This window comes from Aquarana catesbeiana, linkage group LG05 (assembly GCF_042186555.1).
Source record: "Aquarana catesbeiana isolate 2022-GZ linkage group LG05, ASM4218655v1, whole genome shotgun sequence".
NCBI lineage: Eukaryota > Metazoa > Chordata > Amphibia > Anura > Ranidae > Aquarana > Aquarana catesbeiana.
Genome location: NC_133328.1, coordinates 48,628,107 through 49,699,326, shown reverse-complemented (window position 1 = coordinate 49,699,326; position 1,071,220 = coordinate 48,628,107). Strand labels below are relative to the sequence as shown.

Here is a 1,071,220-nt window from a genome sequence, read left to right as displayed (position 1 = left end):
CACCATACCCTGCTTCCCCCCCCCTCCCCCCTGTGTCACCACCCATACCTGCTAACCCCCCCACCTCCCCGTGTCACCCACCATACCTGCTTCCTCCCCCCCTCCCCCCTGTGTCACCACCATACCTGCTTCTCCCCCCCTCCCCCCCTTCCTGTCACCCACCATACCCTGCTTCCCCCCCCCCCTCCCCCCTGTGTCACCACCATACCTGCTCCCCCCCCCCCTCCCACTGTGTCACCACCATACCTGCTTCCTCCCCCCCTCCCCCCTGTGTCACACCATACCTGCTTCCTCCCCCCCTCCCCCCTGTGTCACCACCATACCTGCTTCCCCCCCCCTCCCCCCCGTGTCACCACCATACTTGCACCCCCCCCCCTCCCCCCTGTGTCACACCATACCTGCTCCCCCCCCCCTCCCCCCTGTGTCACCACCATACCCTGCTCTCCCTCCCCCCTGTGTCGCCACCATACCTGCTTCCTCCCCCCCTGTGTCACCACCATACCTGCTTCTCCCCCCTCCCCCCCTGTGTCACCACCATACCTGCTTCCCCCCCCCTCCCCCCTGTGTCACCACCATACCTGCTTCCTCCCCCCTGGTGTCACCCACCATACCTGCTTCTCCCCCCTCCCCCCCTGTGTCACCACCATACCTGCTTCCCCCCCCCCCTCCCCCCTGTGTCACCACCATACCTGCTTCCTCCCCCCCTCCCCCCTGTGTCACCACCATACCTGCTTCCCCCCCCCCCCTCCCCCCTGTGTCACCACCATACCTGCTCCCCCCCCTCCCCCCCTGTGTCACCACCATACCTGCTTCCTCCCCCCTCCCCCCTGTGTCACCACCATACCTGCTTCCTCCCCCCTCCCCCCTGTGTCACCACCATACCTGCTTCCCCCCCCCCCCCCCCTCCCCCCCCCCTGTGTCACCACCATACCTGCTTCCCCCCCCCCTCCCCCCTGTGTCACCACCATACCTGCTTCTCCCCCCCTCCCCCCTGTGTCACCACCATACCTGCTTCCTCCCCCCTCCCCTGTGTCACCACCATATTTGCTCCCCCCCCCTCCCCCCTGTGTCACCACCATACCTGCTTCCCCCCTCCCTCCCCCCGTGTCACCCACCATACTGCTTCCACCCCCCTCCCCCTGTGTCACCACCATACCTGCTCCCCCCCTCCCCCCTTTGTCACCATCATACCTGCTTCCCCCCCCCCTCCCCCTGTGTCACCACCATACCTGCTTCCCCCCCTCCCCCCTGTGTCACCACCATACCTGCTCCCCCACCCTCCCCCCTGTGTCACCACCATACCTGCTTACCCCCCCTCCCCCCTGTGTCACCACCATACCTGCTTCCCCCCCCTCCCCCCTGTGTCACCACCATACCTGCTACCCCCCCCCCCCTCCCCGTGTCACCACCCATACCTGCTTCCTCCCCCCTCCCCCCCTGTGTCACCACCATACCTGCTCCTCCCCCCTCCCCCCTCTGTCACCACCATACCTGCTTCCCCCCCCCCCCTCCCCCCTGTGTCACCACCATACCTGCTCCCCCCCCCCCTCCCCCCTGTGTCACCACCATACCTGCTTCCTCCCCCCTCCCCCCTGTGTCACCACCATACCTGCTTCCTCCCCCCCCCCCCTGTGTCACCACCCATACCTGCTTCCCCCCCCTCCCCCCGATGTCACCACCATACTTGCACCCCCCCCCCTCCCCCCTGTGTCACCACCATACCTGCTCCCCCCCCCCCCCTGTGTCACCACCATACCTGCTTCTCCCCCCTGTGTCACACCCTACTGCTTCCTCCTCCTGTGTCACCACCATACCTGCTTCTCCCCCCTCCCCCCTGTGTCACCACCATACCTGCTTTCCTCCCCCCCTCCCCCTGTGTCACCACCATACTGCTTCCCCCCCCCTCCCCCCTGTGTCACCACCATACCTGCTCCCCCCCCCTCCCCCCTGTGTCACCACCATACCTGCTTCCTCCCCCCTCCCCCTGTGTCACCACCATACCTGCTTCCCCCCCCCCTCCCCCTGTGTCACCACCATACCTGCTTCCTCCCCCCTCCCCCCTGTGTCACCACCATACCTGCTTCCTCCCCCCTCCCCCCTGTGTCACACCATATTTGCTTCCCCCCCCTCCCCCCTGTGTCACCACCATACCTGCTTCCCCCTCCCTCCCCCCGTGTCACCACCATACCTGCTTCCTCCCCCTCCCCCCTGTGTCACCACCTTACCTGCTTCCCCCTCCCTCCCCCCTGTGTCACCACCATACCTGCTTCCTCCCCCCTGTGTCACCACCATACCTGCTTCCCCTCCCCCCTGTGTCACCACCATACCCGCTTCCTCCCCCCTCCCCCCTGTGTCACCACCATACCCGCTTCCTCCCCCCTCCCCCCTGTGTCACCACCATACCTGCTTCCTCCCCCCCTCCCCCCTGTGTCACCACCATACCTGCTCCCCCCCCCTCCCCCCTGTGTCACCACCATACCTGCTTCCTCCCCCCTCCCCCCTGTGTCACCACCATACCTGCTTCCCCCCCCCCTCCCCCCTGTGTCACCACCATACCTGCTTCCCCCTCCCTCCCCCCGTGTCACCACCATACTTGCACCCCCCCGTGTCACCACCATACCTGCTTCCCCTCCCTCCCCCCTGTGTCACCACCATACCTGCTCCCCCCCCCCCTCCCCCCTGTGTCACCACCGTACCTGCTCCCCCCCCCCCCCTGTGGTCACCACCATACCTGCTTCCCTCCCCCCTGTGTCACCACCATACCTGCTCCCCCCTGTGTCACCACCATACCTGCTCCCCCCCCCTCCCCCCTTTGTCACCATCATACCTGCTCCCCCCCCCCCCCCCCTGTGTCACCACCATACCTGCTTCCCCCCCCTCCCCCCTGTGTCACCACCATACCTGCTCCCCCCCCCCCCCCTCCCCCCTGTGTCACCACCATACCTGCTTACCCCCCCTCCCCCCTGTGTCACCACCATACCTGCTTCCCCCCCCCTCCCCCCTGTGTCACCACCATACCTGCTTCCTCCCCCCTGTGTCACCACCATACCTGCTTCCCCCCCCCCCTCCCCCCTGTGTCCCCACCATACCTGCTAACCCCCCCCCTCCCCGTGTCACCACCATACCTGCTTCCTCCCCCCTCCCCCCCTGTGTCACCACCATACCTGCTTCCTCCCCCCTCCCCCCTCTGTCACCACCATACCTGCCTCCCCCCCCCCCCTGTGTCACCACCATACCTGCTCCCCCCCCTCCCCCCCTGTGTCACCACCATACCTGCTTCCTCCCCCCTCCCCCCTGTGTCACCACCATACCTGCTTCCTCCCCCCTCCCCCCTGTGTCACCACCATACCTGCTTCCCCCCCCCTCCCCCCTGTGTCACCACCATACCTGCTCCCCCCCCCTCCCCCCTGTGTCACCACCATACCTGCTTCCTCCCCCTGTGTCACCACCATACCTGCTTCCTCCCCCCTCCCCCCTGTGTCACCACCATACCTGCTTCCCCCCCCCCCCCCTGTGTCACCACCATACCTGCTTCCCCCCCCCTCCCCCCTGTGTCACCACCATACCTGCTTCCTCCCCCCTCCCCCCTGTGTCACCACCATACCTGCTTCCCCCCCCCCCCTCCCCCCTGTGTCACCACCATACCTGCTCCCCCCCCCCTCCCCCCTGTGTCACCACCATACCTGCTTCCTCCCCCCTCCCCCCTGTGTCACCACCATACCTGCTTCCTCCCCCCCTCCCCCCTGTGTAACCACCATACCTGCTTCCTCCCCCCTCCCCCCTGTGTCACCACCATACCTGCTTCCCCCCCCCCTCCCCCCTGTGTCACCACCATACCTGCTCCCCCCCCCTCCCCCCTGTGTCACCACCATACCTGCTTCCCTCCCCCCTGTGTCACCACCATACCTGCTTCCCTCCCCCCTCCCCCCTGTGTCACCACCATACCTGCTTCCCCCCCCCCCCCGTGTCACCACCATACCTGCTTCCCCCCCCCCCTCCCCCCTGTGTCACCACCATACCTGCTTCCTCCCCCCTCCCCCCTGTGTCACCACCATACCTGCTTCCTCCCCCCTCCCCCCTGTGTCACCACCATACCTGCTTCCTCCCCCCTCCCCCCTGTGTCACCACCATACCTGCTTCCCCCCCCCCCTCCCCCCTGTGTCACCACCATACCTGCTTCCCCCCCCCCTCCCCCCTGTGTCACCACCATACCTGCTTCCTCCCCCTCCCCCCTGTGTCACCACCATACCTGCTTCCTCCCCCCTCCCCCCTGTGTCACCACCATACCTGCTTCCCCCCCCCCCCCTGTGTCACCACCATACCTGCTTCCCCCCCCCCCCTCCGTCACCACCATACCTGCTTCCTCCCCCCTCCCCCCTGTGTCACCACCATACCTGCTTCCTCCCCCCTCCCCCCTGTGTCACCACCATACCTGCTTCCTCCCCCCTCCCCCCTGTGTCACCACCATACCTGCTTCCCCCCCCCTCCCCCCCTGTGTCACCACCATACCTGCTTCCCCCCCCCTCCCCCCTGTGTCACCACCATACCTGCTTCCTCCCCCCTCCCCCCTGTGTCACCACCATACCTGCTTCCTCCCCCTCCCCTGTGTCACCACCATATTTGCTTCCCCCCCCTCCCCCCTGTGTCACCACCATACCTGCTTCCCCCTCCCTCCCCCCGTGTCACCACCATACCTGCTTCCTCCCCCCTCCCCCCTGTGTCACCACCATACCTGCTTCCTCCCCCCTCCCCCCCTGTGTCACCACCATACCTGCTTCCTCCCCCCTGTGTCACCACCATACCTGCTTCCCCCCTCCCCCCTGTGTCACCACCATACCCGCTTCCTCCCCCCTCCCCCCTGTGTCACCACCATACCCGCTTCCTCCCCCCCTCCCCCCTGTGTCACCACCATACCTGCTTCCTCCCCCCTCCCCCCTGTGTCACCACCATACCTGCTTCCTCCCCCCTCCCCCCTGTGTCACCACCATACCTGCTTCCCCCCCCCCTCCCCCCTGTGTCACCACCATACCTGCTTCCCCTCCCTCCCCCCTGTGTCACCACCATACCTGCTCCCCCCCCCTCCCCCCTGTGTCACCACCATACCTGCCCCCCCCCCCCCTGTGTCACCACCATACCTGCTTCCCTCCCCCCTGTGTCACCACCATACCTGCTCCCCCCTGTGTCACCACCATACCTGCTCCCCCCCCCTCCTCCCTTTGTCACCATCATACCTGCTCCCCCCCCTCCCCCCTGTGTCACCACCATACCTGCTTCCCCCCCCTCCCCCCTGTGTCACCACCATACCTGCTCCCCCCCCCCTCCCCCCTGTGTCACCACCATACCTGCTTACCCCCCCTCCCCCCTGTGTCACCACCATACCTGCTTCCCCCCCCCTCCCCCCTGTGTCACCACCATACCTGCTTCCTCCCCCCTGTGTCACCACCATACCTGCTTCCCCCCCCCTCCCCCCTGTGTCCCCACCATACCTGCTAACCCCCCCCCCTCCCCGTGTCACCACCATACCTGCTTCCTCCCCCCTCCCCCCCTGTGTCACCACCATACCTGCTTCCTCCCCCCTCCCCCCTCTGTCACCACCATACCTGCCTCCCCCCCCCCCTGTGTCACCACCATACCTGCTCCCCCCCCCTCCCCCCTGTGTCACCACCATACCTGCTTCCTCCCCCCTCCCCCCTGTGTCACCACCATACCTGCTTCCTCCCCCCTCCCCCCTGTGTCACCACCATACCTGCTTCCCCCCCCCCCTCCCCCCTGTGTCACCACCATACCTGCTCCCCCCCCTCCCCCCTGTGTCACCACCATAACCTGCTTCCTCCCCCCTGTGTCACCACCATACCTGCTTCCTCCCCCCTCCCCCCTGTGTCACCACCATACCTGCTTCCCCCCCCCCCCCCCCTGTGTCACCACCATACCTGCTTCCCCCCCCCCCCTCCCCCCTGTGTCACCACCATACCTGCTTCCTCCCCCCTCCCCCCCCTGTGTCACCACCATACCTGCTTCCCCCCCCCTCCCCCCTGTGTCACCACCATACCTGCTCCCCCCCCCTCCCCCCTGTGTCACCACCATACCTGCTTCCTCCCCCCTCCCCCCTGTGTCACCACCATACCTGCTTCCTCCCCCCTCCCCCCTGTGTCACCACCATACCTGCTTCCTCCCCCCTCCCCCCTGTGTCACCACCATATCTGCTTCCCCCCCCCCTCCCCCCTGTGTCACCACCATACCTGCTCCCCCCCCCCTCCCCCCTGTGTCACCACCATACCTGCTTCCTCCCCCCTGTGTCACCACCATACCTGCTTCCTCCCCCCTCCCCCCTGTGTCACCACCATACCTGCTTCCCCCCCCCCCCTGTGTCACCACCATACCTGCTTCCCCCCCCCCCCTCCCCCCTGTGTCACCACCATACCTGCTTCCTCCCCCCTCCCCCCTGTGTCACCACCATACCTGCTTCCTCCCCCCTCCCCCCTGTGTCACCACCATACCTGCTTCCTCCCCCCTCCCCCTGTGTCACCACCATACCTGCTTCCTCCCCCCTCCCCCCTGTGTCACCACCATACCTGCTTCCTCCCCCCCTCCCCTCTGTGTCACCACCATACCTTCTTCCCCCCCCCCTCCCCCCCTGTGTCACCACCATACCTGCTCCCCCCCCCCCTCCCCCCTGTGTCACCACCATACCTGCTTCCCCCCCCCCCTCCCCCCTGTGTCACCACCATACCTGCTTCCTCCCCCCTCCCCCCTGTGTCACCACCATACCTGCTTCCTCCCCCCTCCCCCCTGTGTCACCACCATACCTGCTTCCTCCCCCCCTCCCCCCTGTGTCACCACCATACCTGCTTCCCCCCTCCCCCCGTGTCACCACCATACCTGCTTCCCCCCTCCCCCCGTGTCACCAAAAATTAACCTCCTCATATCTGAAAGAATGTTTTGATGGACACATTGTAATCATGCCTTTGTGGTTTTGGGCTTTTTTGGTGATGAACACCGGTGTTTAGGAAATTGAGTAAATTTTTGATTTTCTAAACACTGGATAAAATGGGGTCTGAGGCGCTTTTTGATATATTTACATTCTGGATTACCTCCAGGAGTCAACAGCTCAACCATGTTTGCAGCTGAGTACATCACACAACTAGGATCATCTGCTGCCTGCTGCTGCACATTTAAAAATCTAATGTGCTTTAGAGGGTCTTTAAGCAGAACTCTGTAGCATTCATTGATCTGTTGAAAGGCAGATGATGTGTAATCGATAACTTGTTGACTGCTGTCGGCCATCACCACCCATTCACCATCACAGGCAGTTACAAAAACGTGTCCATTATCAATGTGCATTTGAATAGTTGGTCTTATCACTGGCATTACACGTGAGCCAACCCATCTAATGCGCATATCCTGTGTATCCTGAAATTGATCGTTTAGTATGGCGACTACAGCCTTGACAACAGCATGCCTGACAGGCTGACCGTTTTGAATTTCAGCCTTGTCCTGCATGCTGAGTCCCAATTCTGGGATCCAGGCTGTAGTGGGTGCAGGTGTTTTAGTCTGTGTTGACCTGTCATACTCACGGTCTTCCCGCGATGGTCTCTTCCTTTTCTTTCCCCGATCCTGCTGGCATTGGACAGCATGCTGGTCCTCTGTAGAGCAGGTTACGGTTGTTGAATCTGAAAGAGATACATCAACTAAAATGTTATTGTGTGCATAATAATAATAATACAAATGCCATAAATCTATCCCCTATGTTGTAGACGCTATAACTTTTGTGAAAACCAATCAATTTTTACCAAAAATATATAGAAGAATACATATCGGGCAGCACAGTGGTGTAGTGGGTAGCACTCTCACCTAGCAGTAAAAAGGGTTGCTGGTTCGAATCCCAACCACGACACTACCTGCTTGGAGTTTGCATGTTCTCCCTGTGCCTGCGTGGGTTTCCTCCGGGTACTCCGGTTTCCTCCCACACTCCAAAGACATGCTGGTAGGTTAATTGGATCCTGTCTAAATTGTCCCTAGTATGTATGAATGTGAGTTAGGGACCTTAGATTGTAAGCTCCTTGAGGGTAGGGACTGATGTGAATGTACAATGTATATGTAAAGCGCTGCGTAAATTGACGGCGCTATATAAGTACCTGAAATAAAATAAATAAATAATAAATTGCGCTATATAGTGGTACCTTGGAGTAGTTGAACTGTATAAAACAGGAAAGGGATATAAAAAGATATCCAAGGAATTGAGAATGCCAATCAGCAATGTTCAAACTCTAATCAAGAAGTGGAAAATGAGGGTTCTGTTGATACCAAACCACAGTCAGGTAGACCAACTAAAATTTCAGCCACAACTGCCAGGAAAATTATTTGGGATGCAAAGAATAACTTCAGGTGAAATACAGGACTCTCTGAAAACATGTGGTGTGGTTGTTTCAAGATGCACAATAAGGAGGCACTTGAAGAAAGATGGGCTGCATGGTTGAGTTGCCAGAAGAAAGCCATTACTACGTAAATGCCTCAAAGTATCCCACTTACAATACGCCAAACAGCACAGAGACAAGCCTCAAACCTTCTGGCACAAGTCATTTGGAGTGATGAGACCAAAAGCTAGCTTTTTGGCCACAACCATAAACACTACATTTGGAGAGGAGTCAACAAGGCCCAGGGGTGGATCAGGGGGGCAGCGTGAGAATCGCTCCCCCCGAGAAAATAATACAGGCCCCGTGACCGAGTGTGCACCGGGTAACCATCGCCACGGTCGGGACAACTCACAGCCATTCTAAGCATGAATTACTGCTCAGAAACCTCAGGACTGCACTCTCCGCCCCTTCTACCACCCCCAGCAGTTTTTCAGCCTCTCCTGCAGGCTACTGCTTGAGAGGGCGGGATGGGGATGTGCCTTTTCCCCCGAGATCACGCTCATCTGGAAGTGGGAGGTGTGAGCAGCTGAGCAGAGGGAGCCGAATGAATGTTCCTGCAGGTGAGCTCTGCTAGCAGTACATTGTGGATTTGTCTACAGGCACCTCTATGCTGAGTCTACTGAGTTACTGCAGCTTAGCATAGAGGTGCTGTTAGCTGACAAATGGGATTGCATCTTCTTTTCATGTAGACTAGTGAGAAATTGAGCTCCTTAAAGCATTATGACTACCCCCAGTGTATGTCCTCCCGATCCCCCCCAGTGTATGTCCTCCCGATCCCCCCAGTGTATGCCCTCCTGATCCCCCCCAGTGTATGTCCTCCCGATCCCCCCAGTGTATGCCCTCCTGATCCCCCCAGTGTATGCCCTCTAACTTACTAACTGTTAATATGAAATGTATCAATAGTATGTAACACCCCTTTCAAAAATAATTATCAAATTGCAAAAAAAAGTGCCCCACTGTGCCAAAAAAAACCCCTTCAAATGAAGCAAAAAGTCTACACGAAGGCTGTACTACATATATTTATTGCCAAAAAATCCCCCCCCCCCCAAAAAAAAAAAATCTAAAAAACACCTGTGTTTGGTGGTTATCCCCCTTTAAAATGCTCACTCATCAGACTGTATGGACCCCTTAATAATAGTTAGGTCCAGGGCTTTTTTTCAGGGGGAACTTGGTGGAACTCAGTTCCACCACCTCTGACTCAGACCCTTTGGTGCCTGCTCACCACAATCACTACAATAACTTGAAAAAAAAAAAGTCTGATGTGATTTGGAGGGTGTGTGTAGGGGGGAGGTGTTTTTTGGGGCCTTGGTTAAGTTCCAACACCTATTGTTTGAGAAAAAAAGCCCTGGTTAGGTCTGAGTTTACTTTAGATATCCACACTCTCCTGGCATTTCACTACACCTTCCTCCTCTCCATCCTCAGAAGGTAAAAATATCTGTACCACCAAGGTCCTTTCCTTTAACCATCAGACACCCAGAGCACGCCACTAAACAGTCATTTCATAAAGGCCATGTGAAGACACAGACTGGGAAGAACTCTCACCATTTTCCAGCGTTTTATTTTTAAAACACATGTAAAAACATTAGCATATGCGCTCACATTGCCTGGTGCATGATCTGGCACCCAGAATGAAAAGCCTGCATAAACTGTATGAGAGCCCCGCTGCTCCACTAATCACCTGGAGCCAGAGAGTGTTCCAACCTAATCGGAGGTGAGATCATCAACTGAAGCCACGCTCTACACGTGTTGTCACATCTGAACATCATCAGGGAGTGGTATGGACGTAACATCCTCCGCTTAATAAGGGCTATGTTACATTTATCCATTTGCATGCTGGTTAACCGGCTGGAACAATGATATATCAATTTATACAGTCACTTTTAATAAATACTATGTAAAAGAGGAAAATAACAATTAAGAACAATTACAATCAAATTATTTGTACCCAGTACTATTAATACCTTAAACCGCTTTCTAATAAAATTGGTCAGTCTATTGCCGTCTAGTGTTGCGCTTATAGTTAACCATCATCATCAAAAATGCATATACAATTTAGTGCCATCTAGTGGCAATTTATGATATATCCCCAGGTTGTTCCTACTGGGATAAAAGTTTCTTAGTACCTGATTTATGGAACAAATGTTAAAATATAACAAGTCAAAAGAGAAATATCCCTCAGTTGTACTCCCTAATATTGTTTGCATATTAATAAGGTCTTGTGTATATAACTTTATTTTGAAGATTCGTATACATGGTTTGCTCTTTATTCTAGTAAACTATATTCTAAAGATGAGCAATATTTTACACAGTCACACACTTATCGGTAGAGCTCCTTTTTTCTTTCTAAGAATATTTTTGTCTTGTTAGCGGGATTAAATCTAGAAGCATCTGCTGGGTTTATTCACTAGTACCACAGTAATATAGATTAGAGCATTTATGCATTAAGGTGAAAAACCTCTTCTAGTGCACCAGCCCCCCAGAGCCCCCGTTTAACTTACCTGGACGAGCACACCATGTCCAGGCGGTGTCTTGGGTCCTGATTGGATAGATTGAGAGCAGCGCAGCCATTGGCTCCAAACTACTGTCAATCAAATCCAATAACACAGGTGGCTGGGGGGCGGGCCGAGTCCTGCTGTCTGTGTTAATAGACGCAGCAGCAGGACACGGGAGCGAGCCCGTACAGGTGTCCCGAAGAAAAGCGCTTTTCCAACGGGGCACTCGAGAAGAGGGGGAGCCACGAGCACTGCTTAGGGACCCCAAAAGAGGAGGATCGGGGCCCTTCTGTGCAAAACCAACTGCACAGTGGAGGTAAGTATGACATGTTTGTTATTTAAAAAAAAAAATGAAGCTTTAGTGTCTCTTTTAAGGCTTTGTTCAGACAGGCGCTTGTACCCAGGGGCGGACTGACAACTCATGGGGCCCCCGGGCAATAGGAGAACATGGGGCCCCCTGTGTCCCCACCCACAGTCAAGTCCCACCCACACAAAGCCCCACCTATATATTGCACTGTCCACATTACATGTGATCGTCAGAGTTTCTCTACACTATGTTCAAAATGTTTAATAAGTTAAGAAAATAAAGAAAAATAAGACCGTCAGACTGTCTGTCACTCGCTACAGGTGTGTGCAAGTATACAGGGTGTGCTGGATCATCATACAGGCAGGGCCGGTGCTAAACTATTTTGTGCCCAAGGCAAGACCAGCTACTTGCACCAGCCCAAGAAAAACTAAAACTAAATGATCTAATATAAGCATAAATGGGGGAGGGCAACCTGTTGATCTGTAACAGTGTTTTGTTTTTTTTGTTTTTTATAATGGCCCTTTTTTATTATTTTATTGTGTCCCATTATAATAAATACATCTTGACATAACAACAGCAGGGAGAGATGGGGTGAGAGAGAGGAGGAGGTGACAGATGGAGAGAGAGAGGGTGACAGCGAGAGATGGGGGGTGACAGAGAGAGAGAGAGGGGGGTGACAGAGAGAAAGAGAGGGGGGGGTGACAGAGAGAGAGGATGACAAATGGAGAGAGAGAGGGGGTGGGAGAGAGAGAGGGGGGTGACAGAGAGAGACAGAGAGGGGGGGGACAGAGAGAGGGTGACAGAGAGAGGGGGTGACAGAGAGAGAGGGGGAGTGACAGAGAGGGGGTGACAGAGAGAGAGAGGGTGACAGACAGAGGGGGTGACAGATGGAGAGACAGAGAGGGTGCCAGAGAGAGAGGGTGACAAAGTGGGAGAGAGGGTGACAGATGGAGAGAGAGAGGGTGACAGAGAGAGAGGGTGACAGATGGAGAGAGGGAAGGTGACAGGGAGAGGGAGGGTGACGGAGAGAGAGGGTGACAGAGAGAGATGGGGGGTGACAGAGAGAGGATGACAAATGGAGACAGAGGGGGGTGACGGAGAGAGAGGGTGACAGATGAAGAGAGAGAGGGTGACAGAGAGAGGGTGACAGAGAGAGGGTGACAGAGAGAGGGTGACAGAGAGAGGGTGACAGAGAGAGAGAGAGAGAGAGAGAGAGAGAGAGAGAGAGTGACAGAGAGAGAGAGAGGGTGACAGAGAGAGAGAGGGTGACTGAGAGAGAGGGTGACTGAGAGAGAGGGTGACAGGGAGAGAGAGGGTGACAGAGAGAGATGGGGGGTGACAGAGAGAGAGAGGGGGTGACAGAGAGAGGATGACAAATGGAGAGAGAGGGGGGTGACGGAGAGAGAGGGTGACAGATGAAGAGAGAGAGGGTGACAGATGAAGAGAGAGAGGGTGACAGATGAAGAGAGAGAGGGTGACAGATGAAGAGAGAGAGGGTGACAGAGAGAGGGTGACAGAGTGGGAGAGAGGGTGACAGGTGGAGAGAGAGAGGGTGACAGGGAGAGGGAGGGTGACAGGGAGAGGGAGGGTGACAGGGAGAGGGAGGGTGACAGAGAGAGGGAGGGTGACAGAGAGAGAGAGAGGGGGTGAGAGAGAGAGGGGGGGTGACAGAGAGAGGATGACAAATGGAGAGAGAGGGGGGTGACGGAAAGAGAGAGGGTGACAGATGAAGAGAGAGAGGGTGACAGAGAGAGAGGGTGACAGATGGAGAGAGAGAGGGTGACAGCGAGAGATGGGGGGTGACAGAGAGAGAGAGAGGGGGGTGACAGAGAGAAAGAGAGGGGGGGTGACAGAGAGAGAGGATGACAAATGGAGAGAGAGAGGGGGTGGGAGACAGAGAGGGGGTGACAGAGAGAGACAGAGAGGGGGGGACAGAGAGAGGGTGACAGAGAGAGGGGGTGACAGAGAGAGAGGGGGAGTGACAGAGAGGGGGGTGACAGAGAGAGAGAGGGTGACAGACAGAGGGGGTGACAGATGGAGAGACAGAGAGGGTGCCAGAGAGAGAGGGTGACAAAGTGGGAGAGAGGGTGACAGATGGAGAGAGAGAGGGTGACAGAGAGAGAGGGTGACAGATGGAGAGAGGGAAGGTGACAGGGAGAGGGAGGGTGACGGAGAGAGAGGGTGACAGAGAGAGATGGGGGGTGACAGAGAGAGGATGACAAATGGAGACAGAGGGGGGTGACGGAGAGAGAGGGTGACAGATGAAGAGAGAGAGGGTGACAGAGAGAGGGTGACAGAGAGAGGGTGACAGAGAGAGGGTGACAGAGAGAGGGTGACAGAGAGAGGGTGACAGAGAGAGGGTGACAGAGAGAGAGAGAGGGTGACAGAGAGAGAGAGAGGGTGACAGAGAGAGAGAGGGGTGACAGAGAGAGAGGGTGACTGAGAGAGAGGGTGACTGAGAGAGAGGGTGACTGGGAGAGAGGGTGACTGGGAGAGAGGGTGACTGGGAGAGAGGGTGACTGGGAGAGAGGGTGACTGGGAGAGAGGGTGACAGGGAGAGAGAGGGTGACAGAGAGAGATGGGGGGTGACAGAGAGAGAGAGGGGGTGACAGAGAGAGGATGACAAATGGAGAGAGAGGGGGGGTGACGGAGAGAGAGGGTGACAGATGAAGAGAGAGAGGGTGACAGATGAAGAGAGAGAGGGTGACAGATGAAGAGAGAGAGGGTGACAGATGAAGAGAGAGAGGGTGACAGAGAGAGGGTGACAGAGTGGGAGAGAGGGTGACAGGTGGAGAGAGAGAGGGTGACAGGGAGAGGGAGGGTGACAGGGAGAGGGAGGGTGACAGAGAGAGGGAGGGTGACAGAGAGAGGGAGGGTGACAGAGAGAGAGAGAGGGGGTGAGAGAGAGAGGGGGGGTGACAGAGAGAGGATGACAAATGGAGAGAGAGGGGGGTGACGGAAAGAGAGAGGGTGACAGATGAAGAGAGAGAGGGTGACAGAGAGAGAGGGTGACAGATGGAGAGAGAGAGGGTGACAGCGAGAGATGGGGGGTGACAGAGAGAGAGAGAGGGGGGTGACAGAGAGAAAGAGAGGGGGGGTGACAGAGAGAGAGGATGACAAATGGAGAGAGAGAGGGGGTGGGAGACAGAGAGGGGGTGACAGAGAGAGACAGAGAGGGGGGGACAGAGAGAGGGTGACAGAGAGAGGGGGTGACAGAGAGAGAGGGGGAGTGACAGAGAGGGGGTGACAGAGAGAGAGAGGGTGACAGACAGAGGGGGGTGACAGATGGAGAGACAGAGAGGGTGCCAGAGAGAGAGGGTGACAAAGTGGGAGAGAGGGTGACAGATGGAGAGAGAGAGGGTGACAGAGAGAGAGGGTGACAGATGGAGAGAGGGAAGGTGACAGGGAGAGGGAGGGTGACGGAGAGAGAGGGTGACAGAGAGAGATGGGGGGTGACAGAGAGAGGATGACAAATGGAGACAGAGGGGGGTGACGGAGAGAGAGGGTGACAGATGAAGAGAGAGAGGGTGACAGAGAGAGGGTGACAGAGAGAGGGTGACAGAGAGAGGGTGACAGAGAGAGGGTGACAGAGAGAGGGTGACAGAGAGAGGGTGACAGAGAGAGGGTGACAGAGAGAGAGAGAGGGTGACAGAGAGAGAGAGAGGGTGACAGAGAGAGAGAGGGTGACAGAGAGAGAGGGTGACTGAGAGAGAGGGTGACTGAGAGAGAGGGTGACTGGGAGAGAGGGTGACTGGGAGAGAGGGTGACTGGGAGAGAGGGTGACTGGGAGAGAGGGTGACTGGGAGAGAGGGTGACAGGGAGAGAGAGGGTGACAGAGAGAGATGGGGGGTGACAGAGAGAGAGAGGGGGTGACAGAGAGAGGATGACAAATGGAGAGAGAGGGGGGTGACGGAGAGAGAGGGTGACAGATGAAGAGAGAGAGGGTGACAGATGAAGAGAGAGAGGGTGACAGATGAAGAGAGAGAGGGTGACAGATGAAGAGAGAGAGGGTGACAGATGAAGAGAGAGAGGGTGACAGAGAGAGAGAGGGTGACAGAGTGGGAGAGAGGGTGACAGGTGGAGAGAGAGAGGGTGACAGAGAGAGAGGGTGACAGAGAGAGAGGGTGACAGGGAGAGGGAGGGTGACAGAGAGAGGGAGGGTGACAGAGAGAGAGGGGGTGAGAGAGAGAGGGGGGGTGACAGAGAGAGGATGACAAATGGAGAGAGAGGGGGGTGACGGAAAGAGAGAGGGTGACAGATGAAGAGAGAGAGGGTGACAGAGAGAGAGGGTGACAGAGAGAGAGAGAGGGTGACAGAGAGAGGGTGACAGAGAGAGAGAGGGTGACAGGGAGAGAGGGGGTGAAGGAGGGGGGGGTGACAGAGAGAGGGGGTGACAGGGAGATTGACAGGGAGAGAGTGACAGAGAGAGGGTGACAGAGAGAGAGAGAGAGGGTGACAGAGAGAGAGAGAGAGGGTGACAGATGGAGAGAGAGAGGGTGACAGAGAGAGAGAGAGGGTGACAGAGAGAGGGTGACAGATGGAGAGAGAGAGGGTGACAGAGAGAGATAGGGGGTGACAGAGAGAGAGAGAGGGGGGGTGATAGAGAGAGAGGATGACAGATGGAGAGAGAGAGAGGGTGACAAAGAGAGAGTGACAGAGAGAGAGAGGATGACAGATGGAGAGAGAGAGAGGGTGACAGAGAGAGAGAGAGAGAGAGGGTGACAAAGAGAGAGGTTGACGGATAGAGAGAGAGGTTGACGGATAGAGAGAGAGGTTGACGGATAGAGAGAGAGGTTGACGGATAGAGAGAGAGGTTGACGGATAGAGAGAGAGGTTGACGGATAGAGAGAGAGGGTGACGGATAGAGAGAGAGGGGGTGACGGATAGAGAGAGAGGGGGTGACGGATAGAGAGAGAGGGGGTGACGGATAGAGAGAGAGAGAGGGGGTGACAGAGAGAGGGTGATGGTGGCAGAGGGAGAGAGAGAGGAGGGTGACGGGGGGGGGGGGGGGGGGTAGCCCTGTCTGCAGTCCCTCTTATGCCCCCTTGTACCGGTCCCTGTCTGCTGGAAGGTGTGTGTGATACTCAGTGCACTGAGTACAGTCCCTTTCAGCAGGGTGACCAACACCAGGCAGGATCCATTTTCATGGTTACAGAGGTGCTCTTCTCAGCAGGTCAATGTAAGGTGGAGCGGTCCCTGGCTGCCTGCGCCTCCTGCTCGCCATTATTCTCTGGTTCCACAATCAGCCTGTCCTTCGGGCTTGGGAGCAGAGAGGAGGTTGAAGGAGTCCAGGGGCTCCAAGCTCTGGCAGGCGCCGGGGGTGCTGTGCCCGCATCTTCGGGGATCTTCTCCCTCCCAGGCTATCGGTGCTTGCCTTGCCCTCACTGCTCTCCTTCTCCATGGTCTCTGTCTCCTGAGCCACCCTCTCACACTGTGGAGATGGTAGCTGGAGCCAGGATGTCATCTTGCCTGCCTGCTCTGCAGCCCCATGGGCCCTTAATTCAGCCATGATAAAGTGGCATTTTACTGCCCCCCCAGCCAGGCGCCCTAAGACAGCTGCCTGTGCTGCCGTATGGTGGCACCGGCTCTGCCCTAGTGGGGAACATCGGCGGACCAGCAGGCGTGGCTGCACCATAGGTGGCAGCATGCCCTGGGCGGCTGCATAGTTTGTCTAGTGGTAGCGCTGACCCTGCATACAGGTATACAATGCAAGATGTTATATGGACAATGATAGACATACATGTATAGACTCCTCACCTTACAAATAAATCAAAACCCCGGTAGTCCCTATTCTTAGCTAAAACTAAATCCCTGGACCCCCAAATTGCAGATAGCACCAGAACCGCTGTATCTCCCACTCTTATATAACACCATACCTCCTGTTGCCCCAACTCCTGAACAAAACCAGATCCTATTAATCCCCCTATTCCTAGGTGACACCAGACACCCAGGGCCAGATTAAGAACATCCTGGGCTTGGTGCCAAGGATTTTGGTGGGCCTTTTTATGGATATAAATAAAACGAAAAAGCAAACAATGCTTTGTAAAGACCAATTAAATATTTAATTACCATCAAAACGGAGTTCCAGACATTTCTGTGTTTATTACTAGTCAGCAGCTACAAAAAGTGTAGCTGCTGACTTTTAATAAACACACACTCACCTGTCCCACGGTCCAGCGACGTGGCCACCTGAAACCTCGGTTCCCTCCCCTGCTTCTCGGTGGCACCGGAATCACTACTGTGAGCACCTGGCTGTGACAGCTTGTGGCTTCACAGCCGTGTGTGTACTGCGCATGTGCAAGTCGCGCCTCGTGTCCTGAATGGCCGGGCAATCTTCTGGGACCTGTGACGTGTCCCAGAAGATTGCAAGGAGGGAGGGGCAGCCTAGGTGACCCGAGCGCAAGTGGGAGCTGGGTACCTGTCAAAACTTCCTCCCCCAAAAAATGACATGCCAAATGTGGCATGTCAGGGGGTCAGGACTCCTTAAGCAGAAGTTCCACTTTTGGGCGGAACTCCACTTTAGAGTGTCATAACAGAAAAGTATTGAAAATATTTCTTAATGACCCATCTGCATAAGTGCCAGTTTACACAATAATAACCCCCAGTATCAGTGCCTGTTTCTGCAATTATATCCACCCTCAATAGGTGTCAGTTTAGGAAATAATAACCCCCAGAATAAATACCAGTTTCCATAATAACCGAAAACATCAGTGCCAGTTTACGCAATAACAACCCACATCATTGGTGTCAGCAGCAGCAATAATAACCTCTAGCATCAGTGACAATTTACACAATACCAACTCACAGTATTGGTGTCAGTAACATCAATAATAACCCCCTAGTATCAGTGCCAATTTCTGCAACAATCTACCCCGGTGCTAGCTTACATAATAATAACCCCCAGCATTGATGGCATGTGAACTGACTGGAGGTGGTTAACTCTTTGGGGGGGGGGGGGGGAGTTAAAACATAACACCTTTAAAAAAAAAAAAAACAATACATGCACATCTTCTCGGAAGTAAAATAATTTATTTTTTTTTTTTTACTAGTGGCTCGAAAAGCATTGCACCCACAATCAGCAGATCGCAGGTGCCTCGCAGGACTCCTGCAGGTTGTCAGTGTGTCTGTCTGCTTGTACATCGTTTGGGCAGGCAGCTACATGCTGACAGTAAAAGACAATGAACTACAAGAGCGCCCAACAGCATCCTGGTAATTCACTGAGAACTACAAGCCGACAGACGCAGAAACTGTCGGTACTTGTAGTTTCCCATTTACAGAGCTCTGTGAATGAATGACACGGTCAGGCTGATGGAGCCTTGCATAACCACGTTTTTTTTTTTTTAATTGTGACAACTAGTTCAGGGAGAAGATCCCTGGTCTGCTGTTACTAGAGGGAGCGGATCGAGAAGACCTGCAGGAGTGGGAACATGTTACACGTTCCACCCTAAAAACGGGTGGAACATGTAACATTTTCCAAAAGGTGATCTTATCCTTTAATTAATTAACAATACTATTTGCATTATGTAGCACGATGCATCAGTGAACAGTGGCAGGTAATTAATCCCTTTGTGCTGCATTGGTGGCACCAGTGTCAGTGTTTATAAACCCCCTCATGCTGCAGCATAAAGGGGTTATTTAACACTCACTGTCACTGGTGCCACTGCCGGTAATTCAGCACACAAAGGGTATAATTAACTGCCACTGATCACTGATGCATCGTGCTGCATAATGCAAATAGTAGTGTTAATTAATGGACCTCTTCTCCCTCCTCCCCCACTCCACATCAGCCAGTTCACACTGAGCTGACACAACATAGGATAGGACAAAATCATCTGCCACTGCCAGCCCAGACCTCTTAGATTATTGCTCTGCTCATAAGTGCCGGACTGCCGTCTATCTCCCAATTAGCATGAAGGGCGTACCTCTTACCACCGTGTTTTGCTGGCAAGGTCACCGAAAAACCGACACCCGCCTGTCAGTAAGCTACTGACGGGCGCCCCACCGAAGCCAGCGCCTGTTCCACGCTCCTCTGGAGACCCAGATTAAAAATGTCCAGCCCGATGTCATTCAGATGAACTCCATCTCTACGCAGCAAATGGCGATTATCACCCTCCAGGTCTCTGTGGCGGGCCACTACCCCCCCTATCTGGCGCACAAACTTAGCCACTTGGGCATTGACCTTCCTACGAAAATGTTCCAGAAGGGGGCCAGGGACATCACGCGCCCATACCGAGCGAGGCACAATTTCTGACCAAACAACGGTCAAGTTATTAAAGGAAGCACAACTTTGGGCAATGTCACTTTTAACAGCTGATATGATGTCCACAGATCGCATATATCCAACGTCATTCCTACCCGCATGTATGACCAGGATGATGGGACCAGAAACGTGGGCACGGAGTTGCTGACATTCCGGGAGGACCTGAGGCCAACGTAACCCACGCAACCCGATCCAGAGTATCCTCGCCACATCGTATGAGAATCCCAAATTCCTGGCATAAGTTCGGATCTCTGCCCGGCGAGCGGCCCAGTATATGAAAGAATCCCCGAGGATCCAAATCAGTGCCGGAAAGAAACCTGGAAATCAACACAACAGATGTGGTCGGACATACAAAGAAAAACGAGATGACTCCCATCTACCTAAACGCTGAAGTTCCGTATCGGAGAACCCCAAACCCGAAGCGGCAGTCGCGGCGCCAATGCGAAAAGAGTGGGTGGAAAATTCCTTCGCAGGAAAGCCCAAAATCTCCAAGCAACGACGAAAAACGCGCAAAAATTGAAAACGCCTGAGAGAAGTTGCATCAGCATGTACAAAAAATGTAGGGGACAGGGGGCGCGAAGACACGAAAGAGAGGGCCAGGGACACCGGACAAAAGGGGCCGCCGCAATAATGCAAGACTACCCGGCGACCCCTGCCAAAACAATCAGTCTTAGATGAACGCAATAAAATCGTGACACTGCGGTGCGACAACGACACGTCCTCCCATAGGATGCCCCCCGGGGACAATTTTGATTTTGACACCAATTGGCCGATGCGAAAGGCACCAAAGAAAGCCCAAGAAAAGGCTACCCGGAAAAGGAGGGTCTCATATTCCGATGAACACACATTCGGAAGCAGAGACAAGATGCCCAAAAGAATCTGAATAGAAATGGGGCGCCTAGTGTCCGGGAGGTGCGTAACCCGCTTCCAACCCCGGACAACCCGCCAAACAGGGAAGGCTTTAGTTACATCCTTCCACCCCAGGAGCTGAAACCAAAATGACAGGGCCGACAACACGGATGAAACCGTCGACCCGGGGACGCCTTTTTCCGACAGAAAGACTAAATAGGCAAATAAGGTTAAACGACGATCATCCGGGGAACAGATGTTGAACTCACCGCCCGACGCCTGGACCCACTCATGCCAAACTCGGCAGTACGCCGCCCACGACCATGATGAAAGCGACGACCGAAGGAGCTCTGTCAAACGCCGGAAACGAGGTTCCATAAGTGGGCCGGACAGGGGAGGCCCTCCAAAGAAGCCATCGGAGCCAGTGTTCGAAAATGGCAGAACTGTTGACGAGAAAGAGCATCGGCAATATCATTAGAGGCACCCGGAACATGCCTAGCCCTAACGCAGATGTTGAAATGTAAACATTTTAAAACTAAAAACCGTAGCAACGAAACGACCGGAGGAGAACTGGCTGACTGTTTGTTCACCACCTGCACCACACTCATATTATCCGACCAGAAGACCACCTGGTGATTGCGCAACCTTTCACCCCAGAGCTCAACAGCAACAATAATTGGAAACAGCTCCAGCAGGGTGAGGTTGCGCAACAAATCCATGTGGGCCCATGAGGCCGGCCAGCGTTCAGCAGCCCATTCCCCTTGAAAGAAAGCGCCGAACCCACAGGAGCCTGCAGCATCGGTATATAACTCCAGCTGTGGGTACGGCACTTCCTCCCACAACCAGCACGACTGTCCATTGTAAGTCTGCAAGAATTATAGCCATATCCCCAAGTCATCCCTCATAGGCTTGGTGATCCTGACGTAGTGGTGAGGGGCAGTTATGCCCTTCGTGGCCCATGACAGTCACCTACAGAAGGCCCTCCCCATCCGGATGACCCTACAGGCGAAAACCAGATGACCCAGCAACGACTGTAGCTGTTTCAGCTGTAATTTCTTCGCCCCTTTCGCCAAGCGGACCAACGAGAGGAGCCTGGACAACTTGTCACTAGGCAACCTAAAAACCATCGCCACTGTGTCTATCTCAATACCTAAAAACGACAGGACTGTGACGGGGCCCTCCGTCTTGTCAGCAGACAGTGGGACGGCGAAAAGCCGGCATGTATCCTGAAAAACAGTGAGCAGACGCAGACACTGCCCACAAGAAAGTCATCGAGATAATGCAGAAGGGACTGAATACCCGCCTCCTGGGTGACCACCCAGTCAAGGAAACTACTAAATAGTTCAAAAAAATAACACGAGATGGCACAACCAATAGGAAGGCACATGTCGAAAAAATAGCTACCCTGGAAGTAGCAACCCAGGAGGTGGAAACAGTCCGGATGGACTGGGAGGAGGCGAAATGCGGACCCAATGTCCGCTTTTGCCAGAAGGGCAGACTGCCCCGCTGCCCTAACCAGCTGAAGCGCCCTGTCTAAGGACGCATAGTGCACTCTGGATTCCTCCCTGTCAATGCCATCGTTCACCGAGGAGCCAGAAGGGTAGGAAAGGTGATGAATGAGGCAAAATTTTCCCTCCGCCTTTTTTGGGACCACACCGAAGGGAGATACCCTCAGGTTGTGGAAAGGAGGGAGATCAAAGGGGCCTGCCATTCTTCCCAGTTCCAATTCCCTCTGGAGCTTCTTGGCCACGACGGACTTCTTCTGCCGATTTCAAATTTTGAGACATGGTCGGGGCGTCTGACGGGGTAAAGGGGATCCAGAAACCACGGTCCAAGCCGTCCCGCAGAATCAGGGCCTCTCTACTAAGGGGGTACCGGTCTAGCCAGGGAAGCATCTCTATGACGTTCACCGGCGTCCTCCGGCTTAGGAAGGTCAGTCTTGGGTCTGGAAAGCGATTGTTTGCCTTTACGAAAACACCTACTGGCGGGGTGAGCCCCTCCACAACTGGAGCACTCATGCCTAAAACGACAGGCGGAGTACCACTTGCAGTGGCTTTCGTTGAAAAGCCAGCAGATACCCTTCTTTGGAGCGGCCGACGCTCCGGACTGAGGGGCACCGACCGCGGACTGAAAGGACGAAGGCCTGTGAGGGCACATAAGCAGCAACCACAGGCTACCGTCCTGACAATCAAAACGAAATTCCCGACGTGCCGCTATTTTTTGCCGAAATTGAGTGTCATAATGGAACCAGCACTGACCCCCATAGACCTTGTATGCACCCCAAATAAGGTCTAAATAGCAAAATAAAGAAGTGGCCAACTCCGGGAACCGCTCACTGAGCACTCCCGCGTAGGCACAAAACCCCTGCAGCCAGTTCCCGAACGTTCTAGGAAGCTGTTTGGGTTTGTCACCCTGCGCCGATACGTCAACCCGTCGAGATTTGTCGATCGTCTCCCTATCCGGCAGAACGAGGGTAAGAAAGTCGACGAATTCGCGACGCCATATCTTTTCTTTCGTCTCTTCCGCCAAATGGGTGCCCGTCGGCGCCACTGCCCACAACGCACCCCCATAAGCAGAGGTGGGGTTGGGCGATCCCGAGACACCCATACTGGAGAGAACTGACTTTACAACCGACGCTATGCGGTCCTCCGGGCCCGATACGGAAGCATCAGCAGCTCTACCCCAAATTAACTCGCAGTCATACTCACTTGGTCGAGGAGGCATCACGGGTGATGGACGATCGGCCACCGGGCCCGGCGGCGAATCCGATTCCAAGGCTATTCCAGAAGACTGTAAGCGTGCGTAATCTGCTGGGCTGTCCCGACTCAAGGAAAGATCCAAGGGCGGGGGTCCAACCACAGACCCGGTCGAATCCGACTGACCACGGACAGAGGCTGAGCAACGGCAGGGACACCTGCCAGCTCATCTTGCTTGACCCGGGGCGGATGCCGCCGCCAGCCCGGGTCTGGAGCCGAGATCTCCCGCCCTGACGGGCGCAGGGGGACGAGGGTGGGCAACCGATGCAGGCATCCCATCAGGACCGCCAGCCCGGACGGGCACGTAGGGGTGCGGTTGCCCCACCGATGGGGTGGAGGTCAAACACACCCGGCTGGCCTCCGCCCTGCGGGGCGCAGGAGGCTGCCGGTGGGCACGGAGTATCAGAGGGGGAGGGGTTAACTGCACATTGCCCGCCCTGTTGGGCGCAGGGGAGATGTGCCTTGCGCCAACCCCCGCAACCTGGAACGTGGAGGGAAGAGACCTGTCCCCTGCCCTGCCGGGCACAGAAGGAGCTCCGCAGGATAGATCCTGCACTTGTGACAGCATGCCCGCCCAGGTGGGCGCAGGGGGATACAGTTGTGACCACTCATTCCCATCTCCACACACCACACTGCTGTGAGCGTTCCTAGTATCCAGCTGTGGTGTGTGGAGATTCAAATCTCCCGCCCAGTCGGGCGCAGGGAGCGTCGCGTCCACCAGGTGGAGCCGATCCGGCTCCAAGTCCCCGGCGGAGCGAGCATCGCAAACGCCGATCACAGTGGAGCGGGGGCTGCGTGAGCGGGGACAGCGCGAGGAGGCCCGAGTACGGCCTTAGCCCGCGTGGGGGGCCTCCGACGCGCCGGCAGACGACGGGGATTAGCAGTAGAAGGGCGCTTCCCCGCCGGTGCAGGCAGGGGAGAGGAAGGTAAAGGAGGGGGGGAGGGAGAGGAAGGATGTGGAGGGGAGCAATAGGAGGCCCTAGAGGGGCTGGGGCTGAGGCGGGAAGGCGGACGAGTCCGCCTTCTAACCCTGGGGGGGGGGGCATCCTGATGGGGGTTAGATATGGGACCAGGAGAAGAATCCCCAGGAGTCAGGAGGGAGAAAAGCCACCCTGCCTGACCCTGAAGAGCCATCTCTCGGACCCTGGCCAGAAGGAGCTCGGTGTCCATGGTTGGAGGGACAGGGTGGGGTTCAGCCAGCTCTTACCAATCTTCTTCACCAAAAGGCCCAGAATCCCCTGGGGCAATCACCTTAGTGAGCTCAGGCCCAACCCCATCCCGTCCCCCCACCAATCCACCGTGACCCCTAGTCACCATACTCTGCCCTGGTTATGCCCCCATCAGTCAGGGCTCTCTTTCCCAATGGGTTCAAGAGGCCTGCACCGCCAGCACTCCTCTCCCATCGAGCCTCCCGGACTGGCCCCTGAATGATGACGTCGCGCTGGGACCAGGAACTTCTGTCAGGTGGAGATCACTCCACCTGACAGGGAGGGAAGTGTGTTGGTCCTAGACTTGAGCAGGAGCGCACTTGGCACACAGGCACCGATTCGCTGAAGCTCTGCAATGTCAGTACAATGTAGCGGCCGGCAGTCAGCGATTGTGTGCAGTGTCAGAGTATTGGGCCTATATTACGGTAGGGGCCTGGAGCTGCAGCTCCAATAGCCCCTACATTAATCTGGCCCTGCAGACACCCCCCCCCCCCGCCCTCCAACCGACAATCCTAGATAACACCAGACTCCCTGTATCTCCCCTCTCCTCAGTGCCCCCAATGGGGTAGTGCTCCCATGGCATTATTCTTTCTGCCCCCAATTGGGTAGTGTGTGCCTCCTGGCAATGATCTCTGTGCTCCCTTACCTCAGCAACAACAGTAGATACATCAGCAACAACAGTAGATAGCAACAATAATTACCTCAGCACCAAGAATAGATGCCCCAGCAGCAAGAATTACACCCCCTAGCAGCAATAATAGATCTCCATATTGTACATCAGCAGCAACAATACATCCCCATTCCCTATGCACCACGACCAATAAAAGAAACTGCACTCATCCTGCAGGAGTCGGGACACTAGGAGTGGGACACAGGCACTAGAATTCTCTCTCAGTCCCTGCAGCCTGCCATTGGCTCTCCAATCAAGACCTATATCATATCCTATACAGAGAGAAAAAAGCCCTATGTGTATATGTATGTGTGTAATACATACATACATACACACACACACACATATATATATATATATAAATATATATATATACACCGGTATATCTATTTACCATCGTGCTAAAGTGAAAAATATACGCATGTTAAAAAAAAAGATAAAAAAGAAAAATATTATTTATATATATATATATATTTCCACAGCCTGGAGCAGCACTGACAGTTAGAAGCTGCCTGGTTGCTAGGGGCAACAAGACCTAACTGTCACAGCACACTCCTCCTACATCATCCCCAGACTGAGCTTTCAGTGAAAGCTGTTTAGGGATGATGGCAGGCTGTACACAGCACATTGCCCTCATATCTAAAGGCATCCTGGGACTTGTAGTTTACAAAAAAAAAATATTTTCAGCCTTAGCACCATTAACCTGCATCCTACACTGATATATATGGGAGGGGCCTAAAAAGAGGGCAGGGCTACAATAACAACCCCCTCCCTACAGAGAATAACCGGTCCTCTAGAGAAGGGGTAAGCCAGGTGGGTGGGGCTAGCACTAGAATTGGGGTTATTGATGGGACCCAGTCATTCAGATTCCCAGGGACACTGCTAGGGACAGACCCTTCAAAACAATAACAAACGGTAACCATAGTAACAGTTGAATTGATTTAAAAACACATACTGTTTGTCTGTGGGCGTTCAGACATCATCTCCAATCCTCTCTGAATCAAAATCGCTGAGGGTATGGTTAGAATTCACCAGCCAAGTCTCCCGCTTCCCTCCTCATCGACCGCTGAAATGAATCACTTCCTGGTTTGAAGTGCCTCACACCATACCTCACACGATGACATCACACCAACAGGTGGCAGGTCACATGACCCACCCTTTCACTGCTGGAGACTTTTTCCTGTATTTTCTGGCACACAGGCTAAACTGCATAGTTTTGGGCTGACAATTACTTTACATTTCCAAAAAATTATATATTTTCTGAAAGCAAACACTCTGGTGAATAAAATGATGGTAATTGCAGTTTTTTATGTTCTAGTATATTAGTGCAGCAGTTTAAAAAGTCTGTATTGTTAGTAAAAAAAATTACATTGAAGTTAGTTTTAATGTAGACAAAAAAAAAAAAATATATATATATATATATATATATATATATATATATATATATATGTATCTGTATGTATGTGTGTAATACATACATATATACATACACACATCTATATGTGTATGATAGGAGGGGTAAAATGTGTTTATTTCCACAGCCTGGAGCAGCATTGACAGTTAGAAGCTGCCTGGTTGCTAGGGGCAACAAGACCTAACTGTCACAGCACACTCCTCCTACATCATCCCCAGACTGAGCTTTCAGTGAAAGCTGTTTAGGGATGTTGGCAAGCTGTACATAACACATTGCCCTCATATCTAAAGGCATCCTGGGACTTGTAGTTTACAAAAAAAAATATTTTCAGCCTTAGCACCAATAACCTGCATCCTACACTGATATATATGGGAGGGGCCTAAAAAGAGGGCAGGGCTACAATAACAACCCCCCTCCCTACAGAGAATAACCGGTCCTCTAGAGGAGGGGTAAGCCTGGTGGGTGGGGCTAGCACTATAATTGGGGTTATTGATGGGACCCAGTCATTCAGATTCCCAGGGACACTGCTAGGGACAGACCCTTCAAAACAATAACAAACGGTAACCATAGTAACAGTTGAATTGATTTAAAAACACATACTGTTTGTCTGTGGGCGTTCAGACATCATCTCCAATCCTCTCTGAATCAAAATCGCTGAGGGTATGGTTAGAATTCACCAGCCAAGTCTCCCGCTTCCCTCCTCATTGACCGCTGAAATGAATCACTTCCTGGTTTGAAGAGCCTCACACCATACCTCACACGATGACATCACACCAACAGGTGGCAGGTCACATGACCCACCCTTTCACTGCTGGAGACTTTTTCCTGTATTTTCTGGCACACAGGCTAAACTGCATAGTTTTGGGCTGACAATTACTTAACATTCCCAAAAAATTATATATTTTCTGAAAGCAAACACTCTGGTGAATAAAATGATGTTAATTGCAGTTTTTTATGTTCTAATATATTAGTGCAGTAGTTTAAAAAGTCTGTATTGTTATTAAAAAAAATTACATTGAAGTTAGTTTTAATGTAGACAAACAAAAAATATATATATATGTATATATATGTATGTGTGTATCTGTATGTATGTGTGTAATACATACATACATATATACATACACACACAATAAATATAAATATAAATATAAATATATATATATATATATATATATATATATATATATATATATATATATATATATATATATATATATATATATATATATATATATATATATATATATATATATATATATATGTGTGTGTGTGTGACAGAGAGGGTGACAGAGAGAGGGGGTGACTGAGAGAGAGGGTGACAGAGAGAGAGGGGGGGTGACAGAGAGAGGGGGTGACAGATGGAGAGAGAGAGAGGGTGACAGAGAGAGGGTGACAGATGGAGAGAGAGAGAGGGTGACAGAGAGAGGGTGACAGATGGAGAGAGAGAGAGGGTGACAGAGAGAGGGTGACAGATGGAGAGAGAGGGTGACAGAGAGAGATAGGGGGTGACAGAGAGAGGGAGGGGGGGTGACAGAGAGAGAGGATGACAGATGGAGAGAGAGAGAGGGTGACAGAGAGAGAGGGTGACAGATGGAGAGAGAGAGAGGGTGACAGAGAGAGAGGGTGACAGATGGAGAGCGAGAGAGAGAGGGTGACAGAGAGAGAGAGGGTGACAGAGAGAGAGAGGGTGACAGAGAGAGAGAGGGTGACAGAGAGAGAGAGGGTGACAGAGAGAGAGGGTGACAAAGAGAGAGAGTGACAGAGAGAGAGAGAGGATGACAGATGGAGAGAGAGAGAGGGTGACAAAGAGAGAGGGTGACAAAGAGAGAGGGTGACAGAGAGAGAGAGGGTGACAGAGAGAGAGAGGGTGACAGAGAGAGAGAGGTTGACAGATAAAGAGAGAGGGTGACGGATAGAGAGAATGGGGGTGACGGATAGAGAGAGAGGGGGTGACTGATAGAGAGAGAGGGGGTGACTGATAGAGAGAGAGGGGGTGAAGCAGAGAGAGGGTGACAGATGGAGAGAGGGGGTGACAGAGAGGGGGTGATGGTGACAGAGGAAGAGAGAGAGGAGGGTGATGGAGGGGGGGGGGGGGTAGCCCTGTCTGCAGTCCCTTTTGTGCCCCCTTGTACGAGTCCCAGTCTGCTGGAAGGTGTGTGTGATACTCAGTACAGCAGTGGTCATCAACCCTGTCCTTAGGGCCCACTAACAGGCCAGGTTTGCAAGATAACTGAAATACATCACAGGTGATATGATTTGCTGCTCAGTGATTGCAGTATTCTAGTCTGCATCTCTCCAAGGTAATACATAAAACCTGGCCTGTTAGTGGGCCCTGAGGACAGGGTTGATGACCACTGCAGTACAGTCCCTTTCAGCAGGGTGACCAGCACCAGGCAGGATCCATTTTCATGGTTACAGAGGTGCTCTTCTCAGGTCAATGTGAGGTGGAGCGGTCCCTGGCTGCCTGTGCCTCCCGCCCGCCATTATTCTCTGGTTCCACAATTAGCCTGTCCTTCGGGCTTGGGAGCGGATAGGAGGTTGAAGGAGTCCAGGGACTCCAAGCTCTGGCAGGCGCCGGGGGTGCTGTGCCTGCATCTTCGGGGGTCTTCTCCCTCCCAGGCTATCGGTGCTTGCCTTGCCCTCACTGCTCTCCTTCTCCATGGTCTCTGTCTCCTGAGCCACCCTCTCACATTGTGGAGATGGTAGCTGGAGCCAGGATGTCATCTTGCATGCCTGCTCTGCAGCTCCATGGGCCCTTAATTCAGCCATGATAAAGTGGCATTTTACTGCCCCCCCAGCCGGGCGCCCTAAGACAGCTGCCTGTGCTGCCGTATGGTGGCACCGGCTCTGCCCTAGTGGGGAACATCGGCGGACCAGCAGCCGTGGCTGCACAATAGGTGGCAGCATGCCCTAGGTGGCTGCTTAGTTTGTTTAGTGGTAGCGCTGACCCTGCATACAGGTATACAATGCAAGATGTTATATGGACAATGATAGACATACATGTATAGACTCCTCACCTTTCAAATAAATCAAAACCCCGGTAGCCCCTATTCTTAGCTAACACGAAATTCCTGGACCCCCAAATTGCAGATAGCACCAGAACCGCTGTATCTCCCACTCTTATTTAACACCATACCTCCTGTTGCTCCAACCCCTGAACAAAATCAGATCCTATTAATACCCCTATTCCTAGGTGACACCAGGCACTCAGGGCCAACTTAACAACATCCTGGGCTTGGTGCCAAGGATTTTGGTGGGCCTTTTTATGGATATAAATAAAACGAAAAAGCAAACAATGCTTTGTAAAGACCAATTAAATATTTTAATTACCATAAAAACGGAGTTCCAGACATTTCTGTGTTTATTACTAGTCAGCAGCTACAAAAAGTGTAGCTGCTGACTTTTAATAAACACACACTCACCTGTCCCACGGTCCAGCGACGCGGCCACCCGAAACCTCGGTTCCCTCCCCTGCTTCTCGGTGGCACCGGAATCACTACTGTGAGCACCTGGCTTTGACAGCTTGTGGCTTCACAGCTGTGTGTGTACTGCACATGTGCAAGTCGCGCCTCGTGTCCTGAATGGCCGGGCAATCTTCTGGGACCTGTGCCATGTCCCAGAAGATTGCAAGGAGGGAGGGGCCACCTAGGTGACCCGAGTGCAAGTGGGAGCTGGGTACCTGTCAAAACTTCCTCCCCAAAAAAATGACATGCCAAATGTGGCATGTCAGGGGGTCAGGACTCCTTAAGCAGAAGTTCCACTTTTGGGCGGAACTCCACTTTAGAGTGTCATAACAGAAAAGTATTGAAAATATTTCTTAATGACCCATCTGCATAAGTGCCAGTTTACACAATAATAACCCCCAGTATCAGTGCCTGTTTCTGCAATTATATCCACCCTCAATAGGTGTCAGTTTAGGAAATAATAACCCCCAGAATAAATACCAGTTTCCATAATAACCGAAAACATCAGTGCCAGTTTACGCAATAACAACCCACATCATTGGTGTCAGCAGCAGCAATAATAACCCCTAGCATCAGTGACAATTTACACAATACCAACTCACAGTATTGGTGTCAGTAACATCAATAATAACCCCCTAGTATCAGTGCCAATTTCTGCAACAATCTACCCCGGTGCTAGCTTACATAATAATAACCCCCAGCATTGATGGCATGTGAACTGACTGGAGGTGGTTAACTCTTTGGGGGGGGGGGGTAAAACATAAGTTCACCTTTAAAAAAAAAAAAAAAAAAAAACAATACATGCACATCTTCTCGGAAGTAAAATAATTTATTATTTTTTTTACTAGTGGCCTGAAAAGCATTGCACCCACAATCAGCAGATCGCAGGTGCCACGCAGGACTCCTGCAGGTTGTCAGTGTGTCTGTCTGCTTGTACATCGTTTGGGCAGGCAGCTACATGCTGACAGTAAAAGACAATGAACTACAAAAGCGCCCAACAGCATCCTGGTAGTTCACTGAGAACTACAAGCCGACAGACGCAGAAACTGTCGGTACTTGTAGTTTCCCATTTACAGAGCTCTGTGAATGAATGACACGGTCAGGCTGATGGAGCCTTGCACAACCACATTTTTTTTTTTTTAATTGTGACAACTAGTTCAGGGAGAAGATCCCTGGCCTGCTGTTACTAGAGGGAGCAGATCGGGGAGACCTGCAGGAGGGGGAACATGTTACACGTTCCACCCTAAAAACGGGTGGAACATGTAACATGTTCCAAAAGGTGAACTTATCCTTTAATTAATTAACAATACTATTTGCATTATGTAGCACGATGCATCAGTGAACAGTGGCAGGTAATTAACCCCTTTGTGCTGCATTGGTGGCACCAGTGTCAGTGTTTATAAACCCCCTCATGCTGCAGCATAAAGGGGTTATTTAACACTCACTGTCACTGGTGCCACTGCCGGTAATGCAGCACACAAAGGGTATAATTAACTGCCACTGATCACTGATGCATCGTGCTGCATAATGCAAATAGTATTGTTAATTAATGAACCTCCTCTCCCTCCTCCCCCACTCCACATCAGCCAGTTCACACTGAGCTGACACAACATAGGATAGGACAAAATCATCTGCCACTGCCAGCCCAGACCCCATAGGTTATTGCTCTGCTCTGCTCACTTGTACAGTGGCTCCTTGCTGCGCGCAGCACCGCCAGCACTCCTCCCCCATCGAGCCTCCCGGGCTGGCCCCTGAATGATGACGTCGCGCTGGGACCAGGAACTTCTGTCGGGTGGAGATCACTCCGCCTGACAGGGAGGGAAGTGTGTTGGTCCTAGACTTGAGCAGGAGCGCACTTGGCACACAGGCACCGATCCGCTGAAGCCCTGCAATGTCAGTACAATGTAGCGGCCAGCAGTCAGCGATTGTGTGCAGTGTCAGAGTATTGGGCCTATATTACGGTAGGGGCCTGGAGCTGCAGCTCCAATAGCCCCTACATTAATCTGGCCCTGCAGACACCCCCCCCCCCTGCCCTCCAACCGACAATCCTAGATAACACCAGACTCCCTGTATCTCCCCTCTCCTCAGTGCCCCCAATGGGGTAGTGCTCCCATGGCATTATTCTTTCTGTCCCCAATTGGGTAGTGTGTGCCTCCTGGCAATGATCTCTGTCCTCCCTTACCTCAGCAACAACAGTAGATACATCAGCAACAACAGTAGATATCAACAATAATTACCTCAGCACCAAGAATAGATGCCCCAGCAGCAAAAATTACACCCCCTAGCAGCAATAATAGATCTCCATATTGTACATCAGCAGCAACAATACATCCCCATTCCCTATGCACCACGACCAATAAAAGAAACTGCACTCATCCTGCAGGAGTCGGGACACTAGGAGTGGGACACAGGCACTAGAATTCTCTCTCAGTCCCTGCAGCCTGCCATTGGCTCTCCAATCAAGACCTATATCATATCCTATACAGAGAGAAAAAAGCCCTATGTGTATATGTATGTGTGTATCTGTATGTATGTGTGTAATACATACATACACACACACAAATATATATATATATATATATATATATATATATATATATATATATATATATATATAGAGATATATATATATAGAGATATATATATATATATATATATATATATATATATATATATATATATATATATATATATATATATATATATATATATATAGAGATATATATATATATATATATATATATATATATATATATATATATATATATATCTCTATATATATATATATATATATATATCTACCATCGTGCTAAAGTGAAAAATATACGCATGTGAAAAAAAAAAAGAAAGATAAAAAAGAAAAATATTATTTATATATATATATATATATATCTCACACATGCATATTTTTTTCAGTTTAGCATGATGTGATTCAAGCCTCCACATCAAAATGCCTCTTTGGTGAATAGAACTTAATGAAATGTATCTTGGGTCATTTCAAGAATGTTCTAGTAAACAATGTGATATACCTAAATTGGATATAGGTGAATAAAGAGGGTATTGTATGATAAGAGGGGTAAAATGTGTTTATTTCCACAGCCTGGAGCAGCACTGACAGAAGCTGCCTGGTTGCTAGGGGCAACAAGACCTAACTGTCACAGCACACTCCTCCTACATCATCCCCAGACTGAGCTTTCAGTGAAATGATGGCAGGCTGTACATAGCACATTGCCCTCATATCTAAAGGCATCCTGGGACTTGTAGTTTACAAAAAAAAAATATTTTCAGCCTTAGCACCATTAACCTGCATCCTACACTGATATATATGGGAGGGGCCTGAGAAGAGGGCAGGGCTACAATAACAACCCCCCCCCCCCTACAGAGAATAACCGGTCCTCTAGAGGAGGGGTAAGCCTGGTGGGTGGGGCTAGCACTATAATTGGGGTTATTGATGGGACCCAGTCATTCAGATTCCCAGGGACACTGCTAGGGACAGACCCTTCAAAACAATAACAAACGGTAACCATAGTAACAGTTAGATTGATTTAAAAACCCATACTGTTTGTCTGTGGGCGTTCAGACATCATCTCCAATCCTCTCTGAATCAAAATCGCTGAGGGTATGTTTACAATTCACAGGCCAAGTCTCCCGCTTCCCTCCTCATCGACCGCTGAAATGAATCACTTCCTGGTTTGAAGTGCCTCACACCATACCTCACACGATGACATCACACCAACAGGTGGCAGGTCACATGACACACCCTTTCACTGCTGGAGACTTTTTCCTGTATTTTCTGGCACACAGGCTAAACTGCATAGTTTCGGGCTGACAATTACTTTACATTCCCAAAAAATTATATATTTTCTGAAAGCAAACACTGGTGAAAAAAATGATGGTAATTGCAATTTTTTATGTTCTAGTATATTAGTGCAGCAGTTTAAAAAGTCTGTATTGTTAGTAAAAAATTACATTGAAGTTAGTTTTAATGTAGACAAACAAAAAAAAATATATATATGTATATATATGTATGTGTGTATCTGTATGTATGTGTGTAATACATACATATATACATACACGCATCTATATGTGTACGATAGGAGGGGTAAAATGTGTTTATTTCCACAGCCTGGAGCTGCATTGACAGTTAGAAGCTGCCTGGTTGCTAGGGGCAACAAGAACTAACTGTCACAGCACACTCCTCCTACATCATCCCCAGACTGAGCTTTTAGTGAAAGCTGTTTAGGGATGATGGCAGGCTGTACACAGCACATTGCCCTCATATCTAAAGGCATCCTGGGACTTGTAGTTTACAAAAAAAAACATTTTCAGCCTTAGCACCATTAACCTGCATCCTACACTGATCTATATGGGAGGGGCCTGAGAAGAGGGCAGGGCTGCAATAACAACCCCGCCCCCCCCCCCCCCCTACAGAGAATAACCGGTCCTCTAGAGGAGGGGTAAGCCTGGTGGGTGGGGCTAGCACTATAATTGGGGTTATTGATGGGACCCAGTCATTCAGATTACCAGGGACACTGCTATGGACAGACCCTTCAAAACAATAACAAACGGTAACCATAGTAACAGTTGAATTGATTTAAAAACACATACTGTTTGTCTGTGGGCGTTCAGACATCATCTCCAATCCTCTCTGAATCAAAATCGCTGAGGGTATGGTTAGAATTCACCAGCCAAGTCTCCCGCTTCCCTCCTCATCGACCGCTGAAATGAATCACTTCCTGGTTTGAAGTGCCTCACACCATACCTCACACGATGACATCACACCAACAGGTGGCAGGTCACATGACCCACCCTTTCACTGCTGGAGACTTTTTCCTGTATTTTCTGGCACACAGGCTAAACTGCATAGTTTTGGGCTGACAATTACTTTACATTTCCAAAAAATTATACATTTTCTGAAAGCAAACACTGCTGAATAAAATGATGGTAATTGCAATTTTTTATGTTCTAGTATATTAGTGCAGCAGTTTAAAAAGTCTGTATTGTCAGTAAAAAAAATTACATTGAAGTTAGTTTTAATGTAGACAAACAAAAAAATATATATATATATGTATATATATGTATGTGTGTATCTGTATGTATGTGTGTAATACATACATCTATCTATATATATATATATATATATATATATATATATATATATATATATATATATATATATATATATATATATATATATATATATAATCTCACACATGCATATTTTTTTCAGTTTAGCATGATGTGATTCAAGCCTCTACATCAAAATGCCTCTTTGGGGTGAATAAAACTTAATGAAATGTATCTTGGGTCATTTCAAGAATGTTCTAGTAAACAGTGTGATATACCTAAATTGGATATAGCGGATAAATAGGTGAATAAAGAGGGCATTGTATGATAAGAGGGGTAAAATGTGTTTATTTCCACAGCCTGAAGCAGCACTGACAGTTAGAAGCTGCCTGGTTGCTAGGGGCAACAAGAACTAACTGTCACAGCACACTCCTCCTACATCATCCCCAGACTGAGCTTTTAGTGAAAGCTGTTTAGGGATGATGGCAGGCTGTACACAGCACATTGCCCTCATATCTAAAGGCATCCTGGGACTTGTAGTTTACAAAAAAAAACATTTTCAGCCTTAGCACCATTAACCTGCATCCTACACTGATCTATATGGGAGGGGCCTGAGAAGAGGGCAGGGCTGCAATAACAACCCCGCCCCCCCCCCCCCCCCAGAGAATAACCGGTCCTCTAGAGGAGGGGTAAACCTGGTGGGTGGGGCTAGCACTATAATTGGGGTTATTGATGGGACCCAGTCATTCAGATTCCCAGGAACACTGCTAGGGACAGACCCTTCAAAACAATAACAAACGGTAACCATAGTAACAGTTTAATTGATTTAAAAACACATACTGTTTGTCTGTGGGCGTTCAGACATCATCTCCAATCCTCTCTGAATCAAAATCGCTGAGGGTATGTTTAGAATTCACCAGCCAAGCCTCCCGCTTCCCTCCTCATCGACCGCTGAAATGAATCACTTCCTGGTTTGAAGAGCCTCACACCATACCTCACACGATGACATCACACCAACAGGTGGCAGGTCACATGACCCACCCTTTCACTGCTGGAGACTTTTTCCTGTATTTTCTGGCACACAGGCTAAACTGCATAGTTTTGGGCTGACAATTACTTTACATTCCCAAAAAATTATATATTTTCTGAAAGCAAACACTCTGGAGAATAAAATTATGGTAATTGAAAATTTTTATGTTCTAGTATATTAGTGCAGCAGTTTAAAAAGTCTGTATTGTTAGTAAAAAAAATTAGTTTTAATGTAGACAAACATAAGAAAGATAAGTTTTCATTTAATTAGATAGCCAACGTGTCACAGACATCTCAAGTCTCCCGCTCCTAGCATCCCCATCAACACTAAGCAATCTGTCCTTGTAATTAGGGCTCCGGCTGGCGGCCATTTTTTGGTGGACCAAATTGCATTAATATCAAAGAATGAAAGATAAAAAACTATGTTCAGTATCCCTCCCTCACACAGAGGAAATATTGATAAAACAATAGTCAGCAGCTGCTACACTAAAATGAGATGCATCAAATATACGTCAAAGAAAAAATTCTAAAACATTAGCAGCGCTAGTGCAAAAATAGCAAATATTAAAAAATATCAATGAAATTGCTTAAGAGTCCACTTAAACAAAGTATCAAATGGAGATCCACTCAGTGAAAGTCCATTAAGAAAAGGCAGGTGAGTATAAACGAGACGATCGTGGAAGAAGATATTAGCAGCAATCCCAAGTCTCCATCACCACACCACTTGTGCCACAGCCCTGTAGGTAATCCACTTACCAGACCCTGCTGATTAACACGCTTATCAATCAAAGGGATAATCGCTGTTAATCGCTGTTAATTTAAAATTATCTCACAAAAAAACACTCACCGGGAGCAGTGAGAGGTTGGAGGGGAACGCACGACTGACATAGTATTGATGTTACATGCCCTTATATTATGCAAACACTGTGAGTGTTTTTTTGTGAGATAATTTTAAATGAATGAATAAATGTTGTACTGGATTAGGCAGCAGAGTCCCTCCTTGCATCAGGTGCCCCCAGCAGAGTCCCTCCTTGCATCAGGTGCCCCCAGCAGAGTCCCTCCTTGCACCAGGTGCCCCCAGCAGAGTCCCTCCTTGCATCAGGTGCCCCCAGCAGCAGTGGTGTAGCGTGGGTTGTCAGCGCCCGGTGCAAGGCAAGAAATTTGCTCCCCCTAACCTACAGACTTTTAGCACTCCCTGATTACCTTCCCTTCCTACAATAGTGCTTACCAGCCAGATACCTACACTGACCTACCTGATTCCTATACTGACCTCTACACTGACCTACCTGATTCCTATACTGACCAGTATATTGACCTACCTGTCCACTACACTACAATACCCACTATACTACACTACACTGATTACCACTACACCACCCACTACACTGATTACTGCAACACCCACTACACTACAACACCCACTACACTACACTGATTACTACAACACCCACTACACTACAAAACCCACTACACTACACTACACTACACTGATTACCACTACACCACCCACTACACTACACTGATTACTACAACACCCATTACACTACAACACCCACTACACTACACTGATTACTACAACACCCACTACACTACAAAACCCACTACACTACACTGATTACTACAACACCCACTACACTACAACACCCACTACAATACACTGATTACTACAACCCCCTACTCCACTACACTACAACACCCACTACACTACACCACCCACTACACTGATTACTACAACACCCACTACACTACAACACCCACTACACTACAACATGAACACCCACTACACTACGCTGATTACTACAACACCCACTACCAGGGGCGTTGCTAGGTCTACAAAAGATCTGGGGCTAGAGCCCATAGCAGCATAGTAAAGAAAGTCATAAGCTTGGGCGAGCATACATATGTATATACAGTAATATACGTGTGTGTATATATATCCCTAGAGAGCCCCCCCCCTTACATCAGGGTCCCCAGAGAGTCCCCCCTTACATCAGGGTCCCCAGAGAGTCCCCCCTTACATCAGGGTCCCCAGAGAGTCCCCCCTTACATCAGGGTCCCCAGAGAGTCCCCCCTTACATCAGGGTCCCCAGAGAGTCCCCCCTTACATCAGGGTCCCCAGAGAGTCCCCCCTTACATCAGGGTCCCCAGAGAGTCCCCCCTTACATCAGGGTCCCCAGAGAGTCCCCCCTTACATCAGGGTCCCCAGAGAGTCCCCCCTTTCATCAGGGTCCTCAGAGAGCCTCCTCCTTACATCAGAGTCCTCAGAGAGCCTCCCCCTTTCATCAGGGTACCCAGAGGGCCCCCCCCATTTACATCAGGGTTCCCAGAGAGCCCCCCTTACATTAGGGTCCCCTGAGAGCCTCCCCTTAAATCTGGGTCCTTAGAGAGCCTCTGCCTTAAAATCAGGGTCCCCAGAGAGCCTCTCCCTTGCATCAGGGTCCCCAGAGAGCCCCCCACTTACATAAGGGTCCCCAGAGAGCCTCCCCTCCCCTTTGGGGGCCCCTTCAGAGACTCAGGGCTATTGGCCCCAGATTCGGGGCTATAGCCCCAAAAGCCACCCCCTAGCAATGCCCCTGCCCACTACACTAGAACACCCACTACACTACACTGATTACTACAACCCCCTACTCCACTACACTAGAACACCCACTACACTACGCTAATTACTCCAACACCCACTACACTATGAACACCCACTACACCACCCACTACACTACACTGATTACTACAACACCCACTACACTACACCACCCACTACACTGATTACTACAACACCCACTACACTATGAATTAAATATAAATAAATAATTGCACTGATATTAACCTAATAATATTGCACAGTGTACCATCAAATAAATAAATACCATAAATAAGTGAACTGCAAGAAATTAATTAATTAAATAAATAAATTGTGATAAACAGTCCTCCAGTGAAGAATAAAATAAATATACTGGATAAATTCACACAAATATCATCCACTAAGTGTGTAACAGAAAGAAATCCTCTGTAGTGAAATAACAGGACCAGATAAGCAAGCCTAGGTGGATGACAGCGGCTTCAATTATACCATTCCAATGCCAGTAGTTATAAGTGGAATTCCCAGTTTTCAGCGGGCTTCCACGATATGTAAGACAAACAAGGGGAACAAAACCATTGCGCAGAAATTGTGCCAAAGTAATCCTAAACAAGATAGGGTAACCTCACTCACATGTCCCCGTCAGTGTGATCGCATGTGAAAAAATGATCAGCTGCATTCAGCTAAGCGCTGGTGACTCCTCATTTGCCACCAGTGCACACACACAAACACTGCTGGAAATGTCACAGGCTCCTCCTCCCGACGTGTTGCGTCACCAGCCACGTGACTTTTTGACATTGCATTACCCAGCATGGTCTATGGTCCCTGGTACAGGTGACAGCAGGAGATAAATGGGATAAAGAACTGCAAGAGCCAGCATGCACTGGGGGGGGGGGGGGGAGTGGTGGCATGTGATAAACAATCAACAGAATAAGAAGAACCAGCAATCACTGGGGTACTTAATGCAAGTTACAGCATTTACAGATACATTGGCTATAGAACTACAAGAGCCAGCCTGCCTTGCTTGCTATACACTAACATTGCATCATACAATGTGGTCTAGGGTCCTTGGTAAGTGACAGCAGAAGACAAGTGGTCTGTAGAACTACAAGAGGCAGCATGCTGTGGGGTACAACCATGCTGGATGAAGCAATGCCATTATGTAGTAAACAAGTCATGCTGGCTCTTGTAGTTCTACAGATCACATATGCTGAATGGTGCAATGTCTTTATATAGCAAACAACCCATCCTGGCTCTTGTAGTTCTTCAGCCTTGTTATCTGTAAATGCTGCAATCATACCAACATACCAAGTACCCCAGTGAATGCTGGCTCTTGTAATTCTACAGACAACGTGTCTCCTGTCATTATATAGCAAACAAGACATCTTGGCTCTTGTAGTTCCTCAGCCTAGTTATCTGTAAATGCTGTAATCATACCAAGTCCCCCAGTGCATGCTGGCTCTTGTAGTTCTAGAGACCACTTATCTCCTGGTGTCACTAGTATCAGGGACCCTAGACCATGCTGGGTGATGCAATATCATTATATAGCAAACAAGTCTTACTGGTTCTTGTAGTTCTACAAACCACTTACTGTATCTTATGGTGTCTATGCTGGATGAAATGCTATTTTAGTATAAAAACAAGCCAGGCATGCTGGCTCTTGTAGTTCCTCAGTAAATTGGTTTACACCCAGGGCAGGCACAAATAATAAAGCCATGGACATAAATATAACAATCTCAGGCAAACATCTCAGAGTAACCCCTTAATAAATCACCTTGGAATTACATGGCTCTTCCAGGAAAGCCACATTGGCATTAACAATAAAAAAACAAGTATCTAGGCAGGTCAATTAGCATGACATGTTTTCCTCACTCACTTTACTTTCTCACATACTGGAAGGAGGATCTGAGCCATCGCTAATCTGAAGGGGAGCGGTCACATGTTGCTCCACGGGGGTTGGCGGTGGCTGATCTCTTCCTGCTGTGTTCAGTGGAGAGGGGAGGGGTCTCCCATCCCTGCAGCACTGAAGATAGAAGCAGATTGGCTGCCCTCTCCTCTCCACTGAACACAAGGGGAAACAAAACTCCTGGCAAAGGCAGCGGCCATCTTTGTGTAGCCCGCTGCCGTTTTTAGCTCAAAACATTCCCGATTTTCCTGGGACAAAAACAAAATCCCGGGAAAATAATCGGGACAAGCTGAAATCGGGACGAGGGTCCAAAAATCGGGATTGTCCTGAGAAAATCGGGACTGTTGGCAAGTATGCTGTAAAGTGTAGTGTTGGTGCACTTACTTGATGACTTGATGTCTTCTCTCCTCAGAAGCCAGAACGAAAAGGCTTCACATTGACATCACTTCCCCCGCTTCTGTTTACAGTTCAGAAGCAGAGGAAGGTCCTCATTTCCCAGGAGTGATCGTGAGGGGGTGGCCATGAATCAGTGGCCTCCCCCTCAGCATGGATCGCTCCTGGAGCTAATACGACTGCCGCAGGCACCAGGGGGGGGGGTCCGATCAGACCCCCCGCCCGCAGGCAGGCAGGGACGTACAGGTAAGCCCTTTTGCCTGCCCGTGCCATTGTGCCGACGTACATCGGCGTGTGATGGTAGGCAACTGGTTAAGGCAAAAAAGCTGTCCAAACCTGCCTGGCTTTATGTGAAAAGGTACTTGCCCCCTAAACCTAATAACTGGTTGTGCCACCCTTGGCTGCAACAACTGCAATAAAGCATTTGCGATAACTGGCAATGAGTCTTTCACATTGCTGTGGAGCAATTTTGGCCCACTCTTCTTTGCAGAATTGTTTTAATTCAGCCACATTGGAAGGTTTTCCAGCAGGAACGGGCTGTTTAAGGTCATGATACAGCATCTCAATTGGATTTAAGTCCGGGCTTTGACTAGGCCACTCCAAAACCAAAATTTTGCTTTGTTTGAACCATTTGGAGGTGGACTTGCTGTTGTGTCCTTGTCCTGCTGCATAACCCAAGTGCACTTGAGCTTGAGGTCACAAACTGATGGCCAGACATTCTCCTTTAGGATTTTCTGGTAGAGCTCAGAATTCATGGTTCCATCAATTATGGTAAGTTGTCCAGGTCCTGAAGCTGCAAAGCAGCCCCAGACCATCACGCTACCACCACCATTTCTGACTGTTAGTATGATGTACTTGTTATAAAATGCTGTAGTTTTATGCCAGATGTAACGGGACGCACACCTTCCAAAAAGTTTAATTTTTGTCTCATCAGTCCACAGAATATTTGCCTAAAAGTCTTGGGGATAACCAAGATGTTTTTTGGTAAATGTGAGATGAGCCTTTTTTGGTCAGCAGTGGCTTTCGCCTTGGAACTCTCCCATGGGTGCCATTTTTGCCCAGTCTCCAGTCTCTTTCTTATTGTTGAATCATGAACACTGATCTTACCTGAGGCAAGTGAGGTCTGCAGTTCTTTAGATGTTGTTCTGGGTTCTTTTATGACCTCCAGGATGAGTCATTGTCATGCCCTTGGAGTAAATTTTGTAGGCCGGCCACTCCTGGGAAGGTTCACCACTGTTCCAAGTCACATTTGTGGATAATGGCTCTCCCCGTGGTTCACTGGAGTTCCAAAGCCTTAGAAATGGCTTTGAAACCCTTCCTAGACCGATACATGTACATTTCTTTGTTTCTAATCTGTTCTTGATTTTTTTTAGATTGTGGCATGATGTGTAGCTTTTTGGGATCTGTTAGCGTGCTTCACTTTGTCAGACAGCTTCTATTTATGTGATTTCTTGATTCAACAGGTCTGGCAGTAATCAGGCCTGTGTGTGGCAAGTGAGATTTGACTCAGCTTTCCAAAAAATTGTGGTTAATCACAGATCATTCATGATTCAGCATGGGAGGGGGCAATTACTTTTTCACATAGGGCCAGGCAGGTTTGAACACATTTTTCCCTTAATAAATTAAAAGCTGCATCTTAGATTTACTCGGGTTATCTTTGGGTAATTATAAAATTTGTTTGATGATCTGAATCATTTAAGTGTGAGAAGTATGCAAAAAAATAAAAAACCAGGAAGGGGCAAATACCTTTTCACACAACTGTATATGTGTTTTACCTGTTGTTGCAATGAGCTGTATCAGTTTACTATTGTTTGCAGTATACCAACATCTACTGATGATTTAGGGCCACCACAATTGCTTTACTTGTGAATTGGTATCTCCCTCTGTCCTCCCCTCCTGTTTAGTGCTAATTAGTTCAGTCTTAGTGTCAAGTACCTGGTCAGGGGCTGGAGTGCTGAGAGGGCTCCCCTTGTGACTGAGTGCAGAGCACCCCTACAGCTCATAACAGGAGAAGCTACGCCCAAACAAGCATGGGTTGCCAGCTGCATTAGGCTGAAGTGCTGAGAAGATGTTCACTGTATGACAGCCAGACAAGCAGAATGCACTGCAGGGCAGGAGTCCCTCAGAAGTACCAGGCGAAACTTGGCAGCAGGGAGAGACAGGAAGCAGGGTCAGGAGTCAGGCCAGTAGTCATGCACGGGAAGTCAGCCATGAGCAGAAGCAAGAAGCAGAGTCAGGAACAAGGTCATACACAGGAGATCAGGCAGCAGCAGGGTCAAGAGAACAGGTCAAGGTCATACACGGGCAATCAGGCAACAGCAGAATCAGTAGAACAAGCCAGGGGTCAGAGCTAAGGATGGAGACAAGACAGGTCAAAGGCAAGCCGGGTTGGTAACAGGGAATCCAATAATAGCACAAGCAGGAGCACAGGAACATACAAGGGGCTGACAATCATCCAGCAACTTGTGGAACAGACTGCTGGCTTAAATAGGCCCCTGGGCACAAGGTTCTGTAATGCATTGTGTGCACGATCTCACTCCAAGGTTCGAAGCCGACGCATTAGTGCCCGCAAACATTGTCTGTGGCCCTGTTGGGTGTTACCAGATATGCCAGCACTTCTGTGAATCATCCTCTGACACTTAGCTAGACCCTCTCTGTTTCTGCCACGTTCCCTCAGTCATTGTTAGTTCTTTGCTGAGGTAGGGAAATTATTGTCTTTTTACACTTCTAACATCCTGTGTTGGGTTAAACTTCTTATTAAAAAGTTAAGCTGCCTGTGGATAGTGTGCTAGAAATGTAAATAGGTTTTTTTGTACAGAGTAGGTAAATTGTCAGGCTTGGCTGGCAGCCAATCCTGTGTTGCTTTATCTGGGTCAGGGGAGTGACTCAGGGAGGCTGGTATGACTCACAGGAAGCATCTCTAAGTCCTCCCCCTACATCTAAGCTGGTAGAAGATTCCAGAAGAATGGGAGTGGAGGAGAGAAGGAGCTGCCTGGAGTATTGGCAGGGGCAAGCCCCCTCAAAGACTCATGGTCAGTCCAGCTGGGGCAGTAGCATTTGAGTGGAAAATAGAGATAAAGTGTTATGCCCTGTACACACGGTCGGATTTTCCGACGGAAAAAGTGCGATCGGATTGTGTTGTCCTAAATTCCGATCGTGTGTGGGCTCCATCGGACTTTTTCTGTCGGAATTTCCGACTATTTCCGGCTATAAAATTTTCTGACAACAAAATCTGATCGTTTAAATTCCGGTCGTGTGTACACAAATCCGACGCACAAAGTGTCACGCATGCTCAGAATAAATTAAGAGACGAAAGCTATTGGCTACTGCCCCGTTTATAGTCCCGACGTACGTGTTTTACGTCTCCGCGTTCAGAACGATCGGATTTTCTGACAACTTTATGCGACCTTGTGTATGCAAGACAAGTTTGAGCCAACATCCGTCGGAAAAAATTCATGGATTTTGTTGTCAGGATGTCCGATCGTGTGTACAGGGCATTAGGCTGTCGGGAGCCCCTAGTCTGGGAGGGGGTGACTTTGGGCCTGGGCTCGGGTGCGGAAGGGACCCTATTCATGACACACACAGGTGTCCTGACTAGGAGGCAGGGGAGCAAATCTCCAGGAAGAAAGACAGCCAGGAGATCTGGTGAGTGTACAGAGGACTGAGAGGCATACCTAAGAGGACTGGGTGGAAGCAGTCTGAGATGGATGCAGAGTCAGTCTGGGAGGACTGTGGGGAAGTAGCCAGAATGGCTAGTGAAAGGGGCAGCTGCAGCCAGGCGGGCTGGCAGTGCCTGAAGAGGTGGTGCTGGGATCAGTAGCCACAGGAGTAGGACAGCTGAGAACTGGGACTTCTTTTTGCTACACTACCAAAGGGGCCTGCGGTCCCTGCCTGCAAAGGGCATTTGCTATGTTCTGATTGTGCTCTTGTCAGACCATCCAAACAGTGCCAGCTGGTCCTGGGAGTTGTTCTACAAGCAAGATTGTGCAGGAGGTAGAAGGAGAAGTGGATATACTACAAGTGGGCATCCCATAATACCCTCAACCCTATCCAAGTTCAATTCCCCTAGCAAAACACAAAAACAAAGTTGTAAGGACTGTTTCTTGTCTCCAGTGTGTGTTGGAAAGGGGTGGAAGATACCAGCATTCACCAGCGGCTCCTGCGGGGGTAGCGTTACAGGAGGTATTTCAAAGCAAAAGCGGCATATGAAATAGAACACACACCATGGCAATGGCACCCCAATACACCTTGCCAATTGACATGCATTGCACTGCCAAAAATGATCACCATTTTTGGTGCGTTGGTAGTCCATTAATTTTGATGTTGATGGTTGGCATAAGGTATGTGTGTTGATGCACCACAATGGTGTGATGTGAATGGGCCCTTAAAAAAGTTCCACTTGCAGGGTCTTGGCCACGTACATAAAGCATTCCTATAAATAATTCCAGAGCAGAACTTGATATGTGTAAGGTATCCCTGCAGGAATCATTTGTTCAAACAAGGTTTAGACATGACCTGAGTGAAGATCTGAAGGGCTCAGGTGAAAGTGATGAATGCTGTGCCTGGCACATGGAAGCTTCTCTGCCTTTGATTCCTCTACTCTGTCAATGTTGGAGCCTCTTGAACATATTCAAGGACTCTGCTGTGAACCTCTTCAGTATTCTAAATGTCATTTGGAAAACAAAACACTAGAAAGTCTATTGAATGGGACATGCTGTGAAATGAATGCTTTTGCTCTTCTCTTTTGGCAATCACTATGTGGGCACTAATAAGGGTACATGGGTACCACCGCAATTATTACGCTTGTCACTCTTTCCTTAAAATAACATTTTTTTTAAGTGGAAATGTGGTGGAGCTCTGCTGCCACCACCTGGAGAGAATCATAAAATGCACATTTATGTTACCGCTACAGTATAATATACTGTAAAGTAAGGATACCTTCATAAATAATGCAATGAATAATCAAGCAAGTGCATGAACAGAAAAAAATCAATTAAAAAAAAATCAAAAATATAAGTGCAGCGCTATTAATCTATCATGTGAAATATCCAGTGATATCAAATTATATTTAAATAAATAAATGAATCAATCTAAATAATAATGTGTACAATTAAATTTTATATGCTGAAACTTTTCTGTGTTGAATTATTGTGACTTTTCAATTATTGTGACTTTTCTATTCATATATCATCCACCACTGTGCACATCGTGTCTTCAGCAGATTATGTGCACACCTTCACCAGCCGTTATACCTGCTCACCTCATACATGAGTCAGAAAGACTCAAAACAATTCCTTTCTTTCTTCCAGCTATGGTCTCATCTCTTCCACATCTGACCAGCTACTCTGTATCCACTTTCCAATCAGTAGCCTCCCAGGGGGATCGCAAGAAAGATCTCATATATACTGCCCCACTGCTTTTCTCCTTCCTCCACACCAGCATTATTACTTGGTATTCCTGATAGGATATGGCTCCACATTCATGCAACAATAAATAGAAGATATATTGCAAAAAACTGGCGCTGAAGTAAAATTAATACCAAAGTGATTAAAAGGTGAAAGCCATAGCAGCTGCTGCAAAAAAAAGTGCTAAAACTTCAACATGTGATAAAACGAATGAATGCAGCGCTAGCAACTGAAATATAAATCAATGATGACAAACCTCAATACGTGATCAAAATATAGAAATATAGAAATAAGTGATCAAATTATATAAATATCAAGATGGCAATACAACAATACCATATCCTTTGAACTTGGTGATGAAAAATTAGTCCAAAAATCCTAAAAACAAATATGTGAATCCCCCTTAGGAGACTCCACTCACCAAAAATGGCAGACCCTCAGCTTTACAGTCTGGGGTGGTATAGGTAAACAGACACAGTCACTTGAAATATTGCAGTTCCATGAATGAATCAATCAATGGATGCTTGGAGGCATGAAGGATATCGCAATCCACCGGTAAAGAAAGAAAGGGTGATATAGTGAAGTACTGCTGGGTAACTGGATGGTGCGCACTAAAGCGCTACTTACAAGATTTAAGATGTTGATAACGCCCTGGAGGAGGGGCGAAACGCGTCGACGTAACTGCCGGCTCACGACAGAACCAGTGACGCAATTTCCTGCCTCCGTGGAATGCACGCCATTCGAGCGGCAATCGCGGAAGTTCTCTCTGAAAGCCTGTTTCTGCCTACATCTTGTAAGTAGTGCTTTAGTGCGCGCCGTCCATTTACCCAGCGGTACTTCACTATATCACCCTTTCTTTCTTTCTTTACCGGTGGATTGCGATTTCCTTCATGCCTCCAAGCATCCATTGATTGATTCATTCAATGAGCTGTATGGTGAGGTAAATTCAATGGAGGTGTACAGCAGCTGTGAAGTACTAATTAGTAAACTTTATATTTATTTATAGCACATAACACTTTAGGTAGGTGGCGCTAATTGTCTTTTATACAAGAAAAAAATCAATATTTGCTGTATCAACTCTTTTGCTGTAAAACAACATCAATTCTCCTTGGTATATATAGTGCCCTCCTAGGTAGATACTAGTGTGTGTATATTGTTTTTGGGTTTCAGTAGCAGTGGCGGCTGGTGCTCAATATTGGGGGGGGGGGCAAACCAATGCCAATCCCCCATGGAAGATGAATTGGAACGCAGCGATCCCCCCCCCCCCCGTGCGCGCAGACAGGAGATCGACGGGAATGCAGCGACCCCCCCCCCCCCCCCACGGGCGACGGATGGGAATGCAGCGGAAATCAGAGGCCTCCATACCGTTGGAAGGAGGCAGATCAGGCAGACATGGGTCCGGGATGCAGCTCCTCACTCTGGGGCCATCGCTTCTCCTCCGAACAATGGGGTCCTGACTGAGACACAATTGGCCAGGAGTCTGGCCAATCAGGTCTCAGGAACGGTTTCCTGAATATTAATTCGCTATTGTCACAAAAGTTGGTGAGCCCACCTTTTTATTAAGCCAATTAGAGCCTCAGGCTCTAATCATGTGCTTAAGAAAAAAAAAAACCTTTTGAAATCCATGCAACTGGTGCCCCGCATGTAGATTAGGGGGCCGGACGCATGGATAGGGGGGAGGCGCCCCCCCTATAGACTGGCCGCCACTGTCCAATAGTAATGAGACATATTGCACACGCAGGTGAGAGCATGGATGTGTATACAGCCCTGGCCAATTAGAATGGGATGTGCCCAAAGGAGTGCTGGGTACCTGTATTTAAGTCTGAAGAGCACATGAGCTCATGGTCCAGTCTTCCTCTGAGAGAGCTCCAGGTGGGGAAGAGGCTGCTGCCTCTCCCCAGCACAGGCTGCCATGCGGCCCCAGGTGGTCGACCTGAGAGCCACAGAAACCTTAAAGCTACAATCAATGGTTCCTTTGCAAGCTGACTGAGGGAGGATGTCCACAGATCTGATCTGGTCTGGTATCACTGATATAGCGTGTCGCTTGGAAGTTGGAAGAAGGTTACCAGCTGTCCCTGGAAATTTTGTGAGTACTGACAGGAATCCCTGAGACTGTGTGTGTTGCTGAAATCCCCCTCTGGTCCATACTGGGTGTGTGAGCTAAAGGGGACACTGGCTAGTGTCTTGAAGATACAAAGTTCACTGAGTTCCTTCTGTTACATAGTAACTTGTTCTTCCATACAAACGTTGTATGGTCCAGCAGATAATCTGCTCCACAGTTCTACAGAGAGAGTTGTCCTCGCTTGTGCATAGGTAATTTGGAGTATCCTACTAATTCCCTTCTCCTATCCAAGTTCTCCAAATAAAACATAAAACACACCCAGTAAACACAAATCCAACGAGCGGAAGGGTGTGTGCACCTGGCAGTGTGAAAATACCATGTAACTGGCTGTGGATTAATCAGTGGGAGACCCGGGTATAAATATGCAGCTCCTGTGGGGGCAGGGCTACATATACTTGGACAAAGTTTTTATAAAGCTCAGCCCTGGGAAAAGTAATAAACCTCCCCTGCAGCAAGGCTACACCCGCAGTGAAAGAGTTACATAGTTCCATAGTTGGTAAGACACCAGTCCATCCAATTCAACGTGTGTGTGTGTTTATGTTAATACCATTTCCCATATCCTTATATACAGTATTGCATTTGTTAAGATGCCCATCCAACAGTTTTTTTTTATTTTTGATACTCCCGGCAAACACTACCAACTGTGGAAGGAAGTTCCACATCATTTTTGCTCTGACAGTGAAAAAAAACCTTACACAGTTTTAGGTTAAAGGAAAAATACAGCCAAAGCTTGTACGGCAGTTCATTCTGCACTCCTGTGACCCATTTTCAGCCGACAGTGGTCTGAGACCCGCTGTCGGCTGACGTCCCAGGCTCGGGAATGATCACGACCATATACTCGGGATCCGCCAACATTCCTGGACCGGCACCTGGCTCAGCCTCTCAGCAAGCTACTGAGAGCCTGAGTTGGCTGCTCCCACCCCCTCTACAGCCCAGCACTCTAGTGAGTGCGGTGGGGGCAGAGCAGAGAGCCGGTGACTGGCAAGTTACCAGATCTCTGCTTAAGGAGCACTGAGAACAGAGTGATCAGCGGTGTTTGATCGTTCGGTTCTTAGCCTTAGAACCTGCGGGGGACAGATGCAGCATCGGAGTATTCCAATTTTTAAACCTCTTCTCGTCCAACTTCATTGAGTGGCCAACTGTCCTGGACGCACAACTCAAGCGTCCTGGACAGGAACAGCTCCACCCTATGCTAGAATCACTGTTAAAATATTTGTATATCGCTATCCTACTGTATATCCTCTTAAGCATCTCTTCTCTAGATGAACCAGATAAAGCAGTTTACCTTACTTGATCTATATATACAATAATTCTGCGCTACCAAAAAGGGGGGAAAGCAGCTTACACAACCAACAAAAGTAAAGAACAGACAAGAAAACAAGATGAGTGTAGTGCTAAAGGGGGGGAATAAAAGTATATATGGCCTAAGAACTGGCAGTTCAAAGTTCAAATGCTGACAAAAACATCTTTGGAGAGAATTTGAAAGATGGGATATAAAGTCCTCTGGAACAAATTTTCAACCGTGGTACAAATCCTCTATGGAGAGAGCCCACACACCACCAATGATAATAAGGAGGCTTACCAGACTTGGTGGACCCGACAAGGCATACGCCAGGTGGGGTCAAACAGGCTTGGGTGGTGCTGGGCTGGAACGGATGCTGAAGAGCAGGGATGGTGGAATGACTTCCACGTAACTGTGTTCCTCGGACGTGGTCGGGCTCAGAGGTCGTGGCACAGACTTGGTGGACCCGACAAAGCATACGCCAGGTGGGGTCAAACAGGCTTGGGTGGTGCTGGGCTGGAACGGATGCTGAAGAGCAGGGATGGTGGAATGACTTCCACGTAACTGTGTTCCTCGGACGTGGTCGGGCTCAGAGGTCGTGGCACTCAAATCTGTGCTGGAATGAATAGAGGAAGGAAAGGATGGGCCAAATAGTGTAAATCCGTATTGATTAAAAATTTATTAAAATAATAGTATACACTTACATGGAAAATGTATAAAAACAGCGCTGTGAAGAAATGGCGACAGTGGGGTGGGTAGGACCACGTCCGAGGAACACAGTTACGTGGAAGTCATTCCACCATCCCTGCTCTTCAGCATCCGTTCCAGCCCAGCACCACCCAAGCCTGTTTGACCCCACCTGGCGTATGCCTTGTCGGGTCCACCAAGTCTGGTAAGCCTCCTTATTATCATTGGTGGTGTGTGGGCTCTCTCCATAGAGGATTTGTATCACGGTTGAAAATTTGTTCCAGAGGACTTTATATCCCATCTTTCAAATTCTCTCCAAAGATGTTTTTGTCAGCATTTGAACTTTGAACTGCCAGTTCTTAGGCCATATATACTTTTATTCCCCCCCTTTAGCGCTACACTCATCTTGTTTCCTTACCTTACTTGATCCTCTGCTCCCGCAGGTTCCTCCATGCTGAAAGGTCAGTCCCTGCAGCCTCTTCTTCCCTGCACTCCAGCAGTGGGAAGCCCCTAACATCAACAAGGTCGATGCAAGGACCATAGTCAAATATTTTTGTTGTGCAGCGGGGGAAACACATCTAATGTTTAATCCATTTGTGCCCTGCCCTTGGCTGTTTTTTCTGATCTGGTGGTATGTTATCAGCAAGCAGGCCACAGGATCTCAGTACCAATCACTTAGGGAACACCTGCAGGGCAACCCAACCTGACCTAACCTGTTCTCCCTGGAGTCTTTTCATATCCATTCCAGGCTTAGCTGGAAATGAACCCCACTGTGACCCCAGTGCATAGAGCCATTTAGCAGGCTTGCAGAATTAAAACATTATACATAACAGTTCAGCCACCCCAGGAGAACGCAGCACCTGGCTTACAGATTCCAACAGTTCAGTTGTAGAGAGATGAAGATGAGAATCAAGAGACCTGCTAGCTGGCAAGGAGTGTCTGCAGTCCCAACATCCACCAGAGGCATGTTAACAGTCCCATTTCCAAAGTTCAAACTAGTCCTTTGGCTCCCCCGCTAAGGGGAACCCAAAACAAAGTCCTGTCTACATGGTGTTGAGTCTCTAGGCCTCTGGACAGAAAATACAGAATGCTGTCCCACACACTCGCCACTTTTATGCTGGGCTTACACGTTTTGTTCGATCATTCGAATGATAAAAATCTCTAATCTGACCATTCGATGGTGCTTTTGGGACTCAACACATTTTGAATAACTTTTCATTTGCGTACCATGTCAATGTCTTGATTTTCATAAAATGAACACTACTTCTGGATTAACTTTGACAAGGGCATGTACATGTGCATACGACTAGATTGTTCTTGACTGGGAGTGAATTCAAATAAATTTGATTGTTCCCAATAGATTCGCCAAAAAATTTCCATCCTTGTCCTTAGATTTTTAGCTTAATCTGGTTGAAGCCGATTGTTGATTGGTTAATTGATTTGGATAATCAAACGAATGACGATTTCCAGACAAATTCAATTCTACAGGTGTAAGGCCACCTTTACTCAGCCCCCCTAGGGCCTCATTTGGGCTTCATTTAAACTGCAAGCTACCCTACTGCTGGCAGGGGTAGGGCTGGCACTTATCCCAAGTGGTGCCAGTAGCAGAAGTTCACAGATTAGCAATGGGGGCAAACAGAGGAAATATACCAGGTGCCTTACCCTAGATTTCAAATTTGGATTTCTCAGTACAGAGCGCCTGCTGACTTTTTTCCTGCTCACCAATTGTGTTTTTGTGCATAGGTGAGTCGCTTTGCCTTGTTTCCACACCTGAGGTATGGCTTTTTAGCCATGAGTCTTTCATGAAGGCCATTAGGCTCGGCTTCCACTACTGCGAGTTGTTGTGCGACTTGACACATGTGAAGTCGCATGAAAAGTCAAAACCCATGTATTTCAATGGTCCTCGTTCTAATTGGTGCGACTCAGGTCGCAGCGACTCCAAAAAAGGTTTTTGCACTACTTTGTTCCGACTTCGGTGCAATTTGTTCTCACATGGCTTTCACCGGTCGCATGACATCGCATTAAAAATTGCATTGCAAAGTTGCACTGTAAATTGCACAACTTTGGGGTTGCAATAGTGGAAACAGAGCCTTACTGACCAGGATTCTCTATGATTCTCTAGACGGTTGATGGGTGTATCAGAATCCCGCTGGTTTCCGCCAAGTCTCAGATAAAGGTGCATCTTCTGCAATTTCTTTCAGTTTCCTTGACTGAAAACTGCATTTTCAGTTCTCAACCTTGGCTGTTTCTTTTTACTTCTGCAGAAGAGCTTGGACAGCATATCTGGAAATACAAGTCTTCCTTCAAATTTCTACCTGTGAAAGACCTTGTTGATGCTGTAAGACCACCCTGTGCCTTGTTACTGACCAATGTTTATCATTTTTTTTTTTTACACTAAACTATCTTCATTTATTTATGGATTCAAAAAATTGAGAATGTGCGAACAGGCAGTTGGAGCTGAAAATGTCTCTTCTGCATAGGTGTGTACAGCTTATTGCATTAGGGTGTGCACCCCAAAGCTCAATCATATACACATACGTATATACATATAAATGCTGTATAATAATACACACACAGACACATACGCTCTTATAAATACATTTTAAAATGTCTTAAAACAAGGACAATTTCAGTAGAGAAGTGGACAGTAAGGCCTCATGCACACTGGGCATTATAAAAACCCCAGTAGCGTTAGTTGTAGAAATCTTTAGCTGTAGAATTAGCTTTTCAGCGTTTTTGCAGTAGCGTTTTTCAGCATTTTTTAGCTGTTGCATATTTTTGTTTTTCTTTACCAAAATTATACTCCCTCAAAAGCTTATGGCTCAAAAACACTGATAAACGCAGAAGAGCCGCATTTTTTAGCGTTTTTAGGCTTTTATCAGAGTTAGAGTGTTTTTAAAGCTGAAAAACTCCTCTCAAAACCCATTAGTTCTGGGTTTTTTTCCAGCCAGAAAACGCTGATTACTGCCTATGTGTGCATGGACACATAGGATAACATGCTGGGGAGTTTACTGGCTGCAGAAAAAATGCCTGAAGCCAAAAACAGCAGCTGTAAAAATGCCCAGTGTGCATGAGGCCTAAGGCAGAGGTTGGTGTCATTAGAACAGTGGATGGTGTCAGTCAGTACAGCAGTGGACGTGTCAGTAGTTTTTTATTTTTTGTCTGGACTGGATTAGGATGTAGCAATTTAAGGTGGAGACATCATTCGTAAGGTGGAGTGTGTTTAAAGTGGAGGTCCGCCCACCGCTGCAAAAATTAAAAGCCAGCAGCTGCACATACTGCAGCTGCTGACTTTTAATAATCGGACACTTACCTGTCCTGGAGTCCAGCGATGTCGGCACCCCAGCTGATGTTTCCATCAGCTGTCGGATGCTGCCGCCTCCATTGCGAGTAAGGGAATTCGGCAGTGTAGCCTTACGGATTCACGCCGGGGAGCCTACTGCGCATGCGCGAGGCTCTGCTCCTCTCTCCTACTGGCCCGGCAGCCGGGGTAGGAGGAATGAGCCCCGCGGTGATGTCAATACCCGCGGCTGAGGCTCCCGGAAGTGGGAACAGCATACCTGTAAAAGACAGGTATCCTGTCCCCAACCCCCGAAAAGTTATACTAAACTGGGGCAGCAAAGAAAGAAGACACTTTTGATGTATATAATGTGTATCACAATCCAAAAACTTTTTTTTTTTTGGTAGCATTTTGACTTTATAACACACATCATCTCCCAGGGTGACAACACTCACTGCTCCACTGTATCCTTGGGGCAACAGCATTGCCGCCCTAGGACAGGAAGTGTGTTAGAACTACATAAATCCCCCCCTGCTCCTCATCGCTATAACATAGGGGGAAGGGGGTTCTGTAGTCCATATAGAGAAAGGATTAGAGCTGATAACACTGTTTAAGATTTCAGTGATCTCCCTGACCACACAAAAACTACCTCCAGATGCCGAGCAGAAGCAGGCTGAGATTAAAGTGGAGATCCACCCAAAAGGGGAAGCTCTGCTTGTTTACTTCCTCCCCCCTTCTCTGCCAAATTTGTCACCTTTGTTAAAACCAGGTATCTGCTCCCACTTCCGCTCCCACAACGAAGCGGGGTTCTAGGAAACTTCTGGCCCCTCCTCTGTCCCCCGCTGCCATCTGGGAGACACACAGGTCCCAGAAGACAGCGGGACCATTCAGAAAGTGCAACGAGACTCGCGCATGCGCATTAAAAAACAGGCTGTGAAGCCGCAAGGCTTCACTTCCTGTTTCCCTTAGAGAAGGTGCCAGTGCCTCCACCCAGAGCCGAAAGAAGGATCAGCTTGGAGTGCTGACATCGCCGGCTCCTTGGACAGGTAAGTGTCCTTATATTAAAAGTCAGCAGCTGCAGTATTTAGCTTTAGTAGCTGCTGACTTTTAATTTTTTCCCCCAGGCTGGAGCTCCTCTTTAAGGATAACGTTTAAAACTGGTCTGCATATGCCCCGTGTGTGTGTGTATATAAAGATAATTGGGGGCATGGAAGGGGGTTGGTTCTTTCCTACACACTTTGTAGCGAAAGATGTCCCTCTTTCTCATCCCAGAATGTTTGGAGGTATAACAGCATGGCAGCCAGGCAACTAGTATTCCTAGAAGACAATTCATCAATTGCAGTCTGGTTAGGTCTTGCTTTAAAGTGCAATACTCACACCCACCATATGGAGGCAACATGTCCTCACTTTGTCATTGTAAATATTACACAATTTTTTTTGTTTTTGTTTCATTTTTCTCAGTAATGACTCTAAAAAGAATAAGTTACTAATAAAATAATATTGCTGTACTTTACTAGATAGCAACACTTTGCAAGGCATAGAGTTAAATTTTTTTTTTTTTGCTAAGATTTAACCGTTTTTAACCACTTCAGCCCTGGAAGGATTTGCCCCCTTCCTGAGCAGGCCATTTTTTGCGATACAGCACTGCGTCGCTTTAACTGACAATTGCGCGGTTGTGCGATGTTGTACCCAAACAAAATTTATGTCCTTTTTTCGACACAAATAGAGCTTTCTTTTGGTGGTATGTGATCACCTCTACGGTTTTTATTTTTTGTGCTATAAACAAAAAAAGTGTCACAATTTTGAAAATAAACACAATATTTTGCACTTTTTGCTATAATAAATATCCCAAATTAAAAAAAAACAAAACAAATTTCTTCATCAGTTTAGGCCGATATGTATTCCTCTACATATTTTTTGTAAAAAAAAAATCGCAATAAGTGTATATTGATTGGTTTGCACAAAAGTTATAGTGTCTACAAAATAGGGGATAGATTTATGGCATTTTTATTATTATTTTTTTACTAGTAATGGCAGCGATCAGCGATTTTTATCGGGACTGCAACATTGCGTCAGACACATCAAACACTTTTGACACTTTTTTGGGACCAGTGACCATTATACAGCGATCAGAGCTAAATGTGATCAGTGGCTTTATACAGCCACTGATTACTGTATAAATGTCACTGGCAGGGAAGGGGTTAACACTAGGGGGCGATCAAGGGGTTAACTGTGTTCCCTATGTGTGTTTCTAACTGTGGGGGGGAATGTGGCTGACTAGAGGAGGAGAGAGATCGTTGTTCCTACTTAGTAGGAACACACAATCTCTCTCCTCTCCCCCAACAATACCGGGATTTTTGTATTTACACACACAGATCCCGGTTCTCGCTCTGTCACGAGCGATCGTGGGTGCCCGGTGGTCAATGTGCCCGCCGGGAACGCGCATCGGCTCCGGGGACAAGCTGCGGGCGGGTGTGCGCTCCTGCTACAGCATCTTAAAGAACCGACGTACAGCTACGACGGCTGGCCGGGAAGTGGTTAAGGTCAACTTTCCACCTAAAACATAGATGTATCACATGTGCTAAAAAAAGTCACTTAAAGCTCAAGCATGGGCAGATATTCCCAATTCACTCAGTTATATATTTATGAAACATAATTAAATGTATATTTAACCACCTGAAGGCCATGGTCATTGAAGGTACGTTATCTTTGATGTCATGTCAGCAGCCCTAAGCAGACTCAGAGCTGTCACTTAAGTGGCAGTCTATGGTATTCCTGCATACAATGTTAAGTAGGGATCTCAGGAGAGAGAGGTGGAGGAGCTGGGCCAGTAACAGTAATTAGACACTCCCAGAGAATGGGATAGGGAAATAACTGCTGGAAGCACATTACCAGTGAATAAAACGGTTATAGAAAGAAAAAACACTGCCAGTAAGCGTGTAAAACGTGTTATTTTTCTGTACTTTTGCCTGCAATGTTTTAGATTGTGACAGGGTCTCTATAGGCAGTGGAGGGGCTCTGCAGCAATGCCTGGATGAAGTTCTGAGCAAACCAGTTATGCTTTTCTGTATACACTTTGCGTCTTTTTCAAACCACAAAAAACAAACACCAATACTGGACTGCTAACGATTCAATCAAAATATTGAAGCAAAATGTAACAAAATAAAACAAAATAAACACCGGCCATGTCCCCTCCAATTAGCATTTATTACACAGAACAGTATAAAAACATAAAGGCATGCGTATCCCCATTAATTCCTTCCCCATGGGAAGTCCCCATAATACACATAGATATATTCAATGTGCAAGTCTAATCAGGACTCATATAGTAAAATATTCAGAAAAAATATAACAATAAATGTGTAGAGCAAAACAATTCCAATATACAGAATATATACAGTATATATTACATAGTGAAGTGTAATACCAAAAAAAAATGTACTAATCCCTTTATTTCATTCACCACGTGTACTAATATATATATATATATATATATATATAGGGCCAGAATATAGTGGTTGTATAGTGTTTTTTTTAACTTTTACCTACAGGTAAGCCTATAATAAGGCTTACCTGTAGGTAAAAAAAAAAATCTCCTAAACCTTTACGGTTTAGGAGATATTCCCCTTGCTATGCGCCGCTGACCGCATGCGCACGGGGGATTCTCGGCTGAAGGCCCGGCAACTGCCAGAGCTTGCCGGGTAAAAAATCTCCCGCGCGCATGCGTGGGAGTGATGACATCACGGCTCCAGCCACTCACAGCGCTGGAACCGCGATACCCGGAAGACACGCCGAGGCAACATGACAGCTCCCTCAGCGTGGACCAGGTAAGATACCGACGCCTCGTTCTAAGGTAAGTATTTCATAATGAGCTAGTATGCGGTGCATACTAGCTCATTATGCCTTTTGCTTTACAGGGGTAAAAAAAAAAAATTCAGCGGGTATACAACCGCTTTAAGAGCATCATGGGCCTGGTGCTAAGGATTTTGGTGGGCCTTTTTATGAAAATAAATAAAATGAAAACGCAAACATTTTTTTGTTAAATTAAATTAAAGAGAGAGAGGGGTGTGAGAGATTGGTTTAGAGAGAGAGAGAGAGAAAGGGGGGGGGGGTAATAGCAAGATAGGGGGCTGAAAGAGAGGGGATGAGAGGGAGGGGAAAAGAGAGAAAGGGGGTGAATGAGAGAGAGGGGGAGTGAGAGAGAGAGGGGACGAGAGAGAGGGAGGGGGTGAGAAAAAGGGGAATAGAGAGAGGGTGAAAGAGAGAGAGAGGGTGGTAGGAAAGAGGGGGTTGAAGGGGGCAAGAGAGAGAATGGGGGATGAAGGGGGTTAGAGAGAACAGGGTGAAAGAAAGGGGATGAGAGAGAGAGGGGGGTGATGGTGAGGGGGGTAGTCTGTGAGGGGCACAGCATAGTAAATTACACGGGGGGGGGGGGGGGGGATAGCACAGTACATTACATGGTTGGCACAACACATTACATGGTGGATACATGGATACAGCAAATTTAATGGTGGGAAAAGCACAGCACATGGTGGGCACAGCACATTACTCGGTTGGCACTGCCCAATACAGTACTTTACAAGGTAGGCACAGCACATTACATGGTTGGTACTGCACAACACAGCACATGCATACAGTGGGCACAGGACCTTATATGGTGGGCACAGCACATGACATGACGGGCACAGCTGAGCACATTACATGGTGGGCACTGCACATTACAAGTGGGCACAGCACATTATATGGTGGGCACAGCATATTATATGGTGGGTACTGCACATGGCATGGACACTGCATGACACCACCTGACATGGTGGGCACTGCACGACATAGCACAGCACATTAAATGGTGGACACCACACATGACATGGTGAGCCCTGCACAGAACATTCCATTGTGGGTACTGCACGGCACATGCCATGGTGGACAATGTACAGCACATTACATGGTAGGCACTGCATGGCACAGCACATGACATGGTGGGCACAACACAGCACATGACATGGTGGGCACTGCACAGCAATTTACATGGTGGGCACTGCACATGACATGATGGCACAGCACATTACATGGTGGGTACAGCGCATTACATGGTAGGCACTGCATGGCACAGCACATGATGTAGTGGGCACAGCGCATTACATGGTGGGCACTGAATGGCACAGCACTTGACATGGTGGGCACTGTACAGCAATTTACATGGTGGGCACTGCACATGGCATGATGGGCACACATGGCACAGCACATTACATGGTGGGTACAGCGCATTACACGGTGGGCACTGCATGGCACAGCACATGACGTAGTGGGCACAGCGCATTACACGGTGGGCACTGAATGGCACAGCACATTACATGGTGGGCACAACACATTACATGGTGGACACTACATGGCATAGCACATTTCATGGTGGGCAATCCAACTGCATATTACTTGTTAGGAACTGCACATGACATGGTGGGCACTGCTGAACAGCAGAGCACATTGCATAGTGGGCACAACACACTACATGCTGGTCACAACACATGGCAGGGTGGGCACAGCACATGACATTGTGGGAACTGCACATGACATGGTGGGAACTGCATGCCACAGCACATTATATGGTGGGCACTGCACATTACATGGTGGGATTACTGTATGGCACAGCACATGACATGGTGGACACTGCAAATTACATAGCAGGCATTGCAAGGCACAGCACATGACATGGTGGTCACTGCACATTACATGGTGGGCACTGCATGGCACAGTATATGACATGGCGGGCACTGCTTGGCACAGCACATTACATGGGGGGCACTGCAATGCACAGCACATGACATAGTGGGCTCAGCACATTACATGGGGCACTGCAATGCACATGACATGACATGGTGGGCACAGCACATTACATAGTGGGTACTGCAATGCACAGCACATGACATACTGGGCACAGCACATTACATGGGGGGCACTGCAATACACATGACATGGTGGGCACAAGAGAGCACATTACATGGGGGGAAGCAGCAGTCTGTCCCCTAGCACAATAATAACACAACATCTCCCTAACAAATTTACTAACCTTATCTCAACAGCATGAGAGATGTCCTTCCTCCCGGGCTCCTGCTAGTTAGGACAACATCAGCGACCCTCCCCCAGACACTGAGGATCTGTGTGAGTGGAACAGACCCTGTGATAGGAGTCAGGCATCGGCAGAGACAGGACTCGGCTGCAGTGACTAACACTTGTCTCCTCCATGTGTGCACAGAGGGCTCCTCTTCCTTCAGGAAGGCACACAGATATTCATAAGCCACTGGCATGGGCCTAAATTGAGGGAGGGGCCTGGAGCTTCAGCTCCACCAGCCCCTATGTTAATCCAGCCCAATATACATACCCCACGTAGTATTAACTTAAAACAACCCTGATGTAAGGAGGGCTCTCTGGGGACTCTGATGTAAGAGGCGGCTCTCTGGGGACCCTGATGTAAGGGGGGGCTCTCTGCGGACCCTGATATAAGGGGGCTCTCTGGGGACCCTGATGTAAGGGGAGGCTCCCTGGAGACCCTGATGTAAGGGGAGGCTCCCTGGGGACCCTGATGTAAGGGGGGCTCTCTGGGGACCCTGATGTAAGGGGGGCTCTCTGGGACCCTGATGTAAGGGGAAGCTCTCTGGGGACCCTGATGCAATGAGGGGGGCTCTGGGGACCCTGATGTAAGTGGGAGATCTCTGGGGACCCTGATGTAAGGGGGGGCCCTCTGGGGACCCTGTTGTAAGGGGAAGCTCTCTGGGGACCCTGATGTAAGGGGTGGGCTCTCCGGGAACCCTGATGTAAGGGGGGCTCTCTGGGGACCCTGAAGTAACGGGGGCTCTCTGGGGACCCTGAAGTAAGGGGGGCTCTCTGGGGACCCTGATGTAAGGGGGGCTCTCTGGGGACCCTGATGTAAGGGGGGCTCTCTGGGGACCCTGATGTAAGGGGAAGCTCTCTGGGGACCCTGATGCTGCAATGGGGGGGCTCTGGGGACCCTGATGTAAGTGGGAGATCTCTGGGGACCCTGATGTAAGGGGATCCGCACTCAGATATGTAACGATTTATATATATATATATATATATATATATATATATATTTAAATACATACACACACACATGTATATTGTACACATGTGTATGACTGCTCAAGCGTATGACTTTCTTTACTTAATACACTGCTATGGGCTCTAGCCTGAGATCTTTTGTAGACCTAGCAATGCCCCTGGGGGGGGGGGGGGAGAGGCCCTCATGGTTTCTTGCATCGGGGGCCCTGAAGATTCTAGTTACGCTTCTGGGAAAGATGAACCTTTGCCCCAATCTGAGGTCCAGAGCGCTCTGGAGCAGGTTTTCATCAAGGATGTCTCTGTACATTGCTGCATTCATCTCTCCCTCGATCCTGACTAGTCTCCAAGTTCCTGTCGCTGAAAAGCATCCCCATGGCATGATGCTGCCACCACCATGCTTTACTGTAAGGATGGTATTGGCCAGGTGATGAGCAGTGCCTGGTTTCCTCCAGACATGACGCTTGCCATTCAGGCAAAAGGGTTCAATCTTTGTTTCATCAGACCAGAGAATTTTATTTCTGATGTACTGAGAGTCCTTCAGATGTCTTTTGGCAATCTCCAGGTGGGCTGTCATGTGCCTTTTTCTGAGGAGTTGCTTCCGTCTGGTGACACTACCATACAGACCTGATTGGTAGAGTTCTGCAAAGACGGTTGTTCTTCTGGAAGGTTCTCCTCTCTCCACAAAGAAACGCTGCAACTCTGTCAGATTGACCAATAGGTTCTTCGTTACCTCCCTGACTAAGGCCCTTCTCCCCCCATCGCTCAGTTTGGCCGGGTGGCCTACTTTAGGAAGAGTCCCGGTGTTTCTAAACTTCTTCCATTTACAGATGATGGACGCCACTGTGCTTATTGGGACCCACAGAAATTTTCTGTACCCTTCCCCAGATCTGTGCCTCCATACAACCCTTTCTTGGAGGTCTACAGACAATTCCTTGGACTTTATGGCTTGGTTTGTGCTCTGACATGCACTGTTAACTATGGGACCTTATCTAGACAGGTGTGTGCCTTTCCAAGTCATGTCCAATCAACTGAATTTACCACAGGTGGGCTCCAATCAAGTTGTAGAAACATCTGAAAGATGATCAGTGGAAACAGGATGCACTGAGCTCAATTTTGAGTGTCATGGCAAACGCTGGGATACTTTTGTACATGTGATTTTGTTTTCGTTTTTTTATTTTGAATATATTTGCAAAGGTTTCAAACAAAATTCTTTCACATTGTCATTATGAGGTATTGTTTGTAGAATTTTTAGGCAAATAATGAATTTAATACATTTTGGAATAAGGCTGCAACATAATAAAATGTGGAAAAAGTGAAGCGCTGTGAATACTTTCCAGATGCACTGTATTCTGCTACACTAACCAAGGAGACCAGTTTTGTGTCTTTTGGGTGTAGGGGGGCTGCCTAACCTTTGGTGACCTTTAATAAATCATTATTAATACAAAAAACTATAAAAGATAGACTGGAAATTTAAACAGCACAAACGTGGCACTAACCAACCAGCCCGGTTTCGTGTCAATTGGCTGTTGTAGGGGGGCTAGGTGATGTCATAGTCTGGAAAAAACAATTGCTAATATCTTAAAAATAAAAGCAGCACAAATGTAGGACTAAAGAAACACACTTGAGTTTTTATTTATGCTGATTGTGGGGGGGCCAGCTTCGCTGAGCTTCAATAGGTTATAAGAAATCAATTGTCCTTTTTTTTCTTATACATGTGTTTAGATGCATCTCCAACTGTGTACTCATGAGTACTTTTCATTTAAAACTGCTAAGTAAACTCCACCACCATTCACTCTGTGTGCTCACCTGGAGAGGTTGGACTTTATATTATATATAAATAGGTCATAATGCGCCTTCTTCTTTAAGGGGATTCAAACACCTCCTTAGCATATCTCTAGATTTACCACCATAATTATTCTCTTTGTGAATCCTCCAATTTGGTGCAGCAGAAGGGGTTGTACCTTTTTTTTTCTTTTTCAAATGATGAGAACCTCAACAAGGGTGGTGAAGCTTTGGATCATTTTGGATCATTTCTCTGTATAGTGTTCAAGTCATTCGAAAAGTAGACAGTGTGTAGCCAGCTCTTGTATTGCCTTCCACTGAGAACCAAAATGCAAGTGCTGGAAACCCTAGGTTCTCATGGAACCCTGGTTAAGAATAGCTGCTTTAGGGTGACCATACTGGGACATATAGAAGGTTCTTGCATAAGCAAAATATTCCAAAGAAGTCTCCACAGACATAGTTGGTATATACCAGCCTTTCTCAAATAGGGTTCCATGGAACACCCTTGGGTTCCTTCAGAGGTTGCTAGAGCTGGAACCCCTAGCAACCTCTGGAGGAACATTAGGTTTTCATGGAACCTTGGTTAAAAAAGGATGACCAAACTGGGTCATACCGAACTACAAAGGTTCTCGTATAAGCAAAAAGCTCCAAAGATGTCCCAATGGACACAGTTGGTACATAACAGCCTTTCTCAAGTAGGATTCCATGGAACCCTAGGGTTCCTCCAGAGGTTGCTAGGGGTTCATTGAGCAATGAGAAATTTCGTCCTCTCAGATAATTAACCACTGGCGCCAATAATCATGTTTAAATATCTGTAAGTAAGAAAATGTTCCCAATGACCACAAATGTAAGGAGCATTCCCTCCAAAAGTAAGCATCCAAGTTGGGATATTATGCCAATAAGCTCATAACAAAATTAAAGAAATCAGGTCCACCTGTAACTGAAATATACATTTTTTAGGGACTGGCCTAATTGAATACAGCAAAATATTATCAGTTGCATCTGGCTGACGCCTCCAATATATAAACTAGAGCACATGCCTTGGAGCTTTGCCACCACTTTTATCAGCCAGGAACAGATGGACTGGCAGGAATGTTTCCCCATCAGTAATAGTCAGTTTAGTGAGTTTGTTGAATTAGCAGAAAGCAGTAATTTTATAAACTTTTTACACATACACACAGCCAGATGCTAAATGGCCAATGATTAAGACCAAACATAATATCGAGTGATGTGCGTTTATTTAAGGCCAGACCCTGCCAAAACTGATGTTACAGTTACATGTGGATGTTTGCAAGTGGCATTACTTGCTGGCCTGTAATATCTCACCAGTGGTGGGATCCCTCCAGCAGCTGCTGTAGCCCACCTGAAATATCTTTTTGTATGCCACTAAAGCTGACTATACACTATACATCTAATTTTGCAATCTCCTTTGGATCTATCAACTATGTAGGACAAGGGCCTGGCTCATTGGATACTAAATGATTGGTTTGTTTAGGTTTGTCTTCATATTACACTGTTACGGTAAAATGAAAGGAAATTGTCCAAAAATCATACAATCAGCTTGTATAGTGTATGGCCAGCTTAACCACTTGAAGTCCGCACTATAGCCGAAAGACAGCTACAGCGCAGACCTCAAATGCCGGGAGGGTATCCATGTACATCATCCCGTTCTCGCACTGTCCGCGCTCTGTGATTTGGACACAGCTGATCGCAGAACAGGGTAAAGGGTCAATCACAGCGGGCCCTTAACCACGTGATCAGCTGTCAGCTAATGACAACTGATCACGGAAGTAAACAGAAACCAGTTACCAGCTTTTTTTTTTTCTTCACGCTGTCAGCGAGAGACATCGGTCCCCTAAGTGCCAACCAGTTCTGCTAATCAGTGCCCTCCAGTGCTGCAAATCCCTGCCACTAGTGCCATCTATCAGTGCCCATCAGTACTGCTAATCAGTGCCTCATCATCAGTGCCTCCTGATCAGTTCAGCCTATCAGTGCCACTTATCAGTGCCACCTCTTCATGCCACGGATGAGTGCCCATCAGTGCCACTTATGAGTGCCCATCAGTGCCACCCATCAGTGCAGCCTCATCAGTGCCTCCTGATCAGTGCCCACCAGTGCCGCCTCATCAGTGTCACCTATCAGTGCCCATCAGTGCCGCCTATCAGTACCGTATCATCAGTGCCCATAAGTGCAGCCTATCAGTGCCCATCAGTGAAGGAGAAAAATTACCTGTTTGCAAAATTTTATAACAAAATATGAAAAACGGATTGTTTTTTTTTTTTTGTTTCTTTAGCAAAAAATAAAAAAACCAAGTGGTGACTAAATGCCACCAAAAGAAAGCTCTATTTGTGTGAAAATAAAATGCTAAAAATTAAATTTGGGTATAGTGTTGCATGATCGCGCAATTGTCATTCAAAGTGTGAGAGCGCTGAAAGTTGGAAATTGGCCTGTGCAGGAAGGAGCTATAAGTTCCCAGTAAGCAGGTGGTTAAAATATCAATATGCAAAGTGCAATAAGCTATAGAAACAAATCAGCAGTAGGGTTGCTATGACCTAATGAGATCTGATCGGTTGTTATGGAATGAGCATCCCAAAGCTTTTTATACAATCATGAATATTTAAAGGAATACTAATGTGCCTTGTTTTTTTTGTTTTTTTTTTACAGATTTTTTGCAGGACAGCTTTATCCCCTTCCTGCCTCCTCCAGATGGGTCCCAAGACTGAGAGGTGAGACTGATTCCATATCGTGTGACTGGCTGTCATAGTGCTAATATTGTCTGGCAAAAATTATTTTATTTGTTAAACAGTCCACAGAAAAATCCCCCCCCTCCCCATGTGAATGAGTAGGGGATACTCTATACCCCTACTCATTCACCCAAAAAAGTGTCAAACATAAATAACAACAGTACACAGGTTTTTGAAAAAGTCCTTTTTATTAAAAATAAAGAATGTCCCCCCACATAGCTCCAGCGCATCTTCTTTCTCCCTTGATGTCTTCTCCCTCCGGTTCTTCTCCCTCCGCTGTCTTCTTCCTCTGGTTCTTCTGCCGCTTCGTCTCCCTCCGCTGTCTTCTTCCTCTGGTTCTTCTGCCGCTTCGTCTCCCTCCGCTGTCTTCTTCCTCTGGTTCTTTTACTGCTTCTTGTCCTTTCGAAGTCTTCTCCCAACACTGGCTCCCGCTGTTTTTCTTATATAGCTATGGGGCATGGCCATTCAGTGACGTCATCGGGAGACCCCACCCTCTTGTGATGTCACCACCCACCATGCACCAGGTGGTGATGTCACAAGGGGCGGGTCTCCAGATGACATGACCAGATGGCCACGCCCCATAGCCATATAAGAAATGGCAGACAGCGGGAGCTTACACAACAGTGGGAGTCAGTGGCGGGAGAAGACATCAGAAGGAAATGAAGCACCAGAAGAACCAGAGGAAGAAAACAGCAGAGGGAGCCAGGGAGGTGAAAATAAAGGGAAAAAAGGCAGAAAAAAAAGAAAGTCAATGGTATCTAATATCTATCTATATATTTATTTTACATACCTCCCAACTTTTTGCAATAGCAATGAGGGACACCTATTAGCAAAAGTATGTGGGCATAGGACACACCGCCTACCATGCCCCTAAAGGGGAATTGTACAAACAAAGATTAGTTAAACCCACAAGTGCTTTTTTTACCACTAATATTCCTTTATACTGTTTTTTTTTTTAATTTACCAATGCAGATATTTAGAAATTGGATGAAAGGTTTAGTACTGGGAAACACTTTTTGAAAGATATAAAGGGCATTTTATATACAACTATATAGATCAGACCAAAATGAGGGACAAATGAGGATGAAGGCGGGACAGAGGGACTTTGTTCCAAATCAGGGACAGTCCCTCGAAAACCAGGGACAGTCCCTCAAAATCAAGGACAATTAGGAGCGATGATATTATGTGGCTTATTTATACTTTAATGGTTCTGCAATAAAACATGAACACAATCAGTAAACCCTTTTATTTTTTATTTTTACAAGTAGTACGCTGCCATCTACGGTCAATAGAAGGTACAGCATCAGTAAGAGACCAAAGATGTTTGGAGTTAACTGAACAGAGTGGCTTATTAAAAGCAACAGCAGCAATGTTGGAGACATAATCAGATAATTATCATTAGTCAAGTTCGTATTTGCAAGCTTTGTATTGCTCCACAGTAGCAACATTATGATAAATATTGAAAGACCAATGTACTCCAAGACACCTTCATAAATGAAGCACAGAGAAGAGCCATATTTACTTGTTCTGCTTATATAGCCAGGAGATGACATGGTCTGGCTTGTCATATAGCATAGTCAAAAGAACAGATCTATCCATCTATAACAACTATATTATGTACCATTCATCCTGACACCCGGGGCTTTTTTTCAGCGATAACGCACCTCCAGCATTGAATGTATGTAATGACAAATGGTGCTGGGGTGTGCTGGAGGGTCTATTAATGCTGGCGACTAGGGAATCTATTTTTGCTGGAGGGGATCTATTTGTGTGTGTGTGGGGGGGGGGGGGGGGAGGGGCAAATTTTGCTAGTGAGGGATCTATTGTTGCTGGGGGGAAATTATTGTTGAAAGGGATCTCCTGTTGAGGGAGGGGTCTATTGTTGCTGGCTGCTAGAGGGTCTATTGATGCTGGCTGTTGGGAGTCTACTGGGGGGGGGGGGGGTGTATATTGTTGCAGGCCACAGGGGATCTATTTTACGTCCTTTCTTGTTATCATTAACAAATTCCATACAAATTACTTATCTCCACAAAATGATACTTGGTTTTGTATTCTCTAAAAGGGGCAATACTGGGAGGTGGGTAGGGGGTAGAACCAAGGAACAGTGCTCAGAGGTGGGTAGGGGGCAGAGACAAGAGGTGACTTGAAATGGGGGAGTTCCTGCACCTATTATCTGAGGATAAAAGCCCTGCTGACACCCATTTGTTCATCACAAACTGCAAAAACCATCGCTGCCCCTCACAGGAACAAGTCAGTTAGCGTACAAATCAACCTGTTAAAAATCAGTAGTTTAACCACTTAAGCAGCACCCACCGCATATATACTGCGGCAGGGTGGCCCTATTGCGCGAAATGGCGTACTTGTAGGTCGTTTCATGCACAAGACACTGCGAGCGCATGCACGCCACCTGAGGCGCGCGTGCGTGCCCACTGCACGACTGGGGAGCCGATGTGCAGGTCCGGTGGCCGCGATGTCCGCTGGCCACCCACGATTGCTCCACAGAGAGGCAGAACGGGGATCTGCCAAAGTAAACAAGGCATATACCCGTTCTGACAGGGGAGTACAGAGAGATTGTCTGTTTCTAGTGATCAGGAACAGCGATCCCTATGTACTCCCAGTCAGTCCACTCCCCCCCACAGTTAGAACACACCTCCCTAGGACACACTTAACCCTTTCATCGCCCCTAGTGTTAACCCCTCCCCTGCCAGTGTCATTTATACAGTGATCAGTGCATATTTTTAGCTTGATCACTGTAATAATGTCACTGGTCCCAAAAAAGTATCAAAAGTGTCCGATCTGTCCACCGCAATGTCGCAGTCCCACTAAAAATCGCTGATCACCGCCTCTACTATTAAAAAAAAAATAATAATAATACAAATGCCATAAATCTATCCCCTATGTTGCAGACGTTACCAAAAATATATAGAAGAATACATATCGGGCAGCACAGTGGTGTAGTGGGTAGCACTCTCACCTAGCAGTAAAAAGGGTTGCTGGTTCGAATCCCAACCACGACACTATCTTACTGGAGTTTTCATGCCCTCCCAGTGCCTGCGTGGGTTTCCTCCGGGTACTCCGGTTTCCCCCTACACTCCAAAAACATGCTGGTAGGCTAATTGGCTTCTGTCTAAATTGGCCCTAGTATATGAATGTGAGTTAGGGACCTTAGATTGTAAGCTCCTTGAGGGTAGGGACTGATGGGAATGTACAATGTATATGTAAAGCGCTACGTAAATTGACAGCGCTATATAAGTACCATAAATAATAATAATATTGGCCTAAACTTTTTTCATTGGATATGTATTATAGCAAAAAGTAAAAAATATTGTTTTTTTGTTTTTTTTTCAAAATGTTCGGTCTTTTTTTGTTTATACCGCAAAAAATAAAAACCGCAGAGGTGGTCAAATACCACCAAAAGAAAGCTCTATTTGTGGGGAAAAAAAGGACATCTTATTTGGGTACAGGGTCGCACGCCTGCGCAATTGTCAGTTAAAGTAACGCAGTGCCGTATCACAAAAAAGGGCCTGGTCATTAAGGGGGGAAATCCTTCCGGTTGTTAAGTGGTTAATAAAATGTTCTTGAAGCACAGTTGCAGTGCAAATATTAAACCCATGTTTGCAAGTATTATAACACCTTAAAAAAAAATAAGGAAAAGATCAAAACCCAACTCAAATTCAGTCTAAGGATCCAAGGAAAGAACTTGGATAAACTGAGATTTTAAAAGACATTGTCATATTACTTGATCCTGACAAAGTGACAGTATTTATTGAAAGCTCAGCCCTGACCATCTTCTACACACCTTTCCAGTACTCCCCTGCTGCAGCTGCTACCGAAATACCCAGCGCTGGCTGGTGTCAGAGCTCTGAGGGAGCACTAGCTTCACCTTTGAGTTTGGGCAACTGACCACCAGGCCCAAGCACTGCATAAGCTAAGGACATCACATACTACCCCATGCCTGTAAGCACCAAGTATTTTGCAGTAATGGCCACAGAAGAAGAAGCTATGGGGTTGTCACTGGATAGAAGTGTATAAACTAAACTGCTGGTGGTGGTGGTGGTGGGGAGACAATATTACTTTGGTCTGAATAAGTGTAGTACCAGGGGTGTAACTAGAAATCACAGGGCCCCATAGCAAAATGTTGTATGGGGCCCCTCCTGCAAACAGCCCCCCCCCCCCACAGCCGCCCTAGTGTCAATGCAGCGTGACCTGTGCCCCATACAGCGTGACCTGTGCCCAATGCAGCGTGACCTGTGCCCAATGCAGCGTGACCTGTGCCCAATGCAGCGTGACCTGTGCCCCATACAGCGTGACCTGTGCCCCATACAGCGTGACCTGTGGCCAATGCAGCGTGACCTGTGCCCCATACAGCGTGACCTGTGCCCCATACAGCGTGACCTGTGCCCCATGCAGCGTGACCTGTGCCCCATGCAGCGTGACCTGTGCCCCATACAGCGTGACCTGTGCCCAATGCAGCGTGACCTGTGCCCAATGCAGCGTGACCTGTGCCCAATGCAGCGTGACCTGTGCCCCATACAGCGTGACCTGTGCCCCATACAGCGTGACCTGTGGCCAATGCAGCATGACCTGTGCCCCATACAGCGTGACCTGTGGCCAATGCAGCGTGACCTGTGCCCCATACAGCGTGACCTGTGCCCCATACAGCGTGACCTGTGCCCCATGCAGCGTGACCTGTGCCCCATGCAGCGTGACCTGTGCCCCATACAGCGTGACCTGTGCCCCATGCAACGTGACCTGTGCCCCATACAGCGTGACCTGTGGCCAATGCAGCGTGACCTGTGCCCCATACAGCCTGACTTGTGCCCAATGCAGCATGGCCTGTGCCCCATGCATCGTGACCTGTCCCCTATGCAGCGTGACCTGTGCCCCATACAGCGTGACCTGTGCCCAATGCAGCATGACCTGTGCCCCATACAGCGTGACCTGTGCCCAATACAGTGTGGCCTGCCTGTGCCCAATGCAGCATGACCTGTTCCCAATAGAGCGTTGCCTGTGCCCAATACAGCCTGGCCTGCCTGTGCCCCATACAGCCTCACCTATGCAGAGGAAGAGGCAACCTGCCCGGATTAGCAGAGAACGGGATTGCCCACTGTAATAGCTTTCATTTGAATTTCTTGTCTTCCCGGGGCTCATCGTCACTATGCAGAGGAAGAGGCAACCCGCCTGGATTAGCAGAGAACGGGATTGCCCACTGTAATAGCTTTCATTTGAATTTCCTGTCTTCCCGGGGCTCATCGTCACATAGCCCCACCTCTTGGCCAGACGCCTTTGATGACGTCACACGTCCTGCATTGGACCGGCGTTCTGTCTATCAAAGGCACCGGGCCAAGAGGTGGAACCATGTGACGTGAGCCCCGGGAACACTGGAAGTTCTAATGAAAGTTATTACAGCGGGCAATTCCGTTCTCTGCTGATACGGACAGCTCGCCTCTTCCTCTCCTCTCTCTTCCCCTGGCTGGGAGACTGTGCTGGCAGTGCTCTCATCCTTACCAGGCCCCACTGGACTGCGGACCCCATAGCGCCCGTGTGGGTCGCTATGGCTGTAGTTTCGCCCCTGTGTAGCACCCTCTAGCAAGTATGCTATGTGTAAATAGGTTTATTAGTGTAGGAAAATTGGTTTGGCTGAGAGCCAGGCCTGGGTTGAATCTGGGTCAGGGTTTAACGACTCAGAGAGGCTGGATGACTCAGCAAACAGCCTCTTTGTGCCTTCCCCAGTTTCTGGAACCTTGGAGAAGCTTCCCGATGTAGTGGGTGGAATCTAGGAGGATCTGCTTGGCATATTTATGAGGTCCTCGACCAATCCCCAGCAAAAAGGGAAGGTGATAGGCACCTCATAAATAGGCATGAGTCATGCCAGCAGGGGCAGTCAGAAGATGGAGATGGAGTGCTGCCGAGACTGTCGGTTGCCCTTGAGGCTGCCCCCTAGTTTGGGGGGTGACCTGGGCCTGAGGCTCAGGTGCAGGAGGGACCCTCTACAACAAACGGAGGAACCCTTTCCTGGAGACACAGGAGCAAGTGGGAGGACAGCAGGAGCAAGTCAGCATGTCTGGGAGATCTCCTGAGAAATCACCCGGAAGGGCTGGTGAGTGTTCAGTCTGGGAGGACTGTGGAAAGAGCGTCAGTCTGGAGCACTGTGGAAAAGTTAGCCACGAGGGCTAGTGAAAGGGGCAGGTGCAGCCAGGTGAGCTGGCAGTGCCCAAAGAGGTGGTGCTGGGATCAGTAGCCACGGGAGGAAGCTCTGGAAATGTATTAGCTGTGTCACCCTATCTCCAAGTATAGGGGCTGCGAGTCCCTTCCTGTAATTGGCCTTTACTACACAGTTACTACAGAGTGACATAGCTGGGAACCAAGAAAGTGTGTGCTGGAGGAAGAGGTTGGATCTGTATATAGGCTGTATATAGGTGAAGTGTCCCTGAAGTTTGCTCTGAAATCAAGTGGGCATCCCATAATACCCCTGTCCCCATCCAAGTTGATTGCCCTCAATAAAACAAAACAAAAAATTTAAAAAAACTGTTCTCTGACTCTGAGTGACTGTGGAAATTCAAAGTGCACCCTTGGACTGGGTCAGAAACTGGCTGCGTCCATCAAACACGTAAAGAGCAGGTGCCCTTTAACAACCTTAGGACCGTCTGCATTGTACTGCAAATGGGCAGCTCCTACAGGCCCCTCCTCCGCTGACTCCCACCAGTGCTGGGGCAAGATCATTCAGTGCCCAGGGCAAAGATGCCAAATTGAGCTTATGAGGTGGAGGGGGAGAAACAGCATGGCCCGCACTAGACACGTGCAATTCGTTTAGTTATAAATTTGTTTTTTTTAACGAATTTTGACAAATTAGTTCATTCTGAAATTTCGAATTTCCAAAATTTCGAATTTCCAAATTTCCAAATTTTGGAAATTCGGAATTTCAGAAATTTGGAAATTCGGAATTTTGGAAATTCGGAATTTTGGAAATTGGAAAATTCGAAAATTCAGAAATTGGAGATTTCAGAAATTCAAAATTTCGGAAAATGGAAAATTTTGGAAATTGGAAAATTCAAAATTTCGGAGCTCCTACAGGCCCCTCCTCCGCTGACTCCCACCAGTGCTGGGGCAAGATCATTCAGTACCCAGGGCAAAGATGCCAAATTGAGCCCCCCCTTTCATTGTGTGTGAGCTTATGAGGTAGATGGGGAGAAACAGCATGGCCCGCACTAGACATGTGCAATTCGTTTAGTTACAAATTTGTTTTTTTAACGAATTTTGACAAATTCGTTAATTCCGAAATTTCGAATTTCCAAAATTTCAAATTTCCAAATGTCCGAATTTCGAAATTTCGGAATTTCGGAATTTCGGAATTTCGGAATTTCGGAATTTCGGAATTTCGGAATTTCGGAATTTCGGAATTTTGGAAATTCGGAATTTTGGAAATTGGAAAATTTGGGAAATTGGAAAATTCGAAATTTCGGAAGTTTGGAAATTTTAAATTTAGAAAATTCGAAAATTCGAAATAAGGAAATTCAAAGAAAGGAAATTTGAAAATCCAAAAATAAGAATGAAAATCCGAAAAATCGAAAACCTGAAAATCTGAAATAATAACTAACAACTAATAATAACTATTAAATTATAGGTATTGGAATTTCCTTTCAAATTTGGCTGTTAGTGAACGTAACAAGTACGAATTTATCCGAAGTTACAAATTATCTGAAATAACGAATCTAAATTGAATGGAACGTAACAATCTAATAATAATAAACAACATTAATAATAATAAAACCTTTTTATTATTATTATTTATAATTAATTTGTCCCATTCCATTTGTTTAGATGCGGCATTCTTTATTTCGGATAATTCGTAACTTCAGATAAATTTGTATTCGTTACGTTCACAAACAGACAAATTTGAAATGAAATTCCAAAACCTAAAATTTAATAGTTAGTTGTTATTAGTTAGTTATTAGTTAGAATTTTACTGATTTTCTTTCTTTTTTTCGGATTTTCGAATTCCGAAAATGTTAAAATTCGCAAATTCAGAATTCGAAAATTCAAAATTCAGAAATTTGGAAATTCAGAAATTTGAAATTCGAAAATTCAAAATTTGAAAATTTTAAAATTCGGAAATCCGAAAATTTGAAAATTCAAAAATCGGAAATTCGAAAATTCTGAATTCAATAATTTGGACATTTGAAAATACGAATTTTCGGATTTCTGAATTTCCGAAAAAAGTAAAGAAACGAATGGAAAGAAAACGAACAAATTTTGTGCCAGAGCACATGTCTAGCCCGCACCTCCTCACAGCTCTCTCCTGCTCCCCTTGTGCTTCCAGCACTGGGCTGACAGTAGTGGTGCTGCTGTCAGTTTTATAGTAAAAGGAACTTGCAGTGCCCCCATCCCTACAATACACGCTGCGCCCAGGGCAGCTGTTCCTTCTGCCCACCCCTTGTCCTCGCCCTGACTCCCACTGTGACTGTAATTGAACACAACAGGATTTTGTCAACAGGTCCCGGCCAATAAATCACGGCCAGGACCTGCTGATTGGCTGTGTCCAATCATAGCCCAGAGCCCTGTGTTGACAAACAACACAGGGCTCTGTACAGAGAGAACAATCTCCTTGTTGTTTTGCAGGGAGAAGAAACAGACAGATTTTTAGTAGCACCTACTACACACATTAGCTAAAGTAAATTTTAATTTCCGCGCTATAGTAAAAAGCAGATTTGGCTGCTGCCTACCCCCAAAGACTCCACTAAGTAGAGTTAGTGAAAAAAAAAATATGTAGGAAGGGGGGTAAATTGGCGCTGCCAAAATCTGGTAAGTGATTGTGTTAACAAAATGTGTGTTGTCTCTTTAAATAACAAACCACATAAACATTATTGAAGTTGAACCTATACGTGCTTAATATAATTCCAAAAAACAAAATAAACACCAATAACATGTAACCTTATTTAAAAAGTGCAATGTGCTTATTGTGCAAAAGGTGTCCATAAAGATATTTCAGTCCGTACAGACCGGAGTAGACTCCGTATAAAAAAAAAAAAAATATATATATATATATATATATATATATATATATATATATACATAAATTCTCTGGTGTAAACAAAAAAACAGTTCAAAACAGTTTATTTCTTTATATAGTGACTTTCAAAGTGCCTTGTGCCTGGGTCAACAAAAACTTATGGTGAAAGTTGAGTGAATTCCACACGTGCTCCCCTCTTGGTTTCACACTCACTGGAAAGATTACCCCTACAGGGGTAAAGCACATTCAAGCAGAGTTGTCTCTGGTCTTTTGTCGATAAAGCCTCCTCCTCCCGGTGGGTTTGATAATTGGGTACACTCACATATGGGTGGATGGAAAAAACTGTTTAGCAGTAGATCTAAAGCCTTGTGTTCAACAGACCGAGTACTCCAAAACCAGAAGTGACGTGTTGGCGCTCCAAGTGCTCTTACACGTTTCGTCATACAGGCGTCATCAGAAGCCACTTCTGATGACTATATATATGTGGGTATATGTATGTATATTTATATATTTATTTTTGTACTACACACACTTAACCCCTTGATTACCCCCAGATGTTAACCCCACAGGAATAGAGCTGAGGCTGTCAATCAGCTGGAGCTCCCTTTTTTCTGTTGATGTCAGGAAAACTTGACAGAAGTGACTCATGCTGATAGAGGAATGAAGAAGCCGATAGAATGACACTTAATGCTCTTAATTGAGTACACACTATAAAGGGATATGCTTTGTTTTTACTTTATATCTGGGGTTTACATCCACGTTAAGTGAATCAATCACATTGCCTTCTTTTATCCTAATGTGTTCTGTAGCAAATCAAAGTGTGCTGTGATGCAATACAATGCTGTCTGCTTCCTTTTGTTACAGCACACATTAGTGTGAATTGTCACAATCAGGGCTTTTTTTCAGGAGGAACATGGGGGAACACAGTTCCAGCACCAGTTCCAGCACCTCCAGCACTGAATGCATCTAATGGCAAGGGGTTCTGGGGTGCGCTGAGGGTCCATTGATGTTGGCTGCTGGAGAATCTTATGTTGCTTGGGGGGATGTATTGTTGAGGGAGTGGTCTATTGTTGCTGGGGGGTCAATTATTGTTGGGAGGGATCTACTGTTGAGGGAGGGGTCTATTGTTTCTGGCTGTTGGAGGGTCTAATAATGCTGGTTGTTAGGAGATCTACTGTTGAAGGTGGGGGGCTATTGTTCTTGGGGCAAATCTGTTGTTGTTAGTGGGTATTTTGCTGCGGGGAGGTCTATTGTTTCTGGGGGATATTCTGTTGCTGGGGGTCTATTGTTATTTGAGGAGCCCATTGTTGCTGGCTGCAGGGGATCTATTTTACTGCTTTTCATATTATCCTTAACAACATCCATTAAAATTACTCAGCAAAACAAAATGATACTTGGTTCTGTTTTCTATAAAAGGGACGGTGCTGGGAGGTGGGTTGGGGGTGGAGTCAAGGGACAGTGCTTGAAGGTGGGTAGGGGGTGGAGACAAGGGGGGATTCGGAGGAGGGGAGTCCCTGCACCTATTCTCTGAGAAACAAAGCCCTGGTCACAACACAAAACAAAGGTTTTTCCTAGCATTGAACAGATACCGATATCATCGCTAATACTAACTACTTGTGCAATCGCTCCAATACTAAAGCAGATAACTTTAAATCTGCAGACTGTAACCGCCGCCTTTATGGAGAGAGACGCATTGCGCGAGGGTGGGGCAGTGTGAGACATGACATCCGAACCACAGGCTATACCACCAGGGCAGAGGCAGGTGAGCTAGGCGTTATGTGTAAAAAAAAAATGCATCCAGGGGATATGACACTATAAGTAGGTATTGGTAATTGGTTTTGCCGAGTACTTGAGAAAAAGCATTACTTGGTCTTAAAAAATGATATTGGTGCATCCCTAGTTTTTGCATTGTCCATGTGTTGGCCAACAGAGCTTAATGCATAAGGTGTAAACGGTGATTTGAGGATTTTAAAGCCAGATCTAGGAAGCTTCTGTGTGAACCTCTGGAAGGGCTCGTGGTTTCGGGTTGTATGACAGGTTGTGTTAGAGCAAGGACCATACAGGTTGATAATTCCTGAACTAATGTAACTTTCACTTTGTTGCCAGAGTTCTCAGATCCATACCGTTGCCAAGGTAGATATAAGAAATTGCTTCTCTCTCCGTGTTGTATTCTAATTAATTTTATATTATAGGGAATACAGCACCTACTTGGTTGCAGGGCAGTTAATCCTCCAAAGTAGTAATGATCTATGAATAAGGTTGCCAACTTTTCTTCAAGCCCAACCTGAACACTTTAGCAGTGCACAACATTTTTTTTTTTTTAGATCAGAGTCCTCTTATATCAGCGAACCCCCTTTAGAGACTAATACCCCGTACACACGGTCGGACTTTGTTCGGACATTCTGACAACAAAATCCTAGGATTTTTTTCAGACGGATGTTGGCTCAAACTTGTCTTGCGTACACACGGTCACACAAAGTTGTCGGAAAATCCGATCGTTCTGAACGCGGTGACGTAAAACAGGTACGTCGGGACTATAAACGGGGCAGTGGCCAATAGCTTTCATCTCTTTATTTATTCTGAGCATGCGTGGCACTTTGTCCGTCGGATTTGTGTACACACGATCGGAATTTCCGACAACGGATTCTGTTGTCGGAAAATTTTATAGCCTGCTCTCAAACTTTGTGTGTCGGAAAATCCGATGGAAAATGTGTGATGGAGCCTACACACGGTCGGAATTTCCGACAACAAGGTCCTATCACACATTTTCCGTCGGAAAATCCGACCGTGTGTACGGGGCATAACTGTTGGTCTAAAATTGAATTGAGAGTCTGTATCTACCTTGTGAGGGCACAGAAGGTAATACAAATTAGAATTAGAAAAAAACTGTTTGGATTTACATACACTTTAAATGGTAACTTCAGCAAATTATCATGCAATGTCAAGGAAGGTGGCTTTACTTTGACACTGTGTCTAATTACTAATTTGCCCATAGCAATGCATTATAATACTCATGAATAAGTTCATTTATATCAGAAGACTACCAGAAGGACAACACTGACACATATCCTGATAAAAATATTTAGTTCAGAGAATCCTACCCAAAGGCACAGAAAAATATCCCATACATTTCCCAGAGTGAGTTGGTGTGGAAGTGATGTATTGGAAATGACAAAATGTGACATGGAAAATGATCTTAGGAGTCATAGCATGCCTATCTGCTGAGAAATGTCATTAGAGCATAACCATGTGGGAAGAAGCATGACTATAGCTGTGTATACCGAGGATCAAGATCTAGGGGACATCCAGCTCCTGTGAGAGAATCCTAGGGTCCCCCAGGCATTGCACGGGGTATGCCAAACATGCAAACATTACTAATAGTCACGGGCATGGTTGACCATGTCTGTGCAATGTGTGTTGTCATTGCCTTGTAGTCAAACAAAAGTGGAAGTGATAATGCAGGAGAACAATTAAGAGACAGTTGTCAACCCATAACAAAAAAAAAAAGCATGAACAAGGACCTTCATGGCAGGATCACCATGTATTCTTTTATGAAAGCTGAACATTTAAAATGATCACATGCACCCTCCAAAGAAAAAAAAAACTCTCTAGCAATACACACCAAACTGATCATGTGCAGAGTGCCCCAAGGCCCTGTTTTCTCAGAGGATAGATTGGGGACAGTGGAAGATGGGGAGGATCAGAGGAGACAGAATCAAATAGCCTTTTTACACAATGCAGTAGATTACCCCTTAGCTTCGAAGCATGCTATACTGCATATACAGACTGATTTGACTGTTGTGGTTTAGTAACACTTTAAATGATAACTGTACAAAATGGCATTCTTTGGAATTGAACACTTGTAGTTGAATAGTCTCCCCTTTGTAGGATTTAATCTTTGCCCACCTGGATAGGCCTCTCTCACTTGCCTAGCAGCCAGTACGCAGCACGAACAAAAGTCTCTGCCACAGACTTGTTTGGAATAAAACCCGTACGATCCTCTGCCACAGGATGTATTGGTTTGCGATGAATGTCAGACACAGTACTTGAACCTTTAAGCCAACCCGGCAGTACTATGCAGTAAGACTACTTCAGGATACGTCCTCCAACCGAGTCACCAGGCCCCTCTCCAGACCAGCACTCTGCATGATCCTTCCATGACGGGTCCTCCCCTGGGATCTTCTCGGCTGTCCAGCTTCTTCACTCAGGATAGACAGCTCAGGACCATTCATCTGCTGCTGTGGTAGGCCCCAGACAGGCTTCTGGGCCCACCCACACGCCGCAGCGACGTGGGCCTCCGGAACGGAGGACCACGAGGTGGTACTCTTAACACATACCTGTCGGCCAGGAGGGCCAGCAGGTGGCTGAAAACGAACCCCAAAATATGGTGTCTGTCCCATAAATACCCTTTCCCAGAATGCAACTCGGAGGACCACCTCCACCGAGTTGTCTCCAGGACAGAGGAGCACTCATACGCTTCAACACGTTGCTTTTCCAACACCAGCCCATGGTGACAACGACACCCACCGGCACAGTGTGGAACCACATGCAACTCAGCCAAGCTGGAACAGAGGCAAATCTAACTTCCTCTAACAAGTGACCCACTAGATCTACCTATCAGCGGTAGATTAAAAATCTACCAGCGCTACACATATAATATAACATGCTAATGTTTTGCTGCTTGGCGAGGTGTACGACCATTGGACAGGGTCTCTTACACTGTACAAAAGGACCAAAGAACCTCTGTAGCCTCCCTGACGGTATTCTCGAGTGTGGCTCGGGGTTAAATTTCAGTCCCATTAGCGGTAACCCCGAGCCACACTCGGAATTACATTGCAGGATCCTGGTGCAGTGTACTTACCTTGTCCCCGGGATCCTGCGATGTCCCCCGCGGTGTCTGCGGGCTCTGTCTCCTCCGAAGCCTCTCCGTGCCAGGCTCCGTTCCCTGCGAGCGTCGCAATGCACGGGGGCGGAGCCTGGCGGCAAATTCAAAAAAATTTACAAACCATAACACATACAGTACTGTAATCTTACAGATTACAGTACTGTATGAAATTATTTCACATCCCTTTTGTCCCCAGTGCTTTGGCCCATGCCCTGCATGCAGTTTTATGTTATATATACTGTTCTTTCTGCCTGGAAACTGGAGATTGTCCATAGCAACCAAAAAGTGTCCCTTTATGTCAAAAGTGGCTTTAGACCAGCTAGAAAACAGCGATAGTAAATTAGAACACTTGCAGAATTGAGCGATAGTGAATTGTGGGGAAATGTATTTTATTATTATATTATTATTTTTTTTAATTATTTATATTTATTTATTATATTATAATTTATGTTTTTGTGTTTCAAACTTCATCATACCCGGGATATCTACTAGACTCTTGTTTGGACAGATTTAAGTGTGTTATTGTTAAGAATTACAGGCCTACAATATAAAACACCAAATTTACATGCAAAATAATTGTACCGCTTTCAGCACCTAAAACCTGAAATAATCATACCGCCAGGGAGGTTAAAGGGCACAAAACAGAAACAATTTTATCTCAGTAGCCCTAATAAGGGAGGCTCAAACAGCACGTAACGCAACAGAGAAAGGAGTGTGAAAAACATAGCAATATTACTTTATTCCATACACAATAGTGCAATCAAACCTCTGGGCCCTATAAATCCATGGGCCTTACCATAGTTACACTCTATTCACCCCTTGTAATTAGGGAAATAAGATGATCTCACTTGTCCCGGGGGCCAGCTACTCACATCTCTTAAAATGCAGCATCACAAAGTATGAAATCATTCTATACATGATCCTTAACTGGAGTTATGACATCATTGACGTCTGTTACTGGACAACAGAGAGTGAATAGAGTCATAAAAGACTGGAAAATATCAGGTTGACATATGTCCATCACTCCACAGGCATGGAATATGTTTGGAAAATAGAAAGGAAAATGTATAGGTTATATGGAAATGTTGGGACCTTGGATGTGTTCGTTTGGAGTTATATGAGTAAATGCTGGAAAGAATGACTAAAATGAGATGTAATTATGCGACTTTGCTGGTCACCAGGCTATAGGCACATATTTTCAGGGTCTCCATCTTGCACTAAAACTAAAACTAAATGAAATACAATAAATTAGAGTAATTGATCTGCAAAGTGGACAATGTCCATCATATTCTTTTTCTCAATATATTCTTATTCGGGACAATTTGTATCTGTAATTTTTTTTTAGAATTGAAGATACACAGTAAAGCTGCTTGTGCTTATCTCACACTATGCATTGAACATAGATTATTACAGGCAATTTATGGGTATATTCTATATATCTTAACCAGATTACCGTACTTGTTTAACTTGAAAGACATGTTAAACCCCCTTTTGGAAGGGGGGGGCTATGATAAATTACCCTTTCCAAGCAGGATAGTATGCTAAAACTGTAGGTAAATAATAGGAACAGAACCTTTGTTACGTGGAAGAGTGGGTTTGATAATCAAGCTGGCAGTGCCTCCAACCAGAACAGGGCCTCTGTGAACAGGGAATTCCCTTCCTGGGAAATTATTCAGTAGTCAATCAAAGTTATTTAAAGCAGAAGAACTACTGCAACCAGCATATGAAATTAACCATAAGTATAAAGATGGACCCCAGCATGGAAATAATACAAGCTTTATACAAGAAAAGATTAATAATAGTACATACATCCACTGTACAAACAGGTAATATCAGCAAAGAGCCCAACATAAGTCCTGGTGGAATTGTGCACATTTATCCAGGTATACATAGTTATTAATAAAGGTACCTCCAGATGAATAAGTAAAATTTAGAATAGCAAGAGGCCAAGATAAGATCAACACATAAAACTTAGGATTAATCGTAGTATGACCTACCGGGATACCATTGGAGACACAACAGCAGTGAGCAGAAAAGCCCTTGTATAGGACTACAGGCCTGATACCCCTGCAGGGGTTCCAACTTTTGGTGAGTGAGCAATCCGAGGGGGGATCACAGAAGTCACCATCCAACCCTGTACACACAAAAGTCACCTTGGGGAATATCTTGACTGCTGCATGCACTGCATGGGACTGTTATATTCTGCATTAATCTCCATAACATACAAACTGGATTACAATTGAGATACAGATATGTATGCCACTGTTGTATGAAAGACATTTTTTCTCCTTCACAGGGATTATTATAACTGTGTTTATATATGTTTCTTGTGCATAGAGTATGCTTCCATTTGCATTAAGGAATATATGCAGTTCCTGATTTGGAGAGAGTACACTGACCTATCAGGAATACATGGGTTGCAGATAGCTGCTTGGTGACATGCCTTATATTTTATTTTCTATGTAGGATGTATGCAAGTTTATGTTTATTTCAGGTACTTATATAGCGCCATCAATTTACGCAGCGCTTTACATATACATTGTACATTCACATCAGTCCCTACCCTCAAGGAGCTTACAATCTAAGGTCCCTAACTCACATTCATACATACTAGGGACAATTTAGACAGGATCCAATTAACCTACCAGCATGTCTTTGGAGTGTGGGAGGAAACCGGAGTACCTGGAGGAAACCCACGCAGGCACAGGGAGAACATGCAAACTCCAGGCAGGTAGTGTCATGGTTGGGATTCGAACCAGCGACCTCTTCTTACTGCTAGGCGAGCGTGCTACCACTACACCACTGTGCCACCCATATTGATTTACATATATATATATTTTTAGTCATCTTTTACTATCACCAAGTTGTGACAACATCGCATTTTTTATATAGGATTCTCCTTGTAGGAAAAAAACGTTTTTATATAATGTTTCCTGTACATGCCTAGCCATACAGGTTTCTAGGTAGCGCCATTCTATCCCTAATATACTTTTTAAATTTTTACCTCCAGATGAATGTCGCAGCAAAGTTCACTTGCAGTGGTCCCTAAAGACAATTGGAACATGGTGTCCATCTTGATGCCAAAGACATGAAGACAAGATCAGCAATGATGGGGAGATCCTCCAACTGTTGTCCAACCTGCCTGGTACACTGCTTGTCACCAGCAGGAACCATAGTGTGACACTAGAACTCAGAGTCAGCCTATATTCTCTATGTCTTAGTCCCTAGTAGCGTCCAATCTGTCATGCAACCGGACCTCTAACTACCTAAAGTGGTCATCGGATAACTAACCTGGCTCTAGACTATGCTGATTATTAAGCCTTGAGCTAAAGCTTGCTACAGAACCCCAGACTAGGGATGGGCGGAACGACCCCCTGTTCGGTTTGCACCAGAACTTTTAACCACTTAAGGACCGAGCCTCTATTTGAGATTGTTGTTTACAAGTTAAAAACATTTTTTTTTTGCTAGAAAATTACTTAGGATGGCAAAGAGGAGACACAAAAAAAAGGAAGGAGGAAGGGAATGCTGCTCACCCCTAATATGAAGGCAAAAAATAGGAAAAGGATTTCCCCAAGTGGGGTTTTTAGGCAGCGGGGTTTGAAATATTAGACCAATGTTGTATAAAAAGGATAATGTTTATTGTACAAAAAATAGATTACACAAGGATTTCTTTCTGCTTGCCTTTTTCCCCCATTGGGACTTGGCGGCTCTGCTACCGCGGCCTCTGGGCCGGGGCTTGCTATTTTGATGTGCCTTCCCCGCAAGGGGGGGGGGCGCCCTTGGTGCTGGCTCCCCCCCCCCCATTTCCCCATTGGACACCCGGGCTGGCCCTGGTTGCCACATTGGGGATACTTCCTCCCTACCGGCGGCGTTCGGGGACACCCTTGGATGCTCCCGGTCACTGCGCATGCGCGGGGCCCCGTGCGTGCCATGTGCCGCGGGCGCGCCACGTAATTACGGCGAGGATGACATCAGGGACGAGGCTTCAGCTTGTCCCGAACGCCGGGGAGACCACACAGGGCTGCCCTATTGGCGGCCATGCCCTCCACGATGTTCCCATGGATTGGGGCAGTGGGGGGAGGCGTCTACACCTGCGGGGAATCCTTTCTTAATTGGTATACGCACATAAATAAGGATACATATATGCCTTCAGAGCACAAACACTGGCAATCTCCCTATCTGGGTGGTATGATTTTCTTGCAGCTCTCACTTGGTAAGTACACTTTTCAGCATTGTGTTCCTGCACTGTCTTAGCCCTATATGAAATGATCAGTCTATTATACTGATACATATAATGGATGCTTTATATCATATACAATATTACTTTCTTTATATATTTTTAGACTTGTCAACTCTGTTTGGATGAGCGTCCGCTGAGCCTGACAAACCCTGTGGCCAATTCCGGGTCGGGTCACTTTTGAGTCTAAGCATACAGTGCAGTACAGTGCAGTTTCACATTTTGCTTGCAAATTGGCAAAGGTAACGCACTGATGATTATTTACCACGTTTTCTGCGGGCACCCCTCACTATTTTTCAGTTTTATACTTTCACATTTCTGCTCACTTTATTTCTATTGGAGTGACATGCTTTTGTATACACGTTTTATCTTTGTCTGCTATATAGCATGTATAATATATAATACATACTGCACACACAGGCTTTTACTTTTAAAGCCCAAGCACCGAACACCTATACACCATGCTTTCTTATCCATTTTTAATTTCACTTTTGATTAATTCATTTGAATTTTTGATCAACATCACCCAGTCTATTTCCTTCTTTTTTACTTGATTTCTCACTTTTGGTACTTTCTTCACTTGTATGCACGATCTATTTATTTCTAAATATATATATATATATATATATATATATATTCAATACTATAGAAACACAGTCTGTATATGAGGTATGCATATAGACTGATGCTTTCACTTTTTCACTTCTTTACTCTTTTACCTAATTAAGTATATACTTCTTAATACAATGTTTCGATATATACCATAAGTATGATCTTTAAAAGTGCTCTCTTTGGGCTTCTGCTGCAGGTGTTTGCCTTCTCCCCGACCGACCGTGTGGTCCGGGGGGGGGGCGATCTTCAGTGTGACCTCTCGTAAGCAACATCATTGCTTTCCGCCCCGGCTCCAGTGGTTGTGTTGGTGGAGGCGTTACAGGACCTCTTGGGGAGAGTGAGCAGGCATTTTGATTATAGGAAGTTTTTTCGTTTCGTTTATAGGACACGCATCATTGGGTAACTATGCTATATGGAATGTGATATGCTTCTCTTGGTATATGGAACTAAGCCTCTATAAGTATATTCTTATTGTATATTTCTAACAGACTGACCTCTGAAGAAGACCTTGAATATATAGGTTGAAACGCGTCAGATCCTTTTTTCGATATTGACTATATTCACATGATGTTGTTATGAAAAAATATGTCTGTATAATGCGTGTCTGATTCCACCAGATTTAGAAAATTACTTAGAACCCCCAAACATTATACTTTTTTTTTCTAACACCCTAGAGAATAAAATGGTGGTCATTGCAATACTTTCTTTCATACTTAAATACCTTTAATACGTATTTGCGCAGTGGTCTTAAAAGCGCACTTTTTTAGGAAAAAATATTATAAATAAAACATTTTTGAATTAAAAAATAAGACAACAGTAAAATTTGCCCATTTTTTTTCTATTGTGAAAGATAATGTTACGCCAAGTAAATTGATACCCAACATGTCACGCTTCAAAATTGCGCCCGTTCGTGAAATGGCAAAAAACCTTTACCCTTAAAAATTTCCATAGGCGACGTTTAAAAAATTCTACAGGTTGCATGTTTTGAGTTACAGAGAAGGTCTAGGGCTAGAATTATTGCTCTCGCTCTACCGACCATGGCGATACCTCACATGTGTGGTTTGAACACCATTTTCATATGCAGGTGCTACTCACATATGCGTTCGCTTCTGCACGTGAGCTCGGCGGGACGGGGCGTATTTAAAAAAAAAAATTTCTTATTTATTTTACCTTTTTATTTTTTATTTCTACAGTGTTCTTTTAAAAAAAATCTGTCACTTTTACTCCTATTAAAAGGAATGTAAACATTCCTTGTAATAGAAAAAAAGCATGACAGGACCTCTTAAATATGAGTCAAGGAGGATTCCCAACCAATAGTGATCCTTCTCCTTTATGCCACGTATTCTTGGGTCCTTTCGCAGGTTTGAAGCATGAGGGAGCCCATGCACCGCAAATTTGCATTAAGCATGCACTAACGCACAGAAATGTACTGCGTTAAGCGGCAGGTAATGCACTGAAATATACAGCGTTAAACTTGCAGTAATGCACTGAACTATATTGCGTTAAACAGAAGGCAACGCACTGAAATATACTGCATTAAACGTGCACTAACGCACTGAAATATACAATGTTAAACAACTGCCAGAACACAGGAACAAGGACCTAATAGTCAATCATTCTGGCCTGGATACAATATAGCAGCAGCTTCTGCATGGATGGTCATGTGGGTCCATTAATGTGTCTAGTTCCCGGAAACTCCCTTTCATATAAGATATCACAGTCCTCCAATTGAGGATTCTTACCCAGCTAGCAGAGAAAGGAAGCACCGGTCTATAATCAATTAACTCTGTGGTAATTGACAAGCAACGGCTATTTACAAATGTATATATTTATAGGTACTTATATAGCGATGTCAATTTACACTGCACTTTACATATATATTGTACATTCACATCAGTCCCTGCCCTTAAGCAGCTTCAAATCTAAAGTCCCTAACTCCCATATACTAGGGCCAATTTAGACAGGAGTCAATTAACTTTCCAGCATATCTTTGGAGTGTGGCAGGAAACCCACACAGGCACAGGGAGAACATGCAATTCAGAAAGTAAAGGGCAGCAGATCCTGACAAAGCTGGGTTAACGGTGAAATGCGTTGACGTCATACAGACGTACGTCTGATATAAGTTGTCACGCCCAGTGTCCCTCCCACCTGGACTGGGCACACAGAAGGACTGTGAAGCTTAGCATCTTTGCTTCCTCATGGAGTACAGCAGCTAATTGTGCTCTGGCACAACACTTCAGACACAGACAGCAGCAGGATGGACTAACCAGACCTACAACCATCAGGTTTTATGAATTGCCAACCTGTCGAGGATCACTTCATTGTCTGGCTATTTCACTTGGAGATTGAGAGGGTTGCTTCTGAGAACAGTATATGCAGTTCTGTTGAACTAAAACATTCTTTTTGTCTCTCTCCGTTTATCCTGCTTAACTGAACTAAATGAGAATGACCTGCAGTATTACTACTGATGCTTAGCTGCAGGCTCCTTATTGTCATTATATATTGCCCATACTGGATTCAAGCTGCACCTTGTTGCTTTATGATAGTCTAAGGAGGTTCTGAGAGTTATCCAATGCACCAGACACTTTGCCTTCTCTCCCTCTCACCGCGGGATATCTACTATCTATGTGTGCACCTCAGATTATGCTGGTGTATCACCTGTAGCCTCACTGTGCACTTCCCCAATTGGTAGATCCACTATATTACCAAAAGACTAGGATGCCATTAAACTTTATGTGCGTGTAAAGGCAGGTGTCCCAATACTTTTGGTAATATAGTGTACTTCTATCCAATCCATCGGTTTTGATGCCTTATGTCTTTTTACTCGGTTTTCTCAATTTGCTTTTTTAAGCTTTAGTGAGCCTTTAGTTTCCGGGTTCCCCTGAGCTCTAGTAGGGATGTGGTCACACACCTCTAGCACTTTCAGTTTATTTGGGTTACCCTAATCCTTTGTCTTACACTTGGGACTTTTCCAGGTTGGTAACACATACAGTCCAGTAAATTAATGCTGTATATTTGCCATATTTATATCATCACTATGGACTGCATGGATGTGCGTATGACATCTAGACGTACTTTTTGGTATTAAGGCAACGTTGTCTTTTTTTGGTGGTGGAAGGTGTTTTTTTATTTTTTTTTTATTTATGTTTTGATATTTTTGTGATTTAATAAAGCATTTCATAATTTTCTACTCATCATTGTTCCATTTTTGAAAGCATTCCTATCATGCCCCAGAGACTCATATATATGGTTCTTTTTTTTTTGTAGACCTCTGTCTGCCATTTCTTTTTGTGTTTAGCAGCAGATCCTTACATGTGATTGGTTGTTGCAGACAAATGTTACACTTTTACATCAATCTTATTTAGTCCATATTTTGTAATTTAGCCTCACTGATTGTGCATTGGGGTTTGGCCAACTTTTGTCATGCCAACAGCCTTAATGAGCAGTAGATATACCAGTCACCAGAGCCAATCTGATCACGTTCCCAGTGTCTGAATAATGCCCTTCTACGCCATGGCTTTAGTGTTTGAACGATACCATGTTTCCATCCTTTGAATGATGGTCAACACTGATACCACTGAATGATGCCATGGTAGCAGTGTCTGAATGATGGGCTTTACTGCTTGAAAGCATTTCATTTCCTTTGAGTAATAATTAAATGCATTTCAACTAGTGTAAGTTTTTGAGGAAGGGACCAGCATTAAAAACCATTCAGATTCTGCTACAGAACATGTTGATAGGAGGAAAGTATAGAAACATAGAAAAGTGACAGCGGAAAAAGACCAAGTGGCCCATCCAGTCTTTGCCCCTTTGTCTGAATATTGATCCATGCTTCATCCAAGTATGTTTAAATCCACTATTGACTAACTTACTTGTTCCACGCATCCAAAACTCTTTCTGAAAAATAATACTTTATGGGTATGTCACGTTCCCAGTGTCTTTCTGATGCTTTTATACCCTTGTCTACACTCCCTGGCCACTTTATTAGGTACACCTAGTACCGGGTTGGACCTCCTTTTCCCTTCAGAACTGCCTTAATTCTTCATGGCACAGATTCAACATGGAAATATTCCTCAGAGATTTCGGTCAATAGTGACATGATCGCGTCACACAGTTACTGCAGATTTGTCAGTTGCACATCCATGATGCAAATCTCTTGTTCCACCGCATTCCAAAGGTGCTCTATTGGATGAGATCTGGAGACTGTGGAGGCCATTGGAGTACAGTGACCTCATTGTCATGTTCAAGAAACCAGTGGTGAGATGATTTAAGCTTTGTGACATGGTGCATTATACTGCTGGAAGGAGCCATCAGAAGATGGGTACACTGTAGTCATAAAGGGATGGACATGGTCAGCAACAATACTCAGGTAGGCCGTGGTGTTTAAACAATGCTTAATGGGTACTAAGGGGTCCAAAGTGTGCCAAGAAAATAACTCCCCACACCATTACACCACCATCATCAGCCTGAACTGTTGATACAAGGTGGGATGGATCCATGCTTTCATGTTGTTTATGCCAAATTCTGACCCTACCATCTGAATGTCGCAGGTGAAATTGAGACTCTTCAGACCAGGCAACGTTTTTCCAATCTTCTATTGTCCAGTTTTGGTGAGCCTGTGCGAATTGTAGCCTCAGTTTCCTGTTCTTAGCTGACAGGAGTGGTACCGGGTGAGGTCTTCTGATGCTGTAGCCCATCTGCTTCAAGGTTTGATGTGTTGTGCGTTCAGTGATGGTATTCTGCATACCTTGGTTGTAATGAGTGGTTATTTGAGTTACTGTTGCCTTTTTATCATCCCAAACCGGTCTGCCCATTCTCCTCTTACCTCTGCCCCATCCAGAGCCATTCAGAATTTCAATACACGTTTTTCATTCCCATACTTTTATTGTTTAAATATGAACTTCATTTTTTACTGTTGGGCATGGAAGGTTTTGGAAGAATTTACGAGGCCCTGGTCTGAAGGGTTGAGAACCACTTACCTAAATTACACCATGCAGTGAATTTATCAACCGCAATAGACTGCAATTTGAAAGTGCAGTTGCTCCAGAGCTCCCATCATCCAATCACGTACAAAAATGCTGTTTTTTTAAATTGTCTTGCATGTGATTGGGTATCCTTTGCAAAGTGAAGCTTCATCTCATTTACTGAGCTCTGGAGCAACTGCACTTGCAAAGTGCACAGTCTATTTGCCTTTAGCAAATTAACCTCTATGTATAGTGCAACATAGTGCATATCTTTCTGTGCAAATCCTTAAAGAGAAGTATGGTCAAAGCTTTTCTGGCCATACATTTCTTGGGGGTCACAGGAGTGCCCTTACCTTTGCTCTCCTGTGACCCAGAGTCAGCTGAGAGCAGGCTAAGACCCACTGTCAGCTGACATGCCAATGCCGATCCAGGCTCTGGGAAGATCCCGACTATATTGTCAGGATCCACCCAGCTGCCTGACTGACAGTTAGCTTGCCCTCTCAGTGCAGCAAGCAGAGACTCTCTTCTCTGGCAAGACGCTGTACACTCTGTAATGGAAGGAACACCCCTCTTTCATTTGACATATTTAATAAGGAACTGCAAAAATCAGAGATGTGAACAGTGTAATATTCCATTTCAACCAGATTTGACATTAGTTTCTTTACCGATGTCAGTAAAAGGTGAAATATGATTGAATGCCATTGCCTACTGCACTTTGTTTCTTTATTAAATAAGCCTGAAAATATTGTTTTTAGTTTAGGTACCACTCTTGATTATCTTGCAGTCTTAAGGTGCCCATGGACATATTATATTCAAAACAGTAAGACACTGAGGCATTTTTCAGGCGATTTTGGGCTAAAAATAGCACCTGTAAAGCTCCTGAAAAGCGCCTCCCCTGCAGCCCCAGTGTGAGAGCCCGAGTGCTTTCACACTGTGGCAGGGCGTTTGCAGGACGTTCGAAAAAGTCCTGCAAGCAGCATCTTTGGGGCGGTGTATACACTGCTCCTCCACCACTCCTGTCCATTGAAATTAATGGGCAGTGCTGCCGAAGCGCCTGAAAAGCGCTTCGTCAGCGGCGCTTTTTGGGCGCTATTAACCCTTTCTTCGGCTGCTAGCGAGGGTTAAAATCGGCCCCGCTAACGACTGAAAAGCGTCCCTAAAACGACACTAAGGTGACAGCCACTGTGAAAGGGCTCTAAGGCTGGTGCCAGTTGCACTGGTAAATAATTGTTTGTCTATGGACAAGCTTGTCCCATACAGACACCCCAGACACTGATTTTGCAGAAAGAAGGGGGGTGTCACGTCATTCCTGTGTGTACCTTAAAGCCCAACTCCAGCCCAGTGGTTTATTTTGTTTTGGAAAGAGTTCAAGTCTGTTGGGTTCTTATCGCTGTTTATGTCCCTATTGGGGAGATTTTCCCAAATTCCTCGTAGGACAGGGAGACGCTGGAATTCTCTCTAATGGGAACATAGAGAATTTTTTTTTTTAGTAGAGTAGGCAAGAGTTCAAACGTCTGAAAATGTTTATATTGATGTCAGAGCCTCTTTCCCAGTGACTTGATAAAAGAGGATATGTCCTCTGAAATATCTTGTCGTAGTAACAGCTTATACACCCCATTAGCAGCCAGCTGCTCGCATCACATGGCCCCAAGCACCTTTTCCTGTGCATTTGAACTGTCAATGTGCATGAGATCAAGCATAAAAGCAACTGCACACAGTCCAGGACTGCTGCCATATCCACACTGTCAGTTGGAGCTCCTATCCAAGGGTGGTGAGAGGATTTTGGTGCAAAGTGCCATGGTGGGGAGATGTGATTGATAAACTCTGATTCATTTTTGCTTGTGAGTGCATTTTCATCTAGTTTTTATCATAAAATAAAGGGTTTTGCACCAGAGCCTGTGCGCTCTTCTCTCTTGTTTGTGTCTTTCCCGGTGACAACCTGGGAAAGAAAGAAACAGGGAAAGCAGCCAGCAAAAATCTCTCTAATCAGACTGCAGACAAAAAAGTAAATCCTAGGCACATGCATACGAGGTGCTAGACCTGTTATTATTGGTATCAACTATTGCTGTGAAAAGCTATCTCATTTATCAATCTGACGCTCTCACATATCAAAGGCCCCAGGTAAGGCATTAGACTTATCGTAATAAAAACAAACAGCAAAACTGTTTATTTCTAAAGATTTATTAAAGCACTTAAAGGTTGCTTGGAAGTAAAAAGCTTTCTTGGGACTTTTTTAAAAACAGTATTGCGGCACAACATATTGCTCTTATATTGTCTGTAAACTAGACCACTGTCATTCAGTATGGACTCTACTCCCTGGAAATCCAGTGGCTAATTACTCTATTTAGCAGGCCAAGCAGACCTGCGGCTCTCAAGGTGTGGTGAAACAGGAGTCCCAGAATGCACTTCCAGCCAGAGGCATGCTGGGACATTAAGTTCCCCCACAGCTGGAGAGTATGCAATCCGCCAACCTCATTTCTATAGGAGGTCTATCTCCCGTTCCTGAATTATCAGCATAAGGCACTTGAAAAGCTGGTTTTCTTCAAGGTTGAAACACAAGGGACAAGAAAATGTTGCTGGTCAAGGTTTTCTAGGGTTCAAAAGGGTGTCTTCAGTCCTCATAATCATCGTGGTGCTGGGAGCTCTCGTTAATGACCTGTCAAAATAAATTTGTATCATTAATTGGTGCTTTGTGAGAGATCTGGTGGTGTTTCTAAAGTTACCGCTACTCAAGGGTGAGGCTTGCCACCTTATTTTACTGGCCTCCTCCCCAAAGTTTATATATGTTATAAACCTTTAAATATACTTGTAGTTTAGATTGAGGGTAGGAAAAGCTACTGTTCTTGTTTTTGATCAATTATGAAGGATCTGGGATGTCTTAGATGGGCGAGTTGTATTTTGTCGTCAAATACTAGATTAGCAGCACCTACCTGTCCATCTCTGGTCTCCACAGTCTTGATCAGAAGTGTTCTTTTAGAATGGCTCTCTACTGGGTGAGAGTCAAGGTTGGTTTCTGAAAAATAAAAAAATAATAATTTTAGAAACATACTAGATACTAATAGAAACCAACACAACCACCTACCGCTGCCTGAACACTGATGTTGGTTTGTGAGCTTGTGCCCTTGAGGAAGCCCTCCCCATGAAGCACCCTGACCCTCTCCTTTATACCCTGATTTACAGACGTGTGAATAAATAAAAATTAATATTTACCTCTCAAGCTCATGGTGGAGAAGGTAGAGACTGGAATGGTAATTCTGAAAACAAAAAGAGAAATGTAATGTATGTTAATCCAATAAACCATGGCCATTATCCCAGTAATAAAGATAAATATGCTTCTGAAACTGTGTGTGCAATCAGGCAGGCCCTTGCACTACATATTTGAAGGTAAATCTAAAGGAAATTGAATAAACAAAATTGTATAATGCATGGCCAGCCTAAGCTGTGCAAAATCTGGTGTAGCTCTGCATAGAAACCAATCGGTTTTAAGTATTTTTGGCAAAGCTTAATTGAACAAGCTGAAGTTAGATGCTGATTGGCTACCATGCACACCTGCGCCAGATTTTGCACTCTCCAGTTTTAGCAAATGAACTCCACTGTTTCAAGCTTGACACTTTTTCCTTTATTTTGCCACTTTAGTGTGCCAAGCAGGACTGCCCCTACAGCCTGCAGTGACAAGCTCCTCCCCACTACAGCAAAACCCCTCCTCCAAGCAACATGCTTTCAAAAACAGCATAGCTACTTCCCCTATATAATTGTATCATATACAACAAAGCTATTCCCACAAGCAAAATTCTCTTATTCAGCAATCTCCCCCTTGCATCATGTTCTTGAGAGCAGTATAGCGCCTTTCCCTGAGCAGCAGTGTCTTGAAAGCAATAAAACACCTCCCTTGAGCAATGTTCTATTGCAAATAGAATAGCCCTTCTGCTTGAAGCTTTCTGTTACAGACAGAAAGGCTACTCCCACCCACTATGCAACATTCTCTCTTACAAAGCCAAGCCCCCCACTAATATTCTCTTAACAGCATAGTTCCTATTCCTGCAGCATTTTCTTACCCATATCAAACCTCCTCTAATGTGCAATTTTTTCTTAAGCATAGCAAAACTCCTTCTGAAAGCAACAATCCAAACAGTATAACTCCTCTTTGCACCTGCAACATTCTCCCTCCATTCCTCAGCCTTGGTCCTCCACTCTTTTGCACATAGCATAGCCCCTCCCCTGCTTAGAAAACACAACATAGCTTCTCCCCTGCTTAGAAAACACAGCATAGCTCCTCCTCCATGCAGCTTTTTCTCATAGGCAGTATAGGTCTTTTTCCTTACAGTATCTTCCCGCACATTACTCCTCCACTAAGCAGCACTTAAAGTGGAAATAAACCCTCCTTTAATCATATGGTATGAAAAAGGGATTTTTAAGGTGCTAAAGACAAATTACAACTATATAATGAAATAAAATTTATTTTATTGCATACATTTCATAAAGTTAAAATCAGATACTGTTTAAAAACAGAGGCGACAGTTTCATATGGTCATCATATATGTACAGAGGTTTCTGCTCGACATGTTTCACCAGGAATGTGGCTTCTTCAGGAAACTCATGAAGCCCTGTACACAGCAGCACTATAAATAAATTAAAAACATTTTTTGCACTATTGACTCAACTTTATACATGAATAAGGAACTGTACAGGCTTCTGAATACAGAGAAATTGTAGACAAACTAATGATTAAAAAAGTCATCTGATAGAAAATCTCACCCTGAATGTGGATACGGTATGGTGGAAGATGGAAGCACCTATATGATTTCTCTGTATTGCACAGCTCATTATTCATGTATAAAGTTGAGTCAATAATGTAAAAAATTTTTGTAGTGATACTGTGTACAGGTCTACATGAGTATCCTGAAGAAGCCATATTCCTGGTGAAACATGTAGAGCGGAAACCTCTGTACAGATATGACGACCGTATAAAACTGTCACCTCTGATTTTATACAGTATCTGATTTTAAACTTTTTTAAATTTGTACAATAAAAAATTAATTTGATGTTGTTATATGTTTGTTTGTTTTTTTACTTCCTTAAAAACCCCTTTTTTCCTACCATATGATTGTTTGACTAGCTTGGGATGTGCTGCATTCATTCTCGCACCTCTAGACAATTCTTTTTCAATTTAAACCCTCCTTTAATTAGAGCCAAGGAAGCTGCCATCTTAGCCTCTGGTTGATCTGCAGTTGCCTTGTTGCTGCACATATGATCAGTTAAAGTTGAGAAAGACTGATTTAATATTGTCATTTTATGTCACTGCAATAGAAATACCAAATTGCATGTTTGATAACTCCCATGCTGCTTCTCTTACCTGCTCTCTTCTCCCTCCAGCAGTTTCCTGTAAGTGGCAATCTCGATATCAAGAGCCATCTTTACGTTGAGCAGATCCTGGTACTCGCGGAGGTGGCGGGCCATCTCCTCCTTCATGTTCTGGAGCTCTTCCTGAAGGCGGTTATTAGTGTCCTGGTAGTTAGCAGATTCAAGGGCGAAGTTCTCTTCCATCTCACGCATCTGGCGCTCGTAAGACTCGTTCTGTAGGACAAAACAATTTACTTGTAGATAGGAAAAATGTTCAGGCTATAAGAGCAATATAACCAGCAACGAAAGTCAAATGATATTATTAATACATGATTATAGCAAACTGCTCTCAGTCATGCACATGGTAGGAAGCCTTTGCATGGTATTTAGTTATACAAAAAGCAAAATATAGCAGCACTTACTGTACAATTATCGTAAAAGCTTTTGACTTCATTGCATGACCCTTTTTTGCGTGACCAAATGGAGTGGTGGGGAGCCAAGGTAAGTTAAAAATAAGCAGTTGCGGAGGCTGTTATTAAAGTGCAAGGACAAAGCACAGGTTCGCTGTAAGGTTAGCTTGGTAAATAAGTGGAGAGCAACCTGCAGATCCACTAGCTGGATCAAAATATATATTTTATATTTGTCTAATAAAATGTAAAAATTATATTTCTTAACATACAATAATACCAAGAATATATACAAAACACTATGGTATCTATTTATAAAAAAAAAGAAGAAAATTGTGGTACAAATGTCACGGCATCTGCACAGCCATCACGAATAATCCTATAAAAAACAAACACAAGAGGGCACCTCCATCTGGGTGTAGGGATTTATTAAAAAAGAATAAAAGACAATAAAAATGCACTCACTAGATAAAAGTGGATCAAGGCTTGTCATAAACCCATATAGACCTCCGTAGGATCACCGTGGTCTACTTTTATCTAGTGAGTGCATTTTTATAGTCTTTTATCCTTTTTAATAAATCGTTAGATAGAGGCGCCCTTTTTTTTTTGCGTGTTTTTTTTATTTATTTGTTTTTTATATGTGCATTGGGATCTCAAGACCTAATTTGAGAGGAGCTGCATACATTTTACCTGGTGTTCCCTATCACTCTCCTGGCCCTCTTATGTGCCCCATTTAATGACGGTTGGGTCCCAGTCAGCTCTATGTTTTTTTTCTTTGGGATCACAAATAATCACTCTAATACATCTAATATGTTTATTTCCTATAACTGTCATACTCATCTAGAGGCTATAATGTGGCACTTTCCTGAAATGCCTCAATAAGGAAAATACTGCACTGTGGACACTAGATGGAGCTGACGATCATAAAAAAATAAACCTATTAGAAGCATTAGGCCAGGTTCACGTATGTGCGCATTGGAATGCGGTTTTCACTACATCCAATTTTCATGACATGTGAGTGTGACCGGCTCACAATGAAGCTGGTTCACACATGTCCAGGGTGGCCGCGTTGTGGGTTCCAAAAGAGTCCTGTGCATTTTTGGGTCCAGTTCAGGTGTGAATTCAGGCAAAAATTTGGACCTGAATCGTACCTGAACCGGTGAACTGAAATGCGCCTGACCCCAGGCTGGAAACCACAGATATGTGAACCCGGTCTAAGGGGGATTATTTGTGATTGCTGTAACATTAATTTTATGTATAAATAGACCCCTATTTATTATACAGTATTTCATGCATAGTATTTTCAAAGTGTTTTTTATGTAAGAAGTCAGCCTTATGTATATCATCAATGCATGGAAATGTTTTAAACCCCTTGTTTGTACGTTTAGTTTGTATCTTTTTATGTACGGGAGGGGGCATTCATATGTGCTCATTAAATACTCGGATTCCTGCTTTGGATTGCTACCTAATAGCTGTGCTTTGCATCTCTCTCACGATGCAAGTCTATGAGCCAGATGACATTTTGAAACTCCCTGTGTGGCTGGTATGTTATCTCAATTATTGTTAAAGAGGGAGGGAGGTATTGCTAAAGAGGAAAAGATTCCACTAAGCCAGTGAGAGCTCCTTCTAGTGGCTAAACTACAGTTTTCTATATTTAAAGTTAACCAGGTACAGAGACTTCTTTCCCAGCATTTCTCGGGGGTATAGTAGCCCAAATTATTGGGCTGCTGTACTTATGACGTGCATACACAAACGTGCACGCATGAGTGAGAATATACACTAATACATCTTTAAAATTAAATTTTGTGAAAAAAAAGGCTTATGCACACATAGTCCCTGCACCATACACACTTTAAAGTATATCCAAGGAAATATCTTGTTTTACTTACAGATCCCTTCATTGCGTCCACCTCACAGGTGAGAGCCTGTATCTGCCGGCGGTATTCATTGGCCTCTTGCTTAGCCTGGCGCAAGGCATCATTGTTGCGGTTAGCAGCTTCAGACAGATCAGCAAACTGGAAAACATAAAAGTGATGACTTAACATTTTTAGTGACAGTCTACAAACAGATACATCAATTTGTGGTAGACACCAAAGACGTATCCAGCTATCAGATCAGGACATAAAAAGAAGTGACTACGTCAGCAGCAAACCCTTTTAACTGCTTCCTACCTCCTGCAGCCCCTGGGTCTTCAGGCAGCGAGAGGGTGTGGGACAGACTTCCCAATCATGTGACCACTGATTCGCTGTCACAGTCGTCACATGATCGGGTGCCAACCCCACCGGCAAGAAGGGTGGACCTTAATGCCCCCATACTGCACATATGCAGCATGTGTACAGTTCACCCATTGCATGCTCCCAGCACTGCAACCTCAGCCACCATGTTACAAATGTGCAGCGTGCAAGCATTAAAGCTACCCTCCTTGACACCCTACATATGGTTTTTGGCAAGAGGATAAAGCAACCCTTTCCTTTTCTAATTTTGATAGAAACTGCTTCCAAATTTGAACTATACAGCTTGTACACAATTCTCAAGTGTATAATCAGTCAGCAAAAGTTCTGCTCCAGTCTAACTCCACTAAGTCAGTTATTCCCTAATTGAACGCCGCCACCTTGCCCCATAAAGGAGGTGAAGCCAGACTGTCAATGACACTCACACATCAGTAACACCCTTTCTGTAACAATCACAAGTCACTGGTTTCTGTTCGTCAGTGGCTAGGGTGGGTGGGGGAGTGGTTAGAGATGGAGGTGAGGGCTCAGCTACTGGCTATTGACAAAAAGTCAAAATTTGCATATCATTAACAGCAAAGTTTAGTCTGTTAAAGGTGTACATTTTGGGAAAAGAAGGAGTGCATTTAAAACATGTGCTTTAGCAGATGCTGAGTGCATCACTATCTTTACATGTATGCTGAGTGGAAAGGGTCACATCAATCTTGTTTGTTTCCCTTGGCTAAGCCTGGGGTAAAGTTAGCTACACCCCTCACTGAGTTACCCAAAGCCTAGAAACCCACAAGACCTCAGCCATTTTTAGTTTTGGCCCCTTCATCAAATGTCCTGAACAACCCTGCTAAATTTAGCATTTTTGGTCAGTATACTAAAGATCTCAGTCACATCTCAGATAATAATAAAGTCAAAATATGTTCTGCTGCTCTCTTCAGTCTCATTGCTGTACCTTAGACTTGTAATATTCTTCGGCATCTTGCAGGTTCTTAGAAGCAACGTTCTCGTACTGTTGACGGACATCACGCAGAGCTGCGGTAAGGTCAGGCTTGGCCACATCCATGTCTATCTGTACGTGTTGTTCTTGGATTTGAGCTTGAAGTTCACGGATTTCCTGGAAACGAGAGAATGAACCACTTGGTAATGCTTGATTGAAATAGAACATGCAGTAAAAAAAACAAAAAAAAAACCACTACTGTTACTACTGGTAGACTGCGGCAATCCACCATATATTAAGGTGGTTGTAAACCGTTACATATACCCACTGAAACGACAAGCCTCAGGTGATACACAGAGATGAAAAAAGATGCTATTAAAATGGTAGGCCAAGCTGTGTCCAGATCTGTGGACAGACTAATCACTGGCGGGGCTTAGTGGTTTTGCCACCCTAAGACCCCTTTCACACTGGGGCGGTTTGCAGGCGTTATTGCGCTAAAAATACCGCCTGCAAACCGCCCCAAAACAGCCTCCGCTGTTTGTTCAATGTGAAACCCCGAGGGCTTTCACACTGAAGCGGTGCGCTAGCAGGAGAAGAAAAAATCTCCTGCAAGCCGCATCTTTGGAGCGGTGAAGGAGTGGTGTATTCACCGCTCCTAAACCGCTCCTGCCCATTGAAATCAATGGGACAGCGCGGCTATACCGCGGCAATACTGCGGCTATAGCCGCGCTATACGAGTGGTTTTAACCCTTTTTCGGCCGCCAGCGGGGGGGTTAAAACCGCACCGCTAGCGGCCGAATACCGCGGTAAAACAGCGCTAAAAATAGCGCTGTTTTACCGCCGACGCCCCCTACTGCCCCAGTATGAAAGCAGCCTTAGCCCAGATCTCCACAGCCTGCTGAAAAAACCCTGATAAAGCCTAAAGCCATACACTGATAGATTTTTTTAACTAACGTTCATATGAAAAGTCTCAGCAGTACATTCAATAATGTCAACAGAGACTTGACAGAGGTCATTCGAAAGTACTTAAAAATTGTGTTTGCTTTTAACATTTGATTTTGGTATGAATCCAGCCAAAACCACATACACTGCTGAAAATTCATTCTTTTGAGAAAAAAATTCCATCCTGCTCCTTCGATTGAACGTTGCATAAACAAAAAAATTTAAAACACAAGTGTACTAGTGTATAGTCAGCTTTATTTGGGCTGAACCAAGATCTTATCCAGCCTTACTCAACCTATGGTGGAATCCTTAAAATAACTTTCTGGCTTTGGGGGAACCACTGTAATTATTATTTTTACAGTTCACAGAACATTAGTGTGATGGTTAGTGTGAAGAATGCTCCTTACATTTGTGGTCATTGGGAAGAATCTCTTCCTTAGAGATAGCTACAAAGATCATTGATGTCAGCGCTTACTCATCTGGGAGTCAAAAATTGCTTATTGGCCAAGGAACCCCTAGCAACCTCTGGAGGAACCCTGGCTGATAAACCCTGGTCTAATCTATTATTTCCCAAAGAGCTACTGACATAACTAACTTGCTAAAATCACTAATCCCTAATGATAGAATACGGTGCACCCTTTTGAATATTGCCTTAGTCCCACAAATTGGGTGTAGGAAAGGTGAGAAGAATCACTACTGGGCATACAGTATATCAGCCTAAGGCAAGATTATTGTAGACTTCTACTACCCAAATTGCATTTTTTCAGTGTCTACTACATTAATACATATTTATTTGAGGGAATATAAGAGCTTAAATAATAATGATGAAAAAATGTTGTTCTTGGTTGAGATATACTATAGGCTCTTTTACCATATTAGGATTCCCCCCCCCCAACAAAAAATTACAGAGCAACATAAATGGAACACAAACTTACTTCATCATGTAACTTCTTCAGGAAGATGATCTCCTCCTGGAGGGATTCCAGTTTGCGTTCCAAGTCGATACGTGCCAGAGATGCATTATCAACATCCTGTAAGCAAAGTGGAACTCTTATCAGTTTATTGTAGTAACATACATGGTTACACATCTATACAGTTTTCAAACACCACATCAACCATTGTGTTTCAGGTACTATTATTTAAAATGAATATTGCTCAGAAAAGGACTCATTTATCTACAGCGAGTGAATAAGTTGTGAGATTCCCACTTTTATTTTTGAGCGTAAGACACTGGGCCTAATTTACTAAAGTAGAGTAGACCATACACTTAGCACAGTGAATCTTTCTTAGCTTTATTAAGGAGAACCTGTCTGTTGCTAACAATTTCCTAATGGCACTCCCCCTTGGGCCTTCTGTCTCTGATCTCCCATCTGTTCCAGTGTTACAACTTCTGCCAGCTTCTTCAGCATTCAACACTGGGAGTGTCAGATGCCTGTGTTTCCCAAGCACTGTGTTGTTTTCTTCCGACCTCTACGTCGCTGAGGCCCCTTTCACACTTGTGCGACTTGGGACTGCAAAGTCGCATGACAAGTCGTACCCCATGATTTCCAATGAGTACCGTTCAGATTTGTGAGTCTTAAACTTGCAGCGACTTCAGAGTAGTCCCTGCAATACTTTGGTCTGACTTTGATGCGACTTGAGGTCCAGAAACCTCAAGATTACAAAGGCATTGCTACAAGTCGCATCAAAATCGCTGCAAAAATCGTGCGACTTTCAAGTCATACAAGTGTGAAAGGAGTCTAAAGAACTCAGCAGGCATGAAGGGGTCAGAGTCATAGCACATGATGGGGAACACAAGTATCCAAGACTCCTGGAAATATCAAATCCTGAGGCATCTTATGGAGGTTGAAACGCCTGAATGGAGGGAAGGTAGGAGACATGAACTACCAGAGAGGTGAGTATATTTCCTCTTCTATTACTGGGGAGTGCCATTAGGATTTTTTTAAGGATTGACATGGTTTCTTTAACAAGGTGAAGCGCACTTTGCACCATGAGCAAGGGAGATTAAAAACAAAGATTTTTCTTGAAAATGATTGGATTAATAAAGTGAACACAGCTTCATATTGGCTCAGGGAACATTCACTTTGCTAAGCAGTCTTTATTTTATTTAGTGAATCAAACCCAAAATGTCTGTAGCACCAAAAGTTTCTGTTGCAGACACTTTGACAACCAAGGCCTATGTCAGCGAGGAGTCTCATTTATCTAGGACATGGTATAAGCTAGTAGTAGTAAGTCATATTCAAGCAGACTTGTTCTGTAATACTGAAGATGTTCCATGGCTTCTCTAAGCCAATGAAGAAGAGAGACTTTTCCATCAAGACCAACACCACAACTATCAGTCACTTTTCCAATACCAAGGTGTTAGGTGTAATCCTGGACTCTGACCTCTCCTTTGGGTTCCACATCCAACCACTGTCCAAATGTTGCCATAACATCTCCAAAAAACTCCCCTTCTTAACCAATGAAGTGAGCAAGCTACTAATTCCCTTACTTGGTCCTTGTTCTCACCTCAATTATTGCACCTCCCTCCTTGTCGGCCTACCTCTACACAGGCTATCCCCCCCTTCATGCTATCACAAATACTGGTGCTTAGCTCATCCACCAGACCAATCAATTAGTGTCTACTGCCCCTCCATGCCAATCCTTTCATTGTCTTCCACTCCCTCAAAGAGAAAAATTCAAAATACTAACAACAACAAACAAGGCCATCCACAACTCTTCCCCAATTTAAAGCACCAACCTCGTCTAAAAATATCACTGACACCATCCTACCTTCTCCTCCCAAGACTTCTGCTCTCCAGCCCCCTCATTACCTCCTTCCATTCTTGTGTACAGAACTTCTCCAAAGTCTCTCCCATACTCTGGAGCTCTGTACTCTAGTCTGTTCGGCTATCTCCTGTTCTGTCTGCTTTTAGGTAATCCCTGCAAATTCATGCCTTCAGAGATCCATGATGTCTAATTAACAACTGGAATTGTATTTCTCAAATAACCTTTCTTCCACACATTTATTACTTCCCCCTTTCCTTTTAGTTCAGGGGTCTCCAAACTTTCTAAACAAAGGGCCAGTTTACTGTCCTTTAGAGTTTAGAGGGGGCCAGACTGTGACCAGTGTGAGTAGAAAACGTCTCAGTGACAGTGGAAGTAAACAGTGGAAGGAAACAATGCCCCATCATTGGTTTTACTGGGAGTAATAGTACACCATTGTTGGTATCAGTGGAAGGATAGTGCCCTATTGTTGGTATCAGTGGGAGGAAAAGCACCACATCATTGGTGTCTGTGGAAGGAATAGTGCCCCAGCATTGGTGTCTGTGGAAGGAATAATGTCCCATCATTGGTATCTGTGGAAGGAATAGTGCCCCACCACTGATGTTGGTGGGAGGAATTGTGTCCCATCATTAGTGTCAGTTGTGAATGGAATAGTGCCCCAAGGGGTGGATAGAGGCAAGGAAAAGGACCATATCAAACCCCAGGGCTGCGGTTTGGAGACTGATGTTTTAGATTGTAAGCTCTCAGAAACATGGTCATACTAACCCTCTTGTATTGAATTAAACTGTATTGTACCTGTATTGTTTTCCTTTATTTTGTAAAGTGGGGTGCAAATTGAGGGCACTACATAAATTTTGTATAATAACAATGCAACTATCTACTACTAGTGAGGCCCGCTATATAATCAATGGTAGTGACTCCTTTCTTGGACCGCACTGCAAGTTTCTGTATTGAGTTTGTGCTTTAGCAATTTAAAACATTTAGTAACCATAAAAGACCAAGCAAAACAAAAAACAGCTGATCACTGTGCATGTGACTGGGACCTCCATGAATGCCTCATATATTCACTTTACGTATGAAAGGACATGGCACAAAGAGTGCTGTGTTCAGGAAGAACAGTGGGTGCAAAACATGTCAGCAGCTAATCCACCATTGTGTCCCTGGCTGCTCTTCTCACAATAGAACTCAGTGTCAGAAATAAGACATGTAGGTCTGTTTAATAAGTATAAAATAATAACCATTTTCAAAGTGTATCGTGTCTAGTCTAGGTTTGCAGAAAATGATAATGAGGAAGTGATAAAATTATCGAAAGTAAAGCAGAACTTTCTCTTTTTCAGTCCCTATGAAATTGTAAGCTCTATGGGCAGGGCCCTTCTAGCTATCTTGTCTTGAATTGTTCTGTACTATAAGGCCCGGTTCATACTAGTGCGATGCAAGACATCGCATGTGATTCACATTGCATTGCGATTTCAGCCATACAAACTATATGGCTGAAATTGCATCGCATTCGAACCAAAATGGTGCAGGACCCTTTTTTTGGTCCGCACTGCAATCGGATCGCATGGGTGTTCACACCTATGCAATCCGATTCCTGAACCATTTTACAGTTCACAGTGTGATCTGCAAACCGATCTAGGGGTGTTGTTAACTTTTCATTGACACCTACAGTGGTTCGCAGATCTCAGTGTGAACCACTGTGAGATTGATAATAATGCCCCATTGGTGTCAGTGGGCAGAATAGTGTCCCATCCTTGGTGTCATTGGGTGGAACAGTGTCCCAGCCTTGGTGTCAGTGGGCGGAAAAGTATCCCATCCTTGGTGTCATGGGGTGGAATAGTGTCCCATCCTTGGTGTCTGTGGGCGGTATAGTGTCCCATCCTTGGTCTTAGTGGGCGGTATAGTGTCCCATCCTTGGTCTCAGTGGGCGGTATAGTGTCCCATCCTTGGTCTCAGTGGGCGGTATAGTGTCCCATACTTGGTGTCAGTGGGCGGTATAGTGTCCCATACTTGGTGTCAGTGGGCAGTATAGTGTCCCATCCTTGGTGTCAGTGGGCAGTATAGTGTCCCATCCTTGGTGTCAGTGGGCAGTATAGTGTCCCATCCTTGGTGTCAGTGGGCAGTATAGTGTCCCATGCTTGGTGTCAGTGGGCGGAATAGTGTCCCATCCTTGGTGTCAGTGGACAGTATAGTGTCCCATTCCTGATGTCAATGGGTGGAATAGTGTCCCATCCTTGGTGTCAGTTGGCAGAATAGTGTTCCATCCCTGGTGTCAGTGGGGGAAATAGTGCCCAAGGGCCGCATAAAGGCAAGGAAAGGGTCCCAGTTTGGGAACCACTGTTCTAGAATATTAACATTTTGCTGACCACATAATGCTGTAGCTGACAACGCTGATCACTGTATACAATAGCTCAGCGGGAGTGATTCCCTCACCCACATTTAATCAGTCAATTTTTCTTTCGTGCAACCATGAATCATGTATTGCCTGCCTTAGTCAGCAATAGGTGTTATGAGGGGGTAGGGGACCGTTTTAAGAGTTGGAATGCCACTTTAAGACCCAGTTAAAGGGCTACCAGTAGGAGGCAGGAAAGGGTTAATCTTCAGGTTGTTCTTTATTACACAGTGTTTACTATTCAAGAAGAAATACAAAGTAATTACTGAAATAAAAGCAATATGTTGTTTTAAAAGGGAAAAGTCTATTTGGTGAGGAGACCAGCAGATTTTTAGCCCAGGGATTGCCACTGATTGCAAATAAATACACACCATTGCTACTGGGAATTCCTGCAGAAATTTGACCTGGCGAGATGGCGGAGGGGGAACAGCTGCACAGGGCGAGTCCAGTTGCCACATCATCTCTTTCCAGATTGCACAACTTAATATTTTCTTTATCCGCAAACGGCAGATTCTGAAGGTTATGTAATGCAGAGCAGCCTCCTCCCTTACGCTCACAAAGTCGATGATCAGTAGTAACAGACCGAGTGTTGGGCACAGTGTAAAAAGTAGCTGTGTGCTGTAACTGTAATGGCAGCAAATCAGAAATTACATTCTTATGGGGTGCCAACTGATTTCTGGAGGGCTACTACTGCTGTACATACTGTGCTATTCAACCAGGACTTCAATCAAGCAGAACTCCAGCCAAAAACAAGTAAAAAAAATGAACAGCCCATTAAAAGATAAAGTAACAAGCTCAGTTTTCACTGTTATATTCAGCTTAAAGTCAGAGATTTCCCTCGCAGTACTTGTCTTCTGCCACTAGATCCCAACCATGACACTACCTGCCTGGAGTTTGCATGTTCTCCCTGTGCCTGCGTGGGTTTCCTCCGGGTACTCCGGTTTCCTCCTACACTCCAAAAGACATGCTGGTAGGTTAATTTGATCCTGTCTAAATTGTCCCTAGTATGTATGAATGTGAGTTAGGGACCTTAGATTGTAAGCTCCTTGAGGGTAGGGACTGATGTGAATGTACAATGTATATGTAAAGCGCTGCGTAAATTGACGGCGCTATATAAGTACCTAAAATAAATAAAAATAAATAGATGTCCTCAGTCTGGCAGCCAACATCATTCAACTGACTTCCCAGATACTCCTGCACTCACTTTCAGCCTGTGACTGGACAGTGAAAGGAGACAGTGTTGATCTCATCTCTCTGTCACTCCGCTCTTTCCTCCTATCAGCATGCTTCATGTCAGCACATGAACTGATTGGCTTCTTGTGGTGCTTCCTTTATTTCACCTTCCAGCCCTGCTATACAGGGCTTGCAAGAGGCTGATACCAGGTCAAATTCAGGCATTTATGCTGCTTGTATTTAAAATATATTTATGATCAGTGGTGGCCGGTGGTATTTTTTTTTGGGGGGGGCGGCAAACAGTGCACAGCCAGCCAACCTCCCCGGTCGGGTCACCCGCACCTCCCCTCCCCCCCGGTTGGTCGGTCACCCGGCTGCAATACTTACCCTGCATCTCCTCTCCTCGCGTCTCCTCCCGGCAGCCAGCATAGCTTCTCCTCGGGCTTCCCTCCGGGCGGCCAGCTAGCTACCCCTGCTTCTCCTCCTTCTTGTCCCGCTTCCTGATTGGTTGGGAGGAGATATAGTGACAATAGCAAATATTCATTTGCTAGTGTCACACAACTGGGTGGGCTGGGCATAGTGCTCTGCACCCCAAGCCCACCCTATTTTGAAGCCTATTAGAGCCTCCAGCTCTAATCACGCATTTCAAATCCCCCCCCACCACCACCACCTCCCTCCCAATTGGAATCCATGCATCCGGCACCCTGCTTATAAATTAGGTGCCGAACGCATGGATGGGGGGGAGGGGCTTACCTTTGCTCCTTGGCAGCTCGCCGTCCCTTTACAGCAAGCGCTATGACCTACTCGGGGAAGTGGTGACATTAATTCCCCAGTCATGTTACTGTGATCAGTGCTTGCATCTGGCTGCAAGGACCTGGCACTGTCACAAGGTGCAGATCACTTGATCCTCCATACCCAGAAGAGACAGGAAGTGGTGAGGGAATGCAGCCAAAGTGAGTATATAAGGGGGCTGGGGGATGTCCTTTTTAGAGTCACCATTACTTAAAAAAAAAGTATTACAGCTAAAACATTTTCCTTGTTCTGGATGGCACAGGGAAGGATTAACACCCCTGCCAGGTTTTTATTACTTGTCCCTTTTAGGGACTTTTTTCCTGGTTACCTGTCATGACTAATATTGGAGAGGGAAGTGGGATATCCAACAGGGATACGGACATAAAAAAGGCAAAGTGGTACACTATCCCCTCTCTACTTTATCCAAAACCTAAAAAGTTGGAGTTTGTAAATACAGGTCAGGTATACATTTACCTGCTTTTCTTGCAACTGGACAGCAGATATGCAAACCCTGCCCCTAGCACCTTCCCAAACTATGCACATGTGAAAAAATCCTTTGCACAACTTATATAGAGCATAATGCAAAGAGCTGTGCTTTTGTTCTGGTTCATGTCCACATATCAGCGCTTCTGATCTCCTCCAGCCTCCTTGAAGCCACTTCTTGTCTACATGCAGGAGCTTCGTATCCCTGCTCTGGCCTTTCTTCCTGATACTGACAGTGGTCCATGCCTTCACATTGTGTGTCAGCATAGCCACTTGCAACCCCCACCAGAAGCATCTGTGACAGGGTGACCACGCAGGACAGCAAGCCAGTGACTGTTGTCAGTCCATAACAAGAAGTACCTAAGTATGGAACATTGCCAGCTACTATTTGAATGAAAGCTGCAGATTTAAAAGTGTTGGAGATTACTTTTGAAAATACATTACCAAATTAAAGAGTATGTGCTACACCTCCAAAACTTTTTTGTAGTTTTGGATACAGTATGTGTATGTGTACCAAGAAGCAAGAGGGAGCAAGTGGAAATCTCCCAAAGTAAAAGCAATTCCCCTCTTAGATAGTTGACCCAGTTCTGGGTCCACCTTTAAAATTTTGGATTTCCCCTCACTTTCTGTTTCGGTGACAATGGTCACCAGTACAGTTAGAGGGGTGAATCTCCCCAGTGGGCACACATAAAACAATAAAAAAACTGTACAGATGGTCTAATCCATGGGTGCTCAACCTGTGGCCCTCTAGCTGGTATGGAACTACACATCCCATCATGCCTCTGCCTTTGGGAGTCATGCTTGTAACTGTCAGCGGCACTTGTAGTTCTGCAACAGCTGAAGGGCCACAGGTCTAACCCTTCCATAAATTATTAAAAACAGAAAAAAAAGGGTTACTCTTCAAAGCTTATGCGAATTGGATTTAAGCACACTTAAAAGTAAAAATAAAAATGATCCTTACATATGTTTTAAAAAGTAAAACGTATTTATAATTTAAACTATATCTATAATTAAAAAGTAATAAAAACACAGGATCGGAACCCTCCAGTCATTTTTTAAATAATTAAATTACATCGTCCTCTTTACATCTTTGTACACAATACAATACTGCTAGTGACAAACTGAATTGCACTACAAAGAGATCTATTCTTCCCAGCTATTGCACTTGGTATAATTCCCGAATTTGCATTCCACGGTGGAAGCGTGAGAACGCAGCAGTGCTTGTCAGGAGAGGAAACAGATGAGGCATCACTCCCGTCTCTCCCTCTCTCAGGATCTCACTACTTTTGTAAGGCTCTGTGCTGGGAACCTCTTTTGTTTGGTGGAACGGCCATGGGGTTGGGTAGGAGTCCTGTAAACCAATGAAGGACACACAAGTGACCCTCTATTGTGCTTCATTCTAACAAAGCCATAAACTGAACATATGAGGGTCATGCACTCTTAGAAATTAGATTTCTGAATTTGTCTTTTAGGTTTAACTGTTTTGCAAACTTGGAAAAACAACTTGTGACTGTTACATGTGCTCTGAGCAATATCGAAAAGGAGAATGTTTTCAGCTTTCAAATAATTACATCATGGCAATTAAAGGGAAAAAACCTGGAGAAGAGGGTGGAATAGAGCACAAAAAGTCCTCCAGTTCTTCAAATAAATATATTACATAATGAATTCCACATATATCTGTAATCAGATTCCAATGCAGATGCACGACGCATTTAGGCCTCATTCACACCAGTAGCATTGGGCATCTTTGCCCATTTCAGTCCCAGGCCAAGGCCAAGGCAATTTGCCTTATGGCTACAGTTCACATCAAAGCACTGCATTGGTGTGTACTAAAATATAATATATATATATATATATATATATATATATATATATATATATATATATATATATATATATATATATATATATATATATATATATATATTACAATGCACTGCAGTGTGGGCTCACACTGCATACCAGAGCACAAGCATTATGCACAAAATAGCATGCGCCATGTGGCGTGAACATGCTCTTACAGCAAAAACAGATCAGTTGATTATCATATATAAGGTGTGGCCCCCTTTTCTGCACTGTGTGGTGTAAACATGCCCTTAAAGCAAAAATAGATCAGTGGATTAAGCTATAAAAGGTGCAACCCCCTTTTCAAGATTTGTTTGGGCTAACTTTTTATTGACAGATGTGGGCGTGGCCTCGGCTATTTGTGATAGAGATGTGACAGATGTGGGCTGTGATATGCTACTAGTACTTTTGTCTCGTATCATTATGTGAAATAAAATCTGTCTTTGTTGCCTATTGTATACATGAGGCCCTTCATTACTACACTAGAACTCCAGCCAAAATGCATTTTTTAGTTTTGGATAGAGTGTGTAAAGGTAAGAAATTTAGTCAGATATTTTAACCTCTTGCCACCCACGTAACGCACATGTGTGGAGGCAAAGTGGGTGTGCTTCAAGACCCACACACCGCACATTCTGTGCCATGAGCTCACTCGCTGCACGCTCCCAGCACAGTGACCAAGCTGTCAAAGACAACTCTCTGTCCGTACTAATGATCAGGAGCCGGCAGGACGGTTACCCATCTTGTGACCACTGTAACAGCCAATCACGATGTACACATAATCGACTTATCCTTAACACCTCCCCCCAGGCATACAGACCCTGGTAAAGGGTCATCTGGGCGGGGCAGGAAGGGGTTAATGCTGTATGTGTTTCCTTCTTTATAGATTTTCTCTCACTTCTTGGATGGTCACTAGGGCAGGAAATGGGAGGAAATTTCTCCAGGGGGGACAAAGACGGAAAAACCTGACACTGTCGTGGGTGCCATTCATTTAGGATGCCCCCTAATATGTAACTAATTATAGGGCAGCTCTAAATGCCAAACTTTACACTGATTTTTCGTATGTTCATTCTTGTTCCAGATCAGCTTCTCAAAAAGCTGAAACTAGCATCTTTCTCTCATTGCAGGCTCCTTTTAACACCTTTGAGAAGGGCAACCAAACTGATAAGAGGCATGGAGGAGCTCAGCTATGGGGAAAGATTAGAGGAACTGAATTTATTCTCCCTTGAGAAGAGGAGAATAAGGGGGGATATGATCAACATGTTCAAATATATAAGGGGTCCATATAGTGATCTTGGTGTTGAGTTATTCTCTTTACGGTCAACCCAGAGGACACGGGGGCACTCTTTACGTCTAGAGGAAAAGAGATTTCATCTCCAAATACGGAAAGGTTTCTTCACAGTAAGAGCTGTGAAAATGTGGAATAGACTCCCGACAGAGGTGGTTCTGGCCAGCTCAGTAGATTGCTTTAAGAAAGGCCTGGATACTTTGCTAAATGTACATAATATAACTGGGTACTAACATTTATAGGTAAAGTTGATCCAGGGAAAATCCGATTGCCTCTTGGGGGGATCAGGAAGGAGTTTTTTCCCCTGCTGTAGCAAATTGGAGCATGCTCTGCTGGGGTTTTTTGCCTTCCTCTGGATCAACTGAGGGTATACAATTGGGTATATTGGATTGTACGATATTTTTTATTTTATTTATTGTTTTTAAGGTTGAACTGGATGGACTTGTGTCTTTTTTCAACCTAACTATGTAACTATATGTAATTTCATTCTGTCGCCTACAAGCAGTTTCTGAGTAGAAGATAAGAGCCGGATCACATGGACAGGAAAAGACGGGTGTTGAGCAGTATTTCCGGATAGTACATTGCATTTGCTAAACCACAAACCTGTCTGAATGACTGCAGGTTGTTTTCAGCCTCTTCCTTCTGAATCATTTCATCTTGCAGCCTGAAATCAGCAAAAAACACATCTGTTAGTTCTCCCCGTAGCCCTGAGCTGAGCACATAAAAACAGAGGGATTAGCAAGACATAATGAGCCCATCTGAGGAAGAGAGCTCTGCACTGTTACTGTTAACCATAACTACCATCCGTAGTCCAGATTTCATTGTCACATACTGTGCTGGAGGAATGAAAGGGTGAACTTGATTGCTATGGAGAGGAACAGCCTTTACGGTAGGGGTATGAAAATATAAGGCAGTTTAGAGCTCCCCCTAGAGGAGAGAGTCTGCACTGTGCAATGACGACAAGCGTGGTCTAAATCAGCAGTCGCCAACCAGTGGTCTGTGGACCACTGATGATCCACGAGAAAAGTTTGGTGGTCCCCAGAGGTTCTGCCACAAATCTCCCAATGTTGTTTCTCAATCTGATCTCAATCAGTCAATACTGTCAGCACGCATTGATGCCCAATGCCTCCTCTGTAGTTCCGGCTCCTGTGAACTCAGAGGGAGGCACCAGGAATAATGCAGTAAGCAGGAGGGGACTTCAAATGGAAGCGCTGATCGCACAGACTGTGGGAGGGAGCATGGAGCTCGAGCACATGGCTGGAGAAGGAGGTGAGATCTAATGATGAGTCTGCGTAAGGCAGCAGTGTGATGCAGAGTGCTGGAGGGGGGGGGAGCAGAGAGCCGGAGCATTGTGTGTATAAGGCAGCAGTGTGATGCAGAGTGCGGGGGTCAGAGAGCCGGAGCATTGTGTGTATAAGGCAGCAGTGTGTTCCAGGGAGAGGGGAGCAGAGAGCCAGACCATTGTGTGTATAAGGCAGCAGTGTGATGCAGAGTGCTGGAGGGGGGGGGGGGAGCAGAGAGCCGGAGCATTGTGTGTATAAGGCAGCAGTGTGATGCAGAGTGCTGGGAGGGGGGGGGGAGCAGAGAGCCGGAGCATTGTGTGTATAAGGCAGCAGTGTGATGCAGAGTGCGGGGGGTCAGAGAGCCGGAGCATTGTGTGTATAAGGCAGCAGTGTGTTCCAGGGGGAGGGGAGCAGAGAGCCAGACCATTGTGTGTATAAGGCACGTAAAATTCATGTTAGTGATTCGCAGGATTCAAAATTGTGAGTTTAGTGGACCGTGAGGTCTGAATTATCATTTTTTTTTTTTAAGTCTGATATGATCTACAGACACATGATTAAAGACCACCTTTTAATCCAGCACGTTATACATCAATAAGTAAATAAATTAATTTTTTTCTTGTAATACAGCATGGACACTCGGGCCTGTATACACATAAACTAAGATCACCAGCCTGGCTTTATTATCTGGCAGTTGTTTCCTCATCCAAAAATTGACTGATTTACAAATCCTTTAAGCATACAAAACAGTCCCATATATTTGTTTTATCTGCTTGTTTCGTAGTTTTCCTGGATTTCAAATTGATCAGCTGTATCTCTGTAGTTGGTGGAAATTTATACTGAATCTTAAAGTGAATTTGTGGCCAGACTGTGGATTTTCAAATATCTACATATTCTTATTGTGGTATTAATGTGGAAGTCCATGCAAAATCTAAAATCCCTGCATCTATAGACACCAGGGATCTAACACTAACCTCTCAATCCCTGTAAAGGAAAAAACGAGTATACATACTTTTTTGGAAGCCGATCTGACCCACTCCGACCCGATCCCGCGCTGAGCTGTCAGCCGTGGCTTCTCTGTGTAGGAGGCTGCAAAGGAGACGGAGGACAACGGAAGCCCCATAATAACTCTATGGGTGATGTCACTTCCCATTCATTTCACAGCCATTGTTGTCCGTGTCCTCTGCAGAGCTTCCGCCGCTGGAGATCGCGTCGGAGCGGGTCAGATCGGCTTCCGAAAAGGTATGTATACTCATCTTTACTTTGCAGGGATAGAGAGCTTAGTGTTGGATCCCTGGTGTCTAAAGATGCAGGGATTTTAGATTTTGCATGGACTTCCACTTGAAACCCAACAGCAAACATTTATTATATTGCAGCTTACCAATTCTTAGATGTGATAGCTGCATTTGTTTTCTTTTTTAGGCTTTCTTTCTTTCTTATATTTTCACCTGGTGATTCAGCCAGCAATTGTGTTGTTTTTCAACAGACCAAGCTGTCCTGCAGTTGAAGCAGTTGGAGGATTGAGACAAACCATTTACAAGGGGGGGCTTAGGGGGCTTACAATGGTCAGCTTTTATTCATTTGGTTAAAACCTTTTTCCAAAAGGAAAAACTGTTGCTGTAACTGCTTAAAAAGTGTTAAATGGAGTTCTTCAATTTGTTAGTATATCTAAATCTGCTAATGCATCTAACACTCCCCTCCCCACAGGCTGTCAGTGCTGCTATCCAAAGATATATCTCTGTTGCTCCTTCATTCAGATCCACACCTAATTAATAATAAGTTGCTTTATATTACACTTTGGTTTTAGGTTTTTTTAGGTTTTTAGGTTTCAGGTCACCAGGTGAAAACAGAAGAAAAGAAGCCTAAAAAATGAAAACTAATGCAGCCACCACATCTAATGATTGGTAATCTGCAATACATTACATTTATAGTTTTTGGTTTAAAGCCACTGGGGGAGATTTACTAAGACTGGTGCACACAGAATCAACTAGGTTTTAGCCCCCATTTACACCAGTGCGACTTTGAAATTGCGCTACTTCAGTGCAATTTCAAAGCCGCACATTAGTGCAATTTGCACTGCCAATTTCATTGCGGCGTGCGACTTCATACAACAGAAGTCTATGCAAGTCCCAATTAAATCAGCAAAAAGTAGTGCAGGTACCTTTTTCAAAGTCGCTGTGACATGAGTTGCGGCAGTTTAAATGGTTCCCCAATGTGGTGCAACTAGCTATCCGATTTGTAACTGTAAAATTGCACCGGTGTGGACGGGGGGCTAAGGCTATGTTTCCAGTATTGAGTCCCCAAAGTCGCGCGATTTACACTGCGACTTTGCTATGCAATGTCATGCGACCAGTGAAAGCCATGTGAGAACAAGTCGCACCGAAGTAGGAACAAAGTAGTGCAAGAACCTTTTTTGGAGTCGCTGCGACTTGAGTCACACCAATTAGAACGGGGACCATTGAAATACATGGGTTTTGACTTGTCATGCGACTTGACATGTGTCAAGTCGCACAACTACTCGCAGTAGTGGAAACAGAGCCTTATTGTCAAAGCTTAATTGAACAAGCTGAAGTTAGAAGCTGATTGGTTACTATGCACAGCTGCACCAGATTCTGTGTGCTCCAGTTTTAGTAAATCTCCCTAATAGTGACAATACCAGAAAGTCAGAATTAATGCAGTAAACTGAATAACATATGACTTATGTCTTCTACATTGCACCATTAATAAAGTATGTAATGTTAATAAATAAATTTGTCAAAATATTATTATTATTACTATTATACAGGATTTATATAGCGCCAACAGTTTACGTAGCGCTTTAAATATAAATATTTTAAAATAAATGTTTGTAAATATGTATAATACATTTACAATAGACCACATGTTAAAAGGAAAAAAGTGATGCATCCCTCTAAAAGACAAAAAACGAGTGCCGGGTGTAATGAATTTGGTAGCACTCACTACCTCACCCCTGGCCTTTGTCCAGTCCTGACATAACATTAGTATAGATCACATCCTCAAGAGTTTTCCGACTCCTAGCGCATGTGCGAAAGCCACATCGCCGTTTGAATGGACTGCCACACCCATCCAGACACAGAGAGAGATACCAGACAGTCCGGTAGCCAAAATCTTGCCGCTGGTACAACCAGCACCTCTGGCTGCCCTCTCCGTCTCTCTCCCAATCCCAGTCCTAATATTATCTTGCATGGCTGGACTTTTTCATCTTTTTTTGCTGGACCAGCAATCTAAACACTGGTGGATAAGCTGTCCCTATGTTCCCAGCCAAAAAAAATTAACCCTAATGATCTCCAGTAGACTGACCTACATATTTTAATAGCTTTTGGCAAGGAATTTTCTCTTCTTTTTTGAACCATAAAGGCGTGAAATAAAAGATTTATTTTGTGGATTCACTTCTCTACAGAAGATACACAAGTTTCAACATCACTGTAGAATCCAAAACTTTTGCATAACAGGAAACAACGTATCATTTTTTTTTTCTAAATATGCAGCTGGAGAATTATAAATTAACCAAGCTGCAAACTAGTAGAACTGGCATGGAGGACCTTGGGAGTGTTGCTGTAGATAACTCTAGGCTGAAAAACACATTTAATAAACACCAGAGTATTTGGCACCAGTACAGAACTTTTTGGGATGGTAAATAACCATCGAGGGTTAGAAATTGTTTGTAAACTTAATTAAAAACTCAAAATATATCCAATGGTACCATATCCTTCAGTAGTAAGATGTGACTCTATGTGCAGATGGCTTCATTACAGAACAAAGAATGTTTCTTTGTTCTCGGAATGTACAGAATCGAACCTCTTGTTGGCTGCTATTGGTTACAACACTCCTTTCCTCTTAGGGTCATCACACACATTAGGAACTAACCATAAAATCAACTTTAGATTTACTAAAACTATGTAACCTAATCTAATCCATCTGTATCCAATCAGGCAGGTCTTTGTACTACATCGTCATTGGTAGATCTAAAAGGTTTGTACAATCAGATTGTAACATGTGTGATAAGCCTTAAAGTGACTATACACTATACAATCTGAAGTACAATTTAATTTAGATCTACCATCCACTACGTACTGCAAGAGCCTGCCTTATTTCATATACATTCAATTGATTGTTTAAGTCTGTCCTCCTATAACATGGTTTCTTTAAAGTGAAAGAATACTGTACAATGAGATTGTATTGTGCATGGCAAGCTCTAGAGGTCCTTGAAGCTTGGATGCTCTGACCAAATTTAGCAGCACAAGGTAATTTGGCTATAACGTTAGGATTATTTTTTTTAGTTTGGCACAGGATCTGAAAACTAGAAGTGTGCACAGGTGTGTACTTCTAGTTCTCTATTACATTAATAAACTGGCTAAAGTGTCAATCCAACCAAATAGGGTAATTTCAGTTTTGGGTACACAGTTGCCTAGGCACGACTGTTGTCAATGTGGGACTTCACAAAGGTGATCCTGACTCTGGATCCATCCTCTGAGGAAACAGTAGAGGATGCCCCCTCCTCTAAGGAACTCCTGATCTGGATTTTGGATCCCCCTCTGAGGAACCATTAGATGATCCCCAACTAAGGGAATCCCCAATCTGGTCTATGGATCTTCTCTTTGAGGAACAAGTGATGATTCCTCTGAGGACCCCCCCAAATTGGACTTTGGATCCCCTCCTCTGAGAAACTAAGAGATGATTCCCCTGTTTGAAGAAGCTTTGATCTTGACCCTGGATCTCCCCTCTAAGGAACCAGTAAATGATTCCCCCTCTGAGGAATCCCTGATCTGGATTCTGGATTCCTTCTCTAAGCAAACAATTAGATGATTCCCCCATCTGAGGACCCCTAGATCTGGTCCCCTTTGAAGAACCGTTAGAGGGGAACCCTTGATCTGGATGACCCCTCCTCTTCGGAACCAGTATATGATTTTACCATCTGAGGACCCCCCCATTGGAACCAGTTAATTAATCCCCCCTCTAAGGAACCAGTATATGATTCTCCCCTCTGGGGAAACCCACCCATCAGGGCTCTGGATCCAACAGTAAAATAATATGCAGCGCTTAAGATGAAAAATGTATATACCAAAAACAACACATGCACTAATCCAAAAAGAACATAGTGTCCATGAAAAGTTCAATTCAGTACTCCAACAGAAAATGTCCACAAGAAAAATGTGTTCTGGATACCTACTAAGGGACCCTGATTTAGACTCTGGGCCCCACCTCTGAGGAACCCCCAATCTAGGACCCCCAGTCCTGTGATGAACCAGTAGATGATTTCCCCTTCTGAGCAACCAGTAGATGATTCAGCCCATCAGCCTCCACCCATAAATGAAACACTGCATTAGGGTGGATTACCCCCCTTTCATTTCAGAACCCCGAAACTTACCTTTCTCTGAGTCTCTGGAGATCATCGGCCATGTTGTCCCTGTCCACTTCCACTCTGGCTTTCTCGTTGGTGAGGAGGTCCACCTGCCTGCGAAGGTCCCTCATCTCCTCTTCGTACAGATCGCCCACCCTGGATGTTCCTTTGCCCTTCAGCTGCTCCAGCTCAGCCAGCAAGATCTTGTTCTGCTGCTCCAGGAATCGGACTTTGTCTATGAAGTTGGCGAACCTGTCGTTGAGCTCCTGCATCTCAGCCTTCTCGTTGGTCCTGTTGGCTTTAAACTCCAGGTTGATGGCATCTGCCAGGGTGAAGTCCACGGTGTCGTGGAGCCGGGCTGGGGGGAGGCTGCTCCTCAGCCTGACCGAGGAGGACTTGTAGATGGACGGGGAGGAGGAGGAGAAGACTGCCCTGCTGCTGGACAGACCACCGCCGCCACCACCGCCGGAGCGGAGGGCACTGCCCAGGGAGTACCTGTTGCTGGAGGTGACATAGCGGCTGCCGGAGGAGCTGGAGCTGGACCTGGGGTTCCCCCCGAAGATCCTCTTGTAGGATGAAGACTTGATGGACATCTTGATGAGCGAAGTTATAGAAGATCCCAGCAGGCAGAGCTAAAGCAGGAGAGAGAAGTGGCATCTAGGGTGGCTTATATACCCGGCGAGATAACGGGACTGAGCGATGCTCCAGGCGACCAATCCTGGCACTGACAACAGAGGACCAGCGCTAATTCACAGCCAATAGGAACGCGCAGGGGTGACCGCACCCCTCCCCATCTAAATTGCTTTTTTGGCAGCAAAAAAAAAAAAAAAAGAAAGAAAGAAAAGTTTCTGTAGCTTCACTTTTCTAGTTAGTTTTGCACTCAGAAACTTCCATGGCTTACTTCATACCCAAAGTCTAATCATGAGATATTCCAGCTGCTCCTGGAGCCTCTGTAGAGAAGATCCGCTTTATGACTTTCTGCTTTACTTATTATTTTTGAATACTGTATATAATATGATTGGATCTAAAAAGCATATAAAGGAAACATGGTGGGCCATAGATCGATTTCAATTAAAACCAATTTGAAAGTATTTTGATTGGTCTGGATGGGAAATCAGATTGCAGAAAAAGAGGATCATTCGCTATGATCGAGCATCGACCGATCGTACGATGACGTGATCGTATAAAGTGAATTGATCGGAAATATGCAATTATGTCAAAATGAACAAGTGTGCTGCTATAGGTGAAAAAAAGTGCAAATGAGTGTGTGGACTTGCTGCAACCACGCTGTAAGTGTGCTCCCACACGATATGACGTGAAAAAAGTTCATCTAAATAAAGTGGTGCGCTGTCCCTTTAAGTGAACCTTCAAATAAATGAAACCAAAAAATGATTGTACTTACAACAATTCAATATTATATAATATAAAAATTCCCTGGCAGTGAATGTAATCAAGTTGCCTAAAATAATAGTTATCTATTATCTATATAATAAGTTGTCTCCTATGCTATATTGTCAAAAGTATTGGGACGCCTGCCTTTACACGCACATGAACTTTAACCTTTTGGCTCCGCTGCCTCCCAACCCTTTAAGAGGTTTATGGCACCGGGAGGCGGGTCGCAAATTAAGAACACGTGATCGCCGTGAATGGCTGTCACGGCGGTCACGTGGTCCAATAAAACTCCTGATCGCTCCTTGCACCTTTCAGTTAGGCGACGGTAACTGTGTCCGGAGAACGCAGCGTGCAAGCTCTCGGCACAGGTGAATTGGGGGCAATTCACACAAATATGCGGCCCCTCAGTGCTAAGGATCAGGCGCTGAGAGGCCACATATTTGGGTATGCCAGTGCCAAGGGGTTAATGGCATCCCAGTCTTTGTCTGTAGGGTTCAATATTGAGTTGGCCCACCCTTTGGAGCTATAACAGCTTCAACTCTTCTGGGAAGGCTGTCCACAAGGCTTAGGAGTGTGTCTATGGGAATGTTTGACCATTCTTCCAGAAGTGCATTTGTGAGGTCAGGCACTGATGTTGGACGAGAAGGCCTGGCTCGCAGTCTCTGCTCTACTATCGGGTTGAGGTCAGGACTCTCTGCAGGCCAGTCAGGTTCCTCCACCCCAAACTCACTCATCCATGTCTCTATAGACCTTGCTTTGTGCACTGGTGCACAGTTATGTTGGAACAGGAAGGGGCCATCCCCAAACTGTTCCCACAAAGTTGGAAGCATGAAATTGTCCAAATGTCTTGGTATGCTGACGCCTTAAGTATTCCCTTCACTGGAACTAAGGGGCCAAGCCCAACCCCTGAAAAACAACCCCACACCATAATCCCCCCTCCATCAAATGATTTGGACCAGTGCACAAAGCAAGGTCCATAAAGACATGGATGAGCAAGTTTGGGGTGGAGGAACTTGACTGGCCTGCATAGATCTCCTTTTGTGTTTATTTATGGTAGGCACTTATGCTTTGATTTTTTTTAACCGATCAATGGATCAATGTGCGATTCAATCAAATCTGCAAGTGATCAAATAGCCTTAGCTTCTCGCTAGGAATTGAGTTGGCCGGGGTGGAAAATTATTGATTGTTTTATTGATTGTTTTTTATCAGATGGCTCTGAGCGGGGGGGGGGAGCGGCCGGGCTCAGGCTCTCAGCGGCTGGCTCTGTGACGTCAACCAACAGCGGGCTTTGGCTTTACTTCTCCTTTAAAATAGCAAACATCAGGATTGATTTACTAAAATTTGAGAGTGCAAAATCTGGTACAGCTGTGGATGGCAGCCAATCAGCTTCTAACTTCATCTTGTTCAATTAAGTTTTGACAATAAAACCTGGAAGCTGATTGCTTTCTATGCAGAGTTGTACCAGATTTTACACTGTCCAGTTTTAGTAAATCAATCCCATTGCATACTTACCTGCTCTGTACAATGGTTTTGCACAGAGCAGCCCAAACCTCCTATTCCCGGGTCTGCCCGCCGGCGCTTCTGGCGCCTCTCCCCCGCTGAATGCCTCCAAAGCAAGTCTCTTGCTCTAGGGGCACTCATGCATGGGTGATCCAGAGCCCCACTCTGTGTGTCCATAGACACACAGAGTGCGGCTCAGCCCCACCCCCCACTACCTTCTCACTGGCTGTTATTAACCAATGAGCCAATGTGGAGGGAGAGAGTTGCTGCTCTCATGCACACCACTGGATCAAGATCGGGCTCAGGTAAGAATAAGGGGGTGGGGCTGGGGAGGAGAGCTGTATGCAGAAGGGTTTTTACCTTAATGCAGAGAATCTGATCAAGAAAAAATTTCCAACAGTCCCATTAGACAGAAGTCGATTATTATACTTCTGTTGAGTGGGAATGGCCATAGATGGATCGAAATTTGGCTGGTCATAGCTAAACCCGCTGAATTTTGATCCATCTTTGGCCAGCTTTGGAGCTGATATATACATGTAGAAAATTCAATTATGTACCATTTTTTTGGAGCGGAAACGTCAAGAGGTCAAAACTTCTGTGCTGTGATCAACTAAGCTTATTAATAGAAGTTGATGAACTGCATGCTGCAGCTCAATGAATGATGAGCTGGATGGGTGTAAAAACCTGCTGTAGCTCATTAAGTACCAGCAAGACTGAGTTCATCATTGTATATTGTCCTATATGTTTAAATGGATATTATTACTGTTGACCACTGACAGCACCCTCGAAATTATGGCCCGGCAGAGGTTGGATTGGTGACGAGGATGCAGATACTGGGGACATTTTGCACTCTTAGCCCTCATTCACACGCGGGTTTGAAACTCAGTTGAACTTGCACAATTTCAAACCTGCATTTCAGTGCAAGTTGGGGGGGTGATATGAAAGACATCAGTGCGGGTTCATGCACAGATGTCTATTGAAATCACCCCAGAAGTCGCCAAAAGTAGTACAAGAACTACGTTTGAAAATCGGTGCGGCACCGCAAAAGTCGGCGTAGCACGTATGAACGGGAGCTCATACGTGAATGATGCTGCAATTTGAGATCAATGCTTTGCAGTGAACTCATGCATACTGAACCATGCAGCTTCACACATCCATTGTGTCTCATTCTAAGACGAAAGTGATGAGGTCACCTTCCCCGTCCCAGTGTGTATTACCATGACAATGATACAGACAAGTATTTCCTCTTTGAGATGAATAAGCGTACCCCCCCACCCCTAGTGACATCCACTGTGACTCTGTGTCATTCTGCAAACTTTCTAGAGTTCATCTTTTTTTCTGTGTATTGGGTAACTCCTATGACTTTACAAGGCTTAGCTGTAAATTGTGTATGAGATGGATGTAAGAATCCAAGCAATATCCTGTCCTGAAGATCTAGACAAAGGATCCACAGGGAAACCGCTAAACTCAGTGTGGGGAGGGTTTGGGAGGTGCAGTAGGGACCAGGCAGCTGGTCCAGCCCATGTGTGAGGCTCCATTACCCCAACCTCCCTCCTTCCCAATCCACCCCCCCCTTCCCAATCCATCCCCCCTCCTTCCCAATTCACCCCCCCTTCCCAATCCATCCCCCCTCCTTCCCAATCCATCCCCCCTTTCCACTCCATTCTCCCTTTCACAGAAGAATTCCATTACATGTAATCCCCACATGCACCCATGGCCCGAATAAAAAGCCCCATGTTTTATGACTTTGAGCAAGCAGGCAACAGATGAAAAGATTTCTCAGAAAGCCACTATCAGCAGGAAACACGCATGCTTTTTATTACTTTTTTTTACATGCAGAAAAGGATTATTAATTATTTATTATAGGTATTTGTATAGCGTCGACAGTTTACTCGGTGCTTTATATCAAGCATTCACCTCAGTCCCTGCTCTCAAAAAGCTTACAATCTAAAGTCCCTACACATGCTAGAGCCAAAAAAAAAACTAGCAGCATGTCTTTGGAGTATGGGAGGAAACCAGAGTAACCAGAGCAAACCCAAAGGAAAAAAAAAGGGAGAACATGCAAACTCCATGCAGATAATGTCCTGACTTGGATTCAAACCCAGGACCCCAGTGCTGCAAGGAAGAAGTTCTAATATGAATGTGGACCTTGATGTCGTTATCTTGTAACTTCCAAATCTATTGTTATGACGGTTGTATTTGCTTTCTAATGTTAGGCTTTTTTTCCCTTTTATTTTCACCAGTTGATCCGGCTAGCAACACATTTCCTGCCCTAGAGTGACAACATTCATTCACTGTATTGTTTCTATGAGGGAGAAGCATTGTCAACCTAGGACACAAAGTGGGTTATTTACAGCGGCGGCCGGTCCATAAGGGGTGCAGGGTCACTTCCCCCTAATCTCCATGCGCTGCCCCCCTAATCTCCATGCGCCGACCCCTAATCTCCATGTGGGGCGCCGGAGTCACAGGGGTTGATTTACTAAAGGCAAATACACGGTGCACTTTGCAAAGTGCAGTTGCACTCTGCAAGAGCAGTTGCTCCAGAGCTTAGTAAAGGAGCAAAAGCTCTGCTTACTTCCATCATCCAATCATGTGCAAGTAAAATGCATTTTTTTTTCCTTGCACGTGATTGGGTACTTTTTGCAAAGTGAAGCTTTACCTCGTTTACTGAGTCCTGGAGCAACTGCAAAGTGCACAGTCTATTTGCCTTTAGTAAATCAACCCCATAGGCTTCTATGAGGTTTTTTATTTGTTAAACACATGATTAGAGCCTGAGGCTCTAATTGGCTTCAAAAAGGTTGGGCTCCCGCTTGTGACATTAGCAAATCAATATTGTCTCTTGGCTTCTCCTCCTGGCCAATCAGGATAGGAGGCGGATCTTAAGACTGGATTAGCTGGGAGGAGAAGCCGTGACCTGGATGGGGTAAGTGCGGACCTGGGGGGGGGGGGGGTTGTTTGCCGCCCCTCAAATGGAACACCAGTTGCCACTGGTTATTTACTGAACATGGAGAGTGCAAAATCTGGTGTAGCTCTGCAGAGAAACCAATCAGCTTCCAGGTTTTATTGCCAAAGCTTAACTGAACAAAAGTGTTTTTAGGGCTACAGCTTTTCCCACCATCGTTGAGTAAGCCACTGGCTGTATAATGCTAGATCAAAAACATTTTATCTGTGTATTATGCACCCTGCAATGGAAAAAAAGGTAAAATACAAGAACAGAACATTTAGGCTCTGTTCACACTAGTACGACTCTAACGTTGCACGAATCCCAGTGCGACTTTGCAGTGCAGCTTTCATGTGAATTAAATGCCACTTATTACCCCCTATGGCATTCAAGCCGAAAGAAAGTCGCATCAAAGAAGTGCAGGCACCTTGTTTAAAGATGCTGCAACTTTAGTCACATAGATTGAAACGGGTGCTACTGAAATAAAAGGGTTTCAACTTGTCATGAGACTTCACATGTCGCAAGTAGCATGACAAGTCGCACTAGTGAGAACGAAGCCTTAGGCCACATTAACACTTTGAAGGCTGATTTACTAACATCGGAGAGTGTAAAACCTGGTGCAGCTGTGCATAGTAGCCAATCAGCTTCTAACTTCAGCTTGTTCTGTTAAGCTTTGGCAATAAAAACTGGAAGCTGATTGGTTTCAATGCAGAGCTGCACCAGACTTTGCACTCTCCAGTTTTAGTAAATCAACCCCTTTGTGTTTCCTGAACACTGCACAAATGCACCAAAACCTGCAATGTTCAACGTGGAAAAGATGCCGGAGCTTCTTTGGCCTCTTTGTCATGCATAAGGCAGCCTATGCTGTGCTGTCCTATGTGCGCCACACGGAAACACGCGAAGAACGCAAAAAAAAAAATACGCCAGTGGGAATGTGTGTTACAACTACACAAAGCATAAATGAGGCCTCTGGGTAAACGTTTCACTAGCTTTACTATTCCTCATTAATACATTCATGACATTGCTACAATATACAGTACAGCAACAATATCATCTTTATCAATCAAAAAGAGTACTAGAGCTCCAGACTTTGCCTAGGCTTGAATTCAGTCTGCTGCAGGCAGAGGAAAACATTTCCTCAGTCTCCTCTCCCCCAGTGATAAAACTGCAACCATAGGCGTGCGCACAGGGTGTGCCGGGTGTGCACAGGCACACCCTAATCACCCTGTGAACATTAGTGTTATCGCTCTGTGTAGCAGCAGAAACAGGGGAAAGATCTCCCTCTTACCGGCTCTGCCATAAAAGAAGTGTTTATGCTCTTCTCTTTCACTGTGCTGGCAGGGAGATCAATGTGCCAGGGTCATATATATGTAGACACCCGCACACGCATGTGTGTTTGAGCTTAAGGGTGCACACCCTAATGCAATAGGCTGCGCACACCTATGACTGCGACACTGTAACTTTGTAGGAAGTTACAAGGCAAGGGGCTGCAGCAGAGGCTGATCTGTGTCAGACCTTTCGTGAACACAGCCAAGAACTGCACAGCCACCAGGATTTATATGACTGTGTCATTTCTGGGTTGGCATGTCATGAAGTGGATGGTGATGCTGGACAATGCTTGAGCAAAGATGGCTCCGTTCTTTTTTGCTGAGATTTCTGTGATCGATAATTAACACGGGGAAGTGTTCCAATGAAACATTTCTTAGCATGAATGTACAGAACATGAAGAAATACTGGTGATAAGCCCACTTTAAGTCTTTGAAATGCCAACTAAAGTAATGCCTTTAACTGGATGTATACATGATAACGTCCCGTTATTGTGACAACCCAGTTCCTGTCTTCAGGTCTGATATATATAATTCTGAAGAAGAGATCTATCTGTCTAACAATGAAAAGATCTTCATGTCCAAGGTGGAGTAATGTAGACCAAATAAATCATAGATTATAATACTAATAGCTCTAAAGTGTAGAAGAGTGAAGCTTGAAGCGGTGCTACAGAGCCTACAAATAGTTATACTGCAGCTTTCAGAGGCGTGGTGCGAGGGTTTTCAGGGATGTCCTATCACTCAGACATTTCCTCCCTAGACGTAGCGCGGGAAATCTTGGGAAAAAGGCCAGAAAAGAAAAAAGTTATAGCCTGCTAAACTGCAGATCCAATACTTGGGGAGGTTAACCCTTCCCCCCACAATTATTCATGGTTTGAGTATAGAAGTTTCCATGACTAATAACCAGGAGCCAGACAGTTCTAGCTAGCAACACCAAGAAATATAGAGAGAGAGGACTGACGGACCCTTTATCTGATATCACACATAATGTATTCATTTATTTAATACTAGGGTGTGCTGTGGTCTATGTATGTATGTATGTATATATCCGTTCAGTCGTATCTGACTCTCAGTGATTCTATGGGCCAGTTTTCTGACCACCATGTTTGATACGTTTGAAGGCTCTATTCCACAGAATTTGCTTGGCAATTGTTTTTTTTTTGTTTTTTTTACAAAGTAGGCCACCAGGTCTTTCCTCAAACCCTCCCCAAGGTAAGTCTCTCCAGGTCTTTTCTCAGTCCTTCCCAAGGTGGGTCGCCAGGTCTTCCCTGAACCCTTCCCAAGGTAAATCACCAGGTCTTTTCTCATCACTTCCCAAAGTAGGTCACCAGGTCTTTCCTCAACCCTTCCAAAGGTAAGTCATCAGGTCTATTCTAAACCCATCCAAAGGTAAGTCACCATATCTGTTCTAAACCTTTCCAAAGTTAAGTAACCAGGTCTGTTCTAAACCCTTCCAAAGGTAAGTCACCAGGTTTTTACTCAATCCTTCACAAGGTAAGTCGACAGGTGTTTCCTTGACCCTCCCTAAAGTAGTTGCCAGGTTTTTCTTCAACCTTCACCAAGGTCAGTTGCCAGGTCTTTCCTCAATTCTTCCCAAGTTAAATTACCAGATCTTTTATCAATTTTATCCAAGGTGGGTCACCAGATCTTTCCTTAACCCTTCCACAGGTAAGGTAACAGGTCTTCCCTCAACCCTTCCCAAGGTAAATCACAAGGTAATTTCTCAATCCTCCCCAAGGAAGATCATTAGGTCTTTCTTCAACCCTCTTTTTCCTCAACCCACTCAAAGGTAAGTCACCAGGTTTGTCATCAACCTTTCTAAAGGTATGTCACCAGGTTTTTTCCAACCCCTCCCAAGGTAAGTCGACAGGTGTTTCCTCGACCCTCCCTAAAGTAGTTTCCGGGTTTTTCTTCAGCCTTCCCCAAGGTAAGTTGTCAGGTCTTTCCTTAATTATTCCCAAGTTAAGTCACCAGGTCGTGTCTCGATCCTTTCCAAGGTAGGTCACTGGGTCTTTCCTGAACCTTTCCCAAGGTAGGTTGCCTTGTCTTTCCTCAGCCCTTCCAAAGGTAAGTTGCCAAGTCTTTCCTTATCCCTTCCGAAGGTAAGTCTTTCCTCAACTTTTTTCAAGGTAGGTAACCAGGTCTTTCCTCAACCTATCCCAATTGCTTGGCTTGGGACTGACATGCAGAATGCTATATACATATGTATACATATAACTAATTTGTACGCACATATTAGAGCTACTTTAGACAGGAGCCAATTAACTTACCAGCAAGTTTTGGAATGTGGGAGGAAAAAGGAGTCCCTGGAGGAAACCCACGTGAACAAAAGGAAAGCATGCAAATTACATGCAGACAGTAATCTATAACAACCAGCTGACAGCTTTCAGAATCCAGTCTCCATTGCTATGAGCTATAATAATACCAATAATTACTTGGGCTTTAGCACATAAAGTGTGTTGATAAAGGATCAGTCCACCTTTTACTTATTTCTCTTTTTGTAGAAGTTGTCCTTTAGTGAAAACCCTTTTTAGTTCTGCTTTAACTATGGTATCATTAGTCATCTTTAGACCCCTTTCACACTGAGGGACTTTTCAGGCATTTTTGCACTAAAATAGCACATGTAAAGCACCTGAAAAGCACCTCTCAAGCCACCCCAGTGTGAAAGCCCGAGTGCTTTCACACTGCGGCAGTGCGCTTGCAGGACAGGAAAAAAAGTTCTGCAAGCAGCATCTTTGGGGCGGTGCAGGAGTGGTGTATGCATCTCTTCTCCATTGCCCCGCCATTGAAATCAAGGGGCAGCGCTGCTGAAGCGCCTGCAAAGCGCCAGCGCTTTTAACCCTTTATTGGGCTGCTAGTGGCTGAAAAGTGCCGCTATAACAGTGGTAAAGCGTCGCTAAAACTAGGAGCGCTTTACCACTAACACCCCCACCCCCCCACCCCAGCCCCTCCCCACTGTGAAAGTAGCTATAAGGCAGAATTTCTCAGAATCCTCATTCCTGTGCTCCTGTAGTTGGCTGACATCACCCAGATGTCTGCACAGAACATGAGATCAAATTATAGGCAGCCTGCAGCACGCAATATGTCCTCTCTGGATAATTCTTAGAATTTTCCTGCTCTGGAATGTCACCTTTGGTGAGACTTTGCATTTCTAACAAGATATCTGGGATGCAAAGATTTTTATTACACCACCGGGACTGATTAAAGCTGAACTCCGGTCAGCATTAAAATTCTGACATTCAACGGCTGCCCTCTTTCACAGCAAGGGTTAACTGCTCACTAGTCTAGGGGGTAAGGAATATAGCCTCCTTGCTGTGTGACTGGTCCTATAAAGTTTCTCTTTTATGTCACTCAACTGGTTGCAGCTTCCCTGATGTCATCAAGTACAACACAGAACCTGTGATCCTGCATTGTACGTAAGTCAAGGGCCTGGCCAGAGGAGAGAAAAGGAGTGCGCCATCTACTGAGGGAGCAAGGAACAGGGTATTTTTTTTTCTTTTTACTCTAACCCTATACTAAATGAATAGTTAACCTTTGCTGTGCACTGGAGACCATTTTTTTTTCTTAATCAAGTAATTTTTTTTTTTTTTAATTTGGAAGTTCAATTTTTTTTAAAGTTTTTTTATATAACCGCATAGGAGATTCAATATAGAACCTCAACTTTAGCACTTGTTTTAAAAGTTTTCAGTAAGTGAACTGGATTGGCCAATCTCATTATTTTCAGACTAGCAGCACAGAAGGATTTCTGGTAACATTTGGTGAACTTGCTACATCCCATGCAACGGATCCAGAGGGGAGTGTGTTTTATCTGCACAAATCTGGAGCCATGGTTTATAAATGTACTAAGAATGTGGTCTAATCAGTGTTATAATTTGTCTCCATTTATGGCATTCATGTACTATATATTCTGTTGTTTTTCTTGGAAAAAATTCTACAGTATATAAAGCTGACCTCCGGGCAGATGAAAAAAGCACACCAATTAAATGCAATTATGTATTTATTCAGTTAACTATTAAAGGGTAACTCCACTTTCGTGGAAAAAAATTAGCAATTAAAAAATAATAATATAGTGTATACAATTGCAACTCAAGTAATATTGTAATTGAATATTATTCACTACTTATGCCCCGTACACACGGTCGGATTTTCCGACGGAAAATGTGTGATAGGACCTTATTGTCGGAAATTCCGACCGTGTGTGGGCTCCATCACACATTTTCCATCTGATTTTCCGACACACAAAGTTTGAGAGCAGGCTATAAAATTTTCCGACAACAAAATCCGTTGTCGGAATTTCAGATCGTGTGTACACAAATCCGACGCACAAAGTGCCACGCATGCTCAGAATAAATAAAGAGATGAAAGCTATTGGCCACTGCCCCGTTTATAGTCCCGACGTACGTGTTTTACGTCACCTCGTTCAGAACGATCGGATTTTCCGACAACTTTGTGTGACCGTGTGTATGCAAGACAAGTTTGAGCCAACATCCGTCGGAAAAAATCCATGGATTTTGTTGTCGGAATGTCCGATCAATGTCCGACCGTGTGTACAGGGCATTAGTGTGTTCTTGACTTGAAACATCTGTCATCCTTATCCTTCCTTCACTGCGTATGTGTCCTTATCTTAGAACATCTGTCATCCTTGTCCTTGCTTTAGTACTTAGCATGTCTGTGACTTAGATTAATTTCAAAGCATGTACATATATCACAAGCGCCAAACCAAGTGTTGAAAGAATCCAAAATGTATTTTAATTGTTCTTAGAATGGTCATATAGAACATGCCAACTCGTTTCTGGTACCAAACACACTCCCACTTCATCAGGGCTGCAAGATAAATACAAATATAATTATTGTGAATATAAAGGTCGCAGGGTAGTTACCCGGTTACACATAAATATCTAGTATAGAAAACAATTAAAAAAATTAAAATATAAAAAAATAAATGAAAGCACAGAATAAGTGCACAAACACAGAAATACAGTATCTCACAAAAGTGAATACACCCCTCAAATTTTTGTAAATACTGTAATTATTGGCGTATAACACGCACTTTTTCACCCTGAAAATCGGGTGTAAATAGTGTGTGCGTGTTATACGCTGATACTGTAATTTGGGCTGCCTAGGAGGGAACGGGGAGGGGGGGCGGGACGAGAGCAGTCAGAGTACATACAGCGAGAATCTCCTGTTTACTCAGCTACCTCCGTAATAGGAAGTCCCGTCTCCTGGGCCGGCATTGGACCAGAGTTCTGACTATCATAGAAGCCGGTCCAGGAGGCGGGATTTTGTATTAAAGGGGCCGCCAAGTAAACAGGAGATTCTCACTGTATGTAATCTGACGCCGCTTGTCCCTGTCCCCTCCGAGGCAGCAGTAATCTTAGCTGAGGCTGCAGATGGGCATTGATCAGGCTGCATTGATGGCAATGGTGAGGCTGCAGATGGCATTGATCAGGCTGCATTGATGGCAATGGTGAGGCTGCATTAATGGGCAATGACCCTTATTTTGCTTCAAAGTCCTTTATTTAAAATTTTAGTTTTTTTCCTGAAACTTCCCTCCTAAAATGAAGGTGCGTGTTATATGCCGATAAATACAGTATTTTATTATATCTTTTCATGTGACAACACTGAAGAAATGACAAATAAATAAAAAGTAATGATGCGCTAAAGTGTGCTAGATGTGTCCCCAAATGTGTGTAGAAGTGTATACCACACTAAATATTGTGAAATAAATTAAATAAACATAATCGCAAAAAGCTAATAAATATTATGTGCATAAGCAAATAATGCAAGTTTTGAAAAAACCACATTTGCTATAGATATACATCATAGGTGCAAACAGATACCAAAAAGTGCCATGTTCCAAACAAACTGCAAAGTGCTTGGTGCCACACAATTCATATACACAATAGTCCTTATTGAACTACATAAATATATACTGAGCATGTAAATAAAAGTCCTGCACATTGATAATAAAGTGCTTATGTGTGATCTTCAATGGTGGTATATTCAAACGTGCTTATATCTCCACGTGCCACAGGTCATGCAATACAGGTGACCCCCCAAGGTAATGCGCTCACCTCAGAGTATGTGACTAAGTTGTTAAACAAAGTCAGAGAAACGCTTTTGAGCCACCCCGGGCTCTGTGCGGATCACAGGATTACAGGCTCCAGCACGGGAACAGTCTCCTTTAGCTGTATATAGCAGGTTTCTGTGTCTGTGATGTCACTCCTTCTCCTGACTGAATTTTAAAGTTCTCTGGCTTCCTGCTTCCTTCATTTACCAGTCCTGATGCTACATGTCCCATCATCCTTTGAGCCTTTTTGATGATGGGACATGTAGCATCAGGAGAAGGAGTGACATCACAGACACAGAAACCTGCTATATACAGCTAAAGGAGACTGTTCCCGTGCTGGAGCCTGTGATCCTGTGATCCGCACAGAGCCCGGGGTGGCTCAAAAGCGCTCTCTGACTTTGTTTAGCAACTTATTAACATACTCTGAGGTGAGCGCATTACCTTGGGGGGTCACCTGTATTGCACCATCGCATGACCTGTGGCACGTGGAGATATAAGCACGTTTAAATATATAACACCATTGAAGATCACACATAAGCACTTTATTATCAATGTGCAGGACTTTTATTTACATGCTCAGTATATATTTATGTAGTTAAATAAGAACTATAGGGTATATGAATTGTGTGGCACCAAGCACTTTGCAGTTTGTTTGGAACATGGCACTTTTTGGTATCCGTTTGCACCTATGATGTATATCTATAGCAAATGTGGTTTCAAATGTGGTTTCAAAACACTTCTACACACATTTATTCACAATTTTTTTGTGTCACAATAGGGGCACATCTAGCACACTTTAGCGCATCATTACTTTTTATTTACCGTATTTATCAGCGTGTAACACGCGCCGGCGTATAACACGCACCCCAAGTTTAGGAGAGAATTTTAAGGAAAATAACTTTTAGGAGGGAAGTTTAAGGAAAAAAAACTTACATTAAAATGCCCATCAATGCAGTGTTATCAGTGTCCATCTGCAGCCTTGTCAGTGTCATTGCAGCCTTTTCAGTGTCGGTGTAGCTTTGCCCCAGGGTCCATTGAAGCCTTGTCAGTGCAGCTTTGCCCCAATGCAGCCTTGTCAGTGCAGCTTTGCCCCAGTGCAGCCTTGCCCCAGTGGTCAGTGCAGCCTTGTCATTTCAGCCTTGCCCCCAGTGTCCATTACAGATTTAAATATGGCACCGCGGAGTTTGCAGGGACTCGGCGGAGCTGAACGAGCGCCGCCCAGATCACAATGACTGGGCGGAGCCGAGATACACATAGCCGAGTGTACTCAACTCTTCTCGGCGCCGCTCACAGTCACGCCCAGTCCCGCCCTATGATGGACATAACACAGGTCCAATGGCGGGACTGGGTGTGACTGTGAGCGGCGCCGAGAAGAGCCGAGTACACTCGGCTATGTGTATCTCGGCTCCGCCCAGTCACTGTGATCTCGGCGGCGCTCGCTCCGCTCCGCCGAGTACCTGCGAACTCCGCGGCGTCATTTTTAAATCTACACGCTATGTGTATGTCGCCCGCGATCGCCCCGATCGATCAAAATTAGCGGGGATCGGCGTATAACAAGCACCCATGATTTTCCCCAGATTTTAAGGGGAAAAAACTGCTTGTTATACGCCGATAAATACGGTATTTGCTATCTACACGCAATACGAGACGTGTTTCATGCATGCGGCTGAGTAGTGCTTATACTTACACTGAGTTCAGTGTGGCTCGTAGGATTTTTTTCTTTTAACTGAAGAAATGACACTTTGCTACAATGTAAAGTAGTGAGTGTACAGCTGGTAAGTGTAAATTTGCTGTCCCCTCAAAATAACTCAACACACAGCCATTAATGTCTAAACCACTGGTAACAAAAGTGAGTACATACCTAAGTGAAAATGTCCAAATTGAGCCCAAAGTGTCAATATTTTGTGTGGCCACCATTATTTTCCAGCACTGCCTTAACCCTCTTGGGCATGGAGTTCTCCAGAGCTTCACAGGTTGCTACTGGAGTCCTTTACCACTCCTCCATGACAACATCACAAAGCTGGTAGATGTTAGAGACCTTGCGCTCCTCCACCTTCCATTTGAGGATGCCCCACAGATGCTCAGTAGGGTTTAAGTCTGGAGACAGGCTTGGCCAGTCCATCACCTTTACCCTCAGCTTCTTTAGCAAGGCAGTGGTTGTCTTGGAGGTGTGTTTGGGGTCGTTATCATGTTGGAAGACTGCCCTGCAGCCCAGTCTCTGAAGGGAGGCATCATGCTCTGCTTCAGTATGTCACAGTACATGTTGGCATTCATGGTTCCCTCAATGAACTGTAGCTTCCCAGTGCCAGCAGCACTCATGCAGCCCCAGACCATGACACTACCACCACCATGCTTGACTGTAGGTAAGACACATTTGTCTATGTACTCCTCACCTGGTTGCCGCCACACACGCTTGACACTATCTAAACCAAAAAAAGTATCTTGGTCTCATCAGACCACAGGACGTGGTTTCAGTAATCCATGTCCTTAGTCTGCTTGTCTTCAGCAAACTGTTTGCGGGCTTTCTTGTGCATCAACTTTAGAAGAGACTTCCTTCTGGGACGACAGCCATGCAGACCAATTTGATGCAGTGTGCGGCATATGGTCTGAGCACTGACAGGATGACCCCCCAACCCTTCAACCTCTGCAGCAATGCTGGCAGCACTCATATGTCTATTTCCCAAAGACAACCTCTGGATATGATGCTGAGCATGTGCACTCAACTTATTTGGTCGACCATGGTAAGGCATGTTCTGAGTGGAAACTATCCTGTTGAACCGCTGTATGGTCTTCGTCACCGTGCTGCAGCTCAGTTTCAGGGTCTTGGCAATCTTCTTATAGCCTAGGCCATCTTTATGTAGAGCATTAATTCTTTTTTTCAGATCCTCAGAGTTTTTTGCCATGAGGTGCCATGTTGAAATTCCAGTGACCAGTATGAGAGAGTGAGAGCGATAACACAATTTAACACACCTGCTCCCCATTCACACCTGAGACCTTGTAACACTAACGAGTCACATGACACCGGAGAGGGAAAATGGTTAATTGGGCCCAATTTGGACATTTTCACTTAGGGGTGTACTCACTTTTGTTGCCAGCGGTTTAGACATTAATGGCTGTGTGTTGAGTTATTTGAGGGGGCAGCAAATTTACACTGTTATACAAGCTGTACACTCACTACTTTACATTGTAGCAAAGTGTCATTTCTTCAGTGTTGTCGAGGACAAGCCGGAATTGGTCGGTCTTGTAAACTAGCGTTCGTAATGAAGAATTAACATTCGTGACGTAGCAGATTATGAAATCTCGAAATGCAGCGCACATTGTCTTCTTCTTAAATAGGATAATAATGAAGCTGCTTTGCTGGTGATACTGATGGAGTTATTGCAAACGAATTTTCAAAGCCTTTTTTTTTCTATTGATATCAAGAATAATATTATTATGCTTTGTTTTTTTTTATTTGGTGCAAGTTACCACAACACCATTATCTCGTAGGTTTTAAGATCAGAGATACAACTATGTTGGTGTCCCTTGTTAATTTTACATTGTATTTTTTAAAATGTAACTGCCTACTCCCAAACTGTCATTTGAAGTAAAACGCATAGCCAAGTATTATTCTCCACAATTTTTTTATTGTGCATTAAAAAAAGAAAACAAATAAAATTAGACATGCTATCTGCCAATAGAACTTAACCAAAAAGTGCATTCTATGCATCCAAAAATATAGAAAATATACCAAATCAAATCATTATTCAACCAAAAAAATAATGTCAAAGCAATAACTCCAAGGCCAATAATAAATAACACGTTATCTCCTCCGATTCCGCAACATGTCTGGTTGACGAACGGCCATTCAGGAACGAACTGAAAAGTGCGAAATGAAAAGAGCGAATCAACACTCACCAATCTTCTACTGACACGAAATTAGCAGAAGGAGCCCAAAGGGTGGCGCTAAAGAGCTGAAAAACAACGTAGTATGTCACTACGTTCATAATTGTTGGCCAACAATTGTGTGGCCGTGTGTATGCAAGAAAAGTTTGGGCCAACGCCCTTCGGACAAAAGTCCACAGTTTTGTTGGCCAACAACCGATCGTGTGTGCGAGGCTTTACTGTTTCTCCCAGAAGTCTGCACATAGCTTGAGGTTAAGATACAGGCATGCCCTGCAACAAATGTTTTATTATTTTTTTGTAGCTTGAACAGAATGGTAAAGAGTTATGCCTCGTACACACGATCGGACTTTCCGCCAACAAAACCGTGGAATTTTGTCCCTTTGGGCTCTTTCTGCTAATTTCATGTTGGTAGAAGGTTGGTGAGTGTTGATTCGCGCTTTTCAGTTCACGCTTTTCAGTTTGTTTCTGAACAACCGTTTGTCAACCAGACGTGTTGCGGAATCGCAGGAAATAACGTGTTATTTATTATTGGCCTTGGAGTTATTGCGTTGACATTATTTTTTTGGTTGAATAATGATTTGATTTGGTATATTTTCTATATTTTTGGATGCATAGAATGCACTTTTTGGTTAAATTCTATTGGCAGATAGCATGTCTAATTTTATTTGTTTTTTTTTTTTAATGCACAATAAAAAAAATTGTGGAGAATAATACTTGGCTATGTGTTTTACTTCAAATGACAGTTTGGGAGTAGGCAGTTACATTTTAAAAAATACAATGTAAAATTAACAAGGGACACCAACATAGTTGTATCTTTGTTCTTAAAAAGTACAAGATAATGGTGTTGTGGTAACTTGCACAAAGAAAAAAAAAAAAAAAGCATAATAATATTATTCTTGATATCACTAGAAAAAAAAAGGCTTTGAAAATTTGTTTGCAATAACTCCATCAGTATCACCAGCAAAGCAGCTTCATTATTATCCCATTAAAGAAGAAGAGAATGTGCGCTGCATTTCGAGATTTCATAATTTGCCACGTGATGAATGTTAATTCTCCATTACAAACGCTAGTTTACAAGACCGACCGCTTCTGCTTCCGAACATGCGTGTTTGTACTTTGGACTTTTGTCCGACGGACTTGTGTACACACAATTGGAAAGTCCGACAACAAACATTTGTTGGCGGAAAATTTGAGAACCTGCTAGCCAACATTTGTTGGCGGAAAGTCCAACAACAATTGTGCGATGGAGCATACACACGGTAGGATTTTCCACCAATAGCCTTTCATCACACATTTCCTGTCGGAAAGTCCGATCGTGTGTACAGGGCTTTACAATCAATGACAGTCTTTTACTGCTGTCAGTTTTTCTATTGGGGAGATTTCCCATCACTTCCTGTTCCTGTCCTAGTGACAGTGTCATCACCAGACAAGAAGCGAGAGGGAATCTCCAAAAGAAACTCAATAAAACATGTTTTGTTAGTAAAGGAGGGAAAAACTAGAACAATAGCTTTGTATTCTTATTGCATCCATGCTGAGGATTCTCTTACTTCCTGCCCAGGCAGGCCCAGACTGGGACTTAAAATAGGCCCGGGCATTTTGGACTGGCCGGCATAATGTTCCACGATGAGGCAGAAGGGAGGATCGGTCAGGGAGGACTCAGATGGGTTGATTTACTAAAGGCAAATAAATTGTGCACGTTGCAAGTGCAGTTGCTCCAGAGCTTAGTACATTAGGTAGAGGTTCACTTTGCAAAGAATACCCAATCACATGAAACGAAAATTTAAAAAAATGCATTTTTGTTTGCGCATGATTGGATGATGGAAGTCAGCAGAGCTTCTGCTCATTTACTAAGCTCTGGAGCAACTGCTCTTGCATAGTGCATAGATTCTTTGCATTTAAATAAAGTAATAAGTAAATCTTCCCAGAGGGTTCTGCTCAGTCGGTGTCACTCCATAGAGGCTCACATGGCTTGCGGCAGACATAGACCCATGTATGAGAGCCAGGTACATGATATATGTGATATAATCGCATATTTTATGCCTCGGTCCTCACTGTCTGGAGCTCCCTGTAACATTAACCACCTTTTGCTAGGACATGCGGCCTGATGACCCGACCCATCAGGCAAATGCCCGGTGTGACCTATGGCCAGTCCGGGCCTGTGCCCAGGTGACAGCATTGTCACCAGAGCCAGAAATATGGGGACATTTCCCCAGCTGAGCCTCAGAGAAAAATAAAAACTGATCAAGATATGAATCTTTCCCCAGCTTATCCAATATTAAAAATAAAACAGTTTTGGCTGTGTTTAAACATTAAATTACAGGGGTTAATCACGTAGTAATTGTAGTAAAGAAAGACCTACATCAGTACCCGCAGAACAGAAGAAGATCTGCAATAATATTGGGTACTGTCCTTGAAATTTATAAAAAGCCCCATGAAGAGGTTTTTTTCATGAACACAACTGGCCTTTCACTGGAAATATGCACTAGCATGTATTTGTATTTACATAATATATACCAACCATCAAACTGATATGCAATGAACTTCACAGGAACTCTAGGTCCTTTTTTTTTGTGCAAGGAAAACGATTAGCAGACATCTCAGATACATGGCTGGAAACCACGAGCAGACATCTCCACGAGGAGCTACACTCCCTACAGGACCGCAGATTATGTGCTGAGTGTCCCCGAATAGGAGTTTCTCATCCTCGTGTTCACTTTTTTGCAAATTAGACTCTCTGGTCCTTTCATGCCTCCAATGATTGCCTGCAGTCTGGTGGTTGGTCTTATGGTGTCTACCTGACCCCCTGAGCCAGTATCAATTGCAATATATCTTGGGAAGGCTCTGATATTCATTTGGACAGCATCCCCTGAGGAAGCCCCATTGCAGGGTGAAACATGTTGGGAGCCACACCATCGTGCTGTACCTTTAAGGACTGTACTGTATGAGTCTTTTCCAATGCAACTGTGTTGTTTTTATGTATTAATAAAATGTACACTTTTTAACTATTTTTTTCTATTGATTTAATATGCATCTTAAAAATCCCAAAAATACATGCAATAAGGCATGTATTTGTGCTTACATTATATATACCAACCATCAAACTGATTTGTAATGCACTTCACAGGAATTCTAGTTCCATTTTTTTGAGCAAGGAAAATGATTAGCAGACATCTCAGATACATATGTACTGTAAAGATAAGACATGGTTACATCTAAATTTATCTTATAGGAACAGAAAAAAAATATTCCTTTTAATGCTAAACAAATAGTAATAATATTAAAAGCATAAGTGGGTATTAAATTATGTTTTTAGTCACTCGTGAACCTTGGCTTCCTTTTGCTGTGGTGTGTAAATGCAAAGTCATTGTAAAAACTATTAAACTATTAAACTAAAGAAATTGCATGCAGAAGCATTTCTCAACCAGGGTACTGTGGAAGCCTAGCGTTCCCTCTGAGTTTTCTAGGGGTTCCTTGAGCAATGAGCAGCCTCTGCCTCTCAGATATGTAACCACCGACACCAATTACCATATTCATCGGCGTATAACACGCACCCCAATTTAGAGCGAAGTTTCAGGAAAAAAACTTTTTTTAAAAAAAATAAACCACTTTGAAGCAAAATAATGGCCAGTGAGCATTAATGCAGCCTGATTAGTGCCCATCTGCAGCCTCAATGCAGCCTAATCTGTGCCCATCTGTAGCTTCAGTGCAGCCTGATCTGTGCCCAACTGCAGCCTTGCTCCTCACTGCAGTCTAATCAGTGCCCATCTGCAGCCTAATTAGTGCCCATCTGCAGCCTTGCTCCTCACTGCAGTCTGATCAGTGCCCATCTGTAGCCTTGCTAAAATAGACAGAGCCGGATCTCCTGTGTACTCGGCTCTGCATCACACCCAGTCCCACGCCTTGGCCCGGATCCTATGATGGACATAACGCTGGTCCTATGCCGAGACGTCAATGCTAGGAGCCATCCAGGGGGCGGGACTGAGCGCGACTGCGAGCAGAGCCGAGTACACAGGCAATCCGGCTCTGTCTATTTCGGCGGCGCTCGTCCCCTCCTTCCCCTTGGTGGCAGCCTATATCGGTGTATAACACGCACACAGGATTTCCCCCCTATTTTAAGGGGGAAAAAGTGCGTGTTGTACTCCAATAAATACGGTATCTTTTTTTAGCTATCTGTAGGGAAAGCATTTTCCCACTAACCACCACTGTAAAGGCCATTCATACCAATGACTGCCAATGTAAGGGGCATTCTTAACACTGACTACCAATGTAAGGAGCATTCTTCCCTTTGTCACTTCCCTTTCATTCACTGTCCAGTGCAGCTGAGGCTGCTGAGAAAGTGACTGGGGAATCTCTGTCCTCATACCAATAGAACTGTATTTATTTAAAAAGATAACATACAGTATCTCACAAAAGTGAGTACACCCCTCATATTATTGTAAATATCTTATTATATCTTTTCATGTGACAACACTGAAGAAATGACACTTTGCTACAATATAAAGTAGTGAGTGTACAGCTTGTATAACAGTGTAAATTTGCTGTCCCCTCAAAATAACTCAACACAGCCATTATTGTGTAGCGGTACCTTCGTAAGAGCTGCTAATAGACTCTGTACCCCACTGGTTGCCCCAACTCTGCAAATCCTCCATCATCTCTGACCCTGGGTTCAGTCATCTTACCAACTGTATCAATAATAAGAGACTCACACACCTTCAGTGAAAGAGTTCAAATTGTTGTATCAATGAGAACACGGGAAAAAATGTAAAACACACACAGTGCGAATGGTAAAAGGTATTTTTATCTGAACACTATAACTCTATTTATGAAAGACAAACTTAGTGGTTTGAATCCTTAAGTGTTACTAGCCTGTTACCAGACACGTCCCCGCATGTGATTGCTTGTCACCGTTTGCTGGCTGGTTGCTGGGTTCATTGGCTGGCTCCCTATTGGTGCTCACGAATACTGACTGAAACGCTGTACTAATATGGTTCCAAATGTATAGTAATTTTAAGTATTTTGGTGTTTGTTCTGTCTCCTCTCCCTCTACATATGACTCAAACAGGCTCCTGAAGAAGCATTCAATTGCGAAACATGTAGAGAGTTACACTAGTTTGATGTCTCTTATGCCTAATAGAGGGTGGTAATCTCTTTTTCTCCCCTCTGTTTCAAGGGTTACCCCTCTATATGCTTTGATGTATATGTGAGAGAGCATTAGTCATTGTTCTGCAATACATTGCAATGTTTTAAAATATGTATGTCGCTTGATTTTTTGTATTTTTTGTATAATAAAACATTCGTATTTAATTTTATGATTGGTGCCTACAAAGTCCATTTTTTTTTTTAACACCCTTTGGTGTAACGCTGAGAATTTGTAGACGTAGGACGTTGGCACTGCTCTACCCATGAAGTCTCCACAGACCATCCTGTGATGAGATTTGGCACCCTGTTTTAAGTTCTGAATCCTTAAGTGGATAATAAAACACAAAGTACACAATATGATTCAAATATGATTAGACCTCACCCAAATCACAGAAACCTTTGTGAACAGGTCAGCAGAAGGGGGGGAACTGGCACTTTATTTTCTATATCAGACTCACTCCCTTCTGTTTCCTCAACCCACAGGCCATTAACAGTATTACAACCTGATAAACAATATGCAAACTATTGTATTAGAGTTGGCTGGTTCCTTTAAATAAAGTTCCAAAGAAATAAGAACAGACCCTCTGTGCTAAAACAACTTTAGTCACTTGAGCAGATGAAGAGAGGATAAAAAGGGTTAAAGTGCTACTCCTTGAAATCCAGAAGTCTTCAGCTAGCTTTGTAATGATGTGATCAAAGAGATCCTTGCCAATAAGGTATAATAGGTTTGGTGGATTTGTAGTGTATCCTTTATTTACTGTAAAGTGTAAATTCTTTCTGTATGATTTTTATCTGTGTGGTATCCGGTCAGATTAAGTAGCAAAGATGTGAACAGGCATGGGTGTCTGCATACAGTGTCTTAAAGAACATATGAACTAGCTTCCAGTGGCACCACAAGTACCAGCAAACTGGGCAGAGCAAATGGATGTCTGTATGCAGTGTTCTCAATAATCTAACTGGGTTATGCCCACTTTACCACACTGGATAAAGAAGCTGCTGGAGCAATGCAGACGATAGATTACACATCCCACAATTCTTAGCTTTAAGTTTTGTCATAAGAAAATAAAACGGAAATGACACACAGAGTCCACCCAACACAAGTGGGAACCAATCCCACAATAATAATACTGCAAAAATGTCTCTGAATTTCAGGCATAATAGCCAGCGCCTGGCAACAAATGTCTAAACCACTGGCAACAAAAGTGAGTACATCCCCAAGTGAAAATGTCCAAATTGGGTCAAAAGTATCAATATTTTGTGTGGCCACCATTATTTTTCAGCACTGCCTTAATCCTTTTGGGCATGGAGTTCACCAGAGCTTCACAGGTTGCCACTGGAGTCCTCTTCCACTCCTCCATGACGACATCACGGAGCTGGTGGATGTTAGAGACCTTGCGCTCCTCCACCTTCCATTTGAGGATGCCCCACAGATGCTCAATGGGGTTTAGGTCTGGAGACATGCTTGGCCAGTCCATCACCTTTACCCCCAGCTTCTTTAGCAAGGCAGTGGGCATCTTGGAGGTGTGTTTGGGGTCGTTATGTTGGAATACTGCCCTGCGGTTCAGTCTCTGAAGGGAGGGGATCACGCTCTGCTTCAGTATGTCACAGTACATGTTGGCATTCATGGTTCACTCAATGAACTGTAGCTCCCCAGTGCTGGCAACACTCATGCAGCCCCAGACCATGACTCTCCCACCACCATGCTTGACTGTAGGCAAGACACACTTGTCTTTGTTCTCCTCACCTGGTTGCCACCACACACACTTGATACCATCTGAACCAAATAAGTTTATCTTGGCCTCATCAGACCACAGGACATGGATCTAGTAATTCATGTCCTTAGTCTGCTTGTCTTCAGCAAACTGTTTGTGGGCTTTCTTGTGCATCATCTTTTGAAGAGGCTTCCCTCTGGGACAACAGCCATGCATACTAATTTGATGCAGTGTGCGGTGTATGGTCTGAGCACTGACAGGATGACCCCCCAACCCTTCAACCTCTGCAGCAATGCTGGCAGCACTCATACGTCTATTTCCCAAAGACAACCTCTGTATATCATGCTGAGAACATGCACTCAACTTCTTTGGTTGACCATGGCGAGGCCTGTTCTGAGTGGAACCTGTCCTGTTAAACCGCTGTATGGTCTTGGCCACCATTCTGCAGCTCAGTTTCAGGGTCTTGGCAATCTTCTTATAGCCTAGGCCATCTATATTTAGAGCAACAATTCTTTTTTTCCAGATCCTTCGAGCGGGTGGTCTTGTTGGCACCCTTTACATGCCTATGCTTGCCATGCGTTTGTGAGTATAATATGTTTTACCCTTTTAAATAATTAAAGTTATATTGGTAATGCACTAGGTCGGTGTGCCCTTTCTTTTGTTGTTGTTGTTTCTAGTGATTGTAAGGATGCACAAAAGTCAATTGAGGGCAGCAAGACCTTTGGCATCACCCCCACCAGTTGGGCAAGCAGAAAAAGAGAGAGAGAGATTTACGTGCTCTTAGCACCACAACTGAGCGCAGGAGCTATCTTTATTGGTTTTACCTCTTCAGTAGTAGCCAGGTCAAAAGAGGAAAGTATTGGATGTACCATCTAAGTATTGGGATCTTTAAGCTTTTGTTAAGACAGACTGCATGCACATCTAGTTTACAATTGTGTTGTGCCACATATATGTGTAAATGGGGGGGCGAGGTTTCTGTGTTGAGAGCGTTCTCACAGCACGTTTACAGCACAGTGACAGCTGTCGCAGACATATGATACAGACTATGATCATGAGACCACTGTGACAGCCTATTAGAGTGTTAACATGATTTGGAAGTCCGTCTCACCTCCCAGCCTTAAAGTCCACTTGAAGGGCTGTCATGAGAGAGCAGGAAGGGGTTAAAGCTGACTTTATCTTTTGTTATACTAACTCTAAACCTTTTTGTACCTGAGACCTTCTGGAACATATAATAGTCATTATAAAATGAAGTCATATGGCAGCGATTGTGGTGCACAAAGAGCTAAAATGCTTTTACTGTCCTATTCACTGATATCTGGCTGGAAGCTTTAAATCTTCTCTGTGGAATCAGAAGAGAAAAAACAGAACCAGAGCTGACTGTTTCCTGCTGTCCAGAAGCAGCGATCTCCATAAACTTGGTATGACATCATTGCTGGAGAATGAAGGGTGATGTCCTGTAGTTCAGGTCTGTGCTCCATCTAGACAGGAAATCCCTCCATCTCCAGAGAGGTCTACTATGGGGTTTATAGGACAACTGACCCCAGGCCAATCCTGTTTTGACAGATGAGTGCAGACAGTAATTTAGACAGGCTTTCCTTTAGCTGCTGCACTCAGCTCATGATAAGGCTGCCTTTAGGGTAAAACACAGTTAGGCGGCTGTACAACCACCCTGCTAATTACTAAACAGCGAGCAATTACTTTGAGCAGCATAACACGTGCATATTACATTTTTACATGTATTAACTGCACCAAAAAATAGATACATTAGTCTATTTTGCTACTGAAAAATGTTTTGGTCTGTTTGCTCTGCAATAGTTATAAACACACACTAATGTAACCACTTCCAGACCAGGCCTTTTCTGACACTTTTTTCATTTTGCTAGAAAATTATTTAGAACCTCCAAATATTATATATTTTTTAAAGCAGAGGCCCTAGAGAATAAATTGGTGGGCTTTGCAATTTTTTTATGTCACATGGTATTTGCACAGTGTTTTTCAATCGCAATTTTTTGGAGGGGAAAAAAATGTACTTTTTTAATTTTAATGCAAAATAACATAATACATAACCCAATTTTTTCATAAGATATAAAAGATGATGTTATGCCGAGTAAATAGATACCAAATATGTCACGCTTTATAATTGCACACGCCTGTGCAACGTCGACAAACTGTGTAAATTTTACTATCCATAGGCGATGCTTTAAAAGCCTTTACAGGTTACTACTTTAGGTTTACAAAGGGGCTCTAGTGCTAGAATTACTGCCCATGATCTGGCGTTCCTGGCGATACCTCACATGTGTGGGACAATTGATGTTTGCGTTTGTGCGGGACAGCCTTTGCACACAAGCATGGAGGGACAAGGGCACTTTAATTTTTTTTTTTAATTCATTCTTTTTTTTTCTACACTGTTGCTTTTAAAAAAAAAATAATAATAAAAAAATATTGATCATTTTTATTCCTGTCACAAGGAATGTAAACATCCTTGTGTCAGCAACAGGCATGTGACAGATACTCTTTATGGTGAGACCCGGGGTCTATAAGACCCCAAATCCTTCTTCTGCCCTTAAAAACATTTAAAATACTATGATTGGTGTTTCTGAATGCTTTTGATTTTTTAAAAATGGTGCCCTTGACATCCGGGTAAACCAGACATGATATCAGGTCATTGCTTCTGGGTTACCATAGCTGATCAAAGCATCCCAGTGGGACACGAGAGCCTGAGCAAACCGCAGAAGGCAGCGGGAAAAGGGGCTTTACAAGAGAACAGACTGCCGGCTCTACAATAAATGGGGTGATTCCGGTATAACCACCCAAAGTATAGTGGTGTATGAGTATGTCGCTGGTCCAAGAGTTTCAGGTATAGATAATTTTACATAGTTACATTGGTCCAGCTTGGACTATGTATATTCCATATCTAGTATGGCTCTGGAAATCACTGTAAGACACCCCTACTTCAGTGATCTCCACTAGCTTTTGGATCCAGTGCCAAGCGGCCACCCTGCTGCATGGATTCACTGTCCTGACCAGGAGGCACACCAAGGACCCTGTACTGTGAGGCAAAAGTGCTAACTACTGGTATGCCTTTTAGCCTGGCACATGCTTATTTCAGGAATTAGCCGGTCGGTCATATTTTTTATTCCATTTCAGGCTATTTTTTTAATTGTTTGATGTACATTCTATAAGAACATTGGATCATAAAAGCAAAATTATTTGGATATGCAATGTACATGGCAAACTAGTAACACACTGCGGGTTATTTATGAAAGGCAAATCCACTTTACACTACAAGTGCAATGCAAATGCACCTGGAAGTGCAGGCGCTGTAAATCCGAGGGGGACAAGCAAGATAGATAAAAAACAGCATTTTAGCTTGTACATGATTGGATGATAAAATCAATAGAGCTTCCCCTCATTTCAGATCTACCCCTCAGATTTACAGCGACTGCACTTCCAGGTGCACTTGCATTGCACTTGTAGTGCAAAGTGGATTTGCCTTTCGTTACATAAATGTAATGATCATGATTGCACATATTCACTCATGTGATCCCACTGTACTTTCATGGTTTATACCCGCTCTTGTTTATTTTATTAAAGTATATCTTCCTTTGACGGTGGAGAAATGGTTGGAGATGGACCTTGACCCTTTTATAGAGGACCAGTGGGAGGAAGCTCTTCACTATGCTCTCCTAATGTGACACAAAGGCTTATGCAATTGTACATACTTCATAGGACACACTACACCCTGGCTAGGCTGTGCAGGATGGGCCTCCTAACCAACCCTACTTGTAGTAAATGCTGCCACAGCGACCTAATTCATTTATTATGGCATTGCCCCAAACTGCACACATACCTGGCAGGGGTAGCGAATACAGTTAATGCCGTTTTCCAGGTCTCTATTCCACTCAACCCTAAACCTTGCCTATTGGGCATACTAGATGACCTCCAGATACCAGCCCCCACTAGAGAAGCAGTGGCTAGATCCCTTTTTCTAGCCCGGAGAGTTATTTTATGGCATTGGAAATCACTTGATCTCCCATCCCAGAAAGAATGGTCACATGGTCACAGTGTATGGGAGAAACCCTTAGGTTGGAGAAGGACATATACCAACACAGGAGGGTTTTTGGATAGGTGAACTGTTAAAACTGCTGTCCATTTTTTTTTTGCCTTCTGTGTCTCATTAGGATGATTTGCTTTCACTTCTGTCCTGTAAAATCAACAGGAAGAAAGAGGATATCTATCCAATGTGAGGGAAATTCTACTCGCAGATAGCTGTCATAGGCACAAGTATCCCTATTGGAAGATTTACCCTCTATTTCTGTTCTGGTGGCAACTCAAAATTTTGGATTTACCCTCATTCCCATAATATTGGTGTAGCGTTACCCATAAATCCCCTGAATAACAAGAGGACACTTTTCCTCCTCTTTAAAGAGGAACTGCAGCCTGCTTTCATAATTTGTAATAAAAACACCTTTTCCATTCTGAAGCTTCCCTCCAACCACTTTGCATATTATTTTATATAAAAACAAAGGTGTTCACTCGGGCCTACAATACACCCCTCAACGCCAAAAGAAAAATTACTGTTCAAAAGTGAAAGCAGCACCTATTAATACAAATACAAGTATCACCCAATTTGTTATCACAAAGAAGGTAAAAATATTTAAAAGCAGCCATTTAAAATATAGATAAAATATAATAAAAAGTAGTATATAAAACAATCCGTAATTGAATCGTGGTAATAAACTACAAACAGCGCTAATGTTGAGCATAAACACGCAAACATGTGGCCAACTTCACACGAAAATCCTTGAGAGTAGTGCAGAGTTTAGATAGTGGTTCAGAGAGTGTTCATAGGTGATCATAAAACAGAGTCTCAGTGTGTACCTTCCAGCGGTCAGTCCAATTCCCCCATGTGAGAACACGCTCCCCTCAGGGGTTTAAACTCACCAGAGCTGAGAAATAAATAAGCCTCCAAGGGAAGAAAACCTCTGAGCCAAGACTGCTACCAACACCACTCCGGGAGATTGCCAGATGATAAAGGCTCCAAATAAATCAGGGACAAAAGAGAAGCGCACATGCACATAGCGTAATCCCATTTATTAAGTGAATACCCATCACATCTCAAAAAACCCCCCTCAATAAATACGTACAAAAACACTGCAGTCAAACAAGCAATGGAAGCGTATGAGCTGTGCACTTCACCGTTCCGGAGATCAGCCGGTTCAGTGTCCCAAGGAGCGATGAAACACTTCCTTGTTCCGGATCCAGCTGCGGTGGAGCGCACACGTCAATTCTGGCGTTGTGTAGGTCATGCTCTGATGCGTTTCGTCATATCCTGACTTCAACAGAGGGCTGAACCGGCTGATCTCCAGAACGGTGCACAGCTCATACGCTTCCATTGCTTGTTTAACTGACTCTCTTTTGTCCATGATTTATTTGGAGCCTTTATCATCTGGCAATCTCCCGGAGTGATGTTGGTAGCAGTCTTGGCTCAGAGGTTTTCTTCCCTTGGAGACTTATTTATTTCTCAGCTCTGGTGAGTTTAAACCCCTGAGGGGAGTGTATTCTCACATGGTGGAATTGGACTGACCGCTGGAAGGTACACACAGACTCTGTTTTATGATCACCTATGAACACTCTCTGAACCACTATCTAAACTTTGCACTACTCTCAAGGATTTTCGTGTGAAGTTGGCCACATGTTTATGCTCAACATTAGCGCTGTTTGTGGTTTATTACCACGATTCAATTACGGATTGTTTTATATACTACTTTTTATTATATTATTTTATACATATTGTGATTCTGTACTACCTGATGAAGCTATACAGCGAAATGCATAGAGGTCGGATTGCCGTCGCTATTCCTGTGGAACGCATGTGACGTTACGTCCGTTTGAGCAGTGAGACGCACGCTGGAATGTGGTGAGACAGACGGCGCCTATGTCGGTACCATTTCCACAGCAGTGTGTTGGCTGTAAATAAAACGTTTATGCTGGTTGAGCTGGTGCCGGCCTGGGACATGTGACGTCACGTCTGTTTGAGCAGTGAGACGCACGCCGGAATCTGGTAAGACAGACGGTGCCTCATGTAAACACACAAATCCCAGTTCTTTCAGGGGAGAGGAGAGCGATCATGTGTTCATACTAAGTATGAACACCGATCTCTCTCCTCCCCTAGTTAGTCCCATCCCCCCCATAGTTAGAACACACACTAGGGAACACAATTCACCCCTTGATCGCCGCCTAGTGTTAACCCCTTCCCTGCTAGTGACATTTATACAGTAATCAGTGCATTTTTATAGCACTCATCGCTGTATAATTGTCAATGGTCCCAAAAATGTGTCAAAAGTGTCCAATTTATCTGCCGCAATATCGCACTCCCGATAAAAATTGCAGATCACCGCCATTACTAGTAAAAAAAAAATAATAATAATAATAAAAATGCCATAAATCTATCCCTTATTTTGTAGACACTATAACTTTTGCGCAAACCAATCAATATATGCTTATTGCGATTTTTTTTACCAAAAATATGTAGAAGAATACATATCGGCCTAAACTGAGGAAAAAATTAGTTTTTTTGAAAAAAAAAAAAATGGGATATTTATTACAGCAAAAAGTAAAAGATATTGTGTTTTTTTCAAAATTGTCACTCTTCTTTTGTTTATAGCGCAAAAGAGAAAAACCGCAGAGGTGATCAAATACCACCAAAAGAAAGCTCTATTTGTGGAAAGAAAAGAATATACTTTTTTTTTTGGGGGGTACAGTGTCGCACGAGCGCACAATTGTCAGTTACAGTAATGCAGTGCCGTAGCGCAAAAAATGGCCTGGTCATGAAGGGGGGTAAACCTTCCGGAGCTGAAGTGGTTAACAGTTTAAAAAAACTGTTACATTCCTGGAATGTCAGATTGCTAACTGTCAAAACTGGAAAAAAAGGACATCAATTTTATTTGGGTATGGCGTCGCGTGACTGTGCAATTGTCAGTTAAAGCTCACTGAGCATACAAATCTTCCGGAGTTGAAGTGGTTTAAAGGGAACTTTTGAAATAAAACCGTGTTGCACGATCACCGCGTGCACTGTGTCAACACCCATGCGATGTGATTCTGGCAATTGCACTGCGTTTGCGATCTGTTTTGGGGTGTCGTTAATCTAAAATTGACACCCGCAGCAAATTGCATGGATGCTGTGCAATTGCAATGTGGTGGGAGAAACGCACAGGATTCACTGCGTTTCCTGCATCGCAAAATGCACAATAGAATAAAATTAATTAAAAATTCTAAACTGCGCACACACATGAATGCAAAAGTATGTGTGAGGTGCGCACATGTATGTAAAGAGCAATAATTAACACGAAAGGCTTGTGTAGCAATAAGATCATTTTTGATCAGTTACTCTATAAACATTATCTAGATGTAAAATGCCAGAAAACTCTCCGGTTACAGCGATCGGTGGTATGGTTTACATTTCTGGATAAGGGGATAAACAGCGATCCTTGTTTTGAAATAAAAGTAAGCATTCATTTAGGAGATCACTTCAACTATTTCTGATTTTCTGCATGCCTCTTATAGCAGAATGGGCCTTATGTCTTAAAACATTTTTAGAAATTCTAAACCCAGCTTATGAAAGAATCTATATATTCTTAAAAGGAAACTCTACCTTTTGCAGCTATAACAGCTTCAACTCTTCTGGGAAGGCTGACCACAAGGTTTAGCAGTGTGTCTATGGGAATGTTTGACCATTCTTCCAGAAGCGCATTTGTGAGGTCAGGCACTGATGTTGGATGAGAAGGCCTGGCTCGCAGTCTCCGTTCTAATTCATCCCAAAGGTGTTCTATTGGGTTGAGGTCAGGACTCTGCGCAGGCCAGTCAAGTTCCTCCACCTCAAACGTCCATTTCTGTTTTTGGCCATGTGCATTCTGAATTTTTGGTGTCGGTCCAGAATTTTCATTTCAGTGTAACATTAGTTTATACCGCACATGCAGTGATCTCACATGTTAGTGAGGGATATAGTTTGTTTGGGCCAGCTTGGCCCAAACAAACTATGTAAAATGTATGAAAAGCTGGAGTTCAGCTTTAAATAGACATGAATTGATAACATCAGCAAATGTTCTCTACTTACAGAACCCAAGAAATTCATCAAAGATAAAGCTAAATTCTACATAAATTTGTTACGCTTCCATGGCAGCAACGTTTTGACAGGTAAGCAATCACAGAGGGCACATATGGTAATACTGCACTGTTTGCAACTGCTTTGTAAGCCGGGAAGTGTTCTACCATCTGTCACATAACGATGGGTCAGTATGGTCAACACATACAGTAGATGAAGACATTTTAACTAGTTACTGACCGCCTGCTGCAGTTGTACTGCGGCAAGTTGGCTTCCCTTGCGCGAATCGCAGTCATTGCATGTCAGGCGCGTACACTGCGATTTGTGTGCACGGGCCCCCTTTCATGAGCGGAGGAGCCAACCAGCGGGTCCGGCGGACTCTGTGTCCGCTGGCCACCCGCGATCGCTCCAGAAACAGGCAGAACGGTGATCTGTCAGTGTAAAGCAGATCCCCGTTCTGTATGGGGAGAAGAGAGAGATCTTCTGTTCCTAGTGATTAGGAACAGCGATCTCTCTCCTCCAGTCAGCCCAGCCCCCATACAGTTAGCAACACCTCCCAGGGAACACACTTAACCCCTTGATCGCCCCCTAGTGTTAACCCCTTACCTGCCAGTGACATTTATACAGTAATCAGTGGCTATTTTTAGCTCTGATCGCTGTATAAATGTCAATGGTCCCGAAAAGTGTCAAAAGTGTCCGATCTGTCCGCTAAAAATCGCAGATCACCGCCATTACTAGTAAAATGTAAAAAAATTTAAAATGCCATAAATATATCCCCTATTTTGTAGACGCTATAACTTTTGCACAAACCAATCAATATATATATATATATATATATATATATATATATATATATATATATATATATATATATATACGCTTACTGTGATTTTTTTTTTACCAAAATTATGCAGAAGATTACATATTGGCCTAAACTGATGATAAAGAATTTTTTTTTTTTTTTGGGGGGGGGGGGGGGGCGGATATTATAGCAAAAAACTAAAAAAATTTTTTTTTTCAAAATTGTCGCTCTTTTTTTGTTTGAAACGCAAAAAATTAAAACCGCAGAGGTGATCAAATGCCACCAAAATAAAGCTCTATTTGTGGTGAGAAAAAAGGATGTTCATTTTGTTTGGGTACAGTGTTGCACGACCGCGCAATTGTCAGTTAAAGCGACGCAGTGCCGTATCGCAAAAAAATGGCCTGGTCATTAAGGGGGCAAATCTTCAGGTCCTTAAGTGTTTAAAGGAGGTGCTATAAATTGTCTCTAATATAAAATAATTCCCAGAGACATCAGATTACGAAGTTAGATTCTTCCTGAAAAGTACTGCTTTGTAGGACCCTGGAGCACTACCTGATGTCTGCATTCCTACTGGAGCTGAGCCTCTGCCATACCTCCCAACATTTTGAGATGGGAATGAGGGACACCTACTAGAAAATGTATGTAGGCATAGGACACGCCCCCTGCCACACCCACTTAAAGGAGAATTAACCACAAAACAAAAGGGTAATTAAAACCACAAGCACTTTTTTATCCACTACTATTGCTTTATATTGGCTTTTAAAATTTACAAATGCAGCAATTTAGAAATTGGATGAAAGGTTTAGCACTGGGAAACACTTTTTGAAAGATAAAAAGTGCATTTTATATACATCTATATGGATCAGACCAAAATGAGGGATAAATGAGGAGGAAAGAGGGACATTGCTCCAAATCAGGGACAGTCCCTCGTAATCAGGGACAGTTGGGAGCTATGCTCTGGGGTCATTTTGCATTTTTTAGCATTTGTACAGATGTTTTCCAGCCTTTTTGTGAGCATCTGAGGTTTAAGCATTTTTTGTTAAATTACTTTTAGCCAATGGAAAGTTAGCTAATAGGGGGAAAAATGTGCATGTTTACATAATTTTCAGGAGCTCCCATTGGGGCCAATACAGCTTGAAGCTCAAAACAAACTCATGTCCTTTTTCGAGGTACAAGCTTGAAGAAACACTACGCTTAGGCTAAGTCATAGACTGCAACATTTTTTTCCTGCAACCCAAGAAATTTGGAGAATTCTCCCATCAGCACAGACAGTGTTGACAGGAGAATCCCCAAGCCATTGTATTCTCCCAGCAGGGAGGCAGGGGAAGCTGTCCCTGCCAGGAGAAGACAGTGATTATCGCTAGCAGCTACAGCAGCTGCTAGCGATAATCGCAAGTAAATCCGGCAGGCTGTTTGTACCAAAGTTGATTGATCGATTAACTTGGTACATTCAACCTGCCTATACACGGTTCGAATCTGTGGGATTTTACCACCCCCCCAACCTCTGTGTGGATGAGCCCTTAAAGTGATTGTAAAGGATCAAACATATCATACTTACCTCCACTGTGCAGCTCGTTTCGCACAGAGTGGCCCCGAACATCCTCTTCTGGGGTCCCCCGGTGGCTCTAGCGGCTCCTCCCCACATCAGATAACCCGTTAGGAGAAGAGCTGTCCCGAGGGGGTTACCTTGCGGGCGTGCTCCCGAGTCCAGCCTTTGCGTCCATAGACACGAATGCCGGACTCGGCCCCGCCCCCCGGCGCAAGCGTCATTGGATTTGATTGACAGCAGCGGGACACAATGGCTGTGCTGCTATCAATCTATCCAATCAAGAGCCGAGAACCCCGTGGAGAGAGGGAGAGCACGTCCCCGCTGAAGAGATGAAGGGGCTCATTTAAGTAAAACGGGGGGGTCCAAAATATTCCTGAGTTATGTGAAAAAATGGTATATCACACAAACGTGATAAAACACAAAAATTTAAAAAAATATAAATAAATCACATAAATTAGGCTAAATAGTCCCCTAAATATTTTATTTTATTTTAATAGGGCTAAATAGTCCCCTAAATATTTTATTTTATTTTAATAGGGCTAAATAGTCCCCTAAAATGGTGAATAAATATAAAGTAGTAAAATAGAATAAAATATTTTCAGGGGACTATTTAGCCTCATTTATGTGATTTATTTATATTTTTATACATTTTTGTGTTTTATCACGTTTGTGGGAATTTTTACATAATTCAGGAATATTTTGGACACTTTATTGTATTTTTGCACATCTTTATTTTTATTCATCATCACTTCACTCAACGTGGAGATACTTTTTTATACATTTTTTAGTGATATATTTGTTGGCTTATTTTACCATGGTATTTTATTTATAGTGATATTGATTTATTTTTTGCGCAAGATCACTTTATATAGATTCTTATATTGTCTTGGTGTTTTGTGTTACACCTATAGGTTTTGCTGCATTAATCACATGTTTATCTCTGGTCACTGGCCACATTGTCTATCTACTCTCAGTAGTGCGAGGGAAACTTTCGCTTCTAACCCAGCCTTAACTGCTTGCCAACCAGCCGCCGCAGTTACACTGCGTCAGAATGGCTCGGCTGCGCAAATCGCCATACCGGTACAGCGGTCCCTTTAATGGCTATTGCAGGCGCGCACGCCTGGCCAGCGGCAGCGATGTCCGTCAGCCACCCGCAATCGTTTCTCAGAGAACCAGAACGGGGATCTGTCAATGTAAACAAACAGATCCCCGTCCTGACAGGGGAGTAGAGAGAGATCTGCTCTTCCTTGTGATTGGGAACAGCGATCTCTCTCCTCCTCCAGTCAGTCCCCCCCCCACAGTCAGAAACACCTCCCTAGGAAACATTTAACCCCTTGATCACCTGCTGCTAGTGTTAACCCCTTCCCTGCCAGTGACATTTATACAGTAATCAGTGGCTAGTTTTAGCTCTGATCGCTGTATAAATGTCACTGGTCCCAAAAAAGTGTCCGATCTGTCCGCCGCAATGTCGCAGTCCCGCTGAAAATCGCAGATCGCCGCCATTACTAGTAAAAAAAATTAATAATAAAAACGCCATAAATTTATCCCCTATTTTGTAGACGCTATAACTTTTGTGCAAACCAATCAATATACGCTTATTGCGTTTTTTTTTTGCCAAAAATATGTAGAAGAATACGTATCGGCCTAAACTGAGGAAAAAAAAAATAGTTTTTTTAACATTTTTGGGGGATATTTATTATAGCAAAAAGTAAAAAATATATATTTTTTCAAAATTGTCGCCCTTTTTTTGTTTATAGCGCAAAAAATAAATACCGCAGAGGTGATCAAATGCCACCAAAAGAAAGCTCTATTTGTGGAGAAAAAAGGACGTCAATTCTGTTCGGGTGCAACGTCGCACGACCGCGACTCTTTTAATATAACATTAACAAACAACCGCTCTGTAGAGACGGTCATTCTGCATTTATACAATACATTCTGTGCAGACCAAAGAGGCTGCCTAGTGTAACCCTGGCAACCAACAACGCCATAACTTTTTTGGTTGCTAATGGCAACTACTCCAATTCTGAGCCCATGTTTTTGTTTTCCATGAATCAGCTCCTGTTACTCTTTTTCAATGAAAAATACTTTCACTTTTGTGGTCATATTAAACAGCAGTAACCCCTAGCAACCAGAGCCCGCCTGTGCCTGAGTGACAGGAGTACAGAGAACGCTGATTGGTTGCTATGGGTAACCGCCATAGAGAGCGGGCCGCCCGTCACACGGAAGTCCCGGCCGTCTCAGGAGAGGCAGCACTGGGCGGGTAGGGGAGACAAGGCCGGCTGAGGAGACAGGAGAGGCCGGGGAGAGGATGGCCGGGCTCCGGCTGCTGGAGCTGTACAGCGGGCTGGGCGGGATGCACTACGGCCTAAAAGGTAATCACAGCAACCCGAGCAAACTATGGAGGATGCACACTTCCTGTACTGGGCGGACACACGTGTGTGCTGTACACAGGACATATGTCATCTATACACAGCATGGGCACACTGTACTCTCTATGGGCACACTGCACTCTCTATAATGTGTATGGGCACACTATACTCTCTATGGGCACACTATACTCTCTATGGGCACACTGCACTCTCTATGGGCACACTATACTCTCTATGGGCACACTATACTCTCTATGGGCACACTGCACTCTCTATGGGCACACTGTACTTTCTATAATGTGTATGGGCACACTGTACTTTCTATAATGTGTATGGGCACACTGTACTCTCTATGGGCACACGGTACCTTCTATGGGCACACTATACTCTCCATGCTGTGTATGGGCACACCATACTCTCTATGGGCACACTATACTCTCTATGGGCACACTGTACTCTCTATGGGCACACTGTACTATTTATGGGCACACTGTACTCTCTATGCTGTGTATGGGCACACTATACTCTCCATGGGCACACTATACTCTCTATGGGCACACTGTACTCTCTATGCTGTGTATGGGCACACTATACTCTCCATGGGCACACTATACTCTCTATGGGCACACTGTACTCTCTATGGGCACACTGTATTCTCTATGGGCACACTATACTCTCTATGGGCACACTATACTCTCCATGGGCACACTATACTCTCTATGGGCACACTGTACTCTCTATGGGCACACTGTATACTCTATGGGCACACTGTACTCTCTATGGGCACACTATACTCTCCATGGGCACACTATACTCTCTATGGGCACACTGTACTCTCTATGGGCACACTGTATTCTCTATGGGCACACTATACTCTCTATGGGCACACTGTATACTCTATGGGCACACTGTACTCTCTATGGGCACACTATACTCTCCATGCTGTGTATGGGCACACTGTACTCTCTATGGGCACACTGTACTCTCTATGGGCACACTGTACACTCTATGCTGTGTATGGGCACACTATACTCTCCATGGGCACACTATACTCTCTATGGGCACACTGTACTCTCTATGGGCACACTGTACTTTCTATAATGTGTATGGGCACACTATACTCTCCATGCTGTGTATGGGCACACTATACTCTCTATGGGAACACTATACTCTCCATGCTGTGTATGGCCACACTATACTCTCCATGCCGTGTATAGGCACACTATACTCTCTATGGGCACACTATACTCCCCATGCTGTGTATGGGCACACTATACTCTCCATGCCGTGTATGGGCACACTATACTCTCTATGGGCACACTATACTCTCCATGCCGTGTATGGGCACACTATACTCTCTATGGGCACACTATACTCTCCATGCCGTGTATGGGCACACTATACTCTCTATGGGCACACTATACTCTCCATGCCGTGTATGGGCACACTATACTCTCTATGGGCACACTATACTCTCCATGCCGTGTATGGGCACACTATACTCTCTATGGGCACACTATACTCTCCATGCCGTGTATGGACACACTATACTCTCCATGCCGTGTATAGAGAGTATAGTGTAAAATGAAATGTGCATGAAAACCAGGAAGCTTGCATTTTCAAAAATTAGAAAAAAAAGGAACCTCCATATTTTGTTGGTACTGGTTTAATTTAAAGCTTAACTCTGGACAATAAAAAGTCTTCTTTTGCAGTGGGGATGTGCCAACACTGCAAGGGTTAAATGTAGGTTTATGCCTATGGGACCAGGTACTGCAGTCATACTCACCTGATCTTCCGCTCTTGCAGGCTTCTCTCTGCTTCCAGACTGGTCTCTGCAGCCTCTTCTCCCTTGCACTCTGGGGGTTCTATGGTTCCCTGATGTCATTAAGACTGATGAAGGGACCATAGCCCTACATTGGATGTGAGGATGACAAGGGGAAGTCCACTGCTGGAGTGAAGGGAACAGCTTTTTGCCAGGAGAGGGCAGGATCAGGGAAGTAAAAGTGTTCATATCAACCCCGAGAATAGTGGTCTCCTAACTGCGGCCCACGGGCTGAATGTGGCCCTTTGCTTGCCTTTATCTGGCCCATAGGGCACCATTTCTCCCACTGACATCAGCAATGGGGCACTAATCCTCCCACTGACACCAATGATGGGGCACTATTCCTCCCACTCACAGAAATGATGGGACACTATTCCTTCCGCTGACACCAATAATGAGGCACTATTCCTCCTACTGACACCAATGATGGGGCACTATTCCTCCCACTGACACCAATGATGGGGCAATATTCCTTCCGCTGACACCAATGATGGGGCAATATTCCTTCCGCTGACACCAATGATGAGGCAATATTCCTCCCACTCACACAAATGATGGGGCAATATTCCTTCCGCTGACACCAATGATGGGGCAATATTCCTCCCACTCACACAAATGATGGGGCAATATTCCTTCCGCTGACACCAATGATGGGGCAATATTCCTCCCACTCACACAAATGATGGGGCAATATTCCTTCCGCTGACACCAATGATGGAGCACCTTTCCAGATGTGTTGAATAGCATGTCCACTGTTGGATGCTGTAGTTGCAGAGAAGTGTAACATAGCAGTAGCACCTGGAGCTCTTCACGAGAGCACAGGCTCAAAGTGGTTGTAAAGCCACTGTGTAATATTGCTACAATCTCCTGTTACATTAAATGATGTGGCCAGTGTATGTGTTTTTAAAAAAAAAAGCTGCTGTATACCTTACTTCATAGCCTCGCTCGCTGCTCACGTGACTGCTTGCTGTTCTCACCTCCAGGTCTGATAACTATAGCAAAAGGGACTGAGAATCCCCCGCTGACATCAGCCAGGAGGAGGAGAGGAGGTGAGCGGCGGGCAGTTACGTGAACGCCGAGCGGCGCTATGAAATAAGGTATACAGCGAGGTATATTTAAAAAAAAACCGCATACACTGGGCACATCATTTATTGTAACAGAGGAGATTGTAGCAATAAGACTATGGGGTTTATTTAGGAAAGCTGGAGAGTGCAAGATCAGTCTCTCTTCTGCATAGAAACCAATCATCGCGTGAACCAGGAAGTGCCGGTAAACGGATTTCCTCGGTTCGCGCTGACAGGGATAGCCGATCGGCGGCTCACCCTGTATGGGGAGGGGGGGGGTCTGTGCTGATAATCAGCACTTTGATTATCAGCACAGCCCCCATGAGAGTTGCAGATCAGCTGCCAGTACCTCATAATCAGTGCTGCCCATCAGTGCCGCCTGTCAGTGTCCATCAGTGCCGCCTGTCAGTGTCCATCAGTGCCGCCTGTCAGTGTCCATCAGTGCTGCCTGTCAGTACCACCCATCAGTGCCCATCAGTGCCACCTTATCAGTGCAAACGCATCAGTGCCCATCAGTGCCGCCACATCAGTGCCTGTCAGTGAAGGAAAATTTTATAACAGAAACGAAGAAAAACTTTTTTTTTATTTAAAAAATGTTGGTCTTTTTTAGTATGTTTAGCAAAAAATAAAAACCCCAGTGGTGATCAAATACCACCAAAAGAAAGCTCTATTTTTGGGAAAAAAATTCTAAAAACTTTGTTTGGGTACAGTGTGGCATGACCGCGCAATTGTCATTCAAAATGCGACAGCGCTGAAAGTTGAAAATTGTCCTGGGCAGGAAGGGGGGAAAGTGCCCAGTATTGAAGTGGTTAAAGGAACAGAATTTTATTTTTATTTTTTAGGGTTACAACCGCTTTAATTCAGGTAAATATAAACCACCTTCTTTTACTGGGTTTGCTGGTTTAATTTTGGTCACGTAGTGGCAGATTCTTCTCTGCACAGACAATCATCATTTCCAGGCAGTGTGAATACCTGACAAGATTGTGGCCATGTATGCACATTTACACTTCAGTCCATGGCTCAGTATTAAATGTAGACTATGGTGTCTGCTTTGATGCTGTAATCCTTGCTCTACCGTACGGCTCTCTCAAAAAATTGAGTTGTCATTATTATGAATGTTTTTTTTTTAATTTTTGGCTTTAAGAGCCTTTCTGGTAATTGTGTTTGGTCAACTGTGGCCTTTGAGCTCCTGAATTGTGGTGAACTCATGTCAACGGATTGCTTTGATTCTCAAGTATAACTTTCATCTAGGCTAATAGACCTTGACTTGTGATATTGGCTGTCTAATAAATATTTTTCTTTTGCTTGGTTCATATTCATGTAGTTGCCCTTTAGTTGTCTGTGTTCCTGTGATATGATATCACACTTCCCTCTCTGTCACATTGGTTGCTGGGGACAGCTGTGGGCATGGTATGAATAGTCTACAATGTAGAGGTTAAGTTTTTTTTTTTTTTATTATAAACTTTACATCGGCTTTTCAGGGAAAGTGCTTGTGTGTCATATTTGCATGATTGACCAAGGAGAAGGCTAATCTGAGCTGCATATTAATATTTGTGAATGAAAATGGGGATGTGAATGAATGAGTGACTTGTATAGCGCTACCTATGCGAACTGAATCGCCTCAGGGCGCTTTTTGCCGGTGGTGTCCACTATAGCGCGGTCCTTTGCCCCATGGGGTCCCGACATGCTTACATACACATACACATATTTGGCCAATTTTTTCGACAGGATCTAATTAAAGAGGAGGGCCCATCAAAAAAAAAAAAAATTAAGTCAGCAGCTACAAATACTGCAGCTGCTGACTTTTAATTGGACACTTACCTGTCCCAGTTTCCAGCGATGCGGGGGATCAAAGCCCCGCTCTTCTCCCCCTCTGTTCAGCGGCGCCGGCATTGCAACTGTGGGCGCCGGGCTGTGGCTTCACAGCCTGGCACCCACTGCGCCGCTCAGTCACCTGGGACCTGTAATGGGTCCCAGATGATTGACAGGAGGGAGGGAGCAGAGCTGAGCCCTTCCTGTGCCGAGGGGGAAGTGATGTCACCAGCCCAGGCACTGGAAGAGGCAGACTACGAGGGATCACCTAGCAACAGGCATTTAGAGGTAAGTAAAAAAAAAAAAAAATTCCAAATGTTTTTTTTTATTTTTAGGCACAGTCATGATTTTTTTTCTTTTTAGAGTGGAACACCACTTTAACCTACCAGCATGTTTTTGGAATGTGGGAGGAAACCGGAGTATTCGGAGGAAACCCACACAGGCACAGGAAGAACATGCAAACTCCAGGCAGATGGTGTCGTGGTCAGGATTTGAACCCTTTTTACTGCTAGGTGACAGTGCTACCCACTACACTACTGTGCTGCCCCTTGTAGTTGATGTAGTTGTGGGGCCAACACTGTACACCAGGCACTTGCTTCTTTGGTTAGCTAAACGAGTGCTTGAATCGGCTAAATGGATGGTGCTTTTTCTAATGTCAAAATACCAGCAAGTCAGCAGAACATCACTTGAATATTTACTGAACAAATATCTGTTTATTTTGGAATATCAGAAGTTTTTCCGGGCCACACAGGAAGCCTTTGTCAAGATATGGTTGGAGCTTGTCAGAGGGACCCTGTGCAGTTCTGAAACCTTGCTGGAGAGTTTTGCCCAAACAGCTCCACCAACCTATAACTGGAAACACATGGCTCACAGATAATAAAAGAACACGCCTGTTCTTTGAGTTTCTTCAGAACTAGCAGTAACAACTTTCAAAATTTGGTATTGTAAGGCTTTCTGCTAGTTGTTGCAGGACCTCCCGGGCTATCCAGCTTGGATTCTGCCGCAGGGACCTTGCACCTGGCTGACTTGAATAGGTGGGATAAGGAGACCTCTTTTGGATGTACTTGTAGATTTATGATTCCTACCTCCGCTACCTTTTACCTTCTGTCTTAACTCCAAAAGGTTTCCCTGCTCTGCCACCATAGGAGGGGCAACCTACCTCCACAGCCTTAATGCTACTAGTACCCCCGTGGAAGAGGTAGCTGACCTGCTCTTGTTTGTGTATGGTTTCTGAGACCAGTGGTGGATGCACATCTATGTGGACATCCAGTGATTGCTCCATTTGTACATATGGTTGCCACCTCATCCCTTTAAACCCGAACACATATTAATTACACAGGTTCTGTGGCTGATTAAGGTGGTAATTAAACTCACTTGGTGCCTTATCTGCATTTAATTAGCCTCAGAACCTGTGTAATTCAAAGGTGTTCGGGTTTAAAGGGATGAGGTGGCAACTCTATTTGTACAGGACATTGAGAACTGAGCTATTCCCTGTAGTTCACGGTGAATGCACTGCTAGACTGTGGATCTGGGCTTGCACTGCACATCAAGTACACTATATTGTCAAAAGTATTGGGACACCTGCTTTTACACGCACATGAACTTTAATGGCATCCCAGTCTTAGTCCGTAGGGTTCAATATTGAGTTGGCCCACCCTTTGCAACTATAACAGCTTCAACTCTTCTGGGAAGGCTGTCCACAAGGTTTAGGAGTGTGTCTATAGGAATGTTTGACCATTCTTCCAGAAGCACATTTGTGAGGTCAGGCACTGATGTTGGAAGAGAAGGCCTGGCTCACAGTCTCCGTTCTAATTCATTCCAAAGGTGCTTTATCGGTTCCTCCATTATGGTGTGGAATTGTTTTTCAGGGGTTGGGTTTTGTCCCTTAGTTCCAGTGAAGGAAACTCTTAAGACATCAGCATACCAAGACATTTTGGACAATTTCATGCTCCCAACTTTGTGGGAAGAGTTTGGGGATGGCCCCTTCCTGTTCCAACATGACTGCACACCAGTGCACACAGGAAGGTCCATAAAGACATGGATGAGCGAGTTTGGGGTGGAGGAACTTGACTGGTCTCCATAGATTCCTGACCTCAACCCGATTGAACACCTTTGGGATGAATTGCAGCGGAGACTGCGACCCGGGCCTTCTTGTCCAACATCGTTGCCTGATTCACAAATGCGCTTCTAGAATGGTCAAACATTCCCATAGACACACTCCTAAATCTTGTGGATAGCCTTTGAAGAAGAGTTGAAGCTGTTATAGCTGCAAAGGGTGGGCCAACTCAATATTGAACCCTACAGACTAATGCCCTGTACACACGGTCGGACTTTGTTTGAACATTCCGACCAAAAAATCCATGGATTTTTTCCGATAGATGTTGGCTCAAACTTGTCTTGCATACACACGGTCACACAAAGTTGTTGGAAAATCCGATCGTTCTGAATGCGGTGACGTAAAACACGTACGTCGGGACTTTAAACGGGGCAGTGGCCAATAGCTTTCATCTCTTTATTTATTCTGAGCATGCGTGGCACTTTGTCCGTCGGATTTGTGTACACACGATCGGAATTTCCGACAACGGATTTTGTTGTCAGAAAATTTTATATCCAGCTCTCAAACTTTGTGTGTCGGAAAATCCGATTAAAAATGTCCGATGGAGCCCACACACGGTCGGAATTTCCGACAACATGCTCCGATCGGACTTTTTCCATCGTAAAATCCCACCGTGTGTACGGGGCATAAGACTGGGATGCCATTAAAGTTTATGTGCGTGTAAAGGCAGGCGTCCCAATACTTTTGACAATATAGTGTATGGGCTTTATTTCTTCTGGTATCTTTGGGCTCACCGGCTCTGAAGGAGAGCCAATGGGCAAGGGCCAGAGTAGATAATGAGATTACCTTTTGTGAGCGCAGAGAGCTACACAGGAAATACTCTATGATGGACACTCCCAGTGATCCAGTCGAGGTGCTTTATTTACTATACTGTGACTTTAGCATGGTTGCTGTGTTTGCTCTATAGCTGTAGCAGCTTTCTGATTGGTTTCACTTGTTGATCTTCATTCAGCTTTTACAAATAAAAAATTGTGTAGCTTTGTGCTGTGAAAGGAGTTATAGAAAACTGTGATTGTTAGTGAAAATCTTGTTACTCTGTAACACTCAGAGCCTTGAAATTGAAGTTCCTCCACATGCCAGAAGAATGCCATAATTGTACTAAAATGTCTTTCCAAAATAGCTGAAGCTACAGTTCCCACTAATTGGCGAGGTCACCAGGAGTTGCGGTGATGGGTGTACTGGAAGTGGGAGTCCAGGCAGGGAGAGTAGGAGTCACCAAGCTTGGTATGTGAGGAATACTTCACGTTAATATAGAGAAGACATGGGCAGTTCCCTTTCTTCACTGTGGTCATTGCTACATACTCATAGTAATCTGATTTTTATCTGTCACTTCCCTAATTTATATTTAGGTTATTGTATGCACACCCAATAATTTCTGTTAATCAAGTTAAAGCTAAAACCTAGGAATTCATCTAGTTTATAAAATTGTCTGGCCTACTATGGGTTAAGTCCAACAAGGTGTTTGCTCTCATTTTTTTTATATCTAAGCCTAAGCACTTACTCCCAGCATTCTGACAGGAGAGATGCTGCTTTCTCGTCAAATTTGTTTATTGATTTTAAAAATATAAACATTGATACAATTAACAAAATATTGGTTACATTAAATGGTAGCATTGGTTGAATTTACATATCAGATCTTAGTATTTCTTGTAGTTACAAGTAATGAAAGACTTAACTAGGCTATATGTTTTAGAAAGACTAAGGTGTTACAATCAATTTTTAACAATTATATTATCAAGAGCAACAAAAAATGAAAAAGTTGTTAAACTTTTAACTTTGAGTAATATGTAATAAAGAAATAATATTAATTACTATGAGATTTATAATAGGACATTAGAGCTTACTATCTATTATTGTATTATAATTGAACATTATAAAAGTGAGTGTTTCGCTACCATTTCGTTATGTAAAAATAAATAGGAGAAGACAGGATAGAATAAGGAGAAAAGAAAAGAATTAAAGGAAAGTAAAGATAAGAAGAAGAAGAAAAAAAAAAGAAGTCTGGATTAGTAGAGGTTTCCGGGGATTTCTTAGTAACAATATATACATAGTATCTTTTTATCAGTTATTCAAAACAAAGTTATATAGTTACCAAGGTCTTAGTAAAGAAGTGTCAAAATTAGGAGAAAGAAAGTGGGTCACCCAAGGACGAGATGCTGCTTTCTCACACAGAGGCCGCTCTGCCCATCTGTCCCACTTTGCTGTCCATTCACAGGAGGCTTTGTATTTTGTGAATGGATTTACATAATACAAAGTGCTCTGTGATTGGGCAGGAGGAGGGTAGGGGTGGGTACAGCGGCTGCATATGACTCTGCAGCTGCAGGAGCTGAGACCAAAAGGTCCAACGTCAGAGAGCCAGAAGTGTAGTGATAGCTATTCTCCCAGCTCTCAGTAAAAGGTAAATTGTGAATTAAAGAGATATGTCCACAAGGTAGCATGCACCTCGTTGAACTTACAAGGGACAATAAAGCTTTATTATTTTAAATTAAAATAACAAACATGCTATAGAACAAACATAAAGGCAGCGCTACATAACAAAAACACAGTCTAAATATTCCAGGTGTGCTGTCATACAATAGTGCAATACGGTCCAATTATTCCAGGTGTGCTGTCATACAATAGTGCATGCATATAATGTCAAAAATAAGCTGCAAACATATGCTATATCGGCTCCACAATAGTAGTGTAGAAATGTCTGAACAGTGTTTGATTCACACACTGAGATGAAATAGCTGTCACCAACACCTCCACACGTGAAAAAATATTGGATAAGTGAGACCCCCTTTTGAATCAGACTCTTACCAGAATTAATTGGATAACAAGCATAAACACCAGAACTCTGCTTGAATGCTCTCTCTGGAGGATTTTCTTCCCAGATCCTGTTGCAGTCAGGAGGGTGGATCACACACTAATGAGCTCACTCTGAAATAAAAGAGAGAACTCCATAGTGTAATCCCGTTTAAAATAATAGATTTATTGTTTAAAAACTTCCCCCCTTTTAGGACTTGCACTTACAAAGCATAAAATACAAACAGGCGTGTTCTAATGATAACAGTATACCAGTGGGGATCACAATGTCTTTTACCATACACAGCTCAGGTTTCTGGCAGTAGCGGTGTCCCCGAGTGGTGTGCTGACGTCAGTAGTGGTTGTCGTGTGGCCCCACACTGGCGCGTTTCGTCATCCTGACATCATCTGAGGGTGTGGCCACACGACACGATGTACCATTCTTATACACTGGATGATTAGGGAAAGTTTAACTCTTTGCAGCTTACTGCTTCCATCCGCTAAGTGGCATACCTTAAATCCAGCAGGCATCACCCATCCACCCGTATGAGACCGCCCGAAAAATTCACCCGACAAATTCACCCCCGCACAGACAAATATCTGTGCCGGGAGAGAGGCAGGCAACCACACAAGACAGACACAAGCAAACTTGCTGTCAATCCAGCATAGCACACTAATAACGTTCTACTAACAAACATGCTATACTTACCTGCTCTGTGCATTGGTTTTGCACAGAGCAGCCCCGATCCTCTTCTGGGGTCCCCCCTGCCCAGTGCCCTCATGGAAAGAGGCTCTCACACCCCCACTCGCTCGGCACAGCATTTGATTGACAGCATCAGGAGCCAATGGCTCCCGCTGCTATGAATCTGCGCAGGGAGGAGGGAGACAGTGGTGAGAGCCGCTGCTCTCTTGCACATCTTTTTTATATTGGGGAGGGAGGTTGCAGGAAAGAAAAGTCCATTTTTGGAGAGAAGGTGCACTTTAATGTGTGGTGCATTTTATTGTATGTTGATACAGTGCATCTGGAAAGTATTCACAGCGCTTCACATTTTCCACATTTTGTTATGTTACAGCCTTATTCCAAAATGGATTCAATTATTTATTTTCCTCAAAATTCTACAAACAATACCCTATAATGACAATGTGAAAGGAGTTTGTTTAAAATCTTTGCAAATTTATCAAAAATAAAAAATGAAAAAAATCCCATGTACATAAGTATTCACAGCGTTAGCCATGACACTCAAAATTGAGCTCAGGTGCCTCCTGTTTCCACTGATCATTCCTGAGATGTTTCTACAACTTGATTGGAGTCCACCTGTGGTAAATTCAGCTGATTGGACATGATTTGTAAAGGCACACACCTGTCTATATAAGGTCCCACATTTAACAGTGCATGTCAGAGCACAAACCAAGCCATGAAGTCCAAAGAATTGTAGACCCCTGAGACAGGTTTGTATTGAGTTACAGATCTGGGGAAGGGTACAGAAAAATTGCAGTGGACTCCATCATCATTCGTAAATGGAAGACGTTTTTAACCACCAGGACTCTTCCTAGAGTGGGCTGCCCAGCCAAACTGAGTGATTGGGGGAGAAGGGCCTTAGTCAGGGAGGTGACCAAGAACCCAATGGTCACTCTGACAGAGCTCCAGCGTTTCTCTGTGGAGAGAGAAGAACCTTCCAGAAGAACAACCATGTTGCAGCACTCCACCAATCAGGCCTGTATGGTAGAGTGGCCAGACGGAAACCACTCCTCAGAAATGGGTACATGACAGCCTGCCTGGGGTTTGCCAAAGGGCAACTGAAGGACTCTCAGATCATGAGAAACAAAATTCTCTATTCTGATGAAACATAGCTTGAACTCTTTGGCCTGAATGGCAAGTGTCATGTCTGGAGGAAACCAGGCACCGCTCATCACCTGGCCAATACCATCCTTACAGTAAAGCATGGTGGTGGTAGCATCATGCTGTGGGGATGCTTTTCAGCAGCAGGAACTGAGAGACTAGTCAGGATTGAGGGAAAGATGAATGCAGCAATGTACAGAGACATCCTTGATGAAAACCTCCTCCAGAGCGCTCTGGACCTCAGTCTGGGGCGAAGGTTCATCTTCCAACAGGACAATGACCCAAAACACACAGCCAAGATAACAAAGGAGTGACTATGGGACAACTCTGTGTCCTTGAGTGGCCCAGCCAGAACTCAGACTTAAACCCGATTGACCATCTCTGGAGAGATCTGAATTTGGCTCTGCACCGACACTCCCCATCCAACCTGATGGAGCTTGAGAGGTCCTGCAAAGAAGAATGGGAGAAACTGACCAAAAATAAGTGTGCCAAGCTTGTAACATCATACTCAAAAAGTCTTGAGGCTGTAATTGGTGCCAAAGGTGCTTCAACAAAAGTATTGAGCAAAGGCTGTGAATAGTTATGTACATGGGATTTTTGTTTATTTTTTTTTAAATAAATTTGCAAAGATTTCAAACAAACTTCTGTCATGTTGTCATTATGGGGTATTGTTTGTAGAATTTTGAGAAAAATAAAGAATTTAATCGATTTTTGGAATAAGGCTGTAACATAACAAAATGTGGAAAAAGTGAAGCGCTGTGAATACTTTCCAGATGCACTGAATGTTAAAATGACTCTGTTGCTCCGATCAGCAGCAAAAGTTACCTGCAAGGAAGATGGTAAACACTTTCCTCTCCCACTGCCTGCACCGCTGATTATTACTAAAGTCTCTGCAGAAACTCACACCTCAAGGAGTGTCTATCTCCTGTCTCCTCCCCACGCTTAATATCTCTGTTCAGCCAGTCTTGTGATTAGCACACCCCTTCCTAGTCAAACAATGAACCATTATTATTAGAACCATAATTATCTCTCTCCATTTAGCTGGAAGGTCATAAAGCTGGACCAAAAAGTAGAAGAGGGATCTTCCTGGCTGTGCAGTATGAGAGGTTGTGTGACTCTCAGGGGTAGCAGGACAAATTTATATCTGTTGCCGTCTCCAAGCAAATTCTTTCAGAATGACCGTGCGATGCATGGCAACGTGTATTACGGTGTGAACGAGCTTTTTATGTTCAAAACTTTGTCCTGCTGCAAAATGACCTGACAAGGACTTGTTCAGGGATAAATATTGTGGGGTAGTTGCATGAAGCAGCACACTAGAAGGCAGTGTTTTCTTACCTGTCCAGGTGTGTTCATTCTTACAGCATGGTTTCATCTCTTGTTTTAACTTTTCTTTCTGGCTGTTTTCAACAGGTGTAGTAAGTTAACCACTTCAATACCAAGAATGCCCTTCCTGCCCAGGACAATTTTCAGCTTTCAGCGCTGTCACACTTCGAATGACAATTGCGCGGTCATGCAACACTGTACCCAAACTAAATTTTTATCATTTTCTTCCCACAAATAGAGCTTTCTTTTGGTGGTATTTGATCATCTCTGGGGTTTTAATTTTTTGCTAAACAAACTAAAAAAGACCAAAATTGTTGGAAAAAAAACAAAGTTTTTCTTAGTTTTTGTCATAAAATGTTCTTTTCCTCTTCACTGACGGGCACTGATGAGTTGGCACTGATGGGCACTGATAAGGAGGCACTGATATGTAGAATTGATGTGCACTGATAGGCGGCACTGATATGCAGCACTGATGGGCACTGATAGGCGGCACTGATGGGCACTGGCAGTCGGCTGTGATGGGCACTGATTGGCACTGATAGGTGGTACTGATGGGCAGCACTGATGATGAGGTACTGAGAGATTACTGACAGGTGTTACTGCTGGGCACTGGTTGACACTGTGGTGGGCACTGATTGGCACTGTGGTGGGAACTGGCACACTTTATTGTTGGGACACTGCTGGGCACTGATTTACAGGTGATTTGCACAACTGTGGGGGCTGTGATGATAATCAATGTGCTGATTATCAGCACAGACCCCCCCTCTGACAGGGAGAGCCGCTGATCGGCTCTCCCTGTCAGCGCGAACCGAGAAATGCCGTTTAACGGCACTTCCTGGTTCACGCAATGATCAGCTGTGATTGGTCACAGCTGATCACGTGCTAAGAAGCGTCTGATAGAGGCTCCTTAGCACAATCAGAGATGCGGCGTGCCAGAGTGACACGCCACACTCATGATCGCCGCGCTCCCCCACGGGCTCGTGCCAGCATGTTATCCTGCTGGACGTCATATGACGCCCAGTCAGGATAACAGAACCAGTTCCCGGCCGTCATTCTGCATACGGCAGGCAGGAAGTGGTTCTAAACCTCATGCATTAAATATGAACAAATCATATCCCTCTATGGTGTGTACTTGTCTCTATCCAGATCACCAAGTGTTTTTTCCGTCTACTGCTTTGCTTCTCTGCTATCAGCATGAGTCACTTCTGATGGTTTTACTTCCACTTTATTTCCCTGCAAAAGTAAAGCATAATGGGCTACTATGCATCGCATAGTAGCCCATTATGTGTCACTTACCTGAGACAGAAGCCAGCGATGTCACCGATGTCCCCGCTAGCAGCGAGTGTCCATCTTCACCCCTCTTCCTTCTGGGGCCGCGAACTCTGGCTCTGTGACTGGCCGGAGTCGCGTGACGTCACTCCTGCGCATGTGCGCGAGAGCTGTCGGTCACGGCATGACCCCCTTTAGAAACGGCACAATCTGCCCTTTCTAACGTGCACATGAGCCGTAGACATCGACGCACAGCTTTAAGGTAAGCCTTAATATAGCCTTACCTGTAGGTAAAAGTGGTTGTACAGGGTGTACAACCACTTTAAATTTGTACTGCATGAGGTCCTCTCAGTATTTAGAACCTCAAAGGTGACCATGCATTATGCACATTTCAGCTGGTTCTTGATGAACTGACCGCATATTGCTTTGTGGCCAGCCCTGTCACCATCTTCCTGCCCGACATCCTTTAATTGCAAAAACGAAAGGTCCAACAGTAAAGTTCAATCAGATGCAGTCCCTGTTTGGATATTGTGACGGATGCATGCATTGACTTTCAAAATACAATAACTGCTTATGACCGCCTTAAAGTGTCACTAAATCCACATCATAAAAAAACTATCAATAAATGGTATATTACATGCTGTTCATACTCAGTCACTATGAGATTCGTTTTCTGTATTCTGCAAAAAAAACCTGGTTGATCCTGCTGCTCTATCTCCCCCTTCTGTTCATGTCCTTAATTCAGCTAGGGATTTTGCAGCTGTGGTGGCAGCTCTGCACATGCTCAGTTTTCAGCGAGTTTCTATGCTGAGAATTTGCTCCCTATCAAATCTAAGCAGCCCATGTGACTATAGCAGGGGTAGGCAACCTCAGCCCTCCAGCTGTGGTGAAACTACAAGTCCCATGTGACATTGCAAGACCCTGACAATCACAGGCATGGCTCCTAGAGGCAGAAGCATGATAGGATTTGTAGTTTCACTAAAGCTGAAGTGCCGAGGTTGCCTATCCCTGGACTATAGAGTCACACATGTGGGTGTATACACAATGGTAAATGACAGCCCACTCCCTCCTCCTTCTCCTCCTCCATGCCCACTAACCAGCTAAACACAATGGGGTCAGGATATTACATGAAGATTAATGGAGGCTTCACCTCTCTCTTATTCTAAGACTCAGGCTGGAGGGGCGTGACACAGCATGTGACTGGCAGAAATCCACCCACACTATGTTATTTCCACAAAATAATAAAGATCTGATTTCAAATATATATTTGTATGCCAATTTAAAACGGTTTATTGATATAATTTCTTTTTTTTTTAATCTGTATTCCAAAGGCTGTTTTTTTTTTTAATTTTGAACATGTGGCCAGCAGCAGAAGACTAGAAGCTCCTCCTGCTTATGTTTCCTGCAGACAGGCTGGGAAAGATCTGGGTCATGTGACAGCAGTATATCGATTAGGAAAAAGATACTTAGATGTTTTGTTTTTTTTAATTAAAATAATTACAGAGCCATCAGCCATATACGGAAATAGAAGGGACAATGTAAATTAACCACTTGCCGACTGTATAACTTACATATACGGTGGCAAGGTAGCTCTGCTGTGCCGGATCACGTAGCTAGTATGTGATCCGACACTTCCAGGTGGGGGGCACGCATGCATGCTGCCAACGGCTTGTTACCGCTATGACTATACACAGCGGGAGCTGATCTGCGGGTACTGCAGACTCGATGTTCGCCAGCACTCGCTGATCATTAGGCAGAGAGCAGGAATGGCGATCTGCCTAGATAAACAAGGAAGATCACCATTCTGACATGAGGCAAGGCATGGACCCTGTGTTCCTGCAAAGCATGGACTAGGATCCATGTCTTCCCCTAGTAAAAGCACCTCCCACAGTACACTAAAACACTGGCTAGGCAAACATTTAACCCTTTGATCGCCCCTGATGTTTAACCCCTTTCCAGGCAGTGTCATTAGTACAGTGACAGTGCATATTTCACTGTATTAGTGATCACTGTATTAGTGTCATTGGTCCCCCAAAAGTGTCAGTTAGTGTCTGATTGTCAGCTGCAATATCGCAGTCCCACTTTAAGTCGCTGATTGCCGCCATTACTAGTAAAAATAAATACATTAAAATATCCCATAGTTTGTACGCTATAACTTTTGGACAAACCAATCAATATACGCTTTTTGGGATTTTATTTTTTTTTTTTTACCAAAACATGTAGCAGAATACATATTGGCTTAAATATATTAAGAAATTAGATTCTTTACATTTTTTTTTATTGGATGTGTTTTATAGCAAAAAGTAAAAAAATTTGGTTTTTTTTCAGAATTTATGCTTTTTTGTTTATAATGCAAAAAAACATGCATAAAAACCGCAGAGGTGATCAAATACCACTAAAAAAAAGCTCTATTTGTGGGAAAAAAAGGACATAAATTTTATTAGGATACAGCGTCGCACAACCACGCAATTGTCTGTTAAAGTAACGCAATGCCGTATCGCAAATGATGGCCTGGTCAGGAAGGGGGGTAATTCTTCCGGAGGTCAAGTGGGTAAAGTGGGCGGCACAGTGGTGTAGTGGATAGCACTTTCGCCTAGCAGTAAGAAGGGTCGCTGGTTTGAATCCCAACCATGACACTACCTGCCTGGAGTTTGTATGTTCTCCCTGTGCCTGCGTGGGTTTCCTCCGGGTACTCCGGTTTCCTCCCACACTCCAAAGACATACTGGTAGGTTAATTGGATCCTATCTAAATTGCCCCTAGTATGTATGAATGTGAGTTAGGGACCTTAGATTGTATGCTCCTTGAGAGTAGGGACTGATGTGAATGTACAATGTATATGTAAAGCGCTGCGTAAATTGACGGCGCTATATATAAGTACCTGAAATAAATAAATAAATAAATAAAGTGGAGCTCCACGCAAAAGGGGAAGTTCCGCTTTAAGAACCCCCCTCCCCCGCTGCCGGGCCAATTAGGAAGGCTTCACTGCCGGGTTCCCTTACAATAAATGGCGGCGGCAGTACCCGAGAGCCTATCTGAAAATCGGCTGAGGTGCCGACATCGTGGGAACCCTGGACAGGTAAGTGTTCTAATAATAAAAGTCAGCAGATAAAGTATTTGTAGCTGCTGACTTTTACATTTTTTCGTGGGGGCCCCGAACTCCTCTTTAAGTGCTCCATCTTAGTTGTTGCTGACATCCACAGTCTAGTGAGGAACAGAGGGATCACAGGCACAATAGTAGCTCAATGTGTCAGGAGGCAAAGTGAAAGCTTATTGTGTTGGTCATGGGGGGGCTAGTAAGTGTAGGGGGTGGGCCAGAGACTATATTGTGGGCAGAGTGTCAGAGAAGGTAGTGGTGGGAGAGTTGTGACCCACAGGAGCCCAGAGAGCCTAAGGGCCAGTTCACACCATATGCAATCACATGCGTTTTTTTTGTCTGCATCAAAAACGCATGGATAGTAGGTTATATGGTTTTCTGTGGCATAGTTCACACCAGTGCAGTCAGTTTCAGTGCGTCCCAGTTCCAGAAAAATAGTAGAACTTGCTGCATTTTTCCTGCACTGAACTGTACTGGAACATGATAAAACGCATCACAAACGCACCAAAAACACACGTCAAAGAGGGGGGAAAATGCACTGCACTAAAAATGCATCAAAAGTGCACCGAAACGCATCAAAAACGTGACTGCAGAAAAGCATCTGGACTGCGTTTCTATGGTGTGAACCGGCCCTTATGGTGAGAGAAGGATTTCTCTGCTGGAGGTGTGGATACTTCTTTGTGTGTGTGCGGGGTTCCTGCCGGAGGGCCAGTCAAAGCTTTCAAAGGTCCAATCACCGTTGGGGTTTATTTTCCAGCTACATTCACACAGGACGGCAGTATATTAATTGTGCCCATACACTGTACAATCTAATTGTACAATCTCCTTTAGCTCTACCAATAACTATGTAGTACAGGGGCCTGCCTGATTAAATACAAATTGAATAGGTTGTTTAGGTAGGTCCTCATATTACAGCTAAAGGTTGTGGGAGATTGTACAATATGATTGTATAGTGCAGGGGTCTCCAAACTTTTCAAACAAAGGGTCAGGTTATTGTGCTTTAGACTTTAGGAGGGCCGTATTGTGGCAGAAAATGTCCCGGGCCCATCATCAGTGAGAATAAATATGGCCTCAGGGTTGGTGGTCAGTAGGAGATGGAGTCGTGCCCCTATCAGTAGGAGGGATAGTATCCCGTCATTGGTATCAGAGGAAGAAATAGTGCCCCATTGTTGGCTGTCAGTGGGAGGAATAGTGCCCCAAGGGCCAGATAAAGGCTAGCAAAGGGCCACATCTGGCCCTCGGGCCACAGTTTGGAGACTCCTGGTATAGTGCATAGCCAGTTTACGTTAAACTGGGATTTGCCATCTCTCTTTACAAGAAACAGAATTTAATATGTATAATTGCCCAACTAGAATTTCCAGAGGGAGATGAACATTAGTAGACTCTAATCTGGTGCAGCTCTGCATAGAAGCCAATCAGCTTTCAGGTTTTATTGTCAAAGCTTGAGTGAAGAAGTTGAAGTTGGAAGCTGATTGGCTACCACGCTCAGCTACACCAGATTCTGAGTGCTCCAGTTTTAGTAAATCTCCCCCATAATATTCCTCAGTACAGGTTTCCTTCACTTTTTTTTTTTAAAGAATTCTTTTTTTCATACTCTTTCAGCAAGTGGGGCATCAGCGGACGTGGTGGCAGCTGTAGATGTTAATACTACCGCTAATGAAGTCTACAGATATAATTTTCCAAACACTCCATTATGGCCCAAAACTATAGAGGTAAGTTCCTTTACTTATTATAAAATGAAAACAGAGGTGTTTTCCAAGGAGATTTCTCAGATCAATTTGGACCAGTGGCAAAAGGGTCCTAATTGAAATCTTATTATATATTACAAATACACCCATCAGCCATAACATTATGACCACTGACATAAAGTGAATAACATTGATTATCTTTTGACAATGGCATCCGAATGTAATTGGGATATATTAGGCAGCATGTTGTCCAGAAGGCTGAAAAAATGGGCCGCTGTAAGGATTTGAGCGACTTTGACAAGGGCCAAATTGTAATGGTTTGATGACTGGGTCAGAGCAACTCTAAAACTGGAGCTCCTGTGGGATGTTTCCAGTCTGCAGTAGTCAGGACCGACCAAATGGGGTCCAAGAAAGGAAAACCAATGACAGGATCATGGGCAGCCAAGGCTCATTGGTGTGCATGGAGAGCGAAGGCTGGCCTGTGTGGTCCAATCCAATAGAAGAGATATCTGTAGCCCAAATTGCTGAAAAAGTTAATGCTGGTTCTGATACAAAGGTGTCAGAACACACAGGGCATTGCAGTTTGTTGTGTATGGGGGCTGCATAGGCACAGACCGCTCAGGGTGCCCATGCTGTTCACAGCCAAAAGCATCTACAATGGGCATGTGAGCATCAGAACGGGACCACGGAACAATGGAAGAAGGTGGCCTGGTCTGATGAATCGCATTTTCTTTTACATTGTCTGGAAGGCCGGTGTACGTCTGTCACTTACCTGGGGAAGACAAGCCGGTGGAGGTAGTGTGATGCTTTGTCTAGTGGAGTCCATAACAAAAAAGTGTAGCGCTAAACAATATCATAAACGACAATAGACTGGTCGGTATGCAGTGAAGGGGATCACCTATGCATAAAACTATTCATAAGTAGGTAGTCCTGATATGGATGTTATGACTAAAAGATGACAGTAGTTATTCCTTATATAGACATATTATAGACAGGTAATTCCAGCGTCCCAAAAATGCAGATCAGCTCACTCCCACCGAGAGAAGTAAAGGCTTACCAGATGAGATGGACCCAACAGGGCATACGCCGAATTGGGTCAGATAAGGCTTGGGTGGTAAGTGGCTGTGGATGCCTGTGATCTCACGGATTGCTGGATTCCTCCAAGTAGCACCCGGGTCCTGAAAGGTGTGGGGAGTCACAAGGATGTAGATGATCCTGTGGATCCTAGAAGGGATGGGGTATTCCGTGGATGGACCCCTCAAAACAGCATTCCATGGATTGGGTGATGATGTTGTTTATGGAGAAAAGAAAGGAAGGGCCACATAGACGTCTTTTAGGACGAAACGCGTCGGGTAGGACCCCACTGTCGCCACTTTGTTACAGCGCTGTTTTACACCTTGGATTTATACGTGAGTGTATATCCTTTTATTTTAAATAAAGAGTTTCGTATTCGGATTTACACTATGTGGCCCTTCCTTTCTTTTCTCCATAAACAACATCATCACCCAATCCATGGAATGCTGTTTTGAGGGATCCATCCACGGAATACCCCATCCCTTCTAGGATCCACAGGATCATCTACATCCTTGTGACTCCCCACACCTTTCAGGACCCGGGTGCTACTTGGAGGAATCCAGCAATCCGTGAGATCACAGGCATCCACAGCCACTTACCACCCAAGCCTTATCTGACCCAATTCGGCGTATGCCCTGTTGGGTCCATCTCATCTGGTAAGCCTTTTCTTCTCTCGGTGGGAGTGAGCTGATCTGCATTTTTGGGACGCTGGAATTACATGTCTATAATATGTCTATATAAGGACTAACTACTGTCATCTTTTAGTCATAACATCCATATCAGGACTACCTACTTATGAATAGTTTTATGCATAGGTGATCCCCTTCACTGCATACCGACCAATCTATTGTCGTTTATGATATTGTTTAGCGCTACACTTTTTTGTTGTCTCTCCCCATATATACTTTGTTGGTTGTGTTAGCTGCTTTTTGTTTCTTTTGTGAGCAGCGCAGAATTATTTTGCACATATTGATCTAGTGGGAAGGAGCGAGGTTGGGACTTTAAATGAGACGTGGGTCTCCATCCCTGTGCATACTGGAAACGGGAGAAGTGGGACTTTAAATGAGGTGTGCAAAGAAGGCCAAAGGATCAGTCACCATATAACAAACCATTTATTGATAAACAATAGCCTAGTGGCACAGTATTATTCCAAAATGTGCATCATACAGTCAGGTGTTGTACATATACATCCTTATATATACACATGGTAATAGAACACCTGACTGTATGATGCACATTTTGGAATAATACTGTGCCACTAGGCTATTGTTTATCAATAAATGGTTTGTTATATGGTGACTGATCCTTTGGCCTTCTTTGCACACCTCATTTAAAGTCCCACTTCTCCCGTTTCCAATATTGATCTAGTGGAGTCCATGCCTCGTTGGGTTAAGGCTGTTTTGGTGGCAAAAGGAGGATCTACTTAAAGTGATTGTAAAGGTAAATTAAAAACAAACATATCATACTTACCTCCACTTTGCAGCTTGTTTTGCACAGAGTGGCCCCGAACCTGCTCTTCTGGGGTCCCTCGGCAGCTCTCGCGGCTCCTCCCCACATCCGATAACTAGAGATCGACCGATATGGGTTTTTCTCTGGCCGATGCCGATATTTAGAAATCGCGGTGGCCGATGGCCGATATGTGATGCCGATTTTTTTGGGCCGATATATTTGGCCGATTTTTTTTTTTTTTTTTCTTTTTTCCCTTCATCTCATAAAATCTAACAGTTAGACCCCTTTCACACTGGGGCGTTTTTCAGGCGCTTTTGGGCTAAAAATAGCACCTGTAAAGTGCCTGTAAAACGGCTCCCCTGTAGTCTCAGTGTGATATCCCGAGTGCTTTCACACTGAGGCGATGTGCTGGCAGGATGTAAAAAAAAGTCCTGCAAACGGCATCTTTGGAGCGCTGTATACCACCACTCCTGCCCATTGAAATGAATGCGCACCGCTGCCGAAGCGCCTGCAAAGCGTTTTGGCAGCGGCGCTTCAGGGGCGCATTTAACCCCTTCCTCGGCTGCTAGCTGGGTTATAAGCGCCCCACTAGCAGCCGAATAGCGCCGCTAAAATGACGGTAAAGCGCCGCTAAAACTAGCAGCGTTTTACCATCAACGCCTGCCCGCTCCAGTGTGAAAGCAGCCTTAAGTAATACAGATTTTTTTTTCATTTAAACATTAAACAAAACAAACCTCCAATCAGTTCACTTGTATGTATAATTTAGAAAACAAAAAAAAAAAAAAACTATCTTAAATATTAAATACACAAAAACAGGTAATCAAAACTTTTGGACGAAAAAAAATGGGCTAACTTTACTGCTTTAGGTTTTTTTTTAATTCATTACTGTATTTTTTTTTTTTTTAAATTGCGTTTGAAAGACCGCTGCGCAAATACCGTGTGACATGAAATATTGCAACAACCACCATTTTATTCCCTAGGGTCTCTGCTAAAAAAAATATATATAATGTTTGGGGGTTCTAAGTGATTTCTAGCAGAAAATACAGGATTTTTACTTGTAAGCAACAAGTGTCAGAAAAGATTTAGTCTTTAAATGGTTAAACTGAGAGCTTCTACACACGGAATTCAGTCTATTGATAAAAAGAACCTGAAAGATACAATGTATCTTCTTATCAGACTTGGCAGGCTGCCCAGAGGAGGAGAGAATCCTCTCCACAGATAACTTAAGGAAACTTGCATTAACTTCTATTACAGAAGTCATTTGCTAGTCACGGCTGAAGTTATAATCGGCCTTTTTTATCAGCACAATGCGATTAAGTAAAAAACGCCAAATATCGGCCGATATATCGGTTGACCTCTACCGATAACCCCCTCGGAGAAGCGCTTCCCCGTGGGGGTCACCTTGCGGGCGCGCTCCCGAGTCCCGCATTCTATAGAGGCCAAATGCAGGACTCGGCCCCGCCCCCCCGGTACTCGTGTCATTTGATTTGATTGACAGCAGCAGGAGCCAATAGCTGCGCTGCTATCAATCTATCCAATCAAGAGCCGAGAACCCTGGGCAGAGAGAGACAGCGCGCCCCCGTGGGTGAAGTTCGAGGGCTCAGGTAAGTAAGACGGGGGGCCGGTCACTGACACGTGTTTTTTCACCTTAATACCTAGGGTGCATTAAGGTTAAAAAACACCGAAGCTTTACAACCCCTTTAACATTATCATATTATTATGGCTGAACAGTGTATTTTACTGGTCCTGTTTAACTTTTGAACTAGAATACGCTTGTTGAATATAATGATTTTTTATAACTCGATATGCCCTTTAGATGTCCACATTTAGTTTTCTGCAGAACTGTTATAATTGTTTTCTGACATTTCCTTTGTACAAATAGAGGAAAGAAACCATATTTTGTTTAACCACTTACCTATTCTTAAGTTTCCTGTTGTTAGCAAAACGTTTGTGTGTCATAATTTATCCTGATTACCAGAGAATTTATCTTACTTTTTTTTTTTCATTTTGAGAAAAAGCTATTGTTTTCTGGGATTGCTATAATACAAAGAGGTTGGGTAAGGTACTCATTTTACTCCTTTAAATTTGTCCAGGTCCAAAGTCCAGGCATGCACCTAAATACATGGATCAGCTACATATACAGTGTAGAATGTGTTACCTACTGTAATTTGTAATACTCTATATCAGTGGTCTAGAAACCCAGCCCAGGGGCCGGATGTCGCCTTTTGCAAGCCTTTATCCAGCCTTTGGGGCACTATGTCCCCCACTGACACCAACAGTGGAGTATAATTCCTGCCACTGAAACCAACTATGGCGCATTATTCTTCTCACTGATACCAATGATGGGGCACTATTCTTCCCACTGATACCAATGATGGGGCACTATTCCCCCCCACTGATACTAATGATGGGGCACTATTCTTCCCACTGATACCAATGATGGTGCACTATTCCCCCCACTGATACCAATGATAGGGCACTGTTCCCCCCACTGATACCAATGATGGGGCACTATTCCTCCCACTGATACCAATGATGGGGCACTTTTCCTCCCACTGATGGTGCACTATTCCTCCTCCTATTGACCACAGGCATTATATCATTTATTTACTCCAACTGACCACCAAGCCTGAGGCACTGTTTACTCTTACTGAATACAGGACGTTTTCTATCCCCACTGGCCAAAATCCCGCCCCCCTAAAGTCTGAAGAACACTAGATGGACCCTTTTGTTTAGAAAGTTTGGAGACCCCTGCTTTACAGCTTTAACTTCCACTGCAGTAGCACAGCTTGGTCTGCATCTCCAACCTCTGGATCGGACAATGAAGGGACAGCAACATAGTGATGATTAAGCATTTTGCTATCTTGCCTCCTTTCAACATGTGCAATGTCAGTGCATTTGCATTGTAGGAGGGTCTGATTTGCTGTTAGTGCTTTCAGATCCTCGATCTTGCAGTCTGCTGCTCTGCAGAGAATTATGGGGGTCTGAAGTGAAGGCAAAGTCAGGAACCTCATCTAGTTGCATTTAAAGGAGGAGTAGGACAAAATTCTTTCGCCCCTACTTCTTCTATGGGCCACAGGAGTGCACTTAGTTCTGCACTCCTGTGACCCGTATTCATCCGGGAGCTGATATCAGTGAGCCGTTCCAGGCTCTGGAGAGATCCCGACTTTAATGTTGGGATCTACCCAGATTCCCAGATGGTTTGAATTTTGGCTGGTTCAGCAGGAACTGGCAGAGATTCGAACCATGTATAGGCAGGCTGATTGTACCCAGGTTGATCGATCGATCAACCAACTTGGGTACAACCAGCCTGCCGGATTTTACCTGCGATTATTTCAAGCAGCTGTCATAGCTGCTAGCAATAATCACTGTCTTCTCCCAGCAGGGACGGCTTCCCGTGGTTACAGGAAAGAAATTTGCTCCATCTATGGCCGACCTTAGCCTCTCAGAGCGCTGCTGAGAGCCTGAGCCAACCACTCCCACCCCTCCACATCCTGGTGCTTCAGTGAGAACTGGAAGAGCAAAGCAGAGAACCGGTGACTGACAGTGAGCAATTAGTGGTCTTTAATCGCTCAGTTCCCAGTCTTAGAGGCAGTGGGGGACAGATGCAGCATTGCACCAATGCTGCATCCACCTATGTGACTATGATTGTTTTTTTTTTTAATCCCGTACTTTTGTAAAGCTTCTATTTTTTTTTCTCAAAATAATAAACATATTATACTTGCCTGCTCTGTACAAAGATTTTGCACAGAGTGGCTCTCCCTCTTCTCAGATTGCCCCAAAGCACTTGTGTAGGCTCGACCCTGAGCTAGCTTGTTTGCGTCTATAGAAAAAAAACTTTTTAACCACTTAAAAAATACTACACTGAAATCTTCCTGATGTGTATATTATGATTGACATTGGATGACAATGGGACCTGTTGGCAGTCCACTAGTGTTTCTCATTTTTTAAAGGATCTGTGCTGTAATGTTGTTAAAGTCGAAATGGCATTGTCTGCACATGTCTTGTTTTATACCTCTGCTCTAAACTTAAGAAACCCATAGATGAGTCCATTTTTTTTTCTTTCAACCAGTGGGAATACATCAGAATACCCTGATCAGTGTTGTAGGCTATAGCCTGCAGCACTGATTAAGCAGGAAAAATCCTACAGGGCAGTTGTGCAGAAGCTGATTGGTAGATGTACAACCACTGTGGCCACACATGGATCGAAATTTGACTGGTCCCTGCTGAACTGGCCAAGTTTCAATCCATGTATGGCCACCTTCAGACTGCCTGTACATATGTATGCAAATTTTATATATGCAATCGTGTATGTAACCTTATGACCACCAAGAATATTTTGACTGTTCTTTCTGTACTGTCTTTAAAGTTGAGCTCCAGGCTCCTGCAGAAAAAAATAAAAGTCAGCAGCTACAAATCCTGTAGCTGCTGACTTTTAATATTAGGACACTTACCTGTCCAGGAATCCAGCAGCCTCTTCACCCGAGCCGATTTTTCAATTGGTTATCAGGTAAGGCCGTGACAGCTGCTGCAGCACTTTTTTTTTTTTAGCATTTTTGGAGCGCCACAATTCATTTGAATGGGCCTCCCTCTGCTTCAAAAACGCTACAAAGAAGCGCATGTACCCAATTTGGCACAGAGCCAGGAGAGTTTGCCGTTGCAATTTTTGCCTCGATTATAGCACATTTTGTCGCTCGGCCATCGTGCCAAAATTGCACCGCATTTTGCCACAATCCTGGATTCATGGGCAGAATCTCGGTGGTTTGGCCCATGCTTCAAATAGCTCAGGTGTGAACGGAGCCTTACACCTTCTGTCACAGTGACAATAGATAACTAGGGAAGGTAAACATCCACAGTAGGGATACAGGTAGCACAGACAGGACACAGGCTGAGGAGCAGAGAAGCAGAAGCTTTTCAATACACCGGGCATTAGGATAAGCAAAGTCTAATGCCTCATACACACGATCGGACTTTCCGACAACAAAACGTGGAATTTTGTTCGAAGGGTGTTGGCTAAAACTTGTCTTGCATACACACGGTCACACAAATGTTGGCCAACAATTACGAACGTAGTGACGTACTAGACATACTACGTGGTTTTTCAGCTCCTTAGTGCCACACTTTGGGCTCCTGCTAATTTCATGTTAGTAGAAAGTTGGTGAGTGTTGATACGTGCTTTTCAGTAAGTTTCTGAACGGATGTTTGTCAACCAGCCATGTTGCAGAATCGGAGGAGATAATGTGTTATTTATTATTGGCCTTGGAGTTATTGCTTTTACATAATTTTTTTGGTTGAATAATGATTTGATTTGGTATATTTTCTATATTTTTGGATGCATAGAATGCACTTTTTGGTTAAGTTCTATTGGCAGATAGCATGTCTAATTTTATTTGTTTTCTTTTTTTAATGCACAATAAAAAAATTGTGTAGAATAATACTTAATAGTAATAGTTACATTTTAAAAAATACAATGTAAAATTAACAAGGGATACCAACATAGTTGTATCTTTGATCTTAAAAGCTACGGGATAATAATGTGGTAACTTGCCCCCAAAAAAAAAACAAAAAAAAAAAACATAATAATATTATTATTGATATCACTAGAAAAAAAAGCCTTTGAAAATTTGTTTGCAAAAAATCCATCAGTATCACCAGCAAAGCAGCTTCATTATTATCCCATTAAAGAAGAAGAGAATTGTGCGCTGCATTTGGAGATTTCATAATTTGCCACGTCACGAATGTTAATTCTCCATTACGAACGCTAGTTTACAAGACCGACCGCTTCTGCTTCCAAGCATGCATGTTTATACTTTGGACTTTTGTCCGATGGACTTGTGTACACACGATCGGAAAGTCCGACAACAGACATTTGTTGGAGGAAAATTTGAGAGCATGTTAGCCAACATTTGTTGGCGGAAAGTCCGACAACAAAAGTCTGGAGGAGCATACACACGATCGGACTTACCGCCAACAAGCTCACATCCAACATTTCCCGTTGGAAAATCCGATCGTGTGTACGGGGCATTACAGTTGTCACAAATTTTTTTCCAGTGGATACAAATGTTTAGATGATAACTGTCTAAAGCTTTTAATAGTTAATGGGGTCAAATAGATTTTTGTTCTTGACTACAGTCACAAGAAAATTCAAAGGGGCAAGATGGAAATTTTTTCTCGAACAAACAGTGAATGTGGTTTTTATTTGAGAAATGACGTTCATACCAATATGGAATGTTCAAAGGAAACAACATTTTGAAGTACAGTACAGTACTTTTGAACAACATTTGTCAAGTCATCAAATGTACTGAGAATTTTTTTATGCATCTTTTATATGAATGTTCTGACTTTAGATTTTTTTTACAAGCATTTTTTATAACTTATGCACTCATGTATGTAAGAGACAACATGTAATAGATATCAGCTTAGTGGAAAATCATGATTCTGTGATTAACAGATAGCTTTGTGCAAAGGTTAACTGATAAGACAGCTTTTTAAATTACCGCAGTCATCAATTTTGTTGCAGGTCACTATGACACGACTTGAAGATACTTCATCTGTACTTACTACAGTACAGAATGATCATCTTTAGCCCCCATTCACACTTCAATGCTTGAAACTCGGATTTCCATTTTATTCCATTTTGCCTGTTCACATCTAAGCGATGTGCTTTTGTTTAATGCTCAGAAAAAGTACAGAAGCCTTTTTGGAGCAGGACTGCACAATTCTGCTTACCGTAAATACTCGAGTATAAGTCGATCCGAGTATAAGTCGAGGCCCTGATTTACCACAAAAAAATGGGAAAAACATATTGACCCGAGTATAAGACGAGGGTGAGAAATGCACAGCTACTGTAAGTGGAAAAGAGGGTCAACAATGCCCATTTGCAGCTTCACTGTGCCCATTTTCAGCCATAGGTCAGCCGAACTTCAAACTCGGTAGTTAAGGGTTCCTAGATGCCCCCTAGCTGCAGCCAAAATTTGGGGTCTCTGAACCCACAGGGTCCCGAAATGACATTGCTGCGGATGGACACAGTTGACCGAATTTGGGGCCCCGTATCTCGGGGCCACTTAGTGCTAGGAACCCCAAATTTGGTATGCAAACCCAGTGGAACTAGCACCATAAAATATCCAAAGCTGGGGTTTACTAGCACCAAGTGGCCCTGAGATACGGGGCCCCAAATTCGGTTCAGAAAATGTCAGCAGAGAGTGACATTTTCCGAACTGATTTTGGGGCCCTGTATTTTGGGGCCACATGGTGCAAGGAACTCCAGCTTTAGATATGTTGTGGTACCAGTTCCACTGGGTTTGCACACCAAATTTGGGGTTCCTAGCACCAAGTGGCCCTGAGATATGGGGCCCCAAAATCGGTTTGGAAAATGAAATTTTTTGCTGCAGAAAAGTGCTTGACTCGAGTATAAGTCGAGGGGGGCACTTTCAGCACAAAAAAATGTGCTGAAAAACTCGACTTATACTCGAGTATAAACGGTATATTTCCTACTGGTAACTAGCTTTCCATTGGCTAGAATAAAAACACTGATGCCTGAAAATTGCGCACAGAATGCACACAAAAAATTGCTCCAAAATCACATAAACACACTCATGCATTTGTGAATGCAGATATATGTTCTTATGCATTTCTACTCAAGTTAAAGATGATGGAAATTGAAAGTGTCTGTCAGTTTTTTATGATGGATTTATCAGATAGGAAGTCTGCTTCATGTGGAAAATGCTTTCCACTGCTCTGTGGGAACACATTTTGGTTATTTTCATGTCTTTTCCTGAGACTTTAATATGTTTAGCTCTAAATGTTATTAAAAACGCTATCCTAAGTCCTGGTTAAAGGTTGAGTTCAAATTGGCATTAAGAGCATCCATTTGAGAGGTGTTATAAAGGCCCCTCAAATGCCTATGCACAGGATACAATAGACAGCACATAGTGCTGTTCACACTAATGCCGCGTACACACGGTCGGACTTTTCACCTGCAAAAGTCCGACGGACGCCGCCGGACCAAGTCCGGCGGACAATCCGACCGTGTGTGGTCTCCATCGGACTTCTGACGGACCGTTTCGGGCGGAAATCCGACGTACTTTAGATTTGAAGCCTGCTTCAAATCTTTACGTCGTACCTCCGCCGGACTCAGTTCCTGACGGAAAGCCCGTTTGTCTGTATGCTAGTCCGAAGGACCAGATACGACGGAGGAGCAGGTTACTGCATCTCGCGCTCGCTGCAATAGGAAAAACTAATTTTCCCATTGCGGCGAGCGCGGGGGGCATCCCAGGCCCTTAGGTCTGGTATGGAACTTTAAGGAGAACCCCCTACGCCGAAAAACCGGCGTGGGGGTCCCCCCAAAATCCATACCAGACCCCGATCCGAGCACGCAGCCCGGCCGGTCAGGAAAGGGGGTGGGGACGAACGAGCGCCCCCCCCCCCTCCTGAACCGTACCAGGCCGCATGCCCTCAACATGGGAGGGTGCTTTGGGGGAGGGGGCGCCTTGCGGTGCCCCCCCACCACAAAGCACCTTGTCCCCATGTTGATGAGGACATGGGCCTCTTCCCGACAACCCTGGCCGTTGGTTGTCGGGGTCTGCGGGCGGGGGGCTTATCGGAATCCGGGAGCCCCCTATAATAAGAGGGCCCCCAGATCCCGGCCCCCCCACCCTATGTGAATGAGTATGGGGTACATGGTACCCCTACCCATTCACCTAGGTAAAAAGTGTCAATAATAAAACACAACACAGGTTTTTAAAATAATTTATTAAACAGCTCCGGGGGGGGGTCTTCTTCCGTCTTCGGGGGTCCCTCTGGTTCATCTTCTCCCGGCGTCCGGTTGGTTCTTCTCCGCTCTCCGGCCTCTTCTCCCGGTGTCCCAGGTCTTCGGCCGGCCCCTCCGCTGTCTTCAGGTAGCTCTATTGCCAGCGGAGGTCCGGACTTCTTGGCTTCTTGGCTTCTTGTGTTCTCTTCTCTTCTCTTCCCCCAGATGTTGACACGACGCTCTCTCCGGCTGGACTGGTCTCTGAGGGCTGCGTTGTGACTTATATAGGCGGAGACCCCGCCCCCATATGATGTCACAGTCCCTGGGCATGCTGGGACTGTGACGTTTTAGGGGGCGTGGTCGAGGGGGGGGGCGCTCGTTCGTCCCCACCCCCTTTCCTGACTCTGGAAGTCTGGATCTGCCAGGTGCTTGGACTGAGACAGACGCTCCCCGTCCCTCCACAGCTCAGCGCTCCAGTCAGCGTGGAGGAGCAGAGCAGCTCTCCGCTCGGGGAGGTGGGAGAACCGAGCCATCGGTAGGGTTCGGTGGCTCGGTTCTCAGTGAAGAGCCGGCGGGGGACAGATGCTGCATCCACCTAGGTAAGTATGATTATGTGTTAAAAAAAAAAAATCCCATACATCTCTTTTAACAAAACTTTGCTGGACATGCCCCCCTGGGAGTACCCCTATCGACCTACCCTGCTCCATGAGAGCTCAGTTGGTTGCTAGCGTCCTAAAGTGAAGGTGAACCAGCGTAAAAAAAAAAAAAAAATGTCATGTTTCCAGGTGCGCCCGTTCAACCCACACAATTGCATTTACGTTGTTTGACATTTACTAAGATTTTGCCCGCGCAGTGAACAAACGCATTTGAGAGGGCGCAAGAGCCACTTGCGCATGTGCAGAGCTTACATTGATCTTGTGCAGTTCTAAACGTACTTGCAGGCACCGCAGGCTCGCTCTGAAAAAGTTACTTTCTCATTCTATTTTGGGCATATTTGTTACTTGGGCAGTTGTTACTAAACTTTCTCACATCACCCCATAATATTGGCACCTCCATCTTCTGGTAATATTGAATTGAAGATGCCATGCGCGGTAGAGGCGCGCGGTTTTCGTAAATCAGCCCCACAGTCTTTCCCTCCTTGTGCTCTGCTCCTAAGCACTCCAAAGAGATTATATGAAAGAAGCAGCGCTGGCGACAAATAAACTAAATAAATATTATCGCTGCTGTAAAAAAGTACTAATACTTGAAAAATAAAACTACACCATGAGAAAACTAACTATAAAGTGCTGCATGCTAACAATAAATGTGGATGATGATGATAGTAGGTGCAATATACAAATCAACTGATTACCAATATACTACATATCTAGTGCAGTTTGAAAATAATGATATACTTAATTATTATCAGTTGCTGAAACACAAATACCATGAATGGTGCACCCACTACCTACCATTATTCACCATTCATGGTATTTGTGTTTCAGCAACTGATAATAATTAAGTATATCATTATTTTCAAACTGCACTAGATATGTAGTATATTGGTAATCATCAGTTGATTTGTATATTGCACCTACTATCATCATCATCCACATTTATTGTTAGCATGCAGCACTTTATATTTAGTTTTCTCATGGTGTAGTTTATTTTATCAGCGCTGTATTTGTTTGTTTTTTACTCCAAAGAGATTGTTCTTTATTGTCTAGACGTTGTCAGAGCTATCAGAGTTTACCTAAAAGTCACAGCTACTATTAGAAAAATGAACCGTCTCTTTGTCTTGTTATCAAAGCCTCAAAAAGGGCTTCCTGCTTCAAAATAAAATAATGGCAGATAGCGATGACAGCTTGTCTCAAGAACTTACACTCTAAAGGATAAAACACCTCTTACACTCTTACGTGCTCACTCCATAAAATCTGTGGGTATTTCCTGGGCAACACCAAGACCCTTATTGCCCAGCTTTGCAAGGCCGCCACCTGAGCTTCAGTTTATCCCTTCTCCAAGTTCATATAGGTGGACGTCCAGTCTTCTGCAGATGCAGCCTTCGGCTACAATATTCTTGCAACGGCACTCTACATTGGGCCCGAAGAACCTTGTCATGGTTGGGCCTATTGGCACAGTTCTGTTTGCCTTTCTGTTGCCCACCCTTCTTATTCATTGCTTGGAGATGTCCCAGGGTCTTTGAATATCCAGTCTTTGCCCTGTACTACTTGATTAGGATAAGAGGAATTTTACTTGTAAATTTCATATCTTGGCGTACACTACAGGACACCCTCCCCTGTTCCTGTGTTATTCTGCTTTGCTTGCCAAAAAACTAAGCTCTCACGGACTGGAGTAGGGTTTTAGGGGTGGAACTCATTGTGAAACTTTGATTCAGCAAGGAATGAACTGCAGTTAAACAGATGGGTCTTCATTTAAAGTTCATTATGAGAATACTTGAAGTGGAGATGTTAAAGTTAGGGCGAAACTAGAAAATATCAGTATAAAGCATAACTCCAGCCATTTTTTGGATAATATGGGGAAGAGTGAAAATTTCTGTGTGGTTTGCAGTTTTAATCTTTGTCTTTGCCTCATTTGGCAATATTTACCATCATTTCCTGCACTGACAGTAAGTGAGGGGAAATCTGCCCAATAGGAACACAGACAGTAGTTCAAACCTGACTGTGCAAAGAGGAAAGCTCCAAAAGCAGAACCTATAAGGTCCATGTTTGATTTTATTCAGATTCGTATCTATAAAAAAATCAAACGAGTTTTGGTTGTTCTAAGGATTTACCCTTCTTCAGAGCTTGGTATTGTTGAACAGAGTGGGCACTGAACTGATAGAATTAAAGGGGAAATTAGTCTAATGATCTCTCAAGATGCCACTTATACATTCTTCTTTTGGTGCTTTTCTTCCCAGTCCCCGGGCTTAAGCAAAGAGATGACATTTGGCCAACACTCCTGGGAGAATTGCCTAATGCCGCATACACACGACCGGACTTTACAGCATACTTTGCACGGCGGACTTTTCAACGGACTTTACGACGGACTTTCCGAATGAACGGATTTGCCTACACACGATCAACCAAAGTCCAACGGATTCGTACGTGATGACGTACGACCGGACTAAAACAAGGAAGTTCATAGCCAGTAGCCAATAGCTGCCCTAGCGTTGGTTTTTGTCCGTCGGACTAGCATACAGACGAGCGGACTTTTAGACTGGACTCGAGTCCGTCGGATAGATTTGAAACATGTTTCAAATCTAAGTCCGTCAAACTTTTGAGAAAACAAAGTCCGCTGGAGCTCACACACGATTGAATTGTCCGACGAAATCCAGTACGCCGGACCAAGTATGCTATAAAGTCTGATCGTGTGTACGCGGCATAAGAATCATTCTGTCTGTAGTACTCAAAGTGATTGTAAAGGTACCTTTAAAAAACAAAAAAAAAACAAACATGTTATACTTACATGCTGTGTGCAATGGTATTGCACAGAGCGGCCCCCAACCTTCTCTTTTGGGGTCCCCCGTCGGTGCTGTCTGCTCGTCTTCTTCTCCAACTGTCGCCATAGCAAGCTGCTTGCTATGAGGACACCTGTGTGGGCGCACTCCTGAGCCAGGGGGGGACAATGGCTCCTGCTGCTCCCAGTGAAACCTGTGAATGCAGAAAGAGAGCAGAGTGGGGATGCCGGCAGGTATAGCGCTGGATCGAGAGTGGTGTCAGGTAAGTGTTCAGCGAAAACCATCTGCCTTTAGAACCACTTTAAAACCTGCTTTAGAACACCTACCTACTGCTTTAGGAAATGTTATGCCCCATACATATCTTCTACAGCCACCAATTCAAACCTGACAGAGAGCCTAAGCCTTCTCCAGTCTATCCAAACAGAAATAGAAGATTGTGGGCTTTTTTTTCCCCCCATAAAAATTTTATTAAAAAAAAAAAGAATAGTACATTGTAGTAACTTTTGTAAAATACCTCATCAAGAACGAGGAGCATATTGTACATATAATAGTTACAAGTCAGGCAAAATATAACATCTTACACAACAAACAGTCGAGCAGCTGAGCGAAGGACCCATCTGTAGTCAGGGGCGGACTGACCATTGAGCCACTCGGGCACTGCCCGAGGGCCCCGGGCCACTAGGGGGCCCCATCAGGGTTGCCAGCCTCAGTAAAACCAGGGACAGTATGTATAAATCTGTGTTTTTTTTTACATCTGTCTGTGTATACTGTGTGTACATGTTAGGGCTGGGAGATTTTCTTTTAAAAAAAATCTTCGATTTTCTTAAAAAAAAACTTGATTCACGATTCGAATCGAGTTTTTTTTTTTTTTTTTTTTGGACACCGCGCCGGACCTGAGGAGCTGCGGGCATGAGATTTTAGGTGAGGCCGTGGCTTCGGCCTAGTCCGCGGCGTCCGGCCAACGCCGTGGACTAGGCCGAAGCCGCGGCCTCACCTAAAAACTCATGCCCACAGCGCCTCAGGACCGGCGCAGTGAAAAAAAAAATCGATTTGCTTAAATTTTGAATCGATTTGACCTCTCAACTCGATTCAAGATTTAAATCGATTTTTTTCCCCAGCCCTAGTACATGTATGCATATACTGTGTGATTGTATACTGTGTGTGTATGTATACTGTGTGGCCCCATAATCTCTGATTGCCTGGGGGCCCCATAATCTCCTATTGCCCAGGGGCCCCATGAGTTATCAGTCCGCCCCTGTCTGTAGTATTACCCTTAAGAGAGTGTGAGAAGATGGAGCCTATTGTGGGCTTTAATTGGAATGTGCTTGTTCATGAAAACATGGTCATATTTCCAACCAGAAAAACAGTCCTGTTGCAGGGGAAAACACCACATGTCACTTATCCCAGAAAGTGTGACTTTTGTAATACAAACATTGTCAGAGAGACTCTCACATTTTCAGATAGAGTTGGGCTGTTACTAGAGGAGCAAAGAATGTGTTCAATTTGTTTAGTTATTCTTTAAACTTTGGCCTAAAGTTGAATTCCAGTTGAATTCTCACTCAACCTAAACCTACTCCCACCCCCATTCCACCCTGTAAAAGAAAAAATGTCCATACTTACCCATTCTGAGCCTCTCCTGTCTAGTCACATGATTGGGTCCCAGCGGCGGCTTCAGTTTAAAGGAGGGGCAGCGACAATGGCTGCATTATCCATAGGCTTACTATGGGGTATCCGTTGTCTGCTGTTCCTCCTCTACACTGAAGCTGACGCTGGGACCTAATCATGTGATCGGACCGGAGTGGTTTTAAAATAGTTAAAGCGGAGTTCCACCCAAAAGTGGAAGCTCCGCTTATCTGTCTTCTCTGTTTTTGACAGGTACCCATCCCCACTTCCATCAGACCTTGCCGAAGCCGAAGAGGGTTCTCCCTCGAAACGCATCAGCCTAGCCATCACTGACGCCATTTGGTCTCCTTGCATCTTTGGAGCATTCCAGCAGTCCTGAAGGCATCTTTTTTACATTGTGTTTGACATGCGTTTACACAAAATATGTTTTGTGAGTATCTTGTGTTTCACCTTTTATTCTTTAACCACCTCAATACCGGGCACTTTCACCCCCTTCCTGCCCAGGCCATTTTTCAGCTTTCAGCGCTGTCACAATTTGAATGACAATTGCGCAGTCATGCAACACTGTACCCAAATGAAATTGTTGTAATTTTTTCCCCACAAATAGAGCTTTCTTTTGGTGGTATTTGATCACCTCTGTGGTTTTTATTTTTTGCGCTATAAACAAAAGAAGAGTGACAAGTTTGAAAAAAACTAAATATTTTTTACTTTTTGCTATAATAAACATCCAATTTTTTTTTTTGTTAAACAAAATTTTTCCTCAGTTTAGGCCGATATATATTCTTCTACATATTTTTGGTAAAAAAAAAAATGCAATAAGCATATATTGATTGGTCTGCGCAAAAGTTATAGCGTCTACAAAATAGGGGATAGCTTTATGGCACTTTTATTATTATTTTTTTTTTTTTTACTAGTAATGGCGGCGATCTGCGATTTTTATCATGACTGCGATTTTGCGGCGGACATATCGGACACTTTTGACACATTTTTGGGACCATTCACATTTATACAGCATTTTGTGCTATAAAAATGCATTGATTACTGTATAAATGTGACTGGCAGGGAAGGGGTTAACACTAGGGGGTGATCGAGGGGTTAATTATGTTTCCTAGGGAGTGATTCTAACTGTAGGGGGTGGGGACTTACAAGGGGAGGAGACCGATCGGTGTTCCTCTGTACTGGGAACACACCATCGGTCTCCTCTCCCCTTTACACACACAGATCCACGGTCCTGCTCTGTTACCGGGCAATCGCGGGTGCCCGGCAGACATCGCGGCATCGGGTCCCCAGTGACGCGGTGGGCACACGCCCCCTGGTGGGCTGGGAAGGCGAGGGCGTCATATGATGCCCTCCCAGAACGAGACCCACGCCTCCTGGCCATCATATGACAGCCGGCGGGCGGCAAGCGGTTAAATGTTTTTAATGGAATCGCACTAGGTCAGCGCGCTCTTTTCTGAATTCGCTATATCTCCTACAGTACACAAAACATGGAAATGCAATTATTTTAGTAAATATAAACTGCTATACCTTTTCTCGTCAGCAGTATATAGGAGTCTTGTGACTTCTGTCAGGGTCCAGCTGAGCACTGGTTAAAGCTTGTAGGAGGAGTTTTGATTCTCTTCTGACTGTCCTATGAGCCTGTATGACCCCTGACCCTCTGTCTGTGCTGATTGGCCCTGTGCTGATCACATGCACCCCCCCCAAAAAAAGAAAAAAACTCTTCACAGCAAACTGAGCTGGATTGGGATTGAGATTGAGATGGATTGGGGACAGTGAAAGAAGGGCAGGATCAGAGAAGACAGGATCAAACAGCTTTTTTACACAATGCAGAGGATTAATCCCTTAGATTCCACAGTTAGTATAACAAGCATGCTTTACTGCATATACAGAGTGATTTTAATTGGCTGCAGTGGGGTTTACACACACTCCCAGTTTCTACAGCAGTTGGGAGTGTATGTATACTTTCACAGAAGTTGGTTTTCTGTGGATCACATCCTTAGGCACTGAAACATACAACCATCCCCTCCTCCATATCAGGTTTTCTCATCAAAGAAATCCTGTCACTGTAAATATGCTATGACATAGGGGGCTTTTTGTCCCCTATGTGATATAAATAAATTGAAAAAAATTAAAAATTAAAGTAACAGATTAAAAAAAATAAAAAACACTTTCAAAGCCCGCACCTACACAAAAAAATAATAAAAATGTGTCCAGGTGTGGCTGCGGACAAAAAGGACGATTGACTAGAGTGAGAGCAGATGTCTGTTAACGATCCCGGCGGGGCTGCAGATATGGGCAAAGATGAGACCGCACTGGTGGGTACAGATAGGCGGCACTGATGGGCACAGATTTGACCGCACTTATGGGCACAGATTTGACCGCACTGATGGGCACAGATAGGCGACACTGATGGGCACAGATAAGACTGCACTTTTGGGCACAGATAGGTGGCACTGATGGGCACAGATCAGACTGCAGTGGCGGGCACAGATGAGACAGCACTGATGGGCACAGATGAGACCGCACTGATGGGCACAGGCTGTACTGGTGGGCACAGATGAGACCGCACTGATATCTGTGCCCACCAGTGCAGCCTATCTGTACCATCAGTGGGTCTCATCTGTGCCCACCAGTGCAGCCTAAGACCGCACTTATGAGCACAGATAGGTTGCACAGATGAGACCGCACTGATGGGCACAGATGAGACCGCACTAATGGGCACAGATAGGTGGCACTGATGGGCACAAATAGGCGGCACAGATAGGCGGTAGTGATGGGCACAGATAGGCTGCACTGGTGGGCACAGATGAGACCGCACTTATGGGCACAGATAGGCGGCACTGATGGGCACCGATGAGACCGTACTGGTGGGCACAGGCTGCACTGATGGGCACGGATGAGAACGAACTTATGGACATTGATGGGCACAGATAGGTGGCACTGATGGGCACAGATGAGACCACACTGGTGGGCACAGATAGGCTGCACTGATGGGCACAGAGGAGACTGCACTGATGGGCACCGATGAGACTGCACTGATGGGCACAGGCTGCACTGGTGGGCACAGATGAGACCGCACTGATGGGCACAGATAGGCGGCACTGATGGACACAGGCTGCACTGGTGGGCACAGGTGAGACCTCACTGATTGGCAGAGATAAGACTGCACTAGTGGGTGCAGGCTGCACTGATGGGCACAGATAGGCTGCACTGATGGGCAGAGATAGGCGGAACTGAGGGGCACATGCGGAACTGGTGGACACAGATGAGGCAACACTGGTGGGCACAGATGAGGCGGCTCTGGTGGGCACAGATGAGGCGGCTCTGGTGGGCACAGATGAGGTGGCACTGGTGGGCACAGATGAGGTGGCACTGGTGGGCACAGAGGAGAACGTACTGGTGGGCACAGAGAAGACCGCACTGGTGGGCACAGATGAGACCGCACTTATGGGCACAGATAGGCGGTACTGATGGGCACAGAGGAGACCGCACTGGTGGGCACAGATAGGCTGCACTGGTGGGCACAGATGAGACCGCTCTGATGGGCACAGGCTGCACTGGTGGGCACATGTGAGGCCGCACTGATGGGCAGAGATGAGACTTCACTGGTGGGCGCAGGCTGCACTGATGGGCACAGATTGGCGGCACTGATGGGCACAGATAGGCGACACTGTCCACTGCTTTACTGACACCGTCCACTGCCAAATATCTGTAGGAGGGGTTTCCACCATCCCTGCAAAGTTTTCAGTCATTTTTTATGTCCTATTTTCAGTTTGATGTGTATTATATGTGACGTTACATATCACAGAAACTGGTATTGTGGTGATATTGAAGTTTATTGAGATTTCCATACATTAGAGGGTTCTACCATTATTGTGGTATTGATTAGTAAGTTAGCGCTGCACTTTTTTGTTTTTTTCTCATGCCGACATTTACTTGTGCCACATGCTAATGTAAAGCAGCATGGCCCGAATCTTTCTTTCTGTGGTGCGGCTAGGGATGTGATCACATACACCATACAAGCACTGATTGCTCTTAGAAAGATCTCAAGCTACAGCAGGAGTTGGAATATTTCTAATACTGAATTACAGCAGAGTACAGCGTGTATAATATATAATTATAGGCATGTGTCTACAGTTCAGTAATGATTACATAAAGCAAGTAAGGGCAGTATGTGTATCTCCTGTTGAACCTGGAGGGGGGAGCACAAACATGCTTTGCATTTATAAGGCTGTAACCTATCTATCCTGCTGTGTGTTACTGAGCGCAGTATGGCTGGCTGGCTGCAGAATGAGGGGGTGTGATTTATGTTGAAGTGGGCTTGTTCACATTTAACATGTATAGGCCTAGTGTACCTCCCACATTCACTCCAATTCCTACAGATTCATTAGAAATGTAGTTTGATTATGGTGTGTAGAGAGAGGGGAGAGGATATGATGTAATCCCTGTTCTAACAGCTCCTCCTTGGCAGAATACATTCTACATTTTTTGAATTACAGAGATGGCTTGTTGAAAATTAAATTGGACTTTTCTCTTCAATGGTAAGGAACAAATGTAATAACTGTTTAGTGTTTTGTGTAGGGGGTGTACTAATGGGGGATTTTTTGACAATCCCGGAGTTCTGCTTTAACAAAGGAAGAAAAAGACAACTGAAGAGGGGAAGGCCCACTCCATACTGCGACCTGCGTAATAATAAAACATACATGTAAAAATAAAGGAAGAAGCATATGTGGTTAGCATGTAGATATCGACTATATGAGGGAATGTCAGCAATTTAGGATAATGTGCACATAGGGGGTATCCTAGGGAGGGATAGGAAGTGGGAGAGGAAGAGAGGGGAGCAAACGCCATTTTATTCCCAAGGGTCTCTGCTAAAAAATGTATACTCTTTAAGGGTTATAAGTAATTTTCTAGCAAAAATTACTGATTTAAATTGCAAACAAAAAGTGCCATAAAAAGCCTGGTCGGCAACTGAAACCCATAGCTATAACTGATTCATAATGCACTCAGGTTGTATGGAAAATCCATCCATATGTTCATTAAATCTGCCAGTTTATTCACTCATTGTACTGCTACATGTGTGATGCCACCAAGATCTAGAGGATCAGCATCCAAGTAATACAGGTTTGTAAACACATAGGGTATGTGTTTGCTCAAACCTAGTAAAGATCAGGCCACTTAGTTTGGCTGAAGCATTTTATCTTTATGACAGTTCCCTGGTTTTACAATGCAATATTATCTTGGCACCTTTAGTAATCACCTCCTGAGATTTCTCTGTTGTTGGCATCTTGCTTGGTTAATGTTTGTTGATATCATCTTTTCTAGACATAGTTATCGGTTATTTAGAAAACTGGACCTTGATATCTTTTGCATACAGTGATCTATACAAAGTATATAAGTGGCCTGTAGACAGACCCAATAAGTACAGTGCCTTGAAAAAGTATTCACACCCCTTGGAATTTTCCACATTTTGTCATGTTACAACCAAAAACCTAAATGAATTCTATTGGGATTTTATGTGATAGACCAACACAAAGTGGCACATAAATTATTTTCAATTTTTTTACTAAATAAATATGTGAAAGTGTGGCGTGCATTTGTATTCAGCCCCCTTGAGTCAATACTTTGTAGAACCACCTTTCACTGCAATTACAGCTGCAAGAATTTTTGGTTATGTCTCTATCAGATTTGCACATCTACAGTGAAATTTTTGCCCATTCTTCTTTGCAAAATAGCTCAAGCTCTGTCAGATTGGATGGAGAGCGTCTGTGAACAGCAATTTTCAAGTCTTGCAACAGATTCTCAATTGGATTTAGGTGTCCTGCTGTAAGGTGAACCTCCTCCCCAGTCTCAAGTCTTATGCAGACTCTAATGCCGCATACACACGATCGCACGTTCCGACAACAAAATCCATGTTTTTTTTCCGACGGATGTTGGCTCAAACTTGTCTTGCATACACACGGTCACACAATGTTGTCGGAAATTCCGAATGTCAAGAACGCGGTGATGTACAACACGTACGATGGCATTATAAAAGGGAAGTTCGATACCAAGTGCGCCACCCTTTGGGCTCCTTCTGCTAATCTCGTGTTAGAAGTTTGATGAAAGACGATTCATGCTTTACAGCCTTGTGCTTTTCAGATCGTTACTGCTCTTCAGTTTGTGCTTGTGGGTTCATATCTGGTTTTCAGTGCGTGTTGTCAGTTCGCGTTTGTTTTTCGGTGTGTATTTCATAGTACGTGTTTGATTTTGCAGTGCGTTCTTGTCCGCTCGTTTCTGATTTTCAGCTCGCTCTTCTCAGGCCTTCCTGTTTTTCAGTGCATTCTGTTCATTCTGACCAGCTGACCATTTTGAAGCCATGTTGTGGTTATGTACTCCTCGTACAGTTCGTGCTATGCGGGGGCTTGGTGTTGGGGTTCTTACTTTGACCCTAGCCCAGTCCATGAACAGGGCGGGGAGGAGTTCATGGACGAAGAATTGGTTGCTCCAGCATGACCAATTCTCGCACATGCCTTTGTTACAGGAGATCCAGGAGAATAATCCTGATGATTTCAGGAATTATCTGCGGATGACGGACCCCGTTTTTCACCGTCTGCTGGCTTTGCTGTCCCCTTATATTACGAAGCAGGACACCTGCATGCGGCAAGCCATCACTCCCGAGCAGAGGATTGTCGCCACGTTGCGGTACTTGGCGATGGGGAGAAGTCTGCAGGACATCAAGTTCTCGACAGGCCTCTCCCCCCAGGCTCTGGGGATCATTATTCCAGAGACCTGTTCTGCTATCATTCAGGTCCTGCAGAAAGATTATATTAAGGTAAGTTTTCTCCTTTAACATCACATTCTATGTATTTAATGTTTGCTAATGTATTTCTTTCATCATTCCCTAATTACCATGATTGTAATATGCTGTGAATGTCCTCTTTGTCCTCATGCATGCTGGAAGTTTTTAAACTTTCTTTTTTGTCCTTCATGCATATTTGCCTTCACTAACCTCCCCAGCATGCTATCCTGGGCCCATACACACCTAGCCTAGTCATTTAACAATGTATTTTGTCAGCTCCATTGTAGTGCTTTACCCTAAACACCCCCAAAATATGTACAAATGTTATTTGTGCGCTTAAATTCATGCAGAGTGCCATAGGCTTTTTTGGGGGGGTCCCAAAATCATCTGAAACCCTCCCTCCCCCCAACCGCTAAGTCAACCAATACCAATCCTCTATCTGCTGACTTTGCCAAACCCATACACACTATACCTACCTCTTTTGTGGTCATATTTATACATAAATTCACCAAAGCATGTAGTGAAAGGCCCTGCCAGAATACTTTCAAATGGCACTGTTTAAAGTTTTGTTCTCCTATTATTTTGATAGGTAATTGCAGAATGTAAAAATGTGCTTCAATTTGTACATTGTGTATTATTTTTATTTTATTATGACATTTCTTACCTGTCCAGTGGTCTGTCAATAGTGTAAGTAAGGAGGGGCTGGCCAAATTAACACACATTATTTAGGCATTCAGCGCTCAATGAAGTGGAGAGAGTTACCTGTCCCCCCCCCTAAATTTTTTTACAATGGGCCATCAGAGGGGGTGAGGAATCTAATAAGTGGACCTTATATTTTTGTCTTTAAATACTCCTTAAAATAAATGTTATACTGATGTTGGCCAAGAATGTTTGTGTCTAATCTGCTTGCAATGTTTATGTGCAAAATTACTATTTTTTTTTCCCTTGTTTGACTCCACAGTTTCCTTCAACGCCACAGGAATGGCAGACTGTGGCTTCCCAATTTGCCCAGCGATGGGACTTTCCCAACTGCGGAGGGGCAATTGATGGGAACCAGTCCCACCCCCCAACTTGGGGTCATACTATTACAACTATAAGGGGTTTAATAGTATTGTGATGTTAGCGGTGGTGTCGGCAACATATGAGTTTCTCTATGTGGGCGTGGGGAAGAATGGCCGGATGTCGGATGGTGGAGTCATCGCCCTGACCAAGTTTTATAGATGGCTCCAGAATGGTGGCTTGGGATTGCCACCTGCTGAAGAGAACATGGAAGGATTCCCATGTCACTGATGAAGCATTTGGGCTGGGTGAACACCTAATTCGGCCGTTCCCGATGAGGACCCTCACCCGAACCAGTAGCTTTTTAACTACCGGCTGGCCATAGCCAGAAGAGTGGTGGAGAACGCTTTCGGGATAATGGCCAGCCGGTACCGCCTATTCCTCACTGCAATAAACACGGTGGAATATAAAATCAATCACATCGTTCTTGCATGCTGCATCTTACATAACTTTTTAAGAAAAATGCATGGTTGGGACTGAGGATGGCTTATTACCGGATCCAACACATCTGACGGCTGTTGAAGCTGGCCGTTCTGGCTTGCACATCCCAAAGTGCCCGCGAAGTTCGCAAAAAGTATCTAGAGTATTTTGTGGGAAGGGGGCAATTGATATGCCAGACAATGTTTAAGAAACATTTTAAAAATAAATTTTTTTGGTAAACTGAACTAATATTTCCTTTGATTTAATGCTTGTGTTTCTTTTAGCTGTCTCCTAGGTTCTCCAATGGGCTTTTCTTTTTGGCCATTTTCTTCAATAGTGCAAACGTAATTTATTTGATACATGAGGTGACAATCTCTTCTTCAGCAAACTACTATGTTGTGGGTCTGCTACGTATAAAACAATACACAACTCATGAACTTACAAAGTTCAACTATGATAATTTGAAGGCAAGATCAGACATTAGTATGTCCAAAATGGGTTGATCTTGCCTTCATCAGATGGGGTGATGTCACCCCTGTTAAAGCCAAATTTGGAAGATGCACACAAATTGAGAGACAAAATGGGGATTTCCCTCCTGATCCGATGCCTAATGTCAACATGTGCTAGCTCCCATCATGGGGGATCAATGGACATGTTTTGGGGGTGCAACCCCTTCTTCTCATCTACTTGAGTTGCAAGGAAGGGGTTGCACCCATAAAACGTGTACCTTGATATCCCGTGATGGCAGATAGCACATGTTGACACACTGTGTGCATCTTCAAAATTTGGCTTTCTATATACTTCAAAAAAGTTTCTTAAAAATTAAAAATATCAACAAATTTTAAAATTTTGGTGTGTTTTAGATTCTGCCTAAAACATCAGTGATGTTTTTGAGTCTTTTTTCCGCATCATTGATGTCTTCCTTGATCTTCTGTAAATTACGATTGTACACCATGATCTCCCCGATGAGGGCGTTTGCACTTGCACTTGTGAAATGAGATTCTTCTTCCACAACATCCACATCACCTAAAAGAAAAAACACACCATGTATTATAAATATGCAGGCATCTATCTATTACCTGAAGCTGTGGTCTTAGACACTCACCTGTTGTGGTCACTATTTCGCCCACTTCATAAACCTCTCCTTCCTCCACATTCTCTGGTTGTAGTGTGGGGATTTCCTTTTCTTTAGGAGGTTGGGGGTCCCTGGTGTCCTCAGATGTCCCGATTATAGGTATACTTAGCACACAGATATTTGAGGGCAGAAATCGTAATATGAAACATTGCTTGGAAGTGTTGTACAATTTTCTTTTTGGGCAGAGTTCCAAGCTGAAGCCATTTTTTTTCCCTTTCTAAAGCTGGAATACTTACCTTTTTTGTACAATTTTCACGCATGGAGACACCCCTAGTATCCACTGGAGCACCTGTGTGGGACACCCTAAAAAGTTTGTTCTGGTGTCCAACACTAGTGCTCCTGCGTCCAGATGTGTAAACAGCTGCTGAGTGTCCTCTCCTTACACTGAATCAAGTTTGCATTTCATTCTAGTTACAAACCCATCTACGAACGATTACTATACCCGCAAACCTGAAAGTTGCCAGTTTAAAATGTACAACAGTAAAGAAAAGCACATGGAGCAGCATGCAAGTAATAATAATAATAGGAAGACATGACAAATACTTTTTTGAAGAACTCTCTTGATCCTTCTGTACTGTTCGTGCTCCCTCAATTTCAGGTCTGACCAGTGTTTCCTCAGTTGATCCTTGGATCGTCGTACCCCAAAATTCCTGTGCAGACTCTTCACAACTTTAGCTATGATCTTGGCCTTTCTCACATTTGAGTTTAGGTAAGGTCCATGCTTCCCATCATAGTCGGCCCTCTTCAAGATGTCCACCATCTCCACCATCTCTACCAAGGACATATTTGAGGCCTTAAATCTCCGGGATCGAGACGTTCGTGGCTCTGGGCTTTCGTCGCTGCTGCTGCTGTCTGCATGCACTTGCTCTAACTCCGCCATGTGCTCTCCCACTGCGCCTAAAGACAAGGGGCGGGGAATAGACTAGAAAGAACGTCTGGGGCGGGCGAAGTTTCATGCATGCGCAGTGTATATAAAGCGTAACACGCGTGCATCGTACGTACGATCTGTGAGTGGAGGAAGGAGTAGTAGAAGCGCCGACCGTTCTAACGAAGGTAAAATTTACCTTGGTGCATCAGTGGCCTATACTGCTTATAGATTGAGGCCTATATTGGGACAAGATTATGAGAGTTTAGCCTGACATTAGGGTTTGTCTTGTGTTGTGTCTTGCAGAGAAAATAGATGGCTTCAATGATCATAACTTTCTCCCCCTATTCATAGACAAGTACAGGGAGCTGCCCTGTTTGTGGCAGGTGAAACATCTGCATTATAATCATAAACAAAAGACGCAGGCAGCGTTAGAGAAACTGCTGGAGTTGGTGAAGCCGGTGATCCCCACAGCAACCATCCCCTATTTAAAAGCCAAAATTGGTGGGCTGAGGAGCACTTATAATAGGGGGCGCAATAAGGTCCAGGAATCCATGAGATCAGGAGCAGCAGCAGATGACATTTATGTACCCAGGCTGTGGTACTGTGACAGACTGCGTTTTCTGTCAGACCAGACTGAAGTCAGGCAATCACTCTCCACTGTTCCTTCCACGCTTCTTTCCACCCCAGCTGAGGCTTCCGACGTCCAGCCTGGGCCTTCCAGCCAGGAAGCAGTGGAGGAGCCCAGCTTGAGTCAGGTATAGCATTGTTCTACGTATTTCTTGTCGTAAAATTAATGATGATAACTAGATGTTTTTATTGATCACTAATTGCTGATTTAATAAAGTGATTTACATATCAATAGACTGTAGTGGCCAAAAATGTTTGGGACTAGAATGAAAAATGCTGGGGTCAGAATGATAGTCTTTTCTATTTGTTAACATGCAACAGTCATGAGCTGAAAATTGTGTGTGATTGATGAATAAAAAACTAAAACTATGTCCCTTTTTCATACACAGGAAAGCCTCAGCCAGGAGGAGGGCATGGAATGTGGCAGCCAGGAGGAGGCTGTGGAATGTGGCAGCCAGGAGGTGGCGGGGGTAAGTGGCAGCCAGGAGGTGGCCATGCCCAGTAGCCTGACCGAATCCCAGGTCCCTCCCCTCCACCTTCCAACCAAAAGGCCCAGGAATTGGAGTAATGTGCAGGAGGCAGGGCTTGGGCTGATTCGGGAGGCTAAGGTGGCCCTCGGAGCCACCCCCACTCCTCAAGAGGCCTTTGGCTGCATGACTACCATCAAAATGAAGCAAATGGAGGAGGGCCAACGCCTCTTGTTTGAGGAAATAATGTATACGACACTAAATGAGGGGTTGAGGGGCCAACTCGCGAACAAAACCCACCTGTGTGTGTTTGACCATCCTCCTCCACCTCCTGCCACACCTCCAAACCACAGCCACAGCCTGGAAGGAAGCGTGTAAGGAAGAGTGGAAGTAAGACAAGAAAGTGATGGCCTGGGTTCAGTCTGGTCTGACAAAAGACGCAGGCTGTGGTATGACCACAGCCTGGGGACATATATGTCATCTGCTGCTGTTCCTGATCTCTTGTAGTCCAGGACTGAATTGTGCTCACTATTATAAGGACTCCTCATGCTACCAATTTTGGCTGGAAAATACTTGATGTGGGCCCTGGGGTACAAAGGCTTCACCAATTTCACCAGTTTCTCCAGCGTTGCTTTCCTCTTTATTTTCTTATGACCCATAATAAATGGCTATTTTTTTTCACAAATACTTGCCTATGTGTTTTACTTCAAAAAGGACAGTTTGTTTGTGAGTAGGCAGGTACATTTCAAAAATACAATGTCAAATTAACAAGGGACACCAACACAAACCAACCTCCTTGAGGTTAAAAAAATACAAGATAATAATGGTGTTGTGGTACCTTGACTCACAAAAATAAAAACAATATTATGGAGAGCACTAGAAAAAAAAACAAAAAAACAAGATCTTGATAAAAAAAAAAAAAAAAAACACTATAAGGCCCCTTTCACACTTATACGACTTGTCCCACGATTTTGTACTGCAAAATCGTATGACAAGTCATTCTCCATGATTTTCAATGACTACCATTCATATTGGCATGACTTTAAGTCCTGCCGACTTGAAAGTAGTCCCTGCACTACTTTGGTCCAACTTCTATGCGAGTTGTACTCCATAGACCTCAATGTTAAACCCTAAAGTAGCATGCAAATCGTGTCTGAATAATATAGACACAATTTCAGTACGACTTTGTAAGCACAAGCCTGGCTCGCTGATTGGGAAAGAAAAACTTTTTTTTCCTTTCCCGATGAGCGACAGGCAGTGCTGACAGCTGTCTGGTATGAATCCTGAGGGGGAACGCCGCGCCAAGTTTTAAATGAAAAAAACGGCGTGGGTTCCCCCCCAGGGGCGTACCAGGCCCTTAGGTCTGGTATGGATCTAAGGGGAACCCCCTACGTCGAAAAATCGGCGTGGGGTCCCCCCACAATCCATACCAGACCCTTATCCAAGCACGCAGCCCGGCCGGTCAGGAGTGGGGGTGGGGACGAGTGAGCGCCCCCCCCCCCCCTGGACCGTACCAGGCCGCATGCCCTCAACATGGGGGGGTGGGTGCTTTGGGGCATGGGGGGCACCCTGCGGGGCCCCCCACCCCAAAGCACCTTGTCCCCATGTTGATGAGGACAAGGGCCTCTTCCCGACAACCCTGGCTGTTGGTTGTCGGGGTCTGCGGGCGGGGGGCTTATCGGAATCCGGGAGCCCCCTTTAATAAGGGGGCCCTCAGATCCCGGCCCCCCACCCTATGTGAATGAGTATGGGGTACATGGTACCCCTACCCATTCACCTAGGCAAAAAAGTGTCAATAAAAAACACAGTACACAGGTTTTTAAAGTAATTTATTAGGCAGCTCCGGGGTCTTCTTCCGACTTCGGGGGTCCTCTTCCGACTTCGGGGGTCCTCTTCCGACTTCGGGGGTCTCTCCGGCGTCTCCTCCCGGTGTCCTGATCTTCTGCCGGCTCCTCCGCTATCTTCTGCAGCTAAATTGCTAGCGGTGGCCCCCTTTATTAAAGGGGGCTCCCGGATTCCGATAAGCCCCCCGCCCGCAGACCCCGACAACCAACGGCCAGGGTTGTCGGGAAGAGGCCCTTGCCCTCATCGACATGGGGACAAGGTGCTTTGGGGTGGGGGGGGCCGCAGGGCGCCCCCCCATGCCCCAAAGCACCCACCCCCCATGTTGAGGGCATGCGACCTGGTACGGTCCAGGAGGGGGGGGGCGCTCGCTCGTCCCCACCTCCATTCCTGACCGGCCGGGCTGCGTGCTCGGATAAAGGTCTGGTATGGATTGGGGGACCCCCACGCCGATTTTTCGGCGTAGGGGGTTCCCCTTACAATCCATACCAGACCTAAGGGCCTGGTATGCCCCTGGGGGGGAACCCACGCCAGTTTTTTTATTTAAAACTTGGCGTGGAGTTCCCCCTTATGATTCATACCAACTACTGTATGTTTTCATTTGTTAATGCCAAAAATGTGGCAAAGTTGTACAAAGTAGTACTGCTCCCAAAACGCGGTAAAATCGCGGCAAATCACGGTAAAATCGCGGCCGCGAAATCTCGGTAAAATCGCACGACTTTGAAGTCGTATAAGTGTGAAAGGGGCCTAAACCAAAATTAAATACATTGTTATGGAGATCTGACAAAACCCAAAAAATAAAATATTCATTAGATCACGAGAAATAATAAAGAAATCAGTTTGTCAGAACTCTGTGTGAATATCAGCAGCAAAACAACTTCATTATTCTAGCATTCTAAAGAAGAAGAGAATGCGCTGCATTAAAAGATTTAAAAAAAATTTCAAAGTGACGAATGTGCTATCTTCATTACGAGCACTAGTTTTACCAGACCGAGCGCTTCCGTCTCGTACTTGATTCTGAGCATGCGTGGAACTTTGTGTGTCGGAATTGTGTACACACAATCGGAATTTACGAGAACGAATTTTGTTGTCGGAAAATTTGAGATCCAGATCTCAAATTTTGTGTGACTGAATTTCCAATGGAAAATGTCCGATGGAGCCTACACACGGTCGGAATTTCTGACAACAAGCTCCGATCGAACATTTTCCGTCGGAAAATCCGTCCATGTGTACGGGGCATTACAGGTTTTATTCTAAGATTGCCCTGTATTTGGCTCCATCCATATTCTTATAGCTTTCTTTTAACAATGGCTTTCTTCTTGCCACTCTTCCATAAAGGCCAGATTTGTGGAGTGCACAGCTAATATTTCTCCTGTGGACAGATTCTCCCACCTGAGCTGTGGATCTTTGCAGCTCCTCCAGAGTTACCATGGGCCTCTTGGCTGCTTCTCTGTTTAATGCTCTCCTTGCCCGGCCTGTCAGTTTAGGTGGACGGCCATGTCTTGGTAGGTTTGCAGTTGTGCCATACTCTTTCCATTTTCGGATGATGGATTGAACAGAGCTCCGTGAGATGTTCAAAAATTGGGATATTTTTTCATAGCCTAACCCTACTTTAAACTTCTCCTAACTTTATCCCTGACCTGTCTGGTGTGTTCCTTTGCCTTCATGATGCTGTTTGTTCACTAAGGTTCTCTAACAAACCTCTGAGGGCTTCAAAGAACAGCTGTATTCATACTGAGATTAAATTTCACACAGGTGAACTCTATTTACTAATTAGGTGACTTCTGAGGGCAATTGGTTCCACTAGATTTTAGTTTGGGGTATCAGAGTAACGTAGGCTGAATACAAGTGCACGCCTCACTTTTCATTTATTTATATGTAAAAAATGTTGAATACAATGTATCATTTTCCTTCCACTTCACAATTATGTGCCACTTTGTGTTGGTCTATCTCATAAAATCCCAATAAAATACATTTAAGTTTTTGGTTGTAACGTGGCAAAATGTGAAACATTTTAAGGGGTATGAATACTTTTTCAAGGCACTGTATGAGCCCCTTTGTTCATTGGCTCAGAAGCCCATACAGGGCAGTTAAACAAGAAGCATGGCCATACAAAAGTTTTAATCTGGAGGGACACCTAAATCAAACTTTTACACTTCTCACGGGAAGAGCTTTTGTTGTTCATATAGGCAATGTTACAAAAAAAAAAACAGGCTACCCATATTTTTTTTTCTTTTAGATTTGGAGGTTAGAACCACAGTCAGATTTCCGCTGTTTATAAAGGCTTTTTTACACAGACAGCTGTGCATGATTTTACCACCCCTCAGCTACCCACCCGAATTTTAGGATTACAGCCTGACAGGACTGTTCACATGTAGCGGCTGCAATGCTTTGCTTCACAGATGTGAGATTTTTTTAACTCAGACTGCAGAGTTTGACAAGCGGCACCGCCTGTCAGACTCTTCAATTACGATCAGGGAGGCCATGCAACAACCACCCTGCAACCGTGTGCAGTACACATGGTTGCTGCGTGGTATGTGGCATTTATTGGGTTAAATCAGGCAGTGAGGAGGCGGTATAATGCCTCCTCGCCGCTTGTCAAATGCCCACTGAAAAGTGATCTGAATGCAGATTGTCAGCAGGACTGAAATGGAGGGTAAATCCAAAAAATCGAGTCACCACCAGAACAGGAATATAGGGTCAATCTTCCAATGGGGACACTTGTTCCTGTGACAAATTGCTCTTGTTATACTTTAGCTCAGGATATGCAGAGCCTTTATGTCTTTTCATGGGTTCCATTGTTCAGATGCCATAAACCTCTTATAAACTCGCTCTTACATTTGTGATTTGTGACTCAGCATGCTTTTTCCTTCCTTTGTATTAGGGAATAACACTGAAAGAATTGGATTCCTTATCGTTTGATATGATCTTGATGAGTCCACCCTGCCAGCCATTTACACGGTAGGTTTGGGAAAATAAAGGATATGTTAACCGTACAGAACAAAAATAGTGCAGTAGATTCAACAACAGAGACACCCTCTGCTGCAAGGCTTCAAAACCATTCCATGATTTTCTGGGGTTAATATTTGAAGTACAAATCTTTGGTTTTCAATGTAGTATTTTGATACCTTTATTTTATAAAGCTGAATTCTGGGATAAGCAAATATTTTCCAGATAGGGATTAGGGGCATGTGAACTGTTACTTTCTCATATAAAGTTTTATTAAACAGATTGTGCCAGCATTACAAAAATCCATAGCAAATGCACCACAATAAATCATAGTGTTTTGAAATCACAAGTGCATCTCAGCAGTAAATGACAATGTTTAATAGTCAACTTGTAAAGATCAGAAAATACAAGATAAAGAAAGGGTACATGATAAATCATGTATGTATGTTCTGTTACTTGAATCTTGGTGTTCATTGTGTTTTTTATTTTTCAGTTCTCTGTAGTAATACAGCATAAAAACTTTGCCTCTGTTCAGGAGCTTCCTGGAATACAGACCGGTCACTGCTGCTCTCTCTCCTTGTGCAGGGTGACTGGTCTTGTCTCCGCCCCCTCCTGTAGTTTTTGGCAGGCAGCCTTTAATGGGTGGAGCTACTGGGTCCCTTCCACAGTTCTGCTCTCTGCATAGGCTGTGATGATGTCACTACTTATTTAATAAGGTAGTAATCGGGTTTGCTAAGGTATTTGGTGATCACAAAGTAGATTTTCATCTTTTGTGGCTATTGAGGAAGATTAAAGTTTTCATGGCTGGAGTTTAGCTTCACTTTCTTCTTTATACAGTGCTGGCATATTCCACAGAACTTCACAGAGAATGTTAAGACCCCTTTCATACTGAGGCGCTTTTCAGGCGTTTTAGCGCTAGAAATAGCGACTGTAAAGCGTCTCTCGAGCCACCCCAGTGTGAAAGCTCGAGTGCTTTCACACTGGGGTGGTGCACTTGCAGGATGGGGAAAAAAAGTCCTGCAAGCAGCATCTTTGGGGTGGTGCGGAAGCGGTGTATACACCGCCCCTGCCCATTGAAATGAATAGGCAGCGCTGCCGAAGCGCCTGCAAAGCGCCGCAACACGGGCACAATTAAACCCTTTCTTTGACCGCTAGCGGGGGTTAAAAGCACCCCGCTAGAGGCCGAAAAGCGCCCCTATAACAGCGGTAAAGCTCCGCTAAAACGAGTGCGCTTTACCGCTAACACCGGCACCGCCCCAGTGAGAAAGAGGTCCCAATTTTTTCACATCAGTCCCTTCACCCAAAAAGCTTAGGACAGATTGCCTGGCCACAGTCCTATACACAGAAGGGTCAGTTTGAGCTGAAGCAAGTTACCCTGCTAGTATGTATTTGCATTGTGGGCAGAAAGTGGAGCATCTTGTGGAAACCCACACAAAAATGGTGAGATAATTAAATGCCTATAATGTACCTTGTGGGAGGTAATCCTAGAACCCCAGCCCTCCATTCATTCATGCATTTCTCAATGGTCCTTGGTACCAGTTTCATTGGTTGCCATAATGTTGGTGGCCAACCAGCTGAAATGTGCAGCGGGCACTTGCATTTGTTAGTCACTAGTACTGTGTAAAGTCATCCGGGAAAGGCACATCCTTTCTGGGGTATCGGGCATAAATGTTCTTGATTACCAGCTTAACAAGACTGACAATTAAAAAGAAAAATGCCTGTCCTCAAGTGAAAAAGCTAATAGGTTTCTCTGTGATGTTTAAAAAAGCAAATTATAATATGAGCAAGAAAAAATATTTAAATGATGCCTTTACTAAATTGTTGAGGGGTTAGAACCGCTGTCGGGTATTATTGCTGTCTGTGTCCCCATTAGGGAGATTCATCCTCTCTATTTGTCCTGATCACCAATGTTACTGGGAATGAAAGTAAGGGTAAATCAAAAATGTTGAATAGAACAAGAATAGAGGGGAAATCTTCCTAATCCATTTCATACAACTGCATAACATGAACGTGTTGTGAATTAAGGGGAATCACCCCAATAAGGGTCCAGACAGCGATACAAACCTGATATGTTCAAACTGTTCTCTACTCTCTTTACATTCCCTACTACTCTAAATTTTGGCTTGATTTGGACTTTAAGTATGTGTATCTGTACACACATTTAATGTCTTTGCAGTGAAACTAGAGCCACCAAATTATAAATATGTTCTTCCTTTTCATTTTTCACCCGATAGGATAGGCTTACAAGGTGATGTGTCTGACCCCAGAGCAAAGAGTTTCCTGTATGTTTTGGAAGTCCTGCCAAGGTACAATGTCAGCTTTTTTGAAGTTTATTTTTGGATCAAACACTGTGTGATAAGTTCAGAATAACTGTAACGTGTTTAATATTACTGTTTCAGATACTTAAGAGGAGGATTCTGTTTGTGGAAAAATGTTACCAATAGGGGTTTTCTAGTTGATATATCAAACGTTTTGGCATCCCTGTTTGGAATAAAATATATATATATATATATATATATATATATATATATATATATACTGTACACTGCTCAAAAAAATTAAAAAGGAACACTTTGAAAACACGTCAGAACTCAATGGTGAAAAATATCATGCTGGATATCTATACTGATATAGACTGGGTAATGTGTTAGGAGCCAAATGATGCCACAAGTGAAAATGATCAACCTACAGAGGGCTGAATTCAAAGACACCCCAAAAATCAAAGTAAAAGAATGATGTAGCAGACTAGTCCATTTTGCTGAAATTTCATTGCAGCAACTCAAAATGGTACTCAGTAGTTTGGCCCCTACATGCTCGTATGCATGCCTGACAACCTTAATGAGACGACGGATGGTGTCCTGGGGTATTTCCTTCCAGATCTGGATCAGGGCATCACTGAGCTTCTGAACAGACTGAGGTGCAACCTGGTGGCGTCAGATGGACCGAAACGGAATGTCCCAGAGGTGTTCTACTGGATTTAGGTCAGGCGAGCGTGGGGGCAATTCAATGGTGTCAATTTCTTTATCCTCCAGGAACTGGCTGCATACTCTCGCCACATAAGGGCGGGCATTGTCATGCACCAGAAGGAAACCAGGCCCCACTGCACCAGTGTAGGGTCTGACAATTGGTCCAAAGATTTCATCCTGATACTTAATGACAGTCAGGGTGCCATTTTCTAGCCTGTAGAGGTCTGTGCGTCCCTCCATGGATATGCTTCCCCAGATCATCACTGATCCACCACCAAACTGTTCATGCTGAACAATGTTGCAGGCAGCATAACGTTCTCCATGGCTTCTCCAGACCCTTTCACGTCTGTCACATGTGCTCAGGGTGAACCTGCTGTCATCTGTGAAAAGCACAGGGCGCCAGTGGCAGACCTGCCAATTCTGATGTTCAATGGTAAATGCCAATCGGGCTCCACAGTGCCGGGCAGTGAGCACAGGGCTCACTAGAGGACGTCGGGCCCTCAGGCCACCCTCATGAAGTCTGTTTCTGATTGTTTGGTCAGAGACATTCACACCAGTGGCCTGCTGGAGGTCATTTTGTAGGGCTCTGGCAGTGCTCATCCTGTTCCTCCTTGAACAAACGAGCAGATATCGGTCCTGCCGATGGGTTAAGGACCTTCTATGGCCCTGTCCAGCTCTCCTAGAGTAACTGCCTGTCTCTTGGAATCTCCTCAATGCTCTTGAGACTGTGCTGGGAGACACAGCAAACCTTCTGGCAATGCCACATATTGATGTGCCATCCTGGAGGAGTTGGACTGCCTGTGCAACCTCTATATGGTCCAGGTATCGCCTCATGCTACCAGTAGTGACACTGACCCTAACCAAATGCAAAACTAGTGAAAAACAGTCAGAAAAGATGAGTAAGGGAAAAAAATGTTAGTGACCTCCACCTGTAAAGCCATTCCTGTTTTGGAGGTCGTCTCATCGTTGTCCATCTAGTGCACCTGTAGTTTATTTCATTAACACCAAAGCACCTGAAACTGATTAACAACCCCCTCTGCTATTTAACTGACCAGATCAATATCCCGGGAGTTTAATTGACTTGATGCTATACTCTGATTAAAATGTGTTCCTTTAATTTTTTTGGAGCAGTGTATTTATGGAATATACAAACTTTTTTTGTTTGCTACTATACTTGCTTCAAAACATATTGAAGTAAATAGTATTTCCACTGGATTTATAAATGTGTATATATAGTGGCACAGTCATCTGTGAACATTTTCTTGTTGACCTCTAAGATTACAAGCTGGGCCCTTTTTTGATTGATTTCAAGAATTGATGATATCTTCTTCCACATGAATTTATATGAATGCATATTAATATATAAATGTATACATAGATGGTCCTTGGACTTTTTGTAACCATTGATGGGTGCCATGTATATAAAACCAAATCAACAGGGAATTTTCCTAAATTAATATGTGCTATATAGTGTAAAACTACTGGACTGATTTCCAGCTGTCTTTTCGTTGCTACAGTCTATATCAGGGGTGTCAAACTCAATTTCATTGTGGGCTACATCAGCAATTATGGTTGCCCTCAAAGGGCCAGTTGTATCTGTAAGACTATGTATCTACTTGGATACTTAGAAGTACGCAGCATACAGAGTGTAGGGTTCATGAGTGCGCTACATACAGACTGCAGAGTTCAGGGGTGCACTGTGTACAGAATGCAGGGTTGAGGAGTGTGTGACATACAGAGTGCAGGGTTTAGGGTTATGCTACGTGCAAAATACAGAGTTCTTCTCTGTTCTTTGTATGTAGTCTCTCGCATCTCTTTCTCACTTGCAGGGAGATCATTGGTCAGCACTGCTGTGCCCCGCCATGAGTGTGTGCAGGGTAGGCAGGGATCTGCAGGAGCTGGAGATGGCCGAGCGTAGTTCCACCAGGTTCCAGCTGAAAAAGCTCTGGGTGCAAGGGCCACATGAAATGGCCTGGCAAGCCGGATTTGGCTCCCAAACCTTGAGTTTGACACCTCTGGTCTACATGCTGCTTTACAGACTAAAATGAATGTTTTCTATGTTTTCCTATAAGATGGCTGCAGCTGATGAAAGAAAAGCTTTTCTCATTGATATGTGAATTTTCATAGAATGATTAATATCTGCATATCTACAGGGAGATACAAATAATTGGTGCTTGGCTTTTGCTGCTGCTTATATCACTATATGTCTTCTGCAATTATTTTTGTGTACTTTTTTATGGGCGAATATGTATGTGTGTGTGTGTGTGTATGTATATTATATATATATATATATATATATATATATTGCCTAAAAGAGATCAAAAGCGCCTGATCACAAACCCTATATTATCAAAAGTATTGAGACGCCTACCTTTACATGCACATGAACCTTAATGGCATCCCAGTCTTAGTCCATAGTGTTCAAAATTGAGTTGGCCCACCCTTTGCAGCTATAACAGCTCCAACTCTTCTTGGAAGGCTGTCAAAGGTTTAGGAGTGTGTCTATGGGAATGTTTGACTATTCTTCCAGAAAGGCCAGGCACTGATGTGGACACGAAGGCCTGGCTTGCAGTCTCCGCTTTAATTCATCCCAAAGGTGTTTTATCGGGTTGAGGTCAGAACTCTGTGCAGGCCAGTCAAGTTCCTTCACCCTAAACTCGCTCATCCATGTCTTTATGGACCTTGCTTTGTGCACTGGTGCACAGTCATGTTGGAACAGGAAGGGGCCATCCCCAAAATGTTCCCGCAAAGTTGGGAGCATGAAATTGTCCAAAATGTCTTGGTATGCTGGCGCTTTAAGCGTTCCCTTTACTGGAACTAAGGGGCCAAGCCCAACCCCTGAAAAACATGCCCACACATACTCCCCCCTCCACCAAATGATTTGGACCAGTGCACAAAGCAAGGTCCATAAAGACGTGGATGAGCGAGTTTGGGGTGGAGGAACTTGGTTGGCCTGCACAGAGTCTTGATATCAACCCGATAGAACACCTTTGGGAGGAATTAGAGCAGAGACTGTGAGCCAGGCCTTCTCATCCAACATCAGTGCCTGACTTCACAAATGCACTTCTGGGAGAATGGTCAAACATTCCCATAGACACACTCTAAACCTAAACCTTGTGGACAGTCTTCCCAGAAGAGTTTAGCATCTGTTAAAGCTGTAAAGGGTGGGTCAACTCAATATTTTTTTTTTCCATTTTAAAGATAATTTTATTGAAACATTTCAACAATACAAAAGTATATTGAACATTTTGCTCATCGGGTACATAGGAAATTTCGTAAACAGAAAATACAAATAGTATTCACAAATCATGGCTTACATTCCTTTATATGGTAATGCTCTAGGGTCTCTGCACCCCCCACCACCAGCACCCCGTCCGGGATCTTGCTGTGCAGGGGATAGTAAGGTGCAGACAACCAGAGCATGAATTGAAGAGAAAAAATACAGTGGAATAGAATATTCGGTCAATTATGGACAATGGATAATGCATTTGTGACATGAAGATCAAGAATAAAAGCATTACCAAAGAACCAACATTCTGGGTTGTAATCTCAGGGCGGGTCAAGTAAAGATCTGTCGTAGGATCTAGAGTATCTCATAAGAAAGTAGCTGAGGAAAAAATGAAGGGGAACCTTTCCTGAGATCAACCCATTGATTGTCTAAAGGAGATCCTATTTATACCGAGAGCCAGTGAAGAGTAGCATCAAGAAGTTCAGTGAAAGGAAGGAGGAGAAGAGAAAAGGGGAAATAAGAGAAAAGGCAAAATGCGTATAACAGGGGTTGGGGCGGAGGAGATGCACAGAAGGCTATCACAAGAGGTTACCTGAGGACCACCCTGGAAAAGAATCCAACTTATGGTCTACGATTCAGGGTTACAGGAATATCCCCACCCGGGTAGCCCAAAGTTCCCATATGATTTTGAATTCATCCAAAGTGTCCAGGATGGTATTGGAAATCTTTTCTTGCATCATTATCCAAGAAATTTTTTGTTTAGCTAAACGAAAGGACACTGTCGGTGATTTCCAAGACCAGGTAATAGTCATTTTGGCCCCAAGGAGGATAAATCGAATCAGAGTCTGGTTAGACTTATGCCCCGTACACACGGTGGGATTTTCCGATGGAAAATGTCCGATCGGAGCGTGTTGTCGGAAATTCCGACCGTGTGTGGGCTCCATCAGACATTTTTCATCGGATTTTCTGACACACAAAGTTTGAGAGCAGGATATAAAATTTTCCGACAACAAAATCCGTTGTCGGAAATTCCGATCGTGTGTACACAAATCCGACGGACAAAGTGCCATGCATGCTCAGAATAAATAAAGAGATGAAAGCTATTGGCCACTGCCCCGTTTATAGTCCCGACGTACGTGTTTTACGTCACCGCGTTCAGAATGATCGGATTTTCCGACAACTTTGTGTGACCGTGTGTATGCAAGACAAGTTTGAGCCAACATCCGTCGGAAAAAATCCTAGGATTTTGTTGTCGGAATGTCCGAACAAAGTCCGACCGTGTGTACGGGGCATTAGAGGTTTTAGGGATTAGACAGTTAAGTAAGGCGATAGTTGGATCTTGCTTAATCGCAAAGCCAATGGTTCTGCGAATAAGGTAGAATATCTTATTCCAAAACATTCTGATTCTAGGACACTCCTATAGAATATGTAGAAGAGTACCTATGTGGTTACATCCTCTAAAACATAGAGGTGATGTTTGGGGATAGTATTTGGCAAGACGAGAAGGTACCAAATACCAGCGTGTTAAAAATTTGAGGCTAGCCTCAGTCAGGGACGTGTTTAGGATGCCTTTAAATGAACGGGCAAAATTGGAATGCCATAGGTCCAGATCCCAGCTAAGGTCAAGATCACGTTCCCAGCTCAACATGTAGGTCGTTTTCTCTGATGTTTCAGCTAGAGTTGAGTAGGGTCAACTCAATATTGCCATTAAAGTTCATGTGCGTGTAAAGGCAGGCATCCCAATACTTTTGGTAATATAGTGTATGTAAGATCACTCCCAGTCCACTGACACTTTCCGAACACATGCAATCAATCCAAAATTTGCAAGAATGCCCAGCTTTTCTTCAGGGATAGTAGGAAGAGAACAAGGAGACCATAGAGTAGTATCGCTAAAACCGTGCCAATTATTTAATATACATTATCTACTTGCCAAACCGCCACAGTGCAGGGTGACATGTGCAGGCACTGTAACATACTTGTAATTCATGTGCCTGCTCTGGGTTTAGGAGCTTGCAAAAAAGGAGGGAAAAAAGTATTTGATCCCCTGCTTATTTTGTATGTTTCCCCACTGACAAAGAAATGATCAGTCTATAATTTTAATGGTAGGTTTATTTTAACAGGAGAGACAGAATAACAACAAAAATATCCAGAAAAACGCATTTCAAAAAAGTTATAAATTGATATGCATTTTAATGAGTGAAATGAGTATTTGATCCTCTATCAATGTATAAAAGACACCTGTCCACAGAAGCAATAAATCAATCAGATTCCAATCTCTCCACTATGGCCAAGACCGAAGAGCTGTCCAAGGATGTCAGGGACAAGATTGTAGACCTACACAAGGCTGGAATGGGCTACAAAACCATCACCAGGCAGATTGGTGAGAGGATGTCAACAGTTGTTAAGATTATTTGCAAATATAAGAAACACAAAATCTCCCTCGGTCTGGGGCTCCATGCAAATTCTCACCTCGTGGAGTTTCAATAGTCATGAGAACTGTGAGGAATCAGTCCAGAACTACACGGGAGAATCTTGTCAATGATGTCAAGGCAGCTGGGACCATAGTCACCAAGAAAACAATTGGTAACACACTAAGTCGTGAAGAACTGAAATCCTGCAGCGCCCTCAAGGTCCCCTGCTCAAGAAAGCACATGTACAGGCCCGTTTGAAGTTTGCTAATGAACATCTGAATGATTAAGAGGAGAACTGGGTGAAAGTGTTGTGGTCAGATGAGACCAAAATCAAGCTCTTTGGCATCAACTTAACTCGCAGTGTTTGGAGGAAGAGGAATGCTGCCTATGACCCCAAGAACATCATCCCCACCATCAAACTTGGAGGTGGAAACATTCTGCTTTGGGGGTGTTTTTCTGCTAATGGGACAGGACAACTTCACTGCATCAAAGAAAGGATGGTCGGGGCCATGTACCATCACATCTTGGGTGAGAACCTCCTTCCCTCAGCCAGGGCATTGAAAATGGGTCAAGGATGGGTATTCCAGAATGACAATGACCCAAAACACAAGGTAACAAAGGAGTGGCTCAAGAAGAAGCACATTAAGGTCCTGGTGGGGCCTAGCCTATCTCCAGACCTTAATTCCATAGAAAATATGTGGAGGGAAATAAAGTTTCGAGTTATCAAACGTCGGCCTCAAAACCTTAATGACTTGGAAAAGATCAGCAAAGATGAGTGAGACAAAATTCGTCCTGAGATGTGTGCAAACCTGGTGGCCAACTACAAGAAATGTCTGACCTCTGTGATTGCCAACAAGGGTTTTGCCACCAAGTACTAAGTCATGTTTTCACCGTTAAAATAAACCTACCATTAAAATTATAGACTGATCATTTCTTCGTCAGTGGGCAAACATACAAAATCAGCAGGGGATACTTTTTCCCTCACTGTAGGTGGGGTTTGGTCGGCTTGCTGTAGTCCTGTATCATTTAGGGTTCCAATCGACAGCAATAGGACTGCCTGCATGGGGGGGGCTCGGAACACCTTTGCACCCCCATGCAGGTAAACACGGCCCTTCACGGGTGTATGGTTGTGTGCGCCCCGGGTGAATGAAGCAATTAACTACATTGTTTTGGAGACTTGCTTTTTTTAATTACTTTATACTTCTGTGCTCAATGTTCAGAATGTTATAGAAAATCATGGATACTTTGTGTTTAGACTTCAGAAAACTCCAAAATACATTCTTCTGGAAAACGTGAAAGGATTTGAATCATCCGAAGCACGGTAAGATAAAGATTTGTTTTAAATATTAGCTATAATAATAGTTCAAAGCTATGATCACACACTTCCTGGTGTGAATGAATACAGAAAATGGAAGTACTGAGTTACTTTTTTACCTTTCCTAGAGAAAATACTGCTCCTAGAAATTTTATTTTATTTTATTTATTTTTTTTTAGTACTGGCCATAATGTGCCTAGGAACTTGGCCACATAATCTGTGTTGAAGAGGAGAAACGATTAAAGAGACCTTGTCACCAAATTGTGGTTAAAAGCCCCAAAAATGTGCATATTTTAAATGCTTATGTACAGTATGTATACTTACCATAATTTTTTTCTTATTTACTTGCAGAGGGTCTCTGAACTTGCTAGAAAATTTTACTAGTCAGTTCCCTAGCACAGCCCCTTTCTGCCTTGCATGTCATAACCCTCTCTCGTTATCTGGGAGTATTTAATTATTGTCTTTGTTAGCCCATGTCTTCTGCTCCTCCCTTCACTTAAAGCGGTAGTAAACCGCATCAGGAAAAAAAACTGCCCCAGGCAGTTTGTCATAATGTGCTAGCATGCATCACATACTAGAACATTATGAAAGACTTACCTGAAAAGGAAGCCCTCCAGCGGCGTGTTGTCAGCACTGAAGGCACTTCCATCTTCACCCGGTCTTCTTTCCAAGTTCGCCGGCTTCGGTGTTGTGAATGGCTGAGCCGGTGATGACATCACTCCTGTCCATGATCGCTGGAATTGCTGTTTACGGCAAGTCTCTGAAGGACTGGCACAGGTATGTCGTTCCTTCAGTGCGCATGCACCGATGATGTCACCTGCTGCATCTAATGTAAATATCTCCTAAACAATGCGCGTTAGGAGGTTGTTACTGTACCTATAGGTAACAGTACTAGGTTATTGTATCTATAGGTAAAAGTCCTACATGGGCGTTTACTCCCACTTTAATACATAAACCTTTATATAGATGATGGAAGAGTCTGCTGGGGCTACTGACATCACATCCAAGATGGTGGTGTTAAGGAAATTTGTAAGTTCGGTATATAATTCTATTCTATTTTGTATGTATTGCACACTGCCCTCACTGTGCACATGGCACTAATAATGTTTTCAGTACCTGCTTGCATTCTTTCGAGTCCTGATTAGAATTAGCCTGCCTATGTTACGCCCCTTGTTACCATAAATGTACAATTGTAATATTAATGTGATACCTATGTAATCATGTGTAGAAAAACCTTCAATTGCGTCATACTAAACCAGAACAGTTATGTGGAAAGATGCTGAATGTATCTTTGTGTCTGTTCCCTACTGCAGTAGTTATTATTAATTTGGAACCACTAATCAATATGAGGATAGGAGTTGCCTATCTATAAAATGTCCAGGTCAGTGGCGCTCAGCAGCATTCTTAGGGCTTTGGAACTTCTAGACAAGGGAGGCTTTTAGAGGTAAATAATATGCATAAAATATGTTAAATGTGCAAATTATCTTATGGGCAGATTGTTATTGAAATCAATGGCTTGGCAGCAGGGTCCCTTTAATCAGAACTTTGAACCTCCCCCTTAAAGAATATGTAAGCCCAACATTTCATATTCCTGATATGTGCTGGCGGTACCATGTACTTGTATGAAAATGTATCCTGTTCTCTCTGCATTGCTTCCTTTGTGTGAAATTATTAGTGTTCCTTCCAGTCTCTCTGCTTTCTTACTAAAAACTTACCAAACTAGGCTTGAGAGCACAGTGTGGTCAGTTCTCCTAGCTGTGCTAAGAACTCGGCCTGCTCTCTTCCAAAGATCAGACTTGTGCTGACTCCCCCCCCCGCACAGCCATTCACTGGCCTTTTTTTTTTTTTTTTTTTTTTTTTTTTTTTATAGCTATACACAAATGTTTTGCCTTTCTATTCTATTTATACTGAATTGGTTGTTTTTACAAGGTGGGGGTTTACTTATTCTTTAACAGAGATCACGTGGGGTAAAAACAAGTGTTCTATTAACAGAAATGTCAGTTGTACACAGCACATTAGCAAACGTGTTGTATTTAGAGATTACAACCTGCTTAAGGCCCCTTTCACACGATCGGCCCGCAAAGATCCGCCTGTCCGTCTATCAGGTGGATCCGAGCAGGCCACCTATTGACCTGTATGAGCAGGCAGATGTCAGCGGAGATGTGTCCACTGACACCTGCCTGTCATCCGATCTGACAAGATCCACTCAAAATACACGTTTGCCATCCGTCCATCGGATCGGATGAAAAAGGACAGACTGTCCGTTTTCATCCGATCTCACCATAGAGAACAGCGGAGCTCTGACAGGTCCGTCCCTGTACATTGAGCAGACCTGTCATTTGCAGGCTCAGCGGGGATAAACGGAGCGATCCCGCGCTGAGCTAGCGGAGTCCGTCCAGCGGATCCACCCCATTTGAAAGTTCCTTAAAGCGTAACTAAACCCATCGATTTAACAGCTAAAAAAAAAACTGTTACATTCCTGGCATGCCGGGAATGCTAACTGTCATATTTGCTTGTGTCCTCAACCAAAGAGTCCTAACTGATCAACCAGAGGCCAAGATGGCAGCTTCTTTGGCTGAAAAGGATAGGAGGGTTTAGTTCCACTTTAAAATATGATAAGGCAGAAATAAACAAAAATGCGCATGAAAACAAGCACTGACAATTAGGATGCGCATCCAGTTGCTGTGCACAGTTTGGCAGCACAGTGTACAGAGAAAATGGACAGTTTATTTGGAATAACTTTGAGTTCTGCTTAAAGCGGAACTTTACCCATAACAACTTGATAAAAATAATGTTCTTTAGCTAGAAACATACATTCCACATTAATATTTATGCTACGAAAATGAGTGTGTGCTGTAAATTGCCTCCAGCATTGCTCATGTTTCTTCTTGCTGGAGGTTGACTTTTTTGCTGAAGCCCAGAGCCCCTGGACAGCAGTAAATCATAAAGTGAAACTAAACCCATCAATTTAACCGCTTGCCAACTGTATACTGCACATATCCGGCGGCAAGGCGGCTCACCTGTGCAAAATCAGGTACCTGTATGCGATCCTGCACTTCCGGGACTGGGGCACGCACGCTGCCGGCAACTCGATTCCGCTGTGATTGGACACAGCAGGAGCCAATCAGCGGGTCTGGCGGACTTGATGTCTGTCGGGACAGAAGCAGAACGACGGTCTGCCTATGTAAACAAGAAAGGTAGTGATCCTGTGTTTCTGCAAAGCAGGGACACGGATCTCTGCTTTCCCATAGTACAAGCACCCCCCACAGCAAGGCTGTCAACAGCTCCACCTCTACAAATTCAGCAGTGCCTACAAATAGAGAGCATCTGAGCATGTGCAGAGCAGAGTGAGACATTGTATTACTGGATTTTAATCACTATAGACACTTATGTTTTAGGTTTTACATAGCTATACCTGCAAAAGGGGCCATCTTGAAGTCATCTAGCAGGACTTGTAGTGATTGTAAAGTCTTGTTTTTTTTTCCTCTAAAAATAACAAACATGTTATGCTTACCCATTCTGTGCAGTGGATTTGCACAGAGCAGCCCAGATCCTCCTCTTCTTGGGTCCCTCTTCAGTGCTCCTGCCCCCTCCCTTTTGTTAAGTGGCCCCATATCAAGCAGCTTGCTATGGGGGCACTCCAGCAGAGTCGCAGCTCCATGTGTCCATTCAGACACAGAGCTGTGGTTTGGCCCCACCCCCCCTCTCTCCTGATTGGCTAACTGTCATTGATTGACAGCAGCAGGAGCCAGTGGCAGCGCCGCTGCTGTGCCCCAGCCAATCAGTAGGGAGAGGCCTGGACTGTGGAGGGACTTGTGGAAATCGCCGGAGAGAGATGGGGCTCAGGTAAGTATTTAGGGGGTGCTGGGGTGGTTGCTGCACACAGGAGGCTTTTTATCTTTATGCATAGAATTTTTTTTTTATAAACGTACTTTACAACCACTTTATTTTCTGAGTAAAGTTCCACTTCAATAATATTGTTTCATTGCTAGAGGCACCTTGATCAACACTTTGCAAAATTGCGGGTATCATTTCCAGGAGTTCCTTCTCTCCCCAACATGTGTAAGTAATGACTTCATGCTGCTTAGAGAATTTTATTTGTACATTTTGGGTATGTTGGTATAAGATGGTGCTTTGTGCTTGTCGCTTTTCCATTTGCATGTTTTTCCTTTCTTCCCCATGCATACACTCAAGACCATGGGCTGTTTCTGGGCAAAAGATAAACTGTATGTTTGAAACTGGTACATTTTCCTAAGGGGACAGACCAGCCAAGAGAAGAATCACCAGCATTCATCACTTCATTTATTATTTTCATTTTTGTAAACGTGTTTTAAACATTAAAACGGGAGTCTACCTAAAAAAAAAAAAAAAAAATTAAAAGCCAGCAGCTACAAATACTGCAGCTGCTGACTTTTAATAAATGGACACTTACCTGTCCCAGGGTCCAGCGATGTCGGCAGCCGACGCTGATCACTTGCTGGACTCTTGGCAGCTGCTGCCGCCATCCTAGTTGAGGGAATCAGAAAGTGAAGTGTTGCGGCTTCACTTCCCGGTTCCCTACCGCTCCACCACTCTCAGATGTCATCAGATAGTCTCACATACAAGAAAGAAAAAGCTCCATAGTGTGATACGCTTGTTTTATACAAACACTCTCTGGAAAGATTGGTGCACTCACGCACCTACATATTGTGAGTACCCTTCTGGAGGGAAGTTTTAATATATTTTAAATAAATCCCCACTGTATCACACTATGGAGCTTTTTCTTTCTTGTATGTGAGACTATCTGATGACATCTGAGAGTGGTGGAGTTTATACCAGTATACCCTGTATGAGCCCAAGGGGTGGCTCCAATGCGTGTTTAGACACCGTTTAATTACTGTGTCACACGCTCAGAGGTGAGCGCAAGCACAAGTGGGGGGGGGGGGGTCACAGGAGAGCACTGAAGCATGCTGGATTGTGAACACCATTAAGGAGGAGCATGAGGAACACTGTTTTTTGTGGACACTACTTACTTGCACTTTATGTGTTGATATCAATGAATTGAACTTTTTAAATGTGGACACTTGATTTTGCACTTTGATCTTATATTTATAACCACATATATATATTGTTTTTTTGCATGTTGCACTTTATGGGATACTTTTATATAAGGATTGTATTCATTCTATAATTTATATATTACTAGCATTTTTTTTTTTATATTGAAATTTTGTAGTATAGTTTTACACATATATGCACCTCCCAACTATTGGGATATATCTGTTTTTTTCAGCGCAGGCACGTTTATTTATATTTTTTGTAGTGTAGATAGATTTGCAAAACAATGGGATAGAGGAATATTTCTGAACTTTGTTTTATCTCATGATTACTGTGCCATTGTGTGAATGCATCAATGCAGTGCATGTTATCTCAGCTTGCAGAGCTTGGATTCATTGAATGAGTTTTTCCAAAAAATTTAAATACTGCAGAATATACAGCTTCATGCTACATAACTAAGCTTCATTTCATGCTGAATAAACTAAATTATTAATGTCTCCTAAATAGAAAACTATCTTTAGATACATTTTTACTCCAAAAGCATTTTATTAAAATCAATTTGATAAAAATAAAAAAAAATTCTATTTAAATAAAAAAAATATGATTTAACTGCTTGCCGACCAGCTGCCGCAGTTTTACTGCAGCAGAATGGCACAGCTGGGTGAAACGACGTTACCTTACATCGCTTCGCCTTTTGGCAACTAGGGGCGGAGCTGATGTGAGTGCCAGAGCGAGAACCGGGATCTGTGTGTGGTTCTTTCAGGGGAGTAGAGACAGATCGTGTGTTCATACTATGTATACATACTTTGTATGAACACTCTGGCTTTTTTTGCTCTGGCTTTAAAGTGGTTGTAGACATAAAATATGAACAAAGCATATCCCTCTATAGTGTGTACTTGTCTCAGGTAAAAGTTTTCCTGATACCAAGAGAAAAATTGTGACAGGGGAGGGACCTCCAACTGATTGACAACCTTAGCTCTGTTCCTGTGTGCTGTGTGAAGGGTGTCCCTTCCGTCCAATCAGCAGTCAGAGCTCTCTTCACTGAGCTCTGCAGAGTTTAACTTCAGCTCTCCGCCCTCTTTTCTGAACTCTCAGAAAAGCTTTAAAGTTCAGCACTTTGAATGGCTGTAGAGAAGAGAAGACTGCAGATAAACAGGTACAACTTAAGTAGGAGGATTTGTTTCGTTTCCGTGGGTCACCTGAGGCCAGTGACTTCACTGGGTATATTTTGAGGGTTTACAACCACTTTAATATTCATTTAGGCCTTTTCTACTATGCATGCAGCCTTTTTTTTTTTTATTATTAACTTCATACACGTGTTTTTTTTTTACTTTTCTTCTTTTATATTGTTACCATCTTATGATTGAAAACACTTCTTTAGTTTTAAAAGGAGAAGAGCAGTAAGCTTAATTGGAATTCATCTTTCAGTAAAGTGCTGTTCACCCTTGAGCGATTTAAAATACAATTTGAAGCTTCAACGCACAACACTAGGATTTTCATTTTATCTAATAGTGCCTGTTCACACCTGAGTATAGTGTTGCATGAAGCTTGAATCGTTGCTCAAAAAAAGCACATGAGCTTCTTTTAAATCATGCTTTTTCGCCCTAACTGACTTCAGTGGAAGCGCCTGAAAAACTTGTGATAGTTCGTGTACCATGCGTTTTTCTTGCATTATCTTGCCTAGTAACTTGCTTTCCAATAGTAAAAAATTAAAAAAGGCTGAAACACATGCAAAAACTCATATATAAACACAAAAAAATGGCCAAAAGACAACAAAGACACTCAGCTCATATGTGAATAGTGCATCTGTGAGTGTCTGGAGTAAATGCACTGTGCGCATCAGCATTGCCCTTTACAATCCTTTATTGAATACACCTTATAATATAAATGTACAGTATGTGCAAATTTTCATTGCATTGGCAGTGTTTGATAATTAAAGCAGAAAATCAGTACAAGAAAATAACACAGATGGAAAATGAGTACATCCAGCCTGATTTGTAAAGTCTGGACGAAAAGAGGGTTATGTGGCCCTTTGCTCCAGCTGTACTTTATATGAAAGAAATTAAATTTGGTTGGTATGTTACTGGTTGCTATTGGAAACCCGTTACTTTGCCCTTTAGTTTTTATGTATTATCTCCATTGTGGTTGTTCTGCTATGCTCTTGTGATATGGCTGCCAAAATTTCATGCTAGGCCTTCATTAAATCTTTTGCTTTGTGTTTCTTTTTTTACTAGCTCGGCATTCCAAATTCAAGGCTGCGGTACTTTCTGATTGCTAAGCTTCAGTCAGAGCCATTTGCTTTCCAGACCACCAATAAAGTAAGCTTCCAGCATGTTATCCTTTATAGTAGAAAATGAACCAACAATCACACATGATTTAAAGTTGCAGTTCTGAAAGAATAATTCATACTTTTAAAGAGCCACAAAAGTTAGAAAAAAAAAGTACTCACAGAAAGCCAACTTTTCCTGATTGGTCAGCTGTACTACAGCCACAATATGACGGAATTCATAGATTGTCCAACTTGCAGGCTAGTCCATATCTACTGGGTTGGGTGGTGATTAGGTGAGCAGTCTTAAGCCTCGTACACACTATCGGATTTTCCGCAGACAAAGCCTCAGACTTTTGTCCGAAGGGCGTTGGCCAAAAACTTGTCTTGCATACAAACGGCACACAATTGTCGGCCAACAAACACGAACGTAGTGACGTACTAGACGTACTACGAGCTGATAAAGAGGACATTCAATTGTCAGGTGCCACCCTTTCGGCTCCTTCTGCTAATTTCGTGTTAGTAGAAGTTTGAGTGTTGATTCGCGCTTTTCATTTCATGCTTTCCAGTTTGTTTCCGAATGGCCGTTCGTCAACCAGACATGTTGCGGAATTTGAGGAGATAACGTACCATTTATTATTGGCCTTGGAGTTATTGCTTTGACCCAAGTCCAGTCCAGGAACAGGAGGAGGAGGATTTCTTGGACCAAACATTGTTTGCTTTATTAATCGTGACCAATTATGTCATATGCCTTTGCTGCGGGAGCTCCAGGAGAATAATCCGGATGATTTTCGGAATTATCTCCGGATGACGGACCCCTGCTTTCACCAACTCTTGGCATTGTTGACCCCCTATATTAAGAAGCAGGACACATGCATGAGGCTTTTATTTTATATTTTGGTTGAATAATGATTTGATTTTTTATATTATATATATTTTTTTATATATTGGTGTAAAAAAAAAAAAAGCATAATAATATTATTCTTGATATCACTAGAAAAAAAAGCCTTTGAAAATTTGTTTGCAATAACTCCATTAGTATCACCAGCAAAGCAGCTTCATTATTATCCCATTAAAGAAGAAGAGAATTGTGTGCTGCATTTCGAGATTACATAATTTGCCACGTCACGAATGTTAATTCTCCATTACGAGCGCTAGTTTACAAGACCGACCGCTTCTGGCTCGTCCTTGCTTCCGAGCATTCATGTTTGTACTTTGGACTTTTGTCCGACGGACTTGTGTACACACGCTCAGAAAATCTGACAACAGACCGTTGTCCGCAGAAAATTTTAAAGCCTGCCATCCAACATTTGTCTGCGGAAAATCCGTCAACAATTGTCCGATGAAGTGTACACACGGTCGGATTTTCCGCCAACAGCCTGACATCACATATTTCCCGTCGGAAAATCCCATCGTGTGTACGTGGCTTTAAGGCCTCGTACACACAGTACGAAAATCAGAAGGAAAAAGTCTGAAGACGAGCTGTCTGCGGATTTTCGGATCGTTAGTACGGTGCATTTGACAGAAGATTTGACTTTTACATCAGACAAAAGCTGGATGTGCAGGCTATAAAACTTTTGTCTGATGTGAACTCAACATCTGATTTTCGGATAGTCAGTACAGAAATCGTCACACAAAAGTCGAAAGTACAAACACGCATGCTCAGAATCAAGGAACGACTCGGAAGAGTTCGGTCTTGTAAACTTCTGTTCGTAATCTAGAATTAAGATTTGTGATGCGCCAATTGGTGAAATGTCAAAATTCTCATCTTCTTTAATGGGATAATAATGAAGCTTTTCTGGTGATACTGATGTAGTTATGCCAAACTTATTTTAAAAGGCATTTGTTTTGTACGATCTGAAAATTGCAAATCATCGCTCACCAAACTTCTACTAACACAAAATTAGCAGAAGGGGCCCAAAGGGTGGCGCTTGAGAAATGAACTTCCTCTTTATACTCTCATAGTACATCACTACGTTCATGTTTGTCAAACGACAATTTGCAGGTAGTTAGTACGCTAGACAAAATCCTGCACACGCCCTTTTGACAAAAATCAGACACTCGGTCGTCCAACAATTAGACCGTTTGTACGAGGCTTTAAGCTGGCCACACACAGAGTACAGTTATGCTTTTTCCTGATTAAAGGCCTGTACACACGATACGAAAATCGGAAGTAAAATCTTATCCAACGAACGATCTGCTGATTTTCGGATCGTTAGTACGGTGCTTTCGACAGCCAATTCCGATTTTTCGTCCGGCAAAAGCTGGATGTGCAGACTATCAAATTTTTGACGTACGTCAACTCAACATCCGATTTTCGTATTAATTAGTACGGTTTTCATCCGATCAAAAAAAATTGTAAGAGCAAGACTACGCGTGCTCAGAAATAAAAGAATACATACAAAACTATTCAACACATGACGTCACTTCTGAAGTTGTATTCTGTCATACGAGAATTTTCGTATGAGTAACCGCTTCACTTTCGACACAAGACTAGCATGCAACAAAAAACGGAAGAATGGTCGTCCAAAAATCTGATGGAGCTTACAAGGCTTCAGACTGCTTTCACACTGATACGTTTTTCTTCCACTTTTGCGTTTTAAAAAAAGCAAAAGAAAAACGTGTGACCATTTATTCCTATGAAACTCTTCTCGCTGATCAGTTGCAGGTCCAGTGCATTTTTTAAAATCTGCCTGCTGCATTTTTGATCCCCGTTTGGTGTGGCAAAAAAAAAGCACCTCCCCATTGAAATGCTTTGAAAAAGCTGAAAAAACGAACCCATGTTGCGTTATTAATGCAGTTTTTGAGTCACATTTCCTGGGAAAAAATGCACCCTGACGTGGTAAAATAGCGGCAAAAGGGGTGCACCAAAATTTCAACCGCTGAAACATATCGGCCGAAAATGGCCTTTCCGGCAATTTGCCGAAAGAGAAAAATGGCCGATAATGGTGCCGAAAATGGGACGGGGGCTGGGCTCCGCCCCCCGCCCCTGGTGCCGCCCATCACGGGGGTGTCCTATAGCGCAGAAGAGAGGAGAGCCGCTGCCGCCTGGTTGATTACAGCGCCTGGAACAGCACAGCTTTCATTTCAATAGCTGTGTGTTCCCCGCCGCTTGCAGTCACATACAGCCCCTCCCCCTTGTCCGGGGAACTTTGATAGACAGATCACCCGTCGCAGGATTCGATGGGTGATCTGTCTATCAAAGTGCCCGGACAAGGGGGAGGGGCTGTATGTGACGGCACGCGGCGGGGAACACACAGCTATTGAAATGAAAGCTGTGATGTTCCCGGCGCTGTAATCAACCAGGCGGCGGCTCTCCTCTTTCTTCCCCTGCACAGGCTAGCTGCACTACTGGGAACACAGGCCACTACTGGGGACACAGGCCACTACTAGGGACACAGGCTGGCTGCACTACTGGGGACACAGGCTGGCTGCACTACTGGGGACACAGGCCACTACTAGGGACACAGGCCACTACTAGGGACACAGGCTGGCTGCACTACTGGTGACACAGGCTGGCTGCACTACTGGGGACACAGGCTGGCTGCACTACTGGGGACACAGGCTGGCTGCACTAATGGTGACACAGGCTGGCTGCACTAATGGTGACACAGGCTGGCTGCACTACTGGTGACACAGGCTAGCTGCACTATTGGAGGCACAGGCTGGCTGCACTATTGGAGGCACAGGCTGGTTGCACTACTGGGGACACAGGCTGGCTGCACTACTGGGGACACAGGCTGGCTGCACTACTGGGGACACAGGCTGGCTGCACTACTGGGGACACAGGCTGGCTGCATCTGATGGGCACTGGTGAGGCTGCAGTCTCTGACCATCTCCTGTACCATGTCCCCAGTCTCTGACCATCTCCTGTACCGTGTCCACAGTCTCTGACCCTCTCCTCTACCATGTCCGCAGTCTCTGACCATCTCCTGTACCATGTCTGCAGTCTCTGACCTTCTCCTGTACCATGTCCCCAGTCTCTGACCATCTCCTGTTTAATAATATTTAAAAAAAAATAAGTTTCTGTATCGGTCATTTTCGGTATCGGTTTCTGTTTTTGGCCTAGTGTATTTTTCATTTTCGGTATTGGTTTTCGGCACCAAAAAACCCATTCGGTGCACCCCTAGCAAAAACACATTTGCAGTTTTACTACAGATCAGTGTGAAAGTGCCCTAACCGGCAAAAAAAATTCTCTCCGGATGACTCTGTGGGCTCCCCTCCTCCCGACATCCTTTGACTGAAAAAGCAAAAGAGCTAGGTGGGAAATTGTCAGCCGAACAGCAACTGCATCAGATGCAGGTATTCTTGGGTAGTTTGACAACCGTTGGCACCGATTGTCAGAATACAATAGCTGCTGGATGGTTATACAGTAGTGCGGGTGAATTATTTTCCATCCATGAAAAAATCCATGGGGTTAATTTACTAAAACTGGAGAGTTCAAAATCTGGTGCAGTTGTGCATGGTAGCCAATTAGCTTCTAGTTTTTTGTTTTTTTTTTGTCAAAGCTTAATTGAACAAGCTGAAGTTAGAAGCTGATTGGCTACCATGCAGAACTGCACCAGGTTTTGCACTCTCTAGTTTTAGTAAATCAACCACAATGTGTTTGGCCAGCTTGAGGCTGGGTTCACATATGAGCAGCATGCAGCTCACAGCAGGGGTTTGGTGCGTGCTGGTTCACTGTTTCAGGTCCGATTTCAGCCCGAATTTTGCTTTCAGTTAGCTGGAGGTCCCTCACCTGTCACCTTTTTTCTCATGGTGTCGGGAAAACTTGTCAGAAGTGACTCTGCAGATAGCAGTGAACAGAAATGACACTTAAGCCTCGTACACACGATCAGATTGTTGGCCAACAAAGCGTCAGACTTTTGTCCAAAGGGCATGTGCTAGGAACTTGTCTTGCATACAAACGGTACACAATTGTCCGCCAACAAACACGAATGTAGTGACGTACTATGAGGAATTTCAGCTCTTGAGCGCCACCCTTTGGGCACCTTCAGCTAATGTCGTGTTTGGTGAGCATTGATTCCGATGCATGCGTGTTTGTACTCTCAACTTTTGTGTGACGGACTTGTGTACGGACAATAGGAAAATCTGACAACAGACCGTTGTCTGCTGAAAGCTTACCAGCCTGCCATCCAACATTTGTTGGCAGAAAGTTGGACAACAATTGTCCGATGGAGCGTACTAACGGTCAGATTTTAGGCCAACAGTCTGTCATTACACAATTCCCTGAAACACACAGAATTGTTGACATTTTTGCAGATTTATTAAAAAAGAAAAACTAAAATATCACATGGTCCTAAGTATTCAGACCCTTTGCTCAGTATTTAGTAGAAGCACCCTTTTGATCTAATACAGCCATGAGTCTTTTTGGGAAAGATGCAACAAGTTTTTCACACCTGGATTTGGGGATCCTCTGCCATTCCTCCTTGCAGATCCTCTCCAGTTCTGTCAGGTTGGATGGTAAACGTTGGTGGACAGCCACTTTTAGGTGTCTCCAGAGATGCTCAATTGGGTTTAAGTCAGGGCTCTGGCTGGGCCATTCAACAACAGTCACGAAGTTGTTGTGAAGCCACTCCTTCGTTATTTTAGCTGTGTGCTTAGGGTCGTTGTCTTGTTGGAAGGTAAACCTTCGGCCCAGTCTGAGGTACTGAGCACTCTGGAGAAGGTTTTCATCCAGGATATCCCTGTACTTGGCCGTATTCATCTTTCCCTCGAGTGCAACCAGTCATCTTGTCCCTGCAGCTGAAAAACACCCCCACAGCATGATGCTGCCACCACCATGCTTCACTGTTGGGACTATATTGGACAGATGATGAGCAGTGCCTGGTTTTCTCCACACATACCGCTTAGAATTAAGGCCAAAAAGTTCTATCTCGGTCTCATCAGACCAGAGAATCTAATTTCTCACCATCTTGGAGTCCTTCAGGTGTTTTTTAGCAAACTCCATGCGGGCTTTCATGTGTCTTGCACTGAGGAGAGGCTTCCGTCGGGCCACTCGGCCATAAAGCCCCGACTGGTGGAGGGCTGCAGTGATGGTTGACTCTCTACAACTTTCTCCCATCTCCCGACTGCATCTCTGGAGCTCAGCCACATCTTTGGGTTCTTCTTTACCTCTCTCACCAAGGCTCTTCTCCCCTGATAGCTCAGTTTGGCCGGATAGCCAGCTCTAGGAAGGGTTCTGGTTGTCCCAAAAGTCTTCCATTTAAAGATTATCGAGGCCACTGTGCTCTTAGGAACCTTAAGTGCAGCAGAAATTTTTTTGTAACCTTGGCCAGATCTGTGCCTTACCACAATTCTGTCTCTGAGCTCTTCAGGTAGTTCCTTTGACCTCATGATTCTCATTTGCTCTGACATGCACTGTGAGCTGTAAGGTCTTATATAGACAGGTGTGTGGCTTTCCTAATCAAGTCCAATCAATATAATCAAACACAGCTGGACTCAAATGAAGGTGTAGAACCATCTCAAGGATGATCAGAAGAAATGGACAGCACCTGAGTTAAATATATGAGGCTGGGTCCACACTGGTCGGACAAATGCTCCGACATTGGGAGCTCATGTCGCATGACGTGTGAAATTTAATGTTTCCCTATGGGAGCCGTCCTAACTGGTCCGACACAAGTCGTTCCGGCTTTAGAAATGGTACTTTGGTCCGACTTTGATCCTACTTCAGCCTATTGACTATCATTGAAGTCGGATCACGCGACTTGTGCTCAGATGATCTTGAGAGGGAACTCCGCGCCAAATTTTAAATAAAAAACCGGCATGGGTTCCCATAAGGGGAACCCCCTACGCCGAAAAAATGGCGTGGGGGTCCCCCCCAAATCCATACCAGACCCTTATCCGAGCACGCAGCCCGGCCGGACAGGAATGGGGGTGGGGACGAGCGAGCGCCCCCCCCCCCCCCCTGAACCGTACCAGGCCGCATGCCCTCAACATAGGGGTTGGTGCCTTGGGGGAGGGGGGTGCGCTGCGGGCCCCCCCACCCCAAAGCACCTTGTCCCCATGTTGATGAGGACAAGGGCCTCTTCCCGACAACCCTGGCCGTTGGTTGTCAGGGTCTGCGGGCGGAGGGCTTATCGGAATCCGGGAGCCCCCTTTAATAAGGGGGCCCCCAGATCCCGGCCCCCCACCCTATGTGAATGAGTATGGGGTACATGGTACCCATACCCATTCACCTAGGGAAAAGTGTCAATAAAAAAAAAAGAAGTACACAGGTTTTAAGATTAATTTATTAGGCAGCTCCGGGATCTTCTTCCGACTTCGGGGGGGGGGGGTCTTCTTCCGACTTCTCCCGGTGTTCCGCCTCTTCTCCCGGGCCCCTCCGCTATCTTCTTCCAGCTCTTTTGCCAGCGGGGGGCCCGGTCTGCTGCTGTCTTGTCGCCGCTGTCTCGCCGCTTCTTCTCTTCTCCGATGTTGACGCAACGCTCTCTCCGGCTGGAATGGTGTGTGCGAGCTGCGGAGCCATTTATATAGGCGGTGACCCCGCCCCCTTGTGATGTCACGGTCCCAGCATGCGCAGGGACTCTGGGGTCACACCCCCTTATGACGGGCCTGGTATGCTCTTTGAGGGGGAACCCATGCCGTTTTTTTATTTAAAATTTGGCGCGGAGTTCCCCCTAAAGATTCATACCAAACACAGTGCTGGGCATTGGCGGGGATCCAAGTCGGATCCCCGTTCATTGAAAGTCAGACACATGCCAGCTTCATGTCGCAGGGCAAAGTCGGATCCAAAGTAGGACGGCTGTCGTGTCGCACCAGTGTGAACCCAGCCTAAGTGTCACAGCAAAGGGTCTGAATACTTAGGACCATGTGATATTTCAGTTTTTTTTTTTTTTTATAAATCTGCAAAAATGTCAACAATTCTGTGTTTTTCTGTCAATATGGGGTGCTGTGTGTACATTAATGAGGAAAAAAAATGAACTTAAATGATTTTAGCAAATGGCTGCAATATAATAAAGAGTGAAAAATTTAAGGGGGTCTGAATACTTTCCGTCCCCACTGTATCCCTGTATTTGCATGTGCCGACGTCATCGGCACATGCGCACTTAAGCAAACTGAAGCAATGGCACTTACGTGGCGTTGCTTCAGTTGCACTGTGCCGTTACCGGGGCTGCCAATCACAGCGCTGGAGCCGCGATACCCGGAAGTAACCCCCCCCGGGTCGATGTCGGCCGCCGGAGCGGTGAACGAGGACCATTGTGGGGGCTTTGATCTCAGGTAAGTAATTCATAATGAGCTAGTATGCTATGCATACTAGCTCATTATGTCTTTGTCTTGCATGTTTTTTTTTTTTTTTTTTTAAAGGGTTTACAACCACTTTAAGTATCATCTCAGTTTATTTACTGTCTGTTGTATGGAAGATTGTTTATCATTGTATTGGTTTGTGTTTTCTGTTACTCTTTATGCACCTAGCCAGTACAGCATAGTCGACCCTATCCATAAAATGTTGTGTGGGTTTATATGTGGAGGAAGTAGCTGCTTGATTTTGGTGTTTAATTATACAAGTACATTGCTACGAGACTGGATTTTTAATTGCTTTGTACTTGGTGTAATTACTTCTGGTAGGTTTTGTCCATGCTTTGGTGGGTGGTCTGTGAATGTACGAAGTGTTCTGTTAATCTGCTTGCCATTGCAGTAATTATATCTGACTTTGTCTCTGAATGCAGCCATTAACTGAGTACATTGTCACATGCATACATTTTGATTAGGCCATCTGAAAAGCAGTTCCACTCTGCTGTAATTGTTATAGCCTACACTGAAAACATTAAATGGCTTTCAGACTGTAATCAGCATTAGAAGCAGGTAATTAAAATGCACTTAAAAAAGTAGTTGTAGAATCCGTTGTCCTGTTAAAGCAAACTTAAAATGAAAAAGATTCCCTGAACCTCCACCTCTGGACGTGCCTGCATATCAGGTCAGTTTTCCAAGTTCGTTCCTCAAGTTCCCTGAATTCTGTTTTCTGGAAGTCTGGGCTCCTTAGCTTTGCAGCTGGGCAGCATATGAGTTGGACAGCTTCACTGACCATTAGTAAGGCATGGGTGGTGCCAGTAGTAAGGCATGGGTGGTGCCAGTAGTAAGGCATGGGTGGTGCCAGTAGTAAGGCATGGGTGGTGGTAGGGCCAGCCTCTTAACCAGGGAAGCTGGGAAATGTTGCATTCCAGTGAAAATGAGGATTTTGGTGATCTGAAAAACTACAGGCACCTGGATATTACCTGTCATTTTTTTTTTTTAATTTATATACACTATATTACCAAAAGTATTGGAACGCCTGCCTTTACACGCACATGAACTTTAATGGCATCCCAGTCTTAGTCCGTAGGGTTCAATATTGAGTTGGCCCACCCTTTGCAGCTATAACAGCTTCAACTCTTCTTTTTAGGCTATCCACAGGGTTTAGGAGTGTGTCTATTGGAATGTTTGACCATTCTTCCAGAGGCACATTTGTGAGGTCAGGCACTGATGTTGGATGAGAAGGCCTGGCTCGCAGTCTCCCCTCTAATTAATTCCAAAGGTATTCTATAGAGTTGAGGTCAGGACTCAGTGCAGGCCAGTCATGTTCCTCCACCCTAAACTCACTCATCCATGTCTTTATGGACCTTGCTTCGTGCACTGGTGCGCAGTAGGTTTGGAACAGGAAGGGGCCATCCCCAAACGGTTCCCACAAAGTTGGGAGCATGAAATTGTCCAAAATGTCTTGGTATGCTGACGCCTTAAAAGTTCCCTTCACTGGAACTAAGGGGCCAAGCCCAACCCCTGAAAAACAACCCCACATCATAATCCCCCCTCCACCAAATGATGTGGACCAGTGCACAAAGCAAGGTCCATAAAAACATGGATGAGTGAGTTTGGGGTGGAGGAACATGACTGGCCTGCACAGAGTCCTGACCTCAACCCGATAGTACATCTTTGGGATAAATTAGAGCGGAGACTGCGAGCCAGGCCTTCTCGTCCAACATCAGTGCCTGACCTCACAAATGCGCTTCTGGAAGAATGGTCAAACATTCCCATAGACACACTCCTAAACCTTGTGGACAGCCTTCCCAGAAGAGTTGAAGCTGTTATAGCTGCAAACGGTGAGGCAACTCAATATTGAACCCTACGGACTAGGCATTATAGTTAATATGCGTGTAGGCAGCGTCCCCATACTTTTGGTAATATTGTGTATATAATGAATGAGAGTGACATACAGAGGGCCTATCCCTCTAGTTATTTTATATGATTTAACTTGTGTTTTTATTTAGTCATACAGGGGCAGTTCAGCACTTCTGATTTTCAGTTTTGGGTAAAGTTCTGGACATTCACATAGTGTGTGCCACAATGGAATCGGTCATTTGTGAGCATGCACATGCCTATGCATTCCTCAGATAACCACTCCTAAATTGTGGCAGCACACATGTAGCTGCATTACTACAATATAAAATGTCTAAATGACCTTTCTTGACCAATATACAACCTGTGTATAAGGCAGCTTTTCAGTTCATAGGACATCTCGACAATTGGTAGAAAAATGTTTTGCTTAAGGCCCCATTCACACTAGCGCGTTTTTTGATGCATTTTGCATTTTGCAGAAATGCACGGGAATTTTTTAACATGGGTTCCTATGGAACATGTTCACATCAATGCTTTTTTGTATCTCCGCGTTTTTGGAAAGGGTCGGGGACTTTTTCTCATGCAAAATGCAGCGTTTTGCATGTAATGGTTTTCAATGGACAAGCATCAAAAACGCAAGTGCACCTTTTTTGCAGCGTTTTTGATGCGTTTTTGGTGCGTTTTTGCCGTTTTTTTTTTTTTTTTTTTTGTAATTTTTTTGTAAGACTGTAAAAAAAAATGAAAAAAAAAAAAAAAAAAAAAAAACGCAAAACGCAAATCGCGGCAAAAACGCGGCAAAAACGCCGCTAAAACGCGGCTCAAAAACGCGGCAAGCATGAAAAAAAAACCTCCAAAAACGCTCAAAAGCAACATGCATAGGTGTGAATCGAGCCTTAACCTACATTTTATACCAACACAACTGACTTAAAGTGGTTGTAAACTTAGTTACACCACTTTTACCTACAGGTAAGCCTATAATACGGCTTACCTGTAGGTACTGGAAATATCTCCTAAAACTTGCACGGTTTAGGAGATACTTACCATATACGCTTGCGCCGATGTCATCGGCACATGCGCACTGAAGAAAGGACACAATCTTTCCGTCGTCGCTATCTTTCTACAAACGTCCACAGTAAGGACACAGTGAGAAGGCGGCAAGTGCACATCTTGTTATGCCCACTGAAGTCTTGCATTGTACACTCATTTTTAACAGTAAACACAGCTTATACACTGAAATTCAGTATTTTCTAATCCGTGTGACTGTTCTGATGTTGAATTTTCAAAGAAGCAGTGTTCTGTCAGATTAGCAAACCTGGGAGATCAGCAGGCTTGCCGCTGCTTTTAACCGCTTGCTGACCAGCCGCCTCAGTTTTACTGCGGCAGAATGGCACGGCTGGGCGAAACAACATTACCTTACGTCGCTTCACCTTTCAGCCACTAGAGGCGTGCGCTGGCAGGATATGCCTGGAGCCGATGCGAGTGCCCGGCGGGCGCAATGACCGCCGGGCACCCGCGATCTCTCGTGACAGAGCGAGAACCGGGATCTGTGTGTGTAAAAACAAAATCTGACAGGTCACCTAATCTGATGAAACAATGGAGTCCACGGCCCTGGAAGGAAGAGGGGTGAAGATGGATGCGGCCAAAAGCGGGGACATCGCGGGCTTCGTTTGCACGTAAGTGCAACATAGTGGGCTAGTATGCGATGCATACTAGCCCATTTTGCTTTTACTTTGCAGGGGAAAAAAGAGGAAGTAAAACTATCAGGGTTTTTACTTCCTCTTTAAAGGAAACTTCTCGGGTTAAAAAGTAGGGACCAAATTAACACACTTTCCTTATTTGTGGGTACCTTTCCTAAAGTGATTGTAAATGCCTGAAATGAAAATATACAAAGCATATTCTTCTATAGTGTGTACTTGCCTCTATACAAAGCACCAAATGTGATTTTTGCCTGCTCTGTCATTCCTGTGCTATCTGAATGAGTCACTCAAACAAGCCCTGGAGATGGCCCAGCCTACCCTTGCCGCACACAGCAGGTGATTGTCAACCTCAGCTGTGCATGTTTCCCTGTACAATTGAGTAGTCGGGGTGTGTCCATTCCCTCCATTCAGCTCTCCTCGCAGTGCAGTGTATGACTTAAGATCACCGCCCCCCGCCTTCTGGAGATCAGTAATGCTGTGTAAAATGTGTGCTTTAGGAGACTGTAGAGGAAAGATGGCTGCAGATAAACAGGTACAGTTTTTATAGGATGAATTGTTTCCTTCCTGTGTATTACCTGAGGCTGGTCTCTTCAGTTGGTATATTTAAGGGTTTACAACAATTTTAATCACCACATGATCAGGACGACCACTAAGCTCAATTCAGGTGCTCTTGGTTCAGCATATATAGTGGGGAAAGTATTCAGACCCCCTTAGATTTTTCACTCTTTGTTATATTGCAGCCATTTACTAAAATCATTTAAGTTCATTTTTTTCCTCATTAATGTACTGTACTGACTGAATATAGAGTTTACACTGTATATATAGGCTACACTGAATGCAGAGGGTATATATATATATATATATATATATATATATATATATATATACTAGCCTGACTGTTTATATACAGTGGGGACGGAAAGTATTCAGACCCCCTTAAATTTTTCACTCTTTGTTATATTGCAGCCATTTGCTAAAATCATTTAAGTTCATTTTTTTCCTCATTAATGTACACACAGCACCCCATATTGACAGAAAAACACAGAATTGTTGACATTTTTGCAGATTTATTAAAAAAGAAAATCTGAAATATCACATGGTCCTAAGTATTCAGACCCTTTGCTCAGTATTTAGTAGAAGCCCCTTTTGATCTAATACAGCCATGAGTCTTTTTGGGAAAGATACAAGTTTTGGACTCCAAGATGGTGAGGAAAAAAAATAAACTTAAATGATTTTAGCAAATGGCTGCAATATAACAAAGAGTGAAAAATTTAAGGGGGGTCTGAATACTTTCCATCCCCACTGTAATTACCACCACTCACTCAAACACGTGTATATCATGACTACTACAGACTTATTTTAGTCTCAAATGAGTACATCTTTATACCAATACATTATATACTTTTCTGTATTAGATTCTTGAAACTTTTCCTAGTACAAATGAATCAGAGTCACCAAGAACTGGCTGTGATCTGGGTTTGGAAGAGCCCTCGCAGACAGACACAGATCAGAAAGCTGCAAGCAGCGCCCAATGCCCAGATGGAGGAGTCATATACAAGCTGGAAACGGCTGAGGAGCTGGAGAGAAAACAGAGTCAGGACAATGACTCCTCTATGCAGACTCTACAAGACTTTTTAGAGGAGAACACTGAAGAGATCAGCCAATACCTTCTGCCTCCAAAGTCATTACTGAGATACGCTTTAATCCTGGATATCGTTAAACCCACATGTCGAAGGTCAACTTGCTTCACAAAAGGGTGAGTGTGCAACAGAGCAGCATGTAAAGGGTCATTTCATCCCAAATGGCATTTATGGCTGGACTGTGCAGAATATAAAAGCAAACACTATTGAAAATAGTTATTTTAAAGCAGATCTTCACTGCATCTGAGCACCACGATCAAAAAACACTATTTAATTCATTTTTAACCACTTAAGGACCGTGCCTCTTTTTGAGATTTGGTGTTTACAAGTTAAAAACAGTTTTTTTTTTGCTATAAAATTACTTGGAACCCCCAAACATTATACATTTTTTTTCTAACACCCTAGAGAATAAAATGGTGGTCTTTGCAATACTTTCTGTCACACTGTATTTGCGCAGCGGTCTTACAAGTGCACTTTTTTTGGAAAAAATACACTTTTATGAATTAAAAAATAAGACAGCAGTAAAGTTAGCCCAATTTTCTTTTATATTGTGAAAGATAATGTTACGCCGAGTAAATTGATACCTAACATGTCACGCTTCAAAATTGCGCCCGCTCGTGGAAACTTTTTCCCTAAAAATCTCCATAGGCAACATTTAAAAAATTCTACAGGTTGCTTCTTTTGAGTTACACAGAAGGTCTAGGGCTAGAATTATTGCTCTCACTCTACCGATCGCGGCGATACCTCACATGTGTGGTTTGAACACCGTTTTCATATGCGGGCACTGCTCACGTATGCGTTCGCTTCTGCACGCGAGCTCGGCGGGACGGGGCGCATTTAAAATTTTTTTTTTATTATTATTTATTTTACCTTTTTATTTTTTATTTTTACACTGTTCTTTAAAAAAAAAATGTGTCACTTTTATTCCTATTAGAAGGAATGTAAACATCCCTTGTAATAGAAAAAAAAGCATGACAAGACCTCTTAAATATGAGATATGGAGCCAAAAAGACCTCAGATCTCATATTTACACCAAAATGCAATAAAAAAAAAAAAATTTTGTCATTAAAAAAAAAAAAAAATGGCCCTTTAAGAGCTATGGGCGGAAGTGACGTTTTGACATCGCTTCCGCGCTGCAATGGTATGGAGACGGGTGGGGGCCATCTTCCCCTCACTCGTCTCCATACCCAGCAAGGGAGAAGATCCGATCGCCTCCGCTGCTGCCGACGACTCCGGTAAGCGGCGGAGGGCACTGGTAAGCGGCAGGAGCCCCCCTCCCGCCGCCAATAAAGGTGATCTTGCGGCAAATCCGCCGCAGAGACCACTATTATTGGAAAGTGGACCGCCGGCCGAAGAGGAGGATACCGGGGTTATGGCAGCTAGCTGCTGCCACAACACTGATATTCCTCTTCAAAGTTAGGACGTATAGCGGCGTGCGGCGGTCTGTAAGTGGTTAATATTCAAAACAAACTCACCCCTCCATCCACATCTCCATTTTTTTATTTTGTTGAGAAATCACCCCATTCAAAGCGGCTCTCCGTGGTGGCACCCGATGAAGGGGAGGATCTGAGCTGCTTTGTGCAAAACCCTTGCACGTAGCAAGGAAGTATAACATGTTTGTTATTTTAAAAGATAAAAATTCAAATCTTTGCAATGACTTTAGCTTAGGCATGTAGCCAGGAGGGTGTGCCTAGCTGAGAAAAACCCTCCTCCTCTCCTGAAGACTCCTGGGATGTATGACATCATTTGACTATGCCTAGAAATCAGGAAGTAACTGAAGACATGTAAAAAAAAAAAAAATTTTAAAATAAGTAAATATGAGAAACTTTCCTATCTGTTTACTAATGCTAGCAGCATAAGAATTAAAAAATATTCAATGGTAGCTAGGAGAGTGAAGTTCTGCTTTAATATAAAAAAATTGCATACATTTTAACTGTAACTGATATCATATAAATGCCTAAAATTTGACTTGGTATTGGCCCTTTGTACTATCTGGTATAGCAGCACCCAGACAGGGAGAAGGAGGAGCACCACTAGGAGACAATCAGGTGTCTTCCTCACATGTACTGACAAGGAACCTGCTGAAAGAGGAGAGTAGAGAGATAATCTCCTCAGCCTCTTGCTGCTCTATCTTCATCCAGTCAAAAAATTCCATAGGCTATGCTTGACTGACTTGTTCAGATGAAAACCTAATAGTAATGGTATAGGTCAGCCTTTTTCAACCAGGGTGCCCTAAGATTTCTTCAGGGATGCCTTGGCAAAATGCCTAAAAATTGCCCAAAAATTGTATTAAAGCCAGCGGGTGGCTCAAGCCTGCCTTTTTTAGTTACACAAAGCCACGGGTTTTCATTGTGTACCATTACAACCTTCCAGCCACCACCATCCTAACAACCAATGATGTCATTGGTTGTTAGGATGGTGGTGGCTGGTGATGTCATTGATGGTGGTGGTGGTGGATGGTGATGTCATTTTAGAATGGGGTCCCTTGATTTTAAAGGGAGCCTTGCCTGAAAAAAGGTTGAGAAACACTGGTCTAGGTAAATGAGCAGGTCAGGAACTCCCATTGGAAGTACATCGACTCTGAAAATCCAAAGTATCCTAAGATACAAAAATGTGCTGCAGTTTGTTATTTTGAAAAAAAAGTTGGAATGCAGCTGTGATATGATATTCCTTATAGAGAATCCTTATTGCACTTAAAAATTTTCACCGCAAATATACTAAGTGAGGGCTGGTGTCAACATTAGATACATGCATACATAACATTTTTTTTAATGTTTTTTTTTTATTTAATTGGGTTTATACTTTTATCCATAGATCTACCCAGTCCACTCTTGAAAGTTTTGTTAAAAAAAAATAACAATGCATCTCTGAACATCTTTTTGTTTGCTTGGTGGTGAGGGACAGTGGCGTATCTAAGGTATGGCAGCCATGGCAAGTGCCATAGGCGCCATGGGGGGAAGGGGCGGCAAAAAGCCGCCCTCTGCATGAAAAAAAACCCCCACCTGTCCTCCCAGACTAATATAGCCCCCAGCGCCGTGGCCAGCCTGCAGGATCGCGGCGCTGGTGTTCTATCAGATGGCTGTCGGGCTCAGTTTAGGCTGAGGGAGGCTCTGTCAGCAGGGAGGGGTGGGGCAGGGAGCTCCACTGACGCTCTGACCCTGCCCCGCCCCATGTACTCTGTATGTGCACGGAGCACTGACATCAACTCTCCTCGACCATGAATATTCCCACCCCCTACCGCCGTAAGCCCCGCCCCTACCGCTGCAAGCCCCGCCCCTACCACGGAAAGCTCCGCCCCTACCGCAGAAAGCTCTGCCTCTGGACCTCTGAGAGGTGAGCCCGGCTGGTCAAGTAGGTCTTTCTACCTATAGACTCAGTGTTACTAAACCCTCCCTGACAATGTTCTTTATCCCCCTGTATAGCTGTGCATTGCTTAAAGCTTAAATTTTAAAACTGGCTACTTGCTCATCTGCTGTAGTATGTCACATTCGCAGTCTGGTCATCTGCTGTAGTCGCATTCACAATCTGGTCATCTGCTGTAGTCGCATTCACAGTCTGGTCATCTGCTGTAGTCGCATTCGCAGTCTGGTCATCTGCTGTAGTCGCATTCGCAATCTGGTCATCTGCTGTAGTCGCATTCGCAGTCTGGTCATCTGCTGTAGTCGCATTCGCAGTCTGGTCATCTGCTGTAGTCGCATTCGCAGTCTGGTCATCTGCTGTAGTCGCATTCGCAGTCTGGTCATCTGCTGTAGTCCCATTCGCAGTCTGGTCATCTGCTGTAGTCGCATTCGCAGTCTGGTCATCTGCTGTAGTCGCATTCGCAGTCTGGTCATCTGCTGTAGTCGCATTCGCAGTCTGGTCATCTGCTGTAGTCGCATTCGCAGTCTGGTCATCTGCTGTAGTCGCATTCGCAATCTAGTAATCTGCTGTAGTCGCATTCGCAGTCTGGTCATCTGCTGTAGACGCATTAGCAGTCTGGTCATCTGCTGTAGTTGCATTCGCAGTCTGGTCATCTGCTGTAGTCACATTCGCAGTCTGGTCATCTCCTGTAGTATGTCACATTCGCAGTCTGGTCATCTCCTGTAGTATGTCACATTCGCAGTCTGGTCATCTCCTGTAGTATGTCACATTCGCAGTCTGGTCATCTCCTGTAGTATGTCGCATTCACATTCTGGTCATCTCCTGTAGTATGTCACATTCGCAGTCTGGTCATCTCCTGTAGTATGTCACATTCGCAGTCTGGTCATCTCCTGTAGTATGTCGCATTCGCATTCTGGTCATCTCCTGTAGTATGTCGCATTCACATTCTGGTCATCTCCTGTAGTATGTCGCATTCGCAGTCTGGTCATCTCCTGTAGTATGTCGCATTCGCAGACTGGTCATCTCCTGTAGTATGTCGCATTCGCAGTCTGGTCATCTCCTGTATTCACAGTCTGGTCATCAGCTGTAGTCACATTCGCAGTCTGGTCATCAGCTGTAGTCACATTCACAGTCTATTTAAAAGTAGTACCTGCTGTTGCACAAATCACTTTATTACACTTTTATTTCTGATATTTATGGCTATGCATATTAATTTAATCCATATTGAGCACCATATTTGATTGGCTGCTTCTGCTTTGCATATACACACAATCAAATAGTGCTCAATATGGATTAAATAAATAGATATCATAAAGTTTAATAAAGTGATTTGTGCAACAAGCTCCTTAAACATTCTACATTCAGTGAAAGTTCATGCAGTGCAAACTTTGCAGTACATGAACTTTCACTGAATGTAGAATGTTTAATGACCAGGGGCGAACTGATCCATTGGGCAGTTTATGTAGTACTAATCCATAATTTGTTAATAGAAAGATTAAAGAGCTTGACTTGTAGTTTTGTTAGCTGTTTTTTTTTTTTTTTTTTTTTGACAGGGGCGCAGTTTCAGTGCTTGCCATAGGCGCCATTTTCACTAGATACGCCTCTGGTGAGGGACAGCTGGAGTCAGGCTGGTGTAGATAGTAGCAGACTTTTCAGTTATAGGTGATTTGATCTGATATAATGGAGTTAATTTACTAAAACTGAAGAGTGCAAAATCTAGTGCAGTTGTGCATGGTAATCAATCAGCTTCTAACTTCAGCTTGTTCAATTAAGCTTTGACAATAAAACCTGGAAGCTGATTGGTTTCTATGCAGAGTAGAGCTGCACAATTAATCGTTAAAAAATTGTGATCTCAATTCACCCCCTCTGACCATCTCTCCTGTAGATTTTGCGATTCTTTCATATAAACAAGTGGAAAAACTTTGCTCCCTCAGCTGTCAAAAGAAAGCATTTGCCAGTCTTTAACTTGAAACATTGTAACTAAGCTTCCTTCTTAGATCAAAGGGATAGAACTTCTGTGTCAATAAATAATCTGGGCAGTCTGCCAAGTTTTCAACTAGTGTAAATTCAGGAAGTTTAACCAATTAAAGTCTAAATCTTTTTCTGACACTTCTTTCTTAAAGGGGTTGTAAAGGTAATTTTTTTTTTTTTTTAAATAACAAACATATCATACTTACCTTCACTGTGCAGCTCGTTCTGCACAGAGTGGCCCCGAACCTGGTCTTCTGGGGTCCCTCGGCGGCTGTTTCAGCTCCTCCCCGCAAGCATTTACCACCTTAATGCGAGCTCCCTCGCATGGTGGTGAGTGCTTGCGGGCGCGCTCCCGTGATACAGCCGGCGGCTATAGCCGCTCGCTGTATCACTCGGCCCCGCCCCCGGCGCGCCGCGTCATCGGATGTGATTGACAGCAGCGCGAGCCAATGGCTGCGCTGCTTTCAATCCATCCACTGCAGCCAATCAGCGACCAGGCTGAGCTGCAATGAGGACGAGCAGCGAAGATTCGAGGCGTCAGGTAAGTAAAACGGGGGGGGCTGGGGGCGGCGGTACTGTCAAAAGTTTTTTCACCTTAATGCATAGAATGCATTAAGGTGAAAAAATGTTTATCTTTACAACCCCTTTAAGTTAAAATCAATATTTTTTGCTAGAAAATTACTTGGAACCCCCAAACATTATATATATTTTAGCAGAGACCCTAGGTAATAAATGGCAATTGCTGCAATATTTTATGTCACACTGTATTTGCCCAGTGGTCTTTCAAATGCAGTTTTTTGGGGAAAATACACTTCAATGAATAAAAAAAAAAACGAAACAGTAAAGTTAGCCCAATTTTTTTTGTTTTAATGTGAAAGATTTCGAGTAACTTTTGTAGTTCCAATTCTGTAATTCTAAGGTGGAAAGTATAGTTTGCGTTTATTGCATATCAATACGTTTAATTAGTGCTAATTGGTGCTGGCCTGCAGTTGTTCAGTACTATATCCATCTTCCATAGTGCTGCTCATTTTCATTAAATATAGTATAATCTCTGTTCCTAATTGGCTATTGCTGAATGTGTTGTTTTATCAACATTTTATTATGGTTGCATGAAGGACAAAATGGATCATTTCAACTTTTGAACCTCCTTTTTTCTTTTTTTAGATACGGGCATTATGTAGAAGGAACAGGTTCTGTCTTACAGATGGCAACAGATGTCGAGGTAAATTTTCATACCTGAATCAAGGAATGGTTAAGCCTAGCGCTGGACACTGTAATTGTTAAAAGAGACACTGTGATTTGGTGCATTGCATGTAAACATCGCAAGCTGTATCGGGAGCCTGCGGCCCCATTCACACCTGAATGCAGTAGGAACTCACATTCCCGCTTGTGTATTTCTTTGGGTATTTTTTGAGAGTTTCTGCTCGTCACGCCTATGGCAGCCCAAATACGTGAGTAAGCTGCCCTATGCAAGACAAACTCCCCAAAGAAGACCCAGAATCTTTTTTGAAGTGGAGCGTGGCACATTTTTTCACCCGCATTTTGGAACGTTTGTAGTGTGTTTGCCATGTGGCAAAAAGCGCATCTGCTGCCCCCCACTTGGGGTGCTAAAAATGAATGGCACTGTAAGTGCGACATGTGTTTGCAGCACATTTCCAAAACAATAGGGTGTTTTGGTTCACTTTAAAGTGAATTTGTGGCAAGGCTACGGACAGTCCTTTATTTACACATTTCTTAACAAGTTCTAAATGAGCTTTTAAACATTCCTATTTTCCCATTTTCTGCCCCTCTTCCCACTCCCCCTTCATGACTATTAAAATGGCAAGTTGATGTTTAAATGCAGTAGCTGTAAAAGCTGCTATCAAACAACAGGCCTTCTGTTTTAGGGAGGGACGTGTAACATGTTTCAGCTCCTGCCACCTCCCCCGCCTGATCTCCCTTTACCTTTGACAGCGGACTTGGATTCTTTTCCCTGCACCCGCTGTCACTTTTTGAAAATAGCGCAGCTATCCGGGGCTCCTGTGAATGATTAAAACTACACGTACAATCTGCCACCATGGCAGAAGGACTTGTAGTTTCAATGGGCTGCAGAGTTGCTTGTGAATGCTCCTGTAGTCCACTTACATGTTCCCTGGCTTTCAGAGGTATGGGCTGAAAGCCAGAGGACGTGCCTGCAGGAGTTAACATTGCACCTGTGATCTACTGATCAAGGGTGCAATGCTTTCCAGGCTACTGATGGAAAAAATAATAAATGCACATTTTTTTCTGCAAAAATATGTGAATTAATTATTTTTTCCATAAATGTGAATGTATCCTTTAAATCCAACGAGGTGCATGCTACCTCGTCCATTTACCTTTTTAAATTTACATTTGACGGTTTTATGGTGTTCCAGAGGCTATAGCTATGGCTATAGTTCCGGAGCTCCGACACTGGTCCTTCTGGTGTCAATACCTTCACCTGCAGAGTCGCATGCAGCTGCTGTGCCGGCCCCTCTTCTGTGCTGCCCATTCACAGAAGCCTTTGTATTCTGTCAAATCATTCTCAAAATACAATGGCTTCTTTGAAACTGGGCAGCAGAGGCGAGGGACGGACAGAGATGCTGTGTTCTCTCTTTTCAGAGCCCTGATAGCTTGAGACCAAAGCTCATTCCTTTGACCAGAGCTATCCTCTGGGAGTGCCATAAAACTGTCAGATCTATATTAAAGAGATAACTCCATCTAGCATTCACCTTGTAGAACTTTACAACTCTAACATAGTATGCCTGCACTTTTAGTTCAGCTGTAAAGCAAATGCACTCTTTTTTTTTTTTTCCATAATGGAACGTTTATTGAACAAGGGTACAGTATACAGCATCCAAAGGATGTGCAATATCTTAGTTGGTAGAAAGGATGTAATTTGTATCATAAAGAAGTCAAGATTCACTAGGTAAGTTAAACATTGAAAAAAAAGATGAGTTACTAGGTCTAGGACTTCCGTCCCTATGTTAGGGCTGGTTTACACTTGCTTCAAAACAAAGCTTCGGACAGGCTTTATTAAAGCTCTCTGATCGCCAGTCAAAGCTTCTGTCACTAACTAAAATAGTTAGTTTACAGTCCTGTTTACACCTTGCTTTTGCTTGGTGCTTTGGTGGGGCTTTGGTGGGGCTTTGGTGGGGCTTCGGGAAAGCTTTGTGAGGCTTCGGTGGGGCTTTAAGCGAGCTTTACCATAGACTCCTATGGAGGCTTTGAGGACACTTTGAAGCACCACTAAAGCTACATGGGGTATAATTTTTGAAGCAAAGCCGAAGCAAAGCAAAAGCAAGGTGTAAACAGGACTGTAATGCCCTGTACACACGGTCGGACATTGATCGGACATTCCGACAACAAAATCCTAGGATTTTTTCCTACGGATGTTGGCTCAAACTTGTCTTGCATACACACGGTCACACAAAGTTGTTGGGAAATCCGATCGTTCTGAATGCGGTGACGTAAAACACGTACGTCGGGACTATAAACGGGGCAGTAGCCAATAGCTTTCGTCTCTTAATTTATTCTGAGCATGCGTAGCACTTTGTGCGTTGGATTTGTGTACACACGATCGGAATTTCCGACAACGGATTTTGTTGGAAAATTTTATAGCCTGCTCTCAAACTTTGTGTGTCGGAAATTCCGATGGAAAATGTGTGATGGAGCCTACACACGGTCGGAATTTCCGACAACAAGGTCCTATCACACATTTTCCGTCGGAAAATCCGACCGTGTGTACGGGGCATAAGCCAACCATTTTATTTAGTGACAGGAGCTTTGACTAGCATTCAGAGAGCTTTAACAAAGCCTGTCAGAAGCCGTGTTTTGAAGCAAGTGTAAACTAGCCGTTAATGCGTGTTGAAGCTGAAGCAAGTGTAAATGAGCCCTTAACAATACATTGAAAGGACCAAGGCAAATGTAATTAGCAAAACATTTAATTGCTTATGGAAAAGTTTCAATTTAGGTCAAGTAAAAAATGTATCTAAAGGTAACATGTGTCAGGTTATTGTATCCATTCTCGATTAAAGAGGAGTTCAAGCCTTCACGCTTCACAGCCGGTTTTCTACTGCGCATGCGTGAGTGGTGCTGTGCTTTTTGAATGGGCCCATTGTCTTCTAGGACACACACAGGTCCCCAAAGACAGTGGGGGGGGGGGGGGGGGCGATGCAGATGGGAAAATGACGTACCTCGCCGCGGCGTGGTTAGGAGGGAAATACTTCAGAAAAGGTACAAAACAAATATAAAAAAAATATATATATGTATCCAAAAACGAGGGGGTGGTCTTTTGTTTAAGACCTAGTTGGATTTTTTGGCTGGAAATTTAAGTGCGATAAATTGGGAGTACGTATTGTTGGGATGCTTGCGATCCTAGACCTACATGTGGCCTGGTCTCGGAGGGTAAAGATCGTGATAATGTGGTATAGAGGGGCTTTGAGTAATGATGTATAGTAAGTAGCAGAGAGTGTTCTTTTAGCTAGTGTTGGTATGTTATAATTGAAGGGAAAATACAAGTAGGAGGGAAAGGTAAAAGTCGAGAGAGAAAGTTGGGAAGGGTGCACGGGGAATGGAAGAAGGGAGGAAAGTAATTCCTTATTAACACTTGGTTTACCCTAATCAGGCTAACTAAACCGGTATTAAACTCAAAACCAAAAATGTAATATATTGGGACTTGCCAATCATTAGATGTGGTGGCTGCCCTAGTTTTCTTTTTTTTGTGGGGGGTTATTTCCCTTTGTTTTCACTGGTGATCTGGCCAGTAACACGCTTCCTGTATTAGGGTGTCTGGGGGGAGGGGAGTGTTAGATGTACTAGCAGATGTAGATACACTAACAAATTTAAGCCAAACTCCAGCTAATGCCGCATACACACGGTCGGACATTTCGACCGGACTGGTCCGACGGACCAAATCCGGCGGACAATCCGATCGTGTGTGGGCTTCACCGGACCTTCAGCGGACTTTTCCAGTCGCAAATCTGACGGACTTTAGATTTGGAACTTGCTTCAAATCTTTACATCGTAACTCCGCCGGACCCAGAAATCCGCTCGTCTGTATGCTAGTCCGACGGACAAAAACCGACGCTAGGGCAGCTGTTGGCTACTGGCTATCAACTTCCTTATTTTAGTCCAGTGTACGTCATCATGTACGAATCCGTTGGACTTTTGTGTGATCGTATATAGTTAAGTCAGTTCGTTAGAAAGTCCACCGCAAGTCCGTCAAAAGTCTGTCGGACGGGCTGTCGGACTTTTGTAGCCGAAAAGTCCGACCGTGTGTACGCGGCATAACACTTTTATAGCAGTTACAGCAACAGTTTTTTTTCTTTTGGTTTTAGCTATATAAATAAAAGCTGACCATTATAAGCAGCCCTGTCAGTGGTAAATTTTTGTCTTAACCCACTAATTTGTACATCTGCAAGACTTTTTCTGTTGAAAAACAACAGACTTACTAGCCAGATCGTCTGGTGAAAATAAAGGAAAGAAAACTGATGCAGCCATCACTTCTAAGAATTGGTAAATTGCAATATAATAAATGTTTGCTTTTAGGTTTAATTTAATTATTTCCTTTTTCTTTGTTTCTTTTTTTTCTAACCAATAATATTTCAACTTTCTTTAATTTTTTTTATTTTTATTTTGTTTGTTATTTTTTTTTTTTCATTTTGTTGATTATTTTTTTGTGTGTGTTTTTTTTACTTTTAAAATCATTTGCAAAACTGAAAAAAAAGCTTTGTAAAAAAAACTTTGAAATGCTTTGAACCTGAATCATAATTTTAGTGTCAGTGTAAACAGGATAAATTAGAGAATTAAAGTGTTACTAAATCCACAACAGTAAAATCAGTCTGTATATGCAGTAAAGCATGCTTGTTATACTTACTGTGAAACCTAAGGGTTTAATCCTCCGCATTCTGTAAAAAGGCTGTTTGATCCTGTCTTCTCTGATCCCCCCCTTCTTCCACTCCCCCCCCAATATATCTCCTGATAGTACAGAGCTAGCGGACAAGCTGCACATGCTCAAGTGTGAATTACTAGAGTTTTTTTTCTTGGGAGAGTGCATGTGATTGGCACAGGGCCAATCAGCACTGTCCAGACAGAGGGTCAGGGGTCCTGCATCCTCATAGGACAGTCATGGGAGAATGAAAACTCCTACAAGCTTTAACCAGACACTGATAAAAGTCACAAGACTAGTACAGTACATCCAGAAAGTATTCACAGCGCTTCAAGTTTTGCACATTTTGTTATGTTACAGCCTTATTCCAAAATGGATTAAATTCATTATTTTCTTCCAAGTTCTACAAACAATACCCCATAATGACAACGTGAAAGAAGTTTGTTTGAAATCTTTGCAAATTTATTTTAAAAAATTAAAACAAAACACCAATACATAAGTATTCACAGCCTTTGCTCAATACTTTGTTGAAGTACCTTTGGCACCAATTACAGCCTCAAGTTTTTTTGAGTATGATGTTACAAGCTTGACACACCAATTTTTGGGCAGTTTCTCCCATTTTTCTTTGCAGGACCTCTCAAGCTCCATCAGGTTGGATGGGGAGTGTCGGTGCACAGCCATTTTCAGATCTCTCCAGAGATGTTCAATCTGGTTCAAGTCTGGGCTCTGGCTGGGCCACTCAAGGACATTCACAGAGTTGTCTCGTAGCCACTCCTTTGTTATCTTGGCTTTGTGCTTAGGGTCGTTGTCCTGTTGGAAGATAAACCTTTGCTCCAGTCTGAGGTCCAGAGCGCTCTGGAGCAGGTTTTCATCAAGGATGTCTCTGTACATTGCTGCATTCATCTTTCCTTTTGACTAGTCTACCAGTTCCTGCCATTGAAAAACATCCCCACAGGATGATGCTGCCACCACCATGTTTCACTGTAGGGATGGTATTGGCCAGGTGATGAGTGGTGCCTGGTTCCCTCCAGACATGACTCTTGCCATTCAGGCCAAAGAGTTCAATCTTTGTTTCATCAGACCAGAGGATTTTGTTTCTCATGGTTTGAGAGTCCTTCAGATGCCCTTTGGAAAACTCCAGGTGGGCTGTCATGTGCCTTTTACTGAGGAAGAGGCTTCCGTCTGGCCACTCTACGACTCTAGGCCTGATTAGTGGAGTGCTGAAGAGATGGATGCTCTTCTGGAAAGTTCTCCTCTCTCCAATAATAAATGCTGGAGCTCTGTCAGAGTGACCATCGGGTTCTTGGTCAGCTCCCTGACCACAGCCCTTCTCCCCCAATCGCTCAGTTTGGCTGGGCGGCCCGTTCTAGGAAGAATCCTGGTGGTTCCAAACTTCTTCCATTTACAGATGATGGAGGCCACTGTGGTCATTGGGACCTTCAATGCTGCAGACATTTTTCTGTACCCTTCCCCAGATCTGTGCCTCCATACAATCCTGTCTTGGAGGTCTACAGACAATTCCTTGGACTTCATGGCTTGGTTTGTGCTCTGACATGCACTGTTAACTGTGGGAACTTATATTGAAAGGTGTGTACCTTTCCAAATCATGTCCAATCAACTGGATTTATCACAGGTGGACGCCAATCAAGTTGTAGAAACATCTCAGGAATGATCAGTGGAAACAGGATACACCTGAGCTCAATTTTGAGCGTAATGGAAAAGGCTGTGATACTTATGTACATGTGATTTTTTTTTATTTTGTAATAAATTTGCAAAGATTGCAAACAAACTTCTTTCACGTTGTCATTATGGGGTATTATTTGTAGAATTTTGAGGAAAATAATGAATTTAATCCATTTTGGAATAGGGCTGTAACATAACAAAATGTGGAAAAAGTAAAGCTCTGTGAATACTTACTTTCCATATGCACTGTATATACTGCTGATGAGAAAAGGTATTTAGCAGTTTATGTTTACTAAAATAATTGCATTTCCATGTTCTGTGTGTAGACATGCCCCCGTAGGGGTTACTGAATGTTGCCTGTCACCCTGCCCAGCCCAGCATCCATCTCTCAGGCACTTTATTTCAGGAGATTAAACTTGGATGGGAAAGGGAAATTATAGGATGCCCAGAAGATTCAGTGTAACTTGCTTGGGAATACTATATACACTCCAGTCTTCGCAGTATATACACTCCAGTCTTCTCCCCAGCACAGACACTTGCTTAAGACCTCTTTTCCTTCCCTCCTCCAGTACTTCACTTGCTGCATACCGTTACTCCTCCAGCTCCTCCCTTGCTGCAGGCTGTTACTCCTCCAGACTAGCTAGCACCGCATGGTTAGGCCTGACACTAACTCAGCCAGGCCTCAGTGGATTGCCTTTTGCGGGCAGGGGGCTTGGGTCCCTGTGGTGTAGAAATAGTTCAGGTGCTAACTGTCCTCTATTTAGCTACCAATCCCAGATAGCCCTCTTCAGGCCCTGCCAGCCAGCCTGACTGCAATGACCTCTTTACACTTCCCTTCCCACAATCCTTTCATCTGGTTCTGCACCCATCTCAAACTGAAATCTCCCAGTCCTCTCAGGTGTGTCTCAGCAGCCCTACAGTCTGCAACCAGTTGTCCTCCCTGGAGTCTCTTAGAAGTGCTCTCTCATGTGCTTCTCCTCCAGGATCTCATCTCTCCCCCTGGATGCACCCAAGCCCCGGGCCAAGGTCACCCCCCCCCCAGAGTGGGGAGCTTCCCGTGGGCCACGACAGCCTCCACACTCTCTGACTCCAGCTCTTCCACCCGACAACCTCCCCAGCTGGGCTGACCCTGGATATTTAAGGAGGCCTGCCCCCTGCCAATCCAAGTTGGGGATTGGTCAAGGCTCCTTAGAATACCCCAGGCAGCTCCACCTCCCCTCTCCTCCTGTCTTTACAGAATCTTCTGGAAAGAAGAAGGAGGTCTTGGTGATGCTGCCTGTGAGTCACCAGCTGCTACCCTGAGCCACTCCCAACCCAGAATGAAAAATACTGCCTAAATTTTCCTACTCAGAAAAAATCCTCACTCTAGCACCTAGCTAACTAGAGGGTGCTGCATGTGTACTGTGGGAGACCAGATATAGTGAATGCAGGGTCCTGGGTTTAGTAAACACCTTAAATGTATACTTTTTATCTGCAGTATCTTTTTTTTTTAACACTGATACATTTTAAAAAGAAGTGAGTTTTTTTTTTCATGATTTTTTATGTTGTTTTAAGTGGTTTAAGAGCTTAACAGCTCTGCCATTAAAACTGTAGAATTTTCCCCTGTAGTTTAATTGATCATCTGTAACAAATGATAGTGTAACTACTGCTACAGCCTTTTTAATTTTGTGAGCAAATATAAAACCATTGTTTTTCCACTCTGCCTTGAGTGCCCCTTGGCGCTAGAAGGCTTTTTCTGTAGATGAGCTTGTTTGCTTGGTAAAGATCATTATCCTTATTGAAATCCCGGCTATCATAACTGATCGGCTAGTGACAACTTTATACACCAAGCATGCTGGCAGCCGGGGCCTGTCTGTGTCACTGTACGCTTTATTGCTTCTAAACAATGGCACTCTCGTTAAGTGGATGAGTTAAATGTTCATCCAAGTGGGCAGGAAAATGTCTCTGTGCTTTTCACAAACACTGTGTCTACTAGTTGGCTGGGATACATTTATTGGGAGAACGTTGACATATTAATCTGAATGGTGCTTGTCAAAGCAGAAAAGGAACTGTGTTATTGTAAAACCGAGCCAGATCTGAGGACCACTGAAATATCGCTTTATGGACTGCGCTTTATTACTCTTAATTTATGGGCTTTCTGGGCCCTCAAATGTCTTTTTTCGTATTGTGATGCAGATCAGCTCTGTGTATAAATCACTGGAAACATTGCCTGATGAGGAGAAACTCACTAAACTTTCCACATTGAAACTGAGATACTTCACACCGAGAGAAATTGCAAATCTTCATGGATTCCCAGCAGATTTTGGTATGTGTGGTAAACAGCAGAGAAAATATGTAATGTAATAACAATGTTTAACAAGAACTTCAGACCAATATGTAAAAACACACTTATTTATATACTTACTGCATCAACATTCATGAGATTAGTTCACTGTTAAAGTGGATGTAAAGGTTTTTTTTACCTTACTGCATTCTATGCAGCTTCCCCCGCAGCCCTCCCCCCCAAAAAAAAATACCTGATCTCGGTCCAGAGATGTGCATGAAAGCCGAGGCTCTCTTGCTCCTCATTGGGTCAGATACTCAATTAGAGCCAAAGACAGGGGGCAAGCCCTGTGTGTCCCATGGTCTTATGGCTTGCTATGGAGGAAGGGGCTAGGAGCGCTGGCAGGGATCCGAGAAGTGGAGGATGGGGGCTGCTTTGTGCAAAACCATTACACAGAGCAGGTATTTAAAAAAAAAAAAAAATACCTTATATTATTTCAAAGGTTTAGTTCAGATTTTCAGAAAAACTATAAAGGTGACCTAACACCGGACCCCCCTCTTCCCGATCCCCGCTTTATTTACCTACAGAGATCCTCAGCTGTCAGGGCTTCTGATGCTGCTAAACTGGTCTGGGTATTTAAAATCCCCCTCTTCTCCATCCTGCAGTCTTGTGATAGAGCAGATGAATTTTGATTGGTCAGCACCATCCACGAGATGGCGCTGACCAATCAGGATCCATCTGGTCTGTCCCAGCAGCGCTGGATGGGAAAGAGAGAGAGTAGCGAGGATTTAAAAATCTCCGGGCCAACGGAGTGCCTGCAGGAGCCCTGACGGCTGACGATCTCTGTAGGTAAGTACAGCCGGGGGTGGGGAGGGGGTCCAGTTTTAGGTCACTTTTACAGTTTTTCTGTAAAGGTGAACTAACCCTTTATAGCTGAACTTTAGGCGATTGACTGAATACTTGCCATAGGATTTGTAATACTGCCCAACCACTCTTGGTCTGCTGATTGCACAGTGGAGGGGCATCACCACACTGATGAAGTCATTACTCTGTTATCATGTTCTTTCCTCCTGTTAGCAGACTCCCAGTGTTTGATCTACAGCTCTCTGCAGCGCAGCAAAGGCCTGCGGCTTTACTTCCTGGTTTGCATGCGCGACAAGCTGTGCGTTCCCACTGGTCCCTACTGTCTCCTGGGACCTGTGTGTCTCCCAGAAGACAGCGGGGGGGGATGCGAGTGGCTCGGGTATCTATGCCCAGAAGTGGGAGCAAAATACCTGTATTAGACAGGTATATGCTCCCCCTCCCCCCTGAAAGGTGCCAAATGTGACACCGGAGGGGGGGAGGATTCCGAAAAGCGGAAGTTCCATTTTTGGGTGGAACTCCACTTTAAGTAGAGTCCTACTTCAGTGGCATCTCCAGCTTTCATATTTAGGGGGGCACATGGGGGGACAGGGACAAAAGTAGGGGGGCAACTATAAAATGCAATTATATTTATATATATATATATATATATATCTCCTGGGGCCCTTTACTACGATCCCACATTGGCCCTTTCACATGTTCTGCAGTGAGCTCCCTTCCTACTGTATTGCCCCCCCCCCCCCCCCCCCCCGGGTGGCAGAAAACAAGAGATATATGTCACCAGCATACCAAGAAAATATAAGGGTCCAAAGCAGTGGGAGAACTATCAGGGTTGCAAAGGTTGTCTTGCCACCAGGCCCTGGTGTTCTGCCACTCTGGGATTCCCCAGCCTCCTCTTGTTGTCCTGCCCCTGCACTTGAAAATGCTGGTCTGGCATCCATTGGAATTTACAGGCTGGTTCTCCTGTCCTAAGGAAGGGAGAAATCGGTCTGTTTTTTCAGTAACTGAGAGTCCTGGTGGAGTCCTTCCTGCAACTCGCTTTTCTCCCTGCCAATGAGGATGCAGGGGAAGGAGCAGATCGGGGGGCCGTGGTTTTGTGAGCGCTCACATTATGCAGTGTCAGCGAGCAGAGGGAGGGGGGAGGAATCACCCGCAGGAGCTGACTGGGGACGCTCTCCCTCTCAGACATTGCCTTTTTCTAAAAAAAAAAAAAAAAAAAAAAAAAATTATAATAATAATTGGGGGGGGGGGGGGGGTCACATGGTGGGGCACAGCATAATGTTGGGGGGGTCAGGGCCCCCTCTGCCCCCCCCCAGTGACGCCATTGTCCTACTGTAAACTGATGATGGCCAGTACTTGGATTACAGAAGAGTGAAGGCGGGGGGGGGGGGGGTAACATTACCATTGATGATGTTCACTGGTGCTCCAGACAGCAGTTAGTATTTGGGGTGCAGTACAGTCTGCAGTATTTGGGACTCTAGCAGCACATCTCCCTTTAATGCTGTGCAGTCATATTACTCAGCAGTGGTTTGTAGATCAGAAAAGCATTAGTATTACTTTGCACATTTTTATCCAGGCAAAACATTTTGTTTATATGTATTCTGTGGTTTATTAGTTATAGTTCTATCAATATTTACATACGCACATACCTTCAATCACCTTCTCAAGCACCACAAGAGCCTCAGATATAATATGTAAATATGAATTCTACCCTCCACTATCTAGGGCCGGCCTGAATGTTCCTTTTGGCCCATGGTTTAGTCTTACTGGCCACTGGTAAGGTGCAGGATGAGGAGGGACAACCTTTGACACTACAGACAAGCACGGTAGTCAACTTAGAAATATCACTTGATTCAGCATTTCAGTAACAGATTCGGAGACAAGTAGTTCAGGCATTATTGCAACGACTTCTAGATTGTTGAGCCTAACCTTTTAGTGTAGAGTCCAAGTAATATATTATCCCACTGTGGAAAGCTGAGCCATATCTGGGTCCAAACAAAAGTGAGCTGTAGATGGTCTTAGCTGTAAAGTATTGCGCCATATCTAGTGCAAACTTACTGAAAGTGCCCCATCGTAACTGCTCTTAGCAGATATTATTATACAGGATTTATATAGCGCCAATAGTTTGTGCAGTGCTTTACAACATGAGGGCAGACAGTACAGTTACAATATAATTCAATACAGGAGGAATCAGAGGGCCCTGCTTTTTAGAGCTTACAGTCTAAAAGGAAGGGTCAAAGGATTCAAAAGAACTGATGGAGAAGTGGAAATAGAGTTGCTAGGTGGAGGCGGCATAGGCTTCTTTGAAGAGAAGGGTTTTTAGGGATCGCCTAAAAGTGGACAGAGTAGGAGATAGCCAGGCAGATTGGGGTAGGGAGTTTCAGAGGATGGGAGAGGCTCTGGAAAAGTCCTGGAGGTGAGCATTGGAGGAGGTGACAAGGGAGCGAGAGAGCAGTGGGTCTTGGGAGGAACAAAGAAACAATTTGGTTGGTATTTTTAGACGAGTGATGTAGCTGGGGGCCGAGTTGTGGATGGCTTTGTAAGTCATCGTTATTTTGATTTGTTGGGTGAGTCGCAACCAATGAAGGGATTTGCAGAGAGGGGTGGCAGACCCTGAACGGTTGGTAAGGTGGATGGGTCTGGCAGCAGCATTCATGATGGACTGAAGGGGGGGATGTAAAGGTAATCCTATGAGGGGAGAGTTGCAGTAGTCGAGACGAGTGAATTAGAAGCTTTGTGGCGTCATTGGTTAGGAAGAGGCATATTTTGGAGATATTACGGAGGCATTGATAAAATTGATTTCCTTATAAAAAAAAAAGATGGCACGTGTTCTCAAAAGAACAATACAGAAAGGTTTATTATAAAAATACATTGCTATTAGGGCCTGCAAAGTATTTTATTCTCTGTTTTACACACACATACAGTTGCAATCTGAATTTTCCACAAAGTACAGTCATTTGTTCTTATATATTTTAATGCACATGTTAACAGAGTGTTTGACAACTAGCATCATTTATTTGAACACCTTATATGTCCTCTTAGGTTTTCCAGAAAAGATAACATCAAAACAGCGGTATCGGCTGCTCGGGAACAGTCTGAATGTTCATATTGTTGCCAGACTCATCACCCTCCTACTTCAGTCACATTGATTCAGCTTCAAGGATCAACTGGACCCCAGACTTCTTTTTAACCCAAAATCATTTTTTCAGATTGAATAAATTAATAATAAAACACTTTATTGTTGTATGATTTATAATTTGTTGGGAAATTTGTCCACCAATAACTTAATTTTTGCATAGTTACTGGTAGGTTACTTCAAAGATGCAAACTAGGACTGGGGATTCCATCCACAATAAATAGACAGCACACAAACATCCAGGAATCTTTCAGTAAAATGTCAACTACAGTGCCTTGAAAAAGTATTCGTACCCCTTGAAATTTTCCACATTTTGTCATGCTACAGCGTCAATGTATTTTACTGGGATTTTATGTGATAGACCAACACAAAGTGGCACATAATTGTGAAGTGGAAGGAAAATGATAAATGGTTTTCCAAATTTTTTACAAATAAATATGTGAAAAGTGTGGTGTGCATTTGTATTCAGTACCCTTTACTCCGATACCCCTAACTAAAATTTAGTGGTACCAATTGCCTTCAGAAGTCACCTAATTAATAAATAGAGTCCACCTGTATGTAATTTAATCTCAGTATAAATACAGCTGTTCTGTGAAGCCCTCAGAGGTTTGTTAGAGAACCTTAGTGAACAAACAGCATCATGAAGGTCAAGGAACACACCAGACAGGTCAGGGATAAAGTTGTGGAGAAGTTTAAAGCAGGGTTCATTTTAAAAAAAATATCCCAAGCTTTGAACATCTCACGGAGCACTGTTCAATCCATCATCCGAAAATGTATTGCACAACTGCAAACCTGCCAAGACATGGCCGTCCATCTAAACTGACAGGCCGGGCAAGGAGAGCATTAATCAGATAAGCAGCCAAGCTCATGGTAACTCTGGAGGAGCTGCAGAGATCCACAGCTCAGGTGGGAGAATCTGTCCACAGGAGAAATATTAGTCGTGCACTCCACAAATCTGGCCTTTATGGAAGAGTGGCAAAAAGAAAGCCATTGTTCAAAGAAAGTCATAAGAAGTCCCGTTTGCAGTTTATGAGAAGCCATGTGGGGGATACAGCAAACATGTAGAAGAAGGTGCTCTGGTCAGATGAGACCAATTTAACTTTTTGGCCTAAAAGCAAAACGCTATGTGTGGTGGAAAACTAACACTGCACATCACCCTGAACACACCATCTCCACCGTGAAACATGGTGGTGGCAGCATCATGTTGTGGGGTTGCTTTTCTTTAGCAGGGACAAGGAGGCTGGTCAGAGTTTTTAGGAAGATGGATGAAGCCAAATACAGGGTAATCTAATGCCGCGTACACACGACCGGACTTTCCGTCGGAATGAACTGGAATTACTTTTTTTCGACGGAGTTCCGCTGAAACGGACTTGCCTACACACGATCACACCAAAGTCCGATCGTTTAGAACGCGATGACATACAACGGGACTAGAAAAAAGAAGTTCAATAGCCAGTAGCCAACAGCTGCCCTTGCGCCGTTTTTGGTCCGTTGGAACAGCATACAGACGAGCGGTTTTCCCGATAGGAACTGATTTTGTTGGAAAGATACATGTTCTATTTCTAGGTCCGTCAGAATTTTCGAAAGAAAAAATCTGATGAAGCCCACACATGATCGGAATGTCTGATGGAATGATTCCGTCTGACTTTTTCTGCCAGAAAGTCCAGTCGTGTGTACGGGGCATTAGACGAAAACCAGTCGTACAAAGTAGTACTGATCCAAAATTGCGGCCGCCAAATCGCGTTAAAATCACGCGACTTTGAAGTCGCACAAGTGTGAAAGGGGTCTTAGAGTCTGCAAAAGACTTGTGACTAGGGTGGAGGTTCGCCTTCCAGCAGGACAATGACCCTAAACATCCATCCAATCTGACAGAGCTTGAGCGATTTTGCTAAGCAGAATGGGCAAAAATTGCACTCTCCACTGCCGGATGGCGGCGCCTGCACCCGATCCGATGGACGGATCGGCCTCAGAAGGCTGACATCGCGGGCTCCCTGGTCAGGTAAGTGTCCTAATAAAAGTCCCCGGTGTCATGTGACTCATTAGTGTTACAAGATCTCAGGTGTGGATGGGGAGGAGGTGTGTTAAATTTGGTATTATCGTTCTCACTCTCTCATACTGGTCACTGGAAGGTCAACATGGAACCTCATGGCAAAGAACTTTCTGAGGATGTGAAAAAAAGAATTGTTGCTCTACATAAAGATGTCCTAGGCTATAAGAAGATTGCCAAGACCCTGAAACTGAGCTGCAGCACGGCGGCCAAGACCATACAGCAGTTTAACATGACAAGTTCCACTCAGAACAGGCCTCGCCATGGTCGACCAAAGAAGTTGAGTGCACGTGCTCAGCATCATATCCAGAAGTTGTCTTTGGGAAATATACGTATGAGTGCTGCCAGCATTGCTGCAGAGGTTGAAGGAGTGGGGGGTCAGCCTGTCAGTGCTCAAACCATACGCTACCCACTGCATCAAATTGGTCTGCATGGCTGTTGTCCCAGATGGAAGCCTCTTCAAAAGATGATGCACAAGAACGCCTGCAAACAGTTTGCTGAAGACAAGCAGACTAAGGACGTGGATTACTGGAACCATGTCCCGTGGTCTGATGAGACCAAGATTAATGTATTTGGTTCAGATGGTGTCATGAGTGTGTGGTGGCAACCAGGTTAGGGGTAGAAAGACAAGCGTGTCTTGCCTACAGTCAAGCATGGTGGTGGGAATGTCATGGTCTGGGCTGCATGAGTACTGGCCAAGCATGTCTCCAAACCTAAACCCTATTGAGCATCTGCTGTGGTGCATCGTCAAACAGAAGGTGGAGGAGCGCAAGGTCTCTAACATCCACCAGCTCCGTGATGTCGTCATGGAGGAGTGGAAGAGGATTCCAGTGGCAATCTGTGAAGTTCTGGTGAACTCCATGCCCAAGAGGGTTAAGGCAGTGCTGGAAAATAATGATGGCCACACAAAATATTGACACTTTGGGCCCAATTTGGACATCTTCACTTAGGGGTGTACTCACTTTTGTTGCCAGCAGTTTAGACATTAATGGCTGTGTGTTGAGTTATTTTGAGGGGACAGCAAATTTACACTGTTATACAAGCTGTACACTCACTACTTTACATTGTAGCAAAGTGTCATTTCTTCAGTGTTGTCACATGAAAAGATAGAATAAAATATTTACAAAAATGTGAGGGGTGTACTCACTTTTGTGAGATACTGTATATATCATTTTTGGAGATGAGCTTTAAAGGTTTATTTAATATGAACCCTGCAGTCTCTTTAATCTCGTCTTTGTAGGTAGGATGTTATTGTGATCTGCAGATTTGTTGAACTGTACATGTGTATTAGCCCAGCTGTAAAGATGCCTCTCCTGATTACTTGGGGATATCACTTATTTGCTCCTCTGTGACCTGTGCCAATAATAAATAAATGATTAGGTCTACAGTTATTTAATTACCACTTCCCAGACTGGGTTAGGCCATCCGACAAAATGCAAATTAATATTTTGTATCATTAAACTGATGTTTGCATGTAGATAAACAGTAATTATACACTGGACCAGCCAAGGGAAGCTTGGGTTTAATGGGAAAAGCGGAATTTTGTTTTTTACAGTTAGATGAGTAGAATGTGCTTCCAGGACCTGACATCCTAAAACAGTTCCCCCTCCAAAACAATTGCTTGTAATTGAACAATGCACAGCAATCTGCCTAATTCTCGCCATACACGGTACAATCTGACGGTACTGTATTTGTACAGTCTCTTTTAGGTGTAACAAAACTGTTTTAATATGAGGACCTAGCTAAACTAACTAATCAAGTTTTATCTAATCAGGCAGGATCTTGCACTATATAGTTGTTGATAGATCTAAAGGAGATTGTACTGTCAGATTGTAAAGCCGTGTACACACGGGCGGACTTTTCGGCATTAAAGGTCCGACCGTCTTTCCGACGGACATTCGACAGACTTTTGATGGACTTCCGACGGACTTTCGAACGAACGGACTTGCCTACACACGTTCACACCAAAGTCCAACGCCAGTAGCCAATAGCTGCCCTAGAGTCGGTTTTCGTCCCTCGGACTAGCATACAGAGGAGCGGATTTTTCGACCGGACTCGAGTCCGTCGGAACGAATTGAAACATGTTCCAAATCTAAAGTCCGTCTGATTTTTGACAGAAAACGTCCGCTGCAGGTCCGATGAAGCCCACACACGGTCGGATTGTTCGACAGATTCGTCCCGTCGGCCAGTCCGGTCGAAAAGTCCGCCCGTGTGTACACGGCATAACACTTATGAGCTGTAGACAGTTTCTATCTGCTTTTGCCAACTCCTGTAACATCATTACCAGACTTTAAAAACGGTTGTAGGGGCAGCTGCTGGGAGTTCTTTTCTATTGATGTCGGCACACCCCCAGAACTACATCCTCCAAGAGCCCTTTCTCTATACACAGTGAGTGGGCAGGCTCTTAAAGTGGTGTTCCGGCCGAAATTATACTTTTTAAATAAAAATACCTCTATAATACAGAAGCTTAATGTATTCTAGTAAAGTTAAGCTGTAAACTAAGGTCTGTTTTGTTAGTTTATAGCAGTAGTTTGTTATTTTATAAACTTACAGCAGGCCGTGGCCATCTTAAGTGTGGGCATCTGAAGCCAGACTGTATTTCTTCCTGGATCTCATCCTTGCAGATCTCGCACATGCTCAGTGCAGCACAAGCAGTGTAATAGGTTTCAGGTCAGTTTTCCATAGCAACTGCAGTGTCAGAGGAAGTTGCCGCCCCTTCCCAGAAGGCATTGCAAACAGGAAATGATGCGATGGGCCACGGCCAGGGAGGAGGAAATGAAAAATGAATACAGCAGATATACAGTAGGTGCTGAGAAAAAAAATTAAAAATATCCAATTCATTTACAGTGCACAGTTTAGTGAGGGATGCTGAAGAGTTGTAAAAGTGGGTGGAACTCCACTTTGAGTGTCAAAGCAAGAGCATTGTTTTGCTGGAAATGTTATCAATATATGAATGTGCACAATGACGGAGAAGGTGGGGATAGACGAAGTCCAGCAGGCATCCATGAAGCTTGCCATTACCATACAGAAGATTTCTGGATTGCTGGTAGATCAATTATCTTTATGTACTTGCCGCATTTTTTATAGCTAGAAAACTGGAAAATAAGCATGTATTAGAGAGACGTATTGTGTGTATGTTTATCTCTATACAATATATTACCAAAAGTATTGGGACACCTGCCTTTAGACGCACATGAGCTTTAATGGCATCCCAGTCTTAAGTTCGTAGGGTTTAATATTGAGTTGGTCCACCCTTTGCAGCTATAACAGCTTCAACTCTTCTGGGAAGGCCGTCCACAAGGTTTAGGAGTGTGTCTATGGGAATGTTTGACCATTCTTCCAGAAGCCCGTTTGTGAGGTCAGGCACTGATGTGGACAAGAAGGCCTGGCTCCCTCTCTGTGCTCTAATTCATCCCAAAGGTGTTCTATCAGGTTGAGGTCAGGACTCTGTGCAGGCCAGTCAAGTTCCTCAACTCCAAACTCACTCATCCATGTCTTTATTCACCTTGCTTTGTGCACTGGTATGCAGTGCAACACAAACCTAAAGACACAAAGTACAAACATTAAGACACTTGGGGTGTATTTATTAAAATAATTGCAGAGCTATTTGCCCTGTAAAACCTCATGTACATTTGTTCTGTTCGAATGGGGACAAAAACGATTGTTGTTAGGCCATTTTCTCTCCAGTCAAATGTTCTTCATTCCTATAGAATAGATTGAATCAGGAAAACACTGCATTATGTTCACTAGATGGAGCTAATAATCATAGGAACAATTCAGGAGCTGCTATGGGTATGATTATGTTAATAACCAATTGAAGCAAGTGGAGATTGGTGACACTACTACAGTGATAGCCTGCCCATGAATGATACTAAAATCCCAATAAAATACATTTACGTTTTTGGGCGTAACTGGCAAAATGTGGAGAATGTCAAGGGGTATGAATACTTTTTCAGGGCACTGTACTTATTTTCTATGATCATCAGCTCATAAAGCTGTTGTTTTTCTAAATCATTTTAGAACATTTAAATTTGAGAGAAAATAGCTCAATACCATTTGATTTGGCCCCATTTGTATAATATGACTGTAAATGCAGTTTCCCAGGGAAAATATGTCTACATTTTCTTTTTATAAACATATCTCTAATGTTAGAGCATTAATTTCCTATGACACTTTGTGCCATCTACTGGACAAATGTGGTGTTTTCCATTATAAATAAATAAAAAAGATTTGTCCACCGCACAAAATAGCCTGATAACATTCATTCCAATTGCACAGAATAGACCTGCACTTTTAATGGGCAAATTGCTATGCAAATTTTCTGTAAATGCACCCCTTAGCTCATGTGACCTTGTCCTCTCCAAATTGTTACAATGAGGTGTCCCATACCTCCCAACATTTTTTAGATGGGAATGAGGGACACCTACTAGCAAATGTACATAGGCATAGGACACGCCCCCTGCCACACCCCCTTAAAGGAGAATTAACCAAAGAAAAGGTTAATTTGTGCTTTTTTTTTACCACTACTATTCCTTTATATTGTCTTTTAAAAGTTACAAATGCAGCACTTTAGAATTTGGATGAAAGGTTTAGCACTGGGAAACACTTTATTGAAATATAAAAAGTGCATTTTATATACAACTATATGGATCAGACCAAAATGAGGGGGACAGAGGGACATTGCTCCAAATCAGGGACAGTCCCTCGAAATCAGGGACAGTTGGGAGCTATGGTGTCAGGTTAGTGATTGGATCATTCACTGTAGTAGTGTCAGCAATCTTCACTTGCTTCAATTGGTTATTAACATAATCATACTCATAGCAGCTCCTGAATTGTCACAAAGGTCATCAAGTTGATGGATTTCAAACAATAATGCTCCACACATTTGAAATGTAAGCAGTCAGCACTTTGTCCTCTCCCATTACTAGAGTTGAACAATAATGTAAATGAAGGACTTGTGTTAACTATTTGTCCTGGTTTGTGGGAATGAATGATTCTGTAAGGACAAAGTACAAGCCTGGAGATATCTCAGCCTCAATGACAGCTCTCACCTTACTGCCTGGGGAAAGCCAACTGTGAACATGCTTTCTCCAGGCCATTTCTCAAGACATTTATTGGGGGCATTATTAATTATTTCTGGACTGATATGTCAGCTTGGGGAGCCATCGAAATCCAGGCAGAGAAGGGACACGCTCTATGATCAGTAAGTGTTATTATTTTTTTTTTTTTAAAGAAGAATGTACATTGTGATAGTAACCCCCGGGATGGATTAAGGCAAAATGAGGCTCTAGGTAAGGTAGCAGTTTTCCCCCTGCTCTCTTTGGTTGACATTAATAAAAAGGCACATAAAAGCTGCACAATTTGTATTGTCTGTATTTGTCACCAAATGCCTGAGGCTGGGTTCACACTATGCAAATTGGATGCAGGTTTCTCCCGCATCCAATTTGCATGTCAGAGATTGTAACTGGTTCACATATCTCCGCTGCGGCTCCGGTGCGAATTTGCACAGGGGTCCCGTGCGTCTTCTGCTCCGATTCAGGTCCGAATTCAGCTAAAAAATTTGGGCTGAAGTCGGACTGAAACGGTGAATGGAGATGCACCAGGCCCCTGCTGTGAGCCGCATGCGGCCATTGTGTGAACCCAGCCTAATGCCCCGTACACACGAGCGGGTTTTCCGTTGGAAAAATCTTGGATGGTTTTTCCGACGGAATTCCGCTCAAGCTTGCCTTGCATACACGCGTTCACACAAAAGTTCTCTGAACTTACGACCGTCAAGAACGCGGTGACGTACAACACTAGGACGAGCCGAGAAAATGACGTCCAATGCTTCCGAGCATGCGTCGAATTGTTTCCGAGCATGCATAGGAATTTTGTGCGTCGGAATGTGTACAGACGATCAGAATTTCCGATCGTAACTTTTTCCGGCCGAAAAAATTGAGAACCTGCTTTCAATCTTTTGCTGGCTGGAATTCGGCCAGCAAAAGTCCGAAGGAGCGTACACACGGTCGCATTTTCCGACCAAAAGCTCTCATCGGTCTTTTGCTGGCCGAATTTCCGATCGCGTGTATGGGGCATAAAGCTTCATTCACACCGGAGTGTAGCGATTTACTGGCATTTATTTGTTTTTGCGGCTTTTTAAAGCATTTTAGAAGTGTATTACAAGCGTTTTACAGCTTCAGGCGTTTTTGTTTAGCTAATGGAAAGCACCAGAGGGGGGTGGGAGAGGAAATTAGGGGCGGAAAGCTGCTATTTGAGCAGAAAATGCTTGTAAAATGCTCAAGTGAGGTGTTTCTATTGAAGTCTATGGGGCCAAAAACGCTTGTTATCTGCCAAAAATAAGCTCATGTGCTTTTTTGAGTGACAGGCGTTTTGCTTCAGGTGACAGAAGGCTCATATCTGAACAGGGGCTATTGAAACGATTGGGATTTGGCTTGTTGAGCATTTTAAAGCTACAAGCTTCAAGCAGAAATTCGCTCAGTTGTGAACGGGGCCTAAAAGTTCATCCTCCCTTGTGAAGTGACAGCCAGGCAGTAGCTCAGCGTTGACTGATTACGCTATTCTGGTTTATTGAAGGACCATAAAGGTTATAGGTGAGCCCCGGTACATCCAGCCCTCTGCTGCCTTGTGGATGATTCGGCTCTGTAGCGACCAATCCAATTTTAGCTGTGTTTCTCACATGTAGTAGAAGAATGATAGAATGTGATTGGTTACTATAAGTAATACATTTTCAAATGCAGATAAGATGCTTGAACACCCACACAGTCATCAAGGGATGTTATGAAAAAATCAGGCATAAACATTTTTGGATTACTGATCTGCATCTTCTAGATTAGATCAGAGGAGTTGGATCTTTAATAACCAGAATTAGGGCACATAAAAGCATCCCTTGAGACCATAATTTGTTTAACGGCTTCAGCCCCGGAAGAATTTACCCCCTTCCTGACCAGAGCACTTTTTGCGATACGGCACTGCGTCGCTTTAACTGACAATTGCGCGGTCATGCGACTTTTTTCCCCACAAATAGAGCTTTCTTTTGGTGGTATTTCATCATCTCTGCGGTTTTTATTTTTTGTGCTATAAACAAAAAAAGACCGACAATTTTGAAAGAAAAGCAATATTTTTTGCTTTTTGCTATAATAAATATCCCCCAAAAATATATAAAAAAACAAATGTTTTCCTCAGTTTAGGCCGATATGTATTCTTCTACATATTTTTGGTAAAAAAATCGCAATAAGCGTATATTGATTGGATTGCACAAATGTTATAGCGTCTACAAAATAGGGGATAGTTTTATGGCATTTTTATTCTTAATTTTTTTAATTAGTAATGGCGGCGATCTGCGATTTTTATCGTGACTGCGACATTATGGCGGACACATCGGACACTTTTGACACTATTTTGGGACCATTGTCATTTGTACAGCGATCAGTGCTATAAAAATGCACTGATTACTGTGTAAATGACACTGGCAGGGAGGGGGTTAAACACTAGGGGGCGATCAAGGGGTTAACTGTGTCCTAGGGAGTGATTCTAACTGTGGGCAGATAGGCTTCCACTGACATGACAGCGATCACTGCTCCTGATGACAGGGAGCAGTAGATCTCTGTCATGTCACTAGGCAGAACAGGGAAATGCCTTGTTTACATAGGCATCTCCCCGTTCTGCGGCTCCGTGACAGGCGGGCACGGTCGCGCTGTAAGCCGCGTGAGCCCACTAGCCCCACCAACTAAAGGGGGGACGTAAAGGTACACCCATTTGCCCACCACTGCCATTGTGCCGACGTATATCGGCGTATATCGTATATCGGGTGGGGGGTCAGCCTGTCAGTGCTCAGACCATACGCCTTACACAGCATCAAATTGGTCTGCATGGCTGTTGTCCCAGAAGGCAACCTCTTCTAAAGATGAGGCACAAGAAAGCCGACAAACAGTTTGCTGAAGACAAGCAGACTAAGGACATGGATTACTGGAACCATGTCCTGTGGTCTGATGAGACCGAGATAAACTTATTTTGGTTCAGATGGTGTCAAGCGTGTGTGGCGGCAACCAGGTGAGGAGTACAAAGACAAATGTGTCTTGCCTACAGTCAAGCATGGTGGTGGGAGTGTCATGGTCTGGGGCTGCATGAGTGTTGCCAGCACTGGGGAGCTACAGTTCATTGAGGGAACCATGAGCGCCAACATGTACTGTGACATACTGAAGCAGAGCATGATCCCCTCCCTTCAGAGACTGTGCCGCAGGGCAGTATTCCAACATAACGACACCAAACACACCTCCAAGATGACCACTGCCTTGCTAAAGTAGCTGTGGATAAAGGTGATTGACTGGCCAAGCATGTCTCCAGACCTAAACCCTATTGAGCATCTGTGGGACATCCTCAAACAGAAGGTGGAGGAGCGCAAGGTCTCTAACATCCACCAGCTCTGTGATGTCGTCATGGAGGAGTGGAAGAGGACTCCAGTGGCAACCTGAGAAGCTCTGGTGAACTCCATGCCCAAGGGGGTTAAGGCAGTGCTGGAAAATAATGGTGGCCACACAAAATATTGACACTTTGGGCCCAATTTGGACATTTTCACTTAGGGGTGTATTCACTTTTGTTGCAAGCAGTTTAGACATTAATGGCTGTGTGTTGAGTTATTTTGAGGGGACAGCAAATTTACACTGTTATACAAGCTGTACACTCACTACTTTACATTGTAGCAAAGTATCATTTCTTCAGTGTTGTCACATATAAAGATATATTAAAACATTTACAAAAAAGTGAGGGGTGTACTCACTTTTGTGAAATACTGTAGAGCAGGGGTCGTCAACCCCCAGTCCCCGGCCCACTACCGGGCCGTGGCGCTTCTGCAGCCGGGCCGCGAGAGTGGGCCGCCAGTAAGAGACATGCTGGGCTGCCGGCATAAGAGCGCTGGGTGGATGGAAGAAGCGAGTGGGCGGGCAAGCAGAGATAATATCTCTCTCCGCCCCCCGCATCACCGCTCTTCCGCCCTCAAAGCCAGAGCTCTGTCTCAGTGTCGGAGGTGTGACGGGGAGCAGAGAGATGACATCATCTCATACTGCCCGCCTCGCATCACCACTCTCATGTGGCTCCAGGTTCTGTTCAGCAGTGCAGACTGCCTGCCTCCCCCCCCCCAGCTAATTAGGAATGGCAGTAGGGTGGAGCTTTCCGGAGGACAGCCGGAGGAGTCCCGGACCCTCCTTCTGCCAGGTGAGACTGGCTGCAGCATGAGGAGGGAGACACCCTGGGACATCCAGAGGGGCAATCCCACAGAGATATGACGTCATCAGTGACAGGTAAGCTGTGTGTGGGAGTACAGGTGGGGTGTGCTTGGACATTTTGTTCACCCCCTCAGCTGTCTGCCTCACAAACCACAAGGGGCACTCCACTCACTCTGTCACATCTGGTGACAGGCAATGTGGCAAGTGACAATCCACATCTTGTGGCAGTAAGCATGGCAGGCTATGTGGCAAGTGACTATCCACATCTGGTGGCAGTCGACGGTGGCAGGTGACGCTCGCAGGGCTCCCACTGATTCTACATTATGGTGAGTATCTTCATTTATTACTACAATGTAATAATAGAAATAATGCTCTTCAATCACCCTGACACCATATCAAGCATGGTTCCGGGATGATTGAAGTGCTAACATCAGCCATTGACCGCGAAAAATCGTGACCCCCCCCCCACCCCCGGTCCTTAGCACAATTTTCTTCTATGCAGCTGGTCCCCGGTGTCAAAAAGATTGGGGACCACTGCTGTAGAGGAATCGGGACCTCCTTCCTCCTGTTGGTGATCCCTCTAGTGACAACTAAAGATCTATATATAGGAATTAGGACCTCCATTCTTGTGCTGGAATACCCTCTCGAGATAACTAAAGATCTACATAGGAATCAGGACCTCCTGCCTCCTCCTGGTGATGCCTCTAGTGATAACTAGGGATGAGTTTAGAGTTCGAACATCGGGTGTTCCCCGAACAACGACTTTTATGGGGCCTTCGCGGCAAATTCGCGCGCCCAGTAATGCACTGCAAGACCGCAGTGCATTGCTGTATGATGATTGGCCAAAGCATACACCTGACCTGCGTGCTTTTGGCCAATCACAGCACGCTCCTCAGCGAGAGCCATAATTGGCCAAAGGCAGGGTGCCTTTGGCCAATCATGGCTCAGGGGGACCAAGTCCACGCTCCACACTATATAAGGCTGCTTACACAGTGCCCGTATAGTGTGTTATAGTGGATGGAGATAGAGAGATTGAGCTAGATTAGGCAGGCAGCTTAGTTAGTTACTGGCAGTGTATTTGATATATACAGTGGGGAAGGAAAGTTTTCAGACCCCCTTACATTTTTCACTCTTTGTTATATTGCAGCCATTTGCTAAAATCATTTAAGTTAATTTTTTCCTCATTAATGTACACAGAGCACACCATATTGACAGAAAAACACAGAATGGTTGACATTTTTGCAGATTTATTAAAAAAGAAAATCTGAAATATCACATGGTCCTAAGTATTCAGACCCTTTGCTCAGTATTTAGTAGAAGCACCCTTTTGATCTAATACAGGCATGAGTCTTTTTGGAAAGATGCAACAAGTTTTTCACAGCTGGATTTGGGGATCCTCTGCCATTCCTCCTTGCAGATCCTCTCCAGTTCTGTCAGGTTGGATGGTAAATGTTGGTGGACAGCCATTTTTAGATCTCTCCAGAGATGCTCAATTGGGTTTAAGTTAGGGCTCTGGTTGGGCCATTCAAGAACAGTCACGGAGTTGTTGTGAAGCCACTCCTTCATTATTTTAGCTGTGTGCTTAGGGTCATTGTCTTGTTGGAAGGTAAACCTTCGGCCCAGTCTGAGGTCCTAAACACTCTGGAGAAGGTTTTGTCCAGGATATCCCTGTACTTGGCCACATTCATCTTTTCCTCGATTGCAACCAGTCATCCTGTCCCTGCAACTGAAAAACACCCTCACAGCATGATGCTGCCACCACCATGCTTCACTTTTGGGACTGTATTGGACAGGTGATGAGCAGTGCCTGGTTTTCTCCACACATACCGCTTAGAATTAAAGCGGGGGTCCACCCACACCGCCAAAAAAAAAAAATATTAAAAGCCAGCAGCTACAAATACTGCAGCTGCTGACTTTAATACATGGCCACTGACCTGTCCCAGGGTCCAGCGATGTCGGCAGGCGACGCCGAGAACCCGCTCGGTTCTCGGCAGCTGCCGCCACCATCCTAGGTGAGGGAATCAGGAAGTGAAGCGTTGCGGCTTCACTTCCCGGTTCCCTCCTGCGCATGCACGAGTCGCGCTGTGCGTCTCAAGTGGTCCCCGCTCTCTCCTGGGAGCTGTGTGTTCCCAGGAGACTGCGCGGTGGGGACGGAAAGAGGCGTAGACTCCCATGGGAGTCTATGCCGGAAGTGGGTGCAAATACCTGTCTTAGACAGGTATCTGCACCCCCCTCCCCCCTGAAAGGTGCCAAATGTGACACCGGAGGGGGGGAGGGTTCCGAAAAGCGGAAGTTCCATTTTTGTGTGGAACTCCGCTTTAAGGCCAAAAAGTCCTATCTTGGTCTCATCAGACCAGAGAATTTTATTTCTCACCATCTTGGAGTTCTTCAGGTGTTTTTTCGCAAACTCCATGCGGGCTTTCATGTGTCTTGCACTGAGGAGAGGTTTCCGTCAGGCCACTCTGCCATAAAGCCCCGACTGGTGGAGGGCTGCAGTGATGATTGACTTTCTACAACTTTCTCCCATATCCCGACTGTATCCCTGAAGCTCAGCCACAGTGATCTTTGGGTTCTTCTTTACCTCTCTCACCAAGGCTCTTCTCCCCCGATAGCTCAGTTTGGCCGGACGGCCAGCTCTAGGAAGGGTTCTGGTCGTCCCAAACGTCTTCCATTTAAGGATTATGGAGGCCACTGTGCTCTTAGGAATCTTAAGTGCAGCAGAATTTTTTATGTAACCTTGGCCAGATCTGTGCCTTGCCACAATTCTGTCTGTGAGCTCTTCAGGCAGTTCCTTTGACCTCATGATTCTCATTTGCTCTGACATGCACTGTGAGCTGTAAGGTCTTATATAGACAGGTGTGTGGCTTTCCTAATCAAGTCCAATCAGTATAATCAAACACAGCTGGACTCAAATGAAGGTGTAGAACCATCTCAAGGATGATCAGAAGAAATGGACAGCACCTGAGTTAAATATATGAGTGTCACAGCAAAGGGTCTGAATACTTAGGACCGTGTGATATTTCAGTTTTTCTTTTTTAATAAATCTGCAAAAATGTCAACAATTCTGTGTTTTTCTGTCAATATGGGGTGCTGTGTGTACATTAATGAGGAAAAAAATTAACCTAAATGATTTTAGCAAATGGCTGCAATATAACAAAGAATGAAAAATTTAAGGGGGTCTGAATACTTTCCGTCCCCACTGTATATATACAGTCAGGCTAGTATATATATATATATATATATATATATATATATATATATATATATACATATATATATATATATATATATATATATATATATATATATACACTCTGCATTCAGTGTAGCCTATATATACAGTGTAAACTCTATATTCAGTCAGTACAGGCAGTGTATTTGATATATATACAGTCTACTAGTGTATATATATATATATATATATATATATATATATATATATATATATATATTATATATACTCTGCATTCAGCGTAGCCTATATATACACAGTGCATTCGGCAGTGTACACAGTATATAATGCAGTGTGTACAGTTTCAAATGCACTTCAGGCGGTGTACATGGTATATAATACAGTGTAGTGTGCTGTTAAAAAAAAAAAATACCCATCATGTCCGGAAGGCCTCTAAGGAGAGGCAGACACTCATGGGCCACTAAAAGAGGGCAAGCAGCCTCTGAAATAATATTTACCAGCAGTTGAGTCTTCCTGCACCCAACAAGAGTAACTGTGAGGGGTTACGGTGTTCTGCCACCATCAAGACCTAAGGCCCAATTTTTCAGCAGAGTATATAGTGCAGTCCATATAGTATATATACTGCAGTTGAGAGTATATAGTGCCCTCAGTGTAGTATATATAATACAGTGCAGGGTATATAGTGAAGTGTACAATATATAATATAGTGTATTGAAGTGATTAAGGGGAGCCCTACGACAGAATTAAGAAAAAAACTGCGTGGGTTCCCCCGTCCATACCAGGCCCTTTGGGTCTGGTATGGATTTTGGGGGGGGACCCCCACGCCATTCAAAAAAAAATTTGGCGTGAAGTTCACCTTAATATCCATACCAGACCCGAAGGGCCTGGTATGGACTGGGGGGGGGGGGACCCACGCTATTTTTTTAATGATTTTTTATGGTAATGGTATGGTATGGGATATGGTAATACATTACAGCTGTGAGCAATTTTAACTGCCTGCCGACCAGCCGCCGCAGAATTACTGCGGCAGAATGGCACGGCTGGGCGAAAAGATGTTACCTTAGTCGCCTTTGGCCACTAGGGGTGCGCACGCGCGCCCACAACGTGTGCCCGGAGCCAATGCGAGTGCCCGCCGAGCGCGATGACCGCCGGGCACCTGCGTTCGCTCGTGACAGAGCGAGAACTAGGATCTGTGTGTGTAAACACACAAATCCTGGTTCTTTCAGAGTAATAGAGACAGATCGTGTGTTCATACTAAGTATGAACACCGACAGTCCGATACCCCTACAGTTAGAATACACACAGGGAACACAGTTAACCCCTTGATCGCCCCCTAGTGTTAACCCCTTCTATGCTAGTGACATTTATACAGTAATCAGTGCCTTTTTATAGCACTGATAGCTGTATAATTGTCAATAGTCCCAAAAATGTGTCAAAAGTGTCCAATTTGTCCACCGCAATATCGCAGTCCCGGTAAAAATCGCAGATCGCCGCCATTACTAGTAAAAAAAATAATAATAAAAATGCCATAAATCTATCCCCTATTTTGTAGATGCTATAACTTTTGCGCAAACCAATCAATATACGCTTATTGCGATTTTTTTATACCAAAAATACGTAGAAGAATACATATCAGCCTAAACTGAGGAAAAATTTAGTTTTTTTGATGAAAATGTGGGATATTTATTATAACAAAAAGTAAAAGATGATGTGTTTTTTTCAAAATTGTCACTCTTCTTTTGTTTATATCGTAAAAAAATAAAAACCGCAGAAGTGATCAAATACCACCAAAAGAAAGCTTTATTTGTGGGAAAAAAAAGGACATCAATTTTGTTTGGGTACAGCGCCGCACTACCGCGCAATTGTCAGTTAAAGCGATGCAGTGCCCTATCGCAAAAAATGGCCTGGTCATTCAGCAGCCAAATCTTCCGAGGCTGAATTTGTTAAATTACATTTTTTTCTTTAGAAATGTCATTTTGCTGCAGTACTTTTCTAAACATAGGAAACATTTGCTACTTTACAGGCAGACTAAGGTCACCCCCCCAGGCACGATATTTTAGCCCCCGTTTACAGCTATGCAAATTAGATGCGGCTTACATCGCATCCAATTCGCAGGACATTTTAAAATACATTCATATGAATGCATCTGGCTCACATATGTGCGTTGCATTCACACTGCGCATTGCACAAAAAACGTGTGCGTTTTCCGGACATTGCGGTGCGAATTACAAGCCCATTATCTTCTATGGGAACGCATCTGATTCGCAGATGCATTGCATTCTGAACATGGATTTTCTCCTTCTCCTCACTACACCTCCCCCCTCCCTCTCCCTGCTCACTGATCCGCAGCTAAAACGCAGATGAACCTCTGAACAACTGATTTTTATCTTCCCAGTAAAACCTGAGCTTCAATTCGCACCGCACATGTGTGAACCGGGCTAAAGGAATTCAATTTTATTGTTTCAATTTAAACATTCTTAAAATCACTGCTCCTGAAAAAATATCCGTTTTAAAAACTTTTTTTTGCATTGATACATGTCCCCTGGGGCAGGACCCGGGTCCCCAAACACTTTTTATGGCAATAACTTGCACATAAGCCTTTAAAATGAGCACTTTTGATTTTTCAGGTTTGTGTCCCATAGACTTTAACGTTGTTTGCATGTTCACACAAATTTTTTTGTATGTTCGCAAGTTCTGGTGCGAACTGAACCGGGGGGGGGGGGGGGGGGTTTGTGTTCGGCTCATCCCTAGTGATAACTAAAGATCTATATAGAAGAATCAGGACCTTCTTCCTCTCCTCTTGCTGATGATCCTTCGAGTGATAACTAAAGATCGACATAGGAATCAGGACCACCATCCTCCTCCTGGTAATCTCTCTAGTGATACCTAAAGATCTATATAGGGGAATCAGGACTTCCCTACTCCTGCTGGTAGTCTTTGTGGTGATAAAGTTTATATAGGGTAATCAGGACATCTATCTTCTTGGCAACCCTTCTTGTGATAACTAAAGTTCTATATAGGAGAATTAGGAAATCCTTCCTCCTGATGGTGATCCCTCTAATGATGCACCCCAGCATATAAGAAAAGTTCCTATACAAGAAAGATTTTGTTATAATGAAGAAAATATGATTTTATTGCTGCAGATAATTTGTTGAAAGAGTGAAACTCTATTCTAAGTTCTGATGTCATAAAATAATGTTCAACTGCACAGAAAAACTGTAATCGTGCTAAGAAAATATAAATACAAATGGGTTATATAAATCAAAGAAGAAGAAAGCCCAACTTTTTTTTAGTTTTGGGTGGAGAAGGGAGGGGTTGCAGTCTGTGGCCTCATGGGGGTTTAGATATGATATGTCGGTTTGATGGTTGTCAGACAGAAAAGGAAGTGGGCAAACAATTCCCCAATAGGGATACAGACAGGAATGCATGGCAGAACCCTCACCCCCTTGTTCGCATGTCACTTCATAATCCATAACAAAACTAACATAACTAAGCATAGCACAGAACACCCCTAATATAGATCAGATTTTTACCATAGAAGATCCATCAATCTCCTACCCATTGCCCCTCTACTCTTTTTCCCCTACACAGGGTCTAGGATTCAACATGCGTTGATGTGGAGACTCATGCCTCCACCAGTAAACTTATGCCCCGTACACACGGTCGGATTTTCCGACGGAAAATGTGTGATAGGGCCTTGTTGTCGGAAATTCCGACCGTGTGTAGGCTCCATCACACATTTTCCATAGGATTTTCCGACACACAAAGTTTGAGAGCAGGTTATAAAATTTTCCGACAACAAAATCCGTTGTCGGAATTTCCGATCGTGTGTACACAAATCCGACGCACAAAGTGCCACGCATGCTTAGAATAAATAAAGAGATGAAAGCTATTGGCCACTGCCCCGTTTATAGTCCCGACGTACGTGTTTTACATCACCACGTTCAGAATGATCGGATTTTCCAACAAGTTTGTGTGACCGTGTGTATGCAAGACAAGTTTGAGCCAACATTCGTCGGAAAAAATCCTAGGATTTTGTTGTCGGAATGTCCGATCAATGTCCGACCGTGTGTACGGGGCATTACAGTTATCAACACAATGAAAAGAACTTCACACTGTTTTATCAGATCATAGAACCATATCACCTTTATATACTGTTTCGTTCACCATTGATGTAGTTTAACTTTGTAGTCCGGCTAAAATACTAGTTCTTGTGTTCTGCCTAAGGCCCTTTTCACACGGGGACTCCAATTAGATCAGCAGGGGATTTGTCCACTGATTCCCCTGCTGATCAGAGCAGAGCGGGCGGATGAGAGGTCCGTGTCCGCTCAGTATAAGAAGAGCTGACGTGGACAGAGTCCGCTCATCTCTATGGATAGCTGGGTGTAAATGTACTCTGCTTTCCATTTATACCCGACTAGTACTACCCTATAATCCGATTCACCTAGACGGAAGAGGACAAATCTTCTTCCATTTCTTTTGAGCAGATTGTATTGGAGGTAGAACTTGTGTTCATTTACACCTACTGGTCCATAGAAATACATGGAGGATCATCCAATCAGGACCTGCTCAGATCACCTGTGTGAAGGGGCGTTACACTTTTCACCTATTCTTCTGCACCCCACCCCCATCCTGTCCTCATTCCCCTTTTCCTGTGGAGTCCGGTGTTCTGCCGAGAAAGTTCCCCTCGGCGGATAAGGACCCCCCTCTACTGCGCAGGCGCAGCGCTTGCACAGTAGGAACAACAAGGGAGCCACCGAAAAGAGCCGAAGCTGAACACCTGAGTCAGCTGTACACGGCGCCTGCGTGCGACGACTATTTTAATAAAAAAGAGTTTGTAACACGCCCCTCGCGGGCTCGCTACGCTCGCAACGCTTCGGGCACAGCCTCGCTGCGCTCGTCATATTATTATTTTAACTCTATGTCCACTTGGATGGTGGGGCTTTAACGTGGACATAGGGTAGAATGTAGTGCACAGGCGCCGTGTACAGCTGACTCAGGTGTTCAGCTTCGGCTCTTTTCGGCGGCTCCCTTGTTGTTCCTACTGCGCAAGCGATGCGCCTGCGCAGTAGAGGGGGGTCCTTATCCGCTGGGGGAACTTTCTCGGCAAGACACCGGCTCCGGCCATTGGCTTTTACAGCCACTCCTTACTATATTTTTAACTACTAACAAGCACTTATTCCTAAAAACAACACTATGTTAACCATATGTTAACCAAACTTTATAATCCAGACTTATGGCTAAATTAAAGTTAAAAAAATTGCGAGCAGGCAGGCAGACTCTTTGTTGTTTCGTCTTCAATAAAACAAACTTACCTGCCTGTTCACAATCTTCTGTAGAATGTACATTGAACTGGGCATGGGCAGCTCAGTGTACATGCTAGGCACCCCTTGGTGCATTGCAGGAGCTGCTGGTCAACCATGGCAGAAGAAGACCTGGCACTTGGGGAGAAGCCAGGAAGAAGATGTCGGCGCCGGCAAAGGAGCTCCTCGGACAATGCATCACTGGAGTAGATATGAGTATTTGCAGACTTGAGTACCACTTTAAAAGAACTTAAGCTCCCCAACACTATGGGGGTTATTTACTAAAACTGGAGTGTGCAAAATCTGGAATAACTAATTAGAAACCAATCAGATTCCAGGTTGTATTGTCAAAGCTTAAAGTGGTTGTAAAGGCTGAAGGTTTTTTACCTTCATGGATTCTACGCATGAAGGTAAAAAACCTTCAGGATGCAGCTCCTTCTACAGCCCCCCTTATACTTACCCGAGCCCGATCCAGTGCACGAGAGCTGAGGCTCTCATGGGTCTCTAACTTCTGATTGGCTTAGACAAAGCTGTGGGAAGCATTGGCTCCTGCTGCTGTCAATCACAACCACTGAGAAATGTGCAGGGAGGGGGCACAAATCCACGTTCTGTGTGTCCCATTGACACACAGAGGCGGCTTGGGAGCGAGCACAAGTGAGTGCCCCCAGAGCAAGCAGCGTGCTCTGGGGGCACTCAGAAAGGGGGAGGGGCCAGAAGCACCAGCGTGGGACCCAAGAACAGGAGGGTCGGGGCTGCTCTGTGCAAACCATTACACAGAGCAGGTAAGTATAACATGTTTGTCATTTTAAAGAAAAGGAAAAAAAAGCTTTAGATCATGAGGGCTCAACCTTTGGCCCTCCAGCTGTTGCAGAACTACAAATCCCATTATGCGTCTGCCTTTGGGAGTCCTGCTCGTAACTGTCAGCCTTGCATTGCCTCATGGGACCTGTAGTTCTCCAACAACTGGAGGGCCACAGGTTAAGCACCTATGGTTTAGAACCACTTTAATTGAGCAAGCTAGAAGTTAATTGGCTACCATTCACAGCTGCACTAGATTCTGAGTCTACCAGTTTTATTAAATCTCCCCCTATAACTTGCTGGGATTAGTCCCCACTCTGCAAAGGCAAATGCTTATGTAGGTCTAGGGTACCAAATAAAGCACTTTTACTGTACATACCTGATCTTCAGCTCCCACGGGCTCGTTCCAGGCTACTAGACCGGCACGCACAGCCTCTCCAACCCCCCTTCCCCCCTGTATGTGCCGGAAGTCCCTCTGACATCATCAAATACAATGTAGGGCACAAAGCCATGGCACTACACTTGAGGACATCAAGGCATAGTTCGCAAGTCAAAGCATAGGGGAGTGCTGACTGTGGGGAAAGTTGGGATCAGGTTAGTGAAACATTTTTTTTCTGGTACCCTAGACCTAAATGAATGTCAAATGCCCTGTACACACGATCAGACTTTCTGACAGAAAATGTGCGATTAGAGCTTGTTGTCGGAAATTCCGACCGTGTGACTTTTTCCATCGGAATTTCCAACACACAAAGTTTGAGAGCTGGATCTAAAATTTTCCGACAACAAAATCCGTTGTCGGAAATTTCCGATCGTGTGTACACAGTTCCGGCGCACAAAGTGCTACGCATGCTCGGAATCAAGCAGAAGAGCCGCACTGGTTATTGAACTTCATTTTTCTTGGCTTGTCGTACGTGTTGCACGTCACCGTGTTCTTGACGTTCTGAATTTCCGACCAACTTTGTGTGACCGTGTGTATGCAAGACAAATTTGAGCCAACATCCGTCAGAAAAAATGCGATGGATTTTGTTGTCGGAATGTCCGATCGTGTGTACAGGGTATAACTCTTGCAGAGCGGTGGAAACCCCACTGCAAGGGAAGATTTTTGCTTTCCCTACAGAGAGGCTATTAGTAATAAATACCCCACCTTTTTGTTATCCAATGAACTTGAGGAAAAAAGAGTAACCATTTGCTTGTCAAAAAAAGCCTCCTTTGCCATACATCAAACCGTCGCAGATATAATGGTAACTGTGATACAGACAGCAATAAAACCTGACAGGTTCTATTTTTGCCATGTTCTATCCAAAAGTAAAAAAAAATTGGCTGTTCCACTTCTATGCCTTTTATTTAAACAGTTCTGGCTGGAGTTGAGACTCAAGTCTTTATTTCAGTGGTTATCAGCGCCAGAGGTTCTTGTAGACTGGATTTTGGAGAACAGACATATTGCTCGTCCACACAATGTCCGTCCGCTCTGCCCTGACCAATATCTCCTTCAGCTCTGCCAAGAAGTCAGAGAGTGGGCCACCAAAATAACAGCCATGTGGCCACGAATTGACCACCAGCTGGAGCTCCTGGAGGTGCACACAGTTTTGGGAGAGACTCCTCAGTTCCTGAGTAGATAATGGGTTAATGGCAATTACCAGGCACCGCAAGTGGGAACAGCGGCTGAGGGCGGGCACCAGAACTGACAGGGTGTGGTCACTTATTTGACACATACTGATGTCCAGAAAACGGAGGGAGGAGGAGATAGCGACCAGGAGCTGGAGGAAGGGGGGGAGGAGGTGCTCTGACAGGTTATGATCCTTTAGGTTCAACTTCTTAAGCGTGGAGATGTGGGGGCTTTCAGACAAATAATATAAATCTTCCGGGAGAAGAACACAGTGCCCCAATTCCAAATTCTCCAGCGGCTCTTGTATTCCCCTGAAAAGAAAAGGTGTGCCCAGCATTACCATATGAAGAATTCAGCAGCAATTCAGTCAGATTAGGAGCTGGCAGCAATTTTAAAGGATCGAGAATTTATATTTAAAGGTGATGTCTAATGACTTGTCCCCATATCTTCTAACAAGATTTCCCTGCCATAATTACCCACTCTGAACCTGCCTAGCTTTATGTGTTCCCACCCATTTTTGTGTGTTCTGCCTCCTCTGATACTTCAAGTGGACTGTATAATTTTTTTTCAAAAAAGTTCTACTTTTTATCATTAAAAAGTCATCCTTGAGCTCCAGTTCAGTGCCTGCACCTATGATTTTCCTCCCCCAGTGATCAGACTGTAACATTCTAATTTTGTACTGGGGTCACAAGGTGAGAGGCAGCAGCAGGGGCTGACCTCCCAGATAGCAAGGATAACCTGGCAAAAATTTGTGGCAGTGTAGAATTGCTGCACATTTTCACTTGCAAGTTGTACACTTGCAGAGCATAGTTGCCAACATTGAAAAAAAAATATGTGGGACACTTTTTTGGCTGTAGGCGGAGCCGTACAATAATTAGGGGGCGGGGCATTCGTTTGTAGGTGTGGCTTAGCAAAAATCTATAAGTGCGGCGCGGCGAAAAATGGGCGTGGCTTACGTGAAAATGGGTGTGGCTTGTGCGAAAGTGGGCGTGGCTTATGTGAAACGTGGGCGTGGCTTGCGTGAAAGTGGGCGTGGCTTAAATGGGCGTGGCTCAAGAGGGTGTGGTTAGAGTCTGAGATGAATGAGGGATGGAGAGGGAAAGGGGGAGAGGGAAATGACGGGACAGCGGCCCCAGATCCTACACAATAGAAATATGTGTATTCTAGAAAGTTTAACAATCAGCAGATAAAGATACTCCAAACGCCTGGTGTTAACGCTTCAATCATCCCGGCACCATGGTTGTTATGGTGTCAGGATGATTGAAGCGCATTATTTCTATTATTACATTGTAATATAAAAATTAAATCATTCAACTCACCATAATGCCGAATCAGTGGGATCCCTGAGCGTGTCACTAGCCACGTCGCCTGCCACCAGCAGAGTCTGTCCTTGCATCAGGTGCCCCCGCCAGAGTCTGTATAGACCCCCTCAGTGCAGACCCCCTCCATCAGTGCAGATCCCCTCCATCAGTGCAGACCCCCCCTCAGTGCAGCCCCCCCTCTATTATTGCAGCCCCCCCTCAGTGCAGCCCCCCTCTATTAGTGCAGCCCCCCTCAGTGCAGCCCCCCTCTATTAGTGCAGACCCCCTCAGTGCAGCCCCCCTCAGTTAGTGCAGCCCCCCCTCAGTTAGTGCAGCCCCCCCTCAGTTAGTGCAGCCCCCCCTCAGTGCAGCCCCCCTCAGTTAGTGCAGCCCCCCCCTCAGTTAGTGCAGCCCCCCCCTGTTAGTGCAGCCCCCCCTCAATGCAGCCCGGCCCCCGCTCAGTGCAGGAGTGGCCGGTGTTCTGCCGAGAAAGTTCCACTCGGCAATGGAGGACCCCCTGTACTGCGCAGGCGCAGCGCTTGCGCAGTACGGGGCTGGGAGCTTTCAGCAAGACACGGCGACGATGCCGTGTCTTCTGCTCGCTTCAGTGGAGAGGGGAGGGGCCGTGCAGCTAAAAAAGGCGCTTCATTGGCTGCACGGATCGAGCCCCCTTCCCCTCTCCACTGAACACTAGAGGAAGAGAGAGCGGCGGCGCCGGACGCCATTTTGCTGGAGCCCGCTGCTCCAAAAAAAAAAAAAAAAAAAAAAAACAACATTCCTGATTTTCCTTATGGAAAATCCCGATTCGGGACACTCTCCAATCGGGACGAGGGTCCCAAAATCGGGATTGTCCCGGGAAAATCGGGACTGTTGGCAACTATGGCAGAGCACTTGGAGCACAAGTTCTAGTTGACACTTTTCCAATTTGTATGAAATTTGCATGGCAAGTCCCTGCAAGTCTACAGCATGAAAATTCAGCCACAGTGGCCCCTGTGGTGGGAGGACTATTGCACAACATAACTGAACCAGAACTTGCAGCAGAATTTTTGCAAAGAATGTTGATCTGGAGTCATGCAATGTGGACTTGCTGCAATTGTGCAACAAACTTGTGAAGCCTGGCAAGTCTAACAATAGCTTAGCAAGTCATTTTCAAACTTTCACTACAATTGCTTGCTATCTGGGTTGTGTCACACACTTGTAAATACATGTTGGCTAGGTACAGCATGGTGCAGCAGATGACCTCCAGGGTCACCTGGATGCAGCGTAGCCAATCGGAATGCTGCTAAAGGGGGCCGAGGGAACCACTGGGAAACCAGGTTTCTCTTGACTTCCCCTCCAGCTGTAGTACTGCTCTGGTTGAGCACCAGCTACAGTGGAGAAAACAGACGGTGTCTGGGGTTACTAATGAGCAGGGGCGTCACTAGGGGGTGGCTTTTGGGGCTATAGCCCCGAATCTGGGGCCAATAGCCCCGAGTCAGTGCAGGGGTCCCCAAGGGGAGGGGAGGCTCTCTGGGGACCCTGATGCAAGGGATAGGCTCTCTGGGGACCCTAATGTAATGGGGGCTCTCTGGTAACCCTGATGTAAGTGGGGGGGCCCTCTAGGTACCCTGATGAAAGGGGAGGCTCTCTGAGGACTCTGATGTAAGGAGGAGGCTCTCTGGGGAACCTGATATAAGGGGGGCTCTCTGGGGACCCTGATGTATGGGGGCTCTCTGGGGACCCTGATGTAAGTGGGGGGCTCTCTATATACACACACACACGTATATTACTGTATATACATGTGTATGCTCGCCCAAGCGTATGACTTTCTTTACTTTCTTTACTACGCTGCTATGGGCTCTAGCCCCAGATCTTTTGTAGACCTAGCAACGCCCCTGTTAATGAGTTCACATGCCGATAATATGTGGTCTCCTCAGTCCCTTCCCTCTCAGCTTTTGCATACTTTGTTGCAGGAGGTAAGGATGTGGATTATTTGCCACCTTGCGACAGTGACCTGCAATGCACCTGAGCCCACTTTGCTCTGGGTCAAGAGTGCAGGCCCAGGTGTTATTAGACCATACCCCCTTAAAGTGTAAATAAGGCAATAAGGATAGAGTGGAGAGGGATTAGAACACCTGTCAGTTTTTATTGCTGTCTGTGGCCCCATTAGCCCCTTCCCGCCGACCGAACGCATATATGCGTACTCGGCTTTCCGGGGTTATACCGGGATGATGCCCGCAGCTGCAGGCATCATCCCGGTACCGTTGTTTTCAGCGGACGATCGGCTACCCGAATATAACAACCGATGCGGCTAAAAGCCGCTCGGTTGTTATACCGGAGGAGCGGGAGGGGACGGTGTCTGTTCGGCTGCCTTCGGCGGCTGGGGGCGGACTGGAACGAAGCTGCTAGCGGCTTCGTTCCAGCCTTCTTCTTGTAAATGCGGAAGCGACGTCATGACGTCACTTCCCGTTTACTCGGCTGCCAATGGCGCCGAATTTAAAAAAGTACACAGTATTCAGAATCGCCGTTTTCGGCGATCTGAATACTTTGAAGTGTAAAGGAGAGATGGGGGGTCTTTTAGACCCCCCATCCCTCCATAAAGAGTACCTGTCACCACATATTACTGTCACAAGGGATGTTTACATTGCTTGTGACAGCAATAAAAGTAAAAAAAAAAAAAAAAAATTTAAACACAATTTATAAAGTACAAAAATAAATAAATTAAATAAAAAAAAATAAAAAAATTTTTAAAGTGCCCCTGTCCCCGCGAGCTCGCGCAGCGAAGAAAACGCATACGGAAGTCGCGCCCGCATATGTAAACGGTGTTCAAACCACACATGTGAGGTATTGCCGCGATCGTCAGAGCGAGAGCAATAATTCTAGCCCTAGACCTCCTCTGTAGCTCAAACCTGGTAACCGTAAAAAATGTTTAAATCGTTGCCTATGGAATTTCAAAGGTACCGTAGTTCGTCGCCATTCCACGAGTGCGTGCAATTATAAAGGGTGACATGTTTGGTATCTATTTACTCGGTGTAACATCATCTTTCACATTATACAAAAAAATTGGGGTAACTTTACTGTTTGGATTTTTTAAAATACATGAAAGTGTCACTTTTCCAAAAATTTGCGTTTAAAACACCGCTGCACAAATACCGTGTGATAAAAAATATTGCAACAATCACCATTTTATTCTCTAGATTCTCTGCTAAAAAAATATATATAATGTTTGGGGGTTCTAAGTAATTTTCTAGCAAAAAATACGGATTTTAACTTGTAAACACCAAATTTCAAAAATAGGCTTAGTCATGAAAGGGTTAAGGAGACTCACCCTCTCTATTTGTCCTGTTTACTGTTATCTTCAAAAGTGTAAGTAAAAGAAAATCCCACATTTTGGGTTGAACACTAATAGAGGGGAAATTTTGCAATGGGGACACTAGTTCTGGTGACTCTGGTGGCACATTGGGATTCCCACACTTTGGAGGGATTTCCTCTCACTTCTTGTTTTGGCTATTGGACAGGAAATGAAGGGAGATCCCCCAATAGGACACAAATGGCAAAAAAAATTAAATAACGGGGTTTAGAACCCTCCCCTTTCTCTATCCAAAATGAAAAAAAAAAGTTTATCATTTAGTTAAACTTTAATCCCATCCCACCCAACATTTTAAGTGGCACGCTTGACATGCTGCTTATATCCCCACCCCCTGCTCCGCCCACCCTCAAAAAAAGTGGGCATGGTCAGCAAAATTCTGGTCACCTGAGCCCATAAGAAGTGTCCACGTCAGCAGTGATGTGGACACCTTGTAAAAGGACCCTGCATTCTGTAAACATAGGAATACAGAAGACTCAGGAACAGATAGTCCCGTGACTGCAGCTTTAGATGAGTAAAAAAGGCATTTTGATTTTTTTTTTTTTTAAATGCCATTGGATAGTTAGCAGAGGGTGGGGGGATAGGGTAGCCTGAAGATCAGCTTTAACTAGACATATAAAAATGTATCTAATGACAGGCCCACTTTAAGTGCCTCCCTCCCATCACTTTACATTATTCTTTTCCATATTGTTTCTGAGGATAAATCGCAGTCTCACCCCAGCAGCTGCTGTAGGCACCCTGATAGGAAGGCAAATTCGAGCTTTAGCTCCTTCAGGGATCTGAGCTGTCCGAAGAGTGTGGTGAATTTCTTCATGGTGTCCTCTGTGTTACAGGTTAGCCTCTGGATGCTGTCAAGGCAGAAGGACAATGCGAGGCTGCGCAGGGAGGAGAATTTAACCATGGTGGGCAGAATGATGTTGAGCTCACCTGGGGGGATATTGAACAGTTCAATCATGCGTACCCCTGCTGGGTTCAGGAGCTCCAGCAGCTCCACTGAGTTACACAGGGGATGCATGCAGACATATAGGTTGCGGCAACACAGGCGCAGGGGGCCATGCACACTCGCATGGACACTCGCCTGGAGTGCCTCCTTCAGGATGGGGTACATTTTGTTATATTTAAAGATGTCTATCCAAACCTCTACATAAATGTTGTTGAGGGAAGTTTGTGGGGCCAGCGTGAAATCACTCCTCTTCCTTGCTTGCGTGGCTTCATCACGGCATCTCTTATCGAGATCGATACACGCCTTAGCCGGGGTCTCCATGTGTGAACACAGACTTTTGTGGTCTTCATTCAGGTTGAAGCTACAGACATTTGTCATATCTATGATACGCAACCGCTGCCTCCTGCACAACAAGAGAGAAAAATTTATATAAATGAAGCAGTAGAAAATGTTTTGGATGTCCTCAAACTGCAATATGTAAGCTATTTCAGTTAAGAGCGGAGTGCACCTTTAAGGCCCTTGCATAAAGGAAACATTTACCTTTCTATCTAAAAAGAGGAATCCCAACTAAAAACTCATATGCTGGCATTTAGTGGCTGCTGGAGATTTAAACTTTCTAACTTTGAAGGTAGCCTCTACAGAGGATGTATTCTGCCATTGTAAAATTCTTCTGAAAATACAAGTTCCCTGGCAGTCATGTTGATTCAGCGGCTTTAGGCAACTGGCATATTCAAAAGATCAACATTGGCAATTCTATCTCTCTCGGTAGAGGTTTTCCTGGTGACTTGTGGAGATCTTTATGCTGGAGCAGGTGACTCAAAGTCCCTCATGAAATGGTTCTGTGTGAGTTTTACTACATTTTACAGTTATGGCCGGATGCTGATGGTTCAAACTCTCAGCTCCCCTCTCTCAGATGTCTTGCTCCTCCTCCTGCAGGATAAGTCAATTACCTCTCCTGACTCTCTCTGCTCAGTGCATCACTCAGGTAAGCCACGACACCCCTTATGATGGCTTCCATGGACACACGGTTGGAAAAAAGGTGGAACTGGCTGAGGTTGCCTGATAGCAGCTCCTGGAAACTGAGGTTGGAGAAGGGCCATTGCTGCACCAAGTCCTGCAGTATCAAAGTCTTCCTCCTCAGGAAAGCAGCAGTGAAGAGCGGCCTGTAGAGATCGCAGGGGATGGAGTCCAGCATCATGCGCAAGGAGGCTTGGTCACTCACTACCTTCTGTGTGCACAAACTTACCAGGGATGGCATGGCTTTTCTTTGTTCCTGAAAAGACAAACACAGAGTTCAGATAGCAAAACATTATAAGGGAAAAATTGTTATATTGTTTTCTATTATATTTGACATAATATTAGACCTTTCTGCTGCCTTTGATACAGTTGACCACCAGGGCCGGAATAACATAGGGGCTATTGGAGCTGCAGCACCAGGCCCTTTCCTTAAAATAGGCCCTGGCTGGCCAGACTCACTGTCACTGTTATTTTCTGTCACTTGTAAACACAAAAGTCTGACTTCTGTGCTACAAGTGACAGCGAGCTGCTCAGTGGCGTCAGGAGGGGGGTAAGCACCGCCATTTCACAGAGCGTCCTGGGATTTCCATCTTCCACTTACCGGGTGTGGCCGAGTGACACATGAGGTCCCGCCTCCTGGACCGGCTGAGCCATCCATCATAGGAGCCTACCTGGTCCAGAAAGCGGGACCTCATGTGTCACTCGGTTGCGGCGCTGCCCACTCTGTGTAAACCAGCTGCGGTGGCTCTACTCTTCAGATGTCTGGGCACGCCACAGCCAGCTGAGCCAGGTAAGGCTGATGGGATGGGGCCAGGCACTGATGATGAGGCTGCATTGATGATGAGGCTACATTGATGGGCACTGATGGCTGGGCACTGATGAGGCTGTATTAATAGGCACTGATGGCTGGGCACTTATGATGCTTTACTGATGGGCACTAATGCGGCTGTATTGATGGCTGGGAACTGATGAGGCTGCATTGATGGACACTAATGGCTGGGCACTGGTGAGGCTGTTTTGATGGGTACTGATGGCTGGGCACTGATGAGGCTGCATTAATGGGCACTGATGGCTGGGGACTGATGTGTCTGCATTGATGGGCACTGATGGCTGGACACTGATGAGGCTGCATTAATGGGCACTGATGAGGCTGTACTGATGGGCACTGATGGCTGGGCACTGATGAGGCTGTACTGATGGGAACTGATGGCTGGGCACTGATGAGACTGTACTGATGGGCACTGATGAGACTGCATTGATGGGCAGTGGGCACTGGTGGCTGGGCACTTATGAGGCTGTATTGATGGGCACTGATGTCTGGGTACTGACGAGGCTGCATTGATGGGCACTGGTGAGGCTGCATTGATGGGCAATGCAGTGCCCATCAATTCAGCCTAACCAGTGCCCATCAATACAGCCTCACCAGTGCTCATCAACACAGCCTCACCAATGCCACATTGGTGAGGCTGCATTGATGGGCACTGATGATGAGGCTGCATTGATGGGCATTGGTGGCAGGGCACGTATGATGCTTTACTGATGGGCACTAATGCAGCTGTACTGATGGCTGGGAACTGATGAGGCTGCATTGATGGACACTGATGGCTGGGCACTGGTGAGGCTGTATTGATGGGTACTGAAGGCTGGGCACTGATGAAGCTGAATTAATGGGCACTGATGGCTGGGGACTGATGAGGATGCATTAATGGGCACTGATGAGGCTGTACTGATGGGCACTGATGACTGGGCACTGATGAGGCTGTACTGATGCACACTGATGGCTGGGCACTGATGGGGCTGTACTGATGGACACTGATGAGACTGCATTGATGGGCACTGGTGGCTGGGCACTTATGAGACTGTATTGATGGGCACTGATGGCTGGGTACTGATGAGACTGCATTGATGGGCACTGGTGAGGCTGCATTGATGGGCAATGTAGTGCCCATCAATTCAGTCTAATTAGTGCCCATCAATACAGCCTCACCAGTGCTCATCAACACAGCTTCACCAATGCCACATTGGTGAGGCTGCATTGATGGGCACTGGTGAGGCTGCATTGATGGGCACTGATGATGAGGCTGCATTGATGGGCATTGGTGACTTGAGGCTGCAATGATGGGCACTGGTAAGGATGAGCTGATGTGAACTGATCAGGCTGCATCGATGGGCACAGGTAAGGCTGCAATGATGGCTGGGCACTGATGATCTGTGTATTACGCTGTCCTGAACCCAGCGATCTGTGTATTACGCTTTCCTGAACCCAGCACTCTGTATTACGCTCTCCTGAACTCATCGCTCTGTGTATTATGCTCTTCTGAACCCAGCGCTCTGTGTTTTACACTCTCCTGAACCCAGCGCTCTGTGTATTGCGCTCTCCTGAACCCAGCGCTTTGTGTATTACGCTCTCCTAAACAAAGCTCTCTGTGTATTATGCTCTCCTGAACCCAACGCTCGTTGTATTATGCTCTCCTGAACCCAGCGATCTGTGTATTATGCTCTCCTGAACCCAGCGCTCTGTGTATTACATTCTCCTGAATCCAGTGCTCTCTGTATTACGCTCTCCTGACCCCAGCGCTCTGTGTATTACGCTCTCCTGAACCCAGCGATCTGTGTATGGCGCTCTCCTGAACCCAGCGCTCATTGTATTATGCTCTCCTAAACCCAGCACTCTGTATTACGCTCTCCTGAACCCAGCGCTCTGTGTATTACGCTCTCCTGAACCCTGTGTTATGCATTCCTGGTTTTAATGAACAATGTCCCTTTAAGATCCTCCCACTGTACAATTTGGCCACACCCACCCTATGACGTGGTGTTCTCCCCCACAGGAATGGGGGGGGGGGGGGGGTTCCTGCACCTATTCCCTGAAAAGAAAAGCGCTGGGCCCAGCCGCCCAAAAAGAACAGGCTGCACACGGTAAGCAATGGGCCGACAGGGAGAGATCCCCCTGGCCTGACTGGTGCTGCATCCCCATGCGCCACCCGGGCTGGGTGGAATTAATAATGGGCACTGTGGACAGTCCTAATGGGAGCCAGTTAATTCAGCTTCTGTAGTGTTGTGTTAGGTCTACACAGTTGTGCCCTTCAACCTCCCCTCAGGGCGCACCACGCATGCCAATGCAGGGCTCTTATGGAAGCCTGAGACTTCCATAGCATTGGGCCTGCGCTGCTGCACCCTTTCACTTTCACCCATAGCTCCCAACTGTCCCTGATTTCGAGGGACTGTCCCTAATTTGGAGAATTGTCCCTCTGTCCCTCATTCCTCCTCATTTGTCCCTCATTTTGGTCTGATCTTTATAGTTGTATATAAAATGCACTTTTTATCTTTCAAAAAGTGTTTTCCAGCGCTAAACCTTTCATCTGATTCCTAAACTGCTGCATTTGTATATTCCTAAAGCCAATTTAAAGGAATAGTAGTGGTAAAAAGCACTTGTGGGTTTAACCAATCTTGCTTTTTTATACATTTCTCCTTTAAGAGGGCATGACAGGGAGTGTGTCCTATGCTGCATACTTTTGCTGATAAGTGTCCCTCATTCCCATCTCAAAAAGTTGGAAGGTATGCTTTCACCTCAGGGCGCACGCCGACACACAGCCCTGAAGGCCCACCAAAATCCTCAGCACCAGGCCCATATCCTCTTCTCCTCCTTCTCTTTCTGTAGTGGTCTTCAAGGGTTCTGTCCTTGGACCCCTTCTTCTCTTTTTCTACACTTTCTCCCTTGGTCAGTAGTTGATAACCTTGCATGGCTTCTAATGCCATCTCTATGTTAAGGACACTTCAAGTTATCTCTGCACTCCTCAGTTCACCCCTTTAACGCACCACTCATTTACTAACTGAGATATCACACCACTTCCTTATAGTGGCTGTAAGCCTCAAGGTTTTTCACATTAATGCATCTATGCATTAAGGTTAAAAACTGTCTGTTCTGCAGCACCCCCAGACGCCCCCCCCTTTTTCTTTCCTGAGCCCGATTTGATCCAGTGATGTACATGAGCGCAGCGGCTCCAGCCACTGTCTCTCTCCTCATTAGACAGATTGATAGCAGCAGAAGCCATTGGCTCCCGCTGCTGTGAATCAAATTCAGTGACACGGGAGCGAGGGGTGGGGCTGAGTCCCACTGTGTCAATGGACGCAGCAGTGGGATTCGGGAGCGAGCCAACACGGGTGCCCCCAGGGAGGAGGGGCCAGGAGCACCTGCAGGGCACCCCAGAAGAAGAGGATCGGGGCTGTTCTGTGCAGAACAATTGCACAGAGCAGGTAAATATAGGCATGTTTGTTATTTTTATTTAAAAAAAAACAAGGGTTTACAGCCCCTTTAAACTCAATCTTTTCACAAATGAGTTCAAACTGAGCTCATAATATTTCCTATACCCAACTTTTCCATCAAGATCAATACCACAGCTATAAGTTCCTCCCTTCATGATGGGGTGTTAGGTGTAATCCTAGATGCTGACCCCTCCTTTCAGTCTTCACTCCCATCACTGTCCAAATTTTGCCACCTTCACCTCTGTAACGCTCAAATAAGCCCCTTCTTAACCAATGACACCAACAAGCTACTAATTCACTCTATCTCTCGTTTCGACTATACAACTCCCCCCTTGTTAATCAACCTCTATACAGACTATCCCTCCTTCAGTCTATAATAAATGGCACTGCCAGGCTCTTCAACCTCACCAACCACTTAGTGTCCACCATTCTTCTCTGTCGATCTCTCCACTGGCTTCTGCTGGTCCATCAAATAAAATTCAAAATTGTAACAATAACATGCAACATCATCCATAACTCTGCCATGAGCTACATCACCAAAATGGTCTCAAAATGTCATCTAAACCATTCCCTTGCTCCTATAAAGACCTCCTCTTATCTAGCTTCCTCGTCACCTCCTCACATTCTCGCCTCCAGGACATCTCCAGAGCCTCTCCCATCCTCCACAATTCCCTAGCTCACACTGATAACTTCAGGGAAGTCTATCTCACCTCTACTGTACTTTTACTTTTTCCATCAACTCATCCATACACAGTTATTATCTTTTTGTATCGCTTGCACCCCCCTTTTAAATTGTAAGCTCTCATGATCAAAGCCCTCCTAACCCTCCTGTCTTGAATTGTATTGTAACTATACTGTCTCCCTTTATAATATATTTGTTGCACCCTCCTAGATTTAGTGTAGGTCGTTAGGTAAATTTAGTAAGCTCCTCTGTAATCAGTGGAGCAGAGATTGATTGTTTAAGTCTGCTCAGTGTCTCACAGGTTGCTGATCTGATTACTTCCCCCTGTATTCTAGAGGATTCTAAAATTATAATGGAAGGAAGGACAGTGTTGGCAGTCTGAATATTTATGAGACTCCAGCCAATCCCTGGGGAGGTGTGTTGGGTAGGTGGTGAGAGAGCCAAGAAATAGTCTGAGGCCTGAGACTGCAGGGCCCAGTCCTGAGTCCAGTCCTGCTGGAGGAGACCCTCTGTGCAGGGACTCTGCCCCTGGGGCTAGGCTTATCTGGGGGGCTTATTTGCAAGCTTAAAGCTGTTCTTCACTCTGGAGAAAAAAATTTAAAGTCAGCAGCTACAAATCCTGTAGCTGCTGACTTTTAATAAAAGGACACTGACCTGTCCGGGGATCCAGTGCCACCCTGACCTGGACTGGTTCTTCACTAGCCTTTGGGTTCCCGGTGCTGACAGTCCAACTGTGGGCAGCTGGTTATTCTGCTTTCAGGTTCACAGCCGGCTGCCTACTGCGCATGCACGAGCCACGTTGCGCTTTGTGAATGGTCCTGCAGGCTCCTGGGACCCATGACATGTCCCATAAGACTGCTGGGAGGGAGGGGGGAGGAGAATTTTCACTTGGATCACCTAGGCGATCCAAGCAGAGGTAGGAGCATGTACCTGTTAAAACTAGCCCCCCCCCCCCCTTCAACAATGATGTGGTGGAGGAGGGGGGGGGGAGAGACTACAAGCAGAACTTTCCCTTTTGGTTGAAGATCTGCTTTAAGTCCTGAAATCAATTTGGGTTAGGAGAGAGCTCACTCGAGAGAGCCAGGAGAAAGTTGGAGGGGAAAGAGTCCAGCTGTTCTATGTTGGTGTGAGCCTGCATCTGCCTCACTGTGAAGAGCCTGGTGGATGTCGAACCGATGATTCTGTGGCTGCATGTGTAGATGGTCCATGTGCTGGAGAGCCCGTGGCTGTGTGCAGTTTTTGGTCTCTGGGAGAATTCATCGTCAGCATTAAATATTCTGTGCAACATTTGTGTACAGTGTTCAGTTCTTCAGTTCTGGGGTATCCCATGCTCCCTCACCCTATCCAAGTTCTATGTTCCAATAAAACCCCCCCAAAAAAGACACCCCTTGTGCTGTGTACACACAAGCGGACTTTTGACGGACTGAACTCCGAAGGACTTTTTGACGGACTTTCGACGGAGTTCCAACAGAGTTCCGACGCAACGGACTTGCCTACACACGATCACACCAAAGTCCGACTGATTCGAGCGTGATGACGTATGACCGGACTAGAATAAGGAAGTTCATAGCCAGTAGCCAATAGCTGCCCTTGCGTCGTTGTTCGTCCGTCGGACTAGCATACAGACTAACTGATTTTTCGACCGGACTCGAGTCCATCGGAAAGATTTGAAACATGTTCTATTTCTAAAGTCCTTCTTTCGACAGCAAAGGTCCGATGAAGCCCATACACGATCGAATTGTCCAGCGGATTCGTTCCGTCGGACCTTTGCTGTCGAAAAAGTCTGGTCATGTGTACACGGCATAGTACTGTTCTTTTGAGCCAGTGGAAGAGTGTATAATATGCTATGTGCCTGGCTTTGTTTGATCTAACTAGGGGAATAAGGGGAAAGGGAATAAGTTGGATGTGCTACATATTATAAAGCCCCATTTCTTGCACCTTCAGACATCAATCAGACTGAATTATTGCACCTTCACACCTCAGATCAGCCCCATTTCCTGCACCTTCAGACATCAGATCACCCCAAATTCAAAAATCTTCACACCTCAAATCAGCCTGAATTCCCAAACCTTCACACCACCAGTCCCAATTCTTGCATCTTTAGACACTAGATCAGCTCCAATTCCTGAACCTTCACACCTGAGATCAACCAAAACATCTGCACCTCCACTTTAGCTTCCGAGCATATAAAAATGTTCACTCTCCTGCGCTGTGCGGTAAGTCCCAACGTGTTATACTAAAATGTCAAGATAAGAGTCTGATAACACGTTGGGACTTACCGCACAGCGCAGGAGAGTGAACATTTTGATATGCTCGGAAGCTAAAGTGGAGGTGCAGATGTTTTGGTTGATCTCAGGTGTGAAGGTTCAGGAATTGGGTTTGATCTGGGTGATCTGAGGTGTGAAGGTGCAGGAATTCAGGCTGATTTGATGTCTGAAGGTGCAGGAATTGGGTCTAAACTGAGGTGTATGCCGCGTACACACGAGCGGACTTTACGGCAGACTTTGTCCGGCGGACTTTTCAATGGACTTTACGATGGACTTTCCGAAATGAACGGACTTGCCTACACACGAACAACCAAAGTCCGACGGATTTGTACGTGATGACGTACGACCCGACTAAAACAAGGAAGTTCATAGCCAGTAGCCAATAGCTGCCCTAGCGTAGTTTTTTGTCCGTCGGACTAGCATACAGACGATCGGACTTTTCGACCGGACTCAAGTCCGTCAAAAAGATTTGAAACATGTTTCATTTCTAGGTCCGTCGAACTTTTGTGGAAAAAAGTCCGCTGGAGCCCACACATGATCGAATTGTCTGACGGACTCCGGTCCACAGGACCAAGTATGCCGTAAAGTCCGGTCGTGTGTACGCGGCATAAGGGTGCAGAAGTTTGAGTTCATCAGAGTTGTTAAGGCTTATGCCGCGTACACACGATCGGACTTTACGGCATACTTGGTCCGGCGTACCGGAGTCCGTCGGACAATTCGATTGTGTGTGGGCTCCAGCAGACTTTGTTTTCTCAAAAGTTTGACGGACTTAGATTTGAAACATGTTTCAAATCTGTCCGACGGACTCGAGTCCGGTCGAAAAGTCCACTCGTCTGTATGCTAGTCCGACGGACAAAAACCGACGCTAGGGCAGCTATTGGATACTGGCTATGAACTTCCTTGTTTTAGTCCGGTCGTACATCATCACGTACGAATCCGTCGAAGTTTGGTTGATTGTGTGTAGGCAAGTCCGTTCATTCGGAAAGTCCGTCGTAAAGTCCGTCGAAAAGTACGCCGGACAAAGTCTGCCGTAAAGTCCGCTCGTGTGTACGCAGCATTAGGAATTGAGTCTAAACTGAGGTGAGGAGGTGTGCATTATTCACATATACTAAAATGTCAAGATAAGAGTCTGATATGTGGATAATGCACACCTCCACACCTCAGTTTAGACTCAATTCCTAAGCCTTAACACCTCTGATGAACCCAAACTTCTGCACCTTCACACCTCAGTTTAGACCCAATTCCTGCACTTCAGACATCAGATCAGCCTGAATTCCTGCACCTTCACACCTCAGATCACTCAGATCAAACCCAATTCCTGCACCTTCACACCTCTTATCAACCTAAACCTCTGCACCTCCACACTTCAGTTCAGACCCAATTCCTGCACCATTGCACCTCAGATCAGACCCAATTCCTGCATCTTCAGATACTGGATCAGCCCGATTCCTGCACCTTCCCACCTCCAATCAACCCAAACTTCTGCACCTCCGCACCTCATTTCTGACCCGATTTCTGCACCTCCATACCTTAGATCAGACCCAAACATCTACACCTCCAAACCTCAATTCAGACCCAATTCCTGCACCTTCACATCTCAGATCAGACCCAATCAGTGGCAGCTGGTGGTAGTCCCCCAACAGACCCCCCCCCGGTCCAGTCGGTCGGTCAAGTCCAGAGCACTTACTCCATCTATGGCGGGAATCACAAGCGGCGGGCATCATGGGCTGCTTCCTCTTCCCCTGCTCACCTCCGTGGGCATCATGGGCGGCTTCCCCTTCTCCTGCTCAGCGACTTCCGTCTCCTCCCTCCTCCTTGCCGGCCAATCGGAGCACTTCTCCTTCCGGCCAATCGGCAAATGGGTATATTCATTCGCTATTGTCACACAACTGGGTGAGATCTGCGTCCTGAACCCACCTTATTTTGAAGCCTATTGGAGCCTCTGGTACTTCAAACCCCCCCCCCATTGGAATTCATGCATCTGGCGTCCAGCATGGGGGCCGGATGCATGTATAGAGGGGGCGGCGCCCATGCGCCCTTAATGAATGGGCCGCCCCTGGACCCAATACCTGCACCTCCACACCTCAGATCAGACCCAATTCCTGCACCTCCACACCACATCAACCCAAACTTCTGCACCTTCAAACTACAGACCAGACATAGGGGGTTATTTACGAAAGGCAAATCCACTTTGCACTACAAGTGCACTTGGAAGTGCAGTCACTCTAAATCTAAGGGGTAGATCTGAAATGAGGGGAAACTCTGCTGATTTTTTCATCCAATCATGTGCAAGCTAAAATGCTGTTTTTTATTTTCCTTGCATGTCCCCCTCGGATCTACAGCGACTTTGCTTCCAAGTGCACTTTCAATGCAAAGTGGATTTTCCTTTAGTAAATAAACCCCATAATTCCTGCACCGCCACACCACAGATCAGACCCAATTCCTGCACCTCCACACCACAGATCAGACCCAATTCCTGCACCTCCACACCACAGATCAGACCCAATACCTGCACCTCCACACCTCAGATCAACCCAAACTTTGGATCAGGTAATTATTGAAGTGTGTACAGTCACCATAAAATTGCCACTTTACAGAACAGGATGTGGGGTGTAGAATTCAAAGGTTGTGTGTCAGGTACACTGTCTAGTAACAAATAATGCCAGGGGCAAGAAATCACTAAAGTTTGGTAATTCTACTAAAATAAAATGCATAAATTAATATTTAATGTTATAATAGCTTCACGTGAGATCAGAAACTTTTTTTTTCCCCAATAGACCTCGGATGTCCTCAGAAGATGGAAACTTAATATTTTCAGTAAGCCAGGCAAAATGTATTGAATTCAAGACTGGCTCGTATGGGAAAATCAAAGTTAATGATGATGACCTGTCTGATCTGCTGATTCAGGTAAGCAGCCACCAATGAATGTCATCAGTACGTCTCCAGCCACCTCCCCCCTTTGTATAACAGAAGCTTTTGTAACCATGGCAACAAAAGCAATACAGTACACTCTGTTAAATGGCAAAAATTTCCTAAAATGACCACTAAACAAACAGCTTTTTCACAAAAACTGTAAAAGATATCAATCTGAAAAGATATAGCCAGATAGCTGAATATTTTGTGAACATTTTAAAGTTTGTTTGGCGTCTGTAGGTGAAAGTATGAAGGAGCTGAAACTTTTGGGAGCGGAAGAAGATTTTAAGGATCTGAAGCATGCTCCCATTGACTTCAATGTTAAAAAAAAGTGTTAAAAAGCTTAATATTTTAAAAAGTATAAATAGTAGAAAAAAAAGTTGAAAAAGTCCCATCACCAGCTGAAAGAGACGAACATTTTAATAGTTGAATGGTTTTAATAGCTGAAAGTATGCAGAAGTTACGCAGAGCCAAAAAACGTACGGAATAATAAACTAGAAAATGCATTTCCTGGGGAAAATGCGTGGGAATGCTCAATAGCTGAATTGCTAAAATGGCCCCCAGCAAAACTGCCCGCATCATATTGCCATCAAAACTGCCCCATCAAAATTGTCCCCATCAAAACTGCCCCATCAAAACTGCCCCATCATATTGCCAACATCAAAACTGCCCCATCAGAATTGCCCCATCAAAACTTCCCCATCATATTGCCACCATCAAAACTGCCCCATCAGAATTGCCCCATCATATTGCCACCATCAAAACTGCCCCATCAGAATTGCCCCATCAAAACTGCCCCATCAGAATTGCCCCATCAAAACTGCCCCATCATATTGCCACCATCAAAACTGCCCCATCATATTGCCACCATCAAAACTGCCCCCAATATATTGCCATCAAAACTGCCCCATCAGAATTGCCCTATCAAAATTGTCCCCATCAAAACTGCCCCATCATATTGCCACCATCAAAACTGCCCCATCATAATTGCCCCATCAAAACTGCCCCATCATATTCCTCTATTATAAATCAGTACATGGTGTGTCTGCCCCTCCCCCGGGCTCTGTAATCAGAGCTGAGATGCTCCAGCCACCTCCCCCCCCTGTGTATAACAGAAGCTTTGGTAACCATGGCAACAAAAGCAACACAGTACACTCTGTTTAATGGCTAAAATTTCCTGAAATGACCACTAAACAAACAGGTTTTTCACAAAAACTGTAAAAGATATCAAACTGAAAAGATATAGCCAGATAGCTGAATATTTTGTGAACATTTTAAAGTTTGTTTGGCGTCTGTAGGTGAAAGTATGAAGGAGCTGAAACTTTTTGGAGCGGAAGAAGATTTTAAGGATCTGAAGCATGCTCCCATTGACTTCAATGTTAAAAAAAAGTGTTAAAAAGCTTAATATTTTAAAAAGTATAAATAGTAGAAAAAAAGTTGAAAAAGTCCCATCACCAGCTGAAAGAGATGAACATTTTAATAGTTGAATGGTTTTAATAGCTGAAAGTATGCAGAAGTTACGCAGAGCCAAAAAACGTACGGAATAATAAACTAGAAAATGCATTTCCTGGGGAAAATGCGTGGGAATGCTCAATAGCTGAATTGCTAAAACGGCCCCCAGCAAAACTGCCCCCATCATATTGCCATCAAAACTGCCCCATCAGAATTGCCCCATAAAAATTGCCACCATCAAAACTGCCCCATCATATTGCCACCATCAAAACTGCCCCATCATATTGCCACCTTTAACCACTTCAGCCCCGGAAGGATTTACCCCCTTCCTGACCAGAGCACTTTTTACAAATTGGCACTGCGTCGCTTTAACTGCTAATTGCGCGGTCATGCAATGCTGTAACCAAACGAAATTTGCGTCCTTTTCTTCCCACAAATAGAGCTTTCTTTTGATGGTATTTGATCACCTCTGCCGTTTTTATTTTTTGCGCTATACACGGAAAAAGACCGAAAATTTTGAAAAAAAATGATATTTTCTACTTTTTGTTCTAAAAAAAATCCAATAAACTCAATTTTAGTCATACATTTAGGCCAAAATGTATTTGGCCACATGTCTTTGGTAAAAAAAATGTCAATAAGTGTATATTTATTGGTTTGCGCAAAAGTTATAGCGCCTACAATCTAGGGTACATTTTCTGGAATTTACACAGCCTTTAATTTATGACTGCCTATGTCGTTTCTTGAGGTGCTAAAATGGCAGGGCAGTACAAAACCCCCACAAATGACCCCATTTTGGAAAGTAGACACCCCAAGGAAATTGCTGATAGGCATGTTGAGCCCATTGAATATTCATTTTTTTTGTCCCAAGTGATTGAATAATGACAAAAAAAAAAAAAAAAAAAAAAAATTACAAAAAGTTGTCACTAAATGATATATTGCTCACACAGGCCATGGGCATATGTGGAATTGCACCCCAAAATACATTTAGCTGCTTCTCCTGAGTATGGGGATACCATTGGGATTTCTAAGGGCGTACATTTTTGATTTTACTCCTCACTACCTATCACAGTTTTGAAGGCCATAAAATGCCCAGATGGCACAAACCCCCCCCAAATGACCCCATTTCGGAAAGTAGACACCCCAAGCTATTTGCTGAGAGGCATGTTGAGTCCATGGAATATTTTATATTTTGACACAAGTTGCGGGAAAGTGACAATTTATTTATTTTTTTTTATTTTTTTGCACAAAGTTGTCACTAAATGATATATTGCTCACACAGGTCATGGGCATATGTGGAATTGCACCCCAAAATACATTCTGCTGCTTCTCCTGAGTATGGGGATACCACATGTGTGGGACTTTTTAGGAGCCTAGCCGCGTACGGGACCCCGAAATCCAATCACCGCCTTCAGGATTTCTAAGGGTGTACATTTTTGATTTCACTCTTCACTGCCTATCACAGTTTCGGAGGTCATGGAATGCCCAGGTGGCACAAACCCCCCCCAAATGACCCCATTTTGGAAAGTAGACACCCCAAGCTATTTGCTGAGAGGCATGGTGAGTATTTTGCAGCTCTCATTTGTTTTTGAAAATGAAGAAAGACAAAAAAAAAAATTTTTTTTTTCTTTTTTTAATTTTCAAAACTTTGTGACAAAAAGTGAGGTCTGCAAAATACTCACTATACCGCTCAGCAAATAGCTTTGGGTGTCTACTTTCCAAAATGGGGTCATTTGGGGGGGGTTTGTGCCACCTGGGCATTCCATGGCCTCCGAGACTGTGATAGGCAGTGAAGAGTGAAATCAAAAATTTACGCCCTTAGAAAGCCTGAAGGCGGTGCTTGGTTTTCGGGGTCCCATACGCGGCTAGGCTCCCAAAAAGTCTCACACATGTGGTATCCCCGTACTCAGGAGAAGCAGCAGAATGTATTTTGGGGTGTAATTTCACATATTCCCATGGCATGTTTGAGCAATATATAATTTAGTGACAACTTTGTGCAAAAAAAAAAAAAAAAAAAAAAAAATTTGTCTCTTTCCCGCAACTTGTGTCACAATATAAAATATTCCATGGACTCGACATGCCTCTCAGCAAATAGCTTGGGGTGTCTACTTTCCAAAATGGGGTCATTTGGGGGGGGTTTGAACTGTCCTGGCATTTTATGCACAACATTTAGAAGCTTATGTCACACATCACCCACTCTTCTAACCACTTGAAGACAATGCCCTTTCTGACACTTTTTGATTACATGAAAAAATTATTTTTTTTTGCAAGAAAATTACTTTGAACCCCCACACATTATATATTTTTTTAAAGCAAATGCCCTACAGATTAAAATGGTGGGTGTTTAATTTTTTTTTTTCACACAGTATTTGCGCAGCGATTTTTCAAACGCATTTTTTGGGGAAAAAACACACTTTTTTACATTTTAATGCACTAAAACACACTATATTGCCCAAATGTTTGATGAAATAAAAAAGATGATCTTAGGCCGAGTACATGGATACCAAACATGACATGCTTTACAATTGCGCACAAACGTGCAGTGGCAACAAAATAAATACATTTTTAAAAGCCTTTAAAAGCCTTTACAGGTTACCACTTTAGATTTACAGAGGAGGTCTACTGCTAAAATTACTGCCCTCGATCTAACCGTCGCGGTGATACCTCACATGCATGGTGCAATTGCTGTTTACATTTGACGCCAGACCGACGCTTGCGTTCGCCTTAGCGCGAGAGCAGGGGGGACAGGGGTGCTTTTTTTTTTTTTTTTTTTTTTTTCTTTATTATTTTTTTGCTTTTTTATCTTATTTTAAAACTGTTCCTTTCATTTTTTTTTTTTTTAATCATTTTTACTGTTATCTCAGGGAATGTAAATATCCCCTATGATAGCAATAGGTAGTGACAGGTACTCTTTTTTGAAAAAATTGGGGTCTATTAGACCCTAGATTTCTCCTCTGCCCTCAAAGCATCTGACCACACCAAGATCGGTGTGATAAAATGCTTCCCCAATTTCCCAATGGCGCTATTTACATCCGGCGAAATCTAAGTCATAAAATGCTCGTAGCTTCCGGTTTCTTAGGCCATAGAGATGTTTGGAGCCACTCTGGTCTCTGATCAGCTCTATGGTCAGCTGGCTGAATCACCGGCTGCATTCTCAGGTTCCCTGTTGAGACAGGAGAGCCAGAGAAAAACACGGAAGACGATGGGGGGGGGGGGGCATTCTCTCCCACTGCTTGTAAAAGCAGTCTAGAGGCTAATTAGCCGCTAGGATTGCTTTTACATGAAAGCCGACCGCTGGCTGAAAAGAATGATACCAAGATGATACCTAAACCTGCAAGCATCATTTTGGTATAACCACTCAAAGTCGTGAATGCTGTACCTGAAGACAAAAATATGGCTAACAATAAAGCACAGTAAATGGTAAAGTATAAAAAATTGCATACCTGAAAAGCAAACATGATAAAACATAATAACAATAAAACATTGCAGAATAGAATACAGTAAAAAAGAGCAGAACAATAGAGAGAATAGAGAGAGAGAGAATAGAGAGAACAATAAAACGACAACTATTACTTTTTATTTTATATTTTTGTTTGTGTTTTTTTTTTTTTTTTTTACACTTTTTTTGTAACTGTAACTTTTATAACTGTAACCGGTTCCAGGTTCGGGTCTCTCAAAATGCGATGGCATCTTGGGAGACCCTGTGAAAGTGTGTCCTAGTCTGTGCAATGCTGTACCCTACGCTAATACTCAGCTAGTGAATGGTAGCATTCAAAACATTCACCAATGCAAAGACCAGGATTGTCAGGACAGGAGGGACAATAATAGCGGGTGTCACGCCTATATCCGCGCTTACTGCAGACACGACATCTTTTTTGGGGGAGTTCGTTGGGTAGGGGTACTAGGGGGAGGACATAAAGAAAATGCCTCTCATGCAGCCGACTGCATTTGGTTGGGGATGTGAATGGGGGAAGTACGGGCGCTGCAGAAGCGGTGGGTTCCCAATTAGGATTGGCGAATGCAGCAGGAAGGGCATTATGGGCACGACGGGCCTGTGTTTGTCTTCTTTGTGGCAGCGGGACACTACTTGTGCTTTCCACCTCACCAGCTTGAACTGCACTTATGGGACTCGCCACGTCACCAAGTGTTACTGCAGTGCTGGTTTGACTATGACCGGGGTGTACTAGGCCGCTGGCGCTTGCCAGTTCACCAAAACGCTACCAAAAAAACTGTTAACGATCGCAGGGATCAGGCCTGACTCTGCGAACGCTGCAGTTATGCGTTTAGTGTTTTGTAAGTGACAGTGATCGATCGATACTGCACTTGGGTGGGCTGGGCTGGGCCGGGCAGAGGGGCAAAACGCAGGTGCTAGCAGGTATCTGGGCTGATCCCACTAACACTGCGTTTTTGGGAACCCTAAACTGCTGGGGATGCCAGTATAGATCTGATCGGATCAGATCAGATATTGATCAGTTCAGATACTATACCACTAAGGGAGGTGTACGGTGCGTGCGTGGGTGTTAGCGCTACTGGCACTAACCTGACGCTGCCTGGGGCTGGTGCTTGCCAGTTCACCAAAACGCTACCAAAAAAACTGTTAGCGATCGCAGGGATCAGGCCTGACTCTGCGAACGCTGCAGTTATGCGTTTAGTGTTTTGTAAGTGACAGTGATCGATCGATACTGCACTTGGGTGGGCTGGGCTGGGCCGGGCAGAGGGGCAAAACGCAGGTGCTAGCAGGTATCTGGGCTGATCCCGCTAACACTGCGTTTTTGGGAATCCTAAACTGTTGGGGACGCTAGTATAGATCTGATCGGATCAGATATTGATGCGTTCAGATACTATACCACTAAGGGAGGTGTACGGTGCGTGCGTGGGTGTTAGCGCTACTGGCACTAACCTGACGCTGCCTGGGGCTGGTGCTTGCCATTTCACCAAAACGCTACCAAAAAAACTGTTAGCGATCACAGGGATCAGGCCTGACTCTGCGAACGCTGCAGTTATGCGTTTAGTGTTTTGTAGGTGACCGTGATCGATCGATACTGCACTTGGGTGGGCTGGGCCGAGCCGGGCGGAGGGGCAAAACGCAGGTGCTAGCAGGTATCTGGGCTGATCCCGCTAACACTGTGTTTTTGGGAACCCTAAACTGCTGGGGACGCTAGTATAGATCTGATCAGATCAGATATTGATCCGTACAGATACTATACCACTAAGGGAGGCGTATGCTGCGTGCGTGGGTGTTAGCGTTACTGGCGCTAATCTGACGCTGCCTGGGGCGACGCATATCACCGCCGGGCGATCAGGGGGCTAAATCTTTATTCGGCGGGTGCCCTGACACTATAAAAAATAAACAAACTAACCAGCGTCACCCGTAACGGTTATACAGTGATCAGTGGTGAAAGGGTTAACTAGGGGGCAATCAAGGGGTTAAAACATTTATTAGGTAGTATATGGGGGTCCCTGTCGCTATAAAACGCTGACGGCGAACCTAAATATTTACCTCACTAACTAGCGTCACCAGCGACACTAATACAGCGATCAGAAAAATGATCGCTTAGCGACACTGGTGACGGGGGGTGATCAAGGGGTTAAAACTTTATTAGGGGGGGTTAGGGGGGTACCCTAGACCTACAGGGGGGTAATACTAACTGTCCTAACACTGTAAATGTCACAAACTGACACCAATACAGTAATCAGAAAAAAAAAAAAAAAAAAAAAAAAAACCTGCTGGTGTCAGTTTGTGACAGGGGGGGGGTGATTGGGGGGGGATCGGGGGGGGCGATCGGGGGGGGGGATCGGGGTGTTTTGTGTGCCTGGCATGTTCTACTGTGTGTGTGTGTTGTGCACTCACATTACAGTCTTCTCTCCTCGGGCCGGAACGGAAAATACCGAGCCGAGGAGAGATGACATCATTTCCTCTGCCTCTGTGTACAATACAGAGGCAGGGAAATGATCCCATTGGCTGGGAGCGATCGCGAGGGGGGGGCCACGAATGGATGGCCTCCCCCTCACCTCCGATCGCCGGGGGAGATTTGCCGACCGCCGCTGGCACCGGGGGGGGGTCCGATCGGACCCCCCACCCGCGGGCAGGCAAGGACGTACATGTAAGTCCTTTTGCCTGCCCGTGCCATTCTGCCGACGTATATAGTCGTGCGGCGGTCGGCAAGTGGTTAAAACTGCTCCATTAAAATTGTCCCCATCAAAACTGCCCCATCATATTGCCACCATCAAAACTGCTCCATCAGAATTGCCCCATCAAAACTGCCCCATCATATTGCCACCATCAAAACTGCCCCATTAGAACTGCCCCATCAGAATTGCCCCATCAAAACTGCATCATCAGAATTGCCCTTTCAAAACTGCCCCATCATATTGCCACCATCAAAACTGCCCCATCATAATTGCCCCATCAAAACTGCCCCATCATAATTGCCCCATCAAAACTGCCCCATAATATTCCTCTATTATAAATCAGTACATGGTGTGTCTGTCCCCTCCCCCGGGCTCTGTAATCAGAGCTGAGATGCTCCAGCCACCTCCCCCCCTGTGTATAACAGAAGCTTTGGTAACCATGACAACAAAAGCCACACAGTACACTCTGATTAATGGCTAAAATTTCCTGAAATTACCTCTAAACAAAAAGCTTTTTCACAAAAACTGTAAAAGATATCAATCTGAAAAGATATAGCCAGATAGCTGAATATTTTGTGAACATTTTAAAGTTTGTTTGGCATCTGTAGGTGAAAGTATGAAGGAGCTGAAACTTTTGGGAGCGGAAGAAGATTTTGAGGATCTGAAGCATGCTCCCATTGACTTCAATGTTAAAAAAAAGTGATAAAAAGCTTAATATTTTAAAAAGTATAAATGGTAGAAAAAAAGTTGAAAAACTCCCATCATCAGCTGAAAGAGACGAACATTTTAATAGTTGAATGGTTTTAATAGCTAAAAGTATGCAGAAGTTACGCAGGGGGTTGTCAGACTTTTGTAGCTGAAAAGTCCGACCGTGTGTACACGGCATTAGGCCGCACCATGCTGAAATCATCTTATTCTCTATTTCAGATACACAAAAACAAAGAAGAAATTTCTGTATTAAAAGCAAATGTTATTGGATACAACCAGAGTGTTTCTAACCAGCTTGCTCAGCTCAGTACAAAGGTAATGCTTTACTTAATCCTGTATGCAGTTAGTATGCTAAAGGGAACCTGTCACCTAAACACATGAGATGGAAGCTGTCGTTTTCTTCCCTGTGACTGGACAGTGAAAGGAAAAGCAGCACACTGATGTGCTCATCTCACCGTCACTCTCCTCTCTCCTATTTTTGTGCTGCTTCTCCCACACCAGTCTAAGCTCTGCTGTACAGACTGAAAGAAGATGATACCAAGTAAAATTAAGTACTTACACTGCTTGCATTAAAATAAATGATTAAAGTATTAAAGAGAAGCCCCGGCTTCTCTTTAATACAGGCAGTCCCTGGGTTGCAAACAAGATAGGATCTGTAACGCAGATCAACCGCCGGTTTTTACCGTCCCTTTACCGCTCATATGAAAGAAGCCTAAATGTAATAAACTAAACTAAACTACCCTATCCACTCTTCCCTGCTGTAAGAAGACAGAAAAGATCACCACTCACATACTCAAGTCTGTTCAGGGTCACTAAGTTGAGCCAGGAAGAAACTTACCTCCATTGTAGGATGAATTACAAAGATCGCTCGCACACTGAAAATGTTGTTATTTTCATAAAACTTTATTGTTTGAGACAAGCATACTGGAAGCTCCGCCTGGGACCTCCCCTTTCAGCTGTTGCTAGGATGCTGTTGGCTCTGAAGCAGAGAGCGTCATAGCAACAGGGCATCAGGCCCATCACTACTGGCTAGGAGATGCTGGTTTGTGTCATTACCAAAATGTGACCTTGGCCATTTGTCAGCCAGCATCCCGCCCCTTGGTTTACTTCAGCTGTCACCCAGGGAATCTTCGTTGGCGTCCTAGCAACCCATGAGCCCTGTCATATTAATGACAGCTTCCTAGCAGATATGCCCAACTCTGAGTACTGGCATCTCTCTGTACCCCAACTCAAAGCTGGCCTTATTTACCATCAGTTTGCTTATCTGTGAACTGACATTCATTTTTTCTTTTTAATCTATCGCAGCCATAGCAACGGATTCTAAGAGTTGCAATAATAAGAACTACCTGATTCTGGCACATGTGTTGGTACTGGTTTCCGAAACTGACGCAAAGCTGAATTAGGCGCAGGCCATCCTGCCAGAAACGTGTCATTATCACTTTATTGAATTCCCCTGTATGTCTCCAATAGAAAGACTTTCACTCTCTTTCTGTACAGCTGATGGCATAGTTTTTTACTGTAGTTACATAGCAACATCTCTCCAACAAGGACGCAGACATCATTAAAAACCTGAAGGAGATCCAAACAGTTCCCCTATCCACTAAAAAAGGTGCTACTGCTAATTCCAAATTGTAGGGATTGTCCCGCACTTCCTGTTCTGGTGACCACACACAGGAAGTTAGGGCGAATCTCACATAGACTGCTGAAAAAAAACAAACAACAGAGATCCTATTCCTTCCATGCTTTATCCACACTAAAGAATGGCTGCAGTTACAAATACCTATAAAAGACTGAGACACGACGTCGTTCATATGTGCAGGCGGTTGAGCCACGGTTTTACTGCCGTTCGGCTGCCCACCTGTCTATGGCTGTAGCTGCAGCAGAAATTAAACAGCATGTCACTTTCGGCGGCCAAGCATAACTAATGCAGGTCTATGGGGCCACACCGGAACCACATGCAATGCATGTGTCAGTTTGGCAGGGTTAAATCAGGTGGTGAGGAGGCGACATATCACCTCCTCTCCAGCTGTCAAATGATCTCTGAAAAGTGATCGATCGCAGGGTGCTCTTCAGAGGGTGTGAACAAGGCCTTACAAGGATACATCTAAATGTTTACATTGTTATGAATGACGACTGGCAAAGAAATTCATGATTTTAATATTTTATGGCGGGGTTATCTTATGTTTCTAGTTGTCCGAAATTGAAAACAGAGTTCAAGTTTTGCAGGAGGTAAGCTTTTTTTGTTATTTATATATTTTCTGTATTTCTTTAGATAGCATTGACATAATACGCCATGGCGTTGATTTACTAAAGGCAAAATAGCCTGGGCACTTTACAAGTGTAGTTGCACTCATTTTCCCCAGAGCTTAAAGTGGTGTTCCGGCCGAAATTATACTTTTTAAATAAAAATACCCCTATAATACACAAGCTTAATGTATTCTAGTAAAGTTAGTCTGTAAACTAAGGTCTGTTTTGTTAGTTTATAGCAGTAGTTTGTTATTTTATAAACTTCCAGCAGGCCGTGGCCATCTTAAGTGTGGGCATCTGAAGCCAGACTGTATTTCTTCCTGCATCTCATCCTTGCAGATCTCGCACATGCTCAGTGCAGCACAAGCAGTGTAATAGGTTTCAGATCAGGTTTCCATAGCAACGGCAGTGTCAGAGGAAGTTGCCGCCCCTTCCCAGAAGGCATTGCAAACAGGAAATGATGCGATGGGCCACGGCCAGGGAGGAGGAAGTGAAAAATGAATATAGCAGATATACAGTAGGTGCTGAGAAAAAAAAAATATATATCCAATTCGTTTACAGTGCACAGTTTAGTGAGGGATGCTAAAGAGTTGTAAAAGTGCGTGGAACTCCACTTTAATGAATGTGGTGACACTTCATTTCGTAAAGAATACCCAATCAAGAGCAAGGAAAATTTAAAAATATACAATTTTTGCTTGCACGTGATTGCATGAGAGAAACCAGCAGAGCTTCATCACATTCGCTAAGCTTTGTGGAAAATGAGCGCAACTACACTTTGTAAAGTGCCCAGTCTATTTGCCTTTAGTAATTCCACCCCAATGTATTAACAGTTAGGCCCCCTTCCCATCACTCACCAAAGGAGCTCACAATCTCTACCTCATTGATGTCCCTTTCACACTTGTGAGACTCTTCCTGCGACTTGGGACTGCAAAGTCTCATGACAAGTCGTACCCCATGATTTCCAATGAGTACCGTTCATATCTGTTCGACTTCAAGTCGCAGCGACTTCAAAGTAGTCCCTGCACTACTTTGGTCCGACTTTGATGCGACTTAAGGGCCATAGACCTCAAGATTACACAGGCATTGCCTCAAGTCGCGTCAAGGCCGCGGCAAAATCGCACGACTTTCAGGTCGCACAAGTGTGAAAGGAGCCTCATACATACAGCGAGGCCAATTTTGGGAGGAAAACAATTAGCCTACTGACATGTTTGTGATTGGTAACTTATGCAAACACAGGAAGAATATGCAAACTCCATGCAGACAGTGTCCTACGTGGGGGTTCAAACCCAGAACTGCATGATGTACATGTATTGCTTTTATATGCACTTATTTCTGGTATCTTCAATGTTTTATGCCTCACATTTATGGCATTGTTGAGGCATACTAAAAGATACCCAACTTGTTGGCAGTGGTTTTCCTTTGCATAAATTATTATTTCACTTGCAGTGTGCCTTTGAACTTGCTAGAAAATTTGATTTCTTTAGGAAAACTCAATTCCCCCCTTTCCCATCACAGCCCACTGCTCTTCTAGGAGTGTCTAATTAAAGTCTGTGCTGGCCCAGCTCCTCCACCCCTCTCCACACCTCTCTATATAACCTTTTATGTAGCTGACAGGGGAGGAGCTAAGAGGAATACTAAAGAAGTTCACTCGAGTGACAGCTTGGGGTCTGCTGGGGCTGCTGATGACGGTGCTCAGCTGCAATCTCAGGGCTTTTCAATGTCTATTTAAAGTGGTAGTAAAGAGCGCTTGGACACTTGTACCTAGAGGTGAGCCTATAATAAGGCTTATCTGTCGATACAAGGAATATGTCCTAAATGTGCACTGTTTACAAGATATTCACTGGCGCTCTGAAGTTACAGGATATTTATTGCGTTTCTTCAGAGCTCTGCACCACAGCCGTGACTCTCTTGCACATGCGCGCGGGAGTGACATCATCGCGGCTCAGCCATTCAAACGTCTGGAGCCCACAAACCAGAAGGTAGACTGGGTGAAGATGGAAGCCCTGTCAGCAGTGACAGCCCGCTGCTGGAGGGCTTTGTTTTTAAATAAATCTTTTATCATGTGCTAGTATGCGATTAATGCTAGTGCATTATGACATTGTCTTGCAGGGAGATGTTTTTTTTTTTTTTTTGCCAGCCTTTACTACCACTTTAAGGCTGGGTTCGGACCTGAAAGGGAGCCAAAGACGCACAGGACCCTTCTGCTGTGCGCTCCACAGCCGCCCCGGAGATATGTGAACCGGCTCCATTGAGAGCCAGTCACACTCTCCTGTCATGCAAATTGTATGCAGAGAAAACCGGATCCAATTGGCATAAGTGTGAACCCAGCCTAATGCCCTGTACACACGATCGGACAACAAAATCTATGGATTTTTTCCGACGGAGGTTGGCTCAAACTTGTCTTGCATACACACGGTCACACAAATCTTGTCGGAAGTTCCGAACGTCAAGAACGCGGTATGACGAGCCGAGAAAAATGAAGTTCAATAGCCAGTGCGGCTCTTCTGCTTGATTCCGAGCATGCGTGGAACTTTGTGCGTCGGAATTGTGTACACAGGATCGGAATTTACGACGGATTTTGTTGTTGGAAAATTTGAGATCCAGATCTCAAATTTTGTGTGACGGAAATTCCGCTGGAAAATGTCCGATGGAGCCTACACACGGTCTGAACTTCCGACAACAAGCTCCTATCGAACATTTTCTGTCTAAAAATCCTATCGCGTGTACGGGGCATAAGAGTGGATTTTACAGCTTAGTAATATACACTAGATTAACAAAAGTATTGGGACTCCTTTACAGGCACATTAACTTTAATGGCATCCCAGTCTTAGTCCGTAGGGTTCAATATTGAGTTGGCCCACCCTTTTCAGCTATAACAGCTTCAACGCTTCTGGGAGGGCTGTCCACAAGGTTTAGGAGTGTGTCTATGGGAATGTTTGACCATTCTTCCAGAAACACATTTGTGAGGTCAGGCACTGATGTTGGATGGGAAGGCCTAGCTCAGAGTCTCCACTCTAATTCATCCCAAAGGTGTTCTATCAGGTTGAGGTCAGGACTCTGTGCAGGCCAGTCAAGTTCCTCCACCATTGGCAAGAAAGCACAAGCGCCAATCTAAGAGTAGTATGTATGATGATTTATTGCAAGTATAGATACTGGTACTCATAGAGTTAAAAACATCAAGTGCATTCAGCACAATAGTGCAATAGCGTCCATGGGGCTGACCATCAAGATGGCTTCTGCGGTATGGCACTCAAAAGGACCACGCCGGTGGTATCTGGCGCTTCCTGGACCAGGACTCCAGGAAGCATCAGACACCACCGGCGCGGTCCTCTCGAGTGCTACACTGCCACTACTCTTAGATTGGCGCTTGTGCGTTCTCCCCAGGAGGAACTGGACTATTGCTGACTTTTCTCCCTACTAAGCACTGAGGGCTCCCATTGGGCCCAGTGCGTATGTGCCAATTCTCTATATGTGTTGTCAAGTTCCTCCAACCCAAACTCGCTCATTTATGTCTTTATGGACCTTGCTTTGTGCGCTGGTCCAAATCATTTGGTCGAGGGGGGATTATGGTGTGGGGTTGTTTTTCAGGGGTTGGTCTTAGGCCCCTTAGTTGCAGTGAAGGGAACTCTTATGCCCCGTACACACGGTCGGACATTGATCGGACATTGATCGGACATTCCGACAACAAAATCCATGGATTTTTTCCGACGGATGTTGGCTCAAACCTGTCTTGCATATACACGGTCACACAAAGTTGTCGGAAAATCCGATCGTTCTAAACGCGGTGACGTAAAACACGTACATCAGGACTATAAACGGGGCAAATGCCAGTAGCTTTCGTCTCTTAATTTATTCTGAGCATGCGTGGCACTTTGTCCGTCGGATTTGTCTACACACGATCGGAATTTAAAGGATCGGATTTTGCTGTCAGAAAATTTTATAGCCTGCTCTCAAACTTTGTGTGTCGGAAATTCCGATGAAAAAAGTCCGATGGAGCCCACACATGGTCGGAATTTCCGAAACAAGCTCCGATCACACATATTCCGTCGGAATGTCCGACTGTGTGTACAGGGCATTACGACGTCAGCATACCAAGACATTTTGGACAATTTCATGCTCCCAACTTTGTTGGAACAGTTTGGCGATGGCCCCTTCCTGTTCCAACATGACTGCGCACCAGTGTACAAACAAGACCCATAAAGACATGAATGAGCGAGTTTGGGGTGTAGGAACTTGACTGGCCTGCACAGAGTCCCGAGCTCAACCCAATAGAACACCTTTGGGATGAATTAGAGCGGAGACCACAAGCCAGGCCTTCTCCTCCAACATAAGTGCCTGACCTCACAAATGCACTTCTGGAAGAATGGTCAAACATTCCCATAGACACACTCCTAAACCTTGTGGACAGCCTTCCCAGAAGAGTTGAATTTGTTATAGCTGCAAAGGGTGGGCCAATTCTTAATTAAACCCTACAGAAGAAGACTGGGGTGCCATTAAAGTTCATGTGTGTGTAAAGGCAGGCGTCCCAATACTTTTGGGACTCCTGTACATAAAATATGTTACATGCACATATATTCTTATGGGAAGATTGTTGTTGATATGAATAGTCTGACGTCAGTGTCTCGTATAGATTTCATAGATTGCTGTTGTGCACACACATTATACAGTTTATGCTAAATGCAAATGTGTTTGTTTCATTTCTAAATATTTTTACATTGTTTTTTTTTCAATAACAGACTATCAACCGAAAGTTGTGCAATAGTAACCCATGTCATAACTCAGGGACGTGTCTGAACCTTCTGGATTCCTTCTCTTGTTTGTGCCCCGATAACTGGCAGGTATGGAGGCAATACTATTCCCCTATGTACTGTCATGATGTTACGTGTCTGAAGTGTCATCATGGGCTGATTTGTAAAAACTAGAAGAATATTTAAAGAACTGCCCAGGGCAGCCTTTAAAAAACTTTTCACTACCGAGGAACCCTTGACATCATTTTCAGTTCTCGAGAAAGCCCTGCTAAAATCAATTCTTCCCACTGGCCATCAATGTAAGTGAGACCCCCCCCCCCCAATGAATTAATTTAAGCAGGAGTTTCTTGAGAACTGAAAATTATGTCAAGGGTTCCTCAGTGGTAAAAAGGTTGAGTACTCATGCAAATGCTTAGTGTCGTCACAGATACCGGTATCGGTGCAACCCTACTTAAAGACATCTAAAAAGATGATGTAATGCAGCAGGATCTGCCAAGTGGTGTTGGTCCTTGGATATAAAGATAAGGGGGAACCCATGTGGTAGTGCAGAAAGCGAACAATTTGTTCCCACTAAGTTTGTTCAATGGGGCAGGACCACGTGAGGTGATAAAAAGTGACTACTTGTGCTGTGCATAGGGGACAGCGAGCGCTATGTGAAGGCTTATGACGGGATATCCGGACAGAAATCAGGTAAGTCTTGTGTAATATATACAGTGCCTTGAAAAAGTATTCACACCCCTTGAAATTTCCCACATTTTCTCATGTTACAACCAAAAACGTAAACGTATTTTAATGGGGTTTTTATTATTTCAAATATTTTTATTGTTTTTATATAGAGAGCAGTATAAAAGCATGTAAAAGTAGACAAAGCAATTTTACATATCATATATAACATAAAAAACCATAAGAGAAGTAGTTAAGGTGAGTTGAAGTACAATTTCAAGCTATATCTCAATATAAAATTTCAGTTAAAGTTTTCATTATAACCACATAAAGGAAGAAAAATATAACAAAATATAGAGTACCTATGCGTGGGCATAGGTTTCACTTGGGGACCTTCCCTGCCTCCTAAAATCCCGGGGGGACTAACCAGGTTGTCCCGCACACCCCTCCCCAATGGGAACTTACTGTAGGTGTGTGTGGATAACCCCCTGTGTCCGAATCCCAGACCCTAGTAACTGAGATCTAGCAGAAGGCAATACAGGTGGTGCCCTCCTAAATGCAGTTCCATCCTAAGGGTGGGAGATAACTTTTATCCGCGGGAGGTATAATGAGCCTCCGGTGGATAGGTAAGGTTTACCCGTAAGTTCCCTTAAGTGAGAATTTTAAAACCCTGTATGTTACCACAGTGTTAGGGACAAGAGAGTCCCAAAGAAGGAGGAAAGTAAACGTAGGAAAGGAAGGAAGGATGGGGGGAAGGAGGGAGAGGCATTAGAGTATGCTGGGTCAGGTGGTGAGGGTGTAACTATTTCCTCCTGCTGTCTTTCCCGGCAAGAGGTTAATGTTCTGAAACGTAGCCCATGGTTCCCAGGTGGACATAAATCTCCCCACTTTGTCATTGAGTTTAGACACTAGATGCTCCTGAGACATAATCCACAATATTTTCCTAATACAACTCTTGAGGGGTACCGTGGGTCTTTTCCAAAATTTAGCAATGGTGATCTTCGCTCCTAACAAAATAAAAAATGAGAGACCTTGAGCCTGTTTAGGTAAACCCGGTATGTTTTGATTGAGGAGAGCAATATGTATGTTGGGGTGCACAGGCATTTTAAATAAGGTACTGATAATACGGAAAATTTTCCGCCAAAAGTTTCTAGTACGAGGGCATGTCCAACAAATGTGTATCATTGAACCCTCAAGCTCACAATCCCTGAAGCATAGGGGGGAAGCTCCAGGGAACATCACCGCCAACCTGGCTGGAACGTAATACCACCTTGTTATAACCTTTATGCTGGCTTCTATAAGGAATATATTGCAGATACCTTTAAATGAGCGTAACCAATATCTGTACCATTCTGTTGAGGTCCACGTCCGGCCTGTATCCTCCTCCCAGGACTTAGTGTAAACTGGTTTGTCCGATTTTGTCGTAAGCGCCGAATAGATCAGGGAAATGCCCCCTTTTTGGTCCTGGATATTCGAGCACCAGTGTTCATAGGGAGTAATGGGAGAAGAATTCGAATTGTTGCGCCATATGGTGTGTAGGAAATGTGAAATTTGTGTAAACCTGAATTTTTCGGAGTCCGGCATGTCAAGAGTCCTCCGGCAGTAAGATAAGGTTATTGGACCTGCTGGGGTGAAGAAGTGTCCTGTGCGATAGAGGACTTTATCAGTCCACCATTTAAATGCTTTTATATTTACTCCCGGGGGAAACTCAGAATTATGAAAAATATGTGAGAGGGGCTTCATCGGGGAGGTCAGGGTAGTTTGCCTGAACAATTTAGTACTGAGTGAAATGGAATGCGAAAGAGTGGGGGCCATGATGGCTGGTCTGATTTTGGGGTCGCACCACAAGAGGTAGTCCAGGGTGTGATGTGGCGTAGCTCTTCTCTCAATAGCGAGCCAGTCTGGTTTTGGACCCTGAGAAAATATCATGGACAGTTGTGCCAGTTGCGCTGCTTGATAATAGCCCCAAAGATCAGGTAATCCCAGTCCGCACTGGGATTTTAGTCGTAATAGGATGTTGGACGGGCATCTATATCCCCTCTTACCCCACACAAAGCGTATAATGTCTGACTGCAGTTTGCATAGGTAACTTTTCTTGATCGGGATGGGAAGAGAGCGGAACAAATACAGGAGGCGTGGGAGAAGTGTCATTTTAACCGCGTGAACCCTTCCCAGCCAGGATAGACCACACCTAGCCCATTTATCCAGTTCCCCCCTGCATTTACATAACATGGGGGTATAATTCGCTTTGAAGAGATTACAGATGTCCGCTGTGAGATTAACTCCAAGATATCGAACGGACTTCTGTGCCCAAGGGAAGTCAAATTTGCTCGCGAGTTGGGAGAGAAGGCCGGCAGGTACTGAGATGTTTAGCGCGGTAGATTTGCCCATATTGACATTCAAACCTGAAACTGCACTAAATGCGGTGAGGACTTTGTATAACCCCGGGACGGAGATAAGTGGGGAAGTAATATACAGCATGAGGTCATCTGCATAAAGAGCACATTTGTGTTCCTGACCTCCGTACTGTACCCCCTTAATGTCTGGGTTTGATCTAATAGCTATGGCTAGGGTTTCTATAGCTATCGCAAATAGGAGAGGGGATAATGGACATCCTTGTCTAGTGCCCCTGCCTATAGGGAACGAGGTGGAGTACCTACCCATCAAGCGTACCTGTGCTGTCGGTTTTGAGTACAGGGAACGAATCAGATTTAGGCAATAAGGCCCAAAACCCCATTTTTTGTAGGATATCAAACAAGTATGTCCAATCTATAGAATCAAAAGCCTTATGCAGGTCAATTGATAAGAGAAATCCGTATTGGGAGGGACCTCCATCCCAGTGAGACTGTAAAAGGGAGATAATGTCAATGGTCCTTCTAATCTGGTCAGTACCTTGCCGTCCAGGGATAAACCCCACCTGATCTCTATGAATATATGAGGTGATAAAGCTTGATACCCTGTTCGCCAGGATTTTTGTTAAGATCTTAATATCATTATTGATTAATGATATTGGGTGATAATTACCCACCTCACTGGGGTCTTTCTCTGGTTTAGGGATCATGGAGATATAGGCTGTATTCAGGTCTGAACCCAATGGAGAACCTTTTCTAAGGGCATTAAAAAATTTAGAAAGGTGCGGGGCTAGAGTTGGGGCAAACCTTTTATAGTATCCCATTGAGAATCCATCCGGGCCTGGAGCTGAGCCTAATTTTGAAGAGTTGATTGTATCTAAGACTTCTGTCTGGGAGAAAGAACTCTCCATCAGATCGCTATGCTCCTTAGATATGTAGGGTAATACTATGGAATTCAGGAATTCCTGTTGTGGTTTCGTTAAATGTGGTGGTCGTGGTTTATATAGTTCCGCATAGTATTGGAGAAAAGCTTCCATTATTTTAATGGGGTTCTGAGACAGTTCCCCGGATTGTATCTTCACTTTTGGAAAGGCTAGAGATCTGGGTTTAGGGCTAAGCTTAACCGCAAGTTTTGAACCAATTTTGTCCTTTTGGGAGTAAAATTTGGCCCCTGACCATCTAAGTTGTTTCTCTGCTGTTGTAGTAAGATTCAGGTTCAGCTGAGCCCGTGCCTTATCCAGTTTATCTAGTAATTCAGATGAAGGGTTTAGTTTGTGGGCTCTTGAGAGGGATGGAAAGTCTGCTGTAAGTTTCAATCTGTCTGCTTTATGTTCTGACCGAAGCTGGGCAGTCATTTGGATTATTTTACCCCTTATTACTGTTTTGTGGGCAGCCCAAACCGTCTCGGGGGAAACCTCGTTCGTGGCATTTATGTCAAAGTATTCTTTAATGGCTCCTTCTATGATGGTACACTGTATGGGGTCACTTAAGATGGATTCCTGTAGCCTCCATCTTGGAGTGTTAGAGCGTTCCGAGGCTCTTTGAGTGACTAGAGTGACCATCGAGTGGTCGGAAAGGGGGGTGTCCACAATCTTGGAGTTCAAAACCAGCGGGATCGTATGGGGTTTGGTAAAAATGTGGTCTATCCTGGCATAGGAGCAATGGGGAGCTGAGTAATGTGTGTAGTCTTTGGAATGTGGATTAGTTTCCCTCCAAATATCTATTAAGCCCATGTCATGAAGGAGTTTCGCAGTTTTAGCACTTTGCTTGGAGCGGTGTTTGGGCTTGGGGATACCAGCGCCCGTCTTGTCTAATGCAAAATCAAAAGCTGTGTTGGAATCCCCACCAATAAAAATTGTGCCTTTCATATGTGGTTGGAGCTTATGCAACAGGGAGCCAAAAAAAGCTTTCTGGCCTTGTTAGGAGCGTAATAAGAGACAAAGGTGTATAACACCCCATCAATGGTCCCTGAGACTAAAATGTAACAGCCCAGGGGGTCCAACACAGCTTACAGCTTAACTTTATTTTCACTTGGTGATCCCACCATTAAATCTGTTATTTTTCAACTTTCTTTGGTAGAAATAGCTGTCCAGCAAAAGTGGCAATCAGAGGGTTGAGACAAACAATTTACAATTGACTGGGGTGATTACAATGATCAGCTTTTATTCACTTATGTAAAACCTTTATCCCAAAAGGAAAAAAAATGCTGTAACTGCTTAAAAAAGTATTAGCTGGAGTTTGGCTTCAATTTGTTAGCCAAGTCTATCTAAATTTGCCTCTCTGACACTACCCACTTCTCCAGACCGACAATGCTGCTGTCCAAGGCTCATATATTTATCTTTTACATGTATTCTTTACCACCGCAGGGGACTGGATCAGAAGTTTGCGTGCTGTATAGAATGTCCTGCAGTAGTTGTCATATTTAAACCACTATGAGAAATGTAATGGTCGTCTTTTGAAGTGGTTCCATACATATTCTTCATACTGGAATGTTGATTATTCCATATAAAGACAGAAGGTTCTTCCCATGAACGTATGGCTTAGGGTGATTCTCAGCCAGCTTTTCTAAGAAGAGCAAACATTAAAGAAGAGATATATTTCATTATCACGGGTTAGCATTACACCATTGTTGTCTCAGTTAGAAGTTTCTTCTGTTGTAACAAAAGACTGAAATGGACATGTGCAAAATTCAACAAAGCAACCAATCAAATCACAGGGATCGATGAGTACCAAGTGAGTACTGATTGATTACTGGGGTGTACTGAATTTTGCACAACTGGTTCAGGTAGACAAAGAGAAAAGTGCAGGAAGGCATAGAAACCAACAGAAAGCAATTGTTTACTGACCTGACTTCAGGTCATTAAACAACTAGGGTTGTCCCGATACCCATACTAGTATCGGTATCGGCACCGATACAAAGCATTTGCCCGAGTACTTGTACTCGGGCAAATGCTCCCGATACTTCACCCGATACCTGGACAGTCAGCGGTGATCAGTGAGTGGGGGAGTTACAAGCTTCTCCCCCCCCCTTTCAGCTGCTTTAGTGAAACGATCTATACAGCGGTGATCGGTGCTTGTAACTCCCCCACACACAATCACCGCTGACTGTCACCGCATCCTCCTCCAGTCCCCCTCCATGCCCCCTCCGTTCTGCTGTCCCCTCCTTTCTTCCTCCGTGTCCCCCTCTGTTCTGCTGTTCCCCTCCTTTCTTCCTCCGTGTCCCCCTCTGTTCTGCTGCTGTCCCCCGCCGTTCTGCTGTCCCTCTCCATGTCCTCCTCCTTCCTTTGATGTATGAACAGAGTCAGTGATCTCCTGTGATTACGATGTCCCAGTTTATGAATGGAGAGGAGCCGCTGTCTTCTCTCCATTCATTTTCAGTGCAGCTGAGGCTGCAGAGAAAGGAACTGGGGAATCTCTATCCTCGGTCTCTTTCTCTGTCTCAAGGGGGAGATTTCAGGGGTCTATTAAGACCCCTGATATCTCACAAAGCCCCCAACAGGGCTGATTAAAAAAAAAAAAAGTATTGCAATAAATAATAATAAAAAAAATGATTGTAAAAAATAATAAAAATGTAAATAAAAAACACACAGACACCATCCACCCCCTCCCCCCCCCCTAAAAAAAATAAAGCATTGTAAAAAAACAAAAAGCAAAATGTAAAAAAATTGTAAAAAAAACCCCAAAAAAACACTGTCACGTGACATTAAAAAAAAGTATCGGTAATCGGTATCGGTGAGTACTTGAAAAAAAGTATCGGTACTTGTACTCAGTCTTAGAAAAGTGGTATCGGGACAACCCTATAAACAACTTCAAAAACTTTTGATATAAATTAGCCTTTCCCAACATTTTCAACTTGATGGAAATTCTGAAATAATGTTCAGGTATCAGAGCACTCCTGTGAAAATGATTGTATCTAGACAGACAAAATATTTTATCAAGGGCTGACTTGATGGACCACTTGGTCTTTTTCTGCTGTCACACTTCTATGTTGCATTGGTGGTCAGTGTAGTGCCTTAATATATAGGTGGTCAGTAGAGAAGTGACCCCCTATGCTGATGGACAATGCAGTCCCCCCTTACATTGATGTTCAGTGGAGACATGCTCCTCACATTGGTGGTGAGCACTGAAGTGCTCGCTTACGTAGGTGCTTAATGGGTAAGTTACCTCTTACATTGGTGTTCAGTGAAGACACGTCCCCTTACATTGGTGGTTAGTGAAAAGTGTCTCCTTAGTCTGGTGATCAGTGAAAAAGTGTACCCTTACATTAGTAGTCAGTAGAGACTTTTCGCTTTACACCATTGATCAGTGGAAAATGGTACCCTTTTGTGGTCAGTTCTGAAGTACTCCCTTACATTAGAACTCAGGAAATTGGTGACCACATTGGTGGTCAGTGTAGAAGTGACACTTTGCACTGGAGGTCAGTGAATAAGTACTCTAATACACTGTGCTTAGTATGGGCAGTTAGGATGCTCGTGGCTCAAGAAACCCTTGGAAACCTCTGAAGGACCCCTAGGGTACCATAGAATTCTGGCATAGAAAGGCTGATATACAGTATATATATTATATAACTTTTATTCTTCATTGTTGCTGTTTGCCCTGCTTTGTTGAATAAAAGGTCATTCTGGTTGCTTCAGAATATCAACAGACTGGTTAAAAGACCAGACTACCACATAATCAACAAATGTGGCATTCACATCTATCATTGCATTGGATGGAGGATAGCAGAAAACCCTGAACGTAGCCTTATCTCAGGGGACCAATAGCAACAGATAGAAACATATATTTAGGGTGATTGTTTCTTCTTCTTCTCGTGGCCAAGGATGTTGGAAGAGTTCACAGAATGTCAGATATACAGTATGATCATTTTCCAATCAAGTGATGATCATCTCAAGTTCTACCTAAACAAAATCATGGTGACAATAATGATGTATTAATAGATTTTTTTATATCAGTGTGTTTTTTTTTTATTTGGTGAGTTCCATGTTCTAACAAGTCATACATAAGTTCATTTTCTGTACTTGAAGGGTCCTGTCTGTGCTGATGATGTCAATGAATGTCAAAAGTATGACGGGACTGCCCTGGATTGTCAGAATGGAGGTATATGTGAGAATACACCTGGAAGTTACAGGTAAATATAAATGCTATATATAGGGTGTGTCCAGAAAGTATCCAGCCAAGTAATATGAAAAATAAAGACATTTACCGAAGAACATACAAGACACATTGTACATAGGACAACGATGCCTCAGTCCCCTTCAAAGTAGACATCTTGGGGACCTCACACAAAATTTCAGGCACAGTAACTTTTGGAATCCCCAGATCAGCTTCCAATTCTCACACTGTCAGTCACCGATCCTTGTTGATTGCAGCTCATACATGTTAAACACTTCTAGGTGTTCTGCTTGTCAGGCCTTCTAGAACGTGGATCACGTTCAACAGGTTTCAACAAATCCTCAACCATTTTTGAAACAAAGCATTGTCCCCGACAGCCTTCTAAATCATCCGAATAGTTTCTTCAGTGGAAAGTTCAAGCTTAATGCAAAATTTAATTGCAGATTCATTGCTTTACTTGCTAAGTCATTTTGAATGTGACAGCCACACAGTACACATGCTCATTCAATGGCGTCTAGCACCCCCACTAACTAGTGCAGTGAAGTCATATTTGTTCATGCATGCGCATTCCAGTCCATTCTTCTTAGCTGTCAGGTTACAGTATTGCTGCACAAACCGTTCTCATTATATTAACAATGGCTGGACTTTTTACGGACAGACCTTGTATACTGTTTTTAGTACACCCTTGTTCAAGATGGCATGTAAGCAACAGAATATAAATGGCAGACATACAGACTAAAATAAAGGCTGTAGCAAACAATATCCAGCAAAGAATTAAGAAAGATGTAAACTGTACATTAAGGAGGTTTTCTTCCGAATCAGGATCAAGCAAAAAAACAAATAATAAGTTGATTGTTGGGGTTTATATAACCTTTAAGTAAAAAGATGCTTGTATGTTATAGTTTGTTTATATAAGCAAATTATTATTATTTCCAAAACATTTTATGAAAATTTCAACATTTTCCTTACAAAAACAAACACATAATCTACGCATTAAAAAAGAAAAGGGAGTCCAGCATTTAATAGAATCAATTATCCTAATCTTTTCTTAATTCCTTTTATTACCCATCACCAGACCAACTCTGGCCATTAAGTTCCTATATACTTCATTCAATGTTAATTTCTCGCCTCCACCACTCTCTCTTATGCCGCGTACACACGGTCGGACTTTTCGTCTACAAAAGTCCAACAGCCTGTCCGACAGACTTCCGGCGGACTTCCGGCGGACTTTCGGCGGACTTGCAGCAGACTTTCTAACGAACGGACTTGCCTACACACGACCACACAAAAGTCCGACGGATTCGTACGTGATGACGTACACCGGACTAAAATAAGGAAGTTCATAGCCAGTAGCCAATAGCTGCCCTAGCATGGGTTTTTGTCCGTCGGACTAGCACACAGACGAGCGGATTTCGGGGTCCGTCGTAGTTACGACGTAAAGATTTGAAGCATGTTTCAAATCTAAAGTCCGTCGGATTTGAGGCTGAAAAAGTCTGCTGAAAGTCCGGAGAAGCCCACACACGATCGGATTACCAGCCAGCTTTAGTCCGTCAGCGTCCGTTGGACTTTTGTAGATGAAAAGTCCGACCGTGTGTACGCGGCATTAGTATATAAACATTTTACACCAATGGATTGAAATCTAGAATCTTAGATGTAAAATATAACATATGAAAATTGTAACAGATAAAGAAAAAAAATGGAAAAAAATATATATTAATATATATACGGTTACCGCTCATATTCTAGATTTACAGTTTGTATACTCCCAATTAGTTGATAAAATAGGTTTTTCCTGTGCTGTTAAGAATTTGTCCATATCGTTGATTCATTTTCTTTGCCTTTTGCTCCCCCATCACCTATTTTAATTGATTTATTTTCTAAATAAATTCTTTATCTCTCTCTTTATATCTCTCTGTATCCTTTCCAAAGTTGGGGGGAATGGGTTGAGCCATTCTCTAAGTATGCACCTTCTTTCTGTTATTAGACAAATGTTTTTTTTGTTGTTGGTGGTGTCGTTAATTTGTTTGTAATTGATAGAATAATCCTATATGTTTAGTGTGCTTTTTTGTGCTCAATAAAAAGTACCTGATTTAAAAGGAAAGGGAAAAAGGAAAAAGAAGAAAAAATTCTGTATTACATTTTCCTGATTGTCCCATTGGCATTGTCTCCCAGTAGTTAAACAAAACTAGCATTGGGTCTTCCGGAATGCTATAACCACAGATCTTGGATGCATAACTTAATACTTGCTTCCAAAAATTATTAACGAAGGGACACTGCCAAAAATAGTGTGCTGATGTGGCCTTATTTTCTCCACATTTTGGACATCTATGGTTAGTCCTGTATGTAAGATAATGCATCAAACATATTTACCAATTCAAGGATATGACCCATATTATTAATTTGTTGTTTTAAAAAGTTTTGGGTCACTTTTATTTCTATTACAAGGGATGTAAACATCCCTTGTAATAGGAAAAAAACATGACAGGACTTCCTAAATGTGAGATCAGGGGTCAAAAAGAGGGAATTGGGGGGCTTCAGTAACCAAAACTGCAATGTTTATCCTCATGATTTAAGGAAGCACCATCATGGCTTACAGAAGACAGAATTATAAATAGACTTGAAAAGCTTAACATTAATAAGTCACCAGGACCAGATGGCTTGCACCCGAGGGTCTTTAAGGAACTCAGTCAAGTAATTGCCAGACCATTGTTCCTAATTCTTACGAACAGTCTACTGACTGGAATGGTACCAGCTGATTGGAGAAAAGCCAATGTAGAACCAATATTTAAAAAAGTGCCAAGATACATCCCTGGGAATTACAGACGAGTTAGCCTAACATCAATAGTATGCAAGCTCTTGGAAGGGATGATAAGGGACTATATACAAGATTTTAGTAATGACAACGGTATCATTAGCAGTAATCAGCATGGATTCATGAAGAATCATTCTTGTCAAGCCAATTTATAAACCCTCTATTAGGAGATGAGCTGCTATCTAGATAAAGGAAGACCCATAGACGTGGTGTATCTGGATTTTGCAAAGGCATTTGATACAGTTCTCCATAAACGTCTAGTGTACAAAGTAAGGTCTGTTGGCATGGACGATAAGGTGAGTACATTGAAAACTGGATTGAAAACTGGCTACAGGGGCGAGTTCAGAGGGTGGTGATAAATGAGAAATACTTGGAATGGTCTGGGGTGGAAAGTGGGGTCCCCCAGGGTTCTGTCCTGGGACCTATCCTATTTAATTTATTCATAAACGAGGATGGGGTAAACAGCTCAATCTCAGTATTTGCGGACTATACAAAGCTAAGCAGGGCAATGACTTCTCTGCAGGATGTGGAAACCTTACAAGAAGATCTGAATAAATTAATGGGTTGGGCGACTGCATGGAAAATGAGGTTTAATGTAGAAAAATGTAAAATAATGCATTTGGGTGGCAAAAACATAAATGCAATCTACTCACTAGGGGGAGTACCTCTGGGAGAATCTAAGATGGAAAAGGAACTTAAATGAAATGTCTTTTTTTTTCTAAATTTCTTTTTCCCCTTTAAGACCATTGGGCCTTTGACGTCGCTTCCGTCATCCAATGTTATGGAGCAGGGTGGGGGCCATCTTTCCCTCACTCGCCTCCAGGCCTGTCAGGGGAGAGGATGCGATGAAATTTAAGTGCATTAAGATCTGCAGCTAATGTATAATGGTTGGAGAAAAGTTGGTTTACATAGTAACTGTACTCCATTACATTTCTTTTCTTTTTTTTCGACTTGAATGCTGTATGTATCATACTTTCATGAACAAAGATGCAGTGATTTCAAATAGAATTATTAGGGATGTGTTCTGTAAATCTGAGATAAAATGATACATAACAAGCGTTGTCTTCTATAGCTGCACCTGTACTCCGGAGTGGTCCGGCCCACAGTGCACCTCCAAGTATGATGACTGCAAAGCAGGTTCTGCAGCGCTCTGTGTCCATGGAATCTGTACAGACTTAGATAGAGTCCAGATAAATCAGGTAAGTGTATGATTCTGGTGCTAAGGCTTACATATTAGTTGGAAGGATGAGCATTACTTCTAACTATAAATACTTGCAGAGGTGGCCAATGAAGAATAAAGAATAGTTGTAGGATTAGTGTAAGGAATGTTAATGCATGCTGGTACATTCTGTCAGGGGACAGAAGTTACTCGTGGGAGGTGGTCCTGCATGGGATGACTCATGCACCATTTTGCTCCTCAAAGTTGTTAAGTAAGCTCATCAGTCTTTGTTGGTGGAGACACCTGAAGACTGTGACCTAAGAGTGGCACACAAAGACTTTGAAAGGGAACCTGGCAAAGATGGCAGCACAGTTAGCACTTCTGCCTGGCAGCACTAGGGTCATTGGTTCAAATCCCAACCACAGCACTACCTGCCTGGAGTTTGCTTGTGCCTGTATGGGTTTCCTCCGGGTACTCAGGTTTCCTTCCACACTCCAAAGACATGCTGGTAGGTTAATTGTCTCCTGAGTATGTGTATGTATAAATATGAGTTAGGATTCCTAACTCATATTTATACATACACATACTCAGGCCAACTTAGGAACCTTAGATTGTAAGCTCCTTGAGGGCAGGGACTGATGCAAATCTACAAAATATGCATTTTTTTAGGTTTAAATGTTTTTGTCCATATAGAGGAGATTTCCCCAAACCTCCTGTTCTGTCTGATACCCATTATGGGTACAGGAAGTGACAGAAGGTAATCACCCAGTGGGGACACAGAAAGTGATATACATACATGACAGAGGGTCTAACTCTTCTTTCTATGCTCTGCTGAAAACACACACAGTAGGGCTCAAAGGACTAGCACATCACCACCATAGGGGATAAAAGGTGTAGCGCTAAAAAATCTTGGTAGATAAACAAAGAGTTCATATAGAATAAATTCAATAATATAAAAATGGTCTATTAATCAAAATGCAGTCCATCTGGAGAATTCAATAAGATGAAGAAAGAGAGAGAACTGTCACCAACACCCGATATAACCTTTACCGTCAGCGTATGGGATATACACAATGATCAAATCACTAAATGGTCAGATCCACGGTTACTCCTATTCATCAAACGATCCACTCGTTAAGCAAGAGATCCTTCTTCCACTGACCCACCAGATGTAAACAACTTAATCTTGGCAACACCTTGGCTAAAAAGTATGCTCCAGAGATATAGCACGGTGGTCACATGTATAGGGAATGAAAGATACACTCTCATTGCGCAAACATCCAACAGAAGGGCAAATTTATTCCATTAAAAGCTACATATAAAACTCACATGTAATAAGTGCAATACAGGCAAAAGGAAAAGCGTCCAGCGCTTCCTACCAACAAGATGGTGGCCACTCCTCCGTCCATACCACTACGTCACTCGTCCCTTGCTCTACCCAACGTTTCGTCACAAACGCGCATCTTCAAGGGCCAAGGTACATCACCACCATAGGCATTTAAAGGAGAACTCCAGCCTGAACTCATTTGGCTGGGCTTCTCCTATGGGTCACAGGAGTGCAATTCGTTTTGCACTACTGTGACCCGTTTTTAGCAGCGAGCGATCTGAAGTCCACTCTCTGCTGGCGTCAATGGAATCAGTCCAGGCACCGAGTCATCACGACAATAAAGCTTGGATCTGCCAGGTGCTTGTATTGACACCCGTCTCAGCCTTTCAGTGAGCCACTGAGAGACGGCCGCTCCCCGCCCCCTCCACAGCTCAGCACTCCAGTGAGCGTGAAGGATCAGAGCAGGAGAGATGCTGATTGACAGGCAGTAGCTCTCTGCTTGGGGAGCTGAGAGAACAGAGCAATCAGTGGTGTTCAATGGCTCGGTTCTTAGTGCTGAGGCACCGGGGAACAGATGCAGCATCCACCTAGGTAAGTATGATGGTAAAAACAACATTTTAATAATCTCATAAACAATTGCATACAATTGCATACGCACAAACATGAATAAAAACAGGCGTGTCAAATAACAACTCCAGCTGTAGGCGATGTCATCTGTTCACATATCGCACGGTTGGAAGCCTGACGCGTTTTGGGCTAATAAGGGGGCTTGTCCCTAAAATGCATATGTCTTCTAATCGTGTGGTATATGAGCAGATGACGTCACTCTGGCTGGAGTTGTTATTTGACACGCCTGTTTTTATTCATGTTTGTGCGTATGCAATTGTTTATGAGATTAATAAATGTCTATGGTGGTAATGTGGTAGGCATTTGCACTCTTTTGTCTGTGTTTTCTGCAGAGCATTGAAGATTACCCAATCGGGGAGGGCTCAATCAAGTAAGATTTTACTTTCCAAGATATAAGGAGAAGTACTGTACCTTTGTCTAAGTGCTAGAGTGTTTGTGTTTTTTCAGTACTTCATTCTATGCTCTCTGCATCCCTCTTAGGGGGATTTTCCACACTTCCTGTTCTGTGCAGCCCTTGCTGAATAGTAAATTAAGAAAATTCTTCCAAAAAGAGAAACAGATGGCAACAAAAAAATTTAAAGCGACACTAAACTCTGGTTAAAAAAAAAATTGATTCAAGTTTGTATTTTTACTTTCTATTGCTATTAGCCTCCTCCAAGTTCCTTTTTTTGCTGCTGTGACCTGACTTCCCGTTAGATGGTGGATATGTTCATTCTCCATGGTCCCACTGTGTGTAGAAACATAGCCACCCTCTTTTGGTTGCTCCTAAGATGGACTATGGATTATGGGATTTATAGTGTGCATAGAGCAGCGTGTATGACCGCAACTAAGGTGCACTTCTCATCCAAGCAAAAGGGAAGTGAGTTGCGAAAAGGAGAGGTTCGGAAGATCACAAAGGACATTACAAGGAGGCAGAAAAACACGATAAGAAAGAAATTTAATGAAATTGAATTACGGGGCCATCGAATAGTGGATATATAAGTGTGTAAGGATTAATTTTGGGGAATAAAGATATTGTCTAGTGACAATTAAAAGCCCAACTCCCGGCAAAAAAAGGTTTTGCCATGCAGTTGGGCCGTGCCCCCTCTGCGTTGGTTAATTGCTTGTTTTGTCGAGGGGAAATGAGAAAGCTAATACTCACCTGATCCTCTGCTCCACTGGCAGACAGCACTCCCCCATGATCCAGCATTGGACTGTTTCTGATGTCCTCTTGTCCAAAGCAGGTCTATGGGCATGATGATGTCAGGAACAGTCCACTGCACAAGACCACTACAGTTCCTTTAAAAAGTATTCATACCCCTTGAAATTTGCCACATTTTGAGGTTTTGTTAGAGAACCTTAGTGAACAAACAGCATCATGAAGGCCAAGGAACAAATCAGACAGGTCAGGAATAACGTTGTGGAGAAGTTTAAAGCAGGGTTAGGTTATAACAAAATATCCCAAACTTTGAACATCTCAAGGAGCACTGTTCAATCTATCATCAGAAAATGGAAAAGTATGGCACAACTGCAAACCTACCAAGACATGACCGTCCACCTAAACTGACAGGCCGGGCAAGGAGAGCATTAATCAGAGAAGCAGCCAAGAGGTGGGAGAATCTGTCCACAGGACAACTATTAGTTGTGCACTCCACAAATCTGGCCTTTATGGAAGCGTGGCAAGAAGAAAGTCGTTGTTGAAAGAAAGCCATAAGAAGTTTGCAGTTTGCGAGAAGCCATGTGTGGGACACAGCAAACATGTGGAAGAAGGTGCTCTGGTCAGATGAGACCAAAATTTAACTTTTTGGTTTAAAAGAAAAACTCTATGTGTGGTGGAAAACTAACACTGTACATCACACTGAAGACACCATCCCCACAGTGAAACATGGTGGTGGCAGCATCATGTTGTGGGGGTGCTTTTCTTCAGCAGGGACAGGGAAGCTGGTCAGAGTTGATGGGAAGATGGATGGAGCCAAATACAAGGCAATCTTAAAAGAAAATCCGTTATGCTCTGTACACACGAGTGGACTTTTCGACGGACTGAACTCCGAAGGACTTTTCGACGGAGTTCCAACGGAGTTCCAACGAACGGGCTTGCCTACACATGATCACACCAAAGTCCGACTGATTTGAATTTGACCTGACCGGACTAAAAAAGGAAGTTCAATAGCCAGTAGCCAATAGCTGCCCTACAGACGAACGTTTTTTTCGATAGGAGTCGAGTCCGTCGGAAAGATTTGAAACATGTGCTATTTCTAAAATCCATCGGTTTTTCGACAGAAAAGGTCCGATGAAGCCCACACATGATCCAATTGTCCGGCAGATTCGTTCTGTCAGACCTTTGCTGTCGAAAAGTCCGGTCGTGTGTACACGGCATTAGAGTCTGCAAAAGACTTGAGATTGGGGCGGAGGTTCACCTTCCAGCAGTACAGCGACCTTAAACCTACAGCCAGAGCTACAATGGAATGGTTTAGATCAAAGCGTATTCATCTGTTAGAATGGCCTAGTCAAAGTGCAGACCTAAATCCAATTGAGAATCTGTGGTAAGACTTGAGAATTGCTGTCCACAGACGCTCTCCATCCAATCTGACAGAGCTTTAGCTATTTTGCAAAGAAGAATGGGCAAAAATGTCACTCTCTAGATGTGCAAAGCTGAAAGAGACATCCCCAAAAAGACTTGCAGCTACAATTGCAGCGAAAGGTGGTTCTACAAAGTATTGACTCAAGGGGTATGAATACTTTTTCAAGGCACTGTAGATGACGGGGAGGCAGGAGCTGCAGGGATTGGTCTTGTGCGGGGAGGATCGGAGGATTAGGTAAGTATATCTCTGTTCTCCAATCCCCTAGGCAAAAACAAGCAGTTAACCTATACAGTGCGGGCACAGCCCTCTGCATGGGAAAACATTTTTTTGCCCAGAGTTGAGCTTTAAACATGTCTTGATTTAGAATTTTCAAGCAGAACTGTAGTAATGACAAAGTGGTTCTTATAGCATTGAAGCCGAAATCAGTAGACCCCCAAGAAACAAATTCTTTGCTGCTGATTTTAGAACCCTACAGATATGGGTAAAATATTCATCATTCTGGGCATTTCAGGACTTTTGTTCCAGTACCTGTAGCTGAAATTACATTTTTCCTGGTATTAATAAGATTACCATGAAGCATCTACTGACACCAGAGGTTGAAACCATTAAATCATTAAATGGCTACAGAACGGTAATCGCTGGAGGTGGAGGGAGACTGCCACTATAAAGTCATGGTTTGAACAGAAAATGGTATAAAAGCATGAGAATATTTTTAAATTCTTTAAAAAAAAATCGTATTTTAATTATGTATGATAAGAATAATTTTCTTTATGTGTGTATGTGTTGGCAGCCAAGGTACAGCTGCATCTGTGAGACGGGATGGACATCACCTCCAGGAAGCGCTGCCTGTACTGCTGATATAGATGAATGCTCCTTGCCTAACCCTCCCTGCTCCCAGAATCCTCCAGTCCAGTGTATTAACACTCCAGGATCCTTCACTTGTGGCCCCTGTCCTGCAGGTATGAATGTATTGCTAAGCTAAAATAGCAATCTTTTAAAACTTTTTTAACCCCTTGGCGCCTCTTAAGAGGTTAAGACCCCTTTCACACTACCACGGCTTCAAAGTCGTCGCGATTTTGCCGCAATTTCGCAGGCACGATTTTGATGCAATTTCAGGGGATTCCTGTGTAACTCGCATCAAAGTCAGACCAAAGTAGTCCAGGGACTACTTTGAAGTCAGCACAACTTGAAGTCATACTAATATGAATGGTTGTCATTGGAAATCATGGGGAACAACTTGTCGTGCCATTTTGCAGTCCCTAGTAGCAGGACATACGAGTGTGAAAGGTGAACTCTGGGTAGCTTTAAAAAATGCCAGTTACTCTATATATGTATTCATCCAAAAAAGGCATTAAAGGAGATCTATGGTCACAGCATACACTTTCATTTTATAACATCTACATAGTAATAACTAAACAAACAATAATTGTATTTGACAATCTAATATAAGCTACTCTAAAAAATCTCTTTTCATGTTGTGAGTTCTGTCTGCCTGCTGACCATCTCTTTCTACAACTTTCTGGATTCCCTGCATGCTTTTCAGCTTCTCTGCCATTTACATTCCAATTTCCAAGGACTACATATCCCATGGTAACTTGCTGCCTACAAGCAGTGATTCCTGTACTGACTCCGCATCCTGAAACTCCTTCTCTCAGCACTTCTGTAGTTCAGAAGGCAGGCTCTGTAAAATGTATGACACAACAGTGCCTACTCACAGAGCATATTGACTAAATATGTGTTCTGAGTATAGGAAGTAAGCTATAGATAATTGTAATACAGTACTTTGGGTAAGCTCCAAATCATGACTTGGTTTTCTCTCTTCACTCCTGGGGACCAAGGAGGAAGAAAAGGGGGGGGGGCTGTAGCATATGATGAGTAAATATGTCGGGTCAGTTTAGGCACCACTAAACTGGTGCATGGGCAAGCCCAACTCCGGAAAAAAAAACAATCATGTGATTCCCTTTCTCAGCCAGCGGTGGCTGCAGGGGAGAGGAGAAAGCGCTCTGCCACGGCTAGGACATGGGAGCCTATGGGTGACATCACCACTCCCAAATATAACTATTAAAATTAATTAATATTATTATTATATTACAATTAAAAATGAAAACATAATAAATTATATGGGGGAGCTTAGCAACCCAGCGTAAATGTATATGTAATTTGTATATGTAGTTTCCTCTTTGAGCAGCTGACCACAAATATTCACAAAGGAATATATAATAGAAAATGGAACAGAAGCACTCCACGTTTGTTTTGTTGTCTACTTTTTTTGCCTTCCTCTGCATTAACTCTGGGTACAGGATTGTGTATATGGGGGTTCTCAAGATCTTTTTTCTTGTTGGCTGAACTAGATGGGCTAATGTCTTTTTTCAACCACACTATGTAATTATATAACTTCAGTGTTTCTCAGCCTGTTTTCAGTCAAGGCACCCTTTAATATTGTGAACAACCTTGAGGCACCCCATTCTAAAATATAAGAAACAAAACTAATAGTTCTACATGTGTGGATGTTGCTGTGTTATGTAAAACACCCAAAATTAGAGTTGATTTAGGTCTTTCAAAGTAAATACACCTTTGCACACCAGTACTGACTACTATTTCAGGGGGCAAACAAGGTTGCTGTGCAGGGGCTCGACGTCCTCTTTAACAGTCTACTTTCTCCACTGCAAGTGGCGCTCAACCGCAGTGGCATTGCAGGGGAAGAGGAAGTCAAGAGGAACATGGTTTCTCTATGGTTTCCTGAGTCACTGGGGAAGCTATCCAATCGGATGCTGCCACCCCATGTGACTCTAGCAGCCATCTTGGTTCAGGCGGAGCCTATTTAAGGCCCTGACATCCAGGCCTGGCACGCATTTATGTGTGGGTCGTATAGGGACAGGTCAACCATCCCTTCCACAGGGGTGGTCTCAGCGGGGAGCATCGATAGTTTCAAAAAACTATTAGATAAGCACCTGAACGACCGCAACATACAGATATATACAATGTAATACTGACATATAATCACACACATAGGTTGGACTTGATAGACTTGTGTCTTTTTTCAACATCACCTACTATGTAATGCTATGTAATCCAGGGGCGGATCCAGAGTCTAGTCTCGGGAGGGGCACTGCCAGAAAATATATTTTTTTGGGGTACATCTATCGGGGAAATGGCTGGTGTTGGCGCTTCAATCATCACGGCACCATGGTTGTTATGGTGTCAGGATGATTGAAGCGCATTATTACTATTATTACATTGTTATAAAAAATTAAATAGTTTAACTCACCATAATGCAGAATCAGTGAGAGCCCCGAGTGTGTCACTTGCCACATCACCTGTCACCAGATGCATATTGTCACTTGCCATGTCGCCTGCCACATTTGCGGATTGTCACTTGCCATGTCACTTGCCACGTCGCCTGCCACATGTTGCGGATTGTCACTTGCCACGTCACCTGTCACCAGCTGCAGATTGTCACTTGCCACGTCGCCTGCCACATGTTGCGGATTATCACTTGCCACGTCACCTGTCACCAGATGCAGATTGTCACTTGCCACGTCACCTGTCACCAGATGCAGATTGTCACTTGCCACGTCGCCTGCCACATGTTGCAGATTGTCTCTTGCCACGTCGCCTGTCACCAGATGCAGATTGTCTCTTGCCACGTCGCCTGCCACATGTTGCGGATTGTCACTTGCCACGTCGCCTGTCACCAGATGCAGATTGTCACTTGCCACGTCGCCTGTCACATGTTGCGGATTGTCACTTGCCACGTCGCCTGTCACCAGATGCAGATTGCCACTTGCCACGTTGCCTGCCACATGTTGCGGATTGTCATTTGCCATGTCGCCTGTCACCAGAAGCAGATTGTCACTTGCCACGTCGCCTGCCACGTTGCTGATTGTCACTTGCATGTCACTTGCCACGTCGCCTGCCCCATGTTGCAGATTGTCACTTGCCATGTCGCCTGTCACCAGATGCAGATTGTCACTTGCCACCTGCTAAGGTGGTCTCTTGTTTCCCAGAGACAGGCAGCAGAGAGATGATGTAATCTCTCTGCTGCCGCAGCTGCCTGCATGGTGGGGGGGAACTGCAGGGATGCAGGGCGGGCGGTGAGAGATGATGTCATCTCTCTGCTCCCCCGCCCGCCTGCTCCCTGATTGGCCAGCAGCCGCTCACAAACACATTAAAATTAGAATTGATAATATTGCGCCAGTCCCAAAAAAAATGTGTAAAAAGCTGCCAGCACAACAACTAGACAAATTGTGAATCAAGAATAAAAAATACAGTGTGGCGCTAAAGTGAACTTGTTCCTCATTTGGGTCAGACCCACTGAAATATCAATCAGAGGGCCAAAACTTCCCAGTGAGGTATTTAATCAAATAGAATTTTGTTCAAATCCTATAGAGAAGAAGTAGTGAAATCCCTGAGTAAACACCCCTATAGTCTGCCTTATCAGATGTATATTATACTGTATCCAATTAAGTATAACCAGACAGAAGGTTGATTACAATACCCTAAAGGGGATATCTATATAGAGATTAATAGATGTGCTATCTAAAAAGAAAGATCCCCATGAGGGGGAAATAAAAAAAAAAACCGTGGTGTTTAAATTAGAATCCCTTGAATGAACACAAAATATGCTAAAACGTGATATCAGCAGACGTATATATCTGCTACAAACAAGTATCATATCAAATACGTGTGTTATATTGGTATATGAAAACATAAAAAATATAGAAGTTATGAAAAATTCCTCCTAATATCAGTGCAATAATATATAAATAATGTTCATAAACAAACTAAATTTAAATCAGATGTGAGTCCCAATGTTGGACCTATGGAGGTACACCTAGATACTTGGCCGCTTGAACTCCCTCCGAACAGCCAGGATGGTTCCCGTATAACGAAGTGATAAGGCTGAAATTGTGGATATAGGTATGTATAAAATACTCTTACCAAGAGTGGTGGACTCCCCGGCCAGCGGCTTCGGAGTCAAGGTAAGCTTGTGATAACATGAACGGCAATAAGTGGAATGCTGCTTCATCTGTTAGTAGAGATGCTGGAAGGTGAGGGTCCCCACCAAACGGTCCCCCACATTCAGGTATTCCATTCACCGTATAGCTCCTCCGGTGGAAAGATCAAAAGGAGAAACTCCACATAGCGTAAAACCGCTTAAAAAAAAAACTTTAATGAAAGCTTTACAATGAAAAAGGATCACACTGGCTCATGGACCACACCAGAGACCAGGTATAGCAAAGGTCTAATGGCCCATAAACAATAACAGAGGCCAGAAAGCCAAAACTGATAAAATCAATAAAAAAAGCGCTTCATTTGGTCGTGGCATAACAGGCATATCTAACCCGACGCGTTTCGTCCGCTAGGACTTCAACTGGGGTGTATGCCCGCATGCCACATCAATGCCTATATATATATACTAAAACATCATTTAAAATTAACCGCACCTGCTTACACTATGTGAGACGCCACTTCCGGGTCGCACAAGATGATGTCAGCAAAGTGATTATCCTATCATGATGGGCAAAGGTGGGGATATAAAACCTGGCCTCCAAGTGAATGAACTGAATGCCCATTGGACGGAAGGATATACCGTCGCTATCGTGACTACTCACGAGTCAGGTGGTTACATCTGGGCCAATGGGGGCCATCACAGGCGGCCGTAATATCCACGCTGACACACATCGTCCGGGACCGCCCAAAGCGACTCATTACAAGTCACGTGGCAGTCGCAGACGAAGAATCACAGGCTGGATAGTGTCACGTGGAGCCGGCGGCCAATCGAGGCTTACGTAGGCAACGCGTGACGTCCACTAGAAAGAATACCGGAAGTAGATAACAGTGTATCTACGAGGTGAGGCGCATATGCGGTGCACACCTCTATCTAGGAATATCTACATTTGTAAAGAGTGAGTGAAACGCAAATGCGTCCCATCAATCTATCTCTCAATAGAGGAGAAGGGAATGTACATAATCAATGGGACTCTGCAGTCTCCAAAACTAATATTCAACATGATGGGGCTCTACACTCTTCCAACCAAAATATTATATGGTAATTGAAAAAATTAAAAAATTAGAAAATTAAAAATGTTAACAAAATATACATTAACTAAGTTAGAATAGGAAAAAATCCAATAGGATATTGGATTTTGGATTATATATCCTATTGGATTTTTTCCTATTCTAACTTAGTTAATGTATATTTTGTTAACATTTTTAATTTTCTAATTTTTTAATTTTTTCAATTACCATATAATATTTTGGTTGGAAGAGTGTAGAGCCCCATCATGTTGAATATTAGTTTTGGAGACTGCAGAGTCCCATTGATTATGTACATTCCCTTCTCCTCTATTGAGAGATAGATTGATGGGACGCATTTGGGTTTCACTCACTCTTTACAAATGTAGATATTCCTAGATAGAGGTGTGCACCGCATATGCGCCTCACCTCGTAGATACACTGTTATCTACTTCCGGTATTCTTTCTAGTGGACGTCACGCGTTGCCTACGTAAGCCTCGATTGGCCGCCGGCTCCACGTGACACTATCCAGCCTGTGATCCTTCGTCTGCGACTGCCACGTGACTTGTAATGAGTCGCTTTGGGCGGTCCCGGACGATGTGTGTCAGCGTGGATATTACGGCCGCCTGTGATGGCCCCCATTGGCCCAGATGTAACCACCTGACTCTTGAGTAGTCATGATAGCGACGGTATATCCTTCCGTCCAATGGGCATTCAGTTCATTCACTTGGAGGCCAGGTTTTATATCCCCACCTTTGCCCATCATGATAGGATAATCACTTTGCTGACATCATCTTGTGCGACCCGGAAGTGGCGTCTCACATAGTGTAAGCAGGTGCGGTTAATTTTAAATTATGTTTTAGTATATATATATAGGCATTGATGTGGCATGCGGGCATACACCCCAGTTGAAGTCCTAGCGGACGAAACGCGTCGGGTTAGATATGCCTGTTATGCCACGACCAAATGAAGCGCTTTTTTATTGATTTTATCAGTTTTGGCTTTCTGGCCTCTGTTATTGTTTATGGGCCATTAGACCTTTGCTATACCTGGTCTCTGGTGTGGTCCATGAGCCAGTGTGATCCTTTTTCATTGTAAAGCTTTCATTAAAGTTTTTTTTGAAGCGGTTTTACGCTATGTGGAGTTTCTCCTTTTGATCTTTCCACCGGAGGAGCTATATGGTGAATGGAATACCTGAATGTGGGGGACCGTTTGGTGGGGACCCTCACCTTCCAGCATCTCTACTAACAGATGAAGCAGCATTCCACTTATTGCCGTTCGTGTTATCACAAGCTTACCTTGACTCCGAAGCCGCTGGCCGGGGAGTCCACCACTCTTGGTAAGAGTATTTTATACATACCTATATCCACAATTTCAGCCTTATCACTTCGTTATACGGGAACCATCCTGGCTGTTCGGAGGGAGTTCAAGCGGCCAAGTATCTAGGTGTACCTCCATAGGTCCAACATTGGGACTCACATCTGATTTAAATTTAGTTTGTTTATGAACATTATATATTATTGCACTTATATTAGGAGGAATTTTTCATAATTTCTATATTTTTTATGTTTTCATATACCAATATAACACACGTATTTGATATGATACTTGTTTGTAGCGGATATATACGTCTGCTGATATCACGTTTTAGCATATTTTGTGTTCATTCACGGGATTCTAATTTAAACACCACGTTTTTTTATTTCCCCCTCATGGGGATCTTTCTTTTTAGATAGCAAATCTATTAATCTCTATATAGATATCCCCTTTAGGGTATTGTAATCAACCTTCTGTCTGGTTATACTTTATTGGATACAGTATAATATACATCTGATAAGGCAGACTATAGGGGTGTTTACTCAGGGATTTCACTACTTCTTCTCTATAGGATTTGAACAAAATTCTATTTGATTAAATACCTCACTGGGAAGTTTTGGCCCTCTGATTGATATTTCAGTGGGTCTGACCCAAATGAGGAACAAGTTCACTTTAGCGCCACACTGTATTTTTTATTTTTGCTCACAAACACATGTCAGCGGTGGCTCTGTCACCTATGGAGCCGCCCGGCGGCTCATTTACTCACGGAGCCGCCCAGCGGCTCTTTTACTCATGGAGCCGCCCAGCGGCTCTCTCTCTCACGGAGCCGCCCGGCGGCTCTTTTACTCACGGAGCCGCCCAGCGGCTCTCTCTCTCACGGAGCCGCCCAGTGGCTCTTTTACTCACGGAGCCGCCCAGCGGCTCTCTCTCTCACGGAGCCGCCCGGCGGCTCTTTTACTCACGGAGCCGCCCATCGGCTCTCTCTCTCACGGAGCCGCCCGGCGGCTCTTTTACTCACAGAGCCACCCGGCGGCTCTCTCACAGTGACAGTGACACTCACCTGCATTTCTCGGAGGGGGCAAATGCCCCGTTGCCCCCCCCCTGGATCCGCCCCTGATGTAATCTGTCAGGGATTACCAGCAGAGAAAGGTTCCAGAAGAGAAGGAAAAGCTTAGGCCTCACATTCTCCTTGGATATCTTCCCATTTGGGTGCAAGACGGCCAGGTTGCATTTTGCCCCTCGGCTAATACTGGCTCCAATACACGCTGTTGGCATTCGTAAGTGCTCCTGGTTGGGCCGTCTCCCACCGGGTTGTTTGTGAACTGTTTTGCCTTTACTATAATGCAAGTTCTACTAATTGCACTTGGACTATGTGTGTGTTATTGCTGCCACACCGTGCTGCACCCACTTACAAACCGATGACATTGGTTGTTAGCGCGCCGGTGGCTAGAAGGTTGTAATTGTGCACAATGAAAATCTGTGGCCTTGTTTAACTAAAAGGCAGACTTGATCCACTTGCTGGCATTTTTTGGGCAATTTTTAGGCACCCCTAAAGAAACCTGAAGGCACCCACTGGGCACACTGGTTGTAAAAGGCTGCTCTACATTGTTAAGCACACTTCTTGCAATAGATAATAAACAATGGTTTACCCTAAAATATTTCCATATTTTATCGTTTTGAAGGTTGGAGCGGAAATGGTTACAGCTGCCAAGATATCGATGAGTGTCAAACTGACAATGGTGGATGTTCTGTGGCCCCACTGGTGAAATGTATGAATACTATGGGCTCCTACCATTGTGCCTCCTGTCCACCAGGTAATGCCACCCATACTTTCCTAGAAGAAATTATAGTTACATATAGGGTGAAATCACTTGCGCAGCGAATCAGAAAGCTCTATATGTTCTGCTCTTGCTCTACAGTACACACATAGCAACCAATAGAAAATGATCTTTCTTTGGTCTGACTTCAGTAAAATAAAATCTGATTGGTTATTCTCAGTATGTGCACACCCTTGCTCCCTGAACTGTTTTGTTATATAATGGCATGCAAATAATTATACTACAACAGGTTATGAAGGTGACGGTAAGACGTGCAATCAGATCGACGCCTGCTCAGTGAATAATGGAGGTTGTCATCCGCTAGCTTCATGTGCTCCAGGCAAAGGTATTTTTATAAAATACAATTTATAATATGCCATATTAGTCTAAATTCATACACATGGTGCAGTTTAAGGGCTTGTAGGTTGTTTGTAACGTCGGAGTTAAGTGGAGCCTCAGGCTCCTTCAGAAGAAAATAATAATCAGCAGCTACAATTATTGTAGCTGCTGACTTTTAATATTAGGGCACTTACCTGTCTAGGAATCCAGTGGTGTCCTCACCCAGGCCGAATTTTCAATTGGCTATCGGGTGCTGGCGCCGCCATCTTGACTAAGGGAAACTGGCAGTGAAGCCTTGTGGCTTTACAGCCAGTTTTCTACTGTTCGTGCACGAAGCGCACTGTGCTTTGTGAATGGGCTGGCTGTGGGGGAAAAGGAGGGGGCCAAACTTCCAGCTCCATTCGCCATGAGTTGGAGCGGGCACCCGTCAAAACCAAGTACCTGCTCCTCAAATGTGGCAGCAGAGTGGGGGAGAAGGCAGACAAGCGGAGCTTTCCCTTTTGGGTGGAGCTCCGCTTTAAGTCTAGTAGCTATTGGCTACTGTAAAAATATTAAAGCTGAGCTCATCGCACACAGCTAAATATACATATGAAATGAACACTTGGGACTGTTGTACCTGTCTGGATATTTATACTTCTGTCTATCCAGTCTTTAGATGTATACAGCTCTGTCACACAGCACAGTCCTGCCTGGCGGGGCAGGAGATCTGATTTCTCTCTGTTGTAGTTCAATAACGCTCAACGCTCCTCTGATAACTCCTTCTATAAGCACAACTAATTGGCTCCTTGTTCTCCCTCCTCCAATCTAAGCTCTGTTATACAGGGACTGCAAGAGGCTGATACCCATTCATGTTCAGGTACTTAGAGTGTCTGCATTAAAAAATAATTCTATACTGTACTGCATAATTTTTTTCTTTTTTACCTGCTTTGAGCTCAGCTTAAAGCGGGGGTCAGCAACCCATCAATCATGGGCAGGTGATGGGTAGCTTGTGTCCCTTCTTTGCTAACCCCCGGAACCTGGACAAGAGCAGAGTAGTATTTACTGGAACAGATCTGTATTTTCCTCCTGCAGCAGCTAGAAAGCCTGCTTCTCTTCCTCTGTCTTCCACCAGCATTCAGCTATCGCAGGGGGAAAATACAGGGGATCGGTTCCTGTATATGCCACCCCCTCCTGTCCAGGTTCCCCTTCTTCTGCTGCCCGATCCCCCTATGTCCTCCGCTAGTCCCCTCCTCAGTGCTGACGGCTTCCCTTTCTCTATATCCCGCCAGCTGCTGCGGGGTTCCTTTCAGGATGGAGAGCGGGAGAAGGGGCTGGTAAATAGAGTTCTTCTTGTTCATTTATTCTGTGGAGCTGAGGCTGCAGAGATAGAGATTGAGGAATGTGACCCCTGATATTTCACCAATGTCCCCCAACAAGCCCCCCAACAAGGCTGCTAAAAAAAAAAGTAAAAAAAAATAAATAGTAAAAAAAAAATAAAAAAATAAATTGTAATAAAATAATTGAAAAAGTTTATATTTTTACAGTGACATTTGTTTTTTATAATTTGTAAGTTTTCATTACATTTATATTAGGCTTGCTAGTTTTTTTTTTTTTTAAAAAGGACGTCGAACCCTGGTGATCTTTGATCTTTTTCATGTTGTTCAGGTAGATGTCTACCTCTCAAAGGTTGCCTACTCCTGTCTTAAAGGTTGTCTTTCATACCTTCAAAAATGGAAAATAAAGCACCACACCACTGCTAAAAGGTCCAGATACAACTTTATTCCTATAAAGGTCAGGGGGACAATCCAAAGAGTAGCCAACGCATTTTAGTAGTCCAAAAATGCCCCTTCATTACAGCTAGAAAAAAAACATTAAAAAAAATCTTAATATCAATACAATGTCCCCTCCTCAGGTTCATAGTTTAAACCAAATACCCAATAGCCAATAGTATTGGAAGTATAAAAACAGGTAACCTTTAAGAGGTAACTAATATACAAGAACCTCAGACAAATGTGAGAATCTGAAAACTAAAACAAAATATTTCAGTAAATCAATTGGGTTAAAAAAAGTAATAATAATAAACTAATAATAATGCATTCGGATAAAAATACGGATCTAATAGGAGTAAATATATTAAAGTATCTAAAAATTCATATGCTATCCATACATTTTGGATAGAGTGGCGAAAGTTTAAACCTTTGTCGGGTTTCAGTCTATGTCCAGGACACCACCCTTACCGAAACAGGAAGTGAGGAGACCCTCATTAATGGGAACATAGATGATAAATACCTGACAGATGTTCTAACTTCTCTACTAACAAACAGCTATTTTTATGCTGTCTGTGGTTCCCCAATGGGGAAAAAGAAAGCAATAAAAAAACTGACAAATGTACTGTATAATGCTCACTCTATCCAAATAAAAAAGTGGGTTTTCTGGGATTCCATTTTAAAAAATATGGATTGAGTATTATAAGAGTAAAACAAAAGAATATATCAGAGAGAATTAAGAGCAGTATATTCTTTACCTTGATGTACTAATATAATACAAAATGACCAGTCATCTTTTAAATGAATATTTTGTGTTTTTTGTTGTAGAGGGTCTTCTGCCAGTCTGTGTCTGTCCTCCTGGTTACACTGGAAATGGATATGGGGCGAGTGGCTGCCAGTCTACTAGTGACATCTGCCAAAAGAAAAATCCTTGTGTTAATGGAGAGTGCAAGGTGATTTCCTGTTCCATTTCCTTGGAATACACTGACCTTAAAACTATTAAAATGAACAAATTAATATATCATATCTGACAAATAACAGCACATTAATCATACATTTTGGGGCATATTTATAAAGAATTGAATGTAAACTTCACAAAAATTTCACTGGTCATGAATCATTCGCTGTATATTTAAACACATTTATCAGGAAGATTCACCTGCAGTGAATGTTTGGTAAATTTCGCTTTTCCTGCTTTATTAATATGCATGAAATGTATGTTAAATCAAAATGTTTTGATTTCATTTGGATAGATTGGGATCCTGGCAGTTTTTTTTTTCGGTTTGTCTCTCATCAGGGAAATTTCACTTTACTTCCTGTCCCACGGGAACACACAGCAGAAAGTAAGGGGAAATCCCCCTAAAGCTGGGGGATATCCCTTTATAAACAGATGTCACCACACCAGATTTACTATTTGGAAGATTTTCTCCTACCTGTTCTGTAACATCTCAAAAATGTTGAAAATCCCATTACCTTCTATACCAAGGACAATGGTCACCAGGACCAATAGTGAGGGGAAACAGACAGCAATAAAAACCTGGCAATAGTTCTAACCCTTCCACGTTTGATCTTTACCTACATGTTAACTTCCTATAGGAAATGTAGGCAGTTCTTTTATTTTTTATATTTAGGGCTGATGTTACTAAAAATATATTTAGAATTTTTGTAGTCAAGTAAATATGAAATACAGTAATTTCATACTGCCTGACAAATCACAAACTTTTCAGATGCCCAGTCCTACAGTCCAGATGTATGACGTACCAGCTGTTTTCTTGAGCTATCCGGACATGATTTCTTTTTTATTAACATCCCTTTTCCAGCCTGGAATCTCAGACTATACCTGTGAGTGTCATTCAGGATGGAGTGGTGCCAACTGCTCAGAAAACATCGACGAGTGTTCCAGTAATCCATGTCAGAATGGTGGGATCTGCCTGGATGGCCTTAATAGATACACGTGTAACTGCACTAGTGGATGGACCGGCTTCAATTGTGAAACTCAGACACAAGGTAAGTGATTGCTGCCTTTTGTTTTGTTTTTTTAATGGAGTAGGAGCGGGTGCTAATTATAATAGTTTATTCTTTTATAATTTTATACTTTGTCATGTAACAATTTATTATAAAGGAGCTTGTCTATAAAAAATTATATTAATATTAACACATGCCCCTCACTGACTGCTGTATCCTGTGTTCTCCTCACTGACTGGTGTAACCTGTGTTCCCCTCACTGAGTGCCTTGTCTTATGTTCTCCTCTCTGACTGCCTTGTCCTGTGTTCCCCTCACTGAGTGCTTTGTCTTATGTTCCCCTCACTCACTGCCTTGTCTTATGTTCCCCTCACTGACTGCCTTGTCCTGTGTTCCCCTTCTCACTGAGTGCAGGGCCGTTTTTAAGGCAGGGCAAAAGGGGCAGCTGCCCTGGGCCCTGTCATTGCTGTGGGGCCCAAAGCAGCTGCCTCATACTTGCCAACTATCCTGGTTTAAATTCCCTCGTCCCCTGAGGTTTTAGTCCCTTGCTGTGTCCTGATATCTCAGTGTGAAGTGCTGCTACTAATGCTGCCCAGCTCTGCCCTTTTGTTGTATACAGATGACTCACCTGCAGACCCTGTGTTTACATGTAAATTGCCAGCATTCATATGTAAATAGCGGCAGCATTCATATGTAAATAGCAGCGTCCGGCGGCATTGATATGTATATCATGCCCCCCTGAGGTCATATCCACAGTAATCTCTAGCAGTCAAACAAGCAGAAATCGTGTCCTGTAACCTCTAGCAACTAATCAGTGAGCCGTAATGTGTGCTGTAACCTCTGGCAACCAATCGCAATAGCTGCCTGATCTGATTCAGTAAACTGATTGAGTCTAGCTGCTATTTATTGTATGTCTCAGAGCAGGTGGAGAGAAAAAACTTCATGGGGGCCCCAAGAAAAGTTTTGCCCAGGGTCCAATCAATATTAAAGACAGCCCTGACTGAGTGCCTTGTCTTATATTCCCCTCACTGACTGGCTTGTGCTGTGTTCCCCTCACTGACTGGCTTGTCCTGTGTTCCCCTTACTGACTGGCTTGTGCTTTGGTCCTCTCACTGAATGGCTTGTCCTGTGTTCCCCTTACTGTCTGCCTTGTCCTGTGTTCCCCTCACTGACTGCCTTGTGCTTTGGTCCTCTCACTGACTGGCTTGTCCTTTGGTCCTCTCACTGACTGGCTTGTCCTTTGGTCCTCTCACTGACTGGCTTGTCCTTTGGTCCTCTCACTGACTGCTTTGTCCTGTGTTTCCTTCACTGACTGGCTTGTCCTGTGTTCCCCTCACTGACTGCCTTGTTCTGTGTTCCCCTCACTGACTGGCTTGTCCTGTGTTGCCCTTACTGAATGCCTTTTCTTATGTTCTCTTCACTGACTGCCCTGTCCTGTGTTCCCCTCACTGAGTGCCTTGTCTTATGACTGGCTTGTCCATTGGTCCTCTCACTGATTAGCTTGTCCTGTGTTCCCCTCACTGACTGGCTTGCCCTGTGTTCCCCTCAATGACTGCCTTGTGCTTTGGTCCTCTCACTGACTGGCTTGTCCTTTGGTCCTCTCACTGACTGTCTTGTCCTTTGGTCCTCTCACTGACTGCTTTGTCCTGTGTTTCCTTCACTGACTGGCTTGTCCTGTGTTCCCCTCACTGACTGCCTTGTTCTGTGTTCCCCTCACTGACTGCCTTGTTCTGTGTTCCCCTCACTGACTGCCTTGTTCTGTGTTCCCCTCACTGACTGGCTTGTAATGTGTTCCACCTAACTGAGTGCCTTGTCTTATGTTCCCCTCACTGACTGCCCTGTCCTGTGCTCCCCTCACTGAGTGCCTTGTCTTATGACTGGCTTGTCCATTGGTCCTCTCACTGATTAGCTTGTCCTGTGTTCCCCTCACTGACTCCCTTGTCCTGTGTTCCCCTCACTGACTGGCTTGCCCTGTGTTCCCCTCACTGACTGCCTTGTGCTTTGGTCCTCTCACTGACTGGCTTGTCCTTTGGTCCTCTCACTGACTGTCTTGTCCTTTGGTCCTCTCACTGACTGCTTTGTCCTGTGTTTCCTTCACTGACTGGCTTGTCCTGTGTTCCCCTCACTGACTGCCTTGTTCTGTGTTCCCCTCACTGACTGGCTTGCCCTGTGTTCCCCTCACTGACTGCCTTGTGCTTTGGTCCTCTCACTGACTGGCTTGTCCTTTGGTCCTCTCACTGACTGTCTTGTCCTTTGGTCCTCTCACTGACTGCTTTGTCCTGTGTTTCCTTCACTGACTGGCTTGTCCTGTGTTCCCCTCACTGACTGCCTTGTTCTGTGTTCCCCTCACTGACTGCCTTGTTCTGTGTTCCCCTCACTGACTGGCTTGTCCTGTGTTCCCCTTACTGAGTGCCTTATCTTATGTTCCCCTCACTGACTGCCCTGTCCTGTGTTTCCCTCACTGAGTGCCTTGTCTTATAACTGGCTTGTCCATTGGTCCTCTCACTGATTAGCTTGTCCTGTGTTCCCCTCACTGACTGCTTTGTTTTATGTACTCCTCACTGACTGGCTTGTCCTTTGGTCCTCTCACTGACTCCCTTGTCCTGTGTTCCCCTCAATGACTGGCTTACCCTGTGTTCCCCTCACTGACTGCCTTGTGCTTTGGTCCTCTCACTGACTGGCTTGTCCTGTGTTCCCCTCACTGACTGCCTTGCCCTGTGTTCCCCTCACTGTCTGCCTTGTCCTGTTTTCCCCTCACTGACTGCCTTGTGCTTTGGTCCCCTCACTGAGTGTCTTGTCTTATGTTCCCCTCACTGACTGGCTTGTCCTGTGTTCCCCTCCCCTAAGGAGCCTCAAGTGTAAAGGCATCCTCTACCCAGCACAGCCAGGCACACTGCATCTTCACAGCACACTTGAGTAAGAAGAACAGTCCAGTGCTTTCTTTTTATGCTTTATTGTGGGGAATAAACTTGAATAGAGATAGGAGTATCATGGGATGCCCACTTGATCAAAGCAACTCTTCAGGGACATTCAACTATATACAGTCCCCATATGTACACTCCTCTTCTGCCTCCTGCACAAATCTTGCTTGCAGCACTACAACTCCCAGGACCAGCTGGCATGCTGTTGGATGATCTGACAAAAAGGCTCAGTCAGATAGGTAGCAAAAGCCCTTTACAGGTAGGGACCAGCGGGCCACTTGTTTATGTAACAAAGTCCTAGTGCCCAGCTGTCCTTCTGTGGCTACTAATCTTAGTACCGCCTCTTCAGGCATTGCCAGCCCACCCAGATGCAGCTACCCCTTTCTCCAGCCCTCTTGGCTAAACTTCCACAGTCCTCCCAGACTGACTCTGCATCCATCTCAGACTAATTCCCCCCAGTCCTCTCAGGCATGCCTCCCAGTCCTCTCCCCACTGTAAGACTCGCCAGCCAGCCTGGCTGTCTTCCCCCCTGGAGAATTGCCCGGCAGTGTTCTCCTACTGTCCCTCTGCTTGTTTAGGATACTCCTGTGTGTTGTGAATAGGGTCCCTTCCACACCCGAGCCCAGACCCGAGGTCACCCCCCCTAGACTAGGGGATTACCCTCAAGGGCCACCGACAGCCTAACACTCCATCTCCACCTTCCACCTGAATGCCACTACCCCAGCTAGGCTGACTCTGAGTATTTATGGGGGCCTGCCCCCTGCCAACCCATCTGTTGGGAATTGGTCAGGGCTCTCAGAATACTCCAGAGAGCTCCTCCTCACCTCCACTCCCATGATTCTGGAAGTTTCCAGCAAGTTCCAGAAGTGGGGGGAGATCTCAGAGATGCTGCCTGCGAGTCATCCAGCCCTCTCTGAGTCACTCACCTGACCCAGATTAACAAACACAGGCTTGGCTGCCAGCCAAGTCTAACCATTTACCTACACTACCAAAAAAATCCTATTCTAGCACACTAGAGGGTGCTACACTTAAATTTTGCAGTCCTGACCATGATAAAAAAAACACACCATTGCGTATAATCAAAAAAAGCTTGAGGTATTTTATTACTGACACGAATAATGTAATAACATTATTAGTATTGTAATGCTGACATATGCCGATTATATTCTTCTGAAATGTTAACTGTAAGTATTAGTCTGCTGTAAATTAATTTTTTTTATTATTTGTAATTTGCATCCAGCTTGTGGAGGTGTTTTAACTGGTTTAAATGGGACACTGAGATACCCCAGCAATCCAGGCAATGAATCCTATGGTCACGATATGAGTTGTTCCTGGATTATAAAAACAGAAGCAGATAAGGTGAGTGTTTTATCATGGTTACGTGATAGTTTATGTTTTTGGGGTTTATTTTCAAGATGTGCAAAGAGAAATCACACAAACCCTTATAAGTAAAATCAAACTGTATATACTATTTAATTATGTAATGACAGATAGAGATAACAAAATGTAATAATATTGTAAAATGTAACAAGAGACTTAGCTATAGATGCCTTTCGTTAAGGAGTCCTGTCCGTTTTCAAACGGCTTGGCAGATGATCAAACCAAAAGCATGTGTGTAGGAGTCCTGGTGAAAGACTAACTTATTCTAGTTTTGGCTGTGGTATATACAGGAATAATTGGTAGTAATAATGAATTGTAACCCCTGAAAAGAGTATTACCTTTTAAGGAAGACAGCACACAATCCTGGAGGAGCTTGGTCAGTTCGTAGTAAGGACATTCCTTTAGTATTTGGTCAGTTAGGTGAAAACCATCCCCATCTACATTCTTATGTATTAATGAGCCATGACGAGGAAAATTATATTTTTCCATCAGTGAGAAAAATATGAAGTCATGAAGTCTTAGAATGATGATGCAAAAAGTAAACAAATAACTGAGGAAATCAATTATGTTTAAAACGAACCTGTACTTTGTCCACAGATGGTAAAGCAACAAGGTTGGTACAATATCTCACAAAACCATATATAGGCATCATAAAATAACTATGGGCCTAATTTACTAAGAATAAGGAGAAAGTAGTCACTCTACATCTAGTTACTCCCAAATAAGGCAATTAAGACCTCAACTAGGTGAACAGCGAAGTGAGTAAGTGGGCATTAGTAAATTCCGATTCGGCATATTCACAGTTCCATAACTGGCAATTGCCAACAAGTCACCTATATAGAACTGCACTGCAGTATTTAGCTATGATCATGAACCCATGGTGCAAGTCTTCCTAGGTAGGAGTGCAACCCACTAAGCCATTGAGATGAGCACATGTACCTATAGAATATACAGTAGTACAATGATTAACGAATGAACAGAGATCAAGAGAATCTATATTCTCCTAAAATACAAATGCAAGATCATTGCTAAATCGTCAAAAATTAGTAGATGTGACTTGTTTTGCTTCTTTTGCTGATATTTATATTATTATTATTATTGATGTAAGAGTTATATCTCTATTCTATATATGTCAAACTTTTTTATGTCTAATTCGTATTTTCTGAAAATGTTGAGTTCTATTTATATATGTTCATTCTGTAATCATGGTACTTCTTTGTATTCTAGGTATAATTGTACTCAGCACATTGGCTTAATCTTTAGCATTCTTAGCTAGCAGCACTTAGGTCATGAGTTCAAATCTCACACATGCTACCACCTCCCTAGAATTGCAATGGCAAATTCATATTTGCTTTGGCAAACGCATCAGCGAGAGATAATTTGTATCATGGTGATGGCAAATATGCTTCTGCCTACACACATATCCATTTGTCATTGAAACTTTAGGGACGTGGTAGATAGCTACACAGGTGGCATTTGAACCCATGACCTGACTGTTGCTAGTTCAGAGCACTAACCACTAAGCCATTGTGTTGATCAGGTTTCTACCTCAAATATATAGTAGTACTATGCTGAAAGCATAGACATATATAACTAGAAGTCAACATTCTAATAAAATTCTATTTAGACATTTACAATTATTTATCAAATAATAGAGACCTAAAAGCCTGGTTTGGATTGGGGGGACCCCCACCCTGATTTTTTTTTATGATCAAATTCGTGTTGTTACACCCAATTGTGGCAGGCAGCACAACTCCACTCCACTCTGCGTAGCGTTCCCTGGACACAATTAAGAGCCACCCCTAGCTTTCTAAATGTTACTGAAGTGGATTTGTATTTTGAAAATGGTGTTCAAAGCAAACAAGGATTAGAAGTAGTTAGCAACTAGTTCATTTTAGGTGGCCATACACTACACAATCTGATTGTACAAGCTCTGTACAATCTCCTTTAGATTTACCAAAACTATATAATGGGAGGGCACACCATCTATCCGATCACTCTGGGTACAAAGCAGGAAATGTCAACTTTGTGAGGGCTGCTTCCTACAAACTGTTGCCAAGCACATTTGTCATCAGCATCCAACATTTAAATATGGATGCAGGATCCCACCATACTTATGAATCCATATCTGACCAAAAAAAACTTGTTATAGATTTTTGTGTAAAACCCACACTCGCTTTATTTATAATGTAATTTCTTTTGTTTCCATTATGTGAAACTAATCAGAAATATAATACCTTGTGAAAGAGAAGCTATAACACCACAATAGAGGAAGAACATACAAACCTCTAACCATATAGTGGCATGTTTGGAATTCAAACCAACAACCCCGGTGCTGCAAGGCAAAATAACCAGTTAGCCACTGTGCTGCCACATGCATTGTGCTTCCAGCTCTGTGGTGTTCAACAGCCCTAAGTCCCAGGGGTGCAAAAAGTTAATCAATGCAGATGTACCCTGGAAGTCATGAGTGCCATTGACCAGCCTGTTTCTGTGATATGCCATCTGGTTCCAAGGCTGGTTATGGCTGATTACTGTCAGCATGCTGCTATACGACCATCTCTAATTTTGGGGCTTTTTTCTTGGTAGGAGGCTGCAATTGGTGCTGGTGTGGAATTCACATGTCTGCTTCTTGCCCTTTGCCATGGAACACATGTGGCAAGATTTGCAATGGTGGTGGAACCCTCCTACACCTAAATACTACATTTCTTTAGGCATTTACCCATAGGTGGTGGAATTACATCAGGCAGGAGTTCTGTTTCTTGATTTATTCTGTGATATTTGGTGTTTTTTTGGTGTGTGAATGTAAAAAAGTGATGTTACCCTCTAAATTTTGGTAATGACATTTTGATTCGGATTAATGATGTTGGTACACATATTACATTTGTGGTAAAAAATTATGATCATTTGGAAATACTAAACGATACACAAAATTGTTACTCATTTAAATTTGCATCAGCAATGGTATTGTGTGTGGTTTGTGAAGACAGCTGTGGAAGTTTTGGTTTAGATGTATGTGAGATGGAGAGCAACAAGTGCATTATCTACCATTTACTTATCAGATGTCAAACAACTAAGTCTCTGAGCATGCTCAGTGTATCCAGAGATATGGCTCAAATGGCAAAGTGGCTGAGCATGCTCAGTGTAATAAAAGATATTTCACAAATGGCAAAGTCCCTGGGCATACACAATGCACCAATGCACATGGCAGTATATACACAAATATATATACTGGGGAGAGAGAGAGAGTTTTCCAATGTTTTCCGTTGTTTTCCAACATCGTTTTCCGATGTTTTCCGATGTGCCCGATGACGCCGCCTCCCATTCGTAAGTAGGAGTCCTTCGCAAGTCGGAGGTTCGTTACTTGGGGATCTCCTGTACTGACACAACTGAGCGTGCCCAGACTGAAAATTGGTCACAATCCTGCTCTCATTTCGTTTTAGCCCCATGCTCGAGTAGATTCCGACGTCTCTGCCGTTCTGCGCATGCGCTTCCGACTTACGAACAAATCCCACTTAAGAACAAACAGGCAGTCCCTAACCCGTTCGTAACTTGGGACTGCCTGTACAGAGTTCTAAAAACAGGGGGAATTTATCTCTTCTCAGACTTTCAAGCATTTTTCTGCTTTCAAGAAATTTAAAAGCAGATCATCTCCAAACAATATGCCACATGTTTAGGAACCATTTAATCTATGAGAATAAGCTCTAAACATTATTTCCATGTGCAATCCCCATGCTTCTACCACGACTACTGATTTAGTCGGTCACTGATTTAATGTGACCTGTAGTGAATTTGATTTTGTGACTATTTATTCCCTGCGTGCTATAGTGAATACCTTTTTTCGACTAGATTTAGTCATTTTCTATGGATTTTATTCGCTTGTAACCATTTGTTCACACATTTTCCTGACTAGATGCTATAGTAAATAAACCCTATATGTATTATTAACAAATATATACTCACCGGACACTTTGTTAGGTACACCTGTTCAATTACACAAATTACTAATCAGCTAATCACATGGCAGCAGCTCAATGCATTTAAGCAGCTAGACGTGGTGAAGACGACTTGCTGAAGTTAAAACCAAGCATCAGAACTGGGAGGAGTAGAGGGATTTAAGTGACTTTGAACGTGGCATGGTTGTTGGTGCCAGACAGGCTGGTCTGAGCATTTCAAAGACTGCTGATCTACTGGGATTTTCACACACAACCATCTCTAGGGTTTACAGAGAATGGTCAAAAAAAAGAGAAAATATCCAGTGAGCGGCAGTTGTGTGGATAAAAAGGCCTTGTTATTGTCAAAGGAGAATGGGCAGACTAGTTCGAGATAACAGGCAACAGTAACTCATATAAGCACTCGTTACAACCAAGGTACCATCGCTGAATGTACAACACATCAAACCTTAAAGCAGATGGCCTACAGCAGCAGAAGACCACACCGGGTGCCACTCCTGTCAGCTAAGAACAGGAAACTGAGGCTACAATTCGCACAGGTTTACCAAAATTGGATAATAGAAGATTGGAAAAACGTTGCCTGGTCTGATGAGTCGCGATTTCAGCTGCGACATTCAGATGGTAGAGTCAGACTTTGGCGTAAACAGCATGAAAGCATGCATCCATCCCACCTTGTATCAACGGTTCAGGCTGGTGGTGGTGTAATGGTGTGGGGGATATTTTCTTGGCACACTTTGGGCCCCTTAGTACCACGGCCTACCTGAGTATTGTTGCTGATCATGTCCATCCCTTTATGACTACATTGTACCCATCTTCTGATGGCTCCTTCCAGCAGGATAATGCACCATGTCACAAAGCTCAAATCATCTCACCACTGGTTTGTTGAACATGACAATGAGGTCACTGTACTCCAATGGCCTCCACAGTCACCAGATCTCAATCCAATAGAGCACCTTTGGGATGTGGTAGAACGGGAGATTCGCATCATGGATGTTCAACTGACAAATCTGCAGCAACTGTGTGATGATATCAAGTCAATATGGACCAAAATCTCTGAGGAATGTTTCCAACACCATGTTGAATCTATGCCATGAAGACTTAAAGCGTAATTCCACTTTTGTAGACAAAAAACATTCCCCTCTGGGTGATCTATGTACATTGCAAGGATTATAACAAACTTTGTTGCAGATTGCTACCTTTTGTTATTCTGAAGAAATCCATGTACGTTTCTCTGTGCCTCTGTTCTGAGTAGGTCTAATGGGAGTGGTTTCATAATTCACTCTCAGGTGTGGAGCTACAGAGCACTAATGGAGAAATCTGCTGGGCCTGCATCCCTTTAGACGGGTTCCTGTTGAAAGTATCTCTCAAAAAATGACATTTTTGTTGCAGGGGATGCCTGAAATCTGGCTTGTATCTTAGGCAGACTTCTGGGAACATTGGTGAGCCAATCACACAAGCAGGAAATGATGTTTCTGGGGAGTGGTCAGTACACACTCTGTACAAAACAACTCCAGGTAGCCATATTGCAATGTAGTCTCAGAAAATTACATTGGCTGCAAATTGAAAAGGAAAGGTAATTTTTAATAACATTCAACCACAAAATGATTAGTGTCGCAATCATATGCGCTATATTATTTTTTCTTTATTTGCTATTTTTTTTCCCACGAAAGTGGAGTTACACTTTAAGGCAGCTGTGAAGATAAAAGGTGGTCCTAGCAAGGTGTACCCAATAAAGCGTCCGGCGAGTGTATGTATATCTATATATATATATATATATATATATATATAGATATACATATAGATATAGATATTGATATATATCTATACCAGGGCTTTTTTTCAGCAGGAAGGTGGTGGAAAGCAGTTCCGGCACCTCCAGCACTGAGTGTATGTAATGGTAAGGGGTGCTGGGATGTGCTGCATGGTATATTGATGCTGGTTGCTGGGGGATCTATTCTAGATGGAGGGGATCTATTTTTGCAGGGGGGTCTATTGTTGCTGGTGGGGGCCTATTGTTGCTGGGGCTGGGTCTTATATTACTTGGGGGTCAGTTATTTGCTAGGAGAGATCTACTGTTGAGGGATGGGTCTATTGTTGCTGGCTGCTGGAAAGTCTATAGATGCTGGCTGTGAGGAGATCTGTTGTTGCTGCTGGGGGATTCTGTTTCGGGTGGTCCATTGTCTATTGTTGCTGGAGGGGGCTCTATTGTTACTGGCTAAAGTGGACCTATTTTACTGCTTTTTCTGTTATCATTAACACATTCCATATAAATTACTGATCAGCACAAAATACTTGGTTCTGTATTCTCTAAAAGGGCAGTATGGGAGGTGGGTAGGGGGTAGAACCAAGAAATGGTGCTCGGAGGTGGGTAGGGGTGGAGAAAAGGAGGAGTTCCTGCACCTTTTCTCTGAGAAAAAAAAGCCGTGTATCTCTCTCTCTCTTTCTCTCTCTCTCTCTCTCTATATATATATCTATATATATCTATATATATATATCTATATATATATATCTATATATATATAGATATATATAGATATATATATATATGAAAAAGTCAGTGCAGGAATCTATACGAAATCCACAGAGTTTATTCATTAAAAATCTAGTGGTCCAGTATACAACAGTTTACAAAGCCTTACTTATGAGTAGGAAGCCAAAACACATTAGATCCTGTTGTATATTGGACCACCTAATTAATAATAAATAAACTCTCTTTCTCTGAAGTTCCTTCATGTATAATGTTTTGTTACATTTCATTGTAAACATTATTTAAAAAAAGAAAAGAAAGAATGGAAAAAAAAAAAGAAACAAAACTCTGCATATTTTGTATGGACTTCGCTGTTGACTTTTTTCGAATACCAAGTAGGTGGGGCTGAAGGAGCCCAGCTGGGAGATGGACCCCTGCTGCATGATAACAGCCTGGGGGGGGGAGCTAAGCTTTCTTTAGTGAGAATATATACTGTATATGTGATTATAATTTGAAGAATAATCAGATACAAAAAGAAAGCGCGGGGGGGGGGGGTGAGGAGGATGGTTGTTGTTGCGCTAAGACATAGCCTCCCTATTGTATATAACTGGTGGCACTTTCATCCTTTTACACTTTGTTCAGACTTTTCTGGGGGGTTCTTCAGGATACAATGCTGAACGAACAGCTGCCTTCCTTGAAATAGAGATCAAAGGTGACTTTCCCAATTGGGGTCAAGAGCTCTTGCATGTGTTCTGAAAATCCTACAATGCAGTGCTTGAGCTTTGAGCGATCAATCACCAGGCCCACGGACTGTCCCAAAATAGTGTTGGGGGGGGGGGGAGCATAGCCTTGTTTTACTAAAGCTTAAATAATTTTTTACCTTACTGTGTTCCTTGCAGTAAGGTAAAAAATGTTTAGGCATCGATTTTGACCCTCCCTTGCACTTACCTAAGCCCTCATTCGATCCAGCGCTGTGCACGGCTTCTCTCCTCTTGCTTACGGGTCTCGCTGGCTTTGCTGGGGCACCGGGAGCCATTGGCTGTCAATCAAAGCCAGTGATGAGGGAGCTGGGGGGGACGGGGCAGAGTCCCGCAGCAAACACACACGAGTTCCCCCCATGGGAAGCGGCTTCCTGTGGAGGCACTGGACAATCACTTTAAAGTAGATGTCAACCCAAGCTGAATGACATTTACAGTAGTTTTGCTTGATCAGTTTGTATTGTAACCATGAGATTTTAGTAAATGGGTTTAACTTTTTATCAACAAGCTTCCTGGAATGATAATGCAATTATATTTAAACAGAGCCTCGTACATGGAACCATAAAAGATTTCAGTGAGTGTCCTAGAATGGCCTATCTTAATATTTACATAAGAGAAGCATATACGAATCTGCAAAACAGTTTAAAATCCTTGCCATATTATGTGTTTGCTATGCTATTCAACTTTGAAAGCATTGTTTTGTCTCCAAAAAACTTGAAGTACAGTTGTACCAGAAAAGTAAAAAGGGTGGCAGCCAATAATGGTGTTGCACCTTAATTTGCTAAACAATTTTAGAATTAAAGTAGTCAGTAACATTCTTTTTACTCACTTAATAAAGAGTCAACAATGACTTTCATTTGGTTCTGACAAGTTTTAGATGTTTTGGGGCATTTTCCCTGGCAAGACCATCTGGTCACAATTTCACACCCATTTCTTGGATACTTGCTTTGGCACTCTGTGACAACGGTCTGCATTGTTCTATGTTTCCATGATCCAAACTAATTTTAAATAACTTCATTTAAAGGAGTTTACGCCCTGCAGGAGACTTTTATTGTTGGCTTGTACCGGTTTTCATAAACCATTAATAAATGTTTTGGTTTTCTCTGTGCTTTCTTATTTTTTAGCTGTATGGTTTCCTAATTAAACTGATTTATTTTTGTTGTTCTGGAATGTAGAACAGAATTTGTCTGTGGATTTGACAATGCAAATGGAGCAAGCTTAGCAAATTTAAAGTGGAACTAAACTCTCTCAATCAGCATTACCTCATGTTAATCCTAATGCTGCCAGCATTAGGAAATAGATAGGAACTCTTTATTTTTTTATATATTTTTTTACATTTTTTCAGTTGCTTTCTGGTTTCTTGCCTAGGCCAAAATTATGTTATACATCCCAGGAGTCTTTATTGATATATATATATATATTTTTTTTTTTTCCTGAGGAGGGGAGGAAAGGCTTACTCAGCTAAGCACAACTTCCTGCCTGCATGCCTGGCCTAAGGGTAGATGCATTCTAGCAGTAGCGGCCTGTCCATTAGGGGCGCCCGGGCACCACCACTCTCTCCAGGCCACCCCCTATATGCAATAGATAGATTCATGCTTAGCATGAATCTATCCATGGCCACCACGGCCATCCCCTATTCAGCCCCTTTCAGGGCACCAGTGCATGAATTACGGCGGCCAGAGGCTCTAATAGGCTTCAAAATAGGGTGGGCTTGGGTCGCAGAGGATGAGTCCGGAGCCCACCCAGGTGTGTTGCAACAGCGAATGAATATTCGCTGTTGCAACACTGATCCTCCTCCCGGCCAATTGGGAAGCGGGTCTGATACCCGTCACCCGATTTGCTGAAAGGACATGTGATCCTATTGGATGCCTAGGAGGAGGGGAGGAGACGCACAGCGAAAACGAGCAGGAGAAGAGCCGCTGGCCAATGCCTGGATGCCCGGTCCCCGGCGATGCCTGGATGCTTGATCCCCGCCGCCGCTCCTCGGATGCCCGATCCCTGCCACTGCACCTCGGTTGCCCACCGATGCCTGCCGCCTGGATAGGGTAAGTGGCAGCGGACCGACTGCCGGACCGCAGGGGGGGTGGGTGATTTGAGTTGCCGCAGGGGGGGGGTCGGTTGTTTGCCTCCCCCCCCAAACAAAAAAACACCAGCCACCACTGCTAGGAAGAAAATGCTACATGAATCATCTGCCCTTACTCAAGATGGCTGCAGTTAGAAATGCTAGAGGGGTGTATTTCAAAAAGATTTTTTATCAAAATAAAGCATGGAGACATGGGTGAATGGGTGAGTTTGCTTTGAATATTAAAGATGAATGAAGAGCCTTTTCAGTTTGTGGTGCCCAGATACAGTTTAGTTCCACTGTAAGGTAATATTCCAAAACTAACAAAAAAGATAAATGTATCTTTTTCAGAAAATAATTAACGAATTTGAACAAGTATAACTCCTAATTGTCCCTCGCAGTTACCTAATATAAACTGTAAGTCTTAGCAAATCAGAAGTGGTTTTCAAAAAAGGGTCAACTTTAGACTTTGTTTGGAAAGTTCTGAGGTTGTGTTTGAGTAGCTTGATGATAGACTCTTCCCAGATATGTTCAAGTAACAAAATCAATCTAAATTAGGATGGTTTGGTAGAATCGTAGACTGGACATTTATTTGGAGCTCTTTGTTAACTGGCAGACATGATAAAGATAAATCAAGGAATGGATCTCTGTATTGGTCATCCTGACAGACCATGAAGGCCGAGATTCAGTGATCTGGCACAAACATGCACAAGCAGTTAATTGATACACAAGTGACATGATTAGAGATCCAAGATGGTGAAAAGCCAGGAAAAGCTCAGGCATGTTAGCTTTGGGCACATGTGATGTTTAGACTAGGGATAGGTGGAATGATTTCAGGCTTAATTAATTTAGCCTTAAAATTATTGATTTATCCATTTGTGAAATTTTGCAGAAGTGGAAACCCACTAAGCTTTTAAGCTCAAAAATAAGATCTACAATTTTTTTAGGCTGAAGAAGTGTGTTTTTTGTGGGGTGTATTCAGGCTAGTTTGTTATTTTTTTTTAAATAAGTGTTCTTTGAATTGTGCTTTGCATTTATTTATTTCTTGTATTTGATCTTTACTTGTGTGCTGTTGCTCTAACTTTTTTAGTTTACTTTCTTTCAGCCATCAGTCCCCCTACATTAAATAAAATTTAAAAAAAGTAAAATAATGAGGCTAAAAAGATCCAGGATAATTTAAAGCTAATACGTTGAGCTGATGCTCAGTCCCTTTCCAGTGTTCCACTTCCCAAATCCATCTCAACAGTATACAGTATATCTTCAGTAACTAATGTCTGTTGGGAAGGATTTGGGAAATAGAATACAGGATAGGCGTTGAGCACCAGTACCATCTATTACCTGTATACTTGTCCTGATTCCGGTGACCTGGACAGCTCATATGCCCTGTGAGCGTATTAAGACTAATACATTTTGGTAATAGGTCTAGGATAGCTGAAAAGCTTCCATAACCCTCAGGAGCCATTTAAAGCCCAATGTACCCTCAGAACCACTCAACACCAAGCATCCTAGTACATTCAAAAACCCATCTAATGGTCTAATAAGCATCTTTTCTCAACCAATATTATTTTTATATATTATTACAGGTACTTATATAGCACCATCAATTTACACAGCACTTTACATATACAGTATCTCACAAAAGTGAGTACACCCCTCACATATTTGTAAATATTTTATTATATCTTTTCATGTGACAACCCTGAAGAAATGACACTTTGCTACAATGTAAAGTAGTGAGTGTACAGCTTGTATAACTGTAAATTTGCTGTCCTCTCAAAATAAGTCAACACACAGCCATTAATGTCTAAACCCCTGGCAACAAAAGTGAGTACACCCCTAAGTGAAAATGTCCAAATTGGGTCCAAAGTGTCAATATTTTGTGTGGCCACCATTATTTTCCAGCACTGCCTTAATCCTCTTGGGCATGGAGGTCACCAGAGCTTCACAGGTTGCCACTGGAGTCCTCTTCCACCCCTCCATGACATCATCATGGAGCTGGTGGATGTTAGAGACCTTGCGCTCCTCCACCTTCCGTTTGAGGATGCCCCACAGATGCTCAATAGGGTTTAGGTCTGGAGACATGCTTGGCCAGTCCATCACCTTTACCTTCAGCTTCTTTAGCAAGGCAGTGGTCATCTTGGAGGTGTGTTTGGGGTCGTTATAATGTTGGAATACTGCCCTGCGGCCCAGCCTCCGAAGGGAGGGGATCATGCTCTGCTTCAGTATGTCACTGAACATATTGACATTCATGGTTCCCTCAATGATCTGTAGCTCCCCAGTGGCGGTAGCACTCATGCAGCCCCAGACCATGACACTCCCACCACCATGTTTGACTGTAGGCAAGACATTGTCTTTGTACTCCTCACCTGACTGCCGTCACACACGCTTGACACCATCTGAACCAAATACATTTATCTTGGTCTCATCAGACTACAGTTCCAGTAATCCATGTCCTTAGTCTGCTTGTCTTCAGCAAACTTGCAGGCTTTCTTGTGCATCATCTTTACAAGAAGCTTCCTTCTGGAATGACAGCCATGCAGACCAATTTGATGCAGTGTGCGGCGTATGGTCTGAGCACTGACAGGCTGAACCCCCCACCCCTTCAACCTCTGCAGCAATGCAGGCAGCACTCATACGTCTATTTCCCAAAGACAACCTCTGGATATGACGCTGAGCACGTGCACTCAATTTCTTTGGTCGACCATGGCGAGGCCTGTTCTGAGTGGAACCTGTCCTGTTAAACCGCTGTATGGTCTTGGCCACTGTGCTGCAGCTCATTTTCAGGGTCTTGGAAATTTTCTCATAGCCTAGGCCATCTTTATGTAGAGCAAAAATTCTTTTTTTCAAGTCCTTTGCCATGAGGTGCCATGTTGAACTTCCAGTGAACAGTATGAGAGAGTGAGAGCGATTACACCACATTTAACACACCTGCTTCCCATTCACACCTGCTCCCTTGTAACACTAACCAGTCACATGACACCGGGGAGGGAAAATGGCTAATTGGGCCCAATTTGGACATTTTCACTTAGGGGTGTACTCACTTTTGTTGCCAGGGGTTTAGACATTAATGGTTGTGTGTTGAGTTATTTTGAGGGGACAGCAAATTTACACTGTTATACAAGCTGTACACTCACTACTTTACATTGTAGCAAAGTGTCATTTCTTCAGTGTTGTCACATGAAAATATATAGTAAAATATTTACAAAAATGTGAGGGGTGTACTCAGATTTGTGAGATTCTGTATATTGTACATTCATATCAGTCCCTGCCCTCAAGAAACTTACAATCTAAGGTCCCTAACTCACATTCATACACACACATACTAGGGCCAATTTATCTACCATCATGTCTTTGGAGCGTGGAAGGAAAACCATGCAGGCACAGGAAGAACATGCAAACTCCAGGCAGGTAGTGCCATTGTTGAGATTCAAACCGACTACCTTAGTGCTACTAGGTGCTTACCACTTAGTCACTGTGCTGCCTACAAAAAATATAATTGTGTACCCTATTTTTGACACATGACCGCAACTCTCTCCCTGTCCCTCTTCCTGAGTTGGGGGTGTGTCTGAGGGCTTGAAGGCGTATAAGCAGTGTTTGTATTTACCTGCCTGTTGAAGCCAAGCTATGCCGAGACTTATCTCCCGTTAAAGCCCTTGGCTGGATAGTGGGACTTGTAATCACCTGTACACAACCTTCTTACGTTGTTGGGAGCTATATATGACTACACATTTTATTTGACTCTCTTTATACCACAAAGGTGATAAATACCCATAGAGAGGTCCCCATCAGCCTTTGTATTCTTTTGAGGTTTTGGGCAAATAGAGGGAATCATCTGCAGTAGATCAGTATGCCTTTGGGCAGCTGCCATATTATAATAGCTACATAGTGTATACGGGTTATATACCCAGGATCCCTACTTTTTGTTCCTATCATCTTTTGAAACAAGGTTTACTTTTACTGGGAGCTTGCTTGGTGGTGAGTCTCAGTTGCCTCCCCCTGGCGTCTAGAAGCTCCTGGAGAGTTCTAGAACTTAGAGGGTGGAGGGGCAGGGATGAGCCCTGAATATTTTTGGAGAGATAGCCATAAGTATTCTGGAGCCTGGCCACGTGGGAGCAAAGTTCAGGGTCCTATTGCCTGGAAGGGGACCCCTGTGCTGGGGGGGGGCTTCGCCTCCAGGCATATGGAGCCAAACTGAAGGAGCCAGGGAGGAAAAACGATAGCAGCAGATGAAGCCTCACACCCTTTCAGCTTCAGCTAGGCTTAGCTGAGTCACACTGGGAACCATTGGGACCTGTCCAGCAGGAGGCCTAAAGGGTCTTTACAAGGGACTGAGTGAGTACCTTCAAGTACTACACACCAGAACCTATAGAGGAGAAGTGGCCAGGTGCAATACCCAGCTAGCTATCTTTAAGGGACAGCTTGGAGCCATTAAAGCTCATACAGCTACCCCGAGCCTCTTGATAGGGAAGCCAGGTGCCTTAGCATCATTTTAGGGAGACACTGTACCTGCAGTCAGAAGTTGGAGTTGTGCTTTACCAGTTGGGCTGATCAGTTGTCCTTGTGATCTTTTTTTCAGTAGCCAGAGACAGTTTTTCTAGTCCTCAAATTCCATGTAACTACAGTTCTCAGCATTCCATACCTTCCAATCCCCATCCAAGTTTATTCCCCAATAAACTAAAAACAAAACAACACCCTGGACTAGTTTTTGACTACCGAGTGGATGCTGAAAATTCCTTTTGTCTAGCTGTGTCTGCAAAGGGGGCCCAAAAATTCAGCGGCTCCTTAGGGAGTAGCGCTATGCAACGTTGTCTTTTTAATCATCATATTGGTGAAGGTTTTTTTTTTGTAATGATTAATTGTTTTAAAAAAAACCCTTGTTTCTATTTACTGCTTGACCCTGCAGTGACCACCTTTCAGGTTCTTTAGCCCATTTTTCTTTCTGATGCATGTTTGGGTTACTTGGTGTCATGGACTTTGGGCTGCAGGAGAACCATTACACTTGGGTTACACCATGTACTTTTTGGTAAGTCAGTATACATGGCATTAGGGTAAGTGTGTTACTACCTTACCCTTCCTTGTTTAATTTAGTAAGGTCCATAGGGTTTTTTTTACCTTTTGTTTTTGCTATTCCTAGTGTGAGGTGTCTCAACAACATTTGTGAATTATGTGGCTAAGCCTTCTAACTTATTTCAAACAGCAAGTGTGCTATCTCAGCTGTTGGGGAGGCAACTGAACCTATAGGCAAGGCCTTGTATCTTTGACCCATTTTTATGTTTGCTGCCAAGTTGCCAACATGGAATCTGGGGATCTAGTTCTATTTTGCATTATATACAATTTTCCTATAAAGCCAGAGACTTTGTATTAGCTTTTCACATTTGTTCCTGCAATAGGGCTTTGTGAGTTTGCTGATTCAGGGAAGCCTTGTCCTCCCGGTAGTTGTGCGATGGAATCCATTGTCTTTTGTAGATTATGTTAGCCTTTCACATGGTTTCCTGCAGCAAGAAGTGCTAACAAACTTTTATGGTGTGTGTTCCTTGTTCATCAAAGATTACCCAGATCTGTACAAAGAAGGAACAATTGTATTGTTGTCTCATGACATAATCAGACAAAAGTGAAAACTCCTTTTAAAGTGCACCAGTTGCCAATAATACTAAGACATAGCCATTCGGTGGATGGAAGGTGAATGTTAGGTTAGCAGAAACAGGTTATCCAGTGAATTTAGGCAAGAGGTACACTATAAACAGATCATTCTAACGGTATAAACAATTACCCCACCAAACAACATGTTTTAGTTATAGGTGGACCGCGAGGGGCTGAGTCAGCTTCAGGCTTCTTTATATGTTCTAGGAAGTCCAACAGTGTGATCTCCTTGCCTTAATTCCCATCTTTGTCCCTGTGTGTTCCAACTCCTCCCCTTTTTATTCCCCATAATGAAAAATAAATACAATATCATGCAGGAAAAGTAAGCTGTACTCCTAATGGGCACAGCAGGTGTGCAGATCTTAACAACAGAGTCCTAAGAGACATAAGAGACTCCTAGGTGGATTAAAGTGCATGTTACCCCAACATTTCATATTCCTGGTATGTGTCCTTTGTACCATGTACTTGTATAAAAAGGTATCCTGTTCTGTTTGCTTCTATGTAAAATACTTGGTGATTCTGCCAGTCCCCCTGCTTTCCAGTTTCAAATTGACGGTGCCAGGGCATGGAAGCACATCCATCCCATGGTGGTCAGTTTTCTTCTTTGCATTCTACTTGGGAGCACAGCCTGCCTGTACTCCAATGGTCAGACTTCTGCTCACACCCACCCCTGCCAGCGAATCACTTGGAAGATCAGTGTACTGCCGTTTCTCTGCTTCCTGCTGACACACCCCCTGCAGTCTCCACTCAGCTTCTTCAAACCTCTTATGCAGTGGAGACCAGAGGTCAGGTGGTCACTTATCTTATATATACACAAACATTTTGGGGTTGATTTACTAAAGGCAAAAAGACTGTGCACTTATTGCACTCTGCAAGTACAGTTGCTCCAGAGCTTAGTAAATGAGATAAAGCTTCACTTTGCAAAGAATACCCAATCACATGCAAGGAAAATAAAAAAGAATGCATTTTTGCTTGCACAAGATTGGATAATGGAAGCCAGCAGAGCTTTGGCCCATTTACTGAGCTCTGGAGCACACTTTGCAAAGTGCACAGTCTATTTGCCTTTAGTAAATCAACCTCTTGCACTCTGCAAGATCAGTTCCTCCAGAGCTTAGTAAATGAACAGAAGCTCTGCTGACTTCCATCATACAATCATGTGCAAGAAAAAAATGCTGTTTTTTCTATTTTCCTTGCACGTGATTGGGTATTCTTTGCAAAGTGAAAATTTTCCTCCTTTTCTAAGCTCTGGAGCAACTGCACTTGCAAAGTGCACAGTCTATATGCCTTTAGTAAATCTTTGTAAACTTCTTTGTTTTGCATTTCTATTTTTAAGCTGAATTGGTTGTTTTACATAGTAAGGGTTCACATATACCTTAACTCCCCAGAATGATAGAATAAGGTGACTATTAGGATAGCTCATAAAGGGCTTCATTATTCAATGTGTGGAATCCGAACTGTTCTTGTCATACAGTCTTATTTTCACTTAAATTTTTACTGCCATTCTGGGAATAAAATGTAAGTATATCTGGAATTTGATTTTAAGGGAATCAAAAACAGTTTTGCTTCAATGTATTTCATGTCCCCATTATGTCCCCTTCTTTCTTAGATTCTGCGCATCTCATTCCCTTATTTTGACTTGGAGCAGAGTTCCAGATGCAATTTTGACTTCCTGCAGATCCATGATGGAGACTCGGTGTCAGCCTTCATGCTGGGGAAATTCTGTGGTACCAAAGCCCCCACTGAGCTCTTCAGCTCCCACAATGCTTTATATATCTGGTTCAAATCTGATGACAAATTTGCCGCTGGGGGATTTCTGATAAACTGGGAGTCTCGTCAACCAGGTAAAAACCATTCTCTTTTCAAAAATGAAACAGATAAATAGAGCTGGTAGGCCCTGTGTTAAAAAGACGTCTGTGCTGTATTACCACTTCTTCTATCTTATTAAAGCCCAAATGCCATTTCCATTTAAATCCACTAAATGCATTCCAGGTGCATCAAAATAAATGGTGTGTAAAGTCTTACTATTTGTTTTCTTTAGAAAGCAGCCAAATCTTGAGTAAAAAAACCTGTCCCCTGCCAGCATGCTACTAGGGTTGCCACCTGTCTGGGATTCACCTGACACCCGGACACAATATTCAAACAGGAATATGGCTCTGAACAGGGCTTGATAGGAGGGTGAGGGGGCACTATGCACGCCCCATTACTATTCTCTTTGGAGGGCCCAAAGGTGTCCCGGGCCTGTTACAATCCTATAGTGTATACAAAAAAAATGTACTGGGCGCCTCTAAAGTGTTCGGGTTTGGCTTGAAGAAAAAGTGTCAACCCTACATGTTACAGAGAAAAACCCTTGCTCTCTGGTCTCTCTGCAGAAGTTAAACACATTCCCTGCTGAGTCAGAGCTAGAGCTCTTTAATCTGCAGGAAGCATGAACTATGCTGATTGGAGAGCTCTAACCACTTCAGCCCCGGAAGATTTGGCTGCTGAATGACCGGGCCATTTTTTGCGATTCGGTACTGCGTCGCTTTAACTGACAATTGCGTAGTCGTGCAACGCTGTACCCAAACAAATTTGTCGTCCTTTTCTTCCCACAAATAGAGCTTTCTTTTGGTTGTATTTGATTGCCTCTGCGGTTTTTATTTTTTGCGCTATAAACAAAAAAAGAGCGACGATTTTGAAAAAAACACAATATTTTGTGCTTTTTGCTATAATAAATATCCCCATTTTTTTTTTAAAAAAAAGCTAATTTCTTTCCTCAGTTTAGGACGATATGTATTCTTCTACATATTTTTGGTAAAAAAATTGCAATAAGCGTATATTGATTGGTTTGCGCAAAAGTTATAGCGTCTACAAAATAGGGGATAGATTTATAGCATTTTTATTATTATTATTTTTTTTACTAGTAATGGCAGTGATCTGCGATTTTTATCCGGACTGTGACATTATGGCGGACACATCGGACACTTTTGACACATTTTTGGGACCATTGACATTTATACAGCGATCAGTGCTATAAAAATGCACTGATTACTGTAAAAATGTCACTGGCAGTGTAGGGGTTAACACTAGGGGGCGATCAAGGGGTTAACTGTGTTCCCTTTGTGTGTTTCTAACTGTAGGGGGAGGGGACTGACCTAGAGGAAATGACAGATCGTGGTTCCTATCTATTAGGAACACATGATCTGTTACTCCTCACAGAACAGAACAGGGGTTTGTGTGTTTACACACACACTTCCCTGTTCTCCCTCTCATGCCCACGATCGCTCGTGGCCGGCGTTCATCGCGACCGTTGACTAGGAGCATCGGCATCTGTCGGTGCGTGCGCGCCTGCTATCCCAATCCCGCGAGCCGACGTATAGCTACGATGGTTTGCGGGATTATGTCGACCTGCCGCAATATAATGACAGTGGCTGGTCGGCAAGGGGCTAAAGCTGGATATACACTAGTAGAATTTTAAACGAAAATCCGTATGAAAATTCTCAGAACATTCAAATGTCATTTGAAAGTAGTTAAAGATTTTGTTTGCTTTTAACATTCGATTTTGGAATGAATGGACTTTACCAATCAAAAAACACATACACTGTTAGAAATTCATACATTTGAAAAATCTTGCATCCTGCTTCTTTGAAATTTGTTATCACTGTAGTAGAAAACGAGCGCCAATTTGACTCCACCAATGATTAGGAAAACAAACACTCCTACAATGAAAAATGTCAAACAAAAGTCTACTAATGTATACCCAGCTTAACTCTGACTCAGTATGGGGTGTGTTAATCTCTGCAAAGAGACCACTGCTTCCACACAGAGAATAAGAAACCTTCTCTAAACCATGCTGGCAGGAGACAAGATTTACTACAACTCTGACTGCTGTCTAAAGAAATCAAACTCAATAGCCTTTGCACCACAAATGTATTTAGCTCCATAACCTGGAAGAGTAGTTATATTTAAATAAATTTATCTGAAATAATATTCTGTTTTTATTTAGAATGTGGAGGTCAGCTGTCAGATCCTCATGGCTCCATTTTTTCTCCTGGTTACCCGGGTAATTATCCTCCTAATCGAGATTGCTACTGGACAATTTCTACTGCCCCAGGGCTTTATATCACATTTGCCTTTGGAACACTGAGTCTAGAACATCATGCCACATGTGAAAATGATTATTTGGAGGTACATCTTGGTCTACATTACCTTTTATATGTTTTTTTTTTTTTTTTAGATGAAAGCATATCCAAAGCACTTTAATGTATAGAGTAGAGAATGGTATAAACTCCTGTCAGATTTCTTGTCATTTCCATCCCAGTGGGAGAAATTGCCTTCAAAATGATACAACTTACTCTTCAAAGTAAGTGAAATCCCCAAGTAGACAGTTGCCACCAGAATGACCATCTCCAATAGAATTTCATGTTAATCTTGTTCTGCCTACAGCTCAAAAGTGTGGATTTACTCTCACTTAACAAGTGTCACTAGGACCCAACAGAGATTCCAAATCTTCCATACTCTGCCATACTGTCTAAAAAAAAAAAAAAAAAAAAAAAAAAGGCCTATTCATATTTTTGTATTTATTGATTTTAAGAACAACCCCACCTATGAAGAACCCATCGGGCAACCCCACAACCTACATGTTTCATAGATGGGAGTGGGCTAGGAGGGGGGATATTCCTCCATTCTGTAAGGGTGTAAGTGCTCTTCTGTAAGTATAACACAGGAGACTTTTTATACTAGTCAAAAAAGGGCATTCATAATATTTTTTTTTTCTCTTAAAATGTTATAAGAGTTACTTCTTAGGGATGACTGTATTTTTTTATTATTTACTTGCTATTTTACCCAGCCAGAGAAAGAGAATAGCGGTGTAAGATCATCCTGTCTCCTGCCTAAACTCAATGTTGACAGGAGGCACTTTTTTTACGGGTTTCATCTTTCTCCATCCAACAGCTCAGACATTTATTAACCCAAAACTCAAGAGAAAGGTTAGTCCTCATTGGGGCCTTACATTTTCAATACAACAGTGACAGGATGCAAGTGAATAATAGCACATACTTTTATTCCTGAGAGGTAAACTGCACTGTTACAACATCTTAAAGTGGAAGTAAACTCCCATGCATAAATTGTACCTGTAGGTAAGCCTATAATAAGGCTTACCTATAGGTACTGTAAATACCTCCTAAATGTGCGCTGTTTGGGAGATATTTACTGTACAGTACATGCTGTCACCGACACATGCGTTTTGAAGGAGTGGCCGACCGGGTCGTTCCTTCAGAGTGCTGTGCTGTAACCGGCGGCTCCCACACACATGTGCGCGGGAGTGATGTCATCGCGGCTCCGGCCACTTACAGAGCCAGAGTCCGCAAACCTGGAAGGAGGACGGATGAAGATGGAAGCCTTGTCAGCGGTGGCAGCTCGCCACTGGAAGACTTTGTTCTAAGGTGAGTTTCACATAATGCATTATGGCTTTACCTTGCAGATTCCAGAAAAAAAAAAAAAAACACACAGCGGTTTACTACCACTTTAATTGTAGTAATTACAAATGCTGATTTTTGACTGGTTGTCTTTAATAAGAAACCAGCACATGCTGGGTTGGGCTGATTGCAGTGAATAATGACCAATCTGACACAGAGCCCACCCCTCAGTCTCCATGCTGCACAACAGGAATGGGCAGGATACAAATATTTTTTGTGCAGTAATTTATGTACACATTTGACAATGATGGAACAGTTTAGCATCTTGTACAACACAGTTCCTAAACTGTGGAACGTAGGCCTCAAAAAAAGGCAAGCAGAGGACAAACGGCCAGTTACCATGATTGCCTGTTGTTTCCTGCAGCTGATCTTTTCCCCATTTCTGACTTACCTTGCTATCCACTAAGGTTGAGGAGCAGGGCTTTTGCTTTTCATGTCAGAATTGCCGCACTGATGACTGGTAATCTGATGATTGGTAATCTGATGATTGGTAATCTGATGACTGGTGATCTGATGATTGGTGATCTGATGACTGGTAATCTGATGACTGGTGATCTGATGACTTGTAATCTGATGACTGGTAATCTGATGACTGGTGATCTGATGACTTGTAATCTGATGACTGGTAATCTGATGACTGGTGATCTGATGACTGGTGATCTGATGATTGTGATCTGATGACTGGTAATCTGATGACTGGTGATCTGATGACTGATGATCTGATGATTGGTGATCTGATGATTGGTGATCTGATGACTGGTAATCTGATGACTGGTGATCTGATGACTGGTAATCTGATGACTGGTGATCTGATGACTTGTAATCTGATGACTGGTAATCTGATGACTGGTGATCTGATGACTGGTGATCTGATGATTGGTGATCTGATGATTGTGATCTGATGACTGGTAATCTGATGACTGGTGATCTGATGACTGGTAATCTGATGACTGGTGATCTGATGACTTGTAATCTGATGACTGGTGATCTGATGACTGGTGATCTGATGACTGGTGATCTGATGATTGGTGATCTGATGATTGTGATCTGATGACTGGTAATCTGATGACTGGTGATCTGATGACTGATGATCTGATGATTGGTGATCTGATGATTGGTGATCTGATGACTGGTGCGGTAATGATCAAAAAGCAGCAACAGGTGAGGCATGTGAATGAAGCAGAAGCAGGGAGGTCCTGACCAGTAGTGTATTTAGGTTTTGTGCTGCCCTGGGCCTGACTAAACTCGTGCACCCCCTAATTTAAATATGACCCACCCCTTCCTGTCAAGGCCACGCCCCTTGTCGCTTAAGACCCGCCCTGAAATTTTCGAGTGGGGACACTAGTTCTAAAGGGCGGGGGGGGGCAATGGATTCCCTTAATTTGCATAGATTTCCTCTCACTTCCTGTTTGGCTATGGGGCAGGACGTGAAGGGAAATCTCTGCAATGGGACAGGGATGGTAAAAAATAAACTGACAGAGGCTATAACCCTCCCTTATTCTATCCAAAATGAAAAAAAAAAAGTGTTGCCTATAGTTCTACCTTAAGCACAAATTTCTGATAATTTTATGGAGAGGACTAAGAAGATATAACCATGCCAATGGTGAAGCAGAAAACATATAGCACAGTGAGGAAGGTTTGTGGTCCAGGATGATAGGACAGTCAAAATTAGAATTGGCGTCCCCCCCCCTCCAAGAGGAAGCAGTGCGGACGCTTTATGGGGGCTGCTTCTCAGCCCAGTCTGCCCCATAAGACTGGCACTACACTAGCAGAGTAAGCCGGTGGGCACTCTTTCCGTGCTGCTCCCCTGCAAAGTGCTGCCCTAGGCCTGGGCCTTGTTGGCCTAGGCCATGATACAGCATTGGTCCTGACACTGTAGGTCATCAAGTACAGCTTCCTCTACAGCAAGGAGAACAGTGAGCAGCACAGTAGTAATGAATGTGGAGGCTCATAAGAAGAGCTTTATTCACTTTTAATTTTATTTATTGGACTATTTATTATTTAGAGAGTATTGCGACTAGGAATTTGTGTTGTTTATTTATTTATATTCACAGCGCTACATTTATTCATTACTATTCATTTTGCTACTAGTGTGGTGTATCACTTGAAATGTTTGGCAGCTGGGCATTTTCATAATTGAGATTATTAAATTCACATATCACAACATAATTTATTGTTTTATTTTGATTTGCAACACTTATTGTTGGTGGTGCTGATTGTTTTTTCTCACAATTTATAGCAGCACAGTAGTGACATCACCAAATCTTACTATGGATCTAGTGAGACTAGCAGTCAGAGGCAGTAGTGCTTTAGATTTTACACTGCAGATACATAGCTTTGGGGTTACGGAATCAGAGTGCCTAGTTACAGGGAGTGTGCTGCTATTTTTCAGAAGGATTTAAAACTTTTCAGGATAGATTTTTTTAGGCAACTGCTTAGGCACAATTAGCATTTCTAGATGGTCCCTTTAAGACAGCAAATAAGACAGCATTTTGAGTTGAAGTTCACCTTTTCCAACCAGTATTTAGAGTGTTATATGGTACTTTGGGGTGGTCCCCTTCCCCCTGATCCCTACCTGTGAAAGTGGACAGAGGGTCTTCTACCCACACCTGCTCCCAAATTTTAAAAACCGTGCGGCTGTGCGGGGTTCCCCCCTCCTACAACTGTGTCATTTATTCACAGAGTTCTGTGAATTAATAAACTACAAGTCCCGTCTGCCACTGCGGCACACAGCTTGTAGTTATCAATGAATTATGAGAGTGCTGATGAGTGCCCTCATAGTTAATTGACTTTAGTAACTGTCTGCCCATATGAAGGTATCGGCAGACATCTGTACTGAGTGTCTGCAGGAGCCTGACATTGCACCTGTGATCCACTGATCACGGGTGCAATGCTTTGCAGGCTGTAGTGTAAAAAAAATAGTATCTTTGTAGATCTAATTAATTTATGATTTGTTTTAATCTGATGTGTTTTCTTTGCAATAGATTCGAGATGGCCTCCTGCCCCAAGATACTCTCCTTGCTAAACACTGCAGCACCCAGTCACCTGCCCCTCTTCAGACATCCGGCCCATATGCCTGGATTCATTTCCATTCTGACAGTACACTAACAGACAGAGGATTTCAAATCAACTACATAACGTCATCCTGTGAGTAAGAACATTGTAACATATCTTGTTATTGTGTGGACAGCTGCAAAAGGTTGAATACTGTATGTAATCCTTATGCCATCATGGGCTTCCTCTGGGAGTTCCAGTTTCCTCCCACATGAAAGTATGGTAGACTAGTTGTCCTCTACACAAAACTGGTCCTAAAAAATGCACGTGTGTGTAGGGGCAGAGATATTTATAATAAAAAAGTTAAGGAAATGCCCAGAGCATGAGAAATTGCCCATGGTGACCAAATCATTTTTTCAATAAGTCTCTTGAACATTAGCTCAACAACAGTCAAAATGCTTTTACTCTGTTTTTGTTAAGTTGGAAGAGTTGGGACGTCTGTCATGTTTTTATTGCCTTCTATTTACCAATTGCCAAGATTTAACTCAATCTTGGAAAATGACTAAACACAATTTTAGTAGAGTGGGGACATTTTAGAACCTTTTTCGACAATGTTATTGCTGTGCCTACCTGCCCTAATTATGTCCAAATCCCCATTTCTTGTATGAGCATCACAGGTACCAGAAGTAAGGGGAAATTTCCTGAATAGTGTCACAGACAGAAATGAAACCTGACAAAAAGTTTAACTTTCTAGGAAACTAAAAAGAAACTAAATTTTGACTGAAGATTGGCTTTAACCGCTTAAAGCAATAATAAAACCCGCATTGTTATTTTTACCTACAGGTAAGCCTATTATAAGGCTTACCTGAAGGTAAAATAAATGTCTACTGGTGCTGCCAGGCAGAAGTGGTAACCACTTAGTCACTGTGCTGCCCCCTTACAGATAGTTAAAAAGATCAATGGTGTCAGTGGGAAATTATCTGAGACACAGAAAATGCTCATTGCTCAAGGATCCCATAGATATCTCTGGAGGAACCCTGGTTATGAAACCCTAATTTAGAGCATGCAAAATAATCCGTCAAAAGAACATTTCTAAAACATTGACTGAACATGATGGGCATTTTGATAGTAATTTGTTACAAGTGTGGGACACCACCAAAGGTAAAATTTGTGCAAATATTTATAATACGTATTTAATTCCGATTGCATATAAATAAAATTGATACAAAACTGAACTTCATCATTAGTGGCTAGCAGTACTTGAGATCTTTCTATGCTTTAAAGTTGAACTCCAGGCACAAAAATGTATATTTAAATATATTCCTCAACAGCCACAAAAGATTTAAATCAACTTTGGGTGCACCAAATCCCAGATATTACCATATAAAAGAAGCGGTGATTGATGGGAAAACTGTATATTTCATATTCCTAATTAATGTTGGCCTCACAAATATTGGGATGAATCATGCCAAAGTAATGTGTGATTGTAAACTGACCAAGTCCTTGGTCATATTGCAAAGGGAGTTGGCTTGAGGGTTGTCTATTCCTCATACACAAGTCTAAATACCACAGCCCAAACTGGAATAAGTTAGTCTGACACCAGAACTTGCGATATGCATATGTCTAAATCTGGTCAGCTGTACTGCATAAAAGCAGGGGGACTCCATGGCAAGACAGAATCTTTAGTTAAGTATTCTTGTTATATTTTCTTTATCTTTATCTGTATCTGACATTACTTTTAATAAATGTTATATTTATGAGTATTCGTGTGATCTCTCTTTGCACATATCGGATAAAAACCCTAAAAGAATTTAAACTATCACGTGACCGTGATACAACAGTGAGATCATCATCGTCCTTTAGCCTATGCAGAGAACAGAGTTGTGGTACAGCCCCAGCAGGTCCACCCTACTACAGGCTACCAGCAGAAAACTACAGTAGGGGGCGAAGACAAGACCAGTCACCCTGCGCAAAGACAGAGCAGCAGTGACTGGTCTTTTTTAAAGGAAGCTTCTGTACAGAGAGTTGGTTCCTGTTGGATTACTTCACAAATCTAAATGAAATACACAAATTACACCAGTATTCAAGTAACAATACACACCCTTCTAATATTTAGACCAGGGTTTCTCAACCAGAGTTTCTCCAGCGGTTGCTAGGGGTTTCTTGAGCAATAAGCAATTTCTACTTCTCAGATAAGATTTAGCTATCTTCCCAATGACCACAAGTGTGAGGAGCATTCTTCCCACTTAGCACCCTCCTAGGTAGGTGCTAGAAGAGAGTATAGTTTGTGGGTCTTTCTGCTTACCAGGGAGATTGCCAGGTAAATTTAGAGTGCTCTCTGCCTACCAGGGAGCAGGATCTATTGATAGGGTCTGCTCATTGTGCTCAGGTGCAGCTCAGCTTGTCTGAATGCTTCACACTGGTCCAATAGGGAGGCATATTGGACAGTGGTAGGAAATGTGACAACTGAGGGCACAGGCATTGTTACAGTCCTGGCTATTAGCAGAGGAAAGTGCCTAGTTGCATGTTGGGTGACTGTATAAATGCCATGGGCACATGTGCTTGGGGTCTTTTAGCTTTAGAGCGGGGTCCGGGGAGGGAGGGGGTGGCTGCCCCTCCTCTGTAGAAGTTGCCATGCGGCTTTGGGTAGTCAACCTGAGGGCCTGAAAGTCAGAGAGAAGCTGAACCCAGAGGTCCTGCAGAGCTGACCGACACCTGGAAGGATCTAATTCTGCCTACTGTGAGTACAGATCTGTGTCATGGGGCCTGTCCTGTGAGGGTCATTCCTTCAGCTAGAAGAGTCAGTGGATGGGTGCCAGTCAAGGGGATGCTAGAGAGTGTCCTGAAGATAAAGTAGTCGCTTCAAGTCTGCTGCTAGAGAGAGCAAGAAGACTTAATTCTTCCATAGAAATGGCAGTATGGTAAAAGCAGTGTGTCTGCTTCCACAAGTAATCTGATCAGACCAAGTGAGAGTTGTCCTTATCTACTCAGAATAGTTCAGTTGGATTATCCCACTATTCCCTTCTCCTATCCAAGTTCCACAATAAATATAAAAAAAAACAAATACCCTGGACTGTTCATTGAGTAACGAGCAAACGGATGAACCGGAAATGGAGAAACGGAAGAAGTCAACACACAGCAAGCCCTATGGGACAGTGCTACACCACTGACTATCAGACTAATGTATCATGAGTTGTAGATGTAATAATTTTTAGCATGGATTCCCTGAGACCAGAACGTTATTTCAAGGGTTCCTTTGTCTTGAAAAGGTTGAGCTTTAAAGCCTAACCCCAGTTTTTTTTTTAATTTTTTTCCATTTTAACTAGAGCCAGTAAGAATTAAAAGTTTGAGAACCCGTTGGTAGATTTCCCCTCACTTCATGTCTCTGTGATGCCATATACTGTATTAAATGGAGGGTAGAGGTCATCACCAGGACATAACGTTCTTGTTTTGCGTGAAAGTGAGGGTATATCACCCCAATAGGGTAAAAAAAAGTCTGACAGAAGCTCCAACCCTTCCCTGTTCTATTCAAAATTAAATATTCATTTGGGTTGTAGATGGGCTTTCAATAGAAAATCCAGAACATACTCAAAAAGGTTGATTGTCCAGTGTTCATGTATGCTCAGTAAAATGCTGTAGAATATGGTGCAGCTGAATAAATTATTTGGGCTTGAAAAAGACCCAGATAGAACTGAAACACATTTTTGTTTGAGGGTTCATATATGGCTGTGAATGTTTCTACCCTGTTGATGGAAATAAAAAATGGAGGTTAAAATTTTTGTTGCTTATCTTACTTAGGCTCTTATTTTAAATGGGTTGGCTGTATGTTTTTTGCTGGTTGGCTAAATTATTGATTGCATAAATAGGAGAATAATAATTGGGTAATATGCCTGGATTTCAGTGCAATTTATATATTTTTGTGTTTCAGCTGGAAACCTCTGTGGAGGAAACTTCACAGATGCCGAAGGTTTCATCACTTCTCCATCATGGCCGGATGCTTATATAGGAGACAAGCAATGTATCTACATTATCACACAAGGAGGTGGTGAACAGATTAATCTCAGATTTACCCATCTGGATTTACAGAGCAGTTCTGGCTGTTCCCTAACAGTTATAGAGGTATTATGAGTATCTGAGCCTGTTCTGTTAAAGAGGGCCTGCAATGTGGAATCTATTCCAAAAAAAGACAAGCCAAGGACAAAAGACTAGTCACCAGTATTGCCTGCAGGCTTACTGCAGTTGATATTTTCCCCATTACTGAATAACCATGCTTTGATCTGCACTGTGTAGAGGCAGCCATGTTGGTAAAGGCTGGGTTTTGCTTCCTGATGTCAGAGCTGCCCCCTTGGTGACTGGTGGGGTAATGATCAAAGAGCAGCAATTGAGGTGTAGAAATCACAGACCAAATTATGAATGAAGCAGAAGCAGGGAGATTCTTGCACAACAGGTCCTCAAGTACATTGTTCCTCTCCAACAAGGAGAACAGTGAGCAGCACAATAGTGACATGACCAAATTTTGCTCTAAAGCTTGGGTCTCCAAGCTTTCTAAACAAAGGGCCAGTTTACTGTCCTTTAGATTTTAGGGGCCAGACTGTGACCATCGGGAGCAGAAATTGTCCTGGCATCATTGGGAGTAAACAGTGCATCTTGGGCATTAGGGAGAGGAATAGTGCCCCATCGTTGGCATCAATTGGAGGAATGGTACCCCATCATTAGCATCAATGGGAGGAATAATACCCCATCATTGGTATCAATGGGAGGAATTGAGCCCCATCATTGGTATCAATGGAAAGAATAGTGCCCCATCATTGGTATCAATTATAGGAATTGTGCCCCATCATTGGTTTCAATGGAAGGAATAGTGCCCCATCATTGGTATCTATGGAAGGAATTGTGTCCCATCATTGGTATCAATGGAAGGAATAGTGCCTCATCATTGGTATCAGTGGGAGGAATAGTGCCCCATCATTGGCATAATGGGGTGGAATAGTTCCCCATTATTGGTATCAATGGGAAAATAGTGCCCTGTTATTGGTGTCAGTAATAGTAATTATGCTCCATTGTTGGTGTCAGTGGGATGAATTGTGTCTTGCATCAGTGGGAGGAAAAGCCCTCCAAGAGCCGGATAAAGGCATCTGGCACTGGGCCACACATTGGAGACTGCTGCTCTAAAGCATGAAAGGCTAGTAGTCAAAGGTAGCAGTGCCTAAGATGATGCTATACTGTAGAGATACAGCTATGGGAGTGCCTAGTTAAAGAATGTGCATTGCTATTTCTTAGAAACTCAAAGCAAAGCATACATTTTTGTACGAGACTGCCTAGACACAGGCAACAATAAAAATATAGCCTGAACTTCTAACTCTTATGCCCTCTACTACTTTGTTTATATCACAGCTGGAAAGATTTCCCATCATTTCCTGTCCTGACAGAGCTTAATAGCTGAAGCACCAATTATACAGCGGTTCTATCCCTTTCCCACGCTAACACAAACAAAAAGATAGAAAGTTTTGATTGGAGGCACACTTTACAGCCTCATGCACAAAGGTGCTTAGCAGCTCCTGTTTGCTGAGACATAATATCCCCAGTGCTTTCTGGCGTCCATAGAGGCACACATGCTGCTTATCGTCATCAACACAAGTGAATTGCTATGCATGGCTGTCCTGAAGCCATCGGCGTTTCCCCGCGAATATCACTGTTGCAATCAGAGAGAAGGGCCGTACATGCGCAGGTAAATGCAGAAGTTGCAGGTGTTTAGCTGAGCACAACCGCATACAGCCTTTCACTTGTACTGATGGCTGTATGCAAAATTTACAGCCCCCCAGGTGTTTTTACACCTCAGCACACAGAAGCTGCTAAGCATCCATGTGCATGAGGCTTAAAGGGTTAGTTTACCTTTATCAAAAAACTGCTTATGCAAGTAAGGGGTGCCTGTACTTAAAAACAAACTGAAGGTAAAAAATGCCCTTGCTATAGGTGTTGGCCATTTACGTACCCCTCGAAACCTGGCTGAGAAACTCCCAGAGATGGTATCATTCTGTATTGCCCTGTTGCTAGGACATTGCCAAGACACCAGCTAATTCAGACACCCTCACATGTTCATTCTCTCACCCCCAGCCGTCTCCACTGCTCTAATCAACTTTGATTAGAGCAGCGGGGGCTGGCTGTACCCTGCCTATTTTTTTACAGTATACATTTACGTTGTGTAGGACATGGACCCCATGCCCCAGAGGACGTTAATTCTAACGAAACGTGTTCGGTGGAGTTCATGTCCGTGAGGTACCATGCATGCCAATCCTGTATACTGGTCGATCGACTTCTAGGATGTCTTGGATCTAATAATGCTTGTTTTTACCAGATTTCTGTAAGTGTTTAGCACTGATTTCTTTTAATAAACTGTTAAGCAGTTTTACACTATGTGGCTGTTTTAGCTTTCCTGCATGGGCCCTACTATGGAGTAAACTTTATCATCTGCCATCAGCCACGACAGTACCACCACCTGCAATATAATAGCTGATTGGATCTTCTATACTTGCATATCGGGCCTGTCTAGACTCTTATAATTTGAAGTCTAAACTTCTGGTAAGGAGGCATTTTATATCAATATCGGTGGAGGTGCACTTGGGTGATCAAAACGCACATCAATTATACTCATTATTACTGGATGTTCATCAAGGAATTAATCTGCACTATTTAGAACAGCACCAGTTGTTCACACTTTATGGACACTTGTTTATTCAATATCTATGTTTAGCACGGCAACATTTTTTATTGTTTCACGTTTATCACAATTGGTCCTGTTGTGTTGTTACAAGCAGCTTACACCTTTATATTAAGTCTGTATACCTGCACAATATTTTATTTTTTGTGTTTATAATGTAAATGGGCTACCCTTATAGCAAGGGCATTAAAATATTTACTTGAAAAAAAAAGGTGAAATGAGGAAATATGTCTGATTAGTAAATTATTAATGTGTGTGTTTTTCTCAAGTATGTATATTTACAGATATTACATTCTTCTTTTGTGTAGATTAGAGATGGAGGCTCGCAGACGGCGCCACTAATTGGCAGATACTGTAACAGCACAATTCCTGCTGCCGTAACATCAAGCTCAAATACACTGTGGGTGAAATTCAAGTCAGATGCATCAGCTACAGCATCGAGTTTCCGAGCATTCTATCAAGTTGGTGAGTATGGTAAAGGGTCAGTCCAAGCAAACCCTTTTTTTGGTTGCTGGGTGGAAGCTATTGGCGTTGGTTACCCGTTAGCTTCCATCTGGAGTTCCTAGCTCTGCCGACTGCCACCACTAAGTCTCACTCCTCTCACTACATTCTCCACATTGAATGAAAACTTCAAATGGGAGATTGAAAACTCCTTGTCATAACTGTGGTAAGTGGTTGGAGCTGGGAATTTAGGTGTCAGAAGCTGGAACGTTCAAAAATTTTAAGATACTGTTCGGCAGTTGAACCTGCCAGCACATATTTAAAATGGAAATATCATTTTTAGACCAAATGAATCTCTAAGAAGCCAGGTTTGTGTTTTCAGTTTATTTTAATGTTAAATTCTGGGCATTTTTCCCCCACTGTCAGCAACAGTGGGGCATAGTTCCTGCCACCAACACGGACAATGGGGCACTAGTCCTTCCACTGACATTAAACGGTGGGACAGTATTCCTCCCACGGACACCAATGATGGGGCACTATTACACCCACTGACACAAATGATGGAGTGCTATTTCTCCCATTAACAACAATGGTGGTGCGCCATTCCTCCCACTGACACCAATGATGGGACACGATTTCTCCAACTAACACCAATGATGAGGAACCATTCCTCCCACTGACACCAACAATGGGACACTATTCCTCCCACTGACACCAATGATGGGACACTATTCCTCCAACTGACACCAATGATGGGGCACCATTCCTCCCACTGACATTGACAATGGGACACTATTCCTCCCACTGACACCAACAATGGGGCACTATTACTCCACCTAATACCAATGCTAGGGTATTGATTACTCCTACTGATGTCAGGGCACTTTCTTATCCCACTGGTCACAGTTTTCTCCCCTAAAGTTTGAGGAACAGTAAAGTGGTCCTTTGTTTAGAAACTTTGGAGACCCCTGTTCTAGGCCAACAGCCAAATACACAGTTGACATACTGTAACATATTCTCTATCACATAGGTCCCCTTTCCACGGGCCGTACAGGAATTCAATGTGGGAATGGAGAGCTGCCGGAGCAGTAAAGCATTTGTCCGTGGTAGGGGGCAGTGTGGTACACGATTCAGTGCGCATGGCTCCATTTTTTTTGTACAAATTTTATTTGAAGTATACAAAACGTACACTTCATTCATGGCAATGTACAGCAGTACAATGTGCTGCATTGTTGTACATAGCCCTGTGATTCGGCAGTGTGCACTGCAATTGCGTTGCAATGTGAATGGAACAAATAGGTAACAATTGTTTCCTGTGTGTCCTTGCAGTGGCAGAAGTTTTACAATGCAGTAAAATGCCTGTCACTGCACACTGTGTGAATTAGCCCCACACGACTAAAAAATCCATGCTAAAAAGGTTGGGGACCGCTGCTCTAACAGTATCAGTTGTGGAATTTGTTGAATGGCTTATAGTGGGTTTTCCAGTATGAGAACTTTAATTAATTCCCCACAACCTCTGAGTGCTATCCAGACAAAAATGTACCTTCCTCCTCAATTTAGTGATCTACACCAGTGTTTCTCAACTCCAGTCCTCAAGGCGCCCCAACAGGTCATGTTTTCAGGATTTCCCTCCGATGAAACAGCTGTGGTAATTACTAAGGCAGTGCAACTGATCAAATCACCTGTGGAAAATAATGGAAATCCTGAAAACATGACCTGTTGGGGCGCCTTGAGGACTGGAGTTGAGAAACACTGATCTACACTGACCTCTAAGGACTTGCTGGGGACATTTTTGCTCAAAATGCCTTTTAATAGCTTTGAATAGAAAAGTAAGGTATTTGTCCAGTTGGGCAGCACTCAGAAGGTGGGGGGATTAATTTTACCCAAGGTACCGTTGTCCTTTTATTGGCATCATTTGACATAAACATTCTTTGATTCTCCAGGATGTGGAGGTGCTATTTCTGGTGCTGGAGTCATTCGCACTCCAAACTATCCAAATCCCTACCACCAAGAGAGAACCTGTGAATGGATCATAACTCAGCCAGATGGAGAAGTGGTTTTGTTTAGCTTTGACTCCTTTGGCCTCCATCCAGGTACACAGTGCAGCTCTAACTATGTTGAGGTAAGTCCAGATGAACTGACTTAAAGTGAAGTGGTATGGAGTAAAGTTTTTTTAAAGAAGTAAGACACCCAGAGGAGAGGGGTGGGAGACTGTAGAGTCTGCACATACAGTAGAGGATAAAAGACCTGAGAGGTGTGCAGAGAGAGAAAAGGTGTGGTTTGAGGGTTTGATTGGGGTCTTAGGGTGTTTTCATGGATACTGGGAAGTGAGCTGTGTACCTGAAGAGCAGATCTCTGGTTGAACATGCTCTTTTGATTATTTTGATTTACCTCCAGGTGACAGATTTCACCAGCTCCAAAATTGCAGGTCTTAGTGAACAGGTAACCTTAGAGAGACCTCTCTAACCTAGTGGAGACCATTAATAGATAGGCCTAGATTGAGCTCACTCACTCCTCTAATGGGTTATTTATAGTAGAGAGTGGATTCTGGTCTCTTCTTTCCAGAAGGACACTGAAAAGTTACTTTAGGCCTGTTTTAGGCCTATATGCTTTAGACTCAGGCCTATATTTCATCATACAGTCATAAAATGCAAGCTGTGGTGAGTTTTGTGGAGCCTGCGGTGTCCCTGTTTAACATAGAACATGCTTGGCCTACTCGGTACCTTTCGCTTGGAGCACAGTCATCAATGCCCAGAACTAGGCAGAGACTGCAATCATGTGAAGAATCTAACCTTAATACAGTTCCCCGACTTAGAGATGAGCTTCCACGCTGTGTGCAGTAAAAATGCAGCGTTCTTCTAAAAAGTGTCTTGTCCCATGTCACTTCACACTGTATCTGATGTACTGTATGTTGCATGAGGAGGGACATGTTGAGCCTGCTTCCACTCCACCAGTCCAGCAAACCTCTGTTACCTCACACCCAGTAACGGAATGGGGTCCTGCTGTGCACCTAGCACGAACCTCATGCGTGCACTTATTAACACTTTCCTTCTCATACCTCGTGACCAGGCCATAGATCTCCATAGCACAGGTACGGATCCAGCTGCTATTGGATACCAACCGCTAGGTAGGGAGGCAGACAATGACTCCTCACTACCGGAGGACCAGTCACCTTACCAGGTATCATGCCTAACGCCTGGTTGGTTTCTTGAACTTGTGCTTGGATACTCTTAGCAACTACATTCCTTCTCCTTGTCTTGCTGAGTTAACCCTTCTGTAGCGGTGTTACTTCATATCCCGTTGTATTTTACAGACCCTTGAGATACACCAGAACCAACATGCACCCCTTTGAATAATTTCATACCAGGCTAAAAAAGGTTAATGTAATATTATTGAACAAATTAAGGCATTCCAGTTCAATATGAGCAACTTTGTCTTTGTCCCTAAACTTACTACTGTAGTGTGGCTGCCCAGGCATATCTCCATGAGGTGAGAATCCATCTTTGAATTCTCCATGGCTTTGATGTCTCCGAAAATCCCGGTGCCTTTAGCAGACTGCAAGGAGCAGCAGTCCCCGTACCTCCCACCGCTAGCAGGAACAGAACCAACCAATAAGACTTTTTTAGCACGCTTTTTTTTAGCACAGGTGGGCTAGCTAGTACAAAAAAGCCCGGGAACTGAGCTTATAACAGTTAACTCTTTCCTCTGGCCTGGACCCGCCACTGACTCTCTAGACCCAACATATTTTAACCTGCCTACATGCTCTCTGCAGCTAAATTACCTTAGATGTCAGAATTCTACAGCTTTAAAACTGGAAATTGAAGTGAAATAAACAGGGAACCCTAGGAAGACACCTACTGTTCTAGTGGAGAACATCAATACCAATGCCTAGATTGAGTTAACCTCCTCCTCCAATGGGCTATTAATAGCAGAGATAGGTTTCTCTCTTCTTTCAAGTGGACAGGTACTCCAAGGTGGCCTGTATTTTACAGACCATTCGTACTGTAAAATGCAGACCGCTATTAGCTTTGTAAAGCCTGTGATTTCATTTAAAATTCTATCTACTTAACACAGCAGAAAAACTCTTCGATTTGATCAGAAGTAGGGTTACATTTATTTTTTCCATATCAAGCTCCATTCATTTGTAGAGCGCACCACTTACTTCTGAGACCTGAAGAAATTGGAGTGCTAAGCCCAACTGTAATGCACACATCTATGCTTTATAAATGTTCATTTAAAAAAATTTAAAAAAACAGCCACATGGCCATGGTAACACCATACTGTTGCTGGGCCCTCAATCAACTTTCAGGGCAGAGATCCTGATTTGAAATAGATCACTGACCCAAACTATTTGATTTAGAATGGGGAAAGCTGTTTGGTGTTATTGATATATGTATTCATAATGGGAAAATGAATACAATTTCTCCAACTGGAATACAGATTCCTATAAAAGCACTTTTATTCATAGAAAAAGGTTTAGAACCTCTATTCTAAACATATGACAGAGGCTATAACCATTTTCCTACTCTATGTCAAACTAAAATGAACAAATTTGGCTGGAGCTGGGCTTTAGGATGGTTTTGATAGATATAATGAGCAACGCTTAACTATGACAGTTGGATTGAAAGTGATCTTCTTGCGGTTTGATGGAATACATACAAGTATGTTTTTTATGTATGTCTGGGGATGTCCTTTAAACACATGATATTTCTACAGGTCAGAGATGGACCATCATCCAATGCTCCATTAATTGGAAAGTATTGCGGCCCAGAAGTTCCTCCATTGGCCTATTCAACCCAGAGAAGTCTGTATATTAAGTTTGTGACTGATGCTTCCACGACAAATCATGGATTCTTAGCCTCATACAGCTCTCTAAATTTAGGTAAGCAGCATATTTCATTTTTAAAGAGTAACTCCACTTTTGTTGAGAAAAAAACAATCCCTTTGGAGTGATCAATGTACATTGCAAGGATTTTAACAAAGTCCAATGTCCAACCTGTTTCTGCTCTGAAGAAAGAGCTGTATGTTCCACCAAATTTTTTCGATAGTGATTCTGAATGGGAGTGGCTTATTAATTTTAATCAGCTGCTGCATTTGGAGTGCTCTGATGAGAAAAGTTGCAGTGTCAGTATCCCCATTAGAAGTAAATAACCCTTATGCCCCGTACACACGGTCGGATTTTCCGATGGAAAATGTGTGATAGGACCTTGTTGTCGGAAATTCCGACCGTGTGTAGGCTCTATCACACATTTTCCATCGGATTTTCCGACACACAAAGTTTGAGAGCAGGCTATAAAATTTTACGACAACAAAATCCATTGTTGGAATTTCCGATCGTGTGTACACAAATCCAACACACAAAGTGCCACGCATGCTCAAAATAAATAAAGAGATGAAAGCTATTGGCTACTGCCCCGTTTATAGTCCCGACGTACGTGTTTTACGTCACCGCGTTCAGAATGATCGGATTTTCCGACAACTTTGTGTGACCGTGTGTATGCAAGACAAGTTTGAGCCAACATCCGTCGGAAAAAATCCTAGGATTTTGTTGTCGGAATGTCCGATCAATGTCCGACCGTGTGTACGGGGCATTAGGAAGTATCTTATAAAAAAATGACATTGTTGTTGCAGAGAAAGCCTAAAACCTGACTTGTACCATAGCGCAGAGTTCTTCACACAAGCAGGAAATGACATTTCTGGGGGCGTTCTGTATACCAACTGTGTACAGAATGCCTTCAGGAGCCTTATGTCATTGACTATATAGAAAATTAGAAGAGCTGCAGAATGCAAAGGAAAGGTCATTTTTAAAGCGGAGGTCCGGCCGTTTTAAAAAAAAAGTCAGCAACTACAAACACCGTACCTGCTGACTTTTAATAAGGGCACTTACCTGTCCAGCAAGCCCACGATGTTGGCCCCCCGAGGCCGATCCAATCATCGGATTGGGTGCCAGCGCCGCCATCCTAACTAAGGGTAGCAGGCTTTGTGAATGGCCCTGTTGTTTTCTGGGACACACACACATCCCAGAATACAACGGGGCAGCTCGCCGAAGAGGAAGAAGTGACAGAACAGCACTGTGGAATAGGAAGAGGCAGATTAGGAAGACTGCTTAGCAACAGCGGTTTCTGGTAAGTAAATACATTTTTTTTTTCAAATTTTTTTTAATATATTTTTTGATGAATTTTAATGTCATTTTTTATTTTAGGGTGGACCTCTGCTTTAATAAAATTTAATTATAATATGGCTTGTATAGCAATTAGATGTGCTAGATTATTTTTTTAACTCAATATATTTGTAGTGCAGTCTATTTCCCTCATTGCAGGTGGCACTCAACTGCAGCGGCAGTGCAGAGGGAGTCAGGAGAAACATGATTCCTCTATGGTTTCCTGGGTCACTGGGGCAGCGATCCAGTTGGATGCTGACAGCCCATGTGACTCTGGCCACCATCTTGGGTCAGGCAGAGTCTATTTAAAACCCTGCCTCATAAATTCGGCATGCATTTAGCGTGTGGGTAGTGTAAGGGCAGCAGGAACGTGTGGTGAGGTCAGTGGCTGGTAAGGCACTGGTTAGTATCAGAGCCAGATACACACAGGTTACATACGCCGCGATCATTAGAATGAGAGCAATAATTCTAGCAATAGACCTCCTCTAACTCTAAACATGTAATCTGTAAAAAAATTGAAAGCGACGCCTATGGAGATTTTTAAATACTGAAGTTTGGCGCCATTTCACGAGTGTGCGCAATTTTAAAACGTGACAAGTTAGGTATCTATTTACTTGGCGTAACATCATCTTTCACATTTTACAAAAAAATCGGGTTATTTTTAGTGTTTTTTTTTTTTTTATATTCAGGAAAACGCATTCGAAAAATTGCTGCACAAATACTGTGTAACATAAAAAGTTGCAACGACCACCATTTTATTCCCTAGGGTGTCTGCTAAAACAATATATATAATGTTTGGGGGTTCTGAGTACATGTAGGAGAGAAGTGTAAGAATTGGCCTGGGCGGCAAGGGGTTAATTACCATAAGTAAGTAATATACAAATAATTATTATATATCATTTTTAAGGTAATTTACTATATTTTTAAAAACTGTACTCAAGCAGGTGGCCTAACAGACAAAGTTATAACTTCAAACCAGTAATTTCACTGTAAATCGATAAATAATAAATTATTATATTATAACATATAGCATAATAATATATGATTTAGCTTAATTATACCAGTACCTTTTCAACAGCAGCAGATTCTCATTCTCCCTCTTAACTGTGTGAGAAAAACACGGGATTGTGGGTAAATCTTATATTTCCTTCTAGTTAAGAGAGTTGGGCAGGAAGGGAGCATTTGTCTTTTAGACACATGTCCCTTCTACAGTGAGAGGCGTGCCTCAGGGCCATCTTTAAGGCAGGGCAAAAGGGGCAGCTGCCCTGGGCCCTGTCATTGTTGTGGGGTCCAAAGCAGCTGTCTCATACTTGCCAACTATCCCAGTTTAAATTCCCTAGTCCCTTGCTGTGTCCTGATATCTCATTGTGAAGTGCTGCTACTAATGCTGCCCAGCTCTGCCCTATTGTGTACAGATGACTCACCTGCAGACCCTGCATTTACATGTAAATAGCTGGCATTCATATGTAAATAGCAGCAGCATTCATATGTAAATAGCTGCATCCGGCGGGATAGATACGTAAATAAAGGCGGCATTTATATGTATATCATGCTCCCTGCAGTGAGATGATCCGTGTCAACTCTGCATTTGCAGAATGGACACGGACACAGCCCTCTCTACTCTCTGGGCCCTCCGACCTGCTCAGACAGAAGGGGATGGATCTTTTTTTTTAGTGGATCGGATTGGAGGTAGGGGGTGTAAACCGACACAAGTCTGTTTACATCTGCCTCTCCACAGAGGTGACTAAGGGGTTCGATTGGGTATGCCTGTCTATTTTTCAGGCGACCGAAAAAGGGGCCTTAGGCTGATTTCATGCTGATGCGCTACAGTTTACCCGCACCCGCTGTGCACCTGTGGCTTCCCTGCGGGTTAGCTGCACTTTGCCATAGACTTCTATTATATCCCACTTAAGAACAGATATGTCCATATATACACTGTGATTTTAGTAATAAAATGACTGTCCCAGGGAGAGTACATTTGGTATCACTCCACCTGTGACAGGAGACAGCGCTATATAGGAAGCATCGGCTTATGCAGCTCTGCTCTGCAACCGCTCACCTCCTCTACTGCTGACTCCATTCACAACACTGATGCTGTGGAATGGTGGATCGGCAACCCACAATCTGGACTTGGCGACCTGCCATCCCAGAGCAGGAGGTCGTGGGCCACCGCAGGGCTCTGCAGGCTACCGGTTGGGCACCCCTGGGTTAGGGATTCGCCACTTTTCCTGGAGACCTCCCTGCCTGGGCACGGACCAGCCAGGCCGCATTCCACCCCTCGGGACAAACACTGTCAGTTAAGCTGAGACCTGCTCTGCTACAATCTACTGCTCATCTGTGAGTGTTCCCGGTCAGGCTGTTTTCCGCCGGGTTTGTTGTGAACTGTTATATTTTGACTTTGTCTCCTGCTGTCCGTACACATGAGGCTGCTGCCTAGTCTGGCTGAAATCACCAGGCGCACATGGTCTTGTATACAGAAGCATACAGAAGTATACAGAACCTAAGTCTCCATGACTCTAATTCTAACCACCCCCTAATAAAGCCTAACACTAAATTTAACCTTTCTGCAGCATATGCTTTTTTTGTTCTTACTCCTAGAAGCAGCGTTGGTAAATCCTCACTGTCCTATCAACAACATAGTGGGGATTGGCCCTCAAAGCTACCAATGTAGTCATTGGAAACTATAGAAACGTTTTTCTTTTCTTCTTTGGATCAGAGTTCTGCTCTATTAGCATTCTGGGTTCTGCAAACCACAGTAACCATTCAATATTCATCCTTTCCAGTTTAGGCCACTGTATATAGTTAATGGCATCCCAGTCTAATGGCCCATACACATGGTTGGACATTGATCGGACATTCCGACAACAAAATCCTAGGATTTTTTCCGACGGATGTTGGCTCAAACTTGTCTTGCATACACACGGTCACACAAAGTTGTCGGAAAATCCGATCATTCTGAACGCGGTGACATAAAACACATACGTCAGGACTATAAACGGGGCAGTAGCCAATAGCTTTCATCTCTTTATTTATTCTGAGCATGTGTGGCACTTTGTGCATCGGATTTGTGTACACAGGATCGGAATTTCCGACAACGGATTTTGTTGTCGGAAAATTTTATAGCCTGCTCTCAAACTTTGTGTGTCGGAAAATCCGATGGAAAATATGTGATGGAGCCTACACACGGTCGGAATTTCCGACAAGGTCCTATCACACATTTTCCGTCGGAAAATCCGACCGTGTGTACGGGGCATTATTCCGTAGGGTTCAATATTGAGTTGGCCCACCCTTTGCAGCTATAACCTTGCTTTGTGCACTGGTGCGCAGTAAGTTTGGAACAGGAAAGAGCCCTCCCCAAACTGTTCCCACAAAGTTGAGAGCATACAATTGTCCAAAATGTCTTGGTATTCTGATGCCGTAAGAGTTCCCTTCACTGGAACGAAAGGTCCAAGCCCAACCCCTGAAAAACAACCCCACAACATAATCCCCCCTCTACCAAATGATTTGGACCAGTGCACAAAGCAAGGTCCATAAAGACATGGATGAGTTTGGGGTGGAGGAACTTGACTGGCCTGCACAGAGTCCTGACCTCAACCCGATACAACACCTTTGGGATGAATTAGAGCGGAGACTGCGAGCCAGGCTTTCTCGTCCAACATCAGTGCCTGACCAAATGCGCTTCTGGAAGAATGGTCAAACATTCCCATAGACACACTCCTAAACCTTGTGGACAGCCTTCCCAGAGGAGTTGAAGCTGTTATAGCTGCAAAGGCTGGGCCAAGTCAATATTGAACACTACAGACTAAGACTGGGGTGCCATTAAAGTTCATGTGTGTAAAGGCAGGTGTCCCAATACTTTTGACACTTTAGTGTATGAAGTGCAATTGCTTTGATGCTACATCTTTTTTTTTTAGCACTGTCTTTATTTGTTTGCATGAGAAAATATTTGTTTCCTCTAATTGACTCTGGAAAGCTTTATTTTTATAATTAGTGATAAGTGTTTGCTGTTTATGTCTAGGTTGTGGAGGAACACTTACCACCCTTGAAGGTACAATATCAAGTCCCAATCACCCTGCTGAGTATCCACATGGTGTCCGCTGCATATGGCTCATCTCAGTACCACCAGGCAATCTGATACAATTAACATTCACTACATTCAACCTGGAACAGACATTTGCCTGCCATGGTGATTATCTAGAGATATACGATAATGCAATGAATGCAACTGGAAACAAAATTGGAAAGTGAGTTAACAACTTTTTGTGGACATTTTTTCGGTTGTCCTAAAGAGTCAACCAACCCTAAAATGACATTGTGGAGCCTGGTGGTCATAGTCATCTCCAGGCTTTTCATGTATTGGATACTCTAGGACTCCCTGTCCAGCTCTGTCACTGAAGTTTTAGGTGTTGCTGTCAATATTTGTCTATTGCAGTCCCTTCTGTTTTATTATTCATAATATAAAATGAATAGAGAGTGGGAGACCCTCATTACGATCAAAGCAGGTGTACAGACCCAGATCTCACTAGAGTCCCGGAGTGATAATAAAAATTGAGAATTGAACCCTCCAGCATCTACCAAAAACATTGAGCAATCAATAACAAAATCACTATTTGATGAACAAATAACAAAGTAGAAAACAAGCCACAAAGTCTTATAACAATAGTGTCAGAAAATGCTTTAATTGGCTATGGGAATGGGTTACAATGGGTTACAATTGCAAGCTTTTCAGACACCCGAGGTCTCCTCTTCAGATATGGTGACACCGTCAGAGCAATTTGAACCTAATAAATTTACCAGTAAAAAGTTGAATTATCACCTGTGTGGTTCCACTGCTTTTAAACAGGTATTATATGCTAAATGTACATTTTTTTGTTGTTGATTACATTACCATGTGCTAGTGAATTCCTGTTGGATAGCCAAACTTTAGATTTATATTATAGATCTCTTTAACCGCTTCAGCCCCGGAAGATTTTACCCCCTTCCTGACCAGAGCACTTTTTGCGATTCGGCACTGCATCGCTTTAACTGACAATTGCGCCGTCGTGTGATGTTACAACAAAACAAAATTGACGTCCTTTTTTTCCCACAAATAGAGCTTTCTTTTGGTGGTATTTCATCACCTCTGCGGTTTTTATTTTTTGCGTTATAAACAAAAAAAGAGCGACAATTTTGAAAAAAAAGCAATATTTTTTACTTTTTGCTATAATAAATATCCCCCAAAAATATATTAAAAAAACATATTTTTCCCTCAGTTTAGGCCGATATGTATTTTTCTACATATTTTTGTTAAAAAAAATTGCAATAAGTGTATATTGATTGGTTTGCGCAAACGTTTTAGCGTCTACAAAATAGGGGATAGTTTTATGGCATTTTTATAATTATTATTTTTTTATTAGTAATGGCGGCGATCTGCGATTTTTATCATGACTGCGACATTATAGCAGACACATCGGACACTTTTGACACTATTTTGGAACCATTGTCATTTATACAGAGATCAGTGCTATAAAAATGCACTGATTACTGTGTAAATGATACTGGCAGGGAAGGGGTTAAACACTAGGGGGCAATCAAGGGGTTAAGTGTGTCCTAGGGAGTGATTCTAACTGTGGGGCATGGGCTACCACTGACATGACAGAGATCACTGCTCCCGATGACAGGGAGCAGTAGCTCCCTGTCATGTCACTAGGCAGATCGGGGAAATTATAGGCATCTCCTTGTTCTGAGGTCCCTGTGACACGATCGTGGGACACTGGTGGACATCGAGTCCACGGGATCTGTGGGCATGGTCGCGCTGTACGCGGCGGGGACGCGGCGCGCCCGCTAGCCCCGCCGATTTAAGGGGATGTACAGGTACACCCATTTGCCCACCGCTGCCATTCTGCCGACGTTTATCAACGTGCAGCAGTCGGCAAGTGGTTAAAGAGACATTATGGCCTTGCCCATTCAGGGTAACGTGACAGAGCCTTCATAAAAGGGTCCTTTGACCCCCAAGGTGATACTCATCTTGCCAGTGCTTCCCCACCACTCCTGCCCCCTTCACAGCCAACAAATCACCAGTGTTGATGTTGTTGGATGCTAGGTGTAACAATGATGTCACTCCTTTGGTCATTGGTGGTCACATGGGAGGAGGTCACATGCTCCCCTATACTTGGAAGCACAAAATGTTGTCACCAGCTTCCATAGAGAATGGAGGAGTGATGGCAAAGTTGAGTATTAGAAGATCAGGGGCAGGCCCTTCGTAAAGGGCCTGACTTTTTCCTGGCTGGGCATGGTGACAGTGGGGTTGATTTTCTAAAGGCAAATAGAGGGGGAGAATTACTAAAACTGGTGCACACAGAATCTAGTGCAGCTGTGGATAGTATCCAATCAATTTCTAACTTCAGCTTGTTCAATTGAGCTTTGTCAATAAAACCTGGAAGCTGATTGGTTACTATCCGCAGCTGCACCAGATTCTGTGTGCAACACTTTTAGTAAATCTCCCCCAGACTGTTGACATTTGTAAGGGAAGTTGCACCTGGCAAGGATTTTTTTTTCTAGGGTTTATTGAATGAAGTGAAGCTCTGCTGACTTCCATCATCCAATCATGTGCAAGCAAAATTTCAGTTTTTTTATTTTCTTTGCACATGATTGGGTATTTTTTCCAAAGTGGAATTTCACCACATTCACTGGGTTCTGGGGAAATTTCTTGTGCAAAATGCAACTTTCCTTTTTGCCTTTAGTAAATCAACTCCAGTTTTTCTTTAAGTCCCTTTACATTAGATCTCTTTGGTTTGCTGTCGCAACTAATTTACCTTTATATATTACAGATACTGTGGAAGGTCCATTCCTCCATCAATAACAAGCAGTGGTAATGGGATGTCTCTGGTCTTTGTTAGTGATTCCAGAGTAGCCGTTGAAGGCTTTACTGCTAGTTATGTGTCAATCAACGCATCTACAGGTAAGTCACTATTACCTTAGTTTGCGTGTTAGTGAATGGAATGCTGTACTAAATCCCAAAAGATACCACCAGCACTAAAAGCTACTGATCCAGTCTACCTGGAAGAAATTGGAAGAAAGGAAAAGGAATTCACTGATAAGCTGGTAGCATTACAAGGGTGTAAACACATCTGAGACACATCAGACTCATGCCATTCAATTGATGTGGCTGTTTGATTCTGGCATCTGCAGCACAATCCTTGTAAAAGGTCTTTGTGCTCAGTTGCGTTCTTATCCACTGCGGTCCCATAAGCCTTTGCTGCAAGCGTGTGCCAGCAGCTGGCTTCCAGGAACCCGGGTTTTTGATGCCTGCGGTCTTGTAGCTACGCAGAAATATGGATTCTGTTACTTTTTTTGCAAACCTGCCCAGCCGAAAATAAAACACTGACTGTTCTTCATTTAACTTGGACTCTGGGAAGGAGTCCCGCTGTGGAAAAAAAATATATCAAAGAAACATAGCGGGATCTGTATATGCTGTAATTTAGATTTCCGTTAAATGAGTCATCGTGGTGAATGCAAAAAAAAAAATGTAAAAATGTTGTAGATGTACTGTGACCCATAGCAATTTATATAATACTTGTAAAAAATGTAGTTATAGCCAATAAATATAAATACTTGAAAAGAAAAAATAGAATTTTTATTCACAGTGACCAATCACATTCCATCCATTCTATTTAGAGAGTGGAATCGAAAAAGTAATAGTAATAGTAATTTGTAATCTGACTGGCTGTTATGTGTAAAGCTGGCCATAGATGGAGCGATTTTCTTTTCTGCAACCACGGGTGGGCAAAGGGAGCCATCCCGGCCGGGAGAACACACAGTGATTATTGCCAGCAGCTATAGCTGCTGGCAATAATCATATGAAAAATCTGATAGGCTGGTTGTACCCAAGTTGATCGATCGCCCTGAACGATCGCTGAACCGTCTATGGCTGGCCTAACACCACATGTTCCGCATGTGTTTTTTTTTGAGTTGCTCCTTTTTTGAAAACAATATGACCCCAGAAAATGAACATTTGGATATGAAGCATTTCACTAATTATAGCAGGGGTCTTCAAACTTTTCAGTTCTAGGGCTACATTGTATATCTGCTAGATATTTGCAGGCGGAAAAAAATATCATAAGTTCCCACCTTGCATCCATGAGCGCCCAACAGAGCCCCCCTCCTTACATCCAGGTGTTCCCCCTCTTAAATCCAAGAGCGCCAATCAGAGACCCCTGCTTATATCCAGGAGTCCACATCAGAGTATTAGAGTCTTCTTCTCTTACATCCATGTGTGCCTAGCAGTGTCGTCCCCCACCTTACCTTTTGAGAGGCAGAACAGCAGGGCAGAAGCTGGGAGGTGCAGCAGGTCTTGACAGAGGAAATCTGGTCCCCCTCTAAAAGCTTGGGGCAGGCCAATCAACCATCCTTGGTGAAGAGGGGAGGAGGAAGAATCTGCACTTGGGACTGGAGGAGGGTCATGGTTGGCTGGCAGTGAATGCGCCGCTCTCTGTATTACACAGGCAGGTTTGCTGTGGGCTGGAAAAAACCTTGTAGTAGGCCAGATGTGGTTCATGGGCCGTAGTTTGGAGACCGCTGAATTATAGGAACCCTGTAAGGAGCAATATATGTTCTATGCCATTGGTGACCTTATTCTAAAAATGCTAGGTGCCCGATCCAGTGCAATCATACTAATCCAGTGGCATCAATATTTTTCACTGTGAATGCAAGAAGTGCATTTAGGGGAGTCTCAGAGTTCCTAATAAGCAGATTTGTCTCAGGTCAGTAAATCAGAAAGTATCGGTCGTGGTCGTTTCTCTTAGGTAGGGTCTCCTTAAATGTTGTAACATCGGACTAAATTCAGCGTGGGTGGGGTCATTTTTTAAATTATCCACATTGTCCAGGCTTAAAGCATTGTTAAGCATTCTGAACCACATGGAGCATTTTGCTATAGCGTCACAAATTTAAATAGAAGTTGGTCCAACTACTTACCTTTCCAATGCTGAATATTCTGCAATCTTATCATACCTTGCTTCAGTTTGCCAAACAGATTTCTGGTCCTGCATCATCTCCTTTTCACATGTTTGACAAACTATTCTCATCTGCTTTGCTGAATAAAGGCATGTTGTTTACAGAGCTCAATAGTTCAAGATGTGGTTGATTTACTAAATCGAAATCTGGTGCAGATGTGCATGGTAGCCAATCAGCTTCCAGATTTTATTGTCAAAGCTTAATTGAACAGCTGCACCAGCTTTTGCACTCTCCAGTTTTAGTAAATCAACCCCAGTGAGTCAGAGCAGTGAGTCCCTTTTCGCTCCTTCATTCTGTGTACAGAAGGCTCCGTATGAATTTTTAATGAGGGACAGAGAGCCTAAAAGCAAACAACCTTTGCTTTCTTTAAAGCGGTTATAAACCGTTCGCCTTTTTTTTTTTTTTTTTGGGAACCTGTAAGAAAGATAAAGTTATAATGTGCTAGTCTGCATTGTAGACTAGCACATTATGTTAAACTAACCTTAAAACAAAGCACTCCCGTGCCAAGAAGTCAGCGCTGCAGGGGCTCCCATCTTCACCCATCTTGCTTCCGGGTTCGCAGACTCCGTCTCTGTGACTGGCTGGAGCCGCAATGACGTCACTCCTGCGTATGCGTGTGGGAGCCACTATTCACGGCACAGGGCTATGAAGGAACAGCAAGCGTGGCTGTTCCTTCAGAGCGCATGCGCCAGTGATGTCACTGACTGCATATAATGTAAATATCTCCTAAACGGTGCACGTTTAGGAGATATTTACACTACCTATAGGTGAGCCTTATTATAGGCTTACCTAAAGATAAAAGCAAAAGATGTAAGTTTACTTCCACTTTAATACTCTAGGATTCCGGTGTCATGGATTTAACCTGTATGTTTAATTGTAAAGATTTTATATAAATAGTACACAAATAAATGTAAAACACCAATTCAAATATTTAAAAATATAAAAAATTACATGAAATAGACTAAAAAAAAATATCTGTATTTCCCGTTAAAGTGACCCTGAGCTCAAAATGTTAAAATTTACTATCCTACAATGAACATCTACAAATGTGAATCTTGTTTGAACAATACCTAGAAGATCTACTTCTGGTCTTAAATTTCTCCTGAGAAATAGCAGTGCCCTTCCTGTGTCTAAGCACCCCATGCCTTGAGCCCCATAGCTGTATATATGCCTCGTACTGCTGGTCTCTCCAGATTTGGGGTGATGTCACTACTGTGATGATCACTGTATCTTCTTGCTGGAGAGGAAGCTGTACCTCAGGGCCTGCAATGCAAAGATCTCCCTGCATCTGCAACATTCATTCTGTGCATCTGTGATTCCTCATACGTCTTTTGCTGCTTCTTGATCCTTTTCCCACAAGTCATCAGATCACCAGTCATAAGGAGGGCAACACATCCTTATTACTGTATAACCTCCACACAGAGACACAGTGCAGAATGAGGCATGGCAAGTCAGCAATTGAGAAAAGATCTGCTAAGCGGAGTCCACAGTTAATGCTGATGAACCTTGTTTCCTGCTTGCCTTTTTGGGCACAGCTTCCACAGTAAAGGTCCTCCTTAAGGGCTTGCTCATACTCATAGCTCCCAGCTGTCTCTAATTTCAAGGGACTGTCCCTGATTTGGAACTAAGTCCCTCTATCTCTCCTCATTTGTCCCTCATTTTGGTCTGATCTACATAGTTTTATATAAAATGCATTTTTTATCTTTCAAAAAGTGTTTCCCCAGTGCTAAACTTTTCACCCAATTTCTAAATTGCTGCATTTGTAAATTTCAAAAGCCAAAAGGAATAACAGTGGTAAAAAAAAAAGCACTTGTGAGTTTAGCTAATATTTTTTTTGTATAATTCTCCTTTAAGGGGGCGTGGCAGGGTGTGTGTCCTATACCTACATACTTCTGCTTATAGGCGTCCCTCGTTCTTATCTCAAAAAGTTGGGAGGTATGCTCATACAAATAAACCCCATTGTGTACTTAAAAGTGGGGTATGCCTGTACTGTCATCAGGCTTAATGCTCCATTACTAGGGACCCCGATTTAGCTTGCAGGCAGCTGTCAGTTTTTGGGTGCCATAAGCCATGGTTAGGGGGGCAGTGTGATATGCATTTCATTTATCCTTCTTTTTTTCTTTTTTAACTTGAAAACGTAACTATTTGAATTGCAGAAAGTGACACTTCACTCATGACTTTGCGCCACAGAACTGAGTTTTGCACTGCTGTGTCATGACATGCCGTGCCTTCCTGCGCACTGTGGTAAAACGCTAAATGTCTGCATTTTACTGCAACTCACTGCATGCTCTTTCAGGCTGCATTGCAGTACAAACAGGGCACATAAAAAAACAATTGTATTCTATGTTCCTCTAGCTGAGATTGGCATGTATCCAGTTCAGAAATTTGTTTTCACATTGGTCACATGATTGAGAACCGATCATTAGTGGGGACCGAGGGCTGTCTTTGCCTCTGTGCTGGGAGTAAACAGGGAGCCGGCTCTCAACGCAGAAACATCGGCCACCCAATGACGCATATGTGCGATGTCTGCGAGTTAAACCCCACCCTTTTACTCTTATACATATATGTTATGCGTGCATCAACAGGTTAACTAAATAGCAGCTGCTCACATCAAGTGAACAAAATAATTTCCTTTAACCAAAATTTAATACATCCGACTAATCTTTGTATCTTCTTCCATGACAAGTACTGTACTATGGAATTATTCATTAGAGGACATACATCTGAAGTGAGTCAGTTGGTCAGCCTGGATTCCGGCACAAGGAGTTAACAGAGGAGATGGAATTACGAGTGAGTAGGTGGAACAGTTGCAGTCTGGTTCCCACATTTACTGGGTTCTCTGCCAACCATGGCTGAACCACTGGAGCCTAAAACAACTTAGATTCAGTGCTGATTAATATCTAAACAGTCATACTACAACAAGGGCAGAATTAAAGTGTATGTATAGCTAAACCTTTTATTTTAGTCTTGGAGTAGGAAATAATTAAAAACCCCTGTCAAATTTTTACTGCTGTATGAATGCTGGTGAGGTTTTACCCTCTCTGTTTGTCCTGCTGACCATATTAATTTTGTTATTTTTATTATTATTATTATTATTATTATTATTAACAATTTTTGTAATGAGTTGTGAACAACTTTTATAAAGGCCAAATATGGGATGAGGCTCCCCCTATCCCCCTGGATTCCCTCCCCATCAGTATTTTTAACTTTTCCCAAAGTCGGGGTCGGTCAAGTGACACATAGAGCCCTGTTCCTTTTTTTATATCCTTCCAGTGGTGATTGACCCTTAAAGAGAGGTGCTCACATGAAGACATCGGCTCTGCCCTCTGTATCACTACACTGCGAGTTCAGGGGTCGTAGTGATTAACCCCCACGGGACAGGCCCATGACGCTTTGTACTCACAATATGTCCTCAGTCTTCTGGTTAAATGACACTGTCCTTCGTTCCACGTGAAAGATTGAGGACAATAGCACCAGAGAGGAGTTATGTACTGCAGTCCATGCTGTCTTTTTTTACCAATACACAGACTACTTTTTAAAAGTATTTTGTAACAAAGCTGGACTTTAGTTGGGTTTTGCTGAATATATTTTTGGAGTAACCATTAAAACCACAGGAACTTACAAAATCCATGGATTACAAACATTATAGCTAAAAAGTAAGGACACATATATATATTGTGGGTATACTTCAGCAATCCCCTGTGGTCAGTGTGCAGTAGGAAAACCGCTCGTCACAGAACCCAGAAGATCCCACCTATCATTGTAGTAGCACTAACTACTGTAAAGATTGTCTGCTTCCTCAGTGGCCTCTCAAGTATGAGATATGCATACATACATAGGCCCAAGCTGGACCAATGTAAGTATGCAAAAGAGATCATACCTAGAATTCAGCTTTAAATACTGTAACCATACAATGAAATATAGCCACAATATGTACTAATTTCATTGATTTCACAAGCACTGATAGAACATGAAAGCTGAGTTTACAGTTTACGTTTAGATCCCTGTCATTATTGTCAAACCACATTCCCAGCAAATGCGTATGGGCAATGTATGCAAGAGGGACACACTAAAACTTATTTAACTTGGGTTACAGCATAGGTTTAATGGCATTCCCAGGTGAAGTTTCCTTCTTCCAGCCTTCCTGCTGTTATCCCCATGTCTCCTTCCAGAATGCTTGCTTTCCCAAAGTCTTGCAAAACAAACCGTACTATGTGTCCTTAGCACATGGCTGTGTCCGAGTCTTTTTCCCTCTACCCCTACTTCCTGTAGCATCACTTCCTGTCCAGAGTTCACAAACCAGTCCAACAAGTTCATTAGCTTATGAATAGGTGAAGCCTAGCTTCTGAAAATAATAAATGTAACTAAAATCATTTTTAGATTTACACTACAAGAATCACTAATATAGCTAAAGCAACACATCTGAATAGGTTCATTCTTCTTCCTTAAATTAGAAATAATGTAACATGGAAGTATCTTGTAACTATTTTTGACTTCATGATCGGTATGCTGGAAATCTTTTAAATGTGACTTTTAGTTTTCCCAGTTTAGTCACTCTTAAACTTCTCAGAAGGAAAAATATATTGAAGATATTTTTAACAATTAAAGTGTTACTAAACCCAGGACCCTACATTCACTATATCTGGTCTCCCACAGTACAAAGAACATGGAAATTGAATTATTTTAGTAAATATAAACTGCTAAATACCTACCCATCAGCAGTAAATAGCAGTCTTAGTACTTCTATGAGCTTGTAGGAGGAGTATTCATTTTGCACTGGCTGTCCTATAAGGATGCAGGACCCTGACCCTCTGCCTGGACATGGCTAATTGGCTCTGTGCTGATCACATGCACTCTAGCAATACACACCAAACTGAGCATATGCAGCCTGACTCCAGTAACTCATCCAGATATGTTTTGGGGTCAATACAAGAAGGGGGAGGATCTGTGCATACAGGATCAAACAGCCTTTTTACACAATGCAGAGGATTGACCCCTTAGGTTCCACAGTGAGTATAACAAGCATGCTTTACTGCATATACAGACTGATGTCACTGTTTGGGTTTAGTAATACTGTAAGATTTCATTCTGTCACTCATCCTGGTAGAAGGTGGACAGGCACTTTGAGCCTGTCTGAGGATGGTGATCTGTAAACAATCACTCTGACTTTTATTGATTTAGACCAGCCTTTCTCAACAAGGATTCTGAGGAACTCTAGGGTTACTCCTGGGGTTAACTAGGGTTTTTTTGACAGAGACCATTGGCAAATTTTCTGGCTCTCTGTGCTTACTTAGTTCTGGCACCAAGGTCACTCAGCAGAGCCAGTGGTATTGGACCAATGGACTTCTCCTCTTGTTTTTTAGGTAAAAGCCACTGACACCAATGATCTTTTTAGATCTCTGTAAAGGGGCATTCTTCTCACTGATAAACCATGTAAGGGGCATTTTTTCGAATGATCTGAAATGTAATGAGTCATTCTAACCCCTGAAGACTAGTCTATGGAGGTCAACCGTGTGAGGGGGGTCTTCTCCACTGAGCACCAATGTAGGAGGCCATTTTCCACTGACCACCAATGTAAGGGACACTGATCAACAATGTAATCTGACATTTCTCCACTGACCACCCACCTAAGGAGGCAACTCTATTACTGGCGACCAATGTAAGGGAACCCTTCTCCAATGGAGTCAGAGCAAGGGAGTACTGCTACCACTTACCACCAATGTAAGTGGCATTTCACTGGACACCTATGTAATCTGGCATTTATATGCTGACTACCTTTGTAATTTTGTTTTACAGAATAAGAGGCTATAAAAAATAATCCACTTTTTCTGTTAAAAACACTAAAATAAGCTACTTTCTTTCTACCTTTATTTTTTGTTATATCTACAATTTGCTGAATACAGGCGTGGGGTTGATTTACTAAAACTGGAGTATGCAAATCTGGTGTAGCTGTGCATGGTACCCAATCAGATTCTAACTTCAGATTGTTCAATTAAGCTTTTACAAAAAAAAAACTGGAAGCTGATTGGTTTCTATGCAGAGCTACACCAGATTTTGCACTCTCCAGTTTTAGTAAATCAACCCCACTGCTCCACAAGCTGTAGATATAATACTTTTTATCAGGAAGTTCCCTGAGACCTTACAATTATTTTAGGGTTATTTTAGGGCTCCTCTGTGTTTAAAAGCTTAAAAAGGCTGCTTTAGAATGTAGAATGGTGCTAGGAGGTGCTGATAAAAATAACAAATGGGTTTCTGTTGTATAGTGCATCATATATCTTGCTATAGTTTCAGTTAGCCACTAATGTATACATGGAATAGTGTTATGTTTTGCATTTTTGTTCTGCTTGATATCAATATGGTATAAGCAGATATTCCCCTTTAATTTTGGACAGGGCATTTACTTTTTCCATGACACAAAATAAAAAAAATAGAGTGTTACACTGAAGTTAACCAGTAAATACAATTTGTTTATTTTAAATGATCATCGAAAGTGAAAATGTCACTTTAACTGATAAAATGGTTGGAATGCGCACTCTTTAGACCCACTCAAACCAAGGCCTGGCAGTGAGGATGTGTGGACAATCTCAGCCAGACTTAAAGGTCACCAGGAATCTTTTAAATCTAGCTCAAATAATGACATTATTTGTCTCCTGACCTTCCAGATGTTACCAACAATAAAATTGTTGTGCAGTTAAAGTAGTTTGGCCATGCTATATAGGGCTGGACTTGTGCCTGGCACACAATTTTAGATGTAGCTTAGCATATGCTGCGGAATGAAGCGGGTTCTGCAAGTGACATCATGCTAAATCCCAACACGGGGGAGATGGAGAAAGTTTACGAGCACAAGTTATAAGCACATTAATAGCAGTTTTTCGCTTAGCGGAATGAGGCTATTTTATGAAATTGCTGGAGTTGGTTACACCAATGTTATGAATGTGTGAGGTCATACCATTCTGTTCTCTTTTGTAAGTGTTGAACAGGAATAGGTTAGTGCTTCATGTAGTGTTCTGTATCTAGGTGTACATAAGAATTTGCTGTAAAATCTAATGCCGCGTACACACGGGCAGACTTTTCGGCATCAAAGGTCCGACGGTCTTTCAGACGGACTTTCGACGTGTTTTTGACGTGATGACGTACGACCGGACTAAAATAGGGAAGTTCACAGCCAGTAGCCAATAGCTGCCCTAGCGTCGGTTTTCGTCCGTCGGACTAGCATACAGACAAACAGATTTTTCGACCGGACTCAAAGCCGTCGGAAAGATTTGAAACATGTTTTAAATCTAAAGTCCGTCTGATTTTCGACCGAAAAAGTCCACTGCAGGTCAGATGAAGCCCACACACGGTCGGATTGTCTGACGGATTCGTTCTGTCGGACCAGTCTGGTTGAAGAGTCCGCCCGTGTGAACACGTCATAAGAATGAGTCTCTTTAAAAAAAAAAAAAAGAAGACTTACACTTCCACTATCCTAAAAGTAACACAATGTGATTTTACTGTCAGCTGATAAGGGAGAGAGGCAGTAATGTTTTGATGCTCTGATGTCATACGCCGGGGCACCTCAGCTGGGCAGCCGCCCCACCCTGGAAACAGGAGTCAGCGGTAATCCCTGGAGTAGCGGTATCTACTACAGTGATTTGCAGCTTCCACGGGGATCTCTTAGGTATGGTATATACAGTACATACTTACATTGGTCCAAGGTGGATCAGTGTAACTGTGTAAACATTGTAATAGCTAAACCACAGCTTTAAATGTCAATATAGTGTACTATGATCAATTAATGGGGTTGTAAAGGTTTGTTTTTTTCTAATAAAAATTACAAACATGTTACATAGTTACATAGTAGGTGAGGTTGAAAAATGACACAAGTCCATCAAGTCCAATCTATGTGTGTGATTATATGTCAGTATTACATTGTATATCCCTGTATGTTGCGGTTGTTCAGGTGCTTATCTAATAGTTTTTTGAAACTATTGATGCCCCCCGCTGAGACCACCGCCTGTGGAAGGGAATTCCACATCCTTGCCGCTCTTACAGTAAAGAACCCTCTACGTAGTTTAAGGTTAAACCTCTTTTCTTCTAAATTTATTGAGTGGCCACGTATCTTGTTAAACTCCCTTCCGCAAAAAAGTTTAATCCCTATTGTGGGGTCACCAGTACGGTATTTATAAATTGAAATCATATCCCCTCTCAAGCGTCTCTTCTCCAGAGAGAATAAGTTCAGTGCTCACAACCTTTCCTCATAACTAGTATCCTCCAGACCCTTTATTAGCTTAGTTGCCCTTCTTTGTACTCGCTCCATTTCCAGTACATCCTTTCTGAGGACTGGTGCCCAGAACTGGATAGCATACTCTAGATGCGGCCGGACCAGAGTCTTGTAGAGTGGGAGAATTATCATTTTATCTCTGGAGTTGATCCCCTTTTAATGCATGCCAATATTCTGTTTGCTTTGTTAGCAGCAGCTTGGCATTGCATGTCATTGCTGAGCCTATCATCTACTAGGACCCCCAGGTCCTTTTCCATCCTAGATTCCCCCAGAGGTTCTCCCCCCAGTGTATAGATTACATTCATATTTTTGCCACACAATTGCATTATTTTACATTTTTCTACATTGAACCTCATTTGCCATGTAGTTGCCCACCCCATTAATTTGTTCAGATCTTTTTGCAAGGTTTCCACATCCTGCGGAGAAGTTATTGCCCTGCTTAGCTTAGTATCATCCGCAAATACAGAGATTGAACTGTTTACCCCATCCTCCAGGTCGTTTATGAACAAAGTAAATAGGATTGATCCCAGCACAGAACCCTGGGGGACCCCACTACCCACCTCTGACCATTCCGAGTACTCCCCATTTATCACCACCCTTTGAACTCGCCCTTGAAGCCAGTTTTCAATCCATGTACTCAGCCTATGGTCCATGCCAACAAACCTTATTTTGTACAGTAAACGTTTATGGGGAACTGTGTCAAATGCTTTTGCAAAATCCAGATACACCACGTCTATGGGCCTTCCTTTATCTAGATGGAAACTCACCTCCTCATAGAAGGTTAATAGATTGGTTTGGCAAGAACGATTCTTCATGAATCCATGCTGATTACTGCTAATTATACCGTTCTCGTTACTAAAATCTTGTATATAGTCCTTTATCATCCCCTCCAAGAGCTTGCATACTATTGATGTTAGGCTAACTGGTCTGTTATTTACCAGGGATGTATTTTGGGCCCTTTTTAAATATTGGTGCTACATTGGCTTTTCTCCAATCAGCTGGTACCATTCCAGTCAGTAGACTGTCGGTAAAAATTAGGAACAATGGTCTGGCAATTACTTGAATGAGTTCCCTAAGTACCCTCGGATACAAGCCATCTAGTCCCGGTGATTTATTAATGTTAAGTTTCCCAAGTAGAAGGTTAATATATTGGTTTGGCAAGAACGATTCTTCATGAATCCATGCTGATTACTGCTAATTATACCATTCTCATTACTAAAATCTTGTATATAGTCCTTTATCATCCCCTCCAAGAGCTTGCATACTATTGATGTTAGGCTAACTGGTCTGTAATTCCCAGGGATGTATTTTGGGCCCTTTTTAAATATTGGTGCTACATTGGCTTTTCTCCAATCACCCGGTATCATTCCAGTCAGTAAAAATTAGGAACAATTGTCTGACAATTACTTGACTGAGTTCCCTAAGTACCCTCAAATGCAAGCCATCTGGTCCCGGTGATTTATTAATGTTAAGTTTCCCAAGTCTAATTTTAATTCTGTCCTCTGTTAACCATGGAGGTGCTTCCTGTGATGTGTCATAAGGATAAACACTGCAGTTTTGGTTACTGAAGCTGAAGACTGAGGAGAAGAATAAATTCAATACCTTCGCCATCTCCCCATCCTTTGTAAGCAGATGTCCTTCCTCATTCTTTATGGGGTCAATATGGTCTGTCCTCCCTTTTTTACTGTTTACATACTTAAAGAATTTCTTGGGATTTTTTTTGCTCTCCTCCGCTATATGTCTTTTGTGTTCTATCTTAGCCACCCTAATTGTACCCTTACATTTCTTGTTGCATTCTTTATAAAGTCTAAATGCTGATGATGATCCCTCAACCTTGTATTTTTTGAAGGCCTTCTCCTTTGCTTTTATTTGCATTTTTAAATCATCCAGGACTTTTGTTCGCTCTTTTAAATTTATTACCCAATGGGATGCATCGGCTAATGCCCTTTTTTAATATGCTCTTAAAGCAAACCCATCTCTCCTCTGTGTTCTTTGTTCCTAAGATTTTATCCCAATTCATGCCTTCTAACAAGGTTTGTAGTTTAGGGAAGTTGGCTCTTTTGAAATTCAAAGATTATGTTTCCTATTTGTGTGATTTATACTAAAGCCAATTGACCTGTGATCGCTGTTTCCTAAATTGCCGCATATTTCCACATTCGTGATCAGGTCTGTATTGTTGGTAATCAGTAGATCCAGTAACGTTTATTTCTAGTTGGTGCGTCTACCATCTGAACCATGAAATTGTCCTGCAAGAGATTTAGGAACTGGCGAGCCTTAGACATATGCATGGTTCCCTCTGCCCAGTCTATGTCTGTATATTTAAAATCCCCCATTATGATTTATGATAACACTTCCCATCCTTGCTGCTAATCCAACTTGTGATAGGAGATCCATCTCCCCTTCCTCCCTCAGGTTAGGGGGCCCATAGCATACTCCCAGTAATATTTTCCCCTTAGCTTCATCCCTTTGGAGCTCTACCCATAAGGATTCCACCTCTTCCCTAGCTCCCTTAGTGATGTCATCTCTCACATTCACTTGTACATTATTATTGATATATAGGCATACCCCTCCCCTTTTTTACCCTCTCTATCCTTGCGATAAAAGGTATACCCTTGAATGGTTGCCAGCCAATCATGAGAGCTGTTGAACCAGCTCTCTGAAATTCCCACAAAATCCAAATCCTCCTTGTACAACAGTATCTCTAGTTCACCCATCTTGTCCGCCAGGCTCCTGGCATTGGTGAACATGCCACGTAGTTGTTATACTTACCTCCTCTGTGCAAGGGTTTTGCACAGAGCAGCCCCATTCCTTCTCTTCTGGGGTGCCCCGCCAGGCACTCCTGGCTCCTCCCCTTCATCGGGTGCCCCCACGGAAAGCCGCTTTCCATGGGGGTACCCCTGCAGGCACGCTCCCAAGTCCCGCTGCTGTGTCTTTTGACACAGACTGCAGGACTTGGCCCCGCCCCTACTCCTGTGTCACTGGATTTGATTGACAGCAGCGGGAGCCAATGGCTCCTGCTGCTATCGATCTGTCCAATCAGGAGAGAGACAGTGGCTGGAGCTGCTGGGCTCGTGCTCATCGCTGGATCGGATCAGGCTCAGTCGAGACAAAGGGGGGGGGAGCTGCAGCAAAGAAGGTTTTTCACCTTATTGCATAGAATGCATTAAGGTGAAAACCTTGAGACTTTACAATCACTTTAAGAATGCAGAAAGTTATGGGAAATCCAATATTTTAAAGTTGTCATGAAAACAAGCTGATAATAAATCTTATAACAGGGACACATGTTCTGGTGACAACTGTCTCTGAAACTGGAAATTAAAAGGAAATTTCTCCAATGGGACAGAGCAAAGAAAACCCCCCAAAACTCCCATGCAACTTCCATGAAAAACTAATAGAACAAGTTATATATACATATACTTTAAGCAGCCCTCAAATTTACACTCGCCTGCTCATGCTAGGCAAGTGGAAATAAGCTGAGGGCAAATGTGTAGCTGCATTGGAGGGGGGGCGGGTGCTACCAGCAGGCAAGGTTTTCCTCCCAGCCTTCTCCCCCTCTCATTCTCTTAGCAGGCCCTGGCATACAGCGGGAGTCGGCAAAGAACTAGATGAGGTGGGGGCAGGGCAGGAGCTGCCAAAGTTTACTTTTCCTATTAAAAAGCTAGTGATTAGTTACTTGGCCCACCTAACAACCAACCACCAGCTTGTTAATAAGAAAGATTTACTTTGGCAGCTCCAGCTCCCCTGTCCAGTGCTGCGCTCCACTGTAAGTCTCTCTGCATCCTAAATCAGTGAAAGTGTCAAGGGTTTTCATTTTTTTAATGCTATATTTAAAATATTATTAAAATATTTACCTAACAAGGCAGTAATGATGTGTACAGTGCCTATAGTAGCCAGTCATATTTTATCCTTATTTTATTTATCACAGTCAGATCAATCAAATATGCTTTATGTTAATATTGTTAAAGTTGTTGTTGTTAATATTTATTTTTGTAACTTAATTCTGCATAAAACATTTAACAGTTTGATTTCATGAGATAGTTTACGAGGGCGTGTTTAAGGATTAGAGGCAGAATTAGGGGCGGGGCAACTGGTGGAGAGTAAAGCCTCATACACACGATTGGATTTTCCGCGTGTGCATGGATTTTGTCTTGCATACAATCGTCAAGGAATTGTCGGGCAAGAAACACAAACGTAGTGACGTACTACGTGTTTTTTTCAGCTCTTTAGAGCCACCCTTTGAGCTCCTTCTACTAATTTCGTGTTAGTAGAAGTTTGGTGAGTGTTGATTCACGCTTTTCATTTCGCGCTATTCATTTAGCACTTTCCAGTTTGTGCTTTTGGGTTCGTGCTTTTCAGTTTGTTTCTGAACGGCTGTTCATCAACCAGAGGATTTCTTGGACCAAAAATTGGTTGCTTTATTAATTGGGACCAATTATGTCATATGCCTTTGCTGCGGGAGCTCCAAGAGAATAATCCGGATGATTTTCAGAATTATCTCCGGATGACGGACCCCTGCTTTCACCAACTCTTGGCATTGTTGACCCCCTATATTAAGAAGCAGGACACATGCATGAGGCTTTTTTTTTATTTTTTGGTTGAATAATGATTTGATTTGCTATATTTTCTATATTTTTGGAGGCATAGAATGCACTTTTTGGTTCACTTCTATTGGCAGATAGCATGTCAAATTTTATTTGTTTTCTTTTTTTAAGGCACAATAAAAAAAATGATGTAGAATAATACTTGGCTATATGTTTTACTACAAATGCCAGTTTGGGTGTAGGCAGTTACATTTAAAAAAAATACAATGTAAAATTGACAAGGGACACCAACATAGTTGTATCTTTGATCTTAAAAACTATGGGATAATGGTGTTGTGGTAACTTGCCTCCCAAAAAAAAAAAAAAAAAAGCATAATAATATTATTCTTTATATCACTAGAAAATCAAAGCCTTTTAAAATACATTTGCCATAACTCCATCAGTATCACCAGCAAAGCAGCTTCATTATTATCCCATTAAAGAAGAAGAGAATTGTGTGCTGCATTTTGAGATTTCATAATTTGACGCATCACAAATGTTAATTCTCCATTATGAACGCTCGTTTACAAGACCGACCGCTTCTGGTTTGTCCTTGCTTCCAAGCATGCGTGTTTGTACTTTGGACTTTTGTCCATCGGACTTGTGTACACACTTTCGGAAAATCCGACAACAGACATTTGTCCACGGAAAATTTTAAAGCCTGCCATCCAACATTTGTCCGCTGAAAATCCGACAACAATTGTCCGATGGACCGTACAAATGGTCAGATTTTCCGCCAACAGCCTGTCATCACACATTTCCCGTCGGAAAATCCCATAGTGTGTACGCAACTTAACTCTTAAGCTGCATACACAGGATTGGATTTTCCGACGGGAAATGTGTGATGACAGGCTGTTGGCGGAAAATCTGACCATTTGTACGGTCCATCGGACAATTGTTGTCGGATTTACCTCAGACAAATGTTGGATGGCAGGCTTTAAAATTTTCCGTGGACAAATGCCTGTTGTCGGATTTTTCGAGCGTGTGTACACAAGTCCGCTGGACAAAAGTCCAAAGTACAAACACGTATGCTCAGAAGCAAGGACATGCTGCAAGCGGTCGGTCTTGTAAACTAGCGTTCGTAATGGAGAATTAACATTCGTTACGTGGCAAATTATGAAATCTCCAAATGCAGTGCACATTCTCTTCTTCTTTATTCATTGGGATAATTATGAAGCTGCTTTGCTGATACTGATGGTGATACTATGGCAAACGTATTTTAAAATGCTTTTTTTTCTTTTTGGGGAAGTTACCACAACACAATTATCCCGTCGTTTTTAAGATCAAAGATACAACTATGTTGGTGTCCCTTGTCAATTTTACATTGTATTTTTTTTAAATGTAACTGCGTACTCCCAAACTGGCATTTGTAGCCAAGTATTATTCTACATCATTTTTTTTATTGTGCCTTAAAAAAAGAAAACAAATAAAATTAGACATGCTATCTGCCAATTGAAGTGAACCAAAAAGTGCATTCTATGCCTCCAAAAATATAGAAAATCAAATCATTATTCAACCAAAAAATAAAATAAAAGCCTCATGCATGTGTCCTGCTTCTTAATATAGGGGGTAAACAATGCCAAGAGTTGGTGAAAGCAGGGGTCCGTCATCCGGAGATAATTCCGAAAATCATCTGGATTATTCTCCTGGAGCTCCCGCAGCAAAGGCATAATTGGTCATGATTAATAAAGCAACCAATTTTGGTCCAAGAAATCCTCCTCCTCCTGTTCCTGGACTGGACTTGGGTCAAAGCAATAACTCCAAGGCCAATACTAAATAACACATTATCTCCTCCGATTCCGCAACATGTCTGGTTGACGAACAGCCATTCAGAAAAGAACTGAAAAGCACGAAATGAAAAGCGCAAACTGAAAAGCGCTAAATGAAAAGCGCAAAATGAAAACCGCGAATCAACACTCACCAAACTTCTACTAACAAGAAATTAGCAGAAGGAGCCCAAAGCAGTGGCGTTGTTAGATGGGTGTGGGGGGTGCGGGCCGCACCCGGGTGACACCCGCCAGAGGGGTGACACCCGTAGGTAGCGGTACACACCGCTACACTGCCCGCTGCCCTGATCTGTGCCAGGGGACTTGTGCTGTGTCCCTCAGCACAGCGGACTGAAGCCGCCTCCCCCTCCTCTCTGTTTACATCCACACAGGGGAAGGAGCCCGAGGGACACACACGGCTGTGTGCATCTGTCCGCGCTGTTCTGAGGTCTGTAAACTTTATGAATACAGTATGTGGGTGGACATGTGCAGGGGGATTCTATACTAATGGGGGGCTCTGCACTGAGGGGGATTCTATACAAATGGGGGGCTCTGCACTGAGGGGGATTCTATACAAATGGGGGGCTCTGCACTGAGGGGGATTCTATACAAATGGGGGGCTCTGCACTGAGGGGGATTCTATACAAATGGGGGGCTCTGCACTGAGGAGGATTCTATACAAATGGGGGGCTCTGCACTGAGGGGGATTCTATACTAATGGGGGCTCTGCACTGAGGGGGATTCTATACTAATGGGGGGCTCTGCACTGAGGGGGATTCTATACAAATGGGGGGCTCTGCACTGGGGGGGATTCTATACAAATGGGGGGCTCTGCACTGAGGGGGATTCTATACTAAGGGGGGGCTCTGCACTGAGGGGGATTCTATACTAATGGGGGGCTCTGCACTGAGGGGGATTCTATACAAATGGGGGGCTCTGCACTGAGGGGGATTCTATACTAAGGGGGGGCTCAGCACTGAGGGGGATTCTATACTAATGGGGGGCTCTGCACTGAGGGGGATTCTATACAAATGGGGGGCTCTGCACTGAGGGGGTTTCTATACTAATGGGGGCTCTGCACTGAGGGGGATTCTATACTAATGGGGGCTCTGCACTGAGGGGGATTCTATACAAATGATGGAGGGGGTCTGTACTGAGGGAGGGGGGCTATATTGATGGAGTGGGGTCTGTAGTTAGTGGAGGGGGGGTCTGTACTGAGGTAGTTGGTGGAGGGGGGTGACACCAATTTTTTTGGCACCGGGTGACACCAACCCTAGTGACGCCACTGGCCCAAAGGGTGGCGCTAAAGAGTTGAAGAACCACGTATTACGTCACTACATTCATGTTTGTTGGCCGACAATTCCTTGCCGTTTGTATGCAAGACCAAATCCAGGCACACGCCTTCGGACAAAAGTCCGAGGTTTTGTCTGCTGAAAATCCGATCGTGTGTACGAGGCTTTAAGGCCTGGCTAGTAGCTCAGGTCTTGAAATTTTAAGCCCTTACTTTAAGGGACTAAATGTTGTTTACAGTGTACACAGGTACTGGAATTTAATAAGTATATTTACTTTGCTTTTATTGATTTTTTGGATTATTTTTTCCAGCCTGTGATATGGCCTATACAGAAGCAACTGGTGTATTTACCTCGCCAAACTTTCCTGCTAACTATCCGACAAACAGGCAGTGTGTGTATACAATCACCACCGAATTTAACATGCAGATCATGCTTAACTTTACCGATTTCAAGCTAGAAAATTATGCAGATTGTGCCAGAGACTATGTGGAGATCAGGCAAGTAACAACTTTTACTTGAAGTGAAACTAAAGGCAAAACCTTTTTTTTTCTTTCTGGATAGAGTAAGGGAGGGTTATAATCCCTGTTACTTTTTTTTGTCATCTGTGTCCTATTGTGATTATTTCCCTTCACTTCCTGTCCTATTGCCAAAACAGGAAGAAAGAAACCCCCCTAAAGTGAAAAAATCCCTGGTTGTCACCAGAACTAGTGTCTCCATTGGAAGATTTCCCTTCTATTCCCAAAATTTCGAATTTTCTTTTACATTCACTTTCGGTAATAACAGTAAACAGGACAAATAGAGATAATAAATCCCATAATGGGGACACAGACAGAAATAAAAACAGGACAGGGGTTCTAATCCCCCAAATCCCTCTCCACTCTGTATAAAATTAAAAAAATATTAAAATTTTAAATTTTCCAAAATACTTCAGAAGTATTCTATGGCATCACCAAAGCAAAATAACAATTGAAATTAACATTTTTCAATTGTTGCTACCTTGAAAAGGGGATCCAAATGTTGCTTAGGGGAGTCACAAGACTCTCAATAGTTCAAGTCACCATGATAAAGCGATAGCCTTTAAAATAATGAACTAAGAATGCAAAGTCCACCTTTTAAAAAAATAAGAAATGCACATATTTTTGCAGGGAACAAAATGTACATTTATTTATTTTTTTGTCACAGGAGCCTGCAAGGCATTGCATTTGTGATCAGTGGATCGCAGATGCAATGCCAGGCTCCTGCAAACTCTTCCTCCAGCTCTCCCCCTACTAAGGACTGGAGTACTGTCATTTGGAGAGCTGGAGGAATTTTCAGTGGACTGCGAGTGTTGTGATGAGGGTGGGGGTCATTTGCACAAGGTTACATGTTGACCCTATAAATATGGTCCCATGGGCTAAAGATGGAGTTAGCCTTTAAAATAATAATCACAGAGACATAACATATTAGGTAATAAAATAAACTCTTCATCAATGGTTGTCATCATGGCCACTTGCTTAGAACAGCATAATCTCACAGTACAGCCCTGGCTGGGCCTATATAGACTTAATTTGTGCAATTTCCACTGCAGATTAGAGGACAACCAAAATCTAACCAGTTATTATGAGCAATGGCAGCAATTTGTTTATTTCCTGTGGTCACAGACAAGGCCCAAACTGGTTTATGCTCTACAGGCTCATTTTTATAACTTCTGAACTAACTTGTCATGATAAACTCTTGCCATGTTTTTCATTTACAGGGATGGCGGCTATGAAGTATCTCCATTACTGGGTCGGTTTTGCAGTGGTCCCCCTCCACTAATTGTATCTCATAGTAATAAACTTTGGATGAAGTTTCGAAGTGACTCGGCTGTCACATATAAAGGATTCTCTGCTCACTGGGACACGGCAACCACAGGTAACATTTGGAATGGAATTACATCTATTTGAAGGAAAACTCCCACCAAATGGAACATTATGAGTAAATGTACATAGTATTTGTAGGGTTTTGCTTGGTCTCATGACCAGAGACAGAGGCGGCTCTCTAATTAGGCAAATTAGGCGGTCGCCTAAGGCCTCGCACTCACAGGGGCCTCGCGGCCTCCTAATTTGCCTGTTCTCAATCACTGAAGTTGACGCCGGCGGCTCCGCCTACCCCCACTGGGACTCTGTGGCTTAGGAGCTGACGGACAAATCGGACACTGCCCGCAGCCTGAGGAATAGCGGCCTCATCATGGAGCGTCCCAGTCCGTGGGGCCTCATGTGTACGTTTTGCCTAAGGCCTCACAAAGCCTAGAGCCGCCTCTGACCAGAGATAAAGAGTTCCAGCACTTTAGACTCTAAATTTAATGATCAGAACTTGGCAAGCTTTCCACTTGTATTGTTTGGCACTGTTCATCTTAAAATTTGATTGCAATTTTATATATATGCAATTTAGGTCTTCTGACGTAGTACCAGTTAATAAAAAACATGCACACAATTAAAAAGGATGAAAAAATGCCTGGTCTTTGTTACCCCCTCAGGTTATGGCTGGGGAGGACCATCAAAGTGTAGCACCCTTGTCCTAAACAGGGCTGCTAGTAAATTTAATTGTGCTAGGTGGTAACTAGCCTGGCTAATTTGTAGTCTTGATCAAATGGCTTTCTCCTAATCTTGAGTTTAACTGTGATTTCTCTATTTTGTCAATAGGTGGCACTGTTGCCTTTGGCATTAGAATGATAGATTACAGTGAATCCAGGTTATGAGTAAATATGTTGTCTCAGCCAATCAGCAGGAGTTTTCTTTGGCCGCTGAGCATGCTGGGATAGTCTATTTATTTGGAAGAAGTCAGGTGATCGGGGTTCTTTCCACTCGGGCTGCAGCCTGGGTGGGGATGTGTGGAGCAGCAGCATAAGCGTAGGCCTGAAGCCTAAGCCTAGCCACGTGTAAAAGGGGCTCAGCCCGAGGGGAGCTTGCTCGTTGCCAGGAGGCAAGTTGTCAGAGGGTCAACCACTCTCTTTGCCGGAGGCAGGTGTCAAAGGGATGGAGTTCTGAAGGAGTGCCAGAGCAGACGCTTCACTAGCCAGGGTGAGAAATCTTCAGGAGGGAACTCATCCAGGAATACAGCGAGTAGCTGGAAGTAGACTTTGAAGATAAGTACAGCGGGTAGCTGTGAGGCAAGCCTGAGGGATCCAGCGGGTAGCAGAGAGTCCGAGGAACCCAGCGGGTAGCATGGGTGAAGCTTGACGAATACAGCGGGTAGCTGTGAGTGAAGCTTGAGAAGTCCAGCAGGTAGCTGGGAGCTAAGCTTGAGGACCTACAGTTCTATTTTTGTCTGCCTAGTTCTATTTTTGTCTGCAAAGTTGCTATTGCATTTGCCTAAGGGTGTCCTGTGCCCTAACCCTCTCTCCCCTGTTCCTGTTAAGAGAAATAGAAACTCTCTTTGTTCATTTTTAAAAGTGACTGGCGCCAATCTTTCCATCTTGCGCTACACCCACCCTGCCTGGTAACCTGCACCCTGAGGAGGAATGTCAGCTCTCCCTGACTCTGGGGGTCACCATCAGGCCCTTACAGGTCCGGGAGACCGCTACACAAGTGTCATTTTTTTTTGCTTTCACTAACTTAAAAGAGTTTCAAATGATGTGTGCAGCCATCGCCTGTTTGATTCTCTCACTATTCACTCCTTGGAGAACGGCTAGTGCTCTGTTCCTACCTGTCAACAGAGTCTTCTTTTGTCTTTCTCCCTGCGTGGAGAACTTTACTACCTACACTACCAATTCAATTGCTTGTGATGGCTTTTATATCATCTATTAAAATGTTTGAATTAAAAAAAGGAAGAAAAACGTAACCAATAACAGATAATAGATTGCCGAAAATAGCAGTCTCAGGCCTCATTCATTCCCTGTCCATTGGTCCAGCCTGTAGTCATCTCACACTAATGAGTTTTGATGCCCATGATGGCCCTCTTCTATTTTATCTAGTGTGCGATAAGCCAGTTTGGGTCACCGTAGCATGCAGCTTCAGGAGAAGACCCATTCACAGCAGAAGGCATTGCTTCATCTGCCTCCAGGGTGTTGAGCTTCCAGTGGGGTGGTCCTTCACTTACAGCCATTCACTTGGGTATCCAGATCAGAGACTCTTCATGTCACTTGCCTGTGGAACAGGTCCTGGGAACCTTCCAGCCAGTCACCTGGACTATCAGAGACCATCTACCTCCTTGTAAAAGTGGTGTTGTCTCAAAAGAAAGCAGTAATTTGTACTTTACTGTTTAGAAGGAGGGGGCTGTTGGATCAATAGCATGGGTTTGAGAGCCATGGTCTGACTCTCCAGTTTCCTGTCAGTGCAGAGTATTTAAACCTTTGCTGCAGCACTTAGCAGTTCCAAAACAGCTAAAGGACCTCAGATGTATTACTGTTTTGGTAGCCCAAGTGCATTACAGTAATACATAAAAAAAAAAAAAAAAAAAAAAAAAAGAGAAATCCCCCTTCATTGGGACGTTTAAGGCAACATACACATATATTATGCAAAAGATTGTATTTATTAGATATGCATAAAAATATACGACCATAAAGATGATCGATGATTAAAAAACAACAAAGCTTATACAGAAAATGTACACACATAAAAAACAACAAAAACAAAAATTGCAAACAACAAATTACATTAAATATATGACAACAAAATAGTACTTTCCGGTATATAGTAATCCCAGGTACCCTTTGGGTATGGTCGTATATTTTTATGCATATCTAATAAATACAATCTTTTGCGTAATATATGTGTATGTTGCCTTAAAAGTCCCAATGAAGGGGCATTTCTCTTTTTTTCAATTACACATCATGTGGCAACTACACTCTTTTGATCTGATATGGTGAAACCCTCTTTTTTGATATACAGTAATACATTATGAGGGATAATTGTGACTATTGCATAATGAGGAACATCTGTGCCTATTGCATACCCCTGTTACCATCCGGTTTGCATTGTCAATTGACCCTGCATTTATTCAGTAAACCTCAAGTTGTGTATTGTTTGTCTGACCAGGCGGCTTATAGATTACCCTGGGGTCCTCAATTCAAATCCCAACCAGGATACTACATGCATTTAGTTTTGCGTGTTATCACTTTGATTGTCTGGGTTTCCTCCGGGTACTCTGGTTTCCTCTCACACTCCAAAGACATACTGGAAGGTTAATTGGCTCCTGTCTAAAATGACCCTGATATGTGTATGTATAAATGTGAGTTAGGGACCTTAGAATGTAAGCTCCTTGAGGATAATATGCTCCAGAGAGCATCCAACTGCCAGAGGTTTGGGGAGAAGAGGCTGCAGGGACCGGTCTTGCAGCATGGAGGAGAGGATCAGGTAAGTAACTGCTTTTTGCTGTTGATGGTGTTGATCATGTGCAGAAAAATGCCAGCCACTACACATTGTGTGAATGGCCCTGACAGTTCTCCCAAAATCACCCCCATTTTTGCTGGTGGTTGGGGACACCCTGGTAAATAAAGAATGACACAGACAGCAGTAAAAGTCTAGTTGAAATACCTCCTCGCCCTATCCAAAAAAATTACAAATAATGCAATACTGGCTAAAATAAACCTTCGTGATCGATACACAGAGGTTTGATAATAGTTTGGCGTGTTGTCTTGCAGGTTGTGGTGCAACGCTAAGAGCATTGTCTGGTGCATTCTCATCTCCTAATTATCCCATGCCATACTACGAGAATTCTGAGTGTTATTGGCTCCTGAGTGCCTCCCGGGGAAATCAAATTGAGATTCAGTTTGAAACCTTTCATCTGGAGTCACACGACAATTGTATCCGTGACTATCTAGCTGTAAGTATTTAATTCCCAAATAATAAACGATCATCTTTAGCAATTTCAGTTTTGGGTTACTTGGTTCACATATCTCTTGGAAACTCTGAAGGTGAAAATTTTCACCCAGATTTCCTAGCCCCCCACTGTTGACAGAAACCTAGTCACACTACTGGTCCATCAGGTACCGGAGTTGGACTCCTTTGTAAATAAAAGCAGATAATCTGATTGGAAGGTTTCTTCTCTGCAATCCTAGAGATGAAAACAAAAAAGGAAAATGAAAAATCCACTCGAAATTGAATAGTCAGTTTTGAAACAGCTGATCCTTTGAAAATTTGTAACAGTAGAATAAAACACATAAAAGTCCAGCTGCCTTTTCAACTCACTTATAGATGCCAAAATGACCATCCAAAACATTTAAAAAGGACCTGAACTTTGGAAGCAGTGCCCAAAAAAACAAGCAGAGTGCAAAGAACTAGCCACAGGGCTTCCTGCAGTTGATATTTCCTTATTACAGACTTACCATCTCTTGTTCTGTACTGTGTTGAGGTGGCCATCTTGATAGGGGCATGGCTTTGCTTCCACAGAGCTGCCCGCCTATGAATGGTGATCTAGTGACTGGTGGTGAAGTCCTTGCGTTGCAGGTCCTCAAGTACAGCTTCCTCTACAGCAAATCTCGTGGGAATTTAATTCAGAGGCAGCAGTGTCTAATATGATCTCACTTCAGATGTAAAGCTATGGGGCTCAACGCACATGAGTTGCACTGCTATTTCTTTTAGAAGGGATTCAAGACAAAAACGTACAGTTTTTAGGTACTGCTTAGGCACAATTAAAGGCTCAGTTCACCTTTACATAAAAAAATAATACATGCATATATTTTTACCGAAAAAAAAAAAAAAGTGCATTTATTATTTTTTCCTGCAGGAAAGCATTGTACCCACGATCAGTAGATCACCAGTTCAGATATGTCAATGGATTACAAGAGCGATCATCAGCACCCCCACAGCCTATTGAAATTACAAGTAATTTTTCTACGGTGGAAGACAGTATTTGTAGTTTATTAATTCACAGGAATCTGTGAGTGAATGACACGGCTATGTGGGCAGAGTCCAGCACAGCCACGTTGTTTTTAAAAAGTGACAGCGGATGTGGGGAGAAGAACCCCTGTCTGTTGTCACAGGGAGGGGGGGATTGGGGGGGAGAGGGGGAAGGAGCCGCAACATGTTACATGTTCCACCCTAAATACTGGTGGAACATGTAACATGTGGCAAAGGTGAACTTAGCCTTTAACATTTATAGATGTTCCCTATAAAATTATAAATCTACGTTTTGAGTTCAGAACCTCTTATTGAACCTACCTGGTTAGTCTGCATTTATATGAATTCTGATCCTCAGTGCCAAATGCTGAATTATCTTTTGAATTCTTATATGTCTTTGTACTCTGTTTTAAGGTCTACAATGGCAATAGCAGCAATTCAGCTTTACTAGAGAAGCTCTGTGGTCCAGAACTGCCTTCTCCAATACGCTCCACTGCTAGTGACGTGTATGTAAAGCTACGGACAGATAATTCTATGTCATATAGTGGATTTTTGGCTACCTATAAGCAGAGTGAGTTTATGTCATGACAGTTCAAATATTAATTAACATTGTTCTGCTTCTGTATTTATAAACTTCTGCATTAAGGAGTGCAAGAAAGCACTAAATGCAAAGTGCAGTGTCCACAACAACCCATCAAAATTCACTCTACTAAAGTCAGACCAGAACAAAATGAATTCTGACTGGTTGCTATGATTACTACATATTGCCTGTTTCCTTTATTACATCTTCAGGCCATATCAGTCTTCCATAGCAATTTTATCTACTGAATATTATATGCACCCCCTTGGTGATGTAAGAGGCTGTTGACATCTCCTATGCCCTGTAAGTTGACAACCACTGGTTTAGATCAGTGGCCTTCAAACTATGGCCCTTTGCTCGTCTTTATCTGGCCCACGGTGCACTATTCCTCACATAGCTATGAGGGACTATTCCTGCTACTGACACTAATGGCGGGGAGCTGTTTCTCCCATTGATATCAATAATAGGGCACTATTCCTCAAACTAATACCAATGATGGGGAGCTATTCTTCCAACTAATACCAATAAAGGGGCACTATTCCTCCCACTAATACTGGTGATGGGACGATATTCTTCAAAACAATACCAGTGATATGGCACTATTCCTCCAACTAATACCAATGATGGGGCACTATTTCTCCAACTAATACCAATAATGGAACACTATTCCTCCAACTAATACCAATAATGGGGTACTATTTCTCCAACTAATACCAATGATGGGGAACTATTCTTCCAACTAGTACCAATAAAGGGGCACTATTTCTCAAAGTAATACCAATGGTGGGGCACCATGCCTCCAACTAAAACTAATGTTGGGGCACTATTCCTCCAACTAATACCAATAATGATGCTCACCATCCCAAAGCATGGGCATGCCTTCCCTGGTTTGAGGTTGTGGGCCACATCAGAGGGTGGCCTGCGGGCCACAGTTTGAGCACCCCTGCCTTAGCTTGTAAGCTCCATGAGGACAGGCACTGATATGAATATACATTATGTAAATTGTTGGCGCTATATAAATGCCTGTAATGAATGAAACACCAGGTTATCCATTAAATCCAGAGTTAAAATACATACATGGGGTGAAGTCCTGTTTAGTCCTAAGGATTCACACAGCACTGCCAGGTTGGTGATCTGACTTTTCTCTCCTGCTGTTTTGCAATACAGCTAAATCACCCTCCCCAGCCTGTGATTGGGCAGCAAAGAAGCAGCAGCAAACTCATGAGGTTATCTCTCTCCTCCTTTTAGGAATAATCCATGTCAGAATGTTGAATGTAGCACACCTGATTGGCTTCTAGTGCTGCTTCCCCCTCTTCCAATGTGATTGCTGTCTGGGGTTCAGCTTTAAGCGAGGACCTGTATAAATGTTGTCTTTTATATCATTTAACTTTCAGCTTGCCAAGGAGTCTTGATTAGTAACCGTAATAGTGGCATTCTGGAGAGTCCAAACTATCCAAATTTATATCCTTCCAACCAACACTGCAACTGGACAATACAGACCACAATGGGAAATACCATCAGCTACATGTTCACAACCTTTCAGCTGGAGTCCTTTACCTGCCAATTTGATTATATGAAGGTATGATATGTATCTATTGCAAAAGTGAAAGTAATACACTACATAACTAAGGGTATGACATAATAATCTTAGAAGCTTGTATGGTCTTTGAAAATGAAGAGACTCTGTCACTTTGCCCTTTTAGGGAATTATGGGGAAGCTGGTTGGTTAGGAGGTGCAAATGCATTAAGTTGCATGTTAACATGTGTTGTGTTAAACCTGAAATTCAATCCACTTATATTTTTGCCTTCTTAGGTTCCTCCTTTTCTGCCTAATCAACACATTACTGACATGTTTAAATACACCTTTCTGTTTTTATTATTAACCTTATTTTATACCCATTGATGTCATCTATGGATCTCTGTACTTTCCTATACACTGTAGGTAGATTGTGAATGGTGGGATGCACAGCAGGGTACTGTACATAGCTTCCTGTAAAAAAAAATCATAGCACCTGCTGTAGTACGTGTTGTGTAAGTATTGCTTTGTGTGGTAGGCAGTCATTTTCAATCAACAGCACAAACAGGCCTGGTGGGGAGGCTCACCCATCTGGTGCCACGTACAACTGTGCAGCAATTGACAGAGGTCAGAAGACACAGAGATGCCAACAGTGTCTGCTACGAGGAGCAAAGTGCGGCCTGAAAGTGTGCCTAGTCTGTGCAATGCTGTACCCTACGCTAATACTCAACTAATGAATGGTAGCGTTCAAAACATTCACCAATGCAAAGACCAGGATTGTCAGGACAGGAGGGACAATAATAGCGGGTGTCACGCCTATATCCGCGTTTGCTGCAGACACAACATCTTTTTTGGGGGGGTTCGTTGGGTAGTGGTACTCGGGAGGACATAAAAATGCCTCTCATGCAGCCGACTGCATTTGGTTGGGGATGTGAATGGGGGAAGTACAAGCGCTGCAGAAGCGTTGGGTTCCCAATTATTAGGATTGGCGAATGCAGCAGGAAGGGCATTATGGGCACAACGGGCCTGTTTGTCTTCTTCTTGGTGGCAGCGGGACACTACTTGTGCTTGCCACCTCACCAGCTTTAACTGCACTTATGGGACTCGCCACGTCACCAAGTGTTACTGCAGTGCTGGTTTGACTACGACCGGGGTGTACTAGGCCGCTGGTGCTTGCCAGTTCACCAAAACGCTACCAAAAAAACTGTTAGCGATCGCAGGGATCAGGCCTGACTCTGCGAACGCTGCAGTTATGTGTTTAGTGTTTTGTAAGTGACAGTGATCGATCGATACTGCACTTGGGTGGGCTGGGCTGGGCTGGGCCGGGCGGAGGGGCAAAACGCAGGTGCTAGCAGGTATCTGGGCTGATCCCGCTAACACTGCGTTTTTGGGAACCCTAAACTGCTGGGGACGCTAGTATAGATCTGATCGGATCAGATATTGATCCGTTCAGATACTATACCACTAAGGGAGGTGTACGGTGCGTGCGTGGGTGTTAGCAGTACTGGCGCTAACCTGACACTGCTTGGGGCTGGTGCTTGCCAGTTCACCAAAACGCTACCAAAAAAACTGTTAGCGATCGCAGGGATCAGGCCTGCGAACTGCAAACGCTGCAGTTATGCGTTTAGTGTTTTATAAGTGACAGTGATCGATCGATACTGCACTTGGGTGGGCTAGGCTGGGCCAGGCAGAGGGGCAAAACGCAGGTGCTAGCAGGTATCAGATACTGATCCGTTCAGATACTATACCACTAAGGGAGGCGTATGCTGCGTGCATGGGTGTTAGCGGTACTTGCGCTAATCTGACGCTGCCTGGGGCGACGCATATCACCGCCGGGCAATCAGGGGGCTAAACCTTTATTCGGTAATAAACGGCGCGTGCCCTGACACTATAAAAAATAAACTAACTAACCAGCGTCACCCGTAACAGTTATACGGTAATCACTGGTGAAAGGATTAACTAGGGGGCAATCAAGGGGTTAAAACATTTATTAGATAGTATATGGGGGTCCCTGTCGCTATAAAACGCTGGCGGCGAACCTAAATATTTACCTCCCTAACTAGCGTCACCAGTGACACTAATACAGCGATCAGAAAAATGATCGCTTAGTGACACTGGCCACGGGGGGTGATCAAGGGGTTAAAACTTTATTAGGGGGGGTTAGGGGGGAACCCTAGACCTAAAGGGGGCTAACACTAACTGCCCTACCACACTAACTGTCACAAACTGATACCATGCAGTAATCAGAAAAAAAAAAAACTGCTTGGTGTCAGTGTGACGGGGGGGGGGGGGGGTGATTGGGGGGTGATCGGTGGGGGATCGGGGGTGTTATGTGTGCCTGGCATGTTCTACTGTGATGTGTAGTGTTGTGCACTCACATTGCAGTCTTTTCTCTTTGGCGCCGGAACAGAAAATACCAAGTACAGGTACGTGATTCTGCCTGCCCGTGCCATTCTGCTGACGTATATCAGCGTGAGGCGGTCGGCAAGTGGTTAAAGTGTTACTAAACCCAGGACCCTGCATTCACTATATCTGGTCTCCCACAGTACACAGAACATGGAAATACAATTATTTTAGTAAATATAAACTGCTAAATACTTTTTCTCATAGGCTGAGCACTGGTTAAATCTTGTAGAAGGAGTTTTCATTCTCCTCTGACCCTCTGCCTGGACAGTGCTGATTGGCCTAGTGTTAATCACATGCACTCTCCTAAAAAGAAGAAAAAAAAACTCTCCAGCAATACACACCAAACTGGGCATGTGCATAGTGCCCCCAAGGCTCTGTACTATCAGGAGATGGATTGGGGACTGTTTAAGAAGGGGAGGATCTGGGCATACAGGATCAAACAGCCTTTTTACACAATGCAGAGATTTAGCCCCTTAGGTTCTACGGTGAGTATAACATGCTTTACTGCATATACAGACTGAGTTTACTGTTTTGGGTTTACCAACAATTTAAAGTGATATTAAAGTCTTTTTTTTTGTGTTTCAAAATAACAACCATGTTATACTTACCTGCTTTGTGTAATGGTTTTGCACAGAGCAGACCAGGTCCTCCTCTTCTCGGCTCCCTCTTCGCTGCTCCTGGCCCCTCCCTCCTGCCGAGTGCTCCGACAGCAAGCAGCCTGCTCCCTCTCCTCATTGGCTCACTGACTTTAATTGACAGCAGCGGGAGCCAATAGCGCTCCGCTGCTGTCTCAGCCAATCAGGAGGAAGGCAGCCAAGTCTCTCGTGCAACATTGCTGGATCGAGATGGAGCTCATATAAGTATTGGGGGGGAGGCTGAGGGGGGCTGCTGGACACAGAAGCTTTATTATCTTTTTGCATAGAATGCATTAAGATAAAAAAACTTTCTGCCTTTACAACCACTTTAAGGGTATACCTAAAGTTGCTAAAATGAAAACTTAAGGAAGAACTTAGATACCGTATATACTCGAGTATAAGCCGACCCGAATATAAGCCGAGGCACCTAATTTTACCCCCAAAAAACTGGGAAAACTTATGACTCGAGTATAAGACGAGGGTGAGAAATGTGCAGCTACTGTAAGTGGAAAAGAGGGTCAACAATGCCCATTTGCAGCATCACTGTGCCCATCTGCATCCCTCACTGTGCCCATTTGCAGCCATAGGTCCCCCGAACTTCAAACTCAGGAGTTAAGGGTTCCTAGATGCCCCCTAGCTGTAGCCAAAGTTTGGGGTCTCTGGACCCAAAGGGTCCCGAAATGACATTGCTGCAGATGGACACAGTTGACCGACTTTGGGGCCCCGTATCTCGGGGCCCCTTGGTGCTAGGAACCCCACATTTGGTGTGCAAACCCAGTGGAACTAGTACCACAACATATCTAAAGCTGGGGTTCTTAGCACCAAGTGGCCCTGAGATACGGGGCCCCAAATTCAGTTTGGAAAATGTCAAGCACTTTTCCGAACCGACTTTGGGACCCCTTATCTCGGGGCCACTTAGTGCTAGGAAACCCCAGGTATATTATAGTGCTAGTTACACTGGGTTTGCACACCAAATTTGGGGTTCCTAACACCAAGTGGCCCCGAGATACGGGGCCCCAAAGTCGGTTTGGAAAATGTCATTCTCTGCTGCAAAAAAGTGCTTGACATTTTCCGAACCGACTTTGGGGCCCCGTATCTCAGCGCCAGTTGGTGCTAAGAACCCCAGCTTTGGATATGTTGTGGTACTAGTTCCACTGGGTTGGCACACCATGTGGGGTTCCTAGCACCAAGGGGCCCCGAGATACGTGGCCTCAAAGTCGGTATAAGTATAAGCCGAGGGGGGCATTTTCAGCACACAAAAAATGTGCTAAAAAACTCGGCTTATACTCGAGTATATACGGTACTCACCTCTCCTGCTGCCTGCTCTGATGATTGCTGCTCCTGCCAGTTTCCGGAGTGATTACATCCTGGTCCCCTGCTGTGTGTTGTAGTGATGAGGTCATCAGAAGGAATGACATCATGTGGCAGAGGATCAGGAGATCAATATCAGGTCATATTAGGATATGTGAAAATCTCTGCTATGAAAAACTTTAGGAAGGCTTTTATGTAAACTGCAGTTCTTTTGAATAGCATTATTTTTTAATGTGTTATTATTTGTGTTTTGTGCGGGCCAGCATACATTATGACTTTAGCACAGCTGCCCTCTTTGCTGGATTACTTACCAGTTTAAATTCATTCATTCCCTTAAATTTTTACTATAAAAATTTGCAGTTAGTAAATCACCACCACATCTGCTTCATCATCTCTTAAATGTCTGAGGTTCCTCTAACTTAGTGAAATGGTACAGCATGTGATGCCAATCAGGGGAAACTGACTCATTGTGGTCACTGAAACAGGATGTTATACTACTTGTACTCATGTGCCAGCTTCAAAATACAGATGTACATTACTTGGACCTGGAGTGCAATTGGGAAACAATACAAATACTACATGTGTAGTACACTAAAATAAAACACTTTAAAGAAGAATTCCATGTATGGATTTTTTTTCTTCATAGTTACATTGCTCCAGCTTGGATCAATGTAAATATGGGGTAAATTTACTAACACTGGAGAACACAGAATCTGGTTACTATGCACAGCTACACCAATCAGCTTCTAACTTTAGCTTGTTCAGTTAAGCTTTGGCAATAAAACCTGGAAGCTGATTGGTTTATATGCAGAGCTGCACCAGATTCTGTGTGCTTCAGTTTTCGGGAAACCTCCCCCTTATCTACTGTACATACCATACCTGGCTGATGCCCCTGGAAGCTGGAAATTCATGTAGTAGGCACTGCCATACCTCCCAACATTTTGAGAGGGGAATGAGGGACACCTACTAGCAAATGTATGAAGGCATAGGACACGCCCCCTGCCACACCCCCTTAAGGGAGAATTCACAGAAAAGAAAGGTTCACTAAATCCACAAGTGCTTTTTTTACCACTATTCCTTTATATTGGCTTTTAAAATTCACAAATGCAGCAATTTAGAAATGTAATGAAAGGTTTAGCACTGGGAAACATATTTTGAAAGATAAAAAGTGCATTTTATATAAAACTTTATAGATCAGACCAAAATGAGGGACAAATGAGGAGGAATGAGGGACAGAGGGACATTGTTCCAAATCAGGGACAGTCCCTCGAAATCAGGGACAGTTGGGAGCTATGGTCACTGCTATGCCAGTGATCTCCACTAGCTTCCAGGTCTTGTGCTCAGCAGTTGCCTTGCTGCTTATTAAACAAAGAAGTTTGCATGCTCGGCACAGGCGCCATTTAGAAAACGCTTTGCATTTTCTCAATGAATGCAAAGTGCTCTGTGACTGGAGGAGATTGAGATTGTGATGCCACTGCTGTGCCCAGGGCTGCTAATAAGGCAGTACAGCCAGCCCTCCTGTACTGGACCCGGGCCCTAGCAGTTCAAAAGGGGGGTACGGGCACCTGTTAAGCAGGAGTTTCGGCTGTACTTTCTTATTGCACACACCAATCCTCTTCTGCCTTCCCCTGCTGCACTGCCAGCTTTTCTTCTTCTTTCTACCTCTGGCTTCACTACAGGAGGATTGGTTTTAGTACATGCACCCCTTCCATCTGCTTTCTGGGCCTCATGTGTGCCCCTTTCCCCTGCAGCGCTGTCAGCTGCCCTACCCTCCTCTCCCACCAGCAACTGCTGTGGGCACACAGGGGGATGTTTCAAGATGGAGAGCAGGGGAAGGGGCCAGTAAATATGTAATTTACTGGCCACTTCCTTTCCTGAATGAGCACATGGAGAGATCGGTACCAATCACTCCTACAGTGCCTTTAAAAAGTATTCATACCCCTTGAAATTTCCCACATTTTGTCATGTTACAACCAAAAACTTAAATGTATTTTATTGGGATTTTATGTGATAGACCAACACAAAGTGGCACATAATTGTGAAGTGGAAAGGAAAATGATAAATGGGTTTCCAATTTTTTTTACAGATAAATATGTGAAAAGTGTGGAGTACATTTGTATTCAGGCCCCCTGAGTCAATACTTTGTAGAACCACCTTTAACTGCAATTACAGCTGCAAGTCTTTTTGGGGATGTCTCTACCAGCGTTGTACATCTAGAGAGTGATATTTTTGCCCATTCTTCTTTGCGAAGTAGCTCAAGCTCTGTCAGATTGGATGGAGAGCGTCTGAACAGCAATTTTCAAGTCTTGCCACAGATTCCCAATTGGATTTAGGTCTGGACTTTAACTGGGCCATTCTAACACATGAATATGGTTTGATCTAAACCATTCCATTGTAGCTCTGGCTGTATGTTTAGGGTTGTTGTCCTGCTGGAAGGTAAACCTTCACCCCAGTCTCAAGTCTTTTGCAGACTCTAACAGGTTTTCTTCCAAGATTGCCTTGTATTTGGCTCCATCCATTTTCCTATTAACTCTGATCAGCTTCCCTGTCCCTGCTGAAGAAAATCATCCCCACAACATAGTTACATAGTACATTGTTACATAGTAGGCAGGGTTGAAAAAAGACACAAGTCCATCAAGTCCAACCTATGTGTGTGATTTTATGTCAGTATTACATTGTATATCCCTGTATGTTGTGGTCGTTCAGGTGCTTAGCTAATGGTTTTTTGAAATTATTTATGCTCCCCGCTGAAACCACCACCTGTGGAAGGGAATTTCACATTCTAACCGCTCTTACAGTAAAGAAGCCTCTACGCAGTTTAAGGTTAAACCCAGGACTTTTATTAGCTCTTTTAAATGTATTTCCCATTGGGATGCACTGGCTAATGCCCTTATTTAATATGCTCTTAAAGCATACCCATTTCTCCTTCATGTTCTTTGTTCCTAAGATTTTATCCCAATTTGTATCTTCTAGCAAGGCTTGTAGTTTAGGGAAGTTGGCTCTTTTGAAATTCAGTGTCTTTGTATTCCCCCTATGTTTCCTATTAGTGTGATTTATACTGAAACTAATTGACCTGTGATTGCTGTTTCCTAACTTGCCCCGTATTTCTACATCAGTGATCAAGTCTGTATTGTTGGTAATCAGTAGGTCTAGTAACGCTTTGTTTCTAGTCGGTGCGTTTACCATCTGACCCAAGAAATTGTCCTGCAAGACATTTTGGAACTGGCGAGCCTTAGATGAATGCGCGGTTCCTTCCACCCAGTCTATGTCTTGATAATTAAAATCCCCCATTATGATGACACTTTACATCCTTGCCGCTAATCCAAATTGTGATAGGAGGTCCGCCTCTGCCTCCTCGCTCTGGTTAGGGGGCCTATAGCATATTCCCATTATTACTTTCCCCTTAGTTTCATCCCTTTGCAGCTCTATCCATAAGGATTTCACCTTCTCCCTTGCTCCCTTAGTGATGTCATCTCTCACATTTACTATATCCCTGCGATATAGGGAATACCCTTGAATGGTTGCCAGCCAATCTTGAGAGCTGTTGAGCCAAGTCTCTGAAATTCCTACAAAATCTAAATTCTCCTCCAACAACAGTAGCTCTAGTTCTCCCATCTTGCCCGCTGCAACCATGTTTCACGGTGGGGATGGTGTGTTTAGGGTGATGTGCAGTGTTAGTTTTCCACCACACAATGTTTTGCTTTCAGGCTAAAAAGTTCAATTTTGGTCTCATTTGACCAGAGCACTTTCTTCCATATGTTTGCTGTTTCCCCCACATGGCTTCTCCCAAATTGCAAATGAGACTTCTATGGCTTTCTTTCGACAATAGCTTTCTTCTCGCTACTCTACCATAAGGGCAAGATTTGTGGAGTGCATCACTAATAGTTGTCCTGAGGACAGATTCTCCCACCTGAGCTGTGGATATCTGCAGCTCCTCCATAGTTAACATGGGCCTCTTGGCTGCTTCTCTGATTAATGCTCTCCTTGCCCCACCTGTCAATTTAGGTTGACGGCCATGTCTTGGTAGGTTTGCAGTTGTGCCGTACTCTTTTTGGATGATGGATTTAACAGTGCTCCGTGAGATGTTCAAAGCCTGGTGTATTTTTTTACAACCTAACTCTGCTTTAAACGTCTCCACAGTTTTATCCTTGACCTGTCTGATGTGTTCCTTGGCCTTCATAATGCTGTTTGTTCACTAAGGTTCTCTAACAAACCTCGGAGGGCTTCACAGAATAGCTGTATTTATACTGAGATTAAATTGCACACAGGTGGACTCTATTTACTAATTAGGCGACTTCTGAAGGCAATTGGTTCCACTAGATTTTAGCTAGGGGTATCAGAGTAAAGGGGCTGAATACAAATGCACGCCACACTTTTCAGATGTTTATTTGTAAAAAATTTGGAAAACCATTTATCATTTTTCTTCCACTTTACAATTATGTGCCACCTTGTCTTGGTCTGTCACATGAAATCCCAATAAAATACATTAACGTTTTTGGTTGTAACATGACAAAATGATGGAAATTTCAAGGGGTATGAATACTTTTTCAAGGCACTGTATGTCCATTCACCACTGAAGCATAATAAACTGTGTTTACTATGCTTCCATTTGTGAATGAGCAACCCTGTAGCTAAACCAAGGGATTTTCTTCCCAGAGAACAGGTGCAGGAGTCCCCCTTGTCTCCGCGCCCGACCCACCCCCAAGCACCGTCCCTTGGTTCCACCCCCTACCCACTACCCAGTACTGCCCCAAGTTTCATTTGTGGTGCTAAATAATTTGCATGGAATTTGTTCTTGTTTAATAGCAAGAAAAGCCATAAAATCCATTCCCCTGGAGTCAGCAACAATAGACCTCCCCTCAACAATAGATTACTCACACAACAATTGAGTCTCCCAGCAACAATGGATCCCACCCCAACAACAATAGGTCCCCCCAAGCAACAATAGATTCCCTCCCAACAACGATAGACTTCACCCCAGCAACAATAGATCCCTCACACAACAATAGACTGCCCCAGCAACAATGGACCCCACCCCAGCAACAATAGACCCTACCCCATCAACAATAGTTCCCCCACACAACAATAGACCCCCGCATAGAAACACTGAACCACAACAACAAAATATCACCCCCAGCAGCAAAAGATCCAGCCCGGCAACATTAGACCCCCAGCAGCAACAGCCGGCCCCCCAGTGCTCAGCATCAATAGACCCTCCAGCAGCCAGCAATAATAGACCTGTTCCTCAATAGTAGATGCATACCAGCAACATAAGACCCCCCAGCAACAATAGATCCCCTACAAGCAACAATAGACCCTCACACAATAACAGATTCCCACCAGTGACAATAAATACCCAAGCAGACAGCATCAATAGACCCTCCAGCACACCCCTTGCTATTAATGCATTCAGGAAGTGCCGGAACTGCGTTCCCCCGCTGTTCCCGCTGAAAAATAGCCCTGGCTAAACCAAATAAAACTGGAAAGGGCCTGTAAAAGACGAATACTGTTGGGCAGTGTGTTTAATCTTCGCTCTCTTACACACCTCCAGGTGCTTCTGTGATCCCTTACTTCCATGTGTGATCCCCCTGCAAGCATCTGTGTTACTATTGTGTCCTTGGGTGACCTAGGGGTTGGCAGGAGGAACCACAACGCTCAGTGGGGGACCTGCTATCTGCCATACCTGGAAGTGACAGATTACAGTGGTATCCAGAGCTCTTCAAGATTGAAGATTTCCAGTGGTTGTAAATCTTAATACAGTCCAGGCGGGTTTTGGGGGCACATGCAATGTCCATGTCATGTTTTAGGGGGGGAGGAGAGAAAAGTATTTTTCCACCTTAGTAAAACCAGAGAAGCTTCTGTCTTGAACTTCTGCCATTCTTCAGCAAAGCCCAGACATATTATATTAAGGACATTCTGTTTCTCTTGAATCATTGGTGGATTAACACATAAGAATTATGGGCATGACAAATTGAGCTTAAATCGCTATGCCAAAACAGATAAAAGCAGACGGGAGCTTTCTAAGTACAATGGGGAGGAATTTACTAAAATTGTACCAGACATAAACTGGAACAGCTGTGGCATAGCAAGCAATCAGCATATAGCTTCAACCTGTTCAGCTAAGCTTTGGAAATACAAGCTAGAAGCTCATTGGTTGCCAATGCGTAGCTTGGCACAATGTAAGCATGCATATCCCATAGTTGGGCTGCTGGGGAAGCTGATAATTATTGAAGTGATAGCTTCGATCTTCAGGGTTGTGTGCAAATGACTTCCCCTCTGCACACTGACCAGAGTGGGTCGATTGCTCAGCACTGCCGCCATTTTTTAGGAGTCTTGTATTTTTTTCAATAAATACAAGACATTCTCTGATTGGACGAGGTAGAGACTGTGATTCCGTCACTCATCCAATCAGAGCAACTCTCTGTGGAGTGTGCAGAAGGAAAGCCACTCACTTGGAACCTGAGCATGGTCCAGAAGGTCACGGCTATCACTGTAGTAGTGCAGTCCACTACAGTGATCGTCAGCTTCCTCAGCGGCCCATCAGGTATGATATCTGGTTACATTGAACCAAGCCGAACCATATAGGCATGCAACACAGATTTTACCTGGAGTTCAGCTTTAATTGCTGTATTTACTTACAAGTGCTGAAGCATTCTAGATGGGCAAAGCTCCAGCACTTCCTGGTGGTGACTAGCGATGAACTTGGGCATGTTTGGAGTAGGATATGAACCCACATGTGGAAGCTCACCAGGAAGCTATCACCTGTATGGGCCAATCATCTGAGGCTGGGGTATTGCCTGGCCCATAGCTGCATGCATACAATGGGCATCTTTACTTGCAGCTGCGGGGTGGGAAATACCTCAACCACTTATAATTGGCCCAATACAGGTGACAGCTTCTTGGCAGGCTCCTGGCTAGTATCCGAACACACCCGAGATCATCTCTAGTGGTGACATAGTTTATATGCCACCTCTTGCCTTACATACCTTTCTATTGGCCAGTGAGGCAGCCCATCATAGTGATGGGCCAGTAGACATAAACTGGGGATAAGATGGAGCGGACAAGCTCCGACACTACCTGGAAGTGTCAGAACTGTGCCCAGCATTCAATCATAAAAGTGACAGCTCTGCATACGATGTCATCATAATCAATAAAAGCATAAAAATTCTCCAGTCTGTTGCCATATAGTATGCACAGCGCCTTGAAAAAGTATTCATACCCCTTGAAATTTTTCACATTTTGTCATGTTACAACCAAAAACGTAAATATATTTTATTGGGATTTTATGTGATAGACCAACACTGAGTAGCACATAATTGTGAAGTGAAAGAAAAACGCTAAATGATTTCAATTTTTTTTACAAATAAATATGTGAAAATGTAGCGTGCATTTGTATTCATCCCCCTTTACTCTGATACCCCTAACTAAAATTTAGTTGTACCAATTGCCTTCAGAAGTCACCTAATTAGTAAATAGAGTCTACCTGTGTGTAATTTAATTACAGTATAAATACAGCTGTTCTGTGAAGCTCTCAGGAGGTCTGTGAGAGAACCTTCGTCAACAAACAGCATCATGAAGCCCAAGGAACACACCAGACAGGTCCGGGATAAAGTTGTGGAGAAGTTTAAAGCAGGGTTAGGTTATAAAAAAATATCCCAAGCTTTGATCATCTCATGGAGTAAACTGACAGGCCGGGCAAGGAGAGCATTAATCAGAGAAGCAGCCAAGAGGCCCATGGTAACTCTGGAGGAGCTGCAGAGATCCACAGCTCAGGTGGGAGAATCTGTCCACAGGACAACTGTTAGTCCTGCACTCCACAAATCTGGCCTTTATGGAAGAGTGGCAAGAAGAAAGCCATTGTTGAAAGAAAGCCATAAGAAGTCCCGTTTGCAGTGGAAGAAGGTCAGATGAAACCAAAATTAAACTTTTTGGCCTAAAAGAAAAACGCATGTGTGGCAGAAAACTAACACTGCACATCACCCTGAACATACCATCCCCACTGTGAAGCATGGTGGTGGCAGCATCAAGTTGTGGGGATGCTTTTCTTCAGCAGGGACAGGGAAGCTGGTCAGAGTTGATGGGAAGATGGATGGAGCCAAATACACGGCAATCTTAGAAGAAAACCTGTTATGCTGTGTACACACGACCAGACTTTCAACGGACTGAATCACATTGGACTTTTCGACGGACTGAATCATGTTGGACTTTTCAACGGACTTTCTACGGACTTTTCGACGGACTTCCATCGAATCGGACTTGTCTACACACAATCACACCAAAGTCCGACGAATTCGACCGTGATGACGTACGACCGGACTAGAATAAGGAAGTTCAGAAACAAAGAAAAAAATCTTGCGAGCCACAATGTTCCTATGCTTAATAAACCAGCAGCAACAAGTAGTTATATACCACAGGTATATCAAAGAAGAATAACCAGCAGCAAACGCAGTTCACGTACTCATAACCGTGCACAAACCATAATATAAAAGAAATTGCGTTGCGCTTGATTAAATGTCATACAGAGAAATATCCCAAAAAAATATATTTTTTAAAAATCTCACTATTCACATCCATTATGCATAACTGTGCTAAAAAATAATAATTTAAAAATAACTAAAAAATAACCAAATACTCCTGTGAAAAAATTGTATCACTCCTGTGCAATGTGCATATGTATAAACCTGTAGACAATCAATAAAAAGTGCATATAGTGCCAAATATATATATACAATTGTGCATCAAAATATATATTAAAAGTGACTGCAAACATAAAAAAGCATGCAATACTTCATATATCGTGCAACATGCAAAACATCAAAGAAACGCAAACTGCGTTTAAATGGCCTTGATACAAAGTTCTTATATAAGTGTCCCAAAAATGCAACTAAAAAGTGTTTCCGTGTCCATAAATCTCCATAGATGTCCAGGTAATCCAATGTGCCGAATTCCAGTGCTTACAAAATAATTTTGTGCCACAGTGCCCCCCCACAGTGGTTGCGCTCACCTTAGAGCGTGTGACACAGCTTTTACCTTGTGTCAAAACACGCTATGTAGCCACCCCCTGGGCTATGTGCGAACGCTAAATCGATCTCCACTCTGGGTCAGTTAGGCTCCATAGACATTAATCATAAAAACAAGAAGAGAATATCATGGGTGCTGTTGTACACCAAACAATAAAAAAGCTCCAAAGGGTATATTGTGTGGTCTGCTGCGGGGTATGTGCTTCTCCCGGCTCAGCTGTTTGCTATTCCGCTGTGTGCTGCTCGCTCCGTCCTGGCCCAGGGGCCAGCGCACAGCGGAATAGCAAACAGCTGAGCCGGGAGAAGCACATACCCCGCAGCAGACCACACAATATACCCTTTGGAGCTTTTTTATTGTTTGGTGTACAACAGCACCCATGATATTCTCTTCTTGTTTTTATGATTAATGTCTATGGAGCCTAACTGACCCAGAGTGGAGATCGATTTAGCGTTCGCACATAGCCCAGGGGGTGGCTACATAGCGTGTTTTGACACAAGGTAAAAGCTGTGTCACACGCTCTAAGGTGAGCGCAACCACTGTGGGGGGGCACTGTGGCACAAAATTATTTTGTAAGCACTGGAATTCGGCACATTGGATTACCTGGACATCTATGGAGATTTATGGACACGGAAACACTTTTTAGTTGCATTTTTGGGACACTTATATAAGAACTTTGTATCAAGGCCATTTAAACGCAGTTTGCGTTTCTTTGATGTTTTGCATGTTGCACGATATATGAAGTATTGCATGCTTTTTTATGTTTGCAGTCACTTTTAATATATATTTTGATGCACAATTGTATATATATATTTGGCACTATATGCACTTTTTATTGATTGTCTACAGGTTTATACATATGCACATTGCACAGGAGTGATACCATTTTTTCACAGGAGTATTTGGTTATTTTTTAGTTATTTTTAAATTATTATTTTTTAGCACAGTTATGCATAATGGATGTGAATAGTGAGATTTTTAAAAAATATATTTTTTTGGGATATTTCTCTGTATGACATTTAATCAAGCGCAACGCAATTTCTTTTATATTATAGAATAAGGAAGTTCATAGCCAGTAGCCAATAGCTGCCCTAGCATCGGTTTTCGTCTGTCGGACTAGCATACAGACGAATGGAAAGATTTGAAACATGTTCTAAATCTAAAGTCCATCACATTTTCGACAGAAAAGGCCCACTGTAGCTCCGATGAAGCCCACACATGGTCAAATTGTCCGACGGATTTGTTCCGTCGGACAAATTTGGTCGAAAAGTCTGGCCGCGTGTACACGGCATTAGAGTCTGCAAAAGACTTGAGACTGGGGCGGAGGTTCACCCTCCAGCAGGACAACGACCCTAAACATACAGCCAGAGCTACAATGGAATGGTTTACATCAAAGCATATTCATGTGTTAGAATGGCTCAGTCAAAGTCCAGACCTAAATCCATTTTAGAATCTGTGGCAAGACTTAAAAATAGCTTGATCTATCTTGTAAAGAAGAATGGACAAAAATGTCCCTCTCTAGATGTGCAAAATTGGTAGAGACATCCCCAAAAAGACTTGCAGCTGTAATTGCAGTGAAAGGAGGTTCTACAAAATATTGACTCGGGGGGACTGAACACAAATGCACGCCACACTTTTCAGATATTTATTTGTAAAAAATGTTGAAAACCATTTATCATTTTCCTTTCACGTCACAATTATGTGCCACTTTGTGTTGGTCTATCACATAAAATCCCAATAAAATACATTAACATTTTTGGTTGTAACATGACAAAATGTGGGAAATTTCAAGGGGTATGAATACTTTTTCAAGGCACTGTATGTTATATAGAGCTTGTAACATGGGGGACCATTAGCTCTTGTGATAGATACTTTTGTCAGTGATTCAAGCCAGTCAGGAACTATATTTTAGGGCATGGTATCCAATTTTTATTAAAAAGGCAAATAAAAGTCTGTAACATAAAGTTTTCCCACGCAGGGGTTCTTCTCCAGCAAATACATACAACGGAAAATGCTATCCCACCTGGCTCTCTGTAACAGTACTTCTGCTCTTTATCCTGGTCACACAGACCACAGGGTTCTTCAATGTGGACAACTTCACTTTAGCACCCACAGCTGCACTCTGGCCTTAGTCCTCAGGCCATTTACTGCTTCTTGCAGTCACACACGTTCTGGCTGCCTCCTGCAGACCCTCTGACTCCTGGGGACCTCCTGTCACTTGGTGTGGAGCAGTCTCCATCTGGGAGCCATGAGGTCTTCCCATACTCTCACCAGCACACACCCTGCTGGTCATCTACAAAATCTGGACACAGGAGATCCTGTCCCACCCAAGACACTATGGAATCTCCAAACTACAGAGCCCCATACCGGAATACCAAAACCTGGAGAAAGCTGCAAAAGCAGTCTTCTCCAGTCCACATCTATGCTCTACAGTCTTGCACCAAGCAAATGTGCACACCCTGTGTCCCCCAAACTACTCATTTTGCAGTAACAGCATATCCTACTGTCACAAGCTTTATTGCAATAATTTGCTTACCTAAAGTTCTCCAGCAAAAAAACGGAGAAGATATGCTTTAAAATTAGGATAATAAGTTGTAATTTGCAATGCTATTTTTCATTCAGACATGCAAACCCTGGCATGAATGAGTCATTTCTTCTCTTTTTTTTTTTTGTTCTAAAGAAAAACTGTCAGCTACCACACCCTGCCAGCTCAGAGCAATGTGACCGCTAGCTGTTGGAAATTTGAAATAAAAGGCTGATTTGTGCTTGAGCATTGGTGAAATCAGGACGGCATGCACAGATAAACTAAAATGCAGGCAGAAAAATATAACACTCTACAGTAACTGCATCAGCCTAGTTCAGTCTTTATATAATTATGGGAATTGAGACACAAATGACTTGGATTGATTTAAGTGGATACATTTACAGTGTATGTAAAAAACATGTTTTCTTTAAAGCCAGACTGAAAATTTAGTTTAAATTGGCTAAAAGCATTCCAGGCATATTAAAACAAAAGTGTGCAAAGTCTTACAGTTGGTTTTCTATAGAAAGCAGCCATGGACTAATTAAAATAGCCTGTCCCCTGTTGCAGAGAAGGACCCTTGCTCTCTGCATGTAGGCAGTAGTCTCTCTCCAGAGGTCCAACACACTCCCCCTGATGAGCCAGAGCTAGAAGCCTCCAATCAGCAGAAAGCATGAGCTCTGCCGATAGCAGAAAGCAGACCATGCAGCTGTTATGGGTTCTAAGACTGATCCAGTTGCGCAGTGAATTATTCAGATAGCAATAGCATTTGTTAATTCAATATTTTTATTATATATCATTTAGTTTTCTGTATCTATCTCTAGAGAAATGTCTTTGTAATGGAGATTAGAGAGACAAAGAGGCCCCTTAATGGTTTTGCCATGGAGCTCCACTATACAGGCATACCCCACTTTTAAGTACACAATGGGGTTTATTTACTAAAGTTGGAAAGTGCAAAATCAGGCTCACTTCTGCATAAAAACCAATGAGCTTCTAACCTCGGCTTGTTCAATTAAGCTTTGGTAATAAAACCTGGAAGCTCATTGGTTTCTATGCAGAAGTGAGCCTTATTTTGCACTTTCCAGCTTTAGTAAATAAAGCCCATTGTGTACTTAAAAGTGGGGTATGCCTGTAGATATGAATGGACAAGTCCAGCAAATCTTGGCAATCATTTTATTGTTCTTACTGCTCTGATGAAAGGTGAACTCTGAAGAGTTGGTTTACTAATCGCAAAGACTGTGCTTAGTAAATGAGGCAAAGCTCTGTTGACGTCCGTCATACAATCACATGCAAGCAAAAATACAGTTTTTTTTCAAATTTTCCTTGCACGTGATAGGTTATTCTTTGTAAAGTGAAGCTTTAGGTAATTTACTAAGCTCTGGAGCCAATGCACTTGCAGAGTGCAACTGGACTTGCAAGGTGCACAGTTTATTTGCCTTTAGTAAATCCATCCCCAAAGGCCTCTTTCACATGGGCAATAATGGACCGGTAAACTTTTGTTTTAAGGGGTAAAACAAATAATGAGCCAATACGTTACCTGCCTACCAGCTGCCTATCAACTGTCTCATAAGTGAGCCATCGCAGATTGCTCCTAAGGCCCCATTCACACCTGAGCGTTTTGTAGCTTGAAGCCTGAAGCTACAAAATGCTTGAGGGGAAAAAAATCCATTATTCTCTATGGAGATGGTTCACATCTCCACTTCAAGTCGCCTGAAGCCCAACGCCTGAAGCTCAAACAAGTTCTAGAGCCTTTTTTGTCGCTCAAATCGGGCAGATTTGGGCGTTTTTGGAGCATATTCACCCAGGAAGCAGATGACAACATAGCAACAAATGATGAAACAGATGATCATTTTTCCTATTGGCTAATAAAAAAAAAAAGCACAAACACTCCAGAAAACGTTGCATGGAAATGCGCGTCAAAACGTGTGACAAAATGCCTGAGAAACGCTCAAAAACACTATGCTCAGGTGTAAATGGGGCCTTAGAGGGGCAGCAAGAGCTGCCTCATGCGTAAACTAGCACTGACCGCATGTTTTTGTTTTGGATGGAGTGGAGAAGAGTTAGAGCCTCTATCACATTTTATTTGCCATCTGTGTCCCAGCTGGGAAGGTTCACCCTTCTTTTTGTCTTGGTGACCAAGGTAAAAGCAAAAGGTACATTTTTGGGGGGTTTTAGATGGAGTGGGGAAGAATTAGACCCTCTATCACATTTTATTTGGCATCTGTGTCCCTGCTGGGAAAGTTCACCCCTCATTTTGTGTTGGTGACCATCACTACTGAGAGAGAAAGTGAGGGGAGATCAAAAATGTTGTCACCAAAGCAAGAGGTGAAGGAAAATCTTCCATTTGGGACATACTGTATGTATATTACCTCTCATTTTCTGTTGCATTTCAAGGGCAGACGTTGGGAAGAATGTCCCCCTTATAGAAGTGTCAGAATTCAACCCTACACAGAAAGCTAAAAAGATTAGCCAACCCTCAACCCTGGTTGAGAATGGTTAGTCTAGGGTACCATTGAAAGGCAGTTATACTTACCATCCTGGAAGCTGGTGCTCTCCTCTTTCCTCTGATGCTTTGTGTTGTGGGTGGGTTCCCTGCATCCTCACTTATAGTGCAAGATTGCTGGTCCTGCATTATAGGTGTTGACATCAGAGTGCCTGGGACCGATGGAGCACCAAAAAGAAGAAGCTTCAAGGGACTGGTCGCACAGAGGAAAGCAAACCTTCGGGAGCAAGGAAAAAGGAAAGTAATAGTACTCTAGACCAGTTGTCTCAAAACTACAGCCTGGGGGGCCGGTTGCTTGCTTGCCTTTATCTGGCCCTTGGGGCACAATTCCTCCCACTGACATCAACAATGGCACATAATTCCTACTACTGACATCAAATATGGGGCATTATTTCTCCCAATGACACCAACAATTGGGCACTGATGCCCAAACTGATGCCAATGATGGGGCACTTATTCTCCCACTGATGCCAACAATGACTATTCTTCCCACTGACACCAACGATGGGGCACTAACTCCTCCTAATACCAAAGATGCACGGTTTACTCTCACTGACGCCAAGACAATTCCTACTCCCAATGGCCACAGTGAATCCCCCCTAAACTTTAACCTCCCTGGCAGTTTTCCCGAGTGTGGCTCCGGGCTAAATTTCAGCACCATTAGCGGTACCCCCCGAGCCACACTCAGGATTACATCTCAGGATCCTGGTGCGGTATACTTGCCTTGTCCCCAGGATCCTGTGATGTCCCCCTGCTGTGTCTGCAGGCTCTGTCCTCTGCCCGAAGCCTCTCTGTGCTGGGCTCCGTTCCCTGCGAGCGTTGCGACGCACAGGGGTGGAGCCCGGTGTCAAATTAAAAAAAAATGAAAAATCATAATACATACAGTACTGTAATCTTACAGATTACAGTACTGTATGAAATTATTTCACATCCCTTTTGTCCCCAGTGCTTTGTCCTATGCCCTGCATGCAGTTTTATATGATATATACTGTTCTTTCTGCCTGGATACTGGAGATTGCCCATAGCAACCAAAAAGTGTCCCTTTACGTCAAAAGTGGTTTTAGACCAGCTAGAAAACAGCGATAGTAAATTAGAACACTTGCAGAATTGAGCGATAGTGAATTGTGGGGAAATTCATTTTATTATTATTATATTATTTTTTATAATTATTTATATTTATTTATTATATTATAATTTATAATTTTGTGTTTCAAACTTTGTCATACCCGGTATATCTACTAGACTCTTGTTTGGACAGATTTAAGTGTGTTATTGCTAAGAATTACAGGCCTACAATATAAAACGCCAAATTTCTATGCAAAATAATTGTACTGCTTTGAGACGCAAAAATATGACATAATCATACCGCCAGGTAGGTTAAAGGACAGTAAATTGGCCCTCTGTTTAGGAAGTTTGCAGACCCCTGCTTTAGATAATAAGCATTTAACCTTTGCAGTGCAGGGGAGCCCCATTTTAAGAGTAACGTTAGATTTTCTCCGCAGTTCACATTTAATGACTAAACAGCTTGGATCAAATTCAGACTAAATCAATACTGCATGTGCTTTTAAAGCATATCTGTGCACAAACTTTATTAGTTTGACTGTGACTAAAAATCTTGTGATCTTGTGATCTGTACGAAAATATGTAATATTTGATGGCGGGTTATAGGTTTTGAAGTGATGCATGTCAGTTCCCCTTTTGGGAGCCTTGCTTCCCACTCACTGCTGTAGAGAGTAGTGTCAGTTTACTAGGAGGTTGCCATGGAGACGGAGATCTGTATATACCGCACTCACGGACGCGGTCAGGAAATGGTGTCAGATCTGTGCGTTAAGGCTGAAAGTGCGACAATGCTATTTCTGTTTTCTTGGTTGTTGCTAGGAAATAATGGAAAACACCAAAAATATTCTTTTCTCAGTCTGACATGTATGCAGTGATTTTTATATATGAAACAACATGAATTACCGTAATTACAAACATTTGTTTCATTAGTGGTGCATTGCATGTTTTTAGGACTTGGCAACTGACACATTAATCGAAAGTAGAATGTGAGCCCAAATATAACTCAATTCTGATTGGCCCCTGAATGCAACAGCTCCACTTTTGTGCATATTTTTTTTTCTGGCCGGGTTAGAGGAGTGAGCTACTTAGCGGCAGTTTATAATAGATCACTTGGCACTTAGGGGCTGATTTACTAAAGGCAAATAGACTGCGCACTTTACAAGTCCAGTTGCTCTCTGCAAGGGCATTCGCTCCAGAACTTAGTAAGCGAGGTAAATCTTCACTTTGTAAATACCCAATCACATGCAAGGAAAAAAAACATTTTTGCTTGCACATGATTGGATGATGGAAGTCAGCAGAGCTTCCCCTCGTTTCCTAAGCTCTGGAGCAAATGTCCTTGCAGAGTGCAACTGCACTTGTAAAGTTCACATACTGTAGTATTTGCCTTTAGTAAATCAACCACATACTGGGGTTGATTTACTAAAAGCAAATCCATTCTGCACTACAAGTGCACTGCAAGTGCATTCACTGTAGAGGGAAAGATCTGAAATGAGGGGAAGCTCTGCTGATTTTATCATCCAATCACGTGCAAGCTAAAATGCTGTTTTTTATTTTCCTTGCATGTCCCCCTCAGATCTACAGCGACTGCACTTGAAAGTGCACTTGTGCTGCAAAGTGGATTTGCCTTTAGTAAATAACTCCCACTGTTATTAGACATATGCACTGCCGAAAAATTTGTTTGTGTTCGTTTCATTTGTTTTTGTTTTTTTTTCCGGGTCATTCGTTATGATCGAAATTTGTTATTTCGAATAAATTCTTAAGAATCCGAAATTCGAAAATCCGAAAATATGAACAAAAATTTAAAAGAACGAAAATCCGAAAATTCTAAGATCCGAAAAAAAAACAAAATAATAACTAACTGACTAATAAAAACTAACTATTAAACTATAGGTATTAGAATTTCCTTTCAAATCTGGCTGTTAGTGAACGTAAGAATACGAATTAATCCGAAGTTATGAAATATCCTAAGTAACGAATGCCGCATCTAAACGAATGGAATGTAACGAATGAATAATAATGAATGATAAAATATTTTTTTTATTGATGTTATTATTTATTATTATTAATATTTTACTTTCCAATCATTTAGGTGTGGCATTCGCTATTTCGGATAATTCGTAGCTTGGGATAAATTTGTATTCCTTACGTTCACTAACAGCCAAATTTGAAAGCAAATTTCAATACCAATAATTTAATAGTTAGTAATAGTTATTAATAGTTCGTTAGTTATTATTTTGGATTTTCGAATTTTTCGGGTTTTAAAATTTTCAGATTTTTGCTCTTATTTTTGAATTTTCGAATTTCAGATTTTCGGATTTCAGATTTTCGTTCTTTCAAATTTTTGGAATAATTTGTTAAATGGGTTTCTTTGATTTGAATATTTCCAAATTAACAAATTTGTCTAATTTGAAAGATGAAAAACGAGTTAGCAACTAAATGAATTGCATATGTCTAAAGCCTCATACACACGATAGGACTTTGTACAAACTTTCCCGTGGATTTTTGTACAAAGGGCGTTGGCCTTAAACTAATTAAGCATACACACGGCAGGACTTTTTCATCCGACTTTCACCAAATCACGTGGTTTTTCAGTTCTTTACTGCCACCCTTTGGTCAACTTCTGTATCGGCAAGATTTGACACCTGCGAGCCCCGTCGTGGGAGCCAGCGCCGAGCTGGCTCGCTCATTGGTAAAGGAAAAATGTGTTTTTTCTTTTCGCGATGAGCGACAAGCATTGCCGACAGGTGTTTGGTATGAATCATGAGGGGGAACTCCACGCCAAATTTTAAATAATTAACTGGCATGGGTTCCCCTCCAGGAGCATACCAGACCCTTAGGTCTGGTATGGATTTTAAGGGGAACCCCCTACGCCGAAAAAACGGCATGGAGGTCCCCCCCAAAATCCATACCAGACCCTTATCCGAGCACGCAGCCTGGCCGGTCAGGAAAGGGTGTGGGAACAAGCGAGCGCCCCCCCCCTCTCCTGAGCCGTACCAGGCCGCATGCCCTCAACATGGGGGGGTGGGCGCTTTGGGGCAGGGGGGCGCCCTGCGGGCCCCCCACCCCAAAGCACCTTGTCCCCATGTTGATGAGGACAAGGGCCTCTTCCCGACAACCCTGGCCGTTGGTTGTCGGGGTCTGCGGGCGGAGGGCTTATCGGAATCCGGGAGCCCCCTTTAATAAGGGGGCCCCCAGATCCCAGCCCCCCACCCTATGTGAATGAGTATGGGGTACATCGTACCCCTACCCTTTCACCTGGGGGAAAAAGTGTCAATAAAAAAAACACACTACACAGGTTTTTGAAGAAATTTATTAGGCAGCTCTGGGGTCTTCTTCCGACTTCAGGGGCCTTCTTCCGACTTCAGGGGTCTTCTTCCGACTTCGGGGGTCTTCTTCCGACTTCTCCGCTCTCTCTGGCCTCTGCTCCCGGTGTCCGGTTCTTCTCCCGCTCTCCGGCCTCTTCTTCCAGTGACCGGTTCTTCTCCCGCTCCTCTGCCGGGCTCCCCAGCTATCTTCTGCTCTTTTGACGCTCTTTTGCTAGCGGTGGCCCAGTCTTCTCCGTCATCTTCTCTTCTTCTGATGTTGACACGACGCTGTCTCCCACTGTAATGCTGTCTGCGAGGTGCGTGACGACTTATATAGGCATGGGGCGTGGTCACCGGGTGATGTCACCCGGTGACCCCGCCCCCTTATGACATCACAGTCCCATCATGCCCAGGGACTATGATGTCATAAGGGGGCGGGGTTACCGGGTGACATTTCTAATATGGGTGTCACAGGGACAGGAAGTGAGAGAAATTCTCCCCAGAGTGGTCACAGAAATGAAAACCTGATAGAAATACTGACTCTTCCTTACCTTGCTTACACTCTTGTGCGATTCAGAATGCATTCAAAATCGAACGTTTTCTTGTTACGCACAAAAACGTGCATATTTTACTGAAGGCACGCTGCAATTCCATTAATTGTTTATGGCACCTCAACACACATTGCTTAAAGTGCTTGAGAAATTGTGTAACAAAATGCATGGTAACAAAGTGCATGCATGCATTTTAGTGCAGTGCAATTTAGAAAAAAGAAAAGTCATGCTTTTCTTTGGTGTGGTAGGTGGCCCATTCAAATGAATGAGCGGCCCTACCGCATAGTCTGGAAATGAGCGTAAAAAAGCACGGCAACACACGTGTGCTGGCACATCACAGAGATGTGACCCTGGGCTAAAATAAAAACATTGTTGGAAGTTCTATCCTTTCCCAACTAGAAATTTGCTGATTCCAGCAGTCATGTTGGCAATTTAATTGCATTTGTGTATTTTTCTATGCTTTTTATTGAGTTATAATTACGCTGCCACCCTGTGATCGTTGCAATAATTGCAGTTGGTTGATATTTCCTCCTTCCTCATTGTAAATTCCTGCTATTTTTCCTGCAAGACACACACTGTGGTGAGGATGAAAATATTCCCTTTGACCACATTAGATACCAACATCTACTGCAACGTGTTTGGCTGAACTTTATTGCATGCAATAAAGATATTTGCAGATTCCAAGGATTTGGTGACGGGGTGGATTTGATTTAAATCATCATTTTTAAAGAGGAAAATATCATCTCTGTCCCACAGCGGCTCTTTCTCTGACTTGCTGTTGACTCCCCAACAGTCCCATTCACTTTAATGGGACGGCTGGTGATGGGGCAGTGACACAACAAGGTGAGGGACGTGGCGGTAGCAGGTGAGTGGATGCCCACTAACAGGTGCTGCCATGATAGATCTGAAATGACAGGTGCTCTTTAAATGTAAGGACTCATTCTTGCTGTTAGTTAGAATCTTTAATATTTGCAAACAAAATGAAGGTTTCCTATTTAGAATAATAAGCTAATAACAGCGATATCAGAACCGATTCAATCATACAGTTTTAAGTGTACATAGATTTGCAAAACAATGGGATAAAGAAATATTCCTGAACTTTGTTTTTTTCTCAAGTAAACTGTGAAATTGTGTGAATGCATCAATGCAGTGCATGTTATCTCAGCTTGCAGAGCTTGGATTCATTGATTGCTTGGATTCAGAACCAATTCAATCATACAGTTTGCAGTGTACATAGATTTGCAAAACAATGGGATAAAGGAATATTCCTGAACTTTGTTTTTTTCTCACGGTTACTGTGAAATTGTGTGAATGCATCAATGGAGTGCATGTTATCTCAGCTTGCAGAGCTTGGATTCATTGATTGCTTGGATTCAGAACCGATTCAATCATACAGTTCGCAGTGTACATAGATTTGCAAAACAATGGGATAAAGGAATATTCCTGAACTTTATTTTTTTTCACAGTTACTTTGAAATTGTGTGAATGCATCAATGCAGTGCATGTTATCTCAGCTTGCAGAGCTTGGATTCATTGAATGAGTTTACCAAAATTGTAAATATTGCAGAATATACAGCTTCATGCTACATAACTAAGCTCCATTTCATGCTGAATAAACTAAATTATTAATGTATCTTAAATAGAAAACTTTAGATTTTTTGTTACTTTAAGCATTTTATTAAAATACATTTGATAAAAATCTAGAAACAGCCAATTTAAATAATAATAATAATAAAAAAAAAAACAGATCTAAATAAAAATAAATAAGATTTGTTTAGATTTTAAAAAAAAATCATTTATTTTTATCCACCCTGTTTGGTGATCTCAGCTATCTGATTGTAAGCAGTGGTTCACTCTGCTCCCTTCAGGCCAGGCATTGAGCTTCCTCTAAGGGATAAATGACTATTATAGTGATTGGGGTCAAAATAATACAAAAATGTGTTTCATCCTGTGCTCCCAATAGAGAGAATTACCATCATGCCCTGTCCTGATTAGAAATGACAGGTAATCTCTGCAACAGGGACATAGATATCAATACAAACCTGACAGAGGATCTAATCCATCACCGCTGTTACCAAAACTAAATTCCAAAAATTGGCTAAAGTTGGGCATCAATAAAATTTACCTTTCAATCTGCAGTTCTGATTTAGAAAGTATCGGAGCGACAGAGCAACCAGTATTTTCAGGTCAGCCATGCCATCCTCTGATCTGTGCAGGTTTTCACACCAATATTTTCCATTTTCTATAAAAGTGCTATTTGTTTATTGCCAGATTTCAGACCTATTGGTTTCTAAAAGATCTCAGTTATGCTGACATTATATCAAGACAAGACTTCAACTTTACAAGACAAGAAAAAATGGCAGCTTCTAAATTTTCTATGTTGACAGGTTCACTTTAAACAGAGCGTAATGCACAGTTCACCAAAGACTCCTGTTAACAGGTTTATCTTCTCCACAGCTCTATGATGGCCCCAATGACCAGGCAAGACTCATTGGAACCTACTGCGGAACAAGCCTTCCACCAGGGGGCACCACTAATGGTACAAGCCTTCACGTTGTCTTCCATTCCGATGAATACAGTGGACAACAAGGCTTTCAATTGATGTGGAATGTCAATGGTGAGATAATTATATTTATACAGGTTACAATATTACAATCTAAATGAATCGTATGAATATTTAACCACTTCAATACCGGGCACATTCCCCCCTTAATGCCCAGGCCAATTTTCAGCTTTCAGTGCTGTCACTTTTTAAATGACAATTGCGCGGTCATGCTACACTGTACCCAAACAACATTTTTATCATTTTGTTCCCACAAATAGAGCTTTCTTTTGGTGGTATTTGATCACCTCTGGGGTTTTTATTTGTTGCTAAACAAATACAAAAACCGAAAATTTTGAAAAAAAAAGTTTTTCTTTGTTTCTGTTATAAAATTTTGTAAATAATTTCTCCTTCACTGACGGGCACTGATAAGGCGGCACCGATGAGGTGGCACCAATGAGGTGGCACTGATGGGCACTAATAGGCGGCACTGATAGGTGGCACTATTATGCAGCACTGATGGACACTGATAGGTGGCACTGATGGGCACTCAAAGGTGGCACTGGTGGGCACTGATAGGCGACACTGATGGGCACTGAAAGGCTGCACAGATAGGTACTTATGGGTGGCACTGATAGGGGGCACTGATGGGCACTGATGGGTAGCACTGATAGGTATCACTGATGGCACTGGCAGGCATTGCTAATGGGCACTAATTGGCATCTGCCTGGGCACTGATTGGCATATCCCTGGTGGTCCAGGGGGGCATACCTAGTGGGCGTCCTTTGTGGGCATCCCTGGTGGTCCTTGGCAGGCATCCATGGGGGGGCTGCGCCTGCGCTGATAAACAGTCAGCACAGACCCCCCCCTGTCAAGAGAGCCGTCGATCGGCTCTCCTCTACTCGTGCCTGTCAGACGCGAGTGAGGAAAAGCTAATAAACAGCTCTTCCTGTTTACAATGGGATCAGCTGTGATTGGACACGGCTGATCACGTGGTAAAGAACCTCCGTCAGAGGATCTTTACTGAGATCGGTGTTGGGGTGTGTCAGACTGATACACCAGGCGCTATCGCGGCTTATCTTACCGGACGTCATATGACGCCCAGTCAGGATAACTGAACCACCGCCCGGCCACCATTTTGCTATAGGCCGGGCAGGAAGTGGTTAAAGCAAGAAAATGTTACTAAAAGTTGTAAGTGCCAAGAGGCAGGTAAGTAGAGATCTGTGGTCGGGCTTGAAAAGGGTTTGACTTATTAATTAGGATAAGAGTGCAAGATGAAAAATACTGGAACCCATAGCAACCAATCACAATTCAACTTTTCTGTCATGTATGATTCCACACAAAATTATTTGCAGAACTCCAGCCAAGAATAATTTGAAAATCAATAGTCAGTTGAAATATGAAATAACACAACCAGATTTTGCTGCAATATTCACCTTCAATCTAGAGATTTAATTACCAGCATCACCCCCCCCCCCTCAGAGCCCAGGTTGCCCTGGACCCACCCCCAGCCTTTGGCCTAAAGGAGAAGCATCACAGTTCTGAGCTCATCTCTTTGCTCTCTCTGCCTATCAGTATGCTTCTTCATCACATGAACTGATTGGCTCCTTGCACTGCTTCTTCCTCTCACACTCCAGCCCTGCTGTACAGAGATGGATACCAGGTCAAATTCAAGTACTTACACTACCAGAATTTAAAAAGAAAAATACATTTTATCATGTGTTTATGATTATGGCATTAATTTGAACCTTTTTATCTGCTTAGAGTTCAGCTTTAAAAGTTTATGTCAAGGCAAAGTTAAGTACATCTTTGGTAAACATGTACACTTCCCAATGTTATCTTCCCTTGAAGTGGTTGTAAACCTTTACATATACCTCCTACATAAGTTGTACCTGTCTATCTGGAGTCTTCTCTTCTCTACATCCCTTCAAAATCCAAAATGTATACAGCTTTTCTGAGCTTCCAGAAATCAGGGGACGGGGATCTGAAGTTGCACCCAGTGAGGAGAGCTGAGAAATTACTGGAGGAAAGAGACACCCCTCTCCCCCGCTGTCAATCACAGGCTGTGTGCTGGAGCTCCCTCCCTTGCCACCTTTCTGAGGAACCAGGAAGCAGACAGAAATGACACTTAGTGCTCTGTACTGAGACAAGTACACACTTTAGAGGGATATGCTTTGTTCATATTTCATTTCTGAGGATTACAACCACTTTAAGCATGCTGTACAATACGTACAGAAAAACAACCACCGATATGCCAGAAACATAACGAACGCCTACTTTCCTCTTTGTCTCAGCCCCGAATTCCTAAGCATGTGGTGTCAGCCCTGCTTTCATCATTTTGAAAAAGAACTCAGACCTTCCCATAATAATTTACTAAAAGGGAGCACATAATAGAAGTTCAATAGATTTCTATTTGTGTTCTGTATTTTCAATAGAGCTCCTATCTGTGCTTTTTTGAATCAGCCTGTTTTAGTACATACTCATTTTGTAATATAAATGCCAGGGAGACACCTTGGGAAAAAACTGGAAACAATCCATCTCTTCCTTCGGCAGTGTATTCTATACAGAGGTTCAGCAACATTTCCCCATAATATTTAGATTGCAGAGCTTTGTCCAAACACAGATCTGTGTGCAGAAGATTCCCAGTCACACAATGTGACATGAGCCTAGTAGCTGCGGTTGAAGGTTATTTTTTTAAAGGTTGGGATGTGTGGGGAAATGGAAGTGACTTATCCGGCTGAGACAGACAAAGGAAAGGACTCTTGGCCTGCTGGTCCTGATTAACTGATGATGTCATTGCATCAGCTCTGGAATGAGAGATTTGTGTGGTCCTCTTATGCCTCGTACACACGATCAGACTTTCCGCCAACAAAACCGTGGATTTTTGTTCGAAGGTTGTTGGCTCAAACTTGTCTTGCATACACATGGTCACACAAATATTGGCCAACAATTATGAACGTGGGAACGAGGCGACGTACAAGACGTACGATGAGCCGAGAAAAAGGAACTTCAATAGCCAGTGCGGCCCCTTCTGCTTGATTCCAAGCATGCGTCAACTTTTGTGCGATGGACTTGTGTACACACGATCAGACTTTCCGACAACAAAGTTTTGTTTGCGGAAAATTTGAGAACCTGCTATCAAACATTTGTTGGCGGAAATTCCGACAGCAAATGTTTGATGGAGCATACACACGGTTGGACTTTCCGACAACAAGCTCACATCCAACATTTGTTGTCGGAAAATCCGACCGTGTGTACGCGGCATTAGAGTTCATTTGGTCTGTGACTCAGAAAAAAAGGCAAAAAATGTTTTTAGTTTACCCACTGGTGCTCCAGCCTCCTCTTCAGGAAAGCATTCCTTTCCTCCCTTGTTGTATACAAAAATCATAGGTTCTTACTATTACAAAACAAAGACCTTTCATTATGGTAAATTAAAGAAAATAAACTCTTTATTAATATCTATAGAACTGAGTTGCACGTGCCACTGTCTGGTCCATACATTTCTTGCATATCCTGCATTGGAGTGTATTCTGGAGAAAACTTAATAGACATATGGGAGTCAGCAGACACACTAGCAATAACCTTGCTAGGGATCGGAGGGATTGCTGGCATCACATGACCTGCAAGCCAGAAATGTTTGGTGGCTTAAACAAATTGGCTATAGACATTTGCAAAGGTAATAGTAGAAGCTTGCAGTTGGTGGGACCATAATTGTTACTGAAGAAAATATAATGATACCTATTTCACTTATGTTACACAGCTGAGAAAACAATGCGAACTGTGTTTTTTTAATGCTTGAACAAACTATAGATCAACCTTTTTACCCCAGAGGAACCCATAAAACAATTTTCAGGTCTTCGGGAACCCTTTTTACGGGTCAATTGAAAAATGCAGATTTACTTCGGCAGCCAGTATGAAGAATGTAACCATTGCAGTGATCAGAATGCCACTGTAAGGCTCGGTTCACACTAGGATGACTTGGGATCCGACTTGTAAGCCCTCAAGTCGCCCCAAGTCGCCCCAAGAAGAGATTCACATTACAGGGAATCAGAGCGTCTTATTTGACACTACTGAAGTCGCTTCGACTTCAGAGCGTACTCCCTGTACTACTTCGATCCGACTTCAAGGCGACATGTACCATAGAAATCAATGGGAGTCGCCTCCAAGTCGGATCTCCATCTACATTGAAGCGACTTTACAGGGAAAAAATTTAGTTTGCCCAGGCAAACCCCTCCCTCCCAGAGAGCTGATTATCCTGTGATTGGCCACAGCCAAAGTCGCCTGTCCTGGAGGCGACTTGAAGTCGCGTTGTAATTTGTTTAAAAGTCGCGCTGAAGTCGCGTTGAAGTCGCCTTGCAAAGTCGCGCTGAAATCGTGTTGCCCCTGTGTGAATCGAGCCTTAGGGTTGCCCTATATTATAAAGAATGTTCTTGTACAGTACAATTTTCCTTTAGATTTACCAAAACCATATAATATGAGGTCAAACATAAACACTTTAAATGTTCATGTAAATAGGCAGGCCCTTGGACTACGTACTTGAAGGTAAATCTAAAGGAAATTGAATAGGAAAATTGTATAATAGATGACACAGCTTAAAAGATAATTGGTGGCATGCTTCTGGCCTTGTCAAATGGTGTTGGCCCCCAGATCTATACAGGTCCCCTTAAATGGTAGGTCAATTAACCACAGCTCTCCTAGCAAGCTCTGAAGGAACTCAAAGGTTCCACAGAACCCTAGTTGAGAATGGCTGCTATAGATAAACCCAGGGATTCAATGTAAGTCAACATCTGGAGACCGAACGGAAGCTTTGAATTTGCACACACCGGTGTTTAAAGTAGATGTAAAAACAGTCGCTAAAATCTCATATAAGTTTTAACATCTTAAAGATATATTTCAGGTATGGATATTGTTACATTGGTCCAGTTTAGACCAGTGTAAGCATGCATTTTCTATACCTGGCCGATCCTTGTGGAAGAGGAGAATCACTATGGTAGCCACCGCTCAGGCACAGGCACCATGCAGAGAATGCCTCAAATCGGACTCAAAAGACAGCGAGGACAGGCCTGTACTGGCCACCGGGACTACCGGGAGTTTCCCGGTGGGCCGATTGGCAGTGGGCCAGGCCAGTTGTCAGACAATGACTGACTCACTACAGTTCTCTCTCTCCGAGTCTGTATTGTGTTAGAATAATAACACCGGGCGTGGGTGGCTCGGCTCCGCTCCTGCACCCGGCGGGCGGCGGCACACAAGCAGCATCATCGTGACGCTGCCACTCACTTGTCACTCCCCCTAACATTACAGCCTCGGCCTCTTTGTCCTGGCGCCGTGACGTCACTCACGGCCAGAGGGCGGAGGCGGCCCGGGGACATAGGAGGAGCGTAGTGTAGCAAGCCTGCAACCAAGAGGAGCCGAGCCAGCGCCGCTAAGGAGGAGGATTCGGATTCCGGAACCAGAAAATTCCAAGTTGCAGCAAGATCAGACAACAGCACAGACAGGGACCCGACCAAATCGATAGTGTGATTCAAGTAAGCACTAAATAAGCTAATCATCAGATGCTATACGGGATGCAGGCTGCATGGTATGATTAATAAAACTGAGTCTGCTACTGTCAGTGTCTGTGATTTCTGTATCTGTAATATGCAGCATGGCGGGGGGAGGGGGTAGGGGTAAACGTACTGCCACTTATCATGGTAACTGATGAATAATTTAATGCCACTGGTCACGGTAAGTGATTATTAATCACTTACGTGACCAGTGGCATTAAATTATTCATCAGTTACCATGACCAGTGGCATTAAATTAATAATTGACCAGTGGCATTAAATTAATAATTGACCAGTGGCATTCAATTATTAATCAGTTACCGTGACCAGTGGCATTAATATTAATTTAATGCCAGTGGTCAATTATTAATTTAATGCCACTGGTCACGGTAACTGATTAGTAATTTAATGTCACTGGTCACGGTAATTGATGAATAATTTAATGCCACTGGCCACGGTAACTGATGAATAATTTAATGCCACTGGCCACGGTAACTGATGAATAATTTAATGCCACTTGCCACGGTAACTGATGAATAATTTAATGCCACTGGTCACGGCAACTGATTAGTAATTTAATGTCACTGGTCATGGTAACTGATTAGTAATTTAATGCCACTGGTCACGGTAACTGATTAGTAATTTAATGCCACTGGTCACGGTAACTGATTAGTAATTTAATGTCACTGGTCACGGTAACTGATTAGTAATTTAATGCAACTGGTCATGATAACTGATGAATAATTTAATGCCACTGGCCACAGTAACTGATGAATAATTACTGCCACTGGCCATGGTAACTGATGAATAATTTAATGCCACTGGTCATGATAACTGATGAATAATTTAATGTCACTGGTCACGGTAATTGATGAATAATTTAATGTCACTGGTCCCGGTAATTGATGAATAATTTAATGCCACTGGTCACGGTAACTGATTAATAATTTAATGCCACTGGTCACGGTAACTGATGAATAATTTAATGCCACTGGTCACGGTAACTGATTAATAATTTAATGTCACTGGTCACGGTAACTGATTAATAATTTAATGTCACTGGTCACGGTAACTGCGTATAGTTTATATACTGTTTTTGTGTGTGTTTGCAAAATTAAAGTGGGCCAGTCTGGATCAAGTCCAGGGCCAAATTTTTGTCCCAGTCCAGCCCTGAGCGAGGATCACTGTAGTAGCGATGGCTACATTAATTCTCCTCTACAACGGGGATCCCACAGTTATGGAATATGCATACTTATATCGGTCCAAGCTGTAACGAATTTAACTATGCAATAAAATACAGTATATACCTGGAATTTAATTTTTTAAAATGTTTAAATCTGCTGCTAAAGCTTTCATTAAAATAATAGCTTGTGCTCCTGCCATGTGGATCCTTGTTGAGGCATTTCCTGTAATACGATGACAACTCTCTGTCCCCATCATCCTGTTATTGTCCTGTGTTGTCACCCTGTCACATGGTCTTCTAATGGAGACTACAAGTGGCTGTTCTACCACAGATTATCCAGGCATGGTCCACTGTTTTCACCATTAGGAAATTGCCACTGTAGTGGCCACTGGGAATTACAATGCAGCCACTGCTGGTGTGTATCTCATCAGGAAGTGTCTGTTATGGGGCTGCAGGAGATCAGCATTATAGAGATTTAACAAAGGATGAAAAAAAGGTTAAAAAAGTTTTATTTTGGAAAAAAAAACTGCTATTGTCATTGCACATAGATTTAGAGAAAATTGACTACTGTCCGTGATCCTTTTTTTATTTGCACTAACATATCATTTTTCATGGACGAGCTTTCGGGGTGTGTCCCCTACTTCAAGGTCCAAGCAGTACTGATTCACAAAAGTTTGAGCTTGGACCTTGAAGAAGGGGACACACCCTGAAAGCTCGTCCATGAAAAATGATATGTTAGTGCAAATAAAAAAAGGATCACGGACAGTACTCAATGTTCTCTGTCATAATTGCACTAATACGGCTTCAATAACCTCACATAGATTTAGCAAATCCCATTCACTTAGGGTTTAGATCTACTTTAATCATTTTAGGAAAAAAATGCCTGTCAGCAAGATGGCCCTACTATTAAAAACTTTGCAGGCTGTTAATCATTTTCATACTTAGTACTGTGTTATTGGATTCTGTTGAATGAACTGACCTCGAAAGTTGAACATTTTTAAGTTTCCTGCATGCTCCTGGCTTTTGTCCAGCTTAAAATAGTTGGATTCAGAGAACAATAAGGAACACTCAGCAACTTCTTTTAATACAGCAGTCAAAGATTGTAGACTTTTATTGTATGGATTTAAATATATATACAATATATTGTGATATGGGGGTTGTCAGCTCTCGTGGTAGGTGCGTTTGTATTGTGAGTCCACACCAGACAGAAACTATAGTTAAGGGCCTGGTAGCCCACTTTTACCCACTTGCCCACTGGGTACTTATCTCCCCTTCCTAACCAGGCCAATTTTCAGCTTTCAGTGCTCTCACACTTTGAATGACAATTATTTAGTCATGCAACACTGTTCCCATATGAAATTGTTATCCTTTTTTCACACAAAGAGAGCTTTCTTATGGTGGTATTTAATCACCACTGGGTATTTTATTGTTTGCGCTATAAATAAAAAAAAGGCCAAAAAGTTTGTAAAAAAAAAAAGTATTTTTTCTTTGTTTCTGTTATAATATTTTGCAAATTAGTAATTTTTCTTCATAAATTTTGACCAAAATGTATATTGCTACATATCTTTGGTAAAAATAACCCAAATCAGTGTAAATTATTTGGTCTTTGTGAAGGATATAGAGCTTACAACAGGGATATGCAATTAGCGGACCTCTAGCTGTTGCAAAACTACAAGTCCCATCATGCCTCTGCCTCTGGGTGTCATGCTTGTGGCTGTCAGAGTCTTGCTATGCCTCATGGGACTTGTAGTTCTGCAACAGCTGGAGGTCCGCTAATGCCATATCCCTGGCCTACAAGCTATGGTGGCAATCATTGAAAATTGATCACACCTGATGTACTGAAAGCCTATGTCATTTCTTGAGACACTAACAAGCCAGGACAGTACAAATACCCCCCAAATGGCCCCTTTTTGGAAAGTAGACAGCCCAAGGTATTTAGTAAGAAGCATGGTGAGTTTATTGAAGTTGTCATTTTTTCCCACAATTCTTAGAAAAATTAAGATTTTTTTTTTTACGACATTTTCATATTAACAGGTTATTTCTCTCACATGGCATATGCATACTTGCAACTAAACCCCAAAACACATTCTGCTACTCCTCCTGAGTATGGCGATACTACATGTGTGAGACTTTTTCACAGCCTGGCCACATACAGAGGCCCAACATGCAGGGAGCACCTCCAGGCGTTCTAGGAGCATAAATTACACATCTCATTTTTTGACTACCTATTACACTTTTGAAGGCCCTGGAGCACCAGGACAATAGAAACGCCCACAAAATGACCCCATTTTGGAAAGCAAACACCCCAACATATATTTTATGAGGCAATATGAGTCTTTTGTACGTGTCATTTTTTTTCCACAAGTTTTTGGAAAATGTGGAAAGAAAATAATAACACATTTTTTAATGCATTTTTTACACATTTTTACGGCACTGGCAGGCGCTGATGACGATCCACTGATAGGGTAGTACTGATGAGCACTCACTAATGGGCACTGATGTGCACTATTGGACACTGATGAGCACTAATAGGGTACTGTAGTGGCACTGATGGCCCTGTAGGACACTGATGAGCACTGATAAGCACTCACTGATGGCACTGATGTTTGCTCAGCGCTTAACAAAATGATGGCAGACATTACACTTACATTACAATTTGGTATAAAAGGAATCAGAGGGCCCTGCTCATTAGAGCTTACAATCTAAAAAGGGAGGGTCAATTGATACAAAAGGTAATAGCTGTGGGGGATGAGCTGATGGAGGAAGGAAAACCGCGTATTAGAAGCAGGATAGGCTTCTTTAACCACATGCCGACCAGCGCACAACGATATATGTCGGCACAATGGCACGCTTGGGCAAATGGGCGTACAGGTGAAGATGCGGAATTGTGGGCGCATGTGCGCCCGCCGCGTGCTCCGTGACCGTGGGTCCCGCAGACTCGATGTCCGCCGGTGTCCCGCGATCATGTCACGGAGAGGAAGAACGGGGAGATGCCTATGTAAACAAGGCATTTCCCCGTTCTGGCTAGTGACATGACAGATCACTGCTCCCTGTCATCGGGAGCAGTGATCGCTGTCATGTGAGTAGTAGCCCATCCCCCCACAGTTAGAATCACTCCCTAGGACACACTTAACCCCTTGATCGCCCCCTAGTGTTTAAATCCTTCACTGCCAGTGTCATTTATACAGTAATCAGTGCATTTTTATAGCACTAATCGCAGATTGTTGCCATTACTAATAAAAATAATAATAATAAAAATGCCATAAAACTATCCCCTATTTTGTAGACGCTATAGCTTTTGCGCAAACCAATCAATTTATGCTTATTGCGATTTTTGTTTCTTTACCAAAAATACGTAGAAGAATACATATCGGCCTAACCTGAGGAAAAAATTTGTGTTTTTTTTTTATATATTTTTGGGGGATATTTATTATAGCAAAAAGTAAAAAATTTAGCTTTTTTTTCAAAATTGTCGCTCTTTTTTTGTTTATAGCGCAAAAAAATAAAAACCGCAGAGGTGATCAAATACTGAAATTATTCCCCAGCTTTGAACTCCAGTGAGCACTGGAGGGCAGAGCAGAGAGCAGTGACTGGACAGTTTCTGCTCGCAGCAAACTGAATACTGAGCGATCAGTGGTCATGTGATTGCTCTAGACTCTTAAGCCTCATACGCACGATCGGATTGTTGGCGGAAAGTCCGACAACAATTGTCTGATGGAGCATACACACGGTCGGATTGTTGGCTAACAAAACCATGGAATTTTGTCCGAAGGCCGTTGGCCCAAACTTGTCTTGCATACACACCACCACACAAATGTTGGCCAACAATTACGAACGTAGTGACGTACTACATTGTTTTTCAGCTCTTTAGCGCCAGCCTTTGGGCTCCTTCTGCTAATTTTGTGTTAGTAGAAGTTTGGTGAGTGTTGATTTCATTTCGTGCTTTTCAGTTCGTTTCTGAATGGCTGTTCGTCAACCAGCCATGTTGCGGAATCGGAGGAGATAACGTGTTGTTTATGATTGGCCTTGGAGTTATTGCTTTGTCATTATTTTTTTGGTTGAATAATGATTTGATTTGGTATATTTTCTATATTTTTGTATACGAAGAATGCACTTTTGGTTAAGTTCTATTGGCGGATAGCATGTCTAATTTTATTTGTTTTCTTTTTTTAATGCACAATATAAAGATTGTGTAGAATAATACTTGGCTATGTGTTTTACTTCAAATGACAGTTTGGGAGTAGGCAGTTACATTTTAAAAAATACAATGTAAAATTAACAAGGGACACCAACATAGTTGTATCTTTGATCTTAAAAACTACGGGATAATGGTGTTGTGGTAACTTGCCCAAATAAAAAAAAAAAAAACATAATAATATTATTCTTGATATCACTAGAAAAAAAAAAAAGCCTTTGAAAATGCGTTTGCAATAACTCCATCAGTATCACCAGCAAAGCAGCTTCATTATTATCCCATTAAAGAAGAAGAGAATTGTGCGCTGCATTCGAGATTTCATAATTTGCCGCGTCACGAATGTTAATTCTCCATTACGAACGCTAGTTTACAAGACCGACAGCTTCTGGCTCGTCCTTGCTTCCAAGCATGCGTGTTTGTACTTTGGACTTTTGTCCGACGGACTTGTGTATACATGCTCGGAAAATCCGACAACCCACATTTGTCCGTGGAAAATTTGAAAACCTGCCATCCAACATTTGTCCGCAGAAAATCTGACAACAATCGTCCGATGGAGCGTGCAAACGGTCGGATTTTCCGCCAACAGCCTGTCATCACACATTTCCCGTCCGAAAGTCCGATTGTGTGTACTCGGCTTTAGAGCCAGTATGGGACAGCTACATCTCAACATTGATGCTGCAGCATAGAAGTTAGTATGGATGTTTTTTGTTTTTTTTTCCAATTCTCAATTAAAAATTCGGCATCTTTGGGTCTTTTAAAGTTCTGCTTTATTTATTATTTTTGTACATGACAAAGAGGAAACACATTTTACACACAAATCTCATTGTGTCAGCTCATGTCCTTCCTTCATCTACTCTGTGCTCTTTATACCCCCTGAACAGATAACGCCAACAGTCGCTATTTTAACCAGCGTGAGTAAAGGGAAAGCACATGCCACTGATTTCCGGCTTGTCTGTACACTCCGATAGATCTATTGTGAACACCCAGCAACCAAATCTCTACTACTAGCTGCTAAACTGCGCCCACCACCGAGCTCGAAAGTGCCCATTTGTGCGTACCCTTAAACATGATACTTTTTCTAACCGGAGCCACATGAAATGAGAGCCCTCGTGACTCATCGTCGTACTCAATCTGCGGTAATTGCTGACATTACTGAGTAAAATTGCCGCGCTAGAGACGTCTGGAAACAATTTCTTTATTGACTGGTTGCCCAGGCAACAATTTATGGGCCAGACGATTCTGTGTCATATCCCCGGGGATCTCCTTCATTCTCTGAAAGATTTTTTTTTTTTACGCAGAATTTTCCAGTTTCCAGAAATAAGTCTTCATAGAGAGGCGGGGGTTTTTCATGATCTTGTTTTATTTGGTCTCCATCAGGTGGGGAATTTACAACGCAAAAGAAATCAAGCTTGATCCAAGAGGTGTTTTTATAAGAAGTGTTTTGTCTTGAGTCATAATGAAGTACGCCCATGTAGTAGATTGCACAATTTAATTTATTCATTGCCACAAAAAAAGCTAGATTTCATTTTGAATGTCTATGACCTATCCATCCATAGCCCATTAAGAAATAAGCAGGCCCAGGGTTACCATCTCATGGGTAGACCCCCAAAATTTGAAAACAAAATGGCATGAGGACCCCCCCAAAATCCATACCAGACCCTTATCCTTATCTCTTGAACCATACCACGCCACATGCCCTATACTTTGATGGGGACAAGGGCCTCATCCCCACAACCGTTGCCAGTGGTTGTGGGGGTCTGCGGGTGGGGGGGCTTATCAGAATCTGGAAGCCCCTTTAAAATTTGAAATTCTTCCACCTCAAACTCACTCATCCATGTCTTTATGGACCTTGCTTTGTGCACTGGTGTGCAGTCATGTTGGAACAGGAAGGGGCCATCCCCAAACTGTTCCCACAAAGTTGGGAGCATAAAATTGTCCAAAATGTCTTGGTATGTTGACGCCTTAAGAGTTTCCTTCACTGGAACTAAGGGGCCAACCCCTAAAAAACAACCCCACACCGTAATCCCCCCTCCACCAAATGATTTGGACCAGTGCACAAAGCAAGGACCATAAAGACATGGATGAGCGAGTTTGGGGTGGAGGAACTTGACTGGCCTGACTTCAACCTTTGAGATGACTTAGAGTGGAGACTGCGAGCCAGGCCTTCTCGTCCAACATCAGTGCCTGACCTCACACATGCGCTTCTGAAAGAATGGTCAGACATTCCCATAGACAAACTTCTAAACCTTGTGGACAGCCTTCCCAGAAGAGTTGAAGCTGTTATAGCTGCAAAGGGTGGGCCAACTCAATATTGAACCCTACGGACTAAGACTGAGATGCCATTAAAGTTCATGTGCGGGTGACAGGCGTCCCAATACTTTTGGCAATATAGTGTATAACTGAAATATCACTATCTGGGAATATGCAGACTGCCATTGTTGAACATTCCTTTGCAAAATATCACCCACTGGCGTCAGTACCTATTATATGATTAACTCTAGCCAAGTTTGCATACTTCACTCTGACTTTACTTGCTACATGCTTGTTCCAGATTAGTGAATATATGGAATCCAGAGACAGACAGGCATCTAGCATTTTCAGAAGGAGGCCAGCAAAAGCTGTGCACATATTTTACTTAATACACATTTGAAGTAATAAAATAATTTCCACATTGTGATTCCGCAGTACGGTAGAAATCTTATCCCTTTACAGGGCCTTAGGGGTGAATCAGTGTCCTGGGCACCGTCCTCCCAGAAGAGGCACACTGGGGAGGTCTGTAGATGAGGTGGTGCAGCTCATGTACAAGGATAGTGGGATCACAGCCATATAATGGGAATGTGGGAAGGCAGTGATATTTAGTGAGGGAGTAGAGGATTTATGGAGGAAATAGCAGCAGCTAATATCACAGGCCAGTTTTCCACACTTCGGTTCCAGTGAGCCTCACTGAGTCATACCCAGAGACGCGGGGCCCCAGATTTCCTATCCACCCATCTGTGTATTGCAGTGGGCACTGCAGGAATCCGGACTGACTCACTGCACACAATACAGATCTGTTGTATAGAGGAGTATGCCAAGCAGCTTCTCCAACCAGCTGTAATAAAGAAAAAAATGTATTTGGAAAACCTATCAACATAAAATAACTGTACTATTTAACCGCTTCAGCCCCGAAAGATTTTACTCCCTTCCTGACCAGAGCCTTTTTTGCATTTCGGCACTGCGTCCTTTTAACTGACAATTGCATGGTCGTGTGACGTTGCACCCAAACAAAATTGACGTCCTTTTTTTCCCACAAATTGAGCTTTCTTTTGGTGGTATTTGATCACCTCTGCGTTTTTAATTTTTTTTTTTTTTTTTTTTTTATTTTATAAACAAAAAAAGAGCGACAATTTTGCAAAAAAAGCTATGTTTTACTTTTTGCTATAATAAATATCCCCCAAAAATATAGAAAAAAACAATTTCTTCCTCAGTTTAGGCTGACATGTATTCTTCTACATATTTTTGGTAAAAAAATTGCAATAAGCCAATATTGATTGGTTTGCGCAAAAGTTATCGTGTCTACAAAATAGGGGATAGTGACGTGTTAGGGATTCAAGTTTAATACTACTTTAAACTTTCTATTATTGCATTTGTTACCTTTAAACATTGGTATTTTGTGCGTAAAAGTGTCTCTCTTTAACATCTCCTAAATTTGGGAGTTTTTTCTTAGTACAATGAACTTGTGCTTTTGTGATTTATTTTCAGATGGCTACAAAGTGCTGAGGCTCAATGTAGCTGAAAGTCTCTCTATAGCTGGCCATCAATCGACTTCAGTACAACCAGTGGTGGCGGTAATCAGTGGCACCCCCCCGCGCGGGAAACGGACAGGGGCAATCATTCGCCCTCCCTCCCTCTGTGGGAGACGGATGGTGATGACCAGTGCCCCCCCCCCCACCACCACGGGAGACGGATGGTGATGACCAGTGCCCCCCCTACTACCACCACCACGGGAGACGGACAGTGGTGATCAGTGCCTGCCCCATCCTCCCCACTGCGGGAGATGGACGGTGGCGATCAGTGGCCTTACCTTAGGAAGCCGATATTGCTCCTCACTCCAGCTTGCCAAGGGAAGAGCCGGGGCCCATTGCTTCTCCTCCTGGATGAACAGGTGCTGCTTCTCTTCCAGTCCCTTTCTCTATAGCCTCAGATGAATAGGAAGCGCTCCAAGGCTTTCTGCTCATTCACAAACGGGAGTAATTGGTAATGATCACTCCCTGTGTTCAATCAGGAAAGGAAGGGGCCAGTAAATTATATATTTACAGGCCCATTCCCCCACTCTCCATCTTGAAACATCCCCCTGTGCGCAGCTGCCAGTGGGAGAGGAGAGGGAAGCTGGCACCGCTGCAGGGGAAAGGGGCACACGGGGGCCTTGACAGCAAATGGAAGGGGTGCATGTGCTAGAACCAATCCCCCTGCAGTGCAGCTGGAGAGGGAAAGAAGAGAAGCTGGCAGTGCTGCAGGGGGAGGCAAAAGAGGATCAGTGCAATAAGACAGCCGGACCTCCTGCTCAACAGGAGCGCAGGCCCCCCTTATGAACTGATGGGGTCCGGGCCCAGTACAGGAGGGTTGGCTGTACTGCCTTATCAGCAGCCCTGGATATATAACTAATTTGTTTGATGCTTTATTTAAAAAAATATATATATACCAAACTTTAGCTTTAACATTTTTGATCCCTTATTGCATCACTTACTCAAATATCCCAACTGTCCCTCATTGAAGACCAAATCCCTCTGTCCCTCGAGCAGACTCAGTTGTCCCTGTTTTTAGTAATCTCTATACAAAATGTACTATTTTACTACCAAAAGTGTTATGATGCACTAAACTTTTTATCCAGCCCCTAGATTATGGCATTTGTTATTTTGAAAAACCAAAATAAAGGAAAAATATAGGTTAAAAAAATCACTTGTGTGGTTTAGCCAATTATTTTATACGTATTAGATTCTTGTGCTCCATGTAATTGGGGCTGTGGCACGGACTTGTCCTTTGCCTACGTATTGTATGCTAAAAGGTGTCCCTCTTTATCATTTCAGAAAATTGGGAGGTAAGTAGTGGCGGCCGCTCATACGGGGCGCAGGAGCTCCGCCCCCCCCCGCCCCCCCCAATCCATGCGACTGGATGCATGGATTTTATTGGGGTTTTTTTTTTGTTTTTTTTAAGCACATGATCAGAGCCTGAAGCTCTAATTGGCTTCAAAAAGGGTGGGCCCGGGCGGGGGAAAGCACTGCCCCCCGAGCTCACCCAGTTGTGTGACATTAGTGAATTAATATTCGCTAATGTCTTCCTGTTTCTCCTCCCAGCCGAACAGGAAGCAGGTCCTGAGACCTGATTTGGCCGGGAGTCCTAAGACCCGATTGGCCGCGAGTCCCAAGTCCTGATTGGCTGGCAGGAGAAGCGACCGCCGGGACTCGGGAGGAGATGCAGGGTGAGAAGCCGCCGAAGCCGCAACCTGGATGGGGTAAGTGTGGGGCTGGCAGGGGGGCAATGGCCGAGCAAAAGGGCAATCGTTTGATTGAGTGCCGGGGCTGGGGGGGTCGTTGGCTGGCTGGGGGGGTGGCTGGCTGGGTGGGGGTCTCGAGACACCCCCCCCCAAGAATATTGAGCACCAGCTGCCACTGCTCCAAACAGTATTGCACAAAACAATTGACAGGTCTTATTCACACTGGCACTGCAGCAATGCATGTAGCCCTGCCCTTTTTATCATGCAGCACATTGTATGACTGCAGCTCATCAGTGTCTCTTATTTTTATCTGTTACTTGGTGTAGGTAGTACATTAATAAACTTTGAGCACCTTTATGTATGTGTGGCATTTGTGGCTTTTTTACTGCTCAGAAGTTTGCATGGCTTTTTTAAGGCTTGTTCGCATCATGAGGTGCATCTAAGTACATGTGTTCCGGCACGATGCGTTTAAGGGCAGTCCATTTATTTCAATGGGCTGCAGTATGCGCGTGAAAGGTGCAAAAAAAGGTGCATGTGCAAAAAAAATTGCAATACACCAAAATGCATGCTACTGTAATACCATGTATTTTGACAGGGAGAATACACAATTGTTTGCCAGGTGTGTGGGGTGCCATTAAAGCCTCGTACACACGATCGGATTTTCCAATGGGAATTGTGTGATGACAGGTTGTTGGCGGAAAATCCGACCATTTGTACGCTCCATCAGACAATTGTTGGCCAACTTTCCGCTGACAAATGTTGGATGGCAGGTTTATAAATTTTCCGCGGACAAATGTCGGATTTTCTAAGCGTGTGTACACAAGTCCGTCGGACAAAAGTCCAAAGTACAAACACGCATGCTTGGAAGCAAGGACGAGCCATAAGCAGTCGGTCTTGTAAACTAGCGTTCGTAATGGAGAATTAACATTCATGACGTGGCAAATTATGAAATCTCCAAATGCAGCGCACAAGTCTCTTCTTCTTTAATGGGATAATAATGAAGCTGCTTTGCTGGTGACACTGATGAAGTTATTGCAAACGTATTTTCAAAGGCTTTATTTTTCTAGTGATATCAAGAATAATATTATTATGCTTGTTATTTTTTTTTTTTGGGCAAGTTACTACAACACCATTATCTCGTAGTTTTTAAGATCAAAGATACAACTATGTTGGTGTCCTTTGTTAAATTTACATTGTATTTTTTAAAATGTAACTGCCTACTCCCAAACTGTCATTTGAAGTAAAACACATAGCCAAGTATTATTCTACACATTTTTTTTATTGTGCATTAAAAAACAAAACAAATAAAATTAGACATGCTATCTGCCAATAGAACTTAACCAAAAAGTGCATTCTGTGCATCCAAAAATATAGAAAATATACCAAATCAAATCATTATTATTCAACCAAAAAATAAAATAAAAGCCTCATGCATGTGTCCTGCTTTTTAATACAGGGGGTCAACAATGCCAAGAGTTGGTGAAAGCAGGAGTCCGTCATCCGGAGATAATTCTGTAAATCATCTGGATTATTCTCCTGGAGCTCCCGCAGCAAAGGCATTAGACATAATTGGTCACGATTAATAAAGCATCCAATTTTTGGTCCAAGAAATCCTCCTCCTGTTCCTGGACTGGACTTGGGTCAAAGCAATAACTCCAAGGCCAATAATAAATAACACATTATCTCCTCCGATTCCGTAACATGGCTGGTTGACGAAATGGCCGTTCAGAAACAAACTGAAAAACGCGAAATGAAAGGCGCAAAATGAAAAGCATGAATCAACACTCACCAAACTTCTACGAACAGGAAATTAGCAAAAGGAGCCCAAAGGGTGGCGCTAAAGAGCTGAAAAACTACGTAGTACGCCACTGCCTTCGTGTTTGTTGGCCAACAATTCCTTGCCGTTTGTATGCACGACAAGTTCCTGGCCAACGCCCTTCAGACAAAAGTCCGAGGTTTTGTCTGCGGAAAATGCAATCGTGTGTACGAGGCTTTAGAATAATGGCACTCACACACATCTGCAGAAGACAGCATGTTTTTGTGCGATGTGGGAAAAACTCTGATCTTGCACATGTTCCTGCACCGCACCTGGTTTGAACAGGCCCTTAATGATAAAAGGTGGGGCCTTCTTGAAAATGTATCCTGTTGCTGTGTATTATGACATGTCAGGAACACGTTTCTTGTAGACTTGGAAAGTTCCTGAAAGGTCCACTTGAATTTAGATGCCATATAAGGATTCATTTCCATTCCTACCATTTTTTTTTTTTGTCAGCAAGATAATCTGTTAATGAACCTCTCCTTCCTGTTAGTAGTATTGGCCTCTATCCCTTTGCACTGTGGTTCATGCAAAATTTCCACCCTCTTCCTCTGAAAAGTCTTTTGGAGATGCTCATGCTTCTGAGTTTGTTATTTTGTATGTGTGTTAAAAATTGTATTTCTATGACATTGCCATATTGGCACACGTTTGTGTGCAAGTCATGCCTAACATTTGATTTAATAAACATACTTAACTGGTTACTGTTCTATTACACAGGATGTGGCGGAGATCTGTCTGGTCCAACTGGCTCGTTCAGCAGCCCAGGATATCCCATGAAGTATCCGAATAACAGAGAGTGTATCTGGCATGTCAACACCTCTCCGGGGAGCAGCGTCCTGATCACTATACTGGAGTTCAGTATTGAGAACCACATTACATGTAACTATGATGTGCTGGAGGTGAGTTCTGGTGTATCAGGCCAAAAATATTAAAGAGCAGATTGAGTTAAACAGCTAAATAGATACTTTAAACAGAACCTCTGATTTTTTTTTCAGTCTTTGATTCAGTGGTGAAAATTGTATATTTCTGTCATTTTTTTATATCCACAATCTATACTTCCTGTCCCTGTGACACCAGGAAAGAAATGAGAGGGCGAGGTTGTCACCAGCACAGGAAGGCACAAACAGCAATAGAATGTTCCAATTGATTTACTGAATGTTCAGTTTGCAAAGTGAATTTTCACTTAGATTTGTGAATAAGAGGAAGCTAAGTAAAAATTCATCTAAAGTGGTTGTAAACCCTTACATGTACCCAGTGAAGTGACTAGGCTCAGGTGATACATAGAGATGAAAAAACTTCCTTCAGAAGTTGTACCTGTTTATCTGCAGTCATCTCTTCTCTACATAAGTTAAAAGTCCAGAATTTAGACAGCATTTCTGAGCTTCCAGGGGCAGGGGGCAAGGATCTGAGGTCACACATTGCACAGCTCAGAGAGGAGAGCTGAGTGTAATCTGAAACATAAGTGAAGGTTGTGACAGACCCAGCTAGGACAGGGGCTTTGGGAGGGGACTACAGGGTGGCCTCTTGCCTACTGACTATGGGCCCTGGTATTTAGGGGAACACTACTGTTTGGGAGGTGTGTGCCTGGGGAACCCTTGGAGTGGTCTTGCTTTGGATTCGTGATTGCCCCCCCTGAAACACACAGACTCTGGGAATCTAGGCCCCGGGTCCATATTTAGGGCCTCTATGCCCATAACCAGTGATGACTAATTTAGATTGTGATACTCAGAGCAGATGTTAATATCATCAGCTCAAAATAACCTGGTTGAGTCACCTATTGTTTCTGTCTGTCTGCTCATTTCTGTGTTTACTTATAATAATTGGTAATGTACAGTCCTTTGTATTCAGGGTTGTAGGTGCCGAACGGTCTGGTCACCTAGGCTAGTTTAAGTGACTAGTTGTTAATTATCTATGTTAATTATTTTCCTGTTTACAGTTTGTATTGCATACGATAATGTGATCAGGCACACCCGATCTGGGGTACTATATATTCTGGGTTAGTTTTCAATAAAGAGTTCCAGTTTTCATCTAAGCTAGTGTCATATAGTCTTGGATGATCTGGTTCCTGGTTCCAGACTGGAGGAAGTTGTATACTGATGGAAGCACCAAAGCAGGGTGCTGGACGGTTCTGTCACATTTGATGGCAGCAGTGAGATGCTTCCTCTTGCATAGGCACACCCAAACCACCATTGGGACCCTCTCTATCTACAGCAGATGAAACATCACTACGCCAGCCTCTAGATCAGCACCTTGAAGGATCTCCTGGAAGCCTGTGGAAATTGCCAGCAATCAATCCAAAGCAACTCTTATCACCGAACTAATGGAGGGCGACCAGGCTAGCAACCCATCAGCAGATACCTCAGAGTCATCAGACTTCTAGTTTGCATCTGAGCTAGTCCCGTCTAGTATCTTGGGTGCAATATGCCACTATAATAGTTGGTTCTTGGGTCCAGACTGGAGGAAGCTATATCATGACGGATGAACCCAAGCTGGGTGCTGGACGGTTCTGTCACAAAGGGAATGGACACACCCCTTCTACACATTGCCATAGTGAAATGTGCACAGCTGAGGCTGTCAATCAGAGGCTGTGTGCTGGAGCCCCCCTATCTCCACCACCTGTAATTATTTGGAGTAGGGAAAACCTGGCAACAGTGACTCTTGCAGATAGCAGAAGAACTAGACAGCAGACAGAAATGACAGTGCTTTGCGTTGATTCAAGTACACACTATAGCAGGATATGCTTTGTTCTTTTTTAATTTCAGAGGTTTACTACCACTTTAACAAAGAACATCAAATTATGTGTAAGAAATTTAAAGGGCAGGATTGCACATGAGTGAGTGGTTCACACCAGCACAGATTCATCCCATTCAAATTTGAATGCAACGTGAATAGGCTTTGTGGCTTTAGTAAATCCCCCCCTCTCCGATTCCCGAAGGTTCTAAACTTTCCACACTCTACTTAAAATAGGTTTTTGCGTATTTCCTCTGTTGGACAGATTTCTTATCAGAAACAGTACATGAATCTGTCAAAGACCAGCACTGAGGTCGAGGGGGTGTTACTAAATCTGGTGATCTGGTGCACACAAAATATGTTATGAAATATGAAGCTGTGTATAGTAACCAATGAGCTTCTAACTTCAGCTTGTTCAATTAAGCTTTGACAATAACATCTAGAAGCTGATTGGTTACTATGCACAGCTGCATCAGATTCTGTGTGCACCAGGTTTTGTAAATCTCCTCCAGAGTGTCAATAGTGGACACTCAAATTTCAGTCCATTCCCTCCCCATCCACTGTGCCCATCACATAGAGAGGCACATGGCCAAGGAGTTTTGTAGACAGGTGGGCAGAGCCTGATGGGGAGCTGAGAAATTTTTGAATGACAGCAAACAGCATTGGGCAAAACCATAGCCGCTCTTCAGTTAATGAAAATTAAGATGGACCTGATGGGGAACTACTCTCTTGTAAGAATTTACCGGGACAGGTTTAGAACCACTGGTCTATACGTTTGTAGCACCCTCTAGAAGCCTATGTTAAATCTGGGTCAGGGTGAGTTACTCAGGGAGGATGGATGACTCATCAGGCAGCACCTTTGGTACCTCCCCCTATTTGCTGGAAACTTGGAGAAGTTTCCAGAAGAATGGGAGAGAGGTTAGTAGGAGCTGCCTGGAGTATTGAGGAGGGCCCCAGCCAATCCCCAGCACATTGTGGCAGGGGTTAGGCCATCCCCAGCACATTGTGGCAGGGGTTAGGCCCCTCTTCAATACTCGGGGTCAGGCCAGCAGGGGCAGTGTGGAGTTTGGGTGGAAGCTATAGATGGATTGCTGAAGAGGCCTTTGAGGGTAGCCCCCTAGTCTGGAGGGGAGGGTGACCTCGGGCCTGGGGCTCAGGTGCTGGAGTTATCCTCTCACAACACAAGGAGGAGTCCTGTCCAGAGGCATGGGAGCAAGAGTGAGGACAGCAGGGGCAAACTAGCACATCCAGGGAGAAGGCAGCCAGGTGGCTGGTGAGTGCGACAGTCTGGGAAGACTGTGAGCAATAGCCAGGAGGGCTAGTGAAAGGGGCAACTGCAGCCAGGCGGGCTGGCAGTGCCTGAAGAGGTGGTGCTGGGATCAGTAGCCACAGGAATGTAGCTGGACACTGAACTTTTCTCCAGACAAAAGGGACCCGCAGTCCCTGCCTGTAAAAGGCCTTTTGCTTGATCTGGCGGAGTGCCTTGCCAGATCCACCAAACAGTCTTCCAGCTGGGTCTGAGTTGTTCTGCAAGCAAGTGATGTGCTGGAGGAAGAGGAGTGTATATACAGAGTGTATATAGTTGAAGTGTCCCTGAAGAGACTTTGTTCCAGTCAAGTGGGCATCCCATAATACCCCTATTGCCATCCAAGTTTAACTCCTAAATAAAGATTAAAAAAACAAAGCTGTTGGACTGTTTCCTGTCTCAAGCGAGCCTGTGGAAAATTTGGTGTGGCTGGCTGTACAGGTTGGGGATCCCTATTTACCAGCGGCTCCTACGGGAGATGTGCTACAGGTTATATTGTTACATAGACAAGTGTATGGTCAAGGAGATTTGTAGACAGGTGGACAGAGCCTCATGGGGAACTGAGAAACTAGTTCGTCAGGTCCACCTTCCTTTCAATTGACAGCTCACAGCAGTGGGCAAAACCATAACCACTATTCAATCAATCAAAAGCAATGTGGATCTGATAGGGAACTAGTCTCTCGGAAGAATTTACAGGGGCCGTGGTCTGAAAAAGGTTGAGAGTCACTAGTCTATAGGTTCTATTTTGTCAATAGAACCAGTTTTTATTGCATTTTCTAAATATAACAGGAAAAATTAGCACAGTCTTTTTTTTTTTGAGACTTTTGTCCACATGAGGCAATACATTATTTTTTAAGCTAGTATTTTTATATTGTCATTTATTCAGAAGATGAAAAGTTGCTATTTTGCAGGGGGGCAGGATCCTTCTTCTTTGCTGCTTTAGCCATGTAACTCTGCATACACAAGACCCAGCAAACAGTGGCGGGGATCAACCCCTCATCCTGCCATTATTATCCCACAACAGAAACTTGCAGAGCCTGTATTGAGCTGGCATAATTCTCCATCGTGCCACACAAATCAGTCCTTCCATTGCTCAGGACATTGGAATGCTGACTGAATCCTACACTAAATGGAGCTAACAAGGCAGAAGAAAATGCTAAAAACAGATTTGAGCCTCGGCCTTGCTGAAAACAGAGAGTCCGCGAGCTGAAACACATCATTCACACAATTGTCACCTTCCAATATTAGAATCTGCTAGTAAATGCGGCCTGTTTGTGAATGGGTTAATTTGGGCTGAATGGTTTTTGGCCTCTGAGTGATTTTTAACATACCAGTTGGTATTGCTGGCCAATCAGACATTACTTTATATGAATGTTTATTATTTATTTTCAAGGGTATCCTCTAACCAGACCTGGTCATGGGAGGATGTAAATTGGTAGGATGTACTGGAGACACTAAGCATGTCTGGAATATTATCCAGGGATAAAATGGTACTGTTGAGGTTTCTACATAAGACGTATATAACCACAGATTGTAGAAAATCACAAATATAGGAATATGTCTACAATGTAAAAAAGAAAAAAAACGTATTTATACATATGTTTTGGCGATATAGAAAGATTATAGGCTTTTGGAGAGAAGTATCAAATGTTACTAATATGATTATGGGAACCTTACAAAAATAGGTTGCATCAACATTATCAACATTAAACCAACTATGTGTAGACTGACCTAAGTTGGAGCTATCCACATATTCCAGAAAATCTGGCCACCTTTGAATTTAATAACCAAGGAACTTTCTAAACTTAAACTATGTTGATGAAACTTCCTCCCACCTTTGAGACTACATGGTTAATTCCACACTCAGTTCTACATCGGTGAACAAAGGTCCAATGCAGATAAACTGGTAACAAAGGTGTTGGCCAGCAGAATATAGGAGGGTATGGAGGGGTAAATGTTTTTTCTTTTTCTCAGGGCAAATTGGGCTGAAAGGGAGGACGAGGTGTTGGAGAGTAGAATCTAACATGTTGTTAATGCTTGTTAGGTCAACTTCATTGCTATTTTGCAAAAACCAAAAAACAATCACTCCTACAAAGAAACAAATTAATGCTTTGTTATCCAACGACCTGGACCATCAAGCTTCGCTACCTTGAAGATATCAGCTCGCTGATGAATCTTCAGCTTCTGACACTTCTGGGAGTGTCAGATGCCGGGGTCCCCCTGCTACACTCTGTGTATCCTTCTTGTACTGTAATGACATAGAGGCCTATAGATTAAACCAAAGTGTAGTGTTCTGGGTGGCGGGACAGGTAGGAGCTATCAAGTTGCTAAAGGGTGTAGGAGGCAGAGATTGAGTTGATTATGGAACCGAGGGCTTAAGGAGGCAGTGAGGGAATAGATCATGGAACTAGGAGCTGTAAAAAGGCAGAGAGGGAGATGATCACTGAATTGAAAGCTATAGGAGGCAGGAACGTAGATAATCAGGGAGTTGGAGGCTGTAGGAGACAAAGAGGGAGCTGATCGCGGAGTTGGGAACTGTAGGAAGCAGAGAGTAAACTAGTTGTAGACTGGAAGCTATAAGAAAGGGAGCTGTAAAATGATTATGAAACTGTAAGATGTAGGACAGAGAGAGGCAGATGAAGCAGAGAAGGAGATAATCCTGAACCATGCGGGAGGAAAGACGAGGCAGATTGGTTGTTGGCTCTGAACCATAAAGACATACAGGAGGCACAGGGGACCCTGATTGCTGCGGTGAATGGACAACAGAGCAATGTGACAACATACCCTATAAAAGCTTGAGATGCAGAGAAGGCACTGTAGTAGTTAAATGGGAAGGAAAGAGAGAAAAGACAGGTCATATGCCGATTAAGTATTGGGACAGGAGAGTAAGAGATGGCAGATTTGTATGAATATGGTCAGAAGAAAGAGAGTGAGTGTCAGAATGTGAACTGATCAAAGATGTACAAAGTGAAAAAGTGAGGGCACAGAGGTGATCATACATTGGCAGAAGAGAAAGAAGGCCAGAGGTCTGATCATGACCATATGATAGATGTGGCTGAGTATGATCTGATCACAGGCTATTGTTAGAGTAGTTAAAGTGACTCTGAACATTACTGAGGGCAGAAAAGGAAGATTATTGTAATGGTAGCAAAGAAGAGTGAAAGCTCTATTTAGATGGGAGATAGGGGACAGTGGGGACAGATACTGGGACATTGGGGTGAAAGTAAAGTTCTTCTGTGCATTGTTGAGGGCAGAGGAAAAGAGGTGCCATAGGGGTTGATTTACCAAAAGCAAACAGACCTTCACTTTACAGGGGAATTTACCCCAGAGCTTTGTGAATAAAGTAAAGCTCTGCTGACTTCCATCATCCAATCATGTGCTGTTTTTTTATTTTCCTTAAACGTGATTGGCTTACCTTTGCAGAATTGAATTAACCACAGTCACTAAGTTCTGGGGCAAATTCCCCTTCAAAGTCTAACTTCCCTTTAAAAAAGTGAACAGCCTATTTGCCTTTAGCAAATTAACCCCATGGTGAAAGCTAATTGTTTCTGAGGGGTGAAGGTGAGAAAAGAGTGCCAGCAGAGACTGGACTGGAGTGCAGTGTGAGCAGGTGCAGACATAATCAGTGAGTGCTGCAGACAGCATGTATTAACATTTTCCATTGTGGATTAATTAGAATTTTTTTGTATAATATAAGGATTAATAAAATAAAAGTGGAATAAATGGGAAAAGGCAACAAAAGGGAAAACGAACAAAGGTGAAAATCGACTAAAATACGTCTAAAACTAAAACAATTGAGATGACTAAAATACGACTAAAACTAAAAGCCATTTTAGTCAAAAGACTATGACTAAAACTAAATTGCAATTACTAAAATGTACTGGAGATTTAGTTGAGTAAATACGACTAAAACTAAAACAATTGCAGAAGACTAAAATGGGACTAAAACTAAAATGCCATTTTAGTCCTAAGACTAAAATTAACACTGTGTACCATCTATAAACAGCCAGAGGGGTTGATATACTAAAGGCAAATAGACTGTGCACGCTGATACCAAGCTAAGTAAATGAAGTTAGGCTTCACTTTGCATAGAGCACCCAATCACGTTCAAGGAACATTTTTTACTTGCACATGATTGGATGATGGAAGTCAGCAGAGCCCCTGTTCATTTACTAAGCTCTGGAGCAATTGCAAAGTGCACAGTCTATTCGCTTTTAGTAAATCAATCTGAGTGTCAGCCACCAGAAGAGACACCTTTTTATAGTGGAAAAAAGGAGCTATTCTACAAATAGATGATGTATAGTCCTACATGGTGTCCTTGTTTTGAATAAAAACTTTGAAACCAAAAAAAAACATTGTTTATCACATAATCCTGCACAATCATACCATCAAAAAAGACATTTAGTACTAAATTAAACATTTTTCTTTATGTTTTAAAGTTCATAAATCCCATTATAGTAAGGCTGGACATCCTGTTATGGAAAGGGAATATGAGTCACATCATAAAACGGAATAGTCATCATTGTGTTTTCAGGTGCTCAGCTTAAAGCACAATTTTAGATTTCCAAACAATTTCCACAGATTCCACTTTACACTTACCTAATAATTATATCATTTCTACAGCTACACAATTAAAACTGGGCAACTATAAAACTTTTATTTTTTTGCATAACCATAGTGCTCAAGTAATCTTTTGATATACATTAAAAGTTTATTTTGAAAACAATGATTTTAATATATTAAAAAATAAAATAAAAAGATGAACCCCCCCCAAAAAAAGAGATAGTTTCCCTGTAGCCTCCCTGGCGGTTTTCCCGAGTGTGGTTCGGGGTTAAAATTCAGTCCCATTAGCGGTAACCCCGAGCCACACTCGGGATTACATCGCAGGATCCTGGTGTGGCTTTACTTACCTTGTCCCCGGGATCCTGCGATGTCCCCCGCAGTGTCCGAGGGCTCCGTCCTCCTCCGAAGCCTCTCCGTGCCAGGCTCCGTTCCCTGCGAGCGGCGCGACGCACGGGGGCGGAGCCTGGCGGCAAATTAAAAAAAAAGTAAAAATCATAACACATACAGTACTGTAATCGTACAGATTACAGTAGTGTATGAAATTATTTCACATCCCTTTTGTCCCCAGTGCTTTGGCCCATGCCCTGCATGCAGTTTTATATGATATACACTGTTCTTTCTGCCTGGAAACTGGAGATTGTCCATAACAACCAAAAAGTGCCCCTTTACGTCAAAAGTGGCTTTAGACCAGCTAGAAAACAGCGATAGTAAATTAGAACACTTGCAGAATTGAGCGATAGTGAATTGTGGGGAAATTTATTTTATTACTAATTTTTTTTTTTTTTTTTATTATTTATTTTTATTTATTATATTATAATTTATGTTTTTGTGTTTCAAACTTTATCATACCCGGGATATCTACTAGACTCTGGTTTGGACAGATTTAAGCGTGTTATTGTTAAGATTTACAGACCTACAATATAAAACGCCAAATTTCCATGGAAAATAATTGTACCGCTTTCAGCACCTAAAATCCGAAATAATCATACCGCCAGGGAGGTTAAAGCAACCAATTAAAAATCTAACACTGGTTTTCAAACCAGTGCTATCAGCAAGAAAGATTCAAGTTGCTTAGGATAACCAAGTCCTTGTTATCAAACAAATGGGGCTCAAAGTAATTTATTTCAACATACAGTATATATTCCTACATATTGTAATAATGTGAACCCTTCGCCATCTTTCGGCACCGTTTATTTGAGTGTATGCATAACAAAAACTGTTTTTTTTTTTTTTGTTTTGTTTTTAGGATGTAGTATGGATGGTGTAGAATACCTATAGGGTTAATTTTTGCTGTCTGTGTCCTTCTGGGGAAATTTCTTTTCACTTTCTGCCTAGAAAATGCAACAGGAAGTGAGAGAAAATCTTCCAAAGTGAGAAGGATTCACTTTTTAGAACGCTGTCGCTTTAAAATGTGATTTCCTCTCACCTCTTGCCCTCATGACACATCAAAAATTAAGGATATTCTCTCACTTTCTGTCCTGATGAAAAGGATCACCAGGTCAAATATAGAGGGACAATCTCCCTAACAGAGACACAGACAGCATCTAGACATGTGCACAACAAAAAAATTTGTTTGGTTTCGTTTTGTTTCTTTACGTTTCCATTGATTCGTAACAATTCGTAATTTCGTAAGACGCGAGTTTTCATATTCGGACTCGTTCGTATTTTCGTAACAGTTATATTTTCTTTGATACGAAATGATTCGTAATTCCGTTAGATAATCATTTTTGTTTATTCGGTACACTACTCGTAATTTAGTAATTGTTACTTTTGTGAGATTGCCTTTTTCGTTGAATCGTACTTTCATAGGAAATAAAGAATAATAATCCTATGCTTGCTTTTCTAATAAGTCCTGTACTTACTCCAGTCCACTCCCTCAGTCACCAGACCTGACTCCGTCTCCTCCTCAACTGAATCTACAAAGATTCAGGAATGCAGTGCGACTCAGACACAAAAGGGATAAGCTGATTGGCTAAAGATATTAAGTAAGATACATCACTCACTAATACACTGCCCATTCGAAAGAACGATTCGAGAACATGAAATTACGAACATACGAAATTACGAACATACATATTAAGATACACTTACACTGTCCATTCAAAAGAACGATTCGAGAACACGAACAAACAAAATTACGAACAGATGAAGAAACAAAATTACGAACACACAAATGAAAATACGAACATACGAAATTATGAACAAAGGATTGAAAATACGAAATGTAAATCATTCCTTATAGATGTCATTTTCTTTCTTCTCCTGTTTCAGAGTTTCGTATTTTCGTAAGTTTGTCCATTCGTAAGTTCGTATTTTCGCGTGTTCGTTATTTTGCTTATTCATAATTTCGTAATTTTCATATTTTGGTTCTTTCAGCTATTCGGATGTTCGAATTGATCCGAATGTACGAATACTAACAAATTAGTACGAAAATATATTCGCTATGAACCGAATCGCACATGTCTAGACAGCAATGAAAACTTGTTAGAGAGTCTAAAGCTTCGTACACCCGCTTAGATTTTCAGACAACCGAACGTCCGTTTTTTGTGGCATGAGAGTGAAGAGGTTACTCACAATACGAAAATTTTCATATAACAGAATACAACGTCAGAAGTGATGTGATGAGTTGAATAGTTTTGCTATCAGGATACAATGGGGGAGCTTTACTAAAACTGGTGCAGCTGTACATAGTAACCAATCAGTTTCTAGGTTTTATTGGCAAAGCTTATTGAACAAGTTGAAGTTAGAAGCTGATTGGTTATTATGCACCAGGTTCTGTGTGCACCAGTTTTAGTAAATCTTCCCCCATGTCTCTGCGGGGAAGATTCCTCCATCCATCTCAATTGTGTGGATGGAGCAATCTGCTCTTTTTTTTTTGTTCAGCACACTGGCAGAACAAAAAAAAAGTTCCATCTATGGCCAGCTTTACTCTTCCCTACTCTGTTCAGAAAAGTTTACTTTGCATATATATATATATATATATATATATATATATATATATATATATATATATACATGTGCTGAATTAAGCAAAATGCTGACAGTTTAACTTGGTGTGACTCACTTTCAGATATATGGAGGTCATGACTTGTCCTCCCCAAGACTGGTTCAACTGTGTGCACCTCGAAGTCCAGGAAACCCCCTGCAAGTATCCAGCACAGGCAATGTGGTCACTATCCGGTTTAAGACTGACTTTTTTGGGAATGGCAAAGGTTTTAATGCAACATGGCATGAAATTCCTGGAGGTATGTGAAGTTATATTGTTATTGCATCAGTGGAAACACACACATGGTGGTATGCCATTAGAAATGACAATGGGTCCCCTGTATCAGTGTGTCTGAGTATGTATTGCTAATGGCAGTTAGTCTGATTCTCCATTTACAGTATAGATGAGCAAAGAGAATTTGATTGATTGATTGATGGACAGTTCTTCCCTCATATACTTTCATTAGAGAGACCCAATTTTGTCATGTTTTATCAAGCTCTTGGAATAAACTAACCCAATGGGGCCTTTATGGAGATTTGGAATCAACTGCCATGATGAAACACTGCTAAAGAAGCCAACCTCATGTCACTGCACCCCAACAGAGCCGCGGAGTATAGGAATAAATGAAAAGTCATATGTGACATTTAAAAAGTTTTTTAAAAAAGGAAAAAATGTAAACAGCGCCCTGCCTTGTAACAATGCATGGCAACACTACTACACATGCTACTAAAGACAGCAGCTCATGCATTAAAACTGGTTGTTTTAACTCTGGGGTTGGTGTGTATGAGCCCCTAAAGGGAATGAAAATTGTTAGTTAATATTATAGATAGAGGTAAAAATACCGTTTTTAAAAAAGGGGAGTGCCTGGCCCTCATGTTTACCTGCCTATTCATAGCTGACCTGTTTACATTATGGGGTCAATTTATGAAACTGGAGAGTGTAAAATCTGGTGCAACTCTGCATAGAAACCAATCAGCTTCCAGTTTTTTGTTTGTCAAAGCTTAATTGAACAAGCTGATGTTAGAAGCTGAATGGCCACCAGATTTAGCATTCTCCAGTTTTAAATCAACTCCAATGAGTCTGAGAGCAAACAACTTCCATTCCCTCCTTAGAAAACACACGATACTCTATGAATCAGGGTTCACCTTGTATCAATTGCTTTTTTTGTTAAAAATAAAATATAAATAAATATATACTATATATATATATATATATAACAAATGTATATCTAAATTACTTTAATTAAATTACTTACTTTCTTTGTCCTTACTACTTATGAAGATATACTTCATTGATTGAGATAGGCTGGCATGGAAAGTAAAAAAGTACAGATATTTGTTTTGCTTCCTCTCTGGTTTTCGCTATTCTCAGAGACAGTTCCACTCCCAGAAACCTAATTTCTTGTACGATTTGCTCTTTGCCTTTTCAAACAGTCTGCACAGGACTCAAGGTACAATTTCAGGAATTGCCTGCAACAATAGGGGTTTTATCCCCTTTAACACAGCCATACATGATTTAAATTCTCTGGTTGAGCAGGGACTGGCTGCATTTTGATCCATGTATCAGCAGGCTGATTGTACAGAATTCCATCCACCGATGAACTTCTGTACAACCACCCTGTTGCAGTGACGGTTGGTGTTTTTTTCTTGTGGGGGGGTGGCAAACAGCAACTTCCCCCCCCCCGGAAGACAGTCGGGAAATCAAAGCCCCGCACTTACCCCATTTAGGAAGCGGGCGGGCGGGCAGTGTGTCCGGGAGCTTTCTTCCTCCTCCTGTGGTGTGGCTCATGGCAGCTTCCGCCATGCATACACCTCCTACTCCTTCTGGGGGTCCAATAGGATCGCCCGACCTTTCAGCCAATTGGGAAATGCGCTTCCTGATTGGCGGAAAGGCGTTTCAGTGTTAGAAAAGTGAATATTCATTTGCTTTTCTAACACACCTGGGTGGGCTCCGAGCGATGCTTTGCTCTCCGAGTCCACCTGATTTTGAAGCCTATTAGAGTCTATGGCTCTAATCAGGTACTTCAAAAAAACACCCCCGCCGCTGTAATTCATGTGCCCGTTATCCTTAAAGGGGCCGGATGCATAAATAAGGGGTGGCCGCAGCGGCCTTGGATAGATTCACGCCATGCATGAATCTATTAATCATATAGGGGGTGACGGGGATAGAGGGGGCAGCACCCATGCGTCCTTCCCTACCGTACATAGTCAAATGACGTCCTTGACTTTGTGCGGGGATATCTGAATGATGCCTGCAGCTACAGGCATCATTCAGATATCATTCTTTGCAGCTGGCGATTCTGTGCATGATAAGAATGATCATAGCGGCAGTTCCGTCGCTTGATTGCTCTTATAGGCAATGGGAGGGGACACACCCCCCCTCCCGCCGCCATCCAGTGTTTCTCCAGGCTCTCCCGTGCCATCGGGGCCCGGAGAATGAATCGGCCGGTGCCGGATGATGACGATAGAGATTTCCAGTGACCAGATGATCACCAGTCATCTCTATGACCGTCGGAGGACCGGGCGCGCCGTTATGACGTCACGCCCGGGTTCCCGGATGTCAACAAAGCCGCGATCGCGGCTGTCAGCATGAGATCGGTGATTTTTTTTTCTCGTTCTCATGCTTTCCAGCCTGGAGGAGAGATGTGGGGTCTTATTGACCCCGCATCTCTCCATAAAGAGGACCTGTCACAATAGATTCCTATTACAAGGGATGTTTACATTCCTTGTAATAGGAAAAAAAGTGATAAAAAAAAGTAAAAAAAAATTTAAAAATATAAAAAATTAAGTAAAATAAAAATAATAATAATAAAAAAAAATTTAAAACGTCCCTGTCCCCAGTAGCTTGCGATCAGAAGCAAACGTACAAGCAAGTCCCGCCCACATATGTAAACGCCATTCAAACCACACATGTGAGGTATCACTGTGTACGTTACAGCGTGTGCAACAATTCTAGCACTAGACCTCCTCTGTAACTCTAAACTGGTAACCTGTAAAAATTTTCAAAGCGTCGCCTATGGAGATTTTTAAGTACCGAAGTTTGGCGCCATTACATGAGTGTGCGTAATTTTAAAGCGTGACATGTTAGGTATCTATTCACTCCATGTAACATCATCTTTCACATTATACAAAAAAATTGGGCTAACTTTACTGTTTTGTTATTTTATAATTCATGAAACCCTTTTTTTTTTTTTTGCGTTTGAAAAATGATTGCGCAAATACCGTGCACGATAAAATGTTGCAATGACCACAATTTTATTCCCTAGGGTGTCTGCTAAAAAGAAATATATAATGTTTGGGGGTTCTGAGTAATTTTTTTAGCAAAAAAATTATGATTTTTTACATGTAGGAGAGAAGTACCAGAATAGGCCCGGTATGGAAGTGGTTAATGGACGGGCCGCCCCTGCCCTGTTGGGCTTTTGTTCCCATCCGATCAGTGCCACCAGCAATAGCCGGTAGCACTAATCGGTGTATTCTGACGGTATGGAAGTCAGAATACAACTCAGCAGAAGTGATTCCGTCTTCCACCTCAAATGTGTGGATGGGGGAATTGGGCCAGCTTGTTTTTTTCAACCTGCTGGTTGAACAAAAAAAAAAAAAAGACTAATGTATAAGATGCCTTAGACTGCACAGGGGGTTATTATGAAGGCAGATCCTTCCACCTAACAGTCATTTAGAGAAGGAGAAGGTGAAAGGCTCCATGAGTAGCTTCAGGGAAAGGTAAGAATCTGCAAGAATGTTTTGCTAAAGTGATTGCAATGTATACCATTCATCTGGACAGATTGTGTTTATTTCTCAACCAGACTAGTAGAGCATTAAAAAAAGTGTTGTGATCTCTGCCAAATGCATCTAGAATCAATCAATCTAGAATCAATATAATGTGCCTAATTATGCTTACAGTATGGATTTAACAAAGAAATTGCTTTAATTGTCTGCAGGCTGTGGTGGAGTAGTCCAAGCCCCAAATGGGGAAATCCATTCTCCGAATTACCCAAGACCCTATGGGGACCACACAGAATGTTCCTGGCTGATAAGAGTTGACCCCGGTCACCGCGTCTTACTCAACTTTACCGACTTTGCAATAGAAAGTCATGACTCATGTAGCCTTGACAATGTCACCGTAAGTTTAACTGAATTAAGTCTTAAATTTCCATTTTATGTATACTTTATTGTTTTCTGCCATTCTGATATTTGGTGGTAATTGTAAAAATTTGTATCTAATATTACTAAATCATAATTTGTTCTGCCCTATAAAAATATATCATTATGTGTAACTCAACCCCTATCTACATATAGAGACAAAAAAAGAGAGGAAAGTGCACCAAAAATGAGCCACGTCCACAAATCGTTGAGAATACAAAATAAGGTAGTACTGAGTATTACCAGGGAGGCAGACTTTTTAGGCTAATGAGATATAATGTCATGCGCATGATTTTTATCGTTAACAGTTTGTTTATGTGTTAGTTGTGTGTGTCTAATGACATTCTATCTCATTTTAGAGAGACATATTCCCTTCTCTGTCTCATCTGTGAACCTTGGCCGTGTCCTGAGGAAGCCTAACGGCAAAACGCGTAGACATACAAGGGCTCACTGCACAATAATCATAGATGCTATATGTTACAATTGTCATTGTTTTTTTAGATATTTGTATTTTTCAATAAATTTATATTTTTTATACTGCTATATCTTCTCCACTGTTTCTTAACCTAAAAAGTCCGCCTCCCTGATAATACTCAGTACTACCTTATTTTGTATCCCCTATCTACATATCTCCCATTCCCCTCTCAACTCAAAAGATATCTAAACACAAATACATAAATTCTATATTATGCTGCTTATGAGTCTTTAGATGTGGTGGCTGCATTAGTTTTCATTTTGCAGGCTAAGAACTTTTCCAGCAACTACAGACAATACCAGTTGATCTTTCGAGAAATACAGTGACCTTGCAACTTTTTTTAAATTGCACTGAAATCACAAACAAGGTTATCTTCCTTCTAAGCTATTATTCTGTAAACTACACACCCCCCTCCCCCCGTGTAAAGGAGATCACAAAAGGAAGACTATTTTGTAGTACAGATTTAGGAGAACAGCCCAGGCTGACAATCATGGTATCAGTATGGTATGGGAGTGTTGTCACCCTGAGAAAGGAAGTGTGTTATTCACAAGATCACCAGGTGAAAATAAAGGAAAATATCCTAAAAAAAGGGAACTAATGCAGCCACCATACCCAAGGACTGATAAGTTGTAATATATTACTTTTCTGGTTTTGGTTTTAGATATGGCTTAAAGCTAAACTCTGGTCAACACACAGTGATGGGCTTTGGTGGCTTCATCAAGGAGATCTCACTTCCTGTCCTCCAGATACAAGAAAAAGAGAGTGTAAGGCTGGCTATAGATGAGTCATTATTTTGTTCAACCAGATGGTTAAACGGAAAAATGTCCCGATTCCACCATCCACACACTCAATGTGGATGAAGGAATCATCCCCACTACACTATTGTATTCAGACAGTGAAGAGGCTTCCTAGCCATTAGAATAAACTGATCAGTGCTGCTGGCTATAGCTGACTGAGCGGCTAAAATCCGACAGGGGGGGTGTACAGAAATCGATCTGTAGACCAACTTCTGTAAACCACCCTGCCCATACATGGATCCAAACTTGACCAGTCATTTCATTGAGAGTGCATTACACTCCACTCGCTTTATAAAATGGGTAAGCTCAATGACCCACTGTGTTGTAGATGTGGTAGAGCACAAGGGGATCTCATTCATCTCCTCTGGTGTTGCCCGAAGTTACACTGGTACTAAGCTGGGGTGTTGTCCATCCTCAATGGAGTCTTCCAGACTAAAGAACCTCTTGACCCGAAATGCTGTTTTTTAGGCATTCTAGGGGATGAGATCCCTGAGGAAATGACGAGAGTGGTCTTTACAAGAGCCTTATTTCAGGCCCGCAAATTAATACTGATGTTATGGAAATCCTCCGAACCACCCTCCCTTAAGTCTTGGATGATTTACATGGAAGATACTCTCCTTCTTGAACACTTACTATAATGTTCAGGAATATGATTGTTGATTATGGCTGAGTTTTGACTGAGGACTGTGCATGGGGGCGGGGTAAATTTAATTTTCTGATGTTTGATCTGTGGACTGTATTACAAGCTGCTTAATCTCTGTACACTGGAGTGTTTTCTAGTGTTTCATAAAACTTCCGAAAAAAACTGGCTGATCCCTGCTGAACTGGCCGAATTTCGATCCATGTATGGCCAGCTTAAATCTTCCCAAAGTTAGGATAAATCTCAACTTTGACCTCTAGCAGTATACCATTCCTATAGGCCAGTGATGGCAAACCTTGGCACCCCAGATGTTTTGGAACTACATTTCCCATGATGCACATGCACTCTGCAGTGTAGTTGAGCATCATGGGAAATGTAGTTCCAACACATCTGGGGTGCCAAGGTTCGCCATCATTGCTATAGGCAGATGAAGCAATAAATATTCATGTATTGTGAGTATATATTAACTGTTTGCCTGGGGCTCCACTTTAAGGCGTTGACCATTTTGGCTACTGCTCTACCAAGACAATGAACATCCAGTCCTAGCTGGCTAACCAGCGGAATAACAAAGAGCAATGGGCTGCAGAGAACTGACATTTTGTGACCTGTCCTGTCAAACACACAAATCTCTAAACAATAATGAGTGTTTCCCTCTGCTTGTGTTAAAATTAGGAGGCGTGGATAATAAAGACATGCCAGACTGAAATTTCATTAATCACCAAATCTTTGATATGAGACACCATTAAAAGGGTCTGGACAATGGCTCCTTTGAAGAGTCCCAGTCATTCAGCGGCTTGAAGACACGCAGAGAGAATAGAGAATGTGCTGCGGCTTGTCAGAATTCAATATACTATTGTCTTACATAAGAAGAGGCATATTATTATGTGCGGGTCACAAAGAATGTTCTATGCTGTGTACAGTATGTCAAAAATGTTACCCATAGAGGTCTCTTCTTCTACGAGAAGTAAATGTGTGTCCGGAGCATGGAAATTTCAATATATGGCGTATGTCAACCATAAATAACCAAAACAGTTGGTGGCTGCCCTAAGGATGTAGGAACACCAAGGCAAAATGTTTCCAGGATCCCATGACATCTTATTATTGATAAATCTGTATACAAGAATGCATTACCCAGTATAACACGAAAGCTTCATCTAATATTTTAATGTATCCTTATGATACTGGAATCAGTGATTGAAAGTCTATGAGGCTCTCAAGCAGACATCACACCTCACACCATTATATTTTACCCACCATGCTTCACAGTTCGGATGAGCAGTAAATTCCATAGAGTACAGCTGTGACATGCTCTCAGATCACAGAAGCCTCTCATTCTTAGTGTAAAGTTACATTTGCAAATTATATCTTATAATACAGCCATTCAGACAGTCTAATGTCTATAAGATACTTGCAGACACCACTGGTCGAGGGAACTAGAGAAGTCATACAAATTAGAACACCATCTTGAATTGCTATTGTGTATTTTCCTTTATGTATGTATGTGTAGCACCCTACTAGGTAGGTGCTAGAAAAGAGTATTGTTTTTGGGTCTTTCTGCTTACCAGGAAGATTGTCAGGTACATTTAGATGCTCTCTGCCTACCATGGAGCAGGGGTCTATTAGTAGGTCTTCTCATGGTGCTCAGATGCTGCTAATGTTGTCTGAATGTTTCACACTGGTCCAATAGAGGGGCATATTAGACAGTGGGAGGAAACCTGACAAATGAGAGCATAGGCATAGTTACAGCCCTGGTGATTGGCTGAGGAAAGTGCCTCAGTGCATGGTGGGTGACTGTATATATGCCAAGCGCATATTCTTCCCATGCAAGTGTTGTATGGTATAACAGAAAGTCTGTAAGTTACCACAATTAACCTGGTGAGGCAGAGTGAGAGTTGTCCTCCTCTGTAATTAGTTCCATTTGGAGTATCCCACTATTCCCTTCTCCTATCCATGTTCCAACAATAAATACCAAAAAAACCAAACACCCTGAATTGGTTATTGGAAACGAGCGGATGAGAGTACAGGAGGTTGTGTGAAAACCCCTAGTAACTGTCTGCAAGATAAAAAGGGGAAAGCCCAGAGAAGTCTACACACAGCAGTCCCTATGGGGACAGTGCTACATATGTACAGTATGTATTTATTTTTTTGTATATACAGTATATAGGTCTTGCAGTGGGGAAATTTTAAGGGGGCTGAAGATTACGCAACTGTGCGAGCAATGATCTCTAGTAGACTTTCATACAGGCCCCCAGTCTCAGACCGTCTTAGGGCTCGTTCACACATATGACTTTTGTTGCCGCTCCTCTGAAAAGCAACCAGCATTGGATTGCTTTTTAAAGGGCATTTAATAGGTGGTGATGAGGCAATATGTTGTCTCCTCATGCCTTGTTGTAACCCATAAAATGCTGACACCCTGCACCCCAGCTGCCTTCACTGCAAGTGATTGCAGGACAGTTACAGTGCAGCCCAGTTCACTTCAATTGGTTGCATTCTGTGGCAGTACCACCTGACAAATGCAACATGATGTTTCATTTTTTTTGCAGCCATGATGCTTTGCATGTGTTCAACCTTGGGCAGCTGTATTTCTGTGTGTAGGTGGGCAGTCGGGGCAGTAAAACTACAACTCAACCACCTGCTTTTACCACCCCCAGGCCGCCCATGTGACCGAGCCCTTACAGTGTAACCCTAATATCCATATACACCTGTGGCATCTATGCAGTCCCCAACCATCTTAGCTGAAAATAACTTCTACTTTAAATTGAGAATGTGAATTGAACCCAAGAAGGTGTATTCAATTCAGCAGAATAGATTATCTAAGACTAAGACTGGGATGCCATTAAAGTTCATGTGCGTGTAAAGGCAGGCGTCCCAATACTTTTGGTAATATAGTGTAAGTGTGATTGGACCTTCAGTGGTTTAGACACTTTGGGGGTTATTTACGAAAGGCAAATCCTCTTTGCACTGCAAGTGCACTTGGAAGTTCAGTCGCTGTAGATCTGAGGGGGACATGCAAGGAAAATAAAAAACATAATTTTAGCTTGCACATGACTGGATGAGAAAATCAGCAGAGCTTCCCCTCATTTCAGATCTACCCCCCAGATTTACAGCGACTGCACTTCCAAGTGCACTTGTAGTGCAAAGTGGATTTGCCTTTCGGAAATAACCCCCTTTGAGGTTGATTTGCTAAAGCCAAATAGACTGCGCCTTTTGCAAAATGCAGTTGTTCCAGAGCTTAGTAAATGAGCAGAAGCTTTGCTGACTTCCTTCATCCAATCACATGCAAGCAAACATGCTGTTTTTTTTTATTTTCCTTGCATGTGATTGGGTATTCTTTGCCAAATGAAGCTTTACCTCATTTACTAAGCTCTGGGGCATCTGCACTTGCAGAGGGAAACTGTGCTTTGCAAAGTGCACAGTCTATTTGCCTTTAGTAAATCAACCCCATTATGCCATGTCAGGTTCATTTTAATAGTTGACCAATTATAGATAAATATATTGTGGGCGAGGTCAAATAACTGGCCGATTTTCTATTTGTACCAATACCTCCATATACTCTCTATTTACTCCCAGCATTATAAAGCACCATTGTCAGATCACATCACAAGTTAAAATGATGGAAATGATTTGTTCTACTAAAATCACATATTTGTCCGATCACAACAGCTTTCAGTTGTGTGTCTATGTCAGGGAACTGCTAGTTGTCTCATCTTTAGTCTTTGTGAATGTGTTGGTCATATATTATCAATGTATTCCAGATGTTATATAGTATGGATGGTCAGGGAAATCTGTGTGAGAGTTCCGCTCTCTTTATTGTGGGAGATTTCCAACCCCTTGCTTATCTTTATTTGTTTTAAGGGCGCCGACATTTCCTGCGGGACACCCCCCCCCCCCCTCCCCCCCGAATCCCTCTATGAATAATAAATCATATGGCCACCATACACAAATAAACACATGAACATCATGACTCATTATCATTTTAGACTATTGTAACATTTTATTTCCTTTATTATTCTGTATTTTTAGCAACCATAACAACATAAACAGCATAGCATTTTTTTTCTACATAATGGGGTCTATTTGCATTGCCATTCTTCCAGCAAATCTTTATGTACATTTATTCTATGAGAATTGGGCAAAAACACATTTTCTTTAGGCTAAAGCCTCATACACACGATCGGATTGTTGGCCAACAAAACCGTGGACTTTTGTCCGAAGGGTGTTGGCCCAAACTTGTCTTGCAAACAAAAGTGACGTACCACGTTGTTTTTCAGCTCTTTAGCGCCACCCTTTGGGCTCCTTCTGCTAATTTTGGGTTAGTAGAAGTTTGGTGAGTGTTGATTCGCGCTTTTCATTTCGCACTTTTCATTTTGCGCTTTTAATTTTGCGCTTTTCATTTCGCGCTTTTCAGTTTGTTTCTGAACGGCCATTCGTCAACCAGCCATGTTGCAAAATCGGAGGAGATAACGTATTATTTATTATTGGCCTTGGAGTTATTGCTTTGACCCAAATCCAGTCCAGGAACAGGAGGAGGAGGATGGACTATGGACCTTGCTTTGTGCACTGGTGCGCAGTCATATTGGAACCGGAAGGGGCCATCCCCAAACTGTTTCCACAAAGTTGGGAGCATAAAATTGTATAAAATGTCTTGGTATGCTGACGCTGGAACTAAGGGGCCATGCCCAACCCCTGAAAAACAACTCCCCATCATAATCCCCCCTCCACCAAATGATTTGGACCAGTGCACAAAGCAAGGCATGCCATTAAAGTTTATGTGTGTAGGGGCGTGGCTGAGCTGGCGGCCTGAAAGGACGTGTGTGAGAGGAGCTCCGCTCCCACCCGCCTAAAACATCCGAAAATTAATCCTACATTTGACTAAAAGATACTGGAGGCTCTTAGGGCATGACAAGAGGTAAATCGGGTCCGGGTAGGAAGGCTAAACAAGCCCCTATATCAGACCAGCAGCAGCAACACCGGCCCGCCATGGCTTGCACGCACGAGGCATCTCAAGCCAACATGGCGGACCCAGCGACGACAGAGGAAGACCGCTTTCAGGCCTTAATGCAGGCGATCACTGGATGCCAGACGACCCTAACAACAAAAATCGATACCCTCCAGACAGAGTTCGGGCTGCTGCGGAGGGACATGGAGAAGATGAGAGGACGAATGGGAGAGGCTGAACGCAGGGTTGGTGAGACGGAGGATTCCATTCGGGACCAGAGGGCCTCTATTCACACCCTGCAGCTCAGGGTGAAGGCCCTGGAGTATAGGGCGGAAGATAGCGAGAACAGAAGCCGACGGAACAACTTGCGGCTCGTGGGGCTACCGGAGGGAGCAGAAGGCCAGGATCCCGCGGCCTTCACTGAACAACTGCTCCGTACCCTGCTTCCGCAGGCCCAGTTCTCCACGCACTTTGCTATAGAGAGAGCCCATCGAATGCCGCCTGTGCGAGGCCCCCCGGGATCCCCCCCGCGTACGTTTATATTTAGGCTTTTGAACTTCCGAGACCGGGACCTGGCACTACGTGAAGCCCGCAAGATTCCTGAATTGCGCTTTGATAATACGAAGCTAATGTTATTTCCGGACTTCTCTGTCGATACGCAACGGCTCAGAAGGACCTTTGATCACGTTAAAGCGCAGCTTCGCACAAAAGGGCTCAAGTACAGCATGCTTTTCCCGGCTCGCCTCCGGGTTATTGACGGTGAATCTACCCGCTATTTCACCTCCCCAGAGGACGCCTCTCAATGGCTGGACGGCCTTCCCCGTGACCGGTAACGTATAAACCTCACAACTGAACTGGTACAGACTAGGGATGAGCCGAACACCCCCCGGTTCGGTTCGCACCAGAACCCGCGAACGGACCGAAAGTTCGCACGAACGTTAGAACCCCATTGACGTCTATGGGACTCGAACGTTCGAAATCAAAAGTGCTCATTTTAAAGGCTAATTTGCATGGTATTGTCCTAAAAAGGGTTTGGGGACCCGGGTCCTACCCCAGGGGACATGTATCAATGCAAAAAAAACTTTTAAAAACGGCCGTTTTTTCGGGAGCAGTGATTTTAATGATGCTTAAAGTAAAAAAAAAAAAGTGAAATATTCCTTTAAATATCGTACCTGGGGGGTGTCTATAGTATGCCTGTAAAGTGACGCGTGTTTCCCATGTTTAGAACAGTCCCTGCACCAAATGTCATTTTTAAAGGAAAAAATCTCATTTAAAACTGCTTGCGGGTTTAATGTCATGTCGGGTCATGGCAATATGGATGAAAATCAGTGAGACAAACGGCATGGGTACCCCCCAGTCCATTACCAGGCCCTTTGGGTCTTGTATGGATATTAAGGGGAACCCCGCACCCAAATTAAAATAAGGAAAGGTGTGGGGCCACCAGGCCCTATATACTCTGAACAGCAGTATACAGGCGGTGCAAACAAGACAGGGACTGTAGGTTTGTTGTTAAGTAGAATCTGTTTGTAATTTTGAACATTTTTAACGTGTTTAGCTCCAGCCAAAAAATCTTTTCTAAGCTTTTTGGAAAACATAGGGAAGGGTTATCACCCCTGTGACATTTGTTTTGCTGTCTTTCCTCCTCTTCAGAAGATTTCACCTCACTTTTTTGTCCCAATGAAAAATGTTTTTTGAAAATTTGGGTTTTTTTGTGGAACAAGGATTGGAAAGCATCAGTGGAAAGGAGAAATTGTTTTCCCATATTAACTCTTACAGGAGAGAATTTCCCTTCCTAGGGGTAGATTTCATCTCACTTCCTGTTGTCTCCTTCCGTTTGCAAGTAGGAGTCGTTTGTAAGTTAGATGTTTGAAAGTAGGGTCCTGCCCTATATACTCAGCAGAAATTTGGGCCTTAGGTGTTGCTGTGGCCACAACACTGTAAGCCCTCACAGGGCCCTGCTGTGAAATATTAGATCAAGAATTGTAATTACATGCCCCTGTTGAACAGGAGCTGAAAAATTAGGCCTTAGGCACTGGTGCTGGTGCCACAACACTGCAACCCCTCACAGACACTCTAGTTGGAACGCAGGAACGAGCCCTGCTGCAAATTATTGCTTCAAAAATTGTAATTACACGCCCCTGTTAGACAGGGGCAGAAAAATTGGGCCTTAGGCACTGGTGCTGGTGCCACAACACTGCAACCCCTCACAGACACTCTAGTTGGAACGCAGGAACGAGCCCTGCTGCAAAGTATTGCATCAAAAATTGTAATTACACGCCCCTGTTAGACAGGGGCAGAAAAATTGGGCCCTAGGCACTGGTGCTGGTGCCACAACACTGCAACCCCTCACAGACACTCTAGTTGGAATGCAGGAACGAGCCCTGCTGCAAAGTATTACATCAAAAATTGTAATTACACGCCCCTGTTAAACAGGGGCTGAAAAATTGTGCCTTAGGCACTGGTGGTGGCGCCCAGAACCAAAAATGTTCTTACAAGCTATCAGCGTGATGATTGAGGAGGAAGAGGATAATTACTCAGGGATAGTCACTCAGCATCAGCATAGGCAGTCTTTGAAGGGATCTGAGATTTCAAAAAAAATTATTCGGTTACATCAGCATCAGGTGCTTGGTAGCTGGTGGTGATCCAAGACTCATTCATTTTTATGAAGGTCAGCCGATCGACCGAGTCGGTGGACAGACGCACCCTGTGATCGGTTACCACGCCTCCAGCAGCACTGAATGTGCGTTCCGAAAGAACGCTGGATGCAGGACAGGCCAGTAGCTCAATTGCATACTGTGCAAGCTCTGGCCAGTGATCCATCCTCAAGACCCAGTAACCCAGAGGATTTTCGGTGGGAAAGGTGTCCAAGTCTGATCTTGCCCCTAGGTATTCCTGCACCATGTAAAACAGACGCTGGCGATGGTTGCTGGAACCGATCATACCTTGGGGCTGCGGACCAAAAAATTGTCTGAACGCATCGGTCAGACGGCCACCTTCTCCACCGCTCCTTCTTTGACTGACCGAAGCCTCAGCAACACGTTGTCCAGAAACAGGAGTTTGTAACCTCCCAGTCTCTGGGAACGCGTTGCACAGACCTTTCTGCAAGGCCTCCCGAAGATGTTTCATCCTCTGCTCCCTCTGCGATGGCAAGATAAGGTCCGCAACCTTACCCTTGTAACGTGGATCAAGGAGGGTTGCCAGCCAGTATTGGTCCTTCTCCTTGATACCACGAATACGAGGATCCTTACGCAGGCTTTGCAGGATCAGGGAGGCCATGCAGCGTAGGTTTGCTGAGGCATTCGGTCCGGAGTCCTCTGGGTCACTAAGAACGACATGGTCCGCAGCCACCTCCTCCCAGCCACGTACAAGTCCATGTGTTTCTTGGGACTGATCCCTTAAAGACTGCTGCTGATGCTGAGTGCCAGGCTCCACCTCCATACTGACACAATCTTCCTCCTCCTCCTCTTCCTCCTCGTCCTCTTCCTGTGTGATCGGCGGGCACGCAGGAACACTGTCTGGATAAAGGGGGCCTTGAGAGCTAAGGAAGTCCTCCTCTTCCTGCCTCTGTTCTGCCTCAAGTGCCCTGTCCATTATTCCACGCAGCGTGTGCTCCAACAGGTGGACAAGGGGGACAGTGTCACTGATGCATGCACTGTCACTGCTCACCATCCTCGTGGCCTCCTCGAATGGTGACAGGACAGTGCATGCATCCCTGATCATGGCCCACTGGCGTGGGGAAAAAAAACCAAGCTCCCCTGACCCTGTCCTGGTGCCATAGTCGCACAGGTACTCATTGATGGCCCTCTGCTGCGTGTGCAGCCGCTGCAGCATGGCCAACGTTGAGTTCCACCTGGTGGGCATGTCACAGATTAGGCGGTTCTTGGGCAGGTTAAACTCCTTTTGGAGGTCCGTCAGCCGAGCACTGGCATTATATGACCGGCGGAAATGCACACAGACTTTCCTGGCCTGCCTCAGGACATCCTGTAAGCCCGGGTACCTGCCCAAGAACCGCTGCACCACCAAGTTAAGGACGTGAGCCAAACAGGGCACATGGGTCATTTGTCCCTGTCGGAGGGCAGAGAGGAGGTTGGTGCCATTGTCGCAAACCACCATTCCTGCCTTAAGTTGGCGTGGCGTCAACCACCTCTGAACCTGCCCCTGCAGAGCTGACAGAACCTCTGCCCCAGTGTGGCTCCTGTCCCCCAAGCACACCAGCTCAAGCACCGCATGGCATCTTTTGGCCTGCGTACTTGCGTAGCCCCTTGAACGCCTACGGAGCACCGCTGGTTCCGAGGAAGAGGCCATGGAGGAAGAAGAAGAGGAGGGGGTGGAGGAGAGAGGTGTGTCACAATCAGCATTTTGGAGGCGTGGTGGCGGAACAACCTCCAACACTACTGCACCTTGTCCTGCATCCTTCCCAGCTGCCAGCAGAGTCACCCAATGCGCCGTGAAACTTAGGTAACGTCCCTGTCCATGCCTGCTGGACCATGAGTCAGCGGTAATATGCACCTTACCGCTGACCGCCCTGTCCAGCGAGGCATGGACATTGCCTTCCACATGCCGGTAGAGAGCCGGAATCGCCTTCCGTGAGAAAAAGTGGCGTTTGGGTACCTGCCACTGAGGAACCGCACATTCCACAAACTCACGGAAGGGGGCAGAGTCTACCAACTGAAAAGGCAGCAGTTGAAGTGCTAGCAATTTTGCCAAGCTAGCATTCAACCGCTGGGCATGTGGATGGCTGGGAGCAAACTTCTTTCGGCGGTGCAGCAGCTGGGGCAGGGAAATTTGCCTGGTACAATCTGACGTCGGTGTACCAAAAGCAGATTGCCCACAAGTACTTGGCTGTGACACACCTAATTCTACACCTTCATTCCTCTCACTGCAGGTCTCAGAGAGGACTGAAGGTCTAGTGGGGTTGGAAATCTCAGCTGATGAGGAGCAAGGAGAGATCCTCTTTGTTCTTTGGTGTGGGTCTTTTAGATACGCTTGCCAACGAACTGCATGGCAGGTCAACATATGTCTGGTCAAGCATGTGGTACCCAAGCGGGAGATATTTTGGCCACGCGAGATACGCTTGAGACATATGTTGCAAATAGCAGCGGTGCGATCTGATGCACTCGTCTCAAAAAAGGCCCACACCAAAGAACTTTTTGAATAACGCGCAGAGACTGCAGCGCCCTGCACATGTGGAGCTTTGGGGTGTGATGCAGTCAATGTGCTGCCCTTAGGCTGGCCCCTGGAGGGCATCCTGCCTCGTTGGTGATGTGCTGCCGCCTCCTCCTCCTCCTCCTCCTCCTCCTCCTCCTCCTCTCTCCTATCAGGCACCCACGTTGAGTCAGTGACCTCATCATCCCCTCCCTCCTCATCACTGGAGCAAACCTGGCAGTATGCTGCAGCAGGGGGAGCATGACTGCCAGATTGCTGTCCTTCTTGGGCACCCCCTCTGTCCGCGCTCATGTTACTGCCTTCATCGAGCTCAGTATCGTCATCAGAGCCTTCCAAACGCTGGGCATCCTCCTGGAGCATGTACCCAACACTGTGGTCAAACAGTTCGAGGGAATCCTCATGAGGACATGGTGGAGCTAGGGAAGGAGTCACTGATGACATTGAGCTGAGGGAAGAGGCCGCTGCTTTGCCAGACAAAGCACCCTGGGCATGGGTGAGAGAGGATGAGGAGGATGAGGACGGCTTGGTCATCCACTCGACCAAGTCTTCCGCATGTTGCGGCTCAACATGGCCAGCTGCTGAAAAAAAGGCCAAGCGTGTCCCATGGCCACGTGCTGATGAGGATGCACCGTCTCCACGACCAGCACTAGACACAGAGCCTGCTTGCCCTCTCTTATTGGCTTGTGACTGTCTGCCTCTCCTTCTTGGCCTTCCAGACATACTAATGGCCTGTAGCTGCACTAAGCTGGGATAGAACACCTGTAATTTTCTTCAAGTAGCTTTATATACTGTAACCAGACAAGCCTGCCTGTCAGTAGGAAGATAACAGGAACGGATCTAGCTGAACACTGTGAGCAGGACGCACTGTACTAAATGTAAATAGTCTAGCTGCCTGACCGTGGTACTAATAGGATCAAATAGAACACCTGTAATTTTCTTCAGGTAGCTTTATATACTGTAACCAGACAAGCCTGCCTGTCAGTAGGAAGATAACAGGAACGGATCTAGCTGTACACTGTGAGCAGGACGCACTGTACTAAATGTAAATAGTCTAGCTGCCTGACCGTGGTACTAATAGGATCAAATAGAACACCTGTAATTTTCTTCAGGTAGCTTTATATACTGTAACCAGACAAGCCTGCCTGTCAGTAGGAAGATAACAGGAACGGATCTAGCTGAACACTGTGAGCAGGACGCACTGTACTAAATGTAAATAGTCTAGCTGCCTGACCGTGGTACTAATAGGATCAAATAGAACACCTGTAATTTTCTTCAGGTAGCTTTATATACTGTAACCAGACAAGCCTGCCGGTCAGTAGGAATTTAACAGGAACGGATCTAGCTGAACACTGTGAGCAGGACGCACTGCACTAAATGTAAATAGCAGGAACGGATCTAGCTGAACACTGTGAGCAGGACGCACTGCACTAAATGTAAATAGCAGGAACGGATCTAGCTGAACACTGTGAGCAGGACGCACTGCACTAAATGTAAATAGCAGGAACGGATCTAGCTGAACACTGTGAGCAGGACGCACTGCACTAAATGTAAATAGCAGGAACGGATCTAGCTGAACACTGTGAGCAGGACGCACTGCACTAAATGTAAATTGCAGGAACGGATCTAGCTGAACACTGTGAGCAGGACGCACTGCACTAAATGTAAATAGTCTAGAAGATAACAGGAACGGATCTAGCTGAACACTGTGAGCAGGACGCACTGCACTAAATGTAAATAGCAGGAACGGATCTAGCTGAACACTGTGAGCAGGACGCACTGCACTAAATGTAAATAGCAGGAACGGATCTAGCTGAACACTGTGAGCAGGACGCACTGCACTAAATGTAAATAGCAGGAACGGATCTAGCTGAACACTGTGAGCAGGACGCACTGCACTAAATGTAAATTGCAGGAATGGATCTAGCTGAACACTGTGAGCAGGACGCACTGCACTAAATGTAAATAGTCTAGAAGATAACAGGAACGGATCTAGCTGAACACTGTGAGCAGGACGCACTGCACTAAATGTAAATAGCAGGAACGGATCTAGCTGAACACTGTGAGCAGGACGCACTGCATTAAATGTAAATAGTCTAGATAGAAGATAACAGGAACGGATCTAGCTAAACTGAATACAGTGTATATATATATATGCAACACCTGGGATGCATATATATACACAATACACTGTAAGTGCAGCTAACTGACTGACTGTTCTGCCTAATCTATCTAACTCAAATCAAATGACACTGTCTCTCTCTCTCTCTATCTCTCAGCACACCGGAACACACACTACACAGGGCCGCCGTGCAGGCGGCCTTATATAGTGTGGGGTGTGTACTAAATCCCCTGAGCCATAATTGGCCAAAGCCACCCTGGCTTTGGCCAATTACAGCTCTCTCTACTGACGGCGCTGTGATTGGCCAAGCATGCGGGTCATAGTGCATGCTTGGCCAATCATCAGCCAGCAATGCACTGCGATGCCGCAGTGAATTATGGGCCGTGACGCGCCACACGAATTTAGCGCGAACGGCCCATAACGTTCGCAATTCGGCGAACGATCGAACAGCCGATGTTCGAGTCGAACATGGGTTCGACTCGAACACGAAGCTCATCCCTAGTACAGACTGGCCTATCCTGTTCCCCCTCCCCAACCTCTGTCCCCCACATGCTTTCCCACGTCGGAGGGTGAGGGATTACTCTGACCGATGACTGACCTTCCCCCTCCGGACGACTCGGATGGCAACCACCCGAATACACGTGATGGAAGGATGTGACTGCAACCTACATCATATTCCCTGCTACTACCGAAGACAATATCTTGCAACCTGGGTACAGTTGACCTTCTATATATCACATCAATGCAAGGTTGCTATGTGGTCAAATCATACAGCTGGTAGTGCTGAGAGGGAACGATGCTTTTACCTTGCGGACGGCCCTTCCAGCATGTGGGGGGGAGGGGAAATCCATGAACGGGGCCGGAATCTGCTGGATCACCGCGAGGCAACTCTGAGGGACTCGTACGCTCACGCCACTGTTAGAGGGATAGACTGTTCTCCCTGTACCTGTGAAGGCCGAGCCGGCTCAGTGATGAAGTGTGTGCCCCTAGTTCTTACTAGGTGTTTTTTTGTTTTTCAGTTTAACTTTGCCTTACAAACCATACATCTGCAAATTTAAAGGCTGCTATAATCTATTTGAAGAAGGTTCTCTCCGTTGAGGGATTTGTACACTAGTGATATTATTAGGGGGATAAACTGTTCTCCTTATATCTGCTGATGGTAAACGGGTAAAATGACAAAGTATGTGCCCCTAGCTCACACTAGGCGTTTTTTTATTTTCAAGAACAACCTTGACCTGCAAACTATGCGTTAGACAAGTTTTAACACTGCTATTTACTTTGCAAGAATGTGCCATCTCTAAGGGAATTGCAGGTCCTAGACACTGCTAAAGGGACATACTATTCTCCTTATATCTGTTAGGGTTAATATGGTTAAACAAACAAGCTCGTGCCCCTAGTCTATACTAGGTGTTTTTATGTTTTTTTTTTTTTTGTTTTTTTTTTTTCCTTTCTTTTCTTTTCCACTTATATGCTGATAGGCTGTAGGCGTGGGGGCGGAGATCTCCAATCTTGTGGGAAGTAGTAACGCTTGTGTGAGGGAAGGCCGCCTGCCTCTCCATTGCTCTCACAGGAAACTTTCATACAACATAATGGGATCGGTTTGGGATACAAGCACTCCGAGTTCCCCAACGGATGTGCGGGGAGGGGGGGGTTGGGTTTTTGGGATGCGGTTGCTCCCCTTTTCTGTTGTTTTTTTCCTTTGGTTCCCTTTTAGTTTTGGTTTTGTTCAGGTTGATACGACTACATGCAGTGGTTTAATTAGGCTATCTTTTATGACCCCTGGTTTTACCTGGGGCCTGCTGATCACAATGCTACGAATGTACTCATGTATACTGAAGATTGTGTCCCCCTCTCCGGGTCGGTCCTGCTACTACTCCCATCCTAAAATTCTGTCAATTTTAAGGCCATGGTGCCACTGAGAGTTATATCGTGGAATGTTATGGTATTAAATTATAAAATAAAGAGAACCCTGGTCATGACGTACTTAAAAAAATATAGCCCGCACGTATGTATACTTCAGGAGACCCACCTTGTAGGCAGGAAGGTCCTTGGTCTTAGAAAACCTTGGATAGGGCACTCCTATCACTCGATGTACTCAGGTTACGCTAGGGGAGTTAGCATATTAATACACAAATCCCTGTCCTTCACCCTGCTTGATGTCAGGACTGATCCGGAGGGCAGATTTGTTTTGTTACACGCTGTGATAGACACTGTTGAAATGCTACTTATGGGTTTATATGTGCCTCCCCCGGCTACTATGGCTTTCCTCAAATCCCTGACTCCTATACTTGCTTCATATTCCACGGATAATCTGGTTATAGCTGGGGATTTCAATATGGCTCCGAACCCGTCCGTGGATAGACTGAATCCAGGGACGGGATCTGATTCTCCCCTTAGCAGGTGGGCCTCCTTATATGGATTGGTGGACGTGTGGAGGTGGAAACACCCATGTGATAGAGCATTTACTTGCCAGTCCGCCTCATATCGTACACTATCCAGGATAGACCTGATCTACATCGCTGGGGGGTTACTCCCCCGTGTTGTAGAGGTGAAAATGCTCCCTAGGGGCATATCAGACCACTCCCCTATGCTCCTTACCTTGCAAACACAGACCCCCCCCTCAGAGAGACTGTGGAGAGTGTCCCGATATTGGATCTCGGAGGAGAGTGTTGTGACAAGCATAGATACCTCTATAGCAGATTTCTGGACTTCTAATGCTGGCTCCTCGGTGCTGTCTATTAGATGGGATGCCTTTAAGGCTCATACTCGGGGAAGCTATCAGACCGCGATTTCCCTTGCCAGACGTGACGCCAGGGTCTCCATTGAGGAGGCTGAGAACAGGGCACAAGACCTTGAGTCCCGATATATCCAGACACAGAACCCAATCACCTTGTCTGATATGCAGGCGGCGCATCGTGAGGTGATGCTCCTCAGAATAGCCGGGGCTAAAAAACAACAGCTAACACAGACACAGCGTATATTTGAGCAGGGAGAGAAGACAGGACACCTGCTGGCCTGGCTGGCGAGGGAACAACAGCTCACGTCTACCATAGCTCGTATTAAAACTGATGATGGGAATCTGGTGACTGACCCAGTTGCAATCAATGCCTGCTTTGCCACATACTATAAATCCCTATATTCCTCCAGGGCGGGCTACTCAGCGGAGGAGCTGGACTCCTTTCTTAGTCAACTCGCCTTTCCGACACTTACAGAGGAGACCAGAGACAGCTTAGATGCACCCATCTCCTTGGAGGAGGTGAAACAGGCCATAGGTGAACTTCAGGTAGGGAAGACTCCGGGCTCGGATGGCCTCCCTCCTGAATTTTACAAACAGCATGGGGAGCAAATGATACCTAAAGTACACGAGATGATCATGGGGACCCTGAAAGACTCTACACTACCGCCGTCCATGACAGAGGCAATAATAGTGGTCATACCTAAGCCGGGTAAAGACCCTGAGCTTTGCACCTCCTACCGCCCCATATCTCTACTTAACGCAGACGCCAAGATAATTGCCAAGATCCTAGCTAAAAGACTAAATGGAGTCATACATAATATAGTTCATGAAGATCAAACTGGCTTTATGCCAGGTAAGGGGACAGACATTAACCTTCGTAGATTATACACGGTCATGGGTGCCGGGGAATATTTGACGAAGTCCGACGCAGTGGCCTCCCTGGATGCTGAGAAAGCATTCGACTCAGTAGAGTGGTGTTATCTATGGGAGGTCCTGCGTCGGTTCGGCCTTGGCCCTAAATTTATATCTTGGGTACAAACCCTTTATACTTCTCCACGGGCTAGGGTTCGTACGGGAACGACAGTATCGCCACCCTTCTATCTGCATAGGGGTACTAGGCAGGGCTGCCCACTTTCCCCTGCCCTGTTCGCCCTGGCCATAGAACCAATGGCAATCCTCCTTAGATCCTCCCCTTCAGTTACCGGTATTTTGATTGGCACGGTACTTGAAAAGATATCCCTATACGCGAATGACACCCTGTTATATCTCAGAAACACCAGGGATTCCCTGAGTGCTGCTCTGTCACTTATTAATATCTTTGGTGGGTTCTCTGGCGTCTGTGTTAACTGGGACAAATCGGTAATTTTTGCGTTACACCCGGAGGAAGATTCGATACCTGTAAATACTCCCCTCAGAAGGGTCTCTCAATTTAGGTATCTGGGAATAGAAATACATAGAGACTTTGCGCAATTTATTCCCCTTAACCTATCTCCTATAATGTCTACTCTGACTCAAAAATGTACCATTTGGAAAACACTGCCCCTGACCCCAGTAGGCAGGGTGAACTTGATAAAAATGTCCATATTGCCGAAATTTCTTTATGTCTTTAGACAGACACCTGTACACATACCGAACACTTTCTTTAAAAAAATTGACACCGTGATCACTGCGTTTATATGGAACGGTAGCATACCCAGAATCTCCAAAATTACCCTACAACTCCCTCTGACACTAGGGGGACTTGCTTTACCGTGCTTCCAGAAGTACTATTGGGCGGCGGTGTTGGTTACCCTCCGTTGGTGGCTGTCGGAGGAACCAGCGAATCCTGCTTCCACTTTGGAGGCGGCTTTGCTGGGTTCATACTCAGAACTAAGAAATTTGATACACAGGGGGCCCAGATCTAACCCCGGGGTTACCACCTCAATGAAAACTACCCTAAAGGTTTGGGAAATGGTCAGGGAAAAAACTAGAGGGGCGGACAGTTGGTCCCCCCGTACACCTCTATGGGGGAATCCGAGACTACCGCACTTCCAGACCATCCCGGACCCAGTGCTGTGGGCTCGCTACGGAATAACCACCGTGGCGGACATAGTGTCGCGGGGCGGTATACTTCCCTTTGATACCCTAAAACAACAAAAAGGACTACCCAATAACATGTTCTTCAGATACCTACAGCTCAGACATGCGTACCACTCCCAGTTTCTCACACCCCCGACACTCATGACTACTGGGCTTGAGCGGTTGCTGGGCGAGGAGGGTGGGGGAAAGGTTCTATCTAATATATACACGACCCTGGCGGGTATGGACACATCTAAAGTCTCGCAGCTGTTTTCGGTCTGGCAGGGGGACATTCCTTCAATGACTGACGACGACTGGGAGGAGGGTATCCAGCAATACTTGCCCCTGATGATTTCTGCCAGAGATAGATTTGTCCAGCTAAAATTCTTGCACAGAGCCTACTTCTCCCCTCAGCGTTTAGCCAAAATATGCCCCACGAATAATCCAGTCTGTACCAAATGTGCAGCGGAGGAAGGCTCCTTCTTCCATGTGGTTTGGTCTTGCCGCTATATACAGACGTTCTGGAGAGGAGTGGTTAATACGATCAATCGAGTTGGTAAATTAAAGGTTCCCTGCGACCCGCTACCCTTACTACTAGGAATAGTTGACACACTGGATGCTTCCCGAGCTAAAAAACTCTTCGTGTTCTACGCAGCCTTCTACGCCAGGAAGGTGCTCTTGATGCATTGGAAGGGATCTGCCCCCCCATCACTTGGCTTTTGGAAAAACCTCATCAATAAGGCACTACCGGTATATAAACTAACTTACCTAGGTCGGAACTGCCCAAAAAAATTTGGGAAAATCTGGGATCCTTGGATAGGAGCGGAACATATAGACCTAGAATAGAAAGATGGCACGCAGATGTGAGACTCCTTTCAGTGCGCAGTGGGCATATCGACTCTGAACTGTATATTATATCTTTAATTTGCTGATCCCTATGATGAATCAAATGTGAACCAAGGGAGCCTCCCCTATGCTTTGTTCTATATAGATATATGGTGCAAGAAGCCGAGATCACAGGTCCAACATTAGGGAAACGATGAGGAGGTTTTAGAGGGGATGTGGCCGCAGCGGTCTCAATTCACGTACACCCCTCCCCACCCCTCCCCCCCCCCCCCCCCCCTTCCTTGCTCCTACTGACCTACTCCTGCTGCTTATATATGCTCTATAAGTCTTACTTTGAGACATATGCTGTTAAACATCTGTACACCCTGTAATGTAACCACTGCACAATGTATCAACTGTATATATTTTTTTTTTTTTCTTTCTTTCTTCTTTTGTATTTGCTTTTATTAAATAAAAAACTTTATGTTAAAAAAAAAAAAAAAAAAAAAGTTTATGTGTGCCCCAATACTTTTTACAATATAGTGTGTGTGTGTATATATATATATATATACATATATATATATATGAAGGCAATATGGTGGCCTGAATTTATGGGAGGAGTCTGGGGGGATATTTAAGCAGCTCACTAATCTGTGGTCTTAGTCTGTTCTGGTGCGCGATTCGTTACGTCACTAGCCCGACTCTTCCAATTCACTCGGTGTTCGTGAGTTGCGTGCCCAGACTTCCCGAGGCTTTTGGTTCTATAAATTCTATACTTAACCAGCATCTAACACTTCCTGGCCTTACAGGATCTCGCAGAGCCATCCTACCTCGCAAACCCATGCGATCCGAGCCATTTCCATGCAGCATTCAGAAGCAGCAGCCCATAGCCAAATCCAAACGCTTGCCCATCACGAGTACCATCTTCAGAGACATGTCGTCCATCCACTCTCATTCCCCATTTGGCTTTCTTCCCAGCTTGGTCATTCAAGCGGCCATCTACTTAGCCTACTATGGTTTCTGCGGCCTAATCGAGTTTACCAGTAATAGCCCTGCCGGGCAGGTACTGTGTAGAGGTCACCTGGCTCGCTTCCAAGATCATTTCATTCTCTACCGTGCAGTATCCAAAACCCAGCAATCTGGCCCTAGGGGGTCGACATCCATATTTTCAAGACAAACAACAGTAAATAACACTAAAACAATAAAGAGCTTTCAACCCTACCTGAATGTTTTTGCCCCCTTTTTTGGTATACCGACCAGCAGACCAGGACACACTTCAGGTCCATTTCATGATGTAAGTCTTGTGGCGCGTTCATGTGGTTCACATCCATCCCGGTTGAAGGGCTTCGACCATAAATAAGAAGGCCAGTATGGTGGCCTCAATTTATGGGAGAAGTCTGGAGGGTATTTAAGCAGCCCACTTATCGGTGGTCTTTGTCGGTTCCGGTGCGCGGTACCCTCCCTCCCATTCCCCTTTTTAGGGCATTTCTCAAATTAATTTCTCTCCTCAAACATCTATTACTTATCTTGGGTATGCCTCCTTTTTTGGTATACTGACCAGCAGACCTGGGCACACTTCAGGTCCATTTCATGATGTAAGTCTTGGCGCGTTCATGTGCTTCACATCCATCCCGTTTGAAGGGCTTCGACCATAAATACAGTATATGGTTTGGTTGAATGTGCTTTAAAAATGCTAGAAAATGTGTGCTGTCCATGAACGGAGTACATTTAGGAGTGGGTGCAGGTCATTTATTGTTAAAATATTCTTCCTGTGGAATGTTTCTTATACAATTTAGAATTTTTATTCTTTACGATTATGAAATAAGTGATATATTTATTTCTTTATTTAACAATTAAAAACGAAAAAAAAATGTACATCTTGCTCCTTCAAATTTTCTCGTCACGATGGTCGAAACTGAATATTGATTTGACCCCACTAACTACTGAAAGTCAAACGAATGTTCCAAAAATGAACATTTTTTAACACAATTCTTCGACTGTATGAACAGCTTAAGATAGATAGTTAGAAATATAGATTTAGCTGGACAACTATATATTGCAGTGCATGTGATCTCTATTGTTCTTATGTGTTTATCTCTAGGAAGTAAACCACCATTTGGTCACAAGTTTTAGAAGTGACAGAAGAATTTATCACTGACTCAATGAATCAAGCTAGTAAAGCATGGGAATTATATGGCTGATGTGTTCTCATGAATCTTGTTGCTTAGAGATATGAACAATATACAAGGATATTTGAGCAATTCAGAGATACCCCCAACATTACATCGTCCTTGGACTATTGTGTATAACTACATAGATAGGGCAAAGTGTCTGTGATTCCTCTAGCAACTAATTAGGTTCCTGCTGTTAATTTTCCCCAAGTTAGGCTTCATAGATTTTCTTTATCCATGTTTTACTGATAGGGAATAGTTTTCCTTAGGTTGAATTTTCGCTGAGAGTGTGACCACATGGGGTCATTTTAGAGGTGTTTTTATTGGTGTAGAAAGATGCCGCAACTATGAGTGAGCAATTGATCCAGGGGGGTCTCTCTCCTGTGTTTCCCAGGAGCACACGTCACACAAGCAATTTTAGGGAACATAAAAGGAACTGTCAATGCCAACAACTTCCCACCGTAGTTCTGCTATGGCGAATGTAACCATCACATTGTCCTAATGAATACTCACACACTGATAAAAACCCAACAGAGGCTTTAATCCCTCATCACTCTAATTTCTAAAACTCTTAAAATTTACGTTGCATTTATTTATTTTGTCTTATAGGTGTATGATGGTGAATCTAGTGATGCGCCGGTTCTGAAAGCTTTGTGTGGTTTTCAAATTCCCAGTCCAGTTACCTCTTCTCAGAACACCATGTTTGTCCTCCTAAGGTCTGATTATAGCAACCACCACAGAGGATTCAGTGCGCGATTTAGTGAAGGTACGTTTTACTTTTTTTTTATATACTTAGTGGCGGAGATTTGCTAAAACTGGTGCACACAGCATCTGGTGCAGCTATGGATAGTAACCAACCAGCTTCTAACTTCAGCGTGTTCAATTAAAGGGTAAGGTCATCTTTACAGAAAAATCTGTAAGGTGAACGACCAATCAGAGCCCACGTAACCCGTCCTCTCAGCGGGGAAGAAGGACAGAGAAAGCTGAGGGGATTTCTAAGCGGCGGAGCCGTGAGGCGGCTATATCGGGGCTCAGAACGGCAGGTCTCGGCCATGCAGGTCAGCAGGACTGGTGGGGGGGGGGGGGGGGGAGGCTCCTATGTAAGTTCACCTTAAAGGTTTTTCTGTAAAGGTGAACTTACACTTTAAACTTTGACAATGAGGGCCGGTTCACACTGGTGCGATGCCAGACACTGCATGTGATTCGCACAGCATTGCAGTGCAGATCACATACGATGTCTGTGCAATGAAAATTCAGCCATACAAACTGTATGGCTGAATTCGCATCGCATTCGGACCAAACTCATGCAGGACCCTTTTTTTTGTCCGCACCAGAATCAGATTGCATGGGTGTTCACACCCATGCGATCCGATTCCTGTCCGAATTCACAGTTTGCACTGCGATCTGCGAAGTATTCTGGGGGTGTAATTAACTTTGTATTGACACCCGCAGTGGTTTACAGAGGGCAGTGTGAACCACTGGCGATTCAGATGCGATGTGGGAACCTACAATGGATTCGTAGGGTTTCCCGCATCGCATCAGCGTGAACTGAGCCTCAAACCTAGAAGCTGATTGGTTACTATGCACAGCTGCTCCAGATTTTGTGTGCACCAGTTTTAGTAAATCTCCTCGAATGTCTTGATGACTGATTACTACCATCAATAATTAAGCCCCATTTGAAGTGTGCCTGTCATGTATTCTTTGGTGTTTAGAAATGAGGTCCTCATAAGTTAAAGTTTCACTTCAATGTGTGATTATGGCCACAGACATTTTTCTTTAAAAATATATTATGTACGAAAAGACGTAGAAAGGCCTTTCACAACTTTTTAATTTTTTTTAATATGTGGAGAACCCTTGAAATTACTTTCCAGGCTCAGGGAACACCTGGTAATAATTACTATATCTACAGCTGATAGTACATGAATGTGATGGTCACTGGGTACAATGCTCCTTATATGTGTGGTCATTGGAAAGAATACCCCACTACAGATAGTTGAAAAGATCATTGATGTCAATGGTTACTCATCCGAGAGGCAGAAGTTGCTCATTTCACAGGGAACACCTAGTAGCTTCTGAAGGAACGCTAGGATTCCACGGAACCTGGGATGGGAAAGACTGGTGTAAAGATTACTTGATTTCAAAGTGACTATAGTGAAGCTGTGTCTTGCTTGCACATGATTGGACAACTAAAATTGCTGCTTGACCTGATTAATCTATTGGAAGACTCAAACTGCAAAGTGAACATTTTCCACTCGTTTAGCAAACTTTCCATATTGTCTTTACCTTTTGCTTCCCACACCATGAATGACTTTTATATTTTTGCACCTAGCATTTTGTGTCAGTGTTAGTTGACAGTTACCGTATTTATCGGCGTATAACACGCACCCCAATTTAAGAGGGAAGTTTCAGGAAAAAAAACTTTTTTTTTAAATAAACCACTTTGAAGCAAAATAATGGTCAGTGAGCCTCAATGCAGTCTGATTAGTGTCCATCTGCAGCCTCAATGCAGCCTAATCTGTGCCCATCTGCAGCTTCAGTGCAGCCTGATCTGTGCCCATCTGCAGCTTCAGTGCAGCCTGATCTGTGCCCATCTGCAGCTTCAGTGCAGCCTGATCTGTGCCCATCTGCAGCTTCAGTGCAGCCTGATCTGTGCCCATCTGCAGCCTCAATGCAGCCTAATCTGTGCCCATCTGCAGCTTCAGTGCAGCCTGATCTGTGCCCATCTGCAGCTTCAGTGCAGCCTAATCTGTGCCCATCTGCAGCTTCAGTGCAGCCTGATCTGTGCCCATCTGCAGCTTCAGTGCAGCCTGATCTATGCCCATCTGCAGCTTCAGTGCAGCCTGATCTGTGCCCATCTGCAGCTTCAGTGCAGCCTGATCTGTGCCCATCTGCAGCTTCAGTGCAGCCTGATCTGTGCCCATCTGCAGCTTCAGTGCAGCCTGATCTGTGCCCATCTGCAGCCTGATCTGTGCCCATCTGCAGCCTGATCTGTGCCCATCTGCAGCTTGATCTGCGCCCATCTCCCCCATCAATGCAGCTCACCATCTCTCGCAGGAAATCACCGAGCCGTCATCTGTTTACTCGGCTCTCAGTTGGCAGTCACATACAGATTCCCGCCTCCGCCATCGGCATTGGACCAGTGATAGACAGAACACTGGTCCAATGCCGGTGACGGAGGCGGGACTGTGTGTGTGACGTGCGAGCCGAGTTAGAGTCGAGAGGAGATGACGGCTCGGTGAATTCCGGCGGCACTCGTCCCCCTCTGAGGTACGCCGTTGGCGTATAACAAGCACCCGCAATTTTTCCCCTATTTTCAGGGGGAAAAAGTGCATGTTATACGCCGATAAATACTCTATTTAGAAGCCAGTAAGTCCAGTCGAGATGCCAGAAAATACTTTTAAATGTACATGTTGGTCAGACTTGAAAAATTATAGCAAGCAAAAGCAGAAAAAGAAACACATGCTACTGACTGAATCCTCTACTTGTCAGTTACCTGGTCTTCTGAGAGCACCTGTTACCAAACCTAAAGGCCACGGATTCTGAACTCTACCCCTTAAGGCTCAGTTCACACTGCCGAAACTTGTGAGACCCCAAATCTCATGACATGTGAAATCCCATGTTATGCAATGAGAGCTGTCTTAATTAGCACTACTGACTTTAGAAAAGGATCCTTTACTACTTCAAGGCAATTTCTATCTGACTTGTGCCCATAGACTTTAATGAAAGTTGCCTCCAAGTCGGATTCTCATCTATATTGATGTGATTTGGTTCGACATTGCAGGAAGATTACCCATGCAGTGCATGGCATCTTCCTGTATGCCGTTATCTCTGCATACCTGCACAAGACAAAGTCGCTTCAAAGTCACATCAAGTCACATCAAAGTAGTACTCAAGTCGCCAGCAAATCGCACGACTTTCAGGTCTCAGTAGTGTGAACAGAACCTTAGGCTTCCTGCAATTTAATTACACATATGCCTGAGAGAAATGATTACTGTCCATGCTCCACACCAATATAATCTATTACAAAAAGATCTTATGAAGGTTTGAAGGTTGAAGAACACACAACTGGTAAGAGACTGCAGTACCACAGAGATGCTTTCTGAAAACCATATATTCTCTTTTTATGGAAAAATTAAATAAAAAGTGAAAATGAACTGAGTGGACTTGTTGGTTTAATGAAATGTTTGCCAACTGCTGCTGGGTCAAGGATGGTAGATATTGCTATCTCAATACAGGTTTCCTTCCACTGAGTTATTCTTGTAGGCAGAGGATAGGTCTTCTTGAAATGTTTATGAAGCTCTGTCAGATAGGTGATGTAATATTACTGTGTATCCTGAGAGATTTGGGGAATATAATCTAATACTTATCCCATAAAAGGTAAAAATTCTACTGACCTTGATTTATTTCCTGATGTTTTTTTATAGCATTTGGAAGTTCTATTGTGACCGACTCCATTGGCGGAGTTATTTCCTCACCGTTATATCCCGCCAACTACCCAAACAATCAAAACTGTTCGTGGATTATACAAGCCTCGGAACCTTGTAAGTTGTTTGGACAGCGTCACCGGTGTAACTAAATAAAGTTTGCTTTGTAAGCTTCTCTTTTCTTCTTAAAGCAAGCCTGTTGCATTTGAAGGACGTTCAGTATTGTAATGCAGATTTACGCATTACATGACAAGGGTAGCTAAGAGCTTTACCTTGCTAAATACTACTTACCCATTTACCATAACACCCCATCATTCCACTTAAATAATCACACAACACCTGAGGTGGGTTAAAATGGCCAACATGGCCTTTTATTAATAACCAACTTTTGATTAACACTGCATAATATAACACCCACCTAAACTCCACTATTCTCACTGAAAATGTATAACTTTATTTGAAGATCCAAGGCGGTACCAATATATAAACAACCCTCTTTGCTTGTGTCCGAGGCCCATCTAACTGAGTTCCCACCCCAGCCGCTATTTCTAAAGACTCAGGGCCTAAACCCAGCTGACCTCAGCCACCCCCCAGGGTCCTTAATCTACACGGTCACTAGCCAGTGAACCGTTCCACTCGAGGATACCATACCTGATGGTTCCCCACCGTTTTACCAGAATGCATCACATTCTACCACCGCCAAGGATCCCAAAATGCCCTTCCAAACCATTCTAAGTATACTCCAATACCCCATACCTGTATGCAGGGCGGGAGGGAGGGAAGCTTTTGTCCAGTTCAGCAGACTGTTGCAGCCCCACCCACTCCTCCTTATTTTATTAACTACTGGCTCCCCCCCTTTGCACCAAATATTAACCAATAAATAACCATTTAATTACAACTATATGCCACACCCTGACCTGACCTTGCTGGCTTGCCTTATCACCCTGTCATGTCCCCCTCCGCTGACTCGTTCCTTCTCAGCTATGGGCTTCTCTGATATGTATTTTACTATTTCTTTTATTTTATTCAAGGTGCCATCAGCCAATAAGCAATATAGCACATCTATTTAAATCTCTGACAGCTCTGCAGAAAGTGGGTCCTTTGTTCAAATCCCAACCAGGACACTAACTGCATGGAGTTTGCATGTTCTCCCTGTGCATGTGTAGGTACTCCCGTTTCCACCCACATGCCAAAGACATGCTGGAAGATTATTTGGCCCTTGTATGTGGCCCTTGTATGTGTATTTATGCATGTGAGATAGGGACCTTAGATTGTAGGCTCTTTGAGGGCAGAGACTGATTTATTGCATTCAGTTATTCAAAATTGCTTTGTTTACTGCAGAGTGGATATGTTTGTTAGTAATCTTTACCCATCCCCAAGGTCAGGGGTCTTCAAACTTTCTAAAAAAAGGACCGGTTTATTGTCCTTCAAACATTAGGGGGGTGGACTGTGACCAGTGGGAGAAGAAAATGTCCTGGTGTCAGTGGAAGTTAACAGTGCCCCATTATTATTACGTAACCGGATGACCCCGCCCCCCTCTGACATCACGGGGAAAGCCATAGGAAAGTCCCCGTGAAGTCCCCGTGCGTCGGGGGGGCGGGGGTCACCGGTGGCCCCGCCCTCAGTTATATAAGAACTGTCAGAAGAACAGAAGCGTCACACACTCCCATGGATGCGGATCGTCCATGGATGCGGATCGTCCAGAGAACGAAGCAGGGAAGAAGACGCCAGAGGAAGATGCGGATGAGAAGACCGAAGGAAGAAGAGGATCGAAGGAAGAAGCTGGGGAAGAACAAGATGGAGGAAGAAAACCGAATGAATATCAGAAGAAGATGGAAGAAGAAGCGGGGAAAGAGGAAGACATTAATAAAGGAATTGTCAAAAACCGTCTCTTGTCTTTTTTAACATTTTTGACACTTTTTTTGTGAAATGTAAAATGGTAGTCGGGATCTGGGGGCAAGGGTTGTGGGGATGAGGCCCTTGTGGGACATCCTCCCCATGTTGAGGGCATGTGGCCTGGTACGGTTCAGGAGGGGGGGCGCTCTTGTCCCCCCTCTTTTCCTGCGGCCTGCCAGGTTGCGCGCTCGTATAAGGGTCTGGTATGAATTTTTAGGGGGACGCCCACGCCATTTTTTTTTTTATTTTGGCGCGGGGTTCCCCTTAAAATCAGATCTGGTATGGATTTTGAAGGGGACCCCCACGCCATTTTTTTTAAAAATTTTGGCACGGGGTTCCCCTTAATATCCATACCAGACCTGAAGGGCCTGGTATGGAATTGGGGGGACCCCCACACATTTTTTTAAAAATTTTTGTTCGGGGGTTCCCCTTAATATTCATACCAGACCCGAAGGGCCTGGTAATGCACTGTGGGGGAATCCCAGGCCGTTTTTTTCAATGACTTTTATGAGTATTGCAGAAACCCGACAATTCATTATAGCTGTCGGCGCTACCGCTAGTACTTTTAAATGACTTTCTTTTCCTTTGTCATTTTGCTCTCGGACTGTTGTAAACACGGAAAACATGCGCCCCTTTACAGGCATACTATAGACACCCCCCAGGTACGAAATTTAAAGAAATATTTCACTTTTATTGTTTCACTTTAAGCATTATTATAATCACTGCTCCTGAAAAAACGGCTGTTTTTAAAACTTTTTTTTTGCATTGATACATGTCCCCTGGGGCAGGACCCGGGTCCCCAAACACTTTTTATGACAATAGCTTGCATATTGACCTTTAAGATTAGCACTTTTGATTTCTCCCATAGACTTTTAAAGGGTGTTCCGCGGCTTTCGAATTTGCCGCGAACACCCCAAATTGTTCCCCATTCGGCGAACGGGCGAACAGCCAATGTTCGAGTCGAACTCATGTTCGACCCAAACAGACAGCCCATCCCTACTTTGTGTAAAATCCCTTTTGTTTCTGCCAGTCCCTCTGCTTCCCTATTAAAAACTGACCACACTTGGCAGGAAAGCAGACCATGGTCAGTTCTCTAGCTGTGCTGGGAATCTCCTCCAATGATCAGATTTGTCCTGACACCCCCTCTGCACAGCCATTCACTGGGAAGCCCAGTATGCTGCTGCTTCTCCTCCCCCCAGCTCTTATTCAGCTGAGAACAGAGGGAATGTGATCACTTATGTAGCACTGGAATTTTTAATACAGACGCTATAAGTAAAAATGTAGTTGTCTGAGGCTGTAGTTTAACTCAGACTGCAATTATTGTAAATTCCGGTTCTGTTTCAGCTTGGCTGGTTGTGTGGTTTCCCCTTGGCCTGGAGATGGCGCCCTATTATTTCGGCCAAGGTTGGAAATTGCAACAAGCTGGGTCTATTGAGTGCCTACTTGCCTGGAAAACAGTCAGTGGGTGTGGTCTGCCTGCTGTGCATTCTGGGAGAGGGTACTTAAGTGACTGACCCCGTGACAGAAAGGAGTTCCGACCTGATGGCCCTCCTGGCCTAAGGTGTGTCGTTGCTGTCAAGTTAGTCTCGGGGCCAGCTGTCCCGAGGTGTAGCTACTGAAGGTAGGCCCCAAAGTCTTGGGGGCTACCGATCCAGGGATAGTCCTGTGCTGTCTTGCCTGCGGGAAGAAGCCAAGCGATTGGAGAATCCAGGGGAGGACTTTTCAGGAGAGGACTGCGCGATAAGGCCGGTGCCTCTAGAAGAGCCTAGAGACTCAGTTGGAGGATGCATCCCGGGTCACATATCACACAGTGCCGTAGGTTCGGAAGAAGGGAACTGGTATTGTGTGATCAAGCCTTTGATATTGCAACAAGTCATTAATTACCCAATCCTGTGGCAGAGGATTGTGTAAAAGTTACACCGAATCTTAAAGTCTGTGGCAGAGACTATGACCGAGCATCACATCGGCTTCTAGTCAGTGAGAGAGGCCTGTCCGGTGGTTGCTGAATCCAGTTGTGGATGCTGTTGCCCTCTGGATCAAAGAGAGTGTTCCTGATCTGCAATTTCAAGGTACCTGAATTCCCCCCAAACCCTCCATCCCTCTATTGCAAGAATCTTTCTTAAATAAAGCATTCAAAAAAGAGACTGTGTGTCGGAGCTGAAATTACTAAAAAGAACTCTTTAATGGGACCCCTTTGACGGATATGGTGAAACAGTAGAGGAACGGTAAGACCCAATTTAAACCAGCAGCTCCTACGGGGGTAAGTGCTACACTTATAAAAAAGGTATTTATAATTTTATTTTTATAGCTATACAAAAATGTTTTGCCTTTAATTTCTATTTTAAACTGATTGGGTTGTTTTACAAAGAGATCGTTTACAATCACTTTAATTTAAAACTTTTGTATTATTATATCTCACCAGTTAACCATGTCACCGTTTCTTTTACGGACTTTCAAACTGAAAGCAGAAATCTTAATTGTACAGAAGATTTTGTAGAGATTTTAGATGGGAACAATTATGGTTCACCGTCCAAAGGTATGTTATGAATTGATACACTGTGTAAAATGATTAAATATACATGTATCACAAAGGTTTGTAACGGGGTAAGACTGGGGGGAAAAGGTTGTAAATCCTAAGGCTCCATGTACACTGCTGCTGGTAAACGGACGTCCAGAGGCAGTTGGATGCTGTTTTCAGCTGCCCCTGAACTCATCAAATGTTATCTTATATGTACATGTACACAGGTACGTTTAATGTCGTTTTAAGGCCTGGTTCACACTGATGCGAGTTCATAACGAATGCGATGCGTCAAAAACACTTTAAATTTACATGTCATCCCTAAATTGTTTTCAATGACGATCGTTCACATACATGCGTTGTGATTCCTCTATGAATGCGATAAAAAAAAGGGTCTTGTGTGAGTTTACCGCGTTGCATTGCGAATTTGGTCTCCATAGACATCAATGTAAATCGTTCTTGAATCGCATTGATGGTTCACATATGTGCGAATTCCACCACACTACTCTCCACAAAAACCAGGAAGTTAACACCCTTTTTTTTTTTTACATTATGATTCCATTGGCTAGAATATCAATCGCAGCTATGTCCAACTCCTGAAATTTGCGGTAAAATCGCTGTAAATTCACACCTCACACAGGACAAAAAACGGAACAAATTCACAGCGCAGCAGTGTGAACCGAGCCTTAGGCAGTTGAGTTTAGAGGTCTTTTTTGGAATGCAAAAAAATGAGTTCAGATGTTGAATTTAGAAGCATTTCAAGCGCCAAATGCTTCTAAATGTGGCTAAATGCGGTAACTCACGTTTAGCCACATTTTGTTTACAGGTGTTTTTCATTTTTGGCTATTTTGAAAAAAAAAAAATTAAAAAAAATTTTTTTTTTCAAACGATTCTAAATGCAAACGCGGAAAAACTCGGCAAAACGAGGCTAAACGTGGCATGTAAATGCGGCAAAACGTACGTTTTAAACGTGGGTTACTATCTGTCAAGTTAAATCGTTCAGGAGAGGTTGTAAAAACGTCCCGTGTACATTAAGCCTTACATATACCCAGGGAAGTGGCTGGTCCCAGGTAATACACAGTAATGAAACTAATCCTTCTACATACGTTGTACCTGTTTATCTGCAACCATCTCTTCTCTACATCCGTTCAAAGTACATTTATATAGCTTGTCTGAGCTTTCAGACAGCAGGAGTCAGGGAGCTGAAGTTACACTCTGCAGAGCTCAGTGACAGCTGATTGGAGGGAAGGGACACACCTCCCTCACACAGCACACAAGAACATAGCTGAGGCTGTCATCCACAGACTGTGTGCTTGAGCTCCCTCACCTTTTTTCTCTTAGTGTCAGAAGTGACTCATGCACATAGCAGAGTAAGGAGCCAGCAGACTGAAATAACAATCTGTGCTCTGGATTGAGACAAGTGCACACTATAAAAGGATATGTACAATAAGTGAAAGCAAACAGGGTCACTTATCCAGCGCTCAAGATAAGGAGTAAATTAAACGAAGCAGCTGCTGTAATCAAATATAACATTAAGGAGAAAGCAAAAAAGTTCCAAAGAAATAGGTTCTTTCCAGCTTACGCAGCGCTCCTATAAAAGGATATGCTTTGGTCATTTTTCATGTCAGAGGTTTACAAGCGCTTTAAAAGGACAGTAAACAACATCCTTATTCTCCAAATATAATCCTTGTCAAATGTGTTTATTTTGTTTTCAATAAAATAAAGCAGAACAATCTGAATTTTACAAGGATTGTGGCGCTTATTTAAAGGGCAGCAAACTAATTACTTCAATTGGAAAGAGACAAATAAAAATTCAAATGCAATATCACACTATATAAGCATCAAATAGACGGTCAAAGTCAAATGTCAAAAATGTCATATAATAGAAAAGATAGATAGTCCCTCTGCTTCCCTATTAAAAAAAACTGACCACACTAGGCAGGAGAGCAGACCAATGGTCAGCTCTCTAGCTGTGCTGGGAATCTCCTCCAATGATCAGATTTGTCCTGACACCCCCTCTGCACAGCCATTCACTGGGAAGCCCAGTATGTTGCTGCTTCTCCTCCCCCGGCTACACTACAAATCCCATAGTCCATTGTAGGAGCGAGCAAGAGAGGGTGGCTACGTTCCTACATACAGTGGACCATGGAGAACAAACGTAGTCACCATAGGTTTGCACAGCCTATTGTATTAGGGTGTGCATCCCAAAGCTCAAACACACATGCATGTGTGCGTATTTGTGTGTGTATATATATATAGCAGTAGGGCAATGGACAGTGTCAGTAGAGCAGAGGTTGGTATCAATAGATCAGTGGACAGTGTCAGAAGGGCAGAGATTGGTGTCAGTAGTTTATTTTTTATATTTTTTTATTATTACTTTTTTACAATGTTACTATTTTTTACAATATTTTTTTCACAATCGTTTTTTATTATTGTTTTTTTACATTTTTTTCAGGAGCCCTATTGGGGGGCTTTGGTGAAATATCAGGGGTCTATGTCTCACTTTGAGACAGAGAAAGGGACTGAGAAAAAAAGATTCCCTAGTCCCTTTCTCTGTAGCCAAGCAGCAGCGGGATTCTCCCCAGCACAGGGTGATTAGGGTGTGCCTAGGCACACCTGGCACACCCTGTGTGCACGCCTATGGTAGTCACCCTCTAACAGGAAGTCAGATCACAGCGCGAATTTGGAGATTTGGAGGAGGTTGAGATCAATAGAAGGGACTTTTTTTTGAGTTAAGAATACATACTTGAATATGTATATATTTTTTAACAATAGTTTAGTATCTCTTTAAAGCCCATTTGAAGTCTCACACCTTTTTATCTCTTCATAGACCTGTCTCCCATATGTTATAATTAGAAATAGATTTTTGCTTGGAATTGCTTTGAAGCGTATTTCCACATTTGCAGTCAAACTTGAAAAAACCCACTTACAGGAATTGTAAACTATTTAAAACAAAGCGAAACAAACAGGTTTATCCCTTTCACGACTAAGCCTATTTTTGAAATTTGATGTTTACAAGTTAAAATCCATATTTTTTGCTAGAAAATTACTTAGAACACCCAAATATTATATATATATTTTTTAGCAGAGAATCTAGAGAATAAAATGGAGATTGTTGCAATATTTTATATCACACGATATTTGTGCAGTGGTGTTTTAAATGCAAATTTTTGGAAAAGGGACACTTCCACGAATTTTAAAAAATCCAAACAGTAAAGTTACCCCAATTTTTTTGTATAATGTGAAAGATGATGTTACGCCGAGTAAATAGATACCAAACATGTCACGCTTTATAATTGCACGCACTCGTGGAATGGCGACAAACTATGGTAGCTATGAATTTCCATAGGCGACGCTTTAAATTTTTTTTATGGTTACCAGGTTAGAGTTACAGAGGAGGTCTAGTGCTAGAATTATTGCTCTCGCTCTGACGATCACGGCGATACCTCACATGTGTGATTTGAACACCGTTTACATATGCGTGTGCGACTTCCGTATGCGCTTTCCTCACTGCGCGAGCTCGGGATGTAAACATCCCTTGTGACAGTAATAGGTGGTGACAGGTACTCTTTATGGAGGGGTGGGGGGTCTAAAAGACCCCCCATCCCTCCTTTACACTTCAAAGTATTCAGATCGCCGAGTAAATCGATGGCAGCCGAGTAAACGGGAAGTGATGTCATGACGTCGCTTCCGCGTTTACATTGAGAAGGCTGGAACGAAGCCGCCCACAGCTTCGTTCCAGCCCGCCCACAGCCGCCGGAGGCAGACGATTGGACACCGGGCCTCCCGATCGCTCAGGAGGCCCAGTAAGAGTGGCAGGAGGCGGCGGGAGGCGGCGGGAGGGGGGGATGTCCCCTCCTGCTCCTCCGGTATAACAGCCGAGCGGCTTTTAGCCGCATCGGTTGTTATATACGGGTAGCCGATCGCCCGCGCGAAACAACGGTACTGGGATGATGCCTGCAGCTGCGGGCATCATCCCGGTATAACCCCCGAAAGCCGAGTACGTAGATGTGCGTACGGTTGGTGGGAAGGGGTTAAACTTACCTGCTCTGTGCAATAGCATTGCACAAAGTGGCCTGAACCTCCTCTTCTCAGGTCCCCCGCCAGCGCTCCTGGCTCCTCCTCTTCTCCGTGTGACACCGTAGGAAGCCGCTTCATATTGTGGCACGGGCTCGATCCAGAGCTGCGCTGCCTGCATCCATAGACAAGGACAGCACAGCCCCAGCAGGGAGAGCTGCTACAGACGGGCACAGCGCTGGATAGACTGAGGACTGAGGTAAGTATACAGGGGGATGAGGAGGCATACTGCTACCTAAACATTTCTTACCTTAATGCAAGGATGTGGGCCCTGACATCACCAAAGGGCTGCACTTAATGTTCAATATATGCAGGACCACTGATAAGGCAGTACAGGCAGCCCTCCTGTACTGGGCCCGGGGGCCCCAACAGCTCAAAGGGGGTCCCAGGCAACTGCTGAGCAGGAGGGCTGGCTCTACTGGCTTACTGCAGTCACCGATCCTCTTCTGACTCCCCCTGCAGCGCTGCCAGCTCCTCCTCCGCTCCCTCCGGCTGTGCTGCAAGGGGATGAGTTATAACATTCGCTCCCCCTTCCTCCTGCTGTCTAGGCCCCCACTTTTCCACGCAGCATTTCCGGCTTCCCTGCTCTCTTGCCGGCAGCTGCTGTGAGTGCACAAGGGGATGTTTAACCGCTTCAGCCCCGGAAGATTTTACCCCCTTCCTGACCAGAGCACTTTTTGCGATTCGGCACTGCGTCGCTTTAACTGACAATTGGGCGGTCGTTGCACCCAAACAAAATTGACGTCCTTTTTTTCCCACAAATAGAGCTTTGTTTTGGTGGTATTTGATTACCTCTGCAGTTTTTATTTTTTGCGCTATAAACAAAAAAAGACCGTCAATTTTGAAAAAAAAAGCAATATTTTTTACGTTTTGCTATAATAAATATCCCCCAAAATATATAAAAAAACGAATTTTCTTCGTCAGTTTAGGCCGATATGTATTCTTCTACATATTTTTGGTAAAAAAAATCTCAATAAGCGTATATTGATTGGTTTGCGCAAAAGTTATAGCGTCTACAAAATAATGGATAGTTTTATGGCATTTTTATTTTTATTTTATGGCGGTGATCTGCGATTTTTATCATGACTGTGACATTATGGTGGACAGATCGGACACTTTTGAAACAATTTGGGACCATTGTCATTTATACAGCGATCAGTGCTATAAAAATGCACTGATTACTGTATAAATGACACTGGCAGGGAAGGGGTTAAACACTATGGGGGCGATCAAGGGGTTAAGTGTGTCCTAGGGAGTGATTCTAACTGTGGGGGGATGGGCTTCAACTCACATGACAGCGATCACTGCTCCCGATGACCTCTGTCATGTCACAAGGCAGAACGGGGAAATGCCTTGTTTACATAGGCAAATCCCCGTTCTGTGGCTCCCTGACACGATCGCCGGGAGACCGGCGGACATCAAGTCTACCAGTCCCGTGGCCACGGTCACCCTGTACACGGCGGGCGCACCCGTGCCGCCGCTAGCCCCGCCAATTAAAGGGGTCGTACAGGTACACCCAATTGCCCAGATCAGTGCAGCAGGAGGCAATTACTGGACCCTCCCTCTGCATCATACATTTCCCCCTGCTGCCAAGGCCCCCCCTTGGTGCCCCCACCCCCACCCCCACAGCGCTGGTGGCTTCCCTCCCCTTCTCCCCATCAGCAGCTGCAAGCACACAATAGGATCCTTCAAGATTAAGAGTTGGGGAAAGGTTAGGTAAATATGTTATATTTACCAGCCCCTTCCATTCCTGAATGAACACAATGAGTGATCCATACCGATCACTCACTGTGTTCATTCATAGCTGAAGCACTGGCTGTATGGGGCCCCGTGTCAGGTTGTTTGTATGGGGCCCTGTGTCAGTTTGTCTGTATGGGGCCCACGGTTTCTAACAGCATCTCTGGTCACAAGATTTACTGTATGCCCCCCCCCCCCCCCCCCACCAAACAAAGCCATAAAAGGGGCAGGCTGGCTCTGAGTGTGTAGGGCAAAAACATCACTAAAACCAAAGAGAGGTAGCTGATGACAACCCTCACTCATTGATTTTGATAATGTAGTTGCTCTATAAATAATACAGCACTGCATACTGTAATTGACAACTTACTAGGCTACCAGTTACAGATCATGGCCTGTCCTTCTGTGACCACAGCCCTCCCACCTCTAGGTGGGTACTGAAAGGGTCTTCAGCAGCATCTGAAGGTGGTTGTGCTAAGTAACAGAGGGGCAGGTCATGATCTGTAATTGACAGTTTAGCAAGTTGCCAGTTAGCGTGTGTCACTGATGGATTGTCCCTCCTTCAATTGCCAAGGTGGAGAGAAGCTGTACAATGATCAGCAAGCCATGGGACAAGGGGTGGTGGTCCAGAATGAGCCATATGAAAACCCAGTACATGGTCTGGCACGACTTCTTAAGAAGTGGATCTACCTCAACGGTTGAGCAGTCCATAATTCTTTCAGCTACCAGAATTTTTTTTTCCTACACAAAGCTACATGGCAGATTCTGGCTCTCCACCTTTGTAGATTCCAAACCCAACAAAATAATCTCCAGTTCAGTGGGCCCTCTTTCTCCCATGTCCCAGTCCACTGCTGGCTATACTCCAATATTGACTCTAAATTATGGAGAATTCAAGGGGTAGAGTGAAACCATTATTCTGCTTTAGGCCTCTTGCACACTGCAGCTTGAAAAGGCTCAGTACAGCTTATTTTTTTTTACTGAGCTAAAATACAGCCCATTAATTGTAATGTGCGTATGCACACAGGCGTGTAAACAAGCACCGTGTATTCCTCAGTAAAAAAAAAAAGTAGAAAAATCTTCATTTTTGGTCAGTAATTTAAAGTGGTGTTCCGGCCGAAATGATACTTTTAAAATAAATATACCCATATAATATACAAGCTTAATGTATTCTAGTAAAGTTAGTCTGTAAACTAAGGTCTGTTTTTTTAGTTTATAGCAGTAGTTTGTTATTTTATAAACTTGCAGCAGGCCGTGGCCATCTTAAGTGTGGGCATCTGAAGCCAGACTGTATTTCTTCCTGGATCTCATCCTTGCAGATCTCGCACATGCTCAGTGCAGCACAAGCAGTGTAATAGGTTTCAGGTCAGGTTTCCATAGCAACGGCAGTGTCAGAGGAAGTTGCCGCCCCTTCCCAGAAGGCATTGCAAACAGGAAATGATGCGATGGGCCGCGGCCAGGGAGGAGGAAGTGAAAAATGAATACAGCAGATATACAGTAAGTGCTGAGAAAAAAAATTTAAAAATATCCAATTTGTTTACAGTGCACAGTTTAGTGAGGGATGCTGAAGAGTTGTAAAAGTGGGTGGAACTCCACTTTAAGCCTCATGCGCGCATTCGCGCACATTTCCACGCAAATTCACACAGATTAGTCCATTGACATTGTCAATGCGAGAACAAGCTTCCACGCATGCGCGGAAATGTGCAGGAATTTGCACGAAAAAATGTGCAAACGCATATGTGCGAAAATGCGCAAAAATACATAAAAAAATTTTTGAAAAAGTAGATTCTCAAACAGGAGTATCGTGTGCAAGAGGCCTTAGAGTGGCAGTGGAGTGCTACTGGTAAGCTTTCCTGGTAAGAAAAATGGTAACTAGTAAGAAAATGGATCATACTGCCTAGTCTGGGGTAGTCTGGTCAGAGTGAATAAAAAACTGATTGTACACGATATGCATTTGACCTTCTCACTTTCCTTTTTTTTTTTTTTTTTTTTTTTAAAGGACGTTACTGTGGTCAGGTAATCCCTCACCCTGTTACATCGTTCAGCAATGCCCTTGTGATAAAATTTGTCTCCAATAGTTACACAACATATAAAGGATTCCGCGCTACCTACTCCGCATCAACCTCAGGTAGGTGTCATCATTTTTAGTTTTAACTGCATAACATATGTTTTTGTACATTACATAGAGAAAGGTGCTAGTGCTAACTAACGAACACTCTGACAATATACAGTGGGGCAAAAAAGTATTTAGTCAGCCGCCAATTGTGCAAGTTCTCCCACTTAAAAAGATGAGAGAGGCCTGTAATTGTCATCATAGGTATACCTCAACTATGAGAGACAAAATGTGGAAACAAATCCAGACAATCACATTATCTGATTTTTGAAAGAATGTATTTGCAAATTATGGTGGAAAATAAGTATTTGGTCAATATCAAAAGTTCATCTCAATACTTTGTTATATATCCTTTGTTGGCAATGACAGAGGTCAAACGTTTTCTGTAAGTCTTCACAAGGTTGTCACACACTGTTGCTGGTATGTTGGCCCATTCCTCCATGCAGATCTCCTCTAGAGCAGTGATGTTTTGGGGCTGTCGCTGGGCAACACGGACTTTCAACTCCCTCCAAAGGTTTTCTATGGGGTTGAGATCTGGAGACTGGCTAGGCCACTCCAGGACCTTGAAATGCTTCTTACGAAGCCACTCCTTCATAGCCCGGGCAGTGTGTTTGGGATCATTGTCATGCTGAAAGACCCAGCCATGTTTAATCTTCAATGCCCTTGCTGATGTGAGGAGGTTTGCACTCAAAATCTCATGATACATGGCCCCATTCATTCTTTCATGTACACCGATCAGTCGTCCTGTTCCCTTTGCAGAGAAACAGCCCCAAAGCATGATGTTGCCACCCCCATGCTTCACAGTAGGTATGGTGTTCTTTGGTTGCAACTCAGCATTCTCTCTCCTCCAAACACGGCGGGTTGTGTTTCTACCAAACAGTTCTACTTTGGGTTCATCTGACCTTATGACATTCTCCCAATCCTCTTCTGGATCATCCAAATGCTCTCTAGCAAACCTCAGACGGGCCCGGACAAGTACTGGCTTAAGCAGGGGGACACGTCTGGCACTGCAGGATCTGAGTCCCTGGCGGCGTAGTGTGTTACTGATGGTAGCCTTTGTTACGTTGGTCCCAGCTCTCTGCAGGTCATTCACTAGGTCCCCCCTGTGTGGTTCTGGGATTTTTGCTCACCGTTCTTGTGATCATTTTGACCCCACGGGGTGAGATCTTGCGTGGAGCCCCAGATCGAGGGAGATTATCAGTGGTCTTGTATGTCTTCTTTTTTCTAATTATTGCTCCCACAGTTGATTTCTTCACACCAAGCTGCTTGCCTATTGCAGATTCAGTCTTCCCAGCCTGGCGCAGGTCTACAATTTTCTTTCTGGTGTCCTTCGACAGCTCTTTGGTCTTCACCATAGTGGAGTTTGGAGTGTGACTGTTTGAGGTTGTGGACAGGTGTCTTTTATACTGATAACAAGTTCAAACAGGTGTCATTAATACAGGTAATGAGTGTGAGAGCCAGAAATCTTGCTTGTTTGTAGGTGACCAAATACTTATTTTCCACCATAATTTGCAAATAAATTCTTTCAAAAATCAGACAATGTGATTGTCTGGATTTGTTTCCACATTTTGTCTCTCATAGTTGAGGTATACCTATGATGACAATTACAGGCCTCTCTCATCTTTTTAAGTGGGAGAACTTGCACAATTGGTGGCTGACTAAATACTTTTTTGCCCCACTGTATCAGAATTCTAAGACCTGAGATATTGGGGTTGATAAACTAAAGGCAAATACACACACTGGCCATTTTGTTAAGTACACCTGTTCAATTGCTTGGTAACACAAATTGCTAATCAGCCAACCAGCCATGGCAACAGCAAACTGCTAATCGACAATCAACCATGGCAGCAGCTCAATGCATTTAGGCATCTAGAAGGGGTGAAGACGACTTTCTGAAGTTCAAACCGAGCAGCAGAATGGGGAAGAAAGGAGATTTAAGTGACTTTGAACATGGCATGGCTGTTGGTGCCAGACGGGCTGGTCTGAGCATTTCAAAGACTGATGATCTACTGGGATTTGCACGCACAACCATCTCTAGGGTTTATGGAGAATAGTACAAAAAATAGAAAATATCCAGTGAGCGGCAGTTGTGTGGAGGAAAATACCTTGTTGATGTCAGAGGAGAATGGGCAGACTGGTTCGATAGAAAGACAACAGTAATTCAAATAACCACTCGTTACAACCAAAGTATACAGAATACCATCTCTGAACGCACAACACATTGAACCTTGAAGCAGACCACACCGAGTGCTACTCCTGTCAGCTAAAATCAGGAAACTGAGGCCATAATTCGCACAGGCTCACCAAAATTGGACAATAGAATATTGGAAAAACGTTGCCTAGTCTGATGAGTCTTGATTTCAGCTATGACATTCAGATGGTAGGGTAAATATTTGGGGTATACAACATGAAAGAACGGGTCCATCCTGCCCTGTATCAACGGTTCAGGCTTGTGGTGGTGTAATGGTGTGGGGAATATTTTCTTGGCACATGCCCCCGCGGGCACTCATGGGCAGTGAGACTGGGGCAACGTCATATGATGTCATCCCAGAACAAGAGGGGATCCCGCCCACCGTTATTTGACTATATGGCGGGCGGGGGGAGGTTAAGGATACAATGTCACCCAACAATAGCATTGCATAAATTGAAAGCATGGAGGGGGTAACCCTCTCCTCCCTAAAATCCTGTTGCAAGACCAGCCATTTCAACAAAAATCTTCTAAGATTATATTTGCATTTAATGTATTTCATGCATGTATTTACCTGTAAAAGCCTCTCTTGTGTAGACATCCAAAAGCCCTGCGACTGCTGCTGGGTTCTGCCATCATGGATGTGATGTCAACAGCCTGAGCAGACTCAGACTGTCACTTAAGTAATACTCTATACTAGGGGTCTCCAAACTTTCTAAACAAAGGGCAAGTTTACTGTCCTCGAGGCTTTAGAGGGGCCAGACTGAAACCAAGTGGGATTAGAAAACGCTGTGGTGTCGGTGAGAGCAAACAGTGCCCCAATATTGGTTTTAGTGGAAGGAATAGTTCCCTATTGTTGGTATCAGTGAAAGAAATGGCGCCCCATTGTTGGTATTCAAGGTAGGAATGGTGCCCCATCATTGGTGTCTATGGGAGGAATGGTGCCCCATCTTTGGTTTTTGTGGGAGGAATGGTGCCCCATCATTGGTGTCTGTGGGCGGAATGGTGCGCCATCATTGGTGTCTGTGGGACGGATGGTACGCCATCATCTGTGTCTGTGGAAGGAATGGTGCGCCATCATCTGTGTCTGTGGGAGGTATGGTATGCCATCATCTCTGTCTGTGGGCGGAATGGTGCACCATCATTGGTGTCTGTGGGAGGAATGGTACACCATTATTGGTGTCTGTGGGACAAATGGTGCGCCATCATCTGTGTCTGTGGGAGGAATGGTGCGCCATCATTTGTGTATGTAAGAGGAATGGTGCACCATCATTGGTGTTTGTAGGAGGAACGGTGTGCCATCATTGGTGTCTGTGGGAGGAATGGTGGGAACCCCAGAAGAAGAGAGGTCAGGGCTGCTCTGTGCAAAACCATTGCACAGCACAAGTAAGTATAACATGTTTATTATTCTAATAAAAAAAATTCAAGCTTTACAATCACTTTATTGCTCACATGCTGCACATATGCATTCATGGGTGGCAGAGCTTTCTGTGCTGAGAGCAGACTCGGCACAGTGACCGAGCTGTCAAAGACAGGTCTGAGTCTCTACAAATGACCGGGAGTGGGCGGCACACAGCCATGATTGGCTGGTTTTTCCCACCACTCCCTCCCAGGCATAATGACCCTGTTAACCTCCCCGGCGGTATTCTCGATTCGGGGTGAATTTTCACTACCAAAAGCGGTAACCCCGAGCCACACTCAAGATTGCATCGCAGTATCCTGGTACAGCTTATTTACCTTGTCCCCAGGATCCTGCAACGTCCTCCCGCTGTGTCCTCCGCCGGATCATCCGCCCGATTCATTACTGTTCCGGGCTCCATTCCCTGCGAGCATCGTGACGCATGGGGGTGGAGCCTGGCTGCAAATTCAGAAAGTGAAAAACACATAACACATACAGTACACAATAATCTGTAAGATTACATTACTGTATGAAATCATTTCTCATCCCTTTTGTCCCTAATGCTTTGTCCAGTGCCCTGCCTGCAATTTTATATTATATATGCCATTCTTCCTGCCCGGAAACTTTTTGAATGTCCATGGCATCCAAAAAGCGTCCCTTTACGTCAAAATCGTTTTTTTGACCAGCTAGGAAACAGCGATCCTAAATTTGTCATCAGACAATGAAAGTGACAACAGCGACAATTCTGCAACTGAGCAAATTTTAGTGTTTTTGATTTGATTACATTATTAAATACATTTTATTATTATTAATATTATATTTCCTATTTTTGATAATTATTATTTATTATATTATAATTTATGATTTTGTGTTTCAAACTTTGTCATACCCGGGATATCTACTAGACTCTTGTTTGGACAGATTTAAGTGTGTTATTCCTAAGAATTACAGGCCTACAATATAAAACGCCAAATTTCTATGCAAAACAATGTACCGCTTTGAGACGCAAAAATCTGACATAATCATACTGCCAGGGAGGTTAAAGGGATGTTGGGGCTGGGCAGGAAGGGGTTAAACAAGGTCTTTGCATTCTGTCTATTACATACCTCCCAACTTTTTGAGATGGGAACGAGGGACGCCTGTTAGCAAATACATGTAGGCATAGGACACACCCCTTGCCACGCCCCCTTAAAGGAGAATTATAGCAAAAAATATTAGTTAAAACCACAAATACTTTTTTTTAACTACTACTACTTATTTATATTGGCTTTTGAGGTTTACAAATTCAACAATTTAGAAATTGGATGAAAGGTTTAGCACCCGGAAACACTTTTTGAAAGATAAATAGTGCATTTGATATACAACTATATGGATCAGACCAAAATGAGGGACAAATGAGGAGGAAAGAGGGACAGAGGGACATTGCTCCAAATCAGGGACAGTCCCTCGTAATCAGGGACAGTTGGGAGATATGCTGTTATTTAAGGAAAGCTTAGATCTGATTGGCTGGGCAGCACCTTATTTTTTTCTTATCCCTAGACGTGCCCAGATATCCTATAGTCTAATGATATTTATTCTCTTTTTCTTCAGCCTGTGGAGGTGACTTACACATGGAGAACGGCGCCTTCAACAGCCCCTCCTATCTAGAAAACTATCCAGAAAATCTGGAGTGCATTTGGAACATTATCAGTGCTCCTGGCAACAGTCTCGCACTGTCTTTCATGTAATCCCCTCCCTATATTTCTTCATATTGTTCTCATCTTATTGACCTTACGGGAAGGAAGTGCTGCGTCTGGCAGGAAAAGTCTTTAACAAATGTTTCAACATAAAATGCAACTTGGAAGGAATACAAAGTGTGGTGCTGACACTCGTAGGATTTCTCCCATGAAATACAAGACATATAGCCGTGACAATTCTATAAATCCTGCAGGTTCCCTCAGGCCTCATACTGTGATATCTGCTAGAGCCTGACTCATTTATCAAAAGGTCTAAACTAATTATGGGGGTTGATTTACTAAAACTGGGGAATGCAAAATCTGGTGCAGCTCTGCATAGAAACCAATCAGCTTCCAGGGTTTATTGTCAAAGCTTAATTGAACAAGCTGAAGTTAGAAGCTGATTGGCTACCATGCACAGCTGCACCAGATTTTGCACTCTCCAGTTTTAGTAAATCAATCCCATTGTGTCTGTTGCCTGACACCAGGTGGTCAGATTCTAAATTTAAGCCCGCGGCTTTGAAATCGTGCAACTTCACCTTAAATTGCATGATTTCAAAGCCGCATTTCAGTGCGCCTTCAGGTGCGGCTTGAAAGACATCTGTGCGGCTTCATGCACAGATGTCTATTGAAGTCGCACCCAAAGTCACCAAAAGTAGTGCAGGAACTACTTTTGCGAATCCGTGCAGCATCACAAAGTTGGCGTTGCACCGATTGGAATGGTGCCATTGCCGGCAATAGGCTGCGACTTGTCATGCGATTTGACAGGTCAAATCGCTCCATTGTGCACGAGGGCTTACTGGCATGTCATAGCTGTAGAATGAAAAAGAGATTCTATTTGCAAAGTGCAACACAGACAGATCTTATTTCAGAGACTATCATAATGTAGGCTAGCCATACACAGATAGATTTCTCTTGTTTCGCCTGTATGGATGGAGGAATCTTCCCTGCTGGCTATCATATTCTGACTGCTCCAGCAGCTGTGAGAATACCCGAAGAGTTAGGTCCTATTCACACTACACGTACCGGGAACTTGTGTTACCGCTCATGATTTTGTGTGAGCGATTTTCATGCGATTCCACGTGTCAGGCATAGGGCAGCCCAGTTACTTCAGTGGGCTGCCTTATATGCTTTTGTCACCCAAATGAAGCTTCTGCTCCTTTTTTGGGTGACATTTTTCACCCAGTTTTTAAAATAGCATTTTGCTTTGCAGTGCAATTAGGTTGGACGACAATCTCAGCAAAATCCCATAACATTTGGGGTGCCATTTAGAATGAATGGCACCCAAACGCATGTTGCACATTTAACAGCAATTGCCACATGATTTGGAATCACGGGCAGAATTGCAGTGATACCTCCTGCGATTCCAAACCGCAAAGTGTGGGACCTGCTGCCTCCAATTGTCTGCACTCACCATTTGACTGTTTTCCACCTGGCTCCATCAATTTTCAAATTAAAGTTTGCTGAGTCAGCTGGTGCCAACAGGCCACCTATGGCAAAAGTTTTGTTGACTTTAGCCGTGTATGGCTAGCCTTAAGCTAGGACAATATTGGTTTCATTACATATATATAAAAAAAATAAATAAACACTAAATGTGCATTACTGCTTTAAAGTGGAACTAAACTCTCTTAATCAACATGAAGTATTTTTAATCCCTATGCTGCTAGCATTAGAGAAAAGGAAGGTCTGTTATATTTACTTGTTTTAAACATTTCCTCAGTTGCTTCCTGGTTTCTGGCCTAGGCCAAAATGATGTCATACATCCCATAAGTTGTCTTAGGCATTTTTTTCTTTCATCTGGAGGAAGAAAGGCGGGGCTTTCTCAGTTAAGCAAACCCTCATGCTTACATGCCTGAGCTAAGGGCAGAAGTTAATGCTACATGAATCATTTGCCCTTACTCAAGATGGCCACGGACAAACAGAAATGCTAGGGGGTGTTTTTTTTTCTCAACAAAATAAAGCAATGAGACCTGGATGGATGGGTGAGTTTGCTTTGAATAATAAAAATGAATTACCATATTTATCGGTGTATAATACGCACTTTTTTTCCCCTGAAAATAGGGGAAAAATCGCCGGTGCGTGTTATACGCCAACAGTGTACCTTGGAGGGGAAGGAGGGGGACGAGTGCCACCAGAATACGCCGAGCCGTCATCTACTCTCTGCTCGGCTCGCACGTCACACACACAGTCCCGCCTCCCCCACCGGCATTGGACCAGTGTTCTGTCTATCACAGGAGCTGGTCGAATGCCAATGGCGGAAGCGGGACCGTGTATGTGACTGCCGACTGAGAGCCGAGTAAACAGATGACGGCTCGGTGATTTCCTATGAGAGATGAGAGATGGTGAGCTGCATTGATGGGGGAGATGGGCGCAGATCAGGCTGCAGATGGGCGCAGATCAGGCTGCAGATGGGCGCAGATCAGGCTGCATTGGTGCTCACTGACCATTATTTTGCTTCAAAGTGGTTTATTTAAAAAAAAAAGTTTTTTTTCCTGAAACCTCCCTCTTAAATTGGGGTGCGTGTTATACGCCGACACGTGCTATACGCCGATAAATACAGTAAATAGCATTTTCAGTCTGTGGTGCCATGACAGCTTCGTTCCACTTTAGGCAATAAAGAACAGAAAAATGAAAAAAAAATACATACCTTACACCCCAGCAGTGGCAGCCCGTCCATACGGGGCGCAGGGAGGAAAGAGTCCAACTGTCCTATGGTGGTGTGATTCTACATCTCCCTCACTAGGAAGAGCCTGGCAGATATTGGCAAGAGGCAACTGGTGATTCTGTGGCTAAGTTAGTAGATGACCCCCAATACTGAAGGGAAGTGACTGTGGCTTTTGACTCTTTAGAGGGAGTAGAAGTCACCAGCAGGAATCCTGTAGGTCATTCACTTTGTGAGGGGCAGCCAGCAGTTTGTGAAGTGAAGCCAGAAATTGAGTCCAGTTTGCAGATTATTGGGGTATCCCATGCTCCCTCTCCCCATCCAAGCTCATCGTTTCCTATAAAAAAAACTCTAAAAAGAACCCCTAAACTGTTTTCCGGGCCAGTGGAAGAATTATGAAAATTTTGGGTGCCGTGCTCTAAGGGGGGAAAAAGGACCAAAATCACCAGCAGCTCTTTAGGGGGTGCACTACACACTTAACAGACTATAGTTTACCTTTGATAGAATCTATAAGTCTTTACTATTAAACAATATTACTCCTTATGTCCATCCTTCATATGCAGATCATTCTCTCTGCAATCCAGTGAAAACTGTTCAAAGGATTATTTGGAAATCAGGGAAGGCGATGCCGGAGGCGCCTTTCTGGGGAGATTTTGCGGAGCCAGCCTGCCCAATAATGTAACTTCTATTGTCGGCCACATACTCTGGGTAAAGTTTGTGTCTGATGGATCAATAAGTGGATCAGGCTTCAGAATCTCCTTTTCACACAGTAAGTAAATGATTATTTTTTTTTAAGCTTTCCATATATATGAAATATTCATGTTGATTTCAGGTTCGTTTTTCAAATCATAGCAATTTCTCAGTTTTTACCTAATGCAGAACTTTAGCCAAAAATGAAAAGTCCATTAAAAATAAAATATCAAAACTTGCTTTTGTTGAAATATTCAGCTTCACGCCAGAGATCTCCCCCTAGTACTGTTTTTCTTCTGCTATGTGTACTCAGTCGAAAGACCCCTTCCTCTGAGCCTTTGTGCACTGGTGTGCAGTCATGTTGGAACAGGAAGGGGCCATCCCCAAACTGTTCAAATAAAATTGGGAGCATGAAATTGTCCAAGATGTCTTGGTATGCTGACGCCTTAGGATTTCCCTTCACTGGAACTAAGGGGCCAAGCCCAACCCCTGAGAAACAACCCCACACCATAATCCCCCCTCCATCAAATGATTTGGACAAGTGCACAAAGCAAGATCCATAAAGACATGGATGAGTAAGTTTGGGGTGGAGGAACTTGACTAGTCTGCACAGAGTCCTGACCTCAACCCGATAGAACACCTTTGGGATGAATTAGAGCAGAGACTGCGAGCCAGGTCTTCTCGTCCACATCAGTGCCTGACCTCACAAATGCGCTTCAGGGAGATTGGTCAAATGTTCCCATAGACACACACCTAAGGCTGGGTTTACACTATTGCAAATTGGATGGACTGTGACCGGCCCTTAATGGAACCGGTTCACACAGCTCCAGGATGGCTACAAAGCGGTTTGTAGAAGAGTCCTGTGCATCTTCTAGTCCGTTTCAGGCCTGAATTCAGCCAAAAATTCGGACTGAATTCGGACCTGAAACGGTGAACAGGGACGCACCGGACCCCCTGCTGTGAGCCATTCAGCACACAGTGTGAACCCGTGATTTGGACAAGTGCACAAAGCAAGATCCATAAAGACATGGATGAGTAAGTTTGGGGTGGAGGAACTTGACTGGCCTGCACAGAGTCCTGACCTCAACCCGATAGAACACCTTTGGGACGAATTAGAGCGGAGACTGTGAGCCAGGCCTTCTCGTCCAACATCAGTGCCTGACCTCACAAATGCGCTTCTGGAAGAATGGTTAAACATTCCCATAGACACACTGCTAAACCTTGTGGACAGCCTTCCCAGAAGAGGTGAAGTTGTTATAGCTGCAAAGGGTGGGCCAACTCAATATTGAACCCTACAGACTAATGTCCCGTACACACGGTCGGACTTTGTTCGGACATTCCGACAACAAAATCCTAGGATTTTTTCCTACGGATGTTGGCTCAAACTTGTCTTGCATACACACGGTCACACAAAGTTGTCGGAAAATCCGATCGTTCTGAACGCGGTGACGTAAAACACGTATGTCGGGACTATAAACGGGGCAGTGGCCAATAGCTTTCGTCTCTTTATTTATTCTGAGCATGCGTGGCACTTTGTCCGTCGGATTTGTGTACACACGATCGGAATTTCCGACAACGGATTTTGTTGTCGGAAAATTTTATATCCTGCTCTCAAACTTTGTGTGTCGGAAAATCCGATGGAAAATGTGTGATGGAGCCTACACACGGTCGGAATTTCCGACAACAAGGTCCTATCACACATTTTCCGTCGGAAAATCCGACCGTGTGTACGGGGCATAAGACTGGGATGCAATTAAGGTTGATTTGTGTGTTAAAGCAGGCGTCCCAATACTTTTGGTAATATAGCGTATATACAATATATTATACATACTATATTATATGTACAATATTGGGGTAGCACAGTGGCTAAGTGGTTAGCACATCCGCCTGCCAGCACTAAGATCGAATACCACCCAGTGCCTGCGTGGGTTTCCTCCCACACTCCAAAGACATGCTGGTAGGTTAATTGGCTTCTGTCCAAAATTGTCCCTTGTATATGAATGTGTGTTAGGGACCTTAGATCGTAAGCTCCTTGAAGGTAGGGACTGATGTGAATGTACAATGTATATGTAAGGGCTGGTTCACACAGGGGCGACTTGTCAGACGACCTAGTCGCCTGACAAGTCGCCTCCCGTTCTGTGCTACGGAACCGTTCTAATAGGAGCGACGCAAGTCGCTCCGACTTAGTAAAAGGTTCCTGTACTACTTTGGGGGCGACTTGCATAGACTTCTATACAGAAGTCCTCTTGCAAGTCGCCCCGGCAGTCGTGTGCAGGTCGCCTCGGTGAGGCGACCTGCAAGTCGTGCCGCGTCTAGTGTGAACCGGCACTTAAGTGCCGTGTAAATTGACAGCACTATATAATAACCACGGTACAACCTGCCTGCGGTTTGCATGTTCTACCTGTGTGGGTTTTCTCTGGGTACTAAATATATATAGCAAATATTTAATTTTGGATAAAGTGAGAAGAGAAGTGCAATTTAAATCTTATAGAGGTTCAGACTCTCCCCCTAACCCTGCTAAAAAGTGTTTATTTATTTATTTTTGCTGTCCCCACTAAAGACATCTGCCTTCTCTTCACTTTCTGTCTCAATAATTGCCATTGCTGGGGTTCGAAGGAAGGAAATGATTATAACCCTCCATGGATCAATGGCCACAGATCCTCTCTGGAAGGGCTGCCTTCTATCACTTTATGATCAGTTTCTCTGGTAAATACATGAGTGCAGTGAAGTATAGAAATAATTCTTTGCAGAGCCTGGCACTGAAGACATTTAACCAAATACCTGTAGGTCAGATCTCGGTCCTTTCCTGCAGATGTTCCCTTCGTTACTTTCAGTTTTAGTGACAATGGTCCCTAAAACAAACAGAGAGACCATAAATTGGTGGTCATGACAGTAAAAATGTTAATCCCCTCCATTCCCCTCCTGCCATGGGTATCATGGCAGTGAAGTACTGTGGGCTGCATGTTGGGCACCAGGGGTATAAACACTTTAAAGTGTGAGGCCAAAATGAAAAAAAATGCTGTACATATTTGCAATGCTTGCGCATTTCTCTGTTTCAGGCCACTTTCACACTGGTACCACACGACAGTCGTACGACTGTGAATCCGAAATTGCTCTGCGACTTGAAGTCCGACATCCATCCTACTTTGAACAGAGATCCCAACTATACCAGTTGCACTCTGCAAAAGCAGTTGCTCCAGAGCTTAGTAAATGAGCAGAAGCTCTGCTGACTTTCATCATCCAATCATGTGCAAGCAAAAATGCTGTTCTCTTCATTTTCCTTGCACGTGATTGGGTATTCTTTGCAAAGTGAAGTTTTAACTCATTTACCTAGCTCTGGAGCAAGTGCACATTCTATTTGCTTTTAGTAAATCAACCCCTTTGTGTCTGGTATGAATCTTTAGGAGAAACTCCACGCCAAATAAAAAAAAAAAAAAAAAACGGCATGGGCAAGTTCCCCCTTCAACACCATACCAGACCCTTATCCGAGCATGCAGCCCAACAGGTCAGAAAGGGGGTGGGGATGAGTGAGCGCCCCCCCCCTCCTGAACCATACCAGGCCACATGCCCTCAACATGGGGGTGTGGGTGCTTTGGGGCAGGGGGGCCCTGCGCCCCCCACCCCAAAGCAGCTTTTCCCCATGTTGATGAGGACAAGGACCTCTTCCCGACAACTCTGGCCGGTGGTTGCGGGCAGGGGGCTTATCGGAATCTGGAAGCTCCTAGATCCCGGCCTCCCACCCTATGTGAATGAGTATGGGGTACATTGTACCCTTACCCATTAACCTAAAAAAAATGTCAAAAATAAAAACAGTATATTGTTGCAGAGGCAGAAAACATCAGCGGAGAGAGGAGACCTGGCAGAAGAGGGAGAAGACAGCGCAGAGAGAAGAACAGTATGGGTTTTGGGGGGGACCCCACGCCTTTTTTTTCGTGTGGAGATTCCCCTTAAAATCCATACCAGACCGAAGGGCCTGGCATGGTCTTGGAGGGGAAACCCCATGATGTTTTTTTTTTTTTGTCTTTTTTATTTGGCGTGGAGTTTCCCCTAAAGATTCATACCAGACACAAAGTGCCTGGTATTGTTGGGATCAAAGTTGGATCCCCGTTCATTGAAGTCGGATGGATGTTGGACTTCAAGTCGCAGGGCAAAGTCGGATCCACAGTTGTGCGACTGTCGTGTCGTACCAGTGTGAACCCGGCCTTAGTTGACGTTGGAAGCTGATTGGCTACCATGCAGAGCTGCACCAGCTGTACCTTTAAATACATCAAGAGGATGAATAAGGTTCAGGAGTGCAGTTTTTTCAATATAAAACAAATTCAAGACCACGGGGACCTCAAAATAATTGGAGGAAAGTTCAAAACTAACTTTAGAAAGTATTATTTTACTAAAAGGGTAGTTGATGCTTGGAATAAACTTCCAGCAGAGGTAGTGAGACAGTCAACAATAAATGGCTTCAAACATGCTTGGGACAAACAGATCTATACTCAGACAAAAAAGTTAACAAAAAAAAAACAACAAAGACAAAAAACAAACCCCCCCCCATAAAAAAAGAAAACAAACAAAAAAACCCGGCAGACTCGATGGACTACTGTCTTTTTCTGCCATCACTTTTCAGTTTTAGTAAATCAACCCCCTACTGTTAACACATGCATGCTAACATGTGTTATGCAGGCCATACACGGAGCAAATTTGTTTCCTGCAACCATGGGTTGACAGGGGGAATCCCTCCCGTGAGCCATTGTATTCTCGCGACAGGAGAGGGGAGGGGGGGTTACGAGTGGAAGCCTAAGGGCCGAGAGTAGCCAATGAATATTGCTAGCGGCTATATCAGTGAATATTGCTAGCTATTATTCACATGTAAAATCCTGCAGGCTGGTTGTACCCGATTGATCAACTTGGTACATTCAGCCTGTCCAAACGTTGTTTGAATCTCTGCCGGTTCCTGGACTGCCTAATGCACCAAAATGCACACAAACAGGTGCATGCATTGTGCTATGTAATTTTTATTTTTAGTTATTTTGGCTACTTAGAGTATATAGCACCATCAATTTACACAGCACTTTACATATGTATTATACATTCACATCAGTCCCTGCCTTCAAGGAGGTTGCAATCTAAGGTTCCTACCTCACATTCATACATACACATACTAGGGCCAATTTAGATAGGAGCCAATTAACCTATCAGCATGACTTTGGTGTTTGGGAGGAAACCAGAGCACCCGGAGGAAACCCACGCAGGCACAGGGAGAACATGCAAACTCTAGGCAGGTAATGTAGCACAGTGTAGGGTAGTGCATTACCATACATTCTGGTTCACCACAACACACATGCTTTGGCAAGATGTATTGGGGTGCCATTAAGAATGAATGTTACTGCAGCGCATAAAGCAAGTCACCACAATGCAACAGTATATACCTGTGAGTCTGTCAGAAATACATTCCTAAATCCTGTTGTGTGCTGACAACACACAGCATTATTGTGGGCTAAGTGGTGTCAGCTCTCTCCAGTGTCTTTTGTTAAACTACTAAAACCTTCGATCCATTCTATTCTCCACAACAATGTGAGCTTGTTGTTGGAAAGCCAACAAATGTTGGCTAGCAGGTTCTCAAATTTTTCGCCAACAAATTTTTGTTGTCGGACCTTCCAATCGTGTGTACACAAGTCCGTCGCACAAAAGTCCACGCATGCTCAGAATCAAGTACGAGCCAGAAGCGCTCGGTCTTGTAAAACTAGCGTTCGTAATGGAGATATCACATGACTATTGAACTTCCTTTTTTGGGCTCGGCGTTCGTCTTGTACGTCACTACATTCGTAATTGTTGGCCAACATTTGTGTGACTGTGTGTATGCAAGACAAGTTGGAGCTAACAACCTTCGAACAAAATTCCACGGTTTTGTTGTCAGAAAGTTTGATCGTCTGTACGGGGCATAATTGTTCTGTGTACCAAAATAAGAACTAGGGGGCTTAATAGACTTTCCTGTTTTAGTAAATCAACCCCTTTGAGATTACACAGGAAATATGCACAGAACACAGGACAGCTCTGAATTTCTGACACAACAGACATTTGAGGTGTTCTGTAGTTCAACTTGGTAGAACTCACGTAAGTGCTGAGAACATTGTTTGAGATTTCAAGGCAGAGTTGTTAGCTCACTACAGGAAAATTATTTTTTTACCTATAATATACTGTATGTATTTATGTGTTATCTATCTATGTATGTACTACATATAAATGTATTCGTTTTAGTGTTTGGGAACAATCTAGATGGCACCAATGGACAAATTGCATCTCCTCTTTGGCCCAGACAATATCCTCATCACTCCAACTACATCTGGAAAATCAATGTGCAATCAGGTCAAATTATTGAGATTAGAGTTCTGCAAATAGATATCGAAGACCAAGCAACCTGCTCCTATGACAGATTACGGGTAAAGTTTATCTACTTGTTTACAGCCTTTGTGCCAGTTTTATATCTTTTACTATCAGACTAATAGATGGCTGTCTTTGCTGCGTTGCAGGTATACGATGGTCCCGACATTCACTATCACATCATTGGTACATACTGTGGAGTCACTTCACCACCCTCCCTGTTCTCCTCTGGCAGTTCAGTGACTGTTCAGTTCAAAAGTGACAACAGTATAAGTAGAACAGGCTTTCTATTGGAGTGGACCGCTGTCTACATGTCTCCTGATCCCTTACCCACCATAGCTCCAGGTATGAAATGTAGACAGGTGATCCTCTATCCACTATAGCTCCAGGTATGAAATGTAGACAGGTGATCCTCTATCCACTATAGCTCCAGGTATGCAATGTAGGCAGGTTATCTGTAAAAAAATATAGGTGTGACAGCGCTGTAAAAGTGAAATAAACAATTATGGTGATAAACACTGATATTGCAATAATATGAAAAAAGTCCAAAATCATAAAATGAATGAATCCATGTTGTGCAAAAAAACAAAAAAAAGCTTGTGTGATATCTTCAGACAACCTCCATGAACGAAGTGCTCCCACCACCTCGTGCAATGCTCGCTCACCTCCTTTAAACAACCCTGCAAGGGGTCAAACACGCCTTGCACCCTGTGCAAACATTCCCTCCCAGGGATCGTCAGAGAATCTTGGTGGCTCAAGGGATGAAAGTAATCAAAAGCAGGTAGGTACTCCTTCCACTGTGCTGCTTCAAACTTTAAATCTACAATGACTACCGGTAAGTTCAGCAACACATGAAAAAAAGGAGCAAAAGTGCCTCCTATAGTGCAGTATCCGAGGGGTTAAAAATGAAACCACTCCACCCCAGCTAGCATTGAACTCACATTTGATGAAATTTTAAAAGCATTAAAAATGACATGACAGTCTCACTCAGTAGTAGTAGTCCACCGCCAGGCTCCACCTCTACTAGTTTCACCACCTCCCATGTGGCTTCATCTGGAGGAATTACTTATTCATTCATAGGCAGGTGATCTCCTACCCACCACAGCTCCAGGTAAGAAATGTAGGCAGGTGATCTCCTACCCACCATAGCTCTATGTATAAAGTGTAAGCAGGTGATCCCCTACCTAACACAGCCCCAGGTATGAAGTGTAGACAGGTGATCCCCTACCCATTAAAGCTCCAGGTATGTATGAAATATAGGCAAGTGCTCCCCTACTCACCATAGGTCCAGGTATGGTATCTGTTAGCTATATAGAAGCCTCCCTTTGTGCCCATTTGTCATACTCCTTTGGCTGACCTTAGTTGTTAGGTGTGTTTTCTTGTGACTATCATGTAAGCGAAACAGAATTTTCCTCTGGTTGCTTGCTTAAAAAAAAGGATTGCTGAGAACCAGAGAGTCATATAGGTTATATTATAACATTTTGCTAGTGTCCTCATTTGAAGGTGGCAACATATAACCCATGGTCAAGATTTAAAGGAGCCTGTGTCCAGTGCTGTACAAGAACCATTGTTAAAAGGCGAATCCACCCAAAGTGATTATATTTAAATATATGGTACATGCTGGAGAGTTAATAGATACATTGATTAAAAAACAAATAGATAGAGAGATAGATAGATAGATAGATAGATAGATAGATAGATAGATAGATAGATAGATAGATAGATAGATAGATAGATAGATAGATAAACTCTAAAGTGCATCTTCTATTGGCATAGATATCTTTATGTAGTCCCTGGCCAGTCTCAAGTCTGGCTGTGCAGTCAGCACCCTGTAGAATCTCTATTTCTGTATTAGTATTTATTGAAATCTTTGACCAATTGATGGTAACAGTCATAACATTACTATCACACATACATTAGCACCCATGTACTGAGTGTTTTGTCCATGGTGTTGTATTATTGTCTGGCATTGCTCTTTCAGGTGCATGTGGTGGGGTACTAAGAACTGGAGACACACCATTCTTTTTGTTCTCTCCCGGCTGGCCTAATAATTACCCTTCATATCTGGAGTGTACCTGGGTGATCAGATCCCTGGATTCCACAGTAGAACTGAACATCCTGACGCTGGACATTGAAACATACAGCTCATGCGGTTATGACAAGCTGGTCATCAGAGACGGTATGGAACTTCAGAGCAGTTTCTTCACTTTTTACTGTATATAACATGAAAATGTTGGCTGACCTTGATGAAAATGAACAAAGAGAATACATGCCATTCATGTTTATAAGTGCCATTATTGCCACCTGATGATGCTGATATATTCATTTTTTTAACTTCCGTGTTCAGGTTTATAGATCTAATGCCGCATACACACGGTCGGATTTTCCGACAACAAATGTTGGACGTGAGCTTGTTGTCGGAAAGTCCGACCGCCTGTATGCTCCATCGAACATTTGCTGTCGGAATTTCCGCACACAAATGTTTGAGCGCAGGTTCTCAAATTTTCCGACAACAAAACTTGTTGGAAAGTCTGATCGTGTGTACAACAGTCGGTCGCATAAAAGTCCACGCATGCTCGGAATCCAGCAGAAGAGCCGCACTGGCTATTGAGCTTCCTTTTTCTCGGCTCGTCGTACGTCTTGTACGTCACCGCGTTCTTGACGTTTAGAATTTCCGACAACATTTGTTTGACCGTGTGTATGCAAGACAAGTTTGAGCCAACATCCTTCGGAAAAAAATCCACGGTTTTGTTGTCGGAATGTCCGATCGTGTGTACGCGGCATTAGATTGTAATGTGTACTGTGATTGTACATTGTAGTGTAATGATCTCTGTGGTAGTTAGTGGGATAGAAAAACAGAAAAAGAAGGAGGGCGCACTAACCTAGTACATTACCACTGATAAACTTTAATGCAGCATAAAAACAGCAAAAATTATACTCACAAACGAGCTATCAAAACCAGCTTTGAAAAGGGCGCAAATGCGCTGTTCTGTGGATCGACACACTAGGACCTATTGCCAAGAGGGTCAGACCGGTGCAAATGGCCAATGGCTAACACGTTTCAGGGGAGCACCCCCTTCTTCAGAGCCTGAACGGGCAATGGCTGGTCCTGGTGTGTCGATCCACAGAACAGCGCATTTGCGCCCTTTTCAAAGCTGGTTTTGATAGCTCCTTTGTAAGTATAATTTTTGCTGTTTTTATGCTGCATTAAAGTTTATCAGTGGTAATGCACTAGGTTAGGGCGCCCTCCTTCTTTTTCTGTTTTTTTTCTAGCTTGAATACCCATTGTTCAGAGGAGGGCTGCAAGACGCTAGGCAATACCTTGTTATAGGTGGTCGCACCACATGTTCAGTTCCTGGACACCTGAGCGCAGGAGAGATAGTTAGTGGGATAGTACAGAATCATTGTCTATGGGGTAATCTTATAAGCTTTCACATACAATTGCATTGTAATGTTTTCCTGTACTTATTTGCGGTGACATTGCATGAAAAATCAAAAGATGACAAAACTGGATTGAAATAATAAATTATAAAATAAGATTTCTTTTTTAATCCTATATACAGGACACAGGAGGGTTGATTTACTAAAACTGGGGAGTGTAAAATTTGGTGCAGCTCTGCATGGTAGCCAATCAGCTTCTAACCTCAGCTTATTCAGTTAAGCTTTGACTAAAAAACTGGAAGCTGATTGGTTTCTATACAAGGCTGCACCAGATTTTGCACACATTTTAGTAAATCAACCCAAGTATCTTTTAAATCTTATATATCTTATATATATATGTAACAAATTGCGACACTTGAATCTAGTAAAGTGTAGACATGTGCGCCATCAATAAATTCGTTTAGTTGCGTTCCGTTCCGTTTCATATTAGAATTAATTCGTAATTCCGAAATTTCAAATGAAATACAAATTTTCGTTAGGTTCGTTAACTTTTCGTCACAATTACGAATGTTCGTTATGATGAATTCATCATTATGAGGGGCTCCCATCATCCCTGTGCTGTGCTGACTTCCTGGGTTTTTAACTTTTATGTTTGTTAACTTTAGGTAACAATTACGAATGTTTGTTAGGAATTTGGATCCGAAATTTGTAAATGAAATTTCGTATTTCGTACAAAATTCGGAAGCATAGCAATTCGTATTTCGGATCCTCGCGAATATACGAATTTACGGAGATTCGTACGAATTTTCGATTTGTATGAAACTAATCGCACATGTCTAGTAAAGTGCAAATGTGCAAAATCAATCAACATCCCAAATGAAAATACAGTTCATAAAATTCATAAAAAAGTTCACACAAAATTATCAGTGAAATGAAAGTCCTTCTTCAGTAGCACCACAGCCGTGCTATTCAATGAATAAAAACTCATCTTTAAAACACCATCGGTGTTCCAGTGGTAAGAAGATTGTTGTGCAAAGATTCCTCCACCTGTGAGTAAATTAAACACTCACCAGGCAATTTGGCTGCCAAATTAAATTATAAGCACCATGCACACTCACATCACATATGGCAATTGGTCAGATCTCCCTGGGATCCCAGATCCATCCACATATCACTGGTGCCAAAGCTGGTTCTGTTACTCATCCAAATGCTGGGCTGACATCCACTCATGTGATGTTACAAGCACACCATACGCCATGGATAAAAAATGATTCATAGTGCAGTTTTTATTTGTAAAAATCTTGTTACAACATAACACAGTGATTAAAAACAAAAATAGAAACTGCTGCCGTGTACTTGCATATCTTGCCGCTACACCGCGAGTTGATGCGGCGGCGTGGCGCCTCGCATGTAGCTCATCCATAGCGTTTCCCACAAGAGTCTTCAGGGGCCTCTAGTGTTTACTCAGTCAGCTGTATTTATGTAACCTATAACCGGACTGTATATCACGTCATTATTCATATGATCAGAAATGGATTGATCCTAACTGATCACTCAATACTCCAAAGCTTGGAGATCTTCCCTGCAGTTATACGCTACTGCATAGATGACGTGATTGACCCTCTGCGCCAAATTTTCTGGCACTCAAGTCAATGGCTGTGAAGCTTTTCGGTGGAGGCAGTTTAGTTGTCAAGTCCTCCTTGTGATGAAGCAGCACACTGTGCAACTGGAAGAGGGGGGCTCCTGTATGCCTTTTCAGCCACCTAGTCTCAAGGCATTTCAGACGTATGGGTCTGGGACAGGAAGACCACTGGCCACACATTTCATGGTGAAGGCCTTTGTTCCAGGGCTCCCACTGTTTGTGCACCTACCTTGCCTTGGGATCTCAGTTTGGTACTGTTAGCTCTATAGAAACTTCCCTTTGAGCCCATTTGTGATATTCCTTCGGCTGATCTTAATTGTTAGTAGATGTGTGCAATTCATTTGGTTTCGAAATTGGAAATTTCGGAAATTTGGAAATTTTAAAATTCGGAAATTTGGAAATTTGAAAATTCGAAAATAAGAATGAAAATTTGAAAATTCAAAAGAATGAAAATCCGAAAATTCCAAAACTCGAAAATCTGAAATAACTAACTAATAATAACTATTAAATTATAGGTATTGGAATTTCCTATCAAATTTGGCTGTTAGTGAACGTAATTTATCCGAAGTTACAAATTATCTGAAATAACGAATGCTATATCTAACAGAATGGAACGTAATGATCTAATAATAATAAATAACAATAATAATAATAAAAACTTTTTATTATTATTATTTATTATTAATTTGTTCCATTCTGTTTGTTTAGATGCGGCATTCGTTATTTCGGATAATTCATAACTTCAGATAAATTTGTATTTGTTACATTCACAAACAGCCAAATTTGAAAGGAAATTCCAATACCTATAATTTAATAGTTAGTTATTATTAGTTAGTGATTTTCAAATTTTTGGATTTTTGAATTTTTGAATTTCCGAATTTTCGAATTCCGAATACTCTGAAATTGGGAATTTGGAATTCGAAAATTCAGAAATTGGGAATTTGAAAATTCGGAATTTAAAAATTCGAAATTCGGAAATGTTAAAATTCGAACATCGAAATTCAGAAATTCGAAAACTCTGAAATTCGAAAATTTGGAAAACCTGAAAATTTCTGAATTTCCGAATTCTCGAATTTTCAAATTTACGAAAAAAGCAAAAAAACGAATGAAACGAAAAGGAACACATTTTTGTCTAATTGTTAGTTTTTTTTTTCTCGTAGCTATCGTGTCAGACAGAATTTTCCTCTGGTTGCTTGCTTAAAAAAAAGGATTGTTGAGAGCCAGAGAGTTATATGGGTTATATTATAACATTTTTGCTAATGTCTTCATTTGAAGGTGGCAACATATAACCCATGAGCAAGATTTAAAGGAGCCTGTGTCCAGTGCTGTACAAGAAAGGAATCTTACAAGTCCAAAATCTTTATTTGGCTTTATAGATATTTTAATTTTTGTTTTTACTCAAGTATTAAATTATTCTGCTTGAATCATTTAATCATGCATTGTATTAGCTAAATAGATGTATGTGTGTTTAGGAGTTTTTAAACCGAATACACATTTAGTTTTACATCATCGCACAGTGCAAAAGCAATAATTTTCAGTAACCAGCAAGACAAAAAGAAGTTGACTATGCAGAAACCATTGTTAAAGGGCGGATCCACCCAAAACAAATATATTTCAATATATGCTATATGCTGGAGAGTTAAATTATTTGTCTGTTCCTTATATATATCTGTGTTGAAGTATCTGCACTTGAGCTCCTAGGTTTGTACACCTGCTATAGCCATTATAGAGAGGTCTGAATCTTTATCACTTTTGGGTGGTTGCCCCTTTAATTAATTAGACTGCACTATAATACTGAAATGAGGAATGCAGCACATTATTGCTGTACTGTGCAATATGTCACAAAAACCTTAAAGTTCATTAAGCCATAGAAACCAATATGCTCCCTCTATACTTTTTTGTTGTTATATTTATTTTGAAGGAGATAACGGCCTCGCTCCTGAACTTGCAACCATCTGTGGCAAAGAGCCTCCGGGACCTATCCGCTCATCTGGTGATGCAATGTTCCTGCATTTCTACACTAATGGAATAACAACTGGCAGAGGTTTTAATGCATCCTATCATAAAAGTAAGGTTTGATCTCTTTTTGCAACATAATACACCTGTTCACCAGGATATGGGATGTTCTCAGGCCGACAATTTTCTCTGGTAGATGAAAGAGGTGATTTGTAATTGGTGCAGTCTAGGCAGTAGCCTAGGGCCCAAAGCTTTGAGGAGGCCCCTTGAAAACAGCCATTGACCTTTGCAAGGTAGAGTAGAATGATAGATCATGGAGTAGAGCAGGGGTCTCCAAACTTTCTAAACAAGGGGCCAGTTTATTGTCCTTCAGACTTAAGGGGGGCCGGACCATGGCCATTGCGAGTAGAAAATGTCCAGGTGTCCAGCAGGAGTAAACAATACCCTATCTTTGGTGTCAGTGGGAGGACTAATGCCCCACCGTTGGTGTCAGTGGAAAGAATTGTGCCCTTTTGATGGTGCCAGTTGGAGGAATAGTGCCCCATTGTTGGTGTCAGCAACAAGAATGATGCCCCATTGTTGGTGTCAGTGGATGGAATAGCGCTCTAAGGGCCGGATGAAGGCAAGCAAAGGGCCACATCTGGCCCCAGGGCTGCAGTTTGGAGACCCCTGGTGTAGAGGAATGCTCACCTGTATTGCCTGTAGTCCCCCTGCAGATAATCCTTTCCCCATTAATGACTTACCACGCCTTGTATTGCACTGTATCCCTGTGTGGCAGCAGCTGTTGTAGTAGAGGCAGGGCTTTGCTTGATATGAAAGCTGCCTTCCGATGACTGGGTGAGTTAATATTGAAGAGCAGTCGGACTGGTGGAGAAAACACTGTTCCATAGAATGAATGAAGTAGATGCAGGGAGATCCTTGCTCTACAGGTCCTCAGGTACAGCTTCCCCTCCAGCAAGGAGAACAGGTAACAACAAACAGTGACAGCACCAAATCTTACTCTGATATGCATTATTTTTAGAATTACCTGACTTAAAGCAATCCTGTCACATAACTAAACCTGCCATTAGACAATGTGCCTATAAAGAAGAAAGCAAATACTTACCTCTTCTGGTGCCCATGCCCCGGACACAACTCTGATGCACTCTGATGAAATCTCTGGCTGAAACTTCTTCAGACACTTCCAGGAGTGCTGATCATCTATGTTCCCTGCAGTGCTCAATGGTTCCTCCCGCTGCCCCCACATCATCACAGGACCCCTAAGGGTGCACTGCTAATAACACAGGTGATTTACACTCACAAAAGTGTCAGTTTTAGAAGACACTGGGGATTTTTTCTGCATCTGATCTGTTTTGCAGTGTGGTCATCAGAAGAGTCATAATTATTTGTTTCTTCTTTATAGGCAATGTTTAAAAAATATTTTTTAAATTCTGTTTTTTGTTTTACTCAAACATAGTAAATAAAGAAAATATGTAAAAAGCACTATACATTACTTTTAATACATCCCTCTCTTCTTGTAGGCTGTGGAGGGTACTTGCATGCAAACAGAGGACTGATAACATCACCAAATTACCCAGAAAATTATCCTGCTAATCAGAACTGTACCTGGCATGTGTTAGTAACCCCTGGCTTTACCATCGTCGTCCATTTCGATCCAAGTTTTGAAATAGAGAACAGCGACGCTTCCTGCAACAATGGAGATTATATTGAAGTAAGTTCGGTTAAAGGACCGCAAAAATGCCGTATTCTGAAAATTCTATGTGATTAATATACAGTATGTATCCCTGTTGTAATTTAACAGTTTCTCCATTTTATTTTGTATGTATAATATAAATCAGTGTAGCGCTAAAATCATTGAATAAAAGAAATAAATAATGACGTAATGAAAAGGTGAAAACTAAGGTGGAAAAATTTGCCAAGAATAATATACTGTGCTCTGTTTAGATAAATAATTGTGAAAATTAAATCACCTGGTAATATAGTAATCAAATTAAAATATAGAGTAAATACATAAAAAAAAAAATGAAATGTATACACATAAACAAAGTGACAATATTGATCCTCTGCTGTGGATCAATAAACTCCAAATATACAATACTAAGGATAAATAAGTGACGTGAATCTGTTAATCATAAGTGAAAATATGAAAACATATTAGAATGAGTCCCATTAATCTTGCAAAGAGGAAAAATTAGCCAGTGAATGATGCGACCAACAATTGGTGAAAAGAAGTGCTAAAAAAATGAATAAAAAGCAAGCGCTGATGTGGATAGATATGTGTGATATAAATAAATTGTGCTTAAAAATATATATATACCAATATAGTTAGTGCTATGATAAAATCAGTAAATTAAAGCTGCTATCAATATAGGGTGATCAGAGAACCAAACAAATAGTACTAAGTATAAAATTGATGCACTTTAAATAAATAGTGCACAATATGCTGCTGCGACTAAGCTTAAATCCAGGAATAAAAAATGCATACATGTGAATAAAATAGATAAATAATTATGGTGCTAATACATGTGTTAAAATTGCCAAAATAAATCTTCAAATTGGTGATGTGACGGTGAATATAAATAAAATAATAATGACACTCTGAGTACAATGTCCAGGCAGAGATAAATAGTGGGGGAAAGTAAAAATAATTAAACAGTTCCTTCCCTTAATCCAGATTGATTGACTCACTGGGTTAGATCGTTTGTATCAGGATATTTAGTTTTTCTTGCATCCCATTTTAGCCATAATACTGCTGGTGATTCGGCTCTCAGGATAAAGGTTTTATGCAAAGCAAGCAAAGAAAAAATAGATCATTGTGCAGTGAACTTACTAGATAGTACATAAGCAAAACAGGGACAAGAGATACACTCACAAACTCCCGGTCTATTAGAAGCATTCAAATATGCAGATTGCAGTCAGCCGCTGTGGACGAGGTTTCCCATAGAGAAACAGCTGCTGTTAACCTTCAGGTGTATTGCAGCACTGAACATCCTAAGCTCCTCCCACCTCCTCCCACCTGGTGGGAGGAGCTTAGGACGTTCAGTGCTGCAATACACCTGAAGGTTAACAGCAGCTGTTTCTCTATGGGAAACCTTGTCCACAGCGGCTGACTGCAATCTGCATATTTGATTGCTTCTAATAGCCTGGGAGTTTGTGAGTGTATCTCTTGTCCCTGTTTTGCTTATGTACTATCTAGTAAGGTCACTGCACAATGATCTATTTTTTCTTTGCTTGCTTTGCATAAAACCTTTATCCTGAGAGCCGAATCACCAGCAGTATTATGGCTAAAGTGGGATGCAAGAAAAACTAAATATCCTGATACAAACGATCTAACCCAGTGAGTCAATCAATCTGGATTAAGGGAAGGAACTGTTTAATTATTTTTACTTTCCCCCACTATTTATCTCTGCCTGGACATTGTACTCAGAGTGTCATTATTATTTTATTTATATTCACCGTCACATCACCAATTTGAAGATTTATTTTGGCAATTTTAACACATGTATTAGCACCATAATTATTTATCTATTTTATTCACATGTATGCATTTTTTATTCCTGGATTTAAGCTTAGTCACAGCAGCATATTGTGCACTATTTATTTAAAGCGCATCAATTTTATACTTGGTGAAAAGAAGGGTCCCTCATCCAGTGAAACAGAGCACCCGAAGTGAGTAAATATTCTCCTTATCAGCTAAAAAGACCAATAAGTTGGTCTCACCGAGCCCAGGGAATTCGGTCTCCCAAAAACCTTATAGGACATCCAGGGCTGCTGTATCTGTATCCCCCAAAAAACTACTATAGGACATCCAGGTGAATCTGTAGTTATTGGTGTCACTCCACTGGGCGTGCCGCTATTATTGTCGCCAGTTTTCCTTGTTTTTTTGATTGTTTGCTGACTATGACAGTTCTATTTTGTACCCGATTGCGTTCCTCAATGTCTTTTCTTGTTATTTAAAATCTTATTAAAAAGATTGACACAGAATAGTCAGGTAAAATGTAATAAACAAGTAAGTTAGGACAGGCAATGAGTGTTCAGTGAATGTCTTAGGCCTTTTTCACATAGGGCGTATTATACAGTACTGTACACCTGAGCACAACCGTGTTTACCCAATAAGACTTCCATTTGGTTGCGGGTGCGTGTCACTGATGGGTAGACATGTGCAATTCGTTTAGTTCCGATTTTGTTTTTTAACGAATTTTGACAAATTCGTTAATTCGAAAATTTCTGAATATTTCAATTTCCAAATTTCGGGAATTCGGAATTTGGGAATTAGGAAATTAGAAAATTTCAGAAATTCGGAAATTTGAAAATTCGGAAATTCTAAATTCGGAAATTTGAAATTCGGAAATTTGAAATTCGGAAATTTGAAAACTCGGAAATTTGAAAATTCGGAAATTCAATATTTGGAAATGCGAAATTTGGAAATTTGAAAATTCGGAAATTCAAAATTTGGAAATTTGAAATTTCGAAAATTTGGAAATTCGAAAATTTGAAAATTTGGAAATTCGAAAATCGGAAATTTGAAAATTCGGAAATTTGAAAATTTGGAAATTTGAAATTTGGAAATTCGAAAATCCGAAAAAACGAATGAAACGAAAACAAAAGCGAACACATTTTTTGTCAGTGCACATGTCTACTGATGGGCGTGGATGTCATATTGGGATCACAGCCACTGTGTGCCAATAGACATCGATAGGAATGCCTGCATGGGGATGCATGGAACATATCTACATCATCCCATGCGGGTAAACCCTTCATGGGCATACAGTATTGTACACCCTGTGTGAACAAGGCCTTATATATAGACAGGCAACTCCTATCCTCATATTGATGAGTGGTTCCAAATTAATAATAACTGCAGTAGGGAACAGACACAAAAGATACGCTCAGCATCTTTCCAAATAACTGTTCTGCTTTATTATGACGCAATTTAAGGTTTTTATACACATGATTACGTAGGTATCACATTAATATTACAATTGCAGGTTTATGGTAACAAGGGGCGTAACATAGGCAGGTTAATTCTAATCAGTACTCGGCAAACATGCACTGAAAACATTATTAGTGCCGTGTGCACAGTGAGAGCAGTGTGCAAACCATACAAAATAGAATAGAATTATATACCGAACTTACAAATTTCCTTAACACTTCCCCAGCACACTTACATGCTAGCCAGCAAAAAATAACCTCAAACTAAACTGTTAAAGCCCAAGGTTTTTGTTTAATACATTTTCAAAAACATATAAAGCCACATTGCCACGTCAAAAAAATGTGGTCCTTTTCTGAGTTCCTAACCTGTGACACATATAGCAATGCATAAATTGGGAGCAGGTCACATGAAGGCATACCTTTCCTCCTCAAAAGACCCTGATACCAGACCATTCATTTCAGTAAAAATGTTTCCATTAAATTATGTGTGCATTTCACATATTTAAAGAGTAACTCCACTTTCGTGAGAAAAAAAAATAGCAGATAAAAAAAATAAAACAAATAATATAGCATATACAATTGCAACACAAGTCATATTATAATTGAATGTTATTAAAAATAACCTTTTCTTTTCAATCTGCAGCTCTGTAATTTTCTGTAAAATGTGATATGGCTACTTGGAGGTGTTCTGTACACAGAATGTGTACAGAACGCCCCCCCAGAAACATAATTTCCTGCTTGTGTGATTGGCTCACTGATTCTCCCAGAAGTCTGCACTATGATACAAGTCAGATTTCAGGCATTCCCTGCAACAAAAATTTCATTTTTGGTGAGATACTCCCAATAGGAAATCACATCTAAAGGGATGCAGACCCAGCAATTTTCCCCCTTAGAGCCTGCAGGTGCAGCAGCTGATTGATAATTATAAAACCATTCCCATTAGAGTCACTTACCACATGGACACAGACAAAACACGCAGGGATTTCTTCAGAATAACAAAAGATAGGAATCTTCAACAAAGTTTGTTAAAATCCTTGTAATGTACATAGATCACCCAGAGGGGAATTTTTTTTTTCTCAACAAAAGTAGAGTTACACTTTAGGCTGGGTTCACACTATTGTGAATTGGATGCAGATTCTCTGCATCCAATTTGCAATAGCAGGAGATTTTAACCGGCTCTCTATGGAGCTGGTTCACATATCTCCGCTGCGGCTCCGGTGCGAATTTGCACAGGAGTCCTGTGCGTCTTTTGATCTGTTTCAGGTCCGAATTCAGACAAAAATTCGGGCTGAAATCGAACCTGAAACGGTGAACAAGGACGCACCGAACCGAATGTGAACCCTGACTTAATGCATTTACATGTAAAAGTCTCCATTGTATAGAAATCCAAAAGCCCTGAGGCTACTGCTGGTTGTGGTCAGAATAACTGACAGACTGATTTGACAGCATTGTAGTAGAGAAACCACAGAAAAAAGAACATTGAGTTGATTAAGTTAAAGCTACAAAAAAATCAACAGGGGTCAAATCTTTGTTGCTTTTTAAGATTTACTTTTACGTCCTGTCTGGTGAAACCAATGGTACTTGGATAGAAAGTGAAATCACTCTAACGGGAGTGAGATTTGATGTCACTACTGTGCCCTCATTGTTCTTCTTGCTGGAGAGGAAACTGTACCTTAGAGTCTGCAGTGTAAGGATCCCCCCTGCAGTCATCAGATCATCAGGGGGCAGTTATGAAATGAAAAGCCAATATGGCCGCCTTCACACAGTGCAGAAGAGAGCATGAAGGTAAGTTACTTTATGTATAAAGTTCAGCTGCTGGTAACTTGTAGGAAATAATGGTTTCTAGTCCTTTGCTCTTTGCTTGCCCTTTTGTGCACAGCTTCCAGAGTACAGGTCTTCCTTAACATGCAACATTTTTTGTAGCTAGGTGCAATTTTAGTGATAGGAAATAAAAGGATATTGTGATAAGAAATAAATAAAACCAAACATAGCCTTACTGAAGAAAACCTGAATAATAATTATTTTTGCAAAAAAAGAGTTTGCCCTTCCATATGAAGAAGTTCTGTATTAATGTGAACTAAGTGATGTGTGTCGTATTCAACATACTTATTGTTTTTGCAGAATTATATGAACACAATGGTTGTACTATTGATTTTATTTTGTGTCACCAGCTAAGGAATGGTCCTGATGGGTCATCGCCCCCTCTGGGGACCGCTGCCGGGAACGGGATGTTGTGTGGCAGGGAAGCTCCATCCAGTTTGCACACTACAGACAATGAACTGCTTGTACGATTTATCTCTGATAGCAGAAATGAGGCCAAGGGGTTTAAACTTCAATTCGATGCCAAAGGCTTGGGTATGTGTTATGCTTCTCACTTCATTCAGTAAAGATACATGTGGCAGAAAGGTTTATTATCTGAACCATGTAATGTTCATATTATATGAATTATATATTATAATACATATTTATTTATATATATATATATATATATATATATATATATATATATTTACAGTATTATATATATATATATATATATATATATATATATATATATATATATATATATATATATATATATATATTAAATTATATTATATTATATTATACATAATTATAAGCCCCATTTCCTGAAAATGTTTTAGGGAGAAATTAGCAAAGAGAAACAAATTGAATTAAAGTGATTGTAAACCTATTTTCTTTTAAATTAAAATAACAAACATGTTATACTTACCTGCTCTGTACAATGGTTTTGTACAAAGGAGCCCCGATCCTCCTTGTTTATGCGCCCCCCGCCAGCACTCCTGGCTCACCCCCGAGCTGGCTTTGTGTGCCCTGCCCCTGCTCCCTCCTCACTGGCTGTGATTGACAGCAGCGGGAGCCAATCGCTCTGAGCCAATGAGAAGGGAGAGAGCCGCTGCACTGGTGCAAATCACTGGATCGAGATCAGGCTCAGGTAAACTGGATGGAACGGAGCCCTGAAGATATTTTTTCCCTTAATGTAGAGAATGCATTACAGTAAAAAAAGCCTTCAGTCTTTGCAACCACTTTAAGTGCTTTAGGACTCATTCATGCTTGCTTTGGTCTCTGAAGAGCAATCCGCGTTCGGATTGATTTTCAGAGAGCATTCGACAATACCTCCTCACCATCTGCTTTAACCCCTTCAACCGCACACTAGCGTGCCACAACCGCATGCATTCATGAGGGGCAGTAAAAGTGTGGTTTTACCTCCAATTAACCACTAGTGTGATTTAACCCTAAAAGCTTGCAGCCTATTTATGAACATATTTGCTTTTGTTTTCAGGTGTTATTCACTATTGTATGAATTTGCAAAAGTTTTTGTGTGAAAGTATTGAACCAAAGACAGCCATGAATTGCTGATGGAGGTCAAAAATGGCAGTCCGCATATTGCTCCCTGGTGCATATGTTGGACCCAGACAGAGAAATATGAGGAATGCCATTGCTGACCTCCTTCCAAAAATTATAATTGTCCCCAGTTTCAGTACTTTCTAAGTCAGTGATGGGGAACCTTGGCACCCCAGATGTTTTGGAACTACATTTCCCATGATGCTCATGCACTCTGCAGTGTAGTTGAGCATAATGGGAAATGTAGTTCCAAAACATCTGGAGTGCCAAGGTTCGCCATCACTGTTCTAAGTTATTAACTGCAACAAGCAAGCGTCAAGTAAAATCAGAGTGAAGTCAAAACTTTTGATCTGCATACTTGTTCTGGGTCAGTAAGGGATCTGCAAGGGAGGAGTAGTAGCAATAGCCAATCAGGGCTTTCCTGTAGTAACCGATAGCAGAAGGAGATGGGGATAATTCTACAGCATACTGCAACTCCTGCATTATCCAATCAGCAGGCTGGGTGTGTGTTTCTGACCAAACTGTGCTGATGTTGCAGTACTGGAGGGTGAGGACCTGGCTGTGCTGTCTGGCAGCAATACCGGAATCATAATTGAAAATAATGACAAATGATTTGGCAGATAAAATATTTTCCATAGGTATGTGTGTAGACAATCCATTAATGCATTATTTCTTTCTGTTTAGCATGTGGAGGGATCATCTATGTGACGGATTCCAATCCAAGTGGCTATATTATGTCACCTAATTATCCCAGCAATTATCCTACTAACATAGAATGTGTGTGGATAATCATCGTGCCAAACGCAGAAGCGGTGCAGCTGGACTTTCAAGACCAATTCTATATTGAACCCTCTGATAAGTATGTATTGATGGGCAACTGACACTGCTTGTCATCCATCCGCCTGGTTTGTTTCCACTGTCAGTGCAGTAACCATTAGCACATTAGCACATTGCTTCTTCCATTGTCCAGAATACTTTTATAGGTAGATGCTAATTGGTTGATATGAGTTACTGCAGTCTTCAGTCTTTTCCCCATAAAAGCGACAAAAAGAACTTGGCCAATAACAACTAATATTATGGGTGCTTTTGTTTTCTAATCAATTTGGTTGCTACAGGCGACAGAGACATTTCTTTTACATTAAATATTGGGGCTGATTAGTGCAAAATAAAGTTTCTGTTGAGAGGCCCAGAGAAGTCAATGACAGCACAACAAAATGCATGTAACATACATTTTAATGCATTGCTGACTGGTATTAACAAGTCTGTATATACAGTATATGCAGTAAAGTATGCTTGTTATACTCACTATACTCACTGTCCTCCCCTTCTTGCATTGCCCCCAAAACATGTCCAGATAAGACAGAGTAAATGGAGTCAGGCTGCACATGCTCAGTTTGGTGTGTATTGCTAGAGAGTTTTTTTTTTCTTGGGAGAGTGAATCTGATCAGCACAGGGCCAATCAGCACTGTCCAGACAGAGGGTCAGGGGTCCTGCATCCTGATGGGACAGGCAGTGCAGTATGAAAACTCCTCCTACAAGCTTTAACCAGACACTGGTAGAACTTACTGCTATATACTGCTGATGAGAAAAGGTATTTAGCAGTTTATATTTACTAAAATAATTGCATTTCCATGTTCTGTGTACTGTGGGAGACCAGATATAGTGAATGCAGGCTCCTGGGTTTAGTAACACTTTAACCCTATCCACTCCAAATTCCAAATTCAAAAACACATTAAAAATGTAGGTCTACACACACTGATGCCACGAAAAAATGTACCTCTACTCACAAACACAGTTCTGAAAGGGCCATTGATATATTCTGTGAAGTGAGTGAACATCTCCCCAGAAGGGAAGGGGAAATCCCACATTTGATGTCTGGCACAGGTACAAGTGTCCCCAGTGGAGAATATCCTAGTGACAACTGTAAGGCCTCAGGCCAGATCTGTCCGCGGATCCCCTTCTAAGCTGAGCGGAGCAGCCTGATGACAGGTCTGTGTCTGCTTCACTTATGCAGAGCGGACACGGACACAACCTGCTCAGATCTATGGGCAGCCAGATGTAAACAGATTGGCTGTCCGTTTACACCCGACTGCCCTCCGATCCAACCTGGCCAGACAGAGGGGAACAGATACCCTTAATTTTTTTGCCAGACACGGAGGTATCTGGGTGTAAACGGACACAAGTGCGTTTACATCCGACTGCCCTTAAAGGAGAATGGAGGGTCTGATTCGGTTCGCCTAAAAAAACGGACAGCCAAACCCAATCGGACCTCTTATGTGAAGGGGGCCTAACACTTTAACTCCTCCTCCCTCCTGCGCTGCGTTTGAAGCCTCATACTGTATAGATTGGGGGTTATAAGCGGTCGGTGTATGGTTACTCTATACTCACATGTCTAATGAGAACTTGTCATTTTATACCAGGTGCAACTCTAATTATCTGGAAATAAGAGACGGTGCAGATTCAAGCCAAAGGCTCTTGGCAAAATTATGTGGAAACACTTTGCCGATCACCTACAAATCACTGGGAATTGCCATGTACCTGAGGCTCAGAATCGGCAGCGGTACCCCACGTGCTGGATTCAAAGCCAACTATTCTATTGGTGAGTCCGTAAATCTGTATTATTTTATTACAATAATTAAATTATTGTTTCACAAGTATGTAAAAAATAAAAAAAAACATTTTCAAACAGGTGACAGGCTCTAAAAAGCAAGCAGGGGTAGATCAGCAGGAGGCAATACTGTCAGACGCCTGTTTTTTTTAACCCAAGGAGATGTTATATTGAAATACCGTGCCGCATTTGCTGTACTTGGAACAAGATTATGGCTCCGTCCTATGGACTTTAATGGATGCATTTTGCAGGCATAATGCCTGCTAAACCCAACATGCCAAAATGAATCTAGCATGCCGTACTGCAAAGCAGCCCCAACATGCTAATATGAACTGCCCTATTCGGTGACAGTAAGGTAAACAACAGTCGTGATCCCCCCTACAATGCAAATGCCTTCTTTTTTACTGTGGCCCTCTACCCTAGGGAACTTAAGCCTGGTACAAACTAATAGACTAAAAACTGACAGCTCCTATCTGATGTTAGTACAGTGATCTTCCCCGCTGAGCTGTTGTGTTCTGACAGGGGGATGCCATCCCCCCCCCCGCCAGAGCACTCCGATCAGCGATCTCAGCCATTGCCTGGGAGCGCTGATCGGGAGTCAGTTGGCTGCTGGTTTTCCAGCATGCTCGCCCATCAGAAGCCAGCCAAACGGCCTGCTTCTTTCAGGTCGGCTGACATACACATGGGCCGAATGTCGACCAGTTTTTATTGAACCGGCTGATGTCGCCCAACATTCGGCATGTGTGTACTAGGCATCAGCCTTAAAGCATGTGCTAATTAAAAATATATATGATAGAGCTTCTCTTTAGCATGGTATCCTGTATAGTAAAACCCGGGTCTAGAGAGTTTGTTCTGCAGTAAGTGGAGGATATAGCAAGAGGCACAGTGATGGGATTAGATGCATTGGGGTTGATTTACTAAAGGCCAGAAGACTGTGCATTCTGTAAAGTGCAGTTGCCCCAGATCTTAATAAATGGGGCAAAGCTTCACTTTGCAAAGAATACCCAAACACATGCAAGACAAATAAAAATTAAAAAAAATTTGCTTGCACATGATTGAATGAAAGAAGTCAGCAGAGCTTCCCCTCATTTACTAAACTCTGGAGCAACTGCACTTTGAAGAGTGCAAATGCACTTGCACAGTCTATTTGCCTTTAGTAACTCAGTCCCAATGTTTCTATCCTGTTTTGAGCAATTTCTAAATCCGAACCCATTAAGAAAAGGGAAAATGCCATCTATAAAGTATTACAGAGGTGGCTGAAAGAAAAGAATATACTGTCGAAATTATAACCATGGCTAGAGAGACCATTTAAGAGTGACATAGATATTCTAAGTGATATTTTTCACTTTGCAGCCTCATGCGGTGGAACTCTTTTTGGTCAGAGTGGTATTATTCAGAGCCCGGGTTACCCATCACAGAATTACACAGACTCCTCTTTGTGCGAATGGTTCTTCAATGGCCCTACAGGACATTATCTGACCATTACATTCACGGCCCTTGATCTTCAAGACTCAGCAAACTGTTTAAATGACTACATTGAAATCCATGAATACAATGCATCTGGTGAGTGCTTTGACTTGTACTTGGAAATGTGAAGCACATGTGTGAAGATTGCCTATGTTTAGCCAGGTCTGTTTCCTATTATTAACAAAGGCTTGTTTCATGTTAATAGACTTACAATTAAAAATCTGTTTTGCCATCTGTGCCCCACAGGGGAAATTTCCCTTCACTTCCAGGCCTATAAACACAACAAGAAGGTAATTCCTGTTTTGATGACTCTTCAAAATTTTGGGTTTTTCCTCACTTTCATTCCCAGTGACAATGTCCCAGGACACACAGAAAGAGTACATTTAGAATGAATAGATAGCTAGATGTATTGTAGTAATTAGACTATATTAGCTAGAGAGATTGAATCCTCCCCCAATGGGGAACACACTGCTTTATCCAAAATGCTAAAAAAAAAAAAATGTCTGTGCCGCTAGCTCTCAGTAAATGTATTGTGGGAGGGGGCAAGTGGTTAAAGCAGAACTCTGGGCTGGTGTAAAATATACCTATGCAATGGCCCCTCCTCTCCCCCACCCTGCACCCTGCATGGGTTAAATGTTTGATTTTCTAAGGCAGCCTTTCTCAACCATTTTACCCCAGAGGAATCCTCAAAATTTCAGGTCTTGGGGAACCCCAGCTAGAGCCAATTCATTAGGCGTCAGTGATAAAAATGCCCCTTAAATTGGTGGCCAAGGGGAAGAATGGCCCTCTTACAGTGGTAATCACGTGCCATTATTACAGATCCTTGATGCCATGCCGCTGACTCTGCCAAGTGGTTTTGGCCCTGGAACTATGCAGGCACCATAAAACAGGAGGTCACTCAGCTAAGTTTCAAGGAACCCCTAGCAACTTCTGGAGGAATCCTGTTTGAGAATGGATGATCTAAGGGATGATGAATAATGTGAATTGCTTACCTTATTCAACACTACCCTGGCAGCTGGGCATTCTCCTCCTCTCTCTGATGTTCCTTTGATGTGGTGGCTAGAGTACCCGAATTTGTGCTGCACAGTGCATTCTAAGCCCTGACTGGAAAAACCTTTGCCCAATCAGGGCACAGTGAATAGTTGATTGTTAGGAACGGGGCCGGGAAGCTTCCTCGCTGACAGTGAATTAAAAAAAAAAACATTGCCGGAAATTGAAAACAGTGTAAGAAAACAGTGTGGGAGACCCTTCAGGTCTGGTATGGATTTTACCACACCAAAATAAAAATAAAAAATAGTGCATGGGGTCCCCCCAAAATCCATACCAGACCCTTTTCCGCGCATGCAACCTGGCAGTCCAGGAAAGGTGGGAGACGAGCAAGCGCCCCAACCCCCCTCCTGAACCATATCAGTCCACATGTCCTCAACATGGGGGGGAGTTTTGGGGCAAAAGGCCGACAGGCCTGGTATGGATTGGGGGTAGGACCCCCATGCTGGTTCTTTTTAACATTTTTGTATTGCCGGGAATTGATATAGTATTGCTGGCAATTTAAATGTCATTTTTTTTTTCCTTTAGAAATGTCAGTTTTTCTGCAGCAGGTTCTATACATGGTACAGATGCGCCACTTTACAGGCAGTCTAAGGGGACCCTCCAGGCACTATATTTAAAGTATTTTTTATTTTTATTGTTTTACTTTAAGCATCATTAAAATCACTGTTCCTTTAAAAACAATTCTTTAAAAAAAAATGTTTTTGCATTGATACATGTAAATGGACAGTACCCAGTCCCCCATACTCCTTTTATGGCCAATGACTTGCATACAGTATAAGCCTTCCAAACGGGGACTTTTGATTTTTCATGTTTCTGGTCCCATAGACTTTAATAGAGTTTGCGGCTCAGAGACAAAATTTTTCCCTGTTCGGGAGTTCTAGTGCAAACCGAACAGGGGGGTGTTCGGCCCATCACTAGTGGTGGTCCTTCAGTGTCCCCATTCAGAACTGAATTGTACATTATGATGTCAGAGAGCCTGCGACTGGTTGAGTAAAGAGAAGAGGCTTCAGAGGACCAATTGTACGGCACTTGTGGGAGCAAGGAATAAGGTAAGTAATTCACCATCATCCTGTGGACACAACAAGCATTTAGCCCATTCAGTACATGGTGGCTTTACATATTTTATAATAGAAGTTCAGTGTACTTTGGATACATCACTCTCTACTTCCTCTATTGGCATCATATTAATTCATACAGTGAGACATTTGGCTTGTTTCTCTGCAACTGGATAGTTGGTGTCCAAAGAGGAAACAGCCGCTACAGCCAATGAGGGTCTTCAGGTTCTTCATGCATACAAGAATGACAATATCACCATTAAATTGCACTACATAGTAACTGTTAATAGTATTTTGCTTTTCCAACTTATGGTTTTAAAAATAATTATTTGAAAATGTTATATGTTTTAAGTGTGTGAGATGTGTTTAAGTATCAGATGCATTATAGTTAAAAAGTTAAAGTGGAACTATGGGCAAAAACAAAAAAACAAAAAAAATGACATACTGTGTATATATATATATATATATATATATATATATATATATATATATATATATATATATATATATATATATATATATATATATATATATATATATATATAATGCAGTTTGTCAATCACATTAATATAGCCATTTTTATTTACCTCCTGTGATGATATTGAGGTCTGACAAACTTCGAACTGTGTACAGAGAGAATGGGAAAGTGGTACTGAACACTGTGTGTAAAGAATGACCCCCTCAATTCAAAAGTTGGTAACAAAATGGCCAGATTAAAATCTCTTGTATGTGCTAAGCAGTCATAAAAGGCAACATAACTCATAAACTCATAAACCTCAACTAGTCCAGGGTCTTCAAAAGACTTCTGATATGGCCCTGATGTAAAAGGTCTGGTGTATAGTTTTAGGAATACACATATGTGAGGTTGGGCTAAGCATCTATATTGAGCTACAGCTGAACTTCAGAGTTAAGTTTCAGTTTCAATAGTTTTTATTGAAAGTGTTTTACAAATCTAAAGAGATAGATAGAAACATACAAAGATAAGGCCTACAATCGGCCTCACTTAGGTCATCCAAGAGTGAACACAGTGAAAAAACGCAATGCAGGCGGCATACAACATTAACTTGGAAATTACAGCGATAATAAACCATAGGAATATATACTGACAGTCATGAGACCACCAGTAGGAAATGCATGAACGTTACAAACATAAATTAAAAAAAAAAAAAAAGGGGGGAGAATCTAATTTGCGAGTGAAAATATAGACTATATATGACGGGAGAAATGAGCATCCCTTAGAGGGAAACCTCTGCTCCTCTCGCCCAGTCTGCAGGGGCAGGGAGAGAACTGCGAACACCAACAAACACCAAACAGTACATTAATTAAGAAACACTTTGCATAAAAAGAAAAACAGAGAGAGGGGGCTCCCCAAGTCCAACCATCCTCAAAAAATAGATGGAAAGAGCAGGTAGAGCCAATGAAAAAGAACGGGGGGGGAGAAGAGAAGGAACAAATGAGGAAAAGATAAAAGTAAAATCGAGAACAGAGTTAAGTTTCATACAATTTCCATGCCTTTTACTGGAAGGAAGTTGCTTTACATTAATGTAGAAGAAGATACCACTCAGTCAGACACTAAACACGACTATGTTACAATTTCCAGAAGGCTAATACAACACATTAGACCTTGGATAAATATAACAATAATAATAATTAAAAAAAAAATTATAATATAAATACAACTTTATCATTAACATTATCCTTGGATAAATATACATCAGATATACGGTATATCAAGTTTGGTCTTCAAGGCCCCTTTTACACGGGGTGGGTCCGCTCAGCGAGAGATCACTCCGTTGATCCCCACTGAGCAGGCGGATGACGGGTCCATCTCCGCTCACTGTGCAGGGACAGACCTGTCAGAGCCCCGCAGCTCTCTGTGGGAAGATCGCATGAAACTGGACAGCATGTTCTGTTTTCATCCGATCCCGTCTGATCCGTTGGACGGATGGCGAATGTATCGCCATCTGTCTGTTTTCAGCGGATCTTGTCGGATCGGATGGCAGGCAGGTGTCAGCGGACATCTCCGCTGACATCCGCCTGCCCATACAAGTCAATGGGTGGCCCACTCAGATCCGCCTAAATAACGGACAGGCGGATCTTTGCGGGCTGATCATGTGAAAGGACAGAACATCATTTGGGTGAATGATATAATGGGTTTTCGGAACGTAAAGCATTGTCCTATGGAAAAATAGACATGCGCAGTATAATGGGCATTAAAGCGGGGTTCCACTCAAATTTTTAACTTAATCTTAACCCCTTCTGTTAATTGCATAGATGTTCAAATGCCGCATGAACATTTTTTTTATCGCTGTAATTACCTTTATATTGTACTTTATTGTGGCACTTCCTGTCTCTCCTCCCATGGGAGTAGGCGTGTTTATTGCCTGTCTCCTGTGAGCTTAGTGTCAGGCTTCCCAAGATTCAGTGCGGAAACAATGATCATGTGTGTGAACAAGCTGTGAATGAACAGCATTCACCGCATCCAGGAAATCAATGCTTGTGGGCTTCACATGCCCACAAGCAAGATGGAAACAGCCAGCATCACATTTTTTAAGTTACTCTTCAGTACGAAAACAGACAGAGGCGGAAATATTACACCCAAACTGTGAGTATTATTTTGGGGTTAGCAAAGTGTCTCAATGACCTAAAAAAAAAAAAAAAAAAGATTGGTCGCCGGACTCCCGCTTTAATGATGCTTCCTCTGGGCATAATGAAACACTCCAGTAACTGTGCCGACGATGTGGTGAACTCTACTTAACTGCATCTGAGCACCACAAAGCAAAAACGCTATTTAATTATTTTTTTAATATTAAAAAAACTCACCCATCTATCCATGTCTTTTTGTTTGTTGAGAAGTTACTTTGAAAAACATTCCTATCGTTTCTGGCCATGGCCATCTTGAGTAAGGGCAGATAATTTATATAGCATTTGCCTTCAAGAATCCATCTGTCCTTAGCTCAGGCATGCAGGCAGGAGGGCGTACTTAGCTGAGAAAGCCCCTCCTCCCCTCCTGAAGATTCCTGGGATGTATGACATAATTTGCCTAGGCCTGAAATCCAGGAAGTAACCGAAGAACGGTAAAAAAAAAACGTTTAAAACAAGTAAATATAATACCTTCCTATCTATTTACTAATGCTAGCAGCATAAGGATTAAAAATAGTCAATGTTGATTGAGAGAGTGAAATTCCGCTTTAAGTATTTTTTTTCACTTATCAATCTTTTTTTCTTTTCTGTAAAAATTTCTTGCACCATTTTTATTTTCATTTAATGTTATTTAAAAATTGTTAAGGTGAATCTCTGAATACTCTTACTAGAAATTAGGCAACACTGCCTCTTTGAAGAAGCTAGAATAGCAGCGAATGTAACAATATTTTTCGTAGTGGTCCTTTAAATGTGAAATATGATTTCTTTTCTAGGGAAATTGCTGGGTAAATTTTGTGGAAATACACTGCCTCTGGCCGTGAGGACATCGGATAGTTTTGCTTATGTAAAATTTGTAAGCAACAGTTCTGTGAATGCCAAAGGATTCCGACTGCAATATGAAGCCAGTATTGAAGGTAACTGAAGAAAAGTCATAGGAATCAGATGCTTGTAAAAAATCCTGGATGTATCTTTGATACTTTTGCTTGACTATCAGAATACTGTAATGGACTGTTTGCATTTCGTCCTTCTTTGGCTTTGCCCTCTCTCATAAACTGAAAGGCAGGACATTTTGCCAAATCAGGGCAACTAAAGGCATATAGCCTGCAAATATGTCTGCAAATAGCCCATCCCCACAGGCATGTATAATTACCCAACCTTCTCGTCACCTCCTCACCTGTCTAAGCTCCAGTGTCAGCTGCTGTCAGTTAAGCTGGCCATACATTATACAATTTTCTTATTCAATTACCTTTAGATTTACCTTCAACCAGTGTCGGCCCATGCTTTAATGGCGCACGGTGCCGCCCTCTCTCTCCTGCTACCCCCCTCTAGCACCAATAGATAGATTCATGCATTTCATGAATCTATCTATGGCCTCCGCTGCCAACCCCTATTCAGGCGCCCGGCTCCTTTTCGGGGCACATGCTGGGCGCTCGCAGGTCACTCAGCTGTGTTATAAAAGCGAATGAATCTTCGCTTTCCTAACACTAAACCGCCTCTCCGCCAATCAGGTGCTTGGATCTGTTACCCGTCACCTGATTGGCTGAAACGACAGGCACTGTGATTGGATGCCAGGCATCCAATCATAGCAGAGGATGGGAAGAGAGGACGGGAGAAGACTTTGGGGGGCTGAATTTTATAGGGCACAGCGGCTGCATTTGATGGCACAGTGGCGGCAATTGATGGGCACAATTGCTTCATTTTATGAAGCACAGTGGCTGCATTTGATGGCACAGTGGCTGCAATTGATGGGCACATTGGCTGCGTTTGATGGGCACAGTGGCTGCATTTGATGGCACAGTGGCTGCTATTGATGGGCACATTGGCTGCGTTTGATGGGCACAGTGGCCGCGTTTGATGGGTACAGTGGCTGCATTTGATGGCACAGTGGCTGCAATTGATGGGCACATTGGCTGCGTTTGATGGGCACAATGGCTGCGTTTGATGGGTACAGTGGCTGCGTTTGATGGGTATAGTGGCTGCGTTTGATGGTACAGTGGCGGCAATTGATGGGCACAGTGGCTGCGATTGATGGTACAGTGAGGCTGCAATTGATGGTGGGTTTTTTTTCAGAATTTTTCAGTTTGTTTGCGCCCCCCCCCCCATATATTTTGAGCACCAGCCGCCACTGTCTTCAACTATGTAGTGCTAAGGCCTGCATGAATGCATACAAATTGAAAGTGTTTAGGTTTGACCTCATACTATATGATTTTGGTAAATCTAAAGGCAAATTGTACAAGAGAATTGTATAATGTATGGCCAACCTTAGACTGGGGACAATATCTTGCCCTCCCCAACATTACAATGTTTGGCCCTATTTGATTTGCTACTCAGGCCCCATCACATGGGGAGGCCACATGCTACCCTACACATGGAAGTCTTGCTCTGTTAGTGTGGCTCTTGAAGTATAAATGAGAGGTGGGCTATCTGCAGACACTGTCACTCTTCCCTTAATGGGTAACATGACAGTGTCTCCTTAAAGTAAACCTGTCATGAGAAAACTACAGTGATGCCATTGCTAATCTCCTTTGAAAAAATGCTGGTTGACTGGCTGTTCTGCTGCACCACTTGATATTTTTTTGAATCACTGACCTGTAACAAGTATGCATATAAGTGAAGTCAGAAGGAAGTCAGAACACCTTATCTACATATTTGTTTTGCTCAGTAGCTCAGAGTATTAAAGCAAGAGGGTCAGGCTGTCAGGCAGGCAGCAGGCATTTCTAGAAGGAGATGTCAGCAATGGCAGCCCCATGTTTCTCCCGTGACAGGTTCTCTTTAATACTGTAAGTGAATAACACATGGTTATACATATACTGTGTTTCAGAATGTGGAGGAGAAATTGATGGAAGCACCGGGGCTCTGAGCTCTCCTAATTACCCCAACCTGTACCCACATGATCGTGTTTGTGATTGGAGAATAAGGGTACCAGAAGGGAGACGGGTCACTCTGACATTTCATGACCTACGACTGCAGGACCAACAGAACTGTGACTACGACTATGTGGCTGTAAGTTGTGTGTTAAATATTAAAACTGAACTCCAGGTATACAGTGTTTATAGAAGATGTTTTGTCTGCCAAATGATTTGCTTGTATCTCCTTGAAATTTTCACAGCCCTGCCAGGCAATAGAGCCAGGTTGGTAAGCTGACTTTTCTTCTACTGTATTTAAGCCATATAGCTTGATTACCTCCCAGCCCCCTGCCTGTGATTGGGCAGAGTTGCCCCTCTTTCTTCCAGTCCTGTTATTCAGGGGTTTGCAGGAGGCTGATATCAATTTGGATATTACAATAATCACATTCAGAAATGTAATGATTTTTATTTGTATCTAATGTAGGATTTACTAGATACAGAAAGATTTCACTCACTTAACGTGAGCACATATGGAAGTGTTAGGACTTTTTTTTTTTTTTTTACTGTGTTCTCATTGGGGAGATTTCTCCTCATTTCCTGTCTGGTCCCAGAAATGAGAATATCTCCAACAGAGACACAGGCAGCAGGAAAATCTAACAGGGGTTCAAAGTCTCCTCCATACTATCCAAAAACCAAAAAAAGTCTGGGCTGGAATTTCTTTTCCTAAATGGGTAACTCCAATTTCGTGAGGGGGAAAAAATAGAAAATAAAGAAAAAATAATGTAGCATATACAATTGCGACACAAATCATATTGTAATTAGATGTTATTAAAAATGACCTTTCATTTTCCATCTGCAGCGCTGTGATTTTCTGTAAAATACATTGCAATATGGTTAACTGGAGGTGTTCTGTAGACAGAATGTCTACAGAACACCCCCCCCCCCCCCCCCGAAACACCAATTTCTGCTTGTGTGATTTGCAATTTCCCAGAAGTCTACACTAAGATACAAGTCAGATTTCAGGCATCCCCTGCAACAAAAAAGGTCATTTTTGGTGAGATACTCCCTGTAGGAACACGTCTAAAAGGGTGCAGACCTAGAAGCTTTCCTCATTAGAGCTTTGCAGCTGCTGCAGCTGATTGATAATTATTAAACCACCCCCATTAGATTCACTTTCACACATGGACACAGACAAACACACATGGATGTCTTCAGAATAACAAAAGGTAGGAAACTGCAACAAAGTTTGTTACAATCCTTGTAATGTGCATAGATCACCCAGAGGGGAATGTTTTTTTTTTCAATGAAAGTGAAGTTACTCTTTAAACTATCTGACTAATGTGTAGAGAGTCTTTGGACTGGAGAATTGGGAAGGGACATTTCTTGGGAGTGACCTTTAGTTTTAGCTGTTTCCGTTATTTGAAAAAAAAACATACATACAGTATATACAGTGCCTTGAAAAATTATTTATACCCCTTGAAATTTTCCACATTTTGTCAAGTTACAACCAAGAACATAACTGTATTTTATTGGGATTTTAAGTGATAGACCAACACAAAGTGGCACATAACTGTGAAGTGGAAAGAAAATGATAAATGATTTTCCAATTTTTCTACAAACAAATATGTGAAAAGTGTGGCGTGCATTTGTATTCAGCCCCCTTTACTCTGATACCCCTAACTAAAATCTAGTGGAACCAATTGTCTTCAGAAGTCACCTAATAATTAAATCAAGTACACCTTTGTATGATTTAATCTCAGTATAAATACAGCTGTTCTCTGAAGCCCTCAGAGGTTTGCTAGAGAGCCTTAGTGAATAAACAGCATCATGAAGACCAAGGAATACACCAGACAGGTCAGGGATAAAGTTGTGGAGAAGTTTAAAGCAGGGGTAGGTTATAAAAAAAATAGCCCAGGCTTTGAACATCTCACAGTGCACTGTTCAATCCATCATCTGAAAATGGAAAGAGTATGGTACAACTGCAAACCTACCAAGACATGGCCGTCCACTTAAACTGACAGGCCGGGCAAGGAGAGCATTAATCAGAGGAGCAGCCAAGAGGCCCATGGTAACTCTGGAGAAGCTGCAGAGATCCACAGCTCAGGTGGGAGAATCTGTCCACAGGACAACTATTAGTCGTGCACTCCACAAATCTGGCCTTTATGGAAGAGTGGCAAGAAGAAAGCCATTGTTGAAAGAAAGGCATAAGAGGTCTTTTTTGCAGTTAGCGAAAAGCCATTTGGGGGACTCAGCAAACATGTGTAAGAAGGTGCTCTGGTCAGATAAGATTAAAATTGAACTTGCAGCTGTAATTGCAGTGAAAGGGGGTTCTACAAAGTATTGACTCGGGGGGCTGAATACAAATGTACCCCACACTTTTCACATATTTATTTGTAAGAAATTTTGAAAACCATTTATCATTTTCCTTCCACTTCACAATTATGTACCACTTTGTGTTTGTCTATCACATAAAATCCTGAAAAAATACATTTACGTTTTTTGGTTGTAACATAACAAAATGTGGAAAAATTCAAGAGGTATGAATACTTTTTCAGGGCACTGTATAATTATTTTTTTTTACAATTATGGAAAGCATCCAAGACATCCAGTTAGCAAGGCATGGTGGGCTTCCTCATGAGAAAGCACAGCATCGCCTGCCTGCTTATTGACAATGTATGTGCAACTGATTCTACAAGGAAAGGTTTTGTGTCCCTTCTTGATGCATTCATTAATCTATTTGAGCAAAACAATTACAAATGTAAGTATATTTAAAGCACATACATTTGAACCTAGCCTGGCCTAAAACTGTCACTGTGTGGAAATGTGCATTGTGGCACCTGTGTTAAGCTGTCCATATATGTCTCAATTTGTGGGCTGTCCCCGATAATTCAGCTGGAAAACTATCAAACAAACAGATGGTTCCAGATTCAGTTGCTCTGGCTGCCAGAATAAAATAGCCAGCAGTGGAGATTTCTCTTTCTGTTTAGCGTGGATGGGGCAATCAACTGATTTTTCTCTTTCAGTCCGAATTCAGCTGGAAAAAAAGAAATTGAGCTGTGTATGGCCAGCTTAAGTCTTTAAATTGATCCCTATGTGCCCGTGGAACCCTCCTTGAAAAATAAAGCCAAGCTTTTCTTAGGACCCCGATTTCTACCCAAATCAAAACTTTGCCAAAGCTTCTGCCTGTTGCTAAGCCCTATCTCCTGTCCTTCAGTTACCATTTGCAGAGCTTCTACTGTCCACAATAAAAGACAGAAAATTCGACTTAGTGTCATAGTGGGTGAGGCTTAACTGATGCAGAAGTTGAGACCCTACATACAGCTTGGGTTTACACTCCAAGGGGCTGCAATGGGATCAATTTAAAGACCAATACCAAATAGTTTCTGCAATTCAGTGCTATTTTCATCTGAAAAATGTTGAGGGCCAAGTCAGGTTCATTTTATTCTTCTAGATTGTGGGGGACCAGAACTATTGCCCTCTTTCTTCTCTGTGTACAGAATTGGGTAAGACAGAAGTATAGCCTTACTATGACAGCATGCTCCCAACAACAACACCCAATGAATAAGTATATACAAGTACTCATTCTTGGGTGACAAAAGTCTATCCATTATTCATGGTGCTTTTGTTCGGGTGCCCTTACCCTAAGAGGATTATCATATACTATATATGTGCAAAACACTGCAACAGTTTGCTCGGGTGGCGTTTTTTCTCGCATTAGGAAATAAAACAACATTAATGTGTTTAATGAGGTTAAGACTTGTTATTCCCTGAAATTTGTGATTTTTTTTTTTTTTGCTTATTTACCAGATTAATCTGTTATGTTTGTGAATGTAAAAGTTCACACTTATTTTTATTTTTTTTAATTGGATTTTATTTGAATTATTATTTCTTTTTTTATGGACACATAAACATGCACAAAAAGACAAAGAAAAAGCATATCTCAAGAAATCATAACAAACCAAAAACACCAATCAGCAATCAGGAACAGTAAAGATGGGAGCTGTCTTTAAGAATACAATTATGTCCACAAAGGCATATACTTTAGCTGGAGACTGAGCTCATATGGGCTAGCCACAGTGACCAAATTGAGTTAAACCTCTTAGATAGATTTTTAAGAAAAAAATATGTCTCTCATAGAAACGCACTTATTAGAATCAAATATCCAGTCAGATATGGTAGGAGAATGCGCAGAGGTCCACTTAACCACTTCTCGACCACCCACCGCACATATATTGTGGCAGGGTGGCCGCTCTGTGCCAGATCACCCGCCGATTGTACAGTACACAGGTAGAACATCGATCTCCCTATGTAAGCAGGGCAGATCGCAATTCTGTCAGTAGGTAAGGCATGATCCTGGGTTTCTGCACAACACCTCTACCACAGTGAGAAAGCACAGGATAGGCACACAGTTAACCCTTTGATTGCCCCTGATGTTAACCCCTTCCCAGCCAGTGTCATTAGTACAGTGACAGTACATATTTTTTAGCACTGATCACTGTATTAGTGTCACTGGTCCCCAAAAAGTGTCAGTGTCAGTATTGTCCGCCGCAATATCGCAGTCCCACTATAAGTCGCTGATTACCCGCCATTACTAGTGAAAAATAAATAAGTAGACAAATACATAAAAATATCCCATAGTTTGTAGACGCTATAACTTTTGCACAAACCAAACAATATACGCTCATTGGGATTTTGATGAAGAAATTAGATTTTTTTAAAAAGTTTTGTTGTATATGTATTATAGTAGAAAGTAAAAAATATTTTTTTTCAAAATTGTTAGTCTTTTTTTTTGTTCAAAAAAAATAAAAACCGCAGAGGTGATCAAATACCATGAAAAAAAGCTCTATTTGTGTGAAAAAAGGACATACCGGTAAATTATTATTATAATATTTGGGTACATTACTGCATGACTGCGCAATTGTCAGGTAAAGTGGTTGTAAAGCCTTAAGGTTTTTTCACCTTAATGCCTTCTATGCATTAAGGTGAAAAACCTTCTGTGCTCCAGACCCCCCCCTTTTTTTTTTACCTGAGCCGATACGATCCAGCGATGTACACGAGATCAGCGGCTCCAGCCGCCGTATCTCTCCTCAGTGGACAGACTGATAGCAGCGGGAACCATTGGCTCCTGTCAATCAAATCCAGTGACACAGGAGTGAGGGGCGGGGCCGTACACGTATCTTAGTCGCTAATTCACATGGTACACGTTGCTATTTTATTAAACCTACTTTTTTAAAGTGTGAATTCCAGAACAATAAGGAAATGCACTTAGAAATTAATTTTTGTTTTGCATAAACTCTCTTTGAACACTTTGTCAAATTGCTGAGGATTATTTTTTTTGGTGAGACTGTGAATCACAAAAGTAGTATTAAACTCTTAATTCTAGTACTCTTCTACAAATATCTTGTGTAACATTTCCTGTTAATTCTTGGTTGATCTTAGGTATACAATGGTTACCGGACCCAGTCACCTCTCTTGGACAAGTTTTGTGGCAATATTTCTCCAGATACAGTTATCAGATCTTCTGGGAACACCATGAGAGTTATATTTCTTACCGATGGGTCTGTTTCCAATGGAGGTTTCAAGGCAACGTTCACTTCAATGGAAGATGCAGGTAGTGGATAAGTTTGAGTGTAAATAATATCGAACTTTTCAATAGATTTTTAAAACGTTCTTTAAAGATAAACCCCAGAAAAACATCTAAAAAAAAAGTTGGAATTTACATAAAAGGGAGCTGCAAATGATCTACATTTATGCCCATTTAGTCCTGAGACTTACAGTCCCATCACACAGCTCAGCCAGGAATATGATTCTAATTACTTATTTTATTACAAACTGCAATAAAAATGCTTTTATTAGAATTTTTTTGGTGCATTTATTTAAGCAAAAAGCTCCGATCTCTCAATCATTCTGGTGTGGCTGGTGGCACTAAACACCGGGGGGTGTATGACGTCATTGGTCTATGGAAGTCATCCACATTGTTGGCCCCCCTCTGCATTATACAGAAAAGCCGGAACTTTGCACACATGAATGGCTTCTAGTACTGCCCCCTCCCAGACTTAAAGCTGAACTAGTCTACGCAAATACCTCTGCTTTAACGATAAGACATCTGTGTGGCCCCACGCATCGTCTCCCCATCTTCTCAGTGCCAGATCTTTGACTGTCTTGACTGGCCAGGAGGGACATACTGTAACCCCTGCCTGTCTCCTCTCTACAGCTGATATGTACCCATTGCTGATTTACTATGCCTTGCTATGTACTGTGTATCTTTGTGGCATCTGGGTATAGGCAAAGCTTTGCTTCCTGATGTTGGAGCCCCAAGCAAGGACAGCAGTGAGAAGAACAGTTGTGGCTGGTGCTCATTTTTCTTGGGGGGGGGGGGCCCGCAGTGCTCTGCCCCCCAAGCCCATCCTTTTTCAAGCCAATTGGAGCCTCAGAGTCTAATCATGTGCTTCAAAAAAAGAAAGAAAAACCCCATTGGAAGCCATGCATTCGGCGCCCTGCATGTTAATTGGGGCTGAGCGCATGGATTAGGGGGGCGACGCCCCTGCACCCTGCATGAGCCGCCACCACTGGTTGTGACTTCACCAAATCCTACTCCAGATCTTGTGAGACTAGCAGTTACAGGAAGCAGTGCCTTAGATCTCTATAGATCGCTATAGGCACACCACACCTCATATACTGCTGCTAATTTTCAGGATAAATTCCAGCCTAAGGATACATTTTCAGGCTACTGTTTGGGCACAAGTGACGTTTATAAATTTATCTTATAACTTAGGAAATCTTCACTTCAGTTCCCCTTCAAATATGAGCTACATTAAGAACTAGTTGCATTTAAACTGGCAGCGCTATAAAAATGGTACATTAGTTTTAGTGCCAAAAAGCAAATACTAATTAAAGCAGTTGTAAAGGCTTGTGTTTTTTTTTTTTGTTAATAATAAACAAGTTATACTTACCTGCTCTGTGCAATGGTATTGCACAGAGTGGCCTCAAACCTCCTCTTCTTGAGTGCCCTGCCAGTGCTCTAGGCGCCTTCTCTTCCCCGTGCGCCCTGGCCCTGCCCCCGCTCACAGGACTTCATCGACAGCAGCAGGAGCCAATGCTGCTCTTTTTGAGCCCTGTGAGGAGACAGAGATCACCGCTGTTGCAGATGGGCACAGAGCTGAATTGAGAGAGGGCTCGGGAAAGTATAAGGGAGCGTGAGGGGGCAATACAACTACTGGGACATTTTTTATCTTAATGGAGGGAATGCATTAAGGTAAAAAATGTTGTGTCTTTAGAACTACTTTAAATTTAAACTGTAAAATACTGATTTTGACCTGTGATCTTTTCCCATTAGTGTATCTAAAGCCAATTTTTTTTCAGCTTTGGATAGAGGAGGGAAGGCTTAAAACATCTGTCTCAGTCATAGTCACTATGTTTTTTGTACTCCACATTCGTGGATTTTGTCTCTTTTGATAATGCTAAAAATTGTATTTAAAAAAATGTATCTGTAAGGCTTCCCTTCCCATTCTTGAGGCACAACAAGAAGTGAGAAGAAAACTCTCCAACTGAAAAAAATCCCCTTATAGATTGTTGTCACCCCAGTTATGGTATCTGTTCTGCTTTTGTTCCAGGATAATTTCAATTTAGAATTTTACCATCACACACACATCAGGGACAGAAACAATAACATCCTGACAAAAGTTCCAACCTCTCTTTTCCCTGGTGACTATTCTCAGCAGTCCAAAAAAGTAATGGAAAGTGTTATCGTTTTCCCCGAAGCGGCAAGTGTAGAGAAATCTTCTAGTAGAGACACCTGTTTTTTGCCTAAGAGGGGATTTCTGCTGACTTCCTCTTGTTTCTCTGGGTCAGGAAGTGAAGTAAAATCCAAAGAAAGGGATCCAGACAGTGAAAGAAATTAAAAATATGATTTTAACAAATAACAACTATATCCCAAAATTTAAATATACTTTATCTGGCTTTAGATATATTTGGAGCAGGAATGAAATAACTCCACACATTGGTGGTGTCACTGGTATCCAGGTTTGATCTCTATGACCAAGCCCTAATGAGGGGAACGCATCGGTGGGGGGGTGCAGTCCTAGAGAGGAGACTGTCATTGTAGCACTTGTGGTTGTTCCCTACAATAAATGTGGATTCCATTGACGCCACCGGTAAGCGGCTTTCTTTTATATCATCACTGACTTCATGAGTGTGGATGACTAAGTCTGATGTCCAGCACCGGCTGTTCTTGTGGCAGCATGGAGGAGTGTCTTGGAGGAGAGAGGAATCTGTCATGGTTATATATGAATTTTAACAGCTTCTGATTTTAAAATTGTAGTCAGTCTTTTCTATTAGATCTGTGCTCTTGTTGAAACTAAGATGTATGGTAATAAAGCTGGGGCTTAGCAAAAATGATCTTAGGCTACCAAAATATATTGATGTTTAGGCCAATTAAACAGAGTTGATAAGAGTGTGGGCATTTCTTAAATCTGTTCAGTTTTTAGAATTATAAATTGTGGATGGAATGTGATAAAGACATAATAATAATGAAATAAAATAATTTTGTCTTAAAGTCTGCGGAGGATCACTAATGAAACCTGTTGGAGGTAACTTTACGTCTCCTGGATACAATCGGGTCACTAATTACACCAAGAACCTAAACTGTGAGTGGGTCATTCAGAACCCCAATTTCTATAACTCCACTACGTACATGGAGTTTAAGAGATTGCAACTGGAACCACACCCAAATTGCCTGAACGACTTTGTGGAAATCAAATTAGGTGAGAAGTGAAGTATAATTATGTAAGATTATTATGGGGTGGTAGCTGCATTCATTTTCTTTTTTCCAGCTTCTTTTGAGTTATTTTACCTGGTAATCCTTCAAATAACACACTTCCTGAGTGGCTACATCACTCCACCACTGTATCTATGGAGGGATCCGTGGTTGCCATCCTAGGCTGCTCACCTGCTATAGACTACAAACATCTCCACATCTGAAGTATCTCTTCATCTTAATTACATGGGGGCAGGAAAATTGGTGAATTACTGAAGATAGCTAGGAAGGAAGATGTTCTTTGTCAGCTCTAAGGAAGTGACCTTTGACACTGCATTTCTGGCAATATCAACAGGTATTTTCCTGTTATTGCTGAAAATTTTGGTAGCTTGAAAAAAAAAGAAAACTAATACAGCTACCACAAGGACTGTAAGCTACAATATTTTGCATTTTTGTTCTTGGGTTTAGTTATCTTTTAAATTGCAGAATTGGGAGAGGTAGGCCTACTCTTTCCATGCCCCAAAATTCTAGATATCTTGATGTGCCACTAGTACATGTAAGAGCTTGTATAGACAGGTGTTTTAAAACGTACTTGGTTTAGTATGCATTTAAAACGTAATGGTTTAGTATGCATACCAGTTCTGAAGCTGCATTTACCCTGCTTTGTGCTGTGTTTCTTTAGACACAGCAAATACTTTTGTTCTGCTTTGCTATGGAATGCATTTGTTGATTGCAGTTCTATGTTTGTAAAGAAAATGCAGCATTGAATGTTTATTGTAAGAAAAAAGGTGTAATCTGACTGCTACAGGTTTGCTTTAAAAAGATCCTCTCCCTTCTCTTATCGCCTTGCTAATCAAGGTAGCTGTAATGAAAGAGACAAATTTTGTTTCCTTTGGGCATCAAGTGAAATATTGCTCTCTTTAGGAGCTAGAAGCAGGGACTGGGACAAAAATTTGGCCATGGACTTCATCATGATCGGCCCACTTTAATTTTGAGTGCCCCCAACAGCGTCCCCCCTTACATCAGAGTGTCCCCATCAGAAGCCCCCTTCCCATCAGAGAGTCCCAATCAGCAGCCCCCTTCACATCAGTGTGTCCCCATCAGAGTGTCCCCATCAGAAGCCCCCTTCACATCAGAGTCCCCACCAGCAGCCCCCTTCACATCAGAGTCCCCACCAGCAGCCCTCTCCACATCAGAGTGTCCTCATCAGAAGCCCCCTTAACATCAGTGTGTCCTCATCAGAAGCCCCCTTCACATCAGAGTGTCCCCATCAGAAGCCCCCTTCCCATCAGTGTGTCCACATCAGAGTCCCCACCAGCAGCCCCCTTCACATCAGAGTCCCCACCAGCAGCCCCCTCCACATCAGAGTGTCCCCAACAGAAGCCCTCTTCACATCAGAGAGTCCCCATCAGCAGCCCCCTTAACATCAGTGTATCCTCATCAGAAGCCCCCTTCCCACCAGTGTGTCCACATGAGAGTCCCCACCAGCAGCCCCTTTCACATCAGAGTCCCCACCAGCAGCCCCCTTCACATCAGTGTGTCCATAACAGAAGCCCCCTTCACATCAGAGTCCCCATCAGCAGCCCTCTTCACATCAGAGAGTCCCCATCAGCAGCCCCCTTAACATCAGTGTGTCCCCATTAGAAGCGCCCCTTCACATCAGAGTGTCCTCCCTCTCCTCCCCCTCCCACATGTACTCACAGTTTTGAAGGCAGCTCCTCGTTCCTCCTCTCTAGTCATGTGATAAGTGACAAGTGATAAGGGAAGAGAGGAAGGAAAGTCTGCCGGCTGTCAATCTCCCCCTGCAGGCTATAGGGAGCAGAAAGCCTACTGCTCTCATCAGCAAGTGACGGAAGCTGCGCCTCCTGACAGGAGTGAAATCGTGATCACTCACTGTCAGAGAGAAGCGGCTCCAGGACTGCACTTGACCGGCCCACTGAGCCATCGGCCCACCGGGAAACTCCCGGTAGTCCCGATGGCCAGTACATGCTGTACCTTCACTATCTGACACTTCCAGCCAGTCTTAGATAGCATGCTTCCTGCTGGGCACCATGGTCCCTACCCCTGTTGCTCAGTCTTATAGTGACTGTAGCGGTTGGCAGAAGTAACTATTGTGCAGTTACATATAATGTAGGTTGTCCCGCCCCCAACTCTCCCCACCACCGCAATACTTACCTGTCCCCCCCCGATCCAGTGAGGTATCGTCCTTGAAGTCCCAGGGCAGTTTGTCAACGTCTTTTGAGCCAAGCCCATGAATGCACTGGGCATTATCCAATTATTCATATTTGGAGTGTCTCTTATTAGTTGGTAGGCAAATCTCTGTATTGTTTTATTCTATATAATGAACAACCTTTCGGACCACCTTAACACAAATCTTAGAATGCTTGATACAATAAAAAATGCCTATAATGTAAGGATACATTATTTATGTTACAGATGATGCAGATGGGCAGTTAATAAGCAGAGTGTGTGGTAGGAACATCCCATCAGTTCCTCTTGCTCTCTTTGCACCTCGGATATGGGTACGATTTGTTAGTAACGCTCAGGTAGAAGACATCGGATTTCATGCTGAATATTCATTTACAGGTAAGGTGTCACAACCCCATTTAATGATCTGTGGCATGCCTTGGTACTAGTGCATTTTGTAGTGACCAATCAAGCTGTGCAGCGGGGGCACTGACATCAGGCAAGGAAGCTGGTTGTTTTAAGGTGGCTCCTCTACCAATTAGCTCCTTGATGGTCAGCTTGACATTGCATTGCAGAGTAGATGAGATTGGGTATTGAACTTCCAAAGAAGTGAGGTATGAGATGCTTACAAATGGGGTCTTACGTCCAGTATTTAGAAGACATTTGCAAACTATTTGAACTATTTAAATTCTGTATAATAATAATTTGTAACTGAAGAACCTCCTACAAGATCTTTGGCACATTCATTATATGTAGCTTGCACCTGAATACATAAATGAGCTGCATTTTGCACGTTGGTCTTGATTTTTCTACATCACAAGGGCTGAATTTAGGTAAACCGTTTGTCACTTTGAACACTTAAAAATAAAGTACTGCTGGACAAAAGCATTTTCCCGCTACTACCTTTGTTTGCTATAAAACCGTCTACAAACCTTCTACAAAGGGATTTAACTTCCATGACTCTAGCACTAAGCCCTGCACCTCAGGGGCAAATAAAGGAGCTCTCATCAGATACAAGATTGGCAGTTGGATGGGGGCTTAGCCTTAGAGTTGGGGTAGGTAGCCCTTAGTAAAAAAAATAAAATCTAGGATCAGAGGGGTGCATAGGAAAAAGTAGGGGCTGCTAAGTGATGTGGCCCACCTGTCACCCTGCCCGGCCTGGCATTCAATTCCCTGACGCTCCAAGACAATGAACAGTCTTCTGGCTTTGTTTTTGTTGTTTTATTGGGGGAATTCAACTTGGATGGGGATGGGAATTATGGGATGCCCAGTGGAAGAATAGCAAAGTTGCTAAGGACAACTATGTACACTCTTTGTACATTTCTCTAGACTCCTTCAGCACAACTCTTCACTTCCTATCTAGTGGTCCGCTCCATTCCTCCTGGATGGCGCTTCCTATTTAGTGATTCCAGGAACAGCTAGCACATGGTAGCTAGGCCTGACACTGGCTCAGCCAGGCCTAAATAACTTGCCCTTTGCAAGCAGGGGCCGTGGGCGCCTATGGTGTAGCAGAAAATATGGAAAGTCTTGTTAGTGCTAGCTGTCTCTCTCTGGTGGACTACTGCTCCCAGTCAATGCCCAAGTTCACTGCCTGTGACATTGCAATCCTCACTACTGGCTCCACACCCAGCTCTGACTGCTTCCTCTCAGTCCTCTCTGGTATGCCTCTCCAGTTCTCCCGACTGCCCATGTCACTCGCCAGCCCTCCTGGCTGTAACTGGTTGTTCCCTCCTGAAGACTTGCCCAGCAGTACTAGCTCCTGCTGTCCTCTCTGACTCCTCCTGAATGGATCCTTCATGAGTTCTTGAAGGGCTCTGTCCTGCACCCGAGTCCCAGACCCAAGGTCAACCCCCTCCCCCCAGACTGGGGCGTTCCCTCAAAGGCCCCCCCGACAACCTAGTACTCCATCCTCAGTTTCTCCACCCGAAAACTCCTCCCCAGCTGGTCTGACTCTAGGTATTTCATGGAGGCCTGCCCCCTGCCAATCCTAGTTGGGGATTGGTCAGGGCTCCCTGAGACACCCCAGACACCTCCACCTATTTTCCCCTCCTCTCTTCTAGAATCCTCTAGAAAAAGAGGGAGGTAACAGTGAAGTGATGCTATTTGTGAGTCATAGTTGCTACTCTGAACCACTCCCAGCTTCCAGCTAGGCCTGCCTAAATTTACCTGCACTTACCAAAAAGAAACCTACTCTAGCACCTACCTAGGTAGAGGGTGCTACATGGACATCTTGTGGTTTCTTGTGGATCCTGTCAGGAGAATTAGGCCACACTTAAATTCCAGGGGGAAATCTAACCTGCTAGAGTACACCCAAAATTACTGTGTGGGCTCAACAAACATTAATAATGTAAATGTATTATTATGGTGATGTTTTGCTTTGTCTTTTAGGTTGCGGTGGGGTACAAAGTGGTGTAGCTGGGGTTTTATATAGTCCTAACTATCCTGGAAACTACATAGCTGGAAGCCACTGTGCCTGGCACTTGGAGGCCCCAGAAGGACAAATTATTACTGTGAGTATTAGCTAAAGATTATAGAGACAAACCATCTCCAAGCCTTGTCTCTACATACTGTATGTGCAAACTGCCAGACTTTATTCCTTGGAATCTGATATAAAGGAGAACAGAAACCTGGAGACTGGTTAGGTGATATTACTATACAGCTCTTTAAAAGACTAATTAATTCAAAAATACAATTGGCTGAAATGTGAATCAGAGGAAGAGCTACTGTCATATGAGGCCCAGAGAGGAGGCACATACAGTGCTACGTTGGGTTCCCCAGCATTTGCAGGTAAAACTAAAACCATTCACCAAAACACTAATGCTAAGCAGTAAACACTGCAATCACAGTATACTAAAGGGTTCAATGTAATCCCCTACATCCAGCCCACTCTGAAGTTCCTCACAGGCTATGTAAAAGGCACTTTTGTTTCTTTTTTATGCTTCTTGCATCACCAATAATATCCGAACTTCCAAGGCAGTTTTGAATCTGATTAGTTGATGAGTTACTAATTGTTTTATATGTATTTAAGTTTTTAATGAAGATGCAAAGTTATAGTTGAAGATGATGAAGATGCAAAGTTATATATTCCATTCAAGTTCATAGATCCATTGGGTCTCATTTAGGGTTTCTAATTGACTTGGTTGACTTAGTTATGAAGTGGACCAGTGATATGGAAAAAATAGAAGAATGGTTGGTGGATTGGGAGATATTTGGAATGTCAATTTAAAAAAATACTGTGCATGGTAATGGTCTTTTTAGATGGACACATATCTTTTTTAATCAAAGGTTAAACCTGGCTAAAGGAAGCAATGCTTGAAATTGTTTTATAATTTGCAAGTATTGAGTTGTGTAAATAACAGTATCTTATGACTTAATGATCTGTGATAGCAAAATGTCATATATTTTATTATGTTCAGTGGAAACCATTGGCTTCAGAGGGCCACTGTCACAGCTAATGAGTGTTGCCTATCACAACTGTCCACCTATTGTCAGGACGTAGACCAGGCCATGTCCTGATAGAAAGGAGTGCCTTGAACATGGGTCACTAGGAAACTGTTTCTAGATGAATCCCTCCCTTTGCTACCACTTCTTGATATAACCCCTGAACAGATGTGAGCTCTGATCAGAGTCTAAGTCTCCCCTGAACCTTGCTCATGGCAGCTCTTGGGTAATTTTTGGGCCCCCGTGCCACAGTAGATCCACAAAAGTAGTATGCACACTCATGGTTGTGCTGGTGTTTTAGATGTTACAGAAACTCCACTGAAATCTTATACTGGCCAACAGGAGGCATTGGATCACTGGCTTTCATTTCCAGTATTTGCTGCATGTTTTCATGTGATGTTATTATCTCTCAACGGTGTAAACATTTTATTGCTATATTCCTTTCTAGCTTTCTTTTGCTTATTTTGATCTGGAATATCATGTGGTATGCCGCTGGGACTCATTGACAATAGTGAACGGTGCCTTGCCAAGCTCACCGATTATAGGTCAATATTGTGGGACTGTGTCACCAGGGACAATCCAGTCTGGGTCTAATAAACTGTTGGTCATTTTCAATGCGGACAATTCCATACATGGAGGAGGATTTTATGCTAACTGGACATCAGATTCCCAGGGTGAGATATACTTTCTTGTGAACATTACGACATCTAGTACTGTTTTTTAAAAATCATTTGATCTATGAAATTTACACATTCTGGTTGCTGCAAGTTGCAGTAGCAGGCACAACCCCCACCACTCTAGCTTTCATGAGTGCCATGACTGTCTCCAGCCCTTGGGTACCCTTTATTATCATCATCTTTTTTTCTCTTTAATAGGATGTGGTGGCTATATTCATGCAGATAGTGGAAATATCAAATCTCCAGGCTGGCCTTTAAACTTTCCTATGAATAGCAGATGCACTTGGACAATCCTGACTCATGAGAGCAGCCATCTTGAACTGACATTCAGTGAGAACTTCCATATTCCTGATAGCAGTGGACAATGTCAGAGAAGCTTCTTAAAGGTGGGAGAGAAACTCGGTTTTCTATAAGAATACTTTGTACTGCAATTGAAAGCAAACTGTTTCTTTATTGGTGCATGTTATACTGTCATTAGTAATTTTTCCACTTTTAGCAAGGGTTAAGAAAAACTTGACGTGACCTGATTCTGAGCAACAAGGGTCTTCCTTCTTGGAAACCAAGGCAAGGATATAGTGGCTTTAGGTGGATGTTATTGTTAGTACTGTTATATACAGTATCTCACAAGAGTAAGTACACCCCTCACATTTTTGTAAATATTTTATTATATCTTTTCATGTGAAATGACACTTTGCTACAATGTAAAGTAGTGAGTGTACAGCTTGTATAACAGTGTAAATTTTTAATAGCCCTCACAGCTGAGAAGACCCCCAAATATACCCAAGGGGTTATATATGATCACGCATTTTGACTCATGCCAGATACACCCCTAAATGCCGATTATTCACTAGACAAGACAAACACAACATAGAAACCTCTGTAAATCTACAGTCTTCGTAATCCTAGCTTTGGAACATACAAACTGTTAGTTTAATCACACACGGCTCACCCTGACCTAAGGGAACGCAATGTACCACCGAATACTTGGCTACCTGTTCTCCACGTTATTGATCATATTGTTTCTGTTCAATGTGAATGTATAACGTTCAATGTAACCTTACTTTTGTAAACAATAAGCTTTTTTGGAAAAAAAAAAAAACACTGTAAATTTGCTGTCCCCTCAAAATAACTCAACACACAGCCATTAAAGTCTAAACCGCTGGCAACAAAAGTGAGCCCCCCTAAGTCAAAATGTCCAAATTGGGCCCAAAGTGTCAATATTTTGTGTGGCCACCATTACTGCCTTAACCCTCTTGGGCATGGAGTTCACCAGAGCTTCACAGGTTGCCACTGGAGTCCTCTTCCACTCCTCCATGACAATATCACTGAGCTGGTGAAGGTTAGAGACCTTGCGCTCCTCCACCTTCTGTTTGAGGATGCCCCATAGATGCTCAATAGGTCTGGAGACATGCTTGGCCAGTCCATCACCTTTAACCTCATCTCCTTTAGCAAGGCAGTGGTCGTCTTGGAGGTGTGTTTGGGGTAGTTATCATGTTGGAATACTGCCCTGCGGCCCAGTCTCCAAAGGGAGGGGATCATGCTCTACTTCAGTATGTCACAGTACATGGTGGCATTCATGGTTCCCTCAAAGAACTGTAGCTCCCCAGTGCCGGAAGCACTCATGCAGCCCCAGTCCATGACACTCCCACCACCATGCTTGACACACTTGTCTTTGTACTCCTCACCTGGTTGCCGCCACACACGCTTGACACCATCTGAACCAAATAAGTTTATCTTGGTATCATCAGACCACAAGACATGGTTCCAGTTATCCATGTCCTTAGTCTGCTTGTCTTCAGCAAACTGTTTGCAGGCTTTCTTGCGCATCATCTTTAGAAGAGGCTTCCTTCTGGGACGACAGCTATGCAGACCAATTTGATGCAGTGTGCGGCGTATTGTCTGAGCACTGACAGGCTGACCCCCCCACCCCTTCAACCTCTGCAGCAATGCTGGCCGCACTCATACGTCTATTTCCCAAAGACAACCTCTGGATATGACACTGAGCACGTGCACTCAACTTTGGTGGACCATGGCAAGGCCTGTTCTGAGTGGAACCTGTCCTGTTATACTCCTGTATGGTCTTGGCCACCGTGCTGCAGCTCAGTTTCAGGGTCTTGGCACTCTTCTTATAGCCTAGGCCATCTTTATGTAACAAAAATTCAGAGAGTTCTTTGCCATGTTGAACTTCCAGTGACCAGTATGAGAGCGATAACACCAAATTTAATGCTCCCCATTCACACCTGAGACCTTGTAACACTAACGAGTCACATGACAGCTGGGAGGGAAAATGGCTAATTGGGCCCAATTTGGACATTTTCACTCAGGGGTGTACTCACTTTTGTTGCCAGCGGTTTAGACATTAATGGCTGTGTGTTGATTTATTTTGAGGTGACAGCAAATTTACACTAGCTGTACACTCACTACTTTACAAAAGTGTCATTTCTTCAGTGTTGTCACATAAAAAGATATAATAAAGGGGTGTACTCACTTTTGTGAGATACTGTATACTGACACTGAGTATTGGAAGGACTGACAACTTCCTATACACACATGTACAAGTTTAACCAATACTCTTTGTTATATATGCATTAATTCACATTCTCTTTAATGCAATATTAATCAATATTTTTGTACGATTTTGAATGTATTGATTCACAGAGGTCAACATAAGACATTTTTGCTGAGCAGAGGATATAGCAGCCTGATTTTGTTGACAGTACCGTTATACATGTTTTATATGTTTACAAAGGAACACTTTCAGGATATTGGGGGGGGGGGGGGGGGGGGGGGCGCGTGGTCACAGTGCCAGATTTATAAGGGGTCAGAAGGGACAATTCCCCCGGGACCCCTGACAAAAGGTGCCCCCTCTATACAAAAATCATATAAAACAATATACATTATAAGATTTTAAAAAATAAAGAATAATAAAATAATATAAAATACATATATGATTTTACAAAAAAACTTTATTTTAATAAATGTATCTTTAGAAATAATATTTTGCCTGCCTTCCTCTGTAAAAGGTTTTACTCTGGTCTGGTATATTGTATTGTTTTTAAAAACAATTTTTGGCAGCTCAAGCCAACCACACATATAACACTTGTGCTCTTAAAGCGGAGCTCCACCCAAAAGGGAAAGCTTAGCTTGATTGTCTCCTCTCCCCCTCCACTGCCACATTTTGCACCTTTCTGGTGGGAGCGGGTACCTGGTTTTGAAAGGCTGCTGGTTTCCCTTAGCTGAGATGGCAGCGGCAGCACTCAAAACTGAGTGAAAAATCGGCTGGGGTAAAGACACCGCTTGATTTATGGACAGGTAAGTGTTCTAATATTAAAAGTCAGCAACTACAGTAGTACTTTAAATTTTTTCTGAAGGAGCCTGGAGCTACGCTATAAGGAAGGTGGCCTGTGACTGCGTGCGTGTATGCATGTGTGACCTCAGAATGACATTGTGTCATGCATTTTGAAAATGTGTGATGGTCATTGACAATGTAAACCAACTCTGTGAATGAGGGGTTTGCCAAACCTGGAGTGCCCCGGGCCCCCCAAGGTCTAAATCTGGCCCTGCATGGTCAGTGGAGTTTTAATGGGGATATACCGTATATACTCAAGTATAGGCCGACCCGAATATAAGCAGAGGCACCTAATTTTACCACAATAAACTGGGAAAACGTATTGACTTGAGTATAAGCCTAGGGTGGGAAAATGCAGCATCTACTGGGTAAACAATGTCCATCTGCAGCCTCACTGTGCCCATTTGCAGCCTCACTCTGCCCATTTAGAGCCTCACTGTGCCCATTTGCAGCCTCACTCTGCCCATTTAGAGCCTCACTCTGCCCATTTAGAGCCTCACTGTGCCCATTTGCAGCCCCACTGTGCCCATTTGCAGCCTCATTGTGCCCATTTGCAGCCTCATTATGCCCATTTGCAGCCTCGCTGTGCCCATTTGCAGCCTCACTGTGCCCATTTGCAGCCTCATTGTGCCCATCTGCAGCCGTACCTTTGATTACTAGCATTGTATCAGTGTTCCGTCTATCACGGATGACTCCAAGGGGGAGGCGGGGCTTTGTTACAATGGACGGCCGAACAGACTGCATAACACAGTGGGAGACACCGTTTTAGTAATTAAAGGTATGGCTGCTGTACGGCTCACTCGAGTATAAGCCGAAGGGGGGTTTTTCATCCCAAAAAATGGGCTGAAAAACTCGGCTTGTACTCGAGTACATACGGTACCTAAATGATTTTATATTTTGTACAATAATTGGTCTTCTTGAGGGGAAATGCTTTATATAAAAAATGTATTTGTTATACATAGTATACTTAGACAAATTTCATATAGTAGTTGTGCATAGTAGTCCATTACAGTAGTCTTTTGGTAGTTTGGTTCATATTAAATGTACTGGGGACTCCAGACACAAGATGGGTTTGTAGGTCTTTAGCCTGGTATTTAGGATGAATTTTATTATCCCTCAGTCACTCGATCAGTGGGATCTATTTACTATCTTTGTCACACTTTACCTTTCACACAATTCTCACTGGATTTCCCCATGTTTTTCTATGGTTTACAGAATGAATGATCCATTAGGGAAAGTAGGTCACAATGATCTTTTTTTAAGGACCATGGGGAGGTACAGGTTAATGTACAGAATGGTAATATTAGCAGAGATATTACCACCAGAATGTCAAGAGATGGGTCATTTAGTCCAATCCATTCTCCAAAGCATTTAACAGAATTAGGTAATTGTGGTCTATTGCAGGCTTTGTAGAAGGCAACAAGAAAGTCACTGATTATTTTCCCAGCTAAAGACCTGAACAGAATGTACTGTACAGGACAAATATCCGCGCTATAGGGCATGACAAGTTAAAGTGTTTCAAAAATATATTTTTCTGCATGATTCATGACATATAGCTGTCATACCGAAATTTAACTTGTAAGAGACATTGTTCTATAAAGAACCACAAATATTCTTTAGTTGGATAGTTCTCAGTTTTTTTCCCCCCCATAAAAGACTCATTGTATGTAACTAACATGCAATGATTGTGACATATTTGTTGAATTATGCTGCTAATGCATTTATCGGATGACAGACTGGTCTTAAAAAATGGCAAAAATGTATAGAATAAGTTCACCTTTGTGAACATGTTACACCCATATTTAGGGTGAAACATTGAAAGTGGAGCTCCACCCAAAAGGGGAAGCTTTGCTTATCTGCCTTCCCCCCTCTTCACTGCTACAATTGGCACCTTTCGGGGGGGAGTGGGTATCTGGGTTTGACAGGTACCTGCTGCCACTTCCGGCTGACTTCACCGCGGTGAAGTCAGCCAGAAGTTCGGTCCCCCAATATTTGTAGCTGCTGACTTTTATTTTTTTCTGAAGGAGCCCGGAGCTCCTCTTTAACATGTTCAGCATCTGATCTCTCTCTTCCCGACTCCCCCCCCCCCCCCCACCCCACCGTGACAGCAGGCCAGGGATCCTCTCCCTGCACCCACTGTCACAGTTCAAAAAGAACGCAGCCATGCGGAGCTCCTCCCGCATGGCTGCATCATTCATTCACAGAATTCTGAGAATGAGTAAACTACAAGTACTGTCATGCATTGCGGCTGATGGCTTGTAGTTCTCACAGACATACAAGGGTGCTGCTGAGAGCTTTGGTAGTCCATTGATCTTCCTGTCATTCAGTAACTGCCGGCCCATATCACAAGGGTAAATAGAGCTTTCTTTTGGTGGTATTTGATCACCTCTGGGATTTTTGTTCTGCGAAATAAATAAAAAAAGACCGAAAATTTGAAAAAAAAAAGTTTTTTTTTTGTTTTTGTTACAAAACTTTGTAAATAAGTAAGTTTTCTCCTTCACTGGTGGGCACTGATGGGGCTGCACTGACGGGCACTGATGGGCATCGATGAGGTGGCACTGATGAGGTGGCACTGATGATGGGCACTAATATGCGGCACTGATGGGTCACTGATAGGTGGCACTGATATGCAGCACCGATGGGCACTGAAAGGCGGCACGGATGGGCACTGATAGGTGGCACAGATGGGCACTGATAGGTGGCACAGATGGGCACCTATAGGAGGCACGGATGGGCACTGATGGGTGGCACAGATGGGCATTGATAGGTGGCACAGATGGGCACTGATAGGTGGCACGGATGGGCATGGATGAGCACTGATAGGTGGCACTGTACACTAATAAATGGTACTGATGGATGCCAAAAAATAATGCCTGCCAATCAGTGATGCCCATTGTGGGCACTGATTGGCATGTGGTGGTCTAGGGTGGCATACCTGGTGGTGACTAGTGGTGGTGTCCCTGGTGGTCCTAGTGGCGTCCCTGGTGGTCCAGTGTGGGCATCCTCGGGGGGGTTGCGCTGATAATCGATCAGCACAGACACCCCCGTCAGAGGAGGGGCTGATCGGCACTCCTCTACTCGCGTCTGACAGACTCTTGCGGAGTTGCGGAGTGTCAGACTGACACCCCACAACAACGATCGCCGCGATGTGCACCCCCGGGGGCGCACATCGGCTTGATATCCTGCTGGACGTCATATGACATCCGGTCAGGATATTGAAACCACTTTGCCGCCATCATTTTGCTATATGGCGGGCGGCAAGTGGTTAAATAGGTCCAACCCAATCTTAGGGCTCCTTTTAGATGGTTCTAGCCATGATTGTGATGTTTATGGTTGACCCACGAATGTAGCACTCCCAGAGGTGTGCGCAGCCTATTGCATTAGGCTGTTCACCGCAAAGCTCAAACACACGTCTTTCTCTGCAGCCTCAGCTGCACTGGACAGTGAATAAATGGAAGTGCTCTGTGCTGAGCGGCTTCCTGTTCCTTCACAAACTAAGGAATAGTAAACACTGTTTACTATGCTTCACTTATACATGAACACGGTGAGTGAGTGTGTTCACTGTGTTCATTTAGAAAAGGAAGGAGCTGGTAAATTACATATTTACTAGCCCCTTCCCCCCACTCTCCATCCTGGAACATCCCCCGCAGCAGCTGGGGGGAGAGGAGGGATGCCAGCAGCACTATAGATGCAAAAGGGCCAACACAGGGGAAGCCCAGGCAGCAGGGGGAATCAGCACTGCACATAGTGATTAGGGTGTGCCCAGGCACACCTGACACACCCCCTGCGCACACCTATGAGCATTCCCATTGGAAAGATAATATTAAAAAAGGCCAAAGTCCACTCTGTTTTATTTCTAATATTGTTCTAGTGCCTTTAATCAAGACAAAGGCAAAATCAAAATGCTAGGAAGCTGGTAATTTAACCACTTGCCGACCGCTGCACGCCGATATATGTCAGCACAATGGCAGTGGTGGGCAAATGGGCGTACCTGTACGTCCCCTTTAAGAGGTGCAGATAGCAGGCGCGCGTGCGCCGCTGGAGGTACAGCGTGACCATGCCCGCGGGACCGGCGGACTCGATGTCCCAGGCGATCGTGTCACGGAGCCACAGAACGGGGAAGTGCCCCGTAAACAAGGCATTTCCCAGTTCTGCCTTGTGTCATGACAGAGATCACTGCTCCCTGTCATCGGGAGCAGTGATCGCTGTCATGTGAGTTAAAGCCCATCCCCCCCCACAGTTAGAATCACTCCCTAGGACACACTTAACCCCTTCATCGCCCCTAGTGGTTAACCCCTTCCCTGCCAGTGTCATTTACACAGTAATCAGTGCATTTTTATAGCATTGATCGCTGTATAAATGACAGTGGTCCCAAAATAGTGTCGAAAGTGTCCGATGTGTCCGCCATAATGTTGCAGTCTTGATAAAAATCGCAGATCGCCGCTATTACTAGTAAAAAAAAATTATGATAATAAAAATGCCATAAATCTATCCCCTATTTTGTAGATGCTATAACGTTTGCGCAAATCAATCAATATAAGCTTGGTGCGATTTTTCATATATTTTTGGGGGATATTTGTTATTATAGCAAGAAGTAAAAAATATTGCGTTTTTTTCAAAATTGTCACTCTTTTTTTGTTTGACAGTCTGAGTTTTAAATAATATGTCAGCGTTTCAGTCCCACCTGAATCCTAGACACATTATTCAAACAGGAATGTGGCTCAGAATTTGGCTTGACAGGAGGGTGAGGGGGCACTATGTGCGCCTCATTACTATTCTCTTTGGAGTGCCGAAAGGCTTCCCAGGTCTGTTACAATCTTATAGTGTATACTAAAAAAAATTACTGTGCCCAGCTAAAGTGTTCGGGTTTGGCTTGAAGAAAAAGTGGCAACCTTATACAGCATGCTCAGTTTTCTAGCTGAGCTGGAAACTCAGCCTGCAGTGCTCTCCATTGATCACACTTGTCCTGACACTCTTCTCTTGCACAGCCATTCACTTGGAAGATCAATGTGCTGCCTTTTTCTACTCCCCAGCTCTTATGCAGCTGAGAACAGAGGAAATGTGATTACTTAGAAAAAGTAGGAAAAAGGCTATTTATGATGTTTTTTTATATCTATACACAAATGTTTTGCCTTCCATTTCTATTTTAAACTGAATTGGTTGTTTCACAAGGTGAGGGTTTACAATTACTTTAACCACTTTCCATCCACGCACTGCAAAAATACTGCGGCAGGGTGGATGCTCTGTGCCGATTCACATACCTCGTACACGATCCGACACTCTCGGGTCTGGCAGAGAGATATAAATGACACGAACGTATTGATCAGTTATAGAATTGTAGTTTTAGTAAAGCATTATTCTAGAATTATAATTAGAACTTTCACTTTCCAATGCAAGTTTTAACCTCATTGGCTGTTTTGAAGGCACATAGACAGTTGATATGAAAGGCGTTCTGTTAAATGATCTCAGATGAGTCTATTCTCTCTCTTTATGCTGGTTAGGTTTGGAGTGGTGCTGCGGAGACTGAAGAGTACCTGTTATTATCAGCCTGTGGGGATTCTGCTCCAGCTCCTCTGGTCTCTCCGGGAAGTATTGTTAAAATAATTTTCCAGTCACAAGATAATCCTGCCAATGGCTTCTCGGCCAGTTTCACGAGCAGTAAGTATAGCAATTTCTGTGAACAGAACAATGTAATACAGTGCCTTGAAAAAGTATTCACACCCCTTGAAATTTTCCACATTTTGTCATGTTACAACCAAAAACATAACTGTATTTTATTGGGATTTTATGTGATAGACCAACACAAAGTGTCACATAATTGTGAAGTGGAAAGAAAAGGATAAGTGATTTTCAATTTTTTTACAAATAAATATCTGAAAAGTGTGGCGGGCATTTGTATTCAGCCCCCTTTACTCTGATACCCCTAACTAAATTCTAGTAGAACCAATTGCCTTCAGAAGTCACATGATTAGTAAATAAAGTCCACCTGTGTGTAATTTAATCTCAGTATAAATACAGCTGTTCTGTGAAGCCCTCAGAGGTTTGCTAGAGTGAACAAACATCATCATGAAGGCCAAGGAACACACCAGACAGGTCAGGGATACAGTTGTGGAGAGGTTTAAAGCAGGATTAAGTTATAAAAAAAATCCCACGCTTTGAACGTCTCACGGAGCACTGTTCAATCCATCATCTGGAAATGGAAAGAGTATGGCACAACTGCAAACCTACAAGACATGACCGTCCACCTAAACTGACAGGCCGGGCAAGGAGAGCATTAATCAGAGAAGCAGCCAAGAGGCCCATGGTAACTCTGGAGGAGCTGCAGAGATCCACAGCTCAGGTGGGAGAATCTGTCCACAGGACAACTATTAGTCGTGCACTCCACAAATCTGACCTTTATGGAAGAGTGGCAAGAAGAAAGCCATTGTTTAAAGAAAGTCATAAGAAGTCCCGTTTGCAGTTTGTGAGAAGCCATGTGGGGGGGACACAGAAAACATGTGGAAGAAGGTGCTCTGGTCAGATGAGACCAAAAATCTAACTTTTTGGCCTAAAAGCAAAACGCTATGTGTGGTGGAAAATGTGAAAAAAAGATTGATATATTGATTATATTGATTTATGTGTGGGGAAAACTAACACTGCACATCACCCTGAACACACCATCCCCACCGTGAAACATGGTGGTGGCAGCATCATGTTGTGGGGATGCTTTTCTTCAGCAGGGACAGGGAAGCTGGTCAGAGTTGATGGGAAGATGGATGGAGCCAAATACAGGGCAATCTTAGAAGAAAACCTGTTATGCCGTGTACACACGAGCGGAATTTCTGACAGAAAGAGCCGATGAGAGCTTTTCTTCGTATATTCTGACTGTGTGTATGCCCCATTGGACTTTTTCTGATGAAAATTCAGACGGACTTAGATAGAGAACATGTTCTATATTTTTCTGACGGAACAAATTACTACTGGAAAAAACGCTCGTCTGTATGATGTTCCGCTGCACCAAAAACGACGCATGCTTTGAAGCAAGTACGAGACGGAAGCTATTGGCTACTGGCTATTGAACTTCCGTTTTCTAGATACATGTTGTACGTCACCGTGTGACCGTGTGTATGCAAGACAGCTTGAGCGGAATTCCGTCTGAAAAAACTTCAGAGTTTATTCCGACGGCAAAATCGGTCGTGTGTACAGGGCATTAGAGTCTGTAAAAGACTTGAGACTGGGGTGGAGGTTCACCTTCCAGCAGGACAACGACCCTAAACATACAGCCAGAGCTACAATGGAATGGTTTAGATCAAAGCATATTCATGTGTTAGAATGGCCCAGTCAAAGTCCAGACCTAAATCCAATTGAGAATCTGTGAAGACTTGAAAATTGCTGTTCAAAGACGCTCTCCATCCAATCTGACAGAGCTTGAGCTATTTTGCAAAGAAGAATGGGCAAAAATGTCACTTTCTAGATGTGCAAAGCTGGTAGAGACATCCCCAAAAAGACTTGCAGCTATAATTGCAGTGAAAGCGGGTTCTATAAAGTATTGACTCAGGGGGGCTGAATACAAATACACACCACACTTTTCACATATTTATTTATCAAAAATGTTGAAAAACCATTTATCATTTTCCTTCCACTTCACAATTATGTGCCACTTTGTGTTGGTCTATCTCATAAAATCCCAATAAAATACATTTACGTTTTTGGTTGTAACATGAGAAAATGTGGAAAATTTCAAGGTGTATGAATACTTTTTCAAGGCACTGTATGTTGCAGCTTACAGGGTCTTAAAATATGGTTTCTGCCTTGTTTTACATTTTTTCAGCCTTTTTTTCCTTTGTGAGTTTTTTTACCCAGGTGATCCTGCCAGTAACACATTTCTGTAAGATATCAAATTATATAATTTGGATTTATTGATTCACTTGTGACACTTTAAGAGACAGAACATTATTTTTAAACCAAACTAATACACTTCTTGTCATAGGATGACAACACTACTGTATTTACAGAGGAGCCGTGTTGTCACCATAGGGCAGGACAACAAACACTTCCTCCTCTCTTCTCCATCACATGGCATGGTTCTGTAGTCTTCAGAGAACAATGTAATTGATAACAGTCAGCAGAGGAAAGTTTTCAGCTCACAAGATTTCTGGAAGGATCAACATGTATTTTTTTGCATTTATCAAACAGATAAAACACTTTCAGTGGTAAATTTAGAGACCAAAAGGGACCAAACATCAGAAGATGATTGTTAAGCTTATATATACTTTTATTTTTTACCCATGAGATTTATGAAAACATTTTCCATATATACTTGTATATAAGTTTAAAATATATATAAGTATATATAAAATTTATACAGTTTAAAAAGTTTAGAATATATCATTTTTGTTATAAAAAAAATGTTTTTACATAACTCTTTATATAAGTTTATTAAAACATTTTTTTGATATAAGCTGTCCTTTAAAGCAAACATGTAATCATTCTCCACTACATCCCAGAAACCTATAAAATGTATAGGACCCCTGTGTTGAATTTGCTTGTTTTCTGTGTTAGTTTACAGCACATAGTAACCGAGAAGGTCCCTTGCTTTCTGTTTGGAAGCAGTGGTCTTTCTACAGAGGTCCATGGTGCCCCCTGCTGAGTCAGAGCTAGATCTCTCTAGTCAGCAGAGCTCATGATCTTGGCCGATCTGATGGCTCTAGCTCTAACTCAGCAAGGGAGCAAGTCACACCTCTGCAGATAAACAACTGCTTCCACACAGAGCAGGAGTCCTTTCTTACAGCATGTTGGCCCGTGACAGGCTTTTCTAATATAAAAATATTTAGCTGAGTTATGCACGGCTGTAAAGTGTATTTCCATTTTTGCAACCAAATTGGAATAACACCTGCTTTATATATTTGTTACATGTTTCAATTGACAGCATAACTGACAATATTTTTTACTGAAACTCCTACCTAGCTTTTCCCTTTTGTGTAATGTTTATGCAGTGACTGGGGAGTTATGTTTACCATAGTTAACCCTGTCTTTACTGTGCTGGCAGATCTCAGTGTCAGTTGTAAATTATATGGGCACACTGTCTGTCCTAACAAAGAGTTAAAGATCTCAAGGCCTGGGTGGTACATTGTAGGTTAATACATGCTATAAAAATTAAATGAAGATGTCTTTCCTGCAAAGTTAAACAGATATGTGTAATTTTATGTTTCCTTTACTTGTAGGATGTGGTGCTAACTTCACCAAGCCGAGTGGTCGAATTGTATCTCCCAACTATCCGGACAGATATGACAACAATTTGAATTGCAACTATACCATCCAGGCTGATAATAACATGTTTATTGTCTTGACCTTCCTCAGCTTTGAAGTTGAACGTGAGTGTTGTTATCTATGTGACAATCAGTGAACAATGTATGTAATACAATAGGATACAAAATAAGGTAGTACTGAGTATTACCAGGAGTTCAATCAGCAGTAAGAAAGTATATTAGATATAGCTAAATATCTCAGCAGGGGCATGTAAACAATATTCCTAATTATGGGAGCAGCCATACACGTGTGCAGTGTATTGCTGTCTCCCAGGGGCATGCTGGATTATTTGTATCCTGAATATGCAGTGATGGGATTGTATTGAGCCTTCAGCATTGCTGATAATAAATCCAGGATCTAATTGGTGCATCCGGTGTTGGCCCTCCTCCCTCTAATGGCTGCTCCCATAATTAGGAATATTGTTTACATGCCCCTGCTGAGATATTTAACTATATCTAATATACTTTCTTACTGCTGATTGAACTTTCTCATTCTACCGTGACTTGCATGATTTTGCATTTCAATTTAAGATATAGAGACATATTCCCTTCTCTGTCTCATCTGTGAACCTTGGCCGTGTCCTGAGGAAGCCTAACGGCGAAACGCGTAGACATACAAGGGCTCACTGCACAATAATCATAGATGATATATGTTACAATTGTCTTTGTTTTTTTAGATATTTGTATTTTTCAATAAATTTATAATTTTTATACTGCTATATCTTCTCCACTGTTTCTTAGCCTAAAAAGTCTGCCTCCCTGGGAATACTCAGTACTACCTTATTTTGTATCCTCAATGATTTATGGACGTGGTTCATTTTTGGTGCACTTTCCTCTCTTTTTTTGTGTATGTAATACAATATACACAGTGTTAAAGTTCATGTTAGATCATAAAATTACATTTTAGACACAATGCTTGAAATATAACAAGCAAGATTTAAAGTGGTATTAAAGGTCACAAAAAAATAAATAAAAATGGGTCCCTGCAGGGTTATGCCATAAAGTGCTAGTGTAGCGCTACCCCTGCAGGAACCGCTGGATCTTGAGTCCCCCTATTCCTGCACAGCCAGGCAACACGCATTTCCAACTTGCATCCAGACACAAGAAATCTGTCCATGGCTGTTTTTTTTTTTTTTAATTGGGGGAAACAACTTGGATAGAGTATAGGGATTATGGGATGCCCAACTTGACTTGAAGAACAACAGATGAGGACAAACTTCCTTCTCTATGTTTACAAAAATGAAGATCCTGGACTGTACTCCCTCTGAAATAATCGCAGTCTCTATGGATGGTGGCAAAATTCTTTAAGAATCAGAGGCTCTTAGTCCCCTTTAGAGAAATAGCACCAAGTCCCAAACTTTAGGCAGGTGTATCGTGTCTTCTTAGTAGAACCTTACACAGTTTTGATGCTTGCAGATACTACCAGCCCACCTGGCTGCTTTGACTACCAGCCCACCTGGCTGCTCTGAAGAATGCCCCAGGACAAGGGATTGGGATTTAGACCAACGATTTCCCTGGAATATATTCTATGTCTGGCAGTCTTTCCCTTTGTATGCTCCTGGGTATGCTGAGTACTCACACTGTCCCTTGACTCCTGCTGCACTGGGCAAGACTTCTGTTCAGACTTCCTACTGTCCAGATCCTCCCATGCCAGTCAGGGTGTCTTCTGCACAAAGGTAATGGCGATCACTCTCTTAGGCTTTCTCTCCTTCCTTTTCTCAAATCCAGCCTGGAGGCAGAGCCCCCTGCCCTGGGGTCCCCTCCCAGGCCTCACGACAGCAAACTCAACACTCCATCTTCCACCCTGCTGCTCAGGCTCCACCATATTTAAGGACTGATCCAGCCACCCTACCAGTGCCTTCTGCCTGGGGATTGGCCAGATTCCCTCAAGTATGCAGATCAGGACCTCCTACCCTCTACCCACTAACTTCCAGAAGCTTCTCCAAGCTTCTAGAACCAAGGGGAGGTACCAATGATCTGCCCTGTAGAGCCCTTCAGCCTGGCTTAGCGTAACCCAAGCCAATTACAGACTTCTACAATTTCCATGAGTCAACAAAATTAATTTAACTACACTAGTTGCACACTAGAAGGTGCTACACTAGTATGCCCTGCAAACTAGCACATTATGGCAGACTTACCTGACAAACAGAGCCCTCCAGTGCTGTGCTGTAACCACTTCTGCTGGTCCCGGGTTCTTCCATCTTCTCCTGGTCTTCCTTCTGGTTTCTGTCTTTTTGGATGTTTGAATGGCTGGGCCACTGCACACGGGAGTCACATCACCACAGCATAGTGTTGGTGCTGTAAATATGGTCTGAGATGCGCATGTGCACATTACCTTACTGCTGTAACATATAAATATACATATTCCATACCTGTGAGGTTGCTGTGGAAGTGGAGAATCACTTTAGTAGTTGCAAGTGAAATAATGTGTTTGCCTTAAAATTAACCTTCCAATCAACATTTAAATCCCGTGCACAATCCTTAATAAATCAATCCCTCATTGGTGATAGTGAAAAAATACAAAAAATAAATAAATAATAGAAACATATAGCAACTTAATCATCATCATAAGCTCCACCAATAGATAAATAAATAAATAATCCGCAGGTTACCACCTGTAAAAAAATGAATGACTACTATATATATCATTCAATATCTAGTCTATTCAAAAAAACTCCTCTAATAATATTGTTATAGCTTGAAGCTATATGTTGATAGCCGTTCTTAATTGCAGAAGATTTTTCGCTGCACTTGTATGGACTGCTGAACAAAATCCCATATATGCCAAAATTAAGTCTATTCACAAAGTTCCCTTATACTGATGAACCTGGATAGTTTTAGCCTGGATAGAAACAATCAGCCGCTTGGGGCGAGGTGAGGCCTCACACCGCTAGTATCGAGCTGTTGAACATCCTCGATGCTGTACGTCACTGACTCCTCCTACGCATTGCGTCACCCGACACGTGACTTTTTCAAGGTGTGTCGGGTGTGAATAGACTTAATTTTGGCATATATGGGATTTTGTTTAGCAGCCCATACAAGTGCAGCGAAAAATCTTCTGCAATTAAGAACGGCTATCAACATATAGCTTCAAGCTATAACAATATTATTAGAGGAGTTTTTTTTAATAGACTAGATATTGGATGATATATATAGTAGTCATTCATATTTTTTACAGGTGGTAACCTGCTGATTATTTATTTATCTATTGGTGGAGCTTATGATGATGATTAAGTGGCTATATGTTTTTATTATTTATTTATTTTTTGTATTTTTTCACTATCACCAATGAGGGATTGATTTAATAAGGATTGTGCACGGGATTTAAATCTTGATTGGAAGGTTAATTTTAGCGCAAACACATTATTTCACTTGTTACTCACATAGGTGTCTGAACACTTTTAAGTTTTGCAGCTTTTATTATTTGGTTTTCTTCCAGTCACAAGTGTTTGGAACTTGAATATTTTCACAGTTTTTGTATTTTTCAGCAATGGTTTAGTCTCCTTTAAATCAATTTCAGCGCTTTAGTATATCATTGAAATTCTCACTTTAATAGTTGCGGTTACTACAGTGATCACTGCTGTATTCCTGGTCCGGAGCTGATCAGCTGCCTTCTGCATAGTGAACACTCGCATGGCGCAGTCGCCATTCACAGAATACCTTGTCTTGTCCATACTCTTTTAAATGAATACAAGGCATTCTCTGATTGGATGGGGTAGAGAGGCAGGGTGGTGACCTCATTCCAGCTATCAGTTAGAATTTTTGTCAAGCTTTTATTTCTTATTAACTCCACTGGGGAGATTTTTTCTCACTTCCCATCTCTGTGACACCGAGAAAGACATCGGGTAGAGGTTGTCATCTTGACAGTCAGATGCAGGAAGCAATATAAACGTTGTCAAAAGTTTTAGCTCTCCCCACACTACTGAAAATGTTATTTTTGTATCTGCACCCTCATTGGAAAGATTTCACAATATTCCTGATAAGAAGTAAGGTGAAATCTCCCTAACAGGCGCTTAGAGAAGTGTTGGTGGAAGGTGTTGGATCCGCAGTTAGCTCTGACTTTTCAAGGGGTTTGCCATACCACTGCAGAGAGGCCACTGCTTCCACACAGGGAGCAAGGGTCCTTCTCTACAGCATGCTGGCAGGGGATGGGCTTTTCTGCTCAGGCTGTGGCTGCTTTTAAAGAAAATAAACTGTGATGCCGCGTACAGACGATCGGACATTCCGACAACCAAACCGTGGATTTTTTTCCGACGGATGTTGGCTCAAACTTGTCTTGCATACACACAGTCACACGAATGTTGTCAGAAATTCCGAATGTCAAGAATGCGGTAACATACAACACATAAAAAACGGATTTATCGTAACCAATTCCGTGGTAACTATGTCTGGCTGCAGCACGGTGATTTACCTTTCCATAACTTCCCCCTACAGAATTTGATGGTTGGTTTGCATGCAAACCATTACAATACCTGGCAACTGGGTATTATAATTATTATTATTTTATTTGGTAGAATGACAAATTCAAGTAACTTTGTAAATGTTTTCATTTCCAGTTGCCCAATCCTGCAGAAAGGACAATGTTAAAGTGTTTAGCGGAGTGCCTTCTACAGGTAGCACTCTGCAAACACTCTGCGGCAGCTCACTTCCTGCACCGGTCAGCAGCAGAGGAACAATGTCGGTTACATTCAGAACCGATTCGGATACTGCCATGCATGGATTTGTGGCAAGCTACAGGGTGATCCGTAAGTATTTACTGCACTTTGCTTTATATGGTCACATAGGAGTTCACTGCCAACAGAACACATTGAACTAATAAAAAAACACAATGATCCTGTTGCTCACAGTGGTTAGTCATATCCAGCGCAGGTTAGACAATCAATGCAAATAAATAGCTAAATGTGTTGGGCAACACAGCTATATATTAATTTTCTCTGTTTCTTTAAATACATGGTTCTATCTTTTCTAGCATTACTAAGACAGGCAGTGATATAGCAAGTGCACCAGTGACAAACCATCATGGACTCTGGCTGGTTCTCATAGCTGATCCCCCATGATAATGTACAGTGCCTTGAAAAAGTATTCATACCCCTTGAAATTTTCTACATCTTGTCATGTTACAACCAAAAACATAAATGCATTTTATTGGGATTTTATGTGATAGGCCAACACAAAGTGGCACATAGTTGAGAAGTGGAAGGAAAATGATAAATGGTTTTCAAAATGTTTTACAAATAAATATGTGAAAAGTGTGGTGTGCATTTGTATTCAGCCTTTGAAGCTTTCAGGTACCCCCTTTCTCCATTCCAACAGTGCATGAGTGCTGAAGGTCCCACGATCTGATCTGACAGCAATCACCCACGACTTTCTGTCTGGGGACAGCGCCTTCACAACTTGACTGATCTGTTCTTACTCCCAACCCTCTCCAGGGAGCTCAATTGCCACACTCGCTTCTGAGCAGGCACCTTCTGCTTTGCACCACTGAATCACAGTGGCAGGATCCATTCTTGTGCTAATAGGGGTGCAATCTAGGTGGGAGAGGTTTGATTGCAGAGTAGAATATATCCCGGACGAGCCCCTACGTGTAGCATTACCCACGCTGTGCCACTCCTCCAGATGGCTGAGGTGCAGGAAACTTCTAGATGTCCTGGCACTGCACACCAATCCGCTTGCTAAGCTGGCAGGGCTGTACTCTGAAGTCCCTCAGAGGCTGGCGATCCTGCTCCGCGCCATGTGGGCCGCAGTCTTTTGTTCACACACACAGACCTCCCTGCTGGTTGTTGAATGCCATCCCAAGAGGCCGAAAGATGGCCGCACTGTCCCTTTTATCTGCTTACCCAGCAGGCTGTTCTGTGACTTGGCATTGTGGGTATGTGAACTGGGCATTGTGGGTCAATAGTTCCCAGACTGATTTGAAAACATGAGTTTCTTCCTCATCAAACTACCAATCCCACAATGCATAACTGTTTGCTTCTGAAATAGAGAAAAGGTCCTGACAAAGTTTCAGTGGTCACTAGAGGGAGCCAAACCCTTACTTACGAAACAACACATTACTTAGCCTGATAACTTTGGTAACAACCCCTGAGTTACACATGTTTTCTGTGTCCCTCACATGGCTTCTCGCAAACTGCAAATGGGACTTCTTATGGCTTTCTTTCAACAATGGCACAACTAATAGTTGTCCTGTGGACAGATTCTTCCACCTGAGCTGTGGATCTCTGCAGCTTCTCCAGAGTTACCATTGGCTTCTTGGCTGCTTCTCTGATTAATGCTCTCCTTGCCTGTCCTGTCAGTTTAGGTAGACGGCCATGTCTTGGTAGGTTTTCAGTTGTGCCGTTGTCAGGGCTGGCTTAGCCCTTCCTTCTCTGAGCTGGCCACTCAGCTGTCGACTAATTGCCAGCTCTCATCTCTCTCCATGGTTAACCAGCTGTTGTGGATCTGCTCATCAGTCCCGCCTACTTAAAGATCTCCAGCTCAGTTCATTCCTGCCTTCACCTTGGTCACATCACAAGAAACCATCTTCTGCGTTCCTGTTTAAAGACTGGCTTTGCTGACATGCTTTCTGGCTTCTAATCCTGCTTGCTGTTCCTCTACTTGGATCCCTGACTTCTGGCCTGGCTGATTACGTGATCTGGTTACTGAACTCTAGCTTGGCTGATTACACCATCTGGTTACTGAATTCTGGCTTGGCTGACTACCCGATCCGGTTACTGGACTCTGGCTATGCTTTAACTACGTTTACTCTATTTACCTTTTTGTTTTTATTAATAAACAAGTGTGATTTTACTGTATTTCTGTCTCGGTCTGGTTCATGGTTTCTGACAGCTGTACTCTTTCCATTTTCGGATGATGGATTGAGCAACGCTCCGTGAGATGTTCAAAACTCTGGATATTGTTTTATAACCTAACCCTGCTTTAAACTTCTCCACAACTTTATCCCTGACCTGTCTGGTGTGTTCCTTGGCCTTCATGATGCCGTTTGTTCACTAAAGTTCTCTAACAAACCTCTGAGGGCTTCACAGAACAGCTGTATTTATACTGAGATTAAATTGCACCCAGGTGAACTCTATTTACTAATTAGGTAACTTCTAAAGACAATTGATTACACTAGATTTTAGTTAGGGGTATCCGAGTAAAGGGGGCTGAATACAAATGCATGCCACACTTTTCACATATTTATTTGTAAAACATTTTGAAAACCATTAATCATTTTCCTTGCACTTTGCAATTATTTGCCACTTTGTGTTGATCCAGTACATAAAATTCCAATAAAATACATTCACATTTTTGGTTGTAACATGACAAAATGGGGAAAATTTCAGGGAGTATGAATGCTCTTTTAAGGCACTGTACTTTACATAAAATGTAAGTCTTACACAGCTGAAAATTGGCCAGGGCAGGAAGGGGGTGAAAGTGCCCAGTATTGAAGTGGTTAAGCACCATGCATGTATCAATACCTCTCTCTATATCATTATATGGACTTAAACAAAACACATTTAGTTATTAAGATATTTTTAACATTTTAATGACAACTGCAACCTGACTCAAACGCTGGTCTTGAACCTGAGCCTAAAGTGTTTTACACTGTAGTCATTTTCATCCTTACAGCCAACATAATAATTCCCAGATATCGGAAAATTCAAAGGTTCCATCTTTAGTAGAAGGATCAAAGAAATAGCTACTTTTATAACCTTCAAATAAAAGAGATGGTGTTTGATAAACCAGTGTAATAAATCCCATACTATCTGGACTGCTCAAATCAAGTTGAAAAAAAAAAATCTGTTAGGTTTACACTGTTGTCTTTGTCCCCAACAGGAGATTTCTCCTTAGTTCTTGTCCCCTTCTCACCAAGACAGGAAGCAAAAAAAAAAACTTGCAGGTTCCTTCATTGGTGCTTTATTTTATATAACAATTTCTTTTGGTGGTTTTACTCTATATAGTAAACTGATGTAGAAAACTCTACTGTAATTCTTCCTCCATTTCAGCTTGCGGAGGAACATATAACGGCACTTATGGAGTTATTAGAAGCCCGACACATTCCTCTACGGATTACCACAATAATATGAATTGCACCTACCACATCACCGTGCAGGAGAACAGGGTTATCGAGTTGGGGTATGTCAGCATTTCTTTACATTATTATTTATGTACTTGTAAAGAAAACCTAACACTGATATTTTAGATCTAGATAAATGTTGATAGGTTTGAGTCATATGCAGGGCTTTTTTTCTCAAAGAATAGGTGCAGGAACTGCACCCTTCTGAGTCACTTCTTATCTCCGCCCCTACCCACCTCTGAGCACCGTTCCTTGGTTTAATCTCCTACCCACCTCTCAGTACTGCCCCTTTTAGAGATTACAGAGCCAAGTAGAATTTTGTGGTGCTAGGTAATTTGTTTGAAATTTGTGAATGATAGCAAGAAAAGAAGTAAAATAGATTCCCCACAGCCAGCAGCAATAGACCCCCCCCCCCCCCCCAGCAACAATAGATTTACTCAGAAACAATAGACCCCCCTAGCAACAATGGACCCCCACAACAAAATACCACCCAGCAGCAACAACAGATCTCCCAGCAGCCAGCATCAATAGACTATCCAGCAGCCAGCAACAATAGACCCACTCCATCAATAGTAGATCTCTTCCAGCAATTATTGACCCACCAGCAACAATAGACTGCCACTCAAAAATAGATCCACTCCAGCAACAATAGACCCTCCAACCCACCCCAGCACCCCTTGCTATTACATACATTCAGTGCTGGAGGTGCCAGAACTGCATTCCCCCACATTCTTGCTGAAAAAATGCCCTGCATATGTACCTCGGATGCTTTTCTAGCGCAATCTCTACTGTTTTCAGCCATTTGCCGTTGTCATTACAAGTGGAGGGGCCCCACAAGGCTCTGACTTTGGACTGTAGCAGGTGTAGATGTAGCAGGCAGGACTTAGCAGCAGGAGTGGGTGGAGCATAGCACTGACTTGCATAGAAGTCAGTGCCCTGTAACCATCCTGCAACTGGGATCCAAGGCCCTCCACAACTGCACAGAAATTGATTTGAATACTGAATCATTGTTCACACATTACCAGTATTACCATTTGGAGGATCTGGCAGGGTCATTTTTAGCACTAAAAGTTCAGGGACCTGTAGGTAAAAGGGGACTTGTTAGGTTTTTCAGATTCTTCATAGCCAACTACATCAAGGCCAGTAGATAAAGTTCCAAAAATGAAGTATCTTTCCCTACTTCAGTTCAAGCTAGAACTAACTAAGCTTAAACCCCTCCCACACCCCTTTTAAATCTCATTCTAATGCCTTTGTAATAGGAAGATGCCTATTCTTACCTATTCTCAGGGTGGTCTGGTCTTGTGAAAGACTCCCAGCAGCCAGCTTCAGTGGAGAAAAGGGACAGCAAGTAAGTAATACCTGGGTGGTGACATCACCCATAGGCTTACCTCCTCTCCCCTGTAGCTGACGCTGGCTAACACAAGGGAGATCATGTGACTGGATCAGAGCACCTTGAGAATAGGCAAGTATAAGCATCTTCCTTCTACAGGGTACTTAGTATAGGAGTTAGAAGGTGGGAGTTTTAGGCGTAGCTAGTTCAATCCTTGAATTCCTCTTTAAAGTGGTTGTAAACATCAGACATGAAATATGAACAGGGGTGAAAAGGGAGGAACCTCCAGCTGATTGACAGCCCCAGCTCTGTTCCTGTGTGCTGTGTGAAGGGGGGGGGGGTGTTCCTTGCCTCCAATCAGCTCTCAGAATTCTCTTCACTGATCTCTGCAGAGTGTAATTTCAACTCCCCGCCCCCTTTTTTCTGACAGCTCAGACAAGCTGTATGCATACTGGACTTTAATTGGATGTAGAGAAGACTGCAGATAAACAAGTAAAACGTATGTAGGAGGATTTGTTTCAACTCTGTGTATCATGTGCAGCCAGTCATTATATTGGGTATATGAGAGGGTTTACAACCACTGTAAAGCACTTTTATTAGTTTATCATGTGACACAAATTGGTTTAATTTTTTTTTCTGTTTACAGGTTTAACAGTTTTGACTTAGAGGCTTCCTCAAGCTGCAGATATGATTATGTTGCTGTCTATGATGGTTCAGACATCTATGCCCCTCTGCTAGGCAGTTTCTGTGGGAAAACTCTGCCTCCAATACTAAAGAGCCAAAACAATAATTTGTTCCTGGTGTTCCATACCGATGGTTCCGGAACTGCTGGAGGATGGAGAGCCTCATTTAGACAGACACTTGGTAAGAAATGATATGTACAAGACTCAGTAGAATGGTAATGCAGAAAAGCAGTGGATTGGATCTGAGTGACTTATTGGTGATCATTGGCATCTGGGCCTTGACTGTCTCTGGTGTTTGAAAGACCCCACACACAGTTCAACTGAATTCTGGGGGTACATCAACCTTGTGGTGATTACTTGTGATTGCCCCATGAATGGAAGCTGGTTAAAATTAACTAGACATTGCCGCGTATATTGTCTGCTTAAGTGTTACTCTTTACTGTTTAAGTTAAGTAGTCCATGCAGAGAAAAGCAACAGGTTTGCCTATCCTCAGCAGCACATACTGACCTTTCTTTTGCTTTCCCACTGCTCCTTTCAGCTGCCGAGATTGAAGAAAATACATGGTAGGTCCAGCTTTACTGGGATTCCTGCTTGTGATTTTTTTTAGCACGAATAATGTGTTGCATATAGGGCAGCCCATTCATTTGAATTGGCTGTCATATGTGCAGTTTCACATCAAAGAAGCTCAAGGACCAAATTTTGGCCCTGGACCAGGCGCGATTTTTCATGTTCATTTTGCCGCGTGACAAATGTGGCAAAATTGCACCATGTTTGAGGTACCATTAAGAAAATATGTCACCCAACCGCACGTTGCAACTTTTGCCCAAACTTTAGCATGATTTGGAAATGTGGGCAGAATTACTCTGATTCTGCCCGCAATTCCAAATCACTTAGTGTGAGCAGGACCATAGAAAAGGTTATTCTTCATAGATTTCTGAGTGCCTATAGCCTTATGAGATGTGCCATAGAAGTCCATAAAGATTTACTGCTACAATGTGGCCAGCATCAGGATACTTTTATTCAGGGGGGCTAGGCAGGTAGCATATGTGTACTATATGAAAGTATGCCTTAAATTACAATATGGTTTGTGTAGCAATCATGTATATATATATATATATATATATATATATATATATATATATATATATATTTATTTTTTAAAGTAGAGCATTCCTCTAATCAATCGTTTAACTTCAATGCATTCTTCTACCCTGTCTACTTCATTCATATGCCTTTTCTGTTATTTATTTTGCGATATTCAAGCTGTCAACCGCATTCTCTCCCTCCTCACAGTGTTATTAAACACATAGGATCACATGTAGCCACAAAGCAGGTTAATTGCAATGACCTCAGGTTACCTACTGCTAGACAGAGACATTTTTCATTTCATGTTGCAGATATAGATCACATGACAAGTAAAAGATAGAACTTCTCATAACAAGATATGATGACCCGTTCTGTAATAATTTTTATCACTGTTACTAGGGTTATACCACAATCACTAGATTTCAGAATACATGGGCAGATGGGCCTGTCTGAACAACCCAGGTTTGGCTATAGATGATTAAAGGTGCAAACAGTCATGGCCTGCTTTGTGATGGCCAATATTAAAGGGTTACTAAACCCTCGTGTTTAAAAAAACAAAGTAAAACAAACATATCATACTTACCTCCACTGTGCAGTTCATTTTGCACAGAGTAGAAAAAGAGATAACCCCTCAAAAAAGGTGGGACTTTGAAGGCAACGGAGTAAAAAATAAAAAGAAATTTTATTGGTACAAATATACAGGATTATACATATCAAGAAAAATTTAATACAATCATATAGAAAGGTCAATTAGCAATAAAATCAAGATTATACTGGTGAGCGAACCAAATGTGTATTCATGTAGTCTTCCACCAAAGCCTACGCGTTTCGGGACTGCAAGAGTCCCTTCATCAAGGGCAAATTATAGGAGGATTTGACACTACATAATGAAACATGAAATAGCGTAATTAGAAACAAATGCATTGAACATGTTTCCTGCATCTAACATTATTCTGAAAAAAAAAAAATATATATATATTGCACATACCCAAGTATAACCAGGAGGGGAGGCTGACTGTCGGAGCGATTCTCGGGGGCAAAGACACGCACAGGACGCCAGGAATTCCAATAGAGGATACGGGCGTGTAGACCTGGCCCCTCCTTCTCCACACTGGTCCCAATGTGCCACCCCAGGAAAGGATTCCGGGAGTGACAGCACTAACCCAAGGGGGCCCAAAGAGCGAAGACCCAGAGGGGGGGGGGGGAAGGTATCTGGAAACACAAAAGAAAAGGGCCTAAAGGTTGGGGTCCTTATAATACCCCAACCTTTAGGCCCTTTTCTTTTGTGTTTCCAGATACCTTCCCCCCCCCCCCTCTGGGTCTTCGCTCTTTGGGCCCCCTTGGGTTAGTGCTGTCACTCCCGGAATCCTTTCCTGGGGTGGCACATTGGGACCAGTGTGGAGAAGGAGGGGCCAGGTCTACACGCCCGTATCCTCTATTGGAATTCCTGGCGTCCTGTGCGTGTCTTTGCCCCCGAGAATCGCTCCGACAGTCAGCCTCCCCTCCTGGTTATACTTGGGTATGTGCAATATATATATATTTTTTTTTTTTCAGAATAATGTTAGATGCAGGAAACATGTTCAATGCATTTGTTTCTAATTACGCTATTTCATGTTTCATTATGTAGTGTCAAATCCTCCTATAATTTGCCCTTGATGAAGGGACTCTTGCAGTCCCGAAACGCGTAGGCTTTGGTGGAAGACTACATGAATACACATTTGGTTCGCTCACCAGTATAATCTTGATTTTATTGCTAATTGACCCTACTATATGATTGTATTAAATTTTTCTTGATATGTATAATCCTGTATATTTGTACCAATAAAATTGCTTTTTATTTTTTACTCCGTTGCCTTCAAAGTCCCACCTTTTTTGAGGGGTTATCTCTTTTTCTCCTTACGTCAGGGATGGCGGCAACTCTTGTGACATAATTGGATGGTACCCCCTTATTTTGCACAGAGTGGCCCCGATCCCTCTCTTCTGGGGTCCCTCAGCGGCACTAGTAGCTCCTCCCTGCATCGAGTGACCCGTCTGAGAAGCGCTCTCCTACGGGATACCCATGCGGGTGCGCTCCCAAGTCCTGCTTCTGCGTCTATTGACACAGAAAGCAGGACTCGGCCCCGCCCCCCGGTGTCCGTGTCATTGGATTTGATTGATAGCAGCGCAGCCATTGGCTCCCGCTGCTGTCAATTTATCCAATCAGGACACGAGACACCAGCTAGAGCTGGTGTGCTCATCCCCGGGGAGAAGAAAATCGGGTTCAGGTAAGTAAAACGGTGGCACTGGGGGGGGGGGGGGGGGGGCTGCAGTACTACAGAAGGCATTAAGGTGAAAAACCAGGAGGGTTTACAACCCCTTTAACCATTGTGAAAATTTGGTGCCCGTAAAGAAAGTGTGGATCATAAAGGCAACAATATATATATATATATATATATATATATATATATATATATATATATATATATATATATATATATATAGTTACACACTAATGCCCTGTACACATGATCAGACATTCCGACAACAAAATCCATCTGATTTTTTCCGACGGATGTTGGCTAAAACTTGTCTTGCATACACGCGGTCACACAAAGTTGGTCGGAAATTCCAAACGTCAAGAACGCGGTGACGTACAACACGTACGACGAGCCGAGAAAAATGAAGTTCAATAGCCAGTGCTGCTCTTCTGCTTGATTCTGAACATGCGTGGAACTTTGTGTGTCGGAATTGTCTACACACGATCGGAATTTACGCGAACGGATTTTGTTGTCGGAAAATTTTATAGCCTGCTCTCAAACTTTGTGTGTCGGAAATTCCGATGGAAAAAGTCAGATGGAGCCCACACACGGTCGGAATTTCCAACAAGCTCCGGTTGCACATTTTCCATCGGAAAGTCCGATTGTGTGTACAGGGCATTAGTATCGCAAGTACAGATGAAGCCCTAACAGGACTGCATCTTCTGTCCCTGCTGATTGGTAGCTGTAGTGGGTATTTTCTGCACGTGTTGCATAGTGGGTTGCACTTCTGCCTTGCTGCACTAGGGTCCCTGGTTCAAATCCTGACCATAACCCTAGCTGCATTGTTTCTGCATGTTCTTCATGAGTGCTTTGAGTATCCAGGGGGAAAAATAGTATAATAGTATGCATTTTTTTTTAAATGCAGCCTGTCTAGGTCCTAATAGCATGGAGATCCAGAGAAGGTAACACTGCTCCAGGTGATAGCAATCTGATGGATCAAAATGGGCTGGGTGCAAGCCCTGACTCACCACCAAAGTAAGGAAAAAGAAAGATATGGCTGCACTCCACCATCAATCCAACGTAGATTTATTGATAAATAAATATTATCATAACTGCCACCAAGACATAGGATACAGAAGAACTGACGCGTTTCACACTTAACTAGTGCTTCTTCAAAAGTATCTTTCTTTTCCTAATAGTCAGCATGTCAAGCTGAAAGTCTCTTGCATTAGAGGAACTGTTATATTTTCTGGTGGTCCATCTATTACTTTCCCTCCATTCCTGTGATGCAGCCTCCATAATACTTCACCATTTGACACTTCTCTGAGTGTTGTCTCGCTCTGTGGTTCAATTCTGTGACCCCATGTACCATTCTGTAGAGATGTAGGGTTAGAGGAAGGAACTACATTCCATGGAGAAGGAAATGGGCATCTGACACTTCTGAAAGTGCAGAATAGAGTGAAGTAGGGGGCTGCAGCATAGAAAGAAAGTAGACATGGCTATATTAATAGAAAGTACACCACATAGTATGGATGAAAATATTGTTATATTGTTTTAAAGTTTACATAGTTCATACAGATTATGAGCATAGAAATTCAGCAGTGTCTATATATACACTAAAGACGACCTTTTGTTAATAAAATCTCATCCTAATATGGGAATATACAAATAACATAACACAAAATTAAGGCTGTGCCGTAAGTTGGACTATTCTTACCACAACGCTATACATATGATATGCCAAAGCACAGCAAATAACACAAAGCCACCAAAAGAGCTTTTAACCAGAGCCCTGGTGAACACAAAGGAAGGAGAACTGAGAACAAAGTTTTGGGGGGAGTCTCATCCTCTTTCCCAAGAAAAAAGACATGGACCTCTAGAGAGGTGAGTATGTGGGTGGGTGCAACGTGGTGCGGCGGCAGTGAAGTCACAGAGTCCGGTTACAATAAACAGAACTTGTATTAGGAAGAAAGTTCAATGATAGAAGCAGCCCGGTGGGATGGCACCCAACTGGGAACACTCACAGTATGACTGGCCAAAGTAGAATTGAGCAGTTCTTGAGTGTGCCACAATGTCAGTCCTAGATGGATAAAATGCATGGCCAGTCTGCAGCCAAGCGGGAGGATTCCAAGAAGGAAAGCATATCCCTAGCCTATTTTTTTTTCATAAGGAACCTCTCCTTACCACTAGCCACTTTCCCTGGCAGACGGGAGATCTGTCCCTAACCTGTCCACTCACAAAAATAAGCACCAAATCTGGGAGCTAGGGTCTTAAATTTCCACTAGAGTCACATGGGGCCCCAGCATCCAATCAGATACCTTCCCCAGTGACCCAGGAAACCATAGAGAAACTATGTTCCTCTTGACTTCCTCTCCCCCTGCAATGCCCCTGCTGTTGAGCGCCACCTGCAGTGGAGAAACTAGACTGCACCTGTCTACAAGTATAAAAGTTCTCCTGCAGGAGAATTTCAGCTCAATGTTTAAGTAACTCATAGCGTCAATGCGGTTACAGAAAGCAATAAAAACTTGACAGAAATTTATAGATTCTGAGATCTATTCAAAACAAAAAAAAATTGATTTTGGCTGGAGTTGGACAGATTGGTGCAGAATACTTATTAAAGCTTAATGCCCTCCTAAAGTGCAGCAAATAGGTTAAATGACACTATTTACTAGTATTATTGCTGGGCAAAACATTTTCCTTGAATATCAGATGTCATGCAGACTTATCATGTGACAGTTATCACATTACATATAAAATGTTTGCGGTTGTTGTCCATGCCTCCTGGCACACGCTTCAGATGGATGTGTGCCATTACTGATGGAGGGAGTATGACTGTTAGTCACCAGAATTGCTTCAGTCACTGGGAGTAACCCGCAGCCAGTGTCACAAGGATGCCTCACTCTGAAACAAGAAGTTCCCATGTGCCCAAATAATAATCATTATAAACATCATAATGCAGAACTCTGTGAAGACCGAATTGCCTAAAAGGAAGCTTAATAAGTCTGGCATGATTAATATCATAAAGTAAGGACTGGGTTTGAGATAAGCAAATGGATCAATGTTTGCAGGATATTAAAGGGGACATGTGATCTTAGAATTATGAGAGATGGCAATGCTGACTTATAAAGGTGCGGGGTCCAGGTACAGTATATTATCGAGATCATGGATTCATGACATAGTCACCAACCTGGAGCAAGTTATAAATACTACCTACTGCACTATGGACACCTACCCTTCTCTCTATACTACCTACTACACCATGGACACCTAACCTTCTCTATATATACTACCTACTACACTATGGACACCTAACCTTCTCTATATATACTACCTACTGCACTATGGACACCTACCCTTCTCTATATATACTACCTACTGAACTATGGACACCTACCCTTCTCTATATATACTACCTACTACACTATAGACACCTACCCTTCTCTATATATACTACCTACTACACTATGGACACCTAACCTTCTCTATATATACTACCTACTGCACTATAGACACCTACCCTTCTCTATATACAGTTGCAATAAAAAGTATGTGAACCCTTTTGGAATGATAGACAATCACAGTCTGCTTAAACTAATAACACACAAATAATTAAATATTACCATTTTTTTATTGAATACACCATGTAAACATTCACAGTGCAGGTGGAAAAAGTATGTGAACCCCTAGACTAATGAGATCTCCAAGAGCTAATTGGAGTGAGGTGTCAGCCTACTGGAGTCCAATCAATGAGATGAGATTGAAGGTGTTGGTTACAGCTGCCCCATCCTTTAAAAAACATACACCAGTTCTGGGTTTGCTTTTCACAAGAAGCATTGCCTGATGTGAATGATGCCTCGCACGAAAGAGCTCTCAGAAGACCTACGATTAAGAATTGTTGACTTGCATAAAGCTGGAAAGGGTTATAAAAGTATCTCCAAAAGCCTTGCTGTCTATCAGTCCATGGTAAGACAAATTGTCTACAAATGGAGAAAGTTCAGCACTGCTGCTACTCTCCCTAGGAGTGGGCGTCCTGTAAAGATGACTGCAAGAGCACAGCGCAGACTGCTCAATGAGGTGAAGAAGAATCCTAGAGTGTCAGCTAAAGACTTACAAAAGTCTCTGGCATATGCTAACATCCCTGTTAGCGAATCTATGATACGTATAACTCTAAACAAGAATGGATTTCATGGGAGGATACCACAGAGGAAGCCACTGCTGTCCAAAAAAAAATTGCTGCGCATTTACAGTTTGCCCAAGAGCACCTGGATGTTCCACAGCAATACTGGCAAAATATTCTGTGGACAGATGAAACCAGAGATGAGTTGTTTGGAAGAAACACACAACACTGTGTGTGGAGAAAAAGAGGCACAGCACACCAACATCAAAACCTCATCCCAACTGTGAAGTACGGTGGTAGGGGCATCATGGTTTGGGGCTGCTTTGCTGCGTCAAAGCCTAGAGGGATTGCTATCATCGAAGAAAAAAAGAATTCCCAAGTTTATCAAGACATTTTGCAGGAGAACTTAAGGTCATCTGTCCACCAGCTGAAGCTCAACAGAAGATGGGTGTTGCAACAGGACAATGACCCAAAGCATAGAAGTAAATCAACAACAGAATGGCTTAAACAGAAGAAAATACGCCTTCTGGAGTGGCCCAGTTAGAGTCCTGACCTCAACCCAATTGAGATGCTGTGGCATGACCTCAAGAAAGCGATTCACACCAGACATCCCAAGAATATTGCTGAACTGAAACAGTTCTGTAAAGAGGAATGGTCAAGAATTACTCCTGACCGTTGTGCATGTCTGATCTGCAACTCCAGGAAACATTTGGTTGAAGTTATTGCTGCCAAAGGAGGTTCAACCAGTTATTGAATCCAAGGGTTCACATACTTTTTCCACCTGCACTGTGAATGTTTACATGGCGTGTTCAATAAAAACATGGTAACATTTAATTCTTTGTGTGTTATTAGTTTAAGCAGAGTGTGATTGTCTATTGTTGTGACTTAGATGAAGATCAGATCACATTTTATGACCAATTTGTGCAGAAATCCATATAATTCCAAAAGGGTTCACATACTTTTTATTGCAACTGTATACTACCTACTACACTAAGGACACCTACCCTTCTCTATATATACTACCTACTGCATTATGGACACCTACAATTCTCTATATATACTACCTCCTACACTATGGACACCTACCCTTCTCTATATATACACTACCTACTGCACTATGGACACCTACCCTTCTCTATATATACTACCTACTACACTAAGGACACCTACCATTCTCTATATATACTACCTACTGCACTATGGACACCTACCCAACTCCGTATCACCCCCCCACCAGCCTCTCTCCCCCCTCTCTCGTCCTATTAGAGGTGGAGCTCCAATTCGAAGTGGTGGAGCCTAAAGATGAAGGGGTGGAGTATACAGATGAAGGGGTGGATCTTAAACAGGAAGGGGTGGGGGAAATTTAGATGGGGGGCTCTCGATTTTAGTCTTGCCTAGGGCAGCACAAAACCAAAATACACCACTAACTGTAAGCTGATGTTTTTAAGAAGAAAATTACCTTTTGGATCCAGTGTCACCCATCTACATCTTCAAAATATCCCATCAGACTGTGAGTTTCTCTACTCATTGATGAATAAGACATGATTGAGACAAAATCTTATCTACATTCTTATCTGTTAGCAGCTAAATCATAGCTTTAAGCCTAGTACACACGACCAGAAAATCGGACGAAAAATACTGCTTACGAAGCATTCGTAAGATAATGCGATTGTTACTTTCGAGAGCCGATCACGACAAACAGTTCATCCGAAATTATACGAAGTGACAAACACGAACAATTTCTCGTACTATACCAAATCGTACGATTTTCATTTAATCAGTACAGTATTCGTCCGATAAAAAATCAGAAGACCAAGACCATGCATGCTCAGAAACAGCAGAATACTATACAATACAATACTTTACATCACTTCTGAAATTATATTCGTACAAAAATTTTGGTAAGTTTAGTAACCTTCATTTTCGATATGAGTTTAGAATGCAAAAAAAAATGGACGATCGTTCATCTGATATTCTCATTGTGTATACGAGGTAAAGAGCAACTCCAAAGACAAGCAGTCTACACCAGTATAGTCTCCATCTGTCTGTATAGTCTCCATCATTCTTTAGGTAGGACTGAAAATACATGAAAAATAAAACACCTGCTGAGGCCAGTCACTGATCAAGTTTCACGAGGTAGAGCTGACACCCTCTAGAAAAGATTATTGCAGCTTCCAAACAACAAAGTAGCAGACAGTAGTCATTGTAACATATTTTTTTTATTTGGAAATCTTTAAAAATTTTTGTGTTAGCATACCAATGTAAACTTGTAGCACTGCGGGTCAGAGTTCAGTTCCCAAAGGATATTATCTGCATACAGATGAAGGTTTACCTTACTTTTGTGTGTGTTTCAGGGTTGCCAGACACCCACAAATTTACATTCTGTTAAAATATGCTGACCGAGAGGAATGTAAACATACAAGTGTTGATGTTTCTCTTAGTTTAAATTCTGTATGTTATCACATGCTAATCAGAAGCAGACTTAAAAATGTATATTTTAGTTACCTCCCAGGAAAGTGCTCTGCATGTTATGTAGCACTCTGCAATTTTCAGGCAAACTGAATATTGATCGAGAGTTTAATTGTTGTGTATTTTCAGTACTAACCCTGCTGTGCTGACCATCCTACTTATAATAACTAAATAAGGCTGGCCATATATTATCCAATTTTCTTGTACAGTTTTCCTTTAGATTTACCAAAACCATATACCGGTAATATGAAGTCAAACCTAAACACTTTCAATTTGTATGCAATCAGGCAAGCCTTTGCACTACATAGTTGAAGGTAAACCTAAAGGAAATTGAACAAAAACATTGTATGAAGTATGGTCAGCTTAAAAGTTAGACAGCACTGAGATGTTTTCCATGTGTAAAGCGGTGCTCTGGCTTTCCTGTGGTGCCAGACAGATGACCAAATCCCTGAACGCTGGTCATGTGATCTCTGCTAAAGGGGCCTAATGGATTGACAGTCACTCCTCTTCTGTAGAGATCTAGTCCCTAGTGATACTGTTGGTTACATTCATACCATATCACTCTGCCGTTTCAACTTTCTACACATAATTGAAATGGTAGTCACATGGGCACAGCTTTATTGACACAATGGTGTATATTCCTAAAACTCATTTCAATTGGAGAAGCCATTTGGATGAGTGGTGAAAAATGGTCAACATTACACAACAATCCATTTGAATGTGTCCCACTACTACTAGCTGTAATTATTTATACCACAAGCAGCCAGGAGCCTCAATGCCAAACCTGCTATGTATACAAAGAAGCCATTCCGGTATGAGACTAACCATGGGGAGAAAGGTTTGGAGTGATACCCAAAAAGAGCCTTCAAGCAGTGATTAGAGCCTACGTACACCAAAGTCAACCCAGAAAATAGACGAAAGTTGATCTGGTTTAGGAGTTCATACATTATTTTATTACTAAAGTGTAACTATTAATGTGTCAGTGGTGTAAATTAGTAATTATGGGCACTTTGATGTTGTGTAGCGGTACCCTTGTGGAGACTGCTGAGTATTGTAGTCCACTTGTCACCCCCACCCCCCCCCCCCCCAAGCCAGGCACACAATTTCCAGTCATTCTTAGACAGTCCATGCACTTTGTTTTGTATTTTTATTGAGGGAAATTAGGGAATTAACTTGGATAGGGTAAGTGTATATGGGATGCCCAGTTGATTGAAGAAAATTTACATGGGACAAACTATATACAGTCTTCACTCCAGCACAACACTTGCTTACAGACTATTACTCCTCAATACCTGTAGCACTTTACTTGTGTATATGTCCAGGACCAGCTATCACTGATTTGTAGGCTGCAACTGACTCAACCAGGCATAAAGTAGATGCCCTTTGCAGGCAGGGACGGCTGGCCCCTTTTAGTGTAGCAACTAAAATAAGGTAGTTCTTTAGTGCTAGCTGTCCACGTGGCTACTGAGCCCAGTACCACATCTTCAGGCAATGCCAGCCCTCATGGCTGTAGCTGCCTCTCTCCACTGCCCATGTTTCCACAGTTTTCTCACCTGGTTCTGCACCCATCTCAGACTGCAATCTCCCAGTCCTCTCAGGCGTGCTTTCCCAGTCATCACTTCTGGTTCTACACCCATCTTAGTCTGCTCTCTATCAGTCCTCTCAGGCATGTCTCCCCTGTCCTCTCAACTGTGCTTCACTCACCAGCCCTCCTGGCTGCGACCTGTTGTTCCTCCATTTAGACATGCGTGGCAGTGCTATCTCCCACTGTCCTCTCCTTGCTCCTCTTGGCCACGACACCTCTGTGTGTTGCAGGAGGGTCCTGTCCGCACCCCAGCCCAGGCCCAAGGTCCCCCCCAGACTGGGGAGCTCCCTCAAAGGCCACCTACAGCCTAGCACTCCATCTCCAACTTCCACCCAAACAACTCCTCCCTCAGCTGGGCTGACCCCAGGTATCTAAGGAGGCCTACCCCCTGCTAATCCAGATTGGGGATTGGTCAGGGCTCCTCAGAATACCCCAGGCAGCTCCACCTCCCCTCTCCACCTCTCTTTCGAGACAACACCAGAATGTTCTGGAAAGAAGTAGGAGGTCCTGGTGATGCTGCCTGTGAGTCACCCAGCACTACCCTGAGCAACTTTCAGCCCAGATCAAAACAAACAGGCCTGACTGCCAGCCAGGCCTGCCTAAATTTACCTACTCTGCCAAAAACCTATATACAATTCTCTAGAAAGCTAGAAGGTGCAACACTTGTTATAGAGTCATTGACTAAATGTAAAATGTTGACCCGACTGTTATTCTTGAGTTATCATCTAGTAAAGTCAACCAGCTAACTTTAGTTTGTTAATCCTGGTGGGTTTCCTGTGAGTGCTCCAAAATCTGCCTTGTTTCCAAAAAAATTTTGTCTGTTTAAAAAACTTTAATCCCAATTGGCTGTGTAAATAAAGAAGCCAAAAAATATTCCTTGAAATGTAAAGCATAACATGCTAGTTTTCCATTAGTAGTTATACAACTGTCCTGCTCATTTAATTGCACAGCTGAAATTTTCTGTACATCAGCACCCTCTTCAGGCACAATATGTCATTTCGTTACATGTATTTTCTGTTAGCCCTGGTTCACACTGTATATCATGCTGCATGTTTGTGCAAATCACATGTGATTCCATGTGGTGCGATTTGATATCATGCTGCACCAAATTGCACAGCACCAAATCAAATTGCACTGCATCAAAGTAGTGCATGCACCAATTTTAGAAACACACTGCAACCAGATCGCATGATCATTTTGTGTCATACAATCTGGTGCAGGCAGACACACTGCGTTTTTTGGTATTGTTAACATTGCACTGACACCTGCTGCAGATTGCAAGGGCAGTGTGATTTGAATGCAGTGCGGGAAATGTGCATGCATCACGTGTTTCCCCCATTGCATTCTAGCGTGAAGAAGACAACAAAGTAGCCAGAGCGCAGTTATCAATAAAAGCATTGTAACATTTATTAAAACACAAAAATCCACACTTACATTCAAGTAAGCGAAGTGCTGCTCGGACATGGAGGTATAAGGCAGTATGTGTGGAATGAAGTTGCACAGTCAGCCAACTGGCACTAGCTGTCATGCACTGGAATCCGGACCCGCCCTATGGCGATGGAACAACAATTGTGTCTACGGATGTCCTTAACAAACCGGGAAAGCACCAGCGAGTGTAAAGGGAGCATGTAGAATGTGTTTCAAGAGGCCCCGCCTCCTTTGTCATGTCCTAAGGCATCCTAGAGTAAAACTATTATGCCCCGTACACACGGTCGGATTTTCCGACGAAAAATGTGTGATAGGACCTTGTTGTCGTAAATTCCGACTGTTTGTAGGCTCAATCACACATTTTCCATCGGAATTTCCGACACACAAAGTTTGAGAGCTTGCTATAAATTTTTCCAACAACAAAATCTGTTGTCGGAAATTCCGATCGTGTGTACACAAATCCGACGCACAAAGTGCCACGCATGCTCAGAATAAATTAAGAGACGAAAGCTATTGGCTACTGCACCGTTTATAGTCCTGACATACGTGTTTTACGTCACCGCGTTCAGAATGATCGGATTTTCCGACAACTTTGTGTGACCGTGTGTATGCAAGACAAGTTTGAGCCAACATCTGTAGGAAAAAATTCATGGATTTTGTTGTCGGAATGTCCGATCAATGTCCGACCGTGTGTACGGGGCATAAGTTTAGGGTTTTTTTTGCATTTTAGATTGGGGTGCCTCAAGGTTGTGGATCACTTTAAAGGTTCTTGACTAAAAAATGTTGAAAACACTGTTATAATGTATACCTCTTACCCATCTCACAAGGTTGGGAGGTATGCTAAAGCAGAAAATGACACCTGTCTGAGTAAACATTGTAACTGAGTTCTTTTAAAAACAACGTAGTTGGTTGCACAGTAATCTTACTATATGCAACATGTCTAGGATTTAAATTTGACTTTAGCTGTAGATATTTGTATAGCAGACAATATTGCAGCTCACAATAGAACAGCAAGTGCACATAACGTGATATTATATAACTGTACTGATATCATCCACTGGCTAAGTTTGAGTAATCCTTTTTCCATAGTCTAGTTTCCCATAGGATTAGATGACCTTGCCCAACTTTGCACATTGCCTGATGCATTTTCCATAAAATAATAGCATTTAGATAAGAGAGGTGGTGTCGCCGGTGTTGGTTATAGGAAGGTGCAAACCTTGGAGCTCAAATTCATGAACTAAAACCTTAGAGACCTGAGCAATATAATACATATAGATGTGCGCAGGTGGTGTGCCGGATGTGCCTGTGCATACCCTTATCACCCCGTGCGCTAGGGCTGATAGTAAGGCATTACAGCCTGCCCTCCTGTACCAGGCCCATGTCCTATTAGTTCAAAAGGGGGGCCCGGACACATGCCAAGCAGGAGGATCGGCTGTACTGCCTTATTGTATATACTGATTCTCTTGTTCCTCCCCCTGCAGTGCTGCCGCCTTCTTCTCCTCTCCCTCCTTCCAGCTGCGCTGCAGGACGATCAGTTCTACCATCTGCACTTTCATCCTGTCCTCAGTCTCTTTCTCAGTTTTAAATGTAAGATATCAGGGGTCTGTTTAGAACCCTGATATTTCACCAAAGCTCCCCCAAAAGGGCAGTTAAAAAATGTAAAAAATAAATAAAAATGTAAAAAAAAATGTAAAAAAATACAATTTAAAACAATTAAGGACATGTAGTTTGCACTCTGTAATTTCTGCCATGGCTGTGAAGCATAGTATCATGGATGTGACATGTTTACACCCTAGCTACTACCTCTGCTACTCTGTGATTGAGCTTTGGGATGCACACACCTATGATAATATACCATTATAGGGTTTAAAATGAAAATAAAAAACACACTTTAATCAAGCTATTTATCTGTAAATGGATTAGGAGAGGGTGGGGCAGCACCTAGTGCCAATCAGTACCTTGATGATTGGCCCATTACTGTCAGTCACACGGTGAAAATGCCTACAGGAGGTTAGAGCTTAGGGATGACTTCATCAGTGTGCTGCTGCACACTATCCAATCACTTGGTTGGTGAAGGAGAGGTGACTAAGGAAAAAGAAATTCTTAGTCACTCCTTCAGATGGGGAAGAATCATTATTAGGGGGTCAGATGCAGGGCTTTTTTTTTCGTCAGGAACATGAGGGAATAACATTCCGGCACCTCCAGCACTGAATGTATGTAATGGCAAGAGGTTCTGGGGTGTGCTGGAGGGTCTATTGATGCTGGCTCCTGGGGAATCTATTGTTCCTGGAGGGGATCTATTTTGCAGGGTGTCGATTGTTGCTGTGGAGGTCTATTGTCGCTGGTGGGGGATCTAATGTTACTGGGGGTGGGTCTTATATTACTGGGAGAGTCAATTGTTGCTGGGAGCGATCTACGTTTGAGGGAGGCGTCCATTGTTGCTTGCTGCTGGAGGGTCTATGGATGCTGACTTTTGGGAGTCTATTGCTGGGGTGGATCTATTGTTGCTGGGAAGGAGAGGTCCACTGTTGCTAGCTACAGGGGATCTATTTTTACTGCCTTTCTTGTTATCATTAAGCAATTCCATACAAATTACCTAGCACCACAGAATGGTTCTGGGAGGTGGGTAGGGGGTGGAACCAAGTGACAGTGCTCGGAGGTGGGTAGGGGGCGGAGACAAGGGCTGACTTGGAAGGGGGGATTACCTGCACTTATTCTCCAAGAAAAAGAAGGCCCTGATTAGATGTGCTTATGGAGGATGTTTGTAACACTAAACAGAAGGTAGGATCTAAATATGGTCTATATAATTAATATCCTGAGATTATGATTTTGGTTTAGAGAGTTGTAATCTTAAAGGTACTCCTTCCACCACTGATGCTCACATTTGCCATGCTTCCCACAACCTGTGCTGTTATGTCCTTGGTAAATTCTTGTTTCTCCTGGGTGTAGAGGAGAATGTAATCTTCTCCCAGGATTAAGCGCCCAGCAAGTCGCAGAGCATAACCATGTGTAAGCTCCAACACTACACTGGATTAAAACTCTTGGCTCCAATGGAGGAACAAAGCAGTAGGGTCGTGAAGGTAGGTGAGTATCTATGGGGTTGTTTCTATCAAGAGAACCTGTCATTTTGCCAGTTTAGAGCAAAAACAAAAACACCCTTTTAAACTATTGCCAGTTATTTTAAAGTCAGCCAGGATCTATATTTTCGTTTTCCTTTGTCAGGACCTCAGCATGGATGTGGTGGTTTTCTGACCAATACCACCGGCCATTTCAGATCTCCAGATTCCAATAATGATGGGAAATACGACAAGAACCTGAACTGTGTTTGGACTATCGCAGCTTCTGTAAACAAACAGATAAAGCTGACATTTACTGGGTTTATACTGGAATCAGCAGTCATGAGGGGATGCAGATATGACTATCTCAAGGTAAGAAGACAAACATCCTATATCTATTCTACTATCAGTGCATTCTCTGTGGGTCCTGAGCATAGATGAGCAAGCAGATCTGATGATATTTTTCCCATAGTTATCTGATTTACAAAAAAAAAACACAATCAGACAATATTTAATGTGCCACCTTTTTTTGCATTTTCCAATTTTGTGCACTAGGCATACAGAAGGGTATCCCCCTGGCAGGATGAACATGACTGGGCAGCCTTATAACATGCTAATAACTGTATGTCCTTTAAGCATCATGTATGTTCTTCAAGTAGTTGACCCTAAACATAGATTTCCTAAATTGTGGGCACTAGGCACCTCTGCACCCAGGGTCAGATTTAGACCTTGGGGGGCCCGGGGCACTTCAGGTTCTGGGGGCCCCTTATACACAGAGTTGATTTACATTCTCAATGAGAGTCATGCACTGTTAAAATGCATGACACAACGTCATTCTGAGGTCACACATGCCCACACATGCAAAGTCATATTGCTCTATGTTTGGTTTGCTTGAGCAGCCAAAATTCATTTTTGAAAAACTATCCAATATACCAGTTAACAGTTTTACAGATGATGGCCGGTAAAATATTATCTCCCAAGATACATTTAATAAAAGAGAGTACATTTTTTATTATACGTTTAATAATATTTTATTATTTTAGGTTTAATTTTTCTATATTGTTTTATATAATTTTTTGTATAGAGGAGGACCCCTTCTGTCCGGGGGGTCCTGGGGCAATTGCCCCTTTTGCTCCCTTATAAATCCAGCCTTGTCTGCACCACCACTGCTCCAAAAAAGCTGGTTTAGAAAAGGTGTGTGTGGCAGAAATGGAGAGTATCTTATCTACCCTATTGGAGCAGGTCATTTGCTTCCTCTCCTTGGTGACCTAGTCAAGGAGCCCTTTTTTTTTACCACTTTAGAGTGAATGTAAAGAAAAGTGTTGGATGCCAGGATAAAAGTGAATAACATTGGAAATGACCTCTTCCCATCTTCTGCCTTCATGTATTCTTTGCTAGTCAATAGGGATGAGCCGAACACCCCCCGGTTCGGTTCGCACCAGAACCCGCGAACGGACCGAAAGTTCGCACGAACGTTAGAACCCCATTGACGTCTATGGGACTCGAACGTTCGAAATCAAAAGTGCTCATTTTAAAGGCTAATTTGCATGGTATTGTCCTAAAAAGGGTTTGGGGACCCGGGTCCTACCCCAGGGGACATGTATCAATGCAAAAAAAATTTTTAAAAACGGCCGTTTTTTCGGGAGCAGTGATTTTAATGATGCTTAAAGTAAAAAAAAAAAAGTGAAATATTCCTTTAAATATCGTACCTGGGGGGTGTCTATAGTATGCCTGTAAAGTGACGCGTGTTTCCCATGTTTAGAACAGTCCCTGCACCAAATGTCATTTTTAAAGGAAAAAATCTCATTTAAAACTGCTTGCGGGTTTAATGTCATGTCGGGTCATGGCAATATGGATGAAAATCAGTGAGACAAACGGCATGGGTACCCCCCAGTCCATTACCAGGCCCTTTGGGTCTTGTATGGATATTAAGGGGAACCCCGCACCCAAATTAAAATAAGGAAAGGTGTGGGGCCACCAGGCCCTATATACTCTGAACAGCAGTATACAGGCGGTGCAAACAAGACAGGGACTGTAGGTTTGTTGTTAAGTAGAATCTGTTTGTAATTTTGAACATTTTTAACGTGTTTAGCTCCAGCCAAAAAATCTTTTCTAAGCTTTTTGGAAAACATAGGGAAGGGTTATCACCCCTGTGACATTTGTTTTGCTGTCTTTCCTCCTCTTCAGAAGATTTCACCTCACTTTTTTGTCCCAATGAAAAATGTTTTTTGAAAATTTGGGTTTTTTTGTGGAACAAGGATTGGAAAGCATCAGTGGAAAGGAGAAATTGTTTTCCCATATTAACTCTTACAGGAAAGAATTTCCCTTCCTAGGGGTAGATTTCATCTCACTTCCTGTTGTCTCCTTCCGTTTGCAAGTAGGAGTCGTTTGTAAGTTAGATGTTTGAAAGTAGGGTCCTGCCCTATATACTCAGCAGAAATTTGGGCCTTAGGTGTTGCTGTGGCCACAACACTGTAAGCCCTCACAGGGCCCTGCTGTGAAATATTAGATCAAGAATTGTAATTACATGCCCCTGTTGAACAGGAGCTGAAAAATTAGGCCTTAGGCACTGGTGCTGGTGCCACAACACTGCAACCCCTCACAGACACTCTAGTTGGAACGCAGGAACGAGCCCTGCTGCAAAGTATTGCTTCAAAAATTGTAATTACACGCCCCTGTTAGACAGGGGCAGAAAAATTGGGCCTTAGGCACTGGTGCTGGTGCCACAACACTGCAACCCCTCACAGACACTCTAGTTGGAACGCCTGAAACGAGCCCTGCTGCAAAGTATTGCATCAAAAATTGTAATTACACGCCCCTGTTAGACAGGGGCAGAAAAATTGGGCCTTAGGCACTGGTGCTGGTGCCACAACACTGCAACCCCTCACAGACACTCTAGTTGGAATGCAGGAACGAGCCCTGCTGCAAAGTATTACATCAAAAATTGTAATTACACGCCCCTGTTAAACAGGGGCTGAAAAATTGTGCCTTAGGCACTGGTGGTGGCGCCCAGAACCAAAAATGTTCTTACAAGCTATCAGCGTGATGATTGAGGAGGAAGAGGATAATTACTCAGGGATAGTCACTCAGCATCAGCATAGGCAGTCTTTGAAGGGATCTGAGATTTCAAAAAAAATTATTCGGTTACATCAGCATCAGGTGCTTGGTAGCTGGTGGTGATCCAAGACTCATTCATTTTTATGAAGGTCAGCCGATCGACTGAGTCGGTGGACAGACGCACCCTGTGATCGGTTACCACGCCTCCAGCAGCACTGAATGTGCGTTCCGAAAGAACGCTGGATGCAGGACAGGCCAGTAGCTCAATTGCATACTGTGCAAGCTCTGGCCAGTGATCCATCCTCAAGACCCAGTAACCCAGAGGATTTTCGGTGGGAAAGGTGTCCAAGTCTGATCTTGCCCCTAGGTATTCCTGCACCATGTAAAACAGACGCTGGCGATGGTTGCTGGAACCGATCATACCTTGGGGCTGCGGACCAAAAAATTGTCTGAACGCATCGGTCAGACGGCCACCTTCTCCACCGCTCCTTCTTTGACTGACCGAAGCCTCAGCAACACGTTGTCCAGAAACAGGAGTTTGTAACCTCCCAGTCTCTGGGAACGCGTTGCACAGACCTTTCTGCAAGGCCTCCCGAAGATGTTTCATCCTCTGCTCCCTCTGCGATGGCAAGATAAGGTCCGCAACCTTACCCTTGTAACGTGGATCAAGGAGGGTTGCCAGCCAGTATTGGTCCTTCTCCTTGATACCACGAATACGAGGATCCTTACGCAGGCTTTGCAGGATCAGGGAGGCCATGCAGCGTAGGTTTGCTGAGGCATTCGGTCCGGAGTCCTCTGGGTCACTAAGAACGACATGGTCCGCAGCCACCTCCTCCCAGCCACGTACAAGTCCATGTGTTTCTTGGGACTGATCCCTTAAAGACTGCTGCTGATGCTGAGTGCCAGGCTCCACCTCCATACTGACACAATCTTCCCCCTCCTCCTCTTCCTCCTCGTCCTCTTCCTGTGTCATCGGCGGGCACGCAGGAACACTGTCTGGATAAAGGGGGCCTTGAGAGCTAAGGAAGTCCTCCTCTTCCTGCCTCTGTTCTGCCTCAAGTGCCCTGTCCATTATTCCACGCAGCGTGTGCTCCAACAGGTGGACAAGGGGGACAGTGTCACTGATGCATGCACTGTCACTGCTCACCATCCTCGTGGCCTCCTCGAATGGTGACAGGACAGTGCATGCATCCCTGATCATGGCCCACTGGCGTGGGGAAAAAAAACCAAGCTCCCCTGACCCTGTCCTGGTGCCATAGTCGCACAGGTACTCATTGATGGCCCTCTGCTGCGTGTGCAGCCGCTGCAGCATGGCCAACGTTGAGTTCCACCTGGTGGGCATGTCACAGATTAGGCGGTTCTTGGGCAGGTTAAACTCCTTTTGGAGGTCCGTCAGCCGAGCACTGGCATTATATGACCGGCGGAAATGCACACAGACTTTCCTGGCCTGCCTCAGGACATCCTGTAAGCCCGGGTACCTGCCCAAGAACCGCTGCACCACCAAGTTAAGGACGTGAGCCAAACAGGGCACATGGGTCATTTGTCCCTGTCGGAGGGCAGAGAGGAGGTTGGTGCCATTGTCGCAAACCACCATTCCTGCCTTAAGTTGGCGTGGCGTCAACCACCTCTGAACCTGCCCCTGCAGAGCTGACAAAACCTCTGCCCCAGTGTGGCTCCTGTCCCCCAAGCACACCAGCTCAAGCACCGCATGGCATCTTTTGGCCTGCGTACTTGCGTAGCCCCTTGAACGCCTACGGAGCACCGCTGGTTCCGAGGAAGAGGCCATGGAGGAAGAAGAAGAGGAGGGGGTGGAGGAGAGAGGTGTGTCACAATCAGCATTTTGGAGGCGTGGTGGCGGAACAACCTCCTTGTCCTGCATCCTTCCCAGCTGCCAGCAGAGTCACCCAATGCGCCGTGAAACTTAGGTAACGTCCCTGTCCATGCCTGCTGGACCATGAGTCAGCGGTAATATGCACCTTACCGCTGACCGCCCTGTCCAGCGAGGCATGGACATTGCCTTCCACATGCCGGTAGAGAGCCGGAATCGCCTTCCGTGAGAAAAAGTGGCGTTTGGGTACCTGCCACTGAGGAACCGCACATTCCACAAACTCACGGAAGGGGGCAGAGTCTACCAACTGAAAAGGCAGCAGTTGAAGTGCTAGCAATTTTGCCAAGCTAGCATTCAACCGCTGGGCATGTGGATGGCTGGGAGCAAACTTCTTTCGGCGGTGCAGCAGCTGGGGCAGGGAAATTTGCCTGGTACAATCTGACGTCGGTGTACCAAAAGCAGATTGCCCACAAGTACTTGGCTGTGACACACCTAATTCTACACCTTCATTCCTCTCACTGCAGGTCTCAGAGAGGACTGAAGGTCTAGTGGGGTTGGAAATCTCAGCTGATGAGGAGCAAGGAGAGATCCTCTTTGTTCTTTGGTGTGGGTCTTTTAGATACGCTTGCCAATGAACTGCATGGCAGGTCAACATATGTCTGGTCAAGCATGTGGTACCCAAGCGGGAGATGTTTTGGCCACGCGAGATACGCTTGAGACATATGTTGCAAATAGCAGCGGTGCGATCTGATGCACTCGTCTCAAAAAAGGCCCACACCAAAGAACTTTTTGAATAACGCGCAGAGACTGCAGCGCCCTGCACATGTGGAGCTTTGGGGTGTGATGCAGTCAATGTGCTGCCCTTAGGCTGGCCCCTAGAGGGCATCCTGCCTCGTTGGTGATGTGCCGCCGCCTCCTCCTCCTCCTCCTCCTCCTCCTCTCTCCTATCAGGCACCCACGTTGAGTCAGTGACCTCATCATCCCCTCCCTCCTCATCACTGGAGCAAACCTGGCAGTATGCTGCAGCAGGGGGAGCATGACTGCCAGATTGCTGTCCTTCTTGGGCACCCCCTCTGTCCGTGCTCATGTTACTGCCTTCATCGAGCTCAGTATCGTCATCAGAGCCTTCCAAACGCTGGGCATCCTCCTGGAGCATGTACCCAACACTGTGGTCAAACAGTTCGAGGGAATCCTCATGAGGACATGGTGGAGCTAGGGAAGGAGTCACTGATGACATTGAGCTGAGGGAAGAGGCCGCTGCTTTGCCAGACAAAGCACCCTGGGCATGGGTGAGAGAGGATGAGGAGGATGAGGACGGCTTGGTCATCCACTCGACCAAGTCTTCCGCATGTTGCGGCTCAACACGGCCAGCTGCCGAAAAAAAGGCCAAGCGTGTCCCATGGCCACGTGCTGATGAGGATGCACCGTCTCCACGACCAGCACTAGACACAGAGCCTGCTTGCCCTCTCTTATTGGCTTGTGACTGTCTGCCTCTCCTTCTTGGCCTTCCAGACATACTAATGGCCTGTAGCTGCACTAAGCTGGGATAGAACACCTGTAATTTTCTTCAAGTAGCTTTATATACTGTAACCAGACAAGCCTGCCTGTCAGTAGGAAGATAACAGGAACGGATCTAGCTGAACACTGTGAGCAGGACGCACTGTACTAAATGTAAATAGTCTAGCTGCCTGACCGTGGTACTAATAGGATCAAATAGAACACCTGTAATTTTCTTCAGGTAGCTTTATATACTGTAACCAGACAAGCCTGCCTGTCAGTAGGAAGATAACAGGAACGGATCTAGCTGTACACTGTGAGCAGGACGCACTGTACTAAATGTAAATAGTCTAGCTGCCTGACCGTGGTACTAATAGGATCAAATAGAACACCTGTAATTTTCTTCAGGTAGCTTTATATACTGTAACCAGACAAGCCTGCCTGTCAGTAGGAAGATAACAGGAACGGATCTAGCTGAACACTGTGAGCAGGACGCACTGTACTAAATGTAAATAGTCTAGCTGCCTGACCGTGGTACTAATAGGATCAAATAGAACACCTGTAATTTTCTTCAGGTAGCTTTATATACTGTAACCAGACAAGCCTGCCTGTCAGTAGGAATTTAACAGGAACGGATTTAGCTGAACACTGTGAGCAGGACGCACTGCACTAAATGTAAATAGCAGGAACGGATCTAGCTGAACACTGTGAGCAGGACGCACTGCACTAAATGTAAATAGCAGGAACGGATCTAGCTGAACACTGTGAGCAGGACGCACTGCACTAAATGTAAATAGCAGGAACGGATCTAGCTGAACACTGTGAGCAGGACGCACTGCACTAAATGTAAATAACAGGAACGGATCTAGCTGAACACTGTGAGCAGGACGCACTGCACTAAATGTAAATAGCAGGAACGGATCTAGCTGAACACTGTGAGCAGGATGCACTGCACTAAATGTAAATAGCAGGAACGGATCTAGCTGAACACTGTGAGCAGGACGCACTGCACTAAATGTAAATTGCAGGAACGGATCTAGCTGAACACTGTGAGCAGAACGCACTGCACTAAATGTAAATAGTCTAGAAGATAACAGGAACGGATCTAGCTGAACACTGTGAGCAGGACACACTGCACTAAATGTAAATAGCAGGAACGGATCTAGCTGAACACTGTGAGCAGGACGCACTGCACTAAATGTAAATAGCAGGAACGGATCTAGCTGAACACTGTGAGCAGGACGCACTGCACTAAATGTAAATAGCAGGAACGGATCTAGCTGAACACTGTGAGCAGGACGCACTGCACTAAATGTAAATAACAGGAACGGATCTAGCTGAACACTGTGAGCAGGACGCACTGCACTAAATGTAAATAGCAGGAACGGATCTAGCTGAACACTGTGAGCAGGACGCACTGCACTAAATGTAAATTGCAGGAACGGATCTAGCTGAACACTGTGAGCAGGACGCACTGCACTAAATGTAAATAGTCTAGAAGATAACAGGAACGGATCTAGCTGAACACTGTGAGCAGGACGCACTGCACTAAATGTAAATAGCAGGAACGGATCTAGCTGAACACTGTGAGCAGGACGCACTGCATTAAATGTAAATAGTCTAGATAGAAGATAACAGGAACGGATCTAGCTAAACTGAATACAGTGTATATATATATATGCAACACCTGGGATGCATATATATACACAATACACTGTAAGTGCAGCTAACTGACTGACTGTTCTGCCTAATCTATCTAACTCAAATCAAATGACACTGTCTCTCTCTCTCTCTATCTCTCAGCACACCGGAACACACACTACACAGGGCCGCCGTGCAGGCGGCCTTATATAGTGTGGGGTGTGTACTAAATCCCCTGAGCCATAATTGGCCAAAGCCACCCTGGCTTTGGCCAATTACAGCTCTCTCTACTGACGGCGCTGTGATTGGCCAAGCATGCGGGTCATAGTGCATGCTTGGCCAATCATCAGCCAGCAATGCACTGCGATGCCGCAGTGAATTATGGGCCGTGACGCGCCACACGAATTTAGCGCGAACGGCCCATATCGTTCGCAATTCGGCGAACGGGCGAACAGCCGATGTCCGAGTCGAACATGGGTTCGACTCGAACACGAAGCTCATCCCTACTAGTCAAAAAGCCTTCCAAGGGTATATCTGGAAGTGCAATTCCTCCCACATTTCGAGCCCTACTGATTCTCATAAAGATTCATATTATAAAATTTGGATGGGCCTCTTGTGGTGAGGAATTGTTTACATTTCTATAGAAAAAGTGGAGTGATTACTCATTGATTGGTTGTTCATTCTTAGAGCTATCCATGAACTTGAGTAGTCTTTACCACTGTCTTATTGGATCCTCTAACTTTTAACGGTATGGGGTTCTTAACCATTATAATACCCTAAACTGGAAGATCGGGGCATCCCCGATTATCTAGGCCAGGGGTCTCCAAACGTTCTAAACAAAGGGCCAGTTTACTGTCCTTCAGGCTTGAAGGGTGGAAGTGGATTGCGGCCAGTGGGAGTAGAAAATGTCCTGGGATCAGTGGGAGTAATGCCTCAGTCTTCGCAGTGAGTGGGGGTAACAAAAATTACACAGTACCTGTGGTCAGTAGGAGGAGGAATAGTGCCCCATCATTGGTATTCGTAGGAGGAATGTGCCCCATCATTAGTATTAGTTGGAGGAATAGTTCCCCACCATTTGTATAAGTAGGAGAAATAGGGCCCCTTCATTGGTATAAGTGGGAGGAATAGTGCCCCATCTTTGGTATTATTTGGAGGAATACTGCTCCACCATTAGTATAAGTGGGAGGAATGGTGCCCCTTCACTGGTATCAGTAGCAGGAATTGTTCCCCATTGTTGGGGTCAGTGGGATGAATAGTTCCATGTATACAGAGAAGGGAGGAAGAGTGCCCCAAGGGCTGGAGCAAACAAAGTGCCACAGTTTGTAGACCACTGTTCGAGGCCATTGCTGTGGACATTTTATTGGCATGGGTGGCCATGCATGGGTAATAATACTATTATGCATTATTTTATCACAAAAGACTTACTGAAGTTTGCTTTTTTCACTTTTGTGGGCAAGGATTTTTTTTTTTCATATTATTTGTTCTGATATTAGTGTTGTTTCTCTTAGATCTTTGATGGTGATAGCACAAACAGCAACCTACAAGGAACATTCTGTGGCAATAACACTCCTGAAAATTTCACTACTACCAGCAACTTCCTGACAGTCTGGTTTTTCAGCGATTCATCAGTGGAACGGGCAGGATTCAATGCCACATATGAGGTTACTGATTGTAAGTAGTACTAAAACCACTGAAGAGTGGTGGGCCATCAGGTTTTTGGCCACCGTCACGGTTAACATAATAATATCACTTTACGGTGCTTGTTCTTAGACAAAACCTTTATTCTGAAACTTTAAAACAGGTTTACACTAATATCACATTACAGAAAGCAAAATGTTCTAATTCCTGATGGCCACCTAGCTCCTGAAGTCAATGGTTATCAGTATAGGCTTGTGAGTCCATTAATGTCACCAGGGAGACTACCTGCTTAAAGATTGTATTGTTGTGAGTCTTGTCTTTGTTTTTTCCCACAGTACAAAAATGTATAGGTAGATAAGTTGGTTTTTGACCCTGATAATGTAGGTGTGCCTGTGGTAGCAGTATTACCTTGTATGTCCTCCTGTGGCTGATTCATTGTCTTCTGTAGAATATGAGAGAGAGGAGAGCGGGGGCAAGGGGGAACCCCCAAAAAGAAGATGGTCCGCTCAAGAACAAGCTATTGTGAACCTAAATAACTTTATTGGGTCATAATAATACAGAACAACTATCCACAAACCATGTATTAAAAATAGGGCGGGGGTCCTATTGTGTGCAGGTGGCCACCATTGACATTCCACATACATCCATTACTCACGCACTCGCACCCATATAAATCATATCAAAGAGGACCCGGGTCTATACAATTTTCATAAAGTTCCTAAATAGGATAAATCATGTGAATAATAAGCCTTCGGTCTTTCCTCAATAAAGTGCAAGTGCTGGTGATTAATGAGGATCCATTCGGGTGTAATCCCGATAACCAAATAAAAGTGCATATGTCAAAACAGCAACATGGCGAACTGAAAAGTCCCGGTTTGGTCAATTTAATAGCGGCAAATCAAAGGGCTATTTCACATCTTGTACAGAGAAGGTAAACGATGAATAGCCATAAACAAAGTACCTCCTATGTACTGGAGTACAGTTTAGCTCACCGTTTGATGTCTTCAATGAAGGGGTGATGGAGCCCAAAAAGGTTGCTGATGACCGCACTGTGTGGTATAGGGGAGCGTTTCAAAAAAGAATGTGAATATCTTAGTGTCAGTGACTTCAACACTCCCACCCTATATACCATTCCTAAACTACATAAGTCCATTACCGACCCTCCAGGGAGACCGATAGTATCGGCTGTCAAGGGTCCCCTTGAGAGGGTCGGTAAATATGTGGACTCACTGATTAAAGAACTTGTACACGAACTACCATCATATGTTCAGGATACACGGGATGTTCTGGGGCGACTGGAGGACATATCTCTACCTAAGGGTATGTTACTTGTTGGAGTCGATGTAGAGTCGCTATATACATCAATTCCGCATAGATGGAGGCTAAGAGCGACACAATTCTTTTTAGATAGCAAATTCCCATTACTGGCAGGGCAAAACAAATTCATCACCGACCTACTGCAATTTATGTTGGAAAATAATTATTTCCAGTTCCTTGGGATATATTACAAACAAATCAGAGGCACGTCGATGGGTGCCCCTTGGTCCCCATCATACGCCTGCCTACACCTTGGCCTCTGGGAATCTGAATGCGTGTACCCCTCGCCGATGTACCTCAGCCACTGTCGCCTGTGGCTGAGGTACATCGATGATGTGATCATGATTTGGGACGGCTCACCGGTTGAACTGACACGATTTATTGAGGAACTTAACGACAACGACCGTAACATCAAATTAACATATACGTATGATGCTAACAATTTATCATTTTTGGATCTCACGGTATTTGTAAAAGATGATAAACTGCATACAAAAACCTTCAGAAAAGATACAGCAGCAAACTCACTGTTGCTGGCATCCAGCCATCATCCTACACCCCTCAAACAGGGCATTCCGGTGGGTCAGTTCCTCCGTGCAAGAAGGAATTGCACGGAGGATGGTGACTTTTACAGGGAAATGCATGACCTATATGGAAGGTTTCGTGACAGGGGTTACTCACATACATGTATCAGACGTGCCAAAAAAAGAGCTTTGCAAACAAATAGATTATCCCTATTGACGAATCATACCAAAAAAGAAAGGGGAAAAACTTCAAATCATCCCCCTCTAAGGATTATTACCAAGTTTGGTACACAGTGGGACCAAATTAAGGAAATTCTGGGCCGTCACTGGCACATTTTGTCCGAGGCCCCCATTCTGGGAAATCTCGTTAGCAAAAAACCCCTGCTCACTGCTCGTAGAGCAACAAACCTGAGGGACCGTCTGGTACATTCAGAGTACAACCGCCCCAAAAAACGTAACTGGCTCACTGATCTCCCACCACTAAAGGGCATGTACCGCTGTGGCAGGTGTCATGTATGTAGGTATGTGGATAGAACGGATGTGTTCGCCAGTTCTGACCACCAAAGACAGTTTAAAATCAACAGTTTTATTAACTGTACAACCACACGGGTAGTTTACATGTTGACCTGCCCGTGTGGTCTCATCTATGTTGGTAAGACCAAAAGAGAACTGAGAGTCAGGACTGGCGAGCACATCCAGAGCATCCTCAATAAGGATGATGATCGGCCTTTGTCCTTACATTTCCTTGAAAAGCACGAGGGTAAACCAGACGGCCTCAAAGTTAAGGGCATATACAAACTCAACTTGCCCCATAGACGTGGAGATTTTGATAGGATATTGTATCAAAAAGAGAAGATGTGGATCTTCTATTTAAACAGCATGCAACCTTCCGGATTGAACAATGAATTTAATTTATCTCCTTTCTTGGAACAATAATGTAATTGTAAATAATTTATTTGAGTTCATCCGGAGACTAAAAAATCTGTGAGTGATGATCCACATCTTCTCCCGACTGCGATTGACACCCTCTGCGGATAACAGACTGTATGCAATTTGATTTTCAAGCAATATCTCTGCCTTTCACATGGATGACAGTATCCAACGTGTGAGATATAATCTAAATGAAATGACAGTCTGCTCTCCCCCCCCCCCTTTTTCCATTTCGGGTCCATCATGTGGCCATACATTAGCCGATCAGATCGAAATCGCAGCACCCCCTGATTATAGGCCTTGCATATCAATAGCTGCTGCATAACAAGCTACTTTACCATTCCTCACAAAGGCAATAACAATGGAATATCAACATTTGATTACATACATAAGCCGATTAGATTGGATCTCTATATACTCACTACTACTAATGGTCTGCCTGAATTTATAATACAGATGTATGCATGAGTGTGACTGCACATAATTGGTGAATGCAAATTAAGGTTAGGCTTTGGTGTCCAGGTGTTGGCTATAATGACCGGATATTAAATACTGGCCGTAATGCTATTTAAACATTCAGCTACTGGCACCACATTAGCTCTGAAGAAGCTTGGAAACAAGCGAAACGCGTAAACGTCTAACCCATGTGCAGGTGAAACATAGACCTCCACACATCAATGAGGAAACCCCTGTGACTGTATGTGAACATCCCGATCAGATCTTGGATATTGGTTTGAGTATTGCGGTAGACACTGAGCCTGAACGCTCCTTCTAAGTATCTGACAGACCAAGCGCGGAACGCCTGAACGTCTGAACCCTGTGAAAAACTCGTGTCTGCAATAGACAAACACACCGCATGAACGCTCCCCTATACCACACAGTGCGGTCATCAGCAACCTTTTTGGGCTCCATCACCCCTTCATTGAAGACATCAAACGGTGAGCTAAACTGTACTCCAGTACATAGGAGGTACTTTGTTTATGGCTATTCATCGTTTACCTTCTCTGTACAAGATGTGAAATAGCCCTTTGATTTGCCGCTATTAAATTGACCAAACCGGGACTTTTCAGTTCGCCATGTTGCTGTTTTGACATATGCACTTTTATTTGGTTATCGGGATTACACCCGAATGGGATCCTCATTAATCACCAGCACTTGCACTTTATTGAGGAAAGACTGAAAGCTTATTATTCACATGATTTATCCTATTTAGGAACTTTATGAAAATTGTATAGACCCGGGTCCTCTTTGATATGATTTATATGGGTGCGAGTGCGTGAGTGATGGATGTATGTGGACTGTCAATGGTGGCCACCTGCACACAATAGGACCCCCGCCCTATTTTTAATACATGGCTTGTGGATAGTTGTTCTGTATTATTATGACCCAATAAAGTTATTTAGGTTCACAATAGCTTGTTCTTGAGCGGTTCCCCCTTGCCCCCGCTCTCCTCTCTCTCATATATGTCATATGGTCCATTGAACAACCATTTGTTTGATTGCTGACCAAGTATCGTCGAGTCAATCAACAAAGGGTACTTGTGACTTTAGAGGTATAATAATTGTGGTAGGTAACTTTTGGCTGGTCACTGAAACCCCCTTCATATACCTCTAAAACCTACTTTGGATGAATTTAAGGTGCCCCCCTTCCTTTGTCTTCTTCTGTAGAATATGTCTGTGATATCAAAATTAATTATTTTGTTTCTTTCACAGTACTATGTGGAGGCATCTATAACGCAACATCTGCCGTAACAACGATGACATCCCCAGAATCCTATCCACCATTCACATCGTGTGTCTGGACGATTGATTCCCCACCACAGGAGAGTGTAAAGCTGACCATTCAGATCTTTAATCTCCCTCCTGGTCTGGACTGTTCTGAGAATTATCTGGAGCTCTCAGACTTACCTGTGGTACTAAACTTTCTTATTTTTTTATGAAAAAACTACAAGTATGATGTGGTGGTTTCATACTTTCCTTTAAGTATCCCACTTGGGATGCTTTCTGCATGGATTTTGCATGCTTTTCCACTGTCTGTGTGAATTTCTCTAGGGCACTCCCACAATTGTCATGGTGTGTGATTCGGATAGAGACATAAGATACTGACTACTGAGAAATAGAACAGATAAAGATAATCCAAAATCAAAGAGGGTGAGGTCACACTTGTGGTTTTAGTGCTACATCTAACAGTTAAAGTGACTCTAAAGGTATTTGTTTACATTAACAAACATGTTATACTTACCTGCTTTGTGTAATAGTTTTGCACAGAGCAGCCCAGATCCTCCTCTTCTCGGGTACCCCATCCGTGCTCCTGGCTCCTCCCCCTTCCAAGTGCCCTCATTGCAAGCCGCTTGCCATAGGGGCACTCCTGTGGGCTCGATCCCAAGCCATGCATGTGTGTGTCCATTAACACACACAGTGAGGCTTGGCCCCACCCTCTCTGATCTCACTGGCTGTGATTGACAGCAGCAGGAGCCAATGGCTCCCCACTGCTTCCTTCATGACCAGTGAGGAGAGAGAGAGGAGAGAGACATTGCTCTCAGGCACAGCACTGGATTTAGATTGGGCTCAGGTAAGTATAAGAGGGGGCTATAAGGGGAGCTGCATACAGAATTTTTTTTACCCTAATGCAGAGGATGCATTAAGGCAAAAAAAAAAAACCTTCTACCTTTAAAACCATTTTAAGTGCAATTGCAAAACAAATCACTTTAAAGCTGAGCTTCAGGCAAACAGCTAAATACATGGATACAGTATATGACAGCTGATATGCCAGCCAAAGGATTTGTACAATGCCTTGAAAAAGTATTCATACCCCTTGAAATTGTCCACATTTTGTCATGTTACAACCAAAACCTAAATATATTTTATTGGGATTTTATGTGATAGACCAGCACAAAGTGGCACATAATTGTGTAGTGGAAGGAAAATAATAAATGGTTTTCAAAATGTTTTACAAATAAATATATGAAAAGTGTGGCATGCATTTGTATTCAGCCCCCTTTACTCTGATACCCCTAACTAAAATCTAGTGGAACCAATTGCCTTCAGAAGTCACCCAATTAGTCAATAGAGTCCACCTGTGTGTAATTTAATCTCAGTATAAATACGGCTGTTTTGTGAAGCCCTCAGAGGTTTGTTAGAGAACCTTCAGATCAGATGTCACTTTCAGCATAAAATGCTCCCTCACTTCAGCAGCTTAGTTGAATGTTGAGGGGTGAGGAACACTCTGCTACTCTGCATAAAATGACAGCAGTCTAAGCAGAGTCTTCCTTACATTTCAGGGCTCAGCTGGAATAGTGAAATGAAGCGGTGTGAACCAAAGTGATGTCATATGTTTCAAGTTCATGGGATTGCCCAAATATGTTAACATTAGGCCAAGTGGTGAAGCCAAACAGCGCTGGCACTGGAATTTTTCCTTACTTATAGCAGTGCAAATGTGGCCCTTTATTTATACATGAAGACTCAGAATGTAATGTATGCTATTTGTTTTCATGTTTATTTATGCTGATTTGAAGTGTTATTTCAATGCCTCTATCTGCAGGGTGACTTTGGACAAGTCCAGAAATTCTGCGGTAATGAAACAATTAAAATATCTGACTTTTACTCCTACGGACGTACAGCTGCCATTACATTTAAGTCACAAGAATACACGCCTGGCAGTAGGCTCATCTTTACCTATCAAGTGGCAAGTAAGTCTCTTCCCCCAATGTTAATTCGTTTTTTTTGTGGATAAATCAGAAAATAACACAATAATGTTTCATGAAATATATCTGTGTATTAACACATAGATAATTTTATGCCGCGTACACACAATCGGAATTTCGGCCCGCAAAAGATTGAGAGCATGCTCTCAATTTTTCGGTCGGAAGAAGTTCCTATCCGAAAATGCGATCGTCTGTGGCAATTCCAACACGCAAAATTCCTACGCATGCTCGGAAACAATTCGACGCATGCTCGGAAGCATTGAACTTCATTTTCTCAGCTCGTCGTAGTGTTGTACGTCACCGCGTTCTTGATGGTCGTAATTTCAGCGAACGTTTGCGTGACCGTGTGTATGCAAGGCAAACTTGAGCGGAATCCCGTCGGAAAAGCCATCATATCTTTTTCTGCGAGAAAACTGATCGTGTGTGCGCGGCATAAGAAAGTATTTTTAGAACAATTTGATAACACATATATGGATAGATATGGATGATGATACAGTGATAGCAGAGGGCCTTGAGTACACAAGCACGCTTCGAGCTGCGGCTACACTATCTTTTTAATGCTCGTTTTTTAAACTTTGTTCTGTGTGTTTTTTTGCAATAAGTTCATTATTTACCCAAATGAGCTATACTATGTGCTTCCTTATATCTATTTTTGGGCGCATTTCTGTTTTTGGATAACTGAGTGGAGCAGTGCTGGGTTCTGAGCAGAAACCTGTCACTAAACTTTGGAAAAGGAGAACAGTTGCAGGGCCTGCAGTGTGGATAGTAGTGTATTTAGGTTTTGTGCTGCTCTAGGCTTGACCAAACTTGTGTACCCCCTAATTTAAATATGACCCACCCCTTTCTGTAAAGGCCACACCCCTTGCTGTTTAAGACCTGCCCTGAAATTTTCGAGTGGGGACACTAGTTCTGAGGGCCTGGGGGGGGGGGGGGGGGCAATGTATTGTCTTAATTTGCATAGATTTCCTGCAATGGGACAGGGATGGTAAAAAATAAACTGACAGGGGCTTTAACCCTCCCTTACTCTATCCAAAATGAAAAAAAAATTGTTGCCTATAGTTCTACTTTAAGCACAAATTTCCGATAACTTTATGGAGAGGACTAAGAAGATATAACCATGCCAATGGTGCAGCAGAAAACATATAGCACAGTGAGGAAGGTTTGTGGTCCAGGATGAGAGGACAGTGAAAATTAGAAGCAGCGCCCCCCCCCAGTTGTGGAATGCTGGCTGCCCGCATACCCGAAGCAGTGCGGCTGCTTTATGGGGCTTTATAGCGCAAGCCGGCGGGGACTCTTTCTGTGCTGTCCCCTTGCAAAGTGCTGCCCTAGGCCTGGGCCTTGTCGGCCTAGGCCAGGATACAGTGTTGAGCGTGGGGAAGCAGTACATACTGGAGCCTGGAGACATCCTTGGCACCGCTGTGCCTATATGCTTATGTTCATCTGCCCCCTGGTAAGAGTATTTTATAGGTGCACTGTGGTGTGATATGTCATTGCATACACTGAAGCTAGTGTGAGGGTCCTGTCTTTTCTACACATTAACTCCCTGGATTCCATTTCCTTCAGGCTTATCTCTTCAAGCACTGCATATGAACTCTTTTTATCTTTTTTATCTATCTATGTATGACTTCACTCACAGTGTGAACAATTACATTAAAGTGTACCTGTATACCAAACTTTTTAAAGTTATTCTCCTGCCATGTGCAAATATCCCACACTGCCTTTATTACCCAGGAATAGGGATGAGCTTCGTGTTCGAGTCGAACCCATGTTCGACTCGAACATCGGCTGTTCGATCGTTCGCCGAATTGCGAACGTTATGGGCCGTTCGCGCTAAATTCGTGTGGCGCGTCACGGCCCATAATTCACTGCGGCATCGCAGTGCATTGCTGGCTGATGATTGGCCAAGCATGCACTATGACCCGCATGCTTGGCCAATCACAGCGCCGTCAGTAGAGAGAGCTGTAATTGGCCAAAGCCAGGGTGGCTTTGGCCAATTATGGCTCAGGGGATTTAGTACACACCCCACACTATATAAGGCCGCCTGCACGGCGGCCCTGTGTAGTGTGTGTTCCGGTGTGCTGAGAGATAGAGAGAGAGAGAGAGACAGTGTCATTTGATTTGAGTTAGATAGATTAGGCAGAACAGTCAGTCAGTTAGCTGCACTTACAGTGTATTGTGTATATATATGCATCCCAGGTGTTGCATATATATATATACACTGTATTCAGTTTAGCTAGATCCGTTCCTGTTATCTTCTATCTAGACTATTTACATTTAATGCAGTGCGTCCTGCTCACAGTGTTCAGCTAGATCCGTTCCTGCTATTTACATTTAGTGCAGTGCGTCCTGCTCACAGTGTTCAGCTAGATCCGTTCCTGTTATCTTCTAGACTATTTACATTTAGTGCAGTGCGTCCTGCTCACAGTGTTCAGCTAGATCCGTTCCTGTTATCTTCTAGACTATTTACATTTAGTGCAGTGCGTCCTGCTCACAGTGTTCAGCTAGATCCGTTCCTGTTAAATTCCTACTGACAGGCAGGCTTGTCTGGTTACAGTATATAAAGCTACCTGAAGAAAATTACAGGTGTTCTATTTGATCCTATTAGTACCACGGTCAGGCAGCTAGACTATTTACATTTAGTACAGTGCGTCCTGCTCACAGTGTTCAGCTAGATCCGTTCCTGTTATCTTCCTACTGACAGGCAGGCTTGTCTGGTTACAGTATATAAAGCTACTTGAAGAAAATTACAGGTGTTCTATCCCAGCTTAGTGCAGCTACAGGCCATTAGTATGTCTGGAAGGCCAAGAAGGAGAGGCAGACAGTCACAAGCCAATAAGAGAGGGCAAGCAGGCCCTTCCCTATGTTTTCCAAAAAGCTTAGAAAAGATTTTTTGGCTGGAGCTAAACACGTTAAAAATGTTCAAAATTACAAACAGATTCTACTTAACAACAAACCTACAGTGCCTGTCTTGTTTGCACCGCCTGTATACTGCTGTTCAGAGTATATAGGGCCTGGTGGCCCCACACCTTTCCTTATTTTAATTTGGGTGCGGGGTTCCCCTTAATATCCATACAAGACCCAAAGGGCCTGGTAATGGACTGGGGGGTACCCATGCCGTTTGTCTCACTGATTTTCATCCATATTGCCATGACCCGACATGACATTAAACCCGCAAGCAGTTTTAAATGAGATTTTTTCCTTTAAAAATGACATTTGGTGCAGGGACTGTTCTAAACATGGGAAACACGCGTCACTTTACAGGCATACTATAGACACCCCCCAGGTACGATATTTAAAGGAATATTTCACTTTTTTTTTTTTACTTTAAGCATCATTAAAATCACTGCTCCCGAAAAAACGGCCGTTTTTAAAAGTTTTTTTTGCATTGATACATGTCCCCTGGGGTAGGACCCGGGTCCCCAAACCCTTTTTAGGACAATACCATGCAAATTAGCCTTTAAAATGAGCACTTTTGATTTCGAACGTTCGAGTCCCATAGACGTCAATGGGGTTCTAACGTTCGTGCGAACTTTCGGTCCGTTCGCGGGTTCTGGTGCGAACCGAACCGGGGGGTGTTCGGCTCATCCCTACCCAGGAAAACCTTCTGTGCCCCTCTCTGATTATGTTTCATGATTCAATTTTCAAGAACAGTATTTGCTAGGTATATGAGTTTACATGAGCTCCCAACTGTCCCTGATTTCGAGGGACTGTCCCTATTTATGAGCAATGTCCCTCTATCCCTCATTTGTCCCTCATTTTAGTCTGATCTATGTAGATGTATATAAAATGCACTTTTTATCTATCAAAAAGTGTTTTCCAGCACTAAAAAACAGAAACAGAAATCTGATTTCTAAATTGCTGCATTTGTAATTTCCAAAAGCCAATATAAAGGAACAGTAGTGGTAAAAAAAAAAGCACTTGTGGGTTTAACCAATCTTATTTTTTTGTACAATTCTCCCTTAAGGGGGCGTAGCAAGGGGTGTGTCCTATGCCTGCATACTTTTGCTGATAGGTGTCCCTCATTCCCATCTCAAAAAGTTGGGCAGTATGAGTTTATATTGAAGAATGGAACAGAAGGTTCTGGTTCTAAGATTAGAGCACTGGTATATTTTATTGTAGGGAGGTAACATCTTCTGTGAAGAGCTTTAGGTGGGTAGGCAAACAGTTGCATTAGAGAGGGTTAGAGTTGGGGTTATAGGAAGGACTAACGTTAGGTGAAGAGTTACCAGGGGGGTTACTGTGTGAGCCACACTGACCAGGACTATTAGTATGGAGGTTACAAATTTGTTTAGAATGAGTTACAGGAGGTCCCCGCGTTACGAACCTCCGACTTGCGAACGACTCCTACTTACGAATGGGAGGCGGCGTGACGTTCTGCGCATGCGCGGCCACATATCGACGGCGGGCATATCGGAAAACATCGGAAAACTACGTCTGCGCATGCGCGACTACTTGACAGAACATTGGAAAACGACGTCTCCGCCGTTCTGCGCATGAGCTTCCGACTTAGGAACAAACCGGCAGTCCCTAACCCGTTCGTAACTCAGGGACTGCCTGTACTAGGATTTAGTTTAAGGTTCCTGAGAGGATTGGTTTTATTGTTAGGATTACAGGCAGAGATAGTCTAAGGATTGGGGTCACAGGGATATTTAATGTGATTGTGAATGTGGTTTAGTGCAAGTGTTAGAAATGTAGGATGTTGTCTTGCACACCTACACACAGAAGATATACAATGTAAAGGATCACACAGGGTTTCTTATATTCAGGGGGTCACCACTTCCCCCTATTAAACATAGGAAATATATTATGAGTTAAAGTGTTTGTAAACAATCACCTTGTAAAACAACCCATTCAGTTTAAAATTGAAATGAAAGGCAAAACATTTGTGTATAGGTATATAAAGAAAATAGTCTAAATACCTTTTTTTAATTTTTTTTTAAATAAGAGATCACATTCCCTCTGTTCTCAGCTGCATAAGAGCTGGGAGGAGGAGATACAGCAGTACACTGAGCTTCCCAGTGAAAGGCTGTTCAGGAGGGGCATGTTAGGACAAGTCTGATCATTGGACTAGAGCAGGCTGAGTTCCCAGCATAGTTTGAGAACTGACCACGGTGTGTTCTTCTGCTTAGTGTGGTCCGTATTTAGCAGAAGCGCAAGGGGACTGGCAGGGTTACCAGGGAATTCACACAAAGGAAGCAATACAAAGAGAACAGGATACTTTTTCATACTAGAACATGGTACAGCAGGCATGTATCAGGGATATCAAACACTTTAAGATTTGCACACCAACCACAGTAATGTATATTTTTATGCACGGATACGTATGCACGTATATGTGCGTCTTGCATTTAGATGAGTGTAAACTGATTCTATTGGCTAGAATATTAATTTTGTCACATACCTGGTGGAAATCGAGCTGTAGAGGAGGCTTCCCTTGCATTTCTTGTCCAACACCCCTGGTAGTGATGACAAGAGGTGTGAAGACACAGAGCGGCACGAGGTCCGGTATAATGGGCAGCGCCAGCAGAGGTTTGCAGGAAGCAGCTGACCATGGATCACCAGGCAAGAACCAGGAACTGGAAGACGGTAAAGCTTGATCAGCGGGCAGGAAAGTAGCCAGGACACAAGCCAAAAGGTCTTCAGGACCGCCCACCGTCATTATATGTCGGTACTTTGAAGAGGAATATCATTGTTATGGCAGCAGCTAGCTGCCATAACCCCGGTATCCTCTTCTTCAGTGAGCGGTCTGGTTTCAGATAAAAGTGGTCTCTGCTGCGGATTCGCCACGAGATCACTTTTATCCGTGGCGGGAGAGGGCCCCCCACCGCGTTCGGTGACCTCTGCCGCTTACCGGAGCCGTCAGCAGCGGCGGAGGCGATCGGATCTTCACCCTTGCTGGGCATGGAGACGAGTGAGGGGAAGATGGTCCCCACCTGTCTCCATAACAATGCAGGGCGGAAGCGACGTCAAAACGTCACTTCCGCCCATAGCTCTTAAAGGGCCATTTTTTTTTTTCTTTTTTTAAATGACAATTTTTTTTTTTTTTTTTATTGCATTTTAGTGTAAATATGAGATGTGAGGTCTTTTTGACCCCAGATCTCATATTTAAGAGGTCCTATCGTGCTTTTTTTCTATTACAAGGGATGTTTACATTCCTTGTAAAAGGAATAAAAGTGACACAATTTAAAAAAAAAAAACAGTGTAAAAATAAAAAATAAAAGGTAAAATAAATAAGAAAAAAAAAAATTTAAACGCGCCCCATCCCGACGAGCTCGCGTGCAGAAACGAACGCATATGTGAGTAGCGCCCGCATATAAAAATGGTGTTCAAACCACACATGTGAGATATCGCTGCGATCGGTATAGCCAGAGTAATAACTCTAGCCCTAGACCTCCTCTGTAACTCAAAACATGCAACCTGTAGAATTTTTTTAAAGTTTGTCACCATTCCACGAGCAGGCACAATTTTGAAGCGTTACATGTTGGGTATCAATTTACTCGACGTAACATTATCTTTCACAAGATAAAAAAAAATTGGGCTAACTTTACTGTTGTCTTATTTTTTAATTCAAAAAAGTGTATTTTTTCCCAAAAAAGTGCTCTTGTAAGACCACTGCACAAATACAGCGTGACAGAAAGTATTGCAATGACCGCCATTTTATTCTCTAGGGTGTTAGAAAAAAAAAGTATAATGTTTGGGGGTTCTAAGTAATTTTCTAGCAAAAAAAATGTTTTTAATTTGTAAACAACAAATCTCAGAAATAGGCGCGGTCCTTAAGTGGTTAACAGCTGGGCAGAGAAGGTACAGGTACATAAGACAGAAGCAGAGTCCGTATACAGGTCGGAGTCGGTACACAGTCAGGCAGCAAGGCACAGAAGCACAAGACAGGAGCAGAGTCAGAGTAAAAACCGAGGTCACAATAGGCAGGTAGAAATCCAGAGATTGGTCAAGGGAAAGCCGGGTCAAGCAAAGGTAGGCAGATTTAGCAGGTCAAGGCGCAGATTAAACAGGAACTAGCTGAAGACCACTCAGCAATCTGTTCATGCCATAGTCCAGCTTAAATAGGCCCTTTGGCACCAGTGTGTGCACATGTGCGTGTTCTAGCGCATGCACATTCCTTCTTGTGCAGACGCTAATACAATTGCGCGTGCGTGCTAATGCCTGTTTTGTATTGAGCCTTTGCTCATAATTATGAGCATGAATGGCCTTCCACTCAGCATCTCTTACAAATTTATTCTAGCCAGTAGAATAAATTTACGTGCATAAACATGTGTTTAGGCCTGTTTATGTGTGTTTACACGTGATTACACATGTACGGGCATAAATTACACTGGAAAACTCCTCTATGAATGCAGGTTTGGTGCATTTTTTTTTTTTAATGCCGCTGAACGCTGCTCTTAAATACACCTGTTAACCGCTCAATGTGTAGATGCACATTAGATAACCTAGAGCTGTTTTCAGAGGCAGACGCCCCTAGAAGCAGCATTTTTTCTACCCATGTGCCTGTGGCATAAATACAAAATGGTGGTAAAATGTAGAATACAAAATAGTAGCAAATGTTTACAGTTTACTTAGTAACATAATGGGTATCAAAAAAGGGTGCTATGGTTTTATGGTTAGTTAGGTTTAGGGTTAGCTAGGGTAAGTGTGGGTGTAAACAAAGAGTCTTGGGTAAGTGTAATGCCCCGTACACATGATAGGATTTTCCGATGGAAAATGTGTGATAGGACCTTGTTGTCGGAAATTCCGACCGTGTGTGGGCTCCATCACACACTTTCCATCGGAATTTCCGACACGCAAAGTTTGGGAGCAGGCTATAAAATTTTCCGACAACAAAATCCGTTGTCGGAAATTCCGATCGTGTGTACACAAATCCGACGCACAAAGTGCCACGCATGCTCAGAATAAATAAAGAGACGAAAGCTATTGGCTACTGCCCCGTTTATAGTCCCGACGTACGTGTTTTATGTCACCGCGTTCAGAACGATCGGATTTTCCGACAACTTTGTGTGACCGTGTGTATGCAAGATAAGTTTGAGCCAACATCCGTCAGAAAAAATCCTAGGATTTTGTTGTCAGAATGTCCGATCAATGTCCGACCGTGTGTACAGGGCATTAGGGTTACAGGGAGGCTAACTGTGAGTTTATGATTACTGAGAAGGTTAGTGTTAGTGCCTCATCAAGCTTAAAGGATAACTCCACTTCCGTTGGGGAAAAAAATAGCAAATAAAGAAAAAATTATATAGCGCATATAATTGCGACACTAATCATATTGTAATTGAATGTTATTAAAAATGACCTTTCCTTTTCAATCTGCAGCCACTGTAATTTTCTGAGAATGCATTGCAATATGGCTACATGAAGTTGTTCTGTACACAGAGAGTGTACTGACCACTCCCCAGAGACATCATTTCCTGCTTGTGTGATTGGCTCACCAATTTTCCCAGAAGTCTGCCTAAGATACAAGTCAGATTTCAGGCATCCACTGCAACAAAAATGTCATTTTTGGAGAGATACTTTCAATAGTAGCATGTCTAAAGGGATGCAGACCCAGCAGATTTCCTCATTTGTGCCCTGCAGCTGCACACCTGACAGTTAATTATGAAATCACTCCCATAAGACCCCTTTCACACTGGGGCGCTTTGCAGGTGCTACAGTGCTAAAAATAGCGCCTGCAAAGTGCCCTGAAAGAGCCGCTCCTCACACTCCAGTGTGAATGCCCCGATGGCTTTCACACTGGAGCGGTGCGCTGGCAGGACAGTAAAAAAAGTCCTGCTAGCAGCATCTTTGGAGCGGTGAAGGAGCGGAGTGTATACTGCTCCTTTCACCACTCCTGGCCATTGAAATGAATGGGGCAGTGCGGCTATACTGCCGGCAAAGCTTTGCGGTGGTTTTAACCCTTTCTCGGCTGCTAGCAGGGGGGTAAAACCGCCCCGCTAGCGGCCGAATACCGCTGCTAAAACGACGGTAAAGCGGCGCTAAAAATAGCATCTTTTTACCGCCGGCGCCCGCACCGCCCCAGTGTGAGAGGGCTCTTAGACCCACTCAGTAGAGAGGCAAACACACAGGGATTACTTCAGAATAACAAAAGGTAGGAATCTGCAACAAAGTTTGTTATAATCCTTGCAATGTACATAGATCACCCAGAGGGGAAAGTTTTTTTCTCAATAAAAGTTGAGTTACGCTTTGAGTGTGAGTGTTAAGGTTACAATGAGGGTACCTATGAGTTTTGGGTTACTGGAAGGGTTAGTGTCAGTGTCACAGGAAGGTTAGGTGTGTGTGTTATGGTTACCGGTAGGGTTTGAGTCTCCCAGCACTGAAACCTAATATATTGTCAATAAATACTTGGGTAATAACATTATCCTTTTGTCTACCACAGACTGCAGCCGAGAATATAATCAGTCATTTGGATATTTGAAAAGTCCAGGTTGGCCGGAGAATTATCCAAATAGCATAGAATGTACAACAATCCTCCGCGCTCCAGACAGCCACTCCATATCTCTCTTCTTCGATGCCTTCCATGTTGAACCATCAATCTCTAAGTGTACTGACTACCTTGAAGTAAGTGTTTGTCTGTTATTAATCACTGCATACCGGGACATTTATGTTTAGAGCACTTTCACACTTACAGCGCTGCCGCATCAGTGGAAAAGCGTCGCTAGTTTTAGCGGCGCTTTAGTGTCATTTTAGAGGATCTTTTCGTCCGCTAGAGGGGTGACTTAAACCCCCACTAGCGGCCGAATAAAGGGTTAAAAGCGCCCGCAAAGCAACGCTGCCGAGCGCTTTGCAGGCGCTTCGGCAACGCTGCCCATTGATTTCGATGGGCAGGGGTTCTTTAGGAGCAGTGTATACACTGCTCTTAAAGCGCCCCAAAGATGCTGCTTTGCAGGACTATTTTAGACCCCTTTCACACGGGAGGCGTTTTTCAGGCATTTTAGCGTTAAAAATAGCGCCTGTAAAGCACCTGAAAAACGTCTCTCAGTGCTCCGCAGTGTGAAAGCTCAATTGCTTTCACACTGGGGTGCTGCGCTGGCAGGATGTTAAAAAAAAGTCTTGCAAGCAGCATCTTTGGGCAGCTTTAGGAGCGGTGTATACACTGCTCCTAAAGCGCCCCTGTCCTTTGAAATCAATGGGTGGCGCTGCCAAAGTGCCTCGGCAGCGGCGCTTTGCGGGCGCTTTTAACCCTTTATTCAGCCACTAGCGGGGGTTAAAAGTGCCCCGCTAGCGGACGAAAAGCGCCTCTAAAACGACGGTAAAGCGCTGCAAGTGTGAAAGGGCTCTCAGCCTGCCAGCGCTGCCACTCGAGCTTTCACACTGGGGAGCACTGAGACATGTTTTTCAGTCACTCTACAGGCGCTATTTTTAGGGCTAAAGCGCTTGAAAAACGCCTCCCGTGTGAAAGGGGTCTTAATACTATGCTTATTACCCATAAAAAACTGTTCAATCTCAGTCCTCATGACTACACTAAATGAATTAAAAAGGAGAATCTGATTGATTACAGTTCTGCCTTTTTATTTCCTGATCACGATTAAAAATGTTTGTGATTGGATTTTGTCTACAGTATGCTACCCTTAGCATCTAAGTTCTCTATAGTGTTTCAAAAACTGGCCATAGATATGAGATGGAGGTCATAGATCTGATTGCTGCTGTCATAAGCACGTTGGATTGGTTTGGATGAGTGCACATGTTTATGTACAGAGCAGAATACACTGCTGTTACTGATAGTATTAGAGGACCCTTATAGCCAGGAATGGATGAAATCGAAATTCTAGGTCTGCAGGTTGGAACAGGGTTAGAAATTCAGTAAGAAAACTGTATAGGATAGAGAGTTAGGGAATGGTGTCACAGGAGGAGTCACAAGTCTTTGTGGTTCAGGAAGTAAAGGATCTTTTTTTTTTTTTTTTTTAAATAACAAACATGTCATACTTACCTCCGCTGTGCAGCTCATTTTGCACAGAGTGGCCCCGAATATCCTCTTCTGGGGTCCCCCGGCGGCTCTTGCGGCTCCTCCCTGCATCAGATAACCCCCTAGGAGAAGCGCTCTCCCGAGGGGGTTACCTTGCGGGCGCACTCCTGCGTAAAGCATTTGAGTCCACAGACACGAATGCCGGACTCAGCCCCGCCCCCCGCATCATTGAATTTGATTGACAGCAGTGGGAGTCAATGGCTGCACTGCTGTCAATCTATCCAATCAAGAGCCGGGACCCTGTGGAGAGAGGGACAGCGTGTCTGAAGAGATGAAGGGGCTCAGGTAAGTAAAACAGTGGGGGGGGGGCCGGTGATTGCCAAGTGTTTTTTCACCTTAATGCATAGAATGCATTAAGGTGAAAAAACACAAGGGTTTACAACCCCTTTAATTTAATTAGCTAAACTTTAGAAGCTGATTGGCTACCATGCACAGCTGCACCAGATTTTGCACTCTCCCATTTTAGTAAATCAGCACCACTATATCTGTAACTTTTTACTGTAATAATCACATGACATGAGGGGTGGGACTTGTAAAGTCAATGTGCAAAAACACAATACAAGCACCCATTAAAAATTAGCACTTTTCTTCAGTAAAGGCTCTAGCACACCTATGCAGTAGTACAAGTAGAATAGAAACACCCATACACTGTAGTCATGTGTATAATTGCAACACCGTATACATGAGTACAGCAATGCACAGCCGTTCAGTGACAGGCTGTACGCTGTATCTGGGCTGAGGAAATGCGTTGGCTATTTTGCTGAACGGGCTCAGCCGTCCTATGTGCAAAAGCCATAAAATGCATGTGTTTTGTCAAAAAGTATATGTAAAAAGTACTTACTTCAATGGAAGCGATTTATTTCATACCACTAAAGTTAGACATGTTTCCCAGAATTCCTGAATGCTGTATTATTTTTGTATATTAATGAGCAATGAACTTACACATGGAAATGCATAGAATGTGCAAATGCCTTTATTTTGCATTATATTTAAAAAAAATAATGTTCAGTTCAACCATTCAACCATGCACTAACAGCTCTTTTTATATAAATCCCTTGTACTGTACATGGTTAGATGTAAACTCAAGTTTCTGTCATTCAGTTCAATGAAAGTGCTGGCTAAAAGGTGTTGTACATATTTCCCCATGCATTTGCTTGCTTTATGCATATTTTAAATGTACAATACATGGCCAAACATTTTTAGATAACTGACCATCGCACCTACTATATGGCCAAAAGTATGAGGACACCCCTCCAAATGGTTGGAGATGCTTCTAGTGAAGTGCATAATTAAGGCTACAGCATAGAAAAGCATTTTAGACAATTGTGCAACATCCAACCTTGTGGTAACAGTTTGGGGAAGGACCTTTTCTGTTCCAGCAAGGCTGGGCCCCAGAGTACAAAGACCAAAAAGACATGGTTTGATGAGTTTAGTGTGGAGGAACTCACATTTCCTTCAGAGCCCTGACCTCAGCCTCACTAAACACTTTTTGGATTATTTGGAATGCCAACTGTGCACCAGGTCTATCTCCAATACCTGCCCTCACGAATGTTCTTTTGGTTGAATGGCCACACATTCCTGCAGACACACTCTTGTGGTAAACCTACCTAGAAGAATGGAGGCTGTTATGGCCAAAAAAGGAGGCCAAATTCGTATTAATGGCCATGGCTTTAGAATAGGTTGTCCAATAGCTCCTATAGGTGTGATGGTCAGGTTTCCACAAATGTTTGGCCATACGGTGTACATTTAAAACATGCAAAAAGCAAGTAAGTGCATGTGAAAAAATGTACAGCAAATCACATTATAACCAGCACCTCCAGTGAGGTGAATGACAGGAACACAGGTTCTCTTTGCTTCTCTTCATGATTTAAGTACCGGTAAATCATCCTAATTTAAGAATTTACACATTTTCCTTACATTCCAGGTGAGGAATGGCAGCTCTTCTAACTCCTCATTGATTGGCACATTTTGTGGGAATAGTCTTCCTAATCCAATATTTCCTAAAAATAATGTCCTGCACCTCCTGTTTAAATCAGACGCTTTAATATCTTATAAGGGATATGAAATTACTTGGACGTCATCTCCATCTGGTAAGGAGCTCCTAGATAATAATTATTATATGTGTGTTAAAGCCTGGATTCAGGTTGCCCCTCCCACCTTTTTCGCATTTCCTATTACACCCCTCTTGGAGTTCCCACCTCTTCCTTTTTTTTTTTTGGTATACATCCCTTTTTTACATCGTTCTTTGGTCCATTTACATGACATCATGGATCCTCTTCTTCTACTGGCAGCAGACAGGCCCTGAATTCTGCAGAGAATCATGTACCCCCAGGGGTAGGTCCTTGATGCCCTGGGCTAACAGGAAGTGGTTTGATCGATGTTAGGTGTCATTCATCTGAAAGAGGAGGGGTGCTGGAATTTGGAGCAGCGAGTCTGTGGTAGACAGTGTCAGAGAGGAGCATTGCAGCAAGAGTGACAGTTTTATTTTAGTAACTGCTGGCCTTTTCATTGTTTTATTTGCTCTAAAAGGGGCACCTGTCCATCATTGTGGAGTAGTGAAGGGGCATGTGCTTGTACAACACTTCTTAGGTCATATGTGCTTGTCTGTGTGTGTGTTAAAGGATGAATTCCACCATAACAGAGACAGGGGCGGATCCAGAGCCTAGTCTCTGGAGGGGCACTGCCAGAAAATACGTTTTTTTTGCGGACAATTTATCGGGGAAATGGCTGTTGTTGGTGCTTTAATCATCCCGGCACCATGGTTGTTATGGTGTCAGGATGATTGAAGCGCATTATTTCTATTAATACATTGTAATATAAAATGAAATAATTCAACTCACCATAATGCAGAATCAGTGGGAACCCCGAGCATGTCACTTGCCACCGTCGCCTGCCACATTTTGTGGATTGTCACTTGCCTGCCACCAGATGCAGATTGACACCTGCCACATGTTGCGGATTGTCACTTGCTACGTCAGCTGCCACTAGATGCTGATTGTCACTTGCCACACCTTGTGGATTGTGACTTGCCACGTCACCTGCCACTAGGTGCGAATTGTCACTTGCCACGTCATATGCCACACATTGCGGATTGTCACTTGCCACGTTATCTGCCACTAGATGCGGATTGTCATTTGCCATGTCACCTGCCACTAGATGCAGATTGTCACTTGCCACGTCATCTGCCACTAGATGCGGATTGTCACTTGCCACCAGATGTGGATTGTCACGTGCCAGGTAAGGTGGTGTTTTGCTTGTTTCTTGTTTCTTTGTCCCAGAGACAGGCAGCAGAGAGATAATGTAATCTCCCTGCTGCCCACGCTACCTGCACAGTGAGGGCAGAAGTTACTGCAGAGATGTGGGGGCGGTGAGAGATGATGTCTTCTCTCGGCTCCCCTGCCCGTCGGCTCGCTGATTGGCCAGCCGCCCACACACACACACCTAGCCTGCTCAGTCTCATCCGCCCATCCACACACGGAGCCACCCGGCAGCCCGGCCAATCCGCTCTCTCACCCGCCTGCCCGCCCTCAAACGGAGCTGCCCGGCCCTCCTGCTCTCTTATCCGCCCGCGGCGGAGCCGCCGCTCTCGGAGCCGCTCGCTGAGCTCACCCGCCCGGCCTGCAACAGATTTCTCGGGAGTGGCAATTGCCCAATTGCCCCCCCCCCTCGGATCCGCCCCTGAACAGAGATTGGATTGAGATCTGGAGAATTTGAAGGTCAAGTCAACACCTCAAACTCTATATTGTGTTTCTCAAACCATTCTTGAACCATTGTTGCAGTGTGACAGGGCAGATTTTCCTGCTGAAGGAGGCCACTGCCATCAGGGAATTCTGTTTCCATGAAGGGGTGTACTTGGTCAGCAACACTGTTTAGGTAGGTGGTATGTGTCAAAGTAACATCCACATGAATGACAGGACTCAAGGTTTACCAGCAGAACAAAACCTTGAGTCCTGCCAGGAGAGGGAGCCGGGGGCAAGCCAGGGGAGGGAGTGTCATGCCCAAAGCATGGCACTCCCTCCCCTGGCTTGCCTTTTTCCCATAGTGCATCCGGGTGTCATTTCTTTCCCAAGCAACACACACACCTGGCCAGCCACATAATGTTAAAACGTGATTCGCCGGGCTATCTTCTTCCATTGCTCTGTGGTCCAGTTCTGATGCTCATGTGCCCATTGTAGGGGCTTTTGACTGTGGATACAGGTCAGCATGAGCACCCTGACTGGTCCTCAGCTATAACCCACAACAAACTGTGATGCCAATTTTTTATGTAACAAGATAATCAATGTTGTTCACTTGACAGTGGTCATACAGTTATGGATGATCGGTGTGTTTATCCACTTCAGCTCCGGAAGGTTTACCCCCCCTTCATGACCAGGCTCTGCGTTACTTTGACTGACAATTGTGCGGTCATGTGACACTGTACCCAAATAAAATTTTGTCCTATTTCCCCACAAATAGAGCTTTTTTTGGTGGCATTTGATCACCTCTGAGGTTTTTATTTTTTTGCACTATAAACAAAAAAAGACTGACAATTTTGACAAAAAAAAAAAACAAAACAATATTTCTTACTTTCTGCTGTAAAACATCTCCAATAAAAGAATGGAAAAAAATCTAATTTCTTCATTAATTTAGGCCAATATGTATTCTGCTACATATGTTTGGTAAAAAAATACCAATAAGCGTAAATTGATTGGTTTGTGCAAAAGTTTTAGCGTCTACAAACTATGGGGTAGAGTTATGGAGTTTTTATTTATTTATTTTTTACTAGTAATGGCGGTGATCAGCGATTTATAGTGGGACTGCAACATTGCGGTGGACAAATCAGACACTAACTGACACTTTTTGGGGACCAGTGACACTAATACAGTGATCTGTACTAAAAATATGCACTGTACTTGTACTAATAACACTGGCAGGGAAAGGGGTTAATATCAGGGACGATCAAAAGGTTAACTGTGTGCCTAACCTGTGCTTGTGTACATTGTGGGAGTTGCTTGTACTATGGGAAGGCAGAGATCTGTGTTCCTGCTTTGCAGGTACACAGGATCACAAAATTCCCATCTCACAGAATGGCGATCTGCCTTGTTTACATAGAAAAACAGGCAGAATGGCGGTCTGCCTAACGGGTCTGGGGTCGGTGGATATTGATTATTTATATATATATATAAATATGCCCCCAATATTGTCATAAAATCATATGCAATTACAATATTATCCATGTCTGTGTCTACGCGTTTCATGGTCTGAATCGACTTCCTCAGGACTCAGATGATATGATGATTGATCAACTTTATACACTGAATTTTATTGATAGTGGTTCCAAATTCTGTTACATATCTACAACAGATCAAATATTTCATCATATATTCATAAAATACCATGATAGTAAAACTATTTACATTGTTTATAATATGTTTTAATCTCATGATATGTTTTTAAACGATTGTGCTAATCTAAAAAATCTATTGGTGTGATGGTAATCCTGTGGAAATACACTTAACAGCTCTTACTGTAAAGAAGCCTTTTCCTTGTATAATTTCATTTATTAATGCAACCTTGTAAAGTAAAGCAATAACATCTTCCCATATACTGTTATTGATATGGTTTTATGTCTACTTAAATGCAGATAGCTGAACAAGTAATATTATTTATTGTACACTGTTTAACATTCTGCAGGTTGTGGGGGGACTCTGTTCGGAGATCACGGCTCGTTTACCAGTCCTGATTATCCTGGCACCTACAGTAACAACACCGACTGTGAATGGACAATTGTGGCTCCCATGAGAAGAGCAGTACGAATAAACTTTGCAGCATTCAGCATTGATGACCTCGGAGACTGTGCCAATAATTATCTCAAATTTTACAATGGACCTTCCTCTAACTCCCCATTAATTAGGACATTCTGTGGTCTGGTAAGCTTTCATCCAAATTCTTCAACTAGTCTAGAGAAAAATATGCAGACTACTAAAGCTCACCCCCTTCTAAAAACGTTAAAAGGAGAAACTTTTTTGGCCATACTTCCCCTGTGGGTCACAGGAGTGCACTTAGTTCTTCACTCCCGTGACCCAGATTCAGCCGACAGCGGGCTAAGGCCCTCTATTGGCTGAGGTCACAGAGCCCGTGTTCTGTCAAAACAGCCAATGTGAAAATCTACAACCAAGTCACTTCCAGTGACTCTCCAGCATCAGTAATTGGAGATTTGGACGAGTTTGCTGTTTTGACACAACACCGGCAGCGTATACACTACGGTACACGATATAATGACTGGACATTGTTAGTCCGCCCGCTAGTAACCAACAACATGAAATTGTATACGGTATGCAATATGCCCTAAATACTTTTACACAGTATGGTGATGAAATTAATAAATAATAAATAATAGATTTCATAAAATGTTATTAAATTCCATAAAAAGTAGAAAATATGATATGCAAATAAATGCCACAGGTGATTGCACTTCATCAAATCGCTTATGTTCCTCCCAAGGCAATCTACTCATGTGTAAAAAGCTGCACATCAGCTTTAGGTGTTCCGATACCACTTAAAACAGTGAAAATTATATAAAGTGAGATGCTAATGCGCTAATGATTATTTCAAAATATCGTGATAAAGATAAAAAATATATGATCTGAATACGTAAAAAATATATTGCACAGGTAGTTTCAATTATAGGGATCGCCTATATTGCTCCTAAAATCAATATGCAATTGTAGATGTCTTTTAATGCATATATATAAAATGGTCCTCAGTATGTATACATAGACAGCTGGTATTCACTTGTAGATTGCCCTTCTCCCTGATTCAATGGGGGATCAGCTTACAATCCAAATTCGCCCACAATACCCCGCTGGATGTTGGGAATCCACTGGCGTTTGGGCTTCAATGATTTAATTTTCGTTCATGCAAGAAATATATAAAACTTTCATTGCGCAGTGAACTATTGAGGTTTCATGGTAACACACAACAACAAGATGCACTCACTGTATGAGAATCGAATCTTGAGCGCATAAGGCAGTCAGCCGCCCACCGCGATCACCTCTCGCTCTGGCGTGCGAGTAAGGATCGGAGCAATGCTAAACACTCGGGTGACGTCACTTGGCTCCTCCCGATGCGTTGCGTCACATGTCACGTGACTTTATCAAGGGAAGCCCAAACGCCAGTGGATTCCCAACATCCAGCGGGGTATTGTGGGTGAATTTGGATTGTAAGCTGATCCCCCATCGAATCAGGGAGAAGGGCAATCTACAAGTGAATACCAGCTGTCTATGTATACATACTAAAGGACTATTTTATATATATATGCATTAAAAGACATCTACAATTGCAGATTGATATTAGGAGCAATATAGGCGATCCCTATAATTGAAACTACCTGTGCAATATATTTTTTACGTATTCAGATCATATATTTATTAATTTATTTTTTTATCTCTATCACGATATTTTGAAATAATCATTAGCGCACTATCTCACTTTATATAATTTTCACTGTTTTGAGTGGTATCGGAACACCTAAAGCTGACGTGCAGCTTTTTACACATGAGTAGATTGCCTTAGGAGGAATATAAGCGATTTGATTAAGTGCAATCACCTGTGGCATTTATTTGCATATCATATTTTCTACTTTTTATGGAATTTAATAACATTGTATCATTGTATGAAATCTATTATTTATTAATTTCATCACCATACTGTGTAAAAGTATTTAGCGCACTATCTCCCGTATACAATTTTATTTTTTGAGTGATATCAGAACACTTTAATAGAGGTGCAGCTTTATACACACACACACACACATACACATATATATATATATATATATATATATATATATATATATATATATATATATATATATTCTTTAAAAATAACAGTTTCAAGGTAGAAGTACATAAATTAACACACACTATTAAAGTGAACAATTATCTCACCTTAAATATATATATACCTCATCATTTGCACTAAGTTTTATCACGATTTTTAGGATAAGATAGTAATAGATTTTATAAAGTCACATCACTACACCTTTTGTATATGTTTATAAAAATATAATATTGCACAAGACACTAAAATAGTTCATTAGCGCGTCAGTTTATTACAATAACCAACAACATGGCCGCCTCCAAGGCGGCAACAAAATTTTTTCCTCCTTAGCCACTATTCGGTCAAAACAGCCAAGTAGGCGTGTACCGGAGTGTATATGCTGCTGGTGTTGTGTCAAAACTTCCATTTACTGATGCTGGAGAGTAACCAGAAGTGATGTGGTTGGAGATTTCGACGAGTTAGCTATTTTGACAGAACACTGGTCCAGGCTCTGGGGGATCCCAAAAATAATGTCAGGATCCGCCCAGTTGCTTGACAAAAGCTGGATCAGCCTCTCGGGGCACCACTGAGAGTCTGAGCCAGCCACTCTCTGCTCGGAGTGGGCCTAATGCTGCGTACACACGACCGGTTTTCCCATCAGAATAATCTTTGAAGGTTTTTCCGACGGAGTTCCAGTGAAACTGTCCTGCGTACACACGATCACACCAAAGTCTGATTGTCAAGAACCCAATGACGTACAACAAGTACGACAGGACTAGAAAAAGTAGCCAATAGCTTCCGTCTCGTACTTGCTTCAGAGCATGCGTTGTTTTTGGTCCGTCGGAACAGCACACAGACGAGCGGTTTTCCTGATAGGAATTGGTTCCGTCGGAAATATTTAGAACATGTTCTATTTCTAGGTCCGTCAGAATTTTCGAAAAAAAAAGTATGATGAGGCCTACACACGATCGGAATATACGATGAAATGCTTCTGTCTGACTTTTTCTGTCGGACATTCCGCTCGTGTGTACACGGCATAAGAACTGAGTAATCAGTGCTCTTTGATCGCTCAGTTCTCAGCATAGACGCAGAAGGGGACAGATGCAGCTTTGGACTGGTGCTGCAGCCAACTAGGTGAGCATGAATGTTTATTTGTCATTTCTGCACTTCTCTTTTAATTACCTGGCTGCAGCGTGGATCCTTTGGCTTTAATAATTCAACTCGCTGACCCAGAACAAGCAGGCAGCCAGTGAAAATCAGAATGTTTGATCTGCATACTGGCTACAGGCAAGTAGTTCTAAAGTCAAAAATGTTTTTACCCGAATGCATCACCCCTCCTGGTCCCTAAACACTTATCTGTCTCCTCTCATCATTCCAGTGCTGTCCCAGCTGCAGAGCTTTGGCTCTCTCTTCCTGGTTTCACAGGAGGCCCTTGGCTGCTGGTGCTGTCAGGCCAATCCAGTGAGGAAGGAGTGGGGGGTGTTGCCGAGCTGTGTGTGTGTCTATGGATGCACACAGTCCGGCTCAGAAGACACCTGCATGGATGCCCCCTCAGTACCCTGGGCTTGCTGAGGATGCACCCGGAGGAAGGAGGAGGGGACAGCGTCAGTGGGGGGCAGCCCAAGAGGAGCTAAAGGACCACTTTGTGCAACATTATTGCACAGAGCTGGTATCTTTTTTATTTTAGAACAAAAAAAAATTGCCTTTATTATAACTTTAAAATGGATTGAAGTCACTGGATCAGTATGACAACCAAGAAATATGAATTCTTTTCATAAAGAGAAGCGGTCAGCAATGGCAGCCTGCATATTTCTTTTGATATGGGTTTTCTTTACCTAAATGCTATGGCTTTTATTTAAAGTGTAAGTAATCTCTAACAATGAACTTTATTTGCTCCCTTTGGGGTTGACTTACTAAAACTGGAGAGTGCAAAACATAATGCCAATCGGCTTCCAGGTTTTTTTTTTTGGGGAGCAAAGCTTAATTGAACAAGCTGAAGTTAGAAGCTGATTGCCTACCATGCAGCAGATTTTGCACTGTCCAGTCTGTTCTTATACCACTAAAAAGCATTTAGTTATATCTGTTCAATAGGTAAAAAAAATACCTACTGATCCTGCCAGAAATCTAGTGAGCTGGTAACTTCCTGTGCTCTACGCTTGTGCTACCCTTTTCATTTATTTCTGTAAACTACAGAATGCCCTCCTCATGTTAAGAAGAAGGGAGGTGTTCTGTAGTCCTGCTCTAGGTTCCCAACACTGCTCCTCCATAGATACAGAAAAGTGAGTGTTGTTAGTTTAGGACAGGAAGTGTGTTACTGGCAGGAAAAAAAAAAAAGAAACAAAAGTCAGCCACCACATCTAAACATCTAAAACCTAAAGGTTGAAAGTGTAACTGAAGGTACAACATGTTATTTTTTTTTTCCATTTAGGATAGAGTAAATGAGGGTTATAACCCCTGTAAAGTTGTTTTTTTTTTTTTTTTTTTGCCGTCTGTGTCCCATAGGGGAGATTTCCTTTTATTTCCTGTCCAATAGCCAAAACGGGCTAGAGGGAGCAAATCCCTTCAAAGTGAGGGAATCCTGGAGTGTCACGAGAACTGGTGTCCCTATTGGAAGATTTCCCCTCTATTACTGTTCCAGTGTCAACCCAAAATTTGGGATTTTCTTTTACTTTTGCTTTCAATGATATTAGTAAACAGGACAGATAGAGAGAGTAAATCTCCCTAACAGGGGCACAGACAGCAATAAAAACAGACAGGTGTTCTAATCCCTCTCCACTCTATCCAAAACTAAAAAAAAAAGTTTTGTCTTTAGTTACACTTTAAAATCTATTTTTACAACGTGATTGCCATCTAGAGGCCAATATGAGAACTGCAGCAGTGTATGTGCTAAAATTAGTAAAGTAATGGGATGACCTTTTACAAATGAAGACAATTCACCTTTGAGGTGTGTGGCATCTTTTCCATTCGGTGGCTGAAAACATGTCATTTGGTGCAATGTCTGTGGAGGCCAATGAGAGGAATTCTCAAGTAAAAAAAGGAGTAGTCTCATTGTTGCGAGAAGCTTCTAAAAGCCTCAGATCACTGTTGAATAATGGTTTATAGTTTTCTAAAGAGACATTACTTAAAGCATGGAGAAATACGGGAGCTGTCATTTCTATAAATGCAACTTGCCTGGCTGTTATATTGTCCCTTTGTCCTCAATATGTCCGAGTCGCTGACACAGAGCAAAGAACATATCATGAGAGGCATAGTAAAGGCAAAAGTCTTCATCTATATAATAGTTCTGGGTTAGTGGCTAAAGGTATGAAGGCAAAAGGATCAGTATGACAGCCAGTCAACTGGCATTTGTAGAATAAGATGTTGGCAATGGCAGCCTCCTTGTTTTTCTCAGGAAAGACTTCCTTCCATTTAATTTAAACACAACAGTGCAGCGCTCATAAACATAAATGTCTATATGCATATATGCATAATAAATAGTAAATGGTGCTTATACTATATATAATACAAAGAGCAAAAACATAAGTGTGAGGATAAAGTGCTTTAAATTCAAACAACTCGTGCATATACAAAAAATGTGAAAAGCATATAAGTGCATGAAAGTCCCACAACAAAAGCTAAAACTGTCATAATAATCTTCTTTGTACATAGCAGATAGAGAAGTGAACCCCAAACAAAAGCTTCTGAATATCCAGTTGTTAAGACCACTATGTAAACCACCATAGTGCATGAAGAGTGAGGGCTTACCGGATTCCAATGACCCTAAGGAGAGGTCCAACTGTTTTTTTTTTAAGTACCTCCGATCTATCACTGAGTATCTCGTGAAGGCTATGCGTTGAGACTCCATACACAAGTAACACCATAAAAGAAGAAAACATGCGCCATCCATTAAAAACAGCTACGTTTAATGAAATAAGTCACTTACAATGGATGGAGGTTAAACAGGCACTTCAAACCATGTGTGTTTGTTATTTTCCCAAAAGCAAGATGGCTGCGGCTGGTCCGCGCATACGCAATAGCGTGTATTCTGGCTCGATCCTACGCATTTCGTCACATGTGACGTCATCAGGGGCACTTCCTCTCATTGCTAGTATATGTTACTGCTTCCACTATTGGGAGCCATAGGCAGTCATCAAAGAGTTGAACACTGCTCTTACCATTCAAGTTGCTCCATACCATGTAAGCTGTCCCACCACTAGGGTGTAACTTCTAAAGTGGGAGGGGGGTGGTGGAGGGGATTTTGTTCTTGAACATAGTGCCAGTCTGCTGTCACTCCTTATGGTATGGACTATGCTATAGTGGGCTAAATTTTTATTGGCTAACAAGAGCTATTAAAGGAGCACATGGCACACCATAGTATCTGCCCTAGAGAGGTCTGGATAGTGCTGGGTACAGGGACACACTGCAGCTGCTACACTTCATAGAAAGTAAAGCACTATATGAGTACAGGATCATTCTGTAACCACTTCCGGACCGCCGCACGCCGATATACGTCCTAACTTTGAAGAAGGATATCTTTGTTATGTCAGCAGCTAGCTACCATAACCCCGGTATCCTCTTCTTCAGCGGGTGGTCCGGTTTCCGATAATAGTGGTCTCTGCGGCGGATTCACCACAAAATAACTTTTATTGGTGGCGGGAGAGGCCCCTTCCTCCCGCCGCTCTCCTGTGCCCTCCACTGGTAGCAGCAGAGGCGATCGGATCCTTCCCCTTCCTGGGTATGGTGATGAGTGAGGAGAAGATGACCCCCACTCATCTCCATACCATTGCAGGGCGGAAACTACCTCAAAATGCTTTTTTTTTTTTTTCAAATGACAACATTTTTTTACATTTTTTTTAGTGTAAATATGAGATCTCAGGTCTTTTTGACCACAGATCTCATATTTAAGAGGTCCTGTCATGCTTTTTTTCTATTACAAGGGATGTTTTAATTTCAGGAATAAAAGTGACACATATTTTTTTTTTTAAAAGAACAGTGTAATAACTCACGTATGCGTTCGCGCGTGCAGAAGCGAACGCATATGTGAGTAGCGCCCGCATATGAAAACAGTGTTCAAACTACACATGTGAGGTATCACAGTGATTGGTAGAGCGGGAGAAGTAATTCTAGCCCCAGACCTCCTCTGTAACGCAAAACATGCAACCTGTAGACTTTTTTAAACATCGCAATTTTTAAGGGTCGAGATTTTTAAGGGTAAAAGTTTGTCGCCATTCCAGGAGCGCGCAAAATTTTAAAGTATTACATGTTAGGTATCAATTTACTCGGCGTAACATTATCTTTCACAATATAAAAAAAAAATTGGGCTAACTTTACTGTTGTCTTATTTTTTTATTCAAAATGTGTTTGTTTTTTTTTTAAAAAAAAGTGCGCTTCTCTAGTGTTAGAAAAAAAATGTATAATGTTTGGGGGTTCTAAGTAATTTTCTAGCAAAAAAAAAACTGTTTTTAACTTGTAAACAACAAATCTCAGAAAGAGGCTCGGTCCTTAAGTGGGTAAAGACTGAGCGAATGTAAAGGAGTGAGGAAGCATTATCCTTTTATCAAAAGGAGGGCAATAAAGAGGGGTGCAAGAATATTTGAGGGAGGCCAGGACAGAATAGGGGAAGGCACACCTCAAAGTGTATTTAAACCCAAAGTCAAAAATGTATTACAGCTTACCAGCTTTCCTTTAATGTGGAGGCTGCATTTGTTTTCTTCTTGTCTCTTCATTTTCTTCCGGCAATTCTGTGAATAACACACTTCTGGTCTATGGGTGGCAACTCCTCCACTGTATCTTTGGAAGGAGCTATGGTTGTCACTGGGACTGGGCTTCAAACATGTCTGCCTTTGTTCATCTCCATTACATGGGGATCGGTAGTTCACATAAAAAGATTACTTTTTTTTTTTGTTTTTGTTTCGGTTGAACTAGATGGACTTGTGTCTTTTTCAACCTGACCAACTATGTAACATTCAGTGCAGCTCACAGGAAGCGACAAGGACACTGCATTTTTGGCAAGATCAACGGATATTTTCATGCTGCTAAAAAAGAAAACAAAAATAAAAAAAAAACAAAATGCATATACAAGTGTTTTTTTTTTAAATTATGGATCTAAATGCAGCTACATTGTTTTCAAAGGAGCCATATACACAGGTGTGTAAACCTGAGCTACATTCAGATCCGTAACACACAATCCAAAAATCTGTGTCTAAGAACATGTCATTTATCTGCTTATGCATGTAAACGCATGTATACGTGGGTAAATTAAGTCTAAACAAAGGGGGAAAACAAATTATCATAAGAACAAGTTATGTACTCATACGCATCTTTACGTGTTTAAGAACATCTATACGCAAGTATTTTTCTTATCATTACACTTTTCTCCTAGAAAACTCATGTATAATAACATCAGTAAAAATTTTACGGCCGTGTGAATGAAGCCTGAAAAGTACATTATAAGCTAAGACTTCATTCACATGGTTGTAAAAATGTTACTGATGTTATTTTACACGTGTTTTCTAGGAGAAACGTTCCTGTGTAACGATCAGCAAAATACTTGTGTATAGATTTGTTTAAATGCATAAAGACGCATATGCATGCATAACTTGTTTTGATTATAATTATTTTTCCCTTTGTTTAGACCTAATTTATGCGTTTACAAACACGCATACATGCATTTATATTCATAAGGCTCCATGCACACCATAGCTCATAAACGGCCGTTTTATTGAGTTTGGACGTTTTTTTTTAACAGCCCATAAACTGCACTCTATGTTATCCTATGTGTCCGTGCACACATGGATGTTTTTGAACTTTTATCAGCAGTGGAGTTTATGAGATGTTTTCTGAACGCCATAAAATCGCGTTCAGGAGTTGTTTTTCTGACCACAAAAAACGCCAAACGCTGATAAACGTCGATAAACGCTCAAACGTGTCTCACCAGCATTTTTTAAATTTTTTTTATGTTTTCGATCCATTGAAAAGAAAAAAATTTTCAAAAATAAAAAACCTCTAATGCGGAAAACCGCTACAAAACGCTAATAACCGCTATTGCAAAAATGTTAAAAAAAGTTGAAAGACTCACCGCAAAGCTACTGGAGTTTTTATAACGTTATTTTACCGTCCAGTGTGCATGGAGCCTAAATGCATAAATCGCATGTTCTTAAGACCCCTTTCACACTGGAGCGTTTTGCAGGTGCTATAGCGTTAAAAATAGCGCCTGCAAACCGCCCTGAAACAGCTGCTCCATTCACTCCAGTGTGAAAGCCCGAGGGCTTTCACACTGGAGCAGTGCGCTGGCAGGGTGTCAGAAAAAAGTCCTGCTAGCAGCTTCTTTGGAGCGGTGAACTCACGGCTCCTCCACCGCTGCTCCCCATTGAAATCAATAGGGAAGCGCTGCGATACCGTCAGCAAAATGCCAGCGGCGTTTTGCGGGCGGATTTAACCCCTTTTCAGCCACTAGCGGGGGGTTAAAACCACCCCACTAGTGGCCGAATAACGCTGCTAAAACGACGGTAAAGCGGCGCTAGAAATAGCGCCGCTTTACTGCTGATGCCAGTGGCGGCACAGTGTGAAATGGGTCTAAATGCAGATTTTTGGATTCTGTGTTATAGATCTGAAAGCAGCTCATGTTTACACACCTGTGTGAATGGCTTCATTGAAAACAACGTAGCTGTATTTAGATCCGTAATTTAAAAAAAATACTTGTATATGCGTTTTTTGGCTGTGTGAATGAGACCTAATGCAGCCACTGTATCTAAGCACTGGTAAGTTGCAAAATGTTATACTTTTTATTCATAGGTTTCGATATCCTTTAACATTGTACAAAGGACTTTTATTCTTTTAATTTCCCTTTATCTATAGTGGTGGTGATGCTTGAACAAAAGTTACTAAACTTTTATTCAAGCTGCCATATAGCTAATGTGACCCCATATCCCTGTTCCTGCAAAGGAGGATGTTGCTATACAGATCAATATTATTTACTGTCTCTTTTTTCTCTTTAGGATGGAAATATCGCTTCATTCAATAGCACGTCTCATCAGGTGTTTGTTAAATTTCATGCAGACTCTGTCACACTGCCGTCATATTTTAGAGTCATTTGGAGCTCTTGAGTCAAAGAAAACTTTTTACAATTACTCCCACAGTTCAAGACAGTTATCTGACAATTCTGCGCAGAACACATTCCATATCTAACAGTTCATGTAATTGTATATATGTGCCTACTGATACATTTCTATTTTACAATAAAGATTCTATCACAAAATAAAATTAAATCTGAAGTTTACTTATCTATTTTGCCTTTCCTGGTCGTCCCCCCCCCCCCCCCCCCCCAGATCAACATACTTCTGAAATGTTTAACCACTTCAGCCCCGGAAGAATTTACCCCCTTCCTGACCAGAGCACTTTTTGCGATTCGGCACTGCGTCGCTTTAACTGACAATTGCGCGGTCGTGCAACGCTGTACCCAAACAAAATTGACGTCCTTTTTTTCCCACAAATAGAGCTTTCTTTAAGTGGTATTTGATCTCCTCTGCGGTTTTTATTTCTTGCGCTATAAACAATAAAAGATCAACAATTTTGAAAAACACATTATTTTTTACTTTTTACTATAATAAATATCCTCCAAAAATATATAAAAAAAACTAATTTTTTCCTCAGTTTAGGCCAATATGTATTCTACATATTTTTGGTAAAAAAAAATTGCAATAAGAGTATATTGATTGGTTTGCGCAAAAGTTATAGCGTCTACAAAATAGGGGATAGATTTATAGCATTTTTATTATTTTTTTTTTTTTTTTTACTAGTAATGGCGGCGATCTGTGATTTTTATCGTGACTATGACATTATGGCGGACACATCGGACAATTTTGACACATTTTTGGAACCATTGGCATTAATACAGCGATCAGTGCGATTAAAAATGCATTGATTACTGTAAAAATATCACTGGCAGTGAAGGGGTTAACGCTAGGGGGCGGTGAAGGGGTGAATTGTGTTCCCTGGGAGGTGTTTCTAACTGAAGGGGGAGGGGACTGACTAGAGGAAGTGACGGATCGTGCTTCCTAGCTAATAGGAACACACGATCAGTCACTCCTCTCAGAACAGAACAGGGAAGTGTGTGTGTTTACACACACTCGTCCCTGTTCTGTGTCTCCTGGTCACAATCGCTTGTGGCCAGCGGTCATCGCGAATGTCGGGCACGAGCATCGGCATCCCCACCGCGCCTGCTATCCGGACCCCGCGAGATCACGTAGAGTAACGTGATTTTGCGCAGGGGAGCCAGCCTACCACAGTAAAACTGCGGGGGCTGGTCCGGTAGCGGTTAAATAGAACCTTTGCATTTTCGTGACATACTTTAAACCCCATGACATCATCACTGGGTCTTTGTGCTTCTCTTTGCAAGGCAGCCAGATCATGACTGGTGGGAGGGGCCAGCAGGATGCTGTACATGGTTTCAAGTAAATATCACAGCACCTTGCCTTAGTACTCCTCTCAAGATCCCCCAGCCCAGGAGTAGGCTGGCTCTTTGGAACAATTAAGCAAATATCAAAATGTGTGAGTGTCAGTCTGAAGGAGAGGGCATTCCTAGGCAGACCATATCTGAATACAGACTTCCCTAGGGAACATTCACATATGATGCTAAGTCGCTACATGATTGATAGACGGGAAATGCAATGCATGGAAGTAGTGGGTCAGGGACAGTCAGGCTAGGGAGGAAAGGCTGAGAAGATGGGCAACACAGCACTTTTGCCTAACAGCACTGGGGTTGCTGGTTCAAGTCCCAACCATGGTGCTACCTAACTAGAGTTTGCATGTTCTCCCTGTTCCTGTGTGGGTTTCCTCCGGGTACTCTGGTTTCCTCCCACATTCCAAAGACACGCTGATAGGTTAATTGGCTCTAGTATGTGTATGTATGAATGTGAAATATGGACCCTAGATTGTAAGCTCTTTGAGGGCAGGGACTGATGTGAAGTACAGTTTACATGTAAAGCACTGTGTAAATCAACGGTGCTATATAAGTACCCAAAATAAATAAATAAAAGGTACTGAATGTCCTTAGCCATGAGATGGGCTCTATCTGGCTTGTTGCAGCTTCTAATGCACACTGTGAGAAGTTTGGAGTGCGTAGTAAAATCAGAGTCTGAATTTTCAGTACAGAAGAGGACAGGGACTTTTTCTGAAAGCAGTGTGCAAGACTATAAATCTGGTTCCCTGGGTTGCAAATGATAAAATGTGGTGCCGTAGCAAAAATGGGCATTTCTAATTGCGTCCATTATTGGTCATGGCTTAAAGTTTGTGGTTACATAGAGTCTGAGTTGACTTACATAGTATAAAATAAGACAGAGTTGAATAGGGAATGTACAGCACAGTATCTATGGAGGGGCCAGGACCCAGCATTGGACACTGAGGCACCTTTTCAGGTAGTAGTAGTATTGGAGTTCCTGACCCCTGACCTCTGCTTCACTCAATACTGACCCCTGATATCTGAGTCACTACTGACCTTCTAGTCACTTACCACTGACCTCTATGTCACTACTGACTGCTGACCTCTGTGTCAATTGCTACTGACCTCTGAGCCTCTTCTGACCCCTGAACTCTGCATCACTTATTCCTGACCCTTGAACTCTGCATTACTTACTACTGACCTCTGAACTCTATGTTACTACTCACCTCTGCATCACTTACTGCTAAACTCTGAGCTCTGCGTTACTTATAACTGACCCCTGGATCACTTACTGTTGACCTCTAACTACTGACCTCTAAATCACTTACTGCAGAGTTCAGGGGTCAAAAGTAAGTGATGCAGAATTCAGCGTTAGTAATGACACAGAGTACAGAGTTCAGTAGTAAGCGACCTTCTTTCTCACAGTACTAACAACTCTCCTCTGCACTGCCTACCTCTATCCTCCATCTTCCTGGACTCTTCTTAGTTCTAAGTGATTTGCAAGTCCGGCTCTTCTCCCCTTCTCTTATTTCCTCATCCAGTAGACAGGGCTACATTACAGCTAATCATAGCCCTGCCTACTGGACCTGCGGAAAAAAGAAGAGGGAGATACTGTACCGTGAGTAGTGTTAGGAGTCCAGGAAGAAGGATAACAGAGGTAAGGAAATCCCCCTTCTGTCTCCGCTCTGCTTATTTATTATTATTATAATACAGGATTTATATAGCGCCAACAGTTTATGCAGTGCTTTATGCTGGGGAGAGGGCAGGAACTAGGGGGCAGGGCTATGATTGGCTCAGCAAACACATCCAACCATAGCCCCGCCTCCCTTTAAAGCTGGTACACATGGGCTGGGTATCGGCTGGTTCAGCAGATACTGTCCTACATTTGGACTTGTTTACAGCTGCCTGTCCGACAGAAGCCGGCCTAACCACTGGCTTTTATGGAACTGGCATGCTGGAAAACCAGCATCCGATCAGCCAATCTGCCAGCTGATTAGCTGGCTGCCAGCGCTGATCCCTGTGTTTGAGGCGGGGGGGGGGGGGGGGGGGGGCAGTCTCCCTGTCAGAGAACAGTAGCTCAGCAAGGAAGATCAGTGCACTAACATTGCTTTTGTTAGTACAGCTATCTGTCAGGTTTTGTTCATTTAGCCCACTAGGTTGAACAAAAAAAACTCTCCATGTGTACCTCATATTATTCCTCTGTCAGCCTTTAGCACCAGCAGCCCCCTCCCCGCCATAAACAAACAGAAGTAGTAGTAGTGGAGAGTAGTAGTAGAGTAGTAGTAGCTGCAGCAGACAAACAGAAGGGGGATGGAGCAGCATTTCCCCACATTTTTTGTACCATGTATGAGGGCACAGTGGCCCGAACAACCTTGATCCCATATGCACCATACACATTGCACACATGCAGGCTAGTTTGATAAACTACTACTCTAAACTTACCTACACTGACTTAATGGGTGCCCACAGGCTAGAGCGGGTTTTACAGCATATCAAGACTCTGTATACTTGGGGACTCAGTGTACAATTGCAACCAATGCTAAAGAGATTTTTGTTGAACAGGCTGTAAACAATGAAGGAGGCCATGGCTCTAAACCTAAGGTAAGTAAGCTGTGGTGATGAGTTAAATGTACCTGGGTTCGGTTTAAGGAAGGCTCACCAAACTGTGCTGAGATTCAAGCATAAACCCGAAAGGGGTTCCCGAAAGGGGAAGTTCCGCTTATCGAACTCCCTTCCCCCTCTGGTGCCACATTTGGCACCTCTCGGGGGGGGGGGGCAGTACCTGTTTTTGAAGGTACCTGTCCACACTTCCCAGGAGATCACGCCACGGCGCACCTCCTCCTTCCCTCACCACTGGGCCATTCAGAAAGCGCAACATGCTTCGCACATGCGCAGTAGGGAACATTGGCTGAGGTGCCAACAACGCTGGATTTCAGGACAGGTAAGTGTCCTAATATTAAAAGTTAGCAGCTAAAGTATGTGTAGCTGCTGACTTTAATTTTTTTGCTCCGCTTTAACATCAATTCTAGCCATTTCCAAGATTATTAGGCAAGGGATTGTCAAACAAAGAGCATGGGGAGCTGGGTACTGCCAGGGCTCGGAGGAGGGACATGTAAATATGGGGAAAAAAATAAAAATGAATGTTTAGAGAGAGTCTTTTAATGCTTTGGGGATGCCTGAGAGCTGTATGTGGTTTTTCAGGACATTATGATTCTCTGGGGCAGCATCAGCAACACCATATTGTGGCAGCAACTTATATTGAAGGTGTAATAATTTTTTTACTTTTACATTATTAGTTGGTTTACATACAGCAGCAGCAACCCAATATGATTGATTGCACTAAAAGAAAATGAGCAGTGGAGGGGCCAGACATGATAACTAAAATCCACCAAAAGCTGAAAAAAATTAAAGCTAAAGCCATCAACTTTGTACCAATTGCAAATCAGGGACAAAACTTTCATAGCATCTTCTGCTGATCTCTTTTTCAGTACCATGCAGCATTTTTGTACAAAGTTTGCCCTAACATTTTATATTCCTGATATGTGTCTACTGTACCTTATACTTGTGTTAAAAAGTATCCTGGTTTCTTTCTATTGCTTCCTTTGTGTGAAATACCTGGTGATCCTGCTTTCCTATTTTAAACTGACCATAATAGGCATGAGACCATCCCAGCCTGTCCTCCAATGGGCAAACTTGTGCTGACCCACCCCCCTGAGAAGATCAGTGAAATGCTATTTTGCCACCCCCACCTCTTATGCAGCTGAAGCATTTTGCCTTTTATTTCTGTTTTAAACTAAATGAGGTTTTCTTTACAAGGTAAGGGTTCACATATACTTTAATTTCTGTCAACACAGGGTGCAAAAAAACATCTCAAACCACAAACCAACATTCTAGAGATGAGGTAACTGTTATACTGACTTAAGAATTACAGTGCCATGTTGCAGACACAATAGCCAGAAATAAAGCGGAGTGGCTGGAGAGTATGGAAGCAGACTGATTGGGCTCCAGATAGCCTTGCAAAATGGAAACATGAGTAATGCCCCGTACACAGGATCGGACATTCCGACAACAAAATTCATGGATTTTTTTCGACGGATGTTGGCTCAAACTTGTCTTGCATACACACGGTCACACAAATCTTGTCGGAAATTCCGAACGTCAAGAACGCGGTGACGTACAACACGTACGACGAGCCAAGAAAAATGAAGTTCAACATCCAGTGCGGCTCTTCTGCTTGATTCCGAGCATGCGTGGAACTTTGTGCGTTGGAATTGTGTACACACGATCAGAATTTACGACAACGGATTTTGTTGTGTATTTTGGAAAATTTGAGATCCAGATTTCAAATTTTGTGTGACGGAAATTCCGATGGAAAATGTCAGATGGAGCTTACACACGGTCGGATTTTCCGACAACAAGCTCCCGTCGAACATTTTACATTGGAAAATCTGTCCGTGTGTACAGGGCATTAGAGTGTGTTATCCCATAGAGAGCAACCAGAAATTCTGTATATAATTTCTGCACATTATGTAAGCAGTTTACTGATCCACTATGAAGAGATGAAGCAGTTTTTATTGTGAAAAAACAAGTTTATTATGTCAGAGTCAAGAGTCAGAAATATTGCACTGACATGTTGTGTAAAATGTAAGCATTAGATTAACCATTTAACCATTCTAGGTATTTTTCACACATATGTTAAAATGTAGAAAATTACGTAGAATATCAAAAACATTTATTTAAATACACTTAAATGATTTTTAGTGCACACAAACGAAACAGCCAAGTTTTGGTAAAATATAAAACATGATGTTAAGTCTAATAAATAGAAACATATCAAGACTTAAAATTCCTCACACCTGTGAAATGGCGACAAACCATGGTACTTAAAATTGTCCATAGGTGATGCTTTAAAAGCCTTTACAGGTTATCAGTCTAGAGTTACTTGTGAATTAGGGCACTAGGATTATTGCCCTCACTACAACTTTTGCTGCAATATCTCACATGTGTGTTGCAATCACTGTTTACATATGTGTGCTGGACCTAAGCTCGTGTATGCATTTGTGTGCATGCTTGGGTTTACAGGGGTGCTTTTACATTTTTATTCCTAACACTTTTTTTTTCAACTAATTTCAAGGGGGGAACAAGCCCCCTTGTCATAGCTTTGGGCAGGTCTAAAAGCCCCCTGGTGTCTCCCCTGTCCTTCAGAGCAGCTAACCAAGCACAGATCATGAAACCAGAAGATCATGAAACCAGAAATGACAAAATCATTATTGCTTCCAGGTTCATTTGTTACAAAGATAGTGGAACGTATGTTCCTCCATCTTCTCTGTGAGCAGCCATCCCAACAGTTTGCCGTGGTCCCAGGCTCCCAGAGGAACAGGAGAGCCCAGAAACGTTCTGCCCATAGACTTATGCCTCGTTTCCACTGAGCGGATCGGTTCGGTACGCTATTTTGAGTGTTTCCATTATGAAAGCGGCCCATATAACCGAACCGAACCGCACCATTCTGGGTCCTGCTTCAGATGTAGGGCCATAGAAAATGGTACGGTTCAGTTAGGGCGGAGATACGATACATTCCACTGATTGGCGGACATGTGACGCCATGCGAGGCATTTTTTCTAAACCCACGTATGGCCCCTGGCGGTCCCACTTGCAGTGGAAATTGTTACCTGAATAGGCCAGACCGTTCTAGGCCTTCCAAACTGTACCGACCCAAACCGATCCGCTCAGTGGAAACGAGGCATAACATAGAGCTTCCAATTAGATCCACCTGAAAATCCACCAGACAGACCTGACTGAACCGCCTTTTTTACCGCCTTTATTTAAAAGTTACCAACCATACTGCTGTTCTGTGAGCTGTAGATATAATAAATTAAAGCTAGGGGTTTCTTGAGAGCTGGACATTTTTTCAACAGTTCCCCCAAGCTAAAATGGTTGAGAAAGACTGCTATGGACCAGGGGTCTCCAAACTTTTCAGTATGAAGGTCACGTCCTATATTTTACAAATATCTGCAGGTCAAAAAAATTAGTTTAATAAATGAACAAATCAAATTTAAATGAATATGTTTTACTTGGAGTTTTTTTTTTTAAATCAGCATGATAGGATTTAGAGTAGCATGAATAAAAATTGTAGTAAAACAAAGCAAAGAAATTCCAAATCAATGTGAGCTCACCAGAATCCTCCAGAGTCCTCAGAGTCCCTCCTTACATCTGGATCCCCATCAAAGTCCCTCCTCGAATCATGGTCCCCATCAGAATCCCTCCTTACATCAGGGTCCCCATCAGAGTCCCTCCTTACATCAGGGTCCCCATCAGAATCCCTCCTTACATCAGGGTCCCCATCAGAGTCCCTCCTTACATTAGAGGGCTGGATTAAATGTTTCAGCAGGCCACATTTGGCACGCGGGCTGTAGTTTGGGGACACCTGCTATAGACAGTTTGGTTAACCTATGTATGCCTGTATGCCAGCCAGAGCTTGGGCTTTTGAGAGAACCTGGACATATTCCCAGTGATTGGCTGCACAGTGCTGATGTCACTGGGAGCCACACCTACCAGAAGTGGTTGACTTTGAGTGGTTGATGATGGTTTAATAACAGTTCTGGGGTGACGATTGAGTGCACCCCAGAACAAGGCAGCATATTTGTGAAGTGGAAAGAAAATGATAAATGGTTTTCAATTTTTTTTACAAATAAATATGTGAAAAGTGTGGCGTGCATTTGTATTCAGCCCTCTTTACTCTGGATTTGTACATTGCCTGGAAAAAGTATTCATACCCCTTGAAATTGTCCACATTTGACATGTTACATCCAAAAACGTAAATATATTTTATTGGGCAAAGAATGGGCAAAAATGTCACTCTCTAGATGTGCAAAGCTGGTAGAGACATCCCCAAAAAGACTTGCAGCTGTAATTGTAGTGAAAGGTGGTTTTACAAAGTATTGACTCAGGGGGGCTGAATATAAATGTACACCACACTTTTCACATATTTATTTGTAAAAAAAATTTAAAAACATTTATCATTTTCATTCCAATTTAAAATTATGTGCCACTTTGTGTTGGTCTATCACATAAAATCCTTATAAAATACATTTGTGTTTTTGGTTGTAACATGACAAAATTTGGAAAATTTCAATGGGTATGAATACTTTTTCAAGGCACTGTGTATGTGTATATATATATATATATATATATATATATATATATATACACACACACACACCCACACATATATATATTTGTTTTATAGGTCCCCCTGCCTCCCAACGCATATAAACAACACTGCTGTTCACTTCTATGTTAGGAAAATCCAGTAAAAGTTTCTATACTTATCTACTTATCACCACCCCTCTCCAACTATAATTGCTCGCATGAGGATGGGGGAGGGGTGAAGAGATGAGTTTTCAGGGATCGCCTGAAGGTAGCAAGAGTAGGGGATAGCCGGACCGGAGGAGGTAGCGAGTTCCAGAGGATGGGAGAGGCTCTGAAGAAATCCTGGAGACGAGCATGAGAGGAAAGAATACATTACATCCCTTCCGAAGTTGTATTCTGTTGTACGAGAGTTTTCGCAACTTTAGTCATCTATTGGTTTTCAATATGAAACTAATGTATAAAAAAAAAAAAAAAATGGATGATCATTTGTCTGATCTTCTTATCATGTGTATAAGGCATAATTTTACATGAACTGTTGTGATTGGCTCTCGAAAGCTGTGTACGAGCGATCAGATTATCAGACGATCGCTCCGAAAGTGGTATTTCTTTGTCAGATTTTCTCATCGTGTGTACTGGTCTTAATGAAGAATGTACACTATATTACCAAAAGTATTGGGACTCCTGCCTTTACACGTACATGTACTTTAATGGCATCCTAGTCTTAAGCCTCGTACACATGGTACAATTGTTGGCCAACCGAGCGTCTGATTTTTGTCAAAAGGGCGTGTACCAGGATAAAGTCTTGCATACTAACGGTACACAATTGTCGTGCAACAAACACGAAAGTAGTGATATACTACGAGGAATTTCAGATCTTGAGCGCCAACCTTTGGGCCCCTTCTGCTAATTTAGTGTTTGGTGAGCATTGTTTCCGAGGATGCGTGTTTCTACTTTCGACTTTTGTGTGACGGATTTGTGTACTGACCATCCGAAAATCTGACATCAAACCGTTGTCCGCCGAAAATTTAGTAGCCTGTCATCCAACATTTGTTGGCCGAAAGTTGGACAACAATTGTCAAAAGGAGCGTACTAACAGTAAGATTTTAGGACAACAGTCTGTCAACAGACAATCCCCTTCCAACAATTGTACCATGTGTACGAGGCTTTAGTCCGTAGGGTTCAACATTGAGTTGGCCCACCCTTTGCAGACAGAACATCTTCAACTCTTCTGGGAAGGCTGTCCACAAGGTTTAGGAGTGTGTCTATGGGAATGTCTGACCATTCTTTCAGAAGCACACTTGTGAAGTCAGGCACTGATGTTGGATGAGAAGGCCTGGCTCACAGTCTCCACTCTAATTCATCCCAAAGGTGTTCTATCGGGTTGAGGTCAGGACTCTGCGCAGGCCATCTGAGCTCCTCCACCCCAAACTCGCTCATCCATGTATTTATGGACCTTGCTTTGTGCACTGGTCCAAATCATTTGATGAACTGGGGATTATGGTGTGGGGTTGTTTTTCAGGGGTTGGGCTTGGCCCCTTAGTTCCAGTGAAGGGAACCCTTAAAGTTGTAAAGACAAAAGGTTTTTCATTTTATGCATTAAGATAAAAAGCCTTCTGTGTGTAGCAGCCTCCCCAGCACCTCCTAATGCTAACCTGAGCCCCATCTCTGTCCAGCGATGTCCACGAGTCCCTCGGCTGTCCGGGACTCTCCTCCTGATTGGCTGAGACACAGCAGCAGCGCCATTAGCTCCCCTGGCTGTCAATCAAAGTCAGTTAGCCAATCAGGAGAGAGAGGGGGCAGGGCGAAAAGGCAGCTCCAGTCTGAATGGATACATGGAGCTGCAGCTGGGCTCAGTTGCCCCCATAGCAAGCTGCTTGCTGTGGGGGCACTTGACAGGGAGGAGGGGCCAGGAGCAGCAAAGAGGGACCAGAGAAGATCTAGGCTGCTCTGATCAAATCCACTGCACAGGGCAGGTAAGTATAACATGTTTGTTATTTATTTGTTTTTAAACAAGACTTTACAATCACTTTAAGGCGTCAGCATACCAAGACATTTTGGACAATTTCATGCTCCCAACTTTGTGGGAACAGTTTGGTGATGGCCCCTTCCTGTTCCAACATGACTGCCCACAAGTGCACAAAGCAAGGTCCATAAAGATGATGGATGAGCGAGTTTGGGGTGGAAGAACTGGACTGGCCTGCACAGAGTCCTGATCTCAACCTGATAGAACACCTTTGGGATGAATTAGAGCGGAGACTGCAAGCCAGGCCTTCTCGTCCAACATCAGTGCCTGACCTCACAAATGCGCTTCTAGAATAGTCAACCATTCCCATAACCACACTCCTAAACCTTGTGGACAGCCTTCCCAGAAGAGTTGAAGCTGTTATAGCTGCAATAGGGTGGGCCACCTCAATATTGACTCCTACAGACTCATTCCCTGTACACATGGTTCGAAAAATACCGCTATCGAAGAGATTGTCTGATCGTTAGTACAGAGCTTTCGATAGCCAATCGTGACATTTCTTCCAATATTATAATTTTCACATATGATACCAGTTCGTATGATTTTTGTTTAGTCAGTACAGTTGTCCGAAAATACAATACAAATAGACATGTGCAATTAGTTTAGTTCCAAATTCGTTTTTTGACGAAATTCAACAAATTTGTTAATTCGGAAATATTCAATTTAACAAAAGCACGTTTAATGAATTTTTCCGAAATTTCAAAAATTCAATAAAACAAAAATCTGAAATTTGAAGATCCGGAAATTCAAAAGAACAAAAATCTGCAATTCGAAAATCTGAAAATAAGAACGAAAATGTGAAAATCCAAAATAAAAACGAACTAATAATAACTATTACTAACTATTACATCATAGGTATTGGAATTTCCTTTCAAATTTGGCTGCTGGTGAATGTAATGAATGCAAATTTATCTAAAGTTACAAACTGACAATAACAAATGCCACATCTAAACAAATGGAACGTAACAAATTATTAATAATTAATAACAATAATACATTATTTTATTATTATTATTTATTCTTATTAATTCGTTATGTTCCATTCGTTATTTCGGATAGTTCGTAACTTCGGATAAATTTGTATTAGTTACGTTCACTAACAGCCAAATTTGAAAGGAAATTCCAATACCTATAATTTAATAGTTAGTTATTATTAGTTAGTTATTTTTTCGGATTTACGTTTTTATTTTCCGATTTTCGTTATTTCGAATTTCGGATTTTTACGAATTTATTCGAAATAATGAATTTCGATCATAACTTGGACAAGTGTCACGCTTTCTTGATGACTTCTCTATCTGGCTAGCCTACTTTCTCTCCTCTGCAATACCCACTATTATCCTTGGTGATTTCAGCATCCCCGCCAATGTTAACAGCCCAGCTGCATCCCAACTTTTGAACTTAACCTCATCCTTTGACCTTTCACAATAGGCACAGTCCCTCACTCACTCTGACGGTAATACCCTCAACCTTGTTTTCTTCCATCTTTGCACCCCCTACAACCTCATCAACACCCCCTTTCCTCTCTCTGACCACAAACCTCATCACTTTCACAATGTGCTTGTCTCCAACCACCTGTCCCACCAAGCTGAAAACAATTACCCGCAGAAACCTTCGCCACTTTAGACCCCATTCACACAGGGGCAACACGACTTGCAGGTCGCCTCAGCGAGGCGACCTGCAAACGACTTCCGCGGCGACTTGCAAAACGACTTCTGTATAGAAGTCTATGCAAGTCGCCCCAAGTCGCCCCCAAAGTCGTACAGGAACCTTTTTCTAAGTCGGAGCGACTTGCGTCGCTCCGATTAGAACGGTTCCATTGTACAGAATGGGAGGCGACTTGTCAGGCGACTAGGTCGCCTGACAAGTCGTCCCTGTGTGAATGGGCTCTTAATGCTTCTCTTTTCTACTCTCCATCTGACCACCTCCATGACAAAATCTCACCCCTGTCTTGCCCTGACCTGGCCACCTCTATCTACAACACCAGAAACCTTAAGAGACATAGCCGATCACTGGAGCGAGCGTGGCGTAAAACCAACTCCCAGCATGCATTCACCCAATATAAATATGCCTTCTTAAAATAATTCCTCCCTCCATGCTGCCAAACAAACTTACTTTGTCACCCTCATTAACACTCTGTCCTCTTCTCGACTTTTAACTTTCTACTTTCTCCACCACCATCTCCACCCAGTGACTCGCTCACTGCTCACGAGATTGCCAATCACTTCAAAAACAAGATTGATGCAATTTGTGGGGACATCTCCACTGCACAGACGTATAACCCACTTAACTTACCCTGTACAAATCCGGTCTCTCAACACTCTCCTCTTTTGACCTTGCTACTACCGAAGAGGTCTCTAAAGCTTTCTCAGAAGCCCTCCTTACCACCTGCCCCCTGGATCCTGTTTCCTCACATCTACTGCAATCACCCTCTTCTTCTATCTTATGCCCCCTTACTCACATCTTTAATCTCTCCCTCTCTACTGGCACCTTCTCCTCCCCTCTAAAACATGCCCTGACCACCCCCATACTTAAAAAGCCCTCACTGGATCCCACCAGCCTGAACAACTTAAGACCCATTTCCTTGCTCCTGTTTGCATCAAAACTTTTAGAACGCTTAGTCTACAACCGTCTTAGCTCCTACCTCACTGACAACAACCTTCTTGACCCCTTACAGTCTGGCTTTCGCTTGCTATTGGAACTGCCCTACTGAAACTCACTGATGACCTACTAACTGCTAAAACCGATGGCCACTATTCCATACTCATACTACTCAACCTCTCTGCATACTTTGATACTGTTGACCATCCCCTCCTCCTTAAAGAACACTGTCCAGGCCTTCAAGATTCTGTTCTATCCTGGCTCTCCTCCTACCTATCACAGCGCTCCTTCAGTGTGACCTATAACTCTGTTTCCTCCTCTCCACTTCCTCTTTCTGTAGGGGTACCTCAAGGTTCTGTCCTCGGACCCCTTCTCTTCTCCATTTACACCTCCTCCCTTGGTCTATTAATAAACTCCCATGGCTTCCAATACCACCTCTATGCTGAAGACACACAAATCTATCTCTCTACTCCTCACCTCATTCCTTCAGTCTCCTCTCGCATTACTAACTTACTGACATATTAACATGGATGTCACACCACTTCCTCAAACTTAATCTTTCTAAAATCGAGCTTATAATTTTTCCTCCAGCCCGTGCCCCTCCCCCTGACTTCTCCATCAAGATCAATAATACAACCATCAGTCCCTCCCCTCATGCCAAGGTACTAGGTGTAATCCTAGACTCTGACCTGTCCTTTCAGCCCAAATCCAATCACTATCCAAATTGTCCAGACTTCACCTCCGAAAAATCTCCAAAATACGTCCCTTTCTAACCGTTGAGACCACTAAGCAACTTATTCACTCCCTTGTTATCTCTTGCCTTGACTATTGTAACTTCCTCCGCATTGGCCTACCTCTCCGCAAGCTATCCTCTCTTCAGTCTATCATGAATACCGCTGCCAGACTCATCCACCTTACCAACCGTTCAATCCTCTCTGACAATCCCTACACTGGCTTCCCACTGCCCAACGAATAGAATTCAAGACCCTTACAAAACCATACAAAGCCATTCACAATTCTGCCCCGAGCTACATCACCAATCTTATCTCCAAATATCACCCAAACCTTCATCTCTGCTCCTCCCAAGACATTCTGCTCTCTAGCTCCCTTGTCTCCTCCAGGAATTCTCCAGAGCCTCTCCCATCCTCTGGAACCCACTACCCCAATCTGTCCGGTTATCTCCTACTCTGTCCACTTTTAGGCGATCCCTGAAAACCCATCTCTTCAGGGAAGCGTATCCTACCTCCACCTAACAACTGAATCTTCTACTTCCCTCATCAGTTCATCACTCACAGTCCCTACCTTTTGTTTCACCAGCCCCTCCCTCTTATGTAAGCTTGCAGAAGTAGGGCTCCTCTAAACCTCTTGCTTTGAATTGTACTGTTGGTGTATTGTCTACCTTTACATTGTACAGCGCTGCGCAAACTGTTGGCGCGATATAAATCCTGTATAATAATAACGAATGAAACGAAAAAAAAACAAAAAAAAAAAAACAAAAATTCAAATGAAACGAAAGCAAAAACAAATTTTTACGGCAGTGCACATGTCTAAATACAAATACATTATAACACATGACATCACTTCCGATTTTTTATTCTGTCGTAAGAGAACTTTCATACCTTTAGTAATCTTTTGAATTATTACTGGCGACTAGCAAGCAAAAAAAGTCAGACGATCTGTCATCCGATTCTTGGATCATGTGTACGCGCTATAAGACTGGGATGCCATTAAAGTTCATGTAAAGGAAGGCGTACCAATACTTTTGGTAATATAGAGTATCTCTGTAATCTCAGCTCTGCCAAAGTTTAGGAAAACAGTGCAGAGTGTGTAATGTATAATAATAGAGCCTTCCTCTTCTCTACACTCACAATCTTCTTATTTGGCTCCTCGGATTAATAATCCTCCCCCATATATTATAATATACATTCTGAGCCCCTCCATCCCCATAGAGCGCAGAGAAGGTTCATAGAAAGGTGACAACCAGCAGACACTCCGCACAGCGGAAGATAAACACAAGTCACAGAGAACTTCCTCCCCGGCCAGCGAGTTACAATGTAGCCGCATCCTCACCGCTCAACTCCCATTGGCTGCCTTTGCGTTCCTTCGCCTCTCACTGGATAGAAGTAACAGAAAGTGCTCGCTGATTGGTTGGACTGGCGTACTGTGTATCCAGCGCCGCCTGGCTCCGGAGAGTAGAGTGGAATTTGCCTTATTAGGAGAGTGAAAGATTCCACCGCCTGAGGACACTTCCTGTCCAATCGCCGCATCCCTCCCACCAGCACCGGGGACACCGAGCACCGGGGACACTGAACACCGGGGACACCGAGCACTGCGGGTAAGGAGGGCTGAGGACCGGGGGACACATAGGACAACATGGGAAGAACTCCAGGAATAGAACTTTACTGTACAACCAGCGGAGTTCTAGAGAGTTCACCTGACACCGAGCTCTGCTGTATGATCTTCTATTCCAGGAGGTATTCCCGGCTCAGCACAGTCCCCAATATTCCTCCCAGCCCCTCACCCTCCTCATCCCTCATCCCCCTCCTTATCCTACTCCTCCTCATCCCCACTCCTCATCCTCATCCCCACTCCTCATCATCCCCACTCCTCATCATCCCAGTCCTCATCACCACTCCTCATCCTCACCCCCCCTCATCATCCTCATCCCCACTCCTCATCATCCCCCTCCTCATCCTCACCCCCCCTCATCATCCTCATCCCCACTCCTCATCATCCCCCTCCTCATCGCCACTCCTCCTCATCACCACTCCTCATCCTCATCATCCCCCTCCTCACCCTCCTCATCCCCACTCCTCATCCTTATTACCAGCCCCCTCCTTATCCTCCTCCTTATCCTCATCCCCCCTCCTTATCCTCATCCCCACTGCTCATTATCCTCATCCCCACCCCCCCCCACCCCCCCCGCATCTAAAAGCGATCTAGCAGCTAATCAGCCACTTGGGTTATTTTTATGAAAAAGAAATTTGCCGGTTGAAAAAGAAAATACCGGGGTTAGGACTGATGGCTTCAACATGACCCCGATAAACCACTTCACTTCAAATCCACAACATATAAATATATACACATATTGCAGTCTTGAAGTGGCTATGGGATTTGTAATGTGTTTAGAGCCATGTACATGACCACAACTTCCATGTACTGCTAGTTCCAAACAAATGGAATTGAGGGGGGAGGGGAGGTTCTGGAGCTCACTGGGGACATTTTAGGGAGGCAGAAAAACACAATAAGAAATGATTTTATGAAAAGTTAATTACAGGGCAATAAAGAGGTATTAAACCTAAAATCAATTGTTTGTTAACAATTCTTGGATGTGATGACTGCATTTGTTTTCTTGTAAGGATTTGATATTGTTTTTTTTTAATAAAATAATAAACATGTTATACTTGTCTGAACTTTGTTATGGTTTTGCACAGAGCAGCCCCGATCCTCCTCTTCTTGGGTCCCCTGCTGACACTTGGCTCCTCCCCTTCGGCTAGTACGTCCAAATAAAGACACTTTCCATGAGGGTACTGGTGCATCTATAGACACAGATAGAAGGTCTTGGCCCTGCCCCCTATCAATGCTGCTGCCAGACTAAAACACCTCACTAACCAATCCCTGACTGCTGCCTATTTCTGCCAATCCTATTACTGGCTTCCCCCACCTCACTGTATAAAATTCAGAATTCTAACCACAGCATACAAGGTCATCCACAACATCGCCCCCATCTATACCACCAACCTCATCTGCAGATATCGCCCAAATTGTCCTCTCTGCTTCCCCCAAGACCTCCTGCTCTCTAGCTCCCTTGTTACCTCCTCCCATGCTCGCCTTCAGGACTTCTCCAGAACCTCCCCCATCCTTTGGAACTCCCTGCCCCAGTATGTCTGGTCAGCCCCTACCCTGTCCACCTTTAGGAGATCCTTGAAAACTCATTCAGAGAAGCCTATCCCACACCCACCTAAGGACTGTATCCGAGTCCCCTCCATCAGATCATCCCCCACGGCTATTATCTTTTGTACAACCTCCCCCCTCCCTTTAGATTGTATGCTCCATGAGCAGGGCCTTCCTATTCCTCCTGTATTGTAATTGTACTGTCTTCCTTTATATTTAAAAGCACTGTGTAAACCAGGGCTCGACAAACCCCGGGCGCCAGGTCGCATTTGCGACTAGAATTAGCGACCTGGCGCCTGGGGCGGCACAGCTTTGGTATCCTGTGTCCGTTCGCCTCCCCCCCCCCCTCCCGCCGCGATCGCGCTGGGCCGCGCCGGTAATTGAGGCCCCGGCTTTGCGGCCTACTGCAGTCCTATGGTTCCTGGTTCCTTCTGCAATCGGGCGCCCTCTGGTGGTGGCCGTTGGTATGACAAGACATCCACCAATGCTAATGGAGCAGCTTTCCCTACCTGTTTTCACTGCCTGCTCATCTCCTTCCCTTTACTTAGAACCCCCAAACATTATATATATTTTTTATTCTAACACCCTAGAGAATAAAATGGCGGTCATTGCAATACTTTCTGTCACACCGTATTTGCGCAGCGGACTTACAAGCGCACTTTTTTGGGAAAAAATACTTTTTTTAATTAAAAAATAAGAAAACAGTAAAGTTAGCCCAATTTTTTTTATATTTTGAAAGATGATGTTACGCCGAGTAAATTGATTCCCAACATGTCACGCTTCAAAATTTCATCCGCTCGTGGAATGGCGACAAACTTTTACCCTTTAAAATCTCCATAGGTGTCGTTTAAAAAATTCTACATGTTGCATGTTTTGAGTTACAGAGGAGGTCTAGGACTAGAATTATTGCTCTCACTCTAACGATCGTGGCGATACCTCACGTGTGGTTTGAACACCGCTTTCATATGCGGGTGCTACTCACATATGCGTTTGCTTCTGCAAGCGAGCTCGGCGGGACGGGGCGCATTTAAAAAAATTATTATTTTTTCTTATATATTTTATTTTTTATTTTTACACTGTTTTTAAAAAAAATAAAAATTGTGTCACTTTTATTTCTATTACAAGGGATGGGGCACATTTAAATTTTTTTTTTTCTTATTTATTTTAACTTTTATTTTTTCACTGTTCTTTTAAAAAAAAAAAAAAGTCACTTTTATTCCTATTAGAAGGAATGTAAAAATCCCTTGTAATAGAAAAAAAGCATGACAGGTCCTCTTAAATATGACATCTGGGGTCAAAAAGACCTCAGATCTCATATTTACACTAAAATGCATTAAAAAAAAAATTGTCATTTGAAAAAAAAAAAAAATGTGCTTTCAAGAGCTATGGGTGGAAGTGACGATTTGACGTCGCTTTCGCCCTGCAATGACTTGGAGATGGGCGGGGGGCCATCTTCCTCTCACTCGTCTCCATGTCAGGCCAGGGACAGATCCGGATCGCCTCCGCCGTTACCGACGGCCACGATAAGCGGTGAAGGGCACCGGAGAGCGGCGGTAGGGGGGCCCTCTCCTGCCGCCGATAAAAGTGATCTCGCTGCTAATCTGCTGCAGAGACCACTTTTATCTGAAAGAGAACCGCCGGCTCTTGAAGAAGATACCGGGGTTTTGGTAGCTAGCTGCTACCATAACAACGGTATTTCTCTTCAAAGACAGGACGTATATAGTCGTCCTGCGGGAAGGAAGTGGTTAATTAAAATGAATTTATTATTTGTCATCTCCCTGCTTGGCCCCTTTCACAGGGGCTGTCTGATCAGGTTCGCATGTCAGTTTTTCAGGCGGACCTGATTGGATCCTTAGCGAGAATATGGTGGTCTTGTGTACCTGCATGGCAGGAAATAAAAGCAGTCACATTAGTTCTAGTCGTCTCTGTGTAAATTTAAGATTGGTTAATTTTTATATTGAAAATAAAGCTTTGTCAGTCGTTTTAAAAAAAAAAAAAAAAAAAACCTGGCTCCTAACTTTTTTAGCTGGCTCCTAGATTCCAAGCAAATTTGTCAAGCCCTGGTGTAAACTGTTGTCAATAAATAAATCGTGTATAATAATAAGGACTATGCCACACTAGTAATCCTGTTGCTGGCTGATACTTGGCAAAACTTGACAGCAAAATACAGAGAGAGTACTTTTCTGTTGGTATGGTGTTGGTCCCTTTCCAGCCGAGATGCTGCATAATCCATAGAAAGGAGATAAGGAGACATCACACTGGTTCGGCTGGTGAGTGAGCGACTCTGTATGTACATAGGTGTGCACAGCCTATTACATTAGTGTGTACACTACAGCTCAAACACACACGCCTTCCTCAGCTGCACAGGGCAGGGAATGAATGGGATGGGCTCTGTGCTGAGCGGCTTCCTGTTCATTCACAAGCTGAAGCATAGTAAACAGTTTACTGTGCTTCAGTTATGAATGACCACAGTGAATGTGTTTACTGTATTTTTTATAAAAGGAAGACAGGGTTAAATGACATATTTACTAGCCCCTTCCCACCACTCTCCATCCTGAAACAACCCACAGCAGCTGGGGGAGAGGAGAGGAGGGAAGCCAGCAGCACTGCGGGGGGGTGGGGGGGGCAACACGGGGGAAGCCCGGGTAGTAGGGGGAATCGGCACTGTATGCAGTGATTAGGGTGTGCCCAGGCACACCTAGCACACCCCCTGTGCATGCCTATGGTGGGGACTGATTTTTTTTTTTTTTTTTGTACAGGACAGGAAAAGGTTTTGTATTGAGTAAACAGCTGTATTCAATATTCATGGTTTTCTTTTCCATTTCAGTAGCAAAATGTCCAAGTCTTTGAAGAAGATAGTGGAGGAGAGCAGGGAGAAGAATGTCACAGAAATTGACATGTGTGACCGAGGGATCGTTAACATGCTGGACATTCCCGGCCTGTGTAAGTGGAGCTCCTAAGACTTTCCTAAAGCTATGTACCAAATACTGTTTTCTCACAATGCTGTTCTTGGGTGCCAATTCTAATAAGATTTAGGACAGGCTCATGTCTTTGCGTTCAGCATGTGTTCTCGTGCATTTTACATGCCTAATCATTTTGAATGGACCGCAACACACGCTAAATATTTGTATGTTATAAAAAAAGACTCTGCAAACACTTCCTAAGTTAACTAGAATGAAAACAAACCAGTGCCTTTATTTACTTTTCCCCACCCTCCTATACCATTTTATAAGGAAGATCAGATAAATCCAAATCTCTTCTATAGTCAATATATAACAGTTTCCTCCTGATTCCTGATGTGTCCTCCATTATCATGCATATACTGCCCATACACCATGGTTGGTTCATGCATGCCCACCCCCATGTGACAGTATTTGGGCTTGGTACATTTTCCTTATATCTAGAAGAGTGGAATTTTCACTGGGGCTGCAGTGTGCTAGGATTGGTGAACATGAGAGGGAAAAGCAAGTCAAGGCACCAAATCGTGTTTACTAAAGCTGTACTTTAAAAATACCACTAACACTGGATCCCTATAATTGAAGGAAATTGAGCTTGCCTTAAAGTGTCACTAAACCCAGGACCCTGCATTCACTATATCTGGTCTCCCGCAATACACAGAACATGGAAATGCCAATTATTTTAGTAAATATAAACGGCTAAATACCTTTTCTCATCAGCGGTATATACAGTGGGGCAAAAAAGTATTTAGTCAGCCACCAATCAATTGTGCAAGTTCTCCCACTTAAAAAGATGAGAGAGGCCTGTAAATGTCATCATAGGTATACCTCAACTATGAGAGCCAAAATGTGGAAACAAATCCAGACAATCACATTGTCTGATTTTTGAAAGAATTTATTTGCAAATTATGGTGGAAAATAAGTATTTGGTCACCTACAAACAAGCAAGATTTCTGGCTCTCACAGACCTGTATCTTCTTCTTTAAGAGGCTCCTCTGTCCTCCACTCATTACCTGTATTAATGGCACCTGTTTGAACTTGTTATTAGTATAAAAGACACCTGTCCACAACCTCAAACAGTCACACTCCAAACTCCACTATGGTGAAGACCAAAGAGCTGTCGAAGGACACCAGAAACAAAATTGTAGACCTGCACCAGGCTGGGAAGACTGAATCTACAATAGGCAAGCAGCTTGGTGTGAAGAAATTAACTGTGGGAGCAATAATTAGAAAATGAAAGACATACAAGACCACTGATAATCTCCCTCGATCTGGGGCTCCACGCAAGATCTCACCCCGTGTCGTCAAAATGATCACAAGAACGGTGAGCAAAAATCCCAGAACCACACGGGGGACCTAGTGAATGACCTACATAGAGCTGGGACCAACGTAACAAAGGCTACCATCAGTAACACACTACGCCGCCAGGGACTCAGATCCTGCAGTGCCAGACGTGTCCCCCTGCTTAAGCCAGTACATGTCCGGGTCCGTCTGAGGTTTGCTAGAGAGCATTTGGATGATTCAGAAGAGGATTGGGAGAATGCCATATGGTTAGATGAAACCAAAGTAGAACTGTTTGGTAGAAACACAACTCGCTGTGTTTGGAGGAGAGAGAATGCTGAGTTGCAACCAAAGAACACCATACCTACTGTGAAGCATGAGGGTGGCAACATCATGCTTTGGGGCTGTTTCTCTGCAAAGGGAACAGGACAACTGATCCGTGTACATGAAAGAATGAATGGGGCCATGTATCGTGAGATTTTGAGTGAAAACCTCCTCCCATCAGCAAGGGCATTGAAGATGAAAACGTGGCTGGGTCTTTCAGCATGACAATGATCCCAAACACACCGCCCGGGCAACGAAGGAGGGGCTTCGTAAGAAGCATTTCAAGGTCCTGGAGTGGCCTAGCCAGTTTCCAGATAACAACCCCATAGAAAACCTTTGGAGGGAGTTGAAAGTCCGTGTTGCCCAGCGACAGCCCCAAAACATCACTGCTCTAGAGGAGATCTGCATGGAGGAATGGGCCAACATACCAGCAACAGTGTGTGACAACCTTGTGAAGACTTACAGAAAACGTTTGACCTCTGTCATTGCCAACAAAGGATATATAACAAAGTATTGAGATTAACTTTTGATATTGACCAAATACTTATTTTCCAACATAATTTGCAAATAAATTCTTTCAAAAATCAGATAATGTGATTGTCTGGATTTGTTTCCACATTTTGTCTCTCATAGTTGAGGTATACCTATGATGACAATTACAGGCCTCTCTCATCTTTTTAAGTGGGAGCACAATTGGTGGCTGACTAAATACTTTTTTGCCCCACTGTAGCAGTCTTGTGACTTCTATCAGTGTCTGTTTAAAGCTTGTAGGATGAGTCTTCATTCTGCACTGACTGTTCTATCAGGATACGGGATCCCTGACCCTCTGCATGGACAGTGCTGATTGGCCCTGTACTGATCACTGAGCACTCTCCCAAGAAAAAAACAAAAACTCTCTAGCAATACACACCAAACTGAGCATGTGCAGCTTGTCCCCTTGCTCTGTATTATCAGGAAATAGATTGGGGACAGTGGAAGAAAGGGAGGATCAGAGAAGACAGGATCAAACAGCCCTTTTACACAATGCAGAGGATTAACCCCTTAGGTTCCACAGTGAGTATAACAAGTACGCTTTACTGCATATACAGACTGATTTTACCGTTGTGGGTTTAGTAACACATTGAGTAGCAAGACCCTAATAAAAAGTAAGGACATCATGAAGAAAACATGGAAAAATATAATAAAACGAACGTCGCTGCAAAAATATAAACTTAGCCCTAACACTTTAAATATTTTATATATATATATATATATATATATATATATATATATATATATATATATATATATATATATATATATATATATATATATATATATAATTTATTTATACATATTGCAATTTCTGTAATTGTGAGATAACTGTACAATTATATTCTTCTGCCCTCTGGGAGGACTTTTGTGCTGTTATTTTGAAAATGTCGAATGAAATGTATTTCCTGCTGATTAAAATGAAATGTGCCATTTCTGTTTCCTTTCACAGTCACCCTGTCCCACATCACCCAGCTCATTCTGAGTCACAACAAGCTGACCAGTAAGTACATTGCTCCAGCATGCTTTGTTGGTGAACTCATCAGTGTATTCCAGAATGTAACTTACCTGTGTGATGTCATATTTTCTGTTACTCATCTCCTGGATCTGTTTGAACCTAGCAACACTATTTATTACTATGCAACAAAAAAATGTTATGTCATTTAGAACATATTGATATGGCAATTGTTGACTTGTTCTGATCCTGGTCTAACCACCTAGTGAGTCACTAAACTGGAATGAATGAAAAGTAAGATTACCTAGAATAAGAGGGAATTTCATGCAGAATACCATCCAAACAGAGAACAGATCCTAGATCTGGGGGCACAGTCTGCTATGTTGATCGCCCCAGGGTCAGCATATCCAGAACACAGTCCACAAGCTGCTTCATCTTCTGTCAGCATATTACATATAGTAAAATCTGAGGACTTACATTTTTTTTTTTTGGGAACCAGATGGAAACAAATCTATTCAGGGTCTGGTATAGATTTTTAGGGGGAACCCTACAGCCCGCTGCATTTTTAATGTTTCACGTGAAAGATCTATCATTATAATTTTTATTTTACAGTTCTGTCCCCTATAGGACAAAGTATATGTAGTACCTTGTCTCATGTTTCTAGGTGTTTTCTAATCCTAGTTTTGAGGTTCACGCTGCCTTCCTCCACTCCTGCTGTGGCCGATTTAGACAATAGTTTTGAGATGGTTTTGAAGGATTCATAGCTGTAGCTTGTCTTGGCTGTGAACACTTTCCTGAGACTATCAATGGCAAGAGGAATGCAGAGGCTGACATACCCCCTCCCACTGCATTTCTCTTTCTGCAGCTTTGAATCAGCTATCTCCTTCAAAACTATTGTTGAATCGGCCATGTCAAGGGGGGGGCAGGTAGGACCTCCATAACTAGGGTTAGATTACACTAGGAAACATAGGACATATTACTACATATACTTTGTCCTATGAGGAACAGAACAGTGTTTATGAGTCTGGGGCGTTTTTCATGTACAGTTCTGGCATTTTGAGGTTAGCTAATGTGCATGAGGCTCCATTTGCATTTGTGCGATTTGTCTTGCAACTTTGGACATCAAAGTTGCATGACAAGTCGCTCCCCATGTTTTCCAATGATAACCATTCATATTTGTGCGACTTAAAGTTGCAGCGACTTCAAAGCAGTTCATGCACTAATTTGGTCCAACTTTCATGCACCTACTCGGCGTAACTTCATCTTTCACACAATGCAAAAAAATTTGGCTAACTTTGCTGTTTTTTTTTTTTAGCATGAAACTGTTTTTTTTTTTCAAAAAAACCGCGTTTGAAAAATTGCTGCGCAAATACCGTGCAAGATAAAAAGTTGCAATGACTGCCATTGTATTCTCTAGGGTCTCTGCTAAAAAAACATATATAATGTTTGGGGGTTCTATCTAATTTTATAGCAAAGAAATGATGATTTTTGACATGTAGGAGCGAAGTGTCAGAAATGGCCTGGATGTGAAGTGGTTAAAAAAAAAAATTGCATTGGTACTCAGTTCCCCCTGCCAATGCCCAGCTCCCCTTGCCCTTTGACAATCCCTTGTCTATTAATCATGAAATTGGTGAGAATTGGTTTTCAAGGTTTGCCTGATAACTTGAGTTCAGTGAGGTTTGCATTAGAGCTGCACAAATAATCGTTAAGAATCGAAATCGCGATCTTTTTCCCTTCCCGATCTTCAAAATAGCATGTCACGATTCTTTCTAACAAGCAGAGAGTTCTCACAGCTGGGAGAAAAAATAAATAAATAAAAAATCCAGGTAGCCTGTCAAGTTTAACCACAACAGGAATAAGTAGAAAAAAAGTATCTTTTCAGAAACAAAGTATCTTTTCATTCTTTTATCAAAGGAATGAACTCTGGCGTGTAAATGAAGGAAGTTTAAGGCTTAATGTACGCGGGGCGTTTTTACAACCTCTCCTGAATGATTTAACTTGACAGATAAAAACCCACGTTTTAAAACGTCCATTTTGCCGCATTTACTTGCCACGTTTGTGGTTTTTTTTTTTTTTAGCCAAAAATGAAAAATGCCTGTAAACAAAACATGGCTAAATGCCGGTACCGCGTTTAGTGTCTGAAACGTTGGAAACTTCGGCGTCTGAACTAATTTTTTTGCCTTCAAAGAAAAGCTTCTAAACGCAACTGCCTAAAAACAACATTAAATGAACCTGTGTACATGTACACATAAGATAACATTGGATGAGTTCAGGGGCAGCTGAAAAAAGCAGCCAACTGCCTCTGAACGTCCGTTTACCAGCAGCCGTGTACATGAGGCCTTACCATTTAAAGACCAAACCTTTTCTGACATTTGTTGCTTACAAGTAAAAATCATTATTTTTTGCTAGAAAATTAATTGGAACACCTAAACATGATATATAATATATTTTTAGCAGAGACCGTATAAAATAAACTGGTGGTTGTTGCAGTATTTTATGTCACACTGTATTTGCGCAGCGGTCTTTCAAACGCATTTTTTTTTTAAATACACATTAATGAATTTAAAAAAAACTAAGTAGTAAAGTTATCCCAATTTTTTTTTTTTTTTTGTATAATGTGAAAGATGATGTTACACCGTGAGAATTGTGATCTTTATTCTAAGCAAAAAAATTGTGATTCTCATTTTAGCCAAAATCGTGCAGCTCTAGTTTGCGTTAAATTTGCAATTTACGGATATTTTTTTTTTGCCAAATGTGCCAGTGAATGGAACCCAAGCATATTCTCCTATTACCATTTGAACAAAGACATGCTGAGGGCAGAGACTGATGTAAAAGTACAATGTATATGTAAAGCACTGCATAATTTGACAGCGCTACATACCTGAAATTTTTACTTATAGAGAAGTTACATTTGTAACAATCCCTCTTCCCTAATGTCTCAATGTACAATCATGCATTGTTGCTGCCACCTAGTGTCCATAAATTTGTTACATCCTCTTCCGCGTGTCATTAGTGAGAGCAGATGTGTAAAGCATTTACAATGTTAATGAAGAAAATAGATTGAAAATGTAGTTTACACTTTAAACCATATGGCCTGCTCTGTAGTATAGTAGGGTTGTGTTTAGCATTATGTTAATATGCTAAAATATGTACGTTATAATTAGTAACATGTTTACCATATTAGATTGATACCTTTTTAGATATATTTTGGCACTAATGTGATGTTAATGCACTGGGATGCTTCCACAGTACAGGAAAATACATTTACATATTGAAAACAAAGATGGGATCTTCAGTTCTAAACCCTAATGCTTTTAGATGTTAAAGCTGAACTCCAGACAAACCCGCTAAATCCACAGATGAAATACATACAGTATATGGGGCTGTTATAGCTGCCAAATAATTTGTATTTCTGTTAATCCGGTCCTGAAATGTACACCGTTCTGCCACACAGCACAGCACTGTAAGACTGGAGTGAGGACCTGATCGATCTTTGCTGCTGATCTCCTCACTATTGCCATGTGACTGGACAGTGGAAGGAGAAAGCAACACGGTGATAGGCTCATCTCTCTGTCACTCTGCTTTCTCCTCCTATCAGTATGCTTCTTGCACTGCAGCACATCTGCTTGGCTTCTTGTGTTGCTATTCATCCCTTCTTTCTGACCACTGTATACTGCAAGAGACTGATACTAAAACAAATTCAGGAACTTGCATCTAAAAATGCATTCAAAGTGTTAATGATTACAGATCTGCATTAATTTGTGCCTTTACATTTGCCTGGAGTGCAGATTTATAGTAAGTCTTTGCCCATGCAGGGAAAAGCAACAGCTTCACTATAATGCTGGCCACATGGACTTCACATAGTCACCGTTCTGTCACTCCACCCCACTCCAATCAGCCACCAAGAGAGAGGAAAGCACTTCTGAATATGGAGAAGCATGTGACTCCATGTGATAATGTTGGTGTTGTGTGGTTGGAGCAAGGCTCTTATACAGGGCTTGGTGGAATTCTCAGCTCCATTAGGCTACATGCACACAGGCGGTTTGGCCTGTCAGTGCCAACTTCTGGCATTTTCTGATGTCCTGGAGGCACAGATGCAGCATCAAGCTCTACTGCCAGCAGCCTGTCAAGATCTATAACTGGCTGCAATACAGGGTGGCTGATCGATGTATTGAGGGGCAATTCACTTGCAGTGTGAAGTTCAGCATGTAGATAGAACTTCACGTTTTAAGCGATCGATTGTATGATATCTCTAAAAATAATCAAACAAATGTTGTTTAGATATTTTAATGAACATCAAGATGATAGAACTACATCACTGAGAATTCAAGGAACTGAAAAAATAAAGCCTTAAGCCCCATACACACTATCCGATTTTCTGCTGATTTTTGTCTTCAGATTTGCCAAAACCATGTAGTGCGAGGGCCTGCCTGATTCCATACAAATTGAAACTCTTAAGGGTTGACCTCATATTATATGGTTTTGGTAAATCTGAAGACAAAAATCAGCAGAAAATCTGATAGTGTGTATGGGGCTTTACAAAAGGATTGGAGATGTCTTCCTTACATTGTGTACTGGGTTTTTCTGATCTGAACCAGTTTGTACTTTAATTGGGATGTCTCATATTTTTATCTATAGATGGTAGTTACATGATTCTACAAAGATATTAACCTGCAATTTGTATAAGATTAAATGTCATTTTGAGTTGAACAATAATCTAATTTGTGTTCATAATTGATGAATTTTTGATTAATACTGTGATTGACAGCAATATTTGTGTAGAAAGACTCTAGACTAAGGTGACCAGATTTTTAAAATGAAATCTGGGGACATATTTTTATTTATTTTTTTATTGGCAAATGGTAAACTATTTTATGAGCATATTTTCCTCAAATGATATATGCAGTGTATGTGTTTATAGAATGATTGTATGAATATATATATATATATATATATATATATATATATATATATATATATATATATATATATATATATATATATATATATATATATATATATATATATATATATATATATATAGTACACTAATACCTTGGATTGCGAGTAATGGGGTTAACAAGTGTTTAGCAATACGAGCTATTATTTTTATTTATTTATTTTTTTAAATCCTGACTCAGTTTGCGAGCGTTGTCTCGCAAAACGAGCAGGATTCAAGCCTCTGTGGTGTGCAGTACCGAATTTGGCCAGAGGTGTGGGGGCTCTGGTGACACTCTGAGCCACTCGGAAAAACTCAGTTTCTGAGTGTTTCCGTGCCTCTCCGATTGTTTCTGAGTGTCTTCGGCGCCCCCCCACCTCTGGCCACATGCGGTACTGCATGCAATAGAAGTCACCGTGGGATGAATTATCTAAGTTTCCATTGACTTTTATGGGGAAACTTGCTTTGATATACGAGTGCTTTGGATTACAAGCATTCTTCTGGAATGAATTATGCTCGTAATCCAAGGTACCACTGTACGTTATTTCTCACATTTCATCCATGACATAAAAAAAAAGATACTTCTTAGAACTTTTTGTGATATGACTACCAAATGTTAAGAATATAAGATAGAGAAGACATTTTTCAATGTATATTTTGTATTTTATTTTTCCCAAAGGAGTGCTATGTACAGAGTTCAGGGGTGCGCTGTGTACAGAGTTCAGGGGTGCGCTGTGTACAGAGTTCAGGGGTGCGCTGTGTACAGAGTTCAGGGGTGCGCTGTGTACAGAGTTCAGGGGTGCGCTGTGTACAGAGTTCAGGGGTGCGCTGTGTACAGAGTTCAGGGGTGCGCTGTGTACAGAGTTCAGGGGTGCGCTGTGTACAGAGTTCAGGGGTGCGCTGTGTACAGAGTTCAGGGGTGCGCTGTGTACAGAGTTCAGGGGTGCGCTGTGTACAGAGTTCAGGGGTGCGCTGTGTACAGAGTTCAGGGGTGCGCTGTGTACAGAGTTCAGGGGTGCGCTGTGTACAGAGTTCAGGGGTGCGCTGTGTACAGAGTTCAAGGACACAAAGGAAACAATTGTTTCCTATGTGTCCCATTTACACTGCAATGCAGCCTAGCGCTGTGCTAAAATGCAGACGAGCTGCAAGCTATCATAGCGCACCTGTCCGTATTGCACTGCAGTGCAGCGCTTCTCCACAACGTGCGCACTCCCGCTCTATACTACCACTCTGTGCGCCGCCATTCAGAGCGCCACACACACAGCCAGCGCTCTGCATGCCCCTGTCTTCTGCCCTGCTTGCCTCCCACCCGGTCATCTATTCTATTGTGACCCCCCCCTGTCCACACTACCCTACATCCTAATGACCTCTGCACACTGCCTACCTACTACTGACCTCTGTACTCTGCCTACCTACTACTGACCTCTGTACTCTGCCTACCTACTACTGACCTCTGTACTCTGCCTTACATACTACTGACCTCGGTACTCTGCCTACCTACTACTGACCTCTGTACTCTGCCTTACATACTACTGACCTCTGTACTCTGCCTTACATACTACTGACCTCTGTACTCTGCCTTACATACTACTGACCTCTGTACTCTGCCTTACATACTACTGACCTCTGTACTCTGCCTTACATACTAATGACCCCTGCACACTGCCCTGCATATTAGCATTGTGGCCAGCCAGGCCTGAAACTAGTCCAGCAAGTCAGCCTGCAGTTCAGTTCTGTCTTCATGATGGACTTCAGCATCAGACTTGTGAGGTGACCAATTACTCCCCAAACATAAAACAAATTGTGAAAGAGTTTCTCACTGAAGGCATTAATAAACCCGAAACCAAACCTTTAATATTTTGCAGCTCACCAATCCGTTTTCACCTGGTAATCTGGCTAGTAACACATCTCCTTAATTAAGGTGCCCCCATTCTGGATAAAGGAGCACAGGGGGCACCACTGGACAGCAGCATTGTCGGTTTGAAGGGAGGAGAATGTTGGATGCAATAGCAGATTTAAATACACTAACAAATAGAAGGCAAATTCCAGCTCACACTTTATAATGTTACAGCAAACAGTTTTTTTTCCTTTTGGGATGAAGGTTTCACATGAATACATAAAAGCTGATCATGGTAAGCACCCCTGCTAGTATTAAATTGTTTTCTCATCCCTGTAAACTGATACATCAGATAATCTTTTTAAAAAAAAAAAAAAAAAAACAGACCTACTGACTGGATCAGCAGGTGAAAATAGAAGAAAGCCTAAAAAAGAAAACGAATGCAGCCCTCACATCTAAGAATTAGTAAGCTGCAATATAATACATGTTTGCTTTTGGGTTTAATACTGCCTCAAGCTAACTTTTAAGGTAGGGGTTAAGTTCATACTTTTACAGTGATGTTTTATTATATTTTTTCCATGTCTTCATGATGTCCTTACTTTTATTAGGGTCTTGCTACTTAAAATGTTACTAAACCCACAACAGTAAAATCAGTCTGTATATGCAGTAAGTCATGCTTGTTATACTCACTGTGGAATCTAAGGGGTTAATTCTCCACATTGTGTATAAAGGCTGTTTGATCCTGTATGCATAGGTCCTCCTCTTCTTTAACTGACTCAACCCATCTGGTGATAGAACAAAGCATTAGGAGTCAGGCTGCACATGCTCAGTTTGGTGTGTATTGCTAGAGAGTTTCTTTTTATTTTTCTTGGGAGAATACATGTGATCAGCACAGGGCCAACCAGCACTGTCCAGACAGAGGGTCAGGGGAGAATGAAAACTCCTCCTACAAGCTTTAACTAGACACTGATAGAAGTCCCAAGGCTGCTATATACTGCTGATGAGAAAAGGAATTTAGCAGTTTATATTTACTAAAATAATTGCATTTCCATGTTCTGTGTACAGGAAGTCCCCGAGTTACGAACACAATAGGGACTGCAGGTTTGTTCGTAAGTCGCAACACTGCATTTGTAAGTGTAACTTGGATGTGAGATGTTCCGGGCGCTTGTTATGTTATCTGGAGCTCTTCTGGCCATGCAGTACATGTAGTACTGCAGTATGGGATGTGTCTCTGGAGGTATCCAGGACCAGCATGGAGCACAAGTGGCCGGCATTTGAGGCCGTTCGTAAGTAGGAGTCGTTCGTAACTCGGGGGCTGCCTGTACTGTGGGAGACCAGATATAGTGAGTGCAGGTTCTGGGTTTAGTAACACTTTAATTCCAAAAAAAAAGTGCCAAACCCCAGTGACCTTGGGATCTTTGATGTCTTCCATGTTGTTCATGTAGACCTCCACCTCTCAAAGGTTGCGTACTCCTGCTCTTTACCATGCACTGTAAGCAACCTCTACTTGTCTTCTACCTTCACCTTTACCCACGGGCCAGATTTTCTATACAAGAGCCCTAAGAAATACCTAGTACTTTCAAGTATAGGTTAACACATGGTGCTCCCACAGTACACCCCCTGGTGCCTGACTGGCCAATCACCCAGCACAAATGTTGTCACATAAACACCGTGTGAGTTCTGTTGTTGCCAAAAAGTTAAAACTTGGATTACAGTCTCTGGGGGCTCTTGCATTAAACATTGCTTTGCTTGCTATGGGTAAAGTACAGGTTCACCTTTTTAATATTAAATCATAATAAATGAAACATTGAAATTGATGTGCTGTGACTCCTTCAGAGAGCGTTCTGCCATGGAAGTCATTACTGTCAGTGCAGGTAAAGCACATCTGGAGAATAGCAGAACCTTGTGCCAGGATCTCTCTTTGCTTGTTTTGTCTTTGCTGAGAACGGTGTAATATATTCTTTGCCCAAGGCAGCTGGAGGGCCAAAAGTCAGAGCTATCCTTGTTAGTAGATGGGCTCTTCCGATAGAAAGGATATTGGTCAATTACCTGAATACTCAAAAATGGAGCTCGCCAGCAGCAATGGGATTTTTTTTTTTTTTTGGTTTGGCTAGAATTGGGATGGAGATTTAGGATAGAGTTTTAGTCCTTAAAGTGGATGTAAACCCAATGTCATCCTTTCTAAACTACTGCCATAGGGGTTATCTATAAGGATATACATGTCTCCTGCATGTATCTTTACCTGTCAAATGTCTCCCCTCTGTCTGTTATGAGAGCCGAAAAACTGCAGATTCTGTGGGCGAGTCTGTTGTCTGGAGCTCGGTGGGTGGAGTCGTGATGTCAGTAGACACTCCGCCCACCTCTACACTCCCCTTGTCAATATGCATTTTCTCCTGTGTATTTCTAAAACTGAACTTCTGCTATGGCCTCTAACATCCAGTGAAAAGACAGGTAAGTAACCACATGACTTCAGCATGCCAAATCATGGTGAGGTGTGGAACAGCCAATTCTTGCAGAGCTGCTGTCTTAGGCTAGTGCACGAGATGTAAATCACCTGTCACTCACAGCAAGGGGGAGGATTTGACAAAGTTTTTCTCTGTTTGTCAAGATTTATCTCACTGAACAATAAAAGGGGATTGCTCAGAGCTGGATTAACTCTGTGTGGCAAGACTGGGCTCAAATGATAGGAAAACTTATACTCTACAGTATGATATAATTTTGTTTTTTTTTTTTTTTTTTTTCGGGTTTACATCCACTTTAATAAAAAACATATTTGGAAGAGCATTCAATTTGGATGTTGATGCTGTACACTTCTCCTGTAGTTAGGTGGACTTTTCTTTACAGAGTATGGACTTCTTTCATCTTTATTGGTAAGTGGATCTATCACCGAGATGCAGGTTAGGGCTCCAAGGATAGTGCTCTACACAGGGAAGCATCCCATGTATTTTTTTTTTTTTTAAAGAGATGCACCGATATATTGGCTGCTGAAAATTATTGGCCAAAAATAGGGTTATCGGTGTTTGGCCGATAGAAAAGGGGCCAATAATGGCATGCTGCTTCCGATTGACTTCAATGCAAAATCGCGTCCCGTTGACTTTAATGCAAATACGCCAGCCACATTAAAATTCTAAAAAAAGAACAAAAAAACTTATAAAAAAAACAAAAAACAAAAAAATTTCCATTTCATTTTTCGGCCAAGTGCATCCTGAATTTTCGGCACCGTAAATTTTCATTTTGGTGCACCACTAATTTCTTTTTTTTTTTTTGCCAATATCCACACCAGTGACATTTACCCAAAAAGCAGATCCTCCTCCCTTCTCTCTCCTCCCTCCTATTAGGAGAAGAGACAAGAAATTGCGTGAAAAATGTGCATTTTCAGGTGCTCCCATTGAAGTTTATTGGGACCAAAACACGCCACTTGTACTTTTTCTTGTTCAAGATGTTGTGCGTTTTCAGGTATAAAGCTTATATTAAAAAAAAAAAAAATTAAAAATAAAAACAGCCATATCCAAAATATAATATACAGTAAAGTCCAAAACTCACTGCAGTACATTAGAAAAAAAAGAAGCCTAGAGAACATGGCATATCATACTAACAATGTATTCTAGTAAGTCGCATCAGGAGAAACCTGTCGTCATAAAAAAACACTAATATGACAATTGAACAGACCACAGAGTCAAAAGGCTCCTCTTCTCTCATAGTACAAACCCAGAGAAATAACCTAAAGACAGGAGACAATCAAAAGCAAGGAGAAAAACCAAAAAAGAAAGAGAGGGGGAGGGAATTAATAAAATTTATCCAGGTTATTCCATTTTTCGTGTGTGTGTGTTTTGTTTTTTTTTTTTTTTTCCAAGCGACACAACACTATGTGGACAGGCACCAATGACTATAATGAAAATCTTAATGTTGAGAATTCCACGAGTGATGCCTGCAGCTACCATTCTTTAGCACGGACGGTCGGCTTTCTTGTAATAACAACCGATGTGGCTCAGCAGCCGCTCGGCTGTTATTACAAGAACCGGGAGGCCCGAGCGACCAGGCCGAAGACCCGAACAAAGCAGATCGACTTTGTTCGGGTCTCGGATCTAATAACCTGGGAGCAATGTTATTGCATCACTTCCGGATTACTGGCATCCTAAAGGCGCCAATTAAAAAAAAAAACAATAGAAAGTATTCAAAAACGCTGATCTTGACTTTTGAATACTTTCAAGTGCAGAGGAGGGGTTTGGGGTTCCATTGCCCATTACTGTCACAAGGGGTGTTTATATATCCTTGTGACAGCAATAACGATGCTAAAAAAAAAAAAAAGGACCATGTAAACATTAAAAAGTTTAAATCTACAGAATATCGGCCAGAAAGGTAGCCAAAAAATCGGTATCGTATCGGCCCTGAAAAAAAACATATTGGTCGACCCCCCCCCCACCCCCACCCCCACTCTGCAGGCATGGTCGCAGGGAATGGAAATATCTAAAACCTCTTGGCTTGATCTCTGCTGGCTGCACAGCTCACAGGCTTTCCACACTTCTCTCAAAGTGCATTATTATGGACCTATACGAGACAAAGACCATCACTGCACAGAACAGTGTGGCTTCTCCCAGTTCTGTTCTGCATTTTTCCTTCTCATTTAATTTACTGCTTCATTTAGTAACTTGAGTGGCTAATTAAAAGAGCAGTAGAGAGGGAGAATTAGGTTGGGAATAGAACCTTATTGCACACTCCGTTCCTTTAAGAAAAAAATCCAGTGAAGAAATGATTACATTACTGCTGCCAGAAGCTAGCACCACTTTTATTACTTCTAACTACTGCAGGTTACATAAATGGAATAGATTCTTCAAGATGGCATAAAGATTATTTAAAATACGAATAAAGCAAAGGGTGACAGATTTGCAGGTATACATGCATGCAGTATTTTAACTTGCAATTTCAACATGTTTGCAGTTAAAAATAATACTTTAGGTAATTTAGTAATTGTCCCAGACTCATTATGGGATTTAAAAGAAAAATGGAAATCCCTTGTTTGTTTGGCTTCTCTCTGTGCAGTAATAATGGGAGGACTTCCCCCTCCTACCGCCTCCTGGCAAGCCAAACAGGACCCCTGCCTTGATGTAATTTAAAATTGTTGGCAGAATAAAGACCTGAAGAAAATAAGGCAGTTTTTACCCCTCTAAAGTAATTGTATTTTTAAGTTGCACCTCCAATACCAGGTTTCACCAACCGGTTGCATTGAAGCCAAGTTCTGGATTTGCAGCTCTCAGACTTGGAAAGTCTGGGACCTGTAGAAGTGGACAGTCCTCCATACACTGGTGGGTGTCCCGAGGGGCAGGGGAGCATCTGCACTTTTCTGCACACTGGCAGAGGTTTATAAAATTAATCTGGGCATAGACATGAGATTACGGTTACCCAATACAAAAGCAGATGCCCACTGGTCAACCATTTGAGGGGGGCAAACACTCGATCAATTGTAAAAATAAGGGCCATTTACCATTTGTCTCTCTAAATAGGCAGAATATTTTTATATGGTGGAGCTGGTCATACAGGATCATGCAGTATCCAGAAGTACTTAAGACAGTCAAATTGATCCTGCATATCCAACTAACCTACTTTTTCTAAGACCACCTTAAACTGAAACTGAGGTCAAGCTATGGACATTTTAACTGTGTTTTAACCGAGATTAGAATTTTGGAAGGCTGATAAATCACTTTTCGGAGGGGGGAGAGCTGAGCTGCTGAGAGAATGACTTAGATTAGTATTTATGGTATAAACTTTGAGGATGAATTTTTCCACAGTACCTGCAGCTATTGAGGTAAGGACTGCTTGTTAAAAAAGTACTTCAGGTGCCGCTGCTGACTTTTAAAAATTAGGAACTTTCCAGTGCTGTCTTCTCACAGCAGGTTCTTTTTACCACTGCGGGTCGCTGGCGCCGCCATCTTGGATACAGAAGCAGGCCTTGTCAATGATCCAGCAGCCTGCTAGGATATGTGATGCGGAGTTGCAGGAGGAGAGGGGATGGGACAATGGACTCCTTGCAAAAATTGCAGATATTGGAGTTTGTACAGATTTAAAAATCAGTACTTGTTCCCCACTCAAAAGAAAACCTCTAATTTTGTTACAGAATGGGAGAGGGGGCAAAGCAGCAGGACTTCACTTTTTAAATGAAGTTCTGCTTTTGCAATATGTAAATACTCGATTGTATGTGGCTACATGTTCACTTTAAGGCTTCGTTTAAGGCCTAGTTGTTAATATTTCTGGGAAATTTTTTTATAATAGGAAATAATTGTGGTACGCTTTGCATGCTTCCAGGCCATAGATAATTCTGTATATGCTGGTGGGACATTGGGTGGCACTTGGAGTGTGCAGACCACTGGGCAACTATGGTGTAATGTTTTGGCCTTGTGGAATATCTGCATGCAGGCATTATTCATGGCCCCATAATAATTCAAATATATTCCCCTGTCCCTCTCCCTCAACATTTGGTTGCCTTATTTTCTCTGTTTAAAAAAAAAAAAAAACATTTCCTGTTTTTCCTTTCTTTCATTTTTCAACCTAATTTTCTTTACCTGTCTGAAGAAATTAACTGACCTGCCAGGTTTCTTGTTCCTGAATGTCCAGGCTCACCGCAACAGAGATTCAGACATTTATGACCTAATCCGATAAAGCACATTAATTAACTGTCTCCTCAGATGACACTCTCCCTGACGGGAAGCTGCTTGGCAGGGGCCAGTGGTCTGTTCTAAGGTCAAATTAGCATCTTTGCTGCAATTTGTGGCATTTCTGTTTGTTGCTGTTTTGTCCGGATTTGGCATAAATACATCCAGTTGATGTATAAATAGTGTAGATGAAGAAAAAACAAAATCTGTGTACAGTTTCGTAACTGTATTTCATAAAAATCTGAAATGTTATTTACTTAAAGCGGAAGTAAAGTCACCCATAAAACAGTTTCATTTACGGCACATGCCGGAAATGTAACACTCCCATTGGTTGTGCTCTCAACCAAACTGTCAAACCATCCAATGGCTGGTGTCATAACTGATCACATGTGCAGCATCATTGCAGTTGTAGATTAAACCGAGGCATAGATGGCAGCTTCCTTGGCTGAAAACGATAGGGGGGGTTTACTTACACTTTTTAAAGGTACACCCCAGCCACACACAAACTTGGTATAATACTGACAGTGTTTTTCACCCTGACATTGTTTGAGTACACCAGGCCAGTACTGTGGTTGCCAGTAAAGGTGTCATGTGGACATGTACCAAGCTTATTATTCTGCAGGTCAAGGATTCCCTGCTCCTCCGGCATAGACCAGTCAGTCTAGTTATGAGAATCTCTGGTCATTTAGAGATTATTCTGGCAATACATGAAGAAGGAAAGTAAAAAAAGGCGAAACGCAACAGTTCTGTAGGGTAAATTATAGGGAACTTATATAATACTCAACGTTTTGACGCTTATTACTCTTTTAGCCTCGTAAATATGAAGGATTGCGTATGAAAATTAAATTTTTCCGAACTGCCTTCAAAAAGGCATTGAGCTGAAAGCCACTACTGCTGATTTACTGCTATACTCTGAATATTCCTTGTTGTACAACACCGTTCCTTTCATGTTAGAACCAGCAGGTGCTGAATGGTATCTGTAGATGTGGCTATAGGCCATTCTCCCCTACACAAATCTTGGGGATTCAATGCGTTATGGAGAATTCTAGCTAAGATATGGCAGCACTAAGCAATAGCCCTATTGCATCCCACAATCCAATGTGGGGCAATTCTCAGTAGTTTGTTGAAGCCTTAAATTGTGGGATGTGCGAGGGGTGGCGCTTGGCACTGACCTTTTCGGAAGTCTATGGCCCTTTAGATTTTTAGGTAAGTGCCAACCAACCTGGGTGCACCTAATCTCTACACGTTTTATGTAAAACATGTTTTTTCAGCAGCAGACCAAAGCTACCAGTGATGTACAGAGAAGGTCCACAGACCAAAATGGTATGGCTCACAAATCCGCAAGGGGAATTGCCGGTTGATGCTATAACACCTAGAGGTTAGTGCAGTCGCCTGCAGGCCCACAACATACATACATGGCAATTTTTTTGAAACAGACTGAGAGACGGTCATGATGGCATACTGAGAATGGTACAGTGACAGGTTCACTTTAGCAATTGTAGGGCCCCATTTTTATTTTTTTTTTAAATTTCTTATCCACCACTTGATTTGCACAAAGGCATGTTAAACAGAAGGATTATTTTTATCCGTGCTCGGTCATTAATGCAGAATGTCCAGAGTGTCAGCAATTAGGAGAATATATTGTCACTCATCGGAACATGCGGTAATGTCCAGTGATTGGCGTGTCTGGCGAGATTCTGTCCACTGGCACTCAGCAGTTATATTAGCCATGTTTCTTTTTTTTCTTTATCTGCTAAAAATTGCACACTGCTTGACCAACTAATTAACCGAGTGACTCTACCAGCCAGTCAGAAGAACCTTATGCGGCTATACAGACTTCCACATACGCCACATCTTTTTTATCTTGAAACACGGTCAAAGCTATTTTTAAACCATTACATTTATAATTACCTGTAATTCTTTATTTTTAATTTCCATCATCGGGAGATGGGATTTCAGATCGGGTTACAATTTAAATCATAATTGCAAGCAGCCAGTTTGAGCGTTTCCCCCTGATTATCCAACCACGTCTGAACTGCTAGGCCATAAGTGTTTGCAAATCTTTATGCAAATTTAAAGTGGAAGAAAAGCCTAACTAACTATTCTCAAAAAAAGTTTCCTCCACCTTCCTCCTACCTATTCTGCCTAGCCTGCGTAAAAAAGATCTGTGTACTTACCTATTTTTAATCTGCCCCTGTGCGGTCAGGTATGAATGAAATATGAGTTTTAAATTTTGAGAAGAAACCCACATCCCTGTATAATGACAAAAAACAGCAACACTTACAAGGAGTATAATTCCTCTAATGGGACTTTAAAGTAGGTTACTCAAAGCGAAAGTACAAAGGTAAAAAAATTTAAATGAATTTTATTTGAAAAACTAGTTTAAAAAGTCACCATGATCTACTAATTATGCAGAGTAAAATGGATACACGTAGTAGATGCGGGGAAAATGTAGACACAAAACAGTGGCCAATTCTATTGAGAAAATTGATTGCAACAATAGATGACCTGACGTTTCGGGGTATAACAGGTGGACCTCTTCTTCAGGGGTAACAGCTGTGGTCACAATGGATTTATACATCTAGAGAATTATCAGAAAGAACAGGAATAAATAAACCGAAAACTGACATATTCATAGGCAAATATACTGAGTAAGAGCTTGTACATATCAAAGCCTGAGTAGTGTAATATAGTACAGCATTAAATTGAACTGACATGTATATATGAATACTGACCACTTACATTGACAATTCATTTTCCAGAACGTCCCCAGTATCCAAAAGGATGAAGCCAATCAGCCACAGCTCCAAACAGGCCGAAAACAGGGAGGTGGGAGGAGATAAGAGGAGACATAAGGTGGAGAGGAAACACATAAACTAGGTGCTGAATCCCCAAGATAGGCTTAAAGGCCCCAGTAGGGGCAGCAACTCCACAAAGGGCACCTCCAAAGCGAAAGCGCATCCACCACTAATAGGAGGGAACAAACCCAAGTCAGCTATGGTGAGCTGGCTGGTCGTCTCACCCGGCCACTGAAATGTGAAAAAGAAAAAATAATTCATAAAATAAAATTGATCAAAAACTTGTTCTGTGTGGGGGAAACCAAATATTGGTCGGTGTAAAGATCTCAAAATAAAAACATACCCCAGGACTTAACTGGAAATATATAAGATCACAGCTTCCAGAGCCATGAAGTAAGGACAGGAGGAACAAAGCAGTGCTGTCGATCCAGGAAGATTACTGGGGGGAGTATGACTTCCCTAAGAAGTGTCCAATATCAGTAATCTAAGAACAAAAAAATAAGAAGGGAGGGCTTGAATTAATGCATAAACACAGTTATCTCAAGGTATGAAGCAGTAGTGCGTCTCCACCACAAATGAAAAAGGATGCCTACCAAGCAAACTGTCCGTCCTCAGCGTGATGTATGTAGGAGCTGTGAGCAGGTGTGGATAGTAAAATTAGGATTGTTTAAATAGCGCTGTCTTTGGGAGCAGCAAACCTATGATTGGTTCGTCTCACTGAGTGGGCGGTATGAGGAGGGACATGCACCGATTGGTAAAGTGCCCCCCGAGTGCAGCGGCGCCATCTCCAGAACACGCCCACAGCTGGAAGGAAGGGCGTCATCCAATGAGGGTGCTTGTGGGCGTGTCCCAGTCACGGTGCTCTGTGCTAGATGGAGCAGTCACGACGTAGGCTACGGCGTCCCGCGCCGAAGTCTCGCGGCACCGAACTGGCGTGTCCGTGGGCACGGTAACCATGCAGACTGCCAGAGACAAGGGGGGCCGAATGTGCCCAATCGGGCGCAAGACGGCCCCCCATGCGCCGAGTGGAGAATGATACACCCCGTGGGAAGGAAGGAAAAGGGGAAGGGGCGAGGGGAAAAAGAAAAAAGGTAAAAGAAAAAAAGAGATCACAGGGGGAGACCCCACCAACCTGGGAGAAAATTTGGTCGGTCCAGGAGCGGCTGGAAGAGACTGGCTCCTCCCTTGTCTGAGTAATTACTGAAAAATTGAGATACATGAATTGTTGACAGAACATTATTGAACAGTACATGTCAAAATACAAAAAATAATAATAAATAAACAAATTTAAAACGTACGTGTCCAAATACAAGGAAATAATATTGAATATCCCTATGATAAAAAAAAAAAAAAAAAAAATTTTAATGTATAAATTACTCAAACAAAGGCAAGGCACCGATCTTATGAAGTTAATGTACAATGCAACCAAACAAAAAAGATAATGGGTTGGACAGTCACTAGGAGATAATTAAGCCACATGTTGAACAAAACACTGGGTGGATGAATCCAAAAAAGGACCTCCAATTATTTGCCTGCAAGTTAATTTTGAAACAAACGTACTCTAAGGAAACACCCTCCCAACCTTACTTTGCATCTCAAGAACTTAAGGCTTTAGATACACTGGTCAGTCTTCTGGAGGAGAATGAACCTCTCGATTTGATTGACCAGATTGACTTGGAACACCTTTTGGGCCGTTTCGATAACACAGAACCGCCGCCTATGCCCAAGTTTACAATGAAATCAGACAAATTCCCGCAACTAAATACCAATTCAAATGTTTTAGCCTTTGTTAAACTGGTGGGTAACGAGATTTGTAAAATCAAAATTAACCAATCTGACCATGACAACATGTCGATTGAAGAGAGATTGGCCTTGAAAGCACTTAGAGACCACCCAAACATAACAAAAAAGCCCTCCGATAAGGGAGCAATGTTGTTATTATGGACAATACACAGTACATTGATATGTGCATGAAAATCCTGGAAAATAAAAAATGGTATTGCAAAATCAATGCAAACAAAATTGCTAAGTTCAGCCTTCCACCTCCCTGTTTTCGGCCTGTTTGGAGCTGTGACTGATTGGCTTCTTCCTTTTGGATACTGGGGACGTCCTGGAAAATGCATTGTCAATGTAAGTGGTCAGTATTCATATATACATGTCAGTTCAATTTAATGCTGTACTATATTACACTACTCAGGCTTTGATATGTACAAGCTCTTACTCAGTATATTTGCCTATGAATATGTCAGATTTCTGGTTATTTATTCCTGTTCTTTCTAATAATTCTCTAGATGTAAAAATCCATTGTGACCATAGCCGTTTTCCCTGAAGAAGAGGTCCACCTGTTATACCTCGAAACTTCAGGTCATCTATTGTTGCAATCAATTTTCTCAATAGAATTGGTCACTGTTTTGTGTTTACATTTTCCCCGCATCTACTACGTGTATCCATTTTATTCTGCATAATTAGTAGGTCATGGTGACTTTTTAAACTAGTTTTTCAAATAAAATTAATTTAAAATACTTTTTCTACCTTTTGTACTTTCACTTTGAGTAACCCACTTTAAAGTCCCATTAGAGGAATTACAGTCCTTGTGAGGGTTGCTGTTTTCTGTGCGGTCAGGTGATCCTGCAGCTCAGGCTCCCCTTTGTAAGTGAGTGGGTGCTGCAGGGGAGTGGGTGCTGCATTATCTGTCAGGTATTGCAGCCTTCTCTACCAGTAAGGGTGATTTTGCATTGAACTGCTGGCTTGTTACTCCAATATTTTTATTTTTTAGTAGAGCCCAAGTTGGGATGGTTTCCATATGCCCTCTTTTGATAATTATACATACCTAAGCCATTAACTATCTGTAATTTTTGCAGCCTACTTTGGTGATTTGTCGATTTACATTCTAGTATCTAGATAGTACTTTACAAGGTTTTTCTGAGCAATCAGATGTTAAAGTTTAACATCGTACATAGTACTTTACAAGGTTTTTCTGAGCAATCAGATGTTAAAGTTTAACATCGTACATAGTACTTTACAAGGTTTTTCTGAGCAATCAGATGTGGGTGACATCGCGGCTCGCAGAATTCACAGCTGTTGTTGAGCGCTCCGTGACTCAAAGCTGTGTGATCACGTGCCCGGAGCAATTTGAAGATTTAAACTGATTGTAAACGATCACCTTGTAAAACAACCCATTCAGTTTAAAATAGAAATGAAAGGCAAAACATTTTTGTATAGATATTAAAAAAAAAAAAAAAAAAAAAAAAAACATTTTAGAAATATCCTTTTATTTCCCCTTTTTTATAAATGATCACATTCCCTCTGTTCTCAGCTGCATAAGAGCTGGGGGAGGAGAAGCAGCAGCACACTGACCTTCCCAGTGAATGGCTGTGCAGCAGGGGATCGTAAAAAGTCTGATTATTGGAGGAGAGCAGGCTGAGTTCCCAGCATAACACAAAAGAAGCGAGCGCAAAGAGCCGCCCTAGTGTAACCCGGCTTTAATATGGTAAAGTTGAAAACACTCAAACACACATTGTGTGAAGATAGATACAGCATAAGGATTCCACTGTGGCCGTGGACGTTCAACCTAGCTGCCCATAGCGTAGCTAGAGAACTGACCACGCTTTGGTCTCTTGCTTAGTGTGGTCAGTTTTTAATAGGAAAGCAAGGGGAGACTATCAGGATTTCATACAAAGGACGCAATACAAAGTGAACAGGATACTTTCTCATACAAGTGCATGGTACAGCCGGCACATATCAGGAATATAAAATGTTGGGGTATCGAACTCTTTTTTTTTCTTCTTAGGCAGGATAGCTAGGGGGGGGGGGGCTGATTGTGGGATAGTGTGGTGGTTTTTTCATTTTTTTTAATCTTAGAAAAAAAAAAGATTTAACCCAGGCAAACCACACTTTTTTTTTTTTTTTTTTTTGTCTTTTTTGCTTTAAGAAAAAATACATTCAGTGGCTATTAAAGTGGACCTTCACCCAAAAATGTTCTTTTTCCCAGGGAGCAGGTACCTACTTCCACTTCCTCAATCCTTGCCTAGGTGAGTTTGGCCCTCTTTCCCCCCCAACCCCCCACCATCCTGTCCACAGCCTCCTTGGAACATGTCACAGTGCAATGGGGTGCAGAAAATAAGACCTTAGTAAGTCAGTCCACTCATAAATCCAAGATGGCAGCAACAGGGATCCAAAGCCCAGGTGAAGAATTGGCTCCAAGGAAGACAGCAATGGGCTGGAAAGTACCTCTGTTAAAAGATAGCAGCTACAGTATTGGGGAACCCTGGGTAAAGGTCCTCTATAAATATCTCTAAAGGTGTCTCTAAAACATGATATAGCACTGTACCCATATAAAGTTTATATGTCAGAGTAATTGTCAGTCAAACTGTCACAGCACTGAAAACTGAAGAATGGCTAGATAATAAAGGGGTACATACAGGCTGGGACTCAAGTGGCTAAAAAATCATTTTCATCCATTGCAACGCAAAGGAGCAGATATTTGTGTTATTTCCGGCTAAGAAAGAACAACCATAGAAGTACAACTGTTTTTTACAATGATTCGCAGTCCATGTTGACTTTTTTTTTGTAGCAATCAGTTTGATGTACAGTAGGTGATTTTTTTTTTACATCAATGGTGCCCAACTTGTGGCCTGGGAGCCACATGTGGGCCTTTAGCACTTTTTGTGTGGCCCTCAGGGCCCCTGCAGATACTAGTCTGTGTTTCCATATTTGCCCTGTTTATAGCAGTGGTTTCCAGCAGTCTCACGTAATGTGTCTCTGTTCTATGGCTGTCTCCTGATGCATGTTCCAAGTCTCTTCCAACTCCCTATGGCATGTTCACAGTCTTCAACCATCTCTTGTATCGTGTCTGCAGTCTGTCCATCTTTTGTATCGTGTCTGCAGTCTGTCCATCTCTTGTATCGTGTCTGCAGTCTGTCCATCTCTTATATCGTGTCTGCAGTCTGTCCATCTCTTGTATCGTGTCTGCAGTCTGTCCATCTCTTGTATCGTGTCTGCAGTCTGTCCATCTCTTGTATCGTGTCTGCAGTCTGTCCATCTCTTGTATCGTGTCTGCAGTCTGTCCATCTCTTGTATCGTGTCTGCAGTCTGTCCATCTCTTGTATCATATCTGCAGTCTGTCCATGTCTTGTATCATGTCTGCAGTCTGTCCATCTCTTGTATCATATCTGCAGTCTGTCCATGTCTTGTATCATGTCTGCAGTCTCAGACCGTCTCTTGTATCGTATCGTGTCTGCAGTCTCAGACCGTCTCTTGTATCGTATTGTGTCTGCAGTCTTACGGTCTCCTGTGTTAGGTCTGCAGTCTCTGACAGTCTCCTGTGTTATATCCATAGGCTCTTACCATCTTTTTTAAGCCCAGACTTTGACTGTATCCTGTTGTGTGTTATCTGTCTTTGATAATAAATATTCACTGAATTTAATGTACGCCCTTCGATGATGTCGGGTGCCGCTCTTGAGGCCCCCTCCCCCATATCAAGAAAGCTGACCACCACAGTTTTAAATGATCAGATTGGAAAAACCAAGTTTGGGTCCCCTTCTATCGAACTACGCTGACATTGATTTGAAAAGAGCGGACTTTGTATCTGGCTCTTTGTTTTATGTAGTTGTTAATCAAGGATGCTGATCACACTTCTTGCCATAGAAATAGTCAACACAGGAATCATCTACCTATCTGTATATAAAATGCGATCACTATAATGTTGAACAGCAAGCACATGTATGTAAAAGTTGCATGTTAGCACAATATAACCTAAAATGTATAGGTGCTGAAAATACACTGCAGTTCACCAAGTTCAGAAATGTAAAAAATGTTAACCTAATGTGATGTCTGTTCCTTTCAGTAGGGGGCAGTGTTGTGTCAGTTTTATATACATTGCAGTGAAATGGCACAAATGAGACTGTTAAAACAATTGCAGAACTCTGCTAGTTTAAACTGCAAGTGTGAAACTAATTGCATAAAATGGTTTGCTTATTACATTCAAAACAGTCTCCAGTTTGTATGTCACTGCAGTCTAATGACAACAGCTTACAGCTATGGTTAGGTAGTCGTAGACCAGTGCATATGGAAACAAATCGAGAGTGGGAGGGCAGTGATCCACAACATTTATAAATTATTACTACATGTAACTGTGCGTCTTTTTCCCTTTTTTGAATGTGCTTATAGGTGAAATAACTGCAGGATTCAACTATACAGTATGCAATCTAATTTGTTACACTCAGGGAGATTTACTAAAACTGGTGCACTTAGAATGTGGTTCAGCTGTGCATGGTAGCCAATCCGCTTCTAACTTCAGCTTGTTCAATTAACCGCTTGCCGACCAGTCGCCGCAGTTGTATTGCGGCAACATGGCTCGGCTGCGCGAATCGCCGTCATGTTACGTTGCTTTTATCTTTGGCCACTAGACAGGCGCGCGCGCCCCCCTTTTGCCCACGGAGCCGATGCGAGTGCCCGGCGGTCACGAATAACTGCCAGGCGAACGCTTGGGGCACATGGAGTGTGTGTATAAACACACAGATCCCGGTTCTCTGAGGGGAGAACAGACAGACAGATGAGTATCACCAGCGATCTGTCATCTCCCCTACACAGTCCCCTCCCCCCTTCAGTAGAACACACAATAGGGAACACATTAACCCCTTGATTACCCCCTAGTGGTTAACCCCTTTCACTGACATTTTTACAGTAATCAATGGATTTTTATAGCACTGATCGCTGTAAAAATGCCAATGGTCCCAAAAATGTGTCAAAATTGTCCAACGTATCCGCCATAACGTCACAGTCCCAATCGCAGATCGCCGCCATTACTAGTAAAAAAAAAAAAATTAATAATAAAAATGCCATAAAACTATCCCCTATTTTGTAGACGCTATAACATTTGCGCAAACCAATCAATATACGCTTAATGCGTTTTTTTAATTTTTTTTTTTTTACCAAAAATATGTAGAATACATATCGGCCTAAACTGAGGAAAAATATTTTTTTATATATTTTTGGGGGATATTTATTATAGCAAAAAGTAAAAAATATTGCGTTTTTTTTTTTTTTTTTTTTTTAAATTGTCGCTCTTTTTTTGTTTATAGCACAAAAAATTAAAAACTGCAGAGGTGATCAAATACCACCAAAAGAAAGCTCCATTTGTGGGAAAAAAAGGACGTCAATTTTGTTTGGGTGCAGCGTCGCGCAGCAGCGCAATTGTCAGTTAAATCGACGCAGTGCCGAATCGCAAAAAGTGCTCTGGACAGGAAGGGGGTAAAATCTTCCGGGGCTGAAGCGGTTAAGCTTTGACAATAAAACCTGGAAGCTGATTGGTTTCTATGCAGAGCTGCACCACTCTCCAGTTTTAGTAAATCCCCCCCCCCTCCCACCCTGGTACTTGTTAATGCTATTTCAAAAGTCATATTCAATATTGGTAAATCTGCAAATTTCTTGAACATAATGGCTGGTGTGCTTGCCATAAAGGGTTCTGTTTAGGCACTTCCTGTGATAAGCTCACAATTGTAGTCCTACATATAATGTGATGAAAATGCACTTTGCAGAGAATACCCAACCGTGTGCAAGGAAAATGAAAAACAAAACCACAATCCCCCCCCCCCCCCCAAAAAAAAAAAAACCAAAAACATTATTGCACATGATTTGGATGATTGAAGTCAGCTGAAAAGTGCATATTCCCTTTAAAAAGTACCACACTACCCCGTACTTCAGTCATGAACGGACAGCTGCCAGAGAGGTAAAGCGCGCCAGCAGCTGTCTGCTCCTGTGTGATTACAGCCTGATATTTGGCCAGACTGCTTCTGCCTTTTCCAGTGTCATGACCCTGACACACAGAAATACACCAAATTAAAAAATAATAAAATAAAATTCATGGTCCGTGTCTCCAGATTCTGATGAAGAGCCTATAGAGGATTTATTGATTTTTGACTTTGTCTTGCTAAAATAAAAAAAATGTTTAGTATATGGCCTTTGAAAAAAAAGTGTTTAAAATTCACCTCCCCACTCCTCAAGGTATGATTCCTCCACGGTAAAACAACTATTGGCAGAGTTGACCGTAGGGGCCAAGTTTTTAAAATTCTGCTTTAAAGGGTCAGCCACCCAAAAGTAATATTACATCATAGATGGACTGTGATGGCTCTTTGAAAAACTCCATCAGCAAGCTTAGTGGCTGGTAAAATAAACAATGGACTTCAATCACCACACTTGTGTCGGTGCAGTGCCATGGTAGCAGATGGAAATTGTCGTGTTCCCATTCATAGGTCCCTGTAGATGGAGCCATGTACAAGCGAGCAGGATGGTGCATGGAGCATGGAGCAGCACCCCGTAGTTCAAGTAAGTAGGGTGCAGTGCTGCCAACCTGAGGGAAGCTATTTTGACAAAACATGGAAAATGTACTGATGGAGCATGTTTTTTACTGACAACCTAAAAAAAGACAAAGCTCTTATTAAAAGCTAAGACAATCAACATTTAAACAATATAAACACATATAACAATATGGAAACACGGACAATACCCGTAACGTAATTTGCTTGGTTTACACTTAACCACTTAAGCCCCGGACCATTTGGTTGGCCAAAGACCAGAGCACTTTTTGCGATTCGGCACTGCATCGCTTTAACTGACAATTGCGCGGTCGTGCGACGTGGCTCCCAAACAAAATTGACGTCCTTTTTTTCCCCACAAATAGAGCTTTCTTTTGGTGGTATTTGATCACCTCTGCGGTTTTTATTTTTTGTGCTATTAACAAAAAAATAGCGACAATTTTGAAAAAAAAGCATTATTTTTTACTTTTTGCTATAATAAATATCCCCAAAAAATATATAAAAAAAAAAGTTTTTTCCTCAGTTTAGGCCGATGTGTATTCTTCTGCATATTTTTGGTAAAAAAAATCGCAATCGTTTATTGATTGATTTGCGCAAAAGTTATAGCGTTTACAAAATAGGGGATAGTTTTACGACATTTTTATTAATAATTTTTTTTATTAGTAATGGCGCCGATCAGCAATTTTTTATTTTTTAATCATGACTGCGACATTATGGCGGACGCATCGGACACTTTTTGGCGCGATTTTGGAACCATTCACATTTATACAGTGATCAGTGCGATTAAAAATGCATTGATTACTGTGTAAATGTGACTGGCAGTGAAGGGGTTAACCACTAGGTAGCGCTGTAGGGGTTAAGTGTGTCCTAGGGAGTGATTCTAACTGTGAGGGGGAGGGGCTGTGTGTGACACAACATTGATCACCGCTCCCAATTACAATTCAGTGTCTTGTCACTAGGCAGAACGGGGAAATGCTTGTTTACATTAGCATTTCCCCGTTCTTCCTCACCATGAGAAGATCGCAGGTAACCCCGCGGACACCAAGTTCGTGGGACCCGCGTTCACGTTCACGAAGCACCCGGTGTCAGGCGCGCGTCCGCAAGCCGCCCCTTAAAGGGCAACGTGCAGGTACGTGATTGATTCTGCCTGTACGTGCCCTTCTGCTGCAGTATATCTGCGTGAGGCGGTTGGGAAGCGGTTAAAGACCAGCCCTCTTTTTCAGACTCGGTGTTTACAAGTTAAAAACAAGGTTTTTTTTGCTAGAAAATTACTTAGAACCCCCAAACATTATACGTTTTCTTTTTGCCACGTCGTATTTGCGCAGCGGTCTCACAAGCGCACTTTTTTTGGAAAAAAATCACTTTTTTGAATAAAAAAATAAGACAACAGTAAAGTTACCCCAATTTATTTTTATAATGTGAAAGATAATGTCGAGTAAATTGATGCCCAACATGTCACACTTCAAAATTGCGCCCGCTTGTGGAATGGAGTCAAACTTTTACCCTTAAAATCTCCATAGGCAACGTTTAAAAAATTGTACAGGTTGCATGTTTTGAGTTACAGAGGAGGTCTAGGGCTAGAATTATTGCTCTCGCTCTAATGATTGCGGTGATACCTCACAATTGTGGTTTGACCACCGTTTTCATATGCGGGTGCTATTCATGTATGCGTTCGCTTCTGTGTGCGAGCTCATCGTGACGGGGCGCTTTAAAAAAATTTTTTTTTCTTATTTATTTTACTTGATTTTATTTATTTTTTTCACTTTTTTTTTTTTTTTTTTTAAATTGGGTCACTTATATTCCTATTACAAGGAATGTAAACATCCCTTGTAATAGAAAAAAGCATGACAGGTCCACTTAAATATGAGATCTGGGCTCAAAAAGTCCTCAGATCTCATATTTGGACTTAAATGCAATAAAAAAAAAAAAAACTTTTTGTCATTTCAAAAACTGACAACAAAAAAAGTGCCTTTAAAAGTATGGGCGGAAGTGATGTTATGACGTCGCTTCCGCCCTGCTATGGTATGGAGATGGGTGGGGCCATCTTCCTCTCACTCGTCTCCATACCCAGCCACGGACAGGTTCCGATCACCTCCGCCGATGCCGATGGCTCCGGTAAGCGGCGGAGGGCGCGGGAGATAACAGTGATCTCGCAGAAAATCTGCCACAGAGACCACCATTATAGTATACAGAACCACCGGGCGAAAAGATGGATACCTCGGTTGTGGCAGCAGCTGCTGCCGTTACTGAGATATCCATCTTTAAACTGCCGACCTATATGTACAGGAAGGCGGTCGGCAAGTGTTAAAGTCAACACTGCATGACAAATTATCAGCCCCTGATATTTACAGACAATTGTAAAAATCACTGATTTTTACAAGCTGTCTGTTAACTTACTGACTTTTGGCAACCCTGGTAGGGGGGAGGTTTTTTGGGTGGGACCATTTAGAAATGTGACCATGTTTCATGTTACACCCTAAATATGGATGTAACATAAAACCTGATCTGAAAGGTGGCCTATGTCTGTAATGTATTTTTTCTTATGTAATGAACACACAGCTACACTGACAACCATTTGGCTCCATTCACGCCTGAGTGTAGCGATTTACTGGCAATTTTTGGGCATTTTTTAAAGCGTTTTTGCAGATTTTTACTAACTTTTTTTTTTTTAAAGCATTTTAGGAGCATATTACAAGCGTTTTGCAGCTTCAGGCATTTTTGTTTAGCCAATAGACAGCACTAGGGGAAGGAGAGGAAACTAGGGGTGGAGAGCTGCTATTTGAGCAGAAAACCCTTGTAAAACGCTCAAGTCAGACATTTCTATTGAAGTCTATGGTGCCAAAAATGCTTGTAATCTGCCAAAAAGATGCTCATGTACTTTTTTGAGCGACAGGAGTTTTGCTTCAGGCGACAGAATGCTCAGATGTAAACAGAAGCCATTGAAATTAATGGTATTTGACTTCTTGAGCCTTTTAGGCTGGGTTCACACTATTGCCAATTGGAACCTTGCGAATTGGATGTGGGTTCCAATTCACAATAGCAGGAGATTTTGACCGGCTCTTTATGGAACCGGTTCACATATCTCTGCTGCAGCTCTGGTGTGAATTTGCACAGGAGCCCTGTGCTTCTTCTGGTCCGTTTCAGGTCCGAATTCAGCCAAACATTCGGGCTAAAATCGGACCTGAAACGGTGAACCAGGATGCAACGGACCCTTGCTTTAAGCCGCATGTGATGATAGTGTGGACCCAGCCTAAGAGCTACAAGCTTCAAGCAGAAAATCGCTCAGTTGGTTGGGATGGTTAAAGCCCCTGTTTTCTTCTTTTTCTTTCCCATCTGGTCCATATTGGGGAGATTTCCCTTCACTTCCTTTCATATAGCCACAACAGGAAGTGCAAGGAAATCCCTCCAAAGTGAGGAATCCCAGGTTATCACCAGAACTAGTGTCCCCATTTGAAGATTTCCACTCTATTCCTGTTCTGGTGAGAACCCAAATGTTTGGGATTACTTTTTCATACACCATGGGACACAGAGTCAGGCTAATATTCATTACCTGCTGGATTATACTTCATCAGGTGAATGGACACTGATAGACCAAAGGTCTTCAGACAGGAAGTGATCCCCTATATAACCCCTCCCATACTGGAAGTACTTTAGATTTTACTAGTGTCTACAAGGTGGATGGCACGGTGTGTTTGAGCTCTCTAGTCCCAGAAAAGGTTCCAAAATGAATCAAGTGATTGACCGATCATATCCATTTAACACAGGATTTTATGCTAGGATAAATGGTACCCGAGCCTCGCAAAGAAGACTCAAGATCCTGCAAGGTTTTGCCTGTAATGTGGCCCCGGGCGCGGGACCCTGCAGAGTGGAAATCCTGGACACTACAACGCTAAGGCATTTCCTGCCGGATGCTGTACAGGTCCAAGGGAGTGGACCCTAAATATGAAAGGGGTACCCAGTCCTTGAAGGTCCAAGTGACAGGAACCTGCCGTAAAAGGGTGAAAATTGGGCCCTTAGTTTCTAAGTGGCCCTGCGCCACTTAGAAACCCCTTTATTTTATTATTGTGGGGTGCCCCAGTGATTGTAACAATCAGTCAAGCTAGCTAAAAGCTAGACACCTGTGTGCGGTGACCATACAGGGGAGTTTTGGGTTAGCTGTGGGTGTTTGCAAAGTGTACCTTTTTTTGCTTATGTCTGGCTGTTTTTTACCTGTATTTCACCTTGGTTCGCCATGGCACACGTGCGTTCATAACAGCGCCACTAGGCTCAGCAGTTTGTTTGGCGGCCATGGCACATGCGACTTTGCCGCACATGCGCCGTGGCCTTTATCTGGGCTCACAAAGTTTCATGTTGTATGCGAATACAGTCACGCCCGTTCGCCGGGACCACGCATATGCGTGCGCACGCACAGAACGCTCCGGCGCACACCCAGCATATTTTAAGCTGTGTAGGCCAAGCATGTGGTGCTTCCAGCAGCTGTGGGACACAGAGCAGGCTCTGAACAGACACTTGCAGTGGTTCATTTTTCCTTACCCGGGTCACGTAAGTCAACAGGTGTTGTTTGGCAGGCTAAAGGTGCTTAGCAGGATTGTTGCATAGGTGCTTGGTGAGCCCTATTAAAGGGTCTCCCTTCCGAGGTGTTTTAATACTACAACCAAGTACTCTTTGTTTGTGGCTATTAAATGTCTTCCAAAAAGAAGAGTGGGACTAACACCACAGGGAAGGGCATACCTGTGTCGTCAGTAGTTCCTGATGAATTTAGTTGTATCCCTAGTGTTGTATCCCCTGAAGGACCAGAGGCTTCCAGGCAATCTGAGCCGCTGCACCTATCTGGTATTGTGCCTACAGTCAATGCTACTGCTTCACCCTTTATCACTAAGGATGAACTGTCCTCAGCCCTAGCCGGGTTAGAGCACAGGACTGCTGGCATGTTTGCCTCCATCCCGCAGGGTGGCATGAAGCATGACAGATCCCCCTTGCCGGAGTCTCCTAGTCTGGAGCAGGAATGGGTTGAGGATGGGGAAGAGCTTAAAGCTCAGGATTCGGTGGAGTGCCCGGCAGATGAGTCTGCTTCTGAGCAATCTGGGCAAGAAGATATCCATTCGAAGTCTGCCTCTCAGTCGCAAAGGCTTTTGATCCTGACTCTGACCGAAATGGTTCCTTCTGCCTTTAAGTTGCCTCTTGCAGAGGTGACTGAGCCTCCCTGGTCCTCTTTGGGATCCCTGAGGCCTCTTCAGGTCGCACAGACTTTCCCTCTACACCCCCTGTTGGAACAGGCAGTGTATGCTAATTGGGAACATCCTGACAGGACTTTTGTTCCTCCTAAGAGGCCAGCCGTAGATGCAGCAATCTCTTCCTTAAACAAGAACTTAACTTGTCCGGTAGATAACGCACAGGGCTTGAAAGACCCTGTTGAAAAGAAATTGGAGTTCTTATTAACCTCCTGGCGGTATGATTATTTCAGATTTTAGGTGCTGAAAGCGGTACAATTATTTTGCGTGGAAATTTGGCGTTTTATATTGTAGGCCTGTAATTCTTAACAATAACACACTTAAATCTGTCCAAACAAGAGTCTAGTAGATATCCCGGGTATGATGAAGTTTGAAACACAAAAACATAAATTATAATATAATAAATAAATATAAATAATTAAAAAAAAAAAAAATATAATAATAATAAAATTAATTTCCCCACGATTCACTATCGCTCAATTCTGCAAGTGTTCTAATTTACTATCGCTGTTTTCTAGCTGATCTAAAGCCACTTTTGACATAAAGGGACACTTTTTGGTTGCTATGGACAATCTCCAGTTTCCAGGCAGAAAGAACAGTATATATCATATAAAACTGCATGCAGGGCATGGGCCAAAGCACTGGGGACAAAAGGGATGTGAAATAATTTCATACAGTACTGTAATCTGTAAGATTACAGTACTGTATGTGTTATGGTTTTTACATTTGTTTGAATTTGCCGCCAGGCTCCGCCCCCGTGCGTCGCGCCGCTCGCAGGGAACGGAGCCTGGCACGGAGAGGCTTCGGAGGAGGACAGAGCCCACGGACACTGCGGGGGACATCGCAGGATCCTGGGGACAAGGTAAGTAATGCCGCACCAGGATCCTGCAATGCAATCCCGAGGTTGGCTTGGGGTTACTGCTAATGGGACTGAAATTTAACCCCGAGCCACACTGTGGGTATCCTCCTTCGAGGCAGTGCCCTATGCCCAGTTCCATTCCAGGCCCTTACAACAATACATCTTGTTGGCTTGGAACAGAGGAAGAAAAGCCCTGGATTATCCAATGTGCTTATCTCCTCAGGCATGCTTAAGCCTAAACTGGTGGTTGCAGGATTAGAACCTGCGAAAGGGAAAATACTTTCTCCCGGTAACTTGGAGAGTACTGACTACAGATGCCAGTCTTTCAGGCTGGGGAGCGACCCTAGACAGGCTCACAGCTCAGGGGAAATGGTCAGGGACAGAGCAGACCCTGCCCATCAACGTCCTAGAATTACGGGCAGTATGTCTGGCCCTACGATCCTGGATGGTGGAGCTTCAGGACTGCCCCATCAGGGTTCAGTCCGACAATGCCATGGCAGTGGCCTATATAAACCACCAAGGTGGTACCAGGAGTCGTTCAGCTCTGAAGGAGGTGAACTACATACTAGCCTGGGCAGAGGGACATGTGCCAATCATATCGGCAGTCTATATCCTGGGAGTAGAGAACTGGAAGGCAGATTATCTCAGCTGCCAGCCGGGGGAATGGTCCCTACACCCAGAGGTGTTCCAGTAAATTTGCCAACGTTGTGGATGGCCAGAGGTAGACTTACTGGCATCCAGGTTCAACAACAAGCTACAGCAGTTTGTGTCGCGAACAAGAGATCCTCTGGCAATTGGAGAAGATGCTCTGATAGTTCCATGGAGCCGGTAAAACCCTGGTTTACAGTAGGGGTGCGCATCTTCACTGGCCTCACGATTCGATTCGATTACGATTATCAGGTCCACGATTCACGATGCATCACGATTACTGCGCGCGGTTTTCATCCAAAAAATTTAAGTAGTCAGAAGAACTCCATTTTTAAAATTTTATCTGTTCTTAAAAAAAAGACAACACTCCCTGCATGTAGCAAAGTGTAAACACAGCAGACAACTTAAAGAGGAGCTCCAGATTGCCCCCAAATTACTACAGAAGATGGTCAGAGACTGCAGACATGATACAGGAGATGATTAGAGACTGCAGACATGATACAGGAGATGATCAGAGACTGCAGACATGATACAGGAGATGATCAGAGACTGCAGACATGATACAGGAGATGATCAGAAACTGCAGACATGATACAGGAGATGATCAGAGACTGCAGACATACTACAGGAGATGATCAGAGACTGCAGACATACTACAGGAGATGATCAGAGACTGCAGACATGATACAGGAGATGGTCAGAGACTGCAGACATGATACAGGAGATGGTCAGAGACTGCAGACATGATACAGGAGATGGTCAGAGACTGCAGACATGATACAGGAGATGGTCAGAGACTGCAGACATGGTACAGGAGATGATCAGAGACTTCAGACATGGTACAGGAGATGATCAGAGACTGCAGACCTGCTGAACATGGTAAGGGAGGTGCCAGAATGTCCTATCCAAGATAACCAATACCCCGCCCCCCCTCACCACTAACCTGTCACCATATAATACTATTACCATAGCGCTCCCCTGCCCAGTGTCACCACGGACCAATTCCCATCCTTCTCGACCAGCATCCACACAGTCCTCTGCTCTTCACCACCGCAGCCCCCCCCCCACCTCTACACAGTGAGCATGCAGATAGGGCAATAAAACAAAAAATGGTGTGCAGTGCTTTGTGGTGATAATAAATGCACAAAAGAGTCTTACGTAGTGAATAAATATAGTCCTGAAATATATAATCTGTGATCTGATTAAAAGAAATCTTTTGTGTATTCAAAGTAATTCCAGTGCTGAGTGTTCTCTGCTGTGTTCAAATCATTCACCAGAAATCAGGAATGATTTGAACACAGCAGAGAACACTCAGCACTGGAATTACTTTGAATATACAGAAGATTTCTTTCAATCAGATCACAGATTATGACTATATTTGTTCACTACGTACTTAATAACACTCTTTTGTACATTTGTCACTGCAAAGCACTGCACACCATTTTTGGTTTTATTGCATACAGTCTGGCACCTCCCTTACCATGTCAGTCTTTAGTTCTCAGTGTCCTCCCCATGGCCCCCTCACCTGGCTCTACTGCTCTTCTGGCTCTCCTCCAGCTCTGCCTCATCCTCCTCCATCACCGCTCTGAAACCTTCCGGGACCAAAAGCACTGATGGCTCCACTCTCCTCCTCGGAGCTCCGTGCTCCAGAAGCCGGCCGCGGCCACCACTCTTAGCAGCAGGGACAGCTCCAGCCACCACAAGCTCCGGCGCCGGCGCTCCATGTTTCCAACGTGCACACAGCGTGGCTCCTCACTTCCGCATTCCACCACCATGACGCCGCCTGGGATCACTATCTATTGGCTGGTGAGGGGGTGGGACGATGAGGGGAGAGAGAAGGGGATGAATGGAAGGCCTCCTCTCCTCGCGACGCAGGGGGGTGACGTCAGTGGGAGGCGGATCAAAATGGCGCAGAAACTTCGGCTTTCAGCTCCACTCGGAGGCAGGGCATGGTGCGGCGGCACGGCGCGAGGATGACGTCATCCTCAATAATCGATTTCTTAAGGCTACAGAATCGATGCCGCATCGTGGACAGTCGAATCCCGATGCATTGATTCAACGATTAATTTCAACACCCCTAGTTTACAGTATGCTTTCTCTCCGATCCCTCTCCTTCCACATTTGTTGCGCAGGATTCAGAGAGAGGGGGTTCCAGTCATTCTGGTGGCACCAGCCTTGCCCAGAAGGCCCTGGTTCCCGGAGATTGTGAGATTGACAATAGACGGGCCATGGACGCTTCCACGTCGCTCCGATCTACTGTCTCAGGGTCCTATATTCCACCCCAATTTACAGTCTCTAAATTTGACGGCATGGCTATTGAAGCCAGGGTGTTAAAGGACCGTGGCATCTCAGGACCAGTGATGTCTACTCTAGTGAATGCTAGAAAAGCTGTCACTAGGAAGGTCTATCATAAAGTCTGGAAGACTTATATTGCTTGGTGTGTAGCCAGAAAATGGCATCCTTGGAAATATGAGATTGGGAGAATTTTCTCTTTTCTACAGTCAGCTGTGTAAATCAAATTGGCTTCGAGTACAATCGGCTCTATCAGTATTCTTCCATAGGCCTTTAGCCTTCCATTCACTGATCTGAACCTTTATGCAAGGGGCAACTCGCTTGCTTCCCCCCATTAGGTCATCTATTTGTACTTGGGACTTGTACTTGGTGCTGTCTTTGTTGCAGAAACAACCATTTGAACCTTTTAAGGAAATTCCATTAGACTTGCTGTCACGCAAGCTAGCCTTCCTGATGGCTATCGGAGTTGACGGCACTTTCATGCAGAGAAACATACTTGATCCTTCACCATGACAGTCGTGTTACGACCTGTTCCATCCTTTTTGCCAAAAGTGGTGTCGGCCTTTCATTTAAATCAGGACATGATTTTGCCTTCTTTTTTTCTCTCAGCCTCGTTCGGCGGAAGAGAGACGACTGCATTCTTTTAACGTTGTCTGGGCAGTCAAGGTTTGCCTCTTTTTTTGTTTTACCAAAAGGACCCAAGAAGGGGCAGGCAGCTTCCATTGCCAATTGGGTCCGTCAATTGGTCATTCAGGCCTATGGTCTGAAACCTAAAGCTCCTACCTTTAGGGTGAGAGCTCATTCTACCAGGGGTGTAGGAACCTCCTGGGCTTTTCTCCATCAGGTATCTGTGGCTCAGATTTGTAAGGCTGCTACCTGGTCTTCAGTGCATAAGCTCACAAAATTTTATCAAGTGGATGTTCGAGCAGCTGAGGATTCGGCTTTCGGCCACAGTGTACTGCTGGCTGCCGTATAAGTTCCGATGGCTATTGTTTGGCAGGGTGTCTCCCTCCCCTCAAGGCTATTGCTTTGGGACGTCCCAGCAGATAATGAATATTAGCCTGACTCTGCGTCCCATGTTGTATGAAAAAAAAAATAGGATAGTTTCGTCATACTTAAATGTAAAATCCTATTCTTTGAGTACATCGTGGGACACAGAGATCCCTCCCCTCTTTTTTGAGGATTCAGTGCTTGCTACAAAACTAATGTATTTCCTGTATGGGAGGGGTTAAATAGGGGATCACTTCCTGTCTGAAGACCTTTTGGTCTACCAATGTCCATCACATGTTGATGAAGTATAATCCAACAGGTAATGAATATTAGCCTAACTCTGTGTCCCATGATGTACTCAAAGAAAAGGATTTTGCAAGTAAGTATGACGAAAAAACCTATTTTTCTTTCATTTTCACTTTCAGTGAACAGTACAGACAGGGTGAATCTCCCTTAACAGACAGCAATAAAAATCTGAACGTAAAAAAAATTTTTTTTTGCCTTTAGTTATATTTTTAATATTTTCTTTTGTTATTTTATATCAGGGATATGCAATTAGTGGACCTCCAACTGTTGCAAAACGTCCCATCATGCCTCTGCCTCTGGGTGTCATGCTTGTGGCTGTCAGAGTCTTGCTATGCCTCATGGGACTTGTAGTTCTGCAACAGCTGGAAGTCCGCTAATTGCATATCCCTGTTGTATATTAACATGAGGGCAGCCATGTTGGCTCGTTACCATGGAGACGCTCATACTGCAGTGGCCACTGTTGTGAATCGCACCCTACTTCTCTCATCTCTCCGGTCTTATTTGTGATGTCTTCTTGCATCATTACCTGTCTATAAAGTGTTTTTATTTTTCCGATATGAACTTCTGAAAGTAATTAGAATTTGGACTAAATCTGAGGTGTGAACATCTGGACATTTAGTAAACATTTCTCAGAGCTGTTGGCAGGTGACGAGTGACGGTGTTATTTTTAATTCGATCTGAAATGGTTTCCAGGTACATGGTGACTGGGTGTTTTTTGTTAGTGTCACATTATAACCGGATCGTCCTATCACAGCGTCTTACCAAGAAATTGACAGAGCTGCTGGAAAATTTATTAATATGTAGGGTCAGAAAGTATAAATTGTATGTGAACACCAGTCTGAACTTTAAGAACTGAAGGAACTCTGGTTTTATATATATATACGATCTGAATTCTATAGCCAGTTATATTTATACTGCGGTGACATGTATCACCCGACTGAGTTTCAACATTTTACTTTTAATTGCTCTATATCTGCAGTTTCTGTCAAGCTGATTTCTCCTTGCTAGGATACCTCTGCTTAATACTTAGAAATTTCCCTGCTACTCTCCGCTCATTTTCTCTTTCTGGTATAATAAATTTGCCTGTTTGCCTATAAAGTAAAACTCTACTCAAGGCCACAAAAAAAAAAAAAAGTCATAACTTGCAGTTTTGTCGTTTTATAGGTGACTTTCTATCTCCAATTTTCTATGATGTATGCTGTGTGGAAGGGTCTGAGCATTAAAGCAGTCTTCGGATTTTCACTACATATACTAGGATCTTTTTGAGGTTGCTGTGGGCTGCGTGGTGCATGTTTGGCGGGCAGGGTGGACGACATCCTGTGGCATTTGATAAAAAAATTACATTTACTTTCTGGATCCACACACCAACATCCCTAATTATTAATATGCTCTATTACCAAAAGTATTGGGGCACATGAACTTTAATTACCGTATTTATCGGTGCATAGCACTAGGGCTGAAACAACTAATCGATTATGAAAATAATCGATTACTATTTTCATAATCGATTAATCGGCCAGCAACATAATGTGGTTAAAAAAAAAACTAAAATGAGCCCTTTATAGTACAAAAAGAGCAAATGATCGCTACTGTAACTATTTCTTTCACAGTTCTACAGTAAAAAAAAAAAAAAATGAACCCCCTTACAGTAGTGATTATTTGCTTTTTTGGTACTATAAAGGGCTAATATTCGTTTTTTTTTACCCCATTATGTTACTAAATGTCTTACACCTGGTTCACATCTATGTGTTTTTTGGTGCTTTTTGCAGAAACGGACTACAGTTCATTTACATGGTTTCCTATGGGACACGTTCACATCTATGCTTTTTTAGCCGCTGTATATTTGGAAAGCGTCAGTGACTTTAACGCAAAACAGTGCTTTTTTGGTTCAACATACTTCAATTGAGAAGCTGCAGAAAAACATGTAATGCGTTTTTGCAGCAATTTGTGTTTTTTAATCTGCCCAACAACAAATTGGCCAAAAAACATGCAAAAACGCAAATCACAGCAAAATCACGTGCGCAAAAATCAAAACGCACAGAAAAGAGCACTGCAGAAACAGATCAAAAGCAAACTGCATAGGTGTGTACCGAGCCTTATGCTGGCCACACCGATCAATTTTCATATGAGAATATTCAGACGAAAAATCTTTGCACATTTGATGAATGAAAGAATGTTTGAAATTTTCACTGGTTTTTAAAATAATTGTAATTTCTGAACGAAAACCACATACACTGTCTGATAATTCCTTTCACCAAGAAGTTTTTTATTATTTCCAAATTTTCCCATTACTGTGGTTGAAAATGAACGCCGATTTGACCCCACTAACGATTAGAAAATCGAAGGAACGTTCTTATCTCTCCTCTAATAGTATATACACAGTATATCTCTTCTGCCTGTTATTCCCAGAGTGGATTAGATATTTTGCTCCCTATATATATAGTTGGCTATTTTTATTTACCACTGCATAGAGCTATTTAAGAATAAATTGCCTTTTTTTAAAACTTTACATATTAACTAAATTATACACCACACTTTTTTTTTAAGGTTATTAACCGATTAATCGATTAATCGAAATAATAATCGGCCAACTAATCGATTATGAAAATAATCGTTAGTTGCAGTCCTACATAGCACACACTTTTTCCTCCTTAAAATCAGGAGAAAATCGTGGGTGTGTGTTATACACCGATCCCTGCTGTCTCTGAGGGAAGAGGAGCGAGCGTCGCTGAATTACGGAGAGTAACGATCTCCTGTGTAACTGGCGCTCTGTCACTCACAGCCACGCCTCCTGGCCCCGCATTGGGCCACTGTTCTGTCTATCATATGAGCAGGGCCAGGAGGCGTGGCTGCGAGTCACGGAGCTCCGGGTACATAGGAGAGTGGCGCTCGCTGCTCCTCTTCCCTTGGAGACAGCAGGGTTAATCCAACACTGGCGAGGCTGGAATGATGAGAAAGGTGAGGCTGCAGATGGGCACTGAAATGGGCTGCATTGTTGGTCAATTTAATGGCTGCAGATGGGCACTGAGCAGGGTGCATTGATGAGCTGTGACTCTAATTTTGCTTCAAAGTTCTTTATTTAAAATGTAAGTTTTTTTTTTTCCCCTTAAACTTCCCTCCTAAAATTTGGGGTGCATGTTATACGCCTGTGCGTGCTGTACATCGATAAATACAGTACATCCCAGTCTTAGTCTGTAGGGTTCAATATTGAGTTGGCCCACCCTTTGCAGCTATAACAGCTTCAACTCTTCTGGGAAGGCCGTCCACAAGGTTTGTGTCTATGGGAATGTTTGACCATTCTTCCAGAAGCGAATTTGTGAGGTCAGGCATTAATGTGGAAGAGAAGGCCTGGCTCACAGTCTCCACTCTAATCCATCCCAAAGGTGTTCTATCAGGTTGAGGTTAGGACTCTGTGCAGGCTAGTCAAGTTCCTCCACCCCAAATTTGCTCCTCCATGTCTTTTTTATAGACCTTGCCATCCCTAAACTGTTCCAACAAAGTTGGGAGCATGAAGTTGTCCAAAATGTCTTGAGTATGCTGATGCCTTAAGAGTTCCCGTCACTGGAAATAAGGGACCAAGCCCAACCCCTGAAAAACAACCCCACACCATAATCCCCCCTCCACCAAATGATTTGGACCAGTGCACAAAGCAAGGTCCATAAAGATACGGATGAGCGAGTTTGGGGTGGAGGAACTTGACTGGCCTGCACAGAGTCCTGACCTCAACCCGATAGAACACCTTTAGGATAAATTAGAGTGGAGACTGCGAGCCAGGCCTTCTCGTCCACATCAGTGCCTGACCCCAAAAATGTGCTTCTGGAAGAATGGTCAAACATTCCCATAGACACACTCCTAAACCTTGTGGACAGCCTTCCAAAGAAGAGCTGAAGCTGTTATAGCTGCAAAGGGTGGGCCAACTCAATATTGAACTCTACAGACTAAGACTGGGATGCCATTAAAGTTCGTGTGTAAAGGCAGGTGTCCCAATACTTTTGGTAATATAGCGTATGTACAAATGGCTGATTTATATTAGGACTCTGCAGTTCTCTAATCAAATATATAACGCATACATTCTCTTGACTCATATGAACCTTTTACACCTATTTTAGTTCCCTGTTAAAGTGATTGTGAAACTTTTTTTTTTTTTTTTTAACAAACATGTTATGTTATACTTGAGTACCTGCTCTGTACAATGGAATTGCACAGAGCGGTCCCGACCCTCCTTTCCCAGGTCCCCCGCTGGCGCTCATTGCTTCTCCTCTTCTAGGTGTGCCAGGTGTGCTTACCTGCAGGCACAGACATGAGGCACACTGTCTGCATCTATAGACACAGAAGGGGTTGTAAACCTTCATGTTTTTTCAACTTTATGCATACTATACATTAAGGTGAAAAAACACCTGGCAGTCACCGGTCACTGGCAGTTTTACTTACCTGAGCCCTTTCTTCTTTGGTGGGGACGTGCTGTCCTTCTCTCCATGGAGTCCCGTCTTTGGTTGGATAGATTGATAGCAAGCGCAGCCATTGGCTCCAGCTGCTGTCAATCAAATACAATGACCAGGGGGGCGGGCCGAGTCATACATTCGACTTCTATGGACGCTGAATGAATGATTCGGGAGCGCGCCCGCACGGTAACCCCGTCGGGAGAACGCTTCTCCTAGGGAGTTATCTAATGCGGGGAGGAGCCCCGAGAGCCACCGAGGGACCCCAGAAGAGGATGTTCGGGGCCACTCTGTGCAAAATGAGCTGCACAGTGGAGGTAAGTATGATTTGATTTTTTTTCTTTTACCTGCAATTTTTAGTTTGGTGCCTTGATGGGCACAACAAAATTTGTTCACATCTATTCCTCAATAATCACTGGATAGACACCGATCAGTCATAACACTATGACCACCCATCTTATATTGAGTTGGTCCCCAAAAAACAGCCCTGACCCTTCAAGGCATGGACTCCAGAGTAACATCCACATTAAAGGTAGGACCCAAAGTTTCCCAGCAGAACATTGCCAAAAGCATCACACTGCCTCTGCCAGTTTACCATCTTCCCATAGTGCATCCTGGTGCAATCTCTTCTCCAAGAAAGAAATGCACACACAACTGGCCATTCACATGATGTAAAAAAATAGAATTCCAGGTCACCTTCCATTGCTCTGTGATCAAGTTTTGATGCTCACTTGTCCATTGTTGGCACTTTTGGCTGTGGACACGGGTCAGCATGGGCACCCTGACCCCTCTGCGGCTATGCAGCCCCATACACAACAAACTGCGATGCCCTGTGTGTTCTGACACCTTTTCTATCAGAACCAGCATTAACTTTTTAAGCAATTTGAGCTACAGTAGCGCTTCTATTGGATCAGACTACATATGTCACCCTTCGCTCTCCACATGCATCCATGAGCCTTGGCCAACCATGACCCTGTTGCCGGTTTTCCTTCCCTAGACCACTTTTGATAGGTCCTGGCACCTGCAAAATGGGAACATCACACGAGAGCTGCAGTTTTGGTCCTTGTCAAAGTCGCTCAATTCCCTTATGCTTGCCCATTTTTTTTTTTCTGCTTTCCGCATTTCAGCTTCAGGGACAACATGCTTATTTGCAGCCTAATATATCCCACCCACTTTCAGATGCTATTGAAACAAGTTAACCACTTTACCTGTCCGGGTTCATAAGGTTATGGCTGATCGGTGTAAATCCACTTTGTATGCAGAAAATACCTTTGCTTATCCAGATGTTAGCTTGTAAAAGTAGCAGTGACATCATCACTGTGTTGTACATAGCCTGTGCAGAGCTGTGGGAGGGGCCAGCAGCTCCACCCATTACATAGTCTGCATAAAACTACAGTAGGGGGCGGAGACGAGACCAGTCATCATGCCCAAGGAGAGAGAACAGCAGTGACTGGTCCTTATTACAGGAACTGTTGCACAGAGGCAACATTTTATACTGAATTTCTGCACAGGTCTGTAAGAAATACACAAAGCACACCAAGATTCCAGTAATAATACATATGCCTCTTGTATTTAGTCAAAGCATAGTTTTCAGCTATGACAGTGGCCTTGTTAGAACACGGTCTTTACTATTGGTTTGCTATCTGTACTCACAGAGGTTAATAGGATAAAGATCTACAAGTGCCGGGCTACCGAGCTACATACTGAACGGATGTTAGCAGGTGATTTACAAAAATGAAGTGAATGGTATCAATTCTGACGAGTACCCGGAACACTGTGCCCATAATTCATTGTTTTAAATTACAGGAGGACTGATGTAGGAAGGAGACTGGAATAATCTCTCATGCTGTCAGGAGGGTAATACCTTGGATCTGAATTTAATTGTATCTACAGAGAACCAGAGGGAGCCCCGTATGTTCTGGGATGGAGTCTCTGGCATAGTTACATTTTCATTTCATGATGGAAGGCTAGCATACCAGTAAATGAGCATCTATAGGTGATGCATTTAAAGGGGATGTGCACATTCTGTTTACCTACAAAGAATGTATTTATTGTAACTTTCTCATTTAAGTACCGTATTTATCGGCGTATAACACACGCCGGCGTATAACACGCACCCCAAGTTTAGGAGGGAATTTTAAGGAAAAAAAACTTACATTAAAATGCCCATCAGTGCAGCCTTATCTGTCCATCTGCAGCCTTTTCAGTGTCAGTGCAGCCTTGCCCCAGTGCAGCCTTGCCCCAGTGCAGCCTTGCCCCAGTGCAGTCTTGTCAGTGCAGCTTTGCCCCAGTCCAGCCATGTCAGTGCAGCTTTATGCACTCGCCGCTGACCTACACAGCCGTGTGTAGATTCAAATATGGCGCTGAGACTGCAGGGATTCGTCGGAGCCAAGACACACATACCCGAGTGTTCTTGGCTTTTTTCGGCGCCGCTCACAGTCATGCCCATTCCCGCCCAGTCCCGCCCTATGATGGACATAACACAGGTCCAGGGGTGGGACTGGGCGTGACGGCGGCGCTGAAAAAAGCCGAGAACATTCGGGTATGTGTATCTCGGCTCCGACGAATCCCTGCAGTCTCGGCGCCATATTTGAATCTACCCACGGCTGTGTATGTTGGCGGCGACCGCGGCAATTGCCGCGATCGCTCCGATGACACAAAATCGGCGGGGATCGGCCTATAACACGCACCCACGATTTTCCCCTGATTTTCAGGGGAAAAAAGTGCGTGTTATATGCCAATAAATATGGTATGTTTATTCCATATTTGTTGTTTGTGTCCTCCTTGGAGCCCTGCAGTGTGGGAGACACCACTTGTATTTTTTGTGATATCTAAGTTTAGATTCCATTGTCTTTATTTTATGAATTACATACACATTTGTCTGTGAATGCTCTTAAACTATCAACATTTTCTTCATAGACACACATAGTGTTTATGCACATGTAGGGTATGTGTGTACCTTCATTCTTCACCAATCAGGAGGCCTTGCTCAGGGGCTAAGGCCTCCTTAGGGTCTTCCCATGGGCTGTCATTTCTCTCCATGGAATCCATGCTACCTAGGCACATAAGACACGTTTTGGACAAGTGCATTGGGGATTTCCAAGATGATTAAATATTTAACATGGAGGTTTGCCTACCTGATGGCCTCACTGTGCCTGTCTTCTGTATTTTTTGCGTGGGGATTCTGCCCCTTTTTGTTATCCCCCCCCATTAGCATCTTTGGTCCGCATGACTCCTTCAGGGTTCCTTGTTGGGTATTTTGGTCTGCTTTGGCGCTCGGTGGTCCGAAGGGAGTGTTAGTTCTTTTAATGGTTCCGGTCATGTTCATTCATTATTTATGTGGATTATGATATCTTGACATACACCCTGACTAAGATCTAGACTCTTTTGATCAAAACATGCTGGAACTTTCGCCTAAATATTGTATGAAAATTCGTTTTGAACCCATGATCAACCATATGTTAGAAGGATTGCTTTATATTGTATGGTGAATATATCAGACTGCAACCACATAATTTAGGATATCCCGTGTTAATTACTTTTAATCATGTACAAATAAAATTATATATTTTTTTAAAGAAGTTCAAAGTTTGGTTGCTGCCTCAAAGTCCCAATGGAGTATTGGTAATGTGCTTTTTATCAGTTTAGGCATGTGGCAGCACCATGATCTTCCAGGGGATTCTTTTTCCAGTTATTCGCCTTTGATGTCCCTCCTATCTTTTCTGTGTCCCCACTGCAACCTGAGATTGTGTAGACCAGCTGTTGCCATCTACTGAGAAAGCTCCAGCTTCAGTTCCCTTCTAAGCTCTTCATTAGAGTATAGAGTCACACATGTGGACGTATACACAGTGGTAAATGACACTCCGTCCCTCCCTCCTCCTTGTCCTCCTATTGGTAAACACTATGGGGCGGGATATAATTTGCCGATTGATTACACTCACTAAGAAACTCGCAAAACACTATAAATCAGTATTAAATATATCAAATGTAATGGCTAATACCTGTAAAGTTAAAAAAAAAAAAAAAAAAAAAAAAAAAAAAAAAGCCTTGGATGCAGATGCCGTCTGAACGAAAATTAAAGCTAGTGTCAGTCCTCTCTGACTCTGCCTGTACCATATTAATGAGCAAAAAATACATATTTGCTGTTTAATGAAAATATATGGTAAGCTGTAAACAGTTTTTTATAGTTATAATTTAATTTTGAATTGCTCTTGCCATACTTTTTTATTTTTTTATTTTTTTTGAGTCATGTGACTGCCACAGCACCAATCAGGGCTGTAGGAAGCATATGTCAGCAGAGTTTAGTGCATACATACAGTTGATACAGTGCCCCCAGTGGGAACACATGTTAGTGTAGAAAATGTCCCTAGGTTGGGACATTGCTGTTGCTGTGTTGCTCAGGCACTATTTATTTTTGGACTTAGTTTGTATTACTTGAAAATTGTAATCATTTTTGGTTATATTGCCTTTACCTGACAACTTTACCTACTTGTGCTTTTTATAGTTTTTTTTTTTTTTTTTTTCAATTTTTTTTCTTATGTTACTGTCTAAAACAATACAAAATAACATTAAAAAATGCATGATGTAGGGGATGTATTAATAATTACAGATCTGCATTTGTTTATTTTATATCTGCCTAGAGTTCGGCTTTTTTGGTTCTGAGAACGTTGGCGTATACTGGATCTGTGCGTAATATCTCATCATTGAATTTACTATTATGGATAGAGGGTTTCTTGGAAATTATATAGCCTCTTATCTTACCCAGTGTTTAATCCTGTTTCCTATTAAACATGAAGAGGAAACCCAGACACCGCCACCAAAATACCAAAATCTTTTGTTAAGCCAAACCGCCTTTTGGCCTCACCCACCCCCCTCCCCCCCCCGAGTACGCGGCTCTGATCAATACACACAAAAGGTTACATAAGATTAGCCGCAGATCAATGTTTAGCTATTATCTGGAAACACGAGGAAGTTTTCTGACAGCGCCGGCTGAATATCAGTCTGCAGATAAAAGGTTAATTTGGCTGCAAGGAGAGAATATGAGCCAGAGGACACGGGTGTAATTGCTGCTGTAAGAAAATGAAATGAAGAGGTCTACTTTCATCCATTGGGAAATGTACAACAGAAAGGGTTAAATGACTGCATGGACGATATGTGCTGATACAGAAAACACAGCAGACCTTTATAGTAGAAAGGTCTGAGAGAGAGATGGATATAGATAGAGAGATAGTGCTCAGCATAAATGAGTACACCCCTTTTGAAAAGTAAGATTTGAATCAATATCTCAATGAACACAAGAACAATTTCCAAAATTTTGACAAAACTGAGTTCTATAGAACATTTGTTTAGCTGATTACATGAAAGCAAGGTTAATAATATAACTTAGATTACAAAATCTACAGTTTTACTCAAATTAGTTGATACAAAATACACCCCACAACAAAAACTACTACATCTAGTGTTTTGTAGGACCTCCATGATTTGTAAGGACAGCACCAAGTCTTCTAGGCATGGAATGAACAAGTTGGTGACATACTGCAACACCTATCTTTTTCCATTCTTCAAGAACTGCCTCTTTTAGAGCCTGGATGCTGGATGGAGAGTGATGCTCAACTTGTCTCTTCAGGATCCATAGGTGTTTCGATTGGGTTCAGATCAGGAGACCTACTTAACCACTGAATCACTTTCACCCTGTTCTTCTTCAGAAATGCAACAGTGGCCTTAGATGTGTGTTTTGGATCACTGTCATGTTGGAAAAGTGCACGACGACCAAGGGCATGGAGTGATGGTAGCATCTTCTTTCAATATAGAGCAGAACATCTGTGAATTCATGATACCACCAATTAAATGCAGCTCCCCCACACCAGCAGCACTCATGCAGCCCCACAGAAGGACACTGCCACCACCATGTTTCACTGTAGGCACTGTGCATTTTTCTTTGTACCTCACCTTTACAACGCCATACAGTTTTGAAGCCATCAGTTCCAAAAACATTTATCTTGGTCTCATCGCTCCGGAGTACAGAGTCCCAGTAGTTGTCTTCTTTTTCAGCATGGGCCCGGGCAAATTCTTGGTAGGCTTTATTGTGCTTGGGCTTTAGGAGAGGCTTCCTTTGTGGAGGACGCCCGTGCATCCATTCCTCTGCAGTGGTCAGACCTCTTGGAATATATAGCAAAGATTTACTCTTGTAGTTCGATTTTATATGGCTTTTATCATCCAATTAGAGTACAGCAAGTCCCCTACATACGAACATTCTACTTACGAACTTTCACAGATACGAACATGTCCAATCCTGTAAAGCTGGGTACACACACTCAGTTTTTTTAATTCAACCCAGTGGGCTAAACTAATAAAAACCTAAAAGATCATCATACACAAGCAATGTTGGTGCAGTGATCTCCAGTGCCCCCCACCAGAACACACTGATCAGCACTGATTTTTGTTGGACTTATGAACAAGTTGAACTTACAAACAAGCTCCCAGAATGGAACTCATTTGTAAGTAGGAGACTTACTGTACTTTTTTTCATTTTTTTATGATTATTTTTTAATCATATTTTGTAATAAATATTGACTTTTTATCTAAAAATGTCTGATTGTTCCTCTCTGGTACCAGTAAAGCCCACAAGGTTAAATTATTTTCTTGGTTGTGTAAAAAAAAAAAAAAAAAAAAATTTTTTTTTTTCCCCTGTAGTTTCCAAACACTTGTGGTTAAAAAAATTACATTTTCAAAAGACTCACTATGTCTTTCAGAAAATACCTTGGTGTGTTTGTTTTCTAAAATGGGGTCATTTTGTAGGTGTTTCTACTGTTCTTGTGCTCCAGGGCTTCCAAGAATGTGAGAGTCCAAAAATTAGATGAGTAATTTATGCACCTAGAACACCTGAAGACTGTGAACAAGTCTTACATATATGGTATCCCCATACTCAGAGAAGTACCGGATTGTGTTTTGGGGTGTAATTCTAGAATTGCCTAGTTTCCTTCCAATTGATTGGGTATTCTTTTGCAAGCTGAATTTTCACTTTCTTTTACCTCATTCACTGAGATAAGTGAAAATTCACTTTGAAAGTGAACATGCTCTATTCTTTCAGTAACTTGATCCCACCTTGTTGTATCCTAATGTCTAACATGTCATTAACAGTGTGGGGGCAAAAGCAGAGAATATGAACAGATTAATGCCTATTACACAGTTTAAAAAATTGGACGAAAAATACTTCTTTCAAAGCCATTGTACGATAATCTGATCATTGGTACACAGCTTTCAAGAGCGTGACAGTTCATCTGAAGGGACAAACTCAAAATTTTTTCCCGTACGATATTTGTTTTATCAGTACAGTATTCCTCTGAAAAAAATCAGAAGACCAAGTCCACGTATGCTCAGAAATGACAGAGACAGAGTACATTGCAATACAATACAGCACATTACATCACTTCCAAAATTGTAGTCTGTTATACGAGGATTTCTGTAACTTGAGTAACCTTTTTAAGTTTCGATATGAAACTAGTATGCATAAAAGAAAAAACTATCATTCATCCGATTATTTTCATTGTGAGTACAAGGCTTTAGTGAGAGATAATTTAATTTATTTTATGAATATTTTTCTTAATGTCAGTGACACATTTTTCCTGTTTAGGTGTACCAGCCAACATAGCTGATTTGAAAAACCTGGAGGTGCTCAACTTTTTCAACAACCAGATTGAGGAGCTTCCAACACAGATCAGCAGCCTTCAGAAGCTCAAACATCTTAATCTCGGGTAAGATTTTGCAGCCTAATTGCCCAAAAGATGAGCGTTAGGGCAGTGTTGTCCTTTTACAATGACCCATTCTTGTCTACAGGCAACACACAGGCAGGAGGGGTAAATACAGCCTTTTCATTTTTATCAGTTGTAAAGTAATTAAAAAAATGAATGACTTCTGTAAAGGGTATGTAAATTTGAACATTGAATTTATCTTTTCTTTCTCGAACATCACGGGACACAGAGCCACAGTAATTACTGATGGGTTATATAGGTATCACTGGTGATTGGACACTGGCACACCCTATCAGGAAGTTCAACCCCCTATATAATCCCTCCCCCTTGCAAGGATACCTCAGTTTTTACGCCAGTGTCTTAGGTGATGGACGTGTAAAGATGTCCTGTGCTGAGCTCCAAAGGGAATATCCTAAGATCCTATACTGGGGCAAGCCAGGCGAACCGGATCCATTCAAAGTGTCTTTTCATGGCCGAATTGAATGGTACCCGGGCCTCGTGTCCGAGGTTTTACCCGTAATGCTTCTCTTTTTAGAGAGCTGGACCCCGCAGATCAGAAAATGGCTTTAAACTTCCTAATTTCTGGCGAGGTGCTTTACGGTCCCAGAACTGTTGAATCCCCCTACTGATGGGGGCCCCAGTCTCTGACGGTTTTTTTAAACGGAGCCCCCCATGAGAGGTGAAGATTGGGTCTGTGTAAACAGCACCCTGCGGCTGGATAAGATAAGAGGAGATTCCACAGAATTTTTGAGTTCTAGTGGCTTTTCTCCTTTAAGGTAAATGCATGCTATGACTATTGTGACCACCGGGGGCTGCCAAGAGCACAAACCTGCACATGCTGACTCTGTCTCAGGTGTTGTAATCGCTGATTATGTCCCAGCATCTCAAGCAGGCTGCAAACAGGTAAGGTGGAAGGGGGGATTTCTCATGTTTGAATGTTCCCCCCCAGGCTAGAGAGGGGCCGCAGGGGTCTAGAAAGTGGTTATACCACCCGGGCTCTGCGGCCTAATGGCCACCATCTCTGAAGATAGCCATTCAGGCAGATCTTGTTACCAGCCTCCCCCCCCCCCCCCCCATCCCCAGCCTTTCTCCAGAAGCATGACAGGAGAGTCGGCAGTGCGGGAAGCGCTCGTTTTTTTTCAAAACTCGAGGTGGGGGGGGCGGTAGAGGAGGGGGCGGGACGTCAGCACAGAGTGCTTAGACTCCCACTCAGGCCAGCTGCAGGCTATTAGAGGCACTCTGTACAGGTGCACTCAGCCTTCTGAGAGACACAGAGCTGACGGTCGCATGTAAGGTGGGACACAGGCATTCTCCTAGGCAGCATTTACTGAAGTAACACCAGACTGAGCATTGGGTAGCAAGGCTTTTAGCCAGACTACATCGCTCAGCGGGCAGTGTTCATTTGTATACCTCACACCTTGTTGCTTTGCACTATGGGTAGAAGAGGTTCAAGCACCCCAGGAACCAGAGACACTAGGGGATCTCGTTCAGGTTCTGAGGGCCCCCTGTCGGCAGCATCCTCCCCCCCTAAAGATGGGCCAGGGACGGCTAGCCGGGGAGAGCCATCGGGGTCAGGGGCTACACCTGCCTCTGGCACTTCAGCCCCTGTATATATTACACAAGAGGTTTTTTCCTCAACCATTAATGGTCTAGAGGAAAGATTAATGGCCGTGATTACGTCTTCACTCAGTGGAAGAAAACGCACTAGGCTTTCCTCTGTTCCCCAAGACCCTCAGACAGAGGAGCTCTGGGATAAAGGAGATGAATCCCTTTCAGAGGATCGGGATGGGACGGATGATTCCTCTTCGGGGGAATCAGGTGGAGAGGGACCCTCTGCGATTTCCCAAGAGGAGAAAGTCTTAGTGCAGATCCTCACTGGATGGGTCCGCTCCACATTTAAGTTGCCCATACCTGAAACTGCTAAGGAATCCTCTTCTGCTTTGGGGTCACTGAAACCTTTCCAAGCAGCACATGCTTTTCCTGTTCATACTTTACTTGAAAAGCTCATTTATTCTGAGTGGGATCACCCAGACAAACGTTTTTTTCCGCTGAGAAAGTTTTCAACACTTTATCCGATGGAAGAAAAGTTTATTAAAATGTGGGGAATACCGGCTATTGATGCCGCCATTTCCTCCGTAAATAATAGCCTGACTTGTCCTGTAGACAATGCTCAGATGCTCAGGGATCCTGTAGATAAGAGGATGGAATCCCTATTGAAGGATGTTTTCTCCTTAGCAGGATCAGTGGCCCAACCTGCAGTAGCAGCGATTGGAGTCTGTCAATACTTAAGAGACCATGTTAAGCAGGTCATCAAAGTATTACCTGAACAGCAGGCCCAGGGGTTTGCTAACCTTCCAGCGGCCTTATGCTTTGTGGTTGATGCCATTAGAGATTCTATCGTGCAAACCTCCCGTCTTTCACTGGGGTTGGTGCATATACGTAGAATCATATGGTTGAAAAATTGGTCAGCCGAAGCACCATGTAAGAAGCTACTGGCTGGGTTTCCATTTCGTGGTGCAAGGTTGTTTGGAGAGGACTTGGATAACTATATCAAGAGAATCTCTTGTGGGAAAAGCACTCTCTTACCTGTCAAGAAGAAGAGTAAGCGTCCCTCTTTCAAACGGACTCTTTCCCCAGCGCCGGGGGCTTCAGCCTCCAGGCAGTCTCGACGGCCGCCTCCATCGGGGTCCAGAGACAAGAGTCAACCCCAGGGACAAAAGAAGTCCTGGGGAAAGAAGCCTACTAGGCAAAACACTAAGACCTCTGCATGAGGGGGCGCCCCCGCTCACTCGAGTGGGGGGAAGACTGCGACAGTTCTCAGAGCTCTGGCACGAGGACTTCCAGGACAGATGGGTAGTCTCCACGGTAACCTTAGGGTACAAGCTGGAGTTTCAGGAATTCCCTTCTCCTCGGTTCCTCAGATCAAATGTTCCCAGAGACCCAGAGAAGAAGCAGTCGCTCCTTCTAGCATTAGAGCGACTTTTGTCGCAGGAGGTCATTATGATAGTTCCCGCAAAGGACCAGGGATTGGGCTTCTATTCCAACCTTTTTACGGTCCAAAAGCCAAATGGGGATGTCAGGCCCATTCTGGACTTAAGGGATCTGAACCGATTCCTAAGGATTCAATCCTTCCGCATGGAATCAATTCGAACAGTAGTTCCCACCCTGCAGGGAGGAGAATTTCTGGCATCAATAGACATCAGAGATGCATATCTGCATGTGCCCATTTTTCCTGCTCATCAGAAGTTTCTGCGCTTCGAGGTAGGAGGGCGCCATTTCCAGTTTGTGGCTCTGCCTTTTGGGATAGCCACTGCACCTCGAGTGTTCAGAAAGATCTTGGCTCCTCCTCTGGCCAGATTAAGGGCTCAGGGTATAGCTGTCATAGCATACCTAGACGACCTGCTTTTGATAGACCGGTCGGTAGCCTCTTTGAATGGAAACTTGAGGACCACGGTCAGGTATCTAGAACACCTGGGTTGGATCCTCAACTTAGAAAAGTCTTTCCTAAAACCAGTAAGAAGACTGGAGTATTTAGGTCTGATTATAGATACAAGCCAGGAGAAAATATTTCTACCCCAGGCAAAGATCACTGCTTTGAGAGAGCTGATTCTGACAGTAAGGACCAAGAAGGGTCCCTCAGTCCACCTTTGTATGAGGCTACTAGGGAAGATGGTGTCTTCATTCGAAGCAGTTCCTTATGCTCAGTTTCACTCAAGAATGCTGCAACACAGTATTCTGTCGACCTGGAACAAGAAGGTTCAGGCATTAGACTTTCCGATGCACCTGTCGCATGCGGTGCGTCAGAGCCTCAATTGGTGGCTCATACCCGAAAACCTGCAGAAGGGGAAATCCTTTCTACCGGTTACCTGGACGGTGGTAACAACAGATGCCAGTCTGTCAGGTTGGGGAGCAGTTCTGGAACAGGCTGCGGTCCAAGGGGTATGGTCCAAGACAGAGAGGACCTTACCCATCAACATTCTGGAGATCCGGGCGATACATCTAGCTCTAAAGGCCTGGACTATCAGGCTACAGGGTTGTCCGGTCAGGATCCAGTCCGACAATGCCACAGCAGTGGCTTATGTCAATCATCAGGGAGGCACCCGGAGCCGAGCTGCTCAAAAAGAGGTGAACCAGATCTTAGTCTGGGCAGAGATGCATGTGCCATGCATATCGGCAGTTTTCATCCCGGGAATAGAGAATTGGCAGGCGGACTATCTAAGTCGCCAGCAGTTACTTCCAGGGGAATGGTCTCTGCATCCCGACGTCTTTTGGGCCATATGCCAAAGATGGGGGGTTCCAGATGTAGATCTCTTTGCATCCCGATTCAACAAAAAGATAGACAGATTTGTGGCAAGGACAAAAGATCCTCTTGCATGCGGGACGGATGCGTTGGTGATTCCGTGGCATCGGTTCTCACTGATTTACGCATTCCCGCCTATTCTGCTACTATCACGACTCCTTCGCAGGATCAGGCAGGAAAGGAAGTCGGTACTTCTGGTGGCCCCCGCTTGGCCCAGAAGGACTTGGTATGCAGAAATAGTAAGGATGACGGTAGGTTCCCTGTGGACACTACCGGAACGCCCAGGCCTGTTATCTCAAGGTCCAGTGTTCCATCCTGCCTTACAAACGCTAAATTTGACGGTTTGGCTATTGAGACCACGTTCTGAAGAGTCGTGGGCTCTCAGGTCCTGTCATATCTACCTTGATTAATGCAAGGAAGCCAGCTTCCAGGATGATTTATCATAGAGTCTGGAAGGCTTATATAACCTGGTGTGAATCCAGGGGTTGGCATCCCAGGAAATATGTCATAGGTAGAATCCTTGATTTTCTACAGATGGGATTAGAGATGAAGCTGGCCTTGAGTACCATCAAGGGCCAGGTCTCTGCTTTATCAGTATTATTTCAGCGGCCACTTGCTTCGCATTCTTTGGTCCGAAACTTTATGCAGGGGGTGATGCGTCTTAATCCTCCGGTTAAAGCGCCCCTAAACCCCTGGGACTTGAATTTGGTCCTGGCTGTGTTACAGAAACGGCCTTTTGAACCAATAAGTCAGATTCCTTTGGTCTTGTTGACAAGGAAATTAATTTTTCTGGTGGCCATCTCTTCTGCTAGAAGAGTATCAGAATTAGCAGCTCTTTCCTGTAAGGAGCCTTATTTGATTATACACAAGGATAGAGTGGTACTACGCCCTCATCCTAGTTTTTTACCGAAGGTGGTTTCTGATTTTCATTTAAACCAAGACATTGTTCTACCTTCCTTTTTTCCAGATCCCTGTTCTCCGGAAGAGAGATCTCTACATTCGTTGGATGTAGTAAGAGCAGTTAAGGCCTATCTAGGGGCAACTACTCAGATCCGCAAGACGGATGTTTTGTTTGTGCTGCCAGAGGGTCCCAATAGAGGACAGGCAGCGTCAAAAGCTACCATTTCTAAATGGATTCGACAGTTGATCATTCAAGCTTACGGTTTGAAACAGAAGATTCCTCCGTTTCAGATCAGGGCACATTCCACAAGGGCTATTGGTGCTTCTTGGGCAGTGCATCACCGGGCCTCTATGGCTCAAATCTGCAAGGCCGCAACCTGGTCTTCAGTTCATACATTCACCAGATTCTATCAGGTGGATGTGAGAAGGCATGAGGATATTGCCTTTGGGCGTAGTGTGCTGCAGGCAGCGGTACAGGGTCCTCAGGTCTGATTGCACCCTACTTGGTCTTGGTTCCCCCCCCTCAGGTAGCATTGCTCTGGGACATCCCATCAGTAATTACTGTGGCTCTGTGTCCCGTGATGTTCGAGAAAGAAAATAGGATTTTTTAAAACAGCTTACCTGTAAAATCCTTTTCTTTCGAAGGACATCACGGGACACAGAGGTCCCGCCCCTCTTCTAATACACTATATTGCTTGGCTACAAAACTGAGGTATCCCTGCAAGGGGGAGGGATTATATAGGGGGTTGAACTTCCTGATAGGGTGTGCCAGTGTCCAATCACCAGTGATACCTATATAACCCATCAGTAATTACTGTGGCTCTGTGTCCCGCGATGTCCTTCGAAAGAAAAGGATTTTACAGGTAAGCTGTTTTAAAAAATCCTATTATTTGGTCCCTCTTGGCCTGTTAAGGCTTGTTCACGCTTTATGCAGTGACCTTGCGTTTTTCTGCACAGAACATGGGTCACCTCTAGGACACATAGAAAATAATTGTTTCCTATGTGCTCCATTTACGACTACAATGTGGTGATGTGTAGGACAGAAAAATGCAGATGTGCTACATTTACCTGCGGATGGCAGCACAAGTCTGACCGCAGTTAAGTGCACCTAGTTGCTGTGCAGAGACTTGAACGCTGTGTATATATTTATAAAGGAAAAAAAAAAGTAGCAGTGTGACGCGCCAAAACAATACAAGGTCCCCACACAACATGAAGGTAGTATACCATTGAAATCATAAGAACATAAAACACCTTTCGGTCCCACCAGAAATCTTGTCCTCTGTTAACCTGTGCTCTCTGTCTGTGCCCCACTGTTATCAGTTACATTGTTTACAGCTATATGTGAACTACAGAACATCTCCTCACAGTCTTATAGAGAAGGGGAGATATTCTATAATTCTGTCCTATGCTGACAAGGTTGCTCTCTGTAGATACAGTGCAATGAGTGCTACCACCCTAAGACAGGAAAAGTGTTACTGGCTGTTCATCCATAAGGCGCAAAGAAAATACTGGGTATGGAGCAGCATGTGACTTGCTAACCTTCATGTCATGTGACCGTTCTACTGCTTGGTGATTGGCCCAGTGCTATGTCATGGGATTGGGGAGATAGTTGTCAACTCTTTGTAAGTGTTTTTCTGTGCTCCATCAGCTAAATAGAGATTTTCCCTACCTAGGCAAGATCTGCCATGTTATAGGCACATTTTGAAATTTTAATTTTGCCTTGTGTAATTCCTCCTGAGAAAGATCTGCACTTCCTGGTATGTGAGTGTGCCTATGTGAGTAAGTGTATCTGCGGTATGAGAACATATAAGGCAGTGGTCTCCGAACTGCGGCACAGTGATCAGGTGTGGCCTTTTGCTTGCTTTTATCTAGCCCTTGGGCATTATTTCATCCATTGATCCCAACATTGGGGCATGACCCTCCCCCCCAAAAACCAATAAAGGTAATTTCCTCCCAGTGACACCAGCGATGTGGCACAATCCCTCCCAATGACACCAACAATGGGGCCCACTGACACCAACGATAGGGGCACAGTTCCTCCCAATGACACCAGTGATCTGGCACAATCCCTCCCAATGACACCAGTGATCTGGTACAATCCCTCCCAATGACACATCAATTGGGCCCATTGATGCTAACGATAGGGCACAATTCCTCCCACTGACACCAACGATGGGGCATTGTTTTTTTCCACTGATGTTGGGACCTTTTCTACTCCCAATGGCAAGAGTCCGGGCCTCCTAAAGTCTAAAGGACAGTAAACTGGCCCCTTGTTTAGAAAGTTTGGAGACCCATAATCAAAGGCACTGCTGCCTCTTCTAGTCTGAGGAGAGATTTGACATGAGATTGGCCAATGCTGTGCTACTGTACTGTTCATTGTTCTCCTTGCTGGAGGCAGCAACACGAGGAAGCAAAACCCTGTTCCTACAACTGACTACAAGGTCAGTTGCAGGCAGACAATTCTAGTGACAAGTCCTTTGCCCTCTACCTGCCTTTTTTTGGGCATGTCTTCCAGGGCTCCATTTATCCTTTCACTTTCCTTACATTTAATGGGTTGCATATTAGAAATTGAAAACCTAGCTATTCCGCAGTGTTAGCAGCTCCATGTGTATCTGGGGGACAAAAGTGAAATCTCCCTGGTTGTAGGCCAAAAACAAATGGGGGAGATTTACTAAAACTGGAGACTGCAAAATCTGGTGTAGCTCTGCAAAGAAACCAATCAGCTTCCAGGGATTTTTTTGTCAAAGCTTAATTGAACAAGGTGATTGGTTGCCATGCACAGCTGCACCAGATTCTGAGGGCTCCAGTTTTAGTAAATCTCCCCCATAATGTTATCTTGCAGACTTTCATAGGTGCTGACACCGTTACATTTTAACCAGAAACTAGCTTTATTCTTGACACTAGTGAAAACGTCAGTAACGAGGAAAAAAAAATAAATCTTTCCGCAGCCATTTCCATTAGAATATCCGGTATAAAGTTTTGGACTGGGCTGAATATCAAGTGCTTTTTCCGGATAAAAATAGAACGCAATATAGTCCCAGCAGGGATATTCAAACATCTATATTTCTAAGTATTTGAGTGTTCCATCAATTTTTGCTGAAAGCTGTTCCATTCAATCAAAATACAGGGGAAGATTGTTTTAAAAGCCCAAAGAGTAGGGCAAACATAATGGCCATAAATCTTATTATTTTGGCAAACAATCATTCTTGATCAGAGATCTTTTATTTTTTCTTTACTGACTCAGACAAAATAATCAGATCTGATTCAAACTGTTGCTTGTACATTGGATGGTACAACTTATAGGAACTGAAAAAGAAAAATTGTGTTTCACCTATCCAGTCCTTTCTTAAAGGGATGCTCCGGGTCAAGTCATGCCGGCATGGTTTTATAAGCTCCTGGTTGATGATGATCTGGCTCCCACTAAAACTCGCTTTTCCTGAATTTTACATATTAATTGGGCAGGTGGTCCTAATTTCACCCATCATATTCTCAGAGAAAAGTCCTGCTTGCCCCCCCGCCCCATAGCCTGTTATTCAAAGTGCTAAGACAGCAGTTGCTCCTGCCCACAGGACAATGATCGACAGGTAGCTGGCCAAGCAATAGCAGTCTGATCTGCTCAACCTAGAAGATTTTTCTTATCTTTACTGGCGGAGAGCTGTAGGTCTCATGAATGAAAAGTTTTAGCACTCCAAAGGATTGAATCCCTTCTTATTTGGGGATGATTAGATCTTTTTATAGCAAATTCTGTTTTTGTTTTTTTCCTCCTTTAAATCTGACCTGACTTAAGTGTTTCCTTAAAAACGATATTGAAGATGAACTCTAGCCATACCTTTTTGGTCCTGCAACAGTTACATGGGCTCCTCTCCTGTGCTGAAATTGCTTACTCAGCTTCTTACAGTGTGCATTAGAAGCTGCAGCAAGCATAGAGCCCACCTAATTTCCTGGCTGGAGAACATTCATCATCAACTAGTTCTTTCCTCCCCCAGCCATACTGTCCCTGGCCTGCCACTTTCACTCATTGGATTTCAATTCATTTAATTATAGAGGCTCAGCAACACGTGTGGGCATTACTTAGAGCAGTATGCATGCAAATGCAGCAGACATGTGAACGTCCACTCCTCCAGACTGATGATTATCCATCAAGGCTTATTGATATTTGCATAGCTTCTTCCAAGACCCAGCCCAGTACAATGCCCACTGTGATGGGCTGCAGCAGTATTTGTTGGGGGAGCGGTTGGAGGCAAGGCTTGCCTGCTTTGGCAATCAATGTAACTCCCTTGAATTGGGCTGAACTCCTTGCATCTCTACTGTAGGAGTTAAGCCCCAATCAAGTGTATAGGGAGGTACTGTGCATGGGCAGGTAGCTCTGGAGAAGATTAGAGGGCTCAAGTGGTGAGCATTGTAGGAGGCCACCACTGCCAGAAAGTGGTAAGTACCTGGGAAGGGGGGGAAATTAAGCCTTGTGATGCAAATAGGGACCGCATACTACCTTTCAGGGGTTCAATGTTTTACCCAGGCAATGCTATACACTGCTTTTGTCATTAATCAGGGGTTCTTTGAACCCCAGATTGTAAAGCTTAAAGGGTATTCCCAGACCCATCCACTGAAGGATCCTTTAGTGGATAGGCAGCCCTTAGATTTAAACCTGCCGTGGACATTTGTGCAATATGTTTGGAGATTAGGATGTTTTCGAAATATATACATTCCTACTGACCATATAAGGTGCTCTCTGGATTCTGGATAAAGTGGAATGCAGAGAATTCAGATTAAGGTAATTAGAGTAAATTTATCAATTTTGGTGCAATTGCAGTGTTTGCAGCTTTCACTTGCTGTGTTTTTTTTGCCTTACCCTTTATTGCTAAATCTAGATTTGAGTTACGATTCCTTTTCTTGTGTCTTTCAGCATGAACCGGTTAAATTCTTTACCAAGGGGATTTGGCTCCTTGCCTTCACTGGAAGTCCTTGATCTGACTTATAACAACCTGAGTGAGACCTCCTTACCTGGAAACTTCTTTTATTTAAGTAAGAACATTTTCTGTCCTGTTTTCATGGCCTTTGTATACCAGAGATGCTTAACGCTTGTGGCCCCAGTGTCCATATATTGCTTTTAGGGATTCCAGCAGTCTGTGAAACAGACTTCTCAATAACATTCTGATGAATGCATAGCATTTCTAACAATATATTGACCCCAGTATATGTATTTTGGGACTTTTTTGGGGGGGTCCAGACCTACAGATTCTACAGCTAGACTGTAGGCACTAGTAGATCCCATAACAAAATGCATTCCAAACCGTAATTAACATATTTTGTGATAATTACATAATTTGTTTATTAATTTAAAGATACAAAAACACCAATTAATCCAGGTATGTGCTTAATAAAAAAGAGGGTTTGAATTTTAAATTGAAGAGGTCAGCGCTATGAAAAAACTTTTACTGCAATATAGATTCAGGCCTGATGCACATAAATGTGGGTTTCTGGCCCTCGTTTGGCAGACACGGCAGCCCATTCATTCACTCATTCATGCAGAAAAAAGGTGCATGCAGAATTTTAAGAAAAGCAGCGGATGGGAAATCTCAGTTCCCATACCCGCAAATGCGCTGCATTTTTAAATTTGTTGGGGTGCCGTTAAGAATGAAAGGCAGCCCAGGGGGTTTTTAAACAGCAGCACGTTTTGACTGCAGGTGGGAGAAACGCCGCAATATCCACACCTGCCACCACCCGCTTAGATGTGAACCGGGCCTCAAGAAATAGTGATGAAACCGCACAAGAAGATAATCAGACATGCTGCAGTGATCAGTAGATGAGCACAAAAGTGTGCTGCTTTTCCTTCACTATCCAGTCATAGGCTGGGGGCAGAGACACGACCCTCTAATATTATGAAGCTGTGGTAGACAAAAGTCAGGTCACTAGACTGGCTGTTCTGTCTGTCTGGCAGGGCTGTGTAAATCTCTGGATGAACCGAAATACGAATCATTGATCAGGTAAAACAGCTCCCTTATATGTTTGTCTTTTAAATACGTTGCCGTCAAATGATTATGTCTTATACACATAGCTCGCTACCTATGTATACAGTGGTGTGGGCAAGGGAACTAGAGATGGAGATATCCCCTGAGGAATGGCATAATTCTTTCACGTTCACACATAAATCCTCGATCGCCTGCTATATTCAGGAGAAAAAATTATCCAGATGGTACAGTGACCCAGTCACGCTGAGTGGAATTTTTCCTAATTCACCGGATCTTTTGTTGGCGCTGTCACAGAACGAGGGGCACGTATATGCATATCTGGTGGGAATGTAACCATATCTGTCCATTTTGGAAACTGATCTTCGAAATATATAATGAGATGTATGATGAGTCTCTTACCCCCTCTCCCAATATGGCACTCCTTTCCATTCTTACAGGCTCAATTAGGTCCCAAAAAACGAATCTTCTTAGTTTTTTCCTATGAGCTGCCAAGCAGCTCATTCCCTGATTTTGGAAGACTGTTCCCCCCTCTCTAAATGCATGGGTGGACCTCATGAACGACTTTATGCTTATGAAGGAGAAGCAAGCTAAAGGAATGGACAATTGGGAAAACATAACAAATTGTGGTACATATGGATCCATAACTCCACCTCTAATAAGATAGGGTATGCTTCCATAGGTAACCACCTTCCTGACTTTTCGGTCCCCGAAAATTTTTACACTGTACTGACCTCGTCTTGATTTCACTTGTATGTGGGTTAATCTATTCTCTCTTTTCCTCCCTTTTTTTTTTTTCTTTTCATTTTGCATCTTAACATCTTGATGATTCACTGATGGACCTTTTTTATCAGGACCTCATTGTCATTATAATTGTGAATTTATTTTTTCACTAAAATGGAAATCTTTGCTCCCCCTTCCCTTTTTCTTTTCTGTACCCCAAATTGTTGTTTAGATTTATTCTTGTTAATTTATGATGAAATTCAGTGAATACATATTCAACCCAAATACATGCCACCACATGCACTACGAATAGAACTAGCACATCTGCTTGCGAATGCCACAATATTTCAGGAGTTGCCTTTTTTTATTAAGCAAATGGGAAGCCACCAATTTTTGGTGGGGGAGTGCCAGAGGTTGGGGTTGGAGACACAGTTGAAGTCTATTTAGAAAGTGCATCTGGCATCAGTCTATAATGCCACGCACCCACGACCGATTTTGCCGTCGGCATAAACTCCGAAGGTTTCTCCGACAGAATTCCATTCAAGCGGTCTTGCCTACACACGGTCAATCCAAAGTCCGACCAAAGTCTGACCGTCCAGAACGCGGTGACGTACAACACTTACAACGGGACTAGAAAAAGGAAGTTCAGTAGCCAATAGCTTCCTTCTCGTACTTGCTTTAGAGCATGTGTCGTTTTTGGTCCATCGGAACAGCATACAGACGATCGTTTTTCCCGATAGGAATTGGTTCCGTCGGAAATATTTAGAACATGTTCCATTTCTAGGTCCGTCAGAATTTTGGAAAAAAAAAGTCCGATGAGGCCTACACGCGATCGGAATAGACGATGAAAAGCTTCCGTCTGACTTTTTCTGTCGGACATTCCGCTCGTGTGTACGCGGCTTTAGAGTGCATAGAATTTGATTTACTGAATAGTAGAGGTACCTCACACTATGCATTTGTTGCTGAACTCGAAAAAGAGTGTACAAACATAGTGTAACATACTGTATGTGGCCAGCTTTAGGCATCCGTGCTGCATGGGTGTGGTTTAGGCTCGGTTCACATACAGTGCCTTGAAAAAATATTCACACCCCTTGAAATTTTCCACATTTTGTCATGTTACAATCAAAAACGTAAATGTATTGTATTGGGATTCTATGTGATAGACCAACACAAAATGGCACGTAATTGTGAAGTGGAAGGAAAATTAATAAATTGTTTTCAATTTTTTTTACAAATAAATATCTGAAAAGTGTGGTGTGCACTTGTATTCAGCTCCCTTTACTCTGATACCCCTAACTAAAATCTAGTGGAAGATTATTAAATCACAAAGTGATGGTGAAATTTCTTAAGGCATAAAGAAAGTCCATTCATTAATAAAAGTTCAGTGAAAAAAATTTCATTTAGTGAATCCAATAAACGGGAATCCACCATCCAAAAATCAGCCACATTCATCCATATAAGAGGGAAGGTGAAAGGACGGGATGTGAGGGGAACTTCCAGACTCCAGGTGCATCCAGGTAACAGTGAGATTGAACGCTTACCAGAGTTGATGGACCTCCTCTGTGACAAGGTCGGACACACAAGCAGATACTACCCTCTGCAGGGATAGGCGAACTCCCACGTCAGGATCCTCAGATGTTTGTAGTATTCCCAGAGCAGGCAGGTCACTCTCCTCTGCCGCCAGTTCCTGCATTTGTTTTCTCTCGAGAAAGAAGAAAACCTAGAAGAAAACCTGTTAGAGTCTGCAAAAGACTTGAGACTGGGGCGGAGGTTCACCTTCCAGCAGGACAACGACCCTAAACATACAGCCAGAGCTACAATGGAATGGTTTAGATCAAAGCATATTCATGTGTTAGAATGGCACAAAGTCAAGACCTAAATCCAATTGAGAAGCTGTGGACTTGAAAGACTTGGAAGACTTGAAAATTGCTGTTCACAGACGCTCTCCATCCAGTCTGACAAAACTTGAGCTATTTTCCAAAGAAGAATGGGCAAAAATGTCACTCTCTAGATGTGCAAAGTTGGTAGAGACATCCCCAAAAAGACTTGCAGCTGTAATTGCAGTGAAAGGCGGTTCTACAATATATTGACTCCGGGGGGCTGAATACAAATGCACACCACACTTTTCACATATTTATTTGTAAAAAATGTTTATCTTTTTCCTTCCACTTCACAATAATGTGCCACTTTGTGTTGGTCTATCACATAAAAAACAATAAAATACATTTAAGTTTTTGGCTGTAACATGACAAAATGTGGAAAATTTCAAGGGGTACGAATACGTTTCCAAGGCCCTGCATATGCGATATGGATGCATTTTGAACTTATTTTTATTTTTTTTTAAGTGTCCTGTATGATTATAGGTCCAGTTCAGGTGTCATACACTTATCAAATTCGCACCTGAACCGGTGAATGAAACCGCACCAAACTCCTTTGAAAAATTACAAAGAAACTGCCCAGACATATGTGAACCGAGAATAGTTACATAGTAGGATAGGTTGAAAAAAGACACAAGTCCATCAAGTCCAACCTATGTGTGTGATTATATGTCAGTATTACATTGTATATCCCTGTATGTTGCGGTTGTTCAGGTGCTTATCTAATAGTTTCCTGAAATCAATGCCTCCCGCTGAGACCACTGCCTGTGGAAGGGAATTCCACATCCTTGCCGCTCTTACAGTAAAGAACCCTCTACGTAGTTTAAGGTTAAACCTCTTTTCATCTCATTTTAATGAGTGGCCATGAGTCTTGTTAAACTCCCTTCTGCGAAAAAGTTTTATCCCTATTGTGGTGTCCACCAGTACGGTAGTTGTATATTGAAATCATATCCCCTCTCAAGCGTCTCTTCTCCAGAGAGAATAAGTTCAGTGCTCGTAACCTTTCCTCATAACTAATGTCCTCCAGACCCTTTATTAGCTTTGTTGCCCTTCTTTGTACTCGCTCCATTTCCAGTACATCCCTCCTGAGGACTGGTGCCCAGAACTGGACAGCATACTCCAGGTGAGGCCGGACCAGAGTCTTGTAGAGCGGGAGAATTATCATTTTATCTCTGGAGTTGATCCCTTTTTAATGCCAATATTCTGTTTGCTTTGTTAGCAGCAACTTGGCATTGCATGCCATTGCTGAGCCTATCATCTACTAGGACCCCCAGGTCCTTTTCCATCCTAGATTCCCCCAGAGGTTCCCCCCCAGTGTATAGATTGCATTCATATTTTTGCCACCCAAATGCATTATTTTACATTTTTCTACATTGAACCGCATTTGCCATGTAGTTGCCCACCCCATTAATTTGTTCAGATCTTTTTGCAAGGTTTCCACATCCTGCGGAGAAGTTATTGCCCTGTTTAGCTTAGTATAGTCCTCAAATACAAAGATTATACTGTTTACCCCATCCTCCAGGTCGTTTATGAACAAATTAAATAGGATTGGTCCCAGCACAGAACCCTGGGGAACCCCACTACCCACCCCTGACCATTCCGAGTACCCCCCATTTATCACCACCCTCTGAACTCGCCCTTGTAGCCAGTTTTCAATCCATGTACTCACCCTATGGTCCATGCCAACGGACCTTATTTTGTACAGTAAAAGTTTATGGGGAACTGTGTCAAATGCTTTTGCAAAATCCAGATACACCACGTCTACGGGCCTTCCTTTATCTAGATGGCAACTCACCTCCTCATAGAAGGTTAATAGATTGGTTTGGCAAGAACGATTCTTCATAAATCCATGCTGATTACTGCTATCTAAGGGAAGTGTTCGTGGGGTGCTGGACCCAAGGGTAAGTATAGTCAAGTATGATCTCCAGTTTTAAGAAGGCAGCTCTCTAATATACAGGATATCCCTACAGGCAGGGCTGTCATTAGAAAGCATGAGGCCCCGTACAGCCTGACAATTAAAAAAAAAATTTAATAACTTTTTCCAATTGTTTTTTATTTTTATTTTTTTTTTACATTCTTGAAATTTACTTTTTACAACATGTTTTTATTGTTATTTTTTACAATGCTGTTGGGGGGTTGAATGAAATATCAGGGGTCTAAACAGCCCCCTAACATCTCACTTTTGAGACAGTGGAATTGAGGATACAGATTCTTCAATTTCTTTCTCTGTAGCCTCAGTTGCACTAAAGATGAATGAACAGGAGACAGAGGCTTCTGTTCATTCATAATAAACTGAAGCATCGTAAGTAAGCACAGTTTACTATGCTCTGTTAAGGATGGACACAGGAGCAATCCGTACTGAATACTTAATGTGTCCAATTCAGAAAAAGGAGGAGCCATTAAATGAGATATTTACCAGCCCCTTTCCCCACTCTCCATCCGCCTGTTCACCCACAGCAGCCGGGGGGAGAGGGCCCAGGCACACTGGAGGGGATTTTGATGTGGGCATTACAGGGAGGGGGATCGGTGCAGTGGGAGGTGAGGACAATTGCAGAACAATGTACTTTGGCTTTGTCTCTAGCTCCAGCAGCTGGATGCCGGCGGGAGGGAGAGGGGGAGAAACTGGCTTTCAGCTGCTGGAGGGAGAGACATAGACACAGTATTGTTCTGTAATTGTCCTTCCACCCCACTGCACCGATCCCCCTGTGTGTCCAGGCCCCCTACAGGAGGCCCGGTGGTACCCCCCTATCAGTGGCCCTGCCTACAGGTCCACAGAATTGGTTCAAAGAAGATGCAAAGGATGATGAGAATGCAACATTTCTAACAAGTCTGTTATATATTATTAATCTCGATAAATGATCAGAAGGTAAAGCCGGTCAGATTGACACCCGCACTGTCATTTGCACTATAATCCCTGATCCTTTTTATTGTCCAGTATTTCCTTCAACCGCTGGCAGACCTGATGAAGGAGAGTTGTGATCCCCATAACACATTTGATATAACTTCTGATCTTTTATCAAGATTTATTATAAACTTGTGGTGTTCTCATTCTTTGCATTATCTGTTAAAAGATCTGTCAGTTTTGAAATATCGTCATCAATCAGTGGTGTTCATATAAGACTATTCCTCCTATAGACCTCTATTCTTCTTACTTCTCTCTCATCTCTTCAAGGGTCTTCAACAGCAGTGTTAAGGGAAAAAGCCAACATGCATTTGATTGAAACAAATGAACAAACTATACAAGATACAACAAACAGCAAAAAGTGACACATTATTGTTCAGACGGTGTCCTGGTGATTGTTCTGTATGTTGGCTCGCTGCTCACTTTTTACACTACTCTTGATAAACCACATTAAATAAACCATAGGAATAATTTGGCTTTGGTTGCCATTACAGAGCCTCTATGGCTCTCATGTGTGCACTATAAAAGCACGTTTGCAGTTCAGAAATTCCGTTTACTATAAAATGCAAATGAGTCCATAAACACAGGCCAGTCTATAAATTCATCACCCGGAGGATGTTACACAAAGAGATACCATTTAGTGTGGAACAGATTATGGAAATTATCTTTTTCAGAGGGCTTCAAGTGATAAGGAGAGAATACTTCTTTGGTGTATATTATGTATGGAAACCTTACAGTACTTCCTGCTAAGTTATGCCAGTTTTTGTTTCAGTTTGCTACTGACGAGTTAATTTTAACCACTTGCTTCCCTGGGGCAATTTCAAAAATTTTCAATCCAAAGAAATTTTGAAATTTGAGCCATCTATGGCCAGCATTAGTGTTTTTCATAAATAATAATTTATAATAAATAATAGTAAGCCAGAGAATCAACAGAGAATCAACATGACAACCTACAAGGCTGGCCATACATGGTTCAGTTTTCTTCATTCAGCCAGCGGGCTGAGCAAAAAAAATGAATTGAACTGGTTCTCCAATCCACACATTCAAGCTCGATGCGAGAATCCTCCCCATGGGGGGTTATTTATTAACGGAAAACCCTCTTTGCACTACAAGTGCACTTGAAAGTAAAGTCGCTGCAGATCTGAGGGGGACATGCAAGGAAAATAAAAAAACAGCATTTTAGCTTGCACATGATTGGATGATAAAACCAGCAGAGCTTCCCCTCATTTCAGATCTACTCCGTAGATTTAGATCGACTGCACTTCCAAGTGCACTTGCAGTGCAAAGCGGATTTGCCTTTCGTAAATAACCCCCATGGTGTCATTGTAATCTGATCGCGGGACTGTTGGAATGAAACCTGCCAAAGAATTTTTGTAACTGCAGACTGTTTTATGAGCAAGGTCCTGAAGCTCTACACAACTTTTGCCCAAGAACACACCCTTAAAGTGTTACTAGACCCACAACAGTAAAATCAGTCTGTATATGCAGTAAAACATGCTTGTTCTACACACTGTGGAACCTAAGGGGTTAATATTGTGCATTTTCTAAAAAGGCTGTTTGATCCTGTCTTCTCTGATCCTCCTCTTCTTCCACAGTTCCCAATCCATCTCCTGATCGTTCAGAGCATTGGGGGGCACTCTGCACATGCTCAGTTTGGTGTGTATTGCTAGAGAGTTTTTCTGGGGAGAGTGCATGTGATCGGCACAGGGCCAATTAGCACTTTCCAGACAGAGGGTCAGGGTAGGTCTGGATAAAAAATCTATTTAAATCTTGAATCGAGTTGAGAGGTCAAATCGATTCAAAATTTAAGCAAATCGATTTTTTAGATTTTTTTTTTTTTTTCACCGCGCTAGTCCTGAGGAGCTGCGGGCAGGAGTTTTTAGGATTTGGCCTAGTCCGCGAGGCCGGACACCGCGGACTAGGCCGAAGCTGCGACCTAGCCTAAAAACTCCTGCCTGCAGCTCCCCAGGACCGGCGCTGACACCGCGCCGGTCCTGAGGAGCTGCAGGCAGGAGTTTTTAGGTGAGGCCATGGCTTCGGCCTAGTCTGCGAGGCCAGACGCCGCGGACTAGGCCGAAGCCGCGGCCGCAACTAAAAACTCCTGCCTGCAGCTCCTCAGGACCGGCGCAGTGTCCAAAAAAAAACAAAAAACTTGATTCGAATCATGAATCGAGTTTTTTTTTTTAAAGAAAATCTCTTTTTTTTTTTTGGAAAATCTCCCAGCCCTAGGTCAGGGGTCATGCAGCCTCATAGGACATTCAGAGGAGAATGAAAACTCCTCCTACAAGCTTTAACCAGTGCTCGGCCAGACACCAATAGAAGTCGTAAGACTGCTATATACTGCTGATGAGAGAAGGTATTTAGCAGTCTATATTTACTAAAATAATTGCATTTCCATGTTTTGTGTACTATGGGAGACCAGATCTAATGAATGCAGAGTCCTGAGTTTAGGAACACTTTAAGCCTAGTACACACTGCAAATTTTTTTTTTTTTTCATTCATCGCAGCGAGATGAGCGAAAAAAAAATCTGACAGCTAAGGTCGGAGCTGCTGTAACAGTCCAATGTTAGTACAGCAATCTTCCCTGCTGTTCTATTGTGTTTTGACAGGGGGATAGTCCCCCTGCCAGAACAATCCAGTCAGTGCTCTCAGCCATTGGTGGTTGGAAAACCTTTTTCAGTCATGCACCTTCGACAGAAGCTGGCCTCAAACCGGCTGCAGTACACATGGGCCGATTGCTGGCTGGTTTCTATTGGACCAGTAGATATGGCCCGACGTTCGTCCCGTGTACGGGGCTTTAAGCCTGGTATACACAATGAGATTATCGGACAAATTATCGCTTGTGAGTACTAAAGTTCCGAAAATTCTTGTACAACAGAATAAAAATTCGGAAGTGATGTAACAGATTGCATTGTGTTTTTGGATGAAAACTCTACAGATTAAATGGAAAATCGTATGATCTGGTATTGTACGAGAAATTTTTGCGTTTTCCCCATCGGATAATTTTACAATGACCTGCCCTGCTTGTGTACTAACAATCGGATTATCGTACGATTGCTTTGAAATCTGTATTTTTCGCATGATTTTCTGATCGTGTATACTGGGCTTTTGGCTGCTGATTGGAAAGGACAGGGGCAGCAGCAGACTGATGAGTCCAACCCTCTGCTCTCCTGTCTGCACATGTCTGCACATGAATGCTGATGTATAGGGGGGTTGTAAGAAGCTGATATGAAAACAGGTATTTGACTAAATTTAAAACGATATTGTTTATAATGAATACATAACTGTGTTAATTGGTGTTTTTTATTTCTGTACCTCCTTAGAATTTATCTTTAATTAAGATTTCTGAATTCACATTGCCACAATGCATGTGGGACAGGCCCTCTTTAATTGTCATTCTCCAATATATAGATGTCTTCCTGTACATGCAAGTTGTACAATAAGCCTTTAAATCTGCATTTGACCTCCTTGTTATTACCGTGAGCCCTGGGTATGTCAGAGGCTTTTCACCGAGCCGAGGTTATTAATCAGAGCTGACTTACGCTATTGATCAGGGCTGCGGCGCTGCAGCTTCACGACACTCTGTTTATATATTGCTGTTTAATTTGCAGCCACCCTGCGTGCTCTCTATCTAAGTGACAACGATTTTGAAATCCTGCCGGCCGATATTGGGAAGCTCACAAAGTTGCAGATAGTAAGTAATTTATCTAAATTCCTGGAAAATCAATTCACTTTCTTGAGCCTTTTTGTGAGAGTAAACTTGAGTCAATTTAAGAAGTAGCTGGGTTTATTTTGCAGAAATAAACTACTGTGACTAGTAGCGTCACCCTGTCTTTGTCAGTATGACCGCGTTCGCCAACGCTGCAGGGAATGTGTGATTAAAGGGCGACTCTGGGCAAGCAGTTAAAAGCCCAGCTAAGCACAAATAGGAAATGTGTCTTATAATTCACAAGCCCTTATTTATATATGAGTGCACAACATGCATAGGAGGACAATACTTTTCACACTGTCCACAATTCTTCAAACTTCATGCTGCTGCCCTACCTAACTCACCACACTGGTGATGCTCATTTTGCACACTCCATCAATTTTAAAGGAAAGTTATCATTTTTTATATCCAAATATTGCAAAGGGCGAGATTTTAAAGGTGCCCATACTAACAACTTCTTAGTTACATAGTTAAAAGAGAAGTATGGGAATTTTTTTTTTTTTTTTTTTAAATCCCATTTCCCTAGGGGGATGCAGCATCGGCCCCCCACCGGCTCTAAGGCTCAGAGCCAAGCAATCAAACACCACTGATCGCTCAGCTCTCAGAGTTTCCTGAGCAGACAGCTGGTGACTGTCACCAACTGTCTGCTCTGCCCTCCATGCTCACTGGAGCGCTGGGCTGTGGAGGGTGTGGCCGGGTCAGGCTTTCAGTGGCTGGCTGAGGGGCTGAGCCGGGTGCCAGTTCAGGCATGTGGGCTGATCCAGACCATATGGTCGCAATCTTTCCCGAGCCTGGACTGGTTCTGTGACGTCAGCCGACAACAGGCTTCTGCCCGCTGTCTGCTGAAAAGGGGTCACAGGAGGGGTCCACAGGAGAACTACAGCCAAAAGAGCTTTGGCTGTACTTCTCCTTTAATCTGGTTGAAAAAAAGACAGAAGTCCATCTAGTTTTACCAACATAAAAAAAACGAAAAAAAAAAAACACACAACTAGAAAACCTCCATATATACAATCCTATACCCACAGTTGATCCAGAGGAAGGCAAACAAAAAAAACAATAACGCATTATCCAATTTCCTCCAGCAAGGAAAAAAAATCCTTCCTAATCCCCCAACAGGCAGTCGGATATTAACTACAACTATCAACTTTACCTATAAATATCATTATCCAGCTATATTATGTGCATTTAGGAAAAAATCCAGGCCTTTTTTAGTAAAAAGTTACACATTTTTTGTATTAAGATAATGCATAAAATAAACAAGAAAAACAAAAAATCACTGCGCTAACAATACCCCCCTAAAAAGCAGCAGTTTAACTGTGAGATATTCACAACATACAAAAAAACAAGGAAAAAGGTAGGAAAAAACACCCTTTGTAGTGATCCTCCACCATCAAAAATATGCGCTTACCAGATAGCAAGCATAACAGGCACGTCCGTAAGTCAAGGTGTGCGGCTGGCAATACGGCAATCCTCTAACAGCGTCACAGATGATGAACATCCCAAACATATGTCGGACTGTATAGACTGTGTCCCAGTATCCCGCTAGCAATGGGGCGTCTCAATATGCAGAGTACTCCACGCATGTGAAAGGATATTGCAGCACCCAATATCAAGGACATAAGGACAAAGGTGGCCATAGCGTGAATCCGGTAAAACAGTTTAATAAAATAAAGTAGAACACTTACAAAATGTTGGTGCAAAAAGAGCAGTTCGCCCGCCGGCAAGCGAGCGCCCGTTCTTGGCAAGGTGCGATGACATCAGAGTGTCGACCTCCCGGCGTACGTTTCGTCTATAACTGACGTCGTCTGGGGAACGGGCGACGCTCTGACTCATCGCACTAAAGACAAGTAAAATCACGCCCCGCTGTGACATATCAGAGGCGTCAGATTTAACCAGTCAGTCAGCTGGGAAGATTGAACCAGGAAGAGCCCAGGCAACAGGGCGTTTATCTGAAAACAAAAAGTCAAACTCGAATGCAAATAGAACAATAAAAGGTCTAAACTTTAAATGTATATATGTGAAAACCCTCTGGGTGTTCTATAAATTAAAATTAAATTGGCCACATGGGTAGTCAGTCTTTAGATGAGAACGTACAATGACATAAACCCATATCAACCTAAAATAGATTATTGTTAAGTGGCCATACTCCGTCTTAGGGGAAGAGAAAGCCGAAATAGTGCTAAAGGACAGCATAGCGCCATCTTGTGGGGAAAAAAAGAAAAGAAGAATACCACCCAGAGGGGAAATATAAAAATGCCATTCAACCGGAATGACAAAAGGAGGGGAATGAGTGGATACAACAAAAGTGGCCATGTCAGAAAAATCTAAATCAAACCCTCAATGATACACATCTAGGTGTAAAGCATATGGGAAACAACACCACGCCATTATATAGGCCCATATGAGACAATCCCCCCTGAACGATAAACAGACAGTGTTAGACAGATGAATATACACTAAATATAGGAAGTGGTAGAATATGCTCATAGAAGGGTGAATACTATCTATAGGGCATAAAAAATATGTAGGCAGGACAAAAAAGTGTATATGTATGATAGCATTAGCCCTATAAAGGGGTGCCTAGATGCATATAAAAATAGTCAAATACGTCACTGAGATGTCACAACAAGTTCACATCGATATATAAGATGGCCTAAAAATATGCAATCAGTGGAACATGCAATATGAGGAATATAAGGAATAGCATAACTAAGCATTATCAATAAACGCATTCAAGTCTATCTCCACGTTTAACTAAAACGGTCTGTAACGCTTAATTCTATGTATCCAAGCCATTTCCAGGCGCACACACATGTATTTATTGCGATGGGTCAGAGCGTCGCCCGTTCCCCAGACGACGTCAGTTATAGACGAAACATACATCGGCAGGTTGACGCTCTGACGTCATCGTGACCTTGATGTGAACGGGTACATGCAACGCCGGCCGGCGAACTGTTTTTATACTACATACTCTTGTAAGTGCAATTCCTTTCTTTTAAATAAACTTTATAAGCGGATTTACACTATGGCCAGTTTTCTTTTACCCTCATGATCCCTAACCTGGGCTGGTGTATGAGCTGTTATCTGCTGTACTTCCAAGTCCACGTTGAGCACGAAGAAGTAGCGCCACTGGTTTGGCATCCGGACCTCCAGTTTACACACAGGCTTATTAAGCTTGCCTTCCGGTAAGCGCGACATCTATGTGGTGGTGGATCACAATGAGTGGTGTTTTATCCTAAGCCTAGATTAAGGCTTACCTGTAGGTGCAAGAAATATCTCCTAATAGGTTTAGGAGATATTTCCAAAAGACAGGCACCGATGTCTACGGCGCATGCGCCGCAGACAATGGTGCACTGAGCGTGGCGTCTTTAACGGCGATCATGCCGTTAGTGGCGGAAACAGCGCGCATGCTCAGGAGTGACGTCATCGCGGCTCCAGCCAATCACAGTGCCAGAGCCGCGATACCCGGAAAGAAGATGGACGCTTCGTAGGAGAAGGGACAGCGGTGACATCACAGGCTCCCTTGTCAGGTAAGTGATACATAATGGGCTACTATGCGATGCGTAGTAGCCCATTATGCTTTACCTTTGCAGGGAAACAAAGAGGAAGTAAACTCATCAGGGTTTACTTCCTCTTTAAGCTCCATCTGGTGGCTAAAAATGAAAATACAAATATTCCTATGCAATAGTTCATTATTACCTGAAAAAAAAAATACTTAAAACAAAAAATGTCTCAGTTATAATTATTAAAGAAAAAAAGCTCTCTATAATTCCCCTTTAAGCACAACTTACTTTGCTGTTTTATATGTACATATATAATCATGATAGTTTCAAGTAGCGATTCTCATATTTCATCTTGGTATCAAACTGTCTTACTTTATTTTAATTTTCCTACAGATTAGTCTGCGGGATAATGACCTAATATCGCTGCCTAAAGAGATAGGGGAGCTGAGTCAGCTTAAGGAGCTGCACATACAGGGAAACAGGCTGACTGTGCTGCCTCCAGAACTTGGTAAGAACTGGTAACATTGCTTTTTAATGCTTTTTAATCATTGTGCATTGTTCTATGGCTTGCCGTCTGTCTATTTATTTATTTTTTTTTTCATGCTACCCCAGTGTCCCTCTTCTGGCTGATGCCAGATCACAGCAATATAAGCATTTCCTGACCTGACCCCTAACATCACCATTCTCTGACTGAGACTGGGGATCCTGGAGCACACCAGCACACTACACACTCCAAGCACTGCAGCTGCTGCTTTTTGGTATAGAGCTCAGCATGTATGCAAGGAGGAGGAGGGGGGGGAGCGGACAGACAGGGCAAAGCCTGCTGCTTGTTTATCTAAAGTAATATGAATCTGGCAGATGTCCAGGTCTTTATTAAAGTGAACCAACGGCGGCAATAGCTTTTGCTGATACTTCCCTTTCCTGTGCTCCCCTGAGCTGCTTTGCGCACCAATGGGAAGGAGGTCAGGAAGCCCGGTGTTAGATCACTCTGTCAGAACAGAAATATGACCTAAAATTGTTGACTTCATACATGCAAACTTAAACTTGCTTTACCATCCAATGTGTTGCAACCATGGATCGAGCATGCGGTCAGTGAAATCAGGACACCTGTGTACCTATTCTAGGTCAGTAACTTGATGAGTAGTGCCTGCCCTGACCCCTTGGCCACAACACATGTCAATATGGCAGATGGATAAACCCGAAAGTTTTGTTTTGCGTCACCTATTTACCAAAAGAGATCTGTTAGGTTGCTGCTTCATTTCATAAAAAAGGTAGGCGAACATTTTTTGTATTAGTCCAGTGGCCTTTTTCTAACCTATTGGGGCTCGTTCACGTGTCTCTTGATCTCTAAATAGCTATCCGCGTTCGGATCGCTCTTTAGAGAGTATTTGACAGATGGTGAGGAGGCGATAAGTTTTTTTTTTTTTTTACATGTTAAAATCCAATGGTTCCCTTTTGAGAGTCCATTTATTTGAATGAAAGAAGCATCCAAGACGGATCATGATGATCTGACTTGTGGTGCGACTTGTGCTCTTGAAAATCTTTAAAGATGAACCCCACACCAAAAAAATTTTTAAAAAATGGCGTGGGGTCCCCCTCAAGATCCATACAACACCCTTTAAGTCTGGACTGGATCTTGAAAGGGAATCTCGTGCCCAAACGGGAAAAAAAAAACGGCATTGGGTCTCCCCCCATACCAGACTCTTCGTTCTGGTACAGATTTTGAGGGGAATCCCCACGCCAAAAAAAAAAAAAAAAAAGTGTGGGGTGCCCCTAAAATAATCCACACTGGGCCCTTATCCAAACATGCAGGTCAGGGGGGGGGGGGGGGGCAGCAAGTACCCCTCCTGTACCATACCAGGCCACATACCCTTAACATGGGGAGGTGGGTGCCTTGGGTCAGGGGGGCTCTGTGCCCACCCCAAAGCACCTTGTTAAAGGGGAAAGGGCCTTTTCCTGACAATCCTGGGCAGTGGTTGTGGGGGGTTTATCGGAATCTGGAAGCCCCCTTTAACAAGAGGGGCCCCAGATCCTAGCCCCCCCATGTGAATGAGTATGGGGTTCATTGTACCCCTACTCATTCACCCCAACAAAAAGGCAATGTAGTCTAAATAAAAACGAGATGGTTTTGACAAGTCCTTTTATTAATAATCTCCCTCCGGTTTTCTCCGCTGCCGACCCGGTCCTTCTCCAACGCTGTCTCCCATTGTTGTGCCAGCTCCTCTCTTTGCCGGTTCTTAAATAGCCATGGGCATGGCTGTCCGGTGACATCACCATGAGACTGTGCCCCTTCTGACGGGGAATGTCCATTGTGTGTTTGTTACAATGCTGAAGGCTAGAGAATGTTCTCATTGTTATGACTGCAGTCGTCGTTTTTGTGTGCGATGAAATATTTTGTGCTACGTTATTTTAATACATTTAACATCTAAGGTATAAAAAAAAAAAAAAAAATCATAGGTCAACATCGGTGCAATAAAATCATACATGTAATTATTAATTGTGCTTTAACATCCACAGGGTGTAGTCTATGTGTATAACCTTTGTGAGCGTTAATACCAGTTTAATTGATGTAATACAGAAAGATAATTGACGTTTTAGGTGGTGTAGATTGTCTATCTCGTACAGAATACTGATTAAAATTGAGAAGCTGTATTGATCAGCGGAGTTAATTAGCTCAGACTATGGTAATGAAAGCAGGTATCTGTCATGATTAATGGGAATGTCGTGTAACTGAGGCGATGTGAGAATGACAGTGTTGCAAAGTGTTAAGTCATTCTTTCTTCTTCTTTCTTATTTTTTTTTTTTTTTTTTTTTTAGCTATCAGTATGGTTAACCTGAATTTTATCTTTATCTATTAGTCTTTTTTTATATTAGTCCTATGACTGAATTTCACCCACTTACAAGTCTGATACTTTATTTGCTGTATTTAGTACCAATGTATTACTAGGTGTTTTATATAGCACGCTGAACCTTTTGTAATGACATCTTCAGCCAAACCGCTAAATAAACAGTTGACAAATCTATAATGGAACTGTTTTAGGACCCGTGTTGACAGGCTTTTGCTTGTGAGAGTCAGATCTCTCATAATAGACACAGCCTTGATGTCCTCAAGAATACGAAACCGCTAAGTGGTTTGGCTCTCCAGCTTTCTCCAAAAACTGAATGTCTTTTTTTAAGTGGACTGACCTTTTTTAGGAAAACCCATCTGGGCAAGTCAAATTTGGTATATGATAATAAAAAGAAGTGAAACAGAGCTACAAAAAAACACAGTCACTTCCAGCACTAATCGGTCTTCCAAGGTTTGGAGTAACAGATGTCAGATAATGGTGGTGTGAAAGGTATATATGGTTTCCAAAACTGGGTAGATGCTGCCTTCCTCAGATGGGTTAATCCGAAAGGAACTACAAGAAAACCAAAATGGAAGGTATGCATACCTAGTGCATTACCAAAGATAATTTAATAATAAAAATGTTTTATATAAAAGTGGGTACTCACAAATGCAACTGACAAAAGGCCATAAAAACAATGCATGGACATGCACAGAACACTGGGTACAGCTAACGCGTTTCGGGGCGCACCCACTTCCTCAGAGCTAGGGCTACCCCAAGTCACCTTGTCCCCATGTTGATCTCTGGCTGGTGGTTGTGAGGGTCTGTGGGCAGAGGGCTTATTGGAATCTGGAAGCCACCTTTAAGATAGAGGGCTCCTAGACCCCCCCCCCCCATGCGAATGAGTGAGTATTTATTAAAAATGAATAATGTCCCTCATGGTAGCTCCAATGTCAATCACGATATCCGTTCCTAGCATAGCATAATTTCCGGTTTTGAAATAATGCAATGCTAGAAGCAGAGGAGGCACATGGACTCGTGGGATTGATGACACTGTTATCCCAGGAGCCAATGGGAAAAAGGAAATTGCCTACCCGTTGTGGCGAAGAAGTGGAGAAATTTCTCACATCGAAAGGTACTATATGTTAAAAAAAAAAAAAAAGGGTCAATATCCAAAAAGGAATAGCGAAGGGATCGGCAACAATCGTGGCAGTGATTGCAAATTGGGGGTGGAACTCCACTTTAAGACTTGCTAAAAAGTTACAATCTGATCAGGGGGGGAAAAGGAGAATGAGGAAATGCTTTCACTTGCCTGCAGCAGACTGATGATGTCATCCCAGCCTAGGCAAAAGTCACTAGACTGGAGCTCAAAGACTACAGCTACAGACTACAGCTACAATCTTTTATTTAATAAATCATGATGTTGCTGTACATTGTGATATGCCAGGAATGCATAGATGTAAAGTTACTGGAAGGTGGAGGGGTTATGCCGGCACATTCCTGATAAGTGCACAGGGTATAACTCTGATGCCTATTGGACTGCACAGGCATGTTTAGACACCCAGCAAACCTACTGTAATAGGAAAGTGGAGGAAAAACTATGAAAAGGAAGGCCGCTACTACATTGCCTAAATGCAAATGTGACTTTCGTTGCTAGCGAGAAAAATAAGTAGTAGTATTGGTTAACCATTTCATTATTGCTTGAAAAAATAGCCATAAATCAGCCCTGAAGTGACTAGGTAACAGGTGCACTTTAAAACGCCTGGAGGGAAAAAAAAGCCCACTCTAACATGTTTTATTCCTATACAATGGCCTTCTGAAAGCATTTTTTTTTCTTATCTCTGAAGGTTTGTAAAATAGTTATTGTAAACTAAATGAACAGATCTGATATTGTTTGAGGCCTGTGGAAGGTTATATCCTGGAAAGTGACACGTATAAATCATGATTCCTGGCATGCCCATCGGCAGTCTGATATATAAATCATCACAGAATCACTAAAGCTGTCTCTTTTTGTATCCTTACCATTTAACCATTAGAAGGGCGTGCGACGATGGATGCCGTAAACGCGCGTCAAGTGGCAGATACAATTAGTAAGATCAATCTTCTGTATTTCCCTGTAGTCTGCAGCTGTGTCACACTCATAGTATTACAATGACTTCTTTTATGTGTTGGCACTGCATCCCAATTGTAAATGCTTGTGATAAAGTATAGGTAGTCGTGTGAGATGGTTGGGTGACTAATGCTGAGGTTGTGAGTAGCGGAAGGATCGTTGTTCTGTTAAGAAGTGGTGAGTAACATGACTGTACGCATTGCATTGTAATTGTACGATCTTGCTTAGGTCTACCAACACCTGTGGTGTGCAAGGGTCTGCCAGACTGGAGGCAAACTGAAGAGATTTTTAACCACTTGGCCTCCGAAAGATTTACCCCCCCGATCATATACGGCATTGTTACATTAACTGACAATTTTGTGGTCATGCAACACTGTACATGAAATTTATGTCCTTTTTTTCGCACAAATAGAGCTTTCTTTTGGTGGTATTTGATCACCACTGCGTTTTTTTTATTTTTTGTGCTATAAGCAAAAAAAGGCCGACCAAGTAAAAAAAAAAAATCAATATTTTTTACTTTCTGCTATAAAACACATCTAATAAAAAAAATCTATTTTTTTTTTTTTTTTTTTTATAAATGTAGGCCAATATGTATTCTGCTACATATTTTTGGTAAAAAAGAAATCCAAATAAGCGTATATTGGTTGATTTGCTCAAAAGATTTATAGCGTCTACAAACTATAGTGTATATACAGTATACTGGAATTTTTAATTGTTTTTATTTTTATACCAGTAATGGGGGCAATCATTGACTTATAGCAGGACTGCGATATTGCTTCAGGTGTTCCCTCTCCAGGCTCTTTCATGTTAACTCCAATGTAAGTGTGCTGCTTATTTTGATAAAGTGATTGATTTTTTTTTTTTTTTTTTTTTTTTTGATACTGACCTCAGCGCCCCGTTGTTTGTTTTCTTCCCCCCCCCCCCCCCCCCACAGCCTTCGGGATTTTTATTTATTTATTTATTTATTTATTTATTTTTTCTATTAGACTCAAGTCATGGCTTCAACCATATAGCCATTTCATGCGTTGCTCCTCCCACACATCCAGTTCAAACATTCACAGAGATCTATAAATAGACGTCTATGTGTCTATCTACCGTAGCAGAGAGACTCATAGATCCCATGGAGTATAAGTAAGGTAGCATCACCGCACTCATAGCCCATTGATTATTTCCTCCAGCCCCATAAGAGTAGGTACCTCTGTATTGGCCTGGGGTTTGAGAATTAAGCCCAGTACACAAGGGTTGGAGTGGCGGATGGCATAGGCCGGTTCAAAAGAAACTGTACTGCGGCTGACGCGAGAGGCATGACAAAAAAGGTCTGCCAATCGGCTCCCGATCAGCGCTCTCAGCCAATGGCTGGAGTGTTCTGGTGGTGGTGGTGGTGGGGGGGGGGGGGGGTTGCTTGTGGAGTCAGAGCACAATAGCACAGCAGGGGAAATATTTTTTTTTTAGTATGCGTGCATTTATACATTTTTTTAATAGGTGGAACATGCCTTACATATAACAATATGAGTTACAGTATGTGGTAACAAATGATTGCAGTTTTGTCAACTAGCCATAGTCATCTGATGTAAAGGTCTTGGCTCCAAACATTTGACGTGCTTCTTCAAGTGCGTTTTGTTGTAATAAGCAGAAATCTACCTATCTATCATGTGTGTGCATGTGTGATGTATGAAACCAAATAGGGTGCAAAGCCCGCTGCAATAGATTGTAAGCTCTTTAGACTGATGCAGATTATTCTGTAAGGCACTAAATTATATGTTGGCTCTAGAATATTAATGTAGGATATATTGTACCTATAGCTAAAGTTTACTTTCAGCCTACTGTTCCTTTAACAATTTCAGTCCCCCCCCCCCTTCCCCAACCTCCTTGCAGCATTGTTGCTCGGAAAATCAAATACCTGCAATATAGACTCTGACACTGCCTGCGTCCGTAGAGAAAAATCCAGATTTCATTATTTTTATTTTGCTCATTGTCCATCTCTGTACCTGCAGCTTCCCGGGACAATGAATTTCCCAAGGAAGTGATGTACCCATTGATGCATCTCTCTACAGCGCATCTGGGACAATCAAATGCCGGAAAAAATGACAGTTAGGGAAAAAAATGACTATTTAGTAGCAGTTGTTCATTTCTTCAAATAATTCTGCGCTGAATGACACATGAGAGCTCAGATTTAAACTTAATGAGGTTCTGCTTGCTTGCTTTCCTTTCAGATTGTAAAAGTGTGAAAAGTTCCCTTCTGCAGGCCTATAGGTGGAAATGTATTGGTGTTGTTATGTATGGAGAATTCCTGGGAGGGCCGTGGGACAGAATGCATGGAGCATAGATGACCTCTGGCTGCCATAAAGCGTTGGCAACACAAATTTGTGAAAAAAGAATTTCCCCTTCAGCCTGTTTGTTATAATTTTTCATTGCTTCCACTCCCCCCTACCTCCAAATACAACCTTGTCACCTTTTATTGTTCCAAGTCGCTTGAAAATACACGTTCATCACTGCATCGTGCAACAGGAGTGTATGGCATTTGTTCCCAAAGAAAGCATAAAGGTAATGCATTTTCATAGAGGACTTGGGTAAAGTTTTTGCTAATGCAAGGAGACAGCAAAGTGACCCTTTAGCTTTGCAGCAGTCGTCACAAGGTGCCTGCCCTTCCTGCACATCAATGGCTGCCAGTCTATCACTGGAGCCTAGTCTTCTGGTGAATGGGCAGATCGGCACTCCCCTGTCCTCCCACAATGCAGTGCTCACGATTTGACCAGTCATCAGGCTTGAACAATGTCAAGGGAGGGCATGATTGAGATTGCAGAGCCTTATGCAATTAAAGGGTTCGTTCAGCTTTTCAGAGCCCTAAAAGTAGCAGAAAGAAAGAGAAGAGACATAATTCCCTAACTCATTCCTACCAGAGATGGCACCATAATAACAAATCAGTTTGCAGAGGAAAGAAAGCGCCACGAATGCCCCCCCCAAATTATCCACAATTATAAAAAAAAAAGAAAAGCAGAACCTTCAACCCCCCCCCGGTACTTACCCCCACGGGTGATGTGCTGTCACTGGTCATGCAGCCAGTATAGTGATCCGGGGATTTGAAATCCCTGCTTTTCTTTCCCTTCTTCCTGCCAGGCTTCTGCAATGGATCAGAGTAGTTCCGTGATTTCTCATCACCCATAGAGGTAAGTACAGCGGGGATGGGGAAGGGTTTACATTTACTTTTTTTTCCTTTTTTCCTTTTTTTTTTTTTTTTTTTTTTAGAAAAGTCACTATTTACATCAACATTTCTGGGATTGGTGGATGAAGGAAGGGGGTGGCTACTGTTCAACTTATTTTACTTTGTTTACTGTCTTGATCTTGATTTATTGCTCGGTATTGGCTCAGTTGTTGTTCCGTGGGATGTCTGAGCAGAGAAAAGGTAGCCGTTACGTCTGATTGCATGTTTCTTAGATCAACAGATTTTGTTTACTAAGATTTGTACAAACAATTTGCCGGTGGCAACCTGCCAGATTTTGCCTATTTTATAAACCTGTATTGCACCCTCAAAGTCTACAGCGCCATACTACCACACTCATATACACACTCTTTCCTCAGTTTGAGAGGAATCTAATGTCCCAATGTGCTTTATTAAAGTATAACTAAACCCATCAATTTAACAGTTTCAAAAAACAGTTACACTCCCGGGAATGTAACTGTCACATATGCTTGTGCTCTCAACCAAACTGTCAAACCATCAAATGACTGTAGTTCACATGTGCAGCATCATGGCAGTTAAAGATCAAACAGAATTGTCCTAGATTATGGTTAACAAGCATCTATCTGCAATATTGAATGACAAAATCACGCAGTTTGAAAAAACCTGGAACCCCTGGATTCAGTATGTGAAGGGGGATACTTGGACCCTCTCGGTCTAGATGGGGGTTTAGAGGGTTGGTACACCCTTTTGCTTCTTCCTTTCCTTTTTCCTTCTAGTCTTTTTGTCTGTCTGTCCCTTCTTTGGGGATTGTGACACTCCCATGCCATTTTTTTCCAGAAGCCCAATCTCATTCACTTAATTTGGTGGAGGTTGGGCACCATGTGTAATGCAAATGAATAAGACGGTGCAGTGTGTGTTCTTCCTATAGTTCAGATACCTGCAACTGTGATCTAGTTGTGAATGACACATTGGGGTTAATTTACTAAAACTGAAGAGCACAAAATCTGGTGCAGCTGTGCATGATAGCCAATCGGCTCCTACCTTCAGCTTGTTCAGTTAAGCCATGACAATAAAACCTGGAATCTGATTGGTTTCTATGCAGAGTTGCACCTCATTTTGTACTCTTCAGTTTTAGTAAATCCACCACATTGAGCCTTGGTTGTCTGATTTTTTTTTAGTCAGTGTAGTTATTTTGACCAAAGGCTTGATTAACCTGAAATGTACCGTGGCAGGATACTGTCATTTTCTGTGTATACAGTTAGGCTTATGGAAACCATGGTCTCTACTAGTGGCTCTAGGCTTCGTCTACCATTATGTGTTTCTATTTCTATGTTTGTGGAGATAAATGACTTTGCATTATTCAAACATCACTTTGCAAAGTTGTTTGTACCTTTTTTATCTTTTGAACTTTAAAAAAAAAAAAAATATATATATATATATATATATATATATATATTGGAATTGAAGATTAAAAAGAGGACAAGAAGGCAGCTTCCTTGGCTGAAAACGATAGGATTTTCCGACAACAAAATTCATGTTTTTTTTCCGACGGATGTTGGCTCAAACTTGTCTTGCATACACACGGTCACACAAATCTTGTCGGAAATTCCGAGCGTCAGGAATACGGTGACGTACAACACATACGACGAGCTGAGAAGAATGAAGTTCAATAGCCAGTTCGGCTCTTCTGCTTGATTCCGAGCATGCGTGGAACTTTGTGCGTCGGAATTGTGTACACACGATCGGAATTTACGACAACGGATTTTGTTGTCGGAAAATTTGAGATTCAGATCTCAAATTTTGTGTGTCGGAAATTCCGATGGAAAATGTCCGATGGAGCCTACACACGGTCGGAATTTCCAACAACAAGTTCTCATTGAACATTTTCCGTCGGAAAATCCTATCGTGTGTACGGGGCATTACTGTGCAAACTACTCCTTTGTTATTCATCAGTTAAGGAGGTAAAAGGTCTGGAGTTGATTCTAAAGCCTTGTACACACGATCGGATTTTCGGCAGGGAATTGTGTGATGACAGATTGTTTGCCTAAAATTTGACCATTAGTACGCTCCTTCAGACAATTGTTGTCCAACTTTCCGCCAACAGATGTTGGATGGCAGGCTAGTAAACTTTCGGCAGACAACGGTATATTGTCAGATTTTCGTATCGTATCAGAATCAGTGCTCACCAAAGGCAACATTGGCAGAAGGTGCCCAAAGGGTGGCTCCCAAGAGCTGAAATTCCATGTAGTACGTCAATACGTTCGTGTTTGTTGGCCGACAATTGTGTGCCGTTAGTATGCAAGACAAGTTCCTGGCACACGCCCTTCGACAAAATTCTGATGCTCTGTTGGCCAACAATCCGATCGTGTATACGAGGCTTTAGTGTGGGGTTTGCATTTGGAATCTATTGCTGTAAACCTACATCATGCGTTCAAAGGAGCTGTCCATGCAAGTGAAACAGGCCCTTATAAGGCTTCAAAAACTAAACAAATCCATCAGAGTGATAGCAGCAATATTAGGAGTGGCCAGATCAACAGTTTGGTAAATCCTGAGGAAAGAAGAACGCACTGGTGAGCTCAGCAACATAAAAAGGCCTGGACATCCATGGAAGACAACAGTGGTGGATGATCACAGGATCCTCTCTATGGAAACACTACCTTGCAACATCCAGACAAGTGAAGGACACTCTCCAGGAGGTGGGCATATTATTGTCAAAGTCTACAATCAAGAGAAGACTTCACAAGAGTAAATAAAGAGGGTTCACCACAAGGTGCAAACCATTCAAAAGCCTAAAAAATAGAAAAGCCAGATTAGAGTTAGTCAAAAAAAACATCTAAAAAAGCCAGAGCAGTTCTGGAGAAGCATTCTTTGGATGAAAGAAATTAAGATTAATCTGTAATCGGAATGACTGGAAGAAAAAAGTGTGGAGAAGGCTTGGAACAGCTCATGATCCAAAGCACACAATGCCATCTGTAAAACATGGTGGAGTGTGATGTCATGGGCACGCATGGCCTCTAGTGGCACTGGGTCATTGGTATTTATTGATGTGACAGAAGTCTGAATCAGTTGGATGAATTCTGCAGTGCTTAGAAATATACTGTAACCCCAGATTCAGCCAAATGCAGCAAAGTTGATTGGACAGTGCTTCACAATACAGATGGACAATGATCCAAAACACACTGCAAAAGCTCTTCACAATGTGGTTCAGTCCATTGGTGCCTCTGTTGCCCCATTCATAAAATTTGACCTTGGCACATATATCTGTAGTGTTTCTTTGTCTCTCTCCAAAGCCCTAAGTACCATGTCTTTCTGCTGCTCTGTTCCTCTGTTATCAGCATGATAACTTCTGACAAGTTCTCTGACACAGGAGATAAAAGCAGCCTGAAATTTGTGTCGGGGAGGGAGCTTAGAGATAGATAAGCAAGATAAGCAGAGAGCTTGTCTATTCACAGCACAACTCTGCAAGATTCTTCGTTCCTCTGCCTATGTGGAGGGGGGGGGGGTGGGTGTCCCTTTCCTCCAATCAGCTCTCACACAATATGTGCTTAGACTTCCCTCCCACTGCTGAAGCAGTAAGAACATTTTCTAACACAATGTGCACTTTCTAAAGAGGAAGCTGAAGACAGCAGATATGCATGTAAAACATATGTAGGGAGATTTGTTTCATCTCTGTGTATCATCTGAGGCTGTTCACTTCACTGGGTATATGTGAGGGTTTACATCCACTTTAAGGCTGCTAGTCTATACTAACAACTACGATCACAAATAAATTGCTGCTGGGATCCAAAAACATTGACTTGCTGAATTAAAGACCTTTACAATTTTGAGTTGCTATCAGAACAGGTATAGTGGGGAAATCTTCCAATGGGGACGTGTTTCAGTGACAACTATCCAAAAGGAGATTTACCTAACTTTGAGTAACCTTCGTCTTTTTTATTTTTTTTTGTTTTGCACTATGGATCCCTGTTTGGGAGCTTTCCCTTATTTCTTCTCTGCCCAGGGAATACATTTTATCTGGACTTTTAGGGGTCCCCTGGGCACAGACAGTTTGCGTCCAGGAGAGCACAGCTGTCCCTGACTGCAGATAGTCACTCCATTACATGCGGACTGAATCAGCCTGTCCGTGATGTGTACAGCCTTCCCGTTTGTGGCTAATGTACCTGCCACAGAAGTACGCTGATCTGGGTGGTTTATGGCCCTAACCGGCCATGTTCTTTGCCCTATGGAATGTTTTTGAAATAAAATATTTTTCTTTCTCGAACATCACGGGACACAGAGCCACAGTAATTACTGATGGGTTATATAGGTATCACTGGTGATTGGACACTGGCACACCCTATCAGGAAGTTCAACCTCCTATATAATCCCTCCCCCTTGCAGGGATACCTCAGTTTTTACGCCAGTGTCTTCTTACCTCACACCTTGTTGCTTTGCACTATGGGTAGAAGAGGTTCAAGCACCCCAGGAACCAGAGACACTAGGGGATCTCGTTCAGGTTCTGAGGGCCCCCTGTCGGCAGCATCCTCCCCCCCTAAAGATGGGCCAGGGACGGCTAGCCAGGGAGAGCCATCGGGGTCAGGGGCTACACCTGCTTCTGGCACTTCAGCCCCTGTATATATTACACAAGAGGTTTTTTCCTCAACCATTAATGGTCTAGAGGAAAGATTAATGGCCGTGATTACGTCTTCACTCAGTGGAAGAAAACGCACTAGGCTCTCCTCTGTTCCCCAAGACCCTCAGACAGAGGAGCTCTGGGATAAAGGAGATGAATCCCTTTCAGAGGATCGGGATGGGATGGATGATTCCTCTTCGGAGGATTCAGGTGGAGAGGGACCCTCTGCGACTTCCCAAGAGGAGAAAGTCTTAGTGCAGATCCTCACTGGATTGGTCCGCTCCACATTTAAGTTGCCCATACCTGAAACTGCTAAAGAATCCTCTTCTGCTTTGGGGTCACTGAAACCTTTCCAAGCAGCACATGCTTTTCCTGTTCATACTTTACTTAAAAAGCTTATTTATTCTGAGTGGGATCACCCAGACAAACGTTTTTTTCCGCCGAGAAAGTTTTCAACACTTTATCCGATGGAAGAAAAGTTTATTAAAATGTGGGGAATACCGGCTATTGATGCCGCCATTTCCTCCATAAATAATAGCCTGACTTGTCCTGTAGACAATGCTCAGATGCTCAGGGATCCTGTAGATAAAAGGATGGAATCCCTATTGAAGGATGTTTTCTCCTTAGCAGGATCAGTGGCCCAACCTGCCGTAGCAGCGATTGGAGTCTGTCAATACTTAAGAGACCATGTTAAGCAGGTCATCAAAGTATTACCTGAACAGCAGGCCCAGGGGTTTGCTGACCTTCCAGCGGCCTTATGCTTTGTGGTTGACGCCATTAGAGATTCTATCGTGCAAACCTCCCGTCTTTCACTGGGGTTGGTGCATATACGTAGAATCCTATGGTTGAAAAATTGGTCAGCCGAAGCACCATGTAAGAAGCTACTGGCTGGGTTTCCATTTCATGGTGCAAGGTTCTTTGGAGAGGACTTGGATAACTATATCAAGAGAATCTCTTGTGGGAAAAGCACTCTCTTACCTGTCAAGAAGAAGAGTAAGCGTCCCTCTTTCAAACGGACTCTTTCCCCAGCGCCGGGGGCTTCAGCCTCCAGGCAGTCTCGACGGCCACCTCCATCGGGGTCCAGAGACAAGAGTCAACCCCAGGGACAAAAGAAGTCCTGGGGAAAGAAGCCTACTAGGCAAAACACTAAGACCTCTGCATGAGGGGGCGCCCCCGCTCACTCGAGTGGGGGGAAGACTGCGACAGTTCTCAGAGCTCTGGCAGGAGGACTTCCAGGACAGATGGGTAATCTCCACGGTAACCTTAGGTTACAAGCTGGAGTTTCAGGAATTCCCCTCTCCTCGGTTCCTCAGATCAAATGTTCCCAGAGACCCAGAGAAGAAGCAGTCGCTCCTTCTAGCGTTAGAGCGACTTTTGTCGCAGGAGGTCATTATGATAGTTCCCGCAAAAGACCAGGGATTGGGCTTCTATTCCAACCTTTTTACGGTCCAAAAGCCAAATGGGGATGTCAGGCCCATTCTGGACTTAAGGGATCTGAACCGATTCCTAAGGATTCAATCCTTCCGCATGGAATCAATTCGAACAGTAGTTCCCACCCTGCAGGGAGGAGAATTTCTGGCATCAATAGACATCAGAGATGCATATCTGCATGTGCCCATTTTTCCTGCTCATCAGAAGTTTCTGCGCTTCGAGGTAGGAGGGCGCCATTTCCAGTTTGTGGCTCTGCCTTTCGGGATAGCCACTGCACCTCGAGTGTTCACAAAGATCTTGGCTCCTCCTCTGGCCAGATTAAGGGCTCAGGGTATAGCTGTCATAGCATACCTAGATGACCTGCTCTTGATAGACCGGTCGGTAGCCTCTTTGAAGGGAAACTTGAGGACCACGGTCAGGTATCTAGAACACCTGGGTTGGATCCTCAACTTAGAAAAGTCTTTCCTAAAACCAGTAAGAAGACTGGAGTATTTAGGTCTGATTATAGATACAAGCCAGGAGAAGATATTTCTACCCCAGGCAAAGATCACTGCTTTGAGAGAGCTGATTCTGACAGTAAGGACCAAGAAGGGTCCCTCAGTCCGCCTTTGTATGAGGCTACTAGGGAAGATGGTGTCTTCATTCGAAGCAGTTCCCTATGCTCAGTTTCACTCAAGAATGCTGCAACACAGTATTCTGTCGACCTGGAACAAGAAGGTTCAGGCATTAGACTTTCCGATGCACCTGTCGCATGCGGTGCGTCAGAGCCTCAATTGGTGGCTCATACCCGAAAACCTGCAGAAGGGGAAATCCTTTCTACCGGTTACCTGGACGGTGGTAACAACAGATGCCAGTCTGTCAGGTTGGGGAGCAGTTCTGGAACAGGCTGCGGTCCAAGGGGTATGGTCCAAGACAGAGAGGACCTTACCCATCAACATTCTGGAGATCCGGGCAATACATCTAGCTCTAAAAGCCTGGACTATCAGGCTACAGGGTTGTCCGGTCAGGATCCAGTCCGACAATGCCACAGCAGTGGCTTATGTCAATCATCAGGGAGGCACCCGGAGCCGAGCTGCTCAAAAAGAGGTGAACCAGATCTTAGTCTGGGCAGAGATGCATGTGCCATGCATATCGGCAGTTTTCATCCCGGGAATAGAAAATTGGCAGGCGGACTATCTAAGTCGCCAGCAGTTACTTCCAGGGGAATGGTCTCTGCATCCCGACGTCTTTTGGGCCATATGCCAAAGATGGGGGGTTCCAGATGTAGATCTCTTTGCATCCCGATTCAACAAAAAGATAGACAGATTTGTGGCAAGGACAAAAGATCCTCTTGCATGCGGGACGGATGCGTTGGTGATTCCGTGGCATCGGTTCTCACTGATTTACGCATTCCCGCCTATTCTGCTACTACCACGACTCCTTCGCAGGATCAGGCAGGAAAGGAAGTCGGTACTTCTGGTGGCCCCCGCTTGGCCCAGAAGGACTTGGTATACAGAAATAGTAAGGATGACGGTGGGTTCCCCGTGGACCCTACCGGTACGCCCAGACCTGTTATCTCAAGGTCCAGTGTTCCATCCTGCCTTACAAATGCTAAATTTGACGGTTTGGCTATTGAGACCCACGTTCTGAAGAGTCGTGGGCTCTCAGGTCCTGTCATATCTACCTTGATTAATGCAAGGAAGCCAGCTTCCAGGATGATTTATCATAGAGTCTGGAAGGCTTATATAACCTGGTGTGAATCCAGAGGTTGGCATCCCAGGAAATATGTCATAGGTAGAATCCTTGATTTTCTACAGATGGGATTAGAGATGAAGCTGGCCTTGAGTACCATCAAGGGCCAGGTTTCTGCTTTATCAGTATTATTTCAGCGGCCACTTGCTTCGCATTCTTTGGTCCGAAACTTTATGCAGGGGGTGATGCGTCTTAATCCTCCGGTTAAAGCGCCCCTAAACCCCTGGGACTTGAATTTGGTCCTGGCTGTGTTACAGAAACGGCCTTTTGAACCAATAAGTCAGATTCCTTTGGTCTTGTTGACAAGGAAATTAATTTTTCTGGTGGCCATCTCTTCTGCTAGAAGAGTATCAGAATTAGCAGCTCTTTCCTGTAAGGAGCCTTATTTGATTATACACAAGGATAGAGTGGTACTACGCCCTCATCCTAGTTTTTTACCGAAGGTGGTTTCTGATTTTCATTTAAACCAAGACATTGTTCTACCTTCCTTTTTTCCAGATCCCTGTTCTCCGGAAGAGAGATCTCTACATTCGTTGGATGTAGTAAGAGCAGTTAAGGCCTATCTAGGGGCAACTACTCAGATCCGCAAGACGGATGTTTTGTTTGTGCTGCCAGAGGGTCCCAATAGAGGACAGGCAGCGTCAAAAGCTACCATTTCTAAATGGATTCGACAGTTGATCATTCAAGCTTACGGTTTGAAACGGAAGATTCCTCCGTTTTCAGATCAGGGCACATTCCACAAGGGCTATTGGTGCTTCTTGGGCAGTGCATCACCGGGCCTCTATGGCTCAAATCTGCAAGGCCGCAACCTGGTCTTCAGTTCATACATTCACCAGATTCTATCAGGTGGATGTGAGAAGGCATGAGGATATCGCCTTTGGGCGTAGTGTGCTGCAGGCAGCGGTACAGGGTCCTCAGGTCTGATTGCACCCTACCTGGTCGTGGTTCCCCCCCTCAGGTAGCATTGCTCTGGGACATCCCATCAGTAATTACTGTGGCTCTGTGTCCCGTGATGTTCGAGAAAGAAAATAGGATTTTTTAAAACAGCTTACCTGTAAAATCCTTTTCTTTCGAAGGACATCACGGGACACAGAGGTCCCGCCCCTCTTCTAATACACTATATTGCTTGGCTACAAAACTGAGGTATCCCTGCAAGGGGGAGGGATTATATAGGGGGTTGAACTTCCTGATAGGGTGTGCCAGTGTCCAATCACCAGTGATACCTATATAACCCATCAGTATTTACTGTGGCTCTGTGTCCCGTGATGTCCTTCGAAAGAAAAGGATTTTACAGGTAAGCTGTTTTAAAAAATCCCATTTTTTAAATGGAGATTGCAGATCTCAGTTGGCCTCTGTTGGCATAATTTAAAGCAACTCTAACTTTTTTTTTTTTGAAGAGCAGTCCTGCAAAGAAAACAATTGGTGCCTGTCTTTTGCCCATACAACCAAACCCCTCTCTGAGTTAAAGAATGAGGCTTGCTCAAAGATCTTCAGCATATGGTTCACTACCAAGGTGTGTCAGATGCCTGGTCCCTCAGAATACTTTGTGGTTCTTTCCAACGGCTCCTGTGTCCTTTAGTGATGTTGGGGCCAGTGAAGGAAACCACAGGGTGCAGCTGGGGGACTCCAGCTTCCTACACGCAGCTGAAAGTGTCAAATGCAGCAGATCTTTGAAGCTTTGCTCTTCAACCCAGAGGGATGTGGCAGCGAAACAGGTAAGTAATACTTGATTTCTTTGTAGGGAGGATTGATTTTCAAATTTAACAGACGGAGTCTGTAACACGAATGCATGCATATACAGAGCACGTGCAAGCTTCAGCGACACAACACAAAGTTGCAAGATCAGACCATGAGACTTACATTCTCATAGGTTTTTGGGGGACAAGACATAATAGTGCAGCAGGAAACAAGACAAACCCAGCAAATAGGATGTTATTCAGAATTGACCAGCCAGAGATACCAATATACTGTAGCAAACTTGTATCAATGTCAGTGCCGACTTATAATTGCTTGTAATTGGGTGCTCTCTTTAAATTCCAATCCATATTGAGGTAGACAAAGTCCTTCCTAAACAAACAGTGATTGTTCATAAATAATCGATGGAACTGAGCATCACGTCGTCTTTAAGCAGTCTTATTGATGAAGCTCGAGCACTTTTTTTGACATTGTAACGACGTGGAAGTGATGGATGGGAAAGCATAGCTAAATATATCCCTTTTCTATCACTGTGTGGTAGAGGGAATGTATCATTTTTAAAATGTTTGTCAAAGCGCTGTGTTCACACCAAGTGCAGTCAATATCATTATTATCCTTTATGGATATAGAGCCAACATCCTCCCCTGCAGCATAGTTTTATCAAGGTTCACACTCTGTTTTTAAAGTAGAACACCACCAAATTTTTTTACTAATTTTTTAAACGGGTGTTCAGGTCTGCACCACTCTATGCAAAAGTTCCGTTGTTCTTATCCATTATTATATACTTGGGGGGGGGGGGGGGGGGGGGATTTGACTCTGGAAATCTATCTGATTTACAGAGGTTACCAGCTGGTTAGTAACTCTCCCATATTCTGTGTATTAGATTCAGTTTATATATGTTTTAGTGTATTCATGCTAAAATGTTTTAAAAAAAGAAGAAAATCAGAAAAATTTTATATATTTGCAGCTTACCAATGCTACATGTGGTGGCTGCATTATTCTTTTTTTGAGGATTTGTTTCCTTTATTTTATCACGTGGTGATCTGGCCAGTAACACACTTCCTATCATAGGTTGTCTCCAGATGGAGGAGCAACAGGTCCACTTTCGGATAGTAGCATTGTCAATCTGAATAGACGGTAGTGTTAGGTGGACTATCAAATTTAGATGGACTTGACTAATGAATTTAACCTCCTCCCGACGACCGTACGCATATATGCTGCCTCTCGGCGGGTGGGCTTTAAAGCTGAGACGCTGCATATATGTGGTTCTACGTAAATCTCTTTCTGTTCTGAGAGCACGCTCCCAGAACAATTAACAGAAAGCTCCCAAAGCATACTTGCGATCAGGAGCTTTCCGATCATGTGATCGCTGTGACAGCCAGTCACAGTGGTTACGTGATTGGAATGCCCACCTCCCAGCATTTGGAAACTCTTACAGGGTGAAAGGGGTTAAACTGATTGTAAAGGTTCTGTTTTGTTTTTGTTGGTTTTGCAATGGTTTTGCACAGAGCAGCCATGATCCTTCTGTTCCTCAATGCTGTCTGCTCCGCCTCCTCCTAAGTGTCTGCTCCCATAGCAAGTGCTTGCTATGGGGGCAGACGTGGGAACTTGCTCCTGAGCCAGCTACATAGACACACTCACCGTGTGACTCAGCCCCTCCCCTTGCTCTCCGCTTGCTGGCATCGACTGACAGCAGCAGGAGCCAATGACTCCTGAGCCTATGAGGAGAGAGAGCAGTGCCGCTGCTCTTGGGCACAGCGCAGAATCAAGATTGGGCTCAGGTAAGTAATAAGGGGGGCTGGGGGGAGCTGCATTAAGGTAAAAAAGCTTTTAATCTTTACAACCACTTTAAGCTGAAACTCCAGATATTTTTTAAGCAGTTACAGTAACAGCTTGTTTTTTTTGTTTTTTTTTTTTTTTTTCTCCTTTTTGGATAAAAGATTTACATACGTGATTTAAGAGTTGGGCATTTTAAGCACCCCTGTCAGTGGTAAATGGTTTGTCTCAACCCACTAACTGCCACTTTTGCTGAACAGCATGATCGGCAAGTAAAAATAAAGAAAACAAAAAGCCCAAAAGGAGGAAGCAAATGCATCTAAGAATTGGTAAACTGCAATATAATACATTTTTATTTTGGGTTTAATATCTAAGGTGGTATTACAATTTAAATATCTTGTGAATATGTTTGCTGGTAAGCTCATAATGGACTTGGTTACGTAGTAGGTGAGGTTAAAAAAAGACAAGTCCATCAAGTCCAACCTACAGTGCCTTGAAAAAGTATTCACCTCCCATTGGCTTTTTACCTATTTTGTTACATTTCAGCCTTTGGTTCAATGTTTTTTTAATCTGAATTATATGTGATGGATCAGAACACAATAGTCTAAGTTGGTGAAGTAAAATTAGAAAAATATATTCATAAAACTATTTTTCAGAAATAAAAAAAACTGATAATTGGCATGTGCGTATATATTCACCCCCCTTTGTTATGAAGCCCATAAAAAGCTCTGGTGCAACCAATTACCTTCAGAAGTCGCATAATTAGTGAAATGATGTCCACCTGTGTGCAATCTAAGTGTCACATGATCTGTCATTACATATACACACCATTTTGAAAGTGCCCAAGGGTGGCAAAACCTAAGCAAGAGGCACCACTAACCAAACACTGCCGTGAAGACCAAGGAACTCTCCAAACAAGTAAGGGACAATGTTGTTGAGAAGTACAAGTCAGGGTTAGGTTATAAAAAAAATATCCAAATCTTTGATGATCCCTAGGCGCACCATCAAATCTATCATAACCAAATGGAAAGAACATGGCACAACAGCAAACCTGCTGCACACTAAAACTCATGGACCGGGCAAGGAGGGCATTCATCAGAGAGGCAGCACAGAGACCTAAGGTAACCCTGGAGGAGCTGCAGAGTTCCACAGCAGAGACTGAAGTATCTGTACATAGGACGACAATAAGCCGTATGCTTCATAGAGTTGGGCTTTATGGCAGAGTGGCCAGAATAAAGCCATTACTTTCAGCAAAAAACAAAATGGCACGTTTTGAGTTTGCGAAAAGGCATGTGGGAGACTCCCAAAATTTATGGAGGAAGGTGCTCTGGTCTGATGAGACTAAAATTGAACTTTTTGGCCATCAAAGAAAAAGCTATGTCTGGCACAAACCCAACACATGACATCACCCAAAGAACACCATCCCCACAGTGAAACATGGTGGTGGCAGCATCATCCTGTGGGAATGTTTTTCAGTAGTCGGGAATGGGAAACTGGTCAGAGTTAAGGGAAAGATGAATGGTGCTAAATACAAAGCGCAGCACCCACAGAGGGTGAACATACCAGTATCCCACAATGCAGCATACAGAAAAGGCCCACCCTATGGGAGGGTGGGCCTTTGTGCGCCGGGTGGGGGCAAAATGGGTCAAAGGGAGGGAAAAGGAAGCAGGCTTAATAGCCCGCACCTAAAATTCAAACTTGGTATGTGCACTCCAGCAGGAATGAAGGGGTAAAAGAAAGAATGAATTAAATTTCGTACAAACAGATAACAAGTATATATATGTTTCAACCACACTAATGGCATGTATATGCATGGCTGGCGGCTAAGCAATGGCAATGAGGCACAGAGCCGAGTGGTAACCCTGGTGGCAATATAATATCAGACAACATAATTAAGCTCATTTCATCATGGAAAAAGTGAAGAGTAAATGGAGAAGGAGGGAGGACAGGCGAGCAAGTACAAGATTAACATATAGCAAAAAATACATTAATTGCAGTGCATATAGATACATGACATGAATAAACAAAAAATAAATCCCAGTATTGATCAATAGTAAAGATAGTGAATATACTGCAGACGACATTAAAAATACAGTGTGTAGTATATACAGTATCAAATATATACATGAGTATTACTTGAGAATAATAAGCATCCATACCCACACTTGTGTCGCGGAAAGACCCGCAGATTTGTAGATGTAAATGTCAAGGCCTCAAATAACATTACAGTTTATTATTATTAGTCATGGATAAAAATTTAAGAGAGGCAGTCCAGGCAGAAGATGACGGAGGAAGTAGAAAGTGTATGCAAAGTAATTGTGCACACAGATTCATTCCTTTTCACATCCCCCTGAGGTAAAGCCCTCCAGGAAGGGGCGATAGCTCAACTGGGTATTGAGGCCTGGTGGAAGGGTGGCGTTCAGCTCGGCAATCCATCGTACTTCGCATTGAAGCAGAAGTTTGTTCCAACAATTTTGCCCCCACCCGGCGCACAAAGGCCCACGCTCCCATGGGGTGGGCCTTTTCTGTACGCGACATTGTGGGACACTGGTATGTTCACCCTCTGTGGGTGCTGCACTTTGTCCATGCATTTGCTGCTTATTGTGCACTGGTGGGCTATGTTTGCATGATGCCCTCCCACTCTGTGAGTGGGGGAGCGCCGTACAGATGTGGCTCTGGGGATGCCTTTCTCTGCGACCGCCTACATCTTGAGTTGTTCTTTGGCAGCTCTATTGATGCCTTCTTAGATTGCTAGCATCTGTGGTTTATGGCAGTATACAGATACTTTTTTGCATTACATGCTTCTAATTCTCCTTTGTTTCCTACCCCTTTCATACGTCATCGCGTCCATGGTGATGCGCAATGCACCCGTGTCACCAGCTGATGCATGATGACGCGGTTCATCTGTGATCGCAGTCAGTATGCCTCTAATCCTATTCAATCCCCTCCCCTTTCACACATCATCGCTCTATGATGACGTGCGACGCACCCATGTCATCGGCCGATGCGTGATGACGCGTTCCGTCTGGACGTCCTCACGGCCAGTATTGCGCATGCGCAATCTAACGAGTATCTAATGAGTTTGGGGCATTTCCACAGCATACGTATGAGGTCTCCCAGTTGAGCCTGACACTTAGGGCACATGGGGGAATCTCTTCTTCCCCATTGGTGTAATTGTGCTGGGGTCCTTTAAAATCTGTGTAAAAATAAACAGATGTGATAGCTTTTGTGCCGCAGACACTGACACTAGGGGTCCAGCTTTTAGTATTTGCTCCCATTGTTCTCCATCAATAGGGCCAAGTCTCTTACCCATTTCTCCCTGCAGGGCAAAAGATCAGGCACCTGTATATGAGTCAACAGTTGTGTATAGGTTCTAGAGATAATACCCTTTTTTCCATTTCCTCATATACAGATTCCAAAAAAGACGATTCCACCAGGCGTAGGGATGAATAATTGCTTTGACATCTAACTGCGTGGCTCAGCTGAATATACTGGTAGTGGAAATTTCCTAATAATGGAAGCTCCTCTCTCAGTTTAACATAAGATTTCAGGCCTGTCTCGTCAAAAATATGATATTTAACCCCCGACGCCTCCCACCGTGCATGACCGCTAAGTTCGGCTATCTCTGTGTAAAATCTATTCTGCCAAATTGATGTGCTGGGAAGGAAGCCGTTTATTCCTAGTCTTCGCTTGATACTGTCCCATAGTTTTTTAAAAAGACAAACTGTAGGGCATTGAGAATGGGCTGTGGGGAAGCCCATCTCTATATGGGATAGGGCAGAGTACGTCGTATTAGGATTAATAAGTAAATATTTAGAGGGATCCGGTGCATTAGGCAGATTCCATCCTGTGAAATGTTGTATTTGTACAGCAAAAAAAATAGGTCTGAGCATGAAGGACAGCCATTCCACCTTGATCCTTATGGTACTGTAGGGTAGTAAGTTTTATTCAGGCTACCTTATTTTTCCAAATTAAAGATCTAAACTGGGAGTCTGTACGTAGGAACCAGTACTTTGGTATCCAAACAGGGGCATTGTGAAGTATATACAACAATTGTGGGGTCCAGACCATCTTAGTTAAGTTAGCTCTCCCTGTGACTGACAATGGCAATTTACACCAGGTAATACACTTATTTTTACATTTCTGTAATAATGGTTTCAGATTAAGGGTTATATAGTCTTTAGGGTCTTTTGTCACTACTATTCCTAAATACCTAAAGGACGTGACCACCTGTATCCGGGACACACTATTGGGCAGTGCCGCAGGCAGCTCATCCAGCGGGAGGAGCACCGATTTGTGCCAATTAATGGCAAAACCAGAAAACCCACCAAACAACTCGATGAGCCGCATGGCAGCAGTTAAAGAACCAGCCGTATCCCCTAATTATAATAGGGCGTCATCGGCATATAGTGATATTTTATCTTCCCTATGTCTCCATCTAAAACCCACGATATCAGGTGACGCTCTAATCGTAGCCGGGGTGACAATGGACACTAGAGGTCGACCGATATATCGGCCGGCCGATATATCGGCCGATATTTGGCGTTTTTTACTTAATCGGCATCGGCCGATTGTGCTGATAAAAAAGGCCGATTATAACTTCAGCCGTGACTTGCAAATGACTTCTGTAATAGAAGTTAATGCAAGTTTCCTTAAGTTATCTGTGGAGAGGATTCTCTCCTCCTCTGGGCAGCCTGCCAAGTCTGATAAGAAGATACATTGTATCTCTTTCAGGTTCTTTTATCAATAGACTGAACTCCATGTGTAGAAGCTCTCAGTTTAACCATTTAAAGACTAAATCTTTTCTGACACTTGTTGCTTACAAGTAAAAATCCTGTATTTTCTGCTAGAAAATCACTTAGAACCCCCAAACATTATATATTTTTTTTTAGCAGAGACCCTAGGGAATAAAATGGTGATTGTTGCAATATTTTATGTCACATGGTATTTGCGCAGCGGTCTTTCAAACGCAATTTAAAAAAAAAAAATACAGTAATGAATTAAAAAAAAAAACCTAAGCAGTAAAGTTAGCCCATTTTTTTCATCCAAAAGTTTTGATTACCTGTTTTTGTGTATTTATTATTTAAGATATTTTTTTTTTTTGTTTTTTTTTTTCTAAATTATACATACAAGTGAACTGATTGAAGGTTTGTTTTGTTTAATGTTTAAATGAAAAAGAATTTCTGTATTACTTAAGGCTGCTTTCACACTGGAGCGGGCATGCGTTGATGGTAAAACGCTGCTAGTTTTAGCGGCGCTTTACCGTCATTTTAGAGGCGCTATTCGGCTGCTAGCGGGGCGCTTATAACCCAGCTAGCGGCCGAGGAAGGGGTTAAATGCGCCCCTGAAGCGCCGCTGCCAAAACGCTTTGCAGGCGCTTCAGCAGCGGTGCGCATTCATTTCAATGGGCAGGAGTGGTGGAGCAGCGGTATACACCGCTCCAAAGATGCCGTTTGCAGGACTTTTTTTTACATCCTGCCAGCGCATCGCCTCAGTGTGAAAGCACTCAGGATATCACACTGAGACTGCAGGGGAGCCGTTTTACAGGCACTTTACAGGCGCTATTTTTAGCCCAAAAGCGCCTGAAAAACGCCCCAGTGTGAAAGGGGTCTAACTGTTAGATTTTATGAGATGAAGGGAAAAAAGAAAGGAAAAAAAAAAATCGGCCAAATATATCGGCCCAAAAAAATCGGCATCACATATCGGCCATCGGCCACCGCGATTTCTAAATATCGGCATCGGCATCGGCCAGAGAAAAACCCATATCGGTCGACCTCTAATGGACACCCCTGTCTAATACCTCGAAATAGTGGAAAGGCCTCTGATAGGGAGTCATTTATTCTGATCCTTGCTGTCGGTGCTGCGTATAGGAGTTTGATCCAGGATATAAACCCTTCCACAGTTCGAATATAGTCAGTACAGCCCACAAATACTTCCACTCCACCCTGTCAAAAGCCTTCGTCGAGGGAGAGGACTGCTCTATTTCCTGGATTCTCTATTGGGAGTTGAATATTTAGGAAGTAAAGACAGTAAATACTGCAGGTCAAATGTCAAATTATCAAATAAAATTATTTTGAGTAAAAAGGTATCTCTTCCATACCATGATTTAAAGTGGTTGTATACCCTTTATTTTTTTTTATTTTTTTTTTTACATACAAGTAAGCCTATAATAAGGCTTACCTGTGGGTAAAATTAATATCTCTTAAACCTACATCGTTTAGGAGATATTCACTTTGCATGCAGCTGCTAACGTCAGTGGCGCATGCGCTGTGAAGGCCCGGCTGTTGCTGCGGGACCTTGCCGGGATGAAGACTCCCACGCGCATGCGCAGGAGTGACGTAAACCTGGAAGAAGTGCTGAGGGAACATGTCAGCTCCCTCGGCGTGGACTGAGATCAGATGCCGAGACCTTGTTTTAAGGTAAGTATTTCATAATGAGCTCGTATGCGCTGCATACTAGCTCATTATGCCTTTGCCTTACAGGTTTTTTCGTTGTTTTAAAAAAATAAATAAATTCTGTGCGGCTATACAACCGCTTTAAAAACTACTGCTTCTTGGCTCTCATGGGACCTAGCAGCCCCCCCATGTTAAAAAAACAAAAAAACAAAAAAAAAAAACTGCACTTGGTTACAACATGCTGAGAAATGGCCACAGGGGAACAAATATTCTCAAATACTCAGTCATGTCTGATGGTTGGAAGACTACAGGTATTTGCAATGATTTTACTTTTAAAATGAAATCGTTTTAAAGTTATTTTGTAGTTAAGTTGTAGTGGAGTGAATTTGTATCAAAAAAAGATAGTGCTTGTTGTTATTATATGAATAGGATATCCCCATTTTGTGCTAACCTTCACACGGCTATCTATAATTGCTTATGAGTTGGGAGATTTGAAAGCTTGCGTCAATCATACAGAGGGCTGCTCAGATGCAGAATTACCTCTCTCTTAGCCATGATTGATTGCTGATTAGAGGAGTTAAATGATGACCCCATTTTGTATGTATTTGATCACTGGCACTTGGTCTTTAGCTTTTTAATCTATCCTCTCTTTATTGTGTTACGGGAATAATATATTGCCAGAACCCTACAATTCTTTCTCTAATGATCTTTACAACCTTTCCTGTGATCTTGAATGTGTCACATCATAAATGTGTAGTTGTGAGCGCAAGCATTTTTTAAAAAATATCCTGAGAAGACGGTAGTTCGTCATTTCTTTATTTTGGCTCCATCTTCTGTTCCATAACCGTATTTTTTATGTGGAATTTTTAGTTTTTTTCTGAATAATTTTTTTTTATATGTACAAGCAAGCTTGTAAAATATGACTGCCATGTTAAATGGTGAACAATGCAATATTAAACATCGGTGCTCACTGATCATATACAGAACTTAAGGCCCCTCAGTCGGGGCAGACTCCGTCAAGTGGATCCGCCTGCTCAGCGGGGGTGATCTCTCCGCTGTTCCCCGCTGAACAGGCACATGACAGGCCCATGTCCGCTGCACTATGCAGAGCAGACACGGACACAGCCCGCTGTTCTCTATGGGGCAGTCAGATGGAAACAGACCCCCTTTCTGTTTCCATCTGACTGTCATCCAATCCGCCAGACAGATGGGGAACGGATCCCCATCCATCTGTTTTTAGCAGATCAGATGCCGGCGGGACATCAGCCGTCCATAGAGAGCTATGGATGGTCCGATCGGGTCCTCCTGAAAAACTGACAGGTGGACCTGATCGGTCCGTCCGTGTGAAAGGGCCCTTACCTGTGACTTTTAGTTTCTTATTTTTCCTTACTTGTGACTTTAATTACTTATTTTTACTTTTGTCCAAAGTAAAAAAAAATACATGCCTAGTTCATCACCAGTTCTTTAAGCTGTAGTGTGGTTTGAGCATAATGTCTCTTGGAGACCCATAAGGGCACAGCAAGGTGAGAAACCTCTGAGCATGGTCTAGCTCCTCTTTGTCAGGCATTTATCACTTTCCAAAAGCTAGTAACTACTTCTGTATTGTTTTAAACATTTTTGTTTCTGGTGGGTCATGGTAATGGCAAGAAACATACAGCTAAAATGTAAACTTTTTTTTTTAATAATTAGCAGAAAAAGATTCTGCCCATGGGACTTTTGAGAGTAACGCCAAAAAACTTAATACCATTTTACATAAAATATCCAAATTTTAGTCTATATTGAAGTTAAAAATTGACACAGTAAATGGTACATATGTCATAATGTAAAAAAGTAGAAAAGATACAAATATGTGTTGATATATATTAGATATAAAAAAAAAAATTGCAGATTCAAGCAGGTAAGTACATGTTGGACTAATATCACGGTAAGTTTCGTATACCAGCGTTCACTTCTTCAGGAGACGGTCAAATCCAATATATCTGTGGAGAGACCATGTCATAAAAATACTAGAGATGCAAATAAACCCACATCAAAACTGAAAATGGGTAAAAAAAAAAAAAAATCTCTACTCCCAACAATAAGTGTACTTGTTTATCAACTAGAAATTTTGGATAAAAAAAGATCCAAAAATGTTCAAAAGGGCGAAGACAAGACACACTCTGTCCGGGAGCTGAAGGTGGAGCAGGCCAACCGGCCAGGGCATACAGGAGGACCCAAGGGGACAGGACCCTAGGCTGAGTGAGAAACAAAAAAAGGGGTGATATATATATATATATATATATATATATATATATATATATATATATATATATATATATATATATATATATATATATATATATATATTAATAAAAAATCAAGGATAAATCCAAATGGCAAAAATGTAAGCTAAACAAGGGGTGTGTAAATGCATTGACCATTAAGGTGATTCTAAAGCCTAAACATTTTTTACCTTAATACATTCCTTGCATTAAGGTAAAAAAATGTTTAGGCATCAGGATCCCCCTCATAACCAACCCCCCCCCCCCTTTTACTTAGCTGAGCCCTCATTCGATCCAGCACTGTACACGTCCACAGCTCTCCTCTCCCCTCACTGCCGGGTCTCGCTGGCTTTGCTGGGGCACCGTCCAGTGACAAAGGAGACTGGCTTTGTCTTTGTCAATGGATGTGGCTTCCCGTGGGGGGCACTGAATAGAGGAAGGGCCAGGATCGCTTTTACATTTGCTTTAAAAGAGACCATTATATTATAAGGTAGGCAATATATAAAAATATAACTAGACGAACCAAGAAAAAGGGAAAAAAAAAAGCACCAAGCCAAAACTGCAAAATCAAGTAGTAATAACAAATGGTGAAAAAGCAATAGTTAGGCACCAATCAGAATAGTGTCAGCAGCAGGGGAAAGATAACAACGAAGTGGTGTTTCAGCAACCAAATATCTATTATCACTTACCACCAAATAAAGACCCAGTTTGTCCTGAAGAAACATGTATTCAGTTGTGAAAGCCATGTAAAAAAAGTAAAGATTGCAATAATAACATCTATGCTCACTGAAAATATAAAAATACTTTTACCAGTAATGTTAAAGCGGAACTTCACCCAAAAGAGGAAGTTCCCCTTATTTACATCCTCCCCCTCCCTTCTGCCACATTTGGCACTTTTTGGAGAGGGGGTGCGGGTACCTGGTTTTGACAGGTACCCACTCCCACTTCTGGTGAGATTGCTGCGGCGATCTGAGCCAAGAGTTCAGCCTTCCCCCACAACCTTCTGGGACACATCACAGGTCCCCGGAAGACTGCGGGCCATTCACAAAGTGCATCGCTGCCATTGTATGCGCAGTGGGAAACCGGCTTTGAAGCAGCAAGGCTTCACTGCTGGTTCCCTTAGTCAAGATGCCAGCGTCTGGACCCAAAGCCAATTGAAGAACGGGCTCAGGTGAGGACAAAGCTGGATCCTTAGACATGTAAGTGTCCTTATATTAAAAAGCAGCAGCTACAGTATTTGTATTGGGGAGACTCAAAAAAAGACTATGGGTTGATTTACTAAAACTGGAGAGTGCAAAATATGGTGCAGTTGTGCATGGTAGCCAATCAGCTTCTAACTTCAGCTTGTTCAATTAAGCTTTTACAAAAACCTTGGAAACTGATTGGTTTCTATGCAAAGCTGCACTAGAGTTTGCCCTCTCCAGTTTTAGTAAATCAACACCAATATCTCTTGGAGACCCATAAAGGTGCAGCGAGGTCAGGACCCTGTGGAAAAGGTCTAGCTCCAATCTCTGGTCAAAGATTATTTCTTTCAAAAAGTTAGTAACTGCTTTTGTAACTTTTTTTTTTTTTTTAACAGTGTCGGGTAAGTCCCATATACTAAGTATGTCTGCAGGATCTATTGCCAAGATCCTTTAAGTTTAGTTAACGCCATGTTGAGTTGATGTTGGAAGCTGTGTAATTGGTAATTATTCTGATTGTTTTGTCACCTGTGGGGCCTAGTTTAATTTCAATGCTCTTTTTTCATGTACGTTTTGTAACACAGTTTATGCTTAGGAAGGTGATGTACCTTTTAACCAAAAGCAAATATTACTTATTTCGAACACACTAGAATGACATGCAATATATCTGTAAAACCCACCATAGATGGTTCGAATCATCATCACTGGCCATAGAGATTCGAACCATCTATGGACAGGCTGATCAACTTGGTTTTACATGCAATTCTTGCTAGCAGCTATTATAGCTGCTAGCAATAATCACTGTGTTCTCCCAGTCAGGGCTGCACCCCCAGCCGAGAGAATACAATGGCTCCGCAGGAGAGATTCCCCCATCAACACAACCTGTGGTTGCAAGAAAGAAAATCGCTCCATCTATGGCTGGCTTTAGTGAGACATTCGTGTGTTGGTCTTCAACCTTTTTTGATCAATACACAATGCATCCTTCACATACTAAAGTTCAATAGATATTTGTGTTACAACATAGGTGTGCGCAGCCTATTGCATTAGGGTGTGCACCACAAAGCTCAAACACAGAGCAACAGAGGCAGGGGTTTACACACCATGGCCTCGATGCTATGCTTAGCAGCCATGGCAGAAATTACAGAGTGCAAAGTCCTTCGTTTTTTTTTAATTATTTTTTGAAATGGTATTTTTTTTATATATATTTTTTTACATTTTTATTTATTTTTAAATTTTTTTGTAACTGCCCTTTTACAGACCCCTGATGTCTTAAATTTAGGACTGAGAAAGGGACTGAGGACAGGATGAAGGTGCATATGCTAGAACCGTTCCCCCTGCAGCATAGCCGGAGGGAGAGGATGAGAAGCCAGCAACGCTGCAGGGGGAGAAACAAGAGGATCAGTATCTGCAATAAGGTAGTACAGCCGGTCCTCCTGCTCAGCAGGTGTCCAGGCCCCCCTTTTTATCTAATAAGACATGGGCCCAGTATGGCAGGGCAGGCTGTGCTAGCTTATCCTCGGCCATTCTTAAAGTTTGAAAATCGCACTGGACTGGGAGCGAACTCTCCCAACCTGCCCCCACCATCACCCACTCACAGACCCTCAACTGAGCAAGTTGAGGCTCAGTTGAGGGTCTGTGAGTGGGTGAAGGTGGGGGCTGGTTGGGAGAGTTTGCTCCCGATGAATCTGGCCCAACTGGATAGAAAGGTGGCGGTGAGCCCTTTTGAGGGGCTTGGGCTGCTACCTCTGGATACGACCTCAAGGTGGTTTCCGCAAAAAACTTGTGGTGGCGTGTTAAAGGAGGGCCCAATATCTAATTAGAAGAAAATGAAGGTGAATATGTAGTTTTATTGAAAGTAGCAAAACATGATAAAGCCAATGCGTTTTGGGGGGAACAAAGAATCCCCCTTATTCAGGGCTGCTGCTGTATGCTAATAGTGAGGATGGAACCAGGGGGGGGGGGGGGCGCTGCCCCCCAATCCACGCGTCCAGCCACTAATCTCCATGCAGGGCACCGAACACATGAATTTTATTATTTTTTTTCTAGCACATGATTAGAGCCTGAGGCTCTAATTGGCTTCAAAAAGTGTGGGCTTGGGCGCAAAGCACTGTGCCCGAGCCCACCCACTTGTGTGACAATCGTATATTATTATTTGCTAATGTCTTCCTGCTTCTCCTCCTGGCCAATCGGCTTCTGAGACCCGATTGGCCGGGAGTCCTAAGACCCGATTGGCCTGGAGGAGGAGTGACTGCCGGGACTCGGGAGGTGCAGGGGGAAGCTGCCGAAGCCGCGACCTGGATGGGGTAAATCTGGGGCTGGTGGGCGAGTAAGCAAATGTTTGCCGCCCCCCTACAAAAAAATGAGCACCAGCCGCCAATGGATGTAGTCCAAGTGGTGTATCTGTGACACCAAAAACAAGAAAGTTGCTGAGTTACTCCGGCGGCGGCAGCATAGAGATCAGCCATGGCACACAGGTTAATTAGGGTGTACCCAGCACACCCCCTGTACATGCCTATGGTTACCAAGTATTTTAAACTCCATTGTAAAGATGCTTTCCATCTTTTCTGTGCTTTTAATAAAAATAATGAAATAAATATAATCGTCTTGTTTAGTCCTATGTGTCACCCAAATTGTCTTATATCTTTGTACCCAAATATATGACTACTAATGGAATCTGAACGCCAGGCAAATATAAAATACAGCTCTGTAATCATTATTACATCATTAAAGTGGTTGTAAAGGCTGAAGTTTTTTTACCTTCTATGCATGAAGGTAAACAAACTTCTGTGTTCTGCTCCCACCACAGCCCCTCCCTAATACCTGAGCCCCCTCTTGATCCAGTGATGTGCACGGGAGGATCAGCTGTCCTGGGTCTCTTTTCTCACTGGCTGAGACACAGGCTCCCACTGCTATCAATCACAGCGAGTGAGCCAATAAGGAGAGAGCAGGGGGCTGAGCCATTGCTCTATGTGTTTTATAGACGCATAGAGCAGGGCTTGGGAGGGAACATGGAAGCGGCTCGCTATTGGGGGCACTGGTCAAGGGGGAGGAGCCAAGAGTGCTGGCACGGACCACAAAAAAAGATGATCGGGGCTGCTCTGTACAAAACCATTGCACACCACAGGTAAGTATGACATGTTGGTAATTTAAAAGGAAAAAAAAAAAAGGAAAAACCTTTAAAATCACTTTAAAAAGTGGTGGCCGCCCCATAAGGGGCACAGGGGCACCAACCCCCTAATCTACATGCAGGGTGCCGGAGGCATGGATTTCAATCGGGTTTTTTTTTTTCCTTTTTTTAAGCACATGATTAGAGCCTGAGGCCCTAATTGGCTTCAAAATGGGTGGGTTTGGGGCACAGAGCACTGCACCCTGAGCCCACCCAGTTGTGTGACACTAGCGAATTAATATTCGCTATTGTCTTCCTGCTTTTCCTCCTGGCCAATCAGGAAGCCGATTGGCTGAGAGGAGAAGCAACCCTATTGGCCGCCGAGGAGGAGGAGGCGCAGGGGGAAGCTGAAGCTGCCCGTGACCTAGTGTTTGGTTTACCGAGCGACGGGGTGACTGGGGGGGGGGGTGTTTTAAATGACCGACCAACCGGGGTTGGTTTGTTTGTCGCCCCCCTTAAAAATTAGAGCACCAGCCGCCACCGACTTTACACATAAATTTAAAAATACAAGCGCCTGAATTTGACCCGGTATTACTCTCTTGCAGTCTCTGTATTACAGATCTGGAGTGTGAGGGGGCAAGCAGCAAAAGGAGTTAATCAGTTCATATGCTGATAGGAGGAGAAAGCAGAGTGACAGAGATAAGCTTGTCACAGTGCTGCTTCTTCTCACCATCCTGCCACAGGCTGGGGAAGGTCCAGGGCAACCTGGGCTCAGAGGAAGTGGGTTGAATGACACTGGTCTTTAGACTGAGGACATCTAGTGACAGACAAAAAATACTGCAGGGGCGATTTTTGTATTGAAGCAGAATATTGCAGAACAGGCTGGTTTTGTAATATTACCTTTCATTGGGATATTTATTTTTATCTTGTTTGTGCCTGGAGTTCTCCTTTGAAAAAAAAAAAAGACAACCAGACATTTCTATATGATGTGCAAAGAATAACTCCTAATAGTAAAATCCTCTTCACATCATCTGACGTAATAAAAAGGAGTACTGCCTGTAGATGTAAGTCGTTGTGACCTGTGAGTGATCAAGGATTAAAACAATTCTATAAAAAAGTAATAAAATCTAATGTTGGATTTCGGTGGAGTGGATGATCTGGGTGTTGTGGTGATTTATTTTCTCCTTTCTGACAATGTTCCCACACTCCAGCGGCCTCATCGCCCGGCCGGCTCACTTCTGGCTCCAAAGTAATAACATTTCACAGCCCTGGAGTAAAGAGGTGCATTTAGGAAGGTGTTGCTGCACCTCCACTTTTACCTCCTCGCTTGTACAACACATTTTCTCTTTGATCCCTTTGCTTAACTTTTAATAAAATTGGAATTTAGTTACTTAGGTTTGTGTAGGATATTACATTAATATGTCAGCCATACTGCTAGGCTTAATTAAATGGATAAATCTTGATATTACATGGTGTACTCTGGTAGACTTTGGTTTACTTTGTACACCTCCTTTTGCTGCTTAGGTTGTCTGGTTCATAAAAATGAGTGTCCTTCTCTCCCTGCTGGGAGATTTCCTTCATGGAAGATGATAATATGGTCTCACAGGGCGCATTTTTAGCGATAATACGAAGTTCTCTTTAACCACTTTAATACCAGACACTTTCACCCCCTTCCTGCCCAGGACGCTTTTTGACAATTGCGCGACACTGTACCCAAATTACAATTTTATCATTTTTTCCTCCCCACAAATAGAGCTTTCTTTTGGTGGTATTTGATCTCCACTGGGTTTATTTTTTATTTTTTGCTAAACAAATGAAAAAAGACCGAACATTTTGAAAAAAAAAAAAAAGTTTTTGTTTGTTATAAATTTTGTAAATTAAGTAAGTTTTCTCCTTCACCGATGGGCACTGGTGAGGCAGCACTGATGGGCACTGATAGGTGGGACTGATGGGCATTGATGGGTATTACTGATGAGGAGGCACTGACCGGCATTATTGATGGGCACTGATTGGCATCACTGGTGGGCATCGGCAGCCAGCGCTGATGGGGCGGCACTGATAATCAGTGCAGGCCCCCCCCCCTCCTGTCAGGTTCTTATCAGCTCTCCCCTACTCACACCCTGTCCGCAGTGAATAGAGGAATGCTAATAACCGGCACTTCCTAGTAATGCTGTGATTGGACATGGTCACAGGCTCTTTACCATGATTGGAGAGGCGGTGTGTTGTTACCGGTCGCAGCTTGTTCTGCTGGACGTCATATGACGTCCAGCCCTGACGGGAGAGCCACCACTCAGCCATCATTTTGCTATAGGCCGGGCGGATGTGGTTAAAGTTGCCTTACCTTTTTAGTCTTGCACAGTTTTACATTCTCTTGCACAGAAATGGCCTACTCTGATTTCACTGCACACTGGGAGCTTCTAACCGTGTGCATTAGAAGCTGCAGCAAGTCTGATACAGCCCAAAAAATATAGGAAATAGAAATGGGACTTTAGATGAAACATGTCATTGTGGGTATCTAGGTAACGCTCACCTGTGATGCTGAGCCTCCATGATTGATTAAAAAATGAAATCCAATGAATGACAGGGACGGACCAAGGACAGTAAGGCTGGGGAGGAAAGAGCTGAATGATGTTGGGACGTCCTCCAGCCAAGGAAATGAGGTGGGCTGTATCAGAAAATTTTGGAAATAGTGGCCCATCAAACCTTGATATAACAATGGTATGCTTCCATCCCTAATTAAGTTGAAAAAATATAGGAAATTGTGGGTAGTAATAATATGTATAGATGAAAAAAGTAAATTTTAATTTGATTTGATGCCATTGACCCCTGAGGGTAGTCAATGATTTTTAGAGCATATAAAATAAAATATAATACAGATATAATCGTAAAAGATTAACCACTTCCCGCCCGCCCTATAGCGGATTGACGTCCGGGAAGTGGTTCTGTTATCCTGACTGGACGCCATATGACGTCCAGCAGGATAACATGCCGCAGCGCGCCCCCGGGGGCGCGCATCGCGGCGATCGGTGGAGCAGTGTGTCAGTCTGACACACCGCTACACTGATCTTGGTAAAAAGCCTCCGGCGGAGGCTCTTTACCACGTGATCAGCCGTGTCCAATCACGGCTGATCACGCTGTCAATAGGAAGAGCCGTTGATCGGCTCTTCCTCACTCGTGTCTGACAGACGCAAGTAGAGAAGAGCCGATCGGCGGCTCTCCTGGCAGGGGGGGTCTGCTCTGATTGTTTATCAGCGCAGCCCCCCCTCAGATCACCCCACTGGACTACCAGGGATGCCACTAGGACCACCAGGGAAGGGGCAACGTGGATGGCCAGGTATGTACCCCATGGCCATCCACATGTGCCCAATCTGTGCCAATCAGTGTCCACAAATGGGCACTGATTGGCACTATTATGTCAATGATATGCCCAGCAATGCCCAGATCTGCCCAGCAATGCTTTATCAGTGCCACCTGTCATTGCCCATCTGTGCCATCTGTTATTGCCCATCTGTGCCCATCAGTGCCCACCTATCAGTGCCCATCAGTGCCACACATAAGTACCCATCAGTGCCACCCATATATACCAATCAATGCCACCTACGAGTGCCCATCAGTGCCGCCTATGTGTGCCCATCGGTGCCACCTATGAGTGCCCATCAGTGCCGCATACCAGTGCCACCTATCAGTGCCTATCAGTGCCGCCTATCAGTGCCGCCTATCAGTGCCCATCATCAGTGCCCGTTAGTGCCACCTCATCAGTGCCACCTCATTGGTGCCACCTCATCGGTGCCCATCAGTGCCGCCGTATCAGTGCCCATCAGTGCAGCCATATCAGTGCCCATTATTGAAGGAGAAAGCGTACTTATTTACAAAAAAATTTAACAGAAACAAAGAAAAACTTTTTTTTTTTTTGAAATTTTCGGTCTTTTTTTATTTGTTGCGCAAAAAATAAAAACCGCAGAGGTGATCAAATACCACCAAAAGAAAGCTCTATTTGTGGGAACAAAATGATAAAAAATTTGTTTGGGTACAGTGTAGCATGACCGTGCAATTGTCATTCAAATTGCAACAGCGCTGAAAGGTGAAAATTGGGCTGGGCGGGAAGGTGTCTAAGTGCCTGGTATTGAAGTGGTTAATATATAATTTGTAATAATAATGAATTTAATGCAAATAAATTGATTGCCATAATTAATACAATTCTTATATAAAGATACATAAATCAAAAATTTTACAAATCCAAAATGCATAACATGATACAGACAAGAAAGAGTAATATTGATGGAATTTATGATTAAAACAAGCTTTAGCTAGGCACCCTCAGTTGAAGACCCCTGACGCGTTTCTTGGCTATATATATATATATATATATATATATATATATATATATATATATATATATGTATGTGTGTGTGTGTGTGTGTATATATATATATATATATATATATATATATATATATATATATATATGAAGTGTCTGTAAGGTAAGTGAGAGTGAATGTGTAGCAAATAAAGGCTAAAATAAATAAGGTCTAAACACACTCAAAGAGGGTGTGCAAGTATGCAATGAATGCACTAAAAATTGTGTTATATACAATAAACCCATAAATATGTCTGCCATTACCCATATGATAACAAATTCTGCTCAGAGTTTTTTCTCCTTATAGAAATCTATTTGATCTCTTAGGGATATTCCTTTAAACTATTTATTTATTTATTTTATTTATTTCAGGTACTTATATAGCGCTGTCAATTTACGCAGCGCTTCACATAGTTACATAGTTACATAGTAGGTGAGGTTGAAAAAAGACACAAGTCCATCAAGTCCAACCTATGTGTGTGATTATGTGTCAGTATTACATTACATATCCCTGTATATTGCGGTCATTCAGGTGATTATCTAATAGTTTCTTGAAGCTATCAATGCTCCCCGCTGAGACCACCGCCTGTGGAAGGGAATTCCACATCCTTGCCGCTCTTACAGTAAAGAACCCTCTACGTAGTTTAAGGTTAAACCTCTTTTCCTCTAATTGCAATGAGTGGCCACGAGTCTTATTAAACTCTCTTCTGCGAAAAAGTTTTATCCCTATTGTGGGGTCACCAGTACAGTATTTGTAAATTGAAATCATATCCCCTCTCAAGCGTCTCTTCTCCAGAGAGAATAAGTTCAGTCCTCGCAACCTTTCCTCATAACTAAGATCCTCCAGACCCTTTATTAGCTTTGTTGCCCTTCTTTGTACTCGCTCCATTTCCAGTACGTCCCTCCTGAGGACTGGTGCCCAGAACTGGACAGCATACTCCAGGTGCGGGCGGACCAGAGTCTTGTAGAGCGGGAGAATTATCGTTTTATCTCTGCAGTTGATCCCCCTTTTAATGCATGCCAATATTCTGTTTGCTTTATTAGCAGCAGCTTGGCATTGCATGCCGTTGCTGAGCCTATCATCCACTAGGACCCCCAAGTCCTTTTCCATCCTAGATTCCCCCAGAGGTTCTCCCCCCAGTGTATAGATTGCATTCATATTTTTGACACCCAAATGCATTATTTTACATTTTTCTACATTGAACCTCATTTGCCATGTAGTCGCCCACCCCATTAATTTGTTCAGGTCTTTTTGCAAGATTTCCACATCCTGCGGAGAAGTTATTGCCCTGCTTAGCTTAGTATCGTCTGCAAATACAGAGATGGAACTGTTTATCCCATCCTCCAGGTCATTTATGAACAAATTAAATAGGATTGGTCCCAGCACAGAACCCTGGGGGACCCCACTACCCACCCCTGACCATTCTGAGTACTCCCCATTTATCACCACCCTCTGAACACGCCCTTGTAGCCAGTTTTCAATCCATGTACTCACCCTATGGTCCATGCCAACGCACCTTATTTTGTACAGTAAACGTTTATGGGGAACTGTGTCAAATGCTTTTGCAAAATCCAGATACACCACGTCTACGGGCCTTCCTTTATCTAGATGGCAACTCACCTCCTCATAGAAGGTTAATAGATTGGTTTGGCAAGAACGATTCTTCATGAATCCATGCTGATTACTGCTAATGATATCATTCTTATTACTAAAATCTTGTATATAGTCCCTTATCATCCCCTCCAAGAGTTTACATACTATTGATGTTAGGCTAACTGGTCTGTAATTCCCAGGGATGTTTTTTGGGCCCTTTTTAAATATTGGTGCTACATTGGCTTTTCTCCAATCAGCTGGCACCATTCCAGTCAATAGACTGTCTGTAAAAATTAGGAACAACGGTCTGGCAATCACCTGACTGAGTTCCCTAAGTACCCTCGGATGCAAGCCATCTGGTCCCGGTGATTTATTAATGTTAAGTTTCTCAAGTCTAATTTTAATTCCGTCCTCTGTTAACCATGTAGGTGCTTCCTGTGTTGTGTCATGAGGATAAACACTGCAGTTTTGGTTACTGAAGCCCCCCGATTCACTCGTGAATACTGAGGAGAAGAATAAATTCAATACCTCTGCCATCTCCCCATCCTTTGTAACCAGATGTCCTTCCTCATTCTTTATGGGGCCAATATGGTCTGTCCTCCCTTTTTTACTGTTTACATACTTAAAGAATTTCTTGGGATTTTTTTTGCTCTCCTCCGCTATGTGTCTTTCATGTTCTATCTTAGCCATCCTAATTGCACCCTTACATTTCTTATTGCATTCTTTATAAATTCTGAATGCTGTGGATGATCCCTCAACCTTGTATTTTTTGAAGGCCTTCTCCTTTGCTTTTATATGCATTTTTACATTGGAGTTAAGCCATCCAGGATGTTTGTTCGCTCTTTTAAATTTATTACCCAATGGGATACATTGGCTAATGCCCTTATTTAATATGCTCTTAAAGCAAACCCATCTCTCCTCTGTATTCTTTGTTCCTAATATTTTATCCCAATTTATGCCTTTTAGCAAGGTTTGTAGTTTAGGGAAGTTGGCTCTTTTGAAATTCAGTGTCTTTGTGTTCCCTTCATGTCTCCTATTTGTGTGATTTATACTGAAACTAATTGACCTGTGATCGCTGTTACCTAAATTGCCCCGTATTTCCACATCTGTTATCAGGTCTGTATTGTTGGTAATCAGTAGATCTAGTAATGTTTTATTTCTAGTTGGTGCGTCTACCATCTGACCCATAAAATTGTCCTGCAAGACATTAAGGAACTGGCGAGCCTTAAATGAATGCGCGGTTCCCTCCGCCCAGTCTATGTCTGGATAATTAAAATCCCCCATTATGATAACACTTCCCATCCTTGCTGCTAATCCAATTTGTGATAGGAGATCCGTCTCCACTTCCTCCCTCAGGTTAGGGGGCCTATAGCATACTCCCAGTATTATTTTCCCCTTAGCTTCATCCCTTTGGAGCTCTACCCATAAAGATTCCACCTCCTCCCTAGCCCCCTCAGTGATGTCATCTCTCACATTCACTTGTACATTATTCTTGATATATAGGCATACCCCTCCCCCTTTTTTACCCTCTCTATCCTTGCGGTATAGGGTATACCCTTGAATGTTTGCCAGCCAATCATGAGAGCTGTTGAACCAGGTCTCTGAAATTCCCACAAAATCCAAATCCTCCTTGTACAACAGTATCTCTAGTTCACCCATCTTGTCCGCCAGGCTCCTGGCATTGGTGAACATGCCACATAGTTTAGACCGGTCGCATATTGTCCTCGTATTGGGTGTTTCAAGATTGCAACTTGGACTTGCTACTATACTCACCTTGTGTTTTTGTGCTTTGGTTAACCTACCACTAATGCCCCCAATACTACCCTCTGGAATATCTTCCGCGCTGGCTATCACTGTCTCTGGACCCTCCCCCCCATCGCCTAGTTTAAAAACCCCTCTAACTTTTTGGCCATCTTCATTCCCAGCAGATCTGCACCCTCCTCATTTAGGTGCAGTCCGTCCCTTCTATAGTACCGGTTACCGACTGAGAAGTCGGCCCAGTCCTCCAGGAACCCAAACCCCTCCTTACTACACCAGCTCTTCAGCCACTTGTTTACTTCCCTAATCTCCCTCTGCCTCTCTGGTGTGGCTCGATGTACCGGTAGTATTCCTGAGAACACTACCTTGGAGGTCCTTTTCCTCAATTTAGCTCCTAAGTCCCTAAAATCGTTCTTTAGGACACTCCATCTGCCTCTGACTTTGTCATTGGTGCCAACGTGCACCATGACAGCCGGGTCTTCCCCAGCCCCTGCCAGTAATCTGTCCACAAGATCCGTGATGTGCCGAACCCGAGCGCCCGGTAGACAACATACTGTTCGGCGCTTCAGGTCTTGGTTACAGATTGCCCTCTCTGTCCTTCTAAGAATTGAGTCCCCTACCACCAGAATCTGTCTTTCCTTTCCCTTTGCTGCCCCCCCACTCTCACTGGAGGAGTTCTTCCCCTGGCAGCTAGGAGAGTCCCTCAACTCCAGCAGTGCTGGTCCCTGACTGGTTACACCAATGTCACTCAATGGAGCGTACTTATTGGGATGCTCCAGTCCTGGATCGGCCTCCCTGGCACTTCCCCCTCTACCCCTCCTGACTGTCACCCATCTACTCTTTGCTAGTGCCTGCACCTCTTTGTCTCCACCCGCCTCTGTGCTGGCCCCTGCCGGCACCTGCCGTGTACGTTCCTGGCTCACCTTTAGTATGGAGGGACTTCTCAGTGCTGACAGTTGCTTCCCCAGATTCAGAACCTGGGCTTCCAGGGAAACAATGTGCTTACATTTTGCACAGCAGTATTCGCCCTCGATCGGATGATCAAGGAACGCATACATGCGGCAAGATGTACAAAGAGTCGCCTCTCCACACCCGCCGGGCATCGTACCTATTAAATTTAGTGAGGATTTGGGGATTTTACCCTGTCCAAATTACCTAACAACTAGCTTCCTGGCACTAATACTCAAGACAATACACAGGTACACAATACACAAGTACTAACGATCCACACACACTACTCAGACAACACTCAGATACTCACACTACACAGGTACTATGACCCCTGTTATAACCTCCTGTTTTAAACTCTTGTTTATAACTCCCACTTAAAAAAGCTCCACTTACACCAAGCTCCACAGCTTCAAACTGAGCACGCTCAACTGAGTCCTACAACAAGTTAAATAGTCACCTGGGAGCAATTAACCACACCCTTAATTGATAGACTGATGAAACAAAAAAAAAAAAAAAAAAAAAAGAAAAGCTATTTAAAAAGTGACAGCAAAAGGCAAGATAAAAACTAAAAGGAAAAGTCCCCAAAATGCAACCCAGCAAACACCAACAGACAGCAGCAATACACACACCAACAGACAGCAGCAATACACACACCATATACATTGTACATTCACATCAGTCCCTACCCTCAAGGAGCTTACAATCTAAGGTCCCTAACTCACATTCATACATACTAGGGACAATTTTAGACAGGATCCAATTAACCTACCAGCATGTCTTTGGAGTGTGGGAGGAAACCGGAGTACCCGGAGGAAACCCACGCAGGCACAGGGAGAACATGCAAACTCCAGGCAGGTAGTGTCATGGTTGGGATTCGAACCAGCGACCCTTCTTACTGCTAGGCGAGAGTGCTACCACTACACCACTGTGCCGCCCACTATTATCCAGCCCAGCATATGGGCGGTTGGCCTGGACACCCAGCAGTCTCACTTCCGGGGTTGCGATGCACGATGGGGCGGGGTTTGACCGCGACAGCAGATGCAGGAGAAATCGCACTTTTGTAAATGGGGTCTTATGCCTTTTCACACTAGCTTTCTTCTGCCTTTGCTGTCATGCTGTAATGATTTTTAAAAAGATGCAGTTGCTGCTTTTGGTGCAGTGCAGCACGTTTTTGCCTCATGGGACGTCAACGGAAGTGCATGGAATTACATTTCTGATAACATCCCGCATTCATCTTCGTCAATTTTCACAAAATTTCCTGTGCCACCAGCATGCTTCACAGTGGGGATGGTATTCCATTCTGTTTTGGTGTCGTCACTCCAGATTACAGTGTGCCAGAAGCTGTGATGTGTGTCAAGGTGTTGTCGAGCATATTGTAACTGAATTTGTTTGTCGTATTGGTGCAAAAAAGGCTCATTTTTGTTGGAGTATCGCCGTATTGTCCTCCTTGAAACAACTACATCGTCTTTTTCCAGAGCAGCCTGTATTTCTCTTTTGTTTGTATCCCGAAAAATTCTTCTGGCAGTTATGGCTGCCATCTTTCTTGGTCTACCTAACCTTTGCTTGGTATTAAAGGATCACCAAATTTTCCACTTCTTAATAAGTGATTGGACAGTACTGACACATATTCAAGGCTTTGGATATCTATTTATATCCTTTTCCATCTTTATAAAGTTCCATTACCTTGTTACGCAGGTCTTTTGACAGTTATTTTCTGCTCCCCGTGGCTCAGTATCTAGTGTGGTCAGTGCATCCATGTGAGATCTAACAAACTCATTGGCTATTTATATACAGACACTAATTGCAATTTAAAAAGACACAGATGTGGGAAATTAACCTTTTAATTGCCTTTTTAACCTTTGTGTGTCTGTACCAAGGCCAAACATTCCAGGGTATGGAAACTTTTGATTAGGGCCATTTGGGTGATTTCTGTTGTTATGATTTAAAAAGGAGCCAAACAAATATGTTATAATAAATGGCTTAATAATAATAAAAAATAATATTATTATACAAAATTATTATACAAAATTTATATAGCGTTGACAGTTTACGCATCACTATGTATGTTTACCATGCATGTTGGAACATGTAGCTCATCAGCTGCCGGAGAGGGATAAGTCACCCACGCTTGCCCTGCAGAATGTAAAAAATGGTCAAGAAGAAAAAAAAAATAGTTGTAAGAGTGTAAAAGCAGACTGAAATATATTGTGTCCTCTTTCCAGCTGCACAAAGTTATTTTATCATTGCCGTTTCTCCCAGCGAGCAGCTGGGATTGCTTTGTGTTTTATGAGGTCCATTTTCAAGCGGAAACACAATTTCTAGCACTTCTGCTCTATCCTGCTGTATCTCTTTTGAAACTATTAAAATATTCTGCCCTTCTGTGGCATCTCAGCATATTCTGGTTATTCAGTGTCAACCCTGTCTTCTTGGAGTTCCATCCGTTTTCCTTCATGTTCCTTTTTCACAAATCTGCCATTCCCCAGCACAGTAATTTGCTGCACTTAAAGGGTCTCGCCAGGCAAAAATAAAAAAAAGCTGTCTTTTGCAAGGTCACCATAATTTGTCTACTCCCAATATGCTCCTTTATCTTGTGTAATTACATATCCTGGTGATCCTGCCCTTTCTCTGAGTATCGCTTGATTTCCAGTACTGGGCTATCCAGCCGCTATTGAAATGCCTAATCCTCAGTTTCGCCACTTCATTGTTTTTCATAATCTGTGGGCTTCCCTCCGTTGTGCACAATCCTTGTTGGAGCTGAGAGCATGCACAAAGAAGGGAAGCTCACAGATTATGTGTATAAAAAAATGTGAAAGAAACCGCGCTGTCTTAAACAAAAAATAGTAGCTGACAGCACATCAGATAGTCTGTGAAAAAGCCAACCAAATAAAATAGTATAGTGCAGCGCTAATGCAATGAAAAAAACAGTGAAGATATCCCAATGAGAAATTGGGGTGTATATATAAGTCCAAATACAATAATATTGTTAAACCACAATATTGTTGAAGTGTAGATCAACAGTGATAGTGTATATAAAGTGCATATAGTCCATATATGACATCAAAATGGTGACTATAAATGAGTGTGAACTGGTTGTCTGTAGATAATCCACCACCATAAGGAAAGAGGCTTACCAGATAGGTTGAACCCAACAAGGCGTATGCCTGATGAGTCAACCAAGCTTTTGGTGTAACACACCCAAGGAGGTACAGCAACCAAGACTTCCAATCTAAACCGAATCGGATGTGGATCCGTGACGATTGTGACATCAGTGAGTATACACCATATGAATAGCAACCGGAATTCGTGAGCAGTTCCTCTCAGTGTGACATATGGCAAAAGGAGAAAAAATTGGGCCACATAGTGTGATTCCGTTTAGATGTAAAATATTTATTGAAAATGCTAAAATGGTCACTTACATTTGAGAAGACATTGAAAGTGCTTGGATAAAATCAAAGCAACGCAGTGGCATTAGCAGAGCCCGTCCCAACGTTTCATCCTAATAAGGCATCCTCTGGGATGAGGCATCCCATTTAATGTTTATTTTAAGCATAAGAGCATGAATAAGCACTTTTAGAGGTACCATTTGGATAGGGGGGTTATATGCTGCCATTACATCTACTTTAAAGTGATTGTAAAGTCTCAGGTTTTTTTTTTAATAATAATAACAAGCATGTTATACTTATCTGCCCTGTGCAGTGGTTTTGCACAGAGCAGCCTGGATCCTCCTCTTCTCGGGTCCCTCTTCTGTACTCCTGGCTCTTCCCTCCTGTCACGTGCCCCCAGAGCAAGCCAAGTCACAGCTCCCTGTGTCCATTCAGACATGGAGCTGCGGCCCGGCCCCACCCCCTCTCTCTCATGATTGGCTAGCTGACTTTGACAGCAGTGGGAGCCAATAGAGCCGCTGCTGTGTCTCAGCCAATCAGGAGGGAGAGTTTTGGACGGCCAAAGCACTCGTGGACAGAGAGGGACCTCATGTAAGTATTAGGGTGGCCAAGGGAGGCTGCTGCACACAGAATGCTTTTTTTTATCATAGAATGCATTAAGATAAAAAAAACCTTCTGGCTTTACAACCCCTTTAAGCCCCATCACATCTGAGTGTTTTGTTGCATGATTCCTGAAGCACAAAAGCACCCTAGATCAGGGATCTACAAACTGCAACCCGCGGACCAGATGTGGCCCTTTGCTTGCCTTTACCCGACCATTGGGGCACTATTTCTTAGCCTGATATGGGGCCCTATTCCTCTGACACCAGAGACAGGGAACTAGTTCTCCCACTGACACCAATTACGGGGCACTATTCCTTTCACTGACACCAATGATGTTTTTTTTTTTTTTAATGCTCTGTACACACGAGCGGACTTTTCGACCGGACTGGTCCAACAGACCGAATCCGTCGGACAACCCGACCATGTGTGGGCTTCATTGGACTTCCGACAGACCTTTTCCGTCGAAAATTCAATGGACTTTAGATTTGAAACATGTTTCAAATCTTTCCGCCCGAACTTCCCTGGACCCAGTTCCTATCGGGAAGCCCGTTCATCTGTATGCTGGTTCGACGGACCAAATACGATGCAAAGGTATGCTATAGCACCTACCCGCGAGAATGTTTCCAGCGCGGGCTCTCGGCGACAGGGTACTATGCATCTCGCGCTCGCTACAATAGTAGCAGCGAGCGCGAGAAAGAGGCAACAATGTCCCTTAGGCCTGGTATGGGTTTTAAGGCGTGGGGGGTCCCCCCAAAATCCATACCAGACCCTTTTCCGAGCACACAGCCCGGCCGGTCAGGAAAAGGGGTGGGGACGAGCGAGCGCCTCCTCCCCTCTTGAACTGTACCAGGCCGCATGCCCTCAACATGGGGTGGTGGGTGCTTTGGGGAAGGGGGGCACCCTGCGGCCCCTTCCACCCCAAAGCACCTTGTCCCCATGTTGATGAGGACAAGGGCCTTCCCGACAACCCTGGCCGTTGGTTGTCGGGGTCTGCGGGCGGGGGCTTATCGGAATCCGGGAGCCCCCTTTTATAAGGGGGGCCCCAGATCCCGGCCCCCCGCCCTATGTGAATGAGTATGGGGTACATGGTACCCCTACCCATTCACCTGGGGAAAAGGGTGTCAATAAAAAAACACACTACACAGGTTTTTAAAGTAATTTATTAGGCAGCTCCGGGGGGGTCTTCTTCCGACTTCGGGGGTCTCTTCCGACTTCTTCGCTCTCTCCAGCCTCTTCTCCTGGTGTCCGGTTCTTCTCCCGCTCTCCGGCCTCTTCTCCGGTTCTTCTCCCTCTCTCCGGTTCTTCTTCCGGGCTCCTCCGCTATCTTCTGCTCTTTTGCCGCTCTCTTGCTAGACACGACGCTCTCTCCCGCTGTAATGCTGTGTTCACGGTGCGCAACAACTTATATAGGCATGGGGCGGGGTCACCGGGTGGTGACCCTGCCCCTTATGACGGCACAATCCCAGCATGCCCTAGGACTGTGACGTCATAAGGGGCGGGGTCACTGGGTGACATCATTCGGTGACCACGCCCCATGTCTATATAAGTTGTTGTGCACCGTGAACACAGCATTACAGCAGGAGAGAGCGTCGTGTCAACATCGAAAGAAGAAAAGAGGGAAGAAGACGATGGAGAAGACTGGGCCACCGCTAGCAAGAGAGCGGCAAAAGAGCAGAAGATAGTGGAGGAGCCTGGCAGAAGAACCGGACACCAGGAGAAGAGGCCGGAGAGAACGGAGAAGTCGGAAGAGACCCCCGAAGTTGGAAGAAGACCCCTGGAGCTGCCTAATAAAATACTTTAAAAACCTGTGTAGTGTGTTTTTTTTATTGACACTTTTTCCCCAGGTGAATGGGTATATGTATCCCATACTCATTCACATAGGGCGGGGGGCAGGGATCTGGGGGCCCCCTTATTAAAGGGGACTCCCGGATTCCGATAAGCCACCCGCCTGCAGACCCCGACAGCCAACGGCCAGGGTTGTCAGTAAGAGGCCCTTGCCCTCATCAACATGGGGACATGGTGCTTTGGGGTGGGGGGGCCGCAGGGCACCCCCTTCCCCAAAGCACCCACCCCCCATGTTGAGGGCATGCGGCCTGGTACGGTTCAGGAGGGGATGGGATGCTCGCTCGTCCCCACCCCCTTTCCTGACCGGCCGTGCTCGGATAAGGGTCTGGTATGGATTTTGGGGGGACCCCCACGCCGTTTTTGTCGGTGTAGTGGGTTCCCCTTAAAATCCATACCAGACCTGAGGACCTGGCATGCTCTGCGACAGGGCTCGCAAGGTGTTATTGCTGCTAAAAGCGGCGAGATTGACTTCCTTTTCTAGTCCCGTCGTACTTCATCACGTTCAAAATGAATGTGTGTGGACAAGTGCAGAAGTCTGCCGTAACTCCATCGAAAGTCAGTCGGGAAGACCATCGGACCTATTCTGCCGGAAAGTCCGGTCGTGTGTGCATGAGTCCGTTCGTTTAGGAAGTCTGCCCAAAGTCCGTCGGATAGACCGTCGGACCAGTCCAGCCGAAAAGTCCTCTCGTGTGTACGTGGCATTACTCCCACTGACCAAGCCTATGGCATTGTTTACTCCCATCGATGTCAGGGCATTTTCTACTCCCACTGGCCACAGTTCGGCCAACCCTAATATGTAAAGGGCAGTAAACTGGCCCTTTTGTTTTCAAACGTTTGGAGACCCCTGCTCTAGATGAAGAATTACATTATTCTCAATGGGCCCCGTTCACACCTGGCATGGTGTGTTGCCTGTCTCATGAAGCTGGGAAAAAAAACATGAGCTTTTTTGGAATAGCACATTTGCATCCGTATTGACTTTTTATTGGTAGTGCTTGAAAAATGTTTTGTTTTATCTCATTTTTCAGGGGTCCTATTATATAAGTATACAAGAGTATACAGAAAAAAGTGCATTTCTGCTTCTGCACTAAAACAAAAAAATGTTCAAACCATAAGGCTGCACTTGCGCTAAGTGTGAATGGCAGCTAAAGTGGAAATATAGGCAGATTACAAAAATTTAGCAGCATCACATTCCATCCAATAAGCATAGCATCTGTGTTAAAATCTAGATGCCAACATTGTCATTTAATCTGCATCTATATATACTTTATTGATACTACTGTATGTGGCTATTTTCATCAGGCTTTTCATTGTGCCTCTGGCTGATACTTCAGGCTGTCATTACATGATTCTCTGATGTGCAACCTTCCTCTCATGCTGCAGTGTGTGCAGGCAGTGTTGGAACCAGGCCAAACTTTTCCAAGTAAAATATAATGTAAGATAAATGGCAAGAACACATGTCATTTAGCAGGTAGTTATGCGTTAACATGTTACCTTGTGGACTTGAATAATGACTCTTTTGTAGTAGGTAGGGTAGGCAACCCTGGAGAGATGGAGATCTACCGTATAACATGGAAACATGATAACTCAGAGTGCTGGGGTCAGTGGTAGGTAGAGCAAAGGTCAGTGATACGTAAGGCAGAGTCCAGGGGTTTGTTGTAAGTAATGCAGAGTGTAGGGTCAGTAGTATTTCCAAGAGTTCTGAGTCCACTGGCATAGATGCAGAGTGCAGGAGTCAGTAGTGTATATAATGCAGAGTTCAGAGGACAGTAGCAGGTAACACAGAATGCAATTGTCATTAGTAAGTTACGCAGAATGCAGAGATCATTAATAAGTTACATAGAGTGCAGGGGTCATTAGTAAGTTGCCCAGAGTGCAGGGGTCATTAGTAAGTTGCCCAGAGTGCAGGGTCATTAGTAAGTTGCCCAGGGTGCAGGGGTCATTAGTAAGTTGCCCAGGGTGCAGGGGTCATTAGCAAGTTGCCCAGGGTGCAGGGGTCATTAGCAAGTTGCCCAGGGTGCAGGGGTCATTAGTAAGTTGCCCAGGGTGCAGGGGTCATTAGTAAGTTGCCCAGAGTGCAGGGGTCATTAGTAAGTTGCCCAGGGTGCAGGGGTCATTAGTAAGTTGCCCAGGGTGCAGGGGTCATTAGTAAGTTGCCCAGAGTGCAGGGGTCATTAGTAAGTTGCGCATAGTGCAGGGTTCATTAGTAAGTTGCGCAGAGTGCAGGGGTCATTAGTAAGTTGCGCAGAGTGCAGGGGTCATTAGTAAGTTGCGCAGAGTGCAGGGGTCATTAGTAAGTTGCCCAGGGTGCAGGGGTCATTAGTAAGTTGCCCAGGGGTCATTAGTAAGTTGCCCAGGGTGCAGGGGTCATTAGTAAGTTGCCCAGGGTGCAGGGGTCATTAGTAAGTTGCCCAGGGTGCAGGGGTCATTAGTAAGTTGCCCAGGGTGCAGGGGTCATTAGTAAGTTGCCCAGGGTGCAGGGGTCATTAGTAAGTTGCCCAGGGTGCAGGGGTCATTAGTAAGTTGCGCACAGTGCAGGGGTCATTAGTAAGTTGCCCAGAGTGCAGGGGTCATTAGTAAGTTGCCCAGAGTGCAGGGGTCATTAGTAAGTTGCCCAGGGTGCAGGGGTCATTAGTAAGTTGCCCAGGGTGCAGGGGTCATTAGTAAGTTGCCCAGGGTGCAGGGGTCATTAGTAAGTTGCGCAGAGTGCAGGGGTCATTAGTAAGTTGCCCAGAGTGCAGGGGTCATTAGTAAGTTGCCCAGAGTGCAGGGGTCATTAGTAAGTTGCCCAGAGTGCAGGGGTCATTAGTAAGTTGCCCAGAGTGCAGGGGTCATTAGTAAGTTGCCCAGAGTGCAGGGGTCATTAGTAAGTTACGCAGAGTGCAGGGGTAAGGAGTGCATGAGTAAGCAATGCAGAGTTCCCTTTATGCAGGACAGTGTGGTCATCCTGCTACTTATTAACTCTTGAATGCCATTATGTTGAATAACAGCCCTCGTAGTTTGTGAAGGTCATTGAGGATGCTCATATTTGCACTTTAAAACCAAATCTCAGTGCATTGCTGGTGTTTAGTACATCTTCTCTCTATAAAATGTATTCTTTGTTTAAAAATAAACAAAATGAAGTGAAGAATGACAGCAATGGGCAAGTTACATTGCTGCAGTTTTTGGAATACTCGAGTGACGAGGTCCCCGGATTGCTTAATATGCACTGTAAATTAAACATGGAGCGTCTGACAACAGTTCTGAAATGACAGAGTTTTGGAAAAGAACACAAGTGAGACTGGACTTCTAAGCTGTATTTGTTGTCGGTACATGTAGGCAGAGGCCACTTTAAAGAGAACCTGTAACCGATTCAAAAAATCTGAAGGAAAAAAATCTACAGACAATTGGATAGTGTGTATCCAGCTTAATTGTCTGACCAGCTCCTCCACCCCTCTCTCACCACTCTAATAACCCTTTATGTAGCACATAGGGGGGGGGGATACAATAGAGCTGCCATTCCCAACCAGGTTACTGCGGAGCCCATGGGTTTCTCCAGAGGTAGCTAGAAGTTTCTTGAGCAATGAGCCATTTCTGCCTCTGACACCAATGGTCTTTTCAGTTATCTATAAGAGGATATTCTTCCCAGTGACCATCGTGCTGATGTACCATAAGCTGTAGATATAGTAATTAGTAGGAGTTTAGGAAAAAGATTGGGGCGCTCCTCAAAAATACCATTAAGTGTATATACAATAATTAAACGGTGTATCCAAATCCGTTATTGCAACAATTCAATAGTGATCCAACCAAAATAAAAATATTGCTATAAAAGTAATGTCATCGTAAAGAAAAAAAAAAAAATAAAGTCCATACAATATGTGGCAATTTCAAACAAACTTCTTAGTGTCCAAACTCAAAAGGTTAATTCTTGAAGTGAATATGCCGTGTGTATACCATGTCTTGGACAAAACAAGAAAAAGGGTGCTTATAGAGGAAATCATCCACCACATTAACCTCTTACCAGACTGAAATGATCTCAGATTATAGAAATCACATTCACTTGAGGAATAATTAGAAAATCAGCAGCTGTTCAAGTCCCCATCAATGAAATGATCCATGATGTTAGATGGATGGTGCTTGCCCACTCCTCACTCCCAACATATGTAGAGACAAAGGGAGACTACATAGTGTAAAACGTCTAAAACTTGTTTTAATAAAAGCTAGGATTACCTTTACAATTTTGATGATAAAAACCAGCGTTACACAGTGAAGTGCGCGGCGGTGGTCAACACCAGCCTGCTCGTGTGGAATGACGTCAGAGATGTCGGACGTCAGAGTTGGCTCCACCTACTCTGGGGTGGAGCCAACTCTGTGACATCACTCCACACGAGCAGGCTGGGGTCTATATTGTATATACACTTAATGGTATTTTTGAGGAGTGCCCCAATCTTTTTCCTTCATTCTATACTAAGCCTGTGTTCGGTTTTATTGGGTCTTCTTCATTTATTTATTGACTCACTCATTGTTTTGTTAATTTATTATGTTTTGATCACTTTTTGAAAGGTGGTGGGATAAGCGCAGGGTTCTTTATTATGTACATCAATTAGTAGGAGTTCCCTGAGGCCAGAAAATTATTTCAAGGGTTCCTCCATGTTAAAAATGTGAGAAAGTCTGCTTTAGAGTATCACCTGAGTGACTTGGGGGCTTTTACTGGTAAATGACGTGCATAAAATATGTTACATGTGCATGCAAGTTTATGGTCATTTTTATGGGGATTTTTATTGTTAGGAAAGGCCTTGTGACAGGGTTTCTTTAAAGTCAAGTTCAACATTTGGGCCCTAAAGTGCAACTCTGAAAAAATACAAAAACAAAAATGGGCAATGCCCAGAACAGACAACCAGAACAGACAACCAGAACAGACAACCAGAAAAGACAAATAGAAAACCAGAACAGACAACCAGAAAAGTATATCACAAAGGACTTCACAAACTTTAAGAATACAAGACTGTAGACAATCCTGGACCTCCCACCTTACTTCAAATGCGTTGTTTTATTTCTTCATTGCATTTGAGAATTTGATATTGGGTAGCATACTTTATATAATATTCAACATTGGATACAGTATTTACAGCATTCATTTTAACCCCTTCCCGCCGAGCGTATGCAGATGTGCGTACTCGGCTTTCGGGGGTTATACCAGGATGATGCTCGCAGCTGCAGGCATCATCCCAGTACCGTTGTTTAGAGTCGGCAATCGGCTATCTGAATATAACAACCGATGCGGCTAAAAGCCGCTCAGCTGTTATACCGGAGCAGTGGGAGGACGTCCCCCTTCCCGCCGCTCTTATCGGGCCTCTCATTCGATCGGGAGGCCCGGTGACCAACCGGCTGCCTCCGGTGGCTGGGGGCGGTCTGGAACAAAGCTGTGGGCGGCTTCGTTCCAGCCTTCTAATTGTAAACGCGGAAGCGACGTCATGACGTCACTTCCCACTTACTCGGCTGCCAATGGCGTCAGTTTAAAAAAAATACACAGTATTCAGAATCGCTGTTTTCGGCGATCTGAATACTTTGAAGTGCAAAGGAGGGATCGGGGGTCTTTTAGACCTGTCACCACCTATTACTATCACAAGGGATGTTTACGTTCCTTGTGACAGCAATAAAAGTCATCAAAAAACATTTTTTTTTAAACACAATTTATAAATATATAATTAATAAAATAAATAAGAAAAAAAAAATGTTTTAAAGCGCCCCCGTCCCCGCGAGCTCACGCAGCAAAGAAAACGCATACGGAAGTGGCGCCCACATATATAAATGGTGTTCAAATTACACATGTGAGGTATCGCCGCGATTGTCAGAGCGAGAGCAATAATTCTAGCACTAGACCTCCTCTGTAACTCTAACCTGGTAACCGTAAAAAAAATTTAAAGCGTCGCCTATGGAAATTTTTAAGTACCGTAGTTTGTCGCCATTCCACGAGTGCGTGCAATTATAAAGCATGACATGTTTGGTATCTGTTTACTCGGCGTAACATCATCTTTCACATTATACAAAAAAATTGGGGTAACTTTACTGTTTGGATTTTTTAAAATTCATGAAAGTGTCACTTTTCCCAAAAATTTGCGTTTAAAACACCGCTGCACAAATACCGTGTGGTATAAAATATTGCAACAATCTCCATTTTATTCTCTAGATTCTCTGCTAAAAAATATATATATATATAATGTTTGGGGGTTCTAAGTAATTTTATAGCAAAAAATACGGATTTTAACTTGTAAACACCAAATTTAAAAAATAGGCTTAGTCATGAAAGGGTAAATTACAATGGTGTGCACTTGTCTAGTGCTGTAGGGCAATAGTGGAATTTCCGTAGTCCCCAGTGGTCCAATGCTTCTTTTCCTTTCCCATTGGCACCATTTAGTGATTTCGACAGTCCTTGGTAAATTGAACTGCTACTTAATAACCCTACTACTTAAAAATGGGTTTATTTTCTTATGTGCTAGTGACAGGTACTCATTTTGAAAGACTGTTCTTTAATTTTTCGGGTTTTTTTTTGGATCCTCCCGTTTAGCAGTTTTTTATATATATATTTTTTTTATTGCACTTCAGTATGGACAGCGTTACTTTTATATGACTTTGGAAACAGACATGTTGTTCCATTTTAAGCAATAAACACAAAATCCAATTTGCAATTGCAGAAGCAACCTGTGAGTGATATATATCTTCATGGCAGGGCTGGTCAAGAGGTGACTGCTAATCACGGCACACCTCCTCTCCTGCGGGCTGCGCGCTGGGAAGCGGACAAGCCTGGAAAGCGGATAAAGAGAAAAGCCAAAGCGAAAGGCTCCTCTCCTTGCAGCCAGGCAGCATCATTTGAGATTCAGCGGCTCCCTGCTTATTAGGTTCTCTTTGTCACGCTGCTTAATCTGGCTGCCTGCTGCTTGATCCTTGTTAAACACTATTGCTTCTGAACTCTCTAATAAAGGAGACAGTTTCAGGCAGGACCACTCAGGCAGTGAGCATTTAGGGCAATGGCTGCTTGATTGGTGGAGGGTGAAATGCTTTGTTCATTCCGCTCTCTTGTTTAACCTCTTCAGGTGTGTGGGGCCTGCACTTGGATGCCAATGTGCTCTGTGTTTTAACAGGAAGCTCAACACGCTCGTCATAAAGAGAAATGGGGGCTTTGGCAACATAAGTGATGCCATGGAATCATAGTACAGTATGTCCTTATTTTATTCTGCGATTGTTGCAGCATCTTAGGCGTTAAAAAAAAAATATAATGCGTTTTAGGCTTCATGGATGTTTGTAGATATCATAAAATATGCCTGGCTTAAATTTCCCATCGTTTTCCTGCACCCAGAAAGCCGCAGGTGAGGCATACAGTCAGCCATAGAAGTGAAACCTGTACTTGTGTATACTTCTGTTCATTAAAAATTACCCACGCATGTTCCTACAACGTATTTTCTGAATGCTGGGGTTTTTTGCTTTCAGGAAATGCCTTAATGTGCTGAAGCATTTGCATTCACGTGCGTTAAAGTGGTTATAAACCCTTGCATATACCCAGTGAAGTGACTGGCCTCAGGTGATACTCAGAGATGAAACAAATCATCCTACATAATCTGTCTATCTGCAGTGGTCTCTTCCCTACATCTGTTCAAAGTGCTGCATTTATAAAGCCTGTCTGAGAGTGCAGAAAAAAGGGGGCGGAGAGCTGAAGTTACACTGCAGAGCTCACTGAGGACAGGTCTGAGAGCTGATTGGAGGGAAGAGACACACCCCCCCTACACCCAGCACACAGGAACAGAGCTGAGGCTGTCAATCAGCTGGAGATCCCTCCCCTGTCACCTTTTTTCTCTTGGTGTCGGGAAAACTTGTTAGAAGTGATTCATGCTGATAGTAGAGGAATAGGGCAGCAGACAGAAATTACACTTTTAACCACTTCCGGACCGCCATGCACCGATATACGTCCGAACTTTGAAGTGGAATATCATTGTTATGGCAGCAGCTAGCCATAACCCCGGTATCCTCTTCTTCGGCCGGCAGTCCGGTTTCCGATAATAGTGGTCTCTGCGGTGGATTCGCCGCGAGATCACGTTTATCTGTGGCGGGAGAGGGGCTAAAAATCGCTGATCATCGCCATTACTAGTAAATAAAATAAATAAATAGAAATGCTATAAAAATATCCCATAGTTTGTAGACGCTATAACTTTTGCGCAAACCAATCAATATACGTTTAGGCCTGGTTCACATCTATGCATTTTTTAGTGCATTTCCAGTCTTGCAGAAACTCACTATAGTCTATATAACATGGTTTGCTATGGATGTAGTTCACATCTGTGCATTTTATTGAAAGGGCCAGGGAATTTTTGTAGTTTTTGGTTCCATAGACTTACATGGATCAAAAGTGTGTATTGGAATATGCAAACTGCAACCTGCATAGGTGTGAACCAGGCCTTATTGGGATTTTTTTTACCAAAAATATGTAGCGGAATACATATTGCCCTAAATTGAAGAAGAAATTTAATTGTTTTCAATGTTTTTATTGGATATGTTTTATAGCAGAAAGTAAGAAATATTGCTTTTTTTTTTTTTTCAAATTTGTCGCTCTTTTCTTGTTTTATAGCGCCAAAAATAAAAACTGCAGAGGTGATCATATACCACCAAAAGAAAGCTCTATTTGTGGGAAAAAAAGGACATGAATTTTATTTGGGTACAGCGTCGCACGATCGCGCAATTGTCCGCTAAAGTAATGCAGTGCCGTATCGCAAAAAATGGCATAAAGAGGGTAAAACCTTCCAGGACTAAAGTGGTTAAAGCTGAAGTTAAAGTGGTTGTAAACCCATTTAAAATATTCCAAAAAAACTTGCAAGACAAAGGCATAATGACCTAGTATGCATAGCATACTAGCTCATTATGAATTACCTGAAATCGAAGCCCCGGCAGTGGTCCTCGTTCACCGCTCCGGTGGCCAACATCTCTCCAGGGGGTTACTTCCAGGTAACCCCCATGCGCGCGGGAGCCGCCGGTAACGGCACAGTACAACTGAAGCAACAGCATGTACGTGCCATTGCTTTAGTTTGCTTAAGTGCGCATGTGCCGATGATGTTGGCACATGCAAATACAGGGGCTATCTCCTAAACCGTGCAGGTTTAGGAGATATCCAGTGTAGCTACAGGTAAGCCTAATTATAAGCTTGCCTGTAGTATAAAGTAGTTTTGAAGGGTTTACAAACACTTTAAGTCTGCTTTTAATATGCCTTTCCTGATTCCACCTTCCACCATATTGTTTTAGAGCCCAGGCAATCTATCCCTACTGATTATGATTTTATATCCAAAATCCTGGATTTTGCTAGCAATGGCCAATTTATGTGAATATGGTCGCGCATAGGGGTTAATTTACTATAACTCAAGAGTGAAAAATCTGGTGCTGCTGTGCATAGAAACCAGTCAGCTTCCAGTTTTTGTTGTCAAAGCTCAATTGAAAAGCTGAAGTCAGAAGCAGATTGGCTACCATGCAGAGCTGCACCAGATTTTGTACTCTCCAGTTTTAGTAAATCAACCCCATAGTCTTTGTTCTTGTGTAAAGGTTTAACCAAGATCCAGCCCCTATTCTTGAAGGTATAGGGGCATAGGTATGCGCAAGGGGTGTACCAGGTGTGCCTGGGCACACCCTAATCCTGGGGTTGGCAACCTGTCAATGGTGGGCAGGTGACAGGTAAACCACAACCCTTCCTTGCCGACCCTCAAAAACTGGACAGAAGAGGTGGCGTGGGTGGAATTTAGTGGAACCGATCTGTAATTTCCTCCAGCAGCTGAAAGTAGGCTTCTCCTCTCCCTTTTTATCAACATTCAGTTGCCACAGGAGGAAAATATAGGGGATCTGTACTAATATATGCCACCCCTCATTTCCCTGTTCCTCTTCCTTCTGTTGCCCAGGTCTCCTATGTGCTCCCTTGCTCCTCCTTCCTTCCATTGTTTAAGGATGGAGAGCGGGGAAGAGGCTGGTAAATATGTCAAACGCAGATGGGTTGGAGCTTTGAGGTGCACACCCTAATGCAATAGGCTGCGCACACCTATGTATAGGGGTAGGATGTATAAGGACACTAAGTTACTGACAGGACACGGTGCACTGGGCTCAGGTCCAGGCAGTATTTTTTGAATGTTGAGAGGAGGTTGTTGGTAAAAATATGGTGTTTGGTCATAGAAAATAAGTGAGTTGCATAACTTGCCAGAGTTTTAAGGATGGGTCAATCAGTCTAATATCTGAGATTGTTTTATATTCCACGAGGAGAGGAAATTTTAAAATCAGAACTGGTTTGTTAGTATAAGGCCTCATTCACACGAGGCGGACTCCGCTTCCACGGAGCCCGCCTCGGTCCGCCGGCTCAGCGGGAGATCTCTCCGTTGATCTCCGTTGAGCCGGTGGATGACGAGTCCCTCTCTGCTCACTGAGCGGGGAGGGGCTTGTCGGGCGCCGCTGCTGCCTATGGAGGGATCGGATGAAAACGGACAGCATGTCTGTTTTCATCAGATCTCACCCCATCTGATCCACCAGCGACGGATCCGGACTTGGGGCCATCCGTCTGCTTTTAGCGGATCGGACGGGGTCGGATGTCAGCGGACATGTCTCTGCTGACATCCGACGCTCCATAGACTAACATGGAGCGCCTGTTCAGGTCCGCCATCAAAACTGACAGGTGGACCTGGACGGTCCGACAGTGTGAAAAGGGCCTTAAAGGTGGTCTTGTAATCTATAGTTTTTATGATATATTTGCTTTACATTTAGTGTGATTAATTTCTTCCTGCTTGACACATTCAGGCATTTTCACATGGAAAATATTTTTTTTTTAGAATAATAAAAAATAATAAAAAAAGAAAAAAAGTTTCACATGGAAAAAATGGCAGGGAGAATTTCTTGGGTTAGAAATAAGCTGCAATTTCCTATCAGGTGTATGCATGTTGTCTTACTGTGAGAGATGGCACAGTGCTGATGGTACCTGTGGAGCGGGCACATTTGTAGCAGGCGTGGGAAGCTGCATTTATTAATGCACATCTGTTACTTGTTACCAGTCTGCTACTGAAATGATTTACTGAGAATTTGTATCTTACAGAAATGTTTCCTGTCTGCACATTAAGTAGGCTGCAATACATTAATTATATGCCATTTTCTGATAATATCAGTCGCTTTGTCCATATAGACATAGAACAATTTTCTCTGAAAGCCAACATTGTTTTTCATGTGAGACTGGCTGAGGCTTCACCTCTTACCAGGAACAAACTTGTAACTTCATTTAAAGTATAACTTAATCCAAAGTCATGTAAAGCAAGAGGGAAAAGGCCTCTCCATCCAGGAAGTGGATGTCCATACTGGTTTGTTGTTTATCTCATGCGCATGTCTTTTATATTGATGTAAGTGCGATTATTTTATTTAATAAAGTATTTTATATGGTTTTACACTATGGAGAGGCATTTTCCCTCTTGCTTTACATGACTTCTTACATTGAGAGTTGGGCTGTGTTAGAGCTGCACAATTCTGGCCAAAACGAGAATCACAATTTTTTTGCTTAGAATAAAGATCACGACTCTCACGATTCTTGCAGCATAACATCTTTCACACTATAAAAAAAAAAATGCATTTGATAGACTGCTGCGCAAATACAGTGTGACATAAAATATTGCAACAACCATTTTATTCTCTAGGGTCTCTGCAAAAAAAAAAAAAAAAAAATGTGTGTGTGTGTGTGTATATATATATATATATATATATATATATATATATATATATATATATATATATATATATATATATAGTGGTTAAACTTCCCTCATTTACACACGGAAGTGTATTCTTTTGATCTAAAGGATGAATCGTTACAATGTTTATACTTGGTTCCGCAGCTGAAGAATGTTACTTGGCAGACTGCCCTTTTTTTTTTTTTTTCTTTTGACGGTTGTGGCTTCAGCAGAGCAGAAAATTCTCTGCATAGAAAAAATCGGGAAAATACTTTGTCAAGGGGGAAAAAATCGGGATAATGATTCTTAACTATTAATCATGCAGCTCTAGGCTGTGTATATCTGAGTGTCAGCGGTCCCGAGTGATAGAGGCTGTATGGAGGATCATCTTATCTCTCAAAGAGATTACACAAACACTTTATGACCATCCTGTAATTAAGGTGGTTATAGGAAGTTGGTAGCATGCACCCCTTTATCACTTTTATGAGAAGGTGTCTGGTGGTGGCACTTTGAGATATAGAGGAAGAAACAACTAATTACGTGTCAACACGTGGTTGATGAAACTCTTATATGGACTTTTATGCTTGTACTATTTGTTATTACTCAGTTGTTTATTTGCATCCTCTAATCATATATGAAGTGTTTCATGTTTAGCGTAACACATTTCTTTGGAAACCTATTTATCTTTTTTTTTGTTTGCTGCATTTTCCACAATTTTATTTTTTTTTGCCAATGTGTGTGATTATCCCAATTATCCCAGCTTTCTGAAACCCTAGGACACGAGTTTTTTTTTTTGAGGACAAAGGACCTGGGATTTTCCCTAGATATCAGGGACGGGTGGGAACTTGAGCTGAGTCAAATGTCAAACTGGTGTTCTGGGCCTCATGTGGCTTTTTTTAAGCTGGCCATACACTAATCGAAATTCACATTTTGGTCAGTGCGGCCATCCTTGCTCAAGATCCATTGATCTACTTCTGTTGCAAGGACATGCTGGAAAACATTAATCAGTGTTGTCAGCCAATCAGCCAAAGATCAGTGTATTTTGGAAGCAGCATGTCCCACTGTTCAAATACAATGTCCCAGTTGAGGGGGATTTCTCCATCCACTTCATTTGTGTGGCTGGAGGAATTTTATTTATTTATTTTTTTCAACATGCTGGCATTTTTAAACCATCCTATGGAGTTACCCTATAACACCCCCGCCTTCCAGCTATAACAGTCTTTACTGTTTGAGAAGGCTTTCCATAAGATTTCAGAGTGTGTCTGTAGGAATTTGTGCCCATTTAGCCAAAAGAGCATTTGTAAGCTTAGGTACTGATGTTGAATGAGAGGACTGGGCTCACAATTAGTACTCCAGTTCATCCTAAAGGGTTCAGTATTGTTGAGTTTCCTTCACACCAAGCTCATCAAACCATATCTTTATGGTCCTTCCTTTGTGCATCTAAACTCAGAAATTTGGAGGATTGTCCATAAACCTTTGGCAACAATTTGTATACAAAATTTTATAAATAAGAGGTTTTTTTTTTTTAAATCTGCAATTGGTATCCTAAAAATGTAATTGGGCAAGAATGGTAATGTTCTCAGTTGGTCTCTCTTGGCCTTTATAGATTTATGAAACTCACATTGGCACTTTTTGACCTACATAATTGCCATAGAATTTTGCTTCCATAGTACCCATTTACGTGAAAAAAAATCTGCACACAATCTAATTATGTTCAGCCGAGCAAGAATTTAGTTGCTATTAGGATTTCCTAACTTGTACATTTTAGAGAATAAGATCCTTCTTTTACCTGACTGTCTATATAAGGCCTTCTTAAACTTTTTACCCAGAGGAACCATTGAAATTTTTAGGCCTCAGGGATCCCCTGGTAAAATGAATTCTTCGGGGGTCAGTGGGAAGAATCTCCCTCTTACTGTGGAAGTTAGAATGCCACCCTTTACAAACAATCAAAAAATTATTGGTCATGTTGTTGGTCCCGCTGAGTGGCATTAGAACCAAAACTATTCAGACCCCAACAGGGAGCTCAATCAGCAACAGGTCAAGGAACTCCTAACAACCTCTGGAGTAAACATGGTTAAGAATGGGTGGTCTATATGAGTAAATATTTATTAACAAAGGTGTATTTGTGTTTTTGTCCCCCCAGGAAATTTGGACCTAACGGGTCAAAAGCAGGTCTTCAAGGCTGAGAATAACCCTTGGGTTACACCAATTGCTGATCAGTTCCAGTTGGGAGTTTCTCATGTGTTTGAGTACATCCGATCTGAAACCTACAAATAGTAAGTGCAGTTACTTTTCATCTTCTTGATGACATTTTGCAATATAAATATTTTGTGGCCATTTTAAATGCAAACAATAGAATTTTATTTCTTAGCATTTACAAAAGTGCCCAGTGCATAAGACAAAGGCAGAAAGTTACAATAATATGTAATACACACTAAACCAAAAGACAGGCCATATAGAAGGATTAGCAAGGTTCTTCTCCTGTCAGAGTTGTATATTAGAGCATGTAGTGGTATCTGCAAGAATGAAACGAACAGTGACTCTGCCATCCCACCACGTTGTAGAAAGGGTAAGATACTGTACATAAGAAGAAAAAAAAAAACACAGGAAAAGGAACCCTAAGGAGAGGAGAGAATAAAGCCTGGACAGACGGAGATAGGAAGAGATAAAAAAAGAAAGGAGTAACACTAGGTGCCCAGGATAGAAAACAGAATCTGCTATCCAGAGTTGTGGTTAGGTTTTTATGAAGATATCAAGGCATCTTTTATGGAAGAACCATGTAATTGATTCAGATGGTTTATGTATATATGTATATGAAGCACAGTGGCTAAGTGGTTAGCATTTCTGCCTAGCAGAACCAGGGTCATTTGTTCAAATACCAACTACAACACTACCTGCACAAAGGTTACACGCCTGTGTGGGTTTCCTACGGGTACTCCAGTTTCCTCTCACCCTCTAGAGACATGTTGGTAGGTTAATTGGATCCTGTCTAAATTGGCCCTAGTATGTGTATGTATGGATGTGAGTTGGGGACCTTAGATTGAAAGCTCCTTGAAGGCAGGGACTGATGTGACTGTATAATATAGTGTATGTGTAAAGTGCTTCATAGAAGCTATAGAGGTATCTGTAATAAATAAATAAGAAGTATACCAATCGTAGAGCCAGGCAGTCAGCCTCTCCGCATTCTGAAAGCGGATCAGCTCATTATCCCATTCCTGCACCGTAAGAGTATGTGTTTGGTCCTGCATTATTGGGGGAAAATTGCCCTGGTGGTTAACGTATAGAAGATGAGAGGGACCCCTATGGCTGTAGTGATGGAGCCTGGTTACACATGGAGGAGGCCTACCAATGGAGTTATTTAAATGATCCCTATTCCTATATTTAGTGATCAGGTAATACACTTTTAAAAATGATCTTGACTCAGTGAGGTTTATTTACTAAAGCTAGAGAGGGCAAAATTAGTCACAATTCATCAGCTTCTAACCTCAGCTTGTTTAATTAAGCTTTAGCAATGGAAGATGATTGGTTTCTCTGCAGAATTGTGACAAATTTTGCCCTCTCTAGCTTTAGTAAATAAACCCGTGTGACAGTATTTAGGCAGCTGTCAGTGGGTAGTCAAAAGCAGCTTGAAGTGGATTGATGCACTTTAAAATGAGGTCAAATGCACCAATCTATTAACTCTGAATAATTCAGATGCACTTTGAATTCATGTCAAATACCAGTGAAATGCACCTAAAAGCCAAAAGCCGGAAAAAAAAAAAAAAATGCACACCCCGATGACAAAGACAATCAATGTGATGCTAACACTATCAAATAAACTTTCTTTAGTGGTGTGTCAAAAAAGTCCACTCAGGTAGCCTATGTCAGAGCAGGTTGCAGACTCTTGTCACTTGATTCTGTGCTGTGCATCTTTCACCTGGAAACTTTGTCTGGAAACTGTTCATCAAGCAAAGCAACCAATGGCAAAAGATGAATGGCAGGATTAAAAGAACACTGTCAGGGACCTAAGCTCCGTGAGGGCAGGAACTGATGTGAATGTATAATATGTAAAATGCTTTGTAAACCGACAGTGCTGTATACGTACCTGTAATAAATAAAATACAAAAAAATGAGAACTGTCATTGCTAGGAAAGTCAGAAGTCAGTCAGAAAGTCACCTTAAAGTGGTTGTAAACCCCATTCATGAAATCTGAGCTGGGCACATATATCTGTAGTGTTTACCTATCTCTCTCCTAAGCTCTGAGTGCCGTGTCTTTCTGCTGCTTCGTTCCTCTGTTATCAGTCTGATAACTTCTGACAAGTTCTCCAACACAGGAAATAAAAGCAGCTGGGAATTTGTGTCGGGGAGGGAACTTCTCCATTGAAATCTATTGAACCAAAAAAAAGCAAAAAAAGCCACATTTTGTATTTAACCCCTTCCCGCCGACCGAACGCATATATGCGGCCTCGGCTTTCCGGGGTTATACCGGGATGATGCCCGCAGCTGCAGGCATCATCCCGGTACCGTTGTTTTCAGCGGGCGATCGGCTACCCGAGTATAACAACCGATGCGGCTAAAAGCCGCTCGGCTGTTATACCGGAGGAGTGGGAGGGGACATCCCCCCCTCCCGCCGCCTCCCGCCGCTGTTACCGGGCCTCCCGTGCGATCGGGAGGCCCGGTGTCCGTTCCGCTGTCTTCGGCGGCTGGGGGCGGACTGGAACGAAGCTGCGAGCGGCTTCGTTCCAGCCTTCTTCTTGTAAATGCTGAAGCGACGTCATGACGTCACTTCCCGTTTACTCGGCTGCCAATGGCGCCGAATTTAAAAAAGTACACAGTATTCAGAATCGCCGTTTTCGGCGATCTGAATACTTTGAAGTGTAAAGGAGGGATGGGGGGTCTTTTAGACCCCCGATCCCTCCATAAAGAGTACCTGTCACCACATATTACTGTCACAAGGGATGTTTACATTGCTTGTGACAGCAATAAAAGTAAAAAAAAAAAAAAAAAAAATTTTAAACACAATTTATAAAGTACAAAAATAAATAAAAAAAATTAAAAAAAAATTTTTTAAAGTGCCCCTGTCCCCGCGAGCTCACGCAGCGAAGAAAACGCATACGGAAGTCGCGCCCGCATATGTAAACGGTGTTCAAACCACACATGTGAGGTATCGCCGCGATCGTCAGAGCGAGAGCAATAATTCTAGCCCTAGACCTCCTCTGTAGCTCAAACCTGGTAACCGTAAAAATTTTTTAAAGCGTCGCCTATGGAAATTCAAAGGTACCGTAGTTCGTCGCCATTCCACGAGTGCGTGCAATTATAAAGGGTGACATGTTTGGTATCTATTTACTTGGCGTAACATCATCTTTCACATTATACAAAAAAATTGGGGTAACTTTACTGTTTGGATTTTTTAAAATTCATGAAAGTGTCACTTTTCCAAAAATTTGCGTTTAAAACACCGCTGCACAAATACCGTGTGATAAAAAATATTGCAACAATCGTCATTTTATTCTCTAGATTCTCTGCTAAAAAAATATATATAATGTTTGGGGGTTCTAAGTAATTTTCTAGCAAAAAATACGGATTTTAACTTGTAAACACCAAATTTCAAAAATAGGCTTAGTCATGAAAGGGTTAAAAAAGTCACTGACCCTTTCAAAAACAGAGGCACAAAAATGCATTGATGTGAACATGTTCCATAGGAACCCATGTTAAAAAACATCCTTCGTTTCTGCAAAAAGCATGAAAAAATGTATTGGTGTGAATCGAGCCTTATGCCGCCTTACACACGGTCGGACTTTCCGGCATACTTGGTCCGGCGGACCAGAGTGTGCCGGACAATCCGCCCGTGTGTGGGCGGCGGCGGACTTTTCCGGCGGACTTCTTCCCAAAAGCCCGCCGGACCTAGATTTGAAACAAGTTTTAAATCTTTCCGCCAGACTCAGTTTCGGGCGGAAAGTCCGCTCGTGTGTGTGCTGGTCCGACGGAAAGCCCGCTCGTGTGTATGCTGGTCCGACGGATCAGATACGACACGAGGGCAGGGTATTGCATCTCGCGCTCGCTGCAATAGGAAAAACAAATTTTCCTATTGCGGCGAGCGCGGGACATACCAGGCCCTTAGGTCTGGTATGGATTATAAAGGGAACCCCCCCTACGCCGAAAAAACGGCGTGGGGTCCCCCCTAAAATCCATACCAGACCCCGATCCGAGCACGCAGCCTGGCCGGTCAGGAAAGGGGGTGGGGACGAGCGAGCGCCCCCCCCCCCCCCTCCTGAACCGTACCAGGCCGCATGCCCTCAACATGGGGGGTGGGTGCTTTGGGGGAGGGGGGGCCCTGCGGGGCCCCCCCACCCCAAAGCACCTTGTCCCCATGTTGATGAGGACAAGGGCCTCTTCCCGACAACCCTGGCCGTTGGTTGTCGGGGTCTGCGGGCGGGGGCTTATCGGAATCTGGGAGCCCCCTTTAATAAGGGGGCCCCCAGATCCCGGCCCCCCACCCTATGTGAATGAGTATGGGGTACATGGTACCCCTACCCATTCACCTAGGGAAAAAGTGTAAGTAATAAAACACACTACACAGGTTTTTAAAATATTTTATTAAACAGCTCCGGGGGGGGGATCTTCCTCCGGCTTCGGGGGTCTTCTTCCGGCTTCGGGGGTCCCTCCGCTTCATCTTCTCCCGGCGTCCGGTTGGTTCTTCTCCGCGCTCTTCTCCCGGTGTTCCTGTTCTTTGGCCGGCTCCTCTGCTGTCTTCAAGTAGCTCTCTTGCCAGCAGAGGTCCGGACTTCTGGGCTTCTGGGCTTCTGGGCTTCTCTTCCCCAGATGTTGACACGACGCTCTCTCCTGCTGGACTGCTCTCCGAGGGCTGCGTTGTGACTTATATAGGCGGAGACCCCGCCCCCTTTTGATGTCACAGTCCCTGGGCATGCTGGGACTGTGACGTTTTAGGGGGCGTGGTCAACATCACCCAGTGACCACGCCCCCTAAAACGTCACAGTCCCAGCATGCCCAGGGACTGTGACATCAAAAGGGGGCGGGGTCTCCGCCTATATAAGTCACAACGCAGCCCTCGGAGAGCAGTCCAGCAGGAGAGAGCGTCGTGTCAACATCTGGGGAAGAGAAGCCCAGAAGCCCAGAAGCCCAGAAGTCCGGACCTCTGCTGGCAAGAGAGCTACTTGAAGACAGCAGAGGAGCCGGCCGAAGAACAGGAACACCGGGAGAAGAGAGCGGAGAAGAACCAACCGGACGCCGGGAGAAGATGAAGCGGAGGGACCCCCGAAGCCGGAAGAAGACCCCCGAAGCCGGAGGAAGATCCCCCCCCCCGGAGCTGTTTAATAAAATATTTTAAAAACCTGTGTAGTGTGTTTTATTACTTACACTTTTTCCCTAGGTGAATGGGTAGGGGTACCATGTACCCCATACTCATTCACATAGGGTGGGGGGCCGGGATCTGGGGGCCCCCTTATTAAGCGTGCTCGGATCGGGGTCTGGTATGGATTTTAGGGGGGACCCCACGCCGTTTTTTCGGCGTAGGGGGTTCCCTTTATAATCCATACCAGACCTAAGGGCCTGGTATGCCCCGCGACGGGGCTCGCAAGGTGTCAATCTCGCCGATAAAAGCGGCAAGATTGACATCCTTTTCTAGTCCCGTCGCACCTGAGTCACGTTCAAAATGAACGGACTTGTCCGTGTGTGGGCAAGTCCGTTCATTCTGAAAGTCCGCCGGAACTCCGGCGAAAGTCCGTCGGAAAGACGGGCGGACTTAGCCCGCCGGAAAGTCCGGGTGTGTGTGGGCAAGTCCGTCCGTTTTAAAGTCCGGCGCACCTGGCGGACAAAGTCCGTCGGAAAGTGTGCCGGACCAAGTAGGATAGAAAGTCCGACCGTGTGTACGCGGCATAACTCTAACTTTTTGCTGGCTTCTCAATTGCCTGATCTGACCCACTAATTCTCAGTTTCAAAGTTTGCAGCCAAATGACGGATAGCAACTGTCCAACTTCAGGTGACCTCTGACACTCCAGCCGAAGTGTCAGGCACCAAAAATGCCGTATTCCAGCATGAGCTCTTCATCTTTTGGTTCTCTTTAACATGGAGCTGTTTCAGCAGACATTCCTCAACCTTCGCTTAATTGAGTTAAATACAAAGCTTTCTATATTTGACTGGAGTGTACCTTTAACTTCCAAGAACACCAGAAAGTTCTGTGAAGTATCTGCGCACGTTTGTCATCCTTGGCATATTTTAATATGTGGTCTGCTAAAGTGACCCTGAGATTCCTCTTACCTCTCATCTAAGAATGCCAGGAGTCACAGTACCCAGCTTCTCATTAAGCAAATCAGCAGGCTGAAGAGAAGTTTTCTTTAATCCTTTCACAAGTCACTAACCTTATACTAAACCGAACACTTTGATGCAACAGAATCAGCCAAGCAAGATCAAACCGTGGATGTTGACCCACTTGACAGCTTGGAGCAGTTCTGCTGGTTTATTGATTTTAAAGGAAGGAAACCTACGGAGAGGATAAAGAGCTATTTTTAGATGTAATAATTCAGTAGGAATCTGAAATGGGGAGTTCTCGGGTCTTGCTTATATCCATCATTAATATGCACTACAGCTAATCAGCAGCCTACCACTTGCTAAGACCAGCAACAGTCCATTTGACAGAGGAATACAACCACCAACTTAGTTTTGTATAACGGACAGACGTTAGTGAAACATTTTGGGATGGAATAATCCTTCCCTTACCTTCACAGAAAAGTGAGCAATTTTAATTAGTGACAAATTGTGATTGGGATGCTTGTTTATGTGTGTCTGGCCATTAACACAATTGAAGACTGACTCAAGTGTGTTGCTGGTAAGGGGGTAGGACATGCTTCCATGTTGCTTATGTACAGTATCTCAAAAAAGTGAGTACACCCCTCATATTTTTGTAAATATATTATTATATCTTTTCATGTAACAACACTGAAGAAATGACACTTTGCTACAGTGTAAAGTAGTGAGTGTACAGCTTGTATAACAGTGTAAATTTGCTGTCCCCTCAAAGTAACTCATCACACAGCCATTAATGTCTAAACTGCTGGCAACAAAAGTGAAGTGAAAATGACCAAATTGGGCCCAGTTAGCCATTTTCCCTCCCCGGTGTCATGTGACTGATTCATGTTACAAGGTCTCAGGTGTGAATGGGGAGCAAGTGTGTTCAATTTGGTTTTATCGCTCTCACTCTCTCATACTGGTCACTGGAAGTTCAACATGGTACCTCATGGCAAAGAACTCTCCGAGGATCTGAAAAAAAGAATTGTTGCTCTACATAAACATGGCCTAGACTATAAGAAGATTGCCAAAACCCTGAAACTGAGCTGCAGCATGGTGGCCAAGACCACACAGCGGTTTAACAGGACTGGTTCCACTCAGAACAGGCCTCGCCATGGTCGACCATAGAAGTTGAGTGCACATGCTCAGCGTCATATCCAGAGGTTGTCTTTGGGAAATGGATGTATGAGTGCTGCAGAGGCTGAAGGGGTGGGGGGTCAGCCTGTCAGTGCTCAGACCATACGCCGCACACTGCATCAAATTGGTTGGCATGGCTGTCGTCCCAGAAGGAAGCCTCTTATTAAAATGATGCCCAAGAAAGCCACAAACAGTTTGCTGAAGACAAGCACATGGATTACTGGAACCATATCCTGTGGTCTGATGAGACCAAGATAAACTTATCTGCTTCAGATGGTGTCAAGCGTGTGTGGTGGCAACCAGGTGAGGAGTACAGAGACAAGTGTGTCTTGCCTACAGTCAAGCATGGTGGTGGGAGTGTCATGGTCTGGGGCTGCATGAGTGCTGCCGGCACTGGGGACCTACAGTTCATTGAGGGAACCATGAATGCCAACATGTACTGTGACATACTGAAGCAGAGCATGATGCCTCCCTTCAGAGACTGGGCCTGCAGGGCAGTATTCCAACATAACGACCCTAAACACACCTCCAAGATGGCCACTGCCTTGCTAAAGAAGCTGAGGGTAAAGGTGATGGACTGGCCAAGCATGTCTCCAGATCTAAACCCTATTGAGCATCTGTGGGGCATCCTCAAACGGAAGGTGGAGGAGCACAAGGCCCCTGTGATGTTGTCATGGAAGAGTGGAAGAGGACTCCAGTGGCAACCTGTGAAGTTCTGGTGAACTTCATGCCCAAGAAAGTTAAGGCAGCGCTGAAATATAATGGTGGCCACACAAAATATTGACACTTTGGCCCAATGTGGACATTTTCACTTAGGGGTGTACTCACTTTTGTTGCCAGCGGTTTAGACATTAATGGCTGTGTGTTGAGTTATTTTGAGGGGACAGCAAATTTACACTGTTATACAAGCTGTACACTCACTACTTTACATTGTAGCAAAGTGTCATTTCTTCAGTGCTGTCACATGAGAAGATAGAATAAAATTATTACAAAAATGTGAGGGGTGTACTCACTTTTGTAAAGATACTGTTGTTGTTGTTGTTATTATTATCATTATACAGGATTTATATAGCGCCAACTGTTTACGCAGTGCTTTACAATATACGTATGTTCAGAGAAATGTTTGAAATGTTTGCTACGCAGAAGGGTTGATTTACTAAAGGTAAACAGACTATGCACTTTGCAAGTGCACTTGTACTCATTTTTCCCACAGCTTAATGAATGTGGTAAAGCTTCACTTTGTAAAGAATATCTAATCGGGTGCAAGCAAAACTAAAATCATGCTTGCACATGATTGGATGAAGGAAATCAGCAGGGCTTCACCATATTCACTTAAGGGGGAGCTCCACCCTAAAGTGGAACTTCCACTCATCGGATACCTCCCCCCCTCCGGTGCCACAATTGGCACCTTTCAGGTGGGAAGGGGTGCAGATACCTGTATAATACAGGTATTTGTACCCACTTCCAGGAATAGCTAGCCGCAGATGCACGCCCCCCTAACCCCCCCAAACAACACCGTTGTGTTCTGGGAAACACACAGTTCCCACAACACAAGGGGGACCAGTGAAGACGCGCAGCGCGACTCGCGCATGCGCAGTAGGGAACCGGGCAGTGAAGCTGCAACGCTTCACTTCCTGATTCCCTGATCGAGGATGGCAGCGGGGGCAGCCGAGAACCGAGCGATTGCTCGTCATCTGCTGCCGACATCGCGGGCACCCTGAACAGGAATGTGTCCATTTATTAAAAGTCAGCAGCTGCAGTATTTGTAGCTTCTGGCTTTTAATAATTTTTTTTTAGGTGGACCTCTTTAACTCTGGGGAAAATGAGTAAAACTGCATTTGCAAAGTGCACAGTCTATTTGCATTTAGTAAATCAATCTTTCACATATTTAAAAAGACTCTGACACCTTGAAGGCTCCCCCTCCAGTTATATTCTCGTTACCAGCAGTTAGCAGCAGAGGCAGGAGCACCACTGGACTGCTGATAATGTGAGTATAACTGGGAAAGGTGCAAGCAAGCCAACTTAGAATTCTGCTAATCCTTATTTGCAAAAAAACTGGCCCCATAAAAAGCTTAGTGTAATTTTGGAAAAACCTCTTTTGCAACTAAAGTTTTTTCAATGCAGTTGTGCAAAGAGCACACTTCCATATAGACTCCTAATTGAAGTTATGTTGTATGCCTTTTTTGGATACCTCTGTTACTGTATATGAAGTCCCCATATTTCTGACAGCTAGACACACCTTGTAAAATTGGGGAAAAAAAATACTTATTTGTGGCCCCGCAATCTCAGCATGTCATAGCTTGACTGGACAAAAACCTTTATTCCCATGACACCATGTTTTCTGGAATCGATTTGCTCTTTTTTTTTTTTTATTCCTTTTAGTAATATCCTTTAACTTAAAAAAAACCATTCCCTAGGCTAATGTATAAAGATATTAACTTGTTACTTGGCACAGTGCACTCAGTGCACTTAGAAAAAAACCTTTGTAAGCTCCCAGTCATAGACAGAGCTTACACAAGTCTGTGAACACTCTTCCAGCTCACATGTTACAACACTGTGTACAAAAGCAACCAAGCTACATCAATGGTGGGGATGAAAGGGTTGTAAGTTACAGACCCAGATCTGAATGTACCAGGTTTTTATATTCATTCCCTGCAGCTGAACATACCATTTAGGCATGGGAGTGACCGTTTGCTGCTGTATGGGCTGCTTTAACAACTTCAGCTCTGGTACCTGCCCCTTAGCAATGTTTACAATTGCCTGTTTACTCTGCAATAACTTTGTTATAACTTAAGATATCGTCAGGGCTGCACCAGAAGCTGTTCCGCCTTGGGCCAAGAGGCAGGGACGTTGCTAGGTCTACAAAAGATTTGGGGCTAGAGCCCATAGCAGCGTAGTAAAGAAAGTCATATGCTTGGGTGGGCATACACATGTATATAATATATATGTGTGTGTGTGTATATATCCCCAGAGAGCCCCCCTTACATCAGGGTCCCCAGAGAGCCCCCCTTACATCAGGGTCCCCAGAGAGCCCCCCTTACATCAGGGTCCCCAGAGAGCCCCCCTTACATTGGGGTCCCAAGAAAGCCTCCCCCTTAAATCAGGGTCCCCAGAGAGCTCCCAACTTACATCAGGGTGCCCAGAGAGCCTCCCCTCCCCTTGGGGACCCCTGCAGAGACTTGGGGCTATGGGCCCCAGATTCGGGGCTACAGCCCCAAAATTGACCCCCTGGCAACGCCACTGCCAAGAGGTGCGTTCCAAGCTTGTTCGCAGTCCATATTTATGGAGTAGACAATTGACCGTCTGACATTCTCAGTTGCCAGTGCCTAGATGCAGGGGGAATGTCTTCTTCATCCAGAAGTGTTCTGGGACATCTGTCACTGCTGGGGAATGCTGGACATAGATTGGTGGCCATGATCAGGAATCCAAAGGCCTTTGCAGTGGACACACTAGTGATCCCACAAGATCAGTTCTAGCGGATATAGGCCTTCCCTTGCAACAGATTCTTCCTTGACTGCTTCTCAGGATCGAGATGAGAGGCATTCTGGTGATCTTTGGCAATACAAAATCGCCCAGAAGGACTTGGTACTCGGAAATTCCTCACCGGCTATCTCAAGGACTGCCTTACCATCCTGCTTCATTGTTGCTGATTTTGACAGCTTGGTTGTTTAAACCGAAGTCCTGAAAGATCAGGATCCCTCTAACTCCATTATTCCTATAATTATAGGAAATCAGCCTTTTGCAAAGTCTATTGTTGCACTTGGTAGGCTTACTTTTCATGGTGTGAAGCATGGAAGTTTTACCCTAGACCAATGAGGGCGAACCTTGGCACCCCAGATGTTTTGGAACTACTTTTCCCATGATGCTCAACTACACTGCAGAGTTCTTTTAGCACCATGGGAAATGTAGTTCCAAAACATCTGGGGTGCCAAAGTTCGCCATCACTGCCCTAGACGATACACTGTGAGACCTATCCTGTCTGTCCTCCAATCTGGGCTGGAACAACATTTGGCCTTGAGCATCCTGAAGGGTCAAGTCTTGGCATTGGCCTTTGTTCAGTAGGTCCAAATACAAGAACAAATGGGAAGCTGGATTCAGATTTTCTAAGTCACTAAAACTGTCACTGAGCACACTGACTACAGTTCAGCAGCACTTCACAAAATGGGGACACCCTCAAAAACAAGGAAACCCAGCTAAGAATCCACATTTATACAATCCAATGAGATTGCCGAACCAATATTTAGCATTAAAAACCTTGGACGTTGGTTTAGAGCTCTCATTAAACTAAATGTATGTGGTTGGCACGTGTTACTCTCCTCATACTACAGGGGAGTTGGGTCCTCCAGACACCAACACCTGTGTCCATGTAATGAACACTCACAATGTCTGCTTCAAAAGGACAGACATATTACTAAGGACAGGAGCTCTCGGCAAGGAGATACATGAACAATTGAAATAAAAAAAAAAAAACCTGAATTGAACTCAACCATCCCTGTAAAATTATATGAACTTGTTGGATCAATTAAAATAGTATTTATTAATGTCAAAAGTAGAAAATCATATATAACATATACAATGGTACCATACTAGACAAACTACACAAAATATGCAATCAAATACCAATCACCACACAACTCCATATATGTCTTGTGTGTGTGTGTGTATAAATATATGTCCATAATGTGGGTGTTGGATAGGAGAACAGCTGTCTTTTTATAATCCAATATAGTGGGAAGAAAAAAAGCAGTTGATGGGACTGAAAGCTGTATATATCACATGCAATCTGCAAGAGACCAGTATTGAAGTCAAAACACTAAAGTGCAGTAGTGAGTGTATCCAGGGATCAATGGATAGCATGTAGTGGATTACCATATGAGTCCTTTTGCCAAAAAATGTATATACAACATTACATATAGCAGCTTCCTTGAATGCTTCAACAGTCACATATATGTGGAAAGGAGATATACTTATCAGTCATTGTGCAAACAAAAAATCCTTCAGTCCTTATGCTGGTCATCTGGAAAAAGTCCCATCTGTGAGCATAAACTTTTCCATGTGTTTAAAGTTGAGGGTTGGAGGTGGAAAGGATGTCCGCGCCTGACCGGTTTCGCCGATCACCGCCGGCTGCGTCAGAGGCTAAGCTAGGAATGAACTTCCCTCAAAGTGAAAGCTCATTCCAAGGGAAGTTCATTCCAAGCTTAGCCTCTGACACAGGCGGCGGGGATCAGCGAAACCGGTCAGGCCTTAATTTGGTCCTGTTGGCTTTACAGAAGCCTCCCTTTGAGCCTATTCAGGATACTCCATTGGCCGACCTTACTCGTAAGATAGTTTTCTTGTGGCTGTGTTTGTTGTCTTTGTATGTGCTAATAATGATTTTAGTGCATTTTTAGCAAAAATATTGCTTTGGTAAACATTTGCATAAATATCGCGGGGCCTTAAAAATCAGTAGCACCTTTCTTTTATTCTACTGGCCCTATGCTTTCAGAAAATGTATAGTTTTTACAAACTCTGAAAGCTGTAAGTGAAAAATGAAAACCTCCAGTTTTTTAGAGAAATTTTTGTTACTTGCTGTATAGTTTTGTGTACGTTCAATTTTCACCATTTCACAAAAAGGTGCAATTTAAAATTTACAAATATTTGTTATTAACTCAATACAGGTTAAGCTTTTATATTTAGTAAGAATTTAGCAGGAATTTTGTAAAATTGCTGTGTTTTATATATGATAATAATAATTTTTAGAATATTTTTAGTGAATATATGGCTTTGATAAACATTTGCGCAAATATTATTGTGCCCTACAAATCAGTAGCACCTTCTTTTTATTCTACTGGTCATGTGTTTTCAGAAAATATATGGTTTGGGGGATCTTTTACAAACTCTGAAAGCTGTAAGGGAAAAATAAAAAAGCAATGGAAAAATGGCAAAAATGGTCTGGCCACCTGAGTGTAAAAGTGGAGTGTCGGGCCTGTCAGCAAAAAAGTTAATTGTCAGTCTATGCAGAGTTTTATGTTTCTAAGATTACATTTTAACACATAGCCTGTTTTCAGCTCATGAAAATTGGCTTGGTTGGTTTTAGTACCAGGAATTTCCGGGCATTCAGAGATTTTGGCAGGAATAACATTTGCCATGTATCAGATACGTTTAACCTCAAGATCAAAAATGTTATATATTGCAGCTTACTAGTTAAGTGTGGTGGCTGTATTAGTTATATATTTTTAGACCTTTTTTCCTTTTTTTTGGTTTTGTTTTTGTTTTTTCACCGAGTAATCCTGACAGTATCATACTTCCTGTCCTTGACAATGCTCATACTGCGCTAGATCCCAGATTCTGAATTCAACTCCCTCCCTCCTACTATATATACACACACATTTTTTTTTAGGGACAGATAGCCCCTAATACCTAAGCTTTTTTCTGACACTTGTTGCTTACAAATTAAAATCAGTATTTTTTGCTAGAAAATTACTTAGAACCCTATTATTTAGCAGAGACCCTAGAGAATAAAATGGCGTTCTTTAAAATTGCACATGCTTGAGGAATGACAACAAACTAGCAAAAGCAGCAAAAGGCATCACCCCCATACAACCCCTTGAAGCCGAAGGCCGCATATTTGCGTTACGTGGGCGTCAAGGGGTTAATTTAGCACCAGATTTGGTACATATATTTCTATTTTCTAGGTTTTGATTAGGAACAAATAATAATAAAAAAAGCCTGTACATAATTTGCCCTGCCCAAGATATTTACCTGAAAACATAACCAAACAAGTCTGCTGACTAAAGTGATATCACATAATTGTGACTTTTATGTAATGTAGTGGAATGGTAAAGCTCAAAGTGAACTTTTAAGTTTAGCAGAGCCTTTTACCCCTTTAGATGGAACATTGTAACATGTTAGTGTAAATTGATAGCATAACATTAAGATAAGATTAAGCCTGATTAGTATCTGATGGGACCTTGGAAGGGAATATTTTGTTATTGTGACCACCCACCTAATTTAATGTCCCCCTTTTTCCACCAAAAGTGCTGACCCATCAAGGCATGGACTCCAATAGACAAAGCATCACACTGACCTCACTGACTTGCCTTCTTCCCATAGTGCATCCTGGTGAAATCTCTTCCCCAGTTAAGCGACACGCACACACCCAGCCTTCCACGTGATGTAAAAGACAATGTGGTCTTCTTCCATTATTCTGTTGTCTAGTTCTGATGGTCACGTGCCCATTGTAGGCTCTTTGTTCTTTTGCCTGTCGGCACAGGTCAGCATGGGCACCCTGATCGGTCTGCGGCTAAGCAGCCCCACATACAGCAAATTGTGATGCACCGTGTTGTTTTCAGTAATTTGAGCTATAGTAGCTCTTCTATCGGACTTCATGGGCCAGCCTTCTCTCCCCATGTGCATCAATGAGCCTTGGCCACCCATGACCCTGTCACTGGTTCACTGGTTTTCCTTCCTTGGAGCACTTTTGGTAGGTCCCCCAGTAGTACAGCCATTACAATTTGGCCCCTGTCAAAGTCGCTCAAATTCCTACGCTTGCCTTTTTTTTCTGCTTTCAACACATCAACTACAGTGATAACATGTTTACCTGCTGCCTAATATATCCCACCCACTTTCAGGTGTTATTGTAACAAGATAACCAATGTTATCCACCTTACCTGTCAGTTGTCATAATGTATCGGCTGATCAGTGTGTGTAAATACAACGTATATAGTGTGTGGACTTTAAAATAACAAAGGCCACTTGGTCCCCTCACTCACCTTTCTTATCTAAAATTTACACAATAACACTGATCTTAGATCAGAATATCACTTCGTTCTGTGTCCTGCGGCCTTTGTTGGACCTGGCAGATTTCTACTATTTTGGGACAACTTGACTGACAACTACTGACAACTATGTTGTGTCCTGGCTAGACAATATAATGCCAAACCTGTCTCCCTGTGCTGAGCCTTTCAGTACTCCCATTGTATTACATGTGTATACAACAAAGCAAAACCATTCCAAGCATCCCCTTTAATTTGTTTTCTGGTTGCAGCTTTGCCTTTAAACTTCCATTAATGATGTGCACAGATTGCTATTGGGGCACAACACATTGATAAATTAGACTTTATTCATTATAAAGAAGCTTCAAGAGCAGCAGTTTTGGGTCTCTGCGTGTATTTTGACATGGTTAAAGAAGATTGATGTCCTGGAACATTTTCGGTATTAATCTTACTCCCCTCCCTGCTCCAGAGAGACGATCAGTCTTTGTGTTCTTCGGTTAAGGAAGTAAGAGTCAAAAATACATTCCGTTGTCATCCCATTGTTCAAGAGTCGTCATTATCCATCATTACTTCTTGTCAATGTGATTTAAATTTCTCGGGAAGTAGATGAATTGGTAAAATCTGAATATTATTGAGGGAGTCGTAAAAGAGACGCGAGTCTGACCAGAATGTTGACAAGCGAAACAGCCGCTGGTCAACAACTTCTTAACGACTGTTGTCTCCTTGTCTGACCTTTTTTGAGTCTGAGCTAAAGCCGTGATGGAAAAGTCAACAGTTGTTAGGCAGTGGAAAGGATTGTCTCCCGGAGGGCAGTCAAGTAACAATCAAGCTCTCCTGCCTCATCGTTTCGGAAAGCAAGGATCTTCTTTCATATATTTATCAGGTAGATATGATGAGCAGCCAGCCATTAGAAAGAGAGAGCTGTTCTTAAAAATGACAAACCTCAGACCTCTTCCAAATCATACTGAAATGTTCTTTCCCCTGAGCTGGCGATTGTGTACATATATTATCACAAAAGTGAGTACACCCCTTACATTTTTGTAAATATTTTATTATATCTTTTCATGTGACAACACTGAAGAAATGACACTTTGCTACAATGTAAAGTAGTGAGTGTACTGCTTGTATAACCGTGTAACTTTGCTGTCCCCTCAAAATAACTCAACATACAGCCTGTAATGTCTAAACCGCTGGCAACAAAAATGAGTACACCCCTAAGTGTAACCCCTAACTCTCTGAGGATCTGAAAAAAAGAATTGTTGCTCTACATAAAGATGGCCCAGGCTATAAGAAGATTGCCAAAACCCTAAAATTGAGCTGCACCATGGTGGCCAAGATCATACAGTGGTTTAACAGGACAGGTTCCACTCAGAACAGGTCTCGCCATGGTCGACCAAAGAAGTTGAGTGCACGTGCTCGGCGTCATATCGAGAGGTTGTCTTTGGCAAATAGACGTATGAGTGCTGCCAGTATTGCTGCAGCGGTTGAAGGGGTGGGGGGTCAGCCTGTCAGTGCTCAGACCATACGCCGCACACTGCATCACATTGGTCTGCATGGCTGTCATCAAAGAAGGAAGCCTCTTCTAAAGATGATGCACAAGAAAGCCTGCAAACAGTTTGCTGAAGACAAGCAGACTAAGGATATGGTTTACTGGAACCATGTCCCGTGGTCTGATGAGACCAAGATTAACTTATTTGGTTCAGATGGTGTCAAGCATGTGTGGTGGCAACCAGGTGAGGAGTACAAAGACAAGTGTGTCTTGTCTACAGTCAAGCATGGTGGTGGGAGTGTCATGGTCTGGGGCTGTATGAGTGCTGCTGGCACTGGGGAGCTACAGTTCATTGAGGGAACCATGAATGCCAACATGTACTGTGACATACTGAAAAAGAGCATGATCCCCTCTCTTCGGAGACTGGGCCGCAGGGCAGTATTCCAACATAACAACCCCAAACACACCTCCAAGACGACCACTGCCTTGCTAAAGAAGCTGAGGGTAAAGGTGATGGACTGGCCGAGCATGTCTCTAGACCTAAACCTTATTGAACATCTGTGGGACATCCTCAAACGGAAGGTGGAGGAGCACAAGGTCTCTAACATCCACCAGCTCCGTGATGTCGTCATGGAGGAGGGGAAGAGGACTCCAGGGGCAACCTGTGAAGCTCTGGTGAACTCCATGCCCAAGAGGGTTAAGGCAGTGCTGGAAAATAATGGTGGCCACTCAAAATATTTACACTTTGTGCCCAATTTGGACATTTTCACTTAGAGGTGTACTCACTTTTGTTACCAGTGGTTAATACATTAATAGCTGTGTGTTGAGTTATTTTGAGGGGACAGCAAATTAACAGTTATACAAGCAGTACACTCACTACTTTACATTGTAAAGTGTAATTTCTTCAGTGTTGTCACATGAAAAGATATAATAAAATATTTACAAAAATGTGAGGGGTACTCAATTTTGTGAGATACTGTAAGGCTCGGTTCACACTGGGGCGACTTGTCAGGCGACCTAGTCGCCTGACAAGTCGCCTCCCGTTCTGTGCTATGGAACCGTTCTAATCGGAGCGACGCAAGTCGCTCCGACTTAGAAAAAGGTTCCTGTATTACTTTGGGGGCGACTTGGGGCGACTTGCATAGACTTCTATGCAGAAGTCGTCTCGCAAGTCGCCCCGGCAGTCGTTTGCAGGTCGCCTCGCTGAGGCGACCTGCAAGTCGTGCCGCCCATGTGTGAACCGAGCCTAAGTGTTGAGTGTAACTAAAACCCCAAACCAGAAATGTATCCTTTGCAGCTTACCAGTCCTTAGATGTGGTGGGTTCATTAGCTTTCATTTTCAGGCTTTTATTTCCTCAGTTTTCACCTGGTAGTCTTGTGACTAAAACATTTCCTGTCCCTTCATAGACACGCTTATTTCTCCACTCTATCTATGTGGCCAGCCATGATTGTCACACAGGCTGGGAGTCGAACAGAAGTGCTGGCTTTTCTCTATGATTGGACTTGTGCGGTGCCACCACTTAGCCAAGCATCCACCCTTCTAACAATGTTACATGAGGTCAGTGTAATGTGGTTTGATACATTACATGGACTTCAAACATGCCTGTCTTTGTTTGTTTATATCTTTTATATGGTGGATTGATGGGACTAGTAATTTATCTAATAAAGATAAGGTTCTTTGTGCTTTTTTTTTTCCTGGCTCACAGGAACTGACAAATACACTGCAATTTTGCCAAGATCAACAAGTATTTTCTGTACTTGCTGGGAATGGTATTAGCTTAAAAAAAATAAATAAAATGAATGCAGCCACCACATTTAACCACTTCAGCGGCTGGCCAATTCTGACACTTCTCACATATGTATGTAAAAAATCTACTTTTTTTGCTAGAAAAGTACTTGGAACTCCCAAATAATATAAAAATATTTTTAAAGCAGAAGTCCTAGAGAATAAAATGGTGGGTGTTGCAATTTTTTGTTATGCTGCATTTTTGCAGCTGTTTTTCAAGCGCAGATTTTTAATCTTTAATGAATTTTAGTGCACACAAACACAGTATAATACCCATTTTTTTATAAAATATATAAAAGATTGTTACACCGAGTGAATAGATACCAAGCATGTCATGCCTTAAAATTGCACATGGCTGTGGTGACAAAGTACAGTACATTAAATTATCCATAGGCGATGCTTTAAAAGCCTTTAAAGGTTAGCCCATTAAATGTACACAGGAGGTCTGGTGCTAGAATTATTTTTTTCACTCTGACGTTTGCGATGCTACCTCACGTGTGGTGCGATCGCTGTTTAGATATGCGTGCAGTACCAATGCGTGTGTTCGCTTTTGTGCGCGAGTACTGGGGGATAGGGGAACTTTATGCATTTTTCTTTTATTCTATTTATTTCTTTTACACTGTCTCTATTTATTTTTTTTTTATCAACTTTATTGCTATCAAAAGGGATGAACAACATCCCTTGTGATAGCATGAGCAGTGACAGTTACTCTTTACTGAGAGACCTGTGGTCTGGTAGACCCCAGTTCTCTCCTCTGCCCTTAAAAACATCAGATCAAACCAAGATTCGTTTTATCCAATGCTTTCACAGGCTTCTTTATATTGGACTGAAACCGGAAGTGACAAAATAAACATCGCGTATGGTTTGTTAGACTGTTGAGATGATCGGGGACGCTCCAGTGCTTGGCCATCTGTATGGTAGGCTGCCAGAACTGCGGAACCGCTAGCGTCAGTCCAGTGGGATGAGAGAGCTGCGGTGGCAAGGTGGGGGGAATCCCTTTCGCCACCTGTGAAGGAGATCCAGCGGCTAATTAGCCGCTAGGATTGCTTTTACATTAAGGCCCATTGCTGACTGAAGAAAAAGAAACTGGGATGATGCCAGCAATAACCCCATTAACCAGATGACGTACGGGTACACTGGTGAGGCTGAAGTGGTTAAAAGAGAAGGTTTGGGTTTCTTTCTCAACCATACTTACCGCGGTGGATGCAGCATCAGTCCGATGCTGCATATGTCCCACGCCGGCTCTAACACTGAGAACTGAGTGATCAAGCACCGCTGATCGCATGGTTTTCAAGGCTCCCTGATCAGAGAGCTAGTGACTGTCAGTCACTGGCTCTCTGCTGTACCCCCCTGTGCTCACTGGAGCGCTGGACTGTAGAGGGGGCAGGAGCAGCTGGCTTAGCCTCTCTGTGGCTTTCTGAGAGGCTGAGCCTGGCGCCGGTCTAGGCATGAGGGCGGATCCTGACCATATGGTCGCAATCCTTCCCGAGCCTGAACTGGCTCGATGACTTCAGCCGGCAGCAGGTTTCGGCCCACTGTCTGCTGAAAACGGGTCACAGGAGTGCAGAACGAACTGCAGTCCTGTGATCCACAGGAGAAGTACAGCCAAATGAGCTTTGGCTGTACTTCTCTTTTAAGGACTAGTAAGCTGCAATATATTACATTATTTGGGTTTAGATACGCTTCAATAACAATAAATTGCACACTAGAACATGTAGCAGTTTTGCACATATCATTTTTCAAATAAGATAGAGAGTGTTCCTTTAAATGCATTTTCAACTGGAGCCACAGATGCGTCTATTGCTAAATCTGCAGGCAGATTAAAAGTGAAAGGGTGAAAATGCTCATTATTTATTGCATAGCTTGTTCTAGTTTTCGAGTTTGCCAACTGTTAAATTGAGGCAATAGCATATTGGCAAATTGTCCCGAGGGGGTCCAGGAAAATATTTACTGTTCGTGATATGTGGACACAGTCCAACAAGTGTACCTCTGAATACATAATGAAGTAACCCTCCCAACAGTCGGACAGACTGTTCTGTCGCTTCGGTTACTTTTCAGAACTAATTACATGATGGAGGATGAGGAATTTCCAGCCGTTAGCTGTGTGCATCCACCCAGCTGCTTAGGAGGGATTTTTTGTTGTTGTTGTGCCCCTCAGTTGGTGGTTTTCCAGGAAATGGCTGCTCATTCGTTTATTAGTCCTCAAAACCTGCTAATCCTATCGAGCACTCAGGGAGAAGTAAACAAATTAAGGCTGAACTCCAGACAGATGTAAGAAAAACAACAATTAGTGGAGTCAAATGTTTTCTAACAAAGAAAAAAAATCATATATTTTTAAATGGCTAGTGTAATATCTGGATATGGCTTAAAGCAGAACTCCACCCAAAAAGAGAAGTTGCGCTTTAAAGCCTCCTCCCCGGCTCCTGTGTGAAATGCAGTTTTTGGGGAGGAGGGGGGGGGGGGGGGGTCGGGTATCAGATTTTGACAGGCTCTCACTTCCACTCCGATCGCCTTAGGAGATCAGAAACAGAAGTTCTCCTTGATTGTGTGGATGGTGGATGAGGTTCAGTTTTTTTTTTTTTTTTCGTTCAGTCCACTGGCTGAATGGAAAAAAAAAACTGAGCCATGTTTGGCCAGCTTTAGGCTTCATGTACACTGCTGCTGGTAAACGGACATTTAGGAGCAGTTGGGCATTTTTTTCAGCTGCTCCTGAACTCTCCTCTGTTATCTTATCAGTACATGTACACAGGGTCGTTTATAGTCGTTTCTAGGCAGTTGAGTTTAGAGGCGTTTTTTGGAAAGCAAAAAAAATGAGTTCAGACGCTGAGTTTAGAGGCATTTCAAGCGCCAAACACTTCCAAACTGCAACTCGTGCTTAGCCACGTTTCATTTACAGGCGTTTTTCATTTTTGGCTATTTTTGGAAAAAAAAATAATAATTTTTTTTCCAAACGCGGCAATAACGCCGCTACACGCGGCATGTAAACGGAGGAAAAACAGACGTTTTGAATGTGGGTTACTGTCTGTCAAGTTAAAGCAGAGGATCACACAAACATGGAACCTCTGCTTTTCGGAACCCTCCCCCCCTCCGGTGTCACCTTTGGCACCTTTCAGGGGGGAGGGGGGTGCAGATACCTGTCTAAGACAGGTATTTGCACCCACTTCCGGCATAGACTCCCACGGGAGTCTATGCCTTTTCTTGTCCCGCCGCGCTGTCTGCTGGGACACACGCGGGTCCCAGGAGATAGCGGCGGCCAGTTAGGACGCGCAGCGCGACTCATGTATGCGCAGTAGGGAATCGGGTAGTGAAGCCGCAACGCTTCATTCACTTCCTGATTCCCACAAAGAGAATGGCGGCGGCGGCAGCTGCCGAGGACCGAGGGACGGTTCGGCCTCGGGTGCCGACACCGCTGGATTCGGGGACAGGTGAGTGTCCTTATTTTAAAAGTCAGCATCTGCAGTATTTGTAGCTGCTGACTTTAAAAAAAAAAAAAATTTGCGGGACTCCCTCTTTAAATCATTCAGGAGAGGTTGTAAAAATGTCCCATGTACATGAAGCCTTAGGCTTCATGTACACGGGATGTTGTTCAACCTCTCCTGAATGATTTAACTTGACAGCTAGAAAATGGCGTCTAAAAACGACTGTTTAGCCACGTTTACATGCCGCGTTTAGTTGTGTTTAGCAACATTTGCATCTAGAAGCGTTTGTAAAAAAAGAAAAAAAATGTATTTTATTAAATGAACAACGTCTGTAAACAAAACGCTGCTAAACGCGAGTTACCGCGTTTAGTAGCGTTTACAAGCTGTTACAGGCATTTGGTGTTTCAAATGCCTCTGAACATCCGTCTGAACACTTTTTTTGCTTTCTAAATAAAGCTTCTAAACTTAACTGCCTAGAAAGACTATAAATGACCCTGTGTACATGTACTGATAAGATAATAGAGGAGAGTTCAAGGGGCAGCTGAAAAAAATGCCCAGTGCTCCTAAACTTCCGTTTACCAGCAGCAGTGTTTATGAGGCCTTGGTATCAGCTGTAATCCCTAAAGAGAAGCACATTTAGACTGGAAGAAGGAGCGGTAGAAAAAGAGGCCAAAGAGACAGTTCATTCACAAGGGGGTGTGGAACTGTATTGCTAAACCGCACTAAAGGCAAGTCACAATCGGCTCTGAAGTCTGATAAGGCTGTGTTACTCTCAGCACTGAATAGACACTGCTTTGACCGGATTTTCTCAACCTATTCAACATAGAGGAACCCTTGAAATAACTTTCCAGTCGCAGGGAACCCCTGCTAAAAACTACTATAACTACAACTCATGATAAATTGTTGTGATGGTCAGTGGGAAGAATGCTCCTTACAGGCAGCTAAAAAGATCAATGGTGTCAGTGGGAACTTATCTGAGGGGCAGAAATTGCTCATTGCTCAAGGAAGCCCTAGCAACATCTAGAGCACATGTGTCAAACACAAGGCCCGTCGGCCGAATCCGGCCAATGGGGCCATTTCATATAGCCTTAGCACCCAGGGCTTTTTTTCAGCTGGGACATGGCAATACTCTCTTCTGCCCCCTCGGCTCTCAACCTCCACTCCCTACTTACCACTGTCACTTGTAAACACAGAAGCCTTCTGTGTTAACAAGGGCAGCTTTATTCTTGGCGGCTCATGGCTCTCACAGACCTCTACCCGCACTCACAGCAGGGGGGACAGATGCCGACCAATGATCTCCTTGCAAGTGAGAGAGAGGCGGAGCTGCCTACTCTTCCAGGAGGTACTAGAGTTGAGCCAGATAAGTGAGATGCGTGGAAGCTTTTTGGAGTGGGGGGGGGGGGTGAAGGCTGTGGAGGGAGATGTGTGCAGAGGTGGGGGATAGGAGAGAGTGGTGCAGAGATCAGAGCCGAGGAGGAGGGGTGGAGGGGAGATGTGAACAGCCTGTGAAAGAGGGCGGAACCTTGCACTCTCTGCATAGCACACCCCTAAACCCCGCTCCCTGAATGTAGCGCACTCCTCAACCCTGCACTCTGTACACAACGCACCCCTGAACTCTGCATGTAGTGTATTCCTGTACGTAACGCACTCTTAAACCTTGCACTCTGAACGCTGCATACTCCTTAACTTTAAAGTATTACAGATACAACCAGCCTTTTGAGGGCAACCATAATGCTGATGCAGCCCACGATGAAACAGAGTTTGCTGCCCCTGCTCTAGAGGAACCCTGTTTGAGAAACCCTGGCTTAGACTGACAGGGGAAAGCAACATATGGAGCACCAGCTAGTTGTGCTACAGTAAACAAAAAATTAGACCCTGCGCTTGCTCAGTGATTTAGCAGCTAACACAACAAACAGAATATTTTGCTCAAAGTAACAAGTATATCAAAGTGTAGTGCTATTGTGCCAAATAACCATATAAACCAAAAAAATGTTTTCATATAACAAATGTGGTGAAGAGATTTGTTTTAAAGTGAAATAATAAAGTCTCTGGTGATCTCCAAGTGTCACTTATGTATAGCGATTATTCATAGTTCATATTTGAATGGGGCGGTCCTGTTCACCACGTGAGTAGCCAATACGATAACTTCGTCTGGGGTCCCCCAGACAAAATCTAGTGAGACGAAACGCGTCGGGAGGACTCCACTGCCGCCACGATTTTATACAAAGCACTTTTTTACTGCACAAATGTAATTGTTCTACTTTTTATCAATAAATGTTTTCTATTTACGGAATTACGCTATGTGGCTCCTTTTTATTTTTCACGGGCCATTTTCTCGAGATGGGTAACCACTTATAAGGAGAAGACTCTCTTAAAGCCTTGATGACTTTGGAGTTCCATCACCACCAACTATAAAGGTCCCTCCTCCATTGCTGGTTGGCAATATAAGCTCATCTGACTCATGGAACATACGTTCTTTTGAATCCTATCTTTTTGGTAAGCCTGCATTTCATTTGGGTGGTGGTATCATCACATTGGTTTATCGTATTGGCTACTCACGTGGTGAACAGGACCGCCCCATTCAAATATGAACTATGAATAATCGCTATACATAAGTGACACCACAGTGATCACCAGAGACTTTATTATTTCACTTTAAAACAAATCTCTTCACCATATTTGTTATATGAAAACATTTTTTTTGTTTATATGGTTATTTGGCATACTAGCGCTACACTTTGATATACTAGTTGTGCTACAGTGCTAACTTGTAGTCTGCTGATAGGAGGAGAGAGCAAAGCAAAAGAAAGATGAGTTTATCGGCATGCTGCTTCTCTTCTCTCTGTCCAGTCACAGAATTGTCTGGTAAGATGTCTCCCATGTATGTTCGTCTATGTTTTTAGCTGTGTGCTGGAGTTTGGGTTAAAATGAGGACCCTTATTTTGATGTGGTAGCTTTGTGAATTAAGAAAGGATTCTTCAACCAAAAACGTGTACTTGATGCCCACCCTATTCGCTGCTAAGTACTTCCATTTGCTCCCCTTCAATCCTGTTATATTCTCTGTTTCCCTTCAAAAATCCCTGTGTAACTTACAGGTCAACTTTGGGTAGGAGATACAGAGTTAAGGGTCCTGTTCCCATGTGACAACACTGAAGCATAGCAATTGGCCACTGCAGTATCTTTGCTATGTCATTGGAGGAAGGGGAAAAACTTGCGTCCCCGCCATAGCTGGAAGTATTAACTATTTAACTAGTCTCCAACAGATGAATGGAGCAATGGGTAGTACGGGAAAGGCATCTGTAGCTGAGGGGACAAACCATGCAGCAAACCTTTCACTTTGCTCTGAATGGACAAAGCACTGGTTTGCTTAAAACAGATGCTACATTTTGCTCCAATTCCCAGCCTTGGTTATATTCTTTAACGTCTTACTGTTATGTGCATTTACAGTTTTGCGCTTCAAAGACACAATTGTATTTGATGGTTCCAAATATAAATAAAAAAAGTAAAAGGAAGCAAGATAAAATTACCAAGTCACCCTTCTTTATGCCTTATTTTATGGGAGATCTAATATACTCCTGGCAGTAATTTACTTTGATGTGCGAAATTCCTGACAGCCCTGATGCTCTGGAATTATTAATCAATGTAGACAGCACCCAAGCAATTTTATAGGAGTTACCAGTCATCAAAAATTTATTAGCTTGTAAATCAAAAAAACAACTAGCTTCCTAATAGGCTGAGCATGGAGGCATGTGAAGAACTGTTCAGGCTACTTGCTTTTGTATGTCTTTTTTTTAGTACCACACGTGGGGGAAAAAGGGACCACATTTTATTGTAACCCAGGACGAGGGAGTAGCTAGAAATGGCCGCGCAGTCTAATTTATCAGTGTCTAAAATAACAACTGTCTCTACTGCCCTATGAAACAGATTTAAATTTGCCTGTGAAGATTTGAAACTTAATTGGTTGTGAGGTCCATGGATACCAACAGTACCGTTAAGTGGGAAAAGGGATCAGAAAAAAAAATGATATAGATAAATATAAATGTTATATTCTTTGTGCGTATGTATGTATGTAATATATATTATACAGTTTCTCACAAAATTGAGTACACCCCTCACATTTTTGTAAATATTTTATTATATCTTTTCATATGACAACACTAAAGAAATTACACTTTACTATGATGTAAAGTAGTGAGCTTGTATAACAGTGTAAGTTTGCTGTCCCCTCAAAATAACTCAACACTCAACACACAGCCATTAATATCTAACTACTGGCAACAAAAGTGAGTATACCCCTAAGTGAAAATGTCCAAATTGGGCCCAATTAGCCATTTTCCCTCCCTGGTGTCATGTGACTCGTTAGTGTTACAAGGTCTCAGGTATGAATAGGGAGCAGGTGTGTTAAATGTGGTGTTATTGCTCTCACTCTCTCATACTGGTCACTAAGGATGGGTTCAGGCGTGTTCACAACTCCACACGCCAGCCAGGAAACTGACACTGCAGAGCGTTAATAACAGGCAGTAAGTAATTTCCTGATCCACCGTTGCGCAGATCGGGAAATGTGTCACTACCTGTAATTAGTGCTGTGCAGTGTAGCTTCCTGGGGAGCGCGGGCACGTGGAGTTGCGAACACGCCTGAGCCCATCCTTGCTGGTCACTGAAAGTTCAACATGGCACCTCATGGCAAATAACTCTGAGGATCTGAAAAAAAGGAATTGTTGCTCTACATAAAGATGACCTAGGCTATGAGAAGATTGCCAAGACCCTGCAATTGAGCTTCAGCACAGTGGCCACGACCATACAGCGGTTTAACAGGACAGGTACCACTCAGAACAGGCCTTGCCATGGTCGACCAAAGAAGTTGGGTGCACGTGCTCAGTGTCATATCCAGAGGCTGTCTTTGGGAAATAGACGTATGAGTGCTGCCAGCATTGGTGCAGAGGTTGAAGGGGTGGGGGGTCAGCCTGTCAGTGCTCAGACCATACGCCGCACACTGCATCAAATTGTTCTGCATGGCTGTCGTCCCAGAAGCCTCTTCTAAAGATGATGCACAAAAAAGCCTGCAAACCATTTGCTGAAGACAAGCAGACTAAGGACATGGATTACTGGAACCATGTCCCGTGGTCTGATGCGACCAAGATAAACTTATTTGGCTCAGATGGTGTCAAGCGTGTGTGGCAGCAACCAGGTGAGGAGTACAAAGACAAGTGTGTCTTGCCTACAGTCAAGCATGGTGGTGGGAGTGTCATGGTCTGGGGCTGCATGAGTGCTGCCGGCACTGGGGAGCTACAGTTCATGTACTGTGACATACTGAAGCAGAGCATGATCCCCTGCCTTCGGAGACTGGGCTGCAGGGCAGTATTCCAACATGATAATGATCCCAAACACACCTCCAAGACAACCACTGCCTTGCTAAAGAAGCTGAGGGTAAAGGTGATGGCCAAGCATGTCTCCAGACCTAAACCCTTATTGAGCATCTGTGGGACATCCTCAAACGGAAGGTAGAGAAGCACAAGGTTTTTAACATCCACCAGCTCTGTGATGTCGTCATGGAGGAGGGGAAGAGGACTCCAGTGGCAACCTGTGAAGCTCTGGAGAACTCCATGCCCAAGAGGGTTAAGGCAGTGCTGGAAAATAATGGTGGCCACACAAAATATTGACACTTTGGCCCAATTTGAACATTTTCACTTAGGGGTGTACTCACTTTTGTTTAGACATTAATGGTTGTGTGTGGAGTTATTTTGAGGGGACAGCAAATTTACACTGTTATACAAGCTGTACACGCACTACTTTATATTGTAGCAAAGTGTCATTTCTTCAGTGTTGTCACATGAAAAGATATAATATTTACAAAAATGTGAGGGGTGTACTAACTTTTGTGAGATACTGATTTTATCTTTATGAATTATGATATACAGTATTGACCACTTCAAGCACACACAGGTAATCAATTTTCTTCACATTTTTGTAAATATTTTATTCTATCTTTTCATGTGACAACACTGAAGAAATGACACTTTGCTACAATGTAAAGTAGTGAGTGTACAGCTTGTATAACATTGTAAATTTACTGTCCCCTCAAAAGCATTGTGGTAGTGCCATGGCTGTACCTTGTATTAAAGACCAACTCCGAGCTCTGTTCCTTTCCAGCCAGTCGTGTGTCCCCCCCCCCCCCCCCCCCCGGTCCCCAATCCACACACACATGCATAAATTTTCTTAAAGTGATTGTAAACGATCACCCTGTAAAACAACCCATTACGTTTAAAATAGGAATGAAAGGCAAAACATAAATACAGTAAAATCTTGGATTGCGAGCATAATTCGTTCCAGAAACATGCTTGTAATCCAAAGCAAATTTCCCCATAAGAAATAATGGAAACTCAAATAATTAGTTCCACAACCATTTATTCGGAAGTCCTTCAGTTTATAGTCCATATAAAAAGATTATTGCAATGTGACCAGGTTGTGCAACCTTAAAATGTCCCTTCACAAATGGAAGCCTCCACAAGTGGATTAGAAGCAAAATCCAGCAGGAGCTATACAGAGTATTAAAGAGAAAAAGTGTAGCAATATGTTGCAAAATGTTATACTTTCATTAAATGTAACCATATTGCTACACTTAGAGGCTTCTCTCTTCTGTTTTATACTCGGTTGTGACATGACGCTACTTTACGTATATTAAGACATCGCTTGTATATCAAGTCAAAGTTTACTTAAAAATTTTGCTTGTTTTGCAAAACGCTCTCAAACCAAGGTTTTACTGTACCTTTTTTCCATTTTTTTTTTATAAATGATCACATTCCCTCTGTTCTCAGCTGCATAAGAGCTGGGGGAGGAGAAGCAACAGTACACTGAGCTTCCCAGTGAATGTCTGATCATTGGAGGAGAGCACACTGAGCTCCCAGCACAGCTAGAGAATGGACTACGGTGTGCTCTCTTGCTTAGTGTGGTCAGTTTTTAATAGGAAAGCAGAGGGACTGGCAGGAACACCAGGGATTTCACACAAAGGAAGCAATACAGGAATATGAAGTGTTGGGGTAACAAATGCTTTAAGTCTTCAGGTCAGTCATGTGTCTTTCTGGGTCCTCTTACTTTGCAGTCATTTCCCAGTGGTAAGCGGTTCTCCATAATGCAGAGGGTGGCGCTTCCTGCTTTGATACACTGTGAATGTAGTGCAGCGTTATGATATCTACTTAGAGGGTAGGCCCATGACACTCTGCATTCACAGTATTATCTTCAGTCTTCCAGGTTGAATGACGCTGAAGAAACTTTTTTTTTTTTTTTTTTTTTTAACTATTTACAAGACCATTTCCCAAAAATAATTAGTCTGGAATTGATCTTTAAAGCCTTATATTATTATTTTTTTAATAGAAATAATTTTAAAAGCTGACATAAATTAAACTATAAGCGTCATCAAAATAAGTGCACTTTCACGTCAACCAGTTCCCAACAGGTTATCCTTCCTCCGATCAGTTCTCTGTACCAAGAGAACATTAATCTATGTTGGTAGGTTACAGGTTATGTGATCATCATGACTGCCAATCATGGTGGTCACATGGGTTTGTTTGAAAACAAAGCTGCTTACTTAGATGTCACTGTGCCTTGCAGAGAGAGAGAGAGGCATATAGGTAGCAGACAGTGCAATATATAGCGAATTAAAAAAATTGCTGTGTTTTAAAAAAAAAAAACCCAAAAAAAAAATTGTATTTAAATAGTAATAATTGATAATAAATACATTTTGTTATCCTATTTGTCATCTGTAAATAAAAAAAAACAAAACATAAGCAGCAAAAGTATTAAAATAGTGTTCCAAGTTATGTTTTTTTTAAATGCAAATATTATTTAAATAAACAAACTGATAATAGTTATTGTCAAGTGAATAGGCACATACTGATGCTGCCAAATTTTGTCTGGATATCTAGGTTGACATGACCTTCTGGTCATGAAAAGATAAATAAAAAAACACAAATTACAGTTTTGGGTGCACTGACCATTTTAAATAATTTTCGTTCCATTTTAAAATTAAAATTTGTTTTGTTTAGCGTTGGGATTTTTTTTTCCCTCCTTGTTTATGAACAAGAGATGCCACTTAGATTTGAATGCACAAACAGCTACGGGGAGAAAAAAAATAAAAAGGTCATCTACTTATTAAATCCATCAAACGGCGGTAAAAAAAACATAACACACAGTATCGCAATATTATTAGTGTCTCCCTGACAGGTAGACTAATTACAGATGGTAAGAGCAGAGGAACGTGTTGAAAAGTGTAGCATGCATTTGGACAGGTGTTAATAAGCGCCAGGGCTTGATGTGTTTGGCGATAGATTGTGGAGGCCATCACTGCTCAGTGCTTTAGGTGGTAAAATATTCCTACCATCATATACTCCTGTCTTGTGAGGTTTTATGACGACGTGGCAACAATTTTAAACGTTAATTAGACTTTGCCATGTTTTTACTGAGGCCTTTTTGTTTTCGTTCTTTAGGATTTTTTGTATTTCTTTTTAACTGATAATAATAATAATATTTTATAATACTCCTTCATTACCAGGCCATTACCAGGCCATTTTTCAGTTTTCGGTCCTGTGGTAGTTTGACTGACAGTTACTCCATCATGCAACACCCAAATGAATTTGATATCAGAGCTTTCTTTTGATGGTATTTAATATCCTATATGTTTTATTTTTTACCATATAAAATAAAAGAACAAACATTTTGTAAAAGAAACTTGTTTTCTTCACTCTCTATTCTAAAACCTATCAAATGAAAATGACAAGACCGCTGGAACAACCCCAAAGTTATCCTTTTTTGGAAAGTAGACATCCCAAGGTGATCTAATCTTTTGCCAGAACTGTTTGGAAATGTTGAAACATGTTGCTATTGAAGGGGCTAAAACATGGAACATAGAGCTTTGGTAATGGTGCATCAGACCTATTAACCCTTTTACTGCCAGGTTTGTGCAGCACATGGATCTGACAGCGTTGGGGTTTTACACACTCCCCGTGTAATTTTAGCACCAGAGATCCTGAGTAAACTGATCACCAGTAGGGCTTTTTCACAGGCACGCACAATTTTAAGGTTTGACATGTTGGGTATCTGTTTACTCAGCACCACCTTTTCTTTTATATTGTACCAAAAAATTGGGTATTTTTTTTTTTTTTTTACTGAAAAACCTTTGCACTAATATTGTTTAACATAAAAAATTGGAACTATCATGATTTTATTCTCAAGGTTGTCTGCTTTCAGAAAATATACAATGTTGCGGAGGGGGAGGGGGGTTTGTTTATACAATCTTCTGTCAGAAACCATGAACCAGACCGAGACAGAAGTACAGTAAAATCACACTTGTTTATTAATAAAAATTAAAAGGTAAATAGAGTAAGCGTAGTCAAAGCATAGCCAGAGTCCAGTAACCGGATCGGGTAATCAGCCAGGCCAGAAGTCAGGGATCCAAGTAGAGGAACAGCAAGCAGGATAAGGAACAAGAAGGGATGTCAGCAAAGCCAGTCTTTAAACAGGAACACAGGAGATGGTTTCTTGTGATGTGACCAAGGCGAAGGCAGGAATAAAGTGAGCTGGAGATCTTTAATTAGGCGGGACTGACGAGCAGATCCACAACAGCTGGTTAACTGTGGAGAGAGATGAGAGCTGGCAATTAGCCGACAGCTGAGCTCAGAGAAGGAAGGGCTGAGCAAGCCCTGACATCTTCAGGGCTAAAATGATTTTTGTCAATGTGTGCAAAAGAATAAAAAAATGGCTCTGGCAGGGAAAGGGTTAAATGTAGTACAGGCCATGCACAGAGGGAAGAGTAACTCCAAAGACATGCTGGTAGGTTAATTGGATCCTGTCTAAATTGTCCCTAGTATCTATGAATGTGAGTTAGGGACCTTAGATTGTAAGCTCCTTGAGGGTAGGGACTGATGTGAATGTACAATGTATATGTAAAGCGCTGCGTAAATTGACGGTGCTATATAAGTAACTGAAATAAATAAATAAGAGTAGGTGAGGGATTTAATGTATAGGTCATTTACAGTAAAAGGATGGAGTTGATGGAGTTAAAGCGGTAGTAAACCGCAGTTGAAGGAAAAATAATTCCCCTGCAAGGCAATGTCATGATGTGCTAGAGTCTTGCCTTAAAACGAAGCCCTCCAGCGGCATGCTGTCACCCCTGATAAGGCTTCCATCGTCACCCGGCCTTCCTTCTGGGTACACGGTCTCTGACTACATGAGTGGCTGGGGGCCGCAATGTCATCACTCCCTCACATGCATGCAAGAGCTGCCATTTGTGGCACGTATGCCGCACCTTCAGAGTGCATGCGCCGTTGACGTCACTGGATGCATGCACTCTGAATATCTCCTAAACGGTGCAAGTCTAGAAGATATTCACCGTACCTGCAGGTAAGTCTTATTTAGGCTTACCTGTAGGTATAAGTGGTAAAACAGAGTTTACTACCTCTTTAAGATGGAACTGAAGACATGCAGTGTCTCTTCTACGATAAAATAGAACTACCTTCCTGCTGGCAGTCTTCTGTGGCATGTAAACTGAGCTGGTCGTGTGCAGCTCAACTTACATCATCGTCACGGTCCTTGTGTACCAGGAGGACTATTAAACATGTGCAAGGGTTGCCTCGTTCCACATCAGCCAACGAAGATGCCCGAATACCAGCACCTGGAGAGGAGATTTCAGCGAGGGACCTTTTGTAGACTTCGGATTGTTAAAGTTCAGGTAAATATAGACACTTGTGCAGCACTATTCAGTGAGTGAGAGTGAAATAAATATGAACAAATAAATAAATAGCTTTGTGTATAAAAGGATCAAGTAACAAAAACACCAAAGAATGTTAGTATTGCAAAAGTGTGCAAATAAGTGACTCTGGATAAAATAACAATCTCAAAAGTCTATATAAACTAAAAATAAACAGTCCTCTCCCAGACAAGGGAGTAGTAATGTCTTGAAAGGGCTGTGAACAACGTGAGGGGGTGAATCACAGGTTGTAATGGCACTCCAGACTTCAAGAAAACAGATGGGTACTCTTACCGGATCGATGGGACGCATCTACCATATGGCAGTGCGTCAATAAGGCAAAAAGGGGTAGTCATCCAGGATATCCAACCAGATGGTGTCTTCCAGGTCCCGGCCACCAGTGGGGGGGTGGCTATCCTAGACAGGCTATGGATCTTCAATGAACCCGATCTCCGATGCCGGAATTGATCGATCACAAGCAGATGGTTCTCAATGCACCCATGGAGGAAAAGAAAAAGGGACTCCACATAGTGCAGATCAAAAATGAGATTTAATGATCCAAAAAAAGTTGTACAGGATGTAGGTGATCACGAAAAGATAAAAGACATAAAAATGGCAATGTGGGAAGCTGGATTAGCTGGACCTACGCGTTTCGACCACACAGTCATCAACATTTTATGCCCCTGTTGATGACTGTGTGGTCGAAACGCGTAGGGCCAGCTAATCCGGCTTCCCACATTGCCATTATTATGTCTTTTATCTGTTCGTGATCACCTACATCCTGTACAACTATTTTTGGATCATTAAATCTCATTTTTGATCTGCACTATGTGGAGTCCCTTTTTCTTTTCCTCCATGGGTGCATTGAGAACCATCTGCTTGTGATCAATCAATTCCGGCATCGGAGATCGGGTTCATTGAAGATCCATAGCCTGTCTAGGATAGCCACCCCCCCACTGGTGGCCGGGACCTGGAAGACACCATCTGGTTGGATATCCTGGATGACTACCCCTTTTTGCCTTATTGACGCACTGCCATATGGTAGATGCGTCCCATCGATCCGGTAAGAGTACCCATCTGTTTTCTTGAAGTCTGGAGTGCCATTACAACCTGTGATTCACCCCCTCACGTTGTTCACAGCCCTTTCAAGACATTACTACTCCCTTGTCTGGGAGAGGACTGTTTATTTTTAGTTTATATAGACTTTTGAGATTGTTATTTTATCCAGAGTCACTTATTTGCACACTTTTGCAATACTAACATTCTTTGGTGTTTTTGTTACTTGATCCTTTTATACACAGAGCTATTTATTTATTTGTTCATATTTATTTCACTCTCACTCACTGAATAGCGCTGCACTTTTTTACTTTCATATTATCTGCGACTTGGTTTGTTGTGTGCTAGCAGCTGCAGTTGTTTTTAGTTTTTTATTTGTTTCACGTGATAGCGCAGCTTTTTCTTTTGCAAAATATAGACACTTTAATGTTCAGATGTGCAGGATAAGGGAGGTCAACTGCAAAGAAAGGTAGGGGTTGAGATATATGGAGGGTTAAAAACATTCCCAAACTTGAAGATATGCTGATCCATAACTAATAAAGATCTATTCATTCATTGGTTCCTCCTTTCTTCATTGTATGAAGGGGGTCCTCTCCAATGTAAACACTTACACTGTTTACAGTTGTGATGGGTGATCACTGTGATTGGTCATCACAGCAATTACATGGTACAGAGCTACTCAGATTGGCTCTTCACACTGTCTCTGAACCGTGTTGGTAATGAATGGCTTGGTTGAATTCGTTTATGAAAGCACATCATACACTAATTTTTAGCAAAATCAGGTCAAAGCTTTTCAATTGAAGTGTAAGACAAAGTTGGTGATTAAACTTTTGTAAATATGCTGTCTTTGTCTTCTGCTGTCATGACTACATAAAGAGCCCTCCAGATTTGATATTATAATTTTCCCAAAATAATTTCAGCGCTATGAACATATACATATGGTGCTCTTTTGAAACTGATATCTTGCTGATTTTAGTCCGCATGTGCCAAGAAAATGCAGGCTAAATATATCATAGGTATCTCTTTTGTATTGTTTAATTGCATCACTAGAGGCATATCCTGCACAGATGACACCCACCTATTCTGTATCTTGTTTGCCGAGTGAGTCACTTGACCAGCATAGCCTTTTAGCCTTTCAAGCTATTATAGATTAATCTTTAAAAAAAAAAAAAATAGTCTTGCTATATGAAGGAATTCCCTGTTTTCTTCATTTTACAATTCTCATACTGATATATTTTGGGTATTTTTTTTTTTTTTTTGCTTATCCCAAATTTGTCATTTTGGTAATAGGTGGTTGGTGGAGGGCTGACACATCCACATTAAAGAGACTGCTGCAGGTATCTCAGGATGCACATACCTGTACCTGCCTTCCCAAGCCTTCCTTTCATGGCCAAATTCGGGACCGTTCTGAGAAGCTAAGCTCCAACACTTCCAGGGAATGTCAGAGATGACAGATAATCCCTGCCCCCACACATTGCTATTGGCTCACACATGTGATGGACAGCCTGACTTACCCCTTGGTACTTCACACCTGCAGCAGTTTGCCACTCTTTACTCTAGTGATAGGTTGTAAATCAGAAACTCCAGCTGTGAGATCCTCTTTTTCAAGTTTATAGATCTGACAACTCATCGCCATGCAGTGTGAAATAAATTAAAGCAGAACTAAACCCATCATTGTAACTGTTTAAAAAAAACAGCTGGGATGCTAACTGTCACATTTGCTTGTGCTTTTAACCAAACTTTTAAATCATTAAATGGCTGGAGTCCTAACTGATGTGCAGCACCATGGCAGTTAAAGAAGAAATAGGGGCTAAGATGGCACCCTTCTTGGCTGAAAAGAATAAGGGGGTTTAGTTCCACTTTCAGGAACTGCTGCCTTTGACGGCTAGATTCAACAGATTTGGAGTGGGATTTTGTGATGTCACTACTGTAGTGCTTCACTGTTCTCCTTGCTGGAGGCTCCAACATGAAAAAGTAAAGATGTTCCCCTACCAAGATGACCGCCCCCACACAGAGACAAAGTAAATAGTAACAGGGCATGGTAGGTCGGTTATGAGGAAAAGTTCAGCTGGGGGAGGCCAAAGGCAATACTAGTGACTAGTCTCTCTGCATTTTTTGGGCACAGCTTCCATAGTCCCAGGGGTGAGTCACTTCCTCGCAGCCTCCCTCATTCCTTTTTGGGAGGGGTCAGGATGTGGGGATGAGGTTCTTTCTCCCATCAGCATTGGGGACAATGTGCCTTGCAAGGAGGAGGCTTTGCTGACCTCCATGCAATGTACCTTTCCAATGTACCCTCCCGAAGACCTGTGGCCTGGTATGGTTTAGGAGTGGGAAGCTGCACAAATGCTTTTCCTTTTCTTAAAGAGCTATGGTGTGGGCTCATAAAAGACCCTTATATAGGCATATAGCTTGGGTGGAGGGGAAGCAAGTGTGCAACCTGACCCCTGCTAACCATAACAGGCCACATATATTTTCATTGTTAATTTTAAGTTTTGTCTCAAAAATTTCAGTATATCACCACCGATCACCCTACCACAGGAAGCCTTGGTTCTTTATTTTCTACTAACCCGAAGCGTTGATCTAAAGCAGTGGTCATCAACCCTGTCCTCAAGGCCACTAACAGGCCAGGTTTGCAATATAACTGAAATACTTCACAGGTGATACCATTTGCTGCTCAGTGATTGCAGTATTATAGTCTGCATCTCCCAAAGGTAATACATAAAACCTGGCCCGTTAGTGGGCCCTGAGGACAGGGTTGAGGACCACTAATCTAACGGCCAAACCATGAGCCATGCACACTAGAGATCTGCCTACCAAAGGTGTTTACCAATCTATTCCAGGGTCCAGCACTCCATGGCCTTCTTTGCTCTCCAAATGCATGCATCAGACAGGTACCCTTTAGCCTTGCCATTCATAAATCTCAGGGCAGAATACTGTTACACAGCAGTAGGGGGTGGGTGGGGGGGCGACACTTGGGACTGATCTACACGGTGACATTTTCCTACGTGCAAAAAAAACCCTTGGTTTAGCTCTTGTTATTTTCTTCATATTGGTGCCCTGGTGACAGCTCCACGTAATTTTCCAGCTAATGGCTCATAATCATTATTTCCAGACAGGTGAGCATCCTGCTGCTCCTGTACAGTTTTCATGCCAGATGGAATCTGACGTAGTATTCTGCTGTAAAAAATAGTGGAGAAAGAAAGAATGTTTCATTTTGAGCTTGCAGAACTCGGTAACTTTTCAACAGGCGATTAATTAACTGTTCACCATAATCCGCTGACCTAAAGTTATGCGGTCTGTTTCCTCGTTTGTTTTCATTTGCTTGGCTTGCTACTGAATTGCAGTTCAGTTGCGGTAATCAGGATCGGACCCGGTGTTTTGTCTTCATTTGTGTTTCATGCTTTTTTTTTTTTTTTTTTCTGGCTCGCTGTTCTGCATAGATTTTAAAATGTCAATGGTGTGAGCTGATGTGTGCTTAGGTAGTTGTACGGGGCAGTGTACCTGTGTGAAGTATAGCATGCAAACTGCAATGAGTGCTTATGCTTTGTGTTGGACAATGTAGCTAAATTGTAACACTAACGTGTAATCTTCATCTAAACTGGACACATTCGAGAAATGCAATTTCAGGATAACAAAACTATTCTGTGAGGTGGGGGGGGGGGGGGGGGGGGTGATGATATTATGCAGTTATGTACAACGGTGCAATTGAACAGTTTTCACTTTTCATTGTTTATCAAAGAGTTGGTTTAAAGCGGTATTAAAGCCAAAGCCGAATATGTAATATATAGGAGCTTACCAATCCTTAGATGTAGTGGCTGCATGCGTTTTTTTTTTTTTTTTTTCCTGGTTTTCACCTGGAGATCTGGCCAGTAACACACCTCCTGTATTATCGTTCCTCCATTTTTCTGGATGAAGAAGCAACGGAGACTCCTTCGGATGCCAACGTTGTCATTCTGAGGGTAGGGGAGTGTTAGATGTGCTAGCAGATTTAGATTTAGCACTAACAAGGTAAAACCAATCTCCTGCTCATACTGCAGTTACAGCGATATTTTTTTTGTTCTTTTGAGATAAAGGTTTTGTATAAATAAAAGCTAATCGCTGTAAGCTCACATCAGTGTTAAAGGATGAGTTAACCTTAAAAGAAAAAGGTTTTTGTAGGTAAAAAGGTGTGCGTTTATTTTTTGGAAGCCTGTAAGGCATTGCACCCGCAATCAGCAGATCGCAGGTGCAATGTCAGGCTCTTGTAGACCGTCGATACACTGCCTGCTTGTACCTCCAATATGGGCAGGCAGTTAATGAAGTCCGGAAGCTTAATGGACTATAAGAGAGCTCACCCAGCACCCTCACAGTCCATTGAGAAGTTACCGGACGTCAGCCACAATGGCTGGCGGCTTTGTAGGCATTCATTCCCAGAACTCTGAATGAATGACGTAACCTTGTGGATGGAGCCCCACCAAGCTGTTTCCAAAATGTGACAGGGGGTACACGGAGAAGGTCCATACAGGTATAACATGTAACATGTTGAGAAAGGTGAACTTACCTTTTAAGTGGTTTGTCTCAACTCCCAAAATGCAACTCACATCTGCAAGACAGCTTGTTCTGTTGAAAAACAATAGACTTAAAGAGGAAGTAATGGTGGGTTGCATGGGTTTAACTTCCTCTTTATTTCCCTGCAAAGGTAAAGCACAATGGGCTACTATGCATCGCATAGTAGCCCATTATGTGTCACTTACCTGAAACCAAAACATGTGATGTCACCGCTGTCCCCACTAGCAGCGAGCGTCCATCTTCACCCCTCTTCCTTCCGGGGCCGGGAACTCCGGCTCTGTGACTGGCCGGAGTCCCGAGCGGGAGCTGCCAGTCACGGAATGACCCCGTTAGAAACGGCACGATCTGCCCTTTCTAAAGTGTGCATACGCTGTAGACATCAGCGCATTACTTTTTTTGTAAATATCTCCTAAACCGTGGAGGTTTAGGAGATATTTTCAGCACCTACAGGTGAACTTTAATATAGGCTTACCTATAGGTAAAAGTGGTTGTACAGGGTGTACAACAGGTGAAAATAAAGGAAGGAAATCCTAAAAAGGAAAAAGAATGCAGCCATCACATACAAATTGGTAATATGCAATATAATCTGGCTTTAAAATGTAAGTGTCAATTCTTTTGGGTTTAATACCACTTTAAGGATTAGAACCCCAAAGGGTTTTTATTGATAATGAAAAAGAAATATATAGATGAAAGGCTTTTCAGTTACCAAATATTTAACATGCATCAAATAATATTATTTGGCCTTCAGGTAAAATTTCCAAGCAGTCGTGAAAAAGTTGGTACAGCGTATATTTTATTTTAACCTATTTAAACAGGCAAACCGTGCCTACGTATAAAGGTCATATACTTGAATAAGAAACTTTTTTGCCTTTTCAATCATGTATTCAACAAAAATATTAATAGATGTAATGATGTACTGTGGAAAAAAGTAACTTTGGCATCCAAAGGCTGATATTGCCTCCTTTAGCAGTATTGCCACCTTTGGCAGAAATGACTAGTATAACTGACCACCTGTTTCTGCATCGACGGACTACTTCATGCAAAATTCCTTCAGTTTAGGATGTTTGAAGGTTTCATTGCTTGAAATGCCTGTTTCACAATCCCCTTACAAAATTTTATTGAGAGTCAAACCAAGGCTTTGACCACAGCAGTTCATAATCAATTGTGTAATCATCTATTTCTTCTTTTTGAGCCATCATTACTTGATTGATTTGCTAGTGTGCTTCGGATTGTTATTATATTGAAGGTCTCATTTCTAGATCATCTTCTACTTTTGGACAGATGGCTTTGCATTCTCATCAAGCAAACTTTTTTTAAATTAAGCAGAATGTATAGTTGATGACTGCAAACTACCCAGGTATTGAAACAGCAAAGCAACCCCAAACAATAACATTTCCGCCACCATGCTTCACAGTTGTTATGAGGGTCTTCTCCTGAAGTGCTATCCTCAGTTTGCAGCAAACATGTCTACTATGACCAAACAACTCAATCTTTTAATGATCAGTTGAATTGGAGCAATTTCTTTCTGATCATAAATGCATACATGTACTATTGGCCCAACAGTTGCAAGATTTATCTGAACAACCCTGTGTGTAAATTTTGGGATTCTTGGAGACACTTTTAAAAAAAAAAATGTTTGCATTGAACGGTCAGCTCCTTGGTTTTTAAAGGGGTTGTAAAGGTTCACGTTTTTTCACCTTAATCCATTAAGGTGAAAAAACATCCAACAATACCGCCCCCCCCCCTCCAGCTCCCCCGTTTTACTTACCTGAGCCCCTTCACCTGCTGCGCTTGCCCCTGATGTCCTCTTCGCCGCTCAGCCTGGCCGTTGATTGGCTAGAGTGGATGGATTAAAAGCAGCGTAACCATTGACTCGCGCTGCTGTCAATCACATCCAATGACGCGGTGCGCCGGAGGGGCGGGGCCGAGTGTTACAGTGAGCGGCTATAGCCGCCAGCTGTATCACGGGAGTGCGCCCCCAAGAACTAACTGCCATGCGAGAGAGCTTGCATGAAGGTGGTTATTTCTTGCAGGGAGGAGCCGAGACAGCCGCCGAGGGACCCCAGAAGGCCAGGTTCTCTGTGCAAAATGACAGTGGAGGAGCGACTGCAGTAGTGTGCATTAAGACGGATCCATTCACTTACATTGATTTTTTCATGTAGCGCGACTTGAGGCGAATAGGGGCGACTTGAAGTCGGATCCAAAGTTGCCCCTTTGTGAATGGAGCCTTAGAATTCCTGTTGCTCAATGTAAAAAAAACTGCCTGTATAGCCTGAGGCACAGAAAAACTCTGAGGTGGTTGGTTTTGGGGGTCTGCAGGCAGGGGGCTTATCGGAATCTGGAAGCGCCCTTTAACCACTTCTCTACCCGTGTATGTACATATGACGTCCACAGATGGGATCTCCCATCCTGGGTGGACGTCATATGACGGCCTCGGGTTCCCGGCCGCCTAGGGGGGCGCGCGCTGCGTTGCTCGGGTCCGGTGCGTGTGCCCGGCGGCCGCGATGTCCGCCGGGCACCCGCGATTGCCTGTTAACCGGGCCGGACCGTGGATCTCTGTGTGTAAACACAGAGATCCACGTCCTGTCAGCTCAGAGGAGAGAGATCTGTGTTCCCAGAACAGCAGAACACTAATCGGTCTCCTCCCCTTGTACGTCCCCTCCCCCTACAGTTAGAAGCATTCCCTAGGAAACACATTTAACCCCTCCCCGCCCCCTAGTGGTTAACCCCTTCACTGCCTGTCACATTTACACAGTAATCAATGCAATTTTATAGCATTGATCGCTGTATAAATGTGAATGGTCCCACAAATGTGTCAAAAGTGTCCGATGTGTCCGCCATAATGTCGCAGTCACGAAAAAAAATTGCGATCGCCACTATTACTAGTAAAAAAAAAAAAAATAATAATTTTTTTTAAAAAATGCCATAAATCTATCCCGTATTTTATAGACGCTATAACTTTTGCGCAAACCAATCAATATACGTTTATTGCAATTTTTTTTACCAAATATATGTAGAAGAATACATATCGGCCGAAACTGAGGAAAAAATTTGTTTTTAAAAAAAAAAATTGGGATATTTATTATAGCAAAAAGTAAAAAATATTGTGTTTTTTTCAAAATTGTCGCTCTTCTTTTGTTTATAGCGCAAAAAATAAAAACCGCAGAGGTGATCAAATACCACCAAAGAAAGCTCTATTTGTGGGGGAAAAAAGGACATCAATTTTGTTTGGGTACAACATCGCACGACCGCGCAATTGTCGTTTAAAGTGCGACAGCGCTGAAAACTAAAAATTGGTCTGGGAAGGAAGGGGGTGAAAATGCCCTGTATTGAACCGGTTAACAAAGGGGCCTCCAGATTCTGTCACCCCTCCATGTGAATGAGTATGGGGTAACATGTTTGTTTTTTTTGTTTTTTTTTTTAATTCCTTTACAACCCCTTTAATTTGCTGGGCTTACGCCACTGTAGATCAAAATCCTTTTCATTTGGACATCCCAAAAACTACAGGAATCAGAATGCTGGGTAGACACGTTTCGCACACTTCATGTGCGCTTAGTCATTACAAAGATATGTTAGCCAGACAGTTCTTATTTAGTCCCACCTATAGCAGGTGTCACCAGATACTAATTGCAGACGTCCAGTTACATAGACTACACATGTGAAAAAGAGACCAATGAATATATAATTGTATATAACACATATAAACAAAAGAAACAAATAACCAAAAATGTATCTGTGCTCTAACAAGACAAAGGGGGTTATTTACTAAAGGCAAATCCAATTTGCCCTGCAAGTGCACTTGGAAGTGCAGTCGCTGCAGTTCCGAGGGGGACATGCAAGGAAAATAAAAAACAGCATTTTAGCTTGCACATGATTGGATGATAAAATCAGCAGAGCCTCACCTCATTTCAGATCTACACCTTAGATTTAGAGCGACTGCACTTCCAAGTGCACTTGCAGTGCAAAGTGGATTTGCCTTTCGTAAATAACCCCCAAAGTGTTGTTCTATAAAGACTAAATATAAAAGATATATAAAAACATTATCATAAAACACCATATAGTCTCGTGTCACCCTGTGTCCTTATACTCTAAAACAATTAACCAATAGACGACAGTATCCTCTCCCACCCTGATATAAACAACAATCGATAGATAGAAGCACATACATATGAATGGATGGGGGGATCTCCTAACATAGGAACGGGAAAAAAAACAAACAGCACAAGACACAAAGAGACAGAAAAGACAATTGACACAAAAATATAATGTATATTGCAAAACCCATTCATGTACGATGTGGCTCCCATCTGTGAAAGACAGATAGGGCACCATCCCATATAGCACACCATGAAGTTGGTAGGACAGACAACCAGGAACAGACAATGGGCATAGGTGGCACAAATTTAGATAAACAAAAACTCCAGTGAACTGCAATATTACCACCCATCCATCTGTCCCTTTATTTATAACCCAGTGGCTAGTGAATGTCCAAATGGGTCAGAAATAATTGGAGAAAGGATGTGTGTCGAAATGCATGTATGGACATTGCTTCCATACACAGAAACAGCGGATGGTTGTGTAGCACATCACAATATTTAGACACCGACAAAGGGGAAATGGAAATAGGCGGCACAGATTTGGGTAAAAAAAAAAACAAACAAAAAAAACAGTGAACCGCAATATTACCGCCCATCCATCTGTTCCTTCATTTATAACCCAGTGGCTAGTGAATGTCCAAATGGGTTGGAAATAAATGAAGAATGATGTGTATCAAAATGCATGCCTGGACATTGCTACCATACACAAAGACAACGGATGTTTATGTAACACATCACAGTGTTTGGTACAATCGTAATGCCCCGTACACACGGTCGGACTTTGTTCGGACATTCCGACAACAAAACCCTAGGATTTTTTCTGACGGATGTTGGCTCAAACTTGTCTTGCATACACACGGTCACACAAAGTTGTCGGAAAATCCGATCGTTCTAAACGCGGTGACGTAAAACACGTACGTCGGGACTATAAACGGGGCAGTGGCCAATAGCTTTCATCTCTTTATTTATTCTGAGCATGCGTGGCACTTTGTCCGCCAGATTTGTGTACACACGATCGGAATTTCCGACAACAGATTTTGTTGTCGGAAAATTTTATATCCTGCTCTCCAACTTTGTGTGTCGGAAAATCCAATGGAAAATGTCCGATGGAGCCCACACACGGTCGGAATTTCCGACAACACGCTCCGATCGGACTTTTTCCATTGGAAAATCCGACCGTGTGTACGGGGCATTACAGATGAAGGATAGTGATAAAAGTGACAATGTCAAATATGTAAATGTATTGTATCATTAGATACCCTCTGCACAAATAAAGAACTCACCATATCGATGAGTATCAGTTGCTACCAGAGGGAGGAAAAACTATACTACTCATAAAAGTAACTCACATCCCACTCGAAGTTTAACCCCTGCGGGATGGGAGTCTGGAGCTGGAAATTCCAGAACACCTCATTCCGGGAGAGCAAACGAAACACATCACCACCTCTATTAGGGGCCCTCACTTTTTCGATGACCTGGACACGCATGGCTGAAACATCCCCATTGTGGCAAAAATTTAAATGTTTGGCCACATTGGTTGATTGTTTTTAGCCACACTGTATATATGCTCATTAAAACGATCCCGGAGACGTCTCGTCGTCCTGCCTACATATTGGATATGGCATATGTCACAAGTGAGCAGGTACACAACATAATTGGTATTGCAATTATGGAAAGAATTGATGTCATATTCTTTCTGTGTAACTGATGAGCAGAATTTGTTGCCGCCCTTGATATGTCCACAGCATAGACATCTTGTGGCTCCACACTTAAAGTTGCCCTTAAAGTGTAGCCATGTAACTGATTTCATGGTCTTACTGGCAAATAAACTGGGAGATAAGGAGCGGCCTAATGTGGGGGCCCTCCGGGGGAATTATATTGATACCTCCCTGCAGTATATTTGCACATACATTGTCCGCAAACAAAACAGGGAGATGTCTATTAATAATATCCTTAATGTCTCCAAATTCAATGCTGAATGAGTTGATAGGGTCATTTTGTTTAGGTGAGGACTACCTTTTGTCCTGTACTCTTTCACCTACAAGAGTTTTCCTATCTTTGCTTTGTGCAATTGCCAAGGCTCTGTTAATCATCCACCTCGGGTACCCTCTCTGTAGGAAACGACTATTATATAGGGCAGCTGCCTCACGCTCAAAATCGGAATCATCCCTACATATTCGTCTTACCCATATGAACTGTCCCACAGGTATACCTTTGATGGTATGCCTTGGATGTCCTGACTGTGCCAACAGGAGGGAATTGCCAGGTAGTGGTTTTCTGTATAGAGTGGTATTAACTAGGGCTGGGAAATTAAAGATTAATTTCTCAATTAATCGTTCATTTTTTTGATCGGTAGGCTGCCTGCCCTGGGGCCGCTTTGGGCCAAGCTGCGGCTGCAGCGCAGCACTCCGCTCCCTCCTCCTCCTCCACTATATGTCATACACAGTCTGCGGGCATCTCCCTCTGTGTGTCTCGGAGCTGAGTGTGAAAACTTTGGCCGCGCTGTGAGAAAAGTCCCGCCCTCCTCCTAGATCAGCTTGTGTGATGGACGCAGTGTTCTGTCTATCACACGATCTGATCTAGGAGGAGGGCGGGACTTTTCTCACAGCTCGGTCAAAGTTTTCACACTCAGCTCCGAGACACACAGAGGGAGATGCCCGCAGACTGTGTAATCCAGGCACAGGCTGAGTGAGGCTGCGATTATGGGCACGGTGAGACAGCATTATGGGCACGGTGAGACAGCATTATGGGCACGGTGAGACAGCATTATGAGCACGGTGAGGCTGCAATTATGGGCACAGCGAGGCTGCGATTATGGGCACAGCAAGGCTGCGATTATGGGCGCGGCGAGGCAGCGATTATGGGCACGGTAAGGCTGAGATTATGGTGAGGTGAGGCTGAGTTTATGACGTGTGACATCCTAGCCATGCCCCGCTATGTCCGTCTTCGGCCGTTGCCATAACAACGATGCTAAATCAGCTAAAAGTAGTTGAATCTGTATGTGCATTATAATTAATCGAAATTAGTCGATTAAGCGATTAAAAAAAAACATCGATTAATCGAACACGAAAATTTTAATCAGTAACAGGCCTAGTATTAACCCTCCGTTCGGCACCTATCAGGAGGACATCCAAAAAGTGGATATCTCTATCATTTGCCTCACCAGTGAAAGTAAGATTCTTGTGGTTGTCTAAATATTGTGATGTGCTACACAACCATCCGCTTGTTCTGTGTATGGAAGCAATGTCCATACATGCATTTCGATACACATCCTTTCTCCAATTATTTCTGACCCATTTGGACATTCACTAGCCACTGGGTTATAAATAAAGGGACAGATGATTGCTGTTGACTGGAGTTTTTTTACTTAAATTTGTGCCACCCATCCCCATTGTCCGTTCCTGGTTGTCTGTCCTACCAACTTCATGGTGTGCTATATGCAATGGTGCCCCATCTGTCTTTCACAGATGGGAGCCACATCGTACATGAATGGGTTTTGCAATATACGTTATATTTGTGTGTCAATTGTCTTTTCTGTCTTTGTGTCTTGTGCTGTTTGTTTTTTTCCCATTCCTATGTTAGGAGATCCCCCCCATCCATTGATATGTATGTGCTTAACCACTTGACAACTGGGCACTTAAACCCCCTTCCTAACCAGACCAATTTTCAGCTTTTGGTGCTTTCACATTTTGAATGACAATTACTCAGTCATGCAACACTGTATCTATATGAAATTTTTGTCCTTTTTTTCACACAAATGGAGCTTTCTTTTGGTGGTATTTAATCACCGCTGGGTTCTTTATTTTTTGCGCCGTAAAAGAAAAAAGACCGAAAAATCTGTAAAAAAATAAATTTTTCTTCATTTCTGTTATAATATTTTGCAAATTAGTAATTTTTCTTCATATATTTTGGCCAAAATTTATACCGCTACATATCTTTGGTAAAATTAACCCAAATCGGTGGATATTATTTGGTCTTTGTGAAAGTTATAGCGTCCAAAAGCTATGGTGCGAATATCTGAAAATTGATCACACCTGAAGTACTGACGGCCTATCTAATTTCTTGAGACCCTAACATTCCAGAAAAGTACAAATACCCCCCAAATGACCCCTTTTTGGAAAGAAGACATTCCAAGGTATTTAGAAAGATGCATGGTGAGTTTTTTGAAGTTGTCATTTTTTCCCACAATTCTTTGCAAAATCAAGGTTTCTTTTTTACTTTTTTTTTTTTCCCACAAAATTGTCATATTAGCAGGTTATTTCTCACACACCGCATATGCATACCACAAATTACACCCCAAAACACATTCTGCTATTACTCCCAAGTACGGCGATACCACATGTGTGAGACTTTTACACAGCGTGGCCACATACAGAGGCCCAACATGCAGGGGAGCACCTTCAGGTGTTCTGGAGCACCCAGGCCAATTCTGACATTTCTCTCCTACATGTAAAAATCATCATTTATTAGCTAGAAAATTACATAGAACCCCAAAACATTATATATGTTTTTTTAGCAAAGACCCTAGAGAATACAATGGCGGTCGTTGCAACTTTTTATCTTGCACGGTATTTGCGCAGCAATTTTTTAACGCTTTTTTTTGGAAAAAAAACTGTTTTGTGCTTTACAAAAACCAAAACAGTAAAGTTAGCCTAATGTTTTTGCATAATGTGAAAGATGAAGTTACGCCGAGTAAATAGATACCCAACATGTCACCTTTCAAAATTGCACGCGCTTGTGGAATGGCGCCAAACTTTGCTACTCAAAAATCCCCATAGGCGACGCTTTAAAATTTTTTACTGGTTACATGTTTTGAGTTACAGAGGAGGTCTAGGGCCAAAATTATTGCTCTCGCTCTACCGATCGCAGCGATACCTCACATGTGTGGTTTGAACACCGTTTTCATATGCGGGCGGGACTTACGTATGCGTTCGCTTCTGCATGCGAGGCCGCAGGGACAGGGGCACTTTAAAAATTTTTTTTTTTTTTTTTTTTTATTGTTCATTTTACTTTATTTATTTTAGTTTGATGCTTTTTTCCAAAAAAAAAAATTTTTGACCACTTTTATTCCTATTACAAGGAATATAAACATCCTTGTAATAGGAATATGGCATGACAGGTCCTCTTTACAGTGAGATATGGGGTCAATAAGACCCCACATCTCACCTCTAGGCTGGGAAGCCTGAAAGAAAAAAAAAAAAAAAAACGATCCTGGCTTCGATCGTAGCGGTGAGTCGGTAGAAGCGCGGGAGGGGGGGGACATCCCCTCTTGCCTCCCGTAAGAACGATCAAGCAGTGGAACAGCCGCTATGATAGTTCTCATGGTGTAGGGAATCGCCGGCTGAAAAAGCTGATATCTGAATGATGCCTGTAGCTGCAGGCATCATTCAGATATCCCCGCACAAAGTCAAGGACGTTGTATGACGGCCGGCGGGCGGGAAGTGGTTAAAACGCTTTTTTTTTTTTTTAACACACAGTTGTCCATTTATACAATATTTCTACCACATAATATGTACATACCAAAAATGACACCCCAAAATAGATTCTCCTGCTCCTCCTGAGTACGGCGATACCACATGTGTGAGACTTCCACAGCCTGGCCACATACAGAGGGCGAGTACAGCTGAGCATGGCTCAGCATGGCGGGGTATGGCGGGGTATTGCGGAGTATGGCGGGGTATTGCGGAGTATGGCGGGGGCATGGCAGAGTATGGCGGGGGCATGGCAGAGTATGGCGGGGGCATGGCAGAGTATGGCGGGGGCATGGCAGAGTATGGCGGGGGCATGGCAGAGTATGGCGGGGGCATTGCAGAGTATTGCACAGCATTGCAGAGTATTGACGGCGCGATCACATGGTAAACGGCCGCGATCAGCGGCCATTTACCGGGATCCGTGGACACGGATGTGTTCGGGTGCGCGCCCCAGGGGGCGCGCGAGAGGGGAATTCTGGGAGGACGTCATAGTACGCCCTCCCAGAGTTATCCAACCGCCCTGCAGCCGTCATTCGGCTATGGGCCGGTTGGTAACTGGTTAAATGTATCGATTTTTGTTTATATCAGGGTGGGAGCGGATACTGTCGTTTATTGGTTAATTGTTTTAGAGTATAAGGACACAGTGTTAATTTTGGCAGCAGATTTAGTTTAAGTCTTAGGACTAAAATGGCATTTTAGTTTTAGTCCCATTTTAGTCTTCTGCAAGTGTTTTTGTTTTAGTCGTATTTAGTCGACTAAATCTTCAGTACATTTTAGTCGACTACAATGTCCGGTGCTTAGTAAATGGGCAGAAACTCTGCTGACTTCCATCATCCAATCATGTGCAAGCAAAAATGCTGTTTTTTCCATTTTTCTTGCACGTGATTGGCTACTCTTTGCAAAGTGAAGCTTTACCTCATTTACTAAGCTCTGGAGCAACTGCACTTTGCAAAGTGCACAGTCTATTTGCCTTTATAAATCAACCCCAATGTGTCCATGTACACAAGCTTTTAGCAGAGTTTAGGAGCTGCTGCAGTTAGATGAGGCTCAACCTCCTTCAGAAGAACCGCTATCAGGATAGGAACGTTTTGACCGCCAGCCGTGGGAAAAGGCAAAGCGCGATTTGTGTTTTCCCGTGGCCAATAACGGCCAAGTGTACATGAAACCTTAAGGTTTAAATAAGACCAGTTCCACCAGCATACTCCGTAAGGAGGTTCTAAGCATTGGCACTTAATCTGGAACACCAGATTCTAATTTCTTTGATTTTGAAGTGGTGGTAAGTATATAACATTTATCTGTAGGAACTATTTGAATGAAGATCTAATGTTTGCCTGTTATGTGCCAAATATGTTTAAATGGTCAACTATTTCCATGGGCTGTACTTCGCTTTTCAGACAAGTGAATGCATAAAATCTATCAAATCTTAAATATTTTCAAATCCGGTTAGTATACAAAGTATGCATCAGCTATACCAGAAAAATATTAACACATAGGTATAGAAAAAGTCCCATGTTGGCCCAGCCACAAACCAAAAACCCATGCTGTATAGTTCAAATTGCCTGCAATTATATGTATGCAATTGGCATTCTCACACCTAATGACTTGCTCTGCTTTCAATAATTTTGTTTCCAGGTATAACATGAAAAACACATTCCTGGCATCCCCTAAGATGTTCCTGTTTTGGTGCAGACTTTATGCAATCTGCTGATCAGTTGCTTGATTTAAAATCAAGCAACTGATTAGCAGAATGCACAACTAAACTAACTTGCAGCACCCGGTGGCCACCAGGGAGGAGTAAGCACGTGTAAATGGGTTCTGGAGATGTGTTCTTTCACATAATGAGAGGGCTCTTGAAAGGGGAACCAAGGCAGGATCAAAGACCAGAAGACCAGCAGAAAGACAGTGATGACACTGAGACTTGGAAGAGGAACTTTGTGAAAACACATTTCATTTATTAAAAATGTTTAATGGCATATTGATGTGTGGAAAGGGGTGTATTATATGCATTGCACTTATTTCAGCTTGCCTTTAACCGTACATTTTGTACATACTTATGGCCATATAGGAGGTGTGATGGTCAGATGTCCACAAACATCTTATACTTTCATTGATGTTGCACAGTAAACACTTACACTGCCCAATCCTCACTCAACTGATAGACGTAATGCTAAAATAGGACACATCGCTGGCAGCTCCAAGGCCATGTGTGGACACCTTGGACCTCACCTTCTTTGTTTTTTCATACATATGCTGGTGAATTTTGCAACTCTATTGTACTATTTATGAGTCACATTAAGCAGAGTTTCAAATACCTGCTGGTTATAAATGCCCAGAATGAAAACAGACGCTGGAGTGATAAATCTTTGCTCTGTAATGCAGAAAAAATGAAGCCGCATACATCACTCTGACACTGAGGAGGAAGGATTTTAAGTATTCTGTTTTATGTGGGTAGCAGAGCACAAGTCTCATCCCTGGTCAGGCCAAGCCCTCACTTATTTTTTTTACTGACATATTTACCAGCTAGACCAGCTACAGATCTCAGAAGAACTCTGCTAAGCACTTGTAGTATCTTAAAGGCCAAGTCTAGTCTAAAGTTTTGAATAGAGTGGGAAGTGTTTGAACCTCTGCTGGGGTTTTTTTTTTTTTCTTTATAAAAACCTTTATCCGACTTTGGGGAGAATTACACTTTGTGTCTCAGTGACACCCATGGGCACAAGCCAAAGAAATGAAGGACTTTATATCCAAGTGGTCGGAAGGCACAGAGAACGTTTTAAAACCTTAGAGTTGTTAACCTTTCTCCATAATGTACTTGAAAATGTGTTTTTATTGCTTCCTGTCCCACGAAAACCTTGTCATAGGGAGACGAAGTGAGGAAAATCTCAATGGGTACATAGACAGCAGTGAAACCAGAGCAAGGTCCTAACCCTTCCCTACACTCTATAAAGCAAAAAAGAACTCTTCTATAGGAGTTTGGCTTTGAAAATTGTGGTGATTTTTTTTGTTTTTGTTTTTTTGTTTAGCAAACCCTCTCCCCTTTGCAGGGCCCAGTGTTTCCCAGTTGCAGCATATAAAAGATATTGTAGAAAATGTTCCAACACTAAGGAACTCAAAGATTTCTTGGAGTTGGGCCATTTTCTACTCATTATAATAAAAATTCTTAGAGTAATTTTTATGTAAGTTTGCATTACTGTCAGTCAAAAGCACTTGCTTGCACAAAATATACTTAATGCATAACATGTTTACAAATTAAGGGGTCCCACTTGCAGTGTAGTTTAAAAAAAATATATAGCTTTGGGAACATTTAGCCCTGGTTCACATATATGCGAATTGGATGCCTTTTGGACCGCATTCAATTCGCAAGACATATGAAATAACCTTGGTTTCCATTGTAGCTGTTCACATATATGTGGTACATCTGCAGTGCGAATTGAAATGGAGTCCTGTATGTTTTCTAAGCACTGCGGTGCAATTCCGGTGTGCATTACAAGCTCATTGACTTGTATGGGATTGCTTCTGAATCAAATGTCATCAGTTTTGAACACGATTCTGGATGTTTTTTTCCATTTGCCTCCTTTTTTCCTGTGTTATAGCAGGTTGCTAAGGAGTGGGCTGGCAAGCTGGCCGCCGAGTCCCCGATGACTTAGCTGTCAGCGGGGGGTTCCCCACTGACCGCTGAATGAAAATAAAAGATGAAAATTGAGAAAAAAACAGCGTGGGGTCCCCCCAATCGATACCAGGCTCTTTGGATTTTAAAGTGAACCCTACACCAAAATAAAAAAACAGCATGGCCTTTAGCACCCCCCACCCCCATGGGTCTGGTATGGATTTTGAGGGGAACCCCACGTGCCAAGATGTAAAAAAAATGGCATGGGGGTCTCCCCCCCAAAGTCCATACCAGACCCTTATTGGAAGAGCGAGCGTTTCTCCCCCCTAACCATACCAGGCCACGTGCCCTCAACAGTGGGGGGTGCTGTGGCAGAGGGCTTATCGGAATCTGGAAAGCCCCCCCAGATCCTGCCCCCCCCCATGTGAATGAGTATGGGGTAGCATCGGGTTCAGACCTGTTTTTTTTTCTTTTTTTTTCTTTGGGCGGTGTTCCTTGTGATTGACTTTGGATTTACTTCAGGGGACATTGTTTTTGGCTTTTTTTTTATAAAGATCTTGTCAAAAACTGTCTCTGTGTTTTCATTTATTTTTGACACTTATTTTTGGTGAATGAGTAGGGGTACAATGTACCCCTACTCATTCACATGGAGGGGTGATAGAATCTGGAGGCCCCTTTGTTAAAGAGGGCTTCCAGATTCCGGTAAACCCCCTGCCCGCAGACCCCCAAAACCACCACCCAGAGTTTTTTTGTTCCTCGGGCTATACAGGCAGTTTTTTTACATTGAGCAACAGGAATTCTAAGGGCTGTTTGCTCCATAATACAAAGAAGTCTCCTTGTGGGTTCCAGTGAATCTATTTAGAATACATATTGTTTTTACACTATGTTGGATGCTTACATTGTTGTTGAGTTCTGAAAATAGCGCTCTGTTTTTTTTTTCCATTGGAGCATGTACCTTAAATAGAAGGACACGTACTGTGTAAATCTTTCTTGTGATTGCTTACTCCCGGATGCCTCGTCGAAATTTACACAAAAAAAAAAAAATGAAAAAAACAATATATAAAAAAATCGAGATCCAAATTTGGATCCTGCCAGGCAATTTGAGGATTTCTGGTTTAGGGGCTAGCTAGACACTATGTGAAGAGATGTGAAGAGAAAAATAGTGCTTTGGAACACTTAACTAGTTTACTGGGCAATCCAGTCTGCACATGTCACAGAGCAGCTAGTTTGCCCATCACTGTCTTTAAAGCCAGCCCACCATAAGTTCTGGCTTGCACAAACTAGTTTGCTCATCTTTAGTATTTAGTAGTGTTACACCTAATACACCTTCTTCATGAGATCTTAGAGGCACTGACGCTTTTCTCATTCAAGTGACAGCCCACCCCACCAACAAGGTACACTGGGCAGCACAGTGGCTAAGTAGTTAGCACTTCTGTTTGACAGCACTAGGGTCATTGATTTGAATCCCAACCACGGCACCCGGAGTTTGCATGTTCTCCCTGTGCCTGTTTTGGGTTTCCTCTGGGTACTCTGGTTTCCTCCAACACTCTAAAGACATGATGGTAGGTTAGTTGACTCCTGTCTAAAATGGCCCTAGTATGTGTATGTATGAATGTGAGTTAGAGACCCTAGGTTGTAAGCTCCTTGAAGACCTGGACTGATGTGAATGTAAATTCAATATTTATGTAAAGAGCTGCATAAGTCATCAGTGCTATAGAAGTTTCTGTAAGAAATAAACTAAATCCACACAACCCTAGCCACCTCCCTACTGTAGGAATCCACCCTGGGAAAGCTTTAATATTGAAGTTGAATTAAGTGGGTGATTTCACAGTCCCCCCCCCCAGCACTGTCACAATGTATGAGGTCACATGCTTCCCAATGCCCAGGTCTAGCTGAGCGGGGGAGGCAGGCAAGGAGTGTGGGTAGGTGAGAATGCCTTGCTGGGGACTTGGACTATCTACAGTCCCTGAATGGGCCAAGTATCCCAAGTGTGTCATCAAAACTACCACAATGCACATGACAGCCAGTTGACATGAGCAAAAGTGTTTTTTTTTTTTTTTTTTTTTTTTTTTGTTTGTGCAATCATTTTTATTGAAAGGAGTTTTTTGCAGAGGTTGCCAAAGGCGAAATTGGATTACAAGTAATTCAATTGTACAACGTCTATGGCATGAAAAACTCAGTCTTCTAACAAAGAGATCCAGTTGTATTTTGCAGCCTAACCTAAGGGAAGAGAGTAAGAACAGTTAAAAGAAGAAAAAAAAAGAGGTTAAATGGTGAGGGAGAGAGGACGTCAGATAAGAAGAAGCCGGGGGATGTAAAAAAAAAGGGGGGGTGGCAAGCGATGTTTGGGGTAGCCATGTTTAACAGTATGGGCACAATGCAGTTCAGGAAAGCGACAGTTGAAATTTACAGGCAAAGAGTGCAAGACCCTCGGTCCCCAGAATTTTTTGCCATGGTGCTCTGAAGGTTTGCTGTTAACTTTTCAGTAATCAAATTCCAAAAAAAGTCTGTTTACCCAGACACTTGGATGACCTTTTAGATGGCCATGCCCTTGTGATTACGGCCATTGGGATGTGGGTTAGGAGAGCAAATTGGTACTTTGAAAAGAATGCATTCTCTGCATTAGGGTAAAAAAAAACCTGTGTGTGACCCCCCTTATACTTACCTGAGCCTGATCTTGATCCAGCGCTGTGCCAGAGAGTTGCAGATATTTCCCTCCTCACAGGGTAGATAGATAGCAGTGGAAGCCATTGGCTCCTGTTGGTGTCAATCAAATCCTGCGATGAGGTCACAAGGGGGTGGGACCGAGCTGCACTGTCTGTGTCTATGAACACAAGCAGTGTGGCTCGGTATCCAGCCCACAGTTGTGCCACAATAGGAAGCTCCTTACAGTGGCACACCGAGAAGAGGAGGAGCCGATAGATAATAGGTGGATTGAGGCTGCTCTGTGCAAAACCATTGCACAGAGCAGGTACGTATAACATGTTTATTACTTTTTAAAAAATTACCTTTTACAATCACTTTAAGCACCTTTTTTTGTTTGTTTAATTGATGGGGGAATAAAATGATTTGGTAATACTGGCACATTGATTAATAAGAAGGTTAAAAAAAAATGAAAATCAAGAAAAATAGGCATTATTTTATACTTTTATACTTTACAATGCCAGCTTAAAATGGGTACTCATTGGAAATACATAATACTTTTTCCATCAACAAGAAATATTTGGCAATAGTATCTAAGGGATACGTGGACAGCAGGTTGAGAACCTGTGATGTATACTACTACCATAGTAATCGGCAATACTCCTTTTAAGTCCAGTGGGTTATAAAAATCAGTTTGAAGATCCAGTAGTTTTTCCATCTTGTCCTCACTGTCAGATGTCAGATTACTTCTCCTTTACTGTGCCGCTGTAAATGTCCAGTGTAAAGCAAACTGCACGTTCCTTAAAATAAAATCCGGATGTTATATATGAACCAATCTGTCGGGTTGTGGATTTTGGCTGCCAAGAGGAAAGAAATTGAAAACTGCAGCATAAATATTTTCCCTTGTAGACAAACCAACGCGAGGACTGTGTGACTAAGAAAGTGAATATTTGTGCTTTGCATGTAACAAATTATATAACCAATGCCTAATGAATTAATGCATGTTTATATACTGGGAAGAGAGCTTATGACAATTGTCATTTTAGAAAAGCAAAATAAATTTTGGGCACAGCTATATAAAGAGTGCATTTGTGTAATTAACAGAGAAAAAATGCTCTATTTTATATATCTCAGAAATATCAAGGCTGCAGTTTACATAGAACCATTCATAGCAGTCCCAGACAATAGGTCCTTGTGCTGGCATCACATCATGTCCATCAGGGATGAGTGGTAGCAGGCTTATGCCAGCATAAGGACTTATTGTCACTTGTAGTCCCCCTCTCTCTCCTCTGCCCGGAGATGTGCCTGAACTCTACTTCTCAGTCTCACATGTGAGTGGATATTGTTTTTATTATTAAAGTGTTTTTGATACATATTCAGAGGCGCCCCTTTTCCTTGTTTTCCTTCTTAGCACATTGGACGCGGCTTCCGGTCCTTTAAGGTGGCAGCCCTAATTGACTTAGTGCATGTATTTTTAACACACATCTATATGCATATATCTTGCCCTTGGACTATTGGTAACGGTTGATTGAGGTACCTATTTCTTGCGCCTTTTTTACTTGTTCAACTTCTTTGGTCGACCATGGTGAGGCCTGTTCTGAGTGGAACCTGTCTTGTTAAACCGCTGTGTGGTCTTGGCCACCACACTGCAGCTCAGTTTCAGGGTCTTGGCAATCTTCTTATAGCCTAGACCATCTTTATGTAGAGCATCAATTCTTTTTTCAGATCCTCAGAGAGTTCTTTGCCATGAGGTGCCATGTTAAACTTCCAGTGATCAGTACGAGTGAGTGAGAGCGATAACACCAAATCTTACACACCTGCTCCCCATTCACACCTGAGACCTTGTAACACTAACGAGTCACATGACATCGGGGAGGGAAAATGGCTAATTGGGCCCAATTTGGACATTTTCACTTAGGGGTGTACTCACTTTTGTTGCCAGCGGTTTAGACATTAATGGCTGTGTGTTGAGTTATTTTGAGAGGACAGCAAATTTACACTGTTATACAAGCTGTACACTCACTACTTTACATTGTAGCAAAGTGTCATTTCTTCAGTGTTGTCACATGAAAAGATATAATAAAATATTTACAAAAATGTGAGGGGTGTACTCACTTGTGTGAGATACTGTATATATACATGTGTGTTTGAGCTTTGGGGTGCACACCCTAATGCAATAGGCTGCGCACACCTATGGTCGCAGAAGAGCTTGCAGTCTAATTTCTATGCAATGGACATATACACACAAAAAAAGTTTGGGCTGAAGCCAAGCATTATGCACACACTGCTTGTGGTGTTATTTGGACTTAGGTCCACAGTGTCACAGAGAAAACACTAGACAAACAATTAAATACAAAATTTAAACCAATAGAAGGAAGTTGTAATACCTGATAAATCACATTTTTGCCCATCTATTCCTGTGATTTACATAGTTATGTCTGGCAGGGGAGGAGACCTGATCTTTCTTTGCTGCAGTTTAATTTTCACGTAGAAGTCTCCTTCCCATCCCAATCCTGTGACTGGACAGTGTAAGGAGAAGCAGCAGATTGTCAGGCACATCTCTTTTTCCTACTGGCATGCTCCTTGCACTGCATTGCGCCTGATTGGATTCTTCTGCTGATTCCTTTTCTCCCTCTCTATGCTCTCCTGTTGCATTTAAAAATAAATTGAATGATGTATTAATGATTAAAGACCAGCATTCATATATATCCTTAATATATGCCTCAAGTTCAGCTTTAAAGGAAACCTATACTTTGAGAAATATGGCGGCCATAGCTGCCTTCTTAATAAGTTTTCTTTAATGCTTAGGCTTTGTTCACACCAGTGCATTGTGGGAACACACTGAAAAAATAGTGTGCTTTCTGCAACACACAAAAACATGTTGCCCCTTTATAGACGCTAAAGAGAAAACAAATCAGCGCAATATAAATAACCCTTTTCTATAAAAGCTGCTGAACACCAAGGGTCAATGATTCAAATCCCTGAGGCAAAAATATAAAAAAAACAGTGCAGCGCTAAAAAAGTCCATAAATCAAAAACAAGCCGATCCGTGAGATCTTCAGTGATGATCTACAGACAAAGCATGCAGGTGACGTCGTGGGAAAATGGAACCTCCACCAATGACAGAAATGGCAGCTCACCTCACAGAGTGGACCCTTTAATTATAGAGAGTCTTTCCCACTTGGGCTGCATCTTTACTCCGAGTGGGAAAGTGTATCAGACCCTCTATAATTAAAGGGTCCACTTTGTGAGGTGAGCTGCCATTTCTATCATTGGTGGAGGTTCCGTTTTCCCACGAAGTCACCTGTATGCTTTGTCTGTATATCATCATCTCTGAAGATCTCATGGATCGGTTTGTTTTTGATCCCTTTATAGACGCGCAGTGGTGCAATTGATTGTTAATGGCATCCCCATGTATCTTGCTAACGTGCCGTAGTTTTAGAGCTGCACGTTTCTCATTTTATCCAGAATCGTGCAGCTCTACGTAGTATCATGCATTTTAGTGCAACACAATTTTTAAAATGTGCCAGGAACAACTTCTGCGTGTTTTTGGTGTGTAGGGTAACCCATTGAAATTAATGGACTGCCCTAAACGAGACACATAGCAAGATGCAAAAAGTTTTCTAAGGCTGAACTGCAGCTGTATGGCACAACCACAGTTTAAGCACAATGGGGTCTAAGGCCAGGTGGGTTACACAGAAAAAGACAGACCAGCTCTCTGGGCAGTGGTAGCCCTGAAGCGGTTTGACAACACTGCCAAAACATCTAAATATCAAAGGTTTCCAAGTGGCAAGATCTCTGCCAATCTGTGGTGGCTTTTGATGGGTTCATGTAAACTGGTTTCCAAGTTTCTACCTAAAAATAGAAAGCTTTTTTTAAAAGTTTTTAGCTTTCCTTACTTCCAAACTTAAAAGCAATGTTTTCAAATAGTTTCAAGGCTAAAATCAAACACCATTGTTATCATGGTAGATCTTTAGGCGCTTTAGTCTACTTAAAGTAGAGCTCCAAGGTTGCCTGCTCCTGTGCTTGCTTCATGCTCATCCCTGCAGGATATCTGGGGCTTTGAGCATGCAGATCCCGGAGAATTCTGGAATGTGTTCTTTGATGCCTTTTGTGTTGGAAGATGCCTGCAGACAGCTTCTCTCAACTATCAGCCAGGAAATCTGAACTGGCAGAATCTCGAAGGCTCTTGGGGTACATGCCAAGTGAAAGGAAAGGGGTGAGAGGTTGTTTTTGCAGACTTGCCTGGATCTATATAAGGAGCTAATGTATGCACCTATTCAATTCTCTTTTTTATTTATTTTTTTTTATTTTTTATTATTATACTTCAAAGTAGAAGAAAAGTAGCTGACAAAAAGGAGAATCATTTGGGAATGCAGATGCATATATTAAGTAAAGGTATTCATGGTAATATAAAGTGTATGTATGGCAATACTTTCTTTTTAGGGGTTTGGGCTAGTATAGGTAAGGATTCTGTCAAGTTTTTATTTTTTTTTCTTCTGTCTAAGATAGGAATACCTTTTTTAATTTTTTTTTTTCTGCAGAGATTTCTTTTCAATCCCTGTTGGATATCTAGGACAGGAAATAAATCCAATGCCGCGTACACACGATCGGAAATGCCGCCAGCAAAACTCCGATGAGAGCTTTTTGACGGGAAATATATGAGTGCATGCTCCATCGGTCTTTTGCTGGCGGAATTCCAGCTAGCAAAAGATTGAGAGCATGTTCTCTATTTTTGGGTCGGAAAAGTTCCTATCCGAAAATGCGTTAGTCTGTATGCAATTTGGACGCACAAAAAAATTACGAATGCTCGGAAACAATTTGATGCATGCTCAGAAGCATTGAACTTCATTTTCTCGGCTCGTCGTAGTGTTGTACGTCACCGCGTTTTTGACAGTTGAAAATTCAGAGAACTTTTGCGTGACCGTGTGTATGCAAGGCAAGCTTGAGCGGAATTCCGCCGGAAAAACCATCCAAGTTTTTTCTGACGGAAATTCCGATCGTGTGTACGTGGCATAAATCTCTTTGATGGGATACAGACAGCAGAAAATGAACTGACATGGGTTTTAACCATTCATTGTTGTATCCAAAACTAAAATATGTTTTTGGCTTTAGGGTGTACTTTTGTGAGATACTGTATATAATTTTTATAGTGTTTGTGCAGCGGAATACTGGGTTGAAAGGGTGAAGCATATAGTTGAAAGGGAAAAACATAAAAGGATTGTAAGAAGTTTATGGTATCCACCTGATTTAGGAATGAAACCTATGTGGCTTCTGTTTTGTTTTTCTGTCAGAGTCTCAACCATACAGAATGAAAAGAATAGCCTTGCTTAAAGAAAACTTTGCTATTGAACTAGGATTGTCCCGATACTGATACTAGTAACGATATCGGCACCGATACCAAGCATTTGCCCGAGTACTTGTACTTGTCCCCCGCCGTTCTGCTGCTGTCCCCCTTCTTTCTGCTGCTGTCCCCCTCCAGTTTTCCTCCGTGTCCCCCTCCGTTCTGCTGCTCTCCATTTCATCCTCCTTCCTTTGATGTATGAACATTTAGCTATGTCAGTATGCAATGGTTAAAGGCTACGTTCACCTTTTGCACCAGGTTACACAGGTATTTAGGGTGCAACATGGTGTAAATGCCTCCTTTCTGACCCTCAAAGGGCCCTAACTGACGGCCCTTACAGAGGTAGGATATATGCATATATGTTAGCGCACAGGACCAATGATAATGCAATAGAAATAATGCAATAAAATGATGCAATACAATAATGCAATAAAAATGCAGTGGGATATACAGTAGACTAAAGATAGGGATAAGTTTGTAATAGCTGGAGATATAAGAAGTCCATGACGAATAGTCACTGTAGTTAAAAAAAAACTGTGGTTTAAAAAACTTGGGTGTCTCTGTATAGGAACCAGCGCTAAGGGCAAGCTTTTCCAGGTGAGCGAAGTCAGCTCTCTAATACACAGGAGAAAAAAACAAAGGAAAGCGCCTCTGAGTGCAGGTATTTATTAGTAACAATAGATAAGTAATCCACACTTACAAGGAAGTAAGGAAAGAACAGCTCCGAATGGATCAGTCCCAACGTCCATAGCGAGGATAAGCAGCAGAGTGACTCCGGAGGGATGGCTGCGGTCCACCGCAAAGAGAGAACAAGCAGTGTCACTTGATCAAGGGGCGCGCATGCCCAATGTGAGCTTCGCGCATGCTCTGAAACGCGTTGTGGTCTCTTTCACTCTGGTGATGTCACACGCCCACGAGCGCCCTGTTGGATTACAGAACGTCCATCTAGCCCAGCTGCTTGTTCTCTCCTTGCGGTGGACCGCGGCCATCCCTCCGGAGTCACTCTGCTGCTTATCCATCACTATGGACGTTGGGACTGATCCATGAGTTGCCCCCCCCCCTTCGGAGCTGTTCTTTCCTTACTTCCTTGTAAGTTTGGATTACTTATCTATTGTTACTAATAAATACCTGCACCGCACAAAGGAGGCGCTTTCCTTTGTTTTTTTCTCCTGTTTTTTTCTTACAGAGGTAGGAAGTTGCAGGAGCCTGCCATTGCACCCATGATACACTGATTATGGGTGCAATGCTTTGCAAGCTCCTGTAAAAAAAAAAAAATAAAACAAATAGGTGCACATTTTTTTCTTGCAAAAACGTGCATTTATTTTTTTTTCATGGGTGAAACCTAGCCTTTAAGTTAAATAAAAAAAAAAATAAAAAATCGGATTAATTTGCCTACCGAAAAAAAAGGTATAACATTTTTAAGGACATATACTGTGTTTAATTTGGTACATGAATACACTGCTCAGATTTTTTGTATATAAGTACTATTTTTTTTTTTTCTTGCAATCCACCTTTACGTTAGAAGCAGAAGCCTGCCAACTGCTTCTGTCAAACAACCTCTTTCTGTGAGAGGCACAATGACCGTTTTGCCAGCCAGTGCCACTTGTTTTAAGGATGCTTGCTCCAATAGGGGTACCAAGCAGGGCCATTTTTGTAAGGTTCCTCCATCTCACAGATGGAATTTACTTCACTGATCTAGTTTTCCAACTGAAGGAACTGACGTGTTTCCGAAATTCAGTTTTCTAGTGTCATTGACTGGATGAGTCAATGTCGTTTATGCCATGCTGTTTTCCTTTGATTTAGATAAAGTAAAGAAAACCTCTTTTTGTACACTGTTGCTGCAAAGTGCCTGGAGTTATTCTTTAGGTTGCACGCCCGTACAGAAATAGCCCAACTCCAGGTACTTTCACTGTGCTATTTTTGCATGTATAGCTTCTGTGGCTGCTGAGTAACTGTAATGTGCAGTAAGCGTGCTGATCTGACTGGCGCATATTCCCAGAGAAATCCCTTTGCTGGCTACACTACTGAAAGACATCAAATGATAGCGAAGTTCTTGCTGGGTAAAAAGGAGGCTCTGTGATCATTAGGTTTTTATATCTCGCTAGATCTATGGCATTCCAGGGCTTGTCACTCTCCAGGAGAGTTATTAAATACAGGACACTTTATGACAAAAATAAAAACATGTTAATTCCTATTTGCATCTAACCAGGCCAAATAGCATAACCTAATTTTAATTTGTGGAAAAAAACAAAGTTGAGAAAAAAAACATTTATGATAACCAGATCAGTGGCAAACATAAAAACTGTAGACCTTCATGTTCATATGACTTTTTCCCTTATCTGAAACTCGTAAAGATAAAAAGATCTGATCTTATGATGCAGAAGAAGCTTCTCCAGCACTGCCCTATATAAGGTTTACTGTATATTAGAATTAATTTTGAGGAGGTGGGCACAATTTTTCGGGCGCGTCTCAAAGCCCTGCCCCCTCCTGCTAATCCATGCCCTTTTTTCCTTGCAAAAAACTCTCCTACTATAACACTTTCATAATTACGATACATAGGTGGTCCAATAGGTGCAGAGCTAATCTCTTTAAAGTGGTTGTAAACCCTTACAGACCACTTTCACCTACAGGTAAGCCTAGATTAGGGCTTACCTGTAGGTGCTTGAAATATCTCCTAAACCTACACGGTTTAGGCGATATTTACTATGTCCCCAAACAATGCCGTCTTATGCGCATGCCCTGATGTATTCGGCGCTTGCGCACTCTTGAAAGGGCATGCTGTTCCGTTTCAAGCTGGGGTCATGCCGTGACTGGCGGCTCCCACGCACATGCGCGGGAGTGATGTCACGCGACTCCGGTCAGCCACAGAGCCCGAGTTCGCGGCCCCGGAAGGAAAAGGGGTGAAGAATGGACGCTTCCTGCCAGTGAGGAAATCGGGGACATCGCAGGCTTTGGCTTCAGGTAAGTGACACATAATGGCTACTATGCGATGCATAGTAGCCCATTATGCTTTACCTTTGCAGGGAAACAAGGAGGAAGTAAAACCCATCAGGGTTTACTTCCTCTTTAAGGTCATTACAAAGGACAAGGGGGCACTCTTCACAGTAAGAGCTGTGGAAATGTGGAATAGGCTCCCTCAAGGACTGGTTCTGGTCAGATCAGTAGATTGTTTCAAAAAAGAAGTTAACATTTATAGGTAATAAGGGACCGGGGATTGTTCCGGAGAGTATCCTATCGCCCTCGGGGACTCGGGAAGGAATTTATTTTTTCCCCCTGCTTAAGCAAATTGGACCATGCTTTATAGAGTTTTTTTTTCCTTCCTCTGGATCAGCGGTCTCCACACTTTTCAGTACAAGGACCTTGTATAGTTTACAAATATTCGCAGTCCGAAAAAAAAAATCAGTTTTATAAATGAACAAATTAAATAAAAATTAATGAATGAGTTTCACATCCCTAATGGTGAAATACATTTTAAAGATATTTGGATTAGACTATTTCAGCTTCCAAAAACAGTCTAGTAAAATCCTTTCATTTTATTATTACAAGGCAATAAAAACGGAGATGTATCAAATGATGCATCATCTGGTTAAAAACAGACCACAAATTTTGTAGTCGTATGACAAACCATCATGACATTTACAACCATTGTTTTGTATTAAGCAAAGAGGTCCCGACGCATTTCAACTCCGTCTTCATCAGGGAACAAACAACATGTTGTCTTCTAAAATATTACAATATAACAAATTTGTGTATACATTGTATATATTATGTATGATCCTATGTTTGCATTTTCAAAATCAACATAATGTTTGTCCTATGATAAAGTCTCTGTATTGAAACGCAACGGCCCCCTTTGCTTAAAGCAGTGGTTCTCAACCCTGTCCTCAACTATCCTCAACAGGCCACGTTTTGGGAATTTCTTTTAAATAAAATAGCTGTTTGAAATACCAAGCCATTGACTCTGATTTAAAGTACCTGTGCAAGATAAAGGAAAACCTGCAAACATGGCCTATTGGGGGTACTTGAGGACAGGGTTGAGATCCACTGGCTGAAAGGATATGTTTACCTTTCATAACATGTTACACCCCTATTTGGGGTTGTAACATGTTATAAATGCATCGGTCCCCGCACCTTCCTGATCCCCGCTGTGCCAGCTAGCAGGGGTTTTTCTCTACCCGCTAGCTGTCAAATTTTCTTTTAAAAACAAGGCCACTCGGGGCTCCACCCACCTGTCTGCATCACTCATTCACAGCCCTCTGTGAATGGAAAACTACAAGGTCCGGCAGCCTTTGTAGCTGTCGGCTTGTATTTTTTCATGAAAAATAATAAATGCACATTTTGTTTACCTGCAAAAAAATGTGCATTTATTATTTTTTCTGAAAAGGTGAACTTATCTTTTAATACAAACGACGGTTGTAAATATCATGTTTGTTGTCATATGACTACAAAATTTGTGGTCTGTTTTTAACCAGATGCTGTATCGTTTGATACATCTCTGTTTTTAATGTCTTGTAATAATAAAATGAAAAGATTTTACTAATTTGGTGGTTTTGGTGCTTAAAAAATCCAATCCAAATTTCTTAAGATTTATTAATCTGAGACTTTTTTTTTGCTTTTTTTAATGCTTTCAGGTATTTTCACGGTCTGCATTTAAAAAACACATTCAATGATGATGAATACATAAATGTTTAAATTATTATTATTATTATTATTATAATACAGTATTTATATAGCGCCAACAGTTTACGTAGCGCTTTACAACTTGAGGGTAGACAGTACAAATACAATACAATTTGATACAGTAGGAATCAGAGGGCCCTGCTCCTTAGAGCTTACAATCTAAGAGGGAAGGATTAAATGCATGAATGCAGGTCCTTGTGATTAGCTGTGGGAGGAACCCCTTTGAAAACAATGGGGGGCTGACCGCTCCTGCAGCTAATCATGGGCGCTCGCATATAATCACTCATGGAGCAATTACCTGCAAAAGATCGGTCCGGGATGCAGGCAGTTGGCACCCAGCGCTGATCATTTGCAGGTAATTGCTGCTTGAGTAATTACATGTGAATAGCCACAATTAGCTGCGGGAGCTGTCAGCCTTCCATTGCTTTCAATGGGGTTTCATCTGGCAGCTAATTGTCGGGAACCCCTTCTGGGGTTCCCACATGTGATCAAACGCGGCACCATTCACAAGTGTGAATGAGACCTTATATTTCTCAGAAACTTTGCTTTTTTCCTTCTTGGAAGTAACCTTCACTGTAGCTGTTCTGGGAGCTCTCTATAAACATTTCACTGTAGACAAACGTTAAATAATATAAAACACGTTTGTCTATTTTATAAAAAAAAAATTCTGACACACACATATATATATATATATATATAGTCTTAAAATGAGAACTAGCAAGAAGGCAATATAAAAAGAGCCTGGCTGTAAATTCACAAGGGTGCAACCGTTTTGTGTATTTTCAACATTCCTTAACTAATCCAACAGCCAGGTCCTTGATGCGTCACCTGGTGATGGATGAATCTGAACAGGTATGGAGAAGGCAAAAAGCTTTATCGCCAGAGACATTTTCATCTACAGCAAGCCCGCCAGAAGACCGACTACATCAGACAACTTCATCTCTCACAGATACTATATAGCAGTTGCTGTACCCCAGAATCTCTATATTTCCAGAGAAAGGACAGCAGAGAAATTGGAAAATCAATGGTTGATATAGAAATTAACAGCTTGGGCTATCTTAAGGCTCTCAACCTTGTTGCTTCACATACATATCTATGTTCTCTACCCATGGTCTACTAACTGTACCAAATTCTACCACCATCAGGACTTTAAATGGCAATTTTATAATGCTGTGCCTGCATAAGCAGCTGCCCATTTTAAATCTACTCCCTGCCATTGTAGTGCTCTATCGCCTTGATCATAGCAGCACCCAGCTGTGCACACTTGTCACCTTTATTCAGTGCCTGGTGAGCTGTCCTCTCACACACTGACTGCACAACTAAGCTGTAAACCTACTTCTGCCCATAAAACTAAGCCCAAGGGATTGCCTTAGCACACAAACAGCTTCCTCAGTACAATAGATATGAGTAGGCAAGCCTAAACCAGGCTGAGTGTTGCATTGGCAGCTGGAAGCTTAGACTAAGAGCTTCTAGTTGTTGCTGCTCAGCTAACAACATTTTTACATTACCCTCTAGTCCAGGCCAATTCTAACATTTCTCTCATACATGTTCCTCAGCTCCCGGGAGAGCCCCAGGAAGGTGGAGGGGGAGCGGACCCCCTTCTGTCGCCTGTAAAAGTGATTGAGTGGCTATATAGCCGCTTGGATCACTTTTAGCTTATAGGAAATTGCCAGCACTAGAAAACAGTATCTCAGACACGTACATATATAAGTACGGCGGATGGGAAGCGGTTAAAGAGTATTTAAAGCAAAGTGGCTTAGGATCCTTGGTTTAAATCCCGTCCAGGACACTATCTGCATGGAGTTTGCGTGGGTTTCCTCTGGGTACTCCAGTTTCTTCCCTCACTCAAAAGACATGCTGGTAGGCTATTTGGCTGCTGGCTAAACTGGACCTGGTACAGTGCCTTGCAAAAGTATTCACCCCCCTTTGGCATTTTTTGTTTTTTGTTGCCTCGCAACCTGGAATTAACCTGGATTGTTTGAGGATTTGCATCATTTAATTTACAGAACATGCCCACAGTGTTACCTTAGCTCTCTGTGCTGCCTCTCTGATTAATGCCCTCCTTGCCTGGTCCGTGAGTTTTGGTGTGCGGCCGTCTCTTGGCAGGTTTGCTGTTGTGCCATGTTCTTTCCATTTGGTTATGATAGATTTGATGGTGCTCCTAGGGATCATCAAAGATTTGGATATTTTTTTTTTTTTATTATTGTTTTTTTTTCATAGCAAACAACAAATAGGACAAAATAACAGAAAAAGTCAATGTGCATAACTATTCAACCCCCTAAACTCAATACTTTGTAGAGCCACCTTTTGCGGCTATCACAGCTCCAAGTCACTTTGGATAAGTCTCTATGAGCTTGTTGCCACATCTTACCACTGGGATTTTTGCCCATTCCTCCTTGCAAAACTGCTCCAGCTCCTTCAAGTTGGATAGTTTGAGCTTGTGAACAGCAATCTTTAAGTCTGACCACAGATTTTCTATTGGATTGAGGTCTGGGCTTTGACTAGGCCATTCCAACACATTTACATGTTTCCCCTTAAACCACTCAAGTGTTGCTTTAACAGTGTGTTTGGGGTCATTGTCCTGCTGGAAGGTGAACCTCTGTCCTAGCCTCAAATCACACATAGAGTGGTACAGGTTTTGCTCAAGAATATCCCTGTATTTAACACCATCCATCTTTCCCTCAACTCTGACCAGTTTCCCAGTCCTGATTGCTGAAAAACATCCCCACAGCATGATGCTGTCACCACCGTGTTTCACTGTGGGGATGGTTTTCTTTGGGTGATGTGATGTGTTGGGTTTGCTCCAGACATAGCGTTTTCTTTGATGGCCAAAAAGTTCAATTTTAGTCTCCTCAGACCAGAGCACCTTCCTCCATACATTTTGGGAGTCTCCCACATGCCTTTTCGCAAACTCAAAACGTGACATTTTGTTTTGTTGCTGGAAGTAATGGCTTTCTTCTGGCCACTCTGCCATAAAGCCCAAATCTATGGAGTGTACAGCTTATTGTCGTCCTATGTACAGATACTCCAGTCTCTGCTGTGGAACTCTGAAGCTCCTCAAGGGTTACCTTAGGTCTCTGTGCTGCCTCTTTTCCCGGTCCGTGAGTTTTGGTGTGCAGCCGTCTCTTGGCAGGTTTGCTGTTGTGCCATGTTCTTTCCATTTGGATATGATAGATTTGATGACCCTCCTAGGGATCATCAAAGATTTGGATATTTTTTTTATAACCTAACCCTGACTTGTACTTCTCAACAACGTTGTCCCTTACTTTTTTGGAGAGTTCCTTGGTCTTCATGGCAGTGTTTGGTTAGTGGTGCCTCTTGCTTAGGTGTTGCAGCCTCTGGGGCCTTTCAAAAAGGTGTGTCTATGTAATGACAGATCATGTGACACTTAGATTGCACAAAGGTGGACATCATTTCACTAATTATGTGACTTCTGAATGTAATTGGTTGCACCAGAGCTTTTTATGGGCTTCATAACAAAGGGGGTGATTGATTGAATTGAGATCTGGAAAACTTAGAGGCCAATTCAACACTTCAGAAACCTTCTTCCTTTGCACTGTGGTCCAGTTCTGACGCTCAGGTGCCAATTGTAGCCATTTGGCTGTGTGCACAAGTCATCATGGTGACTGCTTTGTGGTCAGCCCCATACACAAAAAAATGTGATGCACTATGTGTTCTGACACCTTTCTATCATAACCAACATTAATTTTTTCATAAATACAGTACATCAGTAGCTCTTCTATTGGATGGGATTATATAGATTATACAAAAGATTACACACTTGCGGACCGCCCACCCTCAATGTACAGCAGATAGGCAGCTCATGCAGGCAAAGCAATACGCGTACGTTGCCACCAGCTTCTGGGTTTAGGGCACGCGCATGCATAATTGTACACAGCGGGAGTCTGTCAGCAAGTCCCGGCAAATGAGGCTTGGCTGGGACCTGCTGATCGGCTGTGTCCAATCACAGCCCAGATCCCTGTGTTGACATTCAACACAGCTCTGTACAGAGGGAACAAACTATGTTTCTTACCACTATAAATCAGGGATAAGAAACAAAAAGAAATTAGTAAAAACCAGCACACATTACACATTGATAGGCACACATTTAACCCCTTGATTGCCCTAGATGTTAACCCTTTCCAAGCCAGTGTCATTAGTACAGTGACAGTGTATAGTATTACTGATTACTGTACTAGTGTCACTGGTGATGTTAGTGTCAGATTGCCCACCACACTATCACAGTCCCATTATAAGTTGCTGATCACTCCCGTTAGCAGTAAAGAATTTTTTTTTAATTATTATTGCAATTTATACACCATAGTTTGTAGATGCTATAACGTTCACGCAAATCAATACACACTTATTGGGATTTTTTTACGAAAGACGTGGCAAAATACACTTTGGCCGAAATGTATTAAATTTAATAATTTTTTTTAATTTGGATGTTTTACAAAAATTTCAGTCTTGTTTTCATATACCGTATTTACTTGAGTATAAGCCGACCCGAATATAAGCCGAGGCACCTAATTTTACCACAAAAAAACTGGGAAAACATATTGACTCGAATATAAGCCTAGGGTGAGAAATGCGCAGCTACTGTAAGTGGAAAAGAGGGTCAACAATGCCCATTTGCAGCCTCTCTTTTTGTCCATTTGCATGCCTCACTGTGCCCATTTGCAGCCATAGGTCCCCCGAACTTCAAACTCGGTAGTTAAGGGTTCCTAGATGCCCCCTAGCTGCAGCCAAAATTTGGGATCTCTGGACCCAAAGGGTCCAGAAATGACATTGCTGCAGATGGACACAGTTGACCGACTTTGGGGTCCTGTATCTCAGGGCCACTTGGTGTGCAAACCCAGTGGAACTAGCACTACAACATATCCAAAGCTGGTGTTCTTAGCACCAAGTGGCCCCGAGATACGGGGCCCCAAATTCGGTTCGGAAAATGTCAAGCACTTTTCTGCAGCAGAGAATGACATATCTCGGGGCCACTTGGTGCCAAGAACCCCAACTTTGGATATGTTGTAGTGCTAGTTCCACTGGGTTTGAACACCAAATTTGGGGTTCCTAGCACCAAGTGGCCCCGAGATATGGAGCCCCAAATATGGTTCGGAAAATGTCATTCTCTGCTGCAGAAAAGTGCTTGATTCGAGTATAAGCTGAGGGGGCATTTTCAGCACAAAAAAATGTGCTGAAAAACTCGGCTTATACTCGAGTATATACGGTACATCACAAAAAATAAAAAACCCAGTGGTCATGAAATACCACCAAAAAAAGCCCTTATTTGTGTGGAAAAAAAAGATGTACATTTTGTTTGGGTACAGCATTGCATGACCAGGCAATTACTAGTTAAACTAGCGCTGCGCTAAACAGCAAAAAATAGCCTGATCATGAAGGGGGTAAAACCTTCCGGAGCTGAAGTGGTTAAACAAAAGACACTTAAGGCCTCATGCACACGAGACGCTGTTAAACACGCTTTCAGAGGCAGTCGGACACTTTTTTCAACTGCCCCTGAACTCATTCAATGTTATCCTATGTGTCCATGTACACAGTCTAGTTTTTTGGCGTTTTTAGGCAGTTGCATTTAACCTCGTTTTTCCAGAAGCAAAAAAATGGGTTCAGACACAAAAAGTTTTCCACATTTCAGACGCCAAACGCGACTAAACGACGGTGCCGCGTTTGTGTTTATAAGTGTTTTTAAAGGAACCCTATTTTTTGGACCAGAAAACACAGAAATATGATTGTAAACTGCAGCAGAGAATGACATTTTGTGACCCAACTTTGGGGCCCCATATCTCGGGGCCACTTGGTGCTAGGAACCCCAAATTTGGGGTTCCTAGCACCAGGTCGCCCCGAGATATGGGGCCCCAAATTCGGGTCACAAAATGTCATTCTCTGCTGCAGAAAAGTGCTTGACATTTTGCGATCCAAATTTGGGGCTCCATATCTCTGGACTACTTGGTGCTAGGAACCCCAAATTTGGTGTGCAAACACAGTTTAACTAACACTACAACATATTTGGGGTTCCTAGCACCAGGTGGCCCCGAGATATGGGTCCCCAAAGTCAGGTCTCAAAATGTTAAGGATTTTTCTGCAGCAGAGAATGACATTTTGTGACCCGATTTGGGGCCCCATATCTTGGGGCCTCTTGGTGCTAGTAACCCCAAATTTGGTGTAGTGGCACTAGCACTACAACATATCCAAATTTGGGGTTCCTAGCACCAAGTGGCCCCGAGATATGGGGCCCCAAAATCAGGTCGGAAAATGTCATTCTCTGCTGCAGAAATGCTTGATATTTTGCGACCCGACTTTGGGGCCACTTAGTGCTAAGACCCCCAAATTTGGATATGTTGTAGTGCTAGTTCCACTGTGTTAGCACACCAAATTTGGGGTTCCTAGCACCAGGTGGCCCCGAGATATGGGCCCCAAATTCGGGTCACAAAATGTCATTCTCTGCTGCAGAAAAGTGCTCGACGTTTTGCGACCTAAATTTGGGACCCCATATCTCGGCAAAATGTCATTCTCTGCTCTGCAGACGCTTCTAGACGCAAACGTGGCTAAACGCGGCATGCAAACGCGGCAAAACGGGCGTTTCTAATCGCCGGTCTCAGCTTTTAAAAACATGTGTTCAGCAGAGTTTGCACTGGCGTCTCGTGTGCATGAGGCCTAATACTTCTAATTTATTATTTTATACATTTAGGGAGAAATGGTAACGACAAATGAGTGATTTGAGTGCAATTACCAGTGTGGGATGGGTCAGTGCTCGACTTTGTAGAATGTTGGAACTTCTTGAGTTTTTGAGCTGTTGGGGGAACAGTAAAAGTCAAGGGAGTCAGTTTTTATTTCAGTTTCTTTTTTTGGCAGGTTTACTTTTCTGATAACATTACAATAATAACTCAAACTACGTCCTCACTGAAGATACACATAGTTTGCCTTTGATGAAAATTTAGCAAGCTGACATCAAAAGTTTTCTCCGAGTGAAAGGCAGCGTTCCATGGGGATGCCAGGGAAATCTATAAAGAGACAGTCCATCTACACGCATGTTTGTTGTTTAGTAATGTATGTTTTATTTTTTATTTTTTTCTATGAAGTCCTAGTGACTATAAATTATACATTAGATATGACAAGCCTTTGATTGAATCCTGCCAAGTTCAGGTCAACGATACTTCTGCTCATGTCCAGGGTTCCGTTGGCGGAATTTGTTCTGCAATCGTTACGTGACCATTACTGCATTTAAAAAAAACCTTTATATCTCTGTGCTGAAGTGATATAGGCTACGCTTGAAGAGAGAGCAAAAAAACTTTCATGGTTTCTGCTGTTCATCGTTAGATCTAGAAAGTAACCAGGAACAAAGGGCATTTTGACTCTGGCTTTTGGAGGAGCCACTGATGCCATTTTGTTTGAAGACGTTAAAAAGCAGTTCCAGTGACAAGTGAAATGTTTCAGTGCTGTCCAGAAAACATGTACATTCGGTGACACCCCCGTAAAGGGACAGAGAGCAGAATGCTCCAGCTCCCTGGTTGACAATCATAGGAGTTTGGCTGTGATCATTTGTGGAAGCAGTGTCGCCTTAAAGCTAAACTCCCAGCAGATATTAAAGCAGACTTAAACTTACCCTTGCTTCTAAGGTTCTAGCCTTTACCAATATTCGCACAAAGGTCAATTTTTTGGTAAAAATTATAAAAGATGAGGTTGCACCGAGTAAATAGATACCCAACATGTCAAACCTTAAAACTGCATGCACCCATGAAATAGCGACACCTGTCCTCCAATGAATGGAATGCAGTGCAAATTGCAGTGCATTTGATTCTTTCTCAGCCATACAGGCTGGGGAAACTGACATGGGGACCCTGAAATGACGTTTCACATATCGCTTACGAGTCAGCAGAGAGATGGGGAGGAGAGAGGATGCTCGGCTTCCTCCACTCTACCGCAGGGGCCTGTGCACTCTACCGCAGGGGCCTGTGCACTCTACCGCAGGGGCCTGTGCACTCTACCGCAGGGGCCTGTGCACTCTACCTCAGGGGCCTGTGCACTCTACCTCAGGGGCCTGTGCACTCTACCGCAGGGGCCTGTGCACTCTACCGCAGGGGCCTGTGCACTCTACGCAGGGGCCTGTGCACTCTACGCAGGGGCCTGTGCACTCTACCGCAGGGGCCTGTGCACTCTACGTAGGGGCCTGTGCACTCTACCGCTGGGGCCTGTGCACTCTACCGCAGGGGCCTGTGCACTCTACCGCAGGGGCCTGTGCACTCTACCGCAGGGGCCTGTGCACTCTACCGCAGGGGCCTGTGCACTCTACGCAGGGGCCCGTAGGGGGTGGGGGTTGATTGTTCTCAGGGGTGTTTGATGGTAATCAAGCTGCTGCCAAGCCCAGTCTGCTTATCAGATATACACACACTCCTGGTGAATGAATAAAGAATGGAGCCACCCCAAGACAGGAAGTGTTTAACTAGCTGTGTCACCAGGCTAAAGAAAACTAATGCAGCCAACAGTTTTTATTATTTCATGACCGCGCCACCAAACTCGTCTAATGCTGACAAATCTTCTTCTGAAGTCCAAAGGGAAACCAACACTTCCCCAAGGGCCTTACTGGTCTATGGGGACTGACCTTCACAATACTGCTGTATCCTGCAATGGAGGAAGTCATAGGAAGGAATCACTGAGAGCTACAGGAAAACCGAGAGTTCAACACTCCCTGAACAGTTTATTTTCCTTCGGACTTCAAAAGAAGAGGAAGTAGGAAAGGTAAGTATTTACAGACTTCTATAACAGGTATTCCTTCCTTGTCATAAAAATGTTTTCTTTAAACACTTCAATGCTATAATTGGTGCCTTTTTAATATGTACGTGAATTTGACTTAATTTCAGCCTTGTATTCTTCTATATAGCAGGTCGGGATAGGCAGGGTCTTCAGTAGGGGCCTATCAGGTGCCACCTGCTAACAAGTAACAAGTTGGAGGAGGAAGCAGATAAATAAGTTCACTAGTCTGTTTCTGCTCTTTCACTGTCCGATCACAGGCTAGGGGTGGGGACGTGATCTAGCTGAGTTGTCTAACTGCAGCAGAGAAAACACAGGTCACTCTGCTGTCTGGCAGGGCTCTGTATATTTCTGAACTGGATGGATAAATACACAAATATTGATCAATCAGATTTTAACATTGCATTGGGGAAAACAGAGATGTTATAAGTTAAAGGAGTTGTAAAAGCAGAAGGTTTTTTTTACCTTAATGTATTCTATGCATTAAGATAAAAAACCTTCTGTGTGTAGCAGCACCCCCCCCCCCCCAATTACCTACCTGAGCCCCATCTCTCACCAGCGATGTTCACGATCCCCTCAGCCATCCAGGACACTCCTCCTGAGAGAGACAGAGCAGCGGTGCCATTGGCTCCTGTGGCTGTCAATCAAAGTCAGTCACCCAATCAGAGGATAGAGGGGGCGGGGCCATGTTGGGGCTCTGTGTCTGCATGGATACACAGAGCTCTGACTCGGCTTGGGTGCCCCCTGTAGCAAGCTGCTGGCTGAGGGGCACTCAAAGGAGGGAGGGGCTTGGAGCAGCAAAGAGGGACCCGAGAAGAGGAGGATCCAGGCTGGTCAGTGCAAATCTACTGCAACAGAGCAGGTAAGTATGACTTGTTTGTGGTTTGTAAAGGCTAGTTTTTTTTTGTTTTTTTTTGTCTTGTTTTTTTAATTGCTTTAACTTACTATTGTATCTTCCAATTACTGATTGAAATTCACCTCTTCAGTGTGTGTCCTATCAATCGAATGGGTTGTTGACTATAGAGCGAATATAATTAACTGAATTATGTATGGGCCGCTATAAAAGAGATTGTGCAATTGGATTGTAACATGTGGAACTTTGGGTTTCAATTAAAAATAGGCAACCTGGCAGGTGTTTTGTTGTAGAAGGGATATACTATGGGGTTGATTTATTAAAACTGGAGAGTGCAAAATCTGGTGCAGCTCTGCATAGAAACCAATCAGCTTCCATGTTTTTTTTTTGTCAGAACCCAACTGAATAAGCTAGAAGCTGTTTGGCTACCATGCACAGCTGCACCAGATTTTGCCCTCGCCAGTTTTAGTAAATCAACCCCACTGTGTGATTTAATGTAATGGACCCTTACCTGCTAATTTACAACGTATACTCAGCTCAGTGTACAACTTGGCATATGCCAGGATGAATGAACTTCTTCATGTAATGGGAATTATGACCTTCTGGCAAGGCCAATCATGAGGAATGAACTACACATGCACGGGAGTTAGGTCATCCCACCATGGGCAATAGGGATGGCTTAAAAACCTAAACCAGAGAGAATACCAGGTGAGGATGTTGGCGCTGGGGTGGGAATTGCATGGCTTGAGGGTAAAATATAGTGCCACTTTAAGGGCTCATCCAGATGGGTGATCAGACCTATCCTCTGTCCTGAGCTGCTGCATGTGTGTCCACCTCAGAGCTGCATGCAGGCAGCCCATAGAAGTGGGTGAAGACTCAACGGCTGCATGGACTCACTCATGTCAAAATTTGACATGCGGCCAGAAGCGGCACACGGATCCGAATTCAGTGTCTGCATTCAGATCTATGCTCCCTCTCCTGCCCGCATGTCAAATTTTGACACATGACTGTGTCTGTGTACCTGCTGTGTCTGCGCCCACTTCTGTGGGCTGCCTGCATGCAGCTCTGAGGTGGACGCACATGCAGCAGCTCAGCACAGAGGACAGGTCTGATCACCCATCTGGATGAGCTCCAAGGATAGCAGGGGCTATGGTCAGCGGTAACATGAAGTTTGGCTGTTACTGGCCTCTCAGGCTCCTGACCTCATGCTGTGTTTGCAACGTGCCGGTGTGTGAGGTAAAGCCGTTGACAGACCACGGCGACCAGGTGACATCAGAGATCAGATGACTAAAAGCCTTGGCATTTGGTTAGCCTATCAGCTGTCAGCGTTTTGGTCAGCCCAGATATTTCATAGCTGTTTGTACCTTCACTCTCAAAGGGGTCATCGGTAATGGCAGCCCCCATACTCCTCATGACAGAGTGTGTTGTTGACAGTGTCAGTACTGAATGGATGGGAGGTGAAGCTGTCTCACAATTTGGGGAAGTGATATAGACAGCGTTTGCTGCGGCTGGCTGGCAGAAGTAGCTATTAGCAGACTGTCATCCGTGACAAAGTGTCACACTCCGCACAGATACAGATGTCCGCCGCCAAGGTGGCAGTGTGTGGCGGCAGCAGACCTCTGTGTTACATGAGGAAATACTGGCAGCTCTCTCTTTCCAGATTTGTTTAAAAAAAAGCAAGCAGAAGTCAGGGCATTGCTGTCTACCAAAGTGTCTGAAGGAATAACTGCATTAAAAACATGGAAGTTACAATTTGTTGCCATTGGTAATGCAATTAGTTGTTTTTTCTTCATTTAATATGCAGACATTTTGGAGTTTAAAGCAGTATTAAGCTCAAAACTAAAAATGTTTTCTATTCCAATCTTATAATCATTAGATGTGGTGGCTGCATTCATTTTTTTTAGCCACCCCCCCCCCCTTATTTTCACCTGGTGATCCAGCCTGTACCACACTTCTGTCTTAGGGCGTCTCCATTTTGGATGGAGGAGCAATGGAGACACCCTTGAACAGCAGCATTGTCAGTGTCAATGAGAGGGTTGTACTAGATGCATTACCACAGGGCTACTGAATTTTAATTTTAGTTTGTGTGATGACTCCAGTCCTTCGTATCACAGCCCTCCTTGCAGCTCTGCCCCCCTTCACATCACAGACCCCCCCTGCAGGTATCACCCCTCCCTACAGCTTTGCCCCCTTGACATCACAGACCCCTACAGCTCCATCCCCCTTCACATCACAGGCCCCCTGAAGCTCTGCCCCTCCTTCAGTTCATCACAGACCCCCCTGCAGCTCTACATCCCCCCCACACACACATCACAGCTGCCCTGAAATTCTGCCCCTTCACATCATAGGCCTCCCTGCAGCTCCTTCCCCCCTTCACATCACAACCTCCCCTGCATCTCTGCCCCCCTTCACATCACAGGCCCCCAGAAGCTCTGCCCCTCCTTCACATCATGGGCAATGGACGGAGCGGGTGGGGATTGTGAGTGCGGGTGGAGAGGATGGGTGGAGCCGGGCGGGGACTGTGTGCCCATCAATGACCAGCATGCAATCTCCTGGGCAGCGGTGGGCCCCCCTACAGTGGAGGAACCAAGGGCTCAGTCGCAGGTGCGACTGCTGCGACCCTGGTAATTCCACCACTGCTATAGGTAAAAGTTTGCAGAGGATTTCCTTTTTAAAATAACTGAAATCCAATTAAGGAAAGGGGAGAAGGGGGAGGGCTAGGGACAGTGAAGCTGGAGAGGAAATGGCTAGCTAGATGATGCTGGATATCCCCCAGCAAGGTAATGAGGTGGGCTCTATCTGATTTGCTGTAGCTCCTAATGCACACTGTGAGACATTCCCAGTGTGCAATAAAATCAGAGAAAACCATTTCAGTATATGAGAGGAACCTGTACACCTGTGCCAGACTGAAAGTACAGCTGGAGTTCTGATTTCACATTCCCCAGACTGTCCAATGGCTGCCAAACCATAGGGCAACCGCAGCCTTAAGACAACTGGTTTGATATGTGTTATAAAGTATAATTCAGAGACAAGAAGCATCTGGTACAAAAATGGGAATTAGCAGCGATAATAGCGATGGGAACAATTCACCTTGTGACATAGAACCCAGTTGGCCACTTGCAGTCTGTTTTACTCATGGCTGCTTTTGTCATATGGAATCCCGACAGAACCTTCTGACGGAACGTCAGGATTACACAAGGATCACACTCGGAGTACCCTGTGGCTGGAAGTAGTCCCATGAGTGATACAGCAGAGTGGGAATCCGTATAATGAGCACGAGGACTGCCATACAGACATCATTGTGCTCTTTATATTTGTTCACGAAGGCACAGCACTAAAAGATGTATGAATAAACGAACGCCTATATATACCATAACCACTTGACCTCCTGAAAATTTACCCCCCTTCATGACCAGGCCATTTTTGCAATATGGCACTGCGTTACGTTAAGGGACAATTCCAAAGCTGTACCTAAATAAAATGTATTTTATTTTTTTCCCACAAATAGAGCTTTCTTTTGGTGGTATTTGATAATTTTTTATTTTTTGCTCTATAAACAAAAATAGATCGACAATTTTGAAAAAAAAAACAACAATATTTTTTACTTTCTGCTATAAAACATATCCAATAAAAACAAGGAAAAAATTGAATTTTTTTTTTTTTTTTTTTTCCAATATTTTTATTCAAGATTTTACAAAAGATATAAGATTAAAGTTTTACATTTTTGTTTAAGGTGTAAGAACCAATAACAAGGCGTTTATACAAAATAACCAAAGAAAAAAATAAAAGGAACAAAATGAAAGAGATAGGGAGGTTACACAACAGATAATTCCATATGGTTATTAATTCTTTATTGTGTTTCATGCATAGCTTGAGGAGTCTCAGGAGGAGAATTCTCACTCCCAAGCTCCTCAACTTGGTATAACCTGTAAATGATCCTCCTATAACAGCCCTAGGGCTTCGATCAACCCTATACTCTTTAGTGCTTATTATATTTAGTAAAGTAACAAGAAAGAAAAAGATAGGAAAGTGAGAAGTAGAGGGTAGAGAGAAAAAGGGGAGGGGGAGGTGCACTCCTGTCTTAGAGCGAGGGATTTTTAAGTATCCCATCGCATTATGTATTCGAGATATATTTTATCCAAGGGTCCCATATTCTTTCAAACAAATGCATTTTGTCATTTAAAATAGCAGACAGACGTTCATTAACCATAATCCATGACAGTTTAGATTTTATGAGATAAAAGGGGATCGTTGGAGACTTCCACGATTTAGCTATCGCTATTCTTGCTGCAACAAATACAAAATTTATGAGTTTTCGCATGTGTTTCGATGCTCCATCTACTGGGTGTCCCAACAGTGCCTGCAAGGGTGACTTGATTAAGTTCACTTGGGTTAATGAATATATAAAGTTGTATGTACGGATCCAAAATCTACGCACTTTTGGGCAGGACCACCACGTGTGTATCATGGTGCCTTCGCTGTTGCATCCTCTAAAGCACTGCGGGGAGGCCCCCGGAACAAAAGCTGCTACTTTCACTGGGACCATATACCATCTCACCAGAACTTTGTAGTTTGCCTCTATCAAAGAGGTATTAATATATGATTTGGAGGCCTGGAGAGACATTTTGTGCCATTCTTCAACTGTTAGGCTGATACCTGTATCTTGCTCCCATTTTTCCATATAAAACAATTTCTGAGAGGATGATGATAAAATACCATATATCAATGAAATGTGGCCCGAGTGTTTGTCTACGGTTCTGCAGAAATTTTCTATTTGGGTGGATTTAGTTAAATCTGAACTACGGTTCAGTGTAGTTAAGAAGTGCGCTATCTGGGAATAGCGGTATATTTCTGTATTCGGTAGTTGGTACTTTTCCTGTAGAACCTGTTTAGACATAACCCCTCTGTGGTCGCATAAATCAGCTATCCGTAGTAATCCCTTGTTGGTCCACCATTTAAATTCGTGGGGACGGAGACCCGGGGTGAACATAGGATTATTTAGCAATGGGGCCAATGGGGTATGAGGAGATTTAAACTTATAAGTAGTTGCTAGTCTATCCCACAGGTCTAATGAAAAGGACAGTGTCGGGCACATTATTGTCGGTCTGTCCTTCGGTTTCATCCACATTAGGTGGCTGATCTCCTTGTTGGGAAATAACGCTGTTTCCATTATCATCCAAAGTGGGTTTGATTGTCGGGTATGGAATCGTGTTAGCTGAGCTAATTGTGCTGCATGATAATATTTTATCAGGTCTGGTACTCCCAGTCCACCTTGTAATTTGGGGGTGTATAATGTTCGTCTATTCACCCTGGGTCTCTTGTTCCCCCAGATGAATTCCAGGAGTTTATTCTGGAACCTCGCTAGGTCTGCTCTATCTATTGCTATGGGAAGAGTCCTGAACAGGTATAACACCTTCGGAAGAATAGTCATTTTTACTGAGTACAGTCGACCGAACCAGGATGGGGGATTGTTTGACCATCTTTTGAGATCCTCCAGTAGTTTTTTAAACAAGGGGGGGTAATTATATTTGTATAATGTGGCTAGTGATGGGGTAAGGAAGATACCTAGATATGGAAGAGCTGTATCTTTCCATTGGAATGTATATGAATTTCGTAAAGCACGGATTATGTGCGTTGGTAACAGTACATTAAGGGCTTGGGATTTCGAATGATTCACTTTTAGGCCTGAGATTGACGTGAAATGTGTTAGTAATATGTGCAAGGTGGGTAGTGTGGTGATCGGAGAGGAGAGGAGCAGCAGCAGGTCGTCTGCAAACAACGCGCACTTATGTTCCCTGTCGCCACTCTTAACTCCCAGTATGTCTGGGTGGGCTTGTATCTTTATAGCTAATGGTTCTAATGCTAGAATGAACAACAAGGGGGATAGTGGACATCCCTGTCTGGTTCCTCTGTGTATGTCTATTGGCTGAGACCGGAAACCCTTGACAACTAGATGCGCTGTGGGAGTATGATAAATGTTTTCTAGTGTCTTCAGGAAATTCGGGCCAAACCCGTAGCGTTTCAATATGAAAAATAGATAGTCCCATGATATGGAGTCAAAGGCCTTGTGTAAGTCCAGGGAGACCAAAAGTGCTCCCCTCTGGCCCCCCCCATCCCATCCCGAGTTCAGGGCAGATATTATATTGATGATTCTTCTAGTTTGGTCTGAGGCCTGGCGATTGGGAACGAATCCCACCTGGTCTGGGTGAATATATTTGGATATAAATGAATTCATTCGGGTGGCCAAAACTTTTGTCATTATCTTTAAGTCTAAATGAATTAGTGATATTGGGCGGTAATTTGCACAGTCTCCATGATCTTTATTTGGTTTGGGTATTATATGAATATAGGCATTATTTTCATGTGTTGGAAGTGGGTTTCCTTTTCTTATTTCATTGAAAAAAGAGCATAAATGGGGGACTAATATTTCAGTATATTTTCTGTAGTAATGTCCAGAAAAACAATCGGGACCCGGTGCTTTGGAAGGGTTTATGTGTTTAATAGCTGCGGCCACTTCTCCTGCTGTGAACTCCGCCTCCATTAGCTCTGTGTGGTCCCGTTCCAATGTGGGTAATGTAATGTCACTGAGGAATTCCTCTGCTTTGGTTGCCTGTAGAGGTGTAGGGGTGTCATACAATTTAGAGTAAAAAGAAAAAAATTCTTGTAGTATTAACTGTGGGTTCTGCGTAATCTGACCATTATGTAAACGTAATTTAGGTAGAGCTGGTGTGTATGGTCTAGGGGTTAGTTTCCGAGCTAGAAGTTTGTTGGGTTTATCCCCCATGGTATAGTATCTATGTCTGGACCATCTTATATTTTTTTCCGCTTTTGTGGTAAGGCTCAGATTTAGGGCTGTGCGAGCTGTATCAATCTGATCTCTAAGATCAATGGCTTGATTAGTCTTTTGTTCTTGTGTGAGGCGTTGAAGTTCTTCCGTTTGTTTTTTTATCGTGAGTTCGCGCTCTCGTTTTGCTCTAGAGGCAAGCTGAATCAACTTACCACGGATGGTGGCCTTGTGTGCCGCCCATGTTATCATAGGGGACGGGGAGGAGGGAAGATTGTTTCGGAAATACTCCTTAAGAGCTAGCTCTGTTTCCTTCGCAATAATGGGATCATTCAATAAGGATTCGTTTAATCGCCACGACAACGGTTCTGATTTTGACCATAGATCGACAAGAGTGATTTGTATTGAAGAATGGTCTGACCAAGCCATGGGGATGATTTTGGTCGATGAAATAAATGACAGTAGTGGGGAGAGTGTAAATAAATGGTCTATTCGGGAGTATGTTTTGTGAACATGGGAATAAAATGTAAAGTCTCTGGACGTGGGGTGAGTATTTCTCCATATGTCAATCAAGTCATAACTATGGAGCAGGCGGGCAATCTCTCCACTTTGTTTCGGGGTGTGTTTTAGGAACGTTTTGCTTGGGTTGGATTTATCTAGGATTTGATCTAAAGAAATGTTGCTATCTCCGCCTAGGAAAATTGAATTTTTTTAAATTGTAAACATATTTTTGGTAAAAAAAAAAAAAAAAAAAAAATCCCAATATGGCTTACGCAAAAGTTATATCATTTACAAACTATGGTATATATACTGGAATTTTATTGTACTAGTAATGGCGCGATCAGCGACTTATTGAGCGACTGCCAAATTACGTGTTTGACACTTTGTGGGAACCAGTGACACTAATACAGTGATCAATGCTAAAAATATGCACTGTTACTCTATTAATGACACTGGCTGGGAAGGGTTTAAACATCTAGGGCGATCAAAGGGTTAAATGTGTGCCTAACCAGTGTTTGTGTGTACTATGTGTGCCTAGCCAGTGTTTTTGTCTGAGGTGCTTTTACTAAAGGAAGTGATGGATTTTCTTTCCCTGCTTTGCAGGACAGAAAATCCATCACTCCCCCCCCCCCCCCCCCGTCAGAATGGAGCCCTACCTTGTTTTACATAGGCAGAGCTTGATCCTGTTTTGTTTTCCCGACATCTATTCACCGTCACCCGCTGATTGGCTTCTGCTGTGACAAATCGCCGCAAAAGCGGCGCCCCACCCCCCACCCGGAAGTGCAGAATCATGTGATCCTGCACAGTGCGGCCACCTTGTAACAGAAAATTTGATTCAGTGTTTCAGCGTCATAAAAGGCGCACGTTTTGTGCACGTGCGGCGGCAATCCAAAAATGTGAGACATCGGTTCTGTGATCGATTCCCAAAGAGGCCTTTGCTGACAGTTTACAGAAGCTTTATGAACGTTGCCAAAAGTGTGTTGTGAAGGATGGCAATTATTTTGAAGGCCAATAAAGGTAATTTGTATCTTCTGTTTTGTTTTTCTGATACCATTTACCGAACGTTTTAGACACACTTCGTATATTTCTTGTATTGCTGTGTATCAGTTTTACTTCTTTTCGTCTGGCAGTTTTCAATACAGAGAAACTGATTGGCAATATAAGTCTTCTGTATATATGGGGTTATGATTTTATACTTGTTGCATGTCCGTCAGGATATGTTTACCTTCACACAAGCAATCCCTTGGGGTAGTTGTTGTTTGTAAGTTAAAAGGAAAAAAAATTACTTCATTTGGATTTTCTATGTAGTAGTGCAAAATCTTAAGTGGGAAATTACAGCATTAAGCACAATGTCATTTAATTTGAAAGAATCGGCCATTTTCTTAAACGCTTAACTAATGTGCCAGCCTACAGTTATCGATTTCCTTCCCCATTTATTATGTGGACGGTAAATCCACTGTGCTCTCTAGAGAGGCCGCCTCGTGAACTGCACGTTCGCCGGTGACAGCTCAGACCACCTGATACATAAGCAAGGACGCGGCCTAATATCCTGGCAATTGCTCTGGGAATTTTTATTAAGTAAAGGCCCCATTAAAGCAGACAGGATGATAAAGCTTAATGAGCAGCTTTCTTGTCTCATATTGTTAGTTTGCTGGACTAACCAGAGTTCTCCTTTTTTATTGTTTCCTCTTCTGGGCAAAGGAAGAATGCAAGACGCTACACTCTTTTTTTTTTTTTTTTAAAGCGTAACTCCAGATAAATGTACAAAAACTTCCTTTCATCCAGTTATCTATTTTCTGAAAAGCGAAAAAAACTTTTTAGATAAAAGAAAAGTCTCCTAAACCAATATATCACTAAGATCCCGACCTATGTTTTTAAAAAAAAAAATGCTTGTACAAATCTCTGTTGTAATCTATTAATTAGGGTCACGCGATCGCAGATCCAGAATATTGCTTAGGTGCGTAACTAAAATTTTTAACAATAAAACCTTCAGGTGCTTGTAAAGGTCGATGGTTTTTATTTACCTTAACCGCTTCAGCCCCAGAAGATTTTACCCCCTTCCTGACCGGAGCACCTTTTGCGATTCGGCACTGCGTCACTTTAACTGACAATTGCGCGGTCGTGCGACGTTGCACCCAAACAAAATTGACGTCCTTTTTTTCCCCACAAATAGAGCTTCCTTTTGGTGGTATTTAATCACCTCTGCGGTTTTTATTCTTTGCGTTATAAACAAAAAAAGAGCGACAATTTTGAAAAAAAGCAGTATTTTTTCACTTTTTACTATAATAAATATCCCCCAAAAATATATTTAAAAAAAACACATTTTTTCCTCAGTTTAGGCCGATATGTATTCTTCTACATATTTTTGGTAAAAAAAAAAATTGCAATAAAAAAAAATGAAATTCCATACTGGGGGTGATTTTTCTTTAAAATGTATAGTGCAACAGAGACTACCACCAAATATATGAGTGTTTTACCCTACACCGGGGATTGGCCTAGACACTACTGCTAAAGAATACACCAATGCCAGAGTTCACCTACCTATACCCAAAGGTATTGGATATGGTACAAATGGTAGCTTCTCAACGTAAATAATAAAAAGGGGCTAATTTAACGACTGTCAACGGGACCATCAACTTGGAAAGGCAGCTACAAATATATAGAAATAGGGAGCAGGGGGAGGGGATGGTGGTCTCACTTATATTTTTACTACTGGTGCCTATAAAGTTCATATTTCTTTTCCAAATATATATCTTCATTATTAGGGCGTGGCATCCTATACCATGCCTGTATGCACCCTATACCATGCCTCTATGCACCCACAGTGCCATCCTGTGTTTGTATATTTCTTTAAATACTTATCATATAATGATATTGCTTTGCAGGGGGAAACTTTTTTTTTAATTTTTTTAAAGTTTACTACCACTTTAATTTATTCTATGCTTCAAGGTGAAAAAAAAACTTGTGTATGTATGTAAAAAAAAAAAAAAAAAACAATCCTGTGTCAAGCCCTCCCCCCAGCCCCACCTTATGCTTCCCTGAGTCTGATCTCAGTGCAGCACTATGCACGAGAGCAGCAACTCTCTCCCTCTTTATAAGCTCAGAGGGAGCCATTGACTCCTGCTACTTTCAATCAAACCCTTTGACAAGGGAGTAGGGGGTGGGGCCAAATCGCACTGTCTGTGTCTGTAGATGCAAACAGCACGGCTTGGGATTAAGCCCACAGGTGTGGCTTTGGGTTTAATATTGGATTCCTATGGTGGCACACCAAGAAGAGGAGGAGCCAGTCAGGGCTGGGACAAGGGGTGGGCAGGAGGGTTCGACTAACCTGGGCACTGTGATATCATGGGAACTGGGGGGATGCTGCAAGGAGATTGGGGTGGAGATTTGTGTTGGGAGGGGGAATTTGGGGGACAGCAGGGGGTAACAATTGTTTTAGGCGGGGAAATTTTGTTGGGGGGGGGGTGTGGTAGGAGTGGTTATTCAGCTGGGATTTGTGTTGGGAGGGAGGATGGGGAGGAGGATTTGAGCTAGTAGGAGGGATTTGGGGGGTTTGTGCTAGAAATCATGTGTTGGAGGGGGGTGAGGATTTGTGCTAGGAGGGGATTTTTTTTTGGGGGGGGGGGGGTTTGTGCTAGTAGGGATGATTGGGGAGGGGATATGTGCTGGAGGGGCATTAGAGGAGATATTTGTGCAAGGAGGGGTGCTTTGGAGTGGGGGGAGGATTTGTGCTCAGAGGGGAAGTTTGAGGGGTAGTGGATTGATTTGTGCTAGGACGGGTATTTTTTTTTTTTTTTTTTTTTTTGAGGGGTGATTCGGGGGGGAGGGGTGGATTTGAACTGGGGGGGACAATGATTTCTGCTGGGAGAGGGAATTTGTACTGGGATGAGGGGGAATTTGGGGGGGGGGGTGGTAAGTGTGACAAGGACCCAAAGCCAAAGTAACAACACCTCAAGGGTACCCCAAATGCCAGGGCCCATAATCTGTAGGCAAGAGGCTCACATTCAGTCCCCTCCAAAAGCCTCTATCCCGGGTGAGTCTGTCACAGTAAGCATACAGATTAGTGCTGGGTGGGGAGGGGATTTTTGCTGGCACATAATGCTCATACATCCTGAGTGATGGCACAGTTTGGCATGTTCACCCTGAGCTCTACATGATCTTGTCCTGGCACTGGAGCCAGGAGCGCCGGTGGGGGACATGAGAAGGAGGATCAGGGCTGCTCTGTGCAAAACCATTACACAGAGCAGATAAGTAAAAACCTGTTTTGTTACGTTAAAGGTTTACAATCTTTAATGTCTCATGAAATGCAACTGCCAAAATCTGGTATTTACCGCATATGTGGAGATTTAGCTGAACCCTGCTTTATAAATGCATTATTGGAAATTCAACAGACCAGTTGGATTAAACCTTAGGTGATTTCAAAACCCCATATTCAAACGTTAAAAGAAAAAAAAATAACATGTTAATTAAAATGCATGTTTTATGCTGATGAGCTGACCCTTGTGTATTGTTCAGTATATTTCCACAAATGTGTGTATTAAAAACCACACAAACCCGCTTAAGCAGCTTACAGATGTACACCTACGCTTGGCTCGATATTCACGCAGTATATATATATATATATATATATATATAGATAGATAGATAGATAGATAGATAGATAGATAGATAGATAGATAGATATAGATATAGAAATGTAAAAAATGTAAACCACAATCACCTTCATATGTTATCCGAGGAACACATCATACTATAGAGAGTGTAGATGGTAGTATACAAGGGGCACATGGTGGGTCTACATGTGATTAATGCTGTCTGTCATGTGTGCCTCAGGGACATGACCTTATTACTAGTATGTCAGAATTATTTTATTTCATTAGGATTCCATTTGTTTATTGTGGAACGAAACTAATTTAAAGTGTACTACTTTGTTATTTTTTATTATATCAAAAAGTTTTGTTTTGTTGTTGCTATTTTTATTGCTATGGTTTCATATAGTGGCAACATCGTCCACCTGGCTATATAAAATCGGAACATAAGAGTTGTGATAATGACATTATAGCCTATACCAGTGGTCTCCAACCTGTGGCCTGTGGGCCAGATGTGGGCCGATTGTGGCCCTTTGCTTGCCTTTATCTGGCCCTTGGGGCACTTTTCCTCCCTCTTGATACAAGACACTATTCCTCCCACATCAACAATGGGGCATCATTTCTGCTATTGACTTCACCAATGGGCCACTATTTCTCCCATTGACCTGAACAATGGGGTACTATTCCCCAAACTGACACCAAAGATGGGGCACTATTCCTCCTACTGACACCAACAATGGGGCACTATTCCTCCCACTGACACCAGCGATGGGGCACTATCTCTGCCACTGATGCCAACAATGTGGCACTATTTCTGCCACTGACAACAACGGTGGGACACTATTCCTCCCACCGATACCAGCAATGGGGCACTATTTCTGCCACTGACACCAATAATAGGGTTACTATTCCTCCCACTGACGCCAGGACAATTTCCACTCCCAATAGCCACAGCCCCCCCCCCCTCCCTTAAAGTCTAAAGGACAGTAAACTGGCCCTATGTTTAGAAAGTGTGACAACCCCTGGCCTATACAAATACCTGGATCATTAGGATTACCAGGATTTGTCTTGCTATCAGCCTCTTGTAGTTCCCTGCATAGCAGAACCAGTCAAATACACTGCAGTGCATGCTTATATACTGTGAAAAAACATGCTGACAGTAGGAGAGAACAGTATGCTGAGCTTATGAGCCTATTGCTGCTACTTCACTTTCCGGTCACATGCTGAGGGCGGGGAGGTGACCAGACTGTATTGCATAACTAAAGAGAGAGAAAAGTCAGGTCACCAGGCTGGCTGTTCTGCCTGGCAGGGCTGTGTAATTCTCAAGACTGGATGGAAATAGATACAAATCCTTTGGCACCTAAAACAGCTCTAATGAATTTTATACAGAACATAACTGCAGTTATTTAGTATTGTTTTTAAATCTGCCTGGTGTTCAGCTTCAAAGATGAAGAGATTAATAAAATAAGGAAGATCTGGAAATATGCGTCATCTTGTACAGTATACTATAGCCATGTCAGGGTATACCAGGTAGTTGGAGAGAAATACCTTGGCTTAAAGCAACACAGAATTACACTCTACAGCAGGGGTGTTCAAACGTTTGACCTTCCTGGGCCACACTGGAGGAAGAGCAATTCTCTTGGGCCACCAATAAAATACACTAATAATAAGTATAGCTGATGAGCAGAAAAGGTCAGGCAGATCACAAGTTAATGGTCACTTATATAGATAATGTACCTATCTGAGTAATAAAACTTCATTTCTTATATTTTTTTTTTATATATATTTTTTTATTATAAAGGAAAACAAGAGACAACATAAAACAAAGGCGATATTTGACACTGTATTTGATAATCTAACATATCAATATCTGGTTGGATGGATGTACAGTAGCAGCAATTCTCAATTAATTCTCAAGTTGCTCATGAGATATTTTGGTTTGTGTGCTTTATCCTTAAATAGTTGCTCACAAATATAGGTGCTGCCGAAAACTGATGACATGAATAAGGTGTGATTGTGAAGAATGTGAGATTTTTTTCTTTGGGAAGATAAAACTTATAAAAGTGCAGTAAAGAGACACTGTCAATTTTTTTTTTTTTTTGGCCGCATGTGTTTGCTAAGTGTAAACGCATTTTTACGAAAAATTCCCCCAAAAATTAATATTTTTAAGTAAGTTTACGACTTTGTGTTGAGCTGCATTCCTTAGTCGTCTTGGGCCACAGGTTGGACACCCCCGCTCTACAGTTTGCCTCATACACCAAGTTTATATTGAGATCTGCTAGTAGATGGGGCATCGGGGGAGTGTGATGAAGGCTAGATCAGGTTAGTTTGATTAGTAAATAAGTAGAGCTGTGACCTTCCATTAAATATCATCAGAGTATCTGCATTTAGAGTTTTCTCTTAGTCACTCTGTAAATTACCACAAATACCTGTAGATACTGCAAGTGAGGTCCACCTAATGCAGCTTCCTGTGATGGGGTGGCAACAATACTGCACTGCTCCTGAACTCTGAGCAGAGTTGCCACTCTCATGTAGGCTGCCTGCTTGTACTGCAGTGGGAAGCCAAGATTGTACAGGAGTTGTGGCTATCAGCATTGTCACTGCTCATCAGGGCCAGGACAAGGGGCGGGCAGTAGGGACAGATGCCCTGGGTGCAGCATGTATTGTAGGGATGTGGATGCCACAAGTTCCTTCTACTATAAGGCTGACGGGAGTAGTGACAGTGGCATCACTACTTCTGCCAGCCCGGAGAGAGGAGGAGAGAGCCGGGAGGAGGTGCGGGCTGTTCTCTCTCCCCCCCTCATAAGCTCACACATAATGAAGGGAGGGCACAATTTTGCCTTTTTTTGCCCTGGGTACTGAACAGTGGCAGCCTGTCCATTAGGGACACATGGGCACCGCCCCCCTATCCATGCGTCCAGCCCCTTGATCTACATACAGGGCTCCGGATGCATGGTTTCCAATGGCGGGGGGGGGGGGTGTTTAGAGCACGTGATTTTGAGCCAGAGGCTCTAATAGGCTTCAAAAAGGGTGGGCTCAGGGTGCAGAGAACTGCGCCCTGATCCCACCCGGTTGTGTGCCAACAGCAAATGAATATTCGCTGAATGAATATTCGCAAATGAATATTTTCACACTGATCCTCCTGCCAGCCAATCAGGAAGCGGGTGATGAGAACAGTCACCCAATTGGCCGAAAAGGAGAACCGATCCGATTGGCCGCCAGGAGGGAGGAGAGGCTGGGGAACCGAGACCCGCCCAGAGAGAAGCCGCTGCCACCCGGAGCGCTGCTCACAAGATAGGGTAAGTGTTCCCCCTGACTTACTAACTGACCGGGGGAAAGGGTGCCGCCCATTACCCGGCCGGCCAAATGAGTGGGGACTTCAGTGCTGTCCGTGACACGGCCGGGGGGGGTGGCGGCGGGTGAATTGTTTGCCACCCCCCCCAAAAAAAAGCCGCCACTGGTACTGAATGATCTTGTCCCTGCACTGCTAATTCACAAGCCTGTAGGTTGTTAATCAGAACGTGGCCACACCTCGTCCTGCCCACACTTTTCTGGATTGTCAGCACTGCCTGTGTTTCTGGAACCCTCCCACTGTGAGCTGCAGTGTCTGGGAAGGAGAGAATGTGAGACACAAATGAAAGAAGGATTTGGCTAACTTTTAGGAATTCAATATTTTTTGTTTACTTGTGCACCTTGTACATCACATAGTAATTAGATTTAGTACTTGTTTAGACTGGCATACAGTTAGTTGTACCCTAAGTGCTGTAGCATATAAACTAAACAGTACACACAACCTGGTCAGTTTAGTGGTGATTTTTGTCTTGCACTAAATTTGCATTGAATCCACACTTTAGTGATATATATTCGTGTATGGTATCGCCACCGTGCTGATTGTTGCTGGAAATACATTGACTGTTGTAGAGTGGTGCCGTTAAATTGTACAGAAATCTCCTCTGTAAACCTTGAGCACAGATACATTCATCTGTGACAAATTCTAATCCTGGCCTTCACTTTGTGAGGAGTTATAGGCTTGACATGTTGTTTATCGTGTTCCTGCCCATTAGCCTCTATACATGGCTAGACATTTGAAGAGTAAACAGTGTGCTGCATGCTCTCAGCCCAGGCGATTCACTGAAATACAGTTTAGGTAAAGCGATGGAGGCGCAGCTGGTAGATTCTGCAAGGATTCCTCATCAATAGTCATTATTCTGAAGATGAGATCTGACCTAGAGACAGTCTGTACTCGTTTTAAATATATATGATAAGAATTAAGAGACTCTGTCATCCACTAAACAAAAATTCAGGTAATTGAAAAGAAAATGCAGTATTCCAAATGTTTACTTGCAGCAATTTTGTTTTGCATAAATTTTGTATTCACCTGCAATGTTTTTTAAACTACTTCTTCACAAAGAGTCAATTCCCTAGCACAGCCCCCTCCCTCCCTCTATGCTGGCCCAGCTCCTCCATCCCTCCCTTCACCTACCAACATAACCTTTTATGGAGCTGATGGTGGAGGAGTGAAGAGGAATACTATAGTGTGTTGCTGAAGTGGTGGCTCTGAGTCTGCTCTGGGGTTGAAGACATGATTTGAGTGTTTTTATATTTTTCTTCTTTATTAAAGCTGAACTCCATGTATACTTTTTTTTTTTTGCATCATTGCTTGTCCAGCTTGGACCAGTGTAAGTATACATACTCTAAACACCTCATGCATGCTCTGTGGAAGCGGAGAATCACTGTTGAAGCTGCACTGCTACATATTGATCCTTGCTGCCTTCCAGATCCCGCCATTCAGAGAATGCCTTACATTTTTCTCCACAAGTGCAAAACATGCTTTGATTGGGTAAGGTGCCTGCAAATTAAAAGAAAAAAGGTACTTGTAAATAATATAAAATTTTGATTATATCTATTTATTATTGTACTGCGGTAGGGCATTATGATAAGCATAAGTTGGAAATATGGTCGAAGATCTGCTTAAGTTCCTGCCATAAGGCGCAGTAATATATACAGTATTTCACAAAAGTGAGTACACCCCTCACATTTTTGTAAAATATTTTATTATATCTTTTCATGTGACAACACTGAAGAAATTACACTTACACTTTGTACTCTTCACCTGGTTGCCACCACACGCTTAACACCATCTGAACCAAATAAGTTTATCTTGGTCTCATCAGACCACAGGACATGCTTCCAGTAATCCATGTCCTTAGTCTACTTGTCTTCAGCAAACTGCGGGCTTTCTTGTGCATCATCTTTATAAGAGGCTTCCATCTGGAATGACAGCCATGCAGACCAATTTAATGCAGTGTACGGCGTATGGTCTGAGCACTGACAGGCTGACCCCCCCACCCCTTCAACCTCTGCAGCAATGCTGGCAGCACTCAAACATTTATTTCCCAAAGACAACCTCTGGATATGACGCTGAGCACGTGCACTCAACTTCTTTGGTCGACCATGCCGAGGCCTGTTCTGAGTGTAACCTGTCCCGATAAACCGATGTATGGTCTTGGCCACAGTGCTGCAGCTCAGTTTCAGGGTCTTGGCAACCTTCTTCTAGCCTAGGCCATCTTTATGTAGAGCAACAATTCTTTTTTTCAGATCCTCAGAGAGTTCTTTGCCATGAGGTGCCATGTTGAACTTCCAGTGACCAGTATGAGAGAGTGAGAGCGCTAACACCAAATCTTAACACACCTGCTCCATATTCACACCTGAGACTTTGTAACACTAACGAGTCACATGACACCGGGGAGGGAAAATGGCTAATTGGGCCCAATTTGGACATTTTCACTTAGGGGTGTACTCACTTTTGTACAAATATTTTGTAAAAAACAAAGTAAAAATAAAAAGGGCCCTTAAAGTGGAGTTCTGCTTAAAAAAAAAAATTAAAAGTCGGCAGCTACAAATACTGTGACTGCTGACTTTTAATAATCAGGCACTTACCTGTCCCAGGGTCCAGCGATGTGGGCGAACGAAGCCCCACTCGTCTCCCCCTCCTCTGTGCGGTGCCGGCATTGTAACTGTGGGCACCCACTGTGCATTAGCGAACTGTGCAACGTGCCGTGACTGGCCAGGCAATCATCTGGGACCTATGACGTGTCCCAGATGATTGCCGAGAGGGAGGGGGGACGGGTGATCTCCTTTCCAGTGCCTCGGCGCGCCGGGAGGAAGTGGGAGCTGGGACCCTCTAAAAAGAGGGTCCCGCCCCCCCCCAAAAAAAAGACATGCCAAATGTGGCATGTCAGGGGGTCACCTCCCTTAAAACGGAAGATCCATTTTTGGATGGAATTCCGCTTTAAAGAAAAAAAAAACAGCTTTTGCTGCAATTCTCTCCTCCTGTAATGCTTTTTTTTTCTGCTGTGCTCAGGCTCATAGCTAACATCATTCAAGCCATATCTGAGCACAGGTTGTCCTGGATCTGGTCCAGCCTATGAAAGGAAAAGCAGCACAGTGATGAGCTCCTCACTTGGTCACTCTGCTCTCGTTTCCTATCAGCGTGATTTTTGCCAGTACTGAATAGCAGCCCTGCTGTTCAGAGAGTGCAGGAAATTGATATCAGGACAGATTTGGGAACTAACACTGCTTACATTAAAAAAAAAAAAAAAAAAAACTACAGAGCTGCATTATTAGTATCTTTTATATCTGCCTAGGGTGCAGCTTTAATAACAGAACTTTTTGAAGCATAAAAATGCATTGGTAAATGTTGTTTAGCTTTGCACAAACATGGCCCTATTTTGTGTGTTTTCTATATGTAACTCCTGCCTGAGAAAGTAAATCCATTCATAGATCAGGAAGTTATTTTTGGATTTCATACAAACGTATGCATGAAGTACAGGGATAACTTCATGATCTATGAATGATAAACATAAAGCTGAAATTTTGAATATGAGAATACCTGGATTCTTAAAACCATAATGAGGGTAAAATCAAATTTTCTGGGTTGGTGGAGGATTATGTTTTCATGTATAAATTACAGAATATCTGTTTCATAGACACATCCTGGTGCTTTAGGTGATAGAATTGACGGTAGTTCTGTCGGAATACAGCGTTTACCCAACTATATCCTTCAGATCATACTGCATTGCCGGCAGGTGGACAACTTGAGATGCAACTGAGCGTGTGCTTATGTGCTGTGACTGTAGAACTCCCCGCAACTATTTTCAGAGCAGGAGCCACTGCCTATGAGGCAAGATTATTGCATGCTGCCATCTGGAGCCAAACGCCGGCTCCTGGGCAACCCAATGGCTTGTAATAGAAACAAAAATAGCTATTTCAAGGCAAGGCTTATGAAGACTTATGAAGATCACCTGTCTCCTTCCATTTGTTGCTTTGGCTGAAAGAACTGGAGTAATAGTGGAATCGTTGTGATGTCACAAGATTATGTTATAGTTTTGAAACCGGGAATGGAAAGGGCACCCATTGCAGCAACTTCTGCCAGTCCTCAAACTTGGAGAGCCATGCTAGGTGTCTCTTAGAAACTTATAACTAGCTCATTCTATAAATGACCTGTTACTTTTGAAAAATGCATTTGCTGGACAGTGTCTTGATGAAAGCTCCTGATATTTTTCTTATAGAGCACTACTTTCAGCGCTACATCTTTCATTCACCCATAGAAACAGTTGACTATGTCCATCTCCATTTTCCTTTTAACTACTGGTAGAAAACCGTGCTATTACTGCTTTAAGTTGAAGTGGTTCTCCCTACAATATTCCCCTCTTCTCTGGTAGTGTTCCCCCATCCTACACATTAAGGTGAACAAACATGAGGGTTTACAAACCCTTTAAGCTTTAGAGAGGAAGTCCCAGGGGCAATTTTTGACACGAAAAGGGCTTAGGTACAGTTTAAACTTCCATTGCTTAGGTTTAAAAATCTCCATAGGCTTTTCTGGATCTAACCTAAGCTACTCAGTTGCTAAAATGAAACCTTACAATAAAGTTTTACTTGCAAAAAATACATTTAAAATGTCTCTCCAGAAAAGCAGATCCTTACCCTGTGGATGCACTAGCCATAATTGCTGTCCTCCCATCCAATCCCGACTTTTCCCACAATCTAAAACCTATTTTGTTTTCCTTTTTTTTTTTTTTTTTTTTTTTTTTTTTCCACTCTGCCCTTGGCTGCTATGGTGGAGAATGTCTCAACCACTCTGAAGTCTCCTTGGATATGTACATGACATTTCCCAGGATGCTTCACTTTCCATTCACAGCAGCTAGAGGAGAGTATGCCTGGTGGGCATCATCGGGGGCTTTGCTATCTGAACCAGCATTCGATGAGGTAAGGGACAAAGATGGTGGCACAGGACACGTCATGTGGCCGGAGTGCAGTGTATTACAACAGGACATTACTGGATCTACTGGGAAAGTGAGTATGTAAATAGAGGACAACCCTGAATAACAGGAAAGAGGGGTGAAAAAAAAGTGAAGTTTCTCTTAAAACAAGTTTTCAATGAAGTATGCATATTGCCATTATGGTCTTTATTCAGAGCCATAGCAGTCTACTGACTAAACACTTTCAAAAAAGGTAAATAAATGGTGCTTTGCATGAATTTAACATAATAAGGTGCCAAAGTTATATTATAGGTACTATTCCGACAGTTATTGATATCTTGCCTTTTCATCTACTTTAATACCTCACTTGTCCCACCACCCATAATAATGAAAAGAGACCTAAAGGCCTTGCAGAAACCAACACTTTCTGAAGAAATTATTTTCTGGTCCCCCACTGTGTGATATGGTTCCTTCTGCCAACTTCGCCCTTAACACCGGAATCAGTAGTGATGTAGAGATTAGTGGTTCAAATCAGAGTGTAGTCGAGGACCAGAAATCCAAAAATCCCAGAGGTGTTTTATTCTGTAGGATCTTCAGACACCAGTATCTCTTCATTTTTATGGGAAGCAGTTGGGGTGAGTATCAGCATTTTGCTGCATGGAGATGCAAGTCAAGTAGAAAGCCTAGTCTAATTTTAAGTAACTGGTTCACATCTATTCCTTGCAGTTTAATGTGATAGGAAAACTATATGGACCTATACACACCTACCCATATGCGTTACCAAGCATTCTGCAATGCATACAGAACAATGCAAATACAGCCTAAGTGTTTTCTCTGAAGTTAGAACTTTAGTGCAAGGTTTCATTTTAGCAACAAAACTGCTTTAAAGAGAATCATAAACCGATGTGGAGGAAGTGCTGGGCATAGGTCTTGAAACAATAACTTGGTTAACAAACGCTTATCTGTGACAGCACTGCACCCTAACAAAGACATCTACAGCACGGCGAGCAGGAACTTCTGCCAGAATGCCTAACAGCTCTGCGATGTGACAGAGAGAGCTGTCAGGATCTTCCTGCATGATTGATTGTAGGGATACCACAACCAACACATCAATGCCACAATAATAAGCACTGCTGATTACATGTTGACAACGTGTTTTTGAATTAGAATATCATGTACTCGAGGCATACCTCGCTGCATGTGCATGCTTGAAAAGACAGAAGGTGAAAAATGGATGTGTTTTATAAAGCCTTTGGGGAAGTTAAATCCTCCATTCTAGATTATTCCTGAAGAGTTGGTCATGTTGTAGTGAACTTGTGTTTATTGTAACTCTCAAACTGCAGGCAGTCACATGCAGGTGTGCTCATAAGTTTACATACCCTGGCAGAATTTATGATTTTTTGGCCATTTTTCAGAGAATTTGAATAACACAAAAACTTTTCTTTCACTGATGGTTAGTCTTTGGCTGAAGCCGTTAATTAACAATCAGCTGTGTTTACTCTTTTTAAATCATAATTACAAAAGAAACTACCCAAATGACCCTGATGAAAAGTTTACATACCCCAGTTCCTAATACCGTGTATTGCCCCCTTTAACATCAATGACAGCTGGAAGTCTTTTGTGGTATTTGTGGATGAGGCTTTTTCTCTTCTCAGATGGTAAAGCTGCCTATTCCTCTTGGCAAAAAGCCTCCAGTTCCTGTAAATTCTTGGGCTGTCTTGCATGAACTGCACGTTTTGAGATCTCCCCAGAGTGGCTCAATGATATTGAGGTCAGGAGAATGAGATGGCCTCTCCAGAACCTTCACTTTATTCTGCTGTAGCCATTGACAGGTCGACTTGGCCTTGTATTCCTGGCTGATGAATGCAAATGTATTTTTTCATCATGGTCCACCTCCGTGTTTCAGAGTAGGAATGGTGTACCTTTCATAATAGGCCTTGTTGACTCCTCTCCAAATAAAGCGTTTATGGTTGTGGCCAAAAAGCTCAGTTTTGGTCTCATCACTCCAAATGACTTTGTGCCAGTAGGTTTGAGGCTTGTCTCTGTGCTGTTTGGCATATTGTAAGCTGGATACTTTGTGGCATTTGCATAGTAATGGCTTTCTTCTGGCGACTCGACCATGCAGCCCATCTTTCTTCAAGTGCCTCCTTATTGTGCATCTTGAAACAGCCACACCACATGTTTTCAGAGAGTCCTGTATTTCACCTGAAGTTATTTGTGGGTTTTTGTTTGCATCCCAAACAACAGTTGTGGCTGAAATTTTAGTTGGTCTACCTGACTGTGGTTTGGTTTCAACAGAACCCCTCATTTTCCACTTCTTGATAAGAGTTTGAACACTGCTGATTGGCATTCTCAATTCCTTGGATCTCTTTTTTTATCCCTTTCCTGTTTTATACAGTTCAACTACCTTTTCCCGCAGATCCTTTGACAATTCTTTTGCTTTCCCCATGACTCCAGAATCCAGAAATGTCAGTGCAGCACTGGATAAAAGATGTAAGGGTCTATCAGAAGTCCAGAAACTCACTGACCTTTTATACACACACACCAATTACAAGCAAACAGATCACAGGTGAGGATGGTTACCTTTAATAGCTATTCAAACCTTTTTGTGTCAACTTGTGTACATGTTATTGGCCAAAATCACCAGGGTATGTAAACTTTTGATCAGGGTCATTTGGGTAGTTTCTGTTGCCATTATGATTTAAAAAGAGTAAAAACAAGTGATTGATAATAAATGGCTTCACTCAAACACTAACCATGAGTGAAAGAAATGTTTTTGTGTTATCATTCATATTCTCTGAAAAATGGCCAAGAAATCATAAATTCTGCCAGGGTATGTAAACTTATGAGCACAACTGTATAGCGCACATCCAGAGGTGCCTGCATAAAGGTTCAGTTACTTTGCAGAGCTTCCCTTAATCTAGGTATCTCTAATAAACAGAGATTCTGATTGTTAAAGGGTTCAGGCCGCCCGAAAGTGATATTTTAGTATTAGGTGGAGTTTGGTGAGTCAGCCCAAGGCTTCTTATATGTCATACTCCAGCAAGCCAGGTCACTCTGCCATATTTCCCAGCACCTTTTCTGTCTACCTGGAGGGTTTGTGCATTCCGAACCACCTTTCGTGTGTTCCAACTCCTGTTATATTTTCCATGATGTCAAGTAAATACTTAATACAGCAAAGTAAAAACCCTTCATTATGGCAAAGAAGATGTTCCGACCATGGAATTCAGTGTTGAAGTCTCAACAATAAAGTCTCCAAAGCTGACTATTCCCTGATTGAAATTCTGGTTGCATTTTGATCAGTGTGTGGCTTTACCTGCTTGATGAAAGTTGATTATTAAATTGACTTAAATCATTTTCAGACGATCAGCACCTATAGCCAATTAGCTGCAGTCGCCGATCAGTGTATTTTGACAGCAGCAGGTGCTGCTGTCCCAATACAATGGGAAGCCGCCCCCAGTCCCTGGTGCCCAACACATGGGCCGCATGTGGCTCATGAACTGTTGGGCACCAGTTCGACAGTATGTGTTCCAGCACTGAAAGGAAGTCTGTACTGTGAGCAGAAGTTATCTTGGCCCACGGTACAAGTAAAGTCCTATCCAGAGGAAGTGGAGAGAGCGGTGTGGGAGCATGAGATCAGGTAAGTGGTCATCAAGGGAGGGATTAGGAGGGAGAGGTTAACTTACACTGCCATAACCACCAATACAGATGGGGGGTTTAATAGTTGTGACAACTTGCTGGGAGTTGTTATTGAGTCTACTGACACCAATGCTAGGGGTTATTATTTCGTCCACTGATACCAATGTTGGGGGCTATTGCCTTAAAGTGGATGTAAACCCAATGTCATCCTTTCTAAACTACTGCCATAGGGGTTATCTATAAGGATATACACGCCTCCTGCATGTATCCTTACCTGTCAAATGTCTCCCCTCTGTCTGTTATGAGACCCCAAAAACTGCAGATTCTGTGGGTGGGTCTGTTGTCTAGAGATCGGTGGGTGGAGTCGTGATGTCAGTACACTCCCCGCCCACCTCTACACTCCCCTTGTCAATATGCATTTTCTCTGTGTATTTCTAACACTGAACTTCTGCTGAACTTCTGCTATGATCTCTAACATCCAGTGAAAAGACAGGAAAGTAACCACATGACTTCAGCATGCCAAATTATGCTGAGGTGTGGAACAGCCAATCCTTGCAGAGCTGCTGAAGAAAGGAGTGGGGGAGGGAATTAAAAAATAATGCATGTCTCTTAGGCTAGTGCACGAGATGTAAATCACCTGTCACTCACAGCAAGGGGAGGATTTGACAAAGTTTTTCTCTGTTTGTCAAGAATTGTCTCACTGAACAATAAAAGAGGATTGCTCAGAGATGGATTAACTCTGTGTGGCAAGACTGGGCTCAAATGATAGCAAATCTTATACTCTATAGTATGATATATATATAAAAAAAAAAAATTCGGGTTTACATCCACTTTAAGTAAAAGTATAGGTCCAGCCAAAACCTTTTTTTTCGCTAACTTTTGGGTTTGCACTGCTGAATAGGGATAAGTGAAATGTTTTTTGCTGTGAGGCAATTTCACCCAGTTGGCACCTCCTTAATCTTGCTCATTTTGCTGCTTAGGCAACATTTTTTTCTTGAGAGGGTATGGATCTTTGTGTTTTTTTTCCCCCTTGTTTGTAAATGTAATATTTAATTTGTTGCTTTATTTTTATTTATTTATTTTTTGCTAACTTTCACAGTTTTTTCTTTCTGTAAAAAAAAAAAACAACAAAACTGTAAAGCAATGACGCAAATGAGGGGCTGTTTTTGCACACATGAACAGGTCCAGGTTAGTTGAAAGGTGCAACTTTAACCTCAGGAGCGATTTAAATCCCATTGCACCCTTTAAAATTACAGAAAAACCACCCTTATCTTGTCTCCTTTGTTGACTCTGATCCATTTTGCCAAAAAACTAATTTTTAAATTAACCACTTGGCACCCGCGCAATAGCCAAAAGACTGCTACAGTGCAGGCTTCCTTTGTTGGGAGGGCGTACATCGACATCCTCCCATTCTCGCGCTGCCCGCGCGCCACTCTCTGTGATTGCCGAGTCCTTGGGACTCGGCTGATCACAGATCAGGGTAAAGGGCTAATCACAGCAGCCCCTTTACCATGTGATCAGCTGTCAGCCAATGACAGCTGATCACGGAAGTAAACAGAAGCTGGTAATTGCTGTCAATGTCAGTGTTAAGAAAAGGAGAATGCCATTCACCAGCTTCTGTTAGAGGGACATCGGTCCCCTTAGTGCCCACCAGTGCTGCTAATCAGTGCCACCTATCAGTGCTCATCACTGCTGCCAATCAGTGCCCATTAGTGCTTCATCAACAGTTTTACTTATCAGTGCTGCCTATCGGTGACCATCAGTGCAGCCGATTAGTGAAGAAGAACAATTACCAAAATTTTATAACAAAATGTAAAAAAATGTTTTGTTTGTTTTTTCATTATTTTTTTGATTAAATACCACCAAAAGAAAGCTCTATTTGTGTGAAAAAAATGATAAAAATTTCATATGGGTAACGCGCTGCATGACCGCGCAATTGTCATTCAGATTGTGAGAGCGCTGAAAGGTGAAAATTGGCCTGGGCAGGAAGGGGGTATAAGTGCTCAGTATGCAAGTGGTTAAATCTCTCAAATTTTGCAAAAACTTTGGGGAAATGCAAACTAGCTATTTCGCTCATAATTAACCCTGAATCGTTCACTTTAGTCACTGCCCCAGGGGAACTTAATATCTACTGTCCCTACCGCAATCCTGCAGACAGCATATAGTCAATGTACTTGAAAACCAGCTAAATCAATCAGCATGTGTTTGGATTGTGGGATCAGAGAATCCATAATGGACCAACACACGCCAATTTAGCAAGCATGCTCTATTATAACTGCGTTCTACGTGGGAAATAAACTGCATCCCCACAGTGCTATCTGCTAAGCCACCCAGTTGCAAGGAACAATTCTAAAAAATAATAGTATTTTATATCTATTCTTTAAAGGACCGGAATAAAGGTTGATTGCAGTCTTCCTTTAGGCATTTAGCTCCTCAAGATCTCTTGCAAAGAGAAAATTGACCAAGCACAGTGTCTATCAAATGTGATGTGACATATCGGGAAATCTGGAGCTCTCAGTGACAGGTACATGCTATGAATTAGATATATATGACTTGAAAAGGCTGAGCGACCAGCGTGTCCTCCAGCTTTATGTCCGACAGTAGGTCAGGTAATAATAAAGTATAAATAAACACAAAAAAAATGGCATAGAGCCAACTGCAGGTTTCAAGTCCGTGGCTGTGTTTGTTGTATCATATTATGGTTTCTAAATTTCAGTCTGTGCATTAGCAACCAAAAATTTTTTAAAATATACCGAATGGAAAAAAGCACTGCAACCACTTTATAGTTGTGCTCATAAGTTTACATACCCTGGCAGAATTTGATTTCTTGGCCATTTTTCAGATAATATAAATGATAACACAAAAACTTTTCATTCACTCATGGTTAGTGTTTGGCTGAAGCCATTTATTATCAATCAACTGTGTTTACTCTTTTTAAGTCATAATGGCAACAGAAACTACCCAAATGACCCTGATCAAAAGTTTACATACCCCAGTTCCTAATACCGTGTATTGCCCCCTTTAACATCAATGACGGCTTGAAGTCTTTTATGGTATTTTTGGATGAGGGACTTTATCTTCTCAGATGGTAATGCTTCCCAAAAGCCTCCAGTTCCTGTAAATTCTTGGGCTGTCTTGCATGAACTGCACATTTGCGATCTCCCCAGAGTGGCTCAATGATACTGAGGTCAGGAGACTGAGATGGTCACTCCAGAACCTTCAGTTTATTCTGCTGTAGCCAATGACAGGTCACCTTGGCCTTGTGTTTTGGATCATTGGGGGTTATTTACTAAAGGCAAATCCACCTTGCACTACAAGTGCACTTTCAAGTGCAGTCGCTGAGGGGGACATGCAAGGAGAATAAAAAACAGCATTTTAGCTTGCACATGATTGGATGATAAAATCAGCAGAGCTTCCCCTGATTTCATATCTTCCCCTCAGATCTACAGCGACTGCACTTCCATGTGCACTTGTAGTGCAAAGTGGATTTGCCTTTCGTAAATAACCCCCATTGTCACGTTTGAATGTCCAAGTAAGTCCCCATGCGCAGCTTCCTGGTTGATGAATGCAAATGTTCCTCCAATATTTTTTGATAACATACTGCATTCATCTTGCCAACAATTTTGAAGAAATTTCTTGTGCCTTTTGTAGCTCACCCATCCCCAAAACATCAGCGATCCACCTCCGTATCTTTTATCATAGGTCTTGTTGACTCCTCTCCAAATGTAGCGTTTATGGTTGTGGCTAAAAAGCTCAATTTTGGTCTCATCACTCCAAATGACTTTGTGACAGAAGGTTTGAGGCTTGTCTCTGTGCTGTTTGGTGTATTGTAAGCGGGTTACTTTGTCGCATTTCTTCTGGCAAATCGACCATGCACATGCACCATGCAGTTGATTGATAATAAATGGCTTCAGCCAAACACTAACCATGAGTGAAAGAAATGTTTTTGTGTTATTCATAGTCTCTAAAAAATGGCCAAGAAATAATAAGTTCTGCCGGGGTATGTAAACCTCTGAGCACAACTGTAGGTTTAGATCACACAGCCTTCAGCTTTTATATGCTAGTCTGAAGACTAATAACTTGTACAGCAAACATTTGCAAAGCTTTGAACACATTTGTGTTTTTTTTTTTGTTTTGTTTTTTGTAGTCATGACCCAAATTTACTCCCACTCCCCCTCTATATCATGCCCCATCATCATTTGTTTTATCTTGTTCCTGTTGCGAATTGGCATAAGTATATCCCCAGAACTACATCTTCCAAAAGACCTTTTCCTACACACACTGTGTGGACAGGCTCTTGGGAGTCAAGGCAGCAGCCTTATTTTGCTGGGGAGCTAAATCAAATTAGTCATTGTATTTAGAAAGGGGTAGAGAAGGCAGGGGCAGGTAAAGCTCTGTAATCCAGCAGGCAGGGCTGAGATTGCATTCAGCAGAGGCAGATCACATTAGAAAGTTATAAGCTCAATGGATTTCTGGTAGGATCAACAGATATTTTTCTGTACTTGCAGATTTTTAATATAGACTATAGGGAAATGTGCATATTTTGCAGAGAGGTACTGCAGGTATACACTTCCAAGATCTGTGTTCAGAACACCCAGACGGGGATCATTGGTGTGTTAAAGTTAACTGGGCATGAGAGAAATTTAGAGGCCATCATCTATATTGGATTTTTTTTTTTCATTTTAAAGTGGTTGTAAATCCTTACATATACCCAGTGAAGTGACTGGCCCCAGGTAATACGCAGAGATATAACAAATCCTCCTACATAAGTTGTACCTGTTTATCTGCAGGGATCTCTCCTCTACAGCTGTTCAAAGTGCAGAATCTATTAAACTTGTCTGACAGTTCAGAAAACGGGGGTGGAGAGCTAAAATTACAGTCTGCAGAGCTCAGGGAGAACTCTGAGAGCTGATTGGAGGTGTAGGGCACCCCTTAAGGGCCGCAGATGAAATGGGATCCCCCACCCTTCACAGCCAGGCACACCGAAGATTCACAGACAGTCCAGAGTCCGAGATCAGTCCGTGACTTTGGTTTTGTTATTTATTGAGGGTCTTCAGGCACTGCCAACCTACCTGGCTGCAGCTGCCTCTTTCACTAGCCCTCCAGGCTAACTTCTCCCCACAGTCCCCCAGACTGACACTCACCAACCCACCCAGCTGACTCTCAAGAGATCTCCCTGCAGTGCTGACCTGCTTCCTCTGTCCTTTCTCCTTGCTCCGGTTTCTCCAGAAAGGGCTTCCTTGTGTGTTTTGGTAGGATCCTTCCAGCATCCGAGCCCCAGGCCCTAAGGACACCACCCCAGACTAAGGGGCACCCTCAAGCGTCACCGACAACCTCCTCAGCTCTCCATCTTTCACCCAATTGCCCCTGCTGGCATGACTCATGCCTCATTATGAATTGGCCTGTCCCTTGCTAGCCCTTCACTGGGGATTGGCTGAGGTCCTCATAAATATTCCAAGCAGCTCCTCCTAGCCTCCGCCCGCTATTTCCAGAACATTCTCTAATGTCCCAGAAAACAGGGGGAGGCAACAGAGAGGCTGCTAGGATGAGTCATCCAGACCTGACTCACTGAACCATGACCCAGATTCATAGCTCACTTAGCCCTGAGCTAAAATAAATTTTACCTACACTAACAATCTAAACTAACAACTAGCACACACTAGAGGGTGCTACAGACACCCCCTCTTCACACAGCACACAAGAACAGCTGGAAATTCCTCCCGTCACCATTTTTCTTTTAGTGTCAGGAAAACTTGTCTGAAGTGATTCATGCTGATAGCAGCGGAACCAGGCAGCAGACAGAAATGACACTTAGTGCACTTAATTGAAACAAGTACACACTATAGAGCAGTGGTCATCAACCCTGTCCTCAGGGCCCACTAACAGGCCAGGTTTGCAAGATAACTGAAATACATCACAGGTGATATGATTTGCTTCTCAGTGATTGCAGTATTCTAGTCTGCATCTCCCTAAGGTAATACATAAAACCTGGCATGTTAGTGGGCCCTGAGGACAGGGTTGATGACCACTGCTATAGAGGAATATGCTTTGTTCATATTTCATGTCTGAGGTTTACAACCAGCAGAAACACGCAAAGGTGGGTGGGAACACCCGAAACCTCTAGGTAGACAAGAACAGAGTTGGGAATTATGGTTTGGAAATCCTGCTGGTGGAACATCCTAGACATAATGAAGCCAGAGGTTTAATGCTAGCAGGTCAGCATATTAGCCATTCAACAAGTCTTTTCAGGAGGTGATCAGCCATAGCATCTCCCATATTTTTTTGACAATTTACTCTTCCCAGATAAAAGAAAGTTTCTTTGAGGCTGGCTGAATGCCTTCTAAATTCTTTATGTAAACGTGCTTTAGATTGCTGTTCGGAAGCTGAAGCTTGTGTGAGCTAGCCATTATACTGTGTCAGTCATATTAGAAGAGCAATGATAGCCATGTTTGTTTTTTTGGGGGGTCAGTTAAAAAAAGAAAATGGTAATCGCAATAGTTTCTAGTGGATCAATAAGCTGTTGTTTCTACAATGGTTAAAAAAAAAAAAAAAAAAGCTGCCTTACTTGACTCCCAATATACAGATATTTATATATCGTTTTATTGCGTGTGTGTGAAATGAATAGATGTGACCGGTTTAAATGGTCAATACTATTTTCAGATATTTTCCCTTTGTAATATGAATTCCTTCTTTTGTGTCTTGTAGCCTCTATGGACGACACATGCAGGCCAACCCGGAGCCCCCAAAGAAGAACAACGACAAATCCAAGAAGATCAGCCGCAAGCCCTTGGCAGCCAAGAATAAATAGATTTCTGATAGGTGCCATATTTTCATGGCCTGTCTGCATGTGCCTAATCATTTCTATTTATTTCCTTGAAAGGAAGAAACTGCCATTACTTTAGGCCATGAGAATTGACCTTGTTTGCCTTATATATATTGCGCTGTGGAAAAAGCATTATTAGCTATGCATCTATAACTGTTACACTTTTATATTTACATACATATTGTCAGGTATTAACCAAAAGGCTTGCCTTTAATTATACATTTCACAAACCTAATTTTGTGTATTTTTTTTCTGATGGTTTTACTGTATGTACTCGACCTTAATAGAACATTTTAACCAAAGCTATTGTATAGTGATAAATGAATCAATTTGTGAATCGGATTGCATTCGAAGATCTTTCCGATTTCTGAAGGATCATACAATTCATGAGTCATGATTTGTCTGAATTCGTTAATTGCTTCGATTCTCTGCAGGTCAGACAGATCTACTTGCAAGTGTTCAGTTGAATGAAAATGAGCTAATTTCTGGTTTGCGTAATTTGATAATCATTGTTAACTGCCGTTTTTACTTTTCTTTAGCAGCCTGGATACAATGGCAGTTATCAGCCCTTAGCTCAGGAAAGAGAACAGGCCATTTTCTATGGAAGCCTTACAACCTGACACTGGCCCGACATTTCTGCTCTGATGGGTAGAGAGTAATTAATTGAATAACAGGGAAAACTCGGTAATTCTTGTGGTGAGGCTACACAGGAATAGAACAGTTTAGGAGTGGAGATTCAATGTTTTACCAATTCTATTTCTTGGCTAGTTCTCTTTTGGCCCACTGCAATTTAAAAAATCTAGTTCTTCAGGCGTTTGAGTTTTTCTTTTTTTTTTTTTTTCCTCTGCCTGTAAACTCTCCCTTCATTTTGGCCTATGTTACCATGCACACTATAGGCATATTCAGGAGTTTAGCAGAGGGGGGGGGGTTACAGGCAGCAAAAAAAATCATCACTTGTGCATTCAGGAAAAGAGCTTTTGAGCATAAAAAAAAACTCTTTAACACGCATTAATGCTAGGCGCATTCCTGCGGTAATGCATTCTAATGGGCAGAATTCTGGCCAATCAACTGTATTTACACCAGACGCATGAACGTGCAATAATGCCCATGCAAAATGCTGCTTTTTTTCACGTTTTTGCTGCTGCTAAACTCCTGTGGGAGAAAAAAGTGTCAAGAACATACAGTGTGCTTAAGGCCTCAACATTTAACTCCAGCCTAACCTTTAAAGACATTACTTTGCTCACTTATGTATTCCTTAAGAAGTCACAAAATCATTCCTCAAGCCAGCTAGTGTTTTGTAGCCCCAAAGGTTCTGTAATAAGGAAAGTTAATATCTTGCATATGAAATCACAGATGTGATGAGTGTAGTATTGCCATTATGCTGAAGTGCTAAGGATTTCATGTGACCTGCTGTATCTGCCTTCAGTCTGCAGCAGCTGGAGATTGTAGAGAAGCAAGGAACTGAATTGGTCGTATGATCTCCTAATAAATACCACTTCAAATGGGTCATCTGACCATCAGGTGCCACTTGCCTTAAAAACATGGACCACGTGTCAAGTGAAATGAAGCTTATTATTCTAGCTTGTCAATTATGGGACCAAGATTTAAGTCTAGTGCACATGGGCCCAGTGTGTCACCTGGTTTGGCTTTGATGTCTGCCAGTGTGTATGAGCTGCTCCACATCCACTTCTGGGTTTAACACTGGGTGACACACATGGCTGGTTAGCAGATACAGGTGCTGTGTACTGTTGCATGCACTTACCTACAGGTAAGTGTGGCCATCTTGTATGCACCAACACACATCAGAGCGGAGTGATTTAGTGAACATCTTCAGAGACCCTTACTGGCTACATGTTCAGACCATTATAGGGCAGTTATAAGGCTAGATTCACACTTTTATAATCAAAAATGCATACATTTTTCTGTGCACTTTTGACATGTTTTTGAACACTTTCCATAACTTTCATTGCATTTTATGCTATCTTTTAGATGCACGTTCCAATATGTTTTGCAGTGTTTCATACTTACATGTTTGTAATTATTTTCATGCTCAGTAAAAACAAGAATGGCATCCATTGTAGCAGTGATGGTATTCATATACTTTGCATGGTACCCCTGGGGCCCTGAAACCTATGGAGCCCTCACTATGCAAATCTAGACCAGCTCCCATGGTCCTGAGTCTCATAATATTGCAAGAAATATTATTATATTACCAATATTACCCATGGCTCAGAGTCTGGTCCTGCCAATTCCCTTTACCTGCCTATTCATTCAACAGGTTTTGCATCTTAGAGTCCAAAAGGCAATCAGTAAAGGCTGAGAGTAAAGCAGGGTATAGACTGTTAGATTACTGCAAGCACTGATCTGTGTATACTGGTGGCTCCAGAATACAATAGCATGGCAGGGGAGATCTCTGCATCATACATCTATGTGTTGATGTGGGGTTCTGTCAGTATTTTTTTCGCTCAACCCACTAGTCGAATAAAAAAAGAAAAAAAGAGGATAAAGTACTATATGTTATATGAAATCAGACTGAGACAGAAGTACAGTTAAATCAAACTTGTTTAATAATAAAAGTAAATAGAACAAACGTAGTCAAAAACATAGCCAGAGTTCAGGAACCAGAACGGATAGTCAGACAAGCCAAACGTCAGGGAGCCGGAGATGAGCATAGTAAAACAGCAAGCAGGATCTGGAGCCAGAAGGGATGTCAGTCAAGCAAGTCTTTAACAGGAATGCAGGAGATAGTCTCTGTGTTGTTGACCAAGGCGAAGGCAGATATCCTCTGGGCTGGACGGCTTAAGTAGGCAGGACTGATGAGCAGGATATCATCAACGGCTGAGTAACTGTGGAGAGATAGGAGCTGGCAATTATCCGACAACTGAGTGGCCAGCTCAGAGAAGGAAGGGCTGAGCCCAGCCCTGACACCAAAACAATGTAAATTTGTTGATATTAGGGGATCTGAAGACTCATAGCACTACAAATTGTACTGTTCTCCAGAAGCTATCAGAGTCAAATTAAATGTGACAAGTTCTCTTTAAAAATCAGTTAAATCAGTGCTATGCAACAAACCTGTATGACCTGGACCTTCACATGAAAAGCATCCAATATATTTTCTCATTCGTTTTGTATCCATGGTACCAAAAAAAAAAAAAACTTCCTTCATGCTGTATGACTGTAAGATGTGTAGCCCAGGATGAGTTTTTGTGTTGGATATTCTTGTAAACTAATTGCTAAACATACCACAAAAAATAAAAAAATAAATATCCACCTTGATGTATAAACAGTTGTTGCCTTTTTAATGTATACATTGTCAGATGTATGTTATTACAATCATCCACACACAGAATTTACATGTGTGCAACCTGAGTTAATAGAGGTCACCCTGGGGAAGGATGGTGGAGGTCTGAAGAATGTGACTTGTTTTAGAATTAGGATGCTGCATTTATGTTCTGGTGCTAGAAATGAATTGAGAGATTCTAGAGAGGCAAAGAACTGAATGGGTCATGTGATCCCCCATCAAATGCCACTTGGAATGGGTCTTGTGATGTATCATCAGGTGCCACTTCATCCCAAAATATGGAAAATGTCTGTCAAGTAAATGTAATCTTCAAGCTTACCAATTATAGGGCCACAATTTAAAGCTCGGAAAAAATAAAGATTGTCACTTGGTGCCTAAAAAAGTGCCAGTCGCCAAACCATTCATTTCAACAAAAGTCTTTCTGTAAGGTATATGTGCATTTAACATATTTCAGGGATTTTATTTACCCACAAATGACTCCCTTGTGTAGACATCTAAAGGTCAAAAGACTTCTACTGGGCAACACCATCTTGGATGTGATGTCTGCAACTCTATCGAATCCAGAGCTGTTCCTTAGAGTGACACTCTTCGGTATTTCCCTTAGCTGCTCCCCTCTACAGCTACATATAAAGTTTTAAATATATAGATACTTATATGTGGGTAACTAAAACCACTGATCCCAGATTGAGCTCTCATTCACATCGGCATGATTTGACAGGTCAAATCACATAGCCGGCAATGGCACTGTTGCAAAGTCGGCGTCGCATCGATTTCCAAAAGTAGTTTCTGCACTACTTTTGGCAACTTCGGGGTGATTTCAATAGACATCTGTGCATGAACCCGCTTTCAAATTGCCCCCGAACTTGCACTGAAATGCGGGTTTGAAATCATGCTGATTTCAAACCTGCGTTCAGTGTGAACATACCCTCAAAGAAATTTTCACAGTGCTCCTCTTTCTAGTGAATCATTGGTCCTGTGGATGTGAAACCTTTCTTGTAACCAGGAAATACTTTCCATTTTCACAGATTTTGGGGCAACCAGTACGAAAAAGACACCAGCAAGCTTACTACACAAAATGAATGCCAGGATGACCATTAGTAGAATGAAGTGAAGTTGTGCCGGACCATGGACATTAAAGTATTTACATATTCTTAAAATGGTTGTAAAGGCAGAAGGTTTTTTATCTTAATGCATTCTATGCATTAAGATAAAAAACCTTCTGTGTGTAGCAGCCTCCTAATACCTGAGCCCCATCTAGATCCAGTGATGTTGCACGAGTGTCTCAGCTGCCTGGGACTCCCCTCCTCATTGGCTGAGAGAGCAGTGTGGTGCCATTGGCTCCCACTGCTGTCAATAAAAGCCATTCAGCCAACGAGAAGAGAGATGATGCCGGGCCGTGGCTCAGTGTCTGAACGGACACAGGGAGCTGCAGCTCAGCTTGGGTGCCCCCATTGCAAGCTGTGGGGGCACTCAACAGGAGGAAGGGGTGAGGAGCACCAAAGAGGGACCCGAGAAGAGGAGGATCGGGCTTCTCTGTGCAAAACCACTGCACAGAGCAGGTAAGTATAAAACGTTTGTTATTTTTAACTAAAAAAACAAGACTTTAGTATCATTTTAAGAAGCAGTAAAGGAGCTTTAAAAGAAGACCTCACTAACTTCTCTAGCTGTTTGTACTGTGAAGTTGTTAATCTTCAAAGATCGCAACAGAGACTCTAAAGTCAGGTTTATAACAGTTTACAAGTACCCAATGTTTGTTTATAATAAAAGGCTCTCAGGCTGTCAAAGTTCTGCTGTTATAGAAAATAGCTGAAATGTAAGTGCCTCTGCTGCGAATTTTAAAGATGAATTTCTCTACTTTCTATAGCTAGAGCGGTTGGTTTTCAGCTGCTGTTAAGTACCAAAGGAAGCACTGGGATCTCAGATATGACCATACAAAGAAGTAGAATAAAACACCAAAGTCCACTACTTTATTTGTAGTGTAAAATGTGTGTATTTGCAATGTGTTTTGGGGGTCAAGCATGTGCTAACCTTTCCCCATTCTGTATACATACACTTATGCCCTGTACACACAACCGGTTTTGCCATCGGAATGAACTCTGAAGGTTGTCAAGCTGTCTTGCATACACACGGTCACACCAAATTCCGACCGTCAAGAACGCGGTGACGTACAACGTCTCGTACTTGCTTCAGAGCATGTGTCATTTTTGGTGCGTCGGAACAGCATATAGACTATCGGTTTTCCTGATAGGAATGTGTTCCGTCGGAAAAATATAGAACATGTTCTCTATCGAAGTCCGTCTGAATTTTCGACATAAAAAGTCTATACACACGGTCGGAATATACGATGAAAAGCTCCCATTGGACTTTTTCTGTCGGAAATTCCGACGTGTGTACGGGGCATTAGTCCACAAGGCTGTTCCGTCTTTATTAATCTCTCCAGGCCCCCGATGGATTTTTTTGTTTTGACTCTCAATGTCCTTACTTCAACTTTTCATTTGGCAGTGGAAAGAAATTTCGAAGGAGAAGCCACTGGGTAGCGATGTGGGAACTGAAGTGCCACGTCCCAGTGTTGCTCAATGAAGGTTTTTTGGACTACAGTCCAAGGACTTTATGGGCACCACAACAACCTCTTATTTATAGAAATACAACCTTTATTGATGCTCAGTTAAAATCATAAAACATTAAAATATTTTATAAATAAGAGGTTGTTGTGGTGCCCATAATGTCCATGGACTGTGGTCCAAAAAACCTTACTTGTGTATATACACTATATTACCAAACGTATTGGAACTCCTGCCTCTACACACACATGAACTTTAATGACATCCTAGTCTTGGTCCATAGGGTTCAATATTGACTTGTCCCACCCTTCTGGGAAGGCTGTCCACAAGGTTTAGGAGTGTGTCTATGGGAATGTTTGACCATTCTTCCAGAAGCGCATTTGTGAGGTCAGGCACTGATGTGGACGAGAAGGCCATGCTCGCAGTCTCCTACAAGTGTTCTATCGGGTTGAGGTCAGGATTCTCTGCAGGCCAGTCAAGTTCCTCCACCCCAAACTCGCTCATTTATGTCTTTGTGTACCTTGCTTTGACTGTGAGCCAGGCCTTCTCGTCCACGTCAGTGCCTGACCTCACAAATGTGCTTCTGGAAGAATAGTCAAACATTCCCATAGACACACTCCTAAACCTTTGTGGATAGCCTTCCCAGAAAAGTTGAAGGTGTTATAGCTGCAAAGAGTGGGCAAAATCAATATTGAACCCTATGGACTAAGACTGGGATGCCATTAAATTTCAAGTTCGTGTAAAGGCAGATGTCCCAATACTTTTGGTAATATAGAGTATTTTTATTTAGCAGTACCTTTCCTCTTTGAAAGAACCAACAGAACAGGTAGTCTGGTTGCCCAATTGAATTAAAATTAAAAATATCATGTGCCCATAATTTTACCAATGTATTCCATTAACCTACCTTCAAATCCCACCTTTTCCCCTATGATCCTACCTGGGCTCTCTATTCCACATTTCACCATATGATCTTTGTACAGCACCAACCAACCTGTATAGTTTATCTGTTTTTCCCAGGCTGTGTACAAGATGGCATATGTGACACGTACCTGATTTAATGAGTGCAATAACTGCCGACACTACTAGAACATGAAGAAGCCATAAAAATAGCAACTGAGGTTGCATAACATTGCAATATCATCTGTGCCTGATGAGCTGTGTTTGCTATTAACCTGCCTGTATAAACCATAGGAACTAGATAAGTGCCCATACATGTAGTTTTATGTAATTATTTTAATGATACAACTTTTGTGGTCCCAAATTAATTAATACTCCTTAAGCTTAGGAATATTGTTTTGCTCGTTCAGAGCTGTTGTCCATGCCTTTATGTAAATAGACTTAGCAGGTCATTAGTTCCCCTATTATGTCCTTTTTAAGTTTTGAAGGCTGATCATGAAAACACAGTTCTTCCCACAGGGAACCATTGTATGTTATAGGTGTTCTGCAATACCAGTGTTTACCAGCAGGTGAGACTAGGAACCTATAGCACCAAGGCAATGTGTACAGCCGTTGCCAACGTTTTAAGAATGACACGAAGATTAATTTTCAGTCTGCTGCCTCAGTTTTTATGACCGCAATTTAAACATACTCCAGAATGTGATCAGATTAATTGCAAAGTCCCTCTTTGCCATGAAAATTAACTTAATCCCATAAAAAGCCTTTCAACTGCATTTGTGAAGAAGGCTTCAGGGTGCCCAAAATAAGTCCAGCAAGCGCCAGGAACATCTACAGTTGATTCAGCTGCAGGATTGGGGCACCATCAGTGCAGAGCTTGCTCAGGAATGGCAGCAGTGAGTGCATCTGCATGCACAGTGAGGAGAAGACTTTTGGAGGATGGCCTGGTGTCAAGATGGGCAGCAAAGAAGCCACTCTGATTAATCCCCTTTCCGATTGTTTGGGGCATCCGGAAAAAACCTTGTCCGGAGAAGAAAAGGTGAGCGTTACCATCAGTCCTGTGTCAAGCCAACAGTAAAGCATCCTGAAACCATTCATGTGTGGAGTTGCTTCTCAGCCAAGGACGTGGGCTCACTCACAATTTTGCCTAAGAACACAGCCATGAATAAAGAATGGTACAAAAACATCCTCTAAGAGCAACTTCTCCCAACCATCCAAGAACTGTTTGGAGACGAACAATGCCTTTTCCAGCATGATGGAGCACCTTTCCATAAGGCAAAGTGATAACTAAGTGGCTTGTGGGACAAAACATTTACATTTTGGGTCCACGACAAGGAAACTCCCCAGACTGCAATGATACCAGCTGATTGGAGAAAAGCCAATGTAGAACCAATATTTAAAAAGGGCCCAAAATACATCCCTGGGAATTACAGACCAGTTAGCCTAACATCAATAGTATGTAAACTCTTGGAGGGGATGATAAGGGACTATATAGAAGATTTAAGTAATGAAAACGGTATCATTAGCAGTAATTGGCATGGATTCATGAAGAATCGTTCTTGCCAAACCAATCTATTAACCTTCTATGAGGAGGTGAGTTGCCATCTAGATAAAGGAAGGCCCGTAGACGTGGTGTATCTGGATTTTGCAAAAGCATTTGACACAGTTCCCCATAAACATTTATTGTACAAAAAAAGGTCAGTTGGCATGGACCATAGGGTGAGGACATGGATTGAAAACTGGCTACAAGGGCAAGTTCAGAGGGTGGTGATAAATGGGGAGTACTCAGAATGGTCATGGGTGGGTAGTGGGGTCCCCCAGGGTTCTGTGCTGGGACCAATCCTGTTTAATTTGTTCATAAATGACCTGGAGGATGGGGTAAACAGTTCAATCTCTGTATATGCGGACGATACTAAGCAGGGCAATAACTTTGCAGGGTGTGGAAACCTTGCAAAAAGATCTGAACAAATTAATGGGGTGGGCAACTACATGGCAAATGAGGTTCAATGTAGAAAAATGTCAAATAATGCATTTGGGTGGCAAAAATATGAATGCAATCTATACACTGGGGGGAGAACCTCTGGGGGAATCTAGGATGGAAAAGGACCTGGGGTTCCTAGTAGATTATAGGCTCAGCCATGGCATTCAATGCCAAGCTGCTGCTAACAAAGCAAACAGAATATTGGCATGCATTAAAAAGGAGATCAACTCCAGAGATAAAACGATAATTCCCCCGCTCTACAAGGCTCTGATCCGGCCGCACCTGGAGTATGCTGTCCAGTTCTGGGCACCAGTCCTCAGGAAGGATGTACTGGAAATGGAGCGAGTACAAAGAAGGGCAAAAAAGCTAATAAAGGGTCTGGAGGATCTTAGTTATGAGGAAAGGTTGCGAGCACTGAACTTATTCTCTCTGGAGAAGAGACACTTGAGAGGGGATATGATTTTAATATACAAATACCGTACTGGTGACCCCACAATAGGGATAAAACTTTTTCACAGAAGGGAGTTTAACAAGACTCGTGGCCACTCATTAAAATTTGAAGAAAAGAGGTTTAACCTTAAACTACGTAGAGGGTTCTTTACTGTTAGAGCGGCAAGGATGTGGAATTCCCTTCCACAGGTGGTGGTCTCAGCGGGGGGCATCGATAATTTCAAGAAACTATTAGATAAGCACCTGAATGACCGCAACATACAGGGATATACAATGTAATACTGACATATAATCACACACATAGGTTGAACTTGATGAGCTTGTGTCTGGAAGTGGCTTCAAAAATTCTTCAGAACATCAGCTGCACTATTTCGAAAACCCCCAAAAATTTGATTTTGCTCCCTTAAAACCAAGGCAATGATTTCATCCCTTGCATGTGTGAATATCTCACTGCTTTTCTAGGAAGTGTGCAGTGAATGTGACATTACGTTTCAGGTATCACCAGCACCATCTGGGTTTGATGACGAGACCCTTACTTCTTTGATGAACAAATTAATGGGGGGCTTCCCGGATGTATGGCCAATCAGGTAAAGCATCAGTAGAATTTCAGCCATTTCCTGCTGACCTGGCCAAAATTCGATCCGTGGGTGGCCCTATCAGTACTACCCAGCTTAGCAAACATCAATCTGAAGGTCAAAGGAGCCAAGCAGCCAATCAACTGCAGTCACATGAAGGAGAGAGGTAGAGAGCCAGCAACTCGGATGGAGGAATCTGTTCGATATGTATCAGTCAGCCCACGTGACCAACATAAGGCTTTGCAATGAAGTATACTAAAACTATACAGTTTTGATTTACTAAAACTGGATAGTGCAAAAATTGGCGCAGCTCTGCACAGAAACCAATCAGCGTCCAGGTTTTTTTTTTTTTTTTTTTTTGTCAAAGCTGTACAAGATTTTCCACTCTCCAATTTTAGTAAATTAACCCCACTATATATAACTCACTTGGAGAGGATTTTTAGTCAACCCCTAAGAATTAAGTAAATTAAATATTAAGGACCAGACCACATGGCAGTACCAGAATTTCCTAGTTTCCAAAATTGTATGTAAACTCTTAACAATGAACTTCTATTGTTTGCTCCCTTTTGGTCTGTTAAATATATCATTGAAAGTAGTTTGTTATATTGTTTGAGAAGTGCAAAAAAAAATACTTGTTGATCCTGCCAAAAAATGAGTGCTATCCTGCAGTATTATGTCAAACAATGCTTGAGGGAGTTTGCTGGAACTCCATAGCCTCCCTCCTTTGTTCATATTATGAAGATGAGGGATTGGGGGAATTGTGCTTTAGTAAAGCAATATTAAATGTTTTTTTTTTTTTTTAAATAACAAACATGTTATACTTACCTGCTCTGTGCAGCAGTTTTGCACAGAGTAGCCCCGATCCTCCTCTTCTCGTGTCCCCTGCTGGCGCTCTTGGCCCTCCTGCTGAGTGCCCCCAGAGCAAGCAGCTTGCAATGGGGGCACCCAAACAGGCTCACTCCCGTGCTGCGGCTCTGCGTGTCCATTCACAGGCCCCCACCACCTCTCTCTCCTGAGTGGCTCAATGGCTCCCGCTGCTGTCTCGGCCAATGAGGAGGCAGAGTCCCCCAGGAGCCGAGGCTCTCATGTACATTGCTGGATTGAGATGGGGCTCAGGTAAGTATTAGGGGATGCGCCACAGAGAAGGTTTTTCACCTTCATGCTTAGAATGCATGAAGGTAAAAAACCTTGATCCTTTAGAATCACTTTAACCACTTGAACTGCAGAAGATTCAACACCAATCCCCCACCCCCCCCTCCATGACCAGGACATTTTTTTGTGATACGGCACGGCAAAATTTTAACTGAAAACTGCGTGGTCGTGCGACGCTGTACCCAAATACATTTTGTGTCCTTTTTTTCCACAAAAATAGCTTTCTTTTGGTGGTATTTGACCATCTCTGCGTTATGTATTTTTTGCACTATAAACAAAAAAGGACCGACAATATTTTTTACTTTCTACTATAAAACATAGCCAATAAAAAAAATCTAATTTCTTTATCAATTTAAGCCAGTACGTATTCTGCTACATTTTTTTGGGGAAAAAATCCCAATAAGTATATATTGATTGGTTTAACTACATTATAGCGTCTACAAACTATGGGATATTTCTATTTTTTTTTTTTACTAGTAATGGCAGCGATCAGCGACTTATAGTGGGACTGCGATATTTCAGCAGACATTCTGACACTGACACTTTTGACACTTTGTGGGAACCAGTGACACTAATACAGTGCTAAAAATATGCACTGTCACTACTAATGACACTGGCTGGGAAGGGGTTAACTGTGTGCCTAACCAGTGTTTATGTGAACTGTGTGAGGTGCTTTTACTAGGGGAAGAGATGGAATTTATTCCCTGTTTTGCAGCGACACAAAACTTCATCCCTTCCCCCCTGTCAGAATGGCGATCTGCCTTATTTAAGTTCTGTGTCTCTGCCTGATGATTAGCAGGTCCCGGTGGACATCAAGTACCCGGCATCCGCCGATCGGCTTCCACTGTGCATGCATGTCCCTACCCAGAAGTACGGGATCATGTGTGTATATATACCTGATCCGCACACATCTGCCGTTCTGTAGCCGTAAAACTTGTATAGGGTGGACGGCAAGCAGTTAAAGTAGTAGAACTGTAGACAAAACTTTTTTGCCATTTTGGATAGATTAAGGGAGGGTTATAACCTCTGTCAGATTTTTTTTATTGCCATCCATGTACTATTGAGACTGACCTTCACTTCCTGTCCCATAGTCAAAACAGGAAGTGAGAGGAAATCCCTCCAAATTAAGGGAATCCCTTGGGGCCCCTAGGTCATCACAACTAGTGTCCCCATTGGAAGATTTCCCCTCTAATGCCCCGTACACACGGTCGGATTTTCCGATGGAAAATGTCCGATCAGAGCGTGTTGTCGGAAATTCTGACCGTGTGTGGGCTCCATCGGACATTTTCCATCAGATTTTCCGACACACAAAGTTTGAGAGCAGGAGATAAAATTTTCCGACAACAAAATCCGTTGTCGGAATATCCGATCGTGTGTATACAAATCCGACGGACAAAGTGCCACGCATGCTCAGAATAAATAAAGAGATGAGAGCTATTGGCCACTGCCCCGTTTATAGTCCCGACGTACGTGTTTTACGTCACCGCGTTCAGAACGATCGGATTTTCCGACAACTTTGTGTGACCGTGTGTATGCAAGACAAGTTTGAGCCAACATCCGTCGGAAAACAATCCTAGGATTTTGTTGTCGGAATGTCCGAACAAAGTCCGACCGTGTGTACGGGGCATATTACTTTTCTGAGTACAACCTTTGTTGTTGATTTTCCTTTACCTTCACTTTAAATGGTAATGGCAAACAGGACAAATAGAGAGGATGAAAACAGACATCAATAAAAAACCTAATAGGTGTTCTAATCCATCCTCCCAAAACAAAAAACAAAAAAACCTTTTTGTCTTTAGTTACACTTTGCGGCCCCTTTCACACGGGGCGGATCTGTTGGACGGACTCCACGTGCTCAGCAGGGGATCACTCCGCTGATTCCTGCTGAGCAGGCGTATGACAGATCCAGGTCCGCTCACTGTGCAGAGCGGAAACGGACCCAGTCCCGCTCTCCTCTATGGAGAGATCGGGTGAAAATCGACCATCTGTCCATTTTCTTCCGATCTGATCCACCAGACGGACAGAAAATAAGACCACCATCCATCTGGATTTGGTGGACAGGATCGGATCAGATAGCAGTGGATGTCAGTGGACATGTCACCCCTGACTTCCGCCGCTCTATAGGAGTGAATGGAGGGTCCAATCACATCCGCCTATAAAACTGACAGGTGGACCTGATTGGACAGCCCGTGTGAAAGGAGCCTAAACCTCTTATCCTAAGGTGACAACACTGCTCTTCCCTATGTAGTGCAGGAAATGTATTACTTGCAGAATCACCAGGCGAAAATGAAGGGGAAAAAGAAAAATGCTAAACAAATGCAGCCACCACATCTATGGGCTGGTAAGGTGTGATTTTATTACATTTTTGTTCTTGGGTGTAGATACATTTTAAGACAATATAATCCATTTTTTACGTAGTTGCATACATTGTGCGTGTACTTTATTACATTTCCTGTTTATATAGAGTTAATAGTAAAATATATACACATCCTGTGGTTATTTTTCTGTATTTTTACATATTAATCAATATATGTTATAGAATTCAATATAAGAAAATTGTCTTTTCACATGGAAGTGCTATTAATGTTTTATATGCTATTACTTTGTGGTATGGATTACTGTGCCCTGTAACCCACAATAAAACCATTACATTAATAGAACGAGGAGCACAAACCCCTTTTGTTTATCGGTGATTTATGATGTGTGCATACCTGATAAAATTACCTATTAAGGACAGCTGGAGTGTCATTGAACAATATTCTCTATGGAATCACAGATCAATCACGGCACATACAATACATCCTCTGTCACAAACTGTATTTCAACCTTCCACTTAAGCAATTAACCTTTCATTGCCGGAGGACCCATAATGCAATAAAATGCTAGCATCCCCCAGATATTGCGTGTGGAGTTCATTCAATGGCATTTAAAGGGGGCCTTATTGTGTCATCAAGAGACAATATGAGCCATTGTCAGACTTTGTTTGCTAGTTATTGATTATTATTATTATTATTATTATACAGGTTTTATATAGCGCCAACAGTTTGCGCAGAGATTTACAACATGAGGGCAGACATTACTGTTACATTACAATTTGGTACAAGAGGAATCAGAGGACCCTGCTCGTTAGAGCTTACAATCTAAAAAGGAAGGGTCAATTGATACAAAAGGTAATAGCTGTGGGAGGATGAGCTGATGGAGGAAGTAAAACAGTGTTAGTGAGAAGCAGGATAAGCTTCTTTGAAGAGAAGGGTTTTCAGGGATCATCTAAAGATGGATAGATTAGGGGACGGTCGGACAGATTGGGGAAGGGAGTTCCAAAGGATGGGAGAAGCTTTGGAGAAATCCTGGAGGCAAGCATGGGAAGAGGTGACAAGGGAGCTAGAGAGCAGGAGGTCTTGGGATGACGGAAGAGAGCGGCTTGGTTGGTATTTTGGGACTAGGTTAGTGATGTAGCTGGGGGCAGAGTTATGGCTTTGTAAATTATTGTTAGTACTTTGAATTTTATTTGTTGGGTGAGTGAAAGCCAGTGGAGGGATTGGCAGAGAGGGGTGGAGGACACTGAATGGTTGGTAAGGTGTATGAGTCTTGCAGCGGCATTCATTGTGGACTGAAGGGGGGATAGTCTATGTAAAGGTAATCCAATGAGGAAGGAGTTGCAGTAGTCGACGTGAGAGATAACCAGGGAGTGAATTAAAGCTTGGTGGTGTCATTAGTTAAAAAGGGGCATAGTCTGGAAATGTTGCGGAAGCTAAGGCAGCATGATTTGGACAGGGATTGTATGTGGGCTTGAAAGGACAGTTCAGAGTCAAAGGTTACCCCTAGACGTGGGGACGGACTGATAGATGTGCCATTAATCTTGACAGAGAAATCAGGGGAGGAGGCACGTGGGGGAGGAAATATTATGAGCTCAGTTTTAGATAGATTCAGTTTTAGGAAGTGGTTTGACATCCAGGCTGATACAGTCAGGTCCATAAATATTGGGACATCGACACAATTCTAATCTTTTTGGCTCTATACACCACCACAATGGATTTGAAATGAAACGAACAAGATGTGCTTTAACTGCAGACTTTCAGCTTTAATTTTAGGGTATTTACATCCAAATCAGGTGAACGGTGTAGGAATTACAACAGTTTGTATATGTGCCTCCCACTTTTTCAAGGAACCAAAAGTAATGGGACAATTGGCTGCTCAGCTGTTCCATGGCCAGGTGTGTGTTATTCCCTCATTATCCCATTTACAATGAGCAGATAAAAGGTCCAGAGTTCATTTCAAGTGTGCTATTTGCATTTGGAATCTGTTGCTGTCAACTCTCAATATGAGATCCAAGGAGCTGTCACTATCAGTGAAGCAAGCCATCATTAGGCTGAAAAAACAAAACAAACCCATCAGAGAGATAACAAAAACATAAGGTGTGGCCAAATCAACTGTTTGAAACATCCTTAAAAAGAAAGAACGCACCGGTGAACTCAGTAACAGCAAAAGACCCGGAAGACCATGGAAAACAACTGTGGTGGATAACTGAAGAATTCTTTCCCTGGTGAAGAAAACATCCTTCACAACAGTTGGCCAGATCAAGAACACTCTCCAGCAGGTAGGTGTATGTGTGCCAAAGTCCTCAATCAAGAGAAGACTTCACCAGAGTGAATACAGAGGGTTCACCACAAGATGTAAACCATTGGTGAGCCTCAAAAACAGGAAGGCCAGATTAGAGTTTGCCAAACAACATCTAAAAAAGCCTTTACAGTTCTGGAACAACATCCTATGGACAGATGAGACCAAGATCAACTTGTACTAGTGATGGGAAGAGAAGAGTATGGAGAAGGAAAGGAACTGCTCGTGATCCAAAGCATACCACCTCATCAGTGAAGCATGGTGGTGGTAGTGTCATGGTGTGGGCATGTATGGCTGCCAATAGAAATGGTTCTCTTGTATTTATTGATGACGTGACTGCTGACAAAAGCAGCAGGATGAATTCTGAAGTGTTTCGGGCAATATTATCTGCTCATATTCAGCAAAATGCTTCAGAACTCATTGGATGGCACTTCACAGTGCAGATGGACAATGACCCGAAGCATACTGCGGAAGCAACCAAAGAGTTTTTTAAGGGAAAGAAGTGGAATGTTATGCACTGGCCAAGTCAATCACCTGACCTGAATCCGATTGAGCATGCATTTTACTTGCTGAAGACAAAACTAAAGGGAAAATGCCCCAAGAACAAGCAGGAACTGAAGACATTTGCAGTAGAGGCCTGGCAGAGCATCACCAGGGATGAAACCCAGCGTCTGGTGATGTCTATGCATTCCAGACTTCAGGCTATAATTGACTGCAAAGGATTTGCAACCAAGTATTAAAAAGTGAAAGTTTCATGGATGATTGTTAATCTGTCCCATTACTTTTGGTCCCTTAAAAAGTGGGAGGCACATATACAAACTGTTGTAATTCCTACACCGTTCACCTGATTTGGATGTAAATACCCTCAAATTAAAGCTGAAAGTCTGCAGTTAAAGCACATCTTGTTCGTTTCATTTCAAATCCATTGTGGTTGTGTATAGAGCCAAAAAGATTAGAATTGTGTCGATGTCCCAATATTTATGGACCTGACTGTATGTCTGTTAGTAAATCAGTGATGCATGAGGAGATTGCTGGGGTGAGCTGAGGGGCAGAGAGATAGATTTGGGTGTCATCAGCATATAAATGGTAGAGAAAGCCATGGGAGGCTATCAGCTGACCCAGGGAGGATGTGTAGATCGAGAATAGTAGAGGTCCAAGGACAGAACCTTGGGGGACCCCAACGGTAAGAGGAGTTGGAGAAGAGGAAGTGAAGTTGTAAGTGACACTGGAGGTGCGATGTGATAGGTAAGATTCAAACCAACGGAGAGTACAGCCATGGAGACCAAGCAAATTGAGTTTCTTGAGGAGGTGGGGGTGGTCAACTGTATCAAAGGCAGCGGAAAGGTCCAAGAGTAAGAGTACGGAATTATGACCATTGGTTTATGCTGTTCGTAAGTCGTTTGCTATGATATTATTGATATGATATTATGTATGCAGCAGTGACTTAATAGCAGATTATGGTGCCTTTACACATCTGATCAATGATTTTGTGGCTTAACCTTTTCATGACTAAGCCTATTTTTGACATTTGGTGTTTACAAGTTAAAAACCGTATTTTTTGCTAGATACTTAGAGCTTCCAAACATTCTATATATTTTTTTAGCAGAGAATCTAGAGAATAAAATGGTGATTGTTGCAATATTTTATGTCACACGGTATTTGTGCAGCGGTGTTTTAAATGCAACTTTTTGGGGAAAGGGACATTTTCATGAATTTAAAAAAAACGAAACAGTAAAGTTAGCCCAATTTTTTTGTATAATGTGAAAGATGATGTTACGCCGAGTAAATGGATACCAAACATGTCACGCTTTATAATTGCTCGCACTTGTGGAATGGTAACAAACTACGGTACCTTAGAATCTCCATTGGCGACGTATTAAATTTTTTTTGCGGTTATCAGGTTAGAGTTACAGAGGAGGTCTAGTGCTAGAATTATTGCTCTCGCTCTGACAATTGTGGCGATACCTCACATGTGTGATTTGAACACTGTTTACATATGCAGGCGCGACTTCCGTATGCGTTTTCTTTGCTTTGCGGGGACAGGGGCGCTTTAAAAAAAAAAAATTCTTATTTATTTTATTCATTTTTATAATTTTAAATTGTGTTTAAAAAAAAACTGATCACTTTTATTGCTGTCACAAGGAATGTAAACATCCCTTGTGACAGTAATAGGTGGTGACAGGTACTCTTTATGGAAGGATCTTCAAAGTATTCAGATCGGCATTTTTGTTGATTCTGAATACTGTATATATTTTTAAAACCGGCGCCATTGGCAGCCGAGTAAGCAGGAAGTGACGTTGTGACGACACTTCCGTGTTTACAATCAGGAGACTGGAACGAAGCCGTATCGTATCGCTTCGTTCCAATCTGTCACTAGCCGCCAGAAGTGGCGGATCGTCAATCGGGTCTCCCGGTGGGACAGGAGCCCTCCCGCTCCTCCGGGATAACAGCTTTTAGCCGCATCGGTTGTTATCCCTGGAAAGCCAATCGCCCGCTCTACAAAACCGTACCAGGATGATGCCTGCAGCTGTAAAAATCAATATTTTTTGCTAGAAAATTACTTAGAACCCCCAAGCATTATATATTTTTTAGCAGAAACCCTAGAGAAAAAAAGTGGTAGTTGTTGCAATAATTTATGTCACACTGTATTTGCGCAGCGGTCTTTCAAACGCAATTTTTTTTGGGAAAAAATACACTTTAATGGATTAAAAAACAAAACAGTAATGTTAGCCCAATTTTTTTGTATAATGTGAAACATGATTTTACGCCAATTAAATTCCAAAGATAAACAGAGGTCAGGCCACGCCCTATGCGTTTCGTCATTGGACGTCCAATGACGAAACGCGTAGGGCGTGGCCTGACCAACATCTTGCGTCATCTCCTAACAAATCGAACACAGGACTCTTTTGACGGTTTAAATCCAGATCTTTTTATGCTTCAATAGTACTATTACAATGTGAGTACCACTCTGTTTATCTTTGGGATAAAAAGTTTTAAACGTTTTTACGCTATGGGCACCCCTTCTTTTTTATGGTAATACAACACGATCTGGATTGCCAGAAACTGCTGCACAGTGGCACAAACTGTGACCGCGCAATACCCCTGCAGGGGTGAAAGTATCCGGTGAGTGTTTGCACAGCAGGAGTACGATTAAAAGCACAGTCACTAAGGAGCACTGGAATAAGACGATTGCACCAAACAATATTGTTTTATCGAGAGGAATCATTTTCTTGAGCACAGTGTCATCTGTGCTTTTTTGACTACTTGAAACAATATAGTTTTTTTGGACATTATTTGTCAAATTGAGCACAAGTCACATTATTATTGATTGCATTTTTCCTATCCTCCCCTTTTCTTCCTCTTCCCTCTCCCCCCCCCCGCACCCCACTCTCCCCCCCCCCCCTTCCCCACTTAACTACCTTAGCAGTTTTAGTATTGCAAGATATGAATGTCTTTTTGCTGGTATAGCATCTTATGGCAGATGGTGCGCTACGAAGGGTCAGCCACTATCTGAAGAAAATCATATAATACCCTTCATTTAATATACTTTTGAGCATCAATACTTTTGGTTTTTAAAAAAATTCCTTTTTTTGGGATAAAGTTTGTTAGTAACTCCAGCTATCTAAACACCTACACTGATCAAATAGAGGTGACAACCACAGTATTACAGCACTTTGTCACAACACCAGAATAGCGCCACACCCACACCCAAATTTTCTTCACTACAGCTTTTCCCACTTTGGTGGTAATTGCATTTGTGGAGGCAGCAGTTCTGAATCACATCCGTACCCATCTCTGTTGTGCGGATTTAATACTATTTTTCTATTCACTAGTAGAATGGCAACAAACTACTGTATTTAAAAATCTCCATAGGCAACACGTTAAAATCTTTTACAGGTTATTACCTGTTTGGAGTTACAGAGGAGGTCTTGTTCTAGTATTATTTCTCCCGCTCTAACGATTGCGGCAATACCTCACACGTTTGATTTGAACACCGTTTACATATGCGGGCACGACTTACTTATGCGTTCGCTTCTGCGCGTCAGCTCGGAGGGATGGCGCGCTTTCAATTTTTTTTTCTTATTTTACTTTTTATTTTTTCGTTTTTACACTATCCCTTTATTATTATTTCTTTATCACTTTTATTCCTATTACAGGGAATGTAAACATCCCTTGTAATAGAAATATGTATGACAGGACCTCTTTATTGAGAGATCTGGAGTCAAAAAGACCCCAGATCTCTCATTAACCTTTAAAAGCAAAAGAAAAAACATTTTGCCTTAAAAAAAAAAAAAGTCCTTTCTGTCTGAACAGGAAGTGACATCAGACATTGCTCCAATCCTCCAAGGGCATAGAGCCAAGTGGGAGCTATCTTGCCCTCACTTGACTTCCTGCCTAGCCATCAGCCGCACCGGATCAGTTCCGGGCTTACCGATGGCTCCGGTAAGCTCAGAAACGGCGGGGGGGGGCACCTCTACCATCTCCGCTGCTGGGATCACTTTTGTCAGAAAGCCGACCGCCTGAAGAAAAAATCGATACCAGGGTTATGGCATCTAGCTGCAGCCCTAACTCTGGTATTTAACTGTAAAGTAATAACCTACATTTACAGTTAGTCAGTTGGCAAGTGGATCTATAATGTATTATAATGCTTGATTTTTAAATGCATGTTTGTATGAAAATTTAACCAGGTATAGCCAGCAATGCATTATCCCAGCCCCCTCTCCCAAAGTCAGTAATGTACAAAACCGCCGAGAAGCAGGCTTTTTATTACAGAAGAGACCATAGAGGTGTTTTCTGTCATACATGTTCCCCCTGTCTGTCAGCGGGTAATGTGATCTGAGCCACAAATACGCAACTCACACCACATTTACGGATCGCTCTGAGCGCCGCAGCGATGTGACGTCAGATGTGTAACCCAGAAGGAAGACCAGGTGAAGATGGAAGCGCCGAGTACAGCCCTGATAGCGCATCGCTGGAGGGCTCCGTTTGTAGATAAGTCTGTCATAATGTACTAGTGTACCGTGCATTGCATACTAGTACCTTATGACTTAAACCTATAGGGGGGCCATTTATTTTATGTTCCAATCGAGACTACCGCTTTAAGCAGTCCATAGATTATGCGATTTTGTTTTCCATGGGTGGAAGGAAAGAAAATCGCCCAATTCCCCCATCAACACAGTGTTGTGTTCTACCGGCAGGGAGCCTTACCTGCTGGCAGAACACAGTGACTACTGCTAACGGCCAGGGCTTTTTTTCAGGGGGAACTAGTGGAACTCAGTTCCACCACCTCTGGCTTAGACCCTTTGGTGCCTGCTCACCACAATCACTTGTAAACACAGAAGTCTGGTTTCTGTGTTTATAAGTGACAGCTCTGCACTCTGTATGTAATGCAATCCTGGTATTTAATGCCCCTTTAAGACCCTCCTACTGTTTTCGTGAAATTTGACTGAACACACCCACTATTTGATGTGATTTGGAGGGTGTGTGTAGTTGGAGGGGTTTAGTGGGGCTTTGGTTAAGTTCCAGCACCTATTGTTTGAGAAAAAGAACCCTGCTAGCGGCTATAGCCGCCGGCAGTAATCACATGTAAAGAGTCCGACAGGCTGGTTGCACCCAAGTTAATCGATGGATCGACTTTATTACAGCCAGCCTTCCCGGTTTTATACTCCCCTGTCCACCATCCATCGGGATATCGGCTGTGCAGCTTGGTCGGTGCTGCTTGTGTGAGCCCGGCAGTGAAGATTTTGACTAGCAGCTGTGTGATCTTTACAAAGTCATACAAACATTTGTACAAAAATTCTCAATGACATGTCAAATGTCATTTAAAAATACTACAAAAAACCTTTCCTTTAACATTCAATTCTGGTGTGAGTGGACTTTAGCGACCTAAAACCACATTCACTGTTAGAAATTAATAATTTTCAGAAAGATTTTCTATCCTGCTTTTTCAAATCTTCTTGTCACTGTGGTCAAAAATGAATCTCGATTTGACCCCACTAATGTTTAGAAGTTTGAGAAAACATTCACAAATGAAAATTTTCAGTCGTCAATACAGACGTAACGCATAGGGCGGAGCGTTCTACCACACACAGTGAACAGGGCGGTGATCCTTTCTGTGAGTAGCAGCCCGATCTGTGCAAGAGCCTTTATGTATAAGCCCGGACCTGCATGCGAGCAGTGAGCCGCAGGTTGCTTCCTGCTCTCTTGATAGCTGTAATTTGACTTGATTTAGTAAATATTGTGAGTGTGCTTTTAATTGCAGTAATAAAAGGAATAATATCCAGAATATAGAGCACTATTTTGTTGCATCTTTATGTATCTATTTATGGCTGTTTGAGCTGGATGGATAGCTGACCAGACAGAGAAGGAGAGCCTGTGAACCTGTTTATGTAGCTGATCCTGGCTTGAAAGGGAACAAGCACAGTGAGGCCTTTTCTTTATTTAAAGGTCTTCAAGGTGAGAATCCATCTATTAGCCCTTAATGGTGGATGGGTTAGAAACATATTCACAGGAATTTGTATTTTGAAGCTTAGGAATGAAGATTTCCACTCTTTCATAGCACAGAATTTTTATTTCTTTTGCATGAACTTTAACAGTAACATTTATGCACAGTTTTTCTGCATATATTTATTGAACAAAAGAATTTGATTATTTTATTTTGGTTATAACGTTATACATAGAGATTCACATTCAATTGATAGACACTACTTTTTATGATTAATTTAATAATTTGTTCTGGTGGAGCCTATTTGGTGTTTTATGAGTTTATGGCCAGCTTAAGACCTAAAGGGGACAGGGGGTAGTCAATTAAAATGTAGCTGCACCACAGGAGCAACCTCACTTTAAGTGAATTGTTTTAAAGCTGAATTCCAGGCAAGCTGCTTGATGAACATATAAAATACATATATGGAAGTTGTCCCTCAAGTTCTGAGACTTACACAGCACATCCCCAACTTGCAGGAAGGAGACTTGAATCTTCTCTGCTACAGAAAGGAAACACTTACGGGGTGTGCCCTTTCCCTAGCCTGTGACTGCACAATGTGTCAGGACCCGGGTCTGAACCTGCGACCTCTGCTGTGTCTGGCCATGTCTCTTTTTGCTGAGCTTCCTGAGATGCTGGACAGCAGTGTCTGATCCAAGCAGTGTCTGATCCATTGGACAATCCTGTCTTGTGCCTTGTGTCTGCTGAACATTTAACTCTTTGCTCCTTCAATGAACTTCTTATTTAAGCCATGCCTTTGTATTTCTGTTTGCTAGATTATTGTGCTCCCTCCAGCCAATATATTGCTTATGTCACTCCTGCTGCCATCTGTATCTCTGCTAATACTCGTTAATGACCTTTGGCTTGTTCCTTGACTACACTTCTGCCTATTACCAACCTGTGACCAGGTGTTACCGACCTTTGGCTTGTTTACTGACTATGCTTCTGTTTGATCTACCTGTAGCTATATCTGCTACTGGACCCCAGCTTGCTCACCTTCTGGTGGGGCGATCCTGAGGACCATGACCTGGTAATAACATGCAGCAAAACCCATCTGCACCATTAGGAGCTCTGGTGAATGCCGGTTAGTACTTAGACCCCGCACCCCAGGTGAGCCCATGTCATCTGCCAGGGTGACCTGCTGCTGCACATTTCCAGCTGGTCGGTGGGAGCCTCTCTACTGCTATAGCATAGCTCCCAACTGTCCCTGATTTCGAGGGACTGTCCCTGATTTGGAGCAATGTCCCTCTGTCCCTCATTCCTCCTCATTTGTCCCTCATTTTGGTCTGATCTATATAGATGTATATAAAGTACACTTTTTATCTATCAAAAAGTGTTTCCCAGTGCTAAACCTTTCATATGATTTCTAAATTGCTGCATTTGTAAATTCCAAAAGCCAATATAAAGGAATAGTAGTGGTAAAAAAAAGCGCTTGTGGGTTTAACCAATCTTGTTTTTTTGTACAATTCTCCTTTAAGGGGGCGTGGCAAGGGGTCTTTCCTATGCCTGCATACTTTTGACTTTTGACTTCTGATAGGTGTCCCTCATTCCCAGCTCAAAAAGTTGGGAGGTATGGTATAGCTACTGGTCTCCAATCCTGAGCCATGAATGTGAAACAGTGATGGAGAAGCAGCAGATCGATGAGCTCAACACTCTGCTCTCTCCTCCTATCATCATACTCTTTTGCATGTGAGCATTAAAGCACAGATTATTTGACTCCTTGTGTTACTTTTTCCTCTCCTTGTGTTGCTTTTCCTTCTCTGGTCCATGTTTTTTTCCGGGGTAAGTCACAAGAAGATGTAGTGCAATATAGTATAGTAATATTCTGTTGCTGTTGGTTTAAACATTATTGTAAACCTCCCCAATCACAGATTAATCCTCTTCATTAAGGGCCTTTATCAATAGACATGACTGTCCGCTTACACCTTGTCAATATGGAGGCTCAGTGGATTGACCTTAGTGATAGGGAGTGTCAATGATAAGTGAACAGGGCCAATCATTCCTGGGAATCATTGATCTACATGTAGATATTTTCATTTTCCGTCAGAGTGTCAGATAATGGAAAGTAGCGAGAAGCTGTCTTAGGTTTGTTCGGTTTTCCTGGAGCAGATAGCGAGCCGACTTATTACCTTGTTACAACGATAGCAACTCAGGCACTTCTCAGTGACATATACAGTAACTGCTTAATGTACTTACACAGAGCATTGCTCCTTTATAAAGCACAGCTGATGGCTGGATTCTCTTTTGCATTTGCCCAATTGACATTCACCAATGGAAAATTAAGATTTCAGTAACATTAGCTGTATTTGTAATATGGTTAATGTTACATTCGCTAACACTGATGACATTTCTGTGGCCATGTCCTCCCACAAACACCAATAATGGGGCACTATTCTTTCCTCTAATACCAATGATAGGTCATTATTCCTACCATTAATACCAATGATGGGGCACTTTTCCTACCATTAATACCAATGATGAGGCACTATTCCCCCAACTAATACCAATGATAGGACACTATCCCTCCCATTGACATCAATGATGGGCACTATTCTTCCACAGATGCCATGTCATTTTTTTACTCCCACCACACCTGAGGCATGGTGTACTCTCACTACAGAGTCAGCATTCCTCCCACTGATACCAATGATGGGGCACTATTCCTCCCATTAATACCAATTATGGGGCACTATTCCTCTCCTCCCACTGATACAAACAATGGGGCACTATTCCTCCCACTGATACCAATGATACCAATGATGGGGCACTATTCCTCCCATTAATACCAATGATGGGACACTATTCCTCTCCTCCCACTGATACAAACAATGGGGCACTATTCCTCCCACTGATACCAATGATACCAATGATGGGGCACTATTCCTCCCACTGATACAAACAATGGGGCACTATTCCTCCCACTGATACCAATGATACCAACGATGGGGCACTATTCCTCCCATTAATAACAATGATGGGGCACTATTCCCCCCACTATTACCAATGATAGGGCACTATACCTCCCATTGACACCAATGATGGGGCATTATTCCTACCACTGATACCAATAATGGGGCACTATTCCTCCTCCTACTGACCACAGCTGCCATGTAATTTTTGCTCCCACCACACCTGAGGCATGCAATATGTATCACCAGGGTTTTGCTGGCGGTATCGCATGCAGTATTTGTCAGAAACCCCCTTCCCAATAACTGGTTGCTAAGGAGCGGGTCGGGAAGCCAGCCGCCGCGTCTTTAACAAAGGATGACTCATCAGCTGTCAGCGGGTTTCCTGCTGACAGCTGAATGTAAAGAAAACATGCCGGCAATTAAAAATTATGAAAAAAAAAACAGCATGGGTCCCCAACCAATGCATACCAGGCCATTCAGGTCTGGTATGAATTTTAAGGGGAACCCCACACCAATTAAAAAAATATATCAATACCAAAACCTTATCTGAGCATGCAGCCCGGCAGGTCAGGAAAGGGAGGGGATGAGTAAGCGCCGCCCCCCCCCCCCCCCATCCTGAACCATACCAGGCCACATGCTTCCAAGATGGAGGGGTGCTTTGGGGTGGGGGGGTTCTGCCCCCCCCCCACTCCAAAGCACCTTGTCTCCATGTTGATGGGGACAAGGGCTTTAAACTGTGTAGAGGGTTCTTTACTGTCAGAGTGGTAAGGATGTGGAATCCTCTTCCACAAGCAGTGGTATCAGCGGGGAGTATCGATAGTTTCAAAAAAACTATTGGATGGGCACCTTAACGATCACAACATACGGGGTATGCAATGTACTATTGACATAAACACAAGTACACTCACACACCACTGGTTGAACTGGATGGACTGGTCTCTTTTTTCAACCTTACCGACTATGTAACTATGTAACCCTGGACGGTGGTTGAGGGGGTTTGTGGGCAGGGGACCTATTGGAATTTGGAAGCCCCCTTAAACAAGTGATCCCCCAGATCCAATACCCCCCCCCCCCAGCCCCATGCTGGCATGTTGTTTTCTTTACATTTACGGGCAACCCGATGACAACTGATGTGTCATCTATTAGGCCTGATTCACACCTATACAGGTTGCAGCTTGCATATTGCAGGTGCATTTTGCGTTTTTCAATACATGCTTTTCATCCAATGAAGTCTATGGAACCAAAAAACAGAAAAATGTCCCTGGTCCTTTTTATAAAATGCACTGATGTGAACTACATCCATAGGAAATCATGTTAAATGGATTGTAGTGTGTTTCTGCAAAACTGAAAAGGCGCTAAAAAATGCATAAGTGTGAATCAGGCCTTAAAGCGGAGTTCCAGTCCTAAAAATAAATTTACACTGTTCAGCTGCATTAAATACAAAGAACAACCTTTGGAAAAAAAATGATTTTTTTTACTCACCTTTTCAGGTCTGTTGCTAGGGTGTCCCTCGTAATCTGCCTCTTCCGCTCCAAGGCGCCTGACGTCATTTCCCTCGGCGACCGTGCTCGCTGGTGCTCCTGGGAGATGTCTGTCATCATTTCCCAGGAGTCACTGGGCAGCGCCGAGGGCTTCGTTGCCATCACAACGGGGGCGGGCACTTCCGACGACGCTGCCTGTTGTGATGGCACAATGATGGCGTACGTACTGCGCATGCGGAAGAGCGCCGGTGCATGCTGGTAATACAGCAGCCCCGTATCCAGGAAGTGTATGCTTGTGGGCTTCACCTGCCCACACCTAAGATGGGAATGCCCAAGCACGAATAATATAAGGTAACTGTTATTATAACATAGTAATGAAAGCCGTGCTATTTACGAGAATTACGATTGTTAATTTAACATTATAAGATAGAAAGAGAATGATTTTTTTTTTTAAATCATATACAGTGGAACCTCGGTTTGCGAGTAACGCGGTTAATGAGCGTTTTGCAAAACGAGCACCGTATTTCTAAAAATCCTAACTCGGTTTGCGAGTGTTGTCTCGCAAAACAAGCAGGATTCAGGCCAGAAGTGGTGTGCAGTACCGCTTTTGGCCTGAGGAGGGGGGCGCCAGAGCCGAACAGCGCCGATAGTCGGTGTTCGGAAATGCCCGAGGACAGTTCGTCTGACCTCGGCAAACCTCGGAAAGTTTTGTGAACAAAGTCTTTTTGAGGTTTGCCGAGGTCCGCCAAAGTGGGCCTTTTCAGCCGTTTCCGAGACTCCCTGGTGCCGCCCCCTCGCCTCTGGCCACACGCAGTATTGCATCCCATTGACGTCAATGTGGAACGAATTATTTTCGTTTCCATTGACTTCAATGGTAAAACTCGCTTTGATATGCGAGTACTTTGGATTACGGAACGGATTATGCTCGTAATCCGAGGTTTCACAGTATGTGGTTGGAACTCCGCTTTAAGGACGCCCCGTCTGGCTTCCAGGCTCGCTCCTTAGCAATCAGCTCAATGCGATAAATGACCTCATGAAAATATGTGGTAATGACCACATTATCTAAACTTTACCGCAGTAGTTATTTACCGCACAATTCTCAGTGAATTTAACATTGACACATTTGTTTCCCCATGAGTTATTTTATTGCAAATTTTTTCCAGCGTTATTTAACTCTTAGTGAATTGCCCCCCCCCCTGATGTCGTTCTGCTCTGAATAGGCAAAGTGACATTTTCAGCCACTTATCTACCACCATACACTTATGACCGGTGAAGTGGCTGATGCTTATTTCTGCAGTGCCGCTTATAAAAGCTTGAATTTCAGCTTCAAATATTACAATAATAACATATGGGCACATTTAATGGACGCTGTTGTTTCTTTTAAAAAATAAAGAATACATTTAAGCCGAGCACATTCTGTGTTTTTACTGTCAGAAAATGACTACATTTCCAAAATTCAACTTCGTAATCAACATTTTCAGTCAACATATTGCCAAAGACAGAAAAGGTCTGCTCAGCTGAAGGACGTCATATAAGCAGATATCTATGATTTATGTTCTAGCTTTAAATTCCCCATTTCAGCTATTAATTGGGTGAGATTTCTATCTGCAATTTACATTTGATGTAATTGATTAAAGTCCCACATTATACATCTGCGGTAACGAACTGCCTACACACCCTAAACACACAAGTCACTTATATTGAAACAGACCAAATGTTGCCTGGATTCAGCAGATGGGAACGCTATTAGAAAATAAAAATGAGATTTTCCAGCCAGGAAAGATGCATTTAGACAGGTCAAAATATGTTTTCTCGCTGTTGTTATTGGAGAATGATTCTGCCACAGAAAATGAGCATAAAATGTACCGAAAATGTTGGTGAGCTAATAAGATATCACAGCTTCCAACTGTCTGAGATAAGGAAGAGCAACTCAACTAAAGGGGAACTCCGCCTTTCCATACTAATTGCCTCTTCTAAAGGTTTTATTTTTATTTTTTTGCAGGTTGGTGTGTTCATGAATACCAGGAGAAAATTCAACTGATCACTTTGACTAACACCTTCCCAAAGTCCTTTAGGGCTTGTTATACATGCAGCAGCCCTTGCCACCCCTCTGAAAAGCAATCCACAGTGAATCACTTTCCAGAGAGGTTTCACGGGTTGCTGTTTTAACCCTAAAAAGGCCAAAGGCACGTTTCAAGTGGTATCAGGGTGGTTGCAGAGCAGTCCCATACACCTAAATGTGCCATGTTTGGTGGTAGTATTCGCCTGCCAAATGTGATATGCGTTTTCATAGCTTTGAAGCAAAGCATTACAGCTGTGACATGTGTTACAGCCCTGAGTGGCTGCATACCCTAGGTAGGTAGGTGCTTGGGAGTGGTAAAACCATAGCTCAACTGTCTACTTTTACCGCCTTCTGGCTGTCTGTGTGAAGGAGCCCTTAAAGTGGAGTTCCACACAAAAATGGAACTTCCGCTTTTCGGAACCCTCCCCCCCTCCGGTGTCACATTTGGCACCTTTCAGGGGGGAGGGGGGTGCAGATACCTGTCTAAGACAGGTATTTGCACCCACTTCCGGCATAGACTCCCATGGGAGTCCACGCCTCTTCCCGTCCCCACCTCGCTGTCTCCTGGGAAACACACAGCTCCCAGGAGAGAGCGGGGACCACTTGGGACGCGCAGCGCGACTCGCGCATGCGCAGTAGGGAACCGGGAAGTGAAGCTGCAACGCTTCACTTCCTGATTCCCTCACCTAGGATGGCGGCGGCAGCTGCCGAGAACCAAGCGGGTTCTCGGCGTCGCCTGCCGACATCGCTGGACCCTGGGACAGGTAAGTGGCCATGTATTAAAAGTCAGCAGCTGCAGTATTTGTAGCTGCTGGCTTTTAATATTTTTCTTTTTTGGCGGTGTGGGTGGACCCCCGCTTTAACCACTTGCTGACCCCCCCCCCCCATAGCAGATTTACTGCTACAGGGCAGCCCCGCTGTGCAGAATCATATATATATATATACCCTGTTTCCCTGAAAATAAGACCTACAAGGACTTTAACTAGGGCTTATTTGGGGGGGTAGGACTTTTATTGCAGCCATCACCGACAATCACGCTAGGTCTTATTTTCAGGGAAATAGGGTATATATATATATACAGGGCTTTTTGTCTCAGAAAATAGGTGCAGGAACTCCCTCCTCCCGAGTCACCCTTCGTCTCTGCCCCCTACCCACCTCTGAGCACTGTCTCTTGGCTCCAACCCCTACCCACTTCCCGAAATCGTCCCTTTTAGAGAATACAAAACCAAGTATCATTTTGTGCTACTAAGTAATTTGTATGGAATTTGATAGACCCCACCCCAGCAACAGTAGACCCTCCAGCAACAATAGATCCCACACACAACAACAGACCTCCCCCCCGCAAAAAAAAATACCACCCCCAACAACAATAGACCCCACCTGCAACAACAGATCCTCCAGCAGCCGGCAACAGTAGACCTCTCCCTCAATAATAGATCTTTTTCAGCAACAGTAGACCCCCTGCCAGCAACAATAGACCTTGCCCAATAACAATAGACCCCTCCACACAAAAATAGACTCCGAACAATGACAACAGATCCCAGCAGCCAGCATCAATAGACCCTCCAGCACACCCCAGCAATCCTTGCCAAAAAATACATTCAGTTGTGGAGGTGCCGGAACTGCGTTCCCCCACGTTCCCGCTGAAAAAAGCCCTGTATATATATGTGTGTTTGTGATTTTGCACTTCTGGGTTTTGGGCATGAGTGCACGCCGCCGGTGGGTCACCCCGCTGTGATTTTCTTAGAGCGGGTCCCGCACCAGCTGATTATTCGGTACACTGCCAGAATGCCAGTCTTCCTATGTAAACCAGGCAGATTGCCGTTCTGTCAGTACAGAAGACATGGATCCTGTGTTTCTGTAAAGCAAAAACACTGATCCATGTCTTCCACTAGTAAAAGCACCTCCCCCACTACACTGAAATACCATACCTCCAAACTTTTTGAGATGGGAATGAGGAACACCTATTAGCAAAAGTATGTAGTCATAGGACACGCCTCCTGTCACACCCCCTTAAAGGAGGATTCTACAAAACAAATTGTTAGTCAAACCCACAAGTGCATTTTTTCCCACTACTATCCCTTTATACTGACTTTTGAGATTTACAAATGCAGCAATTTAGAAATTGTATGAAAGGTTTAGAACTGGGAAACACTTTTTGAAAGATAAAAATTTTATATACAACTACATAGATCAGACCAAAATGAGGGACAAATGAGGAGGAAAGAGGGACAGATGGACTCTGTTCCAAATCAGGGAGAGTCCCTCGAAATCAGGGACATTTGGGAGCTATGGTAACACTAGCTAGGCACACAGTTAATCCTTTGATCGCCCCTGATGTTAACCCCTTCCCAGCCAGTGTCATTATTACAGTGACAGTGCATATTTTTAGCACTGATCACTGTAACAATGTCCCTGGTCCCCGAAAAAGTGTCAGTTAGTGTCCGATTTGTCGGCCATAATATCACAGTCCTACTATAAGTCGCTGATCGCCACCATTAGTAGTAAATAAATAAATAAATAAAAATATCCCATAGTTTGTAGACTCTATAAGTTTTGCACAAACCAATCAATATACGCTTTTAGGCGTTTTTCTTTCACCGAAAATATATAGCAGAATACACACTGGCCTAAATTGATAAAGAAATTAGATGTTTTACACTTTTTATATGGATATGTTTTAGAGCAAAAAAGTAAAAATTTTATTTTATCCTTTCAAAATTGTCCATCGTTCTTTGTTTCTAGCTTGATTATTTAGGTGCTACATATATGATGTACAGTGTTGAAGATAGCTCTGAGTCCTAGAACACATTTCATACATGAAAGCAGCCAAGTAGCGGGAACCTTTGCCAGTTGCCTACAAACGTCTGAATTTATCTGTTTCATTTTTTACTCCACATATTTTGAGTAACAAAATTAGCAAAACAATGTTTTACTAGAGAGCAGAAATTGCTTATTTCATGAACAATGTGTATAAATGTCTCTTCCTTTGAATTGTATATTTTAATTGGCACCAAAGGTTACCAATGTGTCTTTTTTTTTTTTTTTTTACTCTTTTTACATTACTGTACACTTTTTCATCCTGATGCTTTATACTGAACACTCTCAGAGGATCCAGTAGCTCTTATTGCCTTTCTTTGCTCCTGGCTCTTATACAGAGCTGGGCCAACTTAATTCCTCAGGGGGTCTAGCTCAGTTCTGTTTTCTGTATCTGATCCAGAGGTTCAAGTTTACTTTTCAGGTATTTTGATGCTGTCTGAAAAACTTCAGATTTTTTAAAAGTATTTTCAGTTAAAAATACCATTAACAAATAGTTGCGTGTGTGTATATATATATATATATATAAATAGAGAGAGAGAGAGAGAGAGAGAGAGAGAGAGAGAGAGAGAGATAATAAGTGCACACAGTTAAGGAGCTTTACCCCCCATGTATAGAAAATTATCAATGATAGTAATTCTGCAGCATTTAAAATGTTACTAATCCCACAACAGTAAAATCAGTCTGTATATGCAGTAAATCATGCTTGTTATATTCATTGTGAGACCTAAGGGATTAATCTTGAACGTTGTGTAAAAGGGCTGTTTGATCCTGTCTTCTCTGATTCACCCCTTCTTCCACTGTCCCCGCCCCATCACCTGACAGAACAGAGGGTAGGGGACAAGCTGCACATGCTCAGTTTGGTGTGTATTACTAGAGAGGTTTTTTTCTTGGGGGATTGCATGGGATCAGCACAGGGCCAATCAGCACTGTCCAGACAGAGCGTCAGGGGTCCTGCAGCCTTAGACAGTAAGGGGTGAATGAGAACTCGTCCTACAAGCTTTAACCAGACACTGATAGAAGTCACAGGACTGCTATATACTGCTGATGAGAAAAGGTATTTAGCAGTTTATATTTACTAAAATAATTGCATTTCCATGTTCTGTGTACTGTGGGAGATCAGATATAGTGAATGCAGGGTCCTGGGTTTAGTAACACTTTAATTCCTTGCAAAATCCATAAACCTCCCATGTGATAAATCCATGCACTATGTAGAACAGTTTTGAACCTCTCACAATCCTTCCCCAAGTAAAGTAAAACATGCCTTACTGAGGAAGGGCCGTGAGCACTTCAAAACTATTGTACATATTGCAAGAATTTATCACATGGGAAGTTTGTGGATTTTGCAAGGAATTAGAAAAAAATAATTTGAGGTGTTGCAGAATTATTATTGTGGACAATTGTGTGTGTGTGTGTGTGTATATATATATATATATATATATATATATATATTGTGATTTGAGGTAGCCCAGGAATGTCAGCCAGCCGAGTTTGGTGAAAGCAAACAGTCCCTTTATTCATATCTTCAATACAAGTAATTAGAAAAAGAGCTCAATATTAAAGCAAATACAGTTTGTAATTCAGGTATAGAAGGGTTTACCCCACAGGCTCACCGCCAATCTCTTGGTCCCACACCGAGGTTAGGGTTTCTCCTCATATCAGGGTGCTGGACAGATCGCAGGGGTTCAGTAACCTGCGTCTCAGTTTCCAGAGAGTTCACGTTGCTCACAACCGGTGAACCACTCCACTCTGCCTCACTGATACAGGTGCTGACCCCTTCCTGCTGTCTTTCAAGACTTCCTTTGCTGAGGATATCCTCTTCAGGACCAGAGACGTGCATCCAGCGTAATCACAGTGGCCCTTTACCATGTGATCAGCTGATCACATGTAAACAGACTTTCCTGTTATCTGCAGCCCTTTCCTCCCATGCTGTATCTAACGAAAGGACTGCCGTTAACCGTAAAGAATGTCAGTAAATTGTTTACACTGATAATCAGTGCCCCAATCATCAGTGCCACCTATCAGTGCTTATCAATGCCACCTATTAATGCCCATTAATGCTGGCTATCAGTGCTCATCAATGCCGCCTACAAGTGTTGCCTACCAGTGCTCACCAATGCCGCCTATTGGTGCCCATCAATTCTGCTTATCAGCGCCACCTACCAGTGCTCATCTATGCCGCCTAACAGTGTCCATCAGTGCCACCTATCAGTGCTCTACAATGCTGCCATCAGTGCCATCTATCAGTGCTCATCAATGCTGCCTATCAGCATCTATCAGTGCTTATCAATGCTGACTATCGGTGCTCATCAATGCTGACTATCAGCACCCATCAGTGCCACCTATCAGTGCTCAATGCTCATCAGTGCTACCTATCAGTGCTCATCAATGCATCCTATCAGTGCTCATCAATGCAGCCTATCAGTGCTCATCAATGCAGCCTATCAGTGCTCATCAATGCTGCCTATCAGTGCCACCTACCAGTGCTCACCAATGCTACCTATGAGTTCTGGCTATAAGTACTCATCAATGCCACCTATCAGTGCTTGCCAATGCTGCCTGAGTTCTGCCTATCAGTGTTCTTCAGTGCCCATCAGTGCAGCCTATGCATTCTGCCTATCAGTGCACATTAATGCCCATCAATTCCACCTATCAGTGCTTATGAGTGCAACCTATCAATGCACATTAGTGCCTCCTATCAGTGAAGCCCATCAGTGCTCATCAATGCAGCCTATCAGTGTCCACAAGTGCCTCCTATCAGTGCCCATTAGTGCCTCCTATCAGTGCTCATCAGTGCACATTAGTGCCTCCTATCAGTGCAGCCCATAAGTGCTCATCAATGCAGCCTATCAGTGTCCATTAGTGCCTCCTATCAGTGCCCATTAATGCCTCCTATCAGTGCTCATCAGTGCAGCCTATCAGTGCCCATGAATGCCACCTATCAGTGCAGCCTTATCAGTGCCCATCAATGTCACCTATCAGTGCTCATCAGTGCCCATTAGTGCCTCCTATCAGTGCCCATCAATTTCACATATCAGTGCTCATCAGTGCAGCCTATTAGTGCTTAATATCAGTGCCCATCAATGCCTTCTATCAGTGCCCATTAGTGCCTCCTATCCATGCCCATCAAAGTCCCCTATCACTGTCCATTAGTGCCTCCTATCAGTGCCCATCAATGCCTCCTATCAGTGTCCATTAGTGCCTCATCTCAGTGTCGATTAATGCCTCCTATCAGTGCCCATCAATGCCTCCTATCAGTGCCCATTAGTGCCTCTTATCAGTGCAGCCTGTCAGTACTCATCAGTGCCATCTGCCTTCTCAGCATGGCTCTGAGCTGAAAGCGTCTTTCCCATGGAACAGCACAGAGGTGGCATACTGACAGTTCTATCTCTCCTCCTCTGTCCTCTCTCACATGGGATGGGAGAGGACACAGCCAATCTTCTCCCCCCTCCCCTCTCCTGTGTGTGCTCTGGGGGCAGTCAAGTGTGAAGCTAATAAGCTCACATTTCCTGCGGAGCACACAGGAGAGAGGGGGTTGGAGATGGTGCAGATCTGCTGAGTCCTCTCTCATCTCGTTGGAGAGGAGAAAGGGAGAACTGTCAATGACGGCTGTGAGCTGTATGAGAGAGACACGCTCTCAGCTCAGAGCCGTGCGACTAGCAATGCCGCTGGGGCCCCCTGACAGTGGCGGAATGCCAGGGCCCCGTCGGAAGTGCGACTGTTGCGACCCTGGTAGTTCCGCCACTGCCCCGAGTACTCATCCGGTCTTTAAACTGTCCTCCTTAACCACTTGCCTACTGGCCACTTTCATTCTCTTCCTGCCCAGGCTAATTTTCAGCTTTCAGCGCTGTCGCACTTTAAAAAACAATTGCACGGTCATGCAGCACTGTACCCAAATGGTATTTTTATCATTATTTTCACACAAATAAAGCTTTCTTTTGGCGGTATTTGATCACCACTGAGTTTTTTATTTCTTGCTAAGCAAACAAAAAAAGATCCAAAATTTTGAAAAAAAAAAAAGATTTTCTAATGAGGCAGCACTGATCAGCACCGAAGAGGCTGCACTGATATGCAGCACTGATAAGTAGCACTGATGGGCACTGATCGGCATCCCTGATGGGCATTGATTGGCAACACTGATGGGCACTGATTGTGTTGTGGAAATTTTATGAAGATGTATCTAATATGTATTGTCATAGTGTCTCCCAGTGTTAGTACTCCCGCGGCCCGCTCTAAAGAGCTGACTGGGGCAGACTGACGCTGGTTTAGTCCTGTCTAGTAGTGGAAAATTTCCTGAGGTTGGAGAGAGGTGTTTGGGGAGTGGGGATATGTCCGCCAGCAAAAAGGCCCCTGTGCGATGCACAGACATTCGTCTGGGGGGGGGGGGAGTGCTCACTCTGCAAAAGACATTATCGGTTAGGGGATGTACGCTCGTGTGTCTTTGTGTGCCTGATCAACACATGGCGAGAAGTGTAGCGTGCACCTGCAGATAATCTCCCATCAGCAGGAATGGTAGTATAATCTGGGTATGCGTTGTTCTCTGAACAGCGCAGAAAAAGGATTCATGCCAAGGTAAACACGGGAGTTCATGTTTTTTAGCCATGCGGCTACCTTTGTTTAGTTGAAGAGCATGGCTTCCAGGTAAAACATACACACTGTCCCTGCCCAGACACGCCCATAAGACTCCCTTAGCCATTATTTTGTATAAACTCATCCTGTTAGAAGGATTTCCTGTGTTGACATTCATATCCTGTGAGGTCATATCCCGTGAGGTCATATCCTGCGAGGTCATTTCCCATGGAGGAAGCGATTGGCTGTTGGGGCGATCACTTCCTGCTTGTCATTGCTTTGGATGTCTTTGTATAAAAGACCCAGTGCGGTGCTCGGTGTGGGCAGTCGTGCTGAGATGAGCACGTAAGCTGTGGTCATGTCTGTTTACTTGGGGATATGCGGGAAATAGAGTGATAGGTAAGATGCATTATACCATTAGACGAAATGGGCACTTATTAGCGCAAAAGAGTATGGTGGGTTTTTCCACGACGATTGGCAGCACTGCTGGGCACTGATTGGCATCACTGATGGGCATTGGTTGGCACTGATAGGCAGCACTGATTGGCACTGTTGGGGCTGCACTGATGATCAGTGCCCTAAAAAATTATACGAGAACCCCCTGACGGGGCTTTAAAGCAGCCAATTAAATACAGTATTGATAGTTGAAAAAATTCTGTTTTATTGGTACAAAAAATATATAAGTAACATATTATAAAAATCACTGAGGATAGATACTGACTATTCGAGTCAAGACATGATCTGAATGTGACATACCATTACAGTGAACAAAGCATACAATTAAACCAGGTGCTAGGCACAATGCATTAAATGGCGACCAAGGTTATCTTAAAAGTTAAATTCTTAAAAGAGGTAGCAACAGATATTGCCTGTGATACCATACATGTATGTGGAACAACAGAAGTTGTATACGTGAATACTGACGCGTTTCGACCCTTCCCGGGTCCTCTTCAGAGGATGGTTGCCCACTATTGCAGAAATTATGACGTTTCCACGTGCAGTTTAAGCATTGTAGGTTATTGTATTTTTAGGTGGTGCAGTTTCTCTTTAGTTCCCCTGTCTCCCCCGTGTCGGAACAGCTCCCAGGAGAGCGGGCGGTGGGCCAGGTGTGTCTTGCGAGGGATCACATCTATCAACCCCCATATAGGAGGGGGAAGTAGAGGGGGGGGGCAACGAACAACCCGAAAAGCACCTGAAAGGGTATACGTTATTGCTAATTCAACTGAACTGAATGGAAGAACTGAAATATTCTGGATGCAGTGTTTGCTGTCAGTCTGTGTGACCTGTCTCCAGTTTAGGAAGGAATCCAATGGATGATCAGTGCCCTTATTATCAGTGCAGATGTCCCCATTCACACTAGACGGTTACCAGCTCTCTCCTCACGCTGTGACAACATGAGGAAAGCAATGCCGATAACCGACACGTGTGTTTACATCGTGATCAGCTGTGATTGGACACAGCTGATCACGTGGTAAAGGGCTGCTTATATATAAACACTCTATTTACTGTAATATGGTCTTGCTTTCTGCTAGTCACCTCGGTATCCTGAGCTGTGTAAACAAAGAGAATTAGGTTTATATAGTAAATATACATCTGAAACCCCTCAGCTCCCTTAATTAGGTGAATCAAGCAAGCTTGCAAATATAATCTCTCTCTCTTTTTCTTTCTTATGCTTTTTTAAAGATCTGTATTGGAACTGTGAATAGTTAGGACAAGACAAATTTCTATTTTATAAAACATTAGCATACATTTCATGTCTGTCTCTTGTCTCTCCACACATGATGTATCACTGCGACCACCGGAGGGACATCAATAATTCGAGGATTGTAATACATGGTTAACTCTAAACTAATAACCTGTAAAGGCTTTTAAAGCGTCACCTGTTATGGAGAATTTTGGGTACCGTGTTTTTTTTTTTTTGCGATTTCACACAAATTTAAAGGAGTTGTAAAGTCAGAAGGTTTATTTTATCTTAAACGGGTTGTAAACCCTCGTTTAAAAAAAAACAAAAAAACCCAAACATGTCATACATACCTCCACTGTGCAGTTCTGCACAGAGTGGCCCCGGTCCTCCTCTTCTGGGGTCCCTCAGCGGCGCTGGTGGCTCCTCCCTGCATCGAGTGTCCACGTTGGAGAAGTGCTCTCCACCGGCACTGCGTCATTGGATTTGATTGACAGAAGCGAGAGCCAATGGCTGCGCTGCTACCAATCTATCCAATCAGGACATGAGACACCAGCTAGTCATGGTGTGCTTGTTCCCGGCAGGAGAAAGATCAGGGGCAGGTATGAAAAACGGTGGCTGGGGGGGGGGCGTCAGCACCACAGAAGGCTTTTTATCTTAATGCAAAGAATGCATTAAAGGGGTTGTAAACCCTCAAGAGTGCATTAAGATGAAAAACCATGAGGGTTTACAACCCCTTTAATGCATTCTATGCATTAAGATAAAAAGCCTTCTGTGTGCAGCAGCTCCCCCAGCACCCCCAACACTTACCTGAGCCCCCTCTCTGTCCAGCAATGTCCACAAGTGTCTCGACTGTCTGGGACTCTCCCTCCTGATTGGCTGAGACACAGCAGTGGCGCTATTGGCTCCCACTGCTGTCAATCAAAGTCAGTTAGCAAATCAGGAAAAAGAGGGGGCGGGGCCAAACCGCAACTCCATGTCTGAATGGACACAGGAAGCTGTGAATCGGCTCGGGTACCCACATAGCACGCTACTTGCTGTGGGTGCACTCAACAGGAGGGAAGGGTCAGGAGCACCGAAAAGGCACCCATGAAGGGAAGGATCGGGGCTGTTCTGTGCAAATCCACTGCACAGAGGAGGTAAGTATAACATGTTTGTTATTTTTATAGAAAAAAAAAAAAGAGACTTTACAATCACTTTAAGAGTTGACAGGTTTTGTATCTATTAGCTTATCACAATCTCATGTTTTATTTTTTTCCCCAAAAAATGGGTATAATATTGTATTTGTGTGTGTTAACATTTTTTCCAGAAAATATGTGTTTGATAAATAGCTGCACAAATATTGTGCGACATAACAAAATGCCAATATTTTATTCTCCAGGGTCTCTGCTTTAGAAAACACATCATTGCTTGGGGGTTTAGGCTGGGTTCACGCAGCGAATTAACTGCGGGTTCCCGCATCGCACCAACTCGCACGGCAGTTCACACTGCCATTTGCGAACTGCTGGGGAGTGTCATACAATGTTAATGACACCCCCAGTTTAGCCCGCATATCGCACTGCGAACTGACAATTCGGACATGTATCGGATCGCATAGGTGTGAACACCCATGCGATCCGATTCTGGTCCGAACAAAAAAAAGGGTCCTGTGCGAGTTTGGACCGAATGCGGTGCGATATCAGCCATACTATCTGCAGCAGTGTGAACCCAGCCTTAAAGTCAAAAAATGCAGATTTTAACATGTGCAAAGAATAAAAAAATTGCTCTGTAGACAAGTGGCTAAAGCAAATCATAACTCACCTAAACAAAAATGTACTACTTTGTCCCTCCACTCTCCTTCTTATGCAAATACTAAAAATATGTATGGTAAAGTATTTCTTTACCATTTTGTTGATTTTTGTGCACTTTTGGCTTCTGCCCCACTGCCTGCTGGGATTGCAACAACACAGCGCAGCTGAGCCTGGAGACCTAAAGCTGTTACCCCCTATGGCACTGGATGGTCAGTAGCAAGAAGAGCACAGGGCAGCTCTGCAGTAAAGATTTCTACAGAATCCAGCAGCCTATGCATGGTGGGACACAGGGCCACTAATACGAATAGTACAGCAAGCCCTCCTGTACTGGGCCCGGGCACCATCAATTCAAAAGGGGGCCCAGGCACCTGCTGAGCAAGAGGGCTGGCAGTACTGTCTTATTGCAGCTACTGATCCTCTTCTGGCTCCCCCTGCCGAGCTGCCAGTTTTTCTTCCTCTTTCTCCCTCCAGCTGCACTGCAGGGGGACTGGTCCTAGTACATGAGCTCCTTCCATCTGCTGTCCAGGCCCCCCATTTGCCCCTTTCCCCCACAGCACTTCCGGCTTCCCTCCTCTCCCATCGGCAGCTACTGTAGGCACAAAGGGAGATGTTTCAGGATTGAGAGCGGAAGGAATGGGCCAATAAAAATGTAATTTACTGGCCCCTTCCTTTCCTGAACAGTAAGCAATCGATACCAATCACTCCAGTGTCCATTCATCACTGCAGCATAGTAAACTTTGTTTACTATGCTTCAGTTTGTGAATGAGCAGGAATCCTCGGAGCGTTTCCTATTTATTAATCTGTGCTGCTGAGGATGCAAAAAAAAAAAAGGACTGATAAATCTATGTCCTCAGTCACTTTCAGCCGGGAAGGTTGGGGCCCTGTCAGGTAGGCTGTATGAGGTCCTGTGATTTCTAACAGCAGCCTTGGTGGGGCATACTCCATTACAGGTAAGTCATGAAACTAAAGTTATAAAGAATAAACTCCAGCTTTAACTTTCCGTCTCCTTTTCTATTTATTTCATTTGCAGACAGTTATGCTTTCAAGGTGTTTGGTGTTACTGTATATCTCACCTACAGTAAATAAAGACAGTTTGTTATTCAGAAGAGGCTAATTAAATTTATTTTCTATACTTTTGATTCTTGTAAAACAGATGTTCCTCCTACATTCATGCTCAGCACTTTCTTATTCCTTCATTCAGAAGCAAAAACACCCCCAATGTTTGCATGTACTCCTATGGCGTGCCAGACGCCACCACTTTCTGTCACATTGATAAAAACCATCTCAGGAAAGCTGAGCTTATTCCTAACGAGGCAAAAATCTTGTTAAAATGTTATAATGTTTAAAGCTGAAATTTAATCTGCTTATATTTTGCCTTCCCTGGTTCCTTCCTCCCCAACTTCAGCAACATTTTTAACCTCCTCTCGCCCGGCCTATTGTAAAAGACGGCTGGGCAGGAGCTCCGGCGCAATCTGTCACCCGCCGTGCCCATCGGACATGGCCAATGACAGATCACTGTACCGGCCTGCTACCAGTACCATGTGATCACTGTGGACAATCACAGCAGATCACATTACCTACACTTTACACAACATAGCTCCCAGCTGTCCCTAATTTTGAGGGACTGTCCCTGATTTGGAACAAAAACCCGTTGTCCCTCTTTCCTCCTCATTTTGGTCTGATCTACACTATTTAGCGCTGGTAGATTTTTAATCTACCGCTGATAGGTAAATCTTGTGGGTTACTTGTTAGGTGAGGTTAGATTTGCCTCTGTTCCAGCTTGGCTGAGTTGCGTGTAGTTCCACACTGTGCCGGTGGTTGTCGTTGTCACCATGGGCTGGTGTTGGAAAGGCAACGTATTGAAGCGTAGTCCTCCGAGTTGCATTTTGGGAGAGGGTATTTATGGGACAGACGCCATGTTCAGGGGTTCGTTTTCAGCCACCTGCTGAAGAGTACCACCTCGTGGTCCTCCATTCCGGAGGCCCACGTCGCTGCGGCGTGTGGGTAGGCCCAGAAGCCTGTCTGGGGCCTACCACAGCAGCAGAGGAATGGTCCTGAGCTGTCTATCCTGAGTGAAGAAGCTGGACAACCGAGGAGATCCCAGGGGAGGACCCGTCATGGAAAGATCATGCAGAGTGCTGGTCTGGAGAGGGGTCTGGTGACTCGGTTGGAGGACGTTTCCTGAAGTAATCTTACTGCATAGTGCTGTCGGGTTGGCTTAAAGGTTCAAGTGCTGTGTTTGACATTCACCGCAAACCAATACATCCTGTGGCAGAGGATCGTACGGGTTTTATTTCAAACAAGCCTGTGGCAGAGACTTTTGTTCGTGCTATGTACTGGCTGCTAGGCAAGTGAGAGAGGCCTATCCAGGCGAGCAAAGATTGAATCCCACGAGGGGAGCGCATTCAATTACAAGTGTTCAATTCCAAAGAATGTTCTAAAGAATACTAAGGAAAGGTATTTGAGCTTCCCTGCAACTTTCCTTCTGCCTTTTTCCTGCTACTTCCTTTATTACTTGTTCATTAAAAATATACTCAAGCGTTTGGTGCCTATATCGTCCAGAGGTAAACTCAACGGGACCCTAGACCCGGTGCCGGTGAAACAGAGGTATCGAGAGTGAAGGTAACAGCCCGCTTTAAACCAGCAGCTCCACCGAGAGTTATTGCTACAACTATATTACCAAAAGTATTGGGACACCTGCCTTTACACGCACATGAACTTTAATGACATCCCAGTCTTCGTCCATAGGGTTCAATATTGCGTTGGCCCACCCTTTGCATATATAACAGTTTCAACTCTTCTAGGAAGGCTGCCCACAAGGTTTAGGAGTGTGTCTATGGGAATGTTTGACCATTCTTCCAGAAGTGCATTTGTGAGGTCAGGCACTGATGTTGGAGGAGAAGGCCTGGCTCTAAGTCTCTCCTCTAATTCATCCCAAAGGTGTTCTATCAGATTGTGGTTAAGACTCTGTGCAGGCCAGTCAAGTTCTTCCACCCCAAACTCGCTCATCCATGTCTTTTTGGACCTTGCTTTCAAATAAGGGGTCATTAGGGGATATATGTACTGTCCTGGCATTTTCAGGCCTCAAGACACTTCATCATCAGGTCATCTGGATTGATTGATTTTCAGATATACTGTATACCATTGTTTGTGGACTCGATAACTTTCCTACAGACTAAATAATATACACTGATTCGGGTTGTTTTCATACAAGAGATGTAGCAGTATACATTTTGGCCTCAATTTATGAAGAAAGATTATTTATATGGGTCTTTTTTCATTTATTTTGCAAATTTAAAAAACTGTGGTAATTAGATACCACTGACAGAAAGCTCTATTTGTGTCAACAAAAACAAATAAAAATGTCATATGAGTACAGTGTTGCATGACTGCAAAATTGTCATTCAAAGTGCAACAGCACTGAAAGCTGAAATTGTCCTGGGCAGGAAGGTGTCAAAAGTGTCTGTTTTTAAATTTTTTTATTTTTTTAAGTCCTGTGGTGTCGTGAAACACACTTGAAAACACCCGGAGCAAATATAAAAAGTGCACACACAGAAAGTGAGATCACAAAAAAGTGCACAGGGTGTACACATAGTCCTCCTCCTCCGAAGAGAAAGGACCCTTGCCCTGATCCCCCAGGGTGCAAGGCTCCCAACAGGGACTAGGGTACTCATTGTCCTAGCTGGCCAAAACCAGACAGACCTCGTTCTCTGGGAGGTGCTGAAACAGACCAACCCCAAGTACTAGGTGGGGCTCCCCCAAAGGGAGACCCCCATGAGAGAGGGAGTACCAGATGGCCACATACCCCCCTCCCAAGACTTTCAGGGCAGGCCCGAGGACCTACACCCTACTAATCAGGATGTGAGAAAGTGCCCAGTGCAAGTGACAAAAACACACATAAAAAAGAGGGAAGGAGAAGTGGATAAGTGCATAGTGAAGTGCCATAGTGCAATACCATGGCAAGCCTTTCGGTAAAGAAAAAAAAATTCTTCTGGTCCTAGCCAAAAGACCCGGCCATGGTGTGAAAAAAGTGTGACATGGTGCAGTGACCTTGGTGCCAAAAAAACGTGAGCGTCCCCACCATAGGGAATTACTGCACCACTGGACTGCCACCCCAGGGGCACATACACCACGGGCTTTTTTCACAGCCCAGACCTCAGCCAGACAGATGCAGCCCCATCAGAAGGCATCAGAACTTAGACAGCTTAGGGAGAGCCTTTAACAAGATGCAAGAAAAAGACAATTCCATAGCTCAACTCACCAACCAGTCTGCTGACCGGTTGGTGAGTTGAGCTATGGAATTGTCTTTTTCTTGTATGTATATGCCCTCCATGTGCTCCTTACTGTGAAGGCCAGTTATGGGTGTGGGCGGTGACCAGTGTCTTGTTACAGTTTGTATATTTGGGTCGGGGACACACTGGACGCCTCTGCTGCTTTTGCTGGGTGTCCAGTGTGTGTCCTGTCCCTTTAAGGGGGCTAGGGCGGCCTCCTGGCTCACCTGTCTCACACCTATCCATTCAATGCATGTGCTTCCACTGTGGAGACACTTATAAATTTAGTGTTAGGACTGCAAGTAATACAGGGTGCCTTGACGAGGCCTTGCAGCTTTCACATGCGTTTGCAAATGTGTGCTAACTAAACCCCTGCCTTTAACATACGGTTAGACAGGTAAATTTGGTTGGTCAGCAGACTGGTTGGTGAGTTGAGCTATGGAATTGTCTTTTTCTTGTTAGGGAGAGCCTTGCCTGCAACTGGGGACAAGCCTTGCACACAAGGCCAGATTCAACCCAGGAGGAAAAAGGCCCTTCCACTGCCATCACCATTCCTTTCCAAATGACATCAGAAGGGATACTCTCCAGCGCCCCAACCCAACAGGAGGCACCAGAATTCTCCCTCCTAAAAACTGATAAGAACAGATAGCAGGGTGCTGTACATAGCTTCCTGAAAACATCACAGCACCCTGCCTTAGTATTCCTCTCAAGAACCTTCAGCCATGATGCAAACAATGGAAGTGATATGCAAATATCAAAATGATTGGATGGGTGGATTCCAGTCTGGAGGAGTGGGCATTCCTAGACAGGCTACATTTGCATATAGACCTCCCTAGGTAGCACCCACATGTGGGCCTCCATGATTGAAAGAATTGAAATCCAATGGTCATACTGCAGTATTTTCCTGTTTCTATCATTACACTTGTCACTTATGTTTTTGCTTTTCTTTCCATTTCCCATCTCTGTTTTTTCTACATGGTGGCCGTCATTCCTCGTTTGTCTTTTTCCAACTCCACGGTTCAAAACTTATGACAAATCATAACTTCTGTCTCTTTGATCTTGTTTAATCTGATCGGTTGTCAAAAGTTTCCAAATGACAAGCCATTGATTTTCTATTCAGCTCTCGGAGCTCCCTGCTCCTTTATCTGCTAAATTCAAGTGCCATCTGACAAAAGCGCCAATGTTCCATCCCCATCACACTCGCCGTCCCTCCCTAGACCGAATTGCTCTGGTGACCAAAACGCCGCGATGTGTCTGAGACAGATAATAGCTCACGAGCTGACAGATGCGGGATGGGACAAATACAATATTTACAAATGAAAAGATGAAAAGCTACAGCCAAACCTTATCAGCCTGATGGGAAAGATATCATAAAAGAAGCATAATATCTGGTGTGCCGATTTTCTTCTCTGTATATCTGCTACTCATTCATTCAGGAAGAAGGCTTAGTAGTATCTGACATTTCTCCTTAAATGTAGCAATCGATAAATCTTTGTTTCCTGGAGTCAGGCTCTTTGACCTTATTGTGTTGCAGCATAAAAATGAAAATAAAGGCGGATGGAGATAATAAAATATCAAGCGGGAACATGAAGAAGGGACCCTAAGCAGGGAATGTTGGTTTGTTTGTTTTTTCGATTGTCGTGCTTCATTTTGGATTCTGAGCCTCGTGTAGTAAGTCGCCTTGGAAGGAACATCGCTCAGATATAGACAAGGAAATGTCATTGAGGCTTGACAGACAAGCTTAGCTCAAGACTACAAGACAGGGACTGAAGGATCAATTTTTTATGTATTTTTTATCTAAATCTTGACTTCTCAGCATAACATTGATCCTTAGCGACTTGATGATGGGAATAATACCTGTGACAAATCAGGTCGTTTGCATTGCAAATGCAGCATATTTAATTGATTAAACATCTGATTCGTTTTTCAGTATGCATCTTCAAAATGGATTATGGTCTAGGGCACATGGAAGAAAATTTACAAGGCATAATTGCACAGCACATTTAAAGTGCTGCTACTAATTACAGATAAGCTAGGAAAATCACTTTTCTCATTGTACCTTAGACTTAAAGCGGAGCTCCGCTCAAAAGAGGAAGCTTTGCTTGTTTGCCCCCCTCCCCCCTCTCAGCTGCCACATTTGGCACCTTTTGGGGGGAGCGGGTACCTGGTTTTGACTGATACTTGCTCTCAGTTTGGCCCCCTACTCCTTCCCTCACAGCTGGCCCATTCACAAAGCGCAACATGCTTCACTTTTGCGCAGTAAGAAGCCAGCTGTGAAGCCGGAAGGCTTCACTGCTGGTTTCCCTTAGTCAAGATGACAGTGCCAGCACCTGATAGCCAGCTAAAAATTGTCATGGGTGAGGACACCGAATTCCTGGACAGGTGTCAGAGGCTACAGTATTTGTAGCTGCTGACTTTTAATTTATTATGAAGAAGCCTGGAGCTCTTCTTTAAGCTGGTCATATACTAATAGATTTTCGAATGACCATTTGTATGAACATTTCCAGTACATTTGAATGATGTGTACAGAGGAGCGCCTGGTACAGAAGTTCCTCTCACTTGAAGGACTTTTTGAAACATTTAATAATTAAGAGCATCAGATACAGCCAACACGTTTCCGCGGTGGAATTGGTCCTCTTCTGCTGCAGATCCCGTCTAGTTCTAGCTGCACATCTTTCTTCCATCCTCTCCATTGGTCCACTTTTGCTCCTCCCTGTTTCCTCTTCTTACATGTTGCAGTGGTTTACTTTATTCTTCAGGTATCACCTTTGGGAGACTCAAAGGTACTGATTGCCTTTTCACTGTATTGCTATTTCTACATCTGAGTAGAGTACTCGTACTATTACATACCTGCCCACTGTCCTGATTTAAGGGACTGTCCCTCTTTTGGAACCAGATCCCTCTGTTCTTCTTTCTCTCTCAGTTGTCCCTCTTTTTTTGGTCTCATACAGATATCTAACCAAATGTACTATTCAACTACCAAAGGTGTTATTCTGCTCTAAATTTTCATTGTATCTCTTAATTATCTTGTTTGCTATTTGAAAAAGCCAGCATAAAGGAAAAGTAATGGAAAAAAAATTATTCTGGGTATAATCAATTATTGCTTTGCAAGAAACAGTACATTCTTAATGGTCTGCATAACTGAAGGCGTAGAAGGCAAGGCGAGTCCAAGGCCTAAATAGATTGTTCTAGAAGGCATCCCTTATTTTCTCACTGTGTTGGGGCATACCCTCAAGAAACTCTAATTGTCTCACTTTGCTAAATCTTTAATGAAGATTATTGAACAAAAAACATGGGTAGAACATATAGGGGTTGATTTACTCAAACGGGAGAGTGCAAAATCTGTTGCAGCTGTGCATGGCAGCCAATCATTTTCTAACTTCAGTTTGTTCAGTTAAGCCCCGTACATACGATCCGAAAATCGTACGAAAAATGCTGCATTCGAATCGATCGTACGATAATCGGATCGTTAGTACAGAGCTTTCGAGAGCCGATCAGGACAGTTCATCCGATATTATTCTATCGGATATGCACGGAAATTTTTTTCGTACGATGCCAGATCGTACGATTTTAGTTTAATCAGAACAGCTATCGTTCGAAAATGCAATACAAATGCATTACAACACATTACATCACTTCCGAATTTTTATTCTGTGGTACGGGAATTTTCGTGACTTTAGTAAACTCATCAGATTTGACGTGAGATTAGCATGCATTCGTCCGATAATCGGATCGTGTGTACCGGGCATTAAGCTTTGACCAAAAAAAAAAAACTGGAAGCTGATTAGTTTCTATTCAGATCTGCACCAGATTCTGTGGGCACCAGTTTTAGAAAATCAACCCTATGGACTCCTTGTAGATGGTGTCATTTCTGAGGCCTCCAGAGATGTAATGCAGCCTAGATACACAGAGGAGGCCAAAATCCAAGGAGCACCTTTGGACTTTCAAGGAGTATAAATTACCCACTTTAAGACCAGGCCTTTTCTGGCACTTTTTGTTTACATGTAGCAATCAGTATTTTTTGCTAGCAAATTTCTTAGAACCCCCAAAGATTATCCATTTTGTTAAAGCAGATGCCCTAGAGAATACATTGATGGGTTTTGCAATTTTTTTTATGCCACACGGTATTTGCACAACGGTTTTTTAAATCAATTTGTTTTGGAACAAATTCACTTTTTAATTTTCAATTTTAATACAAAAAAAAAACACAATACATAACCAAATTTTTGGGTAAAATATAAAAGATGATGTTATGTAAAAGATACCAAACATGACACGCTTTAACCACTTCCCGCCTGCCATATAGCAAAGTGACGGCCGGAAACTGGTTCTGTTATCCTGACTAGGCGTCATATGACGTCCAGCAGGAAAAGCCACGATCGACACACCGCATCTCCGATCTAGGTAAAGAGCCTCTGTCCAATCACAGCTGATCACAGTGTAAACACGGCTTTTCCTCTTTTTTGCACTGACAGACGCGAGTAGAGGATAGCCAATCGGCTGCTCTCCTGACGGGGGGGGGGCTGCACTGATAATCAGTGCATTGATTATCAGTGCAGACCCATCGAGGATGCCCACCCAAGACCACCAGTGATGCTCACCCATTGTCACCAATTATGGCCACCCATGACCCCAGGGATGCCCACCCATGACCACCAGGTAAGCCCACTAGAGCCCACCAGGGATGCCAATCAGTGCCTATTAGGGATGGCACTCTGTGCCCATCAGTGATGCCTGGCAGTGTCTGATCAGTGCTGCCTATCAGTGCCATCTATGAGTGCCGCCCATCAGTGCCCTTCAGTGCCCACCAGTGCCACCTATAAAAGCCCTCCAGTGCTACCTATCAGTGTCACCTATGAGTGCCCATCAGTGCCACCTATGAGTGCCTATCAGTGCCACCTATCAGTGCCGCCTATGAGGTACCATCAGTGCCCATTGGTGCTGTATATCAGTGCCAACTATCAGTGCCTATCAGTGCTGCATATAAGTGCCTCATCATCAGTGCCACCTCATCAGTGCCAATCACTACTGCCTCATCAGTGCATGTCAGTGCAGCTTCATCAGTGCCCATCAGTGAAAGAGAAAACTTACTTATTTACAAAGTTATGTAACAGAAACAAAGAAAAACTTTTTTTTTTTTTTTTTTTAATTTTCTGTCTTTTTTTAGTTGTAGCGCAAAAAACAAAACCCCAGTGGTGATCAAATACCACCAAAAGAAAGTTCTATTTGAGGGAAAAAAAATGACACAAATTTTGTTTGTGTACAGTGTAGCATGACTGCGCAATTGTCATTCAAAATGAGATAGCGCTGAAAGCTGAAAATTGGTCTGGGCAGGAAGGTGTATAAGTGCCCGGTATTGAAGTGGTTAAAATTGCGCCTGCTCGTACAACAGTGACAAACGGGATACATTTTACTATCCATAGGCAACACTTTAAAAGCCTTTACAGGTTACCACTTTAGATTTACACAGGAGGTCAGGTGCTAGATTTACTGCCCATGATCTGACATTCGTGGTGATACCTCACGTGTGTATATTCTTCTATGTTGACATTGTACTTCTATGACTATTGATTAGAGACACTGGCTGCTGCACTTGCATACAGTTTCATCAGTGCAGAAGTCAGCATCTACGATCAATAGACACTGTCACTATATATATATATATATATATATATATATATATATTTTTTTTTTTTTATTACAGGTACTTCTATAGTGTTGTCAAATTATGCAGAGCTTTACATACACTATATTATCAAAAGTATTGGGACACCTGCCTTGGACCTTGCTTTGTGCACTGGTCCAAATCATTTGGTGGAGGGGGGATTATAGTGTGGGGTTGTTTTTCAGAGGTTGGGCTTGACCCCTTAGTTGCAGTGAAGTGAACTCTTAAGGCATCAGCATACCAAGACATTTTGGACAATTTCATGCTCCTAACTTTGTGGGAACAGTTTGGGGATGGCCCCTTCCTGTTCCAACATGACTGTGCACCAGTGCACAAAGTAAGGTCCATAAAGACATGGATGAGCGAATTTTGGGTGGAGGTGCTTGACTGCTCTGCACAGAGTCCTGACTTCAACCCAATAGAACACCTTTGGGATGAATTAGAGCGGAGACTGCAAGCCAGGCCTTCTCGCCCAACATCAGTGCCTGACCTCACAAATCCGCTTCTGGAAGAATGGTCAAACATTACCATAGACACACTCCTAAACCTTGTGGACAGCCTTCCCAGAAGAGTTGAAGCTGTTATAGCTGCAAAGGGTGGGGCCAACTCAATATTGAACCCTATGGACGAAGACCGGGATGCCATTAAAGTTCATGTTAGTGTAAAGGCAGGTGTCCTAATACTTTTGACAATATAGTGTATATATTGTACATTCACATCAGTCCCTGACCTCAAGGAGCTAACAATCTGAAGTCCTTAACTCACATTCATACATACACATACTAGGGCCAATTTAGACAGGAACCAATTAACCTACCAGCATGTCTTTGGAGTGTGGGAGGAAACCCACGCAGTCCCAGGGAGGACGTGCAAACTTCATTTAGGTAGTATCATATGTGCCCTCTCCGTCCTGTTGTCCTGCAGAGAGGGGTCGAGGGACCAGCAGTTTTTGTGGAGAGGTTCCCCCATGGCTATGTATGTATTGAGAAGCAGGAGCAGAATTTGAAAAGGAGGAGCACTGGTATGCAGTGGTGGCTGGTGCTAAACTTTTTGAGTGGGCGACAAACAACCCCCCCCCCAGGCCTTCCCACACTCACCCCTCCACGGATTCATCGGCTTCTCCTCCCGGCCAACCCGATCCGCCTCCTGTCCTGATTGGCCGGGAGGAGAAGCCGGAAGACAATAGCGAATATTGATTTGCTATTGTCACAAGCGGGTGGGTTCAGGGAGCTGTGCTCTGCGCCCCAAGCCCAATCTTTTTCAAGCCAATAAGAGCCTCAGGCTCTAATCATGTGGCTTGCGAAAAAAAACCAAAACTCATAAACGTATGAGTACGGCGCCCTGCTCCTGCTGGTATGTACTATTTAGGTCTGGAATTGCATAGGAAGCCTTTTGTAAACTGTTGCTAAAGGTGAACTACACTTTAACAACTTCAATACAGGCCACTTATACACCTTCCTGCCCAGACCAATTTTCAGCTTTCAGCGCTGTCACAGTTTGAATGACAATTGTGCGGTCATCCATCACTGTACACAAACTAAATTTTTATCATTTTTTCCCCACAAATAGAGCTTTCTTTTGGTGGTATTTGATCACCTCTGGGATTTTTATTTTCTGCTAAACAAATAAAAAAAAGACAGAAAATTTTGAAAAAAAACATTTTTTTTTGTTTCTGTTACAAAACTTTGTAAATAAGTAACCTTTCTCCTTCACTGATGGGCACTGATGGGGCAGCACTGATGGGCACTGATAAGGTGGCACCAATGAGGTAGCACTGATGGGCACTGATGATGGGCACTACTATGCGGCACTGATGGGGCACTGATAGGTGGCACTGAAAGGCTGCACTGATGGGCACTGAAAGGCAGCACGATGGGCACTGATAGGCAGCACGAATAGGCACTGATAGGCGGCATGGATGGGCACTGATAGGTGGCACTGATATACACTAATGGATGGTACTGATGGGCATCACTGATTGACAGGCATCCATTGTGGGCACTGATTGGCATCCATTGTGGGCACTGATTGGCATCTTTTGTGGGCGCTGATTGGCATACCTGGTGGTGACTAGTGGTGGGCATCCTTGGTGGTCCTGGTGGCATCCTTGCTGGTCCTGGTGGTGTCCCTGGTGGTCCAGTGCAGGCATCCTTTGGGGGGACTGCGCTGATAATCAATCAGCACAGACACCCCCTGTCAGAAGAGCCGCCGATTGGCTCTCCTCTACTCACCTCTGACAGACGCGAGTGAGGAAAAGCCGATCAACGACTCTTCCTGTTTACATCGTGATCAACCGTGATTGGACACGACTGTTTACGTGGTAAAGAGTCTCCGTCAGACTGACACACCACAACAACGATCGCTGTAATGTGCGCCCGCGGCTTGTTATCCTGAAAGACGTCATATGACATCCAGTCAGGATAACACAACCAATTTGACAACGTCATTTTGCTATATGGCGGGCGGCAAGTGGTTAAGTAAAATCCTTTATTAATTTCCATATTGTATTGCAATTATTTCTAGCCTACACTTACAGTATTAATCTGAATGATCTTGAAGTTTTTAAACTTACTTTGTGAGGATCCCCACAAATTTACTTCCTTGAATCCTGTGACACGTAGTCACTATACCCTGGGAGTAGGCACTGCTGTGTCACACATTTCACAGAACCTGCCTTCTGAAATACAGAGGTGCTGAGAGGAGGAGTTTCAGGAAGCAATCACTGCTTGCAGAGAGCAAGGTACCATGGGATATGTAGTCCTTAAAAATGGAACGTAAACTGTAGAGGAGAAGTTATAAAATATGCAGGAAGTTGCAGACAGGCAGCACTCACAACATCAAAGGAAATTTTTCAAGTAAGCTTATATTGGATTGTCACTAATAACTATTGTTTGTATTGTTATTTCAATGCTGATGGTATAAAATGAACATGTTTGCTGTGTCCATAGAACTCCTGTAAAGAATTTACTAAAATAAACATATTGTACTTACCTGCTCTCTGGAATGGTATTGCTCAGAGCGACCACTAACCTCCATTTCTGAGGTCTCCCGCCGGCGCTATCTGCTTCTCCTCTTCTCCAAGTGAGCCCTCAGCAAGCCACTTCCTATCGTATGTGCGGGCTCGCTCCCACACCAAGCTGTGTGCATCCATAGACACACACAGCACAGCTAAAGTCACTATGAGCATTATTGTTGCACAGAGGAGGTAAGTATAACATCTTTTTTATTTCAAGCCAAAAAAAAATTATCTTTTACTATGACTTTAAGGATTGGTAAGCTGCAATATATTACATTTTTGTTTTTAGATTTATTGCTACTTAAAGGGTTAGTTCACCTTTTCAGAAAGAATGAAAAGGAGACCTTAAAGCGGAGTTCCACCGACATATTCCATTTTTTTTTGTTTAAAGCCATCTGCTGTTATTATCCTAATGTAATGCAGCATACACTATTCTCGTCAATCGTGCCACTATCTTTATTATTTTATTTTAAAAACTAACCTTTATTTTATTTTATTTATTTCAGGTATTTATATAGCGCCGTCAATTTACGCAGCTCTTTACATATACATTGTACATTCACATCAGTCCCTACCCTCAAGGAGCTTACAATCTAAGGTCCCTAACTCGCATGTGTTGAGCGTTTCCATCTTGCTAGTGGGTATGCGAAGCCCACTAGGATAGTTTTCCGGGATACGGTGCTGATGAATAACCAGCATGCACCGTCCGTTCTTGCGCATGCGCATTCTAACAAACTCGCAGGGCAGGAAACTTCTATGGTTGCCCTCACACAGGCTTTGTATTATCGCGATGAGGTGAATAGCCGATGCCCACTGACTCCTGGGAATTATGGCAAACATCTCCCAGGAGTCAGTGCGCAGCCGGATATTGTGAACTTAGCCGCTGGTGGGAGAGACAGGAAGTGGAGAAGAATGCTTTCTAAATAAGGTAAAGAAATAGCTGGAAAAAAAATGTCCATTGAAGAAAGTATGTCAGGGTCTGAAGCAGATGATGTGGAGTTTAAAAAAGTGGGTGGAACTCCGCTTTAAACTCTACATCCTTCACACCTCTTTGGACCCCGCTGTACTTACCTCTGTGGGTGATGAGCTGTCATTGCCCATGCAGGCAGTGTAGCAGTCTGGGGATTTGAGATCCCTGCCCCTTCTTCCTGCAGCACTTCCAGGACAAATCAGAGTGCTGCTCTATGGCAGCGCTGACCGCACTCTGTTCCATCCCGGAAACTCAGCAGAAAGAAGAAGAGGAGAGGGGATTTCAAATCCCTGGATCCCTACACAGGCTGCGTGGGCGCTGACAGCCCATCACCCACAGAGGTAAGTACAGCATGGACAAGGGCAATGTGGAGGGTGTACAGCAGGGGTCTCCAAACTCTCTAAACAAAGGCCCAGTTTATTGTCCTTCCATCTTTAGGGGGGGTCGGACTGTGGCCAGTGGGAGAAGAAAATGTACTGGTATCAGTGGGAGTAAACAATGCCCCATCATTGGTATCAGGGGGAGAAATCATGCCCCATCATTGGTATCAATGGGAGGAATAGTGCCCCATCATTGGTATCAATGGGAGGAATAGTGCCTTATCATTGGTGTCAGTGGTAGTAAAAGCACCCCATCATTTGGTAACAATGGGAAGAATAGTGCCTCATCATTGGTGTCAGTGGGAGGAATAGTGCCCCATCCAGGGGCGGACTGACCATTCGGTCACTCGGTCGCCGACCGAGGGCCCGACGTCAGGAGGGGCCCCATGAGCGGCTCAGTCAGCTGCACCGCACGAAAACCCCGGCCTCCCAGACGCCGCGGCCAGCCTGCTGCCCGAGCAGACCTTGGCTTAGGATGAGAGAGGCTCTGTCAGCAGGGAGGGGCGGGGCAGGGAGCTCCACTGACCCTCTGACCCTGCCCTGCCCCGCCCCTCCTCATGTAGTCTGAGTCTGTATAGAGCGTCTCTCCTGCACTTCTGAGAGCTCCGCTCTGGACCACAAAAATCTCCGCCCCTACCGATGAAAGCTCCACCCCCTACCGATGAAAGCTCCGCCCCCTACTGATGAAAGCTCCGCCCCCTATCGGCGAAAGCTCCGCCCCGGACCTCTGAGAGCGGGAGGTGAGCCCGACTGGTCAGGTAGGTCCTTCTGCCTACAGTATATACCCGGCCTGTAGACCCCTTTTTTTTGCTAAACCATCCCTGGAAATGTTGTTTACCCCCCCTGTATAGCTGTGCATTGCTGAAAGTTTAAATTTTAAAACTGGCTACCTGGTTATTTCCTGTAGTCGCATCCCCAGTCTGGTTATCTCCTGTAGTCGCATTCACAGTCTGGTTACTTCCTGTAGTCGCATTCACAGTCTATGGTTATCTCCTGTAGTCGCATTCGCAGTCTGGTTATTTCCTGTAGTCGCATCCCCAGTCTGGTCATCTCCTGTAGTCGCATTCGCAGTCTGGTCATCTCCTGTAGTCGCATTTGCAGTCTGGTCATCTCCTGTAGTCGCATTCGCAGTCTGGTTATTTCCTGTAGTCGCATTCGCAGTCTGGTCATCTCCTGTAGTCACATTCGCAGTCTGGTCATCTCCTGTAGTCGCATTCGCAGTCTGGTTATTTCCTGTAGTCGCATTCGCAGTCTGGTCATTGCCTGTAGTCGCATTCGCAGTCTATGATTATCTCCTGTAGTCGCATTCGCAGTCTGGTTATTTCCTGTAGTCACATCCCCAGTCTGGTCATCTCCTGTAGTCGCATTCGCAGTCTAGTTATTTCCTGTAGTCGCATCCCCAGTCTGGTCATCTCCTGTAGTCGCATTCGCAGTCTGGTCATCTCCTGTAGTCGCATTCGCAGTCTGGTCATCTCCTGTAGTCGCATTCGCAGTCTGATTATTTCCTGTAGTCGCATTCGCAGTCTGGTCATTTCCTGTAGTCGCATTCGCAGTCTGGTCATTCCTGTAGTCACATTCGCAGTCTGGTTATTTCCTGTAGTCGCATTCGCAGTCTGGGCATCTCCTGTAGTCGCATTCGCAGTCTCTGGTTATCTCCTGTAGTCGCATTCGCAGTCTCTGGTTATTTCCTGTAGTTGCATTAGCAGTCTGGTTATTTCCTGTAGTCGCATTCGCAGTCTGGTCATCTCCTGTAGTCGCATTTGCAGTCTATGGTTATCTCCTGTAGTCGCATTCGCAGTCTGGTTATTTCCTGTAGTCGCATTCGCAGTCTCTGGTTATTTCCTGTAGTTGCATTCACAGTCTGGTCATCTCCTGTAGTTGCATTCGCAGTCTGGTTATCTCCTGTAGTCGCATTCGCAGTCTCTGGTTATCTCCTGTAGTCGCATTCGCAGTCTCTGGTTATTTCCTGTAGTTGCATTCGCAGTCTGGTTATTTCCTGTAGTCGCATTCACAGTCTGGTCATCTCCTGTAGTTGCATTCGCAGTCTGGTTATCTCCTGTAGTCGCATTCGCAGTCTCTGGTTATTTCCTGTAGTTGCATTCGCAGTCTGGTTATCTCCTGTAGTCGCATCCCCAGTCAATCAAATATAGTGCTCAATATGGATTAAATAAGTAGTGAGAAGAATGTTCCTTACATTGGTGATCGGTGATTGGTGATCAGTGGGAAGAATGTTCCTTACATTGGTGATCAGTGAGAAGAATGTTCCTTACATTGGTCAGTGGGAAGAATGTCCCTTACATTGGTGATCAGTGGGAAGAATGTTCCTTACATTGGTGATCAGTGAGAAGAATGTTCCTTACATTGGTGGTCAGTGAGAAGAATGTTTCTATACATTGGTGGTCAGTGGGAAGAATGTTCCTTACATTGGTGGTCAGTGGGAAGAATGTTCCTTATATTGGTGGTCAGTGGGAAGAATGTTCCTTACATTGGTGGTCAGTGAGAAGAATGTTTCTATACATTGGTGGTCAGTGGGAAGAATGTCCCTTACATTGGTGGTCAGTGGGAAGAATGTTCCTTATATTGGTGGTCAGTGGGAAGAATGTTCCTTACATTGGTGATCAGTGGGAAGAATGCTCCTTACATTGGTGATCAGTGGGAAGAATGCTCCTTACATTGGTGATCAGTGGGAAGAATGTTCCTTACATTGGTAATCAGTGGGAAGAATGTGCCTTACATTGGTGATCAGTGGGAAGAATGCTCCTTACATTGGTGATCAGTGGGAAGAATGTTCCTTACATTGGTGATCAGTGAGAAGAATGTTCCTTACATTGGTGATCAGTGGGAAGAATGTCCCTTACATTGGTGATCAGTGGGAAGAATGTCCCTTACATTGGTGATCAGTGGGAAGAATGTCCCTTACATTGGTGATCAGTGGGAAGAATGTCCCTTACATTGGTGATCAGTGGGAAGAATGTCCCTTACATTGGTGATCAGTGGGAAGAATGCTCCTTACATTGGTGATCAGTGGGAAGAATGTTCCTTACATTGGTGATCAGTGGGAAGAATGCTCCTTACATTGGTGATCAGTGGGAAGAATGCACCTTACATTGGTGATCAGTGGGAAGAATGTCCCTTACATTGGTGATCAGTGGGAAGAATGCTCCTTACATTGGTGATCAGTGGGAAGAATGCACCTTACATTGGCGATCAGTGGGAAGAATGTTCCTTACATTGGTGATCAGTGGGAAGAATGTCCCTTACATTGGTGATCAGTGGGAAGAATGCTCCTTACATTGGTGATCAGTGGGAAGAATGCACCTTACATTGGTGATCAGTGGGAAGAATGCACCTTACATTGGTGATCAGTGAAAATTATATAAAGTTAATAAAAATAATAAAAAAAAAAAGTAAAGCACCCCCATGATCCCCACACATGCTCTATATGAAAAGCTTTATATAGGATGAGCACATGTATGTAAACATGTGTCTATAGACGCAAATGCTGGACACGGGAGCCCACCTGCAAGGTAACCCCCCGGGAGAGCGCTTCTCCTAGGGAGTTATCTGATGTGGGGAGGAGCCACGAGAGCCACCCCCAGATGTCGAGGTTCGGGGCCACTCTGTGCAAAACGAGCTGCACAGTGGAGGTAAGTATGATATGTTTTTTATTTTAAAAAAAAACGAGCCTTTACAATCACTTTAATTTTGGAAAGGTACCATTGTTGCACTTTCTTTAATGTAATTCTGTGACGAACGCATGTAGTGTGGGCAGTGCAAAATGTAGGTGGGGATTTGTGTGGGTGTGGCTTGAGTATGGGTGGGAACACATGAGCAGGGACAGGGGGCCCTAGGATCTCCTATTGTCCGGGGGCCCCATGAGTTGTCAGTCCGCCCCTGGCCCCATCGTTAGTATCAGTGGTAGGAATAGTGACCCATCGTTGGTGTTAGTGGGAGGACTAGTGCCCCATCGTTGATGTCAGTGGGAGGACTAGTGCCCCATCATTGGTATCAATGGGATGACTAGTGCCCCATCGTTGGTATCAATGGGAGGAATAGTGTCCCATCATTGGTATCAATTGGAGAAATAGTGCCCCATCATTGGTATCAGTGGGAGGTATAGTGCCCCATCGTTTGTATCAATGGGAGGAATAGTGCCCCATCATTGGTGTCAGTGGGAGGAATAGTGCCCCATCGTTGGTATCAATGGGAGGAATAGTGCCCCATCGTTGGTGTCAATAGGAGGAATAGTGTCCCATCACTGGTATCAATTGGAGAAATAGTGCCCCATCATTGGTATCAGTGGGAAGTATAGTGCCCCATCGTTGGTATCAATGAGAGGAATATTGCCCCATCATTGGTATCAAAGGAAAGAATAGTACCCCATTGTTGGTGTCAGTGGCAAGAACTATGCTCCACTGTTGCTGACAGTGCAGGGAATAATGCCCCAAGGGCCAGATAAAAGCAAGCATAGGGGCCACCGGGCTGCAGTTTGAAAACCATTGGTATACAGTATTAATTCAACTTTTCATTTTTTCTCATTGAACTAACCCTTTAAGGATTGGTAAGCTGCAATATACATTTTTTTTCCTGGGTTGAATACCACTTTAAGGAATAGTAAGCTGCAATGTAATTTTTTTTATATTTATTTTTTTTGGGGGGGGTGGCCACGCAGTGTATGTAAGTATTTTTTTGTCTTATTGATAATCCAGTTTGTAAATCATCACCTGCAGTATTCCAGAAGCTCCTTTCCCAGAGCATGAATGATGCAGTTGGATGTGACAAGGGATGGCTATGAAGGGAAGGGATCTCTGAGGATTGGAGTCGGGTGTTTGATCTACAGGTGATGACTCTACTCCAGCATCTTGTTCATTGAGCTGCATGTGAAGGAGAGGATTACAGGGCAGCCCCTATGCATGCTGCTAGGCATTCATATGTTTAATACTAGAGAGAGGGAGAGGGAGATAGAGAGAAGCTGATGAAGTGAGGGATCCTCTGCCAGCACCACCCTCCCCATCAATCATCTGCACCCCTTCAAGCACAGAGCAGCTGTGGTCACCTCCTTAGGAGAAGAGGAGAAAGAACAGCAGGAAAGTTAATTTCAACTGGAAGAGTGTGCAAATAAAAAAAAAAAAGAAGAAAAAAAAAGTCGATGCCAATGAAGAGGAGTGGAAGGAAGGATGCTGGGAGGCGCTGAGCTGTGAGGCTACACGTGGGTTCAGGTTCTTGGAGGTGGGAGAGGGATCTCCAGCTTTGTCTTTGATGCTTAAGGAATGAGAGATCGCTGAGCAGAGAAGAATTAGACCACCTGGAGAGGAAAGAGACTGCTTCCCATCCAAGACCACCCCAGGGGAGAGAGACCACAAAGTTGGACAAGAGAGACCGCGGGCCACCAGGCTAGAGTCAAATCCCGAGGAGGTCCTGCAGCAGAGGCTTCAGCACCTTGGCCAGCTCCGGAGCTCCGGCCATACACCGGCTCGGGCGGCTTCTTCTTCAGGAGGAGCCCCAAGTCTTTGGCTTCCCCATTCGCTGGTGGTGTCCAGAAAGGCTTCAAGATTTCGTCGAAAAGCAGGCAAGAGGAACGGCCAGCTCTGAGCCGGCTGGTGGCCAGGAAGAGGCTGGTGGCAGCCGGCGCCCTGGGGGTGGTCATGGTCCTCCTGCTGGTCATCCTCATCCCGGTTCTGGTCAACTCAGCGGGGACCTCAGCCCACTACGAGATGCTGGGCACCTGCCGCATGGTGTGCGACCCCTATGGAACCAAACCCCCCAGCACTGCCACCGCGGAGACGGTGCGGGACCACAGCCTACTCCAGTCCCTACCTACCTTCATCCAAGGAGCCAAGGGGGAATCTGGGCGGCCAGGGAAGGCTGGGCCAAGGGGACCACCAGGGGAGCCGGGACCTCCGGGACCTATGGGACCACCGGGTGATAAAGGGGAGCCGGGAAGACCGGGGCTGCCGGGGCCACCGGGTACTCCGGGCTTAAATGCCGCCGGTGCCATCAGCGCAGCTACCTACACCACGGTGCCCAAGATCGCCTTCTATGCCGGGCTCAAGAGGCAGCACGAGGGCTACGAGCTGCTCAAGTTCGACGATGTGGTCACCAACCTGGGCAATCACTATGACCCGACCACCGGCAAGTTCACCTGCTCAATCCCTGGCATTTACTTCTTCACCTACCATGTCCTAATGAGGGGGGGAGATGGCACCAGCATGTGGGCAGACCTCTGTAAGAACAACCAGGTAAGACCAACATCCACAAATATGGAGATCTCCATAGCTATCTTTTCATCTTTCTTTCTTTCTATATGTCTTCTTTTTTCTTTAGTTTCTCCATCCTTCCTTTCTTTCTTTCTTTCTTTCTTTCTTTCTTTCTTTCTTTCTTTCTTTCTTTCTTTCTTTCTTTCTTTCTTTCTTTCTTTCTTTCTTTCTTTCTTTCTTTCTTTCTTTCTTTCTTTCCCCAGCTATCTTCTTCCCTTCCTTACACCATTCTTTCTTTTGTTCTTTCTATGTCATCTTTCTTTCTTTAGTTTCTCCATTCTTTCTTTCTCTCTTTCCTCGTTTAGTTCTTTCTTTCTTTCTCTCTTTCTTTCTTTCTTTCTTTCTTTCTTTCTTTCTTTCTTTCTTTCTTTCTTTCTTTCTTTCTTTCTTTCTTTCTTTCTTTCTTTCTTTCTTTCTTTCCCACCCTAACTTATTTCCTTCCATTCTTTCTTTAATTCTTTCAATATGTCTTCTTTCTTTCCTTAGTTCCCCATTCTTTCTTTCTCTCTCTTTCCTTCTTTAGTTCCTCTTTCTTTCTTGCTTTCTTTCTTCCTATATAACATCACCACTGTGCAGTCAGTACTTCTATCCTATTACTTGTTTATTACGTTTAAAGTGACAGTTGCTAAAATTCTGCTATCAGTGGAGAAGAAATCATCAAATGTTAAAAAAACAAATCCATTCTAATTCTACCAACTTTTATCTCAAGCACTGCTCTTCGATCCCTTTGAAGTTTCAGAAAGTGATCCATAGATATAGTTACAGCTCATTCATTGACATAGGTATGGTATTTGGCTCCTTTATGAACACTTTAAATGCAGATTTCTGTAAGTCCGCAATGGCTGTAAAGTCCCAGCATGATGGTGAAAAGTGTCTGCTGGGACTTACAGATTCTCCATGTGAGCCATGGATTCTGATCTAAGACACACTGTATGCCGTGTTTAGGAAATCCACCAAGAAGAATATGGAAAAGGATTTCATTATGCAGTCTAATACTTTCTGTCCAGTTTCCTCTAAGTTTTAGGTTTTGCTGTTAAACAGCACTGTAGCATTATTTGGATGATGCTCCTTAGTAATATATAAAATGGTTAGTATGGTTAGCAATATATAAAAGTTATATATATATACATTTGCATTTTAACAGGCTCTCGAAAAATAAATATATATAAATGGTAATGTGTGGGACAAGTCCTGCCTGCAGAATACACAATATTTCTGAAAGTGATCCACTGAATTATTGAAATCAACAATATTTCCAGGTGCATTTTAATTAAAAAAATAAATAAAATGGGATAGTAGTATGAATTTGGAGTGAAAATAGTGAACAAAATATTTTAAGGGCAACACCCAGCAAGAAAAAGGGGGCTCTGATTTGGGGTAACTTGCTAATGAGATAAAGCAGCATGGTTTTACTGAGTCTGTTTCTGGATTACTGTCACAGAGGAAAACAAAGGTCAGACTGGGCTCAGCCACTTTTGATTATTTATAAGAAAAGCAGTGTCCAGGCACCAAACTTTGTCCAAAGCTCCTGACTCTGCTATAGAATCAGATTTTTGAGCAAAAGTCACCACTGCCAATGACTTTCCACTGCTGTTTACTCAGCAAAGGCAGCGCCAATGTAAAAAGTAAAAAGGGATTTCCTTTTTTGTTGTGTCAGCCAGCTCTACAAGACCGTGATCTAGCCTCAACTTTAGATTTAGTTGTTTTTGATGAAGTATTGCCATGCGAGTCCACTAAAGATGAGACAGACCTGTGACATAATACCTTTTATAATAAAACCACACACAAAGGATTTAACATGTACCACTGCCGCTGTGTCACCATACACTTTATATAATAGCTGGTTGCATAATATAATAACATAATAATACTAAATAATAACATAATAATATGTACTTACGTCATTATCTATAGTTTTATATAACTTGTTAATGATTCATCCCAAAGGGTTTATATCATTTTATTTTGTAAGGAACAGTTACATTTATGTATACATATGTGTATCTTATATATATATATATATATATATAAATATATATATATATATATATATAAATATACACCTAAATATCGTGTGTGTGTGTGTGTGTGTATATACATATATATATATATATATATATATATATATATACCTATATATCATATGTGTGTATGTATATATATATATATATATATATATTTAGATATATTTAGATATATATATATATTTAGATATAGATATAGATCTATAAATCTATATCTATAGATCTATATCTATATCTATATATATATATATATATTTTTTTTTTTTTTTAACAATAGATTGCATCATTATTTTATTTGTAATAGACAGACTATCCCTTTTCAATGAGGGTGGAGAGGGGGCAAAGGGAAGGGAGGGTTGTGAGTACATTCATTCAGAACTGGGGCAAAGAATCCTAGAGCAAACATTTAAAAAGCATCTCCAAGGCGACCAATCAGGTTTCAGCTTCAGTGGTTACATGCAACAAGAGATTGGTTACTATAGGCAAACGTTCCATTTTTCTCTACTTTTTTTTGATGCGGTTGTAACCAATAATAAAAAAGACTCCCCAACACACACCCCAATCCTTGTACCAGTTGATTTTGCATTAAAAATGGCAATATAATAACATTACTACGCTATCTGTACCAATCTCCTTTAGATTTCATATGAAGACAAACCTCAAATATTTCTGAAACTCCTCTATTTCTAGCAAGTTAAATAAACAAGCTAAATAACTCTGTAATGTTTTGCTGTATGTGCCTTGCGAGTCCCCGCTGTTCTCTGATTATGGTATGCTGTATATGGCACGTAGATGCTCTGAATTCCCTTTATTGTCATGTATTTTGGCTGTGTATGTTATGTTTGCTTGTTTAAGTTTAATAAACTTTATTCCCGATTAAAAAAAATAAATAAATAAGAATTCTGTTTGTCTTTCGTCAGGCAGGCCCTTACACAATCAGATTGTCTAGTGTATGGCCAGCATTAGGGAATTAGGGGTTGAATTACTAAAACTGAAGAGTGCAAAATCAGCTTCCAGGTTGTTTGTCAAAGCTTAATTGAACAAGCTGAAGTTAGAAGCTGTTTGGCTACCATGCACAGCTGCACCAGATTTTGCCATCTCCAGTTTTAGTAAATCAACCACTTAGTGTATGACAAATATTTAGGCAAAATGTTAAAATTTGCCTCCTAGTTGTTCTTGGTGGCAGCTGTAGGTCACAGGCCATGGGATGTGGGTTGAACATGCATGGAATTAAGAATGTTGGGTGGAAAGAAGATCCTCCAGGGCTCTGACCATTCCTTGCACCGGTGTCTAAAAAAACTATGGTGTATGTTTCACATTTATCCTCATGGTGTTCATAAATTAAACAAGAAAATTATCTCAAGAGTTCAAAAATGGAAACAAATAATCATGACGACGTTTGAATCTGATTGGTGGAAATAAAGATTCTTCTCATTTAGGACTTGTTAGGAAGCGAGGCGGAGTTACAATGACATTAAAGTTAGGAGTTAAAGTTAAGTCTAGAGTTTTAATTTATAGTTTTAAGATTAAATTGCAAGACTGGCTGTATACCAAAACGTTTCATTTTCAGTATGTATGTATATATATTTATTTATTAAACAAATAAATAAATATATATATATATATATATATATATATATATATATATATATATATATATATATAATATATATATATATATATATATATATATATATATATATATACACACACACACACGTTCTTCAAAACGTTTCTGCACTTTTTTAATAAAAGGTGTGGTAACTTATATATATATATAGATAGAGATAGAGATATATATAAATATATATATATTATACAGCTATTCTGGTATACAGATATTTATATAGATATATATATATATATAGAGATTGAGAGAGTGAGAGAGATCTACTAAAACTGGAGCACACAGAATCTGGTGTAGCTGTGTATAGTAACCAATCAGCTTCTAACTTCAGCTTGTTCAATTAAGCTTTGACAATAAAACCCGAAAACTGATTGGTTACTATGCAGAGCTGCACCAGATTTCTGGACAAGGTTAAGGGCCAAAAACAAAATTTTTATATATGAAGAGAGAGAGAGAGAGAGAGAGAGAGAGAGAGAGAGAGAGAGAGAGGCTTTTTAAGATTAAAGGCCAGAAATAATATGTGTATTATACATAGATTTATATGAAAAACAAATAAAATAAAGACATAAAAAGAGCAATGTATCTAAATCTGTTTTGAGATAAAATCCTGCACTCATTTTAAACAATTAAGCGATGTAAGGTGAATTTGAAAAATCCTTCTACTATGATTGGCTGTTCGTAGACAACAGCGATCCAATCTTAATGTCCAGTTCCATTTTTAAACCTGTTGCTGACTGTGCAAAAAAAAAAAAAAACAGGCAACAACAAAATATTGCTAATTTCTTTTTGTAGATATGGATATTTATTTGCATATTTAATTTTTTTATTTTAATTTATTTATTAAAACAACTCTGTTTCATGTTTATGGCTCCTTTAAACTTATTTTGTATTAAACTGATTGGGGGCTAGTAATGGTCACATGACCTTTAAGTCACACGGAAAGTTCTGTGTCTCATAGGAAGTAATTAATGTTAAGGCCCTGAAGTTTATCTGAAAATTCATTTTGTAAGTCAATCAAGCATAGACTTTGAGGTAGTCTTCTTTTAGTAGAAGATTGATCTAGGCTATCTCATGATTTCTGAAGCCCATTTATAAGCCTCCCTTGCTTCCTTCTGAAGAGGAAACAACAACCATTTTTCTCTATGAGAGTCAGAAGAGACAAATTGAGATGGCTTATTAAAGAGCAAAAAAAAAAAAAAGGAAAATTTCATATGGAATTTTAAATAAAGTAGCAATTTACCTGTGGTTGGATCGGGACATTGCATGCGTAAAAGCTGTGCCATGTTTCACCGCTCTTTGTATTTCTTCAATGAGATAAAACACAAAAGGTATCTAATAGCTACAGTACAGAGGAAAATTGGGGATTACACGAGGCGTCCATTTGTGCCCATTGTTTTCCTGTGCATACATATTCATAGTAATATCCTCAGAGCTCTACCATGCATACCTGAGATATCCATTATATACAGTATATATGTATATAAAACAATTTTAATATACTAATATGCTTTGTAGTGCTATGTTTCCAAAAGTCACAAATAACAGATTAGAAAAAAAAGTAGAAAATGTTTATTTTAATTTGTTAAAATTATTACAATTATTTTAAGTATATGCATACATTCTAGCAGTTTGTTACTGCAAAACTCAAATATTTTATAAATTTCTTGTTGATCCATGGTAATTAATATATATATATATATATATATATATATATATATATATATATATATATATATTTATATATTTAAATAATTGACAATATATAGCAGGTACAAATTTCATGAAGTGTCTATAGTAGGATCTATAAGTCCTTTTTCGTATCTATCTATCTATCTATCTATCTATCTATCTATCTATCTATCTATCTATCTATCAGCACTGGACAATGTTGTGAAATTTAAAATGTTTCCATGAGTTGGATAATTCATAAATATTCGGATCCATTAAAGAACATTCTTTAGAATATCTGATAATCATGTTTTAATTTATACAGGTAAATGATATCAGTTCTCTTCAATACACCAAGCTCATATCTATGGGAGACTTTCTAATATAATATATGAATTACACTCACAATGCCGCTATTTTTACAGATATTGCTTTGGCATGTGAAATTCTGGGCCTAATTGCTTACTTTGCATTGTATTCTATATGCACACAGATAATTTAAAGAATCCTGTGCTGGTGGGTTTGAGGCTTCCGGTGAAATATCCATGGCAAAGGATATAACATAGAGACTTGTAATAAAGCCATGCAAAATGATCTATTTTAAATTCCAAAATGTCAAGGGCTTAAAACAATGAGAGCTGTGCATGAGATAACAGGGGGATGTTATCTATGGAGTGACTCTGTTGTAGCGCCCCCTGCTCTTAGAAGGTAGGGGGTGGGATGTAAACAAGGAGGCAGCAGCATAAAGCTTTTCCAGCTGTTGGAAATTAGTCCCAGCAAGCTTTGTCAGCCAGTTTAAGTGGGTCTGGTGGATAAGGTGGTCAGCCTTGCGGTTATAAAGGTCCCCTAAATCAGACCTAACAGTAAAAGTGCTGTGCCATCCAGATTTTTTTTACTTTTGCTGCTATAGGGCAGGTTTTGATACCTAACTAGATTCTGTTGCTGTCTGTAACCCTAATAGAGAAGATATCTCCTTCCATGCATGGTCCTGGTCTGAAAGCCAGGGCTTAGCTGTGATCCAGACTATATGATTGTTCATAGGATCCAATAAAGGGCTACTATAGGGCTGGAGTCACCTACATGCTGGTGAATTGTCCATAGGATATATGAAAAACATATGAACTAGGTTTTCTAGCTTATATCTGAGCCCCAGCTGTCATAGTAAGCCTTGAGGTATTTTCCAGGGTCATTGATGGGCAGTGGGCACCAAGCCTTTCCAAGCATACGTTTCTTATGTCAGCATCTTTCAGAACAGTAACGTTATTCTACAGAGCAGAGGATCCCAGTGCAGGGGAGGTGAATATGCAAACAAGGGGTTAAGTTTACTTATGGGATGGTTAGTATGAGGGTTGGTAATACAGATGGTTAGTATGAGAGTTGGGCTTACAGAGAGGGTTGTCATAAGGGTTAAAGTTTAGGTTACAGGAAGGATAAGTGTTAGGGTTACAGGAAGGAAAAGTGTTAGGGTTACACGGAGAATTAGTGTTTGGGTTACATGGAGGGTTAGTTTTAGAGTTACAGCAGGATATGTGTTAGGGTTACAGTAGGGATTAGTGTTAAGGTTACAGGAGGGATTAGTGTTAGGATTCCAGGGGGGGTTCATTTTAGGCATTGTTTACACTTGTGGTGCTCTCTGAAGAGCAATTTGTGTTCGGATCACTCTTCAGAGAGCATATGTCAGGTGGTAAGGTGGCGTTGTATCACCGTCTGTTTCAGCCCCCCTTAATGCCGGACCACTGCGCTACAACCATGTGCACTTCATACAGTTGCGGGGCGGTTGCAGTGCAGCTCTGTATACTTGAATGGGTTGCGTTCGGCAGGTGTTAGTACTCGCCGAAAGCGACGGGGTATTCCTGCAGCGGCATTGCGGGCACGAGATGTATACATCCCCAGATGTTGCCTTTTCAGTTAGAGGGAGGGTGCTCGAAGGTCGGTAAAAATGAGACTCAACCGCCTGGTATTACTACTCTCAAATCGCTAGTGTAAACGAGCCCTTAGGGTTCCAGGAGTGAATAGTGTTAGGGTTACAAGGAGGGATTAGTGTTAGGGTTACAAGGAGGGATTAGTGTTAGGGTTACAAGGAGGGATTAGTTTTAGAGTTACAAGGAGGGATTAGTGTCAGGGTTCCAGAAGGGAATAGTGTTAAGTGTAACTGGAGGGAATAGTGTTAGGGTTACAGGGAGGATTAGTGTTAGGATTATAGTGAGGGTTTATGTTAGGGTTACAGGAGGGATTAGTTTTAGGGTTATAGGAGGGAATAGTGTCAGGGTTACAGGGGGGTTAGTGTTGGGGTTACAGGAGGAATTATTGTTAGGGTTACAGAAGGGATGAATCCAATCCAATGATCGTTTTAAAACTAGACCCTATAGACAACTGTCTTTTTCATCTAGACAAATGTGATTGTAGATGCCCTGTTAAAAACTCAGAATAAACAAATATAGGAGGGTTTTGTTATAATGGAAAAGAAGGATTTTGTTTTAAGATGAAATCCCCTAACTGAGCATTTTTGCACAGCAAGAGATGTTGATTTTCTGAAACTCCTTCGGAGCAATTTTAGGTTAGGTGGCCTGTTGGGATGTAAATAATGTTTTTTTTTTTTTTTTTTTGTTCACACACCATAGGAAATACAACTGTTCTGCTGGTGCTTGTTAAAACAGACAAGATTTAGGTTCCATTCACTTCTAGCATTTTCTAAACTTGTGCTTTTTAGTGCGACACATATAGAGCATCTCATTCATTTCAATCGACTGCTGTATGTGCAACAAAGGCGGCAAAGCAGCTCCTGTAGCTTTTTGCTGTGTTCAGTTTTGCACACTTCTTACTTTGTGTTTTGCCATGTTTATTGCGCATTTTTGTGCACTGCAAAATCCACATCTGCTTGCTGAATTTAGGTTGCCATGGAGAATGAATTGCGCCGCAAACAAAATGCACGTTTTTAGAGTGTTTCGGAAACATGCAAAAAAGCGATATTTTGCCTGCGTTTGCCAAACGCTGGGATATAAATGAAGCCTTCAGGTGAACCTATACAAGTTCACATTAGAGCTGGGGAGGGTTAAATCACATCATTACATTCCATGCACTCCCCCACCACTCCATTCTTCTCCTGGAACTCTCTCACCATTGACCAGTCTGACACTTATGTAAGAAATGAAGTCAACAGTACAGGCATACCCCACTTTTAAGTACACAATGGGGTTTATTTACTAAAGCTGGAAAGTGCAAAATCAGGCTCACTTCTGCATAGAAACCAATGAGCTTCTAACCCCAGCTTGTTCAATTAAGCTTTGGTAATAAAACCTGGAAGCTCATTGGTTTCTATGCAGAAGTGAGCCTGATTTTGCACTTTCCAGCTTTAGTAAATAAACCCCATTGCGTACTTAAAAGTGGGGTATGCCTGTACAAACAAACGGCAACTGCCCCAACCTATAACTGGCCTTAACTGCAAGGAGCACATGGAAGGGCAATGCATGTAAAAAAACAAAAAAAAAGATCAATTCCCAGCTCAACTTACCAGTCAGCATGCAACAAACCGAATTGTCCTGTCTAACAGTTCACATAAAAAACAGGGGTTTAGTTTGCACACATTTGAAAATACATGCATAAGTTTCAGAGGATGGGACAAGGCAACCCAGTATTATCTGCAGCCCTAACTCTCTACATTTTGAGAGCCTCCATAGTAGGAGCACATATATAATAATGGATAGATTGAGGGCCTGGAGGGAGCCCACCCCTCCTTAACCACTTCAATACAGGGCACTTAGACACCTTCCCGCCCAGGCCAATTTTCAGCTTTCAGCGCTGTCGCAATTTGAATGACAATTGCGCGGTCATGCTACACTGTACCCAAATAAATATTTTATCATTTTGTTCCCACAAATAGAGCTTTCTTTTGGTGGTATTTGATCACCTCTGCGGTTTTTATTTTTTGCGCAACAAATAAAAAAAGACCGAAAATTTTGAAAAAAAACGAGTTTTTCTTTGTTTCTGTTAATTTTTTTGTAAATAAGTACGTTTTCTCCTTCAATGACGGGCACTGATATGGCTGCACTGACGGGCACTGATGAGGTGGTACCAATGAGGTGGCACTGATAAGGTGGCACTGACGGGCACTGATGATGGGCACTGATAGGCGGCACTGATGGGCACTGACAGGTGGCACTGGTATGCGGCACTGATGGGCACTCATAGGTGGCACCGATGGGCACTCATAGGCGGCACTGATGGGCACCCGTAGGTGGCATTGATTGGTACATATGGGTGGCACTGATGGGTACTTAAGGGTGGCACTGATGTGTGGCACTGATGGGCACTGATAGGTGGGCACTGATGGGCAATGACAGGTGGCACCGATGAGCAATGACAGGTGGCACTGATAAAACATATTGGGGGCATTGCTGGGCAGATCTGGAACATAATGGTGCCAATCAGTGCCCATTTATGGGCACTGATTGGCACAGATTGGGCACATTGGGCACACGTGGATGGCCATGGGGTACATACCTGGCCATCCACATGTTGCCCCTTCCCTGGTGGTCCTAGTGGCGATCCCTGGTGGTCCAGTGTGGTGATCTGAGGGGGGGGCTGTGCTGATAAACAATCAGCGCAGACCCCCCCTGTCAGGAGAACCGCCGATCGGCTCTCCTCTACTCGCGTCTGTCAGGCGCGAGTGAGGAAAAGCCGATCAACGGTTCTTCCCATTGACAGCGTGATCAGCCGTGATTGGACACGGCTGATCACGTGGTAAAGAGCCTCCGCCGGAGGCTCTTTACCAAGATCGGTGTAGCGGTGTGTCAGGCTGATTTGCACTGGAGTGCGGTGCGAATCACATCCGATCTCAGACAAGGTAAGGCAAGATATGAAGTCACCAGCACTCCAAATGAATGTCTTGTACAGTAAACCCTTGGATTGTGAGCATAATTCATTCCGGAAACATGCTTGTAATCCAAAGCGATTGTATATCATAGTGAATTTCCCCATAAGAAATAATGGAAACTCAGATGATTCATTCCAGAACCATTTATTCATAGGTCTTTTAGTTTATAGTCCAAATAAAAAGATTATAGCAATGCGATAGGTTGTGTAACCATAAAATGTCCATCCACAAATGGCAGCTGCCACAAGGGGATTCGATTCGGAACTGCATCGCTTTAACTGACAACTGCGCGGTCGTGCGACGTGCCCAAACAAAATTGATGTCCTTTTTTCCCACAAATAGAGCTTTCTTTTGGTGGTATTTGATCATCTCTGCGGTTTTTATTTTTTGCGCTATAAACAAAAAAATGCGACACTTTTGAAAAAAAACACAATATTTTGTACTTTTTGCTATAATAAATATCCCCATTTTTTTTTTAAAAAAAGCAAATTTTTTCTCACTTTAGGCCGGTATGTATTCTTCTACATATTTTTGGTAATAAAAATCGCAGAAGCATATATTGATTGGTTTGCGCAAAAGTTATAGTGTCTACAAAAAAGGGGATAGATTTATAGCATTTTTATTATTATTGGTTTTTTTTACCAGTAATGGCGGCGATCTGTGATTTTTATCGTGACTGCGACATGGCGGACACATCGGACAATTTTGACACATTTTTGGGACCATTGGCATTTATACAGCGATCAGTGCTATAAAAATGCATTGATTACTGTAAAAGTGTCACTGGCAGGGAAGGGGGTAACACTAGGGGGCGATCAAGGGGTTAACTGTGTTCCCTAGGTGTGTTCTAACTGTAGGGGGATGGGACTTGCTAGGGGAAGAGATAGATTTTGTATGAACTTTGTATGAACACACAATCTGTCTTTTCTTTCCTCAGAGAACCAGGATCCTGGTTCTCACCATGTCACGAGCGATTCCTGGGAGCCCGGCGGTCATCGTGACTGCCAGGCACTCGCATCGGCTCCGAGGGCGAGCAGCAGGGCACACGCGCGCCCCTAGTGGCCACAAAAAGAAGCAACATAACATAACGGTGATTTGCGCAGCTGAGCCATGTTGCCGCAGTACAACTGCAGGGGCTGGTCGGCAAGCAGTTAATGAAAGTAGAACATTTAGCAACTCACATGGTTGATGATTAAAAGAGGACTACGCTGCTGTAGAGCAATTTGAAAGCGAGGCTTGAAGCGCTCGTTGAGCGCAGCTTGGAAGGGATGATGTTGATGGCGGTGCAGAGGATGGTCTATGACTATGTGGACAGCTTTACCACGGATGCCTGCATACTTAGATGTACCTCTTTTAATCATCAACCATGTGAGTTGCTAAATGTTGTACCTTCATTAAATGTAACCATATTGCTACACTTAGAGGCGCCTCTCTTCTCTTTTATACTCAGTTCTGATGTGACGCTACTTGTATATCAAGACATCGCTTGTATATCAAGTCAAAAATTATTTAAAAATTTTGCTTGTCTTGCAAAACACTCTCAAACCAAGTTACCAAGGTTTTACTGTAATATTTATTGTGAAGAAAGTGTCACATACGTAGGTCAAAAGAAGGCCAGATGTTCAGGGCTTGCAGGGTCCCCTTTCTCAATGCAACATAGTGACGGTATGTTGCTTTGAGGAAGGGACCTCGAAACATTGACATTCTGTTGACTTATGTGATGCTTTCTTCACAATAAACATGTACAAGACAATAATTTGGAGTGCTGGTGACTTTATATCGTAGATTGTGTAAGTGTCAGCATTGTTGGGGGGGGTTGCAGAAGTTGAATGGACTGGTGGACACTTACACAAGGTAAGATATGAATTCACCAGCACTTCAACTAAATGTCTTGTACATGTTTATTGTGAAGAAAGCGTCACATAAGTCAAAAGAATGCCAGATTTCCAGGGCGTGCAGGGTCCCCTTCTCAAGGCAAAATAGTGACAATATGTTGTCTTGAGGAAGGGACCTCAAAACATTGACATTCTTTGTACCTATGTGACACATTCTTCACAATAAACATGTACAAGACATTCATTTGGAGTGCTGGTGACTTCATATCTTCTCATCTGTTTTCAGCACAACATCATCTGTAGCAATCACTTCCAGCACCCACCATTTATCTATATAAGGTCAAGTACTGTCAGGAGTGCATTTTCCAATTTCCAATTTATCTTTTACAAGCCAGACACACTTCCCCCACTACCATGGGACAAGGGAATAGCCATGCAGTACTGAACTGTTGGTAAGCAGATGGAGAAAGTCATGTCTCTCTATTTTTCTCCGGCTCTGAGGTTTGAACAGAGTGCAGTGCATAGTTAATGACAGGACTGGGACAAAAATTTGGCCATGGATTTCATCCAGACTGGCCCCCTTTAATTGAATAAAATGCTGCCCACTCACCCAAAAATAAAACAACTCCCACCAAAATGCCCCCACATTATTGTACATCATGAGAGAGTGAGAGAGAGGGGGTTGAGGGAAATGGGGTGAGAGGTGGTGGGTGAGAGAGAGGGTGGTGAGAGACAGAGAGGGGGCTGAGAGACAGAGGGGGGGCTGGGAGACAGAAGGGGGGCTGGAAGACAGAAGGGGGGCTGAGAGACAGAAGGGGGGCTGAGAGACAGAGGGAGGCTGAGCGGCAGAGGGGAACTGAGAGACAAGGGGGGGCTGAGAGACAGGGGGGGCTGAGAGACAGAGGGGGGTCTGAGAGACAGAGGGGGGACTGAGAGACAGGGGGGCTGAGAGACGGGGGCTGAGAGAAAGAGGGGAGAGCTGAGACAGACCGCATAGCACTGTCCCTATCTGCAGTCCCTCCTCTGCTCCCCCCAGCCCCCCGCAGGCTCTGTGTACAGGCAGGTATGTGAAGGGTGCTGTGTACCAGATGGGCAGCAGTGGTGGCGCTGAGTCTTCCTCTTGATCCTGGGGTGCTCTCGTTGCTTTGCTCCCTCCAGCAGCCCCTTGGCTGCCTCCGCCTCCCACCTCTTCTTACGGGCCCCCTGTCAGCCTGTCCTCCGGCCCGAGCTGCACTGTTCTTGGAGCAGAGAGGAGGTGGAGGAATCGAGGTTCTGGGAGCGGTGGTGGCCCCGTCCGCTCCTGTTTGCCTCTTCAGTGGTCAGGGAGGGGTGGAGCTCTCACATCTAACTGCCCTCCTCACTGGCCACCTTCCCTGAATCCCTGCTGCTGTTTTCTGCCACGCTCCCACTGCCGCCGCACTCTGCATAAAAACCGGCCCACTGAGCCATCGGCCTACCGGGAAACTCCTGGTAGTCCCGATGGCCAGCACATGCCTGGTAAATGATTTGTATCTCCCCCTCTGGTGTAAAGAGAACCTGGTAAAACCTGGTTTATTTTCACTTTAAATAGTTTGGTTCAAGCTGGTCCACACAAACCCTTTCCTTTACTAATAGATGTGCCCACTGTCAGTGCTATATAAACTCTATCAGCTAAATACAGTATACAGTGCTATGTTCCGGCATTGGTGCAGGGACTTCCTGTGCCATTTCTAGATCAAAATCGACTCGGGCTGTGAGCTCTGCTCAGCCATTTGCAGAAAGCATTGTATTTTTCAATTAACACAAGGCGTCCTCTGATTGGCTGAGGTGGAGATGGTGATGTCAAGTGTCAGTCTTTCCACCTCAGCCAATCAGAGGAAGTTTTGTATTCATTGTTCCAGGAGGGAAAAGAAAGCCTAAAAAAGAAAACGAATGTAGCCAGTTTCTGTAGTTCATGCACTACTTTGGGCCAACTTTCATGCAACTGGAGGGCCATAGACCTCAACGTTAATCCTCAAAAGTTGCATGAAAGTCGTACCTGAATGTTACACAATGCAACAGTTGTGCAACATTTGTCCATTCTCACTGGTCAAAGCCGAAGTCGTATCCAAGCTGCACCCATCCAAAGTTGTGTGAAAGTTGCACCAAAGTTGCTCTCCAAATTCTTTGGAGTCATTCAATTGTGAATGGAGCCTTTTAATCTAATTCAATCAGACTGGACTGGACGGTGCACTTGTGCCTTCCACCCGTACCTCAACACCAGAGCCTCATGCACCAGGGCTAAATGTCCAATGTGCATGGGACGTAAATAGCCCCAATCAGCACTTGTCTGTCACTGATTCAGCTGCATTAAGCTTAAATCTGATTGGTTGTTTTGGCATGCTGCACTCTCCCCCTATCATTGCTGGTCACTACACTCATTTATCAGATACATTCAGTACAGTAAATGGAATTTTAACAACCTAGTTATTTCTTATATATTGCAGCGATCTCACTATTTTTAAACAGACACTTTAGAGAAGTTCCGGCCAATTCACACTTCTTATTATAGCAGATGTTTGCTGAGTGCAAAAAAAAAATCATTTTTTAGATAATTAATATATTAAGTTTGTTAGAAAGTAGATTCTGCAGATTGTAAATTCTTTAATGTTCATTCCACCCAATGCTAACGTTTTCATTTTTATTTGATGACAGTTAGAGTAAAGTTGAACTCCGGGCACAAAAACTTTCATTAAAATATTTTGCTCAATAGCCACAAAGGATATAAATCTGTTTTGTGTGCCCCATATGCCTTTGCAAACCCAGATATCAATTTGTAAAAGTAGCAGGGACATCCTCAGGATGATCTACATAACCCGTGCAGAGAGCAAGACCATGGGAGGGGCCCAGCAGGCCCCACCCAATACAGGCTGCCTGCAGAAAACTACAGGAGGGGGGCGGAGACAAGACCTGTCACCCTGCACAAGGAGAGAGAGCAGCAGTGACCGGTCTTTATTACAATAAGCTGGGGACAGGGCAACAAAAAGCTGGCAAAGTAAGGGCCTGTTCACACTTGCAAAATACTGACGCTTATCAAACACACCTATAGTGTTAATGCACCTCATTAGGTGTGGTTGATACGTGTTTAATGAGCATTAAAAAACACACCCCAAATGCCCTATGCACTTTTGCAGCGCAGTTGACAAGCGAGTTTGGCTTATTAAAACCGCACCACAAACGCCTACAATAGCTGGTTGTTAAGGAGCGGGCCGGGAAGTCAGCCGCCTGGTCCTTAACAACAGATGATTCATCAGCTGTCAGTAGGGTTCCCCGATCACAGCTGGATGTAAAAAAAGAATTGCTGGCATTAAAAAAATCGGGGAAAGAATGACTTTAGGTCCATCCCCCCGAATCCATACCAGGACCTTCGCATCTGGTATGGACTTTGTGGGGAACCCCACGCCAAAATATTTTTAACCGCTTCAGCCCCAGATTTTACCCCCTTCCTGACCAGAGCACTTTTTGCGATTCGGCACTGCGTCGCTTTAACTGACAATTGCGCGGTCGGGCGACATTGTACCCAAACAAAATTGACGTCCTTTTTTTCCCCACAAATAGAGCTTTCTTTTGGTGGCATTTGATTGCCTCTGCGGTTTTTATTTTTTGCACTATAAACAAAAAATTTTGAAAAAAATGCATTATTTTTTACTTTTTGCTATAATAAATATCCCCCAAAAATATATAAAAAAACAAATTTTTTACTGAGTTTAGGTCGATATGTATTCTTTTACATATTTTTGGTAAAAAAAAATCGCAATAAGCGTACATTGATTGGTTTGCGCAAAAGTTATAGCGTCTACAAAATAGGGGATAGATTTATAGCATTTATTATAATTTTTTTTTTTTTACTAGTAATGGCGGCGATCTGCGATTTTTATCATGACTGCGACATTATGGCGGACACATCGGTCAATTTTGACTCATTTTTGGGACCATTGGCATTAATACAGCCATCAATGCTATAAAAATGCATTGATTACTGTAAAAATGTCACTGGCAGTGTAGGGGTTAACACTAGGGGAGCGATCAAGGGGTTAATTGTGTTCCCTAGTGTGTGTTCTAACTGAGGGGAGAGGGGACTGACTAGGGGAGATGACAGATCGTCTGTTTATACTTTGTAATAACAGACGATCTGTCAATTCTCCCCACAGAGAACCGGGATCTCTGTGTTTACACACAGAGATCCCGGTTCTCGGCGTGTTACGAGCGATTGCGGGAGCCCGGCGGTCATCGAGCACTCGCATTAGCTCCGGGGGCGAGCTGCGCGCGCAAGCGCCCCCCTAGTGGCCACCAGAGGGAGCAACGTAACATAACGTCGATTCGCGCAGTCGAGCCATGTTGCCGCAGTACAACTGCGCGGCTGGTCGGCAAGCGGTTAAAAAATGGCGTGGTGTCCCCCCCCCAAAATCCATACCAGACCCTTATCCGAGCATGAAGCCGACAGGTTAGGAAGGGGAGGCGATGAGCGCCCCCCCCTTTGAACCATACCAGGCCACAGGCCCTCAACATAATGGCTCTACCCCCCCACCCAAAACTACCTTGTCCCCATGTTGATGGGAACAAGAGCCTCTTCCCCACAACCCTGGCCAGTGGTTGTTGGGGTCTGCAGGCAGGGGGCTTTTTTTCCCCCAATTCATCGGTTGTTAAGGACAAGGAAACTGGCCAACAACCAGCTAAAATTTGCACCGCACTAACGTGCCAGAACCGCACTGCAAACACGCCACAACTGCGTTACTATAGACTTGAATGGGAAGCGTTGAAAGGCTTCAAATGCCTCCTGACTCGACACGAGGCTTTAATTTTGAAGAAAAGCGACGCTAACACTACATGTTTTAAGAAGTATAATTTGCATAGGCATTTGCGGGGCATTTTTAACGCCCCTCAAACGCCTGCTTTTAATGCCAGTGTGAACTTAGCCTTAGTGCTACCAATAAGGAAGAGCTGGAAGAACATTTTGCAAATAATTAGGTTAATTAGCAACCGATCAGTAACATAATTGAGTATATAAAGAGCATCTTAGGGAGTCAGAGTGTCTCAGGAGTAAAGATGGGCAGAGGTTCACCAATCTGTGAAAAGCTGTGCTTAAAAATTGTCGAACAATTTCAGAACAATGTTCCTTAACACAAAATTGCAAAGACTTTAAATATATCATCATCTACAGTACATAATACCATCAAAAGTTTAGAGAATCTGGAGAAATCTCTGCACAAGGGCCAAGTCTGAAACACAAGTTTAGATGCCTGTGATCTTCAGGAGAAGCAGTGCACTAAAAACAGGCATGATTATGTAATGGACATCACTGCATTGGCTCAGGAATACTTCCAAAAATCACTGTCTGTGAACACAGGTTATCGTGCCATCCAAAAATGCAAGGTAAATTAGCTCTATCATACAAAGAAGAAGCAATCTCTGAACAGAAAATGGTCTGTTGCAAAGTGGAAAACTGTTCTGTGCTCAGACCGATCGAAAGTTGACATTCTTTTTGGCAACCATGGGCACTGTGTCCTCCGGACTAAAGAGGAGAGGAACATTCTGACTTGTTATCAGCGTTCAGTTTAAAAGTCTGCAATTCTAATAGTACAGGGGGGCATTAGTGCGTATGGAATGGGCAGCTTTCACATCTGGAAAGGCGCCATCAATGCTGAAAGATATATCTTTTCCCTTGGTGGATAGTCTTTTCAGTTAAACTACTCGCCTGTTTCTCCCACTTGGTATCTCTATAGGTTCCTACACTTTCACGGACTTATGTTCTTGTTCATCACTTTCAGACACAGATACTTTCATATTCTTTGGCACCATTCGTATTATTGGTCATCCTTCGTCGTGGAGCTACACTGGGTTCACTTATAAGTATTACCACTATTATTCATAACATATCATTATTATTATTATTATTATAATTATACACGTATCTAATATTCTGTTCCCAGATACTCCTGCTTCACTAAGTATACACCACTTTCTTTGCCACATGGAGCTTTCACTTATATCTTGTATGCTCTTCCTTTGTCCGATGTTGCATCCCTGTATTATGCCGCCTCATCTCCCATGGTGGGGTTGTGTTCTCGGCTGACCCTGTACCGGCTACCCCACGTTGTAGTTGATGTCTGGGTTGGTGAGTGTTGTTGGTTAACCATTTATATACACTAACAATATTTTGGAGAATTTTTCTCGAAGTACGGTTCCTTAAATCTTTCTATATATATTCCATAGGAATGTCTGTCGCATCCGCTCCTGACGAGTGGGAATACCCACGAAACGCGTAGAGCTTTACTTGATGCCGCAGTTACACCCCATACTGATTGATATTTATTTACTTACTACCATTATATTTTATGATGTTTTTATACCTTTTGGTGGACACATATAAACCATGTGGGTGCATGTGCCGGTATTAGGCATGTCGCTATTGGCACGTGCACGCCATCTTCATCTATACATCTATTACTTTGATCATGTGTGTACTTTTCTACTCATCATGCTCAGCCCTTGTACACACTCCTTGTATATATATATATATATATATATATATATATATATATATATATATATGAAATGAATTATGTTACAATGTTTTTAGACTTATGCTATTTAATAAATATTTTTCATTGTAATCCATCTCCACTATTCAATTGCTTCATTTAAAGTCCCAACTCCCCTTTTTTCTTTATTCATCTGTACATTTAGCTGTTTGCTTGGAGTTCAGCTTTAATCACAGTTTTTAATAATGCATGCTTACCTTGAAACAAAGGTACTGAACAAAACACATTGCAGATACCAGGAAGATTCCCCGGGCATTACAGGAGTAATTAGAACAATATTTCAGTACCAAAGCACAGTATCCATCCTGTTATGCCGTGTACACACGATCTGACTTTTCAGCTACAAAAGTCCGACAGCCTGTCCGACAGACTTTCCACAGACTTTCCACAGACTTTCGACGGACTTTCTAACGACCGGACTTGCCTACATACGATCACACCAAAGCCCGACGGATTCGTACGTGATGACGTACACCGGACTAAAATAAGGAAGTTGATAGCCAGTAGCCAATAGCTGCCCTAGCGTCGGTTTTTGTCCGCCGGACTAGCATACAGACGAGCGGATTTCTGGGTCCGGCGGAGTTACGACGTAAAGATTTGAAGCAAGTTCCAAATCTAAAGTCCGTCAGATTTGCGACTGGAAAAGTCAGGTGAAGCCCACACACGAAAAGTCCGACCGTATGTACGCCCCATTAGAGACACAAGGCTATTCTGTAAGGCTTCACTCACCCATGCAGCTAGGGGATGGTAAAACCATTTGGTTAGGCTGCGCTTTTACCACCCCCCAACTGTACACATGCCACCGCTGTGGTGCTGTGCTTCGTTTCCATAGCAATAAATATAACAGCTTGTTGCATTTAGCAAGCATTACCACCACCTAAAACGACCAATGCAAGTCTATGGGACCGCACCACAACCATGTGCAAAGCATGAAATTGCACCACGGCATTGAGGCATTTACAGGGCTTAATCAGGTAGTGAGGACTGCTGATACTGTTTACAGAAATTAACACCCCTCCCAATGGTTTCCAGTCCACAAATGGGACAGAGGATCATTCTTTTCTCAATCTCCTCTGCAGTGAATGAGAATGAAAGTGTTTGTTAACCCCTCATGATATCAATAGAGTTAAATAAAAAAAATTTAAAAAAAAATATTAAAAAAACAGAAAAGATTAAATGTAACCCCCATTGCCCTGCACACACCTACAAACGCAAACACGCACAGGGTGCACATGTGTATGTAAACTGAGATTGCACCACACATTTGAGCAGTGTTGTCACTAGGGTTGGTGTCACTCGGTGTGGTAAAACAGGGTGTCACCCCTCCTCCCCCCCCCCCACCAACTATAGTCGCTCCTCAGTACAGACCCCCCTCCACTAAGTATAGACCCCCCCACACTAAGTACAGACCCTCCTCGCTCTACTAAGTATAGACCACCCTCCTCTAAGTACAAACCCCCCTCCACTAAATATAGACCCCCCTCCACTAAGTACAAACCCCCCTCCACTAAGTATAGACCCCCCTCCATCTAAATACAGACCCCCCTCCACTAAGTATAGACCCCCCACTAAGTACAGGCCCCCTCCACTAAGTACAGACCCACCTCCAATAAGTACAGACCCCCCTCCACTAAGTATAGACCCCCCTCCACTAATTATAGACCCCCCTCCATCAGTACAGACCCCCCTCCACTAAGTACAGACCCCCCTCCACTAAGTATAGACCCCCCCATTAAGTACAGACCCTCCTCTACTAAGTATAGATCCCCCTCCACTAAGTACAGACCCCCTCCACTAAATGCAGACCCCCCTCCACTAAGTACAGACCCCCTCCACTAAGTATAGACCCCCCTCCATCAGTACAGAACCCTCCCCCCTTCAGGACAAACCACCCCCTCCTCCATCAGTACAGACTCCCCTCAGGACAAACCACCCCCTCCAGTACAGACCCCCCTCGGGACAAACCCCCCCTCCTCCATCAGAACAGACCCCCCCCTCCCCTCATGCACCTGGGCAGAGGGCGGAGGATGATTTATTGTGCAGCCACCTTGAGAGTTGCTTGCTCAGACTGTCACTCTCCGGGCGGCCGGCTTGTGTATAGTGAAAGGAGTAGGCCACATCAGCAGTGAGAGTGAGGAATCTCACTCAGGGCTAGCGTGGCGCCGGCACATTCCGGCTGAAGAGCCCTCCCTCCAGGACCCTCTGTTGCGCTCGGGATAGTGTCACCCCTCTGCGGGTGTCACCCAGGTGCAGCCAGCACCCCCCTGGCCCCCCCCCTAGCAACGTCACTGCATTTGAGGTGTCGCCACGTACAACAGAGTGAAAGCGATTATTATATTACCATAGATCACAGTTAACTCTAAACGGATGAGCAGTAAAGGCTTTCAAAGCGCACTCTATGGAGATTTTTGTGCATCATAGTTTTTCACAATACCACGGGTGCATGCAATCTTAATACTTGACATGTTTGATATCTATTTGCTCGACGCAAGCCCATCTTTTATATTTTAGCAAAAACTGGGTATTGTATTGTGTGTGTGTTTGCATTAAAATTCTTTTTGTTGTATACTATATTACCAAAAGTAATGGGACACCTGCCTTTATACTCGCATGAAATAAGCCTCGTACACACGATCGGATTATCAGACGGGAATTGTGTGTTGACAGACTGTTGGCCCAAAAACCGACCATTTGTGCGCTCCGCCGGACAATTGTTGTTGGACTTTCCGCAGACAAATGTTGGATGGCAGGCTTATAAATATTCCGCAGACAGCGGTCTGTTGTCAGATTTTCCAAGCGTGTCTACACAAGTTCGTCAGACAAAAGTCCAAAGTACAAACACGCATGCTCAGAATCAATGCTCACCAAACACAAATTAGCAGAAAGGGCCCAAAGGGTGGCGCTAAAGAGCTGAAAAGCCACGTAGTACGTCACTACGTTCGTGTTTGTTGGCCGACAATTGTGTGCCGTTTGTATGCAAGACAAGTTCCCGGAACACGCCCTTCGGATCCGATCGTGTGTACGAGGCTTTAGTCCGTAGGGTTCAATATTGAGTTGCCCCACCCTTTGCAGCCATAACAATGATTTAGAGCAGAGACTGCAAGCCAGGTCTTCTCATCCACATCAAAATGCGCTTCTGGAAGAATGGTCAAACATTCCCATAGACACACTCCTAAACCTTATGGACAGCCTTCCCAGAAGAGTGGAAGCTGTTATAGCTGCAAAGGGTGGACCAACTCACTTAAAGGGTTTGTAAAGGTAATTTAAAAAAAAAAAAAAAATAACAAACATGTTATACTTACCTTCACTGTGCAGCTCGTTCTGCACAGAGTTGCCCCAAACCTGCTCTTCTGGGGTCCCTCGGCGGCTGTTTCAGCTCCTCCCCGCAAGAACTAACCACCTTACTGCGAGCTCCCTCGCATGATGGTTAGTTCTTGCGGGCGCGCTCCCGTGATACAGCCGGCGGCCATAGCCGCTCACTGTATCACTCGGTCCCGCACTCTGGCGCTCCGCGTCATTGGATGTGATTGACAGCAGCGCGAGCCAATGGCTGCGCTGCTTTCAATCCATCCACTGTAGCCAATCAGAGGCCAGGCTGAGCAGCTTAATGAATGTTGGGAGCGAGCGGCTGACTTTCGAGGTGTCAGGTAAGTAAAACAGGGGAGGGGCTGGGGCGGCGGTATTGTCGGAAGTTTTTTCACCTTAATGCATAGAATGCATTAAGGTGAAAACATTTTTACCTTTACAACCCCTTTAAACCCTAAGGACTAAGACTGGGATGCCATTAAAGCTCATGTGCATGTAAAGGCAGGCGTCCCTATACTTTTGGTAATATAGTGTATGTTTTCCTGAAAATATGCGTTTCATAAACAGTTGCTCAAATATCACGTGACACAATTGCAACTACTATCTTTTTATTCTACAAGGTTTCTGATTTCACAAAATATATAGGGGTTGATTTGCTAAAGGCAAATAGCCTGTGCACTTTGCAAGTGCAGTTGTACTCAATTTCCCCAGAGCTAAGTGAATGTGGTGAAGCTTCACTTTGTAAAGAAGACCCAATCAGGTGCAAAGAAAGCTAAAAAAAAAATGCATTTTGATTGCACATGATTGGATGATGGAAATCAGCAGAGCTTCTCCACATTCTCCACACTCACTAACTGCTTGCTGACAGCCCCATAGCAGATTTACTGATACAGAGCAGCCACACTGTGCAGAATCATGTATATACATACGATTCTGCACTTCCAGGTATGGGGGCGCACCGATTCTGCTGTGGTTTGTCACAGCAGAAGCTGAGCTTCAGGTGCCGGCCAATGGATGGCCACTGGCACATGCTGATCGTTGGGATGTGTAAACAAGGCAGATCTCCATTCCGACAGGGGAAGTGATGGATTTTCTTTCCCTGCAAAACAGGGAATAAAATCCATCACATCCTTTACCTCACACAGTACACAAAAACATTGACTAGGCATACAGTTAACCCTTTAATCGCCCTCAATGTTTAACCCCTTCCCAGCCAGTGTTATTAATACAGTGACAGTGCATATTTTTTAGCACCGATCACTGTATTAGTGTCACTGGTTCCCACAAAGTGTCAAACACGTCAGTTAGTGTCCGATTGTTCGCCGCAATATCGCAGTCCCGCAATAAGTCACTGATCACAGCAATTACTAAAAAATGAATCAATGGAAACTCCAGTATATATCCCATAGTTTGCAGACGCTATAAGTTTTGCGCAAACCAATCAATATAAGCTTATTGGGATTTTTTGTTACCAAAAATATGTAGCAGAATACATATTGGCCAACATTTTTTAAGAAATTAGATTTTTTTTAAATTTTTTATTGGATATGTTTTATAGCAGAAAGTAAAAAAAATATCTATATATCTATATATATAGAGATATTTTTTTTTTTTTCAAAATTGTTGGGTTTTTTTTGTTTATTGCGCAAAAAATAAAAAACACAGTGGTGAACAAATACCACCAAAAGAAAGTTAATTTTGTGGGAATAAAATGACATACACTTTATTTGGGTACATCGTTGCATGATCGTGCTATTGTCAGTTAAAGTAACGCAGTATCGCAAAAGATGGTCTGGTCATGAAGGGGGGTAAATCTTCCAGAGGTCAAGTAAATAAGCCCAACTGGACTTGCAAAGTGCCCAGTCTATTTGCCTTTAATAAATCCACCCTTTATTATTTTGGGAGTTTTAAGTAATTTTATGGGCAAAAAAGTAGATATTTACATGTATGCAAAAGATGAAAAAAATTGCTCTAGTGGCGAGGTGGTTAATACTGTGAGAGTATAGAAGACTCCGCTGGATTTCAGTTGCTCGCTTTCTTACCTACTAGTATGAGTATTCCAACCTCCAATGATCCATTCACAGTTTCATGGTGACTCCTGAGCCTGAGAAGTCTTCACAGCCCAACTCTAGCCAAAACCTTTTTCTTTTTGCTTTTGTAATGTATAATGTGAAGGAGGGATAGAAACGTTGTCAGGTTTTAATTGCTTTCTGTATCCAGGGGAGATTTGTTGTCACTTCCTGTCCCAGTGGCTGTATGTCAAAAGGACGGGAAGTGATGAGATATCTCTCTGCTGGGGACAGCTGCAAAAGTACAGTATACAGTATTTATTTAGTAAAGAGAGAAGGGGTTAGAACAGCTGTTAGGTGTTTATAGCACTTTGTGTATTCCTGTCCTAGTGACATTTTCAACTTTTCATCGTGTCATTGGGACAGGAAGTAAGGGGAGATGAACCCATTGAGGATGCAAACAGCATTACAAAATAACAGACATTCTCATACCCCCAATTGGGCAGTATGGTTTCTCTCACCCCCACCTGGGCACTATTGTTCCTGCCTACCTGTGACAGGGTGCTACTGCTCCTCCCACCCCCTGGGGATACTGCTCCTCCCACCCCCTGGGTGCTACTGTTCTTCCCACCCCCTGGGTGCTACTGCTCCTCCCACCCCCTGGTGAGTACCCAATCACATGCAAGGAAAAAACATTTTTTTGCTTGCACATGATTGGATGATGGGGGTCAGCAGAGCTTCCCCTCATTTACTAAGCTCTGGAGCAACTGCAGTTCGCAAAGTGCACAGTCTATTTGCCTTTAGTAAATCAACCCCTATGGCTCCCCCATATCACCCCCACCCTCTGGGAACTATGATACCCCCCCCCCACCCACCTTCTGAGCATTATGGTTCCCTCAACACTTGCTCAGTACAGCCCATTTAACTCTCTATCTGCTAACTTCAGTCAATTTTTTTTCCTCCTCACTGACCACTGATGAAGCCCATTTTTTCTTCCCCTGACCACGACTGACACTGGGGTATTTTTCCTGTCTCTCCAGCAATGTAAGGGACCCTATGATACACGCTCCTTAAAGAGGAACTTCAGTCATTTTTTTCAACTTTCCATCTATTAAATCTTCTGCCCTTGTTGATTTAACTTCAGATAGTAAAACATTTTTTTTCCTGCCAGTAAATACCTTATACAGCCCACTTCCTGTATCTTGTCTGGTAAAAAGCCTAGGCTTATGACATCATGCACAGCTCTCTCTCTCACTCTTGTGAGAGTTTGCCAGGAAGGGAGGGGGTATGAGTCATAAGAGGGCCAATGAGAGCTGCAGAGCTGAAGGTATGCCTCTGTGTGTCTGCGTAAATCTAGGTAGTTATACGGCAGCAGCTTCAGCTGCCCACAGTTAAAATGGTTGCAGCCAGACTCACTGGGGGGAGATTTCTGCAGCATATTTGGCAAGTACAGAATCACAGTATATATACAATAATATGCAAAGTGGATGGAAGGAAGCTTCAGAATGGCAAAGATTGTTTTTATTACAAATTATGTGAGCAGACTGCAGTTCCTCTTTAACCACTTGCCGACCGACTCACGCCGATATATGTCGGCAAAGTGGCACGGGTTCACAAAATGACGTACCGATACGTCACTCCGTCATTGATGTCCGCCGGTGGCCTGCGATCGTGGCACAGAGAGGCAGAATGGGGAGATGCCTATGTAAATAAGGCATTTCTCTGTTCTGCCTAGCAACATGACAGGGATCTACTACTCCCAGTGATTGGGAGCAGTGATCTCTGTCATGTTCTAGTGAGCCCCCCCCCACAGTTAGAATCACTCCCTAGGAGACACTTATAAAGAGTCCTATAGTTGGTCCTCTTGTGTGTCTCACAGTAAAAAAGCCCCTCTGGGAATTTTCTTCCTTTCTTTGGGGGAGCTTTAGATATATATTTATACATTTTTCCTTTACACTGGGTCCTTTTAGGACCGATCCCTGGTGGCCAAAATTCTGCATTTGATGCTGTTTTTAATTGTATGGAGTGTGCCGCAAGTGCCTGATTACTGCAATTGTAAGTTCTACATGTAATTTTTCATGTTACAATATTATTTGTGAATAATGCGTATAGGCAGTAACTGTTTGTACTTATTTCATAGAGCTATTGTATCCTAGTTACCCCTGAGGAAGGAGTGTCTCTTGTAGACTCTGAAACGCATCGGGTGAAGGATCAATTATACTACCGTCTACCTTTACTACTTGCAGTATCAGTTATGGTTGACATATACACTCCACGATTCATGTTTTTACTTATGTATTTTCAAAATAATTTGACCTTTTTCTACTACACTATTTTGTGATTCTATACAAGTGGCGTTAAAGTCCTACCCCAAGGGGAACCCTCCTTTTCTCTATATAACTTAAAAGCATCAGATTTCCACCTACCTAATTGCTTAATAATACTAGAATCCAAACCCATTCTAGCCGCCTCTGTGGCAGCTCCAATGCGAAAAGAATGGTATGATATATTTACATCACCTAAATTGAGGCGGCACAAAGCTTTACAAAGAACAGCCTGAAACTGACAAACAGTCAGGGGAAAACCATTCTGATGTAATAGCAAAAATTTCCCTTCAGATGGTCTAATATTGAGATAAGAATTCAATAAGAAAACCGGACAGGTTAGCCTATCGGAGCATGCTGCCAACGTGATCCAAGAGCCTTTGCCCAGCTGATCAGTTTTAGACTGACATCTTAACATTTTTGGGGTTAGCTATGATGTCATTAATTCTAAGGCCCTTCTTACTTCTAGGATTATTTGGAACTAGCTCAGAAACCCTCAGAGCAGCAAAGAAACAAATAGAAAATGCAGCTCTAAATAAGCATGCCTCATAAGGGGAGAAACAGACCATATCGGAGATTGTACATAACTCCATCAAAATTCCTGGAGTAATGGGTCTTCTTTTATCCAAAGAATAATTATAACCCTTTAGTGCCTGACGCATGGAGAAGAAGCTAAAACAGGATGGAAAAGAATGCATTTTAAGAAAAAATGATACTCCCAATAAGATTTTGTTTGCGTGAGACCAAGAATATCTTTTAGACATTAAATTATTCAAGAAAGATAACACTAAATGTTCAGAAAATTCAGCCGTAGCCACCATGCAGTAGTGTAAACAGACCACGTAGAAGGCGCCAAAGAATTGATAATGTTGTCTGTGACTAAACTATTTTCCAAAGCTGCAGTTCCTCTCATGTCTGCTTCTGGTAATAGCTGGAAAAAAACAATTCATTTGAAATCTAGGAAGAGCATCAGCTATCCGATTTTCTTTACCAAGAACATATTTTGCTTTTACCCACAGATTTAAAGTCAGGCATTTATAGACTAGATAATGTAATAAAACTATGACCGGTCTAGACTTTGAAGAATGGCAATTAATGGCATATAGAACGCCTTTATTATCTGTACTACATAAAAGTCTTTTATTGTTAAACTGAACTCCCCAAATCTCAATAGCTACAATTATGGGAAATAATTCCAATAAAACAATATTTTTAAGTAATCCTTTTACATTCCAATCCAATGGCCATTGTTCTGCACACCAGTGTGCTGGCCAAATTGTGGCAAAACCCAAAGATCCTGCAGAATCCGCAAATTCTGAAAATCCTGATCTAAACTAAAATCCTCTTGCCAAACAGATCTCCCATTAAATCCAACAAAAAATTTTTGCCAGACTAATACATTTTCCTTCATGTCTTGCGACACCCTTATATGTAAGTAAGGATTTTTAAAACCCGAAAAAGCCAGATAAAGCCTTCTAGAAAAGATACGACCCATTGGAACTACCCTATTTGCAATAGTTTGAAGACCTAATAAATTCTGCATAATTTTCAGATACACTTTTTTGGTGTGAAGAATGCTAGATATTAACATGCAGATCTTATTAATCTTTTCTGGAGGAAGCCGAAATTCCACAGCTATGGTATCTATAGTTATACCTAAAAATTGTAAGCATGTAGTAGGATAAACTGTTTTGTCGTGCGCCAAAAGGGTGCCAAAATTGCGGCATGTGTCAAAAAAGGTATTTAATAATTATGCACAATTAACTGAATCTGCTGGACCTAAAAGTAAAAAATCATCCAGGTAATGTAAGATCTTGTCTGTATGTGCTACTGTAGCTACCACCCATATAATAAAGGATGAAAAGCTCTCAAAATAAAAACAGGAAAGAGAGCATCCCATCGGTAAAAACCTGTCAAAAAAATATTGACCCTCAAACAGAAAACCTAGAGAGCTAAAGCAGGGTGAATGGAAAGTAGCCTAAAGGCTGACTTTATATCGGCTTTTGCAATCAAAGCTGCACGCCCAAGCTTCTGCAATTTAATACTGGATTCCTCAAATGATGTATAAGAGACTGAACATAAATCATCTCCAATCTGATCATTAAGAGAATGACCACAAAGGTATGATAAATGATGAATAAGTCTGTAACTTCCAGAATCTTTTTAGGAAAAATGCCCAGTGGAGATATCCAAAAATTATCAAATGGAGGGGCATCAAAAGGTCCAGATATCCTACCCTCCTGAAGCTCTTTACCAATTTTGTTCCTAACAATTACTGACAACTCATCAACCGATTTTAAATCTTTTACGAATGTACAGCCGGAACCACTAAATTTAGATCATTTAAAACCCAGTTGAAAACCTTCAGTGATTGATTGGGCAGTCATTTGGGCTGGATACAGATGCAACCACAGCTCCATGTTTGCCAGAATCAACGGGGTGGTGGCTTTTAAGAAAGGAATCCTTACCCAGCTGATGCGTATTTATTGAAGATTTTTTAAAACATTTACTGACCGGACGAGGACCCGAACAAAAGGCGCACTCATGTCGGAATCTACAAGAATTCGGCCATTTGCACTGTGTGCCGTTAAAAGAAAAGCAAATGCCTTTCTTATAAGAACCTACCGAAGTAGAAGGCAACGTGTTGTTTAGGCGAGGCACCGGAGTTTTCTGGGGGACAAATACATTTAACCAGAGCCCTATATCCTTATTACCCCACTGAATATTAGGATGCACCGCCATTTTTTGCCTAAAAGACTCATCATAGAAATACCACGATAAACCTCCAAAATTTCTATAGGCCTCCAAAATTACATCTATGTGCTGAAAAAGGCCCGAGCTATGCTCCGGAAATCTTTCACACATAATGCTTGCATAAGTAGAGAATGCTTGGAGCCAATTATTAAATGTCCTAGCAACTGGCCTTTTTTATCATCTTCACCTTTATCCTTATCCAACCTAGAATAGTATTCTTTTTGCGAAGGGAGTAATGATAAAATGACTACAAATTCTGCACGCCAAATCTTTTCTTTTGTGCTGGTTGACAAATGAAAACCCAATGGGGACAATATACAGGGCATATACTCTTTCCCACAGCTCTCAGGCACTTTGTTCAATGTAGAATTGCTCGAAGACAGAGCCTGAATAGGGGGAGAAACTAACATAGCTGCATTAGTAACCTGCCAAAGCCCAGCGACCCCCGAGTCACCTGCCCATACAGAAGCCGCAGCATCATTGCCCGCCACCATTGATTTGTGAGGTGTAGCTGCAAATAAATTAGAGACCAACTGCAAAAGCGTAGAAGACAAAGAAAATAAAAGGCTAAGTTGATCAGACTCACCAGCAACACTGTCAACCCGCACAGTGGATACCGTAGGACCCTGCTCCGAATCAGCTGAGATGGAGTATGTTGACTTCGCTGCTGTGCCCAAGCCTGGGTTAGAACCCACGGCTACTCTGGGCACTTCCGATAGCTGCGCCAGTGTTTCAGGCTGCCTTGACGACAAACGGCCAATCCGGGTCGCCGTGCGGGGCCGGTTCTGATCAGGCTCTGCCACTTCTTGGCTGACGTCGCAGACTCTCTTCTTGCGGGCGGAGACAGCCACGTCTTCACTCCCTCCCCTTCTTCTGGAGGGAGCCGGTGGACTGTACGGCCTCTTCTGGCTCCTTCTTCTTCGGTCCAGCTTCGCGATCTCAACAGCTCCTCCTCCGGCAGTTCCATCATGTCGACCCGGAACCAGGTACTCTGGCATCTCTCCATCTTCTTCCCCGAGGGTCTCCGCTGCGTTGCCCGTATCTACTTCACCTTCTTCGGCCGCCACTTCATCCGCAAAGGGACCCCCGCCGCCGTCCTCTGGGGCCTCTTCACACATAGGTAAGGAGAAGCATTTTCGGATCTACTCTTCACTGCCTTCAGCCTTGGACCGCTCCAGAAGCTGCCGAAGCAGAATTTTCATGCTGCCTTATGAAGTATAATGCTGGGGGCTCAGAGGGGAGCTCTTTTGCCTGAGCTCCTGCAGCTATACCATCCACCGGCGACTGGCATCTGACCCTGTCCGCACCCCCTTTATATAGGGACCTCCAGGGGTTCCATAACCTTCCATTTATTTTCAAGGCTCCCCTTTTTGGCAGTCACAAGGCTCCCCCAGGCCAGGAGAGACCTGAAGGGAAGACTTGAAACTTCTGATGTGATCCCATGAGGAAAAAGGGGGGGGGGGGGGGGGGGCTTGAAACCCCTTTTCCCCTTATAGCTTTTTTTTCAAAATTGTTGCTATTTTTTTGTTTATAGCGCAAAAAATAAAAACCGCAGAGGTGATCAAATACTACCAAAAGAAAGCTCTATTTGTGGGAAAAAAAGGATGTCAATTTTGTTTGGGTACAACGTCACACGACCGCTCAATTGTCAGTTAAAGCAACGCAGTGCCGTATCGCAAAAAAGGGCTTAGTCAGGAAGGGGATAAATCCTTCTGGGGCTGAAGTGGTTAATGTTGCACTCTCTATACTAAGTTGTACATTGCACTGTCCTGCTATACTCTATGTCCTATATAGTAAGTTACATAGACCTGACCCCTGCACTCCTATTTGTAATGTTGTATATTACATAGTCCTGACCAAAGTGTTTATTTTCTCATCCAAAGTTGATTGCTTGCAACTAATTAGGCTGTATTCACGCCTGAATGACGCAACGCATCACGTTTTGCAATGCTGTGCAACAGACCTGCAAAGGAAGCTCAAATATAATTTTCTGACACTGAGGCAAAACCATTGCACCGAGCAGGTAATTATAACATGCTTGTTTTTTTTCCCTTGAGAATCACTTTAAGCCACAGTCAATGTATCCATATACATTTACAGTGTGCTGTGTTTCAGCACGCCACATGTCGTCTCCGTTCAAAGGTGTCCCTCTCTATCAAGTTATAAAGTTGGGGGGTAGAGTTCTGACTCATTTAAAAACTGAAAAAATAAAGTTTTGATTGGAGTATGGCCTTAATGAAAAAATATTTAGGCGGAATTGGCAGTGCCTGTATAAATTTTGGCAGGTATATCAAAGACAGTTTAGAGTTTAACCACTTCAATACAGGGCACTTATACACCTTCCTGCCCAGACCAATTTTCAGCTTTCAGCGCTGTCGCAGTTTGAATGACAATTGCGCAGTCATACAACACTGTACACAAACTACATTTTTATCATTTTGTTCCCACAAATAGAGCTTTCATTTGGTGGTATTTGATCACCTCTGCGGTTTTTATTTTTTGCTAAACAAATAAAAAAAGACCGAAAATTGTGAAGAAAATAAAAGTTTTGCTTTTGTTTCTGTTAAAAAAATTTGTAAATAAGTAAGTTTTCTCTTTCACTGATGGGCACTGATAAGGTGGCACTGACAGGCACTGATACGGCGGCACCGATGAGGTGGCACCAATAAGCGGGCACTGACGGGCACTGATATGCGGCACTGGTAGGCGGCACTGATGGGTGGCACTGATATGCAGCACTGATGGGCATTGATAGGCGGCACTGATGGGCACTGATGGTTGGCACTGGGTGGCACTGGTTGGCACTGATAGGCGACACTGATGGGCACTGAAAGGAGGCACTGCTGGGCACTGAAGGGCACTGATAGGGTGGCACTAATAGGCGGCACTGATGGGCACTGATACGTGGCACTGATGGGCACTGATACGCGGCACTGATAGGCATCCCTGGTGGCACTGGCAGTGGTAGGCATTGGAGTGGGCACTGATTGGCAGCTGCCTGGGCACATATTGGTATTTCCCTGGGGGTCTAGGGGGGCATACCTGGTGGTCCAGTGTGGTGGCCATCCTGGTGGTCCTGGGCGGCTTCCCTGGTGGTCCTGGGCGGGATCCGAGGGGGGGCTGTGCTGATAAACAATCAGCACAGACCCCCCTGTCAGGAGAGCAGCCGATCGGCTCTCCTCTACTCGCGTCTGTCAGATGCGAGTGAGGAAAAGCCGATCACCGGCTCTTCCTATTTACATTGTCATCAGCCGCGATTGGACACGGCTGATCACGTGGTAAAGAGTCTCCATCAAAGACTCTTTACCTAGATCGGTGTTTCAGTGTGTCAGACTGACAAACCGCAACAACAATCGCCGCGATGCGCCCCCCCGGGGGTGCGCAGCAGCTCATTATACTGATCACGTCAGATGACGTCCGGTCAGAATAATGAAACCACTTTGCCGCCGTCATTTTGCTATATGGCGGGCAGCAAGTGGGCAGCAATATGGTTTAATGGCTAACTTAAAGTGGACCTTCAGTCATTTTTTCATCTATCCATCTATTAAATCATCTGCCCTTGTTGTTTTAACTTTGGATAGTAACATTTTTTTTTCTGCCAGTAAATACCTTATACAGCCCACTTCCTGTATCTTGTCTGGTCATTAGCCTAGGCTTATGACATCATACACAGCTCTCTCTCGCGCTCATGAGAATTTGCCAGGAAGGGAGGGGGGATGAGTCATAAGGGGGCCAATGAGAGCTGCAGGGCTGGAGGTGTGCTTCTGTGTGTCTGTGTAAATCCAGGAAGTGAACAGGCAGCAGCTTCAGCTGCCCACAGTTAAAATGGCTGCAGCAAGACTCAGTAGAGGGAGATTTCTGCAGCATGTTTGGCAAGTACAGAATCACAGTATATATAAAATAATATGCAAAGTGGTTGGAGGGAAGCTTCAGAATGGCAAAGATGTTTTTATTACAAATTATGTGAGCAGACTGCAGTTCCTCTTAAAAGTGTTACTAAACCCGCAACAGTAATATCTGTATATGCAGTAACGCACACTTGTTATACTCACTGTGGAACCTAAGTAGTTAATCCTCCACATTGCGTAAAAAGGCTGTTTGATCCTGTCTTCTCTGATCCTCCCCTTCTTTCACTGTCCCCTGATAATTTCCTCATAACACAGAGTCTATGGAGTCAGGCTGCACATGCTCAGTTTGGTGTGTATTGCTAGAGAGGTTTTTTTTTTCTTGGGAGGATGCATGTGATCAGCACTGTAAGACAGAGGGTCAAGAGCTTTACAGTCTCGTAGGTGAGTCAGAAAACTCCTCCTATAAGCTTTAACAAGATGCTGATAGAAGTCATATGCTATATACTGCTGATGAGAAAAGGTATTTAGCAGTTTGTATTTACTAAAATATTTGCATTTGCATGTTCTGTGTACTGCGGGAGACCAGATATAGTGAATGCAGGGTCCTGGGTTTAGTAACACTGTTATTAACTAGTTGCCGCCCGCCCGCCCACCGTCAAATAACAGAGGGGCGGTGCGGCTCTCATTCAGGGACGCTGTCATATGACGGCGTCCCAGAACGGGCGCTCTCTTGCACCTGAGGGGGCGCGCATTGCGGTGATTGCAGCTGCGCCGTGTTGCTAGGGCACGGCGTGACCCCGATCTCTGTAAAGACCCGCGGCCGTGGTTCTTTAACCATCTGATCGGCTGTGTCCAATCACAGCTGGACACATGTAAACAACTGACAGAGTGTGCGGCGAGGAGAGTCAATCACCAGCATCTCCTCCTGCCCTGATTTCAATAGCGACACCAGTGCCACAAATCAGTGCCAGCGATGAGTGCCTACCAGTGCCAGCAATCAGTGCCCACCACTGCCAGCAATCAGTGCCCATCACTGCCCACAAGTGCCACCAATCAGTGCCCATTAGTGATACCAGTATTTGCTGGCTATCAATCCTGCCTATTAGTGCTGTCCATCAATGCCCATCACTGCTGTCCATCAATGGCCATCAGTGTCGCCCATCAGTGCCACCCATCAATGCCCATCAGTACCGCCTATCCGTGCCGCCTATCAGTGCCCACCAGTGCCGTCTATCAGTGCCCCCCAGTGCCGACTATCAGTGCCACCTGTTATTGCCCATCAGTGCCACCTAACAGTTCCCATCAGTGCCACCTATCAGTGCTCATTAGTGCCCAAAGGGGTTCTGCATATTAGTGCCTCCTCATCAGTGCCACCTAATCAGGGCCCATAAGTACCGCCTCATCAGTGCCCATAAGTGCCACCTCATCAATGCCCACAAGTTCAGCCTATCAGTGCCCATCAGTGCCGCCTCATCAGCGTACATCAGTGAAGGAGAAAAATTACTTAATTACAAAATTTACTGACATTTTTTGGTCCTTTTTTTTTCTTTTTTTTTGTAAAAACTAAAAAACCCATCAGTGATTAAATACCACCAAAAGAAAGCTCTGTGTGTGTGAAGAAAATGATAAAATTTGAGTACAGTGTAGCATGACTGCGCAACTGTCATTCAAAGTGCGACAGCGCTGAAAGCTGAAAAATGGCCTGGGCAGGAAGGGGGTGTAAGTGCCTTGTAGGCAAGTGGTTAAAGATGCAAGCTCTAGAGACCCATTAGGTCCCTTCTTCAGGTTTTGTTTCAATTAGGCTCCAAAGTTTCCGTATTAATCGATGGTTTACACAGATCAAGCCTTTACTTCTGATGTGGGCGTACTTTACACAAATCTGCGCACACAGGGATTTTGTGGAAATTTAATTTTTTTGTGGCTAGGAGGTATTGCTGCAAACTTTTTAGGCACAATGATTTTTTTGCACCAAAAGGTTGTATAGAATTTTCATCACCCTTTTAATATTTGCCACTAATCCTTTATCCCCTTCACTGCCGTAGCTGTTTTTATTTTTTTTGCACACATTTTTAAAAATAATTTTAGGCCTGAAGATTACTTAAAACTCCCAAACATTATATCTTTTCTGAAAGCAGAGACCCCGAAGAATAAAATGGTGATAGTTTTAATTTTTTATGCCACACAATCTTTAGTGCAGCTGATTATCAAGTGCAAAATTTCAGTAACAAATACATTAAAGGCACAGAAATGCAATATATTACCCAATTTTTGATAAAATATAGGTTACACCATGTAAATAGATTCCCCCCCCCCCCCCCTTCTTGACCAGGCCACTGCGTTACTTGAACTGAAAATTGCCGTACAACTCTGTACACAACTTTATATCATTTTTTACCCCCACAAATAGAGCTTTCTTTTGGTGGTATTTGATCACCTCTGGGTTTCCTATTTTTTGCACTAAAGACCGAAATTTTTGAAAAAAAAAAACAATATTTTTTGCTTTCTGCTATAAAACATAAAAACATATCCAATAAAAAAATGTGAAGAATTATATTTCTTCCTAAATTTAGGTCAATGTGTTTTCTGCTACATGCCTTTAGTAAAAAAAAATTCCCAATAAGTGCATATTGATTGGTTTGCGCAAAACTTATAGTGTCTACAAACCATGGGATATATACTGGATTTTTAAAAATGTTTTTATTTTATTATACTAGTAATGGCAGCGATCAGCAACTTATAGTGGGGCTGCGATAGTATGGCGGACAATCTGACACTAACTGACACTTTGTGGGAACCAGTGAAACCAATACAGCGATCAGTGCTAAAAATATACATTGTCACTGTACTAATGACCCTGGCTAGGAAGGGGTTAAACTTCTAGGGTGATGAAAGGGTTAAATGTGTGCTTAACCAGTGTTTATGTGTGTACTATGAGGTGCTTCCACTAAGGGATGTGCCAGCTTTTATTCCCTGCTTTGCAGGAAAACAAAATCAAGCAAATCCCGGCTGACAGGACACAGCTCTGTCTTGTTTACATATACAGAGCTCTGTTTTGTCTTCCTCCTCGCCGATCAGCGCGTGCTGGTGGTCATCCATTGGTCGACACCTGCTGATCGGCTTGTGCTGGGGTGCTTGCGTGCCCCTACCTGGAAGAGCAGAATCGCGTATATATAGGTGATTCTACGCATCAGTCTCGCACTGTATTGGTAAAGCTACAGTGCACGGTCGTCAAGTTATTAATAAAGATAAAATGGACAATAAATTATTACTGAAAAAAAAAACAGTAATGGCCATTTTATGGGCTAATACCGGTAGGTAATGGATTGTCAAACAAATGACATGGGGGCTGGGCATGGTCCTGGGAACATGTACCAAAGCAAATATAAAACAAATGTAAAATATTCCATTTGGTGGGGAGCAGTGATTATAACAATGCTTTAAATAAAAGATTAGGGGTCCATGCACACTGGGCTTAAAAAAATGCCAATGCCTGTGGCAGAAAACTCCTCTCAACAATGCAATCCAGAAGGGTTTTTTTATGAGGGGGCACACATCCATGCTCGCTCCTGAGCTGTGTGTGTCTATGGAGTAGCTCTCCATAAACACACCGTGTGGCTTGACCCCACCCCCAATTCTTCCTCACAGAATTAGATTGACAGCAGCAGGAACCAATGGCCCAAGTCTTGGTGTGAAGATGAAGAGAAGAGAGAAGAGATCCAGCCGTGAGGAGATCAATGGAGCCAACTTTATTTTACATTTATTTTCCCTCAAAATTATGTTTTTTCAGAAGTGACATTGTGGTGATAAGGTCAAACTAGATACTACTAGTAATATCTAATGGGGTTCATTTTACAAAAGGGAGGAGTAAAGGGAGAGCATGTGACCTTTCCCATGATGCAGTGTTTGAGCCAAGCAGCCAGTCGTCGGGTTTGACGTGACGGGATGAAGTCAATGTTCCCTCCATGCTCCGACACTAGATGTCGTTGGTTATGTTGGTGGTGGCTGCAACATAGGAAGGGGACGGCAGGGAAGCCCTGGAATATAAGTTGGTCAGGTGGGTGTCCTGGATGGGCAAAGTAACAGTGTTTCATTAGGAACGGGATAATATTTTTGTTAAAGTGCGTGGGCGGGGTCAGTTAGTTGGTACCCAAGTGAAAGAATGGCGCACAGAGACCAAATAAAATGGCACAATTATTATTTGGTTGAATTCAGGTAACACAAACTTGTAAAGAGCAGCGGCAAAGTACTTAACTTACAGTTCCAAACACTATGGTATTGTGACTTAGTAACTCAGTCAAACTCAGGTGCAATAGTTCTTAGAGGTGTTAGAGTAGCCCCAGCGCTAAGATTGTTACTCTATTAGGCTTAAGTTACCGGAGCAGCATCTGCGTGGAGGGGTGGCTGTAGATAGAATAACCTTTGACATAATACTGGAGTCCCAGGATAGTGGAGTTGGCAGAGGTGCCCCTAGTCTGTCCCTCCTTATCAGAATCCTTGCCCTAGAGCTAAATAAGCTGTCCCTGTCCAACATGGATCCTGTCCATGCTCTATCCACTCCATAACTGCACACCAACTGCAGTGGAGCACTGCTATTTATTAGGATTGCCCCCACTAAGGATGGACACTGAGGTCATCCAGTGTTGCAGTGTCCAATCAGATTTCTGCTCCCCTGGTAACTCCTATGGAGGCTGCAGAAAAACAATGTTCCTCTCATCCTCCATTCCCTCTGTACAATGGACAACAACACAGCGCCGCCTACAGAAGGGAGGGTCAAATACACTTGTCTACAAGTGGAACTCCAAGCTATTTTTTTTTTCTTTTTTAGGATAGAATAAGGAAGGGTTCGCACTTTTCTGTCAGGTTCTTATTGCTTTCTCCATCCTTGTTAGAGAGAATTTTCCCCATTTCTTGTTTATGTGATAATGTGTTCACTGAGATAGGAAGTGAGCGAAAACTCTCCCCAGCAGACCGCAATTAAAACCTGACAGATGTTCTAGAACAGTAGGGGAGTTTATGTATCTGGTTTAATTTGCTGGTTCTGTCCTAGTTGGAGATTGTCCTTCACTTCCTGTCATGGTGACCAGAGATGAGCTTGGGCGTCCTTCGGACTCATCTCTAACCTGAACACTGAGCTCCCCCTTTTTTTTACTCCAATGCACGGCATCCCGGGTCATTCTCTGCCCCACAGCTCACAGAAACTGACCTGGCCTGCAACTCATTGGAGTGCAAAAAAATGGAAGCTTGAAGTTCAGGTTAATGATGAGTTTGAAGGACTCATCATTAACTGGTTGTAGGGTAGGAAATAGGAAGAATAGAGAAGACCTCCTCGCCAGCATAGCCCACTTGTAGTAATGGACATCAGTGATTCTATGCCTGCCCCACTGCATTCCAATCTAAGCCAAACTTCATCTGTTCATACAATCTATATATTGGTTCTAAAAGAGAACTTATCTGTGTCCAAAACAGACATAGTTAGGCTGATGACGCACTGATAATTTTTTGCTCAGTGTAATCACTGCTACACGTCGCTAATGTCAGTGATTAAAGTGGAAAAAAACCCTAGCTATATCTATTCTTAAAAATGTTGACCCCCTGCCCCTCCTCCTACCTATCCTGCTTAACCAGTATAAAAAGGATTTGTGTATTTACCTATTTTAAGTCCAGTCTGATATTATAATCCGATTATATGTGTATGACAATCAGCGCTACCCTAATGCCGCGTACACACGGTCGGACTTTTCATCTACAAAAGTCCGACAGCCGGTCCGACAGACTTCCTGCGGACTTTCGGCGGACTTGCGGCAGACTTTCTAACGAACGGACTTGCCTACACACGACCACACAAAAGTTTGACAGCCTAGTACGCGGTGACGTACATCAAGTCCGGCGAGACTATAAAACGGAAGTTCAATAGCCCGTACGACACCATTTGGGCTCCTTCTGCTAATCTCGTGTTTATCTCGTGTTAGTAGAAGTTTGGTGAGAGACGATTCGCGCTTGTGAGACTCGTATTTTTCAGTTCGTTTTAACTGTTGTTCAGTCTGTGCTTGTGAGGTTTGTATCTGCTTTTCAGTGCGTTTGGTCAGTTGGCATTGAGAAATCTTTGTTTTATTGTCCGCTCGTTCCTGATTTTCAGGTCGTTCTTCACAGGCCTTGCTGTTCTTCAGTGCGTTCTGTTAAGTGCGTTCTGACCAGCCGACCGTTTTGAAGCCATGTTACCTGTACGTACTCGTCGTCGAGCTCGTGCATTGTATGTGCTTGGTGCTGTAGTTTATTCTTCAGACCAAGACCAGTCCATGAACAGGGCGAGGAGGAGTTCATGGACCAAGAATTGGTTGCTCCAGCGTGACCAGTTCTGTCACATGCCATTGCTCCGTGAGATCCGTGAGAATAATCCTGAGGATTTCAGGAACTTTCTCCGGATGACGGACCCCGTTTTTGATCGTTTGGTGGCTTTGCTGACCCCCTATATCAGCAGGCAGGATACCTGCATGAGGCAAGCCATCACTCCGGAGCAGAGGCTAGTTGCCACGTTGCGGTACTTGGCGACGGGGAGAAGCCTGCAGGACCTCAAGTTCTCGACAGGCATCTCCCCCCAGGCTCTGGGGATCATTATCCCAGAGACCTGTTCTGCTATCATCCAGGTCCTGCAGAAGGACTATATTAAGGTAAGAATTTTTTCTTTTATTAGCATCACATGTTCTTTTATTTATTCTTTGATAATATAATGTATTTCTTAGCTCAAACACTACTTACCATCATTGTAATATAGTGTGAATGTCCCCTTTTTCTTCTCACGCATGCTTGATTTGTTTAATGTTCTTTTTTGTCATGCATGTATATTTGCTTTCAATAACCTCTCCAGCATACAATGCTGGTCACATATTCACCTTGTCTTCTCAGTTTGAATGTATTTAGTCAGCTGCATTGTATTTTGTTTCCCCTAAACTCTATCCAAATAGTGTGCTTATAATTAGCTTGATTTCAACCCCCCCCCCCCCCCCTAATAATTTGCTAGAATCTTCTGTGGTGTTGATTTTTAAAAAGCAAATATATGTTGCACTTTGCAAAATGCATGTGCACTCTACAAGTGCATTTGCTCCAGTGCTTTAGTAATGAGCAGAAGCTCTGCTGATTTCCATCATCAAATCATATACAAGCCACAAAGTGTTTTCATTAATTGCCCTTGCATGTGGTTGTGTACTCCTTGCAACATGAAAGCCTTTTTACCTTACCTCATTTACTTAAAGCTGGGGAGCAACTGCACTTGCAGAGTGGAACAACTGCAGTCTTGTAGCCTTTTTAGTCCATAAATCCCTGTGTGTCCTAAAATTAATATTTTTTGGTAATTTCACCACCCCCTAAAATGTTCCATCAGAGGGGGTGAGCAATCTGATAAGTGTGCCTTTCAATATTATTTCTTCCAGAAGATATACATTATTTAATGTTATACTGATGCTGTGGAATAATGTTTTTAATTGTATAATTTTCTTGCCATGTTCGATTCAAAATTACTGATTTTTGTTTTCTTGTTTGATTCCCCAGTTTCCTTCAACGCCACAGGAATGGCAGACTGTGGCATCCCATTTTGCCACCCGTTGGGACTTTCCCAATTGTGGAGGGGCTATAGATGGGAAACATGTCCACATTGTGCCACCACCCCATTCGGGGTCATACTATTTTAATTATAAGGGGTTCCACAGTATAGTTTTAATGGCGGTGGTGTCGGCACACTATGAATTTCTATATGTGGACGTGGGGAAGAATGGCCGGATGTCGGATGGAGGAGTATTTGCCCAGATGGAGTTCTGCCAGCGTCTCCAGAGAGGTGGCCTGGGATTGCCACCTGATGCGGATAACGTGGAAGGACTCCCCTTTGTCTTCATTGCCGATGAAGCCTTCGCTCTGAGCAAGCACCTCATGAGGCCATTCCCCCAAAGAACCCTCACCCCGGAGAGGAGGGTTTTTAATTTCCGGCTGGCCAGAGCTAGAAGAGTGGTTGAGAATGCGTTTGGGATTCTGGCCAGCCAGTTCCGCCTGTTTCAAACCTCCATTAATTTGGCGGAATACAAACTTAATTTTATCATTTTATCGTGCTGCATCCTGCACAACTTTTTAAACAAACATTCTCAAAATTATATGGTGCCAGTTGGGCCTGAGGCCGGACTTATCGTTGATAATCTTACGGGCCTGGATACTGTCCATATTGGCTTGGCCCCCCAAAGTGCCCGTCAAGTTAGACAGCAATATGTTAATTATTTTATGGGTAGGGGGGCCATTGCAATGGGCCAGGATATCTAAAGATTTAAAATAAAAACAATCTTGATCAAATCTTGAATTATATTTATTGCTTGCCTTTCTTTTGGGCTTTCTCCTAGGTTATGGTCGAGCAGTTGTAGTGCCAACTGTATTTTCCTTGTAAATTTCTAAATAAGCTCCATTGCCACTGTAAACCACTTTTTTGAAATTTATAAACAAACTGATACTGAGCATTGAAATAACAAACCACACATTTATTTAATTCAAAGCAGATGTTTTTAATCTTTGGTATTCATTCAGTTATGCATTTAGTATAAAATGTTCCTAGCCAAAAATATAAAGATATATTAAATAAATTTAGAATAATATAATTAGAGTTAAATATTTTTAGATAATCAAAAATAAAATTTGTTGGGCATTTTGATTTTAGCAAACAGGCCTTTTTTTTTTTTGGGTGTTTTTTAAAATCCTTTTTTTTTTTTTTTTGTCTTTTTTCAAATCCTTTTTTTTTTTTTTTTTGGTGTTTTTTAAAATCCTTTTTTTTTTTTTTTGTCTTTTTTCAAATCCTTTTTTTTTTTTTTTTGGTGTTTTTTAAAATCCTTTTTTTTTTTTGGTGTTTTTTAAAATCCTTTTTTTTTTTTTTTGGTCTTTTTTCAAATCCTTTTTTTTTTATTTTTTTGTTTATTTTGAAAAATAGGCCTCCTTTTTTAAATGTTGTTAGGCATATAATTTAACAAAAAATAATAAAGAGAAGGCCCAGAATGGGGTCATCAAACCAGGAAATAAAGGACATGATCGATGTTTTGGGGTTTAAAAAGGGGGATTTGGATTCGACCCAAAACATCAATCATGTCCTTCATTTCCTGCTGCATACGATCCAGCCGATTCCGCATTTGATCGATCTCCCCATTCCAGGCCATTATTTGAGCAATTAGCCGTTGGGCACTGTCTGTGGTGAAATAGTCACTTGGACCTAAAGTGGAATGAAAAAAAAAATATGTTTAGAAATATGCACACATAGTTTACCTTACCATAAAGCTGGTGTCTCAGACACTGACCTGGTGGGGTGCCCATGTCGCATACTTCCTCAACATCCTCGGGGGTGGCGCTGTTGCTTGACTCAAGCACAACCAGATCACCTAAAATAGAGTAGAAAAATTACATAAAATAAAAGGCAGCCATGCATAGATTACCGTAAGCTGGTGTGTCAGACACTCACCTGGTGGGGTGCCCATGTCGCCCACCTCTCCTTCCTCCACATCCTCAGTGGGGCTTGGGCTGATTTCCCAAGTATGTTCTTTTGCTGGGGGGGGACTGGGTTCCTCTTGTTGGCTGAGTGATTTTTCCCCTATGTGAAGCCAAAAATTAATATACTTAGCACACAGATATTTTAGTACATACTAATCTTCAAACATTGGTAGTGAAGTGGTGTACAAATTGTCTGTTTGTGTAGAGTTCCTAGTAGACTTCAAGATTTTAATTTCTAAAGACATATCAAGATGGATAGATATCTCGATATCTAGATATCAATATCAAAATATATCAAAAAATCTTTGGATCTCTCTCTCTCTATATATATCTATAACTAAATATAAATCTTCAATCTCAAACAAAATCTAAATCTAAAAATAGATATTAATTTAATAAAAAAAAAAAAAATATATTCTATATCTATCTATGTATCTACCTATATATCTATATACATACATATATACATACATACATATGTATATATATATATATATATATATATATATATATATATATATATATATATATACACATACACATATATATATATATATACATATATATATATACATACACATATATATATATATATATATATATATATATATATATATATATATATATATATATGTATATGTATATATATATATATATATGTGTGTATATATATATATGTATATGTATATGTGTGTATATATATATATATATATATATATATATATATATATATGTATATGTGTGTGTATATATATATATATATATATATATGTCTATGTGTATATATATAGAGAGAGATATATATGTATATATTATATATAGATATGTAACGATGTTTATTAAAAGATCGTTTCAAACGATGCAAACAATCGTATAGGAATGAAAAGCACATAGAGCGGTATACGAGGTAATCAACACAAGATGAAAACACAGGTACTTACTTTTTTGCAACACTTTACGGATCTGTCTGAACTGATCCGGCTCCCTGAGTTTCAGGTCAGACCATCTTTTTCTAAGTTGATCCTTGGAGCGCTGTACCCCAAAAGAAGCCTGTAAAGTGTCCACCACCTTCGCCATTATTTTGAACTTGCGCAAATTTGGCCGGGCGTACGGCCCATACTTCCCATCATAGTCCTTTTTTTGAAGAATGGCCACCATCTCCACCATCTCTTCAAAACTCATATTGGAGGCCTTAAATCTAGGCCTCACAGATCTTGTTGACGTTCCGGCCTCCGGGCTTTTTTCGCTACCTGAGGTAGTTAACATGTCATGTGTCTCCGCCATTATTCACCCCACTACGCGCCGTAACTAAAAATGGGCGGAGAACATGAGTTAAAATCGAACGTCAGGGGAGGGCGACGCAGGCGGAGTTTCACACATGCGTAGTGTATAAAGAGGGGCCTTGCGCACGTGTCGTACGTACGTTCTGTGCGTAGGTGATAGTGGACCGGGACGCTACTAAACGAAGGTAATTTAAAATTTATACTTTTGGTCAAGACTTTGTAGCAAGCGGCCTATATGGCTTGACAGATTGATGAGGCCTACATAGGGATAAGATGATGAGGGTTTAGCAGAAACCCAATAAAAGTGTTTTTTGTCTTGTGACTTTATCTTTTATACAGACATTATGAATCCCCTATTTAAGGATCCAGAGTTCCTTACTGCTTTTATTTCTAAATATAGAGAGATGAGGAATTTGTGGGAGGTGAAACACCCACAGTATTATGCAAAGCATGTGAGGAAGTCAAAACTGGAGAGACTTCTGGCCTTTGTCCAGGCGACCATCCCGGAAGCAACAATGGAGACATTGCTCAAGAAAATTGGGGTCTTGAGGAACATGTATAAGAGGGAACATAAGAAGATCCAGGAATCAATGAGATCAGGACCATCAGCAGATGATGTTTATGTACCCAGGCTGTGGTACTACAATCAACTCCGTTTTCTTGATGACCAGACTGAAGCCAGGGCATCACTTTCAACCCTTCCCTCCACCCTTCCCTCCACCCCAGCAGAGGCTGATGAGGAGCAAGCTGGGTCTTCCATCCTGGATGAACCGGATATGACCATCTGGAGTCAGGTAAATTATTTTAACAAAGATTTACTGTACTAATATTAATGATGTTAACTAGATGTTATAATTGTCTAAAATAATTTTGCCCTCAAAATTGTGTATACATATAAATTGACAGTAGTGGCTAAATATGTTTGGCACCTGCTTGAAATAATTAGGGTGTCTGATTAGACTCTTTTATTAAAGAGATGTATTCACATTGAATTTGCTAGTCATGAGAAGCAAACTGTGTGCCATTGATGAACCCAAAAAAATATACTAAAACTATTGTCCTTTTTTTATACACAGGATGAGTCCATCCAGGAGGAATGTGGGGAAAGTGGCAGGCAGGAGGAGACCGGGCCCATGGACAGCCTGGAGGAGGCCGGATTCACCATCATCCTGGAGGAGGCTGGGCCCAGTGTCAGGCAGGAGGTGGCTGCTCCCAGTGAGGTGGCTGGGCCAAGTGCGGTGGCTGGGCCAAGTGAGGTGGCTGGGCCCAGTAGGAGCCTGACAGAATCCCAAGTGCCTCCCCTCCACCTTCCCAAAAAAAGGGCCAGGAAGGGGACGGTCACACAGGAGGCATCCCTGCGCCTCATGCAAGAGGCCACCCGTTTTTTAAAGAGCCCCCCCGAAGCGGAAGAGTCCTATGGCTGCTACTTAGCCAGCAGGCTTCTTCAAATGGATTGGGAGCAGCGCCTCATTTGTGAGCGACTATTTGGGGAAACAATCCAGAAGGGGCTGCAGGGCACGCTAACACGAAACACCCAACTACATGAGGCAGCCCCCCCTCCTCCTCCTCCTCCTGCCACAACTGAAACACCAGAGCCACAGCCTCGAAAGAAGGCTACAGGGAAGGCTGCAGGGAAGGCTGCAGGGCAGCGTGGAGGAAAGGCTGCAGGGAAGAGAAGAAAGTGATGACTTGGGTTCAGTCTGGTCTGACAGAAGACGCAGGCTGTTGTAGTACCACAGTCTGGGGACATCTAGATCATCTGCTGGTGCTGTTGATCTCTGGGATTCTTGGACCAGATTGTGCTCCCTCTTATATGGACTCCTCAAGATCCCCATTTTCTTGTACACATACTTTTTCCAGCGTTGACTTCCTCTTTATTTTATTTAGACCATAAATAAATGGATCTTTTTTGAGTTTAGGTTTTTTATTTTAAATCATAGATTTTAGACACAATGTTTTAAATTAACAAGGGACAACAATCTCATTGATTTTGCAAAAACACACCAAAAATAGATTAAATAATGTTAATAATGTTCGAGTGGTAAGTATTTTTAAAAAAAAAGATACATAACCAAAAACGGTTCTTTGGGTTAACTTTATATAAAAAAAAAAAACAAATCACTATAAAAACAAAAATTATAAAGGGTTCTTTGTGGTAACTTTACAAACGTTAAAAAAAATTTAACAAATATATATAAAAATGGGTTCCCTGTGGTAACTTTACAAAAAAAATTATAGATAAACAGAAAAAAAGTTCCACAACAATCATAAAATAAATATCTGGATAAAAATTACAAGAAAAGATGACTCCACCAAAAAAAAAAAAAATTTTAAAAGTATTATTAGTATGGAAACATTGTTTTGAAAAAGCATACCATGTCATTCATGAGATCAAACAGAAAAAGAATCCAGAAATCTGTTTGGGAGAACTCTGTTTGAATATGAACAGCAAAACATCTTCGTTCTTTATAGCATTCGTAAAGAAGACATTAAATGCGCTGCATTCAACGATCACAGATTTTGCAGCGTGAGGAATGTGCTACCTACAATACGAACACTAGTTTTACTAGACCGAGTGCTTCCGTTTAGTTTTTGCTTATGAGCATGCGTCGTTTTTTGTCCGTCGGACTAGCATACAGACGAGCGGACTTCGGGGTTCGTCGTAGTTACGACGTAAAGATTTGAAGCATGTTTCAAATCTAAAGTCCGTCGGATTTGAGGCTGAAAAAGTCCGCTGAAAGTCCGAAGAAGCCCACACACGATCGGATTACCAGCCAGCTTTAGTCCGTCGGCGTCCGTTGGACTTTTGTAGACGAAAAGTCCGACCGTGTGTACGCCCCATTATTCTTACTAAAATGCTAAGTGCAAAAATAGTAAAACCCCGTATATGTAATCAAATATCGCAGCTGCTGTACACTCTAAGTGGATTCACTTCACTTTGAATAAAGTTGTGTATATAAGTATATATAGTGCAGCGCTACTATAATGGTAACTCTAATGCTGTGTACACACGAGCAAACTTTTCGGCCGGACTGGTCCGACAGACTATCCGACGTACTTTCCGAATGAACGGACTTGCCTACACACAATCACACCAAAGTCCGACGGATGTGGATGTGTTGACGTACGACCGGACTAAAATAAGGCAGTTGATAGCCAGTAGCCAATAGCTGCCCTAGCGTCGGTTTTTGTCCATCGGACTAGCATACAGACGAGCAGACTTTTCGGTAGGAACTGGGTCTGGCGGAGTTCCGACGTAAAGATTTGAAACATGTTCCAAATCTAAAGTCCGTCAGATTTTCGACCGAAAAAGGCCGCTGCACATCCGATGAAGCCCACACACGGTCGAATTGTCCACCGGACTCGGTCCGCCGGACCAGTCCGGCCGAAAAGTCCACTGGTGTGTATGCGGCATTATAACACACCCTAATATAAAACCTGCAAATAATAAAAATAATAATAATAATCAGCCATTGCAATATCACATAACAGAAAAAGTCCTTATTATAAACACAATTCTTGATTGCTGTGATTTTCTGTGATATTCTATGACCACTGTGCTTTTCTTTAAACACTGTATACTTGTGCACACCTCAACCGGCTATTTTACCTGCTCACCTCAAGAATGAGTCAGGCAGACTCAAACATAACTCCTTGTCTTTGACTCTTCAATGATCTCTCTCTTCTACTATGGATCAGCTGTTTACCTTCCGCCCTCTTGTAGTTCCAGCTACTCTCAATGTGCTTCACATGGATAAAGGGTTGATCTCTCATACAAACAGCTTCTCTTCTTAGACTCTCCTCCTCTCCTAAGTACTCGTTTCCAGTGTCATGTAATTACAAACCCAGCAAATATAGTGCTCTCTATTTTTTCAAACTTATTAAAAAACCTCGCATAAAAAGAGGACACTTACAAGATAAAAAACAAACACTCGCATGTATGTAAAATAACAGCTTCCGCTCGCTCACCACCGTGGCTGCATGACATAACAGGCTCAGTTCCTCCCCTCTGCACACCTATCGATCTCTGATTGGTCTTCACCATCAGATCTGTGTAGTTCATGTAGTCAGCCCCGCCAGCGGGTGATTTTTGACAGCGTTTGGCAGTGAATAGTAGCACCAAGGTGCTCTGTCTAATGGAATTTTGCATTGGGACTGCTCCAGGCGAGGCCACAATTTAGTCGTTTGATGGAGGTTCCAGTCAAGTCTGGTGAAGTGGGTAGCCTATTGATACTTACGTAGATCTGGCACCGCTAAGCCGTTATAAATTTTGGGTAGTGTAAGTTGCTGCCTGTTCAGCCTCGGTCGTTTATGTGCCCATAGTATTTTTTTTGGTTTACAACCTCTTTTAAGCATTCTATGCATTAAGCCCCTTTCACATGGGGCAGAATCTGTCCAACCGGATCCACCTGCTCAGCGAGGGATCCCTCTGCTGATGCCTAAAAAGCAGGCGATGACAAGTCTGTGTCCGCTCTGCTAAGCTGAGCAGACACAGGCACAGCCCACTGTTCTCTATGGGGCGGTGAGATGGAAAGGGACTACATGTCTGTTTCCATCCGATTGTGATCCATTCCTTTTAACAGATGGCAAATGTATTCTCATATGTCTGTTTTTAGTGGACCTAATCGAATTGGGGTGACAGCGGACACATGTCTGCAGACATCTGCTGCCCCATAGAGAACAATGGGTGGTCCGATCGGGTCCGCCTGAAAAACAGACAGACCCGATCGGTCCGCTGGTGTGAAAGAGGCCTAAGGTAAAAAACCTTCCGTGTCACAGACTTGGCCCCTTTCACACATGCAGACCGTTTGATTCATCAGTTTAGTCACGCTTTTTCAAAAAAAAAATTTCATCAGTTTTTTATCTGTTTTTACATCATTTTTTTACATCCACCAGCTAGAGTCCTTGACCACTTGAGTCCCAGAGCTATAGTTTCATGAAAAAACTGATCGTTTGTCCATTTACACCCCTTTTTCATCCAATCCATTTTTAAACGGTAGAAAAATAGGGCTTTGATCCGTTCCAAAAAACAGAGGTCTATGTAAATGGATGATGATCCACCTTTTAGGAGATCCCTGAAAACTCACTTATTCAGGGAAGCCTATCCCACACCCACCTAACAACTGTCCCCGAGCCACCCCCTTCAAATCATTCCCCGCAACTATTACCTTTGGTACCACCACCCCCTCCCTTTAGAATGTAAACTCTATGAGCAGGGCCCTCCTGTACCTTTTGTATTGAACTGTACAGGCAGTCCCCGAGTTACGAACACCCGAGTTACAAACGACTCCTACTTACGAACGGCCTCAAATGCCGACCACTTGTGCTCCACGCTGGTCCTGGATACCTCCGGACACATCCCATACTGCAGTACTACATGTACTGCATGGCCAGGAGAGCTCCAGATAACATAACAAGCGCCCGGAACATCCCACATGCATGCACAGGCGGACGTTACACTTACGAATGCTGTGTTCCAACTGGAAGTTACACTTACAAATGTAGTGTTGCGACTTACGAACAACTTCGACTTACGAACAAACCTACAGTCCCTATTGTGTTCGTAACTCGGGGACTTCCTGTACTGTAATTGTGCCGTCCCCCTCTACATTGTAAAGCGCTGCGTAAACTGTTGGCGCTATATAAATCATGTATAATAATAATAATATAAATTCAGAGAATAAAGCTTTTACTTGGTTAGAGGGTATGTGGATCGGCAGGGCTCGTAGGAGGTACAGGAATTTGGGGAGATTGCTCATCTTGAGGATCTTTGCATCTGCCGCACCATGAATGAAAGCCCGTGTGCCACTTGTTAAGAAGGCCTCTCGTAGTTTTCAGCAGTGGTGGGAAGTTCAGAGCATAGATTTGGGACATTTTAGGGGGTATGTAGGTTCCTAAATATCTCAGGGCCGTTGTCGTCCACTTGAATTTGAAGCTGGCCTGGAGATTCGTGAGAAGGGGCTGCGGTATACCTATCCCCATCACTTCGGACTTGTCGAAGTTGATTTTCAACTTCGACAAGGTGCCGTATTTTTGAAACTCGTGGAGGAGATTCGGGAGTGGGATTGTGGGGTTTTGGAGTAAGAACAGCATGTCATCGGCGTACGCGGAGAACACAGATCTTTTTATACAGGTTAAACAGTTAAACGACTTTCGGGGCGACTTGCATTGACTTCTATACAGAAGTCATCTTGCAAGTCGCCGCTGAGTTGTATCCTGGGTCGCCTGAGGCAGTCACGCTGTAAGTCGTGCTGCCTCAGTGTGAACCGACTCTAACAGTAATTTGTAGGTAGCAATTTAATCACTAGAGTTGCTTGCGATTTGCCACAGCATTGGGTTGTGCTCTGCAAAAATTCTCCTTCAGATATTTGTAGCTAAGGATAGTGATTGCTGCAACATTTAATAGAAAAAAATGATTGTTAGCGATTTTACTGCCAAGCCCAAATGCATCTTGAGTGATAGAGCGACAATTCACTTTAAAAATCCCACTGTTAGCGATTCCATGGATAATCATTGTTATAATCATTGTAACAAAATGGGATGGGAGAGAGGGTAATTGCTGTGAGAAAATTGCCCATGTGTCATCAGTCTTAAATTCGCCAACCACTAGTACAGGGGTAGGCAACCTTTTGAGCACAGTGTGCTGAAAAATGTTTTCAAAGAAATGGAGCGTACCGATTTTATAACAAAAAAATTTCAACTTCACACTCTCAATCGCCAAAAGGATTTTTTAGAAAGTAAATGCTGTAAACGACTTTAGTAGTAAGAGTAGTAATAATGCCCCTCCGCTGAACCCCCTTCTCATCCCTCCCACCACTGTACCTCCTGCACATCTGCCCCACCACTGTTCCCCCTTGTTCTTCTGTCCCACCACTGTAACCCCTCTGCTCATCTGCCCCATCAATGTACCCCCTTTTCTCATCTGCCCCACCACTGTACCTCCCTGCACATCTGGTCCACCGCCATATCCCCATGCTCTTCTGTCTCACTACTGAATCACCTTCTCATCTGTCCTAACACTGAATCCATCTGTTTATCTGCCCACCACTGTAACCCGCTTTCTCATCTGCCCCACCAATGTACCTCCTGCACATCTGTCTCACCTCTGTTCCCCCTGCTCTACTGCCCCACCACTGTAACCCCCTGTTCATCTGTCCCACCAATACACCTCACATCTGCCCCACTGCTCTACCCCCCTGCTTTTCTGTCCCACCACTGAACCCCCTTCTCATCTGCCCCAACACCAACCCCCCCGCCTACTTCCCCAATACTGTACCCCCCTGCTCTTCTGTCCCACTGCTGAACCCCCCCCTTCTCATCTCTTCCAGCACTGTACCTCCCTGCTCATCTGCCCCACCGATGTACCGTCCAGCTTTTCTGTCCCACCTCTGAACCCCACCTGCTCATTTTCCCCATCGCTGTACCCTCCTGGTCATCTGCTCTACCGCTGTACCCTCTTCTCATCTATGATATGCGTGGTATGCAGAGTGGTGAAAGGAAGCAGAGATGAGACACATCTACCTGTCCTGGCACACTCATCCTGCTGATCCAACTCGCATCCACTCCACGTGCTTGTATATGATGTATGTGATGTATGTGATATATATGATGTATGTGATGTATGTGATATATATGATGTATGTGATGTCACATACAAGAATCTGGAATGGATGCGCAATGATGAGCTCAGGTCAGGGGCATTTTCTGAAAGCAGTGGATCATAAGTTGGGCCCCCGCAGCTGAGGAAAAGTGCGGCGCTCTGCGCCACAGGAAAAGTTGGGTGTGATTTTCATCGCGCTGAATACTGGCTCTGGCTTAAAAGGACACAGAGTGCAGAGGGTTCAGTAGTAAGTAACGCAAAGGTTCAGGAATAATTTCAACAAAGTTCCCCAAAGCTCGACAGTAATTCCACAAACTGTCATCTGATTGTGGTTTTCTCAATCAGTGAAATCCCTTCTTTCTGAGATTGGTAGTGGCAACCAAGCAAGGCTTCCTCCAAATGGTGGGGGGGCTAGCAGGACTGTGATTGGCTTTAGCAGCGGCCAATGACAGTCCTCCTCCTCCTGGAAACAGGGACCGCCCCCCTAGCAGAACTGCACCGAATCTCTTCCCCATCACAAAATCTGACGATCGCAGCTACAGCAAAGTCAGAGAACCAAACAATGTTTCCCATCTTTTACAATGTGTGGGGGCGCAGTGCCTCCCCCCCCCCCCAGTGCAGGTGCAGTGTGGGGAATTCTGAAATTGGAATGCATTAGTGTCTCACTGACACTTCCCTGCACTGCTCTGCTGATGAGGAGGAAGTCAAGTGCCGGAAAAAGAGGTTTTGTGTGCTGCTTGCGGCACTAGCGGCGGGGGTCGCCTACCCCTGTTGTAGACTCATGGTGTCACACTCTAATCAGCTAATTAACTCAAAACCCGTAAAGGTTTCCTGAGCCTTTAAATGGTCTCTCAGTCTGGTTCAGTAGGTTACACAATCATGGGGAAGACTGCTGACTTGACAGTTGTCCAGAAGACAGTCATTGACACCCTCCACAAGGAGGGTAAGTCACAAAAGGTCATTGCTAAAGAAGCTGGCTATTCACAGAGTGCTGTATCCAAACATATTAAAGGAAAGTTGAGTGGAAGGAAAAAGTGTGATAGAAAAAGGTGCACAAGCAACAAGTATAGCCACAGCCTTGAGAGGATTGTGAAGCAAAGGCAATGCGAGAATTTGGGGAAGATTCACAAGGAGTGGACTATGGCTGGTGTCAGTGCTACAAGAGCCACCACACATAGATGTATCCAGGACATGAGCTACAAATGTTGCATTCCTTCTGAACCAGAGACAATGGGGGTTATTTACTAAAGGCAAATACACTTTGCACCACAAGCGCAAACTACAAGTGCAAAGTGCACTTGAAATTGCACTGAAAGTGCACATGGAAGTGCAGTCTCTGTAGATCCGAGGGGGACATGCAAGGAAAATAAAAAACAGCATTTTAGCTTGCACATGATTGGATAACAAAATCAGCAGAGCTTCCACTCATTTCAGATCTACCCCTCAGATTTACAGCGACTGCACTACCAAGTGCACTTTCGGTGCAATTTCAAGTGCACTTTGAACTTGTAGTTTGCACTTGTATTGCAAAGTGGATTTGCCTTTCGTAAATAACCCCCAATGTCAGAAGTGTCTTACCTGGGCTAAGGAGAAAAGGGATGGTACTGTTGCTCAGTGGTCCAAAGTCCTCTTTTCAGGATGAAAGTACATTTTGCATTTAATTTGGAAATCCAGGTCCCAGAGTCTGCAGGAAGAGTGGAGAGGTACAGAATCCAAGTTGCATGAGGTCCAGTGTGAAGTTTCCACAGTCCGTGATGATTTTGGGAGTTATGTCATCTGTTAGTGTTGGTCCACTGTGTTTTATCAAAGCCAAGGTCAGCGCAGCCCACTACCAGGAAATTCTAGAGCACTTCATGCTTCCCTCTGCTGACCAGCTTTATGGAGATGATGATTTCATTTTTCAGCAGGACTTGGCACCTGCCCACACTGCCAAAAGTACCAATACCTTGTTTAATGATCATGTTATCACTGTGCTTGATTGGCCAGCAAAGATAAGAGACACCAGACCCAACAATGCAGACGAGCTGAAGGCCGCTATCAAAGCAACCTGGGCTTCCATAACACCTCAGCAGTGCCACAGGCTGATCACCTCCATGCCACGACGCATTGATGCAGTAATTCATGCAAAAAGAGCCCCGTCCAAGTATTGAGTGCATACTATACTGTACATGGACATACTTTTCAGTAAGCCAACATTTCTGTATTAAAAATCCTTTTTTTATTGGTCTTATGTAATCCAATTTTCTGAGATACTGAATTTGGGGTTTTACCAGCTGTAAGCCATAATCATCAACATTAAAAGAAATCAATGCTTGAAATGTATTACTCTTTCGAACTCTATTTTCGAACAAATTCTTTTCAAAATCAGAAATTTCATGCTTTTTGTGATCCGATGGTGCCACCTTTTTCGATTATATTTCTCACACAATTCTCCCATCATTAAATCATAAAATCGTTTGCTTTTCAAACAATTTCGGCACGAAAATCGACCAATGCTGTGTCCCACTAATGGTGCGAAATTCGAATGAAAATTCTTTGAAACGATTTACGAAAGAAAATTTGTCTGGAATTCGAACCATGTATGGCCTGCCTTAGTTGTATATAGGCCCAAAAAAACACATTTAATGAACCACACACTTGCACAAAAATACAAATTCCAAACTCCCAGTTAAACATGAGGAAAAACAATCCCCCTACTCCATTGGGTTTAGATGTTTTACCCATTTGGATCCCCATATATTGAATTATACAATCACCTGACAAAACAGATGCAAGAGTGTGAGAAACCTGTTGAGTTTCACCTACACCCCACCATTTGGTTCAGAGTATATAAGACTCTTAGACCTTTACTATTAGTAAAGTGCTCTAAATCTTGTATGGTAGAGTCCTCTTAGGGTTTTTTTGTGGCAGTAGCAAAGATTGAAGTTATTAAATGCCTTTATCTCAAACTTAAATATATGTGGGCTTTTAGTAAAGCTCATTTTGTTATGAGTTTTTGGCTTTTCACTTTTGTACTAATAAAATATGTTTTTTTTAACTTATATTTTTGTGTAAGTCTGTGGTTCATCATTGTAACACTTGAAAAGTCCCTTAAACATGATTTTTTAAAATTTTGCTTCTATACTGTATAGCAGGCAACATAAGTTGCCATCTGTCAACTCTCCCCAACCCCCCAATCTCAAAAACCTGCAGAGTGCTAAGCAATGGCCCCCAGCCTCTAAGTATCAATGTAAATGTGCCTTTACACCTAGTGGTGTCTGCTCTGTAGTGGCAAACTTGGAATTTTATTTCCTACTGGTTTACATTAAATTAATTATGGCCATTCCTGACTTGTTTTATGAGATTGTCACTGGAACAGAACAAAATAGGGTGGGAATTTTTCAACGGGGCACTGGTTCCCCTCAATATAGACATCTACTCTCATGGTAGCAACACAAAAATAACACTGCTCTGAACTCTACAATATCCGGGTAACTGGTAACCTCGGCACACCCAGAATCCAGGTGCTCTAGAGCTCAGGATGTCCTTCTTACATCCAAATAAGCAAACTTGAGAAAAACTGAAGGAAGAGCCGGCACTGCTGGATATACTGTAACATCTGTGATCTTTATTGTATCATGACAAGTATAAAAAGGACAAGCAGACGCGTTTCGCCCACAAGCCTTGAGCTGTGAACAAGGTTTGTGCCGAAATGCATCAGCTTGTCTTTTTTATACTTGTCATGATTTTTTCTCACATCTACTCTTATGTTCTGTTGTGTCTCTGGGATTTGAAGTGAAGGAAATATGTCCAATGTCATATCTTCCAACTTCCTGAGATGAGAAAGGAGGGACATCTTTTGGTTTCAGCTATGTAGGCAAAAGACACAACCCCACCATGTCCCCTAATAGATAGATAGATAGATAGATAGATAGATAGATAGATAGATAGATAGATAGATAGATAGATAGATAGATAGATAGATAGATAGATACAGGGGTTGGACAAAAATATGGAAACACTACATGATTTGCAGGTGTGAAAGTGGCGACATGTTTTGCGTTGAAAGCGGAATTGATGTAACATTCTTTTGCTTCCGCTGTATGATGAGACACCCAGCTAACAGGTGGGAAGCCTCACTTTCGTCATACACTGGATGCTCTGCTAGTAATACTGAGTCATGTCATAGCTTACTTAGTTTCACAGGGAAAATTGTTGGTGCCCGCTTAGCTGGTGCCTCTGTGACAGAAGTTGCCAATTTATTTGTGGTGTCGTGAGGTACAGTATCAAAGGTTATGAGGGCATATACAGTTTCCGGGAACACAACGTCTGATAAGCATAAGTGCGGTTGACATGGTCAACTGACTGAAAGAGACAAAAAGACATTGCGCAGGATTGTGACTCGGATTTTTGCATGAAGGGTTGTATCAGATTCCATTGTTCACCATCCAAGACTTATATTTGTCAATTCCCAGGAGAATTCAGGTCGTCTTGGATGCCAAAGGCGGTCCAACACCAAATTAGGTAACAATTGCATTCTTTTACCATACTTGTTTCCATAATTTTGTTCAGCACCTGTAGATAGATTGATAGGTAGACAAACATCTATGGACAAATATAGATCACTCTAATATAACTAAGGATGACAATCAGCGCAAACAGATAAATAGAATCACAAATAAAATATGCAAGCTGAACACTATAGGTAATCACATATGCCTAGAATGTATAAAACATTGAAGGGTAAGTGCAGCGCAATAAATATGAATAAATGATCAAAAAATGAATGGATAGGTATCAAGAATGTCCATTAGGACGAATGCATATTATGTAAAATTCCAATGACATGAATCGGTCTTGTATAACATCTTCACCCAAGTACTTTTGACAGGAAGTTCCATGAGGTACGTATAACAGAGGAGACATCGCTGGAATCGGCAGCAGAGGAGTGGTCTTCCCCACATCTCCATTGACCTGGCGGGTTATATCTCTGACATCTCCCTGCTGGACGGCTGGTCTACACCCCTTGGTTGACTGGATCTTTAGGCTTCAGTGATATTCTCCAGAGGCATCACCAGTTATTACCACCATCCCTGTGGGGATACATGTGAGTTTGACCCCTGCTATGCAGAGGTCCACAGAATCTGGTAAGCGCATTTGAGTACTTGGGTGAAGATGTTATACAAGACCGATTCATGTCATTGGAATTTTACATAATATGGATTCGTCCTAATGGACATTCTTGATATCTATCCATTCATTTTTTGATCATTTATTCATATTTATTGCGCTGCACTTACCCTTCAATTTTTTACTCTACTATAACTGTATGTAGTGGCATTTTTCGTGTTTTGTTGCCTCACAACCTGGAACTAACCTGGATTGTTTGAGGATTTGCATCATTTAATTTACAGAACATGCCCACAACTTTGAAGATTTTTTTTTTATTGTGAAGCAAACAATACATAGGACAAAATAACCGAAAAAGTAAATGTGCATAACTATTCACCTCCCTAAACTCAATACTTTGTAGAGCCACCTCTTGCGGCTATCACAGCTCCAAGTCGCTTTGGATAAGTCTCTATGCAATGCATGAATCTATCTATTGGAGACTGATGTGTGCAGGAGCGAGGGGGCGGCGCTCCTGCATCCTCTATAGACGCACCGACACTGCATTCTGTTATGATAGATTTGATGGTGCTCCTAGGGATCATTAAAGATTTGGATATTGTTTTATAACCTATCCCTGACTTGTACTTCTCAACAATATTGTCCCTTACTTGTTTGGAGAGTTCCTTGGCCTTCATGGCTGTGTTTGGTTAGTCGTGCCTCTTGTTTAGGTGTTGCAGCCTCTGGGGCCTTTCAAAAAGGTGTGTATATGAAATGACAGATCATGTGACACTTAGATTGCACACAGGTGGACATCATTTCACTAACTATGTGAGTTCTGAAGGTGATTGGTTGCACCAGAGCTTTTTATGGGCTTCATAACAAAGGGGGTGAATACATACGCACATGCCAATTATCAGTTTTTTATTTCTGAAAAAGAGTTTTATGTATATATTTTTATAAATTTACATCATCAACTTAGACTATTGTGTTCTGATCCATCACATATAATTCAGATTTAAAAAAAACATTGAACTAAAGGCTGTAATGTAACAAAATAGGTAAAATGCCAAGGGGGTGAATACTTTTGCAAGGCACTGTATCTGTTGCTCCCGGATCTATCTGGTTGGTCTGGTCATGTATGCGGATTGTCAGAATATTCCCATCATATCCATACAGTGAGATTGATTAGATCAGGTCTTGTAGCTGTCATTTTGCTGCCCGTGTACAGGGAAGTGCAGCTATTCAGCAGTGGAGATAAAATGTGTGAATTAGTGTTGACATGTATCTTCCGAGAAATTCAGGTGTTTAATTTTAGCTAGGCTTTATTTTTTATTTTTTTCGGTCTGCCAGATTTTTTATTTCTACCTTATCTGTTAATACTCATGTAACCGCTGGGTATAATAAAATATTTTCCTAGGGAAATAGCTGTGTAAAATGTAGCTAATCTACATGTAATGCAATGCAATTGTAATACAATTTTAAACGATGTTTAGGTAGTTGTCAGTTTAATCAAAATGAAAATACACTCTTGAAAAAAGCATTGGGTCTGTCATCTGCTTGTTCTAAAAATGTTAGTTGCCTGGCTGTTGTGCTGTCGGTATTGACTTGGAACAAGTATGCAGAAAAGGACTTCTTTTGATCTGCTTGATATTTGCTCTGGGACCGTTACTCAAAGTCCAGAAGCCAGATGATCAGCACAACAGCCAAGCCATGAGGATTTTCAGACAGGTTTAGTCTAATTAAGTCTATTCCATGTAAAACTGATATTCAACTTTTCTGTGGTTGCCGGCAAAGAGAATCACATGTTGGTTTCTTATATCTGTCAGTGCTGATCAGTCAGTGAAATAATTTGGGCCCCAGGGTTTTCGGCATGAAAGAATTGCTGCCATGTATCCTGGCACTTAGATTTTTCCGTATAATTTTGTTCTCACTAGTGGAATGATAGTAGTGTTTTTGTCTTTTTTTGTCATTATAATTATAGGTGTAGAGTGATCCTGTGACATTAATACTGTATGCTAAAACAACTGTTACCTTTTAAAGAAAGCAGTAAATACTCTCCTTACCTGATGCAAGTGCTGCCGAGTATTACTCTAAACCAGCCATTCTCAACCTTTCTACTCCAGTGAAACCCTTGAAATAATTATCAGGTCTCAAGAGAACCCCAGCTAAAACAAATTCATTGGTAGCCTGTGGCAAAATGCCTCTTACAATGTTGGGCATTGGAAGAATTTCCCTTACATTGGTTGCCAGTGTGAAGAATGCCCCTTACAATGGTGGCCAGTGTGAAGAATGCTCCTTACATTGGTGGTCAGTGGGAAGAATGCCCTTTACATTGATGACCAGTGAGAAGAATGTCCCTTATATTGGTGGTCAGTGGGAAAAAGGCCCCTTACATTGGTGGCCAGTGGGAAGAATTCTCCCCTTGCAGACAACCGAAAAGCTCATTGGTGTCATGTCCTTGGTTCGGCCAAGTGGCATTGGCCCAAAAACTATGCAGGCATCACCAAATAGGAGGTTAATCAGCCACAGCTCAAGGATGCCCTAGCAATCTCTTGAGAAACCCTAGGGTTCTATGGACCCCTGGTTGAGAATGGTTGTTCTAAACACTAGAACTGGTCCCGTGAAGTGATCCTCAACCAACCAACATTTCCAAGAGAGTCAGTCTCTAGTGTCTCTTGTTGATCTTACTAGATCTTCGCGCTGACCTCATGTCACCACTCTCATAGAAGCCAACTGTCCAGGATTTTCACAATGCTGTGTTACATAGTTACATAGTTACATAGTAGGTGAGGTTGAAAAAAGACACAAGTCCATCAAGTCCAACCTATGTGTGTGATTATGTGTCAGTATTACATTACATATCCCTGTATATTGCGGTCATTCAGGTGATTATCTAATAGTTTCTTGAAGCTATCAATGCTCCCCGCTGAGACCACCGCCTGTGGAAGGGAATTCCACATCCTTGCCGCTCTTACAGTAAAGAACCCTCTACGTAGTTAAAGGTTAAACCTCTTTTCTTCTAATTGTAATGAGTGGCCACGAGTCTTATTAAACTCTCTTCTGCGAAAAAGTTTTATCCCTATTGTGGGGTCACCAGTACAGTATTTGTAAATTGAAATCATATCCCCTCTCAAGCGTCTCTTCTCCAGAGAGAATAAGTTCAGTGCTCGCAACCTTTCCTCATAACTAAGATCCTCCAGACCCTTTATTAGCTTTGTTGCCGTTCTTTGTACTCGCTCCATTTCCAGTACGTCCCTCCTGAGGACTGGTGCCCAGAACTGGACAACATACTCCAGGTGCGGCCGGACCAGAGCCTTGTAGAGCGGGAGAATTATCATTTTATCTCTGGAGTTGATCCCCTTTTTAATGCATGCCAATATTCTGTTTGCTTTATTAGCAGCAGCTTGGCATTGCATGCCATTGCTGAGCCTATCATCTACTAGGACCCCCAGGTCCTTTTCCATCCTAGATTCCCCCAGAGGTTCTCCCCCCAGTGTATAGATTGCATTCATATTTTTGCCACCCAAATGCATTATTTTACATTTTTCTACATTAAACCTCATTTGCCATGTAGTCGCCCACCCCATTAATTTGTTCAGGTCTTTTTGCAAGGTTTCCACATCCTGCGGAGAAGTTATTGCCCTGCTTAGCTTAGTATCGTCTGCAAATACAGAGATTGAACTGTTTATCCCATCCTCCAGGTCGTTTATGAACAAATTAAATAGGATTGGTCCCAGTGTTCTGGGTGATGTCTTGGTATAACAGCATCACCCCTACTTGAGTTACTGTGCATGTGCAGTACAGGTGTTAGGAGGAGGAGGGAGCATTTTTGAGAGTAGTTAGGTAAAGCTCTCAGGATTCTGCTTTAAAATTGGTGTGACATATTTTGTCTTCCTCCCTAAATTGATTACTATGGAAGGCTCAGTGTGTATAAGCAAGCTGCTGTTTCATGACCGAGGAGAAAAGTGGCCACTGTCAGATCGGGATTCCATGCAATTTAGCATTAGTTATAGTACAGGCAAGAATAAATTTGACTCCAAAACCAACACAGTTCATGGCCCATGCCCAGCCTACAGCCATCCACACATGTTGCAGACTGTCAGTAACATATTCTTACAAATTATCTCTGTTCCTATCTCAGTCTGAAGAATTTTAGTGGGTGGAACAATGCAGTGTGTAGTTGAGGCTGTATACATAGATCCCTACTTCTAGCAGATCAGGTGACAGTATTCCCCACTTTTCTTGTTGTCAGTTCCAGGTGTACAAAGCAGAGGGCAGATTGTCTCTTTCAATCTCTCTGTCCCGTGTGTCTATGACTTCTAACCTTGTTAGTGTAATACTAAGGCTCACCAGTCCACTCGAGTAGGTGGACAACAGAAGATAGTTCACCTACATTGACAGGAAGCATTAATCTAACTCTATATGTAGGAGTTGGAGAAGGATTCCAGTTCTATTTCTCTAAGTGCTCTCAGTATCATTTTTCAATCCCTAAAATACAAGTGTCCTTTTGAATTTCTGAGATTCACACTAGTCACCACAATGTCAATGTTCTTCTACGATTATTAATATAGGAGTCTGGTGAGTAACAGGTAGTTACTTGGCAGCAAAGTGGACATTTGTTGAAATCAGTTACTCAATAGAAATGTCATTCAGAGTAATACTACAATACTACACAACCGGGCAATGATTCTAATAAAATCCCAAATAAGGTACTATAATAATGGGGGGAAGGGGAGAGGCGAAGGAAGATGATTATAAATAAAATTGTAAAAAAGAGGGTTCAGTTCAAAAACAGTTCTAGTATGAAGTCAGTTCTAGTATAAGTTCCAGAATACACTAACGGCTGCAACCTCGTGAGTGGAAGCACAACTCTGGAAAACAAAAATAAGAAAGGACAAGATACGCCAGTGTATTATTAAAGTAATCATTTAATCAACAAAATAAGCCAATTGTCTACTCACAAAGGTAAAATGGTATCAAGCACATAAGTGGGGGGTCCAGGGTGCACAATGCAAGGTCATCAGGCGGTCTGAGATGCGGTCCGTATGATGGAAAGCTGACTGAGTCGCAGATGGTAGGTGGCTGGAGTGGCAGAAAAGCCTCTATGGGTTTCAGAAGGTATTCACAGCATGCTGGACCTCCTATACCTTCTGAAATAGAGGCTTTTCTGCCACTCCAGCCGCCTACCACCTGTATCACTGCGACCCAGTCAGCTTTCCATCATACGGACCACATCTTGGACCTCCTGATGACCTCGCATCATGCACCCTGGACCCCCCACTTATGTGCTTGATACCATTTTACCTTTGTGAGTAGACAATTGGCTTATTTTGTTGATTAAATGATTACTTTAATACTACACTTAGTCTGGCACACCTTATCCTTTCTTACAACAAACATACTGCATGCCAAATCACATCAATGTGAACCAGGGCTTAGTGCAGACTTCTGGGAAAATTGGTGAGCCAATCACACAAGCAGGAAATTATGTTTCTGGGGGGTCTTCAGGTAGCCATATTGCATTTTACAGAAAATGACAGAGCTACAGATTGAAAAAGAAAGATAATTTTGAATAACATTCAACTACAATATGACTTGTGCGTATATGCTACCCTGTTTCCCCGAAAATAAGACCTAGCATGATTGTAGGTGATGGCTACAATATAAGCCCAACCCCCAAATAAGCCCTACCCTGTTTCCCTGAAAATAGGCCCTACCCTGAAAATAAGACCTACAAGGACTTTAACTAGGGCTTATTTTGGGGGTAGGGCTTATATTGCAGCCAATACCGACAATCACGCTAGGTCTTATTTTCGGGGAAACGGGGTATATTATTTTTCCTTTATTTGCTATTTTTTCCCCACAAAAGTGGAGTTACCCCTTAAATTACATGTCAACTATAGATCAATTATTCCTATTGGGAGATCGATCAGAAAATAAATTGATCATTTATCGAACTGTGTATGGCCACCATAAAGATGGAAAGAGCAGCTGATCTGTAACCCAGAGAAAAGTGAGTAGACAGGAACTAAAGAACTGACAATCAAATGATAATACATAACATGACAAGCTTTATGCACAGACCCTCGCAAGCAAGAAAAAGAGTCAGTACAACATGAACGGCCATGACATCATAACTACCGACAAACTAGAATCCGCCACATTTATTTAGAAATGTGTTTTCGGCTGACAGGTCCACTTTTACGTGGTTGGTATTTCACATTTTGTGCATAATAAAAGAAAAGCTATAAAAATAAAGGCTTTTCTCAGCAATTCTATTTACTCTTCACACTAAGAAAACAAATGTTCTAATTTTGTCTGCATATAAGGTCAGTTTTTTCTATCATTGCACAGGCTATCAGGAAAAAAAAGCCTTTTATTGTTTCTCAGGATTAAAAAAAAAATTCTGTCTGCAGAAGATGCCCAGCAGCCAGATTTGGTAAAAAGAATCCTCTAAGAAGAAAAATTGTATTTTTAAATAATGAGGGCTAATTTTTAAAAGGGCAGTGCGGTAATAAATCCCAAACGGTAAATGTATTATGTTGTAGCTTACCAATCATTAGATGTGGTGGCTGCATCAGTTTTCTTTCTGTTTTCACCTGGTGATTTGGCCAGTAAAACACCTCCTGTATTAGTGAGACACTACTCTGGATAAATGAGCACAGGAGGTACCGCTGACTGCAGCATTGTCAGTCTGGGGGAGGGGAGTGATAAATGTATTAGCAGGTTTAGAACAAATTGAAGCCAAACTCCAGCTCACACTTTATAAGCTACAGCAAACAGCCAATCACAGCCATTGAGTCAATTAGAAGATGGTGGGGGCGGGGCTGAGCCGCGGCTCTGTGTGTGAATGGACACTCAGAGCTGCAGGTCAGGAGCTTAGGTGCCCCCATAGCAAGCTGCTTGCTGTGGGGGCACCAGGCAGGAGGGAGGAGCCAAGAGCACAGGACTGGGACCCGAGAAGAGGAGGATCTGAGCTGCTCTGTGCAAAACCATTACACAGAGCAGGTAAGTATAACATGTTTGTTATCAGGTTTTTGTTTTTTAAACAAGACTTTAAACAAGACTTTAATATCGCTTTAAGTAAAAAGAAAAAAAAAAAGTTTTTAATTGTTAAAAATTTAAGTTACACCCACATAGAATCCCCCCCCCACACACACACACATATATGCACAAACGTAAACGCATGCTCAGTTTTAACTTCAGCAAGTCATCTTCACCATGTCTAGACGCCTAAATACATTGAGTTGCTGCCATGTGATTGGCTGATTAGCAATTTGTGTTACCAAGCAATTGAACAGGTGTACCTAATAAAATGGCCAGTGAATGTATATATATTTGTGGCTTCAATTGTTCCTTGACAACTATCCCATTCCCCAAGTGTAGAAGATGCTACAGTCACATTGCCTCCCCCTCTTGAACTGTTATGGCAGGCGAACAAAACAGTCCATGATGTCAGATGTCCCCTTGGAGCTAATGGGTCTGCTGGTATTAGAGCCTCAGGTTTTCTTTGCCAACTATCTGATTGCCCTAGTGTAGAAGATACCCCAGTCATGTTGCCTTCTCTGCTGGCACTGCTAAGACAGGCAACTGACCAGTCCATAGGATGCATTAAGATAAAATCAAAAACCTTCTTCCTTTAGAACCACTTTAATTACATTGGCTTGATGTTTGGGGTTGTTTTCTTGTTTTCCTCCCAATAAATTTGGGGCCAATCACACGCTTCCCTGATGGTGTGGCATGATGGATAATAATCTGCCTGTATTTCTCAGCATTGAGGACACCATTGATCCTGACCAAATCTCCAACTCTATTTGCAGAAATGCAGCCCCAAACTTGCCAGGAGCCTCCACCATGCTTCACTGTTACCTGCAGACACACATTATTGTACCGCTCTCCAGCCCTTTGAGAACAAACTTCCTCCTGCTACAGCCAAACATTTCCCATTTCGACTCATCAGCCCAGAGTACCTGTTGCCATTTTCCTGCACCCCAGTTCCTATGTTTTTGTGCATAGTTGAGTTGCTTAGCCTTATTTCCACGTTGGAGGTATGGCTTTTTGGCGACACTTCTTCCATGAAGAGCACTTGTGGCCAGACTTCTCTGGACAGTAGATGGGTGTATCTGGGTCCCACTGGTTACCACCAGTTCTGTGCTGATAGCACTGCTGGACATCTTCCAATGTCGAAGGGAACCAAGCACGATGTGTCTTTCATCTGCTGGATTAAGTTTCCTTGGCCAACCACTGCGTCTACGGTCCTCAACGTTGCCCATTTCTTTGTGCTTCTTCAAAAGAGCTTGAACAACACATCTTGAAACCCCAGTCTGCTGTAAAATCTTTGGGAGAGGCCTTGCTGATGCAGTATAATTACCTTGTGTCTTGTTACTGCGCTTAGTCTTGCCATGGTGTATGACCTGTGACATGAAACTGTCTTTCACAACCTCACCTTAGTAGCAGAGTTTGGCTGTTCCTCATGCAGTTTTAAACCTCCTACACAGCTGTTTCTGTTTCAGTTGATGACTGTGTTTTAACCCACATATGTAGTTGATGATCATTAACACCTGGTATAATTGGTTAATCGTACACCTGACTGTAATCCTACAAAATCTGTGACTTTGTGCAAGTGTATAAAGTGTGCAAGTGTGTAAGAATTGATGCTGGTTTGAATCCAAAGGCTAGTTACACCAAATGTTGATTCGATTTAGATTTTTCTTCGGTACGCTCACTTTGCATTTTTTTAATTTATAAAAATAAACCATTACATTATATATTTTTAAAGCATTCTTTACAGCATTTCTTCACACCTGCCTAAAACTTTAGCACAGTTCTTTAGATACGGTATATATTTATAGCAAAAATCCAAAACGGGTTGCAGAGTATATATAATTTATTTAACAATCTAACAAAAACATGTAACACATCGGCAACAGTTTTGGGCAATAAGTCCTCGTTGGCCTGACAAAGGTCATATTGCCCGAAACTGTTGCCAATGTTTTTGTAATTTATTCTTGGATTCTTAAATAAATGATATATACGCTGCGACCCCTTTTGGATTATTACTATATAGTGAGTCTGGAAGGCAAGGCTCTTGTTGCTGGCATTATTTGCATCAGCTGCAGGTGCTGTTGACCTCTTTCTCTATCTATCTATCTATAGTGCATCCAGAAAGTATTCAGTGCACCTCACATTTTGTTATGTTACAGTTTTATTCCAAAATGGATTAAATTCCTTTTTTTTCCTTAAAATTCTACAAACAATACCCCATAATGACAACATGAAAGAAGTTTGTTTGAAATATTTGCAAATTCATTAAAAATAAAAAACAAAAAATCCCATGTACATAAGTATTCACAGCCTTTGCCATGACACTCAAAATTGAGCTCAGGTGCCTCCTGTTTCCACTGATCATTCTTGAGATGTTTCTACAACCTGATTGGAGTCCCCCTGTGATAAATTAAATTGACTGGACATGATTTGGAAAGGCACACACCTGTCTATATAAGGTCCCACAGTTAAAAGTGCATGTCAGAGCACAAACCAAGCCATGAAGTCCAAGGAATTGTCTGTAGACCTCCGAGACAGGATTGTATCGATGCGCAGATCTGGTAAAGGGTACATAAATTTTTGCAGCATGGAAGATCCCAATGAGCACAGTGGCCTCCATCATCTGTAAATGGAAGAAGTTTGGAACCACCGGGACTCTTTCTAGAGCGGGCCGCCCAGCCAAACTGAGCAATCGGTGGAGAAGGGCTTTAGTCAGGGAGGTGACCAAGAACCAGATGGTCATTCTGACAGAGCTCCAGCATTTCTCTGTGAAGAGAGGAGAACCTTCCAGAAGAACAACCATCGATGCAATACTCCACCAATCAGGCCTGTATGGTAGAATGGCTGACGGAAGACACTCATCAGTAAAAGGAACATGACAGCCCACCTGGAGTTTGCCAAACGGCACCTGAAGGACTCTCAGACCATGACAAACAAAATTCTCTGGTCTGATGAAACAAAGAATAAACTCTTTGGCCTGAATGGCAAGCATCATGTCTGGAGGAAACCAGGCACTGCTCATCACTTGGCCAATACCATCCCTACAGTGAAGCATGGTGGTGGCAGCATGGGGGGGCAGGGGATGTTTTTAAGTGTCAGGAACTGGGAGACTAGTCAGGATCGTGGGCAAGATGACTGCAGCAATGTACAGAGACATCCTTGAGCGCTCTGGACCTCAGACTGGGGTGAAGGTTTATCTTCCAACAGGACAACAACCCTAAGCACAAAGCCAAGATAACAAAGGAGTGGCTACGGGACAACTCTGTGAATGTCCTTGAGTGGCCCAGCCAGAGCCAAGATTTGAACCCGATTGAACATCTCTGGAGAGATCTGAAAATGGCTGTGCAGCGACGCTCCCCATCCAACCTGAGGAGGCCCTGCAACTAACCCTTAAGAGATCCTGCAAAGCAGAATGGGAGAAACTGCCCGAAAATAGGTGTGCCAAGCTTGTAGCATCATACTCAAAAAGACTTGAGGCTGTAATTGGTGCCATTTGGTAATTGGAGTCATGGGATGTTTTTTGTTTTCTATTTTTAATAAATTTGCAAACATTTCAAACAAACTTCTTTCACGTTGTCATTATGGGGTACAAGCGGCATTCCAAGGGAGACTAAGCGGGATTATCCTATTCTGATTACGCATGGTGATCACCAGGTGCCAGGCATAGTCACCATACAATGTGAGTGTATCATAGTTGTACTACTATTTGTTTTAACACATTATGGTTTTACACTATGGGAGCCCCCTCTGTTATTTATCTCCCTCTCCACTTAGAACACATCATCTAGGGGTTACATATCCCCACAAAGCGCAAGCGACCATCCTAGCGATAGGTGGTCAAAGTGTAAGGGTGAGTGTAAATCCACGTGGGGCACGTCTGTCTGCACATTGAATATTGGAGCACCTTTAACTTGAATTCGCACGATCACTTTATTTCACAGAGTGGGACTATTCACTGAATTACTTTGATCAAATTTTGAACTGTTTTTGATTCACCGAGTGATGTTCATCGTGTTTGGAATATATACTAGCCAAGCGCAGTGTTTAACCATTTTATACCCATTGTGACGCCAGCTAGCTCACATTCACACTGCTGCTGGCAACTAATATTGATTATCACTGATTTATTTATTGTTTCTTTGGCGCAACGGTTTTTCTTCTTTTTTCATTATGGGGTATTGTTTGTAGAATTTTGATGAAAATAATACATTTCATCCATTTTGGAATAAGGCTGTAACATAACAAAATGTGGAAAAAGTGAAGCACTGTGAATACTATCTATCTATCTATCTATCTATCTATCTATCTATCTATCTATCTATCTATCTATCTATCTATCTATCTATCTATCTATCTATCTATCTATCTATCTATCTATTATCAATACATGTATATTTATATATAAAAAGAGAACATCTTCTATAAAGGGCGGGCTGAAAACTATTCCTCTGTAGTTCTATTTAGCAGGAAATGGCAGATTTAGTCTTCAGTATCGGTGGGTATTGATCACAGTCACTTGCTGTGAATAGGTAAAATAAACAGGAGTGTGACCTAGATACAGTTTGATATTAGCCGTGTGAGCAGACGCAGGATATATAGGGAGGGATGAAGGGAAAGGCAGCAGAAACATCTTACAACACCACTTTCAGAACTGCCTTTCCATCGCTTTGACTTGTAAACCAACAAAAAAATAAAAGTTAGGCCTCATTCACAACGGCATTCCTGCGTTTAGCTTTTCTAAAGGCAGAAGCAATCATCTGGAAAGTATGTACAATTTGTGTGCTTCCCAGATGACTTTTCCTGTTTTTAGATATTCCTGCTTTAAAACAGGTTTCAGGTTTAGGTTAACTGTTGTCATCCTGGACGCACAGAATTCTACTTTCTCCAAAAACAGCCAAACTGCTGCACCTAAACACAGGTAAACGCACAGTGTGAATGGCACCATTGAGAAATCATTACCTGCATTTCTATGCATTCAGAAATACATATAAACGCAGGTTTGACAGCGCCAGTGTGAATGAGGCCTAATGCCCCGTACACACGATCGGACTTTCGGACAACAAAACCGTGGATTTTTGTTCGAAGGCTCCAACTTTTCTTGCATACACACGGTCACACAAATGTTGGCCAACAATTACAAATGTGGGAACTCGGTGACGTGCGACGAGCCAATAAAAAGGAAGTTCAACAGCCATTGCGGCTCCTTCTGCTTGATTCCGAGCATGCGTGAACTTTTGTGCGACGGACTTGTTGTGTACACACGATCAGAAAGTCCAACAACAAAATTTGTTGGCGGAAAATTTGAGAACCTGCTAGCCAACATTTGTTGGCGCAAAGTCAGCAAACAAATGTTCGATGGAGCATACACACGGTCAGACTTTCCGCCAACAAGCTCACATCCAACATTTGTTGTCGGAAAATCCGATCGTGTGTACGGGGCATTAATGTGAGTCTGCTCCAACCATTATGTCGCGTACACACGGTCGGACTTTACGGCAGACTTTGCCCGGCGGACTTTTCGACGGACTTTACAACAGACTTTCCGAATGAACGGGCTTGTCTACACACAATCCACCAAAGTCCGTCGAATTCGTACGTGATGACGTATGACCGGACTAAAATAAGGAAGTTCATAGCCAGTAGCCAATAGCTGCCCTAGCGTGGCTTTTTGTCCGTCGAACTAGCATACAGACGAGCGGACTTTTCGACCGGACTCGAGTTCGAAGGATAGATTTAAAACATGTTTTAATCTAAGTCCGTCCAACTTTTTGAGCAAACAAAGTCCGCTGGAGCCCACACACGATCGAATTGTTCGAAGAAATCCCGTCCGCCTGGCAAAGTCTGCCATAAAGTCCGCTCGTGTGTATGCGGCATTAGACATTGCTGAAAGCCGCTTCAAATCCTTTTTATTGATCCTTTTAATACTAGTATCATGCAATATTTTTTGTCACGATTAGCGCCTAAGTGTCTTGTTTTTTAAAAAAATCTATAACAAAAAAAAAATTCCTCTTTTTATTTAATATTTACTTATTATTTATTTGTTTTTTTCTTTTATTGCTCCATATCTTACTGCATTACATGCATTGGATATTTGTATTTTCCATTTGATGTAATTCTTGATTTTTCTATGGTTAACGGAAATGAATAACAATTTCTATAAAAAAAAAAAAAAAAAAAATGTCACATTTATTCACAAGTGTCATTACAGCTCAAATCCAGATAATCAGATCACAGCCGCAATACATACGTGTGAATCTTGTAGCTGTCAAAGGATGTGTAATTGTCAGTCGCTTATGTAATCCAGCACTCGCCCCAGCCTGTGATTGGACAATGAAGGCGGACACCAGGACAGGAAGTTGAAGGAAATCTATGGACTGGGACAAAAAAACAACAACAAATGTTCCAATCATTCCACAGTTCAAATTACATTTAGTTAAATTGGAATTTTTTTTTTTTTTTTTTAATGTAGCGGTATCCTCTAAAGGGCCACTGAATGATGATGATTTAAAGCGGAACTCCACCCAAAAGGGGAAGTTCCACTTTAAGGCCTCCTCTACAGCTTTCTTTGACATTTGGCTTTTTTTTTTTTGGCAATCTGACTGGTCCCCCCCCCCCCTTTCCCCGCAGTCTTCTGGGAGACGTCACAGGTCCTAGAAGACTGCAGGACCACTCACAATGTGCATGCACAGTGGGCACCCAGGCATGAAGCCGCAAGCTGTCACAGCCAGTTGCCCACAGTTAAGATGGAGTCACCGAAGACGGTCCCCAGCACTCCCTAGGGTGAGTACAGCACTGGATCCTGGTACAGGTAAGTGTCTGATTATTAAAAGTCAGCAGCTACAGTTTTTGTAGCTGCTGACCTTTAATTTTTAGAAAACCAACTGGAGCTCCTCTTCAATATTACAAGAGCACAGTCACTGTAGACTTCCTGATGGCTGCAGCATAGATAATGATAATGACTGGAGTTCTCCCTCTCTAATGCAGAGGCTGCCAGCACACACAGAGCACAGTCCAGGCACATTGACACAAGAAACAATCTAGAGGATGTCTTTTTTATGATTTATTACTGAAACTTGTAGAGGGTGTAGGATGGTATGGGATACTCTATGACCACTAACAATAACAAGAGGACACTTCTCTATGTTGCAATCTCCAGAGACAAATCTTTTACTAAACTTCAGAGTGCAGTTCTCCCACTAGGTCAGAGGAAGGCACTCCTTAGAAGAGGAACTACTTGGCTCAGCTATCCCAATAGTACACAGTCACCAGGATCTTGTAGTAAAGTCAGTACTCACGAATGCTAGGAGAGCAGTTGTGCCCATTCAGCTTCTTCCAGATGCTTTTTAGTAAGACTGTGTGGACTGGATCCTTTAGATGAAGTCTCGGGTTATCAGGGGCACCTCCATGTGTAACTCCCCCCGCTCTGCCACAGGCAGGACCTCAATAAACAACAGCTTGAATCAGTAAATAGGCTTAAAGTGACTGTAAGGGTTCATTTTTTTTTTTAAAATAACAAACATATCATACTTACCTCCACTGTGTAGCTCGTTTTGCACAGAGTGGCCCTGAACATCCTCTTCTGGGGTCCCTCTCATGGCTCCTCCCCACATCAGATAACCCCCTGGGAGAAACGCTGTCCCGGGGGGGTTACCTTGTGGGCGCGATCCTGAGTCCAGCATTCGGCGTCCATAGAGGCCGAATGCAGGACTCGGACCCGCCCCCAGCGCCCGCTCATTGGATTTGATTGACAGCAGTGGGAGCCAATGGCTGCGCTGCTATCAATCTATCCAATCAAGAGCCGAGAACCCCGGGCAGAGAGACAGCGCGTCCCCGTGGGTCAAGTTCTAGGGCTCAGGTAAGTAAAACGGGGGGAGGGGGCTGGGGGGCCGGTCACTGCCAGGTGTTTTTTCACCTTAATGCATAGGATGCATTAAGGTGAAAAAACACGTAGGTTTACAACCCCTTTAAAAGGAGGTAGCCTTCCCCCACCCAGACAGATGGAATCCCTTGAACAGTGAGACCCTGCTGTTCTAAAGCTCAGACTATTTATGTGCTCCTCGGCCCCCTTCTGGGCCCATCTCTCCAGGGATTGGCTGCAGCACCATAACGATTCATGCTGCCCATTTGCCTTGCTCCACTTCCTTTGTTCTATAAATCTCAAGAAGGCAGGGGAAAGCAATCAGCCTGTGAAATGCAGAACAGCCAAAAGAAATCAACTACTGTTCCAATGATTACAGAAGAGACAAACATAACTAAATCTACTTAACATCCTAGCAACCTAACTAGGAGGGTGTTACATCTAATTTTTAAAGCTGTCGGTTTTGCTATTTTCATATGTATGATAAAAAAAAACAGTGTTTGCAGTTTTAATGGACAGCTATTACAAAAATATTGCATTCTGATAACCTTATGCAGTTAATACATGTAATGATCTCAGTAGTAGAGTAACATATGCCAAGCCATGAGCTTGAGCTGAACCCTTCACTCTCTGGACGTACTACGTAACTATTGAAACAGATAAGCTGCAATTCAATTTGCTTATATCCCCAGTCAATGTGCTATTAAGTTTTAATAAAATGTTTTTTTTATTTTCTTTACATATCTTATATAAACTCAGTGACATCATCACTGGGTCTCTTTGCTTCATGAATTGCAGGCAGATCATGGCAGGTGGGAGGGGCTGGCAGGCTGTTGTACATAGTTTCCTGAAAACACCACAGCACCCCGCCCCAGTACTTCTCTCAATAGCCCTCATTTCTGATGTAAGCAGTGGGCTGGCTCTTGGGACGAGTTATACAGAATGCCTTGATAGGGGAAGGCCAGTCTGAAGGAGTGGGTGTTCCTAGATGGGCTTCATTTGCATGCACACTGCCCTAGCAATGCCCATATGTGATGCTGAGCCTCTGTGATTGAAATGACCAAATCCAAGTAATGAATGGGCAGGCCAGAGACAGTAAGGCTGGGGGCAAAAGAGCCAGATCAGTGGTCTTCAAACTTTCTAAACAAAGGGCCAGTTTACTTTCCTTCAAACTTTAGGGGTGCCAGACTATGGCCAGAGGGAAAAGAAAATGTCCTGGAACAATGCCCCATGATTGGTATTAGGGGGAGTAATAGTGTCCCATCATTGATATCAATGGGAGGAATAGTGCCTCATCATTGGTGTCAGCGGGAGGAATAGTGCCCCATCGTTGAGATCAAAGGGAGGAATAGTGCCCCATTCATGGTGTCAGTGGGAGGAATGGTGCCCCATCCTTGGTGTCAGTGGGAGGAATAGTGCCCCATCATTGGTGTCAGTGGGATGAATAGTGCCCCATCATTGTTGTCAGTGGGAGGAATAGTGCCCCATCATTGGCATCAGTGGGAGGAATAGTGCCTCATCCTTGGTGTCAGTGGGAAGAGTGCCCCATCATTGGTGTCAGTGGGAGGAATAGTGCCCCATCATTGGTGTCAGTGGGAGGAATAGTGCCTCATCATTGGTGTCAGTGGGAGGAATAGTGCCCCATCATTGGCATCAGTGGGAGGAATAGTGCCTCATCCTTGGTGTCAGTGGGAAGAGTGCTCCATCATTGGTGTCAGTGGGAGGAATAGTGCCCCATCATTGGTGTCAGTGGGAGGAATAGTGCCTCATCATTGGTGTCAGTGGTTAGAGTGTCCCATCATTGGTGTCAGTGGGAAGAGTGCCCTATTATTGGTGTAACTGGGAGCAATAGTGCTGTATCAATGGTGCCAATGGGAGTAATAGTGACCCATCATTGGTGTCAGTAAGAGAAATAGCGCCCTTTTGTTGGTATCAATGGGAGAAATAAGGACCCATCATTGCTATTAATGGAAGGAATAGTGTGTCATAGTTGGTGTCAGTGAGAGGACTAGTGCCCCATTGTCTGTATCAGTGGCAGGAACTATGCCCCACTGTTGCTGACAGTGGAGGGAATAAGGCGCCAAGGGCCGGATAAAAGCCCCGGCCGCAGTTTGGAGACCACTGAACTAGATGATGCAGCTTCTTATGCACATTGTGAGAAGCTCAGAGTGTGCAGTTTTGGTGCAGGAGAAGAGCCTGTACCACTGTGCAAGGCTGAAGGTAAGGCTGGAGTTCAGCTTTAATCTCTCTGGTATGAATAAGGCACCATGTACGCCATCTCTAATAACAACTGACTAAAAGAAGACAAATTGGCTTGATTGCCAGCTCCTTTGGCAGTCGCTGTGTGCAGTCTTCTTCATGTTAAGCTGTCTCTTGGCATTGAAACCACTTTTACAGACATGTGAATGATTCAGCTTTGTTTTTCTCTTGTTCAGGTCCGAGCCAGCGCCATCGCTCAGGACGCGGACCAGAACTACGACTACGCCAGCAACAGCGTGGTCCTACATCTAGAGCCGGGTGACGAGGTCTATATCAAGCTGGACGGTGGAAAAGCCCACGGGGGCAATAACAACAAATATAGCACATTCTCTGGATTTATCATCTATGCCGACTGAGGATACCTCAATTTCTGGAATAAACTATTTGACTATTTTGAACTTCTGCAGGCCCTGTTGTGATGAACTCCACGGGCTGCTGACTATAGTGGCGAAAAAAGACGCTTAATCAATATGGGGACCATGCGCACTCTGGAGATCCACTGCTACCTGAGTAACGCCTCGAAAAACATCAAAATATCCAATCAAATATATCCATATATGTTGTACAAGTTACACAGATGTGTCACCCCCTCCTTACCGCCAAAGCCAAATTTCCTTGTCTGTGCCTGTGTGAATGAAATCCTACACAGTAAAGTTTTTGTATATAAAAAAAAAAAGACAAAAAAAAAAATCCCCCCTCCCCCCAAGTATATATCAATCTATATCCTATATCTTCGCTGTTATAGCCATCTGTCAGCTTTGAACTTTCGGACCTGCCTGCCATTGGTAATGCTTGGAGTGGACTAGGTGTTTGGTGGAAGAATGGTCTTCCGGCTCTGTTCTGCAATAATAAGAGATGCTGGATGATGGTGTGTTAGCTTCAGAGACTATACCTAATATAAGCACAGTAACAACTCTGAATATCGGTGGTAAAAAAAAAAAAACACTTAAACCTGAAAAAAAGATGGTTATTGGTTGCACATAAAACCATAAAACTATTGTATATTCTGTCAGACTTATTTTAAAATGCATATATAAATGAAATTAAAAGTGGCTAAATTTGTTCATATAAAGTTTATATTTAATACCGAATAAGGACATTGTATTTAATTCTGTTGTTCTAATTAATTTTCTGCGTTTCTAATCGCAGACCTGTTACATCTGTATCTCTAAACGGATACTTTTCATGCTAGGTATACGTACATTGAAGCCTCATACACACGGTACGATTGTTGGCAGGGGATTGTCTGTTGACAGACTGTTGTCCTAAAATCTGACCGTTAGTACGCTCCTTCTGACAATTGTTGTCCAACTTTCGGACAACAAATGTTGCATGACAGGCTAGTAAATTTTCGGCGGACAGCGGTTTGACATAAGATTTTCGTATGGTCAGTACACAAATCCGTCACACAAAAGTTGAAAGTACAAACACGCATGCTCAGAATCAATGTTCACCAAACACGAAATTAGCAGAAGGGGTCCAAAGGGTGGCGCTCAAGAGCTGAAATTCCTCGTAGTACGTCACTATGTTCATGTTGTTGACCGACAATTTGTGTAACATTAGTATGCAAGACAAGATCCTGGCACACACCCGATTGACAAAAATCAGACGCTCGGTTGGCCAACAGTCGTGTGTACAAGGCTTAAGGCTCAGTTCACACTGCCGCGACTTGGGATCCGACTTGTGAGACTCCAAGTTGAGTGACATGTGAAATCCCGTGTTAGTCAAGAGAGTTGTCTTAATTAGCACTACTAACCTCGCTCCGACTTTAGAAAAGGTTCCTGCACTACTTCAAGGCGACTTCTATCCAACTTGTGCCCATAGATTTTAATGGAAGTTGCCTCTAAATCCAATCCTCATCTTAAAGCGGAGTTCAACCCACGTTTGGATCTCTACATCATTTGCTTCAGACCTTGATATACACATTGCAATGGCTACCCCCCCCCCCCCCCCCCACCGCCTTTATATTGTTTACAAGGCTTTCAGCACTTTCTGTCTCTTTCATCTGCGGCTATGTGCACAATATCCGGCTGCGCTCTGGCTCCTCGGAGGTATTTGTCATAATTCCCAGGAGTCAGTAGGAATCTCCAATTCTCATACACGTTAGATCACGAGAGAAGTTTCCTGCGCTGCGAGATGTGGACAATGCGCATGCGCAAAATCCGGCGGCGCATGCTAGTTATTCAGCAGCACCGTATCCGGAAGAGTATACTAGTGGGCTTCACATGCCCACAAGCAAGATAGAACAGCGCTACAGAGAGAAATATAAGCTTAGTTTTATAAATAAAATAAGAAATTTAGCGGCGCTATAAATGAGATCAGTGATTGCAGCATTACATTAGGATGATACTAACAAATGCCTTTAGAAAAAAAATTGTAATAAGTCGGTGGAACTCTGCTTTAATTGATGTGATTTGGAACCGACAGTACAGGAAGATTTCCCAGGCATTTACTGAAGTTGCTGCAAAGTTGCCTTGAAGTTGCTTGGCAAAGTCTTGACAAATTTCAGGTTCCGGCACTGTGAACCGCCTCTAAAGGGCCTATTTATAAAACATTTGTTGGATGAATGCCACAGGCATTTGTACAGGGTGTAGACATTTTCCCCGTATTTTCTGTAATAGATTCATTCCTATGATCATCAGCTCTTTCTAGTGAACAAAATGTGGTATAGTTTTCTAAAATCCCTCAATGAGAAAATGTACTGCACTTTGGCCTCTAGGTGGAGATGATGATCGTAGCCATTAATCTATTACAGGAAATACAACTTTTTGTTACACTCCCATCACAATATGGAGGGGTGGATTTACTAAAACTGGAAAGTGCAAAATCTGGTGCAGCTCTGCATGGTAGCCAATCAGCTTTTAACTTCAGCTTGTTCAATTAAAGTGGAACTTTATCCATAACAAACTTGATAAAAAAATAATGTTCTTTAGCAAGTAACATGCATTCCAAAATGGAAAATTTTATCAAATACCGTATATTTCCTTTCCTAACGCCAAACCATGGCAGTATACTAGTGATAGTGTTACGCGACTATTCCCTCAGGACCAGTGAATAGCATAAAAAAAGGACTAGTTAGCTGCCCCCCCCCCCCCCCCATTCTTTGTAACAAGCTACATACCGAAACGTACAGGGTGGGTCCGTATGTTGCCATGGTTTGGTGCCAGGAAAGGAAAATTACGGTAAGTATTTGATACAATTTTCCATTTTCTTGACGCCAACATGGCAGCATACTAGTGATAAATAACTAGCTGACAGGGTGAGTTCTACTTGCCAAACCAATCTTCTGATTAGGATGGCACAGAGGACTGAATAGTCCTTCCTACAAAGTCCCCTGATGACAAGGCATCTGGGTCTACTCCATAAAGTTGTATGCTGGGGTGACCATGATACCTCTCTACAGATGGACACCATAGATGCTCTCGAATGTGCTGCCTATGAGGCTGCAACCGCTCTTATAGAGTGCGCCACTGACGGAGGTTCACGACCCCTTGTCCTATATGCACAACCAAGCCTGCTAGAGTCCAGGCAGTAACCTCTTTTCCTTGATGATTTCCAGCTGGAATGAAAAAAGGTTTATTAGATGACCTGAAAGGAGCAATTGTGGACAGGTACTTCTTTTAAGTTCTGAAAATGACCAGTTTGTGTGACTTCACTGTGTGGTGTTCTGGAAAGTTAGGCAATGTTCAGATGTCTGTTAAATAGAGGGCTGTTACTTTTGCTACTTTTGATGCAAGATGATCTACAAGACCCAACTCTACTCCTTCTGGAAAGAAAAACAATATTTTTTTTTGAAGCTCCTAGAGCTTGAATCTCAGACAACCTTCTGCCTAAAGTTCTTGCAATAGATCATGCCTTGTAGGTAATGGCCCAAACTGAACACTGCTCTGTTGGAACAAATGGGTGAACTGACATGAGATCCAGCAACACCAATAGATCTCTTTTCCTTGGTGACCGAATCCTCGTGACTGCCTTCAAAAGTTGTGCAAACTGAAGGATTCTTGGCCTCGATTAAATTTGTTATTGCCGATTAGGGATGAGCCGAACACCCCCCGGTTCGGTTCGCACCAGAACCCGCGAACGGACCGAAAGTTCGCACGAACGTTAGAACCCCATTGACGTCTATGGGACTCGAACGTTCGAAATCAAAAGTGCTCATTTTAAAGGCTAATTTGCATGGTATTGTCCTAAAAAGGGTTTGGGGACCCGGGTCCTACCCCAGGGGACATGTATCAATGCAAAAAAAACTTTTAAAAACGGCCGTTTTTTCGGGAGCAGTGATTTTAATGATGCTTAAAGTAAAAAAAAAAAAAGTGAAATATTCCTTTAAATATCGTACCTGGGGGGTGTCTATAGTATGCCTGTAAAGTGACGCGTGTTTCCCATGTTTAGAACAGTCCCTGCACCAAATGTCATTTTTAAAGGAAAAAATCTCATTTAAAACTGCTTGCGGGTTTAATGTCATGTCGGGTCATGGCAATATGGATGAAAATCAGTGAGACAAACGGCATGGGTACCCCCCAGTCCATTACCAGGCCCTTTGGGTCTTGTATGGATATTAAGGGGAACCCCGCACCCAAATTAAAATAAGGAAAGGTGTGGGGCCACCAGGCCCTATATACTCTGAACAGCAGTATACAGGCGGTGCAAACAAGACAGGGACTGTAGGTTTGTTGTTAAGTAGAATCTGTTTGTAATTTTGAACATTTTTAACGTGTTTAGCTCCAGCCAAAAAATCTTTTCTAAGCTTTTTGGAAAACATAGGGAAGGGTTATCACCCCTGTGACATTTGTTTTGCTGTCTTTCCTCCTCTTCAGAAGATTTCACCTCACTTTTTTGTCCCAATGAAAAATGTTTTTTGAAAATTTGGGTTTTTTTGTGGAACAAGGATTGGAAAGCATCAGTGGAAAGGAGAAATTGTTTTCCCATATTAACTCTTACAGGAGAGAATTTCCCTTCCTAGGGGTAGATTTCATCTCACTTCCTGTTGTCTCCTTCCGTTTGCAAGTAGGAGTCGTTTGTAAGTTAGATGTTTGAAAGTAGGGTCCTGCCCTATATACTCAGCAGAAATTTGGGCCTTAGGTGTTGCTGTGGCCACAACACTGTAAGCCCTCACAGGGCCCTGCTGTGAAATATTAGATCAAGAATTGTAATTACATGCCCCTGTTGAACAGGAGCTGAAAAATTAGGCCTTAGGCACTGGTGCCACAACACTGCAACCCCTCACAGACACTCTAGTTGGAACGCAGGAACGAGCCCTGCTGCAAAGTATTGCTTCAAAAATTGTAATTACACGCCCCTGTTAGACAGGGGCAGAAAAATTGGGCCTTAGGCACTGGTGCTGGTGCCACAACACTGCAACCCCTCACAGACACTCTAGTTGGAACGCAGGAACGAGCCCTGCTGCAAAGTATTGCATCAAAAATTGTAATTACACGCCCCTGTTAGACAGGGGCAGAAAAATTGGGCCTTAGGCACTGGTGCTGGTGCCACAACACTGCAACCCCTCACAGACACTCTAGTTGGAATGCAGGAACGAGCCCTGCTGCAAAGTATTACATCAAAAATTGTAATTACACGCCCCTGTTAAACAGGGGCTGAAAAATTGTGCCTTAGGCACTGGTGGTGGCGCCCAGAACCAAAAATGTTCTTACAAGCTATCAGCGTGATGATTGAGGAGGAAGAGGATAATTACTCAGGGATAGTCACTCAGCATCAGCATAGGCAGTCTTTGAAGGGATCTGAGATTTCAAAAAAAATTATTCGGTTACATCAGCATCAGGTGCTTGGTAGCTGGTGGTGATCCAAGACTCATTCATTTTTATGAAGGTCAGCCGATCGACCGAGTCGGTGGACAGACGCACCCTGTGATCGGTTACCACGCCTCCAGCAGCACTGAATGTGCGTTCCGAAAGAACGCTGGATGCAGGACAGGCCAGTAGCTCAATTGCATACTGTGCAAGCTCTGGCCAGTGATCCATCCTCAAGACCCAGTAACCCAGAGGATTTTCGGTGGGAAAGGTGTCCAAGTCTGATCTTGCCCCTAGGTATTCCTGCACCATGTAAAACAGACGCTGGCGATGGTTGCTGGAACCGATCATACCTTGGGGCTGCGGACCAAAAAATTGTCTGAACGCATCGGTCAGACGGCCACCTTCTCCACCGCTCCTTCTTTGACTGACCGAAGCCTCAGCAACACGTTGTCCAGAAACAGGAGTTTGTAACCTCCCAGTCTCTGGGAACGCGTTGCACAGACCTTTCTGCAAGGCCTCCCGAAGATGTTTCATCCTCTGCTCCCTCTGCGATGGCAAGATAAGGTCCGCAACCTTACTCTTGTAATGTGGATCAAGGAGGGTTGCCAGCCAGTATTGGTCCTTCTCCTTGATACCACGATTTCTTCAGGTAGCTTTATATACTGTAACCAGACAAGCCTGCCTGTCAGTAGGAAGATAACAGGAACGGATCTAGCTGAACACTGTGAGCAGGACGCACTGCACTAAATGTAAATAGTCTAGAAGATAACAGGAACGGATCTAGCTGAACACTGTGAGCAGGACGCACTGCACTAAATGTAAATAGTCTAGAAGATAACAGGAACGGATCTAGCTGAACACTGTGAGCAGGACGCACTGCACTAAATGTAAATAGCAGGAACGGCTCTAGCTGAACACTGTGAGCAGGACGCACTGCACTAAATGTAAATAGCAGGAACGGATCTAGCTGAACACTGTGAGCAGGACGCACTGCACTAAATGTAAATAACAGGAACGGATCTAGCTGAACACTGTGAGCAGGACGCACTGCACTAAATGTAAATAGTCTAGAAGATAACAGGAACGGATCTAGCTGAACACTGTGAGCAGGACGCACTGCACTAAATGTAAATAGCAGGAACGGATCTAGCTGAACACTGTGAGCAGGACGCACTGCACTAAATGTAAATAGCAGGAACGGATCTAGCTGAACACTGTGAGCAGGACGCACTGCACTAAATGTAAATAGCAGGAACGGATCTAGCTGAACACTGTGAGCAGGACGCACTGCACTAAATGTAAATAACAGGAACGAATCTAGCTGAACACTGTGAGCAGGACGCACTGCACTAAATGTAAATAGCAGGAACGGATCTAGCTGAACACTGTGAGCAGGACGCACTGCACTAAATGTAAATAGCAGGAACGGATCTAGCTGAACACTGTGAGCAGGACGCACTGCACTAAATGTAAATTGCAGGAACGGATCTAGCTGAACACTGTGAGCAGGACGCACTGCACTAAATGTAAATAGTCTAGAAGATAACAGGAACGGATCTAGCTGAACACTGTGAGCAGGACGCACTGCACTAAATGTAAATAGCAGGAACGGATCTAGCTGAACACTGTGAGCAGGACGCACTGCATTAAATGTAAATAGTCTAGATAGAAGATAACAGGAACGGATCTAGCTAAACTGAATACAGTGTATATATATATATGCAACACCTGGGATGCATATATATACACAATACACTGTAAGTGCAGCTAACTGACTGACTGTTCTGCCTAATCTATCTAACTCAAATCAAATGACACTGTCTCTCTCTCTCTCTATCTCTCAGCACACCGGAACACACACTACACAGGGCCGCCGTGCAGGCGGCCTTATATAGTGTGGGGTGTGTACTAAATCCCCTGAGCCATAATTGGCCAAAGCCACCCTGGCTTTGGCCAATTACAGCTCTCTCTACTGACGGCGCTGTGATTGGCCAAGCATGCGGGTCATAGTGCATGCTTGGCCAATCATCAGCCAGCAATGCACTGCGATGCCGCAGTGAATTATGGGCCGTGACGCGCCACACGAATTTAGCGCGAACGGCCCATATCGTTCGCAATTCGGCGAACGGGCGAACAGCCGATGTTCGAGTCGAACATGGGTTCGACTCGAACACGAAGCTCATCCCTATTGCCGATATAGCCAACACTTGCAAGCTCAATGAGAATAGACTAAGGTTCATGTCCAATATGGCCTAGAGGATGTATAGAAACAGCTGTCACCGTAGGGGCAGTAGGATCAATGTCTTGCCCTACCGAGAAAATGCAAACTTGTTCCAGATTTAGGCATAGATGTTGTGTCTTATCACACACAACAAGGTAAAGATCAGTCTAGAGGTAATCTGGAGCAACCTGAGTTGCCCAGCCTCCCCTTTGAGCGCCCCTGCTGGCAGCCCCAGTCTGCATATGTTGTGGAGGGGAAATGTTTTCTGTATCCTGAAATGAATGGCCAGGGAAAACCAAGGGATTCCTGGCCAATATGGAGGATTGACTATGACAACCATGTTCTTCCTTGACAGACTCAGGAGGAATCTCATTGCGAGAGATGATGGGGAAAAAATATATAGGCTAGATTGCAGCCCCAAGGAGAGACCAGAGCATCTGCCCCCCTGCACCTTGGGGTGAGGAAACAAGGTCAGACATACCCAAAGTTTGTGATTACTGTGGGAAGCGAAGAGGTCTGTCTGTGGTAGGCCTCACCTGTGGACCAGCTCAGAGAAGACCTGGGACGTAGACCCATTTGTTGTGCTCTGGGAAGCTTGCATGATAGTCGGTCTGTCTGTGTGTTCAAAAATCCGCAACTGCTTCTGGAATTTGCTGATGATCTTTCGATCCCAGACGTTATGGATTTCACCTCTCTCAATAGTATATTGCTGCGAGTACCTCCCTGGAGCTGAATATAGGCAACTGCTGCCCTGTTGCTCAACTGCAAGGAGACTGGTCTTCCCTTGATTCTGTGTAGCAAGCTCAAAGTGCTAAAAGTGCTGTTTGAACTTCCAGCGCAATCGAGACTACCCTCCTTGGCTGGGGATCTCCGCTTGCCTTGACCGACAGTCCCTCGCAGTGCACCTTCCAGGCCGTCTTGCAGACATAGTTCGTAACATTTATCCAGTCTAACAGTTCTAACGGGCTGTGACTTCCTCAAGGTCTTTCCATCACCGCAGATCGCTACTCATACTGAGTGACACTGTTACTAATTGTGCTAGATCCTGTTTCCTCCCTAAGAATCCTAGTTGAAACTTGCGCAGGTGCCCATGCGCCCAAGGAATCATGCACGATGACGTTGTGCCCAGATGACTGAGAAACCATCAAACAAGTGGAAGTATCTGTGCTCAGAATTCTGTTCCTGACTGTCACCACTTTCTCTGATGGAAGCAAAACAGAGGAACTAGCAGAGCGCCCCCAGGTACACTATACTGGGTTGGAAAGAGTTGGCTTTGCTTTCCCTTTTTTTTTTTCCAGAAGTTGATAATCCAGCCATATCTCTGCAGGGTACAGTGCCTTGCAAAAGTATTCAGCCCCCTTGGCATTTTTCGTGTTTTGTTGCCTCACAACCTGAAATTAACATGGATTGTTTGAGGATTTGCATCATTTAATTTCCAGAACATGCCCACAACTTTGAAGATGTTTTTTTTTTTCTATTGTGAAGCAAACAACAAATAGGACAAAATAACAGAAAAAGTCAATGTGCATAACTATTCACCCCCCTAAAGTCAATACTTTGTAGAGCCACCTTTCTTCCCACTGGGATTTTTGTCCATTCCTCCTTGTAAAACTGCTCCAGCTCCTTCAAGTTGGATGGTTTGCGCTTGTGAACAGGAATCTTTAAGTCTGACCACAGATTTTCTATTAGATTGAGGTCTGGGCTTTGACTAGGCCATTCCAACATATTTACATGTTTCCCCTTAAACCACTGAAGTGTTGCTTTAGCGGTATGTTTGGGGTTATTGTCCTGCTGGAAGGTGAACCTCCGTCCTAGCCTCAAATCACACACAGAGTGGTACAGGTTTTGCTCAAGAATATCCCTTTATTTAGCACCATCCATCTTTCCCTCAACTCTGACCAGTTTCCCAGTCCCGACTGCTGAAAAACATTCCAACAGCATGATGCTGCCACCACCATGTTTCACTGTGGGGATGGTGTTCTTTGGGTGATGTGTGTTGGGTTTGCGCCAGACATAGCGTTTTCTTTGATGGCGGAAAAGCTCAGTTTTAGTCTCATCAGACCAGAGCACCTTCCTCCATACATTTTGTGAGTCTCCCACATGCCTTTTCGCAAACTCAAAACATGCCATTTTGTTTTTTGCTGAAAGTAATGGCTTTCTTCTGGCCACTCTGCCATAAAGCCCAACTCTATGGAGCTTACGGCTTATTGTCATCCTATGTACAGATACTCCAGTCTCTGCTGTGGAACTCTGCAGCTCCTCCAGGGTTACCTTAGGTCTCTGTGCTGCCTCTCTGATTAATGCCCTCCTTGCCCGGTCCGTGAGTTTTGGTGTGCGGCCATCTCTTGGCAGGTGTGCTGTTGTGTCATGTTCTTTCCATTTGGTTATGATAGATTTGATGGTGCTCCTAGGGATCATCAAAGATTTGGATATTTTTTTTATAACCTAACCTTGACTTGTACTTCTCAACAACATTGTCCCTTACTTGTTTGGAGAGTTCCTTGGTCTTCATGGCATTGTTTGGTTAGTGGTGCCTCTTGCTTAGGTATTGCAGCCTCTGGGGCCTTTCAAAAAGGTGTGTATATGTAATGACAGTTCATGTGACACTTAGATTGCACACAGGTGGACATCATTTCACTAATTATGTGACTTATAAAGGTAATTGGTTAGAGCTTTTTATGGGCTTCATAACAAAGGGGGGAATACATACGCACATGCCAATTATCATTTTTTTTTATTTCCGAAAAATTAGATTTATGTATATATTTTTCTAATTTTACTTCACCAACTTAGACTATTGTGTTCTGATCCATCACATATAATTCACATTAAAAAAACATTGAACTAAAGGCTGCAATGTAACAAAATTGGTAAAAAGCCAAGGGGCATGAATACTTTTGCAAGGCACTGTATATATGAGGACCCTTTAGTGCGACAGCAATTGTTCCAGTCCTCTGGATAGAAGAAGAATGAGGTCCAGGTAGTGGCGAACCTGTGGAGCTGACAGGGTACTGAGACCCTTCTCAGAGATATTTAGAAGCCAAAAGGTAGGCTTTTAAAGTGGAGATGTGTCTAAATGATCACCAAACTTACTTATTTTGGAAGGAAAAGGAAAGAATAAAATTTGGGATGTGAGGATAGGCATCCTGACGATCCAGCAGTAGCATCCAGTCTTTTGGTTGTACTGTTTGAATGGACTCCATCTTAAAGATCTCTAAGAGGGCCAAAAAGGTTCAACCTCTTCCGATCTGCCACTGGACGCTAGCCACCGCCCCCCTGCGAACTACAAACAGGGTTGGGTAGAAAACATGCCACCTTGCCTGTGAATGGGACCGGGACGAGAACCCCCTGAGTCTGAAGTGTCTGTAAGTATTGTAGCAGCCCACCCGCTTTTGCAGTGGATTTGGCAACTCCGTGGGAGAGAAATGGTCTGGAGGAGGAGCAGTGGATTTCACTGATGGTATATCCGGTCTCTGACAGGGATAAAACTTGTAAAGACAATCAAATGAGAAACTCTCTCTGGACTTTGCCATCCCTGTGATTAAAATTCTGCCATAAATGGAGAAGAGATTACCATTTTGAAGAAAGGGTAATTATGAGTTTGTCTCTTTACCCATGTACTGGCCTGCAGGGCCACCTGGATAAACTGTTCCAGGAAGGAAAAAACTGAAACCAGGCAGCTACGGGTCTTCCTCAGATGAAGAGGAGCTACTATTATCTCCCGGCTGCCCACTTGCCAGAACTGAGTGTTTGAGCGCCACATGCCAAGCTGCCAGGTTGCTCTTCTAGTAGCAACTAGCTGGGGGCTGCCTGGCCGGGATAATTTAAGTGAGTTCAAAATAGAATCTCGCACCGTAAATAATAAAGACATATGGTGTTACCTGTTAACTGCGACCTCCTCTAGGCAGTCTTTACTCACCAACCTATTGGGTACAGGCGCTACACCACAGGCCCTGCAGGACTCTTGCTGGGGCGCTGGCGTTGCTCTGGGGCAGAGGCGATAAGACGTCTTCCTTGGAACTTTTTCCCTTGAGTGGGTGTGGCATCTAGGGCTATGCTTTTCTGAAGACCATCCTCCTTTCCCTGGCTCTTGATCTTTGAGAGCATGAGGGGCTGAAAAAACTCAAAGCAGTCCATATAAGGAGGCACTCTTTTCCTGCAAACTTACCAACACGGTGGTCCCGCATCTTTGAATTCCAGGGTCTTTTTGAATAAGCGGTGACTGACTCATGGCTTGAGGACAAATAGGACGGCCAGCTGAAATGAGAATGGCTAGAAAGGAAAATAGCACTAGAGAGAGAAGGGCTTTTGACATGAAAGAGAGAGGAGACAAAATAAAATAAAATATGCCTGTTCAAAGAAAAACAGCACTGGGCGGCCATTCCTTCCCTATAGGGATCTAGTGCAGTCTAGATCCCCACATGGGCAAACAAGAGGGGAACAGAACACTAACAAAATGGAGACATGGGAGGCACTCAAAAGAGAAACAGACCAAGGTAAGGGAGAACACATATGAGGAGACAGAAAGAATAAAAGGGATAGGCAGCCCTGTATGGTGCAAGGAACCGAAAAAAAAAGGGAAAAGGAATGAACTAGCTGACCCCCCCCAAGCCTCAGACCACAGACACTTACATGATGGCAGATTTAGTTTCTACTGAGGAAACACTGCAGGGCCCCATCAATGCATTTAGCAGCCCGAGCACTGGGACTTGACACTGGGAGAGGCTAAACCCAGATGGCTACTGCACTGAGGGAGAGGTGGGGACTGCTTACTCTTCAATGGTGCGTGGAGGTATGAGGAAAAAAAGAAGAATGGGGAGCGGCTAACTAGTCCTTTTTTATGCTATTCACTGGTCCTGAGGGAGTAGTATGCTGCCATGTTGGCATCAGGAAATAATAATTATGCCACCAAAATGAGTGTGTGTTGTAAATTGCCTCCAGCATTGTTCCTGTTTCTTCTTGCTGGAGGCTGCCATTTTTCTGAAGCCCAGAGCCCCTGAGCAGCAGTACATCTTTAGGCTGTCATGAGATCGGCCTCTACAAATTCGACAGAGTGCCTAAAAACTGAGAGCAACTGAGCATGTGCAGAGCAGGGTGAGGCAGTGTATTACTGGATTTTAAACAGTATAGGCACCTATTTTTAATGTTTTACATAGCTATACCTGCAAAAGGGGCCAGCCTGAAGTGATCCAGGCCTTTTCTGCCTAAAGTTCCACTTAAAGCATTGACAAAAAAAAACCCTGAGAGCTGATTGGCTACCATGCACAGCTGCACCAGATTTTGCACTCTCCAGTTTTAATAAATCAACTCCAAAGTGTGCTAATGTTCCACGTGCATCCAATATTTTAATAACCTTTGTTAATCTAGGTGGTCTAGGCAAATCTTGCGAGGATCCTCCTGCTCGGATGCATCACACCCATCGAACGGACTTAATTGACCATGCCTCAACAATTAATTATTCTTAGATTCCTCCCTCTTTGTATAAAAATATATTGCCAATCTCTACTTTCCCTCTCCACAGTCCAATGTTGTTCCTAACTTCCTCCTGGGTCCGGAGTTTGCAGTCCTCTTCAAGCAGATTGACATTTAGGTCATTATCACCGTTTCCTGGGAGCCCAGCCTGATGTTCATATGCCCTCCCCCTGGGGGTGCATCATTAAGCATGTTGGAATTATAGAATTCCAGTACAGAGTGGTGCTCACCTGCCAACACAAGACAACTGCAGAGATATTTTGGTGGTGGGGGGGTGGGGGGTGGACTGCAGGAAGTTGGTCAGAGAGCTGGGGTTCTGCTTTCAGCCCATTCATTAAGTGAAATGAGTCAACAGGGACTCTCGGCACTCAGATTTCTTCACTGGAACTCCCAAGAAATATTAGTGGTTGAGTCATTCAATCTGCTACTCTCTGCATATGGCTGAAATGTCTATTTTCAAGTATATTTCTAAGTTAATCAGTTAATTCCTATATGTACTTTAACCACTTGGTGCCCGCACTATACTCAACAGATGGCTACAGCGAGGGCTTAAATTTCTGAGAGGCCATACATGGATGTCCTCCCATGCTCATGCTGCCTGTGCGCCCCCAGCGATGTGCGGACAGCACGCTCTGTGATCACTGAGTGGTCCCGGCTCTTTACCACGTGATCAGCTGTCAGCCAATGACAGCTGATCACACGATGGAAATGGAAGCCGGTAATCGCTTTTTTTTTTTCCTCACGCTTTTTTCCTCAGCGTGAGGAGAAAAAATAGGTCAATTACCGCCTTCTGTAAAAGGGACATCAGTCCCACACACTGACCGCCAGTGCTGCTAACCAGTGCCCACCAGTGCCACCTAAAACTGCCCATCATTACTGCTAACCAGTGCCCACCAGTGCCACCTATCAGTGCTGCCTATCAGTGCCACCTGCCAGTGCCTATTGGTGCCCATCAGTGCCACCTATCAGTGCAGCCCCCACCAGTGCTGCCTCATCAGTGTCCCCTATCAGTGCCCATCAGTGTCCCCTATCAGTGCCCACCAGTGTCCCCTATCAGTGCCCATCAGTGTCCCCTATCAGTGCCCATCAGTGTCCCCTATCAGTGCCCATCAGTGAAGCCTCATCAGCGCACATCAATGAAAGAGAAAAATGACCTGTTTGCAAAATTTTATAACAAACTATGAAAACTGTTTTTTTTTTTTTTTAATTTTCAAGTTTTTTGTGTTTAGCAAAAAATAAAAAACCCCAATGGTGTTTAAATACCACCAAAAGAAAGCTCTATCTGTGTGAAGAAAATTATTGAAAAATTTATATGGGTACAGTGTAGCATGACCGCGCAAATGTCATTCAAAGTGCGACAACGCTGAAAGCTGACAATTGGCCTGGGCAGGAAGGGGGTATATGCACCCAGTAAGCAATTAAATCAAGACACACAGCTACATAGACAACTGAAATATGTACAGTACATGTGTACCACCAGTGTCCTAATCCAAAAACTGAAAAACATAGCCAGAACCTTTCGCCTTAAACTAGGTGCTGAGGGGGGGCTTCAGAAGAAGAGAAAACCAGCAGTGAGCGAAGGTCAGAGGGTACCAATGGAGGCACTAATAATAATAAAATAAATAAAACCTAATGAGTTGACAAATGAAAGGTGGGTTGAGGGTGAGGGTGAATGAGGGTGAATGAGTTGACAAATGAAAAATTGCAGACCGAGAAAACATAATGAGAAAATAACATGCGCCTGTACAAAACTGAGAGGCGTATACACAAATAGCAGGAGTCTAACTAAATGGAGGAACTGGAGCTGCTGTTACTCAAGGAGGTTTTAGACTTCGTGGGAATAACAGAAACTTGGTTTGACAGCTCACAGGACTGGCTGGCAACTATCCAAGGGTATTCATTGTATCGGAGGGACAGGGAGGGTAGAAGAGGGGGAGGGGTGTGTCTATATATCAAGAATGATTTACAGGTGAAAGAGAGGAATGACATTGTAAATGGGCAAGGGGGAGGTTGAATCAGTGTGGGTGTTGTGTGAATCCGTGTTGGTGGAACTTCAAAAGGAAGAAGCAAGTAGGAAATTAATAGTGGGCTTCTGTCACAGCCCCCCCCCCAACCTCAAGGGGGAGGAGGAGCTGGACCTCTTATCATAGTTAGAAATGGCAGCGAGGCAGAGAAATGTCATCATAATGGGGGACTTCAACAATCCCGATATTGACTGGGCCGAAAGGGACAGCTCACTCATTAAGGGCCCGTCGTATATTAAATGTAATACAGGACACATTCATGGTCCAATTGGTGGAATCCCTAACTAGAATGAATGCATTACTAGATCTATTAATTACTGTTAGATCCACAGCAATCTGAAATGATGTCTGACTGGTTCAGAGTGCTGCAATCCCCCCCCAAGTCTGAAATGATGTATAATGCACCAAGTGCAATGTGTGCTGCCTCCCCCTGATTGGCTATTGTATATCATAGGGCAGAGGTGTATACTTCACTTACCATCACCAGAGGGGGAAATGTACAAGGTAGGTCTCACCCTGGAGGATACATTGGAACAGCTTGGCCTTAAAGCTCTCTTTGGGCTCATGAAGACAATATTCTCACATTTGATCATCTTGTTGCATATCATTGGACACAGCAGGTCCTTTTGAGATGCATTTGTGTTATAAATAAAGCAGGCCTGATGGAGTCTTTAGCTGTGATTTGCATTAGAATGTATGCATTTGGGCATCGTTACGTTTGAATGCAAAGGACAGCATTTGACAACATTGCTGGTCTACACAAACCATCACTTGGATGATGAGGAAGGTTTAAAACATTAATAGGGAGTATGCAAGGGTAGGAGGGGTGGCAGAAAAAGCTCAGTACTAGTAAAGTATGTACCTATTGTATAACCATGGTGAAGATCAGGATAGTTGGGATTGGTTGGGTAATGTCTACAAAGTAGCTGCAATGTTTCGTAAATCGGTTGTGGCTTTTGTAGATTGCCGTTCATGTCACACGTAGCCAACTTTATTTGCATTTATGTGTTCAAAAGCAGAACACAACGCTTGACAAGAAAATACATCAATAACTTGCTTCGTATACAATCCAAACACACCTCAATAGAACAGACTGCGTCCAAAGGAACACAACACGAAGCACAGCCTCTGAAATGTCATCCACATTACTCTATTTAAGTCAAAGGAAATTTGCTGACCTTCATTTGATGTGCATTTCAACACCAGTGTTATTCTTTACTCTTTTAGATGTTCTTAGTTGCCTTATGGTGATCTTCAGACCGATTAGGCAATGCTGTATAGCCATAGCAGTCGACATATGTGGTGTAAGACGCCACCCAAAACCAACCCAGTGCTTCAGTTGTGAATATGGCTGTGTATGGCCTCAGCCAGTACTTCTCCATCCATGCCCCCCTGACAAGTTCACCCCGACGACCAGGGCTTGGCCCTCTGTGTCCAAGCCCCAGTGTGTGGGGTGAAACATGTCATGGAACAACTGAAGCACTGGGTTGGGTGCAGGAACTCCTCCCTTCTGAGTCACCCTTCGTCTCTGCCCCCTATCCACCTCTGAGCACCGTCCCTTGGTTCCACCCCCTACTCACCTCCCTGTACCGCCCCTTTTAAAGAATACAAAACTAAGTATCATTTTCTGCTACTAAGTAATTTGTATGGAACTTGATAGAGCCCACCCCAGCAACAATAGACCCCACCCCAGCAACAATGGACCCCCTATCAACAACGGATCCTCCACACAAAAATTGACCCCCTAGAAACAATGGATCCCCCATGCAACAATAGATCCCGCAGCAACAAAGTACCACCCCAGCAACTGTAGACCCCCAGCAGCAACAACAGATCTCTCAGCAGCCAGCATCAATAGATCCTCCAGCAGCCAGCAATAATAGACCTCTCCCTCAATGGTACATCCCTCCCAGCAACAATTGACCCCCTGGCAACATAAGACCCGCTGCCAGCAACAATAGACCCCCACACAAAAATAGATCCCTACAGCGACAATAGATCCCGCAGCAGACAGCATCACTAGACCCTCCAGCACACCCCGGCATTCCTTGCCATAAAATACATCCAGTGCTGGAGGTGTCGGCACTGTGTTACCCCACGTTCCCGCTGAAAAAAAGCCCTGTTGGTAGGGATACCTGTTATCCTCCAGCTTTGAGCGCTGCTCCAAGTCCACATGTGATTATAGCTATAGCAGCCCATATGGCTTTTATGGGGCCCAGGGGTACGAGCGGGCCTCACTTGGGAGATCAAGTACTGTATCATATACCCTGATCCTCTGAAGTGCCCACTTTAGAAGAGGTGACTGTGAGATGTTCAGGATTATTCTATCTGCTAGTCACAACCCCCTTTGTTTACCCTTATCTGCACGTAGATACACTATATTGTCAAAAGTATTGGGACATCTGCCTTTACACGCACATGAACTTTAATGGCATCCCAGTCTTATGCCCCGTTTCTGACAGAAAATGTGTGATAGGACCTTGTTGTCGGAAATTCCGACCGTGTGTAGGCTCCATCACACATTTTCCATCGGATATTCCGAAACACAAAGTTTGAGAGCAGGATATAAAATTTTCCGACAACAAAATCCGTTGTCGGAAATTCCGATCGTGTGTACACAAATCCGACGGACAAAGTGCCACGCATGCTCAAAATAAATAAAGAGATGAAAGCTATTGGCCACTGCCCCGTTTATAGTTCCAATGTACGTGTTTTACGTCACCGCGTTCAGAACGATCGGATTTTCCGATAACTTTGTGTGACCGTGTGTATGCAAGACAAGTTTGAGCCAACATCCGTTGGAAAAAATCCTAGGATTTTGTTGTCGGAATGTCCGAACAAAGTCCGACCATGTGTACGGGGCATAAGTCCGTAGGGTTCAATATTGAGTTGGCCCACCCTTTGCAGCTATAACAGCTTCGACTCTTCTGGGAAGGCTGTCCACAAGGTTTAGGAGTGTCTATGGGAATGTTAGACCATTCTTCCAGAAGCACATTTGTTAGGTCAGGCACTGATGTTGGACAAGAAGGCCTGGCTTACAGTCTCCACTCTAATTCATCTCAAAGGTGTTCTATTTGAGGTTGAGGTCAGGATTCTGTGCAGGCCAGTCAAGTTCCTCCACCCCAAACTCACTCATCCATGTCTTTATGGAGCTTGCTTTGTGCACTGGTCCAAATCATTTGGTGGAGGGGGGCTTATGGTATGATGTGAAGCAAAAATATATTTACAAATTTTGTCTTTATTAGGAATTTCAGTGACCTCATTAATTATGGTAATTGATATAATTTTTACTTTATGAACTATTGTACTTGTAAATTTCTAGACAGCTGTGCAATTGGGACATAAAACGTGCAACAAAAAAAGTTTCTTTTCTTTTTTTTCATTTTTGCAGGTCAAGTACTACAGACATGACTAGCTAAATCAAACAGAATTGTACCACAGTACTAAAACATTGGTCATAAATGTAAAAGCTAAATTATATTAGAAACAAGGCAGATATTTAAATCACATAAAACGTATTAGCACAATTGATGCATTTATCAGTTTTCCATTTTTGTGTGAAAATGAGCATACAGAGCTAACCAGGTCGTTTTTACAAATTCAGTTGTGTCACCAAACATCACTACCAATCGCTAAATATGCAATGCATGGCTTCCTACCCAAAGAATAGTAGAAGTGAATTGCTCTTGATAGTACAATATTCTAGTTATGTGATTAATATTAGGGTGACTGAAATTAGGAGTTTTTATTTCCAGAAATTTCAGCAAGAACTTTGGTGACATTTTTCCATTTTGTAGAAATGCATTGGAGTCAATAGGAAAAGCAACATTAGTGGTTTTTTAGGACGCAATGGGCTTTAAGTGGCCCCTGTGGGTTATGGAAACTCCCTTCAACTACCCTGGACTTGTTTCTCTGCCAAAATAACAGCAATTTTATGCCCTGTACACACGGTCGGACTTTCCAACGGAATATGTGCGATCGGAGCTTGTTGTCGGAAATTCTGACTGTGTGTGGGCTCCATCGGACTTTTTCCATCGGAATTTCCGACACACAAAGTTTGAGAGCTTGCTATAAAATTTTCCGACAACAAAATCCGTTCGTGTAAATTCCGACCGTGTGTGGACAATTTCGATGCACAAAGTGCCACGCATGCTCAGAATAAATTAAGAGACGAAAGCTATTGGCTACTGCCCCGTTTATAGTCCCAACGTACGTTTTTTACGTCACCGCGTTCAGAACGATCGGATTTTCCGACAACTTTGTGCGACCGTGTGTATGAAAGACAAGTTTGAGCCAACATCCTTCGGAAAAAATCCATGGATTTTGTTATCGGAATGTCAGATCAATGTCCGACCGTGTGTACAGGGCATTAGCCTCAATATGGAACTTTTTTCACAGACAGAAAAAAAAGGAAAATAAAGTGACAGTACATACATAATGATCTAATACACAAAATTAAAAAAATGTAAAGAACACTAGAAAAAGAAAGAAAAAATACCATTAAAAACACAAACACACCCTCAAAATGATTTTTTTTTTTTTTTTTTTCAAACAGGGCTGCCTTGTTCACATGTGTTTGGATACCATTATAAATACATTCAAACCATATAGATTCTGGGTCTCCACACTTATAAAACAAAGGGCCAATTTACTGTCCTTCAGATTTTAGGCGGGGCAGGCTTTGGACAGTGGAAGTAAAAAATGCCCCAATGTGAGTGGGACAAAAAAAAAAAATTACATGGCCCCTGTGGTCAGTAGTAGGACCAATAGTGACCCATTGTTGGTATTAGTGGAAGGAATAGTGCCCCATCATTAATGTCAGTGGGAGGACTAGTGAATTGTCCTTGGTGTTGGTGGGAAGAATAGTACACCAGCATTGGTGTCAGTGGAAGGAAAAATATCCCATCGTTGGTGTCAGTGGGAGGGATAGTGCCAAATAAAAGGGGAAGAATAGTGCCTAAAGGGCCAGGTAAAAGGCATGTAAAAGGCTGCATCAGGCACGTGAGCTGCAGTTTGGAGACCATTTATATTACCAATTAAAAGGAATGGTTGGCAATGAGTGTAGTTTACACTATTACATTGCAGTGCGGTTAAAAACACACACAAATACGTGTAAATCCAATGCAACTCATTAGAAAATGGGTTTTTGAAGTTTGACTGCTATGAGAACCCGTAGTTTGTGCTTCTGGTATCTTGTGGAGCGTGCAGAGGAGCATTGCATACAAAAACATAATGCAATGTTTTGCAAACTGCAAGCACACGTGAGTAAACGCACAGGCGTTTTCTGTGCATTTTTCATTACATTCTGGTGTTAACAGGCCTAAAATATCCAAAATAGAAATAAAAGATCAAATACGTTGTGACATGTATAAACGCACCCTCTGCCAAGACAGGTAAACAGATGTCTGTGAACTGGACTAACTGTTCATGACCGTTCACTCCGAGGCCCTGATCTTCCCTGGGGGCAAATGGCCAATTTCACTGCAGATAACGGGACTGTTATTTCAAGAGGCCAGGCAAGATATTCCAACATTATTGTCTAAAAATTGATCCCGGGGTATTCAGTTATACAATGTGGAATGCACATACTTCTCTGGGTTATTTAAAATAAAACAATTAGAGGGTAGTGTCCAGCCTTTTTTTTTCTGTGCCAGAAAGTAATTTAAATGGCTATGTTCCATATCAAGCATTAATTAAAGAACAGCGGGATAATTACAAGCATCATCAATATTACAAGGAACATCAAATTGTTCCAGAGGGGAGTCGTTTAATTGGAATCACTTTACTTTTCTACAAGTTGTGCATTATTATTATTACTTGCTTCAGAGTACCCTTGGTTATCGCTGCCGGTAGGAATTCAATTAATTGTGTTTAAAGACGATTGTTTAAGTGTTTATTTCTAAGTGAGGAAAGTGGAAAATAGAGACTCTAAACACAAAAATATGTATGCTTCCAAATGGTTTGATTGGGAGAGGTACAGAAAGAGGTCACACTTAAAGCTGAATTTTAGGCAGATATAAAAGAAAAACAGCTATGGATTTAATATTACATCATTAAAGGCTTTCGGTTCTCCTTTGGGACCATGTTAAACCCATATTTAGGGTATAAAATAAAACACAGCCACATTCCCCAAATTCCCTTTAGGCTAGGTTCACACTGCTGCAGTGCAAATTTAGCGCGATTTTGATCCGATTGCGTTGCAAATTTGCATTGCGAATTCTTTGTGTGTTCTTGCGATTCTACTGCAAATTTTGCAATCTATGGAGCTGAATTCGCATTGCACATGGATCAAACTCGGACAGGACCCTTTTTGTTACGCAGGTTAAATTCGCAACGCATTGATGTGAACAGCACTCATGGAAAACAATGTTATTAAAATGACTTGCGAATTTGAGCGATCGCAGCGGCTCAAATTCGCAATAAAATTCGCAGCAGTGTGAACCTAGCCTTAAAGTGGAAGTAAACCCATAGGTTTAACAGCGTAAAAAAAACTGTTAAATTTCCAGCACATGCCGGGAATGTCACGTTGTGCTCTCAACCATACTGTCAACCCATCCAATGGCTGGTGTCATAATTGATCACATGTGCAGCATGATGGCAGTTAAAGATTAAACAGAGGCCAAGATGGCAGCTTCCTTGGATGAAAAGGATAGGAGGATTTACTTCCGCTTTAGGTAGAACTATAGGCTTTTTTTTTTTTAATGGGTAAGGGAAGGTTATAACCCATCAGGTTTTTTGCCATCTGTGTCCCATTGGGGAGATTTACCTTCACTTCCTGTCCTATAGCCACAACAGAATGGGGAAATCCTTAAAAAGTGAGGTGAATCCCCGGTTGTCACCAGAACGAATGTCCCCAATTGGAAGAATTGTCCTCTATTACTGTTTTTGTGACAACTCAAAATGTAAGATCTTCTTTCACTTTCACTACTGGTGATTAAGGTAAACAGGATAAATCGAGATGGTGACTCCCCCTAATGGGAACACAGTTAGCAATAAAAACTTGACAGGGGTTCTAATCTCTCTCTACTCTGTTGTTCCTCTTTAAACTATGTCCCCACATTTCTAAATTTTGGGGTGCTTTGGTGTGGATCCAGAACAAAATATTACAGCGCACACATGCAAAAAATTATATTTAACTCCTGCAAGGCTATTTAAAACACCTGAACATTTTCAAAAAATATGGGGATTTGGTCACACCATATTGCTATATGATGCTTAAGCCCACTTACTGCGACAAAGTACCCCATGATTAGTGGGTCCTACACTATCTATAGAATGGAAGATTCTGCTTCTCTGAACCATCAGAGAAAGGCGTAGGACCCACTAATAATGGGGTACTTTGTCGCCGTAAGTGGGCTTAAGCACCATATAGCAATATGGTGTGACCAAATCCCCATATTTTTCGAAAATGTTCAGGTGTTTTAAATAGCCTTGCAGGAGTTAAATGTCATTTTTTGCATGTGTGCGCTGTAATATTTTGTTCTGTTTTATAGTCTTATGGCTGCACCATCTTTGATGCATCTTTTAGGGTGTGCCCCAGTAAGGTTTATTTTTGTCATCTGTGTCCCATTGGAGAGATTTCACTTCAACACTTATCTCATAGACAAAACAGGAAATGAGAGAAAATCCCTCTAAAGAGAAGGAATCCCTGCTTGTCATCAGGGTGTTCGGTGGAAGATATGCCCTCTATTCCTGTGATAATGATAAGCAGGACAAAGGTGTCTGTTTATGAAACTGTGAACAGCGTTGATCCCTAAGATCGCCACTGATCTCAGTCCATTAACGGTTTATGAAACAGAGATTATTGGGGAGAACATGTTCTCCGCTGATGATCTCTGCACACAGAGAAGCTGTGATTGACTGACACAGAAACGGACAGTTTATGAAAATGCGATCTCAGCGCTTCACTGGCGATCTGAGTCAGAATTCACAGAGAATCCCAGGGGAAGAAGAAAGATTTTTGACTTCCTCCTTTCTCGATCAGACCCCCCCCAAGACAGTAACCATGTCCCCCTGCCATGTCTATTGTGTGTGTATGTGTATATATATATATATATATATATATATACACACACACATATATACACACACACACACACACACACATACAGTATTTTACAAAAGTGAGTACGCCTCTCACATTTTTGTAAATATTTTATTATACCTTTTGAAGTGACAACACTGAAGAAATGACACTTTGCTACAATGTAAAGTAGTGAGTGTACAGCTTGTATAACAGTATAAAAAGTGAGTACACCCCTAAGTGAAAATGTCCAAATTGGGCCCAAAGTGTCAATATTTTGTGTGGCCACCATTATTTTCCAGCACTGCCTTAACCCTCTTGGGCATGGAGTTCACCAGAGCTTCACAGGTTGCCACTGGAGTCCTCTTCCTCTCCTCCATGACAACATCACGGAGCTGGTGGATGTTAGAGACCTTGCGCTCCTCCACCTTCCGTTTGAGGATGCCCCACAGATGCTCAATAGGGTTTAGGAGACATGCTTGGCCACTCCATCACCTTTACCCTCAGCTTCTTTAGCAAGGCAGTGGTCATCTTGAAGGTGTGTTTGGGGTCGTTATCATGTTGGAATACTGCCCTGCAGCCCAGTCTCTGAAGGGAGGGGATCATGCTCTGCTTTAGTATGTCACAGTACATGTTAGCATTTATGGTTTCCTCAAGTATTATTAAATTATTATACAGGATTTATATAGCACCAACTTTACAACCTGAGGGCAGACAGTACAGTAACAATACAGTTCAATGCAGGAGAAATCAGAGGGCCCTGCTCATTAGAGTTTACAATCTAGACATGAACTGTAGCTCCCCATTGCCGGCAGCACTCATGCAGCCCCAGACCAAGACACTCCCACCACCATGCTTGACTGTAGACAAGACACACTTGTCTTTGTACTCCTCACCTGGTTGCCGCCACACACGCTTGACACCATCTGAACCAAATAAGTTTATCTTGGTCTCATCAGACCACAGGACATGGTTCCAGTAATCCATGTCCTTAGTCTGCTTGTCTTCAGCAAATGGTTTGCAGGCTTTCTTGTGCATCATCTTCAGAAGAGGCTTCCTTCTGGGACGACAGCCATGCAGACCAATTTGATGCAGTGTGCGGCGTATTGTCTGAGCACTGACAGGCTGACCCCCACCCTTTTAACCTCTGCAGCAATGCTGGCAGCACTCATACCTCTATTTCCCAAAGACAACCTCTGGATATGACGCTGAGCACGTGCACTCAACTTCTTTGGTCAACCATGGCGAGGCCTGTTCTGAATGTAACCTGTCCTGTTAAAAAGCTGTGTGGTCTTGGCCACCGTGCTGCAGCTCTTGGTAATCGTCTTATAGCCTAGGCCAGTGATGGCGAACCTTGGCACCCCAGATGTTTTGGAACTTCATATCCCATGATGCTCAACTACAATGCAGAGTGCATGAGAATCATGGGAAATGTAGTTGCAAAACATCTGGGGTGCCAAGATTCACCAGCACTGGTCTAGGCCATCTTTATGTAGAGCCACAATTCTTTTTTTCAGATCCTCATCCTACCATGAGGTGCCATGTTGAACTTCCAGTGACCAGTATGAGACAGTGAGAGTGATAACACAAGATTTAACACACCTGCTCGACATTCACACCTGAGACCCTGTAACACTAATGAGTCACATGACACCGGAGAGGGAAAATGGCCAATTGGGCCCAATTTGGACATTTTCACTTAGGGGTGTACTCACTTTTGTTGCCAGCGGTTTAGACATTAATGGCTGTGTTGAGTTATTTTGAGGGGACAGCAAATTTACACTGTTATACAAGCTGTACACTCACTACTTTACATTGTAGCAAAGTGTCATAAAGATATAATACAATATTTACAAAAATGTAAGGGGTGTACTCACTTTTGTGAGAAAATAAATAAAAATAAATTAATAAATAAATTAAAAAAAGAAAAAAAAATTATATATATATATATATATATATATATATATATATATATATATATATATATATATATATATATATATATATATATATATAATTTATTGTGTAGGGGGGCAGATATTTTATTAGCTAGGTGGGCAGTCTCCTCTGGAAATGTCCGTGTACTGAGCAGGATAATTTATCACTGCTTAAAGTGGCGTTCCACCCAAAAGTGGAACTTCCACTCATCAGGTTCCTCCCCCCCTCCGGTGACACAGTTGGCACCTTTCAGGGGGGAGGGGGGTACAGATACCTGTATATTACAGGTATCTGTACCCACTTCCGGCGTAGATAGCCGCAGAATCTGCGGTTATTTACGCCACTTCCTGCTCCCTCCCCGCTGCCTGCTGGGAAACACACGGGTCCCAGAGGCACCAGGGAGCATTCGTATTGCGCGGCGCGACTCGCGCATGCGCAGTAGGGAACCGGGAAGTGAAGCCGCACGGCTTCACTTCCTGATTCCCTTACCGAAGATGGAGGCGGCAGCACCCGAGGACGGAGAGACGCTTCGGCCTCGGGTGCCGACATCGCGGGCGCCCTGGACAGGTAAGTGTCCATGTTTTAAAAGTCAGCAGCTGCAGTATTTGTAGCTGCTGACTTTTAAAAAAATTTTTTTCGGCGGCGCTCCGCTTTAATGCTGCTAACACTGCTTACTGTTTGAAGCATTTGTAGATCGCTTCACTCCTTCAAAGGAAAAGCGATCATTGGATTTGATTGACAGCAGCAGGAGCCAATGGCTGAACTGCTATCAATCAAGAGCGCTGGGACCCCGTTGAGAGAGGGACAGCGTGTCCCGCCGAGTAGATGAAGGGGCTCAGGTAAGTAAAATGGGGGGCTGGGGGGCCGGTGACTGCCAGGTGTTTTTTCACCTTAATGCATACGAATATATATATATATATATATATATATATATATATATATATATATATATATATATATATATATGCGCATCTCTAGTCTTTAGGACTATTTGTTGTCTCATATTTTTGAGTTGTAACAGTTCCCATCTAACGGTGGTTGGCTTAATACAATCCAGATTTAGGGTCCCATCCAGGGGCGACCCAATTCAGTGCAATGCTTCATCTCTCCGTGCATGGTCCCTCTGCAGGGGCAGATCCAGGGGGGGGGGGCAACAGGGCAATTGCCCCCCCCCCCCCCCCGAAATAGTCGCACTGACAATCTCCCATCATGTCATTGCTGCCTCTGCCCACAGCCCGAGTCTCTCTCTCACATCAGCCGATCAGCGGCAACGAGAGAGAGACCCGTCTAATGTAGTTACGGCCGCACTGACTGACTAGGAGGAGGGGTGGGTGGAGCCTCTTCCCTGCACTCGTTGCTAACGCCGGGGCCACCCAGCATCTAGCAATGAGTGACGTCAGAGTCACGTTGGCAGTGGCGTTTCTGGGGTATGGCAGCCATGGGCACCATGGGGGGGCGGCAAAAAGCCACCCCCGCACGAAAAAACCTTCACCTGTCCTCCCGCAACCATGTAGCTTCCGGCACCGCGGCCGGCCTGCAGGAGCACGGCACTGGCACAGCAATTGTTTCTTGGCCTGGGGAGGCGAGTGACAGGCGCCTCCATTATGGATTACGGCCGATGACTGGCCAGACCGGATCCAGGAGGAATGGTTGAGGGCAGGACGGAAAACCCCCAGCAGCAGCACCAAGGATAGCAGCGTTAGTGTTGGCTCCAGTGACTGGGCAGGCAGCAGGGAGATTACATTATCTCTCTGCTGCCTGACTCTGGGACACAGCAAGAGACAACCAAAACACCACCTTAGCAGGCAAGTGGCAATCCGCAAGGTGTGGCAGGTGACCTGGCAAGTGGCAATCCGCAAGGTGTGGCAGGTGACGTGGAAAGTGGCAATCCGCAAGGTGTGGCAGGTGACGTGGCAAGTGGCAATCCGCAAGGTGTGGCAGGTGACCTGGCAAGTGGCAATCCGCAAGGTGTGGCAGGTGACGTGGCAAGTGGCAATCCGCAAGGTGTAGCAGGTGAAGTGGCAATCCACAAGGTGTGGCAGGTGACGTGGCAAGTGGCAATCCGCAAGGTGTGGCAGGTGACTTGGCAATCCGCAAGGTGTGGCAGGTGACGTGGCAAGTGGCAATCCGCAAGGTGTGGCAGGTGACGTGGCAAGTGGCAATCCGCAAGGTGTGGCAGGTGACGTGGCAAGTGGCAATCCGCAAGGTGTGGCAGGTGACATGGCAAGTGGCAATCCGCAAGGTGTGGCAGGTGACATGGCAATCCACAAGGTGTGGCAGGTGACGTGACAAGTGGCAATCCGCAAGGTGTGGCAGGTGACGTGGCAAGTGGCAATCTGCATCTGGTGGCAGGCAAGTGACAATCCGCAACGTGTAGCAGGTAACGTGGCAAGTGACAAACTCAGGTCTCCCACTGATTCTGCATTATGGTGAGTTGAACTATTTTATATTACAATGTAATTATAGAAAAAATGTGCTTCAATCATCCTGACACTGGTGCCGGGATGATTGAAGCGCAAACACCAGCCGTTTCCCCGATAAATTACCCACAAAGAAAACGGATTTTCTGGCAGTGCCCCTCCTGAGACTAGACTCTGGATCCACCCCTGTCCCTCTGCCTGATGACCAACTCCAAAAGACGAGCTCTCAGGACTCACCCCCTTCCAATTAAATGTCCCAACTATGGGAACCTCAACGGGGTAAACAGCAGACACACCACAACAAGTTAACCCCAACGATGACAGCAACATTGTATGCATACAGTGCATGGTAATATAGTTAGCACCTGTCTATGCGCATGGCTTTTGCTCTCTGTGTGCTGCCTGTGATCATGGAGTCAGCAAAGTTTCAGATTGCACACTTCAACTTTCCTGATCTGTATACTGTACTTGGTTCAGGTCAGTGACTTAAAAGGCAACTATAATCATTACAGCAAATAACATTTTCAGAAAAGACAGATTTTGCATGCTTTGTACTGAAGAGGGCTAATAAGCTTTAAACAGTATTAAAAAAAAAAAAAAAAAAAAAAGCAATGCTGTACTTTTGGTTACTATTGACTGTAGAAGGCCTTGTATAGTATGCAAATCTGCAGTTAATGCTGGAGAGTAAGGCCCCTTTCACACTGGGGTGGGGGCGGCGTCGGCCATAAAGCGCCGCTATTGTTAGGGGGGTAAAACCGCCCCGCTAGCGGCCGAATACAGACGGTAAAGCACCGCTAACAATAGCACAACAGTGCCTGCAAACCACCCCAGTGTGAAGGGGCCCTAAAATTCAAAGATTTCTTCCTGGGTACAAAGGATTCTTAATGAATTCAGAGCGTGAAAAGGAATAAGACAGGTAATGGGTACTATGTAATGTTACACTAAACTGTATCTGATACCTGCCAACATTTTGAGATGGGAATGAGGGACACCTACTAGCAAATGTATGTAGGCATAGGACACACCCCCTGCCACACCCCCTTAAAGGAGAATTAACCAAAAAAAAAAAAAAAGATTAATTAAATCCACAAGGGCTTTTTTACCCCTACTATTCCTTCATATTGGCTAAGATAAAAAGTCCATTGTATATACAACTACAGAGATCAGACCAAAATGAGGGACAAATGAGGAGAAAAGAGGGACGGGGGGGGGGGGAGAGGGACATTGCTCCAAATCAGGGACATTCCCTAGAAATCAGGGACAGTTGGGAGCTATGTATCTGAGTACCACAAACCAAAAACAGTGTTTAAATAATTTTTAATATTCAAAAGGAAACTCACTCATCCACCATGCCGCCATGCTTTATTTTGT

The 1,071,220-nt window shown here is 43.4% G+C and overlaps 6 protein-coding genes across 10 annotated transcripts; 4 read left to right on the top strand and 2 right to left on the bottom strand.

The window, feature by feature from the left end:
* Positions 1 to 91,056: 91,056 nt before the first annotated feature.
* Positions 91,057 to 116,784, bottom strand: VIM (vimentin). The gene is made up of 9 exons (XM_073629719.1): positions 116,139 to 116,784; positions 110,073 to 110,133; positions 99,672 to 99,767; positions 97,810 to 97,971; positions 96,528 to 96,653; positions 94,245 to 94,465; positions 92,102 to 92,145; positions 91,822 to 91,904; positions 91,057 to 91,547 (listed from the first exon to the last, which is right to left on the bottom strand). Exons 1-9 carry the CDS (start codon positions 116,702 to 116,704, stop codon positions 91,503 to 91,505), a joined length of 1,404 nt encoding a protein of 467 aa, XP_073485820.1. The 5' UTR covers positions 116,705 to 116,784; the 3' UTR covers positions 91,057 to 91,502.
* Positions 116,785 to 152,698: 35,914 nt separating this feature from the next.
* TRDMT1 (tRNA aspartic acid methyltransferase 1) lies at positions 152,699 to 254,108 on the top strand. 5 transcript variants are annotated; one of them, XM_073629713.1, is made up of 11 exons: positions 152,701 to 152,902; positions 171,630 to 171,739; positions 204,130 to 204,206; positions 206,429 to 206,500; positions 214,056 to 214,121; positions 218,108 to 218,177; positions 221,387 to 221,470; positions 234,623 to 234,963; positions 241,343 to 241,400; positions 249,924 to 250,053; positions 253,915 to 254,108. In XM_073629713.1, exons 1-11 carry the CDS (start codon positions 152,839 to 152,841, stop codon positions 254,019 to 254,021), a joined length of 1,179 nt encoding a protein of 392 aa, XP_073485814.1. In that variant the 5' UTR covers positions 152,701 to 152,838; the 3' UTR covers positions 254,022 to 254,108. The 5 variants fall into 5 exon arrangements, with proteins under 5 accessions (XP_073485816.1, XP_073485814.1, XP_073485819.1 ...); XM_073629716.1 differs by lacking the exon at positions 152,701 to 152,902 and adding an exon at positions 188,299 to 188,476; XM_073629715.1 differs by lacking the exon at positions 221,387 to 221,470 and having other exon boundaries at positions 152,699 to 152,902.
* A 6,989-nt stretch (positions 254,109 to 261,097) lies between these two features.
* On the top strand, positions 261,098 to 650,051 carry CUBN (cubilin). Its single transcript, XM_073629712.1, has 67 exons — positions 261,098 to 261,258; positions 292,773 to 292,902; positions 301,417 to 301,512; positions 303,388 to 303,426; positions 308,181 to 308,282; positions 316,231 to 316,334; positions 320,203 to 320,329; positions 325,595 to 325,763; positions 333,823 to 333,954; positions 334,208 to 334,303; positions 336,870 to 336,994; positions 337,862 to 338,048; positions 342,166 to 342,284; positions 358,789 to 359,023; positions 361,165 to 361,346; positions 365,620 to 365,782; positions 369,558 to 369,748; positions 372,656 to 372,812; positions 374,732 to 374,910; positions 377,505 to 377,670; positions 382,967 to 383,192; positions 385,758 to 385,888; positions 404,148 to 404,334; positions 405,573 to 405,730; positions 409,440 to 409,621; positions 411,052 to 411,208; positions 412,612 to 412,796; positions 438,500 to 438,659; positions 457,512 to 457,693; positions 468,464 to 468,638; positions 472,317 to 472,498; positions 495,055 to 495,211; positions 498,870 to 498,986; positions 503,188 to 503,301; positions 511,091 to 511,219; positions 516,382 to 516,514; positions 519,732 to 519,937; positions 526,108 to 526,289; positions 526,380 to 526,575; positions 528,212 to 528,409; positions 533,175 to 533,321; positions 534,730 to 534,920; positions 540,313 to 540,496; positions 542,192 to 542,366; positions 543,928 to 544,106; positions 545,469 to 545,678; positions 551,104 to 551,244; positions 553,152 to 553,333; positions 558,616 to 558,787; positions 561,732 to 561,938; positions 564,368 to 564,517; positions 566,507 to 566,628; positions 568,008 to 568,233; positions 568,435 to 568,622; positions 577,087 to 577,243; positions 580,789 to 580,938; positions 585,429 to 585,617; positions 588,858 to 588,987; positions 590,905 to 591,122; positions 607,087 to 607,292; positions 616,452 to 616,614; positions 621,065 to 621,264; positions 622,893 to 623,040; positions 632,435 to 632,616; positions 635,946 to 636,111; positions 639,695 to 639,930; positions 649,798 to 650,051. Exons 1-67 carry the CDS (start codon positions 261,137 to 261,139, stop codon positions 649,903 to 649,905), a joined length of 10,905 nt encoding a protein of 3,634 aa, XP_073485813.1. The 5' UTR covers positions 261,098 to 261,136; the 3' UTR covers positions 649,906 to 650,051.
* LOC141145730 (leucine-rich repeat-containing protein 14-like) lies at positions 275,965 to 283,441 on the bottom strand. Its single transcript, XM_073632621.1, has 4 exons — positions 283,385 to 283,441; positions 282,717 to 283,039; positions 281,540 to 282,169; positions 275,965 to 276,487 (listed from the first exon to the last, which is right to left on the bottom strand). The coding sequence occupies exons 1-4, from the start codon at positions 283,439 to 283,441 to the stop codon at positions 275,965 to 275,967; spliced, it is 1,533 nt and encodes a 510-aa protein (XP_073488722.1).
* A 15,114-nt stretch (positions 650,052 to 665,165) lies between the features above and the next one.
* RSU1 (Ras suppressor protein 1) lies at positions 665,166 to 911,932 on the top strand. Its single transcript, XM_073629711.1, has 9 exons — positions 665,166 to 665,344; positions 669,731 to 669,846; positions 672,949 to 672,999; positions 719,886 to 720,006; positions 730,107 to 730,225; positions 740,283 to 740,365; positions 744,277 to 744,391; positions 804,530 to 804,662; positions 908,531 to 911,932. Exons 2-9 carry the CDS (start codon positions 669,738 to 669,740, stop codon positions 908,631 to 908,633), a joined length of 834 nt encoding a protein of 277 aa, XP_073485812.1. The 5' UTR covers positions 665,166 to 665,344; positions 669,731 to 669,737; the 3' UTR covers positions 908,634 to 911,932.
* Positions 911,933 to 966,954: 55,022 nt separating this feature from the next.
* On the top strand, positions 966,955 to 1,043,072 carry C1QL3 (complement C1q like 3). Its single transcript, XM_073629709.1, has 2 exons — positions 966,955 to 968,510; positions 1,042,175 to 1,043,072. Exons 1-2 carry the CDS (start codon positions 967,917 to 967,919, stop codon positions 1,042,352 to 1,042,354), a joined length of 774 nt encoding a protein of 257 aa, XP_073485810.1. The 5' UTR covers positions 966,955 to 967,916; the 3' UTR covers positions 1,042,355 to 1,043,072.
* Positions 1,043,073 to 1,071,220: the final 28,148 nt, after the last annotated feature.

What these genes read in the sequence shown, in the direction of transcription:
- LOC141145730 (XM_073632621.1), bottom strand. Translation starts at nt 283,441, where the DNA reads ATGGATGGCTCAGCCGGTCCAGGAGGCGGGACCTCATGTGTCACTCGG. An exon ending in GTGTCACTCGGCCACACCCG is followed by an intron (nt 283,040 to 283,384) that starts GTAAGTGGAAGA and finishes TTGTCTTTTCAG; the next exon opens with GAACAAAGAAAAGCCATGCC. An exon ending in AGCAGAGAGAGTCAGGAGAG is followed by an intron (nt 282,170 to 282,716) that starts GTAATTGACTTA and finishes CTTGTTGTGCAG; the next exon opens with GAGGCAGCGGTTGCGTATCA.
- CUBN (XM_073629712.1), top strand. Translation starts at nt 261,137, where the DNA reads ATGCTTTCTCCAGGCCATTTCTCAAGACATTTATTGGGGGCATTATTA. An exon ending in TTGTGGCCCCTGTCCTGCAG is followed by an intron (nt 325,764 to 333,822) that starts GTATGAATGTAT and finishes ATCGTTTTGAAG; the next exon opens with GTTGGAGCGGAAATGGTTAC. An exon ending in ATATGAAGCCAGTATTGAAG is followed by an intron (nt 551,245 to 553,151) that starts GTAACTGAAGAA and finishes ACTGTGTTTCAG; the next exon opens with AATGTGGAGGAGAAATTGAT.
- C1QL3 (XM_073629709.1), top strand. Translation starts at nt 967,917, where the DNA reads ATGGTCCTCCTGCTGGTCATCCTCATCCCGGTTCTGGTCAACTCAGCG. An exon ending in ACCTCTGTAAGAACAACCAG is followed by an intron (nt 968,511 to 1,042,174) that starts GTAAGACCAACA and finishes TCTCTTGTTCAG; the next exon opens with GTCCGAGCCAGCGCCATCGC.
- RSU1 (XM_073629711.1), top strand. Translation starts at nt 669,738, where the DNA reads ATGTCCAAGTCTTTGAAGAAGATAGTGGAGGAGAGCAGGGAGAAGAAT. An exon ending in AGCTCACAAAGTTGCAGATA is followed by an intron (nt 740,366 to 744,276) that starts GTAAGTAATTTA and finishes ATTTTCCTACAG; the next exon opens with ATTAGTCTGCGGGATAATGA. An exon ending in TGTGCTGCCTCCAGAACTTG is followed by an intron (nt 744,392 to 804,529) that starts GTAAGAACTGGT and finishes TTGTCCCCCCAG; the next exon opens with GAAATTTGGACCTAACGGGT.
- VIM (XM_073629719.1), bottom strand. Translation starts at nt 116,704, where the DNA reads ATGTCCATCAAGTCTTCATCCTACAAGAGGATCTTCGGGGGGAACCCC. An exon ending in CTCCAGAGACTCAGAGAAAG is followed by an intron (nt 110,134 to 116,138) that starts GTAAGTTTCGGG and finishes TGCTGATTTCAG; the next exon opens with GCTGCAAGATGAAATGATTC. An exon ending in AAGAATATTACAAGTCTAAG is followed by an intron (nt 96,654 to 97,809) that starts GTACAGCAATGA and finishes TATGTTTTCCAG; the next exon opens with TTTGCTGATCTGTCTGAAGC.
- TRDMT1 (XM_073629713.1), top strand. Translation starts at nt 152,839, where the DNA reads ATGGCCGGGCTCCGGCTGCTGGAGCTGTACAGCGGGCTGGGCGGGATG. An exon ending in TCCTTCTCTCCCCAACATGT is followed by an intron (nt 218,178 to 221,386) that starts GTAAGTAATGAC and finishes TTTTTTTACTAG; the next exon opens with CTCGGCATTCCAAATTCAAG. An exon ending in TGGATTCCCAGCAGATTTTG is followed by an intron (nt 250,054 to 253,914) that starts GTATGTGTGGTA and finishes ATGTCCTCTTAG; the next exon opens with GTTTTCCAGAAAAGATAACA.